The following is a 1,153,433-nucleotide window of genomic DNA, read 5'->3' as shown; positions in this document are numbered from 1 at the left end:
TCAACCTCCAAATACTCACAAATGCTATAAAAACTAGGGCAGAAACAAAAGTTACCAACTCTTCCCATCATTAACAAATGGCATTAACAATTACTATATTCGAGAATTTTAATAAATATACTTATTAAGCACCTTGGGACTTTATCAACAATAATATTTATGAAAAGATTTTGGAACTTGACCTGTTTATAAATATAGGCATTCCCAAGGTCTGTAGATTTTATCATGCACTAAAGATGAAACAAATGTAGAATACTTAAAGTCCACTGTTTGCAATATTTTTCCTCTGTTTTTTCAACTATATTTCATTTTCAGTGGCCAAATGTGCCAACAACTGTCCCATTCCAACTCAAGTTATACTGTATTATTGAGAATTATGTCAGAAACAGCTGTAGAGCAGAGACCTTAATGATAGAATTGAGATGGAGAGAAATTGCTCGAATCATCTCTGGAAGATTCTTCCTTGCCTTACGGGTGTGGCTTCCCTCTCTCAAACCGTGAATATTCTAGGTTTCTAACGTAGGAAAGCTCACTAAGTATAGGGGAACATTTCTTTAGTTTTCTGACTGCTATAGACTCTAAATTCTATAGACTCTAATTTGCTCACTTATTAGTGGGAACTGTTCTTGATGTTAGCAGATTGTTCATTAATATTTAAATTTATCTGCTATGATTTCACATTTTTTCCTGTTTCTTTTTGGTTGATTCGATGAGAAGTGGGAGGATGTCAAATCAGACAACACTGGCTAGTTACTACCTTTACTATGAAATTTGAAGAAAACTTTTCCAATAGCAACACAGGGTTCTAACACATTGAAAGCTGCAAAATAATTTACACACACACAAGAGTTGTAACAATTTGGCAGATGTTAGATAAATTAGAACGAGTAGGACAATGGCTACCTAAGAAAAGGGGATTTATTTTCTTCCATGTCCCTTTTATCTTCCTCACGTAACCTGCTCAACTCTTAAAGACTAGAACTTTCCTTTTTTCTCTAGCAATTTTCTACATAGAAATGTTTTAGCTGCCTTGAATATGGCTCTCACTGCTTTTTTTGTTGCAAAAAAGTTGCCAGCCCTCCATGTGCCAACGAATACATATTTAGTCCCTTCATGAAACACATACTTGCTCATCATGCCGTCCTTGCCACACCTGAGCACATACATGCCTCCTCACCCCTACTCTCTCTGAACGCTGGAGAAATCTGGAGGAGTTAGAAAAGACCAAGATACCCTGGGATTATAGCCACTTGTTTTTCTAATGAAAGCCAAGAGCATATAGGCCACGGGTGGGCACAGACTCTTGATCAAGAGAATAGATCCTTATTTTGTAAATAATCACTTGACAATACGTTAGTTTGAAGAGGTGATCCCTTCTTTTTTTTGCCAAAGTCTACACCATCTATTCTACATTCTAATTACCAGTAAAAGAAGGACCTAATTCACAATTGCATCATAAAAATATTAGATGTGATTTCAATGCATTTGTGCGTTTTTTATTTAAGGAAGCTTTCACAATACATGTTACACATTTTTCAATACTTCGACACAGATCATAAGAAGATACTTAAATAGGTATATAGCAAGCAAATGGGCAAAGTTCCAAAGGGACAATGCCTGCAAGTGTATGGGCTGTAAAAACCTGTGTTGTTAACCATTAGATTAATGACTGAGTAAAGGGAAATTATTATAGAATCAACGGATATCTTAAAACAGCATTTAATTTTTTTTTTAATTCGAATTACCTAAGAAACTGTATCAGTAAATTTAGAAAATAATATATTTCAAAATGAACCAATCGATACATATTAGGAGGTGCATGGGATTCGATGAAGTCACGAGAGGGAAGGTCTCAGGAACAGGATTAGTGTCCCTGTTAGAGGCAGGAGAGAGGCTCCTTCCTCTCTCTGATCCCCGTGTGAGGACCCAGGGAGAAGTGGGCAGTTTGCAACCCGGAAGAGAGCTCAGCGGAGATCCAGCATGCTGGCACCCTGATCTCCAATTGTGGGCTCCAGAACTGACTGAGACAGTGAGCTGGCAGCTTCAGGGCACCATGAGGTTGTAACCTCGAGTCACCTTGAGGCTCCAGGAGAAAAACAGCCAGGAAGCAGAGAGATTGCTGGTGCCAGTTGAACTGGTGGGCCAAGCTATGTGGAGAACCAAATTTCACTAAGACGTGTCAATGATCCAATCCAGTAATTTTATTACCTATGCAGGTTTATTTTAGTCCATTAGCTTGCAAATGAATTTATGCTTGTTAATCCTAGATTAAGTAAGAGCTAATCAACTCAGAAACAAAGTACTTAAGCCTTGTACACAAATCATTCATATAAACATTAGGTGTATGATCATGAGTTTAGGAGTGTCAAAAGATATGTTTATATTAATTTCCTGCTCTTCATTATTGCATGATGTATGTGAGGATTATAATATTACTGGGAATCATCATGTGATTATATTTTTGGTAACATCTGGTAGGCTCTGAATACAGGGCTTTCTATACATTATTCAATTTAATATCTTGCATACAATGCTCTCATTTTTATTTTTTAAACTTTGTTTTTCTTTTTACTTAATCTATTTGAAAATATTTCAATGTAAATATAACAACGATGTAAAAAAATACTGAATACCCTTAGCCACCATTTAGCTTTATGCCGTATGCGTTTCAAGTATTTTCGAACACAAGCATCAACATCACAGATAAAGTTGCCTGCTGCAGTCTCACCACTGTTGCTGTTCACCCAGCAGGGACCATTCCCGTCGGCGCCTGTCCTGCCATGCATGGTTTTATGCTTCCTCGCACCTTTCTGTGGAGTAACTTTCCCGTGGCTGGGTGTTTAGATTTTTAAATGCTATAAAATTGCATGATACTGTGTCAAGCCTTTTACAACTTAGCTTTTCTTTTTTTACTGTCCGTTATAATTTGGAGACTCGTCCACATCTTAGCTGATTCCTTCAAAACAGCGATGAAGCTCCCTACTTATGCCTGTGCCACCGTTATCTTCAACTGTTTTGTTATCTCAACTTTACCTGTGTGCCGAAAACATTGAAAACAGTACACAAGGCAGTACAATTATAAGCTGAACTCATCGAATAACTATATGCAGAAATCCTCAAGAAAATATTAGGAGACCATGCATCCCAGTGGAGTAATGGGATAAAATATTGTGACAAAGTTGGGTTGATTCTACGAATAGAAGGTTGTCTCATTTTCAAAAACCAAAGGAGTTCACATTTTAGCAAAATAAAGAAGAAAAACAATCAGGTCATATTAATAGATGAATAAAAAGCATTATATAAATTTTGTTATTCATCTGGGAAAAATAAAACTCTGCCTTTGGTCCTGAAATATGCCCATAATACCGATGCTTTAGAACATATTGCTTTCTGCCGCCAAGGCATGCAAAATGCAGAAATAAATTTTACAAGGATTTTCATGCAAGAAATGAAGTCACTTTTGGAGGACATTATTATGATAATACATTTTTCAAAGAAAATAAAAATCAATGTATAGGATTAAAATGATTTAAAAAGTTGCCAGGCACCAGATCAATGTACACAACTCACCTACATTTCTATCTACAATCAACAAACATATTAAAGTAAATATGTGTACTATCTAAAATGACTTCACCGAAATCAAATATATATGAACATAGCTAATAATACCATGATCTATCACTAAAGTAAAAGTAAAAAGACAAAGTAAATGCAAGGAGATTCTTTGTACATGAATGGGAAGATAATATCATAAAGATGTTGGTCTTTATAAATTGATTCATAGATTCAATGATATAATCCCAATAAAAATCTCTATAGGTTTTAAGGGAAGTCATGTGTGTATTCTTAGAAGCTCGTTCTAAAATACGCACAGAAGCTCAGAGGGCCAATATGGCAAAGACATTCTTGAAGAAGAAATAGGGCCCTGGTGTAAGCTGGACAGGTTTGCATAGCAGAACAGAGAGCTGACACCGCTCTACACACATACGAACACTGATTTGTGACTACGGGTCACTGCGGACAGGAGGCCAAGAGCGCAGTGGTCCATACGGAGTGCTGGACAGCAGGGTATCTATGGAAAAAAGAAAAAGCTTGATTTTTACTAGATACCAAACGTAAAATCAGGTCAGATGGGAGGAGGAGGAAGTTGATATAAGTGCAGATGACAAAACTATTAAGATTCTATAAAATAATATTGGAGATTGTTTTCATGAACTCCGTGAAAGAGGAGACTTTGGAAGTCTCTATATGGAAAAACTTCTTAAATAGAATCCAGAAAACTCTTTCCAGAAAGGTAAAGGTGGATAAGAGGGACTATATTGAAATATGGAAGTTATTTTCTTTAATGGAATCTATAAAGGAATGGAAAGATAAGCCAAGAAATTGAAATATATAGTTACCACACATCTATCCCTAATATATAAACTACCACTGTACCTTTCCATTAAGGAAAAAAACAAAACAAATGAACAATGGGTTAGAAACATAATGGGTATTTTACAAAGGAGGATATCCAGGTAGTCCCTAAGCATATGAAAATATGCTCAACTTTATTAGTAAGAAGGCAAATGAGTTAAAACTATAATGAGACATTTCTACAACACTCAGCAGAATGGATGAAATGAAGACGCCTGATGAACGTCAGCTGTGGGTGAGGATGGAGCGCAGGGAGAGCTCACATAAACTACTCGTACATGAGGAAATGAGCACTTTTTACTATAGTTCAAGCTGTATGTGTTCTAAGAGCCAAAACCACACACCTAGTTATTTAGCCAACAGCAAACCACGCACATATACACCAAGAGAGGTGTCGATGAATTTTCCATAGCAGTGATCTGTATAATGAGCCTCTGTTGAATTGCCCAACAATAATACAATGGAATCATGTGATTTGGAAATAATATTCAGCAGCGAACATGACCAAGTGCTGCTACATGCAACAACATATTTAAATCTCCTAACACCAACATTTATAGTAGCTCCTTTATAGTAGCTCCTATAGACCCCTCTCCCCCCTATCCCCTCCCCACTCCCCTGTGGCTATTGTTACAATGTTCTTAATTTCAATGTCTCTGGTTGTATTTTGTTTGCTTTTTTCTTTTGTTGATTGTGTTCCAGTTAAAGGTGAGATCAGGTGGTATTTGTCCCTCACCGCCTGGCTTATTTCACTGAGCATAAAGATCAAGCCTTGCTTCTTACCAAAACATCCACGTGGCATCATGTGGCTGGGAACGGAATTGGTACTTTGGTGAAGAGTTCTCACGATTGAATGCAATTTAATCTTTTCAGTCTCTGGTTTTTAGCACAGACACACACATGTGATTGAAGTGATGGCCTAACATTCCTCCCATTTACAGCTTGTTAATGACCTCTGAGCAGCAGCCTTGGGCAGTCTTTCACGTTTGCTCAGTGATTAAGAGAGGAAACTGTAAGTGACCAGCAGGAAGTAAATTGCCCTTCCTTGAAAATGAAAATGTGTTACCTTCACTTGACTAATGAAATTACTTTTGGCACTAAGCCACAAAATAGCTACGATTCCTACTGGGAAGCTGAAGCAAATAAATATGTGTAGATTATGTACTTTGATGCTTCTGGACCATCTTAATTGTTTCTAAATAATTATATCTCAAAAGCCTATTAAGTCCTTTGTTATTGGCAACCAATAAATAATTTGTAAAAACATAGGCACTATAGTAAAACAGTACATAACATTTTGAATTCCTTTTGTTAAGCAAATTTTAAAATAATAAAAGCTAACTTTATTCAGGAAAATATGCCTCAGTTCGTTGGCATCTCTTCTTAAGGCAAAATATTGACATGAAATCCTGTGTTTTCAAATGCACATGTTGCAATATGCTAGTATTTGTGAACCTTCCCGCCTGCCTGTCTACTTTGGGCTTAATGATTTTTCCAACTGGAAAAATGTGTCCCTTCCTCACATTTTTCTGTCTTCCTTATTCATGGGCTGGTCTAACTTAAGACTGTCTCTTCCCAGATTCCTCCCCCTTTCTTCTCAGTCTGAATGAAGAAACCCATCCTTTGCACAGAGCCTTAGGGTCAGCCAACTCTTGAGTTATCCGAGTGTGTTTCTACGGCACCAGATTGTGAAATCATTTAAGGACAGGGACAGGTCTCATCCACCCTTTATGTCTGGAGGACACCAACTGGGACCTTAGAAGCTTGGGGAGCATTTATCGAACTGAATTTAAGGTATAAGATGGATTACAAATTTCATGTTTTCTCCTCTTAAGATGGAGTCATTTTCAGGTCACGAGGGAATGCATTCCTGCTGAGAGGCAAAGTCAGCTACACGGGTGCTCAGGGGTCCATGCCTACAGCTCTGTTCTTGGGCCACGTGAAGTCCAAGCTCGTGCTTTGAGGAGCTGCGTTATACATGATTCAACCCAGGTTACGGCTCCTCAGACGCCTCTGCCTTTTCAATAGTTAGCCGTTATCAAGCACTCGGTGCCAGGCTGACTGATAAGCACTTGAGCCGATTCGTCTCTTCTCAGTCATCCCAGGGACCTGAGGATGGACTCTTTCATATCTGTTTTATACATGGGGAAACGGGAACTCTGAGCCTCTCATAACTGGCACAGAAGAGCCGGCCGGTCCAGGGCAGGATAAAACAGCGGGTGAGGTTATGACCTAGAGTTTGACATCCTGAGATAGAAACCCATTCCCCAACCAAGGCCCCGGGTAATGCAATTCAACGCCAGGGCTTTAAAATATTCTGATAAGCCCCTCTTGCTAACCGCATATTGTAAAACCTCCACAAGTGACGTTTGCCCCGACATCCAGATTTCTGAATTGTGTTCACCTTGGCAATACCACTGGTATCAAGAGGTTTTATTGAAAGACAAATCTGCTTGTCTGAAATAGGTAAAGGTAAAGCACAAAGTGCCGAGAGACATTGATAGTTCAAGAAGATACAGAATCACATATGTAATCTTGATTAAGTATCACAGTGTAATGTAGTGAGTTCAGAGTGAGCAGTAGCTTCGGTTGGCCCTGTCATAAACTTTGGAACAAGTTACTTGACTGACAGTGCTGAAGCTATGATATTTTAGGTCGTATTTAGAGGATTAATGCATTAATATTTAAAATGTCTTTAAAGAACCTTCACGTTCAGGACCTATATGAAGTTATTATATAACAGGATGGTCCTCCTATCAAAAGCAGCTTCTGTGATGGCAAAAATGAACATGTTTTTACTTAGGAGTGGAGGAGCTTCTTTAAAAATAAAAAACATCAGTTCAAAAAGAGCTGGCATAGTCTTTGCTGTCCGATGTCTTACATCTTCGAGTTTCTTCAGACGGGTGGGTGAGCGACGTGGTGCCCACCCAGTGACATTTACTGAAGCCCAGGTCGGCGTCAGTTAATAACTAGGCTTACCTGGCGCACCTGTAGCTGCTCTTCAGGAAAGTGATTGCGTTTTCAAACTAGCTTCCCTTCGAAGCACTGAGTGTACGTAATGCTCAATATATATAGTAAGGTCTCAGAAAATGTTCTAGAATGATCCTTAAGATAAGGAATGGGCTACGGGCAGTGTAATCACTGTGGCACGTAACTAGGATAGATAGAGATCTAATGAAAAGTGGGAGAAACCAACCCCTCTGGTGGTCGCAAAGTCAGCTGATAAAGCAAGTGGCGGGGGCTGTGGGTGAGTACCACGGTCGCCTCTGCACTTAGCTTGTTGTGTTCTGAGGTCCGATGGCCCCATGCTTGAGTGGCTGTAATCCTACCTGTTTCTTGTAGGCTCCATAGTCCAGGATTAGGCTCCTCATGAGCAAACTTCAAAGCACAATACCGTATTTATGAACTACTCTTTCAGCAGCTTGGTTTATTTAGAGCAATTCAGAAGCCACTTCAAAACAATAGAACCTAGAAGGATCCTACACCCTCAGAAATTGTTCAGGGAGAACAATTCTCGTTCTGGTCTATCCAAACCAGAACATACAATTACTGCTTAAATTAGACACACCTACCAGCACGGCTCCCCAATAGTGCAAGATTGGCACTGCCAGGCAGTTGTGTTCTGTTTGAAAGCAAAAGTAAACTTGCTCAAATTTGTAAAGAATCAGAGGCTGCCTGCCTATCTCTGGCCATACCCTCGTCCATTTATCAACATGTACATGATGCAGTGAGCCAAGTTCCGTTGCTCAGAGTATCTGGACATTCTATACTCTCCCATGGTACAAAAACTTTTTACTTGTATCTCTCGTAAAGTGCCCTTCACTGTACAATATACACTTTTCTACAACTCAAGAAAGACTATAATCTGGCCAGGTGGCTCAGTTGGTGGGAGCATCAGCCCATGCATCAAAAGGTTGTGGGTTCGATTCCAGGTCAGGGCACATACCTGGGCTACAGGTTTGGTCCCCAGCTGGGTTGTGTATGGGAGACAATCTATGGATGTTTCTCTCTCACACTGATGTCTCTCTCTGTCTCTGTCTCTCTCTTTATCTCTCCTTTCCTGTCTCTCAAAAACCAATAAATATATCCTCAGCAAGGGCTTAAAGAAAAAAAAAAGACTATAAAATTGAAATGGCATCACACCAGGAGCCTGTCCTAAAATATAGTGAAGATACAGAACAAGATTTTAAAAGGTGACAAATCAAGGCAGACAAAATAAAACCCAAGTGCTAGAAAAGGAATGGAGCTTCCTCTGAATATAAGACAGATAAAAATTAGGTTTTGGGGGAGTGCCTGGGGGAGGGATGTGATACACTCCTGTTACAGGCACACCTGCTTCACTTTATGGAGTGGAGTTAATGCTGCCCAGCCAAAGGCAGGACGAGAAGAGAGACTCTGTGTAACGAGCCCCCGCCCAGCAGCGATGCCACTGGACTCTTGATGAGGAAACCCAGAGCTGAGCAGCGCATCGCCTGCCCTCTGTTTCTACCTTTCGTGTGCATTGTGTACTGGGGAGAATTCAGTCCTCTGCTCCTTCACTCTCCCTTTCTCAACCCTGACCTCTCTCCTGTGAGGACGGAGATCTCCGATCCCTGCTGTGAACAAGTTAAAAACCTGTCAGGAAAGGGGAGAGGAGGAGCCCACGCCGGGATTGGAGTTACCGCCCGTTGGAAAATGGGAGTTTTCAGGGATGGGTGTAGAAAGAACTGTGGAAGACAACATGAAAAGCTTCAAGTGGGGGGCGGTGACAAGAGTTCATCCAAAAAAGAATGACAAAAAAAAGTAGAGCTGCCAGTAAAATGTTTTTGAGATTTTCTTCCTTAAAAGATAATTATGGTTATATTTAAATTACAAAACTAATTCATGTTTATTGTAGGAAAGGCCAAAAGTTCATAAATTACAGATAAAAATATGTTCAAAGTTATCTTTACTATTCCACCCATAGAAAACCTTTGAGAATATTGAAGTTTTGGAATTAAATTTAAGCCTCTTTGATATTGATTTCTATTTTGTATTGGCCATAAAATATGCCCTACACTATTCCTATTTATACATGTGAAATATTGCATAAATATTATAATTCAGAACAAATTATCTCTCCATTTATGGGAAGCATAGGATTTCTTTTATGCCTACTTGATCTCAAGACAAAAAAAAGCCCTCCTACCACCTATCCACTTCCCTTCCAATCTATCTTCGGGATGCTAGTAAGTAGCCCTAGCATTCAACCCGATGATAAAAAATAACCAAAACCTTTCATCCTTCCCTCTTTGCTGTATCAAGCCAGCAGCAGCTTTTGCCAAGGGACTCAGGGAATGTTTGGGGGCCAGTCTTTCAAAACTGCAGCAGGCAGTCTGCGGCTCTGCCCTATCTGTCACAGTCTGCTTGCCTAGGGCCTCGGGGTCAGCCAGAGGTGAGCGGAGGAGACTCCCAGGTGTGGGCCCGTGCCTATGCAGAGCTTTGTCGATTTCCTGTCTTATCAAAGGATGTTTCAAAGGAGCCTAAGGACATCTCAGTCCTCAGTATGTCCTTTTAAGTTTTTTGGTAAAAGCCTCTTGTTAGTTTCAATTTTAATACCAACTCAGGAAGTTGTGATGTTAAATAATTATTCTTTATTTTTTTTAAATCAGTACTCTATCGTTAGGGCTGTTCATATAAAGTGAATCCTGAATCAGTTCAGGTAAAGCAAGGCCCTGAGAATGGGCTTTAGTTGAGCTTCCACAGGACGAACGGTGCCCGTTCTCTAGGGGCGAGGCTTTGGGGGACTCCAAGCCCACTCCACTCTGCCTGGGCCGGCAGACTGTCGTTTCTCACAGCTGCCAAGCTGGACTGTCTGCTGGTTTTTAAAGATGCCACAGAGCTGGGGAGAAGAGGGTAGAATTACAAGTTAAAAGGTCACAATGCTTACTATTTGTACAGGGATTTGGCCTCTTTTCTTGAATAAGTACACCTCAAATTGTTGCAATTTTAAAATTAATATCCAGTTCTTACAAGTTGGTCTTACAAGCTAATTTTGATAGTTTTTGCCAAATGTTCATTGATTTTATGGAGGAGTGGATTTTGAGAGGTCATTTCTACACTATTCTGAAAGTCAAATTTCAATTCCTCTTTCACAGCAAAAAAGCTTAAGTTTGAGTTTGATACTTTAAGCAAACACTTCCTTGACCCAAAGGATGTTACAAAGCAAATGATTCATGAACTATTTTATCCTGATATTGGGTATGGGTACACAACGTAATGAACTGGGACATTCTTTAGTGAGAAATGAAATTACAAATCAATAACTTAAATGGAAGCGTCCAAGTTGTTTTCAGTTAGAGGTATTTAGCATTCCATTCACTTGTAAAACACGGAGCAAGTTTTTCAGAAAACAAGCAAAAGTGCTGGAGAGTAACCATAGCTCAAAGAGAGTCTAAGTTGACTTTTATATAATAATAATAATAATAATAGCCAGATGACTTAAAGAGATTAGTAAACACAATAGACAAATAATTCCAGGATAATAAATTCTTTGGTATGAAATCAGAAAATGTCACAGTACTTTTTAAAGAATACGTAGACTTCAGTATTCTGGAGCTCCTTGTTTTGTAAAATCTAGATTTGGGTAAATAATGTGCATCCTCTTGAAAAAACATTGAGCTTAAAACAGTAAAAATCTAGTAACCAAAAATCCAGTAAATGGTCAGTTATGCTATTGTATTGCCTTCCGTGGTAGAAAAAGCATAAACACCATTTTTCAGAGTAATGAGAGAGACTTGGGGCTACAGTGTGTGAAGGGTAATGTTTTATTTAATGTGTGAATTACACTTGCGTGGCTAGATGATACAAACATGATGATTGCGTGGTCGATGAAGGAAGAGTCCTGGGAAATATTTCAACAGAAATCTGGTGAGTTCACAAAATCATCAGGTTGAAGATGTCAGACAGAAAGACATTCTAATTGTAATGCCTCATAGGTCCATTTATGCATCATTCATTTATTTATTCACTTCCATTTTTATTTTTTAGTGATTTCTCCCCTTCTCCGGGCTCCCAGTGGGCCACAGAATAAATGCCAATCCTTGTGTTGCTATAAAGGGATCTTCGCCTCCAGTTGACCGCCCCCCCCACACACACAGACACAGTGCCAGCCTCATGTCAATTCCCATCTGTCCCCATCTGTCCCCATCTGTCCCCGAAAGCCCCGGGGCTGCCAAGCCATTCGCCAGACCACATTTAGAGCCCACGTGCATGCAGGCTCCGGCTTCTGTGGCTTCCTGCATGCCATTCTGTTTCTGGAACCACTTTCTGATTTCCTGCCTGTGGCTGTGGGACTCAGTGGAGAAGGTGCTTTGTGAAGCTTGTCCTGACCTTAGGGAAGTCGTACAGTGTAACGGTTCAGAGTGAAGATGCTTACATCACAAACAGTAGCACCTCCAGTTCTCTTATCTGAAAAAAAGGAAGTCGTAACAGTTCTGACCTCCCAGGTATTCTGTGGGGACCCATGGGGCTGATGCACGTGAAATTGTGAAGAAGCACCTGTAAGGGCGACTTCTCTCGTCGGCACCACCAACGCTTTTAGATGTAAGGGGCCCAGGAAGAATCGTGGGAGATGCACCTGTGACAGACAAGAGGTGGCAGCTTTCAGTGGGGTCTGAAGAAGGGGAGTAAGAGGCAGTAACGGGCTGGGATACCAGATGTGGACTCAGAGCAGTGCTGGGCAGAGCAGGGCCTGACAGGAATGCTGGGAAGGAGCCTGTCGGGGCCTGGACTTCTGCTGCTGCTGCTGCTGCTAGTTCTCTGCACACAGACCCAAATTTATGGTTATGTTGTCTCCAAAGGCATATGTAGCCGCATGTTCCTATTACATCCAATTTAGCCTTATTTAAAAAGGAAGCACAGAAAAGGTTTCTATCACGGAGGGAAAAATGAGTGCACTGGCAGCATTTTTCAAAATATGTTCCTCAGGGACCCAGTTCTCTGTGATGGGCCTGGAGGAAAAAGAGTTGAGAAATGTTGTATTCCACCAGATAATATTCCTTTCTTGGCATTTCCCGCATTATATTCGACTCCTGAGGAACCCGAGCAAGCCTGTAGGGGAGTGTCCTGCTGAATTCCTTTTAACTCAGTGTTTCCCAAGGTAATGAGTCAGTGAAAATCGCACTCACCTTTTCATTCATTTTTTCGTTATTGCTTAACGCAACTTAGCATGTTGTGTGAAAAGAGATTTTGTGATGCATAAGCTTTGAGAAAGATTTTTTAAGACTTTTCCAGTAGAGATTTTCATGTGTATCATTCCAAATCTCCTGTTTGGGCCAAGTCCTGGCCAAGGCTACATCGTAATATGACTTGATCTCTTTAGTTTTCAGACTGTTCTCCAAATTATTGAAGCCTGTAGGCCTTAACATACATGCCAGTGAGCACAGCAAGAGTGCGATGCTTAAATGCAAAGTAAATACCAATTTTAACGTTGAAGAAGTCTGGCCAAATATAATATAGTTTGCAATCTTACTTTTACATGTAGCACTCAACCTTTATCTTAGACTTTCAATCCCCCAACAAGATCAATAGATCAATAACTAACTCTCCACACACACACACACACACCCCATGACTCCATCTCTGGAGCAGCCTGAGGGGATAGAACATTACCTTTGGTCCTTATTGAGCCCTTATACCTCCTAGAAACGACTGGTTGATTTCTACCTCTCACCAGACAATGGGGATCTAGTTCAAGGGCATCTCTTTCCTCTCCCCCACCACTTCTTCCTGTTGCCTCCAGACCCCCTGTATTCCACCCTCACTGCCCCAAGCAGGTTTGGATCAGCACTCAAGTATATTTAAAGGCTTTATAGAGACACACTTGGAATTTGGAATTTAGTACGTAATCAGTTATATTTTTAACTCTTCGCATGAAAACTCTATCCTTTAGAATAATTTGACATTCTGAGTGTGTTACATCACCTGAAGGATGAAGGAAATGTCATTAGACTTGAGTGGACACCAAGGCTCCGGAAGGGAGCGAGAAAGATGTGGGTTCCGTGTCAGGTCAGGGTAATCCCGTGCATTGTCACTAGAGATTCAGTGCCAGGAAGTACGAAGTCTCAGGTCTAGGGACAGCAGGTCTGGGACTCAGTCCGGAGGATAGCACATACCAGCCAACGTCACAGGAGATTTGATTCACAAATTACAGCTTCTCAGTTTCTTCCCGGGACGATGATCATTTGATCCTGCCTATCTTGTAAGGTTGTTTCCAGGAACAAAACACTGGATGTTGTGCAAATGTCTCATCGGGATAAATAGTTCTTGGATACTTCTCTCTCCCTTTCCATCAATCTTTACATTTAATTCTTTGTATTAGGTCTCCCTGTGACTTAGTTCTTCAATATGTTTCAAGTGTCCTCAGTTCTCTTACCCACTGTCCACACTAAATGTTAAACCCCAGCACTGGATTGATTCAGTTATTACCTTTCTTTCTTCCTTAGCCATGAGAATGGAGCCCTGCTAGAGAAAAATTTTATACAGTCACACATTAGGGCTACAATGAATCCATTTCCTTCAACCCCAACTAGACTCCAACATCGCCCAATATCTCTTTCTTTGCTGGGTAGTCCACAGTGGTATGTCCAAACTGTGTCTGCTCTGCTCAAATACGCAACTCCATCATTCTTCATTTTTGTGTATTCCTGCACAGAAAAGTGGGAACATCCACCCAGGAAACCACAAAGTTTTGCCTTTGTAAACATTGTGCAACTGTAGAATCAGTTACCTCATAACTCACCTGTTCCATTCTTTTTAACTGACCTGGTGAGAAAGATGGATGACCTTACTCTTACCAGAAATTACCCGTGATTTGACACTCCCCAACTCCTGCTTTTTAAGTGGCCTCTGCCTGCACATTGCCTCTTCTGTTTTACATCTTTATCCTCTTTATTTTTTAAATAGAATGTCTTTGTTAAAGCAGTTTGGATTCACAGCGAAGTTGAGCAGAATGTGTAGCAACCTCCCGCATAACCCCAGGCCGCCACGCCCACACAGCCTCCCCCGTTATCCACCTCCTGCGTCAGAGTGGTGCGTTTGTTATGACTGATGGACCCACACTGACCATCACCACCAGGCATCCGCAGTTGTCATTAGGGTTCATTCTTGGTGTTGCACCTTTTAGGGGTTTTGATAAATCTAGAATGACAGGTATCTACCATTACAGGGTCATATAGGATAGTTTTACTTCCCTAAAAGTCCTTTGTGTTCTGCCTGTTCATCTTTTCGTCTCTCACTGTCTGGCCAGCAAGCACTGATCCTTTTACATCTCCACAGTTTTATCCTTCCCAGAATGTCACAGAGCTGGAAGCCTACAGGATGCAGCATTTCCAGATGAGCTTCTTTCACTTAGGAATAATGAATGTCTGTCTTTCTTCCATGTCTTTTCATGCCTTAATAGCTCATTTCACTTTTAGGGCAGTCCTCTCTATTTTTACTGCCTCCATCCTTCCTAATGAAGTAGATATTCCTTTATTTAAGTACTTTCAAATTTCATCAATCTTTAAAACCAACGAATGACCCAAATATTCATACCAAATGCTTTGTCCTTCAGAGACCATCCTCTCTCCCAGTTTTCCTGCCACCTCGCTTCTTATTTCCTTACTTTGCTCATCTGAGATGCTTGCAGGTGCCCTTTCTTCACGGAAGCCCCACGTTCCAGGGCCACTTTCTCAGGCTCACTCCTGCTCCTCCTCTAGTTGTCTCCTCCTTCCCGAGGACTCTCCTTGTCCTCGAGTCTTGGTTTTCTCTCTTTTCCACATGCCCCGCACTACGCCAATGCAGCAGTCTAATCCTCTGTGTGTCCATTTTATTCCTTGTTCTGCGCGCTGAATGTGACTCTGCGTGGACTTGCACTTCCATAATTGTTATTGAATGAATCAATTACTAGGTGTACCATAAGAGCTAGTGAATGCAACTCAAAGCATTTTTGCAAATGCTTTAAGAATGATAAGTGACTGTAACTATAAAGTACTGTTCCTAATGAGTGCCAACGACAATAATTACATTTAATTTTATTTGATTTAAATGAGATTTCCTACTCTTTACAAGACACCGTATTACATAGGAGTAATAAATAAAGATGGTTAAGAAATAACTACTGCCCTCAAGGAACTTGCATTAAAAATAATTATGTCTAACTATGTAGAGTAGCTTTCGGAAATGCATGCATTAAGTTATTTGTGTGCCTTAAAAAATTAAGGCCTAGAAATCATGTATTCAGTGCTGTTTATATTGCTTTAATATCTTTCTTTTATGTTTATGAAATGTTGGGAGTCATAAAACAATGCCCTTCTGAATGAACGTTCTATGGACCCCTCCGATAACCAAGAGGCACGGTTTGTTTGGTTACTAGAAATGTTTTTGCCTTCTCACGTACCAATGGACATTATGCAAAACTCCAAATATTTATTTGTTATTCTATTTATTCAATAGTCATGCATGTAATATGAATACAGGGTTTGACAAAGGAGGTTTACAGTGGTTTGTATGGAACATGATACAATAGCTAAGAAATAATAAAGCAAGAATGAAGTCTGTGTTTCACATATTCATGACTGTAAACCTACGTTTGCCCGACCCTGTAGAGAAGATACGGTGCTAAGGCCCAGGCCTACCATTTTAATGCGGCGGTAAACCAGAAACAGGAAGATTTCGTGGTCATTTGTTGTGAGAGTGGCCATCGGGACAGGCAACTGTGCCCAAACCTCCTGAGAAACTGGAGATACGATGTTGGAGAGAAGGAAAAAAAGGCAACATTTCATGCAAGTTCTCCCCAGCCTCCACCGTGGTGAAGGCTTGGGGTTACTTGCACCTCAGGGAGCAGTAGGCTAGGCAGACACCAGACAGCGTGCCCTCTGGGGCCGGTGGACAGGTGGGGAATCAATACGACAATCTGAGAGGTTTGCTGGTGCCTCTAAGACTTCACACAGGACTGCAGAGGAGGAAAGACTCTCTTTTCCTAATAGTGGCTTCTGCATCATCGTCTTGGTAGGGGCAGAAATCGGTACATGCAGCAAAGTCTCAATCTCCCCCTTATAGTGGTTGGAAAATGAAATATTTGGATCTGATGAACCAATAAAATATGCAGTTCTCAAGTGTTGCCAGTCTTAGAAAGAATATTCTAGAAATGAAATTCTAAAACAAGGACAATTTAACACAGTAAATTTTGAACATGTTGCATCCCTAGAAAAACAGACTGACTCATCTGACTAACTTATTAATGAAAGAGACTCTATTAAAGCAGAGTAAAATTTTTTATCTTCAAGAAGCCCTAGTTTTTCTTAGGCTGGTTTTGAAAATCTTATATGTGAAGTGAAAGAATAAATCTAAAAGTTCGATAGCTTGCGGAGCTGTTTTAAACTGAGTACTTAAATAGATGAGTGGGAGCCATTTCTTAATTGCGGTTTAAAACACACCTTTCACCTTACGTGTGATGTGTCTATATGTACTGAAATATTTGTATTTGTTTTTTGACTTAGGCTTTTGCTGTTATTAAGAAAAACTAGGTAGAGAAACCTATTGTTAGAGGTTCTATATAAAGTAACTCGTACAAGACCCACCTATTGGCATCAATGATAGTATGATCTCCATTGCTTTAAAACATGGTGTTTATCTGCATGTCAAAAACAAGAAATTAGTGTTATTTGGTTGCAGTAACAGTATTTGCAGTAAAGTGTGCAGACCTCAGATATGAGATTGTGGACCCTGACAAAAGCACATGCGTGTGTAAGCCACATCCCAGTGAAGACATGGGGCCCTTGTCACCCTGGAAACTCGTCATGGCTGGAGCTGTCATCTGCCCAGCCTGCCCTGTCATAGGCAGCCCCTGTCCTGAGTGATAGCCTCAGGCATTCACTGAGAAATACCTTTTTTGAAGTCTCACAGTGGAATAGAAATGATGGGTATATTTTGTAAAATGCTATTCTAACAAAGACCCTCTAAATTATAAGACAAAATATTTCCTATAGGAGAGCTATCCAGTGTTGAATAGAGGAGGAAAGAAACATTTTATTTTCAATTTGATTCTACTGAATATCCCTGCTAATTAAATATCAAAACAATATATTTTTTTTCCCGAAAGTGACATGAATAATAGTGGGCTTATAAAATTAGTATACAGACCTTTTCCCCATAACAGCTTCAATAAGCAGCTCCTTGCCACAAAGACAAAGGTGCATCCTGGGTAGAACGACGCATTGTTTTGAATCGAATGTTGACTGTGTAGGAATGTGAAGAGTATTCAGATTCTGAACTCCAGAACCACAAGCAGTGTCTCACTCAATTTGGAATGTCCTGCAGGCCCCAAGCCATAGAAAATAGCCGGTCATCAAAAATAATTGTTGCCCAGATATTTATCGGAAACACTCATTGGTGTGAACACTTTGCGATGCCTCCAAGCCTAAACAAATGAATGGAAGAAGGAGACGTTATGTTGGAACTCCATAGTAAGTTCAATGGACGAGATGGATGCCATGTGCTGGGGTTGGAGCGTTAGCAGCATCTTAATCAAGGGTACATCCTAAAACGTCAAAGGGATCGGGCTAATAGTGCATCAGAACGAAACAAGCCTTGTGGGACCAGTGAGCACATGACTATCTAAATCGGGCAGCCTCTAATCAGCTCTAGTTAATGGTAGCCATCAAAACGTGTTACCATGATGACCCATTTGCCATGGAGGAGGGGGCTTCCTACAAGATTTGTAGTCTATTAGGAATAAGACAGCTACCAAAGGAAGGTGCCAGAGCAAGGAAGAATTTTAAGTTCCCTCTCTTCCTGCCCTTCGATGTCCTGTGGTACTTCCACAGGTAAGAAGGAGGTAAGGGGGTTATGCACTCGCAGGGGTCAGCCATGCTGGACATGGAGCAGGGTGGTGGAAGACAGAGCAGGTTTCTGGTGCCGAACAGAATGTAACCAGCACAAGGGGTAAGCATTTCCTTTGCCACAGTGAGAGAAAAAGTATCAATCACTGGTATAGCTGCATTTCTCTATCTTGTTCTATAATTAGCAGCTATACTTCATTTTAGATTAAAAGGATATGTAATATTTGAAACTGTGTCAACACCCTGAAGCAGGTATATGTGATACTCAAATATGAGGTGCACTTTTTTCAATTTAGCGAATATTTACATTTCGACTACTATGTACCAAGCCTGCTCTGGGATGATTGGATAATCTTCTCTACAATCAATGACAGGGTAAGGAATACATTTAAAGGGCAAGATGAAGAATATATTATTAGTATTAGTAAGGACTATGACATTGGGTTAAATATTGACCTTTCTCAGCTGACGTTAGATTGGTGCAATCTGCAGACAGAGCTGTGAAATCAGTTTTCTTCCTTTTTTTCCTAATGGAAGAATGATGTTCATCTAGAAATAGAAAGGTTCTAATTTAGTAATTCCTGCTCACAGGTCCAAAAATGGTAATCTATTCATAATGCCAATTCTTGTGAACAAATGTTAGAGAAATAAATAACTTTAGAATTTCTTCCTATAAACACAGGCAAATAAATGGCAGTAATGTACGGCCCTACATGCAGGTATAGAATCACTCTGTGGGATTTATTTATGCACATCAGTGTCAAAACTACACCCAACAATAGGGGCAATTTCCAGAAAAGATGTTTAAATACTATACTCTTGTTTCTGTATTTTATCACATGTGACTGCACTACAAATAAAATGGACTAGTCTTTTTTCTGCTCATTGCTTGAAAAACACCCAAGAAAGATATCCTTCCTACCCACATGAGGAGTGTATTAGTTTCAAAGGGCTGCTATAACAAAGTACCACACACTAGGTGACTGAAAACAACAGAAATTTCTAGTCTTCCAGTTCTGACGGTGAAATGTCCAAAACCCAGGTGTCCTCAGGCCTACCCTCTCTCTGAAACCTGTCAGGGAATCCGTCCTTGCTTCCTCTTTTGTTTCTGGTGGTTTCCAAGTGCTCTTTGACATCATTTGGCTTGTAAGTGCATAACTGCCATCTCTGCCTTTGTCACCCCACTTATCTATGTCTGTCTGTCTCTACATGACTGTCTTCTTATAAGAACATCAATCACATTGGATTCGGGGGTGACTCTACTCCAATAGGTCATCATCCTAACTGCTTCTACATCATGAAGTACAGACAGTTAGGACTTCCACATACATTTTTGGGGGTGACAGTATCCAACAAAGAATAAGCAATAAAATTTCAAGCGCCTATCTAGAAATGCAAACTATGGTGGTTCTTATAAAACTGTTCTCTTATCATTCTATGTTTCTAACCAAAATAAACTCTATTTCTAATATTTACTTACATACCTTTGGTTGCACTTAATTAATTCAGATATGGCCTGTTGAAATGTAAACAAATGAAACACTATGTATTTTTATATGTGTTCAGTCATCAAAAGCTACTTTAATTTTCTACTACACACCCCATTCTATTGACAAGTTGTCTTGCTGTGAGAAATCATCTATTTAGCATTTAAGGAAAAGTAATCAGAGTGTACATCAGGGCAGGACGTTACTGGAGGAAGAAGGTTGGTTTGAAAGTAATGCCACATTCAGGCTAGAGGTAATAGGGCCTAACTCCGACCGAAACAGGAATGGAAAGGAGGCAACTTGGTATTTGGTGCGCACACTTGGGTGTTGCCATCTCTACTGGTTCTATTAAAAGACTGTGCAGTAGCCAGGACCTTTGAAATCCTCAGATCCCACTCTTGATGGTTGCTATTTTTGTTCCCACATTTAGTAAGAGGCCTGTAAGTGGCAGGCGAGCACTTACAATTCTTTACCACCGACATCCACAGTTTCCCATTCGTTCAACATTCTGCGTGAGACTGCTGCCTGAAATGTGTGGCCACTGTGTTTTACCTTGTCTTTCCGTCAAGTTTGAATTAAAAGGCACAGGAGGGCTTCCACTTTTCTTTTTTCATAAACATACAGATATGCTTACTTTTACATAAATAGGGCAGAGCTTTGTATGTGAATCCCATCTCCCTTACTTGCTTGTTGCAAGTAAATAGAACTACCTTGGGACAACCATGCCTCGTTTTTGAATAGAGCGCTCCAAGGGGTGAGTTTGGTAACAAAAGTATCGTTGTTTAAAGAAACTATATTGGAACAATTGGACATTGGTATGGAGGGCGGGGGGTGGGAACCTGACCTTCTGAGAGTATGGATTTCCAGTTATAAGATGAATACGTTCTGGGGATCGAATGCACAGCATGGTGCTTACAATGAACAATACTGCATTCGATACCAGAAAGTTGCTAAGACGGGGATCTTCAATGTTCTCACCACAAACAAGGAATGGCAATAATGTGACTTGATGAAGGTGTTAGCTAAGGCGACAGTGGTAATCATATTGCCGGCTGTAAGTGTATCAAACCAACCGGTTGTTCACCGTAAGCTTACACTGTGTATGTCCATTATAGCTCGATAAAGCTAGAGGGCATAAAAGCAACCTGCCCTAAATTTTATACCTTGTGTGCCATTAACGCAAAACACAGGCCTAAGGGCACAGCACATGATAAAAACTCAGAAGAAAATGTAGGAGAAGTTTTTTGTGACCTGTGGGTAGGTGAAGAGTTCTTCGATACGACAAGAAAAGCGTGATTCATAACTATTTTTAGATTATAAATTGGACCTTATTAAAATGAAAACTTTTGCTCTGCAAAATGCGCTGATAAAGGGGTAAAAGGCTGCAGACTGGGAGAAAACCCGTGAAGGACTTCGATCCAGGAAGTACATCAACATGTTTGAAACCCCTCGAAACTCAACAGCGAGAAAGCAAACAACCCGATTAAAAGTGTGCAAAATATGTGACAGATTTTTTCCCCGAAATATGTGGATCAAAACTAAGCACATAAAAATATGTGCAACATCATTAACCATGAAGAAAGTTCACATCGGAACCCTGATGAGATACCACTGTATGCTTATTAGAATGGAAAAAATAAACTTGTATTTAGAAATAGCTAAAATTCTGAAGTGCCAGTTCCTGGGAAGGATGCAGAGTCTTTGGGACTCTCATCCACTGGCAGCTGGAATGCAGAAAAGCATAGCCGTTTCAGAAGTTCCCTATTTTGTTATTTGCTATTTACACTTCTAGCTTAATAGGCATAGCTGCCCAAAGAAACCACCAGTTTCTAAGGTACATTTTACAACTCACACGACTCCAGAAGTCTGTTTATTGAACCTAGTTACCACTCAAGAATCACTGCTTTGGAAGACGCTAGCTGCAGGGATGTCCAACCCACGGACCACAGGCCACATGCGGCCCAGGACGGCTATGAATGTGGCCCAACACAAAATTGTAAGTTTACTTAAAACCTTTATTTTTGCTCATGAGTTTTCATTAGTGTTTGTGTATTTAATGTGTGGCCCAAGACAACTCTTCTTTTTCCAGTGTAGCCCAGAGGTGCTGAAAATGTTGGACACCCCTGAGTTTTTTGTGTGATTTAGAATAATGACAGGGCTGCTTTTGGCTAGTTTCTCTTGAACTTGAACAAGTGCACAGCGGTGCCAGGGAGCTGTGGCAATATGCACAGAGACCACTGAGTCAGCCTGATGTTCACACAAAGAGCATAAAATCAGAACTAGCATCTGTCCCTCTGTTTCATGTCTGAAACATCCAGAGTAGCATGATAATGGCTTTCTCCTCAGGAAGGTAAATGATCGATTTGGTTCCTTAATTCACTAGGTACCTTTTCATTTGAAAAAACAAAGGTAAAACCAGACCAACAGATTATTCGAGTCACTTCTAACTCAGTGGAGCCTTGGAGAGAGGCCCCTGGAGAATGCAGCTCAGGTGATGAATAGGGACTTCTGGCCCTGAAGTGCATGCATGGATTTAGAATTCTAGCGTCTCTAATTATATCCTTTCTACTCTGTGTTCATTTATAAATCTCTTAGGGAGCTATGGACAAACTCCTTGGTGAACATTAAAAAGGAAATCGAGGAAACCACCACAAGCAGATACCACTAGCTTTTTATTAAGTTGCCTGAAATAAAAGGACCAGGTGAAAGCTTTATAGCCCCTTCATCTGGCTACAAGGAAAGGTATTGAACTGTCGGCACACTAGTGACTTGGAATTAACGTGTTTAGTTCAATATCAATAGAATTAAAGGAGAGAAATGCAAACCTGAAAATCCCCATTTCTGCTCCTCCAAACATTTAGAGAAAATGGTTAGTAAAGAATCCACATCATCAGTGTTGAAAAGGAATTCTGTTTTATAACCAGTTCCATTGTGTTCACAAGTTATTGTAAAGGGCTCTTTTCCAACAATACAAATAATCAGCAGGAGGCATTTATCTTTAAGGAAAAAACAGAATTTTCTGGTGAATACTTGGAAACATTAGAATTACAGAGATTCTGTTTTCTAATTAGTTTGTAAATCTATACCAGCATAAGTGTGTATCACATAGAAATGAAATCGTTTTGCCCTGGCCGGATTGCACAGTGGCTTGGAGCACTTTCCTGCACCCCAAAAGGTTGTGGGTTCAATCCCTGGTCAGGCACGTATGGGAGGCAACCAATTAATGTTTCTCTTTTACATCAATGTTTCTCTGTCTCTTCCTCTCTAAGATCAGTCATGGTCACTGAAAGTTAACATTAAATGCATTGTTAGGTTTGGGAGATCAATGCATTTTGTAATCTAGTTATAGTTTTGAAGCAGGAATTTAAACTGCTGGCTAAGGAACTTCTGCTGCCCCAGAAAACAAAACCATGATAGCCTCTTTCTTTCACTGTATCAGCTAAAACTGAACCAAAGCCTGCGGCAAGGACCCTGAGCAGTCAACACCAACAGGTGGATGGATGAGAGAACTTACAGAATAACCTGGAGCCAGATGGAGTTTCCTGGTTTTTCTCTTTTCTTTTATGTCCCAGCTGGATCTGAGGATGTCCCCATCAGGGACGAGCACAAGTATGGAATGAAAAGTTCTCCAGTGACCTCTGTCTTTCTGGTGGAGATGGGGATAAGGTGCTTACGCACGCTGTCCCCAGCGGCCACAGGTAGGCTTGCTGTGATTCTTCTTTGTTTTCCTCTTCTGGTCCTGCTGCGGGGAGCCCCGGCCAGACATCTACTGTGGGATCATGGGAGCAGACCCAGAAAACCCATCTTTCTGACCAGAACAACTGAGAAAAAGGACCATGATGTCCAAAGAGAGACAGGACAGGGACCTCATTTTTTTTCTTTTTTCTGTCAATGTTTTACCTGAGGAAGACGCAGGCATGCAGAGCTGAGCAACACAGTAGGTGGCTAACTCTCGGGGAGAAGCTCTATCTTTCTGTCCAGGGTCCCTGGAGGCTGCCAAGTGGGTGAGATGTGCCAGAGAAGGCAGTGAGGGAAGCGGCTTCCCCATCTCTGTGTATGAGGGGACACAGATTCCACAGTCTCCCCTGAAATGGGCATGTGTGGAGCAGACTCTGAGAACCGAGCTCCATTGTGAACTTCAGTTCTCATCACAGACTGGCTCCCCCAGGTGCGTCCTGAGATGGACCCAGGGCCATGGAGCAGAAACCTGGAACATAGAACCCATGCAGGAAGCATAGCTCGAGGGGCGAGACGGAATCTGCACTGTGGACCTGACCAGGCCGATGGACTGTTACTGCAGAACTCACTCTCTCCCGGGGAGGTCCAAGGGGCTGAGGGTTCAACAACATGATGGACAGAACGGCTGCAGTCCTGCCTGAAATCATTCATCATGCAGTGGGCCAGGAAAACAGGAGCCAGACTCAGGGGAAAAGATAATTAACAAATAACAACTGCGAGACTATCTAAATGTTGAATCATCAAAGATGCTGAAGCAGCCCTTGTAATGGTGATTCACGAGGTGATGTTAAATTCCCTTGCAATTAATGAAAGACTGGTATTTCTCAACAGAGATAAAGAAATTATTATAAGAACTAAGTGGAAATATAAGAAGTAAAAAATCTGAATTTTTTAAAAAATTCACTAGATAGGCATAAAGCAGAATGAAGATGAAAGAGGAAAATCTCCAAGAACTTGAAGACAGAAAATAGAAATTATTTATTGGTAGAGGAGAGATGAAAAATGAACAAAATAAAACTCAGCAACCTATGAGATGATAACAAATTTGAAAAATTTTGTCCAGTATATTTAATTTTAAAATATTTTCCTCCACTTATAGCATTCCAATGACACAAAAATTAGACTTTTTTATTGCATTTTGATTATTATTTTATAATTAGTTTCATAAATCCATAGGGCTTTAAATATTTTATAAATATAAAAGTTCATTTCAAGAAAATTACCACGTCTTCACAATTCAAAAAAAAAAAAATCCAAGTGCATCATTCTAAAGAATAGAATTTGAAATCCTCTCAGGTCATAAGCATTAATCCTAGAGAAAGAAAAAATAAAACCAGAGTTTTGCTTCTGGCCCCAGCAGCTTCGACACTGAGAAAAAGAAAACCTAGGAATTCTGGGTAAAGTCAAGCAAAGATTCTTTTAAGTACATTGTTAATCTTGTATTGAGTTAGGGAAATCTCCAGGGTTTAAAAAAAAAAATTGCTTGAAATCAGAATGCTTTGTTAACTATGCTCGTCATAGTGCTGCTTCTATATGGACAGTTAGTCATTTACCGGCTGCGAATTACTGACCAAGGACATCGGGAACGCCTGTGGGCGCCGGGCGCCGCAGCCTGGCCTCTGCGACAACTGCTTCAAGTTCCCGTCCTCCAGCGAGAGAGACTAGATTGGAGGAAAAACTCATAACCCAGGAAAAGATAAGTAGTTCTTCCTCTGTCTCTAACTGAGACGTGGCTGTGAAAAAGTATCTCTTAAAAATTAGAGCAACACACCTGCCCTCACACTCGAGTGGGAGCCTAAATTTACACCACCTATCTTACTATTATGGAAACCTCAAGCTGGTGAGTGAAAGTAAAAACTGGATCTTTTGTAGTAACTCTCCTGTGCAACTGGGGATGTCAATAGTGGTTTTGCTCCTCCTTTACCTGGACCGATGGGCACTCAGACACATGGTAGGTTCTTCTCTGTATTTTTTGTATCTCCACAACAGATCAGAACCATGTAATAACGGGAAAGGAAAACCACGGATTCTGTAGGGCTAGGGCTCCTCTGGATTGTAGAAGCCGTTTTCTCTGGGAATGACAGTATTATCTGGCTTTCTTTGTATAATGAAAGAGTGGAATCATTAAAGTCATCATAAGATTGATTTGGCAACAGGAACTTTTTTCCTTCAACCCCAACTGGCCGAACGAACCCTGCCTCATTTGTAAATCCCGGGATGTGTAACTGTCCTTTCGAGGAAGTCACGCTATTTATTCTCTACAGACATTAATTTTATTCTGGCATTTTTTTTCTCTAGGTAATTAGAGTAATTTCAATTCCAACCCATTATTCATTTGAGGGTTAATAAATCCTTCTGTAGTTTGAACTGCCTTTCTAGATCTGAAACTGCTTTCAAGTGTCTTTATTCTCGTTTCCATCACAACCCTTAGGATGTGTAGTTGAAAAGCAGCATAAATCTCTCTCTCTCCAAGTGCGAGTTCTGATGTTATCTGCACAGCCATAAGCAGAGTGTTTCTGATGCATAGCAGCAGAGTTTTGTTGCAGGAGTATATACAGTTATATACATGTGTGTGCATATATGTGTGTGTATATATGTCACAGGTGTGACTTAGGTTTAGTTCAATTTTGCTTCATTTTAGTTTTTGTTTCACCATGATGAGCACTTAGAGACTGACTATGAGGTCCCCAAAATGTATCTTCTTCCTTTCTAAACTTCCTGCCTCCGCCCACCACCCCTTGTAGGTTCTTTACCTCGATGGTATGATGACTGATGAATATTGTTATATCCGTGTGTGTGTATATGTGCGTGTCCTTGTTCTTGGCTTTTTGCTCATATGACTTTGATTCTCGCCTTTGGTGCACCCACTGTGATGTCGCTTTGTCAGGCCTGCCTGCAAATGCAGCCACGCGATCCCTGGCGGGCAAAGAAAAGGGCCTCACCTCCTCCCTGATTATTCTAATCAGAGTCTCAGCTGCGACCTCACAGTCCACTATCAGAAGGGACAGCCTCTCTGACCCACAGTTTTCATTTTTGTGACATAAATAGGGGGTCAGTTTCAGTCATCTGACCTACAAAGGCAAGTGAGGCTGTCGTCTAAGAAATGGAAAGAGAGAGAGAGACAGAGAGGGAGCCTGAGCGAGAGGATGCCCCAGACATCATGTGAGTCCCCAGGCTCATAAGCAAACAGAGAGCAGTAAACCCGCAGAACCAGAGCCCGGGCCACGCTGTCCAGTCCAATTTGTCTGTACTCGGCTGTGCCTCGGGACTCGTCCCCCATATGAGTGACTTTTCCTTTAAGTCATTTCAGATTGGGTTTCTGTCACTGGCTATCCAAGGTTCAGAATAACACTGGTAATAATTTCTTGCTTTATATCTGAACAGAGGACTCGCAACATCTCACTCACTCCCTGTGCCCCTTCTAGACTTAGCTCTTCCTAAGAGTAACTTTAATGACATTTTGTATTTCTCCAAGATTTTAAATTGAAAATTTTCAAACATACAGAGACTTTGAAAAAGTTTGCCGGGAATACTAACACAACCACACCTCGACTTTACAATGAACACTTTAGTACACTTGCCTTAGCACATACCAGCCATCTATTCGTCTCCTTATCCATCTGGCACACGGTTTTGTGCATTCAAGGTATGCTGCTAGCACCACTACACTTCCCTGCAAGTTCTTCATCGTGCATAGCCTCAAGGAGAATCCATATCTTCTCCTTAGGAGGAGCTTGCGTAAAATGAAATGTACAATCGATCCTGGTCAGTGCGTGGACTCTCTCAGAAGCAAATATGTTTGTTTTGTTTTGCTCACATGCTGTTTGGATGGATTGCCTAAAATGCAACAAAGTCTGCCAAAGTTCAGAAAAAGAAAACAGAAGTCAACTCTACAAGCCACTGAAGTAGTAATTAGTAAAAGTTCATTGCGCTCTTTTTTTGAGAGAGAGTTTGCGCAGCAGGAGCAATCAATTCAAAACCTGGAGGGAGGCTCAGATTTGCTGATACAAAGCAGCTTACATGGTGCAGAGGCAGCGACTCTTTCTGTCCCTTCACGGTCCCTGGTTATTACTCTGTGAACATTTTCTTAAATAAAAGAGAATTGGGTAGTGGTTAGCTCACATCCATTTTAACTTTCGCTTATGATTTTCAGAGGCCAAGTTACCCCGGTCAAGTTAGCCTCCCAAAGCTGAGTTAAGCTTCTTGTGTGTGGCTGAACCAATTTGATCCGCTCATGCAACGTGCAGACCTGCTCTTCATTTCTGTTTGACTCCAGCAAGGGAGGGGGTGACACATCTGCTGTGTGTTTGAGCCCGTAATGGTGCCATTTCATATAACGATCACACTCTTTTTGTCCCTCGTTGAACAATCCAGGAAAAGACAAGAGTACGTATACTAAGTATCACCTAATACTATTTCATTGTGTTTGGTGTTAAGTTGACCTGGACCTGGACCTTGCATTTCTAGATAATAATTCTCTATGGGGAAAGTCTTCTCTGAGCGGCTCAGGTCTAGGTCAGGCAGAAACCCAGTGAACTCAGGGGTCGGTCTCCCTCTACTTTATGGCACTATTTTCTGCCGGTATCAATTCATTCCAGAGATGACCAGGAAAACAACAGGTTTAACATTTGGAAAGGAGCCAGGAAAATCAGCACTCCGTACATTAAGTCAGCTTTTGATTTATTGGATGAATGATTAAATTCCAGTTATGTAGGTGTTTATTCTCACCTAAGCTTTTATCCTCAAAGTTCCTAACAGATGCAGTATATTTATAACAAGAACGCTTGACAACAGGATGTGCTGATAGATGCAGCGCTTTTGTGAACGAGAGGATAACCTGCTTCTCGTATGTCACCGGGAAGAAGATCCTAGTTAAATCCTAGAACCTATGTTCACATCCCAGGCTCTGACCCTCTTCCTGGGAGAGATGTTACTGAAGGGTAGGGATGCTCTGCTTTCATTTTCTAACGTACCTGGCAAGATTCTTAGAGAATGGAGTCTGGGTACCATTTCCTCACGGTGTGGTACCACTGAGCATAATCAGTGGGATATATTATTGTACCACAGAATTCAGTTCTGGGGGCTACATCGCCTTCCTAGACTCTTCTCTGAATCCCTCTGCCTCCAACCAGGGGGGCTGCGTGAGTCTCCAACTTTGACCCACCTGGGCCCGTGATATTGCCTTTTTATGTGGGATGTAATTTCTTGTTTGTGCTTGTGTTCCTATTTTGCCTGTGCACAGTCCATAATAGTACTTAACTGTCCTGGATGGGACTGTGTTTAGTTCGTAGGGACTATAGTCAGATTTCACCAACCAGCTTGAGTAAGAAGACACCATTGTCATGTGAGCATGAAGCTATAAAATCTACTCATAATCAAAATGGTCAGAAGAATGAAAAGTTCTGATAAAAAGTTTTGATGATTGGTGGGCTCCAAAACCAGCAAACTCTGATCACCATGCATTAGAATCCATTCATTTATTCAGCCACTCAGTTTCATTGCTTTAATCAGCACACCTTATTAAGCACCTTCTCTGTGTCCAGCACCATTCAGAGGATGGAGGGTACAAAAGTGGCAATGATACGAAAGTCCCAAACTTTATGGAACGCACAGAGAGAGAAAGCAGCTGGTGTAAAAAGCCGAAGGCCAGGATGAGCTGCCAAGTTTGAGGAGCGTGGTGGAAGGGCATTGGGGTACAATGGGAGTATTGTGAGCAAATGGGATGAGGCAGGAGACAAGGACAGAGACAGAGACGGTTCAGCTCTTCCTGAGCTCTGAATATGTAGGGTCATGGGCTGTGTGTTGTGTGCACCCCAAATTCATGTGTCAGAACCCTAACTCCCAGTGTGCCAGCATTCGGAGAAGGGGCCTTTGGGAGCTCATTAGTTCACAAGGCTGGAACCCTCGTCATTGTGTTGCGGTCCTTAGAAGAAGAGGCAGGAGAGGGTTTGCTTGTGTCTCTGCTCTTGCTGTGAGGACACAGCGAGAAGGGGCCGTCTGCAAGCCAGGAGGTGGGTTCTCACCAGAACCCCGCCACACGGGCACCGCGGCCTCAGGCCTCCAGCCTCCGGGACTGTGAGAAATACGTGTTTGTTGTTAAGCCACCTTGTCTGTGGGATTTTGTTCCAGCAGCCAGAGCAAACTAAGGCACACAGTGAGTATTTGAATTGAACTTGAAGTATCATAAGAAGCCATTGGGGCTTGTTGTTGATCAGGGGTCACAAGTGACCTCAATGAAAAGTGAACTTCATGTTCCTTTCAATTCGACCAAATTCTAGACAGGATTCTTCCGGTCTCTAGGCCCCCAACCTCCCTTTTCTTAGAACATTTACCTTGTAAGCTTGTAATGTCTTTCTCTGCCCCTTGAAGATGTAAACCTTTGTAAAAAGCCTCTTGCCAGTTCTGTAGCCCAGAAATGCCCATCCACTCCATGCTTGTATTTATCCAAAAGCACATGATGCCTTCAGCGTGCTTGGGCAAGGAGCGAGGTGGGATGTGACGAGGTTCAGTTTACCTTCAGGGAAAGTACAACACCTGGTGGCCTCTGGGAATTGAACAGACAGGGATAGTGGATCTGAGAGGGTTTAATTAGAAGGCCAGTGTGGTAACTGAGATAAGACATAGCTAGTCAGATGGCTGGCGGGAGAGATTAAGAAGAGGGAACACATTTCAAATATTTGTGAGGCAAAATAGACACCTTTGGGATAATTAAATGGAGGAGGTGAGAGAGAAGGAGCAAAGATGACTCTCAGGCTTGCTGTGGAAAAGGAACGAAGCTGTCATTCCCGGAGAAGTAGGAGACAGAGCAGGAGGAGGACTGGTGCTGGGCGTGGGTGGGCTGAGCTGGGAGAAGTACATATGAAGGAAGAGCACAGCCGTCAGCCAGGCAGTCGGAGGACCCTGGATGTACAGGAAGAGAATCAGAGCTGTGATGGATAATGACATTGCTGCCCAGGGAAAGGAGTCCTGTCCTCCACTCGCAACCTGATTGGCAGGGGACTCCACGTGGCAAAACAAAACAATCCAACACAACAACCGAAAACAGCCAATCTTACTGGCCTTAAAGAGAAGACCACAGGCCCCAAATGTCATCAGTTGAGCTAAAGCCCATGACCCCAAACCAGATTTAGCACCTGACCCTGCTGCTGTTTCAAGCCTCCTAAAGTAGAACCTTGATTAACCAGTCTGGGATTTCCTGGTCAGGCATGAGTTAGGTAATCTGTCCCGTGGGCCTCTCCATCTCCCATAGAGAGAAAAGACAATCTGTATGATGATTAAAAAAAAAAAAAAAAGAAACCTTGCTATTCACTTCCCCCCAAAAGAAGAGGTCTTGGTCTAAAAATAACCCTCTCTTTTCTCCGGTTAATAGCTCCTTTTCTCTACCCAATTTCCTATAAAACCCTTCCGTGTAGGGTAACTTCACTGAGCGCCCTTCCAGTCGCTGGGTGGGATGCCACCAGGTTCATGAATTGCTTAACAAAGCCAGTTAGATGCTCAGATTTGCTCAGCTGAATTTTCCTTTTTAGCATTGTCTTTCATTCTTTTATTCGTCCAGCAAACAAGTTTGCTGGGCACCAAGTAAGTGCCAGGAAATTTAAAACTGAAGTTTAGAATCATGTAATGGTACCAATTTTCTGATGCCATGTGTACTCACCCGTTTTTTATTCATGATTTGGGTTTTATATCGCTTGCCTCTGGGAAAAATGGGCTGGCCAAAGGGCATGCGTGTGCAGGAGCCGTATTGCTGGATTTCCACGGCAACATAATTAAGTGGCATTCAAGTTTTATACATGGGTATCCTCAGCTTAGAAAACGTGAATTTATTCCAGATATATGGGACCATTCTGGGTAGACTAACAGCCTCCTGAGCTCTGTGAGTCTGAAGGATGGCGATTAGTATATACTCACGGTTTTTTATCACTCAGAAACGTATGGAATGAAATTCTTTTCTGTTGGCCAGTTCACAAAATGTTCACATCCCCATTAAGTGCAGTGTCTTGAATGGAAAGCCACCTCAACTGAGCAATAAACTGTAGTGTCTATAAATACCCTCAAAGAAGCTTTCTGAGCCATCCCATACCTGAGCTGTTTTTAAAGTGCCAGGCATGGTTCACTTGCCCCGTGAACTTGCCCCATGGTTCACTTGCCCCAGGAGCACCATTTACCACTGTTTGGACTAACAGTCTCCCTTTCAGACCTCACAGCGACCAGCCTTTGGCTACCTCGTTGGTTGGCTCATTCATCTTCCACAAATGTCTCCAGAATGCAGACCTGACAGACTGTTACCCCACTTGTAAACCAACTGTTGGATGTTTTAAAGTTGGATGTGATTTGACGTGACCTGACCTATAACTGAATAAACAACCTAAAAGCCATATGCCCGCTCACTTTGCTCCTCCATTGATTTGTAGTTAGTGCCTAGTGACATGTGAAAGGGTGTTTTTTGTTTTTTGTTTTTAAGCAGCCCCTTTTGCCACACTGAGGACTGATGTGGTGTGAGTCACTGAGAACCTAGCTTGGAGTGAGGCAGGCCCGGCTGAGTCTCTGCCAGCCCCATGGGGTGTCACTGTGCACCCCCTTGGTTCCCTGCCCTGCACAATTACTCTGAGAAGTAGACATAATATTTGTGAAATATCTCCACAGTAATTAGCAAAAAAAAAGGGGGAGCCTCAGTAAATAAATAAGAAAAAATAAAATTATTATGAAGGACAATTGCCATTTTCAGCAATAACAGCTTCTGAAAACTTTTTCCGGAAAAGTACCATTAATCTTCTATTTGGGGCAGATGAGGGTTTGTGGGGCATGAAGCTTATGTAATTGTGAGTGTTTTCTTTTGAAAAAAATCTCAAAGTTACAAAAAGCCAACATGGGTACCGGGCCTCAGAAGAGGCCATAATAACTAAGGAGCCCGGAAGCTTAATCTTTATTAGCTTCACAGTAAATAAACCTCTAACGAAAGCTGCCTCAGGTTTATAATCTGGAAAATCGGCACCGTAAGACTCATTAATGTTTTCCCTCTCCGGTGTGAAACCGTAGCACAGCTCAGTGATGCCCACTTCTCCAGGGACGTCCAAGCACTTTGCATGTGCTTGTGCCAAGATTTTGAAAATGACGTCAGAACGGAGCACATCTGTCACCTGAAGGGCCCCTGACACATGTGGACACTTGCCTACGTAGACTTGCCAGAACTTCAGTGACAGATGTCCACCAACAGTCTGGGGAGAACTCACAGGGGAAACATGGATGAGAGGCAGAAGCTTAGACCTGGACTTGCATTTGGGTGAATGGAACGGTTTCCAGTGTCATTTCAACCCAATGTGACCATCTTTACTTACGATGAACCAGATAGACCAAACCCAGGAGATCTGGGAAGGCTTCACGGGGAAAGTGACTTGAGTTTGGCCTTAAAGCGTGATTTGAATCCACGTGACTACTTTTTTCCTTGCGACCCCCGTTCCCCAAACCAGGCTTTCCCCCTTCTTCTTGACAGAGTTGCTGGAACAGCCCCAAACCGTCTCTAAAAGGCATCGTCATATGGGGCCCTTCTTTCTCCACACCGCTCACTCCAGCTCAGGATGGACACACACAGGCACACCGGAATGGCACTCCACCATTCACGGCACTGAGCACAGATGACGAGAGGGGCCTCTACACAAGGTCAGGAGAGTGAGGCTCAGCGGCAGGTTCCTGCAACTCCCAGGACAGAAACGGGGGTCGAACCAAGTTTCCCCAACTCTCTGCTTGCAGAGCACATTCCCAATCTCACCACAATTCTGGGAGCTTCTGACTACTTCTCCGCTCCTCTCTCGCCCACTGAATATAAATCACTGTAATTTTTTAAGTGTTTATTACACAGGTATTTAGAAAATTATAGTCTCCGTTCTGTTAAGACTTTTTTAGAGACATGTATCTCACTTTCACACAAGAAGCTTACACTCTAAAGGACATTATTTAAAGTCATATAATGCACATTAAGATCCATATAATGGAACTTTCTTTTCACAAAGGGAGTATATAACTAGCAAACCTGCGTGTGTTACCCTTTGGGAAGCTATGTGATCAGTGTGATACACATATATGTTTTAAGATTATCAGTCACCCCTCACCGATTTACATGTAACTTCACACGCGTGTGACATCTTACTACGAGATGTGGCTCGGAGATCATCTGTAAAGTTACAGTTAGGGTTGTGGTCGAGGGCAGTTTTGCAGGACGAAGCCAAGCAAACTTCACCGCAATGTTCTACCTAGATTCCTGACATCAAGCCCTTAAGCAGTTTTTACTTTAGCAACAATTTCTCTCTTTTTATTCCCTTTTCTCCCAGCTGTCTCTTTGGCTGCTATTTTACTGCTATGAAGGGGGAAGAGCCTAATCTTTACTTGACTGTGAAAAAAAGTCTCTCATTAAAAGTAGGAAAAAATTTTCTTGTCTTTGCTTGAGATAGGAAATAGGAATCAGTGAGAGAGAAAGAGAGAGAGAGAGAAGAAGGGAGGAGATGTGTGAAAGAAGAGAAAAATCTGTTACCTGGGGTATTTTATTAAAGCAGTAAATTCCAAGAAGAACTCAAAAATGCCCTCAAGCCCTGAACATGCCCAATAACTACAAAGAAGAGACACTTTCTAATGTAACTCAGGGCTCTCCGAAAAGGACCCTGTAGGAAGCAGGTGATTAAGCAGGAGGGAGAAGAAGAGAGAAGCAACAACACAGCTGTCCCCAAAGCAGACAAGGACCTGCTTTCCTTTGGTAACTGGCTTTGTAGGGATTCTGCTGAAAACTTTACAGTTCTTTTCCTCTACACAGTTTTAGAGAAAAAGAAAATAGGTCATGGGGGAAATTATGTAAGCAACAATACCACTAAATTTTGCAGGAGCTCTGTCTGAGAAAATGTGAAATCCTCCCAGAAAAGTGTCTCATTAACGCAAGGAGCTCACACATCCAGCACATACAGATCACGCTGGAAACTGCAATGTTTCGCCATCTCAGCTCACTACGCCGGCCACCGGAGTTCACGGGCGGATGCCGAGGTGAGAGTGATGGCCCGGAAGATTATGATGGAAATGTGCAGCGTGGCTCACCCAGCAGAATGCCCAGAGCTTTTGCATATTGACTAAATGCTCTGCTTTTTCTAGCAGTTAAGTAACTTTTTAGTCGGAGTCACAAATACAGTACACTGAAAACTCATCAATTTAGATTTCAATGATTTCTAGTTTTTATAATTTTGAAAGAGGTCATGCAGCATTTCCTTTAGAGTAGCTATGAAGAAAAATTCAGTAAGCAAATGAGTAGCAAACAAAGGTTGCTAGGGAACTTCCTTGGAATACCTCAGGGATGGAAGTTTTCAGTCACTAGAGAGTAATCACCCACTTGCTGGCCAAGGCCATTATGTGTTCATTGGAAATCATTCCTATATCATCATTTAAATAATTTTCTCCAAGACATCTTTCCAAAAGATTTGGTTTACCTGACTCCAGGTACTTCATTTATTACAATAAATACAAATATTCTAACATTCAGTTATTTTTAAGAATCCAATTGATTTTTCTTCAAAGATGCCATTAGGAAGATTTTTTTTTGTCTTTTTTTTTTTTTTTTGCTGTGATCAGCTTGAACTTATAGCAGCGTGGTTTCCTCCCACACTTTTCCCTGACTCCCCCGCCCTTCTAAAGCCATCCTACAGAGAATTGATTATTCTGGGCCCTCATCACCTGCCATTTCCTCCTCTCTGTCTCTTTTCTCTCTGTGTTCCGCACTTTCATATTGCTGGCTGGTTGCCATTTTTCTGGTCTGGAGCCTGTGTAGCGCTTCATAAGGCAACCTTTCTATGGCTCATCCCTTGTCAAAACCGGTGACTCATTTCCTAAAGCCTATCCTTCCCGCCCGGTGACCTCGGGCAAGGGGAGAAACCCCAGTACACCTAATGTCTCAGTCGGCTGTTCCCCTCACTTACACAACCAGAGATTTAAGTTGCCACCAAGCAGCTGCTCTCAGAACTTTCTGGGAGGGTTTCTGGGGACTCCTGAAAACCTTGGGACTCAAGCTTTTGGTTAGATAATCTTTGCAATGGCCACCGAGTCCCTGTAGATGTGATCGCCTGTTCTGGCAGAACACAGGTGTTTTGAGAAAGTGGGATGCTGTTTTTACCGATTCTTCCCGCAGCGGCTCCTCTCCTCGCCCACTTTGAATGGTGCATCAGGCCTCTTCCACTGTGAGAGTTTTAAGAAGCAGAGCACACAGGGGGGATCAGGGAGACACGTGTCATTTTCTTTCAGGTTCAGGCCACTCTGTCACTTCAGTATGACAGTTAACAGACATCAAAAGCTGATAAGAAAATGTTTAGCTTATGTTCAAAGTCATTTCTAAGCAGCAAATTTTGGAAATGTAAAACCACAAGTACCTCCAGCACCTCTCTTGGTATCCCTGTGTCCGTGAAATGCAGGTGATGGGCTGAGTTTCACAGGGTTGCTCCGCGCACAGCCATCTTGCTTGGAGGAAGTGCATCCATCGCTCCCTGTGTACTGGTTCTAGTCTCTCCTCAGCTCCGCTACAAACACATGCTCATGAACACGCACACGCAGAAAACTGCATGCGCTTGCATTTATTTGAAGATGCTCAGTTAAAGTAAATGGCGTTTTTATTACATTATTTTATTTATGTTTATACTAATGGGACTCATACCATGCTTCCTACTTGTGAGAAAGAACACATGCTTCTGTTGCTATCTTCCGCTTATGCATTCTTTTTCTTCTGTTGTCTTTTAATTTATAACCCCATTTTTTTATTCTTATCTCAGCTTGGAATGTACCATTCACCTTCTGCACCCATTAAACCCCAACACAAATTTTGAAGCTCAGCTCAAAGGCCACCTTCCCAGTGAAGTCTTAATTGCCCAGATAAACATAATTTTCCTTCATCTGCACTGTAATAACACTTTAGTAGCAATTTCCCTAGAATTTATACCATAGCTAATGATTTTCCAGTCCGCTCTCTCTGGCAGTCATCATTTTCCTAGAATATCTCACTGTGAATAGTTGCAGAATGAATCAAACAATGTCTCCACTGGGAAACAGAGGGCAAGGATGCGATAATGACATCTTCAGGGTGCTCCTTAAGCCACGGCGCTCTTCCTTATGGCCTGGTGATTTGCTTATAGATTCTTAATCTCCAGAGAGGTCCCCCTCCTTTTCCTTTATCTGGAAACAGTGTGTTTGGGTTTACAGAACCACCTTGCCACCATGCACGTCCACGTGAGGGCGTGGCCAGGTGCACACAGGGCTCTTCCTGCCACATTCCCAGGATGAGGCATCCCTGTCCCCGAGGCACTGAACACCCTGGGAGACCCTCAGGGGCAGGAATGTGCGTGGCCTGGGCACTCTGACTGGCTTAATTCATTTCTGTTGAATTCACATCGTTAATTTTCATTTTCGAAATAGCCTTTCATAGGTTCTTGGTGAATATTTTTAAGGAAAGAAGACACAGAAGATTGAGTGAAAAAAAATGTCCCGTATCTAATAGAGCATATGGAACTTTTAAAAGTAAGCCTTGACAAGTGGCAGTACCTTGTCACACGATGCTCTTCATGTTTGGATTTCCCCCAGTCTGCTCGGTGCTTGCACATCAGCAGCTGCAGGAACACGCATACACACGCACACACACACACATGCCCTTCGCTGTCACTGACCCGTCGTTACCCGGGCAGGCGAGCTGTTCCGGGTGCCCTCGGGCCCCGTTCAGACCAACATGTTTACTTTGCACCAATAGCCCCGTTCCCCTGCCCCAGCGCTGAGACTCACACAGCCCTGGGAGAACCGCAGCAGACGAGGAGGCTGGACTTTGATTTTCTGGTGATTAACTTTCCTCTGGGCAATTTGGTTGATGCAGACTTTGTTCACTGCTCAGGAGTTGGAGGCTGGTTGCAAGTTCATAGGCCACACTCATAAAGTGTTAACATAGCATAGAAAAATACGGCCTTTCTAGTTTCTTTGAAAAATGTAGGCAGTCACCTTAATCGTGCCACTGGAAATTAAATTTATTTATATGCATTCAACTCAAGCTAACACACATCTTTCAAGTAGAAAACCGGGGCCATATTGAAAAGCCTATGAAATTCAGAAGCAACTGTACCCAGGTGATGTAATCTTACCTTAAACTAGTAAACTTTAGAAATGTGTTACCTAGTACATTTATGGAAGTATACTTTGTAGTATTTTGGGTTTGGGCCAGTGTTCAGGTAATGAGAATCATTTGCTTTTCATGGGTTCAGAGCCCAATTTTCAAAATGGAAATGACTCTCACAAATGAAAGTTCTTTCAAAATGAAATAGGAGAAAAGTGTAGAAATTTGGAATGCAGGAAACCAGTTCATGAAGTCCCACTGTATTTACAGAAAGCTCTGCATTTTATTTTCCCTGTCTCTTCCTTTCGTCTAAGTAGAAACACATCGTTCACAGCACTCAATGCAGTGCCGCGTGCCAAGTGGCCGAGAGCCGCAGCCAGCCAGCGCTCCGCACGATAAACAAAGGTGAGCAGGGACCGTGCTGAAGAGCTGGTGGTGAAGTGCATCGAAACCGAGCGGATCCTTTCCACGTGCTGGGTGTCGGCGTTGGGCCTCAACGGTGTTTGAACCCCGGGAAAGCACAACACTGTTCTCTGATGTTTGGCTACGTGACCCAGGGGATCAAGCAGCTCGAATTCAATTAAATACTCTGCTCAAGTCACACGATGCAACATAACTGTGATGATATGTATTTTTAAAAATTTCAACTGAAAGTTTGTTTTGATGGCAGAAAAATGAGTAAAATGAAGGCAAAAAATAAAAAGGACAAAGAAATGGAGGAGAAAGGACGATGACACCAGACACAGAATAATTGTTTTCCAAATATCACACATACGTATTTTTCTTCTTCAACTTTTGAACATGCGCAATAGTCCCATCTTTTTATACAGCCCAAATTGCTACTAATGCGATGTAATATATCCTTCCTTGTTTTCTTGGCTCAGATAATTTTCCCTGCTTTCTAGTTTTCGAAGTTAGTAAGCCCACAATACAGGGAAAGCAAAATGTCGGAAGATGGTAATACCACTGTGCGTGGGAGGAAGTCCTGGGAGGTTACTGTACCAAGGCCTGGAAATGGGCGCCTCCTGCCTGTAGCAAAAGGATGAAGCCCTTGCCCATAAGCTTCAAACAGTGTGAATGACATTTGAGAAAAGTCAGTCATTAAGGTTTTCTGTAGTAAGTATATGAAATCACATCCATATAGAGCTATTGGGGTGAGAGAGCAAGAATTGGTGAAAATAACAATCAATGAAACATATTATCACACTGACTGTGCTGCAACAATTGGCTTGATAATATATTGGAAGTTGCTAAATCATCTGGTAAGAAGGTTTCACTGAAGTCTCATCTCTCCATAACTTAGTAGAGTCTGAGTTTGTTCTAGTTTTCTGCCTTTAATTCCCTTTCCCCCTTTTTCTCCACGTGTTTGCTTCTCTCATAGAGAGGTAGAGACCCTGAGACAAGTCACAGGGTTTGGGAGGGAAATGTTTGTCTAATGATGGAATTGCCAGTGACGTTAGAAAGGTGGTATAATCAAAATGTAAGGAACTAAAATGTGAAGAACAGGCGATTACTGGGGGGAGGGGCTGGGGAGATGGAGGAGGGTATGGGGGGGTAAATGGTGATGGATGGAGACTTGGGGTGATGAACACCCAATACAGTGACCCCATGAGGCGCTGTAGACTGTGCACCCGAAACCTGTATTATTTTGTTAATCAGTGTCACCCCAGTACATTCAATAGAAAGAAAACAATTTAAATTTACATTGATATTCTAAAAATGCATTTTATTTCAAAGCCACTGAGCATCACCTTACATTGTATTACAGGTGTTACTTTTTGTTAAAGGGTTAGGTTTTGTTTGAATGTTCATGTTGAAGTACCCTAGACACTATTACTCACGCAGTCAGACAACAGCTTCGTCTCTGACTGAGCCCCTCATCGGTAAGTGCATGTTCCAGGTAACCCATCGAATGAGCTTTGCAGGTTTCCCTTTGGAAACTGATGTACCTTCTCCATTATAAAATGTGCAAATATAGAACGCGATGACTCAGTTGAATTTATGGTAAATTGTATTCCACATTCTGTTGGCCTCAGGCAAACTGGATGATTTTAATCGCTGTTTTATCACCCTCAGTACTAATGTGAAAAATAATGGTAGTTCATGTGGTTATTGTGAGGTTTAATTAAAATTTATGTAGAGTTTCATATCCAAGTCCTATAAAGTTGTGCTTGGGAGTCCTGCTAGTTTATACAGCTGATATGTTGCCCAAGGAGAACCAGGGCATCACTATTTCACAACAGTTACCGTGGTTTTAGAGAAAATTATTTTGAATCTCAAGTCCAAGGTCCTGGAGTTGAGTCCTTAAGATCTTCTGAGTTGACCCATGGAACCTCCCTGGGCAAGTGAAACCTACCTGTAACCTTGACGTCTGTAAAGCTGATAAAGTAGCATTGATGTTCCACGGTCTCTGTAAGTCACAACTGTGGCAGTATTTGTAAATTCAATATTTTGAGTGCCTATTAACATGTTCAAACACTGGAGCCCTCCCACAGGTGAGGAATATGAAGGAGTCTAGCCCAAGAGCGGAGGACGTGATGAGGTGGCAGGGATGCATGTATGTCCTCTCAGGGGATTCAATCCATTTTCAATACTCGGATGCATAAGAAAATGGGAAGGGCTAAGAGTGTAGGCTGGTGTCAAACCGCAGAAACCGCCTAGATTCTTGCGACTCAAAGGGCAGTCCAAGGATCAGCAGCATTGGCAATCATCAACAGCGCTTGTTTGTTGGTTTATTTATCTATTTATTTGGCAGCTTTTAAAAATGAGAAATCTTAGGCCCCGTCTCAGACATACTGAGTCAGAATCTGCATGTTAACAAGGTCAAAGTCATAAACTGAAGTTTTAGAAGTGTTGGGCATACTCGGAAGTATTACAAGTATTGGCTTTGATCCCATGAAGGAGCCTAGAAATGCCTGCCCTTTGTATGACCCTTGAGACGAACACTCCCCAAACACTTCCAGAGGACTGGGCCCAGAGGGCCTGGCGGCCTTTCAGAATTGTGTTCTCCCTTCTCCCTAGACCTCCCTCTTCTCAGGTCTCCCCACACATGGGCCCATCTGCTGGCCCCTGTAACTAGTGACCGGGGTATCTAGGCGACTAAGTCACTTGCAGGATTTAGGGTCCTTATGAAAATCTCACATGAGATAAATGTCTGGCTCTATTGCCTATTATTTGTTTTCATTTTCAGTGTTCATATGCAGGACAACGGGCCACCTTTGCATTGCTGTTTTACAACTAGTGAAAAAGGTGGTGAAGAGTCTCAGAGGAGGCATGGGACATCTCTGAAGGATTGGGGCACATTCTCAGGGCATAAGAGGCATGTCAAATGCAGATTCCAAGGCTCCCTGGCCCCAAAAGCTGACTGTCCAGGAATCTGCATTTTGACAATGGATTGTTCTTTGTTCTCTTATAAGTCCATAGAATCCAGGTTTATTCTACCTGTAATTGTGCCTATCTAGGTATCAACTGAATAGCCTGGCCAACAAACACGCACTTTCCATTCTTTGCTATCAGGGTTTGCCTCACTGTGTGCGTGCATAGGGGACCGATGTTTAGGGCAGTAATTTTCACCGAGATGCATGGACCACTCACATCAGAAATACCTGACACACTTGTCAAAACTTCAGGTTCCTCGGCCAAACCCAATAAATAAACCAGAATCACCAGGTAGATTCTGCATTGTTTCCATTTCTCCGGGGAGGGTCTGATACACAACCTGGTCTGGAAACCTCCTCTGCGGGGCATTCGTTCCTACCCCTGCTTGCATGTTAGATTCACTCGAAGACATTGACAAATACATCCCTCCTGGGCCCCAAACCCAGTGCTTCTGATTTATTGAACTTGGTTGGCAGGGTAGGTGGCGATGGGTGGCCATCAATATCGCAGGTTCCACAGTGATTCTAACCAGTTTTCCAGCTAATATAACCTGCAACCGGGGATCACAAAATGAGCCTCCTTTCATGAAAATAACCAGGTCAACACTGGTCCTTTGCTGTCCTGAGGAGCAGTAGTACCTTCTGAACCTGAAACCCCTCCACTCTGCCCTGCGAAAGTCAAATCCATTCTGTCTAGACCAGTGAAGAAATGCCGGTGTTGAAATCCCGGGCACACTCTCACACGTGTTGCGTTGGGACTCACTAGCCTCGGCCATGGCTCCTTGCCTTCCCAGGATTGTTGCTGTGCTGCATTTTGGGGAAACGGCGCTTTCCCCAAGCAGGAGGAATGGCGCAGTAAGTGTAGTCTTTGGCAAAATGTCACAGTGAATTCTGTAATTCATGAAGCAGGTCACGAATAATAGGAGGAAGATGGGAGATTCTTATCCTACTTTTCCCCAAGTCAGTTTAGAATCGTATTGTGTATCTCCTTTGTTAAAGCAAACAGGCAGGATTCTCATTATAATTAGAGCAGGGGCACACTGACGGATAGCTACCTTACCGCAGCACTGTGCCCACGTCTCAAAGATTACAAACACAGGAAGGGCCCAACTGGAGGGAAACATAAAAAGAAACTCTGTAGTTTATTCTTTTGTACAGTGTAAAAGGAAATTGGCTTCTGTTTTTTGGATACAGGTTCTAGTATATTGTGTTAGTTTACAAAGAAAGATGTGTGTTTACTTAGTCTCAAAAAATCAGCCAAAAGAGATCTTAGAAATAGTCTAGCACTCATTTGCCTGTTGTTTACATGTGAGAAGGCAGATACGAAGACAGATGTCATGACCTTGGTTCCACTATAGAGGATAAAAGAAGAATTCACAGGCCCTGGCTGGTGTAGCTCAGTGGATTTAGTGCCAGCCTGTGAACCAAAGGGTCGCTGGTTCTATTCCCAGTCAGGGCACATGCCTGGGATGTGGGCCAGGTCCTTGGTGGGGGGTGCTTGAGGGGCAACTACACATTGATGTTTCTCCCCCCCTTTCTCTTTCCTTTCCCCTCTCTCTAAAAGAAATAAATAAACTTAAAAAAAAAAAAGAATTCATGGGCCTGACTTGCAGCCCGTGTTTTCCCTCCCCCAAACCTTATTTTGTCCTTTAAGGATAAATAGAACTAAGTATAGCAATTTGAACATTTAGATTCATACTGTGAAGTCCTATTTTTTAAAGGAATGATTGATTTTAGGTGCAAAAGACCACTAATGCATGAGCATTTAAATATTTAAATTAGATGTAATAATATTCTTTATTGAAGACTTAAAATGACCTGTGCTTTTAACATTAATTGTTTTCAAACATCTACTAATAGATAAACCAATTAATGCAGAATGAATATTAGTGCCCTCATTGAAATAATGTAGAAGTTGAATGTGCTTCTTACCCTTTCCCCCCTCTTTATTCTGAGAAGCTGTCTAAGTGGTAATTTGCATCTGGTAACTTTTCCTGGAGAGGCGTTGCGATGGTGGTGCAGTTTGTATATAAAGCAGGACGTGAAGCCAAGTGGAACATCAGGAGTGAAATCTGTGGGCAACGGGACACTGAAAGGCTGGTTAGAAGGTGAATATAAAGACAGAGGTTTGGCAAGTTGCCTGACCCCTCTTCTTTCTTAATTTGTAAAATGAGATTTATAAGAACTACTTCATTGGGGTGTTGTTAGGGTTTTGTTTGGTATTTCCTAAAAGCCCCAAAGGAGAACATTCTCTGCCAGAGGTTCGGGTACTGTGGCCTAACAGATCTCCCCTCTGTCTCGTGGGCTGACGGGCATCTTGTGGCTGGCACCTTGGTCTTGCTCAGGGGCGGAAGCTTCATAATTTTGTAAGAATCCAGTTCCTAGAGACATACAAGCAAGTACTGTGGTTCCTGGAGTGCTTTAGTTACATCTCAAATGAGTTGTAGTCCCCCACCAGGCTGTTTTTGTTTCAAACGCAGTTGTCTGTATTCAGTAACTTTGCAAATGATGAGCTTCTTTCTTCATGTTACCTCACATTTGATTGGACTGAATTAGATGCAGCAGTTTTTTGTTTTTTGTTTAAATTAATTTAACACGGGGACTTTTGCTGTTATTGTTGTTGTTGAGGATGAGCTCATTTGAGAAGAGGATGACAGGAATATGAGAATAGAAGGCGCCTTCTTTGAATCTCCCTCATCCAAATCACAACTTGACAGTAGCCACATAGATGGCCAGTTGGGTTGTGGGGCTACATACGGAAGATTCTCAGCAGCAGTGATGACTACCAGAGGGCTGCCTCTTTCTGGGAGAGCCATGTGAATTAGAAACATCCTTCTCTGTGTTGCCACAAGTTGGCAATGGACAAAACTGAGAGACATTTTCTAATTCTTACTGAGACACACACACACACACACAGAGGCAGAGACAGAGAGAACGAATAAATAAAGAATGAATAGGCGTGCATTGGCTACTGACCCCATCACAAACTTTAGTTCTGGTGGTTATAGTGATCAATGAGACATTGCAAACTGCAAGGAGATTTCTGGTATCAGAAACGTATCCCAGCTGGTCTACTTGGTACACAGTTCAGGTCCACGATATAAATATGTGGTCTAGGGAAAAAGTGAGCAAGGTTGGCTGTAGACTCATGGACAACAAACTTAGTTCATAATGAACCAAGAGTTATTTAGGAATGTTTATTTCTAATTAAAGCATGAAGTCAAATCTACAGCTAGTTTCAGACACAGAGATGAACTAATTTGTCATTCCTAACATCACCAGACATCTTGATTGATCTGTGTAATGAAAAGAGAACAAAGGCAAGAAAATTGGGTCTCTCTTTTGGGCCCCGCTGTAAAACAGTGTGCATGTTATTTTACTTTATTTTCCTTCAGATCCATATGTATAAAATGGGCTTGATTCAGCTTTATAAAGTCAATGGAATTATTATCTGAGGGTAAATAAGCCCAAATATATGTAAACACTTTGAGAGGAAAACCCATTGGAAAAATGTTTTGTTTCTTGTTTTATGTTTTACTATGTTATTCCAATAACTTTGGAAGTCTATGGGATATTTTGCTGATTCTATTCTGTAACAAAAAGTACTTCTTTTACAAAAATAATTTATATTATTTATAACATTAGATAATTGCACAAATCTTACAAAACAGAGGAAAAATAGAAAAGTAAAATCCATAGTCATTTATCTAAAAAACAACAGTAAATCTTTTGATACGTCATATTTCATTCTAATATATTTTTCTTTTACTGTTTTGTTAAAAAATACCATTTTTTACTCTACAGTGTCCTTTTGGCAACATGAGTCTCAGGTATACACACACGGGCACACACACACACACGCACACATGCACACACACACCCGCCCGCACCCGCTAACTCACCTGGAATTGCAATAGCTTATGATGAACACAACCCTGAATGTGACATTACATACAATTGTGTGACAATAGTAACATTTAATTAATTAGTCCACTGTTATTAAATTCTAGGTAATTTTCAAAGTACTTTTGTTATAGGCATTGTCTTGATTTACTTCTTCATGTTTTTCTGCTTTGGGCTTGAATCTTTGACATGAGAATAGCAGGTAGAGAATTCTAGACATGAGATACTTTGTTAAAAATGATATAAATTTTTGAAAACCTTAGGATATATTGACAGCCACTTTAACAAACAGCCCCAGGCACACTCACAGCGCCTCTGAGTCTACATGTTTACAGACATTTGTGCCTAGTCACTCATACATTTGCATTAATTAATGCCTTTAACTTATTTCCTAATTAATAGATACAACCATTTTTTAAATTAATTTAATCCAGGGGGACGTTCTTTGAGACTGAGCTCAGCTGCAGTCAGGAAGACAGAAATATGGGAAAGGAAGACGCATTGTTTTCTGTTGACACTGGTGAAAATCACCATGAGGTGACACCTACCTGCCGGCGTACACCTGCTGCCTAACTTGGGAGCCCGTTTGTGAATTCCGGTGCCAGGTCCTCTGCCTACTTACCATTCCGCTCTCCATTTTTTCTGATCGAATTTTAAGAATTATTTGCATACATCTTATCTTTTATTTTTGCTACACATAAAATATTTATCCATTTCTTCTTTATCTACTGCTCATTTGAAAAGCTTCTTCCAATATGGCCTCACCTTGCTTTCCCGACTCGCAGATACCAGGCACTGCATTATTACTTGAAAATCAATACTTTGAACACAGAGCAAAGAAATTATCCATCTTTTTCTCTCCTGAACTCTGATTATCCGGAGGTCTTTTTGTCTCTAGTTTTATTATCTAATTATTTATTTACCTATTTATATTCTTGCTTGTTTACTTATTTATTAATGATCAAATAATGAAGGCTTCTTGGCCAATTTGTTTCTTTTCTATGTTGTCTCTAGCTAGTGTAAGGGGATGTTCAGTTTTACCTCAATTCCCAATACAGACATCACAGTAAATGGAACACATTTTACTCACATATGTCTTTTAATATAGTTTCCAAAATTAATGACATGTGATCAGGTATGCTTTTTATGAATGTTGAATACATACATGCTATGTAGATTTTAAAATGTTGTACCTACCCACAGTTATTTTTATGGTATTTTATCATTTCAGCTAAGCGATGTGCCGCAGTTCTACGGGACAGTGCACCCGATTTCTCACCAAAGAATTTTCTGGAAGTTAAGGTAAATGGACATTGTTTTGTCCAGTGGGTTGTACCCCATTTCCAAGAAATCAGCTGTCCAAGTTGTCAAAGGTAAGAATTACGACTGCTTCTTCTAGGGAGGGTATTACAGAAATTGAAAAGTACAGAAAAGTAAAAAAGAAAAAAAAAAACTGAGTAAAAAACAAAGCAGAAAGAACCATAAGCAACCTGCTTTGATATTTTGCTGTAATTCTTTTAATATTTGTGTTAGAGATGCTGTACTTAATCATTCTGTTTTGAACAAAATAATCATTTTCACTTTCTAGAAGCTTATTCTCTGAGCAGCAAATTCCCTTTTAAGTTATTTAGAATATTTTGAACGAAATAACCGTAAATGTATGTAAAACCCCTTTGCCTTCTGGAATAGAAACACGTTGTTTTCTCTTTGTTGCTGAGTCTGTGTCATCACCACCAGCAAATCACGGCCCCGCAGGGGTTGCCCTCAGCAGCTGTCAAGGCGTGTAGACTCGCTTACCTGTCGCACGGTGGGCTCTGTGTTTCTCAGAAAGGCTAGGTGGACGTGTTTTAACTCCGAAATATTACATATATATTCACAAGGTTTTTCTAAAACTAGATCACTTTATTCACTCCAACACCCATCAGAATGCTCACTTCTGGGCTTTTGTCTAGTAGGGGTCTGGGGTCATTATCCAGAATGCATAATCCTAAGCTTTAAATTTTTTTTTATATACAGAAAAATCTGACTTTCTTATCTAGGACTGCTTCACTTAAAAAGTACGGAATCGGTAGTGGTTTTGGTCTGTCTCCAGGTAATGTAGGTCATTATTCTTCTTGGTGCCAAGCATAATCATATAACCTGAGCTTTGCATTTGAGCGATGAAATGTTACATTAGCTGCAGGACATTAACAAGAAAAACAATACATCTGCAGACGGAGATGCCTCCCAAACTCGATTTTCAAATGCGTTCTGTTAGCGAAGACTGCAAAGCAGATGGTACAGCTCTGTGTCTGTTTTATGTGAGCTGCCAAAGGGAGGGCTGGGGATGCTGTTCACATGGAGAAAGGGTGTGATAATACAACAATGAGACAGGAACCCATTCTGGTAACTTCTAAATGACACTTCCCTTGGTAGTGGCTCTGTTGGGATATCCGTTAAGGAGAGCTCCTTCCTTTTAAGTTAAATCCAAGGATGATTCTTTCTCATCCAACAAGGAGCAGAAGTGATTCTTATTCTTTTAAAAACTCCAGGGGCAGTGAGATGAAGGTTTGAGCATTTCACAAATAATCGCACACATTTGGTAAAACCAATTCTCACTTAGTTAAGTGGTAAGGAGACATGTATTGCTCTGGGCACCTCTACTGACCTCCCCACTGGTGACAACAGTGCCTGCACTCTGTGTGCAGGATGTAGCTGCATGAAAGGACTGCGACTCTTGAGTCCCCCGCTTCTGACTCTGTTTTATAGATCCCAAGTCTCCAGCTGCTTCTTCAGTCCAGTGTCAGATTTCCTCAGTTTGTGGCGGATGGCGTGAAATAACTCCATACATATCCCAGGGATGTTTGTATGTTTCCTATTGTTGTTGTTTCTAAGGACATTTGCCAAATGACTTAACAGAAGGCATTTAAGTTCCCCCATATGACATTGATTTCATCACTTTCATAGTGCCTTACCTTCTTTCTGTGCTAGAAATTTCTCTAGCAGGTACTACGTAATTAATAGATAATATGATAACTGATGAGAGAAAGAGCAATAGAAAATATGAAAATTTATCCCATATGATTAGGCAAGTGCTGTGGTCTCCCTTAGGAGGTGGACTGGCTCCCGAATTTGGGTCATGTGTGGAAACTGATAGTGTCACACATGCACCAAGAAAATGTGGGAAAAAATTATTGCCTCCAGCATGGGCTTCTCTGGGGAGAGCCAGGCACGTCTCCTGTAGGTCAGAAATGACTTGAGCCACAAAAGGAGGGTGGCTTGGGGCTTCTACGCTGGTGAGGGAGTGGATGTGTGGCAAAGATTCTCATGTACAGCTGGGCCTTGGGTGGTTGGAAATCCCACACCTCTGGGCGCTGCTGGAGGGGGCTTTCTCGCAGTTTGCCTGGACGCAGAGTAAGAGGTAAAGGGAGCGTGATGGGCAGCAAAAGCTGTTGACAGTTAAACATCAAAAGTCAAATGACGCTCTTTATCTCAGTAAGCATTGCTTCCTGAAACCTTTGCTCAGTATTAGGCATGCAAGTGTGTATGGACTGGATTCTGCAAAATGTATTGTTTTCATTTGTGGTAAAAAAAAAAAAAAAGTTTGAAAGTTTGAAAACCAGAACCCAAAAGTTATTGAACAGGTTACATTAAATTATAGCTTGACTTGAACATACATCCACATTCCCCCCCCCCCCAAGTTCATCACCAAATTAAGTGCTTTAATGAATGTTAATGGTCTTACTGGGGTCTTACTGTCTTCCTTTTCTTTCATTCCTTTAGTAAGGACTGGGAAATTTAAAGTCAACTGGTTAACATTCTTACTGCCTGCCATGCCATTTGGTTCATCTGGACTATGTCGTTGAAGTCAGTTACTTTAACCTTGGCGATTAGGTTCTGCACCGCAGTCCCAGTATAGAGTCAGATTTCAGAGCAATCTGATGGTTTGAACACTTGAATCTCTCGGTCGTTACGTTAATTTTTGATACTTCATTCTTGTCTGTTGTTCTAAACACTTGGGGAAGATTTTCCGAATTTTCATGAGTCACAAAAGCGGAAGTTCAGAATAACCTCTTCTGTCTCTTCTGCAGAGGTTCTTTCTGTTACCGAGTTTACCGGGGTAGTGGTAAAATTTTCACAACATACTTTATTATTGAGAACAATTTAAAACAGACAGACTGTATTGTGGTCGGCCTGCAAATATGTTAGAACTTGTGCTGTCCCGTGGCTCCTTCCGCTGACCCTCCTCCCTGCCCTGCCCTTGACTTCAGCATTACGTGATGTGCCCGTGCAGCAGAATGTATTAGCTTCGATCGCGTTATCTAATTCTTCCTGTTCCCAGAGTAATACCTATGAGTGATAGTTACATGACTGTGACTTCCGGAGATATTCCAACTTTCTGACATAAATGAGAATTATTTAGATTAGCTCCTTTTTATTCTTGAGCTAAGTGTACTTTTGAAATGCATACAACTTTGGCCCTTTCTCTTGCTATTTAAGCAATGCAGCCATAAAATGATGCCAACCATACAAACTTGTGTGTTTTCACTAATTATTATCCATTTCATGAAGGGTTCTGCTACTCAGTTTTTGATACCCCTCCCCCCACAGCCATATCCCTTTGATAGACAGATGGAAACTGTTCATTAAAATGACATCACTTTCCAATGGTAATTCGACTGTGATTTCACTCTATAATAAGCTTCCATTTTCAAAAACTCTGCGATGCAAGGTGTTTTTAGACACAGCATTTTAGACTTGAATGTGACTGAATATACTGTCTGTTGGCTTACAAAGCACAATTACCACTCTTTCTGGGGACAGCTCAATCCCGGGGCAGGTATGTGCGTGTCTGGTTGTGTGCATTGGAGCCGTGGGAACAGAACGGCAAAATAATATTTCTGCTTCGGCTTTTTCCACCTTGGCACTATGAAAGATTTTTATCAATAAATTGAGCATTTTCCTCTTCATGTTTTTCTTTTTGTGCTTTTTCTCTTGTCACTTCTGCCTTTTAAAATTATTTTTGTAGGACTCTTCCTCTTGCTTCTTTTCCTGTCTATTCTCATCTCGCCTCTTAAATGCTATGAAGTCAGTAGATAGAGTTGGGCTTGTGGAACAACGTTGGTAAGATAAGAGGAAGTAAGGGTGGCCTTTTTGTCTCCACCTATCAATACTGGATATAGAGTTCTGTTATCTCAGTTTTCAGAAATGCCTAAGATTTGTCTGAACTTATATTTGGAAAAAGAGTCAGACGAAATGCTTAGTCTTGCTCACAGCAGAGCAATAAAGATGAATTAACTTAGCTTAGCAGTCTATGTGCCATATGGCCTTCAGCTTACTAGAGTAAGATTACCTTTGGGAAAAAACGCCCTACAGACAATAAGGGAGCAGTATCACCTAAGACCGTTGGGTTGTCCTTCACAGAAGCTCTGTCACGTGGCGTTCCAATTTACCTTGTGCCCCAGATTCCAGAAGGAGCATGTTGCATTAAAAAACCCAGACTCATCTTCAAGGTCTCATTTCATTCCCCTTGATTGCTATACAAGCAGACATTCAGGCTGGTTATTGCATAATGGAGCTAAAGCTTTCCAGAATGTTTGATTTCCAGAATGTCTGAGAAATACAGGCTGTTCGTTAATAGAGACTAATCAAATAATGTGTGGAAAATAATCAATCAAGAGTTGTTGCTGTTAAAATTAGATTGCTTTTTTCAAGTTATACATTTGAAAAGTCTAGGACAAAACAATAAATTATAAAGATGAAATTTAATTGGAAACACTTATAAGCAAGTTACACATTATATAAAATAAAATATATTCATACATTTTCTGCATATCTGATATATTTTTACCTAAATCATCATTTACAGTGTTGAATAGGAGAGATTATTAAAGTATTGCATGTGAGACTTCCTTCATATTAATATAGTTAAAATTAACATTTTTCATAATATTCAACTAAATATCTCATACCATTGTCTTTCAACCCATATGTTAAGCCTAACGTGAAAATTGAGGATGCCAAGTAAGGTGCCAAGTGACCCACTAATCTCTTGATACAATAGACAGCTGGGTGTTTGCAGATCTAAGAAAGTTGAATTGATTTTAGGTGATCTGGGACTGTTGTATCCTAATACTTTGGATTTCTGAACAGTAATTCATTCTCTCTTAGAATGCATTGCGAAGCATTTCATTCATACATCAGAATGTTTTAATACCTTTATAAGGCATAGACAATAATCTAATTCAAGCTACCGAATTACCAGCATGAGGGAAACTGTGTCCCCCACCCTGACCCTGGCCTTCTTTCCTCCTCTCTGTCATAATCCCACTTTCGTACTCGTCATACAATAGCTTTTCCAAATCCTCCCTGTGTGTATCCTTAAAACATTATTTAGTCTTGCATGTTCTGACCTTTATGTGAAAATTACTGTTGATGATGGACCTTCAGATCATCCCTTGTTGTCTGGACGTTATAAATAGGGCTGCTATGAGCTTCCTTTACATGGATGTTCATATAACTCCTTGGGCATGTGAGCAAGAATTTCTCCCTGCTCCATGCCTAGGAATAAACTCGCTGGGCCAGAAGGCTCACATCACCAATTTTACTGGTTGAGTTTAAATTTATCTGCGAAGTGGTTTCCCAATTTCCACCCTGCCAGCTCTTTGTGAGGTCCTCATCACACCACATCCACGAACAACCCCTGAAACAGGCAACATGTTCCAGGTTTTGTCAGGCTGGTTAGTGTGAAATCGTAATTCACATGGCGATGATTTGTATTTCCCACAGTCAAATGAAGATCGGTGCGTTTTCATAATTTTATGTCGTATGCGTCTCTCTCATCTAAAATGCATGGCCTTGATTTTTGCCCAGTTTTTAGTTTGGCTGAATTTTCCCCCACATTTGTAAGAGTAGTTGATATATTCTGTACACAAACCCCTTGCCACTTTTACATGTTCAAACCCTGTGGCTTTTAATTACACCTTTAAAATGGTGCTTTGGATGAACAGAAGGCTTTCAATGTGTGCATCTTTCCCGTATGAATTGCACTTTTTGTGTCTTTTTAAATAAATTCTTTCCTACCTTAATGTCACGACATCTCCTATATTTACTTCTAGAAGCTTTAAAGTACTGTTTTTCGCATTTTTAGACTGTTGTTCTCTGGACATGATTTTTGCATACAGATCTTTTGCCAAATGGCTACTCAGTTGTCCAGCTGTCCTTCACTGGACAGTCAGTCCACCTTCCCCTAGAGATCTTCAGAGGCCATTTCGACTTATGTGAAGATGGGCAACACAGGGGCGTCGGTTCTGGACTATCGGTGCTGGCCCATTGGCTACTCGCCCATCTATATACCAGTGCCGCTCTCCAGCTATTTCCATAATTTCATAATAATTTTTGTAAGGGTAAATGTAACACCTTTTTACTTTCTTATTTCAAAAGGTATTGTATTGAAACTATATAGACTTTAGAATTACCTTATGTTGGATGCTGACTGGAACAACAATGAGTATGTGAATTAATACTGGGAGAAACGCCACCTTCATCACGTCGTGTCTTCATTGGATGATATATCAAGTTGAACCAATGAAATTGCTGACATTTGACTACTTTACCCACCAAAACAGAGGTCCATGTACTTCAACTACAGGGTATCTCTCAGTGTATCTGTGTCTCTTCAGTGTCTTTCATTAAATGTGTGTTATTTTCTCCAGGAAGTCATATAAATCATTTGCTCGATTTAAACCTAGGCACAGAGGGGAGGTGGGAAGGGAGAAGGACGCATGGACAAAACCAAGGTGGGGTGGGATCAGGGGAGGGATTTGGGGATGGCTGGGGTGGGGGGTGGGGGGAGATGGCAGACAACTGTACTGGAACAACAATGCAATTTAAAAATATGTTAAAAATAAAAAAAGAATAGAAAAAATAAATCTAGGCACATTTTTATTTTAATCCATTACTGTGAAATAAATTTCTCTGGAAAATTACACTTTTGTTTTGCTAATATAAAAAGGTTCTTAGAGTTCACTTAAATTGATCTTTTCTTTATGAACCTTATTTTCTTAACCAAGTCACTCGGTATATTTGTATGAGTAGCGACTGGCAGTATCTTTGTCTTACTCGGTGCTTGATTTCAAAAGAAAGGCTCCCACCATTTCCCTACTGCAGTGCGATGTTTGCTGGAGGATTTTAGACCGTGACTGAAATAGGTCTGGGACTGATTCTTTTTCTTCCTAGTTTGCAAACAGGCTTCGTTTTATCACAAATGAAAGTTGAATATTATCAGCAGATTTTTCTGCATTTATTGATAGGCACATGTGGATTTTCTCCATTTAACTAATGGATTATAGTGCAGTGAATCAATAAGCTTTTGTCAAAAAGTATATATATATATTTTTCTCAGTATTTTTTGTGTTTTGTAAAGAGTGAATATATATGTAGATATGGTGCAAAGTACTACTTCTAAAACTAATGCCTCTCTGCATTAGCTTCCTCAAGAGATAGAAAACTGTTAACAGTCCAAAGGCTACTCAGAAATAAATACTAGCCAAGATTTTGTAAAAAATAATTTCGTCTGGACAGCAAACAATTCTGCCTTGGAGGGGGATACCACGTCTGCCTTCCTGGCCTGTTTGCTCTGCAGGCCTCCTTGATGGTTTGGGACAAAAGCAGACACCAAATGTGCAGCCACAAGAGAGATGCAGGGACTGTGTCTCAGCAACCTGGACTTGGACTTGGACTTGGACTGGAGCTGCAGCCTCGTGGGCTTGGGCTGCCCGTGCAGGGAGGCCTAGGTGTGTACTCTCAGCCACCAAGGGAGCAAACAGATGTTTGCAGACCAGAAAGGCTGCCTGAGACCAGGACCCGAAATGGTTGACCCCACCCATGGCTTCCCTCCGTCCTGGATTCTCCACTAGCTCGCGCTTCCCAGAGCCCTGGCAGCCACATGGGGCTGTGTGACTCACGCATGTTGATGGACTGTCTGTCAGCTGGTACGATGACTTCATACCCCCAGAGTTTCTCAGAGGGGACTTCCCTTCCACTTGTTCTTTTGTTTCCTTTGTGTGGCAGCTGGAGGCAATGCATCCAAGACCTTAGAAAATGACAAAGGTGCACCCTGAGTAGAGTCCAGGCTCCTGAATGGCTGGACAGCAGAGCCTCCCTCTGACTTCCATCAGGCTATGTAATAAGTGATAAATGTTGTTTTCTCGTTAAACCCCTGAAATATGCGAGTTGCTTGTTACAGCAATTAGCCTTTGCTGACTGCTAGAGAGAGCGTGATAATCTATAGCTACATTTCATTGGGTACTTATCATAGGAAAGATACCGTCTATTACCACATTTAATTCACCCACATGCTTACGATAGTTTTATTCTTCCTCTCTGAGTGGCTGACTTGCCTCTTCAAACTTGTCACGTTGCTGCTAAGTGGGGGAGGCAGGGCTTCCTAGTAACTTGTTCTAACTGGGCCCACAATCTATGCCCTTAACCTGTTCTCTGTCATGCCTGTCGTGCCTTTAATTTCTGCGGTACCCTCTCCCCCAAAAAGCCCCCACCTTACTCGTGGGTAAATCCATCCACTCAAGCCGTGAAAACCTCTAACTGAAAGGCTCTCCACGTCTGGTCAGTGGGGTAATAGTTTATCACCACAGCTGAAGGGGATGTGAGGGTCCTCGTAAACTAAGTTAGTTTTGTTAATAGTCACGCGGCATTTCTGGTCAACATTCATTGTTGCTCTAAGTTTATACAGAACAGAAGCTCTGACCATTTACACGAAGTCCACTGCCATCATTTTGTCTCCTAAGCTTCCCATGAGTACATATATGAGTCTGTTTATGTGGGTATAACATGTTACCTCTGCTCTTAAAGATTATTTACAACTATATTTTGAAACAAACAAATTTTACAACAAAATTTTGAAACAATCTCAAGGTTAAACAAACTGAAAATTTTATAACATTTTAATACAGTTTTTAAAAATAACTGTTTGACCTTCCACCTTATCACTCCCTAATCTCTTTACGTACTTTCCACTAACAAGAATGTTCTTCCACATCAGTGCAACGTAACCATCCCTCTCTTTCCTTCTCCCCTCCAAACCCACACACACGGATTCTGTACCTGTCTGTATCTAGCTGTGTATTGGAAACCACACATTCATATCCATGCCTTCGGGTCTCACCCGGCACCACGGAGTTCATCCCGCCCCTCTGCCTTTCCAGGTTTGTCATCCCTCTCCTCCCTTGAGAAGCCAGGGTTCACCGTCCTTCACAGATGCTCTCTCTGTCGTGGCCCACCTGCTGCCCCTGCGTGGAGGCCTCACTGTCCACATCAGGCCCCAGAGCCCTGGGCCAGGCCGCTCCTCCTTCTCAAACATCCTCCTCCCCTTCTTGGGCTCTGGCACCTCGCACGTGCCCTCCCTACCCAATGCCCAGTTGCTCCCCTGGCTCTGCTCCAGGCCATCCTTGCGGGGACATTCTCTTGGCCCTGCCCAGGCATATTTAGACAATTCTATCAACTTTCTTTTTAGCTCTCAGCTAGAGCTCTATGGTTTAATCCTACATAGTTTGCTCTTTAATATAGATTTATTTAGTTTGATTTCTGGTGAAGATTTTAATTATTTATTTTCTAAATATAGCATAATTTTCCCAACATTAATTATCAGTTGAATATTTTTCATTTTTAAAATATTAAGTTAGTGTGTGTGTGTGTGTGTGTGTGAGTTTGTATGTATGTAATACCCATTTGGGAGCAGTTTATTTTATTCTATCCATTCTTCAGGTTTATACCAATATCACAGTGTTGGAATAATGATATGTTTAGACAGCCAATAGACCAAGTCAATTCTTTTCATGAATCTTTAAAAGGGTTCTAGACGCAATTCCAATGTGGTGATGGGAGAGTCCCACACCAACAAGCAAATCGAGTATGAAAATTTGATTCAGTTCTGACCCTATCTTTCCAGAGGTGGCATCGGTTCCATGAGTTAAGGATTTGGACACAGGACCGCTCCCTACCCCAACCTTCAGATGCCACAGTTTTCTTATATTCCCCCTGTCTGTCAGACAGAGTAATTGTTGATTTTTGTGCATTTCTCTGATGTCAAGCGATTTCATCCTTTGTACTATAAATATTATATCATGTTTTCCTTGGTGTTTTAGGAATAAAATGATATTGCCAAGAAATATCCCATGTGTCTTCTCCCAAATAAACTATATTCACATAAATTTGTCAGTAAATTGTGAGAAGAATTTCCCCAGCCTCCTTCTCCTCTGGGGAGTGAAAGACGTTAGTGATGCCGTGCTGGAAAACACGCTTCTGCCTGGGCTTGGGATGGTTCGAACTGCTACGGTGCCCCTGGCCCTGCGAGGAGGTATACAAGGCTATTTACGTGTCTATTTTTATTAATGCAAATAATACACAGTAGTAATGTGACACAGTTTATATTAATGAAAGACGTAGCCTTAGAGTGTCTTCCTGATCTGCGACCCTTCCTGTGTGTCTGCACCAGACCACTCCCGAACCTGACCTCCGATGGCCAGGAATTCTGCAGCAGTTGGTAACAAATGTCACTCTGATGTCCTGGCGCACACGCATCATGAAATAGTAACGGCTTTAGGGACCCCGGTCCTGAACTCCAGGAAAATGCAAGGACTCTCTAAAGTGCACCTTCAACAGGAAGATGCCTGCATCTGAACCTGGAGTGAAAAACAAAAACAAAACCATTTTGAGACGTTAACTTGAAGATCAATCAGTCTAAGTTGACACTCCGTTTACTGTTCAGTGAGGAAGGATGTGGCCTCCCCTCCTCTCTGTTCTGCTCTCAGTTCTACTCTGGGCTGTAGAGTAAGTGCTGACATGCTACCCAAGGATTATACCAATTTTTGTAATGTGATGGAAAAATGTCTTAAAATAGCCCTGGCCAGGTGGCTTGGTTGTTTGGAGCATTGTCTTGTTCACCAAAAGGTTGTGGGTTTGATCCCTGGTCGGGGTGCTTACAGGAAGCAACTGGTCGATGTTTCTCTCTCACATCTCTCCCTTTCTCTCTCTCTCCCTTTCTCTCTCTCTCTCTCTCTCTCTCTCTCTCTCTCTCTCCCCACCCCCAACTTCTCCCTTTATTCTCAAGTTAGGGTAAAGAAAAGTATCTTAAAGATTTTTTTTTTTAAATAAAGTGCTAATAGAAGAGAGTGATTTTGTTTTGCTCTTGTCTAAATATCCCAAGCCTCATGACCTGGGAGGACTCTTACTCCTGTGAGAGCTCACTGTTACCCTTGGAAACATAGCCTGTGACTACGTGAGTGTTTATGCTGCCCGGGTGTAGGAGCCCCTCGCAGGGTCCCTGGCACTTTCTGAAGTTAAATGTCTATGTCTACATACTTTGTGTCTACTCCGTAAACTTTTAATCAGTCCTTATTTTCCTCCCTCGAATATGTAGAGAAACTCACGCATTATCTTGAAACATTAGTCTTTGAGGGGAAATCTGGTGAACATTTCCGTGGGCAGTGCCATTTTTCAGCGTTTCCCAGGATGTGGGAAGGACTGGGATGGTAATGTGGCTGTTTAATTCCTACCTGGCATAAGCGGATGCACAGCATTCATTCCAGAATATTCTTCTCCTCACCTTCAGCAAGATGTTAAATGCCTTCAAATGGCTCTTCCTTGCTGTTTTATTGGTGTCACCTGAACTGTCACGGCCGCCGTCGGCCATCTTTCAGGCCATCGCTGCTCCGTTTCCACAGCAGGCTTGTCTGGTGACCAAAAATGCCATCGATCATAGTTTTAAGCATCATCTTTAGGTGATAAAATTGGTGATACCATTGAATGACAAATTCAAAAGTACTATAAGTCTCTCAAACAGATGGCAAATATACCACTGTTTACATTTTTTAAATGAATGCTACAGATGGTAAGAAATTATTCCACCATGTTTAATAGGAAAATTCCACAGCATTTCTACAAAGGCACTTTTCTCTTTACTGCAAGGAAATATATTCAGTAATTGAGACACCAACCACTCTTTTGCCTTCCAAATTGTATATTGGAAGCATATGGGGAAGATGCCTAAAGAGCCAGTATTCAAATTTCCTTTATGTGCCCTTAAATTCACTGAGTAGTCAAAATATAGGAGTGAGGAAGGTGTGTGGATGCATCCATTCTTTATGAAAAAAAAATAATTCTTGAAAGCATTTTTTTTGTAATTTACTCACTCAGTTACAATATGTTTTATGATTAAAAACTTTTGGCTATAAAGAAACCATTAAAATGTCACATATTAACATTTTAAAGAACATCATTTTTAAATACTCTAATAGTCTGTTTGGATGGTATACTAATTTTATGCTTGTTTTGTGAAGTGATGATATAATAAAATGTTTTGAGTGACAGTAATAATTCAGAAAAATTAAAGAAGCCTTTGGAAACAAGAATTAAATGTTCTGTTTGATTACAAATAGGATGATAGTTACAGCAGCTGAGGAGCAGGGAACCGCACTTGGTACAAAGCGGTTGGCCACACTCAGGTTTGTTCTGTTCCCCCAGTGCTGTGCAGTATTCCTTGGATGGTAACGAGGGAATCAGCCCCTCCATAATCAAATGTACTTTATTCAACATAGTCTAAAAAGGAAAAATTTAATTCTAAAATGGGGGTCCTTCGTCGAATTTCAGTATCATTGTTACTGTCCATGTTTGAACAATTCCTGTAACTGTCTTCTTTTTCAAAGGGACACTTGACTTTTAAAAATGTAGTTTTGATCTATTCGAAAATGCACCACATTTATCCTTCAGATGACCTTTTGAACCGTCTCCCAGGAAGCCTGTCCCTTCCAGAAGGACTGCTGGTGGACTGGATCTCTGGTCCCACCGCGTCTGGAAGGTGACCTGTCACATTTACGTGTGAAGGGTTGAGTGCAGTCTTCCTTGACATCTGTTATTTGCTCTCATCATTTCTTCTTTATGTAGATCTTTAATGAATAAAAAAAGCACTGTTAGAATTCAAAGCATGTAATCGTTGTTATCAAAACAATATAGAAATTTAAATGAGTGAGAGGTGAGCTTAGAAACTAAAATGTACTGGTCAAAATTTGAACACTACATGGTATCCCTCATGTGCTGTGCGACATGGTGGCCCGTGGCCTTCCAGAGGCCGGACAAAGACAGTGCCTCAGTGTCCCCATACCAAGGCCGTGTAAGAAATTCTTCCAAAGTCTTGATCTCTCTTCTCTAAACTGTGGTTCTCTATGGTATCAGAATAACTTGGAAGGTGGGTTAAGACCAAGATCGCTGGATCCTGGACCCGGTGTTTTGGAAACAGCAAGTCCGGGGATGGCGCCACAAATGTGCGTTTCTGAAAGGTCCCGCTTGGCTGCCGTAGTGCTGGTCTGCAGACCGCACTTTGAGAAAGACTAGGTGAGCACCAAGGCCAGGGCAGGAGGCAGTGAGCTGAAGGGCCCTGATAAGAGTGTTGGTCCAGGGGATCACTCCTTTCCTTGCATTTCACCCAAAAATCTGTGAGTGCAAATCAAGAGCCACAAAAGAGCATACAGTCCTTTCATTAGGCTGATCAACGGTCTTCCAGGAAGCAGGGCTCTGGGAAGACTTTTCAGAATTACACTGGACTCTGCACTTCCTACCTCCTTCCTCTGCAAAGGTGCCTGAACTTGAGCTCCAAATGTGTCTGTTGGAGATCCCCATAGACAAGCCAACAACTGAAAATATTCTCTAAGGGGTATGTATGCTAAATTCAACCTTCTCTTCATCATATTACGAAATTACCACGAAGGCCTCCACAACAGGGTTGCTAGAGCTTTCTCTGCCTGGGCTGCCATTGGGGTTCAGTGCCATGGAAACTGGTTCCTTAATGCCCTGTGTTGGTTTAATACTTAAGAGCCCTGTGGCCTCTTGCCAAGCCACCTCTGTGGTAGGCTGTTCAATAAATACTATTTTCTGTTTGTTATAATTGTGGCTCTTCCCTGTATTTCAAAGGCTTCAGAACCTCTGAGCTGGAGAGAGTTGGAGAGGGTGACCAGGGCTTGGATGTGCAAATGATCTCTCCATGGTTGATCTGACGGGGGTCTCCGTAGGTTGGACTTGAATTTTCCCGTTCCATTACTGTTACAGCTGAGACCATTTCTGTCATTAATGAACACAGAATGGACAGATGCTGGACTGCTCCGAGTCCATAAGGAGCGTGAGGGAGAAACAGTGTGTCAGGAGAATGGTTTTCTGCATGTGCCTTTCTTCGTAAGGGAGACTCACGGGAAAGGTGCAGCCGGGACAAGCTCTGAGCCGGTGACTCCAGGGACTGCTCTTCTACCTAACCTCCGTCTAAGTGTGAAAGGTGGTTGAATGCAGGCACCAACATACCGATTTCAGTCTGTTCATCTCGACATCATCAGTGGGTCTGAAAACCTTGGCAGAAGGTCTTTGTGTTTTGCTCTTATAAAATCAGTCCCAATTTGTCATTCTTTAAAATTACTATATTGTATTATTGTGTGTTTCCTTCCTAGAACCCTACTACCCTTCTCTTTTGAACCATTATTCTCTTGTAATTAGCTTAAGTCACTCTTTCAACTTTTGTCTCAATATTATTGGTGAAGGACCAGGGGATTCAATGTCATTAAATCTAATGGAATTGAATTATCACCTGTGACTGATGATTCTCAGTAGCAAACTATCTCTGAATTCATCACACAAATTTACACTTATTTAAAAATAAAGAAGTCTAAATCAGCTCAACCAAGAAAAGTGAGAAAATGTTTTTTATTTGAGTAAAATGTTGCTCTTGGCTATAATAAAAGAGAATAAGTGTCTGAACTGCCAAGAATATTTGTTATATTATAATTTTAAGTATTTCAGCAACTCTTGCTCTTACATTTTCCTTTATTAAAAGGTGTTAGACTCAGCCTTCCTTTTGATAACTAGGACAACCAAATCCCTGTCACTCATTCTGTTTTGAAAAGAAAATATGAGCATTTGCAAGTGTTATCAACTGTAAATCTAGCATTTGTCAGGGAGATAAATATAACCTACACAGACTGGATCCCAGTACACAAACTCCCTGATTTGATGTAATCTAACACATTAGTTTCAATAGCTCAAATATATGTCACTCTGAGTATCTGAAAATTTCTTTGGGTAACGAGACAGTTATTGTTTGGCTTTTAAGGGGGGAAAGAGTTCTTCGACTTACTTCCAACCATGTCCAATATTGACATGTTTGGCACAAGATGTAAACTTCTCTTAGGTCTTAAGAAGCTTCATTCTATTTCTCCATACCGGAGAGGTGTGCTTAAAATGTATTGCGTGCTGCTGGTCAGAGAATAGAATGTTGAAGGCATCAATTACTCATTTCCCCAGACCCGCCTTGACTCACCACGAGGAACAGCATCACCATGAGGCTTAAGTGTAAACAACGTGTCATCTACAGAGAATATCACGGCTGAGAAGTGATTGTTGCAGGAAGCACTTTTTTACCTGCCTCCTCTTTTAAACAGAACACTATGTTGGCTTTTAGGAGCCGAACAACACATTTTAAAAAACTACACATCTGTTATTAAGCCCGTCAGTCACATGTTGTCCCCAAGAGACAAGTTTGGACAATGGTAGTGATGCTGTGTGCTCACAAAGAAAGAAATGCAGACGAATTAAAGAAAGAACACCTACGTAAAAACTTTGCCTCCTTTGAGTGAACCTGGGGACATACACAGATCATAAGACTGGGTGAGGGGGAAAGTATTTTCTAGTATGGGCACAGGGTTTTTCTCTACTTATGAATTAGAGCAATGCTCGTGACATTTCCAAGCCTTAGGAGGGCAGGGATTCATAATAGACCCAATCCCACCTTTATGTGATTATGCATTCAGCTGGTGTCAGAGTGAAGGCATTTTAAAAAGTTCAGATTAGAGTCCAACTCACTTTCTAAATACTGGATAACTCTATTTGAATATCAAGAGAGTTCTTTTCAAGTCACCAAGATACAAGCATTTCTTCAACAAACTTTACTTGGTAGAATGTATTTATAAGAAGGAGGTTTGTGGGTTTTTTTCAAATATAATTCATCTGAAGCTCATTGCGTTGCTAGGACAGCCGATTGCTTTGCTCTTGGTCACACGTTATTTGGCAGGAAGTCTATTGTTGCTGCGACATTTAGGTTTTACGAGCAGGCCTGTTTTACAGGAAGCCGTGGTAGTATTTTTTCAAAGAGAAGCTATATAATGCATTTTAGTGTGTCTGAACATGAAGATGTATTGTATCCGACGGTGCCAAGCAGAGATGGCATGGGCGGGCAATATATAAACACGTCCATAGTCATGATACAGGAGCCCAGAAATGACATACAAAACGTCCCCTCTTCCAGCCCCGACGTCTCCGTGGGGACTGGCTGCTCAGTCTTGCACTAGCTTGTCCAAACGTGAGGCAGAGTTCTAAAATATGAGCCTACATGCACAGAAAAAAGTCTATTTACTAACATATGACTGTTTCCATGGAAATTGCCTAATCTTTTAAATGTAAATATGTGAATGGAATTCTCATAATGATTTTCATTCCCATCATCAAAGCTATGTTATCTAAATTAAATTTGATCTGTCTGTTGAAAAACTTTGAGCTTTAATGAGTAATTCACCCCTTTTGTCAGAAGTAATTTGGTCAAAGGGAAAAACACGGTAAGTTTCCTAACAGAAATATTAATGTTTGCAAAGAATATCCAGTTGAGAATCATGGAGAGTAATTTTAAGTATTTAACAAGTAATCTGCTCGTCTCGTTATGTAGTATAACAACTTTAGCAGCGATCTGACGTATCATGACGGAGAAGGCTGCCTGCTTCTTCTTGCCTTTACTTAGGGAAATGAATATACGTGCGAGTCTCATAGAGTTTTTAGTTTAGGAGAAAAGTATGTCATTTCCACTGCGTTGTATTAAAAAGTCATACCAGCATGAAGGTACCAAGTTATGCATTTGAGCATAATTAATATTATAAACTAATTGTCAGGCTAATGATCCCATTAATCAAAGAACATGTAGTAAAAGTATGAAAGAATACCACATGGGTATTTAACAGACTCAGTAGCCTAAGAACCTATGAAAACCGGAATGTACAAGTATTCCAGGGTATCTTCCATTATTCTGCCTGAATGGGGTATGCCACTTTTATGGGAGGGGTCAAATGGATGAGTAAAGAAACAAACTATCAAACAGGAAGTTTACAATGTGATTAAACTACAACACTTTGAACTTCTGCTGCTGGTACAGCTTTTATATCTACTTTACCTTGGACACTGAATGATCCCCGGCACAGATTCAAATCACCTGCACCCAAATGATTACTTTACACAAGCCCCTGTGCGTGGCTCACATCAGTGAACATTTGAGTTAACAGCATGCGGACGCATTAGTTACTGAGATGTGCAGTTGAGGTTCATTTTTAATGCAACTTTTGTTGATTAACCTATCATAATACCAGTTTATTTAGGTTTCAAACTGCAAATTACATTAATTAAAACACAATAAAAGGTGAAGTGATGTATTAGATTTTGTATTAGATTGTACTGTTTCCAAGGAACAGGAACAAATGACTGTGTCAGTCATCTTAGAAGTCTGTCACTTTAATTTTCTAATTTTTCTTTCCAAATCTATTGATGTTTAGTCTCTTAATAAAAATCTGGGGCAGATACAACACACTCCACTAGGACTACCTTTATTGGCAGTGTATTTCTTATCTCAGAGAAGGGGCAGAGGTTATTCAGCATAACGTCATGTCATATTTGGTTACCCAGAATAATGTGATACATAGAGCATGTGCCTGCCTAACAGTATCAGATCTACTTAATGAATATTCTAAGCCTTACCATTTCTGAGTGCTGTTAGGATAGACAGAAATGTAGCATTCTTTCTCGATGAACCATATGAAAGGAAATTACACACTTTGAGAGGAATTTTTTTAATGAGGTCATGCCTATGAACACTTTAGCTCTACGTAAAGAATTAACAGATTCCAAATTTAAAAATATACTATCCAAGGGAGCTTTATTATTTTTATTTTTATATCAACCAAATAGAAACCGATAGCTTTTAAAAGAGATGAAGATGCTTTCTTTAAAATTTCAGAGCAAATGTAATGACCGATGTTTTATATAATAAACTAAATAATAACAGGAAATTCTCAAGAGAAAATGTGGGAACGAAGGTACTTGACAAACTACCTAGAGGCAATTAAGCAAGACTAATTAGCATGGGGAAAATAGTACAAAATTGTTTTATGGGATCATATTAAAAACAAAGAAGACAAACAAAAGAAGGAGGAGACATTCTTAGGAGTGAACTATCTACTCAGAGGAGAAAAAGCCAATGAAGACATACGAAAGAGGGGCAGGCCGTTGGTAACGAAACTGAGGAATAAGGACAGTGAGAAGGGAAAGAGGAGGCCAGTTTCAAGCAGAACCAAACACAACAGAACGTCAAGAGTAAGATTCATGTATTTGGTGTATCGATGGGAATGGAAATCCGATAGGCAGGCCGACTCAGCATGGCAAAAAGCACGTGTAGAGGAGACCGCGAGTGTATTCAAATTCAGATCACTGACCCCACGTGCCAGCAGCCACAGAGCACGTGGACGCCAGTTAGGTGCACAGGAACAGAACTGTCAACACAGCTGTTTCCGGAGTTTCAGAGAGACTTGACTTTGTAGATTGGATTTCATACACCACCGGTGAATGGGCAAACTGGTAACCATATTGGAAATAATTTGGCATTCATTATACATTTTTACGTGTAAACCACTGGTTTCCTGCAGTCCAGCTCCTAGGTGTACAGAGGAATCACCACACACGCCTCAGGACACCCAGAGGAGCACGTTCATTACGGAAGCGATCGCCAGAACACCCCGCATCTTTATCAGCAGGGTAAAAACTGAACAACATTCTACACAAGCAATAGCATGTAACACAGCTTTGGAAATGAATGACCACGGTCTCATGAGATACAAAGAATGAATTTCAAAAACATATTAAGCTAAAAGGAAAGCCTCGGAAAAATACACTCAGTATTATACCATTGATAGAAAGGAGGTATAGGCAACACTAAATAATATATTGTTTATGTCTTTATACTTATGTGGCAAAATCTATCTGGGGAGAGAGGCGTTATGATGGGTGGAGGGAGAATACAGTGGCTTGGATTGGGTGATGGGGCATCTAAGTGATGTGAAAACTCTCTTCTTTAACAGATGGGGTAACAACAGAGTTCACACCAGGATTCTTCTTTAGACACCACTTACAGTCTTCATACACTTTTTATGTAAGGCATATTTTATTATTAAACAGTTTGAAAAGGAGAAATATCTGTGTAATCAATGCAATATTTTTTTAAAAAGTATTGTTTTGTATTTGTTTGCTAATGTAAAGACTATGTAACTATACAAAATAGAAGTCCAGATCTTAAAGAAATAAAGTATCAGGTGAGCTATTTGTTGTGTCCGAATTGTGTTCCCTCAAAATTCACATGTGGAAGCCCTAACTCCCAACTGTTGTAGTAGTTGGAGATAGGGCCTTTAAGGGAGTAATTAAGGTTAAATGAGATTATAACCTTATCTGATTAGATTTGGCCCTGATCTGATAAGATTGGTGACTTTATAGAAGAGGAAGAGACACCAGAGAGTACACTCTGTGTCTAGATGGGTAATAAACAAGTCTGTGTTGCAGAATGTTACCAAAGTCAGATGCAGTTTTATTAGCATTGGGAAATATACCCCAAACGGGGTGGGGGAGGGGGAGTGTATCTAAATTCACTCCGACCCTTACAAACACCTAAACACTTCTTATAACGTGGCATCTATACGTAAAGTCATGTATGCAGGCAGCTTATTCTTAACACTGCCTGTTGCACACGAGAGCAGAGCATCCATTGTTTGTGAACTCTATTTCACAAACACCCTGCTACAGTTTTACATTTTGTTGTGCGAACCTGCTGACTGAATTTGTGTGGTGTAAAACCAGGGAACATTTTATTCCTGTCCATTATCAGCAGCTACATTAAATAGGAGATGCACCCACTTGCCCCTCTTGTCCGGGGGTTAACGTTTATTTATGAAGTGATGAAGGATTTGGTGTCAGAAACACACCTCTGCAAGCCCTACTTCTAACCTTTGAGCCCATGTGAGAGACTGGGGCCCTAATTGTTTCCCAGTTGCAGCTGCTCGTTTGCAGAGTCAGGTCCTCCAGCATAATCAGCTCCAGCTTTGACTTCTGAAGAAAGTTTACCTGCTCTCTGGCAAAGAAACCTCCACTAACAATGTTTCAGTTCCCAGTCCAACGGAGGCACTGTATTTCCTCCATACGAAATAGACCTTTCTTCTCCACAGTGATCTATTGTGTGAATTAGATGTACTTTCTAAATGCCATCCAGCCTTTCCGTAAACACACAGGTGAGAAAGAAGAAAGGAACAAGTGAAACAAAGCCAGGCAGTTTCATAGATCATGTGATAAAGTTTCCTACCTTGGAAGAATTTTGGGAAATAATGATTTGCCTGGATGTTTAGAGACGAAAATGAACGATCCTGTTTACAGCATAAATGACGCATGCAGGATCTTTGCAGACACTATTCAGATAGACAACATTTTAACATTAGATCAAGCCTCACGGAACTGGTCTTTTTAGGTTAAAAACCCGTCAGAAGGCAGCAATTTCCTGCAGTACAACCTCCACATTGCGTATCTTTTATCTTTTTATCATTGCGTAGTCAGTCACACTGTGTTATGTTTACGATGCTGTTTCTTACCTGAAGGAGATAGTTTTATTTCTGTGCTGTAGGTAATAAATTAAACTGATTGTGTTTGTTGTCTCAGGGAAGCCCGGGTCAGTTTTCCTGGCTGCAGTTTTCTGTTCTCGACTCAGGTGACAATTTCTGGATGGTGGCCCCCATGACACAAGAGTCACAGCACATTAGCAGGAAGTTCTGGCTGAGCACAGCCCACTGAAGCTGCGGACTGACCCCGAGGACGTGAACGGTGGGGACTGGAGACGGTGATACGATGAGCCACATGCCCCGCAATAGACCACGTCCCCAGGAGTTTGCAGGGGACCTGTTCTCAGCGCTCTCCACGCCCATGTGGGGACTTCAGCTGTTCACTCACCTGAATGAAGGGTCTATGCCTCCCTCCCACACTGTTTGCCAAGGAGCTGACACTCAATTTGGTACCAGCTTTGTTTTCCTTGATCCTTTGAAGCTCCATGGACAGTGAGGAGAGGAAAAGAAACACACACGTGACTGAGTGACTGAGGACTCATGGGCCACACAAACAAGCCTGTGTCACCTCAGTTCCCAAAGGTCCCTGATGGCACAACACCCTACGATGCCTTCGCTTCCGCAGCCGAGGAGTTTTCAAGGGACGGGCAGGGGATATCACTCTGACAAATATTTTTAAGAAAACCTAAGCTTTTGTGTACAACTCAATGTTTTCCCTTCAGCCGCTAGTTTAAATGGTCACCTATGTCTTTCCTGCACATGCTCCTGTGAATATGCGTAGGGAATAACCTTTCGAAAATAATTTATTGAAATATCGACTGATACAGGCTTCACCTTTGTGTGACAAGCCTGTCAGAATGACCCGGTGTTGGTGACAGACCAGTGCTGTAGCGACTCACGATGCTTCGTCTGTCACTCGATCTTTTGATCTGATGGGACCCTGCTGAACCCGAGGGGGTGACTGACAGTGACAGGTGCCTCACATCCCGATGGCCGACCGCCCAGCACCGGGCCGGGAGTCTGCTGCGGGGGAGTCCAGACGGGGGTTGGCTCGTGACCGCCGCCACATGCACTCGCCCTTCTTCGATATGGTTTTCAAATTCCTGATTTATCACTTTGACGTGTGACAGAGCAAAGGAGAGAAAAATGAAAAGTGAAAGCAAAATGCAGTGACAGACAGCTAGCCACCTTCTCTCCCCTCAAAGATGTCGTAGACTTGCCGGAGGAGAGTTGACTGTTAATTAGAGCTGCTTTACGAATGCTACAAAATCAAATCAAATATAACCTGGCTTGTGTCAGCTCATGTTTGCAACAGCGGAGCAAAGTCATCAGTTTATTGCAATTAACGAGGAACCGCCTCGAGGGCGGTGGCAACGATCGGCCCCCAAGAAGGTCTGAAGCATGTTCTCAGTCCAGATTGTTAAATACCACACTACTGAGTATTAATACCTTCGAACCCGTGTGCAGACCCGTAAAACTAGGCTGTCTTCAGCAGCCCTCCCGAACTACAACCGCTTCAGAGGCAGGATGCTGTTCACACTGAAAGTCAAGCACAAAAATGATGGTCGGCGGTTGGTTTGCTGACATTAGACACGTACTTGAGTTTTGCGGATAAGGTGATAGGACACACGGATATCCCTTTTTGAAGTCGTCTTAGGTCTTTTGCAGAAGAACAGATTGTTACGGAGATGGCATCCCTGTCTAAATTCCCATAAAGAAAACACAGAGGCCCCTCACGGGAAATGCCGTGTCAGGACGCCCAGGGACCGCCCTGGCCGGGATTGGTGGGGGGTGGGGGGCACCATCCTGCTGCTAGGGAGCCAGCACACCCCTACACTGACAGTCTCATTCTACGCAGTCCCTACTTTACCAGTAGATGCGCATAGCTTTCCTTGTTAGTGGTTCACGAAACAGTAAATGGCACTTTTTAAAAAAACATTATCAGCTTTTTTTCTTGGTCTCCTAATTATGTTTGTTTTCTTTTTTTAATTTCCCATTTCTTCATTTTACTACCTTGTTTTCAAATGTGTGGCCAGGCATAAGCACGCTTCCTTTTCAGTCACCTGTTTATTTGCATTGACCGCTCAGAGCGTATAAGGGGCATCGGGAAGTCCCACCCTTTGACATGTACTGTTATTCTGTCCGGCCTCTGCCCTCAGCCCCCTGCTGTGTACTTCCTCATGTTTTACCATTTTAACTCTTTTTAAGTGTACTGTGCAATGGTATAGGTGCATTCGCTGTGCACCCGTCATCCCCATCCATCTCCAGGACTGACCGCATCTTGTAAAAGGGAACTGCTGTCCCCAGTAAACGAGAATCCCTCGTTCCGCCCCCTCCAGCCCCTGCGCCCACCAAGCTGCCGTCTGTCCCTGTGAATGTGACTCCTCTGAGTACCTCGGTTAAGTGGAATCATACAGTATTTGTCTTTTTTGAAACTGGCCTATTTTACTCAGCATAATGTTTTCAGGGTTCATCATCCATGTTGCAGTATGTGTCAGAATTTCCTTCCTTTTTAAGGCTGAATGATATTCTGTTGTACGTATATAACACACTTTGCTCATCCATTCATTCATCCCTGGGCAGTTGGGTAGCTCCCACATTTTAACTATTGTGAACAGAGCTGCTCTGAACACAGACACACACACATCTCTTTGAGGCCTGCTTGCAACTCTAGGGGGTGTATACCCAGAAGTGGAATTATGGATCATACGGTAATTGAATGTTTAGTTTTTTTGGTGAAACTCCAGACTGTTTTCCGCAGCAGCTGTACCATTTTACATTCCCATCAACAGTGCACAAGGGTTCCAATTTCTCTACATCCTTACCAACATCTCTTACTTTCTGCTTTTTAAGGTCTTTTGAAGGGGTATAAGGAGAGACCTCACTGGAGTTTTATTTGTGTTTGATTTAGTATTTTATAAATTTAGTTTGGGTTATTTCGGGTTAATTTTCTTTAGACCAGTATATCTTAAAGGGTATTCCAAGGATCACAGGATGAAAGTCAACCACAGTATTTGCTAGTAGTGTCCCCAAAATTTATTCAACAGTCGATATTGTATGCAGAATCCTCAGGTGATTTTTTTTGGCACAATAACTTTTGCTGCAGATCCAAGTGAAAATTATTTCCCCCTACATCGAGATTACTATCATCTCCATAACCATATTGTCTACTACCATCATCTCCAAAGTGTGTGAACAAGATCATATATTTAAATTTTATTGATGTATTACATGAACCCCCAAACCTGGTTCATTTAGAGATAAACCAGATTAACTGAGGCAAGGCTCCTGGCAGCAGTGGGTGATTTATAGGTCAAAGGAGCTTAAGCCCCATTTTGCCCTGAGGTCCTCTCGGCGACAGCCTGCTGGGTTTTCCAACCTGGGCCATGTGTTTGAACCAGCCGGGCCCTCTGTCTGGGCTGCATTTAAACCCTGACTCTCTGCAGAGTATTTGCCACGTTTCACATCCAGTGCATGCGCCTCCTCCACGAAGCTGTCCTCATGACCCCGGCCACGCAACGCTGACCTGTCCTCCATCGCACCAGACCAGACAGAGCTTCACTGTGGCACTTACCACCATGCGGCGATTTGGGTTGGCAAGGCTGCTCTCAATTCCTTAAGAGTAGAAAGTATTCTAATTATTATTATTATCATGGCCTAAGGCAGCACCTTATACCTGGTATATAAAGATACGTTCTTTCTTTGCAGTGGAATTGTAACCAATCTTAATGCTTTGTCAGCCAAACAGTCACGGCTACATTGATATTGATGATAGTGTTATACACACTGAGGGTTAAACATGAGAAGTTATATAGATCTTTTCAGGTTGAAAACGATTAGAACTTGAACTTTTTGAATAAAACAAAAAGTCTAAGTGATATATGTAAGAAAAAATGTATTTTCTTCATAACTCTTTGGCAGTAATAAACAGTAAATTATGTCAATAGGTGGGAAATAAGAGTAGAAAGATATTTTCATGTTTTCCTTTGATGCAACACGCAGATGGAAAATGCCCGCATGTGAGATATTAACACAGCGATCCTGCAGTGTACACAGTGTACAACTTCAAGGCCAGTGATTAATCCACGGGCTTCGGGTAGCGCAAGTGTTTCAATTATATAAAACCGATGGAATGTGTTTCTGAGATGCTATTTGGAGACCATTTTCTAAGCCGTAAAATGGAAAAATAATTACAGGAGACTGATCTCACTGATGGCTGGTTGTTTTTTTAGAACACAGTCCAGTCCTGGGGCCATGGAGCCTCCCTCAGGGGACCCACACCAGCTCCACAGACCGCCCAGAGCTTCCTTCACTTCCATCCCCTCCTGGTTCCTCGGATAATTAGTTGTAGGTGAAATCGATCCCTGTTTCCCCGGGGCTTACCACTGCAGTGACAATAAAATAACCCTTCTCCTTGTATTTACTACACACACTCTCCTTCCACTTTGGTGAACGGGCCCAAGGACTAGACAACCGGAAGTGCTTGGTTATAAAGGAACAGCAACAACAAACGCCCTGCCATCCGTAGTGCCCATTTAAAAGTGAAAATGTCGTGCATGGCCACAGATAGTAAGCCGTCCATTACTGAGCCACATCAGCACTCAGAATACCAGCTGTGTATTCCAGAGATTGGCGGCGGTCTGTTGGCAGACCAGTGACTGCAATAAGATAGCAATTGACCAGGTGCCTCAACACAGCCACGCTTTTTCCAGAAAGCCTGGGGGAAACAGAGGTCAGGGTTGTGCTGATAACGAGGAGGTGAAATGCCTGTATTGGAAATAAACAAGCACACATCTGATGTGTTATCGGGTGCAAAAATTTCTGCAAGAAGTCCCTTTAAAAATCAATGCATATTGGCCTTTTACCTTCAAATCTGCCTCCTGAGAAACATCTGAGGGTTTTCAATTGGAGATTACAAAAAAGAAAAAGGAGAGAAAAGGGAAAAGAATATATATTTTTTAATTTTTAGTAAAAGTTCTCACAGGTGCCTGTATGTGAAGTTTTAGGACTCCTTTGGGCCACCTTAGCAATGTGTACGTTGGTGACCTTCAGGATGTCACCTTGGCTCGGTGCCTCTCCTGACCTGCTCTCTTTCTCTGTGTGCTCCCTCTCACCCTCTTCATTCCTTAGTTTCCACCTGGAACACAGGGCTGCTGGGGATGCTCTGACCTTTGTCATCTGAGAGCTAGTGAAACTCAATAGCGATTGTCTTTCATAGAGTGATATATAAAAAAGTATAAAATGATGCCAGCTTTGCCAGGTATTGAAAGGCAATGTTAACATTCTCCGCCCAACCTTTCTGTAGACTTCACACCCATTGGCAGGTGAGCCAGGCTAAAGCCTCACTTCATCGCTTCCTTAACATTTTGTTCCCTGGGGTTAATCCTCTGTCAGAGCATGTTCTCCCTTTCCTCCAGCAAATGGGTGGTGGGTGAGCGGTCATCAGCTGGGACCTGTTAAACATGTTGCTCATCCTCCCCTTGGGGACATCGGTCGTCTGGCCAAGATGATGCAACCATCCTCCGTACTCGTGTGGCTTTTGACAGGTGGACAGGCAGAGGCTGCAGGGAGCTTGAAAGCACCTATGATTCTGTCACACGTCAGAACCAACCTACAGACTGGCACCCGATGGGGGCAAATGTGGGAGACATGACCCTCTAGCATGTCTTCACCTCACTTTGGTTTGCTTGTTGTTTCGTTTCCCTCAGTGGCTTCGGTTGTTTCTCAACTTTACACGCTGTGACTGGAGGGCAGAGAGGAGCCAGAGTCAGAGGCCCTGGCATCTTACTGGAACGGTGCTTTGTGGGCCGGGGAAAAGCCAGCCGGGTGGGCATTTGGGAGACACCTGTCACTCGGGTCCCGCGGGGTCTGCGTCTATCAGAGTGTCTTTCCTCAGCTGACTCCCTTCATGAAACTACGAGGCCTGAGTACTGACAAGCAGATACCGTGCTTGAAGTAGGAAGAATAATATGTACTTTTTAATTATTGTGAATATAGAAATGAGTAAGGAAAGACGCCATAGAATGTGTTGGTTCTGATTTTGTGCCAGCGAGTCTAGACGTCGGATCTGTGGGGACGGGGTGCATGGGTGGGCTCTGCCCACCCCTGTGCTCAGCCCCTCTGCTCCCACGCTGTTGCCCAGAAATGGCGTCATTATAAATTGAAGGCATCGTGCTGATTCCTGTCATGTTTTGAGGCCTCAAGAGAACACAGGCTCACCTATGGCTGCTGGCAAGGGCAAGGGGGAGAGTGGTGGGCACACAGGTTCTGCCTTGGCATCCTTAGATGCCATGCAGGCCCCGGGGCGGGGCTGGATGTGTGTTTTCTCCAGGCTGTTGGAGCGACCACACTGGAACCTACCCAGGTGTCTGCAGAAGGGCTCCACCACGTCAGCGCTGCCCAGCTCTGACGGCCCAGAGCACAGACCCCGTTGGGCACACAGCCCCCCAGCTGCTAGAGCTGTTTTCCCACGAGCACGAGGGCAAGGGTGCCTGGCAGGTGACACTCCCCCACCCCCACCCCCACCCCCCAGCCAGGCCCCTTCAGCCATGACCCACAGCTGGAGGGGTGAAAGCCCACCTCTCTTGCCCATGAGCAGGGCACCTCCGAGGAGTTGTTTACCGAGTTCCCACGAGGGACCAGGCTAATCTTTTCCCTCCCCAGACTTTGCCTGGGATCACTCCTCAGCTTGACACTTTTCCCCAACTGCCCCCCCTTTCAGTGTTTCCCAGGGGTCTTCAGGAGATAGCTTGCACAAGATGATTCTTCACCCAGGAAAGAGTCCTGTTCCAGCCAACTTGACCGAAACAGGGGTCAAGGGTGAAAGCCGCCTTAGACCAAGAGAGCTCTTGGTCACCAGGCTACCTGCACTCAGTGCCCGTGCTTTTCTCTTGTGACGCTGGACCAGCTGAGCCCTTGGAGTTAGGTGGAGGTATCAATTCCCTAATCCTGGGACAACTTACGTTTGAAGTGATAACACATTCATAACCTCCAGTTTCTGGGTGCCAGGAAGCCTCTCCATCAGGATCGTGTAAACTGTAACCAAGGCTCAGCCGGGTGGCGGTCACCTCATGGATTATCTAGGGTTAGACCCAGTCCAGGCTCACTTGGTGGTTGGAGGCAGGATTCAGGCCTTGTGGGCTGCTGGGTTCATGGCTCGCTGCTGCGCAGAGTTCCCTCTCTGTTCTTTGCCACATGAACCTCTTCAACAGGGCAGTTTACGTCGGCAAAGTGGGGAATGAGCAGAAGGGGGAAGAGAGAGACAGAGACAGAGAGAAAGAGAAAGAAAGAAAGAGAAGGAGTCGCGGTCTTTGTAACCTCGTCATGGAAGGGCTGTCTCATCACTCTGCTGTCGTTCTCATGGTAACAAGCAAGTTGCCAGGTGCAGCCCCCACAGGAAGGAGATTGCGCAGGGCGTGCATACGAGAAATTGGGGAGTGGGGCTCTCTCTCTCCCTTCTGGATCCTTCCAGCACCTGACAAAAGTATCTGCCGACATTTGTGCACATGCTCACTTGTCACTCAGTTTCCTTCCATTAAAACTTTATACCTCAATGATCATATTCAGAAGTAAATTCTGTGTTCACTATTCTATATAAAGAATTAAAGCAACCATTGACACATAAATGCCACTTAAATGTCAGCATAAGGAAGAAATACTTGTAGTAATTTTATCCTTGGGATCCCTTATAAAAAATAAAACAGTTGTTAAACCTAAATCGTGCAGTTTAGAAACTTAAAAAATCTTTGCTGCCACTTGGCATTTTTTTTTTTGACATTTTCTGAAATGATGCTCAAATAATTTGCTCCTATGCTTAATGTAGCTTGACAACTGGAAGGTGTTTTATGCTGCTCTTCCGTGAAAAACCCTGTGTCCACTTCAATGGCTCCAAAAGGAAGCCGCCTGTCTCCTGGTTGTGAATGATTCATTGAGTCTTATCTCCTCATGCTGGCTGCTGGGCTCTCAACTGGCTAATAGAATGATTTCTAAATGCTGCGTCCAGATGTTCCCCTGGGATAACAGGGCAGGAAATACAGGTGCATGCAAAGACAAAGTTTATTTTACTGTGGATTTTTAATTTGAAATCATTGTAGCCATGGCGTACAGTTAGACCGTGCTAAAGTCTTCCATGCAGGGAAACAAACAACCCCTTCGTCTCCGCTCACATGACAGTATGTTATCATTTATATATCACTTAAAAATAACATACACATACATAATTTGAGTCCCTGTGTTATATAGGTAATAAATAAGGTCTAGCATCTACACAGCAAAGCTTCCAAGATAGCCATCATTTTGAACATGGACTCACACCTGTCTAAAGTTTCAGAGGAGGTTGAGAAGCGCCTGCCCGCACCACTCAAGGAGAAGACCAAGTGGCATTAAAAGCAATTAGCTCCCCTGTGCCACCTCAAGAGGCCCCTGTGCTCAGTGGGTCTGGAGTGAGCCGTGAATGCTGACAGGGACTGGGAGCTAGCTTCAATATCAAGTATGCTGGAAGGTTCTCTCTCTGGTTTCCAAAACTTTCATCCAATGCATAATTGATTTTAAGTTGAATCACCATTGTGGTTGGTCACTAATTTTAAATATATGTATATGCATCTTTCAAAAATTGCAATAGGTAAGAAAAAGCCTTGCATTGTTCTGGAATGTTGAAAACACACGGAACTCGCAGGGCACCACCGTGAGACGGCCACTCAGCTGCACGGAACGACAGAGCCGTGCCTCGCACACAAACACACACCAAGGGGCCGCAACAGGAATAAAATCACAAGTGTTCGGTCAAACAGAAGCAGCTTACCTTGTGTCAATCCAGGCCCCCAAACCTGGAGTCTGGAAGAATTAGGTAAGTGAGAAAGCTCTTGTCTTGAACCGGAAGCCTGGCACTGGCTTCCTGGCCCTGTGTGCCACTCTGAAGGGATGAGGGAAGGTGAAAGTCAGATCGCTATCTGCATTCGGAACTGTCCCCGTGAGACCGTGTGCTTGCTGAGCAGGAAGAGACAACACCTCCTACCCGAGTCCATGAGGACCTCTCGCAGCCGTGCACAGGGGGTAGGGATTTGGGCATTGGAGACGCCAAGGCATTGCAGGAGCAAACCAGAGCCTGACAGAAGACCTGGACTATTTTTTAAAATCTAACAAATTCTGATGGAACAAAATATGTTCCTATTTTCAAAAAGCAGTATCCATCCAGCATTTAACATAGAGGTCAGTTGTAAAGCATTGTCGCCCAAGAGTTAACACAAAGAAACGTTGTCATTTGCAAACACACGTGTGTGTATGCACACCCACACAGCACCCTTTGGATAAACAAGGCCACCCTGTACCTATTGTTTGTGAACTGCTCTCTGAACTCTAAAAGACACCATGAATACCTAGCAGATCATGGTAGAAATTGTTGGCTACCTACAACCTGGTTACCTAACCTTCACTCCCTTTCTTCCTGCAAAAGGGTACAGTGTGAAGCTGGGGATAGGGACCGGCACAATCCACTCACAACCATCCTATTACCTGCTTTCCCGGCTCCCTCAGCATGTCGGGTGAACACGTGGTCCAGTTCAGACCAGTAAGTTAATGAGACGGGAGTTGGAAGGGTTCCAGGAGCCTTCGTTTTCTGACTGGACAAGGTAGATGCACCTGGCTCGGTTCTTGCTCCTCCCGGGCCCGACCTCCTTGAGAGCAGCATGTGGACATGAAGGCTGATGCGCCACGAGCCTCCTGGGGACCACGAGAGAAAGGCAACAAGATCAGAGAGCGAACAGCCCTGAGCCTCACCCCCACTCCTACTCTAGCTTCCTCTGTTCCTGTCAAGTTTGTTACGAGAAAAATAAACATAAACTACGAAAGCTGCTGTGATTGAGTTTTCTGTTACTTGAGGCCAAAGATATGTCTTTTATTTCTAATACACCTCAATTTTTTCTAAAGGTAGGATACATATTGCTGATGTTATGATTATAAAATCTGATTATATGTTGTTTAGGACAGGGCACTGAATAGTGATTAATCATATAACCACTTCATTCCACTTTCTGTTCTACTTCAAGTATTCTGTTCATTCTGATAATAGAAGGAAAGGAGACTCTTAGTCTAACTGAAATGATCCCCTAATTTTCACTAATCACTCTTTTAATAAAATACCCTAACAAGCTTATCTAGCTCAAAAGTAATACTACCGTTTTGAATGTATTTATTTATTTTTATCATTACTCTTCACGTATATGAAGCAACATTGGTTTCTACTTTTGATGAGACTTGGGGAAATAAATTTAGAAAATATTAATTTCGATGGCCCATGCCTGTGGCGAAAGTCTTGACTATGGGAAAGTGAGTGACTAAAGCCGGGACACATGACGCTGCTCTGTCTCTGTCAGCGACTGAGTTCCGTGCTCTCAGAGGTTTCATTCACAGGAATGTTTAGAGAACTTGACAGCTGGCACCCACCATCAACCAATGGCCACAAAGCTGCTTCCCGGTCCCGGTCGCATCCACCACGCGTTTAATCAGTTAGCCTCTCGTCAGTCATGAAGTCGTGACGCACTAGCGATTAAATCTCTGCTAAGTTGGTTTGACAAGTAAGTGTTTGAATCATTTCCTCAGGACAAATGGCTATAAGTTAAATTTCTGGGAAACAAGCATAAATACTTTTAATCCTTTTCATAGGTATTTGCATAATTATCCTCAGAATGCTTACACCAATTAGGTTTCCACAAAAGTCATAAAAGATGGCGATTCTTTTCTGAATCTTCCTGTCATGCTTTTTGTACCACTCAGAACGTAGAGGAATATAAACTAAAAATAATAAATTCAAATTCACATATACAAATGTACTCACACACTTTCTTTTGGTTTTGGTTTTGAAATGTGCCCGTTCATTCCTAATATTACTCACTTGGTTTTATTCACAAAGTATTATGTCGTAGCAGTCATCCAATTCAATATAATCGATCTAGCCAATTATTTCAAACGTTCAGTCTATTTTAAATTATTAAAATCATCTGTGCATTTTCTAACAAGCCAAATAATGTTGAGGTAGGAAAATAAAATGGTAGTAATCTCATCCTGCCTTCAAACATAGCTGCCTCGAATTTATTATTAGCATAAATATCCCATATCTTCCTCTATGATGAAACCCAAGTGTAACAATGTATATAGGTCTAGACAGGGACTTCAATTACTCTTTGGAAAATATAGTTTTACAAACCCAGTGTTCCATTTTTTTGCTTTTAGTATATTGTTTATATCCTTCCACATCAATGGTAAGAGATATAACTCATTTTTAGTAGCTAAATTTTCACAATATTAATGTTTTATAGTTAATTCAAACATTACCCTATTGGCATATATGCCTCTTCTTTCAAAATCTTTTGGTGTTTAAAAAGAAAATGTTCCCGTAGATACACAGGCTAGAGCAGAAGTAGGTTTACAGCTGTGAGTACACAAAACACAGAGTTCACTCTTGCATCAGTATCCATTAATTATTGTATTGTTTTCCACACGAACAATCGTAAACCTACTTTTGCCCCACCTTGTACACTTCTGTATTTCTATTTGTTTGGCTTTTCTCTAGGTTAGAGAGTCCCACCCCTTCCACATACACACATACACACACACACAGAAATAGAATTTTTACGTCAGATTATGTATATTTTTACCTCACATTTGTTAAAGAATATCTCATTTCACCACAAAGTGTCCCAGTATACATTTCCCCACTTAATACTGGATGTCACTTCTTTTTTAAACTTCGGTAATCTGAGCCTGTATCAGGCATGTAGCATACAATGGAAAATTTTATGAATTGTTTATGATACATCAAAACTATACGTGTTTGCCGATGCTGTTGCTTTTTCAGACCTATTATCTAGTTTTTAAAACCACTTAATAGCTTGACGGATCATCTATAAAGTGAAATATGATTTTACTATTGAAATATTTATAGTGCACACATAGTCCTTCAAGGCCACATATTTAAATTCTACAGATTATATCCCGATAACACTGGAAGGACGTGGATTCTACAAAACTCTGTGTGGCTCACTCAACCGCACTTTTAAAATGCTTTTTCACGTGTCATGGAGCTAAACTCTGAGCGCAGTTTGGGAAGCTGTTGGTCAAAGAGCACAGGAAACTCTGGAAGTCATTTAAGCTCTTCTCAATTTGCTGCTCAGTATTTCCATGCGCCTCAGTGGCTAAAATATTTAGCAGAATAAGGGGAAGTCATTACGTATATAATTTTTCCTTCACAGGTTAACATCGGCATTTGCTGCACGCAGCCCCCTATGGTGACACATTGATCTAGTCATCAGATTGTCGAATGCCAGGCTGCACGTCCCCCCCACCTGATGGAACTTAAGACCCCACTGTAACTAATGACTAAGTAGCCGTGTTTATCTACACATGCAGTGGTTCTGCAAAAATCGTCTCACTCCCTGTTGTTCATTCTTTGTTTTCTAGAAACCAGCCACGCAGCACAACCCTTAATTCCAGAGCATTTTAGATCCTTGGCTGTTCAGAATTCACATTATGAATTAGCCTACGTGGAATAGGAGCCGTAACCATTGCTAGCATGCCCAATACAATGTGACTGTGATAGAGAATTGATAAATATCTATTTGTTTAATGGATATTACATTGTATCTGACCAACTTGGCCAAAGGGACAAATGAGATTGGTGATTTATATTAAAATACGCTAATTGACCTATATTTCAAGCATCTATAATTTTTCATAAAACCTTTTAAGTGCTGATTTGACGTCCTGTGGCAAAAAGTAAATGAATAAAAATCAATTAAAGTTGACCCTTGAACAACATAGCTTGAAACTTTGAAGGTCCCCTTACATGCAGATTTTTTCAATAAATACATACAGTACTATAAATGTATTTCCTTGTGCTTTTCTTAATAATATTTTCTTTTATCCAGCTTACTTAACAACCCAGCGTATAATATGCATAGATAACACACAAAATATATGTTAACAGGCTGTTTGTGTTATTGGTAAGGCTTCCACCCAACAGTCAGCTCTCGGTAGCTTAGTTTTGGGGGGGTCAAAGTTCTATGCAGCTTTTCGGCTCTACAGGGGTCAGTGCCCCTCGCCCCCACATTGTTCAAGGTCAACTGTAGTCACGTGACAAAATGTTTACATGTATACACTGTTAAACAGTCAGGGAGAGAGCTGGTCAGTGACTATGCAGAGAGTACCATCCGTGTCTACACATACAGAATGGTACTCCTGTATTTTCTTGGAGGTAGTAGAGTGGCTCTTTATTTTATTATTATTTTATTGTCATTATCATTATTACTTATTATAGATCAATAAGGAGAAAGGTCACCTTGAAATAAGTAAGAGTTTCCTTGGACCTGCATGATTTTTGCAGATGTGAGTGTAGCTAGCATATCATGGATGTTGGGTGTATGACTGGGGCCATTCTTCATGGTTATTGAATTTTCTTAATACTCCTGTGTATTAACAGACCCCCTTAGGCACCCCAAAGTACCGACTGACAGACTAAGTCACGGTTCTTCACTCATTCTCCTTTTCAATTTGATTCTTTCCCCCATCATTTATTTTTTAATAAAGTAATTATTTTCCCATTGTTCTTCCTTTAGAAATCAAATGTAGGGTTACCATATGCACATGCAAATACTTGAAACTTGCAGAAGAAAGCTAAAGACTGGGCATTTGGACAATAATTGTTGAAACAAGTTCATTGCCAGGACTCTGCCACTAATTCACCGACAGAGGAAGAATATTTTATTTAGCACCCCATTACCTGGACTACTCTTTTATTATTTTAAATATACTTTCAGAGTGCTTTGTTGTTGGTTTTCAAAAAAAAACCTTTTTATTTATGCTCTCTTTTATTTTTTAATAAACCATCTCGCCTTGGGAAAGTGGCTGAGTTTAAGGGCTCCCATCTGTCCTCCGTTTTAGGACAGCCTTGCTGTGCTTCATCTGGGAGATGACGGGATGGTTAACATCCCTGTCTGGAAAACTGGTCTTCAATGCACTGAAATTCATGACTCAGGGGACCTAATACATTGTGCTATTGCTTTCATAGGGTATTTTCCTCACCACCCCAACTCGAAGGTTTACGGTCTTAATAGGAAGTCATTTCAATAATATCAGTGTGTTTTTTCACCAGTTTTCGGGGCATGACATAGTTTCCATAGAAGAGCAACGCAAAAGCGTCAATTTTCAGTCTTGTTAGGTCGAAAAGGGATTGTTTTCTGGCTCTAAATCTTAACAGATTTATAAGGCAACATGAAGGCTTTTAGTTATTCCCTCCCATGCCAGGAAAACCTCTGGACCTGCGAGGAGACAAGTAGTGTTGTGTCCAGAAGAAGACCAGAAAGTGAGGAACGGTAGACTTTCGGGACAGGGTCATCAGTCTTGCAAGGCCTTGTTGTGGCCTCTGTCAGAGTTGTGGACGGCACCTCTTCATTCCCCCGTGCAGGTTAGATTTTGTAGGCTGGGGGTAGCTGCGACATCACTCCAGTTATGGCCTTGGGTCCAAACTGCTTCACAAGTTGCCCTTGAACTTTAAGGCAGCATGGATGATACAGATTCTGAGAGTGAATGCTTTCTTCTGAAGAACATCGATTTTTATTTTCGCTGGCCATTTTATTGGCTTAAGTCTAAGCTGCACTGTCTTTGTTAGCAGCTGAGGCCTCTCCCTTCATTCAAACACCCCTCTCTTGCTTTACACAGGGCACCTCGGATTCTTTCTGGCATCTGCACAGTTTTGTGATCATCCAAGGGTGTAGAAGATATTTGACTTCTTTCTCGCTACAGTTCACCCCTTCACATTCCAAACACTCTGGAAGCCTTCATCTCAAACCTCCAACTTCTTAAGCCAGTAAAATGATGGGTTTCAGTTTAAGTTCCAGCTTCTCTTACGTAAGAAACCTTAAAACTCCAATTTCTCCCCCAATGTGGTTTTTCTTCTTTCAAGTATTGAGTGTCTTTCATTCCGTTAGTGTTCTGTCTAGGGAGCTCCTGTTGCTCCACCCCCACCCCCACTTAGGGTTCTCAGCGCCCTGGATTGTGTCCATCCTAAGAGGTGGGCAGTGGTATCTCATTCTTGTTTTAATTCGCATTTCCCTGATGACATAGGATATGGAACATCTTTTCATATGCCTCATTTTTTAATTGCAAAATTAATGTAAAACTCTTTGAGAGAAAAGCTTAGAGCTTTCCCTTATATGCAATGTCAAAGGCTTCAAACACAATTTAAATACAAATGTCTACATTTTATAGCATGTAATTATATATAAACTCACGAAGCAAAGGAAGGTAGATTGTAAAAATTACATAAAATGTGGCCGGAATTGTGACACTTTCCATTAGCTTGTAGGCAGCTCGATATAGTAAGTGGTAAAGGAGAAATCGGTGCTTTTTGTACCCTCCTTTTGCCCCCCTCATTAATCCATCTGCTCATCGAGTACAGTTTTTAAATGTCACGGTTGATTTGTGAATTAAAGGACCCTGTGAAAGTTAAATGCTGAATTCCACCCTGAAAAGGCTCGTTTTGGACACTTCTTCCAGTTCAGGTGGAGCTTTTACTTATTCATGTGACTCTGCAGGAACTGTCATTAGTTTAATGATCTTTAGAATGTGACAGTTTACTCTGTGATACATGTCTTACTGCCATTCTCACCAAGCTATCTGCTACATGATCGTCACTTAATGGGAGGAAGGCAGAGGACGCCTGGGGTTTCAGGGTAGAAAGAGCCACTTAAACAGTGGAGACCGCCGACCGTGGTGCAAGGCTGGGAACCATACTGTTAGAGACAAAGGAATGAGAATTCCGAAAGTAAAGGAGGCTTGGAAATGAATGTAACTGGATCCTATTGTACTCTCTCATTATATTCTTTTCTCTTTCTACCTGGACTTAAGAATTCTTATAACTTCTTTTTTGACTTTGTGTTTCATATGTTCTAGGATCTTTCCATCTGTAAACACCTTTAAGTAACTAGGCCACATTTTAGACACAGTCTATGACCCTAACAGAGAATTAAAAATGCGAATGTGGTAAATGCAGCGATGTGCCCATTGCAGAGAGGTCGAGGGCCGGACGGTAGAGAGTTGATCCTTCGGTGGCCAGGCTGCACTGCTCTTCCAAGAAGACTAATTGCTACTCCTAGCCACTCACATCATTCACCTCGCGTCCGGCTCTTCCTGTTCTGAAACTGGCTGATGCCACATGTCAGCCGAAACCGCAGGGATTCATTCCGTTTGAGAGGAGAGTGGGGCTGTGGCCTTGTAACGCTTCTCAGAGTTATTGTGCTTCTGTATAAATGTAACACATGCTTTTTACTTTTAAACAATGTTAAACACTCCCATTCCTTCAAAGCCCATTAAGTAGTTTCTCCCCAGTTCTTTCTCTCTCCTGATCGCCATCCCTGGGCAGCAACCAATCTGCATCCTGTCTCTGTGGATTTATCTATTTTGGATATTTCTTATAAGCAGAATATATAATATGTGAGTTGTTTTGTGTCTGGTTTCTTTCATTTAGCAAAATGTTTATGAGGTTCATTCATTGCAGCCTGTGTCACTACTTTGTTTTTATGGCTGAATAATATTCATATATACATAATCACCATGTGTTTATCCATCCGTCTGTTGCTGGACATTTGGGCTGCTTTTGGCTTTTGGGAGTGGTGCTGCTACAAATATGTATGATTTGTACATGCACTTACTCGGATATCCCTTTGTAATCCACTTGGACCTGTATGGAAAAGTGAAATTGCGGGATCATATTGTAATTCCATGTTTAACTTTTGGAAGAACCAACAAATGGTTTGCCATGCGACTGAACTGCTTTACATTCCCCTGAGCCATGTCCACCCGTTGCTGTTTCCCCCACCCTTGCCAGCACTTCCTTCCTGTCGGTTTGGTACTGTACTCGTTCTAGAGGATGTGAAGTGTCGCCTGCTGTGGTTTTGCTTTGTGGCTCTGCAATGACTAATGACCATGCGGAAGACATTTTTAATGTACTTGTTGGTCATTTTGGAGAAATGTCTACTCAAGACCTTTGACTCTTTTTTAAGTTGGCTTGTCTTTCTGAATTGAATTGGTAACTAGTAAGAGTTCTTTTTGTATTCTGAATAATAGACATTTTCAGTTATATATAAGTTTCATGTATTTTCTCCTACTTTGCAGTTGTCTTTCTACTTCCTTGGTGATATCTTTTAAGGTACATTTTTTTTTATTTTCATGAAATCCAATTTATCTGTTTCTGAAAGGTGTGTGCTTTGAGTTTCTGAGAATATCTTAAGAATTCATTATTATACTCCAGGTCATGAAGATTTACCCCCATGTTTTCTTCTAAGCATTTTAGGATCTTAGCTCCTCTATTTAAGTCACTGGCCCATTTCGATGGTGAGAGGTAGACACCAAACTTTCATTCTTTTCATTTTTTCCCCATGTGGACGTCTAGTCTCAGCACCATGTGCTGAAAACGCTGTTCCTTTTCCATGAAACGGTCCTGTGGCACAGAGTATGCTGGTCTCAGAGAATTAGTCGGGAAGTGCTTCCTCCTTTTATCAATGAAGACTTCGAGGACTGGTGGCAAGTCTTTAAATATCGGTATGTTTCACTAGTGAAGCCATCTGGTCCTGGAGTCCTTTTGGGGGGTGGAGTTTTTGATTGGTGATTCAATATCTCGACATGTTTTAAGTTTGTTGAAATTCTCTTTTTTTTCTTGAGTTAGGTAATATTGTATTTATAGAAATTTTTCTATTTCATCTAGATTATTAATTTTATGGCCAAAAATTTATCACCGGATTCTCTTTTAATCCTTTTTATTTCTGTAAGGTTAGTAGTAACGTTCCTACTTTCGTTGTATCCCTAATGGACCTGCCCTACAGGAAATGCTACAGAGAGCCCTTTATGCCGAAATGAAAGGACACGTGATACATCTTTTTTAATTATGCAGTGTTTTTATCATAAGAGCCAATATTATACTTTAGCTTCCCCAAAATATTTTAAATGTTTATTGAGTAATGCTGTTCTTTAAAAAGTGTTTTTTATCATGGCTATGGCTTTTATCAGAATCATATTCTTTCTTTTGTGAAAAGCCGATAATGTATTACAAAATTTCCTTACTGAGACAGTAAGAGCAAAACTAGATGTACTATCAGTGTTATCAACTGCATACATTTTAATGTGGGAGTCTGCCTCCCATAGTTTAAATCCTAAAATACAGGAATATAACTAGATACATCTGACAACTCTAAATATCATAGAGCTCTATGATCTACAACGTCTTGTTAAATTACTTCTTTTTCATATCTAAATCATTTTTCAGAGTAATAAGTTCAGACTATGGTATGAAGCAGAACTTCTTATATTTGTCTTAAAACATATCTACTCAGACAGTTGCAACTGGTTTGAAAACAGCTGATTACTATGAGTCTCTCAGGACTCGTGGGGAAAGATTGTAAGATAAAGAATAGTAACGTGCTCTGTATGCTTTATGTTTGTAAGTACAAGCACCGTGCTTACAGGGACTTCTGAACTTCGGTGAACACATCCAGTTCTCGGTGGTTTTGTAGATATACCTCCCTGTCTGCTAGCCTTCACATTTCCAGAGTCACAACCTCAGCTGTTTTAGGTTGCCCCTTCAGAAACCTCAGTCAATCTGTATTTATTAGTTCCACCCCTCTGCTGAGCATGTCACTGGCTGGTTATAATGCCCAGATGAACAGAGCAGAGTTCTTCCCCGTACGTCCTTTCTGACCTCGTTGTCGCCTACTCAGTGCTTCTAACAGCCCCCAGTTCCCTCTTGGGTGATTACCGTGCATCTGGGGTGGGGCAGAGAAACAGCGGGAGAAGGCATGCCCCGTTGTGAGAGGAAAATAAAACCCACCTCTCTGTGTCCCTCAAAATAGCAATGAATGCAACTGCCGCAGAATATCCAGTGGGACTGCCCATTAAAAGAAAGAGATTCTATTTCTAAATATCTTATCCAATTCTCTTCCAGTGGGCTTTTTCATATTAGGGTGCCTCTTCTTATTCTCCTCCAGAATAAATCTCTGCTCCCATAAATTAGCTTCCCCATCTTGACTATTAGCCTAGTCAAGTCAATAAGTTAATACACTCGGGCGAAAACATGGGGAGTAAAGATATCATGCATGGATAAAAATTGGGTGAGGAGGAAATATATATACTTTTAGGGTCTGAGTATAGCACTTTAAACATCACAGCTTCCTCCCCTCCTGCCCCCCAGGACTGTTTTCCCTATTTGCCTCCCAGCATGCACTGGTGTTCCTTTCTCCATAGACACAAGGGCAAGATCTTACCCCTGTTGTAACTAAAAGTGGGCGTTTAGCCTCTTAGGAATATAGCGAAGCTACAAAGCGTGTATGGGGCAGCCTACCCAATTGCCGAGCCTGCGTTTGTCACCGTGTCGACCTCACCAGCAGTGTGTGGCTTCACGATTGTGCGCTTGAAGGCAGTTATAACTAAGAGATTAATGTATCTCTTAACAAACTTGGATGAGAGGACAATTTGAATAATGATCTGAGTAGAAGATGGTCTAAATCACCTGGAAATCCACATTCATGTTTATTATGTTCTCCTCATTTATCACCCTCAGTAAGAATATGCTAGGTATATAAAACCACTGACCAGATCTCTTCCCACTTCACCGCCTTTGAATTTCTGAAGGTGCGTTAGCTCTGCTGGGGAAGGGCCGACATCGGGGTTCTCCCACAGTTCGGCCCATCCCTTGGTCTTCCCAGCTTCTCTTTCGGTTTCAGCCAGTATGAGCACAGACACTGGGAAATAAAGGCGCATTAAATTTCACCTCCATGTCTGTAACGAGGTAAATAAAACAAGTCTGTCCAAAACAACTTGTTTAAAATTCTGTTGTCTCAACACCTCTACTTGCCTAAGAAACTTGTTTACAATTCTCAACAGTTTTTTTAAAAAAGCTTACAACTTCATGGACTTTTCATGTCTTTTGTCCCCCTGTGTTTTTGCTCTTGCTATGTCTTTGCCACCAAATTGCTGAAGCCATTCTTTTCTAGGCCCAATCATTTTTCAAAGGAAAAGGCAGTTGCCGTGAAATCAACCAGGGGCCCTCCATGGAAGGAGTAGTCGGGCAGGGCTGGTTGAGATGGCAAACATAGAATGTGCCATTTGAAATGGAAGAAATTTAGGTCGCGCCATTCTTTTCCTCTCCCATTCCCAGGAATAGGCCACTGACTCCGGAATCTCAGCAGAGTTTCCGCATTCCCTGTCCCAAAAAGAGAAATGTGAAGGGCTTAGCTGCAAGTAGATATAAAATGCAGAACACCCCTATTTAACAGAAATCCATTGAAAAGTTACCAGGAACATGCTCTTAAATAATATACAATGAGACAGAAAGCATCTTGATGCTATTAGCAAATTTGGCTGCATGAGGAAACTCCGCACATTAGATACTCAGTAACAGACCCCGACGTTCCCTTTGTCCGGCGTTTTGATTGCAATCTCTCCCACCTGCCTAATCAGCAGGTGGCAGTGTGGCAGCACTCATCCTGGCCTGGCTGTGAGAAGCCTCAAACAAGTGCACTGCGGTGATTATTTTCTCATAGCCTAGGTAGAAGTGTGGGGTTTAAAAATGTTTAGTGTTATTCTCTCCCGGTATTAAAATAGACTTGCATACATTTCATAAATTGCCTTTTGCTGCGAGTACAACGTACATAGTTCCCTTCTCTAATTTTCCAAACTAGAAAATCTGAATATATATAAATGAACAGTTCTTTGTTGTCTTATAATTTTAAATATTAACATTTTCTACATTATAGTTGGATGTGAATTATGGTTTTTTTTCCCCCCCATCCAGCAGTTTTCAACAATCGGATTAAGGCAGGGTTTCCCACGGCTTCAACAGCAGCATGTGCCTGCCGACTCTAAACCTCCACGACAAGAATTCTGACACTTCATTTTTCCTTATCTAAACTTTTCCAGCCGTCATTATGCCATCGGAGACAAGTTTCAGTCTATAGCACGATGCTACTCTCTCACACCCTTTGTGTTTGCACATGTCCATTCAGCAGTTTCACTGCGACAAAGAAGCCAATTTCCACATTTGGTTTTAGATACCCAGGATTTACTATGTGTTTAAGGCATGCCTGGCTGCTGCTTCTTTGCAGATAGGGATTCAGAGACCTGGGTAATGTCGTCTGATCCGGCGTCAACTCGGGGGTATAAGACAAAACCTAAAATGTGTAATGCCTACGTTTTCTCTCTATCTGAGTGGAGTGTTATGTCATCCCCAGATGCTCTTGATGGACTGACTGCAAGGCTGTCGGGGAATGTCCCGCAAGCCACGTAATGTAATCTTTTCCTATATTTGGAGTTAGAAGGAGACTGTCTTCCTACGGCAGAACTATGCAGGTACCATATGGGAAGCATAGGACATGCCTTTTTCTGGAAGAACTGGGTACAGCCCTTTAAATGTGGACCACACAAAGACCTTTGGGAACAAAAGAAAGGGCAGTACTAGTATATGACCTGGGAATTGCGGGCGGTGGGGGTCTCAGAGAGCCCGTTTGAAAAATATTCAGATTTGACATGGAACCCTTTCTCCTGCAGCCAGTCCACCTCCAGGGGCTTTGGCAATGATGCAGTCATAATCATGTCGGGTTACTTAGCAACAATTTTTACGTGTTTAAGTTTATTAAGTTTATCATAGTACATTTTGTGAAACATGTTAACACTAAGTTAAAATGAACAAGGCCCCAAATTAGGATCTTAAGTTTTAGTTTCTCAACTCAGTTCCCATAATGAAGCTTGTTGCCCCTCCCTGAGGAGCTCTTTGGTTGCACCGGATTCCACAGGCGTTAGGGAAAAGGCTCAGCACTGCCCCACGGTTGCCAAAGCTCCTTGCCATTCATTTGGGGAAGAGATGCATGGATGGGTCTCCATTTTCGAAAGATGACCACTATTGAACGGAAAGGCATTTCGGTATATTGTTTTCCAGGATGTTCCTTCCAAAGTTCTTCAAATTAAAGGCTAGTATAATGAAAATACATTAAAATTCATTCAACCTATATGATACATACTAAGATGGAAATCGACATATAGCTAAGAGGTGAAAAATATTGTGAATAATAATTTTAAGATATTAGATCCTCAGTGTTTAGTTACTTTTTACAACTAGTAAAATTTCAGATAGATTCACTTAATTATTTCAGTAACTGGGAAGTCACAATCTTAATAATTTTATGTAAATTATTTTAAAACAAACATTAAATTAGATCTTAAGCAATGACATTACATGAATTTTTTTCTTACTCGTAGTGTAAATTGACCAATAAACATTTCTAGAGATCTTATAATTTGAAAGAATTTGAGCAAGTTCCCTGGAGATATTCCAGAAAAGCATACATATTTCATAAATTCAGGAATTGAGACCCATTGAAGTAATTGCCTCGTCTAAAATGATACAAATAATCAGTGGTGAATTTAAGATTAGAATTCAAATCTCCCAAGTCCAGTGCCTTCAATAAAATTGTCCAACTTATTTTTAATAGAAATATCTAAAGTGTTTAATTTCATTCACATTTTATATTTTATGTGTGCAATTCCCAATGGATTTCTGAAGCTTACTATGAAATTTAAGGCACATTTTTCCTTAATATTTTTTTCTTAGGAAAAGTTACTATTCTGGATCATTCTTGAGATCAAAGTAATTGACTAAATGTAACAAATATAGAGACAAATAAGCCTGGACTCAAATCTCAGCTGTGTCTAAAACTAATTTTGGACAAATCAATTAACATCTCTGATCCTTAATTTTGTCATTTAATTAAAGAAAATAAGAATCGTGCCTTTCTCCAGGCTTATGGCAAGGTTTAAAGAAAAAACATCTTAAATGTTTGCATTTAGTTTTGCATTTATTATAGTAATTGTCACAACAATAGAATTATTAGTATTATTATTGTTATTATTAAAATGGTATAAGTTTTTATCCATCCAGCAATAGGTTAAAATGACTGTATATAATTGACTGGATTTTAAAACACAAATTTCTCATGAAATCCAGTGATTAGTTCTAACTCTCAGATGACTTGCATGCAATATATAGGCATACATTTTTTTAATTGAAAACTTATGAAGCATAGATACCACAGAAATTGGAGAATAATTCAGTTCAATCCCTGAGGCTAATAGCAGTCAGAAGATGTAAAGAGTCACATGGCAAATCAGTGGTCAAGGGTGGTGAGGAATTTGAATCCTCTACCTCCAGTCGGCGCCCTTCTCTCTCCTATTAGTGGTTTTCAGACTGGGCTTCAGGAACCGCAGGGATTCTTCGGAGACATCTCGAGGCCATGAAATAGAGGCCAGCAGCTCCCAGAAGCGAGGGCACGACAAGGCTCCTGACCACTCTGCTTGTCAGCGGGACCGTTGTGATGAGTAGGATTCCATGTAAACACAGCTGTGCTCTTTGTGTACGTGTGGCTGCTTTTGTGCTGCACCATCAGAACAGAAGAGTCGGTACAGAGACCAAATGGCCCATGAAGCCTAAAACATTTACACCCGGGCCCTTTGAGAAACAACGTGCCAACCAGGGCTCTAGGCCACGCCTCTGAATACAATGCGACCGAACACATGGTGTATTCCGACATGTTCGTCAGCTCTCTGTGAGCTCTGTGAGGACAGAGGTATCCGTCCTTCACACATTTTTACCTCCGCCATTGTGTACGTTTCCAAGAACATAGCAGGGGTTTAAATAAATATTGTTTACATCTTGAATGAACAATATTAAAAAATATTTAGATTTTGCAGAGGTTGGCCAACTGCCATATCATTCAAAATATTGGCTGCGTCTCTGCAGGCAGGATAATTTCCCACTGCATTAAAACCTGGCCTAAGCATGTAGTACACTCTCCTGGGGAAAGATTGGACCCCCCTCCTTTATGGCTACTGCTGTTGAATTCAGAATGGTTAGCTGCGTAGATTTGGCCAAGGATAGGTGGGTAGAAATACCAAATGTCCATTTTTGAGCAGAAACTACAAGATCTAGCTCTTGGGTCACCAGCTCATTCTTTTCCCTTTACAGTGTAACCCACAATGTTCAGAATGGGCCCTGCCCACCTGTCTCCAGGTCTCAAGAAAAGACCTGACTGAACAGAGTCATTGGGGACATGTTGTTAGAAGGAAAAATAACCATTGTTACTATAAATCACTGAGATGAGGGGGTTGTATGTTGTTCCAGCCCAACTTAGTCCAAATTAATTGATACAGAAAGTATGGAGGGTATATGGTAGAAAAAAAAAAGAATGGTTTTTAGGCCAATGAAATACACCTTCTTCAAATTACGTAGATGTATTTCCTTGGTACAGCTCGAGCCGCTCCAGGCATCTGTACTACCCGTGGCCTCACATGTCCTGTAACGGGGACAGATGGCTGCCGTGATTTTCAGATGATGCTCTCATGGTCAGGGAAACATCGAGCCATCTTGAGCCATCTTGAAATTCTTAAGAAATAATTTATTATTTTACAAATGAGCTGCAAGGTATTTTTTTCTTCAGGAATGACTTAGCATAGAGAGTACTCACGATTAGGGCAAACTATGCCACAAGACAGTACGGTGCAAGAATTCTAAATTTCAACTCCATTTTCTTTCATATCAATGTTGAACTATCTGGGTTGTAAAAAATTCTGAATATTAAGCAGTCGCTGAATAAAAAAGATTGGAGACTGAAGCAGCAGGATGTTACAGCAGCATCCAAGTGGGACAGATTCTAGGGACGGTGTACCGTAAGGCTTCCCTGCACGGAGACACAAGGCAAACTCGTGAGCCACAGGAGCCAAAAGGAGAGAATTAAGCAACATGGTTTAGCTTTCTAAATCATTCTGTATAGACAGATGCAAAAAAAAAAAAAAAAAGCAATACAAAGACACTGAAAAAAATCCCTCCAACATCTAGGAATAATGTAAAGGTGATAAAAACTTCATATTTTTTTGTCCTTGGTCTGCTGTCCTACCTAAGTTTTGTGCTAATGCATGAATGTTTTTATCTGTTAATGAGATGAGGACGAGTGAATATATGAGCCCGCCATCCATCACTATGGACCCGTGCTATATAAAACACTCAAGTGGGCGTCACGTGATTTTCCTAAGGACCCTTTTAAGAAGTGATTTCATTGAAACGAATGATTGTACAGTTGTTGCACAGAGCAGAATTTTGAAAAGTGCCCACTTCTGCCTGATCAGCCATTAAGTACAGATGTAGGGAAACGCTACTTTCTCCTTGCTCATCGTATAGGCACTGGTACCGTTTTAACTTGAACAATTGTACAGATGTGTGTTCCTGCTACCTGGTTCGAATTTTACCATTAGGACCACAGTAAATACATTTTTGAAATATCCTAACTTACATGTCTCTTTATACATATATGTGTATATATATGTATATACATATAGTTATAGTATATGTGTATATGCATATAGCATAGTAACTATCCCTTATATGTAATTCTTCCATCTGAAAAAAAATCAAATTATTTCCCCCCAAAAGTACTCTATAGATCACATACACTTGGAGAATGCTAAATTAAATAGTTAAATTGGTTTCTACTATATGGGTTCTTAGAGCCTGTAGTTGTGAATCTCTGAGAAGAGAATACAGTGGGAAATCCCCCTTCTCCTATTTTTATTACAGAATTGTGTGGGTGTGTGGAAGGTATGGGATGTGTGTAGAATATGTAAGCCATCTTGAGAAACACGAGTGGTCCATAGGACATAATTTGGGAAAATAGTCTGGAGTCTGGTGTGGAGGCATACCTATTGGTTACTAACCATGGCCTGTAGGTAGACACCCTACAAAACGTGGTTACTTCAATCAAATAGGCTACCCGCCCCCTTGTCCACAGTTATGATGACCACAAGCATTTCGATCATTTCTCCAATGCTACTGGTCATGCAGACTGCAGGGGATGAGGTCCAGGAGTCACGCTGATAACGTTTCCAGCCATTGACCATTGTCTCAGAAACATGTACGTAACTTCTGGGGTTGAATTTCAGACCCCTTCCACCTTCTCAGAGTACAGAGAGGGAAAGTGACCACATTCACCAAAATTCTTTGGAGGGGTGAAATGTGTGCATTAGAAAATTAAAACCTGCATAATTTTGAGAACCATTCAAATTTAACACCAGCAGTTGGACATGGGACTCTTGCCCTGTGGCCAGAAGAAATGTGAAAAGAACAAGGGGGGCGGGGTGAGAAGGGACTCATGGTTTATACTGATGGATAACGAGAACCCTGGCCCTTGAACACTAAACACATAAACCCCCCATGCATGGAATCAAACACAGGAGTGCCCGAGTGGAAGCTCTTGGTTGCACCGCGGTGGAGAGGCTGGGTGAGGGCATAAGGCAGAGAAGCAGGACTTGGAGCCCCACTGCCTCACTGCAGAACTCGAATCTTAGACCAGTTCATCGGGTTGGTGGGATGTCCCAAGGAGTTCAGTTGTTTAAAGCGCTTTGAACGGTACCTGGTGTATATAGGTGGAAATACAGACATATATATCACTTACTGTTTGCTCTTATTATCATTTCTTTTGTTTTATATCTAAGTAGATGATTTTGCTCAGTGGAAGAAGACCCTTAACCCATGACTGGTAACAGTAAAGTTCATGTCATGTCAGCCTCTCTAACTCTGCATATAATGGAGCATTTTCCATGAAATGCTACAAAAGATGACTTGGGGAATAGATTTTAGTATTAGCAGGAAACCTCAAAGGGCATTAGATAGTCTTGCATGGCCTGGCTTGAGAACATTATTACCATTTATAAAATTATTTCTAGGAGGAAAGCTAGTCCCACTGTAAACTGTAACAACTTTTGTACAACAACCGATGCATAATGAGGACAGCTTGCCACATCTGCGCTGTCAGCTTCACATTAAAATAGACTCTTGGACTGTTGGAGCACACATGTGTTCTACTGAAAAAGACAAGAGGCGGACTGGACGCTGTGTGGGGGAAGGGCTTTGAGGGCGAGCAGGGTGGAAAAGTCTCCCAGCAGCTGGGAGACTTCTAGCTTAAGATGATTTTAAATCATAGTACGTTCTTCTGCCCGTTGTTTTTCAAACGATCAGTCTGTTAACTTGCAGATTCAGAGCATGTCGGGCAGGAAGTAAAAACTGACGGATGGGCTGTGTCATCTGAAGCTGGATGTGACTATAAACAACACGCCCAAAAGGAAGGCTTTTCTCTGGGCTTCCCAGTTCCGGCATGTTTCTGATAGAATTTCATTAAACATCAACAGACAAACACATAAGTTAATTTTATTTTCAAGGAATTGGTGGCTTTGGCTCATGTGACTAGCAGTATTTGTTGTTGTCCAAGGGAAACAAACATTAATTTTTTCCTAGCATGTAAACTTTTGAATTTTAATGTATTTTTCAGTTATAGTTTGCTTTCAATATTCTTCCATATCAGTGGCTAGGAATCACAGTAACAGTGCTGGCTTGCAACCCAAACCGTCTGGGGTCACATCCCGTGTTACAGGTCATCGTCGTTTACCCTGGCCGAATGCCCTGAGTATCCTGCGTTGCTTCATCAATATGATGGGAATAACGATCATTTCTCCCTAGACAGTTGTTGTGAGTGTTCAATGAGAATGCCTATTTTAAGCACTGAGGAGAGAGCCTGGAAAACAATAAGAATGAATTTTGGCTATTATCGGAGTGGATCACCAGATTGCATGCAAGCCGAGTCCTTAGCCTTTGTTATTCTGTCTTCGCAAGCTTTCTTCGCCTCACCCCGACTCAGGAGTTTAGCCTGATTTTCAGTGAGCACAGATTCCTTGTCACAGTGTGAAGACATTTAATAGATGTGATTCCCATGAAAAGATGGGTGAACTGTTAGCGCAGCACTTTTGGACTCTGCCAGTATTACTTTTCATTTACCGAAGCTGCTGCTCTCCAGTCTGCAATCATTATTGTGCAGCTGAGTGTGGAAGGGAGTGTTTAGCTTCAGTAAATCACAGATACCGCTTACACGCAAAACTAAGGTGCCAACTATGTCTGGGAACATCCCTACACATTTCTATTAGTGATCTGGTACATGGGCTGACAGATCACTTGAGGAAGGACATTGGAAATGTAACCCTTGCAGAGGCTCCACAGGTACAGGTCCGATGGGGCGCATGTGGGGGGACTCAGAAATTTGTAATGGGAACAGAGAACCATTAGACTCAGATGTTGCAATATTATGAAACAAGTCAACACATGTGCACAATTCAGTTCAATGTGTTAAGGAGCAGAGACGAGCAGAATTGGACCTCAAAGCACTTCCCTTAACAAGAGTCAGCCTGAGATTGGGGCAGTGATTTACATAATCAGAACCAGTTCCTGTAAGAGATGTACCAAGCAGAGCCTTGCTGCATGTATCACACTCCAGCAATTGTCAAACGGGCACTAGCACATCAGAAAGTCCTAGTTACCCTTCACGTTCAAATGCAGATTCTTGTAAGTATAGTTAGTGGAGTAACCAGCAGCAGACATCTCTAACTGCTGCTGGCTGATGGCTACTGATGGGAAACAGGTGACCGCGGGAATCCTGCCTCGTCTGAAGACTGGGGAATTAATTCACTGGTCAGTGTTGGGGGAACACCTCAAGCATACCCATTGTCCAGGACTGTGTGGATTAAGGAAGCACTAAGCTTGGCTAATAAGGACATTTTTTTATTTTGGAGACATCAGTTAGAAATGATAATTATCTATTCCTCTCCAACTTCATGTCAGAAAGATGATACTCTCTAAATAGGTATTCAGAATTTCAGAGCAGATGGACCTTAAAAGAAAGGCAGTGAACACTAAATGTTCTCGTATTATAGTCGAAGAAACTGAGTCCGCCAAAGGGCAAGTTATTTGCCTGAGACTAGGTGCCAGGTCACCTGCTCCCCAGCTCAATGAAGATAACTCTGTTGCTTCATTACCTCCTACGTATCCCTCATTTGTTTCATTTTTCCTTTCTTCTTATTCCAAGCAGCATTTACTGGGCATCAGTATCTATGGGGAGCTGCACATCAGAAATTTTTTTCTACTCTCCATCCTGGATCCCAGCCTTTGAGACCCTTCTAGTTTCTGCCATCAGGCGTTTAGCAGGGAAGAGAAGTGCCTGGGTTAGAAGATAAGAAGCCGCAGCCCGAGCAGTGTTTACTGCCCTGGGTGGCATGTGGGTGACTTTCAGTCATTGTCCTTTTCTCCCTGGCCTTGGCTGGCATTGCTAGAACGGCTCTGGCTTCTTTGACAGAAGCTTTTCTGCTTTAATCATAAATAACACCTAGAAACCATCCATGTACTTAAAGTTGTTTATCATTGCTCCAGGAAAAGATCTAAGGAGGCTTGTCTATTTTCCCTCTAAAATATATTTGCTAATCTCTTCTGAAATGGTGCATGATTGGACCATGGGGGCCAATTTCTAACTCATAGCCTGAGTCTTTAAGAATTGAAATCCACCCTTGTCCATGATGTTCTTCTTTCCTCTTTTTAAAAAACAGGACATCGTTAAAGTTTTAAAGTATTGCAAGCAAAATGAATACTAACAAATGTCTGAGACACATGTAAATTTGTCAAAATTCCTTTTGCCATATTTGATTTCTAATGCATTTATATTGTTACTATATCTATATATTAATAAAGCATGTAGTATATGCATGTTTAAACTTTGAAACATTGCATCGTTTTGTACTGTTGTAGCTATTAAATATTGATTTGTAATCATCAATGTCAATAGATGAAACTTCAGCTTACTACCTACTACTGTACAGCACTTATTACATAAATATATCACGAGTCATTTATTACATAAATATATCACAAGTCATTTATTATATAAATATATCACAAGTCATTTATTACATAAATATATCACAAGTCATTTATTACATAAATATATCACAAGTCATTTATTTTTTTCTACTCACTGATGCTTAAGGTTGCTTATAATTTATTCCTATTAAAATGTTTTAATAAAAATTATTAAGGGATTAAGCAAAGGAAAAAAATCTCATAGACACAGACAACAGCATGGTGATCACCAGAGGGAAGGGGAGGTGGGGGAGCAGGAGGAGGGTGAAGGGGGATAAATGGTGATGGGAGGAGACTTGACCTTGGGTGGTAAACACACAATACAACATACAGATCATGTGTTATAGAACTGTACACTTGAAACCTGTATGATTTTATTAACCATTGTCACCCCAAATTAATATAATAATAATAAATTCAACATAAAGTTTGTAAAAATTTTAACTGTTTTACTATTTTTTGTTCATGTCTCATGTGTACTTGTATGAGATTTTCTTAAAGATACATACCCAGAGAGCGAGCACTTTCATGAATTAATTTCTGTTTCTCTAACCAGATCTTGTCAGAGTGTTCTTCAAAATAATTGCAATAATTTAGTCACTAGCAAGCAGGTGATGAAAACATGTTTTGCTAGACACTCTCAGCAACGCTTGCTATTGTCACTTTTTTTTTTAACCAATCAACAGATGTAAAATAATGTTTCATTGTTTTAATTTGCATTTTATGGATTGCTATGAAAATGAACATCTGTCCCTATGTTTATTAGCCATTGGGTTTCACAGCTGTGGTATGTTTGCTAATGTCCTATTTCAATTAAAAATAATTATATATTTTTAATTGAAATGTTCGCCTTTTCTTATTGCTTTTTAGTGGTTCTTTATATATTCTGGATACTCAGTCTGTTTTTATGGTAGCCTGTGTCCATGGCTGGAGGGTGTGGGAGGGAGCTGCTACCCAGAACTGACCTGCCGACTGTGGAGACAGCTGCCTGAGAACGTGCTGGAACTGTGACAGAAAGGGTCTCCCTAACTGAGGGTATGGCTAGAACTGGCAGGCCCCCTGGGCCCCCATGCTGAGTTGTAAAGGAAGGCTTCACCCCAGAAATGGAGGGCCTTTCCTGGACTCGTGCCTTGAACCGTCTCTGCAGCAGCCTCGACTGACAAAGTCTAGCATTGCACCAGCTGGCAAAGGGGAAGTGACCACACAGTGCGGCTCCAACATCACAAGTTTGCTGAAATACTCCAAACCGTCCAGCAAACTTGAAAATACATAGAATATGCTGATAGCATAAGAGACTGTTGTTGTGTGATGTGAGTCTTTCACCTATATTTTCCTGTTACATTAAATGGTCATCATATGGTTTTATAAGCCTTGCTAGTGAAAGTGATGGTATTCTACATTTAGCAAATCTCCATGAACAGTGACAATTAAATGTCGTGAAGCATGAGTAAGTTTAACAATGAGATAGATTCAAAACATTAAGCCTCTAATTTAAAGATACTTAACTTGTTAGGTCCTTGTACTAAAAAAAAATAGGGGATGTGTTTGTCTCTGTGGCTTTAGTTTTAACCCAGTTAAGTTGGTTTTTCTATGCCAAAGCTTGTAGGAGCACTGATTTTAAACCAAAAGAAATACACATAACGACTGCCCTTCTTCTTAAGGATTTCCACACAATCGAGTAAAATTGGAATGTTTTTGATTGTCAAATGCATTATTTCTAAGGAAAAGAAGTGATATATGTTCCTTTTGACATCGACAAGTTTTTCTTAAAAACTTAAATAGTCTAGGACCCTTGGATAAAACCAAAGGGGGGTAGGATCAAGGGTGGGAAGTGGAGATGGCTGGGGTAGAGGGGAATGGTGGGGGGGAAATGGAGACAAGTGTACTTGAACAACAATAAAATAAATAAATAATAGTCTAGGGCTCCTTTTTAAGAGAACAAATCTAGAAATTAGTATCCTTTCGTCATAAGGAATAAGCAAGGATTTTCAATAACTCACCACCTAAAAATAAGAAAATACGCTGTGGTTAAAATCACTAAACTTCAAGCAACCTAATGTAACCTTGTGGACCTTAAGAATTGTCCGCCTAACAATCAACTGTGGCTACAAAGGCTGATTTCTGGAGAAATCCACAGGCCACCTTTTCATTGGTCCTTAAAAGTCTACTGTGTAAACACTATTCATTTGGCTTATGGATTTGGTCCTTTTAAAAATGTAAACATCTTGGGAACAGAAACACTAAGAAAGTAACCTTTTCTTTCCATTTTCCTGTTAAATATGATTTTTTTTAAATTTTATTTTAATTTAGCCACTTTGGTGAGACACAGAGAGGAAGGCTGAAAGTGGAGGGTTAGGGATTGAAGACAAGGGTCTAGAGCTATAAAGAGAAGCATAAAGGGAAGGTGGTACTGACTCTTGGCCAGCTGGTTCTGCCATGTCCTTTAGGGTTCAGCCACTTTTGTCCAAACTCCACCTCCTAGATCTGCCAACACTTGGGCCACTTCACTCCTCAGCACCTAGGCCTCTGCCCCGTAGCCAGGCCCTGCATTTTCCTTCCAGCACCAACCTATTCCTTGTGAACCTTCCCTCAGCATCCCTGGTAGCAACAAACAGATGGATGATTGGGCTATTCCGGGAGATACCCATGCGTCTTTCCTGGTCCCAGGTCCCAGGTCTGCACATCTTAAATAACCTCTAGAATCAATGCCCAGTATTTGCTTTGATTCAAATCAAAACAGACAAACAAAAAGACTGAGTGGAGGAAGGAGAACGTTATAAAAACAGGCATTTGAACAAAGCTACCCGGGGTCAAGCTCCAGCTATCCATTGCTTCTGTCCATTGCTTCTATGTTGAACTCTTATTCAGAATCTTAAAATGTATAAATGCTTCAGGGAAATGTCCTGGTGATTTAAAAAAGCTAACTTATTCTCCAGAGTGATAATTATGAAACTCAGTTTGAGAATATATTTTTGAAAGATTTAAAAAAAATCAGATGGCAATTTTTCTTGGGATGGATATTTAATGCATTTGTTGTTCGCTCTAGGAAGCTAGCTAACCTCCAGGGGAAAGATCCTTAAAATAACTGAGACTTTTGAATGCTAGGTAGAGAAGAAAGCAGACTCAATTGCTCAACATAAAACTAAGTAAAAAAGGATGTTATCAGCAATTAACTACAAAGCTTGATTCTAAAGAAAACAAGGAATCAAAGTGGACACATTTTTAAAGAGATGAATGTACTACTGGGCACTCCACAAGACATGGGATTTCTGAGAGGCCAGAATCAACTCATATTTCCCTGTATCTGGGCAGTATTCGGCTCTCAGTTATTTTATGGGGACGTGGAGTCACACTGCTGGGAGCACAGTTAAGAACTGGACTCAGCCAGAATGAGCCCAGAAGTGTCATCTCTCCTGCTTTCCCTCCTTTTCCCTCACTGTGCATTGCAAATAAGTTATCACCACAAGCCAAAAATGGAACTAGAACATCACAATGCAAAGCTTCATTAAAAATCAAACACCATCTGATTGCTTGCAGTAATCATGACAAGACTTATGATTAACTGCTAAGTCACTCAAAAGAGGGATGGCCTAAAGAGAAATAAATGTGCTGGCTGCTAATCTAGGGGAAGAAAACACCAAATCAGTAAACAAGCAGAGTCTTGTTAGAGATGTTGCAAAAAATAAATGCTTGTGTCAGAAAGTAATGATTTTTCTAATAAAATAAGAAGCCTTCTCTATTTGCCAGAATTTTCATGAGGTCTTCTAGTGGTGCATTTCTGCATAATCTCGGAGTGGGGAAGCTCACTGTGGTCTGCCCAGTTACGTAGTGGGGCCAGATGTGTAGCAGAGAAAACTCCACAGTGGAGAATTTGGGTCAGGTATTAGGAAAAAGAAAAATGTCACAAGCTCCCCTTAGAAATAGGCCGAATATCTTCAGATGCGTCATAGATTTGGGTAGGAGTGGAGCCGTGTGTCTGCAATCAAACTCTCCAGGCTAATTTGTTATGACGCAAGTGTATCGGTCTCAGGGTTCCTTTCGTGTTCTTGTGCCTACTCAGATCTCTCAGTCTGTCAGTGTGCAGACAGAAGGTCTAAAAGCATAATTGCAAATGATGGTTAAGAGATCCAGAAAAATGTGAAAAATTAGTAGCATATGCCACAAATAATAGTTGTGCTTATTACTTGCATTTCACTTATTTTTTCCAAATGTCAAAACAGTAATGGAAAATCACTACTCTTAATAGCCTCTTGACAAACAGAAATGGCAAAGGAAAAAAAACTGTGACTCATCCTTTTCTAGTCTCCTCTTCTTCTCTTGCCTTAAAATCCAGGTATTAGCCACATCTTAGTGCTTAAACCTTAGGGCCGACAGTGTGTTCTCTCCCTCTTCCTTCTGTTCTGTTCTCTTTCAATGAAATTGGGGGACTTTTTTCTGGATATAAGCCACTGTTCCTGTATGGACTAGATACAGACATGCTGGAAGATGACTCCAGCTGTCAAATGAGGGTGGCTTTGATGTCACAGAGTAGAGGAAAATTAGGTCCTGCCTTCCCATGGCAATTCGTTAATGCTATTGCGTATGCATTGCTTAGCAGATTTACAGGGTGGCAGAAATAAAAGATTTTTTGACTTTACTTGTGCGTGGAATGGAACCGAGGACTAAGTACTTTGATTTCATCTGTTTCCTATTGTCATTTCCCAACACCTGTCTTTCTGTTAATTCATCCTTCTGCTTATAAATGTTAGGCACCTGAAGGAAAAACATCTATTTTTTTTAGTCACTTATCTTGAACTAGTAACTTGGGAAACTTTCCTCTTTTTATTTGATTTCCTCTTAGTAGGAAACAAAAGGCATGTGCTGAAAGACTGCAGATGGCCACAGGAATTGTTTTTCTCTCCCTAAATTATCAATACATAAGATAAAGGATGGGCGAGGGTAAAAGGACACAGAAAAAAGAAAACCGATCACAATAATGATGACTTCTATAAAACCTCACCTCCTTGGCCGTCTTCTGTGGGCTTAGCCTGGTTTAAGAGCCAATAGCAAAGATTGTTGACATGTGAAAAAATCTGTCTTCTTTCTTCTTCTTAACGCAAAGTAGGCAATTTTTCTGATTTTAATCCTTTCCCCTCCATCTTCAATATGTAGCATTTAAATATCCAAATAATACCACAGAATGCCAGTCATCATATCTGTCCAACATTTCCACCCGAATCCTGCTTCAGGTCCGTAAAGAGTGTGCTCTCTGTAGGCCCTGGAGGGGCCGCCCCAGTACACTGCCTGCCTCTTCTGTTGGCCTCTTCTGCTGTGTGGCTGGAAGTTCTCACTGCTCACTTAATAATTTTGGTATTACCTGCAAACACAGCTTTTCAGCAAAGGGCAAGTATCCTTAATATTAGGATTGAATATACCTACTGCCTCTGCAAGCTCTTTATCTTTCTCTGAGAGCAAAACCACCACTGGTAGCTTCCCACTCAGACCTCAGCAGTCTTTCTAGGTGAGTAGCATGTCTGACCAAAAAAAAAAAAAAAGGGGGGGGGGAGGGTTAGGGCTTTATGCTGGGCACTATAGGCTATCCCAGCTTCTGTGTCTTTCTTTCCAACTTTTTCTTACTTCCCTTCTGAAGATATCTTTTACTTTTACTTCTGTTTTATGCCTGGGTGGCCTTGATCATCAACATTAGCTCACAGACTGTGATGAGTGGGGGAAGTGGAGAGATGCAGTGAGCCAGATGATGAGAGGTCACATCACAAAAAGGCTGCTGTGGTATAAGCAATGTGGATATTGTCTTAGAGTCAACCAGGAACAAATACCAAGTGATTGTTAGAACAATAAGTGATCCCATTTGTGATGTGGGTGGATAATATCAACAGCAGTAGGAAAGACTAAGCCCTGTAGCAAGAAGAGGCTGCTGCATGATCCAGGCAGTACGTATGGAGAGATTCCATTAAGAAAGCATAATGGGAATAGAGAAGAGGAGGTAGATTCTAACAGTGTTGAGACCATCAGTTGAACTAGAGTAGGTTACCAATGACATATGTTTTTAAAAAGAGGACTAAATCAGAAATAGCCCCCGAGTGTCTGACCTATATTCCTGGAAGGTGACTAAGATGAGAAATTTTAGTGATGAGTTCAGTTGGGGAGGGTTGACTTCAGGTTTAATTAGCCAAGTGAAGTAGGAAGTTGTATATTGGGATACACAAATTAGGAGATAGGAGACCAGTATACAGATTTGCAAGTCATTAGCTATTATGTGGTCATTGAAACCACCTCTGTTGGAAGGAATCATCCAGAAGCTCTAATGATCATTGGAGCTCTTCTCTGATCCTCCGGCTTACTCCTTTTGTGCACAGAATAGGATGATATTGACCTTTCTTTTTGATGTTTGACTTGACCATGATACTCACTTTGGCCAAAAAAATCAAGAGAAAGAAATGTATACCCCTTTGGGGCAGAAACTTTTCGTTTGGTACACTCGTCTCCAGTGACCAGAAACACCCCAGGTAGGGGAGGGTGTGTTAGCCTGTGTACCTGACTGAAGACAATGCGATGGAGACCCTCAGCCGAACTGAGAGGAACATGTTCTGTGAGCAAGAAGTAAATGCTGATTGTTTGGAGCCACTGAGATTGTTATTTGTACCTGAGCTTGTCCTGTCTTGATGGGGTGACAGAGTGATTGGGAAGATTCAGGGACAGAATCTTAGAAAGCAGTAGCTTGTAAGCAAGAGGTATTGAAAGAAGAGTCTACAGAAAGCACTGAGGTTAAGCAACAGAAGAGGTAGAAGGAGAAAGAAAAAGAAAAGAAAAGTGCCTGAAGCTTGGTTCCCAGTAGGAAGGAAGACCGGATGTTGCGGGCACTGACTGACAACCTGGGCCCAGGCCGTTGAGACGGAGTGTGATGTGGGCAGAACGCAGCCCGTCATGTGCTAAGGAACAAAGGAAGGGGCAGGGGAAATCTGCACTGTGCATTGTGCTTCTCAGTAGCTTGCCTCTCTCTGCAAGAAGAGAGAGAAGTATTATGTCCGTAGAGGGGAGAAAAGGCTTGGAAAATTATTTGGGTTCGTTGTTGTTAATAGATGGGTGATGCTAGAGCATTTTTATAAGCTCAAACGAAAGGGCAGAGGGAGAGAGAGGTTCAAGGGGAAGGTCAGAGAGGGCAATGAGTGACCTCTCACACGTTAGAAGGAACTAGAACACTTGCTCATTTGAAGTGAACACACTGCCTCTGGAAAATACTAAAGGGAGGGGATTGTATGTCAAGTCTCATGAAAGACAGTGCTCATCGAGACTTAGCTGTTACGAATCCATTCACTAAACTCCCCTCCATTGAGGTTACTCTGCGGCTTAGACCCGAAGGAGATCTAAATGTGTGCGAATGCCATCTGCATTAAAAAAGAGAGGATGCACACACAATGAAATTCTACGCAGCAGAGAGAAAGAAGGAGCTTATACCCTTTGCAACAGCATGGATGGAACTGGAGAGCATTATGCTAAGTGAAATAAGCCAGGTGGTGAGGGACAAATACCATATGATCTCACCTTTAACTGGAACATAATCAACAAAAGAAAAAAGCAAACAAAATATAACCAGAGACATTGAAATTAAGAACAATCTAACAATAACCAGAGGGGAGTGGGGAGGAGATAGTGGGGAGAAGGGTCTACAGGAACTACTATAATGGACACATGGAGAAAACCAAGGGGGAGGGTGGAGGTGGGGGAGGGAGGTGGGTTTGGTTGGGGTGGGGTGGAGGGATGGGGAGAAAATGCAGACAACTGTAATTGAATAACAATAAAATTAAAAAAAAAGAGAGAGGATGCAAAGCCATGATTGCCCACAATGGCATTTGAGAAAATGGTATTCCACATTCATCCCATAACAGCACAGCAGGAAAGTAGGTTGGTTTGGGGACTAACTGCACGCATGCTACATTTCTTTCTTTACAGAGTTTGGTGGCAGCGGTAGTGATAAGGTACAGCGATGTTTCTTTTAAGACTGTGTACTAAGTAGGCAGATTATTTTTGAAGTTCTTGCTGATATAAAATGTCAGTGCCTCACTGGTCCTGAGGGAATGTATGGATGAAACATTAAATTTCTCTTTAGAAAATTATCATATTATGAATCTCTGATGAGGTTCAGTTCTTGTCCGCAATATATTATGCTCTTCCCTAGAGGAGTTCTTTACTCTGTGTGTTTGTTATTGGGAGCGATGCACTGCTACATAGTAAGGATGTTTGGGAAAAATGTACTTTGTGCCTATTTATTTGCATTTTGTGTTTTGATGATTTTTGTGCTTATCTGATGTCTATAATTCTTTTACATAAGAATTAAGAGTTTTGGGCAAGGATTTGAAAATTTCAAAGTTCACTTTTAAATGTTGTTTTATGGTTTGGTATTTACCATCCTAAAATAATGATTCTCATACTTTCTTAGCACTATAATTCTGATATATGGTCTAAAATTGTATAATTCTTTCTCATTTCATATGATCTTAATACATTTTTCATATGATCTTAATACATTTTTAAAGATTCTATTTGTGCCTTGGAAATTCTTTGGGTCTGACTTGGCACGCATTACAGAACAAACCAGAGTGAGCCAAAGTCTCCTTCTTGTGTTGTCATCGCAGAACTGATGTAATTGACTCCCTTGTACCTTACCCTTCCCAAAATGAGGGGGAATGCCAATATCTGACATAACAAGCATTATTCATTCAGAAATGTCCTAATTTCTGTCCTATAAGTCTGAATATTGTGTGTACAGTGACAAAGCTGACCTAGAAACTTGATATTCAGAAATAAAATAGTAAATATTGCAGAGTACCTTATGTGAGAAAATGGCTATGCTATTTCACCATTTCCAGCCGATGTCCCCTTTTATTTTACTGCCATGTCCAACATTCTTCTCAGCATACTCTCCTGGTTGACAGCGACTACAGGGCAGGGAGATGCTGTGGGAAGGATCCTGCTTTAGGTGTGGGCTCCAGGAGATGATTCCAGGGTCCTGCCCATTACCACGACTTGATGACTCCCCTGAATTCTGACACTTTTCACCATCCTCAGTCCTTGTCAGATTACTCCAGACTATACAGGTGTTTTGGACTCTCCCCTAACCATCTCCCCGACTTCGGCCTTGCCAAGTTAATTACTCAGTGTTGGTCTAAATTACTAAGTTTATAATTTATGGTAGTAAGATAGAGCTGCGTTATTTATGCAAAGTAGGCCAAAACATTCTTTTGAAAGCAAAAGCATAGAATAAAACATGTAAAATTAATAAGCTGTCATTCTAACCTTAAAATTTAATGAACAGTAATTCGAAAATGCTGGGGAAGTTCTTCTAGAATGGCCAGGCAAGCTCCTACCAGACCAATCTCCCTGCAGATTAAAAACTATGAGCTCTGGATAAAATATAATAACTACTCAAAGGTTCTAGACCATCAGACCCAGAAATGGCTCAGGGGTGTCCAACCCGCGGCCCACAGGCCACATGCAGTCTGGGATGGCTATGAATGTGGCCCAACACAAAATCATAAATTTACTTAAAACAATATGAAATTTTTTTTGTGCTTATGTGTCACAATGTATTTCACGTGTGGCCCAAGACAACTCTTCTTCTTACAGTGTGGCCCAGAGACACCAGAAGGATGGACCCCCCTGGCACAACAGATGGGCCATGCTCGCTACAAAGGCTCACCTTCGCCCACCACTGCCTCCCGGGGGAAGGGGTGGGGGAGCTGAAAGAACCTGTCAGAATTAGACTCTGCTTGTGGGTGTGAAATTAAGATAAACTAAAACAAAGTAGAGGCTATTTGAGATGATACAGGTAAAACCTTACTGTAATGTGACCACTGCCGTCCCAGATACCTGACAAGGAGGAGGAGGTTTTTGTCTGGCACTGAAGTATTCACTGAACACAGGTATGGGCCTCAGCATCTAATGCGTGAGTACATGGGAGGGGAGTCATATTCCCTAAAAAGAGGTAGAAATTTCTCTTTTAATGTTATTCTGCACTCACAGAAATATATATTTGTAATCACCCACAACAGCTATTTAAAACTTTTGGGTAAATAATAATGCATTTTTAAACAGTGCTGCTTTTAGGAATTCAAAGTATGACTTTTTATTTTTTAAAATGTTTTTATTAAAGGAAAAATTGAAATTTCAAAAAAGTATTTACTTCTCCACTTAAAATAATATATCCTTTATTAAAGTATATATAATTTTTCATTAAAGAAAGGATATGTCTGCAGCATTATTAATAGAAATATATTAAAATAGCAAACCCCCTAAAATAGTGTCAATTCTTAAACACAGTGCCCTGGTTTAGAGGGAAGAGGTCAATGTTATTTCCTCACTTATTTTAATGCAATGCAAGCCCTTTCCTTGGTCAAGATACCTTCTTTATAATAATCGTTACATTACAATCACTCTGTGCCCACCATTTTTGTGTCCTTGCCCTTTTCAAACTGTTGTCCTTCAGGGACAGCCACTTCCTGCCTTGATCTTTCTCATTGGTCCTTTTCTTTCTGACATGGACTTAATTTTAACTCTAAAAGATCCTTGGTCTGCAGGACCATGGCTAACATTCTCCACAGAGCACAGAGGAGGCTAGGGTGTGATGCTGCCTCATTTCCAATAGTTTCTAAGGACTTGAAAAAAATAGGGACCTTTTAAATAAGGAAGCCTTTTAAATAAGGTACCCACCCAGAGGCGCCTGTGAGGGAATGAATGAACAGTAGCTCCACCAGCTGGCGGTGTGCGCTAGGAGCCAGGAACACATTTCCCCAGATCGGTACTTTAGCACTGACGTGTTAGGTTTCCAACGTTAGCTGGCCGTAGGGAAACAGACACTTTCCGCTGCAGCTTTAAAATCCCGTCATGCTGATGACCTGAGTCAGAATTTCCAGGCGTCACTTCCTCCGAGCTACTTAGGATTCCCTGCAGGTGACGTGTGCCTCCGTGAGCCACAGCGCCACATTGCTGAGACTGCGCATCAGGCTCCTGCAAAGCTCCTCTCCCCACCCTCCCTGTTATGAGGTCAAATGCAGTTATTTCCTAGAATCGATTGTGCCGTATGGACACCCTCACTTGACCACCATCACGGCTGGGAGCAGGAAGAGTTGAGATGACTAATTTCGCCAGTGTGATCGACACAAATTCAGGAGCTGACTAATCCGTGGACCTTATTATTTGATGTAACTCTACACAAAGCTAACTCCAGTCAAAATTGTGAATTAGGTAAAAACTATAACTTGCTGACCTGCTTCCACCAAGACAGATTTTTTTCGTTCTTCCTCCTGATTTTGTCCCATTTCCTAAATGCCCTTTTCCTGACTTTCCCCTCCTGTCCTTAGTGTTTCAGAAATCCTAAAAGTACTGAACTAGTCTCCTCTAAAAAAAATAATTTATCTCCTCTAAAAAAAAGAAAACAAATTTTACTTACCTGATTATATTTTATTTGATCCTCATAAAAATTTTTCAGGTGGTCTCCATTTGCTATTTCTTAGGCACACATAACTTTTTCAAAGTTGCCTACCAAGAGTTCTTAAAAGCTGAAAGCTACACTCCCCAGTGCACGTGCTTTGAAAAAACAGGTGTCCGGGAGGGTGACGTTTAATACAAATGAGAGGAAGTTTAGAGTGGGGCTTTATGCCTGAGAGATGTTTATTGTTGTTGTTATTATTACTTCGAGCACCAAGCGGCACGCCTGCCTTCAGCTGGACCACATAAGTGCGTCCCACCTTCAGCAGCTTCAATACCCTATTGCTCTGCAGTGTACGATACTATATTTTTAATCTTCTTTTACTCACGCATTGCATGGGTGAGTTTTGAAAAAATTTCTCAGTAGAAGAACTTTCTGTTTTGATTTTGTTTTTAATTTCTAGCTTTATTGCATTGCAATCTTTTGCAAAACCTTTATTGAATTCTGGGCCTCTAATGTATCTTTATTTTCTCTGTTTCCTGAGCCCTTAAGGAGACGTAATATTCTCCATTCTCAGGGAACAAAGTGCCTGTATTTGGCTGTCTGGGTCTGTTCCATGCCTTCCACAGCTTTAGTTCTTTCTGTCCACCTCATATTTGATGTGTTGATAAACATGCATTAAAGTTTCCTACTGTGTTTTCTCTATCAATTTCTCCTTTTATCTCTCATAATTTCTGCTTTCTGAATGTTGAGGCTGCGTCCCACACACACAGCCACTCAAGGCTATTATAAATGTATGGTGAACAGAAATATTTTGGAAAGCTCTTTCTTATTCAGTACTTTCTGGCCTGAACATCAATATTCACAGTGCATACTACTCTATTTTGGTTTATAATTGATTGTTTTGTTTCTGTTCACTATTTTTTTTAAACTTTACTTTTTTTTAGAGCAGTTTTAGGCTTACAACAAAATCGAAAGGGACGTGCAGAGATCTGCTGTGTATTTCCTGACGCTGTTCGTATACAACCTCACGCATTGTCAACATCGTTCCCCAGAATGTACATTGTTATGAAGTGTGAACTTGTACCGACACATCTCCTAAAGTCCGCAATTTGCCTTAGGGTTCCCTCTGAGTGATGCATATACTGTAAGTTTGGGTCATAACATTTTTTCTTATTTTTAGTTTTTAGTTTTAATATTTTGTTGTTTATGCTCTTACAGTTGTCCCAAGTTTTTCACCTTCAGCCCCTCCCCCCAGCCTGCCCCCCACTGCCACGGTCAGTCCCCACACCGTTGTCCATGTCCATGGGCTTCATGTATGTTCTTTGCCTAACCCCTTCTCCTTCTTGCAGCCGGTCCCTCTCTCTTCCCTCCCTGCCTACAGCTATTCCACTATTCTAACACCTCTCCAAAATATATGAAGAACTTACACAACCCAATACCAGGAAGACAAACAGTCCGATTAAAAGATGGCCAAAGGACGTGAATAGCCACCTCTCTGAGAAGGACATAAAGATGGCCCATAGACATATGAAAAATGCCCAATCTCACTAGCCGTCAGAGAGATGCAAATGAAAACCACAGTGAGATATCACCTCACACCTGTCAGAATGGCCATCATCAATAAATCAACATGCAAGTGCTGGCAAGGATGTAGAGAAGAGAGACCCCTCGTGCACTGTTCGTGGGAATGCGGGCTGGTGTGGACACTGTGGAAAGCAGTGTAGAATTTCCATACCCTTCTATTTTTAAGCTTTATGAATCACTTTAATTTAGATTTATCTTTTCTAAAGACAGTGCTCTTTTATTTGGTGATATTACTGAAAAAAATTTTTTTTCCATAACCCATTCACCATCACAGATGTGACAGATAGGTTTAATATTAAATCCGCCATACTATTTTTTGCTTCCCAATTTTTTTAAAAAGGCACAAGAATTTGTATATGTGATATGATTTCCTGGTTATGTTAACTTATTTATTTGGGAGTAAAGGTGATTTCCAAATGTTTGCTGTTATGAGTAATATCCTTATATTCAAATCTTGGCCCATATTCTAGTGAGGCCCTTACAGCAGATTCTAGAAGGTAGAATGAGCGCCCTACAGAGTAGGGGCATCTTTAATGCTCTGTGCATGTGGCAGCGTGTTGGTTTCTGGCAAATCCGAAATAGTTTCTGTTTTGTCAGTGTTAAATGCAGCTGCTTATCTTCCAGCAGTGATCTGTGTGTGTGTGTGTGTGTGTGTGTTCCATCACTGACAAATTGTCAGGAGAAAAATTGTTCTGATCTTTTCGTTTGTTATGGCTCCCATAACAAATTATGTATAGTTAGGGGCATAAAAATACCTTTTGGTTATCTCAGAGTTCTATCTAGGCCCAGCGTGGCCCAGCTCGTCCCCCGTTCTGGCTTTTATGAGTCTGAGATCAAGGCCCTCGCAGGGCTTGGCTGCTCTCTGGAGGCTCTGGGAGTGAATGCCTTTCCAAGTTCACTTAGGTTGGTGGGAGAGTTCAGTTCCATGTGGTTGTAGGGCTGGAGTTCTAGGTCACTTGCTGACTGCCAGCTCTCTGCCTTTAGAGGCCACTCAGATTTTCTGCGTGGGTCCTTCTTCTCCATCTTCACAGCTGGCAAAGGCAGGCTGAGTTCCGCTCGTGACTCTAGTCTCTGAACACTCCCTGTGTACCTTCCCTTGTCACTCCTTCCATCCCATCCCTCTGACTCTTGCTTCTTCTGCTGCTTTTAAAGGCCGGTATGACTACTTTGGATAATGAAAGTTTCTTATTATAGCTTTCAATTATATACATAAAAGAGAAATATAGTTCTTTCAGTTTCTTTGGTTGACGGCATAGTTTCTATTTTTTGTGAGTAGAAGTTTTGTTATTTTCTAATTTTCATCAAGGGATTTTATTTTATTTTTATATATTTATATAGAATACATTAGTTGAAATAAAATTTCTGTGCTATATAAATTTCATAGTAAGTATGTTGAATCTTTCTTGTTTTTATAATCATGTTTTAGCATTAGCATTTATGTTTTTTGGTTTTATTTTCACGTTTGTTGTGAGGTAAGTGTCAAGGATAATGATTTCAAATAGCAAATTTTCCAAAAATCTTTTGTGGACTAACTGATCCCTTATTTAACATAAGTATTTTCACGTATACTTTAAAGTCACCTTCTAGAGGTATCTACCCTGTTCCATTGATCTGTTTATTTCTTTTTGCAACAATATAATTATGTGTACAATACCATAGTAATATCCACAGTAAAAAGTTGAAGTGTTTCCTCATCACTTTTGTTTCAAAATTTATAATGCTATTTTTCTTTAATTTTAATTCCAGAGTTATTTTCTTCTAAAGAAATCTATTAGATTAGAACTTCAGTGGAAGCTTCATTAATCCTGTAAGTTAATGTAGATAATCTTTCCTCCGTACAGAGTTCCTTTTGTAACACTGTGTACACAATGTGATTCTCTCTCTCTTTTATATGCAGTTTCCACACACTCCCTGTTACGGTTATTCTGAGGAATTTTGTTCACACTACTGCCCTGGGATTTCTTGCTTTTTGATAAGTCAGTGTCTGTACTTGACCTTTGACCTGCCACATTTACAAATGTGTAAGCTTCAGAATCATTCTACTGAGTTTTGATATCCTACGTATAGATTTATGTTCTCCATAGGAGACATGATTATTTTGATTATTTTGACTCTTGCTCGTGATTGCACTTGCTTATATCGATTCTTGCTTTGTGATGATTATACTTCTCATTTATTTTTCTTGCTTATTGCAAGAATATTATCTTTCAGTATGATAAAAAATTAATTTTTGCAACCTACTTAATTACATTGTGAAATCAACTGCCATCATTTACTTGGTCTACTTATTGTCAAAAAGCTAAAAAGATATGTTCAATTAATATACAATTATGTTTGTATCCTTGTCTTCTCACATTTTAAATAATATTTGCTTTACTTTTTAATATTTTTGCTATTTAAACAATAATGCTTCATCAATATTACATTTTCATCATACATTGCACTTTTAATGACTATATAATCACCTTCTTTCTCATGTAGTGTTGTTTAATATGCATTTTATTTTGCATAAAATTAATGATACTTTGATTTGAATGAAATATGTAAACATATTTCCACAAAAATAAAGTTAATGCCTTTCAGACGAGTAACAAAATATCAATATTTTAGATGTAATTTCATTTAACTATTTTAAATGCTCACTGCCTATTTAGATACACTACTAATTTTCTATCCTTGGGTTCCTATTTCAATGAAACCCCTAGTTGACTGAGTTATTTTCCAATCATTATTGTCGAGAATTATGCATAGTCCGTAATGTCTGAGTTCTTGAGTATTTTGAGATTGTTTTAGTGTTTCCTTAAAATATCAACACCAACTCCGCTGTTACAGAATTTTGGGGTCATCAGACTCTTGTTTCTATTAAAACTATTAGCTCATTCATATTTTACAGAAAATGGAAAGCCAAGAACAGCTAGATTTTGTTCTTTTGAAAGCAATTTGAGTAAGTGTAGCATCATTTTCATTAATCTTTTGTAGAAAGTTTAAGAGGATTTTTCTTTGTGTCTCTTTCCATTAATTAAAGTTTAATGAGCTCTTTTAGTCTGCATATGCGTGATTGTTTTAAACTTCAAGAGAGAGTCTTTAAGCCATTTTGTCATTGGTTATTGACTGTGTAGCAGGTTCTGCTCTTTCATAATCAGACACATGTTGAATTCTTAGTTTGAATTCTGTTCTCTGTGTCATTCTTATCATTTTGTGGATAACAGCTTTTTTCTTTGGGTCCAAATAGTAAGTAATCTTTAGAAACCCTCACTTTAAAAATGTCTCTAGTACAGTGATTTACTGCTCCTGTTCTTCAAGAATATTCTTTATAAAACCCATTTTTGTTTCTCCTTTTTTTTTTAGTTTGCATATAATTCAATAAGATGACATTTGCATAGATCTGTGCTGTACAACACAGCCGCCAGCAGTCACATGGAGCCCTTTATGTTCAAATTAATTAAGTTGAATGAAAAGTTAAGTTTCTCATGAGGGTAGTTATATGAATCTGCACATATATTAAAATTACACAGAATGTTGGGACAGCTAGATATCCACTAGGAAAAAGATAAAATTGGACTCCTACCTCACACCATATATAAAAATTATTATATATCATATATTTGACATATATTTTTAATATTTATATTTATTATATATATAAACATTGTGTTTTACATCTTAGAGGTGGTCATAAGATACCTTCAAGTCTTTAAAGAAACATCACCAGTAGACTATGAGGCCTCAGAAGACTCAGAAAATCTCTTGAAAATAAGGCTGTCCCTGGTTACCCAAGGTAGATTTGTGGGGGAGTAACTGCCTCCTTATTTTGTGGACATTAATTTGCATTCAAATGTCAATGCAGAAACATAAGTAGAAAGCGACCTGACATTAGCCACCCGGATAATGTATGAATTTTTGTCCAGCTGACTGGTCGAGGGCCTGGGTTGTCGTGTTTGAGATCAGTGCCGGAGGCAGGCTTCATTCTGCTCCTTGGGGTGGTTGATAGCATCCTTAACTAAGTACCATATGAGGCAAATCAGAGGGGCTGGTCCTAGCCTCTATCAGTCATATAATCCAGTGGCAGGCAGAGTGTCATACTTATAGGAAAATTCCCCAGAAGCCAAGGGAGTGTACAAATGAGGGGTGGATGCTGTCTCCATGGGTCACTTGCAGTTTTGTATGCCTAGCAACCAGACGTGCCAGCTTCCTTTGTTCCAGACAATTTTAAGGATGTGTCTGCAAAAGGGCTGTATCTGTTTATTTGGACTTATTGTTACAAAATACAAAAAACTGGGTGGCTGAAAAATGACAGAAATTTCAATTATATATTATATTTCCAGGGCTAATTCAATCTTAATTTTATACCATTTTTCACAAAGTCTATGATAAACACATGAGTTATGCATTTGTATTAGGCAATTCTGATGTTAGTCCATATCCACCATCTCTCATTCAGAACTCTCTTTCGGATGTGATATGCCTGGCATTTGGGACTCATAGATATTTAGAAGATAAAATTGATCAAACTTAGGATGCTGTCCTTGGAATTCCTCTCCGTGTACTAGGTTACCAGCCATTATAATTCAATCTAAACAATGTTCCTAAATATATCTGATGTTGAGTGCGACTTGGATTATATTAGGTGTCCAGGGTCTTATCCTGGGCCTAGTTATCTCTGTCTCTAGCTCCTGTTAGAGAGGACAATACAACATCGTTTATAAAGTTCACCGTGCACTCAAATTGATTCTGAGTTCAGGCTGCTATTACGAAGAAAAACCATGATGGTTTCAGTGCATTCTTAAGTGCTACTTTCCCCAAGGTTTTCAGGACTAGACATTTATTTCTGATATTTGGGAATAGATGTTTAGTCCCTGAACTTTCTGCCCAGTTAAAAGGAGAAGAAATTCCTCGATGCTGAGGCACTGCCATCGTGAGCACTACCGCCCTGCTGGAACCAATGCAAAATTATCTGGCCTCTCCCTTCATAGGAATACTGCACAGGAAAGGAGATAATGCCTTAACATATTTTACATGGTTTCTTAAATGGTAACCAAGATAAAATGGGAAATTGAAAATATAATTAAAACCACTTAAAACAAAATTCCATGACTTCAACACCATTGGAGCCAAAGTGGATGTAGGTAATTTTGGGGCCAAACAACTAAGGATAGATAAACTTATCTTTCATGTAACTAATTTCTTTTCCTGAATGCTTCATCTTGACATTAAATAACAATAATTAATAATAACTATAACCTTAGATACAGTGATTCTCAAATACCCACTCAGTCAGAATGAGTTGAGATTTTTTTTTAAATGATGATTCCTATACTCTGCTTCACAGTGTTATGATTTGAAAGACTGGGCTGGGGATTGGGAAATTCGTGCTTTTCGAAAACATCAGCAGGTCATTCCAAGCTTGGTAACCACTGCAAAAAGTGAGCTGCCTTAGTCTCTCAGCCCTGCCAAACGTTGCCACAGCTTTATAACAACAGTAAGAAAAGATACCAATGTTGATAAATGACTGGCTTTCAGCTAACTTTCCTTTAACAGGCATTCCCTTTAACTCGAACATATTTTTCTCAGTGTAGACATGCAAATGTGCTATATTGAATAGTAGTTTTAAAATGGCCAAGGAGGAAGCAAGGCCTACACGCTGTAGGTCAGCCCTGGACAAGCACCCTTCACAGCTGATGACGTTACGGACCTGAAGGAATCAAACGAAATGCTCCCACATTGACTAGTGCAAGCTGCTATTTTCTCCTAACTCTTGGTTTTTTGTTGTTGTTGTTGTTGTTGTTGTTGTTGGAACTGGTCTTCCACAAGTTCTGTTTTTTTCTGACTTTGAGTCCCTAGTGATATGCAGACTCTCAGTTAAGTAGTCATATGAGGTGGCAATGAACCCACCTAAAAGTTCAAGTGTGTGGTCATTATGATTTTGGAGAAATGCGGTATGGCCCTTATGATGAGTTTGAACCCCAATGAACCTTAAACTCAGAATGGATCTGCACCCTGCTGCCAGCTTTGTCCTGTGGAACCTCCAGCTCTGTGTGGGGGTGGTACATTAAAGACTGAGGGCATGAGAACCAGGCTGAGAGAACTCCCTACGGTGGATGGGGCTCTCCCCAAGGACAAGGCAGCTGTCTGCTAAAGAAGGGGTCAAAACAGGAGAACTGGGAAAAGTACCCCACGGAACTCTGCACCGTCCTCCAGGGCAAGACAATAGCTGGGCAAGTTAGGAGCCCAAGGAATCCCTCATTGGTCTCCTGGCATTCACTGTCCGACACCTGGGGTCTTCCAATGGCTGGGGAAAGCCTGGGGACGACTATGTGTGATCCCTCTGCTGGTCTCCAGGCCATCTCTTAGTCACAACAGATGCTTCTAAAGGCAACATCTGTCTGAGTGGCAGGAAAGAAATCACCCAAAGGGCAGAAAACTGGATAATAGAACTGGGGAACAAAGAGAATGACCCCAAATTGGTAGTCAACCAGAAAAGCAGGTAGAACTCTTCCAAGGTGTGGAGAGATGGCAGCTCAGCTCTACAGAGATGTACAGACTGCAGCGACTACTCAGACCCCAAGCCCTGCCCAGGGAAGGTAGGACCACGCCCACAGTGCTTTTGCCCATGGTGGTGCAGTGAGTGCAGGTAAAGCTGCAGCCAAATCTGGACCCAGACCAACCTCTGATTAGGTTCACTCACCCTCACACACTAACAGTCTAACAGCAGAATGGGCAAATAGTTAGTGGTAAATAGCATTTTATTTTCTCTCCGTTATTCTTCTGAAGATCACATCTAATATGCAATCAAAAATTACAACGTGTAAAAATGCAAGAAAATGTAAGCGTGTGGGTTTTTTTGCTCCTAATTTAGAATCAAGTATAATGTGAAATTTAAATGAGATCTTTTATGTGCATTTAATATTTCTAAGTCAATGAGTTCTTAGTAAGATTTTGAAAGAATTGAGATAATCAGTTTGGCATCATAAGAAGGCTTGGCAAAAGATATTGATTTAAAATTAAGGAAAAAGTAAAAGACAATTTTGGATGATTCAGAGGACATTTAGGCCTGTGTTGCAAGTGAAACCTAGTTGGGTTTACCTAATCAAGGTAGTTGTCTTTGTTTCCCATGTGATACAATTAGTGTATTTCTCTAGAGAGCCCTATTATGCCATTTGAGAACTGCTTCGTCAGTGGGGTTTTTTCCCTCTAAACACACAAGCACGTTGATCTAAATAACCTCTAAACTGCATTTAAATCATATCATTTTAACAAATAAATAAGTATCACAAAATCATTATATATCAACAGAGAGGATAATTCAATTGGCTTAATCATGACATCCGATGAACCCTCACACATACCAAATCATTGCTTTTGTGATGTGTGTATATATGTGTGTGTGTGTATATATAGTTATATATACACATATATATAGATAAATACATCAGTCCCCATTACATGCTAAATCAGTCCCCATTCACTAAGTCATAAAGAAACAAAGTAATCTGAAATATAGCACAGATTCATGTCTTCAAAATTACAGTCCATGGCTTACTCACCTTGAGAAATACTTAGTTAAAAGAAATGAAAATGGCTCATTGTCAAGTACATTTAGGAAATGCATTCACCCACTAAACGTCCTTATTTGTCCCTAGGAATAAATAACTGTTTAAGTCAATATTTCCCAAACTTCCTTTACCTTGAGAAGCTTTTTCCCAAATAAGGGCATTGACTAAAGTTTCATGGGAAGGTATTGTGGAATCATTGGCGGAGAGTAATTCCTGGAACATAAAGTGGCTTTTGGGAGACAGAGTGACTTGGAGAACAAACGCACCAATTCTGTTGTCAACAGATTGTCTCTGGACCCGGCTCCACCACAGGCCGCCTGTAGCAGAGGGTTGATGCATCTTGAGGCCCACAGTCTCTCACTGGTGAGAGGGGGATAGGGAAGTCAGGGTCCATTAGGGTGACTGGCTAGGGTGACTGGCGCTGGCGCTAGAACAGCTGTGGTGGCCGTTCTTTCCCTCCACATGCTAGTTATGTGATCTTGGACCTCAGGGGTGTCCAAACCCATGACCCGTGGGCCACATGCAGCCCAGGATGGCTGTGAACAGAGCCCAATACAAAATAGTACATTTACTTAAAACATGAGGTTTTTTTTCCTCTCCAACACTTATTTTTTATTGTTGATAGTAGCCATTCTAACAGACAAGGATTCTCATTCTTATCCCTATTATTCAACATGGTACTGGAAGTTCCAGACAAAATAATCAGGCAAGAGGAAGAAACAAAGGCATGAAATTGGAAATGAGGAAGTAAAATGATCACTTTTTGCAGATGAGTTGTGGTGACTCTTAAGCAAATCTATAAATATATAAAACATGAGATTTTGGGGGATTACGTATCACAGTGTATTTAAGACAACTCTTCTTCCAGTGTGGCCCAGAGACACCAAAAGGTTGGACACCCTTGGATCTTTACCCTATTCAAGCCTCATGGGTAATCCTAGTACCTACGTCAGAAGACCCTGGGGTTAAGTTCTGAAATACACGCAAAGGACTTCAGTGCATACTTGGAAAAATGAAGACGTCCCTCGTAAAGCAGGTGTGACAATAGTTTTCCTGGAGGTTCTGATGGTGAAATGAGACTGTTTAGGAAATGTTTAGAGGAATGCCAGATGTGGTTGGAACTCCATGGGGACCTTGGGTCCCTTCTTTCTTCCTCAGAATTGGCATCGATTCTCCCTTCTTTTCTAAAATAAGTTTTGGTCCACTTTGGAGTTCCCCAAGTATTTTCAATAATGTATTCTATTCGGTGAGGTCTCATTTTCAAGGAATTCGGAAAAAGCAAATAGATGTGGAAATTGGGTCAAAGCAAAAGTGAGGGTGTGGAGACTAATGAAATCAAGAATTATTAGGAGAGTGTGTAGTAATTGATCCCGCAAGTTGTTAGTAACAGGTAAATAATTTTCTTTCAGTTTCCTAGAAGTGAAAGTAAAAACAAGAATGAGTTCGGTTACAAGCTTTTAGTATTTCCTGTATTTTTAAAGTTGTCCCATGAAGTAATATTATTTTCTAACCCTGAGACCTAGAACAACCTCCATATGCCAGGAAAAGACACTCCTGTGTTAAACGCGAGAGCATTCTCTTCAGTGCAAGGTGAGAACACAGTCACACAAATCAAAGGAATTTTCCCCAAGCCTTCCCCATGGTTTAGGAAAACCGAGGCAACGAATTAAGTGACTCCACAGCAATAAGGCGACCTAGTGACATGAGTGGACACCCTCGGGCATGTCACTTCACACCTTCAGAGTCAGAGGTTCCATTCTGTGCTAAAACCTGGAGTGCAGCTGATCTCTGCTGCCACCTGGGCCAAACCGTACTGTGAGTGACATCCTTGTACACACAGTGTGGCCTGGCATCTGATGGAGAGTCCACAGCATCTCTGCACCACGTCTTAAAGCAACATGGAGCAATATTTTCTCCCGATGGGTGAGTCGATGCCAACACAGGGATAAAACAGCCAAAGGATCTGCCCATGGACCAATCTTTATTATTTTTGTCTAGAAAAGTGTCAAAGTAAACATTACCAAATGCATAATTAACATTTTCAAATCTCAGTAAAGCATGCCATCAATATTTACTGTTCTTTCATATGGACTGTTGGGTCATACTTTCATGAAGATTAGTTACAAATGATTTTTGTAAAGAAGAGTTGGAAATAAGCCGGTTAGATATTATTGTTGCATGCACAGAATGATTTAATTTTAGGGGAGCTTTCCTTAACATTGTTCTGACAATATTTTGTAGCAAGACGCTTTGAAGCTCTTTTAGGTGACAATGAAGTCCTGTCATCAGTATGAAAAAATATGTAATATTCATTCCTCAAAGCAAGAGGACATGGGTCTGAATCTTCCAGGAGCAGCAGTAAGTCACTAAATGCATGTCTGTTTTACACCACCGGAAATTGTTAGCCTGTCCATAAGTGACCATTTCTGTAGATTTGAGCTCAGCATATTAAGATGTAGGCTCAGTCTGAGCAAGAAATTAGGGGCATGTTTACTTATTTCATAGTATTCCTGTTCCAATTGAAAATAGCAAAATTAAAAAATCTTTAAGAGCACATTTAATATTGTCACAGAAACTTACAGTTTTGATAAACCAGAACATTAGCAAATTTATTAGCAAGGTTCTTAAATGTCATATTGATGGTAAAAGCAGTAATAACAGTGATATTAAAACAATAAAAAAGGACATTTTAAGAAGTATTTATTTTCTTATACGATTTCTCGATATATCCCAGAAAGTGATGTTAGCAAACTCAGACTCCTTTACTCTATAAAACACAAGCTGTTCATTTCAACATATAATTTAATTTCCATTCTGAGTAAATGAAATTCTCGACCAGGAAATATTGCAATCATTAATCTAGCATAATTAAAAAATGATTTTCTTTAAAAGCTACAGTGTGGCTAGATAACATAATTTGAAATTAATTTTTAAAAGAGAGGAACAGATATACCCATTGTAGTGGGTTTGCTCTGGACAGGAAATTGATAGTAAGATGCTGGATGGGCATTCATTTGCAATCCCAGGGGCATAGTACAGGCCATTGGTATCAGGGAGAAAACCTGAGCTTTACTTCGCCATTGAAAGAAGTGAAGAAACAGGCAGACTGGGCTCTCTCTTTATATCTTATTTTTTTGAGCATGTCCAAATAGAGGGGAGTCAGAGATGCCATTATTATATTTAGAATCTGTCATATACTTGCCAACAAAGGAAAGGACATAGTTTGCATTAATAGGAAAGAAACAATAGCCTTATATAACAAATAACTGGTGAAAAGGAGGTTTGGGCTATGTCTCCTCAGAATGTCATAAGGCTCCCCAAATTAGTATTTTGTAGTCATACTTGACATGGACATCTATATTGTTTTATTCATCAGCTCATTAAACTGCAATAGCTGGTATATTAATCTAGCCCTGGCTGGACAGAAAGGCCACTTGATTTAAGTTAAGACTGTTATGTGACTCTTATTGCTAAACTTTTTTGAAGTAAACCTGTATACTTTTCATCCTTATTTTTAATTCAACGGGCATTCATCCAAAATCCTATTGTCGTGAGAAGGCATAGAAACACTACAGCCTTCTAGACAGAAATACTCTCATTCTGCAGACTTGAGACAAACCTATGGAATAATCATCATACACTGCCTGGTGTCAATACTTAGTGAAGAGCGAAAACAAATTCTACAGAGAGTGATAGCCAACAAACATGTGAGAGGGAGCGATCGATAGGGGATGGAGCAATAAAAGGAAGCCTACCGAAGGAGGTGAGACTGGGTGTTGAGTTATGGCTGGCGTTGGGACAGGCTAATGGCAAGGGCAGAATGTTTGGGAAAAGACAGAGCTCCGGGATGAAGGTCTTCACCCAGGTGAAGGCACACCGTCAGGGCCTGTGCCTAGCTGGAACAGACAGTGTGCACCAAGAGAGCTGTCTGGGGAGAGAGGAGGAAGCCAGACTGGGGGAGGAAGGGGGCTGTTGAACAGTGTGATGGAAAGTTGAGGCATCATTTTACTTGCCAAGGAAAGAAAATGATAAGGAAAATAATGGGGTTTCAGTTAACTCCACAGTCACTAGCACTACTCCTCTAAAATTAGTTTTCTATCCGAATTTTCTAGAAGACATTGAAGGGATGCTAAGATGTTACCCCTCGGGACAGTTGGGTGGGGTTTATTGGGGCTGAGCAAGTCCGATCTGGCTCTGAGTGGACTTAATTCACAGTCATTCAAATACCAGCCTTTTCTATGTGGGCCACAATGGGGAGAAAGAGTGAGGAACGTTGCTTTCTAGCGTAGTAGCCATGTCCAATACATATCCTGATTTCTTGTTCGTTCGAGAGATGTTTCCTTTAGGAACATTTGACGTGAGTGTTTCTGATGATGGAGAAGGCCTTAAAACACTCCCTTAGCTTCACTAATATAGATGGGTTTCTTCCTGACCTCCTCTTCCTTAGAGCATTTACTTTTGAAAACCTATAATTATAAGTCCTCTCTCTGCCCATTAAAAATATACATCTTTTTAACATCTCTTGCCAGTGTTACAGCCCAGGAATGTCTTTCTCAAGGACTTGAGGACCATCTATTTGAAATGTCAGCATCAAGGAAGATAACACCCCTATTCTCAGTTTTTTGGGCGGGTAGGAGCTTGATTGCAGCGGGGGCTTCTTGCTTCAAGTTATTAAATTATCTCCTGACATAAAGACGGAGAAAAGTTTTCTTTTCTTTTGGGTGCATTCCACTAGCAAACGCAGACCGGTTCTGATCTTCCCCTCAGCCGAGGTCTTGGAAAGCCCCACAGACTTTTCATCGCAGAGGGGTTGCGTTCAGACCGAGTCTTTCCCTGACTCTGCTGTTGCAGTAGCCTTGAATGAAGTCTGCCTTGCCCATTTCACATAGTCCAATGCAGGCTTTGCTTTGACACTGAACTTACCATTCTGACTTGCCATAGAAACCCTGATGGATCATTTTCTGTTGGTCGTGTGTTAAGAGGAACCGCAGATGAAAGACCGCATGCAGTACACTATTTGTATCTGGATTATCGCCATGGCCATTTCAAAGAAAAATGTTTTACTCGCTGTTTTCTTTATTTCTACTTTATCATAGAGCCACAATTTAATGTCTTAAAATAGACTTTTATTAGATAATACAATACACACAAAATAATTCATAACAACCATCACCGGATGCATATTCTTATATATCTGTTTAATGGTAATCTTACCCAGCCATGTGGTTTATCAATAGGTTTCCTCTAAATTCCATACGAATTATGGCTATAAAAATATTTCCCTTGAGTCTCCTAGGACATACTTATGATACAGACTATACCTCATCATAATTCAGGCAGAACACAAAAAGATGAAAATATATGGTTTGACACCTTGCCTTTTAAATTTACTGTTATCTATTTTTGAAAGGAATCAATTTTCTATATTTTGGCATTATTTTTATAGATAACATCTAAATATTCATTTGCATGGCTCATTTTCCAGCCTGTTCACTCATTTCCTGCAATACAGAGGTTTTATATCCATAGTAAGGGAAATATTTTAATTTGAAGATGAATGTTATATCCCATAATGAGTCAATTACTGGCTGAGCATATGTTTTCTTTAAATGTTACTATATCATTTTAACAAATACTCTATATTAATTTATGGAGAAATGTACAAATCATCAAAACACCCTACGATGACATCATAATGTGCTTCTGAAATGCTGTTTATTCACTGTATTGTTTTATTTATATGAAGCAGCAGTGAAATTTGCAAACCAGCTGTAGTGATGCCAGGTGTGCATGCCCCCCGGATATGCGAGGGATGTATCCCCTCTAAGTGGTAGTCTAATCACCCCAGCTCCATGGAAGACTAAATTTAAATCAGATGTTAATTGCCTCCAGTGTTCAGCTGATCTTTGCATTCATTATCTCCAGGAAAGCCAAATGGAAAAAGACTTTGACTCAGGAAATTGTATATGAAATCACATCTGCTATAAGAACAATAAGTTGACAAACTATGTCCATTTAAAAAGGGAAAATCCATTACTTGTTCTGAAATCTAATATTGACCCCACTATCTTTTCTGTCTTGTCTTCATCAAACAATTTCTATAACGAGATTATAGCTAGCAAATCTCCAGGTTATATAAGTCTATTTGGCATTACAAGCTTCTTTGAACAAGGGACTGAGATTTGGTTTGGTTTTTATTGGTCTGTAGTAGTTATTGTCTAACAGAGTCTGTTGTGTACAGATGTCCCTTGTACCTCCAGCAACCTACCTCAGACAATTAAAGTAGGCCTACACGTGAACACGTTGTTTTCTCAACTCCCTCTTTCTTCAGTTAACTTAGGTTCTAACTTTTCCAGCTCCTCTTCCTCCTTCCTCCCCTTTACTTTATATGTTCCAGCCCTGGCCAACATGGCTCAGTGGGTTGGGTGTCCTCCCACAAATGTAAAGGTCGCTGGTTTGATTCCCAGCCAGGGCACATACCTTGATTCCCGGCTCCATGCTCTGTCTCTGGTTGGGGAGCTAGCAGATAGCAACCAGTCGGTGGTGCCCTTCCTCTCTTTCTCCCTCCCTTCCCCTTTCCCTAAAATGATATTTAAAAAATATAAAGAAAACATGTGTGTGTGTGTATTCCATGATGGATAAGTTCTCAGGACTGTTCTGCTCTGTCTTAATCTCTCGGAGGCTGGGCCAGTTTATCTAATGCCACCTCTGTGCAAATATGACTTCCAGATCTCTATCTTGGAGTTTGGCACCAGCGTTCCGCTGCTAGTTTGGCTCAGCAGGATGGTCTCTCCGGCAGTCTCATTCCATCCACCACCTCCCTCCCCATTCAGACATCTGCCTCCTTCCTTTTTCTATAGAGCTTGTCTTTCTTTCATTATTATCCTAACGGGTGTTGGAGTTAACGCTTTCAAACGAGATTGGGCTCCTCACTCATTTCCTATCATCCTTAAATCCCAAATGATCCACCTTTTCTTAAACTATTTCTGCTTTCTAATTTCTAACTTCTCTTTCTAATAAAATTTCTAGTCCTGTTGAGCTTTGTACAATTGTTACTCTGTGAGGAATTAGCATTATATACGAAACTTACATTTTCAAACATCATAGTGGGCGCCGTGGCTCTGGTAAGCAAGAATCCATGGCATGCCTCTACATACTCTGGTCATATTTGGTTTTGATTTTCTTGTTTTATAGACAATGACAATGTCAAAATGCTCTTTAATTGTCCTGTCTAATGTATACGTTTGTTAAAAATAAGGGGAGAAAATCTGCTTTACATTCGGAACTATTGCAATCACTTCTTTACAAAGGAGGCTGCGTGAAAACTGTTACATTGCCAGGCAAAAGAAAACCAAATCTATACTATTACAAATGTCTATTCTAATGCTCAGACAAATTAAAAGCCAGGAGTTGCAAATATGCAAAAAAGAGAAATCAATCAACTTACTTGTGGAGATAAAATCAATTGATGGAGAGGAGGAACGGTGCTGAATGCTGGGTGCCACACTTTAAGCCCCAATTTCTGCATGACGCAGAAGGCGTTGTGAGAGAGAAGAAAATACGATTAGTTGAAAATCCATCCAATTACCAGAAACCTATCTTGTATGCTCGGTTTCTGTCATGAAATACATGTCTATAAACCTATCTTTTTATTTTATTATTATTATTACTTTTTAAATTCAGGCAGGCATTGGGTAAAAGGAGCTCAGATGTAATTGAAGACTAGAAATGCTGTGGTTTTTTTTTTTTCTTTAAAATCCCATAACATAAAACAGGCAAACCAATTTAAACTAGATTTAGAAAATAAAAAGTTGCTATCTACCTAGTTTAATCCCAGCGAATTTTATATCGGAACAATAAATCTCTAAAAATGCAGGCTTCCAATGGAACCTTGTTAAATATTTAATCATAGGCACTAAGCCCATAACCATAAGCCATGCTCCTTATTCTTATTTATTTCAACAGTAACTTTTACTCTTTTGATGGAAGAGATCAAATGATGAGGAATAATCTCTAATGTGAGCTTACCAATACCCATCATGGAGATACTGCTGCATACAGATTGTGCGTGCAAGAATGAAATTATAATAATGACTACTTCTGCAGCGGGAAGACAGGACGGTCGCCCCCCTCCACATTTGCTACTTGTGTGAGATTAGGATAAAAGCATATCTGTTTGGGGTTGTTTTAGATTTATATTAAAAAATAAAAATGCTATTCTGAGCTCTCAGCAGGCATCAGTTTAATGCTCAAGTACATACAGCACCCACACAGGAGGCACGCACATGCCTCCTTAAAGTCACTTCTTACTCGTCTTTCGGAGCTCAGCCTAAGTGTCACTTCCCGAAGAAAGCCTCCTTTGACCCTCACCCCCATAAGTCTATTCCGAGCTGTGTTCTGCAAAGACCTCTGTTTTTCTTTCATCGTATGACTCTCAATAATGAGGGCTGTCCAGTTAGATCCTGCTCTCCATGAGGGCAGAAACCACACCCGACCTGTCCAAGTCCAAGTCCTCGTGGCTGCCTTGCTCTCACATATCACACCCTCTGCAGGTAGAGTGTGCAAGACTGCATTCACAACCATGAGCCTGGCAAGCCCAGTGAGTCGTCAGTGACTGAACAGCTGAGAAGCAGACCTACAGATGGCTCAAAGGAAGCCTTTAAACCCCACCTGGCTATGGCTGGGCTGAGGCTGAAAAACCCATAGCTGCAAGCTCAGGCCGTTTCCTATGGAAAGCAGAGATGACTTGGCACACTTCCAAGTCCAGTGGGACTAGCAGTGGAAGAGCATGAAGTAGGACTGGACCCCAGTCAAGGAACTGGCGAGCAGAACTGTGGCCAATTTTAGAATTATCGATGATGAATGACAGCTGTGAGCCTCCCACTGCTCCTCTTTAAATAGAAATGTCACTTATGCTACCCTAGGCCTGATGATTGTTGCATGCTGGGTGATTCTGGGACAGGTAACTGATCTCCTTAGACCACAAGTCTTTAAATCAAGAGGCATCATACTAGGGGACCAAACCCAAGGTCCCCATGCAAGCCTGGACCTGGTGTAGGTAACAACGTTCTGACTCTTGAACCTGACTCTCTAATGAGATGAGATTTCTCACAGTGGTCTTTGGCGAGACATATTTTGATTTGCATAGTGGAAGAAAATAATTTGTGGCTACAAATTCTTTAGTATTCTTCCCATTGAGAGTTGGAGGCTTAGTCCTCTTGAACTTGTGACTGCTTAAACAATAGACTAGGATAAAAATTGTGCTATGTCACGGCAGAGGCTAAATCATAAAAGGCTGTTGAGCATCTGCCTCGCTCGCTGTGTCATTTACAAGGCCAGCGTGTGAGATGCCCAACCACTCTGACGCTGTCAGGCTATAAGGAATCCCAGTCATGTGAAGAAGCCTAGTTGAGAGCTGCCAGTCAATCATTTCAGCTGAGCCAGACTTGAGATCATCCCAGCTCAATAATAAATGAAGGTGAGCGATTCACAAGTTTAGTCCATAAACCTCTAAGAGCCATTGAGATTCTTTCAAGGAGTCCGTGAGGTCGAAACAATTTTCTTAATAATGCTAACGCGCTGTTTGCCTTTCGCACTGTGTCGGTATTGGAAGTGGTGGGAAAACTGCTGGTATGTTAAGAGTCGAAGCAGAGACTTGACTCACACTATACTGATATTCTTTGCATTCGTCACCACCAGGCACTTGGAGAAAAACAAAATGTCATTTTCACTTAAAACTATCCTTGGCGATGCAGAAAGATACATTAATTTCCTCAACTCAAAGTCTTTTAGTACTCATCTTTTTAGGATTCTGTGGACAAGGGAGGCATAAATATGCATGAAGTTTATTGCCGCATTCCAAGTGTGGTACGTGTCTCGAGCAAAAGCAATCGTGTAATGGAGCTGTGGGCTGAGCGGGGTGCTTCTTTCAATGAACATTTGTACGTGAAAGAATGACTGGAACACTATGGTGATTCATCACCAGACATTTGAAAACTCTTTCCCTAAAAAGAAAGAAGTATTTCAAAGAAAAACATGACTATGGGTTGTCGATGATACATTTGTAGCTTATATCTGCCACTGTCAGCCTCATAGCTTCCCAAGACTTGTCTGATGAGATGGGTGAGGATTTTAATAAATGCCATTTTTTGATTTTTTATAATGAAATATATCAACATTTGCAAGATCTGCATAGCTCAATGAAGTAGTGCTTTCCTAATGAACTGTGAACATTATAAAAATCATTGATGGGTAAACAAATCCACTCGACATGGGAGACATAAGAATGGGTTTTAATGGAACAGTGCGAACCGTTCACTAACGTAGTGGATATTCCACTCTGCAACAGAACTTTGAGTGAGTGCCGCTCGTCAAGCGCTGCTGTCGTACCGAAGGACAGCATTCCCATTTATCGGAAGAGGCGACTAAGACGCCCTCCTTTTCCAGTTTTACATCTGTGCGCAATCAGATTCTTCTTCATAGACTTCAATCAAAACAAGGTATTACAGCACTGGACTCGGATGCAGATGTGAGAAACTGTTTCAATTCAGTCCAAAATGAAGGGATTTTGCCAAAATGTAAAATAATGTCACTCTTTTCAGATTTTGTTTTTTGTTTTGGAAAAATATAGCTTTTTAAAAAAATGTTATGTATGATATCAGTGAGAGAACTTAGAATAGCTATTTTCAATAAATTAAAAATAAATCCTTTAAACATTTCTGCTCTAATTTTTAATATGGTGACTGTAGATGGGTATGATTCATCACTAGATATTTGAAAACTCAATCACTAGACATTTGAAAGGGTATTTGTAAACAAAGACCCTTTGAGGTCCTCAGTCATTTTTCAAACAGGTAAAAGTGACCCGAGGTGGAAGATAAAGCGGCTCCAGGTGATGCCAGATACCAGCGGTCCCACCCAACCAGCCGTCCGGCTCTTCTGACTGAGGCCACAGCCCTGCAGGAGCAGACACAGGCCACTCCTGTGGTTCCAACCCCGCAGGAGCCATGACCATGAAGGGGTGGGGGCCGTTTTACCGCTCAGTGTGAGAGGATTACTCTGCGGTGGTAGCTACGGAAACCCTAGCCTGCTGTCTCCAGCTCCTACCTAATCCTCATGCATTTTACATCCCCATTGGGACCACTGTCTCTAGTCACCTACATCGGGAGGCTAGAGTTTCCTAAGGTTCCTCTCTGTCCCTCATCCCATTTCCTGGACCTACCTCGTTAGGTAGATTGTACCTATTCAGTAGCTTATGAAGTCCTTCGCTGGCTTCAGCTTTCATAGCCAGAAGTTTCTCTCTCTCACCTACAGATGGCAATAGCCTCTAATTGACGTCCCAGCGCCAGTTGCTCTTGCCATCAGAATGGTATGTTAGGACAGGAGTGCTGTGATTTCCTTTTAAGAATGTATTTGGCATTATTAGCTTCTGTTAAACCGCCTTCAGTAGCTAGTCACCACCTTCAGGATACAGAATAAGCTGAGGGGACAACACGTAGTCTGATGCCTACTGTCTGTTTAGCATCATCTCCATCGTAAACTTTTCTTAAATTGCAATATTCTGCTTCCAGAATAAACCACTGTCTCTAAAAACTCTGTGCGTGTGTCTTCACCTTTAACTCTGCCCTAACCTACTAAACTTCCCAGATCTGTGTTAATAACCATCTCTTCTTGGAAGCAACATGATTCTAGAAGGTCCCACCCAGGGATCTTCTAGAAGGATGTTAGGATATTAGGTTTTCTCCCCATGTATTCATATTACAGCAGTTTGTGCCTGCATTTTTACACTTATCAGAACATATAACTTCATACTGTACTGAGAGCTCATTAGAGATGGAATTATGTTCTGTGTTTGTATCTTTGAAATCCTGTTATCTATCTCAGTGACAAACACATATCTGTGGAATGAATAAAGGAACTGCTTTTCATACAGGAAACATTTTCCACAAGCATTTGAAAATAATTTAACCATCTGTAGTGAGAACGCTGTATTAAACAAAGATTTAAAGAGTTAGAAATTTTCTTTACCAAGTCAAGAACAACAACAACAGTTCATTCATAGTCAGATTAAATGTTATTAACAAGGACGTGCCACAGATTCCATTAATTTTCTTGCACTCTCTCTTTGTACTCTTTCGTATCTGCTCAATCTGGCACTCCAGAGCTGATTAATATCCCCATGCTTTCAAAGGTATAGAACTACATAGTAGCAGTTAGCCACTTACTTCTATGACCAAATGCGCTTTCCAGTGCAATATTCATGCTTCATATAGTTACACAGTATTTTAGTTTAGCACAGAACAATGATTCTTTGTAAATTGTCAGCTGAGACCTATCAGCTTCCTTCGCAAACGGGGTATCTGGGAAAACCATTAAGTGGAGTGGGGAGAATAAGAAGGGTTTGACCAGACAGACGATCTGGTCTAGCTCAGCTTTTAACATGATCGTTCCGGCTGCTGTTCTGAGACTCACCTTTAAAGGAGATGTGCTGATATCATCCATTCGCACCTCCATATGTATTCTCCATCATACTCGGTGCCCCAGGAGGTCACCCCAGAGGAGTGGCATCAGCTGACAGCCTGTCTCCCAGCTACTAGTGGGACACAGCCTATAGAGCTGCATCAGATACCTTTCAAGTCCAGCCTCACATTCTTTTTTTCAGCGGCAGTTAATAGTCACCCACAGGCTTTCCTCACTTATCTCCAATGCCCTGGACTGACCCTCACGACAGGGGACAGGACCAGATGGGTAAATGCCTTTCCCTGTCACTGTTTGGTTGGCACATCTGAAAGTCATTCAGTCATTACAAGAAGTTCCAAGAAGGAGTGAGCTCCAGCTGCCTCTGGAGGGAATCCAAACCAGAAATACACACTTGCACTGCCTTTTTGTCTTATTTCATTTCTTCCTCTTCGAGCCTCACACTCCTGGGTCACTCCTACTAAGCGACCCGCCTGCCTGTGAGTGCGGTCTTTGTTTCGGTCTTTGCCTCTAGAAAAACCCAGGCGAAGACCCTGGTAGGGAGGCACTCATGGGAGATGCAGAAGTTGTAAGGGGAATGAGGTCAAGAGAGCTATTTCTTTGGCTTCTCTGCCAAGTCACTGTGGGTTTACTCCATCCTGCTACTTAAGGGCAAATACAAAGTGAAAATAAGAGATGTAATTCTCCCTTGAAAAATAAGAGTTACCTTCTTTTGCCTTTTCTGAGTCTATTTACTGTAGAAACTTATAAGTGTCAGCTGCAAAAAGGAACTGACTCGTAAAGTGCTTAAGGTTATATAAAAAATATGTTTACAATGGCCTGGGGTGATGAGGGATGGAGCTGTTGATGACTAATGGCCTCATTAAAGAAGAGATACTGTGTAAGCCTAGAGACAGGGAGACACACCACCAAACACCCAACTAATGTCTTTGTAACTTTACGCAGATCACCTTACTAAGGCTCTGCTTCCTCATGTGCAACTGGAAGATGATAATTAATCGAGATAATTTTTAATTGTTTATTACAGTGCCTGTCACATTGCAGATATGCAATAAATATTCATTATTCATATCGACTATAAGCACTCATCTCATAAAGTTGTTTGTTGCAGCCAATTTGATTGAAATCACATATCTAGATATGATTTAGATATTAAAGTTCTTTAATGTTTAAAATGCTGAAGTCCTCAACCATTTCTGGAGTGCTCTGATTTAATATTAAGTAAATTTAGTGTCTATTTACTGCATGCACACATACTGCCATCTGTGCTTTTGGTGGCATATCCAAAAATCATTGCCAAGGTGGGATCAAGGACTCTGCCCCATTTTCCTCTAAAAGTTTGATGCCCTTACGTCTCTAGGGACTCTGGTGACACAGGCATGCACTCCAGTGACTCCACTTCTCACTCAGAGTGAAAGCCAGGGCCCCTGCCGTGCTCCCACAACAGGTTATGACCTGTCTCCCCATTCTGCCTCCAAGGTCTCCACCGACTATTTCCCCTCGCTCACTCTGGGCTGGCCTCACCTGCCTGTCTGCGCATCGCTTCCTGAGTGGTCCACTTGGACCACTTTGTCTTAGATTCCTCCTACCTCCTCCTTGAGAACACCGTTATTATTTTCATACAGTTGTCACCTTGTAAAGTACAATGTCACTGGGGATGGTTTTTCTCTTCCTATTAGAATATAAACTTGATGGGGGCAGAAACGTGTTGTCTTCTTGGTTCACTGATGGTTTCCTAGCACAGCAAACATGGCTTGGTGTATAGTTGCTGTTCAATGAGTATGTGTTGAATCAATGAGTTAGTGGTTTGAAGATTGAGGACGTTTGTTGTAAAATGCTCTCTAGTAATTTGTAAATTAGCAGTGGCCCCTAACACAAGGGAAATGAGGAACAGTCGCTCGTCGGCAGCCCAAAGACTCTATATGAGTGATGACTTGTGAATATGCAGTCCAATGGCAGTTTCAATGACAAGCAAAGCACATCGTCACTCTGGAGGTCCATCTGTCCTCTGTATCACATATAGTGCTTGAAAGACTACTTGCAGGGGTTATCTTCCTGAAAATGCAACCCGAACCTTTCTGCTTTGGACATCATAATTTCTTTCTTTAAAGCATCTTTCAAGAGTAGGCGCAACAGTTTCTGTAAGGACAGACCTAGTGATCAAAGAAGAGTGCCTGGCTTGAAAGCCTGTCAGAATTGTTGCCACGTGCCAAGTTCACAGACTTCCTGTCCAAAGACCATAACAGCAGAGTGTTTGGGCTTCCCAGGTCTTATAAAAGATGTGGATTCTTCACAGACATACCTGGGTGCTCATCACATCTTTCCTTTGGACCAGTAGTTCTGTTTAGCACAGAAAATAATTTTTCTTAAAATCTCTACATATTTGTGCACATGAATATGTTGGTTAGATTTAAGGAGAAAGCACATATTGCTCAGATACAGCAATCTTCACAGAAAGGAAGTGCATGCCAGTGAGTTAACAGAATGGACTCTGAAGGCAACTACTTAAGTTCATATCCCAACTCCATACTTAGTAGATATATGCCATTTTACACAATTTATTTAAACTCTCTGTGCCTCATTTTCTCATGATGGAAATACTAGAAACTACAGTAATAAACTTCATAAAAATGTTGTTAAAATTAAATGAATTTCATTTGCTTAGAGTGTCATCTCGATACGCTAAGGTTGTGAGTTTGATCCCCAGTCAGGGCATATATAAGAATCAACCAATGAATACATAAGTAAGCGGGGGGAAAAATCTCTCTCTCATCAATAAATAAAAAATAAAAATATAAAGAATTAAGATTAAATGAATTAATTGGTAAAGAGCTGTATATGATATGAGGTCCAAAAATGCTTATCAAGTGTGAACTATTAAATTATTACTTTGTTGTTGTTGTACTGTCAGAATATCCCTAAAATCAGTTTTGTGATTAAAATCTTCAACAGCTTGATAGCTGTTGGGGGGAGGGGGGTGTTGAAGAGCTCAGTGAAATCGGTGAAGGGATTAAGCAAAACCAACCAACCAACCAACCTTGTAGACACAGACAACAGCATGGCGATTTTATCAGAGAAGAGAGAGGCGGGTGGGGGAGGTACAAGACAGGAAAGGGGGAACAAATGCTGATGGAAGGAGACCTGACTTGGGGTGGTGAACACACAATACTATACACAGATCATATGTTACAGAATTGTACACCTGACACCTATATAATTTTATTGACCAATATCACCCCAATAAATGTGGCAAAAACTATATTAAAACAGAGTGATTTCTAAAGTGGAGGAAATGACTGCGGCAGAATCTCTGGTTCGACTTGACATACCTACAGTTTTGAATCTGAAAGGGGGCCTGCGCGTGGGTGTAAGCTTCCTTCTCTTGCAGTGTCTTCTAGGACACCTCCCATCTTTTGTTTCTTGCCTCCTTTTTCCAAATTTAATTCCCTTCCTGCAATAAATCTGTATTGTGTGTGTGTGCTGACTGCTAAATGCAACCATTGATTGCTCTTGTATGTTCTTCTAATGAGCCGTAAGAAATCGCTCTCCCATCGCTCGGCCCAGCTGACTTCGCCCGCACTGCGTGAATGAGCACCTGAAAACAGGTCACTGTCAGCTCTCATTAATATGTAGCAGTTTCCAGATTACTGTTGTCACAACCAGAAAACACTTATGGGTGAAAAGTGAAGATTGAAAAATGATGAATTTCTTAGGATTGTATTCCAATTACCCCTTTCAGTGAAGTGAGTACTGGAGACAGTACGGTCAAGTGCACAGTGCCCAGGGGGAAGGGGGAGACTTGAGCTTGAACACCAGACCCTTCCCGTTACTGGTTATATGAACTTGATGGGATAGTTACCCGCCCTGTACCTCCAATGTTCTAGCTATAGAATAGAATTCTTTTCTCAAACCCAGACTATCCAGGGCAATCAGAAACCCTATTTTCAATTCAGGAAGAAGCAAAATAGTTTGCTGAGCATGGAAACTAGGATGTTACAGTCCCAGACACTTGGGGTTGGTAAAGTGGGCATAGACGGAGGGATGTGCGGCTTGCCAGACCTCATGACGTAGAAAAAGGAGGTCCCCGGGCCTCTAAGTTGTCTTTGTGCATTCTAGCTGGCTGTTCCTGGTGTCCACGGTGGTGTCTCTGGGCTGCTGGTCCCTGTACACCCCACTCGTCCCTCGTGCTGGTCTGCTCTTCTACACTGTGCTGGGCTCTCAGGAAACGCGGGTCACCCTCCTTTGCTGCCTTTGGTTTCCCTTGACTCCTACTCACTTGCAGACATTTAAGGATGGGCACATGCTCCATCCAACTCAGCTAACGTTGTCTGCCTTCCACTTCTGCTGCCAACCTTTCAACTCCACCTTTCCAGGCTCCCGACAGACTCACAGGCTCCCAATTCAGAGTCTCCGAGGAAACTGGGGGGAATTCAGGTGTGCCCACCAAGGCCGGACCATTGCCCTCTTACGTCATTTTGTAGTGTGGCCTCTACCCGGAGTCTCTCCTGGCGTCCCAGAACAAGGCGAGGGCTCCGTGCTTTCCTTACTCCCGTCATTTCATTAAACACTCCTACAAAGGAGGCCCTGGCACAGTATGCCTCAGAGTACTCAGTACAGAGTCCCTGGCTGGCCATGGGTCTCACTTCGGGGACAGAGGGACAGTGCAGGACTTCAGAGTCCAGGCCAGAAGAGACATGGCAGCTGCTGCCCCAGTCTTTGGGGATTCTTTGCCAGGAGCGAGCATGCCACTCTGGGAGACGCCTGAGTGCCCTGCAAGTGCCCTGTGACAGAGGCCACGCTACCTGCGTGTGGGGAGCACGAGGAAACGAGTGCTCCACCAGGGCCAGCGCCTCCAGACACCCTGGGCCGGGCCACACATGTGGGCGAAGGAGCCTTCCGATCCCTCAGCCCTCGCTTGATTGCAGCCTCCAGGGGGAGATGTCCTGTTCGAGGTCATCCGACGGGACAATCTTTGTACTCACCGCTCCAAGCCAAATGCTCGTGGGTGGCATGCTCTGCAGCTACAGATGAGCAGAGTATATTCTCTCGTTTAAAAGCCACAGAGGGAAAACTGGGACACAATCTGCTCTCCTCACACTTCTGTCTACCTCTCTTCTTTTCCTGTCTCCAGGGGCTATAAATACACGCCCGCAGTCACGGCCACGTGGCGCTGAGGACTGAGGGTGATTGGCGCCGGGGCACTGGTGTTGGCGGGTTTGCATTATGTTGTTTCGCTCCTCTTCCTGGCCCATGTCAGTCTTCATAGTTCATGGATTTCCTTCCTCACACCAATAGTCTCTGGACTTTTTTTTATCTGATACTCTTCTAAACAAAAAAAAATATGTTGAGAGGTCACATGATTTAAGAAAAATGTACTCAAGGGGAAAAATCATTAGAGAATGGAAGAAGCAGGACAAAAAAGAGGAAGAGGCCAAGCAAAAGTGCAATTTCAGACAGTCTCGAGAACCTAGTTTTCATCTGACCCTGCAGAGCAACCCCGGAGTGTACATTATGCCTCAAGAGGTGGTCCCGACTCTGGACAGGGAAGCTGATCTTTCATAACCCTGCCTAGTCGTAGGCAAGGGCTTCCTGGGGAGTGGGCAGTGGGAAGACAAGATCCTTGTCTTGATTGTCTGGAAGACAAACCTCCAGAACTTGGAGACCTGAGTTCCAGCTGGCAAAGATGCTCAAGCAGCAGCTGTCCAAAGGCAGCCACAGGTGTGCGCCGTTGCAGGAAAACACGGAAGCTGGGAAGCCAAACACAGCACGTGGAATCCAAGGGGACGTCTGCGGCGCTGCCAGTCTGCACTACATCCCCCAGTGGGGCAACATGAAAAGACATAAAAGAGATTCGAATCTGGACTCTACTTCACAGGCAAACAGTGTAAGTTTTTTTTACTGACCCACGAAATTCAAGGAGCTTGGGAAAACTGCTTGTTGGGGTAAAGGAAGGATAAGGAAAAAACCAAATTCTCATTCTCGTTTTTAAGAGAGTTTATTTTTCTCCCAACTTCTCGTAGACGTCCATAGATGTTACTCCTTTACTTCATAATATGGCAAACTGTGTATTCCTATAAGAAACGGAAATATCTATGTTGTCAATCCACATTGTCTATTTCCTAATTTCTTGTCTGTTCTGTGGTTGCCATGCGCTAGCATTGTAGGCATTAGCTTCGAGGCATGGCCTTATTCCGCAAATTGTTTAAGCCACCTACACATGTCGTAAGGATTGTATCTGTGTGAAATGAGAGGTAACAATTTGTGCATCCATTTACCAGGCGCTTATTACTGCAATATGTCACACTAATGCTGACGGTGGGCCACAGGATGCTGAGGGCGTATTCCCTTGTGACAGCCCCACTGAGGCCTGCTGAGTAGCTCCGAACCCGTGGGCGACATCTGACCCTCTAGCATAAGAGACAGAATTAAGATACCCTTTAAAATCTGTGTGTTAATAGTAGTAGACTACGGTAAATTTATTTTTCAATAAATATTACATTTCAAAATAGCATGCCATGTTTTCTTCCTTCACCTATATCAAATTACGTCGTGTAACTTCCAGGGAATATACAGGGTCTGGTAGAAGTTGCGCCTGCTTGGTAGGGTGATAATATGGGTGTAATAACTTATAGTTTTAATGTGAACACTTCACCTACAATGTCATAGGGTGTCCTTGAGTGTGATATTGCTGTGTTACAGAATCACATGCTTATGATTTTGTAATGAAAGATTTTGTAATAACGAAAGACGTTATTTGTGCTGGACCCTGGTAGACAGAAAGATAGTTAGATTGCTCTATACCTATGCCTATCTATCTGTCAATCCGTCAATCTCTCTGCATCTCATTTCTTTTATGTACCCTCTTTCCTCCCAGTTCTGGCTAGACCACACTGGTGAGCAAGGATCTTATCAGCATCTACATTATAGAGTAAACTCTGTGAGTTGAGTCCTTCAGGTCAGGCACTTGATGTACTAAAGAGATAAAAATAATTTAGCAAATCCTCTCTCTCTAAAATATTTGCTTTCAAGGTATTTTTTTTCTTTTGCTGAAAATCTAGTGAATGTATTCATCCTCATTTGTATTTACTTAAATACCTCTTATGATTAAGGGCCTGCTGTAAAACATAATTCCAAAAGTGCTTTTTAGCCTTTCCTGCACAGCGGAGTCACCTGGGGAGCTTTTAGAGGCCCTGACATTGGGGCCCCACTCCCCGGACGCTCTCATCAATGGCTGGTGCGGCCTGGGCAGTGGGGGCTCTCCTGGGCTGCCAGGGCGGTTCTGTGTGTGCAGCCAAGGCCGAGCGCCGCTGATCGAGACAGCAACGTTAACATACTTAAGTTTAACATGTGCAAAAAATACCATCCCTGGTGCAACATCTGTTACTCCCACAAGCCACAAAGCATGTTAGGTCATATATTGCCATAGGTCCCTTCCCCTCCAATGCCACCCAGATACTCAGTTTGTGGCACAGGGGGCCTGGTCTCATTAATTTGTTAAAACTTTGAAAACAGGAAAGTAGTCCGATTCAAAGTGGAGCCGCCTGCCCTGTACCTCGCCTACTTCAAGGAGAGACGGCAAGCGGGGCTTCCTCTGCTCCCACTATTAGCCTCCATTAGCTGCTCTTGCCCTGAAGATTATTATCACCATTACACAGAGCCACAGACGCAGCACCGAACAGCTATAGAGCCTAATCTCTGGGGGTCATGTTAATGGGGGATCTTTTTCTGAGTTTCCGTGTGTGTATATGATAAAATGTGCCACTTTAACCATTTTTTAAATGTGTACTTCAGTAGCATTAAGAATCTTCCCAGTTTTGTGTAACCATTATCATTATTTATGTCCACAAATTTTTCATATCCCCAAACAGAATCTCTGTAACCATCACACAAAGCTGCCCATGTCTCCCTTTCCCCAGTCTCTGGTAATCTTTTTTAAAAAATTTTATTGTTATTCAATTACAGTTGTCTGCATTTTCTCCCCATCCCTCCACCCCACCTCAGCCAAACCCCCCTTCCTCCCCCACCTCCACCTTCCCCTTTGATTTTGTCCATGTGTCCTTTATAGTAGTTCCTGTAATCCCCTCTCTCCACTCTCCCCTCCCTACTCCCCCCTGGCTATTGTTAGATTGTTCTTAATTTCAATGTCTCTGGTTATATTTTGTTTGCTTTTTACTTCTGTTGATTATGTTCCAGTTAAAGGTGAGATCATGGTGTTTGTCCCTCACCGTCTGGCTTATTTCACTTAGCACAATGCTCTCCAGGTCCATCCATGCTGCACTCCAGGAAGACAAACAACCCAATTAAAAAATGGGCAAAGGACTTGAACAGACACTTCTCCAAGGAAGACATACAGAGGGCCCAGAGACAGATGAAAAGATGCTCATTAGCCATCAAATAGATGCAAATTAAAGCCACAATGAGGTACCATCTCACACAGGTCAGAGTGGCCAACATAAACAAATCAACAAACAAATGTTGGAGAGGATGCGGAGAAAAGGGACCCCTAGTGCACTGTTGGTGGGAATGCAGGCTGCTGAGTCCACTGTGAAAAACAGTATGGAATTTCCTCAGAAAACTAAAAATGGATCTGGTAATCTTTAATCTTCGTGTCTCTTCAAATATGTCCCTTCTAGATATTCATGTGAGTGGAATCACACGATATTTGCTCTTTTGTGGGAGTGTTAGCTCTACTTTAACTGGAATTCTTATTTTTCTGGGGTGATGTTTGTGCTGGCCTGCTTATCCCAAGCTCCATCAGCTCCTTGTTTTTGTTCTCAGCAAATATTCTTCTTTGTGATTGTGAATTCAACCCTTTACAGTATTATGCAAAGCATCATATACTCTAAAAATACGCAAATGCATGCATGGGTAAGTAGAATGCTTCCACAATCCATTTTAAATACTGCGGTATTATACTATCCATTATGAAATGAATTAATTGAGAGAAAAACGTGTCTCATTCACAATATTAATTAACGAAATAGCACATTATGCTTATTTGCATATCTTACTGGTAGCTGAAACATGCCAACTGAGCGATTACCTTAATGAATGGTTGTTCAGAGAACCACGAACTATCTTAGTTCATAAAGAATTAAGATACAGCCCTGACGGTTTCATTCTCTTTAGTTTTGACACAGTTACAAATCACACTGAACCACCTTAAATAATGGCAAAGTTGTATTCTCACAAACACGCACACACATGTGTGTGTATATGCATACATACACACACACATATATCTGTTTATTTAAAACAAAAAGTGCATTATGTTTCAGGCTTCTGGTTAGCCTCAAAGAACAAAAAAATTAATAGAGTAATTATGTTTACATGTTTCACTAAAAATATAAACAACAAAATGTATTCTTTCTTTTTCAGCAGAAAACTTAGTCCATTGATTTACTTGCTCACTCTGGAAAACACAAAGCAACTTCTTTGCTAAATGAAATTACCAGCTATTTTTGCTTAAAATTTTGACTATAAATTAGGGGAAAAACCCTAAAAAACAAGGCTTGGTATTCAGAATCCCCAGAAACAATCTGTTTTCCCTGGGGCAGGTTCATAGCCTGTGGTCAGATGATCACCAGATCATGCAGCCGTTTCAGTGACAGTGACGTGTTTTAGTAGGTATGCAGTTAGATGTCTTGGGGCCCTCTGAGTTTTGCAGGACTGACTTCAATGACTCATTCCGGGTCTCTTTGATTGGGAAGGCCCATCATCCAAGAAAAGAAATGCACTATTCCCCCTGCGTCGGGGGGTGACGCCATCGGGAAATCTGGTCCCGCTTCTGTCACCGTGGTGGGCCTCCGTGCGGCTTCACGAGAGAGGCACATCTGCGTTTGCCTGGTGCGCTCTTGCCCACTCAGGAGCGGCAGGCAGGGTGTACGGTGCAGCACTTACCCGGTGCCCTGGCTGCACCCCATCTTTTCATGCCTTATCTCACTGAATCCTGATGATTCTTTGAAGGTGGTGCTGGTTGAATCATTATCGTCTTCTTTTTAGCTGGGCCTCGGAGACATGAAGTGACTTGTCCACAATCACACATGTATAATTTCTGAGAAGTCATAGATAGTTCCTTCTAGACATCAGGCAGCTGTCACCAGTGCTTATGAAAAGGATGGGGCTAAAGTTACTAACTTTTCTGCCATCACCTCTCTGTTTCGAAAGGTGGCGTACTTTTGCACACCAATGACCTGTTTAAATGAATAAATGGTGGTGCAGACCTTTGAGTCCTCTAAGAGTGGAAACAAGCTATGAAAATAGGTTGCACTAACTTCTTAAAAGTCAGTATTAACAATTTTCACTAGATTAAAAAAACCCTCAACCATTAGTTTAACATATTTATCTCTAAAGTATATGCCATAATCTTTATACTAAAAATTATAGTTCCTAAAACCCTGAATTAGGTAGTATATAAAATTGCCTTTCAAAATATTTATATGTTACATAATATTTGCACATAAAATATGTAAGATCGGGTTTGCCTTCCCAATTTCATGCCTCCTTTCCAAGCAAAACAATAAACATATCTTTGAGAAAATTGATAACAAACAGAGCCCTTTCAAAATGGAGTCAGAGCTGCCACCCTGAGGAAAGACCTAGAACAGCTCGTTCTGCACACCTTTGGAACTTAGGAACCTCCAGACTGAGCCAGACCAGCAGTCTCACAAACAGCCGTCTGTGAGGCTAAGGGGAAAGCAGCCGTTCTGACCACAAGGATTGATAATTATGAACATTCTGTGGAATCAGTAGACAGCCACATGTAGCTAAAGAATAACTTCGCTTATTAGCACCAATAGAAATTCCTCTCTCCTAGTCATGTAATTATGTCCTTTTCTTTTCTCTTAAAACCACTTGCCTCCAGCCCATAATCGGGACATAATTTGGGATTCTGCCTGAATCTACACCCCTGATTGAAATTCTTTTTTTTTTTTTAAATCTCAAATACATGCTGCTACATCTCACTTTGGCCTTTTATTTTTAGGTTAACATCTTCTTTGTTAATGTGCTCACTCAGTCTCAGCTCTGTCTGCAAAGCTCTGGTCTTCCTTCACTGGATAGGCTGACCTGGGAACTCTCTGGTGTGTGTGTGTGTGTGTGTGTGTGTGTGTGTGTGTGTGTGTGTGTGTTTATTAACTCCTCTCTAACACTGCCCTGCTCAGGGATGTCAGACTCTGAGCAAACCTGGTCTTCCTTATCCCAGCAGTGACTCACAACACTCCCTCACAGCAGTCAGCCAGAAAGACCTTGGGGGCATGAGAGTGCGGATGAGGGAGTCAGGCTGGGCTTGGGGTGAGCTGTGAGACAGAGAAGAGGCTGCCCAGAACATAACTAAGAGGCCCCAAAATATTGCTCTGGGAGAAACGCATTTATCAGAACTCTTTGCAAAACAATACTGCACATGCTAGGAAGGAATACTTCTATTTTATTATTTAAAGAAATTATTAAATGTAGTAAATGACAATGGTTAATAAAATTATATAGATTCCAGGCATACAATTCTACACCACATCATCTGTATGTAATACCGTGTGTGCAGCACCCCAAGGCAAGTCTCCTTCCGTCGCCATTTATCCCCCCTTTTTCCTCTTCCACCTTCCCAGCCCCTCTTCCATCTGGTACTCACCATACTGTTGTCTGTGTCTGTGAGGGTTGTTTTTTGTTTGGTTTTGTTTTGTTTTGCTTAATCCCTTTACCTTTTTCACCCAGCCCCCACCCATAGGGAAAGAATACTTTTAGAGACTCTCTGGACCTGAGAGTGGAGGGTGGGGCAGGGAAAACACTCCTTCAAGGAGCATGCCTGTCACTGCATCCTTAGGAGGAGGCTGCTGTGGACACAAGCTAAAGATGGTCCCATAGCAACAGCCCGAAATAACCCCTGGGTTGTGCACAGCAGGCTAGGAACCTCAACCCAGAATGCACTGGTGCCAAATTCAAACTCTCACACTCCAGATGCTTCAAATACAGTCCAAATACACAAAGTTTCACTCTCGAGAGCCTGCCTCCTTGACATACCCCTGAAACTTCACCCTAAGTTGCTAGCAATCCATTAGACAAACACAGTAGCTCGAAAAGACCCCCAAGGGCTGTTGCCCTCAGGAGCTCTCTGCCCAGAGACTCCCCACCTTGCTGCTGAGTGATGTCACCTGCACACACAAGCGCCACTCTGTGCTCCCCTTCTGGGCAGTGGCCTTGCATTTCTGGCTCCAAAAGGTGTCGTGCTAGGAGAGACCTCCACTGTCTTGTAATCCTGTCCAAATCCTGCCCGTAAAGCGTGTGTGTTGCCAACTCTTACAGTCCAGGCTCTTTCTTGATCACCCTTGACATTCTCGGACTTGCCACAGGTCACTCCTGTAGATGGAAGCACTTTGTGTGCCCTACTGGGGATGAGAAAAAACAAGAAGACAAAGAAACAGGCGGGATGCGATCTACAGTCCTTGGACCCGTAACAGAAAAGAACCAAATTCAACCAGCAGAAATGTTCCTTCTTCTCCTCTCCTCCCCTCCATGAATCCCTTTACCAAATAAACACTGAAGAGAGATTTAAAGTATATTGCTTTGATGCGATACCCCAGTGTTAGCAATTTACTCACTTGGGGTACCCCTGCTGATGGGGACACACAGTGAAACTTCCTGGGCCGTGAACAGGAGGCCAGAGGGCTGGGGGTGATTTGGGGTGTGGATAAGAGATTGTGAAGAGACTAACACAAAGCCAGCCACCCTAACACTTGAGCAGGTGCCTGTGGCTAAACTCAGGTAGGGCTTTCAGTTTGTTTTATGCCTGAGTTTCGTCAAGATTATCTTAGTTCATCTACCATTAGCATGTTTCTTCTGCATGCTGTTGACTGTGTCTGCCCTGCCAGGGACCGCGGTGCAAATTCCCAAGTGTATACCTCTCATTTTGCCTATGGAGATGAGCTAGGTGCTGATATTTGCACCAAGATAAAAGGGCAGGTAGGCTTGTCTCTCTCCGACATGAATGAAGCTTTTCTTTCTAAACTGTCTTGAACCAGGATTTAAAAACCTCCTTCTCAAAGGGTAAGGTCTATCTATTTCTGGATTAGAGATTTCTGGTTAAAAGGGGAGAGGAGCAGTTTCACTCAGAATAAAGCATAAGGCCTCGCGTGCCAAAGGCGAATGGAGGGAGGGAGGGTACTGGGGAGAGCTTCGCAGGGAGGTTTGGCAGGAAATTAAATGCTTCCTCTCAGCTCACTTATCATGCATTCACCTTTAGCTGTGACACATCCCCAGTAATGGTGACATTTGCAAACTAATTTAATTGCATATTCTTTTTTTAGGAATGATATTATAGGACATAACTTCTAAATAATTATAAAACCATATTGATCGTTAATTTTAGTTATTTTTTATTCAGCTTTCTACATACATATAATTATGGTAGATATTAGATGAAAACTAATTGGTCCAGATGGGTTCCTAGAACACTCAGTGGGGGAGGCCAACAGTACAGGGGCCCACCCTCCATAAAATAATGCCGTTTTGGGGGGGGGTTCCCTCCTCGTATATGTAGAACTAATAGTCTAAAGCCCACTGCTATTTAGTCAACCTCTTGCACCCACCAAATATTCAGCTTCCAGACAGCAGAGACTTAAGCTCAGCTCTGCAGATGGACACATTTTTTGAAAACACCAACAGGCAGTGGGGTAGCAGTTTGATTCCATTGGGCCCCTTCCACCTGTAGGGGGCAGTGGGTCATCTTAACTAGAATTGACACACTATTCAAAGTAAAGTTTTGCCTATTATGCTCAGTGGGCCCCCGCCAGTGTCACTCTAAAAAAAGATTTAAAAGTGTTTGATCCACTGACCAAGGTTCCCATAAATTATTGCATAAAGTGCACTCAGGTGATGGCCCCTGACCACCTAATTCACTGCTTCCCTCACATCCTGGACCAGCCATGATTTTGGATAACTAGGAAGGGACACCCAGCAAAGGAGCTCTCTAGCTGTCAGCTGAGCAATGAGGCACGCACTCAACCCTGCACAATCATGCTTTCTGCATCCTCTATTCTGTACAAAAAACTTCCTGCAAATCTCTGCCTCGGAGTCTATTTCCCACCCCCCGATACCCAACCCCCTATTGCAAGTCTAGAAAAATAAAGCAGACAATGGGAGGACCATTCTGCAGATCTGCCCAGCTTCCTCCAAGCAGAGCACGCTACAGCTCTGATGTGAAATATGGCTCATCACACATAAAAATCCCAGACAATAGTGTAGCTAAACTAAATGAACAGACAAATAAATTCCTTTCCTCATCATTGATTTAATAGGGTAAATAATGAGAGAGTTGAGGAGAGTTCTGTTTATATGCGATGTAAATTAAACCGAATAAAGAATTTCATTTGTGTCTTTATGAGACGTCAAATTAAAAGGCTGATAGGAGCATAAATGAGCTGAAACAGGAGGAAGAGTAAAAAATCCCACGTTATTTTTTGATTGCTGGTCACATAAACATTGTAGAGATTATCAGAACTAGGCTTTATTTAACAAGCTAATCAAAAAGAAGCAGGGGTAGATGAACATTAATTGCATTTGCATTGGAAATCAAATACAGAGAAAATATTTTGGGAAAATGGGGCAATACCAGCGATCATGTTGAAGGAGCTAAAGACCGTTTTCCTGTGCATGCCTTCCCTCGATGTCTGAGATTGCTCACATGACCAGTAGATGCTGGACTTTCTCATCACTAAGAATCTTCTCCTTAGGGTAGCATCTTCCCAGGCATAGTTCTAGTTGTTTTGTTAGTCAGGCAGGAATTGTGTCTGGCATTAATATAGCCTAATCATAATTTAAATCACCTGAATAGTTACTTTTGCTGGGACCTCATAAGCATTTTAGCTCAGGGTCACTTACGATCCAGTGTTTTTTAACTCCAACTAGGAAAGCCTTTCTTTGAACCACAAATCTAATATCCTGTTGGTAAGATTTTGCCATCTTCGGGGCACACAGGGGAAGTTCACTGCCCTCGGAAGGTCTCTGCACTTACATTAGAAGAATTCAGGGGGGGAACCTACTTTGTCTTTTCATCGCAAATTCCATCACTTTACTATCCAAAGTCACTCTGAAATCAAGCTACATAAAATACTTTATAACTGTGTTGAGCACGCCCAGGTTGTTTTTTTTTTTTCTAGTTCTACCTTAAGTTACATAATCGTAGTCTCGTAATTAAAATACCACAATAGTAAAGTAGGTCCATCTGAAAGACTTACTGACATATATTAATAAGAATGAAAAAAGGTTAAGTACTAAATTCATGTTCTCAGTAAAAACAAAGCAAACAAGCAAAAAAAAAAAGACCCCACCCCAACCACGCTGACAATTTTCAGTGCAATAGAATAGAAGGGGACCGTAAATACGCAGGTCCATATGGCCATATCATAGCGAAAGCTGCTTTCTTCTTTGGGATCCCGGTCTTTGGCCATGCTCTGATCTCCAGCAGCAAGGGGTAAGGCAGGTTTCCTGAGGCCATTGTTTCCCCTTCCCTCACAACAGAAAGGAAATCAAGGCTTATAATGTAATCATGATCTCAGTCTTCTAAAAAAGGTTTAGCCCAGTGATTGATTATGCAATGGGTGTGGGGACAGAAATGCTTTCTTAAAATATATATTGAGATGTTGGGAGTTTGTTTTTGCCTTTTGCTTACCACTCAGAGGCTGTGTTTGTTTTCCTCATTGATGTGGGGCCATTTATTTATTTAATAACATCATTGAGTTGCTATTGTATCATGTATTTTCAGTTTAATCCAACCAAGGGGAAAATCGTAATCAATGGTCCATAGATCATTGCCTCCTGGTGCCATAGCCAGGTAGCATTGGCGGACAGAGAAGTTGTCAGTTCAGCCCCCAGGCGTAGGCCTCCAGCCAGAATTCTTCATGCCCCATTACCTTACAAGTATTGCTTAAACACCTTTTTTTCTCCTCTTTCTTTTACTTAAGGCTTCTTTAAACAGTATGCTTTCAAGTGGTATTTTTTTTAAATACAGTGGCCTAGGAAAGCAACAAAATCCACCAAGTCATCATCTGAACATCCTTAGTATCCCTCCCCACTCAAGCTAGCATTTCTATGCTGCACCAGCAAGCAGGCTTGCTCCTTGAAGAAACTGTCCTACAGACTCTAGTCTCTGCAAGGAGTGACATCAGTCAGCTGATGAGGTTCCACTCTAAATACCAGAATTAAGTGACAGTCTTCAGGTTGAATGGGGAGACCATCTCCCTCTGGCAGCAAAACTGCATAGAAACATCATCTCTTAAATCTGACTCTCCTTCCTTTCCTTGTGATTCAGAGAGGCCTCATCCAGCACCCTGATTCACCCACCCCCTCCCTTTGCATGTCCATGCGCTTAATCATTAAGCCCTCAGGACACTGAGATTCTGGTCAGCATTAAATAATCTCAGGAAGAAAGCCTCAGGTCTGTCAACCACAGAGACAGAGTTTCGGTCAAACTAGAGATGACATCCAGGCCTCAGCTGTGTTTCAGCTCCAGACCCAGAAAAATGGACAACCAGATGAGGCGACACCCTGGCTGACATCTAGACCAGATGCACTGATCAGCTACCTGCTACCCTAGTGCTGACCAGTCAGGAGAGACCACAGCCCTGACCATGACCCTAGCTCCTTTAGGCACCCTGATTAATGATTTCCCCCCTATAGGTAATCTACCCTCTAGAAGCCGCTGGGCAGCCAGGTTTTTGAGCATTAGCTCACCTGTGTCTGGGGACATGGGCCACTTCCTAAAATAAACCCCTATTTTCTTTGCTGCAAACTCCGGTTTGCGTCTCATTGGGCTTTGATGTGTGCAGGCAAAGGTACCTCTTCAGTCCACTAACAGCAGTTAGGGGGGTGCTAGATGCCAGGCTTACAGCCCTCCATGGGGGACCAGAGGGTCCTTTCAGAAGAAGCTGACCCAAGAAAGAAGAGCTTCAGAGGTTGACATTTGCTGTCTTCCAGAAGACAACTGCCAACTGTGCTTGGACGGCAAAAGGCTCAATCAGTGACCAGTGAAGCCAGCCAGCTGACGGTCACCTAATATTAAGGATGCCCCTTCATACTTCACTGTTAAATATAAAGAGAGCTGAGGGTTACCAGACCTCTGATGGAGCCTCTGATATGAAAGACAGAGACCAAAAGAAACTAAAAAAGAAAATGAACTCAGGGGAAAGAGCCATACAGAGGGAAAAAACAACCTCAAAGAAAATTGAGCAAAAACAACAAATTATAACTGATATCATCAAAGAGATGAAAGAAGACACTATGGACATGAGGTGAGGGGAGGTTTAAAAATGGAACTATAAAAATGTAAGAAGTTCTTGGAAATAAAAACTACTTAATTAAAAAAATCTGTAGATGTTTGGAATATGCACTTTATGATATGATTTGGAAATAGGATTAAAAAGACAAAAACTGGAAAGTAGGAGAAAAGAGTTAGGAAGCCCAGAGGATAAATCCAGGATTCTATTGCCTTAATGAAATTTCCAAGAAAATAGACTTTGAAGAAGAAAAAAAATTATAAAAGAAAAAGTATCAGTAATAAAGTGCTGTACACAGACACACATTATCATGTGATTGTTGGGTACCCAAGTCTACAAAGACCCTCCTAGTAATGTTCATAGGGAAAAAGTATTGTACAGAGAGGAACAAGTGATGCAGACACCAGCCTGCAATGTCCGAGGTGTTGTGGCTGAGACGAGACAAATTCACAGGGACTACCAAATACTGTGGAGGAAAACGGATGGCACAGCCACTCTCTCAAGAGAAGAGCTCCAGCCCTCGCCTTGACAGGCTTTTACTGCTTTTCCGGGCACATTACATTGATGAAAGTCCTCATTACTTAGTCCTCATTTACTATGCACAAGTTCGCTTTAGGTGGTTACATTTCACAGAAAACAAAGGAGAGAATGTTGCTAATTATATCAAAAAGGAAGGATATTTGCAAATGTAAAGGGAAAAGTGGTTGAACTGGTTACACTGGTCCTTGGAAGGTTTAGCATAGATTTTAGGAAGTTACTTTAAAGATATGCAGTAAACGTTTGCTGCCTCAATTAAGGGTGGGGGAATTTTAGCAAAAAGCAAGTCTCAAAGCAGCCTAGGTACAATGCAGGCCTGATTCCCCAAGGGAGAACCCATTCATGGGTGTGGGTCCTGTGTGCCAGACCTCGCTTTCCACTGGCCTTTCCGAGTGGGAGCTGGGCCACATTTCCCATGCCATGCAGAATGGTCTCCTATAAATAAGAACCAGAGCTCATTATACATCCTCACACCAACAGTGGAAGCCAAAAGACATTGTTCCCAGCTTGAAAATTCTGAATGAAAATATTTTCTAATCTTGAATTCAATGTGCCCATGTTCTCTTTTTGCCTTCATCAAATGTAATTTTTGAAAGCATGTTCAGACCCGCAAATGGCCCCTAAGTATATTTCCATTCCACTCTTTTTGACAAATCCACTGGTGATTATGTTCCACTAAAACAAGGGGGTAAATTAAACAAGCAGGACAACATGGGGCTGTGAAAGCATGAGTCTCAGACCCAGAAGAGACGTAAATGGGGTTTCCAGGGTGGTGGCAAAAGAAACCCATAGGATAAGTCTTGTTAAGAAGCAGAAGTCTAGTAGGGGTGGAAATAATAGAAATATAAAAAGTGAATGGCATATTTGGCCATATTAAAAGGAACTTTTACAGATTTCCTTCAAAGCTTGGCTAGGGATGAGTGACAGCTAATTAAAAAGCAATTAAATTGTAAAAATAAAGCAATTGTAAACCGATACTTTCTATGCTGGTCAGGGTGGTAAGCGATCATATTTTTATGTTATATACTAAAAATAGCAGCTATAATTTTTCAGTCTTCTGAAGGTATGCCAAACATATTTTCTCTCTGATCTTTGAACCTTGAAAGTAAGAATTATCATTATTTTACACAGAAGAAAATCGACACTCAAAGAAGCTATGTGACTTAATTCACACAGCAAGAGGTAAGCTGGCGTTCAAATCAATCTTCTAAAGTCTATGCTTTTTCTAGTAAACATGCTTAGTTAGCATGCTGACACATGTATATGCATATTACATGCCCAAAAATACAGTGTTGCGTTTTTGCGTGCTGCCATACACTGCGTTTGTGTTCACTGGTGCTATGTATGTGTGTATACAGGATGTAATTTTCTCAACTAGATTATGAGCATTTTAGTAGAAATAAATTATATATTCTACACTCAAAATTACTGTTTTTGTGGGTCGTTTACAACCTAGCAGAGAATGTTGTAAACAAGCTTCCACATGCTGTTCAATTGCTAATATTTTTCTGAGCTCTAAAGAAAAATTTTAATGTAAAAAATTATATAGCATGAATAAGCGAAGTAGTCATATTCTTTTATGTGTTTCCTTCAGACTTTACTTACAAAGTCTTTTTACCTTAAACAATGAAGCACAATGAGTAGGTAATAGTTTTTATATTTGTGTGTGCTGGGAAGGCATAAACACTTACATACTGGAGTTTCCATGCCAACTGGACCTTGGATGGCATTAGATGATGCAATTATGGGTGCCAGATTTCAGAAATTTGTAAATCTAAGGAATGACCAGAGAAGTAAGAGAAAGAGTACCCACAAAGAAGTTTGGGTTTACAGAAGCTCAGTCAGAGAGGCTTTCTAGAAAGAAGTATTACTCGACTGTTAAATAGTACTGTAACGAGTCCAGAAGGTTCTACAACATGCAGACCAATGGAAATTTCAAGAGCCGTCTCGGGGAGCAGGGCAGATGAGGTGTGGGCCACACTGTTATCTGTTATGACTTCCCACTAGAATGGAAGCTGCGTGGGGACCCGAGGTGTTCCCTTTCTTCCTGGGGCTGTGTCGAGTGCCTGCTGAGCGCTGGACAGAGCAGGCACTCCACAGCGTTTTCATTTACTACATCGTAAGCACAGCTATATCCCAGGCCCTGTGCGGAGGCGCTGAGAGCTGGGATTCAAACAGAACAAAACGGAATATTTATACAGCAGATCGGGTGGTAATGCATTCTACCGAGCAAATGTGGGCAGGGAAGGAGGACAGGGAGTACAGGCGGAGTACAGCATTGTCAGCGTGCATGCCCCTGAGGTCACTTTTAGAGACTTGGTTCTGTTTGCACAAAAACCAGAAGCCACTGAGGAGGGAAGCCACAGCTAAATCTGTGGAGACAGCATTCCAGGCAGAAGACAAAGAATATGCAAAATTGTTGATGTGAGACTCAGCCTGGAATGCTTGAGAAACAGCAAGAAACGGGTGATTATTATAATTACTATTAACATTTTTTTCAAACGCGCTATGAGATGATTCCTCATTCCAACTTGCAAATAATGGCATGCGCATTCAGAAAAGGCCCCTGGCTAGTTATAGTTCGGTTTCCTTCCACCAAGTCACAGTGCTTGCTGAGGCCGTGGCCGCGGTTTCTCAGCAGGGGTATGCTTGATATTTGGGGCTGGGTAAGTCCTTGTCACGGACTGTTCCGTGCATCACAGGACTCGACTGGCTGGATGCCAGGGTCACTGCTCATCCCCTCCCTCCAGCCCTGAATGACAATCAAACCTTCCTCTGGATGTTCTTAAATGTCCTCTGGGGGTGAAGCTGGGAGAACCGCTGCCACAGCGCATGCAGAGACCAGGGAGGGGCGTCACTGGGGACCACTGATAGTTAACTTAGGCCCTATTTTTAAGAAATAACCGAATTAGTTGCAGCCTGATGATGGTATATAAGCCTATTAACTGATTGGCTCAGCTATGAGGCCATTTGAATCGGCTCGGTGGAGAGCCCCAAACACGAGCAGGAGGAGAGTGGGCTCGCGCTTTGCGTTGCGGAGCAACGGCTCCTGCACCCCGGAAACTGAGAGCGCAGTGTGGGAATTCTGAGCACTTTCGCTTCATTTCAGCGTGAGAATATTTATGCACACATTTTATTAGCCTGATTCACTTTATTAGAGCATAAAATGTATTTTATATTCCAAGGTTTAGGACAAAGCTCTCATTAGATTTTATTAATTTTCCCAGTAAATCAATCTCAAGATTCATAATGAGTATATGCTCACATCACAGTATCCTGAGCTCTCCGAAGACAGTTTATATACCTCACATCTAACAGAGTTGGTGTGTTTTAAAATACTATCTATGCCAATTTACTGAGAGTCTGACATGGTAATATATAAACTGAGGTTTACCTTATATTTTTCCTTGGTAAGGAAATACGTCATTGTGAATTAAGGAGGCTCCACTTTCGTCATTTAAGTAAGCATATATAACTTGTCGTTGCCTTATAAAAAGGCAGGCACCCATTCCTTCACTGGGCCCATCTTTGCCAAAATGAACGTCAGCGTGAAAACTGTTTGAGCAGGATGGGGCGTGACGCAGCCTGAGTGCATTCAACATGGACTGAGGAAAAGCAGGTCAGAGGCTTTTCCTTCCCTTCCTTATTTCCTCCGACCAGCCCTTGTCTTTCCGACTTTGCGCCCTGAGCGGAGCCTGCAGGTGCTGAGCCAGGCAGAGGAGCACGCCCCCAGCTCTGTCTCCCACTAGACTGAAAACGCACGGGAATGTCAGAGAAGGGACTGGGCCCTGGAGGCGTTGTTTACAACCTGCTTTGGTACAATTGAAAATTGCAAAGACAAAAACGCATGGAGAGCGTCTCAAAGAGCCAAATGAGAATTCTAATGCTGTTCATCAAGCACCGAATGGTGAGCTGTTTCGGGGGACATTGCGAGCCTCTGATAGCATTTATGTTGGAATGCTTACTATGAGCCCACGGTATTCCTACACATAGAGTAAACATTACGAAGCCTGTCACTGCGACCTATGTTTTGAGGAGCTCAACATAACTGAGGCATCTTTCTTGTAGCCAAACTGATTTACACGGCAAAGTTCGTGGCGTCAGAATTGTACAGGGCAATTATCTTAGATTTCTCAAAATCTGGGCCCTCATCCTACTGATGTACTCCCAAATAAGTTTCCTTTTCTTCCTAGGGGATACTTTTTATTTAATTTGAGGCCATCTAGTAATGCTACCCTTTGATCATTTCTAAAAAAAATAAAAATTAATGAAATCCTGATATTTGAATTTAACATAACAAATTATTTTTATCATTTCTACCAGGCACAATTTTTAATCTCATCTTAACTGCTGCTCTCTTTCTCCCTTTTTTCCTTTATTATTTTTTTTCCTGCCATTTCCTGGAGAAGAATGCAGCTGAACTCTGTATCCTTAATCAGGAACATTGTTTATTGTTTCAGTATGCCCAAAGCAGGTATTTTCAGTAAGACCATTTCTCTATTCTCATTATTGATTTATGGATTAATAAAATACAGAGAGAAATAGGATGTGGGTTGTGAACATAAAGTAGGGTTTTGAGCAAGGGGATCATGTTTGGTTGGGCCAGTTTCATGAGACACTGTATGTCCCAGTGACTCATCTGAGTCCAGGAGCCTGGCACAGGAAGTTCCAATGAGATCCACAAGTGAGGAACTTATGTTTTAAGCAAGTGCCACTTATATTCCTATGGCAGTAAACGTAGTTACTGCCAGCAGGGTGAGGACACTTGGCAGCCTTTTTATTAAACTCTCCCCAACCCCTTACCTTTTAAAATCCATGTAAACAAACAGATTGCATGCATATTTTTAAAAAATAATTCACAGACTTTTGCTCATTCTAGAAGAAGAGGTTTAAATCTGGATTGCTTTTGGCAATTAGTGAGTCTTATTCTGGATCACAGTGCTTAGGAGAAGTAGTAAGCAGTTTCTTTTAAGATGCTTAATTGCAAATTAGTCTTTAGCACTAAAAGTATATGCTAAGTCCAAGTTCTTGGTTCTGTGGTTTTCTTTTTCAGCAGTACTGCAGAATTAATTTAAGCATGTCTTATCAAAACTTTCAACTGAGAACAACAGTTTGCTTTTCTACTGTGGTATTATTTTTCAAGTGAATGTGCATGAATGTTAGTGTGTCTGTGTTAGTGTGTGAGAGAAAGATGGACAGAGAGAGAGAAGAGAAAGGGAGACAGAGAGAGGTGAAGGTTCCAGAATTTCGTCAAAGGTATTGGAATCTGATAAAGACACCCGTTTAAATGAGATAGTGCCAGCATTCCTGGAAGGTAATTCACCGTGTGCTGTAGGGCACCGTCTCTGCTTCTGAGAGGAGCGGGAGGAGGCGAGACCCTGCGTGGCTGATACGAATGTAGGCCGTCCAGCCAGCAAATGCATCCAGAGCACAGACTGCTCTCCGGAAGCTGCACAAGAGTGGGATAAAGTGCCATGACTGACATTTCGCCCTGAGACTCACCATGTTGTCACCTCAACAATCAAAGGCCCATTCTCTTGGGGGCGTGATGATAGTACGACAGCCGGTTGGTTCCCCTCTGCTATTTCTCTTCGAGTGGACAACAGGAGACAGGAAGGGTTTCTGCCCAACCCCACCTTTACACTGTCCATCCCCTTGACTAACCCTAGAGACGCAGGTACAACATCAGTGATTGCGGACATTCAGCGTGGAAGTTCACTGGCCAGGCAGGCATGCTGTGTTCGAGAGCCTAACTGAATGTTGCAATTTTAACTTATCCATAAATAGAATCAAGGCAACATCTTCGTTTTAACATATCCACTCACTTCTATAACATAGTCACAGTTATTTATGAAAAAGAAAAAGGGAACTACCTAAAATAGTTCCAATGTGACTCAAATGTGAACTAGGAGTCTGATCAAGTTCCTTAATCAAGGTTGCTGTTGCCTTAAAATAAGCCTGTGTACAACACGGAGAGTGCAGCTGACGTGTCTGGGAATGCACGTGACCTAAGAAAGGACACGGCCACCGGGAAGCCACATGCAGCACTCAAAGGGACTGAACCATCTTTGTCCTTACTGCGTGGTAACCTCACAGACGACTTCCATTGAAGCTAAAAGTATAATGTACTTTTGTCCTAATATTAAGTACTCAGAAACGGTTTCTCTTTCTTCTGATTGCAAATTAGATGATTGGCTCACAGCCAATTTCCTTTCAGATACGGTGAGGCTCTTCTCCTCATTTTCAAAGGTGGGAGATCAGTATAATCACAGTTCAGTGACACTTTTGTACTGTGGAGAGATGTACATAATACTTTAGTTAATACCTGAAAAAAAATTAATTATCTATGCCATTAAAAAGGTTTCCCAATAATTTCCAAAGGTAAAAACCATTTTTCTGTAAGGCTTGCCTTTCACTTTTTAGCTCTACTTTGTGGCATTCACCATGGGAATAAAAAAGCTGATTTCAAAAAAGAATATTCAAATATGTACTGAGCTTCTATCATGTGCCATGCAGCGTACTAGGCACTTTTTAAAATAAAGGAGAAATATGAGATAATTATGTGGGCTATGACAGGCAAAAGCAGATACAATAAACCATTTTTGATAAATCCTCACCCAAGTATATGTTTTATTGATTTTAGAGGGAGAGAGAGAGAGAGATACATTGATGTGAAAGAGAAATCGGTTGCCTCTCATATGCTCCCTGACCGGGAATCCAACCCACAACCTAGGCATGTGCGCTGACCAAGGGTCGGAGCCACAACCTCTTTCGGTGTACCGGACGATGCTCCGACCAATTTAGCTACCTGGCCAGGGCTGATCGAGACATTTCTAATGAATTATTATACATGCATTTTATTTTCTTTATTTGGCAGATATCGTTATAAATGCAAGTCAGGGTAAAATGCACTCATATTGCCATAATGTAGTCACAGTGATTCATTAAGAAAAATTGAGACATTCTTTCATATCCCCTTACTTTTATTGTATCCAAATTACCCTAAAACTCAGCAGCTCGAAAGAAGCCTTTATGTTATATCCATAGATCCTGTGGGTCGGGAACTCAGGTAGGGCCTAGAGGGAGCACATATGTGTGTTTGCTTCGTGTACCAGATACTCAACCAGGAAGACTTAGACCGTGACTAAGTGGACGGCTGGGGCTGGGTGCACTCGCAGGTAGGTCATGGACTCTCAGGCCTGGCACAGGCTGCGTGCGGACAGAAACTCGAGGGCCACTGCTCGGAAGACCCGCATGTGGCTTCACCACCGCGTGGCAGCCTCCCAGCAGGGATGCCTCTCACACTGTGGCTCAGGGCTCCGGTGGTAACTGTTGCTGGGACCATATAAATAGAAGAACAAATGGCACAGCACCTTCAGCCATGTCAAAAATATCCAACTGCCTCTTGAATATATTGAATTCCGTTCCTATTATTTGCTCATTATATCAGTTTGCACAATTTTCATCTTGGTTTCAGTTTTCCCCCTACGTGGAAGTGGCCTTTAATTGCATTGGTTCTCAAGGGAAATACACTTATTACAGTGAATTATTAAGCTGGAATTCTAATTCTAATCAGTCACAAGTTAGCGTTATTGACCTAAGTCAGACATGCAGACATCGCTTGGAGTGAGCAAACAATTAGACCCTGGGCTCTGAGCCGATGCCCACAACCAGTGGCATCTTGCTTAAGGCAATGGGTTGGTTCCTTTTGCATCTCTTACCCATCAGTGCCGTGACTGCTGTAACAAATGAGAGCCGTTCTTTGGGGACACATAGGTAATATTTGGGGTTTTTTCCTTAGGTGCTTCCTCATACATTTTGCTCATCATCACACACTCTTCTCTTCGGTAGCCTCCCAGTTACTTCTCATCACACACACAATGAAATCAGTCTGTCCTATCACAGACTGAAGAGCCCTATGTGCGATTTCCATTTTGTGTTCCTTGTTGATTATAGTTTTACCATTTGTCTCCCTTCATTGACTGTCATCTCCAGGAAAACTGGGATATCCCAGTGTTGTTGGCCATCCTGTCCCTCGCCCTAAATGAGGACGTGCTTTGGCACAGAGAATTCCCCCATACAGTGGGGCTGGGGGGCTCGCATCACTCTTCACACGGGAGCTGGGGCCTTGTTGGGTTTCCCGCCCAGTTATTCAGCTAAATGTTAATAGATGTTTTCAATGGAGTTTGCCAATGAAAACGCCTAGAGCCTTCCACCAGAAATTGTAATATTCCTAAATTTGTCACGGACTCTCTTTGTGTATTGCCGATTAACCTCTTGTGTATCCAATAACAGTGCCGGTAACTTTCTCTGTCTTTATAGTCTTCTCCATACAGATTATAAGGAAGATTCAAATAACGCTCCTTTTCATTTTTATAGGGATGATATAGTCTCTTCAAATGATCACCAAATTCTTTCCAAGATTCTGGCAAACTGTGACAAAATCTGAGCTTAAAGGAAATCCAGATTATCTTTTAAAAATCTATTTATTGACGCAGGCTACATGTTTTGAATATATCTTTGCTTTGAAGTATAAAATGATAGTTTCCTTTTCTATTTTAAAAAAGAGCCTAAAACCACAATCTAAGGTGAACTCTCATTTCAAAAGTAAGTGCTTGATGAACTACATGCCACTGAAGAATTAGAATATAGTTGATTTTCTCAATTAGGATAAATAAACCAAGTTTAAATTTAAACTAGCTCCAAATGTTGATTCTTATCTAGTATATGTCTCAAGTTCAAAACAAAATTATGTCAAGAATTAAAGTTCAAGAAGTAATATCTAATCATTAGTTATCTAAACTGTGAAATCACATGATTCCATACATTTTGTTATCAATTTCTAGTAAGTTTAGAATTTTAAGTCTTAAAATAGGAAATGTGATCTTACTTTCTTTAAACTTTAATTAAGGATGGAATATTCAGAAGTGTCGAACACCTGCTTTATAATAAGTAGAAAATTATTTCAAATGCCAGATGGACCAATTAAAATATTCTTTCAAACATGCAACACCGTGTGATGTAGGTAATTTTTTCAAATCCAAATCCAAGTATGCACAACAAGAATGCAAATCTATCTAGTTACACGTTAATGAACGACCTTCACTTTTACCCTGGAGAACATGCAAAGGACTGAGCCACTTGCCTTCTCCTCCAGCATGCCCTCCTCCTTCTTGCCCTCCAAGTTCACGGTTTTCACACTCGTGCTCTTGTTTCCCCTGACCACTGCGGCCAGGAGCAACTCAGATGTCATGTGGAAATGAGTCCCCCAGGACAAAGGGAGAATTGCAGGGTTTTAACCCACAAGTAACTGAAAAGTAAAATTCACAGGAGATAAAAACCATGAGAAAAATACACCTGAATTCATACATTAAAATACCAAGACCATACCCTCAGCTGACTCCTGATGTGAACCCTGTTGACACATTTTGTTCAGTTCATACGGTGGGAATCCCCTTGTAGCTTCTACCGGAGTCGCCCGCCGAGCACACATTTCCAACACTCTCGGGACAGTTTCAAGCAGAGTCCCTGAGAAAGCTTTGTTCACAGCCCCAAACACCCGTCTTGCACCCACAATTGTAAACAGCCGATTTTGCATAAAAGTGACATAAGGCAGGTCTTGGTACAGGATTGAGAATGACAGAGGAAACACGTAGAATAATTCAGGTTGTAATCCTGGGTGATAGAAACGTGCTTCTGTCGTTAACAAAAGAAGGATGTTTGTTTTGAGAGGTAATGGAATCTGCATGACAGAAGTTGAGTTTGGGGTCATAATGGATTACCCAACGCGACAGGAGTATGAACAAAGGTGGAGTCTCAGAACTGGAGATCAGAACCAGAGATGTGTGTGGATAACAATGCCTGAATAAAAAGGGAGGGATTTACTAATGGGAGGGATATTGATGATGATCAATATCGCAGGTTCCATGGCAGGTGACAGACAAAGCAGATTTGGGGCAACAGGAAAAGAGAGAAGCAATGTAGGTCAACTGTGTTTAAACAACTTAACAATGCAAAGAAGAAATAGTGGAAAATATGAGTAACAAGAGATATTTTTGAACGCACTACATTCAGCCAAGATGTTACTCATGAGTGAAGATAAAAAAGTTCGTTCTCTTACATGCAAGTCCTTACAATACACTTAGACTACAGACACTCTGATGAATGTATATCACTTGAAATTTCACAATGGGCGAAGATGACCTGTAATCCAGAATTTAAGAATAGTGAAATGCCAGGGAAAAGAACTTATCAACATGGAAACTCTTTAAACACATAGACACATCAAAAACTGTATGTGTGTATGTAAATCTACATGTATTTATGTGTATGTCGTATCAATACTCCCAGAGCTTTTAAGAGAGTCATAGGAAGTTGCTGAAAAACTGACCTACATCTAGTGTCGAATGAGTCTAAGGAGAATAAAATCAGTGTGATATCAGAATTTTTAAAAGATGCTCCTCCGATAGACTCAGCGTCTTTGGGCCTAACAAGGCCACTTCCGAGGTGGTGCAGGACACCCAGGTCAACCTGCCAACCCATTGCTTGTCCACAGATGGACGTGGCTGCTGGTTCCTTAGCGGAGGGGCAGGGCCTTGCATAAAGTGTCCTGTTGTGTCAAAGTAAAAGAATGAAAGCAAAAACAGGCAATTTAGGAGTTTGGACCACAGTTCACTCGACTTGGGTATCCACCGTAGACTTAAAACATGGTAGGATCTCAGTGAGTAACTTTTAAAAGAATTGAAGAGCCGGCCCTTTAGCTAACCATACTTCAGCATTACAGTGTTTTTGCAAAAGTACCATGAAATTAGAGTCCTTTCTTTTCTATAATTGATTAAAGCTTTATAATTCTCTTTGTGCATTTTTTTTAGGTGATGTGGCTAACACCAAAGGGAATATTTACTTGGGGAATTTAATGACATAAAATTAATTTCCATCAATCTGATTCTGATTTAAAATTCAAGGACATCTGAACAGTAGGTTTGTGAAAAGGTGCTAAAGGCCTCCTGGCTGTTTCTTTCATCAACTTTTTTCCCCCTCTACTCTCCTGCCTCCTATCTAGCAGGCCTGCCATAACATGACCAGGAGTTTGAAAAATAAATGATTGCAGCTGTCAGTGCCGACTGCCTGCACCCTCAGCTCCCTTTATGAATATTTGGGCCGCACAGTGTTTTCGGGTAGCGAGCCATTTCAGGAGGAGACGTGATGGGCCTTTCATGTAAATGAGTTCCCACAGCTGGAACTTACACGCTTAGCCCGGGGCTCTTCGTCGTGACTTTTGCATTTATTTCAAGCGGAGCATTTTGAAAATTAAAATGTATTTCTATTGAGTTTAACTTTTATTGGAGACAGCTGGAAATTATCACTCGATCTGCATTTTCAAAACACCTAACAAACACGCCCCTCTGAAAGCAGGCTCCATGGCGATTTCTCCCCTCGAGCGTACCTTATCTCCCCAGGCTGCTTCCAGAAGGGCCCTCCTGCCCTCTTCGCACTTCCTTCCCTTTGCTGCTATTTTTTCCCATTAACCCAAGCGAACTTTTACTCAAGCACATGACCCAGCCCGAATTTAAAAAGATTACCTTTTGAGTTGTTCGGAAATTCAGGCTTTTCAGAACTGCAGTGAACACCCCAGGCACTTTACCCTGGCAAACCATACGCACTGCATGAAGGAAACATTTTTTTCTGACTTTTATCTAGTTAATCTCAAAATTTTGTCAACACTACTGACCTTTACAGAATGCACTCTAATTGTTTTAGATATAGAAATTGCCACAGTCATTTTAGCCTGTTTATTTTCTGTATATGATCTTGAATTCTTTCTAAGAACATGAAACCTAGTTTTGTTATTAATTATCGGATTTACATGTGGAAAGAATTTCTTTTCATACAGTATAATATCAGGCACCCTTGGGAAATCTGTCTGTAGCGCTGAGACTCATCAACACTGCAGAAAGGCCTCCGTCGAAGACAACGACGACTTTGTACTACAGGAGACAAATACTGTGGACAGCAAACACATGACTTAAACTTTACTGATAACGGGGAACATTTCATCTGTATGGATATGCAGTGCTCTCAAAAGATGATCATCTTTCAGTGTTTTGTTTCATGCAAGAAGTAGAACTTGGGGTTTGGAAATCGGGGGAGCAGGGTTCAAGTCCTGAGACCGCCACTGTGCTGTGTGCACACAGGACAAGTTCCCCAACAACCTTGAACTTCAAACTATCATAGGGAAAATGGGTGGGGTAACAGTCGTCCCTGCCTAACCAGTGTGGGCGAGATCAAATGAGAAATGCCTGCCGAATGCCTGGGTGGCGCCTTGCAGAGACGTGCACGCTCACTGAGAAGGGAGGCTGTATAAAGAGTTGTAGAGTGACCGCCTACGCTGGTGTGTCAGGCTGTGCACTCAACTCTGAGTAAACAACCACTGGCTGAGCTCGTCCCATGATTTTCCATTGAAATCATGTGTCCCTCTGTAGAAATTGGTTAATGCTAAATAAATATGAGATGTGGCTCTGGACAACTCAACTCGGGAGAAAGGTATCAAACCAATAACCAGGAGAGGCACCTGGAGCTCTGAGTCTTACTAACAGTCAGTGCTTGGGCAGCTCTGACTGCCTCTCATCGTCGCTCTAACTGGCGCCGGCCCCTAGTCACCAGTGTGTCTGAGTGTCTCTGCTGACGTTTGTTGACATTTGGTTGGATGCGATATTTTAGGTCATGCCTACCTATGTCCCTTAAATCCTATTGGACTACTTGCTCCCCGTCATCTTTTCTGTTTAAGAATTTGCACAAGCTCCTGGTATCATACAGGTAACAGCCCCCTCTCTGTCCTGGGTGCTGCACGGTTTTCCCCAAATCGATCATTAGCCTGTTGACTTGGTTGACGATTTCTTTTAAGGCAGAGGTTCCCAACTGTGTGACCTACACCTCAGTGTCCTCCTCTGTGAAGCAGAGATGATAATGACAACTGCTGCATAGCGTTGTTGAGAAAATTAAGGTACATCCGGAGAGTACTTAAACCAGCGTCCCCACATCGTAAGAGCTAGTGTGTCTCCCTAAAGGAGGGGCGATTGGCCATCTGGACATCTCTTTTCCCACAAAACCCCTAAATTTTCAGTCACTAAAACAGCAATAGCAAAACCTCTTCTGTTTGTATTGCACATGAAATTTTCTACGTGTTCTGCAGAGAATTTTTTATTTTATATCTTACAGAGCTTTATTTCCAGATACTAGACAGGTGTACTAGCGCTGGTTGGGACATAATCTTGTTTTCTTACTGAGATGAAATGCCATTCTTGTCATTTAATAAATTCGTATGTTATGGGATCTCCTGACAGATTCTGTTTTCTGTACCTCTGCTCCTAAGCCAATACCATCTTGATTTTATTATAGTGGCTTTATAGTTGTTTCGTGATGTGTATTCTGTTAAGTTATGCCTCCTTTTACCTATTGTTTAATTTGCACTTTTCCTAGTTATTTTTGAAAGCTTGTAATTTCATATAAATTGTAAATAATTTGCCAAGTTTTCTCACAAAATCTAATTTGAATTCCAATTGAAATGACATAATATATGTATATTTATTTTGAAATGGCTATTGGATTTCATTGAATTCATTTTCACCATTTATTGATATGATGATGTAATTTGTATTCTTTAATTTTTTGATATAATGGATTATGTAGATTTTCTGATACGGAAATACCCTTTCATTCCTGGAATAAACCCTACTTGGTCATAGTGCATTGTTTTTTTTTGATACGTTACTAGAATACATTGGTTTATATTTCAGTTAAAATTTTGCAATATAAGTGAGGCTGGCTTCTGTTTTTTCTTTTCTCCTATATCATGTTTTGTTATTAAAATATACTGGATTTATAAAATTAACTGTATACTTTACCACATTTTTCAGCTGCCCGAAATAATTAAAATAATATTGGAATTATTTGATTTTAAAACGTAAAGGAAGTTCTGCTATGAGCTCATTTTATCCTAACATCATTGGTTTCTCCTTGGTAATTGGTCTATTTTTACTTATTTCAGTTCTTGGGTCAGCTCACAAAAACACCCATTCTTGAGGTTTTCAAACGTGTTACCACCGAGTGATTCCAGCGTGAACTTAGAATTGTATCATTTTCTCATAAATGTCTATAGTCATTCTTCTTTTCTTTTCCAAATACTGTCTCCTTTTGTTCTGTGTCTTTTTTCTTTACTTGTATGTGAAAGAGATTTATATGTTTTATTGAATTTTTCAAGGTAACAGCTTTCTACTAATTTTTGTTGTTTACACACATTCCATTTGTTTTAGCTTTGATCTCAATTGTGTCCCCCTTTATATAGTGTGTTTGTTTTGATGTCCTTTGAATATAAACTTCATTGAGTTTTCCTCTTTTCTCTTTAATAATGAAGACGTTCACGGCTATAAACTTTCTGTTTAAAGATGTCGCTGTACCTCACAGGTTTTGAAGTGGTGTCCTTTCATTACTTTCCAGAAAGATTTTTAAAAAGATTTTATTTATTTATTTTCAGACAAAGAGAGGGGGAAAGAAAGGGAAACACCAATGTGTGCTTGCCTCTTGTGCACCCCCTACTTGGGGCCTTGCCCACAACCCAGGTATGTGCCCTGACTGGGAATCGAACTAGTGACCCTTTGGTTCACAGGGTGGTGCTCAATCTACTGATCCACACCAGCCAGGGTGGAAAGTTTTGATTTACATTTTCATTTTCTTTTTGATATAAAACTTATCCACATGTATTTCTTTATTTCCAAGTAACCAACTACGTGAATCATCTTTTTATTACATATATCTATTTTCTTTTTATTATGATAAACCTATATACCTTGGAAAACCTCTACTTTTAAAATATTGTTAATGTTGCCATGTAGTTGATCAAATTTAAAGTCTCTTGGATATAACATAAATAATACCTACTTTCTGTCAGTAATAGGAGGTTCTAAATGTATCTAGCAAATCAACTTTATTTATTATGTGATTTAATTCCTCTAGCCTTTCACTTACCTTCTTTAAAAAATCTGTATTAGTCGTGTCTACATTGAAAAGAAATATATTGAAGCCTCTCATTATAATTGCACATTTTTTAAGTTCTTGCATTTCTAATAGGTTCTGGCCTGATATTTTCCTGCTAAATTGCTTGTGGCTTTCAAATGGTTAGGTCTTTATATCTTTTATTATAACCGAATGCTTCCTCTTATCCTGTTTAGCTCCATTAACCTTGGAAACCACCTTGTCTGGCACTAATGCTTCAACTTCTGCCTTCTTTCTGTTTGTGCCTAGAAACTCTTTGTCAGCTCCTTTATTTTCAATCTCTAACACTTTGGTTTAAATATGTTTCATGTAAACAGCTTATAGCTATTTTTTAAATATAAAAATGTGACTAGAAATGTTTCTATAATTTTGTTTCTTGTTCACTTTTTACAATAGTATCCTCTCTGATACTTCCTTAGGTCACAAATACAATTAAAAACTTTATTAAAATGTATAAAAATAGTAACGGTGTCTATTTAAACAACGCCAAATTTCCACAGCTTTAGGGAAATATTAAAAGTATTTCATGCATAAGCCCTGTTTTTAAAATCAAATACATCCCAATTTTAAATACTACCTCAAGCAAGCTTAAATATTTAATTCCAAAAAAATCTTAAAGTCTATAGATTAAAACACTCATTTAAAAATAATTAAGGTGTTTACATCATTTGGAATAACAATGATGTTTTTGCTAAGAATTTTTAGATTTGCTTCTAAAAACATTAGCAGTAGTAAAATATCGCATAATTTGGATCCATTGAATAATCTCTCACTTAATAGATTATTGTTTTATTGCACCAAATGGTGAATTGAAAGTATGATTGGAGATCCCTAAGAAAGTAGATTACTCTCCAGGGGATATTACAGGCTCGGAACATGAACAGGGACTTAGTGCTTTCTCAAGCTCCCTCCACGAAGGCAGCAGCTTGAAGGAGGTGAACTTGAAATGTCCGAAGTGTTTAGCACTTCCCACAAAAATGTTTTTCAGCTTCTTGCTCTGTGTACATTTCTGGTGTCATATTTTTCACTTTCATTTATTTCGAACGAGACTACTTGATGTTCACATTTAGTCAGTAAGAATCCTCTCAACATATAATTTCAGAGATTAATGATAAAATAAGGCACCGACCATCTGCACGTCAGCTTTCTTGGCAGATCCAGCCTCTAGACCAGCTCCCAGGTATTGACACAAACCGAGTTGCTGGGGGCACAGCATGGCAATGACACTGTCACACAATGTGGTGACACATTAGCTGTTCTGTGAAACTGCCTAACAGACGCAAGATGAGAGAAAAAGTTCAGAACCGCGAGCTGACTGTTACTTCCACTTTGTCTGAGGATGATTTAAGTTATGGAAGGAGCGCGGTTATGTTTACAGCGGAATTCAGTCGCTCAGTAAATATTTATTGAACAACTACTACGTGCGAGACAGCGTTCCATGTGCTCGGAAATCAAAACTGAAAGCTCACTGCTTCCGTTCTCATCAGGGCTCACTGTCTAGTGGCCGACTACCAACATGACTTGTTTTTTTCCTCTCTTGAATGAAGAATTGGATGATCAACTTATTCCACTTTTAAAAGTGACCTTCAAACTAACCGAGCCCAAAACTGCAAGAACAGGGACTGACAATTCTACAGGTGATTGTCTGGGGTCTAGTTCTCGATTCTCCCACCTGTGCATTCTTGCGACAGGAAAAGCGGCTGCTAGGGAACCCCGCATGGCACCCTGAAGGGGAGTAGCCTGGGTTTTACAGAGAATGGAAGTGACAGAGTGAGACACAAAGGGATTTGTCTAATTGTCACTGGGCCCTACCCTGGATTTGCTGTATTGCCCAAATGAATTCATGACATGACCAGGAAGCCTTCAAGTGAAACCCTTGCCTGGGCTTTCGGGGATGCTCACTACGCACAGTTACACGACCACATGTCTATCTATCCCTGTGTTCACTGCAACATGAAGAAGAATCTGCACTAACTTCTCCCCCCAGCCCTGGTCAGGCAAAGGTTCGTGGCCAGACGTGTGGGCTCAGAATCCAGAGAGGGACCAGTGACCTGAGGCAAAATTCCCATCCCACTGAATGCCCCCGTGACCTGTCAGTTTTCTTTGCTCACCCGCTGCTGCTGCCGCTCTCTCTGTTTCTTCATTCCTTTAAAAAGTTTTCTCTTTATCCTCTCAGCGATGGCTGTTTTTAAAGGTGGTCAGTAGTAATCAGTGATACAGATGTTCTGGGTCTTTTAAAAAAAGGTTCTGTAATGAAAATTGTTGTTTAATTTTATATTGATAATCATAACCTTTCCATATATATCCAAGTTGCTTTTGTGGCCTTTTCTCTCAGTTTCACTGATACCAGGAAGTTTTTGGTGAAATTATGTTACCTTGGAATGTTCTATGTTTACTGTTAACTTTGGCTAACTTATTTCAATGTTGCATTGCATTAGTTCAGCGGTCCATCAGACTGCCTAGGAAGCTCTTAGAGAAGGTATGTCTCACAGATCTGTATTGGAAAGACTGATTTCCACCACCACCCATGCTAATCCAGATCATGCAGTAAAAACCTATAGGTGGATTGTGGGTTACCTCTATTACATTCTAAAGCTTTAGTTTTGCCATTTCTTCACCATTAATTTATAAAGCAGCCTATACAAATTCCATGGGTATAGAATGCATGTTTCTTTTGAGTATTTTTTTAAAATACTACAAATGTAAATTGAAATCTTAGCTCTGAGAAATCCTACACACGAGCCTACAGGCAAGTCATTTTCATGTTCCTAATCCTCAGTTTCGGCACTGGTTAAAAAAGGAATAATTACAATCGCTGAGGAAGAAGCAGTGAGGGTAGATTTTTCATGCTGCGCATCACCACCAAGCAAGTACACGGGGAACTTCTCTGTGCCCCACATTGCCACCACCTCTCTGGGCATCGGGGAGCCCCATGTAACTTGGGAAGACACGTGCGTGCAGGTGGGCCCTGGTCGGCTCAGACTGGAGCAAACACCGTCCTGAAACAGACAGACCCGAGCCACACTGTCTCTGAAGGTCCCTGCCCGAGCAGGACAGCCGACCAGACTCAAGAGCAAAGGCTGGTTTCCAGGCAGATATCCAGGCTTTCCAGCACTTTCTGGAGGCTTCTGGCGGGTAATTCCTGTTTTTCCACTTAGCAACACCACCAGGTTTCCAGAGCCCCTTCCCAGTATGTCAGTTTCTCCAAAGTTAACCTCTTCCTCTTTCCCCCTGTGCTGAGCAAAGGAGGCACAAAAGAAACCTTTGTAGTCCCGTTGAGTAAATGTAAAATAGAATTAATTAGAAAAATATATGCAAGCGGAAAAGCAGCCTCATGCTGGCCATCACTCCATTTCTTATTTTCAAACGGAGAAGCCTGCCTCTGTGAGGTTCACTGGTAATGGACATATTGAGAAAGGGCTCCCCAGCGTGAGACGGTTTGAATGCTACACATACATGTAGGATGAGGTGTCAGAGAACATGTTCCTGCTGGAGGAAGTAGCTTTGTCTGGAAGGTGGAGCCTCTGCCGTCCGCAAAGGGAGTCTGCAGGCGGTTCTGAGACAGGGCTCCTGGCGAGACAGCTCCAAACCGTGAAGCTCCAGAACCGTCAGGAGGATAGCAAGAGCACCCCCCACTGACCTCAGAGCTCAAACCAGACAGAGACCAGCTCAATCCAACAGAGCGACTGATTTCACCTCAGGTAACCCCTGCCCTCATCATATACTCTCGTTGTCATACATTAGCATACTAAACAACGCACCAAACGCTGCTGACATGGTGGGAAAGAGACAGCCCATAGAGGGCCACAAAATGGCCAATCCTCCCTCTCCTGGGAGGATTCTGAGTAGTCCTCCCCCTCATCAAAGGCCATAACCCCCAATTAGATAGAATGTAACACAGGAAGCAAATCCCACGGAAGCGGCCACAGTGACTGTGGAGTAGCCCATCTCTGGCTCACCGCTTCACTAATGAGCTCACTAGCACGTTAATCTCTGTGCTGCCTGGCATGGGAATTCGTTCCTGCCTGAAGCCAAGCGCCCACAGTCGGGGGCGATTCTCAGTTCCCTGACCCCCAGAACACCTGCATCACTTCTCTGAGCTCACTCAGACTTGCGGGGACAGACTCTTACTCACATTCCGAAGGGGAGAGGACACGAGCCTCCAGGCGTGTCCACGCAGTTTCTCCTCACTGTTCGAGTTCATCCACCCGCATATTCCACAGGCTAGGATAGGGTAGGGGAGAAGGAGTCACCAGTATCTTCTTTCTAGTGTTTTATTTTCAGTCTTCCCTACCAACTTCCATCGTGGCCTACCCTTTTGATTCTCAACAGCCTAATTAGATTTTTTTTCAACACACAAAACAATAGTTTCTTTTTAATTGCATTCTTCTCAAGACAGTGCTGGAAGGGGCTAGACATTCTGGAAACAAGAAAAGCATGAAGATAAATATGTCAGGATCTTATCTTGCTCCTTCTATTTCACACAGTTTTTCTTGAGAATTAAATGAGATAAAGTATGGGAGGCATTTATCCTAATGTCTGCTAAGCCCAAAGGAAGGGATTGATTTATTGAGCTTCATTTAGCGAGCTCTTAGTTAGAAGTCAAGTCTGTCAGGAAATGCCCCTTATACAGAAGTTAAAAATGAACACAATGGCCCGTTTCAGGCACATTTCAATACAGCAACGTGGTGACGCCCACTTCTTTCAGTTCAATCACTTTAAGATGACTTGTTGATTTAGGTGCTTCTCTGTTAATTTTCAAATAAAACTAGCTTTCTTATTCAGCCACTAACACTTCTATTTATGGTCATTGAAATGTATGGAATGGGATGCAACATAGAACAATTAATAAACCAGTTAAAACTATCTTAGCAATAAAAAACTTGGATCAGCAAATAAAATCTAATTTAATAATACTTCTAATAACCTATTGCTTTTTAAGGATTATAAATAAAATGCATTTAATATCCTTAAAAAGACCCTAAATATTAGGTGTGTTTAGCTCCATTTCTTGGGGGGAGGGGGGAAGCAAGGGTAAGACAAAACAAATAAATGACCCAAATACTACCTCACTACAAATGAAGGGTCGAGAATCGAGTGGAACTCTGCCCCATTCTCTAATTTAAGCTCTCACTCTTAGACAAAACTGCCCGAATCATTCCCTTCTCATTTCCCCGGAACCAGCCGCTTGGAGAAAATTTCACTGGCTGCATGTACAGTGTACTTATTTTCTGAGAGTTATTGTAAAATGCCTTATCCTTGTAGTTCTTCTAATGGAAAAAAATAAATGGATGAAAATGCCGTGGGAATGAGAAAGGATATTTATCTTAATTACTTCTCAGTTCCTTTGGCTGTAAACAAGCAAGGGCTTTCTCATCCGAAATAAGAATTAAGCACCCAGTTAACATCAACAAACAATAAAATGATGCCTGAACCTTAAGAAAAGTTAATGAAGCCCCATAACTATCTAATCTATTACTCAGTGGCTACAAGGTATGACAAAATTTGAGTCGAGTTTAAGTGAATTTTCTTTGATGACTAGAACAGCAATATTCTTTTCCTTCAACACCGTCAGTCCAGATAGGTTAAATGGCTTAGGATTTTCACACTTAATAAATCTTTCATTCAAAACGTATCTTAGTTTTAGCTTTTACTTTAATAAGTAAGCCACAGAACACCTGTGAGATTGCTAATGATAAATGCTTAGCAAAGGGGTTACTCTAACGGCTTCTCATGGCCTGCAAACACAACCGTCACCTTATGTGCCGAATAGACAGAAATGAACACCATAGAACATGGTTTGGGTGCATCAGCATTTGGGAGGAAGAAACCTTTACTTTCGCCAAAATGGCTCATGTCACACTGGCATGAAATGGTCTACGTTGTCTCTGCGACATTAGATTCCCATCCCGAGTTCCTCAGTTCATGCGTCAAAGATAGTCTTCTGACCCAGTAAAATACGTCTCACAATCGGGGGCAAATCACAGCATTAAAGACCCTGACAAGGAGAACAAGATGTCGATCATCTTCTCAGTGTAAAATAATAGGCTAAACGAAAAGGTATGCTAACCTCAGATCTGTACTAAAGAAGCAAGGCCACCTTCAATACACAGGGCCTGGCACAAATAACGCCCCCTTTTACTACAAAATCTGTTATTGCAAATCATGAGCATGTGATTCTGTAACATAACAACATCACACTCAGGCACACCCCTATGACATTGTACGAGAAATGTTCAAATTAAAACTATAAGTTATTACACCCACGTTTTTACCCTACCCACCACACTCAAGCAGGCCTTGCTTCTGCCGGGCCCTGTATTTCATATATTCATTCACATCTGCCTTCATCCAGCAAACATTATTTAGCCCTTACGTGTCTGGAACAATATACTCAGCTTTGGTGATCGAGCAGGGAACAGAACAGGTAGAGATCTCTGCACTCTTGGGGCCCACATCCCAGTAGAGAGTGGGGTGGGAAGATAAGCACAGAGTGTCAGAGCGTAAAACAAGTTACAGAGAAAATTCACACAGGGGAGAAGGGTTGGGGTCGGGGTGAGAGGAGGTGGGGAAGGCCTGCTTGTATACACAGCCACCTGGACATGGGATCCTAGCAAAGGAAGGCAACCTGGGAGCCCTTGATTCCTGAGCTGATTGACATAAACAACAGTGAACAACACCGTGGACATAGTCGTATTAGTTCTCGGGTTCCCCAGTGGGAGGTTCCAGTGCAGCAGTGAGGTGGGACTGCAGGGCAGGTGGCTTCCCCTCCCGGGAGGTACAGCATCTCGGTACCTCCCGCTCCTGCTGCAGCCGATGTGAAGGCTCCCAGGGGCACAGTCACTTCTAGGTAGACAGAAAGAAGGTAAAAATTCTGCTTAAAGTTATGTAAATCAATTTAATATTTGAGGAGAAAAGGGAGACATTGAGAAATTTAACTACTGGAGAACTGGCAGAATAATGACGTTTCTTAAAACTTTCACTTTGAGGGATGCACACGTTGGATTCAAGTGAGAAATAATTGAAGAAATTAGTGGGCATGCTTTGAAATATTAGGTAAATTCTTTCTGCTGGAATCAGAGTTCACTGGTCATGCAAAGTTTTATTTAAAAAAGTAGAGTAAGCTTGAATATCTGTCAAGACTATTCCCAAAGTCTAAAGAAATCTCAATACAAAGAATAATGAATGTATGTTTAAAAGAGTAAATAAGAATATCTGTCTTGAATTTTCATGCCCTTTTTTTCTTCAAGGAAAAAAGACCACTAAATAAGACCCTTATTTCTCCCCAGCACTACTATTTATTAACACGACATGAAGTTGGATTCATTTCTTACACCCTGCAAGAGGTAATCATGGGGTTTAAAATTTATGCTGATCTGCGGCCACCAATTAGAGAGGTTTTGAAACTTTTAGAAGGATCTGAGTGGCGATATGCAATTTTCTGATTAAAAATATGTAAAAATTTTTCAACACTCCTACTTCACTGTTGACATTACTGAAAAAAAAACCCATTTTGGAACAATTCAAGAAATAGACCAACCAAGTAATAGATTTACTGAGAAGTCTGTAACCAAAGAACAAGAAAACAACAAAACAAACAGGCGAACAAACAAAAATACATGTAGATGCAGGTACTTATACAACAAAATATCACCCCTTTTACTTGCATTGCTTGGGTACCTGATACGCTTGCATAACCCAGCTGACACCATACGTAGCTGTTAGAATATTATCGACTATATTCTCCATGTTTTACTTTACATCCTCATGACTATTTTGTAACTACTAATTTGTGCTTCTTAATCCCTTCGCCTTTTTCACCCATTCCCTCAACCCTACTCCTATCTGGCAATAAAATGTTCTCTGTATTTATGAGTCTGTTTCTGTTCTGCTTGTTCATTTATTATTTTTTGATTCAATTGTTGATAGGTATATATACCTATTGCCATTTTATCATTCATAGTTTTGATATTCTTTTCTTTTTCTTTTTAAAGACCCTTTAACATTTCATGTAATACTGGCTTGGTGGTGATGAACTCTTTTAGCTTCTTCTTGTCTGGAAAGCTCTTTATTTCTCTTTCAATTTTAAATGACAGATTTGCTGGGTATAGTAATCTTGGTCGAAGGCCCTTGTGTTCATCACTTTGAGTATTTCATGCTAATCCCTTCTGGCCTGCAAAGTTTCTGTTGGGAAATCATCTGACAGTCTTATGGGAGCTCCATTCTAGGTAACTAGATGCTTTTCTCTTGCTTTTTAAAAAATTCTCCCATTGTCTTTAGCCGTTGCCATTTTAATGATGTGTCTTGGTGTGGGCCTCTTCGGGTTCATCCTGCCTGGGACTGTCTGCACTTCCTGGACTCTAACTCTTACAGTGGATCTTCCCCTGGTTAGCCCTTCATTATATTTACAGTCAGTGGCATCGTTAGCTGCTTCTAATTGTACATGCCTTATTGAAATGCAAATGACTTGTGCATGGGTCTTGTATCTAGACAGTCTGATAAGGGCACTTAAAATTATGAATATATATAATTATATATAATATATGACTTTCATACAATTCTGACTAAATCCTTATATCATTATTCTATTACTATTTTCCAGGTCTTTCTGTCTGTATCTCCTAATTAATATCTCTCAATTCCTCTATTTTTGGATAACTTTTCATAAATAGACATTCTAAAATTCAGTAACTTTGTGCCTAAGTTTAATCATTGTTTAATCTACTAATTAAACCTGAATTTAATTATGCATTTTTAATTTCTAGAAGTACTGTTTACTTCTAGTGCAAATCTAATTGGACATATTGGTATTCTCTGGCTCTTATATCCTATTTTATCATTCTAATCATACTAAACATATTTATTTTGTGTTTACCAGCAGCATCCCACTCATCCTGTACCCCTAGTTCTGGTGAGACTGGTTCTGACGGCTTTTGAATTGTCACTCCCAGTCATGGTGGCTCATTACCTTGCATATTCAGTGCTTTTTGATTTTGATTACACATTTCTTGAATTATATCTGTGCGATATTTTTTCTTTAGGACTAGGTTTAACATGTTAATTCACCTCTATCTGGTATGCAGGAAAAATATTGATGCGGGGTCTCTGTAGTATCTTTGCTCAAGGATTTCAGACAACACAGCTCATGGATTCTGTCCTCAAAGGAGCATAAGTGTAGGTGAGCAGTGACAAATTTTCAAGACGTGCTTTTCTTTTTACAGCCTTCAATTAAATTCAGTGTCAAATTAGGGAGACGTTATATTAGATATATCTGCATGGTATGTTCCTTGTGTTTTTGGTTGTGTAGGGGATGGGTACAGCTTCCTGTCACTTGTTCCTCACAAAAGTTAGCAATGACCCAACCACACATCAACTTAAAGCTGATCTTTATGGGTATATACAGTTCCTTCAGTCACATTGTTATCTATGAAAGCGTTCAATATTTTCAAGAATGTCCATTTGTCTCACAATGATTATGTTTGACCTTATTTGTATTCTACTTAACTTTGTATTTGACCTTCTTATTTGTGATTTGTACTAAGGTTAATAGGTCAAAATTTTAAAGTCAGAAAGTTTTTAAAAAATTGATAAAGTCAGAAATGACTCTAGGCTCCTGTCTTTGTATATATTCCAGATTAGAAAATTACTTAACTTTCCTACATGTCAGCCTTGTACTCATCCGCTACTTTGTCCTCTCCCATTGGTCTGGGGTACTGTCCTCACCCCCCCTCCACCCAGTCCTTGTTAAAAGTCTACAATAATCTCAAAGCCCATGCGAAACACAGAATTCGAGAAGAACCTCCTCACTCTCTGCTCCCACAGTCGTACCACACTACCAATAATTATTTCTTTTATCTATATATTTTGAGCAGTAATAACAATTATTCATCCTTATTGTAGTTTTAAATCCATAATTAAAGATCTGATTAGAGAAATATTGACCATAGTTACTGTGTCTTAAAATAACATGGAAAATATGTTTCTTCAGATAGGAGAGTTCAGAATTCAAAATATTATATATAAAGTAAACAGAATCTGTAGTTCAAAGAATGACATATGTCTAATGGCACAAAAAGGAAATTGATGGAGAGTGACTCGAGGTAACGGCCGTGTAACTAAAAATCTCAGTGCGCACTTGATGAGCGGTTTTTTTTTTTAACACAATGCAGTTTTGAAATAACAAAAAGAAATGAGACTTGGATGCAATTCTTTTCAACTAAGGCTCTGAGACATACACTACTTTGAAAGTGGAAAAGTTACATTTTAGTAATAGAAAAACATGAATTAGCACATCTGATGGAATTACCCTAGAGATGTTAACACAGGGAAGTAGAAACCAATAAATCACCCTTCAAAGGGATACAAAGCAAAGCCCTCTCACAGATGTGTGTTAGGAAAACAGACCTTGCACCACGCAAGTGAACACCTGAAGGGGAATGGAAACCGGGTACAATTTAATTGATTGTAGCAATGTCACGATGCCAAACACGGCAATGGCTTTTCATGAAAATTTATAAAAGAACTACAAGGTTACAAACAGTTCATGGCTCTAATGTGCCTTCATTACCCTCTTTCTTCACCTTCTTTTTTCTGCTTCTTTTGTGTTTTAAACCGTATTCGTTTAGCATTCAGCCAAAAGAAACATCAGGGCTCTCTTGAACCTGCCACCAATGATTTATTAAGCTCATTTTCTATTCATTTGTTTATAGATCAAACGCAGAAAGAAAAGCTCAACAATATTGAACATATTTCATAAAAAGCACACATACCAAGTATTTAAACTTTGCATTGTGCTAGGTTAGACATTTTGGAAGAAGACAATAATTACGCATAGGCAATTGCTTCGATGTAGCCTCTGAAATCAATACAGCTACTTAGCACGAGGTAGGCATTCATGCATATTTAACATCGGCTCTCCTTCCAGAGTATGACAGTTCAGGTGAATGCGCTTCATTGCAGACATGGGGAAACAGATAAATGAACTTCTTATTGACAGCCTTTTTCTCACTCGCTAGCCTTTATAAATGGGATGTCATTAATCTCCCATTTGCTACAACAGCGGTCTCCAAATTGGTTGACTGTGCACCCCATTAGTAAAAAGTTTTTGTTTTGGCAACTCTACAGTATTATTTATAAGCAATAAAGTATGCTTCTCTATGCAGCTTATAAAATGTACACAAATTTCCAAACGTGGAAACTTTAAATGAATGCCATAAACACTAGCAGGTGCTCCACTGTGTTCCTTCCTCACTTCCTGGAGCCCTTGGCTCACTCCCTGAGGTGTGCATGCGTCATTTCGAAGGCTGTCACTTTGGAACATCTATGTGTCCTTATGACACACAGCAAATAATTAATAGAGTAAGTATCTACAGACTGTAGAAAGCTACAAGTGCTTTTCTGAGAGTTTCTCATAGAATCTGAGGGTTCCCACTAAGTAATCTTCATGTTTAATGACCACTATGAGTCTTTAACATCACTTCCACAACTACCCCACTCACTGAACATGTAAAAGCAAGTGGCTCGCCCATACCCGGTATTCCAGAGTGAAAGGCTGACCTAAGGTCTGGTGTAATTATGGGGTTTTCTATACAGTTTAGCTTATTTTTTACGGTACCATTGTTCAAATACAGTGATTGATTTATCCGTTCCACAAAATGAGCACAGGCTACGTTATCAAGCCGGGCTCCCTGGTTCTGGTGTATTTAACATTTATGGGTGGGAAACGAGGGTCTGCATTTTGACATGTATGTGATTCTACTGTGGGTTTCAGTTGTCACAGTTTGTTCTATATGCGAAAGTATGGATGGCAGCAGTCAGCTCCATCTATTTCGCCTTAGTAATGAGAACAGAAAGTAAGGTTACACACTTGCGTTATTATAGAAGTACATCTGCCCAGAAATAAGTTTAAAAATCCAAGTCCTCAAAATCTAAATTGCTCAAATAAGGGGCTTCAGGGGCTGGTGCGTTGGCACTAACATCTCCCTTCACTTTGTATGCCTAAGAAGTGGCAGAGAGATGAAAGTGTGTGCCATTTAGAATATTCCCTCATTTTAAACCCAGTGTCCTGTTTCACGTTAATAGTGTTGCTTTTTCACGATAAAAGTAGATCCATGATTCAGCACAGATCATATGTCTTCTTACAGAGGCCAGGATGGACTGTTACAAGGTCTACAGGATTACTGAAAAATTCAGTTTAACCAGGCGAAGTGAAGTGTTTTAGCCAATGAGAAATATGGATTTAACACTGCATTCTGACACCTAAGCGGGAAGAGGAGGGAGGAGGAGCATTTCGTGTTGTGTGACCATGTGGAACCGTGCTGACACATATTTGGTTGTGGCTGTGGCATGTTTCTTCCACGCAGGTTTTGGGCACCCACGTGAAATGAGGCATTGCGTGGACACACATGAGTGTGAGGATGAATCTAACCTCTGAGGGCAGCATGAAAATCAAACAAGATGAGATTGTAATATTATGGGGTCTGGTATTCTTTTCAGGCAACACCTAGAATTCTGGAAACTTGGAACATAAAGGTCAGTGGGTGCTTCAATTTAATTGGGTTCTTTTTGTTTCATAGATGAAGAATCTGGGGGCGGATGGGTGAAATGCCTGACTCAAAGTTGCAAAGTGAGATAGGACAAACCCCAGACCAAACCCTGGATTCCTAGTCCTTACTCTAAAATGTACTTTTTATTATCTCAATGATAGCACACTTCCTAGACTATTACAGGTATTGTTTTATAACTAAAAAGTAAATTTTACTTATTTTAACAATGAAAAGCTGCTTTAACTTCACTTTAGGAAACATGGTTAATTTTTACAAAAGAAAGTGCTCTAACTATAAAATAAATAAATTATTTCCTTCTCATTACCCTTTTTAGAGTATGGCTCCAAAATGTTTGAACAGAGTAACTATGTTTATAAAATATATACAAATGAAATAAAATATAAAAATTAAAACAGAAAACATGAATATGCAAATAAAATGAATATATAAATTAAAATATATAAACAAGTGTAAACACATATATATGTGTTACACATACACATATACACAAACATATGCACATGTATATTCATAAAGATTACATTGATTTGAATCATCATATTTGCACAGTTTCAAAAATCAGGTTTTCATTGTTGTATACTCATTGCCTGTGAAATAAGAAGTGATGAATTTCAATCGGTGACGCGTTCAAACACAAACATATGACAAGGCACATGATGTAACTATTTACGAAGGAGACTGGCCCAGAGAGGAAAGGAAGAAAACTGATCAAATAGTTGCCTCTCCTTCTGACCAGCAAGAGTCTCCAAACTTTTCCAATGAAGCAATTCTGGAAGATCTTCTCTCTACCACAAATTATACTTCCTAAAAGTTTATGACTGTAACTGTGGGAGTCTTCTTGCCAAAACTGAAGCAAAATAAGGTATCCTTTGCAGGTTGATGAATCTCCTACACGCACAGCAATTGTGAGGAAGCGAACAAACAGTCCTGTAAAGTTTGTTTCACTGTGACGTTTAGTTTGATGTAATTTTAGTTGAAGGTCTGCTTTGATTCCTTCCTTATATTCCAGTGAGATTCGTGGCTTCCTTGCAGGAAAGTCACATGATTTGTTATTGTCCTGCCTGTGAGCATTAAAGAAAAAAATACACTATTTCAACCAGAAACTATCCCCAGGAAGGAGTCTGGAAAGAAAATATTGCATACGTATATTATATGTCAAGGGGATTGTATCAGAAAAAATAAATAAAATATTTGTAAAGATATCTAGATAGTTCAGAAGGAAAACACCACTACCTTAATCTAAAGACAAAAATGCCAACAGATGAATGAAGGACATAAATTAAGCTTTATAACTTTTTCCTTCTAAAATTAAACCAAGGAACCCTGGCCAGGCTGCTCAGTTGGTTACAGTGTCTTCCCACTAGGCCACGATTTCCGGTTGGGTCCCCGAATGCATGAATAAGTGGAACAACAAATCGATGTTTCTCTCCTTCCTCTGTCTCTCTAAAAATCAATCAATAAATTAAGAAAAATTGTTGATAAAATTAAGTTAAAACCAAGGCCACAGAACAATATTTTGGTAACATTACCATAAAGTTGACGCATCCCCCATGATACCGAGTGTAACAGGGACGTGCTGTGAAGGAGAGTCACAGCCAGGGATGCCGCTGCTCACCTGGCACGGCCACCCATGTTTAATGTCAGAACACGCACATTTGCTGGCCCAGCATGTTTCGGTCTTGTCCCTTTGCCTGGTCCCATACTCAGCATGACAGAGGGTGCCCCACTCAGTCCATCCCCCTTTTCGACACTAATTTATGCTGGGAAGATTTTATGGGGGATTGCCCTGGAATTTCCCTTAAAATGCCTCAGTCCGTAGGTTGTTCTCCATTCAAGAAACACATGAGGTCCGTCCAGAAGTATCCAGACATGTAATATGAAAAATAGAGACATTTATTGAAGAAGATACAAGATACAAGAAGCATTGTACACAGGACAATGATGTCACAGTCCCGTTCAAAGTAGGCACCTTGGGACCTCACACAGTTCTCCCAATTGCCATCAGCTTTTTCCCCATCGTATTTTCCTGAATCTCATCAACAGTCTGAAATCTTTTCCCTTTCAAGGGTGATTTTAGTTTTGGGAAAAGCCAGAAGTGACAAGACACAAAATCTGGGCTGTAGTGGGGCTGAGTCACCTGGGTGATTGGATGTTTTGCCAGAAAACTTTGCCAGAGGTAATGCATGATCAGGCCCATTGTTGTGATGAAGCTGCCAATCACCGGTTGCCCACAGCTTTGGCCTTCTGAATCATTTATATAGTTTCCACACGAGAATGTTCAAGCTTAATTTGATGCAGATTCACTGCTCTATTCACTCATCATTTTGAATGCAACAGCCACACAGTCCACATGCTCACTCAAATGCATCCACCACCCCCACTGACTAGGATAGTGAAGTTGTCGTTGTTCCCCCATGAGCATTCCAATCCACTCTCCTTGGCTGCCAGGGTACATCAATGTTGTGCTAACCATTCTCATTATATTAACAATGGCTGGGCTTTTTTCTGGACACATGTGTCCGTATATGCATCCCTTTCCCTTAAGTGAGTAACAGACCTTTAAGTGCTTTCGTCCACAATTTCCATGGAATGCAGTCACTACTAGGAAAACTGTGTGTTGCAAGATAATTTCAGCATGACATTAGCAGCAAAAACAATACTTTGAATGCAGAAAATCCAGACTTTCAAGAACTGATTAAATGAGTTATATATGTCAATCAGTCATACTGTGGATTGATTTTAATTTGTAAAAAAATTTAATAGGAACTTTGACATTTGACCTTTTAATCAATGGACATGTAACTTCTGGTCATGAATTATTTTGCCCTGGGAAAAGAAAAATTACTGTACATAAAAAATATTACCATGAAAAATATGGGAATTATCACTGCATCACCAATGTTATCAGTTATTTCTGTATTTGGTATTATGTGAGAAATTAAATATTGCTCTTCAAGCAACCCATGTTAAATAGAGAAATTAGAAGCCTTAATTGAGACTTATCTCAGCTTCAGTCCTGGCCCTAATATCAGCACATGGAAGAATTTAGATTTTATGTTCTGCAAAGCTTCACTCTTATACAACTGTAGCAATACCAACTTGGTTTTGGAAGTAGGACTCTTCTCAAGTTATTTTCTTGCATAGAAACAATTCAGAATTCATTTTTGAGATATGATCCTTGTTCTTATTTCTCTGAGGGTCTGCAGTGAATTAAGACTCATTATATTTGAAGTTAGAGGACAATGCTTCTTTCTAAACAAGTTCATAGAAATTGCTCAGGTATTTTCAAAAGATGTTTTCTCTATTGAAATGCATAATTGCTTTGTGAGCTTTCAAATTTATTTTGCTTTGCATACATACTATAATATTTATTTCTTAGAACTCACTTTTAGGCTCTGTGAAACTCAACTTTAGATTAATTCTGAGAATCTAAGCAATTGTCTCTTCTTTTGTATAGTACTCTGATTTAAGATAATTTAAAATTAAAGTTTTGTTACTAGAGTATTTTATAGCAATTCATTCCCAATTTTGAAAAACTGGGATAATTTGGAACAATGTATGCAGAATGATTTAATTAAACACAAACATATTTTGGAAATTCAAGTTCTATAACTATCAATTAAGATAGTTATACAACACCATTCTGCTTAACAAACTGATAAAAATTAAATAAAAAATTAATTCACAATGTTAAATTGACAATAATTCTTATACATTGTTGGAAGTAAAGAAGCTAAAATGCCAACAAAGTGACTATCTTAGAGGTGAAATTATTGGACTTTTATCTTAATCTTTCTGCTTTCCAAACTTTTAAAACATGAATTAGTAAATTTAATTTTATTTTAAGTGTAGTAAAGCTATTATCTAAGGTAATTCCTTGATTACAGAATGTTCTGAGAATGATAATCCTTTAGGCAGGAATAGCCACGTTTCTGGAAATCGCCCCCAGTCAGCACAGCTGCAGTTCACTCTCCTGCGCCCTCTCCCACTCTTTCTGGTCCCGATGCCCTTTCCGCTCCCAGAAGCCTCCTGTTCTGTAAGGAGGATAAATTGGACATGCTGGTAACCAAGTGAGCGTTTTTCAGTATAAATTAGCCCCATTCAAGGTTCTGTCTCATACAGGTATTAGGCCTTGAGTCAATAAAGACTTTCACTCTACTTCTTTAATTTCTCAGTGTGAAATGAAAAAACAGCTCTCCGTCCGAGAGACTTTGGTGATGCGATCTGCTGTAAAAACACGCACGTGATAGCGTCACGACCTCAAGACATCCATGCTCCAGCCAGAAAGTTAGGTACAGCAGTCAGTTACGAAGTGGTGTGGAAAACACCAAAATAGACATCAGTTTAGAAGTTCTGAGCACAACAAAGCAAACTATTTTACTCGGGGAGTCTGTGTGAGAAGCTGGCACTTGGGAAAATGGAGTGAAAAAAGGGATCCAAGGCAGAGGGAGGGACCCAGGCCCAGAGGCTGGGAAGCGTGGACTGCAACCCAGGGAAGAGCGTGGGCTGCAGTGATTGAACTTGATGGGAGAGGTGAGCTGCCAATGAGCTGGAAGGCCATGCTAAGAGGTGAACTTTTGTCCTATAGAGAAAAGCAAAGGTGCATCTTGGAGGTGACTATGGCACTAGACCTCTCGAAATCTTAACATTCATTAGTAAATGAGGCTTTCCCACTGAGTAGAGGTCTTTTAGGACTCCAAAGAGCTCTGTGAAAGACACAGGGGTGGCAGAAGAGAGGTGGTGGAAGTCGAGTCTGGATTGGGGGCTGTACAACACAGGGTGGTGAGACTTGTTCCTATGAGGATGGACAATAAAAGAGAGACTTCTGGTCATAGCTGCAGGGCTCCTGGAGAGGAAGAATGGGGCACCTCTCAGAAAACCCTTACAGGAAATCAGAATCAATTACAATACAGATGTTCTCGTTGGGGAAGGTGGAGCATTGTTTATTCCCGTAGGTCAAAATAGATTAGCAAGCTCCCTTCAGAGGCTGCTCCAAGGACCGTGTCAGCTTGGGAATGAGAACTAGGCTGCCCTGTACCTCCCACGGTGGAGGCATCGAAGCAACAGGGAGTTGTCGGTAGTCAGCCTCGTGGTGGTGACGGGGAAGCACTAGGAGATCTGAAAACTTAAGGGAGGCTGAGAATTCGAATGTCATTGGCAACTGGACTAACACATGCCATATACTTGGTAACTATTGCTCTAAAACACTATATATTTGTGCTATTCATAAAATATGTCAATGCAGAATGATTTACTCCTGAACACTTCCTGACAGCTGTTCCCATCTATGATACATATACAGACTTATCTTTCTACAATCACCTAGCATGTCCGCTTTTACCATGTGCTGTTACTTAAGGAACTCCGTGAATTTATGAAAGGGTAGAGAGACATGTAAATATCCCAAATCACATTTTTTGCTTTGCCAGTTCATTGAATTATGGATAGGTTGTTTGGCAAGTACTCTCTTACATCATAAAAAATATTTTTTAATTGGAAGCTAAAACCTCTCTTTCGATCTTGGCCTACATAGGACCATATAATTCACTATTCAGTTAAACTAACAACTTTGAAATATGTATAATAATTGTGCCAAGGTCCTGCCAGAATCGTTTTGCTCAAAACTTTCAGCCTTTATTTGTGTTTAGTCTCGTACAGAATTTCTGCAGCAGATGGGGTCTGAAAACCCTTATTGATTTCCCAATCTTTTTTAATATGTATGCGCTAACAAAAATTGTTTCTGGCCGAGGGAATTAAAAGCTGAATAAATACGTTATAAGACTGGATGAACCTCCTCACTCCCCTATCTTAGGTACCTTCAGTGTCCCGAACCTCCCTCACACCTTGTCTTTCGTAACTTAAAATATTCAGCTTCACGATTCCAGTAACAGAACACAAAACATTAAACAGTTTCAATTCATTAGCAAATACCACAGGGTGACTGAATTGACCGTATGGCATGCATTGATAAAACCCTCCTCAAGGCAATAAAAAATGAGTAATGACCCCCAGTTTGCAATAAAATGTATTTTCAAATAGTCCCATTTGTTTGTAAAAAATGAAGTACTGAGGGCTGGTCCCTAAAGTCTACACTCCAATTATAATTTTATTGGCTTTCAATTTAAAAAGTAGTTCGATTCTTCCCCTTGACATCCTCGATATGTACCTTTACTTCAGTTAAACCGAGATGTTTTTATAGTGAAAGTTTTTATTTATTTTATTCCTGCTTTCCACTTTTGCTACACACACACACACACACACCAGCACAAACAAGCACTACCACATACTCAAAAACAGATACAAATCATTTCCATTTGAAATAATAACATTTGGATGAGACTTAGGTTTCTTTTCTCCTCCTTACGTCCTGTTGTCTTTCGCAATGTGGAGTGTGAGTTGATGAAACAAAAGCATAGTGTGAAAACTCTAGGAGTTTTGAGTTCAGCTTCTGGTTGTATCGTCAATGACATACAGTTGGATACGTTTTAAAATAAGTCAGAATCTGTGTTCTCCTATGTAAAATGAGAATATATATGACTCCTTCTACTGATACTTATGAAAAATAAATTATCTGAGGTTCCCAACTTTTCCCTTCTGGCCCTCCAAAGACTAAAGCGAGTGAATGCAGAAGGGCCTCTGAGTGGAGAACTAAAAATGAACTCCAGCTTTATTTGAAGTATTATATTTTACATTAATATTGAAAGATACAATATTAATATTTGAAGATTCTCAGACTCCTTTATCTCCTTTGTGATTATCACCTCTCCTGCTCTATAAGGAATAAAAGATCAGAACCTTTGAAGAGTATTTTACTTGAAAGGCAATCAGAACAGTAGAAGTATTATACCATTCACTGGCCAGGACAGCTTCACAGTGAAGAATAAAAAAATGGCAGGTGGCATATTATGCATAACTCTGCGTGAAATGAAGGGGAGAGTTGAGAAAGGATAGACTGGGGGGACCTTCAGCCAAGGTCAAGAAAGCTCTTTGAGTTTGCAGCTCCCTGGAGCACGAAGGTGCTAAAGAATGGGAAAGGAGCCTAGGCGTTCCGAGTAGTAACGTACTCGTGTTGTGATGTTGTATTAGGTGTTGTGACATTTGAAACACGTGAAGACACCAGGAGAGTTAGCCATGTCCAAGCCAAAGAGAGAGGCCTCGGAAGCAATCAACCCTGCAGACCCCCTGATGTCAGACGTCTGGCCTGCAGATTTGTGATCAAGTAAATTCCAGTTGTCTAAGCCCCCGCTCTCCAGTACTTCTTTATGACAGCCTAGCAAACACTACCACAGGACCTCAACTCTGCTAAGTGGCAGCACAATTATTCCCTGACCCATATCACAGAGCCCTGTACCAAACTACCAGCGAGAGACCTAGATGATTGAGTAGATCCATTAGTAAATTTGTAGTAGATTAGTAGGCTAATAGGTGCATTAGTAAATCAGTAGACTCTGGGGCTTTTTAAATATGCCATTTATTTGAGAGACAAGGTTTGAAAGCACATGGTTCTAAAAGTAAAACAAGTGAACGCTCCAAAAATGTTGGGGCGACCTCCGCAAGCACAGCTGCGTGCTGTGCGCCTTCCCCTTCGCAGCAAGACCTCGCACTTGGCTGCAGGGGGAGCATGGCCTGGTCTTTACGACCTGAGAGTGAAGTGTTGCTATTTCTCATTTCTGGGGCAGCTGGTCCTTTTCCCTTTAAGAGGAAACAGTAAACATTTGAATCAGTTTTTGACAGCCCTCCTAACATCAAACTAGATTTTATTTTCCCAGGTTACTATTCCTGCTAAGGTTTATAAAATGTGTTGAAGCATTTAAGAGCCTCAGATGTAACATACAAGTTGCTTATGTGTTGAGTGTACCCAGGAAGACAAGCGATACAGCATTCCACAACTTTTATAGGAAGATTATTTAACGAAGTAACCTTGGGTGTGGGATTGTCTCTCTCTCTCTCTCTCACACACACACACACACAGATGTCTCAGAGTATCACAAGATCAAGTTCAAAAATCAATTTATTTAAAATGTATTTAGTAAAAATCTGTTTTTATGAGCTTTGAGCTTTGCAGTTTATTTTACCATTGAGGATATACCTGCAATCTTAGGAAATTTTGGTTATCATTTAACGGTGCTATTTTAAATAAAACTGCATACAAATACAGAACTCTACCTGATTTCTTCCCAGTGGTTTTTCAGTGAATCTTTCTGTGCTTCCCTGTTATGAATATCAAACTAGTTTTCAAATATTGATAGAAATAGCATAGGAAGTGAGTTCCATAAATAAATCTTAAGATATTTTAGGTATTAGAAAACAAACTATATTCCAACTTCATAATACTTTATTGTTTTACTGAACGATTTTATTTTTCCTTTCATCAATCTCATTTTTCTAAAGTTACATTTCTCCTCAGGAAGTTTACTGCCTTCAAACATCCCTTTACACTAAAACCACGTTTCCTGCTGTGTTCTAGTTTCTTCCGAATATTAGTTCCCCAACTCTATCGTAGGGGGGTTTAAAAGAATACACACTCTTGTTTACATGAAGTTGATGACATTTTATACTGTTACAGTACATTTGAAGCTTAGAGTTCATAACTGGCATTCCGAGGCGGATGTAGGAATTTGAACCCTGACAGTCGGGTGTTTGTTGGAATGTCTCCGAGCCACAGGACCAGCTAGTCAAACCCCGCAAGCACTCAAGGTTTCGAACGCAGTGCGGGAAACGTCTGGCTTCAGAATGAACTGCCCTGTCCAGGCTGTTAGATACAACAACGTCCCCTCACGTTCTCTCGTTGTGGCACCTGCAGACATTCGTGAGCCATTATTAGCTTTAGAAAATTAGAAAATTTAGAATTTTCTAAATTTTCTAAATTTAGAATTTAGAAAATCCATCAGAGAGAGATAGTGCTAAACATCTATCTATACGGGCTCTTTTGTGCCCTTACTGAACCATTTCTGTTAAATCGCTTAACCTCTCTGGGCATTTTACCTTACTTCCGTAAGAAAATCCCTTAAATAGGTTAAATAAACGTGGGTTAATATGTTTTAAGATTGCTGAATAAAATGTACAAATTAATCCTATACAGAGTTTATATATATAAATTCAATATAATTTAATCATGGTCTGTGTCAGCTCAAAAAAAAATTCCTCTGAGGGGGAAAGAAATCTATTATGGCTTTTACCTTCAGTTTCTCAACAGGTGAAATTTTTACACTGAAGATTTATTTATGTAAGTGCCTTTTTCAGTTGCCTATCGCCATCATACAAGCCAAACACATCACTAATTTTAAAGTTGTTTTAAATTTGATATAAAAATTAATTCTGGGGAATGCATACACTAATGTAGACATTACTGTATCTGTTGATAAATAATTACTATCTAATCTGACAGCTCAAGAAAGAAGTGGGAGAAAAAGCAAAGCCATTATAGAAACGCAAGTTAAATTGAAAGGAGTAGGGCTGAAAACAAACCCTGCTAAAAGCTGAAGTAAACTAAATAATTGATAGAAATGAAACAAAAAGGAAGAAAAGTTAAAAGTCACATACATAAAACTTGAATTATTTGAAGACTATTTATGATAGATCAAAGATACCAAGTAAAGACAATTCCACATACTATTATGAAATAATCATATTTGTGATAAATATTTACAGTTATAACTAAAGAAAATATCCCTGCAATGAAAGAAAACATAAATCTACAGCTTGCAGAGAATGTTGTATTGGTCGGGAAAATCCATCAGAGAGAGAGGCTGTTACCAGGTGGGGAAAAGAACAGAAACAGCAGAGGAAGCGTAGTGGTGGGAGGTGCTGGGGTTTCAGTTTGGTAATCGAAGAGTTTTGCTTTCCTTTTTTGCTTGATCACAAGAGACATTGCAGAAAAGAAAGCAAGATGACCTGGGTAAATTCCCTTGCAAACATGTAGCTAGTATTATCTCATGGAACACAGAGAGTGGGCCAGTCCTTACCTGTGGAATACATTTAGCAGAGTGTACCTGGATGTACTAAGATGGCTCATGGGAAACAATCCTGAAATGTATGGATTTATGGGAGGTGAATTCTTGAAATAATGTTACTTGTGGTTTGTAACATGTAGTTAATAAAATGGGGATGCTCTATGACCAAATTAGTTCCCTTTTACGTATGTGACGTCCTTCACGAATAACTAAGTCAGTCATGCATTAAATCTGGGTGGTCCAGGATGCCTGTCCCTCTCTGTTCACAGACTTGTACACTTGAAGTGATCCACCTTGTCTGATGCTGGGCGAAATCTCTGACCCGTGTGAATCTGATTCGACAGTCCAGCCTTCGTATTAACTCCAGTCATAACTGTGGGCAGAATGTTCTTTCAGTCTCGGGACTCACCATGGCTAAGCATTTTTGACAAAGAAAAGTAAAGGATAAAAGAAACCAGCATTTGATGCCCCGATGGCTGTTTACCTATTCTTTATACAAAAGTAGCCAAATCTTTAGTTTAGATGAGTAAAATCTTAAAGAGGCAGGATATGGGGACAAGTCTTTCCGATGGGATTTTGAGAAAATTGACCTGGAAACGGGGCACGAGCTCACTGAATATGCAGTGTACAGGACAGAAGGAGAATTAGTGAAGAATTCTCTTACCTGTCTTTTGCTAGCAGCTTTGATAAAACCTACATCCCAAACGTAAGAAGCTGAAGTCATGGAGAAAATAGTGTAAATACAGTTTTTCCCATCTCTGGAAAGTCTTCATGCTTCGGCAGCTAGCTGGCTAGATGTTGCTTTCACTCACAAAGAACCCAAGGCCACTGATTAACTAAACAAACAAAAACACAGAATTATACAGGTTGTGGGAGCCCCAGCCAAACCAAATACACACAGAATTCCAAGAGTATAACAATAAATGTGAAGGTACTTTATAAAAGGACACCAGTAGAAATCTGATTCATCATGATTGGCCCAAGTTCTTAGAATTCATGATTTGAAGAGACCCTAACACATTTTAGAGGCTCGTAAAAGGTAACAAACTTTGGTGAGTACAGCCTCTGGTGGGGTGACAGCTGACTTGCTCAAATGGGTGACATCGGAGGGGGGAGGGGGTTGGCCGCTGACCCCAAGAGGGTGTCTTCCCGAAATACACGCCCCCAGCACGCCCTAGCAGGAGAGCCCTCCTCTGTGGAATGCTGAAAGCACACTGTGTCTGAGTCTTAGCTTTCAGTAAATGTCACACAAGCTATGCAATTATAAAAGGAAGATGTTTAAGGATGGAAAGAGTGCCCTTTTCTGTAATTGATGTCCAACATGCATTATGTAAAGACCTCGTGAGTGAAAACCAGACTGGAACAATTCCAATGACCAGACATGGACTCGGGGAAGTGGGTTATGATTCCAGCACCTCCATGCTTTCCCTATGCCTCATACCACCTGGGTCTGTGAAATATTAGCACATGCTGGTATTTTCTGAGAGATGTTTTCCTATGAGTCTGCTCTGACCCTCTGATCATCCGTGTTGCAGAATGAGCCAACCAGACCTGAGCTGCCCTGTTCACACACCATACATTCCACTACGATGAGAGAGACCATGCCCGGGGCCAGTGGGATCATGCCCTAGGGTAAGGACTACTGAGACCCATTCTTCAAAACAGCCTGCAAAACTCAGTTTAAGAGAGTTATTTTTTTAGTTATAAGAATGTCCGAGAATCTTGGGATTACAAAATCAGGTATTTACAAGAGCCTTTTCAAAGCCCCACATTTTGCATCTTGTTCAGATATTATGACTAAACGACATTTTTTAAAAATGCAGTTCCCTTGTGTGTGTTTTATTTCTACTGATTGAATAAAACAGTATATTGAAATAATCGCACCACTATTATTTTACCTGAAATTTCTGTTAAAGATATTTTACAGCAGCTTGCTTCCTTCTAGATTTGCTCAGCATAAAACATTAGATTTTTAAGCACCTTCAGGCTTTCAACAGCTCTATGTGCCGTAAAAGTACAAAGTGGCACATTTAGCCTAATGCTGTTGATGCACTTAAGCCAAGAAAGCAGTGAATCTTCACTTACTTCACACCATGGCATGTAGCTCCGCATTATAGTGCCACCCTTCTGCAAAGATATGGTTCCTCCAGCCCCTGGCTCCTGGACAAAAGCTCTACGAACACTTTCATCGTCCTAGCAGCTGCTCCCCTGCCCCCATCTGAGACGTGGACCTTTGGAGTTTACACAGCACACGCTGCCACACTTCCCACAACATAACACAGCTCACGAGCTGTGGATGCTCTGAGAACAAGGCAGGACGCAGATGCTTAGAAACAAAGGGATAACTGCTGTGTTGAAGGGGACAATTAATGGTCTCCCACTGCCATGTTCACATTAATAAGCCCACTTGCTTAAACTGTTAATTGAAAAAGTGTCAGTCCACTCTTCTTTTATTATCTGTCCCTGTGTCCTTCCATGTGTTATGGAATGGTCTTGGCTTTAAGTGGTTTTGTCTTGGTTTTAAGGTTTATACAGGTCCCCTAGACATATATTTGCTAAAACCACAAGAAAAGGCAAGGGCAACAGTTACACCAGGTGTGGTGAGCACTTGATAACAAGAGCGACCCACTCGACCCCTCTGGATCCGTACACCCCCGTCCTTGCTGCAGACATTCGCCCCAGTGGAACTCAGCTCCTAGTCACGCCTCAGTTTAGTGAGTCTTGTGTCACAGGCAAGCTCCGTGTGCACCTTTACAAGGAACTTCCAGGTGGTCTTCCACAGATGGTGCCACTGTACCTCCCACCAGCAATGGTGAGGGCTCCAATTTCCCCCCTTCCTCCCCAACACTTGCCATTGTACTTTTTAATCATTGTTACAGCCGTCCATCCGGGTGAGTGTGAAGTGCAATGTCATGGATTTGACTTCCATTTGTCTAGTGACTGTCGATGTCGGGCGTCTTTTCTCGTGCATATTGGTCATTTGTATGTTTTTGGAGAAATGTCTATTCAAACCCTTTGCCCATTACATGCTTGGGTTATTTGTCTTTTTATAAAGTTGTGACTGGTCTTTATATAACCTAGCTGTTAGACCCTGAGAAGATATTTGATTTGCAAATATTTTCTCCCATTCTGTGGATTGTCTTTTCACTTTCTTGATAATGACCTTTAAAAAGCAAAAGTTTTAAATTTTGTTGAAGTCTAATTTACCTATTTTTTTTGGTTGCTCATGATTTTAGTGTCAAATCTAAGAAAGCTATGGCTACTCCAGGGTCATGAAGATTTACCCCTATGTTTTCCTTTACTATATTTATAATTTTAGCTCTTACAGTTAGGTCTTTAATCCATTTGAAACACATTTTTGCATATGATGTGAAGTAACAGTTCAAATTTATTCATATGCATATGGATATCCCAGTGCCACTGGCTGAAAATACTATTCTCTCCCTACTGGACGATATTAGCACCCATATCAACTGACCACAGATGGGTTTACTTCTGGACTCTCAATTATATCCCATGACCTATATATCCATCCATCATCACACTGGTTACAATGGCTTTGCAGTGGGTTTTAAAATTGGCACGTGTGAGTTTTGCAACTTGGTTCTTCATTTTCAAGATTGTCTCTGCTGTCCTGTTTATGGGTCAGGTTTTCTTATTTCTTTGCATGTCTAATAATCTTGTTGGAAACTGGAGATTTTAGCTAATGTAATGTGGCGGCTCAGGAAATCAGATTCTCCCCCATCCTAGCTTGGTTTATGGTGCTATGGTTTATATTACCGCAGTCACTGTTGTTTGTTAAGTGATATTTCTGCACCAACCCTGAAAAGACTGGGTGTTTGTCAAGTGTGGCCGCTAAGGTGTGTACTCACCCTGCTTGGTGGTCAGTTAATAATCAGACAGAGATTCCATTAAATATGCAGAATCGATGAGTCTCTGAGCCTTTGCCGGGGTCTCAGGTGGGTGTTGAGCTATGCTTTCCACACTCAACCCCGTCATTTATAATTCTCTCTTAGCCTCCACTTCCTGCTCATCAAGAACACCAAGATCAGTCAGAAGGAAGAGCTTACATATATATGAATCTTCTCAGATCTTTCCTGAGCATGCGTAGGGACTGATACATAGTCTTCTAGATTCCCAGTAACATTGGAGCTTCCCAAATCTCCTATGAATAACTTGTCCTCAGCTTTTCTTTTTAATTTTTTTGCGGGGAGTTAGTCTGTTGTTTGCCCCACTAGCTCATAAAGGTTCAATGACAAGACATTCAACAAAGGCCCTACTGGAGAAGCTTTGTGGAAACAACGAGGTCAAGTAACGACTCCTTTCTCAGAAAAGGCTTTGAGAAAGTTCTAGCTGCGCTCTTCTGGGACCGGGGAACATGGGCTGTTATTTTTCAAGGCCGTTGCAGAGCTGAGGAGCAGAGCATTAGACTAGGACCAGTTAAGAGACCACAAAGTCTCTGATTTTAGCAAAATTCAGCCAGTTTTCTTGATTAAATGTACCCCAGGTGGCTGCAAGTTTTGTTAGTTTCTAGATTCTCTGAAAGTGTATTCTGACTATTTCTGCCAGGCTTTGCTGTTGTTGTTGCATGAAGAAGTTAATTTTTCTGAGGTCTTTACTTTTCTCTTTCCACTGATGCCACAACCAGTAACTTTTTATTCATTCAAATAATGTCTAGATTGCATCTAGAAGCCAAATATTCACCTCTCAGAGGCTAACCTGAAGGACATCAGAGTCTTTGTCAGTGTAGAGTGTATACGAGTGTCAATGTTTTAGGCACTTTTATCCAGAATAAATTTAAAAATCTAAAGACTTTTATTAGCATTGTCATCTGAAAAGATGAACTATATTCACCCTGAATTTGGATAATATATTCAGAGACTCTTAGCTATGTTCTACATAAGATGTTTATTTAGTAATAAATATTTTATCAAAGGCAGGCTTGGGATTTCTATAAAGAGGTGCAGTAGAGGCACATGATTTCCACAGGGGACTCAGAATCATTTAAGTGTAATTTTGTCTAACATTTTCTCTGTCAAATTATTATGTACGCCAGAGGAATGAAATACTTTACATCCATATGGCCCTCTGAATTTTTTCAAGTTCTGAGTTATTACGTGCTGAGTAAATTGTCTTCTATGTTAAAGCCAACCATACTAAATGTATAAAAATTGTATGCAGAACCAATAGATTTTCATACTTAAAATTGATATATTAAAATACATATTGGGGATCTTGTAGAAAATCCATTTCAACATTTTTCTCTCCTCCTCTAAACTTAGGCATGTGCTCTGAGCTGAATACATAAAGATACCCATACAGTTGGTACTTTCTGAGAGCTTCTCAATGGGAAGACAGGAAAATAATGTCTTTTAAAAATAACTAATTTTTATAGGCATTCACTCAACCCTAGCTGATCCCAGGGGAAAGAGTAAGTAACTTCAAGTCAGGAAAGACAGCCCAGGGATAAGACATTTAAACTAAATTTCACAAAATGAATAGAAATGTGTCATCTAACATGAAGCCAAGTGTATTCCAGAAATACAGAACTGTATACATACGTAAAATGTGAGGTCTGTCTGGAAAAAGTCCAGCCATTGTTAATATAACGAAAACAGTTTGTGCAGCATCTATGTAACCTGGCAGCCAAGGCGAGTGGACTGGAATGCGCATGTGTGAACAATGACGACTTCACTCTACTAGCCAGTGGGGGTGGTAGGTGCTGTTGAGTGAGCATGTGTACTCTGTGGCCTTTGGATTCTAAATGACTGAGTGAGTAGAGCAATAAATCTGCATCACATTTCACATTAAGTTTGAATATTCTTCCCAGAAACTATTCAGATTCAGAAGGCTTTCAGGGGTGATGCGATGAGTGTAGCCCAAATAAAACAGGGGTGCAAACACTTGAAAGATGGTCAAGGATCTGTTGAAAGTGATACACATTCTGGAAATATCACAAGCAGAACACCTGCAAATGTTGAACTCAGCTCTCCTACAGCCCTGATTCTGTGCCCTGTGGCTTCTGGCTTTTCCAAAAAACTAAATCACCTTTGAAAGGGAAGAGATTTCAGACCATTGATGAGATACAGGAAAATACAATGGGGAAGCTAATGGCAATTAGCAGATCTGTGTGAGGTCCCAAGGTGTCTGCTTTGAAGATGGACTGAGGTGCCATTGTCCTGTGTACAATGTTTCTTGTATCTTCTTCAATAAATGGCTCTATTTTCCATAGTACCTGGCTGGATACCTTCTGGAGAGATCTCAAATGTATCTGTAAGTAGCTGTGTCCATTTGTATGCCTGATGAGACAAAGGGTAATTATAATTTTCACCAAGATGATTTGATTTCACATGGAGCAGAAGTTGAAATTAATTCCAGTAGGCAGTGAGAGCCCCCTTTCTCTGTGTGAAGTGGCTCGGGAGAGCCCAGCTGAAGTGCAGCCACTCCCTCCGTGGTGGCTCCCAGTGCCACGCCCCGGCACAGAAGAGCCGCCGTCATGCCAAGGACCCACAGGGAAGGTGCATGGTCTCGGTTCTGCTTGAGTACCAGGTGAAAAACGAAAAAGATGTGACACCTTTTGACTTGTACCTCCAAATATCTTAAACGTTCTGTCTCACCAATTTGAAATATTCAGATACAGACCGTCCCAGAAAGTAAAAGTCATTCCCAAAATATCCAATCGCAGCATTTTTCTCTTAAAGGTAACGCGGCAATATACATTCAGACAACTTCAAAACACTCAGTGTTACCCATCAGCCTGAGTAATTAGCTATTTTCTTTGCTTCTACAACAAATGTGGCATTTTTTGAGGCATTGGTAATAGAGTTTTGAATAAGATAGTGATATTCCTGTGCCTATGGGTATTTAGATTTTATCATTAAACAGATAATCACACAATTATTCAATTATCATAGTCATGAGTATAGCAAAAGAGTGGTAAAAAATAATTTCAGGGCATGTGTGGTCATGTAACTAGAAGGGTAGTTTCATTGAAGAGGAGCAGAGAGAGGAGATATTGCCCTCTCCTCAGTCCTTCAGAACGACATGGCTAAAGCGTGGCGTAAAAACAGTACAACGTCCTCAGTCACCTGGTTAGGAGTCAAGTTCTCCTAACCTATTTTTAATATTTTTCTAGCTCCCAAGCTGATTATGGAGAAATAGACAGAAATATTTTCCTTGGACTCAGTAGGTATTGTAAGTCTTATTAAAATTATCCTTTATAAAAGTGAAAAATGATTTATTATACTCTTGGAAATAAGTAGCAAAAAATTACCATCTGGCATCCTTCCAGTTTGCCAACAAAGTAGTAAAGTTTAAAAAAATGAGTCTCTTGGTTAGTAATTTTAAATAAATCACTGCTCACTGCAGTCCAATTATAAGTGTACTATTTATAAGCAGTGCTTTTTTTTAAAGTGATTAAAATTGACAAAGTAAATAAATGGTAAAACAAAAGGCTATTTCATTTGTTTTTCAAAAAACATACTAAAATATTTATTAGGTCTTTTTGAAATAGGACTAATAATCTTAATGAAACAGGACCCTTTATACACAAACACACACACAAACACAGTGCTAACTCTCGTGAGTTAAAAAAAGAATATTTTATTTGATTTGGTTGAAAATGAGGAGAGTGGCAATTTTGAATGAGACGGCATGCTGTAGGACACACTATAGGTATTTGGATGAAATTGGGAATAGTTTATCAAAGAAGGTGGGAAAAATTAAAAAGTATCTTTAGATAATTAGAAATATAAAACAGCTACCTCTTGGGTAGAGGGACAAGAGTGACAATAATTTATGTGGTAAGAAATGGAAAAATAGTGCTGAATGAGAAAATGCCAGGAGCAATGGAGACTAGCAGAATCACTAACGTACACATAATTGCCGAACCAATAGAATGGAGTTACAAATGCATCTGAAATGCTAGCAGGAAAAAGAGGCTTGTAAGCCCAGAGAATGTTTAACTCTAAAGATTGATTGCTGTCCAGGCAGAACCTGTAAATCCACTACTAATTCTCTCAGTCCCACGGAAACTAGTTCTAAAACAAGAATAGATTGCTGCTAAATATTCTTCTTAAAATTCATAATGAACCTCTAGGCACCTTGACAAAGGGCGGTAATGGCACACAACGCCACCCCGCGCTGATGGATACTCACACCCCGGGAAAATGGCAAAGCGGCCGCTCTGAAAGCTCACATCCGTCAGGATTTAGACAGAGCTCGGCAAGCTACCCCGCCATTTCCAGAGTGACATGGAAAATCCTCAGATTAAAATGCTCTCTGTTTAGCAGCAATTATCTAATGGATTTCACTTCCGTGGATGTATTCCAAGTTTCTTATTTCTAAATGAGAAGAGTGTGGCATGAGGCCTCCCTGGGAGATTGTGTGAAGTGGGGGGCCCTGCTGTTTTGCTGCTTTGAGCAGAGTTCTGAGGAAAGCGTTTCACAGGATGAGACAGGAGAGGGTTGGAGGAGTTTGTGAGTGTTAGCGATTGTCACCTGAGCTGGATTTTCTGTTTCAGCTGTGCTGAATAATGCATGCGTGGGATACAATACAGACCAAAATTCTGATGCAAGGCCCTCACTCTGCACGTAATTTAGTTCAAGCTAAATTAACTACCCCTCTTTTTTTATTCTCAGGCAGCAATCCTACAAATTGAAATATGTTATTAATGTGGTGTGTAAACCGTACATTCAATTCCATAGAGATTTTTTCCTTATTAATATTAGAAGCCTTCTGAGCTGACTACCTAATTTGGTTTTCTATTTTTAAGAGAAATAATAATTAGAAGAATCATAAACCCTTATTACTTCAATCTCTTGGTAAGGGAAAGATGAAGCTTTAAATTGAAGACTCGTCTTAGTTTGGCTTCCCCGGAAAACAGAGCTGGAAGGGAGAGCGGACGGGATGACACTTTATTTGGAAGCGTAAACTCTGGACAACAAGAGTGTGCAACGGGGAACGTGAGGTATGGATAGGTGGAAAGCCACGTGCAGTTGTGAGCTACGATGCATAGCGGGTCACCCAGCAGAGACTCCCACGGGGCCTCACCGTCATCCCTGAGAGGAGAAGAGAAATGCATCATAGCTTCCTGATTCTCCTGTTCTCTTGTTTCCCACGGGTGGAAGTCTGGGCCATTGGGAATAATTCCCTTACCCTTCCATGTTGCATCCCTGGCCCTTTCAGCTGTATTCCAAATGTCAGATACCATGCTCTATAGTGTGTTGTCTCATCCGAATCCAGAAGAAGTGGAAGGGGACAGAACCCCAGGGCATGCAGCTGACCGTTGTGGCTACAAGGGAGGCGGCTAAGGAGAACAACCCAACACTCCTATGGAAATGCCTGGTCAGCCCAAGATGGTGGACAAGTGCGCCATAGGAGTTGGTTAGGCATTTGAAGCAGAAGAAGTAGCTGAGAAGATGCCAAGCATCCCAGAAAGGACCTAAAGTTTGAGTCTGACACAAGGACCAATAAATGACAAATACACAGCGCTCATCGACAGTAATGAGGACAAGTTTGTATTTGGTGAGTGAGAAGGAAGACTGAGAACTCAGCTTGCTGCACTTTCAGGATGTGCTGAATAAATGATAAGAGCAGACAGGCCCAGGGGAAATGGTTTCTGAATCAGCAATACAAACAGAGTGACTGGCTAACTCTTCTTTTGATTTGTAGGGGTGAGTGGTGAGGGTATTCTATTTGTTTTATCACTCAACACAGGGGTTTGATTGAAATGTTTAATGGAAGGAATCATGAGAGAGGACAGAGTAGCTTTCACCTCATGGAAAATGATAGTGATAAGTAATTCAACTATAGCACAACTGTGAAAATAAAAGGGGGTAGTCACCGGAGAAAACCTCTGTTATAAAAATGCTTTCATTTTCATCATTCGACAAAAATGTGTTGAAATATAAACCTGCCAGGTTAAATACCTCACAGAATTCTTTTCAGTTTTGGCACTGTGTTGTGGATTTCACTTCCACATGTAAAGGTAGTTTTGTTTATTCTAGTTGTATATTTTTCCAGAGATAAAGTTAGAAACAGAAAATTGTATAAAGATCTTCACTTGACTGGCTCCTGTTCTAAACCAAAATAAGAAGCACTTTCAATGCGTATATTTATAATGAATTCTATTAGGATATTTTGGAGGCAGAGGAAAGAACTCTCAGAAAATGTGCAATATATCATTAGAAGTTATAGCATACAGTAGAACCTCATTATTCAGAGTCCATGTTTGTGAATTCATCCACTTGAAAAATCTACCCAAAATCAATACCCAGTGCACCTACCTAGGCTTTTTTGGACATACAGACCACTAGAAAATTTGAGGTGCCCAATGTGTCTGTTCCCAGCTGAGGCCAACACTCTGTCCTTCTCACTGTCCATTTAGTGCCACGTTGCTCACTTTTTGCACATTTTGTTAGTGATTTCACTGTTTTAAATGGTCTATTACTGAGCTGCCGCCTCGAGCTACCAAGAACAAAAAGGCTGTGATGTTAAATAAGATTGTGTGTTGATCCGTTTACATGTTGCAACCAGAGGCCCATAGGAACCTAGCTCTGAATTTTCTCTAGCAGCAGTGATTCAGTATTTGATAACTCAGTGTTCCTGATGAGTTTGTAGCACAAAATTCCCATGCATAATGAAAATTGAGTGTACTTGGAAAGGAGAAACAACTGAAAATCATATTAAGATTATCCTATACTCTCTGTAGTAGAAAACTTGATTTGGGATAGGATCTGACACTGGGAGATAGCAGAATAATAATAAGGAGCTAAACCCTCTGTCACCTTATTCTTCCTTTGCTCCCTTCTTTACAAAGAGTTTATAGGATAGTCAACAGAAAATACTTAGGATAACGATGGGACAAAGAAGGTACAATAAAGGACATTCTTCCTAAGTTCAAAACTAATTGAGAAGTTGACACAAGTATCAGAGAGAGCTCAAAATGTGTGCTTTACTACTGACAAAAGCTACATGGAAAGACATGCATTAGATTCTCATTTATAGGTGCATTTCGTACTGAACTCAGTTCTAGCACTAGACTCCAGACTTACAGGCATCCACCCAGGCACCAGCAGTGCTGATACCTCGCAGGGACCCCTTAAACAGGGTCAGAGTCTCTTCTGCAAATTTTAGGCTGAAAGAGAAGAGATGAGGGATGTTCCTCTAAAGTAAAATGAGTGAAGAGTGAAAGTCAAAGGAATGATGAGCTAATTTTGATCCCATCAAACAGATAGTGCACCCCTCCTCCCCCAGGGGAGAATGCTGTGAGGTTCTGGGAGTGTTACTCTCCCTCCACGTGGAATAAGGCAATGAGGAAGAGGAGGGCCCTGCCACACCCTGCGGAGCCGTACACTGCATGGTAAAAGGAAGTCGTTTAGCAGCATTCTGATTGCAGGAGGGTACCACACAGGTCTACTGACCTGTATAGAAAAAGCTGGCAATCACCACAGAAAAAGCGGTCATCTAAAAACTTTAACTGTCTTAAAATGCCAAGTCTCAAATCCATCTGGACAAATAACAGACTGTTACACAGAAATAATGAAAGCAAGAAGACAGTGGAATCTCATGTTCCAGGCACTTAAATAACATCCAACCTTTAATTCTATTTCCATACAAAGAAAAACTAAGAGAATATCTCACCAGAAAATTTGATTTTATTAAATATTAAAGGATGTTTACAGGTCAAGAAACTGAGCCTTGTGGGAAATACAGAACTGTAGTAAGAAATAAATAGAAACAGAAAAATAAATATGAGTTTGATCAAAATTAGTATTGGCTGTTTAAAACAATAACACTTTAATGTCTAGTCTGAGTTTTAAAATTATATGTAAAAATGTTTACTTTTACTCCTAACACATAGGAGTTACTCTTTGAGCAAAGCTCTGTAGTCTGAACTAGATCCCTGAGGTATTTAGCAAGACTCCTATGTTTTGAAGAATCCCTGAGACTTAACCTATATATTACTAACACTGTGAGATTTTACATACGTATATATATATAATTTTATTTTTATCCACATACTTGTTGCTTTTACTTGTTTTCTTACAGCATCCCCTGGCATCTGTAGAAAACAACAAAGACACCAGGGAAAATTGTGAACAGTGTTTTGAGCTCATTTCTATATGGGCTCCTCCTCATTGAGATTTCAACGCCTGGAAACCCTAGTTGCCTTGCCTGCCTGGAAACCCCTGCTCTGCCTACGTGAGAACACTAAGCAACTTGCACTTGGGTGGACTTTTAGTCCCTGCATTAAGAATGGTCATTTTTCTAAGAATAAGAAAGTGAATGTAAGTCCTGGCCAAGTAGCTCAGTTTATTAGAGCATCATCCCGACATGCCAAGGTTGCGGATTCAGTCAGTACCCCTGGTCAGGGTACATATAGGAATCAACCAATAAATGCATCAATAAGTGGAACAATAAGTCTCTCTCTCTCTCATCAAAAATTTTTTTAAAATTTAAGAAGATACTATGTGAATATAAGAATCATTCATGAATTTTTCAGGGGCAGAGAAGAAACCCTTCACATACTGGCTGCCATAGTCACTATTTTCATGCTTTCAAATAGCGTTTTTGTATTTGGGGTCCTGCTGTCCCGGCCACGTTTGTGCAAGACCTAATCTGATACAAACCCTTCCGTCATGTCTGGAAGCAGTGGTCTCATTAGGATATTTTCATGGTCAAATTCATCCTAAACAATAATACAATGAATAACTTCAAATTTGTTTAATAACATTGAATAATAATGTACCTGATGAGAAATCTAAGGAAAGTGAAAGTGATTTTTTTATTTTTATTATTTTTATATGACCTGTCTGATTTCCCAAATATCTAAATTAAATGGATTCCTTTGAGTTGTGGGAGGGGTGTCAAAATAAAAGAGATCTAATTTTTACCACTCAAACATCATATCAATTTCAATAAGCATCACATACTGTTATTGTTCTAGTCCATTTGTTTGAAATATTCAGAGTCAGTAAATGGGCGGTTGCCAGATACTGGGGTAGCATAGAGTGCGGAGTAAGTGCTTCAGAGGCCTGGGGTTTCATTTAGGAGTGATGATAATGTTCTGTACCAGACAGATGTGGCGGTTACGTGACACTGTAAAAGTGCTTAAGGTCACTGAATTGTTCACTTTAAAATAGTCCCATGAACTTCATCTCTAAAACAATTAATGTATGGACATATAGTAAAGCCATTATTACTTTCAAAAATTAAGTAAAAGTAAGTGCTTTTAGGAATAATATCATTTAACATGTGACCCAAATCTGAAAAGCTACAATAATTTTAGAACCATAAAGAAAGTACACAGGGGGAAATTTTAAATGAACTTGGTTTGAAGAAAAGAGACAAAGGCCCCAGGGAGGGAGCATAAGAGTCCCCTGCAGAAGGTGACAAGGGTAACACAGCCTGACCTAGACCCTTGGGTCAGTTCTGTGGGAAACAGGGAAACACCAGTGTTTTCTGTCATTCTGAGCCTCCTTAGCAGCACTTACAACATCATAAAAGGACCTTCATGCTTTCCCTTGATCCTTCTTGTTAATAATAAAAATTTCCAGGGAGGGAGAACATGGCATACTTGGCTTTATCCATATGCTAAATGTCTTAATACAAGGTGCCGGTAAAAAAATATGAAAAGAAACCATGATTGAAAATATTCAATCAACTTCCACTACTTCCCCATTCCGTTTTCTATGTCCAATTAAAACCCAAGAAACATACGATTTAGGATTGCCAAATTACCTGGATTTTATGAATACTAACATGGTTCTTACATGTATCTGCATGTATGATCACACTGTCACACAATCCGAAAGCAGCAATCTTCATTCTAATTGAAGTACCTTCCAAGCACTATACAAATGGACTCCTTTGCTACTGTTGCCCAAGAAAAATTATTAAGTCAAACTAGAAATTGGCACCGATGCAGATATAACAGTCAATCCAAAGACAATATATGAGAAGACTTAGAAGACTTAGGTTAACTCCCTAGAGAATTTAAGCAAGATGAATTACAGGGTTGTGCAGAATGCATTAGAGATGTGTCAGCTTTCAGCAGATGCTTCTAAAATGAAAGGCTTGTTCCAAATGAGGGATCTGTGCAATACAAAAAGGGTGCCAAGTAATACCAGTACATCCTAAAATTGCAGCCACTACTTTAATCTCAAGGGCGGGAAGAGCTGGCTTCCTGGAAGATCAGTGGGTTTATCAAAAACATTGTTTGAAAATTGTGGGGGGAAAGAGAACAGTACAACATATTAATGCTCCCCATATGGCAGGCCATAGGCCATCTGCATTCCTCACACCCCATTTCCAAAGGGCGTTGTTAGAAGAATTGATGGAGAACGCTGTGGCTCATTCATATAGGCAAACTCATGGACCCAAATTTTCAGTAGTTACCATGGTTTCGCTACTTCAACGATGCAGAGCAATTTGGTAATAACCTTCCATACTTAGCATCTATTTAAAACTCGAAATATTTTTCATCACAGAAACCCGGTCTTGTCATGAACTTCAAGGGTAAAAGCTTTAAAATTAAAGGTTTAAAATTAAAGGAAAAGACCACCAGGAATCAAGTCATCTGCTTCAAGCCCTTGTTTACTTCAAATTCTCACTGAAGTCACTAAAGAAATAAAATAAGAGGGAAAGTCTGTATTCCATTCTAAGCTGAGAGGGAGGACCATGCACTTTTCCAACCTTGGAGTATCACACTGTTGACCCTTAAACAACATGAGGGTTGGGGGCACCAACCCCGAATGCAGTTGAGAATCCCTGTATAACTTTTAACTCTTCCAAAACTTAACTACTAATAGCCTGTCATGGACTGGATGTTTTACCCATAACATAAACAGTGGATTAACACATATTTTGTGTGGTATATATATTATATACTGTATTCTTACAACAAAGTAAACCAAAGAAAACAAAATGTTATTTTTAAAAATCATAAGAAAAATACATTTATAGTTCTGTGCTGTATTTACTGGCACCATAAGTTCATGCTGTCTGTTTACAAGATAAACTCTCTGCCAGTACCTACATCAGTGTTGTCTGATACAATATAAAACACTGTAGATGTTACACATATTTCTAACACTAGACCTCAAAAATGAACAGGCAATATGAAAAAGAAATTCACATTTACTTACAGGAAGGGTGCTTCGTGCATTGATAACGATAAAGCAGCCATGTGATTACGGTAGCCACGTGTGACTGATGTGGAGTAAGTTTAGAGGCGTAAGGAAATCTCAAAAAATGTTCCAAAATATTTATTGGAAAAAACCTGCAAATAAGAGGACCTGTTCAAACCCGTGTTGGTCAAGGCCAAAGGCATTAGTTTTCCATTGCTGTGGCACAAATTATCTACCTATTTAGTGGCTCGAAAGGGCACCCATTTGCTATTTTGCAGTTTCTGTGGTCCAAGTCTGGCTTAATGGGATTCTCTGCTCTAAGTCTCACAAGGCTAAAGTTAGGCAGCCAGCCTCTCTTCATTTCCTTCGGAAGCCTTATTTCTGTTCCAAGCTTACTCAGGGTGCCATCTTCCTGTTCTGGGTCCTGGAACTTTTCTGCAGGAAGTTTGCAAAAGCGCTGCCCGCTTCTGCTAGGTCAGCAGGAGAGCATCTCTTTAAAGGGCTGGCCCTGTTAGGCAGCCCCATCCAAGTTCAGCTCATTTTGTTTAACCCGGAGCTAGATGATTGTCACAGGAGCGACATCCCATCATATTTACAGGAATGCCCACTCTAAAGTGGGGGGGTGGAGGAGGGAGTTTGATAGGGTATGCACCGCATTGCGGGGGGAACCCTGGAAGCCTTCTGGGAGTGCTGACACCCACAGGTGTTACTACCGAAGGGTGCAGGGCAGGTAAGACAACATTTAAGAAAGCATAAGTCTTGAATTCCTTGTATCTGAAATAAGTGGAGAGAGTAAGTAGTGGTGCCCATTACAAAACTTAGCTGTGTGAGGGACTATATCTAAGAATATTCTGGGACCAGTACGAAGTGCACCGTTTGCTAGGGCTCAAGGACACAGAGAGAGAGAGGGTTCCCCAGGGAAGTGCACTGTTTTCCGGGACCCTCGGGCTCCAAAGGGAGGGACAGGGCAGATGAGGCTGGGTTACCTTAACACATTCTCCTTTCTTTGCTTAAGGACTGGCCGCAATCACCTCTCCCACGGTAATTCAAAGAACCCCGAGTTTTATGTTTTAAGTTTATGATCAATTTTCTTGCTTTAACTTGTGCAATTACTTTGGCAAAGGGGTGGATGAAAGTGATGTTCTGGCTTCGATCCATGCAGCGCTGGCTTATTGTGGTACGATCGCATGGATGAATGCAGATGATTGCTCATTAGGGATAACTCTGAAATACCTTTACTTAGCGTGTCTATATAAATGTTTCAGAGATTTAAATTTGGAAAGATTCATTTCCATACTAAGCCAATTAAATTTGCCCGGCCCTTCAATAATCCAAGATCCAATTAGCTCTTTTAACTATCTAAATAAATAAATAAATAGAACCTCAGATGTCAATATATAAGTGTATTATTAGGGCTTAAATTGAGAGAGGACTAATATTTATAAGTAAATCTTGTTTAAATCAAAACCCTTCAATCACTTCTTTGAGAGTAAAACAGAACTATTTTTTTCTATCATCTTATAAATCTTCTTTTAGAAAATAACTACAGTATTTGAATTACTAATCACCTCAGTTTTGTTTCCAAATAATTTGTACAAAAAATTAAAATAATAGATGGATAATAGAATAATCTATTGTTTATATCATCACATTACAGAAACAGAAGGACAGTTTGGAATTATTAAAAATAATCTACTTAAAAATCTCATTTGCTATAAGAAAACTTCATATTTGAATAAAGACCAGTTGCTCAAATGAAGGCACAGATTCAAAGTCAGGGCACATACATGGAAACTATCCATCTAAACTGTCTAAACAAAGTAATCTTGAGATACAATGAATTCTTTCTTTCTTTTTTATTGAATTTATGGGGGTGGCACTGGTTCACAAATCTATGCAGGTTTCAAGTGTATAACGCCGCAAAACATCATCTGCACACTGCATCATTATTTAAAAATTATTAAAATGTCTTGTTCTATAAGAATTAGCATCTCCTAGTACTGTTTGGATCTGGTTTTGGGAAATCTGGCCCAGGGAGTATTCAGATCAGTGAAGGGAAATCCAGCTTTTCCCAGGGCTCTCCCAGTTAGGTCTTAGCATTCAGTGGCCCTCAGAAGCATGAAGAAAATGAGAATAAGTCGAGGGGCCCTGGCTGGGCAGCTCAGTTGGTTGGAGCATCGTCCTGTACACGAAAAGGTTGCAGGTTCGATTCCTGGTCAGGGCACATAATTAAGTTGCGAGTTCCATCCCCGGTCAGGGCTTGAGCGGGAGGCAACGGATAGATGCTTCTCTCTCATGTCAATGCCTCTCTCTCTCTCTCTCTCTCTCTCTCTCTCTCTCTCTCTCTCTCTCTCAAATCAATGAGCATATCCTCTAGTGAGGATTTTTAAAAAACAAATAAGTACAGGCATTCAAAATCAGCTCAATTCTAGCCTCTAGATAGTGGCATAAGTGTATGTTTTGGGCCAATAAGCACAATTTTGCCAAAATTCCCCATCCCTCCAGCCCCAGAGTTAACCCTGCTAATGCCATTGGAAGTGGGGCGGGGGAGATTGGTCCTCAAACAGCCCAGGCCCTGCTGAGGGAGTTGGGCAATGAAAGGCCGTCTCACAAAATAAATTCATGTGTAGTGATTTGACTTTGCTTTGTGGCACGACAATTTTGTGAGACAGCGAGAGGGTCCCAGGGCACAGCCCCTTTAGTCCCTAAAGGTTATCTGACACCCTTCGGAGACACCATAGGAAGATCATCAGCACTCATCCCATTGGAAAGATTATTCTTGACTTTATGGGAAGAATCTGTTTCATGTTCATTCCAGTTTTTAAATAAGAACGCATAGTACTTAGACCAAGTCAACTCTTGTGAAGGATTAAATATTTTTGTGTGTGGTTCTTTATCGAACTCGTTTTCAAAAGGCCGTTTGATTTCTAAGGCACAGTTTCTGTCTGGTTGCTTTTACATGCAATGATTTATCCGCTGTCATGCACCCCTCAGATAAATTTTAAAACTGTTCCCTGCAACAGGCAGAGCCTTATTTTTAACAGAAATAATTGAAAAGGCACCAGGGGCTCCTTCAGAGCCCTGTCTGAGCCATTGCAGGAACACCATTTCCTGAACCAAGTCAGTAAGAGAGCAACGTGAGAAATAGGTTGCAAGCAATGTAATTTTTCAGGAGAGCAAGTACATGCCCGTGTTGTTGAGAGAGGACTCTGCAGTCTTCAGAAAAAGGTAGATACAAAAAATGTCCTTCCCAGCCAAGTCCAGTTGTTGACCAGCGCCACTGTAGGGCTGCAATCATCACAGAAAAGCACGAATGCCCTGCTCGTTGGAATTCCTGCTGCATCATACAGGGACAACATCACCTACCCTGCCCGATCTGCTGTTCATCCCCGCTGCCCTGTGGGGCAGTGCCAACTGCCACGGCACCAGACCTAGGTTTCCAAAGAGCACTGCTGTTACTTTAAGGCACATTTTGTGTTTTTTCTGATGCCTGCCTTCAGCTACTCAAGCAGGTGAGCATGTACGATAAATGCAAGGAGGAGAATGAGTTTATTTGAAAGAAAATGTGGTGTTCTGAAAGAAACAAAGCCAGAGAATGACTTTGTTCCTGCATACTTAGTTATTTATGTGAAGGAAAACGTGTGCTTGAGACAATCGGCAATGGGGGCAGGTGTAGCAATATATGGGAATCATAATTCTACAGCTGCAGCTGGAATAGAAATTGTATTTATTGACTCTTGTGCGCTGAAATCTGTAGACCTTGATTTGTTGAAGACCATGCCTTGTGCCGCTTGTTCTGTTGCTCTGGTTCTTCTTCCTTTCCCTCCACCTTCCTTTTCTCCTTTTATTCCAATTTTCCTGTCTATTTCATTGTAAACTCATTACTGTAGGAGAGAAGATTGTAAAATGAAAAGTGGTGGTAAGAGTGAGAATAGAATTTCTTTTACTTCCTCAGGCTGAATTGTGACTTCAGAGTGGCTCGGGGAAAAACAAAAACAAAAACAAAAAAATAGGAATACCTTGTCCTTGTTTTCTAAGAAAATTGCTTTGGAACATTTTCTGAAACCAATTCATTAGTAGGAGAGCTTATTGAGAAAGTTTCTTGCTATCCTGAGTCCATATTCTTTTAAAGATACAAATGAAATGGCTTTTCAGTCTGAATTTCTCCAGATAAAACAGGTAAATTCTAAAATTCCTCTTCTTTTTAATCTGTTTTTGTACAAACAACCTCAGTAAAATGGTTCACTGGGGACATCGGGGTTATAACAGGTCCCCTGGGACTCTGAAAATACCCCCCCATATCTCCCAGTAATCCCCTCTGAAATGATGCTGTTCTATCCTGCTAAGACTGTTGCAAATTGGACAACTGTGCACTTTATTTTAAATGGCATGTTTAATTTAGTTTGCATTGTAATTGGTAAATTTTGATCCTTTATTTCATTCCTTACAATGATTCCATGGATATTTTCTCATTCCTAAATCACTCGTGCATGTTTATATGGAAATGGAAATAAAGCGGATGACAGAAAGTATATTGAAAAGACTCCAAGTGCCTTCGAGGACATGTAAATAGATAGCGGAAGTCGTTTCTGACCATCACAATGATAAATTATCTTCTTATTCAAAGCTGCAGGCCAAGTAAACGAAACTGTGTTTGCTCCATTTCTTCTCACATCTTGGCTTCTTCCTCATAAGTCCTCTGTCATCTTACGAGAAGAAAAATTAAATCATTCCCTAAAATCTAACTGAACCAAGTTCTAAATTGTATTTTGTCATGGGTTTTCCAGGACTTTTATAGAGATCTGAAAGTGTGTTTATACCTACCCATTTTTTCAGTTACATATATTACTTCTTTGTTAGTAATTCTCTTTGTAGCCACAACCACAAAATCCCTTCTTTTTTCTTACCAAGTTGAATGTCTGTCTATGCTATTTTCCTATAAAGCTGTGCTTAACTTCAAGTTCTTAATAACTTGTTATTAGTTAAAAGCAACACTATTAATAAGACTACCAAGATATGAGTGTTTCATGTAGTACATAACAAATATCAATAGACAGTTCACTGACCCCCCTAACATCCACACAGTGTGAGTAAGTACATATTGTTCTATATCGCTGTATGGAAAAGAGAACCGAGGTTTTAAGAAGTAAATGCTATTTTTCTTAAGGTCACTTGGTGATAAGTATCAGAAGAAGAACCCAAATGCAGATGTTTAAACTCAGGGTCTCAGTATGCACCAGCCTCTGAGAGGACCTGGAGCCTTTAGGGTGAAGGAGATGCATCCCGCCCTCCTGGAGCTCACAATCCACTGTCAGAAATGTGTTCAGTGCTCTCTGGGTGGGGACAAGCGGTAGGAGCTTTGAATTCACTGTGACCTAATCTGACAGGATGGACCACTGAAAACTGTCATCCTGAAATGAGTCTTGAGGGCTGCATAGCAGTTTTCCAGGTCAAGTCTACAGGAATGGGATGGGGTCTATCCAAATTGCTGCCCCAGTATTTCCTGTTGCCCAGTAAGAGAGGGCAATAGCTTGTACCAGGGCAACAGCAGTGGGACTGGAGAGGAAAGGATGCATTTGGATAAGATTCAGTGGGAAGGAGTTCACAAGTGATTGGACTTGGGGATGAGACATGCAGGATGCAAGGCTGACAGATTGAATGGAAGACAGTAAACCCCCAACTGAGTGATGAATGCAGGAAAAGCCGGTTGTAGGCACTTCATTGGGTCCAGAATTAGAGATGTTAAACAAGTTCTTGTGAATACAGGCCCTCAGGATAGCAAGTGAGGAATGGGCTGCATGAGTGTGAAAGTCACCTGAATATCTGTGAAAATTAAAAACAGGAGTAAATGTCATCATTCAAGAATTGCACGTCATGCGAGAAGAGTAACGAGTGGAAAAAAGAAAGCTGATGAACACTAAGAGTTAACGATCAGAGCAGCAAGAATTCAGGAAATAAGAGGAACCAATGGCACGACATTGGGAGTGCAGTCCAGAGAAAGGAGTGGTCACCAACCGCACGTGCTGAAATAGGCTCAGGAACCAGAAGTGATGCTAGGATCCGGCCATCACTGGAACTTTCGTTTTTGCTGTTAAAAGCAATCTTCAGAGGTGTATTTCTCCTGAAATCCTCTGGGGAGACACTTCTGCAGTGAGGCGCAGAAAAAGACAACAGAGAGATGAGGGTTCCCAAGCCTCCTCACCGGCCACTTGGGTCTCGGCTCTCAGTTTGAATCCTTGAGCAGATGAGTAATGCCGAGCAATGTCTTAAACCAAGCCAGGGAGGAGATGCAATCTGTGATTCACCTCTGTCTGAAGCGAGGACCACACATCCCGAAACGCCCTGCTCCAAGTACCCTCCTTGACCTTCTGCTTGTGGACCAGGTTCTCCAAGTGGACTTTCCCTCCCATGAGGTGTTGCCATTGCATTAGCGCTTATCTCTGTTCCTGGTGGTGGCTTGTGTAGTGAATGTATACCGGTCCTTTTCATTGCCTAGGCCTACACCCCCTCTTTGCAGTGGGACATTCCCTACCCCTTGAGTCCTGGGAGATGTGGAGCCCATGACTCTGGACGAAGTGGGCAGTTCCAGCTTCTTGATCTTCAAACGTGCAGAGGAGTTGCCTCCTGTCTCTCAGATCCATTTTCTCGCTTTCTCTGCTCAGCTCTGTTTCACAGGAAACTAGGACAGACTTCTGGGGAGGTTGGGTCAATGCAGGCAGTGAAAGATGTTTGGAACCTGGGAGCAATGGAGGACCTAGACACTGTATTTGTCCCTCTGTTCAGGGGGCACCTTGGTTGCATCTCCTCTAGGCCTCTCTCTCCTGGGCCAGTTTGTCCCTCGTGGTCCCAACATTCTGTAGGTGTCCCTCAATTTAATCTCCCTCTCTTCTGGGTTCTGGGAGCACCCTTTCATCCCCTAGCCCCAAGAAGACTGGAGTTTGCTCTTGTTGCTAATCTCTGGATGGTCTCACTGTCCTCTGTTGGCTTCTCCACTCCTCCATCAACTTCTGTTTAGTTTGCAGATCCGTGTGTCTGTCTTCGGGGCTATTTCCATGGAATGTTAGGAGATAGCTTGGCCCTGATCATCAGCCACAGTGTCACCACAGTCCCCAGTCCCTGCAAGTCATGCTACAATGGATTGTTTATGTGCCTGTCTCTCAGATGTGACAGTGAGCTCCTAAACAACAGACACAGTGTCACTTTCTTCCATATTCTAAGACTTAACAGACAACAGGAAAGGTTTCCGGCAAATATTTACCAAACAAACGAATGGGTCCCAGAGAACCGGACTGAGAAAGCAAAATTGTGCTCTGCTTTGTTCCTGCAAACGCAATCACGGCACGCAGAACATTGTGCTCGGAGAGAGCGCACCGTGCATTTAGTTCAGCTATTTCCCAGCCGCTTCCAGGCCTCTTTCCTCCTGTCTGTTGATGATACATCTCTGTGACTGTTGCTAAAATGTCATGTCCAGGAAACTTCCTTGTGAAGCATCCGTTATTATCTCTGCTGTGGCACAGTATCACTCTGCACTTACGCTGATAATGAGAATGATTGCCTCGCACTGTGGTTCCTCGTCTGATTGTCTGAATCCTCTGTCAGACTTGGACTATTTCAGTGACCAGAACCATGGTGCAGGCCCTGCCTCAATCCTTTGCAAGATCTCAGACACATTTTAGGACTGAGGCTCTTCAAAGATTACTTGGAAGGATTCATTGAGGCTAATTTTTAATGCATATGGCCCGCATGCAGACCCGGGCACTTTTTTGAAGGAAAGGTCCATCGGTGTTTGAAAATGTTTGTTTACCTTGATCAAACTATATATTAAATATATTTTTGTTTCATTGTATTTTAATGTTTTGCAATATATTATGACACCATCAAATCTGATTTAGTGTTGTTTCCATGGATACTCTTTCCATAATGAAGTAGAGAAATTTGGAAAAAGGGAAGAGAAGGAAAAACAAAGAGGAAACAATCTGTTCTCTAGAGAATGTTCTACCCCCTCCTCCTTTTACTCCACTGGGCAAGAGGCTTCTCTCCACTCTGAGCCGAGATGTTATCTATTACAGAATGGGAAGGAAAAAAGCAGAACGGCTCTGAAATAATAGTTCTGGCTGCACTCCACTGAGGCATTAAAGTCACTTCAGTTAAATACTGGAGTTACAAATATGTCGCTGATTTTTCTCACCAGAATTTGTTCAGTCCACAATCCTTTATTTATCTGAACTTCTTAGGGACAGATGGGTTTCTCAGTGTTGGAATTTTCTAAATTTTAGTTTGACTAAAATACTACTAAAATAAATTTACTACATATTAAGCAGCACCCTAGCAAAATGTGGGGCACTACACCAAAATCTAACACACTTTAACACTCTCATGCTGTAAGAAATTGTATGGGTGGTCAAATGGGTGGGATAAATAAAGACTATCAATAAACACCATTCTAGTCAAATTTTGAAGCCAAGTAGTTCAATGAAGTCAAGTTTTGCTGTCTCCCCCCAAATAAAACACCAATTTTCAGAGTTATCTGGATCTTGGAATTTCAGACTTGTATTCAGCTTTCACTATGAGAATCCTTATTATGAATTTTGGACTTGAATTCTTTGTCTTAAACTATATCCTCTTTCAACTCATAATGGAGCTTATGGAAAGCTATCACTTCTAGAGGAGCAGTAATGAGTACAGGAAATCTGGAGCAAAGAAACTCAGCATCACCTTAATTCAGTATCCACTACAAACATAATTCAGAGGTTTGGAATTGATGTATGTCCGTGCGCCACAAACATAAACTCAAATGCATGCGCACACACACCAAATTAGCAACAGCAAACAGAGCACATTCATGTCATACAAGCCTGATCAAGCAAGGTGACTTTGGATGCATATACAGGGTGGGGCAAAAGCAGGTTCACAGTTGTTCCTGTGGGAAATAATACAATGATTAATAATGCAAGGATAAACTCTGTGTTTCCTGAACTTGCAACTGTAAACCTGCTTTGCCCCACCCTATACATCTTCGTGGTTGAATGCTGGGGGTTGGGAAATGGGATACAGACAATGAGGTTGTCATGATATCTCCCCTCATGGCCCTTCTGCCTTCCATAAGGAGAGCAAAGAAGCACTCATGGAGCAGTTAAAAAAATAAAGGACCCAAATTTTCTGAACAGAGTGGTATTCAAAACCCCTTTGCTCGGTGTGGGCTCGGTGGTTAAATGGACTTTGGCAGGCTGACGCGTCAGACATTCTAGTTAAAGCCCTTCTCTTCCCTTGCTTTTCGCCAGAGGACCTGCTTGGAAAGACACCTTTTAAAAATCACTGGGACACATTTCATTGAGAAAGTAAGAGATAAGCAATATAAGCATCCTATTAAAAAGTAATTTCAGATGAATAGAAACAAAAAAACTGAGATGAGAAAGAGAAAAAATAAAGAGCGTTCTTTCACACCCATTGTAACTATTTTATATCAAATGCTTGCCTTTTAGTAACAGTTCTTTCAACTGCAGCAGCCTGCTCAAGAGCGTAGGAATCCAAACACGGGAGCTTAGGTCACGTATTAAAATGTTCCATTATTAAGACAAATGTCATCTACCAATTGTTATCAGTTATAATTTATAATACAGACAAAACTTGCTCAGTCAGATATTTAGAAATCAGGTTTAGCAAAGTCATTCTTGGTAGTAATGTTCTGAAAAAACATTTCAAAATCATAAATTTTATATATATATATGTTCCTTCAGTGGTATCATGTACCTGGACTCGAACTAGCAGCCAGTGCGTGGGACATAACCACATTCTCCTTGCTTCTTACAGAGAGTAAAATATATAATGGGATATGCTGGAGACCACGTGTTCCACCTGTAGATACAATTTCATCCCCGGTAGTCACTCTCTTCCTTGGAATATCCTGCCGTATTCTTTCATCCTGGATTATTAAAAGAAGCCCCTCTGGGGAAGCAGCTGTACCTGTCAGATCATTGGAGCCGAGTGGCAGACGGTACACGTGTCCCGAAGCTTCTCCGAGTAACATAGTAACTGTAGCCCACGATTGCCGAGGGTCCCACGTTTCCCCCAGAGAATGTTTCTCTCCTCCTTTCACTCCTTTCCTTGTCTGCGGCCGTCACTCCAGAATTTGTACTCTTTCAATTCCCTAGCTTTCCACTTCTCCTTAATTTCATACCTCTTCTTCTTCCGCCTCCCTGAGAATCCAGCCTCGAGCCAGTATATTAGAAAGGAGAATTGAAATATAATTGTGTTAGAAAATAATGAAAGCAATCAAGATAGCCTCTTTACATGGCAGCGTACTTGATTTGGAAACATTCTAAAATAAGATACAGCTTAATGACTGCAATTATCTTGTTTATACACATCAGTAACATGTATAAAATGTATGAAAGACGTCACTTGAACTATAGTGTTCCCCACAAGCCACTATTACTCAGCCCTTATTAACCAGAATACCTTTACTGTTTTCATTAACGGTTCAGCTCAGTCATGTACTATAATCCAGCTAATAATAATTTCTATTATAAAGGAGCTTCATTAAATACTTTCAGATTTTAAATAAAAATTAGTACAAAAGAGAGAACTAGAAAGAGATTCGAGAAAGGGAAAGAAATGTGGATGGCATTTATAAAGAAAATAGTTATCACTGGTTTTGTTACTGTATTTTATCATTTTGAAACCATAGAAGATGCCACTGCTGGCTGTAGCCCCAGAGGCCTGGGAAACAAAGTATTTTGGAGCTTTTTGAAGTAAGCTGATGAAACATCGAAGCCTCTGGAAATTTCTCAGTGGAAATGATTGCTCTCACTGCCCCTGACCCTTCTCAACAACTCAGATGCATAGCACATAAAAAGCCATTCCCTGTGAGTTTACAAAAACAACTAAATCATGGAACTCCTCATTTTAATTGCAAAATAATTCATCTCTTTTCATAGAGCTTCTACAGACTCCAATGAAATTTCGATGCAAGAATTCAAGAATTCAGGCAGCTCACTAATACAAAACTTAAAAAAAAAAAAGAAGGTAAAATGTATTTTGAGAAGCGTAAAAATATACCAGGCCAAATTAACAGAGAAATTTCTATCTGCTGTGATCAGGTTCAACCACTTAAAAAAATACTTAAAAGTTCATTTTTAAATTTCTATTGTCAAGATTAGTTCCCACAGCTACTACTGACGCACCGTCTGCCCTCCGCTCACACATGGGCACTCTCTCTCGTTCCTGGGCCAATACAGCAATCGGTTAATGCCTTTCTAACGTAATTTACATATCGTTTTATTTTTTTACCTATTTATTACATATCCTATCCTTTTGTATTCCAACACGAACAACTAATTTAGCAACCCTCACCTCTTGTTAGTATTTCTAATTAGGTTCTGACTCATAAAAGATCACAAAGTGTCTGCATTAATTGAACGCATTTGTATTCACCACTATGAGACTCTGTGCACAATAAATTCACAATCATATCTCCTATTTTATATTCCTGAAAGGAAACAGCCGCAGTGGGAGGGACAGAGGGGTCAATGAGGAACAACTGCCCACGTTGGAGCGATGACAGAGAGGAAAGGTAAGTGACAGAATCTCTTTGGATTTAAAATTTTATCTGCAAATTATGTTACTATTAAGAAGACACTTATTTTAAGATACATATTTAAGACTCAGGACAATAGATTCTGAAGTGTTTTATAAAGCAATTTTTTAATTTAGGAGAATAAGAAAAATTTTAATTTTAAGATAACGTGTTTATTCCATGTTGCTATTTTTTTAATTGGGACTAAATTATGCTATTTGGATTCGACCATGGAATGAATTACAATTTAAAATGTCATTTTCAATCAATATATTATTTATTCTTATGATCCTTCTTGCCAGTACACAGCACAGTTTTTTACCACAGTAGGTACTTCAAAATATTTCAAAATTGGAATTTGTTTGGGAGTAAGAGATGTTCCTTTATTATAAATGGTCAGAGATGGAGAGTTTTTATAGATAGTCTGTGTATCTATGTGACTAGAAAATAGAATCATCTGAAAAAATAAATTAAAAAAGAAACCTTCCTGGTGGACTAATTATTGACTGAAAGGCAACGTCTATCTACTCTCTTCTGCGACTCAGGATGAGAATCACAAACTTCACTTCCCCGACTCTCTGACAATAGAAGCCACCGGAAGGAATGTCGCCTGTCTTCCCGTGGTTTAAGAGTGCTCAACAAAACTGTATGTTTCATCCCACTTAAAGAAGAAAACCTCCTTTTATGAACATTCACTAAATGTTTTGTCTGTTTTCGAACTTTATATGAATTCAAAATGCGTTGAGAAAGGTGAAAGAGAAATGTAGCTCAGTGGAAATATTTTTTAAATTGGTCCATGGCAGATTTAGATTAAAATATCAATTATGCTTATTAAATTCTATACATTCTAATTAAAATGCAAACATGTTAGTAAGAATTGATTAACAATTAACAGAAAATAGTTTTCCCAAGGCATACAAGATGGATTAAAATTTGAGGAAAAAAAGGGGGGAAAAAGAGAAACATGTATAAACTAACTAAATGAAAGCTGGTATAGCTATATCAATATCAATGGAAAAGACTTTAAAAATGTACTAATAGGGATTTAAAAAATCAATTTTAGACTTACTGATGTTTTTTTTCTTCCTCTCAAAAGTGATGATCTCTTTTTCAGCAAGTAATTTCCTTGATTAAGCTCAAACTGCAATCTCTGTTTCACTTAAAATAGATAACAACCCAATTCTCAAGATGAAAAAAAAATTTTAACCAGTTAGCCAGATGTCTGCACGTGCTGCTTGTAGACCCAGCACAGACGGGGGCAGCGACCACACACACACAACACTGGAACCTCCCTCTGTGCCCCCTCCTTGCCGGAAGACTCCTCTCTCTGGTAAAATGGGAATTACAGCTTCAGCCTCTTTCAATGGGCTGCGCACATGGGCTACCCCCAGGACAACCCCCAAAGCTGAAACTCACCCACCTTTCCTCAAGTTTCAGCTGCTCCCCCCAATCCTCCTCCTTTTGTGCATTCTCTGGGGCCCTTGGGTAGTAGGTTTTCCTTTTTTGCATTAGTCCAGAGTTCATTCCTATTATGTCTGGGATGATCAGAATATTAGATCTTTATTCACCTTGACAAATGGTAACAAAACACCACACATTCTCTTTTTAGTGCCATCTTTTATTTCAGCAATTTCATTCTAAAATTTGATGACCATCTCTTTCATTTTCAAATCTTTTGTGGCTTCCTTCCTCATTCTTGTTCTTTCGTAATTGGTCTGATAATTTTTTTTTGCCAGTCTCTTAGTTCTTTTTATATTAATGATCTATGGTTTTTAAATCTATATTTTTGTTTCTTCAAGTGATTTAAAAGCAATTATTTTATATTCTGTATTAAGTAACGCCACTATCGAGAGTTCTTAAAAATAAAGGGAAATTGTTTGAACTTGCTTCTCTGTCACATGTCTTCCAATTCTATAAACTCAAGCCCTCTTCAGTTTTCTGCTTGGAATTTTCTGAACCTTGAAATTAGAATAAATTTAAATTAGAATTAACGTGAGGAGGGCCCTATGGTTACAAATTCTTAGAGATTTTGTTTTCCCATCTTGAATCTGTGTAAAATAGACAAGCTGTCATGTCTTCTACCTTTGCTGGAAGGTCAAATTTTCTATCACCCTTTTATTGACATCATAGCTCTTTGAGGGTTCTTGCTTTATGTGTGGGTGTCAATTCTGAGTTATGACTCTAAGAACTCTATATATGGTATGAATTTCACTACAGAGCCTTTAAAATTCAAGTGTAGTTCCCAGTAAAAGCAAGTGTGCCAAAGCATTCACAGATTTTTAGATGTGCATACTCTTTTGGTTACATTTTTCATTTTTTTTAAAAACTCAGCTACTAATGTTACAACCTATTTGGTTTATTTTTTCTGCCCCATAAGTTTTATAATGACAGTGCTTTTCAGAATATCTCGCCCACAATATCGGTAGAAGTTCCGGATTCTCTGCCCACTCCTGCAGCTTCCTATTTCCCGCACTCCCTTTAAATTAGCAGAACAATGTCATGAAGCTGGACAAATGGCCTTGTTCAAGCACTCTCTAGCTCATCAACGATTTATTCATATCCCATTGATTGCCTTTTCTACTTTCCTTAAGTTCCCACTTCCTTTCACTGGATAGTCTTATCTTACTTTTTTCTGAAAAGACCATCCAATATTAACTGTTTATTCTTCCCATTACCCTGACTTAAATTATCTGTGTTTTCACACGTTCTCTTGTTTGCCTTCGGTCCACATGATGAGCTCTGACACTGTGCCTGCCTTTCGCTCTCCCTATCGTCCTCGTAACCAGTGTACTTTGAAGGCTATCTCACCGTGCTCTGCAATAGCCAACCTTTACACTCCCCTTCCTCTACTCTCAAATACTTTCAGAAAGCAAGCTTTCCCTTCATCATTACCCACTTTATTTGAAATCTTATCGACACAGAATCACCAATGATTCACTCCATTTAAGCTCTTTGCCCCTTTTCTCGTCTCCTTAAACATTCTGCAGATGACCTGACCTAAACCACATGTCATTAACTCTTCTCCCTTTTCGAAATCTCCTTACTAACTGCGTTGCTCGCTCGTGTCCTTATCTCACGTGTAGGCGATGCTCAGGGGTCCAGGTTGTGTTGTCAAGCTCCCATCCCCCCACCTCTCCACCCTACATCACTTATGGATCTCATCGTGTGGTTCAAAACAGTCCCTCCATAAAGTCAGTCCCCAAATTCAAGGTCCAAGGTTCCTCCTTTTCTAGCAGTCCTTTAAGCAGAAACTGCCTCAGACATTCTTTATTCCTCCCTCCTTCAACCTGGCCGTGAGCAGTCACTCCACTGGGACAGTGGGCCTCACACAAAGTATTCTTCATTCCTGCCCACATCACCTTACATCACAATCACATCCCCTAATTTGCTTCCTAACTTGTCTGTCTACCTGACTTTCTTCCCTCAATCCATTCTGCATACTGAAGCGGAGTTAACGTTTCAGGAATATAGCTCTGGTCATATCACCCCATCCTGCTCAGGAACTTACTTTCCTGTTCCCAGAGTAGAAAAACTGATTGGCACCAGGGAAAAACTGATTGGCTGTCATCTGAGCCCCATGAGACCCCACAGTTTGTAGTGATTCATGGTAGGCCCTCTGGTTACCAACCAATCGAGACTCAGTATGGAATTAAAACACCTTAGTCAAGACTGACATCAAGGGATGGAAACCCACTCACACCAGTGAAAATAAGGGAGAGTCTACTGAAATGCTAAAGGGTCTTTACATAGGACCAAAGCGGAGTTAAATCACATGAAGCCTGAAGATCAGACTTGGGAAACTAAATATTAAAGATGGAGGCAATCTCGTGTAAATTTCTTTACTGCTCAGTAGCAAATCTACCAGATTTCGCTTCCCGTACCAGGAACCAAATATACTTCTGTGAACTCTCTCAGTTCCTTTGTTCCTTACAAATTTTGAAGGATATGGTCTTATTGGCAGCTGGCCAACCCACAGTAGAACTCCAGGTAGGTGCCATGTGCAGAGAAGGAGTCAGGCAATCAACAATATAAAGCCCAGAACATACACTGTTTCCATCTCTCAACTATTTTTTATAATATAACTTTTACATGTGGTTGTATGTACTTCCCCCAGGACCCCTCCATTTTTCTAACTACCCAGAATTATTCATCCTTCAAGACCTCGCACAAATGCTGTATGCTCCTTGAAGTTCTTCCTGACCTCTCAACTGAAAGGAATCTCTCCATCCTGTGAACTCCTATAGGTCTCCTCTGGACTCCCTGCAGTGTCCTCTTATCTCCCAAATTCAGCTGAAAGCAGAAACTGTAGTGTTTATTCCCCTGTGGTGCTTAGGTCAGTACTAGGAACACAATAACCACTTGATACATGTCTGCTGAATGGCAAGTGGGGTTCTAAAGGATAATTAAAGGTGTGAAGTACTTCTAGACCTTAAACTGAACTCTTTCAGAAAGTATGTCATGTATTGTCACAAGTGTTCTTAAAAGAAAGAAAAAAAATATGGGCATTAGAACATATCTCAACCAACTTATTCTCAGTTTTAAAAATAAAGACTGCTTTAATGTCCAAAATGATATATTTACTTTTAAGAAGGGAAAAAAAGAATAACAAATAGAAAAACATTCAATCATTCAATAAGAATTCGCTAGAGACTTAAGGGCTCTAGTCCTGTGTTACAGCCCCACTTGTAGGAACAATATTCCTTCTTTCTCATCAAGAAAGGGAGTTGGGGAGGTAGAAGTGGGCAAAGGAGAATAAATGGGGACTGGAAGAGCCTTTGGTACCAAAGGTATAGCTAATTATTGATAAATGAAGAAAGCAAAGGGAATCAGACATAGTTGAGCATAATCAACTACGGAGCATAAGCCTGTTGGCTTCCTCAGGAAGCTGCAGCTTCACACACTCCAGGACATCACAGCATCGCGCCACCAAGGATAACACCCCTTCCTTCCCCTCTTTGGTACCAGATTCTCAAGGGGGGACAGGGGGAGGTGAGCACATGTGCAGTAGAATTCAAAAATGGCACAGGAGGAGGTGCTTGACCATAGAGGCCTGTGAGTCTAACCATAGAGGGGGGTGGACCCATATGAAGCCTGGGAAATCTTGGGAAGTTGATGGGTTATTTTGAAAAAGCTCCTGGTCTGCCCAAGCCCGAGATAATACAACCTGGCTTAACAAAGAAGTGTCTTCTCTCTCTCTCTCTCTCTCTCTCTTTCTCTCTCTCTCTCTCTCTCTCCCTCTCCCTCCTTCTCTTCTCAGTGACCTGTGCTCGCCCTGTTCCTTTGCATGTTCTCTTCACAGTAACCATGTGGGTCTAGCAGCTGTGCAGCCAGCAGCCACACTGTCTCCAAACACAGGCTCCAGGTGGGAGTGCGGGTATAACAGCACAGCTGGAGATAATGCTAAGCTGCCCAGCTGGGGGCTGAGACTGCTTAGCAGCTGCTTGTGGGCTCCAAAGGACTAAGCTTCAGTGTGAACCAAAACTCTCAGCATTGGTCTTTGTGCTGGCCTTGCTGAAGACACTGTTGGATGTTTTCCATGGTAGGATGGACTGAGATGGGACACAGGGACAGCCTTCCATTTCCACCCAAATAAATGTTGCCTCACCACAGTCTCTCGTGTGTGGGTCCATGAGATGCTTTTCTCAGGACCCCGTAAAAGAGCCCCACTTCTACCAGCAGCAACTTGACTTTGGGCGGCGAGCATAGAACGATGCAGTATGCAGACAATCGCTTTATTGAGTTGTACACATGAAAACTGTATGATTTTATTAACAAATGTCCCCCCAATAAATTCAATAAAGAAAGAGTGTGACTATTAGTTCACCACTCTATTACCTTCTTCTAAATAGAACAGTTGTCGAACTCCGTCGGATTGCTCATCGCCATACCATCACCTGTAGAGAGAGGCAATGCAAACACGGCACAATTCCTTAGTCTCTGCTAGTTTTTTAAACTCGAACTTGCATACACTTACTATGCAGTCACCTAAGGGGATGGTCTGGATAGGGACTGTCTGGCCCATTATTCAGCAAGGGCTACTTAAGCATCTCTATGCCAAAATGCTACGACTCATTAAATTACTGAAGTGTCAGCTGTTATTGTGCATGGGAACAGGGCAGCACACACCTGTCCACTTCAAGACAGTTGCTAAGTCCCTCTCTAGCACACAGTTGACAAGAAGGCTGGAGTTCAGTGGAGCATTCTGTTAGCTTTTAGGATTAATAGTTTAGCACGACTTGATCTCTGCAAAGTTCATTCTGCTCACTCTGCTATTTTTACTCAATATTTTACCTCCTTATCCAGGTCCCTCTCTGGCTTCCTGGAGAAGTTTGTCTTTCTCACACACTTTAAATAATACTTTTGAACTGTACACAGTGAAATGTATTAGTGGTCTGTATTCAAGGGTTTTGACTGTGAGACCCTTCCTGTATAATTCTTAGAGAAAGAGAAATAAGTAGTCTTTCAGGGGACCGTTCATGGAGCTGCAACAGCCTTGTGCTCCTAGGAATTGTGCTTCTATTGAAATGATACCGTTGTCTCTGCTTGCAAAGCTTGCTGCACTTTTGTATTTCCCTGTCTAGACTAGAGTCTTTAGCAGAATTATTTTCAATATTTGCATTTTTTCTAGACAACATTTCTCCATGGGAGTCTTTTGCATTGGTCCTAGATTTGTCAAATAATATTCCAGTGTAATCCTTATTTGATTTTTTTTCCTTAAGTAAGTTTTTGGATTATAGTCAATGATATCACCAAAGTATGGCTTTAACCCCATAAACCTCCTGAAGGAGCCTCTCCAGAGCTCCCTCTCCCAGAATAAGCATACAATATAAGGAGAAATGGCCGCTTCTAGAAACAGTTTCTTGTGATGCTTCCTTTCCGACTAGATTACTATCTTTGCCCCTCACACACCTGCATATTTTCTGGTACAGCCTTCCATGCACCCCTTCCTTCCTTTGAAGAAGGAAGGGTTTCACCAAGCTCAGGCCTGTCTTTCAGCACTGGTCACTGTCAGGCACATGCACCAGATTCTCAGTGGCTGTGTGACGAGCAGAGCTACTTTGGAGAGGTTCTTGTCTGCCCTTGGGCTGAAAACATTTGCCTACGAGACGGTCTGTGTGCATGTTGTCAGTCTGACCACTGGATGGTACACTGAGATGTAATTATAAGTTGATTCAATTTTACTTAGATGTAACTGAACGTAAAGATGTTTAAACTTTCCCTTTAAAATAACACTGCAATTGATTGTTTCCTCTAGGCATAGCCTGCATAGGTGTTGGCCAGATATAACACCTTTTCCACTACTAATATGTAAAGGTAGTAGTGAATCTTTAAGAGATGTAAAAAAAATTAGGTGATGCTTCAGAATTAACTGTGTTACACCATTGCTAGTGACTCGGTGTTACCAGTCCTTTAACTTTTTAGGTTGGGTCATCCTATCAACTTATGTGAATACCAAGCAGAACCTGGGAGTCCTGAAAAATTCACCTCAAAAATAAGAATTCTGTCGTCATCAACGGACCCACTGGCTGCATGTGTAGTGCCCTGTTTTTCTTGCGGGGGTATTTTTCTGCCATCAGCGCCTTCTGCTTGCTTTTCTTTTGTGAGGAATAATTTAGCCATCCCATTTTCATACTTTCAGACCCTGTTTAAAGATCATCTACTTCAAGAAGGCTTTCTTTATTCTTTCTTTTCAGATTTCATTGTCTCACCTTCACCAAACTGTGATAGCACATACATATATTTTATTAAAGTTATTTTAGATATTTGTTTCATTAAACCAGATACTTATGGGGATTAGTGACTTAGTCTTATTTTCTTTGTATTTCTAAATCCTCAACTAAGTCCTAAACAACAAAATTAACACTCTCACTCTCTCTCTATATATATAGATAGATATAGATATAGATATAGATAGATAGATAGATATCTTGATATGTGTGAATATTTTGGAAGGTTGAGCTAATATTGTATCTGTATTTGAAACATATGCATGTATTAAACGTAATCTTGTCAAATGTCACTTTAGAAGTCCTATGACAACAGGTATCAATTGTCAATCGTGGATTGCTAGTTCAGGAATGATTTCTGATTTTAAAATAAGACAATTGATCCTTGTCATTGCAAGGTCACTACTATACATTTCATTGGGATGTTCTTGGCTTAATTTCTTTTCATTCTTTAATCTTGTCATCACTCCTAGTAATACTTTGAAAAGGTGACCTTAGGAGGCGGTTAACATATATGTTTAGAATAGCAGAATAATTGCTTGCAGATTAGTGTAGTGTTTGAACAAATAAGCGATAGATTAATCCAGGAAGAATGCTTCTCAAACTAGACAACCGGTGGACAATGCTGATCTAAACTATGTCATCTTTTTAAAGAACACGTAATGTACTTATTAAAGCATTAAAGGAATCTAAGCTTTTGGTATAAATTGACATTCGACAGCTAGCCTTCCATATAGCATTGTTTTATCACCCTTTGTCTCCTTATATTTTCCCTTTGTTTTCCTCCTTGATTTCTGTACCATTTCTTCCTGAAAATGCTCATTCATACCTTAGGCTCTCCCCCGTGCTTTATCAATGTATTCTGGTAGAATTCCTGTTGCTATAGTTTCCGCAGTCTGTCTTCCACCCTTTCTCTCTTTCTCATTTCTTCCTGGTCTAGTCCTTCTAATAATCTTCTTCACTTTTACTTCCCAGGATGCTTTTCATTTTTCTGACACCCTCTGCATCACTTGTCACATCTTTTTCTTCCTCCTTCCGTGTCACATTCTTCACGAACACTTGCAGTTCTCTTCCTGTAACTCGCAGTTCATTCGGATTCATCTGAGTCTATTGCTTCTCATACTCCAACTTGCAGTTCAAGTATGATTCTAATTCAGTCTCCCCTTCTTCTTTAAGAGGCCACACCTAATTGTACCATAATTGCCATCAAAAGAGGGCTTTGTACAGGAATCTTCCACCTATTTCACACATTTGAGTGTTTTCTCCATTTCTGATGGAGTGTCAGTTAATGAATTTGAGAATATTAATCTGGACCTTATGATAAATAGCCTATCTCTAGTAACTCCCTATCTCATCTCTATTATTTTCATTTTATTGCTAGAATATAATAAACCTAATTAAGAAGTTAAACGTGGATTTTTTTAATTTTAAATTCACCGATAAAATAACACTAATCAACACTAAACAATTTAAAATATGCTGAGCCTATTTGATTGCAGCTTATCCATTTTTATGAAAGTAAAAATATCACATGTAGTCAGGCACACTCTTTAACGTGAGATCTATTCTTCTCGGTGGGCCATCAAATGGCAGTGGTTATTTTTACAAGAGTTGACTTTAACAGAACATTTGCTCTTTGCCAGGTGCTATCCTAAATGTTTCCAATGTATCAACTGAATAAGTCTTCATTATGACATTATGAGGTATATATTATTTTTATCCTCTTTCATACAAATGTGCAGCACAGATAAAAAAATATGTGCATAAAAACTTTGCCATTAGTTGCAAAGCTATTAAATAATAATATGTAAATATTTCCATAATTTCAGTAAGACAGAATTATGATGCATTTCATCCCAACTCAAGACACTCAATTTTCAAACAGAAAACTCTGAACATGCGGTAACATAAAAGCTTATTGTACGAATCAAAGGAGGAAAAGATGACTCCTTGACTCAATAGCAGGTGGAGGTAGGTGGAAAAAGGAATAAAAAGAAATCATCCTAAAGAAGGAAATAAAAAACTAAAGAGCCAAGTTGATTGCATTTCAGGCTGGTAAGCCTTTTGGAAGGGACGTGGTTATTTTGTACTTAAATTGCACTTAAAAATAGTTATAACACAGGAAAAAGCATTGGAAGCACAAAATCAAGACAAAGCCTGAGAGCACTTCAAAAGAAATGAAATTGGTGCAGGCTCACAACAGAGCGAAGTGTTAAAGAATCATCTCTGTCTGTATACCTCTCACTTGTTTTAAGTACAAAGCAGATGTGCTAACACAGTGATTGGAAGTTGCATATAATGTTCTTTAACCACAGGCCAATGTTTTGAAAAAAAAATCATGTCTTTGCCCGAAACTAAAGTATAATATGTTGTTTAACATGGAGTACTGATTTACTAGGTTGTAGGATGCATATACTGAAGTGAAGGGGTCATTGAACAGTGGCGTATCTTTTTAAGCTGTTAGGACTCTTCAATCATTGAAGAGTTAATGGTCAGTGCCATACGGGGTGTAGAGCTGAGTATCAGAGCCAATCACTCTCAGTTTCCACTGAGGCAAATGATATTGGAAGAGGCTGATGAACCAAACCTGGCTCCTAAAGGAAGTAAGGTGCAGAATCAGAGCTTCCCCCCAGTTCTGGCCCGCATCAAAGCCTGTGTTCTGGATACCTGCAGTATGTATGGGGAAGTTCCTTGTTTATGTTCACTGCCAACGTTCATATGATAAAAAAAAAATGACACGATTTTCTATCAAAAAGTGGGTAAGAAAACAATCAGGTTTGCAAGGATCTGCTGTATATGTACAGGTGAAGTCAGGAGACCTGATGACCACACAAATGCAAAGATGACCTTCCCTAAAATATTTCCATGCCAAACACTCTCCTGCTGATGCTCAGATTCTACCACTTGACAGTCTTCCAACTGGGTTGAAGAATTGTCCCCAGTGCAATGTATTCTGGGGTAAAAACCAAAGGAAGCAAATTTTTATCATGTATAGGAGTCATAACTAGCCAACACCTTTCCACGGTAGTGAGAGGGAGTGGATGCTGACGGATGAGTCACAGAATCCGACTTTCAGTTCCACCTTTGCCGCTTACCAATTGATTGGCATTGCTTATGTCACTTGACCTTTCTGAGCCAAGTTTCTTTATGCAGTGAAGGTGACAATGCCTTTCCAGTTTTGTTGCAGCATTTCTGTAGAAAATTCCGTGCAATAATGCAAGCTGATGTGTTCTTAAAGCTACCTGCCCCATCCACTTGCAAGCTCTTAGATTTTTCTTGGGTGGAAAGGGGATAGATCATATTCCATATGCAAAGCTTCGTTGAAATAGGACGGGCCTCTGGGTACCTGGTGTCAGTGTGGGAAGTGCAGAAATTGAGAGAAAGGTGCTAAAAATCAGAAAGAGGAAAGAACAACTTAATGTTTTACAGTTTTGTTTCCAGATGGCCATGTGATTTAATGTACGAGAAAATAGAAGACTAACTAACTAAATAAAAAACAAGATGCACATTCTCTTTCATATATTGTCTAGAATTCTCTTATTCTACTTACTCTGGAAATGTGAATTCCTTTAAAATAAAAATTATTTTTGCATGTTGTTTACAAATATAAATCAATTCTAAGATAAAGGCTAGGATGGTTCTAGGAGGAAAAGAAGGGAGAGGCAGAGAGGGTGGAAAAGTAGGAGCAAAGAAGGAAGAGAGGGAGGGAGAGAAAGAGATTTAAGTACGAATGCTACGAAATAGGCAATTTCTTGTTGAGTGTCCCTGCTGTGAACTTTGGCTTTAAACTTCTGCCTCACACTATTCCTCCCGCGTCATGGGGTTTTACTTGCCAACACGGGTCTTGAATGCTGAGCCATTTAGAAATCATTCATTCATAGCTTGGAAACCAAATAATGTCAGAACATTTTCAGAGTAGAGATAAATTATGACTGCCATCTTAACCGCAGTCACCTCGGCTGGACTGCGGGATGAATTTAAATTAATCTGTCACTTTAAACCAATAGAAGATAGGACTCAGGCTTTTCTGCAGTAAAAATCAGTTGCAGAAAAATGATTTTGTTTCCTTAGTACACAGCCATAACTTAAGAACTATCTAGCTCCTAATTAATAAGCAGTGACTCATCCTAAAGGGACCCAGAGCACAAGACATAAAGCATGGCTACTTTTTTCTTCTAGATTCATTTCAGCATATAACTAAAGTTAATGATAATTTTCAGGAGATCATGTAACTTATGAACATATCTATCACTGTGTTGTATTTACCATCGCTGATGCTTTTACTTTGATTTGTAATATCAAAAATATCCCTAAACTTGAGAAATAATATTTAAAAATTATGAAATGTTAAAAATGCCTTCATTATAAACTCATGATTCTATTGAGAAATGAGAGAATATTTCATTCATTGGTGCACTTCCCACATGTCATTATTGCACAGCGATTTATTGATTGACCACACATTTAAATGTCTTCAATATTTGTACCTGTGAATTTCCCACTGCTTTTTCTCTCCTAATTTCATGAAAAAGCTTTTTCTTGAAAAAGCTTACACATCTTAACATAAAGTAATCTTTAATCATTCTTGCAATTTTGACTGCATGAGTGGTACTTAGAGAAACAGAGGGCTCTCCCGATACCTAATAAGAAATCAATATGGAAAACTGATAACTCCCCAAGTAGCTTTTGCTCCTTTAAATAGGATGAATAGACATATGATAGAAAAAGAGAGATTTTGTTGTCCAAACATGCCAGTTAGATATTGTATTAGTAGTGAATATATAAAATAGTAATTGATCACAAAGGCCTGGGGTCTATCCCCCCAAAGTGTCTTTACATGACCCCCAAAGCCAGATAATGCCAGAGGATCCTGGGATAGCCGCTGTGTTCAGACTTGGCCGTTCTTGTCCCACCTGCCAGTACACCTGCCAAAGTGAACAGTGACCCCTAGCACACGTGATGTGCCCCTTCTATCTGCACTTCAGACTTCCCTTGCCATTGGCATCATTGTGTCTCCAGGAGCGAGAGACAAAACCCCCAGGGTGGCACAGTGACAAAATCAGAGCCTCTTTGGAAATACATGCGGGTACATTCCCCTAACTTAATATGAAATTCCTTTATTTCACACAGAACTGAAGTCACCATTCATTTCAAAGTAAAAATCTGAGTCTACAAATATAAAACTCATATGTATTCATCTTTCAATCATATACATATAAGTACTGTGTTTGTGATACACAATATATGCATAGTATAAAACTGTTAAGTGACATGGGCTATTCTTCTATGGTTTTTCAATGTTTTTTTCTCCATCTTGATAGAGTTCAAATCAACATACTTGACTGCATAACATGTACAAATACTATCCCGAACTATGATCGACTACTGAGTGACTTTAATATTTCCCACAACAAATAAAACAGAGCTAAAATTAACAGCTTTGCAAATATGTTTATTGGGTGTCAACTTGTTTAATATGGATTTTTCTGCTAGAATCTGGGCAAGAAGTGGGTTATCATTTTCAATATAAAACCTATACAAATTTTATTTAATCTTATAAATGTCCATGTACTAAATGGTACCTGTTATGTATCATTTTCCAGAGAGCATTATGCTAATTTAGCTAGAGGATAGCGATTTTTAAATAGCTTCATTGAGGTATAATTGACAAAGGAGAAATTGCATATATTTAATATGTATCATTTGATGTTTTAAAACATGGACACAATCAGGATAATGAACATATCTACCAACCCCCCTTCAAATGATACCTCTTGCCCCTTTATAACTCATCCCTTCACCCCACCCACCTCTACCCCTGCAGCCCTGTCCCCAGGCAACCAATAAGCTGCTTTCTCTCACTATACATTGTGAGCTCGAGCTCTCTCTTTCTCTCTCTCTTCCCCTTTCGCACGCGTGCACACACGTATCCTGCTGGAAAATCTCTTGGTCTCTTTTAAGGTAAATTAGAACTAATTAAAAAAAAAACTGTTACAGTATCTGATCAACAAACTGATTTCACTAAGGAGGGTTTAAAATTACTTCATGCCCTGACTGGTGTGACTCAGTTGGTTGGTCATCATCCTACAAACCTAAAGGTCACCAGATCGATTCCCAGGCAGGGCACATGCCTGGGTGGCAGGTCAGGTCCCTGGTTGGGGGGGGCAAGAGGCAACCTATTGATGTTTCTCTCTCACATCAGTGTTTCTTTCCCTCTCTTTCTCCCTCTCTTAGCCTCTCTCTAAAAGTAAATTTTAAAAATCTAAAAAAATACATCTGTTTAGTGTTTTCATAGCCTTTCAAATTTCTCCCTGTCCATCACCCATTTGATCCTCACAAGCTATTATTAAATTTATAAACATGTAGTACCTATTAATGATTCTCTAACAAAGACCAATACAAATCCTTCTAACATTGCACAGTAATTTCTAATTAACTCAACATAGGCCTGTTTTTGTTGTTTTGCTACAGTCTATTTCATCCTCTGTTATCATATAATGTGTTTGTACCTTTTCAGATTGTTCTGTAGAGTTCATTGCATATTCATATGGTTTACGTATTTTTGCTATTGGAAAGAGTTGGAAGCTTGAAAGCGTCAGTTCTTCATTCCTCACCCTCTCCTCTTCACAAAATCAAAGAAATTTTCCCATAACTGTAATTTACACATTTTCTCCCTGAGCGTGAATGGTTGGCTTTAAGAGCCTTTAAAAGCCTTTTGAAGTAGCACAGTCAGATGCTAAATGCCACCCTGTCTTCTCTCTCCTTCACTGTGGCTGATGCTGTCCTCTCCACCCCTAAACCTCAGCTCCTCTTGTCCGCTGCTCAAGTCAGAGGCAGCGCACATACCACCTCCGCTGCCCTGCACCCTGTACAAACACCTGCCTAGAAGGGATGTTGTGAAGACTAAGTAAAAACGCACATATAAAAATAAGAATGTCAGACACTCAGTGGTTAATAAATAAATGGTAGCTATTAATTTGTTATTCTCGCTGTCTTGAAAAACATATTTTAATAACTTCATTTACAAAACTTATTTTATTACTTATAAGCACAGGCATATTTTAAATTTAATAGTTCTCTGACTTCTCACACTTTTCAGTATCTTCAGGATTAATTGTCATAATGTCTTCTTCATAGCTTGGCTTTTTGTTTTAAAATCTTCCATTTAGTAGAACACTTTCTTTTTGTATTTTAATAACAGTAGGAGGAACTTGACCTTGAGCAATCGCTGCCTTAAATTATTTTCTGCCTTAATATTGAAAAGCCAAATATTGTACCCTAAAAACAATTCCATACCAACCAAGCCAACCTGTCTTTCTCCTTGTGAGGTGATCTTTTATTTTTATTCAACAAATATTTATTAAGCACTGCCCCCATGCAAAGCCTGTTGGGAAATATAGACACGACTTAGAGGCAGATACTGCCTGTCGGGCGCCTGCTGTGTAGTGAATAACTACTTCTTCTTCTCTTTTTAAACAAATTTTTATTGTATTTTTTCCTTTATCATTTAACCTCCTCCTATGCCCTCCCTCCTGCAATCCCCACACTTTCCGTGGTCACGAGTTCTTTTTCCTTTTTTGCTCAATCTTCCCCCCCTCCGATATATAGACAAGGTCCCGAACCACAGGATACATTGCAGTGAGAGGGTAAACAGAAGACTTACGTGGAACGCTTCGGTCACACCTGGAACACAGTACCTGAGCGTTAGAGCTTAGTCCTTTGCTGCGGGACCAACACATCCGGCCAAGAGCCTGAGGAGAGACCTCCGTGCCTTGAGCCGTGGGCATCCCCAGTAGTTCCGTGGGCATGTGGAGAGGAGCTTTGCTTTGAGCTTCAAGGATACCCGAAGATATACCCGTGGTAAGTGGCAGCAGAAGAGAAGCAAATGACAGCAAGGCAAACAAGAAAAGGAACTCTCAACGCACATTAGGTGCCCGCTGCAGATTTCTGATGGATTGGGAGGCATGTGGCCTTGCTGATGCTCGGGCTTTGTCAACAAATAAAATAAAATAAAATGCCGGTAGCTGCTGCTCTGTCCCAGGCTCAGAACTTACTTTTCTTGAGATAGCACAGTAAACACCCTGTGGGATGTTGGATTTCTCCTAAATCCAATTTAAAAAAAAAAAACACTGCATCTTCAGTATCAGTCCCTCATCTATTTCCCCCAGTCTTAGTAAGAGAAGCTCCAGAAACGTCTTTACTCACTGCTTGAAAACACCAAAGAGCCCAGTTTCTACTATTCTCTATTACTATTATTAAATATCACTAACGTGAGTTGTTTGAACGGTCTTGCTATGTTGTGCTGGAAATGGCACCTTTCTCCCAGGTGCCATGGAAGAAAATAAGTGTTGATGTCGAGCTTCAGATAGTTTTCACATTTTCAAAAATTCAACCTTAAACGCATTAGTTCGGTTCACTGAAAGTGCCTGGAAGGTGCGCCACACGGCACTGTGAAACAGGCTTTGAAGAGCTGACTTCTAATTTAGCAAGTGTGCTCTACCAAGGCTTGGACAGAGAGTGCTGAGAAAGCCTCTGGTCAGTGTCATTCAGAACCATGAGGCTTCCTGCTCACTGCTGACATAGATGCGGCAGAACGGTGGCCGATGGGAGATGCAATCACAGACCCAGATATCTGCAGCCATCATCCTGTGTCCGAAAGAAGCCGCTGTGTCCTCCTAACTCAGGGGACAGTTCTGTCTGTGCCTTCCAGTTTCCTTTAATACATGTATCTTTCTAGAGAGAAAATGTTTTCTCTTTAAGATTTTATTATGGTATGACATGTATTTACTTCCATTATTTAAAAACAACGTGGACTTCTTTGGCAAAGCCGAAGAAGAAATATTGCAAGGTTCAATGTAGCTTCCCCATGTGCACTATATTCTGATTGGTACAAACACCAATCTAATTCTGCTATAAATCCCCCGAGATATTGCATTTCAGTAATTGGAGTGAGAAGACAGATTTTGATGGCTTGTTTACATACTTCAATTTCAAATATTAGTGAGTAGATGGTATCATCCATCTACTTTTCTTCTACACTTATAAAAATGCCCACAATACTTCTACAAAATATTTTTTCTTATACCACAGATTTACCTCCCTTATATACTGTACTTATTTTCGCCAGACCTAATTCTGATGGATTCCTTTGTATGTTTAAGCACATATGGTGCTGTTTCGTCACATATTATTTACCAAGTATAACAGACAGCCAAATTGGACTTTATAATTAGGGAAAATGACATTTTCACGGTGTGCACTGTAGAACATATTGGTGGTCTGTGGGGACTTTGGATAAGTCGCCTTGAGGAAAACCACATGATTTCTCTAGTCTAGAGGAGGAGCTAGAACGTGTGTGGGGGGTGTGTGTGTGGGGGGGGGTGTAGATAATTGTTCAGACACTGTCAGGCACTAACACTGTAACTGTCTAACACTCAGGTCATCCCAGTGTTGGACCAAGCCATCTTCCTGCGGGGCCTGTATCACAGTGAAAGCCTTCCTTCAGACATTATGAGCTCCTCAGAAACAGAGGCCAGGGCAGCCTGGTAAGGTTTCCTTTTACTTCGTCCCGTGATGTAGTCCCGCTTTTCAGTCGGTAATGTACGTAAACCTACTGAACAACTGGGAGAATCTCCCCACTGACCTCCTATGCCATGCGATAAATGTTGTGATTGGAAGGACCGGTGGAAGCACGTAGAACTTCCGCGCCCTACTAGAGTAGTAAGCCCTGGCTGTCCCACGTGCCCAGGGAAATCGGAGAGATTCCAGCCACCAGCAGAAAGCAGATGGATCTCAGCAAGTAAGTGTGCACGATCATAACCTTAATCAGGTGATTATACTAATTACCACTGCTACTCCAGAAAGAGTACATCTTTATTGGAGCAAATTAGCCTAGTCTCTGGTACCTGGGTGCAGCTGGTATGGGTGTAGTTCTCTGCATTCTTCTTCCAAATTGGGAAGGTGGGGAGGCGGGAAGGCAGTAAGGGCAGCAGGAAAAGCGACAGGAGGGAGGAGTTGCAAGTGTACGCCAGCGGCGACCAGGGGAACGTTTCCCTCGGGTGCCCTGGCTCCTGGCAGGTAGGCTGGGCATCCTGGACAGGGGCTTCCGGGGACAGGTGCAGAGCGAGCCAGACTCGGGTCTCATTCCTGCTCTCGCCCCTCCAGGCTTGCCCCTCAGAGCGGAATACAGCATGTCCATTGCCTTCTTTCTGCTTTTCCTTTTTTAAGATGAGTAACATTACGCCGACTTGAATTCTGCTAGAAGGAGGCGGACAGACCAGATTTCGGGGGATAGGAGGGCGGCGGCCTTCCATCTGGGAGCGAGGGAGGGCTGATGGGGGTCGTGCTGTGCTCCCAGGGCACTGCTTGTTTCAGAGCCACCGTGGTCCTCTCACCCCCACGTGCGTCCACTTCCCCTTAAAAAAAAAAATCCATTTATTTAAATGATTCAGGTACAGAAGTTACAGATCCTCAGTTCTGCCCTTCAGCTAGAAGGTTTCCTAAAAGGCCTCCATTTCTTCCTTCATCCTGTTCTTACAAATAATGGGAAGCGCCCGTCTGCGCGCTGACGGTTACAGCCGACCAGCCGGCGCAGGTGCAGGCGCAGGGGCCTGCGAGGAGACCGGCTGTCGGGAAGGAGCGGGGCGGTGGCACGGGGTCTCCCGGGACAGCACGGGCGCGCCGTGGCTCCACCCCCCGGAAGTGAGTGCGTGGGCGGCAGGACTGGAAGTGGACGAGTGTGCCCACCGGCGCGCTGACGCTGGGCAGAGGGACGTCTCGCCGCGCAGTCCTGCTCTGGCCCGAACCCAAGGCGCAGTGCTGCTTGGCTTTGGGTCCAGGTGCCTGGTAGGCCGCCTGTGGTTGGGCAGGTGCCCTCGTCTTCTGCAGCCCTAGGGAAGGACTCCGGAGGAAGGCCGGTGTTACCTAACTGGGTTAAAGACGTTTGGAACCAAGTTCACGCTGCAGTTCCCCGCCAAACTCCAGTCTGGGCCAGTCTGGGTCATAGTGCAACCCTACAGAATCCCACATTTCTTCGCTACATTGATGACATCACGCAAATGGACCCGAAGAAGAGGAAACAGGAATCACTTTACATGACAATGAGACAGGTGAGCCAGAAGGTGGGGGGAGAGGAATGCTATGAAAATACAGGGGCTAATCATTTCCTGAGGTTTCTGGGATCTGGTTGGTTGGGAGATGCCCTCCAGGTGAAGATAAATTTACTGCGTTTCCACTTTTTACTCTTCAAAAGGGTACAAGGGTTGGCGGTCTCTTTGGATTCCTAAGACAGTGTATGCCACTTTGGAGTGTGCTATTCGGCCACGAGGTTAACGGTTTTGAGTGGGACCCAGAGGCAGAAAGAGGCCTGAAGTTGGCCCCGGTTTTAGTGCAAGACACTCTGCTACTTGAGCCTGTTGATGTGGCAGAACTAACGATGCGTACAGTGTCTCACAAAAATAGGGAGCTCCGACAATTCCCAGGAGGCTGAATGCAGTGCAAACACACAGGGGTTGGGAAGAAAACCATGGTTCTCTTCCACAGAAAATTATTCCTTTGACAACTGCTCCTTCTGCGCTGTCTCATCCCCCTCATGCTACATCTGTGTCTTCATGGAAAGTTCCAATGACATGCTCAGTGAGGAGGAGAAAAACTCCGACTTTTATACATGCTTCTGCCCTATGTTCCAGGAACCAACAGGAGGACTTTGTAGACTCACTGTTCCATCCAGGAATGTCTTTGAAAACAGTAAGGAAGAGAAATTCCCCCCAGAGGAGAATTTTGAACCCTACGTTTGGTTTTCCAGTTCATCTGGACCAAGAGAGTCTGCGTATGCCTGTGTTCTGACGCGCGGGCAGGGAGTGATGGCTGCTGGATTGTCACAAACATGGAACCAGATTGGCATATTCCCAAGAAGAGGTAAGTGGATGAACTTTAACAATGTGCACAGAGTATGAAGATCTCGGAATCCCACGTTCATGCTCCGTAAAGGGCATCCACTGTTGATGCGAGTTTCAGATTTCAGGTGGAGAGGTTTATACCTTCTGACCCCGCCAGCCTCCTTCCTCAGCCCCCCAGTACTCTGTACTCGCCCAGTCCATCTACGTGAAAAGTACCTATGGGCCTGCTCTGCACGGGCCAACACGTGAACGTCTCCTCATCTGGCCCTGTCATGGCTACCGTTGGAAACTTAATCTGCCAACATCAGAGACCAGAACGGACCCTCATTCCGTGGGGGTGTCTGGAAGACTCAGCCAGCTACCTTTTGACAAGTTGTTTACTTTGGGCTCTGCTATGGAATGCTGAAGCTAAGAGTTCTACCAACAGGAGGAGCCAGCAGGAGACGGCAAGGTAAGAGGATGGAAAAGTCACCTGCTGCATCCTGGTTGCCTCCTGTTGGTCAGTATCATCCTAGCCATGGTCTTTCCTTCTAGAAGCAGCAGTCAGTTCCCAGTCCCTGGTTTCTTTGTCAATCTCAGGACCCCCCTAATCCCAGACCATCCGATGGGCCAGCAGCAGCCAAAGGGTCCCCTTCTCACAGGTCTGAGCCCCAGCTTTGCAGGGCTTCCCCTTTGGTATCTTGTCAACAACAGCCAGGCAACAACCATCCCTCATGAGTCTGCATGCCACTCTCTATAGGCTCCTCCTTCACGTCTCTAACTTAGGGTATTTCCAGCTTCTTCCCATTACTCCCCAGTCTTCAAGGTGGTAGCTTCTTCCGTCACTCATTGGTGTCAGAGTTCCCTTTTGGTTTTTCAGTCCCCTAAGTACCTTTTTAACCAATATCTTATAGTAAAATTCTTTCTGTAGACACAACTAACATGATTTCCATTTTTTCTGACTAGAACTTGACAATACAATGAGAAAGTATGTAATTACAACCTGATTCAGCATCATAAGATTGAAAATCTAAAGTATCTCCTTGACTATAAATGTACAAAAGGCTTTGAAAATAACGCAGTTTTTATTTTCCCTGAGGGAACTCAGATATAATGGGGAAACCGTGAGTGCAATGAATGTGGAACCCTCTTCCCAAAAGTCCACCCCCACTGGTTGTCGGCCACCGTAAGAATACAGAGGGAAGAAACCCTGCAAATGTAATGAAAGTGGTGACAATCTTCCACCTGCAATCCCATCTCATTGAAAATCAGCAAGTACACACCAGGGAGAAACCCTGTGAACATAACATGTATGGGGAACCCTGCCAGCTATCAGTCCTCAACTTTTGTTACAAATACACAGATAATCGTTGTGATAAAAGCTTTCACTAAGACACTTTAAAGAAGAGAACACAGAGCAGGAAAGAAATGTGCTATAAAAACTAAATGTGGGAATTCCTTCAGCAAGAAGTTCCATGTCTCTATTTCTCAGAACACTCACACCAGTAACATCTTTGGGCCTGTGAGGCTGCTATTTGCTCAAGGGACCCAGTTGGAAGACCCTCTTCAGGCCATGGCTCTTCACGGGGCACTGAGTTCTGAGAACCAAATGTAACGTTCACCCAGAGCCCATGGCCTCCTTTCTAAAACACGCTGCTTGTACCTCAGACCTCATGACTTCGCGTCCAGCAGTGCGGGGCCAGTCCAGGGGCCTGCAAGAGCAGGCCCGTCCTCTGGAAATCCGCACTGACAGTGTGTACCCGCTTTGGTGACTGGAGGAAAGCGATGGGCTGTGGAGTGTCACACACTGTCATGAGCTGCCCCTCACAGGGCAGCGTGAGGCCGGAAATGGGAAGAGAGGGGACAGGGAGCTGCAGGCTCGGAGGAATTCGGCCATCCCAGCGACGGTGCCAGGGAGTGCACGAGCGCAGATGCAAGCTCTCGTGGACGGCCGGGAGTTGAAATGGGGTGAAACGCCAAACATCTGAAAGTGAGAGTGGCTTCCACGGTAAATTAAAAACGCATGTCAAGTTCATACTCAGGGAAAATCTCATTAAATATGACGTTCCAGGGAAATACAGCTCTTCTCTTAGATACAGTCTTCTGTTGTAAATCATGTTTCAGATGTGGTACCAACTACTTTATAGAAAAAAATTACAGAATTTTTAAATTAGTAAGTTTAGTCACTGTGGAATATAAAAGTATTCAAAAGCAATTGAATAATTTTAATAATCAGATAATGTACATTAGAATACATACTTTCCCTGGGATAGAAAGGATTTATGTAACTCAAAATACAGAGCTTTTGTTAATCTGATATAACCGTGACTACAAAATTAATATAGTAAATAATATCTTAACATACATTTATCAAGACTTTGTATATTCATACCACCAGTATAGTATAATACACACTGGAAATAAAATAACACTTTAGAAGTTTAAGCTGTCATTCTACAAACTTTGTCTCCTATTATTTCTTAGAAAATATAATTTTAGCTCTCACATTTGTAACTCAATTGTTTTTTCAATTTAAAAAAATGTTGCTTGGGGTAAAGTGCAAAAAAAATGGACTTTGTATAAAAAGTACTCAGTAGAATGTATCAGCAAATTGAAAAGTTTCAGGGCTAAAATGAGGTTAAGGGCATTGCTGGGAAGTGAGTATTTTCATGGTAGAGTTTTTGAAACACGTTTTCCTGAAACCTGGGTTAAAGAGAAGGCTTGGAAGTTCAGAGGTAAATGAATAAACAATGGCCCCAGGGAGGGACTGGAGATTCCTCTCTGTGAAGGAGGTGGGGGGTAGGAGGGGTGGGGCTGTGAGACGGGCCTGGAGCTCCTTCAGGGCTTGGAACAGGGCAAGGCTCAACCTGGCCCCTCCCTCGCCTCCAGGCGGGGTTCCTGTTCTAGAACCGTGATTCCCAACCTTCTCATCTCACAGCCCACAGACTAACTACTAAAATTCTGAGGCCCACCAAAAACCATGGTTTTTTTCCCCCAAGCTGACAACAGAAAATAGGTGTAATTTTGATTCATTTTCACCAGATGGGTATTGTTGTGTGGGCTGTTATCACTTTTTTTATTTGACAGTTGCAGGGAGGGAGAATATGTTGGTGCCCCTGGCTAACTGTCAGGTGTTGCGGGTTTAAAAATGCCGGCAGCCCATCAGCACGCCGTGGCTTACGGGCTGAAGGTCACCGTTCTCAAGATACAAACGCAGACTATTTTCCCTCTCTGTCCTAGGAGAACTCGTTTACACCAGGGAGTAAAGACTGCTCTCCCTCGTTCAGGAGAAGAGAGAGGTAGTCCTCCTATCTGAACTCCATGTTTTTCATGCTCCTCCCTTAGAGGGACGCAGGGCAGGCACCTGGAAGGGGGCACCTACCTGCCTTCACCACATCACCCAAGGAGCGGGGAGTGTGAGGCAAAGGGAACCAATGCAATTATTGCTGTAAGTCATAGTATCTCCCTGCCTCAGAAACCTTGTGCGATTTTTGGAATAACACAGATAGATATAGGTATTAACATCTGAAAGGTATGACCGTTCTACTTCCTGTTCCAGATAGGCTCACGTTCCATCCTTTTAACTGGCAGGGAAAGACCTTTGGAGGCCAGAAGGAAAGAAAGAAAGTAGGTGGAAGGCCAATGCCAAGAAAAGAATTATAGATGAGGCTGCTGGCACGTGGAAATGAGAGTAATCTGAACGGAAGCCTTTTAAGATTATGAGAGTGATACTGCTAAAAATAATCATAAATTTTGCCTTACAATGCCTGTGATTGTTCAACGGTTAAAATCCTTGGCTCCACAATTCTCCAAGGGGAGGAACTAGACTGACAAAGCTATGCAGCCACCAAAGAGAGTACAGCGCTAACACCCACGTCAAATATGCCCGAAAATGGGAAAAAAATAAATAAACCTTATCATGAGTGGACTCCAGGAGCCTCAGATTCAAGAGGAGAGTGAGGAGCCTAGTACCAGGACTCCCACACTCCTGCCCAGAAGAATGATAGAATTGCTTTAGACAGGGGGCGTCTGGTGCTGAGAAATGAAGCAGAGATATTCTTGGCCACCAAACACCCACGTGTTCCCTCACATTCCCCAGCCCCCTTTGCAGTTGAGAGAGGTTGTGGTAGCCGTTGTGGCCCACAGATGATGAGGAGAGTGATGTGAGCCACTGTGGGCGGAAGCATTAAGATCATACTCTCTATTTCTTTCCATGGGCACCTGAAGGCCAGATGGTGTTTCGACCTGAGACAAGCCACCTGGATCCCACAACTTCGAAGGAAGCTGCCCTTGAGAACTGTTGGACTCACTGCCGATTTTGGGTAAGAAGTACGTACACGAGTTCACTCCTAAAATGTAGAAGGTTTTGGTCTCACAGCATTGCCTGTCCTAGTTCTGATGAGGGGTGATCTTTCTCCCACTGGAGACGTTTGCCACATCTGGAGGCATTTCTGGTTGTCACAGTGGGAAGGGGTGCTCCGGCATTTGTGGGTGGAGGTCAGGGATACTGCCACACATCCTACAGTGCACAGGACAACCCCCAGCCCCCACACGCCACAGAATTTTGTGGCCCAAAACGTCAACAGCGCCTCCACTGAGAAACCCTGGCCAAGCCTGACCTGACCCGTACAACATGCAAATGGTCCATGACATTCTGTTAGGTGAAAACTTGCGGATTTATTCTGATCACCTTTACACAGCATTTTCAGACTGTGTGTCTGTGTGGATCTTCCTGTGCCCACACATACCTGGAGACTCTGCTCCTCATAGTAGCCAGAGGGATCTTTCTGAACAATATAAAGCAAATCACATCACTTCCCTGCCCAAACCTTCAAGGGCTTCAGTCACACTCACAGTAAAAACAGCTCTGTGTGTACCTTGGCATACACGGTACCTGCCCTCCTACCTGTCCAACATCATTGCTGCCCCCCCCCCCCCCCCAGTCTATCCTCACAGGCTCTTGTACCGTCCTTCTAACCTGCCGGGCACATCCCCGCCCTGGCGTTGGAGGACACTCCCCTGGCCTTCACCTGTTGCTCCTCCAGACTTAGGGCGGCTTCCCCGATCACCCACCAGGAATACGTTCCTCCCTCCAGTCATTCTTGATCCCTTTACCCAGCTTCGCTTTCCCACACAGGACTTAGGCTTACCTGAAACTTGGCTGCATATTTTCTGGTTTGTAATTTCCCTCACCAGAATTAGTACCACAAATAGAGGTTTACTACTTTCCCCACATCTGTAGGTCTAGGGTCATGACTAGATCATGGTTAAGCACACAGTACGTGTTTGTTGAACAAATGACTAAATGGCTGCGTGCAAATAGCTTGAGAGACAGCTGGAACTGTGCCAAATGTTTTAATATCGGTCGTCCTTGGGGGGTACAGTTTCGAGGGATTTTCACTTTCTTTCTTACAGTTTTATATATTCATTTCCTACCTACGTTATCTTTAGAATTCAACTTTTTATTTTAATTTTTAAAGGAAAAATACAGACTTCAAGGTCACATACAAGAGGGTTGACTTATGGCGGTAGTTTCTCTACTGGATCCATGAATGGAGAGATTTGTAGTGAATCTCCAATTTGGCCCATTTCACTCTCTTGGAATCAAATGGAACAGCCCAGATTCGTTTGGTTTTGTATTTGATAAGGATTTTTTTTTGGTTGATAATAAGTCCCTCTGCCCAAATATCAAAGTAGAAGGAATTTCCTCTAATACCTCAAAGGGTTTCAACACAAAGGACCAGGATCAAGTTGAAAGAAAGTCCCACAAATAACATGTGGTTGTGAAGTAATGATTCTTACCCAATCTCACCCATCAGACAGCTCTCAGAAGCTAGGACAGTCCTGTATCCGTCAGGAGTGGTCTCTGGATGAACCGCAAAACAGTAATAAAGAAAACGTGCATTTGTCCTAATGAGAAACTCTGAGTACAAGCCACATTTGAGATAATTAAAGAATAATGGGCATTAAGTCCTGAGCAAGGATGCTAATCTTCACTAATGAATGAGACTGTATTATGATGTTGTAATTAAAATGCCTGTAGTTTCTTTTTGAAATGGTGAGCACAAAGAAAATAAGGGAGCTTTAAGAGGGGCTTGTGGAAGTGTAGTCTGTGCCTGTCTCTGAAGAAACCCCTACAGCGAATCCAGGTAGCGGGTAAGAAGAGTATGCTTCCTTTCTATACCACAATGAGAAGTTTTCGGGGGGTAAGAACCGATAGTGAAACACAAGCATTTTATGTCATCAGGTTCCAGGGAGTTTTCATGAAAGCAGGGGAAGGAATATATACCTAATATATACCCACAGATGCAGACAGCGGTGTGGTGGTGGCCGGAGGGATGGGGGCTGAGGGCTGAAGGGAGGTGGGCGAGGGTGGGGGAAGTGGGGACTTCTATAACAATGTTGACAATAAAAATAAAGTTAAAAATAATATTGTAACTAAGTTTATAAAAATGAAAAACTTTAGTGTTCTTTATCTCAATCAGTGAGTTCATTTTTTTAACTATGTTTAATAGGAGAGGAAAATACAAATGAACAACTAGAAAGTACTTCAAACTCTAAAAGTAGATACTAATGACAAAATTGATACAGAACTTTGAATAAATAATATTCATGGTAGCACAAGTGTTTAGTGAGTATCTTAAAGAACATAGCCGACCAACTGAATCATTTATAAAAGACACACCTCCCATAAAGAGATAAATGCCTCTTCATATAAATGACTGCTCAATCAAAATAGAACAAAAATATTGAGATTATAGCTCCCCATATCTGGAGAGTAGGTAATGAAATCAAGAGCAATAAGCCAGTAATGCAACCAAGCTCTTCTTAATAGATTTTCTTTTACTTAATAGCATTACCCAATTAAAGGATGTAACTATGAACAGGGTACAATAGATGTTTTATGTTCAGCTTTCATTAATGACTTTGACATGATGTCCCCTGATATTTAACTCCCAAATTAACACAAATTGGTTTGTATATAAACATAATCCTGTAGATAGGAAACTGATTTTTAGATGAAGCCTAAGTTAACCACAAATTAATATTAATGAACCCATTGGCTAAGTCTCCATTTGACTCACATAGCAACGAAATTATGCATTGGAAGGCACTGGGTTTAATGGTAAACAAAATGTTTAAAGGAGTGCTTACTAACAGGTAAAAAATGCATTTGAATGGAAGAGTGGTGAAAAATGGTAAGGAGTTACTCTGCTGGGCTTTGGCAAGAATGACGTTCTAGGTATGGGGACCGGAGCTTTAGACAAGTATTGCTTGGGATTCCATTGCAAGGAGCTGCTACTTGGGTTTTATGACTAAGTTATGTCTTTCTCTCCTAAGGCAACCACTTCCTTTGCCTAAGGAAGGCAGCAACCATGAAGGAGTTGGCAGGTTTGGAGATTCCTGGCTATTTTTAATTCTATATTTTATAAGTTCACAGAAGTGATCTGAAACTTGAAGTTTTTTGATGGACTTTGGGTATGTGAGAATGGTCAAAATGGATAACCGTGAAAAACATGAAAATATTATTCATTCATTTATTCATTCTACACATTTATGGTGCTCCTAGCCTGTGCAGATGTCGCTCTAAGAGTTTATCTGTGAACAGAAGAGAGTGATCTTTGCCCCTGTGGAATTGACCCTGCAGTAGAGTCTCTCCCTCCTGGGTCTCCTGCTCCCCCTTGGTGACACTCTGCCAACTATGTCGGGAAAGTGTGACAGATGTCCTGCAGGCTCACACACCAGGGACAGGGAGGAAGGAATTCACCTTCGCGCAGCACCCACTGGCTGCGTTTTGGGAGATACAGAGATAAGAAGCACCTGCAGCTACTTGGAGAAGTAGATAGGGGCAGAAGGGGGGCAGGGGTTATAGGAGACATGATGAAATTCCTCAGCAAACACGTGGGAGAAGAGACAGCGGGAGCAGCACCTGCAGAGATGCTGAGGCACGAGAAAGCATGATGTGTTCTGTGAACAGAGAGCATGGCAGGAGAGGAGGGTACACAAAGACCAGGTCATAATACACCATAATTTGTATCATGCAGTGAGTTTGGAATGCTGTCACGGTGAAAGGGGACTCACTAAGGGACTTGCGGCAGGGAAATCGGGTCATATTTATACATGGCTCATTTACATATGGTGGCGAGGAAAGGAGCCCAGGTACAAATTGGTGACTGCAGTCGCCCTGGGAGTGGATGAAAACCTGTGCTGACTAATACGGAGCCGCTGCTCATGTGTACTAAGTGTAAGGTGAGAGGGACTAAAATCAGATAAAATTTAACATTCAGTTCTTTCATCACGTTAAGCAGGTCTCAGATATCGTGTAGAGCGAATTGCCGTCATCCAAAACCAATCTGTGGCAGCGCTGAATACCTCGCCATGGACAGGATACCGCCTTTTGGGAAGAAAGGGAGGAGGTTAGGCTGAAGGAGGAAAAGAGGGCATTTTAAGGGGAGAGAGCTTTCTAATTTAGCTAAATTTACACTTTTGTACTCTTTTACATAATGAACTCTTTTTTAATTGTAGAAAAGGAAAGTTAAAATATTCCATGACTCAGGAGTGGGTGTGTCTCCTGTGATGTGGGGGAGAGAACCCAGGCCCCGTGATCCTTTGTTTGAGACGAAACCTTTGCAGAAAATAATCCCTTCAGAGTAAAACTGAAGGTCGTTCTGGTGCACCCCTGTCCCAAGTGGAGCATTTCCCCATTGTCTGCTGGCTTTTCCAAATGGCGTCCTAGCCCATTTGCATCTGGTCAAGGTCAGTTGATGCTTCTGCACCTCCACGGCCATCTCTCACATCCCGGACCTGCTGCCACCAGAGAGACACAGCCCAGGCCAGGCCGGATAGTCCTGCTTTCCAGTGGTGACAGCTGGCTCCTGCTCCACCTGCAGGTCTGTCAAACACACCTGAAGTCTGAGGAGTTCTGGAAGCCTGCGTTTAGGCTGGTTATCATTTGCTGTGGATTTAAAGGGGTTTCACAGACAAGACAAAATATGTTTTTTTCATGCTGACATGAAAAATATGCATGGGGCTACATATATGGTACACATATGTATGAGGTTCAGTTTCCACAAATTTATAATGAACACCTATGGATGAGCATCAGCTCATATATATACTTATAAACTATAAGCTATGAGTTTTAGGAACTTACAGTGTAAACAGCAGGTCAGCCAGCTCGCACACTTGCACCAACTTGCACACTTCTAACATGCCGTGAGCTTCTCTCTGCTCAATGCCATGAAGTACAGACACAAACTCCTCATATTCGCTGTCTGGGACAAGCCCATGTTCCTCGTTGTGTGAGCATAAATGTGGCTTTTGTGACCCCTGTGGGTGCCAGCACCCAGGGAGTCAAGTGTCTCGGAGCTGAGGAGGACCTCAGAGATTACTGGGCCGGCCCAGTCATTTCTTTCTCTCAAATGAGGCTCTTTAACCACTTATCTCAAGTAACATTCCTAAGGTCACACAGGTAGTGACACATCTGGTTCCAAAATCACAGCTTCCCGACTCCGAGTGCACAGTCTTCCTGCCCAGACAGGCATGTCAGGTGGGTTCTGTGGGACTCCTGGATACCCACGGCACTTTTTCCACCCTTCTCCTCCCAGTACTCGGCCTCCTCCAGCCCCCACTTCTCCGTGTTCCTCCCCCTAGTCACGTCCTCCTATAACTGTTCCAAATGTGAGCCACTCAGGTCCTGGTAGTATTTGTTTCCTAAATGCCCGTAGTCTTTCATTTACATTTCTCCTATTGAACTTACCACATATAGTTGTTTAGATTCTTGTCTTGTTTTGCTATTAAGAAGTCAGTTGCTCGAGAGAGACTCACCATGTCCTACAGATCTTTGATGCCCTTATGGTTCCTGATAAATCCATTTGCAACTGAATGCCGTTGCACCTGTCACAATATATTGCTGGATGCGAGGCAAATTGGTTATCACTCCACATTTAATCTATCTGATTTGCCATGGTTTAAGATTTTTTTTTAAGTTCAGTACTTCTTATTCTTTTTGTTATTTTCAGGACCACAATAATAAACTAGAAATAGAGCAAATAGAAACTGAACTTCTTCAGTCACATCCAATTCAATCAAGTTGTAGGTCAGACGTTCCCAGAAATAAAGTGTCTCCTATTTTCCTCACTTCATATCACCTGTAACGCAGCCACACGCAGAAGGGGCTCTGTGCTTATGTTTATGTTGATATTAATGTTACTGCAGGGACAGGAAGCAGTGGGGGAGGTTGGGCTCGACAGGACCAGAATCACAATGTTAGTGCTCAGCACTCTCGGTGATGAGACAGAAGTTTTACTTTGTGCTTGTCCTGCCTGGAATTAAAAACAGAAACGACCTTGGTCCTTGGATATTCATGTGTTGTTTGAATATTATGTGGTTATCCAAGGTTTGCTCAAAGTGACCACAGTTTGAGAATATTCACAGTGGAGGCCAGTGTGCAGGTGAATCTCAAGGAAGGCTAAGTGAGTGGCTCATTGACCAGTTTACACTGGCCCATCCTTGGACTTAACCCCCTTGGCATCATCTTTGATATTTATTTCCCCTGTGAGAAGGGGAATTTTGAAACGTAGATTTCATTTGCTTTGCAGCAGGTAAAAGGAATGTAAACCAATTGTTCTTAAACACAATGGCTTTTTCTTTTAGAACAAGATACATGTGACATACTTTCTGTCTGTCTTCACGGCATTGCTGGACAATCATCTGAAGGTTCGTGTTCCCACTGTGCTGAAGAGCAGAGCACACGGCTGCTTCAGGACATACGATGACATGCACTTACATACGTCAGTGCCTCGTGACCTCAGCTAAGTGTGAGTAGCCCTCGTAAGAAAGAAAATGTTCTGTTGTCCTCATAAGCCAGAGCACTACTTATCTTCCGAGCCAGATTTTCTGAAGAAAGAAAAAAGTTCCCCAAGAGGAATTGTGCCGTGAACAGCTGACATATCTCAGATAATGAGAAAATATGAAATATGTTCAAACTGGTTTTTGATGACCTATTGGAGTTTGACATGTTTATTAGCATATGCAAATGTATTCAGCATCCAGTTGCTACCTGGTCCTGCTCTCATTCCTAGCTGTGGGTCCACCTACTACTACTGTTGTTTCTGTGGCTCTCTCTGCACTTGGCGCACACCTCTTACTTTGTGCAAAGTAAATTTGAGTCTGACTTGGAAGATAACAGCCCACAAGCACTCACGAAGGAAACACAGCTCAGATACTTGTAACTGGGGCTCGTGCTGGCTACTTTGTTTACAGGGGCATTCCGTGCAATAGCAAAAGGAACTCAGTGTGACAGCCTGTGGTCGTCTTAATGCAAGCCATTCTGTGTCTCGGCACCTCCATTCCATTCTGCTCTTCCTTTATACCTACTAGATACCCACTCCAGGAAGTGGTTAGTGGGGCGCATATCAATGTCAGGCACTGCACCCTGTATTGAAACAGAGTAAAAGTACCTTGATAGTATATATTTAGATCATTTCAGTAAAACAAAGCCCTTCTTTAAGATAAATTTGTCTTATAACAGAAATTGATTCAAATGTTATTTAGGAGAGCTTATTAAACCAGGGGTATTAGGCTTTTACACTCATGAATTTGATATATATATAAAATAAGGGTATTTTATATATATTATATATAAGGGTATTATATATAAGGGTATTTATATATATATAAAGTAAGGGTAAGAAATATCCTATGTCAAATGGTGCATGAAAAATATTTATTCTTCTTTGGGTTTTGTAATATCTTTCTCCAAAATTCATTTTCACGGCCCTATCATTCTTCACACACACACACCGCCATAGAACTGATAAGAGATTGTACCAAGTAGCCAGCGGATTTCCGTAATAAGGCTTAGAGAAGGCTAAATGATGATTCCACCTAAACATCTTCCCTCAGGGTTAATTATGGGACAATAATACCTGCATCCAAAGAGCCTGTGGAGATGCAAGAATGGGTTTGATTATGCCTAGAATAACTCTTTGAATTGCTCAGTGAATACAGCTATAATAATTTGCAGCAATATTGTTATTATCTATTGCCATGAGATTGTTCACTTGTGTTTATAGAATGTCTTCCTTAGATTAATTGGAAATGCTCCATTTGAAATCAGAGCAGTCTCTAGAGAATGCTGCTAAAATGTTTTAGCCATTAAAAATAATTCAAAGCCCGTTAACTGGCCAATGAAAAATTTAATGCTTAAGGAAGTCCCTTCGAAACACTTATTACTTTGGGCCACCATGCATGTATGTGGCTTTTGAATTAACCCTCCGTGGAGTGCGTCCCGCGCTAGGCATGGAGCACCAGCAGCAAGGAGGAGACCCTGTGTGATGCAAGGGATTATTGCAATGATTGAAAAGACCCATCCGCTCTTCTCGGTAAATGTGCACAGAAGCAGCGTGCTGGAATTGGCCTCAAAAGGAAGCAACCACCTTCTATTTTAATTGTATTTTACGGCAATTAATAAGTGTTAAACAATGTCTATGTAATCCCATGGGCTCCTCAGAAAAGCTCTCTGAATCCTCATAAATAATGATAATAATGACTGCGATTTATTCAGAAACCGCACTGGGCCAAGCATGCGCGAAGCCCGTGTACAGGTCCGTTTCTCTAAGCACACGTGGTGTGCCGCCAGACTCCCTCTCAGGAACTCCCTCCCATTCACTCACCAGTGGCAGTAAGTGTTCACTTTGAAGCTCCTCCCAGAAAAAGGGCTGCCTGCACCCAATGCCTTGTTGATGAGAGGGTCCAGAGGCTGAATCACGCCCCTGAAGACCCCTTCCTTCAAGAGCCCTCCCCCCGCCCCCGAGAATCTGGCTCAGACCCATGCTGTCATTGTAGAGAAGTAAGCTTGTCTGGGTGCATCCCTTCTTCACATATGCCATTCCTGAGAGCACCGCCCCTCCTACCCACCACCCCGCTGCCATCTCCGTGTCCATTTCCTGTCTGACCTGACCAAAGACATGACCTCAACATTGTGGTTGAAGAAACCGAGGATCAAAATGAAGGCAGGAAATAAGCTTCGAACACACAGCTTTTTGTAGCTGTGTGCTGCCTGGCTGAGAGGGCGCAGTTCCGAATCCTAAAAAGTCCTATTCCTAATGAAGGATTATTTCAACTGTAGGGGTGGGCAGACCTATGTCTAGACCTGATAAAATAAAGTTAATCTTAAGGAAATCTTACCTTTCGTGACAGCATGGATGGACCTGGAGAGTATTATGCTAAGTGAAATAAGCCAGTCAGAGAAAGACAAATACTGTATTATTGTACTTACATGTGGAATCTAATGGACAAAATAAGCTGACAGAACAGAAACAGACTCACAGATACAGAGAACAAATGACAGCTGTTAGAGGGGAGGGATGGTTGGGGGTCAGGTGAAAAAAGTGACAGGACTAAGCAAAAAAAACAAACAAACCATGACTAATAGACACAACAGCATGGTGATTCCCGGAAGGAAAGGGGGCGGGAGAGGTAGCAGAGGGTAAAGGCGGGTAAATGGTGATGGAAGGAGACTTGACTTGGGTGGTGAACACACAATATAATATACACATGATGTATTATACATAGAATGGTACACCTGATACCTATATAATTTAGTAACCAATTTTACCCCAATAAATTCAATTAAAATGTTTAAACATCTTAGTAAACAGAAAGGCTATGAAAGAGTTATCCACATCACCTTTTTAAAGTAATGATTAATTCTGTACTCAATTTATTTATGAAGGTAGCAAATTTTAATTGATTCATGCACTATTCCACTAATTTAAAATTTTAAAAGGCCTAATACAAAGAAGTAGAAAGTAAGGAAATAATGGAAATTTGTGCAATTTTGAAATGCATGAAGAAAAAAATAGTCTGTGAATGAGCAAATTCCATCTCAAAAACCTAGAGCTGTTGGCTGACACAACATTAAGAACAAATGACAGAACTTCGGTTATTTTCCCCTTTTGCTTTCTTTCTTTATGCTTATTTAGAGATAGCATTTGTTACTTTGTTGATATAAGTATTTATTAGCAGGACAAACTAAAAATATTCCTTTCCTACAAAATTCACATTCAAGAAACAAAAAACAAGATACACTTAGCATCTTTGCACAAAAGTCTTGATCCTGTATAAAGTAGGGCTGAAAGTTCTACATAACACCATTGCTAACACTTTTTTTTTAATTCCGAAGTTAGAGCAGTAAAAGTCTTCCACAGCGGTGAGATATTGCAGTGTGTAGGTTATTTGCATAATGAACTTGGGAACTAATACATTATACATTTTTATATCCTTATAATAACACTAATGCTGTACAACACGTGTGATTTCTGTTGCAAGCAGTTTGTATTGTAACTGATAAAGGGTTCTGTAATGTACAGGGCCGGGGGCCCAGTGTGAAATCAAAGCCTTCCTGCTCCAGACCGTGTCTTCGCGGTCATCCTCCTCCTAACGCTTTACCGGTCGGACCTCTGAGCCCAGCTTTCTTGGAATTCAAATTAGGAAACATTGTAACAGCAATGCAGTTAGATAATTTGGCTAACAGCTGTTTGATTTTTTTCCCTATGTTTTTCTGCATTAAAATACAAAATTGTTATATATGCCAGAAAGTAGAATTAGACGAGGAAAACTCAAATACACTATAAATCCTGAAAGACTCAACATTTGAAAGATGCATTTTGCCAAACCACCTAATCACTTACCAATCTCAGCCACAGATGGAAATGAGGGATAGAAAATATTCTAAATCAACCAATTTGTCGTTTCAACCAAATTTTTGCCCAAACCAGACCAACTATTGTAACCCAAATCAAGCACTGCGACGATAGTACAGGAATAGTGTGGTAGCTCCCGGCACGGGGACTGCTCACTGCTTGAATCTGGGCAGATGAGACACTTGATACAGTCGAGACTAGTGAGACACCTTTCACTAGTACAAGGTCAAACCAAAGAGCTGCTTGGAAGAAATTCACTCATTTTCACTTAATGGCACAAGTTAGTAAAATAGACTCAAACTCAGTGGAAAAAAAACTATCCCAGCTGATGAACGTAGCTGCTAATGAGTAGTCACTGATCAACAGGGCATCATCGTAAGTCATAATTTGCAGAAGATCCAACATTTTGATATAATAACTGGTGCTGGAAAATTTACTGAGAACTTCCTACTCTGGGAAGCTTGATGAGTGCAAGGGGATGAGCATCAGCACTTAACGGTGGAAACAGATGTAAAACCCACGGAACCACAGTGACTGTATTGCTTGTCCTTTTTCTAGACTCATTAAAGTCGCCACATCTGTAACAGCCACAAAGCAGGACGGTTAGCACTGGGGACTTTCTCCCCTGCCCGAGCTCCATGTCGCCAGCGATGCTCACAAGGTAGTATCTGCTTCCATGGAGGAATCAAGCACAGTGATTTAAGCAAGGAAAGAGCATTTGTTGCTTTATATTAAAACACTACTATACTTGCTTTCCTAATTAGCACCACCAATAAGACAAATGTCCTAATTAGGGTCTGGGCTGTAAGAACTGTTGCTGGTAGGAGGTAACTTGCAGGTCACACAAATGGAACGCAAAGCTGGAGAACCTCCGAATTCTTGAAGGCAAAGCCCAGGCTTCGCTAAGGGCAAGGAGAAGCCCCATCTATATACTGAAGACCATTTGAGGTCCATGTGTGTAGAACAGGCACGTATGAAGACACACAGAACCTGGCTTCACTCAAGTTAAATTAGCAAGGGTCTCCTGCAAGTGTCCTTCCCACGCGCTCTCTTTGGACTTTAATTGTGATGTGAGTGTCCATAGAAATGACAGAGACGTGGCCACAATACCATGTTGCCCCTGCCCGTGTGCTGTCCCCTCACCCCCTCTGTCAGCTGCTGCCTGCAGGGCTCTCAGAGCCGGTCCTTGCCTCACACAATAACCAGAGAGTAAGGGCAGCAGTGACATTGCCCAGTGGTTTCTGCTTGTTTTTATCAGGCTGCTTAAGGGAATGTTCTTCCCAGTGGGTGCACTTTCTGAGTGAGAAAATTACCTACATTCATTTCAGAGAGAAGAAGAAAGAAACAAAATTACAGAGCCAGGGAACAAAAAGGAGAGAAAGAAACAAACTTACGGAACCACTGCCCTCAGGGGATTCCTGTGGTTTGTCAACCGCCTAGTCTCTAGGGGCGAGGGCTGGAGAGAGCTGCTCCACTCTCAACCTCGGGAAATCGTCAGTGTGCATTCATACTTGATACTGTCTTTTTGCAGTTCCCTTCAGCAATCAAGCAGCTGTGTCATGCTTGATGGCTACAAATTTAAGAAGAGGGCAGGAGGAAGGAAGAGGAATGAAAGGATAATAGACCTGCAGCGACTTTATAGGCTTCTCTCCCGTCCCTGCTGCTAGGTATGTAGGACCTCATGCCATAAGAGTTCTGGAAAAACCAGGAATACCTGGTTCTACCTCTATACAGGGTGCTCAGTACTTGAAAGAAAACAAAGGTGCCCTCCGAGAGTTCTCAAACAGGCAGTGGATTAAACAAGTATGATATAAAAATTATATATATTTTTATCTATGCCATGAGGTCAGGTAAGGTCCATCTCGAAAGCATCAGAAAGGGTTTGAGAGCAGGTGAGGTTTAAGAGAAGCTACGTATGGGATCGGCTTTGACAGGGCCGGATGGGAGTTTGGGCTCGAAGGGAAAATGTGAGTGAGGAATAGAGGAGAGAGAGTGCAGGATGGTTTTGAGGAAACAGGTGTGATGGAAAGGCTCTCACAGCAGTACGTGCGGCAAGACATTAAACCAACACGGGAACGATAACCAGGGCCTGAGTGACAAAAGGGAGAAGCTCGTCGCAGTACGGTACTCAGGAAGTCACTGAGGAGTATTATCACAGGGATGAGATGACAGAAGCTGTCACTGAAGACGTGGACAGATGGTACTGTGTATCATGGGTCACAGCAGAGAGAGAAGACAAGGAGTCCAGTGGCCCCAGGGCAGGTCAACCAGGACAGTGGCCTAACTAGGGGAGGGGAGCACAGGGTGCAGAGGTCATGTGTCTGTGATTTTCGGAACTGGCTGGGGTGTAGGAAGCAAAGGAGGGTGTGGAGGCAGAGATGATGCCCAGGTTCTGAGCCTGGCTTCCCCAAGCGTGTGGGTGGCAAGAGGAAGAGGAAACAGCTGAAGTGGAACACGCATCTTCCAGGTCTTGATATGTTGATATTGAGGGGCATTCAGAACAGACTGTTGGAGAGGCCCAGCTTGCAACTCGAGGTTTAAAAACATCGGGATCAGTCAGTCTCATGCTTACAGCAATTACAGTCATGGAAGTAACAGGTAGAAGGTGTAGAGATGAATGGAGTTCCTGTGAGAGAGAATGCGGAGCCTCGGTACAGGAAGGCCAGTTGCAGAACCTGGGTCAGCTGCATGTTTAGGAGGTGGGAGATGAGGAAGCAGCAAATGAGAAAAAAGGAATGTCCGAAGGGAAAAGGAAAATAAAAAGATGAAAAGACTTCAAATTTTCATATACATGGGACTCAATATTGAGGACAATGTTGGTGGCATTCTAATCTGAAGGAAACAAAAATAAATAATGGTATACTAATGAAAAATGAGAAAAGACCAATCAAGACCAGAGTTACGAAATAGCACCTCCATATATAGAAAAGAAGCACATGCTTATTTCCCTAAGTCTGGCATATATTTGGATTTTTTGACCACTTATATGTGCGGAGAATATTAGGGCAAAGTTTTCATGAAATATTTGCTCCTCCTTTTCATTTCTTGTTAGCAATGCAGGATAGGTGTCTGAAGGAGATAAAAAGCATACCTGGGAATAAAAAAATGTGCTCATTTTACATTTGTCTCTTCAGGAGAAGGTAGTGAATAACATTAGAAAATAAAAATAAAGGAAAAGTAATTTAGGTCCTGGATGGTGTGGCCCAGTGGTGGACTGTTGGCCTGCAAAACAAAGAGTCACTGGTTCGATTCCCAGTCAGGGCACATGCCTGGGTTGCGGGACAGGTCTCCAGTAGGAGGTGCACGAGAGGCAACCACACATTGATGTTTCTCTCCCTCTATTTCTCCCTCCTTTCCCCTCTCTCTAAAAATAAATAAAATCTTTTTAAAAAAGTAATTTAGCATTAGGCTGGATGTACAATAGGAGGACAACCAGTTTGGTGTGAATTTAAACTTTCTCCTGAAAACTGTGAAGCTACAGCACTAGGAAGGGGTTGTGAGGAGGAGACTCCACGCGCTGCCTTCCACTGAGGTGTTGTGAAAGCCAGGTGAGCCCACAGTGACACGTGAATTTCGTGACCACCAGAGACTCATATTCAAACGTGCAGGACCAAAGGAAAATTTTTAGGAGATGTAGACACTCTACAGACCAATTACCTACATTTCCCAGCAGTACTGGCCAACATTTGGGCTAAGTTTTCTGACAATGTTGCAAATATCAGCAGTCTTGTGACTTTGATAAGAGGGTAAAATTTGTAATTAGCAGTAACAGTCTGTTTGAAACACTCTCCCGGGATATTTTATGCTACCCTGGAGGACACCATTATGGCGACATTGTCTCCTAAAGTATTATTTAAATCTCGCTAAGAAGCATTACACGGGGCTCAAAGAACATCTAATTATGTACAACTCGCAAAGAGCAAGTACACGCGGCTACCTGTGGAAGTACACTGACGTGATGTGGAGCGATGCGTCAGGAAGAACACCTGTGGTGTCAGAGTCACCGGGGGGTGAGAAATAGTCCGTTTTACAGAAAGGGACAGAAACACAAAAGTATGCACACTATACAACACAATTTTATCTGTGAGAAGCCGGCAGGAATGATAATATCATTTTTAAGTGAATTTTATAATTTGCTCAAAGCTTAGAAACTCTGTCTGTGGTACCTTCTTGAGGGGGGCAGGTGAAACTTCGTGCTGTCCCAGTCTTCCCAGGTTCAGATTGGCAGGAGAAAACATCCACAAGAGTTAGACCGTTGAACTGTGACTGGTGTGTTTGCTTGCGGGGGCCCATGGCTTCAGGATCCCTTCTCTCCCAGGGAGAGCTGGTGCCTTCTTGTTGGTCTCTTTTGTGTCCTGGGAACATGGCTTGGTGACCATCATGCAGGGGCCCCGAAAATACGGTTGGACAGAAATGTGGTCTGTCCCCCACGTGTGGCGGGGGCCAGGTTGCATCCTGGAGTTGGATGCTCTGAATTGCCCCCCGCCACCACCGCCGCTTCCTCCCAACTTTGAAAGCAAGCGAACAAATGCAGCTGGCTAATGCTGACCGCCACGGCCACCGCTGTGCAGAGCCACCCCACTGACCCTTAGGATGAGTGGGTGGCCCCCAGCTCTGTGCAGATGAGGAAGCTGCTCTGACAGTGGTTTGCTGGTAAACAGGCACCAGCAGAAAAAAAATTTAAAATCCTTGATTGGTTGCATTTTTTTTTCCTGTGACATCAATATTCCCAGCTTGGCAGGTGTCAGGCTGCTAGTCCGATTTAACTGAGCCCCCAAGGGGGAGGAAATGCAGATCAGCTTGGGGGAGCAGGCAAGGCAGCCCCAGCTCCCTGCTGACTGCTGCTGTCTTTTCACCTGTCTCCATATTGCAGCCCCATGGGCTCTGGACGGTAGGAGATTGAAAGAAAAATGGAACTGGGATTTTTGCACAGGTTGGCTAAACCAGTGGGTTTCCACCTTTTTCATCTCAGGGCACACAAACTAATTACTGAAATTCTGTGGCCCATCTGACAAAAAAAAATGTGTACAATTTTAATTCATTGACACCAGACAGCTATTGTTGTGTTGGCGCTCATCATTTTTTGGGGACAATCTAAGGGAAAAGAGGTCAGTGCCCCTGACTAAATAGTCACGTATTGCATGTTTTACAAGTTCTTCCAGGACACCGGTTGAAAAATCTCTGATCTAACCTAACGTAAAACCTTGAAAAAATTAATGCAAAGCAATGGAAAACTATTCAAAATGTAAGTACAAACTCTAAAGGCATTCTCCAGGTTTGGTATAGAGCACAAACCAGAAACAAATAAATAACTTCCCCCTCCCTAAAGGCAACGCAGAAATGCACAGGTACCTTCTTCCCTGTGGGTGTGCGAGGCTGAGCCACGCCCCTGGGAACCAGCGGAATGGAGCCCCCAGCACCCAGCACCCACCTCCCCAGGGCTGCCAGCTTCCCAAGGAAAGAAGAAAGTCACTACAGAGCCCTTCCCAATCCTCACAGCATCCCAAGTGCCTCTGGAGAACCCCAGCTTGTCACCTGCTTGTGAGTTCTCATCCTTGACCCTCAGTAAACGCATCTTCATTTTCCTTCTACCTAACAGCATCGTTACTTCTTCCTGGCATCTGACTTATCTTGGGGAAGGAAAATTTGCATCTTCACCACACAGAGAAAGGATGGTAAAGGAAGGCGAAGAGGACACATCCCTTTCTAGCTTGCATGTATTTGCACAACACCCCTGGGCCTGTCCAGACACTCGACTTTTCTCTCCGCTCCCAGCAAAAGCTGGTAGAACTCCGTTAGGGTAGAGAATGAAGCAAGGGCTGGCTCTGTCCATATGTAACATTTACAATTGGCACACACATGATTCATCCAATGAATAGAAAGAATTACTTAATGAATGGGTATTAGTTACATAAGCTTAATAAATTTATGGAGATCACAATAAACACTTGGACTCAGAAATGTAAAAGGAAGAAAAATCTGCCGATTACAAATCTGCTGTGTTACCTGTCCATCTTGACTTCCACCTCTATTACAACTACCTCCGACCCGTCTGAACCGCTGACTGAGCTGCAGCCATGCACAGAGGTACCGTTCTCGGCCTGGCCACCGAACCCTGCGCGCTAGCATCCTTGTCTTGGATGCACAGCTTGAGCAGCCTGTTTGCCTACAGTACCTAGTTGAGCAGACATCATAATGTTGCCAATAGAAGCATTGCATAGAGTGTATCTGAAGTAAGCTCGTGTTAGCCTGTACATTTCCTACTTAGCCTGCAAATAATAATAAGGCCACCTGTGACCATTAACACACCTCACAAGTTCCTCAAGGCCAAGAACGATATGGTGGCTTTTTTACAGACACGTCTGCCACGACCAAGGGCCTTAGACTAGTGAACACTGTTGGATAACTAAGAGACTACCGAATCTTCTGTACGGCCTTTATTTTGGTGGGGGCTAACGTATTATTTAACATGCTCATTCCTTGAAATAACCCTATTTTACCTGGGCCGAGATAGGCCCGCTCTTCCCATTCATCACGTTTCCTGCATCGACCTGAGCACAGGCGTCGCCGAGGGGAGCTGCTTCTTCTGTTAAACACGCAATTTCTGTGCCATTGACGTGGCGTTTACAAAGGTTGGCCCTGGAGACCTGGATTTGACCAGTGCTGGGGATGAGTGTGATCCGGTGGGTTTAGGAAATGTTGCTTCGTGAGCCTGGCTTACAGTGACCCCAGCAAGCAGAGAACTCTGAGGGAAGAGGAAGCTGGGCCGGGAGGGCTGCTCAGCCCTAGTGGACCTGGTGGGATCTTGAGGGTAGAGCAGAAACCAGCAGCCAGAAAAGGACGACGGTCCGTGAGGAGCAGAGACGCAACCACAGATCACTGCTGTTCTGGATCAACGTGCTTCTTCCTGTGCACACCACTTCGCCGAAGGGGTGGGCGCTCTTTTTGGGCCCACAGATCCCTACTCATGCTCACAGCGTCTGTGGCACTTAACATGCTGCTTTTTATAGTCTAGTTGCTCATTGTCTTCCCCTGTTGACCCCTTGACCAACGATCAAACTCTGCTGACATGTCCAGAAATCTCAGAACACACAGCACCTGAGAGCCAGGCAGCGTGACTCTGGAACAGGGACTGGGTTCCTCCTGCCACAGAAGCTCTGTCTGCTTCTGCTCACTACTGCCTGGACCTGTTTTAAACTTCCGAGCTTTGTCCAGCTTCCTAAAGAGGATCATATGCATCCAGACAGGATCGTACCTGCCCTATTCTCCTCCTCCATATTTCTTTCATTTAACCTGTGTCGCTTCTCTAACTACGATTCGAAAGCAAGATATCTTTGTAACAATTCCAAATGTAAGGGCCGTTTCTGTGGTGTTACAATTTTGCCATTGTTTGCAAAGTTTTCCAGATAATTAAAAAAAAAAGAGTACAGATTTGCTTCTAACCCTGTGAAGCGTTGTACCCCCAGACCCTTCCCCTGCAGGCTCCCCTGCAGGCTTCAGGTAGGAGAGTCTTCATAAGGCCCCGAAATACAAGGGAGCACCAACTACTACTGTGCTAATGTGGACAGGCGACTGCTGGAGGAGCCTCTGTCCTTGATACTCATAGCTGCTCCTATAGGAACCTACAGGGCGGCCTTTGGGCCTCTGAAAACAAACTTACCCAAGAAAGTCAAAATGCTTCAGCAGTAATTACATCAGCCTCGTGCACAATTTGGCACTCCAGAACAGGTGCTTTCCGAGTAGAAGATCTGTTATAAAGGAGGGAAGGCAGTTTGACCGTGATGTAATTTTGCCTCCCTAATTTTTTCTGTGAGTGGTTTTCTCCCTTATTGTTCCCAATGCTAATGGGGTCACGTTCTTCTCATTTTTCAGAATCTCATGAAATGGAAAGAGGAGATTTTTACCTGTTTATTTGTTGATTGGTTATATCAACTTCTCTCACTTAATAGGCTATCTCAAACTACAGCTGGCTGCATTTGATAATATAATCAGCAGTATGTTCCTGCCTGAAAATTGAGGAAGGAAGCAGATGACTTGCTCTGCCCCCCTGTCTGGCCGGGGAACTTTGACAAGGGTTAGGCTGGCTTGTTTGAATTTCAAAACAAGGAAGGAAAATGGTGTTTTCTGAAAGCGTCACTCAGGAGGGGTATAAAGTTGTGCTATTCTGGAGGTAAATGAGAGTGATTTTAAACAGTGGTAATTGCATAAGGAAAATGAAATAAAAGGAAAGGATTCAAAAGCTTCCTATTTTATTTTGTGATAAACAGATAATTTACAAGCTAATATTTAATCCTAAACCAACATCAGTGTTAAAGCCAGCTTTAAAAATCATGGCCTTTATCCTTGAATCACATCAAACTGTTCACAGCTTCTTAAGAAATATTTACTTAAATCCACAAAGGGGGTTGGGGGATATTTTAACTGTCTGAGAGGAACCACAGGAAAAATTAAAGATATAGCTGGTTCAATGCTAAAAAACTTGAAGAACTCTTTACAGGTCATTAAATGTAGTTTCTAGGATAAGATTTCAAAGCTTTCATCAAGAGAAATGATTTTAGCATATTACTATCAAGCTTCATTATCCATTAGCTAGGAGAGAGGGCAAAGAACCAGGCAAACAGCTCAGATAATTCATTGATGGCCTTGTGCAGTGATGAAACAGCTCCCACTGAGACAGTTAAATTCTGACCAGTCAAGTTGTTTGGGAGAGCAGTGAGACATTTCATTTTCAAACCGCCCTTCTCCTATTGCAGGGACACAAAACTAAAAATGTGATCCTAGGATCTGTATATGCGGTATTGTTTAGGAGGCGAGAAGTAAATGCAGTGATGTTTCTCAGCAGGTTCTATTCTTTGGCAAATCGGATTCCCACCCCCAATTTAGATGCAAGAAGGAAGAAGGAAAGGGTCGACTTCCACCTTCCATGCAGCAGATTTATAGGAGCGCATCCTTCAAATCTCTTTCTCTTTGTCTTTTTTTTTTCCTGTAACTGAAAGAGAGGGCTTAGCAGAGTAATCAGAGGCATGTACAAATCATTTGTCAAGGGACTGATGAAGGTTATTGCAAGTTATTAGCGAGAAGTCTCGACAAAAGAGTAATACTGTATCGATCCTGCACCTGGAACTCTCGTCCAATGCGCCCCGAGCATGAAAGGCCCTCAGAGCCTTATCTCTCCACTTAGTTTTGAAATATAAGGATGTCTTTATTTAAAAAATAAGTTTACTAGCATATTTTGTATTGTTATTGGTCAAAGCAGTCTACATATATTGTTTAAAAAAAGAAATAATGCTAAAAGGCTTTATAGAATGACAGTTACCGAAAATCTTAATCTTTGAAACTCTCACAGAATTTCAAGAGTTTGACCTTTCCTCTAGCTGAGCAGCACTGCATTTGGGAATGTGCTCATAATTGGAAAAAGTAGTCTGGAGAACCGGAAGGTAATGTATAAGAAATATAGTCATGCCTACATGCATTGCATTGTTTATGAATTTCTAACGTTGACGAGAAATGCTAGGCCCACGGAATGTTCCAATACGTAACTGGAGTGTCCAAGTGCAGAATACACCTAAAAGGTGGTCCTACCGGGTGGGAGTCACGTTTCTGGGGAGTCTGGCGTAGCCCTCACTTCTCAGGCTTTGTTGCCATGAGATAGTGTCCCTCAGCAGGGTTGAAAGCCTGGACGCTGCAACTGATGATGAATTGATATTCATAGTCTTCTGAATTATTTCGAGAAGTGAGGCAGATGCATAATTTATCAGGGTGTTTGTAAGTGATGTCATTCTCAATCAATGGTTATGCACCTTTGTCAAAATGGCGATATGGAAATGAGCAATCCTTCACTTCCCCTTGTCTCCTTTCTCCTGTTCTTGTTAATATGTCCTTTTTGGTGTTGTTATACTGATATCTGTTGTTTTCACTGATACGATTATGCACATGTGGCCCATCGTTGGTCCACGTTTGTGTGCTGTGATGATATTTCCTTTATTTGCAAATGTTACACTTCTCGGAGAGCATAACTCCTCTTGTATTTTCCATCTGCTTATTTTTCTTCAAATGTCTTGCATAGTCCCAAAATCAAACTTCAGACAGTCTATCAGTTTTATTTCCTTTCTTCTGTTCTCACGTTCCTATCTGGCCTAGTTGTCTACCAAGTCTGCTTCTAAGACTATGACCTTGGATAGCCTCCTTCTCTTTCCTGTGTTGGACCCCTTGTTTCCTGGACCTGATATTTCATTTTTCTTCCTCAATTTTGCGGAGCAAATCCTCTAGTGGCTTCCTAAGAAGGAGTACAGAGAAATGTGGTATTTCTGGCAATTTGATATTAATAAAATGTCCCATTGTTACCTTCATACTTGGCTGATACTTAGGCTGGGTATAAAAATTTGGGTTAAAACCATTTCATTTAGAATATGGAAGGCGTTATTCTATTTTCTTCTCATTTCCAATACTACTTTTGAGAAGTCTGATGGCATTATGATTCCTAGTTTTTGTTTGTGATTAGTTTTTTTATTTCTGTATTTATCTCTGATATCCTCACATGTCTTCAGGGAGATCTGTGTTCTAATCCTTTCAGAATGTATAACTATAGAATTTAGACCTTGAAAACTTTTGGGGGTGTTATCTTTTTATAATGCCCCATCCATTTTCTTAGTTTTCTCTTTATAGACCTAATGTTACATGGATTTTTGATCCTCCAAACATACACCATAAGTATTATTTTATTTCTCTTTTATTTTTATCTGTCTTGTTTTTTATTAAAGGTATTGATATTTTCAATGAGAAAAACTTGAAGGATAAACAAAAATATAATTTAAATTATTACATATTGTTAGAACAGGAATAGAGATGATGGGAAGAAAAACATGTATCATTGTATTGTCATATGTGTATACTCCTAATGGGTTGACATTTGAATAATATAAAAATTGTGGTTAAAATAACTAAAATGGATTTCAAACATAAAATAAAACAAAGAGAAGTTCTTGCTACATAACAAACACTATATAAATGTTACCTATTATTTTATCAGTCAGAGACCTGTCAGAAATACAGAAACCTCACTAGGTATTTCAAGTAGGAACACAATAAAAGAAATGGGTTCCTAAAATTAAGGACTATGAAACATGTAATAGATTGGATAAAGACACCCCTAGCTTTCAGGAAATAAGTCAGGTACAGGAATCTCAGAAAACCATGATTGATGTCTTCAACACCAAAGTAGTTTCCACAAGAGGAGGCTCCAAAGCCGCTGGCAAAACTTATACCTGCTGCCTGTTAAAACCAGAGGCTTGCCTTCCAATCCTCAAGGTTCTGTAACACCTTTGGTTCTTCTGCTCTCTAAATCTGAATCATGAAAGGGCCTCTCCTGGGCATGATACCTGCTGGCAAAGAGCTTGAGAAATGAGGCTGCCCCGCTTCCAGCCCCGTGTGACAGGAGAGAGCATGCCAGGCAAAGCGTGGCCGAAAGGCAATCCGACACTGTTATGGTTATGACGATGTTTAGCATTAATATTTCCTTTTTGAAATGTTAAGCTGCTCTTTCTATTGTCTCTGCTTTTCCTCTGCTCTTTTCCCTCTGTTTACAGCTCCTTTTCGTGTTGCTGTTGTTGTTTGCTTATTCTCTGACATGCCTGGTAACTCTTTCTTAGTGAGACACTGGGAGCCTCCAGAAGCCCTGTGTGTGGATGGGCTCATTTCCAGGTGGATGGAGACTATTTCCAGATGGTTCATCAGTGTGTGCATTTGGGGAGCAGGTAGATTTTACGCTGGGAACTACCAGATGCCAGTATCCTCCTGTAGGTTAGTGCAGCTTCTCCACAGGTAGGTCCTCCAGATTTCTCAAGGGCATGGATGACGGCCTAAAGGACAGTCAGTCCGTCATTAGGGACAATGGGACTGGTGCCTCCCCACTGCCTATGTAGATATTAACATAATTTCGTTTTTGGTGCCATGCCTCCCCCCTGCCTCCCCTCGGCTTAGTTCCCTGAGCCTGGAGGCTCTCTGCAGAGCCAGCCTTGTGGCCGAAGCAGCTGTGAGTTGCACGGGGCCCTCAGAAGGGCCCTGGTCTTGCTTGAATTCTCTATGAGCCATCTTGAAATTCTTCAGTTTTGAACAAGGGTCTGTCGTAGTCATTTTGCTCGCAGGCTTCACGCGTTATGTAGATGTCCTCGGCTCAGTCTCAGCGTCTGCAGTCTCTTCCTGACTTCCACAGGGACTGCCCATGGGTGTTGCCCACCTGGCTCTGGAGACGGGCGAGAAGAAAGGAGAAGGGAGAGCAGGGTTCTCACTGCTCCATACACAGCCTTTCCCCAAGTGCTGAAGACAGCCCCAAGTTCACGTCTTTCTGACACTGCAGGGGTAACTAACTCCCTCCTTGGACCCTGGGTTGGGTTTTCTGTTCATTGCATCACATGACAACTCCATTGGCTGTCACATCACCTGGTTAGGGATACTGATGTTTCCAAGTTTCACTGAGAAACAACTTTCTTTCTTTTTTGCCCTTCTTCAATGTTTTGGGGTCATTTTACAAAGCAGATGAGAACAGAAATTTCTTATTGCTGCCGCCGTGACACCAGATGGCCACATAATGTTTTCACCATACGGTCTAGAAACAGAAAACTTAAGTGACTTCCTCAAGCTGATCAGAAGGCTGACACTTACGGTTTTGAAACCTGTAGCCAAAGGTGAGGTCAATTACCTTCTTTAGTATTTCAACCGAAACTGCTACTTGTTCAGTGTGTTGTAAGCACTATTTTCTAGACATCTTTATTTATGGAAGTTAAACAGCTAACACATTGTTGACAGAGAAGCATTTCTCCCCCCTATTCCAAGTGGTTTCTGCTAGATGTGCAGTTCATTATTTCCTTGTTTCCAAACCGAGAGCTTTAGCCATTCGTGGCCATGTATATTTTATTACATTACATATAGTCCACCTCATCAAAACATAATTTAAAATATTTATGATATACAAAAACAGTAAAGTCATTTAATAAAATATAAAATTATGTTCATAAAAAGACTGCAGGAGATTTAAGAACTTAAACATCTCCAATGATGGATCATTACATTAAGATCCGTGTTTCCTGAGGACCAGGGCAAAAGAGAGGAACAGTGAGTTACATAGTTCTAATTAGTCTCCATGGCTGCAGATCCTTTGCTGTGTGTGCAGCTGACTCCACCCTGGTGTTTTTCAGGGGATACGCCTCAAACCCCGCCCCCCCCAACGTGGGAAGGACTCTCCATTTCCCTCTGTATGAAGTCCCAGAGGACCATGCTCCTCACTGGCTGTCTCTGAGCCAGTCTCTGAGCCAGAGACTCACACTGCGATGGGAGCTGCTTGCTTCAGTCTAAACTCTTGAGTTTTTTCTTTTTTTCTGTGCAGGTCTGCATTGAATTAGTTTGGGTTTTTAGTATGCCAGTAATCTTTATAGAAGATCAATACATACATCATTAACCCATGCATTCCATCTGTGCAGTCACTTAGTTATGTGTAATATTGTCACGAGCACTCTTTCCAAACGGAGTCTGGAACCTTAAGAATAATAGTCATTTTACCTTAGAGTTCATGGAGTGACCTCTTCTGACTCACCCTCCGGTCCCCCCTGTAACCTGAATCCTGCATCTAACATTCCCTTGCTTTCCTTTATTTAACATACTACAAATATATCTATTTTTAAAAAGTGGGGCATAGGGGTAGGTGCCTGTGTGTGTATTCATTGTCATAATTTTATAAAACATTATGCTATACGCAATTGAGGGTCCTTACAATTTCTCTTTAATATTATATTTCTAAGATTCATTCATGTTTCTGCATGTTTAACTCACTTATTTACAACCATATGATATTATATTATTCATCTTTACTCCTTTCATTCATGCATTCATTTGCTGGTTCATTCATTCAGGCAATATTTATTGCATGCACTCTCTCAAGCACTCTACATGCAAAGGTAAACAAAACAACTCTTTTCTGTAACTTCAGATCCCAGCTAGGAGACCCATATGTCATGCCTCCCAGTTTCTCTTCCTCTATGCTGATGGGAATTGCCTTGTCGGTTAATCTACACTAAACTATTCGTCTATTCATGAGCAACAGCCCAAAGCAGTGCAGTGTCGAAAGCGGAGTTTCAGGCGCTGGCAGCAGGGTGGGCAACAAGCTGAGAGCAGAGGCTTCCCATTGCCCTTCGCAGTCCACACCTTCGGGGGTCATTGGTGCCATATGCTTTTCACAGCCCTGCCCAGAGCAGTCTTCCCATTTATAAAAGGACACGGAGCTATAGCTAGTTCAGGTTATGTTTATGAACTATTGGAAAACATGTAATCCCTAAATAAACCCTCAAAACCAAAAAAGGGACTTTGAATCTAACATCCAACGTGTAGGGTAGAACGTAACCATTCTTGATAATGTGAGTGCATTTCAGAATTGATACCAAATGAGAAATAGGAATAATGAATAGTATATTCCTTTGATGCCAAAGACTTCTTTCTTTTCCGCAAACTGTGTGACTGTGCCCTTTCCCATCCTCACTCTAGACCAGTCTATTGAAGGAGCACACTTCCCCAAGATGCAGCTTCCAGGCATCTCATCAAAACGGCCCTTGTTTTTCTCCTGCAAACTGGAGCTGTCTTTACTTCGGATGTTATCTTCCTGTGTTGTTTCTTTCTTAAGCAAGATGTAAACACTATAAATTCTACAAAGGGAAAAATGACGGGCAGATTTTACTGCCTTAAGACTCGTATTTTAAAAAAACACATTATAAGAAATTAAAAGGCAAAGCTTTGATTTGGGAGAAGACATTTGCTAATATATAACTGTCAAAGGATTAGTATTCAGAATTTATAAAGGACTCCTAAAATCAGTAAGCAAACAAAGGAAAACAATCCGTTAGAAAAATTTGAAAATTATGAGAACAGGACGTTCACACAAGAGAGAATTCAGAAAAACTTCATAAGAAATCTGAGATGTACAAGTAAATAATACACACACACACAATTTTTCAGGCCACAGATGGGCCAAAATAAGTCAGACAAAACACAGTTTTGGAGAAGCTATGGAGAAATGGAGATCCTCTATAGTACTTCGGTGTTTGTAAATTGGCACAAATATAGAATGTATTGATAGCAGCAAAACAAATGTGCATTAATGCATTTGCCCTTCTGGGTGTATAATTGCAGACAAGCTGCACGTCCGGGCATATAATGCAGATAACTCTTGCCCATCTGTACAAGGAAACTGATTACAAGAATTTTCATTGCCATATTACTTCATAATAACAAAACAATGCTTTAAAATATTAACAGAAGAATGGACAGATTATTATATAGTAATACTGAATACAGCAGTTAAAATAAAATTACATAAATTAATATGGCTAAACCTCAAAAACATAAGCTGACTACAAAAAGCATATTGCCGAGCAGTGGATTCAGTGAACCTGCAAAACAAAGCCATATAGCTGTCTATGGATACATTTGAATTTCATATTGACATAAAACATGGCCAGAATGACAAATATCAAATCCAAGAAAGCAGCCACTGCGTGGAAGGAGATATTGGTTTCAACGGGGGTGTGCATGAGGGGGTCTCAGCACTGTCTGTTATGCTTCCGTCTGTGCAAAAATTCTGAAGCCAATAAATCAAAACATTAAGATTCGATAAAGCATCTGAAGGCAAAATGAAACAGGCATGACAAACTATCAAAGCCAGAAGTCAGGCGAGGAGATGGAATCGAGATGTGCATGTCAGTACGGAACCCAGAAAACACGAAGCAGTTTCTGACAGAAGTGGGAAGTGAAGCCAGGAAAACCTCCCCGAGGCATGGAACATGGACCACAGGCTCTTTGTGTAGGTTACAAGCAACCTCTGTGAAGTGGAGGCTCCCTTTGCCATCACACCCACAGAGGTGAGGCGCCAGCGGCCTTGGAATGAGCCACACAATCATTGTCACCTGCCCAACGTCTCGGGAGTTGGAAGATCAGGCCATATTATGGTGCCTCTGAATGCCTGGGACAGGCCCATATCAGACATCTATGATCGGCACCCCTGTTTATATAAGAGTTGTGAAAACCTCTCCCATGGGGCAGCCAGGAAATCAGGAGGAGTGAACCGACACTTACTCCATCACAGCAACTGGTACGGAGGGAGCGCAACAGGCCATGTGTCATTGAAACTGCCCAGTACTGTCTCAGATTATTTGAATTGAGGCAGAAAGAGAAGACTTTGAAGGATATTTGTACATAACTCACCAAGCTCATTTCCATATATCATATACCACAGACCTGCTCTGCTTCCTTAGGCATCACGAAGGCCTGAGCTATTTGTGTGGTATAGAAAGGCCTAGGAAATATTAGGTTCCTAATAATCTCTGTTTCCCCCAAATAATCTCCTCCTGCAATGCACTTGGTGAAAACCTCTCCCAGAGAGATTAATGAGATGGGGAGATGAGTTAAGTCATTTGTTTTTCCATCCCATCCTGGAAAGGTTCAAAGTTCCTGCTTTCGACCAGCAGCCCCCTGATCATATGACCGCTAAGCATCCCTGATCCCCTCTCAGCGTATCTGATTTTATTCATGAAGGCAGAAAGCATCCTGAAAAGCCTGGGGCGAGGCTGCATGAAATGCGCTAGGCCTGATGATTCCTCCCTGAAAGCTGCATGTGGAGTCTGCAGGATAACCTGTTAACACAGAGGAAGCACAGTGCGTGGCGGACGCCCTAGTACACTCTGCCCCCTCGAAGGGGCTGGCCTGGTGGCCACAGTCACATCCCAAAACCAGAGAGCCCCAGAACACGTTAAGTGGAGGTTACTGATATTCTCATGATGCCTCCAGTCCTGTAGCTAAACATCTGTGATTCTGTCTCAGTAGGCATAATTTAAATTGGTTTTTCAGAAAATATTTCAGGGAAACCCACAGGAATGTTGATATTTTTCAGTACATTTTCAACTCTTCAGTATCTAACACAGCCACAAAATGTGGCTATTATCAAGGGTCAAATATTCTTGAAGACTAGTCTTTCTTCCAGATAAAAGATTGTTTTACATTCCTTCTTCCTCATGAAATTTCTGTTTCATAATCAGGCCGCAAAAATCCCAACTGCTTCCTTAAATGCCTTTCAAATGCTTGTAGGATGAAACCTGTGTTGCTGGCCCTTGATTGTTTACTTGGCAATCGCTTTTCCTTAGATTTCATGGCAATTTTTTTAGTGACAATGGGAAATACCACTAAAAAAATGGTTGTTTTTCTCACATGTGCAAAGGTTAAAAAAAATCACATTTAAAATGAGAAAATCCCAACTATTTCCATGAGTATGAATGCTCACCCATCCTGTATTCCCATCAACCATTGGGGGGATGAAATATTAATCTAAAGGTCTTCAACATGACTAATCAAATGCAACAGGGCCATGCAAATTAAAACCACAAATGAGATGTCACTTCACACCTTTAACGTGGCTATTGCCAAAAAGACAAGAAATAACGAGCATTGGAGAGGATGTGTACTGTTGGTGGGAACGTAAATCGGTACAGCCACCATGGAAAACAGTATGGAGGCTCCTCAAAAATTTAAAAATAGAACTACCATACGATACATCAATTCCACTTCTGGGTCTTTATCTAAACAAAACACTGATTGAGAAAGGTGTCTGTATCCCCATGTCCACTGCAACATTATTTACAAAACCCAAGATATAGAAACAAGCCCACCCATCGACTGGATGAAGAAAATGAGGCACATATATAATGGATTAATATTCAGCTATACAAAAGAGGGAAACCTTGTCACTTGTGGCAATATGGATGGAATCTGCAAGCATTACGCTGAGTGGAATAAGACAAAGACAGACAAATACCATATGAACTCACTTATATGTGATAATCTAAAAGCAAAGCAGAGCAAAAAACAAGCTGATTGGTGGTTGCCAGAGATGAGGATTGGGCGGGGACCAAAAAAATGGGGTAAGTGGGTCCAAGGGTACAAACTTGTAATCGTAAAATAAATAGGTAATAGGGATACAGTGTACAGCATGATGACTATAGTTAAAAATATTGTATTGCATATTTGAAAGTTGCTAAGAGAGTAAATGTTAAAAGTTCTCATCCCAGGAAAAAACATTTTGAACTATGTATGGTGACAGATACTAACTAGACTTGAGGTAATCATTTTACAATGTATAAAAATGTTGAATATTATGTTGTATACCTGAAACTAATGTAATGTTATATGTCAATTATACCTAAATTCAAAAAAGAAAAAGATGAACACACTTGAGTTTCTCCTTGTGTTCATTCTCTAATGATTTCAAGCAGTTTTTAAATATTTTGTCCAGAGTTATAATTGTTATCTGCAGGAGGGTTAGTCCAATAGCAGTTTCTATGATGTTTCTAAAAAGAGAACTGAGCTCTTGAAGTATGATTTCTATTAAGTGGTTCAGCTTGCAGTTTTTAGTTGCTTCAATCTATGCTATGTCTTTTATCAGTTTCAGAAATTTTTCAGCTTAAATTACCTCTTCAAATGTTGTGTCTCTGTTAGTCTACCTCTCCTCCTTTTTAAACTCTAGTTACACAGATCTTTGACTGTGTCACATATGCATCCCTTGCTTGTTTCTGTTCTCAATTCTTTTTCTCTCTGCATCAGTCTGGATATTTTCTTCTGACCTATCTTCTGCTTCACTAATTCTCTCTTCATTGTGTCTACATCGCTGTTAAATCATTTCTGGAGTTCCCAGTATCCAGTGTTGTATTTCCCTCTGGCACTCTTCACAGTTTCCAATTTCCTATAAAGTTCCTCATTTTAGCATACGTCTCTTAAACATATTAATAATTGTTATTTTAAGCTATTTACATAATCACTCCAATATTTGGATCTCTCATGTGTCTGTTTCTGTTGTCTGTTGTTCCTCTTGGATTTTGGTCAATTCTTGCAATTTTGGATTCTTAACATGTTTTTAATTCAGTCTGGAAAAGACATGTTCGAATTTTTTTTTTTTAAATAATAGAAAGCTAGTTAGAAATACTAATGGAGATAATTCAGTAAATACTAACATGTGCCAAAGGAGATGTCTAGTTTTTGGCCACCCTCCCAGGTTATAGCCCCTTGGATCCTGACCTAGAATGTTGATGGGGGCCCCCCATCCTTTCTGAGACCACCAAAGCCTTCGGTCAGCCGTTAAGTCAGCTACTGCATTCACACCACCAAGTGCTTTAGGGAAAAGCGGGAGCCAAACGCTGTCACCATCTCTTGGTTTCTCATGTTCAGGATGCGGACCCAGCAAGTCCTTGGCAGCGCTCCCTGAGATAAAGTGCGCAGATTTCCAGCGATAGTTGGGAGGAAGGTTGGTGTAAAGAAGATGCTTCTGTGGCGCATGGCCTGGACTCTAAGGTGGTTGTGACGGGTGTCACGTGGGATCTGGAGGGGCTAAACGTGCTGGCAGGACACACCTGAGCCGCCTCCTAGAGCTTTGCAATCCAGAACCACATGTTGGAATCCTGTCCTTAATAATGTATATTACTTGTTTATGTCTTGTCTAATGCATATTGATTATAAGAACAAAAAAAATTTATGTAATGTAATGTTCAAAAAATCAATTGATGTTTATATACATTTTATATCTTCCTAGATCATCAAAGGAATCCTATTGAGCAGATATTTATTTTAAGTACTTCTATTTTACATTTCTGTGGTTTTATGTGAAATCAGATCAAATAGTCACTCATTTGACTTACACATGAGTGCTTATTATGTGCCAGAAACTACTAAATAATGGTTAAAACCAGTGGGGGGAATGTCAGAAGGGATAAAGAGAGGCAGACACCAAAATTTACTGTTTTTAATTTGTGTAGCTAAATAATTCTTACTTGCTGTTTCTTCTTACCACAGGCTCTAATAACCTCAGAGTAGACATACTGGAGTGACACACCTACAGTGGAGTAACATAGTGGGGCAATACGGACGATGGAGTAATTACAGTCACTTATTTATGGGCCATTATGACTTTCTATGCTTCTTGTCCCACTCATCATTTCTTTTCTAATAGTGAAAAGGGAATTAAGGTCACAGTGACAACGTAGGATGACAGTTACTAGACTTACTGTGGTGATAACTTTGTAAGGTATGTAAACGTTGAAGCACTATGTTGCATACCTGAAACTAATATGATACCATAGGTCAATTATAATTTTAAATAAGTTAATTTAAAAAACTGGGAAAAAATAAACTCAGGTCTGTCTGACAACAACAACAACAACAACAACAACAATAATAATAATAATTAGATAATAATGGTTTAAAAAAGAATCCAGGATACCACTTATATAAGACACTTTTAAAATGTAGAGTTTTCTGAGTTGAGGGGGAGGAAGGGATGTGGAAACAATGCTTTTATATTGTTTTCATTGGGAAAATATAAGTATTATATTAGATAATATTTTAGCATTTTGAATTCTACTTAACAGATATCAAATAGTATTTTTAAGTTTTTAATCTTATTTAAAAATGATAAAAAATATTTGACTTTATAAATTGAACATTAAACTCTTTACATTAAAGTTAGGTTAATTTAGCATAAATGGAGAGAAGCCATAGGAAATCTTTTAACAGACAGGAAATGCATTCTTGAATGTATTGCTTTTAAGAAAATAGTGCTGATAATAGTGGGACAGCATCCCTGGCACCTTCCCTTCAGCATCTTCCCAGAAGTCCTTGCAAATGCAATTTACCTCAGTGTCTATAGGTTCACAAGAACTTCCATGAAAAGGAGCTGATTTTCCCTCCCTGCTTGCGTTACACAATGAGTGATTGTACCTGCATCATCTCACCTTATCCACCCCCTTTGTCCATTCCTCATTACTAGTCCCACAGTCGAGGCCGTTTCTTTTCAAAGACTGCCAGTAATCAGCTTCATTCTCGCCCTGTTGAGAGGCCTTCATGCCAGTTGGTTACAACTCTTTATTAGAACTCTAAATTTCCATAGGTTGAAGCCCAAAGAAGATAGGAGCCTTTGTTTTTTGTGTAGTTTTAATAGCAACAACATACTTTCATTAAGCTTATGTCAGAGCGCACTCTAATACCTGGCTTACAGGCTTACATCCATATCACCATAGGAATGCTTTATTTGTCTAGAAATATTATTTCAACTAAATTCACAAATGAGGAGGTATTAATATAGTTCTTCTACCATAAAAATTAGAGAGCAATTCTTCAGAGACTTGATAGGAGTTCTTGCTTAACAGGTTAGACTTCAGGAATATGGCAAAAAATATCTTAAAGTAACTGGCAGAAGTATGAGCTAGTAAAGCATGCAAACTTACTCTGGGTTATGTCGTAGTAGAATAAATTTGAAAGTCATTTATTATTTGTATTTTAGACTATTCAACCTTCCGATGATAAGCTATGTTCACTCACTTATCATCGTACACTCACTTCCAAGTGGCCCAACGTGGATGCACCAGAGGTTTCTGTTTCATTCTCAGGCTTAAACCCCTGATAGATTGTGTCAGGAACGGATTTTCCTCCGAAGTCCACACCGCCATGTCCCCGCGCAGTTTCCCTTCTAAACCTCTGACCATCTAGTGTCTAATTGCACAACAATTAAGCAATTCCAATAGAGTTGAAGTTTACATTTTAGGGGATCACTTTGCATTAGCCTCTAAATAGTCAATATCCTTTCATTAAAAATAAATGAAACAAATGACAGTAGGATTTTTTTCTTTCAAAAATTTCTTCCCAGGTATTGTTTGATCAGGAGTGGATATCACCTTCACATAAATTGTTACTGAATAACCCTGTGATGTTATTAATCCTGTATTTTGGCCTTTAAAGATCTACCGTATTTTTTTGGTCTATAAGATGCATTCCCCACCCCGCAAATTTGGGAGGAAAATGGGGGTGCATCTTATAGTCCGAATGTAGCTTACCTTTACCGTGGTTAAATACTGTGTTATTTATGTTATTAAATATTTTACCACACTTTTTGCTTCAAAAATTTTTTCCTCTTTTCCTCCCCTAAACCCTAGGTGCGTCTTATGGTCTAAAAAATATGGTAAATCCTTCATGTGCTGCTATCATTTGATTAACATACTTTTGATGAGACTCTAATTAAAGAAATGGATTTCCCTTAGCACTCATTTCGTCTCTAAATTTAAGTGCCTGCCTCTTCCTAAGACTGAGGTTTTTTTATATCTCCTCCATTTTCCTGTTGCAGCCATACATACCTTAAATCAAATTTGGAGACCTTTATAGCTAAACCTTATTTTTCTCATTAAGTTAGGTAGATATGAGCACACATTAATTTTTATTGAATTTAATTTTTATATGATTTTTAAAGTAAGGATATTAAATCTCCTAAATGGGATCAAGTTGCCAAAATTATATGATGGTCTGACATATGCCTAGTGGATGAGATAATTTAAATATTTGGGCCTTTTAAATCTGAATTTTTGGTTTCTCATTACTTCTAAGTTTCCCTTTGAGAGAAAGTATCGCGATTTCTAAAGTGTTGGCTTCTCTCCTGTGTAATTCTCTCAGACTCGTGCAGCCAGTCCGGTTTCCCCACAGTTATGGCCCTGGAAGGGCCCAGTGAAGGTGAGCTGGGCCTCTGGTACCCGTTTATTCTCCGTGACAGTGTGGTGCTATGTGGTGGCAGCTTCCCTGGAGTAAGTCCAGCCAGCGAAGCGATAGTGACAATGACGACGGTGGCAGTAACAGCGACAGCGGTCATTATCTATTGAAACCCTCTCATGTGACAGACACTGAAAGTGATCTCCATATATCATCCAAAATTCCCAGCAAGACCTCCTTGAAAGGTATGTTGATATCCTCACTCTGCAGTTGGAAAGGGAGAGTCTCCAAGACGTGAACATTTGTCTTGGGTCACATAGCTTGGACACAGTGGGACCAAGAGGGACACCCATTGTCCATCTGACCCTAACACTCACTGTCTTTCCTTTATTTCCTTGGTTTTCCAGCTGGAATCATTGCCACAGTCTGCTAGGGATCTTTTAAATGCAAATAATTGTGGACTCCAATTCCATCATGAGTTCCAATTCCATCATGGCTACCAGTTCAGCTAGAGAGCTGCTTGAGGCAGGAGCTGCTGTCTTTCTGCTTGGGCTGCCCTTGAGAACACAGGGAGGTTTGCCAGGAGGCCTGGGGCATATGCACTTTCAGGGGAATCATTTTCCATCCTAACGCTTCCAAAATTGCTCTGCTTGCCTTATTCCCACTCATAGAAGAAAGGCATACTCTACCACTTTCTTAGTACGGTGCACTCCTACACACTATAAAATCTATAGGATCTTTAAAAGCCAAAGAATTTTTAAGAATGGAAAATTTTAGGTGTTTGAAAGTGAATGAGTCTAATAACGAGGTACACATGATTTTGTGATTCTTTCAACAAAATTGAAGGAAGTCATTTCTAATACTTTAGCCAAAGGAAGCCCTAACTCAGCTGTCAGTTATTTTTTTCCTTATAGCTTGGATGTTCAAAGACTTGAACTCCTTTAGGTAAAAAATATGTTCATTCACATTTATTTATTGATGTGAGAAAGTTTCTGAATACTTACATATATGAAATTGAAAAATAGAAATTGAATTTGTGGTGAAACTTGTCTTATACTGCCAATAGTATTTGCCCATAGACACATGAAAATAAAACCTTATATACAAGATCATTAAAAAATACATTTAAAAAAAATTTTACTTTTGACATTTAACAACTATGAAAACTTGTAAAATATTGTTGATTTAATTGTGTACTAGTAGTAAATATGCTAAATACCCAGTTCAGAAAATGTGTTAATATCCATAGTCTATGGTTACAAGAAATAAAAATATATATACTTATATGCATGCCTATATGTCATTTTAATCTATATTTCCTGAAGTGTAGTGATAGCTCTAAAACAGGAAATATTTCATGGACTCTTCAAGGTCTGTAGTTCAGCTGCTTATATTTGTTTAGTAAGAAATGCATTTGATTTTAAAGTTAATGCAAGAGCATCGCAGAAGCTTACTCAAGAGATTGTGTAGAACTCGGTTGCCATTTTGGCACTGCTATTTTGTAGCATTTTAGCTCCGTAACTGCTGTGATGACAATCACAGGCACTGGGTCACCCACCCTCACTGCTACCTACTCGTACACGTTACCCAAAAAGCACAGCGCCACGCGAAAGTGTAACAGCAGGTAGCCTCATCTGTCTGCACATGATTGAGAGGTGAACATTTCGCAGCCCGAAGTCTCCTAAATTACTCTGGTGGTGGGCAGTGAAACTAATATGAAAAAATACATATTGACATTTTCAAGTTGTACCAAATCATTTTCCCAAAAGTCTTTGTTCCTGTTATAATCACCTCAAAAGTCCGCCACAGATACTGGGCTAGTGAGAAAACAAAAACCTCTACCAAAAGGACAGCCTTAATAATATTTTGTTAAAACTAGAAGTAAAGGACTTGAGGACCAACTCAGCTTTGCTGAAATGAGCTATGTTGTACCAGAGTTAGCCGTTCTTTAAAAGTATTTTTCTTTGAATTTTTAAAGATTATGTCTGAATCATTGAAAATACGCCCTTAGCAAGAACCAAGTTGTTTCTTGGAGAATAAAATAGAGAAAACCAAAGTATTTTATTCTAGTTCCCAAAACTAGGGAAATAATGTTATTTAAAAAATAACATTATTTATGAAGGGGCTATGTATACAGATGCTCATTTGTTTATTTAATGATATTATCACATGAGAGAAAAATTGTGATGGATGGAGTTAAACAGAGAAAGGAGACTTTATTCAAGACTGTGGTACCAGGAGCAAATGCTGTCATAACATTGAACTCGACTCCCCTGAAAGAGAAGGCAAGATGGGGCAGTTTTCCAGTGGTGGGTGAGCTATGGCAAAGGACTGGGAAATTCTGCAGGGGAGGCTGGTCTGTGTGATGAGGCAAGATAGTGTTTGACTCTCTGTACTGATGAAAGTTGAGCTTTTACTCTCCTACCCAGGTGGGAAACGGGCACAATCTTTCTTGATGACTGCATTTCAAAGGGATGGCTTCTAGTCCTGGAGAAAGACATGCCTGGATTATAAAACTGGTGAGAGTTTGGGAAAAGAGTGGTGTCAGAGGGATGGAAAGGAATTCACGAAGGCAAGTTTTCTAAAGTAAATGCGCTAAGAGAAGGCACGTTGGGGCCTGGAGTTAGGAAGAAAGCTGCCTGTCTTGGTTTTATCAAGCTGAGGGGAATGTTGAGGCTGTCTCAGTCAGCCACAACAAGTGTGATTTGGACTCTTGAATAAGTCCAACAAAAATATAGCTGTTTGTCCTTAGAGAATCTAAAGAAAGTTGACATTGTATTGTGAGTACAGCATGGCTTACTCCCAGGCACACAGCAGTAATCCCAGGTGATGGGTCCGGACCTGAAGGGAAAGCACACTCTGGCAGCTCAGGGATGGTAAGCCAAGCCTGGACCCGAGCCCTCCAGCACCTGCTCAGCCCTCCCACACGTCCTCCGGCCACTACCGCACTGTAACTTCTTGTGATGAAGCCGTTCAGTGACTGTGAGCCTGGTCTTGTGAGTCCATGCAACAAGTGAATGCTTAAGGTAATTACTGTGTAATTAATGCATGTCATCTATGTAATATATGCATATACATTTTAATTTATATAGAGAAGTTAGCTGTCCCTTGTAAATTAAATAGAGATCATTCATTTTAATTACTAGAATTTATGTATCAAAAATTTTGATCATGTTGATAGTTGATAAATGGTTTTTCAAATTTGGGTTATCTATATGTGAGTTCATTTTGCATATTGATTCTAAATAAAGTATGTGTGTATCAGGGCCTACAGATTTTAGACAGTGTTTCATAAACCAGAGACCTCCAGGTCAATGTTAAAACATGAGTTAATTTTTTAAATTTAAAAATGGGGAGATTTTACATATAAATCCTGATTGCCTCCTTCGTTTGAAAAACTGGAAGACCCAGCCAACTGCCTATTGCCACCTAGTAACAATCAACTGAATATTGGCGTCTTTCTCTGTACTAGACACGGCGTTTTTTCTCTGTCGTCGTCCACACTCAGAGCCTGCACACATTTACGCCACCATCCTGGCTTAGAACCATGAGGCAACTTTGAGATAATGTCATTCAGAGAGCCATTGAAAGAGCTGGCACATTTTACACTCGAGAAGAGAAGGCTTGGGAGTAACATGATCACTTTCTTTGAATATTTCAAAGATTTTCACGTGGAAAAATGTAATAAAAATATTTTGTGTGACTCCAGTAACAATCCTGACTCCTTAAGTCCCCATAGTTCCTTATCTCACTTATTTCTCTTAGCCACTGTCTATAAGGGAGACTGAAATTCTGAAACCCACTTGATAGATGAGAAAATCCAAAAGTATTACAGAGCTTGGCTGTGGTCACAAAACTAGGCAAGGTGGAGAGCTGGGGATTGAACCCAGACCCTTGCCCTCAAGGCCAACCAGGGGACAAAAACCTCAATGCTTCAGGGACCAGATAAATCACACAAACGTGTGGAGGAGCAGGAGGTGACAATGGGGAGAGTTTGGGTAGAACGCTGGAGAAGAGCTGCGTCAATTCAAATTTAACTTAAAACAGAAACCAAGCATGAGCCAAAGCACATCAGAACAGGGACCGTGAGCCTTGAACTTCTGTACTCTACCATATGCTCCCTGGAATGAACGATGGGTGCTACTTCATAGCAGAACAATCTAAAAGGGAGGTTTCTTTGAACCACATAGGGATGCTGTAGCTAGGATAGAAACTCGTGATAAAGTAGGTGACTTAAAACCTTTCCAGACTCTGGCTCTGTGAATCCATTTTTAAAGATATGCTTCAAGTATTTATAAAATACAGGATGGCCAAAGGGAACTATGCACCCTATCGAGGCCCTGCAGGGGTGCGCGTATGCTGCTGAGTGAAAAGACATGTTTCCTGGGCAGTGTAGCAGCCTCCTTATCCAGCCCAGGATGTTGGTGCTGGGTAATCGTACCAACGAATGCAACACTAGCTGCTATAAAAGATAAATCCCAAAATATTGTTACTAAACACAACAGAAGTGCCTTTCTCCTTCAGATGACTTCCAGGACAGGGGGCGGTTCTGAACGGTGTTGGCCCTTCCCATGGCAGAGATTCAAGGACTCAGCTTGCTCCCGTCATGTGGATTCCTATCACCTGTCTGTAGCCCAGAGGTGGCCCTGGAGACCATCCCCTTCCCTGCCAGCAGAGGCGAAAGGAGTACAAAGAGTATCGCACAGAGGAGTTATCGTGGGCCGCGCCTGGAGATGATGCTCCACATTCCTGCCTACACTCCGCTGGCCCGGCCTGGCTCACACAGCACACCTAGCACAAGAAGGGCGGCAACACTAGTCTACCTGGGTGCTTAGAGGGGAGGAGAAATGGATTTGGTGAGTTTCTGTCACGGCAGTGCTCAGGCTAACTCCAGGATAAGCACAGATTCCCAAAGTTTTAGAAGCTACACAATGAACATGGCTCACCTCTGTATAAAGTTATATATACTCAACTGTATGGGTTCCATTCCGTATTGCAGGTGGCCCTCACAATCATCCTGCGTGAATAACTAGTCTTCTGCTCTTCCCATCTTCTCTGTGCTATAATGCAGACTTAAGCACATGACCTCTGCAGTCAGAGATCCTTGGGTTCAAATCCCCCTTCAACCACTTTCTAACAATGGAATCTTGGGTGAATTCCATTACATTACCTCTCTAAATCTATTATGTCACCTTTAAAATGATTATCATAGAAATGATGGGTAATATTGAATGATTAGCATGTATCAGATACTGGTATTAATGTTCTCATTAAATCGCAACAACTCAATGAGGAGGTTCTGTCATTGTCCCCGTTCCACAGATGAGGAAACAGAAAAGTTAAGTGGCTTCAGGGGTCCCATAGTCAGGGAGTGGCAGGGCCAGGATTTGAACCTGGGCCTGTCAAGCTCTCAAACCCTGATAGCCTGTGTTCTTCTCCCCTCTGCCATTCTGTTTTTAGCATGATACGTGCTTTGCACAGTTACAGTGAAGATTAAATTTAAAAATAAGGAAAACTATAAATAAATGTGTGAATCCTCATGCTTATAATGTGACCATGTAGAACTAAACAAATAAAGATATGTCAGCTCTCTCACCTCATCCGATTCTTTGTAATTCAAAGGCAAATTGCCCTGGTAGATAAGTACCAAAATGTTAATGCCTTCATGACTTTCACAAGATTATTCTACTGTAAGGATAAGAGATGAAATAATGCTACCCACGAAAGAAGTTTGCTTAGCATTCCTTTTGCTTTCTATCCAACTCCTTTTCTGAGGTACATGGTGGCATTTTGTGATAGTTCTCAAGAAATATCTCAAATACAGTAGCATTAACTTATATATGTGTGTGTGTGTATATATACACATTTTTTAAAACTCACTTAGCAACTTTAAACTTTGTTACAGAAATGCCCATGCAGAGCGAAGTATGAGACGCAGAGCTGAAGCAGAGCCATGGTGGCAGCAGGGACTAGAAATGACTCACCTGCAGAATGTGACTCGCCGCCTGGGATTGGTGCTGCTGGCGTGCATCATGCACACAGAGCTGGTGCCCAGGTGAAGGTTTGTAACTAGTGCGCACATGTCACAGGACATGCTTTCTTGCTAGGGGAGAAATCAAAAGTCTTGTGTCTCTTAGCTCCAGCATGGCTCCTATCACTTCAGTGTGTGGCAGAGTTACCCCAATTTTACCCATTATCTCTGAACGTCGGATGATGCCCTAGAAGCGTTCAGCAGAATCCGCACCCCAGACAGGAGGCATGCCACTCAGGACAAATGTTTTTAGGTTTCCTTCCCAGGGAAAGGCTGTTACATTTCCTTGGGGAATGAACTAAACTTTTTAGTTGCAAGACACAAAGCTAAAAATAAAAATGATCCTGGAGAATAAATGAAGAACCGGTGGCAGGTAAGGGCCCTGGATGCCTTTAATGACAATGCCCTGTTTCCAATGAGAATGAGCCATCCTTGTCCTTGTAGGCTGAGGGCCAGTGGAAAAGATAACCAGAAATCTTCACAGTCTGGCCTGAGAACCCATATCTGTGGGAGATTCCATCACCTTGTTCTAGTAACAGTTGAATCTGTGATTCTCATTCCTTAGTTCTTGCCATACTAAGGGGCTCTGGAGGAATAAAAAGTTAAGCATCTTAAATACTTCCTTTACTTTTTCTAAAAAAACAGAGCTAGTGGCTGAACTTCCCAAGTTAAGAGAGGCTAATTTTCATCTTCAAATGGATCATTATGCACAAATAATCTTCCCTCTTAGTCCAGAAATTTCAATGCAGTCAACTGGAGTTCTCGCCATCCATCAGAATCAAGTAGATCAAAACAGAACTACATGGCTTCCTTCCCCTTTCCCAATCCCTCCCTTAAGCTTGCGTTTCTGAGTTGTATTTTATAAGGCAAGACAGGAAAGATGAATGTTAACCTGTAACATGGGCAAAGTGAGTACGACAGGTGTTATTCACTGCTCCGACTCCTGCCACAAATATTTGGTCTGTGCTCACCATGGACCCTGAGTACCGATCTTACTGTGACATGGGGCACCGCTGGGACTCACCGTCCAGTGGGCGAGAGAACAAAACCAGAGTCCTGTGTGCTAAGGGCTTTGAAGGAAAACAGGGTGGGGAAAAGAAGCAGAGAAGGGTGTAATGGGAGTGTTGGAGTTAGGGTATCTCTGAAAGGTGCATTTTGACTTAAAAGACCAAAGAGAAAAGTTCTTCAGGGCTAGGGATGAACAACAGTGCCAGTTCTGAAGCAGAAGGAGCTTGTCAAGTTCAAGAAGCAGCAAGAAGGTCAGAGTGACTGGAGCTGAGTGAGGTGGCAGAGCAGGGACAGTGGTGGAGATGAGCTGACAGAGAGGCCGGGTTCGATGGCAGACTGCCTTCTCTTCTACTTACCTTCTTACCTTCTCTTCGTAATCACGTTCTCTTCTACTGAGCTGGTCCTTCGTTTGCTCTTCCTCTGTTTTGCAGAGATCTCCCTCTCAGTGAGCAAGGCCATTGTCATCTATCTGCTTTCTGTGCCCTGGTGGAAACACTTCTTCCTGAGGGCAAAAGATAAAAGTACTAAAAAAGGACACCCTGAAGCCATAAACCAGAACTACAGAGCCATTATTACCGCCAAGTATGTACCAGAAAGCTGCATTTTAGGTCTGCGCCACATTGCTGCATGTGTGGGTAATGAACTATTATTCTGAACTCGGCCCTCCAACATTTATGGTTTAAAATTACTATGACCTTTGAGACGGAAACAGCCTGGTGTCCTTCCAAAGAAATTATATGACCACAAATATGCATTTATGAAGTGTGTTTTCCCCTCACATTTTCTATCAGATAACGTGAAGTCTTTAAAAGGCGACTCGATGAAGGAGCCTTATAAAAATGTGCATAGTGATGCAAGTCCTTGGGCTGCCCTTTCCAATCAGAGGGCAACGCCGCCATGTGCTCAGCTGGCTCGGCTCCAAACGCAGTCTCTCCACGCGCCCCCTTTCCAGGCTGGGACTGCATTCAGCTCACTGGGAGCCTTGGAGTCCCCACTTGGAAACATCCACGGCACTCATCCATAAACACACCTCATTGTCATAACTGCATTGCCTATAGAAGCATCATAAACATTTTGGGAAATGATATTTTTCCTCAAACATTTAGACTTAATGGAAATTTTAGAATAGAAGAAAATTGAAACTTCGAGTCGTGTCCTTACGAAAGCTCTCTCCCCTTAATGAAAAAGTGCCCTATAAAGCTAATGTTTTTCTATCACCATTTACAGCTCTTTCCCGAATAGTTGAAGTCTGAGACTTCCAGGCTGTGAGGTTGCTGTTGAGTAGGAAAGGCACCCAACCGGGAGCCTTGCCCTTGTCCTGGAGCAGCTGCTGTCTGCCTGCCTATCCTCAGGCCATCCTGGGCAAGACACTGAGGGCACCTGGGGACACTGTCAGATTTGCTCTGTCCCCCTCCGGGGTTGTCTGGAATGTACAAATGAGTAAATGTATATTTTCCTCTTCGGAACCTTCTCCCAGCTGTCCGGCTGACTGGAACAGAGGTCCGTCTCCCTGGTGCCCTGCATGGGCTTGAACTGCTCTCTTTGCCTAGCGGTTTCTTCTTGTGCCTCAACCCCAGGCCTGCTTGTCTACAGCCAGTTCTTCAAGTCAGCTATCCTGAGCTACAACATCTTTCTTTCTTTAATTCATCACAGCAATTAGCCCATTGTCTGTCAGTAAATAGTTGCTTTATAAATAGGTTGAATCCAATACATCAATGATTCAACAGTTCACCTTTACAGTATTGCATTCATTCGCTAGTTTTAAGAAAGATGATGTTTTGCTACAAATCTACTAGCTGAACTATCCTAATCAACTTTCCTCTCCATCCATCTGCCCATGGATGGCCAATAAAACTTTCTGCAGTGATAGAAATGTTCTGGATTTGTGCTGGCTAACATCGTCATCACCAGCTTCCTGGGGTCACAGAGCACCTGAATTGTGGCTGCTGCAACCAAGGAGCTAAATTTTTAGTTTTATTTAATTTTAATTAGTTAAAATTTAAGTAGCCACACAACTAATGGGTCATGTACTAGACAGTGCAAATCTACACTGAATTCACAGAAATATTTTTAGGAGCAGGGGAAAGCCCTGGCCAGTACCTCTTTGGTTAGAACTTCATCTCTACACACGAAGGTTGCAGGTTTGATCCCTAGTCAGGGCACATACAAGAAGCAACCAACGAACACATAAGTGAGTGGAACAACCAATAGATGTTTCCTGAGTGTGCTCTCTCTCCCTTCCTCTCTTTCTAAAAGAAATTGAAAAAAAAAATTTTATAAGGGAACATCCCTGCTTATCTAAGTTGGGAAGGTGACTTCACATTAAACTCTAATTTCTATGGCCATAGATTTCCTTTTTCAATAGTCTACACAGAGCAGACTAGACACTTACGTACTGGTGTCAAGTACTTTCCCCGTGGTGGTTAGCAAAGACAGTGTTTCCGAGGTGAGATGTCTTCCTACGAAAGCTTCCATTTTCAGGGACAACATTATGAGCATTTTAATGATCACCAATTTTCAGAAATGACTTCGGAAAATACTTTGAATTCTTAGACATCACCACAAGTGAAGAGAACTTAAATGATTTTCCAGTGATGCCATGGGGTCAACGCTATTATAGGAACCGAGGAAGAAATATTTGAGCCTGAAAGTCAAACAGTATTTTCAAGTGAATTCCTTTTTTATCTTTTCTGGGAGGAAGTCACACATGGCAAGCATTCAGATGTATGTCTTTGTGACTACATTCTTTCTTTCAAAGAACAGTCGACTTTAAAAGCCATGGTCTTTTTAGATAAGGCCACTTGAGCATATAAAACCAAAGCCATGATTGAAAACAACAAACAAAGATGGACCAAATACCTGCGACCACAAGCAACTGATACTATGATGAGACTTGGGTTTGACAAGAGTCGACACAGTAAATTCAGGATCAACTATAGAGAGAGTGACCACACACAGTGAGAGATTCTCCAAATCTGGACGTGTCGATTGTGAGAAAGGGCACTCCTAGTGATTACATGGCAAATATAGGTGTAAATTGGAGTGAACACAGATGTATGGTCACCCTAACTTTTGGGGGAAAATGGGTTCTAGGTCAATATGTATTGTTGGACAGGCATTATTAACGGTTATAACAACCCTGCTCCTACAGAATGTCCCGGTTCCTTTCAAAAACTTCTGTTTTCAGAATTACCAGGACCTGGGCTTTGAAAAGTCAGTAGCAGCTCCAGAAGTCCTGGAGACAGCTGCCTTTTGAGGAATGACCTTACTAACCATAAAGCTCTGTGTCCAAATTCATGGCAGGCAGGGGCTGGGCGGAATTTTTAGATCAGGTATCAACAAACTCTTTTCTGTAGAGGGCCAGATAGTTAATATATTACATTTGGTGGCATACGGCCTTTTTTGCAGCTACTCGGCTCGGCTGCAATATGAAAACAGCCACAGGCATTATGTGAATGAATGGGTGTGGCTGTGTTCCAATAAAACTTTATTTACAAAAACAGGTGGGGAGCCCTTTAATCTAGAATAGACCCTAACATGAGAGACATAGAAGTCAGATCACATTAAGGTTCCCAAATTGCCATAAGCTCCTGCTCATGCACATACAACCTCCTTCTTCCTTTTATCCTCCATCCCTCCCTTTCTCCTTCCTTTCTTCCCTCGGTCCTTATTTTATTCCTTCTTCATTCATTAAGCAAATATCTTAAGAACCAACTCTACACCAGCAATTGGAATTTCAAAGATAAATAAGATATGATACTTCCTGATTTTTCTTGGGATGAACTTCCAACATGCTGGATAAACATATCTGACTTGGCTTAGTGACGGAGAAACGGGGCCAAGGTCATAAGGCAATTGACGTAACTGACAGCGATAGGCCTCACCGACTGATTCGGTCTACTGCACCCTCCTTCGCCGCTGTACCTGGTACAGGTCTGTGTGATCGAGAGAAACAGTAGACCGACATCAATCCATTTTTATTAGCCCCTTTCATAACTTACATTCTATGCAGAGCAGCACTTCCTAAATCTCCCAAAGAACTTGGTTTTTAATAACCCCAACATAAAATTAATAATAAATATGTTTTCTATATGGTACTATATTTTTTATCAGTAACCACTGTAAATATATAAAACAATATAATGGCAAAGTGATTGACCTGTCCAACATTTTTATAAAATTCAGTTAAATACTCAGCTATGTGATAAGTATACACTAATTAGTAGGAAATTTTTGCAAAAATGGTCTGTTGTTCTGCCATTCTTGTTTTTCCTAAATGGTATTTATCTTAGCGTTGCATATTTTCCTTAGACCTAATTCCTAAAAATAAAACCAACTGTATTTAGATGTAAAGTTGAGATTGACCTTAGTAGAAATTACTTAATTTCTATGCTGCAGTTGTATTACCCACCACGCTCAAGACTCCAGGGCTGCCCCTGCGAGTTTCCTCATGTAGCAGACGAATTGCGCTGAGGGGCAGCTTCCTGTTCAGGCAGAGAGCGAGCATCTGCAGCCCACCTCACCTCACTGAACTTGAACATAAGCTCTCAAAGAAACCTAGTATAACATCTAGGGCCCTGCACCTTCTTCTAAGTTTTCAAGGTAGCCTCAAGGAATATCACAGCATTGTCCTGGCATTTATGAGAATACCCGTTATTCAGGATAGGAAATATTTGTTCAATTTACCCTAAGTACAGAATTAATTAGGATATTATATAGAATAAAATGCCAGACTTTGTGTTAACATCTTCCATAATTCCTATTTAATCCTTATTAAAACCATGATAATTAGAAACAGGTGGGAACTGGGACTGAGAAAGGGATTCAGGTGATGCAAAGGATCTTCAGCACCCGGTTAAGCAGGAGTAGCAGCTGGTTGCAGCGAAGAGACGGGGAAGTACCATGGTTCTCAGCACTGCTTCCTGCGTGGTGGAGGAACAGAACCCTGAGTCCTGCAGGAGGAGCTGGTGGCTTCAAATCTGGCAATGTGGAGGCATTCTAGATGCTCTGGTGAGTAGCCTGTGTTCAGGGGTTTAAAGTACATCCCGTTTACTCTTCTGACCGGTGTGTTAAATACAATAACACAAGCATGTTATCTGCGGCATGAAGTTATTCTGCAGCCAAGCAGTGGAGTTGGATTTAGGAGATGGATTGATAACTTAATTCATAAAATTAGAAAGAGACTGATCTACAGGAAGGAAGAAGAGACTAGAAGAGATGTAGCATGGAAAAAAATCTCACGATGCATAGTTCCTGCAATAAAGTGCAATTGTTGTCAACTGTTTCTTTCATAATGAATAAAAGGAAGACCCTGAGCAAAGGATTGCATACAAATTGCACCTCAGGACCAGTTACTACTATTTAAGTAAAAGTTACTGATAGCATCTGTATTTGCTATGTGTGGAAGTTTTTATTGTCTTAGATTAGCAAATGTATAAAACATTTTAAGATTTTCTTTCATGATCTTAGTCATTCTATCATTATTTGTCTCAGGGAGTTTTTCTGTTCTTCAACCTGAAATTCTTGCAGAATGGGGGGTTTCAGGAATGGAGTCTCTCCAGATGCTGTGCGGGTTGGAGGCAGGAACGCTGGACATCTGATTGAAGGAAGTCCGAAGTCCTTTATCAGTAGAGCTCCTGAGAACGAGTTACCTCAGTGTCGTTTCAGGGCCTTGAATTATGGAACACTGGCTGTCACTCATACAGCCCACTAATTCTCAGACCGGGGTATTTGTTTCAAAATTGTCTTTATAGTGGTCTAAAAGTTTCTTCTGGGCAATTTCTTCTGCCCTCTAAAGTGGCAAAAGAAAGAAATCTTTGTCCTTTCCTCACAGGTGACACCTTTTATGTGTGTAGCCAAGTTCCTTCCTTAATAGCAACTTTCCTATACATTCCTTCCTATACTTTCATCACTGTAATTCCATTACATCTGACCTAGTTCAGCAGTTTCATTTAATCTCACTTGATCTCTCTCTCTGATCCTTCCTCCTTTCCCTTTCCCCACTCCAGTCTTTCCCATTCATTCTCCAGCCCTTCTTTCCCCTCCTAGAGCCTCCGCTCCCCCCTGATTACTCCTCCTTTCCTGCAAACAAGCAAACAAAAGCCAGGCCTAGGACAAACCTGCTTCTAGGTCAGGGAGAATCATTAAAACTGTTGTGGCTCATGGCCACCAGCCCAAGCAGAGGAGTTCCCCGAGGCCATTCCTCTCAAAGGCCCCACAGGGAGCTGAACCTGCCAGATGGGACTGGAACCCCAGGGACTCCTGCTAGTCAGAGCCTGCAGCTTGGAGGCCCTGGAGCCCGGAACTGGAGCCAAAGGATCCCAGGGAGAACAGGGAAGTGTTTGACAGTGTTTATACACTTTGCATTTGAAATGCTTTCTGAACGTGGAATCTCTGATTTTTACAAAAACAGATTCTGACACTTAAAAATAATGAAATCTCAGTGGCAATCTTGGCAGATCAGTCTTGTGGGAAAGAACACGAGCCCGCTGCTTGGTGAGGGCTATGACCTCTCCCATTGAGTCACTCCACCTCCACCGGCCTTCCTGCCTGCAGGCTTCACTCCCCCATCAGCTTCTTCCTCTTCCTCAATGACAGTGCCTCAGGACCGTTTCCTAGACACTGTGCTTGAGTACTGGATAAATTTATGTCACTGACTTGGCATTCACCTAATAAAAACAGCTGGTAAGTATTCATTCAACAAAGATGAGTGGCTAAGGGCTGGGGTTCCGCAGTGATTGAGACAGAGGGTCAGCACAGGGCCAAGGTTAAGTCTGTGGGCTGACCACCTTTAACCCCGACCCACCACTCCCCTGCTCTTCCAGCTCTTCTGTCCAATTTCTGTACGTCACTTTCCTCCTCTACCTGATGGTGGTAAGAGTAGGAATTGCTAGTTACAATTTATTCATTAAAATCTAACAGAGTTGTGATATTTTTAAAGACTTTATTTATTTTTAGAGAGAGGGGAAGGGAGGGATAAAGGAAGAGAAACATCAATGTATGAGAGATACATTGATCAGTTGCCTTTCGCACACCCCCAAGTGGAGACCTGGCCTGCAACCCAGGCATATGCCCTGACTGGGAATCGAACCGGCGACTTTCAGTTCGCAGGCCAGCATTCAATCCACTGAGCCACATGAGCCAGGACAGGGTTGTGAGGATTAAATGTCTTCATACTGATACATGTAAACCACTTACAGTGGCATGTGGCAGCTACTGAAGATGAAGCATGCCCTCAAATTCTTCATAGATTAGTAGAGAGAGAAAAACTCCAATGGACAATGATAAACTGATTGGAAACTTTGGTTAAGATCATTAGGTCAAATAAGCTGCTCCCAGTAGCTCTGCTTTTCAGCCAGCATTTTTTATTTCTCCATCTGGTCCATAAAGATATCTTAAGGTGGGCCAGTGACCTTCAGATGCTTTTGCTGGATATGTTACAGTTACCAATACTTGATGTAGGACAGAAAGCATCGTGATCCTTTTAAAAAGGTGTATATTTGCTGACATAGAGCCTAGCTAGTAACCAAGTTTCTGTAAAAAGTTAGACGATGTCTAAGCTTGGGCTATGTAATAAAATACCATAGACTATGTGGCATAAACAACCGACACTTATTTCTCACACTTCTGGAGGCTAGAAAATCCAAGATCAAGATGTGGGCAGGTTAGGTTCCTGGGAAGGGCCCGCTTCCTGGCCCTCTGTCTTCCCCTTCTGATAAGGGCTAGTTTCATCATGTGGTCCCCCTTCAAAATCTGATTTCTGCCTAATTGTTACCGTAGTTAGCAAGTTATTAATAAGGAAGGAAGCAAAGGGAATTGGACATTGTTGAACCTAATCAAGCAGAGAGCATAAGCCTGTTGGCGTCACCAGGAAGCTGCAGCTTCACACAATCCAGGAGGTCACAGCCTCGTCCCTGACAAGGATAACACCCCTTCCTTCCCCCCTGCAGTGTTGGATTGTTGTGGGGAGCAGGGGGACATAAGCCCACGTGCAACAGAAGTGAAAACGGTGCAGGGGGAGGTGCTTGACCATAGAGGCCTATCAGTCTAACTAGGGGGCGGGTCCATCAGAAGCCTGGAAACACTTGGGAAGTTGATTGGTTATTTTGAAAAAGGTCATGGCCCTTCCCAAGATAATATAATTCCAGGGAACAAAGAAGCTTTCTCCTGTGCTCAGCTCATGCACTTGCTTGTTTTCTTTCCATGGCTATGTGGCCTCAGCAGCCACACTAGCTGCATACCTGGGCTCCAGGCCAGAGCTTGGGTAAGCAGCATAGCTGGGAACAGTGCTAAGCTACCTGAATGGGGACTGAGACCACTTGGCTGCCATCTAAGGACTCAGCTTTAATATGACACAGAAACTCTGGACACTGGCCTTGGTTTTGCCCTTATCACCGGGTTTATTCAATGGTGGGATGGATGGAGATGGGACACAGGGGCAGCCTTCCACTCAGAGAAACTGTTCCGCAGTATAGGCTCCCACGGGTGGGTCCGTGGGGAGCTTTCCTCTCAGCATTACCCCCTCTCCGATGTCCTCTCTCCAAACACGATCGCATTGGGAGTTAGAGCTTCAACATACAAATTTGGGGGATATGCAAGCATTTAGCCTGTAACAGGCAAGTTACAAACTTACCGATGACTACAGATCTAATTCTTCACCAGTGGAGTGAAAACCAATAATACCAACGCTGCTTCCTAGGACCGCTGCGGGTCTGCAGTGAGATGTGGATCTAAAGCTCAGAGTCCCAGAGGGCCTTCTGTCTGGGAGTTACTAACCAGTGTGCATAGAGGGTTTCCAAGAATACACATGGAAGCTAGAAACAAGTGTTCTAGATTAATTTGCAGTGGCTAGAGGGTAATATTTAACTCTTCTTCCAGCATTATCTTTCCACTTGATTTTTACAAGTATATCAAAGAGTTATTGCAATATCACAAGAGGTCCATGCAGATTTCTTTGGAGAGCACAATCCTATTTAGTGGATGGCACCTGAGAGGCATTTCAGTGATTCTTATCATTCAAACACTGTCAGGTAGACTTCTCATTGCTCTCAAACGTTGCTTTTCGTTTGTGGTTTATTTTTCTTATTTCAAGAAATGGATCCTTTGCTTTGGAAGGCTTTGGGCATTGTTTAAAACACTAAACCAGGCTTCTCATGACTCTTGGGAGCCAAGCAAATATTCTCAGAAATGCTTGGCCTGGCTCAGTGGTTTCATTGTGGATCCAAAGGTTCCCACCCACAGGCACTGTGGTCCTGTGGGAGGCGCAGGCCAATGGGAGCTTCCAGCTCAGGAAGGGAGTCTGTGAGCGGCAGGCAGCCTGTGGGCACACAGGCAGGATGGCGTGAGGTTCGCACACAGGCATTTCTGCTTTTACCGCGGATGTCTGGAAGGCAAGAGCACGCGGCGTCCGAACTCTTAGGAGACCGCTGAATAGCATTCGGTTGCCCAGCCTGACTCTAGCAGACACTTGTTTGGTCTTTGTTGAAATTCTAGCCTGTGGAAATACTTGTTTGCAATAACCTTTTGGCCTTTTTATATCCACCAAAATAAATCTTCATTGCATTTCGAAGCAAAATAGCATGTAAGAGAAGGCAGGCTCTGCCTTGGCTTCCCAGCTCCTTCACCTCCAAGCTGGGCTGTTTTGATCAAGTTGGTCAGTCTCGTGCCACCCCGTGTCCTTGTGTGTTAAATGCCCACCGAGAAGGATTTTGTGAAGACGGAGCGTGAGAGGGTCGCTGGGGGCCAGGGATGCTGTGAGTGCTCTTGAAACAGCCCTTTAAGTCACAGGCTGGAGGTGCAGCCACAATTCCATTATGTTTATTGCTGTTTTGGTTTGGTTTGAATTTAATTTGCCTTTCTTTCCCCCAAGTAAAAGCTTTTTATAAGTTAGGGAGCTTTAGGCTGCACTAATGGAAAACCTAACTAAAAGCGTTTTAAATAACAGATAATTTATTATCTTAACTAACAAAAAAATCTGGAGGCTGTCAGGCCCGTTCACTCAGCAGTGCAGTGATGTCATCGGGGCTTGTTTTCTTTCCTTTTCCTACTCCCATCACCTGCGTGTTACATTTAGCACATGCCCCTTCCAGACCGTCTCTCTCTGTCTCTCTCTCTCAATAAACCAGGGAGAGGATAGGGGCAAGCCTACAAACCACTTAGACCTCCAGGTATCTAAACAGTGTTGCAAGTTTTGTGTTGTTAGCAAAAAAAGGAGCCAATTGCTTTGAATAGGCAGTAAATGGCAGTTGAATAGGCAACCAATTTGCAACTGTTGCCTTGCTTTGCATGTCAGTATTATTCAAAATAAAGTAGCAAGTGGGAAAAGACATCAGCATTTTCAGAAAGCAACTGAGAGGTTTACAGAGGGATGCTTAGACAATCGAGAGGGACAAAGCCAACTGCAGCAGTGAGAGAAATGTGATATATTTGCATAGAGGTAACAGGTTGGGTGCCTGGAAGTGGGAGACTGGAATAACTTTGGAGAGCTGCTGGGTTTTCTCTCCTTTAGGAAACAAGATAGGCGCATTCTCCTACATACAACTGGGAAAACTGTAACAATGTGGAGTGCTGACCTAAAAACGTGTCATGTGTCTCTGTTCAGCGTCACTCAGCTCCTGCTCCAGGAAAGGGAAGATGGGGAAGTCAGGCTAAGGAGCTGCTCCTGTCCCTGCCCTCAGTTCAGGATGCCCACAGGAGGGAGACACACAGGGAACCAGACGCGTCCGAGATGGAAAAGAAGCCACCAAAAGCCCAACTTCTAGGGGGGCCCAAGAACTGGGGAGAGAGATCCAAATGTTTGATAGATAAAGGCCTTATAATCACCCTTTCAGCATTTTTAATACTGCCAGAAGATAATGAGACAATATCTCCCCTCTAAAATTAAAGAGGGACATTTATTATGTACAGGGAAAAATTAATGGCCAATAAAATCCCTGAAATCTATTAGCATTCTAGGCTCAGATGAGAGGGCTGGGCAGAATTTAAGCATTGGCTTCAAATACTGAAAGTGCCGTTTTGCAGAGAGTAGTAATGGCTGGTTGCTTTGATATCACACTTAGGTCACCAGTAAAACTTGAGTATGAGGGTTTCGTTAAGGTATGAGGGTTTGGAAAATATTACAAAGAAGGAGTTCTTGAGCATTTGTGCTTTTACACATCAAAATTTAGTTGCCGGTGGAGGCTGTATCCTCCTTCTTTACCAATTTCCCTCAAAGAATGGTATCTCTGCTGTTTCAGTTTGATGCAAGAAGGTCAGGTCAGATTATGTTTCGTGCTTCCTGCTAGTCCTCTAAAATAGTTCTTAGTCATTCGAAGGCTTCTTGGGGGAAATGGGATTGCTCAAGTTTCCCTCCGTGAGTAATAGCGCTGGCCTTTGAGCGGTGACTGCGGGCAAAACGATAACCAGAAAGAGACGGGTTGCTTGCTTTTGGACATGTTTGTGAAGGCATGCTTTCTCCACACGTTTATTTATCCTTCTCCACCATGAGACTGCTGTGTCAGCAGAAGCCCCTGTGTGTGCGTGCGTGCGTGTGTGTGTGTGTGTCTTTTGTACAACAGATAAATAGGTGCCGGGTGAGGAGGGTTGTCTGTGGAAAAATCAAAGATGTTCCATGCAGAGCGCATGGCTGACCACCTTGGACATTTCTCTTGGTTTTTGGATAGCACCTGTTAGTTATATTTAGGAATGACGTTCTTAAAAAATGAAAACAGAAACTGACAAATAAGAAAGGAGCCTCCTTCAACTAGGCTAGTTCATGCCAGAATCGAGATTCAAAATATCTCAGGGGCATGGAGGAAATAAACTTTCAGAGGGACATACTTGAAACCCTTTATCTAATATTCCATTAACAGAATCCAGGAAGTAACGCACTCACAGGAAGCTCTCTCCCTGTCCTTACACTGGTGCACACGCATTTGTTTCTCAGTGTCACGGATGAAAGGTGGCGATGTGAATAAAACTAATTAGCTACCAGGGGAAGCCACAGCCTTTCATTGCAATCCAAGCTCGGGGTGGGGTGGGGGGCTCATTCCAAGGTTTAGTATATTGCAGGTCCTGCCGACGCTTTAAAACATGAGTTGGATGATTCCCATAATTAATGTAGAAACTGGAGTCCATTTTCTGCTTTGAAATTACGTATTAAATTGCAACAGCAAGACTGGTGTGGTAATGAAAAATTAGACACAGGAAAGAAGTAAACAGTTATTCTGCATGGTTAGGAAAAGCTGCTGAAAGAGTGTGGTCCAGCAAGTTATGATCTGAAGGGACAGTACAGAAACAGTATCATCATAGTTTCTAGAAACTCATTGTTTCAAACTCAAACTCTAATGATGTGATACTCAGAGTTTCTATAGCCTCTGAACTTCATTATCAAAATGAAGCTGTAATCATAGCTCCTGCTATGCTGTCGGTAATTAATTTGTAGTGACACTGTTTATTCACGTACACTATGATACTTTATTGTATATTATACTCTGAAAAAATTAATTTTGCTTGTGGAGGAAGACCGTGTTTCAAAATACTAGGCCAACGTCAGGTCCTAGGAGCTGGGTCCACCATATTTTACGGTTTTCATCAAGGCTGCCTCACATGTGGAGAAAACGAGGTCCCTAAAACCCAGTCCTCCAAGTTAGAGATGCGGGAGGAAGGCAGCCAGGACACCCTCCCCAAGCCAGGTGTCCAGACCCTGGTCTCCCCTGTGCAGTGGGAGGTGGGGAGAGAGACCCCGTTTGACCATGCAGGTGGGGCGGCAGAGCTGGGGGAGATGGGTGGCTGGAGGGTAACTTGCTCAAGTCCCTTCTCTGGCTTCCCAACCGAATGGGCTGCATTACCTAGGTCTCTCAGGTGGCCCCTGAGTGCCCTCACCCCTGCACTCCCACTCCTGGATCTGCCCTCACGGGTGCGTCCCTGCGGGCCCAGCCCTGACCGTGGTTCTCTGATGTGTCCCTCCCCCTTCGCAGGGAAAAACAACTCTGGCGGGCCTTCCGCCAGCTCGGTGCCCAGCCTCACTTTAGGAGTCAGTATCCACGGTACTGTTGCAAAGAGGCTTCTTCCCCTGCCTCTCCAACTTCTATTGCTTTCCCTCTCCCTTGTGCTCTCCAGCCTTGATCTCCTGAGCACCAAGCACAGTTTATAATCATGTGTTTATTTTTCCAGAGCTGGGCTGTCCGATATGGTCCCGCACGAGACTCCCAAGTGCTTGGCCTGTGCCTGGTCTGAACTGAGACGCGCTGTGAGTGTACACCGTGCTTTGACAACCTCGCACACACACAGAACGTGAACAGTCTCATCGATGGGATTGAATACTGATGACCGAGTAAAATTATGTCATTGTGGATATACTGTTGTGTTAAGTAAAATGTACTACTAAATTATTTTCCCCCTGTTTTTAAGTGTGGTTACTAGAACATTGAAAATAAATGCAACCTTGCTTGCCCTTTCCACACCAGGTTCTGGTGTCCCTCCTGGTCCTTCAGGGTTCCTGTCTGGCCACCCTGCCCCCACCGCTTCTGCGCATTGTCTCTCCCGGGTCCCATTTTGCTAGGCTTTGTTCTCCTTCAGAGCATGTGCGTTTGTGTGGCTGCTTGATTATCTATGGGGTTTCGGCCGCACCCTCAGCATCCTGTGTGGCCGTTTTCCTGGCCACTGTATCCTCGGGGCACATTGCAGATACTCAGCAGACGCTCGGTGAAAGAGCAGAGCGATTGAATAAAGGAGTCCGGACCCTGGGAGGCAATGTGCGCTCAGATTCACACTCCTAGGTCTCCCTGCATCAGGCCTGGCTCCTGGGCGCTGGTGCGCCACCAGCTGACAAGATTACCTGGGTTTCCAAACCTCCCTCCAGCCACGGTCCGCAGCGAAACTGGACTCCCTTCCCCGTCCTGAAGTCCCGCTCCAGAGCCTCCTCTTTCCTCCAGCGTGGTTTCGTAAGGAGCCAAGCTGACTTTCACACATATTGCAAGTCTTGAGCAAGAAAAGCAGGTGATTTGGCAGATTTAGTAAAGGATGAAATAGAAAATTGGGGTATTTGAAAGACCTCCATTTTGAATTGTTTTTTTAATTTTCATGTTCACAGAATTTCACAAACTGATGTCAGCAGACTCAAGAATTATTGCAGAATCCAGCCACATGGCAAGAATCAGCATCAGAAATGCTGGAATCCAGTGAAAGCAGGCCCGCTATTTTGTCATGAATAACTGCGGTGGTTCTTCTATTAACTATTCAATAAACTTTCACTCCTCAAGCTGACGTGCAGCCACAGCGAGCAATACTCATTGCAAGCCCAGTGATGCTTAATGCAGGAGCTTTGCCGTTAAGTCCTGAAGGGCTGGTTTTAGAAGCTGAACTGGTTTAACATTCAACACCCAGACTGAACAGCCGAGTGCCGTTTGCTGTGCTGGGACATCCAGACTCCATGATGAATCTTGGATTAAACTTTAATGTGGCACTTCATAAATAAGTAGGGAAGACTGCGTCATTACCCTAAGCATGCGTACTTGCCCAAGCAATACTTTAACACATGCAATCTGGCTGCAGTCTGTACAAAGAATACCTCTAAAAACTGAATGCGGCGTCCCAGGGATGGAAAAGCAAGCATTACCATGTGGCTAAGGTGGTACGTTTCCCCTATTGGTAGGGAACCAATTCTAATTAGGCCAATGGGAATTTGCAGTACAGACTATCTATAAAAATGGGAAAACTGGAGATCTGATACTCCTTTTAGGTCACCTAAAAGTAGTGTCCTTTCAAGGTGGGCAAGAGTGAATTGATGGATCACTCAACCTGATTCAACACGGTCCTCCAAATATATATGTGTGTGTGTGTGTGTGTGTCCTCACTAATGATTCTTCACTATTATAGCAACACACTAATGATTATTCACTATTACAGCGACAGTTTGGGAAGATGGTAATTTCCCTTTTCTTTAACGCTACCCCAATTGTCTGCTCTGTGGAATCTCTCTCATGTTTATGTATCCAGACGGCTCCCCCTCCTGACGACAGAAAGGAATCCCCTGGCTACCGTGGTGGGCAGGCACGGACCACTGAGGGCGTCTGCCAGGTTTGTCAGCTCCTTCCCATGTGACTCCAAACCTGGGCAGATGATCCAAGTTGGGGCAATCCCGTTCCTGCCTGCGAACTCCTCAAGTCCAAGGTGTGAAAAGAGGGCTTTTTCTCTTCTCTAGTCATAAGCTCTAGTGGTATGAGCCAGATAAACTCCCATGGAGAAAATGATCTGAGGGAAGGAAGCCGACAAGATTCAAGAGGTAAAACATCCAACCAAAGTTGTCTGAGACCTCGCTTTTAGGCCCAGGGCTCAGGTCCACTTCTGCCTTTTCAGCAGATGGGTTATATGAGCCAATCAACTCCGCATGGTCCACGTTGGCAGGTCACTTGGGACTTCAGCCATTTGCCACAGGAAGGGCCATGACGGATCCATCCCACTCGCAAGGCAACAAGCGTGCTCAAATCCAAAAGCATGTCCCGTGGCTGTGCCATGGATCTGCTGATTTTCTCCAACACAAAAGCAAAAACACACAGACAAAACCTTCCACAAGACTTTAATGAACTCCTATTCCTAATGAGGAGTATTTTAATTAAAAAAAAAAAAACAACGGCATTTTAAAACAGCGTTTTATTCAACCTACACTCTCAGAAGGGCCTCCCTGGGAAGCCACGAGGACTGTCAAAGATCAATATTGCACCGTGGAGCCAAGCGGGATTCACATCTGAATATTCTGCTGCCAGTTGCCGGCAGCACTCCTCCTGACGTTTGCAAACCCAATCGCCCTCAGGCGGCAGCGTCATCTGTCTTTGCGGGTAGGGATTTCCATGCAGCCGGATTAAGAACAAAGGTAATTGACAGTCAGTACGAACCCAAGAGAACGGAGCTCATGAATCTCGTACTCCAAGGTTTTTATGTAAAAAGATTTTTGTTCTTTGGTGGCATAGAGCTGTCCCTACACCTGAGTACTTTTTATTTCAAATACGTATCACATGAAAGTTCAAAAATCTTTCCCCTCATTTGAAGTCTTGAGGACTTGCCCAGTGCAGCAACATGATCCTAAAAGAGAATTGCCGATATCCAGTGTGATAATTCCAGCTGTCAGAGGGGAGGGGGGCTCTGGGGCTGGGTGTGAAGAGTGAAGGGATTAAGCAAAAACAAACAAAACCCACAGGCACAGGCAGAGATATGGTGATTACAAGAGGGAAAGCAGGGGGGAGGTAAAAGAGGGTAAAGGTGGGTAAATGATGATGGAAGGAGACTGGACTTGGGGTGGTGAACATGTAACTCAACAAAAAAACTAGGGGTTCAGCTGCCTGTCACCACAACAGCCAAATGTGTGAGGCAGATGCTGGTGCAAAAGGAAAACAGGGGTTACCCAGGTGCTGTGTGAGCTGGGAGAACAGCAGACTCCGTCTCAAGCCCATCTCGTCTTCCTGCCATGGAAAAAGTCCAGCCATCCTCAGCATAACCGAAGTGAAAGCCAGTGTCCAGGGCTCCTGCTCCAGTTTAAAGTACAGCCCTTTGGAGCCCACAGGTAGCTGCTAAGCAGTCACAGACCCCATCCAGGGAGCTGAGCTTGTCCCCTACTCCTCATCCTGAATGTGGAGCCAGCAGCAAGAGCTTCTGGTTCCCCTGGGATGATATCAGTTTGGGTGTGGCAGGGGCTAAGTCCCTTCTCAAGAAGACCAATCAGCTTCCCAGACTTTCATCTGCTTTGGGTGGGTCCACCTCCCAACCAATCCCTTCTTTCCGCAGGCTGGACTGCCAGGCCTCTTTGCTCAGCACCTCCCCCTGCCTCATTTTGACTTCTAGGACTCCTGTGCCTGCCTTCCCCACTTCCACTCCCGATCTGGTACCAGAAAGGGGAGAAGGGCTTTTTCCTACCCAATTATCTTGCTAGCTTGTCACACTAGGGCTCCCTCCATTGATGTTTCTAGCTTTTCACAGCTCAGTGTAAGAACCTCCCCCACCACCATTTGGACCATAGTGGGGACACCCTGGTGGTTGGACAGACTGGATACCAGTAAGAAACACAATATATAGGTGATGTATTATAGAATCGTACACCTGAAACCCACATAATTTTATTAAACAATGTCACCCCAATAAATGTTTCTAAAAAGTTCAATGCAGTCAGAAGGGTGTGGTCCTCACCTGATAGGATTATTGTCCTTTTAAGAAGAGACATGGTTAGACCTGCCCCCAGCCCACCCAGCACACCCCCAGCACACAGCAGGAAGGCAGCTGCCTACAAGCTGGGTCAAGTGCTCTGACCAGAAAATAAATTTTCTGACACCTGCGACTTCTCGCATCTGTAACTGAGAAAATAAATGGCCACTGTTTGAGCCATCCAAAAAGAAGAAGAAAAAAGAAAAGGAGTGATAGTTCCTATCTGTAAACTCTTTTGTGAGAATTACTCTTTTTATAGAAGATTCTTAAAGGCCCCTCCTTCGACCACCTCAGCGGTTCTGTGACTGTGCTCTCATAAATACATGCTGGCAAAGAGAAGGGACTCCATTGTGGAGATGAAATTCTAACGTCATTTTTTCTGGATTCAAAATTATTGGACATTGAGTCTTTGCTTGAAAGTTATTTGTAACAGAGATAATCCAGTTTATCAAAGTCAGTCTTGAAAAATGTGATTGATAAGGTGTCTGAGAAGAGTTTGCATTTTCCATGAGGAGTTCCGAACAGAGTACTCAGGCTGTGAAGGCAGGCTTTGGGCTTGGGAATTGACAGGCTTGGGTTCGAATCTCTGCTCTGCCTTTGCCAGCTGTGTAACCCTAAGCAGTTTTCTTAACTCTTCCATTTCTTAATTTTTAAATTGAGCGATGACTGTACAATACTCAAAGGATTGCTCTAAGAGTTACATGAGCTGACGTTGAGAAGGGCTTAGCACAGAGCCGAGCAGAGTAAACGCTCAGTACTTCGTGTTTCTGTAAGAACATATCCATCCCCCCCAAAGGTTCTTTGTTCTACCTCATAATCTCTCCCCGTGGACCCCCTGCACCGCCCAATGCCCTGTCCAGGAACTGGTGATCTCTGTCATTATTATGTGAGTTTGCAGGTCCTAGAATTTATACAAATGGAATCATGCAGTCTATGTTCTTTTTGTCCGTCTTCATTCAATATCATTATTTTGAAATTTATTCCAGTTGTAGTGAATATTGATAGTTTTTTTTTTTTTTTAATTCTGAGTTGTATTCCATTGTGTGGATATAGCCAATTTGTCCACTCACCTGGAGAAAGACATTAGGGTTGTTTCCAGTTTGCGGGTATTCCAAATAAATCTGCTGTGGACACGTATGTACAAGTCTGTATATGAACATATATTTTCCTTTGTCCTAGATAAATCCCTAGGAGTACAATGGCTGGATTCTGTGGTAGGGCTATGCTTAAATTTAAAAAAAAACATCAAGATTATAAAAAGTGGTGGTGATATTGTATCCATTAGCCGTGTAGAACACTGCCCATTGTTCCACATTGTTGTCCGAACTTCTCATACATAATCCATCTTTTCAACGTTAGCCACTCCAGGGCATGGAGAGTCGCGTCTCATTATGGTTCTGATTTCCACTCCCCAATGACCAGTGATGCTGAGCGTTTTTCCATGTGCTCGTCTGCCATCCACATATCTCCTTTGCTGAAATGTCTGTTGAAATCTTTTGCACATATTTAAATAAGATTGTTCAATCATGTTATTGAGTTGTAAAAGTCCTTTATATATTCTATACACAAGTCCTTTGAGGGATATATGTTTTGTAGTTGTTTTCTCCCAGTCTGTGGCTTACTCTTTTATATTCTTAACAGGGATTTTAAAACACAGAAATTTTTTATTTTGATTAAGTCCAATTTGTTATTCTCTTTCTTTATGGATCATGGTTTCCCTATCATATCTAAGAAAGTTTTCCCAAAGGTACAATGTTTTCTGTCAAAAGTTTTATGTATTGCATTTTTGTCTACTGTCTATTTTTGAATGAATAATTTTTATATAGTGTGAGGAATGGATTAAGGTTTTGTTGTTGCTATTTTCTTCTGGATGTCGGCACCATTTCTCGAAAAGACCATCCTTCCTCCACTAATTCGCCTCCGCAGTGCTGTCAGGTCCGTGGTTCTCTGCCCCGGAGGACGACATGAAAGCTGAAAAATCTGTGATGTGGAGACTCTGGGTTGAAGGATGTAGAGCTTTTCAGTGACTTCCCTATTTCATAAAAACCTCTTGGCCAAAGACCAGGGTTCTTCTGTCTGCATTTATTATAGTCATCGACTTTGGGACCCAGTGGCTGAGCTGCTTTGGAGTAACTTGCTAATTGAAGTATTCATTTCCTTTGAAGCACATGCCAAACATCCATCTGTCAGTCAGACAGCGGTGTGGCCTCAGCCGAGGAAGCCCTGTTATTACGCCCGGAAAGAGCCCATTGAGATCCCCGCTGTCAGAGAAGTCGAAGGAGAATGTACAAACGGGAGCATGCGACGGCTGATCTGATCCAAGGCAATTAATGTAATTTCCTGGTTTAAGGTAAAATTGCTGAAATGACAGTGGTGCAGGGTTTGATTCATGAGGATTTGGTTTCAATCCTAATTTTAAAGAGAAAATCCTGAGCAGAACACATTTTTAAAATAACTCTTGACAGATGTCTTTATCATTGTCAATTATTATTATCATAACAAGGTTAATTATATTGTTGGCAATCTAATGATCATTAAGCTGCTGATACAAAGATTCATCATACGTCACCTTTCTGATTCCAGAAGGGATCACTGCCCGAGACTTTGTTATTGGTCGTTAATTATTCCTTGTTTGGAACTGAAGAACGGTTCCTTTTAGTTCACCCTGCATGCGTATGATAGCTGTGTTTTAGCGCTTCTGTGGTGGACAAGAAGGGACATGTTCGCAGTGTTCTGTGACACTGCTGTTTCTATGTCTCTAAGAGGAGAGATATGTCCTCTTTTTAAGCCAGAACTGCATCCTGTCCGAAGGAGCCTGGCGGCCTCCTCACTCTGCAGTCCGCAGGGACATCACAGAGCGGCAGAGATGTCACGCCACGCCAGAGGTGTCTTCTACTTCATCCCTTGGAGCATTTGCGGCTGCTCTTCCTACAGGGAGGGACAATGTGTAATCATAACCAAAGACTGATTCCAGATTTGATTGAAGATACCTGAATAATTTCTATTTGGAGAGTAGCTGCATGTCCCTTGCAGGCAGAAGCCAAGTCTAATTTATCTGGAGGTCTCCAATGTCTACTGATGGAGAACAAGTGCTTACTCTACATTTATTAAAAATTGGGGGCAAATAGCACAGACATCTTTAGCCAACTGACTGGGACTAGATTAGTCTTCATATACGATGATGAGGAATGTCATTAGATTTAAATCATGTATGCCTATTGTGGGTTTGACTTTTAGAAATGGCAATTACGTAAAATTATGTGGAAGAGTCCTCCTTTCAGATGTACTGGCTAAGGCTATTTTAACAGCAGGAGCTCGTACTTCATGAGTAGCTGCTTCACATAAAAGCAAGAATCATTATGAATGAGTAATTATTAACGAGTCTGGATCGCTTTGCGGCACCTGTCCTCCTTCGGGCCTTGCAGTGCTTCCAGTCAACTACTCGTCGGGGAAAGCTTGACCGAAACTAGCCTGCAACAGTAGGGGTTCTCTGATCATGCAGTCACTGCCTGTGGTTTGGCTCAAAGACACCAGCACTCTGGAGTGACTTCTCTGTGACGGGCCTTCTCATCATGCTCCTAGGCCTGTCACATCCTCACAAAAGAGTGTCTGAAGCTGGTACCAGGGGTGGCAAGAACTAGAGCTGCTTCCTCATTTGCCTCTTGTTTACCCAAGGGAACCCCCCCAAGTCTCTCTCCCCTCACAGGCTCTCTCAACCACTCTCCTATCTGCGGGGCCAGACCAGGCTTCAGGCTCCCAGGCCCTCCCATTGATTCAGGGGCTGTGGGGACACTCCTCACTGTCCTCTCCCTGATCCTGAACGAGATGATGAAACAAGCCCTGGCTGGCGTAGCTCAGTGGGTTGAGCATGGGCTGTGAACCAAAGGGTCGGCGGTTCGATTCCCAGTCAGGGCACATGCCTGGGTTGTGGGCCAGGTCCCCAGTGGGTGCCATGTGAGAGGCAACCACACATTGATGTTTCTCTCTCTCTCTCTCTCTTTTCCTTCCCCCCTCTCTAAAAATAAATAAAACCTTAAAAAAAAAGATGATGAAACAAGATCAGTGAAAAACAGGTGGTGTGACCTGGCTTTTAGATCATCAGCAGTGTCTCCACCTCCATCACACAGCGCTGGGTGCTGTTTGCTGACCTGGGAGAGGCCAGCCCATTTGGGAAAGTATACTAGCTCATCTTTAAGTTCTAAAACTCTCCTAGGTGCTTTGCCAGGAAGGCGTCAGCAAACTGATGCAAAAGATTTTCAGGGTCATTCCGTCCGCTGTTACCCTCTGAGGGTTTGATTCTCTTTCACCGTGTCCTAACCTCCACGAAATACACACACACATCTCATCTCTCTGTCCTTTCGGTTGGGTGTGTTTTAATTTTGGTTGCATCAGTGTAGCATTTCTATCGCTACTCTGCGCAGAGATGCTGTCTGGTGACCTCCCTTCGCCATTCCCCTGGAGTGTCCTTACACCGCATCTGAGGTCAGCGTCTGTTTGGGGAGCCCATGCTGCCTCTTCCTGGGTCCTTGCTTTGAGGAAATGCAGCCTTCAGGAGATTTCTGAGATAAGCCGCACAGGTCAATACGTAGAGTATTGTGAGCCTCTGAACATTTGAAGAAAAACTATTTTCTACCTTCACAGTTAATTGATGATTTAGATGAGTAAAGAATTTTTCTTCAGAATTTTTAAGAAATTGCTTTATTGGGTTTTGGTTTTTATTGTTGCTCTTGAAAAGTTGTATCATTTTTATTCTTGACCTTTTGTATGAATATATATATTTCATGTCCTCCTCCCTAGAAACTTGTAGGAATTTTTTATTGGTCTCCAGAATTTAGAAATTTCACATCGATGCACATGGGGGAAGGATTATCTATTTATATTTATTTTTAGTACTAATTTTATTTAGATAATTATAGATTCAGAGATAGGTGTAAGAAACAATATGGAGAGATTCTGTATACACTTTATGTATACTCTTCACCAAGTTTCAAATGTTAACATTTAGAAAAGCCATAGTTCCACTTCACAAGTAGAGTATTAACATTGCTACGATCCAGTGATGCTCAGATTTCCCAGTCTTAGCTGTATTTTATGTTTGTGTTTCTGTATTTAGTTCTATACAATTTATCCAGGTGTGTATATTTGTATATCTGCCACCACAGTAAAGATACTGAATATACATATATTATGTATCTTTGGAGAATGTCTATTTAGATCCCTAACCCATTTTAATTGGGTTATTTGTCTTTTCATTATTGAGTTCTATAGTCTAAACACAAGTCCCTCACCAGATACATGATTTTCAAATATCTTCAGGGTGTTGAAATTTTACTTTCTTTTCACTTTCTTGATGGTTTCCTCAGAAGCATAAAAGTTTTTTATTTTGATGAAGTTCAACTTACCTATTTTCTTTTGGTTGCTTGTGTTTTTGGTGTCAAATTTTAGAAACCTTTGCCTAATCCAAGGTCAAAAAAATTATAGTTAAGTTTTTCTTTTAATAGTTTTATAATTTTAGATCTTACATCTGGTTGATTGATTTTGAATTATTTTTTTTGTATACAGTATGAGGGGGGAATCCAAATTCATTCTTTTGCATGCAGATAGCCCATTATCATTAGTTCAAAAGACTCTTCTTTCTTCACCGAATGATCTTGGCAACTGTGTTGAAAATCAAGAGCCAAAGATGTATGGGTTTATGTATTTTCTATGCATAGATGAATAAAATAGACTTGAGGGCCCATAAATGTCTACCTTGAGCCACTCGCACACTCTTTTTGATTACTCTGGCTTTGTAGTCAGTTTTAATATTGGGAAGTGTGAGTCCTTGAACTGTGTTCTTTTCTAAGATTGGTCTATTTGGAGTCCCTTGCAATTATTTATAAATTTTAGGATTGTACTTTTTGTTGGCTATATAAACTTTGACTAAGTCCTTGTTTTCAATCTGGTTCCCACACCCTCCTGTGAGCCGGAGACCATCTGTCTCCTGTCCAGGAAAGGAGTCTCCAGTCCTGTTCCAGAGAATGTCTACCTGCATGGAATCTAAGAAAAATAAATTTTGAGAAAAAAATTCTTGAGCCCAAAGACTTTGAGATTTTGCCACTAAATGCTTTCCTTGTTTGCTTTGTCATTAAATAATGTTTTAATTAACTGCCTCTTAACCCAAATTCCAGTCAATCTTTACATGTTTAGTGTCTCCTTTAGAACACCTTCAAAAGCACTGGATGCCATCAGTTTCAAGCCCTTCATGTTCTGGAACAAAATGGAAATCCAGCTGCTTATTGGTTCTCCCCATTGTTGACTTCAGGCTCCCTTTTCTTGGAGCTGCCAAGTCTGTGACCGTATTTTAATCTGCTTGTTGTTGCCACTGTTGCCTCTACTGTCTTTGTCTGTGTGGGTTTCTTTCTTTAAAAAACCTCTTTACTGTCATTTTTAGAATGTCAGGAAGGAGTGGGCCCACCTGTATGTGTCCCATCTGCCCTTGCCTTGTTTTACTGGAAGTCTCCTTAGCAAGAGTTCCTCTGCATAATATATTGAGAACCTTCAATATGACTACATTCTTCTACACAGTTTTTAATAGCTGCTTCATGCTCTGTTGTGGGAATATATGATCATTTACTGAACAACTTTCTTTCATGTCGTTTTTAGCTTTTCGGTTTTAGGAGCATGCTATGATGAACATCTGTGTGGAAAATGTAGCACTTTCCCATAAGTATTTTCCTAGAATTGGTATTATTCACTCATAAGGTCTATACATATATAAGAATTTTGATATATATGGATAACCCTAAAGAGAGGTGTAATGATTTTATGTCTATGAGTTGTTTATGAGAGTATTTCCCCTCACACACTTCTCAACATTGGAGTTATCTTTAAAAAAAATCCCTTATACTATTATTTTTAATTTTTTTAAACCAGAATTGGACTCAACACAATTGGTTTTGCTATAATTGATTATTAAGAAGAATGGCTTAACATCCATTATCTTAAAACTGAATATGTTATACTGTATTTGGTGAAAGTCTCTAAATTTAAATTCATTTATATTTAAAAATAAAGCCCTCCATATTAGATAATTTGGTTTGGTTGTTTAGAAGTATATATTCCTACTAATTCTTTCTAGCAATTTCAATAGGACACGCTCTTGCTCAATTAGACATTCACTGAGGAAAAATGAGACATTCTTCCTATGGAATTGGTGGAAAATTTATAAACCCTATTTAGATAATTTTCTGCACTACTCACTGTAAGAAAAAACTAGGGGGAGATCAATCATTTGTTCATAGCTGGGACTCTTTTTTTCTATACTTGTTAATTTGGGGCAGAATATCTTGGCCTCGCCTAATGGAATTCTTTTGACCACGTGTGGGTAGCTCAGGGCAGGGTCCCTGCGTGACCTCAGAGACAGGGGGCTGCCTGGCCAGCAGCCACAAGGAACGAGAAGAAGGGTCTGTGTCTGGATGGCCCAGCCCTCTCAAGGCCCCTGCGTTTACCACAAAAGTGTAGGATTGTCACACGCCACTCCCTCCCTAACCCCATAAGTAACTCCAGGGCTGGAGGTGGGGGGGGGGTTGTCTTTCTCTGTCTCTCTCCCACTGATCCGCTGCATTCGGTGCTCTCCCTGTACCGGGAGTAGTAAACGGCTGGTGTATTCCTAGTATCACAGACAGAAGTGCATCTCCCCAGGCTGGAGCTCCTGGTTACACCACGTCAGTGGAAAAATCAAGAGCCCACATATTCAGGAGAAAGGCTGATCGGCTGCTTCAGAGTTGAGTCCAGTACTGTTAGCCTTGTCTGCTATTTGTTTGGTTTTTAAAGAATGTGGTGCTCTCTTAATAGCATTAGAACATGCCTGTGCACAGAGTTAATTCTCGCCTGTTCCCATTTATTAAAACCTTAGAGACAACTGGTAATTATGAGAGATGGTTTGAATGACAGCCAGTGTGTCCATCTCTGATGAACTGTGACTTTCAAATACCTGTTAGCTGTCGAACCTTTCCTTTACATGAAATTTTAAGCCCTATTTGCTTGACTCCCTCTTACTCCTGATAAGGTGAGCAATTTCCATCAGATAGAAATGCCAAGAACACTTTGCTAGCCCTTGGAACGGGAGTCAGTCATGTGATTGAATGTTGCCCTTTTATAATTGCCACGGCGTTTGGAGCCAAATTTTCTGACTGTGTGTCTGCTTCCCAAATCTCCTGGGGCCATCCACTCATTTACTTTTTCTGTGGTGAAACACACGTTTATATTTATATTTTTCCTTTTATTAAGTTATTTTGTCAGCTCCTAATTCATTGAAATATGGGTTGAGAAACAAAGGAAAAGGAATTTTTTTTTTAAATGGCATGGGCAATGAGAAGCCCTTAAAGATTCCTTTAAAAAAAGATGAATTGCCTGTATCTGTAGTTTAGAAAGATATTCCAGGTAACACTGTCAAGATAGACCAGCGAGAGTTCAGACTGGAGGCAGAATGTCAGACAAAAGACATTATCAAATGCCTCCAGGAGTTCACGGTCCTCAGTGTGAGCCAGGGCACCGTCCTGCCAACACAAAGCGGGCCAGGCATTCAGACAGAGGGAATTTAACCATGGGCACTGTTTGCATAGGAGTCGGAAGAGCTGGGAAGCCAAACGTGAAGTTGTGAGGCATCACAGTTGCAGGCCAGTGCGTAGCCCCCACCGCTCTGCAGGGTGAGGAAGGAAGTGAGGAGGAAGCCCAGCCCTGGGCGACTTGGTTAGAGCTGCCCCCAGGGCCAGGGCTGTCTGGAAAGCCCTAAATCTGGGACCAGGGGGAGGTTGTGTGACTAATGGTAGCAGGGAGAAGATGCAGCTCCAGCACTGCTGTGGGAGCAGCACCGTACCCCAAGGGTGACGGGGGGAGAGACCCTGGCCTCTCCCTGCCCCCCATGTTCCTGAAGTCCACTGTCTCCCTCTGCCTGAAACTACCTGGGGGTTGCAAGTTGACAAGACGGGGGGGTGGGAGATGGGGTGGTCCTCCCCGTCAGGATGGAGCCCAGGTCTGAGTGTCCAACAGGCAAGAGGCTAGTCCTGCCCATGCCACAGAACAAGGGTGAGCAGTTTATAACGGTGCCGGAGGGACGATGGATTCCTACTGGGCTGACAAACACCCGCAGAGAGCAATGTGTCTGCACTTGAGTGAGGGCTGATTCGTGAACAAGGAGAGCACGTCTGATTATAAATATAGCTGCCACTAAATTTAACAGGTTCTGTTGTCTTACCAGAATTTTAAAGGAGACTGAGACCTTAAATCCTTTGATCTTCAGACATTTTAAAGTCTGCAGTCAATTTATGTATGTAGAAAAACATATGGAAGTTGAGTTAAAAAAAAAAAACGGATGGAGATTTGTAAATATTCAAAAGACAAATGGCTTTTGGAAATGACTCTTAGCCCTCCGGTGACAGCGGACCATAAGCTTCACTACCTGCCACTCAGCAGGATTTCGGGAAAGGTTGAGTTGTGCCACCAAACTGAGACTTTGGGCAGAGCCCTCAGTCCACCTGGTGCTGGCAAAGCCACCGAGCAATTCTGGGTGTATTCTAAAAGCCCAGCATTTCCACAGGAACACGAGACAGCTCTCTGACAGTGCCAGACTTCAGACTACGTAGCATGATTCCAGCTCGAAAACTATTACCTGGTCCTTAGCCACCTGCGCCCCCAGATACAAACACCAAGTCCCTTCCCCTAGAATTTGACCAAGCTGCCTTTGGCTGCTACTGAATGCCTCTGGTTTCTTTGTTTAGGTGTTTTTCATTTGAGTTTTCATCCTGAGATAGAGTTATCCCATTTTCTAAATACAGATAACATGCACAAAATTATTCTTTTTTTGAGCGCGTATTCATGTTGAGTGAATCCATTGTGTGCATGACTCTACTGAAGACCTGAATAAACTTGTTTCCATACCTGTAAAGAGGACAATTGCCCTGACTTTTGGATCTGAATGTTTATAGTATCGTCTTCTTTGTCTCATATCCTACCCTACATGATCCTATGCTATTCAAGAGCTCTGGCATCTGATGTTGCAGGCCAGAGCTTCTAGAATGTTTAGGGAGTCTATTTATTTCTTGTTTTTTACATTAAACGTTTGAACATACATGTAACATTTCTAAAGTAATTGGTCTTGACAAAGATAACACCATCATCCTGGTATTATGTAACATTTAAATATCTCGGATCTAGTCAACACGAGGATGTTCCAGAAGACTCCTTTGGGGAAGCCTGTTCTGGCACCCCGGCTGGTTCGTGACTATGGAACCAGCCACTGGGGCCTCAGTTCAGTGAGTCATTGTGTGCCGAGCAGAGCCCCGGACCTTTTACATCGGCAGCGAACCTTCTAACTGGCTGGGTGGTCCTGCCTGTGTGTGCGAGGGAAGACAATAGAACTTCTTCTATTCTGCTATTGAGACATCTTCAACAGACCTCCTTGTCCCTTGTTTTCTTTTCACGGTTCATACAGAATGTCCTGGAAAAGAGCCTGGCGGGGTGCATTAGCCACTAAAAAGGACTATTCTCTCTTTATCAAAAAATCACATTTGAAACGAAATTATAACATACTGAGCACTATTTAGCCTTTTGTCTTAAGCCAAGAGAAAGGACTTTCTACAGTGCAGACACACCTGGGAGATATTGCAGGTTTGGTTCCTGCCCATCGCAATAAAGCGAGTCTCCCAATAAAGGAAGCTCTAAGTTTTGCTGGTGGAGGATCTTGCCTTCAGTTTGTAAAAATGGCACCTGTGAAGTGCAGTAAAGCGACAGGAGCGAGAAGGAGGCGTGCCTGTATTTATATTCTCACTATCAGCCAGTTGAATTCTCAATTCTTGATTAGGAATTCAATTAGTGAGAACTGTAGGCAGGACCGAGGAATAGGAGTCTAATCTCATCAAGCTGCTCTGATCTCTCATCACGTGAGTCTCATTCTCGCTCAGGACCAAGGGAGCGGAGCCAGCTGCTCCCCTTTTCCTGGTGAACTAAAGCGCTCCAGACTGTGCTTCGACATAGTGAGTGCTTTGGGTGGTCCCTAACCACCCCTCCATCCCTGTTTCTTAATGCTTTTCTCTCTCCATCTCTCTGCCTCCCACCCGCCCTTCCTCCCTAACAGAAAGCATACACAAACCCAGGCTAATATTGACTCACAGCAGCAATTGTAAATTTCCTCAACCTTGTAAAAATATAAAAGTATGACATTGGGGATGCTCCTCTTTGCTGGGTACAAGCAAACATCTCAGAAGCCTGTAGGTGTGAGCGCAGCTTTGCAAACAGAACAGTGGAAATAGTGGAACCAGGCCCGAGGCACTGTCCCCCAAGGAAACCTGAGCAGGGGTGTCAGGGGCTCAAATGGGCAGAGGGACTGCAGTGATGAGAAACACCGGGTGCCTCGGGGCGGGAGGCCCCGCCTCCCAGACTGGCCCATAAAGAGTCTGCCTTACACCACCCACCAAGCAAACCTGATCCTCCGGGGCAGCCACACAGGATGGGGAAGGCCTGGAGGCAGCTACGGGGGCTCCTGGAGCTGGACCCTGGGGACGCAATCCAACATCTCATCTACCAAGGTCTGAAAGGCAAATGTTTTCTTCTCAGTTTTCACTAGATGTTGAGATGTGTTATGTTGGCATGGCACTATGGTAAAGGATTTACCATCCAAAATTCCCATTGGGGTAGCTTCCCAAAGAGCTGAGAAATGTCCCTTCATAAAGACCATTGCACTCATTTTGCTTCCCCTCCCCCCCCACCCCCCCACCTCCGCCAAGTTTTGCATTATTGTATCTTTGCAATGTTCCAATTCTCAAGCACTCAGGGGGCCCAGGTCAGATGTAACAACTTGGTTAATGCTTCGGGCTATTACCAGTTACCACCTTTGTGTCCGGTTCCAACCTCTTGGATACTTGCAGTTATTTCCCATCTGGCTAATGCCACTCTCTTTTGTCTTTATTGGTTTACACTGTTTTGTTCCACTGCTAAATTTTTGTTATTTCTTTTGCTGGTTTTAATGTTTTTATATTACCTTTTTAAAAAGTTGTAGTAAAATACACATAATGTGAAATTATACCGTAAACCATCTTCAGCACACAGCTCAGTGGTAGGAAACACACTTGTGTGGCTGTGCCACCGTCCCCACCAGCCGTCCCCACCCACGACTCTTCCTCCGGTGAAACTGAAACGCTGCACCCTAGGTGAGCAGCGCCCCTCCCCCAGCCCCTGCCCCCACCTGTCGCTGTCTGTCTCTGTGAATTTGACTCCTCTGAGCACCTCATGTGAGTGGGATCGTACGGTATTTGTCTCTTTGTCATTGGCTTTCTTCATTTAGCATAAATTTCATCTGTGTTGTGGCGTATGTTGTAGCATAGTTTTCAATGTCCCTTATTTCTTGGGTGGGGACCTTAAGGGGGAGGGCAACTGACTATTTAGTACCAAGGGGCCAGAGGGGGATGGTAGAGTGCTACTCTCTCTTTGGCTTATGTTTTGACCTTTTTTCCCTTATATTTTAAGTGTGTAATAGTTTCATTGTTTTCCCCGGCCACCCCACCCCCACCCATCAGCAACCCCATCCCAGAATTCTGATTTTCTGGGACGTTCTTAGAGCCCCTAACCATTTCACATGCTCAGCTTTCCTTTCCATCTCATTTCCTCCCCACATTTATCACAGTGCTTTGCACTTGATTATGTTTGCTTCGCTCTCTTCTCCCGGTCCCAGCGCCCCTTCAGTAGGTCTGATGGGAGAGGTGGTGGGGAGATGGGCAGAGAGACAGAGGCAGAAGAAGAACAGGAAGGATGTTACCTCTCCTGCTAATTAAAAAAAGAGTTGTTTGGTGGCAGAAATCCCCTTATTACTGTTAGAGGCCTAATTTTATATTCACAAACATTAAACTGGGTTGTACCACATACAAATCATTGTTGAAGTTTAAGCAGCTATGCATTCTCTGTGCATGCAGTAAAGGGAGGAGGAAAGCCTGGACACCTCTCTTTCCATCGGACGCCTTCTCTTACCCTCGGGAACTAGACCTTTGGTGTGTGACTCTACCTGTGGTAGTGGCCTTGGCAGCGGAGCAGAGTCCAAAGATGACTTCATCAAGATGCTGGAACCTCACCTCGGGCCACTTAAGGATGTATTGGTGTCTCCGTAGAACAAAGAAGCTAATTTCCTCTCACTGGGCTTGAGCGGTTAACCTCACCGGCAGCCATGGCCTGGAAGGATGTGCAGGTACCCCAAGGATGGGGAAAACAAGAGGGCTGTGAACGATGTCCAAATCAATCTTTTGAATGCATCCTGTGACTAAGAAACATTTTAGTCTTGGACTCAGTACAAAATTTCAAAACTTAAGCTCAATGAGCCATAACAGGACTAATCATAAAATTCTTAGCTGTAACAGCCTTTAATTATATTGCAAGCTGCAGCGACGCTTTGTAATGCTAACAACAATGAGCTGCTACAACACTGTCTTTTCAAAGAGTAGAACTAGTTCAAGTACCCTGCAAAATAATTACACTTCAAAGTGTTCCCTGGGCTTGGGCCCAACAGGAACAAAGTAACATCGTGCAAAGACAGAACGCGTTCCCCTTCCGTAGGATTTTTTTTAATCACAATTTATTGATGTGATGGGATGATCATTGTACGTGGAACTATAACTGAATTCCATCATTTCAGGTCTGGGAAACAAAAATTCATAGCCTTATTCATGTTAAAACTGAGAGCAATTTGTTCAAAATATCCTAGCGAGAAGAAAATTGCCTTACGTCTTTGAGGGGTCATAACAGTTTTCTAGGTCCTCAATAAACCCAATGCGGGGCACAACAAGTAACTGCAAACCAACGCTGACTACAGGAAGGGCGTTGGTACCAAGGTTAAAGAGGGGGTAGGAACGCATCTTTAGGTTAAGTGATGCTATTCACACCAAACTCTGTGGACCCATCTCCACATCACCCCTGTTACTACCTAATGCACACGCACACTTACACTTCTCCTATAAAGCTTCCATTCTCCCTTGTAACTTGGATAGTTTTTGAGAAGATAGAAACAATTTTTCCACAATGAACATTTTTCTCTGAAAGCCTTTTTACCCGGAGGTTAAGCAAGCGGCTGTGTCCTGATCGAAGGACCAGAACGAACCCGCGGGAGAAACCATCATCAATGCTGGGCCCCTGAGTTTATTTTCTACCCAGTAAAATGAAAGTGCATCCCTAGTGTCAATACCGGTGAGCCACGGGCTTGTGAACGCCAGCCAGCCTGTCCAACTCATGAAAGGTATCAAGTCTCTATTTCCACCAATACCTTGAAGGACAGAAAGGTTACTTTTTAGCCATTTAAAATGGAATGCCTTCCCTCATCTTCCTCCATTTGCATTTTTTCCCTCTCTTTGCACCCCATGTTTGCCCACAGTCCCTCCTTCCCTGTCTTCCCTCCCGTTATGCCTCTTCTCTTCCTCTCCCCCCTCTCTCCAGCTCTCCTTCCACATTTATGCAGCTCTCTGCTGAAGAACAGAAATAGAGGCATCAAGTTATATAATGCGTATGCAAAGCCTTGCCAAGAGCTGTGTCTTCAGTTTTGCCTAAAATCAGTGAGAAGACCCCATTCTTACCCCAAGTTCCTCCCTCCTGCTCTGAGGGAGTCTCCAGGGGTTCCCATAATTACTGCTGACTAAATTAATATTATCATATAATCACACTTGGCCTCCCAGGTGGACTCGCTTCCTCTGGTTTATTCCCTCTCATCCAGCCCAATGCTGCCGTGGAGATCGTTCAGCCACACCAACGGGACTTCTCTGAAATACTCGCTGGGTCCCCGTAGCCCACGGCGATGCTGGCATCCTGGGTGCACCTGGCTCATCACCAGGTGCTCTGTGCCCATAGGTCCAGTCCCTTCTCCCTCTGCTCCCTGCATGCTGACCTTTCCCTCCAGCCCTGACCCCGGTTCTCTCTGCTGTCTCGTTCCTCCCTCCTCTTAGCCAGCTCTGAAGCAGTTTTCAAATTTCAATCCAAGTTTGGACTTCTGTCTGTTGACTCTTCCATTCTTCTGTAATAAGAGAATTAACACAGTTTTTTTTTTTTAAATTCTTTACAATTTACCACATGGTTAGGCCAAAGGGGGGAAAAAACAAATAATTGCTATCCGAGTAAAGCAAAGAAGGACGCGAACCCCTGTTTTTCTTCACAGGCACTGGTTTAGCAAGTTATCAGTGCCGGGTTGTTCAAAGGAGCAGAAGAGCTATTAACGACACCCTTGTTGTAGGAAGGAATTCAGCCCGAATACTACACTTAGGTTCTTCAGATGGTGCACGTAGCCTGGAATGATTGGCTCGTTTTTCATACTTCTTGGGAGGTTCTGGTTTCCTCAAGCTGTTTGACAGAACGGTGTGAATTCATAGTGCTGTGTTTCTTCTCTTAACAGAACAGGAAGCAGCACACAGAGAATTTGCCGAGCAGATGCGAGGGTGTGTGACAGGCCTCCAGCCGGGAGGAGCTGGGGTGAGGTCAGGGGCTGGGTAGGCAGGAAGCAGAAACCGTGTGCTGTGCTTCCTGCTAGTAGAGCTTGCACACTCTGGTGGGGAGGAAGGGAGATACAAATTAATTTAACAAATGCCAAGGGCCAGTGAATGAAGATACAACACGAGCATTTTTATGTGATTCCATATGTAGAAGTTGAAATGGAGTTTACGTTTTACTTCCAAGGGAGATAGATCTTTAGCTCCACATCCCTTCTCCCCACCACCGAGAAGTGCCGCTTTCAAGGAGGAAGTCTCTCCAGCAAAAGGGCTCTGTTAGCACGAGAGTTCCTATCCAAGCGGAACCTCCTATTTTCCATTACTGCTGGCATTTGCTGAGTGTTTCACAAACTAAACAATAAGCCAATTAGCAATTAGGCGTTAATGACTCACTGTGGTAGCTCTCACAGATAATATATTTTCAAATTTACAGGAGCTTTCTTTAATCAAAATATTGGCTGCAGTGCTGGCAATTAGTGTCCACTCAGCAAACCTTTGGGGGGAAACGGTTTCAGGTAGACTGGGTTTTTGAGTGCTCTCTGTGAAGCACTGTGGCATTTGGGGATTTGATCCTACTCGCCAGCTTGCAAGTCAGCCCATCAGTTTCCTGGAAGCTGGCAGGACATGAGATTCCTGGGCGGACACAAAGGTCAAGGTCACCCGAAAGGCCTATGGTAACATGCGCACAGCAACAGCAGTCGCCAGTCCCATGGTTTCCTCCTGCCGATGGTGCCCACTCACCTTGATGGGCACAGGAGAGGAACCCTGAGCTCGGGGAACCCAAATCTTTTATACTGGACTCAAGAAAACCAGCTGGAACTTTGTCCCAAGGGGAGACTTTTCTCTTTATGATGCTAGATAGTAGGCCAGCCTGCCCTCTGCCGTGGAGGGAGACACTGTCTCTGTCTTCCTACAAACATCCTTGGAAGGCAGCCCAGACTGAAGGACAATCAGCGCCTGCACACTGAAGACGGCATCAGCGCCCAGCACCCACGTGCACTGCCTCGCGTTCAGAGGAGCTTTTCTGCAAGCGTCTCTTATTTGTTACACGCGGAGCAATGTTCTAGGTGCCTTAGAACAAGCTTGTAAACATCCTCATCAATTCCCCCACATGGCCCTTTGGAAAGCATGTTATCACTGCTGTTTGATGCCCGAGCTGGAGAGAAATGAAGTGTCCTGTGTAGATGTAAACAGCGCGTGCCATTGATGGGCTGGGTTTCACCCAGGTCTGGGACTCTGGGTCCCAGGCCCGCGCACACCGGCTTTGCCTCCCCCGGTGGGTTTCACTGACAGCAGCGCAGGAGCAGAACCTAACTTACAGGCCCTCACACACAAGGCGACTACGTAGCAATCACAACACAGCAGTGATTACCATGTAGCAAGTTGCGAAACTGCTCAATGATAGCATGCTCTGTTTACATGCTCCATTCTGTTTTTAAAAGGGAATTAGTTTAAAAACAAAAAAAGGCTCAATTCAGTACAGAACCTCTGACATAAGCCTCCAGTTTGCTCCGCGTTTTGCCAGTTCCATTGTTAGGGAAGTGGGTCTCCGGTAAATTCTGTCTTATTTTCACTTGGTTCATTGCTTGGACTCTTTGGGACAGTTGATCACTTTCGAGAACTTGATGGTGTGGGAGCCTTACTTAACTCACCGACTGCTCAACACGGTCTGTGTCCCGGACCCCTAAAGAGTATTCGGCGTCGCCCAGAGACCTTTACCCGCCTCTGCAGTCCCCCTGGCGCCCCACTGTGTGCGCACACGTTTTCGTGCGCTGCTCCAGGACGGGGCTGGCACGTCTCTTCTCGGGAGCGCGTAGGCTGGTCTTTCTTTCCGCCTCTCGTGCTCGCTGTCCTCAGGGTGTCAGGATGTGTCAGTCCCCTCCCGTAAAGACCTGTCCGCTCTCTCCGACAGGGGGCAGTCTCTTCCTCGGGGGACCCTCCCCAAGATTTTAGTTTTCCTTTTCAAGAATCAACTTGATGGCGCCATCTGTTTTGTCCATACCGTATAAACGTCCTGTGGCAGTTCCAGGTGTCTCACTTACGTTTGTGTGGTGTTTTTAGTGCCTAGATTAGAGCTGACCCAAGACGCATGCTTCGGAGAAGCTGGCGGGAAGACTCCGGGGTCCCAGAGTGAAGAGGCCGGGCGTCCTCAGGGGTCCGGTCCTTGGGCTGCAGGCAAAGGGCTGCCCGCTGGCCCTTCCGGCGTAGGTCTAGTGCACCCACTTCGCTGCGGTTTGCTTCCCGAATGGAGCATTTCCTGCCGAGACCCTGAGCGCAGCTCCTGCACGTGTCTCGCCTTGTCTAAAACATTCCAGGTCTCCTTCCGCATGGCTTGTGCTAGAGTTTTACTGCGCGATCCGTTCACCAGGTGGAAAAAGCATCTGTCCCCAGGGTTATCACGCTTGTTGTGAAAACCAAAAATAATCTCTTAATAATTGGTACCACTAATTAGTGTTGTGAGCAGATGGCTTTCCATCTTCTTCCTACTTAAAGAAGAACATGGGTTACGTTTCGGTTCCCTGGATGCCACGGTCTCTCTGTGACATCAGCCCGCACGAGTCAAAGTTGGATGGCACGTGTGTGTCCGCAGAGATAGACAAATTGTCCGCATGCCCTTCTTGCTTTCCTGCTGCTTGTTTGTTTCTGTGACGTGCGTTCAGTACATGCGTGTGTGTTGTGAGGACAGATTTGTGGGTATCTGCGCCGTAATGTACACACATTGGCGCATATTCCTCAATCCCAGTGTGCTCGTGTCCAGTATGCGTTAACACGCGTCTGATGCTAGCGTGCTTCGTCCGCGATCTGTCTATTTAACGAAGGGTTTCTTCCTCTGAAACAGCTATCGTTAACTGGTGGTGCATTTTACCATTGGTTATTTATTGAGTTTAAGGAGTTACAGCAGGAAGAGGCCAGCTGAAAAAAAATCACCGTAGCATCTGATGGAAGACAGGCTTTTACCGGAGCCCAGCGCCCAGGTCTGATGGCCGCCCCCCGGATTCCTGAGCAGACCAAGAGGGAGAGCCAGCGTTTGGCTTCAGGGTGGCATTCGCCAGAGACAGGCTGCTGTACCGAGGACACTGTCACGCCCGCGACATCATCTTCTGCCTAACGTCACAGTCATCTTGGCTGGCGTTAGCACTGCCTCATCTCTGGCAGAGCCAAGACCAGCAGCGTCCAGGAATCAATAGGGACGTGACTCCTGCAAACAGGGCCTGAGCGAGGAGCACACTTTTGTCCCGAAGCTTCCAAGGATGATCCCAATGCGGCAGATGGCACAAATGGAGAGGCAGAGGAATCAGGTTTTCTTATGAGTATTTTTCAAGCTCAGATTAGATTTTAAGGCATGAACATTTTAGTTTAAGCTCAGCTGTTTTGATTTTTTTTTTTTAATACAATAAAAAGAAGCCCTAGTCGGGTAGCTCAGTTAGTTAGAGCACCATCCCGATACACCAAGGTTGTGGGTTCAATCCTAGGTCAGGGCACATGCAAGGAGCAGCCAATGAATGTGTAAACCAGTGGAGCAACATCGATGTTCTTCTCTTTGTCTCTCACCCCTCCCCCTCGCCCTCTCTGGGGCTCTCCCTTCTTCTCTCTCTCAAATCAATAAATAATAATTTTAGAAATAATACATAAAAGGAATTTATTTCCTTTCCAGGTACAGGAGTCGCTGCAGAGGTAAACTTTGCTGAAAACTTCTGAACAAACCCTGTTATACTGCTGGCAAAACCCTATTTTATTTTGCATCTACTCACCTGTCATACAGCACAGCTATTTCACTCACATTGGAAGAGACAAAATGTTTTCTTCTGAAATAACATTCTTTTCTCTTTTTAGAAAATAGTTATGTGGCCAGGAAGTCCTTTTTGTTTCTAGGCCTCAGTTTCCCCATTTAAAAAATGGGGAAAATAATAGTTCCTACTTAAAATAGCTATTTTGGAGAGAGAGCTATATAATATCACTAAGGCAGCAGAACTTTGGAAAATAGTAAGTGGTAAGTACGTACTCATTGCATGGAGATACTTTTCTCAGTTATACAATATTTTAGGTGCCCCCCCACTACCCCTTCCTACCCGCCGGCCAGCAGAGTGTGCCGGCATGAACCCGTGGAAGTTGGGCTTTGGGTTTTTATCTTCTGGTCCAAGTGTCCCCACTCTCAGCAGACATCTCCCCAGATTCTGTCTGTGAGAGGCTTATGTCTCAGTGTCCAGAGACCACAGGCTGTCCCTGGCAGCCATGCTGAGGGCTGGTTTCAGGGTGTGTTCTCACAGCCAGCTGAGTCACTGTCGTCGGAGCCGGGCTCACAAAAACCCTGTTCAGCTTCCATTCCATCTCCTGGCCCTTGCCCTTCGTGTGATGAGCAGCACCTGCCACCCCTGCCACTACTGGTCTCTTTCCATCCTGAAGCACAGTGTGGCTTCTCATCCCTGATCTCCCCATATCGAAGCAAATTCTCACTCTTGTTGCTGGTGGAAAGTGAATTAAGTCAAAGTGTGAAGTGCAGCCGCCCGTAAAATAACTCTCTTTTTTTGCTAAGCAATGTCATCAGCCAACAGCCAACATTTCTCTTCCTGGCTTTGTTTATTTGAAATTTGCCTGCACTTGATATGAAACTTGCTCCTGGAAAAAGAAGCTGACAGTAAGAAGCAGATCATTGGTGTCCCCAGTGCAAATGGCTTTCCGTATCTGTCTCTGTTTCTCTGTGTGGAATGCAAGCACCCCCTGCCCCAGCCCACAGTTGCACCTGGGCCTAATAGTTCAGAGGCCAGCCTCCAGCCAGCCTCCACCCTGCCTCCAACCAGCCTCCACCCTGCCTCCAACCAGCCTCCACTCTGCCTCCAACCAGCCTCCACCCTGCCTCCAACCAGCCTCCAGCCAGCCTCCACCCTGCCTCCAACCAGCCTCCAACCAGCCTCCACCCTGCCTCCAACCAGCCTCCACCCTGCCTCCTGGGGGAGTTTCTTCTCTTCCACACCGCAAATGTCATCAGCACAGATGGAAAAGGACAAGGAAAAGAGCAGCTGGGGACCTAGCATGTACTGACTCTCATTTATGTTCCATGAAGTAGTTGAGATGTTTATATTCTTTAAAATGAGCCATCACAAGTGATGCCTTCAGACCTCTGGGACCGCTGTGCTGTGATGCCTGGGAAACCCTCCCCTCTGCAGCGGGAGACCCTCCCTAGTGCCCAGACAGCCACCAGAGCCTGGTGGGGTGGGGCAGAGTGTCCCTTCACGGTCCCTTTGTTTGTGCAATGGAAGGGCTGGGTTGGTCCATTCTCTCCTAAAGGCCATGAGTTTGACGAACCCTGGAGCCATAGGAGGTCCAAGCTACCAGTGATGTCCTGGTTTTATTCTCACTTATTTAAAACACTGATTAGCTGGTGGATGAGGTTTGGAGAGTTTTCTGATTATGACCCTTCCCTCCTGCTGCTCACTCTCGGGCCACTTCCACCCTCACGACATTTTCCCAGCTAGGGGGACAGTAAACACGGGAACTGAAAGAAGACCATCTAATGCCTTCGTTAGAGCACGAGGAAAGGGCTTCAGGGGAAAAGGCTGAAGCCTTAGATTACAGTGAGATTCGGGATGTGTTTCAGTTTCTGATGAGAGTTGAGAGTGTATTTTTCCACTAGTGTGTTCTGCTGCCACTGATAAGCAGATAAGGGCTATAGGGCTATAGTGCAAAGAAGAGTTTAGAGTGAGGGGATGTACAGCTAATACATACATTGAGAGACGTGGTGTGCACAACCTTGACCTTCAGATTTATTTGGTAAGGACTGAAAACGAATTACCGTTCCTGAAGTGCTGGCATGGTTTATGGTTTAGGGTAGCAGGTGCAAGATTTCAAATATCTACCAGGACAAGGCTTTTCTTGGAAGCTTTGACTAGCCAAGGCTCTCCCCATAATTAAAGAGCTATTATCATTATTGTTATCCTAATTAACCACATTGTATACTTACAAAGCACACACAAACACCCCACTTGGGGGAAGGAAAATACCTCTCCTCTTTCCTGTGTGCCTGGCACTTTGCCTCGTTCATTATATGCTTTATTTCATTTAACTCTAAAAAAAAGGGCAGTAGCTTCCATGGTGCCCAAACGTATTATAGTCCTGGAATGCCAATGGGAGAGCCGTTGTTCTCCACTACACTCCTTTTTTCCCTTTATCCCTCTTTCCCTGTGTCCAAGTCCGCTTTCTTCATTGTCCTTTCCTGGGCTCCTTGGGCCTGGTGGCCGATATTCATTGCTTTTCTTCTTTCGCCTGTCTTCCCTGCAGTCTTGGGTCTGCCCGAGGCTCCCGTGGGTGTCCCTGGGCTCCACTGGTAACTTTTGCAGCTGAAACTGACGCCGGCTGCTGGCTTAAGTGGAGTCACATTTGGCAAAACGTGCGTTAAGTATCTGGAAACTGGGTTATACTTGTCCTAGAGCAATTAGCTAGATAATTGCTCTGGCACCAGGACAGCCTTCTACTCTTCTTGCAACAAAATAGATAATTTTAACTGTAGCTCCTCCTAATTCTTCCAGGAACTGCTAAAAGTCTGGCTCATTCTTGTGTTAGCTGCATTAAATGTCTCTGAAGCTTCTTCATCTTCTCTTCCACAGGAATTTTGTGGGCCTTAATCTCTGCATGGTTTCATACAGGGACTCAGTCCTTGGTCTCATGAAATAAAAGCCACATGCTTCTTGAATTAAGCAAAGTGTACCTCGGAAGGTATAAAACTTCATCATCTTCTTCCTCTAATTCTCTTTGGCCGGGCTGCTTTCCTGGTTTGTTCCTGGTTTAGATCAGTCCCTGCACAGAGGTGAGCGAGTCCGCACTTGTGACAGTGGAAAGAATTTCGCAAAGGAGAGGAGGAAGGGTGTCCCTGGTCTGCCATTGGTGGGGTTTATCCCAGGGACCAGTCGCTGTCCCTGATCTGACAATCAGCCGTGTCAGAGGAACCTGACCTGTGTGCTCAGCTTTGTGCTGCTCCACACACAGGAAAAGCAGCGTGGCATCTAACCCCTGAGACGGGCCAGGCAAACCCATCCGTGAGGCAGAGTGACGAGTGTGGGTTTGCATTGTCGTTTGTATTTACCTGGCTCTGTGACCTTTCCCTGAGTCTCAGGGCTGTCCTCTATAAAATGAGGATGACAATAGCACTTAGTGCTCAAAAGTTTCCTTGTCGTACTCATCATTCACTCGAAGTATGGTTCTGAGCACTTAATCCGAGGTCCTGTGCTAGGCTGGGGGACATAGAGGTAAACATATTGGGCACATCTTTGTCCTCAGGAAGCTTAGAGTCCAGCAGAGAAGAGAGCAACGATGCTATAAAATACTCTGCACGGTTTCCGACTCACAGCAAGTCTTCGCTGCTCATAGGCACACATTGGCTGCTCTGGTCCATCACAGTAACCCAAGCAGGGAAATGCAAAATAGAAGAAATACCTTCCATCTTTCTCCCGCCACACTTGCACCAGCCAATGGTATTTTGCAAGTTTACTATTCTGTATCGAGTCCTTAAACCTCTTTGAAAGCTTCCCAACACAGTGTCATAATAAACTGATTGTGAATATACAGTTAAGTTAGTGCATTAGGAAGAATTCTACCCTCTTGCCAATAGGAGCTCTGTCTGAAGTCCTCAGCCAGCCCACCGGGAGCTTTGACCTGAGAGATCTTTTCAGAGTTGTCCCCAGCCAGGGCAGTGTCAGCAGGCTCTTCTGTCCCCATGTTGATCAGTCACGGGAAGACGGTTGTCCCAGGAGTAGGGCACGGCCTTGGGTGAGGTGGCTGTCTTCAGCCAGGGTCAGTCCCTAAGGGGGCTGGCGGAAGAGTCCCCATTCCTGGAGAAGGGTCAGTGTGGTGTTTCGTGGCAGGCGCTGCATATCCATGCTCTCTAAACGGTGCATCTCAGGCCGAGTCCGAAGTGGTTCGTAGTTGTCCCATTCCCCCGTGAGCTTGCCCACGTCTGCGTAAAACAGTTAGGAAATCAGTATTCGGGTACTGTCAGGTCCTCCAAAGGCTTCCATTAGAACAGAAACTGGACAGGATAATGTGGCTTGGATTTCCTGAAATGCAGAGCTGCTGGGGTTGGAGAGGAGGCTGGGCGTTATTCAGGTAAGTGGTGCATCTTTGTGACTGATCGTCCCCCCACGTCTGGTTACATGTGTGATGTGGCTGAACCTGTTGCTCTCTTTTTGGAGCCAGCATTCTCCCATGAAAATGTTGTAGTCGAATTAGGCAGTTGCCTGTCATTTACTGCCTTTGCTATTGCGTGTGTATTCTTCTTAATCTTGTTTATATCAGTAATAAATAGTTCCCAGAGATGGTAATGATACTTTGATTTCCATCAAGCTCTGTGAGCACTGGTTTGGTCATTGTGATACATTGCTGTACTGAGCGAAGCTAAAGACTCCTCGCTACAGTGTAATAAACCCACACATGAGCGCTTATTCCATCTTCTGTAATTGTGGGTTCAGTGTCCCAGGAATGCATAAAATATGGGGCCTTCTGAGTTTACAATTATTTTCTTGCTTTTAAATTAATTTAATCTGTTTCCATATAACTGATATATTTTAATTCTGATACAGAGGTCGAAATCTTATATTGTTTAAAAACTTGTTCTTTAATGTGGTTCTGCTTTTTAAAAGAAAAAGACCTATGTGGTAATACGGGGGGTGGGGGAAGTAAATTGCACATTACAGAATCCATTTCCATACCAATGAAGTGTGTTCTAGGAGCAGCTACATGCTTTTAGAGAGAAAAGATGGATAGACATCCTCCAGAGATGCATTTCCTTGGGTAAAAGGTGTTTGTTAAAAATATAAACCACGAGCTTTCTAGTTTACATTTTTCTATTTACGCATTAAAGAGAGTATTTTGTTTGAAATTACCAGGAAAAAAAATTCCCAAACAAAACAAACCAAAATAGATTAATGTCCAGTTATAGACTTAGGGCTCTCCACTTCTTATTTTCTGTAGTTAAATCTAAGGCTGTTGTTTCTAAACTTTTTAAAGATTCAGAATACTTTTACTCACATACTCTATGTTGAAAACCAAAATACTCATTTTAATTTAATAAACAGGGATTCCTACACCCTACCAATAGAGTGTTATTTTATCCCGTCTTTTCTGTACTTAAAAATAAACTTAACATGAAAAATTCAAAGACATACGAAAGTGTAAAGGATAAAATGATAAAACCCCTATGTATCCATCACAGAATTTCAGTAACTATCAATTCATATCCAGCCTTACCCACCTATCTCTATCCTGCCCAGGTTACTTCGATGTTATGTCATTTCACGTGTAAATATTTTATACATACCTTTATAAGCACTCTTTAAAACTCAGAACCACAGGCCTATTATGCTTAAACACCATTGCCTAATAGCATCAGATGCCCAGTAAGTGTCCAAGTTTTCCACGCATGTCCAATTATTTTATTTATTTCAAGTTAACATATACATACACTCAGACACTACTACTGGTTGCGTAGCTCTGAAGTCCCTTTTGCAATACAGGTTTCCTCTCCACCTCTGATTTTTCCTTACAGTGGCCTTGTCAAAAAACCAGTCCATTTACTCTGTATAGTTTCCCGCAGTCTGGATTTTGTCGATTGCAATGCAATGTGACAACCAATTAACAAGTTCCATTTTCCCCGCTCTTTCCCGTAAATTGGCAGTAAGATCTTGAGAATTGATCGGATTTAACTAAGTTTCTGACAGAATGCTTCAGAAACTATTTTGTACTTCCATCCATCAGGAAGCAGGTAATATTTGGTTAACTGGTTTTTGTGGGTTTTTTTTTTAATGTTAACAACTTGCCATTAATGATTATTACCTAGATGCATTATTTATGGTTTTAAAATATTAAAATTTTATCACTCCTACTTTATTAGCTGGGATACTTCTGGAAAGAAATACCTCTTATCAGCTACTTAGCCATCCTGAGGCAAAGTTTGTATCCAGATTCAGTGTTATTGATACTTTCCCTTTATTTACTGGTTTTCAGGATAACATATCTATTCCCAGAATTCTCTAGATATAACCAGTGACATTGTTTATTATTCCTACCATGTTTTTGTGTATTGTTGATGTCACTCCATTGCAGGAATTTGTCAATTTTTCCACCTTCGGCCAGGGGTGGCCTCCTTAAGTGGGTTTGTACATCCTCTGGACCCCTTTGCAATGCTCGTCAGCAGCTTCCTGATTTTCTGGTATAATGAGAGTGCCGGGTTAATTTTACGTACCTGATGTCACAGGCAGGGACCAGCCATTTCCCCAGGATTTACGGGCTAGGGGTTAGTCGCTCATTGACAAAGTCTGTTTCTTGCTCTCGGGTTGGTCATTGTAGCCAGGTTTCTTCAGTGAACAGAGCCTTGGTTTCTTGTCTTCATAAATGGCATCAGGGGTTCTTACTGATGTAATCTACTCACTTTTAAGACCATGGGGTTTTTATTTAACTGCATTGATCTTACAAACATTTCTTGTTTGTCTCATGCTGAATATCTCAGTTCTCAAAGACATCAGCCCATCAATATAATCGTTCATGTGCTTCGCCCTGTGCCACACAGGCAATGGACTCAGAGGAACGTACAAACCCTGCCACTGGCAACATGATGGATACAGTTTAATATGTATATCTGTGCAGCTCTTTGGTACTCAGATTATATCTCACCAGGCACAGTAATAGTTGCTGTGTTTCAAAGTCACTTAAAATAGTTGTCCCATTTGACTATAAACTCAGCATATAGTTGGGTCCATTTGCTTTACTTTGCTTTAACTCTTTCAAATATTAAAATGATGTACAATATTTTCTTTGTCCCAATGGCAAATCTATAAACAACGTATGTTCAGAGAAGTCTAGCTTCTGTCTCTGTCTTCTTGACCCCCCTCCCTTATCTCCCCACGGGTAAACACTTCAAAAAAAAATCAACTCTTTCCTCCCATCAATCTTTTTCTCTTAAATAAAGGGGAGCTACTTAGGAAGGTTTGCTTTTCCTTGTTCTAATGACCATTCTGTACTAATGTCCTTGTGACCACACTTTCTTTCTTTCTGGGTGGTGGTGTCTTCGGGTTTCCCAACCACAAGCCCTACTGAAAGTAGCTAATGACCCGTTCCTCCCTCCCCAGCATCTACTTTAAAGCTGTATCTTTTTCAGTTAATAGTCACAAGGTGATCATTAATTTTGGTCTACTTTTCATATATTCTCCCCATTCTTCAATTCTTTGATAGCTGTCCATAAGAACATACAGCCATTACATGCTGTGATTTCTCTATTACGAACACCATTTGGCTTTTTCAGGCAAATATTCACTTAGTGTTCATCACTAGTCACTGTCACTCTAGATTTTTTGGTTCTTGAAATCCCATTCTTAGTAAATTCCTGAAGAAGAGTTTATGGGCATGGTATGGCTTTTACCCTGGAAGTCATCGGTGCTAAACGTGAGCTCCTCGGTTCACTTTCCTCCCGTGTTTTTTAGTCACATTGTCGTCTGTCATGAGGTGTCACTGTAGACAAATGGATGGCAATGTCATCTTCTCCCTCTTATTAGTGACCTGTTTTTCTTCAGGGCTGCCCCATGGATTTTGTCTTCTTTATCTTTAAGATTCATCGTATTAGTGGATTTTTCTCTGTTGACTGTTTAGTGTCATTTCAAGTTTTTGTTTGTTTCATAGTTTATCAAATTAAAAATTTTAGTATTGTATTCCATTGTGCACTTCATATACAGATAAAGAGAACACACACACACATATATGATGCTTTTTAATTTTACTTCCTCTATTTTTATGCTCTCTTAAATTTTTATATATCTTCATTCAATTTTTAGAATTCTTCTTTTCTGTGCTATTTCTCCTGATTTATTACCACTAGTGTTTACTCCTGTGTTTCTTCTAATTCTTTATTTCTGAAATAGTTTTTATTTATAAATTTTTCCTATATGTTTCAGCTATTTTTCAAGTCTCTCTTTTCTCGACCTAAATTCTGAGCTTCTCCACGTCAGATTCATTTCTTTCACCATTATCTGCATTCCTTGCAGTGTATCATGAGGCTGAGACTACCGTTTTCACCTCTTCAGGCACACCTTTATGACGTGTGCTCATTTGCTTACAGGATTGTTACCCGCGCCTCACTGTGTTTTTGCTAAACATACATTTTGAGTGAGGCTTCATTCATCATCCTCCTCCTCTCTGAGTCCTGTCTAAGTGTGATCATGTATCTCCTGTTCCTGTGAGGAGACGGGCCAGGATAGCTTTCCCACTGCATAGCTTCAGAAATACTTCTTTCGTTATGTTCACAAAGGGTTAAAACCATGACCTTGTACTTGCTGTAATTTGGAGGCCTCCCTTCTCACCTCCACTTCTACCTGGACCCTCCCTTTGTCTCTGTTGTCCCTCTCTTGTCCAATTTGGATTCCAGTCCCACTAGTTTCTCCTCGATGTGGACCTGCTTCTAGTAGGAAGCTTTGGCTGGGCTGGCGTCCAGAGTTGAAGGGGCCCAGAGCACCCTCCACAAGTCTGACCTGACGGTGGTTCTCTCCCACCACCTCGCACATTGGGCCAGAAGCTTCTCTGCCAGTTCTGGCTGCTGTTTCCCGCGTGGCCTGCGGAGGGTTCTGATGAGAGCTGCTTGTTCTCTGGGTCTTGGGCCGTCTGCATCTCTTGCTGTTCCTGTTTCCTCTCTCACAGCTGCAGGGTCCACGTGGCTCTTGCTGCTGTTGGGGCCTGGAGTCTCCCTGTTCATATGTTCAGGTCGGGGGGACACCAAATGGCTGCTTTGCTGCACAAGGACGTTGGGAGATTTTGATCTTACTTTTGTACGTGCTCTCTAGGTTGTTATAGACGGGGTGGTGTGACAGACCCTCCCAAACTTCCCTGCCTGCTATCATCCTTTCCCATGCCTAAGGTCTACTCAACATCCCCAAGATGCAGAAACTACATGGGAACTTCCCGTCAAAAGCTGTGTAGGTCAGAGTTTTATTAGGTAAGGTGATATTCCTGTTTGAGTTTGCTGGAAAAACAACTTCTGCGAAAAGAGCATTCCACGAAAAAAAAAATAGTGTGTGGCTATAAATCAGTCTCGCGTTTTAGCGAGGAGGAGTGGAAACCCATGCACCGTGTAGTCAGACTTGGATCTGCTATCACTGAGAAGTTCACTACGAATCACCTTCCTCAGCCTCCATTCCGTGCTGACCTCAGAGCAGGCGCCTAACACATTACATGAATGAATAGTTGAGTTCATTTGAGTTCTGGTAGCTTCCTCACCAGACTGTTAGGAGAGCAATGAAGAACATATGTAATCATCCTCCCCAATGACATCATTCCCCTTAGGCCTCCTATTGACAAATGAGTCCCTGTGTGAGCACACATGTGTGTGCACACGAGGGCCTTGCTCAAGTGTTAGCACACGTGTGACCGTGTGCAAGGCCACATGTTTTCATGCATGGATGTGTTGCTCATGTGCATGCTGCCGCCACCCTCGGTACTGATGACCTGTGTTCCTCGTTGCTTTCCGGGGGAATATAAGTGAATCCTAGGTTTAAAAAGGGGCTGTAGTTAAGCGTTAATCTGACTGACTCATTGTTGAAACTTCTGAGGTTTCTGTGATGGGAGGGGGAGTCCTGGTGAGGAGATCATCCTTTGACCTGAGAAAAAGCTCGGACAATGTCAGAAAGTCTTAGAGATAGCAAAGGCACTTACCCAAGGCTCTTGGTGCAGGCTTAGCTGGAACAGTGATAAGACAGTGATTAGGAGCAAGCAGAAGAAAAAAATACCAATTTTTAGAGAAGCTCAACCGTGACAACAATCCTAACGGTAGAGACAGACAGGCAGCTGATTGCTTTGGCCTCCCCAACCGTGAGGGCATAAAACTGGATGCAGAAGAAGTGAGAAGTGGGCAGGCCTTGGCTGATAAAGAGAACAACCCACTCCCTCGCCAAAATCAGGATTATCCTGTGTCTTTCTCAATATTCGATTTCAGATTCATAGAGCAGGTTGGAATCAAGCAGGAAGCTGGGCACAGCTGTTGATGGTGGACCTGCTGCTTGTTAAGGTAGCAGATCACAGGTCATTGTCCTCAGCTTCATCTCTACGCTTCTTAAATCCATTTGCAGATTAACTTCAGTAAGTGAACAGGGTGGGAAGGAGGAAAGACTAATGATGCTTAAGCATGGTGGCAGCCGTAAACATGCCGCTGTAGGTCAGCACTAAAGTGAGAATCTTGAGTTTTATATACGCCAAGTTTCGAGGCTTTGGAGATCCAAAAATAGGCATGGAGAAGATTCTACTTAGCATAGCAGAAACATAAAGGTGGGTGCTTCAGAAACACTAGGAATGAGAAACAATCCCGGCCCATAGATTCACTTCTGACTTAAAAGGAGCCACAGCACCCAAGAGGGAGTTTAGTGTAGTCATAACAAATTGTCCATCCTAGAGTTTAATATTTTTTTACTTTTCAATTACAGTTAATATTCAGTATTATGTTAGTTTGAGGTGTTCAGAGGTTAGACATTTATATAACTTACGCAGTGATCTCCTCCTAGGTCCAGCGCACCCCGACACCGTGTGTAGCACACCGCAACATCGCTGACTACGTTCCCTAGGCTGTCCTGTACGCCCCACGACTCCGTAAGCGCCCGTGTGTGCTTCTTAATCCCCTCCCCTGTGTCACCCATCCCCCCAAACCCACTCCCATCTGGCAGCCATCAGCTTGTTCTCTGTGTCGGTGAGGTGCTCACACACGAACACCTGTACGTATGCATGAACACATGTGCCCTCACACATAAACACATGTGTGCCCTCACATATAAACACGCTCATTTGTCATGAGGAGACCTAAGATCAATGATGAAGGTGAGAATGATTACATATGTGCTTTGTTATTCTCATAATAATTTGGCAAGCAAGCTACTAGTGCTCAAGTGAATCTAATTATTCATTCATGAAATTTTTTAACATACAATCAAGTAAATGGGAAAAAGATAAATAAAGAACAACTTGTGCCTATCGGGAAATAATCCCATCTGTGTAGGGAACACGCTGCGGAAAGAGAGCGGGTGTCGAGATTCACAGAGGAACTAGAAATACAACATCAAAAGGTTCTGTTTCTTCAAGAGCATATTGGGAGAAGAGCAGAGATTTGGGTGACAAGTTAAACGAAAGGACAAAAGGAGGTGGCGAGGGGATTGCGAAGGAACAAAAGTGCAAGAGCAGAAGTAAGACCTCCGGTGGGGATGCCACACAGTAGAAGGACGTAGAAACCGAAATCAGTTTTAACAAATGCAAAGGTCTCCAAGAACATAAAGGAAAAGCACAAAGAGTTCAACCTCACGGCAGAGACAATAATAGAGACCCAAACTTCAGTCTAGACTGTTACAAGTGTCCCTGAATTAGACATTACAGTAGAAACAATGTTTAAGAGTACAGTTGAAAAGCACTTTACTGAGCCAAATACAATCTGAGAATGTCGATTTAAAATACTGCCCGTGTTGATGCAAACATCAAGGACAGCAACTCCCAGCTGAACCCCGACGGTCTGATCAGTTCTGTGTGGTAACAAAGCACGGTCCTCACAGGTTCTGGGATGTTTAACTGTGTTTCTCCATTGGCTTTTTACTTGGTGGCAAGTTCAGCCTCAGGTTATACTGATACTTCCCCAGGAATTTGGGGAGCTCTGCTCGGCTCTGCTGGCCTTGTGCCACCTGCGGAAAGTCTGAGACCAGCCTGATTTTTTGTGTGTGTCCCTCCCACATGACTTGCTTTTTCTGCCTGGATACCGGGTGTTTATAGCTCTAACTTTTGTAACTTAACTTTCCCCAAGATTGTATGTGTAGGTCTTTTTAGGAATAATTTATGTGCAATTACTCCTAAGTGGCTATTGCCTTATCTTTAAAAAGAAGGTACCTATTCTTTGAAAAATAGCAGTGGACAGAGGCCGGGAGGAAGATTTAGCTGGAGGGTGTTTGCAGTCTTTCCTGGGGTTTATTGTGTCTTACGCCTTGTCACTAAATCTGCTGCCTCTGACGTGGGGATGCATTTCTTTTTAATTCCCTCTCGTGGCTCAGGGCAGAGCCTTGTAGATCACAGGGTCTCTAAAGAGCATTTGCTGGCGGTTTAGAACCTGCGTGCTTGCTCTCCCTCCCTCCTTGCCTTGCTCACCCGTGGTCTCCCTCCATTGGGAGGCAGAGTGGTCGACATAAATTGTCCTGTTTTCTACCCTTCATTCTCTCCTCTCTTGCTATTCAGCCACGTCAAATCCATTCTCCACCAGGGCATGCCCGCTTCCCGAAGAAGCCCGCTGTCTGTGTCTCCTGGGGCTGCCGCAGGCCTCGGCGGCTCGGGGAGGGGTGCGCTGGGAACTGGCAGGCCTGTTTTTCAGTCCCCAGGTTTCTCTGTCTGTGACCACGGGGCTCCATGAGCGGCAGTTTAGGGTTATTGTAACGTTTGTGTTACATCCGAGAAAGGGTTTCCTCTCTCTGTTTCATTCTGCGTTGCTTTTTGATGAGTACTAGGACAGGGAAACGGATAGTAAAATACATTCTGTCTTTATTACCCAAATTCGCCGTTGCAATGTTGTCTGTAGCTATGTAACGGCATGGCAAATGCCCACCTGCCCTTCCTAGACGGCCGAGCCTTATGAGGACAGGGACCTAGTCCTTTCTTGTTCATCGGACTCAGTTCCTCTCGCCTTCACGTTAGAACCATCGTCCGTCCCAGCCTTTGAGATTCCAGTTGTCCGTTCTCTCGAGTCCCTTTGTCCCTCTCAGGCCCCTTTGTGACGTCCGGAGTGGGTCCCAGAGAACCTAGGACATCTGGGTGGGGGATGCAGGTGGGGGCCACTGGTGGAGAAGTGGGCACAAGCGCAGTTCCACCCTAGCGCCACCTCCCTTCTGCGTCTGCTGGAGAGGAGTAGGGTGGGAACGCGGCCCCTGCGTCCCCAGCCTTTCCCCTGATGCTCCTTCGCTGGACTGAAGGTGAGTGGGCGGGCGTCGCTCCTTCACGTGGGGGGAACAGCCTGACCATACAGTGCCAGAGCTCTTTAAAATAGGTACAAGTATACATTTATACTTATAAAACTCTCTATACATACATATTTTTATGTACATTCTATACATCCCTTAGTATGTAATCTCTATTATCTCTGTGTAGCCTGACTATATGTAGAATATCTCACATTTTATAAAATACAATATATTTAGATTTGTATAAAATCTTGTACATGTAGATATGTATTTTGATATATTTTAACTTATCTGTAATCTTTATTATGTATTATATATTTATGTAATACATATCTATTAAATCTATATGGTATACTACATAGTATATGCTATATCTTTATGTTTTACTTAGGATATTATATATTTAATATATATATTATATAGTATATATTACAAACTGAACATATGTGCTAATATATTTAATAGATGTATGTACTATATCTGATATAATCTTTCTACATAGATGCCATAATTTTATAGATGATATTGTCTCTATAGATTATGTCATCTTTATTAAATAACTTCTCTATCAGCTCTCCATACTTTTATCTCAGTGAACTGCTTGAGAGTAATTTACAGACCTCATGCCCTTTATCCTAAATACTTTATGTATCTCCTGTCTATAAGGATGCTCCCCTATGTAGCCACGAAGCAACTTCACACTCAAGGAATTTAATGCTAACACTCATCTAATACTGTTCTGTAACCTACAGCCTAAACCCACATCTATTAATACCCAGTCATATTCTAGCTCTGCTTTAAAAAATCAGACTATAATAAATCATTTATTGAATTTTGTCAGATCACCTTTGACCACCACCCTCCCTCCCAACTTCTCCCCCCGCCACCGTTTTCAAAGACATTTGCCATTTTGAAGGCCAGTGGTCTCAACTTGTCTCATTTTCTCACGTTAAACTTAAAGTAAACCTTTCTGAAATGAGTGCTACATAGATAATTTCTGTAATATCACACTAGGAAAAAAATGTCCATTCATCTCATTATTAGGGATGCTCTATTATTTATTAAGGGGGTACCTACCCGGTCTCTCTATTGTGTGGTTGTCTTTCTTTTTATAATTAAAAGGTAATCTGGTAGTTCATACTTTAGCATTGTGAATAGCCCGATGCCCAGTCACCTTTCAGGTCAATGCTAGCCTTCGCTGGCCATCCTCGCCCACGCTGATGGTTGCAATGTTGGTTGCAAAGGAGTTTCATTCTTTTTCTCCCTCCAGTCATCTTGGCTTTGGGTGGCGGGTGCTTTGGCACCTATTTCTGGGTTTTAGCCTTTCGTGCATTATCCTAAACTGATACAGATAGAGTTTTAGCATAGCATCCTGCTATACATTGTTATTAAAATTTTTTTGGAGCAGAGACTTTTGTTAGTTTTCCTTATAAACTCTTCAGGGCCTAGCATAATCCCTTCAACTGGTATGTGCCCCCCAAACTGAGTAAGTCTGACTTCATGTCAAAAATATTGCGCAAGCATGAATATACATCTTTACATTAGAACTTCACACTGGTTCTCTGATGACCAAAAGCCTTAGATTAAAATAACAAAAGAACTTGGGGTTTTAAGAAACTTACTTGATTGTGCTTAAAATATTTAACAGTCGAGATGGAGTGTCATGCACTAGTTAAATGTAAGGTTGAGATTTAGACAATCTGTGTGAACTTTGGCATATGCCTGAAATTCTCTAATTTCTGTAACATTTAAAATGGAACTAATAATACTCACGTCTCAGGAACCTTTTAAGGTAAAATGACATAATGTGTAAATGGTTTGGCATCAGGCCTAACACAAAGCCATTAGGAACAGGGCCTTTGATAAATGATAACCAACATTATGTTTGCTTCTGAATTATAGGAATAAAAAGTGATACTTCTGTGTCAAATATATTGGTTATTGAAGCTTTCGCATTTGTACAAGTACTATGTATAATTAACAAAATATACCAACCATCCAAACTCGACGTTATCTGTTGGCTCTTCCGTGATGTGGAAATTTATAAATATTCTTTATGAACTTTGTTTATAGCAGATATTTAAAAATTGCTTCACAATTACATTGCAGCTTCCTAAAAAACACAGCCCATCGTGTTTCTAGTCACGGTACGCGATGGTTTTCAAACGCCGTTCTGGAGAGACAAATGCAGGCTGTTTGGGGCTGATTTTCCCAAACACAGTGTCTAGTTTCATCTGGAAATTCCCCAAGTCATCAAGCCCTCTTTAGTGTCCTGACAGATTGCACCAATAAGGCCTGCTCCTTCGACTCTCCTTATTTATCTCTCTCTTTCTTACTCCGACATTCAGGCTCACTTTGTCTGTTCCTCCCAGGAATACAGCGCTCGCACATTCCTACAGCTCTTTCTTCTTTAGCAATCTCACCTTGCCAAGCTGCGGGCTCTGCTGTCTGAGGGGTTAATGCAACGTCTATCTGTGTCTCGTAACCACACACCTTCAGTCCATCTTCATTTCATCATAAATGATCTTATCCTGCTGCCTTGCAGCGTTCAGGCAAATTGAAACAAGCTTTTGGAAGCCCATCCCAGGTTGTCTGTTCTTCATGGTTTTGCCTTCACTTTGGGCAGGAGGAGTCTACCTTCGCACCAAGTCAGCCTTGAAGCCCTGGGATGCTTAATGACTCCTAATGCAATAGAGGTAGTTCACTATGAAAGACTCGAACAGTAATATTTAGACAACTCTTATCTAAATTAAGCTGATTCCTCAAGCTGGAAAATGCCTCCAAGAATCACCTCCGCCCCCCTCTACCTGCCCCCCAGGGTGATTATGGATGGAAACACCCCCTGCTGCTGGCTGTCTGCTCATAGGCCCAGTTGAGGCGGCCGTGGCTGGGCCACTGAGTGAGTCATCTTGGATTGTGCTGAAGAGCTGGGTCCTACTGTGTAGGAATCTTTCTCAGTCCAGAGCAATACCTTCTGGAGGGGCCAATGTGTGCTGTTGAATGTGAAAACTTTGGAATAAGAAGCTGTCTTTTCCATTCAGTTGGCTTAATGATGCTGGGCTTGGCTTTGCATCTCAGAGTTGCCTCCAGAAAAATCTGCTGCTTGGCTTCCCACCTATTTCTGACAGAAGTATGGTTCGCCATCCCGAGGCCACAGTGTTGCTTAAGATTTTCATGCTCAAGTGCCCCTGTGTGCACAGTGACCTGAGAACAGTCACCAGTCACCTTACACAGGAGCAACCTTGGTGGTCAGGTGGGGACACCCATGTCGCACTGGGTAGGCTTTTCAACTTCCTTGATTTCAGCTTCCTCAGGGATGGAGGAAGAGGAGGGGGATAAAGGCCAGAGTTATGATGAGCTTGGGTCCAGCAAGGGGACAACAGATGGGTAGCCCTTTGGCTGTGGTATTCCTGTCTATGGACCTATGCCCAGCCCAGCAAGTAAGCAACGATTCTGCAGCTCAGAGTAGCTGGCATGAATCTAAGAAATTGTTCATCTCCTCTCTAGTCTTCTCTAGTCTCTCTGATTGAGACATTAAATTGATCGCTACCGTCTCCTGTCCTCATTTGCTACACTCTTTTCTTTCTCTGCTCCCAGCTGGTTTTCACGTGGGCTTATTTCATATTGATTTTGCTCATCTATACAGCTTCAAGATTTTCTTCCCTCCGTTCTGTGGATCCCGACCTTAATCCACTTGAAGCCTTACTCAGAGCCTGGCTGGGCCACTCCCTGTTGCTCTCCAAACAGGATGTATGGTACGGAGTGCTAGAAGTCAGGGCGGATGTCCGTTCACCCACATGCCTTCTCCTGCTGTTCCGGTAGGAATTGGCATTGCTTGCATTTCCATTGCCAGAGCTGTGAAGAAGGCCTGGATGCCATTCTCCCCCTTAACTTACCTGTAGAGAGAAATGGGTTTTTCAGAAATTGTGGTTATCCCTGCTTTCACTGCAGTAATTTCTCGTAGGGTCTGGTATTGGTCTTTATGATATGTTAGATTATAATCAATTTATGAAATAAAATAAAAATGTATAATATTTCCAAATCTATGGATTCTTTTTGGCCTATTTCTTAATTAACTTCCTATTCCCTTCTTGGGATACTTTTTCTCTTGGCTTTTGTGATAATACTTCCATGTTTTCTTCTGTCTCTCCTTTACCTCCTTTCTTAGTCTCTTTGTTAGCCTCTCATCCTCAGCTGAAACTTTATGTAGGGTGCTTGGGCATTGTCCTGGGCACTTCTCTCTATATTCTCACTCCCAGTATTAGTTCATCATATCCTATGGCTTTGCATCCTTTCTATATGCCCACGGCTCACGGATTTATGTCTCCAGAGCCCATTGCACTCTTGAGTGGCTTATCCTAGAACCCGAATCCCCAAATGCCTATCTCTCCTTTCCCACCCGTATCTAATCCACGAGCAAGCCCTGCAGTTTCTCTGCGCATTTCCCCCTCTGCTGTCCCACTGCAGCCGAAAACACCATCATCTTTCTTCTAAGCTGCTGCGAGTCTAATATGTTTCTTCCTTTGACTTTTCCCTGGAGAAATGTTAATGTTCTCAGTCAATATGACAAGAGATTTGTAGCTCACGTGCATGAAGATCCTGATCCCTAAGGTGCTTCGAGGGACCACCTAAATGATAGTCGATGCATTCTGCCCTGGACTCGAGTCGTTCTTCTGTGGCATTTCAGAAGTACATCATGTTATTGGATTCAAAGTGTGTCTCACTTCCTTTCACCACTTATTATAGAAGAAGTACCTGTTAAGGTGTGGGAAAATGCTGTTGTCCAGAAAATTAAAACATATACGCTTCTGACTACAGCTTATTTAGAGCAGGAAAATAAGCTGCTTCTTAGTTAGTGGCATCCAGTGCTCTAGAGGATATCACAAGAGAGAGCTGGTAGCGCACGGAATGAACAAACAGAGGCAGGACTAAAGCAGACCTTACCACGGCCTTAATGGCTTTTCAAATGAACGACAAGTAGTGACAGGGTTTGGAGTCCGACCCCCGCTGAACTGGCCATCACTAATCACCAGGTATTTTGTGCGCACTTGGCTCTCATACAGATGGGCTCGCAATGTGCCACAGCCAGTCCACTGCAAGCTCAGACTGCACGTTTTCCAGCCCTGACAAGCCTTCCTGGGCATTGACCGTCATTTCGCTGCAGCCGAATGCCCATTTGTCGCGGGGTGTGTGTGTGGGGGGGGAATGCTTACAGAGCCGGCCTGCTTTCAGGCTCTGCGGAGGGATATTTATTTCCTCGCGGGCCAGCAGCGCCGTTAGTCCACCCCATGTTTGCTATTTCTTATTCCTAAGGGATTAGGGTGGCTTGCGGGTGGCTGGTAGATTATTTGACATCCGGCGCCACTGCAGGCAGTGTTAGTGTCAAAGAGGGAAAAAGGACAGCTGTCAGGGCATTTTGTTTTCCTTCCCTTACCTGGTGCTTCATCCTTTTGCAGCTTATTCAATCTGTCTCTAATGGACCCTGGAGAACTTAGAAGCTAGCAGTTAAACATGGAAGCTTTCAAGGACAAAGAAGAGAAATGACTCCAGGTTGGTAAACATTATCTGTCCTAAATAAGTGAGAAGAAAGGGCTTGACACAGACGCGTAAATGAAATTTATGAGTCCTGAGCGCATTCCAGATGATGGTCTCATAGGTGGGGAAAATTGCCTTCTCAATGAAATTCAAAGAAGAGTTTCTTCCTACTCTTGTCTATTTTGTAAAAACAAAGAAAACAATTTCTGTCATTCATTTTTAATATGGTACTTTGGAGGTAAACTCCACATACAGTGAAATGCATATATCTTCAATGAAGACTTCAATGAGTTTTAATAAAAGTTTATATCCATGTAACCCACACCCTATCAAGTTACAGAATGTTTTCACCAACCCACAAGTACATCCCTTTCTAATAGATCTCCTGCCTTGAAGAGGCACCTACTCTTCTTACTTCTATTACTATGGAAATGTTTTATCTGTTCTTGAACTTCATATAAGTGGACCCATTGCTATACGGTGAATTATATCTGACTTTCTTTGTTCAACATGACATTTTGAGATTTATCCATGCTGTTTTGTGTATCTAAATTCTGTTCATTATTATTGCTGAGTGGTAGCTTGTGTGAATACAACGGGTTTATTTTTAAAAATTATTCTGTTGATGGACATGTGGGTCAATCCTAGGTTGAGCCACTTGAACATTCTTATGCGCGTCTCTAAGTGTCTGTATTTTCCTTCTGCCCAGGTAAACACCCACGAGTGTGATTGCTGGGTCAGAGTAAGTGCTCGCTCGACTCTCTGAGAACCTGTCAAACAGCTTCCCACCATGAATGCACCATTTTCCATTGCTATAACTAGTGCTGGGTTTCTCTTGCTCCACAATAGCATAATTAGCCATTCCAGGGAGTGTTTTTACATTCTGACAGTTTTAATTTGCATCTCTCTGATGACTCATGCGCCCACTCTGGTGGGCGGGGGAAGCAGGGTTGCTCCTACAGATCCTCTCCCCTTTCTCCTCCTGCATTATCTAATGCATTTAGTTTGGGGTGTGATAGTTGGAGTTATAGCACTGGATTTCAGGAGAAGAGCTCAGGAGACATAGGATTAGAAATCTGTGATAGGTTTAATGGGAAAGCTACACCACTTCTAGTAACAGAACCCAAGTCCGGTTTTGTAATTCCGTATGTTGTTACAAGATAACACTCCCTATCCTTTCTCCTCTCTCCACCCCACTGGAATGAGAAACCATCTGGTCAGGGAAAGAGAACGGGTTTTGTATTGAGGATATGGGTCTTTCCCCTCTAAAACAGAAGAGGTTTGATATTACTGGTAGTCTGTAAAGTGAAAAGGACATACGTTTTTTAACTATCTAAGTTAAAAAGTCTGGGCATTCATAGTTATTTCTTTCCAAACCTCAAATTACCGGGGAAAGAAGACCTACCAAAAGAGTATGCAATTATTTCTGGTTTGGGCTCTTTGGAAAGTTCTAGCACTGGTTGCTGTCATCTTTCTGCAAACTTAACCGCTCACCCACAAGAGTCCGTACTTTAGGAGATTGGTGGATGAGTGATTCTCAAACTCAGCATCTCAACAGATCCCACATGGTGTTTGGGATTCCAAAGGAAAAGTTCCCGGGCCTCCAGAGATCCCGATTCGCCAGCCGTGGGATCAGATCTGGGAATCCCCATTGTAAATCAAGCGCCACAGGTAGTTCTGAAGCAGGTGTGCCGCAGACATTTCAGGAAACACTAACGTTGACAAATAGCCCTTTTAGCTCTAGTTCCTCTTATTCATTCTTCCTTTTATACTTGGAGTGTGAAAGTGAACCTCACGGGATTTCATACCCTGTTATCCTATTTATATATAATCCTTTCCATATTAAAATGCTGTCTGCCCTTTAAACTTACAGCTAATGAATGACCTAATGCACAATCCAGTCCACCTATCACAGTGCCCTCCGAAGACATTCTGCTTGAGCTCAAGGAAGCAGTTTTATTGCTCCTGTGCTGGACCTTTCCAACCACTGACCTTTTCATTGCGTATTCACATGGAATTATTTGTTTAGAACAGAACTATGGAGATAAGAGATAGCAGCGTATAGTAATACCCAACCTCTACGGAAAGCGTCCACTGTCCAAATACTGGGACTAAATACTTATAGAGGTGTTGTAGTATATATGGTTGTGCCTCATGCAATGATGACCTCAAACAAATTTTTTAAATTTTGGCTGGGCTTGGCTGATCTAGACTGGCCCATCTGGACAGCTCCATGTCACATGGGTGTCCTCTTTCTCCTGGGACCAGGAGCGGCCCCAGGCATGGGCTTCCATGGCAACAGCAGTGTACGAGCATGTCGCCTCCTCTTGACTCTGTGGGCCTACACAGGCCATGTAGCCGAACCCAAGCAAATCACTGGGAGAAGAAATAATGTGCTCTGTTAGAGGAAGGAAGTGAAATGTCGTAGGTCAAAGAGCATGAGACTAGGGAGACCTGAAGAATTAGGGCCAGTAATACAGTCTACTGCAGCCATTAATTCTGCAACAATTCCACAGGGTGGACATTCTTCTTACCTGTTAAAGGTTGGGGGGGTAGAAGGGAGACCGCCCGAAGGCAGACTGTGCTAGGTCTGTTACTGGCCTGCTGCTTACGAGCTGTATGAATTTTAGCACTTAACCCTCCTGTAACTCAATTTCCTCATAATACAATGGAGACGATATTTTTACTTGCCTTATAAGTCATCCCGAGGAATAAATGGGTTTATGTGTGAGATGTTTAAAATAGTGTTAGAGGCATAATAAGTGGTAACTGAATTTTACTACCACGTTGACAGCTAACATTCCTGGAAAGTACAATGGGACCTGAAAACATGTGACTCAGTGTCAGTAATGACAATGAACAGAACAGTCGACGTCTTAAATCGTAGCTGCTCTGACTCCCTTCTTAGAATCTCAGGTTCTGTTCTCCTCCCAGTGTTCACAACCAGCTTTTCTTTTTTTCACTAAACAATATTCTGAAGACCTCTTTACAGGTATTGTTACATTTTATAATAAAACAAAAAATACAGCTCTGTTAGTAAAGGCTATACATTAATTGAATAATAATGGTTTTTGACAAATTTCCAACAATTTTACTGTCAAACAATTTTCAGGAAATATCATTTGCTTCTCACAAAAAGCTTTATTTGCAGAAAATTTGCTCATCATTCAAATATTAGATTTTTAAAAAAAATTTCTCTAGCTCAGGTGGACCCATTATTCATAAGTATATAATTTGGAAGCTTCAAAGTTGCAGGAAAGGTATACAGATTTAAACCTGAATATTCTAAAATCTTTCATGAAGGATTCTGCATTTGAGAAGAGATTATTTCATCTCATGACAAAATACAGAAGTAGATATTTATTCAGTCACAACATATTATAGACTTTCCACTCTCGGAAAATCTTGCAGGAGTCATGGGGAGCAGAGATGATTAAAACATTGTTCGTGTCTTCAGAGAGTTTACAGTCCGATGGAGAAAATCTTTCAGAAAGTAAATGATTACAGTACAGCGTGATAGGCTCCGATGATTGTCAACCCAGTGTTCTGGGCATCTTAACCAAATAACAGGAAATTTAGAAAGCTAGAAGTGAGCCAAGCAGAAAAGGAATGTGCAGGGTGGAAATTACAGGGCCTGTCAGGCAATCAGAAGGAGCATCGGGTGCAGGTTTCAGGGCTCCGACAATAAACAGCTTGGGATGGACAGAGCAATGAGTTGTTACATTAGGAATGATGCGGTGACTGGAGAAATGGGCAAGGGTCAGGTCTTCGAGGACCTTGGATGCGGCTGTAAGGATAGCAGATTTTATTTAAAAGCATTGGGCAGCCAACACAGATTTTCAACACAATCTCATATGCTCTTGATGCTTCTAATAATTGCTTTGCAGGCAATGGGCAGGTGAGAGGGCAAGGGTGAGTAGGAGGCTCTTGCCTCCAGGTGAGAACGGACAGGGCCAGACTTAAGACAGAGCCAGTAAGAATGCGGGGGAGGGAAAGGATTCCAGAGGTATTAGAAAGACCTGGGCTTGGAGCCATATCCACTATGTACAAGGCGCCCCCTTTAGGGACTCTCTCTCCCTGCCTCCTAACCTGGCAAAGTGAATATTTTCAAATGCACACATGTCAATTGCCGCTGCTCGGTTCTCCCGGTGGTTTTCTGTAGCTCCATGGAGAAGACTTCAGGCATTTCGCGGGAAGCACTTGCTGCCGTGAGCCAAGGAGGGATGCACAGGCTGTTAGGAAGATGCAGAGCTACCAGACGACTAAACTGGCAAGGACAAAAGTGCTTTCCCTTAATTAAATCTGGTCTATTAGCATTTGAAGGTGACCACACACACCCGTTGCTCAGATGAGGGTACTGAGGTCAGCAGACATTAAGGAGCCATCAGTGATAAAGTGCTTTTCAATTCCAAGCAGTCTAATTTAGCTTGTGCCACTTCCTACTGTACTCCACTGCTCGTATTTTATTTGTGCATTATCTTTATTTGAATTAAACTGTTTTCCTTGTAATTCTTGAAAGGGTCATTAATGATGTGCTTGTATTTAGTTTCAACATTTTATTCCTGCTCATTTTCTTTCAATTTGTATTTTTAGTTCCACTTGATGATGTTCCTTTAATGGAATAAAAATTCAGCTTTACTTTGTACTGCAAAAGAAATGGACAGAAATAAAACTTTTTAAAAGAATAATTTAGTCTCCAGTGCATCCCACAGTAATTTGATATTAGAGTACTTTTAAATAAATTATAATTAATTAAGCATGCAAACACACTAACTACTTTAAGTACCCAATTAGCTACCTTAACTGAAATAATTGTCCTGAATTGCATATTTTTAAGGCATTTTCCAAGGTACTTCATAAATCTTTGTCTTGGGTGTGAAAAGTGTAATTATATGGTAACAGTTGATTGTCCAGGAATACAAACGCCACACAAACAGTAGCTTCTCTAGACCCCGGTGTCTTCGTCTATTACAGTGCCTGACCTAGGAATATACAAAGGTTTCCCACTTCTCTAAAGTTTTGTAACCATTCACCTGTGAGCTGTAATCTGTGGCTCATTTTATCTGCAAGGTCCTGTCCATTCCCCTAAGTCTGACTTCAAAGGAAGTCAGCAGCTGCACCACGCCCCATTCCAGTCCTCCTGCATCTCATTATTTTCTGTGTGCCATGAAATGGCTAATCTCTTGGAGAGACTATTTCATTATCTCGAAAAACATTCCTCACGTTCTGACCTGGAGGTATAGCCAAGAGGGTCTGCTTGGCCTCTTGTTTTCCGTTGTTTAATTTTTGTTTTCATTTCAATCCCCTTCTAATAAAAGCTTTCTGGATTATCTAGAAGACCCCTCAAAACTGGTGCTGCTGCCTGGTTTCTGTGCCTATGTTATATTTTTACTGTTACACGAAGGAAGGATGAGGAACACCCTGTCCCCCTGCCCTAGGGCTTACATTTTGTTTTCATTCTTTTAGTATTCCCTTTAATGTTCAATGGGCGTTCTTGTCTTGATACAGTCTAACATTAACCATCATCTCTGTCCTTCTCCAGAACAATCGAAATATATCACAATGCTTTAAATGTAATACATGGTCTTTAACTTATTCTTATATAGTATTTAGTTCTATTGGTTTTAAACATCTACTTCTGGGCTACAATTTATATATCATAAAATATACACACGTTAAGTACACAACTGGGTGAGTTTGGGCAAACAGACATATCCATCCATTTGATATTTAACATCCTCCAAGCTAGTAACTATTGTTAGATTGAATCGTATGTATTTACTGATAGGGTTCAACCTAGTTTTTATTATACTTGAATTTAGATTTATTTACGATACCCTCCATTTCTTCACTTCTTTCATTCTACTCTTTGGTTCTGTGTTCAATTTTTTTTTTTTTTTTTTTTTAGAAATACAATCTTCAGTCTCCTGTCTATAGAACTCTAGTGTTGTGACTTGTCTTTTAGGACATTAAAGGTACTTTTTCCCTCTGTTCTCTTCCCTTGTCACTGTTACGTCTGCTGTCAGTTAATTGTTATTCCTTTTAAGTGATTTATCCTTTCTCTTTGGCTGCTTTTAGGTGTCCTGCAGGTTTCCTACAATCATGTCACGCATTTACTTTCATTTATGCTCCTTGGGGTCTAGTGAGCCTCCTGATTGGAGAACATACATATTGTCCACCAACGCAGAAATTCTTGTCATCGTTTCTTCCAGTGCTGTCCTCCCTTTCCTCCCGCGTCTCCTATTTGGCTTGATATTAGGCTTTATTTTGTCTTTTGTGTCTTTTAATCTTTATTTCAAATTATAGTCTGTTTATTTCTCTCTGCTGTGTTCTGAGAGTATCCTCAGTTGCACACTGATGTTGCTTATTTATTTGGTTGTGTCTGACATGTTTAACCTGCTCATGGAAATTGTAACTGGTCATATCTGTTGGGTATTACCTGGCATTTGCATCATAGTCTCCAAGTAAAACAAAGTATGGTAGTTGACATCCCACATCCGTTAGGCCAGGCAGGCTTCGATTGTACATCAAGACTTCTGTCAGTCTGTCAGATGCGCTTTATACTTTTGGATTCAAGCTCATGGACCCCACATAGCAATCAAATAAAGATTGGGATTAGTGTTTAAAATTAATATGCTGACACTTTATTTCAAGCTTCATGACCAAGAGGTGGGATTTCAGGGGTATTCAGAATGCACCTCAACATAGTTCTGCTCCCTGCCCACAGAGGGATTTACGGGAAGCATTTGTACTGACAGGAAGCTGGACCCTTCATTACACCGCCCGCCCAGTCAGGTATCCACCACGTCCTGAAGTCTCACCACGTCCTACAGTGAGTGAGTGAGAACCAGGAGTACCTGGAAGTTGCTTTTTTATTTTCGACCACCACAAACTGCATGTGGACACACCGCAGGGCTGCAGTTCCTCTGATTAGTAGCACTTTATTTTGTATTCCTGTTGGATATGATTATAACAGCATTGTGATATCTACCACATCAAGGAAAGCATTGATCTAGAAAACCTGGTTGGAAGACTCTGCTCCCGAAGGGTTATTCTTGATCAAAAGGAAGTTTTTTTCTTGCCAAAGAAACCGTAGTCATTTCACGCCTTGCAAGTTTTGCTATTTCTTACAAACCTACCAGGAAAACAGAATATTTACTAAGATGAACTACTTTCCATTAAGCTGTGAAGAAACCAAAACCTTAGGAAGGAATTTATTCTTACACTGTAGTATAAAGCTAAAATACCATCACCTTATTAGTAAATAGTGTAAGTGTGAAATTACATAGTTGCTCAGATTATTTATAAGTGCCTAAGCAAGGATCTGAACCTGGGTCCGACCAAAGCCTGTGCTGGGGACCACTGATCCTGTGACTTTTGATTTACCTCTCCGGATAGTACAAATTATTTCTCTACTAGGCAGCTTGACCTGTACATTTGATGAAATTTGTTCTTCAAAAATTTTAATAATTAAGTTACTAGTAAATATCAGACAAAGTTCCATGAAAAACTAAGTCCTTCTTCATTCTGTCACACAGGTATAGATCTCTTTGGAAGCAGCAATTAAAAACCAAACTGATGTATACAAATCTAAATATAATGAACTTCCATTTCTGCAGGATGGTTGGCAAAGAGGGTGTCATTAATTTTACAGAACTCTGTATGTTACAGAGTGTTCTAATGCATCACTCAGGATTCTCAGAACAGACCGGTGAAACCAGTTTTCTTGCCAATTTCTAGTTTAAGAGACCGAGACACATCGGATAGTCGCTCCCCAGCTCCCCACCCCCGTCTTTTCATATTAACACAACCCTGGCACTGAAAATTATGATGCTCTTATATTGATGGGTTGGAACAGCTTATCAAAGAAATAATACCCAGTCAAATTGTTGCCTAAGTTTTAATCTCCTAAAATCTCCCAAGTGATCAATTTTCTTTTCCTTATAGAATGATGATTTTTCCTTCTCAGAGACTGAAAACTTAATTAAACTTTAGTTGCTGTTTAGCCAAACTACAACACAATCTCATTGATTAGGAATGATGAATCATGTTCATAAATTCGATAGCATTAGGAAATGAAAATATATAATTCAATACTTCAGGAAAAGTCACTTTTATGAAAGGACAGTAATACACCAAAGGAGTTTCTAAAAAGAAAAATTGTATAACATTCATTTGACCATTTTGTTTATTTACTAGCAAGTCAATATCAACCTAAAAACCCATTTCCTAGTGGATGTTGGTAATAAGACAGCCTAGCCAAGGGGCCCGTCAGTCCATATAAGTAGCTACAGGCTAAGAGAAGGGTAGCATGTTGAACACCCAGTCTGGACTTGCCACGATAGGTGTACCTGAAAATGCCACCCGTGGAGTGATCTCCGTGTTCCTACTTGTCCAAGGACCAGGCCACCTGAAGAGTTTCATGCAGGACTATCCTCAAATCCCATGTTCATGTGGCCGCGAGGCATCGCTCACGTAAAAGATGCACTGCTCTGTTTAGGAAAACATTTTAACGTTCTGGAAGAAACAGATGAAAGATACTTTGATATGCTTTGCATACTTAATTCAGAATTATTTGTAGAGATGATAAATGATATTAAGTTGCAAAAAGACATAACTGGACTATATTTAGTAGGAGTCAGAGGGAACTCTGGCTTATAAGAAGAAAATGACTAGTAAAAAAAAAAGTATAATGTCTCTTTTCATCAAAGGGAGAACATACTAAAAGATGAGCACCTTAAAAATGGTTTTCCTTTGATTTATTATTTGCGTTGCAAAGGAGTGTGACATGAAATGTCAGAAAGGAAGTGAGAGGTGATTTGGGGCTTTATGTAAGGAGACATTAGTGCTTTGAAATAAAAGTGCCAGTCCCTTACTCTGTGACTGGAGTGACTTTGTTCATTGAGAAAGGGTCTCCGGCCGGGCGGGGGGTGCGGGGGGGAGAGATGCTGAAAAATAGTAGAATTACAATGGAGAGTGAAAAGAGAACAGAGAATTGCTTTACAGAAAAAGCTAAAACAGAATCCGGAACCGGCCACACTGTCCATTTGCTTCAACGCCCTATGGTTCTCGGGATCGAGTTCAGTGGGATGGGACTTGCAGTTCATCATCTCGAGGACAATTCCAGGGGGAGGCATGAGTCCTGTGGTGCCTCCCAGAGCGGTCAGGACCAGTTCGTGACCCTCAAGGACTTTACGTTCTAGTTGAAGGATAAGAGAAGGACAGAAATAAAATAATAGAAAACACAAAGACATTTCTCAAGAATTATAATATTATGTTGCACAAGGGTGGAAGGGGGAGACATTTTACGTAGCCTGAAGGGCCAGGAAGGGTTTTCCGGAGGAGGGAGACTTTGAGACTGGCCCTGAGGACGGGTAGGCTCTGACCGGGAGCGTTGCATTTGGGGAGAGTGTACCCAGAGCTTCTAGGCTGCACTGAATGGGGAGGATGGGAACGCTGAGGGTGAAGATGGATTGAATTGCAGGCTCTCAGAGGACAATAGCGAGAGGCCAGACTGGGAGGCCTACTGGGGCTTTGCTGGTGGGGGGATGAGCGCCAGGCGGGGAAAGCAAGCAGAGGAGCCTGGGTAGCTTTGGACAGACAGAAGATTCCGCTCACAGGTATGGATGTCAGGCAGAGCTCGGTGTACGTGCATACGCTGTTCCTCATGTGCTGCATTTCCTTGAGCGAGATGAAGTTTCCTGGAGCATTGATCTCCCTCTTGACAATAAAAATAATGACTTTTAGTGCCTGCCCCCAGGAGTTCTGAGAATCTAGAAAGATAAGGAAGCTGCTCATTGTACACATCCTGTGTTTCCGATTGGCATTGTTGTAGGTGCCGTGACGGAGGGGGGCGTATCTGACAGCCTGGTGCTCGGCAGGTTTGGGTACAGACAGCGGGAAGACCGGTGAGGGAGCCAGGCAGAGCCAAGCAGTGAGGAGACAGAATTTATGGGGTTTAGAAACAGGTTTTTACGTATCATGAAAAGAGGCAGTCAAAGGTAACTTCAAACTTTGACCCCAGTTTAGAGGGCAAAATTAGAATGCCATGCAGGTTTTTCTTGTGAGTAGGCGAGTGAGATTTATGACGTGTTGAGTTTGTGGTGTGGGTAGGTCCATTTGGTATTTACAAAAGGCAGTTAGAAGTACAGGTGGGAGGCTGAGGGGAGAGGCCCAGGTTAGTGGGCTGAGCTTGGGAGCCACCTGCTGAGAGGTGTTCACTGGCTCAGCCCCCAGGAGGCAGTGAGATCAGCAAGGGCTGCCATAGAGACACAGAAGAAGGCTAAGGACTGAAGGCTGAGGATCACCTTCGTGTGGGGCCTAGAACAGCATGGTGGTGGAGGGCACCATCAAGGCAGAAAGGTGACAAAGCAGGATAATCCCAATAACAGGGTCTCCTGAGAACCACTCAGTGAAGGGAGGTGCAAGGAGATGGGCAGAGAAGGTACAGAAATGTCAGAGAATGAGGATTCTAACAACATCCCTTCCCAGTGAGTACCAGGCCAGCGTCTCCTCACTCCAGCCTGGCAGGCCTGGGCTGAAGCCACCCCTCCCCGCTGTCACTCTGCCTGGCCTGTCCCAGACCCAGGGGCGAGGGGCAAAGGGCTTCCTGTGCTGTTCGAACTGCGGACACCTGTTCCTTTGGTACCCTTGCATCCACTCAGTAAACCTAAGGATGCCAGAAAAACCTTTCTCTTTCTGTAAAAACATTTTTAAAAAATTGCACCTTATGAATATTGAGGCTCACAGGTGGAATGTTAGACTTGCAAGTTCCCGCAGAGGTGGTCTGATCACACCTCCCATCGTAGCCCAGGGCGCTGAGCTATCCACTGTGGGCTAGGTGGTCTGGAAATGGGGCAGGTGTGTGGCTCCAGTCTCATCTGCTCTCTGGGGAGGTGCTGACAGCAAGGACACAGCTCTCGCAGCGGTGTCCACAGGCACGGGGTGAGGGTCAGGGGTTTAGTCCAGGTAGCACCTAGCAAGAAGAAGGTGAGCCCAGGGAGAGGACCCTAGGATACCCGACAGCTTACTAAGGGACATGGACCGGGACAGGGATCTGGGTAGCTATTCTAGAACATAGGTGAGGTCCTTGAAAGTCAAGGGTCTGGTTACAATATCACAGCCCAAGGCCAGGAAGCAGAGCAAATGTGGCTCTATGCCGAGCACTGGGTTTGTTCCCTGCGTTCTTGGCCATTGCTTTCCAATAGCAAAGCAGGGAAAGTAGTTGCTGGGTCTTGGTTCCAGGCAGAATGATATTCCTATGTTACCTTTAGTGCTTAATATTCACTTGGGAGTTTATTCAACATCTCTTTCCTTCTGTTTCTTTTGTGCATAAAGGAGGAATAATAACAGCACATGCTCCAGAGGGCTGTTGAGAAGGTTAAACTAGCTAGTACAGTGTAAAGTACTTAGAACACCTAGTCAACACTATGCATTCATTTATTAAGATCATTTATTGATGACATGATTGACGTTGACTATTGTTACCGAGATCAGCTGCTAGGCAGGGTTAAGTCACAGCCCTGTGTGTGTGATACGGTGGTAAGAGTAATTCTGGTGAGTGACCAGCGTGGGCCCCTCCTGTGTCTTGGGCCGACGTGGCCAAGGCACCGTGGTGTTCTTCCTTAATGAACTGAGGTGTAGCTTCTGAACTATTCTCCATAGGGAGGTCTGAGCAGTCCCTCCCGATCAATCAGGGCTGGACGCCAATTTGACGTCTCTGTTCAAATGATTCAATTTCCTCACAGTCCCCTAACAGATGAATCCAGAGCTTTGTGATAAGCCTTTCACTGTCGCTGAGCTTATTGCCTCCCAAAGCCATCTGCTTCATTGTTGATACCCTAATTCTTTCACAGTTTGGTGGGCCATCTATGTCTTCCTCATGTATTGAATGAAATTAAAAAATAAAAATCTGCAGTTTATCTCAAACTCTCAAAAAGAGATTTGTTTTTACTATCATATCATATGCACAAACATGTAGTAACATCTTATATGAACATCTACCAGCCTTTATGTCCACACTTACATTCAAAGAAGTTGTCAGCTATTTCTTTATAGATGTTAATTTTCATTTGGCAGCTGGCCTTCAATACAAAGTTCAGTGCTCTTTCTGCAAATATGCCTTTGACATTTATTCTTATCGGGATAAACACTATTCTGATGCATTCTCTCTCTCTTTTTTACAGTATCACACACACATAAAAGTAACAGCAGCGAAGAAATGAGCTGAATTTCTGTAAAATATTTTTGAGTTGGTGTACTCTTAGGGTTGTAAATATGAATTTCTTCTTTAATCATGAGGTTTGATTACTACTTTAAAAACAAACAAACCTGAAAAAGAAAACTCCAATGATGATAGGCCTGAATACTTTGGTGGGAACTAACATTAAGGACAAACATCTCTATTCTGGGTGATCAGTTTCATTCAGATAAAATTGTTAGGACTTCATTAAAATGAAAAACAAAAGACACGTTTATTTTTGCTGCCGTTGCTTTTCCCCTCCGTGATACAGACCCCTAGGCCTGCTCTTCAAATATTGTAGAGAAAATGTGGGTGAACAGCCTTTGTGTCTCTGTTTGATGTTGTTTTGGGGGTCTCTTCATGCCCAGTGTAACTTTCCATCATTCGGGCCCCCTTCTGGTCCTGGTCTCCCTTTGCCCCTTCCCCACAGAGGCCTGAGTCTACAGAGGGGTGCTAGAGCCCGCTGGCTTGACCACTGAGGGCAATAATCTCGGGTACTGCATACAATATCCCAAACTAATAGGAGATCAAATAATTCAAAATAACAAGCGGCTATTGAACTTCTTTTACATGCCAGGCAATTAAATACTTATCTCTAATTACTTTAATCCCTCTAAAAGGGATGATTTGTGTAGTCCTCATTTTGCAGAAGAGGAAACTGAGGCTCAGCATTTAAGCCGCTTGCCCAATGCCTCTCTCTCTGAAGAAGCAGAGGAGGTTGTTGAATCCGGGTCTCCCGGTCTTGCACAAACCCCGTGCACTCCCCCTGCACCGTGCTGGCTCCCCGCTGGGTGGGAAGCTGGTTATTGAGAGCGTGCGCCTGGCCGAGGAAGGCAGAGCGGGTCCTTCAAGGCTCTCTCACGTGGGCATCACACAGGCTGAACATCTCATTGCATATGTCATACTCATGAGGAAAAAACTCTTAAAAGGATGAAAATACTCGAAAGTGGAAGAAATCCATGCGATGGAAGCCCTGAAATTCATTATTTTCTCAAAGTGTAAGATCTAAAACAGAGCCGTGCGAAACCTTCAGTTTCCGCACTCAGGAGAATTGCTCTTCTCCGTCTGCTCTTCTCACAGCGAGCTGTCTCCAGCGTTCGTCCGACTCTAATTGGCTGGAGCCTTTAATTACGGTTCAGCGAATCCATTTGTGTGAAATAACAAGCATAGACTCCTTCCATTTTCAAAAGTGAACATTTGTGCAAATTTAGATGGTCTTTTTGGTGGAGGGTTTTTTTTTTTTTGCCGCTGTATTTATCCTTCATGCTAGTCTCCCATTTCTGTGTAATTTGTGTCTTTCAGACTTTATGTTATTAGTGGCGGAATGTGACAGGTAGAAAGAAGGTACAAGGTCACTTCATTATTTCTGAATCTCTTTCAGACACATCGGTTTCTTGGTTTAAAAAGAAAAACATCTATATGATAAGTTGGCAATTTGATCTTCTGTTTTAAATGCCTTCTTTCTTGGTGATAGTCCTTCGGCTGCTTGATTCAATGGACATGATGATGCAGATATTGAATTCCTCATGGAGTCTTCCGCACTTTCCTTTAAACATGTAGATTAAAACAGTCAACCCCCCTCGTCGATTCTGGGAAGGTGGCATTGGTGACAGCCCAATTTGGGGGGTCTTCCTGAATCCCCACATAAAACAGAGACAAGAAAGCCAAAGCTGAAAGCCATCCCAACATGTACAGCAGTACCAGGTATCACCGCAGTGCCAAGAATCCTCAGGTACAAGCAGGTTGGGATCAGCCACTCAGAGCACAAAGTCTGTGTGCAGTTGGCATTATCTGTACCAAGGGAAGTGAAGAGAGGTCAAGTAGCCAAACACAGATGTGCCCCTTTAGGTCGCCCTGCTGGAGACAAGTGGTTAGCTGTTAACTTCCTTCCCATCTGCTTCACTTTTGAACTCACATCTTCTGTAGGGTGGCAGACCCAGCCAATGGTGAAGCGGGACTGTAATGAAAGGTCTAGCCATTTCTACCCGAAAGAAGTGCCTCTCATGCAGAGTGCCGACCCAAGATATGCGTTATGGTTTGGTACTATTCTTACCCAGTCTTGCTTCCTCCCCCTCGCTTTCCAAATGTTATCCTTTTGCATTAATAAGTGAGTCTTGGCGTCTCCTCCTGGGGCACTCTCCCAGCACAGAAGGGGGAAAGGAGGCAGGGAGATGGGGTGGGAGGTGGGATCGTCCCTGGCACAGGTGAGGGACCGACTGCCAAAGCCTTTCCAGGTGTGATGTGCAAGAATGTTTCAGTGGAGGAGGCTAGAAGGTGCGGAGATTCAGGCTTTGAACCTGTGTGGGGAGGAGAGTGTTCACGAAGACAGTGGAACTGGTTGGTTGGTGTTTCACTGATTGCTTACAGAAGGTTAGTGGAAAGCTGAGGACAGTGAGGAAATAGAACTAAGGCCTGTGCGTGCTCAGCCTGCCTTCTGCTGAGCCTACAGGCAGCTCCAGCGGAAGACCCTGCCCGTCTCTATTGTTACAGCAGCTCGTGATGGAACAAGAAGATGTTCGAAGCCTTGGCCTCAAGCCAGTGTCTGGTGGGCCAGGCACAGCCCCGAGGTCTGTGCAGCCTCCGAGTCTCCCAGCCTTTCCCCGAGCCTCTCTTGCTTCTCTTTGGCCCAGTCCTAAAATTGAAATTCATTTTCTATCCCACTCTGTCTCTGTCGGGTAAGCCTGATCCATTCTCCCATCGTTCATGGGTGAGTGTCCTAACTGGGGTTTGTCTCACTAAGATAGTCTGGTTTTTGCTGGGGTGGAGCGCAGGGAGTCTGTGCACTTTTCAAGCCTCCCCTAAGTGATTCTAAATGCAGGCAGGGTTGGGGGCCAGGGGCTGTGGAAGGGTCAGGAAGGAATGGACTTCCTTATAGATATCTCCCTGCACCCAATATATAAGATGGGGGCCCCCCAAATCTGGAATTATCTTCCGGAGGGCAGGCCCCTTGTGAGACAGGCTTCTCCTACTAGATGAGTGTTCTAGGAACCCATCTGTAGCTGTGGACCAGCTGGCGTTATTGTGAGAGGATGCGTTTGGCTTCAGGGAATTTTTTTTGAAGAGTCAACATATTCTCCTATTTCATGATGGGAGATTTACGAGTGCACCTGCCCACACTGCGCTGAGTGTTCAGCAGTTTTTGACCAAAAATGGTATGCCCCCCATGTCCCACCCTCTCTATTTATGCATCTCTCCCCTGGTAACTCTTTTTTTTTTTTTTGAATCCCTGGATGAAAAAGTCCTTAGAGGGAAACGTTTTGCCAGTGTGCAAGAGGCAAAACAAATGAACAAACAAATGGTAGAAAAGCCTTTTGAGGCACCAAAATTGATGAGTTCAAATTTGGTTTGAGTCATGGAAAAAAGTCTCGGTAGGTATATTGCATCAAATGGAGAGTACTTTGAAGGTGACTGAAGTTTAAACATGTAAGAAGGAATACACAGATTTCTATAAATAAATTCTGGTTTGCGGGGGTCTCCCCCCATAGAGCTGCTGTCTGGAGCAGAGGCTGGTGGTGCCTTTGGGTGGAGCCTTCACGGGGCTCAGGGCTTTCTCGAGACAGCTGGTCCAAGAAGCATGGCTGCCCACAGAGGCCCAGGTCTGAACGTGCTTCTCACACTGAATTTTGAAGCATTGAGCTTTAACGGGTGGTGAGATTTTGGCAACTGAAGATTAGCTAAGGGTTGGGAAAAGCATTTTCAATGCCCAAGTAATAGTAATTGCTTCCATTGCATTTAATTAACTTCCTTTTTACCCTCAGTTTTTGTTTGTTTTCCTTCTGTCAGTTTCCAGTTGGTCTATTTGGGATTAGATTCTTAATAGGGTGTATGCAGAATTACGCTGAAAAGAAAATGTTTCTGTTCAGATTAAAAATCAGTGAATGCGTTCTTTGAGTTTTCTGTGCCTAGGTCTATAAGCAGACCTGAATGGGGTACAAGACCATAAAATCACCTCCAGAGAGTTCCCTAGAAGGTATCCCCATGGCTGATAAACGGCAACTTACTTCCACCCCTCATCTCATGGCTCAACTGGGTGATGGCAGGTGACGATTCAATGGACCCAGTTTTGCTAACTGGCCTGGGGATGGTATTCACCAGGCATTCATGCCACCGCCACCCACCTAGGAGCCCATGCAGACATGGTCTTTGAATCACAGCGTCCTTTCACGCGGGGCCTGATGTGGCCTCAGAGTCCCTCTGCAGAGTGACTCAGGGCAGTACTAGCAGTTGACCAGAATTGCTTCACAATGTGCTCTGTAGTGTGACAGAGAAAAAAAAAAATTCCAGGGAGAGAAAGGGAAAGAGCCCAGGTCCCCTCTCAGGGTTTCATGTCCCCCACATGTGAAGTGCGATGGCTGGTCCCTCCTCAGTGAGCTCCCGTTAGTGTGCGGCTCAGCCGTCCCAGCGGTTAGGGGCATTCGTTAACAGCTGCTGTTCAGTAGCTTTAGAAATGTCAGCCAGCTAATCCCATGCATGTTTCCCTAAGGTCTGCTTCAGCTTGAAAAGGGCACCATCTTGACCTTACCTACTGAGTGGTGATGGGATAGCTTAGGCTTCTGCAGCGTCGAGTACCTTTGGAGATGGGTACAAATAAAGGTACCTGAAGCTCAGAACTGCATTGTTGGGGAGGACAGCTTCTCCCCGAGACAAGGAGTGGAGTTCTTTGGCCCTGAACCTCCCTTTCTCTCAGGCCTTTTCCATTTTCTAAAATCCAGAATTCTGCCTGTCCTACACTCTGATTGGGTTGGCACCTTTTCTCTTACATTCAGCTCTTAGATTGTTGACCGACTTCCAGACAGAAACTTCCAAAGCTAGGTGTCAACAAAGTGCACAATAGGATGGAAAGCCAAAGTGGGACCAACAGTGTATCAGGAATTCCTCCCGCTTTAATTAACCAGTGACCAGACCTCTCTCTGCAGTGGCAGCTCCCACACCCGGTGCCTTGTTTGAATGAAGTGCTGGCCGGGTAGGTGAGTTCCATCAGGTAGCCGGCTCTGGGCTGGGGTCCCCGTCCGCTTGGACAACCTGGAGTAGACAGAAGGCACTGACTGAGAACAGTGTGTTCTTTTGTCTCCTAGAACCGGTGAGCTGAAAGACAAAAAGAAACCGATCAGTACGCTCCACCTTCCGCCTCAGCTTCTCCTACTGGTGAGGGCAGAGATCTTACACCACTAAGACCTTCCTGTTTGTTCCCCCTTTAACCTGAAGGACCCACAAGCAACCCTTTCTTAAAGATGTAGCGCATGGAGCAAGTGCTGTGCTCTTCGTGGGTGTCATCCAGAACACGAAGGTGTTGTTCATAATTCCTCTTACTGCAGAAAACGCCTGCCCACTAACTTGGGCTTTACTCGCGGTTATAAGAAAATCTGTAGATGGAGCGAAAGGGCAAGAGGGTGGCATCTGGTGCAACAGACTTTCTGAGATGGTTTTGGCATAAAGCCTGCATTAAACAGCAGAAGCAGGGGGAAACCTATTGCACTAAAAAAGAAAAAATGAGGACAAGGCAACACTGACTCCTAATCTCCAGCAAACCTGGTTACAACCAGTGTGTGACTGCCTTGAGGTTGTCAGGGCCTGAAATGGGCCATCACCTCTCACAGTGGCTCTGAAAGATGGGGCACTATGACCATGTAATGTTTTCTCAAGTGGAGGAGGCTGAGTCTCTTCATAAATCCCCAGCCACGGGACCCTTGACTTTACCTTCGCCGCCACCCCCCATCCTGTCCCCACAGTGAGTAACACACAGAAATGTCCACATTGTTGCAGGACCTTCTTCACTGGACTTGTCTGAATACTCGCTAAACACAATGTACCAAGTGCTGCTTGAAATAATAAAGAATAGATTTTGTCTTCGAAACAGCAGTGGCATGGAAATTGTGATCCCTGTAGCTTGAAAAGAAAATAATACGCTGCTTGATACAAACAAGGAGAAATTAGGATAAAGTTTCTAAGTCATGGAATTACTCGAGACCCTCTGTAGAGAATTTCCTTTGCAGGAATCGAGTTTGAGAGCAGCAATTTCATGAGCCCCCATTTTTCTTAAACTCTGTTATTTTGCCTGTATCATCTCAGCTTGAAGTGGAATGGGTGGGAGGGAGGAAGGAGGACAGCTATTTATTCTGGGTGACCAACAGGCTGTTGTTGCCAGCTCCCAGGCAGCGCTTTTGCTGGATTCTGAGCCACTATCCTTCCATTAGTTCTGATCCGAGCGGTCTCAGTCTGTGCCTGTCGCTTTGCTGTGCGTGCACGTCTGTGAGGTGACCAAACCATGGCAACAATTCTGTTAAAAATCTGCCTTTGTGTTTGACCTCGGACCCCATTTGATTACCCTGGAGCTTGAACTTCACTGATGGAAATCCGTATGCCTGCTCCCTAGTTTCTCACGTGGAGATGAAAGTGAGCGTATTATCCATGGTGTGACCTCAATCTGCACATGACTAGATCTCAGTGGGAGTCTGGCATGTGAGTCAGGGGCACAATATGGCCTTTGAGAGTTGTTTCTAAATAGAACCTTCCTTGACTTATAAAGCCGTGATTCCAGAGATCGAGCCGTATTTGTTGGCTGAGAGAGAGTAAACTATGCTGACCGATAACAGTACGCTACTTTTATACACCAGCTCTATAAAAGCCATTCTAGGGGAGAGTCCGTCGGCCAGACATTGAATTACATGCATTGTTATTCCTGATTTCCCCTTAATTCTCAAGCAAAAAGTTTAGGCCCCCCTATTTGGTTATTTTAAGTAAAGAACACTTACAAGTAAAAGAAGATTGGGGAGAAAGTATTAAACAAAAGGAGGGTGAGATGCTGAGAGCTTCATTCAGAGGGACTGCTCTTGAGCATTAATGAGGAATTCAATTCTCCTGAGTGTTGGGTTGATGTGGAGATAAAGGGCAATGGATTTAGAAATTGTCTCTCTTGTTTACCTGCAAGAATGGTTGCTCCTTTTATGCATTACCTAGTGTCCCAGCACCTTCCCTCCACTCTGTCAGACTGGGTTTGGACATGCAAAGAGTAGATCCAAACAGAAAAGAGTCGAGTCACAGAAGGAGGGGTGTGACTGTTTAGAATGAAGGAGGAAAGGGAGAAGAGTGGCTGAAGGCATTGGCTCTGAAATCGGATGGTCCTTCTGGTCCTATTCCAGCCACTCACTAGCTATGTGAGTTATTACACCCAGGTTCTCTGCAGCAGGGGGATAACCTGGATGGGTATGGTGGATCGGTCCTCAAAAATCCTTCTACCTTCTTTCTTGTCTGCCTTCCTCTCTCTAGTATAGAAAACTAGATACTGCCTTTCTGAGCTTCTCTGCTTCTCCCCATGAAGAATTCACTTTTATAGGAATTGTTCTTCTATCATAAGCAACTAGAAAGATAGACAAAATTCATAAAAACAAGTGTTCTCACAAACTGTACAGCAGGTACCACAGGCTGACCCCCGAGGGAAGGGAGATGAGTGTAGTGCCCAGAGGTCTGCAGCTAACTGCCAAGAACACGACCCGGGTCACAGCATGGGGAGGGAAACCAAGGAAAGCCCAGAGGTCTTGCTCATTTGAGAAGATGGAGATTTGAGTCCTGGGAAGCCAAGGTGGCCGTAATGTGCAAGATCAAATGCTAGAAAGGAGAAAACCATAAAGACGGAACTCCAAAGATGGGCAGAGGGGTTCTGTTCAGTCTTTGCTGGTTTAGGTAACTGTGAGGTGAAATTTGATAAGGCTGGGGTGGGCCGTGGGGGAGCACTGGCAGTCAGAAGGCCCAATAATATTAGGAATCCTTCACGTTCTTCCAGCCAGAGTGGCTACACTCCATAATGCACAAGCCACTCGCTAGAGTCCCCAGGAAGGGAAGGCTTCAGTAGAGGAGACAGATGATCCCAAAGGGAAGACTGTTATGTATATGCTGGGGAATTTAAAAAAAATAACACCTCAAAGCCACAAAAGCATCAGACTGAACTGAGAAGTCATGGTATTTTAGGGCAGAACACAGTTGGACATTTAAAAAAGAATATAACGAAATCCAGCACTTACTATCTTTAAATGCACAATATCTGGTGTCAATGGATAAAGGACCTGGAAGGCAAGGAGGTGAGAAAACATTATCCATGACCAAGAGAAAGACCAACAGAAAAACATACACAAGCAATGGAGATGATGGAATTGACAGAAAGGAGCCCCCAAACAGTTATTATGAATCTTATAAGTTTGTTCAAGTGTATAAAAAACTGAGAGAAATGAAAAATAGGAAAAAGACCCCAGTAGAATTCAAAGCAATAAAAATAAATATCTTCAATGAACTGGAGAGGATTAATCACAAATTAGACAGCACAGAATAAATGATCAGGGAACTTGAAAACATGCCTCGAGGGCTTATTAAAAATGCAACATGGAAAAGAAAAGTCTGACCATCAGCAACCTGTGGGGCAATGCCAATACGTCTAACACATTTACTGTGAGTCCCAGAAGGAAAGGGGAAAGGTGGGGTGGGGAAGGGGCAGAAGACAGTATTTGAAGTTAATGTTGGCCAAAGTTTTTCCAAAGTATGAAAACTTAAACCCATGGCTGAAGGAAGCCCAAAGAACCCCGAGCCACTGAAATATGGAAAGTTATACCAAGACACAACGAAGTCAAAGTGTCATAAAAAGTGTGATAATGAGAACACCTTAAAATCTGCTAAAGAAAAGACACGAGATATTGTTTTAAAATGATGGCAAAATAAAGATACTTTGTAAACAATCGAAGTTAAGAAAACGGCTTGCCAGTAGCCCTGTGTACCACAGTGGATGTCAAAGGGATTTCTTCAGGTGGAAGAGAATCAGTACCACGTAAAATCTCTATGTGTTTACCACATGTAAAAGATCCTACAGTGCTTTGTCCTCACTATAATATAACAACAACACATTTTTGATGAAAACTATAAGTTCCCTCAACAATTAGAAGTGTGGCATTTTATTTATTTATTTATTTATTTATTTATTTTTGTTCAATTATAGTTGTCCCAATTTTTCCCCATTGCTCACCCCTTCCCTGCCCACCCTCCCCACCCTCCCCACCTCCCCACCCGCCCACCCCCACTCCCACAGTCAATCCCCACACTGTTGTCTATGTCTCCATGTCCATGGGATTCATACGTGTTCCTTGACTAGTCCCTTCCCCATCTTTCCTGCCTGATCTCCCTCCCCCGCCTTCTGTTCTCTATCAGTCTGTTCCTTGTTTCCATGCCTCTGGTTCTATTTTGCTTCCTTGTTTGTTTTGTTGATGAGGTTCTACTCATAGGTGAGATCATGTGGTATTTGTCCCTTACCGCCTGGCTTATTTCACGTAGCATGATGCTCTCCAGTGCCATCCATGCTGTCGCAAAGGGTAGAAGTTTCTCCTTTCTTTCTACTGCGAAATTTCATTGTGTACATGTACCATAGTTTTTTGGCCCACCCATTTACTGTTGGGCACTTAAGCTGTTCATTTTTGAAGCTCTTTTTAATGTTTGATTTATTAAAAGTCACGTAAATTCTCATTTCGGTTTCAGCTTTTGATTTGTTGCAATATCAAATAATGTAACCCCCAGAAAATGTCATTGAAAGTGAAAGTGAAAAGATACCTGGTTTAGTGTTACTTTAGAAATGATTTTGACTTCAGTGACCCCTAAAAGGATCTCTGGGACCAGACCACACTTTGAAAACCCCTCACACAGATCAATGGAACAGGATAAAGTCCAGAAATAGACCCGCTAATATATTCAATTGATTTTGAGGAGAAGTACAAAGGCAACTTAATGGAAAAAAAGATAATCTCAGCAAATGATGTGGAGCCGTCGGGCAAGCATACCTAGAAAATGAACCTCTGCTCTCCCCTCACACCACCTAGCAGAATGAACTCAAAGTGATCATAGATTAAACACAGGGCTAAAGCCAGAAACCTTCTAGACACAATTCTTCGTGACTTTGGGTTAGGCTACGATCTTTTAGATAGGACTCGGATAAAAGCATAAACCATGAAAGGAAAAGAAAAAGACAAATCAGACCTCATCAAAACTTTTGCTTACTGAAAGAAATTGAAAAGACAAGTCACTAACTAGAAGAAAATATTAATCAATCATTTCTATAACAAAAGACTTTTATCAGAATATATAATCAATTACTGCAGCCCAAAACTAAGAAGACAAATTACGTGATGTTAAAAATGAAGATAACATTTGAGCAGATTCTTCACACACACAGTTATGTGAACGATACATATGCACTGTCCATCGTTATTAGTCACTAGGACGGTGCAAACTGAACTGCAGCACAACACAGCACACACACCAGACGGAGGAGGAGAAGGGCTGTAAGACCAAATGGCAGGGATGTAGCCGTGAACTGGGAACAACCGCCACAGCCACTGCGGTTCGCGGGTAAACAAAGCGTTAGAGTCGTGCCCTGGGGTATTATTGCTCAGCATCAACACCAAGGACAACAAACACACTGCTCCTGATTTAGGCCACGCCCTGTAAGCTCAGAAGCCTTACACTAAGTGAAAACGCAAACACCATCAACAGCATGATATATGATTCCATTTGTATGAAATTCTCCAAAAGGCAAAACCAGAAGGGTAGGAAGTGATCTGTGGTTGCCAGGGGCCTCAAGTGGCCGGCCATGACTGACTGGAGGGGACAGCAGTGGACACTGGGGAGGTGGTGACAGTGTTCTCTGTCCCGATGGAGGTGGCAGTTCCATAGCTGTGTGATTTCTCAAAGTTCATGGAACTCTGCACTAGTAATGGAAAACTTTTCTGGAAATGACATGCCGATAAAACCGATGATAAGGCTGCATCTCGGAGTCTCACCGGAGCGAGGGCTCTGGGTGTGATAGACATCACCCTGTCGGATACAGTTTTTGGAAAGGCTGAAGTAAAACAGACGATGGGCTTTGCAGCATCGGCTTCTTCTGCTGACAGAGAGGGAGTGGGGGCATTTAATTTGTTCTGGGACAGCCTTAGACTGAGGTTTGGGAGGAGAAAACTCAACAGTCGACTTTTTGCTCATTGTCTTAGTCAGTTTGGGTTGCTATAACAAATTACCATAGACAGGGGAGGCACTTAAACAACAAAAGTTTCTCACAGTTCTGAAAACTGGAAGTCCAAGGTCAAGGTGCCAGCAAACCTGGTGTCCAGTGAGGACCTCTTTTCTGGCCTGTAGATTGCTGTCTTTCATGGTACCTGCACATCGCAGAGGGCAGCAAGCTCTCCTGACTCTTAGAAAGGGTGCTGTGACCTCATCTAACCCTAATCCCCTCCCAAAGCCCCCACCTCCTAATACCATCACATCGGCGGGAGGCTTTCAACATAGGAATTTGGGGGCGGGCACATAAACATTTAGTTCTTGACATGTATCTCTTCAGATACAGCTGAAATCATCTAATGATGCGATGGCTCCCTAGATATGTCTGCCTTCTCTGCCAGGCTATTGTGCCCCCTGTAATCTAGCCCTTTCCTACCTCCCTCGTTCCATCACCTGCTCTCCACGTTGCTTACTGGACTCCAGAAACATCAGCCTTCGAATGCTCTGCCTCGCATGTGCTGAGCTTGTATCTGCCTCTGGGAATAAACATGGAATACTAAGTTGGACTCCTGGGCATCTGACTTCCGCATCCTAAATAAGTTCAAGATGTAGAAGATTTACACCCAACAAACCTCAGAAAGCCTGGAGATATGGTTGTTGGTGTTTGATAAATTACAAAGTATATAAAATGTTCCAGAAGGAGGAAGGTTGGCAAATGCCCTACCAATTTTTTTAAAAAATAGGAAAAAATTAGATTTAGAAAACTAAAGTCCTAATGTAAATATCTAGAAAAACTAACGAATGTATTAAATGGGTTTGGGTCATTCAAAGGAAAGAATGTTATTAGCAAGAAGCAGCTTTAAGTTTACAGAGAACAAGTTCAGTCAAGTTCAATGTACTATTTCTTTTTAAAGGAGAGTTATATGACTGACAGATTAAGGGGAAGCTGTAGATATACTTCAGCAAGGAATCTGACAAAGTTATTATATCCTTAGGAGTAAGATGGGGAAACATGAGCTGGCTCGTAACACAAGGCAGTGACCTATCTGACTCAGTGTATCTAACATGGGGCCAATTAATGAGCGCCCACTGGCAGGCTCAGCCCCATCTGCGGCTCCGAGACCTTATCTGACCCAGGTCAAGATTAAGGTCAGGAATTCCATGGTTTAGCATGCATGTTGGCCTGATCCTTTGTTTTCCCAGACATCCTGCTAGAAATCTTGGTATGGGACCACGGAGTCCTTCTTGGCATCCCTCCCCCTTCCTACGTTCATTATCTATTAAACAGTAATTAAATTTGTCTTCTTCCAGGCATCCCACCTGCCATATGTTTTAGTGTATGTCTCCTCTTCTTTCAACTATTGCAACAGCAGCCTCCTAACCAGTTCTTTTGCTACAGCAGCTCTGCTTCCCCCAAATGGTCCTCCAAATTGTTGGCACTTATCTCCCCAAAAGTCCAATTTGACTGTGTCACTCTCCTGATTAAATATCCTTAACCAAAATAAAGTTAACGCGTCTTCCTAATCTGGCCCTGATCTGTACTGCTAGATTCATTTCCTGTGGCTGTCTGGTAGCACACAATCCTCATGGTCCAAAGCCCTTCCCGTTCTCTGCGTCTCGGGCCTGCTAGTTCCATTGCCGGTCTCGTCTACATCCTCACTATCCAATGAGCCTGCCTTTGTTTCAAGGCCACTGAGACTTAAGGAAAAATTACACCACGAATCATGGCCAAGTTTCCGAACTCCACAGTCTCCATTCACAGCTTGTGTGAAAGATTCAGCCCACAGCTGGTGTGGGCAAGCTCTTCGCTTAGAGTTCAAAGTGATTGACAGGCCTGCAGTTCAGACACCGGGTGGCCATGAATATGCCAAGTCATAATGCTGCAGTGTCCAAATGGTCTGCAAACGGAGCACAGTTAATCTCCCTTCATTGTCCATATATTCCCCGCCCCTCCGCTTTCCAGGAGTGACCCTATGAGCTGCAGGGTTATAGTAAACATTTTCGATCTTCTAAGGTATTTTCTCAATAAGTAAGTGTACACTCCACGTAGGGCTTTTTTCTTATGGGAGTGTGTAATACACATTTTGCGCTGTGACTTTCTTGCCAGGCCTTTCAGTATGCCTTGGAACACGCGCTGGGCGATGTATCTCATTCCTTCATAAGTCGGTTCATTTGTCAGGATTCAGTTCGAAGTGTCTATGTTTTTGTCAAACTCCTTGGCAGCTCCATTACCATTTTATGTAATTTCTTAACACGGCACATTCCTCTCTGTTACATATTAGAATGAATTATAGTTTTGTCTCCACAAGTCTTTCTATTTTCTCCCTAAATAAACTCTGACATCCTCAGATAGAGATTGGGTCTTCGGAGAGTTGAGTGGCTTGAAAAAATCTGTATGAATGACAGTTACATTTGAGTCCTCCTCACAAGCCCAGTGGCAGATGGTTAAGGCAGTAGAAGCCAGCAGCATGCTCCTTAAACAGGTCTTTGGGTTGAAATGGTTAATTCCCGAATCTTCGACTGCCCAAGCAGAGATATGGATTACCTCGTTTCTGGGCATTTTGAAGGCTCTCTTTGGTAACATTTTTGGAGCATTCTGTAATTTGTTGTGAAATATAAGATGTCCCAGTGAAATAAAAAATTGGGGGGGATTGGAAATTCCCATTCTCCAGGCTGACAGTGCCTCCAGGCCCACGCTCAGGTGAACCGCAGGCATTTGCTAGCCCACCTTTTCCTGTGCAGATACAAAGTAAAGCTCCTCGAAAAGCCTGTTTTCTGTTCCTTTACCTTTCTCTTTTATTGTGGTATAATTGACATATAACATTATGTTTGTTGTGGTGTACAAATCAATTATTTCATATTGGTATATATGAGATAAAACAATCGCCGTGATCACCGTAGATAGCTACAATTTTTTTTTCTTCAGGTAACTTTTAAGATTTACTCTCTTAGCAACCTCAAATATACTACACAGTATCGTTAACTATAGGCGCCATGCTGTCCATTACCCCCCACGACATGTATTTTATGCCTGGAAGTCTGTACCTTTGACCTCCTCCACACCCATCTCACCCACCACCGACCCCCTACCTCTGGCAACCCCCTGACCTCTTCTCTGTATCTATGAGGTTATTTTTTTAAGATTTTATATATAAGTGAGACTATATGGTATTTGTCTCTCTATATCTGACATGTTACTTAGAAGAATGCTCTCAAGTGCCATCCATGTTGTCTCAAGTGGCAAGATTTCCATTTATGGAGAAATAATAGTCCCGTGTGCATGTGTGTGCCCGCACATGCGTGTGGCCACATTTCTTTTATCCATCAGTCCACTGATGGACACGTAGTTTGTGTCCATACTATGGCTATTGTAAGTAATGCTGCAGTGAATGGGGTAGTGCAGATATCCTTTTGAGCTGGTATTTTTCTTTTCTTTGGGTAAATATCCAAACGTGAAATTGCTGGATCGTGTGGTAGTTCTGTCATTCTCTGGCATGTGGCTGTCCCATTTTCCCAAATGCACTTCTTAAAGAGACTATCCTTCCCCTGTTGTAATCTTGGCTCCTTTGTTGTAAGTTAATTCACCATACGTATGTATGTCTATTTGGGGGCTCTCTATTCTGTTCCACTGATCAATATGTCTATTTTGATTTTATAGCTTTGTAATGTAGTTTGAAATCAGGGCACATAATGCCTTCCTTTTCAAGATCGCTTTGGCTATTTAGGGTCTTTTGGAGTTTCGTACACATTTTAGAATTGCTTGTTCTGTTTCTGTAAAAGTTGCTATGGAATTTTGATAAGGATAGCATCGGATTGTAAATTGCTTTGGGTAAAATGAACATTTTAACAATATTGATTCTTCCAATTCATGAGCACAAGATATGTTTTCATTTATTTGTAGACTTTCAATGGGTGGTAAGTTTTATGCTGTGTTAATTATATATCAATAAATATGTAATGTTTTTTAAAAACTTTTTTTTTTACCAAAAATTTGAAGAAAGAAAGGTAAGAGAGGGAAAAGAAAGGAAAGCTCTTATAAAATTTTTCTCCTCAAAATGTGCATGAAAGTGTGGAAGTACAATAAGGGACCGTGAAAATTGTTTTTAATGTCAGCTTTCTACTAAACAATTTTCCTGGCATCTCACTGAGGCAGAAAGATGCAATCTATCTTCAATAAAAAGTAAGGGAAAAAAGCATTAAAAAACCTGAGCAAATCATCCAATTCCCCGCAGAGACAAAGATGCTTCCCATGCTGTCATAACAACCTACCTGCCAAGAGGAGGCCCGTCACGTGGGCGTCACCCCAGTTCTTCCTGCGGCATGTCAAATCCTAGACTTATGGGGTGTCTCTGAGTTTCAGCTTCGTTCGAAGTGATCACAGAGCACCGCCCTAAGATCTTCTACCTCATACATAAGGCCAGTCACTGCAGCAATATTGGCCAAAGCAGAAATTACCCGATACCCATCAACAGGGGTTTGGTTAAATAAACTATGCTAAACACATACAGTATCTCTATGCAGAGTTAACGATCTATCCCTGGGGTATACTTGTAAGCAAAAGAAACGTCAGTGGAAAGTAGTGTGTGAACTGCTTATTGTTACCACTTGTCTAAGAAAGAGGGAGGCGGCTCCTTTAGGAGAAGGGGACAGAGAGGTAGTAGTTTGATTTTTTGATATATCTTCTCTTGTAGATTTGACTTTTGAAATGTCACAATATTTTATATAATTCTGAAACAAAATTAAATTTAGAAACCAATCTTAAAGATTAAAATAAAAATAATGGGCAGACCATTTAATGGTATTTAAAGTTCCTATTTTTTACATGATCAAGGAAAAAACAAAAACCATTTGACCTCAGGGAATTCTAGTTAGGTGTTTTCGGGCCATGTCATCTGACTTTTTGTGATTTATTCAATGACCTAGAAATATGTATTAATGCTTTCATTAACACTTTGTAACTTTTACACAACACTTATCACATAGCCGCATAGCACTAAAACATTCACTTCTCATCTAATTTAACCCCCACAGGGGCACAGACAGGCACGATCTGCTTCGACAGCTGTGACCACGAAGGCTTCAGGACCTTGAGTGACCTGCCCAAGACCGATTTGACTCATCCAGGGTAGGCAGCTTGACGCTCGAATCCAGTGCTCCTAACCGTGTCTGTATTACCCATATCAAATGTATGTCCACGTGAAGGATATATAAGCATCATGATAGGAATGAATTCGTAGAAAACACATGCTTCACTTTTATTTTCTCTTCAGGCGCATTTCACACGTCAATTCAAATAAGAGCTCATTCAGTTAACTCTTCTACCATAAAAGAAATGTGATGTTTAAGCATATTTTTAATATTCAAAAGCATTTTCACTTATATCAGCATGCACTCTTTACTTTTTATAATATTAAATTATAATTTTATAATATATAATTATATGCTATAATTATATATTATATAATATAAAATTTTATTAATTTATTATATAAAATTATGTCTTAATAATATAAGATTATATATTTAAAACAACATATTATTACGCTAGTAAATTGTTTTAATTACTATTTACTGAAAAATACAAAGGGATAATTTTTGCCATTTTATAGATACTTTTTGATTAAATTCTTGGGGACAATGGTATCTACTTTAAATGTGTATTCTCATAACACTTATCACAGTGCTTTATATATTCAAGGTAATAAGGCTTTGTTCAGTTAATGTAAGAAAACATGCCACAAATAAGAGCAGAATCCAGGTTCTGAAAGAAACAATAATCACCTTTTAAATCGGTCAAGTCATAACCAAACTCAATGTCAAATTTCCTCCCTTGTGATTATCCATTGGCTTCACGTGTTCGGTCCTTCCCCACCGAGTGCCATGTGTGCCCTGAGTGCAGCAGGCTCTGCACATCAGCCAGGGCCCTGCCACGCTCTCCTCCGGGCTCTTCACCAGGCGAGCGCTCCCCCTGCTCTGGAGTCCTTCAAGGACCCTTCCACAAAAGCGACCCTAACCAAAGGGGGGCTTTGTTTGGCTGACTTGTTTAGGCAGAAATCACCAGCTCAGGTGTGCATAAAGAAAGCCCTGTTAGAAAATCTAAGTAAGTTAATGTAGGCAAGGAGCCAGCAGGGAGCGGTGGGATCCTTCCTAACAAAGCGGGATCCCACCATCCAGGCCCTTCCGTTACCATGACGGAGTGTGGGGCCAGGGTTACAAGAAAGTTTCCATCCAGGAAAGGCGGGAAACTGGATTTTTATTTAAAATATTGCTGCCTAGAAATATTGACAGCCAGTGAAAAGAATCAAGCAAATTACAAAGAAAAAAGGCAACATTCAGGAGTAACATGTGAACCCTTCATGGTTTGGGCTGAGTAGAACCAGCTGGCTGGCTGACTGAACTTGGCCTGTAGACCAGCACCACGTGACGGCCTCACAAGATGTTCTCTGAGGGTCATCTCTCCCCTGGGGGGTTGGTGATGGGCATGTTTGCACCTTTCAGGAAAGGCCACAACTGCTAACCATTCTTGGCCTCGTTCTATGATCTCACCAGGACAACAGCCTAAAACAACCTAATGCCAGCATCTACACAAAATCTACAAATTTCTACTTCAAGACCCAGAAGCATAATCTAGAGCCTCTTTGCACGCATGTTTTACAGTTGTTGCTTTCAGTTATGTTGCTCAATATTTCAGGCTTGTGTTTCAGTCATTTGTACTCTTTTGCCTTTGTGCTTGACGCCAAACACACTCAAACTCAAACCAGAATTTTATGAAGAAGAAATAGTTTTGGAATGCATTAACACTTCTGGGACTGTGACGACTTTTATTTCTTACATGTTTCTAGCAAAGGCAACATCATTCTCTTGGAACTAAGATGTATGACTGTCAGTTTTTAGACATTAGGAATGTAGTTGGTTCTTTGTGTTCACAAGTCAACTCTCAGGACCCATTTGCTGTCACCTAGGGACTCGAGTCATAGGTAGTGATGGATTTCCTTCTCATCGCTCTTTCTTGCATAAAATGCTAACTGTGGAGCCAGAGTAAAAAATTCGAGCTTTCAGTTCCTCCTTCCCCACTTCAATTTGGAGCATAATAGAATTCAGGAAATGACTCCTCAAGAATGGGGAGGGGCAATTCATCTCTGAAAACCACTGGTCGAGGAGTCAATATCCCTGGTGGAAGGAATCATGGACTTTATTACAAGAATGTAGGTAGGACACTGTGGTAGATCTCGGCCCTCTCAGTGCCCAACTTAACCTATTTTGAGTCTACTTCTGCCCTTCTGAGTCTGGAAAGTAAGAATTCCCTCAATACTAGAAAATGAGACATAATGTAGAGTCTCCCAAGTTGATGTACTTTCGTGAGATTCAGATTTGGAGCCAGGATGAATGTAGCAGAGAAACGTGGTTCTACAGCCAGTTGGTTGTCACGGTGACACCCTCATTCCACAGGGAGCTTCTCACTGAAGCAGGGGCAGACGCTCCCTCGGTGGTCCTATTCTGCAATGACGCTTTGCAGTTATTCCCAGAAGCTCAAACTGGAGTTTTCAACCCTCTTAATAATCCTGTAAATCACTTGAAATTCTATAATAAGTCCCTTCCACATAGTTAAGGTGAAGAGTTATTCCCCTTGTTGATCTGCTAAGTTGTCCTAGAGCCAAACCAAACATTGTGCTTCCAAAGAAATATTATGCTTCCATGTTTGGGTAAGGTACAAGGTAACAAAGGAACATTAATTTGCAAATGAAGGGAAGAAGCATCAAGGAGAAGAACTCCTTGACCAAGCACCTTACTACTCCTATCTAATCACCCAATCATGTCTAGGGGACTCCAAACTCCCCTGACTCATAGATAGTTCCCCAAGAGATTTACAGTGGCCTAGAGATGGGGTTCGGGTTCAGGTGGGTTGTATGATTATGAGTCACCAGTGACTGGCTGGTCATACACCCACCAAATCCCCATGTGCTGTCAAGTTCAGAGGCTCTGCAGCTTTTCCTGTTTCATAACACTGTAGGGATGGCCTGCAGATCCGAACTGAGACCCATTGGATGAGGCTTGGGTTTTACCTGGAGCCACAGCTCACATCACCCCTGAGAAAACGTTCATGCCCAAGTTGTGTATCAAACCTTGAGACAGGGAGTCCCTCTCTGTTTCATACCCTTGCCACCCCGTCATCTGACCACTATCCAAAATGTAGTTCCCTTTGCTCTCCTAGCATTTTTTTTAGAATCTCGTCTCTATTCCCTTTGCTTTTGCTTCTCTGATATTACCTGTAACTGATTTCTTCCCTCACAGTCTTCATATCAATTCCATCTGGAATATTCAGTTAGTGATGAAGGCACCCCTACATGGCCATCATCTTTTCAACTGACCTCTGCCCCAGGTGCATACCTGAATCTGATCATGGGGAAAGAGCAGATAAATTCAAACTGAGGAACATTCTACAGAATAATTGGCCCACAACCTTCAAAAACTAGCAAGTGCTGGAACACCAAGGAAAGACGAATTGTTTCAGATAGAAGGAGACTAAAGAGAAATGACACCACTAAATGTGTGTGATCATGGACTGGACATCTTTTGCTACAGATGACATTATTGGGACATTTGTTCAAGCCTGAATGAAGTTTGATCACCAGATGGGAGTCTTTTATCAATGCCAGTTTCCTGACTTTGATGGTGGTTTTGTAGTCATGTAGGAATCAACAAATAAAACAAAAAAGTTTAATGTCATCATATTTTATCCTCAGTGGCTAGTAAAGCCAGGATAATTGTGTTAGAAACAGTTACATGTGCCCTTCGCTTCCAGGTCTTTACCTCTCATTCATTTTAGCACACTATAATTTTCCCTATTCTCTTCTTTCTTCCACTCCGTTTTAACTGCTCACCAAGGACTCCAGTGAAATCTCAGGTGACCAAACTTGAGCCACTTAGAGACAGTGTGGCCTTACAAGCTGAACCTGCTCATGATTCAGGTCATTGTAGCAATTACTTACATGGGAAATAATATAATTATGTTCAAGATTTAAACACACATAAAATGCCTAAAATTGTTCTTGGCATATATGAAGTGCTCAAAGAAAGTTGTCTATTCGTTATCATTACAGTATGTCCATCCCAGAATCCTTGCTTGTGATCCAAACACAAACATTCAAATACCTACTAGACATTTTGACTTGGGTGCCCCACAGACCCCTGGGACACGATTTGCCAAAACTGAGCTCTGCAGACCAGGACTCACTCCCGTTCCCATGTTCCTAATCCTGGTGAGTGTTTAAGTCAGAAGCCTGAACACCATCCTTGACTTTCCTTGTGGGTTTTTTTTTACATATCTTATTCAATTTATGGACAAATGAAGTTAGTTAATTCCCTTACTATATTCTTATTGAAGTCCCTCTTCCTCTGTCTACACTGTCACTCTCTTCGTTCATCATCTCATAATCCCTCCGGTTACTGACTGCAATCTGCCTACTTTTCCTGGTTACCCTTGACCATCTCCAATCAGTTTGCTATCCAGCCTCAAAAGTGATCTTTCTAAAGTGTAACTATGAGTAAGTCCACCCTTCTCCTTTGAATGAATTCACATTGTCCTTAAGACACGCTTTGTTTCTTCTTCTTCCTGTTGCTTCATCATACATCTCCAAACCAACCAGGTACCCAGATCAACCCAGGTACGCTCTCTCCCAGATCTCTGTGCAAGCTCTGTCCTTGGGACGCCATTGCCCAAGTCTGCTGGCTGACCTTCACTATCATCTCCTCAGATGCAGCTCAGGCGTCATCACCTGCTATGCCCAAGCCTGCATTGGTTAGATTCTTTTCCACCTTGTGCTTCTTTTGCAGCCCTCAGCACATGGTTTCATATGTACATATTTTCTATACCTAAATTACACTGAAAACAAGCTGAAGGCAGGGACTCGGGATGTGAGTGAATGTATGTCTGCTCATCTCTTACGCTGTATTCCTAGTACCTAAGACATTGCCTGAAACAGAAAGCATTTTTAAGAGTATTGAGTAAGTGACTAACACTACCTGTACTAGTGACTATCCCCCTATTTTACATCATTTTAGACTGATGTCTAGGTATAGTATATTGACAAAAGACCATGTGATTATAGTATATTGACAAGTTAGTCAATATTTACTTTCTATTCTCATTATCCAGCTTTCAATAAGTGCTCAAGAATCATCTTTTTCTTGACAAGTATTTTAAATTATTATGCATTTTATAGTTAATAACAAATTAAATAAGCTATTAAATCTTAGTTTACATTTTTTCTTTGAAATGTGTACCTTTCTGTCAGCCAGATGTCTCTGCCTATAATATATGAACTTTCTAGAGCCTTAATATCCTCACGATTTTTAAATATCATCTGACTCATTAAAGATGACAATGTAATTTTTCAGCAGATCCATCTCTACCAGGCACAGCAGTGGTATCGGGGCAGTTTCTCCACTGCAGCTGGAGCCAATGAGTTATTTTCTTTGTATTTGCTATAGATTTATAATCATCCAAACCTCATACGATCCCAAAAGCAACCAAGGTATTTTATACCACAGGAGTTAAGAGTTCATAAAACAATAAACATAAAAACAATCAATAAATCCTAAAAATGAGTCTCTTGAAAGTCACAAAAGCTCTGAGGTGTACCTCCAGGTACATGCAGTCATCGTTTTTAGAAAGTTCTAGATTTCTAGAACTTCCTTGGGTATGAATGAAACCTCAATGCCTTTAGCTCATGTGACTGAATTAGACATGACTGAAGAGATTTGTTTTTCATTTCATATATTTTCATGACCCTGACCTAGTATTATTAGTATCTAGTTTACAGGGTGGAGTAAAATAATGGACTCAGTGTGGAATCACCAAAGACTTCACCAGTGGCCCCATGCCTGGCATTTCTTTCCAATGATATAAAAGAGTCTACTGATGAAGTACCTCCATGTCCAGGATTCTGCAGTGTTCTTGTGAAGGATTGATTCCATGGGCTAGCTCTATGTTGCCACAGCAACAGAATCCATCTGTCTACCTCCCCGAAGAATGAATCCCACTGAAAAAATGATCAGGAAGTAGTAGGACAGGCCTTCATTGAGCTCCATGCTCTGACTCCAATTTCCTGGGAGATGATGCCTCCATCACTCACATATACATTGAAGATTAATGTTTATCTTGGGATCCGAGTGTGTCTAGGACACTAGGTCATTTAAGACATCAATAGGTCATTATAAAAGCAAAGCTTCTAGAGGAAAAAAGGTAGACACTGTTGTATTTAATGATCGTTGCCAGCACAACAAGAGCCCCAGGGTTGGAAGGTTAACCATGCTTCACACACAGATGATGTGGCTGAGAGGAGTTGACAGTCCTTTGGCTCTGGAAGGATTCTACAGCCAAAGGCCACCACATCGGAGCCCGTTTACTTGGTCACTGACTGTGAGTCCTGAGTGTTACTTCTAGAGAGAGATGGGTGAATTATCACAACCATCAGAAGGTGAAAAGAGCCCAAGATTCTATCGCATGATTAAGAAAAAATAATTTATAAAGAGCAGTCCGAAAATAGGTTAGATCATCTCTGAAATTTCTTTCTAATTTAATGCCCTACATTGGCCCAAGTGCCCATGATCCCTTCCTAAGAATTTCCACATTTGGGTAGAAGGTGTTCAATAGATTTGACTTGGTGACTTCAAGCAAGTCATTTCCTCTCACTGACAGAGGCAAAGTGGGACTTGGTAAAGCGGAGTCCTTAATATGTAGCTCAGAGGGTCTACTTATATAACCAGCACATAATGAGGGGTAGCCTTCATTTCAGTAATTCTCGAAACCCCATGAACCATCAGGAGTACTTATTATCTGTGTAGGAAACAGATTATTGAGCAATTATTTCCACTAAGTTTCCTGTACCTTTACCCATGTATGCACATGTGAGCTGTTTGAACAAATAAGCAAGTGGTCAGCCTAACTACGGGAAGGACACGAAGGAAAACACAACAAGATGCAAAACAAAAATCCATTTTTTATTTTAAACTATTTGTTGAAATCTGTCTGTCCGCAAAGTGTTGCTGTTCACATATGTGGAGGAGAGAGGGTGTCTGTCTGTGAGTGTGCAGTCTAGTAGGAAAGATCAGATATTGCTTTGATAAGTGGATGATATAAAATACAAGAACACTATTTTTTTCTTGTTTTATGTCATAAGCCCCCTTCTGCAATATGACTAAAGTCCACTGTGGAACAAATTATAGTTCGTTTCATGAATTCTGCTGTTTTAAAGAAATTCCAGCAGAAGTGATGACTATAGTGTTTAAAGAAGAATTATGGCAAATTTGTTAAAAAGTAACCATGGCATAGAGTCTGAATCATGTACTCCAGTCAGGCAGAATGCGTAATTTTTTTGGTTGAAGGGCCTTAAACAAATAACTCATATATATTAGCTCTCAGCTTTCTGGTTTCTAAGATATAAAAGTTAGTGAGAGTGTATGTGATTAGAGAGATACATAAGGTGAAGGCAGAGAGAGAACACCCTGTAACACAGATACATTATAACATATGAGGAAATGAAAAATCTCAGGAGATTAAGTAGCTTCTAAAAGGTTGTACAAGGGAGTGGTTGGGTTATGCCAGGGTTCATAAACTGTTACTGCCAGTCTCACCTGGGAGGTAAACAGGAAAGGCAGCTACTGCGTTGGTACTTGGCTCTCTTCACAGTTCCATACAGCAGCTACCGTCTGATCCCTGGGCCCAGTATCAGTGCGATGGGTCTATCTTACCGTGCATGAGGGTTATCTGGTAGGATTATTTAAAATCCAGATTGGGGATGCCCTTAACCTCCCGTACTGAGCCGCTGTATCTGGTGACGGACCCCAGAACCTGCATTTTTAACAACTGCTTCCCAGGTGATTTCATTGCAGGGGGCCCATAGAGCACATTGTGAGATCACTGGGGGGTTGTAACAGAAAAGTAAGATGTTGGTCAGTTTTCAAAGAACCTAACATATCAACACAGTCCCTGTTCTATCAAAATATCGAGTTAAATACTGGGTTGGCCAAAAAGTCCGTGTGTTTTTTTCCATAAAATAAAGGCACATTTTTCATTTTCACCAATAACTTCATTAATTTGGATGTTTTGAGTATGTCGGCTCTCTCCTGCTATTGGCTTCTAGTGGATAGAAGCCAGGGGTGCTGCTAAATATCTCCCAATGTATAGGACAGCCCACAGCAGAGAATTATTTGGCCAAAATGTCAATAAGACCAAGAAACTTCACAAACCACATTTGACATGTTTAATCAGTCACAGCACCTTCTCCGTACACTGCACAAATCTTTTGTTGTGTTTCAGTTGCATTTTTATCTTTCTTGAAATAATAAAGGATAATATGCCGAAAATGTTGCATATCTTATTCCATGTTCAATATTAAAATGGCTGCACAAAAATTCACCAATTTTGGTAAGATTTTTATTTAAATGCACACTGATATGACAGCTGTCACAATACAATCTAACAAAATGGTTTCAAATGAAGTTAAAAATAACTAAGCACTACTATAGCCTTCATACGGAAAAAAAACATAACTGACTTTTTGGCCAACCCAATAGGTTGCATTAAGCTGAAATGACCTAACAGTTTAGTCTGCTCCAATGGATACTTACTTGAACTAAGCCTCCAAAAAGATTAAATGCATATAATTATGTGCATATATGCAAGATAGATGCTTTCTGTGCTGGAAGAAAGCAGGAAGCGATAGCTGATCAAAGAGTATTATCATTCGTAAATGTTCAGCTAGGTTTGATGTCCTTAAGGGAAATCTATGCTAATTAGGCAATAAAAAAAGTTTATAAATTTAATTCTATGAAAAAAAGGCAAAATAAAGAATTTTAAGGCCATGTGATAATCTTTCCACAAATCTTTGCATAATCCATTCTTTAGCCATCATAGAAGATGTTCTATTGATGTTTTCATAAATCTTCTACTCTGTCTTTTCATCAAATTGACTTCAGGCTAAATGGACCTGCTCAGCATATCCAGCCCCTGACATTGTACCTATCGCCCTCTGTCTGATCTGAGACTAGTAATAAATCAATCCCTTGGACAGAAGGGATGCATGGCTTCCTTCAGGTTGGTGAGCTCCTCGCCATCCCTGTGGGTGCGAACATCAAGAAGCCAATGCTTTTTCTGCTTGCTTGTTTTTAATTCTACAATGACAAAATATTTACAATATTCTTGTAACATTAAAAAATAATATTAAGTTCAAAGACAAAATAAGAGGCCAGACGAGGCGGTTTTCTACTTAGATCAAAGGTCTGCAATCTTTGAGATGTAGCCTCTGTCTATGTGTCAGCAAACCAGATTATTTTTTTCCCACAAAGCCTATTTAGTGTCATTTGCACTTTGTGGGATTTTGCACAATTGATGCACGATGTGATGACTTGGGTACCACACTCCGAAATGCATTGCAGTAACAGGTATAGATGTTTTCTCTTTGGAAAAGAAAAATGCCAGTGTGTATCAATATATATCTGAAGTCTAATAGACTCAAAGTTACCAAAGAACTTGAAGACCACCTTTTTTAATCTTTCACCTAACGATGAGTCTCTAGTCTGCTTGGCTGCTGTTTTTTTTTTTTTTTTTTTAATTCAGACACAGTGGGGGCTTGGCTTGTAGTTACTAAAGCATGTGGCTGAACCTCAAAATTATTTTAAGAGAATTTGTATGTATTTTAGGAAAAATCTAAACAAGGTAAAATTTTTCTATATTAATATATCAACATATTTCACCTCATCTCTCACGCTGCTCAGAGGAAGCAAACTTTGTGTAAAGAATTTATTAAGAATCATAGCAACATTGATTTAAATTCAATTAACCAAAAATAAAGGTAGAAATAGCTCACAGTTAATGCATGCTTAGTAGTGCTAGCACCGTGATAAGCACTTGGGATATATTCCTTTCAACAGTGTTAAGAGGGAAGTGTCTCACCAGGTCCAAAAATGAGAATGGAGTTTTCAGGGAGTATTGGGCAACTTGCCTGATTTATATGACCAGTAAGAGACAGAACAAGGCTCTCACCATTCTTGCTTGATTTGCAAGCCCATGATCTTTCTCCCTGAGCCCTCTGCTCCTTTCATCTGTACTGTTTGCAGAGAACTCAGCTGAGGCAAAGCCCTGCACTTGCAGCTCTCACCCCCCCCACCATGCATTCCAGCATCAGGGAGTGTCATAAGGATGTAGCAGAAGAGAATGGGCTTGGAAATCAAACCAGAATAACTTACCATATTTTTCAGACTATAAGACGCACTTTTTCCCTCCAAATTTGGGAAGAAAATGGGGGTGTTTCTTATAGCCTGAGTGTAGCTTACCTGGCTCACTGGTGGGGGTCGGGGGTGGGGAGGTGACAGTGGTGGAGTGGGGTCACAGGAGACAGGAGCAGGACCGCATTTTTTGCTTCAAATTTTTTTTTCCTATTTTCCTCCTCTAAAACCTAGGTGCGTCTTATGGTCTGAAAAATATGGTAACTCTTAGTGTAGCTTTGGAGAAGGTATTTACCTTTTGCAGTTCAATTCCCCATCTGTAATGTGGGTATAAAATAATCTACCTGAACAGTACATGTCCGTGTGGCCTTCATCCTTCAATCTAAAATGAAAGAATGGTGGGGGTTGGCCAGTTATACACAAGTAGGAGAAAACTTATTTTTCCCACCACTAAATTGCATGACCCATCCCCAATCTTAAAGAGCTGCCTTAGAAATATCTGGCTGAAACAGTTGAACCTAAGACATTACAATCTATTACAAAGACAGATTAATGTTACTAATGAAGAAAAAGAACATGCCGTAGCTTTGCTGATGAAGCTATTAATTTAAGTCACTTCTATTATTCCTGGATATTAAATCTGTAGAAACACATTCTCCCAATTCAACCAATGCCCTATATTGCAAATTTTCAAGGAAATTTTCAAGACTTGCATATTGAACATATTTTACCAAGAGGACTCTTGGCTGAAGAACAACTTGATTTAATATTAACAATGTATTTTATTGCATCTTTACTTCCAAAAACATAAGCATATTTTAGTATAATCAGAGCATTAATCACCATATTTATTCAATTATTTTGAATAGGTTAAGTGAGGTTTGTCCTATCATTTATTTATTGAACAACATAATAGTAGATTAACACTATATACATTTCCAACTTCATGTTATTCTTTTACTTGTGGTGCCAGGGTAACTCACCTTTGGAAATCTTCTTTCCAACTGCATGTTCATTTCTGTGTTTATACTTAATCAATCATTAAACTGAGTTTCCCCTTATTTTTCCTTAAGAGAGATGTAATCTTTTTGTGCTGTTAGTTTTATTTTCACCTAACCTTTTTAAAGATCAACACATTTGTCATGTCTATAGCTGAATGCCAAGACCAGCTGTGAATTAAGCAGAGACAATGGATTCTGTAGCTCATACAACATGGCCACTCAACTCCCATCCCAGGGAGTGATTCTGCTTCGAGGGCAGTGTGTTTGTGGGAGGAGGATGTTGGGAGAAGCTCTGGGTTTGAGGCGATCTAGGTGCCATTTTTGGTCTTGCCCCTATACGTGTCCCTTCACTTGGCAGGGGCACAATTCACTTATGAAACTGGAAGTTTGGGTTGGATTGGCAATGAGTTCCTTTCTACCTGGAAAATCATGGGATTCTATGGCTTGAGGCTCCATATAACTCTTTAATATCAATAAATCCTCATGGACACTTTAAATTTATCTTCTTCTACTCTATGTGTAGCTTCTGGCAAGCATTCCTAGATGTAGATGGATCTAGCATGATTTTTAAAAATTCTACCTACTGGTACCTCATTGTGCTTGGGTAGGGCTAGTCCCCCTAGACAAGAAGCAGAGTCTTGAATGGGTGAGTCAGGATCTTCTGCAGAAGTCCTCACCAGTTTCTTTCAGAATGTAGTATCAGCCCTGTCTGGTGTGGCTCAGGGGATTGAGCACTGGCCTGTGAACCGAAAGGTCGCTCACTCAATTCCCCATCAGGGCACGTGCCGGGGTTGTGGGCCAGGTCCCAGTTGGGGGCGTGTGAGAGGCAACTGATCCGTGTCTCTCTCATGTCTCTCACACACTGATGTTTCTCTCCCTTTTTCTCTGTCCCTTCCCTTCTCTTTACAAATACATAAATTAAAAAAAAATTTTAAAGATTGTAGTATCTGTTACTTCTTACTTCTTGCTTATTTTCTTCTTCCCTAAGAGGTGTGATCACATACTTAGTGCCTACGCAGGACAATGATCCTTTTCAGGGAGAGTTTCAGAGGGTAAATCAAGGTGCCTTCCTCCATTCTACATGCAGGGAACTCTAGCCTGGGAAGAACCTATTGTAGAAATCAATCCCTTGGAGGAAGGGTGGCCATTGTTTACCCACTTGTAGTGATATTATTCTGGGGTTCCTTTCACTGATTATTTACGTTGCCCTTAAGTTTCCAGTATGCATCATTCTATTTTGAAGGGACACACACAAATACCAGGATAATGGCGTCTTTGTTATTTTTCTCTAACTTCCTCACTCCCCCTCAACCAGTTGTAATAGCCTGTCTCTATCGATGTTAACACTTCTTACTTTAGCATTAACAGTACATTTAATTAACATGTTGTTTGCCCCCATTCTGTTTCCTTAATAAACATCTCAAATTATTGGATGCAAACCACCCTTGCATGACCTGGTCATAGCACATCTCTTGAGGAAGAGGATTCATGTATCATTGTCTTAAGACTCTGACACAGTTTTAAAAATCCAGCATCCAATGCACTGATACAAAAATGAACAAGCGTGAATTGCTAAGAGTAAACCCAGCCTGCTCGCTCCTCATTCGTTTATGATATTCTAAATTCATATATGTCCTTTTACTATTGTTTTAATTCCTTTTTCACTTGCTTTGCTCATATTCAGAGCATATCACTTACAGAAATCCTCACTCCGGAAATTCTTGATTATTTATACATGGACAAGTAAATAGTCAAAAGAACTCCGTATTTTCTTTATATTCTCTTTTTAGATTTCTTTATATTCTTTCTTCATACCCATCTCATTTTCACTGATGTGAAAGCGCAACAGATAAAAGAAGGTTGTCAGCCCTTGAGGACAACACAATGCCCTTCATTTGTGTTCTTCCCAGAGGTCCGACTGGCAGATACGTAATTATTTCCTGCAACCCCCATGGACTGTGAGTTCCACTGGTGTGAAGAGCACTGTGCACAGCGGACCCACAGTGCCTTCAGTGTGTTGGTGGATTGGCTCTCTCTGCCTGTCTCTTTCTTTCTCTTTCTCTCAATCCATGTGTTATTCACATAAACAGAGGCTTATTTTTTAATTATCTTCATTGATGCATACTTTATTTGCAGTGAAATGCATAGACACTAAGTGTAGAATTTGGTCTGTTTTGACAAATGAATACACATTGTAATCCACATCCAATCACAGTGAGTTTTCTCATGCCTCCTCCCAGCCCAAACCTCCCTGCCAGCAGCAGCTGCCCTTCTAATGTTTAGTTGGCAGATACGAGTGTCCCTGTTATAGCACTTTAGACAGTAGTTTCAGACTGTGTCTGGCTAATTTTACCAGTTTTGAGGTTTATCCGTGTTGCTCTTCCATTACTAGTTTGTTTCTTCATATAAAGGGGCATTGGATATACCAGAGTTTTCAACCCATCCTCCAGTTGTTGCAGAATCAGTATTTGTTTGAAACAAGTAGCATTGTTTACCGTTTTTTTGTTATCATAAATTAAGCTGCTGTGAACATTCCTGTACAAGTCATTCATGTGTACATGTGTGTGTACCTGTTTTTCTTCCTCTCAGACAAATACCTAGAAGTAGCATCGCCCGGTCAGAGAGGTAGGCATATGTTTAAACAAATGAGAAACTGCCAGATTGATTTTCAAAACAGTTGGATCATTTTGTGCTCTCACGAGCTGCGTGTGAGAGTTTCAGTTCCTCCAAGTTCTTGCTGACACTCAGCATTTTGGATTTTACCCTTCTGGGAATACATTCAATGGCTCAGTCTCTTTGTAAAACAGTTGGTGGTGCAGGAAAATGTTAAAGATAGCGTTAGTATGACCCAACGATTCTATTCCTGGGTATGTACCCAAGAACAAGGAAAACACGCCCTCACAGAAACTTGTACATGTATGTGCATAGCACCATTATTCATGATGACCAAAAAAGGAGAACAACCCAAAGCAATTGGTCCAGTAAATTGATAAAATATAAATGTGATATAGTCATTCAATGGAACATTAATCAGCAATAAAAAGGAATGAAGCACATATTACAGCACAGGTAAGCCTTGAAAAATTATGCCAAGTGAACGAAGCCAGTCACAAAGACTACACATTGTGATTCTGTTTCTATAAAATATCCAGAAGTAGGAAAATATAGAGTTGGAAAGTAGATTTATGGTTGTCTAGGGCCTCGGGGGGGTGGGTAAGGAGAAATGAGGAGTGACTGTTAATAGCTATGGGATTTCTTTTGGGATGGACAACATGTCCTAAAATTGATGGTAGTGATAATTGTACAACTCTGTGAATATGTTAAAAACCATTGAATTGTAAACTTTATATAGGTGAATTGCCATATTTTGCTGTGTATAATGCTCACTCACATTTTAGTGCTGATTCCAATGTAAAATGCACATCCTTATTTTTCCCTCAAAAGTTTGGGCAAAAAAAGTGTACATTATACATGGTAAAATACAGTATATCCAGTATATCATATTATTGATATGGGTGAATTGTATGATATGTGAAGTATATCTCAATTAGGCTCTTTTATTTTTTTAAATAAAGGACCTCATGCAGAGGGGATAATATGTACAAAGGCCCTGTGGTGGGAACACGCTTGATGTGGCTAAGGGGCAACAAGAAGCTCAGTAGCCTGTGCGCAGTGACCGTAGCAGAAAAGGTAGTGGAGGCACGGTTAGAAAGGTAGGCAGGGGGCCAGGCCAGGCAGGGCTGTGTAGCTCATGGAAAGGAATTAAGATTTTCCTATGCACATTGTAGGAAGCCGGCGGAGGGTTCTGGACATGGCTGTGGCATGAGCTGATGGGTGTTATAAAAATCACTCAAAGGCATGGGGTGGTGAAAGCTACAGACTGGCTCGGAAGAACAACCTGGAGACCTCCTAGGGCATCCAGTGAGAAATGCCCGGGGTGGGAGGGGGCAGGAGTGGAAGCTGTGGCTGAGAGGCGGCTGGACTCAAGATGTATTTGGAAGTCTGAACTTAGAATTTACGGGTCAGACTGCAGGTTGGCCTTGAAGGAACGGAAAGCCTTGGGGAGAGCAGTGTGTGTGTACCTGTGTGTATGTGTGTGCACATCCGTGTGTGCGTTCAGCTGTGCATTCGCTTCCTGAGAAAGCAAAAGCTGGCTGCATTATTTGAATCCATTCTGAAGGAACAAAATTTTACTTGGAAGAGAACATGGTCATCTTGTTGCTTCTGTAAATTTTTATCGTTCATTCATTGGATGCGCGTATTCAAATAAAGTCCGAATATTCTTAATGTTGTTGATGTAAGAAATAAATTGCCCATAAGTTTTGAACAGGTTGTGTTTTACATACATAGTGGTGACCTAAGAGGGAGACCGCTCTGGGGACTCTCACGCCTCCCTGTGACGATTTCATTCTGTGGGGCTGTATGGAATGTTGGCGGTTGCCCGGGTCTCACTCATTTTTTACTTACTGTTTAGATGACTGTTGACGTTGTAGGGGTCATTCCCTGTCAAATATTTTTGTAGCTATTTTTTCTTTTCCACCTGGCTTCTTCTTAACGTCCTCCATCATTTATATATTACAGCTGATTCTATAAATCTACATCCTATTTAATTTAAGCCTTTGTTCCCTTTATGTAATCATTTTATAGTTGGCCTCTTTGGAGCAACACATTTATTTTTTGAATAACAATTTTTTTAAACTACAGTTTACATTGGGAAAAAGTGTCAGCCACGTTTACATTTTGTACTTTAAGTGGCCGTTTATTTATATGCACATTGCACCTTGCCTGTGTAGTGTGAAACCAAAAGAACATAAATAGTTAGCTAACCTCAAAATGTGTCAAGTGCAAAAGCCACAGTGAGTTATACTTTAAGCCAGTTAATTTGCATTAGGGTATTGAATTGCGTAATTATGCTATTGTTGTTGAGTGGTAACCTACAACACAGGTGCCCATAATTATTGCCCAAGACTGCTACCAAGGTAAATGAGAGTCTTAACTATTCAAAATAAATCAGTCATTCTGGGACACTTTCAGTGTTGTAGGTTTGCATGCATTTCAGAAAAATCCCTTTACATTTAACACACATTTCAGCTTCATCTTTCTACTTTCCTGGCTCCCTTGTGCATGAAACAGGAAAGCCTTTCTAGCAGGATCTCCTTCTGGTTTTCATGATAGCGAAGAGTTCGTGAATTCCCAGAAGTGGGTGACATTATCGACCAGAATTCTCATCCGCAAGAGACTTTGGAAATCCAGCGATGTGGACCTGATTCATTCTCTGCGGGTCGGGTGCAACCTTGGCAATCCATCACACAGGGCGGCTGACGTAATGCTGCCCGACAGCAAGTCCCCCGGGGCTCCTTTCTCCAGCTCTATCTCTTTTCCCACGTCAGGAACACGTCTTGAAGGATGAGGAGTACACCGTAGTGAGTTTTGATTCCCGGGGTAATGAAGCAAGAGTTTCAAATGCACTGCTCTTGTTCCAGGGACAAATAAAGTTGGGGCCCGTTCCTGTTGCCCTCAAATTTTAACTGGTGCTAGATGTCTGAGGGCTAAGTCCATCCATCAATGAAGGCAGATGCTGGAGATTTGGAGATGAATACTAAATAAAGGGAAGAAAAACTTCAGGGAAGGGAGGATGCATAAGGACAAAGGGGGTGGTTGCTCTTTCCTGTTGGAGGACACTCTTGCCTGACCCCACACATCACCGGGTGCTGCAGATCAACCACCATAAACACAAGGGAACTGCTGACAAGCTGCCTGACTTCAGCAGGACTCTATAACTGCTCCTCAACATGAGCTGCATTTTTGTGGTTTTGTTCCTGTGTTCAACCTCATGCTTTTCCATAGTGGAGACAGGTTGCATTTCCTTATTTGCATTCCGTAGTGACCATACAACTGGAGTCAGCAATCCAGGGTGCAAACTGATCAGCTTATCTCAGTGACAACCAGTTCTAACTAATCTGTGAGGCATCCAGCTCTGCTCCATCTTGGGCTCCACACGTACTCTGCTCTCTCTACTTACAATCATTGCATCATGTGCTGATAGGTCTTGATTATTGTGACATCAGTCCTTATGCAGATACTGTAAATGCCATCAATTGAATGAGACTACAGAAATAACTGTAGATTTTTCAACAGCTCTATTCTATTAATAATAAGCTATAAGTGGGAGAAGTGGTCTTGTTAGTGCTTCTTGACTTTTTTAACCTTATGTGATATGTATGAATTAATCTATCCAGCCATATGCACTTTTATAGATGCAGAGAAAGCAATGGTAATGGGTCCAAAAGTATCTATTATTATTCCAATTATCACTTTTATCCAGTGAGTGAGTTGAGAGGTCAGAAAACTGGGCTTTGGACTTAACTTTTAAACAGAGAAGTTAGGTGATAGAACTGAAAGTTAATCAACTTCCAAGTGTTTCTACCAGGAGTAGAGTCGACCTCTAGAAACCACTTTCTTTGCTCATCCATGAGAATCAGCTTCTCATCCATTAGAGATTTAGGATGTGATTGCAGAAAATCAGTCACATCTTCAGGCTCCACTTCTAATTCTAGTTCTCTTGCTGTTTCCACCACATTGGCAGTTACTTCCCTCACTGAAGTCTTGACCCCTCAAAGTCATCCGTGGGGACTGCAATCAGCCTATTCCAAATTCCTGCTAATGTTGATGACTTCTTCCTATGAATCATGAATGTTCTTAATGGCATCTGGAATGATGAATCCTTTCCAGTAGGTTTTTAATTTACTTTGCTCAGATCCATCAGGGGAAAATCCCTCCGTGGCATCTATAGCCTTGTGAAATATATTTCTTAAATAATAAGATTTGAAAGTCAAAATTACTCTTGAACCCATGGTTTTCAGAATGGACGTTGTGTGAGCAGGCATGAAAACAATATTAATCTTGTTGCACATCTCCATCAGAGCTCCTGGGGACCAAGTTCATTGCCAGTGAGCAGAATAGTTTGAAAGGACTTTGTTTTTTTCTGAGCAGTTGAGCAGTTGATCTTAACAGTGGGCTTAAAATACTTAGTAATCTATGTTGTAACAGATATGCTATCATCCAGACTTAATTGTTCCACTTATAGAGCACAGGCAGAGTAGAAGTAACATAATTCTTAAGGGGTTTTCAGGATGGTAAATGCACACTGATTTCAACTTAAAGTCTTCAGCTGCATTAGTCCCTTCCAGGAGAGTCTGCCTGTCCTTTGATGTCAGAATAACGATTTCTTTTTTCTGTGAATGTCCTAGTTGGTATCTTCTTCCAAAAGAAGGCTCTTTTGTCTACACTAAAATTCTATTGTTTAGTGAAACCACTAAATAGTGTAACCACTATTGTAAGCGTACCTATTGAGAGAAATGCACAATAAAATTCCCTACATTTAGAGCTGAATGAGTCAATATAGAAAGCTTTTTATGGGCAGGACCTAGATATTATTTATTTTGTAGACTCCTATAACATAGAACAGAAATAAGTAAATATTGACTGCCAGACTGGAAGAAATGTATTTTCTTTCAGCCATGGGTTGAAAGTATCTAAAAAAACAAACACCTCCCTTTAAGGAGGAATTCAACCACACTAGGTGGGGACAGGTAGCATTGTGGGGTTACGTTTTCTACAGTATGGCTCTTTTCCTGTCTTAGACCAGTGGGGGGAAGCCAGATAACAGGCTGCTCAGGAGCCCATGAGGTGGCCTCACACAAACAGATTGGGTACATTAGATTTTACCTCTTAGAAATTTGACCCGGGAGATCTTTGTTGAGTCTAAGGTCTTTGAGAAGGAGGTTAAGTTGACATTGCCAAGGACATGGGGTAGAACAGGAACATAAGGATTTATGACAAACCAAAGGCAGGAGAGGGAAGGAGTCAGTCATTAAGCAGAGACTCTGTGGAGGTGAAAAGACATAGAGCACAGGGAGCGGCATTCAAGGGTAGTGAGAAGAGACTGAGACAGATGTCAAGAGAAGAAATGACCATTTACCTAGTTCTACTGGTGGGATTCCTTGATTTGCTCTGGGTGCAGAATGCCCTTCTGCACAAGGTCTAAGTCTCTTCTAGCTCCTGTTTATGAAGTTCCATCTCATTCATCACTCCACATGCATCCATCACTCTACATGCAACTGCCATCCAGCCCTTACTCAGCTGCCTCATTGCGGTGCAAGGCCCAAGTAAAGCAGTGCACACCAGCTTTCTCCCTTTTATCTCTTTCATCTAGACAAGACTCAGCTTAGTTCAATTTTCCAGTAAGGCAAAAAAAATCTGATGGTTTTTCATAAACTCATCTAAAGTGAAAATCTCCTTTAATTCAGAATAGTTGAATAAAATTTGACCTTCCTTTGAACCAATTTTATTACCAAGTTGTCCACTTCATTCATATTGCTAATAAACATCCTTCAAACTTTAAGCAGCTTATCAGTTGAGATTTAAGATTTTATCCCAAAGACTTATTTAAAACAAGTTAGTAGTTGGCTTATGAATTCCTTAGGCCTTTCTCAGAAACACTAATAATATAATATTAGTATAATAGTGATTTAAAATTGATATCTTTAAATTAACACCATAATTATTAAGTTCTTATTGAAACTAGTCTAAATTCTACACAATAAATTTACCTTTTGTTTATGCTCTTTAAAAATGCAACCCAAGTGCCCATCAGTAAATGAATAGATCAAAAAACTATGGTACATCTACACAATGGAATTCTATGCAACAGAGAGAAAGAAGGAGCTCCTACCCTCTGCAACAGCATGAATGGAACTGGGGAGCATTATGCTAAGTGAAATAAGCCAGGTGGTGAGAGACAAATACCATATGATCTCACCTTTAACAGGAACCTAATCAACAAAATGAACAAGCAAGCAAAGTATAGCCAAAGACATTGAAATTGAGAACAGGCTAACAGTGATCAGAAGGGAGAGGGGAGGGGATAATGGGGAGAAAGGGTGAAGGGTTTACAGGAACAATTATAAAGGACACATGGACAACAATAAGTGGGTATGGAAATGGGGGAGGGAGGTGGGGAGAGCTGGGGTAGTTGGGGGGAAAGGCAGAAGAAAACTATACTTGAACAACAATAAAAAAATAGTCTACTCTGTATGTAAAAATATAAATATAAATATCAAATAAAAATAATTCTATTTTTTTAATCAACAACTCTCTTTATAATTAAAGTAATTCAAATGTCATAAATACAGTACCTGAATGTTTCTATAAAATGTCATTTGGTTAATAAGATTCCTTAAACAGTAGACATCTACTCTTGACTAGTAGTTTTAAGTGACATTATACAGAGTCGGTACAATAGCAAAAAAAACCAAAGTTCACGGATGTTTTGACCGATCTCACAGGCTGGTAGGCTCATCGTCAAAAACAGCTGAAAGACAGAGAGATGCTTAGGTAGGTTAGTGACCTGACAGAGAAGACAGAAGAAAAGGTATCTTATTTGTTCAAAAGTAGGAGATTTGGGGTGAGATGAGAAGAGGGGAAAAAAGTAAAGGGGAAAGCTGAAAGATTTGGAAACAATTAGAGAAAATCTTAGACAAAGTGAATGCACTTGACAAGAATTATATGCTATATCCACAAGCCTACCCCACAAAAGTAGGGAACAGTATGATTCATAAATGCAGTGGTCAGTCTCTTTACCCTATAATTTTCTAAGTACTTATGAATGCAGATTAAAGGGGGGGTGGTGTTCCAGCTCTAAAAGAGAATATAGACATCTGTCCATGTATAATTAAACAGCGATAATAAGAAACTTGTTGGGACACTATAATAGTTCTTTTGTTAACATTGCATATAGGAAAAAAAGTGTTTTTTTTTCATTCAGGCTTATGGCAAAATAGATGTGCTAAGGACGATTTCCTGTATAAAAGATCATGTTTCAGGAAAATCAATCATCTACTTTAAAGTGTCATGGATTAGAACCCTCCAGAGTGCCAATCATATGAAAAGCAAATTCTCGTAGAATGTAACTTAAACCATGACATTCAAGGTTACTATAGATTTAATTACTTAATATATGGTTTTAATTTTTTTAAAAAAGAAAAAGCCACTATAAGAGAAAATCAGAGGAAAAATTTAATTGTGGAATTTGATCTCAAAGAACATTAGATACTGAAATGATTATAAATTATTTTTAAATATTAATAAAATATGTAAAAAATAAAAAAGCAAAATTGATAAAATGAACAAGAGAAAAGAGGCTGTCACAAGTAATCAGGCAAATTTGAAAAAGAAACACTCATAGCATAAAATGTAAAAACATAAATATTGACATTTAACACTAAAAAATTGTTAAACAGTAGTTTAGAGAGAGCTGAAGGGAAAACTCATGAATTGGAAGATAGGTCTGAGGAAATCGGGCAGATTTCAATATAGAGAGAAAAAGAGTTCAAGTTGATAAAAGAGAGGTTAAGAGTCAGCGGGACAGAACAGGAAGTGCTTGCACGTTACCCAATGTCTCTCTAGGTACAATGGGGAGTATAAGCCGGTCAACATTCACAGTAACCTTTTCAGAAGAGATGAAAGACGTGGATATTCATTTCTAGAAAGCACAGTCAATTCCAAACAGGGTAAGTGAAAAGAAGGCTATTTCCTGGCCTGTAGTAAAAATATAGACAACAAAGACAAAGAAATGAAAAACTTAAAAGAAGTTAGAATGAAAGAACAATTCCTTCAAAGTAACAACAATAACCTGATAGGAAGCTCCCCAACAGTAATAAAGGAAACAGGAAAATAATTTAAAAAATTTCCTTCAAAATATTGAGGAAAAATAAGGATTAACATAATATCATATACCCATAAACAGTTATTTTAAAAGACAGCAAGACTACACCAGTTTTAGAAAAATAAAAATGAAAGAATACCAGCAATTGGATCTGTAAAGTGTACTTCAGAAAAAGGAGAAATGGTCCCCGAAAGATGATGTTAGATGCAAGGAGGAATGAAATTCGTGAAAATGTGGAATGAAATTAGTAAATCAGTAAAATCACCATTAAAAATGATACCAGTATTATTAAAAATATGAAAAAAAACTTTAAAGAGACATTGAGGTTTTGAATAATTTGGGGATTTTAATAAAAACTAGAAAGAACTACAACATGTCCAAAACTCCCATGCGAGATGGGAGAAGGCCCACTGGGGCCAGAGTGCTCGGTTCCCTCCCACACGTGCCCCAGTATTGTTTCGAGAAAGGTGGAGGTGTGGAATAAGTTTAGAATTTACACTAAGTATGCAAGTAAAAGTTTTAAGGGTCCCCACACAAAAAGTATAATAGATTAGAGCATAGGACTGTAAGCTTTTTTATCTGTAAAAACCAGTAAATATGTCCAGCCCTGGAGGATGTATGTCTTCGTACATGAGCGTGGCTGTGATCCAGTAGAACTTTGATTACAGGAACAGGCAGCGGGCCAGATTCATCCGGTATGTGGTTCGCTTACCCCCAGAGTCGAGGGCGTGATTATCAAACAAATGGAAAGATAAAACAAAATTTAACAATAATAGGTTTAGTAAATTTTATCCATCTACATGTGGGAAAGAAAAAGCAGCAAGACTGGAAAATCAAACTGATCCATAATGATATAAGTAAACCAAATGCACTATGTAGTAATAACAGTAAATATAAATGAATTAAAGCACTTAATCGAGAGAGATTACCTGAAAGGTACAAAACAAAGTATAATTATTTACTTATTTGCAAAAAATCAAAACCAAACTCTTAAGCCACAGAGGGTTGGAAGTAAATCTATAGACAAAGATATACCAATAAAATACTAATCAATAGAAAATTATGATATTTGCATACATTGTAGAGGAAATATAAGAAAAGTAAAGTCATGATTAGTCATAAAGATGGTGATGATAAATTATAAATTCATCATTAAGATATAATGCTACCAATAAGTACATAATGAGCAAAATTGACAGGACTGCCATGGAAAAATGGACAAATGCACCATGATAATGGGAAGTTTTAATACTTTTCACTCAGGAATTGTTAAAACAATCAGGAAAATATTAGCAAGGGTATAGACAATTTGAATAGCACAGGAACAAGATGTATCTAATGAACAATTATAGACTTTTGTTCTGTGAAATAATAAAACCTGTCTTTAAAAGCAATTTTTGATAAAATTTAATGACTGTCTCATTTGACTACAGTTACCCACCTCAGTGTGATTGTTAAGAATTAACTCGATTGCATAGCCTCGATAACAAAATAGAAAATAGTCATTACTCCTCTAGTAATTTATATATTCAATGTATTGACTGTACATTTTAATGTATTGACTCTACAATAAAAGTCCGGCTAGCAGTTTTCTTGAGACATGTAGAATCTAATGAAATGTATATGGAAGAGTATGAGCAGTAATGACAGCTCCGAGAAATAAAAGGCAGAGTTCTTTCCCAGAAATGAAGACTTATTACGAAGCAATGGTAATCAAGACAAATTGACCAAGTAGAACAGAACAAAGAACCCAGAAATAAACCTATACGTATATGGAAATTGAATGTAGAACGTGGTATCACTCCTGGTCATTGGGGAGAAAGGGATTATTCAAGAAATAAGGTTGCAAAAAGTAGCTAATACTGCATTCCTACATCACGGCACACATGGGCACATGCAAACATACACACATAGTAATTTCAAGTAGATACATAACCAAAATAGGAAAGTCACATCTTTAGGTATTTTAGAAAAAATATAGGAAAAGAACTTCACATTCTGGAATCACGGAAGTATTTCCCAAACTCCTCTGAACACTCGATGACCCTCTGCTATTGACCAGAACTAAGCAACTGAAGGTGCTTTACTACTACACGGGTCACTGCCTGGGGCGGAAGCGCAGGGTTAGGTGTATCTGATCTCTTCACTCTACAGCTCTTTGCAGCAGCACAGCTGAGCCACTCCCTGCTGTGCCCTGAGGCCCCGGGGAAAAGACAGAGGGGTTTTGTAAGCAAGTGTAAGCAGGCGGTAGCAGCACTTATTTGTAGACAGCTAAAAGGCTTACACACATTTGACAGAAGATATTTAAAGTCTCAACCTTAAAATAACAGAGGCCGAGCCATAGAATTGGATGTTGCCTAGGACTCCTCCTGGACATTGGTACCCCTCAATTAAGTTCTAAACAACTGGGTGTATGTATGCTTTCAAAGCTTGTGAAGCCAAATCTCTGTATCACCCTCAGATAGCATCTGTAAGTAGAAATGAGCTGGGAGGCACAAATCAGCACTGTGATAGATGGTTGCTTAGGGGGCTTTTCCTTCCCCTCCCCACTGTGAGTGAGGGAGGCTCTGAGAGTGAGGAGTGCCTACAAGAGGAGGAGACCAGCGTCTCATTTCTTGCCTGGAGGCCCGCTTCTGCAGCAGACCTGCTTTTCTGTGGATGTCTTTGTGGATGCGGGGAGTCATGTGGGAAGGAAACTGGAGAGAGACGGCAGGTCCAGGCTGGGGTCAGCTGTGGAGCAGGCTGCTTCCTCCTACGGCTTGATGTGCTGGGAATACAGAACTTCCCATGAGTCTCGTGGACATCACGGAAGGAAGCCGAGTTTGATTCATTTTTGAAGGTATGTTGTTTAAGGGAGCAGACTGATGGACTGGATGAGGCTATCCCCTGAGAAAGATGGCGTGAGGGAAGCCTCTGGGGGCAGGGGGAGAGAAGTGGTCACACTGGAGAGAATCTCCAGTCCAGAGACAGGGCAGAGGAAAGGACCTCCCGACAGGAATGCATAGGTGTTCCTCACAATATCTGAAAACCCTATCCCCCCTCTTCCCTTTCTCTGTGTTCCTACCCCAGGCCACTAGGGAGTGCAGAGGAAGGAAAGGGGACCACCCAAAGACATGGTGAGGGATGCATCTTATTAGCAGACTATGTCCAAAAAAAAAATGGGAGCTGAAATTGAAAACACAAGAAAGTCATTTCCATCTGACCAATGGCAGATTCAAAAAGAAGAAGAAAGGAGAGAGGGAAGGCAGTGACTACAACTAATTAAAGAAAAATCTTTTCTGCTAAAGAACCCCGTATATAAATGTTAGTTGCAAGTGAGATATTGAGGAATTCAGAATTCCAAGAATAAAAATAAAAATGGCCCCAGATGTACATAATAGGTTACTTAAAAAGAAAATCAGGCTGGCATTAGACTTCTCATTGGAATGTTAGAAGATAGAAGACCCCATAATAACAACTACTAGATTCTCGCATGAGAAGTTCTGAAACACAAGAATTCATTATTCTCGTTAAGATCGCATTCACCTGTTAAGGAAAAGAAAGATACTTATTAATGTGCAATATTCAAAAGTCACTGGTATATCAACTACATAACCCTATACAAGAAAAATACTTGGGAAAATATTCTAGCCAAGTGACAAATCCCAATGGAGACACCAACGAAGGGGATGATAAGGAGAAAAAAGGAGCATCAATGGCAGTGACCCCATCTCCCCACTTGCAGGTACATAAATAAGTGATGGTGATGTTAAGTAATAGTGCAACTTAATAAACACCGTATCAGGATGAGTAAGGAAGAATAAAAAAGCAAGAGAGTAAAAAATACACTTGTTAAGTAATGAGAAAATGCACAAATATTAAAGATAATAGGTTGAAATTCATGGCAAGAAATTTTAAAAATTAAAGGAAATGATCAAACATCACCCTGAAAAGAAATGAATGGCCATAAGAGAGATTATAAAGATGATTAAAGATTATCATTAAAATGGAAAGCTAGCATAGTGGATTCATGCCTAATTTGTATCTAATTTGAATCTAAATTTTAAAGATTCATTTGATGTTACTTGAACTATGTCAGATTGTTGAAGAGCATGAATAATTTTCAATTACTCTGTGGAGGCTCTGTAACTTCAGTATAAAAATAATACATGTAATGACCTCAAAAAACAGATAGACAAAACTATCGGATGATATAGCTGAAAAGCTTTTTTGCAATGGTGGTTCAATAACTGAAGATCTGTCAATATAACTCAAAGTATCACCCCTATTGTTGGAGAGAAATGATGTAATTATACCACTACAGGGTGGGCAAAGATAGGTTTACAGTTGTGAGTACACAAAACAGAATTTATTCTTGTATTGTTATTTGTTAGTCATCATATTATTTTCCACACGAACAACTGTAAACCTACTTTTGCCCCAGCCTGTAGCTTCCGAAAAATCCTGTGATAAAAGTCAGCAGTGATGCTTAATAATAACTTCAATTAAGACAAAACTAGAATTAGACTACCTCATTATGATGAAGATTTTTACTTATCCATATGCTATAATCACCGTTACTAATTTTGCTATAAACAGCAGGTATCTTTTAGATTAATTAAAAATAAATACAAAAGATATTTACCTCTATCTTTCTCTGATGCTCTTTTTAGTATTCTTATTATTATTTTATTATTATTTTGGTGTACATCCACATTTCTGATATAACATTTCCTTCAATTGAGTGTTTCACTCTGCTCCCTTCTTATTTGTGTGGTTTCTGATGAGAATGTTACTGTAATTCCCACCTTTGTTCCTCTGTACATGACTCAGTTTCCCCTCCATGCCCTCAGGCTTTTAAATATTCTCTCTGTCTTTGCTTTCTAAAGTTAGAATACAATACGCCTCCCCACGTGGTTTTTATTTTTGGTTTCCTTTGGTATTGTTCTTGCTTGGTGTTCTCTGAGCTTTCTGAATCTGCGCTTTGCTGTTTGTATTGATTTGGGGAAGTTCTCAACCATTCTTGCTTCAAGTATTTCTTCTGGTCTGTTCTCTTTCTGGTGTCCCACACACTTGTACGTCCTGTCTTCTGACATGCTCCTGCAGTTCATGAGTGTTCCGTTTCACCCTTTCTGAATCTCATTTCGGGAAGTTTCCATTGACCTGTCTTCATTATGAATCCTTTCCTCAGAATTGACGTTTAGCCCACTGGTGATCCCATTCAGGGTTCCAGCGGTCTAGATCTCCAGCATTTCTGTTCACTTCATTCTTAGAGTTTCCGTTTCTCTGCTGACATTACCCATCTGTTCTTGCATAGTTTCTCTGTATTCCATTAGAGTTCTTAAAATACCAAGACTTTTGGAAACGCCTATTTGCAATCTAGATGACAGCTAAAGGGTGCTTTTCTACATAATACAAAGAAGTCTTACAGATACACAAGATAAAAATAACTAATAGGCATGTGGTCAGTTCACAAAAAGCTAACCAAATAACAAATTCATGGAAAGTATTAAATTAACTGATAGTTAAGGAAATGCAAACAAAAGTAACAGAACTTAAAAATTAACATTAAAAACGAGGACTCATATATATTCTGGTAGAAATATGAATTGTTGCAGCCTTTTGGGGAAAACAATCTAGCAGCCATTATTGAAATAAAAAGTCTGCAGGCCCACAGCCCTAGAGAACTCGGCGAGGTGTACTTCTTGCATTCGGACAAAGCAAATCATCGTGTGCATGTAGATGACGAGAGCGTACGACTGCAAAGTGCACGCTCAGCGCTGGGAAAATGCTTAAATCAATTATGAAATAGCCAGGAACTGGAATATTTTGCACTCATTTACATGAACAGATGAATTAGAGCTATGCCAGTTGACTTGGAGGGATTGCCATGAAGTATTTATGAAAAGTAGAATGTGGAAAAATATGTATGTAATATTGTTCAAATTTTGGAAAAATGTGAAAAAACATAAATACTTATATCTACTTTAGTATCTTGCCAAAATTGCAGGTTCTTTATATAGTAGGACTTTATTATAGCAAAATAAACAACTGAGAAAGGGAAATGTTTAAAAATTCCCTCTCTGTGTGTGGAGAGGCTTGTGTAAGTTTGAGTAAGCAAATTGAGATGTATGGAAAGATACACACAGAAGACTTTAACAAGGGCTGTCTCTGAGGATGGGGTGGGGAGGGGGCATGCGCGGCTGATAAATTCTTTCTTTATACATCTTTGTGTTTTTTCACTGCCTCCAAGCTTATAGTGAAGTAGTAATTTGAAAATATCAAATATGCAAACTCTAAAGAAAAAAGAACGTAGATGACTACTGCACAGATTTTACTGAGTGTATCAGTCTTCATTTGGTGAGGATAACAGTTATAAGTACTACGAGAGTAAGGGATTTAACACAGGAGTTCAGTGTTCCGAGGCCCTGAGGCAGCTGAGGGAATATTGCTCTGTGAGGCTGTTTCTGGAAGATCATAGGAAATTACTAGCCATGTTTGCAAAGCCACCGAGCCCAATGCCCTGTGACCTCCCCAGCAAAATGTTTTGTTGTTTTCTTTTTTAATTTCACTTCTGCCTTGTCTTCACCCTAAGTCCTTGTAGTCACAGACCTGGTTGGGCATAGTTTCAAGCTTAACCAAGTGGACATGGTGCAATCCAAAGGTCCCCAGTTTTGTCACCTTGGCATTCTTTTAAACTTTCAAATCAAGGTAATGACCACATTGTGCATCTAACTAACATCATGCACCTATATATCAACTGCATATACACAGTTACCAACATAATGCAAATACCCAGACACATGTACCCATGCAGCAAAATTAATACCACTGTTCTGGTCCTCCATCCTTATCTCTGCATGTGGGCCCAGGGCCAGAAACTGGGGTTACATCTTCCTTTGTCTGCTCCCCTTGCCACACACACTTTGTCCTCAGCATGTCCCTCCCTTGCTTGTGATTCTCTGAATAGTTGGTGACCCAGACTTTTATTCCAGAGGAGGTTTATACGACCAGCAGGCCTGCTTATCTTATAGTTTCCTACTCAGCTTTGTCACCGGAGTATTAAGAGGTGTCTCAAGGAATCTCCTGAATGCCGAGCTACTGCTGTGTAACACATTACTACAAAACCCAGCAGTTTGAAAGAGCATGTGTTTATTATCCCATAGTTCCTGTAGGCTTAGGAATCTGAGACTGGCTTAGCTGGATGCATTGCTTCAGGGCCTCTCCAGGCTGTAATAAAAGTGTTGACGGGAATGAAGTTATCTCCAGGCTTGGATGGGGAAGGATCCATTGCTAAGCTCAAGTGGCCATTGTAAAGGTTCCGTTCTTCTTGCACTGTTGGACTATGGGCCTTAATTCTTTATTGGCATTTGTCCAGGGGCTCTCCTAGGCTTCTTGACAAGCAAACATAGCAGCTTGCTTCCTCAGACAATGTGAGCTGATTCGAAGATAGAGTCCAATAACACAAATGTCACCATATTTTATAACCTGATCATGATGTAGCATCACGTCTGGTGAGGAACTAAATCCGTCGCCATGTTCCACTGGTGACAAGCGCGTCACTAAGTTCAGCCCACAGTCAAACGGAGTGGACTGAAGAAGGGCCTAACTATCAAAAGGTGGGAATCATTGGGGGTGATGGCAGGCATCTGCCTACCTCATTGGGCATAACCCTTTCTGCCACCGTGGTGACTACCGATCCAGTACACCACACACGGGAGTCACTGCTTCTCATGTGTGTTAATTCCATGGCACAAGAAACGCAAAGTGGCCAGGTGGCATTCTCAGCTTTTAGTTTAATGGAACCAATGTTTTATCTCTCCACGAAATCATTATTTCCTTGGAAACTAAGAGCTCCAAACCAGCAGAAATGTTTTGGGCAGGAGAGGAAATTCAACCAGCTTAGGTGTCTATTCCAGGAAGAATTATTGCTCCTTTCAGGAAAGAAGTGTCATTAACCGGCCATCATGCAGCTCTCTGGATACCCTGTGGAGTACCGTTACACTTGGGGCTCACCGTTTGTCTCTACTGTCGTCAGCAGGCCGGGCGCTCAGCATTGGTACGCTGTGACCAACCTTGGTAAGTGGACACCCACGTGTCTACTCCGACTCTCCAGTTTAGAAGTGGGACCCTGACGTGAAGACGGCTTGAGGGACCCACTGCACATGGTTAAGCAGCTACATTAGTCCCCAGCCCTCATTTGCCCCCTTCCTGAAAAGTGGAGCACGTGCTATTTTGTGTCTCCAGGAATTTGTGTTACGTCAGAGCTCGTGTCCATTATCCCTAAGAGGGCGGGTAGTTTCTTTACCGGAAGCACCAGTACCCGGGTAAATGGCTGCAGGTTCTCTTGGGAGAGGCTAAATGGATAGTTTACGATACACACTTTTGGCAGTGTGGCAATACCCTTCCTCAAGGGGGCCAAGCCTCTTCCTCTTCCTCTAAGTCTGCAGACCACTCAAGTCTAGGAAGTGGGCGAGGACTGCAACTCTGTGGGGCCATGCAAGTCAGGCCTGTAGTCACCGGTCCCAAAGGTTTTGCTGACACAAACCAAGTAGGCTGCCCCTCTGCGTTAGTCCTGGGAATGTAATTACTTAGCCACAGACAGAGATCTCTACCTATCAAACTCGGTGACTTTCGCTCCCTTCCTGCTGCCCGTTATGGTAGCCATGCCCACCTTGACCCTGCCAGGAAGGGCCAGTAGCAAGGAAAAGCAACACAGGGTTCCTGCCACTTCGGCGTCCCGGTATCTCTGTTGTTTTCTGGGAGCCTGTTCCACTCAGAGCCTCCCCCTGTCATGCCCGACATGCAAACAATAGCATTAAAGAGCCTGGCAGGGTTGCTTGTCTTCCCCTTGTCAATGTGGTTGTGAAGAACCTGGAGAAGGGTGTGAGTGTGAGCCCTGGGACACCAAAAAGCCATCCTTGTTTCCATAAGCCTTTGGATACTGCTTTCTGCAGTTCATCTGGCCACTACAGAGACCCCGTCGTAGCGACCCAACCAAACAAGCTATACCCACCCGTTCAAGGTAGCACATCCCACACCACACATGAGCGAGTTACACAGGCCCCGCTGTGTATTCTGGCCTCCCTGTGCTAACATTTTGAGAAGCCACCCTCCCCATTGCCACTGAAATTCAATTGTCAAAATAAAATTCAGATTGTCAACATACTTCAGTTCTTTTTGTGTGTGTAATACTGCCTCCAGAGTCAGACTTAGTATTTTTTTAAGGTTTGAGTCCAGTTAAAAATTCAGACTCAATGACAGGTGATGGAGTGGGTCTTTATGAGAATCAGCTTTCCCCCATGAGCCATAGGTTATTTAGTAAGAGAAGGTAAGCCTAGTCAGAGGAGCTTCCTACTAAGTGGAATCTGGGGGATCAGGTCCTCAGCTTCATTGCAATCTATCCAAATACCTCTAAGGCCATTTTTAGACTTTTATTTCTTCCCAATCAATGTTATAGATATGCTGTAAGAGACCCTGAGAAGTTATGAATTTGATTTACATCTTAATTCTGTCAATCACAGTATCATATTTTTTGTGGTTCTCAAAATATTCAAACCTGCAACTGAAAGCAATAGGTGATTTTTCAAGATAGTCATAGAAGTTTCTGGTTGGTTTGTTTGGGGTTTTTCTTCAGTGCTGTTCAAATTGGCAAATCACCTCCCGGTACCGTGGGCCTTACAGTCCACATCATCACGATAATGGTTTGTTTAAGTAGGTCTCCCAAAGCTATAGGTAGCTGTCTCCAGGTGATAATTTAAGAAACTAAGCTACAATTGTGTATCATGCTCTATAAGATACTTCCCACTGCCAATGAAGTTATTAGTGCTTTTAAATCTAATTACATTATAGAACCAAGTTCAGGTTCCCATGTCCACTTTTCTGTTTGCCTGCATCCACTTTCAGTACCAAAAGCTCTGTCAGTCTGGGTTTGCCCAGGAAAACCGAGCAACTACAAGCATGACGGGAATCTGTGGTTTAACGTGGTGACGCGGGTTTATACACGCTCGCTATGTAGCTGGGTAGAGACTGGTCGGGAAGGCTGGAGGACCAGAGAGACCTCACTCTGAAGCCCTGGCCTGAGTGAAAAACCTTGCCGATGCTTGTGAAGTTATGCACACGGAACGTCCCAGTGGGAGCCCACGAGGGATTCTGAGGAAGCGCCACAAGTGACGGAAGTTTGATTCTTGTTCAAGTCCCTTGGCCTCCAGAGAATAAAGGCTTCCCTGTGCCTTCCAAGGCCTGTGGGAGGCCTCTCATTGGCCAGCTCCCACTTAAAACCATGCAGGGAAGAGGATTCTGAGAAACGTTTTCCAGACTTAGCTGGCAATAGTGACATTTGTGTCAAGTTGTCAACAGACAATCCAGAGCAACCCAGTTCTGCCATTCTTTCCTGTCTCGACATAGGCTAGCCATTCTTAGAAGCAATCTGTAGTAGAGTGTTGAATGCAACCACCACTTTTTGAGTGCTCTGTGGGAGGCATTGTACTAAAATGTAGGGATGCAAAGATGAACAAATCAGTTTTGCAAGATCTGATAGGCTGGCAGGGAAAAATATATGACAACAAAAAAGCAGTGTTTATTCGAAAGATACTTTAATAATGGTATAAATCACAGTAAGAGTGAGGAGTAATGGATTTTTGTTGCATGAGCAAAGGGAAGGTCATTCTGAGAAAAAAGAACAGGATGTGAGAAAGAAGCATTTAGAAGAAATTCAAGTAGATTTGTACGGCTGGAAATTAAGATTTCGAAGAGACAAAGGGAGAGATTAAGTTGGAAAAGCAGGCAGAGGTAAAGTCAGGAGGAACATATGCATGAGGGCGAACTGTTTTCTGTAGGAAATTGAAACCAATAAAAAGTCTTCAGCCCTGGAGACTTGGTTTACATGAAAATCACTCTTATAGCAATATAGTGGAGGAATTGGAATGGGTCAAGGCCAGAGGTAGAAAGGTATATCAGGAGTCAATTGCTGTAGTCTAGGTGCAAATTATATAAATGTTGTGGTAATTGAAGAGGAGGAAGTAGTTGCAAAAGGAGGTTCCACTTAATTTAGCGATTGATTGATGAGGTCTGGAGATGTATAGGGAGAGAGGCTGTCTCATAACCTTCCCCGTTCTGGTTTGGTTGACCAGATAATTAGGTAAAGGCTATTAGCTGAAACAGAAGTTCAAACTAGTGTGTTCTTCATAAGAACTAAACTATGGGGAAATACCTTGATACATTTTACTACTCTGAAATGGAACTGTTTTTAAAAAAATATAAAATGTACAAAATGTTCCTATATCTCCGTGATACATAAAAAGAACATATTTGAACAATGTCAAAATAAGAAATGTAATAAATGTGCAAATTTAGATGTTCAACATGACCTTTCATATCTGTCGATTAGAAACCCTTGTAAATAGTGCGCTGTGAGTGTCAGAGATGGAGGCAACAATATAGGAAATTTATGGCATTTAATCTGAGCCATACAAGTCAAAGCATAGCGTATTCTTCTCTCTCTCCCTTTCTTCATTTAATTTGTAAATGTTGAGTTAATAGGCCAGATCTCCATCTTACAGCTTTCTTGACACAATAACTCATATATTTTTCTTTATACATATACTTTCTGAATAAATACAATAATCATTTAGTTAACAAATGAATCAAATAAAAATAACTGTACTGTCTTAAAATTATTGCCTTAAAATAATAATTACAGCAAGGATTAGGTCAGGAGGTCTGGGACCTGGACTCAGTTCTGTTACCAGGACGGGTGACCTAGTTCCCTTTCAGCCCCAGTTCCCTCATCTGAATGATTGATTACATCCACCTTTGCACTTCTAGGCTATATTTTAATGTGTTTATAGAGAGAGTGTGGGCAAGGGACAGGGTAGGCAAAGTCTCCTGGTCACTTCTCTAGTCCTGACAATTAATCCAGTACCAAGCACATGGTAGATGCTGAATGAATAATCGTTGGAAGATTAAATGATTGCTTAATTATCAGGAATGTGAAGGGGGATAAGGTCTGGAACATGGGGTCAAAACCACATTTAGACCCAAACTGAGGTTGGAAAGAACAATAACAAATCAGTAGTAAAGGCAGGGGGAGGTGTGGAGCACCCAACTCCAATAGAGCAAGCCAGCTCTTGGGAGCGAAAGCTAACACTAGGCTTAATCCTGAGCAAGAGTGATTTATTTGCCTGTGGCCCATTTTGGATTTTTCACCAACTGTGAGAAGTGCTAGGCTTGAGAATATAATGTGAGGAATCATTAGTTGGAGATTCACTGCTTCTAGGTTGTTTTCATTCATTTGGTGCCGGAGGAGGTAGTGGTAGTGAGTGTTAGATAGTTAATGAATTGGACAGGGTTGTTTTTCTTTAAATGTTTATTTCAAAGAGTGTACTCCTCAAAGTCAGACCCAGTCTGTGGGTGGTAACAGTCTACCCGGGCTTCCACCAACACTTGTTCAGATCATGCCGTCACAATAGGGTCTGGCTGAGGCTTCAGATTCTCCCTCAAGCTCAGTTTGCCAGGTCAGGAGCCTGAGAAGAGGAGAGGGAAAGACAGACACAGGAAAAGCTGTGGATTTTAGTTGATCTGCACAATGGGGACCGGTTTCTAATTTGCATAAGGGTGCATATGTCCTGGTCACAACGGTACCAAAAGCACAGCCGATCACCGATGTGAGTTCTGACTACTTAAAGTGCCCTGGGTTTCTCTAAATAATGTTTCTATTGTTTACCACCTGGCAAGCTCCACAGACTAAAGCTGGAGAGGATAATCAATCGCTTCCAGTAACTTCATGCACAGCCCCTACTTTAGAACTTAGCACTGAAGGCATTCTTCCTGAAGGATCCACAGAGAAATAAGAAATTCATATGTATGCAGTGACCTGCTGCCACGAGCTGTTCCTCCTTGATCTTTGTAAGAAGACTTTTCCTAATTTCCATACCTTAGAGACACAATGAATAAACGACTGATTAGAATATTTCTTATTGAACCGAGGCGCTTCCTGAAACACTGGCTAGGTTAAAAGTTTAGATGCTACGGAATACGTATGTTTTAGAGACCTTGGAGATGGAGCTGATGTGTAAACATTGTTCTCTTGGGTTTCTCACCTGTGTCTAGTTTTCTCTGTCTCCCATTTTGATTTAAAAAATAAAACAGTTTTGAACCAGACAAAAATATCTGAATGTTCTCAAATATTTAAGCCACCTTGTGATCTGGTGGTGGATGAGATGGTAAAGATGTACTAGAACATATTTGTTGAATTCCTGTTCCTGGTTAAAACCAGGACTATTCGTACTGGGAAAACCCTATCGGCCACACCGTCTAGCTCCCCAGGTCCTTAGAGAGCTCTTCTTCGTCTTCTGCTTGGCCTCGCTCTGTAAACAGAGTGGGAAGAGAAGGGTCCTCCGTTTCCTACGTGTTCTGCATCGTTGGATAGCTGTGATCCCCAGAAACTTACCCTGATTTTGAACTGAAATTCTGCCTTATGGGGATCTATCACTTTAGATTCATTCTTATGTCTCGTATTCTTCTAACCCAAGGTACTTGGCAATATTCTAAAAACAAACAAAACAAAGCTAGTATTTTACTAGGTCAAGACAGTTCTACCTTGAGTTTTGTTTCTTCCAGGCTGACGAGCCCCAGGTCTGCAGACCATTCTGTGCACCATCTAAGTTCCCGAAATCCACTCTTGTTTCTCTTCCTCCTATCATTTCTTAGTTTTGCTTAGGACCCCTTAAAAGACTGCCCATGTTTGAGTTCTAGCTCCACTCCTTACTAGCTGCATGATTTCATAGTTATTTAACCTTTGTGCCTCTGTTTACTTATTGCTCGCAGAGCATTAATTCATTTTACCAGTATTTATAAAGCACCTCCCTTGTACCACACAATCTTCTAGGTGGTTGTGAAACATCAGTGGAAAAAAACCCAAAGTTCATTGCTGTCGTGGAAATTATATTCATTCTTACGACAGTTTCTGGAACATGGTAAATGCTAATTGATATTATTTATGTGTTTATATGTTTGTGTCTATTGGTGTATGAAAATGATAACCACATTAGTTAAAATATATCAAACATACTCTCACTAATACTGAATATATCAGGATAATTACCTTCTTGAAATTGGATGAATATTTTTTTAAAGCCACATAAAAGGCTTTATTAGCAGGGTTGATTATTGCTCTTGTGAAGGCTAAGTAACTGAGAGCTCCCATCATTTCTAATAACACTGGCTGCTATTATTAATAAGTATAAAGACTCATCAGCGTGTGGAGTGCAAACAGATGGAGAAGACTAGAACGTATTTCTGTCCTGAGCGTATTTCCATGCGGACGGTGCCCTGGCCTTTCCCTGCCTACGGCGAGCTCGCCTTTTGTCTGTCCACCTCTCATCCTTCCGCCCACTGTCCTCAGCCCAGGGGCTGGCTGGGGCCAGCCTGTACCTGCTGTTCAGCTGATTGTTCAAAACTCAGGAGTGTTAGAAGCTGGTGTTAGTAGCTTAAAAATAGCCACAAAAAGAGTATTTACACCACAGAAATCAGCAAACCCTACACATCAAAACCTTTTTTTTTTTTTTTAAGCCAGCTTCCCAGCACACTGCTCCAACCCAAAAATACCTGACCAAGTGTCTCATTATTGTTTTTAGCTGCTGATGGAGCTTGGCTTGACTCTCTGCCAATAATTAGACTTTGGGCTGACACATGTTCGACTGTACTTTCCATCGAGGATATTGGCATTTTCAGACAGGGATTTTTTAGGCTAAAAAAACCTTCAAAGCCTATAGAAAAAAAGCTGCGATGGTGAGAATTCCTTCCTCAAAACTGCCTGAGGAAAGGAGTCGTCATTTTTGTCACCCATGTATGTCATCCCCGTTGAAGAGGAAGCTCGTGCAGTACACAGTAGGTGTTCAATAAGTGCTGTAGAACAAATTAGTGCTTTGCTTATAATAACTAAACTGGAGTGGCAAGTGCTTAAATAACAGGTTATGCAGCTCAGAAGGAGTGAGGCTCAAATTCAAACGTGGGCACTTTTGAAAGGTTTCTTGGTATTGTTCTGCTTTTCCAAACAGAAGGAGTTACAACAGCTGGCCTGGGATTTATTCACATTCCATCCAGCAGTGATAGGTACTCTGAGGGGGAGAAGAGAAGGCAGGTGAGCCCACAGAATCTCCTTGAAGATGCAGAGCAAGGATATTACCGGGAGGGAGAGACCCCTCATGGAGCATCACTGGGAGGGGCCTCCTTGGGGGCCCGTGAAGCCTTTGGCCACTGTTCTCTGGAGATAGGGGTGGAGGGACCCTGTGTATATGAACAATTTAATTAAGTAACATGTTGCCAAATTAGTGGATACATGTAGGGGATAGTGATGTGAGGATGACCATTTAGAGTGTTGGACAGAGAAGTGGTGCTTAAGTATTTGTGTGCTTTCTGATCGGGCTACCTGATGATTCTTCACGGCGTTCGGGCAGCCTCTCTTTTTGTTCACATCCGGGAACCAGGCTGGTCATGCCCTTGCTTCCCCAGTGCTGCCTTTCTGGCTGATTTTCTGTTTCCCTCGTGAGAAAAAGGGAGTCGTACTGCTGTTACAAGGTCACGGGTCTCCAGACCTTATTTGTATTGAAACTGCTTAGTTCTATTGTCTCTTTTACAGTCATCACTTAATGTGGTACATTTTTATACTTTCATAATAGCGGTGGCATTTAGTCCCTTCTAAATAATGTGCCTTTATTTATTCAGAAGCAAAGGTGGCTGCCCACCAGTTGACAGTAGGGGGGTGATTTGCATTTACATTTTAAATGTTGCTCTGGAAACAGGCAATTAGTTACCAGCCAGGCCTGCTGCTGTCATTTATTGATGATGGAATGCTGGTAGTGCGTTCCTTCTTTTGTAAATTTGGGACGAGCTGTCCTCCCAAAGATGTCAGGATGAGAGGAGGCCAAGCGCGTCGCCTTTATGACTGGCCAGACTCTCCTGTCCCTTAGTACGTCTGCTCCAGAGAGAAAACCAGCAGATGCTCCTGCCAATGGGGATGAACCACAAGGGAGTCTGGTTGGCCTGGGAGGACAGCCAGCCTGTCGAGTCCTGGTGGACCCGCAAACACCCTGTTCTAATGAACATCCCTGCCCTGCAGGGGGAGCCGTGGGGACTGCTGATCCGCCCCTGCCATTGGAAGTCCTTTCTGTAGCCTGACTGTGAGTCTCAGACCCACCAGTGAGGATCTGGCCTGGTTTCTCGGTCCTGTAAGGTACTGTGAGCTATTTTCATGTGTGTGTTTTTGGGACCTGACTCTTAATAGGAAGGGACTCTGTTCTGTGGGGGTAGGACACCAAAGACAATTCAGTTGCACCCAGAGACTTGGAGAAAGGGCTGGTTCATGTTAGAAGCTGAGAAAAAGTGATGCTTTTTACTACAGATATTGAAAATTTTAAGAAACAGCTCAGGGGGACAGTAATACAATACATACCACTTAATTAACTGTAAGAATGTATCCGCAATGACCTCAGGCTTCGCCAATGCCTGGGAAGACCTGCGAATGGCCCAAGTCTCCCGAGACAGCTGTTATCCCTGCCTCCTCTTGTATTCAAGAAATCCACCAACTCTGAGACTGGCCGAGAAACAAGCATCACTCTTCACTGTTCTCTTCACTCTCTTCTCCCCTTCTACGTGAGAAAACACTGAGTGTTTTCTATTTGTTGGTATGTTAAAAAAATGCTGATGCATTTTCACAGGCTTAATCTTCAGAACCAATGTGTAAAAACCAGAGAGCTGATTGTTTTATTCTTAAGTCTGTTATTTTAATCTTAAAGAGAAGTCAATTTTACTAATAAGCAATTAAAAACAATAAAAAAGCATTAACCACCAAATAATTGTAAGAGAATTTGAGGTAAACCACAGACTATGTTTACTTACGTAAAATAGAGGTCAGGATACTGAGGGATTCTTAGAATTACTAGAGAATTTAAAAAATGAGGTAATGTTTGAAATTTTTCCTAGTAAAACAGAAACGTTGGTGTGTTTAACTTGCAAAATAACCTCAATTTTTCTGCTCTGAAGCCTACATGAAGTAATCTGTGACAAGGTGTTATAAGTGAAGGGGGCCTGCCTGGGTCCGAACTTGTTAAGTGCTGACTAATTGTTGATACAGGAATTATGGCCTCTGACTTCGGCTGTTCCGGCTAAAGATGAAACCCTACAGATGTATGATGTGTGCACTGCCTGATTTTTCCTTTATTATTATTCGGATGGTGTGAAAAGACAAAAATGCCAAGGATACTGACTATTTGCACGGCTGTTGTGGTTGTACAAATCACACGGGCTGCGGAATCAGTGGCGGCCCTCCGTGCCCGTGTGACTGCGTACCACTTACTACCTGTGCCGACTGAGCTGCTCAGTCAGGCGTGCGTAGGGCCGCTGGGCGGAGTTAGTACAGACCCTGCCGTGGAGGGTGGAGAGCCTGATGTAAGGCTAGAGAAACCCACACCCAAGAGGTTTACAATGCAAGGGTGCTGACGGTTTTATTATTCCACATCATTCCCTTCTACTTGCATTAATTCTGTTTAGGAGCAAAAGTGTGTGATGAGAGGTAACAAGAATTAGTTCCCATAGTCTTTTGGAAAATTACCAAAAGTGATTACTTCGTTTATTTATTACTTCCACCCACAAACCCACTGGAAGGATTTCAGTAAGAATGTGCTTTGTGACAAAACTGAATCCTTTAAACAACACACTTCTTAAAAACTTAAAAATCAGTTTGACAGAGAAACCCTCTGATTTTTCTTTTTCGTTCAGATTATTAATATAACTTGATTATGGTTTCCTGGACCTGGCTTTTATCTGGCTTTAATTTTTGATAGTGTAAGGAAAGAAAAGAGGTCTTCCTCAGTTATGTATCTTGTTGTTTAATGAACGTGAGTGCTGCTGAACATGATGGCTCCTGAAAGTCCATTGTGAAGTATATAATTAGAGATGATTATGAAAATAAGAAATTTTTATTACACATATGCATTTGACAGCCTGCAATTAGTTTGGGCTGTCTAATTAACATATGTTTTACTTAATGGTGAGTGATTATAGATTATCATTTAATTATGGAGAATTTCAAATTCTCATCTTTTTTTTTTTTTGGTGAATCTTAGCATAAAAGTAAGCATTTGTCAGGAGCAAAAAGAGTGTGTTTTTCTGCTTTGTTTTAGTCCGGTACCGAGAATTATTATGAAGTGAGCAGTAATAAAATAGCTTTCCTTTGAGTAAATTGCTGAGTTTCTTTACTATATATGTCCCGCTATGATATTTATTAATGCTGCTATTTTTATATGAGTTATTCATGAGTAATTTTTCACATCAAGAAACAATCAATAGGACAAAGAGCTATAGAAGCTGTTGTGAGTTGCATTAATTGAATAGCATTTTTTTTCTGGAGTAGTCATTCCAAACACTTGGATTTCATCAATCTACCCTAATTAGAAGAATATATTTGTATAATTAGGTTACAGAACAAATTATACTTTTTAATGTACTCGTACCTGACCAAGTTTGAATTGTTTTTTTATGTGTGTGTGTATATATATGTGTGTATATATATATTTGACGAATATATAAATATATATTTACATACAGAGCAAATGAATCATTCTTTTATATACATTTGATGAACTCATAAATATACATATATGACTTTGATGAATTCATGTACATTTTTCTACTTGGTGGTTTTACTATATCTCATAGATAAATTTCAATGATTAGAAAAATAACATAGTCATTGGAAAAACAGGAAGCATAAGAATCCATCTCTCCTATATATCAAAGGGACACTGCCATCAAAATACAAGCCCTTGAAGTTCTCTTGTTTCCAAAGTTCTCTTTCTATAAATCCAACTAAGTGGAATTAATGAATTAATATTTCTAAAATCAGAATCATTAGTGAGGTTTATAAGCATGGGAAAGATATCTAGTAGTTGCTTGCTACATCTTTCTTGGTACTTATGATTTAATTTTCATTATTGACGGAATATATTGCTTTAAGAAAAGCAAATCCTCATGCTACGAAATAGAAGTAGATATAAATGGGACTGTAGTTAAGTTTGGGCTGTGGAGATGCTCACCGACAGTAGCTGAGGCCCTAAAGCAGATTTTGAAATGAGGGCCTAGCATGCCCCACTGTTGCTATATTTGAAGTAAAAGTGGCCTAGATACATGTACCACTTCTGTGTTTGTTTCGATAAAATCTGAACCAGCTAGAGGAGCAGCCTGTACTGAGTAACTTCTTGTGGTAGGCAGAAGAGCGGCCAGAGACATATGTAGCCTAACCCTTTAAACCTGTGACTATACTGCTACCCAGGCAGAAGAGGCTTCCCAGATGCGATGAAGTTTAGGTAGTCTGAGATGTAGAGCTTATCCTAAATTTTCATGGTGGGCCCAATCACGAGGGTCTTTGGGAATGGAAGGGGGAGGCAGAAGAAGAGAGTCAGAGGGAGATGTGAGTAGGGAAGAACAGTCAAGAGATACACGTGGTTTCCTTGGAAGATGCCTAGGAGCGACAGAACGAGACTGGTTTCTAGGTGCAGGAAAATAGCTTCACCCCCAGAAGCTCCAAAAAGAAACACAGCCCTGCCAATACCTGGACTCTAGCCTACGGGCCCCATCAGACTTCCCACTTGTTCACATCTGTTTTACTACTTGGTAAGATGAACCATAAGATAGTAAGTCAGTGCTGTTTTTAAGTCCCCAAGTTTATGGTAACTTGTTATAGCAGCAATAGAAAACTAATACACACTAACCATAACCACAAGGTTATGACAGCTACTAGTAATAGCAAAACAGCTGATATTTCTTGACCTAATCGTGTGCCTGCATCATTGGAATGTTGCAAAAATTAATTTAAATCTCACAGCAAGTGTATGGGGTTGGTACTATCATTAGCTCCATTTCAGAGATATGAACACTGAGGCTTCCAGCAAGTCTGACCGCAGAAACTTCTGTCTGAACCACTTTCTGTGTCCTCCCTGTCTGGTCATGGATGGGCTAAACAGAATCTTCTTTTGGTTCAGTTCTGGTTATTGGAAATCTTTCCAAAAGACTTCCTAAATTTAATATTCACTGACATTTGGCAAAACATAATAAATAGAATTGAATCCTTTATTTTTATAAGTGAGTGCCTTAGAGTACCTCAAGATTATTGTTAAACCCACCAATTCTTAGGGGGTAGAAATGTAGGGAGGCCAATGCCAGGCCTGGGTTAATTTGAGGCTGTCTCTAGGGCATAGGTGAGACTTAAGTGTTAAATCATAATTTTCTTGTCCCAGTTGAATAAAACAAAATGTTTCCTTTAACCAATTTTATATTATTTAGATTTCCATCATCCAAGACTGGAATTCTGTTTTTATTCTCTGCCTGATTCCATCCTGTCTGCTTTTACCCCCTTATTACTTTGAAAAATATCATCTATACCATGTTATTTATCTGAGATCAATAAAGCCATATTTATTTAAAATATATCAGGTATTCTGTATTTCTAGTAACTTTCTCTGCACAGGATTTTTCCTTTACTTCATTGCCTCTACATTTTTCTTAAAATCTTTACGTTATTAATCCTTCCAGAGTTTGCCATTTTTACTTGCTTGTCTTTGCCCTCTGAATCTGATTAATCAGACCTACATACTTTTCCTAAATAGTTTGGGGTTTTTTTTCCCCCGGGTGTATAGTAAGTGTACAATTGTGGGCTGGACTTATTTTTCTTAGGCTCGTTTCTTATTTTCTCTGCACTCTTTCATAGTAATATCACCCAACCCCTGAGGTTCACTGAGCTGCTACCCAACGAGGACGGCCATGGCTGTATGAATGGTCCACAAGGTCATCTGAAAGGCATTGGGTGACTGCTCCCTGTGCTCAACGCAAGGTCTGTGGCTTGTCCTTGTCCAGCTCGAGCTTCCTCCTCAGAGCTTGGGTCCCCTCCATGGGCTGCAGTACACCCTGTTCTCCAGACCGGAAGCCAGAGAGACCGAAGGCCACCTTGTTTGTTTGTTTGAAAGCTGTTCTTCCACATATTTTTTTTCCAGAGTTCTGGTTGTTTATACGGGTTGGGCAAAACCAAATTACTTACTTCAATATGGTAGGAGCTTAGAAAAGGACATCCAGTGACAAGTCTAGAAGCTTCTTTTAATGTCTGGAAGTGGCACCAGTGCCTGATCTGAAGGAGGCACCTTCAAAATATGTTTGGCAACAAACAGGAGAGAAAAACAGTCATTTTATATTTGCATCTCTCCAAGTGCACACTATTTGGTGGACGACGAATTTAGGTGAGAATGTCCTTCAGAAATTCTTTTCGGTTTGCGTTTATAAGAGGAAACCGTATGAGCAGAGATAAAGGTCAGGTGGCTACTCTGGGGTCTGGCAAATTCAGGGGAGACTCATCCCCAGAGCCCTGGGTTGAATATGAGAGGAGTCGACTCCTCATGTTCTGATTTAATTCCCTGATGAGTCGGATGTGGTTTGTTTCGACATTTACGTCACTTCTGCCAAGTTTCATAACATCTGCTGGGATTTCTGCTCACATTTCAATGCTCTTTTAACCTCTCTTTATACTTTGAACCCCACGGAGTTAGTATTTCTGGGGACTGGGGGTGGGAGAATCAATACAGTCTCTGAGAAATTTAGAATAATGCTCTTCTGTGGACTGTTCCTCCAGGGGTAGCAGTCAATCAAGAATTGTTAAAAATGCTCACTGCCTTTATCTAGACAGAAAGTGCTGAATTGGAATAAATCTTGGGATAATTTAACTCGGACAGCCTGTGATTCTGGCCTCTGAACTCTTGTCTAAGTGACCTGCCTTCCTCCTCCTCTTTGCCTGTTTTAATTTAGGGCCCAGCCAGGGCCCTAGCCCACCTGCTCGGTTTCTCCTGAGCACTTCTGAATCCTTACACCACTTTATGACCTGCACATAATTGGTCACATTAATTCATTATGTGTTTTACAAATTGTTTCATGTATGCCGTGTCTTGTTCCTATCTTCACGTGTATGAAGGTAATTACTATTCACTTGTTCGCTGACTCATTCAAGTATTCATGAGGCCCCTAACTGGTGCAGGCACTGAGCTGGGATGCAGTGCGCACCAGTGAAGCAAACAGTTGTGGTCCCACTCATGCAGGTTGGAGTAGCAGAAATACGCATCAAGCAAAATATATGCAAATATATGCCTGGCCAAAATGTTCGTTTGGCTTCTTTCCTGTAAGTTAGCTCTAGCAGCATTTAGTTGTCTTTTACTTCATTTGAAACAATGTTATTAGATTGTATTGTGATAGTTGTCACATCACTGTGAGTTTAAAAACAAACTTAACAAAATTGGTGAATTTTTGTGTAGCCATTTTAATACTGAAGATGAAAGAAAATAAGCAACAATTTCAGCATATTTTGCTTTATTATTTTATGAAAGGTAAAAATGCAACTAAAACACAATAAAAGATTTGTGCAGTGTATGGAGAAGGTGCTGCGACTGATCAAATGTGTCAAAAGTGTTTTGTGAAGTTTCATGCTAGCTAGAGATTTCTCGCTGGACGATGCTCAATGGTCAGGGAGACCAACTGAAGTTAATAGCGATCAAATTGAGACGCTAATTGAGAACGACCAATGTTCTACCACGTGGGAGATAGCCAACATACTCAAAATATCCACGTCAATAGTGTATTGGTGAAAATGAAAAGTATGTCTTTTATTTCACATTAAAAAACCATACGGACTTTTTGGCCGACCCAATATAATAATAAACTGCAATAAGTTCCTTGATAGCAGGAAGTCCTCTATAGAAGAATATTAGGTGAGGCCTAGTTAACGTTGGGTGGTTAGGAAAGTCTCTCCATGAGAGGGATATGAAGAATAAAAAGTAGTTAGCTCGGCAAAGAGTGTGGGGAAGGACGTTTTAGGTATGAGACACGGCCAGGTATAAAGCATGGGCTGGGCTAGAGCCTGACGCAGTGAGGAGAGGGGAGGACAGGGGTGTCTAAGCCCAGCTGATGTTTGTAAGGGGGGAGTGTGGCAAGGAAGGCCCAGGGGCCTTTTGGCCACATCATGGAGTTCATTGTATTCTCACATCTATAGAAGTTGCCTAATCGTTGTATTCTGAGTGGAGAGGAGCCCAGGAGGCAGAACAGTACTTCACAAGGGGGGTGACCTCCCTCCTCAGGAGTGTGAGGCGAAGGAGCGGATGTGAGAGGACAGTGGTCTTCAAACTTCAGTGTCAATTAGAATAATCTGTGTGCTCATCACAAGTGCCTGTTTCTGGCCCTCGGCTGCAGAGATTGAGCCACGTTTTCGGCATCTGTACGACTCCCTAAACGATTCTCTCACAGGTAGGTCGCTGTGACTTCATTCTGGGAAATACAGGCCTAAGTGATTAATTTTTTCTTTTAAAAATGTCATGGTAACAATGAAGCTGAGGGACTCCAAGAGAAACAAGTGGAAGTACAGACAACCCAATGGATTAAAAGGCATAAGGCATTTCCACACCTACAGGCCTTTGTTATGCAATCGAATATGGGTTAAGTCCTGAAATGCTGAGTTGAGCTCTTAAACTCTAAGTCACAGAAGCCCCAACTTGATTGCTCAGCGTCAAGGACTAGGTGGTAATATGTGTCCTTTGAAGCCTGTGATACGCCTGATAGAACTTCTCGACCTGCATAGTAATTGTCACAGAGTTGGGGATTTATTTGTGTTGAATGCATGAATGTGTGCATTAATGAATATTTTCCTGATACCTCTTCTCATGCTCTATTTTTTCCCCCAGCTCACTATCGCCTTTCCCTCACAGCTTGGGGAAGAGCAAGGCCCTGAGAGTTCTAATAAGTGATGTATTGCCTCTTGGAATGATTTGAATAATGTATGGAAGAGAACAAAGATTAACCCAAAGCAAACAATCTTCAATCTATGTCTTCCTAGCACTTCATAAATGTTTCTATTATGTGTGTATATATAAAAAATAATCACAATATAGTATAACATATGTTGTTTCTTTCTAATTGGACTGTGAGCTTCTCAAGGCCTGGGATTTGGCCTTTTTTATCTTTATTTTGTATAGTCACCTACTATGTCTTCTTTAAGTTGGTGGTAAAAATATTATGTTGAGCCCGGACTGGTGTGGCTCAGTGGATTCAGTGCCAGCCTGCAAACCAAGTGGTCACTGGTTCAGTTCCCAGTCAGAGCACATTCCTGGGTTGCAGGCCAGGTCCCCAGCAGGGGGTGTATCAGAGGCAATCACACATCAATGTTTCTCTCCCTCTCTTTCCCCTTTCCTTCCCCTCTCTCTAAAAATAAATAAATAGATTTTTTTTAAATTATGTTGAACTGGGCTGAATTATAATGATGGTATTGTAAATGTTTTGGCAGCTGGATGGGGACAGGTTTTGAGATAAAGAGGCCTTTTGGTGCTTCTCAGTTCTTACAATTATACAGAAGTTGACCACACAAGCACACTGATGGGAAGAGCAGTGCCCCACCCCCCACCCTACTCTAGGGTCAGGGTTGGTGTTGGGGACAGAGTTATATACCACGAGCTGGGATGCCACATTTGAGTGACCTTGAGACTCGTTTAGTATCTCAGTGAAGTCAGACTAAAGAGATGTTGATTTCTTGACACCTTGGTGCCACCAGCAATGGAATACGGCAATATTTGACAGCGATTGAAGAGCTGATCTCCAAACCGAGCTGGTGTTCAAGGCACAGTCTTAGGAATGATTTGGGACTTGGATCCTCTGAATCCAGAGCTCGAATCTGGCAAAGGTGGCAATGATGAAAATAGAGTGAGATGTATATGGTTGTATCAAGTTCCTAACTCAGGCAGGGGTCAGCTGGCTGATGGAGACGGTTCCCCACCATAAGGCGTGGGGACCAGAATCTAGCTCAGGTGAACATAGTTTGTTAGGAGAGATGGCCTAACTTATGGCTCGTGCCAGGACCTCAGGTTTAGAAGGGGGTGGAGCACTAGGAAACTAGGCAAATGGAGGTAGGAATTATGCCAAATCAGCATCTGGCAAAAGACTTCTGGCTAATCTTGCCTCCTCGATATGACGCTGTCAATAGTAGCTCTATATGTGTGGGCAGCTGGCCAACGTACATAAACAATTCACTTAAACCATACTTGACTTTATTGTTATAAGACTGACCTCACCCATTTTGAAGCAAGCAGTAAGTAGAGGCAGTGTTAACTTGTTTGGTTAAGAAATGCATTGCCTTCAGGGGCTTGCTTAACAGAAAAACTCCTCCCCCCCAAAAAATTATTTGTGAAGAACATTTTTACTTTCTCTTTAAGAACATCTTCAGTGGACAATTTTGTTGTCAGCTGGTGCCTGGCTCTTAATCAGCTTCCTTCTAAATTTAATTTTCCTGTTTCCTTTTTTGCTCCACTGAGCCCTTCCTTAATTATCAGATTACAGTGTTCAGCATGATTCCTGGAATTGTTCGTTTTGTCAACCAGAAAGAAGACAGACCCTTGATATAGGCAAGACTGTGCCTTCTCATTTAATGATTCTCCAATTAGCGTCCCAGTCAATCTCAGGAACCATGTCTAAAGTAACCAGTGAGCAAACTCCCTTCTTTTCGGCTCCCTAATCTCTCTTCCATGACTCACTTTATGCATAAACTGTAAAGCAGGATTTTGGTGGAAGAGCCAGTCATACGGGCTCATGTGAACTTCAGATCACTGTGTTCTGTGCTTAGTTCTCTATTTCAGTGAGTCTGTCCTTCTGCATGGAACTCAGTGTGTCCAGGTGCTGGCCTTGGCCCCGGGGCCTGGCGATGCTTCGCTTCGTTAAGTAGATCAGTAGGTGCTCTAGGCTACTGAGTGCGCCGGAAAGCACCCTGGCTGGCATCGCAGGTGCACACCCTGGAGAGCCTGTGATCGGAGGGGCCTGCCTCCGACTTCATGCTCTGGTGTTGTCGTTTTGAAACTCTTAATACTTTATCTTTAAACTGGTATCTTGCCAGTGAAATTTGGTGGGACAATGGAGCGTGCGTGTGAGTACAGGAAACTCACACCAAAGTGAATGCTCACTTTTCTGTCCACCTCACTTGCTCATGGTGTTGACGATGCCCCACGAGCACAGAATTCTGGTGGAATAACAAAGTATGGATGTTCAGCAAGATACACAGTGAGTGCAAAACAGGCAAGTCACATCTACAGCTCAGTAGGTGGGCGAGCTGACATTCTGGGTATTATGCTTTCCATTTGAACCAAATTTGCTTCCAACTGAAAAGGGGGCAATGGTGTTCTACAAAATATAGATAACGTCCCTGGCTGGTGTGGCTCAGTGGATTGAGTGCCAGCCTGCGAACCAAATGTTCGCCAGTTTGATTCCCAGTCAGGGCACATGCCTGGGTTGCGGGCGAGGGTCCCCAGGAAGGGGTGCATGAGAGGCAACCACACATGGGTGTTTCTTTAACTCTCTTTCTCCCTCCCTTTCTCTCTCTCTAAAATAAATAAATAAAATCTTAAAAAAAGAAATATAGGTAACTGTGAAATAATAGAAAACATAGACATTGGTCTCTGGCCCCCAGTCCCTGGCACAGAGCTCCTAAAACCACAGGAACTTCCTAAGTGGTAAAAACACTGTCCTCTGTGAGTAGTGCAGGAGTGTTTGTCTGTCCCACGACCGAGGGATTGCACCGCATCCTTCCTTACTCACGTCGCTTCCCTGATTTACCAACCCCAATGCCGAAAAGGCTGAAGGAAGGAAAGGACCGTAGAGAAGTCCCTAGTCCCTTTCCCTTCCATTCTCCTTCACTGACCCATGAGCTTAGCGTGGGCAGCGTTGCTGGAATGCATGCGTGTCAAGCGGTGAGATAAAGAGTTGGTTTACTTTGTGCCGTTTGTCCTGCTCTGCTAGGAACAACATGTTGTACGTAGCCATGTTCAAGCTACAAGAGGTGACTTGTGTGATTTTTGTTGATTCTGCCATTGAGGTAAATGCACTCTTACATGCATTTAAAACAGGCATTGTACAATATACACAGGTATGGTACAATCCACGCTAACAATCAAAAATTAAAATTTTTCTTTACTTAGAACGACGTTCAGGCGCAAGTTTTGAAATGTCACAGCAAGTCAGGAGAAAGACAGGAAGAAGGGAAACTGTGTTAGCACCTTTCATGGCACCTTATCCCGTGCATCCCTGTTTTCCTTCTCCCTGCGGGATGTTCTCAAGATCTCTTCTGTGTTTGCCTCTCTTTGTCATGGGTCCCCAAAAGTGTCTGTGTCTGCAGGACGAGGCTGAGCGGCAGGCTTCTCCAGGACCCACCGTGTCGGGGTGCACAGCACTCAGGCTGGCTCCCCCAGCCCAGGGGGAGGGCCGGCTTTGCATCTCTTAACTTCCAGAGACTGCGACTCAGCAGCGGGGAGGCTTGCAGTGTGAGTCCTTCTGCCTTCCCGCCCATACCCTTTCCGTCATTCACAGCCAGTGGCGTCCCCAGAGCACCTTGGCCACCGAGAGCTCTTTAGACTCAAACATGCAGAGAATGCTTTGCTTGTTTCGAATGACGCATCAGTTCTAGGTTAGTGGCAGCTAAGAACACAGGGTTGGCGTTTCAGGTACGAGCGTGGTACAGCACGGCTTGTGATGTCGAGGCACTGAGTTCACAGCAGCATCTCTGAGTGGGGGCGATGGGGAGGGAGAAAACATGTGTGGGAAGATGGGGTGCTCACGTCATTTTTCTTCTTCTGCAGTTCTTTACAGCTAGCCTCCCCAAACCATCAGAAATTTCTGAAGATTATTTTCTATATTGAGGGCCATAGAGTATATACTCTAGCTTTTAAGATGCTGATTTCTTCTGGTTATAAGACAATACAGGCTACTTTGGAAAATACAGGAAAAATATGGAGATGAAAGAAATCTATAATTTTATCATGCAGTTTAACATTTTGGTGAATTTTGACTTTGTCTTTCTCTTTTCCTCCTTTCCATTTCCCTCTTTCTCTGCTACTTTCCTGTCCTTCATTTATTCTCTCTCTCTCTCTCTCTCTCTCTCTCCTCTCTCCTTCTCTCTCTATATATAGATGATATATGATATGATATATCATAGATATATGATATCCATTGGATTACACAATGACAAATCTGGTATTTTCTGCAGTTTTAAAATTTAGATGGTAACACAGTGACTTTAATCAACTGTGTGGTGACTGAGAATTTTAAATGACCCAAACCAGAACAGAATCAGTCAGTTTGATATCTGCGAATAGAGACAGCTTTCATCGTTACAAGATTAATCAGTAAGGTGTTAACATACACCAGTAAAGCAGAGAGATTTCAGATTAAGAACTTCTATCATTTAAAGTCTCACCCCATTATCCTTTCCATGAAAGTGCCCTCAGGCTTTCGAATTAATGGCGTGCGGTTTAAGAAGATTTAAGATGAAGGGGGCACACTCAGCAAACTTGACCATTTCTTAGTTTAATTAATCTCTTTATTCAGGTCACTCAACACCTGAATCAAAAAAGTAAAATCATGCTCTTTTGAGTTGAGGAAACAATTGAATTACAAAGTAATCCGATACAGAACGATCAAAGTCTGTAAAACTTAGAATTCCTAGCAAGTGCACCTGAACGGAAAGTCCTTTTATACCAGGTTTTTCATGCTTCTGTGGCGGACTTTTCTTCCAGGTTCCCTGGACCCTGCCCTTAACCCCTTGGGGTTTGTGAGCACAAAGCTTTCTGCCTTTGATGCAGAGCTTAGGCCAGTGTTCTGAAAACGACCAGGTTTGCAAAGCTATTCCTTTTTTAGCTCTGTGAGAATTTAAGGCTCCTTTGGAAACCAAAATCCTCTGGAGACAACTGAAAAGTGTTCTCTTTTTTCATAGCAATCTTTTCTTCTGTATTGGAAACTTGGTTAGATTTTAAATACGCGTGTGCCTGCATTCACTGACTTACCCTAAGAGTATTTACTGACTACCTACTATGTGCCCATCCTACCAGATGAACAAAACCTATAGCCTCTTTCCTCTTGGAGCTCATTTTCAGGGGGAGAAACAGACATGAAATAATCATGTGACCAAAGTGAAATAACAAATGTGAACGACACCATCAAGAGATGTGGTTGATGCTGGAAATGTGGAAATGCCTGCAACAGCCACCAGGCCGGGGCCGTGGGATGGGAAGGTGAGTCTTCACCCCCCAAGAAGGGGCAGGTGAAGGAATAGCCTTTCAGAAGAGGGGACTGCACTGGCGAAGGCGGTGAGCAGAAGCACTTACCAAAGGTCACACTGGTGACAGCGAGCACGATGGCAGGGCCACGAGATCCTAAAGCTTGGAGCTTCTCTGGGTTGGCAGTGAAGTCCCTAATGTAAATGAACCTCAGAGATGACGCAGATTAAAAATGTTGTTAAAGCTGTCCAGTAGCACACCGAATTATTTATAAGGGATTTAATTCAGAGAATGAAAATAGAAATGCAAAGGCAAAAATGTAAAAGACTGCAATATTCAAGGCCTTAGGGACAAATTGCAATCACAGGGAAATAACTTCTGAAGGCTGGTGCAGAAAGACAAACATGGCAGCTTCAGAAGTTCCACTCCACAGCCACCGTGTCAGACCAGGGTGGCAGTGGGGGCCGGGCTTGGGAGAGGCACTGTTCTAGGAGCCACAGCTACAGAGACAGGACGGGGTCAGTGCTTTCAGGGAACTCGGATCTGGTGGCATACACACGGGGGCCAGTCCCTCCTGCACAGTGTGACATGCTCAGGATAGGTGAGCACACAGGACCCAGGCCACAGAGTGCACAAGACAGATCATCCACCTGGATGGGCCCTGGGCCAGGAAGGTGTCACGGAGGGTTGGGTGCCGACTCTGAGTGCCAAAGAGGGACTGGAAATTCTCTAGGGAAATGAACAGGAGGAACCATGAAGGCAAAAGGAAGAGGGTGGCGAGGCCTTGCGTTACGCTAAGCAGGCTGCTCTGCACTACTGAGCCGCGTGGCCCATCAATGGGTCTGGGGTTGCACTTTCACGGATCCCTAACAAATGGGAAAAGTGAGGATGGCCAAGGGCACACACACATGTTCAAAGGCTCACTGCTGTCCCAAGCACCAGGAATACTGCAGTGCTTCCATTCTAGTGGGGAGACAACGTGTAAACACATAAGTGGAAAGTGCTTTCAGATAGAGAGAAGCACTTTGAAGGAAGAAAGCTGTATGAAAGAAAGTGCCTGGAGGCGGTGTTTTAGGTACTGTGGGAGGCATTGCTGCCAAGGCCACAGGCAGATGGGTACCGGGATGCAGTGAGACAGTGAGTCACACATCTCTCAGGATACATACGTGTTCCCAGTAGAGGGAACAGCAAGCCAAAGATCACAGGCAGGAGCAGGTTTGGATGTTTGAGGAAGAACAAGACCAGTGGAACCAGAGCAGACGGAGTGGCAAGGGGACAGATAGGACATGAGTCTTCTTAAGACGAGCGCTGGGACCAGACTATGCAGGTCACGTCTCTGCCTCACATTTTCCTGTGGGCGTGTCAAGACGGGGAACGCAGATGCCATGCCGCGCACCCAGCTCTGTGTTTCCCGGAGGGTATTATTAGGAACATCCGAGATGAGCAATGTTCTTTTATAAAACACGATACAATAGATTGTGAAATCCAGCATGCTGTATTCCCCTGTGGCAGATTCACCACGCGTCTAAGCGGGTTCTTCTCAAAAGAAAGCCCAGGACAGGATGCAGTTGCTGGTTGTTTCTTTCGAGAAGTAGGCCTAAGGGACAGGCCTGAAGGGCAGGGGAGGGAGCAAGGGACATGCGGGCTATGGGGCGTTGCTGAGCTGCGAGTCGAAAACTGGTACCGAGGACGCTGCAGAAGCCCATCTCGGGGGGAGCCACGGGAATGTGGTCTCTTTTGGTGCTGGACATTCTTCTTCACTTCTGACTTAGAACAACACTGTTTTCTGGGGTTGCTTCGTATTTTTGAGCTCAGAGTCAGTTAAAACTCCCCAGTCTGTCCCACGGGTGGCAGTGTGGCAACTCGGTGGCATGAGGCTGGAGACATCACCTGGGTGGCCTGGGCACTTCAGTCGAGTCATTCTTGACTCTCAGCACCTGTTTCCTCATTTGCACTCCAAGCACTCGGAATGGCTCTAGGTTGTTGTTTTTATGCATTTGGTGTCTCTGTTGGATACTTCCAGTGTGTAGCTCCTCCTCTGCCCTTGGGCAGTGTTATTTTTAAAGACTCGTGAAGGATGACTAACCCAATTAAGCTTTATCTTGCTAGAGTCCTTCTATGGTATTTGGGGTCTTAGTTCTGATACCATGTGAATCGTTGTCCCCCGTAGGCTTATTACACGTGAAAACCTCACCAAAGACTCTGCATGCTCCTATTCAAGATATTGATGAGCACAGGGCATAGAAGTCCTTTCCTAGTTTGGTCCTGGGGGTGGGGCATTCTAGGGGATGGAGAATATGACATTTCTGAGTTCTACGTACTACAATGAACCCCCTAGAATTGAGACAGGCAAGCATCAGTGTCCAGTGGAGAAACCAACGTGTCCAAATACCAGACAAAGCATGAAAACAGCTTTTAAAATTCTCAAAACAAACAAGTAGCATAAGATTCTATGGTTTTTATGAATAGTTATTCATAAAAACACCAATTAGTGGGTTTTTATGAATAACTATTTGTGTGAGAACCAGTGGCAGACATTGAAATATTATCTAATAGTTTGAAATCTAAGAAATAGATTTCTTTTTCTTAGATTCGAACATTTTCATACTATGTTTTCTACTAGAAAATGAGGCATTTTTTCTTTAAAAAAACCAAACAAACCAGTGATTAGTTGAGTTTCATTATCCTCCAGAGCCTAGTAACTCCCAAGCAGCTCACTACTCCTTTAAACTTGGTTAACCCCCCTGTGAAGCGCTGATATGCCACTCCTAACCTCCAGGTCAGTGGAAGGAAGGCTTTCATTAATACCTTTTCTCAGCTCCTGCTGAAATTAACATGTGCAAGTCAGAAAAGCTGATCGGCACCATCTTGGCTTCATAAAGAAGGGGGACAAAGTAGACATGAAATAAAAGCGTTATCTCAATACACGGTAAGACGCTCAGCAAGACATACAGTGAGTTCCTCATAGGGGGACATCCAGCCCGGATTCCAGCGCCAAACAAATGCCCCGGCAGAAAGAGGTGAAGCTGTGCCTTCTCCCATCACGGGGCTCTGCTGAAAAGAGCACAGCACGATGACACGTGTTTGGGCGAAGGGCCGGTGAAAAGAAATGAACTCCTCCTCTCCAGGGAATGTCTTTGAACACCCCAACACCCTTCAGAGGCATCTCGGTGACTCTGGCTTTGCTGCAGAGTCTTCCCTCTGCCTCACAGATGAGCACTAGGAGAAAGGTCGGTTCCTCTCGCTTATTTTATGTCACCTTCTTAGGGACACCGCCAAAGCAGATTTCTCCCCACCCCACCCCACACCCGGGAAAGTGAGTGTGTGACGACACCAACCACATAAAGTGGAAAATTCTAAAACTCTCCCAATCTCACCTCCATTCTGCGTTTTAGGATTATAGCAACATCTGCCGAAGAAAACCCGGAATAGAGAGAAGAGAGAAGCATGGGCTGGGATTACTCAGTGCAGGCAGAATGTGTAGGTTTTATTTTGAGGAAAGCCCCGACAGTGTTCAGTTAAGAAGTCACCATATGTAATTTCCCTTCATCTGCCTTCTGAGAGCTGATGAGTCTGTAACGATTTCAAATTCCTCTTTGAATTCTGCCTTCCTCGTCTGGCGCTCTGTGAAGGAGTCTTAAATTAGGGTTCTCCCTGAGACGGTCATCGCTCGTGGGATTTTCAGGAAAATCCACATGAAAAACTCATTTGGCCTAAGGCACGCAGGTTGTTACGGCTGTGGCTGGAGACAATTCATACGTGAGGGAAACACGACCCTCCTCTCAAGGATACAAACAGGGTCAGTAAGGGAGACAAAGAAGCAACTCAGCTAAAGATAAAGCAGAATGAGGTAAACAGTGTAGCAGACGCATCCCAAAACTGGGGGCGTATTGTGAGGAAGGAGCCGAGAAGCTTGGGAAGGAAGGACAGGTGAGTGGGCCTGAAAAGACATGGGTGGGAAAGGCCGGCTTGAGTAGAGAACCTTGTGCAGAGGCAGAGAGGCTGGGAGGTGTCCTCCAGCTCAGCTTGTGAAGACTGTGGGGTGTGGGGAGCGCGGCATGGGGGGAAGAGGTGGGAACTAGACCTGCAGAGACTGGCTGGGTCACACATCTGATGAGCTGCTATGAGATGATGACGACGTCACCGGTATCACCGATGTCACAGCAGGGACGGGGCATGAAGATTGTCCACCCCAGGAACGGCGTGAGCAAAGCTATGTTGTTGGGGGTGGGGAGTTCATGAAGGGAAAACCTGGCTCTGAGAACAATTAGGAAGTGAATGAAGTGGGTTCAGGTGACAGCTGGGGACCATGGCAACGTGAACAATACAATATGTATCTGTTGAAGTTATGTCACTTTACAGGCCTGACAACCAACCCTACTCTAGAAAGGGGCTTGTGAACCTTGGGAGGTTATAATTTTTTATCCTCGAGGACAGAAATTTCTAAAGATTGAAAAATTTTCAGATGTCTTCCTTCCTCTCCTTTTAGATCATTTAAAAAGATCTCGTTTTCTGATAGGCTATTTATATCAGAAACACAGCGGTGTGTCTTTAAGTATTCTGTACGTGAATATGGTACCTCATGACAAAAATGCAGGCCTTCTGCATTTAGAGGGGTTTCTCTCTGAGCAGGAAGCACGAAGTACTGTTATGATCGTATCTTGTCTTTGCAAAAAAGGCTCACTTACGTTCTCTCCGAGGCCTCGGCATGGTGCTCGAGGTGTACTTGGCACAGCTCCAATCAGGGAAAGTCATGTGCTACGGGAGTCCAAGAGCAGCAATTCAAGTGGCATTGATTGATTTGGTGCCGGTTACTGTGAAGAGACTATTTCACCCCATTCAGTTGTTCCGTTCATGCTAATTTAAGTGCTGATACTTACATTGTTCACAATTTAAACCTAAGTAAACCACCCCAAGCTTTCATTATGGAACCCAACCTCAGGATTATGAAAGATGACTAATGCTGTATGTTTCTTATTTAAATATTTGTTATGTGGATAGTCATTGAACTAAATCTATTTCTGCTATTACAATGCGGCAGGATCATCATTCCTCAGAAGTTTCAATTAAAAAACTGTAAGTGGACTGCTAAGCATTGGCTCAGGGCACAATAACCCTCATATCAAATTAATTTAATCATCAACATAAGCTAATGGAAAATTAAATATGATGTTCAATATGCTGTAATTCCTGCGTTAATACATCTTATGACTATAAATTTAAAGTGGTTAATTTTATATAATAAAATGATATGCTAGACAAAAACTCTTGTTTTCTTTCGTAACTTTTATTCTGGAGTAGGAATGATCTCATTTCTCCTCTAATTGGTAAATGTATGCATGTATGTTTCCTTGTTTGTTTGTTTTAACTCTGAAAGTAATTCTCTCTTGAATGAATAATTTGTTTTCACATCAGGGAAGAGTTAAGGTGCAGTTTGAAAAAGCATAGTCAACATTATACCACGTTAGTATTAAAAAGCAATGCCCATCTATCGGTTTCATAAGGGAATTCACTGACAGTAAAATTGGGCAAAAATCTTTTTGATTTGGTGGGGATACACAGAAAAGGTTGATTTCAACCAAAGGCATGACCTCCTAAAATGGGTATCAGAATCTGTAAGAGTTCATGAAATTTTTATGCTTTCTCATTCAAAGCAAGTATACAAAACGGTTGAGAATCCTGACGGACTCTCAGAGAACACTTCTGGAGCATAAATCAAAAAGAAAAAAAAGATCTGAGATGCAAAGTACCCAAATCTCTTCAATCAACAGTGTTGTAAGCAGGGGACAGGCGCCCTACATTGACGTGCTGATTTTGACCCTGGATGTGCCATCTGGAAAGCAGCAGAGAGAGATTAACTCAAGGCGTTGTCTCTGTCTCTGTTTTTGCGTAGAAACAACTACAGTGCACACTCACCCCCGGCCCACTTTCTTCTTATCCCACATTCTTTTTCGTCGGATCCCCCTGCTTTAGATATGACATCACAATAAAATCTATGGAGATTATTTTCTTGCCTTTCTATGGAAAAATATCCAAAATCATGCAATACAGTCCATCTTTTCAAGTCGGTTCGCCCTACCTGATACACACGAAGGATCCATTCAGATGGCTCAGGAGCTAAACGTGCGTTTTCAAATCTAAGGCAATCTGTGGATAAATCCAGGTTGGCCTCAGCTTGAACACACTTCATAACCCAAAGCTACAGTTCACACACAGATAGAAATCTGATTATGAAAGAGTGCTCAGGGACAGGTATTACTTGGATGTGTTCAAAAGATTATTTTGACCAAAGAGGTGTGTGTGTGTGTATGTATCTCCTGGTAAGATGGCATGTTGCCATCAAAACAAAATAATTTGGCTGCATTTTCAATGTATCTTTGGGCCTAGTCCAGGTAGTTAATTTGATTAGAACACCATTGATACCCCAAGGCTGTGGGTTCGATCCCTGGTCAGGGCACCTACAAGGAGCAACCAGTGAACACATACATACATGAAACAACAAATCAATGTTTCTCTCTCCCTGCCTCTCTCTAAAATCAATAAAATTTTTTAAAACCTTTCTTTAGAGTTCCCCAAATGAATTGGGTGAAAGAGAATCATTGTAGCTAGTCACCTCAGGACTGAAAGTTCTACTTAAATTCACAGATGAAAGACAAACCTGAGTCCCAATCGCTATGGCTTTGGAATTGTCGACTAACTTCTGCAAGCTTCATACGCTGGTAAATGAAGACTATTAATACTTTGAAATAGGTCTTCAAAATAACTAAGTTGTGCAATCATACTTAGATTGTCCAAACCAGGTGGGAAATCAGGATTAAACTAGCCTTTAAATACAGGTATATAAAATAAGATAATAGATTTTTAAAAAGTAAATTGTAGATTTTATATCAGGAAGAAGATATCGATAATAAAAGATACTTCCCATGTTAATTCATTCCGTTCTTTCCATTCTAATTCAAAAGGAGAGTATAACGTTGACCCTAATAACCTTACTGATATATGATTAGAATATAAAATGTGTCGACAATGGGAATATGTCAAGATTCGATTCTCATTCACATTCTAGTCCTCTCATTCGGCGTGTCAGCCAAATCCTTAAACTTTGTCCTACTTTACTTTCCTTTTCTGCCAAAAAACGTTGTATCATGATTTCTACTCACCGATCACAGGGTTATTTTCTGCCTGATTGTGATGCGTGGCACCAAGTAGGTCCTCGGCAAATGTCTGAGAAACGCCGGTGAGCGCGCGTGTAAGGGTAAAAAGGTAAGGCAGTATGCAAATAGCGTCTGTCTACATATTTGCCTGAATGCTTCCGGAGTGTTGAGTCGGATAAGCGTGGGCTCCAGATCCCCGAGGCCCCTTTGAGGATTTGCTCTTAGTTTCATATCTGAAGCAGCAGCCGGAGAGCCGGGAAGGAGCCCCTGCACTCCTGCACGCCGGCCCGCATGGCTGCGGGGTGCACCTGGCTCTCCGCCGTTTCCACTCGGGATCGCGTGTTCAGGCGTCGAGTTCTGCGATCAGTAGCGGAGGTTAATTAATTGATGCTCTTAAGGCAGTTAATTCATCCCTTGCCTGTTACCGTCTCAGTGTGTACACGTATACACACCTGTTTATTTCGTGTGCTCTAACATGCGAAAGCCAGGATCAGGAACTATAAAAGGTCTAGATTTTTATCCTCTTTGAAAACCAACAAGAAAGGCTGCTCAAGTTTCATGGATGTTGGCACACCTCGGGCAACTCCTGTGTTAGAAAGCAAAATGGTGTAACTCGGGGTGCAGCAGGCTCCCAGAGCTATGTGTTCACATCGGTCCCCTTGTCCCAGGTCCCAGGGGAGTGAGGCTGAGGCAGGTAGATCCAGGGGGCCGCAGGGCTCACAGAGAGTTTGTGCCACACCCCAGGAACCTCGAACTTTCAGAAGAGGGTTGCAAGCAAATCTGTTTGATGTTTGCCCCAGAGGGAGACCCTGTGCAGAAAAAAGCCTGTTGGTGCCTCTGCTCCCAGGATGTGTGGAAATGCAAGGCCCACTGAAACTCGGGGACAGCAGGTGGCAGGTGGCACCCACTTCATCCCTCAATACTCGGATGTGCGTCTCCTGAGACTGGGGACGTTCCCCTGCACGGTCACATCGCCACTATAGCTCCGAAGAAAATGAGTGTTCGTCCTTCCCTCTTTCTTCAATTTTTGCTCGCTTTCCTCTTGTACTAAATATTAGTATTTTGGGTACATGTGAGTGTATATGATGGTGACTAATTTACTAACTCATAATGTTCTATTTGGAGTTCTCTAGAAGGAAGCAATTGCTGTAAATATATGGAAGATCTCAGTTGTGGTATGGGAAAATCAGAAAGGATTGAACAGGCAAAACTTGTTTTCGCTAGAGAAGAAAAAAGTGTGATATTGAAATCGGGTTGCACACACAATCATAGTGGCACAAAAACACTAGTAGCTGGTACTTATAAAGCTCTTATCATGTACTAGGCACTATGCCATTTTACAGCAGTACCGTGGAGCTTGCCTCAATAAAGAAATGAACTTCCTCAAGGTCAGTGAGTCCCGGCAGAAGCAGGCCCTGAGCCCAGGTGGGTCCGATTCTACAGGCTGGGCTCGCCAACACTGTTCGATGTCACAGGGCCACCCTCTGCTGCTGTGAGGTCACCGCTGTGAACTTGCTAGCACCAGTCATTTCCACAATGCTCTGCCCTCTTCAGAGGTGGGCCAATCTACCTCTTGGCTCTGTGGCTTCCCACACCAGTTAGAACCATCACCAAATTCAAGACCTGAACCAGAGAGAAGCAATGTGCCATATGAAGGCATTGTTGCCAAGTCATCAGCCAGCTAAGTCTTGGAGTCAGACAAACAAAATCCAGTCTGGCTTTCACTTCAATTGTGTTAGAACCAGGCAGGTCAGCGAACCTGTGTCTGATTCCTCTTCTGTGAAATGAGGGTGACAGTGATACTCTGGCGTAGGACAAAGTCAGTATCAAAATAAGTCATCGATGACTCTTCACTCAGCTCCACCCTCCACCCCAACTTCCCTACTGGGAGCGAGAACCCAGGGCAAGCTCAGCCCGGGCAGGGAGGTTGTCCCGGCTCTGGATGAATGTGTGAACACCCAAGGCTCCCGAAGAGTAGGTGATCCCTTGGGCTAGTCCTCGGCTCCCTCCAGGCAACCCTGACAACCAGCGGTGCCTGGGTCATGAAGCAGCACTACTTACCCGTGGCCGGCCCTGACCCGACGTATCAGTACTCGGGAGGACTCCTGAAGGCCCTGCCTCAAACATTTCTCCCGCGTGCCTTCCTTCTTTTTCTGGGTCCAACACCCTTTCCTAACTGCCGCCTCCGGGTCTGCGGTGGGGTGGCAGCCACCGCTGACTCTGCCCCTAACACATATTAACTTCATTTGCCTGCTGCTAGCCTCCCACGACCACCACCCTAAGATCTGGGAGGAGCAAGGGGGAGGCAGGTCCCCTCCACACCCCGCCCTGTGACAGTGTAACTGAGATTGGCTTACAGGGAATGTGACTCCAGTCGGAATGCCCGGTCAGGCTCCCACCACGCGCTGGGCTTTCCTCGCCTCACTGGATGGTGACTTCCCCAGTGCGCACACTTACACAGCACTAACATGAAAATAAGGCAAAGCTTCCCTGTGCTCTGCCTAACGCTAGACCTTTCCCCTCGCCTGCTCTCAATACCATACAAGGGGAGCTTCTCCTGAACACTCTCCTTTGGGTCTGAGCTCAGCCTCCAGTGGCCACAAAGGATCCTAGAAAAGCCTCCGCAGAGAATAATTTCTGATAAGTTTTATGGTTGTCTGTGATTGCGGGGGAAACACACAATGAGTCCCTCCAAACTTGGGGTGGCTCATGCCTCTATCCTGCTGGTTTTTCAACCTCACAGAAAATCAGAAGAGGAACTCTTTCTCAAAAGACCACATTCTAGAACATGACGAGCCTGACATGTTGGATTGTGCCACTGTTTTCTTCCACGAGATTCTGGAATACAGTACAGAAGCCAAGGACATCACACCCACTGACATGAGGTCCCCATGGCCACTTCAGGTACCTCATGCGTGGGCTGCATCCCAACCCCTTGGATCCCAGAGTGTACATAAATTTGGAAGTGAAAATGGCATCAGCATATCCAACAGTTTTACATTCTTTTTCACCATATATTCTTTTGTTCAAAGAAAATAAGTCATGTGGACGGTTAGTAGACAGAGGATTATAGAAGAGGCACGCAACCGAAGCAGGGGTCGTGGGCATGTTGGTGATGGTCAGCACCCTCTCCCTCCTGTCCCAGCCCTTCGCCCCCATGTCAAGCCAGCCCTAAAGAACTCCTGGAGCTCCACAGGGCACAGTTTGGAAAGGCTCGATTTAACTAGTTCTCTCTGTCCACTTTTTTTTAAAAATTTTTTTTATTCAGTTACAATTGTCTGCATTTTCTCCCCATCCCTCCACACCACCCCACTTTTGACTTACCAGATACTGGCTGAGCACCTGCCACGTTGCTGACATGCCACCGCCGGGTGCTTAAGCAGGAGACAAGCGCCTGTGGCTGCAGCCTGTGAGGGCTGTGCAGTCTAGAGGGGCTTCATTACTCAGTGGAATGCGTTCAGTGCTGTGTTCTCGAAGTTTGCCTGGGGCACGTGGGACCGCGGAGAGGTGCAGTAGGAAATGGAAGAAGTGCTTCCTGGAGGTGCTGATCTGAGGTTGATTAACTTTAATGAAACCACCTTGGAGACGTAAACAGGACACAGAATCGCATAGGCTGGTATAGAGTTTAAGAACCTGGGCTTTGGAGACTGGGCTTTCCTCCCAGCTTGCCATTTGCCAAGTGCATCAGCATGGGCTGGAGAGACATCTCGTCAAGGTTCCCCTGTGAAGATCGCATTTGACTTGGGGTGCTCCCAATATCAAAGGAGATATTGCAACTGTTTGAAGGCTCTTGTGTTATTTATTCCCCTCCTGACTCAAGCCCACGGTGTTGGGCGAAAGAAAGCCTAGTTTCTAGGCATAGTGCCACAGAAGGGGAGACTGTGCTTTCCAGAAAGTATCTTTATGGTGCTGCTGTTTCAAAATTTGCCACTTCACGCCCTTCAGGTCACTTCAGCTTCCAAAAGTGAAGGCTTCTGAAATTGCTACTGAACATTTTCAGCATTGGGGAATATTTTTTAACCTTCCCTCTAAACTTGGTTGTTGGGGAATTAAGCCTGATGGCATGCGTCATGTCTGCAAGCTTTTCTCCTGTCATTTGCGAGGCACCTAAGTCCAAGAACAAAGGTGATCGTGATGAACGGAAGTGGGGATCCATACACACACTCAGTCACACCCCATTATTGTTTCCTGTGATTCAACTGTGAGCCCATGTTCATCTTCCACAGCAGGACGATTTTAATTTCTTATACGTTGGAGTCATGTCTGACATTGATGAAACTGCTTAACTGCTATCAGATTTCTTGTTTAAAGAAACTATTCAGAAATAGGTAACAGGTGGACAAAAAGGCCCACGTTTCAGACTGAAGCAGTTGCCATTTTCCTCTAAATTTATTGCCGTGACGCAAAAGAAAATTCTACAAAGGAGACTCCCCCTGACCTCTGGGTATGGGGATGATTGAGATTTTCACGTTACTCCTTTTCACATTTCTTAGGATTGACTGATGAGGATTTCATTTGCTGTTACTTTTTTCTCCCATTCCCATCAGTTTGAAATAGATGTGGAAAGATACCCCTAGGTATATCATAATTGTTTTCCATCACCCTTTTTTTGCCTTCAGCTTTCTGTGCACGCCCTTATTAAATAAATGTTTGTCAAAATAACCTTACCATTCTGATTTTCCACTGTGACTTTCACAGATAGATTCTTCGTCATCTATTATCATCTACAAAACATGCCTCCAGCCTTTCGTTTGGATCTGATGATGCTTCTTACTCAGGGGAGAAATAAATGAACCCACCGCTAAGGGAAGCTTTAAAGGGATTTGGTTTGCCACGCAGCGTGATTTCCTCTCTGTGCTTTTCAAGGAGGAAGAACAACCTTGTTCTGGAGGGAATTACCAGCTAGATTTTAATTTTCACCCATTCCCAGGATGCCTTGGAATTCACACATCCTCACCCAAGTTTTCTCAGCTATGTTTTAAAAGCTTGGCTCAACAAAACAAAACAAAAACACACACTGTTTGCATTTTCTTTTCTACTTCTGTTGTCCGACCTAAATGACACAGAACGAAATCTTAAGGGGCTGTACTCTCAAGTTGCTTTCACAGGGGACCCCATTTGGCATCCAGTCCAGCGCGATTTCAGATCTCCTTTCATATCTGTCTTCAGTGTTGGATCCTGCAGAAGCAGTACTACTGGGTTCCTTCCAGCCTGTCCCAGGAAAGGTGGTTCCAAAGTATGAGGTGAACCAAGTACCTGTTTACTGCAGATGCCTGTTTTGTGAATAGTTGATGAGCATGTCAAAGTCGAGAGACAGAAAAACACTCTGGCAGAGAAAAAAAAAACATGTTCATTCGAGAGAATTCCTCTCACTTCTCTATAATTCCCACTGGGGATGGTTCTGCGAACCAGGTTAATTTCTTTCTCACAGCAAAACTGTGAGCAGGACTGAATTCCAGATCTCCAGATTGCGTAAGAACTCTGTACTCCAAGTGAAGAGGCAGTTTGTAGCTCTTCCTCACGTGCTTGCACCACTGAGTCCTCGTTGGTGGTGCCGCCCTTGTTGGAAACACAGGCAGGAGCCTACCAGACATCCCTTCTTAACAGCCTCCTAGACATCTGCTTGTTGGGCAAATCATTCCGCAATGAGGCTCATTATGAACCTTGGAGGTGAGACGTTTTTCCGTGAATTGGTGAGCATTTCTGATGGTCTCATGCCTTTGAGATTTGTTTTAATGTTTTCTCTCTTTTCCCATAATAGACACCGATGTTGGGTTAGTAGCCTTTGGGACTTTCTGCTAATCTGCAGTGAAAGGACACCAGGGAAGGAGTGTACATTAACATAATGATATTCGTTCCTTCATGCAGCAAGTTATGTTCAGTGTGGACTGTATGTGTACTAGTCACTGTATGAACACTGGGAGAGTAGGGCCGGACCCCACAGTTTCTTCCTCGGGATCTCTCAGTAAGAGAGAGACCAACAGAGCAGGGCAGCTGACTCAGCCTGGGGGCGGAGACCTGGGGGGAGAGATGGCTCTCATCACTGAGAGACAGACCAGTGGTGTGGGGCTCATGGGGGTAACAAGCTTTGAGATAATGCAAACTCTATAGAAGGGAGGGGATGCAGTGAAAGGAATTGGAAATAAATGGGAGTTAGGGTTGTCAGAAATGAGAGTGCAGAGGGAGACAGGAGCCAGTTTGTGAAAGGGTAAGAATGGGATTTGAAGACTTTGTGTATTATCTTGAGAGCTCTGGGGAGGCTCTAGGCTTGGTTCTCCTCCTGTCTGCCTCCCTCCCTCCCTTCAGTTCCATCCATCCATCCACCTGTTCACCTATCTATCATCTGTCTGTCTGTCTGTCTATCTTCATTAGATATAATAAAAAACACACATTCACACATCTTTAAAAAGTACCATTTGATACATTTTTTACAGATATACATACCCATGAAAATGTCAACACAATCGAGATAATAAATATGCCCATCACCCAAAAGTCTCCTTCTGCCCCTTCATAACCTGTTTCTTCACTGAAGATTTGTTTGCACTGTCTAGAAATTTAGATTTTTAAAAAAATGATATGTACATTTTTTGGACCTAGCTTTTCACTCAGTGTACTTATTTTGTATTTGTCCATATTGTATTGTATAATATTCCACTGTATGAGTACACCACAATTTGTTTATCCCCTTATATCTTGCTGGACATGTGGGCCTTGCTATTATAAATAAAGCTTCTATGAACATTTCTGCACAAATATTTGTGTGCAGATATGATTTCATTTCATTGGGGTAATTACCTAGCAGTGAAATGGGTCAACACTATGATAGATGTTTAGTTTTTTTTTTAATGTCAATCTGTTGTCCAAAGTGTTTTATTTTACATTTTCTACTGCATGTGTGAGAGTTCCAGTTACTGCATATCCTTGCCAACACTTGACATAGTCCGTTTTTAATTTTAACTATTTAACAAATGTGTAGTAGTATATATATCTTTATGGTTTTAATTTGTGTTCCTCTAATAACTAATGATGTGAAACATATATTCTTATTTGCTACTGACATATCATCTGTGGCAAAGTTTTTGTTTATGTCTTTTTTCAATGGCTTTTCTTTTTCTTAATATTGATTTTAGAGAGTTCTTTGTATATTCTGGATATAACTCCTTGTATCCAGAGATGTGATTTGGAAAATTTTTCCTTCAGTTTGTAGTTTATCTTTTCATTTTCTTAATGGCATCTTGTAAGAGCAGTATTTCTTAATTTTGAGTTCATTTTATCAATATTTTATTTTATCTATTATGCTTTTGGTACTATATCTTAGAAGTTTTGCATAAATCCAGGTTACAAAAGTTTTCTGCTATTGTTCTTTAGGAAGTTTAAAACATTTGTTTTGGTGTAATATTTAGACTAGGATTGATTTTGAGTCAAGTTTTATATGAGATGCCCTTTATAGGTTGAGAAAGTTTTCTTTTTCTTTTTTTAGTTGTCTGAGAGTTTTTGTGAGGAATACACATTAGATTTTGTCAAATGTTTTCTTCTGCATCTCTTCAGGTAGCCATTAATTCTCCTCTGTTGATATGGTCAAATACATTGATTTTCAACATTAAACCAGCCTGTACTTCTAAAATGAACCCAATTCAATCATGTTGTTTTAGACATTTTATATATTGTCGAATTTGATTGGCTAAACTATTAAATTTCTACATCTATATTCATGAGAGATTTTGGTTAATACTTCCCTTGTAACATCTTTGTCTCCTTTTGATATCAGGGCCATGTTGTTCTCTTAAAATAAATTTGAAAATATCCCCTCTTCTTCAATTTTTCATTTGTATAGATTTGATATTATTTCTTTCTTAAAGTTGGTTAGACATCACAACTGAATCCATCTGTACCAGGAGGTTTGTGTGGGGAGGGTGCAAATGGGAAGTTCAATTCCCTTGATATTTTTAGAGCCGTTTACTTTTTAAATCAGATTTATTGGGGATTTATCAGATTTATTTTAAATCAGTTGATAAGATTACATAGGTTTCAAGTGTATAACTCTGTGTTACATCATCATCTGTGTATTGTACTGTATGCTTCATTCTTCCTGAATAAGCCCTGGCAGTTTGTGCCTTTCAAGGACTTGGTCCATTTCATCCAGGTTACCAATTTTTTGGTGCATGTTTATTTATGCTATTTCTTCATTATCTTTTTGATATCTGTGGAACCTGTAATGACGTTCCCTCTCTAATTTGTTATATTTACTGTCTTTTTTTTTCTTCTGGTTAAAAGTTTACAAATATTGCTGGTCTTTTCAGATAACTGGCTGTTAGTTTTATTGATTTGTTTTATTGCTTATTTGTTGTTTATTTATTGATTTCTGTTTTTATATTTATTATTTCCTTTCTGCTGTTTACTATCTAGTTAATTGGTCTTTTTTCTCTAATTTCTTCTTTTTCAATATTTTATTTATTCATTTTTAGAGAGAAGGGAAAGGAGGGAGATAGAAAGGAGAGAAACATCAGTGTGTGGTTGCTTCTTGTGCACGCCCTACTGGGGACCTGCCCACAACTCAGGCGTGTGCCCTGACTGGGAATTGAAATGGTGACCCTTTGGTTCGCAGGCCGGCACTCAATCCATGATCCACACCAGCCAGGGCTTTTACTCTAAATTCTTAAGGTCGATGCTGAGGTTACTGATTCAGGATCTTCTTTTGCTAACGTAGGTATTTAATGCTATAAATTCCTCTCTATTGTTTTAGCGTCATCTCACAAATTTTATGTTGCATTTCAATTTTAAATCAATTGAAAAACTTCAAGTTTTAAAAAAAATTTCTCCTTTGATCCCTGAGTTATTTTGAATGCATTGAATGTGTTGTTCAAATATTTGAGGATTTTTTTTCAGGTATTTTTCTACTATTGGTTTATAATTTAATTAGATTTGTTTTCAAAATGTAATTTTTTTGTCTTGAATAACTTTAAATTTATTAAGATTCGTTTCATGCCCGGGAATGGTCCATCTTATGTAAATGTCCTGTGTGTAAATGAGAAAAATGTGCATTTCCTTTGTACGTAGTGAAGAACTCTGTAACATCAAGTTGGTCAGGTTGGCTGAGAGTATTGTTCATCTCATTTTACCCTCACTGACTTTTTAATCTACTTGTGCTACCCACTGAGAGAAGGATGTCGAAGTGTCTGTCTATAATTGTGTACTCATTTGTTTCCCACGGCAGTGCTGTCGGGTTGGGCGCCATGCATTTTGAAGCACTTTTGTTCATGGTCTTTCTGTTGGTTTCTTAGTCCTCTTGATGAATTGATTCCTTTCTCTTTGGCCATCTCATGTAGGTAAAGATGGAAGGAGTGAAACATGGTTTTTCCAACATTTTATCTTCTACATGTTCAAATATACAATGAATTTAAGAGAATTTTACAGTGACCACATGTGTATCTACCATTAATTGTGTTCTTACTATTTTAGCCTTGTTTTATTATATTTGCTTTATCACACTCATCCATCAATCCTCATCCATCCCATTTCTTGGTATAAATTGAAGGTATCAGTTCAATTCTTATTAATCACTTCAATATAAATATCTTTTAACTAGAATCTGTAATTTTAGGAGTCTTATTAAGATAAACATCTACATGTATGAAAAACACATAAATAAATACTTACTGATTTTTGACAAGTGCGTACAGCTATGTACCCCAAACTCCTATCAAATATGGAACGATGCTGTCACCTCAGAAAGTTCTCTCATGTTCCTTTCCAGTTAGTCCCCTTTCCTGCTCTCCCAGGGGAAACTTCTCATTTTTTTCCACTACAAGTTAGTTTTAGCTGTACTAGACCTTACTATAGCTGTACTAGACCTTATTATATTATGGGAATGTAACTATTCATTTGTATAAGTGTTCTTCCCCTCAGCATGCTTTGAGATTTATTCATGTTACAAAATCAGCATTTTATTCTTTATCGTTGCCAAGTAGTATTTCATGATGTGACTAGCCCAGCTCATTTATCCATTCTCCTTCAGAGGGACTTCTGGCTGTTTCTGGTCCCAGGCTATTATGAGGAAGCTGCCAAGACCATCCCTGTGGAATTCTGGGTCTTGGAATTTCTCTTTAGGAAGTACCGAGGGGTGGGATGGCTGGACCATAGTATACACGCACATTTACTTTTATAAAACAACTACAGACCTCCTCTTTCCAAAGTACTCACACCCTGTTACATTCCCACCAGCAAGGTGTTAGCACTCCAGGTGCTCTCTGCCTTCAGGTGGTCTCAGCAGATTTTTTCATTACAGTGGCTGTGTAGTCATTCCTTATTGTGGTATTCATTTGCAATTTTGCGATGCTTTATAACGTTGAGTACCTTTTCAGGTGCTTAGTGGCTATTTGTATAATCTTTTGAAAAATATCTGTTCCACATTTTGCCCACTTTTTATGGAGTGGTTTATATTGGACATTGAATTGTGGGAGTTCAAACTAAATGACCAATATTAAAAGGGAGACATGTGTTATGCATTATATTTCTCCAAACCAGAACAGGGTCTTGTACATAATAAATGCTCAAAATATATGCTCCTTTAAAAAATGGACATAACCTGGGACTTTGAACTTTGAGAAATGCTTCCTCTAAATAGTGTGTCTACCACTTACCATACCCCACTCTCCCCAAAAAGTACAGAACTGAATTGGCTTACTCTCTCATGGTTTGAGAGAATTCTGCTTTCGCTTTTGTTTGTCACTTCTGTTGCAGAGAGCAAAGGGGGAAAGAAGCCGGATTCTAGGTCTTGGAGTGGAGCGTGCCAGGGTGGTAACCTCAGTGTCACTGTCCAAACCCTGCAAGGGGAAGATTTTTGCAGTCAGCTCCTGCAGCCTGTAGAGGGACAGGTGAGGTGCTAGACCCGACAGAGAAGCCTGGGAGTCCTCCTGAAAAAGGTGGAGCAGGACAATGAAATCTGCCGATCTCCACGGGCTGCTTCACTGCCGCAGCATCACAAGCAGGGCGCACTTTAGGGGCAGGGTTTGGCCCCCACGGACCTGCGAGGCATTGGTGCTCATCCATCAGTGGCAGGTTTCAAACGAGCTTTGCTAGTTTGCCGGCTTTCTGCCTTTTAGAAGCCTGAAGGACCAAGGATGACGTGGTGTTCGGTGATACTGGTGATACCAAGACTCAGACAAGCGGGCCTGGGGACAAGACATCTGCACCTGTCTCCTTAATTTGCACCAAGTTAGAGAGAGATAAACTGGTTCATCCTGAAGCCTGCCTTCCTTCTCTGGGATTCAAATCAGTTGCCATGGACACACTCTCTTCCTCATCACTGTGTTAATTCCTCTGCCTCCTCCGTCTTCCTCCCTTTTGAGAAAATCAGCACTCTGAGAGCCAGCGCCCCTGGCCGCTGACTTGCTCTGTCAGCCTTCTGCGCTCCCTCAGGATCGTAAAACCGGAGGGAGCGAGAAAGTGCACCTTATCAGAAAAATGCAGGAGCTCCTGCTGTGTAAAACCCCGTTCAGGGTTGCGATTAAGCCTGGCTCGAGGAGAGAAGGATGTTTCATGGGGACCAGGGCCATCCTCCCTAGGCAGGACTGTGGTTTTCTTATGCTCCTTTAAAAGCAGAGACAAGAGAACTTGGGATGAGCACGTTGAGCGACCAAGAGGCAGGGTTTGTCTCAGGGCTCCCCCTCTGAGGGTTTCCGGAGCTGGGGTTTGCGTTGTGAATTGTCGAGCCTACTTCTGGTGGAAGGCCACGTGGGTATCTTTCCTTCAGTACGAAGGACTGAACTCTGTCTCTGCGGTCTTGCTGGAGGGTTGGCTCTGGGTGGGGGTCAGCAGCCAGGACACACAGGTCAGAGGTCAGCACGATTCTGTCCATCCTGCAGCCCTGACATCCGTGTAGGGAGTAGGAGAGGGAGGCAGGTGGTGGGTGTCTGCTCACTTGTTCTTCCCCATCCTGGGGCCAGTACTGGGTGTACCCAAAATTTCCTTTCTGATGCATCTCCATTCACAAGGCAACCATTTAATCCAAAGCAAAGCTCTTTTAATAATCCAACTGAAAATTACTGTGGCCAATAAAAGAAGAGGTTAATTCAACCAATTTCTTCCAAATATGTAAAACTGCAAGTGCTGGTGAAATTGCTTTTTCTTTCTTCATATCTTTTAAAAATAATATGAGAATTTTTTCCAACATCTAATTATGTTTCGTAGGATTGGGAACAAGAAATCTGCTGTTTTGTTTAGTGACCCAGAATTGGCTATTATTAAATAAGGGTGACTAAAAGAAGGAGATATAGCACATGAGGTAGAGAAGAGTAAATTACGTGTTAATTGGGCCCTGTGCTTTTAGTAGTTTTGCCTAAAGGATTTTTGAGTTTAAGACAAAACAATAATTTAGTCATTAATCTGGTCTCCCTTTCCACTGTTTCCCTGCCTGGAAGTGTAGGATCTACTAAAAGTGATTAAGTTGCTAGATTAAACATTTAAATATTTAATAAAGAAAAGTCCATCTGTAAACATAACATCAAAAAATTGTATTTCCAAAAATAGTAATTAAGGAAATAATCTCCTCATAATTACGATGATCCAAATGTTGCTTGGCCTCCTGACTACTTTCTGGTCAATGGTAGAAAATCAAGGTGTGTCCCTTTGGTTACGGAATCAGAAGTGTGCTTTGCTTTAAGGCCAAGATCAATCTCCATGGAAGCTTCTGTTAATGACCTTCTTCCCAGGAAGAGTGATGCGTCATTTGCTCAGAGGCACCTGGCTGACAAAATAAGGAAATGTTTGAAACGGGAAAAAGAGAGACTGAAGTGTAGAGATGGTAGCTGAAGCCCCGCTGAGCCTCAGGTCCCCCCCAGGTGCATGATCTCAAATGGAAGGAAATCCAGGAAGGGTCAGGGATGACAAGGGAAAGGGTTGCGACCCCTTCCATGTCTCTGCCTCTATAGCTGGGGGTTCCAATCAATCTTATGGTTTTTTGTTTCACTTTGGTGTTCAGAAAACACTCATTTCTGAATGTGCAGAGGCAGTTGTGACTCTCATTTCTCCTTATCTTGAGAAATAAGAAGAAGACTGATTCACAAGTGATGCACCTGACAAAGAGTTCCTGATGCACTCCTTACCACTCGCCCTTGTGCCCACTTTGAAAGAGTGGAACTTTCTTCTAACCTTTAAAGTTTATTCTACAAATTGTGAATGATTCATGAATGTGTAAATAAAAGTAACCGCCCATAATATTACCAGTAAGGAATAAGAGCTGTTACTATTTTGGCATATATATACTTCTAGTCCTTTAGGGATTATGCACATATAGCCATTTTTTAAGCAGCCCAAACTTACAGAGTACGAACGTGAAACCTTTGGTTTTTCTTCTGTTATGACCTGTCTCTTGGACTATGTTGCTTAATCCCCAACAAAAACGTGTGCAGATTCCAAACTTGTTGGTCACTTCCCATTATTAAAGCCAATAAACAGCAAGGGCCTGAAACAAGCACAGATGCTAGCTAGCTGTCTTCCGAGGTGAAGCCTGCAGTCTCATCCTGCATTGAAAGTGCTGTGTGGCCTCCATCTCCAGCCAAGTTTCAGATCGAAGGCCTGGGGAGAGGTGTTCTCCACTTCTGCTCGTTCTTCCCACTCCCTCACCAGGCAGTAAGAGGGGTCAGGGCTGCTCAGGTTCCCTCCTTTCCATCCCAGTCCCTGGGAATGTGTATGGGACAGAAGGAGGAAGACGAAATGGCCTGACATCACTTAGGGATGAACACTCCCTCCACCCGCGGAGCCTGCATCCCTGAGGACTCTCAGCTCTCATGATGTTTTGTTCCTTTTTCATTCTTCCGCTTACAGAGACCAGGTGCTGGGGAGTGAGGGGTACGGCTAGAGCTGTGGAGTTTCCTTGGTCATCTCTTGCTCAACTCGGAGGGAGGCTCCAGATACACAGCGGTGTCTCTCTTCGGGACGCGAAGGGATTGGAGCCACTTCACTGCCAGGTTTTGGCCCTGGCCAGCAATTCTAGGAGTACAGAAAAAGTCCTGCTTAAATTCCCATAATGTGTATGCATAGGAAGTGAGTGTCAAGTGGTGAAACATGTTAGCACGCTTTCCTCTCTCGTTTTTTTCATACATTCCCTCCTCCCAGCGGGAGGCACCTTCTGCCCGTATTGGTGGTTGTGTGTGGGGGGTAGAGAGCTTGGGATTGTAGACTTTAAAATTATCTATTTCTTATACAATGTTATTAAAAGAGCATCAAATTTTATTCTGATTACCCACTAATAAAATGCTGTGTTTAATAGTGTTCTGAAAATGTTTATGTACACATGAACAAGTATGTTGTTAAGATCTAGGTCTTGTTAAGACCTAGAATTCCTCAGCCAAGGGTTATATGCATTTCAATTTGGGTTTGTTTTGCCAAATTACTGATGAAGACTGCACCCATTTTCGCTGCTCACAGTATCCGGGGAGCAGGCCTCCTCCCAACTCAGTGTTTTTGGCACTAGCCCATGAACTTGAAAGTTCAAGTTCATAACTCGTAGTCCAGAGCCTGGGCTTTTCGTTTAGGTCTCTAACAGAGAAATCCTCCCGTGGGTTTACCGGGAAACACACACAGGGGGAGTCACTGCAGTTTTTGAAATGCGACATGTTTGGTAATGTGAAAAATTGGATGTAAGCCAAATATCCACCAATAGCATGAGTAAAGGGGATGCGTTCTAACAATGGGGTGCTAGGTAAAAGTTAGGGTCTCAAAAACCTAATAGAGGATAAAAAAGTAAGTTCCAGAAAGTAACCCGCTGTATGTTGTTTACAGATACGTGTGTTGTTTGTTTACAGATATGTGTGTTGTTAACAGATACGTGTGTTTGTTTACAGATATGTGTGTTGTTTACAGAGATATGTGTGTTGCTTACAGATATGTGTGTTGTTTACAGATACGTGTGTTGTTTACAGATATGTGTGTTGTTAACAGATAGGTGTGTTGTTTGCAGGTACGTGTGTTGTTTACAGATACGTGTGTTGTTTACAGGTATGTGTGTTGTTTACAGATACCTATGCACATTATTAAATGGCTAAGAAGTCACTGGAGCTGTGGTAGCCCAGTGGGTGGCGATGGCAGGGCGGGCCTCGGTGGTGGGAAGGGAAATTCTCACGGACTGTGCAAGCGGGAGTTCCACTTTGTCTGCTGTGCTTTGCTTCTTTATTGTCACATAGTGTCCATCTTGAACAAAATGGCATTGGCATCGCCCAGTCCTGAGTGACAGGCATACGAACACTGACTCCGCATACGTTTCTATAAAGAGAAGAAATCCAGGCCCTCTGGCCCCTCGCCTCTTGGGAACATCCTAACCAGCAGCGCCTGAGTCCACGCCTCCGTTTCACACACGACACACATACACCAGCGGCGTGCTGGTTCGCTGAAACCCTAAGGCTAATATTAACAACCGAGGTTTCCCAGACTGCTCTCTTTTCTTGGGCTGTTTTTCCTTGCCCCCGTGAAAGTCAGCAAAGCACTTTGAAAGTGGTTGGTCATTTTCCATTGTTGGTTAAACCATAGGTTCTTATCTCCTTTGCAACCATAATGTAGTAACGAAAAATTGCTGATTCACATAGTCGAGAGTCAAATTCTCACTGATTGATCTGAGTTAAGTTTTCAAAAGAGAAGTCTGCAGCCAACCAAACCAGCTCTGGGCTGGAAACCCAACGGTGGCAGGCCCCTGGAAGTGGCGTGGACCCTGGCATCCGCGTTGGCAGGTGGAGCATGCTGTCTGCAGCTGCACTGCGTAACTGCCGATTGTGCTGTTCTGTTACATTTGACAAACACCTTGTCTTACCTACCCTGTTGGAGCTAGTGACTGGAGTAGCTAGAAATACATGAGACACAGAGACCCTAGCTTAATTTAAAAATGCTGAAGAGGCAACAACATGGATGGAACTGGAGAGCATTATGCTAAGTGAAATAAGCCAGGCAGTGAGGGACAAATACCATATGATCTCACCTTTAACTGGAACATAAGCAATAGAAGAAAAAAACAAACAAAATATAACCAGAGACATTGAAGTTAAGAACAATCTAACAATAGCCCGGAGGGAGTTGGGGGGGGACAGTGGGAAGAGGGGATTACAGGAACTACTATAAAGGACACATGGACAAAATCAAGGGGGAGGGTGGAGGTGGGGGAGGGAGGTGGGTTCAGCTGGGGTGGGGTGGAGGGATGGGGAGAAAAGGCATACAACTGTAACTGAATAACAATAAAACTTTTTAAAAAAAGAGATAAAAATGCTCCAATTAGTTTTTAATTTGATCATGAAAGAACACTTTTCTTATTGGAAAACAAATACAATATTTTAAACTGTTAAAAAAAAATGCTGAAGAGGGAGCCCACAGCCCAGAAAGGATAGCTCAGTTGGGGCTCGTAGGTGGGCTCTCACCTGTACCTGCAGTACCAACTGAGCCCTGGTGAGTATGGTGTTGAGTTAGATTTATGGGACACACAGAAAGAAATGCATGGTATTTGTTTAAGGAAAAAGCCTGAGTTTGGGAGATGTACAGGTGGTTAGGACCAACCCTCCTCTCCAACAATCCCCAGCCCTCATCCTCAGTTCCGGTTGGATTGCTATGCAGAACAGTGGTCCAGCCTGACCCTCCCACCTGCCAACTTCCTTAGCATTTGGTAATTCAGACTTTTTCTTTTGGCAATCAGTGCTATGTCTTCATTGTTTCACTCACTTTTCCCTCATCGCTAATGACAGGTAGCTCCTTATGAGGTTATCGGTCCCTTGGTTTTCTCTTCTGTGAATTGTGGCTTCATACACTTTCCCATTGATTTGACCTTTTCTTATTGATGTGTAGTTCATTGGTATTCTGGGAGAAAATCTTTTGACTATTGTATATATTGCCAACTGGTTTTGCAGTCTTTAAAATGGCTTTTAACTTTGTTTATGGAGTCAGGTGGAATTTTTAAGTTTTGGTATTCTCCACTTTATCAACCTCTTTCCTTGAATGATTATGCTGGTTCCTGATGAAGAAATTCTTTCCAATGTCAACGTCATAGAGTCTTCTGTGATTTCTCCTGATGGCTTCAAGAACTTTTTATTTTGTTTTTTTGTTTGTTGGTTTATTTTCATTTTCATCTTCAAATTTCTGGATCTCATGTCAAAGTATAGTTTTAGAGAAGGATCTATTTTTTTCTGGATGGAAAGCCAATTAACATATGCCATTTACTAAATATCTAACATTTCCCCATACTATTTAGTTCCATTTCTATCATATCTATACTGGCTATCTATATATTTGGTGGTTTATTTGAAATATGTAATTGTATAGCTTGATTATGATTTATTCTTCAACCTATGTACTATTTAGTAGTGTGACTCTTAGTTGCACACATATTTTTAAGTAGCTCTGACACTGGTTGTTTCTAATGTGATTGTTCTGTGATAATAGGATGTGGGCTGTGTACCAGCTATTGGGGGGTTTGCTGAGACTTCCTCCAGGGACTAGCAAGTGGTCAGCTTTTGAAAAGTTTTATGTGCATTGAAAACTAGTTGAACATGAGATTCGAAACATACCTAACAGATACTGTGTGGCCCGGCATGTCGTTCCAGTGTTCTACAGCCAAACCAGCCTTGCAAGGGTTCAGTCTGTCAGTTTCTGAATGGTAATTTAAAATGCTCTGCTTGAACAGTGGGTACCTGAGTTACTCCCTGGAATTCTGTCCATTTTTTGTCTTACGTTTTTGGTACAATGCTGTTAGTTGCATAGAAATCAGGATTTCTGTATCTTCTTTGTGAACAAGGTGGAGCAAAAAGTAAGTTTACCGTTGTGGTGTATGAAACACAGTTTATTCTTATCTTGTTTTTTATTAATTGTATTATTCTCCATACAAACAGCTGTAAACCTCCTTTTGTGCCACCTGTAGAGTTTACTTCATCATTATATGCTGCGTGCTTCTCTTCAGGGAATGTTCGTTGTTTTCCTTTGCAAGTTGTCCGGGTACCAAGTGCGTCCTACACAGCGGTTTCCCGTCCCCCTCACTCTGGCCTCAGGGGTGCCACCATTTCTGGCCCGTTGGGGGGTTAACTTCCCAGCCCTGGGCCTTGGTGAATTACTTCAGTGGGGAAGTCCACTCTCTTGTGCTCGATTCCTTTTTCTATCCATGGCCTTGAGTGAACAGTAAGCTTCCGAGTGTGTCCTGAGTCAGTAGGGGGAATCTTCCCCAGGTAAGGTCCCTCTTTCAAGCGCTGTGTCCCTTGGTTTCAGGCTGCTGGGTCACCGAGCATCAGGAGTAATCCGACCATAAGCACAGGGGCCCTCTCCCACTGCCCCTCAAAGTTAGCGCTGGATGCCAAGCAAGGGGTCCTCCTGGGTGGGTTCACTAAATGGGGCCCGGAGAGAGGCCAGGGTGCCCAACATGAGCACGTGGACATGGAGACGCCCTCCTCTACCCCAGATAGCTTGACAGCCTTCGGGTAAGTAATTGTATCTTCCTGGGCCTGATTTTTCTTTCTTCTGAAAAGTAGGTCATTTGAAATTGGTGGTTTTTAAAGTTATTTCTAACTCTAACATTATAAAATGGAATAATATAGCTCCAAGGATGACAAGTGAAATCTTGTGGCAACAATAAACTCTGCCCACTTCATTATCCTCACATTCTTTATGTCTCATTAAAGTGACTTATTGTGATCACGAAATAATTTCTCAACTCCCCAAAGAACAATCAGTTTACCTGGTTTTTGTAAAAACATTAGAAAGAATAGAAATCCTTTCCAAACCAAAACAGGCATGGCAGAGAGAGAGAATCTCTGATCTTGAGACACCGTTAGTCAAACAAATGAGAAAAGAAATAATTCCCACACACTCTGTTTCAATTTTACTGGAATTTATTAATGCATATATAAAGTGTTCTGGGGTATATAGTTACAATGGCTATGTCATGTATTACCAGGGTCACTGCTTGTACCAGAATGCACTACGCGATGAAGCTCTCTCCTGTTTCCAGGGATACAAACTAACAGTGACATGCTGAGGCCTGCAATGGCAGGTGGCGCTTCTTTGTGTTTAAAATACTTTACAAAAGATTCCCCATCAAGAGAGCACTTCTCAGCATATTTACCTGTGAACAGATTTACCTTGTGCATATGAACTTAAAAATGTATATATTTCTATATAATATATCATATAATTCTATTAGATAATAGATATATAATCTCATTAATGGCTGAGTAGCTGAGGAACTGAGAGAGCAATTTCAAATACAGCTGTCTTATTCCCCTTCCCAGATATATACTTGCTGAGGTAATTGTATCATGTACACTGACTTCTAATGACAGCTATTTTTTATTTTTAGTAGTTTATCTTTTATTGTATTTTTTCCATTAGCATTTACCCCTCTTATACTTTCTTCCACCTCCACCCACCTCTGACAGCTTATTTTTAAAAAATTCTGCACATGTGTTTTCTGTAATTTGGAGAGCAGGGAATACATTTTGTACAAAGGCAAAGCATTTTTCTCTTGAAAGTTAGTTGCTCATTTTTAAGCTTTTTCTTTGAGAAAGAACTGACATAGTAAGCAATTTGTGGATTAGGTGAGAATTCAGATTGAACATAATAGTAGTTAATAATCACCCCCTTCGATGATTATTTGTGGTTATGATTTGGGTGGTTGAAACTTTGGCTGTATCTCTGGCTTCAGTGTTCAATTTCATCCAACATCATTTGTGTAAATAGGGTCGTGACATCTTAGTGTGGGTGGCTGGAGAGTGGACTGCGACAGACTGACGTGCAGTGAGTTCAGTGGGTGAGTGTCCTCAGGAGTTGCACGTGCGAGGGATCCAGAAAGCCAGGAGGGGCCGAAGGAGGAGGGGAAGTGTGGGTCAGTGGTAGCAGAGGCCTTGGCCAAGTGCACAGGGCCCTCAGAGTTGTGAATCAAGGCAAGAGGCCGTGTCTTTGGGCCCCACGTGGACCAGTCATCGGACACAGCTGCCCCTGCAGAGGAGATGCAGACTCAAGAAGGCAGCTCACTTTTCTGCAACAAGTGACCTCTTCCAAGTGAAGACTGGGAATATTTTGTTCAGGAGTGAGCCCTAATACTCTGACACAGGGACAGTGTAGGAAAACCAGTGTTTCACAATGTTTTGCACAGAGTTCAGCAGTCACGGGAGAAAGGTTATAGAGAGCATGGAGGAAGTGAGGGAGCGACTCCAGTGGTGCGACTCGTCGATACCAGTGGTGGATCTCCACTTAGTAATTCCACTTAAGGATGAAAATGTATTCTAAAATTGTGTGTATATAGAATATACTTTTCCTAAGGAACTCAGCAGTTAAGTCATCAAATTTGTTCAATTCGAGACGGTTCCTGCCCTGGGATACCCAGGCGTACATACTCAGCCTGAGCAGGGAACACAGACATGGGCAGGGAATGAAGGTGAACTGATGCGGATCTTTCCCCTCCATTTGTTTGCAGAAGACACTGTGTATCCCGTGCACGCTGGGCGTCACAGAGCACATTCTGGTAGTTTCTTTGACCTTGTGTCAGTCTGCCTAAGGCAGCACATGCAGGCATCTCTCCAGCTCCCCGCCCTGTGCCCCGCATCCACACCATTCACACCACGGGACCAAACCCACCACCTCTTGGCTGGGTGATTTCAGGGGCCTCTTACCTGGTGCCCCTAACCTTGCTCTCAAATAGTGTCGTTTCAGCACATCCACCTGTGTCACACTATTAAAATATAAACAGGATGAGGGGACCACTTTGCTTGAAAGCTGCTCCCGGCTTCCTGTCTCACTCCAAGTAAAACGAGTATTCACTGAGGCCTCCAGGGCCTCCGGTGATCTGCCACAGGCCCCTCCTCCTCTTCTGCCAGTGCTTGCTGTGCACGCTGCCTTTCCCTTTTTCTGCTTCCTGAGCTCGCTGTGTGCCTCAGGGACTTGGCACCTGCTCTTTTCTACATCTGGAGGGTTCCTTTTCCGGATGATTGCATGAGTCGCTCCCTCACTTCCTCCAGCTACTTACTCAAAAATTAGTTTCTCAGGGACTCTTTCTGGATATCCTACCTAACATTTCAAGCCTTTTCCTGCCCCAACAGGCCTGGCTCTTTTCTTCTTCTCAATACTGATCATCATTTAGCAAGGAAACTATTTTACTCATTTTTCTTGCTTATGGTCTACCTTTCCTGCTGGCATAGGAATGCCAAGAGGGCTGAGAAGTTTGTTTTCCTCATGCGTTCCTAGCTGTAGTGCAGCAGCTAATGCTTGGCATGCCACAGACGCTCAACACATGTTTGCTCAATGAAAGCAGATCCAGATGACAAATGTGCATGGATAGAGCTTTTACACCATTGGGCCCGGTGTCAAGTTGCTGCAAGACAAAGCCAACTTTGGAAGGAAGAAGGAAAGAATTGCCGTGGGGCCTGCATCTCTGCTTTCCCCAGGTATTCGTGTTTCAGGACAGTAAGAGACCTTCTTTAACTAGTGTTCATTAGGATCTGCACCTTCCCACTGAGCTGACAGGCAATCTGAAAGGAGAGAAGGCTCGCTGGACCCGTGTAGGCTCATTTGTGCTCAACAGTGAATCCACGGGACAGCTCTGCTTATCCCCGCTGTCCCAGGGGTGTCACGAAGAAGAAACTTAGGGCCGGCGAGAACAATAAAAATGTCGTATTGGCTATTAAGAAGCTATGTCTTATTTTGTTCTTTACGAAGCAACCATTCCCTGGTTCCTGTTTAAAACAGGACAAGGAACTCAAAACTCAACTTAAAAGAGATCAGCTGTAGGTCAAACCCACAATGGACTCTGTATGAACTACTCTCTGAATTCAGTGTCTAACCAGTGTCTCAATGTCATCTGAAGCATGAATGTAGCAAAACTTCTTATGGACGGTGCATGACAGTGGCCTGAGAACATCAACTTGATGGCGACTTTTGTTTTCCAGTTTGCATCGGAAGTTACTTTCTTGCGACACCATTTGGTGCCCAGTGCAGACTATGCTGCTTACACGTGACGTCTGTCCATTTCGTAAACCCGCAGGGTCTGCGCTGCCAGAGGTCAGCTCTTCTCCCATCCCACACCAGGAACAACACAACACTAGAGAAACTATATCGCCCTAGTAGCGGGCTACCTGGAGGCACAGTGGGCAATGGCGTGCATGGCCATTGACTGTGTACGGCACCTACGAGCTCTCCCTGCCGCATGTGGTATCCATGACCACCAGAGTCACAGCCCCTGCAGCACCCTAACAGTGAGGAGCTCTGTGGCTCCATCAGGAGTGCCACAGGCATCCACCAGTCCACAGCCTCTTCCTGCAACCTCTCCCTGGATGCTGTTCAAAAGCTACCCAAGACGGCATCACAAGTCTGTGCCGACAGCAAAGCAGGAGAGCTGCTTCCAGCACAGCCCTCCTCCTCAGACTGAATACTAAATTGGGAGCTTGCTGCTCACCCTCTTCACGGTGTTCAGCCCTCCCCAGGATGACCAGAAGAGAGTATGGCCCATTAGGATGCAGGTGGGATGGGATGCTAAGCACCTCGTCACGGTGGCTAAGTGCCCGGGAGCAAAATCATGATTTATACATTTCCTTGTCATCTTTGACTGCAGAATTTTGAAGTTTGGGGGCTCAGCAGAGATTGGATGTGGATAAGCACAGACACCAACTCAGTACTCAGATGCCTCTAAATGTTTAGTGGCATGAGAAGGCCAGTAAGCAAGTTGATCTACTTTAAAGCCAAAAAGATAAACCATCAAAAGGCTATCTGGCTTTATTAAAAGTGGGATTTTAGTGCCCAAGAGTGGTACTGGAAGTGGGAGGCGCCCACTCTCTGTCTGGCAGTGTCTGTATGCACGTCCTGGTCTGCGGGTGCTGCAGGGCACCCTCACAGCCCGGGAGGGCCTTGGGGGGGCCCCCATGCCCGGGCATGGGCCCCTCGAGGTCACCTAAGACTAAAAGCACTGTGGGCTGACATCTGCCCGTCCGAAGCCAAAGAGGGTGGGTGCTCTGTCTTTGCTCTGCTTAACCCTCAGAGGAGTCACCACCTCTATGTGGGATGCCAGCACATCCCAAAGGAAAGCCAACATCCACTCATTCTCCCAACCCTTGGTCCGCCCACCCCCAAGCTCCTAGAATGTGCGGGGGGGTGTTTGTATTCTGCTGCCTCTTTGTTGAATAGCAACGTCTAATGTGGCCACATGTGCCTGTCTGAGGCATTTGAAGGCTAAAGTGGACGTGTCAGAATGCCCCATACCCCTTACCAAATCTTGTGTCTTCCCCAGGAAGCCCTGGACTGCTTGTAGGAGCCACTGGGCTGGTCCCTCTTTCTCTTGGTAAGCCCATGCACAGCAAACCAACATGCCCACAGCAACCTCCTTTCCTGCGCCACTGAACCACCACTGCGGGAGAACCCAGTTCTGAGGGGCGCGGGGCAGCGAGGCAGAGTCCCTGAACACCAGGTTCCTCATGCTCCCTGTGCTTTGGAGCTGAGGGAAGCCTGGCGTTGGCAGAGCAGCGAGGCCGCAGTACTGGAAAGGGTTGAAGCGAAGCCTGGCCAGGGTTGGGGGTGGGGGGCGGGTCTGGGAGCCGTGGGACTCTCTGAAGGCCTGAGCATCTCAGGGAAAAGCATCTGAGAACACCCATTCTCCCTCCCAGGCCATGTGGACAGTATTTCCACATCACAGACTCCATGGAATTGGGGAGAGAATGTGCCTGTTGTTTGCAGAAGGAAAGGAGGGGTCATTTTTCTAATGTGAAGAGAATCTTCACTGTACCTCACTGTGCCCTCCTATCATGCAGCAAGCCTGACGTTTGTCACCGTGCCTCCAAGGAAGGGCTCACAGACAGCCTGGCTGCCCTGTGAGCATCTCAGTGTGGCTGCTAAGAAAACCTCTCTGTAAAGGACATGCGACAATCTCATGAAAATAAAAATAAATTATTCTGAGTACCACGGACTGGGTCGAAAGCAGAGGCATATGTTACACTTTGTCCCGATGTGGGATTGCAAAGCCATCCAGGGGCCAAAGCTGGAAGCTGTGTCTGTGTTTGAGTAACTTGGAGGTGTCCCTAGCACAGAGGTGTCACTCAACAAGGAGATAATGACCTGCATTAAGACAGTGAGAGCCTCTCTGGGAAGATGGGCAGGAGTGGAAGGGGCAGTGTGCCGTGCAGACAAAAATCAGCACTGCCCATGACAGTGATATTGGATTCTCTTTGGAGACAGGGGAATGCTTGCTAAATTTCAATTGCATGAGTTGGTTATTTTTCTCACATCAACTGGTAGAATGGAGTAGCTGGTAGATGCTACGGGACCAGTGATTTTCAACCCATGTGCTGCAAGCATTTATAAAACATGCACTACCTGACTGTTTAGTCTGGGCACTGACCTCTTTTCCCTTAGATTGTCAAAAAGAATGACAACAGCCAATGCAGCAATAGCCGTCCAGTGTGAATGAATCAGAATTATACCTATTTTTGTCAGATTGGCAAAACACGTAATATTGTGTGTGTGTATGTGCTGCAAAATTTTAGTAATTGGTTTACGTGTCCTGTGAGATGGAAAAGGATGAAAATCGCTGGTCTAGGCCACTGCAGGCTCCCCGGAGGCAGGCCCTCTCCTTCCCGAGCACACGCCGGGCTCTCCCCCAGCTCCGGGCCTTTGTCGGTGCCATGTGCTTTCCTGACATTCTTTCCCAGTCTGTCCCCTGCAAGTGCCATCACATGCTGCTTTCTGTGTCCCAGCAGGGGGCTAGATCTGCGTGTATTTCATTCACCTTAATCCTGACCATAGCTCCTTAAGGTAAATAGTATTATTTTCAACATACGATAATTAAATTGGTACCATGGAAATCCAGTATTGTGTCCGCGGCCAGGCAGTTGGTGAATGGCGAATCCGGATTTGGATGTAAGCTCTCTGACTGCACCTGACCTTGCTCTGAGCCCCAGGGCTACAGCGTTTCCTACGATAGACCAAACACCCTCACACTTTCCAGAAAGCCTGTGCTCTCAGTTTTTGTCCAGAATCACAGGCTGTCTTTCCATTCTGAAAGCACACATTGCTGGCGACATTCAGTCCAGTGCTTGACCTTATACAGTACTAGAAAATTGTCTAAGGCATTTATTAACTTTTCTCCATAAGGTTACATGTTCTCTGAGAGCACTGTGTATTTGTAATCTGCCTCCATACTCCCTGTAGTGTGAAGACCAGAGAGTCCACACTCCCTCACACCTAGTGCTTGAACTGCACAGGCCCGGTAACAGAGATGCAATAAAATGACAGATGCGAACCTGCTGCAGCCACCGTTCTGAGATCTGTTTTTATAAGTATCACTCACTCATGGCTGTGGAAACCTCCCCCACATCGATGTGATCCCCCCTCTCGGGTGTCAAGTGGTGTGCTGAGAACAAGCCGGAAGCCATGTGGAAATCAATAAAGACATCAGAGGAGTGGCTGGGGTGACGAGACCTCCGGGGCAGGTCTGCCAAGCATCTGTGATCCGGTGTATCCACGAACCAACCACTGCTGCCGCGACCACGCAGAGGCCATGTCGCCGGCGTCCGGCTCCCTTTATTGAGGCTTTGGGGAGGTGAAGCAAGACAAACACGTATGTGCAATTGATGTTTCTGAGTTCACTTGTCATCCGTGAGCCTGGAGGCAGCTTATCAGCTTGCGCCTCCCAAGGAGCACCCTTGGCCCGGAACAAATAAGAGTAAGGTGACTCTGGTAGGGGAGGCTCCAGAGTCTAGTGATCAAGAAGATGGACGGAAACGAAGCTGGCTGCTTGACCGCCAATTAGCTGTGAGAACTCACATAGGTTACCCACTGCTCTGTGCCTGCTGGCACACAGTGGAAAGCAGCCATGACAGGTTAGCTCTTTCAAATAAGGTGATGCACATGAATGCACATCCATGTCCTAGCACAGGGCCTGCCTGTGACGGTGACGCCGTGAGAGAGAAGGAGGTGGTGGCAGAGGTGGGCAGTAACGCAAGGAAACCCTTCCTTTATTTCATCAATATTTACTGAGTCTGCTTTGGTGGGTGCCAGGTACAGAACTCCAAACAAAATCCACCCGAGCTTTACTTATTGATCCCCAAGGAAGGAGACAGACCATTAAAAAGTTTTAGAAAAATAACTGTAGTTTTAAGTTGTGAAAAGGGGCTATGGATGGAAGTTAGCTGAGATAACAATGGAAGAGCACCTATGGTATTAGTTGATTTTTTTCAACAATGACTTTAGAAACAGTGTCTTTTTTATTGATTGATTGAGAGAGACAGGGAGAGAAACATCAACTTGTTCCACCCGTGGATGCATTCATTGTTTTCCTCTTGTATGTGCCCTGATGGGAGATCGAACCCATAACCTGGAGTATTGGGATGATGCTCTAACCAAATGAGCTACTCTGCCAGGGCAAGGACCTGGTTTACATTGGATGTCAGGCGCAACTTTGTTGAAGGAGTAACAACATCTAAGCTGAAACCTTGAAGATGAAGACAACACAGCGATGACAATGGAGTGGCATGCGGAAGCCATCCGAGCAGGAGTCCCCTGGCTTGAAGCCCTAAGGAAGGAAGGCTCTTGACCCGACCTGCTGTCAGCTGAGAGAAGGCTGAGATGATGGCAGCAGTGGAGCGGGAGCGAGCGGCTCGAGTGCTCTGAGGCGGGCACGGAGGTGGCGCGGGCTTGTTCAGGGCGTCCAGAGGCTGTGGGGAGGAGTTTGGATTTAGTTTAAGGGCAGTAGGAAGGCAGTTGAAAAGATCCAATGTCCGTTGTCTGCTTTGTGGGACATGGAGCAAGAGTGAGAGAGGGAAGACCAGTTAGAAAGCCTTTCTAGTTGTCCAAGCTGAGGGGGATGCTTGAGCTTGGGTGGGGGCAGCAGGTGAGAAGGCAGGCGGACAGAATCGAGGTGTGTTTCAGAGGCGGCATCTGTAGGCACCCACAGGAGGACCACATTTATACTGGATATACAAAGTGTAGATTGGTGATCCCACTAAAATACATGTTAGTTTTAAAAAAGTGTAATGATGTAAAGATAGCTTGTAAGACACTTTGAGCTGGAGCCCATGGTATTTAAAGGATTATCAATTCTAAGATGCCATTTTAAAGTTTTAGTCTCTCTGAAATCAGGATTATTTTGTAATTGAAGACAGATGAAAGGAAATGTTATGCTTGTCATTGTTTTTTCCCCCCAAACAGCAGGAGACATTTCCAGGTTTTAAGTTTTTAACATTTTCATCCATGTGTTATTGTAAACGCATTCAATGAAAGCTTCTTTCACAGAAATCAGGCTGCAGCCGAACAGGTCCCAGAGGCTGTGAGGGTCAGAGCCCTGGACATCAGAGCACACTCCGGGCACGGGGTGGGGGGGGGGGAGGATTGTGGGGGTGGGCGCCCCACGCTTTGCTAGGAGGCAGTTTCCATCAGCCAAGAAGGCGGGATGGATGAGCCTGAAACCAAAATGTAGTGCAGCCTATAAACAGGAGGTTATTATTTATTTCTTGTCACAAAATTACTCAGCGAGGAGTATAATTTCGAGGTATTTATGGGAATTAGGCTGCCAAACCCCCTTGTGATGTTTTGAAGTTTCACCCACACGGGCTTAACTGCATTCATAACAACACTGGAATTATTTGCTGGCTGACTTCCACCCACAGGTTAACTCTTAGCAATGTTGTCTTTTGTATCATGAGTAACGATCGCCCATGGACTACTTAGGAGACAGCTCACTGGTCCTGGTGATGTGAATCTCGTCGCTTTGCTAGACCATCAGGCGGCATAGCCTCTCTGGGTGCCTGTGAGGTTTTCTAGAACCGCGGCCTGGGAGCTCACCATTTTCCACCAGCAGAATGCTGGGTTGCCGCTGAGTCACTGAGGCTAACGGACCCCCCTGAATGAAAGCCATCATGGACAGAGATTTTGTTTTGAACAAATGGACCGCGAGAGCCAGGTGGCAGTGAACAAGAGTAGCAGAGCCAGCCATGCATATGGACTCAGTAAGATGCTGCCTTTCACTAGGACTTGAAACATCCTTACAGAACTCACTCTGCAGGCTTTTCTCATTATTGATACAACTATATAAGCTTCCATGATGTTACGCCTTTCAGTTACATTACTGGAAGCTCCACGAAAGTGCGTGTTTCTTTGGGAGGATTGATTTTTGGTTCCTAGGTCCTTCTCTGTACCATACAACCAGCCCCCCAAAAGTGTTTTCTCCATCCTTGGGTTGTCCAAAAGTGCTATTCTGAACTCTTATTGAAAGTGACTTGCTCTGTTTTTATGCTTTTTTTTTTTAATTGGCAGATTTCAGTTCAGGTCCTCCTTACAGATCTGGGGCTTACGTAAGAGTGACTATAAAAAGGCCTTGCACATCTAGAAATAATTATAATGAGTTACTCTATCAGATAATAAATACTTTGAGAATAGTCTGGCCATGAAAGAACAGGACAGTGTTCAGGTATAAGTCGGTGAATGTGGTAGAAGAAGGAATGTTGCCAAGAATGAAACTTTAGGGGGCTTAGGGAGAGGAACGGGCGAGGGTAGTACGCTGGGACAGTTAGGAGATTAATCATAGGCACGGAGTAGCTGCCTGGAGGACACGTTGTTCAACTCAGAAGTTGGTAGAAGGGCTACGTCGCTTAGCATTACTTTTAAATCTCCATGTAGCTACTTGTTGGAGCTACAGAAATATTATGGAAGCCTATAGCTGGATGGATAAAATCAAATATGTCTACCAGTGTTTTCTAAAGTGCGTTATTTTAAGTAATCTTCTTGATTATTTACGGAATCTGGGCTTCTTGTCAAACCTGGTGATATCACCATATCATTTTCTATGGTGTTTGGAAAGGCCCTCTCAACAACAGAAGTGTCTTATATGTCATTCCACAGTGGGGTTCTTTGACAGCTTCTGGGGCATTTCAACAGAGTTAGTGCAGTTGGAATTAGGTAATCTAATTACACCTGCTCAACCTGACACAGCAGACTCCAAAGCACCTCGACATGCTTACGGCAAGTGAGTGAGTGAGGTCTCCATTGTGGGTCTTTCCCCTCACTGAGCCTTCAGGACACTCCAAGGACATCAGTGATGGGTGAGTATCTGCCATGCGGGTTAATAAGGACCCCGGGCCCGTCTGAATAGTAAACGTTAGCAAAACGTTGATTTTATATTGTCACATTGTAAAATGTGTGTTCTAATACTTTCTTCTTCCATCCTCCAGTTGATGGTCTTGCTCACCGCCTGGGCCACACCCAGCCCGCCTTAGAGAGCACTTGTTCGCATTTCCAGGAATTTTGATTCCGAGGAGCCTGATCTGCAGCAGGCCCGCCCCCTTCTCAGGAGAGTGTTGTTCTTTAACACCCTGCCGAACAAAGCCCCAAGTGGAGCTCTCTTCGCCCCAGGCTGCTTCAGTTTTCCATCCCATGGGCAGATAGCACTCTGAGCTTACTTTTGAACAAAGATAGCAGAGAAAAGTTTGTGGAGGGAGTAATTGTGGTCCTGGATGTCCAACCAAACAAAATGACAAAGGTGTTCAAAAAGAAAAGGAATAACGTTCTGGCAAAGAACAGTCTCTGTCAGAGTCACTTTATTGTATGTGACAATGACTTTAGGTGGCATCACTACTTTAAAGTGTGCATGCATGTGTGTGTGTGTGTGTGTGTGTGCCATGAATGATGATCTTCTAGAATGGGCACGCGCAGAACTTAGAAATTAGGTATGCAAGAAATGTGCCCACATTTCCAGTTTTACAATGAGCAGTTCTACTGTTAAATTAATTGTTAAAACGCACAGTTTCTTTCATGGCTATTAGCACAATATTCTTAGTCCAGAGAGTGTAAAGACAGCGCCTAGTGCAGCCAGTGCCTGGCGCGTGTTTTCAATAGACGGTAGCTGCCACGCCTGCTATGTCACCGCCCTGTATTTCAGGGAGGGCACAGCCCTTGTTCCATAATTAAAGTTTCCTTTTCAACAGACAGCAGTGCAAAAGTGCTATTGACATATAATAGCAAAGAAATGAAAAAATGGCAAGCAAGAATAATACATTCAGCGACACCTATTTAAGTGAGAAGTACTGCAGCCCTTTGGGAATGTACTAGAAAATTGAAGGATAAGAATCTTTAATAAAAGAGAGATCAAACAATTCCCAAGAATATGTAGGAAGGGGCAGAATTTCATATTAACAATCAAATAGGAGATTGTGGATTGTTAGTGAAAAGAAATCTTACTCATTTGCATCATAACAGTTGAATGGTTGGTTCCTAAGCTTCTGAATGATCGACTGTTTACCCCATCGGGACTTTTTAAAGAAAACTTCCCAGGGATAAAATATGCCACAGATGCTTAAGGAATGTCTCCATCTGGCATCATAGTTGGAGCCCATTTCAGTGCCAAGCCCTGGACATGATAAAGAAGAGTTTGCAGAACTGCCTGAAAAGGAGGAAGCGCTGGCCAGAAGGGAGGAAGAGAACAGCCAGCAGGAAGGCACGGTTTCAAAACGCTCCTAAAGTGCTGGCCAGAGTAAAATTTGTTCGAGAACTTTGGGAAAGCTTGTCAGGCTCTCAGCTCCAGATGACTGTAAAGTGACCCCACGACCCAACCACTCCATTCTTAGGTCCGCGCCCGACATCAACGCACACACGGGCTCTGAGAGACCTACGGAAGGATAGTCCTGGGGCCACTGTGACTCATAAAGAGCTGGAGACAATCTAGATGTCCACGGCCAGTAGGACAGATGCGTTAATGGCGATCCAGTTATACAATAAAATTCTGCACAGCAACGGAAACACACACAGTACAGCCATGCTCAGCAGGGAGAGTGCCTTTACAAACACAGTACGGCGTGAAATAATCGTGAATATTCTGATTCCACTTCTACGAACTTCCAAACCCTCAAACGTGATCTGTAGTGTGAAGTCAGGATCATTTGGGGGAGAAAGAGGGGTGTGTAATAATTAGGGAAACGTACTTGTTTGCTTACAAACTCCAGGAAGGATAATGGTGGTTGAAATTGCAGTTGAGATCCAACCGGTTAAAGCATTTATGCTCGACAGTAGAGTGTGCTCAGTCTCAGTAGTGGAAATGATTACTTCGGATCGTAGAAACATTACAAGCTTGTACGCGCACATGCCTACACGGTGAGCAGTGTACTAAACTGTTCGTTGGAAGCACATATGTGTGATGTAGGCACATAGGCCCCTGGATTAGCAGGGGTCCTCCAGAGAACCTTATGTGCATAAGGAGAGAAGGAAGTTTATTTTAAGGAATTCACTCACAGAATTTTGAGGGCTGGCGAGTCCAAAGCCTGCAGAGTGGGCTGGCGGGTTGGAGACAGGGGAGTCGATGGTGCACAGGAAGTCTGGAGACAGTCTGCTGAAGAAGTGCTGCTTTTTCTGGGAGGACAGCCTTCTCGTTCCCACGGGCCTCAGCTGGTTGGATGAGGCCTGCCCACACTAAGGAGGGCAATCTGCTTCACTCAAAGTCCACTGATTTTAATAGTCTCAGCTAAAAACATCCTCCAAGTTAATTAACAGTGACAACCTTCTATATTTAACTACAAATAGTCGAATGTATGTTCGGGGGGCATTAATGTCAATTCCTACTTATGAAAGAATCGGTTCTGTATTCGGATAGATCTGACTAAAAAGGTGCACTTGTCATGCCCCTAGTTTTTCCATCTGGTTTCTCTTCACCTTCCCACACCCTTTGCGAGCGTGGCAGTTTCACTCCCCCGTGTGCTGTCCTATACTAGCCGCAGCGACTGGGCGCTTAGGAGGCACATTACGTACAGTCTTCTTCAACTGTATCTCTAACCTTCCCGGGCGAAGCCGGCACTTGTAACTATGGCACAGTGCTCTGGCACTCTGAAAACGCCTGTCACTGGGCATGCCTTGTCTCTCTGTCCCTGCGTCGTGCTCACAAGAGGGATGAACGGTTTCAGCCTGCGCTGCCTCTGGATGGAAAAGAGTAGCTTCTCCGAGGTCCTTGTGCCTCCCCAGCCAGCCTTCTCTCTTCACTCCCTTCCTCCCCAAGGCCCTGGAGTCTGTCCTCGTGGGGAAAGCTCAGCTGTGGTTCTAATACAAGCAATCATACCAGTCTGAACTCCTGTTTCTTATGGGGTGGATTTACTGGCTCAGAGAATCAAGGACATGTGCTGCTGGTTTCTCATGACATCCTTGTGAATGAGAGGGAAAACACGAGGGTGAAGTGTGAGTGCGAGTATAAGAAATTGCAGTTGATGGTGAAAACTCATGATCAGAGAGTATCGCTTAAGGAATCTATGTCATTCCAAGTGTAAGCTGCGTGTGTGGCTGGTCCTAAGACTACTGGGCTTTCCCGGGTGCTGTGATGGCTCCGCCTTCAATGGGGGAGGCCTATTCAGAATGCCGTGTCCCGTGTGGACACCCAGAGTTTAGTGGGAGACAGCACATGCGAAGGGTAATTGTTTAACAGTGGTGTGGGTACAGTGGTAGAGACACAGAAGTGTGAGTGCTGCGGTGGAGCTGCGGAAGGTACCTCCTCCACAGGGGCAGCGGTGAGCAGGCAGAATGAGGGTCAGGAACAGCTCCCTGAAGTAGGTGAATCCCTAAGTCTTAGTTTCTGTTCTTCTGCCACTTCTTACAGGTGCTTTCAATCAAGTCCCTCTTTGAGAGGAGGTTACAGGAGAGTATCATTTACAGAAACAAACAAACAACCCTTCCCTGCCCCCCCCCCCCACTGGCAAATCAAGGTTGAAATAAGCATACAAACATTGGGGAAAAGACGGTGGTAATTGTCAACGGTAATATCTAGGAACAGGACCTGGGCTGGGCTATTACTTTCTAAATCGTTAGCATTTTTCTCTTCGGGAAGCATAATGACTCCTATAACATCAAACATACTGATCCTCTTTCCCATCTTAAAAAGAAGTAACCTATAGCCACATATTGGATTAAAAAGAGAGCTGCTCTTCCGCTCCGTAAAAACGCCATCAGCTGCTTCACGTCTTCAACCTCACCGTGTTCGCACATCTCTGTGGGAGGCTGGGGGCCGGCCAGTGGGTGCACCTCCTCAGTGTGTCCACAGGCAATCGGCAGGGCTGTTCTGACTTGTTTCTGAAACCTGCAAAATGTGTGTGTGTTTTAAATAACAGTACTAGCTACGGAACTACTGGTGACATTGTTAACCAAACATCATTATTTTTAATTGACCAGATGCACGTCCTGCCCCTCCTCTTTTTCTAAGTCTGGGCTCTGTGACATGCCTTCAAAGCACACCTGATCCGCTTTGGAGTTTCATGTTCATTAATGCTAGTAATGCTAGCTTTATTGAAAATTATTTAGAGCAAATGATGAGATTCAGAGAAGTGTTTCATTGTCAATGATATTGTGTAACATCTTGTCTGCATTTCTCCCCTTCAAACTACTGATTGATTTTTTTTTCATGGGTTCACTAGATTAGCACCAAGAAAAAAACTAGATTTTCCTGACATTGGTAATAATTGATGAAAAGCAAAATGCAATAGAACTTTATTCTTTTGTGAGCTGGAGATAGCAAGGTAGTGCTGGCCACTGTTGCTATCTGCACAACTTCCTTGCTTGATTTAAAAGCACAGGTACCAGCTCCTCTCCCCACCCCCACCTCCCACTTCGTCCCACCCATCCAGAATCTGCTTTCCACACAGGTAGAGGTTAAAAGCCTTTCTAACGGTACCTGCCCCTCAGGTGTAGTGACTTTCTCTTGCCCAGTTTGGAAGTCTGGCTCTCCAGAAGCTCTGGCCGAGGATCCCTTACATCCTAGTGAGATATGGCAGGACAGCCTGTCACATATTTCCCCAGGGATAACACAGGAACCCGAGACGCTGCTGGGCAGGAGGCTGAGTCGTCAGTCTCCATCTGTAGAGCTTCACAGTGCTCTCCCAGAAGACCTGCCCGACTCCCAACACCTGTAAACATGGCCGAATTTGGGAACAGAGGCTTCCCATTACAGACCACCAGCTGAATATTACCTGGACTTCGGGCACCAAGAACCTCCCAGATGGGAGAGGAGGCCAAACTGGAGAAAGTCGTCATTGGGGAAGCATGCTCTGGGGAGAAGGCCAAGGGCATGGCTGGGAAACCCGCTGAGGGGATTAGTTATGTGACTCATGAGTCCAGTTGGTCATTTCAGCAGACACCAGTGATGAAGACGGGGTTACCCAGGGAAGATCTGTGAGGGACCCTCTTGTTGAATAGTGAGGATCCCCTCGACATGGAGGTTAGGCTCCAAGGTTTCTGAGCATATCGTATCAGCAGACACATATGCAGCATGGAGCAGGGGGACAGAGAAGGAGGTTATGTGATGGTGGAGGCAGAGATTGCGGTTGTTGTATCGCAAGCCAAGGAATGCCAGGAGCCATCTGAAGCTAGAAGAAGCCAGGAAGGTGTCCCTTAGTGCCTTCAGCAAGAACATGTCCCTGAGGACACCTTGGTTTCTGACTTCAGGCCTCCCTGAAGGAAGGGAGGGAATTCATTGTTTCGGGCCACCTGGTTTGAGGTCATTTGTCATGGCGGCTCCAGGAAACCAAGGTATCTATCACAGTGTCTTCTCACTTAATGATACATATAGGTTCTGCAACTGGAAGCAAAACAACATAGAACAAAACTGACTTTACCATAAGGCTAGTTGAGAGAAACAAGAGTTAAGTTGCTACAGTATCTCATCAACGTTACAACGAAGCAACGTTGAAATAAATGAGTACAGGACCCGCTGTACTCTCTGGTTCTGCCAATGCGATGATTGGCTGTCTCGCCCCCACACTCAGACTCAGGCTGCCTCTGACCCAGTCCCACATACACCTGTGCCGACCTTGACTCTGCCAAGGGAACCACCTCAGCCCCCATCTCTACTGTCAACTGTGCCAGTGAACAAAGCACACCACGTACATCCTAACAAAGCCTCCTAGTCATCCGCATCTTACCGTCTTGGCAACAGAAGTCATTTAATTAGACTTAAAAGTCATTTTAAGTGTTTCAGAAAACTTTTAAAAAATCACAGTCATGATGGTAAGTAAAAGACCACAGATTCTTGTACATCCCCTGTTGGACTCTCATTGTCAGACGTCCTTTGCAACTGCGAAAGGGTTGACATTTGACTCCCCTGCTTCCAGTTTCAACCTCCCTTCAGCTTTGGTCGGGGAGGGAGAGAGGGGTAAGAGAAAGGACTGGGGGTGTTGGAAAAGGGTAGTGAATCTCAGCACTAGATTGGAAGGGTGTTGTTACATTCTCTTTCCTTTTAAAATAATATATTCTAAACTCACACATGAATACGCCTTTGATTATTAGAGTGAATGTCATGGAAAACAACCTAATAATCGTTCATTTTCTGGCTTGCATCATGTATCTTACTCACATAATAATTGTGGCAACGATAATGATTTCCACTCACGTTTAACTTCACAGTTTACAAAGATTTGTTAACGAATTAGGTACTTAAGGTGCTTACAAAAAAATGGATTTTTAAAGCTGTGGGTTGCACACGGAGGAGGTAGGTTTTATTCCATCACAAACAAGGAAACTGAGGCTCAGGCTTCCCAAGTTCAAGAGCGTGTATCGGAACCTTGACCAGAACCCAGGCCTCCTGATTCCAGCCAGTGAGCTTTTGGTTTCTTTCTGCTGACTGTGGGAAAAATGACCAAATGGCATGGATCTAAACAAATTATAGATTTATATATTTTTATCTATTCGTATATAATGATTTGGAACTTGACACCGAAGGAAAACAATGTGCAACCTCTTTTTTCAGTGGCTTGTTTCTCTGAACATACGACTTGATAATGAAATGAAACCAAGAGTGGAAATAAGATATATTTAAATGTAGTTGTTTCCTTGTGAAAATATGGCATGCTACTACAGATATATGTGATTTAAGAAGAACATGCTCATGTTGTAGGGGATGTAAGGTGGTGATTTTTTTTGTGGCAGGAGAGGATTAAGTAGATTGATTGTATTTTTTACGTTATCTGGGAGCTATGGGGGAAATGAGGTTGACCCAAAGGGCAATGCATTATCACTGGAAGGCCAAGGAAACTTCTAGGAAATAATTTAAAAAATATGTATACACTGAGTTCCCCTAAATCCTTAAGTAAAGAAAATGATTCATGATCCAGTGCCATGAAAGACCAATGTGTTTTATGCGATTAATTTGGCAGGTTTACAAACGTAACCATTAAGGTTTTTTTCTTTGAATTGAATGAATATGGACACATTTTGAGGGAACATTCAAAAAAAGTCCTTTAAAATTAATTATGCAGTTTTAAAAAAAAACATTAAGGAACTAATCATTAAGCTAAATTGATACCTGGGAAATAATCTCCATCCAATAGAAATTTGCTTTAATGAAGAATACTTCCCAGAAAATTGCTAAAAATGTAGTAAATTAAGCATACTCAAGTCATATCTATTTCCTCCTTGCTGCTTTGATGACGGTAGAATAACAGCTTTTCGGAATATCTGCAACATTGGTGAGTTGGAAACATATGTCTGTGGGAGATGTGTACTCACGAGTCCCGCGGTGTGATACATTTTTACCTACCTGTGTGAATGTATGCAAGGGCAGAATGAAACACCTACAGCGCTGGGGTGTTTACACTGAAAATATACATCTGAGAACCAAGAAATACAAATGTTAATGTTGTCTCAAACTTGACGTCCATGATGTTGCGTAAGGAGCTTTTCTGAGATGACTCACTAAACACAGGTGTCTCAAGTGGGAGGTGGGGGGACCTAGTGCTGACCTCAGGGACAAGGACTGTGACTGCCTGGGGTGCAGACACATAGGAGGTACTCAAGGGATGCCTGGAGGTCTCAAGGACATGAAGTGACCATCTTCCTTTTCCTGAATCCTAATCTGGCCTTTCTGTCTTACCCATGATGAGGGACCATTTAGCATTTACTGGTTGAATCAGTGTGCTCTGTAAAGGTAGCGAGCCCTGACCAGTGTGGCTCAGTGGGTTGGGCGTCATCCTGCCAAAGCAAAGGGTTGCTGGTTTGATTCCCGGTGACGGCACATGCCTGGGTTGTGGGTTCAGTCCCAGTGGGGAGTGTGTGTGATAAGCAACCAATCAATGTTTCCCTATCACATCAATGTCTCTCTCCTTCTCTTTATCCAATTAAAGCCGTGATCGTAGGAACAAGAGAAATGGGCCATTTGTGTTCACATGTTTTGAAAGACCACATTTGGCCATCCCAGCTTTGGTTTGGTAGACATTATGTGGTTTTGCTTCACAAAAGGATGCAAAGTTTCAAAATCAAAGTCATTTATGACCACTATTTATTGTAGTTTCTAATTGAATATAGTCATCTCCCCTTATCCGTGGTTTCATTTATTCCTGGTGAACCACAGGCTGAAAATATCAAATGAGAAATTCCAGAAATAAACAAGTCGTAAATGTTAAGTTGCACAGGGTTGTGAGTAATGCAATGAGATCTTGTGTCCGGGTCATCCCTCTGCCCAGTGGGCCCGCGCTGTGGACACTCCCACCCTTCAGTCCCTCAGTCCCCTAGTAGCCATTTAGCTCATCAGATGGCTGCCCTGGCACTGCAGAGCTCATTACTTAATAATCATGTCAAAGCACAGGAGTGGCCATGCTGGCGACTCAGCTGTGCCCCAGAGAAGCAGTAAAGTGCTTCCATTAACTGCAAAGGAAGGTCTCTGTGAGAATTACGTAGGTATCTATACGGTTTAGTGCTGCCCACAGTCTCACGCATCCAGTGGGGGTCTTGATCCATATCCCCTGAGGGTAAGTGGGGTTTGCTGTATAACAACCAGTGGATGAGATAAGAGCCCCATTTAAACTCTCTAACCCAGAGGCTTCCTAAAGAGATTTAGGGATTCCTCTCTCTAACACATCTGCTTTCTGGACCACGAGGAATGGAGGCACGGGCTGTCGGGTGAGGTCCCACCATTGTTTCTCCTCCTCCCTTCTCACATGTATTCGGCCCCTGGTCCACTTAACTTATTTTAGGCACTCAGATATTGCTTGCAATCTGCTCTCTCCCTCCTATTTCTGTTCCTACCACCAAAACTTCTCTCCGAGGCAGGACTTCCCTGTTCCCCCGGGTCTGACTTTGATGAATTCACTCTGGACACACAGATCCCTGGGCCACTTTGCGTGGTGGCTGAGGGTGGGAAGTGTGCTGGGGCAGGTCGCTGTTACAAGGCATTGGGATAGCTGCCCTGGCTGCTAAAGCTCTTGATGTGGCCCTTGAGCTCCTGGGCAGACCGGGCCCCTCCCAGCCCCTCATCCAGAGGGTCTAACAGGGAAGATGCAAATGACCCCCATGTGCTTCTGATGCTCCACCTTGACCTCAGCATCTGTTGATGAGGCTGAACAAGTGACACGTGGAGCTACAGGCACTCCTCAGGGGGGCTTCCCCTCCGCACACCACCACAGACATGACCTCCCCTTAGAAAAGGCCGGTGCCAGCTCCTTGTGCCCTCTGTCTGGATTTCTGTCAATCACACAGACACCCCGACACCCAAGTCACCTCATTGTTCGATGGATGCTCATTCTCAAGCAGCTTGGGATAGCCTGTAATTGGCCTCCCCCCACCCCAACCCTCCGCAGCCCCCAAACTCTCCTTCTTCACCCTCTGGGACATGCAGTCAGTCACTGGAAGGGACCCTTTGTGCTTGAGTCCTCCTCAGACCATGCCCTCCATGTCCACTCTGGAACTAAACTCTGCCTCTCCCTTCAGGAGTCTTCCCCCACCGCGGGGGCTTTCTCTCTCGCCTCCCTCAGACTCCAGGCTCTGGAGTGAGACCCTCGCCTTGCCTGACTTTCCTGTCACTTCCAGACCTCTGTGCCTTCTCTCCTCCTCCAACCCCCTATTCCTTCTGACAGCGACCCCCCGGCTTACTGCAGGTATTTATCGAAACCACACCCTGACCACTTGTCTTCATTTATTGAAGATTTTATCACATGATTCACTCCGTTACTACATTTGTCACAGTTTTTGGTGGTATCAGTATTCATGCCAACAATCATGCTAATACCCTGACTTGGTAGGGTTTTTTGTTGGGGTTTTTTTTTGGCCTCTCTTTTAACTAGAATCTCGTCCTCTACTTTATACCAGCGGCCCACTCTCATGGAGTTACCCTAGGCTGTCATTACTAGTCATAGCTCTCCTCCCAACATGCAATTTCAAGCACCCTCTCCAATCCACCCTCACACCTTTCTAATGATTCCTTCTACTCCCCGCCCCCAAACAATGCAGGACCCTTCTGGAATTTTCAGTCCACTGGCCGTACCTCCTTTCCACCCCATGCATTTTCTCAACTCCCTCACTCCTCATTTTCCTGCCTCCACACTTAGATTCTGGAGTCCATTTTTCATCTTCCCTCTTCTTTCCACCTTGGCCTCCTTGGCCCTTTTCAGGGCATCTCGCATATGTTGCCACACTGAACGCTGGTCATGTTCAACTCGCAGCCTGCTCTGCAGCGACGGGTCCCATAGAAAACCATACACCAGTAATCCCTGGTCCTGTCTTAAGTAAATGAGCATTATCCTGAAGTTGGATCCTTGTTCCGCCCAGCAACTCTTGTCATTTCCTGCATAAGTTTTCTCTTCATCACCCAGGTGACTATTTTATACCTTCTTCTCCACTCTCAAACATCCGACCCTGTCACCCTGTGCTCTTTGAGCTAACAAACTTGCTCTCTATTTTACTGAGAACACAGAAATAATCAGAAGAGAATAGTCAGAAACTCCACCACCAAATGTACCCAAGTCCATGGTTAATGATGGAGGAGGAACTCTCAGTGGGTCCTTGAGAGGGGCCCTGGGTTCCATCCTTTCTGCTCATCATAGGGCACGGCTCCTGTAAGAGGCCCCCCTCTCCTGCGCTACCCATTTCCCCCACTTCTCATTCATTCCCATCAGTAGATAAAGAAGACATACTATCTCTCATCTTACAAAAAATCACCTGATTTCCTTATTTCTCTCAACATTACCACTTCCCCAGGAGTTACCCTTGGCCCCTTGCTACCCTGTTGCCGCATCCAGTCGATCAGTCATGCCTCTTCCATCTACTGTTTCTTGCTGCCACTTAGTTCAGTCCCTTATCAAATGCCGTCTCACTGAACAATTTGAATAGACGCCTATTACCCCACCCTTCTTGCTTCTCTAGCCCAGGCAAGAGTATTGTGTTAAATCAACATAGGAACCTATGCAGATTTCAGTAACTGAATCTTTTATGAACCCTTCCTTAGGTTTAGTATGCTAATCAACAACTTATATCATATTTTTTCCCAAAGACTTCATAAGGCTACTTGCTGCTTGTTGAAGAAAATCAGGATTTCTTGCTCTGGTAATAGAAATTTACGATGATACTTTCTGATTTATATATCTTGATGGCTTTGCTGAATTACTGACCATTTCCTCCTTATGTCCCATGGACTTCCTCAATTCTCTTTCTATATTACTATAAATTGATCCTTTTTCAAAGTAAAATATAACAATTACTAATAGTAACATATATACTAAATGTCCATATTCTCACCATTGCGAATGAAAGCCAGTTAATCATCTCTTACTACAGACTTTTATCTGTCAAAAGAAAAAGCAGTGTAGCGAGCAGTAAAGGGTCCTTAACCACCACCTCGAGTCGCTTTCTTCCGTATCATCCCCCCACGTAGGCCACACCATCACCTACGTGTGTCTGTATTCTCCAGTCTTCTTTGTTGTTTACCTGTAAAAACTATGTGCTTGAATGTTTTCTCGACTTTTCTCCAGAACAGAATCAAAGGGTGGGGAGGTATGAGGGCTGATTTCTGCTTGAACTGACCTGTCGTTTGGACAAAGGACCCTCTCTCCTTGCTTTACGGCCCAGACCTAGTGCCACCACACCTGTCCGCCATGCTTCCCGGCATGTGGCGCTCCCATGCCAGTGCATTTGGAAATCATTTTTATGCCACGTGCTATGTAAGTTCTACATACATACAGTCATGCACTGCTTAGCGAGGTGGACGTGTTCCGAGACATGCATGGTCAGGTGGTGTCGACCTTGTGCGAACACCATCGAGTGCACTCGCCCAAAACCAGGCAGTGGAGCCGGCTGCTTCACTGTGTGTGCTGTGCTTCTACAGGCCCGCAGCACAGCAGCTCTGCCTCCACCAGCATCACCCCAAACACCTGAGGGATGCTCTGCGCTGCCATGTTGCGTGGACGACAATGTCACTAGGCAATAGGAATTTTTTTAGCTCTATTATAACCTTACGTGACCACCATTGTACATGCAGCCCAGCATCCACTGAAACACTGTTACAGGGTGCGGGACTGTGAGTGTGTGTGTGTGCGTGTTATTTTAAAATATATATAACATTTAATTCTAAATACACTCGAGATTGTCACTGCCTTTTGTCACTTTGACATTATCTTTTGGTACCTCCACCTGCACATTGCCTAGCAGAATATACACATACCCACACACACGCCCTCACAGCCTCTTCCACACCTACCCACACGTACATTTTCCCCTCTGTTCACTTCTCCTGCTCCAAATATATAAGGGGATGAACAATGGAATGCTTGACTAAGGAACATGTAATGCTTCGAGTTCAGTAGGTGCTCATTGTCTAAGCGATGTACCGCACTGCTAATTCCTCATCCCTGTATTACACGTGGTGCTAGTAAAAAGTAATAAAGGGCTCTTAGCTGCTCGAAGTGTTCCCATAACCTATAGGAGCATCATTTGTCTCGGTGGCAGCCAGGAAAGGAGCAAAGAACAATTTGTCTTTTTTTGGACTCATATTTCCACTTAAATGGAGAGGGATAAAAAGCAAGAGACAGCGTGTACTAATTAGGAGGAGAAAATTTAAAGGAATATTGCTGTTGGCAGTGTTCGGAAAACCAAGGTCAAACACGTGTGTTCTGTATTTCTTCGATTCTCAGCAGGGTGGCACAGTGGGCTCCGCGTGGGGGCGTCCTTGGGGGCCCACACCAAGGGCCTGGCAGCGAAGAGTCAAGAAGTTGTGTGCTCATTTCTTAAATGGTCACTGGGAAGCCGTAATACCCTGTTTATTCATTAAACACAGTTATTAAGAATATCAGTCTCAGCTTGAAAGATTCACACATCTGAGTCTGCTGATCCCTTGAGGTGCCATTTGGTTACTCTGTTGTATAAAGATGGCTTAGCCAATGGGATTGGAGGCCTGACTCCTCCTCCCACCCCCACCCACTTAGCCAATCACATAATTTAGCAATGGCATGACTTTTGGGCTGGCCTGTGGCCCATTTGTACCGGGTAACCGTGACCGGCGATCTAGTTTCTTGCCTTCGCAGAAAACCACACCTCCCAGAAAATCCAATCTGTTCAGTGTCTTTCACTTCTTTATTGGCAGATTAAGAAATGAAATAGATATTGCGTAAAGATTTCATAATTCTTATTTTGTTTATCTGAAAACGCAGTCATTCCCATGAGGTTGCTCAAAAGTCTCATCCATTTCTTAGGAAAGAATTGACCAATTTTCTGAAACGTTCTGCAAGAGCAGTAACAGCACCACCAAATTAACCAACCGGAGCCGAAGTGCACCTGTCAAAATAAAACCAAATACACTTTGGAATGAAATTTCTACATTTTGTGCTGTACATTTTTATTGGATTTCTGATTTATACATTTTGATGACCCACAATGGGTCTCTTAGGATCTCACTTCTAATGGTCAAGGTCCCTGTGGGGATTATTAAACCCTGAGTAAAATTAAACAGAAGTTTGCTTTCCATCTAAACAGTTCATCGACGCGGCTTCCATTCAGTTCCCTCACTTCCTGCGTGCGTGTGTGCACGCGCGTGTGTGTGTTAATTTGGCTTTACAAAATAACTGCAGTCTGCTGAGGTGTGACTATGCCCCATGAGGACAAGACCCTTTCATCATTAATATGTAGTAGTTAGGGAATTGGGGAGGCATCTCAGCAAATGAAGCAGGCCTGCAATCACCCCGCACAGAGGGAGAAAAGCCACAGCAAAGCTGTCTTCTGCATCTTAAGAACGAGCCTCCACTGAGTGTAAGCTCCGTGAGGGTAGCAGCCATTTCCAGCTTGCTCATGACTGTTTACCCTTGTCTTGTCCAGGGCTTTCTAAAGAGATGCTCAATGAACATGACCAAGCAAGGGATGATTCTGACCTTGTTCTACTCAGCCTCAATGATCCAAGTTCTAAAATAAATGTAAATACTTGGCCTTGAGTGGTTTATGCAGATAACTATTATCTGTGTTATTTCTATACTGACCCAGACCAATTGACCTTCACTTTGTGCATGAGCATCACTTACAGCCATGTTTTAGGTTCTGTCATAATTCATCCACCCAAATTCACGTGTGAGAGATTGGATTTCTGACATAAATCAGGAATAAAGGAACACCTTGCTGGGTGGGTGTCATTCCTTTCTCTCTCTTCGGTTGGAAAACTAAATTACTTCCTATTTTGGTGGGTCAGTGGGCAAAAGAGTGGAGCTCATGACTCAGAGCTGTTGCTTTCGTTCACCTCTCTGTTATCCTTGGATTCGTCCATTTGAGATCCATTGCGATTTTCCCACTTCTTTCAGGCGTTTGTTCAGGTCCTCCAACATCTGTGTCCGGCATGTTGTCCAACACACTGCCATTTGATTGTTCTTTAAGGAAGCAACTTTTATGTTTTTAATTCTTAGTAAATTAATTGGGGTGGCATTAGTTAGTAAAATTACATAGATTTAAAGTATACAATTCTATAATACATCAGCTGCATATTGTACTGTGTGTTCACCACCCAAAGTGAATTCTCCTTCTCACAATTTTCTCCCTTCTACCCTCTTCTACCTCTTCCCAGTCCCTTCCCCTCTGGTAACCGCCATACTGTTTTCTGTGTCTATGAGTTGTTTTTTGTTTTGATTCATTTTGTTTTATTCTGGGCTGGTTGTTGGGTTTTGTTGGGGTTTTTTTTTTTTTTTGGCTTAATCCCTTCACCCTCCCCTCTGACCATTGTCATTCTGTTCTCTTTATGTATGAGTCTGTTTCTATTTTGTTGTTTGATTATTTTGTTCATTAGATTCCATGTATAAGTGAGATCACATGGTGTTTGTATTTCTCTGGCTTCTTTCGCTTAGTGTAATACTGTCCGTGTCCCTCCATGCTGTCACAAAAGGTAAGATCTCCGTCTCCCGTATGGCGAGTAGCATTCCCTGTGTCAATACACCACAGCTTTTTCATCCACTCACCTAGCCATGGGCACTCAGGCTGGTTCCAAACCCTGGCTACTGTTTATGCCATTACAATGAACATAGGGGTGCATATATTCTATCAAATCAGCATTTCAGATTTCTTCAGATATATTTCCAGAAGTAGAATCACTGGGTCATAAGGCAGTTCTTAATTTTTTGAGGAAGCTCCATGGTGTTTTCCATAGCAGCTGCACTGGTCTGCATTCCCACCAACGGTGCACGAGGGTTCCCTTTCTCTGTATCCTTGCCAACACCTGTTTCTTGATTGATTGACAGTAGCCTTTCTGACAGGTGTGAAGTGATATCTCATTATGGTTTTAATTTGCATTTCCCTTGTGATTAGTGATGCTGAGCATCTCTCCATATGTCTATTGGCCATCTGTGTTTCCTTTTTGGAGAAATGTCTATTCAGGTCCCTTGCCCATTTTTAATCAGATTTTATGTGGGGTGTGGAGTTGTCTAAGTTCTTTATGAACTTTGCATATCAACCCCTTATCAGATGTATCCGTGGAGAGTATGTTCTCCCATTCATGGGTCGTCTTTTCATTTTGTTGACAGTGTCCTTGCTGTGCAAAAACTTTTTAGTTTGTTGTAGTACCATTTGTTTATTTTTCCTTTTGTTTTCCTTTTCCAATGAGACATATCAGAAAAAATATTGCTACGAGTGATGTCTGAGATTTTACTGCCTATTTTCTCCTAGGATTTTCATGGTTTCAAGTCTAACATTTAAGTCTTCAACCCATTTGGAATGTATTCTTGTATGGGGGGTAGGAATTTGGTCTAGTTTCCATTTTCTTTGCACATACCTGTCCAATTTTCCCAACACCATATATTGAATAGACTATCTTTAACTCATATGTTCTTGCCTCCTTTGTCAAATATTAACTAACTATAAAGGTGTGGGTGTATTTCTGGGCTCTCTATTCTATTTCATTGGCTTTTCGTTGGGTTTATGCCAGTACCATGCTACTTTTATTACTATGACCTTGTACTACAGACTGATTATCAGGTAGCACGATTCCTCCAACTTTGTTCTTTCTCAAGATTGCTGTGGCTATTTGGGGTCTTTCACAGTTCCGTACAATTTTTGGACTATTTGTTCTAGCTGTGTGAAACATGCCACTGGTCTCCTGACAGGAATCGCTGTGAATCTATAGATTGCTTTGGATAGTATAGACCTTTTAATGATGCTAACTCTCCCTATTCATATATGCAGTACATGCTTAGGGAAGCAACTTTCGAGACTGCCACATGCTGGAGCTTTTCCTGCTATATATAGAAGATAATTTGCTGCACCTTCTGGGATCGATTTTGCCATCTCGGTTAGTGTGTGAGAGATAACCGACATTCTTTCTGCGATGACAACTGTGTGTGATGGATTCGTTCTAGTGGTTGACACCGGTTAGCTTCCTATCAATCACCGAATTTCACGAGCAACCAGATTCAAAGTCTATGCAAGACGCAAGAGATTTCCAGGACAGCTAGACTGAACTTTACTAAAAGAGCAAACATATTCTCTCTTTGCAGAAATCTCCAATTTTCCAAAGTCATGAAAAAAAATAAAAATTTAGTAACTATTGTATAACACTATCTAATTTTCAGCTTGTATTATAATTGGAAAATTTCAGGATATTATAGCTAAATATTGTGATACTTTTATATCAAAACATTGTAATCTTAAAATAAATATTTTTAAAACCATATTTGCAAATTAGTCAGGAGTATAATTTTTTCCTGTAAAAATTAAGCTACTTCAAAAAGATGCATGAAGAAGCACATCAGTTATGTTTAAAGGAGTGTATGTATGATGGGGATATATTCCACAGACAGTTTTTCTTGTCCCCTTGAAGATTAGTGAAATACTCACAGAAACAGTGTTGTGTATTGAAACATTGAATGGCAGGCTGCGTATCCACAAAGATTAATACATTTTAAGGGCCCTTAAAACTTTTGACTTGTGTTTTCTTTTGTGATCATTTACCTAGTTGTTTATCTTCTCATATCATATACTCGCAAAGCTTATTTTCTTTTAGTGTGCTGAGTGTAGCTATGATTTAAAGACCTCGTCTCTATATCCTTCAGAATAAATGCTATCCATTCTCTTTCACGTAAGTGCCTTAACACCCTGGATCTCACCATCACTGACCTGAGATCGCTGTGTTTCACCTCACATACACCTTTAACTGAGCAGTGACAGGGCTGAAGAGAAGAATCTGCATGTCAGCACTGGGAGAAGAATGACTTGAGCCCCTGAACTAACGTCAACATGAGGCCAAAATACCCAATTGCAAAGCACAATGTGTTGCCCTGAAGTGTCCAAACAATACAGAGAATAGTTTACTAAGATACAGACTCATTATTTAAAACGGATCAATGCTACTTAACGCATTGGTACAATTCTTACGGTGTTTCTGTTTCACTTCCCATTTGCCAGATGACTCATTTTCACAAAACTTGAGAACCATCTTACTGGCCTTTTTTTTTCTGCAAAACTATTTATACTCAGACTTCATGGGCCCTGATTCCTCTGACTGTGTTACTTTGGCCACCAACCATATTACTCTGTTTGACTGAACTGCATCACTTTAAAAGATTTTCCTTACTTTCCCATATTTTCTAGTACAGCTTTTCAACTTAACCCTCCTGCTCCTTTGTAAGGGTAAACATCTTTCCTTCCCTCCTTTCTCTCTCTCCCTCTTTCTTCCTTATTTTCCCCTCCCTCTTTCTTTCTCTTTTTTCTCTTTAATCTCTTTTCTCCCATCCTTCCTTCTTTTTCTTTTTCTTTTATGTCTTTTGCTTCCTTCTTTCCTTTCCCACCTCTCTCTCTCTCTTCCTCTGTCCCGTTCTCTCTCTTAGCTATTCTGCATTCAGTTCATCCTAATGCAGGGCTTTTTTTACCAACGTGTTTTCCTCAAAAATGAATTCTGACTTGCAACATTCTTAAAACTATATACATAGACTATCCTTTCTGTGTTCAGTAAGCTAGAGAGAGCAGTATAATTCACTCAAAATTACAGGCTGAATAATTTAGCCCATGGTGGCCAAATGATGCTAAACATTGATAAGGTTCATTTGCTGAAAATTTCTTCCCTGGGAAATGATTAATTTGCCTAATTTTATAAAATAGTCCCTCTGGTGAATTGCCCCCTCTCAGAAGCATGTCTATTTCAGTGATCTCACTTTTTATGACCAGAGAAACCACTGTTATACTGGCCTATGTAAGCATGGATTTTATAAAGGTTACTTTTACAATGGATGGTGGTTAACCAGCAAGACCCTGGCAAAAGTGTGCACATGGCAGATGGAATGTGAGTACGTTTTGCAGGTCTAATGCACAGCATGGTGACTATAGTCAGTAAGGCTGTACTGGAAAGTTGCAATTCGCTAAGAGTAGATCTCACGGGGTCTCAGTGCCCACAAACACAACCAGGTCAGGTGAGGAATGTGTTCATTAGCTTCACTGTGGCTGTGGTTTCACAGTGAGAGGTATATCCATCCATCGCACTGTCCAACGTAAGTACATACAGGCTTCATTCGTCAGTTATACCTCAGAACGCTGGGAAAATTGTACCAAACATCACAGAAGCAGACCTTGTGGTTGTATTCAGAGAGGTGTGCTCAAAGGGGTGACTGGGCAAAACACATTCTGGGATCGAGACGGATAACCCTGAATTCAGAGGCCACTGCAGGGTGACGACGCTTCCTTCAGCAGTAAGAGTTGAAGAGAACATCTGAGTAATTTGACCACGGGCACCTAGAGAAAGGGAACTGTGTAGAGAGTGCCGATAACCACATCCGGACACACAGTGAGTGTACATCCATGCAGCACAGAGGGGAGGGGGTGCATTGTCAGTGGCGAGGAAGAATAATTTCAGCCTCTGTCTGGACTGGCCAATCAGCATAGCGAGGTGGCCCTGAGAATCAGACATTCATACAAACAGAATGAGTGCAAGTGATTAGCTGTGGTCACAAGGATGAGAACTTCGACATCCTTTTAACTTTCTTGCCTTGAGATTCCTCACCTAGAAAATTAGGTAAATTTCTGTATCCTGAACACAAGCTGAATGTGAGGCGAAATCACCAGTTGACTCTAGGATGACAGAATTTAGACTTCATCACCCTCTCTTGCTGGCCCAAGACACTTAAAAAACGGAGCACTGATCCTAGTAACAGGTGACCGGAGGCCACTGAGGAAATAGACTTGGCAGCTTGGGCTGAGTGTGAACTCGATAGTCTGCAAACCAACGTAACCCTGAAGTCGTGAGCGCTTGCCTACCTGGGTTGGGGAGCGAGAGGAAATGCATCCTAATTAACCACCCTGCACGAGACAAGGGCGCTTCCTACATTTCTCCAAACATCACTCTTCCTGCAGCATCGTCCACTCAGGGAGAGCAGACCCAGTAGCAACCCGAAAGCTGTAGCTTCTCTCTCCCATGTTCCCCACACTCAAACTCCAAACCCTAAAACACGAGGAGCTCATCCATTCACTTATCTCCACCCCCCTGTCTAACTCATGCACCACCGTATCTTGCCTAGATTCCCAAAACTGTCCTCCAAGTCATCTTCCTAACACTTACTCAACGCTGCAGCCAGAACGATCTTTCTGAAAGGCAAGAAATCCTTATAATCCTCAGTGCTGCTACTGTCTTCAAAAGTCTGGCCCCCCAAACGTTGCTCCGCTGTGCCCTGCACTGTCGGTTCCCTACCTGTATTCCCTGCCTTACCTCTCACCAGCCCCCCTTCTCTGGAGTGAACCGAATGCCCAGGCTTTCCCATCTCTAGCCCCATATTTTGACACACGGTTCCCCTTTTCTGTGACATAGTCCTGCCTCCCTGGCTTCCACCCACTCATCATTTAGGTCTCAGTATCCCTTGACCCTTGGACTTGGTTAGGCTCCTCTACCTCTTTCTCCTTCTCTCTTCTCTTCTAACACTCATTGCACAGGGCTGTGACCACTGTCGCCGTGTCTGCACTGTAACAATGGAGGTTTCACAAGGGCTCTGGAGGCAGGGAAGGAACCTCAGCTTTGTTTACTGCCATGTGTTCGTGACTCCATAACATTCGTTGAATATGGGCAGCTGAGAAGTGGGTTTTTCTCTCCTTGTCTACCTGCGAAGTGAGGGTGTCATCGACCAAGTATCATGAGGGAATGTCTCCATGTGTCCTCCAAGAGAAGGAGCAGAGGAGACTGGCTTGTCCACAGAGAAGACAGGGGTACCTGGGGCACATGGCCCCTTCCCGTACTCTCAGACCTCCAATGGGGGGCAGTGGAGAGCACTCGATAGGAAACCTGGCTGCAGCCTGCTGTAGGAGAAGCAAACTCTGTAGAGTAAGGGTATCCAGGCACTTCGAAGGGCAGACAGAAAGACCCAAGCGTTTAGGAATCCCAAAGGGATGCAGGGTTAGAGGAACTAAAAACATGGAAACTTTTACAATTTCTCTCCAACACTCAGTCTTTTTAAAATCCCTCATCCTGCTCTTCTTTCCCACCCTTCCTTTCCTCCCTTCCCTCCTCCCTCCCCTCCTTCCTCCCTTCCCTCCCTCCCTCCCTCCCAGGAGCACAGTTACTGTCAGTCTACAGCACACCAGGCACGGTTCTGAGTGTTGAGGGTACAATGGGGGTGAACTACACACAAAATCACCAGACTCGTGGAGCGTGTCATAGTTTAGGGAAGAGACTGACTAATAAACAAATGCATCACATAATGTCAACTGCTGTAAAGAAAAAGCAAGGCACAGAATGGCTACATTTAGGGGTGTGTGGGAGAGAGGCACGGTGACGGGACTAGCTCTTCTGGACCGGGGGATCAGAACGACTCCCTGAGAAGGTGTCAGAGAAGAAAGGCACTGGGCAGAATGCAACAGGCCAGGTACACTTCATTCACGACGATGGCAGTGGGGGCAACATGGCTGTGGCAGAGGGGAGAGACTGAACGGCACCCTGCTTGCGGGGAAGGTGGGGTTTGTAAGCACTGGGCTGAGTGCTCGGAGAAGCACCCGAGGGTGTGAGGGCAGGTGGTCCCGTGAGCTGGCCCTCTGGGTTGGCTCCTGACTCCCACACACGGAGACTGGGAGATAGTGGAGCTAGCTGCCCTGCTGAGGGCCTGCCAGCCTCTCCACAGAGACTTTCCTGGGCTGGAAAACTGGCACGGGGCTGGAAGAAGGTTTACAACGGGACCGAGCAGGAATTTACAATCACAGGTTCTCTGAAGTGAGTGCCCCCGGGAAAGGGAGGTCAGACACCTGCCATCAGGAAGAAACCTGCCCGAAGCTGAGTGAGGCTGAGGGGAATTTTAAGGCCATCTTGGTCAAAGTGGCACTGGGGGGAGACTTTCAGGAAGTGCAGCGTGGGCACCGCAGGCTGGTTCAAGGGCAGGTGCAGAGGGCACCAGGGGCCTCCAGCTGGAAGCTGGAGGGAGCTGGGTGGAGGTAAGGCCAGAGGGCGGGCCAGGCCCAGCCGTGGAGGGCTTCCAGGGAAGAAGTCCGCAGTTCACTGGGAGGGTCCTCAGGAGCCATCGGAGACTTTCCAGGAGCAAGCTTCGCAACCCGTGTGGGGGAGAACTCAGGCTGCTGGGCGAGGAGTGCAGGGGGGGAGCTGCTGTAGTGGAGCCGGAAACGGGGGCCAGGTGAGGGGGCGGGCGTACCTGACCAGCACGTAGACATTCAGTGCGTCACAGCAGGTGTTCTGAGTGTGTTTTAAAAAATGAATTCGATTATTTCAAAAATGTATATAAAATACAAATAATTGGGGAAAATAGAATTTTATTGGGTATTTTTTCAGAATTGCCTGTAGATAAACAGAAGATATCGTAATCTTCAGTCCAAATACTGCCTTGACCGGGCTTGAACTGGGCACCAGCCTCTTCAAGAAACACATGTCAACTCATCCGGTTCATTTTTGAAAATTTATTTTTGAATCTCTTCCTCACATTAAACAAAGCGAAAGTGACTGTGCATAAATGAACGATGACAGTCCACATTAACGGTGGCGCTTTTAGTTCTTCATTAACTTTAATCAGTGGTGGATAAAGCTCAGGGGACCGTGAAAAGCAAGCAGACCCAGACAAGCACCGCAAACACACCCTTCCCAGGGAGCGCTCTGTGGCTTTGTCCTCGCATCGTTGTTTTATTTTCATGTTTTTCTTCCACACCGTTGCCAAGAGGTTGTCAAATATGAGGTTGGCTGGGACACTGAGTGCCCCCTCTCTGCCCGCCTGGTTCTCAGGATGGGGGAGGGGGACATCAAAGTTTGTAAAAGGGGTGCAGATACTTGTTCTTATTGAAGCCAAGAGATAATAAGTAAAAGGAGCCAGTCGACTTTGTATGCAAATTGGAAATGGATGCTAATAGTAACCATAACTTGGGGGCGGGGAAACAGGGAGTGCTGGGTGGCGAGGGGGTTGCAGCTGTAAACAAAATGATCATGATCGACCAATCAGGGAGGTTCCACTGAAGGGCTATTTGAGCAAAGGTGCGAAGGAAGCTAGGGAGCAAGTCACGTAGACTGTCCCGCAAAGACCTTGCAGGTGGAGGGAACGGGGATTTCGAGGCTGAAACATGGATGTCACGTGAGAGGACCAGCTGGAGAGGAGCAGTTCTAGAGCCAGGTGAGAGCGGGGAGAGCAGGAGGAAGTGAGGTCAGAGATGTTGTGGAGGCCAGGTCAGGCAGAGCCCTCAAACCACTGTGGCACTTGGGGCCTTGTTGTTCCACGGGAACCTCTTTGGTGTAAGCAGGTGTCCTCACCAAGGACAACACCACAGGAAAACCCGGGGCAGCAAAGCCTGCTTTGGTGATGCATAAACAGCAGTATGGTATCAACATGCTTTACTCAAAGTCACCCAACAAGCATTCACGGCTGCTGGGGTATAACTGGTCACTATGTGTCTCACTTTGGGGCCACTGGAAAAGTCCTGGAAAGTGTATTTGTTTATGTTTTTGGTCCAGTTCCCATTTCCAGTCCCAAGACTGGCAGCTGCTTTTCCCTCTAGTATCTACTACATGTGAAAGAAGACATTGAACAAAACTACCAAAATATTTGCTGTTTCCCACACTGTATTTGTGAATAGTTACCTGGCTATGTTCCTGGGTTTCTGTGTCGTCTGGTCTTAGCGTTTGGTGCAGTTCTTAGAGTGGTGCTTCACCTGGCGAAAATCCATCATTGCATCGAGTATCCCTGAAATCGAATGTGTTAAATGTGTATGAGGAACGACTAATGGAGCTACTATAATCTGGTAAACATGTTTTCAACCAAAACATTACTTTTACTAAAACAAAACCTTTGTGGTGGTTTGGCACTACATGGACGCAATCCCACTGGGAGAGCGACGTGAGCTGACCTGCAATTTGAAAGGCTCGCTCTGGCCGTCATTGGAAGAGGATATTGGGGTCTGGGGCAGGAGTGCAAGCCAGGAGGACTCTGCGAGGCTGCTGCAGTCCCATGGGGGTCAGTGATGAACAGCGGGGGCCGCGGCGGCGGTGATGAGACTTCCCCAGGGCCGTTTTGGAAGCACAGCTGGTGGGACTTGCTAGAGGACCGCACATGGGCTGTGAGAAACAGGGGCCAAGGATGGCCCCCAAGGTTGCAGGCTGGTAGAATTAGAAGAATGGGGTCCCCATTTCCTGAGACGGTAGGAGGGACAGGTTTGAGGACGAAGATCAGGAATTTGCTTTAGGACATTTCAGTTTGCTATGCCCATGACAGGTGCAAGTGGAGTGATCGAGAAGGCAGTTAGACACTGGAGTTCAGGATTGTCTGTTCAGGATTCATACGCCCCCTACCTGGCATTTGAATGAATGTGTGTAAGTAGACAGGTTGCCCTAGGACAAGCCAGGGGTGCTGCACCCATGTTCAGAGATTGGAAGGACAAGGAAGACCCAGCCAAGGAGAATAAAATGTAATGGTATGAGGAAGAAATCCAGCTGAGTGGTGTTCTAGAAACCAAGGAAGGAAGCATTTGGAGGAGAGATCGGCTATATCCAACAATCAAGGTCAAGTGAGATGAGAATGGAGCACTGGGCAACACGGAAGCCATCAGTGGTCTTGACCGAGCCATTCCATGGGGATGGTGGGGCACAGGTCACAGTTTAGGAGGGAGCTGGAGGAGAGGATGGGTTGGCATCGGTGAGTATCGATAACTCCCTTAAAGAATTTTGTTGTAAAGAGGAAAAGGTGAAACAGACCTTGACTGGAAGAACTGATATCAGTAGGGCTTTGCTACTTTTTTGACATGAGAAAAGTGTGTGTTAATAGCTGCAAACTGATTATCAAGGAGAGATGGATACACAGGTGTCACAGGGGGCGGGGAGAGGGAGAATTGCTGGAGTCGGGCTCGAGCAGGGCTTCTCCTGGGATTTAGTGCTCAAGTAGAAAAGACGCCTTTAGCTAAAACACCAGACTGAGCCTCTCTCTCCTCTGCCCCTTTCTTCCTCTCCCCTTGCTCATCTCTCCCTCCTTCCCTCCCTCCTTCTGGATAACACGCACACACACACACACCCCTTTTGTCAAAAAATGATTTAAGGTGTCCTACTAGAAATTTAAAAATATGAGCGTATTAAAAATAGGATATGAAAAAAGGGGAAAACCTACAAGGAGCTTGGCTTCTTCAGCGGTGAAATGAGAGTGACGAACTTAGTGTCTCAGATCCCTAAAAGTGTTAAAATCCCATCTGTTTTTAATGTATTTATTTAATATCTTTATTTCATCTCCTATGATCTATTTTTTACATTTGATTCAAATGTATAATGCTTACTTCCATTTATTTTTGTGTGTGTGTGTGGTACATACCACTCATTTTCTAGATGATGTGAGTAAATCCATCTGATATTCTGTCACAGGATGGCTTATATATGATTATGATACATTTATTAGGAATAGCTTTACATGGGATTTCAAATCTTTTCCTTATCAACCCATTCATTTTTTCTAAATGAGATGAACTATATGACATATTGATAGCGATGCAATGGAGCTATGCATAAAAAAATTACCCATGGAACTTGAAAATTATTTCTTAAATGATTTTATTCCATTTTCTTCGGTAACTCTCCAAGAATAGGAAGCTAATGTGCCTAATATTGGAATTCAAACTCCTCTGGAAACCAGAGTGAATGTATGAATTCTTCATTATATGCTAAAATCTAAAGTAGATGAATTTTTATCATCCTTATCATCCTTTAACTGTTCTAAATGGTCCCTCTGAGGCTCTGCTCTGTCTTCCTCTCTCTCTCTCTGCTTCCCCATAATGAGCTGTGAATCCTATCATGTCTCTTTAAAACTATCTCACATTCTATGAATTTTGTTAGAAACTTAAAACTTTCTTAATTTACTGAAATCACCAGCAAAAAACTCAATGTTGTGTTTTATTTGTAACAATCCAGTGGCGCCCCACACTCTGAGACACCCCAGTGAGGCACTGACGGGTTCCCTAGCCAGCAAGCCTCTAACGCATGTGATGACTCAGCCCCCAGTGCACGAGGCTTGCTGGCTCTTTAAAGCTGAAGGACCAGAGCACTTCCATTTATTCTCGTCAGCCCCGCATGTAAATGCCGCATAACCAGGGTGGTCCTGCCCAGGCCGGAGTGCACAGGGGGGTCGGTTCTTAAAATGTGTTCTGGGCATTTAATTCCATTCAGTGATCGCCCATTAAAAACCAAGTGAAAACCAAACCAAAGAAACCATCTCTCTCAAAATCAGGCAGCTGTGACTGCCCTTCTCTCCTGCAAAGCCACCGCCCCCACACGCTTGGCCAGGCTGCCCCTCACCACTGATGTCTGACTTGCAGATGCCCCTGAGGACTCTTCTGTCCTTTTTATCCTTGTCACCTGAGAGAAAAGGTGCCAAGAAAAATTCCATTGTTCTAGATACAACGAACCAAACTCTTCCTCTCTCAGCTCTTGTGATGGTAGCTGGGCTTATTTTTTTATTCCTGTGTGGACACCTTCTCTATTTTCAGGGCCCACTAATTCTGTCCTTAAAGAATGATGTCACTCAGAATTCCTCCCAACTTGTCACAAGAGTGACATCTGAGGTGCTGACAGCAGGGCGGATGAAGGCCGGAGAGCTAAAGCCCTAGTTGAGTGGCATCGGAATGCAGTTAGGATTTCAGTTATGATAGGACAGATAGGAAGTCGTGGGGAAGAGAAGGAAGCAATGCATACACAAGAGGAAGCTAAGCGTGTGTTCACAGTGTGAGGTTACCGGCTCTAACATCGTATAAAATCAGTAATACGCTTGACAGCTGGTGGATTGGGCTATTGGATCCCATTCTCTAAGACTTGGATTTACGATGTGAAAACTCTGGCCAATATTTCATAGTTGTTATACCGAGAATTCCAAATCTAAGGACACTCGTTTGTCTGTCTAATTCTTCACCATGTAGTGAGAGCCCTGTGCACACACATGCTGTTTTTCTCTCGTTTGGCCCGTGAACCCTGGCCCCAAGTTCATGTTTGACTCACAGCGGGCACTCAGTCCACGAACGAATGGAGTAAGGGGTAAATAGATGTCTGAGCGCCATTGGGAGGCTTCAGATGGCAATTCGGACTTTTTATTAAAATAACTATTTCTAAACGCATGTGTGAAAATAGCCCCAGGAGGAGAAACCTAATTACCCTGTTACTCAAATGAAGTAGCAATCGAATCGACTCTCGTGCGTAGCTTTCATGAGTATCCGACCCAAGAAGCACCAGCAAATTCCCTAATTCTTTCGTTGCTGGGAAGAGCCCATGAACTTCACTGAAAAGGGGGTTTGCTGCCAGGTTCTGTGTGGGGGTGAGGCGCCTGCTTTACCACCAAATGTTTTCAAAGGGCGTCTCAACTGAAACGATGAGGCAGGTCCTCTCCTGGCTGTGAGCCCTGTACTTGACTTGTTGGGTCAGTTATGACCAGAGGAGGCTGCGTAGGGACTCAGGTGGTTGGAAGAATTTCTTAAATGGGAGATTCAGAATGTAGACCTTTTAAAACTGCAGCACACCGGTAAAAGAATTTTGCATTCACAGGACTTCACATTTGATTCTGGCAATAGTTGTAGGGGTTTTTTTATTTTTAACTTTTTTATTATATTTATTTTATAGATTACGCTGTTACAATTGTCCTGATTTTTACCCCTTGGCCCCCTTCCACCCAGCGCCCCTACTCCCTCAGGCCATGTGTGTAAGTCCTTTGGCTACTCCATTTCCGATACTGTACTTTACACCCCCATGGCTATTCTGTAACTTCCTATTTGAACTTTTTTCAATTTTTTACTATTGTTCAACTACAGTTGTACCCATTTCCCCTCCACCACTCTCCCCCCGCTCACCCACCCCCACCTCCCACACTCTATCCTACCCCGCCATTGTCTTTGTCTATGGGTCCTTTATACATGTTCCTTGATGACCCTTCCCCTTCTTTCCCCTGTTAACCTCCCTTTTTTTATATTAACAGTATTATCATGGTGGATGCATAAAATTGTAATACAAAATGAAAATTTGGTGGCAATGTTTGCTGCTGATGATACCTGGTAAATTGAGTGTAACTGGCTTTAAAAATCTGAATTAATTAGGCTTATTTATGCCTTCTGAAGGGGCTCGGAAAAGGCCTCCCCAAGATGCATTACTTTGGCACATGGATTAGTGAGAGCCAAAGGCAACCAAAGCCTCTGAGGACTCAGGAGGAACTTCTGCCCCTCCTGCCACCTCCTACAAATCTAAATGGCATGCCTGCCTCGCCTGTAATAGGAGCGATCACCAGAAATAACTCTTTACGACCCATCTGTAGGGCAGGGCAGACGTCTCGTTACTGAACAGCTGCTCTTCTTATCATCCCGTGGGTGACCTTCCTCCCCTCTGCAGCCTCAAGGCACCGTATCTCACCCCCCCGCTGAGATGTCATACAGTCCCCATTTTAACTTTCTCTCCCTCAGACGCATGTGTGCGGGGCCTCCGACTCCTGGACGCAGGGTCCCCATACACATGTACGCAGTTAAATTTGGTTATGTTCCGTGGTTCATCTGTCTTGTGTCAACTTGCTGATTAGACTGGCAGGAAGAACCTAGAAGGTAAAGCAAAGTTGCTCCCTCGCCCACCATCTCCCAGACACAGAACTGCACAGGGAAAGATGAATGGTAACCTTTTCTCTCTCTGATGAAGTAGGGAGAACTTGTGTATGAGCTGAATTATCGATGAAAAACAATCCATGGAAGAGGTTAGATGTTGCTGTCCCATCTAGATAATCATTCTGAGGGAACTTTTAAGCTAATTAGTTACTATGGCACAATGTCAATCAATACAACAGTATTTCATTTTCCATGTTTCTCAGCCGGCTGGTGTTGGGTACTAACAGAACCAGGACCACGGCCTGTCACTCCCAGCCCCCAGAAGCTCCTCTGCTCTGTCTGGGGCCTGGTGCTTATGACAGGGCGCCGAGAACCATGGTCCATCTGTTCAATGGGTACATGATTCTGTGACCCATTCTTTGCCCGGCATTATTGCGGGTGGCAAGGGGGCCTTTTCCAAGGTTACAAGTGGCAGCTAGGAAACAGATGTGTACAGGTGATGTGAGTGGTGAAAGAAACGAACAGGTGAACAGGGCCCCGTGAGGGAGATCCACCGCAGACGCGGCCCTTCAGGAGCGGGGGTCACGGCGTCCTGGCACACTGCTCTCCAGGCTGCTCCCCCGCGCTGCTGACAGAGCCCCTCCCCAGCCACTCGCAGCGCTGACCGTCCCACGCCCCATGCTGGGCAGGCTTCTCTGGGAAGGCGAGCACCTGGCCGTCTTGCCCTTTACTTTCTACACCAAAATGTCCTCCACGTGCCCTTCTCTGTCGGAGGACTGGACACTTACTAAGGGAATACTTCGGTACTTGCTCTGGTAGCAGGGCGACTGGAAGTGTCTGGGCTTTCCCGAGAACACGCGTGCGTCTGTGCCCAGCGAGTGAGAGACGGAGGGTCTCTGGGCAGCGCGGCTTAGAGAACGCAGCGCGGCACCCAAACCGGGAGCCTGCCACTTACTTTACACGGGCAGAAGCAGAGAACTAGGCAAGTAAGTTAGACTCGGGATGGTTTGCAGGACCTGGTTAGCAGCCCTGTGCATTCCCCTGGGAAACGCAGGCGTGGCCGAGCTCTGGGTTTGTCTCAGGAAAAGGGGTTCAAGGCCAGCCACCACGCCTCCTGTCTGATACTGTATACATGGTTCCGTCACCTGGGTTCCTCTCTGACAAACCCGAAGAGAAACATGTGCTCTGCTGAGCTCTCAGTAGACTGAGGTTTCACTGACAGTGTGCCATACAATCATACATTGTTTTTTCCCCAAAATTCAGAATAAAATAGTATTTATGAGGGTCAGCCATGTGCCAGGATTTACTCACTGTAGGCCAAGTTGTCCTCGTGTTACAGACGAGGTAACTAACAGAGAGAGAGGGCGATTTCCCCCAAATCACATTGGCAATGGGTATTACCAGAATGAGAAGTGAAGTCATTTGGTGCAATGTCCTATTCTCTTTCTCTTAAGTGAAGTAGAAAAATTTACAGCGTGACCGGTACCTCATTTCATTAGAAGATTGGTATTCAAATGTGTCCGGTCGGTGTCCCCTGGGAAGTGGCGCAGACCTTGAGAATGGCTTGGTGCCTGCTCGTAGCCACAAAAATGGACCTCTTTTCCCCAGATTTTCATGCTGTCCTTTTAAAATTTCTTTTAAATCAAGAGTCCTTAAATTAACACTCATTTTAACTCATTAAAATGAGCGAATGAACAAATGAATGAATGCCCCTCACCCTGGCTATTGTACATTTAATTTTTTTTATTAAATGTATTGGGGTGACGCTGATTAATACAATTGCAGAGGTTTCAGGTGTACAATTCTATAACCCATCACGTGCATCTTTGTGAGTCCACTGCCCAAAGCCAGCTCTCCTTCCATCACCATTGTCCAAAAACCAGCCAGCGCTCTACTCGCATAAGGGAGGCCAGACAGACTCCTGTGATAATTTCCTAGAACATCCGAAAATACTCAAGCAGAGGCTTCGGATTGTTGGCCGGTGTGTTCAGTACTGTCTCTAAGGAAACTCTCTTTCTCCTCCCCCACTTCTCTTCTGTAACCCGAGAATTATTGTGTAGGGGTGATCCTGTGAAGGGAAGTGTTAAATTATGTTAAATATTCACTTGCTCATTTAAACATCTGGGTGAAGATATTTTTTTGCACTATGGAAGATACACATCCATAAGAAATTTGAATTGTCTTGGAGAACTATCTTTCTCCCCAGAAGAAGGATAAATAAACTGGGACCATATATTTTCTCATATTGCAAAACCATTAAAAAATGCCATAAAGGGAAATCACAGTAGTAATGGATTGGCAGAACTGCTAAGACAGTTGTCCTATTTTTTCCAAACACTTTAGCATAGCCATATCGATTTTCGATACATATGTATGCAGGTGTTTACAATCTTGCTATAGTTTGTAATGAATTTTAGAGGCGTTACAAACAACAGCAGTAACACATGAGTGATTAGCATTTCAAATCCAAGGTGGAGAGAAGGTATGATGAAACAGTAAATTATACTTTTTAATAAGTGCTTTGTTCTGCTGAAAGAGGTGATTGTATTCCCCAGCAGCCAAGTCTGTAGTGATGAATTATTGTTTAAAAGCCCTTTCCTTATGATATTTTTTGGTAAGCAGTTAACAACTGCTTAGCTAACTTTTATGCATGCATTTATCAGTCCTCACTTTAGTAACATGTTATACCAGGTTAACCGATAAATGTTTTTGACAGTTTATGCACCTTTTCTAGCTTCTCTGTCACTGAAATTTGCCGAAACAACATGATTTTCCCAGTCATGAAGAGGGGAGTGTAATTTAAGAGATGGCCAGACTGGGGGCATAATCTGGAAGTATACCCATTGTCCCTTTCAACAGGAAGCACTAACCTCTTTCTAGAACTCCACGGTCACCTTATCTTCCACTAGTGACGTATGCCAGGGTCTCCCCAGCTGTGATTATCCCAAGGCCACATTTCTATCTTATTTGGTACCTCTTTTATCTTCAGGTCTTTAAAACTCAAGGAAAATTCAGCCCTGACTGGTGTGGCTCAATGGGTCAGGTGTCACCCCACAGACCAAAAGGTTGCCGGTTCAGTTCCTGGCCAGGGCACATGCCTGGGTTGCAGGCCAGGTCCCCGGCTGGGGGTGTGAGAGAAGGGGGCAACCAACTGATGTTTCTCTTGCACATCAATGTTCCTCTCCCTCTCTTTCCCCCTCCTTTCCCCTCCCTCTAAAACAATAAAATTGTCATTAAAAATTTTTATAAAAATAAAAATCAAGGAAAATGCTTCTACTTCTGTATCTTTTTTGACCCCAAGGTAGATTAAGCATAAAGAGAAAACTAGCATTTTTTAAAAACTGGAACATAATTAAAAATTTACATTGTATCAAAGTTTGATATATTCTATTTTATTAGTTTATTTTGGCCATTAGATTCCACATGAGTGAAATCATATAGTAATTGTCATTTTCTGACTGGCTTATTTCACTTAGTGTAGTGCTCTCCAGGTCCATCCATGCTGTCACAAAAGGTAAGATTTCCTTCTTTTTTATGACCAAGTACTATCCCGTTGTGTAAATGTATTATAGCTTTTTCACCCACTGATTTACTGAGGGACACGGGCTGCTTCCAAATCTTGGCTGGATGAAAAAGGTGAAGGAATTAAGCAAAAACAAATAAACAAACAAAAAAACCTCACAGACACAGACAACACTAGGGGGAAAGGTGGGTGGGGGAGGTAGAAGAGGGTAAAGGGGGGTTAACTGGTGATGGAAGGAGACTCGACTTGGGGCGGTGGACACACAATACAATACACAGATGATGTGTTGTAGAATTGTGCACCTGAGACCTATATAATTTTATTAACCAATGCTGCCCAATAAAGTCAATATAAATTTTTTTTGAAATTTTTATGTCTTCAAATTGTATACACTCATCTTAACTGTTTTAAGCATCTACTGATGGATCAATAGTTTTATTAGTCACTCACATAGCTGTTTATTTTTGCACCAAGTCTCTACTGACAAACGGCCAAGTCAGAGAGGATCTAGCCGGATTCAAGGCGCACAGGCTGAGTGCCCTGCCTGTAACACAGCCTCTCGCAAGGACCTGAGACATGCACTTGGGGTTTATTGTTGTTATTAGTATTTTGCTTTTGAGAGCTTTTTTGTGGACGAGAAGCTCCATCCAGCCAGGGGAGTGGAGTCAGGGCTGTATCCCTTCGATGCAGCTGGAGGAGAGAGGAGGACCAGTAGAAGGGAGGAAGCTCCCCTGGAAGCTCACTTGTTTTACCTTAAGATGGTGCCCCCAGCTGCCCGGGACGTCTCACAGAGAACTCCACATTCTTGGCTGGACCATGATGTCCTCGCCTTCACACCAAGTCGTTTGAACTCCATTTCTTCAAAATACGTCTCTTGTAAAGCATTTCCATTATTCACCATGGGGTGATTTCTATCTTGAGTTAATAGCAGAACAGCAGTAATTATGCTCTTAACAAAACCTGTTCGTCATGTGGTTTGGGACGACAGTGGCTGATGAAAGGGTACTTGAAAAAGTTGACAACCTTTTGGCCTCACATCTCACCACTGCCTTCAGATTCATGCATATTCACGCCTGCCCACTACCACAGACAGCGTCCCGAAACAAGGCCCACCTTGTAGCTTTCGTGAATTGAGTCTACTGAGCTTTTTAAAGAATGAAGGCCAGACTAGTCTCTTGCTACGTGTAACCACTGAGCCATTTTCTCTCAACATTCATTTATCCAGGTTACGCATCAAATGTCAGTAAATTGTCACCCACATGCAAAAGGATGAATAACAACCCAGAGGTTTGGGTTTAGAAATACAGTTCTTTTCACCACACTTGCCTTAGAAGATTCCAGTCTTGTGTGGCGATGGGTTATTTCTTAGCTAGTAAAGGCTTCTGTTTTTGGTCCTGCAGAAAGTAGTTTGTACTCATCATTCTGTGGGTTGTTGTTCCCCTGGAAACACGTGGGACTAGGGCATAAAGCGATGGTCTGTGACCCACGGAGCTCGCCTGTCTTCTGGGCTGTCCACTGAGGAGAAACCTGTTTCCCCTTCTCCCTTGTAGCTCCCATCAAGCTCCAGAATGGCATGGAGGTTCCAGCTTCTTGTGGCAAGTCAACCAAGCCTGCCACCTTTCGGGAGGCTGTGTGGGGCTGGTCCATGTAAACAAGCTTTCACTGCCGGGGAAAAGCCTGAGCAGGCCCGTGAGTCCAGCCAGGGGACTGCTGGCCAGTGACCTTGGTCCAAGGTCACAAAGCTTGTAAGTGGCAGAACTAGTATTTAAATCTAGGCAGTTTTTCTCCAGAGCAACATACTTAGCCGCTGTGCCAAACAAGTAAATGTAAGAGTAAATCAGTAATTGCAACATCTGATAAATGCTGTGAAGGAAAATGAAAACCACAGTGGTATCAGAGAGGATACAGGTGTGGTTCTCCTTAGACGGGGTGCTCAGACAAGACCACTCGGAGTGAGGGTCGCCGTTCTGGCCGAGGCCCACGGTTGGGCCCAGCAGTCCCACAAACACCCAATCCCCCCGGCCACCCACACTGTCCTGCTCATTCTCGCCTCTGTGCCTCTGCCTGTGTGTGGGGAACCGTTCCAAGCGTGGGAAATGTGGCTCAGCCCCCACTTGGAAAAGCCAGTAGGGAGCGAGGTTGGCAGGCAGGACCCACGTCCATGGACAGGTTCTCCAGTGGGGAATCAGGCCTGCATTGTACCTAGACTGCTATGAGACTTGCTCTTGCTAAAACTCCCTCACCCTGAATTGAGGCAGCAAATGTTTACTGAGTATCTTCATATTCCTAAAGTCTGTGCTAAACCACCCAAGTATGGAGTGTGAGCAACTTCCCCCTTGAGCTGTAACATCCTTGTCTTTGGAGTAATTAGCAGTGTTCTGTCCTTTGTCGTCCTTAAAAGGTAATCACCTTTGGTGAACCTGTGCATACTAATTGAGGACCATCCTCGATGTAATGTGCCCAGAAAAACAATAAAAGCCTGCCCAGGCGGGGGTCAGGGGCCCTTTCTCTAACTGGGAGAGTGGCCACGCAACCCCCTTTCCTCCACAAGATTTCTGTCATCCGTGTGTATGCGCGTATTGCAACCACAACAGATCCAGAGGGCCGGGATCTGCATCACCTGTGCCCTCCTGCTTTTCCATGCCACCATGTCTTCTATCTGAGAAGTATCTGTGGCTGAATGATAACTCACCTCCTCATTGCTCTGAGTTCTTGTGGCCCTATAACAACTCACGTGCGAATTGTCTGATAGTTCCTTGTCTTGTATTTGTGTACCTGTTAATGACACGCTGAGCCACATAAGCCACCAAAACGGTGACATCGCCCCTCCCTGTATCCTCAGGGGTTCATTACCTTTATCGGTCACCCCATGTGAAGCCACCTGGACATCACCACACTGGCTCCAGGTGCTGGGCCCCAGGATGGAGCCTGGAGCTGAGCGTGGTCAGTCTCGAGGTGGCCACATGACGGGGTGACATGGGAGTCCCCTCCTCGGGACATGCTGTCCTGGTTGTCCACTGTTTGAACCAGCTCCATTCTCTCGTTAGGGGAGTTTAGACCCAAAACAGAGAGGTAGAAGAAGGTCGTTGCTTTTTTACCTGAAGGCTCTACGGAAAGGCAAGAGGAACCTTTCTGCAAACACTCTTGTTGATCAGAGTGAAGAGACACTGGCCAGGAAATGACCAGACCTCAGAGAAGCACAGGTCTATGATGTATCCGGTGGGAGGAGCCAGTCACAGGAAAGTTAATAAGATCCCGGGAAGAGTCCTGGCCTGGCGCTGAGGATGATCGCAGTGCCGGTGCAGCAGGGAGAGAAAGAGACTGATAGGGACATTAGAGCGATAGTCTTCTTGGTAATTGAAATATTGCAGTTGTAACTGCAATAACTTTGCAGGTAACTATAACGCAAAGCTATGGGACATTATGTGGTTTAGAGTTAAATAATGTATTGGATACCGACTTTAGAAGTTGCTTTCTCTTATTCTCATTTCTTCTTAGTCTCTCTCTCTCATTATCTCCTGTGCGTGCATATGAAACGCACACCACAAATGCAAATAGACAAACACGCACACTTCGGTTGAGCACACACACACAAACGAAGAGCGAAGATGTGTGTGTCTGTGTGTGTGCTGGTTAGTTAGCTGGGCTGCCTACTCTCCCCCACTTTGGTGGAAGAGGCTGCAGCAGGGATCTAGAAAACGTTCGATAAACGGGAAGAACAGAAGGGGTGTCAGGAGCCCAGGCGACGTAAGTGCTGCAGCGTCCAAGGCCGGAATGTGACCTCGCCCTCAGGGGGATGGGCTGTGGACTGGTGTCAAACAGAAACAATATTTGGGGAGAAGCCGCACGTGGAGTGTGGGCCTGGCAGGTGGGCACACACCCTGTGCCCTGTCTCTCACGAACAATAAAAACAGCACCCACTATTTCAGCCGGGAACCAAGTCCCTTCCTGGAGGCTAAGCGTCCCACTCACCCACAGGAGGCAAAACTGTCCCCTCAGAAGTACAGCGTTACAAATTTACACCTGTGACGAATTCGAAACTAAGATAGAAATGTCCTATACAAATAGGTTTTCACATACCTAAAATGACTAACAAAAGGCCCAAACTGTTTTGTGTTTTCATGGATGTGAAATTTCTTAAACTAGACTCCTCTGCAGGGTGCTGAGCCCTTCTATGCCCGGCGTCCCTCCCCTCCCTGGCCGTGCCCAGCGCTCTGCTTCCCTCCATGTGGCCTCCTCACAGGTCTGCCGGCGTTCCCGCTATCTTGTTTCTGTGGGTGTTTCACTCCCACAGCCTGCCTAGCTGCCCCAGTGCCCCATGGAGGGACCCGCTATGTCTTCATTAGTGCAGTCTGGTTGCCAAGTAGCCTAGAATTGGAATGGCCTTCCCAGCCCTAGTGTTCCCACCAACCCTGCCACTTGGGTGGGACTCTGAAGAACGTGCGTTGTCGGGGGAATCCCTGTGTTGGGTGATAGTAGATGCCTGTTAAACATGGCCACGCTCTTAGCGGGGGAGTCTGGACTGTGTGCAGAGAGAGTAAAAGCAGACGACAGGCACTGTGCTCAGAGATGCACGCAAAGCAGGCTGTAGCTTTGTCGCACTGAGGCCGGATTTTGTTACCACACAGATTCCGATGCAGCAGGTCTGCGTGGGCTCCAGGCCTTGCCTTTGCAACAAGCTCCCGTCGATGCTCCCCGCTGCTCCACGGGCGACACTTTAGAAGCCCAAAGGATGGGCAGAAATCTGAGGAGGTACCCCCTGGGCCCAGGCCAGTATGTGGCATATTTTTACTTCAGGTCATGGTGTGATTTCCAGACTCAAAAACAAACCAGGATCTTTACTAAAAGCTTCCGTTTGACACTCGTAAGAAGTGAAAAGAAAACGTTTGCCCAGTGTCGATGTTCCTGGTGTTTTTCTCTCACGCACACTTAGGGAGCTGGTTTATCAGCTGGTTGTTAAAATATTAATATTCAGAAAGAGGTTCTTTCTTTTATCTCATGTTAGGAACAAGTTATATATAACCTTTTAATGTCTCCTGGGCTAATGTCAGAGGCAGAAAAATAACCAAGTCCGATCACTTTCATTGACTAAACACAGTGCGTTTCTCGCCTTCCCTAGCACTTGACATTTCGCTCTCCCTTGGCTGGTTTCACATTGACTGTGACGCATCTCCACGGCCTTTCAGCGCTGCTAACGGGTGCCAGGACAGTGTCAGCTGGGGCGAGCATTTCGAAAACAAAGTAGGAGCTGTAGAAGCCTAAACATAAATCTCTTCTGTCAATTAAAGATTTTGCAACCATTTACCGTACGGACTGACGTGACGTGGATGTGCGATTGCATCGCATGAGGTCCACTCTGGACCAAAGATAAAATAATAATGATGGAGGAGGGTGTTTCTTATCATTTGTTGTGTTGCTTGACGTAGGTGAGCTGATCCAGCTCTCGTGATAACTGAGTGAGCTATTGTATCAACCTCATTCAGAGAGGAAGGGACCACAGCTTGGAGAAGGGAAGCCGGTCAAGCGTCACACGGCCATGGAGTGACTTGCCAAGATGCAAACCGAGATTTGCTGGAGTCCGAAATCTGTGTTTCCGATCACGAGGTTCTCAATCCATTCGAAGCCATTCCACTCAGGGAGAAATTATGTCTGATGTGTGTGTCACGGCAAGAGAAAGCACGTGAAACTCGCTTTGGCACGCAGCCCTCCCTCTTTGGCAGTACCTGCTGTCGCTTTTGGAAGTAAATTTCAAATAAATAAAATTTTCAAATGCCTCTGCTCACCTAAAAGTCTTCTTAAATCCCCTTGTGTTGCTAGAGGAGTGCGTGCCATTAGTCCATGACGGATGTCTAGCTCATTCTAGAGGGTCTTTGTACTGTGACAGTTGAAAAGTATCTGGAGAAATATGACTCCCAGGGTGGGAAATACCTGGTAGTATCAGGTGTCTTTGATTTGAACCACCTCCTGGGCTTTGGGTGAATGAGGCAATAGCATGAGTATAATGTGTGGCTTATATTAGTTCAAACACAATTATGGCCAGCCTGTTAATGTTTGGAAGCAGTCTGGAACGAGCTTCTCAAAATTAAAAAGACTGTCTTTGCAATACATGAAGAGCTGAAAAAAATTAAAACCAGGCAGAAAATCTCGGAGGTCCCTTCCGGCAGAGCAAGAAGTAGCCGTTCACTTGCTTCAGAACGGCCTGGTTTCCAACTGTGTTCGGCTGTTCGGGGATGCACGGACAAGGCGGCATGGAGACGTTTCACCCCGAATTACAATATCTTAGTAAGCATTTCTGATCCAAAGTCTCTGCCAAAAGGAAATGCCTCCCAGAATCGGGACTGAGGCAGCACGCCTGAGTATAACACTGCAAAGGCGTTTCTGATGCTAGTAGAGATTTAACTTCATTAGGGTCCTTTATTAGAGTTGTGGTTTTGTGGGGGCTCCGGTCACAGAGCTCTGAAAGCCCCCACTGTCTTTTCCCTACAAGTCCTGTTCACGACAAGCCTGTATTACAGGAAGTCACATCGAAGCAGAGAGTGAACGTTCCTCAGAGGCATGAGGTTTTTGTCGTTAGTAGCTGCCTGAGATTATCATACGTGGCCCATGGCTGCTTTGTGCTCAGTAAACAGCTTACACATTTGCTTGAACAATGCTGGCTAAGCCTACAAGTACGTTCAAGGTGACTTTGTAATACGGGGCGTGTGGAATTTTAGACCACTAACCTTTCATAGAGAACATTCCTGACCTCAATCCTTCTTTCTAAATTGTGTTTTTGAATTACCATTTACATTCAGTAGGATTTTGTGTTAGTTTAGGTGTACGGCATAGTGAGTGGTGAGACACCATCCTTTTTTTTAATCCTTACCCGAGGACGTTTCTTCATTGCTTTTAGAGAGGGAGAAAGGGGGGAGGGATGGGGAAGGAGGGAGAGACAGAGAAACAGAGAGAGAGAGAGAGAGAGAGAGAGAGAGAGAGAGAGAGAGACTTTGACATGAGCAAGAAACATCAGTCGGTTGCCTTTCATAGACTCCCCAACAGGGGACCGAACCCTTAACCTAGATAGGCGCCCTGATGAGAAATCACACCCACAACCGTTCAGTGTATGGGATGAACCACCAACTAACTGAGCCACATTGGCCAGGGCTAGACATTATCACTTTTGACATATTAAAATATGCATTTTATATTAGATTACTCCAGAAGGCATCAATAAGACAAAATATAGGTAAGTAATAAAAAGGCAGGGAATCGCATAGGAAATCCGCGTAGGAAAAATATTTTAAAAATTAGAATTGTCAAAAAAAATCGGAGCTATCCATGAATGGCTTTGCTAGCCGGTCAAGTAGTGAGCAGCCTGTCACTGAACTCGTTCTAATGGAGATGGCGCCTACGATGTTTAGGGTCTTGAGTGAGGTAAATGAAAAGTTACTTTCTAAAATAATCATCATCATTTCTTGAATGTTAGCCAGGTGTCAGACCCTACACTAAATTTTCACGCTCATTTTCCACATAGTGGATAAATAATTTTATCCTCAGTATATAGATGAGAATAAAAATATTTCATTTAAAAAAATCGAAATATTTGACACACTTAGTGTGGTTGATATCAACTTGCCATATTTTAAAAGGTACAAAGGAGAAGAAAAACTGAAAAAACAATGTAAAAGAAGCCAGGCAGTGGCTTTCAAATTCCTCATGGCAGAAATGAGAATGAACACTGTTGAGTGAATGAAGGAATTGGATATTTTGTGGTTGCTCTTTTAAAAAATATCCCCGAACCATTCTTATGATTTTATATTCTCATTGAAGTTGTACTGGCCTATGATTTTTGTTCAGGCCTTCATTCCTTGTTACAAGAATTCTTAGATTCCCTCACCCTCATCAGTAATAATTGAACTTCCTTCATTCTCAGACTCTGCTCTCTGCCTGTGTGGTATTTAAAGTTTACCTGCTCACCTCTGGTACTGTATCATGGCCCGTGTGTGACACAGAAGGACTCAGTTAACCTCAGAAACCCTGAGCTATAACAATAGCTTTGAATAAAAATGATAATCGATGCTGACTTGATTGCCTGAGGACTATAATTGATTTTACTAGTGTGTTCAAAGAATGTGAAGTGTAGCAACGATCCAGGAACTTCTTGGGGTATGTAAATATTGTGTCACATATACATCAATTTTGATCCTGAGCATCAATATTTGTGATGAAAAAGGAGCTAAATGGAATTGGAATTTTTCCTAGAACATCTGAATCTAGCACACGGATTAATCAAATTTACTGCATCATTTGGTAAGAGGGAGTTACATTACTTATTCATATTGACAAAAATGGATAAGATGAATTTGTAATTGATGTGTTAAAGTGAATAGCCTTCATATCAGGATTCTGAAAGTTTTCACCCGCAATCATTCAAAAAAAATCTATTATCAGTTTAGGATACTGAAGCTGTGCGGGGTAGTGACACTCACAAATACCTCCTGGGTTCTCCTGGGTTCTCCTGGGTTCTCCCGCTGCCTCATGGGTAGAGGAAACCATGTATATCTGGTTCCAGTCAGTAGGCTTGGAAGGGAAGTGATTTTGTGCTTCTGGACTGAGGCAATAAGATGCCCCTTTAGGTTTTGCATCTCCTGTCCTCTCCCCCACACACGGGTCTCAGCCTGTCTTCCAGCCCCCCTCTTCTTAAACTTGCGAAATGCAGATTCTGACTTGGGTCTGAGGTGGGGCCTGAGACTTCTCATTTCTACCCGATCCCTGATGATGCCAATGATGCTGATCTAGAAACAATGCTTTAAGCAGTAGGACCCAAAGTGAAATGGCTTCAGGGTGACAGGACCTTTCCCGGCCTAGGTCCCCGATGACTCTGAAGAGCAGAGCCTTACACTGAACTTGTAGTGAATTGTGACGTAAATGAACTGGGCAAATTAGGCTGTCAAGGGAGTCTCTTTCTTCAGAAATTGGCTTTTGCAAGTGATATAGAAGCCAACAATAGATATCTAAATTAAAAAAATGAGTCTAGTCATGGGTTCATCAGGTGTAACAAATATACCCCAATGATGCAAGATGTTTTTTAATATATTTTATTAATTATTACAATTTACTATTACAATTGTCCCATTATCCCCCCTTTATTCCCCTCTGCCCTATACACCCCCTCCCACCTGCATTCCCCCCGCCTTAGTTCATGTCCATGGGTCATACATATCATTCTTTGGCTTCTACATTTCCTATAGTATTCTTCACCTCCCCCTGTCTATTTTCTACCTACCATTTATGCTTCTTATTCCCTGTGCCTTTTCCCCAATTGCCCCCTCCCCGCTGATTACCCTCCATGTGATCTCCATTTCTGTGATTCTGTTCCTGTTCTGGTTGTTTGCTTAGTTTGTTTTTGTTTTCGTTCTTTTTTTAGGTCCGGTTGTTGATAATTATGAGTTTGTTGTCTTTTTACTGTTCATATTTTTGATCTTCTTCTATTTCTTAGATGAGTCCCTTTAACATTTCATATAATAAGGGCTTGGTGATGATGAACTCCTTCAATTTGACCTTATCTGGAAAGCACTTTATCTGCCCTTCCATTCTAAAATGATAGCTTTGCTGGATAGAGTAATCTTGGATGTAGGTCCTTGCCTCTCATGACTTGGAATACTTCTTGCCAGGCCCTTCTTGCCTGCAAGGTTTCTTTTGAGAAATCATCTGAGGGTCTTATGGGAACTCCTTTTAGGGTAACTGTCTCCTCTTCTCTTGCTGCTTTTAAGATTCTCTCCTTCTCTTTAATCTTGGCTAATGTAATTATGATGTGCCTTGGTGTGTGCTTCCTTGGGTCCAACTTCTTTGGGACTGTCTGAGCTTCCTGGACTTCCTGGAAGTCTATTTCCTTTGCCAGATTGGGGAAGTTCTCCTTCATTATGTTTTCAAATAAGTTTTCAATTTCTTGCTCTTCGTCTTCTCCTTCTGGCACCCCTAGGATTCAGATGTTGAAATGTTTAAAGTTGTCCAGGAGGTTCCCTAAGCCACTCCTCATTTTTCTGAATTCTTGTTTCTTCATTCTGTTCTGGTTGAATGTTCATTTCTTCTTTCTGCTCCAAACCATTGATTTGAGTCCCAGTTTCCTTCCCCTCACTGTTGGTTCCCTGTATATTTTCCTTTATTTCACTTTTCATAGCCTTCACTTTTTCCTCTATTTTGTGACCATACTCAACCATTTCTGTGAGCATCCTGATTACCAGTGTTTTCAACTGTGCATCTGTTAGGTTTTCTATCTCTTCATCATTTAGTTGTATTTTTTTCTGGAGCTTTGATCTGTTCTTCCATTTGGGCCTTTTTTTTTTTTTTTTTGTCTCCATCTAGCTGTTACGTGGTAAGGGGTGGAGCCTTAGGTATTCACCAGGGCGGGGCAACCCAGGTCACTGCGTTGTGATGCTGCCTGTGGGGGAGTGGTGAGAGAGGGAACAATGTCACTGGCTCAGCTCTCTGCTGGTTTTCAGTCACTTCCCCTGCTACCCACAAGCAAAATGGGCCCTTCTGGTGCTGATTCCTGGGTGGGTGGGCTTGTGTATATTCTAGGACCCTGTGGGTCTCTCCAAGGAACTCTCCTGTGAGGCTGGGAGTCTCTCCCACCACCCCCACCCCCACAGGTTTTTTCAATCAGAGGGTTGAGGCTTTATTTCCCCAGCTGGAACCCTGGGTTGTGGGTCTGTCTTGCTCCCCAGTTGTTCCTCCTGGTTTATCCGCACGCAAATGTGGGACCGCCCAGTCTGGCTCCAGCCACTGCCTCACCCGCCCTCGTCCTCCAGTCGCACTGCTTTGCTGCGCATCCTCTCCACCCAGCTGCCTGACTCCGCCCCTCTCACCAGTCTGGATGAATGTTTCTTTAACTCCTGGGTTGTCAGACTGCCATACAGTTCAATTTTCTGTCTATTCCGGTTGTTTTCTGTTTTAAAATTCGTTGTTGTCCTTCTTTTGGTTGTGCAAGGAGGCGCAATGTGTCCACCTGCTCCATGATGCAAGATGTTAACCGTAGGAGAAATTGTGTGTGCAGCAGAGGTGGGGTCATGTGGCAAATCTCGCTACTTTCCACTCAATTTTTCTGTAAACCTAAACCTGCTCTAAAATAATCTATTTTTTAAATTAATTAAATCCCCTTTTTATCTTTTCCCTTCTCTAAAGAATACATAAGTAATAAATAAGAGTCAAATGCTACTTTGATAAATGAAGTGAAGATAAAGGGACACATTCTAAGACTGTACTTTCTTAGTAAGGCAATAAATTCAGACGATTTAAAGAGTAAAACTCAAGTTTTGCTGTAGATCAGACTTATTATATATATTGTAAGCCAATATCATCTTAATATCTGAGATAAGAAGAGATCTGAACAGCTATCCTTTTATAGAATATTTTTCCTCAAAAAAATTACAAAAATTAAGCACAAATCAAAGAGATACTATTAGTTCAAGCTGAAAAAGAAATCAATTTGTTGTATAAAAGTTATGTAGAAAACATAACTATAGGAATAATTTAGAAATACTTTCATATTTCTAAAAATATATATTCCAAAAGTTAAAGCTTCATACTTGCTGTAACAAGTATGAATTGAATGTATTATAACATATGAGAGAAACCAATTTTTGAAAATTATTATTATAAAGTAATAGATGTAATTGGGAAAAAATTATAAGGATGTAGGAAAGTACATGTTAAAAAGTAAAAGCCTCCTATCACTTATTGCCCTTTTGTCTAAGATCAACTGTAAGAAGTAGAAGCCCACTGTACACTCACTTAAATTCTTCTTCCCAATTTCACTCTCTAATTTTTGAACGTTGCATACCTAACAATAATATATTTATGTTTAAATTGGTTATCAAAATTAGGAATGAAGAATTTATTATATTTATATTACCTCACCTGTCCTTCTTCCTAATTTTTTAATTTATATTATTATTTTTCACCTGATTGAAAATCAGGGATTTCATATGGTTCAACCTAACCATGAGGGTTGAGGGCTCATTTATTCAAGGCAAGGCAAAAGCAGGTTTATAGTTGTGAATCTGCAAAACAGAGTTTATTCTTGCATTATTATTTATTAATTATTATGTTACTTTCCATAGGAACAACAGCAAACCTTCTTTTGCTCCACCCTATATATGAATATATACAAATTCATGCATGTTATCTTTTTCAACTTTAAATTGAATATGGGCTATAAAGTGTCCAATTTAGAGTCTAACCTTTGGTAACATGTCTCTGTTCTCTGGATGTAAAATCAGGAGATCTGTCACCCTCAGGCACATCAGCCTTCCTCTCTCCCCTACACCTCATGGTTTTCTTAGCGGGACAACATTTTAACCTTGTGCGGATGGATGACTTTACGAGTCTGCTCTATAACTATAATTAGATCTGTGACCTAACTAAATACAGGGTCTGGCAGAAGTAACGCCTGCTTGAGTGTGGTTGTTAGGGTAATAATATGGGTGTAATAATTTATAGTTTTAATTTGAACATTTCACCTACAATGTCATACATAGGGTGTGCTTGAGTGTGATATTGTTATGTTACAGATTCACATGCTTATGATTTTGTAATAAAAAGGGGTGTTTTTTTTGTGCCGGACCCTGTATATTCTGTAGTTTAATTTTAGAACTTAAAATCAAATTAATAGACTTTTTTTTTAAAGTGAAGAAATGTTACCTTTACAACATTGTTATCCCCATAAAACACATTGCAAATACCAAAGCAGGTAGAGTTATTATCCCACCGTAGGAATGCAGGAGCTGAGACTTAGAAATGTAAATAACTTTCCAGTGTTACATAATTAGATGAGAGGTAGAGTGGGATAAAAGCCAAATTCTGTCTACCTCCAAACTGGATGCTTCCAACTACTCTGAGCTCAACCATTTACTTCAAGAACGCGCCATCTAGCGCTTCGGCGGGCCTCCCTTCTCACGCAGCACTGCTGGTACAGGGTCGATGATCTCCGAATTTTCTTTTAGCTCCAGCAGAGTGAGACTCTGATTCATTACCCGTTCTGATCAAGAAATAGTTGCTGCTTAAACACTAGTATAGACTAAACTCGATGCCTCAAGAGAGAATACTGTATTGTGCCACGTATAATGTGTGTATTTTTTGCCCAAATTTTTGAGGGGAAAATAGGATGCACATTATACGTGGCTATAATGATTACATACCATGGGTATAATAATGGGTATAATAATCCTATGGATAATGCACGCAGAAACATGGGCACGCATTATAAACAGCAAATACAATAGCTCCTCGAAAAGGACAAGCCACCATAGACGGATTTCTTTGTCCGTGGAATAACAGCTTACCTGATCCTCAGTCGAAGTGCAGCATATTTTATAGGCTATCTTTATTGCACTCATAGAGCTACAAAGTAACTTTTCATATTTCTACTTACCTGCCAATTATAAAATTATTTTTCCCACGAGGAAGGACCAGCAATAGATTATGTATTAAACTTTATAAAAGATACATTAAATCAACAATTTTTAAACATATAGAATATTGGATCTTTTTGATATTTTCCTATTTTTAAAAAAATATGTACCCTTGATACAGTTTCCATATCATTAAAGTTTCAATGGATATAGTTCCATTCCAAGGTGGAAGGCTGGGCGGAAGGACAGGAATGGCGTGGGAGGCCCAGTTCTGGCGGCAGGAGCTGGAGGCGCAGCTGGAGCGGATCGGAAGCTCTCAATTCCTGCAAGAGTGACGGCCGCTAAGCCCCACAACATGGTTGTTCATCCTCAAAAACATGCGTGAATTTTGTGTTCTTCTTTCTAATATAGGCATGGTTCTTTTAATATAAATACACATTTTGAATTGCCATCAGCTAAAACTGACACCCCAGAAGGGTATGTTATTTTATGTCGTGTTTTTCATTCCAGGTGTATTCCAGTTTGAAAAACATAGGACAAGGTCAAGAATGGTTGTTTCACATACAATTAATGCTTGATATTTGTTGGGTAAAATGCTTTTTTTAAAAAAGAGTCTATTTCTTTGTTCCTTCCATAGGGACGACATCACTTCGCTTCTTTTCCCTCTCCTGAGCCTCAGAGAGTCTGTGGCAAAAAACGTTCTTGTTCTTGTCCAGTTGCTATGGGTAACTCTCAACCTCGCTACTTTGCCGCTAATCAGCCCCTGAGACTCCAGGCCAGCCCTCTATCTGCTAGCAGCCTCCCGGTACCCTTCTGGATGCGACCCAGGCTGCCTTTTCTTTCACTGCAGAATCCCCGCAATGCAACTGCCGCCAAAGTGCAGAGAGTGTAACAAATTATGGTGGAAGCATGGACGTTCTGGGGGGAAGCACAGTGTAGTAAAAAGAATGCTGTGCCAACTAGATACTAAATATAACTTTTCATCTAGTCTACAGGGAATAAATTAAATCGATCAAAGGTTTCCCTCATTGGAGCCTTGGTGTTTCTCTCCGTCTAATTCAACCTAGCTCCTTCCCTACCTACTGCTTTCTGCCAAAACAAGAAAAAAAGTCATTTTACATTTTTAAAAAATCTACTCTTTGTTCTGGCTTAATAGAAGACAGCTGGAGTCTCGTATATCCTTCTGCTTTCAACCTATTTCAATATCGTACGTCGTGTTGCTTCTGGAAAACTCCACTTACACTCAGAGAATGAAGAGTGAAAACGTCTAATAATGTATTACTATTATTAAGGAAATAGATTGGGACTTGCAGATCCCTCAGTGGGTCTTGGGGACCCAGCAGGGTTCCCTTGATCGCCCTGTGAGTACCGCTGATAGGGAGTATTTAAAACAGTACCTGTCATGGGGTGAATTTAATTGTAAGAATTAGCTCTCAGTATTGACTTTATTTCTAATGCGTTAGCTTCTATCAGTTCACATTTTCACTATCCCTGCCTGTGTCCATTCTCGCATATTCTTTGCCTTCCTGGTTTCTCTAATTTAGCTTCTTCCCTCGGCTCTCCTTTTCAGTCTAGCTTTTCAAACTTGGAGATTTTGTTTCCCTTTGACATTGCATCTATCACTTACCTCCTTGTACAGAAATGTGTGAGAGGCGCCTCGCCTTTCAGCCTCATCCCTGGGAGCTCAAGTAGGCCTTCTACCTGGTCTCCCAGCTCCAGGAGGAAACTCTGACCAAGAAGGGGGGCTCTGGACAAGTCACCGGAATGAAAGAGCCAAAGCACATCTATAGTGGGCCTATTCTGGGACCTCTCTGAATTGGACCCTTAAGATGCTAAGTATGTTGCCTGGGGTTGATCTACTTCCTCTTTAGTCAGATACAAAGGCTAAAACACGGAGGAGTGGATGGCAAAAAAAAGAAAGTAGGCAAGCAGCAATGAAAATGCTAACTAAGTATTTACAACCTAGCATTAGGCAAAGATTTCTTGGATGTGACACAAGATGCATGATCTATGAAATTTTAAAAAATAAATTAGACTTTAAAATTTTTTTTCAAAAATGATTGCTCTGCAAAAGATCTTATTAAGAAGGTGAGAAAGCAAAGAGAATGAAAAGTTCCACAGCAACTAGGAGAAAATATTATTTGCAAAACATGTACCAGGCAAATTGTTTGCATACAGAATATATAACGAGCTCTAGAAACTCAATATTGAGAAAACAAACAACCCAGTTAGATCGTAGACAAAAAGTAATCGAACAGACACTTCACCGAAGCAGCTCTGTGGATGGCAAATAAACACGTGTGAAGATGTTCAACATCGCTTGCCTTTCGGGGAATGAACACTAAAATCACTGTAAGCTATCAGCCCACACCTATCAGAATGGCTAAAATAAAAAAATACTCATAGTTCCAAATGCTGACAAGGATGCAGAAAACCTGTCTGTCTCATACACTGCCGGTGAAAATGCACAGCCACTCTGGAAGAGTTGGGTTTTTAAAAAAGTTAAACACAGCCTCTCCGCATGACAAAGCACTTTCCTTCACCCTCCTCTTCCCACTCCTTCCTCCTCCCCACCTCTCCTTCCCTCGTTCCTTTCCCCACTCTCTTCCTTTCTGTCCTCTCTGCTCCTTTCCTTTGTGATCAGGATTCACCCATTAGGTTTGGTTATTATTTCTTGGCCAGGTAGTTATTAAGTAACTCTAACACACACAAGTTTTTTTTTTTTTTAAATGGGCATCTATTTAGCATGTATGAGAAAGATGGTGGCTTCAGGCAACAGAATTATTCACTCATAGAAACATGTCTAAATGACAAGGTTTAGGGCCAGCAAAAATTAAGTGCCTTCAGCTCCATTTCTTTGTGGTCCTTTGGTTGTGCATTAACTATTTCTCTTTTCCTTTTTAAATATATTTTATTGATTATGGTATCACAGTTGTCCCATTATCCCCTCTTTATTCCCCTCCACCCTGCACAGCCCCTCCCACCTGCATTCCCCGCCCCCTTAGTTCATGTCCATGGGTCATACATATAATTCGTTGGCTTCTACGTATTCTATATTGTTTTTAACCTGCCCCTGTCTATATTCTACCTACCATGTATGCTATTTATTCCCTGTGCCTTTTCCTCCATTCCCCCTTCCCTTTCCCCACTGATAACCCTCCACGTGATCTCCATTTCTGTGATTCTGTTCCTGTTCTGGTTGTTTGCTTAGTTTGTTTTTGTTTTCGTTCTTTTTTTAGGTCCGGTTGTTGATAATTATGAGTTTGTTGTCTTTTTACTGTTCATATTTTTGATCTTCTTCTATTTCTTAGATGAGTCCCTTTAACATTCATATAATAAGGGCTTGGTGATGATGAACTCCTTCAATTTGACCTTATCTGGAAAGCACTTTATCTGCCCTTCCATTCTAAAATGATAGCTTTGCTGGATAGAGTAATCTTGGATGTAGGTCCTTGCCTCTCATGACTTGGAATATTTCTTTCCAGCCCCTTCTTGCCTGTAAGATTTCTTTTGAGAAATCATCTGAGGGTCTTATGGGAACTCCTTTTAGGGTAACTGTCTCCTCTTCTCTTGCTGCTTTTAAGATTCTCTCTTTCTCTTTAATCTTGGCTAATGTAATTATGATGTGCCTAGGTGTGTGCTTCCTTGGGTCCAACTTCTTTGGGACTGTCTGAGCTTCCTGGACTTCCTGGAAGGCTATTTCCTTTGCCAGATTAGGGAAGTTCTCCTTCACTATGTTTTCAAATAAGTTTCCAATTTCTTGCTTTTCATCTTCTCCTTCTGGCACCCCTAGGATTCAGATGTTAGAATGTTTAAAGTTGTCCAGGAGGTTCCTAAGCCTCTCCTCATTTTTCTGAATTCTTGTTTCTTCATTCTATTCTGGTTGAATGTTTATTTCTTCTTTCTGTTCCAAACCATTGATCTGAGTCCCAGTTTCCTTCCCCTCACTGTTGGTTCCCTGTATATTTTCCTTTATTTCACTTTCCATAGCCTTCACTTTTTCCTCTATTTTGTGACCATACTCAACCATTTCTGTGAGCATCCTGATTACCAGTGTTTTCAACTGTGCATCTGTTAGGTTTTCTATCTCTTCGTCATTTAGTTGTATTTTTTCTGGAGCTTTGATCTGTTCTTCCATTTGGGCCTTTTTTTTTTTTTGGTCTCTGCCCAGCTGTTATGTAGTAAGGGGCGGAGCCTTAGGTTTTCACCAGGGCAGGGCAAGCCACGTTGCCATGCTGTGACGTTCTCTGAGGGCGGGGGGGGGGGGGGGGGGGGGGGCGTCCAAGAGGGAACAAGGCCGCTTGCTCTGATTTCTGCTGGCTTTCAGTCGCTTTCCCCACTACCCACAAGCAAATTGGGCCCTTCTGGTGCTGATTCCTGGGTGGGTGGGTTTGTGTACGTTCTAGGACCCCGTGGGTCTCTCCAAGGAACTCTCCTATGAGGCTGGGAGTTTCTCCTCCTGCCGCTGCAACCCCTACAGGTTTTTTCGGTCAGAGGCTTTGAGGCTTTATTTCCCCTCACTGGAACCCTGGGTTGCACGGTCTATCTTGTTCCCCAGTTGTTCCTCCTGGTTTATCTGCACATGAATGTGGGACCGCCCAGTCTGCCAGCCACCATGTCGCCCGGTCCTCCAGCTGCTGTCTCGCTGTGAGTCCACTCCTCCCCAACTGCCCATCTCCATCCCTCCTACTCGTCTGGATGAATGTTTCTTCTTTAACTCCCTGGTTGTCGGACTTCCATATAGTTCGATATTCGGTCACTTCTGGTTGTTTTTTTGTTTTTAAATTTGTTGTCCTTCTTTTGGTTGTGCGGGGAGGCACAGTGTATCTACCTACGCCTCCATCTTGGCTGGAAGTTCTACATTAGCTATTTTTCTATGGCTTGACAACCACTCACCAGGATGCTGAGAGGAAAAGGAAGAGTTGATCCGCTAAACTCTCATATAAGAGAGAAAATATCCTTTCTAGAAGAACCCAGGAAACCTCTCCTTGTTCTCAATGTTCTGGAATGAGTCCCATTTCCATTTCTCAACCACACTGCCTGCATGTAGGGGAACTCCAAGTCTGTGAGTCCTTCAATGAAAGATTTTGTCTGGGCCCAGGAGGTTATCCAGACTGCTGCAGATTAACCGAAGTGGACTCTTGGAGCTGGGAGTCAGCACCCCCAAGGCATGTGTACAGATAGGGGGCCAAGTGGCAATAGACGTAGAGAAGAAAACCACAGTATCAGCTATACAACAGAGCCATCGTATCTTTTGGAGAAAGGAAAGCCATTATACCAATTTGTGTATCTACATTTTAGAAGATGACAAAAATGTTTAAGCGTGCCCTTCAAGCTAACATAGTATTAGTTCTATTAAAATACTGTTTGCTTATGTCAAGCCAAGAAAAGAAACATTGTGTAATTAATGTGAAACAGTCATCCATTGAGGATTCTGTAGTATCTATGCCCTGCACCTAGGTAGCCCTTAATGATTCTGACAACTGAGATGTTATCTTTATGGTAATATATACAATATAATTTTCTGCAGCAAGTGCAATTTTCTGGCTGAGATATCCATCTAGAATAGTTATTAAATGATGATAAGAAAAGATTGCTTTGTAATAATAAGGCTCATTGCCAATTCTTTCGCTTCTCTTTTCCTCGAGTCATAATAAATGTGCTTAGAAGCATTTGTACGTGGGGCCAAATTTTGCCTGGATTTTCGTTCTGGCGTGAAGGTTGACAAAAGGCTTTTTCTCTTCCCCTTCTGTTCGCTAACCTTCCCCAGTGATCCGGGCATCCCTTGCTCTGAGATTCAGTGTCAGCTCTGATTTCCCACCGGGTAAGATAACAAATCATACCCACGTAGACCTGCGACAGCTAGCTGGGTGAACAAACCTGTCTTCCCTTGCGGTACCTTCCGGAAGATTAACTACCTGCCTTACCTCTTCAGTCTGCCTATGCTCCCCCGGATTTTGGCTAGGTTGCGTCTTTTCATATTCTGTATTCCATGGTGCCTGGGGACAAGAGGCAAGAGCCTTGCTCTCTAAAGTCCTTGTGACACTTGTGCACACACGTGCACTATAAAGTGTGAGGGAGACTCGCTGCAGAAATCTCCGTGATGTTGGAGTCTCTCCAAGGCAGGCGTGGAAGTGAAACGGGACCTCTCTCCTAACCGCCGTCGGCATTTTCCGCACGGCTGCCTTGGCTCCCTGTGACCTTGGGTTCCTCACACCGCCTCCCGATTGTCTCGTTTCCCCTTTGTCCTGTCTTCTTCAGTCAGCCTCTCAACTCTACAAAGAAAGACACTAGATCTACGTGAATGACAGTATTTGCAAATTCCCATCTGACCTTCTATGAGTGATTCGTTCTGTCGATATTTATTGAGCACTTCTATATGCGAGAATCTGGGAGCTATTTTTAAGAAGATTAAACAAATGAGACCTAAAACTTCAGAAAGCTTAGCTAAGGGTGTTTTATTTAAGGCAGGGGTGTCAAACTCATTTTCACCAGGGGCCACATCAACCTCGTGGTTGCCTTCAAAGGGCTGAATGTAACTTTAGGACTGTATAAATGGAACTACTCCTTAACAGTTAAGTGAGAGCTCGGCGCTGCCGCTGGGTAGAAACAAGGTGGAGGGCTGGATTCGGCACGCGGGCCTTGTGTTTGCCACCTGTGATTTGAGGGTAAAACGAGAGTCCTGAGAAAGGAGTAGAGAGACCACTCTGGGCACCCAAGAAGCGAGAGGGAGCTCTAAATGGGGAGAGAATGGTGTCGGAATTCACGTGGTGTCTGTACGGGAGGACAGGCAGCCTCTTGCCCTCAAATATTTTATTCCAGCTACTTTGGAAGCTTCTGCTGTGTTGTGCCACACTATTATCACTCTTTAACTGTGGGTTTGATCTTTACTGAACTGCTCGTTAGCACTTAAATCCTTTCTACCTCAGGGCAAACAGCTAGGTGTGAGTTATTTAAGCCTGCTTTTTTATTCCTCTCTCTGGCTGCAAATGGAAAAAGCCTTGAATGCGCACTGCTCCTACGTCATCCCCTGCTTTCGGAGACCCTTCAACAGAGTAGCTGCTGCTTCCTTTGTGTGCTCGAAGCATTCTGCATATTTCTCTGTGATAGTGAAGGCCTGTGACTCTAGCTACCTGTTTAAACATTTCCCTTCCTCATGAGATGGTGAGTCCTTAGGGGTAGGGACTGGAACAGAGTAGGTACTCAGTAAATGTTAGTCAAATGTATCAATAAATGAGCCCAACCCACTGCTCAGTTACTGAAACCCATGGCCTAGAGCACAGGTGGCAAACACAAGGCCCTGGGGCCGAACCCGGCCCTCCACCTTGTTTTATCTGGCTCGGCACCTTGTTTCTACCCATCGGCAGCACTGAGCTCCTTGCCCCTAGTTAAGGAGTAGTTACATTTACACAGTCCTAAAGTTACATTTGGCCCTTTGAAGGCAACCGTGAGGCTGATGTGGCCTCCAGTGAAAATGAGTTTGACACCCCTGACCTAGAACCTATGGTACCGAGATAAGATGAATGATTAACACCTTTCAACAGCTCCTTGCCAATTGTAGGGAGCCAGCTGGGAGGGGCTTGGATTGGTGGACAAAGCAAGGAGAGTCTCAAAGTTAGTCGTGATGAATGAGCTGTCTGGTGGGCTCAGTCTTAACTTCCAGAATAGTTACTGCAGCTCGGTTAGGTTATTTTCTCCGAGTCCCCAGTGTTGTTTAACCCAACCGCCTCTAACCTTCTCTCTCTCAAGATCTCTTAACTCTTTGTTCTCTTCACGATCTTTAGCATCTCCTCACTCAAAGGGACATTCAGTTTAGGAAAGAAGGGCCCTTTGTGACTGAAATGACTTTACCTTGTCTCAGAAAGGGAGACTTCTTAATAGTCATACAAATTGCCAAAGACCGTATTTGTAAGTTTGTTCGTCGTCTCCCACACCTTTTTCCCATCTCCTTCCCTGCTTCTACTCACAGCTGCGTTCTGTAGACGTGAATTCCATTGACCTATACCCACCCGCCCACAGAGCAAAGGAATGGAACCAGGCAAGAGGGGAGAGTAAAACATTCTAAACCCAACTACTAAGCACTCTTGGAGGATTTTTATAAAAAGAGCTTTATTGGAGGTCTCTGGTGGCCTTCACACACAGTTCCAGTTGAGTGGGAGGGGCCAAAGCTTGCAGATTTGGTTTCAAAGGGAATGCTCACAGAGGAACTGGAGACAGCCTGTGGGCAACTCTTTCCAGGTGTTTCTAGTGGAGAAGAGCTCCAGGTCAGTCACCTGCGTGCAAGGGGGCGTGCGTCAAAGCAGAGCGGCTAGATGGAGAAACTCACAGCACGTGTGTATGCTGACGGACGTGGTTATGAAACAGGGAAAATCGGTGCTGTCAGGGAAGAGGGCTTATTACTAGGAAATTTCCTTGACCAGGGGAGAGGATTTGGATCTAGTGCACAGTGGACATAGGAGAATTCCTACATATACGTTTTTTAAAGAAATTCATACTGAAGTCTGGATAGACATTCAGCTGTATCTTCTCAGTCATTAATTCTATTTTATGAAACAAAAAGGTGCATTTTAATTAGTTCATGCATAAGAACGGGCAGGAAGCAGAGTATGTGGATACAGGCAGAGATCGGTTGTTCTATAGGATAGTGGCAGGCTGGTGAAGTCCTCTTCTGGTTCCTTTATAGGCTCATCAAGTTAGAAGCCATGTCATTAGTTGAAGGTGAGCATTAGGAGAAGGTATCAAATCTTTGTGAGAGGAGAAAGTAGGAGTCAATCTTCCACGAGGGTGAACACATGACACAGATAGATACAGTGGGAGAATAAAGATGCATTGGGGTTTTGTATCAAGACAGCATTTTTATCTATGACATCTCTCCAGAGTCGAGGTCTGTATAAAGAATGCAGAAACAGAAACAATCTGAGAAAGTCAGTGAGTTGAAATCTGTTCACACAGAAGGAAGGAGTGGGGTTGGGATGACCCGAGGGGAAAATGTGTGTGTTTAGGGTGTCATTCCCCTCTTTGACCTTGGAGAAGTAATGTCTCACCAAGACAGAGGACAGACGTTCTGGGAGAAGACTGACCAGGAAAATGAGACGTGCATTGGAGCAGGTCAGTGGGGCCTCACCACTGCAGCCCTTGGATGCTGGTTGCGGACTGAACCCTCTCTCCAGGGCCCTCAGTTCCTTTGCGTGTACGGTACTCTCTAGTGGGGGATGTTGATTTTTTTGCTGCTGGGGATTGGATACCACCCTCCTCTAAGGCTCCTGATAGGACCGAATAAAGACTTGCTAATCTCATGGTTAAAGGCATACAAAGCGATGACAAAGTTACCATGGCTTCAACATAAAAGCCAATGAGATCAAATTAATGTGAACCCCAGTGGAGTCTATTATCATATAAACTATTCAACATAGACTCGGTTCCTCCTGAGTTTTTTGTGTAGTTGTGAGTCCACAAAACACAGTTAATTGAGCTACTGTAGTAACCACATCCTGCATGTTTTTCCAAATGGACAACTGTAAACCTACCTCTGTCCATGCCTGTATTTTCCCATGTGACTTGGGCACCCTTCCCTTTTTGACCTGCCAAGTGAAAGCTCCCATTCTGTGGTCTTACTGATTGTATATGAAATGTGCGTGATGGTGTCTTGCATATTTGAAGGTGAACAATGGAGTAATGAGCTGATTTTGAGGCTGAAAAGCATGTGTGGTTTGTTTTCCAATTTGGCAAATAGAGATCTTAACCTCTTAAAGATGGATGTGATAGTCTTGGGCCAAAGCAGAGCTGACCCAAAGACCTCCTGTAAGCTGTACTGGAACCCTTCTCTAGATTAATTAACCTACAGAATCAGGGTAGGCTTGGCTGTACTAACAAACTTCAACATTTCTATGTGGTGTTCCACAATAGACATTCTTTCTAGCTCACTTAACAGTCCTGGGAGGACGTGTAAATCGGGTTGGCTGTTTTTCAGGTGGTCATTCAGGACCCTGTGGGGTGTTACCCTTAGGGCCTTATAACCACAACCATCCCACGGGCAGACACATAAAGAACCTAGAGACGCCCTGGAGTGACTTTATGGGTCAGGCGCATTCATCACTTTCAGTCATAATCTGAGTTGGCAAGAACTCAGACACATGGTCATAACTGCAAAGGAGCCTGAAAAATAGAGGTATTTCTAGGAAAAAGAGAAATGACTTTGTTGTAGTCTCTCCTGTAGTAATAAAGAAGAGGTGGGCTGTGGCAAGATTAGGATATTAGTGAAGATTTTGTTTCTGGCTCCTGGGTTGGTGGTTTCTTGCTATGTCCTGGGGGTGGTAGGGTCAAGAGCTGTCTCTTCGTGGGTTAATGTTGAAAGTGGCCGATGCTGTCATGGAAGAGTGCATGCCAGGGAGCTCAGTGATCAACTCGGCCTGGGGTGCATTTTTGAGGAGGAAGCCTATGATATGAGTGGCTTACCAGCATGAAGTATTAGTTCTGCTGGTGATGTGCTAGATGGCTAAAGAGTACAAAATTAAGTAGAAAGAGCACTTACCTTTTCCCCGAAGATTTGTCATCTTGCATTTAAGTCTGAATAGGAGTGACACAGGTAGCAAGGGTGATAACCAGTACGCCTTTCTGTTAAAATGCCAGGTTCTTCCATGGCAATAGTACATACCAGCTACTCCAAGCACCCCTCCCTTTGCTGTCTGCCTTGTCCCCCCTCATCACTACCCCCAACGCCCTCTTCCGCGGTCCCCAGGCTTTCCTATGTTCTAGCAACTGAAGAGGCAATGCCCTTATGCATTCACTATTTTACACATAATCCTAGGGGATGCACTTGGACAAGAGTAAAAATGACAGGTCTTTAAGTAGCAATAAGTATTTGGCAAACTGCAGTTAAAGGCCAGAGCAGGAAGTTGGGGAAGGGGGCAAAATGGAATTGAAGCATTGATCAAAGTAATGAAGATCCATAGAAAGATTTTCAATATGTCTTCTTTTAAAACCTTAGTTTTGACCAACCTTAGTACTGACGTAAGTGCTCACTGATGTTTGGTGAACAAACTATTGTGATAATGAATGACTGTTAGTAACATACAAATTTGTTGTTGTTGTTGTTGTGCCTCTGTTGCTGCGAGCTCATGAGTTTGTGAGGCAGTGGGCCCTTGTTTGGGATCGTATCTGCTGGTGAAGCAGAAGGAACACAGATGAGGCACAGAGAGGACACTGGGTCACAGACTCAGTTTCCAATGGCCTAAGCTCTGGGCAACGGGAGGGAAAGAAAAAGAAGAAAAGCTTCATAAACATAGACTCTCCAGCTGGCAGTTTACCTCCTTATCCATACAATTCAGAAGCTTATTGCAACTCTTGACAATTGGTGATTTCAGTATTAGAGTCGGGAACACTGAGAAATCATTGGGGGAGAAATCAGATTTGATTGAGCTGAAGTGATTTTTTTTTCCACATTGCACGTAGGACATTTTACCAAAGAGTGACCAAATATTGATAAATGGGTTTACTCATCAATGTGAACAGTCATAAGATCACTCAGAAGGTTTTTTAATTAAAAAGGGCCAATAAGAAAGGCTTGATTGTTTGCAAATATTGATAGAATTGGTCCCTCAAAGAGATAAGCGATTCCTCATTAATGGATATACAGGTTCAATGACAAACACCCTCAATAGCACCTGAGCAAATCAGCGTTTATTTTACATCAGTTTCCTGTTCATCCCAGTGGGCAGTCGCTGCCTTTGCATGCTGTCTCTTACAGTGTAATTTCTATCAGTCTGTGCATAATACACTCCTTTGTGCTCCATCTTAAGAGTAAATGACATGACTCAAGCAATAACTTTCATCAATTATTCATTTTCCTATTCTTTCAGCAGCAAGCACCAGAATCAAAACTCATCAATAGAATAAGCACGCACAGCAAAATCTCAAATTTACCCCCTATAGAAGAATAAAATGTTCGTATTCCTAAAGGTCAGCATTTTTTTTTTTTTGGCATTAAACAACAGGGTATTACAGTCAACCACAAAATCAGGTGCCATTTAATACTGCTTAATATTTTTGAACTCTCTCTAATCATTTTAATGTGACAGCCGTGTTTCCTGCGCGGCATCCTCGCGGTGCGCATTCTCTGTCCTGCCGGGTAGCCGGGCGCGCTCATTCATCCGCACTATGAACCGGCAGGCGCTCGGGAGGAAGCAGGGACTCCAACTTCTGCCAGCGCTCAGGGGGCCACAGGATGTGTGTGGCGTGGGCATGCAGAAGTCCCAGGGAAACCTGAATGCATGGGAGACAGAGAAAGCCAAGAGGAAATTATTTTGTAAGGGCCAGCGTTACTATCTTTGTTTTTGTTTTTTTTTGTACCATTTTGTTGATGCTTATTAGGTAAAATATAATATTGAACTAATAAAACAAAGTAAAAAAGTACTGTGTGCTAGAGGACCTCAAAACTAAAGGAAATTCAAAATTAATAATACAGATCTCTTTTTGGTAAAAATATTAATAGATGGATGATCTTACAAATGGACATGATTGCCCAGGAGGCCAAAATAATCAGCGGTGTAAGGGTCACAGTTCGTATCTTGAAAATAGAACTTGATCCAGGTCTGCGGTGCCCTGGAAAGATGCTGCTTGAGATTAAACAGAAAACACAGGGCGTCTTTCAGGGGGCTTTCTATAGGCAAGCCCCTTTAACCCTCCCAGCCACCGGAAGCAGGGACTGATCTGCCCTACACTTTGCGCACTAGAACCCTAAGGTCAGGGAGGGTCAAGAGCTTCTCACCAGCCCGCAGCAACCTAGCAGTGGAGCTGGCTTCCATGAAGGGCCAGCAGCTGAGCTCCAGGGTCTGCAGCCTTCACGCCACCCTCAATAGTCTGCTGGCATGGACCCCTATACCTGGTTTTCATTCTCAGAATTTTCTACTATAACTCAGAGAGGTTTGTTTGCAAAGAACATTGTCCCACCTACTGGGTGAGCAGCAAGAATTCTATGTGAAAACGGGTGGGGACCTCCATGCAAGCACAGGGAGCAACCTGGCAGCAGTGCTCGTGGGAGAAAGGTGGACTGAGAGGGAAAGCCCCCGGGATGGGGAGCTCCCGCAAGGACTCTGGTACAAAGATCACCGAAAAGAAGCCCTACCCGAAGAGATGCACCCGAAGGGAAAGGGAGGAACCCTTCCGGATGTCTTCCAGGGCTGGCTAGGGGCGTGGCCTGTAGCTACAGAAGAGTGAGGCAAACCTGATTGAAATGCAGATCACAGCCCTCCCCTGGGACGTGACCCTTCAGCAGGTCTGCCGCAGGGCCTGAATCTGCGTCTTCGCTATTGTTGTTGATATCAGATGTGCTAATGATATTCAGAGGCTTACAAAACACCCCTGTTTAAGCACATATTTATTGAGTGGCAGCTATAAAGGAGATATGATATGTCCATTTTATTTTCAATGTTTTCCCTATAGAGTGGAGCTCCTTGGAGGTTAACAAACAATACTTCTGTTACTGAAGTTATCCTATTTACCAGCATTGCATTTGGAAGATCACATTGCCCAGAAACTCAAAGGAAAGAACTAAGTGTCAAAGGAGAGGCTCCAACAAGATAACCCAAAACACATTTTTTAAAGAAAAAAAGAAAACCTTCACAACAACTTGATATACAAACAAACTAAACTCAAAGGGTACCAAGAAGCTCATGGGCCCAATAAAGAAATTTTTCTGCAACTTGTTACTTTGAAAATCAAACCTATAGAAAACTAGACAACGGGGCACAGAAAAGCTCTACTCCCTGAAATTCACCAGTTGGTTACATTTTGCTGCATTCATCCCTCTTCCCATGTGTGTGATTGTTACTTGTACACACACACTTTTTCTGGACCGACTGAGCGCTGCTGACAACACACTGAACTTACCCCTAAAGAAATCATTCTATGGGTATCTCCTGAGACTTTTCCTACATGAATACAACGTATTATATGCAATATAGTTCATATTGATATGATATTCTTAATATAAGCCCCTCTTTAATTTTTTCCTATTGTCCCAAAGCCTTTTACAGCTATTTTATAAGTTCTTAATCATGGATCACAAACTGTATCATCACTGTCATTGTTTTGCTTCAGTTTAGTTTCCATTTAGTTCATTTTAATGTGGAGTCCAGGCCGGCGTCCTCGTCCAGTGTCTGCATCTGTAACTGCAGATTTCCCCTCGAACACATTCGCTCGGTACTGTGCCCTCCCCTTCTGGCACAGGAGGAGGCACAAAGTACCAGTTCATCCCATCGTTGCGATATACAGTGTAATCGCTCCACTAAAGTGATGTTGGCCGCATTTCTCCATTGTAAACTAATCATTTTGCTTTGGTAATTAGTAATTACTCTGTGGGACACTTTTTTCAATTACAGCTGACATGCAATGTTATCTTAGTTTCAGGTGTATAATACTGTGATTCCGTACTTATATAACTTGCAAAGAGATCACCCTGGTAAGTCTAGTAAATAGTTATTACAATATTATTGACTGACATTCTCTATGCTGCCCTTCACATTCCCATCACTGTTCTTATAATTGGCAATTTGTAGTTCTTAATCCCCCTCACCTTTCCCCCCCACCCCCCAAACCTCCCTCCCACCTGGTGACCACCAGTTTGTTCTCGGTATCTATGAGACTGTGTGTTGTTTTTTTGTTGTTTTTTTTTTAAGTTTCCACATATAAGTGAAATCATCTGGCATTTGTCTTTCTCTGTCTGACTTATTTCACTCAGCATCATAGCTTCTAGGTCCATCCGCGTTGTTGCAAATGGCCAGGTTTCATTCTTTCCTATGGCTGAATAATATTCCAGTGTGTATATGTACCACTTCCTTATCCATCCATTCATCTGTCAGTGGGCACCTATGTTGCTTCCCTATCTTGGCTATGGTAAATAATGCTGCAATGAACATAGGGGTGCATTTAATTTTTTTGATGTAACTACATGCTTTCCACAGTGGCTGCAACAATTTGCAAAGCCCCCAACAGTGACAGGGGTTCCCCTTTTCTCCACGTCCTCGCCAGCACTTGTTGGTTGTTGATTTATAGAGGACAGCCGTTCTAACAGGTGTGAGGTGACATCTCATTACAGTTTTAATCTGCAGCTCCCTGATGGTGAGTGATGTTGAGCATCTTTTCATATGCCTATTGGCCGTCTGTGTGTCCTCCTTGGAACAGTGTCTATTCAGGTCCTCTGCTCAGTTTTTAATTGGATTGTTCTCTTTTGGTGTTAAGATGTATGAGTTCATCATATATTTTGGATATAACCCTGTATTGGATGTATTATTGGTGAATATGTTCTCCCACTCAGTAGGTGGTCTTTTCATTTTGTTGATAGTTCCTTTGCTGTGCAAAACCTTTTTAGTTTTATGTGGTCTCACTTATTTTTTCATGTATTTCCATTGCCTGAGGAGACATGCAGAAACATATCGCTAAGAGCAAACCCAAAGAGTTTACTGCCCATTTTTTTCCTAGGAGTTTTATGGTTTCTGGTCTCACATTTAGTCTTCAATCCATTTTGAGCTTATTTTTGTATATGGTATAAGAAAGTGTCTAGTTTCATATTTTTACATATATCTGTCCAGTTTCTCCAATACTATTTATTTAGAGACCATCTTACCCCATTGTATATTCTTGCCTCCTTTGTCACAGATTAACTGACCACACAGGTGTGGGTTTATATATGGCTTCTCTATTCTGTTCCATTAAGTTATCTGTTTTTATGCCAGTACCATGCTGTTTTGATTAGTATTGCTTTGTAGTGTAGTTTGACATCATGATAACTCCAACTTTTTCTTTCTCAGTGTTGCTTTGGTTATTCAGGGTCTTTTGTGTTCCACATAAATTTGGGGATTATTGTTCTAGTTCTCTGAAAAATGCCATTTGGTATTTTGATAGGGTTTGCATAGAATTTGCAAATTGCTTTAGGGAGAATGGATGCTTTAACAATGTTAACTCTTCCTATCCATGAGCACAGTACAGCCTTCCATTTATTTGTATTTTTTGCAATATTTTATAGTTTTCTGAGTACAGTTTTAAATCGGGTTAAATTTATTCCTAGGTATTTTATTCTTTCTGATGCAATTATAAGTGGGATTTTAAAAATTTTTCTCTTTCTGATAGTCTGTTATTGGCATATAAAAATGCAACTTATTTCTGAATATTAATGTTGTATTATATGATCTTACTGAATTTATTGATAAGTTCAAACAATGTTTTGGTGGCTTCTTAACGGTTATCTCTATACAGTATCATGCCCTCTGCAAATATTGAGAGTTTTATTTCTTCTTTTCCAATCTGGATGCCTTCTATTTGTTTTCCTTGTCTGACTGCTCTGGCTAGGACTCCAGGACTATGTTATGTAAAAGTGGCCAACCTCGTCCTATTCCTCATGTTAGAGAAAAAGTTTCCAGGTTTGCACAATTGAGTATGATGTTAGATGTGGGTCTGTCATACATGGCTTTATTACACTGAGGTATATTCTATCCACACTTTGCTGAAAATTTGTATCATAAATGGATGTTAGATATTGTCAAATGATTTTTTCTGTATCAATATATGATCACATGATTTTTAATCCTTCATTGTGTTGATGCGGTGTATCATATTAACTGAGTTATGCATATTGAGCCAAACTCGCATCCCAGGAATAAATCTGTGGGATAATACTTTGGAATCTGTAAATACTTTGTATGTCAACAACATTTCCTCTAATCATCTCACTGCTCTGTGAAGGAGGCTGTCCTCGAAACCACCTAATAGTTTTAACAGGCATTCGTGACCCTGCCTTACCCCATTATTACATCAACGATTACAAAATAGTGATGTTCCAAATTCATTCTTTCATAGTCATCTTCCATTCTTCTCTAAAGAAGTACTTTCCCTCTCAACCCAAAATTCTTGATTTTAGTACCAAAGATTCTTTGCTAATTCAAAATCTGTTACTGTTTTCGGGTCGGTTGACGCACACATGTCCTAAGTGGGGCAGTGGGAGCTGTCTGTTTACAGGGGACATATCTCCAACAGCCTGTGAGCATGTCTTTACTTTTTGCTGCCAGTAGATGTTGTAGGCTTACCTCATGTTCTAACCGACTCTACCTGAAATCACACATCTCTCTAAGGAGCCTTGGTCTCCTTCACCAAGGAATGCTAGGTAAGAACCAAGGTACTAGATATGATTGTTATTCCTGGTGGTGGTAATTTTCTATGCCATTTCAAGGCATAACCTAGAAAATCCAGAACCACATGCTTATCACCTTTCTCCGTTACATATCTCTATCTTTCTTCTTCCAGAACAAGCATCCTGGATCCCCACAATAACAACACATTCGCCCGGACCTAAGATACGCACAAAATAGTTTTAGGGTCCATATATTACCAACAGCAAACTTAATGAGTAAAAAAGTCAAGATTTCTTTGCAATTATTTTGGTCCTTAAAATAGATCTCATTTAAAATGTATTGGCAGAGTCCCTTGTTCAAAAGGTACTTGAATTCCTTCTTCTTTTCCTCCCCATTGTAGGTATCTGGTAGAGAGCTATATTCATTTGTTTCTATTTGTGTTTATACTTGTTTCCTTTTGGAAGAATAAAACCAAAAACCACACACATACATTCTTCTTTTCCTTTCCCTTCTCCTACCGAAGGTAGTTTACTATATATTCCCTCTGCGTCTTGCTTTTATTTTCAGCAGCATATCCTGAAACCACTTCCTAGAAATGGAGCCAGCGGTTTTTACAGCCTTCCCTCCGCCCTGAGTGATTCTGATTAGCTCCACTGGGAATCTAGTCTGGACTGTCCACTTGGCCCCGCACCCGGCGGAGGGCAGCCTCACTGATTTCAAAGAATCCCTCGAATAAACTATGCAATGACCAAATATAAAATAATGAAACATTAACTACTAACATAGGTTTATCATAGAGAAATTACAGATATCAGTAAGCATGCCATGTGCCACGTTAAAAAAAAGAAAACTCTAAAAAGTATGCAGTGTGTTCAGAGACCTGGTTGAGGAGGTCTGTGGTTTGGCAGACAGTTCAAATTGCTTATTTATTAGTTTTCACTAGAAATTAAGTTTTTTTAAGGTTAATAATTCTAACCTATGTAATGAAAAATACAAAAAAAAAAGGAATATGTTTTGGCCCCAAATTAAAAGGTATGAGATATGGAGATGTATTTTTGAGGGAAAGGAAATTAATTTTGTACTAGGAGTGAGGCTGGTTGTTTCAAAATGGGAAAGGAAAAAAAGTGAATGTAAAAAGGAAATTTGTAGAAGGTTTGTGAAAAAGGAATCTTGAGAAAGGAAATTTAATGTGTGGTCAAGCTGAATAAGACTTAAATTAATTTAACAAGCAAGTGAATTTAAATAGTAAGCTGAGGCAGAATTAGTTTGGTTTTCTCCTACTAAAAAGAACTATTGGTCTATTACTGATAATGTAAGGCAGATTTCTGCCTAGAAAGTAAAGATTCTGTGTTTCATCAAAATAATTTTCTGTTTTATATTGTCTTAAATGCCTTGATTACTTATGCAAACTAAATCTCAATAGGAAGAACTAAGTTTTGCTAATTATGTATTACTTCATAATTATTTATGATCCTATTTAGTCAAATGTCCAAAACTTTGGATACATTTTGACAAACTTCCCAAAATTTAAATTATGGAGTCTTGACCTGGGAATAACTTTGAGGTATACCACAAGGGCCCCGGGAACACCTCCAAAGATTTGCTTTCTCTCGTTGTAAAAGAGAAATGTCACGCTAATTAGGCTGATTTGGGGGTGTTGAAATGACACGGAAAGCACTGTCCAATAAGAAATAACATTGAGCCTTCTTTATGCTGTGTTTGTCTACGTTACAAGTGTCCCAGAAACTGTGACATTCCTGGGAATCTGGGACAAGATGTCTGTCAGCGAAACTGAGGCACACCCCCAGAAGACCGACTCTATCAGATGTGGCACATGTGAATAAAGTCCACTCTGTTTTTTGCCAAAACGACCTCCCCTTGCCGGACTTGGGCTATCCTGATGTCCTGGTCACATGGCCTCTTTGGCTCCTGAATCGGATGAATTAGGACCAGTCAACTGTCCTGCTCACAGCACCACCGGAGAAGGGAGGGCAGGAAGAACCCTCCTTCTGCCCCCGAGATTCTTCTGGCTGGTCTAATACTCAGACAGACATGACACGCAAGGGTCATAACCAAATCCAAAGTCTACACATGTACGGGGACCCACACACGTGAGGGAGGGGAGAGGCCACGTGCATGGCAGGTTCAGCAACAGAAGGGAAGGCAGGCATATAGATGGGAGGAGGGAAGGTGCCTTGGGCGTCTGAAGGGTCACTGCTGGATCTTAAGAAGAGCAAATGTTTAGTAAACAGGAGTTTGCTTGCCCTGCAGACAGGTCAGAAAGTTATGTTAATCTCCCACATGAGCAAGGCCTCTAATTCTAGTTCTTCCAGTGGCCAAGGGTGGGCAGGAGTTTCTCCTGAGCTGCAGCTCAAGTTGCCCTTCGTGCAGCATAATCCACACACCACAGAGACACATCTAGGGGAGGGCCGGCCGCTGGGGGGGCCCTGGCCCAGACTGGTGTCTGTGAGAAGAGAGGGTTGAGACACAGAAAGAGACAACACAGGCGCGTGCGCCTGGAGGAGCAATGTTGGGGGGACACAGTGAAAGGGGCCCCCTGCAAGACACTGAGAGAGGCCTCCGGGTGGGGAGAGAACGCCTTTGCTGACCCTTTGACATTGGACTTCTAGACTCCAGGACTGTGAGAAAATGTGGGGTGTCCTGTGGCCATCGCAGCAAACTAGAGTGGATGGGAAAGCAGAGGACGCTGCGCTCGAAGCTGGTGCCGTGAGATGTCCCAATACTCACTCAGAATTGGGGAGCAAAGGAACATGTTGAGGGGAAAGCATTTCTGTTATTAAGGAGAGAGGTAGAGAGATATTTTCGGCATCGATAGTTTTTCCAATAGGTTAAAGACTCTGACCAGCCAGCCTAATATTTCATTGGGATCCTACTCTCCTCCCTTTGCTCTTTCGTGTCCCGCACACGACCGGGTCTCCTTCAGAGGTCGCGGGGTATTTTCAAGCATAAGGAACCCACTTGTACAGTGGGTGTTAAAACACCTCAACCAAAGCATTGCATAAGCATTATGAACTCTTAGCAGATTTTGTATTTTTAGTATCTACTCTAAGAAAGCAGATCCTTCCACATGTATGAATGGGCCTCAGCCAAGAACTCACTCACCCACAGGTTGGGGATCAATCATCTAGATCAATAGTCACCAAAGGATTTTGATTGTGCACCCCATCACAACAAGATTTGAGAATTTACCTCCATATTTATACATTTAAGAACTTTATACACACACAGTAGTAAAACTCTTCCAAACCAAATGTTAGTAAAGCTCAAATTCTTACTTTTTGGACCCAAAGTTCTATTTATTTATTTGTTGCACCAGAGGATCCTTGTACACACACACACCCCGGCATATTCCTGCCCCCTCGTCAGACGTCCCTGCTCTGGGAGGTGCCATCGTTACTGGCTGGCAAGCAGCCAGTGTGACTCGTCAGCTGTCCGTGCACACTCCGCCAAGGAGCCACACGCCTGTCTCCAACTGAACTGGCGCCATGAACTTGCTTTGGCCTCTGGTACACAGCCCTCCTGAGCCTCGCTCTCCCCCCAGGTGCCAGAGACGCAGGTGCGGGCAACTCTGCTCCCCCCCACCTTCCATAGACCTCCTGTCTACAGAACACTGTTCCTGTTCTTGGTTCAGGGAACCCTCCTTGAAAAGACAAGATAAGGACGAGCGGTAGCACAAGAGCCCAGAGGCAGGATAGAGGGGCCAACGCAGGAGAGGAGTGAAGGAAGGAAGAAAATGTTACTGGGAGCAAACTTATTTACTAAAACATTCAGAACTAGAGCCAGGGTCAGGAGAGGACCAGTATGGGAGATGAGGTGAAGCACAGAACTTGCAGGTTCATTTGATTAAACTGTTTCCTAAACAGGAAATGCACACACATTTTATATACGCTATTAGCAAATAAAATCTTTGATGAATTTACTTAGCAGCCTAAGAAGACGGAGGTTTCCACCTAAACAGAGCAGCGGTCAGATGATATTTATTCTACCATATATTAAAGTATCTACACTTATCTTTGAAAGTCAGCTCAAAGGGAAACAATACTCAAACCTTGAAGAACACTTTTATAAGAAGCACCGGCTTCCCAAAGCTTAAAGTCAGTCAGCCTCCCAATGAGGTCCGAGGCCCTTCACAGTCCTGTCTTCCCAAACTCATCCTGGAGATTTCTCAGCACCAGTGGTCTCCCAGAAGGGCCGGCAGGGATGCCCACCCGCACACACCACACCCACTTCCCGGCTTCCCATCCAAGCTGCCCTCCTGCATTGTGATGCGCCTCCTTGTGCCCCTGGGGTGCTCCGCAGAAAACAGTACGAGGTGACCGGTGAGACCTGCCATAACCTTGGGTGATGAGCCACAGGGACATGACAGTGAACTGGTGCTGCCAAGGAGCTGATGCGGGTCTTTGATACAGTCACAAAGGAGCTTACGAAAGGTATCGTATAGAATTTAAAGCACACACATGAAATGCACAGATTGAAAATTTTTATGTTTCCTGTATCTTACAAAATTTAAAAATATATTACACATGCAAAGTGAATTGTGGTGGCTATGGTTTACCTCCAGCACAAACGAACAGTAGTAAGGAGGAGAGAACCCTACTAAGCAGATCCCCGGCCTCCTGGGACGCGTCCCAGTGTTTACTTGGGTAGCTGATCGTTATTCTGGTTGTGTCCTCTTCCCGCACTAAAATTTCCCAGAATACAACGTTGATCTGCTCACAGATTAGCCAGGGGACACTTCTCAGCACTTCTCTGACAAAGCGCTCTGGCACTCTCTGGACTGGGGGACACAAGGGGCACGTGTCAGTAGCCCCAGTGGAGTAGGGATGGGCGTGGTGCAGGGAGACAGGCCCTGCCCCAGACTCGACTCTGGGCTGGTGCTCTGGGCCAGCCTGTGCCACGCGGAGGTGGCGGCGGTGGCAGCAGTGGAATCGGGGCTGCCAGCCTGTGCGCTGGTTACCAACCCCAGTCAGGGGGCCAGATGGGGCTCCAGCTAGAGAAGGGCAGCAAAGAGCACCACAGTGCCGGCCACCAGGAACCGTATCGGCATCACCAAGAAAAACAGCACAGTTGGCATGGGGAGGGGCAAGCTTTCCTCGAAGAGAGACAGAGACAGGCTGGCTTCAACTGGTGTGGTGTATCGCTGGCACTGGGCTCCCGAGAGGGAAGCCCCACCTTCCTGCCCCCAACTCTGCGGTCACTGGCCTCTCTAAGGTCAGCAGTAACAAAACTTCCAAAGACACACCTTCAAAAACAACCTAAAAGACAGAGAGACAGAGAGAGAGACAGAGAGACAGAGAGAGAGGAGAGAGCAAAATAATTCTTTTCACAAATGGCATAAAAGCGCGCACCTCTGTAAACAGTCGCTGAAAGAGATGTGTGGTCTTAGTTAATCAAACAAGACTAGAAATAAAGGCAGGCAAGAACAAATATATGGGAAAACAAGCAAGGGCACTGTTTAAAGACATAAAACACAGGTTTTTAAAAAGACAGAAGAATGGAAACGATGTTGCTGACTTAAAAGCACAGACTAACACCCACAGATCTGAATCCGCCATCCTCACGCTTTGATTCTGCAGACAAAGGTGACAAAGGAGACAGGAGGGGCCTGCGGATCACCTGCACACGCTCCCAGACGCTCATCCACAGAGACACAAGTCTCTGAACAAAAACCTGGGGAGGCCGCTTCCCTTCGGAGCAAGTGCCGTCTGGAGTCTGCGTGAAGACAAACTAGTAAGAGCCGAGCTTTTGTTGAACGAGAGGCCTAAGGGTCATGTGCCAAAGACCTGTGCAGAAGGCACAGAAGGGCAGTATGGAAACTCCTAAGAGCTGAGCTATAAGCAATACATATGGAGAAGGGAGGCTCTAGAAACATGTAGAAGCTGGTTAGAAAGGAGGGGGAGCAGCAGATAAGGTCAAAGCCCCCGGGGCAGTGGTGGCCCCTGGGAAAGACGTTTTGGTGGGGAAGGAAGTAGGCCTTACCCTCCTGCAGGGCCCACGCTAACTGTGTCCGTTATGAAGCACGCCCCCCTCCACAAACACCCAGCATCGTGTGCTCCCTCCTCGCTGAACCGACAAGAGGAAAGGTCCTGCACCTGTGAATGGGCCCTTAGGTGAGCCCGCCTCCTGCCTGCAGGTGTAATACAGGCCCCCAGAACCTCGCCGGCAACTGCACAATCCAGAGAGCTCCAAAACGAGTCAAGGTGTTTGTAACACTCTGGTAGCAAATCCTGACCTGACCTAAGCTGTTAAGAAATTACAGTCATTCCTTATCCCACGCCCTGCGCCCAGTCATAATTTTTGCTGTGGGAATTCTAACGTGCTTCATTAGAGAAGATGCCCCGGGCTCTGCAGGGAGTGAGATGTTCCATATGGCACAGCCACTGTTTGCAGGTGCTGTGCCTACTCACTGAGCTCACCTTTCCAATAGTCAAACAGTCCGCGTTCTGAAGCGCACCTGCCCTCCAAAGTTCCAGACACGGTATTAATCTCTTCAAATATCTGCAAGGGTGAATATTCACCGAAGGACAATGTCATCAGTTGTGGGCCTAGCCCTCGGTGGGACAGGCAGCCCGCTACGCTAGAAACAGATGCACACCCTGAAGACAACACACATCCTCTGCGACTCTGCGATCTGGTGGGAAAGACAGGGTTTAGAGAAAATGTCTAAATACAACCGGACTTGCTAGACACAGGGAGCTGCCAAGCACCCCAGGAGACTAGCTGCGTGACTAAGCCTTGGGAAGGCGCCCCGGAGCAGATGCATCTAAGCTGGCTGCAACAGGCTCTGGAAACAGCTTTCTCCTGTGACATCCCCTGCCAGTCTTTTATCTGGAACATTCTCCTACTCCTCCTTGCCCTCCACTAAACTGCAAAGTTGAGATGTGATAAGATGATGCGATTCGATATTTTGCATGGAAAACCATATGCTTTATGACAGATTCAAAATGAGACTCTTTTAAAGGCCTCATTCTAGGACAAGTATTTCCTTGCCCTAGACAATTTTGACTTGAATCATTTCAATGTCATTTTCCTGTGCAAGACCTGGCTGCCATCAGCATGCACGTCCAGGCCACCTTGCAGCCTCTGTGTGGCTTTCTCTGGATAACTGCGGAATCATGCACAGTCATTCCAGTTCCCCAGGACACCTTCGGGAAGTGGGTAGGTCAACATTTATGTGAAAATAGATACCAAACAGGCCTCTAGGGCTATCTGCAGCTACTTCTCCTGAATTGATTTCCCAGGATTAATGTTTATGCACCAGTCTTCGTACCTCACAATCAAATCGCTGTTGCTGAAGTGGTCTACATGCCTTATTTCGCAGCTTGATCAAGTAGGGGATGAAATACTTGAGCATAATTTGGATAGTTAGCAACGCATATCCCCACAGGCAACCAGGCGGATGGATGACATTCTGGGTGACTCTCGGTGTCTCCTGTGTTCTCCCTACAGCTCCCATCCCACCTGCCCTTTTTATGGAGGAGATGAAACGGCTCACATAAATACAGGAGGGCAGAGGCGTGGAAGACTTGATCGTTGTTGGACGTTGCTTTTAGCCATGTTTAGGCCGCCTGGGCGGAGAGCCACTGAGACAGAGCAGACTGCCATGGGGGAGAGGATGTGGGTGAAGGCACGGTGGACACCATCCCTTCTCTGCCCTGGTCCCCTGGGTTCACACGAGTGGTTCCCTGACATCACGTCCCTGTCTGACCATCTCTCCCATGTCCTGTCCCCCTTTTATTCCTTCTCCCAACAAGAAAGTGAGGAGGGTTACAAAACCACCGACCTGGAACAAAAGGTAAATAAAAGTCACAAGGACAAGGGTCAAGACAGTTGCTGTGGAGACCACGCTGGGGACCATGCTTCCTCCTTCTCTCTGGCTCTCAGACAGCTAATGCCTCTCTCCCAGGAAGCAGGAAACGTCCTAGATGTTAGCGGGAGCTAAGCTGTTCACTGATTAGCTTTCTACAAGCTATTTTTCACATGAGGTCTATCACAGGGGACTCAAAGCATCCCTGTGGACAATGTCCACTGCAGGAGAGTCCCCCCAAAAGTCAGAAGCACAATTCAGCTTGCTGGCAGCGAGGCGAACATGGTTCTGTAAGAGGCTAAGGCAATGGAGTCCTGTATGTGTTGCAGAGATCGAACGTGTGCCCAAGACGGGCACTCAGGTCGCCCGGAGGCAGGGCAGACAGGCTGCATGGTAAGTGACCTGTTCTAAATACCATTTCGTTCAGCAGTGGCTTGGATACACAGGATCCTCTCCGTGCTGTTTGTGGCTGGGGAGACGCCCTGGCCCCTCGCTCTGGCTGCGTCTCTGCAGGGGCTCGGGCAGTGGGCTTTGGTGGCCCGTCCCCACCCGGGAGCCATCTCGGTGAGCAGGGCTGTAACTGCTGTTCCTCAGTGTCTGTGAGAAGCTGACCAAATCCCAAGACCTGTGTTGGTAAGGAAACTACAAAGTGGGCGGTCCACTGAGAGATACTTGAAAGAGTGGTCTGAACCCCAGCAGAGTGGGCTTCTCGGGAAGAAGTATCTCCGGAGAAGATATCTAAGTATTCTAAAATCGTTGGTTTTAATAAGTTTACAACCCACTTAAAAAGGCAAGAGAGTGGGCGCTATAAGCACATTTGCTTGAAAGCACTAGAACCAGCCCATGAATAGGCAAGGCACTCAGCGGTGTGTCCCTGCTAAGAAACGGTTTTTATAGTCTCTCGTGGGTGCTCACTAACAGGGTAAACTGTGTGCAGAATAAAATGAATAGATTTTGAAAGTTGAGATTAAAGATGATTGAAGATTCACGATGAGAAAGTGTTTTAATAAAACTTCCTTTTGTTATGTTAATATAAGTTGCAATCAAATACAAACGTGACCTTGAAATATATCAGTAAATTCTTAACGATATGGACTTGGGAACCAGATAGACTTTGAGGCCTCTTGGCCCGGCCTGGTAGCAGTGGGTAAGTAATTTAACATCTGTGTGCCTCAGTTTCCAAGTCCCCAAAATGTGAATAATAATAGTGCCTGAAAGGCTTAGTGGTGTGGGCAGAAAGGGGTGCTGTCATAAATGTAACCCAAAGTGACCTCAGGGGGGTATCTGATCACAGATTCCTAACTGTGCAGGGCACCGGGGGGCGGGGGAGGGCGGGGGATGGTGCAATCACGCCCAGGCCTGTAACTTCTTTACTAAAAGGCCTACCTGTGCCTGAAGCCAGCCCTGTCCATCACATCTGTGCATCTAGGTTAACATCCCCTTTGAAATGAGCTATAACCACCCTCAAGAGAGCACAGAATCTTATTAACCATCCTGTAGTCCAATCCCCACCTTGCCTCCTCCCACCTCCATTGAAGCATCCTTAATTTCCCTCCTTAATTCTAAATGCCTAAAAGAAGCTGAAAACTGCATTCTGGGAAGCATTGTTTTCGCTCCATTGAGAGCTTGCTTCCAGGTGTACGCTCTGTTTGGCTCAAATAAACTCATAAATGTTTCTACAGGTTTGGACATTCTTCGGTCGATGCCATAATGATTAAATAAAGCATAAAATACTGGTGGTACATTGTCAATGTTTAGTACATGTGCTCTTTATATATGAAAAAAAATATCTTTTGTTTCTTTTACTGACCTGAAAATCAACTGCTTTCTTCCTATTCCTTTTATAATCAGCTACTTAAAAAGAACCACATGAATGGAAAAGAAATAATAGACTATGTATGAAGTAAGGAAACTGACTTTAAAAAGGTTTCCAAAATGCATTCATTTCCTTTAAAGCATCCAAAACCTTGGAGAGTGTTACAGAAAAGCATACTGTACTAACTCTGACCTTGTCAAGTCTAAACGGAAGGCAAAAACAGAGACCCTAGGGCACCACTGCCCAGCCTCTGCTCCTTCTTGCCCAGGGACCTCTGAGCCCTTCCGAACTACTCTGTTTCAGCCTCTTCCACCCACGACCTGCAGATCAGCCCTGCTTCTGGATTTCTCAACCCAGGGCGAGAGCAGACTCCCAGGCTTCTACAAAAGCCTTCCCTGCACAAAGACTCACGTCACCCTTCGGGGGCCTTTGGAGACCCTCAGTCAAAGTTGCCTCCAACTGTGCCCCGGAGTTAATGGAGCCCTTAAGAGTAGATTATGGTAGCCAATGACAGTTTTTTTGCAAAACCTCCATAAAATGTTCTCCCTTAAGCAGAAACCCTCTCTTCATAGCTCTGCCTAGTCCGTTCCCACTGATGGGACATCCCACAGTGGGGACCCAGAGAAAGAGTGGGCCACCTCTGTCCTCTGCCCAGAAACTACTTTAGCTTCATGAACTCGGAGGCTCCAGCTCCATGGACCCTCCCTCTTGTCCACGGCACCTAGAAGCACACCGCCATCTAGAAACAAAAATGGGGGCGGCACTCTGGCCACTGAGTGTAAAAGAAGGAGAGCTGCCGCCTGTCAGCCTCTTTGCCCAGGACCAGCGCTGCACGTCTGTGGGCCTCGTGAGGGCAGATCCTGGCCACCGCCTGCACCCCGAGCTGGACGCTCCCCACAGTCCTCTCCACTGCCCGCAGCTGAGAGCGAGGCTTCTGAGCTGGGCCAGGTCCCTGGACACGGGTGATGCGAAAACACAGAAACAACTGGAGATTCCTCGCAGAGCTGTGAGTGCCAGGGAAGTGTCCAGTGACACCCGCTGCCCACCTCATCCTCCTGCTCCTGTATGTGGCTTAAGGGTGCCCTGGGTTGCCAGCCGTCCAGTTCCCAAGCCTGGTTTTCATCCCATCCATTCAGGGAAATGTCCCAGAATTCTGGCAATGACATATTTCCGCTTAAATTAGGACAAAAAAAAAAAAAAAAAAAAAAACAAAGTCAGGTTGGGAGATACCGGATTGGTGCATGGCCGTGAACGTACCGGAGCAAGAACATTGTTCACAAGGATATTAGACACTAATTCCCACAGCCAAGGAGGCTGAGGCTCAGAATGTTGCCCGTGGTCACCAGGCGAGCCAGGGCTGGGACTCGTCCTCGCCCTGGCTCCTAGTCCCAGCCCTTTCACCCTACCTGTCGCTATAACAAGTGGAGAGCCCCAGAAGCTGTAATGTTTGGCATGGGGCCCCTGCAGTGATGCTTCTGGACCTGCTTCTACCGCAGGGAAAAGCAGGCCCTTCATTTTCTGCAGGAAAAGCAAACATTGCACATCCAGGGGTGTGTGTACCCTCATCCGTCCATTTGGAACGTGCTGCTGACTTGCTGCGGGAGGGCACGCTACCAGCCACGGGGCAGTGGGGAACACTCGCCGGCGGTGACCAGGAAGCCAGGGCTCAGTACAGCAAAGTGGGTATGTCCATGGGCATAAGAGACCCTGGGGAACGAAGACATTCAGGAAGACCCTCAAGTGCTGGATGCCACGCACAGGGAAGTAAAAGCCCACTGTGGGCCAAGCACAGGCTAAGGTGTTCTAAATCCACCGAGATGCACAAGTCTTGAGCTCTGGCCTTCAAGAACTTGTGACTCAGGGGAAGACAGTTGTCACAAGCCTGATCCCTGAATGTGTTTGGCAGAAGGGGAGGTGGCAGGGAATGAGAGTAACCTGGTGAGTAACGCAGGCCGCTGCAAGGTGAGGAAGAGAGGGGCTGCACTCTCTCAGGAGGTGCACCTTGGACCGCGATCTGGAGACGAAGGGAAAGGCAAGGGACGCTCAGGAGGGGTTTGCGATGGTGCGGAGGAGACACACAGTGCGGGCGGGAGGAGAGGAGAGAGAGGACACCATGAGGATGAAATCCAAGTTTCCTAGCCTGGCCCATGCGGCCCATCAGAATGCACGTCCGCTTTATTTCTGAGCACTCCCTACGCGTCCCCTGAATCACTAACCGTTGGGTGCTCACCGAGAGATGGAAGTGTCAGCCTACTCAGCACGCTTGTCTTCACGCCACCCTCGCTGCAACCCCAAGGGTTCAGAAACTTTCCTGCCCTGCCAAGGTGGAGTGGAACGTCCACACGGCACCGGGAGCAGGCCCGCCCTGCCTTCCGATGAAGTCTTTTCAGGAAAATTCCAGCCACGTTTAGCCCACTGCCTCCAGCACCAACTGGCATTTGAAACCACAGTTCCAATTAGCTTTCCTTTTCCTTGAAGTGTTTTTCACACCAGTTGGCTTTTCCATGTTCCCTTTAACCCAAAAAGACAACCATTTTGTTACTTTAAAGGTATTTTTAACTCAAGAGGGTGGAGAAAATATCTCAACCCATACTAATGATACCGAGAGAGCATGTTCTGTTGCTGTCACCAACCCTGAGGGCCTGGCCTCAGGCGCGCACCACCTGCCCCCACCCCTGGGGGACAGACTGGGCCGATGCCCGGAGGAAAGGAGGGCAGGTCAGTACCAGCACCCCAGGAGCAGAAGCGTTGGAATCAGAAAACCGAGTCAGGGTCCGGCCTCAGAAAGAACAGCTGCATCATCCTTGGTGATTTACTTCGCTTCGGTCAGTCTGCCTTTTCTCAGTGACAACAAGATCTGCAATTTCAGCTCTTCCAAGTTCTTACAGTGGATGGCGGTGGGGAAGGGGGGTGGGCGCAAAGGCCTAGCAGAGGGCCTGCTCCGTGCCAACAGCTGGACCGCCCCACGGGAAGCGGAGTCCAGAGGAAGCCTGAGGTGTTAGCAACACCACCCAGGGCTGAGAAAATGAGGTGCTGGCAATGGCTGCGTTCTGTGGCTCACAGCGAACTGTTAACGGCCCAGTTAGGAGGTGTGCCTTTGAGAAAAACTGCGTGCGGTTAGCTTGTGATCCTGGTTTTTAAGTATAAAGATGATTGCAAGAAATCTTGTTCCAATACATTTTCTTAGGAACTCTTTGTGCAAAAGCAACAGAACACGGTGGCTGTTACACTCCACGCTCTCGCATGGAGCTGAAACTTGAAGGAGCGTCCCTACGTGCCCGCTGCACTCAGTCACCGCAAAGCCCTTTGGATGAAGGTCTCGTCCCTGACAGGCGTCCGCCTCTGGAAGAGACACCTGCATTAATGAACAAAGGCAGAGTGGGGGACGCCACCGTTGCTTTAAATGACTCGTATGACAGATCACAAAGACACGGCTTTCCGGTACATGGGCAAGGTTTTCTTGATTTCCCCCAGCTCTTCAATACCAGTGAAAAGGTCTGTTGGAAGAATAAATTTTCTTAGCGAAATAACACTGTACTATATAAATGGCGCCAGTTCTGACCATTGACTCACTCCTGACCTCCTGCTGGCTTCTCTTTTCACAACTTAATGGAATCATGTCCTGAAAGATCACCCACGTCTCCAGTGGCCTGTCTTCAGTCTCCATGGTCCTCTCCCACAGTCAGCCCTGCTGACCGCCCCCTGCCAGAAAGTCCCCCGTAGTGGGGCCCTTACTGCTCTCCCGAGTGTTCTGAGCGCAACAGGAAGTTTCCCGAATGTGGACAGGTGTTCCCTGAGGCTAGGTCGTCTCTATTTTCTCCTCTCCTGACATGCTCTTCCTTGGCGAACGCATCTGCTGCCATATCTTCAACTCATACCACCCTGCCAACACCCCTCAACCCACATTCCTGCTTCAACCTTCCTTCTGACATCCATACTTGATTCTTCATGGCCTGCAGGACGTCCCCAGTGGGGTTCCTCCTCCTGGCACAAACACGACCCCCCAGCTCATCGGCAGTTCCCGCAAATGCACACCTCGCCCTGACTTCCCAATTTAGGGATCTGCCCTTTCTCCTGGCTTCGGCTGCAACCTTAGCATCCTATCAGACTTCTGTCTGTGCTTCACCACTCTGCCCACTGGGCACCAGATTGCCTTCCCTCTGCTCCTTCCCATCCTCACGGCGGCGGCCAGCTGCTCTACATGCACACAGCTCCCAGACTGACCTCCAGCCTGGATTCAAGCAGGCGGCTCCCATGACCTGCCCCATTCTTCACTGCCTCCCCACACTAATGCAAGATGCCTGGCCGGGCGTCCAAGCACAGCACTAAGCCCATTACCTTCCTTTCCGTTCTTCTCTCTTACCCTCCCTCCACCCTGCACCCTACCCAGGCTCCACAGCAGCTTTCCAAGGGGCATCAGTGCACAGCACAGGGAGAGAACTGCTGCCCCAAACTACCACCAAACAGTCAGTTGTGATCTCCGCCTGGTTGCTCCACACCCATGCCTTCGCTCCTGCCATTCCTCCCGGTGTCCTCATCACCACCTCCACATCCTGCTTCTGCCCATCCCTGGAGTCTCAGCAACACGTCCTGTAAAGAAAATGACTCTGTTCCACCTGCAATTCAATGTGTCTCTTGCTACCTTAACTTTAGTTATATGTTATGTGCTATCTTCCCTACCTGACTCTAAGGTCCTGTAAGGCAGAAGCTCTAATTCATCTTTTGAGTCCCTAAAGGAATCAACATAACATGCTATCCATAGTAGGCACTAAACATATACTTTCTTCATAAAGAAATAAAAAACATCAAAAATAGTGGCATTCCCTTTGACAAGACCAGTTCAGGAAGGAACCAATAAACGTGCAAGGCTCACAACACAGGCTTATTAATTTTAGCATGAAACATATTTTGTAACGTGGATCACATTAAAATTCAGATCTTTTTATTGATCCTAGAAACACATCTTTAAAAATAATTTAAAAAATTTTTACCCTTTTTAATGAAAGTTAAAGCATGTACACAAATAATTCTGCTGATTTCTTTACATAAATGAACTACCTGTGGAAGATTGTATTTTACATAGGTGGCCCTCAAAATATGCCCCAGCCTAATGCTCTTCTACGACGTAACCTTTCCATCTGCTCTGCCAACACCCCTCAAACCTGCACTCCAGCCTCAGCCTTCCTTCTGACCTCCACACCTGATTCTCCGTGGTCTGCAGGACGCCCCCAGTGGGGCTCCTCCTCATGGCACAAACACCACCCACCAGCTCACCACCATTCCCCCAGGTGAATGCCTTCGAAAACGCCCCCTTCAAAAATGAAGTCTATTTCTTCATCAGCTTGACTCTGGGGGGGTGGGCACCAGCGACTGCTCCGATCAGGTCTGGGCATCGCATTTGACTGGCCCAGCAGCTGGCTTCCTGCCTCTTGGGCACTAGCTGTCCCATCGGCATGGGGGCTCTGTGAGGTTATGGGCTGTGAGAAGCCCGGGCCACACTGGGAGGCCCTGGAGAATGAAGTGCCACATGGAAACAGAGGTGGTGACATGTTTTTGGAAGTACTGGCTCCTGGCAGGGACAGAGCACACTCTCAAGGAGATAAGGAAGACAGCATCTGGCAGCAATGAAGATGTTGCAAAGCCAGATAAAATCAGATACAAAGGAGAACAGATGTGATGCAGAAAAAAAAAAAAAGATCCGCAGAGAAGGAGAACCCAGGAAGTCTCAGGTGAAAGTCAAGGGAAAGAGAAATTAAGTCTAGTATTTAGGGCCTTAACCGCCTGTACATCAGAGCCTAAGTTCTGATGCACAGGATCGAGTGTGGCCTCCTGGATATTATGAAGGTTCTGTGAGCAGGGACTCCGATGGAGCACATGAGAGAGATTACTTGGTGGTTCTTTAAAAAACAAAAAACCAAAAGAAACCCAACCCAGCAATTCTACTCTTACGTATATATCTGAAAATATTTTAAAAAACTACTTGTTCACGAAGGTTCATAGTCGCACCATTCACTATTCTGTATAAATTAAGATTGTCATTTGGTTTTGCTCCTTCATTATGTTAAAATGAAAATTGACATTGATTGACTTTTGAAAGTTAAACATTTCATTCCTGGGATAACCCCCACTTGCTCATGATAATATTATCCTTTTTCTATATCATTGGGTTCAATCTGCTAATATTTCCATAAGGGTTTTTTTAAAATTATGTTTATAGGAATTCTGACCTGTAGTTCTCTTTCCTTGTAAGTCTTTGTCTAATTTTTTTAAAGTTTATTTATTTATTTGTAGAGAAAGGGACAGGGAGGGAGGGAGGGAGGGAGAGAAGCGCTGATGCGAGAGAGAACCATCAATCCATTGCCTCTCGTATGGGATGCGACCGAGGACTGAACGCGTGACCCAGGCATGTGCCCTGACTGCAGCCCTAACTGGTGGCCTTTCGTGTACAGTACACTGCCCCACCCGCTGAGCCATAGCAGTCAGGGCAAGTTTTTGTCTAATTTTGAAACCAACTAATTCTCACCTTCTCAAATGGGTAAAGAAGTGTTCCTCCTCCTCCTTTTTATAGCGTGTTGTATTTAAAAATAAAATACGAGAATCCTGAAACACCAATTCAAAAGGACCTATGCACCCCAATGTTCATAGCAATGTTATTTACAACAGCCAAGTGCTGGAAACAGCCTAAGTGCCCAGTAAGTGAGTGGATCAAAAAACTGGCATATTCACACAATGAAATACTGTGAAGCAGAAAGAAAGAAGGAGCTCCTACCCTTCACGACAGCATGGATGGATCTGGAGAGCATTATGCTAAGTGAAATAAGCCAAGCAGTGAAAGACAAATACCATATGATCTCACCTATAAGGGGAATCTAATCAACAAAACAGATAAGTGAGCAAAACAGAACAAGAGACATGGAAATAAAGAACAAAATGACAGTGACCAGAGGGGGAGAGGGATAACAGGGGGAAAGAAGGGAAAAGGTCAAGCCAAGGATCATGTATAAAGGACCCATGGACAAAGACAATGGGGGGGGGAATTGAATGTGGGAGGCGAGGGTGGGTGGGGCAGGGGGTGTAATGGGGGAAAATGGAGACAACTGTAATTGAACAATAAAAAAAATAAAGAAATGGGAAGGATTGATAAAAAATAAAAACAATAAGATAAAATAAAAAGCCCAAAGTTTGGTATAATTCACCAGCATAATTTCTGCTTCACTTCCCATACTTTCATCCCCCAGAGATAATTCCTTTTACTTATGTGTTCTAAAACCTCAGTGTTTAGCTCATTCATATTTTAAAAGAGATCAATATACAAAATTGGTTTACCTTGTAGAAATAATTTAGTGGAAGGATGAGCTATGAGAAGCAGTGGGGAGCAAAAAAAATCATTAAAAAACTATATTACGTTCAGAAAATAAAAACTTTGATGTTTTCAAATAGTCTTTGTGTGATGAAGGTCACTGCTCATATAATGACTAGGTTTCAAAATAAACATGTAATATAGTGAAAAGCTTATTGGATTCTAATTGTATAGAAAAGGATAGTTTTATAATTGCTCCTAAACCCTAAAAATATATCATAGGCAATAGGAAAGTTTTAAGAGTAATTTCCTCAAATTCTTAATAGGCTTTATAATTTCTAAAGAAAAGAGTCAAAGTAACTATATTTGTTAAATATGTATAGTGGGAAAATCACCAATTTAATGTGTTAATAACAGCCTTAAGATTGCTAATAAGAAAAATCAAGCTTAAGTTACTTCAGGTTGAATAACTACCCCTAGGAATATCACTCCTCCCTTACATTTCCAAGTTTTTCTTACACTATTATCGCACCTATTAAACAGTGCAATTTTCCAATGTAATGTGCCACTGTAAACTATTCTCAGTAAAATTTATAGTTCCCTTGTCTTAACTGCTTAGAGACGCTCCCCTAACCATTTTGACAGGTGGTGAATTCAGCACCATGGACAGTCACTACGGAGACTGCGCTTGCCCAGACCGTCTTCCCACAGGGACGCAGATGACAACTCGGAACATTAGCTCCGTGGTAGCTCCTCATCAGACTGTTAACTTTGTCTGACCCAGTTGGTCCAGTTTCTGTGGTGTAAATGTCAATTTCTATTCACTTAATTTCTTTTTACTTGCTTTTGCTAGACTAAGAGTCAATTGCCTTTTTCAGGGGAAAGAGAAGGAAGTGAGACTACCCGGAAAAGTAAACTCTGAAGTCTCTTGGGGAAACAGGAAGCACTGGTGAGACCCATCTGTAAGTTAAGTAAGCAGTTGGGGAGGCTATTGAAATTCTCTCTTCATCCTGCTTGTGCAACGCTGCTCCTCTGCCCTGCATTTCACACCTGGCCTCCCTCTGCCCCTCGCCCTGATTCCATGGCACATGCCAAATCTGAGGAAACTTTCCAGGAAAGCATTTGCTTAGGCCAGATCACATGTCTTCTTTTTGTAAAAAAAAAAAAAAAAAAAAAAAAGTCAAACTATCCTATAATCTAATGATAGGAAGCCAGTAGTCCTTGCACATACCATCAGCTCATTATTATCATTCCCATCAGAACTAACCATAGAGGAGTATGAAGAGATTGATGCCGACAGACTCTGCTCTTTAATAGCAGGCATCAGGAGGGACTTAGTGACCAAGGACTGTATAGCTCCCGGCTGAATGGAGCTTGAAAGGATCTGCAGATGCCTCTCATCCATGCTGATCCCTTATGACGGATTGTCAAGAGCCGACTAGAACACCCCCAACACCTCACCAAACATCATTTTCAACAGTCGGTTGGGTTGAAGGAACGAGGCCATTAAACGGCTTCTAGTCATGTTTCAGGTGAAAGGATATGGCTGATGACACCTCAGACTAGAAAAAAAAAAAGTGATGGTGCTAGTTACTGGGAGTGGCAACCTAGAATCAGAAGTCAGCATGTAGAAATGTGGGGTGAAAGGTCAAGACAGATGCCTTGAGTGAAGAAATGTTTGTGCATCTTAAGAATGTAAGGAATACTAGCTGTTGAAGATTTGGGTGAGCATCTAAGAGACCACTGGGAATGACAAAGGCAGAGGATGGCATCCTGCTGGTCGGCAACATATAAAAACAACATTCAAAGATGAGAAGCAAAGCCCTGCCCAAATTATGGAATCTGCAGGGTACAAGCTCCCAAAGGGTGGGCCCGTATGCCCACAGCACCTCCTACACTACCTGCAACAGGGCAAGTAAACGTTTGTTATGTAAATGAACAAAACCACCTAGAGAGTAACGCTCTGAAAACCAAATGCAGAGAGTGCACCAGGGGAGGAAACATTTACAGTAGAATTAAGATGTGACTATTGGATCTGGCAATTCAAAAGTCATTTAAAAAAACCTTATCCAGATCAAGTTCTTTGGAGTTTGGGTGGCAGAACCCAAGTGGGAATGAGCCAAGGAGCAAAGGAATAAGATATTGAAAGCTGATTTCTCTTTCAAAAACACCAGCAGAAAAGAGCAGGAATTATTAACAGATAATAACAGAGGAAGACACAGTTTCCTACACACTGTTGTGGGAGAACTCTGCTGTAGAAAACATCGAAGTCAGAATCTGGGAAATCAAATGACTAGGACAAAGCTCAGCGAGTGAAGAGCGGGTGGTTCAGAACAAAGATAGTGGGCTGGGACCCCCTGCACCCACTGGGCTGGGACTGAGTCTGACCCGTTCCCAACTGGCCTGGGGCCACCTGACCCGCACCTGAGCTTACGTGGATGAGGCCACACAGAAATGAACAAGCGTGAGGTGACACTCAGAATCCCTCATTTCAGTAATAGGTATTTTAAAGTGATTAAAAAGAAAGGTTTTCTTCTACTAATTTTCATGACTCATATATTACACAACCAAGTGTCTCAGGCAACTTAATCAGGAATCTTTGAAAAACAGGTCATATAAAAGCTGTAGAGGTTTTACAAATGAATTAATAGTGCTCTGGGAAAAAATCCAACTTCTCAAAATGTATCCTAACCTTTTTCTGCTCTGCAATTGCACAAACTAACAGGAAGTTCTTTCAAGTCTGGGATGTTTATAAGGATAAGCTTTGTGTGTGACAGTAAAATATGAGCTGCTTTATTCTGCTTGGACATCTTTGAAGGCAGGATCAAAGAAGCAGAGTGTCATTAGCATCATCAAATGACCTTGGTGTGCGATCGTCACAGAAAACAAACAGCTTTCAATGAGAAGAATCTGTCAATTCAGCCCTATTCCAATAACGATACAGTACATTCTTCACACGCTCTCTTCTGTGGTTCCGAAATACAGCACTAGTTAATGTGGTCCCACTGTACATCACGACCCACTATTTTATGGCATCTCTGCACTTCTAACCAAAATATCAAACTAAATCAAATTGGAGATGAAATACTTTTGGCTTAAACCCATTCAATATGTTCTTGCTTCTGGCAGCTGTAAAACTCAAGAGTTATTTTATATCTCAGTGCTTGAAGTCTAAAAGTCACAATTTTGGATGACTGATGTACGTCGACTAAGATTCTGGAAATCTCAGGAAGTCTGGGCAACAGACTGAGAGGGGCTGGATCACATCATTGGTGCTGACAAAACTCACCAGAGAGTCCAGGGAGGGGCCGCTAACTAAGAAGCTCAAAGCAGGACATAGGAGGAAAATGTTAAGAGCTGCCCAAAAGTGGAATTAAGCCGTGGCTGTTAACAAAACAATAGAAGAGAGGGATGTTCTGTGTTATTCTAGAAAGTCAGCTAAGGATAAAAAGTCAGCGCCCCGGGTGAGTGTGGTAATTATTCTAACAAAACATTTACGTGGAAAGTAGTTGTGCTTTCAAGGCAGTTGTAACAATTAGTAAGAGAAATAAAAGACCACCAAAGGGATGAGCTAAAGCCAAAATATAAACAGCTGAACAGTTGGCCTCCACAGGGGAATATTGTCATAATTGCTTGCAATTTTATAAAGAAAAATGGCTATGTCGTATTATCTTAAAATAGTTTAATGCCACAGGATGACTCATTCTCATGCACTAAAACAATTTAAATTTTGGAAAATAAGCCGCACTCTAGTTTTTGCTCTGTGGCTTTGCTACTGACTGCCTGCAACCGGAGTGAGGAGCGGGGCTGCAACCAGAGTGAGGAGTGGGCTGCAGCCCATCTGTTCTTACACGAGCTCTCTTGTACTTGGTGCAGCGTGACTCTTGGAGACTCAGTATCTACACTGAATATTTATGAAACCTTTTAAGTGTATTCTTAATGGCTATGACTGCTACTTCGAAAGAGCAAAGAAATATATTTGGATTCTTGCCTCTCTGTTTTTCCAGAAGAGGTGAAATTCGAAGTGCATTTTCACTTACAGGTTCCTAGAAACTAGATTTCTCCTTTGTGGCCCTGGGGGCGGGGGTGTGGCACCTGCAGAGGCACATGGGGCCTTCCCCTCCCTGCTGCTCTCAGCTGCCCGCCCCAGGGTTTCCATCAAGACTGAGACACGATATGTGAACATAGTGTTTGTTACGCACAACCAGCCTCAGAAAGATTCTCTCACTTTGCTCCAGTGGGATCACAGCCCCCCAGCCCTGGGGCACACCAGCGACAAGCTGAGCGGGACAGGCAGCATCTCACCCTGCATTTGTAACCTTGGAAAACTGTTCACTGCCCAGAGTCTCCGACTGCTCACGGCGGTTACAAGGACCGTGTGAAATGACAGTGCCTGGTGAAGTGCTCGGGCAGCGGTCAGGCAAGCATGAGCGATCATGAAGGGCGGCCAGCTGGTTTTACCGTAATTGTTACCGGTATTATTACTGCTTCTTTCAAGTCCCCCTTGCAGACCATTTATCCAAAGAAAAACCTGGCCAGGACACAATTTCAAACTGGGGTGCTGGTGACTGCGGCAAACTTGGCAAAGCTCAGCTCTTCCAAGGCCTCCTCAGAGATGTCTTTGTTCCTGGCATGTGGCAGTGCATTTGCTAAAGCATATGCAACTCTGAGCTGGAAAATAAATACTTCTTTATAAGTGATAAAGAATAATAAAATGGCCAGTGCATTATTGACAGAAGCTTTGGGCACTACACCACCGGTGAGGGTTTTGAGTTGTTCAGCGACAGGCACAAACTATCGTGCATGTGGGGACCAGGTGTGTCCAACCCGGGGCCGCGGGCTGCATGTGGCTCAGGATGGCTGCGAGTGTGGCCCAACACAAAATTATGCATCTACTTAAAACATTATGTTTCTGTGATTATGCATTGCAACATATTTAATGTGTGGCCCAAGACAACTCCTCTTCTTCAGGGTGGCACAGAAACGCCAAAAGTTTGGACACCCCTGGACCAGTCCCCTCCAAACCAGGAAGACAGTGGACATGACCGTCCCTCCAGCTAATGGAATAAACTCCCAGCTGTCCGATGACAACCTTGACCAGGTCTCCCTCCAACGGCTGGGATGCGCCTGCTCCGGGTGCCCCTACTCACACGCAAATGGAAACCCAGGTGTGTGGGGGGGTCCGGGTTGAACTTTGAGACTGATGTTTTCTGACCAAAGGGAATAAAAGGTAGCTGGTAATGACTCATTCTTTGGGGTTTATTTTTTTAATCCTCTTAATGAATTGTTTTTCCGATTAGAAATTGGAGCGGTTCTCAAAAGTGACTGATGAAGAAAAAGATACAGTCCATATGTCTGGCAATATGTTTTCATAAAACTCTTTTTGTAAAAAAAATTATAATATCCAATTAGTATATTGAGAGATACTAACTGGAACCTTTATTTTATAGCCTCTGGTTATGACCATGGAGATGAACGAGAGACAGAATAGAGGTGATTATGGAGAAATGCTATGTAACTCTCAGCTACAATCTCAAATGACTCTCACACCTAAGAATAGCTATTACGGAACAGTAAAAACAAGGACTTTAAGAGAGAAATACTACTTATAAAATATTTAGCAGAAACATTTGCAAATGCTTGGTAGGAAGAGCTTGTGCATAGTTTATATGAATTATAAATACTCACTAAAGGGTTTATGCTGAATTTGGAGATCTTGCTTTGATGAATATCTTTCCTACTGATTTTCTATTCTTTATGTAATTCTTCTTACGAACAATCCCTTAAAATATTGTAGAACACTGTGATTATCTGAACTGATTTGTGACTGTCAAAATATCATTTCATACTTTAGGAGTAAGTAATATTTTGAGATATATAACTCTAAAACAGACTTTAAATGGCAACCGTTTGTTTGGTTTGCGATTTAGTTGGTGTAGCGTTTCATCTGAGATAGAATTATGCTTTAATAGAGTTACGGGGCAACTGCTGTCTACATCCTGTGCCATGTCCAGTCTCCCAAACTTGGTTAAACTGGGAAAAACTAGTGTCGGAATTAACGCCTCAACTTCCGAGCTGGGGCAGGTCAACCTTGTAACGCACACTTATGAAGGGAGTTTACTCTGTTCCACTCAGGAACATTTTGGTGTTCCTTTTGCTGCAGTTCACGGACATGCTGGCGGAATTTCTTTTCAAACAATGTTGCAGGTTCCCGGAGGAGCACTGGGGTGGGGGGGTTCTTCAAGGTTGCCTAGGATGAAGGAAGATGTCCTCAGCCTTTTTTGTACGCATGTGTCAGAAAAGAGACATTTGATAAATTAGATCCAGAAAGAGAAAAGGCATTCCAATAATCCCAATAGTTTTGTGTGTTTTCACACAGTTCTTAGCCTTCGGGGTTTTTAAATGACCATCAAAATTCACAGCCACTAAGCCCCTCCTGTCAGTGATTGCCTGACCCTCCTCTTCGTGCAAGAACCACTGACACCAAGGGCACCATGGACGTGGGAGTGGCTGTGAGGGGTTAAACCTTCACGACCTTGACTCAAGGACAAGTGCGTCCAAGTGCACTTCCCTTCATCTCACTGTCCTGCGGGAGGACAGGTCTGCGGCTGAGGGAGTGGGAGAATGGGGATGCTCACGGTCCTTTGGGGCAACAGATACAATGAGGCAGCGCCTGTCTCAATGATACATCTGTTCTCACTAGTTGTGGGGCTGTCCGCGCCTCTGATGACGCCCAGCTCACCTTCTCGCTCCTGTCACAAAAGCATCTCAGACACAGATGGGACGTCCCAGCTCCGTTCCACACACAGGAAACCAGAGAGGACGGTGTCTATGGGCGCTGAAGTCAGGCTCACAGTTTTCATCAATATGTGCGCAGTTACTAAACAGATTCTTGCCTAAACATTTCGCTTTTCTACATTTTAAAGCCAGTATTTTGGTAACTTTTGGCTTTTGTTATTTTACTATCTATATGGAATATGTTTTCTTGGCCTAAGTCAATTGCAAGTATATAGCAGACTTTATTATAAAAAATCATTTTCTTTTGATTTACATGGTAGTGACCTTCTACATATAAATTATTAAAATATTACATAACATCCTTTCTTATAAATTCATGTTTCAGATCCTCAGAGTTAGTTGACCACTCAACAGCGAGAGGGGAAGAAACTAACATTTGCTGACCAAGCCTCCTGTGCATAAGCACCGTCCCAGCAACAAACACGATGGCCTTGAAATGAAGGTGATATGCTAACACTGACCTTGGCACACCTGTGGCAAGGGGGCGGTAAATACAACAAAGTGCTATGAGCCCACAGATTACAAGCTCTCTCGTCCCGATGGGGATGACCCCCACAGTAGGTGACATTTACACCGAACCTCACGGGACAGTAGCAGTAGTGGTGACAATGACAGCTACCGTGGCCACACCTTGCACCGCACTTGCGAGAGGCCAGGCATTGTTCTGAGAGCCCTATGCAAATTCGCTCTTCGAACCCTCACAGTAACTCTGCACGGCGAGGACCAGGAGCCCCACTCTGCAGATGAGAACGCTGAGGCTCGTTGAGATTAAAACGACTTGCCCAAAGGCACACAGCTGGTCCGTGGTGGAGCTGGGACAGATCCGACCACGTGCCAGGAGTCTGCGGCTCACAGCTGCTGTATCAAAGCACCCCCCATACAGAAATCCGCCAAGGAGGAGGGTCACAGGCCAACCCACACAGGGAGCAGTGACGCGTCATTCGCTTCACGACAAATGGCTGGGCTGCCTTCAATCACTAGGTTTCCGCATCCTCCCTGCCCCCACCGCCTGAGGACACCTCTGTAAAGCATGGCGCTGCCTCCCTCCTCCCACCATGGTCCTCTGGAGAGAGAAAGGGAAGAAAATGGAAGAATAGCTACAGGAACACATAAAAGGGATATTTTGGGAAGAGTTGCCTGTGCACAATTAAAATTACATTATCAAAACATATTTCATGACATGAAAAAAAAGTCCATGATATAATATTAAATGGATAAAGCAACTTGGGAATTCTCACACACACACACACACACGCACACACACACACACACACTCCTACCTAGGTTACTCAGGTGAGAGCCTCGAAGGAAGCAGACCCAAAATTTAGTATTACCTAGGGCAGGGGTGTCAGACTCATGTCCCCTGGGGGCCACATCAGCCTCGCGGTTGTCTTCCAAGGGCCGAATGTAATTTCAACTCCTTAACAGTTAGGGAGTAGTTACATTTATACAGTCCTAAAATTATTTCGTCCCTTTGAAGGCAACCGCGAGGCTGATGCGGCCCCCTGTGAACATGAGTTTGACATCCGTGATGTGGGGAGTCTTATCAGCAATGAGTTTTAGCATTCTCTGTAGTTTCCTGTATTTTCCAAATTCCCCAGCACGAATACATTACATTTATATAATCAGAACTCCATGTTATTGAAAATCAATCTAATTGAACATGATCTTGACAGAAGAGCAGACAGAGGGAGACTCTCAGAGGGACTAAATATGAAGAGGAAATCTATACGCAGGTAGCGCTGGGCACCAGACACACGGGGTCCCTGGGTCGGAGAAAGGACATCCGGATGTGACAGGGAGCATGTCAATTCTAAGTTAGTTAGTAAGTATTCATCGTCTAGTAACAATGCGACCAAATAATGCATTTGAATCTCACATGCAGAAGTCGTACCTACATCACTGAGAGACGACCTCCAGTGCCGAATAAAAGTTAAACAAATCAGCTACGCCGTGTGCTTAAACAGTTATATTAAACACCCGTCAACATGTCCCCCTGAGACCAGAGCAAACCCCTCACAGCTGCTGATGCAGCTCCCAGAAAATAGTGGTCTGACTCAGAAACGCTGCCAGGACCAACCAGAACAGCATGAGGATGTCATAACATAAACTTCCCAGTCGATAAAGACTACAAGGATTACCTGGTTTAAGTTTCAAGGGCAAGTTCCACCTGCAGTGATATTGCCAAAAATCTCTGTGGTGTAAAGGATTTAAAAAAAAAACAAAAAACACCTACAAAGAGAGTGTAGTCATAGCTTCTCCTCGCTGAGCTGGGTCTTTTTTTTTTAATTTTTATTGTTATTCAGTTACAGTTGTGTGCCTTTTCTCCCCATCCCTCCACCCCACCCCAGCTGAACCCACCTCCCTCCCCCACCTCCACCCTCCCCCTTGGTTTTGTCCATGTGTCCTTTATAGTAGTTCCTGTAATCCCCTCTTCCCACTGCCCCCCCCCCGGCTATTGTTAGATTGTTCTTAACTTCAATGTCTCTGGTTATATTTTGTTTGCTTTCACAAACACACCAACACAGGCCGTGCAGAAGGCCCGGCTGGCAGTAAGGCTTCTCGCCAGTACAGAGCCAGGGCTCTGCATCAGAGGTAGACTGGCTGCTGTTTATTTTGCCTCAGTGAAGGGATCGCTCAAGGGCAAGTTCTAAAAGAATGATTCTCTGGGGCACTGAAACCCCTGCAGGGAAGAAAGACAGACAATTTGGGGAAAACTCTGAATGTCTATTGGGGTATTTTGGGATTATGTTGCAAACAGAAGCAAAGGTATATTTTAGATTATACATATTTTCCGTTTATCTTAATATATATTAAAAAAATTTACCCTCACCCAAGGACATGTTTTTTCATTCTGTTAGAGACAGGGAGGGAGAGAGAGAGAAAGAGAGAAACATCAACGTGAGCGAGAAATAACGACTGGTTGCCTTCCACAAGCACCCCAACTTGAAACCCAAAACCTTCGTGTGTGCCCTGACGGGGATCAAACCTGCAACCTTTTGGTTTATGGGACTATACTCCAACCAACTGAGGCACACCCAACAGGGCTATATTAAAATATTTTTAACTAAATATTCTTCTTATTTTGCAACAAGAGAAAGGAACATAAGTGACAAGAAAATAATAAATTGATGGCAATTAAGGAGATTCACTCCAGGAAATTTAAAATAGCAAATAACAAAACCTTGAAACAATTCAGCGCTGGTCAAAACTTCAACCTAACTTGACGAGGGTGTGCTCTCCGCTGGACGCCGTGCTGGTTGCTGAGGCCGGAGGCCGCTCCCTAAACCCTGTCCTCCTCTGCGCCACATATACATAGCCGGGAACAGAGTCAGTCTGGGGCAAGGCTGCTCGGGCATTTGCCTCAGGCGCCACATTTATGGGGCGCACACACACAAAAACCCCCTCATTAACCAAGATAAATAATGAAATATTTCAAAAATAAAGCTCATGCAAAAACACCTGATGAAAATATAATTTTCTATAGTTAAGATCTGTCAGAAAACACGTCACAATGACTACTTGGTTTGAGTGGAAATCATACATTTTTCATGTTAAAAAACGTTTTGAGGTATAAACTTGCAGTTCTAAAATACGTAAGTCCGGAGGATGTAACATAGGCAGGACGACTGCAGTGAACGAGACTGCACTGCCCCTTTGAAAGCCGGTGATGAAACAGGTCCTAAAAGTTCTCATCGCAAGAAGAAAAACCTTCATACGTACGTGTGATGACAGCCGTTAGCTGCACATTGGGGTGATCATTTCTCAGTGTATACGAGTAACAAATCATCATGTCGTACATCCGAAACTGATACAATGTTATCACCATTGGATGTACACCAATTACACCTCAGTTTTAAAAAAGATGGTCTGTGTTATGTATCTGTTTGTGTGTATATATGTATATATATGTGTGTGTGTGTACATAAATTCACACATGGCAACGACATGTTAATGATAGGAAACGGGTAACCCAGAAGAGGGAAAAGAAAACAGATGGAAGTTTGACTTTAGGTATAGCCGTAAAAATTTATTTATGTAGAAAAAAATATTCTGAGGCAAAGACCGCAAATATAAATATCATTTAAATTCAGAAAGCGGGTAAATGATTGTCTGCAATATTGTTTTCTGTATGTTTGATATATTTAATAAAATAAATCTTATTTAAGTTAAAAAACTTTTTTGTGCAAGCGCAAGTTTATTTAGAAGGTCACAGAGGTAGGAAAAGTGAGCTAGCTGGGCATGGACTCAGGAAACAAGTTGCAGAGGCAAAAGAAGGGCCTTGGAGCTTCGGGGGTGGGGGGCGGCAAAGGAACACACGCCTGGGGTGGGGGAAGGAATGGGCATGCTCCAAAGGGAGAGCCACCAAAAGATCGTGTCTTGACATCACAGGAAAAATGCTTTCAGAATGAAAGAAGGTAAGCCTTTTTGTGTGTAGAATGTCTTTGTTTTTAATTATTTACAATCTTTTCTAAATCCTTGCTTGAGGACATTAACACAGAACACCATCCAGAATATTTCTACTTTGTTCCTTACTAGGAAACTGAAAGGAAACCACGGATCTTCAGAGAAAAAATAAAAGCCATTATGGAAAAACAACACGTTGGTATTTGCAGAGCAAATCTCATTATATACCATAGGTAGTCACAACAGGAAAAAACTGAAATCATTATGATTCTCCTTTAAAAACACATTTTATATTCGGCTAGCATCCTTTTTTTTTTTTCATTGTCTAGACGTTTCAACTGGTTTCCTCAAGCCTTTTACCAACTGTCTTTTCCAAAGCCAGCATTCAAGCAATTCGAAGAGGCCTTGCGGAGGCAGATGAAACATTCCTGAGAACAAAAGCAGGAGAGGGAAGGGAAAAGGACCAGCCCTGATAAGCAGCTGAGGGATGCTCCAGGGAACTCTCTGGAGCCCTGAGAAGACTTAGCTGCTATGTGATCAATTGCAACATGGTGAACAGGGTAACCTCGCAGCCGGGACACATCAAATTAATAACCAGGAGACTCTGATACTGAATGAACTAAAGCTCAGGCTGTTTAACCCCGTGCTATACTCTAGTTACTTCCAAATCATTCCGCGATTACATGTAACATTAAGATATTTTCTACTCATTTATATGAAACGTTTGAAGATTTTTAAATGTGGGTTGATACTGTTTTAAATAAAATGGATAGATGGATATGACTTTAGAAGGTTATATGTATCCAAACATTTTTTTTTTTTGATTAACTTCTGAGCAGCTCTATTCCACTCTATAGTCATCTGGTAAAGTGTCACCCCCTTGGTGGGAGGTTCCTGAAACTGCAGATTCCTAAGTCAGTCCCACATTCCACTTTCTCAATCAGTACTTCCAGGGCCCCAAGGTTAGAACGCAAGAAGCTGCGTGGTCAAGAGGCACCCCAGCCATGCTTGTACGGGCAAGTGTGAGAGTCCCTGCAAAGCCCAGAGTTTCAATCTGGACTTTTGCAGACAGGTCAGGGTGTTACAGGAGGCACCCGATGTATTTCTCTCACATCGGTGTTTCTCTCTCCTTCCTTTCTCCCTAAAATTAACAAACTTGGTGAGGGTTAAAAATTTAAAAAATAATAAAACAATAAATGAAAACTTAGACTTGATGGCAAGAGCCCAGGGAAACGATTTGGAGGTTCAGCACTACAGAAGTGGGGTGCACAAGTGCTGCACAGCATTTACAGGGCCCCCCCTCACTCGGCTGAACGGAGGCGGACTGATGGCAATCACAACTGGGTGCTTCGGCCCAGCCCTTCCTGCAGTAACGGAGCCTCGGAAGTGCGCGGGGAGGCCCCCCTGCCCCAGTCCTGGACGGCCTCAGTGACGTCGCAGGGTTCTGTGGGACCGCTTCACTGTGACGTGTCTTCCGTGACGAAAGCGTATTACTAGCTTCTTCCCCGTTTATTCACACATATTTACATACCTAATGATTCAACTTGTATTTTTAAATCCTGGTTTCAGTTCTGTTAAACAAGAGAAAGTGACTGGGATGCTCGTTATTGTTAATGTTGCTACTGGTTTACTGTTGTTTAATATTTTATTATTTTTAAAAACATTTTTACTTTAAATTACAGTTGATGCACGATATTATATTAGTTTTAGGTGGAGGGCCCTGCACTCAGACATTTACGTAGCTTACGAAGTGCTCACGTGATAAATCCAGCCCCCACCTGGCACCAGAGTCATCACCACACAGGAGAGTACAGTCCCTGCCCCGCACTCTGCAATCGCCTTGGACACCAGCACATTCCAGGGGCTCTGGGGTCTCGGCTCCTCTCTGCCATGGCAACATGGTTACTCTTGCATCGTGAACACCGCGACACGCATTTCTCCACCCGTTCAGGGAGGCGGTGTTGGTGGCAGGAGGCTCACCTCCGGCCAATCGAAGAGGAAACCTCCACGCCGGTTTGTGGGCAAGAGAAGCAGCAGAGGTGAGTCCGAAGTAGAGGCCAGGGCAGCGAGTACACCACGATGCATCCGAGGGAACAGGAGGGGAGCGCCACCTGCAGCAAGTCCGGTGCCACCGACTGCAGAATGCTAGGGCTAACACGGACTGGGGGGAACAAACACAGAAGGCCCCCCGATTTGCCAAAGACGGAACAAAAGCAGGGAGAGATTGAGTAAGGCGTGCAGTGCCTTAAAATAAAAGCTCTTATTCAGCACCCCAGTAACACTGTTTATTAAGCTTTTCCTCCCTAGTAATTACACTCTATGGGAGATGCTTGATTAAGTTTGAGGGTAAAGGAGATGGAAGAAAAAACTGTGAAGATCCCCGAAATCCATTACTTCTTCATAAATCAACAGTTACTTTTTGAATCTCTCCATATCTTTCTGCCTCAAATCCAGGTAAGGAGTCCAATTAGCTTTCCATCTACCCACTGGAGTAAAAGACTCTACGCAAAGGCCTTACATATGAGAGGAGGAGACTGAGGGAAGTATGAAGGACACGTGCTGATCAGAACACTTTCCATTTATTAATCCATAGCCAGGAAACCGAGACCCAGGGTATTTTCATTCCTGACCCCTGCAAACAGGCCCATGCATTCGGACACTCAACTCTCGTGACAAAATCCCACGTGATGTCATCATGGAATTATACACATACAAAGCCGCCCACGTTTCAGTGAAATGTGGGGTCCTACGCCATCTGAGCAACAGTAAGACCCCACCATTTTCTGACAGTCATGCATGAGAATCACAACTTATCCATGACCAATGGCCCTTCAATGTGTGTTTTTACTGGTACGCACCAAGGCTACGGGATAGCACATCGCACCTGACGTTTCAAAGGTAAATGGCCACAGAGGTAAATGGCGCTCACTTGAAAAGGCAGGTACTGGAAGAGGAACAGAGATGAAACCGGAAGAGTGCCGGCAATGGGAAGAAGTCGTGTCTGACATCTCTATCGTGGACTGCCCGATGTGTGTTGCCATCTGGAGGCACCCTGGGATGCGTGTGGATGGAGCGATGGAGGCCCCGCTACCTCGACTTCCCAGCACAAAGGTTTCGGGGTGCCACCCAAGCCTCCCAGGACACTGGCCCTGAGCTTCCTGTTACGAAACCTGGCGCAGAGACTAAAACCACCATTGCCCGTATTCATGGAGATTCTTCTCGCTAGCGTTTCCCCAAGCTTCTCTCCAAGCTCACAGATCCCTGTCAAATAACGCTTCTCTTTCTGAAGCCTGTCCTTAAGTGGGGTCAAAGGGTAAAAGATATCAACATTCAGTTCACAGCACCCAAGACGCAAAGTAATGTAATGCTTTTCCAGTTTTTTCTATGTTCTACTTTTGAAATAATCATATTCCAGTTAATGCAATGAGTGGATGTCGATGGGACTCTAAGATAAATGTTGTCCCATTTCAGAGACGGCTAGGGTTAGCTCGATCCTCTTTGTTACGAAAGTCCAGATTTAATAGCCTGCAGATTCGGGGTAGAGGTTTTCTATCTACGAACCACAATTGTGTAGAAATCTCTCGGCTTCACTCAGCAGCTGTCTCTACCCAAAGACATCTCTCTTCTGGATTAAGTGTCAGTCTTCTCTCCTCTCTGCTGTTGTAGAGGCAGAGAAACAGTTTGTAGAAAAATGAAAAGTTATTTTGGGGCCTAGTGACGTTAACTTGGATTTCGAATTCTAGAAATTCTATTTAGGATTTTTAAGTGTAAACATATGCTTACTGCTTAGTATAAGGCTAATAATATTCAAGCTCATAAAATAGTGTTATAAAAACTAATATGCAAAGGGAAATTTTCCTGGTACCATAACATATTTGCAGTAAGAGCCTTTTGCTGGTAATTGGAAGATTTGGCTTCACTTCGCTGTTTAATCACCCACAGAACTGTTTATTGCCCTATACATCCCTCCAACAAGAACATTATCTCTTTAATGTGTCCCTCAGAAAACGAGGAAAAGCCATGGTTAGAGCCCATGCCATTCTTTTCAACAGTAGAGCCAAGTTTAATCTAATCACCAGGCTCTGACACTGCGCTCTAAAATTAATACATATTTAAATCTAGATGAATTATTACTTGATGCAGAATCACACAAATATGGGGTTAAGGCATAAATAATAATCTCAACATAAATAATGTATCTAAAATACTAATTTTAAATAAATACAGTTGATAGTGTGGACTATACAACTATAATTTTTTAAAACTTCTTAAAATGTTTGTTCATCCCTGTGACTAAGTATTGTGTACTTGCGTATTTTCATTTAGAGGGGTACATTTAGTTTTCTTCCTAAAGCTTTTAAATAAATTTAACAATCTACTACTATTTTTTATTTTAAAAGCAACCTTTTCACAATCATTAGGGGAAAAAAAACAGCTTCCTTTAGTGTCTTCTGGACAAAAGTAGATTTGTTTAAATTATTGGTTAAAAGACCTTATAACTTAAGTGGTAAGTAAAGTATGATCGTGCAGTTCTAAACTTGTGTAGCATTTAGAACTGCTACTACAATAAATGCTGTGTAGTAGTAGCCAAAACCTAAATGTAGCACCCATTCATCCAATTTATTGAACACCTACCATGCACTGGCCATAGTGCTAGGTATGAGGATACAAAGATAAAAAGATGTGTCTTCTCCAAAGGAGCTTAGAGTCCAGTGGAGAGCAGGAAACCTAAACAGATTTTTGCGATGTGCTCCGCAAGGCTGTAACAGAGTTGTTACGCGTGCTATAGGGCTATAATAGGGTTGTTACAGTTCCAGTGGAGAGAGGAGGGAGGGAGGTGGGTTTGAGGAGGATCATATGTTTTCCAGGATCATATGATGGGGAAACCCCTCTCTGTAGGAGGAACATCAGGTGCTCTGGCCGGGAGAGGCATTGGAAACCATGGAAAGGATTTGGTTGACTAAGTGGCATGGACTGGAAAGGCCCAGAGGGAGAGAGTACCTGGAGGGTTTCATCTGCTCTCAAAAGGAGCTGAGGTTTTGTGCTGCAGGGGAAGAGGAGCCCCCAGGCAAACTCCACATGAGGGACACGGTGAGATCCACGTGTGAGAAGACCTCACTGGCAGCATCGTGAATGACAGGTTCAACAGTGCCATGAAAGGTGAGAAGACGACCTGGAACCCCTGTCACAATGAATTAGGGTGACAGATGTGGAGATGAGAGGGAAAACTCAGACGTGGGAGATATTCAGGAGGTGAGAAGTGAGAGGCTGAGGGCCAACTGGATGGCGGAAGAGGAAGGTGGAGAAGTCACCGGCCCTCCTAGCATTCCAGTCTGGGTCACAGGAGATGAAGCTGCTGTCCCAAACATGAAGCAGGGGAGCAGGCTTGTGGCAGGGCGGGAGAGGGAACTCCCTGCTCACTTCCCTGCTCAGCGGGTCGCCATCTCTGTGGGATTTCTGGGTCGGACTGCAGCACATAGATTCTGAAGCCCAGGTAGAAAGTCAAGGCTGGGGACAGTGTTTGCACCTCATCCAGCTGAACGGCCGGGCTGATGCCAGGGCTCCAAGGAGTCGCTGCAGAGCATGCGCCCTGAGCAGCGGGTGCAGCTTGGGACTCAGGGACGCAATTGTTCCAGGATGGCAGAGCTCAGATCTACCAGGGTCCCAGCCCTCAGAGAACTCAAAAACTGTGTTCATGCATACATTTCTTTTTTTTTTTTTAATTTTTATTCAGTTACAATTGTCTGCATTTTTCTCTACGCAGCAGTGAGAAAGAAGGAGCTTATACCCTTTGCGACAGCATGGATGGAACTGGAGAGCATTATGCTAAGTGAAATAAGCCAGGCGGTGAGGGACAAATACCATATGATCTCACCTTTAACTGGAAGATAATCAACAAAAGAAAAAAGCAAACAAAATATAATCAGAGACATTGAAATTAAGAACAATGTAACAATAGCCAGAGGGGAGTGGGGAGGGGACAGTGGGGAGAGGGGTCTACAGGGAGCTACTATAAAGGACACATGCATACATTTCTATTCTAAATGCCAATGATGAGAGTGCTAGTTGTGATTACTGTGTCTATATAAAAAATTATTAAGACAGATACTCTTAAAAACTGAGAATTAAAAAATCACCCTTCCCAATGGGAGACAGCGGCCTACATTTACCTAGCATTGGGTCATAGCTGACGAGAGGGGCTTAGACCACGGAAAGCGAGCCGAGTGGAGTCGGTGAGGCTGATGATCTCGCCTGCGTGGCCTTTATTACTCTTCTTCTTTTCCAGAGACCACTTTACTCATTCACGTTGCATATGCTGACTCATATTTACCACATTTCCTACATGACAGGGAGGGTCTGAGGCATTCTATGCAGTATGCAACAAAAGATACTGAAATCTCTGCCCCGGGAGTTGAAATTCAAGCGAGGCAGAGGGATAATAAACCAAATTAGTGTAATTATACAGCACGTGAGATGGAGACAGGTGTAACAGAGGGAAAAACAGGGAGGAAGAACAGAAACTCACGGCCAGGGCAACGGTTGAAATCAAGGCTTCCTCCACGGTGTGTGGCTGCACAGTTCCTCCCCGCCCCCAGCCCCGTGTTCAGAAGGGCTCCGTGTCGGGTGTGATGCTCCACTGCCACCACCTTGAACTTCTTAATTTTTTTAACAAGTGGTCCCTCCAAATATGTAGGGAGTCCTGGCTGTAATTTTCAATATGGCGGGTGAGCTCACCAGATACACCCTCCACCCTTCTCTGAACTCTTCTGACGCAGGAGGATGACCACGTGGGCTCTATCAGTGACCTTCTTTGCCCTCTGCCTTCCTATTTGGTTCCAATACGAGGGAGCCCAAGCAGGAGTTAAATGGTCACTGCTTCTCTCAGGGGGCTTTGTCTGCCCACTTCTGGTGATGGAGGTTCTACAACCACTCCTTGTCCATCTCAGGCTCTGCCTAACCAGGCCCAGCCATCACGTGCCCCACCTGACCTCCCTGCCCTGTCCACACCTTTGTTCAGCCTGCTGAGCGTTTTTCTTACTGGAGCCTACCAGCTGTGTCCAGCTGGACTCTGACGAAAAGAAAACACCTGCTGTGAGCAGAGATAATTTGGTGAGAGGGTAGGTAAGGAAGACAGTGAGCGCAATAGGAAATTGCTGGAGGTCAAGGCTGGGTACAGATGTTAGCTGTTAGGAACGATCATAGAGACAGGAACATATTGATGAGGCAGGAGCGAGGATGGGAATTGTCAGAGCGATGTCTTTGGAGGTCAAAGGGGATGGATGGGTCTATTGTTGTAAGGATGATGGACCAGCTGTAGTTACCGATGAGGCATGTGACACAGCTATATAATAATAAATCATTCGATATTGGCACTTAGTCTTCCCATAATAAAGCCTCCTAATACTTTGTGAACAGTTAGGGCATCAGTAGTAATCAAGATCTTGAAGTTTAATCCAGTGTTTTGTCACTGATGAGCTCCTACCACCAAACAAGACATCCAACCTTTGTATGGCTTAGTTTGTCTTTGATTATGAAATACAGTGTCTACTGGTGATTCTAGTGCTTAGAAAATTGATATGTTACATGAGTAAGCCTTCATAGCCACTGAGTCCCTCTCCTGCTTGCTGCTATGGAGTCGCAAAGACAGGACAAAGGGAAGGTGGCTGTAGACCCCTCGCATTAGCCATGTGAGGACTGTCTCTTCATGGTGCATCATCCCTATTGTATAGGTCCTCGTAATTTTCCTCCAAATGAAAGATGTTTACTCATTATGTCTTAACACTCTTTTATAATTAAGTTTCATTTCTGAGCAGACTTATCTTTTATAATAAACAGCATACATTTATCTCCCAGCTGCCATTATTTTTACAAGAAAATTGCACGTTAAGCTCAACTGCAGGTTCTGAATACGCCCATTCACCCTTGGAGACACAGTGCAGACAGCACTGCCACTGGGAGGCATTCCTAGGTCCCCCCAGGGACATTGTCCCCTTCTGTGTCCCCATCATACCCTGTTCCTCCCTGTGCTATGGCACTGATCAGCCCGGCTTGGAATGACCTGCTGACATTTCTGTCACCCCCACCAGATGCTGAGCACCTTGTCTTATTCCCCTGGACCCTCGGGAACTTGCACAGTATGGGTGTGAGATCAAAATTTGCTGAATGGCTGAATGGAAGTGTATACATTTCAGAATGGAGGCTCATCAGATAAAATGTCATGATAGAAAAGACATGAAGTAAATGGATACATTCACGGAAGGTCTGTGTGAGCTCATGAGAAAAAGAGGCTACAGGCCCTGGCTGGTGTGGATCAGTGGATTGAGTGCCAGCCTGCCAACCAAAGGGTTGCCGGCTCAATTCCCAGCCAGGGCACAGGCCTGGGTTGTGGGCCAGGTCCCTGGTGGGAGGCGCATGAGAGGCAACCACAAATTGATGGTTTTTCTCCCTCTCTTTCTCCCTCCCTTCTCCCTCTAAAAATAAAATCTTTTAAGAAAAGAAAAGGAGGCTGCAGTACACATACTTACCAATTTCGAGTATTTTATAGAAAGAACCTTGTTTTCAAGGGCTACGTTGGGAAACAGAGCCAGGTAACATACTGTTGACTAGGCGTTTTACTATGAGACGGATTTCTGAGCTGTTCCTGCCTTGGTAACATGTTACCCGGACATAGGGGTTTGCTTGTTTCCCTAAGGAAGTACACAAACGCCCTTGTCCAACTCGTGTGCTAGGGGAATATTGGCAGCAATGAACTCCTGAAGCTGCAGCTCTAATACTCCCAAGTCAGAAGGCATAGAAATGAATTGAGTTTACATTATGTGAATTTTCAGCATTGAACTTCCCAGCATTCAGTTGCTTATCACTATTAGATTCATTCTTTCCCAGCCTGGTTACTCTCTTCCTCCTGCTGTGAGGTCTCTGTCTTTGAATTTTCTATTCAGCTTTTTAAAATAGACAATCTGCTTCAGCACTTTCTGAGGAAAAAAAAAATAGCTTCCCTTCTCTCCCCCAACAATGGCAGTTACACCTCGCACTTAACATGAAGTCAAGTGAAGACATCTGTGCTTTGTCGTCAAAAAAAACAGTTTTATTTTCCTAATTATTATCCACCTATTATTATCTGCTTAGCAGCCTTGGGTTAAGAATTCACTTGCCTTCATGCCACCTTGAAAATTCAGCCTTAATTCCCACATGCAGGCCCAGGACAGAGTCACCCGCCCCCTGTCCGCACCTCTCTGTCCCTGCCTCGGAGAACTACGTATGTCCGACGTTGGACCACCCTCCACGTCAAGTTTAAATTGGAAACACTTTTTCCTGATAAAGATAATCTGTAGCCCATTTGTCTTTAGGAAACTATGCCAAGTCAGCGACAGATGAGAATGTTTTAGAGCTGTGAAGGGCTTTGAAGCTGATGTTTTTTCCATCTTCAGCTGCTTCTGTAGGTAAATTCATTAAAGGTCAGAAATGAAATGCCTGCACCAACCACTAAGCAGCTGGCTCTCATGTGTGAGTCTCTGCTTTCGGCTTATAAAAAAGAGATTTTGTTGTCCCCAACTCCCAGAGGGCAACTTCCAGGAAGGAAGAAGTGCCTAGAAGACACCAGACCACAGAGAGAGCGGGGGAGGAACATGCTGGTTTTGTTTCCACCCCAACACACCACAGAATTGGATTTCTGTGGATGCTTTCCCCTTTCCCGTGGTATGCTTATCTGGGAATCTCTCGGAGCACTTCAAGGCCTGGGAAACCCTCCGAAGGGTCATTGACTATCGCAATGACCCTGACTAAACACTCACTCCTTCCTTACTACTACAAGGGTGGGCCACCACAGAGGACAAACACAACTGGCATTCATGAGATTCAGGGACACTCCAGAGTAAATGGGGGCCCCTCAAGCCACAGGGCCCCACCCCCACAATGCAAACTGGTTTCTAACATTGGTAAATGGGCCTCCTGGGTGGGGGATGAGTAGGAGCAGAACTGCAGGGCCACAGCGGTGGAAACACTGGGGGAACTGAGAGCACCAGCTGTCAGACACGGCACCTGCTGGTGGGCAGGGACAGGGGGCTGGTGGTGTCAGGGAGTTCTCGGCCTGCACAGCTGAGTCCAAGGTGGTCCAGCTCTCAGCCAACCAAACTGCAAACTTGTGGTCCCTGCAAGTCTCTCTAACATAGTGGCGTTTCAGGTGGCGGTGCTGAGGGGCTTCTCAGTCCGGAATGGCAGCTAGCACTCCGCCAGAGGGACAAGGGGCTGGTTGCTAGAAGTCGTGACAACGCACGAGTGCAGGTGGTGAAAACAGGACAGCCATTCCTCTCGACCGAGCTCCCATCAGCCCTGCTCATTAAAGACAGCATAAAGCTTTCAAAAGATGAGTGATGTCGTTTCCATGACAGAAAACTCGAATTCTTCACCTAGACCGAGATCTAATATTGGGGTAGAATTAGACCCATCTCTCCTGGTTATGTGAAATCAGGAGGAATATACTAAGTCCTTCCTAGTGACCCTCAGAATCCAACATACTCTTTGGGAAGATTCATAATGCCATGAAATTGAAGTAGGTCCATCAAGTAGACTTTAAATCTGTACAAAAATAACATTCCCATTCATCAGATGCTTGCTCTGGGCTGGGCACTTGGCATGTGCAAATGGCAAATCTGGTGTAGTCCTTACAATGACCTCACGGGTGAGTGCAGCTATGAATCCAGCGTCACAGAGGAGGAGCCTGAGCCTCAAAGAATTGGACCAGACACCAGCTGTTCACCGGAAGCCCAGCTCTTAACCTGTCTGCCTTGCTGATGATCCACTGCGGCCTGCTCATTTCTCTAACTCCACACCTGCTGTCGCAGCGACAGCTGGCAGGTTTATGGAGCACATCTCCAGGACTCTGCTTGTGCCAGAGCAAACACCGACAGCAGAGCCCTCCTGGCTGACACTGGGTCCCCATCCCAGCCCTCAGCGCCCGGCGGACTCAGCCTCAGACCAAAGCCCTATACACAGAGAATTCTTTAAATTCTTCCTCCTTTACCTTCCACGGAATCATGGAACTATTCAAGAAATCTAAAAATATTTAATAGTGACTCATGTTGTTTGCCTTCTAACATATTTCTAAATTTTATTGCTCCTAAAAGTCATAAAAAAATAAGTTCACGGAATTTTTACCAGGAATAGAGACTTTTTGTAAACATACCACTTTTTCCAGCATTAATGAGCTTCGAAGTGCTGCAAAGTGTACAAAATACTTGAGCTATGGCACAAGTAAATTCTAATCGGTATACACGGTGGGTCCACAGAAACTAAATCCTGCTCATTCAGTCCATGGAGTAGGGAAAACAGGTTACAAGTTCTTTGGTAGAATCATAACCGATGTGGAGTGAAGGGCCCGGGGCTGACTCGGACCCCGGTGGGAAGCGCTCACCACCCTCTGCCCTTGGTCATCAGCACCCCTGCAGACCCGCCACGGGCCAGCGTGGCCTTTGCTCTCCAAGTCTCCTTTGCTTCAAAATTGCGTATTTATCCTTCACTCTCCTGTATCCTCCTTGACCTCCATAACACAAGCACCAAATCCTGTTATTTTTTCTTTAAGTAGCTTGTCTGGAAGGGCACAGGTCAGGCCACATGGGTAGAGATAGACTGGTGAAGTCTTCTGGAAGTCTCGAAGGAAATCTTGTCTGCAGAATTCAGTTAATGTCCACTTGTATTTTAGACATATGCCCAGAAGCTAGTGGAGAGCAGGGTCTTCTAGAGGTGATACAATTCCCCCAAACAGAAAGCAACATAAAATAACATAGAATAAAATAAAACAAAAGCCAATGTTTGCAGAGCAAGGGTAACCCGAAACATGCATTGTATTCCACCCTGTACTTAATTTCGAAAACGTTTTCCCCATTTCTGTTATTAATCAGGGATTTTTAAGTTTCATTTTAATCATCCCCCTTTCCTTGTAACACTGTGTGCAGTGAAGCCCACGTCGGAGCCAGGGAACTGCACTCCATGGAAACAGACTCTCAAACAGCAGCAGAGGATGGAGCTTGCTGTGTGTGATCACAGCTCGGAGGAGGAGGAGAGGAGCCGCTAGCACTCCGCACTGGGCCTCTTTCCTTCCGCAGGAGAACATCCTGGGAGAGAAATCCACAACCTCGTGAGGTAATTGGGAGGGGAAAGGGGAAATGAAGTCAAGTGACAGACCAAGCTTGAAATGCTAGGAAGCTGGATATGGGATTTCAAGGCTTAAAATCAATCTTTTATTTTAGCTCCCTAAAGAGATGAAAAATGCATTGCTTATTCAACAGCGCAGAAAAGAACCCTCTACCTTTATGCCACATTTTCCAGCACAGACTGAAATAGATTCATTCATTCACTCACTCCTGCTGGGCGCTGGCTAATTGTAAGCAAAGCCCCACAATGGGCGGTGTGCCCGGCTGTGAGCCTGATACAACAATAACAGACCCCTGTGGAAATTATTGTGCAGCATATCCAGACAATGGAATATTATTCGAGGCTACAAAAAAGGAAATGAGCTATCAAGTCATGAAAAGACGTGGAGGAAGCTTAAATGCATGTTACTGAGTGAAAGAAGCCAGTGTGAAGAGGCTACATGTGGAATGTTTCCACCTAACGACCTTCGCAAAGAGGTAAAACTATGGAGACAATAAAAAGACCGATGGTATCTGGGGCAGAGGGCAGAGAGGAGCAGGCAGAGCACAGGGCTGTTTAGGGCAGAGATAATGCTCCATGACACTATAATGATGAATGCACGACATTATGCATCTGTCCAAACCCATAAAACACACAGTATCAAGAGTGAACCCTAATATAGAACATGGACTTTGGGTGATTATGGTGCATCAGTGTAGGTTCATCCTTGTTGTTAAGACACACACACACTCCCCACTCCGGTTGGCAATGCTGACAGTGAGGGAAGCTATTCATGGGCACACGTAGGGAATATATAGAAGTCTCAGTGCCTCCCGGTCAATTTTGTTGTGAACCTAAAACTACTCTAAAAAATAGTCTTTAAAAATAAAACTAATAATTCTATACATTCATAATGAACCAAGAGAAAGAGAAACTAATAAAAAAATCCCACTTACAGTTACCATTAAAATTTAACTAAAGTGGTAGAAGACCTGTACTCAGAAAATTATGGGATATGAAAGAAAGAAATTGAGGAAGAGTAACAAAGAAAAAATAAACAAATGGGGCTACATCAAACTAAGAAGCTTTGGACAGCAAAGGAAACCATCCGCATAATAAAAAGACAGCCCACTGAATGGAAGAACATGTTTCCCAATGATACATTTGGTAAGGGGTTAATATCCAAAATTTATAAAGGAATTCTATAACTCAACACCAAAAAAACAATCCATTTTTAGAAAATGGCTAAAAGGACCCAAATAGACACTTCTCCAAAGAGGACATACAGATGGCCAGCAGACATATGAAAGATGCTTAACCTCACTAATCATCAGAGAGATGCGAATTAAAATGACAGTGAGGTATCACCTCACACCTGTCAGAGTGGTTGTCACCAATAAATCCACAAACGCGTGTCAGCGAACATGTGGAGAAAGGGGAACCCTCGTGCACTGTTGGTGGGAACGCAGGCTGGTGCAGTTGCTGTGCCTGCCACATTGAGTCAAACCTCAAGGATTTGGAGTAACAGGGTTTAAAGCAGGGTAATAATGAATGAGGGAAGTACTGGGGTGGCCAAAAGGTCCATTATGTTTTTTCCATACAATAAAAGACACATTTTTCATCTTTACCAATAACTTTATTGATTTGGATATTTTGAGTATGTTGGCTATCTCTCACATGGTATATAATGTTGATTTTTCTCAATAATGTCTCGATTTGATCACCATCAACTTCAACTGGTCTACCCAACCAGGAGCATTGATGGTCCAGCAAGAAGTCTCCAGCATGAAACTTCACAAACCACTTTGGGCACGTTCACAGTCACAGCACCTTCTCACACTGCACAAATCTTTTTTTTTTTTTTTTTGCATTTCAGTTGCCTTTTCACCTTTTGTGAAATAATAAAACATAATACACCAAAAAAAGTTGCATATATTCTTCCATCTTCCATATTAAAATGGCTCCACAAAAATTCACCAATTTTGATTTTTTTAATGCATGCTGACATGACAAATGTCACAATACAACAAAATTGTTTCAAATGAAGTTAAAGACAACTAAGCACTACTAGAGTCATCTTGCCGAAAAAACATAACCGACTTTTTGGCCAACCCAGTCTTTCAAACAAGGACCATTTAGATCATTGTCTGCTGTACAGAGGTGGTCCTCAAGAACTCCGAAAGCTTTTTTGTATTTCCAGTGTGGATCATCCTCAGGTCTGTGGTACTTCTCAAGTGCCCGAGGGTGTTGAATGCCTTTTGTTCTCCTGATCTTGTTTGCTCTGGTAGTTTGGTGAGTGGGTTAATTTGCCTTTCTTTACAGATAGCAGGAGGTGAACTTCAGCCCAGCACTCTTCTAAGTGATTACATACATCTTCTGAACAAATGGGGTGCAGATCAATGAGGTTTTGCTCTGCTTTGAATTCAGGGAGCATTAAATGAAGTGTGACACAGCCTTGTCCCCTCTTGATGGAAATAACAATCAGGAAATGTAAATCTGACCAGAACGCAGGGTAACAGAACTGGGCGACCACCTGGCAACACTGGAAGCACCTTTGAAGTGCTATCTCCTGGCAAAACGAGAGGGCCCGGACCGCCACTGACAATGCCAACCATTTCAAGTGCAACAAGAAGTCAGATGCCCCTTAACAGCAGTAAGGCTCACAGTATCACATAAGCACATACAACCATACAGCATATTAACAATAACTAAGAGGATTTCTGATTTTCAGGTGGTTGTTTCACTTAAATCATAAAACAGGTAACAGTCTCCCTGGCCACACTTATTTCACCAAAAACAAGACAAGTAGGTGAGAACAGAAAGTTCCACAAGGTACTTCCTACAACTTCAGCGTACCTCATTGCTAGGGGGCTTCTCTGTATGGAGCAGGATTAATTTCTCTTCAACAACACCCATGTAAAAAAATTGTGAACTTAGCAAATCAACATCTATTTAGAAATGATTGCTCATAAAGTAGCACTTAATTACAATAATGAAAAATTCAGATGTAGGAGAAATTAGTATGGCAATGAAAGAGAGTTATGACCCCAAAGCGGGGGATAATAGCTAGCTTCTTTTCTGTTACTAAATTACTTGGGGACAAAATGTTAGTCTTTAAATGTTGCATCACCACCCTTGAGCACAATCCTGATAAATCCATCAAACTCAAAATAAATGCTACAATTCTACTTTGGATCTTCTAGCCAACCTAGATGTTGTTATACATTAAAAACTACTTATGTTATTGTAGTTTCTTATAATGGTTTGAGGTAACAAAGGGAAGAGCTTCTGAAAACTGCACCTCTCTGGTTAACAGGCTCAACCCCGAACCCCAAACCTCAACTTTCCCATCTACAAAAGGAAGACAGGCATGCTGCTGACCTAGATGCTATACTGGCACATTCTTAGACAGCAATCTGCAAGGAAAAACCTAACATCTGTACTATAGTGAAAAATAAAGGTCTGAAATATTATGTATATTTGAGGGTTGAATAATTGCTATGCAAAACTGGGTAGAATAAGAGGAACAGTTTTCTTTTCCCTTCATAAAATATTATGTGTTTATGATGAATTGCTAAGGTTAATGATGAATAGAAATTTCTAACCATAAACATTATCACAGGAAATTAAATGCTTATTGAGAAAAGCGATAGTATTCATACCACAAAAGAGAAGACAACGTTACTAATGAGATCTCCAGTTTGCAAAAGTTGTGGGAAGGTTGAAGCAGTTATCAAAACGCTCAATATGTGCCCACTTAACATAACCGGGGAGAGCTATGTGGAGAGAAGAGGGTGCCAGATATTTTTGAAATCACTTTCCCAGGTATTCCATTACGTACAGTACTTCACCCGTAATTAGGGTATGCTCCCACTAGATGGCAGAAATGGCTAGGTGACATCACTGGGGATAAAATCATTAAATAAATTTTTAAAATACACACTAAACACACTATTTATATTCTATAAAGCCTACTTTCCTGACAAATATGGTTTATTAATAAAACAAATTATATAGTCCCAGAGAACAATTTTTTAAAATCCAAATACTGAGATTCACTTTCATTACTATTGACTTAATCCAATCCCTAATCATTCTTATGCATTAATCAAAGTATCTTTAACAACTATTTTGAAGCCTTTTTTAAAAAAGATTTTGGCTCTTTCCATGGCTAATTTCCAACTCTGGAAACAGCTTCAATGATTTCGCTGAGTGCTAGAATTTGTTGTGGCAGTACTGGAGTTATCTAGAAATAGGGTAAATCAAACATTTCCAAATAACAGAGAAGATTTAAATGAACTGACTGGTGAAACACTAGCTAAAGATAGGTTATTTCCAACTATTTTCTGGCTCTTAATAAACTTACATTTTACTCCAACTCTGAAGGGTATTGTCAAATATTAGTGGGATAATATTAATGTATATGACCTAAAACAACAAAAGTGAGAATAAGTTTATCATTTCCTATTTGGGGATGAAATTTCTTGGTGGGGATGAAATCATACTTTTATTTTTTAATCCTTTTTGAACTATGTTTCCCTTGAAAACTGAGCACTTACATTTGTTCCATTTTTTCAAGGGAGCTTGCTTATATCTGGCTTTCTAGTCTCCTGTAAAATTCACAGAGTCATAGCTAATTAGATTCTGATGAGCTAGGAGACGTGACCACCAGAAACCTCAGCAGAAGGACTCAGAGGGCGGGACCTGGTGTGGGTGATCCCAGAGAAACTTCTAGCAGTTTTCACGTTTAACTGGGCCACGGACCCTGTCTGTGTGAGGGAGGAAAAGGAGGTCTCGTGTGGCATTTTAAATGACTTGATGAATGATTACCCAGAACCATTCATTTCGCAGTCATTACAATGCTGTCAGCATTTCCTGCTTTTCTTCTGCTAATATTTATTTTGCAAGATGCAAAACTGACCTTCTAGTCTGTCATATAATTTACTTATCCTATTAAGCCATACTGTTGTTGTTTATGAGTCAGGGAGTCCTAAAAAGAACCTAACCTATGACAGACAGCTGCAGCTCACCTGTTCTAGCAAAGCTGAAAACGTGGACCAGACACACAAGCAGACAAGACCAGAAAGAGACTCCACATGCAAGGGAGAAATATTCTCAGATCTAGATTCAAAAATATATATATACTTTCACTCTTCAGTTTATTTCACCAATGTCTTAGAGTTTTTGTCTTAGAGGTGGGTTTATACTGTTCTCATTTTTTTTTTATATTGAATGCATGTGTGAACCTCAGGATTCCCTTTCCGCCCTCTCCTGGTCTCCCTGTTCCCTCCACTTGCTTTGCCCCCTTTACCTTCTATTTGCTGACAATGCTCAGGTCCAGATTCCTGGGCATGTTGCTCCCTGCTCAGGTGCACAAGAAAAACACCTGCGTACCATCCTGCCTCCCCCTGCCTCCCCCCTCCTCCCGCCTAGCCTTCTCTAATCGATCATCAAGTGCATTGTGTTCTGTCTGAACCTCAATCCCTCCTGGGCTGTTCCCAAGGGGCCAGTCAGCACCTGGGGTGGGGAGGGGTTGTGGCAATCTCAACAGTGTCCTAACTAGTCTTTCTGCCCCAAGTTCATGAGTCACACCACAGCCAGGGGATTCTCCTGAAGTCCACACTTCTGAGAATGTCCTTCTCTGCTTAAAACCGAAGACACAGCAGAGAGTGCCTGGAATACTGCTTTGACTGTGGGGTGACTGGGGAAGGCCTTCAGGAAGGGGTGATGCATGACTGGGGTCTTGAATAATGAGAAGAAACTTGAAAACCAGAGGGAACCTGAATTTAAAGACTCTGGGACTGCATGATCTTGATATATCAAAGGGACAGAAATTTAGGAAAACTAATAAGAAAGGCAGAGCAAAGAACATGAAGCCAGGGTGTGAAGAAGGAGTTTTGAGTCAATTCTGCTTGCCCGGAAGCCACTGGAGGGCTTTCAGTAGAGAGAGGAGCGACCTGATTTATAACATTAAAACCTTCCTCTCTCCAAAAACTCTAAGACATTGGTGAAATTAACTGAAGACACAAATAAATGGAAAGATACTCTGTGTTCATGGATCAGAAGAGTAAATATTATTACAATGTCCACATTACTCAAAGCCACCTGCAGATTCAATGCAGCCCCTATCAAAATTCCAGTGGCATTTTCACAGAGATTAAACAAACAATCCTGAAGTTCATATGAAGCCAGAAAGAGACTGAATAGCCAATGAAATCTTGATAAAGAACAACACTGGAGGCTGACACTTCCTGGTTTCAAACTATATTATAAAACTACAGTAATCAAAACAGTATGGTACTGGCATAAAAACAGACACAGATCAATGAAACAGAATCAAAAGCCCATGCATACATGGTCAACTAATATTAGACAAGGGGGCCAAGAATACTTAATGAAGGAAAATATAGTATCTTCAATAAACAGTGCTGGGATTATTGGATATTCCCATGCAAAGAATGAAACTAGGCCCCTATCTTAAACTACTCATAAAGATCAACTCAAAATGAATTAAAGACATAAATGTAAGACCTGAAACCATTAAATTCCTAAAAAAAAAAAAACCATAAGGAAAATCTCCTTCACGGTAGCCTTGGCAATGACTTTTTGGAAATGATACCTGAAGAACAAGCAATAAAAGCAGAAATAAATAAGTGCAACTACATTGGACTAAAAAGCTTCATCACAGCAGGAAAAATAATGAAAAGGAAGCTATGGAATAGGAAAAAATATTTACAAATCATGTATTTGGTAAGGGTTTAATGTACAAAACATATAAGGAATTCATACAACTCAATAGCAAAAAAACAAATAACCTCATTAGAAAAATGGGCAAAGGACCTGAATAGACATTTTCCCAAAGACATAGTGATGGCCACCAGGTACAGGAGAAGGTGCTCAACACCATCCTCATGAGGGGAGTAGTGCTCTCACTGCGAGGCGGATGGCTACTGTGCAGAAACACACACACACGGAAGGTAAGGGTTGGTGAAAACATAAATTGGTGGAGCCAGCATGAAAAACAATCGGAGATTCCTCAAGAGATTAGAAATAGAAGTACCCTATGATGCAGCAGTCCCATGCTGGGCACACAGATGAAAGGGATAAAGTCAGTAGGTCAAGGATATGCCTACCCTCCCACGTTCACTGTGGCATGAAATGCCCACACCAGTCAAGACATGGATGCAACGGAAGTACCCACCGACCAATGAATGGATGAAGCACATGTGGTAGACATGGCCAAAGGAATATTACTTGGCCATACAAAAGAAAGGAGCCCTGCCTTCTGTGACAGCCTGGATGGACCCAGAAGGCATTCCACTAGGTGCACTAAGTCAGAGAGAGAAAGACAAATAGTCTACATGGAATCTAAAACCAGGAACTCGTAGGAACAGAGTGGGATGGTGGTTGCCAGGGGCGGAGGGGTGGGGAGATGGGGAGATGGTGGTCAAAGGGCATGCACTTTTAGTTATAAAATAAGTACATTCCAGGGATTTGTTCCACACCCTGGGGACTGCAGTCGACGGTGTGTACTGCACACTTGAACGTGGCTGAGAGACTAGAGTGTTAGTGTTCTCCCCTTAACAACAACAAGTAACACGCCATCATGTGAGGTGATGGATGTATGTGGACTGACCTCATTGTGGCAAACGTCTTTGCAATGCCTGTGATCACAGTATATACGTTAGATGTGCACAATGTCCTCTGTCGAATATATTTCAAGAAGCTGGGGCAGGGGATCTAGAGGCTACAAAATCCCTTCTTTGCTTCCCCCTCTCTCATGCTGTGCTGTGGCCATACTCAAGTACGTTTGGCTGCACCGAGTCACATGCTCTCTGGCCAGGCCTCTGCACACGTGGTTCCTTTCGCCTGGAGTGTCTCCATCAACACCTCCCTGTCTCTCTCTCATCTCTCTCCACCCCTGACCGCCAGCTTCCACAGGCCCTTTGGACTCTCAATCAGACACGGCTGCCTGGAAGAGGCCTCTCCTCCCTCCCAGCCTGAGGGGGGCAGTAAGCACTTGAGCATCGGAGCAGTGGAGCACTTACTGCCCCGAGGAGTGATCCGGTCATTTAGTTGTCTCTCCCTGTCACCGCATGATCAGCTCCTGGGAAACACACTGCTTGGCGGATCCGTGTTTATCCAGAGCGAGCACAGCGCCCTGACAGAGGGCAGGCATTCAGTATTTTCTGAGTGAGCCAAGGGGACCATCGAGTGCTTACGGGGTCGAGGTGGCTTCATGGAAACAAGCAGAGAAGGACGGATGCTCGCAGTTTGTCCAAGAAGATAAACAGCACACTCGTACAACCCTCAGGGATGCCCCAGTGCCTGTCTGCCCAACAGCACGATTTCCTAAGGACCACGGTCCCTGTGCACCAGCCTTTTGACAGCATTTTCTCTTTCTCAGCACAAACTCCTAAAGTGCTGCTCTGCACTCCCCCACTCTTCTCTGCTAGTTTCCTAAACTATTTTCTCGATGGCTGGTGCACCTTCCTTGTCATTATCATTCTCTTTTTTAACTTTCCTGGACTCGTATCTGCTCTCCCTGGTTGCATCTTGCATGTTGTGCCCAGCCTCTTACACTCACACACGTCCACATCCGGTTCCAGGCCATCCTGTGTTCACTCAGCACCGCAGGGCTGGCTTCCTGCAGTGACACCACTCACACGGCCCGAACCCCCTCCACTTGCACACAGGCTTGTAACCTAGTATTCAGCTAGGTGCCCCCAATTATTCCGGGATTGACTGTCCGATCGACAGGTCACCTGGGTCTCCTCCTCCCTGTCCTTCCCACTGTCCATCTGTGGCCCCCCGCAGTGCTGCATTTTCACTAGATAACATGCAGAGGTGAAGAGTGGAAGTGACATGCAGGTGAACCAGTTTCTATCATTTTGAGCAGCTTCCACGTGAAGATCCAATAGAAGACAAGGTTGAAATTATTGGCTCAGCTGAGATTTATCAACTGCCCATAGACGTCATTATTCGTGCTGTTTCTAATCATCACTTAACACGGATGAGTGGAAAGAAAATGAGCAGAAGGTAGACGAAAACAAAAATGAGAGAGAGATGAAAAGTAGGAGGAGAGAGAGCTGGAAGTGAGAGAGAAGTTGCACTATGTTCTCTCAAGCGCAGGCCAGCCGGCGGCCACCCTAGATTCGGAGCAGTTGCCTGTCTGTCTCCTGCAGGGACACAGTAAAGGCACAGCCCAGTGAACACCCATCACACCAATTATTTGTCACAGTACAGACTCAAGCACGAACATGTGGACTACCTGAGCTGATCCATTTTATCATGCTCATCTTCGCTCAAGCAGACACCAGCCCCTGAAGAGGCCCCGCGCCCGCTCTGCTCACAGGCTCAGCCCCACGCCCACGCGCATGCGCACACCACTTAGCGGGCGCAGAGCTGTGCTTTCCTAATCCCAGAAGGACCCAGAGAGTCCAAGTCTCTCTTAAGTAGAGCTGCAAGAAAAAAAAAAAAAAACTACCAATGCTGTGAAATCTTAGGCACTTAGGCCGAGCGATAGCTATCTGGTTTCCATGGAGAATTTGGGACATGGAGAGTCTCATCCTTAATTGCCTTACAGCTGGGAAGCCTTCTGAGCCTGTGCAGGCTCGGCGCTGCCGAAACGCCTCGCTCTGCACGCTGGGTGCCCCTCGATACAGCGGCACTCTCAGCAAATGTAAACACATTTCTGTGAACATATTAAAAGGGTTAAGAGAAATTAGCCTTTGTTTATAATGAGAAAATATCAGTGAACTGTATTGTACTTCATGGACTTTTGTGAGTACGTTAAAATTAACGAGGAAGTACCCTCCCCGCCCACCTCCCAAACTTCTTCAGAGAAGTTCAGATCCGTGTGTTGTCACGTACTGTCCTGTGGATGTGTTTGGCGGCAGGAGATGTTTCTAGAGCTATTTTGGGGTATATGATATAGCAGTGTTCCTTTTGAGCTGCTCTGCGTCTGCACAGGAGGGCACTGACGGTTGTATTTGTGCTCTTTTGGGGGTAATTGCTACATTAGGGAAGCAGAGAAAACGGCAGTTGCCAGGTAAAAGAGGGTTACCTGAAGGCGTAGTGCTAGGCGGTAGATGCCGCGCTTCTGGGCCAGATTGTCTGACCTTGAAGGAGACTTTCCAGGAAGACTTGGGCCTTCTGTGCGGCGGCCATCAGTTCAGCGTTCAGCTAATTCCCAGCGAGTCTGGGTTGGCTGTCCCGTGGGCAGACTACCTAGCTCTCCTCCTTCCGGAACATCCCCTCTGGCATGGAATTAGCGTGGCTCCCGCCAGGCCGATTTGTCCCTCGTGGGACCTGCATGGCCCTTGCACCGTGCGGCCTGTACCGCCCACCTCAGACCCTGCCCAGTGCCCCTGCCTTGAGTCTGGGCTCAGTCTGTGGATGAAGAATGGGACTCCTTCACGCGCAGAGCTCAGCGCTGCCTCCAGGGTGCAGGGCCTCACCAGTGAGGGTGAAGCGTGGCTCAGCCTTCCTTTTTCTCCTCCCAAAGCCTCTGCTCCTGCTGGCTGGACTCCTGAGGACAGCTTCCCTGACACGGGCCGCCAGCCCTTCTCTGCGCCCAGTGAGGCTCTGCACTCACGCTTCCACAGCCTCCCCCTACACCAGCCAAGGCCAGCTTCACCGTGAGCCCCTTCCCTGAACGCCAGGCGAGGGGCCAGCACATCCCCTCTGGAGAGAAAAGATGCTGCTCTCACACTCATGGGTTCGGCATTCCTGGCCTTGGACAAAGCTCACCAAACCCACTGTCTACTCAATAGTCAGGACCTTTTGACAGCAGTGAGATGGGACTGACTGAGCCTCGACCTCCTGCTGGGGTCACCTGCAAGCACCAGCACCCCTGGGGGCAGAGCCCAGGAGAGGGAACCTCAGACTTCCCAGCTCACACTGGTGCGGGGAGGAGCCTCAGGCTCCGCATGCTAGGGAGGACTGAACTGTGCAGAGGGAATCCCCACGGAGACCTAGAAGCTCTATCCGCCATTTAGCTTTTCCTTTGTCCTTTCAAATGTGTACTGCTCTTAAAATAATTACAACTGTGGAATTTTAAAAAGCAAATCAATGTATGTGCATACACTTACACATGTATATACATACACGTGCATGCACATACACACATGTACATATGCATAAATACATGTGTGCATACACTATATTCCCAAGGCAATACATAAGTTCCAAATAATAAGACTGAAAGACTCTTCCTTGTCATCGTGGAGCAAGGTTTCATAAGAGACTATCAAACAGAAAAAAGGTGGTATTTTTTAGCTCAGTCAGTGTATGCTAGAAAACCAAGAATTTTCAACTGTATAAACAAATGAAATGTTGAACCTGTCAATATTTCAAGGTCTCTGTACAGATAAAGTGCTCACAGCCTGCCTGGGGCTACACTGTTGCAATGGCTTTAAGCAAAGAGCACTAAATCTCCCTCCTAATTGGCTGAGACACACAGAAAATTCAGGTGTCTCAGAAAACAGCAGGGATGAGTCACTAGACAACCCCTACCTGAAGACATTCTGAACCGACATCTCAACCGTATATTACGGAACAATTTCCATGGAGGGTCCTCTGTACAAGGTTAAAAAAAATCAATCATTAAGTGTCAGGTATAGCAAAAGATGACAGCTGCCACCCCCCACCCATGGGGGAAGCGTTCCAAGACCCCCAGTAGATGCCTGAAACCACAGATAACACCAAACCCCATGCATCCTTCTCTTTCCTAGACATACACACCTATGATAGAGCTTAATTTACAAGTTAGGCGGGTAAGAGATTAACAACAATAACTACCACCAAAATAGAACGACGACAATACTGTGCTACAATAAAAGTATGTGCGTGTGGCCTCCGTCTCAAAATACCTCTTCGTGCTTCACGGGCCGTGTGGGCGCACTGGACGAAGCGCTGACTCGCGTCCGGGTTGGACGGTGCGGTTCAGCGTGAGATCTCATCCCACACGATGGCCCGCAACTCCAAATGTATGAGCTGCTGACTTCTGGAATTTTCTCGCTAATATGTTGAACCTCAGTTGACTGGGGTAACTAAAACAGCAGAAGTGAAACCATCCTTAAGGAAGGGCTACCGTGGATTTGAAACTCGGACCAAAAGCTCTCTTGCAGCAGATAGCTGAAGGAACAATTTTCCTTAGGCTGTATTTCCACAGGGCTCTGCACGCAGAGAAAACCGCTACAACAAAGACAGCTCTGCTAATGTTATTACAGCAGCTAACCTGGCTGTTCTCAAAGGGATCGGGCAATGTGTCCACCCAAAGTGAGCGCCGCAGGTGCGGGGGACAGCATACTGCAATCGCCCCTCACGTGGCGCTCAGACCACGCTGGAGGGGAGGCGGCAAGTGCTCGGTGGCACCTGGACAGCTTGCTCTTTGAAAAAACACTTTATGTTTCTGAACCAGTATGCTCTTTAGACTATTTTCCAGTAGAGTTCCAACTCATGACAGTGGGGACAAAAGTCTAAAGATGTAGAGGAATAGCCACTCCAAAAAGGCAGGTATTGGAAATGGACACTTACTGTTTGTGTCTTTAGAAATGAAACGACTTGCTTTTTGTCTCTGACGACTGTTGCTGTTTGTGGCTGTTCACACCTGACAACACACTGGGGAGGGGTGGACTGAAAAACTGCGGGTATGCTACATAAAAATATCGTCCAGAGTTTTGTAGTTTGGCCAAAGTTTAAAACAACTGGTCTGCATAGTACTGAAACAGATTTTATGAGGGAAAAGAAAATAGAATCAGTGATTTTTCGACCCTCAGTTACCCTGAGTTTGATGATGCTCTTTGGTTGGCTGGCAGTTGAAACCTCTCTCCAGCGCCGCAAACCCCAGCAAGGATGGGAAAGGGCAAACCTCGCATGTAAACAGGGTGCTACCTGAGGACCCCAGCTGCCTCCCCAGGCCCCAAAGCAAACGGTCATCTAATAAAACCTATTCTTTTATCTCTAAAGATAGTTTCATTACTTTTACCTAGATGTAAACAAAAAACTTCACTGCATTTTAAAATAATTGAAACCTGTTTCAAAACCTTATCACATTCAATTTAAATATATGTGTATATATGCAAACACTCATCCTTAGAAAATAGATTTTTCAATAGTGAACAAAAAAATCCTAAGCATCAAAGACAATGGCAAAGGCAATTAAACAAACCATGGTAAGTCCATAAGACAGAGTCTTACGCAGCCAATAAAAATCATGCCTTCAATGATTATCTAATGGAAATGCTCATAGCAGGGAAAATGAAAGAGATCAAACTTTATATGCAAAATGGCAATTTTGAAATAATGTATGCATGTGGAAATACTAACAGGAAATATTAATACCTCAAGCATTAACTATCTTTTGGTAGTGAAAGTAGGCATTTTTCCTTATACTCTCATGAAAGGTTCCACATTTCTGTAGTGAGCATGTCATGCTTATGGCAAACATGTGTGCACATGTGTGTGTGTATGTGTGTAGTGATGATGTCACATCACTTTGTAGCTTAAAGTGTGAACCGTTTCAGAAACAGAACTGACAGTGGGTTGAATTCGTTGCTAAGAGCAATGTCACCTGAAATAGAAATATTCTACTTCTTTCCAAGTAGGCACCTGAAGGCGACTGGAAACCTTAGGAGTGGGGCAGTCTTGTGAAGTCCTCAGCAACCTCCTCTGGTGGAGAGAGACTGCAGGGAGGGCCAGGCACGTTGCCCAGCAGTCTCCCACGCTACAGAAGTGATGGTGGATGACTTAAAGTTTCAAACAAACACCTCTGTCTTTAGTTCAAAGCCAGTCTTCAAGGAGCCCTGAAGTACTTCTCATCTTGTTCAAGTGCTATTCTTTCATAGTGGCCAGTTCTGAACGAGAACAATCCATCTCATGTAAACCAAACGTGGAGGGAAAGTACAGCAGCCACCAGAGCGGAAGGGGTCTCAGCCTTCCCCCACAGAACGGGGGCCTGTGTCCCCTCATTGATGCACCGTGCCCTTCACCACCCAGGCTCTGCCCAGACCCAGGAGACAGACTCAGCTTGCTGCTAAGGAACCAAAAACAAGCAAACGACACACACACACACACACACACACACACCCCCGTGGGAAATCACTTCTAGAGGAACGAACTTCCAAACCTCAAAGCAGAGCTAAAGCAGTCATACTCTGGCCATTAAAGTGTCTGTAGTTCACAAACAAATGTATGATGAGCAGTGACTGTGGCTCTGTGAGTCACCTCTGACCAACATCGGAGCATGTGAACTGGTAACGCGTCTCCAGGGCCGTTGCGTCGGAGGGCTGTTGCCAGGCACCCGCACACAGCAGGTGGCTGTGCCACACTTCAAATAGCACCAGTGTGTCTGTACTACAGGGCGAGTTAGTTGACTTAGGTGATGTCAAAAATAACCCTTCTTTAGTGAAACCAGTATTTAGGAGGGGTGGCTTCCTAGAAAGCTGGTATGGGTATCTCTGCCCTTCCATGTACAAAAACCTGAGAACCCGACAGGCCCGGTAGCCAAACAGCACTCCAAGTCAAGGATTTCTTTCAGCTTTGTGCCCCTTTGATGGGGGACACTGTCCGCGGAGAAAACCGGGCTTCCTGACCCTGCCACCCTGCGCCTGCGGTGCCCCTCCTTTGGAGGTGAGCTTTCACTAAAGCTCACAGTCGGGAGTTCTACGAGGGCAGAGAACTGACTAGTTTTGCGTCAGCATGCTGATAAAATTCCGGCAGGATTCTGACTAAGGCCGCTCTCATTTTCATATCGGGGAGAGACCTCTAGCTCCCACTTACCCTCCTTTTCTTGAAGTCACCAGTGTTTGATGCAAAAGCCTGAGAACTGAGTAACTCAGACCAAGGGCCATCCTCCCGGCCAAGCTGCCCCTTTCTCCCCAGGTATGGGAGACTGTTGCTTCCTTTATGCGTCCCTGTAAGTCCAGTCCTGTACTTGTTCTATCCTATTACATTCCCCGCCCCCCCCAAAAGTCAGTGCTTTGCATGTCCTCCCCACTGACTGCGTGTTTCTTTGCATTTCAAAGTTTGGAGTGGGACCATGTTAACTTCATCCCATTCCCCGCCCCCCCCCCAAAAGTCAGTGCTTTGCATGTCCTCCCAACTGACTGCGTGTTTCTTTGCATTTCAAAGTTTGGAGTGGGACCATGTTAACTTCATCCCTGTAACTTCTGGGATGCTGCTTGTTAAATATTTGCAGCTGCATATTTCACTATAGCTGTATGTTAAACTTGGGTTAAAAAAATATTGAAGGTGTGGCACCACGGGAGATTTTTGCGGCTGTCTCAAATACTCCCATCAGCACTCCATCCTGGGCTGTGCGCCTCGTGGATGGGACTGTTCACTCCTGTGTAACTGCCACGCACCATCTCAGCAGGTGTGCCCCCCACCTGCTCAGACCACACCTGGAAGACACAGGCAATAAATACATACATGGATGCGGTCCCTCTGAACTATGACAGCCCCACAAGCTACTGTGTCCTGTTGGCGGAAAAATGGGTTTGTAACCATGTGAATACGCAAGATGCACTCATTTGAGACAATTTGGGAGCAACCTTGGCCCATACACACATTTCCTACCCTACATTTTGCCTGGGAGAAAAAAAATCATTTTAAATTTGCTGCTCCAATGCGATCCCATCCACTGAATAGCATTTTTTTAGCTCGTTAATTTAATATGAACATCCCATCCCCAAAATAATGCTGAGGAACGCCGCGGAGAAGGCTGCAGTGCTGGAGAACATACTCTGCTTCTAGCATAGGATGTCTTAGGTTACGTAAGCTTCGTTCTATAAATACGTTTGGCAGATGTGTCGCTCTGCATTATTTTTGCTACAATCTGAGATATTCTGAGGATTTGTGTCAGTGGTGGCTTGCAGACAGACTCTATTAAAACTTCCATATTGACAGTTACAACAGAAAAAATAATCTTGATACCAAATGAACTCTCCAAGAAGACACTGTTTGGGGGTTACAGATGCCGTCTCTTACTTTAAAAGCTATTACTTTAATTTTAAGATGATGAAGCATTTCCTGTTCTAAGGTCAATTTGTTTGTCATTTATTGTTCTGCTCATCTGAAAAAGGAAACCTAACATTTTCTAACTGATGGACAGCAGTGAATTCCTTTTTACTCAAAAACACCCACACTTGAAACTTCTTGGCAGTTTTCACGGCAGCGCTGGGTTGGAAGGAGAGGAATATGTCGCCCTGACTAAGATGAACATCTGGCTTTCCAGCTGCCAAATGAAGGCGAAAATGTAGGGTGGGAGAGCTATTTTGTCATATAGAAGTTTTCCAGTGGAGACAGCTAACAGACAGACTCTGGGAGCTCTGTGGGTGAAAATGAAAAATAGAGTTGATATTTGGTGGCTGTTTTCACATGTGTGAGTAAACAGGGATCTTAAAGAAAATACTGTTTTTAAGAAACATATAGCAAATAAAAGACATGGTACCGTTCAGAATGTTGTCTTCAGGGAATACCTACTTAGCATCCGTGCTATCGTTGGAAGAAGCACTGAGGATTTAAGATGATGGGAATCTCTTAAAATACGTACACTGACCATCACTTAGTTCTGTTGTAAGTTAGTGAATGCATTTATTCTTACTGCTCTGGCTTTGCTGCTGTCAGACATAACCTCTTTCAGTGGAAAAAATAACCTAACACAGAAAAAGCAAAATTTTTTCTCCATAATTTAGAAAGCTCTACAACAGCGGCTCTCGAATTTTACTGTATAAAAGAATTTACTTGGCCCTGACTGGGGGGGCTCAGATGGTTGGCTGTCATCCTTAGGGAACTTTCTACCAAGGAAGTTAGTGGCAGATCTGGATTTTGAGAATGATTTTTTTCGTTGCTTTTAGATAGAGAGGGAGGGAGCAAGGGAGGGGGGAGTGAGAGAGAGGGACAGAGATCAAGACACCGGTGTGAGAGAGAAACATGGACTGGTTGCCTTCTTGCATGCTCCCCAAGCGGGGATTGAATCCGCACCCTGGGTCATGTGCCCTGACCAGGAATCAAACCCATGACTTTTTGGTGTATGGTTCGACACGCCAACCGACTGAGCCACACAATTTAGGGCTAATTTTTTTTTCAACCACAGCTTGAATATAAAGAAAATACACAAAGTTATCATTTTTCTATAAGCTTTCAGCATGAGCACTACCAAGAACACAGGCACTAATGCTAATTAAAAGCAGTAGGTCATGCTTTCCTACTTTTTGTACTGCCCGTGAAGCCGTCTTTGACACGGAGTTATTGACCTGGCCGGCTGGCCTGGGTAGCAGTCTACTGAGGAAGCCTGAGATCGCCTTGTTCCTTTTCCTGCTTCCATGTAGCTTGAGTGCCTCCCACCAAAGCTCAGAACCAGGTCGACCCACACTGGCATCCAGGCGGTGCAGTGAGCAGTTCAACTCCTGTAACTGAATTAGAAGTGAACCCTCTGGATTCTCTATGCAGTAGAAGGAAAAGAGAGGTCATGTTTTAAAAAGTCCAATGCTATGGTTTACCCTGGCACTGAAAAGAGAACTGAGAGCTCACCATTGGCAAAAGAAAAGGATTACCCAAGAAAAACACCCTCCCAAGGTCTCTCTCTCTCTGCAAATGTGGTAGAACTAACTCCCATGGAGGCATCAAGAGGCCACTCAGAGGTCAGCGAGCAGACTCCTGTGGATCCCATGCTGTGTGTCCCTCCCACCTCCCACTCCACACTCTTCCAGCTCACAAGCCTGCTTACCCCTCCCAGGCTCTCACCATCCCACTGCCCCTTCCCCAGGCAGCCAACTCCATGTTCCCTTCCCATGTGGTTTGTAATGAATGCAGAGTCAATTCCTGGGACACAGTCCACTGATTAAGCAATCTAGAAGTCTTACCTTAAATCTTCTAGATTGTTAATCTCTTCTGCATTTATTTTTTAAAGTTTTTTTGTTTATTTATTTTTAGACAGAGGGGAGGGGGAAGGACAAAGAGAGGGTGGTGTGGTTGCCTCTTGCATGCCTCTTATTGGGGATGTGGCCTGCAACCCAGGTATGTGCCCTGACTGGGAATTGAACCAGCAACCCTTTGGTTCACAAGCCTGAGCTCAATCCACTGAACCACACCAGCCAGGGCTCGTCTGCATTTAAATGAGACTCTTCAGTACCTTAACTCAGGTGTGTAAATCTCATGCAGAGAGGAGGGTGCCCTCAGCCACCTCCTCTAGTGCCTCACAGCCTGGGGAGGGGCACCAGCCCCTCCCTTTGAGTCCCTGCATCTCTAGTTATTTGCAGTCTCTGCCGCCTGAATTTAGAAGCTACATGAGACCGTGGCTCCGCTAGTGTGGGCTTATTACCTGTTCGTGCAGACTTTTCATTAGAAGACGAAGGTGTTACAAGTTAGGACTTCATATGTATGTGCCCCTCATTAACTTTGCAAAACTAAGGATAATTATTGATCACGATTTTTTAAGACTTCATGGATCACTGAAGAGGCTTTTAGTTACACATACTATGTTTGACATTAACACAGGGCAACGCAAACTATGTACATTCTCCTCAGTAATGTATTTGACCTTCTGCTGTAAGAATCCACCTCTTATTAAATTAGCAGTTGAAGAAATGGGCTTTTTGATCTCCGATTATGTAGAACATCTACATTTACCACGCTGAGTAAAAATCCTCAGTATAGCATAATGTGACTTATTCTACATATGTAAATTTAAGCTCTACACATTATTAGGTTTTTCAGATAATTTTTAAATGTATTAAATGTGTTGTTTTCCCTTAATCTAAATGGCAAAAAATAAATTACTGAATTTTAACTTGCCATTATGGTATTATTAGTAATCAACAATATGAAATATTGATTCACTATATCATTTCTAAGATAGTGACATTTTATCATTTATTCTAAGAAAACTATGCACAGAATATATTCCTAAAATGAATTAAAATATTCATTTTCTAAATTCAAATATAATTTAGGCAAGATATAAATGGAACTTATCTGACAACATGCTATGAACTGTCAAAAATCTTCATCCAAAATAAAACAGACCCATACAAAACATTAACAATAGCCTGTGCCTGAAATAAAACTTTAAAGAGATAATTATAAGAGAAGTCAGCCTACCTAATTATATTTCTTTTAATAACAAAAAGCACATATAAAGTTTCATTATAATTATATACCTCAGGTGATATGCTATGTAGACCTCCAACTTTTTTGCAAAATTAGTAGGCAATAGAAATCAAATTCTCTTTTCTAATAAAGGAGAATAATCACTTTATTCAATTAATTCACAGCCTTACCCTCTGAATGTGAAATAGGGAAAGATTGGTTTGTTATCCCAGTTTCTTTCTAGTCTTGCTGTGGGTGGAAGAGATGGGAGCTGAAGACTAACTCAGCCCCGGTCAGCCCTATGAGCTCCTGGCGTGGGGTGTGAGCCAACCGAGGGCAGGCCGGGCTCAGCTCCCTTCAGCCTTGCGGCAGGGTGACTCCTCAGCCACCCTGCCCTCAAATCCCTGCGTGCACGGAAAGGACATTCGGAGGCACAGTTTATGGCTGAAACCATATCTTAAGCCCAAAGTACACAGGGTACAATTCCAATCCTCAACAAGATCCCATTTTCAAAGACATGCCACACCCACAACGATTTTAAATTGGAATTAATAGGAGGGGGAACATCAAACAGGGTGAGAGTCCAGCCTGCCACGTGAGTCTGACAGTTCCTGGAGGCTTTACGTTGGTGTTTTCACTCCGACAGCTTCCTTTCCTGACAAGTTGCTTAAATGTGTTAATGCAACCTAGTGGGGGAAGGGGAACAGATGGAAAGGCGCCTGTATGAACTATACAAGTCCTTCGAAAACTTTATTCTTTCATGCTATTTTGAAGGTCTTTAAGGCCATGTGACACAGTATAGCGTGGAAGACGCTTTCTTGTATATACTCAGTGCCTTCAAGTAAACACTATATATGTAACAGAGTTTTGTTCGCAACCATATAAACCCCAAACAGAAGCTGACATTAGGTGCTCGCTGTGCCCCAGGTAGGTACGTCCACAGGAATTTGGTTTAGGGTGTCCAACCTTTTGGCATCTCTGGGACACAATGGAAGAAAAGGAGTTGTCTTGGGCCACACAGGAAATACACTGAGACTCATAAGCACAAAAAGACCTCACACAGTTGTACGTAAATTTACGACTCTGCATTGGGCCACACTCACAGCCCTCCCGGGCCGCACTCACGCCTCCCTGGAGCACCGACTGCACACTCCAAGTTCCTCGTTCAGAGCTGCACTGACCCTTCAGCTACGTACAGGACTCTCACCGGCCTTGGATAGGATAAGTGGCCAGTGGCATTTAGGGGGGTTACTGCCTCCTTGGACTATGAGAATAACGAGGTTCAAAGGACAGGGATATAGAAAAAACTCTGAATATAAAGCTTCAGAAAGGACCACATTGGGAATGTAATTCAATGACTGAACTTCAGAGTGTAGGTTCAAGTCCCGGAAGAGGAAGAAATAAGGGACAATGGTGCTTTTTCACGGGAGGACGTGGCTGGAGATGGGACCACTCGAGGACACGGGGTAAGAGGAAGACCACGGATGGTGGGAGAGCACATGGCAACAGCTCCCTTGGTGTCCATGTTGGAGCTAATGAGCCTGGGCTCAGCTCTGGGGGCACACAGAGAATGGGGGAACCATAAGGAATGTGCTGTACCTCTGGGTCAAGCAAGTATGTCCTTGACGAGGCCCTTAATGAGCCACAAGTCCAACGACATAAGAATTACTCTGCAAGTAGGCTTTCACTTGGATGACTTAGTCTAGGTGACCAGAATAGAACAAGATAGGGTCCTCCTCAGCAATACAGTTCTTCAACTCCTTCAGTCCCACAGTCAGCGAATAAAATACTCCACAGAGGGGTCTGTGAGCTTCTCAGCAATGGAGGGATCTTATTTCACAGTTCAGAACTTACTCATTTAGAACTTGAGTGCGCAGGTTCTAAACTCATGAAATGCAAAAACTTGTAGCTTGCTTTGGAAAACTCAGATAAAATGTGCATCTTCTTGCAGCATCCTCCAACACACGAACAAAGGGTCTCGCTGCCCTCCCGGTCCACATTCCACCTCCAATCAACACTTCCACCTTCTAAATGACTCCCGATTCCAGCTCCACCTACCACGAAGCCATCACCTCTGAGAGAGGCCACTGCCAGAGCTTCCAAAGGGATAGCCAGCATTGGCGTCTACCTTATTTCCTACAATCTGTTCTCTGTGACTTCACCAGGGTGATCTTTAAAAAAAATATACAAATCCAATCATGCCACATCCTTGTTTGAAACTCTTCAAATCTTTATTATTGTTCTAGGGTAAAAGCAAAACTCCTCGACAAGGTCCCAGTGCACACAGTGGTCCTCATACTTGGCCGCACAGTAAAATCACGTGGAATACTTACAAAGACAACCACCCGGCTGCCCACACCCCATCCCTGAGATTCTGATCTACTAGTGGGGGGCGTGGCAGGGGCTGGACAGCCAGGCTTCTGTGAAGCCCACTGAGGGGCCCCCTGTGGCACGAGGGCTGGGAGCCAGAGCTCAGAGCTGTGGCAGCCGAGCTGGTGGCCCTGAGTGTTTGTCACGAGCCAGTCTGAATGTAGACGCACTGCGGTGGAGGGTGGAAGCATTGGGCTAAATAAAACACGGACACCAGTGTCATGTCCGTTGACTTGCTAAGGTGGCTAATGGAAGCAACAATGACCTGGGTGGCCCCTGGTCTATTTCTGGCATCCATGCCGCTCCTTTCCTCCAGAGGGTCTTAGCAGGCTCTCTGTCTGGGCTGCGTTCTTTTCCTTCTTTTTTCTAGTTAACTCCAACTTAGTTTTCACATGCCACGTGCCCCTCAAATGCACATCTCTCTCAGTCTCTCTCTCTCTCTCTCTTTCACTCACACACGCACACACACACGCGCGCACACACACACACACACTCTTCTGAAACTGTATGGTGTCCTCTCTGCTATTAGTGAATACTGCTTTTGCTCTGATGACTTGTACTTAAGTACCAGCTAAGTAAATGACCCAACACAAGAAACAAGCTGGTCACATTAGAAAGAGTAAATGTACCAAACAGGGGCCCGTGTTCCTAACAGTCCGTCGCTAGCATGCAACATAAATGTTACACAGCTTTCCGGACCGGGTCATGCATGTTCTCTGCCTGCTCACAGTGATGCCCTGCGAGTGTCCAGGCTAAGTTACACATACACTATTTATGGCTACACATAGATTTATATATACACATATATGCTTGTAATATTTTATTGCTAAAATCTAATTACAGAAATAAAAACTTGCTTTTAGCTTGGCAATAGAAACTATGTTATTTAGAAGATACTGAATATTTATTAGGAATATTGCCATATTTTTGTATGTTACCTACAAAAATCCTATATTACCTACAATAATATGCCTATATTATCTTTTTTAACTAAAATAAGTTTTTATATTTGCTCAAATATCCATAGTAAAAATTGCTACATTTTAAAAAATACTTATTTCAGCCTACTGTTCCTAGAGTTATTTTTCTAATAAACTATGTCAGAGATAATACCTTGTTCCTTGAATCTTAATATACATCTTTTGATAAAAAAAAATCAGATGGATTTTCAGTTGCCCTTTGACATTTAAAGACATTTAAATGGTAGGAATGATGATAATTTGCAGAGGTTAGGCCTTTGAAGACGCAAAGGAGGGCAAACAGGACCTGTTCTACTTTTCTACCGCGAAGATGCTGTGAATAGGATGGGCGTACACTGGGCCACAGTTCTCTGACATTGCTATCGCTTCACTGGAAAACGGAAAACAGGACACGGTCTGTTTAGGGGGCCTGCCGTAGAGGTGGATGGGCGCCCACACACCAGCCCCTCAATGATGCTGCTCTGCCAAAGGCCTTCTATGGCTCAAAGCTAAACCTCACGCCGAGAATGACCCCCGAATACAGCATCTCTGTGTGCTTGTACTGCGGCATGCAAATGAAAATAAAGGCACCCCAAACCGGGGAACAGCGAACGAGATCCACTGCAGGGACACGTCATCGCTGAGAGCTGCTTCCTGCCAGCTGTGACATGATGCACTTCCTTCTCAGTGACGCCACCTGCGCCCACCTCGAAGCGAGGTGAGAAGCTGCCAACAGGCACATTGGGAATTAACACGCAGACTTCCTTTTCATCGGGCGCTGCTCTCTAGCCCGGGAAGCCAAACGCATCACACGATGAAAAATAACACAGCTCTCTAAGTCGATAGTTGAATCTGGAATGCTCGCCAAAGAAAAGGAACTTGCGATACAGAGCATGGTACCCCACCACGACTGGCCTCTTCCCTCGCTGTGAAATTGCTTTCCTACTCTAAAGCAGAGGGGGAAAAGATGCCTAAGAAAATACAGTGTTATCTGACAGGACAAATCAGTAAGAATGAATGGAAGGGAGGGAGCGGAGAGGATGTTTGTATTTGTCACAGCTAGCATGGTGACAGCGCTGCAGGTTTACAGAGGCCGTTAGCTGCGGGCTGGAAACTGTGTCCCTGACGTTAGTTCCACATGTTTTGATACACACCCCATGAGGTATCAGCATGTTATCACATGCATTTTCCTAACAGCTAAGGCAAGCTAGAGCATGACAAGGTACCATATTTTGCCATGTACAATGTGCACTTTTGGCCCAAATTTTTGAGGGAAAAATAAGGATGTGCAGTATACATGGGTGTGATTACACACCATAGGCATACTAATCCCGTGTATGATGCACACAAAGATGGGGTGCACATTATACATGGCAAATATTTTTCTAAGAATCTTGCATTAATTCCTTACAGCTGTTACCTCTTGATTCTAGCCCTCTCTCCTGAGCCACGGAACCACTGTTCAGTGAGGACATTGGAGGGGAGGGGAGGACGAGAACCCTTGCTTCACACCAATTTCTTGTCTCGGGAGTCTATCAAATGGAGACCCATTTTCAGAAGTCTTCAAGAGGCTAAGGATGAACTTGGCACCAGGCAGTTGAGACCCACTGAATGATTTTCCCTTGAAGTCCCACTTTCATCCCCAGAAGTCTCCAAATGATGCCTTAATTAAAAGGTGATATACAAATCACATCTAAATTGATTACATTTGTAAAATAATTTTGAAAGATGCTAAGCCAAAAGAAAAAGATTCATCTAGGAACATGTACTCTTTTTTTAAATCCTCACCCAAGGATATGTTTGTTGATTTTTAGAGAGAAAGAAAGAGAAAAACATTGACGTGAAAGAAAAACATCAATTGGTTGCCTCCTGTATGCATCCCAACAAGGAATTGAACCCTCAACCTTTTGGGGTATGGGACAATGTTCCAACTAACTGAGCCACCCGAACAGGGGGCTAGGAACAGGTATTTTTCCAAGTTATTTGCTCAAAACTTTTTTCTAAATACACCATGTACCAGTTTCTAGATACTAGTAAGGGGTCACTGAAGAAGATGGGCAAATTCTTCGCCTTTGTGGAGCTTCTGTCCTGATGGGAAGAGAGGAAGGAATAAATATCTAATGGCGGGAAGCCGGGAAGAATAAGAAGGGAGGTTCGAGAAGGGGTTGGTGCGTTCACAGAGTAGTTAGAGCAGGTGGCTCTGAGGAGGGACATTTGAACAGAGAACCTGAATGAGGTGAGGAAAGGAACCCAGCTGATATTGATCCCACCACAGGCATCCCCTCCCATCACCACTTACTCCACTCTCTACCTTTTTCCTCACTGGCACACACACACACAGGTTCAAACATCTTCCATCAAAGAAATGAATGAATGCATGCAATTTATCTTAGGGTTGACCTGGCATCTCCCTGTGAAAACCATCTTATTGATCTACTTCTCTCTGTAGCTGAAGTCTTCAAAATAGTTGTCTATACTTCAAGTCTTCTTCTCCTGCCATTTGTTCTTGAGCCCACACCAAGCTGGCCTGGAGCCCCACCACTCAAGGAAAGAGCTCCTCAGAGTCGTCAGTAACCGTCACATTGCCAAAGTCAATTCTCACGCTGTGCCTTCCAGCACTGCCTGACACTGTAGATTCTTCTTGAAATACTGCGTTCTCTGGGTTTCGAGCACACTGCCTGCTTGGCAGCAGGAAGGTGACACAGCTGTCTTCTTGGCTGCTTCCTCTCATCTTCCTGACTCAGAGTACTGACGTGGTTCAGGCCTCAGTCCCGGGACCTTCCCCTTCCCTGTCTGCACTCCCCCTGCCAGCTTTCAAACAGAGGGATGACTTCCAAATGCGTCTGCGGCACAGATCCGCTCCAGAGTCGGACTCCCAGCTACTACTGACGTGCCATCTCCACTTAATGGCCTTGCAGATATCACACATCTAATTCTTATTTTTTGCACTCCCACACATGCCTGCTGCCCCCAGCCTTTGTCACTGAGGCAGACTTGGATTCCAAAGACAGCTGCTGCCATATTATCCATCCCATGTTCTCTGCCAGCAATGTGACCCGACTCGCCTGCCACTGAGTGGGCAGGTGCCTGTCCACTCTCCTTGTGTTCTCGGCAGGCCTTTCTGACAGTCTTGTCCAGAGTATGAAGGAAGTGACATTATATGATTTCTAGGACTAGATCATGAAAATGCCATGCAATCCATTTGGTTCTCTTGGGTCACTCACTCGTGGGGAACTTAGCCGCTATGCTGTGTGGAAGCCCAAACTGGCCTCATAGAGGGACCACCTAGAGAGGCATGCATAGGTGGTCCAGCTAACAACAAAGCTGAGGTGCTGACCCAAAGCTGGCGTCAACAGCTAGACATGTGAATGAAAACATCTCCAGTTCCCACCACTGAGTCAACTCAAAGCTTCGAGTCTTCTCAACTGAGGTGTCAGATACTGTGGGACAGGGACAAGGACTCCATGATGCGTCCTGTTTGAATCTCTGACTCACTGAAACTTTGAGCTAAATGACATGGATATTTTATGCCACTCAGTTTAACACAACAATAGTAACAAATGGATTTACCAGCTGCTCAGACCAAACCCCCCAGAGCCACTTTGGCTTCTCTCCCAAACCCCCCCTTCAGTCTGTTGGTAAACCCTGTGAAACCTAGCGCTTCCTCTGAGATACAGCCAGGCCCTACCACTTCACACCACTATCCCTCTTGTCGGGGCTATTACAGTAGCACCCTAACTAGTCCTCTTGCTTCTAGCTTGCCTCTCGTGGAAGAACACTCTTACAGAAGTGTAAGACTGTGTAACTTCAATGCTCAGCACCCTAACGGCTTTCTGAGTGATACAGCTTACACGCTGAAGTCCTTAAAGGCCTGTGAGGCCCTTCAAGACCTGCTTCCCCCACCCCACCTTCCTGATCTTACTCTCCTACCCTTCTCCCTGCCTTGCTTGTTGCAATTTAGGGACAAGGCCTCCTTGCTCTTCCTTAAAAAGATCTGCACATTTGCCCCAGGACCTTTGCATGTGCTCTTCCCTCTGCCTGGAATATACCTCCCCCAAATACCCACGTGGCCTGTCACTCCTTGCCTTCAGCTCAAGAGTCACCTTGTCAGAGAGGTCTTCTCCGAACAGTTTATACACAAGAGCGCCCCTCACACCCATCACTCTCTATCGCTGTCCTGATTCACCCTCACCTGCACTATGATGCATTTGTTTTTTTGCTTATTATCTGTCTCTCTCCTATAAGACGGAAGCTTTCTGAGGACACAAACTTTTTCTTATTGAAAGCTCTGGTCCCTAGGACTAGAGTAGTACCCAGTGACAGCAGGAATTCACTAAACATTGCTTGTTATGCAAGAGCATTCCAAGCAGAGGAAAGGTCAAGTGCAAAGGCCCTGAGATCTGAAGTGGCCTGACTTGTTTGGGGAACAGTGTGACCAGGACAGAGTGAGCATAGGGCCGAGTGGGTCATACCAGGGAGCCGAGGCAGTCAGAGCCAGGTCGGGCAGGTCCTTCCAGGCTCCAGCAAAGACAGGTGGAAGACACTGCTGGCCAGTGAAGTGATCTGATGGGCCTTTAAAATGTCATTCTGGATGTCTGGCAAAGAGCCTGCGTGACAAGCAGGAAGAGGAGGATGGTTAGGCAGACTAGTTCAGAGGCATTTGCAGCAATTCAGTCAAGCAAGACACGGTGGGGGCTTGAACTGCAGCGCGAAAGGCAGGATGTATTTTGAAAGCAGAGCTGAATAAACATTACAGTTTGGGAACAAGATAATGAGAGCAATTAAGGATGACTCCTAGATGCTTGGCCTTAGTGAATGGCTAGACAGTGGTACTGTTTTAACTGTAGTTTTATTTGAAACAAGGGCCCTGTTTTCATAGGATGAATTCAGGGCTGGCAAGCAAGTTCCAAAGCAATGTTCCGTTGTACAATGGCTTAGATGAATGGAAGTTCCAAGAACCAAAGGATAAACTCTTTGATCCTCAGAGATCCCTGGACACAATACCCAAACATGGATAAAAATGCATCAAGACATGAATAGTGATGCCTCATAATGGAGACCCATGCAAGCCACTGTCCTGGCGGAGTAGCCTTGACACCTGCGTGCACAGATGGCCTCACTGGGCACCCTTGACAGGGCAGACTTGACATCTGGGACGCAAGCCATCAGAAAGCTCCACACACACAGACTCCTGGCCGTGGAGACACGGCGCTGCAGATCACTTACAGGTCCTCCGGGAAGAAAAACCGCACCAAAGCCCTAATGCAAAACCACTTATACAAAGAATTAGGTACTTCCAAGACTTTCTCCCGACACACATGTAAAAGAAAACAAACATGTAGAGCAGCTTCTGACCAGGGCTAAAAGGAAACATCAAATATTGAAACACTGTAAGAAGCACAGCTCTGTAGGGAGAGGCCATCCAAACGGGCGACACTGACTTGCTGCCTGCAGGCAGGAAAAGCGAGCTTCCCCCATCAGCTCTTCTCTTCTGGCAGCAGATAACTCTCTGAATGCATCTGTGCAGTCAGTTTCCTTAAGGCATTTTGACAGCGACTTGTCTTTCTCTCTCTTCCCAAAGTATAAATGAAAACTTACTGTACGACCTTTAGTGATAATTATTCTGATATACATTACATACCTCCATCGCCGGTACTTGGTCCTGCCTGTTTTTGAGGGTTTTCAGTGGCCGAGAATTAAAAATTATTATTGTCTCCTAGTTTGGAACCAACTGAGAAATAGAGAAGACAATCAAAATGTCAGCTCTATTATTGAAAAAGCTGATCAAAGAACGGGGCTTATCTGTGTAACCACAGTGAGCCCGTTAATACCTTCTAATACCCCTCAACTGGAAGGTTGACAGCCATGTTGGCCACCTGCCAGCCACCTCCCAGGGAGAGCCTGGCCTGAAGGCTCACTGAGTGGCAGGGCGGAGAATGCCTGTCTTCCAGGGAGGCACCGAAAGGAGTGATCTCGGCATAGTCATTTCCTTCTTGGTGACTTTTTCAAAACATAAACAAACTTTGGAAAAGATATAGAGGGATAGGTGGTGAATACCACCAACCTCACATGCCAGTGGCTCCCTCTGATGTGTGGGCAGGAGCTGGGCAGCAGTCAGGTCAAGGTCAAGGTCTGTGCAGAGAACTGCTCACAATCTAGACCCAGCGTTCATGAATTGGATGCTCACCGCATGTTTGCCTGAAGCTTAGAATTCGGAAATGAAGGTCTAGAGTGAGGATGTTAAAACCAGTTTGTTTTTAAATTTTGATTTATCGATTTGAGAGAGAAAGAGGAAAGGAGGGAGGGACAGAGGGAGGGAGGGACAGAGGGAGGGAGAGAGAAAGAGAAGCATCGATCTGTTGTTCCACCTTTTTATGCATTCATTGGCTGCTTCTTGAATGGGCACTGACTGGTGATCCAATCCGCAACCTTGGCGTATTGGGATGGTGCTGTAACCCACACTGAGCTACCCAGCCAGGGCTGAAACCATTTTTTTAAAAGGGGGACTTATTTTCTTGGTGCAGTTGGTAAGGGGGAAATGCCAAGGATGTAGAGTGAAGAAGTGGCTCCAAGGTGAACTCGGCCTGTTCCATCACCAATTAGCCAGCTACCTCACAAATCGGGCCACCAGTCAAAAGGTACCTTAATAGGAACAGTAGGTCAAATATTAAAAAAAAAAAAAAAGAAAGAAAAAGAAAAAACCTCAGTCAAATAAAATCAAAGCACATGGCTTACAACCCATAATTTAGTAGATTCGTTTTCATACACGGACAGCAGCGAGCTATCGGTACTTCCCTCTAGCACAGCGACTCTGTGTACAGAGCTGAAAACAATGCCTGTCTGAGGTTCACCCAGTTTTCTAGGTCTGACTGGCAAGTCAGCCATGCCTATCCCCTGACCCAGCGCCCGCACACGGTACCTGCTATTGACGTACCTGAGGCCATTGACCCTCGCAGGCCCTGCTGCTGTTCACACCTAGTGTTTCACTCAGAATGAGCCTTGCCATGTGTGTGGACTTTATTCAAACTACCCAAATTACACCGCATGTTCTGTAGACCGCGATCACAAAACTGGATTTTCCAGCTACGGGTGACTTAACTGTTGTGGCTGCCGTTCTGACAACGACTAAGCTGGTTGACTGAGACTCTGAATAAGGATTGCCAAAAAAAAAAAAAAAAAAAAAAAAAAGTGAACAGCGGATGTCCTTTAATAGAACCCTACAGGATGGGCGAGGAAAGATTGGACATTCTTGTTTATTTATGCTACTTATAATTCTAGCTATCATTAAAAATTGAATAGGATCATAGGATGTGAAAACAAGTTCACTCTTCAATCACTTCCGTGTGAATCCTCTGAAACTATAAAGGAGGTAGGACATAGTTAGTCACATCCCCAAAAGTCCCATTCTGGTTATAAGTGGAAAATACCTGTACCCGGGCATCAGCCAAGAACAATTTCCCTGTGCCGGCACAGACCCCTGGCAAGGCCTGAAGCACTGGGTAACAGACAGGGGCTGGGGACGTGCTGGTCGACCAGCTGGATTATTGCCTTGTCCACTGGTGCTCACAGGCTGGCTGGGAGGAAAGTCAGGGAGGCCATAGATCTAGGATCCTCTCACTTGGCAGGAATCTCATTGTATATGGTAGCCAAGAGCTGCAGAACTCTGGCGTTTTTCTGTTAAATCCATGAAGCCCCAGGCATATACCTGCAGCCTTACAAGATATAATAGTTCTTTTGCTGTGTTAGATCAAATCTGAACTAACTCCCAGTCGATGATTTTGCCTATCTTTGAATTTAGGTAATAAGACTTCTTGGTCTAGCCCAGCACAGATAGAAAAGTGTGATGATTTAGAATTAGAATTAAAAGAAGCTTACATTACTAAAAATTATCTTCTGGATTTTCATGGAAATTCAGGGAAACTTGAGGTTAACTTCATGGTATGATAAAGTAAAAAAATTCCTTTATATTGGGCATTATCTAGTCTAATTTTTAGGGTTTCAGCCAACTACTCTAACTGGGTCAACCCTTGCTAATGTGGACAAAACCTCTGATTCAGTAAATCAATTAGTGGCGATCCTTGCTGCTGGTCACAGAGGGACGCTGGTGGGAAGGTGAGTAGGCAAACCCATAAAACCACCACCAAAACGGGGCAGACGTATTGCGTGTGTTTAAGCAATAAGCCCCAAGGTCAGTGTAGGTTCAAGAGAGTTGACTCATGTCTGTGTTTGGAAGCTCCCCACTTTAGACTTTACTACACCACAATTTCTCAAAATGTGTGGTATGATTTTCCATCCATCCAACTCATAGAAATGGGGACAGGGTAACATGGTAAAATGTACTAAAATAGAACAGGGACTTGGAAGGAAAGTGTGGTATGGATCCAAGGGAGCATTATACCTGTTTATTGCCATTTATTATACCTACTTCTTTTGCAAGTATTCCATGTCTCAATCCTTACTATCTGTGTGCTTTACAAGATAATCCTATTCATTCTACGTTAAGCATGATGAATTTCTAACAAATCTTGCAAAAAAAAATATGGCTGGCCTCAAAAAATATTTTTAATTGAAAGGATACTACACACTAAAATAGCCAAGTAATAACATATTTCTGTGCTCTGATCTATGACTGCCAAATTTATAGTTAAATCTGCAATGAAGAAATAGGATCCAATTCAATGCCTTTTTTTTTTTTTCACCCCCTTCAGATTTCCTGGCAGAGAACGGCGAGGTGAAGGATGAGAACGTTTTAATCCTGCCAGAAAGTACAAGGGACTCTTAGAAGCTGAGAAGCATCTGAAGAAGGTGCGGCACTTTCTTAGGGCGCACCGACGCCGCCACGGGGCGAGGTGGGCGGCCTCCGTCCCCGCGTCAGTCCTCGGTCCCTCCTGAGAAGGCTTGTCCTGGCTCTCGGCTGTACATTTGTGCCAGCGTGTATTAAAGCCAAAAACATGGTCTATTTTACACCTACGCTCCTTGCAGACACTCCCCCGGGGCTCCCAGTCCTGAGCAGGTGTTTGCTTGGGGGGAATTCTCATGTCCTCCTGGCGTTCGGCCCACGGTCAAGCTGGCGGAGTTCGCTCTGCTCTGTCCAACGCGGTATCCTCTCGCCTGTTCTCAACCCAGGAGGACGCGTCTCCATCCGGCCATGGGAAAACCAGCTTGAAGGTGCGTCTGGATTTTCTGATGTGCATTAGAAAACACTGTGTGTTTTACCCAGCTCCATCCTGAACAGAACGGAAAGGGCACAGACACGCCCACCCCTTCCTAGTGACGTCACTTTGTTAGCGGTCCCTCTGTCCTTACGGGTATCCAGACACAAAGCTCAATCTCTGCCAAATAAGTATTTGGTTATTTGACATAAATTCCTTAGGATTCACCCTGAAAGCGACTGGTATTCCCACAGTGGTAGTTTGGGAAAATCATCGGAAAACGTGTGTACATATATGAACATATGCACACGTATTTAAAAATGATTAAAACTGTAGAGAAAACCTTCAATGTTTTCTATTAGTGCCACCTCATTAACTTTATGTAGCTATTTAAGGTGTCCGTCACCCCACCTAGGAGAAAGCAAGTTTTCAACTCCACGCACAGTCCTGTCACCGTCCTCACCACACCGACCCCCAGCTACACCACCACCCCCTGGGGACCTGCCTCCAGACCCGACAGGCCCGAGTGGCTGGGCCCAGCGGAGACAACGTGTGGCCTCCAGGCCCGTGGGTTACTGTAACCATGGTTTCTGCAGCTACACACGCCCAGAGGCTGTTGCTTAGGAGAATGCAGAAGTAAGCCTGCTGAAATATTTTCAAAAGATTTTAATTTTACTTTAAAACAACAAAAGATTGCCAAGGTTGGGACAGCGAGTTGCAAAATAGTGGACGTGCACTACGGCTAACTACATCTCACTACCTGGTCCTCACTCGGCATCTGCTTAAAACACGTATCTGGAGAGGGGCCAAGCTATGGGAAGACACGGTCAGGACTGGGAAATTCTACTGAAACACGTGCCGCTGAGAATAGCTTCACTTTCACTCTGTGCCCACGTCCCGGCACACGCCGAGGATTTCCGCATGGTGGCCATAGGCTAATAAACCGGTGCGTGCGCCGGCGGCTAATCATCTCGGCACAGCCGGCATTTCAGATCCTTAGCCTGCAGCTGCGACGGCGGCAGGGAATCAGAGTTCTTTATCCGAGGCAGGTTAGAGCGTGAATGCAGGCACTAAAAGGCTGGCTGCATCTTCTAACTCTCGACTGACTCAGCTCCAGGACGCCCGCGGAAAGCATACGGTGCGAGACCCAGGCAACTGCCCAGGGCTGTGCACGGGCGCTAGCAGCTCTTTTGCAAAGAGGAACCAAAGGTAGTCCCTTCGCAGCTGCGGGGCAGATGGTTTTCTTTATGCCATTCCGCTGCATACTAAACAGAAACTGCGGAAAGTTTGAAAACATAACTAACAAACAGCTGAGTGCTGGCTTAAATGCTCTTTGCCTCTATCACAGACCGGCCTTCAGAATCCCGGGCCATTCATGAGACAGTGCAGAGACAGTGCAGAAACAGACGCGAAAATGGAATGAAGCGATTTTGAAATTGTACCTAAACGTGGCTAAGCGTGGTTTTCTTCAAAGTAACAATGTGCTAATTACATCTCTCTGCAACTTCAGTTATGGGCCTCATGATTCATGATCTTCAATGTCATCCAGGGTTTAGGTTTCCCGGAAAACATGCAGAGACAAATCACCCTTTCCCTTGAGGTGGGGCTTTAAAAACACAAAGACATCAGTTAACCCACCTTCTTCCTCCTCCCTGGTGGGGCCCCTAGCACACCATCATCTTTAGAAATAAAAACGCCCAGCGAAGCTCAGTTACCATTTTAACTTCTGGTCCTTCATTCCACCCTAGCAGGAAGACTGTGTTTAAATAGGAGGCTGGTTAGCAGGTAGGAAAAGAGCAAATTCCCACCAAGGGATGGGGTTGGCCTGGCCATATTCTAGCAGGCAGTAACAGTATGTGAAGTCCACTGATAACACTGAGATGACACCATTCAGAGGAAAGCAGCTTGCCCATGTGTGTGTCTGACACTGTTCCAGGCACTGAGGTGTGGCAGTAACAAATACCGTCACGCACACAAGTGCACACTCATGCCATTTCACATGTACTTAGAAAGGGCGCCAAATACCACGTTCAGTGTCTGATTATGGATAGAATTAAGAATAGGATTATGGCTAGTACTTTGGAAGGATTTTCCTTAAACTAGCTTGTTTTCTGAAATAAATATTTTTATTATTAAAAACGTTACTTAAAAGACTACTGTATCCTTTATTAACAACAAGCAGGTCCCCACCATAAGGTGATATTACTTTATATAAACTAAGTAATGTATTAGGTAAATAGAATAATTTCTTTCTGTGTTCTCAAACCTCCTAGAAAGTCAAGTGTTGAAACAGAGATCTTCAAAAGCTGAGGTACACAGTCACTGCATTTCTCTAACAGGGCAGCCGAGTGCTCTGTCAGCTGGGCAGCTCTGGACTGCAAACAGCGAGCAAGTCCGTCAAAATCGGTCCTGAGGCCGCACTGCCCAATGGCGTCCCTCCCGAAACAACCTAAGTGAGGAGCAGCACTCCCCCTCCCCTCTGTGGCCCTCCCCTCCGTGGCTCTCTCCTTCCCGGCTTTAGGTTCCAGACGCTCCTGCACCCTCTGGGGAGTAGCAATGCCTTGCATTACAGAAAGGGCAGAGAGGAGCCCTGCCGTGGTGGACGTCTTTCTCCCACACCGGCCCTCTGGGCCAGGCGTCCTCACCGCCCTGCCTGGCGAGCACCCAGCTCAGTCCCGGCTCTCAGCTGACAACGTTTGCCTTGCCCCTTGTTCGTCCTTCTTGATTTCTTCCTTCTCACTTGCCTGCATTCCTCCACTTAGCAAACCGTGGCCACAGCTGCACCTACTTCATTTACTGGTGCTCAGCTGAAAAGGGCTATAAAGGACCCATGTACGGCTGCCCAGTGAGGGAAAAGATGGTTTCCATTTGAATCCTCCTGCCAGAAAAGTGGGCTTAACACACTGAGTAAATCATTGCTTAAAATTTGTAGAGTGTGTTTCCAAAGGAGCTAATATTTGGCCCTCCAAATATCTTAATGTGCTGGGAGGACTGTGTCCCCCTTCCTGGATATATCAGTTCATGAACAGCCAGAAAGAAATGCTGACTTGTGGGTGCGGGAGGGGAGGCTTAAGTCTGACTCACGGCTGCTGTCAGTGCTTCCCTGTGAAGAAGGCTGGGATGGGCCTCGAACCCCCGGAGGAGACAGTGGCTCCTCAGCAGCACAGCTGAGGCTGGAGGGACAGAGAGGACAGCCGGACTCGGCCTGAGAGTGGGGTGGGCTCGCTGAGAGACACCCCATTCATTACACAGCACTGGGAAATTATGTGCGTCTCGAACAGGCGGTTTTCTTAGAAGTAATGGCTCAACAGATCTCTCAGGAACTTCACCGCCGGCACCATGACTCCTTATTAACGGTGAACGTTTGCCCGCCCACGCACCGAGACCACTTCCATCTCCCTCAGGCCTGCGGCCCAGAGCCACGCACCTTCCCCAGGGACAGCAGAGGCTGGGGGCACAGGGGACAGAGGCTGGGGTGAGCGAAACACTCCCCACACTGGGGTCTGATGACGCCGGGCCGCACAGGCTGGAAGGTTCCTGACTCTCTTGGCAGGTGATGCAACCAATCAAATGTAATAGTTCCCATTGGATCACTAGATCTTTAAGGAACAGTATGTTTTTTATCAATTTCCTCTATTTCTACAACATTGTGAAATACTTTAATTTTTGCATGGAATCGAGGAGCACCATCAAGTTTAATAAATATTTTCACTTTGCCAAGTCTAGAATAACCTTAACCAATAACAAAGATGACATCACAGAAAGTCCAAAAACTCACCAGTACGAGGCCTCAGTGCCAAGCACTAGTCTCATGAGGAATGTGATAAAGGGCAATACATTTATGAACAAACGTTCAAAAACAAATACAAGGTAGCAGTTTGTTACAAACAGCATACTGGGCTTATTCACCAACGGGTCTGTACAGGTGAAGGGCGGGTGTACACACAACTTTCCATATTCTTTGCTGTTACTTTTTATATTTGTGATTTCTGGCATAAGTATTAGTTTAACATGCATAACAATTTAATTAGAACTGAAAGCATGTGTATTTTTGTTTTATTTTTTAAGATTTACCATGTATAGCTTTTCAGAGAGCAAGGTCATGCGTGGATGTTGTAAAGAAATGAAGAAGGTGAGAAGGTCAAACAAGCAACGTACAGACACAACCCACGGACACAGGCAACAGTGAGGTGATGGCCTGAGGGAAGGGGGCGGCGAGGGCTGGGTAGAGGTGAGCAGAGGGGGCGGAGCATGGGGACAGCTCTAATAGTGTCAACAATAAAAATACTGTTACAAAAAGAGGAAGTGTCACCATGGGCAGCAGCTGTATTTCCTACCTGCACCCGGCACCCCTGCTGGAAACAGCACCCAGTTCTCCCTCCCAGCTGTTCACACAGGCGGTTTGGGTGGGCCCACTGCCACCACCTGGCTTGAGAGTGAGCCCACCTAATGAAAGTATTCTCACTCACTCTCTGGCCACAGTTTGCCTTGGAAATAAGCCAATGACCTAAGCTGTTCACCAAGGTTCAAGTTCAGAAGTTTGCTGCTACTTCTGCCTGTGTTTCTATTCTCCAGGGATGATCATTGACGCTAGTGTGCTGTTTCCTTCCGGACTTATTTCTGTCATGCATATTTGTCAATGAAATAAGTCTCTCCATACATATACACATGTGTATATATACATATTTATGGACTGGTATGTTGTATGTGCCATGTAAATAAAGTTTCTACACAGAGTGGAATAGTGCACGAAACTAATTCACCTCTCTCACTCACACTTAGATTATTAGATTACACACATCTCTATTTCAGGGCTACAGAGGCACCTTAACTCGCTTACCGTGGCACAGTGATCTGTCCCCCCAAGACGACATAATTCACCACATCACCAGTAGGACATTCTATCCCACAAGGAACTACGAGAGGGGACAACACTGGCTGGAAGCAGGAGCCGCACTCTGGAAGGCCCCACAGCATTATGTGGACCCTCCAGTGGCTGTGACTTAGAAGGAGCCCCTGCTGGGAGTCCTGCAGAAGAACGTGGACCTGAGAAAAATGGAGAAAGAAGCGTCTTCCTCAGATTCTCACCTGGGACAGCAGGATCTAGCCCTGGAAGGTGTTATTGAGCAGGGGGACAAAAGTCACTGGCTGCTTCTGGGGAAACCAGGTCAGGGTGGCCTTGGAACTGCCCCACAACTGCATCAGGACTGGGGACTTGGGGTCGAGGCCTCAACAGACCCACGGGAGACGGAGGCTGAGGGTGAGTGAAGGCAGCGTCCGAGGACATCGCAAGTGAGGATGGAGCCCTAGGGGACCACAGGCTGTTCATGGCTCCTAAGCAAAACATGGACACAAGGTGGCCTTTTCAAACCCCAAACTACCCACATCCAGCTAGCTGTTCAATGCAGAGAAAATTTCCATATGTGAACCATAGCAACTAGCATGTGATCCAGTATCAATTCCTCAGGTCAGGAACCATATTTACTCAATATTACACACTCAAAAATTATACTTTTATATATACACACACTGTATTGTTTGCAGGGTAATTACCGAAAACCAATATCCTTCGCCCTTTATTTCTTCAAGCTTATTGAAAATTTAATTAACTGTAGTGATTTGTTTAAAGTCTTTTGTTCACTAGTGTCTAAGTTCCTTCAGGACAGGACCACGCCTGTGTTACACTGTCCTACATGCCTGGCACATCCGCCACATGCTCGGCTCAGCCAGTGACATTTGCTCAATGGATCCACCAGTGCCACATTGGGGAGAGGAGAGCAGAGGAAACGGGGGAAAGGAAGGAAGGATGGAGGAGAAAGGAGGAGCCTAAAAAGGAAAAGAAAAAACTCCTCTCAAAATCATGTAATCTGTAAGAGCAACCCAGGAAAATGAGATCTTTTTTCTGCAGAGTAACTAAGAATAAGAAACATCTCGGAAAAAAAAATGAGCTGATAATAACTCCATTTTGGTTTTTCTTCCATTCTCACCCCAAATTTTATGTATAGATTCTATTTCCTTACACATTTCTTCTTTCTTAAAAAGGCAAGTCAAGCAAATGTCAAGCTTATTTTTATTATATCAAAATATATGTATATTCACATAACTGGCATTTTCAAATGGTATTGCCTTTTTCTTATGCAGGCTGGTTTGCTTAATAAATCCCCCAGAAGAGTTAAAGCAGCATGAACCTGAGTAAGAGTTATGAGAAATCCCCTGCAATAAAGTAATTTTCCCTTTATTTTTAACTCTATCCTCTCTTTTCAGGATTAAGTCCATTGTGAAAAAGTCATACAAATTGAAAGATACGGAGTAAAACACAGGTGCCTGAGGAGTTTTTCTATCTTTCTAACCCATATTTTTGCTCTTTATTCAATAACTAATCCTCAGTTTGAACTGATACTTCTTTTCGTGTTTGAGCAAAAATTGAGGTCAAACTATTTTTTCCTTTTTGATTGGGTCATTTTAGCAGGAAAAATATTTTTCAGAATTACTTTGAGTCTGTACTGAGTATAATAATTCTTACTTGTCTGTAGACTTTGAATTATTTAAAGATATCAAATTAAAACATTTTTAAATCAAAGAAGCGCTACCGGGGGCAATGGGAGAGAAATGTATTACTGGAGATAAAGAAGCTAAAGATTTTAATTCTGTAAGGACACATCAAAAATTTCAAATAAATACTCAAGTATTTCTTCATTTCCATATAGATTCTGCCCTAGGCTAATGTAATATTCATCAAGTCTCTACTAAAGTACATTTTTAGTACTTTCTTATCTGAGTTTAAGATTAAAAAAAGAGAACACTTTAAAATTACACCCATAGGGAAGTCATTTAACTGGGCTGCTTCCTCAGATAAATTAATTTCATCTAAACTAACTTCCTAGACAGAAAAATATTTTCTATACTTAATTCAGAACATGAACTATTTTTATGCTTTTGAGTGTAGATTAACTAAAAACATCAATCCGAAATAAAAACAAATAGCAATCTTGATTTGATTGGCAGGATTGGGCTCCTTCTGCTTGAAATTAGCCAGGAAATGGTTCCATTTCAATTCCACTTTATTCTCTTCAAGACCAGCTTGAAATGAAAAAGCGAGCAAATTCTAAATTCCACCCCCGGTTTGCCTTTGTGGGGAGCCATTCCTATGTCACAGAAGTGGTGCATAATGCTTTTATATGTGGGGACTGGGTGGGGATGAGGCCCCAGGGGACCACAAAGGCCCAGCGCAGAAGTAGTTACTGTGAGCGTGGGGCGCTGCTCTGTGTGAAGGCGGGCGAGGTGGCTGGTGTTAGGAGTGTGTCCCTTCAAGAGCAGGTGCGGCGTGCTCAGGAGGTCCGGGGAGGACACAGCAGTGGCGGGCAAAGGGACTCTGGAAAGGTGCCGATGGAAAGGTGTTTTCATCCACTTTTTCTGACTTTTTCATGCTCTTGGGCAAACCCAAGACCAGGAGGTCACCAAGTCGCAACCGCAGTGTGAGGCTGGTACATGTTCACTAGGAGAGTCTTACACTACAGAGTATAAGGGTTTTCTTTCCTTTTAATAAGTTAGGTCCTAATGATGTTCCTAATGCGACGTCCCATGGCACTAACAGAGTACCAGGGTATCTCTGTCCCCACATTCTCAGCATCACTCTTGTAAAAATGTGTGGATGCTGCTTTAACTGATGAAATATTTGTTGTTTTTATTTGCATGTGATTAATAGGGATTAAAATTAAACAGTTTTCAGGGGTGTAAAAAATGTTCCACTGCAAAAAATATATATATTTTAAAACTAAAGGAACTCAGAATGGCAAAAATGACTGGTAATGCAAATTAAAAGGAAGAAGACAATGAAAGTCCCAATTAAATAATTATAAACTGTATCTTCCAAGCAAAATTACAACTATTCATTTTCATGATGTGCTTAAATTAAGACTGTATAAATGTGTTTTTTGGACCATTTCCATTTTTTCTTTTAATTTCTCTATACCATGTAGCTAATATGAAACTTACTGTTCATTTTGTTTTGTTTTGTTTAATTTGCCATTCTTTACCTTAGTTTTTCCTATTTAGGGTCTGACAACCCAGCTATTGTTTGTTTCTGGTAATGCTTGCAAATGTTTCATTTGGCACCATTTCTTACGGGCAGATGATAAAAATCTGTGTTCGTTTCTATCACTTCTCTACCTAATGCCTAAAGTAACCCACACAAATCTAATAAGAATCCAAATCTACTTATCTTCAGGGTATAATACAAAATCCATCTATTTATTCAAGTCTTCGATTAACACCATCTATATTTATGAAAGGCTCTGGGCTCTGCAGGTGAAAGTGTTTTATATGAAATTCAAGTGTTATTAAATACCATTCTGCGGCGCTACCAGCATCGTGTGCAAATGTGTGTTTAATACCTTTAGCCCAAGATCTAATATTTTATGGTTGTAAACTCACAAAACAAGAGAATCTCTTCTTAGAAAGCAGGAATTGAATTTACCTAATAAATCAGAAAATATGATAAAATCGAAGTTACGTCAATGAAGTGCCTTATGGCGTTTTGGCGTTTGGTTTCCGGTCGAATACTGGGCCATCTGCAAATGACTACTGAGTAACTATTAAATGTTATCTGACCATATATGCATAAGATTATGAATATTATATTATTCCTATATGGCCAGATACACACACACACGTAATAGTTCCTGCTCGACTTGAAGTCATATACGTAAAGAGAAACTTCTGTCCACTGGCAGGTTTATTAATAAAGCACACCACCTCTAGTTCTATGGTGTATGAGAAATACTAATTATCAATGAAAAGTATATTTTTGCTTAACCCACTCACAAAGGCATGAGGCCTGACTTCAACAAGGAGCGGTAACAAGCACCCCAAGCTGATCAGTACTGGAGACTCGGTCTTCTTCTCTCTAGGCACACATGCGTGACTCTCTTACCAGCTCCGGGCTTCCTTTTCCTCCCCGTAAAATTGGTGTGATCACCTGCGACACCTTCGTGCCACACTAAACTCCTGCCATTCGACGAGAGTGATGTGCTGTGCCTGCCTCTGATGACACTCGTAAAAACGCCCTGAACACGCCAGGGCTCTAATGACGAGCCAGCCGCTGTCCTATACACTTTAGATACACTCACTGAGGCTTCCCAACAACCTACGTGGCAAACACACTGATGATTCCCATTTTAGAGCAGAGGCTCAATTTCTTGCCCAAAGTCCGAGAGATAAATGGCTGATATTCAAATCCAGGCCGTTTGGGACTCAGAGCCCATGCTGCTGTTATGCTACTTCACAATAAATGATCCTGCTTCACAACGTAGCTGTATACACAGTCCTTGCCAGTGAAGTTCCTAATCGCTCCATTTCTGCTGACATGAATCTAATTTGTCTTTAATCGCTCTATCTGGCATTTTCTGCTTGTATATGCAACATTTGAAAGGGATTTCGGGGGGGTTGGGGAGTAAGTGAGAAAGGTGAAGGGATTAAGCAGTACAAATTGGTAGTTGCAGAATAGTTACAGGGATGTAAATTACAGAATAAGTAACAGAGTCAATAATATCGTGATAACTGTGCATGGGGCCAGGTGGGGACTTGAAGCAGGGAGGGGGGGACCACTCCGTAAAGTAGACGGTTTTCTAACCACTTTGCAGTGCATCTGAAACTAGAATAACACTGAATGTGAACTGTAATTGAAAAAATAAATTTTTTAAGATGTAATGCTTAACACAACTCCATGAAGGCTACTGAATAGTTGCTTCTCACTTGACTTTCATTTATGAGAAAATTTAGAGCCAAGGCCCAGACATTTATGAGACTCCCTAATTACAAAGCGAAGGACTCTCGATACCTAACAGAACAAGAGGAGGTAAAACACACTGTCGCAAACCCAATATTCAACACAGCCGGATTCAAACCTGAGACTCCTGACTTCTACTCTGTCTACAGGTTTAGCATTCTCAAACCTTTTCTCCAGTCTAGGTCTCTCTCCTGGTCTAAGGTCTTGATAAATCAGATTTAAGAGAATGAAATGAAGTTCATCATTTTCTCCCACATCAACTTTTTCTCCCAGATTCTTTTTTCTGATTGATGATATTCACAATTACTAACCTAACCCAGAAGTTTAGAAGTCCCTTCCTTGCTTTCCATCAATCTCACATCATCACTCAATTCTAGAAATTCTAGCTTCAAAATGTTGCTTAATCTATTTATTTTGTTGCCACTGCTGTTGCTAAAAGTCTCGAATCATTTGCAGACTATCACAGGTCCTCCGTGACTGAGGACCATTAACGGCACCATGCCCACGTCAGCTCTCCTGCACTCAAGGCTGCAGCCTGGCCAGACAACTCAGGGTTCCACACGGTTACGCACAAGTTCCATGTCTGTGCGTGGGAATCTCTCGCTGTGAACACCTCCTCATCCTAAGCTCTTCCTCTTCCAAGAACTGTTTTCTCCCCTCTCCCATTCTCCAAATGAATCCCTCTTCCTTGTCCACGCCCATATTGTAGTCGCTTTCCTAGAGTCATTTAAGGGTAATAAACATTTTCTACCTGAAGGGATTCAGTTCTAGGCTTTGTGCCTTGAACGTGTGGTCTTTGATCCACGAAAATGTCAGCCCCATTTTAGAGAAGAAATTCCTGAAGCACAGGGAGGCTACACAGCCATGCAATGCAGAAGTGATGAAACCCAGGTTTAAAATATGTTCATCTGCAAAACCCCACGCTCTGCCCACTGTACCTCAGTCCTTATTTAATTATGTGTTTACATTTATGGCCACTGAACTCTTAAGATGCAAGAAATACATCTTATTCAGATCTGAGGGATCAGTACCGAGCATACCATCCACACTCAGCAGATGTCTGGTGAGTAACCGCATGCGCCCGTGTACTGTTCGACTCACTAAATAAAACCCTACTGTTACTGCCGACCGTTTGAACCGGAATGTCAGCTGCATAAATATGACTGATGTGGAAAGAAGATTTAAACAACGCTTATGAGTTTTTAATGTAATTTTTATTGAGTTTTTGTATCCTAATTCATTAATTAAGGACATAAAGAATAATGCTGGTATGCTTTATCTCCCCACATTATTCAGATTGGCTTTTTTCTTTCAATAAGAGGGTTGGGATAAGTTATTACTTTCTGTTCTTCCAGAAAGATCCCTCTATTTTTCACACAATGACCTAAGTCCTATTTTATAAATATATATTTGTATATACAATATGTATATAAACATATTACAATCATATTTTGACTTTTCAAGAAGCAGCACTGGCAATCAGTTAAGTGATTTTTGAAGAATATAATAAAGCATGGAATGTTTTATGTTTTAAGAAGGAAAATTGTGGCATTTCTTAGCCCAGGCCAATGATTTCAGCCTTTTTCATCCCACGGCACACATACACTAGTTACTAAAATTCTGTAGCACACCAAAAAATATATTTTTTTGCCAATTTGACAAAAAATAGGTATAATTTTGATTGATTTACAAAAAAATAACAATAGTAATCACCATTTTTGCTCCAAAGTGACTTTTTTAAAAAATCAGGTTCCTATACTTGTATATTCAAATTTCTGGTACCATGAATTAACCAATCAGATGCAACCTTACTGTGCGACATGACCAATAAGATGCAACTCTATCATATGACCAATGTATTTATGGTTCAAGAGAGGGCATTCACCCCGGATGGCTCATGTGTTGTCATTTTCTTATATGACAACCTAAGGGGAGAGGGGTCAGTGCCCCTGACTAAACAGTCAGGTGTGGCGTGTTTTAAAATTCCGTGTCCACATAAAAGTGAACACAGACAGTTTAAACCCAGGTTGTTCGAGGCTCACCCGTATTTTCAATGTCTGCAAAATATATACTCCTTCCCTGTATGGATGTACTTACTAATCCACCTCCATTATTTTGTACCTTGAGATCCCATTTCTTGTGATCTGAAAATATTTAATGGAAAATTCCAGAAACACATGATTCCCAAGTTTTAAATCACATGCTGTTCTGAGAGGCATGATGAAATCTCATGTGTCCCCCACCCAGGATTTGAATCCTGTGTGCTCTCCCTGCCCATTCGTCACTTAGCAGCCCCCTGGGGGACTGTCGCAAGGTCACAGTGCTTGGGTCCAAGTCACCCTTATTCTACCTCAAAGAGCCTCCAAGCACAAGAGTAGTGATACTGGTAATTCAAATATGCTGGGGAGAAGCCGTGAAGTGCTTGCTTTGGGTGAAGAGGGGAGTACGGTACAACAAGGTATTTTGAGAAGGGGAGACCACATACATAGAACTTTCACTACAGTATGTTGTTATAATTGTTCTATTTTATTATCAGTTATTGCTGTTAATCTCTTATGTGCATGATTTGTAAACTGAACTTTACCGTAGGCATGAAGGTATAGAAAGAAAACATAGCACGCACAGGGCTTAGTACTACGCACAGTTGGTTACAGGCACCTATTGCGTCCAATGTAAAGACTCCTTTATATCAAAATCGATTAGTTTTGAGGACCATCTATACTGCACTTTTTATAAAATCCTCCTGCACACGTGTATGGATCCTTCTACCATAAGCAGATCTTCACATGTATTCACACCAACTGGTACTTAACTGTGAGGGGCAGACAATGTCGCCATAGCCAAACAGCTTGTTCTAAACTACAGTTAGGAACAATGATGCGAATGAAAGAGACTGTCACCAAGTGTCCCACTGGACGTTGCTGTCATCTTTCTGCTAGGCTAGAGGTCAGCAGTTTTTTTCTCCTGTAAAGGACCAGAGAGTGAATGTTTTCTATGTTGTAGGCCGACGGTCTCCAAGCGAAGTGCTGAGCTCTGCCCTTGCGGTGTGCGAACAGCCCCACACAGCAGTGTTCCCATGACACTTTACTTAAAAGACGGGCCGTGGACCATGTGTGCCCACGGGCTCTCTAGCCAGCCGACTCCTGCCCTCTGCTTCACCATGTAGTGGGAAGTACATTGGACTTGGGATGAGGAGAACTTGGCTTTTAATTCTGCCTTGCTCATAACCAGCTGTGTGGTTTTAGGCAGATTGCTTTACCACTCTGACACCTGTTCCTTGTGTCAAATCAAGTATCTGTATTTCATAATCAATAATGGCCCTTCTTATTGTGCAATCTGAAGACCTACTGCAAAGTACCTTTGCCCCCCTTTCCAACACACACACGCCAGTATTCCTGACTCATTCCATCACAAAATAAAGAGACTGAGAAAAAAAAAAATGTGGCCTCAGGTGATACTAATAGGAACGGATATCACAAACAAAGAGGGGGCAGGTGTGCAAGGATGAAGTTCAATTCTGAGTATAACACTAACAAGACTGAGAAAAGCAACCAGGTTCCTTAAACGTTCTAGAAGTCTTAGCAAGTCAGATATGCTTCAAAGAATTGGGCAAAGAGTAAAAAGCAAAAAATTAGTGGGTATAATGTTACTTTTTAAATGCTTGGAATCAAAGATTAGAAGCTAAACAAAATATTTCAGGTCAAAATGACATTTCTGAGTTGGGTTTTGACCAAGCATAAATTCTCTGCCTTCTGAACCTTGGTAGTTTCTTAAGTCTATAAAGTTATCATTAGTAACGTTGAAAAATATCACTACTCACTTATATTTGTATAGCTATTTAGAGATTATATCTTTGGATGTTACATTGTTTGAGCTTCCTGCAGCCCTATGACATTGACAGAGATAAACATTATAGCCAGTTTACAAATAAGGAAGCAGAAATTCAGAAGGATTATCCTCTACCTAGAAGATTCTTGACTTAATATCATAAAAAGGGGAGGGGCTAAAGCTAAGCTCACAAATTAGCTTAGCCAACGTAGACCAAACACTAAAAACACACACCACCAAAGAGTTCGTAGAACCTCATCTCCTTTACATCCTAAGGGAAATGAGAGCTGGGGGGGGAATAGGACTTAACAGCTTAACAGCTTCAAAGCACTTTAAATTTGGAAATAGTTGCCTAGCATTTTGCTTTAGCAGTTACTATTCAATTTACCTAGTTTTTCTGTTAAGTGCTTCAACCAAATGTGAATGCCGTATGAATACAGCTCATAAAGCGTACGGGGGCGGGGGGGGGGGGTGCTGTACTAAAACACCCACCACTGAGAAGGATTCTATAAGCAAACGGTATCCTTTTCAATTTGATCAGCCTCATAGATAAAGGCCGTGTTCTTATAGAATTAAATTACAAACAGCTGTGAATAATTTAAATCACTAAAAGACATGAATGGATTAATAGTTTAATGCTATATTTGCCTTTTATCCAGATGCAACTTTGAACATAATAACTTTGGTTTTAGAACTGAAATCCTTAAAATTCTGAGGATTTTTGAAAAAAAAAACCAATATGTATAATTAAATTCACCTTTGAAGGATCCTGCAGGTTGTTCAGGCAGAAGCAACATATTTTTATCCCAATCACTCAGTGGGAGGAGGGGGAGTCTCCACAGAAAACCACGATGAGATTTGAGACAGCAGAGGTGCAGACAGGGCTACATGACCCAGAGAGGAGCCGGCAGAGGTGAGGAAATCTGCCCTCAGTTAATGTCTCCATTTGGTTGCTACCAACTTCCCCTGGTCCACCCGACCCTGGAACATCGTCCACAGAGAAGCCTGCAGCATGAAGCTTTGCAAACCACCGCTGCACGGCCGACCAGTCGCAGCGCCGTCTCCATACACCGCACAAATCTTTTTTTGTGCCTCAGTTCCATTTTTACCTTTCATGAAATAATAAGCCATGATATGCTGAAAATGTTGCGTATTTTCTTCCATGTTCAGTATTAAAATGGCTACACAAAAATTTAGAACTTTTGATGAGTTTTTTTAAATGCACATGATATGATAGCTGTCACAATACAATCTAACAAATTGTTTCAAATGAAGTTAAAGACAGCTAAGGGCTATGAGAGCCACAACACGGAAAAACCAAACGAACTTTTTGGCCAACCCAAATCTTACATGGGACTTTGTTCCTAAAATCAGCCTACAAAGCAAAAATGACCTGGAATCAAGAGACCCTAGAAAGCTCCTTCCATTTCCCTAGAGACCGGCAAGTATGGTTTTGCATACACACAAATCCTGTAAGTACAGATAAATGCCATGTGCTTGATAGTACAGTTTGTAATAGAGAGCCATCTTGTACCCCAGAGAGTCAATAAACTATTTAAGAACTAGAACCACACCCAGTCCTGTGAGCGACTAGGACCACGAGGCCTGCAGAAGCCGCCCGGAGTCTGAATTTCCTTAGGAGCAGTGCTGGCCACATCGCCTCCACCGTCCCTAACATCAGGCCCCCTCTCCTCTTCTGTTTTCACTCTTTCTTACTCCCTTCACCCCATCTCCTTTTCTGACTTGTCAGTCAAGTTCAAGTCACTGTCTCTGAAGTCCTCCAAAGCCATCTGGGCCTCACACAGATCGGTTTTTATCGAGGCCACGGGAAGTTACCACAAACGCGAGACCACTTGGCGCAAACACACCCGGGAAACAGCACAGATCGTTATCTTACGGTCTGCAGGTCCCAGGAGGGTCTGACCACTCGTGGTCCTCTGCTCTGGACTTCCCAAGGCCCAAATCCAGGGGCCGGACAGCTGGGCTCCGGGGGACAGCCCACGTGTGGCCTCACTTGGGTAGGTGGCTGAACGCAGGTCCATGCAGGGATAGGACTCAAGGCCTAGTCCCTTGCTGGCTGTGAGCCAAGAATCCTGCTCAGCTTCCAGAGGCAGCCACTTTGGGGGGGCTCCTAAACCCCCTTCTCCATCTTTCAGAGCCTGCAACGGGGTTGAGTCCTCCTCCCACTAGCAAACTCCGTACCTCCCTTCACTGCATCTCTCCGACCTTTGGGTTCCCCCTCTGGTGTTAAAGATGCGTGATTACATTGGACCCACCTGCAAAAGCCTGGCTCCTTGCCAGTTCTCGGGCCTGCTGAGGATTAACCTTCATTCTGTCTGCAAAGGCTTCTCCTAGGGGTTCCTAGGTGAGCGTCTGAGTGGATGATGTGGGGCCGGGAATCTCCTTCCTGCCTTCCTTTCCTGAGAAGCTGACCTTAGGACACCAGCCCAGCAGGAGAAAGGACTAGAAGCCTTTGCTCCTTCCACCTCCTGACCTGTTTTCCTCTGAGGACCCTGCCCACAGTGGACACTGCGGGGCTCCCCACCCCACACCCTACCTCAGGCACAAGATGCAATCCACACACCTTGATGGGCACTGCTTACTTGACATGGGGGCCCGGAGAGGCTCTGCACTGCCCACTCCCAATCCTGGCAGGTGCTCACCCTCCCCTAAAAGCCCCAGAAAACAAAGTGGACCTCTCACAAGCCCTCCAAGCACTGCACCAAAGTGTCCTGAATTGTGTCCTGATGCTCAGGGCATCCTTGGACCATGTCCGATTTCTAGGGACTTCATAGGAGGTTCACGAGGGTGAAACAATAGTATTAAACCTTCAGCTCTTTCAGAACTTCAATATCAGAAACACCTGCTAGAGCAACGGCCATTTCTTTGCTTTCTCAATAAAATAACTTACACATTATCCATCACAGTTTATGTTACAGAATGCCAAGTAGAGGGACGCAGGTAATCAATTTCTCTTGGATTTCAGCTCCGGCCCGGGAGTTGCTACGGGGTGTCTACTGCCACCCCCAGCTCTGCTTTTATTTGGCCAGCAAAGATTTTATTTCAGCTTGGTTTTATGTCCAATTCCTTAGGAGGAGACAAACAAAAGTTGCACCCTTATCTTTGGTTCACACGCAGCCTCTTCATTCATTTCCTCACTGGCTCAGGCCCTCAGGGCGCCTGCCGAGAGTAGCAAAGTCTCTTCAGTTAAACAATGAACACTAGATAAATTAAATATTTTCTGGTTTTGTTATGGATGCCAATATCTTCCGCATTAAGTTTAGTGCTCACCTACATCCATAAATCTACTTGAAGGCACTTGCAACTTCTTTCTAATGTCATTGTTCTGAGTTTATTTCCAATTTTATTGTTACTTACTGCAGTTTGTTTTTAAAGATTCCTCAACTCTTGTTTATAAATAACAAATTCATCTTAGCTGTATTCTCAAGGGAGGGGCACCAGATGTGGGCCCGTCTGCAGCACAACTTAGTCAAGCCCTCTCCCAGCCGGGCACGGGGTCTGTCTGGAAGAAAGGGCCACTGGACGAGACCCCTCTGCCATATTAACACAAAGAAGGTTAAGAGGGGCTTCCGCTTACACATGTGTTACATGGGAAGGGGCTCAGAACCTGCCACATGAAAAACAGGCCACTTGGGCATATTGATGATTTTGAGCTGAAGGCACTTAAAAGGCAACCAATGGAAGGACTCTCTGACTTCCTCATACTAAAAGAGAAGAAGAACATCCTTAGCCCTGGAGACTAACAACCCATGGCAAAACGCGTCTAACAAACCAACCAAGTAAAATAGCCCTTACTGTCCATCAGTTTCCCCGTGAAGTCCCGCATCACTGTCCCGCAACGTACGGCACCTAACCCAAACTCCCTGGCCTTGTCACTTCTCCACAAATCCATCCTTCTGGGTTAAAAATGGATATAAGCTCTCAGTGCTAACTGCTTCTTTGGGTCTTCATTTTTCTTGTGAGGACCCTTCTGTGCCCATAAAAAGTATTATGTAAAATGTGATGCTTTTCTCTTGTTAACGTGTCTTATGTCGGTTTGATTCTCAGGCCCAGCCACAAACCCTGGGAGGTCAGAGGGTAGATGTTCTCCTTCCACAACAGACATACGAGTTAGCCCAAGTCATTCCCACAAGGATGGATCTGATCATTGTTCCAGCAACTGGTCAAAAGGGAGACCGACACTGGATTAGGACACAACCAGCCACCGGGAGGAAGGAATCTCTTCCTTCCAATGGGCTCACCAAGTTCCGTCTTAGAACAGAGAACTAAATTTGGGGCTTAAGCTTTTGTGGTTTAGTATTTATAATATAGTCAAACACTTATCTCCGAGTTCCAGCCAGGGTAAAGAAGGGAAAGTTCCAGCATGTGGCAGCACAGGGTATGAGAGTCTGGTGGGGTTGGGGTTGCCTCCTGCTGTACAGAGAAATCCCAGGGACGGATAACAACTTAATAGAAAGCACTGCAACAGTCACTGGGTCGGTGCTGGGATCTTTGCAGAGGTCCTAACTTTAGGGAGCAAAGCAGAACCTGGCCTCATGACAGGTACCTTTGTGACCTGCCCAAAAGCCACACACTTACCCTGTGACCCGTCAGCCTCAGAAGAACAGATTAGAGAGGAACATGGGGAGCCATCTGCAGGGGTGGGCGTCGGGGAAAGCGCTCACCTGGAAATGGAAGTTTCTGCCCGAATACGGACCTGTCATCTGTGCCATCTGGGCTCACACTGTCACCATCAGGGCGCCTCCAGAAGGAGTTTATTATGTCAGCAGGTGTCCACATCGCTGCTGCTGCTCAGAGCAGGAAATGTGTTCACTTCACCAAAAAATCAAACCAAACTAAACCAAAAATGCTTGTGGCAAAGGTTCACAAAGATATGGCGGGGCCCCTGTTTGGAGAAGGTGTGAAGGAGTGAGCCGGGACGGGTGGTGGCACGGCTCTGTCTGTCGCTGTATGCAAAGGGGTCCGGGTGTGTATACCTGAGCCCAAAGGGGTCATCTGTCCGCCTCATGTGGGGGATGGTGGAGATTTTCACAGACCCTGAAGCTTTTGTCCTCAGAAATCTCCAGTCATCAAAGGCCCTAAGAAAGCTGCCACAAAGTCAGTGTCCCGGCTCATCAACCTGCTCGTCCAAACATCCCAGGGCTCAGCCAAATAGCCCTGGCACCTGGGACTGGAGACATTACCAGGGGTGGCAAAGCCAGGATCATTATGCTATTTGGTTATAAATTTCCAATCATTTCTCCTAACTGATATACTTGCCTTTGTTCCTTAAAGATAGTTTTGTGCTAAACTTAAAAACATTTTTTTCCTAAATCTTTTTTTCTTTCTTTGTGAATTTAAGTGGATAGAAATGAGCTGTATTATTTTTGCATATATCATACTATTCAATAAATGCTAAACAGCAGATTAGAAATCTTTTGATAATGCTATTTATTATTCTCATTGTCTGTTTTCTCTTGTTCTCATTTAACAAATCTTTCTTCAAATGCATCACATGACCGGGCGGGCTACTACCTACCCTGACTCCGTGGATCACGGCACGCGCTGAATTGAACACTGTGATTACATTTGGACGCGGGCAGCACCCAATCGTTCTCTCCCCCTTACAGCTGGAAGCACCTACCAGCGACATATTAATGAATTACAGATCCTGTGGTGAGTTAATAGGGTAACAAATCTCAGTCAGCGTTGCCAAGATTGGGGTGAGGAGAGGCTTTTTGTAAACATATGACCTGGTGGGAAGAGGAATTCCACTTTACAAATGATAAGGTTGAGTTCGTATGGTCCCCGTCTTCTCATTGTTCTGCAACCTACACAGTTCACGGGTTCCAGCTGGCTGTTTCCCAGGCTTTCTCTGAGACCAAGATTGGAATTTACAAGTGGTATGTAACTGGGGGAGAAGGTGTACACACATAAGCACTCATACACTATCAGTTACTAAGTAATCAACACGCTCATAGATACAGAGAACAGACATGCAGCTGTCAGAGGGGTGCGGTGTGGCAGGGCTGGATAAAAAAGGTGAAGGAAGGAACTATGTAAAAAAAACAAAAAAACCCCACACAACTCATAGACACAGACAACAGTATGGTGATTGCCAGAGGGAAAGGGGGTGGGGGAGGTAGAAAAGGGCAAAGGGGATAAACGGCGATGGAAGGAGACTTGACTTGGGGTGCTGAACACACAATACAACATACAGTTGGTGTATTACAGAATCGTACACCTAGAACCTATCTAATTTCATTAACCAAGATCACCCCAATAAAGTCAATAAAAATTTAAAAAACAGTAACAACAAAAAGAATCACCTTAAACACTCCTGTGCCCCCAGCCTCCTGTTTACGGCCCGCCCACGTCAAGTGGCTGGTGGGGTGGAATGGAATCCTTGCTCACGCCTATGTGAACAGTCCCCTCACTAAACACTCCGAAGTGACACTAATTAAGCGTGCCAGCTATTTGCTGATGGCATTCTGACGCATACACAGATATGCCAAAAGCCCATTAAGGGCTCCACGGCACACAAAAATCTATTAGAAATCGATTCGCTCTCAAACAGTTTACAGTCTGGCAGAGGAGGTAACCACGGCCCTCGGGTATCATTGCTTCAGGTCTGTTTAGACATGAAGAAGAGGGGATAGTCCTGTCTTAAAAATGTAGGGAGGTCACAGGCACAAAATTCCATGGCATGATTTGTTACCGGTATGTTGGCTTGAAATACTTTAAATCTGCATATAACATAATGAAATTGTATTAGAAATACTCTAAGAAGACTAAAAATGTCTCCCTTTCTCTAATTTGTGTGTGAGCAATGCGACGTTTGAAAGGGCAATTCGAATCTGTGCCCCAAATGATTATTTTATAGGCACACTTATTTTATGAAAAACTGTTTATTTCCTATATATTTAATTTTTTTGAACTTCTGCATACCAGCCCACATTCTAAAACTTTCTTTCATAAAATATTTAAAAGTATCTAGTATTAACAGATTCATACATTCTAGCAATTTGGTAGGGATCAACTCAATTTGGGCAATGATTTAATTCTTACATTAGAACTTAATTATTAATTATAATAATTTTGGCTGTGCACTAGTAGTAAGAAGGCACTGAGCTTTCCAGCAAAAAGACCACTATTTAATGGTGTTACTTAATTCAAGGGTCCATCAGATGAACTGGAAAGAGTAGCACTTTCACGCTTACAGTTAGCGTTAGATTTCAAAGCCCTCATGGCATGTCAGATGGATTAGCAAGTGTGCAATACACACTTCTCCATACGACACTTACTTTAAAAATGTTAACTGACAATTAGGTTTTGTCAATACATAAGCAATGGATGAAGTAATGTTTAAAAAGGAGATACTTCTTATCCTTAAAATTCATAATGGGAAACCTGTGCCTGACAGTGAGTGACAGATTACGAAGTAAGGTCATTTCTCTACAGGAATGTATTTTTAGATAACGAGTAAGGCTAATCTAGCATCACTTAGTCTAATTAGAATTTAGACAAATATTCCTACATGAATATTTTCACACTTACTTTATGGCTTCCTGGCTTTCTTTCACCATAATAGATTTGTCATTCACACCACATTTTAAAGCAAATTCTACATGACTTCAATAGATATCTTATGGAATTAACAAATATTGAAATACTGTTGATTGCAATCTTCTGTTAAGAGTCGGCTTTTAGGGGAAAACTAATGTTTAGGTAGGAGCTGCGGAGTACAGGGTGAACTATATCTGGCTTGGCAAACAAAAGGTTCTTAAGCTTTTGCAGAAGTAACTGCAAAAAACAATGAGCACACGATCCAATTGTCTAAGAATGGATGCTAAATTTAAACATTTGCTTCTGTCCCAGTAGCCTGGTTTTAAAAAGGGTACCAACGTAAATGCGTCGTAGTTAAAATAAAGACTGGGTCCATCAATCTCAAATTCACGAAGCACACTCAGAGCCCCAAGTGATGCACTCGCTGCACAGACACACATTAAAGCTCGTGGCTTGAAAAGCATCCGCTGTAAAATGGGGCAGAAGCACATTAAATATTCTTATCAATCTCAGCTCCAAAAGGATTACAATTTAGAACATATGCAGGCTCAGTTATGCAAAGTAGACTTCCCCAATAATTTTCTCACAGTTTGGGGAAGTTATGTTTTCTTCCTTATGCTTTTGAATCTGATGAACCGGGAGAACAGAGAGAAAATATTTCAATAATCTATTTTTTGTTTCTTTGGCTAGAGTAGCAAATCACGAAACACTTCTGAACATAATTAGCTTCTTGGCACTGTGACTCCCAGTCTCTCTGGGTGCAGGGCCAGCGGACCAGATGGCGCCTTATCGTGGTACCTTTGAAGTGGAGGCTTGGGTTTGGGGACACGGGCCACAGGACAAGAGAGGCAGACTGCAAGGGGAAGTGATGAATTCAACTAGGAGGGCCTGTCAAAGGGCAGATCAAATGCCAGCTTCCTCCTGGCTCCAGCTCCTGTGTCTCCAATCTTTGAGGGTGGGGTGGGGCAGGGGAGGGGCAATAGTGAGAGAACAGAGACACAGAAGGGTGAGGATGATGGGAGGAGCATCAGTTTCCAAAACACTCATAACCTGCTATGTGGAGAAAAGGATATGCAGGCATCTGCACCTGGACTGGCCGTCCTTCTGGATTACCTTGCATACGGAGGGGCTTTGGGAGAAGCCTTCCTTGGCTCTTACTCAGTGGCACTGGTCAGTCGGCAGTCTGCCTTAGAACTCCGTGTGACAGAGCTTAAGGGAGAGAAGCTGGACTGCACAGAAGCCAGGGAAGAAACTCCCCGGAGAAGTCTTGAAACCTAAAAATTATGGGCAAAGCAGGCTGCCCAAATGGAGACTGAGGTATTTGAGATGTGTGGATTAGATGTAAAAACCAGAGCTCGGAACAACTAAATTCACTCTATCAAATCAGGTAAGAAAAAAAAAGTCGGCGGTCAAAGGCACGGTTATTCTTGGGTTACTGGAGATAGTCTGGGTAGCGTTGCGTGGTGATTCGAAGTCAGCCTTTGTGAAGAGTAATAACAACAAAAAGTCAAGGACAATGGTGAACACGCCCTTTCCAGGGTATTACATTTGTCCCTATCCCTGGAGTAAAGGTTTTAAGAAGATGTTTTAATAATACCTCCCCCACCCCCTGCTCAACAATGTATCTTGAAGAAATCCGAAACAGATGAGCAGATAAATACTTCCAACTTCGCTGGGCAGAAATAAATAAATAAATAAATAAATAAATAAATAAATAAATAAATCCAATCTTATCATTAATTATTCATTTAAGAGCAAGAAACTCACGTGACAGTGCGTGACTCAAAGGTGGCAACGGCATGGGCATGGAGGGCTGGCCACAGTCAGTAGAAAACTTCCTTACTAGATAAACATGGGGCACTAGGGCTACTGCACCAGGCACGCACACAGACACACGCACAGGGACCTATGACACCATGAAGACTATCTGATGCGCACACGTAGACAGACAGATGCACACACAGATGGAAGACATGAGGCCTCGGGTCAGAGACAAGGGCAGCTTATTCCTTGCAGCAAAAGCAGCCCCAGTCCCTGCGTGTCCACGTGGTGAGGCCAGATGCTGCCTGCATATTTAGTGGGGTGCATTACAGGGGTGACTCCCAGTCCCCTAAATTAAGAAACTGACCTCACAGGGGGCCGCTAGTGATGTGCCAACCCTCCCCTCAGGAGAGGGGAAGAGAGGGAGACCCTACCTTAGTTCTGGGATGGAAGCAAACTTGGGCAGGGGGAGGGCAGGTTTCCCCCCGACCCCGACTCCTCTGGGCCCCCTCCCAGGGACAAGGCAGAGACGTCTCTAAGCTTTCCTGTCCTGGAGTGTCTCCTTATGCAAACGTCCTCATGCTGGCCATCAATGCCTGTCTGAGGACCTGGACCATTTAGAAATATGGGATCTTCAGGGAGAAGTGTCTCCCAACAGAAACAAGGGCCATGTGGAGAGCCCGGGTGGAGACACTTCAATGGGCAGGCCCGGCCAAGAGCAAGCATCAGACCCGGCCAAGAGCCAGCGTCAGATCCAAGAGTGACCACGTTTTTCCAGGACCGTCCCAGCTGATGCCATGCAGAGCTGCGTGGCCGTCCCTGGTGAGCCCTGCCCAAGACCAAAGATGCTGCTGGTTTTAAGCCACTACAGTTGGAGCGGGTGTGTCAGGCGGCCACACATTACTAGAAAAACATGACAAATTCAACTAACTATAGGAGCAGCTGCAGAAGGAAATGTGTAGCTCATTTTCATTTAAACCTATGTATCTGAGTGTGTGCACACACCCAGACGTGAAAACAGGAAGATGAGAAACAGAAACACAGAAACGCGATGACAGAGCAAATGGCTTGTTTTGGCGGCACCTGACATTTCCACTTTAGACATATCAGCATTAACTGGTATATTTTTTAAAGAGGTATTACTTTTATTAGAAAAAAATGAGTTTTGCTTTTATGAAATACTGTGTGTGTGCCTTAATCTCTGGATTATGTGCTCAGGAGTGTTTATTCTTCCTGGTACCGTCTCCCTCCCCAGGTGTCTACGGAGAGTAGGCACTGAGCACACAGAGATGCGAGGTAACCAGGACAGCAGGGGGGACGCCGTTGGATAGTAGGAGCTGGCTTCTGTCCAAGTAGAAAGGTAGGCCATTTTCTCACAGCCTGGTTAGTATATGACATGATGGGAGCCCTGGAGGACGCTCGGAGAAGCAAGTGCGCCCCTTCCCCAGGCAGAGAGACAGCGCCTGGTCTATGACTATTTTGAAGCTTAACCTCGACTAGCATGTTCCCATTGTTCTCTTCAGAAACACATGTTGAAAACAGACTGCAGAAAGTTCTAAAGATTCCTCATTTGAAGCTACAGTCGTTAAAGATAAGATGGTGGGTATCATAATTGCATGTAACTTTTTTCATGAAATAAAAATTCAATGAAAGAGAGTTTCTAAGCCAATAGTCAATAATGACTATTCACGTAGATGACCTGGCAAACATGTAGTGCCCTGGACTATGTACTTCAATATGAATTAGCCAAAAAAGCTACAGCTTCTACACAGTAAGCAATGACCACAGAAATCTATGGAAGGTAATACATACTATGAATTCTGCTCACCCAGTAGGCAAAATGGTCTTCTTGTTTAAAAGTGTGCAGTCAGGAGTTACTAAGAATATTACATCAACCTGGGAACAAAGGAGCACACGTCTCACAGTCACCAATAAAACAAAGTCCAAAATACTTAAAACTATTGGTATTACTCAGGTGGGTACATAGGTATTATAAATACATGCATTCTAATGTTCTACAAGCATCTACTGCTACCATAAATTTGTGAAGAAATAACACTGCCTACTTTTCCACTTAGCACATTTATATTTTCCTTGTTTTTTTCTTAAATTGACGATTGTAATGTATCGGTGGGAAACATAAAGAATCAATTTAATATTAAGTATTAAGTAGAAAGCGCACCATGCTTTACTGAACCCCTTTGTTGGGCACCCTGTGGAACAGTAACAGTGAATGCATACTTATACTGGGTAATTTTGCAAAATCCACAGGAGAGAGCTAGGTAGCTTTTTTATTATTAATATAAAATATTGGTCTTTATGAATGTTCTACATTGAGATTCTTTCTGTCAAAATAATACCAGTGTGCTTGTAGCTCTTCCATCTTAATAATATTGTAACTTGAAATGTACACTTCCAAGACTACCGAATAGAACACCGTTTTACCAGACCTGGAACCCCGTGACACACAGTTCACTTAGCCAAGTGGAATAACAGTACAAGACGAGCTGATATTACCACTTTCAAACACACAACTAGCCCACGCAGACTCCGAGGACAAATACATAAAGGCGGGCTACCCAGGGTTTTATCACAGGATCAGACCTCAAATCACACGCCACAATCTTAAAATAAAATGGGTCACCTGAGTGTCTAGTAATTGTCTGCTTGCTCGCGTCTGCCCCCAGGTAGACGCACAGGTTCTGGAAGTCGGGGACTGTCCCAGTGCGAGTGTGAAACAATGATTTGTCCTTGAGTACAGGGTTGTGTTTCCCCCCTAAAGAATGCAGGAGCCACATTCCCAAGCCCATGTTGAAAAGGAATCTCCTGGAGGGTCAGCTATACACAGCTGTTATGGCCAGCTCTTCCACAGTGTAAGAAGACACACTGAGATGGGAAGAGTCCACACTAGTAACAGGCAAAATACACCCGTGAGGCTGACAGTCAAGGTCAGTCATCACTTAGAAAGGACTCTTACGTTAAATGATTACCAAAGTTTCTGCTCAAGAAGAAAGAGCTTGTAGTAAAAATATAATAATAATAATGGGCCTAAAGCCCTGCACACTGGGCACTTTGGCCTCCTCTGGGGTCTGAAGTGCCCAGGAGGAAGAAGACTGAATGCGCAGGGCACAGCAGAGCAGGGCACAGCAGTGGAGTCAACTCCCTAGGGAAGCGGGGCTTTCTGACTCCACCAGCCCCGTGGCCTTTTGGCCCAGAGGAAGTCGGCCACTTCCCAGGGCTGTGGCTCCCCACATGCGATGGGCCGGGTCAGCGGGACAACCTTCCAAATTCCACACTGACCCGGATCCCATGCCAAGAACCACTCGGAGCAGAGGCCGACCCTGCAAAGAAAGGGAGGCAATTCCCCCCGATCTGAAACAGAACACGGAGTATCCCTTGTACCCTTGGCTGTCTGTCATGTATTCGACTTGAGTGATATTCCGTTTTCCCCGTCCAAATGTGTCCCTCCTCCTGCTTTCGAAACCCTGCCAAAACTCAACTTCTCCAAGATTCCTTGCCAAACATCTCACCTTTATTTGATGACTGTAATCAGTCCTACAATAGTTCAAATAGATATGCCGCTCCTAAAGTAAAGCAGACATGCACTTGTCAATCTGCATCTTAATTTATACGTGATCCCTCCAAAAATCATGTAGCCATGTGCTATGAAAAATAGAGACAACCGTTGAAGAAGATACAAGATACAAGAAACACTGTACATAGTAAAATGACGCCTCCATCCCCTTCAAAGGAGACACCTTGGGACCTCACACAGTTCTCCCAATCACCATCAGCTACCCAATCATATTTTCCTGAATCTCACTGATAGTCTGAAATCTCCTCCCTTTCAAAGGTGATTTCAGTTTTAGGAAAAGCCAGAAGTTGCAAGGTGCCAAATCTGGACTATATGGGGACTGAGTCACCTGGGTGATTTGATGTTTGACAAAAAAAGGTCTGCACAAGATGTGATACATGAGCAGGCACATTGTTGTGATGAAGCTGCCAATCACCAGTTGCCCATCAGTGCAGCCTTCTGAATCATCTGAATAGTTTCTGCAGAGGAATCCTCAAGCTTAATGCCAAATTTGATGCAGATTTATTTCTCTACTCACTCAGTCATTTTGAATGCAATGGCCTCACAGTACACATGCTCATTCAACAGCATCTACCACCCCCACCAACGAGTACAGTGAAGTCATCATTGTCCACACATGCGCATTCCAGTCCATTCTCCTTGGCTGCTAGGTTATATCAATGTCATGCAAACTGCTCTCATTATATTAACAATGGCTGGACTTTTTCAGGGCAGACCTTGTGTTGGGTAATGATCTGAATAATCTCTTTATAAACTATACTTAATATGGGAGCATTAACTAATCAGTCAACTTGGTCCTCCCAAAACGTGATAGACCCAACAATGAAAAACCATAAGCTTATCGTAATGTAAGGCTGAGGAAACATTTTGAAAAAATGTAAAGCCTTGGTTTGCCCCTTTCCACCCACCTCTTCTGAGGTGTGAGCTGCTTATCCATGACAGCAGCCTTCCCTCCGAACTGATGTGCTTTCCTCCCAAATGACCAGATTTATGGAATGTTTGGTAAAAACAGCGAGAAAATGGCATCCAGCCTACCACTTAAAAAAATTCGTCATCCAGTCTGTTTAAGTGAGATTGGAAGAAAAAGACAGGGACTTAATCTGTCTTCGTAAGGCCATGGGTCCTTTCTGTGTCAAAGTCTTTAAAAGAGTCCTCAGCTATAAAGCAGATACAGATTTTAAACAGCTGTGAGTACGTGAAAGAGCAGAGTAATGTTATCACAGAGATGGTAGAAAAACGATGTTAATTTCTGGAAGGGAAACCGATCACCTACGACCTGCCACCTAGAAACGAAGGCAAGACAGAAGCAGCTATCCGTAGCCTGGTGAGGGATACCGGAAGTAACATTAGTTTATCTGATCTAAATTCATTCGCAGGGAAAATCAGGCTGTTTTCTACAAATGACCAAAAATTATGTAAGTGTCTGGAGCAGCTAGCAAAACCTGACATGTCAAATTAATCTTCTACTTAAGAGACATTGATTTGGAGAAGAAAGAATGCTCACTTTATCTTTCTGGTACAAAAAAAAATAGTCATGTTTCTTGAACATTTATATCAAGATAGACTCCGGAATGTTACCAGTTAACCAGCAGAGGGCTGGGACCAGGGGCTTTCGTTAATGAGAGACAAAAACTCGGGATTTGAGGGCTCCTGCGCGCTAGTGAAGAGGCTCGCCATTCATCTCGCAGGAGTGGTGTTAAGAGACCAGAGTTCTGGGTCCAGCAGCTGTGTGGAAGAATGACATGTCATTGACCTTGATGCAGCCTCCAGAAGATGTTCCCTGACATGCACCTGCCCCTTAGACCCAGAAGCACACAGCAGGCCTGGCCATGGTGGGCCTGAGGGAGGCCCGTGACAACTTGAAGGGACTTCCGAATCACTTCCTCCTGCTTTCTGATCGAATCTCTCTAAAATCATCAGATCCGCCATTCGGCGTATAGCTAGCCTGCAAGGGATGGATGACTGGTCGACATTCTCTCTACTGTTTCTTTCCCCTTTCACTGGAAATGACTCGTTGGCTAGCTTCTTTGATTAATGCAAAAGGTAAATTTTAGCATGCTATAGGTTGCAATGATGAAACATGATAAAACAGTGTGCTCATAAAAATTCTGAGGATTTCAAAGTCTCTTTCAAGTCCTTTGACTGAAAGAACTGGATTAGGAGAGAACACAGAGCTTTCAGAAGTCTGGGGTTTTTTTTTTTTTCAGTCTTTAACTATGTCAGTCTGATATCTTTGCCACCCACAAAAACCTAAATGTAAAAATTATAGAAATTCAAAGGGAGTTCTTAGAAAAGATTTCAAGGCAAAGTATGAGATTAAAATGTTTCTTCCACATATTGACTTTTGCCAATAAAAAGTTGATGTGTCCGTAAATGGTGTGGGAACAACCGGCCATCCACAGGCCCAAAGGTGAAGCTAGACGGACACTTTCTGCCCTTTACAGAAATTAACTACACGCGGATCAGAGATCTCATTGTGAAACACAACACTACGAAACTCCTGAAGGATGACCCAGGAAAAAATCTACGTGGCCTTGAGAACAGCGAAGATTTTTAAACACTCCACTGAAGCCACGATCCATGAAAGAAACAACTGATATGCTGGATTTCATTAGAATTAAAACTCATGCTCTGCTAAAGATACTCTCAAGAGAATAAGAAGACGAGCCACAGACTGCGAGGAAATACTTTCGAAACACATCTTATAAAGGTCTGTTATCTAAAATAGACGAAGAACTTGTAAAACTCAACAATAAGAAAAGAACCCAGTTTATAAATGGACAAAAGATCTCAACAGACACTTTCCAATGAAGACACGCTGATGACAAATAAGCACAGGAGAAGCCACTCCGCATCGTATGCCAATAGAAAGTTATAAGTCCAAACAACAATAGACACACACCTATTAAAATGCCCCCAGTCCAGAGCCCTGACAGCACCAGGTGCTGGAGAGGACGTGGAGCAACAGGGACTCTGTCATTCATTGCTGGTGGGAGTGCAAAAGCTGACGGCCACAGCGAGGTGGTCTCGCATAAAACCAAACACGCCCCTACCATACGATCCAACCATCACGGCCCTGGGTGTTGACGCGAATGAGTTGAAAACTGGTGTCCACACAAACAGCTGCACGCGGATGTTTGTAGCAGCTTTAGTCCCAGTTGCCAAAACTCAGAAGAAACCAAGACGTCCTTCACTAGGTGAACGGATACACCGTTGTGCATCGAGATGATGGAATATTATTCAGCGCTAAAAGGAAGTGACCTGTGAAACCATGGAAAGACATGGATATGATAAGTGAAGGAAGCCAATCGTGGGCAGCTGCACACTGTGAGATTCCCAGTATCTGACCTTCGGGAAAAGGCAGCACTGCGGAGACAGAGCGAGGACCTGCGCGGCCGGGGGTTCGTGCAGAGGGAGGGGTGAGCAGACGGACCACAGCGGGTTCTCAGGGCGGTGAAACCGTCGTGCGGGGCGAAGGCGGACACGGGCTGCTGTACCTCGGCCAAAACCCACAGGTGGATGTACAACACCCAAAGTGAGCCTTCCTGTGAGCCGTGACCTGGGGTGACGGCTGTGTGTCAGTGTGGGCGCTCTGACTGTAACAAACGCACCTCTCCGGTCCGGGAGGCTGGCCATGGGGGAGGCTGTGTGGGTATGTGGGTGCAGGGGCTACTCAGAAAATGTCTGTACCTTCTGCTCAATTTTGCTGTAAACCTGAAACTGCTCTAAAAATGGAGTCAATTAAACATTCTTTAAGGAGTAAATGTCATGCAAATAAAGTGTAAAAAATTCTCCTTTGCCCGTGGTACAGTTTTGCAATTCCAAACTTGAAAAAAGCAAAGGGCCCAAGTTATTAGCGACGATCCTTCACAATCGCACTTATATGGAATTCTGAATTATAAATTTATTACTTGATCTTATCTTCTTTGAACACGAATGGCTGTTGTATTTCTAGCTTACAATATGAGGAATTCATGAAGTAACATAAAACGTGCCTCATTGTTTCTTTTCGCCATCACTATAATCACCATCGAGTCTACTCTGAATCGATAAAGCAGACATCTGCACGTGAGGATGGTCACAATAGACCAGTCCGCGGCGGGGCAGCACCGCCTTCCACCTGGGAGAACGGGCAAGGTGAACTGAGTTGAGGCAAAGGGAGAAGAGAAGAGGATTGGACCACCCAAGTTACGAACAGCACATTCCACTCTCCTTCAGGTCCCTGAAGTATTCCAGTCGTTTGTGACTGTGCTGTCACTCGGCTGGTAAGTCACCAGTAAACATGATCTCCTATCGAGAAGCATTTGCATAGATAGTGTGTTCTCTGATTCCCCCAAAATTAGTTAAAAAGCAATGCCACGTTGAAGGTAATACTTTTTATTGGCCAACTCTGTTGACAGACGTGCTTATAGAACTGAAAAGCGTACCTCCTGGAAGCCCAACAACACATTTCCTATTCCCTGAAGCAAGTCTGTCCCTGATGCAGTTAGTGCCACGGCAGCCCTGTCAGAAGAGTGGCTTTGAGACTCTGGAGCCGGGCCGGGCCAGTCCAGCTCCTCCGTGCCAGCGGAGAGGGGCACGGCCTCCTTTAATCAGTGCTGCGACTGCACCCAGAGGCTCGCTAACCAGAGACGAGACTGAGCCTCCGCCTTCGCATCTGTCAGCAGTGCTGCAACGGGGCGAGCCCTCTCCCAAACGCGCGTGTGAGTGAGCTTGCCCACTCCTTTGGCATTGCTCAAAGTCATTTTGGAGAAAAGAAAGCCCAACAGAGTTAAAACAGAGGTTGACTAGTTTTCCTTGTTTGTTAAAAAAAAAATCAAAACAGCACTGTCGATTTTGAAACCTCAAATAGTCACGCTTACATGGAATCAGTCAAATAATATGAAGGGATGAAAAATGTCTCATGGATTCAGGCAATGATGCAAAGATACATGTTTTCTGATTACAGTGAGTTGATAAGGTATTTGAAGAGTTTTTCTGTCTCAAAGCCAAGAGGAAATGGGATGACTGGTATCAGAAGTTGTTTTAGGCTGAGCCATGGATGGATCGCTGTGGGTGTGAACAGGATGTACTAAAAGACCAAAAAAAAAACCAAATGAGCAAAATCATTGTGGCCATTTAGTTCCCATTAAGAGGAGGAAAGCAAATATAGTTCTACCAGTACAGTGCTTTTCGGTGGTTTTCATTATGGAGAAATATCATTTTTTTAATTAGAAAAGGCTTTGGATGCCAAAACTTTGGCAAATGTTAGGAAGGTAATTTTCTCACTCTAATTATTAAGAGATTGGATTTGACAGTCTGAAGATACAGTTCAAAATTCCTCCGAAGCCTGTGATTAAATGCAGGCAGAAAGAAAAATAAAAAATATACTTAAAAAAATTTCTCAACTAACTCTAAAGAGTTTGACAAATTGTAAGCATATTTCTAATTAAAAAAAAAATAAAATGACCAGAGTAAAGTAATGTAATAAGAAAACATAAGTATTTCTGATAATATCCAAATATCTATAGCATATTCAGAAGATGAGAAGTTATTAATTCAAATTAATATTATACTATAAAAACTATAAATTGTGTCCACACGACCAGCATAATTTGTTTCTAAAGTATTTATCACATAAAAATGTGTATGTATTTTATGTGATAAATATTCCCATTAATGTATATTTTAGAAAACTTTTCTCTCTCCAGTATACCATGTGTCTTCTTAAAATATGTGCAGGCATCTAAACGACATACGTCACGCACTCACACCCCCGTGTTCTAAACGACATACATCACGCACTCACACCCCCGTGTGGAGTTTCGTGCACCTCGCTTCCCAGGAGACAACAGAAATGTGTGTAGACAAGTAGACTTTTAAAGTGGAATTCAACAGAAAAGGAAAAACTTTACATTGGATTCTTAAAATAACTAAACCTTACCCCCTATTGCAGTGCCTATAAAGACCTCTGTTTTCTGAACACATCAATTTGTTTTAGTCTCTTTCTCAGCAGAGAGCAACAATTCCATTTTATAAATGCACTGAATAATAATGCAAAAAAAGGTCAATACCTACTTTCTGTCACGAGAATGTGACAATCTTGAACATATTCTCCCTAAATTGACTAATGTCATAGTTTGTTCTGCCTCACTGTTCTTTTGCAATAAGCGAGAAACATGCATGAAAGCAGCAAGACAACATTCAGGCTGGAGAAAATACAGAGGACAGAAGAGAAGAAATTAGATTTGATCCCAGCCTTTGGAACTGTAAAGGGAGAACCAACAGTCCTTAGGCCTCCCCTTGAAAGGACAGGAGAAAGTCTCGTTCACCACCCACTCTGGAGTGTGTCACCTTTTGTCCTTACTATTTATCGGTGTCATCTCCCATCTTCCAGGTAGAATGGCGTCTCCTTAAGAGCTGGTAGGGTCCTCAGCATGCAATGTACACGTGTTGACCCAACACTAGTCAAGAGAATATGTCTCTCTACCTTCTGGCCTCTAGGGTCAAATTATTTTGGCAACTTCAAGGTCCTGCATAAAATATCCCTGAGACTCATTGCAGAGGAATTGTGAAGATGTTCACCCAAATTGGTGCTTTTCTGGAATATCTATTTTTTGGGGAAAAATTATTGATTGATAGCATATTTGCTAGATCCAATCCTCTTTGTCTGTGGACAATAATTTTTTAAAATAAAATGTGATTGCATTCCCTATGAAGACTGGTTCACTTTCTTCTTTTATAAGCTCTCTTGGCAGGATGTGGGTTGAATTTTGTGGTATTTATTATAGTTATCCTTTATATTATCTGTGGATTATTTATGAATGTCTCTTGCCCCAGGAAGCTCCATGAGGGCAGATGCCCCTCCCATCTTGTTCACCTCCCAGCTCTGCATTTGACTGAGATACATAAAATTTCACTAAATCTCCCCCAAAGCAGCCCAGGCCAAATTAACTTGGATGGTTCCGGCCCTTCATATTCCACACACAAACTCTCAAAAGAATAGACACATCCACTCACTTGAAGGTTTATTTTGTTCTTAAAACAGAACCTGAGATGCTGTAGGGTTATGCCAAATACCCCTGCCTTAGCTTCCCTTGTCACGCTGCCTCAGTCAGCAACAACACACTCTCCCACATGGACTGCGAACTATAACCAACTTTCAAGAGCCCCAAATTAACAAAGTGCATAATAGAGATAAAAAAAAAATTAGGTTCCAAAACTACAGGTGCATAGGCAGCCACTTAGAAAGCCCAGGATGATTTAAAGATGCAAACGTGTTTAATCAGAAAAAGACCTGAAAAGGCCTACCAACCTAGCCTGTATCCTTTGTGTGGTACACTTACTGGACAGCTAGGCTTGGTAGCTTGTCCAAATGCTCGCATCGTTTCCTAAAGGCCAAGCGTGCAGGTAGGAGATGGGTGACAATTGGTTGGTAGTTTCACAGGTGGTTAAACTCTCGTACCCAATGGGCGTTTATGGATGAATGGGTAGATATCAGCTTTTGTGGATGTTTTCATCATAATGTGGTGGAAGCATATGTATCCAATTTAAAGTAGTAGGTACTGGTGTGTAGGAGTGGGCTTGAGCGACACATGCTTTGGAGTCCAAGACACCTGAGTCTGAATCCCAGCTCTTCTGACGAATAACAGTATCCCCTTGGGAAAACCATGTAAACTCTTTGGAGCTTAGTTTTCTTATATATAAAACAGAAATAATAAGAATTACCTTGCAGATAGAAGTTATATGAGGTCTGTCCAGAAAAAATCCAACCAGTGTTCATGTAACGAGAAAGGTTTGTGCAACATCTCTGTAACCTGGAAGCCAAATAGAGTGGACTGGAATGCGCATGTGTGAACAATGACGACTTCACTGTGCTAGTCAGTGGGGGTGGTAGATGCTGTTGAGTGAGCATGTGCACTGTGCAGCCATTGCATTCAAAATGACTGAGCAAGTCAGGAAATGAATCTGCATCAGGTTTTGCATTAAGCTTGAACATTACTCCGTGGAAAACTATTTGGATGATTCAGAAGGACCCAGCTATGGGCAACTGGTGATTGGCAGCTTCATCACAACAATGTGTCCACTCACACATCATGTCTCACACAGTTTTTTGTCAAACATCAAATCATCCAGGTGAGTCAGCCCCCCTATAGCCCAGATTTGGTACCCTGTGACTTCTGGCTTTTCCAAAAATTAAAATCTCCTTTGAAAGGGAAGAGATTTCAGACCATAAATGAGATGCAGGAAAATACGACGGGGCAGCTGAAGGTGACTGGGAGAACTGTGTGAGGTCCCAAGGTACCTACTTTGAAGGGGACTGAGGCGTCATTGTCCTGTGTACAATGTTTCTTGCATCTTGTATCTTCTTCAACAAATGTGTCTATTTTTCACACTCTATGGCTGGATACCTTCTAGACAGACCTCGTATATGAGTTACTAGTACTGCAAAGTGCACATACATAATAAGCACTCAATGAATTATTGTTATTCTTATGATAACAAAAAAGTAGAGGCATTGACAGATGTGAAACAGTAAAAGGCAAGCTTCCGGTGTGGCACCCAACACCTGTTGTATTTGGTGGTGTCTGCTCGGTTACTCTGACCTAAGAACTAGTGAGAGACAGTCCCCCTGCGTCTCTTCATTACTGTGCATCTCATGAGCAGAGGCTGTCTTTGTTCCAAAATGTCTTTCAAGGGTGTCTGCATAGTAGCCGGCCTTGGAAGATGAAGAGAGCACCTCCCCCTTTAGCAAAGTAGCCTTAGAAGCCAGAGCTGTCTCCCTCGGAAGCCTTGGGCTGGCATGCTCACTGCCCCTTTTAAAAGACTCAGACTCTGTCGCTCAGGGCTCCTCTCTTGTAACACAACGTGCTGTGTGTATGTGGTTATCGCTTGGAGCTCTTCACGTCTCCCTGTGGAAAGTGCAGCTGAGGAAGCAGCACAGATTCTGATACTGCAGCCACTGGTATTGCTGGAATAACAATGTGCCCTGGTCTCTGGGCCAGGACTCTTGCATCTTCTGCCAGCCTCCATGGCCCTATCCCAGGCTAATTCATGAGCTCACAAGTAGGGTGAGGTTTCACACTCTTCACCACTCTTGACAACAACCTCCCAGTCTCACGGGCCGTTGTCACATAGTGCATTTCTCACTTCCCCAACATTTTGCTTACTTCCCATGTCAGCCATGGGCCCCTGTGGGTCAGCCTAGGTCGGCCCCACACATCTTCTTCCAAGGCTGAGAGGACAGCCCCCATCTGGGACGTGCTTGTTCTCATGACACAGGGCGAAGAGCAGTGGAGAAGCCACCCGATGGCCTTCAGAACGTCAGCTTGGTCTGCACACACGTCGCTCACTCACGCTCCACTGGCCGAAGCAAGTCCTACCAACAAGCCCGAGATTGGTGGGGTGGGACATACACTCTCCTCACAGGAGGAGTGTTCTCATCCCACAGAGAAAAGGGCAGGACGCATAGTCTCTTAAAGGAGGAAGAGGGGAGAACAGAAACAACCGCACATTCGTCCGCCTGTAACACACACTCAGTAAAGCGCATCTAGGAGGACAGGGTATACCATACCTTGTCAGGTTAGAGCCAAATAAAAATTCAAAAGAGCTCTGTGTTTTAAAATTGTTTCTGGTTGTTCTGCATTATACTGATGATAGTAAACAGTGTACCAAGTTCAATAGTTATTTTTTAAAAAACTTGATAGTGGAAATGCTCTTGGCGTGATGGTATGTAACCCGGCATGAACACAGTAAATACACACGGGGACACAAACACGGAAAGCATCTTTAAAAGGAGCAGAGAGAAAAACCATGTGCTACCATTAGGAGAATAAATGTAAGCACGATGCCCCGTTCTGACCAAGCTACCATGTACTCATCACAAGAAAAGCTCCTTGAAGCCTCTAACAAGTGTGCTCAGCATCTCTCGAGCTCCCTTTTGAATTTTTCTATTGTTTTCCTCAAAATCTACAAGAGTTAGAGGGTTGTCTCGGGGTTGTTTATAACTTTTCCCCTGGGTCGTTTTAGACGTGATTTTCCTTTCACCATCTTTTCACTCAATAGTCTCTTTGCACTCGTGACCTGTGCTTCCTCCACGTGTTAGATTCCAGTCTGGCATGAAACACACACGCTTTGCCTTGAGGCCAACAAAGCACTTACAAATTATCCACTTACTCTATACGCCTACCTATGAATCAGAAGCCGTCATTTTGGAATTCTAAGAACGATGCCAATCAATTCCATTCCACCAAGTCTTTTTACCCTTAACTACTTTCTCTTCCATTTAACTATCCCACGTGACTTGATTCACTGATCACATCCATCCTTCTTAATGTGGCCATGTTCCTTCTGCTCAAGGGATATTTTCTAAGTTATCTCAATGTTTAAAGTTCTATATACTTAATATCTAAATATATTCATCTATTGTCATGCTATTTACCTAACATTATCAGGATATTCAATGATTTAGCCATTCTTATCCACATTAATATAAGGGCTTATATTTCAGTGTGTGAAATTTACATATCTGAAGATAAATTGTAGGTATTTCCTGCATTACTTATTACCTTAAGGGTCAAGAAGTGCAAACACATACTTCTTCATTCATTATTGGGTCCAGAAGCATTAACTGAATGAGTGAAAAGACAAATTCTGACAAACACTATAGTTTAACCATCCTCTTGAACTAAACATTAAGACTGAGACTTTCCTGAACTTTTTCAAAAACACATGTAAATATACTTCCTGTCCTCCAGCATTTTCACACCTTGTCCCAACTCCCAGTCTAGTCCTTCATTTCATTCTTACCCACAACAGTCAATCAGCATTTACTCCGTTCCATTTCTTAATTAGAAACAGTTGTTGGAAGTCCTGGCTGTGGCTGGTGTATTTTTACCTTACAAGTGCTTTTCTCTTGGACTTCCTGCGGATGGAATGTTCCTGACAGATGGTGGGCCTTCTTGAGATGGAAAAGGGGACTCTGCATATCAGTGCGAATCTGACAAGTGCCTTAATCACAAAAGACACTCTCTTTCCGAAGATAATCATCCAGGCAGTGCTGATGAACCCAAAGAGAAAGTCATCTCGGATACAGCCTTTTCTGAATTTTTCTCTTTTTGTTAATTAAGCAAGTTCACAGTGAAGGCAGCTTTCCATTTATAGCATTTACTGTGACCTCATTTCTGTTTCCAATGGGAGAAATAAAGTAAGAATCCTGCATTTATTCCTCCAATTATTTTTTTTCCAAGGAGCATGTGGGCATCAGTGTACTTAAGTATCAATTAAATACTAATACAAGGCAGAATTACTCCAAAATTCATCTCAGCACGTGAAGGTGCATCTGGCTATTGGGAGCTACAGGGATAAAAGGATAGGGAGACAGCAAATGCGTCTCCAAGAAATTCAATTAAAGGACTCTGGGCAGCAGAGATTTCTATAGCCCTTGGATAATATTTTTAAGGACATAATCGACGTTAAAAAAAATTAATAGCAAAGCCTGATCACAAATCCTTATCCACGAATATCTACTATATTTGTGGGTTTGGTTCAGATTTCAGGCTTTTTGCTTTTATGGGCCTGGAAGTAATGTATCTTCAGGGTAAAAGGAAGGAGAGAGGAAAAAACCAATTTCAGCACGAAGCCCGAGTGACAAAGGGACATGGAGACAAGCACAGTGTAAGGGTCACAGAAACGTCTGTGAGTAGCTACAGGGGTGGGAGCGAGGACCACAGCCTGAAGCAGTGGTCTGAGAATGCTCAGGTCTGAGAGAAGGAAGGCTGTCTGCACTGAGCACAGGGGACAGGGCCCGGCGCAGGGGACAGGGAGCCTCCTCCTCTGGGCAGATCCCGGGCCCTCTGCCACCTGAGCTCTGTGGGGCCAGCTTCTCTCTAACCCTCCCTTAAGGGTGCGTCACTGGTAGGTGGGCAGCTAGTTCAGCAGGAAACTAGAGAGAAGGGGAAGGATGGCTGAGCTGATGCAGTCGGGAAACTACAGTTTCACAGACACCCCAGGGAACAACCGGCCAGCTCCCCATTGCTGTGGTGAGGGAGACACATGAGGGGGAGATTCCTTGACTGAGGCACATGCAGTAGAAGCCAAAAAGGCCACCATAACGGGAAGGAGACAAACCTGGGAAAACCTGGGGAAAGATCAGACGGGATGAGGAACAAACAGGAAGACCCAGGGAGGAGGCTCATAGTGGAAGAAAGCCTGCTGCCTCCCAAGCCCAAGGAGATACAAGAAAGCTTCGCAAAGGCCCCAGCCTCCTGTTTGGCCGCCACATGGGGTGGCGTGCCATCGGCCTTGGTGGCCCACCAGCATGTAGATAGGGAAGGAGGCTCTGGGAAGTTAAGTAAGCCCAGGGTCAGCCTCCAGGCCTCAGGGCCAGTGATGCAGCTGTGGGTCCCGCTGACCCTCCTGGGCCTGGACTTCTTGAGCCCGGGAAGCTGGCAGCCGAAGGGCAACAAATGCAACCAGCCGCTGCCTGACTGGGGGGAAGTGCCTCGCCCAGGGCGGCTGCCTTTCCAAAGGCTCCCTCGTAAATCTTGTCATTGTGACCCAAATCCTCCTATTCCGGTGTCCCTGACACTCCTTTCCCGTGACACATGGGAGAACCTGTGCCCAGACCAGTGGTCCTCCCCGCTGTGAAACCGCCCCATTCCACCCTGTTCTTCTCAGAGCCTCCACTGTTCTTTCTAAAATAACCAGACACCAGTCTTAAGGATCAGTCTGAGCTGAGAAAAATAACAGGAAAGTTTCAAGACATTACCCTTTGGGGGGTATCTACATTTTACTGTGGGTTTCTCAGAGACACAAAGCTTTCACCCTAAAGGAATGAATCTCAAATCTAGAGCATCGCACATGAATGGATTTGTCCTTGAGAGATTCCAGGGTTCTCTAAATCAAACCACCAGCTACAGCAGGATGTTGTTTGTTTGGTTTTTTTATAAGAAGTTCAAAGAAACTTGAGTGAATGAAAAGAATTTTGAATTTGCATATAGCAAAGAAAGTATACTTCTACCTATGCTATTGGTTAAAGGACATTTTATTAACATGAGCTATTTTTATACACACCCTCCTCAACCAGTAACTCATTCACGGGGTAACTGATGATTACTATGTGAGTATATCCATCAGCTCAGGCTGCCAGAACTAAGTACCACAGGCTGGGTGGCTGCAGGAACAGAAATGTATTTCTCACCGTTCCAGAGGCTGGGAGTTGGAGGACAGGGTGCCTGCCTGGTCCAGTTCTGGTGGGAGCTCTGGTGCCTCTCTTATGAGGACACTAATCCACTCACAAGGGCCCCACAATCACGACCTCATCCACCCTTACCACCTTCTAATGGCCCCACCCACAAATAGAATCATGGGGCGGGGCTAGGGCTTTGACACATGGATTTGGGGAAGCCACAGTGCAGTCTGCAGCTCTGAGAGAAGGAACACTGTGAAAACATACCTCCAGAAAAACTCCTGAGCAACAAAATAACATAGGTGAACGTGGGGAGAGGATGGGTGAGAAATGAGAACGCAGTGATCCCCTCCCCCACATCTTATGATGCATTTTTATTGTAACAAGCTTCTGAGCAGCTCTCCTTCACCCTCATCTCCAGATGTCACTTCGGATCAAGCTGAATGGCAGTGCCCTTCCGTCCCAGGTGAAGAAAGCACCCCCCCCACCCAGGTTCCTCTGGGGCTTCTGTTGGGAAGCTCTTTATTCCAGGAGGTGAGCCTCAAGCTCTTCGTTTCAAACCTAAGCATGACTGCACTCAAGGGCCATTCTCTGAAGCTGGCTGGTTTCTGGAACGCCTGAACTCATTATCCTCACGTTGAGCTCTCTGAAGCTGACATTTCTCCGGCGCTCCAGCGCACTGTTCAGTCAAGGGCTGTCCCCCTAGGAGCTCCCCTGGGGCTTCAGGGGTCCAGATGAAAATAATCAACATACTGAGCAACAGCACAGAGCAATTAAGTGAAAGCAGCTGACCTTCCAAAGAGAGGCTCAAACTGAAAAACTTCTATCTGCCGTTCTTTTTATTGTAAATATAAGGATCCTCGTGAGTTAAAAAGAAAATGTCTACTGTCTTTCAAACTCAGTGATAAAGACAAGCACGAGGCACTGGATGAGCAAGGCTAAATCAAGCTGAGAAGGACACCTGGAATATATTATTTTGGCTAAGGACTTGTCTTTCTTATTCCCCCCAGCGGATTTGTTTTGTTGGAAACAAAAGCAGCAGGAAATTCGTAGATTCAGTAATTACAGCAATAGTAGCTATGCTGGATCAAGACAACCCTCTGAGCTAGTTTAGCCACCAGAACCAAAGCCTATCCCCCAAGTCTAACAGCAGCCCGGTATGTTATAGAGTTACAATTTTAACAATCACATCTGAGCCCAGGGGGGTTGGGGGTTCAAAGCATTGTACTATTATTGCATTTTGTATTCCAAACTAGCTCAGTCAAGACATTCACTAAGCCTTCGAGTGGTGGGCTTCGCACTAGACACAGAGGTTACTGAGACATTTTCTGTCTTCAGGAAATCTCTCACAGCAGCATATATGAAGCGGCCCAGGGCAGGCGCCGCTCTGTGCACACAAGCAGACTGCCACGGCCTTCCAGTACTTCATTTCGGTGAGCGGAAGACCCCGCTAGGCATTGTGTTTGGTACTTTTTATAGGCGCCATTTTCCTCGAATCAACTGGCCTATCTCCCTTACTCTTGCTGCAATTGAATCGATTTGTTTTGGAAAATAGCCACATTTTAACAGTCCCAGAATTAAATGCAAACACAAACTTCTAAAACAGAAACAAAATTCCCAGAAAAGAAAAAAAAAAAGAAGTAAAGGAGACTCCAATTATTGTCCTAATCTCTTGAAAAAGGAAGCTCTAAGTTTGCCTAAGACAAGAATATTCTCTCCAGGTACCGCAATCACCTTTACCATTTTCACAATTTATACAGTCTCCTCAGTTTTGCTGCTCACACGTGAACTGCTTGAGTAAGTCACAAAGGGCGGGCTTCCTGCTCCTGGAGCTCAGGAACACCAGTGGGTGGGTGGGTGGGAGCACCTGCCGGCGGGGCCATCAAAACCTCTACCAGAGAAACTATATACTTAAGTAACCCTCTCTCCCGTTTCTTCCATCCAGTGTCCCAGTTGAAAGTCTAATTCTCTAAATTCAAATAATGTATAAATTATCTGAAACTAATTACATTTTTCAAATTGCTACAAAAATAGAGAGGGCAAGAGTGTGCACCAGTGTAATAAAAATGAGAATGTTTACCCCATAGAATGAGATGGGTCTGAAGTTCCACTCTATCTGCATAATCAACAGTCCAGAAACAACCCCGAGCCTTCACAGTACCACTGAACTCAGTTTAAATGCTACGTGAGAGCAGCCAAAATGACAAGCCAGTGCACTAGTGAATCCAGTGCATCCGCTTGACTCAAATACTCGCTGAAACGCCGCTTTCTCAAGCCCGTACACGTCTTGCTAATCAGGGTCTGAAGGAGGCCGGGAAACCTCTATTTTTAACAAGCACCCCGGGGACATGGCACGCACACTAAGGTATGGCAGACGCTGCTCTAAGATGTGAGTCCAGGATAATAAGGATTCTGTTTAGATGAGAATGGGATCAGAGCTTCGGCCCCACCCTTTTACTACCCTCCCAGAGAGATCGTTTACGCCCAGATTTCAGGTGGTCCAGTACTGAACTGGGCTTTGCCTTCTTAACATCCCACTGGTATCTTAAAAGCACCGATAGCTTATAGTTCTTTACTGGCTCTCTAGATAAGGAAGGAATTCTTTTGTGTCCCCTAAGATTCCTATCACCCCACTTCTACTCTGTCCCTCTTCCAGGGTTCAGCCAGTCTGGGCCACTGACCCGTTACAAAAGCCCTGGCAACACCTAAAATAAACCCTTGCCTTAGCCGTCCATCCTTGCTTGTCCCATTTGCTTTGAGTGAATCATCATCTGGTTTTGGGGTTTTTTTGTTGTTTTTTTTTTTATTAGCTTTTATTGTTAGTTTAGACTATGAATTTTTTCAGGGCAAAGAGCTATTTAGTTGAGCTTTATTTTACTATTCCCAATTATCTTTTGTATTTAAAAAACTTGAGCTTTATGGAGGTATAGCTGACAAACTAGGAAGCGGTCCATCGCATCGACATTGGCACAAGGGGCAGGGTCTCCTCCCTTCTCACGGTGGAGCAATATCCCACTGTACGCACACAGCACGTCTCCTCCACCCGCCCCTCCGTGGCCGGACACTCAGGCTGCCCCTCTGTCTCGGCTGTTGCCAGGAATGCTGAGTGCATCTGGGGAGTGCACATCTCTCTTTGACGTCCTGTCTCCATTTCCTCTGGATACCCACTCGGGAGCGGGATGTGGACCAACCATCACCACATGTTTTTAAGGTGGAAATCATCTCACTCTCCAGTCTCATCCAATGCTCCCTGCAGAGGGCATCACACCACAAGCCTCCTTCTGGTTTCTGCTGGCCCCTGGGAGCACACGTTAGTCTGCTGTCGCCAAGGATGTCCTTTCGTGTACTCCCACTAGCTTCTGATCTCTGAGCGGGGAGGCTCCCGCGAACTGAGCTCATTCGCCAAACAGAAACTCACTCACATCCACTTAACCCAGGTGGAGGAAGGGCCTAGTTTGAGCAGGCACTGCTTTCCAGCAGCGTCACTGGTCTCGTGAAGCTTAATTTCTAGTTAAGGAGATGCAACGGAAAAAAGAAAGTAAATAGAGAAATGAAATAATATAAGATAGCAGCAAGAGGTATGGAGAAACCAACATAGTAATGACAGTGATGGCGGACAGGTACGTGCATGCTCCAATTTAGACCGTATACACAGAAAAACCTCCGAAATAGGGAAAAGAAGGAGCCCACTACACAAAAACCTAAGGGAAGAGAATTCAAGGAAGATGAGTTACTACAAAAGACCTCCAGCTGCTCAAGGGACAGAAGGAAGACCAGTGTGGTGCAAGCAGAGAGAGAGCAAAATGCAGGGGGCCCGTGGTGTGAGGTCCCTGAGGGCCATGGTCAGGTGAGTCCGAGAAAACCTTTTGGAGGAGGTTTTAAATTCTAACAGCAACAGACAGCTGCCGAAGTGCTTCATGGGGGAAGGGGGCCTGGTTCAAGGGCAAGATGAGCCAGCCGCTATCTAAATACTGGAACTAAGAGTAGGGAGGAGAGGCTGTAGTTAGATGCTCTAGGCGTGAGCTGTGATGATGGCTTGAATTGGGGAGGCAGCGGTGGGAGGCAAGGGAGCAGATGAGCTTGGGGTACAGGGCTGTGGCCAAGCTCACAGGCCTCAATGAGTGGGCAGAGGCGGGAGTGATGCAGTGAGAGACCAGGGAGGCCTCTGATTCTTTGGCCTTTGTAACAGGGGAGATGGTGACGCCGTCTACGATGACGGGGAAAGTCTGAGAAAATAAAATGGGGTGGGAAGGAAGGGAACAGAGTATCACGTTAGGCATGCTACTGAGCATCCAAGTGTGTTAAGACCTGGAGACAGAAATCTGAGTGCCAATGCACAAAAACATCACTTGCAGACATGGGACCAGTTCTCTTAGGGAGAGCTTTGTGGAGAGCTTTGCGTTCAGGAGGGAGCTCGGGCTGCGCCAAACGAGAGGGCTGGCAGAGAAGGATGGAATGCCAGGGGCCTGGAAAAAAGGCCGGTGGCCTGTGTAGCAGCAAAGAGGCTCAGGGTGGAAGATGCTCAGAGCGCTGGAAAAGAGGACAGGGTCCACCAGATGGAATGCTGCTGGAAGGCTGAATAAGAGGAGCACAGGGAAAAGCACACTGGTTTTGGCAACGTGAAAGTAACCCCGACAAACCTGAGCCAAGTGAATGCACCGCCCCGTCAAAGCCCAGGCATGTACCCAGCTGAGCGGCCAGAGAAAGCTGTGGAAGAGGTAACAATGGTAAAGGGAAAAGGGGAGGATGAGAAGAACCTCTTCCCCCAGTTTCAGAACTGCAGCTGCTTCTAATCGTAGACAAACGACAGCGAGACATAAATGTCATACAGGAACGACCAACAGTACAATAGTTAAAAAACAACGAGACATACTATCTGACACACATTAAATCAATCTATATTTGGACTTAGAATCTATGCACGTGGGATAATCATGTTAGTATTACTCCCAATTCAGAAGACATAAGGAGATTTTTTTTAAAGACTTTAGAATTAATTATCTAACAAGAGCACCCAAGCAAAGCTGCCTGCTAACACAGCCGCTGTGTAAGGTACTCCACGGAGTACCCACTTCTCCTCCCTCTGTCCAGAGCAAAACTGCCAAAAAGCCAAGGATGAATCCCAGCCTCCCCGGTGTTACACAGCCCACATCGCCCTCTGTCACTTACAGTGCTCTGCACTTGGACCTGCAGAGGTTGCCGGCAGAGAGCAGAATCTCAAAGCCACATAAAGTCATAACCCCTCCTCTTAGAATCTATTAGTCTTTTCTGGCCCTGCTCCCACCGCAACCACAGAACTCCATGCTGTTTTTCGAGTGAGTCACGCTGCACAATTTCCAGTTGACTGCCCCACGGAGGGATGGCACCACACGAAATGAAGCCCATGTCAACTGTGGAGGCAAGTGAGCCTGCTGGCCTGCCTCTGGCGGTCTGCTCGGCTCTGACTTCTGCTAAGTGACCCGGGGACCAGGCTGGCTTCCAGAGCTTGGAAGGCTCAGCGAGTTGCCAGGGTGAACAGGGCTCTTTCATGATCAAATAATTCTTAGCCAATTCTCCAAATTACTTCCCAGGAGGGAATTTCTCAAAGTGTGGTCCTGTTTCCACATCCACCTGGTCACTGGGACTGTCCAAATAGCAAAACAAGAAAAGCAAATCCCAAAGCCCCACTTCCCTCGGGTCCACCAACAGCTCTGAGGGGCGGACCCAGGCCCCTGCATCTGTGCCAACGCTGGAGCCCCTCCTTTAGTTCTCATGGTTCAAAGCACTCTCCCAGCACCAGCCGCCACTGCCTTCGGGCACAAGTGAGGGGACTGTGTGATACTTTGGGGGAGCCATCACCGCACACGTAATTGCTCTGCCAGCCAGGTGATCTCTACTGTCCTGTTATTTCTTCCTTCTCTGATGATGCTAAGTGGAGGAGAAAGACTCATGCCACGTTTATAGAGTTGAAAGTAACATTTGCAAGAGATGGTCTCTTTGTCTCTCTGTTTTCCTCCCTTCCAGTCTCCCTCTTTGACTCTCTGCAAGGTAATCAGACTTCCTCCTTTGGAGGAAAGGGAGAGGAAAAGAGTTGGAGCGCAGGGGAGGTGCAGACTCCCAAGGCAGAGGGAGGGGCTGCTGCTGCGGGTAAAAGAAATCAGGGGCTGAGAACACGGAATGCACGATGAGCTGGGAAGACACTGTAATTTATTCTAGGCCCAGTCTACGTTGCATTGAGCAGGAAGAATATACGGAGTGATTTTGCATGCATCTGTAAGCGTCTCTGCCTTGCATGATTCGTGATGGTTTGGGCTGGTTTATTTTTAAACTGGACGCAAGTTATAGAAAAGCCCATTTGAACAGATACACTAATCAAAGGATCGTGGTAATTAATAGTGCCCATGGTCCTGTCGGAGCCTTTCAGGGATTAAAAACAGAGAATTAAAAAAAAAATAATGTTATAAAAAGGGCAACCTTCCTGAACATAAAGGATCATGATATATCAATTAGGGTAATGGCCTTATACTCAGGACTACCCTATTTAAATCCTTTTCATGGTTTTCTTTAAAATGCTGAATACTCAATTTACTTTGCTGAGACAAAGAAAAGGTATTGTGGATAATGAACTCCAAATGGATTAGGAGTGAGACAGTTAGAGGTAATGAGAGGGTGGCAAGCACTTAATACAATTTCACACTAATGTAACACTGTTACAGGGAGCCTGACCTAAGGACTGTAAAGAGACTTCCCTGCAGACAAACACTAGTCCCTCCTAAAGGGGGAAACACTTCAGCTAAAGCATGGGAGCCCCTCCACCCCCCACCTGCCCAGTTAAGATATAGAAAAGTATTATGTGCCTATAATAAAACCAAATAAGAACTCACTCTGGAAAATTTATTTAAGATCTTATAGAGTATACTTTTGTGACTCCATAGCATAATACTATTTGAAAAGATATAGTGATTTAACTTAACCAGCAATGTCCATCTGGGCAAAAAAGGGTTATTTGAATCCCATGCACTTCAAAGAACGACCTTTGAAATGGCCTTCCCATCGGGCTCTGTTAGATTTCAGCCAGTGCAGGGCCATGCGCTCAATCTGGGAACACAAGCCTGGGGAACCGTGCCTTTCGATTCCAAGAATCCATTCATTTAATGCCGTTGCCATCCCCTCTTCAGTCCATAAGTTTTCTTTGTTTGAAAGACTGAACAAATACCTATGCTTTTGTTTTGGGGGGGTTGTTTTTTAATGTCAGAAGAAACACACAATTAAGTTTGTTTTAAAAGCCTCTGGACCAAATGTTTTAAGATTAGAATTTTTCCTTGGCCAGAGTCAACATAATTCCTTAGTGACTTGTAGAAATGACATCATTTATCATCTTATTATGTTTTTTGAAGTGAAACTTAGTTTCTATGAACAACCTAAATGCAATTATGGCTCATTTGAGAGCAATGTTTTGCTGCCGGCTGCTTCCCAGTAAATAGGAGGCAGATCGGCTTGAAAGCCTTTGTGGGAAAAAGGCACACACGTCACAAGCAGGGACCTTTAAGTAGCTTCCAGCCAGTTTGCTTGCAGCCCTTCAACTACAAATACAATCGCTGGAGGTCAGAGTGAAACTTTAGCCTCATGCGGCTTTTAGCAAAAGTAGATCCTAGTTAACAACTATCTTTGTTACATCAGGCGTCTTGATCAAAGCGGTAGGACTGATATTCCATAACTTGATGAAGCCTCACAATTCCCCTCCCCTTCCACTGATCTCACCCTAATTTCATTCCTCAATTGCAATATGCTCATTTTAATACAGTGATTTCATTGAGAGAAGTGGTTAGTTAATACAAGCAGAAACTGATCGTTTCTTTTAAAAACACATTTTAATTAAAAAATATATCATATAGCCCTGGCTGGTGTGGCTCAGTGGATTGAGTGCCAGCCTGTGAACCAAAGGGTCGATGGTTCAATTCCCAGTCAGGGCACATGCCTAGGTTGTGGGCCAGGTCCCCAGTAGGGGGCACATGAGAGGCAACCACACACTGATGTTTCTCTCCCTCTCTTTCTCCTTCTCTTCCCCCCTCTCTAAAAATAAATAAGATCTTTTAAAAGAAATTTTAAAAATATATAGATTTACACTTAATAACTGTAAATAACAACAATAATGAAAGAGAAAAAGTTTAAACCTGCTTTTCTGTCATCCAGTTTAATAATCAAAATGTTTCCTTTTCCCTGGTACAGTTCCTTCTCACTCACTGCTACAGTCTAGGAATTGCCTTTACCTTCTGAGTCTCGGGGGAACTTCAGACAGGGAGCAGAGGGGCAGTGAAACAGGTGCATAGGACACCAGCTATCAGGGATGCCTAGTGCAGGAGAACAGAGTTCTGATGGATTAGCCCCAGCCTGTAAGTTCCCGGGGAGTCAGGAGCAAGCCTCTCTTGTCCCTCCCCCAGTCACGACCGCGGTCCAATCACTAGGAGGCAGCCCAGTTCTCGTCAGTCAGTCAACACTGGTAGCCCAAGTATCAGTCCAAGTAGTTGGCAAACTAAGGAAGCCTGGAGACATCACTTTGTCCCCTCCATCCATCTCTTGGTCCTCCACATAAAAATGACCACCTAAATACCATTCCGACTTGCGTTCCTCCTGCTCAATTTTAAAGTTTGATCATTCGGAGCTGAGCGTGAAGGCAGCTGAGTGTTTCAGCTGGCAAACTTCTCTGACAGATGCGGTGAGTTAATTCGGGGCAGCAGGATCTGATACATATTCAGGCAAGTTTTGGTTCCTAAGGACCCTCAAATTGGTCCACTTCTTCATATTTTTATACTGTCACCTTAGTCTATGGCCTAATCATCTCCCACCTGAACCAATACTATTATCCAGTAATTGCGTTCTCTACCTGCAGCCTACTGGCAGTCTAAACTTTCAGTCCCAATTTTCCCAAATCAGTCTGGCTGACAGGCCTCTTCTGATTACCCTCTTGTCCAGAAATGTAAAGGGCTTTCCAGTGCCCCTAAATCTGCACGTACGTAGTTCAGGACACAAATTAATGCAGACCGCCCCGACTCTTTACAGGAACCCGAACTCGCGACCTGTATCTAGACTTATTCTTATAAAAATACACAGTAAGACTTAATTAATTATTTAAATACTTAATGATTCAGTTTATTTAAATAATTTGATTTCATTTTTACGTTCATTAGTAGCCATTTTTGTTTCGCCTTTAGATTTTGAAAGGTACTCTTGATGTTTTACCAAAAAATTTAGAAAATTTTGAAAAAATGTACTTTGTAACTTTTTACATTTACTTTTCATTTACGTTTTGATAAACATATCTGATTTTCTATACTCTTAATGCAATTAAAATTACTATAATCCTTTATATAATTATTATAAATTAAATGCAAATTGTGTAGAAATCTTTACTGTAACAGCGATTTTGCAGAAATGAAGGTCAGAAAATTTTTATGAATAAGCATATAATAATTTATGAGTTATAACTGCTTATATGAGATTACTCTTTCCAACATCACAGGCCTTTCAGCAGGATATTCAGACTCAGTAAGGATAATTAAATTCAGTCATTTTATATGTTTCCTGGTTTTAGCCATGTAAGGGTATATTTATTATTTTAAGAGAAAGGGACATATATCATTTGACGGTCTGTTAACTTGACATAGCTGTTAACACATTTAGATAAGGCAATGTGGACCCCCACGCCCTAGCCCCGCAGACGTCGGGGGAGACTTGCTGTGAGTGATATGCAGCTGCTGATGCCAACTTTGAATATTTTTGCTTATGTGGTAGTTGAATATGTTCCATTGTGTTCCAGACATAGAAGGTGTAAAGCCTAATCCAAGGAACACCTGTGTACCCATCCCCCTGCTTAGGCAGTAAGAGCGTACCTGCTCAGCCCTCCCCAGTCACCTCCATTCCATTCCCTTCCAGAAGTAATCACTGTCCTGACGTTTTTACAGCTCTCTTGAATGGCAGATTCTATAAAAGTGGACTTGCTATTTGTCGATGATGTCCAGACATGGTTTATTATTGCATGTGATAGCTCTTTACGCTACTAGTGCCGTTGAAGACATTTCTGCAGGTTCTTTTTGGTTTCCTAAGTAGGCAATCACATACTTGGGAGAGAGGATAACAGTTTGGAATCTTTCTTTTCAACCTCTTCCTGGCCTTCACCTGTACTGGCAATGTCCGTTTTAGCACAACGCTGAACGGAAGTGGTGAGAATGGACCTTTTCGTCTCGTTTCTGATTCAAATCTTCAGAAGGCTTCTAACATTTCTATGTTAAGCATGACAGGTGCTACAGGCTGATGATATTGTTTTAAGAAGTGGCATGATGTGATCAAAGGTCTTTTCAGCAAAACTCTGAGGGACAGGAGGAGGGGTGGGAGCAGAGTCACCCAGGAGTCACGTGCGAGGAATCACTGTTATTTATACTAAAGCTACAAGGTCTGTGATGTCCTGTCCGGAGAACACACCAACAGCTCGGCTTCTCAGCACAGCAACAAAGAACTGCATTGGATTCACCAAGGCAGACGCATTTCAATACACCCCAGAGCCGCAGGAGCCTTACGAGAAACAGTACTTAACACTGGTGACTGTGGCCATTATGGGCCCCGCCTACGGCTCCAGGCCACAGGAAACCGCCACCAGGGCTGCTTTAAATTCTCCTGCCAGTCGTTTAGGTAAACATACCCAATAGGATGTTGGCACAAAGCGAAGTCATCTTTAATATCACACAATAAGCTTCAGGAAAATTAAAAATTTCCAAGGAAAGTTATCTCCCGGGAGCTTAGCCAAAAGAGAAGAGTCATTTACATAGTTTGGTGTTTGCATAGGAAGAAAAGTGGAGAGCAATTACCCAGCAAATATTTCGTAAGTAGATATCCATTTAAATGAGGTGATTCAATCTCAGCCCTTGATTCCCTGTATCCTCAGTGGCAGGCCCTCCCTGCTGGTGTCATCCAGGCAAAGTGAGAGCCGATTTTTTCCCCACTTTTGACCCCCTTGGATGGTCCATTTTATTTTCCCTATGCACTCAACCACTTGTGTCTTACAAATAATACGGGTTTTTCGACCTCATTTTTTTTTAAGTTCTGAGATCTTATAAAATGGCTAAATTAATAACATCGCCCATATTGAAGTAAATCTTGGCTCCTGACCCCCTGGCAGGGAATATACATTTCTGAAAAACGAACGTGCCTAATTTTGTAACTACACAGCCCACAGGAATAGTGGCTGCCATAGTAATGAAGTCTAATGACAATTCTGCTGACATTTCTCCTCTCTGAAAATGAAATCATGTGGAAAATGATTTCTACACGAGCAGAAAGATAAAGACGCCAGACAGAATTTGATCTGGTGAAAATGGAAGCTGAGAATTGTCTCTGCTCTCGGGGTGGGTGGGGGGCGGTGATAATTAATTACATCACCACTATTTCTGGCTGCCATTGTCTTCTCATGCTCTCTTTTTAAAGTGATACGCTTTTTTGTTATCGTTGTCGATGTCCTAACTGTAGAGTAACACCTCCAACTAAAAGCGATGCTGACCCTGAGCGACTATGGGCTTCTTTTGGCAGTTCAGGCATTTCTGTATTTAGAATATTGCTCTAGAAAATGGGGGTTTTTTTCTTCTGAGAATGACCTCTCTTGATTATGCAGATATTTTAATTATGGATTATTAGTTTTGACCTTCTTATGAAGTGCATGCCTTTGTCATGTCTATGCCAGCCCAAAGAAAATCATACCTAAACACAATATGTGAGGTTGCTGGTTTCCAGCACGGTCTAAGGGAACTCCGAGAAACATCCAGAAAAACCCCAAGGTAAGGTTCTGTGGTGTGGAGATCCGTAGGACTGTTGTTACCATTAACTGCACATAAAATATAGATTGTTGTAGTTCCCAACAAAATGCTTTAATGAACAAAAGCATGTTCTACAGGAAAATAAGAAAATAGGACCAATTAAAGTCTAAGCATCATTTTTCAAAGAAAATGTAGATGGAACACTTCATTTGGATCCTCTCAACACAGTCTAATGACCTTTTTCTTTATTTGAAAATGGCTGATTTTAAATAAAAGTTGCCCTAGCTGCTCGAGAGAATTTACACAAGGGAAATGCTACACTTCAAAAATAAACCAAAGGAAATGTCAGTTCATTCGCACGCACCCATGAAACTGTCCTGTACAGGACAGGCGAGACGCTGCCTGGGCAGCTGGAGCCCATCAGCCAGCCCAGACATGACCTGCTCCATTCACAAAACGTGCGGAATCTAGGGTATTTCATGCAGTAGAACTTATCCAGTTGTTTTTAATCTCACCCATTTCAGAATACTGTTTCACCAAACGCTCCTAGGAGATTGCATCGTTTTCTCCTGTGGGTTTTCAGCACACGGTTTCCACTCCTGTGAGTGGCCCGTGCTTGCCTCGCACAGAGATCACATGCTGTACCGCAGCTGTCTGGTGACTCGTCTGCCTCCCCTCTGGGCTCTCCCCGCTCACAGGCAGGGCCTGTTTCTCAGTCCTTGCATCTACCGACCCTCTTCCTTGCTCCTCCTAGGCATCGGGGAGGCTCTTAACCGTGACAGAAGACTCACTGGTTCGGTGCTCATCACCCATGACTTGAATTTCTGCCCATGTCATCTCTGAATCTTAAACGTCTCCCAAAACTCCGCCCCCCAATGCCACGCTTCATCATATGGTCTCAAGAATATCAAAACTTCCAATTCTTCCTCTTTCTTTCACCAAATTGTATCTCTGAGAATACTCTTGTGCAGCCCTGGTTAATCATATACTGTGATTTCATTTTTTTACCAAAAATGCATAAAGCCGGGAAAAATTTAAAAGCAGGCACAACTACATGGTAAACCTCCTAAAAAGTTCATTTCCCACATGTCTCCCCTAAACTAGCCACCTCTGTCCAGTTAATGCACCCTGTGTCCCCTGATCCCTTCCACCCATCAGAACCCAGGCCAAAATCAAGGTGGGAAACAAGTTAATGCTAAAAAGTGTCTCGAAGACCTAAATGAAAGGCTTGCATGGTATAAAAACATAAACTTTATTTTTCCTGTCCTTCACTTTTTCACAAGTTTTTTTAAAGTAAAACTCTTTGAATTTCATTACATTCAAAAGAAATACTATAGAATTTTACTCTTCATTTCAATGTTTTCTCATATATCATCACTTTCAGACCATCAGCTCAGTTAAATATAAGTAGCATTTCTAAGATGCATGTACTCAAAAACTATCATCCAGCAGGCACATTTGCTTCAAGAAAACATCTAGGGAGCTAATATTTTATCTAATTAGGTATCCATAAAACAAATGACGAGATCTTTTCCGAAGACTCGGAACTCAGGAGAATTCCTACTGAGTGTCAAGTGCAGCTCCGGTCTCAGAAAGAGGCACTGCCTCAGGCACGGTTTCCGCGCACAAACTGTTCGGTTCTGCTTCACGGTTCTTGGACACGAATTGTTCACAAGGCGATACGATGGCCATGAACCTAAGAACCTAAGTACTTTTATACACCTTGGAAAGCTTATCTCTGCCTTGAAATATTTAAGGACAAGATCCGCCCCCCTGCACTGTCCTTTGTTCAGTGAAGTAAAATAAATTATTTTAGATACTAAATAACTAGAGTCTCTACGAGAACATTTATTCCTCGCAACAAATCGGTATACCGCAAACAGTGAAAGTATAACATCTCAGTGGCTCATCACTTAAAACTAGATAAAAACGATGGACCATCAAAGACAGAAAATACGCAACCCAAACGGAGGCCACAGGAGTCACATTTGTGTTTCTACCGACAGGAATGAACTGAATAGAATGTTTCAAATATAAGTGCTGGAATGAATATTTATAATAAATGGAAGAAAGGAACTACAGCATACCTTTGTAATTGAAGCAGAGTCTGCGAATTTGAAATAATTAAAAATCACTCTCTGAGAAATCACTATGCACAGTTATGCGTATATACCAAACAAGCAGAGAAATCCACCAATATTTAGTCTAAGCAGTTCATCTGGGTGCTGGCAAATAACAACACAGCTACGATAAACAACGTTTCACTGTCCTTGACATGGAAGTAGGGATGGTGAAGGGAAAGACCCTGACTTGGTTCACAGAGCCAAGAATTACAAAGAGAGGAGCTTATCCAATACTCTAAGCAACCATAAACCTACATTACAGAATCATCAGGTATCTTCAATATATAATCCAGTAAATGCACTGAAAAACACTTCCAGGAAATTATCATCATTTTGAAGAACATTTACAAAAGGTATTTCTCATATTAAGAGTCTAAGTAAAGTCATATATTAGTGAATTGATATTACGAGAAGATAGGACATTTCCTATCACTGTGTGATGAAGATATGTTCACGAAGGTTGGGACCAAGATAGTCCATGAAGATACATTCATAATCGGAACATTTCCTATCCAGCCTCTCTCCCTCTCTCTCTCTTTCACACACACTCACACACACACACACACACACACACACACACGACGTGCTCATTTTATCAATTGTTTATTTAAGATGGATTCAGGGTAGAGAAAATGTTTCCATTTAGACATGAGGAAATGCACACCATACAAACTGAGGGACTGATGAGGTCTGTAACCAAGATTACCTGGTTTTGGGTGTTGTTATAACGTATCTGAAACTACAGACACTGCGGTGGCAAGTGTCTGTAGTTTCTTTCCACAGCGGCCTCACAGCAAGGTAGAAGGACCGGTGTGGGAACTTGTTCTGTTGTGATGGAGTCTATTACTATCACTTAATATCGCTATTTTAAATTCATATTCCATTATTAATCTCTCACTCATAAAACTATGTAATCCCATCTAGGACCTACATAAAGAGGCAATAAGCCAAATCAGAAACGCAAATTCAAATATTAAGAAATAAATAGAAAACAGTAAGTAGTTTTGTGCCTCAGACTCATACTATTGGTTCGAGGTATAATAAAAAAGTAGATTTCCTTTAAAAACATGATGTAACCCAAATGGAAGTTAAGTGCTACACACAATACATTTGTCAATGTGTCGCATACTATAGTTTTTTAGTGTAATAAACACAATGAAACTGTCCTTCACACATGGTTCTCGCCTTCCCTCTCTTTTCTTAAGATGAGGTGACAGAATATTTCCACACCTGATACCCTCTCCCGTGTGAACTCATAGTTCAGCGGTTCCAGGTGACGTGCAGAGAACCCAGAAGAGGGGCTCCGAGGACTGGACACAGGGCGGGCCATGGGCACCGAAACCCCCTCCTTCCCTCTCCCAAACGAGAACACAGGTGGAATAAGGTGCACTAAGGGCAATACAAATTATAGAAATAAGATTTCCCTGGCTAATTTATTCATAAAGAAAAAGCAAACCAACCTCAAACTTTTGTCATACACCCTGCAACTCCTAACAAAACATTTTTTAACATTCCATTTCAGAGTCAGTACAAATGAAAACCCAAACTAATGTGAACTAACGTTTTTAATGTGGACGTGGTCCAAAATGTGATACATTAAACAGATTTAATCTTATGGATGAGGGAGAAACGAAAGTGCTTTAGGTGATTTATTTTCACTTTCAAGTTGTTACTGACTTTGCTCACAGAAATCACTTCCATGCTACAGGTGACGCAAAGCACTTCTGATCGGCTCACCCCACCGTTGGGTACCCTGCAAAAACTAGACTGTACTCTTCTAATAATTACTACTCAAAAGCAAAAAAGACCTTAGACGCTTTTATCATCATTGCAACTAGAAAAAAAGAAGCAGGGGCCGTCTTCTAAACATTTTTCTACTTACCCCGAATTCTGATCCAATCGCATCTCTAATTGTGCTTTTAGCCCAAAGGGAGTCAGAGAGACCGCACTTGAGAGACGGCGATGCGGTCCCTCATACGGCAAAGGGGACCGTCATACAGATGCTGTCGAAAGTCAGTTTTAGGCAAAACCATGTAGATACATTATTTTTGCAAACCTATCTTAGGGTGTTCAATATTAACTTACACATGAATATTAAGCATAGACAGGACTCACTTGAGGAAAGTCTAATGGGTGAAGATCCACATTTTTAAACAGACACAGGTCGCTAGCAATCAGGTGCAATTTCCATGCACTAGAAGTTTCTCTGCTTTGTATAATGATTCATGAAAGGGTTCATAAGCAGGGAATTTCTGTACATATTCAAAATGAAAAACCATATATGAAATACCAGTTTAGTCACATAGTTTATGTACCATGAACTTGGCATAAGGAACGCCTGCATTTCTGCTATAAATTAAATGCTGACAAAATGTTACTTACCCATGTGATTTCCATGATACTTGCGTTTTTAACAAATGATGTAGAAAACTAATGCCTATAGGTCTTTTCCACATTACATCAGTTGAACAGCTGAGAAGATAAGGCACCAAGCCGTTCCATGGGGGGAAACGACTCTCCCATTGGGCCGGCAGTCAGCTGGAAGGCTCTTTGCATGCTTTATGGAAGCACCCGTGTTCTTTTCTATGAAACACACACACACACACACACACACACACACACACACACACCCAATGGCTTAGATGACCTATCTAGGACACTTGCAAGGACGTCTTCAAATGTAAATCATTTCCCTGTAAAGTTCATGATCGCTCTTGGCCAGATTACTTGAGCAAACAATCTGACACACTTCTGTTCCTCCCTGTGAATTCCCATGACACCAGCGATGGGGCGACTTACCGGCCCGAAAGCGTTGCTGTCAAAGCTGTGACCGTGATGGTCGCCCTCCACCCAGATGTGGCCGCGCGGTACCTTGACGTAGCGGTTCTTGTGACCGATGGTTCTGGGAAGAAACAGCACAAGCAAGGAGGTGAGAACAGCCAAGAGATCAAGCAGCTGGGCACGCAAGGCGAGGACGGCAAAAATGCCGTGGTGGAGATGCCAGCCGTCCTTGAGGGCTGACCGGGAGGCATCACCAAAGCCTCCATGGGAAGGAAGGTGTGGTTAGGATTCTGCAGCCTCGCCGCACTATTTCATTCCCATTTCTGCAGGCAGGAATGTTGTGCTTAAATACAATGCACCAGCACCAAATACCATGTTTTGCCACTTAATTTTAATACACAATATCCTAAATATGGTTTCATGAAGTTCGATAAGCCCTGCCAAAACACTAAGCTACTTAGTCCCCCTAACATTTGCTTTCAAGTTGACGCTTGACTCTTGGTCAGCGGTAATCTTCGCTTTTTTAGTCAGAGGAACTTCTCACACCAACCTACAGCACTTCTCATGAGCGCTCAATTCCCTAAAATTCAGGATGTATAAGCAAAAAACCCAAAAGCCAATGATCTCATGTTAGACGCAAACTATTAACGTCACTGAAAAATTTGGGTCAGCGCGATTCAACTTCACATGTTACTCCTGAAAATGAGGAAAGGGTTAACCATTCTGAGAGCGATTTAAAGAGCAGCGGTCAGCGATACACACCTAGAACAGCATGCTCGGCAAGCGGCTCTCACCGAGGTCAGGCTCCGGCCCAGGGTTGGTGGCAATGGAGAAGGGAGCAACCGCTTTGTCCTATTTTGCCAGGTGGGCCTAACTTTTTCAAATTTATTAATTAGGCTAAAATGTTCATCCCTTTTGACCTAGTTATTCTACTGGTACAGGTCCAGAGAAATAATCAGAAATATGGACAAATATTTTTATGGGGATATTCAGTACAGGTCTTTCATGTGTTCTATATAATAGTTACATATAGAGCAATATATATGCATATATATTTTATATATATTCCTAAATATCCAACAACACAAGATTGCTTAAGTATGACACAACCAGTTAAATGAAATTAAAGGGACAGAATTGGAATAAAATATTACCCAATTCTATAATAGATTCTTTAGGAGGCAGAGACTGTTTCTGTTTCTTTTCTTTTTTTATTCTCCCAAAGCCTTCGGGAAAATGCCTGTCTAAAGAAGCTTTTCAATAACTGTTGGCTGGATAATGACATGAATGAACGAGTGACTGGCTGCTCACCCCCCGTCTAGAGAGTTAAGCCCAGAAACTGAGCTTTGCACCCAGTTCTCTGAGGTGTCGTCCCTGCCAGACCATTTCTGTGACCAAGCCACACATGTGCAGAAGAATACATAAGAAGGTGCTACAGAAATGGAGGCTGCTTATTATCTAGAATGGGTTCTAATTTTCAACACAGTTTCCATGTTGAATTACTTTGTTTTCGATCAGTAAAGCATTCATGCAAGGAAGCGATGCTGTAGCCGTGGGAAGCCGACAGTAAGTTACTGACAGCTGTCTATTTTTAATTACTACTGGGAAGAAGAGTTTCAGCATTTTAAAGAAAAGCAAGAACAAGTTGAACGCATCTTCCTGTCACGTACTCCGTAACGTAAGGGTTCAATTAAAATTAGCCAATGAGCTTCGACATCACGGCTGCTTCTACCATGCAGTTGCCTCCAAGAACCGACCTCCCACATCAAGTGTGACTGGCGCGGGGAGACCCTTGCTCTCACTTAATCGTTGGCAAGGCACTCTCTCCTGTGAAGCCCAAACACTTCCCCCTTCTTAAGGATAGTTATTCTGGATAAGTACTTAGGAAAAGAAAACAATTTTATCTCTTGGAATAATCATTCAAGCCGAATTATGAAATAAAACAAACCTGCATAAAATCAATTCTGCACCAAAAGGGTGGGTTTTCAGTCAAACACGAATCAGGAAAATAACATAAAACTCAGATTGAGTTTCAAGGTCATATAAAGGACATATCAAGATACATGTGATAGAAAATGGCAGTATCATAGAACGACCCCTGGCAGTGACATGCGTCCTTGCATTGCCCATCTCACCTAAAAGCTTTAAACACACCATCTTCCATCACTTTCTAGCCCCTTACAACGCTTTGTTTTTCTCCCTTGCACCTACTAACACTTCACTTATTGGTTTATTTGCTTGTTGCCCACCCCTCCCCACTAGAACTTAACCTTTGGAATGTTGACTCTCCTGTTCCCTGTTGTATCCCCAGAGCCCGGAAAAAGGCAGGGTGCAAGGGGCCCAACACACACTCATGAAATAAATAAACCAGTGAATGAGTAAGTGAGAAGTACTGTCACAGAGGCAGGATGACATAGTGGAAACTGCACAAAGTCTAGAAACAGATGAACCAGTTTGCATCTTGATACTGTTGCCCACAGGTAATCTTGTGCAAGTGGCTGAGTTTTGACTTTAACTTGCCCGTCTTCAAACGGGATGCCTGAGACACTCACTAGGTGGGCTGAGACAAAGGTTAGTGGTTAGTGGAGAACATGGTGGAGAGGGGGCTGGGCAGCAGGGTCTCTGCAGCCTGCTGATGTGGGGCTTGCGTGTCTGACTTTCAAGTTCACGTGATCTTGGCAAGTGGAGGAAACTCTGTGTCAGCCTCTCACCTGCAGAACAGGGCGAATACCAGGACCTAACTCTAAAAGATGTTCTCTGGATAAAGTGGCATTCGCTACACACCTGGGAAATGGATTCTCTTAAAATTGGAACTGTTTTTTAAGTAAATACTCAGTACAGTTCTGGTGTATAGTAAGCACCCAGTTCGTGCTAGTAGTTATTACTATTGTCTTCCTTTGTCCACTACTTTCCTTCATTTCAGAATTCAGAATGTGTTTGTTCAGCCTCCACTCTCTATCAGCACTGGTCTCGTCAAGCTACCTGAGCTATGTGCTTCAGTAATGTCTTTTCCCCACAGCTGCACTGTGCCTCTGGACTATTTTTAATGCTACAATGTATCTTTCTTTTTCTTTTCTTCTTATGCCATTCTGGGATACTCTAAAACTCGCGTGTGAAAGCACAATCTCTTTGTCGCTGTTCTAGGCAGAGCTGTGTGTGTGTCGCCTACTAACCACGTACATGTTCCCATGTTGCGATGCTAGCAGACCGTGGCTTCCCTGGATACCAGACGGGTAGGAAAGACCTACTGGAGTTGTACAGCCCTGGCGAAATTCACACCATATACACAGTGTATATTCTATTTCCCAGGTTTCCACCTCACTTTTCAAAAAAACAACCCAAAGTAGCTTTAAAAATATACAATGATAAAATATTGAGCTGGTTCCTTCTAGGACTGCCGAAGAAATATAACTCTCCTAATCGAATTCCTCTAGGGATGGAATTTTAAACAGCTTTGTGCTCCTGAATTCACATAAACGAAAGACAAGATAATCTTTTAGGTGATTTAACGGTTAAGCGGGGTGTCAGCCTACAAGGTTGTATATACCTATGGCCTGCAAATAATTTGGGTTTCGACAGTCAGAAATGAGTTCTGTATACTACTCTAACTACGTGTCTATAGGAAGGCATTTTTAGTACTAGGTTTACCACGACAAGTTACCTGGACCTTACAAATAAAGAAGGAGTGATTGCCTCTGACGCGATCTGACCTTGAAAACAATGGTTGCTTTTGTTAAGTCCCTGAATCTTCTGAGTGCCGTCAGTCAAATACAAAATTACCCATGTAACCCTTGCGACAACGAAAAGGAACAAGTTCATATTCAAAGTATCTCCCAAATACATATGTACGTGTGCACACTTACACATTCTTAACTTGGGCCATTCGTATTAATAAACCATGATTGACTGGAATGTTTTATTTCTTCATGATTCAAACCATTCCTTTGGTTTTTCTCCTCATCCAAAGCAGTGGGTATCCTGACCCGGACCCTGGACTTCTGGATTTTGATTGCCGTGGAGAGACCAGCAGTGTGGGGTTAAGGATTCAGGGAGATCAGGGAAAATGTTTGAATGAGACCTTTTATCATCACTGGTAGACTGGACAAGATGAAAGGAATTTACCATCAGGAAAGAAAAATGGAAAGGCCATCTGCCTACCTAGGGTTGGCATCTGCAACAGCAAGAGACTCTCCCTTGGAAACCCACAGCTGGCTCTCAGCCGAGATCAGGGCTCCAGCTCACACTGCGTGTGTGATCTGGGAGAGTTAAGAATGAACTGGGATTGGCCCCAGGAATCTGGCAGAAGAAAATACAACTTTTCAGGGATAACATGTCAGATGAGGGTTTACATGTGTCCTATAGGTAAGTCCCAGTGAATAGGAACTCAGAATTCAAAATAACGGAATTCATAAGAAAACAGCCAACACTAATGAGCCAGGATGAACAATGAAGAGCAGAATTTGATCCCAGGACTTCAACTAGTGAATTTATCAAACACAGAATATAAATTATACATATTTAAATATTTTTAAAATTAAAAAAGGGAATTAAAAAGATGCACAAGGAATACTATCCTATTTTTAAAGGACACTTGAAAAAGAATCATATAGAACTTCTAAAATTTAAAATATACAATTAAATAGGTAGACAAAAAGTACATTAGTATAAACTAAAGGAAGAAGTAATGAACTGGAATACATATCTAAAAAATTACTTAGAAGTTAGCACAAAGAGGCAGAGAAATGGAAACTATATGGGAGCTATTAAAGAGACATAGAGAACATGTTAACACATTAGAAAATACCAACAAGTGTAATCAGAGTTCCACAGGAAGGGAATAAAAAGAAACAAGGAGGAGGAAATATCTGGAACAGGAAAGAGAGGGGTAGAGAATTTTTCAGAATTGACGAGAGCATGGGTTCACAGATTCTGCAATCAAAGTGACCACAGCAAATACATAGAAAGAAACTGCAGCTGGGTACATTGTGAGGAAATTTCAGAGCAGTGAAGATGCCCTCTCTGCCCAAAATTTTTGTGATGTTGCCCGAGGGGGAAAAAGTAGATTATCATCAAAGAAATAAGAATTAAATTTAAAGCAGAGTTCCCTTGTTAAGGTGTAACTTAGATGAAGTATAATTCAGCCACTTAAAGCATACAATTCAATGATTTTTAAAAATCTATACAATCACATACATAATCACTAGATCAAGATACTAAAACACTTGAATGATCAAAAAGTGCTTCCTTGTCCCTCTCTGTAGGGAGACCAGCCCGCACCGCCATCCGTGGCTCCAGGTAACCGCGGCTGAGCTGCCCTCTGTCACTGCAGTTCTGCCTTTGCTAGCCTTTCATACCTATGGATGGAATCACTCCATAGGTATTCTCTTGTTTCTGGCTCAACTTAGTCTAATGCCTGAGATCAATCCATGTTGTTGCACGTATCAGCAATTTGTTGCCATTTTTCCTAATAATTTACTATAATATGGATATACTACAATTAGTTTTTCAATCAATGATTCATGGGCACATGGGTAGTTTTCAGTCTTTGGCTATGGACAATACAGTCGTTGGGAACAGCTGAGTGTAAGTATTTGTGTGGACAGGTTTTCCTTTCTCTTGGGTGACCATCTGCAGGTGAAAAGACTGGGTCACCTAGTAGCTCAATGTTTAACCTTCTAACACACTGTCACACTCTTTCCCAAAGCAGCGGTGCCAGCAATGTACGAGTCCCAGGGCCCCATGATTCACCAACACTCGCTAATTATCATTCCTTTTAATAACGTGAGCCATGCTGGGGACATGGAGTGATTTTAATGTACATTTCCCTAACGACCGATGATTTTATGTACTTTTTGTGATTTGCTTTCTTCTTTGGTGAACTATTAAAGTTTTTAAAAATTAAATTTGGTAGTTTGTCTTCTTATTGAGTTGTATAATTTTTTTATATAGTCTGGAAGAACTTCTATTAGATTCATGTTTTTGCAAATACTTTCCTCTAAGGAACATTTTAATTTTGATGAAGTCTAGCTAATTTTTTTTTCTTTTCTGGGATGTAATTCTTATACCATAACAAGTTGTTCACTAAACAAAAGTCACAAAGATTTTTTCCTATTTTTTCTTCTACTTTTATAGTTTTGGAATTTTTTGTTAATGTGGTAAGACAGTTCAAGTTCCTTCTTTCCTTCCTTCCTTCCTTTTGTATATGAATATCCAATATTCCAGCACTCTTTTTTGAAAAAAAACAACAACCCTATTCTTTCTTAATTGAATTACTTTGTGCTATGATCTGAGTTGTGTCTCTAAATTTCCGTGTCGAAGCCTGTTCCCCCAGGATGAGGCCTTCGGGATATAATCAGGGTCAGAGGAGGTCATGGGGCGGGGCCCCCATGATGCGGTTCGCGCCCTGGTGGAGAGCAGAGAAGTGCTTATGTTGTCACTCTATCTGTCTGTCTGTCTGTCTGTCTCCCACGTGAGGACTTACACCTGTAACACGCAGAAAAAAGCAAAGTGATTGAAAATATTGTTTTCCTAAGGTTTTTTAAAACTACTCTAGTGAAGAGTAGAGATATTTAATATCATTAAATTTTGTTTTAAAAAAAAAAGAATAGAAATGTAATCTATAACTTCCTAACCAGTAGAGAAAAACAGAATTTAAAAATCTTAATGCAATAGAATTCAGAAAATACAAAAAAAAAAAAAAGGAGGAAAAGCAGGACTAATAGAGAGTACAAAATAAGATGGCATTGAAATATATCAGTAATTATAATAAAAGTAAAATGGACAAATCAGGCTAATTGAAAAAAAAAAGATTCTCCAATTGGGTAAAAAGTCTAGCTATGTGCTGCTCATAAGAAAGATGCATAAGCAGCTTTGCGCAAGGGCCGTGTCATAGCCACTGAGGCACAATTATTGCTAATTGAGAAAGATGCCTAAACAGAAGGACACAGAGAATTTGATGGTAACAATAAGACAACAAATCAGAAAAACAGCCGCTAGATTCACACCAGACAAGACGAGAGCAGGTCTGTGGAACGGACTGAAGTTTCTGCGGGAGCCGATCAGGAAATGCAGTGGATGTCTTCCTCCTCTAGACGGATTTTAAGCAGGAGAGTGAGCTGCATTATCCCTTAAAACCCGTGGTCAGAGCCAGCCTTGTAAGCACTCCCAAGATCTCACTGCTGTCACAACAGGGCCAGACTACCCGCTGCTCAATGTATTCACCCTCTCTCCTGATTCTAAACGCTGCTAAGGGTATGTTTGCTTAGTAACCAAACGCTGAAGTAGTTTGTATTGGATTGGGGGAAAAATGTATGCAATTAATAGATGGTGAATTTAAGCAAATGTGGTAACAGTATTTCTAGTAAGTGATATCACCCAGAGCTACCTGTGATTACACTTCTCAGGATCACAGCTGGAAATACTCCAGCAATAATGTAATACAGCTCCTCTTCACACAGCTAATGGAGAGACGGAAGCATTTAGGGGAGGCCACCGACCGAGCTAGAGGATGAGGACCGGCAAAGACTATAGAAACCAGACTCCACAATTGCCTTCCCGCCGCACCACGGCTAGAACTGGAGGTTCCCAAGAACAGGTCTTAGCATCTTTTCAAGAGAGAAAAATGAAATGTCATTTTTTAAATAGACTGTAGGCTGTTGCTAGGTGATCGGGGCAACTCTATTTAGTTCATTTAAATTAAATGTTAGATTTATACATATTCACAATCAAGTTGCAGAATTAATTTTATAAATTTAATATGAATGCTCTTAGTACAGCTTTCTTTTTTCAGTGATGCATATTCCTGAGGTTTATTTCTTTCTCCAAATTAGGATTACAGGAGTTCAAATATAATAATTTCCATAATATAAAGAATGTTTTCTCCTGTTAAACATACATCTTAAAAATATCTATGGCTGCCTGTGGAAATCACTGCAGTTGTGGTGAGAATTTGATAAGATGACAATATTTCCCAAACATTAGATCCCACCCACGCTGGCTCAGGCCCTGTATATGGCACGCACTTGGGCTCTGCTGTTCATCCCGGTGATGGGTGGCCGAGTGCACCTTGTGTGTTACAGTGAGTTTATGAGGATGAGCTTATGAACTCTGTGACCCAGGGAACTCTGCTCTTTCTTCGCTGATAGGAATAAACAATTATTAAATGACTTCTGTATGAAACAGTATAAATGGTATGGGTCAGATACTGTTCCTTCTGCCAAGATCATAATTTAATCCATGATTCAAACCACGAGCAACAAAGCGACCTATAAAATATAGGTGGCATTCTAAATTACCACAGATGGAATTTAACAGGTTGGAAGCAGCCGTAGGAAATAGCGGAGGAATGGAGGAATAAATAAATGAGTAATTGACAAATTTTGCTAACTGCATCGATGTTCAGAGGATGATATTATTTCAGGCTGGACTAGGCAGGAGAGGCATTATGAACAGTCGACTCGAGTTAGGAAGGGCAGGTAAAAGGTACCCGGTAAAGAAGGTAGTATGGCATTCAAACCCCATTTCACTTACAGAATACATGTGTGTGTGTGTGTATGTATCTGTATATATACACACACATACACACACACACACACATATATTTCTCTTTCTTTAGTACATTATTTCCCTGAGACATGTAGCCATAAGTTAAGGGAAATATTTCTAAGTCACTTTCTAATGAAGACATTCGGTCATTATAATTGCACAGAGAAAAATAAATATATTAAATTTCATTCTGAAGACATGATTTTTTTTCTCCTATTATTTTCTTTTGGGATTTTTTTTGGGGGGGGGCATTGCTTAAAAAGGCTTTCCTCAATCTTGGCCTGTACATGTAGCTTCTGGATTATTTTGTTATTATTTAAAATGCTGACTTTTTTAAATGAGTTGCAAAATTAGGTACCTTTTCCTTGGCTTAAATTTGGGGGTTCAGGGAACTGTACTAATCAGAGGGTTTGCTCACCCCAGCAGGATGCCCAGTAACAATCATTCCTGTTTAAGTTACAACATGGAAATGTCTTCATATCCAGAGCTCCAAGAAGCCTGGCGTTCACTCCACCGGGCAGGAAGGTACAGGGGAGGAAGACTTGTACCTCCACCCTTTCAAGGTTCTCAGCTGGGCCCGAGAAATAAATGGACACAAAACAGATTAACCAGAGAAAAGTACAGCAGGCCCTTGAATAATGTTTAATTCACGTTGCTTTGTTAGAACGTTAATGAGATGCCATAGAAACTTAGCTCTGGTTTATATCAGTTAGCCCATGGCAAAATCGATTTTGTCATACATTATTTTGTTTAAAGCTTTAGCATCTATGCACAATAATAAATAAGGACTTAGTGCATACAAGGTTATACAAATTTTATGTGACATGACAGCCCTCGTAAGACATAAAGACCCTCCCCCCATTAAAAACAAAAGAAATGACAGAAAGACCCAGAGACAAGACAGAACCTACATGTTTTTATAATAGGCTGAACAAAGAGAAGCAATTATGGAAAAGTAACTGAATTATGTGGGGAGGCTAAAGGAAGATAAGAATTATTTTAGAAGGCCTGCTTGTAGAGAATATTCTCTGTCTCAACTTCTTGTCCTTGATGATAAGAATGTTACTTTGTTTCTAGTACAAAGAGGATGACTTTCCCACGAGAACTTCATCTCCGGCTTTTAAGAAAAAGAAGGAAATGGCACTGGCCATTTCTCTAGTCCCTGTATGTCAAAATAATTCTTGTGCTAATGTGGAATATTCTGGGGTAGCATATTGGCCACCCTTCAAAAGCCAATGCCAAAAATCACAAACACAAAACCGAAGAACCACCACCACCACCACCATGTTCTCAGCTTGGCCAGGACCTGCTCCCCATCTGTGACTGAAAGGAAGAGGGGGGGGTTATATGAGTCAGGGTACTGCTGATGGGCTGAGACTGCTCTGGTCCTTCCCCACATAATTCATTAGGAATGGAAGACGCTCTCCCACTGCAAAATCAGTTTTTCCTGGCTTCACGGCAATTACGGAACTCAGGCACGACCCCCACATGGTCATCAGAATGAGACTCCTTATCGTCTTTTGGGTGGAAAGTTCTGGAAACCTGCCTGGGTACTCCTATTTCAGATTTGATGTTGCTTTAGTGTTTTTAAGCCACTTTCTAGGAAACAAAAACTATTCTTTAATCAGGCACATGAACTGTTTGCCTTCTTTTCTTCTGTTCTGTATGGACACCTGCAATTTTATTTCCTGAGAATTTGTTTCTCTGTTAACTCTACTCATTATGACCAGCGATGGTTATAGAACTCTCTGATCTTCTGATGTAGGAGGATGCAGTAACCTTTGAACACAACTTTTTATTCTGTATTTTCAATGGTTATTTTTAAGTTTTATTCACCTACCAATAACATTTCTACATTTCCGTATAAAACTACATCACCAGGCCTGGCCAGGTACTTCAGCTAGTTAGAGTATGAGTCCCCATATGCCAAGGTTGTGGGTTCAATCCCCAGTAAGGGCACATGCAAGAATCAACCAATAAGCACATACATAAGTAGAACAACAAATCTTTCTCTCTCTCTCTCAAATCAATTTAAAAAAAGAATTAATCAATGAATGAATAAATAAATGGAACAACAAATAGATGTTTCTCTCTCTCTCCTGTCCTCTCCCTCTAAAATCAATAAATAAAATTTTTAAAAAGCTACATGATAAGAAACAACTGAAATCTGTTGAATTTGCATTGAAATTCTTCATTTTATATGATCAATATTGCAAAATAATAAAATCACCTAGTTAAAATCAGCAAGAATTACCATAATCATCATTTTTCCAACCAGATATTCCTTAATATGTCTTTAATGGTTTCATTCAAATAGCATTATGGGGAGAGAACAGCAGAATGGAACACGCTGTAGATTTGAGACGCAGTGATGGCAACAACCTACTATTTCCTGAGAAGTGACTATGGACTGTGTAGTGTCCACAGTGACGGTATTTTTGTCAAACAAGGGAAACGCTAGAGGGTTTGAACCCAGATGCACAAAAGCCTGGATACTTAACCACTGTCCTGTCTGCCCTTAGGAAGATGACTCATTCTGACTGGGCTGATCCTGGTCTGGGAAATGGGGGAAAAGATAAACATTGTCCTGAGTGGTACAGACTGTGACAAGAGGTAGGCAGATGACAGATCACATGCAGGGCTCACGTTAGGAAAACTGTGAATTCTTTGGTGTGGCTGGACTGAGGTTTAATAGAAGCCAGCAAGGTAGGTTGCAGTTGGGGATGGACTGACAGCGGAGAAAATTAAATACCAGTGCAGGAAGCAGGTACTCTATTTTGCAGGTAACGGGAAACATTTGCAGGCTGTTGATCAAAAAAGTGGCATCATTATCCTCAAAGGACTAGCAGCCTAGAGCAACACGGACTGAACAGATGGGGCGGCTGCCCGTGGAAACCATTCCCCAAATACATCAATGCAACTAGTCTCTTCCAGAGGGAGCCCTTGCTTTCTACACATGCCACGCTCCCATGACAGTATTTCGGTGTATGTGGCATGCGGCCACTTCACTGTGGGATGATGGTTCTTCCTGCGGCCTGATGCTGTTCAGCTGCCCCCCACAGTTGCGGGGCTTGCTGGGGTAGCACCCCCAGGGGAGCAACCCAACAGCTCCAGCACAGCTTAGGGTGCGAGGCTGTCTGCCAGTGGACGCATGTCCCGGAGCACAACCTGTTTCCTCTTGTGCACCACTTAATTAACATAATCTCCCTATCTTATGAGGGGATATGTAGCTCGTTCTAATAAAAGCAATCCTGTTCACCCTTATCAAAAATCATCCCACTTAGAAAATAAACGCTTATCATTATACTCTCTTCAGGATTACAAAATGACGCTTTGATTAGATGAAACAGGCTTACCATGGAAACCTCTACAGCCACCTGAACCTGCCTTGCTGTGCACTGCCTCAGTGGGGTCTCACCCCTAGGGGCATGCTTGTCGTGTCTGCTACTGACTACTTCCGCTTCTGCAACTGATCAGCCTGACCACAACTCCTAAACACTACAAAACTGAACACCACGTTCTGGGAGCTGACCATTCCCAAATCGGAATTCTGCCTGATTCCCCGTTCATGTGGGCTCTCTCCTTGGCACCGAGACAGCCTTCAGGTCGTGGTCAAGTTTGTGGTTGCCCTGCAGGTTTATTTTGGATAGGATACTAGGATTAGAAAAGTTCATTTCTTGTCCTTGTAATTGTACTTCCAAAGACTGTCCTGTAGCATCTTCCTCAGGAAAGCAAATGAAATGTGAGAAGGATGACTATTTTGTCATTTCCTCCTAGTGTTTAATTATGGGTTTGTTTGGGATTTTTCCTGAGCAGCTGTTTCTGAGCATCACTTAGAGGGTGGATCGTGTAGATAGTCTTGGGTCTTCTGGAAAAAATTACAGAACAGGTGATATCGAACAGGAAAGATGAATCGAAGTTAGTAAAGCAAAAAGATTAGAAACAGGCATTTCAGGCCAAAGGAAAGCACGTTCACAGGCAGACAATGAGAGCGTCAGAAGGGCCCTGGGGACTGGGGTGGCTAGTTGTTGGCGTGCCGAGCCCTGTGCGTCCACGATCCAAAGCGACGAGAAACCCTCTCATCCAACACAATCCAGAGTATTGTCATTAATTTCTTAAATTGGCAAGGCATGGAATTATTTTTAAAAACCTTCATTTTTCAATTGTCTCAGTGTACTATAAAACATATAATGCACAATGAATCCACCAGCCTTTGGAGATGAGAAGCTGCTTTCCTTGGGCATAAATAAGTCCACAAGCTGAAGTTCCAAGAGTCTCGTCTAAACCACACTCATGCTACACTGTCTGCAATTGTCACTTGTAGTCTCTGTACACGGGAGTGGAAACCTACGGAGAGCCATGACAGAATCCGAGTGCCGACCCCAGACTCCGCAGATCTTCCCTGCGCGCTCGCAGCCGGCTCCCCGCATTTGACAGCTGTTTAGAAGGGAAAACTCATCCCGTGCTAGTTTTTCAAAACAGTTGACTATTTCTCTCACTCACGTTTCACTGATCTGTACAATATTTAGTTAAATTACATGTGTACAAGAAGAGGCACAACTAGCACGAGTGTGTTTGGGAATGACCACAGCTGGTCTTTTCTCGGGCACACATTTTAGCAGGTGGGGACGGACGCACACAGCACCAGCAGCGTGGCCTTTTTGCTGTGAGGGAGCATTCCAGGTGCCTGGCCTCAGACAGGTGTTTTGCAGAAGGAATCGAGCTTGAGGGAATCGAGCTCATCCAGGAGACGGATTCGCTCACAGGAGCGCCCGTTCCATGTGGTGCCGCGGCATGGCGGGGCAGGAGGAAGCCACGCCAGTGAAAACTGAGGTCAGAACAGGGAAGAGCCAGAGCAGCGCCGAGCCAGGCTCTGGCAGAGGGGAGCCTGTGGGAAGGCAGCCTGAGCAGAGCCTCAGCCACGGAGCCTGGAGTGCCCGTGCCTGGGAGTGCGTGTTGCCGTCTCGCTCACTAGCCTTGGCTGTGGGCAAGTTACTTAACCCTTAGTGATTCAGCTCCCATGATTTTAAAATAAAAATTCCTTATTTACGGGGGAAGTTTTTTTTTTTTTTAAGGATGAGTTAACATTGTAAAATATGTGTTTAGAACAGTGCCTGGTCAAAACTCAACTGATGTCAACGTTCTTATTATACCACCATTGTAACTTAGCTATAGAGAGCCCTCTGAACAGTGCCTGGCATGTAACAGAACTCTGGGACTAATGTGTCGGTGTTATTGTTGTTATGAGCCATTTCAAGGTTTTATATGAAAGAGTGATCAGATCTGCATTCTGGAAAAAAACCAGGACAACAGTGAGAGGGAGGGATTAGGCATGGCGGGGTGGGGAGGTGAAGGGCAAGTCTGATAGTAGGAGAAGCTTAAGAGGGGCTGAGCTAGGACATCCCCAGGAGGGACAGGTAGAGAACAGGTAGAGTCAAAACTCAGGCATGTGGCAGCACGTGGCAGGGCTGGTCACACGCCTGGGCAAGGTTCAGGAGTGAGAGGCAGGAACAGGAGACCTTTCCCATGCACGGTGTTTTCTCTGCAGCTGCGATCCAGTACTCTGTGCCTTTGGTTTATTCGTAAACTCAGGAAAAGGGCAAAGGAAGTCAAAGCAGATATTTCTAAGAAATTCACAAAATCAGCTCCAAAAGGAAAAAAATATATCTTTATAAACAATATGTCTGCATCCAGCCCCCTCAGTGTCCAGAATAACCTGACCGCTTTTGTATCAAGCTATCAGACCTCTCTCCCCTGCTCCAAGATTAGTTCCAGTTTCGGATCCCTAAACCATGCAGGCGTTTTTTGTTTGTTTGTTTGTTTTTTATTTAAGATCCAGGCATGAAAGTCTCATGGAATCATTCTTTGCACATCTTTCCTTTAATGTGACCTTGCTGGATAGCTGATTTAATGCCCGCTCTACTGAGAAAACCCTGCACAACAAGTTTGAGTAAGAAAATCGTTGTGCTCCTTCTAGGGAAACGTAAAGGGATTCCAGAAGGTTTTAGTCTTCCCTGGAATTGGGCAAATATGGATACTTCAGATGTACTAGGGTTTCCAAAACCCACACTGAGGGAGAAAGATGCTCTATCTTTAAAGAACTGTCACCGTGCCCTCTGTAATATACAAAAGATTAATATTTGGCTAAATAAGTAGATGACTATGTAACTACAGAAGCCCTGTTTTCAATAATTTATGCATGCAGCCTTTTCACGTGTATTTAGATTTTTTAGTATTTGAGAGGGTTGGGCAATAGGGGACGGCAGGGCTGCAGAATAAAGCTTCTGTCTGGCACAAGTGAAGTAACAGGACTCACAGGTAAAATTTACACTCTCAGGTCACTTCCTCCAGTAAACATTGAGTGAGCACCGTGCACAGAGACACAAACAAGAGATAAAGCAGACACAATCCATCTTTTTAAGGAACTTCGCATCTTGTGAGAAAGATGAACATTAATCAAGTAATCACTCAAAGATGTAACGCAGCCAGGCTCAGGACTGTGAGGGACAGGCGTCGGGAAGCCACACACATGAGGGAAATCTGATCTGGGGTGAGAGTTGGGGGGGGGGGGGTGCTGAGCAGAGAAGGAAAGGGATGTGTCAGGCAGGTTGAAGGCACGCGCCGAAGTCCAGGGTCCCCAGGAAATTCAGACATTTGAGAAACTCAAAACAGTCCCATGGGCGGAGCGGGAGAGCGACAGGGGATGAGGACAAGGTGGTGAGCGGGGACCAAGCTGCGCTCAGTTTGCGGGAGAACACAGGATGCCAGTGCAGCAGTTTTGTTGATTCCGTTGGCTAAGTGCCTGAATGAAGGGCAGTCGAGGCAAATGCAATAATCATATCCTCCGTCACAAGAAAACTGAGCTCCTTTTGCACAGAAATTCAGGTACCGATGGCCCTGAATGAAGTCCCCACTGAGACAGAACTATGTACCCTAACAGGGCGCAATGAGGTCGAGTGACTGTCACCTAAAGACACCTGACCGAAGCTCTAACGTGCAGACAGCCAGAGGACAACACCATGAGGGGACTCTGCTTCAGCAGCCCAGGAAATGCTAGCCAGCTGCATGGAGGAGAGGTTCTGAAGAAGGAAGTGGTCATCTCGGGAGCCTTCCACTGAGCTTTCTTTCCTGTGTGGGGCTGCTGTTGGGCCGGGCACAACTGCCCCTTACAGGCTGTCTGGGGCCCCTCTCCACCAGCTGTCACCCTCCAGCCAGTGCCTCCCCCACCGTCACCCAGCCCCGGCCTCCAGCTCCATGCTCCCTGCTGACGCCCAGGCCTATCAAATCCACCTGCTGGTCCCAAGGTCCATAAACTATGCCTGCATTCTTCACAGAAAGAAAAGGTGCATTCTTGCTCTTGTGAGTTGGGAGAAGCCTTACATTCAGGAACACTAGCAGTGTTTAAAAAAAGAAAAAGAATGATACCATGAAATCAATTGGATGCTGAGAATGGAGACACTGGGGTGCACCAAGCTGAGGAAGGGAGCTTTAAGTACTGGGACTTCGGTTAACCGTTGGGCTTGGAGGAGACTGGGCAGGGTAGGTCGTTGGAAAAGGGGCAACCTGGGCATGGAACCCCAGAACCAAGGAGTGATGCGTGCCCGCCTTGGGACGCAGCGTGAAATGTTAGAGTGGATGGGGAACTGCACACCTGCGACACAGCATTCAGAGAGGGCGGTCATTCGAGTAGAGGGAGGGTGGGGGCACAGCAGTGAGGAGAGCCAGGCCTGCAGCTGGGCTGTGTGCCACCCACGGGGACACTGCTTGATGACAGCTGTCCTTTAATAAAGTAACGCAATAACTCTTGGGTTTATCCACTCATTCTATACAGTGTTATTCAGCTCCTACAATGCCCCCAAGCACAGGCCTGGGTCCTAGGAGGGTAGGTGATAAACCAGGAGGGAGACAGTCAGTAATATAAATGTTGAAAAGTTTGAGGTAGGGTGGTACCCTTGCGGAGGGAAGGAAGTTTCCAAGAGACTTGGACATTTTTATCCCGGATGAATCATGGAGGTGAGGGAAGGGCATCGAAGCTGACTCCACGGTTTGAAGTCCACGAGATGAGGGCATGGCTGTGTCAAGTACAGAGCTCAGTCACATTTGGGGGGATGGTGCAGAATCCCAGCTATGAAATTTGAGGTTCCGATGACAAATGGAGTTTCCAGTGGTGTGTGAGTTCATCAAGTGGAGAGGTTCCGATGACAAAAGGGGTTCATGTACAGAACGAATACCCATCTTTGCTCACTCATTTCTCTTAGCCGACAAGACCTAATTCTGGTAGGAGGGACAAATAACATGATTCCTACTCATTGGGGAAGATATTTTTGATTCAGGAAATGTCTTTGTTTTAATATCCTTCTACTGATGAGATTTAGTATAGTAGAAAGTAGCTAATAGGAGGATTGCAGGATATGTGAAAATAAAGATATTTAGGAGGGAACATTATAATCTACTCTTAAATACACAGGGTCCAGCAGAAGTAGTAGCTGCTTGAGTGTGCTTGGTAGGGTAATAATATGGGTGTGATAATTTATAGTTTTAATTTGAACAATTCACCTAGAATGTCATATGGTGTGCTTGAGTGTGGTATTGTTATGTTACATGCTTACGATTTTGTAATAAAAGATATTGCAATAAAAAGGGGCATTATTTGTGCCGGACCCTGTATGTGAATATCCATATATGTATATATACATTTATATTTAATTATATATACATGCCTATATCTTTAAATATAAATAAGTCTCTATGTATATACACACACATGAGAGGTCTGTGTGGAAAAAGTTCAGCCGTTGTTAACATAACAAGGATGGTTTGTATGACATCAGTGTAATAACCTGGCAGCCACGGAGAGTGGAGTGGAATGCACATGTGTGAACAACGATGATTTTACTGTACTAGTCAGTGGGGGTGATAGATGCTGTTGAATGAGCATGTGTACTGTGTGGCCGTCACATTTAAAACGACTGAGCAAGTAGATAAATGAATCTGCATCCAATTTTGCATTAAGCTTAAACATTCCTTGGCAGGAAACTATTCAGATGATTCAGAAGGCCACAGCTATGGGCAGCTGGTGATTGGCAGCTTCATCACGACAACATGTCTGCTCACGCATCATGTCTCGTGCAGAAATTTTTGGTGAAGCATGAAATCACCAGGTGACTCAGCCCCACTACAGCCCAGATTTGGCTCCCTGCTACTTCTGGCTTTTCCCGAAACTGAAATCTCCTTTGAAGGGGAAGAGATTTCAGACCATTGATGAGATTCAGGAAAACACAATGGGGCAGCTGATGGTGACTGGGAGAACGGTGTGAGGTCCCAAGGTGCCCACTTTGAAGCAGACTGAGGCATCACTGTCCTGTGTACAGTGTCTTGTATCTTGTATCTTCTTCCATAAATGTCTCTATTTTTCATGGTACATGGCAGACACACATAACATTCACAATCATATGTGCATTCTCGTGTGTGCATGTTTCTTCCCACAGAGAGGTTGCGGTGGAACTTTTCAGAATCAAGCAGTAGAAGAGACCCAAACATCTATTCAAGACACACTTCGAGTAAAACCATCTATAATTCTAAGTGCACATTTAAAAGGTTTGAATACCTTTTGCTATTTAAGACCACTCATAAATATGAGTGATTAGAAATTAAAATTAGAATCCTTACACACAGCCACAGAAAAGGAAATTACTCAACTAGGAATTTCATGCTTTCTCACCACTGTTTACCTAAGCTATCTTGTATGGTAAGCAGTTTAAGTCTAAAAGACAGAACTTATAAAAATGCATAAATTCAAATTCAGCTTTAAAAGTAAAATTAGAAATACATTACGAAATGTAAATCAAGAGGCATTAACGTATGCTAACACTGCCGTTCCCTCCGAGGGTGTTTTAAGCACTCAGCAAACTTGACTTTAGCAGTCTGGCTCTGATTTCAATTATGTGGAAATTATTCTTTCATGGACATGAAAACAGAAGAGTAAAGAATAAACGACTTGTCCCTGTGCAAACAGTACATCGGAAACTGTACAAATAAAGGGATTCACACGTGTAAATGCTAAATCCTCCTAATAAACCAAGTTGGCTAAAAGAGGCTGAAAAGGGAGTTCTGGAAACTCCTCTGGGGATGGGGGTTGAATGTGTTCTTGAGTGGGGTCCAGAGGCTTCTTTCCCCTTCTCAACAACACCCCTGCTCTCTGCTCCAGCGACACCAGCCAAATGCTTTCTCTAGCTTTACCCACACTTACTGAGGAAGAGACACATATGACTGCTGTCTACTTAAACCTGTCTAATCCTTCCATTTCTATTCAAGATTTCCTGGAAAATTCAGGTATTTCTTTCAGGCATGTGATGGAACAGTAAATATGTATCAAAATAATTTCCTCTATGGAAATCGCAGTGAATGCATTGAAAAATGTCTCCTCCTTGAAGGCAGAAGTTCCTAGAAGAAGGTTTTTGGCACTACGGGCAATATTAAAAATATTGGCAACAACAATAACCTAATCAACAAAACAAACAAGCAAGCAAAGTATAACCAAAGACACTGAAATTGAGAAAAGGCTGACAGCAACCAGAGGGGAGAGGGGAGGGAATTTAAGGGGAAAAGGGTGAAGGGTTTGTAGGAACCATTATAAAGGACACTTGGACAATAACGAGGGGTGGGTTGAGGTGGTAGAAAAGGGAGGGAGGTGGGGAGGGCTGGGGGTTAGGCTGGGGTGGGGGGAAAAGGCAGAGAACTGTACTTCATTAACAATAAAATTAGAGAAGAAAAAAAAATATTGGTAGGCATCCCCTTCCCAAAACTTCAGTACTGCCTTGACTGATACACTCCTTTCTGGTGTCCAGTTAAAATGCAAAGGAAGAAACGAATATGCAACCAGTCAAACCATAGACAAGAACTCTCCAGCACACACTCAGTGAAAGACGCCTGAGTCACTCTTCCCTCCCCTCCCTTTCTTTAAACAGGCAATTTGGCTGCACCTATTAGATTTCAAAATGTGGGAATGTTTTGGCCCAGAAAATGTGGTCGTCTACCCAGCAGAGGCGACTGCAAACTGCACAGGGACAAAGCAGAAGATGATCACAGCGACATTACCTGTAACAGCAAAAAATGATAAGCAACGGAAGTGTTCAACAATAAAGAGCCGGCTTAGAAATGATAACGCAATTAAACTGTGGAGTGCAGGGCATAGATTACAAATAATGAGCTAGATTTCTGGTGATGTAACGTTCATAATGGACCTGGATTTTAGAAAAACAACAATAAAATACATACGGGTACATGCGTATACACTCCTCTGAGCATCAGAAATTACAGAAGGAGACACGTTCAAATGTGAAGATTGTTCAGCTCGTAGAACAGGATAATGAGACACTTTTTTAGGAAGTGAAACTCTTGCTTTTATTTTATACAACTCAGTATTTGGGTTTTTAAAATGTCATGTAAAAAGGAGAAAACAAACAAAAAGGTTGAGTAAAAGCCAGAGACTTTCTGGGAAGAGGCTACTATTTTCTCTGAGCTGGACAAACAAGGTTGACAGCCGCCCGAGGAGGAGATGTGGCCCCCTGTACTGCCCAAGGCCCTGGACCTCAAAGCTGGAGCCCCTCTCAAGCCACACGACGAGAAGCTGTTACCTGCATCCACTCAGCGACCACAGGCCCTAGCATGGGCAGGCAGGACAGACATGGCTGGAGAGGGACTGGATCATGCGAATGACATTGTGGAAGGTGGAGGTCATTTCCTGGTAAAGGCATACACGTGAGGCAGCGTCAGGAAGAACTCTGGGAGCAGTGAAGTCGGAAAGCTGTCATCTTTCATGTTCTATTGTCAAAGAAACTCTGAAGCCTGACTTAAGATTGTGAGGATGTGTCTCGTCTTCCTCATAGTCAGATAAGAAGCAAGGAAGAGGAGATGGCTCGCTACTGCCCAAAAAGGCCCTGACAGATTGATAACCACTGGGCATAGGACAACAGGTAAGGGGCTGTGCACGTGATCTGCCCTTTGGCTTAAGATAAGCCAATGAGATTCAGTGAGCACCGAAGGGCCAAGAGTGAATTGTATATCCTGCTGGTTCACAAATATGAAATGCAGCTAACTTTCACCTTCCTCAACATGCCAGAAAACAAATTTGCATCATTGAAAGCATTTTGTTATGTGTGCATAGGACTCAGTTAGATAAGGGTGAAAAGTTTAATCGCACATTGGAGGCTATTTACTAGTGAAAATCCTACCATCTCCTCAAGCAGTCCTAACGCGCAGGCTGAGTAGGGAATTAAAAATACTAGGAAGGCATTTCTTAGTGTGAGGTTAATTGTTTAACCCTGCCGATACTTTTGAAGTCCTGCCAACTTCAAGGAAAGTGTTTGTTAAAAGGTTGACATCCTATACAATGTCTCTAGTGCCCTACTACCTTCACAAATATGTTGGTATAGTCATGTCAATCAACTCAAAAAAAAGAAAAGAAAATCGAAACCAGAAGTCAGTCCAGTTACAGGTGCGGTCCCACAGCGATGGCAGGACGCTGCAGTGACTGCGACGGCACTGGGGGGTGACATGAAGCTTGTAGAGCACTAGGAACCCCTGCCGGATGCTCGGGAGGCCCCGAGAGCTTTTCTGCGCAGAAACGGCGATGCTTTGAAGCAGTCATGGGGATTTCAAACAAAAAACTTAACATTTTTTCTATTTTTGTTCAAAAGATACAGAGAAAATACATCTGATGCCACTCTACCTTCCATCTTCTCTGTGCTGTCGCAGAATGAATAAGCTATTGTGCCATTAACACAATGGAGCTGGGTCTCCATTGGGACAGGAAATTAACAACAGAGAGCCAAGGTAAACCTCTGAAGACATGTCAAACCAATTCAAGCTTCTGTTCTCAAGTGGGATTAAATCTCGTCAATGTATTTTTTTTTTAAACCTTGGCTCTATTTCCTTCCTTCTTCCCCACACAAATACAGGTACAGAACCAAAGTGTGGCAGGAAAATCAAGTAACTGTACTTGCAAAAATAATGTATTTTTTCTTTCTTTGTGCTTGTTTTATTACCATCAGTTTGATAACTTTATATTGCTTCCATATTGGCAACATTATAGTTTTCAATATATTAAGGGGCTGTGAGAACACATTTTATATTAATCAATTATTACAAAATAAATTACAAAAAGACATTAATAGTGGGTTAACTTGTATACCCCCAAAATTATGCCCACATCCTAATCCCCAGAACCTGTTGGAGGGGCCCTTATTTGGAAAAAGGGTCTTTGCAGATATAATTAAGTTTATGATCTCAAGATGAGATCATCTTCACTACCTGGGCAGGCCCTAAATCCAATGAGAGTCCTTACAAGAGACACACAGAGGAACTCTGTACGTGTGGAACAGGGGACAGAATTACAGCGATACAGCCACCGGCCCTGAGGGCCCGCGGACCCCACCAGAAGCGGGGACAGGAAGAACAGGGCCTCTCCTGGACCCTCTGGAGGGGGCGCAGCCTTGTGAATGCCTCGATTTTGAACTTCTGGCCTCCAGGTTTGTGAAAGAAGACACCTTTGTTGTTTTAAGCCACCAAGGTTATGGTCATTTGTCCTGGTAGGCCTGGAAAACTAACACAACACTTTTTCTTTTCACGCCCCTCCATCCTTTGGTTCAAAGGTTATGACTTAATCACACTCACTGAGCACTCTCCACATGTCAGAAACAGTGATAACGTTTTTATAGCCTTTTGCTCATTTAGCAAATACCCTGGGAAGGTAATACTATGATTAACTCACACTGGAGAGGCAGAAACTGAGAGCCGGAATTCAGACCCAAGTCAGTCTGATGCCCGTCCATGTAAAAATGCGAGAGAAAGGGGGAGAGTATAAAGTAAATGAATACTTCGCTTGCACCTGCACTTTAAAAGTCTCTGGAAAGAGGGGAAGAAGAGGAAGATGGAAGGCAAAGTGAGAGGTGTCACTCATTCGATTATACTGTTCGACCTTTCTGAACCAAGTTAATGCATTACATACTGAAAAAATAAGTAACAGAAGGTTCTTCTGATGAAAGAAAATCTAAAATCACAAATGAAGAACATGTAATAAATGAAAATATAAATCTGTGAGCAAAAGAAACAGTTTGGGAATATAACTAAAATAATAGGAGACTTAGCAAACAAGGAAACGTGTCAAGAAAATACGAGGTGACGACTGGATATGGACCTTTCTGCTATTATTTAAATAAAAGTCCACTTTTCCCAACAATATGTCCTGACCCTCACACACTCTGCCTCTCTCGCACGCATCCTCCCGAGCCCCGATGACAGGCCAAGCAGCTACTCCAGGACGCAGGGGACATGGCTCTCCCTCAGGCAGTTCCCTCCTCTTCTATTTGTTTAAGTTCTGCAGGGTTGAAAACAAAGCCTAGACAGTGTATAAATCAGGTGTCTTGGCCATGGCCAGGCAGGTCAGTGGGTCAGAGCATTGTCCCTGTACACCAAGGTTGTGGGTTTGATCCTTGGTCAGGGCACATACAAGAATCAACCAATGAATGTGTAAATAAGTGGAACAACAAATCAATGTATGTGTGTGTGTGTGTGTGTGTCTTCCTCTCTCTCTCTCTCTTTCTCTTACCCTCTATCCCTCCCCCCTCCCTAAAATCAATTAAGTAAAAAATTAAAATAAATCAATAGCTAAGGTGACTCAAAACACAGATTATGAAATTATTACTAAGGGAGTTATAAACCCATATTCTCTGGATGATATTTAAGAAAAATGGAGGTTTTCTGTCCTGAGTGATTTGCATTTAGACTTAAAATTAGGAGAAGGCAATGTTTATGACCTCTGATAGCTATTCTTGAACATAAAATTCTAAAATGTTCATGCCTTTCACCATAATCCTCTTCCTAAAATTCTTCCCAAATAAGCCATTCCTCTTTTCATTAAAAAACAATAAGTTTCAAAAAATGAAATAAATGTTTATCAATGCATTATTGTCAATTAGCATTTTATCAAATCTTTCTGACGACTCAGTAAGGCAATGGGAGGTGGTGCTTCATCTTTCACAGAGACACCTGCAAACCCCAAAAATAACTGAGCAGATTAGAGTGAACCAATAAAATCTAGGACAGACTTAACAACCTTCGAACCACAACAGCCACGGTGCCTCCTGAATGCCCGACCATGAACGAGATGTGTTGACGGAAGAATCTGTGCACCCAAGTGTTCATGGCAGCACAATTACAATAGCTGAGTGCCGGAAGCAACTATGTGCCCATCAGCGAATGAGTGGATCGAAAAACATGGTACATTTACACAATGGAATTCTACTCAGCAGAGAGAAAGAAGGAGCTTATACCCTTTGCAACAGCATGGATGGAACTGGAGAGCATTATGCTAAGTGAAATAAGCCAGGCGGTGAGGAACAAATACCATATGATCTCACCTTTAACTGGAACATAATCAACAAAAGAAAAAAGCAAACAAAATATAACCAGAGACATCGAAATTAAGAACAATCTAACAACAGACGGAGGAAAGAGGGGAGGGGACAATGGGGAGAAGATTTTTCAGGAACTACTATAAAGGACACATGGACAAAACCAAGGGAGAGAGTGGAAACAAGGGAGGGAGGAGGGTTTGGCTGGGGTGGGGGGAGTGTGTGGGGAAAATGCAGACAACTGTAATTGAACAATAACATAAGTAATTTAAACAAACAAACAAACAATCAAACAATCAGCAAAAAAGAAAAGATGTGTTGACGAAGCCAAAACGCGTTCAGGACCTTCCCGGGACAGCCCAGCTCTGACGGCTGAGTTGTGCGTGACTTTCTTGCTTCATTGCATCGACTTTCGAATCTAACTCTTACTTCCCTACTTTCAGGAGACTGTTTGATGTCACAAACAGATCCCTGGTAATTAATTTTTGATTGATTTGCCCTATGATCACTCACCAAAATGAGCCATAAGAGCGAGAAACTGGCTGGGGTAGAAACTTGTGGCGAAGGTACACCGAACTCACCTACACCACCAAGGTACCAGATTTCAGTCTTAGAAATCACACGTGGAACTTGGAGCAGAATCTGTGAACACAGAGAGCCTAGGCTACGCCAGCTGTTTTCAAAGAGATGCCGCATGTTCTGGGGACGATGCACGTTTGATTCTATGGAGCAGTGAGGGAGGGAACATTGTCAAGTGCCCTCCAGGTGACAAGGGCTTCCGGGAGTGTCTGTCCCATGGCTTGCTCCTCACGTGAACTCTGGGGAAGACAATAAACCGCAAGTGCTCTTCCAAAAAGGTTTTACGTACACACAGTTTTATCTAACGATCAACTCCAATGATTCCTTGAGAAAAAATTCTATGAATGCTTATTGTAAACTAAAGAATTAGGAAAGATCACAAAAATTTAGCTTCCTGACTTGAGGGGTGGGCACCCCAGTTAGGGACACAGTGGGATGTGCCAGGGGCTGTAAGAGTGGGTGGGATGTGGGAGCACCAGGCACCTAGAGAAGAGAGGGGGGCAGATTTATTCGGGAGAGTTCAGAGTCATCTCACAGATGTCTCTGCAATAGAAAGGTCATTGAAGAGCTAGTCCTTTAAGGATTTTGCCAGTGATTTGGCTTTTCGCTACTTTTAGATGGAGTCTCCTGTCACTGACCCTGCGGTGCCGAGGGGATGGCCCAGTGCCGGGTAGATGCGGAACTCTGAACGCTGGACACTGAACGTGGGTTCTTACAGTTTTGAAAGAGTATTTTAATATTTAATATGCCTTCCTAAGCTTCAGGCTCTCATTATACTTGGAGGTTTGAAAAGAATGATCATTATGGGCTACGTCGCACGACTTATCATATGTGGGGAACCGTTCCAAGCGTGGGAAATGTGGCTCAGCCCCCACTTGGAAAAGCCAGTGGGGAGCAAGGTTGGAGGGCAGGACCCACGTCCATGGATAAGTTCTCCAGTGGGAAATCAGGCCTGCATTGTACCTAGACTGCTATGAGACTTGCTCTTGCTGAAACTTCCAAGTGGGGGCTGAGCCACATTTCCCACACTTGGAACGGTTCCCCACAATCATAGTTCTTACTCATGCCACACCTCCCCCAATAACTGATCAGAGCCTTTGTTTTTTGTTTTTTGTTTTTTTTAAGTAGTTTGAGAAAATTATAGACCTAGACAGAGTTATAATAACAGCAGAGAGAGTGGCCCAGACCTTTCACCCAGATTCCCCAATTCGGCATCTCACAAAACCATAGTAAATGGTCAACACAGAAATTAACATGGTTTCACGCTATTAACTCAACTAAAAGCTTCATTCAAATTTCAACAGTGTCTTTTTTCTCCTCTGACATCTTGACTTAAAAAATAATAATTTAGTGAATAACCAGTTATTTGAGAGACAGAAGGGACTTGGAATTAGAATAGCCAGTCTCTTAAATGAGACATTCATGAGTAAGGATATTTTTTTGTGTTAGGTTTGAAACATTAGCTTTGTTCAATGGGATGAACCTTGTTCAATGTAATTTTTTTGTGTGCAACCTTGGCTGAACTCCGACACATAATAGAGACAGAAAAATACAGTTTTCACAGTTCTCCTCGGCACTCTCTCCTTTTCTCCTGCACCGGAGGCGGCTCCTTCCTGGGGAGCGAAGGCACAGTCCCCTCTCTGAGGTTTCGCGGTTTCGCAGAGAGGGGCGTCTCCAAGTCCCTGCTGCAGCGGGAGGTGAGAGAGGTGAGAGCGGAGCCGCCCACAAGATAGAGGGTCAGCCTCTGCTAACAGCACGTCCCCCCCACTGCCTCACATCAAAGCAGAGGCCGTGTGTCACCAGCACCTCCGCATGCTGTTCCTCACTCGTTTTACCTCCTCGTTGCTTCTCATCTAGTTATGCAGCAGAGCAAGGTGCTTTATTTCAAATCACTCTCCTCTCAGGGATTTTATTGCAAAGTGAACATAAGAAGTGTAGAAGCCAGGCCAGGGAGAGCGTGGCCCACTGAGAGCCCTGCCTGGCTCTTCCTCCGTGCAGCTTCTGGGACCTGGGCTCTGGCTGGGGACACATTCTGTTTTTGCCCACTCAGTAACCTGCAAGCTTGGATCTTAGAATAACAAGTGAGCTTAACCACCCGCGGCACGCCAGGGACTACTCTGCCGTATAGGTGAAACTGGGTGCATAAATGACCACTTCAGTGTAGCGGGTCAGAAACTGGCCTTGGAAAAGCCCTCCAAGGTCACTGGCATTAGTCAGACATGATCTTTTCCTGCAGTGTCATTTCAAGTTTACTGAAGAGCCCTTTTATATTGTGGAACTTACAAATTACAGATTTGGTTCATTAGCTTAAACAAACAAAAAAATGAAGAGCCACAGATTCTCCCTCGATTAAGTAAGAATCCGCTGCAGTCCGTGTTTTCCACCACTTCTCTACAACATCCGCAGGGCCCGGACGCTATGGAAGCGGTAACCCCACTCTGCTTTGAAAGCAGAAGCTTGTATAAAACTGGGAATAATGGTCACTTATTAAGGAGGCTGAGTGCTCAGAAGAGGATGGATGAGCTGATGTTTGTGCAGAGAAATATGCAAACTTCAGGCTTCAGTGAAATTCTGCTCCTTTATGTCTTCCACAGATGCTTGCACATAAAAATCCTAAATGCTTGTCAATTATTTATTATCTATGGTCCAAAGGGCCTTGGGAGTGTAAAGAAATGCCAAAGTCAATGGTTATGTTTAAATAAACACAGTAGAAACATATATACAAGACATAAAAACTCCAATCAATTTCAAGCTTGTTATAATTGAATACATTTTAGGTTTTTCTTATTGAAAATTTACTTAAACCATCTAAACCCATTTGATATATACACATCCCTAGAAGAAGATGTGAAAAATGAAATGACTCAAACCCCATAATAAAGGTTTGAAGCTTGAAAATGCTGATTTTTCTCCCTTTCAATTACTCTGTTGGTTAGGATAGGCCAAGGGGTCCACAGAAATCAGGAAGACCCTGGTCTAATACTGTGTCTTGTTTTGTATGCGTGGAGCAGGACTCAGAATTAGGGAGAATGCAGCCACTGTGGGAGCTGAGGCGTCGTGTTGCTTCACACGGGCAGCGTGAGCAAACAGCACGGCCTCCAGCTGCGTCCCAGGCACCATGCTTTCCTCACCAGACTGACTGTGCACACCTCCGTGTGTGACAAGACAGAGGCCGAAAACCGGCGGAATGAGATCGATTTTCTGATTTGCCCCCCTGCATGGCACAGTCAACAATCTGATTAGATGAGTTGTTTTGTTGTTTTGGGGTTTCCCCAAGGCAAACCCCCTCCTGGGATGAAGCCAGCCTAAGGCAGTTGCTAGGTGACCAAGCCCCCCACTGGGCCATAATCACATGACCCCGCCAGCAATCACCTCTGTTGAATATTAGTTCATTGAGTCTAATGAGGAAAAAGAACACATAAAGGTTGAGTCATGTATAGAAACACCAACCTTTAGTGACAAACAATGACAATAATAATTCTTGATTTTTTTCAAGAAGAAGTCATTTTTGTACTCTTAGAGAAAACTTCTCTGTTGACCAGAAATACAGGAAAAAGACAATTTCCTGTTGAAAAGCACTGTTTTGAGAATTAATTAAAATCAAGCATTTGATAGGGTTCATACGCAGCAAAGGACCTTTCTAGGTAAAAACAAAGTACATGCATCTGGTGTCACTAATGTCACGAAAAAGAGTGAACTCTTAAAAGAAAAGGAAGCTGGAATGTGCACTCAGAAAAAGTGAACTTTCAGATATCATGGATTTTACCTGAAAGGAAGCTTTACCCTCATTTTCCCTGTAAGGAGGAGTCTACCCTTCTGTCAGGGGGGCGTTTAAACTTCCTTCTCTAAGCCTACCTCAGTGAAGCATTCCCTTTCATCGAGTAAACTCTATCAGATAAACTTGTCACAGGAATATTAGGTCATAGTGAATTTATTGGTTAGTAAGTGAAATGTGCTGTCGACACATTAATTTGATCTAAATTATGACTCAAAGATCTCTTTTTAGTTAGAACATCCCTCTTGTCACAACTTCAGTCTTTATTTACGCATCCCTCTGAGCTGGACCGGAACTGGTTCCCGAGAACCTTGGTTAGGGACTGCGCTGTAGCCCAGTGAACTGAAGACGATTGCCCGGCAGCCCCGTGTCTGCTGATCGACAGCACAGGTCCCAGTTCAGACCTGCCCGGGACAGTCCTCCCCGGATGGACAGGGGATTAGAAGCCTGCCCTCCTCGTTGCCTTTACGGTAGCATTCACCTCACCTTGTCACTCAGTGCCGAGTGCACCTAATGGACTCTAACGCGTGACAAAGTGACAGTTCGCAGGACTATTTAAAATCCTGTCTTCTCGCTACAGTTCGGTAAAACTATTAGAACGGCCAGCCTTTATCAGCAGGAAGCCGGCTTTTGGCCAAGGAAGAGCAGGACTGGTTCCTTTCCTCCCCAGTCTTTCTTCAGTGCACCTTATTAAAGCAGAGGCAGGGACAGGTTTCTGGTGAGAATGTCCGTAGGTCTGCAGGCAGATAAAATAGCGTGCGGGGATTAGGACTTGCTGGCTTTTTTGCCCCTCCTAGTATATTACACTCAATACTCACCCACAGGGAAAAGGTCTCCAGGAGGGTGGACGGCCTCTGGCCCCTCTGAGGCCGAGGCACCGCGTACCCTGCCTGCGGAGTCCCGTAGAAACCGCACAGGGACCCATTACAGCCCCATCACTTAGCGTGTGTTTCTGTCACCATGGGAGACTGGACTGGCTGGTTTTATTCTAAATATTGGAAAATCCAGACATGCAAGTCAACAGTGGGCAATAAGGCAAGAGCAGGATTCTCAAGTGAGAGAAAAATTCACATGTTGTTGAATGTTTCACTTTTCATCACATCTGTGTGTTATCATTGTTGCCCCCAAGCAGAACTGGCGAACAGCTGATGAACTAGTTCGGAGACATGCTCTCGTCCATGCCTCCAGCCCTACCCTGCCCTTTCACACCCATCATCCAAGAAAAGGTGAAGGATATTTTCTGTGAGAGAAGGAAAACAAAGGAACGGTTGAACAGGAAGGATGCTTATGCATGGATAGCAAAGGGAAAGAAGACAAGGAGTGGCTGGGAAGGTAGTCTTTGAAAACTTGCATTGCTGGGTGAACCATGAAATCAAGGCCTGGGATGTGGACAAAAAGATGATCCATATTAGGGCTAAAAAGGGAAGGCAAAGGAAGACCAGGTTTTATTTTTCTATACAGGGATATTCATATGTATAAGCCATGTTATTTTTAGTAAGTCAAGAGGTTTGAAAATAAACAGTTGTGCGTGCTTTTGGGTACTTGGTCCTAATGAGCTAACTCTGACTTCAAGGGCATGACCTCCCACGATGACCTCCATCTTTCCAGGTACAGAGTACACGGGCATCTGTCTCTGAAAATGAAAACCACCCCCTCAAAGGGTCCCTTCCCCCAGATACTCTCCTCGCTCTACTCAGCCATACATTTTGGAGTAGAAGCAGCATCCAAATTCCACGTAGACCTACTGACATTATGTCTGAGGGAAAACAATACTTGACAGGTATTCAGAAGTCCTTTGCCGTTGCCTATTTTTATTAGGTAGCAGTAAGGAAAAAAAAATACAACAATAATCACATAAGGATACTTAAGTGGAAGAACATTAAAAAGCTGGCAAACTTGGCCTCTACGAAACATGCCACGCAGTTATCTTCTCATTTATCTCGAAGTCTGCGTCCGGCGTTACTCCATCATGGAGAAGATCAGAGTGTTCCTGGGCACGCAGGCTGCTAGGTGTGTAAGTGACCGAATGACCCTGTCCTCAGTCCACGAGAGAAAACATAGTAATGAAGACAACACGAAGAAGGTAAAATAGGATGATGTCATCGACAACAGTGTCTACCACCCAGCTCGTAAAACATGATTTAGGAACAGGTAGTATGAGAACAAGGTGCGTGAAATCCCACACTTGACCTCCTTTTTTTCATACTCCAGTTTTTTTAAGTCACATAAGATTTAAACATCTTCAGAGAGACATGAATGATGAAACTCAATTACTGTCATCAGTTTACATGTGGGGATGCGGGCTCCAGAGTAGCCAGCGGACACTTGGTAAAGGCTCTCGCCCTAAAACTTGAAAAGAGCCAGTTTTAAGTTGGTGTGTTTTCACCCTATGTCAGAAGTGTTGGTGCTTATTTCTGTCTGCAACTGAGCACTACTTGGGGAGAGGGGCAGTTTACTTATTTCATCTAAGAATTAAATACCAACCTGTTAAGGGTTTAAAAACCTCGAGACCTGCCCCAAACTAGCAAAGATTATTTTTACTCCTGGTTCTTGTCAAGGAATAGAACCTGATCTCTTTAATGCCTAAATCTCCTTAAAATGTTTTATCATAAAATCTAATATTCATGGAAGATCGGCTGAAGGATATGTAGTCCATTAATTTTTCTACAGTCTTCAAGTTTTTGCCCGGGTTCTCTTTAATACATTAGAGGCTGATATGTTTGAAATAAAGCCTTTGGCAGTTTGTAGAATTGTTTTTGTGTTTTCCTGAAATACACCTTGGCGCTAGCACTTAGGAAGGCTGTAATAAACATCTCTGTGAATTTTATCATTGCGTTTTCTGTACATATATTGGCGAGACTGTCATCTTTTATGTCACATGCAGTGTCCTTTTATGAGACCCATGAACAAGATTTTATTTACTTGTTACCTCCAAGAAAAGCTGTTCAGGAGGTACTGCAAATCTGCGAAGTGGCTGGGGTAGTTTTAAAACATGTCTGCAAATTCTTGGACACTCCTTCGGCTTAAGTCCCTGTCCTTGACTGTGCCTTGCTTCAGTGACCTAATGAATCCACCGATAGAGAAGTGGTGCTGTGTGATTTGGGAGGCAAAGATAAAGAGAACACAGCTTCGTCCACATCTCTCTCTCTGTCTGCTTACCTACCTACCTACCTACCTACCTACCTATACTGGTATCTCCTCCCACCCCTCTCTGGAGACCTTAGCCAACTATGTAAGCTACCTGAGCCACTATGCTGGACAGACCACATGGAGACACCATACAGACAGACAGAGATGCTCCAGGAATGCCAACGGGTCCAGCCCCAGCTCTCTGAGTGTACCCAGCAGCAACAGACAAATGCCTGAGTGCAAAACCCTTCCAATGATTCCAGCCCCAGCCTTCCACCCATGCTGGCTGATGCCAGATGGCACAGAAGTGAGCCGGCCCCATTAAGCTCTGCCCAAATCGCTGATTCATGAGCAGAATGAATTCTGTTCCTCTTGTGTGGTGGGCAGAATAATAGTCCCCTAAAGATGTTCATGTCCCAGTCCCCAGAGTCTGTGAATATGTGATCTTACATGGAAAGGGAAATTAAGGTTGCAGACGGAATGAGGTCTGCTAATTAGCTGACCTCAAGATAGGGAGTTTCTCCTGGACTTTCCAGGTGGCCCAGTGGGGTCATAAGGGTCCTCAAAAGGGGAGGAGGGAGGCAGATAAGGAGGTGGGAGTGAGATGCCAGTGGAGGAGAGTGGCCGGACATTGCGGCATCACTGGCTGTGAGGGTGGAAGAAAGGGCCACAGCCAAGGACTGTGGCTTCAGAATGGCCAAGGAATGAACACAGGCCTCAAGATGCTGGAAAAAGCAAGGAAACAGACTCTCCCAGAACCTGCAGAAAGAAATGCGGTCCTGCTTGATTGTAGCCTAATGAGATCTGAGAGGGACTTCTGACCTCCCGAACTTTAAGGTAATACATTTGTGCTGTGAATTCACTAAGTTCGTGCTAATTCATTACAGCAGCAGTAAGAAACTATGTACTCTTGTTTCAAGCCTCTAAATTCAGGGGGGCTTTCTTATCTAATGTTCTGTAATTGGAATGGTGACCTTGCTTAATTCTCAATCTTGGTCTACAGGAAATTCAAAACAAATCAATGAGCCACCTTTACAACCTGCAGAATCTCCTCTCTGCACCCAAATTGTTCCTTTTCTTGATTTATCTCCTCACTTGTGGTATGCTTACTTTGTCTTTGTACTGTCTTAAATCCTTTTAGAACAGGGTCAGAAATAAATAAGTAAGATCACTAAAATAATATATCTAGTATGACCTACCAGAAATAATGAGGCAGACAGAGTGAAAAGTATCTCATCCTGCTCTCTGTTAAAACCAAAACCAAACTTCTATAGCAAACCAACAGCTATGGCACATACCCACCGAGAGTAGAAGCAAACGTAAGTTAGTTTAGTATTTTCTAAAACCAGGGAAATAAAGTGTTTATCTCTTAAGCTTTTCGATTTAAGAGGAGGAAATGAAAACTGCTTATCTAAAATATAATAAAAATGTATGTGTACATGTGTATACACACACAATAAATATATATGTGTCCACACCAACATATACATATGATATTTCAGCTTCGCATTGTGCCCACTCAAGGAAGTGAGCACAGAGGAAGAAGCAAGTGAAAATCAAGAGTTACCAGAGAAAGACACAGAAACAGAAGGGAAAAGGAGATGATAATAAAATAGTTTAGGAGAGAAAGCCAGATACTTATATGGCACATGGGAAATAGAAAATTCCAACAGAATGTGTACGAAACATATACCAAAAGAGGGACACTGGGCCAGAAGAGAAAGACACCGAGTGTCCCATGGTGTCACCCACCCGCCCTGCGGAGACCGTACTGAGCACTGTGCATCACACCGGACCCGGCATTCCGCAACAGCAGTAGGCACGCTACCTCTCTCCCAGCAGTTGCCCTGTCGTTGGTGAACCTGCCTCCCTCAGGTCTTCCCAGCTTCAGAAACCGTGTTCCCTGCAGGCAGCTCAGCCTGGCCCAGCTCCCCAGCCAGAGGCACCTATGCACCCAGGGCAGGGAGTGAAAGGTAGAGGCAACTGGGATCCTTCCTGCTGCTTCAGGTGACTCTTCTGTACTTGTCAGTCCCCCTACCTGCCACCTGGCCACAGCCAACTCTGTGAGGACCATACCCGTGTCCCTAGGCTTCTGCCTCAGGGCCCCTTGTGTGCACTTACTCCCAGCACATGGTGGCTGGAAGACCTGGGAACTGCCTACTTAACAGTACTGACTGGCCCTGCGCCAGTACCTGTGCCCCAGGTAAAGCCACACAGGTAGTGACCTGGCCACAGCCTCCTGCTGCCCTCTCCACCCGGCTGCCATTTCCTGCTCCCTTTCAATAGCACACTTTTGGACGCCTTATCGGGATCACTAGCCCAGCAAAGTTGTTTGTGAAAGAAATGGCGGACGATTCCCCTCGCATGGGGGCAAAAGCACAGTTAGTCTACTGGTCAACTGCAAGTCAGAAAGAAGAGCAATAAGAACGATGCATGAGTGTGTACATGGTCCCATCTGCGGAGAACTTGCACTAGTAAAGTGACTCATCTATTGGAGATCAACATAGAAGGAAGACAAAATTGGGGGGATTCTTACATATTGTGCCCTATACTTCCTTGGATCTCCACAGTGGTCGGCGTTCAGCGCTCACAGGATTTAAGAGCGGCTGAAATTGCTCTCCTCATCAAAATCAGCAAAAGATGGAAACCTGTGAGGCAGTGTGCAAGATTACACTAAGATATTTACAGGATAACTCTTAGATATTTAAGGATAACACTTGCTTGCCCCATTTGCAAAAATAAAGTCTCCTTTAATCGTGGGCCTCTGTAGGAACCCCTCCTTATCCTTGGGCAGGCCCACCTGTGGTCACATCAATGTTACACGCATGTCCCGTTTTCTATCAGTACCTCGCTCCCCAGTTTACAAAGCGCTCGTGCATGAACCCTACGGAATGAAGTCTCCTTCTGTCGAGGCTGTTTCTCTACAACTGCAGAGCATCGTTTGCAGATAATTTGCTTCCCTGAGCCTGCACTGAATTGCTCACCGCAACACCTGTACATCAAGATTGACTTTTTGAACTTCATTTCGTATGATTCAACCAGCTACTCAGCACCCTCTGCCTGAGCAGTCTCGTGACTTATAAGGATTGGCAAAGCTAAATAACTGCCCACAACTGCCTCAAACCAAATAAATGACAAAGAGGCTTTGCATTAACAAATCAGGAATGAGTCACTTTCTGATTCTTCACTGATCAAGAAGTGACAGAGAAGGTGCCACATTTACAAAGGAAAATGTCATCAAATGATTGAATTGTGAGCTTCTCTGAGTTGCCAATAATAAGACAAGGACCAGAAAAGGCGGTGGCAGATGAGGAAGATGACGGCCCTGAAATACCAGTCTCCGTGGCAGACTTGGCCTCGGCTGAGTGTAGCGATCCGCTCTGCAGCTCACAAGCACGCTGCCCAGAACCTTCACATTCGGGTCTCATGGGTGCGGGTCAGAAGCCCCGGGAGGTCAATACCTAGTTATGTGGTGCTTCACCTAAATTCACTGCAGGGCTGAAGCCTTCACTTCCTCTTCCTCTCGGGCACAATTCCTTGGAAAGATGGTGACTAGCTCCTCCATCAATCAGATGCCTTCACTGTCTCCTGGTTCTTTCACCTTTTCCCACCAAGGTCAGCCCCTGTCCTCGAGGCAAGGTCGTGGGCAGCAGCAGACCTTTTGTAACCACCATCTCTCCCAGCTTGAGCTGCTCAGGGGATGGACCCGTACCCAGAAATGCTCCTTGTGTCCTCCGCCCCTGCCAGCAAGTGACACTGATAATAGGGAAGGAGTGGAGGAGGAGGAGGGGAGCAAATGCTTTAGGAATTCTCACCATGTGTTGGACAATTCTTTCCACATATTTGTCATAAAAGCCATGTAAGTAGGTTATATTTATTCCCATTTTACAGAAGAGGGCTGTGAGGTTTGGAAGACAAGACATTGGCCCAGGGTCACGGCGAGGGGTGCAGTAAGGGCGTAAACTCTGATGCAAAACCCAACGCACTCCGTCACACACTGATCATCTGAATTACTAGTAAAGTTTGAACGCATAAGAAAAGATCAGAACTCCCACCTCATCACCATCGCCATACTGCAGTAAGTAATCAGACCACGCTGTGTGATAAGTTTAGCCCCATGGTTTCCACAAAGCTTCATTATCGAGTATCATTATTCAGTTGTTTCATATGAATGTGTTTTCTATCTTTAATTATACTCTAAGTTCATGAAGAGCAACAGCTACGCTTATACAAGTTAAAAGTTCTCGTTTAGTGCCAAGCACAATGCAATTCATAAAAAGGATCGCTGTATAACGGTTGGAATAATTATACACTGCGTGATCTCAAAACACATTCTGAGGGCCTTAAATGGTACCTAAAATCTAAAATCTAATGTGTGTAAAATGAAATTGCTCTGGGGGGTGAGAGGCTGGAGTGAGAGGCATCACGGGCGGAGAAGAACTGGGTCAGTGGTTGAGAGGTGGGGTGCTGCGTTCAGGAGGAGCTCAGAGAGGGGGTGCTTGACGGAAAGGGAAACGTCAGGGCTAGGATGGGAGCCCTGGGTGACAGATGCAGACGAGATGCCCTTTCCTCCAATCTGTGCTCCATAGGAACGTTCCAAATGTTTCCATGGGGATGAAAGGGCATCAGGGGTTTCCCTGGCTGAACCCTTAAAGACCAACCAACCAACCAACCAACAAAGCACAGAACAGTGTCACTAGCCCCTAAAAAGGCAGCAGCAAAAGTAACCCTTCTTAACTGAGTACAGTGTTCAAGTAACTTACCCCTCATTCCCTTCGACCTTACTCCCGTCTACCGTGTGTGCCCCTCCTCCTCAATGAGCCTCCTTCCCTGGATGGAGTTGCTCAGACCAGAACCATGGGGCCGCCTTCGCATCCCCTCTTGCCCTCAGCCTTTATATCCAATGCTCAGCCAGTCTCCTGACTCCACGGTCTCAGCATGCAGGCTCCATCCCCTGCAGGTCCTTTCCATTGTTATTCTGTCACCCTGGTGGGAATGGCCACCATCCCTCGTCTGGATTACTATGCCCCCACCTGCCCTACCAGTGTCCTTTGTCACTTCTTGTCCCCTTGTTAGAAATGGATATATACCAGACTCATGGCCATGTAGGCACATTGATTAGGTCACATCCCTGCCTTGCTTCAAACACACTAGCAGCCTCTTACCTCACTTAAGATGCAATGCGAGCCCTGCCACGGCCCTCGGGCTTTCTGTGTGCCAACCCTACCGCCACTTCCATTCTACAGAGGACCCTGTGCCCTTTGCTCCCTTCCTCGTGCATGCAAAGTTCACTAGCGCCTTAAGGTCTTGCCCTTCCCTCCACCTTGAATTCAGAGACTCTGTATCCTCACAGGCCTATGCCTGTCAATTCATCAGGTCTGGGCCACCTTCCCTGACTTCCCTTAAACATTCATCCATCCACCAGCCCAGTCAATAAATGTCCCCACACCCTCTTCTATCAATGTCACTTATTTACTCGCGTGCCATCTGTCTGTAGGTCCCATGTCCTACCCTCACTTCCTCACACCACAGCCGCCAACTTACCCACAATGCCTAGAGAAACACCGGTCCCACAGTAAAGCTCATAGCTGTTCCCAGAACGAATAAGTGTAAACACCACAGTAAAAACCCTGCGCTTACATTAAGCCCTCTCTGAAAGTGCTGCTTAAGAATTTACTTTCTGAGGGCATTGAGTAGTTTTCACATTCTCAGACGATATTTGAAAAAATATCTGCTATTTTTGCCTTTGCCACAAAGGGAGGCATGCCACCTCTATTTTCCTCATCCCCACAATTTTAACGCTGCGGTCCTCCAAACAGAAGTCTCACCTGAGGGCTACAACGTGGGGATGAAAGGGAAAACTGAAAGAACAGCGTAAAAAAATCTCATGTTGCCTTTCTGCAGAATGCAATAGAATGTTCAGGCGTGATATATGACCGTACACGCCCTCAGTAATCACCTGTGACAACACCATCTCGGCATATTCCACCGGGAAAAGCTTTCTCTTCCGTTTTGCCACAGGGTTTCTAAGATTGCTGTTACTGAGCTTCCTTGGAACATAATCACAAATAAGGTGTGGAAGCGACAGCTGTATTAACTTTATCACGGACAGTTAAGGATGCAGCGCACTTAGAAGAACGGCTCCTTCATTTTCATCGTGTGCTACACAGGGAAATGGACTTGGAGGAAGGCCCCGGTAGAGACAGAGCTGCTGGGAACCCGAATGACTTGGGCCAGATGGTAGGGGGGTAATGAGACATTGATCAAACAGCAGGTTCTTTGGCTCACCCAGGTGGAATGGAGGTAAAATCCCTAGAAGTGCCAGCCCAGGCAGACAACCCAAGGAAAGGTGTGGTTAAGGCCAAGACAGTCTGAATAATCTCGCCTTCCTTAAAGCCAGGCCCACCTCTTCCTCCTCCTGTGCCCAGGCCTGTCTGCTTGAACCCAGTAAATACACAGGAGAGACTGTGGGAAATGTTGCCGTGAGCCTTCTTGTGAAGAGAGAAATTACCTGATGCTGTTATAGAAATGGGTGCTCTGTTAGCACAGGACTCAGAAGATTTTGTAAGGGTCTCAGTGTCGCTCGCCAACTCCCCAGGCTGTGTGACTGTGGGTTCAGGAAACACTCCCAGCCCTGCCTCAAGTCTCACTCCACGGGAAGCCCTTGGTGCTCGCCTGTTTCCAAGGCTTGCCCGCGCCCCAGGGGCTTTCTCCATAAAGGGCAGGGGCAGATTCTCCCTCCTCAGATTTCTCTTCCTAATTCACGATGGAAACAAACACAAAAACCAAAGACAGTAAAAAAATGGCAGATGTAACAGCCCCTCCTCAGGCTGTGCAGGTTATTAAGGGGAGTGAGCGTGAGCGCGGGGCTCCTGTTCAGCCCCTCTGCAGTGTGGCGGTGGAGGGAGCCACGTCAGGGAGGACTCCAGTCGATGTAACACAGGTATCAGGCAACTGCTCCCCTGGGACCATCCTTGACACCCAAGATGACACTATCATGGGGCTCAACCTCACACAACCAGGGCTCCCAGCGGAGGTGGGAGGAAGCTGGCTTGCAGACTCACGCACTGCGAAGAGCCGGTTCAGCTCAGGTCACACCATAAACTGCTCGTTTGTGAAAGCACAGCCCCATTTTGTGCTTTACCCCACGCCCTGGCAGGAGACAGTTTCGCAGTGGCCGGGCCCCTGGGTCCTCCTTCAGTGACTCTTGTCCAAGTGTCAACTACGCTGACAGCATGTGTAGTGTGGGTCCTGCAGTGTGGACGATAAGGGGGCACTGTCATAAATCCAGAAAAGGGACCTCACAGGGGGATCCGATCACAAATGTCTAACTGCGCAGGGCATGGTGGTGGTCACGCCCCAGGCATGTGACTTCTTTACTAAAAGGCTTATCGCTGTCTGAAGCCAGACCTGTCCATCATTTTTGTGCATCTAGGCTCGTGCCCCTTTGAAATGAGCTGTAACCATCCTCAAGAGAGCACGTTAGCCGTTAACTATCCTCTCATCCGATCCCCACCTTGCCTTCTTCCGCCTCCAAGTCCCCTTCCTTAGTTCCCTCCTTCATTCCGAATGCAGGAGAGAGGCTGCAAAACTGTCCTTCCCCAGAGCGCTGACATCTTGCTTCCTGGCAAGGTTGTCCGTTTGTCTCTAGGTAAATTCTAATAAAAAATTCTCCACCAATTTGCAAGTTTCTTACATTGACACATACACCAAATGTTTACATTTAAAAGAGCTTATTGAAAAATGTGGGTGGCCTCCTCATCTCTTCAGTACCCTGGGCCCTTCCCCTTTCCCTTTTCTGCCCCTCAAGCCCTCCCTCCCAGAACTCACTCCCTGTTTGCCTCCTCCTCTGCGCTTAACAGTCCAGCTCTTCCTGCCTTCTGGTCTCCCAACTTGCATGCTGTCTTCTGTTAGGCGGAGGCAAAACAATCTACCAGGATTTACTCCCCTTTAAATGCAGCCCTCCTTGTGCATACCCACCTGCCAGCCTGCGGGCAGCATTGTGCTGAGTGCTGAGCAGAAGGGCCAGAAACAATGACCCCAAAGTGCTTCTGCTAAGGAATTCCATTTGCTGGGTAGGCAGACATTGCATGATAAAAGAGACACACACAGTTCAAGGCTAGTGGAGAAGTGCTCTGTGACAGCATTTTCGGAGAGAGACTGACTTGGAAATAATAACACATATCCTTTCTAAAAATACCCTCCCAAGACACATCTCCCTTTAAATGAAACAACAAATCCAAACAGTCCCTCCAAAACTAATTCATATATGCATGCCAATTATAGCTTGCACATTTCAGTAAGGTAAGCATCGACAGAGTTTTGATTAAAAAGAAAATTGATTTTTTTCTAACGATCATCTAAGAAGAAAAATACCCCTAAATACAATATGCAGTTCTCCCAGAAAAGGAGAGAGCACTGAGTAAGGCTGAGTGGAGACCTGCGCTTTAGATCATTCTACATGCAAATCAGTTTCCCGGAATCCATCAGAAAGTCTCCCTGTACCAGGAAATCCGGGCTTCCCACAGAGCAGATTCTGCAATGGCGTGGAGACTGCCAGCCCGCTTCACTCATGAGCATACTGGGTTGGCCAGAATGTCTGTGTTTTTTTCCATAAAACGAAAGACGCATTTTTCATTCTCACCAGTAACTTCATTGGTTGGGATATTTTGAGTATGTCAGTTATCTCCTGCATGGTAGGATGTTGATAGTTCTCAGTTAATGTCTTGATTTGATTGCTATCAACTTCAACTGGTCTACCTGACTGCGGGGCATCATTCAGAGAGAGACATCCCCAGCAAAACTTCTCAAACCACTTTTGACACGTTCGATCAATCACAGCACCTTCTCCATATATGACACAAAACTTTTTTCCTGCATTTCAGTTGTATTTTTACCTTTCTTGAAATAATAAAGCATACTGTGCCAAAAATGTTGCACATTTTCTTCCATCTCCAATATTAAAATAGCCACAGAAAAATTCACTGATTTTGACGAGTTTTTTTAAATGCACTCTGATATGACAGCTGTCACAATACAATCCAATAAAATTGTTTCATATGAAATAAAAGACAAATAAGTGCTACTAGAGCCATCGTACGGAAAAAACAAACTAACTTTTCGGCCAACCCAGTACGAGTGGCAGGCAGGGATTCTTCTATTTGCTCCTCTAGAGAGATGCGTACATGGCTAGATCCCTGAAGCAAAAAATGAACGCTTCATCCTAGAGACAGAGGAAAGTCTACAGCAGCGATTTTCAGCCTGGGCTGCAAATGAATGTCTCCTGGGGAGCTTTGAAACACTGGATGGTGCGGGGGGAGCATCGCCTGCATCGGTGAACATTGAATCAGTCTGGCATGGGACACAGCCGTGTTTTTGAAGTGTCCCAGGTAAGTTTTTAAAAACGATGCATCCCTGGGCTCCATTCCTCAGTGTGGCTGATCCGGTTGATTTGAGGCGACTCCCAGGAAGCTGCGTTCTCAGAACTGCCGTGTATGGCCAGGTTTTAACACCACGGACCTAACACAAAATTGCAGAACCAGCAGTCATTTGGTTCCAAAACCATAACAGCTAGCACGAGGGTCAAAAATAATGTGCCGACACTCCTCGTGCTAGGGGACAAAGGCTGTCCTCGCCACCTGGAAAGTAACGCCGATGGCACTGCGAGGCGGTGCACGAGCCTCCCTTCTTACACCTTCGGCCTGAGTGAGGTGCATGACCTCTCCTCTGCCCCCATTCAAGGGGAGACGAATGTATCCTCCCCTGGAAAGGTAGGCCCACGATACACAGCCACGTAAGCGAGCACTGTGGTAAGCCCAGTGGTCAGCTTTGGGTGAAATGTGCCCATCTATCTCACTGCGCTCATCAGCGTGACCACAGGAAGGTCCATCAGGCTGCTGGAGAAGCTGTGAGGTGACACCGCAAAGCCCAGGGCGGTGACAGAAATCTCACTCAGAAAAGACTGTCGAGAGTCCTCGCAGACAGGAAACAGAGAAGGGTTCTCAGCTGAACTCTGTGGAAAGGTGAAAGAGAATCGGACCTTAGAAACTCCTGGGTTCAAACCAGAAGCACAAATTATGAGTCCGTCGTGGGTCCCAAGGGAGCTCTCATTTCAGAAGTATCGCTGTGGGGGACCATTCGAAATGTCAAAAAATAACAAAGATTTATGTAATAACATAGAAAAATAGAAATGACATGTCACATATGCTTCATTGGTGGTAATTTAATAGAAACCACAAAGTTCTAGAATCTCAGAAATGTAACGGTCTTGCGAGGTCTCATCCAGCCCCTCACCCAGCCCATGAACTGAGGACAAGAGGAACCTTCATCGACTTCCGATGCGAGTCCTCCGATACAGCTTGACTGAGGTTAACAGAGCTGAGTTTCAGTTCCTTAACTAGCTATAAAAACCAGGGCAAGTCACATAACTAGTCGGGTCTCAGTTTCTTCATCTATGACATCAGTGAGCTGAACTTGATCTCTGAAGTTACACAAATATCTGTCACTCTGTTTCAGTCAATTCGTAAGGAAACAAAGACAACAAACATCTTTAGATGTGCGGGCGCACTCAGCAGGCTTCCTGGGGAAGCCCAACATCCTGGAGCGGCACCCTGACTACCAGGAAATGCCTCAGGCGTCATGAGGAAGAAAAACCACAGCACTATATTTAGATGAATGGATGTCTCAGGAATAAAAAATGAATGAACTTAGGAAGCCTTTATGGCTGACACGCTTAGACATGCTGTCTTCACCACAACCGCATCGCCTGCTGACTATGTGCTTGCAGCATGAAGGACCAGTTTGGGGGACCTGATAAAAGGCTCGGGGGACCTGGCCTCACTGTCACCCTCCACCCATCGCTACCTTGGGGAGTTCTGTTCTGCATAATCACTGATGCCACCGCCTTGGAAACGGAAATCAGAACCTAAGGTAGAGGCACCCTTTCAGCTTGGATGCATCTCTCAGAAGGGTGCTTTCTGCACTTCTCACCTCCAGCATTTCATCCGGTGTCCTACCAGGAGCAACGTCCCATATTTCGGGGATGCTCTGTTGATGAGAGTATTATGGCAACCCAACATGTCCACTGGCGCATCATAAGACAACGTGCCACAGAGTCTTCGCCATTCAGCATAATTTATTTCTAAATCTCCATTTCCTTGCAGCTCCTGTGACTGGAAAGGTATAGATGGTCTCAAATATCTTCTTGTTCTTTGGTGGTGTTTCCAGTGAACTGTGCTGGTGACCATTTGGGTAGCACAAGCAAAAGCGGTCTTTTCAGTTACGCTTGAGCAAGAGTATGAAATTTTCATAATGACGTTAATGCATTTAAACTGGTAGGCAATGCTTAATCTACGGCTCCTAGTTCCATTTGGAGAATAAAGCAGGACACTTAACTCTTGACTGAGAAACAAGAGGTTTAACCTTGTGAATCATTTAAATAAATCACAATTTGCTTCTATTTACTGCAGTCATTCTCAGCAGGCTTAATTGAAACACCTCTCTCTCTGCTTTTAAAGCGTCCCCTGCAGGTCTTCCCTATTGAGAAGGTGAAATCTCAGTCTTTCGAGGGTTCCTTTGCAGAGCCCCACGTCATACATAGAGTGCAGAGGAAAACCTCGAACTCGTTCAATAATTGAACGCGTCAGCAAGTTTCTCAGGGCCCGACAGCGTAGCAACAGGCTCTAATTTTTTATGTATTTTTGTTCCTCCTTCTTCACAGAATCCTGGGAACACAATTATGAGTGCATTTTTATTAAAATAGCATAGCTACCCTTTAGTAACTTTTGAAAAATCATAACTTGGGTAAAAGACTTAAGAATAAGCTCCAAAGTAACGCAACAGAATATTAAATCTATTGATCAGCCTTGTTGCGGCATACAGAATCTCCTGGTTATCAGATACTTCATTAAGAAACAGTGGGTTGCTCTGGATTGGTTTTGTGGCTTATGTAACAAATTCTACTTCCAAAGAATACATTCGCCATTTATTTTAATTGTCAAATTCCATTTTATTCGAGAATTAAGTTTCACACCATGAATATTAGCATAATGTGGAGAGACGTTACAATTTCCTGACTGACTAGAAACCCTTGACACCCAAATGCTGATCTTAGCTTGCAGAGCAACTCGGGAAAAAAATAAGCAATAGCAGCGTCAAGATTTACAACAAATATGCTAGGAGGGTTGTAAAAATTAATATTAAGCTGCTATGCTTGGGTTAATTAGCTTTCTTCTTCATTTGCAAAGCATATATCTGTCTGGTTTTATGAACTTGGTCTCCAGTCCCCTTTCCTACACACGTGTTTAATTAAAGTTCAACAGCTGTGTGCGCTTTAGAAACACCAGAATGATTTTTCTCCCTTGAAATGCTTAATCCTTTCTTAAAATATGATCCTTCTGAATATATATGTAGAAGGCAATGGACGAGAAATAATCCACAACAGAAACCCCTGACAGCCCGGAGCAGCGGTGCCGTGATCCGGTGGGCGGACAAGGAAGCAGTTCCCAAGCCAGGAGCTCGGAGACCCACACGGGGCTTCAGCAGATGTTGGTTCTCTGAAAACGAGATGATAGCTACATAAAAGAACACGCAGCAGATGGAAAATCAAACAAATAGGCGGACAGGTAAAAACTACTATGGAAGTACAATACGTAGTGGGATTTGTAAGTCTCCCAGAGACTGCCACACACATCCAGTGCCCAAGGAGTTGGGGTGATTAGGTGACACCAGCTAGTGTTAGCACTTCAGCATCATACACGGAAATATGTACTCAGTAAGTATGTATATGCACGTATGTTACATAGATAGGTACCATAAAATAATCTGAAATGATGACAAAAATAACAGGGCAAATAGATGGGTGAACCCTCCAACAGTATCCTTCTACATGTGAGATGAAATGATGATAATAATAATAGTAGTAGTAATAATAATAATAATAAATTCATTCAGGGGTCAGCGATCAGCTAGCACATTTATTTCCTGCTGTCCCAACTCCAGCTATCTCCCTGGCCAACCAACCTGACAACTGTGCAGGGGCAAATCACGTGCATCTTTAGGCCCTCTCCTAGTTTCCGGAAAGAGAGCTACCGGTCTGACATGCCTCCCCTGCCACTGTGCTCTGCTTGTGGTACATGCTCAGTTGGAGTGTGTGGAGTACGCACATTGATGCAAGAGCCCAAATCAACTCATGTTCAAGAGAAGAACTCTAACAGGGATTGATGACATGCATTTTTGTTGAAAATACGTGCTTCCTGCCCTGGAAGGAGGCTTGTACATACCCACCCCGCTGAGATCAGTCTCGGCCCTATGTCTGTCTCAGCCCACAATGCCTGAGGGGAAACTGTACGTGCTCCTTCCAAATGAAAGCCCGAGGACGCACTGAGCACACTCTCACTAGGCTAGACTGCCCAAGCAGGGCTGCGCTGGATGCGGGGCTCCGGACAGGAGTGGTTGTCCTCTATTTCTGGGAGCTCAGATGGCTTGTACCACTGGCTCTCACACAGTGGGTGACTTCTCACCTGTAGGGTCCATAAAGCACCGTGGATACCGAGAAGGGGACAGTGCTTTCTGTCACGGCAAGGATGTGGGGTGGTGTTGAATGGGTGGCAATGGACAAGGGTCTGCCATGCTCAGGATAAAACATGAGCGGGGAAGTGTTTTTAATCTGGAACGTGTCCCCAGCCTACAGTGAGTGTCGTGCTTGTGTGTGGCCGTGACCAGGAGACGGTATGGGGAGGGGATGAATGGGAAAAGCTGTGAATGCCAGGACGGAGCAAGCCCAGGGCAATGGGGCCCCAGTGGGATCCAATCCAGGCCACAGGTGGTTTGGAAAAGAGATGCCTGAATTGAATCTTTGGTTTACACACACACACTCTTACATATTTGTGTGCATATGTATTTATATGCTTATACATACAATACACATATGTGTATAGTGCACATGTGAGAGAGAGAAGAGGGAGGAGGAGGAGATGATGACAGAAGGGGAAGAAAGAGGGGGTAGGGGATGGAGCGACAGTCTCCCCTGACGGTGCAACCCTACAATAGTAAAGAGTGTAGAGTGGACAATCTCCCCCACACTCCTGACCCTCAGGCCCTCCCTCCCCTTTCTCCGTGGGCAAAAGTTACGCATTTACTAGTGCCTGCTCACCAGTTCAGACCATGAGGAGAGTGGGCGTGAGGCCTGAGAAAGTGACTGCGGAGGAAGATGTGACGGGGGTCAGGATCTGACACCCAGTAGCCCACTCCCAGACAAGCATGAGTGGGCGTGCGACACACACACCTGCCTTTTCTTCCTCATCATTCCAGGTTGCTGTGTCGTACAAATGCCCCAAACGTGCCTAATGACACTAACGTACACTCTGAAGGTTCCAGGCTTTTGCTATGGTAAACGATGCTGCAAGTAACCCCCCGTATTACTCCTTAGCGTTCATGTGCAAGTCTCTCCAGCAGATAAATCCCTAGAAACAGAGTGAGGAGGAGTCATCCCAGCCTGAACAAAAGGCAGTGGTGTGTGAACAGGTACCAAGCTGCCAAGAAACTGTCATTTCTCTGTGTGGCTGGAGAGACACACCCAGGGCCAGATCGGTGGGGGCTATGTGGGCTGTATTCCCGAGAGTGGGCGGCACATGACATGAACATTCTGTATAAATCACTCCTGTGTAAGTGTGAAGGATGGACTGGTCAGTGCAAGAGAGGAAACAAGTTAGGACACAGGCACAGATGCAGGGAAGAAGTAACGAAGCCCTGGCGACCCGTCTTCCTGTCACTGTGACAGAAAGTCCTCACTGCTTGTCTCGGGAGCCTTCTCCTTGTGGGAGACCTCTGAGGCCCATGTGCAGCCCAAGAGCCTGCTTGTAAAGGGCAGCCGTGGGGGACGACCCAGGGGTAGGATCCACCCCTCCGCCCTGGAACGGAGCATCAGCCTTCCTAGTGCTAATCCTCCGACGAAAAATTTATGTACTGATGGCTTCCCTCTTTTCTACATAATAAATAACTATAATGGAATCTCAGCTCAAGCCCTGTTGGAAATCATTCAGTGAAGGGCCCTCCAATTTATCATGAGCTGCTTTCCATTTCCCTATCTGCGAGGGCACTCAGGGAAGGCTGAGTTTACAAAGGAAGTGGGAGGGAACCTCTACAAAACAGTTGGGGCGGAAGTGGTGGTCAGGATCAGACACTGTCACTAAAGGACTCAAAAGAACTCGGACGTGACACCACTACGCAGGTTTTCCCACCAAAATTCTTAACGCAAATCCCAACTTTGGGAGTTTGAGCTTAGGCAGTGAGGCAGCCGCAGCCAACACGGTAAAGGGCGGAGATCCGTGATGCGAAACGTTACATCTGTGTGTGGGGAGGCAGCCCCATGCCACACCCTGTTAGACCAGAGGGTAACCTTGTGTATGATACGGGACTCAAGAGTTGGAAAATTTTAGCTTAAGGTAAAAAGTTGTAAGTCTAGCAAGTAATGTATATGTTAAAGCTTCTGTTTCAGAAACCACAGATAAGGCCTGCCCTGGCTCCTAGGAAAACAGCTGACCTCCTCAGGCACTGCTGAAGATGACCGCCTTGGGGACAACTGGAGGCATCTGGGCCTTTGTGTTCCAGGGAGAGACAGATGACCGCCGGCCCCTGGGAACAGCTAACTAACTGCCCAGGACAGGAATGTTGCAGCTTCTTTCACCCAATGCTCCCTGAATCTCAAAGCCCTCACCGCACCTTTTTATTCTCCGTTATAAAAAGTCTGGCCTGGAAAGAGAAGACAAGATGGTCTGTTAGGGTACAAACCCACCATCTTCTCAGATCACCGGCCATCTGAATAAAGTGCCCATGAAGATTCAATCGCTGTCTCTGCTTATTGGGTTTGGTAGTGACAGGCAGCCCGAACGCCGATGTCTTTTCCAGTTTCACTTATACTACTCACTTCAAGGTCTAACTTACTTGGTGTTAGACCTAATACTAGAACCTTCTCTCAAATTTCAGCATGCATCAGGATGGGCTGGGGGCTTATTCAAACAGAGACTGCTCATTGGTCTCAGCCCAGGTGTTTCTGGTTCAGTGTGGCAGGAATGAGCAGCAAGAATCTGTATTTCTAGAAGGTTCTGGGATGGTAGATGTTAAGGCCCAGAGTTCACAGTTTCAGAAACGTACTGCTACAACAATCGACCTCCCACGTGTTGTCTACGGAAGGTAGACAGACATACACGTGGTTTTCTACAATAAAACATTTCTATATTTTTATAACTTCAAAATACTGTGAAAAACATGTTACAAGCTTCACACTGAGGTACCTTTTCTCTGTATTTGTAAACTACGTAGATTTGCATCAACAACTAACAATGTTAACTCACAATAGATAAATGTATAAAAATTATGTCAAATAACTCAATTTCCAAAGTTCTCTTTCATGGACCTTAAGCCATCAAAATTAGATTAAATGACAAAAGAAAACTTATTTCCTTACATGATCTATTGAAGCAGGGTGCAGCCAAGAGGAGGGCCCCAAGAAGGGATTTGTAATGGGGTCCAGGACTCAGGGTGTCCAGGAAATATTAGAAAAATGTATGTAGGATGTCTTCACCCCCACAGGCCTGAGCCAAGGGGGATGGGACACATGGAACAGGGCCATTCAGAGTTGTTTTGGGTAGCAAGAGCTTTGCAGCTAACCCCTGGCACAGTCATTTAACATATCTATAACCTTTAACTGGTTTCATGGATGTGTTAAGTAGCTGTGGCCATGCTTTGAGCCAGGGGGATGGGACCAAATTCCACCCAGGATGGGACTGGGAAGTAACTCCCCCTGGTTACAGGGCCCGCGTGAGAGCGTGGAGATGATTGGCTCCATGCCATGGGGCCACACCTGCCCAGACTTACTATGGCAGCCCAGTAAAGCTGGAAGAATACAGGGATGCTGGCAGGTGTAGCTGACTGTAGGAGGAGTCAGAAATGGGGCTGCAAAGGAAGATGGGCACTGGGATTTAAACCTAGGCCCGGCAGCCATAGAAGAGGAAGAGACCACGCGGCTCCAAAGTAGTAGGGAGGACCAAAAGGTTTTGAGGAAGGAAAGAGAGAGACCACACGGCTTCAAAGTAGTGGGGAGGACCACAAGGTTTTAGGAGAGAAGAAGAGACCACGTGGCTCTGAAGTAAATGGGAGAACCACGAGGCTCTGAAGCAAGTAGATAGATAGAGGTCCATGTGGTTCTGAAGTGGGGAAAAGAGACCCCGCGATTCTGAGGGAAAGGAAGAGGACCACAAGGTTTTGGAGTGCTTCTTCTTGCCACGCGGCTTAGGCAGCAGGAGAGACTTTGCAGCCATAGAGAAAGGGGAGAGAGGACTCTTGCTGGTGGGCCATGAGAAGGTGCCACACGGCTTTGGATTAACTGGAGATTGCAGCAGCCACACAGCTGATGGTGCCGGGAGCCTGAATCACGGACTTCTACTTCTTTCCCTGAGATACGGTACCCCGGACTGGGCACAGGGAGAGGGAAGGACTGTGCATCTGTGGGTATTCTAGAGGACTTTAGTATCTTATTGAAGACATTAGGCCATTACTCTAAGTCTGTGTAACTTTTAAATAAACAATTCCTTTCCTTTTCACCAGTCTCTGGCATTGAGAGACGTCCTTCCTCTGGCGGCGGGCATTGCGAACCTAGCAGGTGGAGGCGTGGGGGAAGGAACCTCCAGAGACAGAAAGGCGGAATCCTTTCTGTAATAATTTATCGTGCAGGAACCACCCCTGCTTCTGCTATGTAACACTATGAGAATGAAACTAAAAGGCAGACCACAAACTGGAAATAGATTTGATCCAAGTACGACAAAGAGGTAACATACGTAATATATTCAAACCAAGAAGAAAATATTTAACACCATTTAAAATGAACAATTCTGGAATAGGCAGTCCTTAAAAAGGAAATAAAAGGTTGATAAAAGTCTGAAATATTATTCATATTAGCAATGAAAATAATATAAGTGAAAACAACTGTAAGAAGTACTTTTTTTCACCTTTCACACTGGCGCAGACTACAGTGATGTTAATACTCATTACTGGCTCAACACAGACATTACTGGAAATGGGGAAACTGAGACTTTCCTACAAGTTTTATTACCACATCTGTCTGGATTTCCCCCACTTTACTGCTAAGGATGTTGCAAGTTTTAATTTTCAAAAAGCATTATTTTTTGAAAGTCATGTGAGGCAACTTGAGCTGGGGACATTATCAAGTTAGAAGTCATTTCCATTTCCACCGGGCAGCAAGCGGTTCCTCGATTTTAATGATAGCTGCATTCGATTTACAATCAGGCTTGATTTACATAATCCCCCAGAGACAGCCCCGGAAACCCATTACAGGTCACCTTACTTTCCCATTCATATTCCTAAATTGTAATCCATTCACGCGCTTCCTCTTCGATTACTATATTCCAGGCTTTTGTAAAACCGACTGCTTATTACACTTTCATCTCAAATAGAAAATCTTTCAGCTCGCCTTTCTCTCCTCCTAAACTCCATTCCAGCATGTATTACTTGCTCCTCTTCATGTTATAGTAAAAGATTAAACAGTCGTTTACCTTTTGATGCATGTAAAATTGAAATCCAGACTCCAGAAATGTTCCCGGGAAATATCGACCAACACACCGAGAGGCGCGGCAGCGGGGGCCCGTGTTTGCCAGGACCCGCTCCAGGCCGCGTGTAGAAACCGCCGTCTCCTCGCGGTCAGGGGGAGGATTTATTTGTGTAATAAGCCATAGGAAATCTCCGTGGTTCCCCAGGGTCCAGGTGCGGAAACCTGAAGTTAATGACTGGCTACTCATCATACCCCAAATTCACAACCTCCATCACACAATTTACTCTTTCGAAAGAGTGTAGCAACCACTGTCAGCGCCTAATAATGAAAAATATTAACTGCAATATTTTTCACTCAAATTCTCATTGGAATCGCAACTACAAGAATGATCAATTTCAAAATTGTATTAGTTCTGCTAGTATAAACCACGTAGCATCTCGTGCAGGATCACTTTGCAGGAAAACACTAGATGACGTGTCTTTTTAATGAGCAATTTACAATTAATACTGTTGTCAACAAACATTTTCCAATTTTGCAACACTGCTAACACAGACTTTAGTTTCAAAGTCAACATTTTAAATATGGGAATAATTAGTGCTTGTGTCTAAGATGCTACAATATGATGTACACAGGTATCTGACATAGTGACGGGGCAGCTCCGTGAGGGAAAACTTCAGTTTTAAGCAATACTTAATGAGCTTAGTAGTTCATGCATGTGAAAAGATCGCGATGGTATCTGAGCCACTGTGCTCCAGGCTGAGACATCCTGGCCACCCACAATGTGGGACACAGGGCACAGATGAAGAGTCACCCAGGACACAGAGGTCCAGGCCACCGAGAAACAATTAGGACTGCAGCCTTTATCTGATTAACCTCTTTCCTGGATTCCAAATCCCTTACCTACACTTTCCTCCCTGAATTCCAAATCCCTCATTCCTCCTTACAAAAAGGCTGGCTGGAAAGGAAACGTAAGACGGGTGCCTTAGGGTACAAACCCACTGTCTTCTCAGATCTCCGGCCATCCGAATAAAATGCCCATAACGATTCAACCCCCGTCTCTATTTGTTGGGTCTGGTGGTGACAGGCAGCAGGAATGCGGGCTTTTCTGGTTTCAAGAATAAGTTAAATTACATCTGAATATTTATCATAACAAAATGAATGAATTGAGGAACTAAGTTACTTGTAAAAAAAAAAAAGGGTTCCCCTAGGATATTAGCTTCTCTTCTCTGCATATCAGTCTGATCCCCAGCCCCCCTCCAGGCTGAATGAGCTAAAAAATTATAGGCAAATGATAACTGGGCTCCAACATCTGCTTTATAAAAGGAGCAACAAAGAGCACGGGGCAGCATCCGAGTTCTCCCCAGTGCAATTCCTTCTGTATTAAGAAGGGACTACTTAGGGATGAGATGTGTCGGGCCCTTTATGGGCACTGTGGCTGCTCTCCAGCGGGGAAGGTCTGCGGGGTGTGATCGCTCTTCCTCACCCAGCCCGAGACAAATGTCTCCGCTGGCAGGATGCACCCATGTGGCTTCTAAAAACTCAGCAGAGGCCTCGCTTAGAGGAGCCGCTCAGTAGTCCCTCTGCTCCTGCCCTGTTCCAACCCATAAACAATTAAAGGACCCCTGGTTTGTGGGCTCATTCTTCTTTTCCATTTAAACAACTAGCCAGAATGAGAAATAAATTTTGGATTTTCTATGGATTTCCAAGTTAAGGGAATCAAAGAAGATCATACAGACAAAAGACTGGCAAACTATGGACCATGAGCCAAATTTGGTCTAAACACCTGTCTTTAAAATAAAGTTGTATTGGAACATTCGTTTACCAGTTGTGTTCACGCCACCACATCAGACTTGAGTACTTTCTTTTGGCAGAGACGGTACGACCTGCAAAGCCAGAACTGTTGATTGCCAGCCGTTCACAGAGCGCCGCTACAGACATGACAAGGAACAAACAGCAGCGAGAACCAGGAGTGCCGCATCTTGCAACAGGTGACAAGGTGCAGGGGAAGCAGGCCCAGCTCCCAAAGGCACAGGGCCGCATTTCAGTGCATGCGCAGGAAGTTTTAAAGGTGTCTTTCTTCCAAGTTAAAGGCTCCCCAAATATGGACCTGTATCTTAACCTAGCAGTATAAGCAAGTCATTTCAATGAGAACCAAAAAACTGGATAATGTACAGCAGGCAGGGCGTTCTGCTAAGCTCTTGCTAAGCTCTGCACTAACCAAGTTACAGCCATCACCTCACACAGAGCATTAGTTAATAACGCAGTATGCTTTGATGGCGTGCTAATGGTTGCAAAGGATTGCTACATATGTTATTTTTTCTCAGTCTGTCTTCAAAATAACTCTGAAAACTCAGAGTGATCAGGAACTTTCCCAGTCACACAGCTTGCAAAGACCAGAGCTGAGACTAAATCTCTCATCACCTTACTCCGAGAGTGATACTCTTCCTGTTACAGGAAGCTACCCTTCTTTCCATTAGACATCTAAAACACTTTATACAAAAAATTTTTATAAGAATTTAAGAGCATCCACAACTAATTAAATCAATACTTTAAATGCTCCCTGCAAGAAATTCTTCCTCCAAACATTTTAAAAGAGAAAACATGGTCAATTTTAAGTTTTGCACAAAAATGGAAGACCTATCTGTTCCTTAATTATTAATTATTCAGGCTGAAACATCTTGAATCTTTCTGGCATGCTTCTTAAGTTTAGTTAAAAAGGTATTTTTAAGACAATCTTTTTAGCTTCCTACTGCAATAATTATACTTTTATATCCTTTCAAAATATTTGACAGACTTACATTATTGTGAGCCGAGAAAAATAAAAAAATCAATATTTAGTTCAAAGGAGTGTCAAAAGTTAGCATTTCTCTGTATTTTTACTTGGAGTTCACTACTTCAGAAAGTTGCACTCCTAAGAAATGTAATTAAGGCAGCAACAAAAGAGGCTAACACCCCGTGAGACTGCGCCTGCTAGGAAACAGACTCCCAAAGTCAAGTCCCAAGGCCAGCCGAGAAGAGAGAAAAGGCACTTAGCCAAAGGCATCAAAGTTATGAACCAAACAGCACTTTATAGAGCCAAGCAAGGAGACACATTGAGTTTAATATGAAAATAGTAAATAACGAGGACATTGTTTTCGTGTTCTTGCCTTTAACTTCCCGTAAAAGGTTTTGTCTAGGTATCCCGGCTACCCAATAGTCTGTCTGGGTATCCTTGTGAGTATCACTCCTAAGACTGTCACCTACTATTTAGGTACTCGGGACGCATTCTGGAAGCGCCGTGCTTTCAAATACCTGCCTGGCACGCCAGCTAGGAAGACTGCATACCACACACACTGGGAAACATCAGTCCTTACAGATACATCTCGAGTACGTGTTTTCTTCTTTTTGGAATATTCAATGAAAAAAACTGCCACTAGATAAATGTGTTTGTAACCCTTTCAGTCTCCGACCATGACACCTAAATTAGAAGGGTACTCACCAGGAGGGAACCTTTCCTCCTTGCTTCGGAGGCTCTGGTAGGGTTTGAATTTGCCATCCTGAGCCATCCTTTCACGGTTAAGGGGAAGGCTGCAGATTTCCTTCTCATCCCTAACTGGAACCCAGAAGTTGTCTCCAACACAGGCCGCCCACCCAGGTTGACCAGACACCTCCCTTCCTGAGCTCCAGGGGCTGTTGGCACGCCCCCTAGGGGCAGTTTTCTCGTGGCACTGCATTTCTTTGTTACCTTGGCTGTTTCTCCCTCGGACTGTAAGCTCCAGAAGACAAGGGCTGATTGTGGTTTTGATGTTTACAATCCCGGGACCCAGCACAGTGTCTAGCATGTAGTAAATACCCAAGGCACTCAATACGTAATGATTAAATCACCGTGTCTCCTACTAACAATAACACGTGACATGGCAAAGCCGGGACCCAAGTCAACGCAGCCCGAATTTACAGGCGACACTCATGACCTCTAGCCAAACCAAATGGGTGAATGCCTGTGCATGATGAATAAGTAAGGGAGATTTGCATATCTAAACTAGAATCCTTTCCATTAGACAAGGAAACTAAGGTAGAAAATGAAACCAGAGAAACCAGTGAGGGGGAGGGGAGAGACCCCAACAATAGGCGTTGCCATTATTAGAAAAAGCAATTTAATCTAAAAGGCCTACAGACTTCCAGCTGCTGGTGCATCTCCTAAATTGAAGGACATGCACAGCCTTTTTCGTGGCGCCTCTGAAACCTCCCTACACCGCTCAGTGTACGACAGAAATAATTTGGACTTAAAAAAAAATCAAGATTATCACTCCTACATATAAATTTAAGGCGACTATTGTTCTGATGTTTAGTGAGAAATACCTATTGCTAAGGCAGACAGTTTTCATTAACAATTCCATTTTTCTTCACTGATACAGCAGCAGTGTGAGAAATAATCATCTCTGACTACATCAAAGGAAGAAATATTTCCAAAAAGGCATGGGTTCCCTACCAACCAATCTATAATTATTTAGTAAAAATAATAACTACTATTCTTTAGCAAGAAGAAGGTAGGGATGTCCAGACGATATGAATAATTTTTCTGGTTGACATTAGAAGGAAATGGATGCTTTTTCACAAATGTCTCTTCGTTAGTGTCAGCCAAACCCCTGGACGGTGTCTGGGATGCTGAACTTCCCGGGTCAGGCCCTTGTTTACTAAAGGATCACACTGGGCAGACCTTCATACTAAACAAGGATGAGCCACGCTGTGATATGGGAAAAGGCAGGTTCAAATGAAACCAGGCAAAGGGCCTCAGAGATTTCTGAAAACCTTCAGTTCAAGTTCCTGTTGTCTGATGACCCAAAACGCAACCACCACCTGGCTCCCGTCAGCTTCCGGGGTCTAGAACAGTCTATGCTCCAATCCTTTGTGAGGTCCTAGACACAAGTTGTGTTTTTTTTTTTTCCTGAGTTTCCTTTTTATGTTGCCCTTCCCTTTAGGACAGCATGCATTCCTAATTCCTGATCTACCAAAACGCATTAAGTGAAGGCACGGTCCTCAAACACAGCTGTGTAGACACACGAGGCTTCTCTTATTCAAAGCTACTGTACCAACCACAAAAGAAAGGTCAGTTCCCCTGTATTTTGCCATGTATGATGTGCACTTTTTTGCCAGAATTTTTGAGGTAAAAATAAGGATGAGCATTATACGTGGGTATAATGATCACACACCATGGCTATCACAATCCTGGGTATCATGCGCACAAAAATGTGGGTGCACATTATACACGGTAAATACAGTCTATCCGGAAAAACTCAGTCTGCTTCTGTTTTTCTTCCTATGAAGCTTCATCTTTTGCTGACACGTAATGTGACCCAAACATCTGTGGTAGGCAGATATTGACTTCTGTATCTTCAATTACGTATTTAAAATCAACAAGTTTCTAAGTGTTTAACGTCCATTGACTCAATGGATTTTGTTTTTGCTGATACCAGACAGCTATTTTTAATGAACTAGAGTGTTTTGACATTTTACAGTACAGTTTCTAGACTTGAAGAATTATCATGCACACATTTTACCGTGAGAGAATTCTCACACTTCTCCACCCGTGGTGGCTCCACAGCATCCGCACCTGTGGGAGAAAGTTTTCGCCCAGAGCAGGACATGCTTCTCCTCAACAGCCACCCTGCCAACCACATTCCTCCCCGGGCTGGGGAGAGGTTCTAAGACCGCTTCTGGGCAAGCTCCTGAACCAGGGGGGTCACGGTGTAAACACAATCAAATCACGTGAAGTGATTTATAAAGTAGATTACATTTCACTGGTAGGGTGGCCATTTGTAGCGGCTTGCCTCGGAAGTCCAGTTTATGTCGATTATTAAAATCATTCCATTCTACTCTCAAACATGTCCTACTGCAGGTGACATATTCTGTGGTTACCCTGCTCACTGGGAACTAAAAAGACTATTCACTGTCTTCATTAAGGTCACTACCTACACAGAACACCAGATTCCAAGCGTCTCTGGAGCATATTCCACCCAGCGAGAGGAGACGCAACACGAGGCCTCATTGCTGACAAAACTGTGAAGCCGAAATGCAAGGCTGCCAGTGAAAAACATGGATGCCTTAGTGAGTTCAGCTGTGGGTCATTCACAGTGACTGCCAGCACTCTGGGACTTGGTGCTCTCTTTATCCTTTTCTAAAACCACGCTTCCGTGTGAGTCATAACAAATTCGTAAGAAAAAAACAGAGAACTATGAAACATATTTCGGTGCCATTCATGGGTCGGTCTAAATACCGCTGCCATGGGCTTCTTACTGCCCGTGTTACAGAAAAGCACACGCCTTGGGGTTAGCATCGTGAGCCAACTGCATCCCTGGTGAAGTCACCCAGAGAACCAAGCGATCACCTATGACGTTAATCAATGTTGACGTGAAGACAGAGAGTTCAGCCCTCCAAGAGCCTCCTCCTTAACAATCTGAGGGATATTTGGCTGGATGCTCTGAACCACTTTTTGCGTTATTAATGAAGCTTTTAAAAGAAAAAGAAGACCAAGCACACATTCACAAATGCGACCCATACAATCACACCTCAGTAGCCCCAACTTATACCATGCGGGCTTCTGATGAGCAGGGCATCTTGACATGAAAATTGGGGCCACTTGTTCTGCACCAGCAGCCTCTCTGATTGTTCGGTCTGAGGGCTCCTCGACACTCTTAAAAATAATTGAGGTCGCAAAGCCGTCATGTTTCTGTGGCTACTGCCTGTCGATGCCGACCACTATTAGAAATTAAAATGGAAGTAAAAAAAAATCTTTAGTGAGTCCATCTAAAATAACAATAAACCTGTATGTTAGCAAGAACACATGTTTCATGAAAAGCATATTTATTTTTTTTGAAACAAAGGAAGAAGTAGTGAGAAGAGTGGCATGTTGAACATCGTTGCCGGTCTTCTTTGTGCCCGGCTGAGGGACAGCAGCCACGGTTCCCTCTCTGCTGCCGCTGCACTCGGTTTGCAGGGGCAGCCTCACACCCCAGGCAGCCTCGGAAAAGCTCCCCAGAAACGAGAGTGGAAGAGACAAACACCCTCTGAGCATTACTATTAGGAAGGAGTCTGATCTCACAAACCTCCACGACAGGTCCTGTACCTCCCAGAGATCCCAGGCCATCCTTGGAGAACGCCCGGCCCAGACTCTGCTCTCGAGCCCACCGAGGCTCACTTCAATGAGATTATTCAATCTGTGCTGTCATTAATACGGACACTTTAGGGTCCAGCTTTTTCGAAAAGCAGGATCAGAACACTTTCTGCATATAGTTGAACGAGCACTTGGACCCCCATTGACCACAGTTGTGTACCCCTGGCTACAACTCATTTAAAGATGCAACACGAGATGCCCTATCAACTTACTCCTTGAATCTCAAACACTGTTCTACATTTATCAGCAAGTCGCATAAATAAGACGTCAGTACCCATTGTTAAAACACCCAATCGCTACAATGCTATTTTCTAAAGCTTCCAGTTTATGGCTGATTCAGAAGTTTGTTTCACATTTTTTCCCATTTTCCCCCTCTCTATAATAACAAAACCTTCCCCTTCGTGTCTGTATTTGCTTCTAAAATAACCAAACGTTCTTAAATGTTTCTAACACGAACCTTTACGTCATAATCTAAAACAATCATGCTAATTGTCATATCTGAAAAACAGTGACTTAATGGTCACTTTAGAAAACACGGGCAATTTCAGGTTAATTACAGTGTATCTCTGCTGTGCCTCCCAGTAAAGGGCAGTAACGGGGCCAGCAAGTTCGTGCATGTCTTACATCCTGGCAAGTGCTGCTCATCGGGAACGTATCCAGAGCTCCGGTCCTCTTTGAAATGTACTTCCCGTGCAATGCGGTTTGAAACGCAACAAAAATGTAGAATGTGCAACTTGAACTCACAACACCGGTTTAAAGTACTTACTTTACAATATCTCCTTCCAGAGCAATCACTCGCTTAATGATCTTCTGTCCTGGGTTTTTAGGGGACCTGGAATGAGAGCATAGTATGCAATCAGCTATGTCTCTGTTGTTGGAAGAAAACAGAAAGAAATTTTACAACTGAAAAGGCCTTATTACAGGTATTACAAATTCATGAATCACGAACCCCTGACATCAGGGATACTTAGGCCCCAAGTGAGATGGAGCTACTATTGAAGGAATTCTCTGGAGGGGAAGAAGTCATGCTGGAACGTCATAAAAAGTAAAAATGAAGAGTGATAAAAAATTGTATTATTAAAGCTAAGTACTTAAAGCAAAGAAGATTCATACGTAAAAGAAGATTGGGCATTTCTTTAAAATGGTAACATACTGAAACGTCTTCATTCCATTTAAAATGAACAGAGGAGTTGGATTTAAATCCTCAAGAAAACCCTGAGGATGGAGGTATTTTTGAGAAAATAAAGAATTAGAGAATTCCTTTAAACTCTGTTCAGAGTTAGCCGTTTAAAGACTATGCAGCTCGGAGCGCCAAAACGAGGCCGCAGCCAGACCGAACACGTGGACACGTGGCTCTGTGTACATGGCGCAGACGCCATTTATTCTAAGCTGTGACCAATAGCGGATGCTAAATAATTACATAAAGTAACACTGTTCACTCTAAATGAATACGCCCCTCTGCGCCTGCCCCCTTCCCTCCTCTCTCCCTGCCTCATCTGTCTCTTCGATCTCTCATTCTGGGGGAAGCCCTGTCTGTTTGCAGCAGCCCTGCGGACCTAAGGGTGGTAAGGAACTAAGGTCTGCCAAGCATCCCATGAAGGGACCTGGAAGCACTCCCTTCGGCCCCAGTCAAGTCCTCTGGGTGTGGCTGGGGCCAACAGCCGCACTGCAGTCTCAGGAGAGACCCTGTGCCAGACACCCCTCCACCCCACCTGAGCTGCTTGTGGCCTTGTGACCTCAGAAGATGTGTGAGATGCTAATTGTGAACTGCTACAGGCAGGCGGGGTAATGTTACCCAGCGATGGGCGCCTGTCTTAATTTGTCCTGTTTCCTGCCAATAGCCTTTTAAGTCTCTTGATCTAACAGACCTATTTCACCTAAATGATCATTTAATATGTATCTGAAAATCAGGGATAAGTAAAGAAATTTTCAACTCAAGTCGCATTTGAATTGAATTACTTTTTTTTAAAAAAAAAAGGTAAACGCACAAAAACTGAAAAGATTAAATATATTCAAAATGTAATACTTCATTCAAGGAAACAGGAAGCGTCCGTAGGATGAGTATTTTACATTATAGCTCGCAGAGCAAACGAGGTTGTCTAAACCATTTGCGTGTACTTGTGACAATTAGTCTCGGGATTTTTTACTACATTAATTATTTTTTATTCTAAAAGGAAATTCGATCGTGTTCGAACTGCTCCCCTCACTGAACTGACTGAACATTATGTTTCTATGAATTCCTTGTCCTTCCTGTACAGCTGCAGTGAGGGCACATCCCGGACGGCAGAACTTGCGTCCTCTGCAGGGGGCTGCTTTCAGAAAAGTCCCCTCCTGCCTCTCTCTCTTTAGATAACCAGAAACATTAAAAAAAAATCTACCTCAGTGACCACCAAAGAGTTGTGCATTAAAACAATGGAGTACCGTTTTCAATGATATCGACAAAGAAATAACATTAATAACACAGCCTGTTGTTGAGGCTTCGGGACGTGAATAATCTGACTATAAGGTGTGTGGTCATGTAACACGCCTTTCTGTAAATATGTCAAGATTGTATGTCCTTTTAACAATTACACTTTTTGGAATCTATCCTAATGAACATATGCAACGATTTCACCTAAATGGATGTTGTCTATTTCTTACAAAGAAAAAAAATTCAACAAGAATAGATTGGTTAAGTAAATTACAGCGCATCCACATTATCAAACATTTCTGTCATTAGAAATGATGTTATGAAAGAATTTTTAATGATGCAAAAATATCAACAGAATGTACAGATTGAAAACGCAAGTTAAACTCTATCCTGACCTCACATCTTCAGTTACTGAGGGAATGCACAGGCCGTTGTACGGGGAAATCAGGGAGGCCGTAAACCAAAAGGCGGGGTGGGCTGGGGGCTGGCCTGTGTGAGGTAACCCCCAGCCCGCATTTTTGGTTCCGATTCCTGAGAAGCCCCTTGGCAGAGGACAATTGTGTCATGTGACATTACCTGAGAAGAAACACTCCCAGGTGGGCATGAGATCTGAGCTAAGTACTGGGGTCTCCCACCTAATATCGATGCAATATTAATGTTAATGAAATAATAGGAAAAGCAACCCTTGTCAGCATGAAACATCTTCTGTGCCAACAATCTTGAAGCTTTTGAGACACTTGAAAACTATTTTATATATTTTTAAAAATATTTTATTTATTTACTTTTAGAGAGAAGAAGGGAGGGAGGAAGAGAAAGAGAGAAACATTGATCGGTCGCCTCTTGCACACGCCCCCAACTGGAGACCTGGCCCACAACCCAGGCATGTGCTCTGACCGGGATTCAAACCAGTGATCTTTCAGTTCACAGGCCGGCACTCAATCCACTGAGCCACACTAGCCAAGGCAGAAAACTATTTTATATTTAAAAATAATCTATATCTTAAGTTCACAAAGCAAAATAGAATATGCAAAGTGAGCTATCTATAATTAAAGTCTTATGAATTACTACTTAAATATATCTACAAGAATATATCTATACAATTTAATGAAATATTAAACTTGGACCTAATCAAATGATTCAAAATGAAAAAAGCTATTACTAACATTAATCCCATTATTGCTCAAAATCTATATTGTAATCACTAGGCTGCTGAAGTACGTCGAAGTGGTCCGGCAATTATTACAGATTTACATTGTGAGAGTCGCTGAGCTTCCTTTGTCTAAATCTTCTTGGCCGCTTGCAGCTATGCCAGGAAGTGAAGCATAACAAGTGAAGGATTATGCCTTACTTTAGGGATACAACGTATCCCTGCCCCATAAATACTAACATTTGCGTTTAAATTTGTCATTTGAGCATTTTCCTAATAAGCATTGTTTGACAATATTTATTTCTGGAGCCAGGGTTTTAATCATTCTGTTTTAGGCCGGGAATTAATTAGGCAAGGGTTCTCCAGGGTCTCGGCCGAGAGGCCTAGGATTTTCCCTGCACTGCGTGGGTTGGGTTGGTTTGGCAGAACTGGTCTCTAACGAGCCTGGCTGTGGAGAGGAAATAGTTGTAAGATTTACGATAATTAATACTCTTCGTGAACTTCATTTCGTATCTCGATAGAAAGGCTGCCATGTTTTACCCTGGGACAGGCCAGACAGAGTCATGGCTTAGGTCTTGGGATCTTTCTAACTGACTTCACAGTCTTGCATGTTCCCGAAGGTGGTAGGTAATTCTGCTCCTGTCTGGAAATCTGGGACGGTACTTTGGAAAAGCCCAGAGAGGCATCGCTTGTGTTTGGGGGTGAAGGGACTGGCAAGGGCCCCACCAGCTCTGAGCCTGACCCCACGCCGGTCCAGAGGCCACACGGGCACCTCACCCCTGTGTCTAAGCGCTCCGACTCCTCTCGCATTTAGAGTAGAACCCTCAATCCTCCCTCTGTGATCGTGCCGATTTTTACATTTACAACTGCAGTTCAGGGTTGACTCAGGCTGTCATAGAAACTCTCAGGCCTAGAGGTCACTTCAGCCATGGCCTAATTAATATAAACATTGATCCCTCAAAAATACCACAATCCATGGGACACTAATTGCATCGCATACATTATAGCAAGCTCTAAACTTTAACTCTTCATTAATGAGCTAAAAGTCAGAACTAATGTTCCGGGGATACCTTCTGTTAGACAGGTGATTCCTTAGGGTGGTCACGCATTACATCACATAACTTGACACCATCATAATGTAAAAATGCAACGATTGCTGTTTTAATCATCAAAACAAGATGTAGAATGAGAAGTCCACCCAACACAGTTATGAAGACTCACATAAAAAAAAATAATCACATGACAGTCTTCCTTGTTTATTTGTGGGTCGGCTTTTGGGGGCTTTTTTGGAACAATGCTGCCCAGGTTTGCCATGGTTTTCACAGCATCTCACCCATTCCCCACGGCCTCGCTACCTCTGCTTGTCTCCACAGGCCCTGCAAATCCCATGGACTTGGGCAGAGGAAATGGCTGTCACTGTCCCACGTGGCTACAAGTGAGCCGCCGACTGCAGGTGAGCTCCGTAGGCAGGTAGGGCTGGATCAGAGGTCCCAAACCTGGAGCCAGATTACCCCATCAAGCAAGGAGAAATGTTTTGTTTGGTCTGCACATTATTTATGTATTTATTTTTCAATCTCAAGCTGGCCAAGCAAACAGGAGACTTCACATAAAAATTCTAATTTCTTGTTCTTCTTGAAAGAAAAACAAGAGGAAGACATGGTGGCCCTAGGTTCCCATACAAAACGGTCCCTGGAGCTGAGAAGCGGATACTGGGCATCTGCCATGGTCCCTACAGTTTGTTTACAAGTGCCTCGTGCCCGAGGGCAGGCGAGCTTGGGAGCCTCCGAAGTCTTGGTAATTTCTCCCACCCCCAGCATCATAAAAGCACTGAGAAGACCGGAAGGAAAGTTCTGGCAGAGGGTCTGCCCTGCAGTAAATACTGAGTAAACTTTAGAGTCATCCCTTCCTAAAATAAATCCATAGAGAAGGTCAATTAACAGGCCCCGAGCATATCGTCACGATCCTTTTTTTAGGCATACAAAGACAGGATATTAATTTCAAAGATCCTCCAATAAGATTTTCAGAGTCACATTAGAGGGCAAGGAGGGCATCTTCAAGTTTTGGTCAAGTTTTATTATACAATTAACTGAAGAAACATTAAAACTAACTATAATTGTATTCATAATGGAAAGTCACAGGTTAATTTTAAATTAAATGGGTGTTATCTGTGAAATCAAGATGAAAATGAGCAATTTTCAGTGTTGGATTCTGTTTATTCATATATGGCCCCATTTTTAATGATTCATTTTCTAAATTCAATGTAGTTTTATTACTGAGCACTCTCAAACTTGTTACCAAGGTCAGCATTTCAGCTACATGTTTGCCCCTTGCAGGAATCCCCTTCCACCATGTGACTCTCTTACACTCAAACAAAAAAAGCTATATAGACCCTTGCTTGTCTCTTTTCATTCAGAAAATTACATACATGTGATCCCTAAGAATTGCTTTTGTCCTGATATCTCAGAAAATGCTCCAATCGGAGGGTCTCAGTATCAGCAAAGTGAGTTCTAGAAGCAGTGACGAGGCCCCAGGTTAAGGTCCTTCTATACCAGCGACTCTTCTTAGACAGGGGACAGGGCCGGGTGCAGGGTTGTCACTGGGCAGGGAGAGACGTCAGTGATGTGTATAGAAGTGAGTACAGGTTCAGAGCCCTGGGGCCCATGGGCTAGGGAAGGGAGGGTTTATCCATTTTGTCTTTTCTCTCAAAGCCCACCCTCCCTGAATCAGGCCACTGAGCAGTGGGAAGAGAGGGCTGCAGAGGACCGGAGGGGTTCCAGGCAGGGTCTGGTGATCTAAGAAGGCAGCAGCAGGAACAACAGGGTGCGGTCTCAGACTCGTATTCCAGAATTCCTTACACAGTGACAGAGACAACAGCTGGGTGATCCCCAGAGGGCAGTGGGGTGGGGGATGTGGGGGAAGGCAAAGGGGGACAATGGTGATGGAAGGAGACTTGACCTTGGGTAGTGAACACACAAGACAATACACAGATGATGTATCATAGGATTGTACACCTGGAACCTATGTAATTTTATTAACTAATGTCACCACAATAAATTCAATTTAAAAATTTTAAATTTTAAAAAAAAGTAAACTGTGTTTTATGGTTAAACATTTTCTTGGCTGAAATTCACAGTGTTTCACTGTCACTATGATTAGAAGAGATTTAATAAGCAAATAGTGACAACTGGCCTTGTTAATAAATCAACCTTGAGTATGTAAAATCAATTAAATGTGTATTATGATTAACTCCTGTAATTGAAGAGATGAAATAGTTTTGCACTTGAGTGTTTTGATTCTGAAAAATAAATGTCTTCACTTAACTATGAAAAATCTAAGGGATTTACTATCATCTTAAGCCAGGAGATAATTTCTACTAATATTTATTAATTCAAGAATTTCAAAACCCAGACTATTGCAACCTTCTAGCAGCAAACATCACTGCAGTTCTATTTCAAGGCCCAGGACAGGCTGCCTATACATGAATATGCATATCACACATATAAAATATATAGTGTGTGTCCACACACACGCACACACACACACACAGATCTATGTGGACTCCACCGTGCAGCAGAGTCGTGCCATTTAATGAAACTCCTCTGACTATAAAGAAACTTCTGGGCTGAAAAACAGTCCCTGATTTATTTACTCTATAAATCTAGGCTTTCACGCATTGAATATGCTTGAAGTTGAGCATAGCTGGGGACCTGGAGAAGATGAAGCCTCTTACACATATAAATAGTGAATATTTTTCCAATGTAGACCGCCAAAGAACAGAGCCTCCTTCGGCAATGCTGCTCCCCTGTCCCCGGTCCGCGGAGCAGAGCGTGCACTCGGGGGTGTCTGACTCATTCTTCTGTGGTCCAGGGAGGGTTTGCCCTGCACCCACTCTGTCGCTCTGGGGACCCCTTTGAGCTAGAGTTCCATCTAAGGCCGCGGAATAAAACAATATTAACTGATATTCAAAGGAACTAAAACATCAGTCTGGCCCTATAACCACAGTGCTGCGGTTGAGCTAACCGGCTTTGTACTTTTGGCTTCAGCCGGGGTGGGAAGTAGGGCCCACATCTGCGGTCGGCTTGAGGAACGCGCAGCCCCAACAGCCGGAAGGAAAGCACAAGGTGCTGGTGTTTTCTAGATCAAACCATACACACCCGTCAACACGGCACAGAAAGGGCAGAGCAGCTAAAAAGGGAACAAAAGCGAGCCCTCGTGTGGAGGGGCTACAGTGGGCACCCCGTCGCCTGTGCCCGTGTGGAGGGGCTACGGTGGGCACCCCGTCGCCTGTGCCCATGTGGAGGAGCCACGGTGGGCACCCCGTCGCCTGTGCCCGTGTGGAGGGGCCACGGTGGGCACCCCGTCGCCTGTGCCCGTGTGGAGGGGCCACGGTGGGCACCCCGTCGCCTGTGCCCGTGTGGAGGGGCCACGGTGGGCACCCCGTCGCCTGTGCCCGTGTGGAGGGGCCACGGTGGGCACCCCGTCGCCTGTGCCCGTGTGGAGGGGCCACGGTGGGCACCCCGTCACCTGTGCCCGTGTGGAGGGGCCACGGTGGGCACCCCGTCGCCTGTGCCCGTGTGGAGGGGCCACGGTGGGCACCCTGTCACCTGTGCCCGTGTGGACACTTGGAGAACGCTCGGGAAGAAGGGAGTGTCAGGCCGTCCTCAGAGCTCACCCGCCACCTTGCCAGGGTGCTGGTCGTACTGTGGGGTGACAGAGGTCACGCCTAGGGCCAGGGGTGTGTCTTGGGAAGAGCGAGGAGAGTGAGAACAAAGGTGTCCTGACCCTTTTACAGGAGCCGACGTTTAACCCACATCCACTTTTTCACCAATAATTCATTTCTCACCTGGCAAACACCTGGGGGGAAAACGAGGCAGAATCTTCACCCTCCCAAAAGTAAAACTGAGTATTGTATCCAGGGGGGAATGAAGCTTCTGAAGGCTGAGCAACTGTGCCCAACACGCGCCCCTCAGAGGCCTCACCCCAAACCCCGTGGCCCCAGTGTCTCCAAGGTAATGTTTGCGATTAGATAAAAGTGGGAGGTATAAATGGGTGTCCCAAGCCCCAGCCTCTTTGTCATGTGGCTACAGTGACCACATGACACTTTCCAGGGTCAGGCGGTAGCTTATGAAGGGCCAGATGGGAATGGGGGCCTTTCAGTGGCTGCCAGCGTGGGGGTGGAGGCGAGAGCCAGACAGGCCATGTCCATCAGGGGACACAAGTGTGGGATCATGTGCCCGCCCCCTGCTACCACTCTGACCCCCCCGAGCTTAGATGCTCCTGGGGTGTGACACCCATAAACAATGTGCCTTGAAATGCCCCACAAAACTCAAGTTCACCCCAACTTGAAAAGGATAGGCTTTTTTAACAATAAGAAACTAAAATTCAGTAATGGCAAATAGTTATGTATTTTTGTACACCTGGTTTTTAGGGCCTGAGAATGTGTAGCCATTTCTTCTCTTTATTCCATCACACACGCCTGAGGGTCCCTGTGCTCTCCAGCGGCTGTAGTGACATGCACGATTAACATTGCAACTTTGCCACTGGATTCAAAACCTCCCAGTGATATTAGGAATCTGTGGGGGGAGAGGTGAAATCCCACATGATAGGGAAACTCCCCTAATCTCTCTAAAACAGTCAGTCTCCTGGAGGTTGGTGGCAATGCAGAGGTTAGGATGAAAGTACAATAGGACTCATTTCTGTTCTAATCCTGTTGAACTTATTAATTTTTAAAATTCAGCACTAGTGCTTTGTGGGAGAGTTCTCAGGCTCCAATAACCACTCACAATGTGCTCCCTTGAAAATGTCAGCTTATGTCAACTTTATGCCTCCAGTAATAGCAGACTGAATAGTCCTCGCAAATTGTCTTCAGAAACAAGGACGTGAGGCTGGGAACTCTGCCTGTTCAAACGCAGCTTGCTCACCTTAGAGAACAGCAGCATTTACCTGTTCAGCTTGACAGCCATTCACATAGCTCTCACTGCTGCAAGTTACCAGAAACTGCTTCTATGTATTTCATTTTCTGCAGTTTATACTGCAAAAAGTTGCCACTATGATAGTTTATCAACGCTTTAAGTTAAAAGATACGAAGATTAAGTTAAATGTCTGACTCCTATTCTTAACGGTATACATTTGTTTCTGGGTCTCCTAGTAGGACCCCTGCCTCTGCTGCTGGGAGCCGGCCTTGCAGCGTGGAGGAGAACGCAGGGTGTGGCGAGTAAGCAGGCGTAGATTATAAACAGGAGTTGAGTGGTTGAGAATAAATGCCTTTTACAGCAAAAGGACGCAAACTGAGAACAGCAACAAAAAAAAAGTAGGTAAGGAGTCAGAACTGCGAGAGACTGGAAGGGAACTTGGGGGACAACAGAAGGATGACTTGGGAGACAATTTCCGGGGACTAACAAGAACCATCCTCCGAGGGTAAACCAAGTCACAGGGGAACACGACAGTGACTAGAGGGAAGCAGAGCCGGGTCAGGCAGAGAGAGCACGGTGTCAGTGGCTTCCACACAGAAGGACTGAGGCCCCCTGCGGTTGTTGAATTGGGTTCTGACCATTTAACAGAGCCCCAGAGTCACACAGAGTCGGCTACTTTGCTGTAACTCAAACCAGCGGCGGTCCTTTCCCTTGTTACATTGTCCTGGAAAAGTCTCCTGCTTGATAAGGAGATCCAGAGGTCAAATGTCACTAGCCACAGTGCTCTAGATACAGACAAATATAGACATAGAGAAGCTCAGACAGCCAGAGAGATAGATGATACAGACATAGATCCAAGGAACCCCTTCCCCAAATCTTAGCTGGACCTCGACCTGTGATACCAGATTCTCGCACCCTTTTTTAGCTGATCGGACAGTCAGTTATAACCGTAGAGGCTGGTCAAATACGTCTTTATCATAAAAGCTTAATATGATAAAGATACAATTGGCCAGACGATTTACCATTTTCTACCACCATTCTTTAGTGCATACACATGGCAGACACTTAAAATTTCACTCCAGACAATCGAGTGCCCACAATCGAGTGTGGACGCAATGTCTGCCCGCGTGCGTGGTCCCCGCAGGGAGTCCCGCTGACTCCAGGCTGGCAGACACTGACCAATGAGAAGGCCCACCAGCCTCTCTGGTACTGGCTTTGCATTCTGCACACACCCGATGGACTCGAATCTCCACCACTGTTATCTCGATGTCCTCGTGAGCTGTACTTTTCACCAGCTGGGAAGCTGCTCTGCAGCTCGGGCATGATCAACAGCTTTCCTCTGATCCAGAGCAGCAGTGAGAGATTATGAAGTCGAAACGAGAGCAAACCCTCACGGCTGTGTGCACAGAAAACGCACAGGGGACTGGTTCCCATAGGTTTCCTCCACCGAAGCTCAGCGAGTGCCTCCCAGACACAGGTACAGCCGTGCGGCATCCTCAGACGCCTCTACAAGGGAGGGCAGTGACGCCAAACAGAACCAGGGAGAACGATCTCCGCCCGCCGTGCGCACCTATTGTTCGAATGCGTAAAGCAGGCCTGGGTTTAAATGAGGCAGATTGCAGAAACACATGCTCCCCACCCCCTTCACCTGAATGGTAGGAGCATCAGTGCCACGCCACTGTGACAGGGCTTTGCCAGGAGACAGGAGCACAGGCGCCCCAGACTGAGGAAGGTCCCGGACCGGCATGTGCCCGGGGCTCTCACCTGTGTTGGGGTGGGTGGACAGCCAATGGCATATGTTTTGGGTTGACCAGGCGGAGAGATGTTTTGAGTTATGCAACATGAGTCGACTCTGTTTTGGACTTTTAAATAAATAACCTAAGCCTCCTCCCTAAAATAAAATGCCTTTCTTGAAAATATATACAAAATCACTGAAACACACTTCACAAACATCCTTGGATTCAGCCTCATTTAAAACCTGCAGCCCCAGAGCCTTGCAGAGGCCGACCGTCTCTCCCACCTGCCACTGCTTCCTTCTCGCCTCGGCCATCTGCTCGCCTGGCCACGGTGCCCACTCCTCCAGGCTGGTCACTGGCACCCGGCCGTCTCCCTTCGGTTCTTTACGGCGCAACCCAAGGCGTGCCCCTGGGGTCATTCCCGGCCCTTCTTCCCACAGGTTTTCTTCAACGCCACCCCTGCATGTTCTGCACGCTCATCCTTGTCAGATACCGTTTTCAATTCGAATATATGCAAGTTTGCTTTTGGCTTTCCGTGTCCAGCACAGTTATTTTCTGTTGTGTTGTTCTGCGCTACACAAAACTTCCTGAATGTCTCATCTTTTACAGTTACCATTCCCTAAATCCTTAGCATTCCAGGCTTTAAAGATTTAAATACAATATTCAGAGAAGCCCTATGAGGAAGAAATCGTTAATTCAAAGGTTTCCGAAGGAGTCATATTTCCTTTTTATTAACTTTCATACTTCAAAGTCTATGTACTAATGGCTATGCTAATCTAATCAGATAATCAATACCCGACTGCAGAATTATTACAAATAATTTAATAGAATTAAAAGAGAAGGCAAGGACATGGAGCACAAAGGTTGTAACTCCACAGAACAAAAGGCAATGTTAAGTGACCATACTTGAATCTCTTACAGTACCTTCCAAACTGTATCGCTACCCTTCTAAATTAAAAGCACATTTTCATTAGTTCTCAGCAATCCATTCTAATCGCTTCTAAGTCAAAGACTCAGCTCTTTAGAATGCAGACTGTGCCATGTTGTGACTGTGTACTTGACCTCCTGCCTGTTAACAAAGAGACTCTATTAATTATTTGCTGTTGTGAATGGCTATTCCATTTCACCTCCACCTTTCCTTAAGTGTTAAAAGGCTCAATTACTTTATCACCTTAACCTTAGCTTTGGAGAATGCACGCAGAATTTCGTGAGTGCCAACTGAAAAACCATCTCGACCCAGAAAAACTCATTTCCAGGACCGTGCCTCTGACGTGCCTTTTGCTGAGTCGGCCAAAGGAACAGACAGACCGGCTGCCAAGTCAATTCCCAGGAGAGCCTCTCCATTCCGCTTGCAGCGAGCGCCGGTGCTGAGCCACCCCTTGAGGGTACGGTGACACACTAGCCACGGGCTCCATTGTCACAGTTACAGTGACACGCTGGCTTCACTGGAAATCTTACCAGATGCCAAAAAAATAAAAGGAATGCTTTTGGCATAAATTGACGGTATGTATACTAATAGTGCATTGTTTTTCCCTTTGCAGCTTTAGTCTTTCCTACACTCTTTTGGTTTCATTAAACTCAGTTGTATAATCTCATATTTAAAACCTGAAACACCAAACCAGAACACGAAGATCACTTTGAAGTAAATATGAAAATCGGTTTTGAATGCAGAGGTCCAGTAGCACCGGTGAAGGTCTGACTATGAAAAGCTAGCCACAAAGCCAGAGGACAGCCTGGAATCCATCACGAATCTTCCTACTTCTCCGGAATTCTTACAGTACCAAGACCATGTTACACTTTAGAAGTTCCCATAGCCTGATATTTGTGTACTTATACCCTATTCCCATCTCCACAAGGAGACTCTAACACGTGAGTGCTGAGTGTCTTAACCTTCTCACCGTATCCAGTCCCACATCAGTTACTGGCATTTAAAGGAAAACAAGTAATATGTATTTACTGATCATTAGATCAGAAGAAGCATACCAACATATCCCTACTAGGTATCACATGTAAGTGGAGTCATGGGGTGCCTGTCCCTCCGGGTCCAGCTTATTTCACTTAGTACAAAGTCTTCAATGTCCCCACATGTTACACGTCTGTGAACTCCATTCCTTACTATTTTCACAACTGTCTCACGAACACCCAAAATGACTTGTCATTTGCATGACAAGTAGCAATTATCAGGTGTATTTCTTACGATCTAACTTAAAGCTTTACAAAAAGAGGCATAGCTCTTCTATTCTCTCCCCGAGAATGTATACTGACGTGACAGTAAATAATTTGGAGCATGAAGATCTTCGTATGCAGGTTAGCCGTTCCGGAACTTCAGAGTCTAGGGCGGGGCCTGGGGATTAGGAACCCACGTGTGTAAAAGCATCCAGGTGCTTCTGACGTAGGTGGTCCTACTCACCCTTGACAGACACATGGGGGACCCTCCCAGGGAGACTCAGCACATTGGCTCCCCACACATTCAATAAAGACATAAGCCATAAAAAAGCCACAATCTAGTTCCAAAACGAGCATGACACACGATGCTGATTTTAAACCGCGACTAGAATTCTGAGCTAGTGGGAAAGCACAGTGTCCTACTAGGGAAAAGCCCAACATGCTGAAAATCCCATCTGTAACCTGGAATTGGATCTTCAAGCGGTATGGAAGCGCATAGCTCGGAAATAAGTAAAAACATCCCATTTCCAGGGTTGCTTAGAATATAAATCCTCACTCCGAACAGGCACAGTGATGAAGAAACTAGGATATAACAAAGGCTACGGGACAGAAGAATTTATTTCTCACAGTTGTTCATTCACTCATTCATCAAATATGTGCAGAATGACAACCAGGCACCAGCACTCTGAGAGGCGGTGATCTGTAAGACCAGCCCCATTATAACGATGGCCCTGGAGGTATTTTTGATCCAAGCCCAAATGCTAGTCATTGTATGGCCCTGAGCAAGTCATTTACCTCTCTTAGCATCTCGCTTTTCCTGAGTGAAGACAGGTGAAGACAAGCAGTACAGGGGACCCTCCAATGTTGCAGCAAGGAATCAAAAGAACACAAGCTTCTGAGTAGCTGCTGTTATAGACTGAGTCTCAGAATGAGATAATCGATTATGTCAGTGAGCTCCCAGGGCCCAACTCCCACCTTACGCAGGACAGAAGCTCTAATCTCTGAAACAAAAACCACACAATGAACTTCTCACTACAAAGATCACGGTGACATTCTGTGACGGCTGCGTTGTGCTCTGTCACAGCCAGACAGCCATCCGGCCACCACGTAGGAAGCTCGACTCTACTTCCAAATTAGTGTCAAATACTCAATACTTCTCTCTCTCTTTTACTGTCCCTCTTTCTCCCCCTCTTTCTTCTCTTCCTCCTCCCCTTTTTCTTTCTGCCTCTCTTCCTTTTTAGAACCTTCTACATAAGGCATTTTTTACCAATTAAAGATGGTACACAGATCGACTAAGCCACTTTTAGACACAGTCATTTCTTGATTTCTTTTTTCATTAGTCTGTGAGCTGTTAAGCTTGAAGCTAAATGTATTCTTACAGTTTAATTGCTCCAGTGAAATGCAAAAGTTCAATCAACCAATTGTGAGTGGAAAGTGAAGGGAATCTCATTGTTCTGTCTGCTGTGTACTTAATTGTTCCTCACTTAAAAGCTAGGTAACAAAAACAAGGATATTGTATTAAAAACGTCCAGGAAATGCCGCACACAGTTCCTGCAATAGCGTTGGTGTACAAGTGCGCAAGTCGAAAGCCTTCGAGATATTCCGAACACGGCACTAGAGAGGTGGTGAGCGAGGCGTTTGTCTGTGGTTAGCCCCACATCGTTTCAGCGTTTCTAGTATAATAGCTGTGCCATTTATTGGTATATTTTTTTCAGGTTTTATTCTGAGTATTTTCAAATACTCTAATTAACTTAATTCAGGTATTTTAAATAGTTTGAAAGAGTGAAATATCAGGTATCTGTATTTTACAATAAGAAAGGTATGCCGCAGATGAGTGGATATTGTCTCCCAGGCACAAAGCAGATTGTTAGAACCAGGCCAGCACTATGGGTATCAGGTTTTCCATCTATTTCTCTGAAAGCTGTGTCATCATTTCTCATGCTGGCCATTATCATTTGCAATGCGGTTTCAGCTTAAAAGACCAAGATACAAAATGCATAAGTAACACCAAAGTAAAATTAATGATGGTAGCCTGAAGTTATTTTTATTCTTTCTAAAAGTTATATACCCACAATAAACTTTGATTTGAGAAAAATAGATCACACTATTGTCAACAGAAACACATCCTATTTAAAATAAGATTGTTCTCTATACTAAACATTCCATATTTCACATGTGAAAAAAATTATTTAATCCCAGTTTGAAGATATTAACGACTGATACAAAGTCCATGTAGAAGACTCCTGACCCTTTGATGTCTAAATTCTTCGACAGATCGTTCTAAGGTGTATAGCAAAGTACAAAACCCTCTCTTAAAAAAAAAAACAACAATTTTGCTAAATTTAAAACATTTTGTTTTAACCTTTGTGTGACTAGGAAAAATAATTAGAAATATGGAAATATAATTTTAAAATTATAATTCTTAATAGCAATTTCAATTAATGGGAAGATCTACAGAGAAATTTGAGGCAGTTTACTATTATTAATATCTTAAATGTCAATATTTGGTATAAATAATCAATGTTGGAGCAATTGTTTGGCCCAATAAAGTTTTCTTCCTGAGCGTCACAGGATTTACATACAACTTCTCCCAAGTGTTCACACACAACATGAATATCCACGCAAACCCATGTAGCATGTGCGGATTCTCCCTGCGGTGCGGTGCACCATGTCTACCTCTCCCTACAAATCTCTCCAAAGACTTCCCTAGTGCTTTTGGCTTCTTCCTATTTATGTTCTACATTTTTTTTTTCCAGAATCACCCTTGTTCCCATCATCCAGCAATAGCTGCTAGTAACATTTTGGTATTTACCTTTTCTCATTTTTAAAAACACTCTACATACCTATTTTTAAAGAATGAAATAGTATACAGTATTTTCTAATCTGCTTTTCCCAAAATTTCATAGTTTTTTAACACACGTTTTTCCAGTTCCTAACTCCCCAAAGAGCAAGGAGTTTCGGGTAGACTAACACAAATCACAGATGAAAGATGTGTGACTATCTTGTTAACTCTGTCGATACTGTGGTCAATGAGAGACTGCCCCAAATTAGGGCTTGGGGAGAATTGAATTATTGGGTCTGGCAGCAGTCACGCAGTTGAATTATGTGGGTACTTAACAATTCTTGCCTACAGCTTGGTCTGTATTTGGCAAATCCAACCAACGGGTTATGCTTTATACATCATTTAGGAAAGCCTTGTTACACTGATGACTAAGACTGGGCCTGACGAAATAAACAATTCTAACTACTCTCCCAGGGCGTGATAAAATGTTTGCGAAGAAAACTTGAGGGTTGTCTTACTGCCTTTTCACTAACTTTTACCCCCACATCTGGCCCCGTCCACTTCTGCCACCTCCCTTGTTTTGGCTCCGTGGGACAGGCGTCCCCCATAAGCAACCCTGCCACTTTGTCAGTTATTGAAACAATGTCCAGAATAAAAGTACTATCTCTTTACTTCTGTTCTCGTGTCTTGGAACAAGAAATGGGGAACTAAATACATGGGAATTAATTAAAAAACTGATAGTGGGCATTTAAGGCCAAATACTCATGGAAGGATCCTTTTCAAAGTCATTTTTTAAACTTTTTTTTTAGGATTTAATTTATTTATTCTGATAGAGAGGAGGAGGGTGGGAGAAAGAGAGGGAGACAAACATGAATCAGTTGCCTCTTACGTGCGCTCCGACCGGGGACGAGGCCTACAAACCAGGCAAGTGCCCTGCCCGGGAATTGAACCAGCGGCCTTTCACTGTGAGGGACAATGCCCAAGTTATTGAGCCACACTAGTCAGGGCTCAAAGTCATTTTTAATGTTCCAGTGAGGACTGTTCATGTAGCAACTGTGCACGCTAATTAATACCTGCATCTGATTTCAGGTTCTAGGAAAAAACCCAAAACAACACAGTGATTTTCCCTGTGTAATTGCCATGTTTTTGAAAATATTACAGATACATTTAAACTACTATCCTCCAACAGTTAGACCCCGCTGTGTCACTGAGGCGAGGGTATAAAACTGAATCAGGTCATATGTCAAGTACACGTCTCCACGAAGAAGCCACTGATTCGGAACTCCCTATTCAGGGCACTTGGCCCTCGTCAGATCCCTCGTTCCTCAAAGTCCAGCAGTCTGAGTTGAGTTCTGACCGCCTAAGTGTTCAGGTGAGGGGGGAGGTACACAGAACATCAGACTTCGCTCCTCTGTGGGCAGTCTCAGTGGAGAATCCTGGGGCTGAACAGACATGAAGACCAAGCGACTCTCTGATCCCGGGAGGTGGTCCTGCTGGGTCAAAACCGAAGCGAAGCTGTGGGCACCGCAAAGGAGCTATCACATGGGGGTCCGCAGGCTTCCTACAAAGACCCTGCTGTGACTTCACGTCTGCTCTGAGAGAGCTAATGTGTATTCGAAAATACACCAACCACATTAACTTTTTCTTACAAGTTAAGGTTTTCTTTATTATTATAAAGTAAATAACCCACTTTCAACTTCATCAAGGAGATAAAGGTATTTTTAAAGTAGAATTTTTGCAATGTAAGTCTTTTGTGAGTAGTTTGTAAATTTTCGTAAGTCATATACTTTTTCTCATCTGATTTGTAAAGTCATACAATACAACTATTAACTATGGCCCCGTAGTCCTGCAAAACAAAAAGCCGTAGGTTAAGTTGCATTAACTGAACCCCCCTAACGCCCCCACCCCTCCATTTAGGGCTATATCTTTAATATCATTCTTGTCCTCATTAAACATCACACGTGCATAATTTTGATTGTGTTTATACTTGTGCCATTGTCGGTCAATAAATCCTCCATGAAGTGAAAGCATCTGATGAATTCCACATGTTTTATTCAAAAATATAAATAAATTGGTCAATGCTGCCATTAAATAAGAGTTTTTGATAGTTATTCTATATGTAACAAATGAAAAAACCCTAAATGCTGACAAGCACAAGAGCAGGGGTGTCAAACTCGTTTTCACTGGGGGCCACATCAACCTCCCAGTTGCCTTCGAAGGGCCGAATGTAACTTTAGGACTATATAAATGTAACTATTCCTCAACAGTTAAGCGAGGGCTCGGAGCTGCCGCCAGGTAGAAACAAGGTGCCTGGCCAGATTTGGCCCTCGGGGCTTGTGTTTGCCATCTCTGCACTAGAGGGAGAAAATTATTTGATCCCAGACTTCAAGGTAGCCCAGCAGCCTCACTGTCAAGGTCAGCACACATAAGCAAAAGCTTTGACCCCTTTCTAAAAAGAATGGATGATATAGTCTTAAGGCTCTTAGTTTGGCGGACTGACAATAAGCATGGCTTCTTGCAGTAAATGTTAAAAAACAATCTCCTCAAAGTTCTGTCAGGAATTACTTGCCTCCACATAATGTTATTTTCCCATCATCACTTAGAAATTTAATTACCAGAATCCAGAGGTGCACCACTGTCACCCAGGGTCACGTACGAAATGCTTTCAACATGTACCAATGCAATCTCTCGCAGTCCTGCAGGTACAATGAAAATTCATTGTGTTTTACCTGCTTCACTCAGCTTGTAACAAAGGACTAGAGGTGAAATCCCAAGTTTTCACCAAGTGTCAGGACAAAGCACTGACCAGTTGGAAGACCGGCGGGCTAAGTTACCAGCACACACTGGGTGAACGTCAGTCCTCGGCTAGGTTAGGCACACTCAGGCAGCACCAGGCGAAGAAAGTGGGGAAGAGCTCCTCCTCCCTTGCTGTTTATTTAGTTACCAAGAGGTAAATATTTAAACCCTTGACCCCTACCAGGCACGGCCTGAGCAAAGGTCACCTGGCACAACCTGGACGAATGTTCCCCCACAGGGGCTCAGACGTCATGCCATCTCCGAGACTGTGTAACAGACAACACAGGACCGGGAGACGAGGCTCCGCGGTGTGGTTGCGGGTGGCGGCGTCTACTCTGACACCACGAGACCTGGTTTGGAGGAAAAGAGAGAGATGGGTATGTGAGATATCAGATTAATGTTACACATTCACTTTTTGCTTAAGCTTCTTGAGAGGTTTAGTGCTCTTATCCCCAAAATGGCCTGGATTCTTAAAGAAGAAGGAAAATCTGTAAAACACACTCCTCTCTGCCTTTCAATCAAATTCAAGAAAAGACTTAGGATGATCGCACCGAAGCAATGGGTGTTTTAAATACAGTGTCTTAGGTTCCGCCTCAAAACACTAGCATTGTAAGTACCCTCCGGAAGAGCTCATGATTTCAGCCCCACAAGAGTGGAAACCATTTGTAATGGCGACCAGTCGGAAAAAATTTGTAGTCATTTTACTTAAGTATTCATTTTTCTTTAACTCTTCTTTGAGTGATATTTCACCTTGCATAAAATGAGTGCTTGGTTGCGTTAATGCTTTTCCTTGATTCTCATAATAAGAGTGTTTTGTTGAAAAACAAAGACTGCTATTTCCCTCAGGCTCCCAGGTCTCTTGAAAGTCCTGCCGTAGAAATTGTCTGCTACTACCCCGAGGGAAGCCTGCCCCAGCTAACAGCACTGTTAACAGATAATGAGAAACTACGTGGTCCAGAGAGGAGAAGGCACAGAGTTCAGAGTCAGGAAACTTAGTTTTGGGTCCTGGTCAAATCTCATAGCGTCTCTGGGCTTCAGCTGGTTGCCTTGCAAAACTCCACCGCCCCCCACGTCCCAGAGCTGTGACTATGGTGGGTTTCAGTACCTCTTCGCAGTTAGCAAAAATCAATCATCAATCAATCAATAAATCAATCCATAAAATAAAAATAAAAATCAAACAACATTATCCCCTTCAAGAAAACTCCCTAGGACTTTCTAGAATGTTCCACAGATTTTCATTTTTAAATATGTTTCCTCCTGGATTGCCTATTTTCCTAAAGGGAGGTTCCTCTGGTATAAAATTCCTCTGGAATAGCAAAAAATTCTTGACCCAAATGACAATAGCAGAGTAAGAAAAAAATACACAGCGAACTAATGGAGAGGGAGGATGAGAGTTTAAAAGGCACAAAGCTGTCCCTTTCCAAGATTACTCCATCGCTGTTATATCTACCTGTAGCGCGTGGGAGGTAAAAACCCAAAATGCACACAACAGAAAGGTTGACAACGTAATTCACTGATTTAAATAACCTATGATGTTTATAAAGATGTCAAGGAAGAAAATAATATAATGAACGCGCACAGAAATAGTGTCCTGGTTGTTGTTAAACTCTCACAGAGAAAAGGATAATCAGAGGTGACAGGTATTGACAATGAACTGGGTTCCGCTCAGTGAGCCGGCCTCAGAAAACACAGTGACATCTCTCCTTGGACTGCACCACTTCTCTTTCTAAAGCGACGTGTAAAAATTTAATGGTTCTTTCCATTAGCTGCTTTGTTAATCCAAAGGGTTCTCAGGCTGCGACACCCTGGCACAGCATTTCCCCCGCTGCTGCGTCTCACCCCCATGCTTCAGACCCGCTGGCCCTCTGAGGTGTTAATGGCAGATCCTGAAGACCAGGGCTCCAGACATGGAAGCTTGGGAAACACGAGGTTAGACAAGGGAGTGAGTTTCCTTACTGCGAGGTTTCTCAGGGCCCCTGTCAGAACAGCATGTCTTTTTGCCAAACATGCATTAACGTCTCACAGACGGTAAGAACGAGGCTGTTCTGTAATTTAGTTAAAAAGCATTTACATTCATTTAAAGATATTAATTAAAAATTGTAGTTGCTTCTGTCAGCGAGGGTCCTCTTAGACTTAATTGTACCACCAAAAAATAAAAACACCTATTTTCAAAAAGATTAAATTAATCCAAGCATTAAAAATAAGAGAGCAATTAAATGAATTACAGTGTTCCTAAAATAGAGTAATACGTACAGAATAAATATGAAGTTGTGGCACAATGTCCGAAAATTTGGAAGGATTTTCACAATATATTAAGATGTATAAATGTTTGATCTAATTTTTCTAAAAATGTATATGGTTATGAGCACATGGAAAGTGTCTGGAGAGATATTACGATATTATTTCTGAGCACTTATATTTGGGTATTGGGATTAGAGAAAGCTGATTTTTACATTTTTATCTGCTATTTCTCATTTTTGAAAAGAAAGATATAGCATATTTACAATAAATATTTCTAAATAAAAATATGTATAAGCAACTAAATATAGAGCAATGACAAAATTCAGAACCTGTACTGTAGTAAAAGTGAAAACAGAATAACAAACATATATTTTATCTCTTGCCCCGCAAGCATCTGATGAGGAAATTCTTTTAAGACATCAGAAAAAAACTGTAAACCTGATTGATGGTAGTGAAAAAGTTAGTAACTTCAACATTTGTTGGGATCTATTTTTATATTTTATAATTCCAACCAACCACAACATATTTCTGAGCGCTGACTATGACCTACGTGGACAAAAAGCAACGCTATCTGTACCACCGAGTGTCCGTGCTGGCTGACGCCCAGCAATTCCTTTCATCAACGGCCTTGCTCAGCAAAAACCCCTACATGATTTTCTGCTTATTGATCCTAATAAGAAGCATACAAGGACAAGGAGCAAATAAAGGTTCACAGCGCAATGACTCAAATATATATAGCAAACTACACAGCCGCATGAGTACGGCATTTTGGGAACATGTATTGTGACGACCTCCCTCATGCTTTATAACTGTAACTTATAATTATCTCCCATAATGATGAAAACATTAAGTAACATTTATGTGACTCTCTTTGTGAACTGGTTTAATAAGACCTTAAAATTCACAGCCTTTGCCTCCACCCATAATCCTAGCCCCAAACTCAAATGTAAATATTCTGATTCGGTTGATTCATAGGAAATCTGAATGGACCATATTTAAGACCACAGATGAATATATTTTTATACCTACATTTATTACCTGTGCTATATTCGTAGCACTGTTTCTCTAAATATCTCATCTCGATTGGTTCGGTTTTATTCTAACAATGGGTAAGTACCAAGGGGACGGGACTCCTACTTTTTTTTCAGGAACAACCTGGAATAGTAGAAAGACCCGAGTAGAGCTTGGGGCCAGAGTGACTGGTTTTGATTTTTGCCTTGGAAAGCCTCCTTCACGGTGTTATTTTCCAAATACGAGCCTTGGTCATCTGGAAGCTGGGTTTTCACATGAACCTAACCAACCTCCCTAGGCTGTCTGCTCCTGGCTAGCCCACTACTGAGACTGGCGTTTACCGACATCAGCCTGGAGACGCCTTTTCCACTTTCAAAACTAGGCTGGATCTGCACTGCAGTGACACACAGGAAGTAAGACCCGCGAGACCAGGTCCTGCTGCCACTCTCAACAACGGCAAATTCTGAAATGTCGCTGGACGGGAATTAATGCACATGCAAGCGTCGACTTTACAATACGGTGCATTTTAACGCCCTTCCTTTTTTCCCCCGTTGGAAGAGAAAATTTTGTGGTTTCCATGCAAAAAGATGCAAATGCGTGTTTTATAACTGAAAGTAAGTTCCATGAGTTCCACTAGAGCAGCACAGATCCTAGCGCCAGTTCACACGGCACTGGTACTTCATACTGCATCATGTAGGATGATGGAGGGAGAGCCTACAGGAGAGGAATGCATGGTGATGCTCTGCGAGTACTAGTGTGGGCGTGGCGGCCCTGAGAGAGCCTCTCGGAGGTCAAGAAAGGCCCAGGCCTTTCCATTTCATGAACCTCTCAGCACATTAAAACATGGAGAAGAGCCAAGACCAGAATGCATATAGCCTGGCTTTTCTAAACGTCTCTGTGTAACAGATTAACATTTTCAACATTTAAAAATGCAATGTAACATCATTCTGCCTCACACAAACTAATTACGGTTTGCTATCATCATTTTGAATATTCTATAATTTACTAAAGGCAGCGTGGCCCAATAACAGAAGCAAAGCTTAATGTTTTCCAATGACCGTTTTTTTCAATCTTGTCAGTGTGCCTTTGCCCCTATAGAAAAACATTCAAATCTCCTGTTTTAGGCCTTTCTGAATGGAAACCCAGGCCCACAGGCTCATCCTGATCCTCCCTGGGGTGGGGCTGCTTCTTTTCCTCAGACAGAGACCCAAGGACCAATCTTTTCAAATTGAAAGACGCACAACCAGGAGAGTCTGCTGATTGGTAGGAAGTCCATGGCTCCACCCTCAACAACCCTCCCGTTATCTATGGGAAGAAACGCCGGCACACACCTTCTCCCAGCTACCACGCCTTCTGTAATAACTCTCTGCCCACTGAGCCAGGTCCATCTGCAGGTCACACCACCTCCCCTTTGCTCCTGCTGAGGCCTGTCACTCAGCCTGGAAAATGCTAACTCCCCCTCGCTGCCACGGGCACTCTACCTGCTGGCCAAGCCTCCTCTCAAACATCCTCTCTTCTATGCAGCTGTCACTGTGGACCACGCTTCTGCTTTTTGTAAACCTCATCAGGCTTCATACAGTTTTCATTACATAAATTATAATATGCATTACAATTATATGTGAATTTATTTTATTTCCCCAAGAGACTGCACGTCTACTGAGGGCGAGGGGAATCTTGTATTGACCCCCCCATTACCTGTGCCCCCCAGAATCACATATTATGCGTGGCGAATGCCTGGTAAATATTCAGGGTCCCGCAGAAGTCAGGCCTGCTTGAGCGTGGTTGGTAGGGTAATAAGATGGGTGTGATAAGTTATAGTTTTAATTTGAACATTTTACCTAAAATGTCATGCAGCGTGCTTGAAGGTGATATTGCTATGTTACAGAATTACAGGCTTATGATTTTCTAATAGAAGATTTTGTAATAAAAAAGGGATGTTATTTGTGCTGGACCCTATACATTAATTGGAAATTACAATAGCCACAGATTTTTGACAGCATGCCTACTGAAGGGAACACTTCTAGCATTTTCAAACTTAAATATCAAATTATATATATAAGAGCTGAGTTAGTAAATAACACGCAAAATAACTGTACACTTGTGACCCATAGCAAGCATGGCAGGCGTGAAGTGTGGAGTTCGTAAATATTAAACAAAGAGGTGCAATGATAATGCACCAATAATGGGATCAGCCCCCAAAAGTAAGATAAATCATAATCACAGTCTAGTTTAATTATCCAGACAGAATCTAAGCCATATTTGAAATTCAGATAAAGATGTATTATTTTTTTTAAATTAACGGAGCTCCTCAATGTCTTGGCAAGAGGTTTCTGATGCACAGCAGCCCCATGAGGAAGCTGCATCTGATCACACAGGCGTTTGTTCATATGAAGAGCTCATCCAAATGGATCAAAACTCAGCCAATATCTATACGAGTATAATTACGAATATATTCAGATATGATGCCATAATTAATGCTTATTCAAATTGCCAACTTCTTGGCAAATAAATTCATGTTGTCCTTGTGGGCCACTTGTCTTCAGTGCCTGCAGTTAAAATAACTTGGCTGGACTCCAGCGGCGTATCACTTTGGAGGGAAAAAGACAATTTCCTTAGTGAGAGTTCACTGCGTCAAAGGGGACCCATAACATGGAAAATGATAACCTGTCTAGACCTACTGAGTTACCAACCTGCTGTTAGGCAAAACCAAAAGTGAATGTTTATTTTTAAAACCACAGGGAGAGTAACACAACTACTTGAGAAGGAAATAGGGTTTCAGAGTCTTATCCAAAGACTTGAAGAAAAAAGGCCCAGTTGCCCTGAGGCTGTGCGGCCTTCAGACCTGTCATTCTCCCAGCAGACAGGTACTTGCCACTTCAACAGCTGAAACAAATGGGAAAAGGCAGTGTCATCTCCTGCCTCCCTCCCCAGCGCAGCCCACTCTGCACCCCGCCGGGGCTCACACGCACCCTCGTCACCCTACAAAAACTTCCCTCGTAAAAGGGGCGCAACCTCCCCACCAGGAGATCACTGGGCCTGTGTCCTCACCCTCGTTTTCTCTAGAAATTCCACCCTGGGGCAGCTCCTCTCCTTCATGGAGACTTATCAGCATTAATGGTGATTTGTGTTTTTTTTTAAAGTTCCTTTTCTGGCTCTTCTCGCTACCCCTCGATGAAGAGGTCCTCCTCAAAGTTGTCCATTTTCTCTCTTGGCCTGGGCATTCTCATGCCTTCAAGTATTAGGTCCTTATTTCTGCCCCGCAGGCTGCCATTCTCATCAACACAGACACCCGGATATTGCGCTGACACCTCAGACTCAAATGGTCTAGAAACAAGGACACGGCTCTCTCTTCTCCACCACGGCCATGAACTACAACAAATCCCATGAAACCACCAAATGGCAACACTCCGTCTGTGCTACTTCTCTTACTGAAGACATGCTCCCACCAGAGGCACCTGCTTGACCCCTCAGCTTGAGAGTTGGCTTCCCGCTGCCCCTCTCTGCCCATTTCAGGGCCTTCCGCCTTTCTAGCATCCCTCCTGTCTGCCCTGGCTCTGCCCTCGCTGCTGTCCACACTCAGAGCCGGCTCGCACTGGCCCTTCACAGGATAAAGAGACCTGGTGTCTCTCTGCGTGCAGCCTCTCCATCTCGAACGCCAGTCTCCCCTTCCTGTGCTCAGGAACGGCCCTGATGAGTCGCTCATTCCTGAAACAGTGGCCATTATCTTTTCATCAACTCATTCTTTTTAGAGAGAAATCACACCTTGACCTTTGCCCACACCCTCTCTTCATTTGCACACAACACAGGACTCTGCCTACCCTTAACTCCATCTGCAGGTTCTTCCACCCACCGCCCCCTCCCTCCGCCAGCCTGGATGCAAAATGAGCTAAGGTGTCCCTAAATGTCCACTCTTTCTTCTTCTAAAAATAGAAACAATTAAGCCCCCAGCTAAACACTACCTTCCCCAGCCTCCCCCACTGCAAACTGTGACCACAGGACCAGACTTGGGACAACGGGGGATAAGCTCCCCAACCGTGCCTTTCAAAGGAAGATGTGTGCCCTCCGCTTCCCCCCACCTTCCATCTTCGGCCATGCAGATGCCAGAAACAGCTGACAGACTGGGGACCAACAGGGATGCTGGTTCCTGAACAACCTCTTGGAGTGGAGCCCTGCCCCCCATCCCCCTTTTCCAGACCACCTAGAACTTAGATGTCTGTGTACGAGAGAAATGAACATGGGCCTTGTTTAAGCCTTTGTAATTTCTCTTTCTGTTAAAGTAGCCAACACAACCGGCTATCTCATAAAGGGACAGCATCGTGTCAACACCTGTCCTACCTGTGAACAGCACTGATGTGCCCACGGCTCACAGGAGCCTGCGGAGCGAGGGGTTAAAGAACAGCACCCCTGGGCTTCCAGTGCCAGGAGAGAGATTTAATCACTATTACACAGAAAGAAACATGGCGCTTAAAAAAAAAAAAAAGAGGGACATATTTTCAGTTTGGCTTTAATAAGAAAATAAATCTTCCCAGGAATGGCCCACAGCTCCAGCACATTCAAGGTGGCTAAGAAATTAGAGGGCGAAAGCAAGCACACCCTTTCTGTTGGAAAGAGAAGGGGATATTTGGAAAAGCGCAGTAGAGAGAAGTAAAGCCGCCATGGACATCAATCACTCGCTCGCACAGAGGCTGAGGACCCGGCAGTGAGGATCAGGAAGCCAGAAGGCACACGCCAGTGCAGATCGCGAGGAACACGCACATTACGGGGTCCACTGAAGGGGAGAGCTGGAGCTGGGAGAACGCAGACGAGGAGCTCAGAATGGATTGGACAGATGCTAGACAGGTGACAGTTCCTACTATAAGGGAAAATCGTGAGTTCATACCTGAACCCCGCTGAAACCTGTTTATGGTTATTTAATGAATGATCATACTCGTGTTTAGGGTAAAGGGCCATTGTGAGAAAACTATTTTTCCCTGATGCTGATCAGCAAGAGCCTAAAACTGTGATCAGGGACACAGCGAAATCACTTTGCTTCGTCCCTGAGATAAAGAGGTGCCTTGTTGTTACCGAGTTTGGTTCAATGGCAAGGAGAGTTCCAACATCCATCAACAGTCCTTCAAATGGACACATTCGGTACCTAGATTTTGTATTTCAGTTCTTTCTGGTTCACGTTTCTAAGAATCAGGTGGTTTCCCATGTCTGGCAAGATTCCAAGTATTCTTGCAGCATCACAAGCAGTTGTGAACCCCATTGGGGACCCTGGATACAGGGAAGCCAGGCTGACACATGCTACCCCTCCCCCTAGCTTCTGCCAGCGTCTGTATTCTTAGCCCAATGGACCACAAGCTGTAGGTGTATTTCCTGCCTATCTATAAGCCCCCGGAAGTCCTACGCCAGTAAAGAAATGTAATGCTGTGGGGTAGGGGGGTGGGGGGGACGGGTCATTTTCCACACATCTTCTTGCAGCATGTAGAAGATCCTGAAGTAGGAGTTCCCTCCAGAGGGAACACATATAGGACGCCTTAGATGTCTCTGCGGTAAAAGCCTGGGGGCTCGATCTCAGCTCTACCACTGTAGCAGGTAGGTCACTTTGGGCCACCTATAACACATCTGTACACGTCGGTACATTATACTGCAAAATGAAGATCGAATAAGGCACAGACAAGCACACAACCGCAGGTGTGATAAGTGCTATGAAAACACTGCAGGAGGGTGGTACAGGCCACCTGACCTAGTCTGGACAATCAGGGAAGGCCTCCCTGAGGAGGGGATATTACGGCAAAGAGAAGGCTGCAGGAAGTGGTATTTGGTGGGAGAAGGCACCGGCAGCTAGAGCACAGAGTGGGGGGCGGCTTGGGGGATAAAGCACCTGGAGGGGTGGGCAGGTGTCGGTCAACACAGGGCAGCACGAGCCGCTGTCCAGTGAAGGGTGCAAAGCCTCAGGGTGATGTGCACACTCAGGGTGACGTACACACAGGAAGCGCTCACTGCTGGGAAGTACCGTGGCCTCGTGATCCTGCCCCTGGGACCCAAAGACAGAGAGAGCGAGCTGGGTACCCGTCTCTCCTTCTAGAACGGCATGTTTAAAAGCCTTTTTCTGAGTGGGCCACAAAAACACACAGGTCTTTTTTCTTATTTTTCTCAGTTTTTAAATTTTTGAAGACCTGTAGAGTCACACGCAGTTGTAGAAAACACTACAGGGAGATGCTGTGGACCCTTCATTCCAGCGGTACCTCTTGCAAAGCTACAGTACAATGTCTCAGCCACAATGCCGCCACCAACAGGGTCCCCTGACCTTGTGTAGACTTCACCAGGTTTGCAGGCCCTCAAGTGTAAGTATGTGTGTGTGTGTGTGTGTGTTGAGTTCTATGCAATTGGACCCCATATGCAGATCCCTGTGACTGTCACCCCACACCACATACAGAAAAGTTCTATCACAGGGAGCCCTCAGCTCCCCTTCGATCGACCCACCCTCCACCCTCCCGCCCCCCTCCACATCTCCATGAACTCCGGCAACCACTAATCTGTTCCCCATCTCTGTAACTGAGTGGTTTCAAGAATGTGATAGAAATGGAATCACATGAAAAGCACCTTTTCATTATTTTTCCTCACTGAGCATAATCCCTGTAAGATCCATCCCAGCTGTTCTATGTCTCCATAGTTCACTCCTCTTGACGGCTAAGGCGTACATGTGCGAGATACAAAACCTTTGTCGGGCATGTGGTTTGCCAATATTTCCTCCAAGTTTTTAACTTGTCTCCATAGTGATGACAAATAATAATCAGTATGCATAAGCCAGGAGTTAGAAAGGAATATATGTGTGAAACACTCAGAACTTGCAAAATTCTTTATATGTAGGACCCTGTAGGTAAAACTATACTTTCTGGCATGTTCTAGAAATGCAAAAGGGAAGCTCTGTTGCACTTTTTAAGTTTACTTACTTGGTAATATCAACTCTGTTCCTTCAAACTTCACGTGTGTAAATTGTTCCTCATGGAAGTGGCATTAATTCAAAGATGGTGTCACTCATGTCCCCTTAGCTGGGAAGACTGGCAGGCTTGGCTCAGAGGGGACAGTCAGCTGGATGGCCCAAATGGGGCCACTTCCAGAAGGCAGCCATGGGGTAGCTGGGCTCCCAGCATGGTGGCCCAGGGGGCCCACAAAGAGCTTTCCGAGTGACAGGGAGTGAACGCTGACCATTTCTTAAGGTAACTGGTACAGTGTGACTTCACAGTCCCCAGCTGGTCGAGGCTGGCGTGAAGCCCGCTCAGGTTCCAGGGAGAGGGCGAGGATGGCCCTTCTCCACGGGAAGACTATTAAAGAGCTCACAGCAATCTCTAATCCACCCCAGGATTTGGGGGTGTGCTAAAGGAGACATGTTCTGAGTTCTTAAATATCTGAAAATACCGGGAGAGAAGGCAGACACCCCTTCAAGCTGAAAAAGAGATTTTCCCTCAAAACCGAAAACAAGGCTCCGTCTCCTGGTGTCCAGCGCTGTGTCCCAGAGCTCGAGGGAAATCTGTTCCATGTTCTTTTTTTCTTCTCTTGAAGCTTTTATCTCAGGCTTATCCTTGCTGTTCCAAAAATTCAGTATCTTGGTGTGGATTCTTGTATAAGCACATTCGAATGACAAATTTCCTTCCTCAGGTCTGTGTTATTATCTACTACTATTTTCTCATTAAACCCTTTTTTTATTTTCCATATTGTTTTTGCGATTCCTATCTTGCCATACAGGTTTACTTTTTACACTTGTTCTCTGTCTCCTCACTCTCTTTTCGGCACGGCTTTATCAATTTTTTCTAACTTCACTGGTTTCATTTTGACAATCATATTTTCATTTTCTGAGAGCGCTCCCTTGTTCTCCATGGCTCCTTCATCACAGTACCCTGAGTCTTACTTTGCGCTCTCAGATCTTTCTGAGTGTATCAGATGAATAAAATAAATGAATAAATAAGCTACTCATGTTCCCAGAATTTTCATCTGGGGTCAGCGTTCTTCTGCTTATTTGACCTTTGACTTTCCCGTTCTGGGCTGGAAGAAGGAGTTGTTGACAGAGGTCTCACCTGCTGTGGCGACAGAAGGGCCTTTCCTCGAGCGGCCATTCTGACCAGGAGATTTGTGGGGCACAGGGCTTCCTGAGGGGGGACACCAAGGGCAAAGGGTTAACCTGGGAACTTACAGGTTAAGAGAGCAGGGCCCTGGCTCCAGACAGATTCAATCAGTCCGCTCAGATGACTCAACAAAAGGGGCTCTGCTGCCTCCACCGTGCGGCATCAGCACCCACACGGGAGCCTTAGCCTCCCCAAGGCCATTGTCTCAGCGTCTTCACTGAAGACCACGTGCTCTGGTCCTGGGCCATGGCTCTCCCCAATCACTTGCCATATGACTCTCCTCTGAGAACAGAAACCGGGGCGAAGGATGGGGGTACGGTGCTCTCAACACATCCCCGTTCATAGCTGCTTCTTACCGACAGCCCCCTATTCTTCACTGTCAAGCCCCGAATTCATCTCCACTGTTAAAGGGTTATCCCTTTTAAATATTTCATGAGGGAGAGAAGGCGAACGCAGTATTCCCAGTCTACTGCCTCTACCTAACCTTTTACATTTAGTCTCAACCTTACCATGATAACCGTTCTTCTCTTTATAGGCAGAGAAGATGAGAAAACTCACAGGCAATGCAGTGATAATATACCAGGGTGAAGGGGGCTTCATTTTGTAAATACCTTTTATTATATACTATTTACAATCTATCTGTTATTAAATACTCATTTAAAAAAAGCAGATGGGTGATTCCCCTGTGCAAACTAAAAATATGGAACTTCTCACCAGTATCTTGACACCCTTCTGCTTGTTTTGCAAATTCACAAAAAATATAATGAAAGAGGTGAAAAGGCCAAAGTCAGAGGGAAGAGCACTGATCAAGAGTTCCGTGTGGACAGCAATCATCATTGGCCAGTGCAGACGCCTGTCACAGTTGGTGGAAATGCGTGGGCCAATAAAATATGAGGAAGCCTCTGCCTTGGAGGCAGAGGGGAGGGACTCTGGTGACACACAGGGTCTGCAGAGACGTCATTAAGTCTCTAACACAGGTGCAGAAACACCTGTCAGTTATTATTGTGCAAAACATTATTTTTTCCTAGAAAATGAAATAATACAATGTTTAATTATTTCAAACATCTTTTTAAGCCAATCTTCTATGAGGGTCCCAATATAATTAAAATCCACTGAAGCATAACTTCAACTGACATATTTTTCATACCTTTTATTATTGTACTCAATCAAGTATAAAAGTGTGATAAAAGTATAAAACTATTACATAAATATAGTATGTCCTTAAATAATGTTTTGACAGATTAGGTTTAAAGATATTAAAGAAAACTTGAGAGGGCAGGTTAAAATCAGCTGCTTTTATATCAAAAAAGATCTTGTTTCATTATAACTATGTGTTTTTTATCATAGGAGATATGTGAATGACACAAAACACATGAAAAGATGTTTAGCATTTATCCACTAGGGAAATACCAAGTAAAACCACCTCTACATTGTACTACATACTTAATGAAATGGTTTTTAAAACTCCCAATATTGAATTTTGGAAATATGCAAGGAAATGGAACTTTAATACACTGCTAATGGCCCAGTCACTTTGCAAAAACACTTTGGCTGTTTACCTACTAATTTGGAAACTAAGAGTCAGCAGTTTGAACTTGCCAGAGAAAAGGTACCAGCTGTGGAGCAGACCTGCAACTCATACCTAATCCAAGATCTGCTCTCTTGCCAGTACACTCCACTATAGTTCTCTTTTTTCTGAATATCAGATTTTTAAAATTTCTTTTCATTATATTTTTCCATTATCATTTGCCCCCCTTATACCCTCTTCCACCTCCACCCACCCCCTCCTTAGCATCCACAATCACCATTTGAATAACTACTATTATGAAATTTGGAAGGTAGTTAATTATATCTCACATGACTCAATTAAAGAAAAATTTACTAGAATCTTGCAATTAATCTGTCAAAATCTTTCATTGCTAAAACATGATAAATATGATAATTAAGTGCAAGCCAAGTTCAAACATGAACAGTTAACAGTGAGCGTTAGTGGCAGAGTAAGGTCAAACTCTAATTCCGAACTTATAACATTGGCCCAGACTCTGTTCTCACAAAGTCACCGAGAAGAGCAGACACGCCACCCACTTTCATGTGAGTGAGACAGAAGTAAACAGCTAGCAGCAGAGGACAACAGGTACGGCTATAAGATTGACCCCACCCAAACTCCTCCAACATGCTCACACAATGTAGATAGGCACTCAAGGCTCTACAGTGGGACAGGCACTCAAGGCTCTACAGTGGCACACGGCAGACTGCAAGTGAACTTCAGGGCCCGCTGGTACCCAAAACATCAAATAATATCATCAATAGAGATAGTCTTTTCTCCTTTATTTGGCAAAACTAGTGGAACTTCCTGCTACTGTAAGAGCCAAGTGCAGGGAGTACAAAGGCACAGACCCTGTGAGTTACCGGCAGAATTCTGGAAGTTGAAGAAACTCAGCACAGAGGAGAAGATGGCAGATAGAGGCCAAAGTTACCCAAGAGTGACAGAGCCCGGCTCTGGAGCCAGAGAGGGAGGAGCCAGTCCGGAGTTACCCAGTCCAAGGCATCACCACCCCAGGGGGAGGGGCAGGAGCGTGCAGACGGATGTGGCTGGTCAGAAAGGAAGAGCAAGGAAAACCCGTCAGGGAGCCACCAACCCGACCCAGGTTTTACCTGGCTGAGTCCTCAGGGAAAGAGAGGACAGATCTGTGGGCACGGGGCCCCCTGCCCCTCCTCACGGAAGATATGTGTCTGTTTCCAGGCAGACATCCTCCTTCTTCAGGACTTTCTGTGGTTCACGTGGGTGGTTGCAAACCTTAACCCCGACTTTGTGTGGCCCCTTCAGAGGCTGAGGTGGGGAAGGGGTGGGGGGTGCAGGGAACGAAGTGACTAGACCAGTTCTGCTTTCTCCTGTCATGCACTTGACCAAGGGATCCATGTCTAAAAAAAATGGAAAAACTATGATTTAGCTGAATTGCTTGAGCTCTTCTGATTGCAGGTTCACCCCTCGGTGTTCCAGACACTCCTTGAGCTTCTACGCAGCCTGACTCCAGAAATCACCCAGGACAGCAGTCGTAGGCAATGTAGGTCACTGCAAAGAAGGCTCCTTTCATAAATGACACCCACGGTTCGGTTTTGGGTTCACTGTCTCGTGTGAGGGTGGTGAGGGTGAGCCTGTGCCTAGGAGACAGGATGTCCTGGAGAATGTGGGCACAGGCTAGCTTCCCCGGGTGCGCATCTGGGGCCGTGGGGACAATGCCATGCGGGTGGTGGCTCCCGGGCTGTGCTCTGGGTGACACAGATGCTGGAACCTTCAAATCCTAAATGCCTTTTGGAAGGATTTCTCCACGACCACATCATTCCTATGATATGAATACTATGTTAGTATTCTTATCATTCTCCGTTAAGGGCAGCATTTTGTCACACACCGGAATCAGGACAACCTGGGCTCACCCTGTCTCCAAACCTGTTATATCCGATCATTTGTTTGGCCTAACTTGAACTGTAAGTGGAGAGGACATGAATGCATGTCCTCTCCTCTCTGTCTTAGGGACTTGTGTGGTATACACACCAAATAATACATTGTGAAACAGCATATGAGCTGTGAAAGTTACACTTACTTACTCCTCACGTATCCCCTCACTCACTCAGTCATAACATCATCAAAATATTGCTTAGACAGAGCCAGAGGTCATCGCAAAATCATTGCTTTTATAAACTACAAAGTGCTTTGAACTCAGAATCTGCTATTACCATTAAAATGCTAGTGTTCTGAATTTGTAAAGCGCAGATGTAGACTGGAGTACAAAAGAACAACACTAAATTTTGTAAAATAAGAAAAAGATATTTGTGTGAGTTGATGTCACTGTTTGCAAATCAAGCGCCTTGCCCCCTCCACTGGCCACACCTCTCATTTTATAATCGGAAATTCCATTTAAAACAGATTTTCAGAAAAAGGTTTGTTTAAGAAATTGAGAGGTACCTCTTTGTAAATTCTCAACGAGTACATACGGGTAAATTTTAGAGAGAAAGTAGTGGCTCATCTCCAAGCATCATGGATTCAATGAGTGAAAGGGTGAGAGGCACGGAGACCGGGGCCTCCTGCCCCGCAAGGCAGCTGAGTCTGGGGCCAGGCCGCCTAGGTTTCCATGGTTTTGTAACGTTCTCTCTTAGTGATTATGCAAGTTGTCTCGGGTTCTGTAAAAAAGGAAATGACATCCCAATTTCGTAGGGTGGCCACAGGGCTAACAGAATTCTCACACAGCCCTGAGGTCAGGGCTCGTCCCTGAGTCGGCCCTGAGCAATGTTGGCTGACAGGACTGCTGTCACAGTGTCCAGTTTCCACTCCTGCCTCCTTGCCGAGGTGTTCTAAGGTCTTCTGGGAAACGAGTCACTATCCCCGGAATAAAAGCAACACCACGGCCCCTAAGATGTGCTCGGAGATGAGTACAGCACAGAGTGTCCTGGCCACCATGCCCTCCAAGGGCACAAAGCCAAGCCGTGCTGGTTCTCCCTGAGACATGGGCTCTGGGGCACATGCTCGTTGGTTCCTGTCTCTGGGCACATCGCTCTTTCAGTTTATGTCATATGGGCAGTTTATTTCCTTACCTTCCAGCAATAAACCCATTACTACAACAACCGGGCATTAGGGAATACAAATAAGAGTTGGATTTTGAAAATCTCAGGGTAGAAGTGCAAAGAAAAAGAAAAATATTCTCACTTATCACGTCAAAACTATTCAATCAGTGCAGCTAAATCGAATTCCCACCGTTCCGGGTGGTGATGAGACCAACATGTGGCACAGCTACTAAGTCACGGACGACTCGGGAGCCCACCCTATGGCAGTCCATTTGTCATTGGAAGGGTGGGAATATGTGATTCAACACTTCCAGGTCCGAAGAACTTGGGCCAGTAGTCCCATTTATGTGAATGTCTCTCCAGCGCTTCACTTTCTTCCTCTCCAAGTTGATGGTTACATTTAGAACCCCACCCATCGTTTTTTCTCAATCCTCACCAAGGATATGTCTACTGATTTGAGAGAGAGAGGAAGCGGGAGGCAGGGGGAGAGAAGAGAAACATCGATCAGTTACCTTCCGTATGTGCCCCGAGCGGGGATCGAACCCACAACCACGGGGCAACACTCCAACCAACCGTGCCACCTGGCTAGAGCCTGGCCCCTAGCCCTTTAACACTGAAAGAGGTTTTTAAAGCAGCCACTTTAATCCCCTCAAGCAAATGCATGTTTGCCCACAACAGCTGTTTGTTTTAATATTCATTCATTCGTGAGACATGTATTAAGCACACACCTTTGACAGCTGCTCTGCTGGGCAGAGCCTATTCCTCTGCTTTTCTATTTCTTTTGAGAGCTACCCTTTGCTCTAGTGTCCCAGATTCCCAAGTCCTTGGTATCATCCGGTCCCCTCCAGGCTCTGAGCCTGTGATTGTTCCAGCTGTCCCCGTATTTGATCCACTGTCACCAGACTCCCACCTTTGGCGTCCAGTTCCTTTTTTTTTTTTTCAGAGCCTGCTGCTATCAGGTGTGCCCTTGGAGAGCTGTCTCCTTTCACCCAGGCCAGATAATCACCCCAGGCATTCTCTCCTCTCTCACTGACTTCCTCAGTTTCTGCAGGATTATTCTTACCAAATACATCTCTGTCTTATGTCTCAGGTCCCCAATTTCTCCCTGTGCCCTTCTGTTACCTGCACATGGGTCTCTACCATTCCATCAAAATAGCACTTGCTCAAGTTAGCACCCTTCAACAGAGCCGGCCACTCTCTCCTCGGAGTGCGCACACGCTTCACTGGGCTTCTGAAATACCATCCTTAATTGTGTTTCTGCCTCATCAGCTGTACCATCCGTCACCCTTGCCCATTGCTCCTCCGCTCCCTGACCCATAGAGGTCAGAATTGCCCCGGGCCCAGACCTCATACCTTTCGTCCTCTGCACTCACTCTTCGGTTCATTTAGTCCAGTCTGCTTGTTCACATGAATGTGTGTGTGTGTGTGTGTGTGTACATAGGCACGGAAGTGTATACGTACATATTTATGTGAGTAAGTGCACATATACATACGATGCATGCATGCATTCATTCCAAACTTCTCTGAGTTTCCAATTCATCCACCCAAGTGCCCACATGTCAACTCCGCCGGGACGTGGCACATGCACCTCAAACTGAACAGGTGCCTCACCACAAGTTCGGTTTCCACCCAGTTTTGTGTGCAAACCTTCTCAGTCTCCCAAATTGCTCTTAAATAGCAGCTGCGTCCTTGCAGCCTGAAAACCTGAACGAAGGCTTTGTTTACTCTTTTCTTTACTTCGCACCTATATCCAATTTATCAGCAAATCTCTATTGCTCTCCTGTCAAAATAGTGCTGGGTTCCCACACCTGCTCACCCCTCTCACTGCCATCGGCCCACGCCACCACCGTCAACTCTGCTGAATCACAGCACTAGCCTCCGGCCCTCCCCGTTTCCTCTTGTCGCTCCCTGTTCTCTGATCTCAGCACACCACCAGCGGGAACCCTGACTGTGCCAGACCAGAACGTTCCTCTCTCACAGCCCCCTGTGGCCTTTCAGGCCCCACACAGGGCGGATCCCTGCGCTTCCCTGAATCGCGCCCAGGGAACCCCTCCATTGTCCAGGACCCTGGCTGCCTCCCAGTACTCTGAGTGCTGCTGTCTCAGGGGCTCTGCATGCACAGTCCCTCTGCCCTGCTTGCTCATCCCCAGACACCTGCATGGCTCCCGCCCCCGCTTCCTTCAAGACTCTGGTCAGAAGTCACCGTATCAGAAAAAACTCTTCCCTGAACGTCTTGCAGCACACACCGCTTTCAGGCTCCTGGGCACTCGCTATCCCTCGTAACCCTTCTGTTCTCCAAACTAGTCAGATATGGCTCTGCACGCGCGCGCACACACACACACCCCGTAACACAAAATACTGTTTCTGCTTATTGTCGTGTCTCCTCCCCATCCCTCCCCACACATGAGTGTGTTGTTCGAGCAGCGAGCGGGGAGCCATCACACGGGCAGGTCCGGAGAATTATCAGGGGAGGCCCCAACACTGGGCTGCCTTGAGTGGTAAAGGACGAGTTGGCCATTCCTAGAGGTGCAATAGAAAATTCTAAACCAAAGCAGGGATCCACGCTGCTCTTGGGCCGCTTTGGGGGCCTCAGGGTCACTCCCACCAACCAGCCTCAGCTTCCATCCATTGTTCTCACAGCTAAACGGCTTTCGCTCCTGTGACCCACACGCAATCAAGCACTCACTTCAGTACCGCCTCACAATTCTTCCCGGGCTGCTCTTTTAATACAATCGATAAGTATTTGCTGTGTATCTGTGTGCCTGGCACAACAATCTGCCAGGGTCTCTTCCCTAAAAAACAAGGAAAGGCTTGGTTATCAGGCCTTATCAGATGGTTCTACATAAGCAGATTCTGTCCACGAGCCGCTCTGCTGTTGCAGACCACTTCTTTAGTTTAGCCAAAGTGGGTGTCCTAGCATTTGCTAAAGAGCTAGGGGTTGCAATGTTTTCATTAATACCCTACGAGCAAGTCAAAGTAATTGCAGATTTAATGCAGAACATATAATTTTCTCCACCTATTTTTTTCATTTCAGCTTTGATCCTAACAATTTCCCTAAGCTGGTAAATTTCCACAGGGCGGAGACTGTGTTATCAGGGCACCTAACGGAGTGCCCCCCACAGGCCCTGAAAAAGTGCCAATAACGATGAGCCGCAGCGTGAACCACAGGCACAGGACAGTGTCTTTAGAGGAAACACTTCCTACTTAAATCGCTAATATGTGACAATGACAAGCTTTGACATACTGAAAATGTGCATGTTATACATGGCTCTCGTCATGTTGATTTTTGTTTTTGTTTTCAGTCTGTCTTGAAAAGTGAATAAAAAGAGAAAGTCAAGCTTTGGTAACACTGTAAGCAAAGAGTCACAAAGCTGGTCCCAGTCACGTCCACATCTCACCCTGGGAAAGGGACTCAGGGTTCTTGGCACAGCCTGAGCCGAAGCTGAAGAATCAGTGCTCTGGTTTGCAGACCGCAAGAGAAAAGCTAAACAGGAGCTCTGGGCCTCATTCTCATTCAGCAACAGTGCTTCAGGGCAATGCTCTTACTCACAAACGCACGCCCCCCTTTACTCAGGAAATTACGAAATGAGTTCCAGGGGCCATGGTCCCCACTACTGAACAGCCCAGCCACTGGCTGACTTACAACCAAGTCCTAGCTGAACAGCTGTGGCTTGAACTACATCTGCGTATCTGCAGGTTCCTTTGATAAATACTCCAAGCATTTCCCATCAATTTCACAGGCAGAGGGAAGAGAAGAGAGACTCTCAGGGAAGACGAGATTCTGAGGAATACTTTGCACCATCCTCTGCTTATCTTTCTTAGTTATATCTTCTTTCCGACACTTATTTTCAAAGACCTGCTATTTAAAATATAAATGTTTCCATTAACACCGAATGAAAGGTTTTAGAGAAATCACATGGTCTTATGCCTTTAGTAACCTAGCAGATACTTTAGTGGAACAATTATTTATATGTAGACAGATCTTAACTTCCTTCCTGGTTCTTCTTCCTTCTAGAGCCACTAATCACGTTTAATCATTACAACAAGCTCCACCATTCACGGGGTTGTATATTCACCTAGATACTTGCAGACGAGGGCATGACACAATCCAGGAGCACATCATCACAGGTACAGGGAGCAAAGGTGGACACTCGATATCACAGCTACAGAGACAATGTATAATTCGATCCATCAGCATGCTGACCTCAAAACTGCTCTTGTTACAACCACATTGTGCAAAGTTTTGCAGCTGGACGCAGGGTACAGACCCAAGCCAGCCGACTCTTTTACACAGAAGGAAACTGTGGCCGTGGACATGTAGTGGATTTCTAAGGCCCACAGCCAGTGGGGTCTCCAACCCAGGTACACTGGCAGAAATCAGCTGGTGTCCAGGGCAGACTCAGCAGCATTCAGAGTGGCATTCACAGGCCATATTCCAGCTGGAGCAAGAACGCTCGGGCCTCCACAGTATGAATGTAGCACAAATTTCAACCAGAGGTAAGTTTGAGCAACGGCTTCAGTGCAGACCACTTAATGAAGCTATTAGAGCTAACAAACTATGGCTAGATGCAGGCCCCAGAACTGTGGGTGCCCCCGGTGAGATGTGCAGGGTGTCCCCCACCGTGGAGGGCAGGCCAGTGCTGCAGAGACCACAAGTGAGGGCGGTGACTGGGGAAGTGCTGTAGGCCCGAGGGGCACTGCCGATGTGCGGGTGCAGATGTGTGGACAGGCGGTGCCTGTGGAGAGAAAGCAGGGTATCCATCCCTGGGGATGTTGGAATCTGCAGATCACCCACCCCCAGGGAGAGAGACGCTGCTGTGCTGCCCTAACCCCGTTGTGTTGCTGAGACTACGTGAAACGGCCCCGCTTGCTTGCTAAGAGGGGCAGTCGTCCACCTGTAGCCTGGGCGCACAGCCAGCTCGTGCTGGCCAGGCTGCTCCCCTGGAGGAGTCCTGCCCTTCCCTGGAGCCATGTGCACTGGGCAGGGGCAGCGGTAGCATGTGGGCTCTCACTAAAGAACAGACATGAAAACACGCTGAAGGCCATCTTCCTTCAGGGACGTGGGACGTCTGAGAAGCAGCCTGCTGAGGAAGAGGGGTGTCCGCTGACCACAGCGGGTGAATTTCAGACCCACGCATCCCTCTGACATAGAGCCTGGGTGACGGAGGCCAGAACTGGAGGAGGACTCTGGGACACAAAAGCTTCTTTTGTGGACCAAGATCGCTTCCTATATCTGGTAATGATACTTCTGCACATGATGCCTCCTTTCCCGAGACCAGGCAAGGCACGCACTTGGCACCACATGGTACTGAAGACACGAAGGCAGACGAAGGGCGTCCAACGGCTACCTTTGCTGCGAAGGATCACTGAGTGGATGGACACACAGTGAGCGGGAGGAGACACTGCTTGCTTGCTTGTGTGACCTTGGTACGTGAGAGAGCACTGCTCGGTGGGAAGAAACTGTCCTGGCATGGGGACGGGCATGACGGACTTTTGGAACTGACCACCACCTGTCTGGCAGTGAAGGTGGAGCAAACCTCTCGGGACCTCAGCTCCCTTCATTCCACAGCTCCTCTGGGAGCCTGGCTGCCACACCGGAGCTGGCTTCTCCTGGGTCAGTTCGACCCCCCCGGTGGCACGGGGAGTGGGCAGGGAGGTCAGTTCCCGGCCCTGCCTGTGTCAGGTGGCGCAGGTATGCAGTGAGTCAGAGCGGGACACCACTTACAGGAAAGCGGAGTTCTTTTTTTAAATTTTTTCCCCTCACTGAGGACATTTTTCAGTGCTCTTAGAGAGAGAGAGAGAGCGAGAGAGGAAGAAAGGGAAGGGGAGAGGGGGGGAGAGAGAGAGAGAGAAACCGAGAGGCGAGGAACATTGATTCAACAGAGAAACATCTGGTTGGTTGCCTCCCACATGCGCCTGCACTGGGGATCGAACCCATAACTTTTCAGTTTATGGATGATGCTCCAGCTAACGGAACCGCACTGGCCAGGCCAAAGAGAACTCCACTAGAAGAGCTAAATAAAAAGTGTTCTGTGGCTAGCTCGGTTAACATTCGGTCCAGCACATTCTAAGATGCCGCATTTCTGACGAGCTGCACAAGCACAAGTGTTCACGGCAAACGGTGCAGTTACTTCCATTGTTACTGGAAATTTATATTATGTTCTTCCCCCAAGGAGCTCACGCACCTCACGCAACAACGTAACAATTCCCCTCAGAAACCCTCCCCACAGTGCCAGCAGTGTTTCGTAAGAATGCGGTGGGCAGCAGAGAAACAAAACCTCGCAGAGGCACACGGGTACCAACGCAGCCACTTCCTCCCCTTGCCCAGTCTCTCGGTGCGCGGCACAGGCGTTCGCACACGGGGATGTTTATACAGGGCGCCAACAGAGCGACAGGTCAAACGCAAGTTCAAAAGGCACACACGACGGTAAAAACAGGGAAACCAGTCTTGATAGAGACTAAGCTTTGGAAGGCAAATATGCACAGATGTAGAACATATATATACACACATACCCACATACAGGCTTCAGCACAAATAACGCCCCTTTTATTACAAAATCAGAAGCATGGGATTCTGTAACACAACAATACCACACTCAAGCGCACCCTATGACATTGTAGGTGGAATGTTCCGACTGCGGTCCATCTCGTGCGAGACGATCGTGTCCTCTCCCAACCACACTCAAGCAGGCCTCACTCTGACACAGTGTTTTATATTAGATATACAAATATATAAATACAGATTTAGAATGGAAAGATTTATATATGAAACAGGAAGTGTTATATATTTTACATACATGTATATATTATATATACATATATAACTATATATCAGTATATATAATTATATTACTATATATAACTGTTATTTACATATAATTTTACATATATACAAACATGTATATATGTATATATGTAAAATTTGCTTCTCTGGAGTTTGAGGTCAAGTTCGGTAGCTCTGTGTGCACAGGATCAGGACTGAATTTCCGAGGTGACCTGGCCCAACCCCTGTCGATGACAGATTAACCTGCCAAGGTTTTAGCTTTTATATTACTGACGAGGAAATGGAAGCTGAGGGGATTCACTGGACCTCACTTCTTCAGAGCATCTTCAGAACGTCTCCAAGCCCCCGGGACGGCAGAAAACAGCGAGTGCACCGAGCTGCCGTGAGAGCCAGCACAGTGAGGAAGAACACAGTCGACACGCACGGCGGCTCCGGTTCATTCCACACGGTTTTCACTGAGTGCCCAGTGGGTTGGGCACTGTGCCAGGCAGGCGCCAGGGTCAGACCAGTGGGCAAGGTGCACTGGGCTCCTGGCCTCCTGACCCTCGCAGTCGCCGAGGGACGCAGACACACGGGGAGGCACTGAAGAGGGCTCGGAGATAAAGGGCTGGTAAGGGGGTGAGTGTGCAATGACAGATGAGGCCGTGGGGTGCACACGTGGCAGACGCCGGAGGGCCTGGTGAGCCGCGCTAAGGAGTCCAGTGTCAGTCCCGAGGCAACTGGGGACTGAGGGGAAGGGGCAGACACGAGCATATAGTGTTTTAGGAAGATGCCTCGTGCCTTCAGAAGGCCAGGCGGCCAGCAGGTCTGTGACAAGCCGGCAGTGCCCTACGGCGGAGCTCAGTGTCCTGCAGGGGGACATAACAGCCAGGGTGAGGACAGGTGGCCTCAGATGTGCAGGTAAAATGGAAAGAAGGTGGGGACAGACTAAATGTCCAGAGTGAGGGGTGACATAGAGGAACGGGGCCCACAGTCCTGTTCCTGGTTTGGTGAGTGCGTAAACGGAACCACTCACTCATAAAAAGCAGCACAGGAAAGAGTAACTCGCGTCACTCCAAACTCCCCCTCCCACATCCAAGCACCCTCTGCTGACAGGTGGGAAAATACTCATCTTGTAGCAAAGTAGCATCAGCCTCTGTAACTCGAGCATCACTATGGAGTTAAACCTTGATTAAGCATATCTTTTAGTCAAGTTTAGTTTATTGGTGGCATATCTCAACCGATTAAACATAAAGTAGCCTGCTTCCTTTTTGTCTTTCTAAATAAACAAATCATATTTCCTTCCTTGCATAGTCTGCATCCTACCAAGAAAAAGTTTCCAAAGACAGACGTGTGAAAAGTTCCCTCAGGAATGTCTTGAGTTGGGGCGGCGGGAGAAAAAGGGGGGTCAAGGCAGGGAAAGCAGACCTATTTCCAGCTTTCCTCGAATCATTTATTCATAGCAAGGCTTCCCTGTTTGGCTGGCAATTTACCTTTCAGAACTGTAGGCCCACTCATAATCAGATATAAATATAAATTGCATTTTAAAATAAATATAAACGACTCCTGGATTAATTTTTGTTTGAATTCTTTACCTGTTATCATTGAGAGGTGACTCTGCATGAGCCTTCGTGAAAGGCTCGAATACGGCACCAAAAGCAGAGGCACCAAGAGCAGCCCCAGACAAACGGGATGACATCCACCTTAAAAACCGCGCAGCAAAGGACGCGGTCCACAGAGAGAAAAAGACAGCCGACGGAATTAGAGAAAGTACTGGCAAATCATGTGTCTGATAAGTGGCTAATACCCAGAATTTTAAAAGAATTCCCACAACTCAACAATAACAAAATCAACTAACCAAACTTAAAAATGGGCCAAGAAAATGAATAAACATGTCGCCGACGATTACATACCACTAACACGTCCATAAAAAACACCCAGCATCACTGAGCATCAGAGAAAGGCAAATCAAAGCCTCAGCGAGAGGCCACCTTTCACCCGGCTGCAATAAAAATGAACAGAAAATGACATGTGTTGTTGAGAATGTAGAGACATTGGAAACTTTGCAGGATTGTAACGGGTGCGATCGTGATGAAAAGCAATATAGAGCTTCCTCAAAAAACTAAAAGTAAAACTCCCGTATGACCGAGCAATCCCAGCTCCAGGTACATATCCAGAACCAGAACCATTGCAAGCAGGGTCTGGAACGGACATTTACACACCGATGCTCACAGCAGCACTGGTCATAAACGCCAAGAGGCAGAAGCGGCCCGAATGCCCACGGACTGGCGAGTGGACAAACGCAACGTGGTGTACACACCAGTGAAATATTAGCCTTGAAAGGGGAGGAAACCCTGTCGCATGTCACAGCGTGGGCGAACCTCGAGGACATCATGCTGCGGGAAAGGAGCCAGGCACAAAACGAAAAATCACGTAAGACCCCGCCTCGAAGAGTCGTCGGGCTCACAGAGACAGAAAGTGGAACAGCGGTTCCAGGCGGCTTGGGGGAGGGCAAGAGGAAGCTGGTGTTGAAGGGACATGGAGATTCAGTTTCGCAAGACGCAAAGTTCTGGGGGGAAGCTTCACAGCGTGTGAGAACACCCAACTCGACTGAACTCTACTTAAAATGGCTAAGGTCACTGTAAACAGTCAGTTTACATTTTGTGTTTTTAACCACAGAAACGACGGCATACTGTATGGTTCTCTTTATGCGGAATGTCTAGAACAGGCAAATCTACACAGACAGAAAGTAGATGGATGAGCTGCTCAGGGCTGGGGGGTTGGAGGTCAGTGAAAATGACAGCTCACGGGGACAGGCTTCCTTTGGGGCGGGCGATGAAAGTGATCCGGAGCACAGTATCCATGACGGCTGTGGAACTGTATCACTACGTTTTAAACCGCCGCACCACCCGAATTTTGCAAGAAGGGCTTCCTGATGCCTGTGACTGACACACCTGTGCTCGCTCTCGTATGGCCTCTCTCCCCGCCAGACACTGCCGAGCTGTTCCAAGCCACTCGGCACCCCCTTCATGCACGGAGAAAGGTGATAAAGTAGTTCTTTCAGATACCTGAATATTAAATTATTTTCTTTGAGTCAGTGCACTCGACTCCCTAGGAGTTCTAAGGCAACAACTAGAAGGCAGCATTAATAACTGAAAACAATGGATTATGCCAGAGAATTTCAAGAATAAAGATACGAAATTCCCTTGCCCGAGATTCAGTATACATTGCAAAAACAACCATATTGATCAGGCAGCTTGGATAAGAGGTTTTGACATCTTATCTCAACATCTAAAATTAAAACTACATCTTCAATTTGCACTAAAAGCCTGGTGTTTCATCTGGGCTAAACTCAGACAAGAATTTAGTACGAAGAAGATTAGTTATAAGAATGCTTATTTGTCTTCTTTTTCTCCTCAAATTTGAAAATAAAGCTCAGTAATTGGTAAGCATCTTGCAATAATATAACCGATTCTAAGATATACTACTATGTTTACACTCGAATAACATTTATTAATAGCTGAAACTTCGCTGAGATGAGAGCAATCGCTTCATCTCAACAGACGTTTCATTATAGTTTTAATCAATAGACCTGAAAATTGTATTTTCTAAATATATCTGCTTATTTTAACTCCAATGCTATTACTTATTTTCCAGTAATCTCCAAAGTCCAGACAATGTCATACCTCTTACTTTGAATAGAAATTACTGCGTGGGTCTGTGGAAGGAGGGTTCTGTGCACCCCAATCCTGTGTCTGGAAACCACGAAAAGCACAGATCAGTGAGGGAAAAAAAACTAGGAAGCTTAAACACCCCAGCCCTGCTTCCAGAAACAGCCTCAGACCTTCCTCCTTCTAGCGGCCTTTCTTTTTACTCCCCGTTCCGTTGACTTCAGGCTTGCTTGTATGCGGGATACAGTCCCTTCTCTCCCAGTCACAGGGACAGGTGGGGGTCTCTGGGGCTTTGACCTCTGCAGCTGTGCTCCTGTTCTCTCCCCCAGGACACCCAGCTCAGCGCCCCCGCCAACTCCCCATCCCTGCCCCAATCGTGCTCCGCCCAGAGCTCAGGCTGTTAGACCAGCTCCTAGAAGGTGGAGAGACATCGAAGGGGCCCCCAGAGCAGATCCCACAGAAACAGTGCCAGAGAAAATGCCCACTGAGCAGAGACAAAGGCTCCCGACTTTACAAAAAAAACAAACAAACCCAAAACTCATTCTGGCTGATACAGAGGCCTATTTTTCCAAAGCAACAAACCCTCTTCACAGTATTTTTAGGGCAAACCGTTAGTCGCCGATCAAAATGAAAGACGTGGGCACCTTTAGTGCATTAGACGCTAATATGGAGCATCACTCACACGGAGTCACGGCCACTCTTACACTGTCTTCGTTTGCTTTTCTATTTTTAATTCTAAGGCAGAATTGTTATTATTTGAACTCCGGTGATTTCTCAGAAGTAGGAAACATTTAGTAATTTCCTACAAATACATTATTCGGGGAGGTTGCAAGACAAGTTTCGTGGCTGCAGAGTCAGCCCGGCTGTCGCTACGAGCACCAGGCGGCACGGTGGGCGGCGTTAGCAGGGCAAGGTGCTCGCCGCTGGGAGGCACTAGCGCTGACACTGATGGCGAAGCGCACGTGATCACGCGCAGAAGGGATCTCGGGTCCTTCCCTCGTGCGGTGTGAAATGCCGTGGAAAGGCAGGCCCTGGAACACAGCACGGCTCTAATGAAAAGAAACATTCTCTCCTGTGGCAACGAGGAACGCGACTCCAGGCTGCTCCATGGTTAAGACCTGGAAACGGGGCAGTACCCCCAGCAGCGCCTCGCTTACGCAGCACTTGGTCCGTCCCAGCCGCGGTGCTGTGTCCTTTGCACACTGTGTGGGTCCCCAAGCCACCACCCAGCAATCCCAAAAGATACGTGACGTTACCGTCCCCATCATGCGTAAGAAGAAACGGAGGCTCGGAGAGGTGGCAGGACTTGCCTGCTGCCACGTGGCCTGTGATCAGAGGCACCAAAATTTGAATTGCAGGGTTTGCCTTCAGAGTCCACAATTGCTTAACCAATAAAAAATAGCACATATTTTTTACAGGTGTCCCTGTTCTTTATGAATATCCATTTCACAGTGGCATTGATTTTTTTATAAAACTGTATAGGCCACCTACACATGGTCCCATGTGTCCAATAAGCATGCTTGGCTCCTTCAGACAAAAAGTCACCTGAGTCAGGGTCCATGCTCAGACCAGCTGGAGGTGTGAACAACCTGGAAGTGACAGTGTCCACTGAGGACAAGCTACTCGGTGTCCAGACACTGCACAGGTAGCTCCGCTCTCTGAACACGGAGATGCCAGCCTGCCTCCTGAGCATCCCCAGCCAAGTGCAGCCACTCAGCGAATGTGTGGAAGGAAAAGCAAGCCCACTACAGAAAGGACACGTCTAGTGGCACCAAGAGGAAGCCCCTGGAAGAGGAAAGAGGAGCAAAGGGGATGAGAGCACCTCTTTGTGTCCTTGCTCCGGCTTCCTTCCTCTGCCCAGCATTGTGGCCAGGCGCCATCCTCACTGTGCTTAGAAGGACCAGGGGCCCGGGAGGAAGAGCGAAGTCGGAAATTAGACAGCATCCTCTACAGGGAAGCCCTGTGGCAGAGTCCCAAGCCTACCCATCCAGGACTGCTGGCCAGAGAGGGGCATCTGGGGATGGAGGAGCCGAGCAGCCAGGGGGTCTCCATCTCCTTTTCAAAAAACCAAGAAGACCGACTGACAGAGAATAGGGTCTTGCCTCCTCTTTTCCAGGGTCTTCTGTCTCTCTTTGAAGATAACACTAGAGAGGAGGCAGAAAGGGAGGCAAAAAGAGAGGGTGGAAAGGGAGCACAGGACAAAGTCAGATTCATGCCGGGAGAGTGAGACCGTTTTCTCAGGGCCAGACTGAGTCAGCAGTGACTGCCTCGGGAAGGGACACACCACCTCAGGGTTCCAGAGCCTGGCCCGCTGACACCTCGATCATTCCCCGGAAAAAAGTGCTGGAAGGAACCCCGGGACCTTCCCTGCCCCGCCTTCCTGAGTCTCGCCGCCTCGTTTTTAGGGAACACTGCCACACTGCACCACGTCAGAGCCAGGGTGCCGTTGTTCCATGGAGTCTATCCTTAACACCAGAGTGACACTTCACCTAGGCAGCGCTTAGCTGTCACCTGTGGATTCTATCCACTCTTCAACACACACTCATTGCACGTCAGCCAGTGTCCTGGGCACCTGTCTAGACACCCGAGATTCAGCGGGGAACAAGACGGAAGCAGATTCCAGCATCCAGGGAGCGTCCACTCCGCTACAGCATACTGCGTATGAAATTGGAGTTTTCACACCATGCGTTACACAGTTTCACAGCCTCTGACTGGACAGGAAATGTAACAGCCCTCTTTCGTGCGGCTTATACTTTTGAAATCTCCTCTTGCTTCTCAGCACAGTGGCTTGCATGGAGCAGGCAGTGCTTTAAAAAAATCAGTTCAACCTTTTTAAATCAATAGGAAATCTATATTTCTAGAGCGTATTAGAAAATGTTACCTTCGATGGACCTGCAGGAGAAAAGTTCACCTTTGTATTTGGCATAAATTCGCACAGTTTACTACATATTCTGGACACACACAAAAATGTAAACATGTAATCTTGGTCAGAGAAAAGGAGAAAGTCCATTTCTATTTCCAGTGTATTAAAAGTGATATAACAAAAATTTCAAAGACAAATTTTAAAGACAATGTGATGAAGCGTATATTACCCAGAGGAGTGTCGACTACAAGAAGGTAAGGAGGAAGGAGAGAGGAAGCGATTTTAAAACCAGTGAAGACCATCATTCACGTTGTCTTCCTGATGTGTTTTTTCCTGCTCACTGTGAGAAAGTGTGACAACCTGTACTAACGAACACAGACCCACCTCCTTCTCCTCTGACGTTCATCTCCACGACACTCAGGGCCACTAAGAGAAACCACGCATAACTGCCAAGTCTAATACATTTAAGCCACGGATAAATCACTTAGTAGCGAGCACACTGTTGAGATGCTGCTGCTCACTATGGATCGTGAGTCAACAAGACACTATTATTTACACCAGAAAAACCACAAAAGCACTTAAGGTGGAGCTTAGCCACATCCTGGGGGAGGTGAAGCAACTCCCACGGCCCCTCCCACCTTTCCTCGGTCTCTTCTCCCTCTCCTCATTGCCTTTTCTCTTTTATTCAGCAAATATTGGCTTTTTCATAAGCCTCAGCAAATTCTAACTGAAAGCCAGAAGGGTGTACAGGATACATACTCTTCCCAATTGGAGTGTTCGGTCGCCCTCATCAATCGCTGGTGTTTCTTAAGGAGAAGGGCCTGTGTGGAGCATGATGCCCCCCCTCCCAGCGGGACTAGAACCAGCCCAGTCCAACCAACAGAGTCTGGTCTGAAGACAGAGCACTTCCTAAATCTCCGAGTCTCTACCCAAGGATGGGCGGGCTTAGCTGTCAGCCAGCCTAGGCAGAGGAGGGTCAAAGAGATGAAGACCAGTTGGGCGTGGCAGGAAAGCACCTCTCACACAGCACAATTTCAGGATCCAAAAGGCACCCTTGGAATGAAGCTCCCCACCGACCGACAAAGGAAACGACACCCAGGCTTGATGCTTGGTTTTCGCTGTTGTCCTTTTCTGACGAAGTCATCGTCGTGAGTCACTCTACCAGTGCTTTTCAACCTGGGCTGTGGGGGGAATAAAGTTCTCCAGGGGTGTTGGGAGGGGCAGGGCTTTTTAAATGCTGCCCAGACATTCTGAGAGACACCTTGCTCCCTTAAGCTTCATAGGGATTAGCTGCTGTTGATGGGTACGTGTAATGTCCCTGTGGATGTTGGGGGTGGGGAGAGGGAGAGAGAGAGAGAGAGACAACTGATACACACTCAATAAAATACACAATTGAGTGATACACACTCAATTGGCTAACCTCAAGGAGAGTCTGTACACCCTATGGCTCCAGGACTACACGCAGAAGCAGAGGGGTCACCAGTTCATGTCATGCCCTCTAACTGGTGACTCACCAAATTGGCTGACTCCCTCCCTGATGCCCTGGTAACAGACCTGAGGTGGCCTTAAAAAAAAAGAAATCATCCTGACCCCTGGCTGGTGTGGCTCAGTGGGTTGAGTGCTGGCCTGCAAACCAAAGTGTCACCGGTTCGATTCCCAGTCAGGGCACATGCCTGGGTTGCTGGCCAGGCCCTCACTAGGGGGCACATGAGAGGCAACCACACATTGATGTTTCTCTCCCTCTCTTTCTCCCTCCTTTCCCCTCTCTCTAAAAATAAATAAATAAAATATTTAAAAAACATCCTGGAATTCTTATGAGAAATAAAGTTCATTCATTTTTTTATGTTTTTTTTTAAATGGGAAAATGTAATGATTTTAATAATCCTACTGAACCTGTACCCATACCCATGAGAGAGACAGAAAGGGCAGGGGAGGGAGGTTCTGGTACGGAAGCGGATACAACCAACAAGGAGACGATGTCCAACCACCTGGTAGTCCGCAAAGAATCCAAACCCAAATCAAGCACAGTAATTCGGCCACGTAGGTTATTCAGGTACGGCATCACACGGCAGCATCACACCCAAAACCGCGATCCTGAAAATATGAAGACTGTACTCAATACTGTCTGTTTAGGGGCCATGTAGTAGAAAGAATTCCATCTGAAACAAGTAGTGCTTAAATAATTAACTTGTAACAACCTTGAACAGGAAAACATTCAGAACCATGCCATTCTTGAAAGTGGGAAATAAATCATTTTTTTAAAATCCTGACCAGAGGCCAGGCTTATTGATTTCAGAGAGAGAGAGAAGGGCAGGGGAGAAACAGCGATTGCGGGACGCACTCCAACCAACTGAGCCGCTCCAGCCTGGGCAGGAGGTGGCTAATTGTCTAACGTAGCTTTCGTTCAACTGCGCAGTCTGGCTTGCAGATCCAATCGCAGGACAGCACGCTCCGTGAGGGCGAGGCGAGGTCCCTGCTGCTTCCCTTACTGTTGTACTCCCAGCACCCAGGCCAACGGTTCCTCCTGGCTGGGTGCAGGTGCTGACGCAGGGGAGACAGAGAACCCTGCGTGGGTGTAGATGGTGGCATGGGTAATACATCTCATTTTAACTAATTTCGTATTACATCTTTTTTTTTAAATATTGCTTTCTCCAGAATAAGATTTGAGATTCCAGTATCTTTTACTCAGACCCCTTAGAGTTGAAATAGATATATAAGTTCCCAGAGTATTTAATGCAGTTAAATATCCTTGCACATTTTGGCTGATATTTTCTCCAGAAGAACACAAATTAGGGAAAAAAAATGCAAAAACAGGCAAATTGTTTTGCTGCCATTAGTACCAAAGTCTCAAGGAGCACATATTTTAAAAGATGAAATTCAGTAGCAGAGTCTAGCACAGCCAGAACAACTGTGTAACTTTACTTTCATTCTACTGCCTGAAGCAAATAATTTAAATTCCCGTCCCAGGCAGTCAGAAGTCAGTATCTTTCTGCTCCCAATAAAGCCTGGCAACTCTGTCTCAGACGGTGGGTCACAGAAGAATTTCGCCATTTAATCCTGAAAACAAAGTTTCCCCCTCGGTCCCCTTGCTGCCTAGAAGAGTGATGCTGACATAGGATCAGGCAGTTTGCCCTGGATGCCATTGTGAATGTATAACAGAGAGGAGAATGTGCAACTTAGATTAGCTCACTGGTTCTCGGGGCTCTCTCCAGGCCAATTACAGAAGGCTTTTCATTTACATATAAATAGCTCGAAATTCCAGCACAAATGTGCTTGAAGACACTGAATCAAGTAGGTCAGAAAAACACGGATTAGGTGCACTTCAGTTTAATTTTAAGGTGTTTACAACAAGCATGCATTCGAATAAATAAAATAAATAGAATCAATTTTTCTTACAGAAAGCAACATCTTTTTAAATTGTTGAAATGATTCCCACACCGCTCTGAAACCCTTCAGTCAGGGTGGCTTTGGCACAGCCCTAGTCTTTTGGGGGGAAAGAAAAAGAAAGGATTAAGTAGTTATTTGGACTTCTGTTGTGAAGCTTCGGATATATAATGCAGTTTTTTTATTCTCTCTTAGGTTTTGTCTGTCTCATGCCAGAGATGGCTCGTGAGCTGGCGAGCTCCTTATGAACTATGATCTCACTTATACGTGAAATCTAATAAACAAAGTGAACTCATGAACAAAATAGAAACAGAGGCACAGACACAGAGAACCGACTGGCAGCTGTCGGAGGGGAGGCGGGAGGCGGAGTGAAAGAAGGTGCAGGGGTTGGGCAAAGAGCAACAGGGTGTGGTGGCCTGGAGCAGGGGCAGGCGGGAGAGGGGGAAGGGGAAAACCAGGGGCAGAACAACTGTAATAGTGTTAACAATACAAAGTAAAGCAAAAAATTTTTTTCAATTTTAAAAAGACGTAATGAAACGAGCTTCATTTTTCTAACACAACTTGCTGTAGGTATAACCTGGTTTGAACTTTCTGTCCTCGGCATGTTCTCTCCCGCTCGAAGATGCTGAGTGATGAGGATAACTTCATCAGCGACCTCTAACCACTAACTCACCACAGAGCAGCCGCTCCATGCATGCGGTCCACTGCGGGGATTTTCAACGCTGCGGGGCCAGAATCTGCAAACCATGCAACACTGGGCTATTTCACCAGGGACCCTGACCTCTTTTCCCTGAGACTGTCAAAGAAAAATAGGGTAACGGCCAACACAACAATAGCCACCCAGTGCGAATGAATCAAAATTATGCCCCCCTCCCCTTTTTTTGGTCAGATTGGCAAAAAATACATATTTTTGGTGTGCCGCAGAATTTTAGGCAATAGTTTCTGTGTGCCATGTGATGGAAAAGGTTGAAAACCGCTGGTCTGCTGGATAAAGGGCCACCCAGACTCTCGCTGCAGCTTCGCCAGTGGTTTGACGGGCGGTGGAAACAGAGCCCAGGGCAGAAAGCAGCGCTGTAGGTGATGGGGGGCGGGGGGAGAGGGGGTCCTGATTTTTCTGAGTTGACCTGTGGGTCCAGACAGACACACAGGGGAAAGGAGGCTACTTGTGCTAGCTACTTGCACACTGAAACACTGATGGTGTGTATACTTCACAAAACACGCCGGAATTGTCTTGTCCTGTGTAAATATCTAAAAATATTTAGCTCGCTGAATTTCACAGATAAAATGCCACAGGCTGAAATGGTTGAAGTGTCTACTCCGAGTAACAGTGTGTGTGTGGTGGCGGGGAGGCAGGGGGAGGGAGGGAGGGAGGAAGGGAGAGAGAGAGCGAGAGGGAGCTAGAGACTGCAGACCATTCTGTAACCAGAGCCCCACCCGGAGCTCTGGACAGAGCACACGGCAGAAATACTGACACGCTGTTGACCTACAGACGCAGCTGACGTGTTTGCTAACGGGACAGCCACGGGAAGTCCGTCTTCAATGATAAACCACACACAGCTTTCAGTATCTACCATGTGCAAGGAAGCCTAATACTAATTCTGAGTTACACAGTGCTCACAAAAAACAATAAAATAAAAATCCTAATTTATATTTCATGGGGCAGAAGTCCAGAAGAGGGAAAAATCTAAGTTCACAGCCTGAAGTATTATTATTTTTCATTACAAAGCCTGACAACTTAGAAAGAAAGACTAGGAGAAGTGTTTTTGTTTTGTTTTGTTTTGTTTTAAAGACAAAAGCAAAATGAAACAAGTATTTGTCTAACAGGTTTGTATACACAAACCAAAAATAAATCTTGTACGTTGCAGAGAATTAATCTCTTCAAGTCTAGTTTAAAGGTTCATATGCTTAAATTTTTTAAAAATATCAAAAACAAATGGTAGACATAAATTTAAAAATAGAGTAATAGTACAATTATTAACCAATCTCTATTTCATTCCTTTTACAGATATTTGTACAATCTTAAAGGGTAAAACTAGCCTTCATTCATGTCTGCAAAGAAGTCACCAAATTCAGCATTGAGAATAAGACTTTTCTGTAGCCTTAGCCCCAGCTCAGTAACGTGGATTTCCATTGTCAAGTCCAGTAACCACACACTCGGCGGCTCTGCCATTAGCTTCCACATCAGACCCGCTCTCGTGCTGAACAGGTAGGTGGTCAGTGATAGACCGCACATCCTCAGCCTGGCCTGTGCCTCCTTCCCTGTTCTCGACCACAGTCTCCCCCTCCCCCTCCTCTCTACAAATTACACAGATTAGATTTTGCATAGGGAAATCTCTGTGTGCCATTATTGCTGAATATACTCAATATTCATCTTCTTTCTAAACAAAGATAATAGCAAAAGGCTATGATGGAATTTTCATGCAATGAGAAAACTATATAATTTGTTTGTAATGAATATGGTACAACTGTCTGAAACTGCTTACTAAATATACTACCAAAGAGGCTCTCTGAAAAAACAACAACCCTGTATTTCAGTATGGGCCTCATTATTTGAGAGCTTGTTTCTGTATTAGGTTCTAGATGCTGCCAGCATGCTAAGCTTTTAATTAGTATTCCATGGTTTTCCTTGCTCTCTCCTTTTTTCTCATAATATCACAATTGTTGCTAAGGAAAAAGGCTATGTATTCAAAAAGAATCATCGACATATATTTACAACCTAAAATGGGTTTGAAATGGGGAACAAAACGTTATGAATGGTACTGTTGAAACTCAGATGGAAAATATAATTGTCAAATGTCACTGGAATCTGAAGCTTCCTCTTAAGAAAATCTGAAGTACACCTGGTGAAGTAGGAAACATAGAGCATCAATTAAAATTCTAGCATCTTTCTAGAAAGGAACTACCACACTCTAGGATGCAAAGGCAATGTTTAAATAAATTCTAGAAGTATTTCCTACGGTAAATTGCAGGAAGCAGCTTTTATTAAACAGTCTTCTGAAAACTCGCTGTTTAAAAGCTACTGAAGAAACCAGTCAGATGGAGTTATTTTAAAGCAAGCAAATATGACTCTTCTACGTAGTCACGGTTGATCAGATGCCACTCGCTGCCTGCGCCTGCAACAGGCTGGAAACCCGTGGGCACGGGGCCAGTTCCCACGGACCCGTGGCAGAACCCAGGCACGGGAACAGCGCTCAACAACTCCCACAGCACGTGGCCCGGGGAAGGCCCCTCGGAGGGTTATCTCAGGGGAAGATGTGTGGGCCCCGCTGAGCTGAGAGGAGGCCTCGCCACCACACTTTCCAATGCCCTCCTGAGCGGTGGGGTCCCCTGGAGAGATGCGCTCTCCATTTCAGAGGTGAAAAAGTTGAAATAGAGAGAGGTCAAGTGACATATGTAGATCAAACTACTGGTAAGTGGCTAGAGAGAGAGAGCTACCGGCTTCTCCTCTGGCCAGGCAGAAATAAATAATCTCCTTTCAAAGACTCATTTTGGCCCAAGAACCAAAGGATGTAAATAAAATCACTTTGCCTCTGCAGAGAATGAAGTACCCCAAATTGCCCCTATCGATACCCGGAGTCCACAAGTAATGGCCAAACACCTTTTGACTCTCACAAATCTAAAAACGTATATGAATTTAAGCCTACCAGGTTCGAAGAAAATAAGATGACCGTCGTATTTAGAAAATAAGGTATTTGAGTATTTCAATTGATTGCTCATCCCTTTCTACACTAGCTGCGATTTCAGCCACTCCAGTCCAGACACACATTTCTAGAACAACTGAGTGAACCGGGTATTTCGGATCTTTAAGAATATGATTGTCAGTCAGAGAGAAGAACAGCTTTTAAAAATACAGTGACAGCCTCAGAGTGATCTCTGGCAAGGGTCCAGGTCACCTTCCACAGGCCCCGTGAAGAGAGGAGCAAGAGGCAGCCCTGCGCCAGGCACCAGGCCAGACTCGCAGGCACCGGGCAGAGATCCTGCCTGCCCGGGCCGTCCTCTCCCCGAGTTAGGGTCCTCCGAGGGAGCCAGCTCCAGCTCCTGCCAGCCCGTTTCTGCCAGCGGACATTAGGAGCCAATGGCAGTGACAGGAGGTGCCCAGTTTGGGAGGCAACTACTGCATCTCATCACGGAAAGGAAATTCGCGAGTTAATGCAATTACTTAAAAAAAATCAGCCCCCTTCCACCATTTCCCATCATCTGCAGTGAAGAAAGTAACTGAACGAAACCTGTAAATGTGCTGAAAACCGGTGCCCCTTCAAAAAGCTTTTTTTACTTTTATTGGACAAACCCTTATCTCCCCATTTAATGTGAAAACACAGGACCAAATAATGAATGTCAGTAGGTGAAGTAGTTCATTTCACTGTCATGAAACTTTTTTCCTTTCCCTTTTCCTCGTATGGACTTCGTACAGTTGGAAGGATCTACAGAACAAATGTGGGGAGGTCAGAGAATTCGCCAATTTTGACTTGGATTAAAGATTAGGGTTGCAGCTCCTAGAGAAACCTCACTGAATCAGCCCTGAGACTCGGGCCCAGGAAATCCTCGGGGGTGGGGGTGGCCTACTTAACTTATCCACTATGAGTCTCGGACAAGAACAGTGTCGGCATTATTACGTTAGTGAGGAACGGTTAATGACAGAGCCAACCGCTGTATTTGCCAGGCTGACCATCTGAACTCCCCATGGGGAGAATGTAAGATGAAAGCCAAAGAAAGCCTTCGCGAGACTGTTCTGATTTTACAACATGACCCTCCTGCCGAAACCCTGACTTGATAACAAAGAAATACTCATGGTATTGGTGCTACTCCGATAACTACCTCGTATTTTTATACTACTTCCCGATAGAAAAAAGCATCTTTTTGCACATTTTCTCATTTCTATGTAACCTGATACTCTTCATTGGTATATTTGCATGGCTGACCCTCAAATGAGGGATAAATAAAGTATATAAACTTACAAAACGCTAAGAATCTTGAGAGAAAAATTCATCCAAAGGAAGATAAAAGCAAAACTAACACATACGTGTGTACACGTATACACAGACATGAACTGTATAAGTAAGTGGATGAATGTTGGAGAGTGGGAATCAGGTTTCTCACCGTTTAACTGGGAGGTCAGAGGTGAGCAAGGATGGGATGGGGGTGCAATTAGAACAACATGCATGGAACCAGGTTAGACTAGGAGACATCAGTAGGTACTCATGTTTAGCTTAATATAGTACAGAAATATATGTGTTTGTATACATACTTACATATATACACATGCATGTATAGATACATGTATACATACGTGTGTGTGAATAAAATGTTTCTAGTTGTGTGTACAGCCAGATGTTACTAATACACAGATCTATATCTCGGCTCAATCAGGTAAGAGACGCTACAGGCACCTGGCCCCCCGGTGGCAATAAACATACCTAGTGCTCAGATATTGGTTCCCATTATTTCTCCGGAGAACTCTGACTAATACAAGCACACACACACAATACTGAGTTATAAATCTAACAAAAATATATTCAAGATCTTTGTAAGGAAAACTGGGAAACTCGGATGGGAGAAATCAAGTAAGAGCTAAATGAAGGGCAAGGTACCTCACGTACGTGGTTAGAAGACTCAATGGTGTCAAGAGGTCAGTTTTTCCCAGCGTGCTCTACAGAGTCAGGGCCATGCCCAGCCAATCGCAGCAAGGCAGCAAGTCGTGGATGTCAGCAAATGGGTTCCAAAGTTTGTGTGGACAGGCAAAAACCTGGCATAGCCAACACAACGTTGAAGAAGAACAAACACCACTCGACTTTAAACTTTCTATTCAGCTACAGTAACCATTTCAGCATGATATTGGCAAGAAAGAAAGAGAGAAAGAAAGAGAGAAGGAAGGAGGGAAGGAAGGAAGGAAAGGAAGGAAGAAAACAGACAACTGCATCAGTGAAATAGAATAGAGAGCCCAGAAATAGACCCAACCTATGAATTCAACTCATCTTTGACAAAGGAGCAAAGGCGATTCCATGGAGAAAGGATGTTCTTTTCAACAAATGGTGCAAAACAACTGGACGTCCACTTGCAAAAAAAAAGAATGTAGAAAGAGACCTTATACCTGTCACAAAAATTAACTCAAAATAGATCACGTATCTTAATGTAAAACACAAAATAATGAAACTCTTAGAACATAGGAAAAAAGCTGAATGACCTTGGTTTTACAATGATTGTTTAGATACAACATGAAAAGTAAAGTCATGAAAGAAATAATTGATAAGCTGGACTTCATTAAAATTAAAAACTTCTGCTCTATGAAAAACAGTATTAAAAAAGTAAAAATATATAATCCACGGACTGGGAGAAAACATCTGCAAAACACATATCAGACAAAAGAGTTACATCCAAAACATTTTTTAACTCAGTAAGAAAACGCAATTGAGTTTAAAAAATGGGCAACAGATCTGGATAGATACCCCAACAAAGAAAATACATGGATGGTAACTACGCATATGGAAAGACGTTCAGCATGATGTGTCACTGGGAAAATGCAAGTTGAAACAACGAGGCACCACCACACACCTAACAGAATGACTAAATCCAAGACTGACAACATCGAGTGCTGATGAGGACTTGATGTGAGGCGACGGGAAGTCTCATTCACTGTTGGTGGAAGTTAAAAATGGTGCAGCTGATTTGGAAGGTAGTTTGCCAGTTTCTTACAAAACTAAACATACACTTACTGTACATTCCAACAATTGTAATCCTTAGTATTTACTCAAAAGAGTGAAGAAATGTCCACACCAAAACATACACATGGATGTTTATAGCAGCTCTGTTCATAATTGCCAAAACTTAGAAGCAGCCAAGGTGTCTTTAATTAGATAAATAAATAAGAAAATGAAGTATAGCCAGGCCATGGAATATTATTCAATGCTGAAAAGTAATGGGCTGTCAATCCATGAAAGAAGGCAATCTGAAGAGCTACATGCCAAGTGATTCCAACTGTATGACATTCTAAAAAATGAAAATAAAAAAAGCAAAACTATGGAGGCTGCAAAAATATCAGTGGTGCCCAGGGGCCGGGAGCAAGGAGGAAGGAGGGTGGGATGAACAGATAGAGCATCTTTAGGCCAGTGAAGCTATTCTGTACAATACTGTCCTGGTGGTATCGGCAAAAATTCATCGACTGAATCACACAAGGAGCAAGCTCTCCTGTGACAACGTTGTATCTAAACAACAACAGGGGAAACGTCAACAAGATGATAACAACAGGGGAAACTGCATGTGTGGTGGAGGGTAAGAAGTGCATGCAAACTCTGTACTTCCCATTAACTTGGTTCTGTAAGTCGGAAACAACTCTACAAATGAAGTGCGTTGCATTAAAGTGACTACATATATGACAATAAGAGCAAAGTGACGATACAGTGTCAACGTTAATATGGTGAGTGGTAGAGATCATAACTTAAAATTTAGAGGAGGTAGGAAACATTTGCAACGAGGCTGATTAAGAAGAACTTCATAGAGCTGAAATCTGAGCTGGTCCCTGATACATAGGTGGTGCTTGGGTAGGAAAAGAACCACTAATTATTAATTATTAACATGCACTCTGTCTGAAGCAAAATTAAATTACATTTCTCTCAATATGGCTACAATATGCTTTGAAGTCATTTGTAAAATGTTATTCTGAGAGATGTGAATCATTTTATGTTGCCACCCGACTATTTTTCATAAGTGGAAAGCTGTTGAATCTTGATACAGCAATTTATGTTAAACCACAGAAGTGATTAAGAAAGTGACATTTTTTCATGAGGCTATACAAAAGGATGTGTATAGTCTTAGATCTAATTACAAATGTCCTCTGTTGCAGATAACAGCCACACAGCCTCTGTATTTAACAAGTCCACTATTTTCTATATTAATTCCAATGCCACAATCATTTCATTAGATTTTCAGCGAACTGTTGAGCAACTTCACGTAACAGTAAGAAATGTTGACAAAGTTGACCTAACCCTGCGGGAGCTGGGGGAACATGGATGTGGTGTTCACCAACGGAGCCTGACCTTCTACAAAGCTTATCAGACTTCTCAATAAAGAGTAAATTATTATTTCTTTACCCTGGAATTTCTAAACTTGGCCTTGGCTGGGACCTCCAGGGCGGTGTTGATAGTATAGTTCAATGGTGAACAGAGGAGGGTAGTTACATGGGACACCCTTTTCCTGATCTTCAATGGGAAGTGTTCAAAAATTTGTCACCAAGTATGAGGACATTTACACATTGCATTTTTTTTCATGGGTTCTCTTTGAAACCTGTCTGCAGGGTTTCCTTCTGCTCATAGTTTGCTGATAGTCTACCTGATGAACGGGTGCAGAATTCTGTCAGTGCTTTATCTGCAGCCACTGAGATACTTACATGTTTCTTCTTTTTTACTCTATTAATTTGATAGGTTGCATCCATTGTTTTAATGTTATGCTACCCTTGCATTCCTGGAATAAACCTCTCTCACTTCATAATACAGTATCTTTTTTATGCATTAATTGATCTGATTAGCTACAATGTTATTAAAGATTTTTACACCTGTTTTATGAAGGACATTGGTCTTATTTTTTTCTTATAACTTCTTTTTCATCTCCAGACCTGCACTAAAAAAATCTTTAAAGATATTCCTCAGGCAGCAGGAAAAATGACACCAGATGGAAATGCAGATCAATATAAAGAATGAAAAATGCCAGAAATAAGAATCCTAGCAGAAACTGACAAGCTGATTATACCATTTATACAGAGGGACGAAGGACTAGAATACTGAAAACACTTCTGAAAAGGACGCGCGGTGCGGCTCACACTGCCCGACTTCAACAGTCACTGCAAAGTCACCTGCACGCGGGCAGAGCCGGCGGCACAAGGATAAACATCATGATTAATGGAACGAAACAGTCTAATAAAAGGCCCCCGTTTATATGGTCAATGTATTTATTTTTTACAAAGGAGCCAAGGTAATTAAATGGGAAAAGGATAATAATCTTTCAACAAATTGTACTAGAACAATATATATGACAAAAAAATAGAACCACATCTCTTATCTCAACCATATGTAAAAATTACCTCAAAATAGATAGAGACCTAACTGTAAGGCCTAAAACTATAACACTTGTAGAATAAAACATAAAAGTCTTTGCCATGGTATATTAGGCAATATTTACTAGTTAGAAAAACAAATGTATAAACCAAAAAGAAACAATTGGATTTATTGTACTTGATCAAATTGAGATTTCCACCCTTTGAAAGACTTTGTAAATAAAAAATTAAGACTTGTAGAAAATGATTGTAAGACATATTTGATAAAGACTTATATCCAGAAAGATAAGAGTTCATACAATACAATTACCAAAAAACACCCCAAAACTGAATTTTAACAATGGGTAAAATATTTGAACAGATACGTCAGTCAGTAAGCTATACAAATTACAAGTAAATGCATCAAAATCATCAGTCATTAGAGAAATGTGAGTAAAACCACAGTAGGACGCCACCACACACGTTAGAGTGCCTACAGTTGTAAAGACTGACCACACCAAGGGTGCGGAACGAGCTGAATTCTCACGCATTGTGGCAGAAACGCAAAACTCTGAGCCACTTTGCACAACATGGAACATTCCTTATACACTTAAATATACACTTAGCCGTAAGATTCCATAATGGCATTCCTAGATATTTGCCCATTAAAAATGAAAACAAATGTCAATATAAAAATATGTATGTTGACATTTACAGCGATGTTCTTTGTAACAGCGAAAACCCGGAAATGACTGATTGCCCACCCACAGTTTGATGGATAAACAAATCGTGGTACATCTGTAAAATGGAATGCTATCTGGAAATAAAGTGAAACAAATCCCCGACACCGGCAACAATAAGGATGGGTCTCGAAAAGCAACACGGCAAGTTGAGGAAGCAGACACGTGAAAGTGTGTAGGCGATGCCAGAACAGGCCAGACTGCAGTGAGGAGAAGCTCGCCAGTACTCGCGGGGGCCGGGGCCGGGGCCGGGGAGAGCGAGCACAAGGGGTCACGGGGGAAGTTCCGGATGATTAGAATGCTCTTCACCTTGATTTTGTTACTGCATATAGAACTGTGCGTTCAAAATAGGCAAAGTTTGTATGTACATGATAGATCGATAATATAATTAAAAATAAAAAGCTACGAAACTGGGGGAATAATAAGTGCTCCATTCAGCAATAACGTGTTCAGTTCTTGCTCGGCACAAGGTGTTATGTAAGCGTCGAAGTTCAAAGACGTGTTAAGCACCATTCTAGCTCTGCAAAGAATTCACCGTCTAGTGAAGAAGACCATATACGACTAAGAACGATGTCACTCCAGTAAGTCCAATCACAGAGGTCCAAACAAAATTTTGCAGGCACACAGGAGAGTGGTTCCAGCTGCAACATTCAGAGACACCTTGACAAAAAGGTGACAACTATGTTGGGCCTTAAGAGGTCATTAGGATTTAACAGGTGATATTCCCTAACTAACCAGAAGGCCTATTACATAGTCATTTCCTATATATGTATATATCCATCCATCCACCCGCTCACCCACCATTCCCTCATCTTTCAATGATCTACCACTGTACTTAGATGAACATTAACTTGTTAATATGTACCCTGTAGCTAAATAGGTTTGTGTGTGACATTTGTTAATTAACTACTTTATACATGAAACTGATAAAGTTAAATCTTCAGATTTAGATATAATTAAGGTGAATAACTATCCTGGTTGCTTAGGATTTAAGGGTTTAGTGGGATATGGGATTTTCAGTGTTAAAACCTGGAAATTCCAGGCAAACAGGGAAAAATTGGTGATTCTAGATATATCGAAGAAGTTCTAATGATAGAACAAACTTTAGGAGTACAGCTCCCTGTCTATAACTGGTTATTAAACTTCCATTTGTTTTGATATTACCTTATAAATCATTATTCTAAACTTTAAACATACTTAGATTTTTAGACTTTCTTCACTACATTCTCTAGCTATTACCAAATGGCCCAAATAATAGTTTGTTTTTCACTAGCTAGAACTGCTAGAAATGTGTTTAATTTACACAGACATGGGAAGGAGGGAGAAGGAGGGAGGAAAGGAAGGAAGAGAAAAGCTCTAGACGACATTCTGCATTGTGGAATAGCAATACTGCAGCTGGTACCATGCAAATTTGTTGTCCTGCGTTGTATTCTGACGATGTCTGCAGAACAGGGAGCATAGATGTAACACTGCGCATGCGCTTCATCCTCGCTGCAAACACTGGACCCGGATCCTCTGAGAGGCCCGCCTCCTGATGGGCAAGCTGCAGGAGCAACAGGCCAGGGGCCACAGCAGCAAACACCGGCTCCCACACCTACAACGGCGCCTGTGCCACGAAGGAGCTGCGTGAATGTTGTTGAATGGGAACAAAACAGATGGCTGATTACAGTTTCTCCAACCACACAGAGGAAAATTCCGAACGTCGCCAACCTATACTTCCATTACAGATCCTGTACGGGTACCGCATTTTTATTTCAACTATTCATTAGTCAAGTGAATATTAGGATGTGAAAAGAAACCAGAAAACATTAATAAGGAGTCCACGGCTCCTTCAAGAGGATAAAATAAAGTTCTGCATCAAAAGGACCCCTTTTCTCCTCGCCTACATAAATGGGTGATAACCGGAACGACTCCCAGACCTCAGCCCCTGTCTTCCCAGACCAATAATGCTGGCCCACGCCTAAAACGAAAAGACCCAGAGGAATACACAGGCATCGTCACTCAGCCCTGTTCGCGTCTCCCCACGTAAAAAACTGGCGCTCAGTAGACTGAAGTGGAAAAGCTAAATAAAATTTCCTAAAGCGAGCAAGAAAGAAAAGATGACATACAGCTCCAAGCAAAAATATGGAGCGACCTGAGTTAGTAGCTGGCTCCTAGAGATAGGGTCACACAGTTAGAATGAGCCCTCGAACCGAAGACCTGGCAGAAAGCAGTGGCTGTTTCCACAGGTATGACAAACCGCAAGTGAAACGTCACACACACACGACCAAGTCACCGTATTTCTTGTCTCAGTCACATACATGCCGACATATGGAAATTCTAGCAATAATACCCAATAATTATGCACACAAGCTGTGGCTGGATTACTAATGACTCAAATTACTGATTACTCCCCTTATCAGTGAGGGGAAAGTGTACAGAAATCTTAGATACCATCAGGTAACACAAGGAATTGCCAGGTCGTCCTTTTTAATAAAAAGTTTTCCCCATGGGAAAATTCCTCATCATACTACTTCCTCTACCAAATGAAGTAAGTCACCGGCCCTTGATAAGGCTGGTCACTCTGTGTCCACCTTCTCTTACAGCCTTCCAGGTTTGCTCCTGGGCAAGCTACCTCTCTGGAGCTCAGTTTCCTCATCTGTTAAATGGGAATGATGACGGCCCGTACTTCACACGTTACTGTGGGGATGAGATGAGCTGGTGCAAGGAAAGGGCTGCAAGCGGGGCCTAGCACACAGGTGGTTCTAGAACTTTTAGTTGTTATGGTTACTACCAACTTTCATTATTACATGCTCCCATCAGTCCCTCCTTGTCCCAATCTATGGCAAGAAACATGGAGTTTCAGAACTAGAAAAACCCTGAAGTGAACACATGAAACTAAAATCTCTAGCTCTAGTTCACTGCTGTTTATAATGCTATTTCCTATAAGCTCAAGATGAACGATTTCCCAGAATCCTCCCCCTGCATGAACCAGACCCTAATGACAGCAAGAAAACTCCGTGAATTAAATCCTGGTCTCAGCCGTGCGAAGCCCAGCAGGTGAACCCAGGCAGGCTGCCTGCGCTTTGGGGGTCCAGCTGACTTGTTTCGAGACTAGTGCTTGCACCTGAGGATTGCCGGGCCCCTTCTAGTTTTAAATATTCTGATTCCATAAACCCCACAGTGCTCTTTAAGGAACTTATGTGACACTATAAATCTGGCTTTCTGACGCTTTGGAATCTGTCTCTAGACACTTATTAGACCATAAGCATCAGAGTCCTCCAGGGCAGGTTTGCATTCTCCTTTTCTTTCCCTCCCTAGCACTTTGCCCCTTTGGAAATTAAATGATTAGCCAAAAACTGTCCAGTGAGTAAAAAATAAAGGATTAATAAAGTCGTCAGCACCTCCAGAAGCAATCTGGAATTTTATTGATATTACCCTTATCTTTTATTAATGCTACTAGGGATTAAAAAGCTGTTCAAGTCCATCACGCAAAAGGGTATTTTTAAGGGCAATGTACCCATGGAAAAGGGTAGCATTCAAGGAAGTTGACAAACCAGATAATTGCAGAGTTTCCGTAGCTTTGGGTAGGTGAGTAGGGGCTTCACAATAGGGGCAATCGAAATTGCTACCACCGATTTTCCTAATGCATTCATTAATATTATAAACCTCTCCCTCATACAGTAAGAAATTACTATGTGGGAGTTTTGCAAAGAAAAGGAAACATTTTTGTTTATTCATGTTTTCAAGTGATAATGTTTTGCAACACAATAAATATGCATGGAAACTAAATGTCAAGGACCAATAATGAGCTGTCAGCTGAGCAAATCTCTATGCAATGCCGTGGTCCAAGCTCACTCAGACGGCCAAAGAAATATTTTACAAGGAAAATTTTAGTTAGCATTCTTGTCGTCATTATACTGTCCTGCTGTAAGCTGATTTTCTTCATCAAGGTCTTAGAAGCTTGTGTACTGAAGAGGCTAAATGACCTTCAGCCACCAGATCTAGAATAGAACACGAATCTTAGGAATTACGTGTTCAAATTGGCAGAGGGGTGAAGGTTTCCAAGGCAGCTATAAATAGACACACGCTCTCCCCAAAGTGGAGGTTTCTGAAACATCTGGACCGCAATCCATGGTACATGGTCATGCCAGACAGGAACCAGAGCAAAAGCCAGCACAGCACAGGAGAATCACAAGCTACATCTGAGGCCACAGGCAGAAGTCACTGCTTTTCACCAATGCCGTGGATGGCATCAAAGCCCACTTCAGATGTATTTGTGGGATGTCACTTTCTAGTCCAGCAGCAGTAATATCAACCTGAGGTGGCTTCGCAGTAAATGAACCCTATAGCTCTGCCTTGTGAAAGGGGTTGTTTTAATTTCACAGTCTTCATTACCCAGCCAGGTAACTGGGTGAACTAGGAAATAACATTTACAATATAAATAAAACACCATTGTCTTCAAGGAGGGAGTTATTACTCACGTATTTACTGTCTGGGTTATCTCAGGTACTGTGATTTACATAGCAGAATTTTGATCTTTTTTAAATTAATGAATTTATTTTTATTCAGTTACAATTGTCTGCATTTTCTCCCCATCCCTCCACCCCACCCCAGCCAGTCCCACCTCCCTCCCCCACCTGTACCCTAAATATCAAACAAAAAGTAAGCTTTTCTAAAACAACTTAAGTAATTATGTACGACTTGAAATAACCTCTCAAAGAAGGGCAATGAAAGGAGAATAATCATTGGCAGAAAACACAGAAAATGAGGTGGATAGGCGCTGAAGTTTACACATGTATTTCCAGATGACAGTTTAAAATGCACTGTGTTTTATTGAGAAGTAAAAGCAAAATTGTGATGATGTGATGTGTCCACCCTACCCTAATATCTGCCTAAAAACATCTACCCATCACACAGAAACTGCCTCCCATAGGTGGTAAGAGACTGCTGAAATACTGGTAACATCAACCACTCCAAAGCTGGCAAATGTTGCAGTGAGGAAGCCTAATTTGAAATTCAAATATTTCCTCCCAGTGGCAGGTACAACATAGTATCCTAAATTAAGAGAAGAGCTTGTGTCCATCTAAAAAAACCCCAAACTTACAGAATTCAAAAGGCAAAGAAAGGCAGGGAGGATCCAAAGGTGCTTCCTTTTACAAAAGCTAAATATAATGACTCAGAATTCCTGGGTAGCAAAAAATGAAAAGATAAGCAATAGATCGGTACACAGTGATTTGGAAGAGCAACGTAAAAAGAGCTAATGCCCATCACCGCCTGGTTTATGGTTGAGATTCTCTCCTCATCCGTGACAGGCCGTGAAAGGGAGAGGGGGAAGGCTAGGGAGGAGTGAAAGCCATCTTTATCCACCTGCTAGAGCCGTCTGCTGGTGGGAGACAACAGGGGGTTCCAAGACCCTAATCTAGGTTAGCAAGCTCTCTAAGTTCCACCTTGAACCCGAATGGTGTGCCCTGGGCAGGCACAGTGACCTTCAGCTTCTACCCAAAGTGGAAAGCAGAGAAGTGAAGTGCTGGCTGGGTCAGGAGAACAGCCCCCAGGCATACGAGGCTGCGTCCAGGGCGAAATGGAAATTTAACTCACCGTCAGAGCGTACACCTGTGCTGGAGTTGAGTACGTACAGAGGAGGGCACCCTTTTTCAACACTTTTCCGGAACTAATTCTTTATCTAAGTTAAAATGAAGCACAGTTTAAAATCAAAGGAGATCATCCTCATAAATCATGCTATTAATAGAGAACAAATTAAGAAATCTGCAAAACAGGATATTGGCAACCTTTCAAAGCATAAGTCATAGCTAAGGTCAGTCCTAGGAAGGATAACTCATTAACCAAAATTAAGATTTCCACTTGTGACCCCATATAAAGAAGAAAGAAACAGAAATATATTTCGAAGCCTTGGAATTGAGGTTGGTTTTTTTTTTTTTTAGCTCTGATGTAAACTACCTGGGAAACAGGTGTCATTTCCTTTGGATTACAGTAATTTCTTTGCTCAACGTGGACGGCCACAATGCCCAGAACAGGACGGTCTGCTTGAGTGACATGAGGATGACCTTGACCTCAGAACTTGCATGCTTGCTTTTTACCAATGCATGTATTCCAATCATTCATTCAAAACATGTGCTTCATTTTAACTTCCGAAAACGTAACGTCTGTTATTCAAATGACAACTGGGATGAAAAAATATAGTAGAGTGTTCCACCTAGGGAATCATAAAAATTTCCGAAACAGCTGGCTTGTTTTTAATAAAAACAGAATATACTTCTCTGGACATAGCGTGAGATAATCTATTAACCCTTAGGACGAACATACATGTACCTGTGGCACTTTGAAAAAGATACATCCAGCAGCTGTGCTTGGTAACGCTCACTGGTAGGTGGGTGTCACCTGGAAAGTGAAACTTTAGTTTTAGCATAGACAGCCCTACTGAAAGAAGGGCATATGAACTCAGGTCAGTGAGCCCTCCTCTTTGTATTCTCTATCTACTCATTGGGCTGCATAATAAAGGTTAATATGGCAACAATCTAAAAGTGACAACACAAACTACCAACATTTACTGCATTTGCAAAAATGGGGGAGTCGGGAAGCAGTTCCAGCATCTCTGTCCCTTCCTTAGTCACACACACACTTTCCCTACTGAATGACTTTCTGCCTCCCTGTGGATGTTACCAACCCAGCCCACAGCTCCAGAGCCCAGCTCAGTCACCCCAGGCTCATCAGTCCCGAGGGCATGGGCACCACATTAGGTGGTCCCTTCCGTGGACAAGGATTGAAACTGAATTTCCTAAAACAACTGAGTTGACAAGAATTTGATATGTCACTAAATAACTGAATTCCTTATATAGTTATGGGAGTTACCGAAATGAGCGACAACAATTCACAAGTTGAGAAACATCAGGATGCAAAGAGGGATAAGGAGAGGGACATTGCAAACGAAATTCACACAGCTTGAGTTTTCATTCATACTGAAGCCAAACACCGGGTCTGGAAATCTTTCTCCCCTGAGTTTAATGAAATGTGTTACACCAAACAATTACAGCAATGAGAGTCTTTAGGCAAAGTCATCTAATGTTTCGTTCAATATGCTGCAATACCTTTTCATCGCACATGCTCTCTCCTCATTGAAAGAATCTACAAGCACACCCACGTTTTAGGACACACTCTTTAAGAATGACGCACATGTAGAAAAGATTTATAAGACTTTAACCACAGCGATAAACCGCTATATGATATATCAAGTTTTAGTTACATTAAAAAAATATCATAAATTAATATTGATGCCATTGCTTGGTTCAAATATTGCACTGAAGGGAAATATGGAAATCGTTCACTCCAGCAAGCAATTCGATTAGAAACGTACAATGTCGTCGTATGATTCGGGCTGCCCTGAATTATGATTCACAGCTTGTGTCTGGGCACAGTAAATCTCCCAGAGAATCATCCTGCGTAGGGATTACTGGCTAATTCCGACAGGCATGAACCACCTAAGGAAATTTAAATAATTGTTTTTCTCGGGCTCTTCAATTTTTGATATTCCTTTATTAAAGAAATATGTAAGCCTATAAGGTAAAAATATATGAAGCTGGGTTGTGGTCAAAAGCATGAGTTTATAGGGAAAAAAAATGCCTTGCAATCCACTGAATTTGTTTCCCAAATGAGTAACAACTATGTCTACATAGACAATGTAAGCATGTGCTTGTGTCCCTTAGAACCTGCCTCTGCGGCTGCTCATTCTACCTGCTTCCCCATGAACATTGTCCAGCTTCTGGAGAAACAGCGTTGCCTCAGTGCCCGAGAGAACACAGATTCTAGAGGCGGTGTGCCTGACCCACTAGTTGTACAAGCTTGAGCGAGTCATTTAACTCTCTGTGGCTCAGTTTCCTTATCTGTAAAACAGACAATCATCATCATCTTCTACCCAGAGGGCTGCTATGCGGGTGAAATGAGCTTAGAGTGGGGCCTGGCACATTCTAAGTGCTAACTAAGTACAGTACTTGTTCAATAGAATAAGAGATACTACAGTTTAAGATTCTTGAAATATGCCTTATAACATCCCGATGAATGCTTATTTGGAAAGCCACGTGTCTTGACTACCAAGCTGGCCACCACACAGAACATGTGAGTAGCTGATTTCCCACAAGGGCTGAGCCTCCGGGGACACCTAAGTTCAAGGCACTTGGGGAACAATGAGCTCAGGCAGCAAGCTAGATGCCAGAAGCCTCAGGGAAGGTCAGGCCAGCCAGGGAACAGCTCCATCTATTTGGGAGCCTGGGATCTCAGTGAGGACTGCAGACCTGAGTGGGGTGTCTCCCCTGCTAGAGCAGATGGCTAACGTCGAGATGGGGATCTCAGGATTTTCAGAAGCTCATAAAGCTCCGCTTTCCCCCACTGTCTCCAGTCCCTGATCACCTCGTCTCTTCTCCTGCACTGGCTTTGCAGGCAGAGGAGAAGCAACACAGAAGTGAAGGATGGCCCTGCGTTTAGAATGGACAGACGCCAGGTCTGGTTCACACACCCCAGCACCTTGCCGGGTCCCTGGCATGCAACTGAAATGCAGTAAGTATTTCTTGAATGGAAACTAAGTTTCAGAAGTGAACAAGGCAAAAGAAGTCAAATTCCTGTTTTTATAGCTGCTGCCACTGGCGCCACTGGACTCAGAGACGCCCATGTCCCAGGCTGCGCCCCACCCCACCTCCCACCCACACATCACCCTATAAGTCTTCACAGCAGCTGCTGACCTCCCAACATGGGCTGCTTGCCGGCACCTCAGGCCTTCTGGGAGTTCCGCCTTTCACGTTCGAAATGCGAAATAAGGAACAAATACCTCTATAAGATCCTTTCCTAAAGGTCTCTCGTGAATTCAACACACTCAACAAGTTGGTCGTTTTAAAAAGCAGCAAGAAATTGACAAAAAGCGTGAATACAATACAGTGATGTGGAATTATAATCAACTCACCAAGACGCCTGGGATTTCATGGTTACTTAACTACCCTTCTTCTTGCCTCTCCCCTCCCAACATTAACATTTTAACAGTTTATTTATAAAGTACCTAAAAGTGCCTGTAGGAAAATACATAAACATTAAAGGAGATGCAAATTTGACATCTGTCATTTCAGTCTTGCAGAATTTTATATTCTCTATCTAAATTTGCAATTCGCAGCTAAATTTGCAATTTTTCTTTAGGTAGGAACTCATTCCCTTGTCAGTTCTATGGGTTAAAATTAGATGTTACGGAAGAGAACAAAGAGAACAGGAAAAAAGTTGTGTTTTGATACTGGAAAGTGACAGTCTTGTTGTGTGATCAGACAGAATGGCCTTTTTAATCCAAAAAGACGCAATTGCATCTGTGGCCTTCACGCCTCCTCTGCAGAGGTGCAATGGGGATGTGTGAATGCATACGTTCCAGATAAGAAGGCAGCTTAGGGTACGATGCTTTTAATTAGGAAACATGAGACAGGAAAACAGCTGTGGACAGGAATATTAAATAGAGGTCATCACTGTACCTCCAATGAGAAGAGAATGACTAACTATTTGTCAGCCCTTTTGTCAGGGAGGGGATTTGAGAGAGATGGGTGAGAAAGTCCATAATCCAAGAAGGACTGAACCTGTAATAAAGATAATAAAACACCGAGGCGTTCGCCAAGTTAATGCTTGCATTTCAGTATCAATCAGAAGATACCAGGCCAAGCAATTGTGTCTCTGAACCCTCTTCAGTAGAGTGAATGTACTGTTTCCTGCATGCTTTCTGATCTGTCTGCAGATTTCCTCCCCATGATCTTTAAAAGCAACATTACCATCTCTTCTTCACCTGCCATGGAAAGCAGGGAATGGAGAAAATGAAACCAACATGGCCTTGACCGCTAGAGACTCAGAATCTAGTTAGTGTACATGCTCCATAATTTTGGATATCTTTGTAAACCAACCCAATCAACTGTTCATCAATTTATTAATGTCTCATTTCTTAACTCTTTAAAGTTGCCTGATGAGTGACAAAGAAATAAACAAATTCAGGTAGATAACACAGATGCAAAAACAGAACGACTGAGGAACAAACACCTGACAATTGATCAAATCTGATACTTTTTTTATACCATCAACAAGCAATCCGCGTGTGTGTTAAGTGACGTTATGAATGACAATCACTGTAAAGGTTACATATGTGGACAGTGGACAATTGACAACTCAGGATGCCGTCTGGTTATAATTTATTCATGTTTACTTATAATTTCTTTATGCTATACCTTGATTTAAGGCAGCTTATAGAGATGCAGCTGATATATTGGGAAACATTCTTGTAAGTGAGAAGGAAAGTGTGGAGAGAACAGAAAGAGAGGAAAGTAATAAGGGGCTGATAAGGAGATTCACACACAGAGGACGGCGATGAAGCCCTGCGGGAAGGAGTTACTGAGAACAACTCCGAATCTCCCCGTCCGCTTCCAGACGCCAGGATGGCAACGCTGCGAGGAAAGGAGCTCTGGCTTCTCTGCAGAGGCAGACCTGTTTGACGCGCTCCTGCACGATGCAGCCAAAGCAGCAAGAGTCATCCTTGACTTTTCCTTGTCCGTCACCTCCCAGATTTTTCTGTTAGTAAATCCCGTAGGTTTTAACCTCAAAATATGCCCACTCTTCTCCATTGCAAATGTACCACCCACTTCCATCTAGATTATTCCAAGCTCCCTCTAGCTGGTCTCTCTACAATATACTTTCCCCATTGGGGAAAGTGGGGTCATTTAAAAACACAAATGAAACCTTGTCACTCCTCTGTACACAACTACCTGTGGCTGCCTATTTGGACTTTCACTAAATTTCAAGCCCTCCCCATGACCTTGGGGATAGGGACCTTGAACTCGGCTCCTACGGCTCTGCCCCTGGCCCACGTGCTCCAGCTTATCCTTTCTGTTCTCAGCATACACATACGCCAGGCTCAGCTCGGCCTCAGGGCTCTGCTCTTGCTGCTGTTCTTGCCCAGAACACCCAGTCTTCAAACCGTAGCCAGACTAACAACCTTTGCTGGGGCTCACTTCCGCTGTCACCTCCTCAGGAGGACCTTCCCTAAAATCCCCAAATAAATGCGCTCGCTCTCTCTCTCTCTCTCTCTCTCGTCATACAGCCCACTTTTATTGTCTTCACATCATTTCTAAATGAAATTACCTTATTAACTTCCTTGGCTGTTTGTGGTCTATTTCTCGATCCCCAACTAAGATACATGTTTCATGTGAGGAGAGAACATGTCAGCCCCGTAACATGGAGCCAAAACTCAATGCAATAAAAATAGAGATACTGGGGTTAAGAGACACTTCAGAACGAGTAACGGATTTTGCCCTACAATGTGAGCCAGCACTGGCACGGAAGCATATGGTTCAGTGAAACCAACCGGACAGGAGAGGAAGAGGCCAGTGCGTGTACTGCTGGCCTTCCGCTCCGTGTGTCTGGACATCGTCAATGAGTAGGTCTTCAGAGTATCTAGAGCGATCTCTGAACTTCATACCATCCATGGACTTCTGCTTGTCTGAGACAAAATTTCAAAAGGCGCAGCAAAAATGAGTTTGAGAATCTGTTGGCTTACAAGACACAAAACACAGCTATGCTGGACGACCAGGTAATAGCAGAGAGGGCCCAGTCATAAATAGTCTGCCCTCGCCCAAACTCAGAGAACAACCGAAGTTCACTCGAATTCCCAGCTGAACTAAGGGACTGGCAAATAAACGTCCTAGAAGATAATTTTGGGAAAACTTCCAGCCCAGATGACACTGATTTCATGCTTGGAGGCCATGCCTCTGTGAAAAACTCAAACCAACAACAACAAAAAAAAATGAGAGAAAAGAAAATTTTTAAAAAATTGCTGTTTTAAAAATAAATCAACATTTCAGCATAACCCTCCTAACCCTTCCACCTACACAAACATCTCTGTTGCCAAAAAGGAATGAGCTTCACAGCTTCAGTGTAAATGGTACACTTTTGAGTCGTTCATAACAGCTGTCAGGAACAGAAAAACCAAGCAGCCAAGGAGTGGGGGCTTTGGTCTGCTGGCCCCCAGTTCAAGGAGCAAGGAAAGGCAGCTAGCAGTTAATAGCAGCACCCAGGAGACTGGTTGGGGGCAAATGAAACTTCTGAGATGGTCAGCAAGCATGGTGGGGGGGGGGGAGTAGGCAGAATAATGGCCTCAGAAATATCCGTGTCTGATCCCTGGAACCTATAAGCACACTGATTACACAGTAAAGAGGAACTAGGTTTCACACAGAGGTCAAGTCACTCAGAACCGGCCTTAAAGTAGGAAATTATCCAGTGGGCCCAGGAAACGTAGAAGCAGGAGGCAGAAGAGTCAGTCTCAGAATGATGCAGTAGAATAAAGACTCACGGGGCCATTGCTGACTTTGAGCATGGAAGGGGCCACAAGCTAAGGGTGCCAGCAGCCACTAGAGGCTTGAAAGATAAGGAAACTGATTCTGTCCTCAAGTCTCCGGAAGGAGTGTAGCCCTGACCTTGAATTCAGGCCAATGAAACATATGTCAGACTTCTGACCTACAGGACTGTGAGATAATAGGTCAGACTTGTTTGAAGCCACTAAGGCTGTGGTAATTTGTTATACAGATACAAGAAACTAACAAAGATTGTAATTAAAACTTCCTATACAAGGTAAGAACATAAACAATAAAAAATTCCAAAATGCATATAAAAAGAGTAATGATAAGAAGGAAATCACATTTCAAAAACAGGGAGTTAAAAACCAGAAAAATAATTAATATAATCTAAAATAGTTCAAAAGTACAGTTTAAAAAACCAAGTAGAAACAAGAAAGATATGTTAACATAAGAAATTTAAAACAGTCAGAAATTAAACAACAACAAATACATATAAAAAACCCACTAGAAATTGGGAAATAAAAATATGAAGTTACTAAATTTTTTTAGGAAAACACATTGAATAACCTGTAAACCTACCATTGCTAAAGTGAGAATTGGTCGATTTCACACCGTATTGAAAAGAGACCCCCAATGCATCCTGGGGAGACAATGTAAGACAGGAGCTCAGTCGACCGACCCGCAGGAGAAGTTGAGAAGCTCCAGTAAGAGTTATACCAGAAGACAAAGAGGGAAAGGGAGGCCGACAGCACTAGGAGAGCTCATGAATAACAAGTTTCTAGAACTGAGGAAAATTATGTGGAAAATTATCCTCTGAGGACGAAGCAAGAAAACAAAACAATAAATCTACCTGCAGAACCAGCACAGGGAAACTGCAATACGTCACGGTCGAGAGAAAAAGCTTGGTGGCTTCCAGAGAGAAAAGACTGGGCCTAGAAGACAATTTGACTGGCAGCAGCATCCTCACCAGATTCCAGAGGACTATTACAAATTATCTTCAAAATGTTGAAGGAAACAGAACTCTCCACCAGCTAGACTATTAATCAAGACTGAGTCAAATAAAGGTGAATGGCAGCCAGAGGTGGGTTTGGTATAAAGTAGTAAAACTTCAGCTCCCGGCCCTTGTTTCTGCAATGCTAGGAGCTGCTGGAAGTTTTAGTGTTCCAGACCCAGAGGGAACACGTACCAGTGAGGCCTTTCCGGAACACCGCCTGCAGAGACCTGCGGAGGAAGGGACCTGCATCTCCAAGGCTGCAGTGATCGGCTTTGTTGGCCATACGAGGTACACAGAAAACGTGAACCAACATACTGGCAGGCAACAACATGCTACCTGTGTTGAGACTGAATGTGTTGTTTAAGTCTCTCTCCGCAGTGGACTGCTGATCTGTTTAAGGAGGAAAAGGGATAGAGCAGGCTTTTGCTTATCTGCCTAAGGACAGTCAAGGATCCTACTGAATCCAATTTCAAAACACAAGGAGCCAGACAGTGAGTGCTCACTGCCTGGTGAGCCACTTTTCCTAGTGGCCAGACTGAAAAAAAAAAAAACCAAAAAAAAAAAAAAAACTGGCTTCTTGTATTAACCACTATCTTAGTATTTATCACAATGAACTGCAACAGCCTGTGAGTTCCTCCAGACCAGGGCCTATGACTTAGTCATAAATTATATTCCCAGGACCCTCCACAATACATGGTAGATGGGCCGTGCTAATAATACGCATAGCGTGGATGGACAGAGCAGCTAGCCTCTCTAGAGCTAGCACATCCTTTGTAACGAAGGGCAGTTGCTGACTACAACACATGTAGCTACCAGTGATTCTTGAGCTGTTGTGAGGGGGGAAATCTATAAACGGCCGCAAGTCGTGGTATTTGGAGAGATGGCAGGGAGTTCAGTAAGAGAAAATGACGACAGAGAAAGAGAGCTGGCAGCGAGGAAGCCTGGATCTAGTCCCTTGTTATCACTTCTTTCACCAGGAAGGAGTAGTGGGCCAACCCATGTCCACGTTCTGCGTTTGCCTAGAAATGAGGGGTGGAAATACACATCCACAATCGACCGCGTGTTTAGTTAGAATGCTTCGTAAACTAAGTCGTTGAGCCGACTACTTAGAAACTACTCGATAACTGAGTGGAGGACTAATAAATAATTAAGTTAATGGTTTTCCTTCAAAGCCTCCTGTTCTACGAAGAATATCAACTTCTGAGTGTCTCTGAAGCAATGGCTGGCAGCCTCGGCTGCCCATCAACCTGACCCCCAGTGTCCCAATGTGACTGGTGTGAGTGGAGCCGCGAGCAGAAGTGTTTCACGAAGCTCCCTAGGTGCTTCTAATGCAGAAGTTTCCAAAATTGTCTGCGCACTGATGTTATCAAATAGTCACTATTTCCTGAGCATGTCATCTTCGGCAAAGCCACTGGAAAGTACTACGAGGGACACAAAGTTGATCCCTGTACTCATGAGAGATTTAGAAATATCCAAATGCTATACACATCAGTTTGAAATCTAAGAAACATTGCCTATTAAGTGGACCCAGCGTTGTCACGTTGGCATGTTCAGCACCTCTACCAGAGACCAACTTAAATACCATATTCTGCCGTGTATACTGCATTCCCGTGTACAGTGCACACCCATGTTTTTGGCCTAAACTTTCGTTTTATTTTTTTTAAGATTTTTAATTTATTTTTCAGACAGAGGAGAAGGAAGGGAGAAAGAGAGGAAGAGAGACATAAATGTGTGGTTGCCTCTCATGTGCCCCCTACTGGGGACCTGGCCCACAACCCCAGCATGTGCCCTGATTGGGAATTGAACCCATGAGCTTGTGGTTAGAAGGCTGGTGTTCAATCCACTGAGCCACACCAGCCAGGGTTAGCCCAAACTTTTAGGGGGAAAAAAATCTTTCATTTTAATTTTTAAAATCAATTATTTATTTATATTTAGAATCAAAACCAATTATCATATTCCAGGGTATTATTTTGCATATGGATAGCATTATTGCTTTCTAGTGTTACACTTTTAAAGCATAAGCATAAAAGAATTAAAAACATTTATATAAATACAGAATTAGTACTACCCAAGTACAATGTGCCTCCTTATTTTTCCCTCAAAAATTTGGGCAAAAAAGTGTGCATTATACCCAGCAAAATGCAATATCCACCATTATGTCTGATAGTGAAATACCTCCAGGACATCTTTCAAAAATCACAGTATTAAAGAAACGGCTTTATTCTAAACCTAGGGCAATGATTTAATGATACTTCTAAAGTGTTATGAAATATTATGACTTCAGTCCATATTAAAGTGACTTTTTAGTTGTAAAATTCTTGGTAACCAATTACTCTTAGTAAAAACCCAGTCATCATCTTGGGATACCTGTCCCCTCTGATCCACCTAAATTCTGTATTACTTGGGTTCTTTCTTTGTAAAATAGTATCCAACAACAGGATATTAAATTGGGTCTTTGTCCTAGTTTATCTGAAGCCCCGAAAGGTTGAGAACAAAAGTTCTCAAAGTGTTTCCAAAAAAAGTACTTCCAAAACAAATTTTAACGCACAAGAAAATGCTAGCCCTCTTTTGCAGGACCGCAAAAAAAGTAGTCAGAAAAACAGTTTTTCCACTCGACGCCCAGTTCACAAATGTAAAAGGGATAAGAGCAGAAATTAGAAAGATGAGATCTTTACGGAGAATTGATCCGTGTGCTGTGCCCCCATCCCTTTCCCTGAGGGAGGGCGGACAGGACACTGCAGGAGTCACTAGAATATGCCATTTAGGAACACAGGGTCACGGAGCTCTGAGAGACGGAGCTTCCCTCTCCCGGTCACGGGTTTGAGCTTTGAGTTTCGTCCGGACCAGATGTGCGGAAGACCGACAGCGCTGGGGAGGAAAACGTTGTACTCTCCCCTTCCGGGTTCTGTCGGCTGGTCTGATAAAGAAACCCACATGAGAGGGATCGGCAAGAGAAAATAACCAAATATAATTACAGACGTCCATATGAGACCCCGCACACCTGGGAGGTTCAGGGACAAAAAGGTAAAACGAGGTATACAGGGCATCCTGACTCAAGGACCGAGGTAAGACCCACAAGACTTCAACGGGAACGAGAGTGATATTCAGAACGATAAGAGCAGATGTTCGGTAATTAGACGTTTGCCTTGCCACCATGTAGGTCACAAAATGTTATTTCTGGTGATAACACTTATTATGGGCAAGAGCCTCCATTTAAATTCTTTAAGGGAGAGGTAAAGGTTTCTCCTGCACCCACAAGGTCTCAGTTGCCTGCAGCCCTAAATAATTCACATGCTGAAGTGAGACCTCTTAGCGAGGCCTGTTCTAAACCCAGTCAAGAGCAAGGGGGAGGGGTACTTCCTCAAATTCTGAGATTTATTTTATTCAAATCATGCTAGTAAAGATGACTGTGCTCCAACAGTTTTATTTCTCGGAATGAATGCAGCATGTGATCTGCAATCAATAAGCACTTGCTGGATGCGCCCAGGTTGCCTGTTCCTTCACTAAATCCCTTTCTAATCCCTCAGCTGCTCCTACCACACAGGCGCTGGTGTGCTGAGGCCCTACGTAAATAACTGTATGTATTTAGAAGCCAAATTCACCAAATTTCACATTGGCACTCTGACACTTCCACCTTCTCAAACTTCAGGGAAAAAGCAAATGAACTCTCGGAGCTCAGTCCTCCCATCTCTAAAATAGAGATAATAAAACCTAATTAAAGGGCTGTGACTCAGAAAGAAAACCACCAACATGAGGTGTCCACATAACTCCCAATGGCACTAAAAGTATTAGCCCGCCCTCTCTTACCTCCTTCCTCTTGACACATTCTCCTTTCAGGAATGTTAACGTTGTGTATTCTGGTTTAAAGTGAAAACCTCTTTTTCTACTCTTCGCCTGGCAGATTGCCAGGCGTCTTACACAGATTTTGCCAGATCCGTGCATCTCCTGCTGTGTGTGGGTTTCGGTGAGTTAAGTCTCAGCTTTAGAGATGACTCACTGTTGAACCTAATTACTGCCTAACTACTGAGGCGAGCCTAGGAAACACGCCCGTGTGTTTAGTTCAACCACGTTTGTGCCAGATGTGTGCCCTATCCTTTCACAAGTGTATCAGTATATTTCCTACCCCTGAAAACACCCATCTGCGGTAGCCATGGGGTATCTCTTAAGAGGTGGCGGTGCTGGGTTAATTGAAAAGCATGGGATACACTGGAGTTGCCGAGTCATCCAGCCTCTTGTCTGGAAACCTCAGTGAAAGCTGAGTGAGCCGATTCCAGGAAAATAAATTAACAAATGAGAAAGCTGACTTAAGAGCTATTGGAAAACAACGGATAGAAGACAAATATGCAGCGCTCTACAGAGGGAGGCTGTGGAATAGTGGTGTTTTTTTTAATGATCTGAGTATTTTTATGCATCTTTTCCACTTGAAAACAAAGGCAAAGAGGCTAGCATGTGACTGTTTATTTCTATTTTGTCAGCATTTTTACTAAGCCACTAAGTTATTTTGTTCTGAGACCTCTAATGGGTTCCCCTGGGGAGCCTGAGAAAGCCTCTAGGGAACCTTCCTGAGCAAATAGACCCAGCAAAGAAACAGGACAAAGAAACCTGACATCAGTCTTCGTCCTGGGCCTCCTGAAGACTCACATCTATTCTTGTTTTCATCATAAAACATTTCTAAAATGTTCTGAATCCCTTAAATAAAATTTTCTCTATAAATACAAGGCTGCTTACGTCAGTGTAAAAAATACACAGAGATTCACTTTCATACCTGAAAATCTCCTGGGAGACAATATTTGAGCAGTGTCTACATTTTGAGATGTAAGTTGGCTATAACAAGACAAATGGAGTCACTCTGATTGGGACTAATCGCAGAAGGCACAATGAAAAAAATCTTCAAAGCAGTTACATGTTGAAACATTTTTGTGAAAAACCTCAGACTGTACCATTTAAAAGCATCAGGACAGATTATATTATTAAATGGCCTCTTTTGGAGAGCAGGTAACAAAGAATATTGGGAACTCTGAGTAGTCTGCAGAGAATGGAGGGAGACGACTGCTTGTCCCTCTAAACAGGCACTTCTCCAGCTCAAGGGCCTCAATTAACAAGCAGCTTCTAGGTTTGGTCCCCTGCTCATCCCTCCTAGTGGGCGTCTGTTCTCTCCACCAAAATTCAGCACCAGGTAAGCTCAGCTGTGCATCAGCAGACAAACAGTAAAATACGGTGGAGAAATAATTCCAAGAAGCATACCACGGAGAAGAAACTCGATTCGCTGTCAAACGTATCAAATGATCTTCTGATAAATAAGTATCTCTGTTGAACCAATTCCACTAGACTAAGCAAGAGGGAACTATATCAGATTACAGAATATTAAAACTCTAACTGCTAAACAAATTAATCATTTTGTGGTTAGTACTTTAATTTAAATTAATAGAGGTCTTTATGGTAGTGAAGGAAGGCAATCCCGGAAGAAACAAATCTTCAAAGAGAAATTAGATTTACTGAGAGGAGAATCAGCAAAGAAATACTCTGCAATAAAAGGGAAAAAAATGGGTCACTAGGAAAAGCAGCAAATGAGTACACAAAAATTTTAAAACCACTATCTTCTTTGTGAAAACCTATTTTTAAGATTGTGCTTTAAAAGAATTCTATTTGACATTTTTTAATATGTAGGCATTTAAAGATTCTTCTATATATAGATAACTCAGTTTTTTAAAAATCTGTGTCTCAGAACAGAAGATTTTTTTAATCATTCTGTTGTTTTGACTTTTTAAATGTCCTTTCCTCTCAGAAGTTTTTTAACCATGATAAATTGAGCTTCCGTCTTGAAGACATTCACAAATACTTGGTTTTGAAGCAACTACTGAAGGCACGCCCGCTGGCACGGGTGGCTGGCTGGCGCTGGCGCTGAGACGCAGCGACAGGCCCCCTGAAACCACGCTCCCTCTTCGTCGTACACAGTGGAAGGGCACCCAGGAGCTGTCACGTGCCCCGCGTGCGGGATCAGCTTTAGCCGTGAGCTGTGCCTTGGGAGTGGAGCACGTGGATCCCTGCAGAAATCTCCCACGCCAGAAGGGAGGCAACTGTTCAAGCTGAACACGATCTGGAAAAGTGCCTTCCTTCACGGCAGGGGATGCGGTGGGAGGAAAAAGCCGCCGCCCACGCCCCCTCTGTGAGAAGGGGTATTCCCCACCTCGGGCCATAGAATCCCCTCCCTGCTTTCCCTTTCTCCACTGCACACTTCCCCAACGGTTCCGAAAGTCTTCTCAGGGGGATCAGTTTGAAGGAGAAAATAGGAAAGGCTATAAGAGAATTATTGGTAAAATTTCAGGCTCAACATACAGGTTCTGCATTTGAAAAATTAAAAATAGTAATACATTGACAGGAAATCAAATAGTGGGCTGGCTCAACAGTGGCCACCATGCAAAACCCAGACCCCACACACACTCCTTTCTCCAGCCCCTGAGCTGGTGGGCCTCAGGGCATGGTTCCTCCCCTGGACGCCCCCACCTCAGAGGCCAGGGCTCTAATACCTTCGCCTTCTTGACTTCCTCTTCCAGAGCTTCTTTCCGTTGCTAAGATACCCATGGGACTCCCTGCCAAACTGCACAGTCCCTTGCCTGGGCCTCCGCACTCTGCTACCTTCGCCTTTCTGCTGGGTACTGGATCCAATTCTGCTCCGACCCGTGCCTGCCTCAGCGAACCGCTCAACTGCTCTCTTGCCTTGGACCCTGGAAACCCCGCTCTTCCCCCTCTGCGAAGCTCAGTTGTTCATGGTGAAGAATGTACAACAGGCCCTGGCTGAGCAGCTCAGTGGTTAGAGTGTTATCCCTGTGGGCCAAGCTTGTGGTTGGATCCTCCTCCGTCAGGGAACAAACAAAAATCAACCAAATTAATACTTAAATAAGTGGAATGACAAATCAATATTTCTCTCTCTCCCTCTCTCTCCAAAAGTCAATAAATTTAAAAATTTCAAAAAGAATGCAGGAAGACATCTGATTGGAAAGGATCCACTAGGCTTCGAAGGAAACGGTGGCCTAAAGAATGAAGCAATTAAGGAGAGACCGCCATGACCTACAAACCTACACACACCAGCCCAGCCGGCAGGTGTCCGTGATATGCAAACACGCCTTCTGATAATCTGGAAACACACGTTCTTGTGGCTGGTACAGGCCAATGCCAGAAATCAGTCACAGGGACGTATGTGTGGCACTAACATACACAAGCTATTGCTTTGAGAACGGCATGTTTTATTAAAAAACTCATGGCATTGAACAGTTTTTAAATATTGTGTATGATTTTAATTTTATTAATTAAAACCTAACTTATCAATTAATCATGTAATTTTAAATTCAACTCTCATTTCCTATTCAAAGGTGCATCTCTGAGTAAGCTGTTTATTTATTTAAAGAAACAATGTGTCTCCGAGTGTACTCATACCTATTTGGCACGGCACAGCGTCTAACAGAATTAACATTATTAATGAAAGTCTTCTAGTAAAAGCACCGCGGATGACACTGATGCAGGCTTTATCGTCCGCAGCACACCCCATTGCGTAAAACCCTCCACGAATGGCTCTCTGTCAGCCACGCCAGCCTGGGAGATGGCGCTGATGACTTCGCTCAGTGCTCTCTTCTTCCTGCCTCTTGGGCCCGGAGCCAAGACGAAGTCTGCAATGTCAGAGTGGGAGAAAAGGAGGCTCTTGTGTTTACTGGGGTTACTTGGAAGCTACTCACAGGGAGGAGCTCACAGGGAGGAAGCCTCATACCTCTAAATATTCTCGTATATCAACATTGTTACAAGTAGCTATACCTTTTAGACATTTAAACTGCTTGCGATGGATCCCTTTCATAATAACTATACCAGAACCCCCAATCAACTTAGGAGAGTTTATCATCTTTGACTGGATTTCACTTCTAGCTACAATTACCTGGAATTCTTTCTTGCTCACAGATGCAATTTTTGCAAATTGTGAACAACAGTGTTTTCTCAGTTCATGGAGGGTGTGACCATTTTGGCTTGTGGTGACAGTAACTAATTGAAGAACCTTCCCCCATGAATCATAGTCCTCCCCTCCCCCCCTCTGCCCTTCTCAGCGCCTGTATCCAGTTCATGGGCATTGTGCAGGTGAGTCAAATTCATTGTCACCAGGGGCCACATCAGCCTCGCGGTTGCCTTCAAAGGGCCGAATGTAACTTTAGGACTGTATAAATGTAACTACTCCATAACAGTTAAGCGAGAGCTTGGTGCTGCAGCCAGGCAGAAACAAGGTGCCGGGCTGGATTAAAACAAGGTGGAGGGCCGGATTTGGCCCATGGGCCTTGTGTTTGCCGCCCGTGGTCTAATGCTCTCACCTGGTGTGGGTAATGGGCCCACGGAGCAGGAAGCAGCCGCCTGCTTTATCCACCTGCAGAAGATTGAAGGGACTGATGTCGCTTTGAGCTAATCGTCCTCAGAGAAGAAAAAAATGGTTCAAGTTGGTTTTCAAATAATAACCTGTTTAATCGCAATTCTTACTCATTACAGCCTAACATCGAAAAAAGTCTCACTGAGAGAAATGGAACAACTCATAAGCTAATATGATGAAAGCGATCCCTTGGTTAATAGGCTATGGGTATTTATTTTAACGAGGATTCAGCAATATTTACCATTCATAGGAATCCAGATATGTGGAACTAAATAAATGGCAAGTTATAAGTCAAGATTTTCCGTGAAATCACATCTGCCTGTCGCACTAGTGTCCTTGAATCAAATAAATGTGACTTTGGGGATCATGGATATTAGGTTTAACCCCTCAGTCAAAACTCTCATCAACTAGATGCTCATTAAGTATTATTTATTACTGCTCTCAACCAGAGGAAATGCCGCCGTTAGTTCTTCAACAATGGAAAGAAAATAATCAAATAACCACCGGAGAGCTTCCTTTCTTAGTAGAAAATACATGGCCATTGTAAAACACCCTCACCCATAAGACATTTCTTCAATTATATATAATATACACATATACACAGCCATGCACATATGAACAACATACGTGTGTACATCATCCTCGTTCTGCAGGAAACATCAGACAGACTCTCAGCAGACCTCTCTCCCTCGCAACATACAGGCCCCAGGTGAGTAACATTTCCATTTCTGCAAAGGCAGAATTTGGTCACCTGAAAATTGCAATGCCTTGGATGTCCCTAAACCCCTGACGGCCTCCTTTCTTCCTCTACCAAGCCACGGAAATGTGGACATGGGGTAGGGTTGGGTTGGGGTGGGGGGCAAAGCCACAGCCTCTCTAGCAGAAGCTGTCACCTCAGTGACAGATAAGTTCCAGCTACGAGTTTAGACAAAGACAAAATGTATCTACACAGATTGACACCATGACTCTACAAAATCATAATGTGCGTTTGAGACTTATTTTTGAAATACACTGGCTAGTCCGTTTGAAACATTCAAACTTCAGATATAAAACAACAAAGAGTTTTTATAAGAAAATAAGCTTAAACTAAGACATGTTCTTGGTGTTTAGAAAACAGTGTGTTTCCATTAAATATGCAATCACAAATGACATTACAATTACCGAGAACATGATGCTTTTTGTCATGTATATTATATATATTTAAATTACATTCCCTAGTATCTGTGAAAACAAGACTACTAAAAGCAGAAGAAGTCTACATAGTTCAGTTTGCCACACTACCTTTGAACCCATCTTTCTTAAGTATGAAGCTTAAGAAGCCTCAAAATATATCGGCTTATAGAAAGCCAAGAATAGTTATCCAAATTACTGCCATCTTCCCTGCCCTTCAGAGAGACCCAGGAAGGTCTTGGGGACACTTGCCATCAGCAAATGGTCCGGCATGAGTGACTGAGCCCTACCGCCATATTTCTGCTTAAAAAATAACAATAGATCCTCAAAAATTGAACTATGTAACTGGAATCATTATCTTGATTTTTCTTTAAAAAGTCATTATATTTCTCACCTTGATGCTTTCTCACCAGGCTCCTGCCTTAGGGCTCCTTTCTCACAGCTTACTGGTGGCAGCTACCGAGGCAGGGCCTTAGCCATATAAAATGGGAACCACAAACTGAAATGAAATTAAGCAGGCTGCATAAGGTATGTGAATGTGTATGTTCAAATACAAGGTTAGGAAAGACTGAAGCCTCCTCGAATTGTTCAGGGATCTTTAAGCATCGTTCTCTTGGCAGCCCACTGCCGTAGGCAGAGCACTCAGCGTTTAGTCCCCTAAGCACTAAATTCTTTACAGACCTATCTTCCCTACTAGACTAGATGCTTCGTGAGAGGAAGGCTCTATCTTTTCATCGCCTCTGTCTCCTGGGACCTGAAAGGGTCGCCAGAACAAACAGGGCGCCTCCATATTCAATGAATCCATTTTATATGTTTGGCACAGACGTTTGTCATTTATGGAGTGTGCTGAGCGAGTAGGACAGACACTGAGCAACTGCTCACAGTCTCAGCAGGGGACCCCAGAGCAAATTCTCCCCAAAGCTGAACCCAGTGCTCCTGCTTTTCCACGTCAGGGAAGCCGAGGGTCGCAATTACAGCCATCCGCACGCCATAAGGAAGCTGAGCCTTCCGTTCAGAGTATGGGCATGTCAAGATAGTTTTCACTTACAGCATACAGTCATAATTTTAAGATTAAATACCTAATTGTGGGGGAAAAAAAAAAAGAGCTGTTCTTGCCAGAACCCAGTCCTGTGAAAGTAGCCAGCCCTGTCTCATTAGTTAGTGAGCTAATGGGAACGTCGCCTGCATTTCTTTCCGTGTCTAGAAAACAGAGCCAGTAATGTGCCAAGTCTTCCCTGATTTATTGTTGTAAACAGCAGGCTAATCAACCCAAGGATGCCAGAATAGCGAATTTTAAAAAAATAAATATTCATTTGCTATCAAGATGAATACGACCTTTATCCCCGAGCCTATTACTGACAACCCAGGAAGACTGTGTGAACCGGCCATGCACCTTCACCGCCCTGGCAGGGGAGGACCACGGCCAAGTTTAGACATGCCTTCAGTTTTGCATTCCTGTAGCTTTTATAGAAGAAACCACATTATTTTTTTCCCCACGTAACTTATTATTTTCTGACCTTTCAGGAAAATCTGATAACATAAATCTAAAAATTAAAATAACACACAAGAATTCCGCTCTTCTCCCTCAGCGTGCCTGCACTTAACCTTGAGTTCTGCATTCATGGTATCGCATGGGGTTCCACGAACAGGCCCGTCATGGGGCCCCGAGCAGGGCATGCTCTGGAGCCCAGCTGTTTGAGCCCTGGCTCCAGCACTTACGGCTGTAAGACTTGGGGGCGAGTTATCTCAGTTCCCTAGGTCTCAGTCATAAACCTACGAAATGCGTATCATTCCGTACCCATCGTATTATTTTCTTCAAATGACTGAAGGAATTAATTCACGGAAAGCACTAGGACAATGCCTGTGACACGTTATGGACTCAATAAAGGTTAACTAGTATGATGATGTATCGATAAGGACCACTGATTTAAAATTGAGCTGTTTGGAAAAATAGACTCTTGTATATAGTTTCAGAGCTTGCTTGGTCTTTTTTGATTCAAATAATGTCTTAGAAGTTTAGGTATTTTACTCAGCTGAATTTTACTCTCACAACTATTAGGAAAAAAATGTATGGCCCTGGATGGTGTGGCCCAGTGGATTGAGTGCTGATCTATGAACCAAAGGGTCACTGGTTCAATTCCCAGTCAGGGCACAAGCCTGGGTTGTGGGCCAGGTCCCCAGTAGGGGATGCTCGAGAGACAACCACACATTGATGTTTCTCTCCCTCTCTTTCTCCTTTCCTTCCCCTCTCTCTAAAAATAAATAAATAAAATATTTTTTAAAAAAGGAAAAAATCCATGGCATATTTTCTGGGACTCAGACCAAGTTAGGATCCAAAGCAGAGGATGACGTAGCATTGGTTAATTTTCTAAAACCAGATTTCAGTGGTGAACGCTGCAGATAGTCTGGGCAAAGTCAGGTTCACAGCCTGGAGAGAAGCGGCCCATTCAGAGCACACCAATAAATCAGACTGGTTGGGGAACCATACACACTGGTGAAGAGGCGACCCATGAAGCAGGAAAGGCCAGGGCCAAGCTACAGAGGGCCTTCACTGGCTGGCTGAGCCTGCAATTCATTACTGGGGCCAGGAGGGTGGATGGACTTGGACAGTTAGAATTCCAGGGATGACTGTCTGCAGGCACCAGAAAGGAGGAAGCAACAAGTCTGCGGAGAACCTCCTCCAGCTCAGAGACTGGCTCCACGTGCTCACAGTGGGGCAGAGACGGAGGGGTGGCTGGACCTGTGCTCCAGCCCTGCCTCCCCCTCACATTCCTCAGCAGCAAGACCTGTCGAAACTGCCTCCAAATGCATCTCAAATCCACAGGCTCTTCACCTTGTCCACCTCCATCGCCCAAACCACTCTCCTCTATGACTGCTCCAACAGGCTTCTACGAAGCCTTTTAGGTTCCGATTTGTACCTGTTTCCTACCCTGTCCACCAACCACATCGATTCTCCGCAGTGCAGCCAATGTAATATTTACAAGTATAAGCTGAATACTGTCATTTATTTGCATAAAGGCCTTTTTATGACTTCCCCATGACGCTTGCATTAAATCTATGTTTTGCTTCAGAGCCCTTCGCTCCCATAGCTCCTGGCCACGTGAATGTTCTGTCACTTACTCATCATACCAGCTCTTTGCCACCCCAGGAAACATTCTCTTTATGGAATGTTCCCCCCACACCACCAAGTCACTGCAGAGCTGCCTCCTTTCCAACCACAGCATCTCAGCTTTTACGTCATCTCCATCCCCATCCAGTGGGGTCCCCCTGCTACTCTCTAACTCTGCACCCTTCCCGCCCCTTCCCTTAAGGTATTTTCTATAACTTACAGCTAGTCCTATTTTTTGTTTACTTGAATGTGTGTGCACATGTGTGCCTGTGCCCGTGTAGTTGGTCTTGTTCTTGCTTGTTCCCACAGCAGGCTATAAATTCTATGAGGGCAGGAGCCATATCTGTATTGGGATAAAGTGGGCTCTCAAAAATACTTACTTAATGAATAAATTCATAGGTAAATGAATGAGATTGTAAAATATGAAAATCATTAACTAAAAAACCAAAGGAGAAGTCAGGGGAAAATATGCTTTCTTTGAAGTAAAAGGGGGCTCGAAGGATATGCTTTGGAAGACACCATTTTAAGTAGACAGGGATCCATGTACCATAGGAGGTGCTCTACACTGGTTATTTTTGAAATAATCTTTTTAATCCTCACCCAGGAACATGTTTATTGATTTTAGAGAGAGAAACAGCCATGTAAGAGAGAAACATTGACTGGTCGCCTCCCATATGCATCCCAACCAAGGATCGAACATTCAGTCCAGGTCAGTGCCCTGGCCAGTAATCGAACCCGCAACCTTTCGGCGTACAGGACAACGTTCCAACCAACTGAGCCGCCCGGCCAGGACTGAAGTAACTCTGACAGAAAATGGGCCAACAGCTAACTGTTTCCCAACCACATTCCCACTCCATTCTGTTCCACTGTGTACCAAAGAACCTAACTCACCCAGAATGAGGTCTGGCCTTTGCCCTTGGCTTCTGGAAAGGAATCCCTGAGGGTGAGATGTGAGGAGAGTTTTCACTGCCTTCGAGCCTCGTGTTGGGAGGGGTAGTCTAACCACGCGATATCGGGTAGGGGCTGGCCATGCCAGAAAAACCAACCATGTGGCTTACGGTGGGGACTTTGGGTCACATAGTCTCATTCAACCTAAAAACTGAGATCAATGACTGGGGCAACCAATCAACCAACCAGTCAACCCTGCCCCTGTCATCCAGTCCCAGCCCGAACTCTGAACGCCATGGCTCAGGGGAGCTTCCCTGACTGGCAGCAGCACGTGACTGCTGTCTCATCCTGACTCTACCGGGACCAGACGAGAGAACATGTGCATTCGTCCCCTCTCGGGCCCTGCCCTGTGTGCTTCTTTCCTGGTGGATTCCGTCTGCATCCTTCGCTACAGCAAACCGTAACTGCGAGAGTCACAGTGTTCAGTAAGTTGTGTGAGTGCTTCCAGCACATCATCGACCCTGACGGCAGTTCTGAGAAGCTGTCAGGGGCCTTCCACACAGGAAGCACCACATCACTGCACAGATGAGAAAACAGAGGCTCGGGAGGGTAACATAACCCGTTCAAGTCCCACAGTGGCGGTAAAAGTGAGACTTGCCCCCAGGCGTGTCTACGGGGAGACAACACACTCTTCCATTACAACAGGCGGAAGGGATTGGACGGAGGCGATAGGGAAGGCAAGAGAAACCCGCAGAGAAGCAGGAGCGAGCGTGGTCACGGTCTCTAGAGGAAGGGCTGCAGCGAGGGATTGCAACGTCCTTCAGTGAGACGCCTGAGTGCTTAGTGACCCGGAATTAAACCGATGGGACGCCACAGCCCTTGCACTGTGAAGCAACAAATGCACACACACGTCAGTTCGCGCACTCAGTCTGAGGTCAGCGTGAGTGTGCACACTGACTCGCACGCCTACACAGGCTCCTGCACAGAGAGACCAGGGAGAACACAGAACACGAGCAGTGTGCACGAGGACAGATGGCTAAATGTATCTCGTGTATCACTAATAATTTTGCAAATATGTCTGTGCCTGACAGGCAGCATTTTTCATTGGGGAAAGGGAACATTTCACAATATACTTTGGCAGTGAAGAGTGTATTCCGTATGAAATAATTTCTCACATTTCCAAGCTGATATAAATTAATATGCAAACAGCACTAAGGAAAAAAAGTGATTGATCTTCTTTGTTTCATGAAATCAATATGCAGCTTAAATTTTTCATTTTATGAATATTTTGCAAAACAGGCTTTCCTTCTAGTTCTGGGGGGTGAAATGGCAACAGGCACGAGGTGTAGGCTGCAAAATGTAGCCAAGTTTCCTGAGTTAAGAATATCTTTGAGGAAAAACAATAAGTTATTACCTTTCCAAGTTCTTTTTGTCTTTATGTTTATAATAGTGCACACGTCAACTTTGGGCAACAGGAAGAAAAGCCTCTTTGTGCTGACAGAAACAATTAACAAGTTCCCTTTCGTTTCCCACTACAATTTAATGGAGAGAAGAGCAGGGTTGAAAGGCACCCTGTCTTTTCTCCAAATTTCAAACTTCCCAGAAGAAACCATGAGGTCACCCTAATTTCAGAAACGCCATCTCCGAAGTCTAACTCGACTCCCTTTTGTTCTTTTGTTCAACGAATTAATGGGCTAATCAGGGGGTAAAGCCAGCTCTCTCTCCACCAGTAAGGAGAAGAGAGGGATTCCTTGAGAGCGTTGCTTTTTACTCAGCACTTGGTGTGGAGCTCAGCTAAGAGGAAAGGCTGGGCGTGCGGGCGCGCTCCGGCTCCGAGTCAAGGGGTCTGCTCAGCGAGTGATTCCTTTTGCACTCTAAGCAAATAAGGACACTATTATTTTCCTTTGATCTTCTCTTCTTTGAATTGAGGAGACTGAACTAGAGGATTCCTTCTCCTGTACTAACTCCTTTTTTTACCATGAGGAAGTGGGGGGTGGGGGGCAGGCAAAGGGGGCTTTGTGCTTTGTAGGAAGGAGCACTTTGATCAATTAGCGATGTCTGAATGCGGGAGCTGCATTGGATGTGATGTTTATTTGACAGGTGATTGTTACCTGTCCTTTCAACTCCAACGTGTGGTACAATGAGGAATAATAATATGAACTAATCTATAATGATAGACCGTAGAGAGCACTGAACCTGAGTTTTTTCATCTATAAAATTAGAAAGTTACCATGGACAATATCTAGGCTCTCTCAGAACACTGTTTCCAGGCGGGAATTTTTAAGCGTGTCTGAGTGGTGCTGGGGAATTGGTAAGTGTGATGAACGCTGGTGACTGCATTGAGCGGTGTGACTCAAGCACATAGATACACAAAGCAGTGGTTCCCTCGGGGCCCTTGGCTGTGCATCGCACCCATCCCCGTCCAGTTACCACTGAGGGCCTCGATGCCCAAAGCAGGTGGGACCATCCGGAGCTGGACTCCTTCCCAGAGGGACAGCTAAGGTGGAAAAACAGCTGCACTGGTTTCAGAGAACCTGCCCCCCGGCTCTATCTATCCAGAACGTGCTACTGAACCAGGTTCTAGGCCCAAAGCTGCTTCCACTCTGCAAATCTGGGAGGGAACAAGTCGTATTTCAGTCTCTGGTACAGCCCCATGGAAGTTTCCCACCCAGGATGCGGGCCATCCCTGCCCTTCTCCAGGGAGAGTGCATACAGTTTGTACGTAACAGAGCAGAATGGGGCAAAAGGACAGGGTGGGGCAGGAGGAGGTCCCCAGGGCTCCTATGGAAAATAATGAAATGATTAATAAATAATAACACCAGAATACACTCCGTGTTTTGTGTACTCACAACTGTACACCTACGTTCCCCACTCTATGATCCAGCACCTCACAACATAGATTTATAGGTTGAAAGGAAAATAGTTTTAGGAAAAGTAGTTTGCATTTTGTCAAAAATATAGGACTAGATGTAAAAGCACAGTGAGAAAAAAACCTATCAAAGAAGACTCTTTTTTTTGTTAAAAGAATTATATAGGTTTCAGGTATACAATTCTACCATACATCATCTGTATATTGTATTGTGTGTTCGCCACCCCAAGTCAAAGAACTTTGAATACCGAAAAGAAAGCTATGAATTCCATGGGGAAAAACACCGAGTGCTGCGGAACTGTAATGGGCTGCAGGTTCCACCTCGGCAGGGACGTCCGTCCCTCGACATCCTGTGAACCATCCCACCAGAGCATAAAGTGGCGCAGCCCGGGGCTGCCTGCTGAGAACGCCGTGGCAAGTGCCAATCAGTGTTTAGCTGGTGGCGAATAGGGAAATGATTACACGTGGAATAATGGTTAGAGAGAGAGATCATTTATTTATGTATTGGTTAAAGAAACAAGTTACCTGTCTAGAAAGCAACTGGTGATCAGAGAACTTTTGATTAAGAAAATAAGGAAGACTGGCAAAAACTTAGCCAGGTGAAGTCGTTTTGCAAATGAGACTTTACAACTCGGCCAAACTGAGTCTCAGTAGGAAATACTAATTGAGGGTAAAATGATTTCCCTGTTGAGTTCAGGCTACTGATTCACTGGGTAATCCCCAGAGGCTCAGTTCCGCCACACCAGCCACGCTGCAGCTGCCTGCATGGCAGATACGGCATGTGAAACTCTCACTGAGCCAACACACTTAAAGATAGGACAAGCCCACATTTCTTAGTTATGTATATAAATAGACATGTCTCCAAATTTCAGTAAATTTAGTAATTAAAAAGGATTTCATATGAGATATTTTTCTTGACACTACTGTTAATTCAAGTCTGCTGATTTAAATTTCACATCAGAAAAAAATAATGACTTTAAAAATATTTATACTTTTTAGTTTTTAAATAATGTGTTGTGTATTATTATAAGTTTATAACAGATAAAGAACTCTTACAACTCAACAACAAAAACCCAAATAACCCACTTCAGAAACCAGGCAAAGGACTTGAATATATAGCTTTTTCTCCAAAATAAGGTAAGCAAATGGTCGGCAAGTACATGGAATGATGTGTAACGTAGGCATTAAAGAAATGGAAACTGTAAGATGCCAACTCATACCCACTGGCATGGTGAGGATAGAAAAATGGAGAGTAGTAAGTGCTGACAAGGAAGCAGAGAGCTGGTGGGAACGTAACTAGTACAACCACTGTAGAAAACAGTTCGGTAGCTCCCCAAAAAGTTTAACACAGAGTCACCATATAACCCAGCAGTTCTACTTCCTGGTGTATGGCCCCCAACACTGAAAAAAGATTTTCAAACAAATGCTTGTTCATGAATGTTCATCGCACCATTATTCACAGTAGCCGAAAGGTGAAAACAACTCGAATGTCCCTAAGTGGATAAATGGATGAGCAAAATATGTTATATGCATATAGCAGACCATTATCCAGTCATAAAAAGAAAGAGCACTGATATACCATAGACTACAATGTGGACAGATCTAGAAAACGTTGCCAAGTGGAAGACCCAGATACAAAAGGTCACATATTATATGATTCCATTTAAATTAAATATCCTGAGTAGGCAAATCCAGAGACAGAAGCAGGCCGGCGGCTGCCAAGCGCTGAGGGGAAGGGAGCAGGCGGAGCGGCTGGCCAGAGGGTGCATCTCCCCTCAGGGCTGCGGGAAATGGCTGGTGGAAGGCGGTGGCTGTACCCACCGTGAGCGGACGCAATGCCGCTGAATGGTGCGCTGCCCACCTTCAAATGCCTGATTTTACGTTAGGTGGATTTCAGTTCACTTGTTTAGGTTTACAGCTGACTTCTCAGGCCATGTTGATGGTAAGTGCCCCCAGAAAACTTGACGGGGTCATGACGAAGGGGTGAACGGACAATTTAGAGGGAGAAGCGCCCACTGCCAAGCCTCGGACAATGTAAGAGTCACAATGAACAATGACGGTGACAGCTTACGGCTCACTGTGGGGAAGGGAGTCCATGAGGCCTTACTGGTACTGAACAAGAAGGGGGAAGAGAAATCACTCCTGACGACAGGATGCCAACTAATAACTATACGAGGAATGGCAGAGTTACAAATAACCCTTTTGCAACATCATAATAGTACTTGCTCGGGCAAGAGTCATCACTGGATGCCAAAACTGTTGCATAAAAGTTGATGAAGACAGAACACTTCCACGACATATATGATTGAATTAATACAAGTGAATGCGACAGGGAGGAGACCTGGCACTCACCACCTTGCCTAAGGGGTCAGGGTAGATACCACTGAGGCGGCAGCAAACTGGCAGCCTCCTGGTGTGATGTACTTGCCTTGTATTATTTGCCAAGTCTAAACCCCCCAATGCAATCATCAGGAAACTCTAGCAAGACCCAAGACACGGGACATTCTACAAAGTTGAAAAGTCAGTGTCATGAAAAAGGAAGGAAGTCAGGAAGGACACGACAACTCCAGGTGACATGTGATGCTGGGCTGGACCACTGGTTAGGACAAAGTACTGACTCTAAAAAACAGTATTGGAACAATTAGTGAAATTCACACATGGATTATATATTAGATAACAGCGCTGTACTGACGGTGAAATCCTGAATTTGATTATTGTATTGTGATTATATAAGAGGAAAACCACTGTAAGAGGATTTAGGGCTAAAGGGCCTTCAATCTGCAACTTACTTTCAAGTAGGTCAACAATCATGATAGCAATAAAAATGATAATCATATGTGCACACACATATGTATGCAGTCACCTACATACCACACACATATATGTGAGGGGGAGAGCAGAGACCAACACCCCAAAATATGCCTCTTAGGGGTACCGATTATTTTAAGCTGGTTACTTTGAAGAAACAAAAGACTCAGAAGAAAAAGCAAAACCTTTGCCCTTGGCGTCACAGCCTGAAAGATTTTGGACAGAAGACATGTTCCCAAAGGGAGCGGTCCTCGTAGATGGCTCTGGTGGAGCCGGAACCAGGTGGACAGACAGGGAAGAACCCGGTAAGGTCCCTCTGATCTAAGTCCTCTCTGTCTCCCGCTGTTGACAATGCCCCAGCAAACAATGACTCATAGAACATGGGCTTTTCTATCTCCATGTGAACTGCCTCCCTGCCCTTGGAAGCCCCAAACCACACCCCCTCCTCCCCTACTCCCTAGTTAAGATGGAATGTAAGCCTTCCCAGAAGGCTATGTCCCAAGTCTTTAGGGTTCATGTTCTTACAGAACCCGGACATGTACATAAGTAATAAGTTTGGTCACTTACTCCTGTTAATCTCTCATGTTAATTTGATTATTAGTCCAGCCAGAAGAACTCTGAAGGGTAGAAGGTTAATTAGAGAGAGAGTATGAGAGAGAGAGAGCGTGCACCAAAATGTTACTCATTGTTGAGAATATGTAGGAATTCATCATACTGCTTGCAACTTTTCTACAAGTTTGGATTTTTTTTCAAAATTAAAACCTAAATTTTAAAAAATCGTGTTTCTGAGATCCGTTTATCTTCATTCAAGCCTGCACGCTTGCACAGATCTGAGACTGTGTTCTCAGCTATATTTTCTCTTAATTGCCATTTTCCTGCTAAAAACGTGGCAAACTGAAATGAGAAATCCCACTTACTTACCAAGTCTAATTGTTTGCTGGTGCAAGACTATTCCCTGTGGCTTCGGTTTTACTGCTATTTTGGGTCCATTGTTAGGAGCCCCCAATGTGTGATGTGTGGGATTCCACCCTTCTTTGGGGGGGGGAGCATCTTCCGTTAACTGTTTTTCGCTCAAACAGAAATCTCCGTTAGGCGTTGCCTTGGTCGTGCTACCAATTTGCCAGCAGATCTTGTCACTCAGGAAGATAAATACTCATTTGTGATGGTCTGTACCCCAATTTACTTTAATTATTAAGCTTTGCCTTCTTTATAGGGAAATTGGAGAAAAAAATTGTTATGTGGAAAGACATATGTGTTTACTGGCCTGGCCCTGGCCTGGCATTTGGATCTAGGACAAGGTCAAAGCTCTGATCATTCGTGTGCGGGAGACACTTCTTGGATTCTACCTAGTAAGCTTGACTAGTCTTTGTTGGAACGATAGTCTCTAAAAGCTGGAAGGGACCTCAGAGATAACCAGGTTTAAGTATCTCATTTCACAACACAGAAACAAGGTCCAGCCTTGTTAACCCCACTGAACACATTGAATTGCAGTTAGAGCTAGGATAGGAAACCAGGTCTATCCATCCACCACTACACCGCATGAAATAGTTTAGGGTCTTCCTTTTAGCTGACTACCTCTTTAAGTGCTTGAGAGAATTTATAGAATACTAATTTGCTTTTTGTAAACAGTACACTTGCAATAATCTTTCAAAGCAAGGTTCAATTCTATCAAAGCTGAAAGAGCTTTATTTCTCAAGGTTTGGAGCAAGACCCAGCCAGTCTTGGTCCTACGTTAAATACCTGGCCACATCAAGTACACCTTTATTGCTCCCAGTGTTGGGCACAGTTCTGCCTAAATGCATGCCCCCTGCCAGCTAACTAGAAAGGGAGTCGGCTCACAGAGATTTCACATACACGGGAGCTGCTAGGAATCCATGTTCTAATGTTCTTGCAAAGAGGGCTTGATTATGAAAGGAGAGGGTTGCAGAGTCCCAATTTTCCTTAAAATACAAGGTTTTTTACTTCCTGAAACATCTGAATGCCTGCTTTTTCCTTCCACTTCTGGTTCTGGCCAATATGGCAAACACATATCAAATCTCAGCAGTAACGATCGTTCTGTAGTACTTTGTGCTATAAACAAAGAAAACCCCAGAAATGGGGACTCTGACTCCATGAAGGTGAAGGGTAAGAACCATTCTATGAGGTGACAGAGACCAAGAGCCAATCAGGGGGGATAAGGTCCTAGAAGCCAGGACGTGGGGATAATGGCTAGAAGGTAATATTCTCAGAAGTTTCATTGTATTGGAAGCAGGAGAATCTAGATATATATTTTAAAAACCTTGTTTTCAAACTCTTAAAGGTGTTATTAACATATGTTACAAATCTACATCAGTGGTTGCTAAGCACGACGGTCAATATTCTGTATCCACAGTACCCCAAATCACAGGGGCCTTTCCACAGCCGTCCCTCCTTCCCGGGGCTCTCCAACACCCAGCTCTGGGGCTCCCTTCCTGCTGGTTGCTCCTTCTCCCCCAGCTCGGGTGGCTTCTCCCCTTTGGATCCACAGGAAGTGACCCTCGGGTCAGCTCTCCAGGCCTCTCCATCTCTCATGCTCGCCTGCCCCAGGGCTCCCATCTGAAGACACACCAAGGACTTCTGAACTCCTATTGCAGCTCTGACCTCTCCTCTGGGCTCCAAAGCCCAACCTCCCAATGTGAGGCGGCCATTATCCGACTCACAGGCAAAGGAAGCTAGACTCACTAGTCTGGAATGCAGAGGGGAGGAAAGCACTGTGTTACTGTTATGTACGGCAGTGTAGTTGCTCACCCCAGCCACCCACCTGTTAGCTCTACGAAGATCAAACAAACCGAATGTCCCATCTAGTATAAACTTGGTCTAGTCTGATGATTTGAGAAATCCCTCAAATGACATTTAATTTCTCCCCCAGAAAAACATACACTTGGTTCTTCCGAGAGCCTCCCATCCCACGACGTCGGTGGGAGGGGTCCCCTGGCCCGCAGGATGATTCTGTGCGCGCACTCCACTTGGCCCACTAACAGATTTAGGTCTGCCAGACTGGACTGACTTCTCCAAATAGGAGGATGCTCGGGTTCATTGAAGTGCACAGCTGTTCCCGCGGACTGCAGGTGTGATGGCTGCAGGCAGACACAGGATTACAGTGATGACGCGTGGTGCCTGGAGACACGTGGAGAATTCCCCCATTAGGAGAATGAAAGACAAATATAACCACACAGACCTGGAACAGCGCAAGGCTGTTCGATAGACAGATGTGACTCCGTCCCTTCGGTGTGACGTCGTCACTCGTACACACACCCAAAAACCATTTCACAAAGAGCCACGGGTGACTGAAGAGACGTGGGCAATGTCTGAGCTGGAGGTTAAGTCGAGTTAGCCACTTGCTGCTTCCATCACTTAGCGCTCGATCGAGCCAGGCTAAGCGTCATTTATTTATAAATGCCGAGTTGGCTGTGTCCTTCTCCTCTCTGACAATCCGGTTGGGTCTCCTCTCCGAAGGCTCACTGTGCTGCGCAGCACCTGCTGAGGGCTGACGACGGGAAGGCACACCCAGCCTGATCTCTGCCCGACCTTGACGGCACAGCCAGTAAGGGCCGTGTGCGCACGCAACGGAAATCAGAAACTCCGCAATGAGCCCCCGTGTTGGGTTCTCTCGTCACCAGCCTCGCTGGCGGAAGTGCCCCCCCCCCCCCACACACACACGAAGGAGACAGTTCGTGGGCCCCTCCGTCAGAAACGGCTGGTGCTTCAGGCTGCTTGTTTCCAGAGGGAGTGAAGGCTCATCCTCAGAGCCAGTGAGGGCGTTGTCGATAGCATAAGTGACCATGGACTTCCACAGCCTTTCTTTGCAACTGAGGGCCTTTTAAGTGGCATTGGGACACAATTAAATTCCAGAAAGCAACTCAGGTTACTGGCATTTCTCAAACTTGGTCAGGCAGGAAATCTGAAAAAGACAGCTACTTGAAATATATGTGTATTAAAAATGTACAACTGCTAATACATTTAAGTTGAAGAAAAAGGAAACATTAAAAAAAAAGACTTTCTGACACTGTTGCTGGCTTTGATGTCTATTAATGTTACACTTATTGACCTTTAAGAATCCACAAAGGAAATAAACTTATTATGCTTGTGTTTGGGTTTCAGACTCATTAGAAGCTTTAGCAACACAGGTGTTCCCAGGAGGGACCAGAGCACTTCCGCACATGGGGGCTGCCCACGGCGCAGAGCTCAAGCTGGGCCTGGAGTCCAAGGATAATGTTTGGTCACTTACTCCCGTGAAGACAAGTCACCTCACTGCTAGGAGTATCAGCTAAACAGTAAAACAGCAAGGAATCCATAACTGTATGTTGATTCCTGCTTTGGAAAGTAATTGCTGTATTGATACATGGAAGATTCCAGGAGCTCGAAATGGAGCTAATAATGCCTCCATGCCCTGCAGTGGCGACTTCCCATCAGGGTGTCCTCACGGCACTGCTACGTACATTTAAGAAAATGTCAATGGCCTCTATCAAAGAATGGGAATGACGGTGGTAGAGATTACGGTGTAGACAAAGTCCCACGCAGCGTGCTGTCCAGGGAGAGGAAGAGAGGAAGAGCGTCTGACTTTTCACCAGGAGCAAGAGAGCGGAGCAGGAACCTTCTAGAAGCCGTGTTTTCTTACTTCAAATCTGAACTGGATGCTCCTTAAAGAGCACCGAGCACCAGCTTACAGGGTAGCCATTCTGAATGTAACAGTGACAATCTGGAGGCTGCACATTTTGAAGTCTGATTCCAAACATTTAAAAAAAAATTTTTATTGGCACGGAGATGGCACTATACCATTCAGTTACAAAGCCCAAGGAAGCAAACCTAGATTACCATGGAAATCCCTATCCGATCCTCCCTGTGCTCTACGGCACACTTCTGAGTGAGACCTTAGCAAGAGCAGGAATTAAGAACAGGTCAGAGGAACATCTGCTCTGCTTATTTTCATTACACGGAAAGGCAAAGGAATTTGCTTCTGTAATACCAAAATAGCTTGGAATGCGGCAAAAATAAATGCACCTTCTGTCTCCTGGAATGTTATTACAGTGGGATGCTTTGTGAATGCTTGGTGGCACTTTCAGGCATTTTTTTCCCCCTCATTCCTTTCTCGGCTCCATAATGCAATCCTCATGGTTTGAGCACTAGACTTCAAATGAGAATCTATTCAGAGCGCGTGCAGACAAAATGAGCCGTTTCCTTAGCAATGGGGACTGTGGGGGAGCCCCCGGCTACCCCTCTGGCCAGCCAGCCAGGGTTCTCCACACCCTGCAGCCCACATGCAGGCTCTCAGGGAGCATCACCCCACTGGGAGAACCCCCAGATCTGAATATTCATTGACTGCTGTGCTAACACGTACCCTTTACAAAAGTCTAAGGACAGACGTAAGATGTACTCTCGCTACTGAGCGTTAATTTGCTCATTTTCTGATCGTGTCTATGGGAGAGAATGAAAGATACGAGGTTTCACAAAAGAAACAAGTGATGCTTTCACATGAATGTATTTTAAAGGATTTCCTTGCCTTCAACACCTAAGCCTGTCTCATCCCTTTTTGGTCTTTGCCTGGCGACCTCGGCTTCCGATCTCCCATTTTCTCTAGAGTAATCATCTTTGATGAAGCTTTGAAATTCTGGTGTTAGGAAAGTCTATACATTTTGCCTTTTTATAGTCACAAATATATTTTAAAAATGAAACAGTAAAGTAGTTTTATGTACAGCTATGTTCGAGTTTTATGTATGTTATCTAGTAAGCCATTTATTTTCCTATTTTGGGGACAACACAACACTTAGAGGAAGAGCTGACTTGTTTAATAGAGGAACACAATTGTTATTCATCTTAAATATCGACTCTAAAAGGCAGTCCACGATCCTAGAATAAAAACCAACATGAAAATTTTAAGAGGTTATCTGAGTTGATGCAATGCTGGACTTTGAGGATAAGAGTTTACAGATACGTTCAGACTATGTCGAAGTCATCCAATTAGAAAGCAGGAATATAGTCAAGGATTTCGAAGTGAGAAAAGGGAGGTGCACCTAGATTACTGCAGGTGTTCTCCTGTGAAAGTGCAGTGTGAATCCAGTTACAAAGAAGCAAACACAGGAAGCGCAAGTTTCCCGTGCAACATGCAAAGTGGAGGAGAATGAGGGGGCTCACACGGTATTTGAGGGGAAGAAATCTGTAATTCTGGCCTGAGCTCCTCACAACCTGTGTGACTGCGAAGTTGGCCGACCTCTCTGAACCCTGGTTTCCTCCTCTGCGGAAAAGGGGTGTGCCTAACGGATTTCACAGTACTGCGGAAATAAAACTGGGTGTACGCAGCGCTCACCCCATCCCTGGGTTCTGCACTTAGTTAACACGCAACAAATGCTACTTGTTATTATTCGAGATACTGTCATAGTTGCAGCATGCATAACTGCCACATTTGCAGAGCGATACATATTTCACATTCTGACCTATTCCACTGTCTTTTGTGGATAGTTCAAGGAAAATCATTTGTATTTTCCTGAACGACTGCAATAATAAATATAACAACAAAAATTAAAATATTAAGCTTGCTACCAAACAGAACACCGTTCCCCACCAGAGACGTGTTGTTGTGACATGTTGTTGTGACATGATGTTGTGAGGTCTTCTTTCCAGAACTGGTGACAGACCCTCCTCGGGGCCCCCATCCACACACCAGGTCTCCGTGTGAACCAGAGCAGGTGTCTCTGACCAGTGAGCCACAGGTGACGGCTAACGGCTCACAACGAACCAAGGCACAACCCTGATCTCAGTCAGCACAAGTCTACGCGGCCACGACTGTAGATTTACAGACCGAATGCTGCTGTGCCTAAACACGCTGTGACTTTACTCATCGGGCCTCCATTTCAAACGCATTCATCCACCGCCTCGGTCATACATTCTGATCAGCTCATCTGTACTGCGGGCCCAGAGGCAGAGCGCCAATCCCAGCTGATCTGGGCAGGGGACGGATGTCCTGCACGAGAGAAGAGTGGACTGAGGATCGAAGGGTGAACAGTGGGAGGCAGCCTTGCTACAGAAAAGCGGGGCCCTGACTGTGAGGTGTGGGGGCAGCACTCCAAGCTCCCTCGATGGAATCAGCGAAGACCCAGAAGAGAGAAAAACCAGCATGGTGCCTGAGGGGCAGAAACTCGCTATGTGGCCAGGGAGACATGGGACCTGTGAGGGGGCCGTGGGCCTGAGAGCCAGGTTATGGGGCATGGAATACATTTCTGTTTATCATAAGAAACACATCAGTGGTGCTTTTTGTTTGTGTTGTGTTGTGTTTCACGTGGGATGATCTGGAAGCCGGCCTGGAGGGGATGAAGCTGGAAGGAAGTTAACAGCAATAATGCCTTGTAGCAACCAAGACAGCAGAGGACGGAGACCCGGCAGATGGAGAAGATGATTAAAGAAAAAGTGGAGAGAAAATCAGCAGGAGTTACTGATGGGATGGATGGCTCCTGGATGTAAGGTCAAGGAGGGAAAAAAAAGACCCTGAACTTCTCTAGATAAGTAGACAGGGTGATAGCAATTGAAGTAAATAATAAAGAAATAAAAACCAGTTTAGGGGAAGCTTAAAAGGTCAGCTGTTCACAGGGACAGTATGAGGTGATAGGGGCTCACGTGTGCGGAGCAAGAGAGCGTGATTGGACAGTTTGAGGAGTGGGAAGCACCTTATGAAGGAGCGTGAAGTGGAAGGCTTGCAGTCGGTACCGGGAAGCCAGAGGATGCGAGAACACCAGCTCCCATGGACACTTGTGCACACGCACGGGCAGCCCCCCACATCCTTGGCCCTCAGGCATGGGAAAGTGAGTGCTCTCCAAGCCCAAGGGTCAGAGCAATAATCAGGTCCCAAAAGGAGATTAGATTTCAGCTGGAGGAGGAGATGGAAGAACAGGTCTGGGAGGCCATGGAAAGGACGGCAAACCTGCTCACCAATGAAGTGATGGGAAAGTGAGAAGACTTGGGAGGTCTCATGTGGAGGCAGCCAGGTGATGGAATGCGAGCAGATGCCAGAGGCCTCCTTTGGCGGATGGAGAACACCACGCGGAATGAGGAGCAGGCTGGGAAGAGCCCGGTCTCAAATGTCCAGTTACCCACAAGCACAAGAGAGGGCCACGCCTCAGAGAGTAACTTGACTGCGGATCCAATGGATGGCAAAGCTTACAGAGCTTTGATCTCAGCTAAAGGCCACCCACAGTTCAGGGGACAGCAGAAAGGACCAGGCTCAGGCCACCCTGCCCACTGGCTGCTCAGCCGGGCCAAGAAGCAGAGGCCTGCCAGCCAGACCACACCACTGAGCTGCAGACAAACCCAAGTGAGCGCTCCTGGATAATCTCATCGGATGACACACAGCACAGCGCTCAGCACAGTGCGCGGTTCAGACCTCAGGCTAGGGACGATGACGTGGCTTCTGACCCAGGCTCAGCCACTCACAAGCTGTGCTCTGGTGGGTCTTTATCTGTGAAAGGAGAAAGCAGGATCTGCTTACAGTAAGAAGGTAAGAAATGAGAGCTGCTGAAGTCAAGTGCGTATTTAGCCCTGGGCCTGGGGCACAGCGCAGGGTGAATAATGTCTGACATTACTGTGTTCCATTTTTCATTGGACTGCTCACCTTCCTTTCCTTGGGCAACTTCTCCTCGTCCTCCCCCCTCTAGTTTGGGGGGAAGAGGATAAGAATGACAGAGAAAACTTTATCCACAGAGAAGCAGATGGCCTGAGTAGTGCTAGTCACAGATCTTCCCCCCAAGTTTTTCAAATTGGAACTAAGAGAAAGGGGTAGTCGGTCTCTGGTGGCAAAACTGAGGTGAAGGGCTGGGGAGGTCTTCATGGTCAGGCTGCCGGACATGTAAAGAGAGAATAAACCCAATACTCCAAGAGATGCAGACAAGGGAGAGGAGAGAGAAGGTCTCCAGTATTTGAGTCCACGGCCAATTTGTCTCTAGGGCCCAGCTTCCCTCTGCCCAGATTAGATCATGTGAGACTGCATGACCCCGGAATACCTAGGCACGGTAGTGTTAACCTCCATTTAACCTAAGTTAGTTTTAACCTAAACTAGCTTCAACAGGCAGAGACTGTTTCACTCACAGCCAAAAGTATTCTGACTACTACACATACTTAGTATGGACAGCTACTTACAAACTCCAAACAGAGGAGAAGGGCGGGGGCCAGTCCATTTTCCCTTGTCCTGACCTCTTGGGTATGCTTTGCCCATAGCAGAGATCAATGAGTGCCACCAATGGGCCGCCCTTGAATGCTGTCCGGCTATCCATACGCGTTGGACGTGGTTTCAGCGTTTTTTGTACTTCCCAGAACTTGTACACTTTCCAGCTCCTGGAGTCAGAAACCTGCTGTGACAGAGGCTGAATCCCAGGACAGTCAGGCCTGAATAAAATACAGAGTGAAAATAAACGGGGTAGCACCCCTCAAAAGTGAATCTGTATGGAGTACTTGCTATGTGCCCAGAATCACCTCTACCTAATCACCCAGTCAACTCATTTCCAAAGATAGTCCAATGACCAAAGATCTGAGCATCCGCCCCCGCCAAAAGTGGCCCTACCAGAACATAGTAGGATGAGGGTGGGGTGAAGGTAATTTTAAGGTTTAAAGCTAGAATTCCAGCAGCGGCATCTATGTAGGTGATACCCACAGCAGTTCCCACCTCCTTTGCCACCTGGCTGGTGGGGTAAGAGGGCTCTGCTCTGGAAAACACCTGCCCCGCGCTAAAGGAGTGACTCTGCGGACAACCACTGAAGGGGCAGACACAGAACTCCAGCCCTGGACCTCACACGCTGTCCTTCAGTGACAGGCGACAATCAGCCGAGAAGGGCATCAGTCACCTTTATCCTCCCATGCAGTGGAAGTGGAGCAAAAGTGATACAAAATATTCATGCAAATTCAAATGACCCTCCAACTTCTGGATAGTGCAATACGACTAGATGCATAAATATTTTACTGATGAAAAACGTTTGCTTTCTCTTGCTCAGAAATCACAGCCTCGATCTTTTGCTTAGATACAAACTGGTCATTTTCAGTAGGTACTTTTACAAAAGAACCCACATAAAAGCAAAAACAAAAAAAGACATACAACAGATTCTGCACAAGAACATTGGACAAAAGGCAAAATGTTATCTCATGCCGTCTTGGGCCTCAGTTTTTGTCTAGAACTTACACACCATCTTGGTTCTCGGTATTTAATGTTTGCCTAGAACTCACATGAGTCTAAGAACTTACACAAGCCCAAGTTCATTTCATAGGTACTAGAGGGAGAGAGGATGGAGAGAGGAAGTGGTCAGCAAGAAAAAGGCCACGTCAAAGAACGCACTGTGCCTCCATCAACAATAGCTTCCTTATGCTTAACCTTCGGTGCAACTAAGGTCCCCATCTGACCAAACTTACCCCCTCAGTGGGAGGTCTTTTATTAACAAGCGATCCTCTGATTTTACTCAAATGTTTGAAACAAAACCAGCACACTGAAGAGGGTAGTCAATTACTCCTCCGGTCACCCAGTGAGGTTTAATTAATCAAACGTCGGCCTTTCATATGCAAACTACTTAATTAAGCATACGAAGCAACAAGGACCTATTTCTGCTTTCAAGTTGCTTACCATCTAGGCACAGATACACCATAAATGAGAATACATGTTGTAATACGATAAACATGATAATAAAATGTGTTAAAATAAGCAAAATGCTAATTGTCATTGAGATGAGGGAGCTTCTTCGAGGACGGGAGTTTCGAACACAAGCCTCGGGGGACTGGCATGCTCGCGGAAGACACAAAATGGGTGGGAGCGGACCAGGACTCATTCAGGACAGGCTGAGGCCCTGGCTGTGCCTGCGGGGTGGCAGGCCCTGGCGTTAGGAATGGCGAGCATGACGGGGCAGCCACATGGGCAACGTACCAGAGTCTCGGCACACCGTGGTCACACCTGCCAGCCTCACAGGCAGACACGCGGTGGCTTGAGTGCCGCCTCCCATGAGCAATGAGGTGAGTTTTTGCACACTCCACCCTCAGTTTTCTGATCTGTAAAATGACACTAACAGCTACCTAGTATTTTAATGGGGAGGACGGACTGAGACAATTCATGGAAAACTCTTCCCAGACGAGTAGGCACAAGAAGGGCTCAGTTGATGCTGTCTACTGTTGTTGTTGCCGTTGTAATTATTACAGCATGGACGGAATTGGATACTAAGTTGAGAAGGTTAGATATTTTACTAAACAAGATAGAACCAGTTACAGAAGTAAAATTCTATCGAAAAGAATTTCATATCTTTAAATAATAGCTATTATTTCTGATTATAAATGTACTAATACACATTGACTGTAGAAAGTTTGAGAAATATAAAAGAAAATAAAACCTCCCTATATCCCATTAAACGTAACTATCACCAATGGTTGGGTATAGATCCTTTTTTAATATATTTCTTTTCCACTATTTCTGTGCAACTTACAAATTACCTATCTCTCTGGCTACTTACCTATCTATCTGCTGACTATATATACGTATATTTTTTAAATTACTTTACTATTTCTCTATTTCTGTGGCTAGAAAAGACATGAAAGTCTGTCCTCTGAAAGAAAAGAATGGAGAGATGCAGAGGCAAACCGGGATGAGGGCTGGATCTACGGAGACAGACGAGGGGAAAAGGGGGAAGGAGAACGGAGTCTGACAGAGAGACACAGAGATTTCTCTCCTTGGTTTCTGACATCTTTCTGAATCTTGGCTGTGAAGTTTCCTGAGTGGTGAAATTTCTTACGTTCCACAACTGTAGTCACAACCCTCATTAAAAATAAGACCTACAGTTAAGTGAGAAACCCATTTCTTCCTCTGATTCTACTTTAAAAACTCCATGAAAAAGCAGATAAGGCTCTGATCCAACCTCCTTTGGTGTGACCTTCCCACAAGCAGCCACCACCGCTCACTCCCATCCTGCTTCTAACTGGAGAGCTTCCTGGAGCAGTGTCAGCCCCTCCTCATCCGTGGCCACGCACACTTATTTCCCTTTCCGATGCCATTGACGCATCTCCCCCTGGGAGGCACTGCGTTTCTTCGGAGCCCGTTTCCCAAATCATGCCGGCAACAAAAAGTCTGTTCTCAACACCGAGTAAGCAGAACCCACTGTCCCACAAATGGGAATAAAAGTACCCACTGTCTAATGCGTAACGTTCATTCCTTTAAAATAGTATCTTATTTTTAGCAACCTTGTTGCTGACTACATTGAATTGGTTGGCTTGATCATCAATCAAGCATTTATGTGCCTTGTACAGTAAAAAGAGCTGAGGCTCTGTAGGCAGCCAGAAGTGAGTTCAAGTTTTAGCTCCATTATTTAATAGTTTGGGGATATGGGGCAAGTAACCTAATTTCTCTGAGCAGATGTTTCTACACAGTCAAATGGGAATAAGAAGACCTATCTTAAAAGATGTTGTGAAGAGTAAATAACGTTTAAAACATATAGTTTTGATTCAACAAATGTTTTCTCCTTGTTTTTATGTGCTATGGAGCTTAAAGATGAATAAGAAATAGATGCCCTCCAGGAGAACCTTATAAGCTAAAAAGGGAAATGATTCAAATTATAGAAATAATTAGGACACATTTAAAAAGTGATTAGTGATAGGAGAGATAAAGAATGCTATTTTGGGTCAAATAAGAGACCATATCTGGTTAGAGGGTCTCAGAAGATTCCACAGGGGAAGCAGCTACTGAACTAAACTGACTTAGAACTCGGTAGACAGGTGAGAGGCAGGCACTTGCTGCAGGAGGTAGAAAGGGCTTTCCAAACACAGGACAGGTAGAACAAATGACACTGAGGAGATGACAGCGATGACAACAATGACAATAATAGCAATAATGGTGATGTCCAACACTCACTCCAGCGGAGTGTGTTCCCGGCACCATGCTAAGCCTTTACACATACGCACTCTCTTCGTCCTTAGAACAATCCTGGAGGAAACTGAGGTGCAGAGACTTACGTTCTTGCTCAGGGTCACAAAGCTAGGGCGTAGCCAGGTAGCATTCAAGGCCAGGCAGTCTGCGCTTGAACTCGCCTTCGGAGTCGCTACCCAGACCACTCTCTCACAGCGGCAGCAACGACAGAACACATTGCCCAGGAGTCCACGAAATAACACTCATCTTCGCAAATTAATGACTTCACCCTTAAATCAATGAATAAATATGTACTATACCCCTGTATTTTCATACCTGATAACAAAGGCAGAACTCTTTCAACATCACTAAAGGACTGTAATTATTCGTTTATGTTTAAAAATTATTTCAGTAAATTGTAATCGGAACTGACTACTCACTCAGGAAGCCCTGCCGACATTCACAGGGCAGCTGACAGGCATATCCAGGTATCAGTGCATTTCCAAGGGCAATCTTCGCTAACGTTTTAGTGGATCCTAAAGAAAACACTTGCAAGGGAAGAAACAAAGGGAGGGAAGAAAAGAAGAGAAGGCAGAGATCTGTCAATGACCCAGTGGCTGAGAGGGTGATATGGTGGAAAAAGTCTCAGAAGACCTGAGGGCTCCCATTCTCGCTCCCCCATCAGCTGCGGGCACTTCGACGGCTCTCTGGACCTTTCAGGACTCAGGGCACTACAGTTTTTTTATTTTTTTTTTTAATTATTTTATTGTTGTTCAATTACAGTTGTCTGCATTTTCACCGTACCCCTCTCCCCCACCCCAGACAAACCCACCCCTCCTCCCTTGCTTCTACCCTCCCCCTTGGCTTTGTCCATGTGTCCTTTATGGTAGCATGGATGGAACTGGAAAGCATTATGGTTTTTTTTTTAATCTTCACCCAAGGATATGTTCAGTGGTCTTAGAGAAGAAAGGTGAGAGAAAGAGAAACGTGGATGTGAGAGAGAAACATCAGCTGAGTGCCTCCTGTACACACCGTGACCAGGACCGAACCCGCAACCCAGGTATGTGTCCAGACCAAGCACTGAACCCGCAACCTTTTGGTGCACGGGGTGACGCTACAACCAACTGAGCCGCCTGGCCAAGGCAGGACGCTCGAGTTCTAAGATTCTGTGGCTCTAATTTGATGACCATTTATTTACAACTGTACAAATTCAAAAGCCCTAAAGTCTGTATTCAGTTGCAATTTAATGTCTTCATTTGATATTTCATTAAGATGTGATGACTTGGTAAGTTTTTAACACATCTTTTCGGAGAGTCACTTTTCATATTTGCAGTAAGTGAGAGCCCTGACTGACAGGTGACAATCACCTGAAACACTAATTTCCGCTAAGCTTCGGAAGCTCTTGCAGCAAAAGGAAACTACAAGCAAAGAACACAATTCTCACCCTTTTTGCCCGAAGCCAGAGTTGTTTTCTTTCTCACACTGAAAGCTCATTCCTAATGTCCCATGACCTTAAATTTACAGAAACAAGTATGAAATCTTTTGAATTTATCATAGATACGCCTACATCAAAAAGACAATCGCAAGAAAAGCAATCCCGTTCCCTACATGCCAAAAAAAGTAACCATTTAGTTAAAACAATGCCCTGTGATATGGCACAAGGTAGCACTTAAAATATTCAACTCTCACAAAGGTAAAGCTTGGATATTTTTTGATTCCTAAAAGAGACTAAAATTTTAAAGATTAGGTATGATAGCTGGTTTCATTTAGAAACCAAGAAAGTAGTTTAATCACCTGTCTGATTATCACCACTTACGTTCATTATGAGAGTACATTATAATTGGTTTGATCACTGGATTCGTCAATTACACAATCAATACCAATCAAGCAAAATGCAATGCTCAAGGAACCAATGGCAAAAAACTAAAATTCTTTTTCTCAAATAATTATCACAATGTTAATTATCATTGGTTCATATGTGGCAATAAAATCCTGCAGGTATTGAAATGATTTGAAATATGCAAGAAACTGAAGCTGGAAAGAGTAAAACTGGGGGACGGGTGATAAGGATGGCTACTTCCGCTATCAAAGGACATTTAGTTCTACGTGGGCACTCCGACACAACACCCCGACATGCAACCGCAAGTCCCTAGCATTTACAGAATAAACACCAGCGTGCCTGGTAAAAAAGAAAAGCTTACAGTAACAGTTAAGAATAAGGACTATTAGATTAATCAAGAAACTATGTTGGTCTTGAATTTACTTTTATTCCAAAGTTTGGGAACTATTTGAATACATTTTTGTATGAGGAAAACAGAAAGCATTTGGAAACTTTTAAAGCAAAGTACGGAATAGAAGTATTCAGTTGTTAGAAATAACATATTATTTTATTTTATTTTCTGGTGCTACGATAATCATAACTGCAGACTACTGGTCTACGTCATTTCAGTAAACACTTAGGGAAGAATTAGATGCGAGGCTTTTCCTTCCAAGCAAACGTAGGAATAACACAAAATGTCATTTCTTTCTACTCCACTAGAGGGCACACTCTCAAAACTAGGGCTCCATCATGAATTTAGCCTATTTTTGACCTGTTGATAAATTAATCCCATGTTTCATTCTTCTCGATAACTTGGTTTACCACTATGCTAATTAAGGTTGTACAACATGCATGTTTAAAAATTGTCCACTATTTACTCACAAATATTCTTTCAGAAATGTACAATGTTATGCTTTTCGGTGTGTCTTTCCCCCAATTTCTGATAATTCAGTGAGTCTTTTACCTAATTCAGTGTACATAGCACGTTTTCCTGGAAAATATGCATTCAGAGTTAATAGGTCTAAGACCAAAGAAAAATCATTTTCTTGAGTATTTAACATATTACAGTCGAAATACTGCCCCAGAATGGTGAAACATACACCCTAAACGCTCACACCAGCGCGGGCGCGCGCACACACACACACACACACACACACACCGAACACCCCCACACGCTCCGGCTCCTATGTGGCTGGCAGGTTAACTGCATCACATAAGGAGAAGTGAGTGAATGTAATTGGAAATACATATTTTTCAAAACACCCCCTCATATGCCAATGTTGTGAACATGCTTTATTTTTAAAAATCTGGTCAACCCAGATGGAAAATGCCATTGCTTTAAAAAAAAAAAAGGTTACTGAACAACGGGCACATATGCTGAAATAGGGAGGACCTATGGACTCGCCTCTGCGAGTGCCACTCCAGCGGCCCCGGGCGGCTCTTCTCCAACACGGCGGCTTTGCCTCCTCTCCCAGAACTTCAGGGAGGAGTCAGAGGCTCTACGGCCCTCCCAGGGGGTTTACCATTCGGGAAATTCTTGTAAGTAGTGTGCCCAGCTGTTTTCGGAGAGAAAACAGTTTCTCTGAAAGACTGATAACCTAAAAAAAAAAAAAGGAAAAACTTGTCCAAAAAATCCTCCCCCTCAAAAAAAGGCGGGGGTGGGAAGGGTGGAAAGAAGGCAGGGAGTTGGGGGAGGGAAGCAGGGAGGGAGGGAGGCAGGGAGGGAGGGGCGCCGATCCCCAGGAAAATGTGCAAACCTGTTTCATTTATTTTATCCTAAGCAGCAGCGACACAGAACAGACAGGTCGTTTCAGCCAACCAGGCGGGAGCAGCTGCGAGCGCTCCCTCCCGGCAGCCCGGAGCCATTGGCTCCTCTCGGGGAGTGGAGGTGCTCCGTTATTAATGACCGCCGAGCTGGCAGCACCATGTCAGCGCGACAGCTGATGGGGTGAGCGATGCACCACTAGCCAACCGCCATGGAGACGGGAAGCAGGCCCGCGGGCCCCGAGGACCGGTCCTCCCAGCGCGGGGAGCCCCAGCCTGCCGACTGAGCGCGATTCCGGGACGGGCGAGGCAGTCCGAGCGGCAGCGGCCCGCCTCCCTTCCTCCCCGGGGAGCGCAGAGCTGGAGGCAGGCGTGTGGGCGCGCGTGCACACCTACAGCACATGCCTGTGTGTACTCGATCACACACACGCACCTCTTCACGCCCGGCAGGAGCACAGCCATGTGATCCCCGCAGCTCAGGAGCCGGGCGATCCACACGCAGGGGCGCCGAGGTGCTGCTCTGCTCGCCGCCGGCTTCGCAAGGTAAGTTGGAAACACGCCTTTCTCTGGAGACGGGCTGTTTCTCCTTTACTTGATTTGGCGTGTGATTTTACGGCTCGGCTCTGCTGTACTGCTTTCTTCCTGTCGGGATTCCAAGAGCCCTCCTCGTTCCCTTTTACTTTTGAGAAGAAATGGACACGCAGAAGCCCTCGGGCTCTGTGCCTGCCCAGCCCCGAGTGTGTGCTGGCTTCTCCTACAGGCATTTACGAGCTCGCAGAGGACGAGCGCGGGGGTGGAAAGGAAGTGCCCACGGGAGACGAGAGGCCGAGAGAGAAAAGGAGGCCGGGGAAAGGAGAGAAGGGGAGGGCAGGGGGCTGGCCGGCTTCCCCCTCTCCCCTTTCCCTTCGCAGTGTTGGTAAGGGAAAGCAGAGCGCCCATGGGTCTGGGTTCTGAAACCCATCCCCCAAACGGGGCAGTTTTCCCCCTGGCACCCAGTGGATGCAGATGAAGGCGCCGCTGCTGTGTGTCAAGAGCTGGCACCACAGAGCAGAGTGGGAATGAGCGTATCACCAACAGTTGCTGAATTTCTGCCAGCCTACAGCTTGCGGCTTGGGGTACAGGACTTCCCTTTAATAACACTCCCTCGCTGGTGGCTGGTCGGAAGGGACGTCGCAAACATCTGATTGCTAATGCAGCTGGAAGTGACACACGGAGGGTGAAGCCATCCCAGCAACCGAGAGAGTCCCTGCCTTCCCTGGGAACCAACAGCCTCCCCGCAGGGTGCCTTTGAGGCTGGGTTCCCATTTAAGAGGCTTGTTTGCTCAAGCCGACTGCTACATTCCCTTTGCTGGTATTGAGCTAGATGGCTTCACCTGCCTCTAATTTATTCGTTTTTAACAATATGTCCTTGTTTCAGTGCCTCGAATTTCAGGGGAAGCAGGCTTACGAATAGGAGTAGGACCTCCCTAATTTGGTGAAAAGGGGATAATGTGAAACAGAAGAAGGGAAGAAGTAAGGATTTGAAATATCCACCTAGAAAGCAGTGTGCCCCCGTCCTGGAGCTGACGTTTCTCCCTGTTAGCTTCAGAAGTGATTCCTGGGAGACAGAATTACTCTCAGTAAACTATGAGCATCCATGATTCATGGATGATTCATGGAACACGGTGGGGTTAATTTATGCTTCCAGTCTCGTAAAAGGGCGCAGCTACTTGGAGTATGCTTTCAGACAAGGCCAACTGAGGATGCTCACTGCCCCCTTTAACGGGCCCTGTAAAGGCGCGGACGCTAAGGGAGAATTTGCATTCCGTCTCTGAGGCTCTGGCCTTCCTTTGGTCCCACTAACCCAATAGTTAATGGAGTCGGCGTCTTTCAAACTGCGGGCGATTTTTTTTTTTCTACGACTGTGATTTCTGAGTTATCATTGGTTCCCTGGTTTATGATAGCAGCCAAAAGAAAAAAGAAAAACCCCAAAAGATAATAACCAGCCACTTAGATCCTGCCACTTTCCCGTAAATGTGTCAAAAAATGAGCCGATTTACAATATGTAATGTAAGAAGCCAATTAATTCCAGTGACCTTTGTAAATGGTGACAATAAAGCAGCTCTGACAGCGTGCCAGCAGCTTCGATTTTCCCTGTGCGGAATGAGCAAGTTTAGGGAGAGGTCTCCGGCTCCGATGAAAAGCGGTGGGGGCTGAGGCTTTAGCGCGCCGTATTGGCAGGCTCGCTCCGCCTGCCTCGCTCGCACATGCAGTCTATAGAAAACACGCGGTGATTTATTGCAGAGAGGGAACGCTGTTCTATTTGCTTTTCTGCTCTTCATTAGAGGTGCTGCGTCGGCCGCAGAGCAGACCTGGTACTTGGAGGTGCCTCCTAAGTTTCTAACCCAGAGGAAAGGCTTGAAGCACGCAGCCAACCTCCCGATTTCAAACTCCTGTAGAATGTAGCATTGCAGTATTGATTTCAGCATTTCTTAGACCTCTTCCGGGGAAACTTTCCATGCCAAACACACGCATTCTTAAATCCTACCCAGACTGTTACAAAATTGCAACCAATGACACCCAAGAACAGCCGGTGCAAGCCTTAACCTTGGCAAAGCTCACATGCGTACATTGTGGATCACGGAGATCAATAACGTCTCCACTGGAGTCTGAGAAATGCAATCAGTCCAGGCCCCCGGGGCTGTCACCCGGTGTGTGTGCCCGTGAGTCTGGCGGTCTGATCAACACCTGCCCCTGTCAGGTGATGAACATGTGAGCACGCCTGGGAGACTTAACTAGAGCCCGCCCTGCCCCCCACCCCCTCCAACCCCCCCACCCGCCACACAGCTACAACAGAAATAACCACTTTCAGGCAAGACAGGCTTCAAAGGGCCATCTTTTCAGGGTGTCCCTTGTCACAGGCAACATGCTGAGTTAGAATACTGATGAGTGCATGGAATTTTTTCTTTGGTTGTGGTTGTTGCTGTTAAAGGCTTAATAAACGGTATTATCAGCCCTCTAGGCTGTCAATTTAAGAACCTATGAAAAAGATGATTAACTTGTGATTCACTCACTGTATTTTATTCTTTCTTTGTTCTTTTTTTACACCTCCTGCTTTTTTCCCCTCTTGGCCACAGAATGGGTTTGATGTGTTACTCTCCCCCACCCCCACTCTGAGTTTGTTCGGGGTCAAACTGCTATGTAACTGTGATGTGGCACTGTGATGTGTATGGCACACTAAGTTGACCAGAAAGGTTGGAAACCTGAGTTAAAAAAGTAACACTTCTGTAAGTTAGACGTTATTACTTAATTAGTAGCCCCTGAAGATGGTCAGATGAAGTATGTGTTGGGGAATCTAAAGGGAAAGGAAGCTAACAGCATGCTAACTATGGGCCCCTCCCTGCAGCCTTGGGAAGGGTGCCCCCAAAGCATCCCTGAAACTAACATTGCTCCAGCCAATCTGGAGAAACACCAGACATGCCTGCGGCCCGCTCAGCTGTTCCATGGAGCCCTGGTTCTGAGGGTTTAACCACCTGTGTAACCCTCCCTGGTCCCATGAAACGAAGACGAGCAGATAAACATGAGGCAGGACCTTCGAGGCCTGTCCACGCTGTCACAGAGGAGACTCTGACACCACTGTGCGGGGAGTACTCAGGGCATCGTCCCTGGGTGGCCACCACACCCAGGGCTGCTCCGAGCTAGCGACCCCCTCCCCACCTCTTCTGATAAAGTGGTGTCTGCTTGGACACCTGGGCAGTGGAACAGGACCACAATGGTCCCCCCTAGGCTGCAATGTCAAAGGAAATCAAATTCTAATGCAAAGAAAGTAGCTGGTGCCCGAGGACAGAAAAAGTCACAGGGAGATGTCCCAGCGTTTTCTGTGACTTGATGGGAGGGGTATAGAAAGATCTCAGGAGAGCAACTCAGAGGCCGTTGAGTCCAGGGGTAGCAAGGAAGACAAAGTCCCATCTCAGTCTTTAGTGGAGAGATAGGGTACCCTCCATGCCACCTACCATATCTGCACAATTGTCAGGTGTGTGCAGAACTGCCTGCTATGATGTTCATTTCTCCTGGGCTGTGATGAGGGAGGGTGATATTTTCAAAGGTGCAACTCATAAATGTGCATTGCCTAGCTTCAGTATGGGGAGTGAAGACACAGGGAACAGGTTTTCATTTACAACTCGAGTTCTAGGGTGGAAAAGGACCGTTCGTAGTTAGTCTACTGTGCTCATTTCACAGGTGAGGAAACTGAGGCCCAGGGGCTGTAACATCGTTGCCCCAAATCACACAGCTTTTTCTTGGCCGCCTGGTGTGGAACGCCTTAGAGCGCCCCCAATTTACCCCACTGCAGTGCTGCTAGTCAGTCTTTCAGAGAGAGGATTTTTTTTTCAAAAAGGGGGGAACAAGTTCATAGACATGTGCCCGAATAAAATCTGCAGGAAATGTCTCCAGATATGCAACTATCTAAAAGCAAAAGCAGACCTGCAACGGCAGAGGTGGTAATGATGTATTGGGGACACAACACCCAAATATCACGAACCGTAATCCATCTTTTGGGTGTAGTCTACTATCTGCTGTCGTGAAAATTAGAGCTTTGCCCTGCTTTTAAAACACCTTAGTATTAATGCTGCTGCGCTCTCCTCCAGAGATTCCGCTACGGATCACCTAACTCCCGGGGAGTTTTCCAGGAATTCCGGCGACTCCCCACATCCTCTCTGACTGGGTTTCACTGTAAGGCACTCCCTGCACCCTCTTCCCATACCGCGTCCCTTCTCAGGACCCCTGCTTCCCCTCTATGCCGCACTGGAGAACTGGGAGGACGGTTTCAGGACAGTGCCCCTCTCTCCCTGCTCTGTCTCCCCGACCCCACCTTAGCTTCTCCTTCCCAAAGCTGGAGGGACAGTCTTGTGGGCACCTCCTCAACTTCACAGGCCTATTTTTTTTTCTTTTTGGCAAATGGCTCTCTGTTTCTAAATACGCTCCCCAAGTTTTACTTAGGATGATAGTCATGCACTGACTCAACAACTTTGGGGAAGGAGGGATACAAAAACGATAACAGCATAATTGTGAATATCTGTTGGGAGCTCAGCCATTTATAGAGCACATCCCAACAGCCCAGTGAGGGCGGTGTGATAATAAGTAGCTTTGCTGGAAGACTGCAGAAGGAGGTTCCGTGAGGTCGGAGAGATACCACAGTCGGGGGGCTCCTGTGGGGAGCATGGGGGTCTTCTGACGCCTGAGACAGGCACGGCACAGATCAGCAGAGGCACTTTGTGAGTCTGTTGGCAAAGATCCGTCCCCTTGTTCCTGAACTCCCACTCGAGACTCACACCTCCTTTGCACCGTATCCCACTCTATGTGGAAAGATTTTCACAAAGAAAAATCTGTGCTTCTTAAACCACAGCTAATGATATGCCTGAGTTAAACAAGACAGACCCAACCAACATCTATTCCTGCACAAGAGACTGCATCTTGCTCTACCTCCTCATCCCTGTGTCTGTCTATAGCATCAGCACTTCGATAAACAGATACTTGGCAGCGGTTCCCGAAAAATGGATGCAGTGGGATGAGTAAGTGATTCAGGCGCATTCCAGGGTGCTGGAAAGTTTCGAACGTGGTCCTCAAAGTCACTGGAAGTTCAACCGCCAACAAGCAAAGTATCCACATAAAAGCCATTTCTTTGTCATCTCCTTCCCAGTCTGTTTGTCTTAGGGAGAAAATGACACCTCAAAATGCTGGCAAACTCATTCACATTATCCTGAGAGCCCTGTCTAGGGGAGATTTTTGTCTTTCAAAAGTAATATTGTCCTTGGAATAAATGAATGTCCCTCAACCACATGTTCTTCAGGCTGCCGTGTCAACCTTTACTTCCAGAAGGGGGCGCATTCCACAGACAAGCAGCTACCCTGCTTGGGAAGGAGTGCAAACCTCCGGGTTCCCCAGGTGGGCACTGCAAAGACCCAGACTCCCCAGGACCCCCAAATAGATTCAAGGTTTAGTATCGATGGGCAACCGTCTCCGTTTCCGGAGGCCTGAAGCCCTGGCCTTCAGCCCCCTGAGGGATGAAAGGGGAGGCAGGGATTCCTGACTTGCACAAGCAGGAGCTCCAGGTGGGAGAATGTGCTCCCTGCGGACTGAGCCCGCCCATGTGCCACGGCCACGCGATGGCCTTCAAAGACTCAGGACGCTCCACACTTCCCAATGACATCAACAGTATGGGGTAGTTTGCGGAAAATACTCAGAGGCCTCATTTCACTGTTAGAAGAGATGGATTTGTGCTTATGAGATATCTTCTCTAAAATTACTAAATTAATAAAATGACTATAAAGCTACAACAGGCAAACACTTCAGTAGATTCATTCCACTGGTGTAAAATTGGCTCCGTAATATCTCACAGCCTCATACCTCGAGAGATCGAGGCATTTAAATTACATTGTCAACTAGTTTACAGTTTGCTATTGTTAAGAAAAATAATAAAAACTCAAAATACATTAAAAAACAGACATGTATTTTCGGCAATACAATTCATACTGGTCTTCGTGCCAGTGGAATATTTTCCTCATCGCTGTATTCCGACCCCCGAAACTCCCTGGTGTGATCGTTTGCCAGCAGTGTCTCTAGGCTCTGCATTTCAGGCTGCCTTCCTCGGAAATCTGTCACTCAGAAACACCAAATGCTACACATATCCTACAAAGAGCATAGGGAACCACAACAGTCTTTACAGACATTTTAATAATCATCGGGGGTCATTTTAATATACCTCTAGACAGATCAGACTTTGGTTTCCACAAAGGCCCAAAGGTTAATGCCTCACACGGCCCACGGCCCGGCATTGGGAGCAAGAGCACAGGGAGGAGAACACACAGGGCGGAGTCTCAGGCACAATGCTGTGTCGTGTAAGGGACAGCAAACACGGTGGGAAGAGAGAACCCGTGCTACCACCACATGAAAAAGAAACATATTCAGAGCCCTTCTAAAGCCGGGAAGCCCCGCTCCTGGGAAGTCTTGAATGAAAACCCGATGAAATGTCACTGTGAGCCATTGGTTTGGAAGACCGTCTCACCCGACGAGTCACCCGCCCGTGTGAACAGCTGAACTGATTCACTTACGAAACACATCATTTATATTTGTTCCTCTAACTGTAGTTTGTCACCCACGCAGTTCTACACAGACACTACAGCTGCTCAGAGTGCCATAGGTGACGCTCAGCCAGCTTTTTAAAATCAGCGAGGCATTTGCCAGACTACCATTTCCTGTAATGAGCAAGCACAGTCCATGTAAATACCGAAGTCGCATTGTTCACTTACATTATGGAATGCGTCACAGTATTGGCTATTGGACCAGGTGGCCAAAGGAATGAAGAGCGAAGTGTGTAATTCAGGAACATACTATAAGCAGAGGCCCGAGGGGCTCGGACCACAGACTGTTGCAGGCAGCCCTCTGCTGGCTCGGGGCGGGCGGAACACCAGCAGGCCTCCGGGACCACATATGAGCATTTGGGGCCACCATTGCGCTAAGCATTTCACATGCATTTCCTCACCGAATCCTCATAATAAGCACATAAAGCAAGTAATCTTCTTCTTTTTCAAATCCGCACCCGAGGGTGTGTTTATTGATTTTACAGAGAGAGGAAGGGAGAGAGAGGTAGAGAAACTTCAATGAGAGAGGGAAGCATCGTCAGTTGCCTCCCACATGTCCCCAGACCAGGGATTGAACATGTAACCCACGCATATGCCCTGACCAGGGATCAAACCCACAGCCTTTTGGTGTATGAGATGATGCTCCAACCAACGGAGCCACTTGGCCAGGGCAAAGCAAGTAATTTTCTTAACTCCGTTTAACAAACGAAGCACACGAGGCTTAGAGAAGAAAAGCAACTTGCTGCAACTAAGTCAAGGCACGAGAGGAGGAGGAACCCAGGGCAGGTGGCTCTGAAGGACAAGCCTTGGTACAGGGGGCAGGGGGCACTGCCCAGCTATGGCCGTCCACCCTGCCTCCCGGAGCCAGGTTCTCCCTCAAACTACAATCACAACACTCGTCATTTCTGCCATGCACCCTGCCCAGACTAGGACGTCATCTCTGTAGGATCCACTCAGTTTCTTCCCTTTTTGTTGTTTTGGAGAGAAGAGAGATGACCTACTTATTTCTATTTAAATACCAGCATCCATTTGATTAATTAAAAGGATTCTTGCAGGTGGGTTCACAGCCGGCTGTGGCCTGGGCCCGTCCTGTCCCCTTTTCTCATGTTGCCCTGCTGCTCTGCCTGGAGGCAGCGCGGTACCCAGCACAAGGAAGAACACAAGTGCAGCTCACAGGTCTCGTGTCCTTATTGATCACTGCCCCTGAGAGTCCCCTTCCCATCTGCCGGTCCTGTCTCTCCTCGTGCATTCTCTTTTAAACAGGGGAGTCACAGCAAGTCTGAGTACTTCACCTCTGGTAAGGTCACCCATTTTCAGCGAAATCTGTCACCCCTTCTCAGTATTGATGAGCTTTTGGCTCCTCACATTAATCAGTGAAAGAAAGCTGTCTCCCCTTTTCCAAACCGATCAGGCTGAGCCAGACCTAAAACTTCCCCAGAAGCGTTCCATACGAGCTGTTTGCAAAACTTCGCTGCTTCTCACTGGGCGACCTCCTCCAACAGCTACCAGGGGAGCGCTCGAGTTGACTGTCCTACATCCAAAAAGCTGAGTGTGAAATCGAGGCCGAAATGTTCCTGAGGATTCTTCCAATGTTTAGAGGTGGAGTTTAGAGAGCTCAGGTCCATATACATTTTCTTTTCATACTAAAGTTTTTTTTTTTTTAACTTAAGTCATTAGGCAGCTGGAAAATAACATGTCTGTACATCATGAAAAACCTCACTCAACACATGTAAGAAATAAAGAAGAATACATATAATTTTAAACCTTTGGACTGTTTTTCCTGCTACTTCCCATATTCAGACACAACAGTGAGGAGGCAGAAGAGGGGGAGGGTTACGGCCAACAGCTGTTCATCCAGGACCACGGCCTGGACCTGGTTAAGCTCTGCGCCCACGTCACGTCACCAAACATCAGAGCTCCTTGAGGGAACAGAGACAGAGCGGGACGCATATGCCCACCTTCCCATCCCAGCTGGGTCCTGACTTGAACCCAGAACGTCGGACTCCAAAGCCCGTTCTATTAAAACCGTGCTATCGTGCCTCTCGTAGCACATGTTGCTTGGAATTAGCACACTATATTTCTCCTTTGGGAAGGATTTGCTTTTTTTTTTTTTATGCAGAAATATCCAACAGAGGGCCCTCTCTATAGTTTTAAGCTCCTCAGCGAAGTTCAGAACGCTTACATAATAATTAATCAAACTTCACAGTGTTACCACATGGTGCAACCTGATTAGTATTTCATGAATAATATAAGGAACACTTAATATAATTCAACTATTCTAAAATAAAATTATGACTTGCGGATATTCTACTTAAACATTCTCATTAATCTGTGAAATTTCAGAGGTACAATGTGGAGAAAAAATGACCAGGTTAAATTCCAGAAGGACTTGTGAGGGTCTCAGTCCTTTACTCTTTCTTAGGAAATAGAAACCAGGAAGGAAATGAGGGAAATTTTCTCTACCATAAATATGTTGCACATTGAACCTGTACAAAGTGTTTGAGCCCTCTCCTTCACTCCTGAATGCTGCTCACCACATTTGGGAAGTATCTGAAACTTCCTTCTATTTTCCTAAAGCCGATACACTTAGGAAAAAGTATGAACACCTGTAAGTTCAAATCTGCCCCACATTTTTCCTACCTTAGGCTAGTCACTCCTCCCTGACCGCTCCATCCTGCCTCCACTCCTCACCACACCACATGGAAGCACCGATGTGTCAAGTTCTTAGCCTCACTTCAGCATGGGGCATCCCTTCTGACATAATCATGTCTAATTCTAAGTCAGTGTACCACTCCGTACTTTACCTGATAGAGACGTCTGTGGCACTTTGAGAGGAGAGATGTTCCGGAACAATGTACCACTCATTCAGATACACCACCTTAGTTACACACACCACATCATGGCCATTTAACCGGTAATCAAGGCTGCGCCATGAATCAATGAATACAAACTTGAACTGCTGACAGGAATGATGTATGTGTAACACAGCAAATCTTTATCTATCTATCTTATTCTAAAAAAATAGTTATCTATCTATCTTAATTTTCTCATCTTAACATGAGCCATTCTGGTTTTTGAAGGCACCATATTCAAAAGTTTTGCTGAACACATTCATTGCCTAGATTATATATATACACTCATTTCAACATTAAAAGAAGTTTATTAAGCTGGGTCTGGGATGACCTACATCAAATGCACTTGGGTGTTTATTTTTAACACAGAACCTCAGAATCTCTGAGAGTGATACCTAGGAACCCCTAGTAATTTTCTGCACAAAGTTTCAGAACGAGTGGTTAAGAATTCAAGTCCTTTTCCCTTGTCCATCATCAGCTGTTTTTGTTTTGTTTTTAGCAGAAATTGTGTGTTTGTGATCAACAATTGCTTGAACATATACAGAACAAGCACACGGCAGGGAGACTGAGTTCTATTTTCCCCTGAAGAAGTCTGGGAACAGGGTTTGGCTGCATGAGTTAGGGGTTTGATTGTGAGGGGTCTGCCCAAGACAGTTGAGTGGATGCTGGTAGCTGCTGGTGGTGCGGGGCGGCTGTGGTTAAGGACAGCCCCCATCGCCAGGACCCCGTCCAACACGGCCCACTGCCACAGTCATTCTGTGGCTCTCAGACAACATCTAAAGGGCGGCAGGTCATGCATCCTTAGGTGGAGTGTCTGCCAGAAACAAACCAAACCCCCCTTTCTCCCACGTGTTCACAAACTCCTATGTTCACACATTCTACGGCCGTCCACGTGGGACTCAGCTGAGGGTCACCCAGAAACTGCCACAGGAATGACGAATGAGTTCTACCCTGATTGCTGATTTGCTTCAAGTGCTTTGGAATGGGTTAAGAAATCAGAACTGGAAGACAGAATCGTGAAAACGCAGAGATTTTTAAAGGGAGTAAGTCACTTGCTCAACGTGACCTCACTACTTCAGCACGTAATTGGAACCAGAAACCGATGACTCACTACTTGCCCAGCGGTCAGTCCGCTGCACGGTGACTGCAGCGGCAGAGCTTCAACACAATGGGGCCGTAGGCTCCTATCAAATCATCCTTTTCCTAAGCACCATTCTGACCAAAGGCTCCCACACTCAGCCTCCTAGAGAAACTCAGCAGAGCCTCCCCTGCAAAGGGCCCGGGTCTGTGCACACCCTAGACTGCTGAAGCCCAGCAGAGGCCCGATTCACGGCCTCCAGTCACAGTCCAAGGCGCCTCTGTAGGCGGCATTTTATTGACAGCAATGCGTTGCCTCTCCGTGCATCAGAGTGTGAACTTCTTGAAACTAGGGGTTTGAATTTGTGCCCTACAGCAACTTTAACTGAAGAGTTGTTTTGTCCCATTTTTAAATCAGGCAACGGGGCGGGGGGGAGGAGAATTAAACTAAATGGAAAACCACAAACTAAAAAATGACCACTGTACAAAAAAAGCAAGTTTCACGTTTATCCAAAGTGAAGGCGGAAGGCTCCAGCTCTTTGCTGCCCACCCCCTCTCAAAGGCTCTCTCATCACTCTGCCCCAGTCCTCTTTCCCGGGCCCTGAGAGGCTTTCCAACCAACACGAAGTAACTGCAATTGTGAAATTGTAAGTCTCATGATATACTTACTTTTCAACTTTTATAAAAATCATGTTGTAAGTCCCCCCCCCAGGAATGCATTGTATCAGAGCATAGAATAATACAGAATAATAAGCACTCGAGGCCTGAGTTGTTAGAACACAATTTTTAAATTGCTGACTATAACTTGAGATGCTTTATGCCCGTAGAGTGTCCATTTATCACAATGACTTACAGAGAGTGTGCTCATTTTTCTCTCATTTGCAAAGTGCCCCCTGGGAGTACTAATGAATACGGTTTCCATTACCTTGTAGCAATCTCTGTAAGCCTTTGTTTCCCCCCACATGTAACCATACCTCAAGAAATGGCAGCTGCCTGTTGCACCATCTCGAAAAGAGTTGTGTTAGTGTGTTTGTAGATCTCTAGTTAACAAAGAGGTTTCTATAGCTCCGTCTAGTCCAGCACCAACTTATCACAAGTGCGTGCGCATCCACTTCCCACACAACACTGGACTTTTCAAAACATCTGCCAGCTGTTAATAGTTCCTAACAGTTTATAAATGTTTCAGTGGAGTCTAGCCGCACTGACTTGTAGCTGCTTTCCAATACCTTTTCTTCTAAGACTTGCCACAAACTGAGAAGACAAATACCGTGGTGCCCTTTAAGAGTTCTTTTCATGGAAATAACCAGAAAAAAATGTACAAGTAAAATTCCACAGCCGTCTGTAGAAACCAGAATCCAACGCCATTGAAATAGCTCCCTCCACGCGAGCACATACACGTCTCCTGTCGCACAGCCGGAGCTGGGTTTGCATACTTGGAAGTGGGAGGAGCCCAGGGCGAGGAGGAATAGAAGACATACAGTTCTCGTCCTCCCTCTCTGTGCCGTGCTTTCCCTAAGTGTACAGCTCTGTCAGCCGCTTCCAGAGTTTCACCAGAGGCGGACACGACCTGTGCGGTCACCTGCTCTACACTGACCGCACGCCCCCCTTTGCACTGGAAGGGCTCTCACGTCTGCTGCCAGTGCTCTGCGCTTGCGGCCTGTGAGTGGCTGCGTGCTGTCCGCTCAGTCACCAACATCGTTGCCCCACTCATGGGCGCTGACCTCTCTTTAAAACGGCAGGAGGCATATCAGATGCCGAGCAGGAGTTTTCCACAGTGCTAAGTAACAGAAAAGTCTCATCACTAACCCCGACCTAGTCTTTTCGGGGTTTGGATTTTTAAAACAAATGCTAAAGAAATATTTTTTAAATGTAGGGGGAAAGAGGGTTGTGAGTTGGGTTGGAAAATGTGGAGGGCATGCCATGGGCAGGGAGGGGTCAGTGATGTGTTCTAATGAACTGGCCCTGTGAAAAGCCCACATGCAAACACCCCGGTCCCCATGCCCCTGGAGGCAGGGGCAAGTCTCCCCAGAGCGAGAGGGTTGTGGCTTCCGGGACACGGGAAGAGAGGAAAGGCAAGCAGAGGGCATGGGGTGGTCTCATTCACAGGAGGAAAACCCAGGAAGGAAAGGGGACTTGCATGCGGGGCAACACTGTTAGAGGCGAGTTGGGTCCAAATGCTGGGTCCACTTCCAGCACATGGAGAGCAAAAGCATGACCCTGAACTTCCAAATGCGCCCAGGGCAGAGCGCCCTCTATCTTCACAGCGAAGGGATCATGAAGACAAAAATGCACTCATCTCTATAGGCTGAAAAAAGGTATTTTCAAAAAAAATAATAACTGCAAAAACTTTTAAAGTACCCTTTAAAAACTCATTTGGTTCTTCTCCATGAGATAAACCAAAGAGTCCACGTGCCCACATGACAAAACAGACGTCAAATACCCTTCATTTTGTAACAACAACCTTCTCGGAATCTGACCTCTAGTGATCCCGGTAAACATCCTGTTGAAACACGGGCGACGCGGCCAAAGGATGAAATCTAACTCAGCCAGCATGTGGAAAGGCGCAGATGAGAACAAAACACCCCAAAAGTATATAAATTGGCCAAATGAGACTGCATATATCACCATCTTCAATGACAACAGAAATTTATTGACTGACAGTTTACATCTGGTTTGCACCCTGATTCTGCAAATCACAAAAAATGGGTTGCCGTGGCAACTGCCACGTGCTATTTAGCTTGCTGGGAGAGACCAGGAAAAAACCCTCCAAGTACCTTCTCCGACACAAATACAGCGTGTATTTTTTCTGTTCCTCCCACCCCAAGAGAACAAGCCTCCTGACAGTAGGTGTTTTTTCATAGCTTAAAGATGGGCCGGCTTTCTGTCATTTGCATTTTTATTATGTATACTACCAATTTATGTAAATGGAAAGAAAAATCCATGGAAATATAAAAGAGACGGATACAGATTACCTCAGTCACACGAATGTGATAGGGCTGCTGTCTTTTATAGCATCCCCACTTTTATCACCCACAGCTCTTTCAGCCAATTTAACTCCTCTGATACATGTGTCGCACCCCTGAGTGATACCCCGGGAATACACGGAGAGCTCAGATCTTAGAGCAAAGCAAGGGCAAGCTCATTTTCTTAGACTGGAAACAGGAGCAAGGTGCAAACAGGAGATTGCTAATTGTCTTGGAAGCATATTCTTAATCTCTCAGTAACATCTACCATGGTCTGCTCACAAGGATGCTGTGCAGGACTTCAGAACACATCTTGTTACCAATACCTGGGCACAGCAGAGTGAGCAAATTTACACCTCCAACCTGAGTAAAATGGGAAGAGTACTCATGGCCTATTTACTTCCCGGCTGGGACTTAAAAGGATGGAGGCAAATATGTAGGACTTTTAAGGCCCTGAAAATGGAATGACAGAAGTCCGAGTCACTGTTCTCCTCATTCGATGATGAGTTCAATAACTCCTTAAACTCTCCGGGTATGGGTCTGAAAGAGCCCAGCTACCAGCCCTTGGTGCAACAGAAGTCTCTGCTCTCTGGAAGCTCACTGATTTGTAGGAAGCTCTCTAAGAAAAACAGTCCACTTAAAAAACAAGCAGACAAACAAATAATGTCTTCATCCCGCCATATGCAGACCCTTTCTGGAGCTCGTGCATGCCGTGAGTGAGTTAGGGGCTCAGTACTTTGAGGCAGGGACTCAGGGAGAGGATCGCTGTAGTAGGGCACTAAAAGGTACTACAGGTGTGCAATGGAAATACACTAAGGTAACACAACTGAAGTCTCATCGTATGAAAACGCTATGTCTCCAGGATGCAAATAGAAGTGGCCCTTACAGATTTGGGAGGGCAAAGTGTCTGACCATCTGCTACATTAGTCTTCTGCGGCTCCATTCAATCATACTGAAGGAACAGAATGAACACACAAATAGATTTTTTCCACATGTCCTTGGGCAACAATAGAGAACAATCAATTTAAAAATAATTGGAGAAATTTGTGTTTTGCTCAGAAGAAAAAAGGAAAACATTCGTTCAACAGTCCCACATTGAATCATTTGCTTAATAGCAGTTCTAATATGTTATGCATTTATTCAATCCACTTCTTACTATATTAAAATGCAAAAACAATTACGCTGGATGTAAATCCTAGAAAACAATCAAAGTTTCTATTAAGCCAGAGAAGACACAGATAAGCTTGAATGTGACTTGCAGACGCTCATGAATAGACAACACTCAGAGTGCCTCTCACCAGAAAGGGGGAAAGAGAGGGAATGGAGGTTCAGAGATTCCTCCCCTCGCTCCCTCCCTTCTTTTTCTCTCCCTCCTAACCTCTCCCCCCACAATTTTCCTTCTTGGACTCAAAATAAGGAGAGTGTCTTTGTAGAACTTCTGAGGACGTAGGCGTGTAAAACTGCCTCTGTTACAATATCAGCCCTACAACAGGTAGAGACTTCCTTGCAACCTTCTGTTACAAATAGTTGACATTGCACTTGATCGGTCACAGGAGGACACGGGCAGTATCCACATTCCAGGTCCTCTGTCACACACATAAAAAAATGCCTGGTTTGTTTTCTTGTACACTGGCTTTAAAGCCATTTCTGTTCATTAAAAACGCAAAATAAGCATATTCAAGAAAAGGCAACCCAACATGAAGGAATAAAATGATTCCGTGCATGCATAACAAGCATTTTGTATATGACTTTGTCTGAAAGAAATTCTTAAAACCCTCATGCTTTCACGGGGGCGGTATGGAAATACTAATCCAGATATGAGGTTCTGTAACTGTGTTTCGTGCTCTGATTAAATGCCAAGCCCATGGATCTGTTATGTCAGAGGTAGTCAACAATCACTTTGCTGGGCAATCAGGAACTCCCAGAGGCTTATCTGCAACACATGCATTTCGAAGCTCTGAGTTGTACCAAATACTTCTAATTCTGCTGCTACTGTTATAGAATCTAGTATGCAGTACATACAATAGGGAAACTATTATATAGAGCTTAAATTTCTAAGGAAATGTGACTCATTTCATATGCTCTACATGGATTCTGGGTCCTTCTACTGGAACTTGGTACCAACAATATCTGCGCAATCTTGACTGCCAGCAGGTATTGCTCTGGTTTGCCTCAATATTTGCATTACTAGAGTATAAATGAACTTCTGTTTAACAAGTCTTCTTTTTTAACTTCCTCTTTTAACTTTGGTCCCTTCTATTCACCACTTAAAGGAAAGACTTAGTTCTTTTTCATGCCACTACTTTGGGGAATCTCACATTCCCCAAATTGTTCATTACTCAGATATAGCCTAATGCTTAAATGGGATAGTGGTCAAACACCACTGGAAACTTACTAAAGTAGAAGTCATCATAAAGCCCATTCTGAGCAAGTCTAATGTGAACAAATTACGTCCTTGGGTTAGCAATAACTTCCAATGATTTCAAGGGGCTCTTAGGCAGCCACTCTTGCACGGTTGTTCACGCAAGGCAGTCCTGCATACGAACCCCAAGTAAAGAGCGGTCCCGAACTCACATCAAGTTAGGCAGCTGTAAGTTACGTGACAGGAAGAGGGAAACACACAGCGTTAACCTGCATCTAGCACCTTCTGTTTCCCCACAAGAAAGGGCTAATAAAGCTCCAACGTCCTTTGGTGTGTCAGGAACTAACTCGTCTGCCTGCTCAGACTTTCTTCAAAGTGCCACCATGCCAGGTCGCATCTGTCACTTGTCACCACAGTGCTGGGGGAAGAGCCAGGACCTGTCCAGCAATGAGTTTTTTCTTACAGAACGATGCACAGCCACGCACACAGACGTGAAAACTGCCTCCATGCCTTGTTGAGAGGATTACTTTTGAAACTCAAAACCATAATTCAGGAAAGTGTTCTCAAGCTTTGGATGGAGTTTTTGTTGTTCCGTTTAGAAGTCTTTCTAGCAGACCCTGGAAGCAGACACGGCGCTGCCATTTCTGGTAGACAGGCAAGAGCACCAGGGGAAATCAGGAGCGTGAGGGAACTTGGCACACTTTCCAAAAAGAAATGGCAAACAATTCCACACTCACAAGGAACTGAAAATCCACACCACAGTAAGCGCAACTCCCCTCCGTAAGCGCGACATGAGAACATTGTCCCTCGCTGCCCTCATGGCGGGCAGGCGCTGGCCCTGGGCTCAGGGCACATATTGCTACAGTTCAGTCACTCATTCTTGGACTGCATTTCAATTCCTTTCGAAACATGTTTTATTCTCACAACTCTCGGTACAAATACAAGACATTGATATTCTTGCTGCTCTATTAATATATGCAGAACAGAAACCGAGCTACCTGGAGACCATCGACTCTGGGTTCCTGTCAGGAATGTTCTCTGAAATGTAAATTCGGGTTTCCTGCAATAATTCTGTAATATAGACATTCTTCCTCTGGAGCACGTCATTGGACTCTTGTCCACAGGCTTCCTTATCTCCTTCATGAACCGGTGACCTTCCATTCTGCTGAACTCAGTTAATCAGGAGTCAATGTGGTGAAAGCTTCTGCTGCCACGTTTTGTCGTCAAATCTCTTCTACAGAAGCCATCCCTCCTGAGAGTGGTATAAAAGTACTTGGCTGTGACAACCAACATAGAACACACTTTTGGGGGAAGGGGTTGGTAGATATGCCCATCACACCATCCCATGTATAAGACCCAGGAGAGAGCAGTGCGTGCAGATCACACGGCACAAAGCAGCAGACGTGGGGCTAGAATCAACTGTAGCTGGAATCACTGTTCCTTCTTTTCTTTTAACTACACCAGGGAGGGGGACCGTCTCCAGGGGGCTCAAAGAATGGGGACTTCAAAGACTTAGGTGAGGGTACTTGGCTGTCTTCCAATGAAGAAGAAAATGATGTGAAAATTGCTTGGATTATCTGGGTAATTAGCCCACATGCTTTCATGTGAAATGCAGGTAGTTGAAAGAGGGTCCACGGGAGACATGTGTTTCCATCCGCTGTACAGCAATGCACCCCCCCCAAAGTATTCCTCCTGCTCTTCAAATGGAGAGTCTGCTACAGAGACTCTCCAAATGCAGCCGGAAATGCTTTTGAAGATAAAAGGATGGTGTCACTTACAAATCAGTCCACCACACTCACTCCCAAATAAACCAGACTGCACAATAAGAATGATCTCTTAGAAATCAACAGTTTCGAGGAAAAGGAAAGCATATTTAGGAAGACAACTCTTCTTTGCCCACGTGATTGCTATAAAATACAAATTGATGGGTGACTAAATCAATTACCCAGAACATCTACGAATAGAAATAAAAACTGGAACAAAATGGGAAATGTTAGCTCATGAGTTTAGTCAATCACAGGGGGAATTTTCTGAGCAGAAGTGAAGGATCTGAGTGCACACACACGCATGCACACATTTTGCCAAGAGAATAATTATTTTTCTTACAAAAGACATAAATTGTCCATGATGTACGAGTAAAAAAAACCCTCCCCATTCTCTGTACATTTGTAGAGGTCCTAAGACTCCTTCTAGAGACTTCTTCTAGTGAAATCAGCAACCTTACCCATATGCCACAGTTTGTCACACATGTAAAACATGTGAGTAAGCATGATAAACCCTGAAAATATCATGACATCTCTGGGTAAATTCTGCCAGTAATATTGAACTACATTTGTACAAGGAAGTTTAGTGAAGCAGTTTTGAGCTTCCCTATTGGAGGTTATTATAAAAATTACGTAATTATAGAGCCTGAAGGCACCTCCCATTTTAGAAGTGAAGCCACCAAAGGGCACGAGGTCCTCCCTACCTCTTGGGCCACCAACCTCTCCCAATACCCTGTGGCCGAAGTGCTGTTCATCATACACAGAGAGACCTGTAGTTCCTTACAACATGAAGCAAGTTTTCCATGTTCTGCTCCCTAATTTGGAAAATAAAATGACTATACTTCAATCTAAGATGAGTGAACATAAGAATAATGCACACGAGTGCTTCCCCACAGATGCCTATACGTGCCACTTCATAAGTGCTAAATAACAAGGAGATGATAAAAACGGAGTTAAAAAAGCAAAGCAGGCCATCAACACCCACTGACTCTCACACAACAGTGAATGAAACACTGTTACTCTGTAGTATAAATCAGTGTTCCTGATACATGGAGGGGTTCTCCTAGAATAAGTACAAGCGTAAAGAGACAAGTTCTGGCATAGACACACCATTTGTTTCGCTGCTCATGTACAAAAATCATCTTCACAGATAATGTTATTAATGAAGTATTCAGTTGAGCAAAACTGATCATTAAAATAAATACAAATTGGAATGCTTTTCACAATAAGAAATGACTATCACAACAAGCTGGTAATTTGTGGGTGTACAAAACCCCCCGACACCAACACAAAACACTCCCGAGTCAGATTTCCCTCCCCACTGTCCAAAAGAAAACGAGGAGGGGGATTTCTGCACTGCAAATTGCCCGCCTGAATGGAGCTGTGCTGTAGCCAACTCCCTTCCACAGATCTGGTGCTTGGGGGCGCCGCATGGAGATTAGTGTTTACGGAGACAACCCGGGTCCTGTTTCATGTACCCCTGAGGTGCTCCCTGCACAGCACCGGGCTGAAATCTGAAAATGACAAAAAGTCCAAGACTCCCTCAAACTCTGTCCAAATCATACTTTAAGAGTTGGGAGAATAAAGGAATTCTGCTATTTAAGTTACTCACAGTTTCTCTAAAAGAAACTTATTGCAGGGATTGCAGTTTCATCGGAGGGAGCCCACTGAGCTTAGTTTCCTGAGGGATGAAAACAGCCATGGATCACTTAAGGTTTTCACTGATATTCTGTGTTCAAGGGCTTGGACATGACAAGGACACAAAATAGTATCAAATCTCCCCTCTTTGTTTCTTTTTACCTACAGTATTCCTATCACAATGTAGGAGAAACTCTTAGCCAGTTTGAGGATCTCAAAGTATCTGATTTGAGAACCTGAAACTATCAGAATCTAAGGAAATCATTCTCACAGCTAGTGCCTATTAAATGCATGGGCACACACCGCATGCACCTTAAGTGCATAAACACTGCATGATAACAAAAACAACTTTGCTCTAATAAACAAACTTCTTTATAATGATGATGCAATAACAAATCGCTGTGGGATTTTCTAGAACATTAACAATCAATTTGGAAACAACAGTGAAACTTTTGTCCAAACCCCAGAGGTTGTGGGACTCTAAGGCTGAGAGCAATATGATTTAACTGAATTACACAGCAAAAGTTGACCTAAAAAACAGGTTTTCTATCCCAGGTTCCCCTTCTTTTCATCACTCAGCTGCCATCTAACGTCATCCGAGTAAAGCTCTCCTATCAAAGGAGGAGACAAACGATAAAAGCTCTTGTACCCATTCAGTTGGAGGAAACACCCTTCTGAAAAAATACTGGATGAGGGATGCTAGGTTAATAAACACTAGGGAGGACGCGGAACTAAGTGTTAGTCCATACACTGAGAGATATTAAATTGTTAAGCATTTATTGGAGCAAAAATTGATTTGAATAGGGCAGCGCCAAACCAGAAGTGGAGAGGAGGCTCCTCTGTGATAGGAGCTCAGGAGAGACTTTTATGGAGAAAACGGAGAAACAAAGAAAGGGGACTGTGGATGGGCAAGTGCACTGGCGGGGATCTTGTCCTGCAGTTTCCACTCAGGCACCTTGAGTCACCCACAGGCTGGCTATGACAGAAGAGCCACCCCAGTGTAATAGTGTTCCTGTTCAATTAACTTAATGTGGGGAGGTCGGGGCTTTTTAGAGGCATAACGAAGGGGTGCAGATGCACATCTGAGGAACGATGAATTGGCAAGTCAACCTCCTGGGCTTCATAACAAAAGTAAGGATAATAACAGTGTCTACCAAAGGAGCTGACGTGAAGACCACCCGTGAGAATCCCTGTAGGCGTGAGACCAGGGGCACACGGGATGTTTGTGCGGCTGGTGGACTATTAACCACTCCGGCCACCCCCATTCACCCCCACCCCTGGCCATGGTACTTCCTTCTTCCCTGCTGTCCCTACGCAGGCTGCCCGCTATCCCTCCACACCCTGAGGGGCCAATGTGCACTCAGTCAAGGCCAAGGGGAACAGACCTGGCCTTGCAGCCCTAACGACTGAGGTAAGGGTGGGGAGAGTCACATGAGAAAGAATACCTAAGGTTTCTCCAAATTTTCAACACTCCTCCACAGTGAACCACTTGGCACGAGTCACCTGACCTCTGAGGGCCTGCGGTACCTCATTTCTAAGAGGCGATGGGAGCAGGTGGAAGGTTCGGAAATGAGCTCGTTGGACCCTTAAGGGTTGGATGCTGTGGGCAGGAACACCAAGCTGGGTACCACCTGAATCCTTCCAGGTACCTGCCTCACCGCGCTCTCCTCCTCCACCCCACCGCCTCGCCCACCAGAAAAGATCGGCTTTCCTGTGTTTGACTTACTGTGAATTGAGGTGAGACTGCATTTGAATGAACAGTTTCACAACTGAAATGAGGTTGAGAATCAATGGATCCGTAAGTCCATTCCTGCTAAAAACTCCTATGACATGAAAATTATGCTGATTTTACATGATACCAAATTTATTCAGGCAGTTCAAACTTGAATATTATCAGAAATCCACATTTTCTTAGTTTAGGAAAAAATCATAATGGATCTATTGTTTGTATATCAGTATTAATAGTTACCGACAACTCATTTTTGCTTATTTATTCCATCATGACAATTTATTTATCCAGTGGTTAGTTTGCCTTAATATGATGACAAAAGTAAATCTCTTCTTCATTCCTATTGTGTACATACAAACATGAAGTGAAGAAAACTGGCAGGTAATTAATCCGATAGTGCTTAAAAGCCCCATCATGGCTAAAATTCACTGATGCTCATGTGCTGATGACATAGAACGAGAGCAGTGAACATAAACTTGTGATGAATTGGATACAAAGGATAAAACTGGAGAAGGTAGTTTTCCCACAGCCATTCTTTAGATACCATTTTAAAGACCTTTCGTGCTTATGGAATAACATCATACATGCTCAGAATGTCAAGAAACCTCAATAACATATAGCCAAGTTGTAGTTAAACATTCATTAACCTGATGCAAAGGAACGGGAGGCGTCCTCTCTACAACTACACAATCGTCCAGCAAACGTGACCCATGTTTCACAGAAAAGAGCAGGTTTTCTTCCCCTTTATCAAGGTTTTATAAACAGGTGAGTACTTTAAGATAGCATTCGTTAACCTGTTCTGCGCAGTCACCACTATCCACTGCCTGAAAGTTGACAGACTCAAACAATTAGTTTTGCAAACCTGGAAAATAAGTATTTCCCAAGGGAAAAACATAGCTCTTTATAGGAAGGCATGTAGTACAACTCAATACCTTTGGGATGTGGGATCTTCAATTAGACACGGAGAAAGAGCGAGTCTTACGATGAAGGAATATGGAGTCAGGTAATGGGAGAACAGAATTCTTTCTACAGATGAACTCAGCAATTTGGTAGAGAAAAATAAAATACAGGTTTTCATGTAGCCATGGCAACTTCCAATCTTTATCGCTTTTTGAACTTAAGTCAACGCTCACATCTTTCTCTTCTTCAGACTCTGTGGTCTTTAAAACACACACAGTGAGGCACAGGGAGGAAGCCACACTTCGTTCTTGGGCTTCAGCATTCGAAAACGCCATCTGAGATACCGTGGGCTTTCCGTCCGCCCACCCCTGCTGCCCCAGTACACCGTGGCTGATTTGTACGAGCATTGTAAAAGAACACAGAACGTTCAGGCTGTTCTGATGGATGCACAGAGCTCGGTATTCCCTCCTAGGGGCAGCCGCAGAGCAGGGCACACACAGTTCTTTTACTGGAAGGCAACTCTGCTGTGCCTTCTACCCCGCGATTCACTCCTCCAATAGCCAAGACCTTGACGAGTAGCTAGTTCATCTCACTTACCACTGGCCTTCCAGGTCTGCAACAGTGCCTGCCAACACGGAGGTGCAGTCAATGATGAAAAGCAAATGAAGCTACAGAACAAAGATCCTTGTATCAGATAAAAAGCTTTCACCCTATGTTTCCACATATCCAGAAACAATATCTGTATTTAGATTAAAAAAATCTCAAGTTGCAGTGAGTGTTCATAGGTATTAAAGATATTGTCAGATATGAGAATTCTCAAAATCACTTTCTTTTAATGGCCTAGACTGCAAGTTTCAGGCCAGAGTGTAATTCTATGTATATTACATGATAACTGAAAACACAGAAAACACGCAGGTCTTGGATGCTCCCTCAGGCAAAGCTACATGGGGGAGCCCATAAGAAAATCAAAGAGACTGCGAAAAAAATTCAGAAAGCATGAAATAACATATGTATTAGGACATCCCACATCTTAAAATGCTTTTTAAATTTTTTTAAAAAGTCTTCTGAATCAACACACAAAAAAGCCTAAAGGTAATTGCCAATGAAGAATAATTTTTAATCTTTCAATTTTTAAAAATCATATGAAGTAAGGAGATGAGAAATAAAAAACACAGTAACTGATACAGTAGGTCCTCAGCAAACATTTATTGAAAGGCTGAATGGAAGAATAAATGAAAAACCTAATAAGGGCTGACTTTGAACTTGGGTGAGTGATTCATTCAAACCATTTAAGAGAGTCCTGATTTAATACATTAAGATGTCAGTTTCCATTCCTGGTGATACATCATTAACATCATCTTCTGAAATTTAATAGTATTCCATTATAATTTATTTTTCTTTAATATATGAAAGATTCAGTTGCCTTTAAAACTAAAAGAAGCTACAAAAATACCTTCTAAAATAGTTTTACATTTTTTAAAAAAAAAGCAAGTGAAAAGGCAGTAGTTACTTATAAGTTGGCTCCTAGCTCCTAAGAGTATAATATAAGCACGTGTATGAATATTCACCCCCAAAACAGGGAGTCATTCCATGAAAATGTATCTACTGTTAGCAACATTTACTTGTGTATGGTTTATTGACCACATTTTAAGGGAGAAAAGCAATCAATTTTACCCACAAATGATCTACTTTACATCCACCTATTCAGCCATCCATCCAGGTATGTTTATTGAAGGCTGACTATGTCCTAGCCCCTAGGCTCAGCTGCATAGCTTCTTCCAAAACAAGAGTCCTAAAACCTCGAAAACCCAAGTGGAAATAGTGATGTTTTGAAGTACAATTTCCCTACTCTTATTTTAGAAGGAAAAAAAATCCCAGCAATTACTGGAATATGGGAAATTATACAAATAGAATAATAATTATGTAATTTAAGTTTCCTAAGCTTGAAAGCATTTTTCAAAGATTTATTCTTTTTCTGAATGTATTCCAAAAGGAAACATGGGAGAGGTGAGGTTGGAGGAGAGAGAGTAAAAGTGACAGGGTTGAGAGCGTTAAAAATGTTCAACACGTAAAGATGGGATTAAGCAGGTCAATTAATTTTTAATATCATTATTTTTATATTTAAAAAGCCATACAGACACATATGAAAACACACTGAAATCTGTCCTTCTGAAATAAACACCACCATGACGACTGTGAGGTGGGCCAGACCCCTGAATGGCCATGGGCAGAGCCCGCGCTCTCGTGGTGACGCTAAGAGCCACTCCCTGCACAGCAGCTACGTTTTCTGATCGGTGCCCGGAAAGTGAGCAGGCGGACACTTTCCGGGACAACTGGGATATTTCTACTTTGTCACCACCAGGCAATGAGAAAAAGATTTTGTAACAATCTGGGGCCATGCCTTTTCTTTTGTTTTTCCCTGCGTTTTTTTATGGTCAGTTACTTAAGAAGGAGAGTCATCTTAATCACTATTCCACACGCTGTCCTCCAACAGAAATTACAGACCGACCCATCTGTGCCTGCGCGCTGAGCACACACTCGCTGAATGACCGCTGCTGGGCTAGGGACTAGTCCACCGAGCCAGTGTGCTAATGTAATCAGGTCAAAAGTGAGCTCGCACAGTCCCTCGTGATAAAACTCTCAGCACCTAGCAAGGGGCCCATAATCTAGTAACTGCATGTCTACTGACGCAATAGTCTAGTAATCTCCTGTCTAACAATTTCACGTCCGGCACGGAAGGAAGGAAGGTAAACACATGATTAGGACACAGATGTGGGTGACCAAGAATGAATCCTGGAGCAGCGTCCCCACACAGGGGGCTGGAGTCCAAGGTCATGCCAAGGGCCCTGGGGCTCAAGAGCCCCCGTTCCTGTGATGACGCTCTCTTGACTTCAGCAGGTACGTAGGGCTCTCCTGACCATGACGGTGAAGGACTCCGATCTGACTTCCCGCCTCAGATTCTAGACTCAGGAGCCAACTGCAAACTCCTGATTTGTATTTCCAGGTCCATTTTTGAAAAACGGAGCAAAAGTGCCGACCAGCAGAGTCAGGCGTCCACGCTCTCTGACCGCCATGTTCTCTCTTCAGGGCAGTGCTGGCATTTCAGGGTTGGTGCTTGTGAGTTTGGTTGGTGTGAGTCTCACACTGGCCACTACCAGTGGATGGATAAAACTTGTTTTCTAAACTGGAAGAGCTGAAGACCAAGGAAATGCCAGCCCTGCTGAGATGGAAAACAACAAATGACTTGGAAAAGTCATTCATCTCTTCTCCACACACGTGTGCAATGTGGGTCACTGGAAAGAGCCACGGTCCGCAAGACAAAACCTGGGTTCTAATCCCACAGCATCGTTTTTAGCTCTGTGACTTCAGGCACATGGGTTTCCATGCCCTGACCTAAACAACGGGAACTAAAGTACCTCCCCACGCCCTCAGAAGGTCATGATTAATATAAAATAAACAATGAGTTTGAAATAAACAAGAGAGGGCTTTGAACCCCATAAAGCGCTGTGCTGTAAGACCCCCAGCACTGCCTTACTCTCCTGCAAACAGCCCCTGCCAAAGAGTCCATTAGTGAATCGGCGCCATCAGCTCAAAGACAGGAGAAAAAAGTCAGTATTACGAGGAAGAAAGGCACAATGTCCAGACCCTCTACTGGGCTTCCCGGGCTGGCGATTTCTTCCTCCAGGTCTGGGGAAACAGAATCTGAATCTGCTCACCACTCTAAGACCTCTCCTTATTTCTAAAAGCTTCCAGGATAAATCTAGTTCAAATGTGGTTGTTTCTGGCATATGGCTATACAGTGATGAAATGAAGTCACAAAAGAGTTTCTAATTAAATGTAGATACACATTTCAGAAAATGCTCCCAGGAATCATTTCAAAATAAAAAGTGGCGCTGTGAACTCCCCTCCCCCGCCCCACATCCCACATTTCATCGTTAACATCTCTAGTGCTGCTGCTGACACAGAGGAGGATAGGGGTGCGGCTCTGGGCCCTGGACCAAGGGGACGGCGCCCATTCGCTGATGGGCATGGGCCCACTTGAGCCCTTCAAGGGGAACACGCCAAAAGGGATGGGCTTGGCCCTTCGTGTCTCGGCGTTTTGCCCACGTTGGGAATAAAGAGGCAGCAGACCTAGTGCAGATTTCTCGGGTGCCCCCCTCTGTGCCGGCATGTCCTCTCTGACACAGAACTGTATTCACCTCATCCCCCACTGACGAAGGGGAGAGGCCACGCCAGCCTTTTGTCCTTGAGCTTTCAGACCCCCACCTGGGACCCAGAAGGTGCTTGTTAAAGGGGACTGAATAAGTCAAGGAAAAAACTACACTTATGAGATTCACTTTTTGTTAAAGTGCAATGCTCCTTTATATTACACTCATATTGAACCTTTGGATTGAGTAACATAGCTAACACCCGTGTAAGCAGTACATTTATGCAAGGTAACACAGCTAAACACTGAAATTAGGAAATGAAAGAGACCAAATTGCCGAGATTATGTGAGAAAGGTGACTACGGTATATGTGTTCATGAATTAACGTGATTCATGTGTGGGCTCATTGGAAACATTTCTTGGGCATCTACTACGGCGTAATTTCCGGGTCCAGGAGGCAGGAGGCGCAGCCAGGCAGGCCCACGTTCTCAGGCAGGTGGGTGCTGGTGAGGGAGAGTGCCCAGCAGATGCCATGGTGGGCATGGGCTAGGGCTGAGACTGCTGTGGAGGGCAGCTGATGACAGCTGAGGTGAGGGGGCATTCAGAAGGATCCCCAGAGAGGTGCTTGAACTGAGGCACAAGTCACCTTAAAACAAAGAAACAGGCGTTCCAGGCAGGGAAAAGGTCTGAGGCCCCCTTGGCTCCTCCAGCAGAGAGAAGGCTGTGTACACAAAACAGGCAGAAGCGGGGGACAGACAGGAAGGTCAGGGACCTCAGGTGGTGGGGGGCTCTGTGGGCTAAACATCTCTGAGGCACCTTCAGTGAGGGAGGAGCTGTATTAGATTCTTTCCTCAAGGGACTCGGAATCTGCTTTAAAAAGTTATTAAGAAGTACTAATTGGTAGTTACAGAACAGTTACAGGGAAGTAAAGTACAGCACAGGGAATATAATCAGTAATATTGTGATAACTACGCGCAGTGCCAGGTGGCGCCTGGAAATATTGGGGGGAACTCTAACATATATGGTTGTCTAACCACAATGCTGTACACTGGAAGCAAATACAAAATAGTGATGAATGTAGACTGTAATTGAAAAATAAAGTTAAAAAAACAGATTACAAGTAATAGCTGAAAGGTCAGTTAGGAAAATGTAGATAAGCAAACAGGAAGGAAAAAACAAAAGCAGACAAGTTTAATTCAAGATAACTTAGTGTGTAGCTGAACTTCAGGATCTGACTTTAGATAAAAATCACAGCTCTTAAAATAGAGGATAAGAGGAAAATTAGGTGTGACTTTATGAGTTGTAAATGTTTTAGAATTCTGAAAGAGAGGGATTTTTTTTTAAAATAAAAAAGAAGTTTCTCTCTCTCCATAGAGACGGTGTCTCCAATTATATTAATCTCTGTCACTGAAGCCCCCCGTCTTATCTTAGAGTCACTGAGGACGCCTCCAGGAGCGTCACTGCTGGGCAGAGATGAGGGAGTGTTCGTATCTGTGCCCCGAGCACAGAGCCCCCGGATGACCCGCCCACCCTGCCCGTGGCCCGAGCGTGGGCACGCGGGGCTCTCCTGCAGTCCCCTGAAGGAGCATGTGTGCAAAGGCGGTGAGGCATTCATTGTAAAACGCAGCGCGTGTTAAAGCTGCAACTTGGGTTTGCGTTGCTTATTTTTATGTGATAGAGACATCAGTATCCATTCCGAAGAAGGAATAGCTAAGTGCCTGTTTTAGTGCTGTAATAAAGTTCCTTCTTTCACTGTTAGTGACTAATAGAATCTAAGTTATTTTCAGGGAAAAATAAAAGTAAAACATTAATCAGAATTCCCCTTAAGAATGACAACATACAGGTACATCTATGGCACGTGAGACTTCATCTCTTCCAAATACTGCAAAAGTGAAGCCACTTGACACAGAGGAGACTATGGAGAGAAGTAGGAATGAAAACAGGAAGTCCCGCTGAATGCCAGGACTTCTAGTTCACATCACGGTTGATCCCCGGGGACCAGAGGGACCGAGGGCCAATGCATTTGCTTTTAACTGAACAGTACTGTGTCTTTATACCCTTTAATTCTGTCTGTGGAAGAGGGACAAAGGCCATCACCACTGAAAGGCTTTCTTTTCTTCCCATTAACTAATTGTCAAAGAGAATGAGAAATATAATAAACACAATTACAAGGTTCAAACAAGTAAAATTTGGAAATATCAGAAATATTGTGGAAGCACGTTCGTTATGTTTACTGTAATTTCAGCCTTCTAAAGATTCCATTTCTCAGCCTTCCAATGCCTGGGCCAATCACTAGCCAGGCTAAAATCACATATTGAATTAACTGTCAACTCTAAGAGTATACGTGAGGTCACCACAATCAGTTAGTGGATATTAATGATGGTACTTTTTTCCTTTGGACTAATTCTTTTCCTTCTCTCTCTTATATTTTATTTGATTATGGTTAGCATCACGCTGCTCTTCCTGCGAGTACTGAACTAGCATGGGATTTGAATATGATGCTCCCAAATAAATGAATTGCTCGATTTCCGGTGACCATCTATTCACACTCCGCCTTCAAAACACATCTCAGTCTCCTCCCATAGAGGCGGCAGCGGCCTGCTCTTGTCCAACATGTATGACAATTCTGGACAGGGCAACTGGGGTGCCGGCACGTAGTCCCATGAAAGGAGAGGCTGCAGGTCTATGGCGTTCACCGTTTGACACATGCAGCCATTTTCCCCGTCAGTCAGCTCTCACCGAACTTACTAGCAGTGACTGCGGAATCCTTCTGGGCCCCTGACATTGCTGAAGAGGAAAGCTAAGATGAAGGACATGCCACTCCGAATGCAGGTGCTACTCAGCCTAGCAATCACGACACTAGTGCAAGCTGTAGACAAGAAAGCGGATTGCCCACAGTCATGTACGTGTGAGACCAGGCCCTGGTTTACGCCCCGATCCATTTATATGGATGCATCTACAGTGGACTGTAATGACTTAGGTCTTTTAAATGTCCCAGCCAGGCTGCCTGCTGACACGCAGATTCTGCTCCTGCAGACTAACAGCATTGCCGAAATTGAGCACACGGTCGACTTGCCAGTGAACCTTACCGGCCTGGACTTATCACAGAACAATTTATCTTCAGTCACCAATCTGAATGTCAGAAAGATGCCTCAGCTCCTTTCTGTGTACCTAGAGGAAAACAAACTCACGGAGCTGCCTGACAAATGTCTGTCTGGACTGAGCCACTTACAAGAACTCTATATTAATCACAACTTGCTCTCTGTGATTTCGCCAGGAGCCTTTATCGGCCTACACAATCTTCTTCGACTTCATCTCAATTCCAACAGATTGCAGATGATTGACAGCACGTGGTTTGACGCTCTCCCCAATCTGGAGATTTTGATGATCGGGGAGAATCCAATCATCAGAATCAAAGACATGAACTTTAAGCCACTTATCAATCTTCGCAGCCTGGTTATAGCTGGTATAAACCTCACGGAAATTCCAGATAATGCCTTGGTGGGGCTTGACAACTTGGAGAGCATCTCTTTTTATGACAACAGGCTTCTGAAAGTGCCCCACACTGCTCTTCAAAAAGTTGCAAACCTCAAATTTTTGGATCTCAATAAGAACCCCATTAACCGAATCCGGAGAGGCGATTTTAGCAACATGCTGCACTTGAAGGAGGTGGGGATAAATAACATGCCCGAGCTGGTTTCCATCGACAGTCTGGCTGTGGATAACTTGCCAGATTTAAGAAAAATAGAAGCGACTAACAACCCCAGGTTGTCTTACATCCACCCCAATGCATTCTTCAGGCTGCCCAAGCTGGAGTCCCTCATGCTGAACAGCAACGCCCTCAGCGCCTTGTACCGCGGTACGATCGAGGCCCTGCCCAGCCTCAAGGAGATCAGCATACACAGCAATCCCATCAGGTGCGACTGTGTCATCCGCTGGATCAACATGAACAAAACCAACATTCGATTTATGGAGCCGGAGTCGCTGTTCTGCGTGGACCCACCCGAATTCCAAGGCCAAAATGTCCGGCAGGTACATTTCCGGGAAATGATGGAAATCTGTCTCCCTCTTATAGGGCCTGAGAGCTTTCCTTCCAACCTGGACTTAGACGCTGGGAGCTATGTTTCCTTACACTGCAGAGCTACCGCAGAGCCACAGCCTGAAATCTACTGGGTAACACCATCTGGTCAGAAACTCTTGCCTAACACTCTGACGGACAAGTTCTACGTCCACTCTGAAGGCACGCTAGATATAAGTGGCATAACCCCGGCAGAAGGGGGGCTATACACTTGCATAGCAACTAATCTGGTTGGTGCTGACTTAAAGTCCGTTATGATCAAAGTGGATGGTTCTTTTCCCCAGGATAACAATGGATCCTTGAACATTAAGATAAAAGATGTTCAGGCCAATTCAGTTCTGGTGGCCTGGAAGGCAAGTTCTAAGATTCTCAAATCCAGTGTGAAGTGGACAGCCTTTGTCAAGACGGACAACTCCCACGCCGCCCAAAGTGCTCGAATACCTTCCGATGTCAAGGTTTATAATCTCACTCATCTGAGCCCATCAACTGAGTATAACATTTGTATTGACGTCCCCACCGTCTATCAGAAACACAGAAAACAGTGTGTTAATGTCACCACAAAGGGGTTGGACCCTGATCAAAAAGAATATGAAAAGAATAACATCACAACCTTTATTGTCTGCCTTGCAGGCTTTCTGGGGGTTATCGGCATGACAGGTCTTTGCAGCTGGCTCTCTAATAAAATGAACTGTGATATTGGACAAAACTACATGAGGAGTTACTTACAGAAACCAACCTTCACATTCAGTGAGCTTTACCCTCCTCTGATCGACCTTTGGGAAACAGGCAAAGAAAAAAGTACAGCATTGGAAGTGAAAGCAACTGTTATAGGTGTGCCAACAGATGTATCTTAAAAACAACTGACTAAATCTACTTCAAAGAAAAGCTCAAGAGTGCAGTTGTGCTTGGGAAAAAAAAAGCATTAAAAAATATTACTTTCTAGAAGAAAGTTTAAGCTTACCGATGCTGCTCCTGACCAATGGAAATTGTACAAGTTCAGCATTTTAATTCACCGGCTTCAAAGGGTACTGTGGCAACCAAATAATATAATTCCATTTTCTAGAACTTTCATGTAACTTTTATGTCTGGACTGCAGTTACAGTGGACAAAAACATTTCTGTATTTTTTTTAAGTAGATAAGCGTAGTCGAACTGAGCAATACCTCCTGCTGTGTTGTATTACACATACTAGCCACGAGTTTTCGCAGTGACCAGATAGACTTGAATTGACACGTGGTGTAATAAAACGGACAAATTCTGTAGAATAGACACAGTGAGTATGTGGACCTCTTTTATAAGAAAAAATACATTTTGGATTAAAATCAATTGCTTTTGTCTTGTTTTTGTTTTTAAATAAAGAATAATTTCTGGGAAATGTCATCTGACCAGATATCATTTAAATGACATTTTTAAACAAGTGTTTTTCTATAATGAAATTTGAAACGCTAAGAGTAACACTCTTTTACTGGGTTCTGTAACTACATTTTTATAGTGCACAAAAATGGATTGAGAAGGCACTTTATCAATACTGAAAGGCAATCATAACGTTGTATTTAACCCTTTCACTAGTGATGAAAAGAAACCCCCTAGCAAATTATGTATTCATTTAAAGATTTCCTTTTCTTAACAAGAAGCTTTTGTGGTGGATTTAATTATTAAGTTCACATACTGTAAATCAATATCCGAGGAACTGAAAGCCTTATTTTGATAATTAGTAGTCATTCAACTTTAAGATGCTTGCTTTGCAGAAAATATTGCCAAATTTTGGCAGGACTCAAGATCTAGGTGTAACCTTCAACCCTTTCTATGATTCTAAACACTCAATGCACTTTACTTCAGTAACAAGCAAATAATCCAATAATGTCCTGTGTTGCACACACAGCGATGAAACATGTTCTACAAAATCCCTGAAGAAGGACATTTGTATACTTATATAGCTACTAGCCTCACAGGTGCTGACCGGAAGTCTGACCAAAGTAGACAGTCCTTTTACCCCAGAATAACAATGATTTTCAAAATTTCGGAAGACTGGGATTTTCCAAGACTAAAATTTGAGAATTTTCCTTTAAGATCTATTGAGAATTCATAGTATAAGTTTATAGGTTCCATCTTATGAAATTATCCCTTTTATTTACTTCACCCCAATATAAAAATGGCATGAGCCAGATAATTCCAGAGTTCAACAGAAATTTAAGAGGACAACTTTCTTAATGAAAGGAAAATCTCAGAAAAATTCCAAAGTAAAAAAAAATTAAGTGCAGTTCTCTATGACTCCATTTAATGCACCTAAAAACACAGCTTTAAAAAACTGAGAATCAGTGAATTTAACTGCCAAGAATGTAACTGATTATTTAAGAGTCTTATATAGTAAATATGGGGGAAAACCCAGCCAATATCTTTTAGGGTTTTAGTTGTATTTACCAACAAAACCCCAGAGCCATGCAGAATAAATGTACTTGTGTACAAAGGAGATATCCTGAAACAATGAAAAACCATCTGAGATAATAAGCCACACTTTTCATAGGCAAATCGCTCATCTCTGCAAAGCTACAAGGTTTCCATGTTAATTGCTCTGTGCCTGTTCCTAATCAAGTGTTCAACTTTTCTTACAGTAGCTTGCTGTATAGTATCGACATGTCATTGTCCTGTAAACATTTCCAGTACTGTAGCCATATCAATTTATTTGTTAATACTAGACATTTGTGATAGCATTGATGGTTTCTAATTAAATCCTAGCTGTTTTTCACAATGTGGAAGGTAATTGTTATGAACTCTTTGAAATGAAAGAACAAACTGTGTTAATTTAACACAAACAAAACTTGAAACTTGATAAGTCAGTGTGTTTCCCAAACACAGGTTTTACAACCTGATGAATCGCTATCACACAGTGGCTGACATTAGAATTTATCAGCAAGACATGCTCGTACATCATGAGATGTTTCAGCACCACAGACAGAGCTTTTTTAAAGAGCCAGGCTATTTGTCAAACTAGAGGAGCTGAAGTGTGACCTATTAGGAGGCAGGTATTGTATAGATCAGCAAGAACTTTCTCAGGTATCTGGTATGTTTCTTCCAAACCTATCTGCATAAAGAACTATAACAAACATACCCTAAAGCTGAGAATCCATTTCAAGCTACATTTTCTTAGGGAAATTGAAGCAAATAGGCACTCCAAATAGACATTCAATACCGAGCACTGAAAGGAAGTATTTCTCTTATAGACAAATAAATACAGATGCTCAAAGCAAAACATGATGTTTACTTGATTAAATTTCAAACTAAATTGACAGTAAGAGAAAAAGAACATTTGCTTCAACAACAAGAATGGAATTTCATGCTCCCTATGTTTCCCTCTAAATCTCACATAAAATCAACTAAGTCCTGGCCACAGTACTCAAGGCATATAACTTACAATTCAGTGAAACCACATGGGTACAATGGCAAACTTCAGCTATGAGAAAACTCTGAAGTTCATCCCTTTATGAATGCCAAATGATCCCCTCATCTGGTATGGAAGAAAACATTTTTTTTTTCACAAAAACAAATTTTTTAAATATATGTATTGTCTAATTTATGCTACAAAATAAAATTCAGTTTGTTAAAATAAGTATATCCAGTTGACTACAAAGTGCATGAAAGCGCTGTGGAGAGAAATGTACTGTTGCCAGCAAAGCCGTGCTGCCAATCATATGCAGATCATTTTTATAGAAAAAAAGTGAAACATATTTATGGTACATCCATCAGCCTTTTGATGCTGATTTCAGTTCTTAATTTTTTATTTTAATTAAATAAAGTGTTAAGTGAAAATATACATCAGCAAGCTTAAGCTTAAAATTACAATTCCTTCCTGTATTCATTGAACTATATTTTATTTACATTCAGAAAACATTGACTGCACGGCTCTTCGTCACTGGAGACACAGAAGTGAACAGGACAAATTCTGCACCGTTCTTGTGCTCACGTCCTACTGGATTATGGTCTGGCTGTATCTTGCTGTTTTCACGAACATTTCTCAACTACCTTACTCACTGGAGTCCCAGCTGCAAACCATACTTTCGAAGCATGATAATACTCAGAAAATCATATATATTTTTTATTTGGTCTAAAATGTTTTACTCATCACAACATGCCCATATAGAAACTTAATTCAAATTTATTATTTCTTAGGCACTACAGATAGAAACTAGCCTAATACCACCCTTAGACGGCTTAAATCAAGAAGCGTGTCTACTGGATAAATATGTTTCCTCTGCTTTAAAAACAGAGAGATTGATCACACGAGACATATAAGAAGTTAAATTCAAGAAGGCAATCTAGCATTGACAAAATCTTTATTTATTTTACAAAGAGAACGATCAATTCTTATAAGATCTTTCAACAACTATGAAGGAAAACCTTCAAATTCCATAGTTAGCTTTTTACATGAAAAATCAGAATATGTAAGTAATCAATAAAGCAAACAATAAAATCAACTAACAGCTTAAAAGTACATATTTGCTAAAAAGGAAAATTTCTGATAAAATATCCCCACAACTACCAAGAAGAAAAATTCTCACTCTATGAGGCGTCCCCCGAAAAAAAATCCAAAATTAGCTTCTGCAGGCCCCTTGCAGTACAGGCTTCCCCAGCTAGGTGAGTGTTCTAGGAACCCATCTGTATCAGTGCACCAGCGGGCGTTGTTGTGAGAGGCTGTGTTCGGCTTCAGTGCTTTTTTTTTCCCCAAGCCTTTCAACGCATTTGCCCATTTCATGATGGGTGATTATGAGCACACCTGTCCACTCCACATTGAGTGTTCTGCAGCTTTTGACCAAGAATTGCATGACACCTGTGCCCCACCCTCTCTATTCACCTGATCTCTCCCCACGTGACGCTTTTGTTTCCCCAGATGAAAGAAGTCCTCTGAGGGAAACATTTTGCTGATGTGGAAGAGGTGAAACAAACCAGCCAAAAAAGGGCAGAAGCACTAAAAGGCATCACAATAGATGAGTTCAAAACCTGTTCTGAGCAGTGGAAAAAAAACATCTCGATAGGTGTATTGCATCCAATGGAGAGTACTCTGAAGGTGACTGAAGTTTAAACATGTAAGAATAAATACACAGTTTTATAAATAAATTCCAGGAGGGTCTTTTTGGTCCCCCCTCAGATATGTCCCCATTAAATGGTAACTTGGGCTTCATTCTACCTGGAAATGAGGAACGATGAATAGTGTTTACATTGTGACACATTTTCTTGGATCCAATCTCTCTCACGCTCCCTTTCTCCTTTCCTTTTAACTTCCCCAAACAAATTATAACAAGTAAGAGTTGTTTGTTTGTTTTGAAGAAAATGGTTGTCGTAGATACGTTTAGTATGTCAAACATCCCGGTGGTCACGTGGGGACGAAGCTCAACAGAAAGACCACAGTGACCTTCACACCCAGTTCCCCAGCCCCCACTGCTGCTATGTCATTTCACCCTGGCTAACGCGCTGCTCACTAGGTTGTCGCCTGGGAGCACGGCCATATTGTCCTGGAGGAGAAAAGCCACATCTACAATCAAAATGCCACCCTCAGTATCACCGAGTTCTGGAAAAAGAAAGAAATGGACACATTTCAGTACAACCATGGCTGCTTTTGTGTGTTTATTTGAAAAGTGAGGACTTCATCTATGGTAAAAAGCTGACCGTCCACTTAGTTTATTTCATTTAGACCTGTGAAGCAAGGGAAAAATAAGCACACTATCTGCAGGCAGGAATAAACTGGCAAAATCAGAGTTAATTCTAGTAGTCACAATCCATGTAATCAATGCTTAGAATAAGATAATAAAAGATGTTTAAAAAAAAGGCTCTTCTAGTAAAATGTAGGTCATTTTCTAAATCTGGACTAAACATTTCATTAATGATATAACAAAGGTGCTCCTGAATTCACTAGTGAGCATTCAGTATTCTCAGGTGAGAAGAGAAAGCATACGAAATACCACACAACTCCTTTTCATTCCCACTGAGAACAGACAAGCCCACAGATTGGAATTGACCTGTTCCAGTTCACTTGGTTCATTTTACAGTAATACACCTCAGAGGGCTCTTAGCTTATCTTTTAAATAAGCCATATAGTCAATACCAACTAAGGGGTTAGATACATCACAGGCATGTCAATAGAACTTTCTCTAAAATCAAACTGTGGCATTCAAATAAGCAATAAAGTGACAGCAAATATCATATATATATATATATTCAATAACTTCAAAATTATTATAGAAGAGTGGCCCAGAGTGACAAAGCCTAACAGAGAATTGAGGCGGACCTCGGCTAGCCTTGCAGAAGAATAAACTAGAATGACATTTGAAGACCTCACAGTAATGTGTGTTTCTATTTCTATTTTCTAAGCCAAATAGATTTTCAAGAAGCCAATAGCACTATGAAGCCATGGTGAGGAAAACCCAGCTTCTCACTAAAATGTATGGCTCCATGGCTGGAGCTACTGATTCAAATCCGATTGCGATACCCGCTTACAGCGTTTCCCAGCAAATAGCGGACTGAGGTGGGAACACAGCTGGCCCTCCCAGCCCCGGCGTGGAGCAAACCACCACGGAACACGCTCCCCATCACGTGTGACACCAGACTCAAGGCTGATCAAGACAGGGTCATTCTTATACCACGCGAGGGGCTGTGATTAAAGCAGTATGGTCAAACACACCAAAAGAGTTCTTTAAAAGATGAGTAAAAAACAAAATAACTTTCAGAACTGGAATTAAAGTCAGAGGCCTCTGGCAGACGTCCCTTCAACAGGGACTTCAGAGAGGGGTCACGTACTCAATAGAGAACAGGAAACCACGTCTCCAAAGTCACGCAGGCTCCTGGCATTCCCATCTCCATCTCCTCATCAGTTTATCAATAAGCCAACATGGTAACATATGTATTTTCATATTAAATCATTTGTTTCAACTGATTTAAAAACCACATGTAAATTTATACATTTTGGATGGAAATAATTATGTGACTCTTACTATCCAATTCAAACTCTTGAGTATAAAAATAAAAATACTTAAAACCATGAATATGATATAGAAAAGGTATAAAAACAGATCAGAATGTTCATTTCTTTCTACTAACAAAATCTTTACCTACGCAAATATATAGGAATTAACGGATTGCATTTAATGAAGGAACTACATCAGAAACAATGGTGTGAGGATAAGGGGAGTCTGGTTCCCCATTTAATGAATTATACGTGTTTCAGGCCAGGCTCGGTGTTGAAATGACAATATGATGCTTGGGGTATTTTCCTGGCCTATAAAAGGCATAGGATTAATATTCTTAACATAATATTATAGTTGAGTAAATATACATTCATATCTACTTTTTAAAAGATGTATTTATTTTTAGAAAGAGGGGAAGGGAAGGAGAAAGAGAGGGAGAGAAACATCAATGTGTGGTTGCCTCTCATGCACCCCAAACTGGGGACCTGGCCTGCAACCCAAGGCATGTGCCCTGACTGGGAATCAATTCAGCGACCCTTTGGTTTGCAGGCCAACACTCAAAGCACTGAGCCACACCGGCCAGGGCATATTCATATCTACTTGAATAGCAAGGTTAAAACCAGGAAGAAAGGGAAGGAGGGAGGAAGAGAGGAGGAAGGAAACATCTGATGAATGCTACAAATGTGCCAGGCTAACCATTTGCTAATTTGCTACAGTCCTAAGAAAGGCATCTTACTATGAGTCTGGCATACTGGTTCCTCTCTCTCCTGCTCTCTGATAGAGTTTAGCTGTGTTGGATAACTTCTCACATAGTATAACCCTTGGGTTCTGAGTACTTCTATTCTATTAATTGGAATTTGAGAACTGGCTCTGAGGAATCCTACGAATGAATTTGATCTAGGAGAACCAAGTTATTTAATATAGGTTACATGGCATGGGCTGTTTGTTGATTAATGGGGTAGCAAAAAATATTGAATAAGACCTTGACACTCTCCAACCTGCCCATACGATGCCCATGTAGGAAGCTGGTCACCTATGCTTCCCAGGAGAAACAAGGCAGTCCATTAAAATGAGCAAACACTTTCGAAAGTTACTGAGCTTCTCTGAGGGCAAACTGGCATGCAAAAAATAACTGCGTGTGTAAGGAAGTTCCTCGGTGTTCGATAAGTACTAATTTTTCTTACAAATATTTGGAAGTCACTAGGCTGAACCATAATCCTATTCCAGATAATAGTGTCCCCACCTTGAGTTTTTAATGAACTGTCTTTATGGTAGAACTCTGTCCAAAGAATGAGATTGGAAAATTACAGGAGCCAAGTTTATAAAGAGAGGGAGGGGTGGTCCGTGTTTTCATTCATACATGAATATTCTTCACCCTTCATTCACTGAGGATCTACATGTGCCAGATGTGGGATCAGCTACTAGAGCCTCACAATGACTGTGACAGACAAAGTTCCTGGCGTCACAACAGCCCACAGGTAGACACCAAGGCATGGCTCTGGGACCGACAGTATAGGTTGGCGAAAACATGACAAGCATGGGAGAGCACACATGTATTTATTTGGGGGCTACGGTTTATTATAAAGAGGCCCAGAAAAAGTTCTAAAAACGGAGACAATTTTTACACACTCTCCCAATTAGGGAGCAGAGCAGTGGTGGGCACAGGTTAGGGACAGTGTGAGGACGGCAAGAGGCTGACACACTTGAAGGGCAAGGGACTGCTAAGTGACTGGGAAAAAGTTCTGGAGACAGAAAAAGCCAGAGCTGGCTTCAGAAAGAAAAAATGGAGAGATGGGTAAAAAAGTCCACCTTTGTTGCTAACCATGGTGGAAACCAACATTCCAGTGGAAAATGACTAGACCAAGTTTAAAACGCTAAGACTAACGTATAAGGCTACAAACATTAGATTTCCGTGTTTCAATTCTGTCTCCCTCCGTGGCCAAGCTCCAGGCTGCCATCCGATCCCTATTTCTCCAAGGCTGGGAATACGAGAAGTCAGAACTAAAAAAGGAATAGACGTAGGCTCAGGCTATATCGCACCCCCTCGGGCCTTCCCTAATCTGAAACTACACACACACACATGCGTGCTCGCACGCACGCACACACACACACACACACACACTGAAGATGCTCACAAGCATATACACAGACACATGCCCTTCATGGCCAAGGTTAGCAGAGTCCATTATTTGCAAGTTAGCTTAGTTTCAGATTTTTTTCCGGTTTTTCACTGTACTTTTATTTTTTCAATTACAGTTTACATGCAATGTTATTTTATGTCAGCAGAGTAGGGTTCACGGCACAGTGGCCAGACAACCCTATACTTTACCAAGCGCTCCCCCAATATTGCGAGCACCCACCTGGCACCACATGCAGTGCTCACAATATTCTTGACTGTATTCCCTGTGCTGTCTGTTACATTCCTGTGACTATTTTGTAACTACCAGTTTGTCAGATAGTTGAAAAATCCATCTCCCATGAAATTAACAGAGAGTGACAATGTGACTCCAGTTCCCCACTGTCTCCTCAAAGGGAAAAAAAACCCCTCGGTATTCCGGGCAATGTAATGTAAAATTAGGGTCTATATCTTTGAATTTCATATGGGTCTAGTTCTACTTCCATTATCCATTGTATTTCTGTTTCAGAAACTTCACATATGTTACATAGAACTTAATAAGTAGCTAAATATAAAAAGAGATGTAGGAAAAGCAGAAAAAAATAGTGTCTCATTTCTCCGGGTTATGTTTCTACTGCACCAAATATGGTTCTGATGGGATCTCACAGGTCTCACTTTCCCCAAGAGAATAGGGGAAAAAAATCACCCTCTACTGTATTTTTGCAGTTGAGACCTTGAACTCAAAATAATTTAAAGTAAAAAAGAGTATCTGTAGAAGGACTGACACATGAATCAGACACTCATTCTGGAGTTTCTAGAATTTTCTCACCACTGTGCTCCCTGGAAAACAAAGTTTTATTCAGATTGTCTAATACCAGTCTAATACGGTTTGGGGGGAAAGAAGTGCATTATGTCACAATAATTTAAAGTTCAATTTTCAAGATGCACTTAAATAGTAATAGAGGAGATAAGCATTAATAGACATAATAAACACAACACACAATATTAAATATAAGATGGAAGCATTAGCATAAACATTTGGAAATACTTTTGCTATTAAATTTTCTCAAAAGTGTTTTTGGGGAATTGTGTTTCCTAGACTATTAAATGAGTTATTTTTCAATTCTTCAATATTTTTTGAAAACTTTGTTGGAGATTGTCACTTAAAACCAAGGGGGAAATTCCAAACAGAAAATAAACGGGGTGAAACCACACCCACCTCACGTGACATTTCGGAGGCTGGCAGCTGGGTGTGCCCAGAAAGGTCAACTGTGTCCTGTGGCGGGCCCCCAACTGTGGGGCAAGCCCCCCGTGCCGTGGCAGACACGCCTGACCCACCTCCCTCTGGCACAGGTAACAGGGAACGGCCAGGTAGCCTTTGGACACAATGGTGACGAAGTGCGACAACAGAGTGATTTGTTTGTTTTAATTGCACTGAGAGGAGTAACTGCCCAGCACAGGGCTCTCGTGCTCAGGTCAAGTGGTTTCGGTGTGAGTACTCAGAACGCCAGGGAAGGGCACACACGCAGCTCAGCACAGGCTGTCCAGGCAGAACAAGTCGAGTTTTAGCTTCGCTGAAGCCGGGATGTCTGAGAAGCCAGAAGAACTGTAAGATCAGTAGCCCTAGATTTTGGAACCAAAGTTAAAATCTTAAACTTATGGGATGTTATAAAATTCTACTGATTACGCATCTGTGTTTTAAGACATACGGTATTTTCAGGGACATTACATCTGGCATGTGAATGTGTTTTCCACCTCTACTCTGACGTCAGAGGGATGAGGCTAATCCACCTTGATGAATTACGGGTTACGGGGAAGGAGGTAGGAAGTAAAATGATCACCAGACACATTTGCAAACCCACAGAATCTTTCCACGGCTCCAAAGTGAGCGCAGTCAGAGATCTGAGGGTGCCTTTCCCGGTGGCAGTGGGCTTATCAGCAAAGATGTTTGCTGCATTGACACGAGCCAGCCTGGGATCTTGCAATAATCTGGCTGCAGGGAGGAGGTCTTCTATTACACCCCTCCTACAGTCTTCCTTGGCTTGCCTTCTCAAATGTGTCCTCATGATGTCACGTTATTCGGTTAAAACATATTATTATAAAATACGACATGATTATCTATTTTTAACTTAACATATTTTATTATAAAAATGACATGTGATGATTCTACAAATAGAAAGAAAATACAGTCTCACATTCCCCATGTCCCTCCTATATACTCATAAAAAACCTGTCACTTCGCTTTTCACACATTTTATATTATTTCTGATTCTGCTACCTTAAATCTTAATCCAGCCTAGAGCTCCGCAGCCTTCGGCAGCGGCACCAGCGGCCTTCATCTCAGCACAGAAGATGACTGCCTCCTCCCTCAAAGCCCCAGAGCCCTTGGTGACGTGATGGGCGGAAGTTACCATCTTCCACTAGATCAGTCCCTTCCATGCAGCCTATTACATTTTGAAAAGTTCTCGTAGTACAAACATTTCCCCCTCATGGTAAACAGAATGAGCTTCTTCCTAGCTGACACCAGTTTTATTTCAGGGAGCATGGGATTAAAGGTAAGGGAGATGCCTCAGGCAGCTCTGTAGCTCCGTTTGGCTATAGCGCCCCCGGGTGTTCTCTGCCCCACATGGGAGAAACCAGGTCCTTAAAGCAAGTCAGGTCCCTCTTCTCTGGAAGCAATCCAAATCATTAAATCCTCTCTAAAAACACAGCACTGGAAACAGAATCAATCTTCTGGGTGTGCTCGGCTTGAATCTCTTATTTGCTTGGGGTGCCAGGCTAACTGAATTCCTGCAAGCCGGGCCACGTGCAGGCAGATGAGGCTCACCACCCTGATGCCAAGCCTCGTGGTCACCAACATCACCCACGTCCTCACCACCAGCAATTCGCCCATGCCAATCCCTAGCATTGAACCCCTACGGGGAAGAGTCTATCAGGAGCCATCCTTCAAATTATAGGTGAGAACATGCAGGTTTAGGAAGTGAAAGTAACCAACCAAGGCTTCTCTGGTAAGTTTCTACAGGTTGTGGTGACAGGGGATTTGGTCTCCACATAGAAGAGCAAACTGACAGCTTGCTAACCCCTACTGTAAACCGTAGGATTTCTCATAGGAGCTAATGTGGCCTCGCAGGTGCACATGATTCAGCAGGTAATGGGGTGGCTCTGACCACAGCTTAGCATAGTGAGTATCATAAGGGCACAGAAGTGGGAATTGCTGTCACTGAAAATCAGACTTCCCTGATGGCATACTTCTGGAATAAAGCCAGACACAAATCACAAGCCGGCGAAGAGAAGCAGAGTGATGGCGTCACGTTGATGCTACAGCATTAGAGATGCTGACACAGCTCCAAGACCTCAGTCACCACCAGAGCGTCAATCCAGCTGCTCAGAAAGCAAACGCATGAACGAGATCCCCCCCCTTCGCCCTTTACCACCTCCTCCCACCCCTTGGTGATGGAGAGAGACTTGACTCGGGCTGGTGAACGCACGATGCAATTCACACATGATTTATTACATGAAGCTATTTGGCTTCTAAGCTTGCTTTTAATTATGTTTCACATTAAAATAAATACAATGCATCGTGACACACACGTGCAAAAAAAATAAATTTCACACACACGCACGTTATTCTTACCCTGTGCAATGCAAACTGATGTTTTCTATTTAATTCTAGTTCTGGTTTTGAAAATGCTGGATGATCTATTAATTGATTTCACTAAGTACTAATGAGTCATGACCTGCAATTTGAAAACCATTGAGCACCTACGGGCCCACCCCTTGTCAGAAATGAACCACAAGTGAGGCAGTAACTGTGGTGTTACCACTTGGCTTTCTGGTTTGCAGTTACTAGCACAGAGCTGACTATTGTTTCTGTTCACGCGAGGATGCCAAGGGGAAGTAGCAGACACGAAGAGGCAGCAGCAGCAGTCCCTGGAGAGAGCTACATGAAGGGGCAGGAGAAGGTGAGCATGTTCCATATATACTGAGGCTCAGAGGAGCTGAATGGCCCCCAAGGAAGAGCTGGGATTAAAACCCGAACCTGTATGACTCCAGCATGCATAATTTTTCCATCGGTTAGAGAATGGCCTACAGGAATCTAATTAATATCCCTAAAATGCATCTGTCTAAACATACTAAAACTAAAAACCTCTCAAAGGGTAGAAAAAGATCGGAAAATTATAAAATCAGGAGATTGTCAGATAAACTCCCTATAGATTTCCAAGCAAGAATGTCCAACGGTAGATTGCATGGCTTGCAACGGTAGATTGAGTTGTGTTAAGTCTCCTACGGCGGCCAGAACGAAGTACCACATACCACTCCCATGTCTCTGTGTGTCTACGCCCAAATCTCCCTCCCCTCTCTCTTGTTAAAGGCGCTAGTCATTGGACTCATTCAACACGGCCTCACCTAAACTTGATCACGTCTGTAAAGGCCCTATTTCCAAGTGAGGTCGCCTTCAGGGGCCTGGGGTTAGAACGCGACCACGTCCTTCCTGGGGAACAACTCAACCCACTACCAGCAGAGAGAAATGAATAAATCCAGGATGCCAACTACAGTCCATGTCAAGTTGGAGTGTCGCAAAAGTCACGAAGGCTCAGTTCAGCTCCTCATGGGGACAGACCACGGGAAGAGGGGTGTTAAACTTCCTCCACCTCAGCTCTTCGAGAGCATTTACAATGGTGTAATGAAAATGCAAACAAAAAAAAAGTGAAATCAATTCTCCAGAAGGATTCATTCTATGGTCAATGTATACTAATCATCATGCTGGGAGAGACATTTAGAAGCCTTGTAAAAATGGGGTGTTTTTTTCCCCATTTGAGGAATTTTAAAAATCAGTGTTTCATTGCTGATGATTCATTTCACCATTTCCTAATCAAAACAAAACAAAAAAGATATTAAGCCAGAATTATAAGTTTCTATCATGCAAAACAAAACTTACAGAAAACACTGGCATATTGCTTTATGTGCTCAGGAAGATCAATTTTTCTATTTCACACTTTCAGACCGCATTTCTCAAAGTAAGAAAAGGCAAATGTAATCAAGCTTGATAAGCCAAGAACTGAGCAAATGATAGGGGAAAAAAAATAATTTGATTTGAGGGGTAAAGATATTAAATTACCACCTCAGTGCTCTGAATGATAAAAGCAGAGTCAAAAGCAGTCCACTTTCTTAAAACCAAGTGGTATTCCAACAGCTTTTCCAAAGAAAAACAGAAATCAGTGTTGAATGTTCATGAGAACTTTAATATGAATGAGTTAGCAAATCATACTTTAAAAATTTCATTGCGAAATACAGTGGGAATACAGAGGGACTCGCCGCACCTTTGTGTAACCGAATTTTAATCTGCTGAGAGGTGCCCCATTTATTCATCTTTTTCAACACTCCTGCTGAACGTGGACAGCGTCCCATTGCCTGCAGGCGTCTGCCACCTTGGTTCTGGCAGAAGAAACGAGACTGCACAGCTGAGGCAGCCTCAGAGTTTGTCTGCTTGGCACCAGCACGAGGACGGGGTCAGTCTCACAAACACATAACTGCAAAGGGGTGGCTCTGCCCAAGGACTTGGCTGCCTTGCCGCACTGACACCCTGGCCCTGCGTGAGCTCCTGGGGCCACAGGGCCCATGTGGGGAGGAGACACTGCGCCCTCACGTGTGGTGGTGGCAGCTCCTTTCCCCCACATGGGCCGCACAGAGGTGGCCAAAGTAGGCTTACGGTCACGAGTGCGTGAAACGGAGCTTATTCTTGCACTATTATTTATGAATGACTGTACTGTTTGTCTGCATTATGCAAACCTACTGTTTCCCACCCCGTGTCATCCATTGCTTCTTATACAGATAACTGCTTCATTCATCTTAAATTTTAAAGGGCGAAAGATTTACACCGTCTGAAGAGAAACCAGAGCAGGCCACCTTAATTTCAGTGGCCACCCACAAACAAACAAATGGCATCGCTTATTCCAAGTTAGCTGTAAAGTACAGACAAACCCCCAAAGGCAACATTACTCACAATAAATTAAAGTGGCCCGGTAGAAAAAGTGGACATGGCTTAAAAAAGTTAGAGATAAGGCTACTGATAAGTAGCCCCCTGGTTCTTCGTTCATCTGTAGTCACACTCAGACCCTACAAGCCTAGGAGATCACGAGTTGCTTTGCCAAAGCAGAACGCCAGAAACTACGAGGCTGGTGGCCTGAAACAGCTCAGCAGTTGTGACGGTCAAATAACGTAACTTACTTGTAAAACCCTGTAAGGCAAAAGGAGAACCACCTGTATCTGGGAAGAAAAAAATACTAAAATATTAAGCACTAAAAGTCCTGATTCTTTAAATACCATAAATACAACAGAAAATACCATTCTGTATTTTTTAGTTAATGTGATTTTAAATATTATCTCCATTGATCCCTCTATTTAAATTTCTGTTTGGTTCTTGTGTGAATAAGTGAGCAAGGAAGGCATGTGGTGTCCACTGGATGCTAGTGTTTCGCCAACAGAAGGGACAAACCTTGAATTTTTATCTTTGCCCTATTTACACTGTATAATGAAGAAAATTTTGGGAACTGAGCTAATGAAAAGACTAAATTAAGACACGATTTTACCTCTCTGGGAATCTCTGTGGCACCATTACTCAGAGCCCAAAATCCTAAATGATTCTAATAAACTAGCACCAGGCCAGGGACTGGACTAGTTTGCTATTTTGGGTCCAATCGTATTTACCAAGGAATTAAAACATCAGAAGTCTCAGGGTATTCGAAGATGGACCGGATAAGCACCTCGCCTGCTGGAGTTCAGAGAATTATCTATGGTAGAAAAAAACTCTGTGGAAGGAAGAAGAGATAAGGAATGCCAGAGCAATTAAGTAGCTTCCAGATGCATTTTGTGAAAACTCCAGATAATAGGAATCGGCCTGATGCTGACTTGCAAGTTAATCATCTCTCCTATCTAGAAAGTTGTTCTCCTTGTAACAGAAGACAGAAAATAGTGCCTATCCTCTTTATAAAGACAGCAATGTCTCCATTTTCTGAAATAAAAAAATATACATTTTTCCTCTGAACTAGAAGTCCTAGTTTGAGCTAGGAAAACAGAACACCTATTAAGATAGATTCCACCTGCCAAAAATCTGGTCTACCCCCCAATTTCCCAGCAAAAGGAGAAACTAGAAGAATTCTCTCTCTGACAACACTGCCTAGTGCTATTGGCATCCCAACTTCTTCAAAACCTGAAACTTCATTTATTGTATTTCTACAGTTACTTCCATACTTTCTATGGCCTTGACCACTGAACTCCAGTTATAATTACAATTGCATTTCCTACTTAGCTTATTTTCTGGAGCACAGTGAACAAAAGTGGGGGGGGGTGGGGAAAGAGCAGAAAAGAGAGAGAGACATAAATAGAGCAAATCAGTCTCCCAAAAAGTGAGACACAGAGACTAAAAGGCAAGGCGAGAACAAAGGAACAGGCAACAGCCCTGAGCTGGGACCAGTGTGCGAGGGAGACAGAGGCAGGCAGAGACTCGGGACTTAAGAGGACAGAGCCTTCTGTCCCCTTGATGCGTTCACTGGTTTGCCCCCATGAAGTGCTGGCTGTGTCTACTATTACCTGCTCTCTACCACCCTTTAAGAAACTGGTTGGCAAAGGCAGATGTGACAGGGAGTGGCAACGACCTGGCTGATGGGAACTTTTTGGATGGGATCGTGTATTTCTGAGCCCAGGTGGGTCAAGCGCCGGATGTTATCTGCTGGTGCGTTTAACCTGCGGGGTTCTCACCTACATGAAATTCAAAGCAATGGCTGTGTCCCTTCCAAGATACTCTGCTTCACTTGACATCATATACTTACTTTTCAATGAACTTAATAAACATTTGGAGCTCCAGCAATGAGAAAGGTAAGCAACATCACTAGGCAGAGGTGAAGTTAAAGGGGCAACGGCACTTTGAGCAGACGGCTTCTGGCAATTCTGGAAGTGTCTGAACTTCTCACAAGTGCCACGGGGTGGGAGAATTGAAAACATTTCCATCTGCCTAGAGGGACTCCTGCTCCTCGCTCATACTGACAATTCCATGCTGTTCTCCAAGTTATTAAGGCTGTTGGGCTTCTTGAGAAGAAAAACTGCCTGATCTTCTCCTGAAAGGGTCATTCTCAAGCCACTCGGGCCAGTAGCTCAGTGATGAAATGAAGCAAAAATTAACATCGCTGAGAGAGCTTCTAGAAATGGTCGCTTCCTGTCCACTGTGTTTACAATGGAGGAGAATCTCTTGGATGATGCAATGGTGTAAGGATCTAGGAAAAACACATGGCAAGTTGGTGGCAGGACGGGACCAGCACGCAGGTCTCTGTGATGTCTCCGCTCAGTATCCATGAACTCCGGCCTGGCTGGAGCGGGGAGAAGGCAAAAGAGAGACACTTGGCTCCAACTCAGCTCCTCTTTTTCTGGTGACAACACCGCATGCCATCCCTCCGCCCTGTTAAAGTCTTAGACGTCATTTACTTACCGGAAATGATACCAGGAAGAATGAGAATTCAGCTCCCTTATAGTCCTCCAGTTTTTCCTCCCAGTCATTCCTCAACGATAATTTTGCCACAACTTTTTGTTCGATTGACTTCCATATACACACGACTGTGATCTCTTAGAGCCGCGCTACACAGGACGCCAGGGCTACGATCAGACCTTGTTCCTTGGACAATTTTGCATTCCCTACAGACAGTCACTGTCTTACGCTTTTCTTCACTTCCGTAATTTTCTGTGTTCCTAAAACAGCTCACTGCCAGACTCCCCACACAAGTACAAATGAGCTAACGCCCCTGGTTTAATACAGAATGCTTCTCATTCTCTTTATCACTGCGGGTTGGTGTTTTCCTTTTACTCTGTATTGGTATTTTCATGACATTTCAAGGAAAGAAGATAAACGCATTTGTTCAGTCAACCATATTTAAAAAGGAGCTGGAGATTGATTTTTAATACCTGTGTGCAATATTGAAACATTGCCAGATGTTAACAAATGCCAAAGTCATAAAGCACAGAGTATCAGTACAATGAGTAGGTGTGGAAGAAATTATCACTACAAACGGCTTCTGACTGTTGAGAAAAAGAACCTCAAAAAATAAGCCAGAATTTTCATCTTCATTTTCCCCCAAGTAAATGGTTTGGATTTTAGTTTAGTATGAATCTCCCTCACTGTCTCCAAATTTCAGATTAAACTCTCTCAAACTCTAAGTGCACGTGACTCTCCTGGGGACCTGGCTAAACTACAGATCATGATGAAGCCTTCATTTCCAGCGAGCCCCCAGGTGGTAACAGTGACTTTGGTTCGAGAACTAGGAAAATTTCGTTTAACCTGGTTATCAGCAGTACAGGAACTGGGGGAGACCTACTCAAATAAGGAAAATATCCTTGGCATGCATCTTAAGTCACAGACGGCAAACACCAGGCCCGCAGGCCGAGTCCGGCCCTCCACCTTGTTTCTACCCGGTGGCAGCGCCGAGCTCCTTGCCCCTAGTTGAGGAGTAGTTACATTTATAGAGCCCTAAAGTTACATTCGGCCCTTTGAAGGCAGCCACGAGGCTGATGTGGCCCCCAGTGAAAATGAGTTTGACACCCCTGTCTTAAGTTTTCCAGCCCAAGCTTTTGAGCACAAGTTCCTTACTGGAGAAAGCAAAACACCACCCGAAGGAGGAGCAGGGATCCCAAGTCACTGCTCTTCGAGCAATCCGTGGTCAACTGGAGAGCATCCACACGTGGCCAGTTCCTCTGTCGCAAATCAGCTGTTGATAAAAAGGCCACCTGAAGTACTGGGCAGCAGGCCGGCATGCACATTGCAACACTCCTATCCTGACGCCAACCCCAACTTGGGCTTTGCAATATATGTAAGTTCTGATGCTGGCCACTCAAGGTTAGCACACACCCCACAAATCATGAGCTCAGTCTCCCCAAGACTGCGTTCACACCAGAGGCCCTGAAAACAGGAGTCACCAACCAAGTCACCTGCACATTTGACCAAAGAGCTACAAACACGACGGGGGGCGGGGGGGGGGGGGGGGGCGCGGTTCTGACAATCACCATCAGGTCTGGTAACTCTCCAGAAATACTCAGGACTCAGAAAAGTGCTTTGCTCACCATTATGGTTGTATTATGAAGAATACAACTGGCCATCCTCATGAAGAGATGTGTAGGGCGAGGTCTGGAAAGATTCCAAACAGGCCTTCTGCTCCCTTTTCCTACCGAATCCCGGCACAGTGCCCTCGCCACTCAGCGTCAGGGCCCAGAGCTCCTCTGGGTCTTGGTCACGTGACAGAACTCAATCTCCAGCCCACCATCCCTCCCTGGAGAAATCAAAGACCCAACTCTAATCATATGGGTGGTCTTTGCAGCTTGACCAGCCTACACCCAGATGCTATCTAGGGGTCCCCAAGAATCGCCTTATTAACCTTAACTCAGATGTGACCCAAGAAGCTCCAGAGTAACCAAAACGCCCCTACCCATGCCTGCAGAGCCCAGTCCCTTGCTGCGCAAGACTATCTCCCTCTATTACTCTATTTGGTAAACTTCACTGCTTTCTCCATTACCTCAGTTAAGAAATAAATATATGCTTATTGGAACGAGCTACAAGAGAAAGTAAGGTGATCAAATACAAAAAAAATAAAGAAATCTAAATTGTAGTCTGGCTTCCAACAGGCAAAAAACACATGACATGTCCCTGAATCTCACCCCATCTTAATTTCCTCTCCGATATCATGAAGCAGGGGTGTCAAACTCATGTTCACCGGGGGCCACATCAGCCTCGCGGTTGCCTTCAAAGGGCCAAATGTAGTTTCAACTCCCTAACAGTTAAGTAGTAGTTACATCTACACAAACCTAAAATTATTTCAGTCTTTTAAGGCAACCGCGAGGCTGATGTGGCCCCCGGTGACAATGAGTTTGACACCTCTGTCATAAAGGGATTGAATGAGGTGATCCCTGATTTGACATTCTATAATGCTGTACATGTATAAACTCTACTCTATTCATTTGCCCCATCGTGGAGTGATTTTGTCAGTGGCCAAAATTATCGCCTCCTAGAGTGGTCAAAACGAGGACCACCACGAACATCCTTGTGGTGCTGACAGTGAAATTATAATGCAATAGTCTCGTCAAATGACAAAACAGGGGACGTGAGGGGGGTGTTCTGATGTGAACTTGTCCTGAGCAAGCATTTTCCTTTAAACTCCATTCCCTAAAACTAAAAATTAAGTCAATCTATTCACTAATTATGCAGAGTTAGAAACACACTTATTATCATTTTCTAGGATTTTACTGCAGACATTATAGATTTGGAGTTAAATCCAAATTCCATACCCATCTGTGTCCAGGAAGGCAAAACAATATGAGAATATTTAATCCACCATAAATTAGGAACATAAAACAGGAAAGAGCCCTCTAAACTTAATTACCATTTATCTTTCATCTGTCTCATTTCAGCTCAACTAATTGTTATTTGAACAGCCAATAGGTTATTATCTGAAATAAGAAACTCAAGTATTATGTCTGGTATCCGGAGCGTGACAAAGCTGTCTGCATAACTCCCGCAAAGGTAACCATTGTACACACATGTTGAAGAAATCAAAATACACAGTGAGCAGGGTTCCCTCTGAGAGTTTTCCTCCCTGAGCAGGAGCAGCAGGTCCCTATAATGAGGGTCTGCTGCGAATTTGCAGGGGTTCAGTCAGAACATGATTCCCCTGAAACAGCGGGTCTCAATGTCATTAGCAGATACTGAGAAACTGGGCCAGGCGGCGAGCGCACAAACCAGAGAGGTCAAGTGTGCTAATGAGGAGAGAGCATTTATTAGCTTGCGATTTAAAATATAAAGCCCTCCTGCCTGAATGGCTTAAAATGGAGCAGTATCCTGCACCCGAGGACCGGAGAAGGCGGTGCCCTCAAATGGATGAGCAACTGTCGCGGTCCCCAACTCCAATCTTCTGGGGACACTGAAAGGTGTCCTTCTGACTCTGCTTTTAGAGCAGGACACCTTTGTCGTTATGGACAGAAAGCAGAACGCCGACCCACACTACTGCCCACACTGGAGAGGTGGGTACCTTTTCTTTTTTACATTGAAAAGAAGTGCATCTTTTCCAAGTACGATTTACTCGGTAGGGAAATGCCGTTTTTCCTCCTAACTTTTCTGCGAACTCTAATCAATGTTTTAATTTTGTATGTTTGTTTTGAGGTCAAAAAAGACAGAAAATGGTTGCAAACACAATGACATTTTTAAAAATCCATCATTAGAAATAGTTATTTTATCATACGACTGAGAAATAAGCAAAAGCCTAATTTAAAGAGGTAACATTATTATATTATGTTATAATTCTATAACATTATATTATAGAATTATAATACTATACTACTACTAAGAAGCAACTCACTTCTCTGATACATATCTGAGGACTCCTGCCCCCTTAGGCCCTTCCCAGGGTCAACAAGTAAATACCCGTGAGTCCCGACCCTGCAGCACCGAGTCTGGGGCACGAATCCCAGGAACGAGTCCCCAACACGGCGGGCCACCCTCAGGACTGAGGAGACAGTCTCTGTGAAGGGCCAGTGGTTCCTGGATCACTTTTTTAAAAGAAAACCAGAAACGCTCTAACCCATCTCCTTCTTAAAAACTCACCTGGACTGTTACAAATATTTGTTTCTTAGAAACTGATTTTCCTTTGCTTCCAGCTTTCCTGTTCCATGGGTGTTGAACAAAGGGATCCTTTACAGACACCAAGAGTGATTCCTTCTATGAAAACGGCCTTCAGAACTGAAGGGCACAGCAGTGAACTGGACCCCCACCCAGCGACCGTTTTTTCATCAGAGCCTAACGAGACTCCAGACATCCGCCCTGCTATCTACTGTGGGAAACTGGGTTCTCATTTTAAATGGTAACAGCTCTAGTCACTGTGCGCCCTGCAGAGAAACCAACTCAGAGACTCCACACTCAAAGTTACTGGGGAGTGGTGAGGGGAAAACAGAGACAGCTGTACTTGAACAACAATAAAAAAAGTTATTATACACAAACTAGCGGTCTAATCATCTCACCATAAAGCTTTAAAATTGTTTACTCCGTTTGTTCTTTATGCTGTACTGTCTTGGAAAACATTTGAAAAGTTGGCATTTCTTTCAAGTGTCCTGCTCATCTACTACAACCTTCCCAAAGGCTGAGGCTCGCCTGCTGGACTAACAATTCTACTTGCAAGTGCAGCCCACTGCGTTATGATGAAATTACTGCATTTACTAGATAAAAGGGGAGCTGGAACTACGAACACAAACAATGCTGCCTTACACAACCCCACTGTGTGCCCTCAGTGGCATGTGCCAGAGCCTCCCCAAGTAATTGCTTATCCCTCTGCCTACAATACTTCCGAGTCGACACACCATGCAGCCGCACTCAGCTGGGAGTTCCAGGTAGCACGTCTTTAGTCAGAGCATAGTCGCCAGGCACAATCCAGGCAAGACTGGAGAAGCAGCAGTGAGCGGGACAGATCACGGTCGCTGCCCTGGTGGGTCTTAGAGTTGAAAAGTCACACAGCAGAGGGTTGGGTGCACTCGGAGAGTTCACTAAGGGAGAAATCACAGCTTCGCAGAGAAGGCAACCATAGTGCTGGCAGGCACGGAGGTCAGGCACCGTTTGCTGCCCCGCCCCCACCAAAATCCCCCTTCCCCGTGCGCTTCCCCAGTGTTCAGAAAGCAGACAGAAAACAAACCATCACAAAGGTTACTTTGAGAGAGGGCTTTCCAGAGGCACAAGAGCCCTCTCAAATATTTACTGACTATGCACGTGCTAATACCAACACCGAGCAACACTGTTGAGCAAAACACAAGCCATAATGGTGTGTCTAGTCTCACGAAGGAGAAAGAGATGAACCAGCAATCACTAAATATGTCAATGAAAACTCTGATAAATACTAGGAAGGCTAAATATGAGATCCTGGGTCACAGGGGCCTGACCTGGACTGGGGATTCGGTGAGGACACCCCTGGGAAAGTACTGTTTAACTTGGAATAGTAAAGCAGAATCAGTAGAATGTTGCACAGTGAAGAGAGGGAAGAAGGACCTTCCAGGTAGAAATGCACAGAGCAAGTGTACGAGATCAGGAGCAGCCAGGAGGTGGGCCGACCATGACAGAAGGGATCTGCAGGAGCAGTGTGGGTGGAGGGGAGGGCACCAGAGGGAGCGCCAAGAAAGACAGCTAGAGAAGCAGGCCTGGCAAGGGTATCAGGTAAGGCCTAAAAGACCAACTGGCGAAACGGGGTCATATCCACTAAGACAGTGATTTTCAACAGGTGTACGACAAGAAATTTTAAAACATGTGATACCTGACTGTTTAGTCAGGGGCACTTTCCACAGCCAACACAACAGCCATCGGATGTGAATGAATCACAATTACACCAAAAACTTTTTTGGGGGGCGTGCTGTAGAATTTTAATAATGAGTTCCTGTGTGCGGTGAGATGAAAGAGGTTGAAGTCACTGCACTAAGAAGCTGTTCTGCTAATCTATGTACAGAGTACGTGTGAGCAGAGGAACTGAGAGGTTCTGGAGCGTAAAATAGGAAGAAGCCTTCCTTTCCACTGTACCACCTTTGTGCCTTCTGAATTTTGTCGTTGTCCTTTTGTTACCTGTCTAAAAGGGCACATGCTAACTGTATTCGCGTCACTGGCACTCAGAGAAGGAGCTGACGGGGAGGGGGCGAACACTAAGAGAACCCACAGAAGACACGGCTGCAGTCTGGGTGGACCTGGGTGGGCCTAGGCAGCAGCACAGAGAGGAAGCCGCTCAGTGTGATGTCACTGTTAGAAGGTACCACACACAGTCCCTGCTCACGGGTCCCGTTAGGCAGGCCAGAAAGAGACTCTGCCAGAACAGAGTCCCAGATCACTGACTTGTACCTGTGTGGCTGGCGGCACTGTTCCTGGCAGGAAACACTTCAAAGATGATTAGATTTGGGCTGAAAACCAGCATTTTGCATGCTTGCATTTGAGGTGTCTTTAATGCATCCAAGAGGAGAAGACACGTGTGAAAAGTGGAGCGAAAAGGAAGAGAGCTGGGCTCCAGTCAAACCTTGGAGAGCCGTTAACACACCAAAGGTAATTAAGTCCTGGGTATAAACGATACCATCCAGAGTCATCCCCCATTCAGCTTGTTTTTCGTGGATTAGCATTAAATTGGGAACAGCTAGTTCTTCTTTCAAATAATTAACCTTTACTAATATACACGAGCTTGGTGAAGTCTCATCAAAAGCAAAGGGAAGAAGAAGGGACTGAGCTGGAGAACATCTTGAGCAATGCCAAACGGCACCCGGAGTTGACTCGGCACGGGGTGGGCTCTGGAGGGGGGAACCTCATAATTACCAAGTCACAGATGGCAAATACCCACTGTGTTAAAATAGAGGAGTCTCCCAGAGTGCGTGTAGCAGTCGGCTGGACCATCGAAGCCAGGAGGTGCCACATAAGATGTCCCAGGGATGGGCGTCTCCTGGATGAGTCACTGGGTGAACTCTCCCACTCATGTTCAGGTTGTCACCTCAGTGTCAGGGTGAGAGCTGAGGCTGGTCATTAAGGACAGTCCAACAGTCACAAGGGATGGGAGGGGTCCTGAGCTACTTCTGACTTAAAGAGCATAATTCCGCAAAGGGGAATGAGAGGAACGATGTGTAAGACTCATGGGCAATTCCAAATAAATTAAAATAAGAGAGCATTATCCAAAGGGAGGCTTTGGGAAAGGTGCCGCTGAAGCATGTGGCCAGGGGCGGAGTGCTCGGGACTACCTCTGCAATGAACTTGTACTTGGCAGTGAAAACCAAGGAAGTTCTGACACGGGCTGCAAATGCAAAAGCTTTGAACGCATGCTGAGGGAAGGAGGCCAGTCATGGCAGGCCAAGTATCACGTGACTTTCCTTACGTGACGTGGTCAGGAGAGGCAGCTCCAGAGAGTCAGAGTCGATGCGCGCCTGCCAGGGCTGCGGGGAGGAGGGGATGAGGAGCAAAGGCCGGAGAGGAAGGGTTTCTCCTCCTGGAAAACACTCTGACGCGATGCAGGGGCGGTACCCGCCCCGCGAGGGGAATGCACTGAAACCCACAGAACTACATGCTTTGAGAGTCTAAACCTGACGGCGTGTGAGTTATGTCTCCATAAAGTTATTTTTAAAAACGCTTCAGCAGATGGCAGTTTTCACTCGGGGTAAAAATACCATGTCATAAAGGGACCTTAACCTGAGAATTTGAAATAATTGCTGGATTTTCAGCTTAACAGAGGCCACCTGATAGATTTATTTGCTTCTATCTTTATTCATTCTAGAAATTATAGATGTCTGTGTGGGGGGGAGTGGGGAGAGGGAGAGATGGAGAGAGGGGGGGAAGAGAGAGAGAGAGAATGTGCAGAGTAGTATTATTACCAAATGCCTATATATTTATTATCAAATGCTTACACCTAGTCCTGCATGTCCAAAGTGTCTCACGTGGAATTTACTCGCTGAATTCTCAAGCTACCCGAGGAGCTTGGTACTGCAGAAAGTCCAGAGCAACATCAGAACAGAGAGGTTAAGTAGTTCAAGGTCACAGATGCAGTGAGAGATGGAGCCGAACCCTGAGTCTAGGCTGATGGGCTCCTGAGCCTGTAACCACAGGGCCAAGCTGCTTCACATTAAAACCTTTAACGAGCGTGTTAAAAGCAATACGATAAGTAGTTATGTTGCAGACATCGCTAATATGCTCCACGGGGAGAAGGGAGAGAAACAGAACCCAAAACAACGTCCTCGAGTTTTGTAAAGAGGTGCCTCCAGCTGGGATGTGACTTCCACTGAGAACACCACGCAGGAGTCAGCGAGACAGAGAAGCACGTGACGCGGCTGACTCGCTGTGAAATGACTCGAGGGAAACACTGGTGTGGAAGAGTCATGGGAAAAACTCCAAACTTTCTTCATGAAATGTAACAGCAAGACTGTGATCTCCAGATCTCAATTCATGAATTATAGATGTGATTTTAAATAACCTGTAACAAAATTAATAAAGTAAAATGTTACACAGAACGCTGAGTCACCAGGAGTCACTTATATGAAAAAACAGGGAAACCGTCGTGTCCAAGGGTGTTTTCCTTTGGAGGCTCTCATGGCACAAACAAGTCACCAGCATCTGTGTTCCAACCGTCCAAATGCCACCTCCCAGCTAATCTCACACTCGGTGACATAGGACGCTGTCAGTTCACCAACCAACCTGGGTGATGTTGGAAAGCCAAATCCTCCCAGAATTTTATTTCACTTTTTTTTATTTCATTGTCTGTATTTCTTGGATGTAGTTCATTTTGTCACACCTACCCTTAATAGGTGGTGACTGTCAAGAAAACTTCAAATCCTCCCCACGCCCTAAAAACCAAACAGAACACAACGCTCCCCTTCCAGGGTGAGCTATGGCACTGAACTTCGAGAAGGGCACTGATGTAAACCACTGCAGGCACATGCTGTCCGTTCCCGACTTTCACCCCTCAGCTCTTCAAATGGCCCCTCAGTTTCCCAAACACCCAGGGCACTAGGTGCTCCCATCCCCAGGTAGTCGTCCTGGGCCCCCTGACACCATGGTGACCAACCGCCCTCCACACCTGCACCCTTCCCACCACCGCCCACCTTCCTGGTGTTACCAAGTACATTACCTGCTGTTGCCGTGAAGATCACAGAACAAACCACGCATCTTGATGGCCCAAGTGCGGGCCATACCTCCACCTGAGCCCACGGCACTGACTATGACAGACCCTCGCTGTAGCCGAGGCTCCGCCACAGAGCTGACTCTGCAGCACACACATGAAACCCGTCCGACTGAGGAGGCGCGGGGCTCGGGAGCCTTCTGCGCTTCGTTTTCCCACCACGCCCTCAAAATAGTCACTGCTAGATGGTTTTGCACTTTTGAAAACAGTTCCTATATAAACATGCATTGGTGGCTACACATAGACACAGGTGCACGTTCATTGTATGGCAGAAATGCAAGCTGTGTGCTCCTCCTGTCTCAGAGAAATAATCACATTTGCTTCGATGACTCTACTAATCTTTCTTGCACTCAGTTCTCTCCGTGGCTTCCTGGCGGATTGCCCAAGGCCCCCTGCTCTTCTTCACGACGTCCACATGACCAGCTGTGCGTTGCAGCAGCCACACTGCCCGCCCGAGGCCTGGAGAGACTGTAAACGCCGCGGCATCTCCTCCTCAGAAAGCTGGTCCCTGCCCGCGAGCTGCTCTCTGCCTGAGCTAGGGTCCAGAGGTGACTGAAAACCGTCCCGGGGAGCCTTAGCAAGCAGGCCGGGGTTGGCCTGTTGGGCAGGGGCCTTACAAGTACTGGTGAGCGGAACGTGAATTCTCCTGATGTACCCATGAGGTGTCGAGGCACCTGCCAGAGGACTTCCACAGAGGGGACATCATCAGCATTTGTTAAACTTTACTGGCGATGGGGTGAGAGGAGTCCTCAGTGCTGCGGGTCCAGGAAAGTCCCATTGATGTTTCCACTCTTTTCCCCCAGATCTTTAAAATGTCTAGAAAGGTCTAGCTACCAGCTTGTCTGAAATATACAGCGCACAGAAATAGGTTCGACGGCCTTACAGAGATTTAATCAGCAACATCCAACGTGCAAGAAACCTTCTACAAGACAACTAACTTGGTTTCTGCAACAAATTTTAATGAATGAGAGCAGGGGCGGGCAAGAGGCTGACCAACCTGTGGCTGCAGGAAGTTCTCTGTCCTTTGTCCACTACTTGACTCCTCCTCACTAACAGACAGAGAGGTCATTACTTCAGCTCCTCTGAATTGCACTACAAAAACCATCTGTCCCTATTTTATTTCCTTATAACCCCATCTCTTCAATTTCTCTCTTTAAATTATTATCCGTCTCTACTGGACTGTGAAGTAACAGATTGGGAACCAATCAATCGCCTTCCCAGCATCCCAGGGCTGAGAACGCTGACATGTGAAATGGTGGGTAACAGCAGCAAAATCAAACAAGCAAAAGCACATGAGGAACATGTTTAAATAATTCGGATGGAGGGATATCAAGCGCTAAAGTAATAGTTTGTGTATGTGTTTCTCAGTTGAATATAAATGCAACAATGTGCAGTTTTACTGTAAAGAATTCCAAAAGCCTTTATGTATGCCAAAGAAGAAAAGAATCGCATCTCTTTAAAAGAGGATTTTATATGTTTGCGAGTACTGGCTTGCGGCCAACAGCTTTTAGAAAGAAAGCTCTTAACAAAGCAATATCTAAAAGTCATCATGACTTTGGGGACTTTAAAGCAGATTAATTTACAGAAACTCAGACTTCTCTGTCATTAAAATGTCAGGACGGGGCATTGTATCTGCAGAAGGCGAATTCGTAGTCTCCCAGGCCGGGACGGGCTCCGGCGGTAAACACTGTGGCTACGTGGCGTTGGGGCTATGGTTTGATTCACGGCACACTCAACAGTCTGACTTGCTGGTGAGTAAGCGCCACTTTGTAACTTTTTAAGCTGCCCGAGGGTGTCTAGCTTTGCCATGGACACCACCCTACGCCGGGCCTCTCTTGCCAAGGGTGGAAACTAGCCCGTTTGTGCAGAAACTCAGCTCAACTAAGAGAAATCAGTGAATCTGGGGCCACGTTATTTCTCTACACTGCACTCTTGTTAGGAACATAGTAAGAGCATCTAAAATCGCAAATAATAAATGCTTAAACTTTTAACAAACGCACGTCAAGTACAGAAAAAAAAATGTACTCACCTTTTAAGGAGAACTAGGTATTTTTCTTTATGGTACTTGCACAATGAGCATACAAATTTCCGAAAGTTCCCAAGTCTAGGACACTATGAAAATCAATTTTGCATTGATTGAGCGGCTGCTTACCGCCATTCGGCATGAATTATTGCCTTTTCGGTGCCTTTCCTCGCTCACTGTATCAAATCTAGTTACATGAGGCAGAAACACACTCCTATTTCCTCCCACTTACTCACATCCTTGCACTAGAGGCTGCACTGTGGACGGTCTTCACATCTCATCACATTATTCTCCTGGTCCAGTTCGCGCTAACAGGGGCTCGGGTATCAGTGCCTTCTGCTTCTGATGTAAAAGAAAAGGTGCCCTGCTCATGTCACAGTACAATGACTCACTCATTGCCTAATGCTGTTTCTTAGTCAATTAAAATTAAAGACAGATATGCCTTCTTTTCCCCCCTATTATATTCAATAGTTAGCTTAAAAAGAGTATGAAAAGTAAAATGGAAACTACTCTAAAATACCTTTCATGGGTGTTTCCAAGACTCCTCATCTTTTCTGCCTCACCTTCTCTGATCGGCCGTGTACTGACGGGCTAGCCACTCATTTCTCACTTTGGTTTGTAACGTTCTGTTATGAACATAAACCATGGTGCATAGGTACTAGCTTTACTACCCACCGTGCATATGGTGCTTAGGGTTTGCCCAGTGAAAACTAAGAGCATCGAATCAGCAAACAGAATTTTCTTTTTGAAGTACAAGAAAAACCCTTTTTGACAGTAAAGTTGTTAGACCTGACCTTCAGATTAAATTCCGAGAGTGGACAGTTCGTGACGGTTGGCCAAGGCAACAAGACCTGTGACCAGGGGCATGAGCTGGAATACAGAGCCCTGGGGCCCTGCATCTGAGCCCCCAGAGCTCAGGATGACCAACAAAGTGGCAACTGCAGCTCCCATGTCACACGGAGGCACCTGCCAGGAAAATCACTACAGCTCTGCCAGGGGAAGAGAGCTCTTCCGAGAGGTAGGGACAGTAATTCCACCTTCTGCTCCAGGAGAACATGGCCTTTCTATTTCTGCCTTTGTGGAATAGTTCCGCACGCAGAATCACAGGTCTCAGTCTGTTCTTTCTTTGGGGACGGTGACACCAGCCCCGAGGATGGCAGGGAGGCTGCGAAGCTGGATCATAAGACCCTCAGCTCCAGCTGGCTCTGGGTGGGGGGCGTCACTGGAGCCTGCTTGTCCACCAGGAAACCTAAGGGCTGAGGGACATCCTCTCTGCCAGAATCAGTCCTTAGACCTGTCCTTGGTAGGCAGTGTCCTCTGTAAAGTCCTCTAATTTGCTAACTCAATTGATATTTTATCATGAGTAAAATATGGTCTCTTTCGACCAGTCCCTAGTCCCACTGAAGCGCCAAGGTGGGCGGCAGGCCCTGTTTCTTTGGAGAGCCGTGTACTTAAGTCCTGTCTCTGGCTGTCTCTGTGTACGTAACTGCACGCAACTTTCATATCGAAAATTACCTATGCACATCCCTATTCTCCTTTGTATCACCTACAGAGAGAACAACAAAAGACAGTAGCAATTTCCTGTGGTATAGCCATAATTAATTTATCCAGAAAGCAGACACATGGAGGCTGGCTATTCACGGCTAATCTTTGTTTGTTTTTCCAGGAGAAGAAAAGATACTGATCTCCGTATCCTCGGAGGACCTGACCGCAGTAAGGAAATAGTAACTCCTGAAGAGAGCGGGGCATGAGTGTGCTTTCTGAGCAATAAAGACACAGCAGAGGCTTGCAACCCACGGTCCTAACCTTTAGGAAATTCACAGAAATAGGGACTGGAACCTGGCCCTCACCGGCCAGGGCGAAGGCCCCAGGCAGCCGGTGAGGAGACAGCGCAGCCTCCCAGGGCTTCTGACTTCTGGAAAGATACAGGGATTTACTCTGATTACAGAAGCAACTCAGGTTCACTCTGAATGCAGTTTGGAAACCACTCACAATTCCAAACAAGACAAATAGACAGCATGCTGCTATTGCCTAAAGAGAATATACTCAATGTTAAGGTTAAATAATTGCGATGTAGTCGGTATATTCTCATACAAAATTGACACCATACGGGATATATTTACAGTGATCATTTTATTTTACTTAGCATTATATTTGCCACTTAAAAAAGGGTCAGGTGATCTTAAAAATGACTGTGTAAATAGCCACACAGGAATGGCTACATTAGATGTCCTATAATTATTTTTTAAAGAATCACCTTTTTTTTTTTCTGGAAGTCACGTTGTTTCCAACTTCTCGCCATTTAGAAATAAATGCAATATAAACATTATTTACAGTGATCTTTGTATACATTTTTGATGATTTCTATAAAATAAACTTACAGAAATCAATATTAACCTTCATGATATTGCTCAATGCCTGCCTGGAAAAATTGGACCAATTTATTCTCCCCACTAGAGAACTTTTCATCTTAAAAAGGGAAGCAAATCTGCAATCAAAGCTTAGAAGACAAAATCATGATATCAAATATTTTACACATGTAAGTTATTCTAATAAAAAAATTGCTTTGTAACCTTTGAAAGGGTTTGATCTCAGGCCCCAGATGGATTACGGAACAAAATATCGAACCCACTGCACTATATTAACCCAATCCTGTAGAAGTATAGAAAGACTCGCATGAATACTTGATTTAATATTTATATTTATGTCACAACATATTAGACAAGGACATAAGACCACTTGTGTTTCGTTACCCATATAGAGACAGAGATCTCCGTCTCTGACAGCACGTGGGTGATAAGACCTTTGTTCTCCGACACACTAACCCTCCCGTATTCAAAATGACCCTGCCGTACACTGTAACGCCGACAGGACCGGAAATGCCAAATCTTAGCGCTGACAGAAATTATACAAGCGCCCCCTTGGGAATAGTTACAAGTGTTTCAGAGCAAGGGCTGTTGCTTTTGCAAAATCCCTGCTCCGGCCAGAGGAGTGGGCTTTGGCTGTGACTCAGAACAATTATTCAGAAACACCTGTGTTACTGAATTTTGCCCAATGAATCTATCATCTTCTAGAATTATCTCCAGGAGAAAATTGCTTTAAATGTCTCTCTTAATTTCTCTCCTAAGCACCTGTTAATGAAAATCGATTCTTCATACAAGGCAGAACACACCTCTCAAAGGGGGAAAAGGTAAAAGTTCATAGAGTGACAGAAATCTACTTACCACTTTTAAAACAGCATTATATTATGAAGTTGTAAGATCCGGTAAAAGGAGAAGAGCATCATTTAATAGTAAACACATCTTCCGGAGACTACCGGTCATTAAACCATTAGATTACTCATTCTGCTACACGGTAGCACAGCCAGGGGACAGTCTGGCCCCAGCGACCACAGCACAGAAGGCATTAGACTCGGCACAGCGCGGCAGAGTTTTTATTACAGGTTTCCAGCAGGGGGTGCTCTCTGGCCCCATATCCTGTTTACAAAATGAACACTTTGTTTTCGCTCTTTACTATTTAAGAAGCAAATATGCATTTTGGCACAGAACTAGAAAATTATTAAATAAGATTACTGTGGTTTTTTTCATACTGAAGAAAACTTATTCCAGTATTTTCAACTCTTCAAAGTAGTCTGACAACAGATGGACAGAGAGAGAGACAGATTCACACTCACAGATAATCTGTACACCATGTCGTGTAAAAAAGAAACCAGCACCAGTGACAGCCATATGCCGTACAGGAGGGAGGGATTTTTAATTGTGTAACACAACCCATTCAGTCCCTTATGACTACAGACTATTCATTTCTCACCGGGAGTAGGAGCCATTCAGCTCAGAGGTAATTATGTGCTTTTACAATGGCTAAGCGTAATTTTAGACTGAAACACTGTTATGAAATGCAAATTTAACTTCTATCCAAAATGCTAATTTTTCAAATCACACTGCTCTCAGTATTTTAGGACACGGCCATGTTGGTGGACGCCACACAACACGCTATGTGACGTGGTTCCCAAGCAGGTAAGAAGCTATACTTTGTACACGTTTTCTCAAAGGTGCACACATACTCATGCTGTTGAATAATGGAACAGTAGATAGAATTGTTGACTCTAGTTTTCTAGAATTTTCAAACAGATGAACAAAAGGTTGTTCTGTAGAGTAGAATGTAAACTTCCCTTTCAAACGTGTCCCCCCCCGGGTAACACAAAACCTAATTTGAAATCAGAGACTGGTCTAATATTTCTCCACCAGATGTTTTATCGATCCACCTAAATGTACACTTTTCAACAAAATGAGCATGAGCGAAGTTGAATCGAGACTTTAATCTTCTTTAATAAGCCCATATGCTTAATATCTACATACTTACACCTCTGAGTCTCATAATGTACCTTTAGAAATTCTAAACTTGGTCACTTAGAATTAAACCTGTTTTAAAATTTAAAATATTCTGGAAGCATTCTACTCAGAAAGAGCATTTTCTATTCCGATTGTTGCTCATGATGTTTATAACTGAAAACACTTATTGGGTTCACATGTTTTATGTGAGGGAACAATAGCTTTTCCTGTGATGTTTTATAACATCTCCAAATTCAGAGGAAACTCAGCCAGCCAAAATCAAATCGCTACACAAAAGGGAAGAGAAGGAAACACTACTTTTCAAAACAGGCAAGGCGCCTCGGCCTGGGGATCGGTAGGCCCGCGCGGGGTTCCCCGTCTCTACCGACCGGCCCTACGTAGAGGCTCACCTGAAGAAAGGACGCCTACATGAGTGCTGCCCGAGAATTCGCTGATGAGCCACATATGCTCACCTAGGGCCCTAATAACCACATTAAAAAGTAAGAAGATACAGCTAAAATCAATTAACTTATTTAATCCAATATAACCAAAATATTACCATTTCAACAAGTAATCAACGTATAATTGATTGATGAGATGTTTTAATATTCCTTTGTTCCTATGGATACCTCAAACCCCAAAGTGTACTTTACACATAGGACACACCTCGATGCAGACTGCTGGTGCTTCAGTACTCCTCGGGTAGAGGCACAGCGCTGCCTAGGGCGTGGTCGTGCTAGTACCACAGTGCACCGCGCCCAGGAGTGCGAGCAGTACCACTAGTACAGCCCATTGCAGTTCTAGCAGTGCTGTGCATGGCACACAAGCAGTACTAGTGCCGCAGTTCATGGCAGCACTAGCAACCCAATGCACCGGTAGGACCGTGTGCACAGCGCAGGCAAGTACTAGCAGTGCTAGTAGTACTAGTAGTACAGTTCGGAGCAGTACTGGTAGGTAGTACGGTGCACTGGTAGGACCGCGCTGCACAGGACTTTGGTTTTCACTCACTGAATGACGGCACTTACTGAATGACGGCACTTACTGAATGACGGCATTTGTAAAGGCATTTTAGCTCTCAGGTTACGAAACTCTAATTCTGGTTAACACTGACCAATGATGATACGACACCAAGTGCATTCTCACCTCATAAATACATATGAACGGAATAAGTCATCGATAAATCTCTCCAGACAAATAAAATGGCAAGTTAACTGAATGCAAATTTCACTCGCATTCATGAGATTACATCATAATTATGTTTACTTGAAAGTTTCTCAAAGTTAGAAACAAAATGTTCAATAGAATTACCATATTGGGCAAATTAGTAAATTCCACTACCAAGCCTCTGACAGTGCTGTTTGAATTTATACATGTCACTGTCGTCCACTTCATTCCCAGCATCTCACATTGAGATTTACAAGAAGATTTTGCTAAGACTCAAATTTAATCATACATATTTTAAGACTCATATGGTAAGTCACTCTGCTTACTTGTAAGCCAAGTAAAACTAACAAATATCCATAAACCAACTGGCTCTTTACTTATTATCACATATATTAAGAGAACCTAGGCAGAGAACTGTACTTGGATAACAATAAAACTAGAGAAGAGAAGAAAAAAGAGAGAGAGAGAGAGAGAGAACCCTCTGTTAGAAGTTTAAAGATGTAATTTTTTTATTAAGACAGAAGAAACACTATAAGTTCATGAGCTAAGTATTATACTTAGGAAGTTAGATAATGAAAACCAAAATAAAGTTAGTTGAAGAAAGGTGATAATAAAGATAAAAACTTAAATAGAAAATAAAAATTAAACAGGAAATCATTAGCCTGAAGTTAATTCTTTGGAAAAACTAATAACCTAGATAAACCACTGAGTTTGAAAAATTAAAAAGAAAGTGGAGAGAGCGAGTAATATGTAATTTCTAAAATTACATATTAGAAATGAAAATAAAATGTAATAGGTAAATAATAGAATTTAAAGATATGAAGAGCATTCCAAGAATAATTTTTTGCCAGCATATTGGAAACTTTCAGGAAATGAAGCTATCTTTATAAAAATATAATCCTATATATCTACAACTATTAAAGAAATGAAATTACTTGCTTAAAAAAATCTAAGTAAGTGTATCAGAATCAGATTTTTCAGATGAAAGTTTTCTCAGACTTTTCAATAAATAAAATATTTCAATCATACAACCTCCCAGAGAATAAGAGAAAGGAAAGAAAGAAACAGGAGGCGGGGAGGAAAGTGATTCCTCTCCCAGCCCTGCAAAGCCTGTATGATCTTGACAACAAAAGCAGAAAGTGACAAGGGAACCAAAACTCACATGAAACTCACGTGGCCATCTCACTTGTGCATATAGATGTAAACAGCAAAACCTTACAAAGCCAAACCCAGTGCCACAGGAAAACATCCCTCCTGGTTGACTAAATTCAACGTTCAGGAATGCAAAGGGGATTACAACAAAAAGAGCTGCAAGTGCCACTCATCACAGTAACAGGTGAACAAAAAATTGTGACCATCTCGACAGATGCTGCAAAGGCATTTGACAAAATCCAGTGCCAGTCTTAGCAAAAACTCAGCACAACAGAAAAGGGAAAAAGCACGCAGCCCAGACCTCCGGGGTCATCACTGATGATGCATGATTAGACATCCTGCCCCGGCATACCCAGGCCTGACAAACTCTCCAGACACCAGTTCTCCAGCACTGAAAACAAGTGCATGCCATGGAGGGACATGAGGAATACCGAACTGCTTAGCGCAGTGGGAGACAGACTCCAGGATACTTGTTAGCTACAGAGGGCTGGGTTTCTTTTTTTAATTCTATCAAAACGTTTGTCTTTTGCTAGCAAAGAAGCAATTCATGCATTTGAGTTGTAAATACTTTCATTGGCATCTCTATATTTAAGACAATTTATAGAAAAACTGTTTCTACTTCAAGTAAAAGACCAAACTCTTTTTTAAGTTTCACGGGAGAAAGTTACCTTCGATAATGTTCTGAGGCCGCATCTCCACCATATTTGAGTATGTGTTTAACAGCTGTTCGAAATTCACGTTAGTCCAGAGGATGGCCTGGGCTCTGCATGAGCGCACTGAGATGGTGTTTACATTGAAATCTTAAAGTCGGTGACCACAAACCAAAAGTTAGTTTACCCCAGTATTTTACACTTACTATAAAGAAATTCTTCGTTATTAACTTTTTGTTAAACATTGTGTCTTCTCCACTTCCTCCACCTCCCTTCACACATGCCTGTGGTTCCCTTCACACATGTCTTCACACATGCACGTGGTTCCCTTCACACATGCACACGGTTCCCTTCACACACGCACGTGGTTCCCTTCACACATGCACGCGGTTCCCTTCACACATGCACACGGTTCCCAGGGGTTTATAAATGCCCAAGAAAAGAAGAAATAAAGTTTGAAGAAATTAAATAAACTTCGATTTGACTAGTCTTGGGATTTATCCCTAAAATCAGCTCGAGAAGCAATGACCTCAAGTAACCGCGTGCTCTTCATAGAGTCACAGGGAATAAAAATGGTGGCATTTTAAACTGTTAGTGAGCACAACACTAATATAGCAAACTTTGTAAACGTGTGCCTTACATTCACCAAATGTACTCGGCTAAGGGAGGTGCAGTCTCCATGGGGACTAATTATTGCCTGTTTTTAGACTGATTTTCTCTTTACAGCAGTCATGTTTGTGAAGCACAGAATATCCTACATCTTGAGTTACCAGCTGTCTTTCTTACCCATTGTGGGTGCCCTCCACGCCCCAATGCTAGACGTGCTCTTGACCAAGACTCTGTCCTTGACCGAACTCTACTCGGCAATGTCTAAGTCCTCTTACCAACTAGGCCTTGACCTTGGCCCATAAAACCATACACCCGCAGCACAAAGGGTTTGTGCACGCCACACCCTGCCACACGCGCACATGCGTGCGTGCACACACACACACACACACGGACCTGTACAAACACTAGCATCGTTTATAAGCATTCAAAGGCACACACCTAGGATGGCCCAGTCCCTCCCCGCCAGCCCCAGAGTGCCCGTCTGGAAAAGCCCAGCACCACCCAGACAGCTTGTGTTCATACATTTAAAAATTTACTCTTTCTGAAAATAAAGTTTTCTACTCTCTAAGTTCATTTAGGTATACTCAAGGAATATTGGATGCTTAAGCCTTTCTTGTGAAATCTGAAAACTGATTTTTTGTTGGATATGTTTTCTTCAAAAATAAATTTATTGAGTGTTAAAATTATTTATGAAAATAGATTTATAAAAATGAGAAGCAGACACTCTAACCATCTGTGAATGGTCTTTACTTGTGGACTTTTCTTTTTCTAAAGTTTGAATCTTTGCTTTTATTTGAGCATTCCAAACTCATTTAGCTGGAAAACCAGATTCCCTGTGGTCCCATTAAGCATGTTGCTAAGCAAACCATGCACGGCATCCATAAGCAGGAGCTTTAGATGTCAGCCAGACTCACAAGCTGACAGGAGGTCAGTGCATCTGGAGTCAGTACATCACTAAAGAGGAAGGGAGCCGGGCTGCCGAACCTGCTTACCACTCTGGGCAAACACACCCTTACTGGGCTGAATCTACTTCGCTCTGACCCCTGCCTTGGAGGCATCTTTCATACTGTGATGCAGATTTGACTTAACAAGGGCTTCCTCACTGTGAAAAACAGATCCAAAGAAAATCTGAACGATCCACATGGATACCTTTCAAGTGAGGCTGTAAATAGTTTACAGCCTTTCCCTGCATCCTTTCTGCAGCAAATCATTTATCCTGAAGACATCATCTAGACTCCGCACCTGACCCTGAAAGCGAGGTTGCTCTGGCTTTTTAAATGGATACTAGATTATGTGTCCCCAAAGTACACCTGCATTAGTTTGCTGGGGCACTACAAACTGAGTGGATTACGCAGAAATTTTTTGTCTCACAGTCTGGAAGGGTAGAAGTCCAAAGTCAAGGTGTCTTCAGGGTTATGTCCTTCTGAGAGATGTGGGTGGGAATTCACTCCACGCCTCTTTCCCAAGTTCGAGTAGTTTGCCAGACGTGGCAAACGTTGGCTTCCCTTGGCCTGTGGAAGCAGATTCCACGCTGCCTGTGTCCCTGTCTCTGTGTCCAAATTTCCCTTATCTGGACCCAACCGCATGGCCTCACCTTAACTGAATCATCCGCAAAGATCTTCTTCCCCAAATAAAGTCACGTGCACAGGTAACTGAGGGTTAGGAGCTCCACGTGTTTATGACGACACGATTCAACCCGAAACAACAGGAATTCATGAAGAAGGGTCACAGACTACCCTGCACAGGAGCACTTCCAAGTTCCCGTCCCCTCCAGTGGCTGTACTCTTGGGCCACCTTTGTTTATTGTTCTTACTAACTTCCTTGTATTGGATTTTAGAAGTTAAAATTAATGAGCCCGAGTTAATTTAGGTTCAGAAAAAGAGATGCATAGATTCTGCACTCCTGAGGCCATACATCATAAGCAGTTTTGTTCGTTATTATGCAGGTATTAAGAACTGAGTCCAAACAGCACCCCAGGGTTTCATAGGGAGAAATGGCTCACATGGACTCACTATATATTGGAACATTTGTGGATTAGCATTGGGAAGTACAAACAACTAATTCTACAAATCATTTCCTAAACCAGAAAATCAGGCCTCTTTTGTGGTTAACCCGTGTTAGTTGTGACCCCCAGGAGACCCAGGTAGTCAGCTAAGAAATCAAGGTAACATCCGAACCAGGGAGTTCGGGCGTGCAGCAAACAGAGGGGGTGGCAAGAAGAAGGGAAAGGCCAAGTGAAACACGGAGCTGCTTGCCTCTGCAGCTGCCCGAGGTGACCACAGCAAGAGCCAAAGTCCAGAACAACAGGCCAGAGGCTGAGAACAGCAGAGGAACCCAGGATTAAGAATTTAGGCACCCACATTGCAGAAGTAATGCCTGGGGCAGTCATTTCCAGAAGAGGCTGACAGCACTGGAAATAGGCGGAGAGGCAGAGAATGCAGACGGGGCAGCTCGGGCTATGGCAGTTCTACAGACCCCGCACTCACTGGCACGACTCAGCCCGTAACAAGGTCTGCGGTGTCCTATCACTTCTGTTGAGGCCCCGGTTCACCAATGGTGTCCTGCTGCCCGCATTTGCTTTCTCGGACTTGGAAAGATTCTTAAAACTGAAACATGAAGCTTGAGACACACGACCGTAATGTGTTAAAGGACAGTGATTCTGTCCTTTAATTAAGACTATTCTGATTAGTTTGGGTTGCTAGGAAAGCCTCTGGAATCAGTATAAAAATCCAAAATTTTTCTAAGTGCAAAGCAATGAATGCAACCAACTTTTTCATGAATACTTTGAAAACACTTATCTGAAAAAAAATGATGCCTTTAAAACACAGGGGGAGAGAGACAGAGAAAACCATATGGCATACTTGTGCATTTTAAATCACCGTGTATGTTTTCCCATGAGGCATTTTCAATATTGTACCATCCTGAACTTACTGGAAACTCACTGGGGTAGCACAAAACCACACACAGTTGGGGATCAGGGATCTCAAGGGACGTGATATTTGACTCTCCTAATTTTATAAATAGCACAAAAATTTGTCTCTAAAACCTAGAGAGGCAGAAGAACCATGAAAGGACAAACTGTAGAACATAAATCGTTTAAAGCTTTCTCATCTCCACTTCCAAGGGTCAAGATTGTTCTGCCTCAAAAGAGAACGTAGTCAATCTAACAGTTACGAAAAATACCACAGTCTCTCTGGAAAAGGTCCGGCCATTGTGAATATAACGAAAACAGTTTACGCAACATCAAGATAACCTGGCAGCCAAGGAGAGTGGACTGGAATATGCATGCGTGAACAGTGACAAATTCACTGTACTAGTCAGTGGAGGCAGTGGACACTGTTGAGTGAGCATGTGCACTGTGTGGCTGTCGCACTCAAAATGACTGAGCAAGTAGGGCAATGAATCAGCATCAAATTTTGCATTAAGCTTGAACATTCCTCTGCAGGAGCTATTTGGATGATTCAGAAAGCCGCAGCTATGGGCAACTGGTGATTGGCAGCTTCCTCATGACAAGGCGCCTGCTCATGCTTCACTTTTCATGCAGTTTTTTTTGCAAAACATCAAATCAACCAGGTGACTCAGCCCCCGCTACAGCCCAGATTTGGTGCCCTGTGCCTTACTGCTTTTCCCAAAACTAAAATCACCTTTGAAAGGAAAGAGATTTCAGACCATTAATGAGATTCAGAAAAATACGTTGGGGTAGCTGATGGTGATTGGGAGAACTGTGTGAGGCCCCAAGGTGCCTACTTTGAAGGGGACAGAGGTGTCATTGTCCTATGTACAATGTTTCTTGTATGTTGTATCTTCTTCAATAAATGTCTCTATTTTTCATATTGCGTGGCTGGATACTTTCTGGACACACCTCATTATTGCATTAACATTAGATATTTAAAGACTATAATCATAATGTTTATAATTTTAAAATTCTGGGGAAAAGCCTAAAATCCTGAAGGAAACGTACAAACACCCTGATCAGGCCACAGCTTGCTAAGGGTCTGTGTTAAGATTCTTGCATGGGGTATAACATAAACAATTTATCTTTTCAATTAAAGTCCTCCTGCTTAAAAAAAAATCAGGTAATGTACACTACAAGCAGATATAAATACAACTAAAATATTAAATCAAGAATTCAAAAGATAAGAACCAAGAAACAAAGTAAGGTTAGGGATGAGAAATGAAACAACAACAACAAAATCAGTGATTTGAAGGAAAGAATTAGTGGAAAATTGTGCGCTCGGTGAAAGAAGGGCACAGGTGTTCGGCAGTCCCTTCTCGGATTTAACGGAAACCGGCCTAATGTCAATCTAGAAAGTAGTGTATGCCCAGAAGAATTTCTTCGGTGCTGTGAACACCATTGTTCTTAAGGCTACATTTTGAAGGTAAAGACATCATAGATATTGTTGGCTAAATCTGTTTGCTAAGTGGTATAAAACGTCAGGGAGTTGTCTAACACAAGCACGCGCCGTGTGCTTGTTCCCCAGCCAGGTCCACTCTCCTTCAGGTTCTCTGCAGAAAGAGGAAAGGAACCCTAGCAGTTTTGTGTACTGCTGGTATCGAATTCCACATCGAATTTAGGCTACAAGTGGAAACACTCCATGGTGCAACTTCTTCTCTCTGTGAACATTTCTTCAATGTGGAGTGGTGCATAGGATAATAGACAAGTATTTTTTAAAGGCAACATGCCATTATGTCAATTAAAATCAACTGGAAAATGACAGGAAGGCAGACAGAGCACGCACGGTAAAACACTGGAAAAACCGCCGCACCGGAAATGTCTGTAAACAACAGAACTCCTGTTTTCCGTATGCAGGGGGAGACAGCACCTGCTGAGGGGCTGCCATCGTGCCGTGTGCTACAGACAAACGAACAGCACGCACAGCCGGCGCGAACCCCAGCAGAGAATAACCACGGGTTAGGTCGTAAAAGCCCCACGGGATGCTAATCACCTAGCAGCAGCGCTTCTCTCCAGCGCTAACCGAGACACTGTCGTCACAGAAAGGCTTTCAACACCTTGAACTCTCCTCCTCAGAATGTAACTTAATGAGGTGAGGGTGTCTAAAAACTTAATCTCTCTTTAGAGAAAATACAAGATGATTTGCCAAATATTGCATTTTCCTGATAAATTAATTTGTCACACAATGGTTTTTGAAAGATGTTTCCAAAACAGCTTTCTAAATGAATAAAATTTTAAGTATTGACAACATATAAAACTAAAAACTGATGCAAGAAGAAAATCAGGGGGAAAAATGATTCTACATTGAATTGAGACGTATAAGGATTACATAAGGTAATTTTTATATTCTATTTTTATATTTTATATTCACTTAATTTTATATTCCATTCAACCATGTTGCAGTTAATTCATAACTAATAAGTATTGTACATTACAAAACATGAGCAAAACAATCCCTTCATTTAACAGACCAAGGACTTACACCCACATAAATGAACTTGCCAAAGGCCCCACTGCTCACAATTAGGTGATAAGCTTCTTGGTGACAATGACATTGTGTTAATTTCCACGATGGGTCCTACGTTAAGAATAATGCCTGGCATCTAGTGGAATCAGTGCCCAACTCATCCAGAGTGTCTTACTCTTCAGGCTATTTCATCATGGAAGGATGGCAGGGTACCCGTTTCCGCCCTGCCGCAAGCCCTATTCCGAACCAAACTCAAACGGAAAACCTGCGGAGGTGCGACTGTGGCCCCGTCCGAACGGCACACGCTGCTGCACAAACACTCCTCCGCACCAACTGCTGTGCTGCGTGTTGTTTCCCCACCGGTGACGTGGAGGAGAGCTCAGGTATCTTCCAAAGGAAATATCATTTCTCTTCACCAACAGTGCAAGTAAATGACAAGAGAGCGGCGTGGCACAGTAATGGGAGCTGGACTCTGGAGCGCCTGGCGTGTGGCCCTGGGGCTTACTGCCCATGTGACAAGTCCGGTAACTCCTCTTTGCCATGCTGCTTCATCCGTAGAAGAACAGCGAAGAGATCACATGACTGTTATGAAAGGAGCAGAGCTAATATTCGTGCTGTCCACAGGACACGTCTGCCACGGAACTCAATGGAAGCCCTTGGAAACCAAGGGCTGCAGCGTGCATGTCATAGGGACGCACGGGCTCAGCTGGGATGAACCACTCCAGTGGAAGACTTTGAACAGTCTTTTACAGCCAGTTAAGGAGGACTGGGCCCCAGCGCTCACGAGGGAGAACACGCAGCTGTTGCAAGAAGTAAACTGAGGTCACCTGAACCGTGGCCTCACCTGGCCACGTATGGGCCTCTCCTGCCCATTCCACTACAAACAGTGGATGGGCTATGGAGCCAGCTGTCTGAAGACACCGAGAACGGCAAGTCTGCGTCTGCGTCACAGACAAAAGCGCAACCAAGAAAGCATGTGGTTTTCACACGTTGCTCATAACCACGGCAATGGCCTGGGGACCTACGCTCCCCTTTTTTCTCTCACGGATGGAAAACGGTGAACTGTGGTCTGCGATCCCCTGGCAGAGAGCAAGAATGAACATGTGTCTGCCCATCCCGAGCGGGACGGCAGGTACAATGTGCCTCTTGTAATATTTATCATATTATCAGAAGAACAGGCCAGGAGTGAAATGCAATCCATATAGCAAATGAGAATAAGAAAAGCTAAAGGCTTATCAATTACAGAGCACATGTATCAAGAAATTTTAAGTCCAATGCGGAGAAAGGAGCTCAGAAGGTTGTCATAACACTTAGGAGAACCACCAGTAATGATCAGCCTTTCTCTGATATGTCATTCCACAGTCTTCTTGTCTCCAAAAAAGGGAAACAAACCTAAAATTTCAAACAACTCTAAAAATATCTACCTTATGGTGAGATTAAATATATTAAGGTAACAATCTTAAGCACCTTTTAAAATGAATTCTAAACATCAACACTTCTCATAAATACGAACCTCCCATGGGCTGTAAACACACAGACTGAGAATAATCCCACCTCACAATTTGGTGATTGTCAGTCCTTTCACAGAATCTCACTGCGCACTCACAACGAGACCGGCCAGGCCAGTGTCACAGATTGGACGACGGAGGCAGACGAGGGTCTGATGACTCCCTCCAGGTGGGCAGTGACAAAGGCATGTTAGCATGCATGCACACAGCTGGAATCACATATGTGCGACCTAGAGCCATCACCTATATTTTTATTGTATGTTTTTCTTAATTTATTGATGTAAGAGAGAGGGAGAGGAAGACAGGGAGAGGCAGACACACACACGTGGGTTCACTGACCCACTTATCTACACACTCATCAGCTGATGCTCATCGGCTGATCCTCGTATGTTCCCTGACTGGGACTCTAAACCTGCAACAACGGCATGTTCTAGGGACACACGGGCTCAGCTGGGATGAGGCTGAGCATGATGCTCTAACCCACTGAGCTCCTCAGCCAGGGCCTGTTTTACTTTTGAAGCGCCTACCTCACCCAATACAGAAACATAGCTGGTTTCCAAGTTCACAGTGCTTATAAGAAATAGCCTAAATCCACTGGCTCTTGTTTGCTTATTTTTAAATTTCACTGTGACATTCTCCCTGCTTCAGAAAATTCTATTTCCATATGAAAATCTATTAACCAGCCTCCTATTGACTCTAGTAAAACAATTATTGAAAAAAAACAAAACATAGCCCCATAAAGCATGTGCAGAGCAACAAATACAATTCGTTCTTGGCCCAGATGCACAAGTTCAAATTGCTGAGAAAGAATCTGAGAGAGCCTGAAATCGATACATGCACAGCAAATGGTTACAGAGAAATATGAAGGCAGGGATGGTACACATAGATAAAGCTTAGTATTAAAATAGTTCCTCTGAGTGGGCCGGATTTTCCAATAAAAATGTAAAAAGCCCACAAATCAAAGATTAATAACATCCCCAGTGAAATACTAGGCATACAGTAGGCACTTAATAGTTTCTTATTGCTGTAAAGAGCCATTACATTTTATGAAAGCAAATACTGAGCTGTTAGACTGAAAAGGCTATTTTAGAAAATGCATCAGAAATAGCTGAAAATCAAAACAAATGACTGCCTTCCCTTCCACACAGTGCCCTAGAAATTTCTTGCTTCCGTGTCTGACCTCAGGATGAGAACCTGCAGAAGGGCAAGGGAAAAGTCTCACTAAAGCAGCCACCCTTTCCCCATCCTGACGAAGCCCTTTCCTCGCCAGCTCAGGGGAGGATGCGGAAGAGCCCTGCTGATCGCTGCGTGGGGCCCCATGGGGACCTGAGTCAATGCGACGTCCCTGGATGGTGGCGCAAAAACAAACGAACAGCGTTCAAAGCCACCCCGCATATTTACGAGATTAAAAATTTTACCTCACCAAGCAATGGGGTTAAAAATTCTCCTCCTTCTGAATTTTAAAAGTGAAACGTGAAATCCAGTTTTCATTCACAAGAGGTAAAGAGTCAACAAAAGTCAGCCTGATGGCAAACACCAGGCCTTTCCTCCTGGCGACCAGGGTGTGCCCGTAAACACTTCCATGTGTCTGTCTCCTCTGCTCTAAAAAGGAAAAATAAGATGATCCATCCTAAAGGAGGTGATACAGAGATGGGGATGTTGTGACATAATAAGAAATACATACATATTTGATCTTTGTCTCTAGGTCCTGGCCAGAGCTTCTAAAACCTTTGTAATTTCCCACATGACAAAAACGCAAGGAGCATCTTTAGTTCTCATATTTGGTCTCCAATCCTAGTTCCTGACACAGAGCTTCTACATCCTTGGAATTTCCTGTGCGACGGGTGTCTTTGTTGGCATGAGGTGGCTCTTGGCGGGCTCCAGCGGACCTTCAGGATGGACGCTGGCCAGCGGGAAAACCACGCCATGGTGAGAACGTGGAGCCCATCCCTGACCAGGCCTCCACCTTCGTGCCTCCTCGGGCCCCAGTTACCTCCCAAACGCCCCATCTCGGAAGCCCACCCCATGGGGATTAGTCTTGAACATATAAATTTGGGCAGAACACAAACGTTCAGTCCATAATGTGCAGAAGTTAGAAGATGAGTCTGTTTTTGATGGAGATGGAAAATGGCCCAGCTGCTTAGCGAAGCAGTCCCACGGTGCCCCAGCAATTCCTTCCGAAGTGTCTACACAGAGAGCGGAAAACACACTCCCACCGAAAAACCTGCACACCTGCGTTCAAAGCCGCAGCGCTACTGACAATGTTCGAAAGGAGTAGACGACCGAAATGTACACGACGGATGGCCGAAATGTGGAGTCACCGTACCATGGGATGTCATTCAGCCACATTAAGAAAGGCAACCCTGACACGTACCACACCATGGAAGGGCCTTCAGGACACGGCACTGAGTGAAAGGAGCCAGTGACAAAGGACTCCATAGCATAGGGTTCCGTTCACACCAAGTGTCCCCATCGGCGGATCCACACAGACAGAAAGATGAGTGGTTGTCTAGGGCTGGGGTGGGAGGGACGAGGGGAAAGGGGGGTGAAAGCTACCACATGCCCGGTTTCTCTCGAGGCAAAGACAAGGCTCTAATCTGAACAGCAGGGCGGGTTGTCTACACCCACGAACACACCCGACCCATTCACTTGTCACACTGCGTGAGTGAGCTGTGTGATGTGTGAGCGATAGCTCGATAAAGCTATTTTAAAACTCATTCACAAATTAGGAAGGACATATTTGCCTGAAAAAATCAACCATACAGTACTTTCTTGACGTTGGGGAAAATGTAAAATTGCATATGAAAGCAAAATTTATGCATGAAACAAGCCAAAAAAAAGGTTGACTGATACAAAGGGGAGAAAGAGATGGCAAGATGAAGTGCTTCATGTACCCTCCCCTCGCATAATGACGTCACTGCCGTGTTCCCAGAACTCACACAGGCGAGTCTGATTGCTGTGTGAGCTGAACTGCACTCCTAACGTGTCCAAGCCCTTCCGCTGGGGCTTCCCTCCCGGCCGCTGGGATTGCAAACTCACCACAGGTTAACGAGACTATCTGTCCTTTCGTTTTTATTCCTAAATGGTAAGGCCATGTGTAAACAACAGTGTAACACAGGGCTCGGGCTGGGGGAGAAGCACAGTGCACACGGCCCGCGGTTTGCTGTCGGGGGAGCCCACGATTGCTCACACACACGCACTTCAGCCATCGGAAATCACAGGATTCCTCACAGTGTCGGAACCGATCTGAAGAGAGGCGGATCAGCCCTGTGACACAGGGCTTCCACAACAAAAGTGTGCAGAATAATTTAAATAGGGGATTTTTTCTCATGAAAAGCAGAGTATATGACTTTATATTGAGAAATATATTCCTAAACAAGTCAAAAGGAGCCATGTGTTTGCCTCATTATAATCTAAAAGCAGCTTTTATTCTTTAAGTATCATTTCTGTGTTGGGTAGGAAATGAATGGCCAACAAGGTTAGTTTTGGCATATGAGGGCCATCTTTTAAGTCTGAAGTGTATGGTAAACCCACTCACAGATGCAGACTGAGAAAAAGGCACCAGTCTTTCACCTTTGGCTAACAGGTGAAAATTAAAAGATGCTCCTGAAAGACAATGTGAATTCGTTTAAACTCATTTGTGCCACAAGGAGAGATGCATGGCCCCCGAAGTCTCCTGCTACCTAGGGCTTTTCAATGGCTCCCTTCCAGTGTGGGCCACTGTTCACCTAATCCAGTTTCTTTTCCGAATGCACTGCCAACGAGAGAGAAAAGAGGACCTGTGTTCCCTTCATAGCTTCCCCTTCACTTACACAACTCTTTTTTTCCTGAATAGGCATTCTTTTGTTTGATGACTAGCCATATTCAAGTTCACTGGTGAGTGTGGATGAAAAAAGAAAGAAAAACGTTGAATCTCGAGAGTGCTGGTCACGGAGAGCTTGTCGCCACAGCAAACACTGGACTGAATTACTGAGTCTCGAACTGCCCTCTTTTTGAAGAGGAGTCCTTTGTTCTTTGTCCTTCACTGTCCATCACTGTGTTCTGTGTTCACACACCTCCGAGTACAAAAGAAGCAAGTGTCAAACAGTGACAAAGAATCTGCAGCTCAGGCCCAGGCAGTGCTGGCGCGGACCGGTCGCGCCTTCAGTCTGTGAGTTCACGGGACAGAAAGTCACTCCAGGGACCTCTGGAGATGACCCACACACGTAATTCGCCAACATGAACCTTTGCCCTAGAACGTTCCCTAAAAGCCAGGGACCTGGGAGATTTCTTTATCCACGTGCAGGCCCATCGGATGTGGCAGGAAGACGGGTATGGAGGCTTCATGTCACCAAGAGCGGAAGGGCCTGCAAGTTCCTGGAGCTGGAGGGCAGGGAGCTCAGGCCCCGCTCCCACAGCCGCCGTGGGCATTGGCCTGGGTCTTCCCCTCCTTTTGCTGTGAGAATGGGGGGTCACACTGACAACCCCAAGAGAGAAGAAATCACCTGACACCAGGAGTGAAACACCAGCTTGAGTAAGCTAATTCCTTTTTACGTTGCCATTTCCGACTAGCTAGGGGACACCCACATTCCTGAAAGAACCATAGTCCCATAGATCACAGACCCAAATTATCACACTGCACTGAAACAGAATGTACTAATTATTTTCAGTTCAATCATACACACCTATTGACAATGTATCTGATTTTTTCTTCATTTTGGCTACTTTATACAGGATATGTGCCTTATTGTCTAAATTAAGAAAAGGTCTAGCATAGTGCATATTAAGTTGCTGTATTTCCAGGATAGAAAAATGTTATTTTTTAAAGTTAAATCCAGCATATTAAAATAACATATATTATGGTGCTTGGCTGATGCTATTGAAAAGAGAAAAGAATATTTAGCTTTTACAACCACCAAATATTACACCATTATTTCCATGCTATCTATTATACCACTGTGACTACATTATCTTCGCGTTATTATCACTATATGTAGACCTATTTAAATATAATTAGGAGTATACATTACCCAATGTCCTTATTACCATATTATTTTTACTGCTAGTAGGCACTTTGCACATATGTTTAAGATCCACATAATAAGACTGTCTTAGCTCATAGAACCCTGTTTCCCAGCGGTGGACGGCTGCAGGACAAATAACGCAATTTCTTCATGGGGGTTTCCAAAGCAGGAATGGCTAATATGTCCCCTAAACACATCCTCTAAAACATGCTTCTAAGGAACATTCCTATGTCTGTCGCCCTTCTCACTGTTCTGAGACTCTCTCACTCACGTGTGCCCCATGAGCTGGGATCTCCTCTGCTCATCGTTGCTCGAGCGTGTTCTCAGCACTGCCCGAGACGGCCTCAGTGCTCCCTGAGGAGACGTGAGGAGTGAGCGGGTCCTGGGTTTGGGCTCCCTGAAACGCTGGCACAGTGGTGGTGTGAAAGGGAGAGGTGGAGAAGCCGATGCACACGTGCTGGGGGCACCCCCAGCTTGGTCCACAGGCTACGGCCCCACAGGCACAGCTCCTACTGGGGAGCCCGGCAGTGAGTCCAAACCCACCTGGCCCATTCGGGGCGGAAAAGGAGGCTCTGCTTCCCAAAAACACCCACTGAACTTCGCAATTCCGAATGTGGATACTGGGGTAAATGCAAAGGTTTTATGGTACTCCAAATAAGTGACCAGCTTTATTTAATCTGCTCGTATGCCACAAACAATAACAAAACATTGTTCTTAACTCTTCCGATAGCAGGAGGAAATCTAACACAAGAAGAAGGAGCACCGAGAGGTCTCTTTGTGCCCTACACGTTTCTGATTACTTCTTATAGCTAAAACCAATAGCTATAAATTTTCTAGCCAGCTGTTCTGTCACTTTAGATATGCCCACAGCTTGCTTACACGTAGAACAGGTATTGAATAAAAGTCTTTGGATTCCAAAGCTTTAAGAATAAACATTTCAATATGCACAGCTATTCTGTACTTCAATAAAAGAAATAAAGGGTAAAAATAAATAGAAAGAGATGTTTCAGTTCCTCTCCCATAAGGGACAGAAAAGGAAATGAGGGTGCAATTGGCACATAAAATGCGGAACCTTCTTTTTTCCTTCCAAGTCCCATCCTCAGGAGAGTCCATTCTGTGCAGGTCCCCATCACATAAGACTGGGGCTCTGCCGCACAGCATGCTCAGTGGGACCCGGGCCCATCCCCCCAGCAAATGGTGCTCATGGAGCTAAACCCACTGCTTGCTCCCCAGTTTCTGCCACCCCCAGGGACTGACACTCTGGTCCCGTGAGACCCCAGGGGGTAAAGGCTGTCCCAGGGTCTCCACAAGAATTGTTCTCGGAGGGGCCGGTCCCCTGCACTCCCTGATGCAGTCCATTCAAAGGGGTCATGGATTCGAGGTAGAGTTTGTCAGTGTATTTACCAACCGAGAAAGAACAAGGAAGATAGTAAATGTGAGAAAGGAAAACTAGAAAGTACAGCATAAAGTACTCCCCGGGGGTGAAAAATGGGGTTAAGGAAGCAGGGAAAACATCAGTCATGTTCACCTAGGAAAATGGCTCTGGCGTGGAGGCTGGTGGAGGGGAGTGCGGCATGACCGTGGGGCAGCCGGGACTTTAAGGATGGCTTTGTTCCAAGTGAGACAGAAAAGCCCCGGTCCTACAGGTTATCCAGGGGCCTTTCAAGCAGAGACGTGAGAAAGAAAATATAGGAACTCAGGCTTGTTTCTCAACAGTTTGGATTTCTCAAGTGGTTACATAAATCGAAATGTGGAAGTCAACAAGTCACTAATCAAATCAACCCTTAATTTGCACTATGATGTGAACGCCAAATCTTCCCGACATGGATTGGCAGTTTTTCCTTAAATGGGTGCCTCACTAGATTACATAAACACTTATGTGAATAATTATTTTATACTGAAAATTTGAAGTACCACTTATATTAAATGCTAAGACATATTAACTATTTAAAAGAACATCTTATATGTTTATTCCGTGGCTGCATCTAAACCGAAAAATGAAGAGAAGCCATAATGCTCTACTTAACCCCATGCTGCCTCCAGACAGATTTTGCGACATTTCAGATAAGTAATGATGTATAAGCACTGGGATTTTATGAAATGCTTGTGGAAACTGTGCCAATAAAACACCCCCATCCTGGAGGGGGAAGTAAGCCACTCTGACGGAAGCTAATGTAAGCCTTCATAGGGATGTTAGTCATACACTTGAATTCAGCTCTGACTACAAAACAAAAAGATGCTGGAAATTCCATCAAGATCAAACTCACTAAAGTCCTTCATTGCCCCTGACTAATGATGGAACACGGCCAGCTTGGTAAGGAAACCAGATTTTAAGAAGGAGTTTCTATCGGAGGTCACAGCTTCCTCGGCCTTGCCGTCCAGGGGGCCACTCCCGCCGTGTCACGGCTGAGGCAGCACACCGCCTGCAGACCTCCGGCCACACAGGACGGAGCCGGGGCCACAGGCACACCTGGCCTGAAGCCATGCTGGCCGTTCCTGGAAAGCGGTGCTGACATCGCTTCCCATCAGTGCCACCCCTCGCTGGCAGGGTTTTGGTTATGGCTGATAGAAGAGCCACCCCTTCCAGCAGGTGTGTTTGTAGGTCACATTGGCCTTTTACCTCAAAAGGGCAGAACGCCCGAATCGAGAAATAGTAAATCCCTGTGAAATACCTGCCCTGCAGCCACACAGAGGTTTAGGTGTGGAGGGACGAACAAGGACTCAGGAGGTTGATGGATAATGGTTTCTTAAAACCCAGCAGTGGGCAGGTTCGACGGGAGAACTTGACTTTCTCTCCATCTCATTTCTGAATTTGTAAAATGGAAACAATACCATCCAGTTGACACTGTTGTCACAATAACAGGGAAAATACAAGGTGTGTGGCTCATTTATGAAACTAGAAAGCGCCCATGAAGGGTAGTTATTATATTTTATATTCGAAGAGTTACATTTTTTTCATGTTATGGTTCACTACTTATCCCAGGTGTGTGAGGAGCCACAAGCAATGAGAGTGTTCTCTGGGGTCTTCTTGAGGGAAATTAGGATTCTGCCTGAGGAAGCAAAGAGTGATAGGGGGAAATAGTGCAAATTGAGTCTATAAGAAATGTTCTTCTATGTTCTTTAATCGCTACTTCAAATTATTTGCAGGGCCAAATTCCAGCCCCAAAGGTACTTATTTATAAAATTATATTGTGTAGAATAAATTACATTTAGTATTCCAAAATATATACTTCTTGATAATGTGAAGTCAGCGACATAATGACAATAGCCCATGTCGCCGCATTCTGTCAGAGAAGGACATACTCCCTTCACTCCCTCAAGCCCTGAAAACACGCCCCTGGGGAGCCTGTTTGGAGGTTCTAGCAGGGAGTGCGGCTCCTCGAATACCCCTGTCCGAAGAACCATCCTCTCCTCTGGCAGGGAAGGCCCTCTGGGAGGGACACTCGTGGAGAGGTGGGGGAGGGAGGGGACACCTGCCTAGTCAGCCTGAATGGCCCAATTAATCCTGGTGATCAAGGGAGTGACAGATGCCGCAGCCCCTGGCTTCTCCTACTCTAGGGCTTCTGGCCTCACTACTGCTATAGAGACCACTAGGAGCAGAAAGAACCAGAAAGCTCTTTCCACCTGCCGTGAGGCCGGCATAAGAGCACCATGTGGGGAAGGTTGCTGAGCAAATACAACACCAACAGCAGCGTGACTTCCTCTGTGCCCTCCCTCCGACCCCCTCCCAACATTGCCACTTCCTGGCTGTGCCACCATTGACAACCATCCACAGATGCGAAAGTGTGTGCGTGTGTATGTAAGAGTCTGAACTTAGGCAAATTCTGTGAGCTCATAGAAAACCACTCTCTCTTTATCCCCCGCCCCGACTCCCACCCCAAAGGTACCCCACGACACTGACACTGTTGGTGTGATATCTGTGTCACTGTGAAGAGAAGCTGTGCTCAAGGAGAGGACAGGAGAGGGCTCTGACAGGGGTCCTCCAGTTCCCCGAGCTAAAGGGGGCTACTTGGAAAACCCAGAGAAAACTCACACCTGACTGCGGCCATTCTCTAGGGATGGGCTCTACAGGATTCCATTCCTCAAAATCAGAGGTTTCAATCAAAGTAACAGAAGCAACTGGAGGGTAAAGCAGCTGAGAAACGGGTCCCCAAAACGGACACGTGGCCTCTGTGGCCCCTGTCTCAATAACTATGGAATGTAAACAATGCTCTCCTGAAACCCACTTTTTTCATAAAAAAACATGAAATGCTACAGGCCAGAGAAGAAATTAGCTCCCCATTAATGACCAGACAAACCGCACTAATGCTAAATAAACATGGCAGTTTCTCAAGAGCTCTTCTTTAATGTGTGTCCACTTTACTCCTAGATTCTCCTTTCACTTCCTTCTCGCCGATAACCCAGGTACAGAACGGAATTAAAACAAGAAAGATGCACTGGCCCCACTCCTAGACCCCCGAGCCCTGAAGACGTGCTGGCATCCTTCCACCACAAATGAGGACAGAGATGCGCAGAAGAGCATGGGGCTGGTACTTCCCGTGCAGTAAAGTTTCAGAGCAGAGACATTCTGCACAGCGTTCCGATCTCAAACAGATGGGGCCGAAGGTGATTCCTTTACCCCCAATACCGCCCCCCACCCAGGGATGGGGTTTGAAGGGCTGGGACTGGAGACAAGACTCGCTCCACCTTTTAAGCGACAGGATGCCTTTCCTCAGCTAAATGCTTGCTCAAGCCAATCGCTACCATGGCGTAGCCTTAATATATCAGTTCAAGTATAAAAGGTTTTGTCGATAGGACAAACCTTGGAGGGGATACTGAAGTATATGATCATAAGGTAATTTGATCCATATGTCCAGCGCCAGTTAAAGTGATCAGCTGCCAGTATATCAAAATAATAACCATGAAAACCTGTCTGCAGGTATACAGTGTAAAGCCTCGTCTTGCACCATTTTCCCCACTAAATTAAATGCCTGGCCAACAGCTAAAATCTCTGCGCGAGGAGCTGGCAGGGGTGTTCTTTATCATTTCCTTTTATTTCCAGGGCAGCGGGATGGTTATTATTTTTTATTCCTCCAAGCCTTCTAACTACTCGCTCTATTTTTCATGTTCAAGGTAAACAATGACATCTACGAGGAAACAAGGTTCCATCTGATTCCACTAGTCCTTCGGGCTTCTGTTCACAATTAAATCTAGCGTCGCTGTGTCCCCGAATTCGGACGACACGGCTTCTTCATTCATCATCAAAGGTGCGTTTAGACTCACCAAAACTGAAAATTATTCTTGTTTTCCACAAAATGTGTGATATTGATAACAAGGCGCGGGACTTCGGGACTATTTCAGCCGGTGCACCGGCAGAACAAGCAGAGAAGCAGGGAGCAGAGTGCTGGTAGAAAGACGGCTCTGGAGTCCCTCCCACGCAGGTCTAAGTCTTTTAAGTACATTTGTCACAAACGATATGTGACCTGCGGCAGGGGGACACTCTCTGCAGCCCAAGTTTTGTCAAGTAGCCCGGCTTCAAAGGCCATGCCCTTTACCTCGATGGCAGCGACTTTCAACGGGTGCGTCGCTAGAACGTGTAAAACACGCCACACCTGACTGTTCAGTCAGGGGCACTGGCCTCTCTCCCTCGGGCGGTCAGATCGAACAATGACAACAGCCCACAGCAGCAGCCTGACATGAGCACCCTGTCCGGACCCATGAACATATAGGTCATACGACAGAGTTGCACTTTTATTGGTCACATCACACCTGATTTTTTTAAGTGTGACTTTGGAGCAAAAAGGGTAAGTAATTACTATTATCATTTTTTGTAAAATAAATATCAAAATTATACCTATTTTTTGCCAAATCAACAAAAAATATATTTTTTGGTGTGCCGCAGAATTTTGGTAATTAGTTCATGTGCGCCGTGAGATGAGAAAGGCGGAAAATTCCACACTGCTGTGGAAGTGAGGCGGGACCGTGAACCTGCGTAGGCAGGTATGTAGGTGGCCGTGTGCATCGCGACGGGATGTGGGTGAATCTCATACCCGCACTGACCAAGGGGCTTGACTCACTGGGGTCTGAAGTTGGGGAAGGAGGGCTGGTGTCTCCAGTCGGCAGTGACCTTGGTCACTAAGTGGGAAGCGTGCGAAACATCTCAGGCAAAGTCCGACCCAGAGCAGTCCCCCGCCATGCTGCCTCCCTTTCAGAGCAGGCTGAGAAGGACAGAGATGAGTGACCACAGCAGTGACAGCTGCCACGTGACGAGGTGGGGAGAAGGAGAAGCCACGCAGGCACCCTGCCGTGGCTCATGAGTTTTCAGTTTAGTGCCGTTAAATTACTTAACACAATGGACAGGACACTATTTTTCATTCTGAAAAATTTTTTAAAGATTCTTTGCAATACCCTCCCCCCCACTAAACCGCAGGTAAGAAAACAAAGGCAAAAGGAGGTGGCCAGTTTCACCTAGCCTCGGAGAGCGACCGAAGCTCTGTCACAGCACATTTGCTAGCGGAACACCTCCAGGAACACAGTTAAAAGCTGCAAGTAGGTGAAGCTGCTGCTTCAGCGCGCACACACACCCCACCTGTGTGCTTTCACTTGGAAATACGCTGCCTTGACTGGAGGCCAATAACAGTGTATTCCTGCTTCCTGACTTGGAAGTACTTTAGGTTAGCAGCGCGGTCCAGCTTCCAAGGGAAGAGAGTCCAGCAGTAACTCCATTCCCCACCCATTGCTGTTTAGGGAGAAGCGCGTTTGTTCTGCAAAACCAGGGCATTTGGTTCTAACTGCATAGCCGGAGTTGCATGGCAGAAGCACATGAGGGGGTTGCTGGCCAAGGCCCAGGAGGGAGGTGGCTGCAGGAAGTCCGGGTTGATGCAGATGGGTCAGAAAGTAACTGGGACAAATAGGTGGCACACCGGCCCAGCCACCTCATTTCCGGGATCACCTAGAGTTTGGCTGATGGAGTATGTATCCAAGTGGAAGAAGTTCTTTTCCCTCAGACCGACCACAGGCCCACCAACTCAGAACACGCAACGAATTATAGAACCCTCATCAACCACGTCCAGGTGACCTTGTGCCTGGCAGGTGTCGTGAGGGCGCACACCCCGCATATTTAATTAAAGTCAAAGGCAAATAGTTTAAAATAAAAATGGCTACACTATGATGTAAAAAACTACAACAAACTTCTGTTTCCTATGATGACTTTTTAAAATAGCCTATATAATTTTTTCCCAAAAATACTGAAATTTCTTTCCTGCCATACTAGTGTCCTAGTTTGGTATTCAGTCTGCAAACTGAATGAATTAATACCGTCATCAAGGATAATTCTTTTTCTTCCTCTTCCAACAGAATTTAATATCTAAAATATCTTTATTTTATATCTAAATAGAGATATATTTAATATCTAAATTGCATGAATTGTGTGTTTTTTAAAGGCAGAAATCTTGATTCTAATGGACAACAGCTATAAATCAGTGAGCAGTTGGAAACAGACGCAGCTTGGGGTACCTGGTCCACCCAGATGGAGTCTGATCCAGACCTCAGAGGGGATCTGGACCACAGCCCTGGATTTGGGGGGCCTGTGGGCAGTTTAATCAAAGCAAGTGAAAGAGGGTGCAGAGTGTAGAAAGGGAGCATGAAACACAAATCTCTCGTGAACAGCCAGTTCTGAAAGCAGGGAAAGCGCAGAAGCAACAACCAAAACCCGTCACAGAGGTAGGAAGAGGGAGAGGTGGCAGAACAGATTGTTTGGTGCGGCGGATGCAGTATTAATAGAAAACGCTCTACAAATAGAAAATTGAGTAAAAACGACCATTTAAAGATGGAGAGAGAAAAAGGAAAAGCTTTAGGGAAATTGGTGTAAGGAGTTCCTCTTTTTCAACCTTTTCTTTCTCTTTTATTTATTTTTTTTGAAGAATTTAGCCTGTGTTATGGCTAAGGGGAAGAAAGAAAAATACAGAATCAAGTCGAAAGGTAGGAGAGAGAGCACAGTGAAAGCTTGACCACTCACAGTGAGCTCTGATGCCTCCTGCCCACTCCAGAAATGAGCAAGGTAAGGAGGAGTGAGTGGATGAACCAATATAAAGGATGAACCTTTGTGCAGTAAAAATAAAACTGAGGGACGTGATGTTCAGTGTTGGAAAACGGTGGTCAAGATGTATAATGGAAAACCTCGATATGGTCTTAAAAACAATAAAACTTTGCGCAGCCATTTCCAACCTCATTAGAAGAAAAGACAGTTCTTATTTCACCCGGGTTTCCTAATTCTGAAGAGTCATCGTTTGAGATGAAGGAGAAGAGGGGCATTTGATGGGTAGCCTGATACAGGAAGTGCTCCGTATCCCGAGATCTCAGTAGAGCTTTGTCCAGACGGGAGGCCGCCTCCCCGTGGGAGTGGGCAACGACTCGGCCACCAACAGGAAACCTCCCAGGACACTTACGGAATGGACAAACTAATTAAGAGAGTCTAGGTGGGCTAGCCAACAGTATTTGTAGACAGCATAATTTCAATAGCACTTAATTGTACCTATTATTTCATAATACTCTCTTTGGACACATTATCGATCAGCTTCTCATTATTTAAGCTGTCTCCTACCCACTGGCTGACTGTAAGTCCTCAAAACTATGTATCCGTTTTTAAAATATTGATTTCTTAAAATTTCTCTCTTCTTTCCTGTCAGTCCATTTTTAACTCAGTACTCAAGAGGCCTAATTACTTATAAAGTCACAGCTGTCTCTCTTCCTCTTTGAGACTGAGCGGTTACACCCTGGCGCTCAGATGGCCCAAAGGCCACAGCCGTGCGCTGGGGCTCTGCCTTGGAGACAGCCCCCAGCACTCACCCATGGCTCTGGGAGCCACTTCAGGGTGGGCACTGGGCCTGCCCGGCTTCCTCACCCTCCATGGCCACCACTTGTCACTTGCAGCTGCACAATAAATGTTTAAGGAACTGAGTGTTGTCCGTCTTCGCTGAGTATGTTTTTAATACTGGGATGAACATTTACCTAATTTCAGTCGACCTCCCCATGTTGCTTATTTACCCCACTTCGAGCACGACCTCGGGAAGGCCCCTCCGGCACCGGCAGAAGCGGCCCCTGCTTTGTGCCACTGCCTGTGCCCACAACGCTGGCACCGTGCATCACAGTTACTTGCTTTGAATGCTCCCTCCCTTTTCAGAATTCTGAGCGCCATCGACGCGAGAACCAAACCTTCTTTATTACCAACTTCGCAGCACGAGGCCTGCCACCCCCAAGTACACAGGGAATGTTTGCAAACGAACGGCACTTATCTCTTCTCATCCAGTAACACCTGGGCAGCCAGAGAAAGGCTAATCGGTATTTGTTTCTAAATAAAAAGTGGACACCTAAAACACAAAGGACTCCCATTATGAAATTCCCTTTACGAGTTATTCTTACGTTATGTTACAAATCACAAAATCACCCACACAGAACTCATCCTGCTCAGCTCTGGTCAGGGCTGACTTCGAGAATTCTATCTCCCATGCAGACACCAAATTTCCAATTTATTTTGCTGTGCACTTAAATTATCAAAAAAATACAATAAAGTAATTTTAACTTACTATTTTTGTAGGTGACTTCCATATACAGAACTATATTATTTATGTTTTTGTAGGCATAACAAACTTTGAATAATGCCCTTTAGTGAACTGTTGAAAAAGAACAAATTATTTTAAAATACTGCCAGGGTTCGGTGTGCCATTTAATATGTTAGTTTTTAAAGATGTAACAGTGCTGCATAAAGCTGACACTGTCGAGTGTATGACCGATGTACCAAGTAATAGACTTCTGGCTTCCATTTATACCTACATACAACTACAAAGATTTATTAAATCTGTTGGGATAACAAAATTTAATTTAAAGTAATAAAAACAGGAGAAACCTAAAACTCATTAACATCTTTGGGAGGTGGCATAAGAAGCTGGAAACAATTTCTTAATAGCCTAGCTCTGTTTGAAGTGGTGCCAGTTGCTACGGTCACATTACAAACTGCACTGGCACTGTCGGCGGCTCCCGAAGCCTAATTTCCGAAACGCACAAAGTTGTGGGGAATACGAAAGATTCTGGCTGAGAGAATGCAAGAGGCTCACCAGTGGGAGCAGTCCGTGTATATTCAAATAAGGGTCACAATTGAGCCCCAGCTGTTGTGGCTCAGTGGATTGAGTGCTGGCCTGCAAACCAAAGCGTCACTGGTTCAATTCCCAGTCAGGGCTCATGCCTGGGTGGCAGGCCAGGCCCTCACTAGGGGGTGCGCAAGAGGAAACCACACACTGATGTTTCTCTCCCTCTCTTTATCCCTTCCTCCCCCTCTCTAAAAACAAATGAATAAATCTTTTTTTAAAAAGGGGTGAATTCAGTGTGAATTTTCAATTGCATTGCTTTAACAATTGTCATGTGACCTTTCATATTATATAAGATTTTATCATAAATGGAGTTTTATTTTTAAAAATAGACAAATATTTTTACTGAGGGTCTAATATGTGTCCAAATCCTACTTAAGGATGTTTTACACATTTAATCTCATTTGTTTTCATTTTAACTACCTATCAGAACGATTTCACAAGTATATAGGATTTCAAAACTAATATACCTTCCAGAATATTATGGATTTAATGTTTAGAAGTTATCAGAAGAATATAAAATCAATTAAAACCAACGCACTCATAAAAGCTTACCTGAGGTCTTTCCGAATCTATAAATTTACTTTGTCGATATGAATAGAATCCTGCAATGTGCAATCAAATTTAATTTTTTAACCCAAGTTTAATCCTGGCATTACAAGATCTAAATAATCAAGATGATTATTCTTTTAGAATGAACTAAAACATTACCTTGTTCCCTCAAAAACGAACAAAACAAAGTGCTTCGCGGTGGGAACTCCCACGGGTTACCAGGCAAACAGAGGCAGAGCCGTGCTCTGCATTTCCGGGCTCAGACCACAAAGTCAAACAAAAAGTTCTAAACTAAAACAATGGGGTATTTTTCCCTCAAGCTTTCTTACAATTACTTTAAATCAGAATATTATGAATTTTCATTCAGAAAAGGTATGAAGGGTACCACAGAACAGCCTCCTGTTCTTTGTTTTTTAAGTAAATGGGTGCTTTTCTAAAAAGCATTTCAGTTTTAAAAGGAATACATGCTTATTGTAAAAAGAGAAAGAGAAAAATAAAGGGAAAGAAATCAACGCAATATAGAGAAGTAGAAAATGAACATGAAAATGCAGATCCTTCTCATTTTTCCTAGTTTCTTTTCCCCAAAATAACCATTGTTAATGGTTCCTTGGAAATCTTTCACAATTTTTCTCTGTATGTGAGTGTGTTATTTATGAATCAGCACAGCTTCACCTTCACATGAATGCGCCCATACCATTTGTGTTCCACATTTTACTTTTTCCCCACTTAAAAGTATACCTTAGACATCTCTCCAACAGCCCAGATAAACCTTGCTTGTTGGTGTTGATAGCTGTGCAGTATTTCATTGAGTGGGTATTTCATGTTGATTTCACCCCATGAAGGTTGACCTGACCTACTTCCAGTTTTTCACTAGAATAAACAAAGCTGCCCTAAACTTCCGTGAATTCTCTAGAATTAATAAGCCTTCTTGAAATACTGAGAAACCTCTCACATGACCCGAGGGACGCTGAGACCGTGGAGGAAATACAGCAGTCATCGCGAGGGTCCCCAGCCATCAACTATAAACAATCCATGTATTTACAGAAAAAGAATCCTCAGAGCAATGGAGTTAGTTCTCCAGTTAAGAAATTTCCATTCATCTTTTAAAAGGTAAACAAAGGTAAAACTATAAAATTGGGCTTCAACAAACCGAAGTGGAATATGTGGTCAGTTAAAAATGAAGAAGCCACTTCTGCTGTATGATCACCCATTCCAAGAAACCTTAAAGGAGGTATCAGTGGACGAAGAGGAAAATCCATCGTATCATTTGTCTCTATGTGGGGTGTGCTTCAAGGAAGGAATACGAACAAATGCGCTTTTACTCTGCCACCATTTCCCAGAGACCCGGCCTCAGGTCTGGAAGCAATCGACATGACCTACATCTATTAACTCAAATCCTTCCATGTCCTCATTTAAGCACGCAAGTGTATTTAAATTTGATTCTAAAACTAAGAGTAACCGGTCCACCTGTCATGCCACCATTTTTCCTTGTGCACTTTAAAAACACGATCGCAGATATAACCATGATCAATGAAAATAACATGGAAATATGTGTATGGAATATGTAAAACAGAATCAAATATGGAACATGTAAAAGTTGAAATCACCAAAAAGCAGCAAAGACTAAAAGAGAATGGGTTTCTTTCCGACATGAAAAATATCACTGTACCTGAAAGAAAGAAAAGGCCAATGGTAATCGCTAGCCGGGTACTACCCGGTAGCGATGTTAGTCTGTATAATTGGACTCCAGCAAGAATTTTACAGAACGATAGGATGATGTTACACACCAATTAGTAGGAGCATAAGCTTTAGCTTTCACTATTGTTCTTGTTTCTTGGAGGAACTTCAAGTAGTAATTTACTATTGTCATTAACCTGATCTGGCGGCATTATTATCAGAAGATGCAAACTCTGCTAAAATAAAAATTCTAATCTTCTCTCGTGAATAGATGTCCATTAGGGATCGTGTGAAAACCGCCAGCCTCATTTGCACAGATATCTTATCTCGCATAAAATGCATTGCTAAACATAAAGTGTCACTGGTTTACCTCCAAATGATCCGGCCCCTTCAGGAAACGGGGTGTAGTTTTAATAAAATGGGACTCATAAGTTTTTATTACTTTTATAATGAATGCTTTTCAGTTTTATAGGCTCTTGGAAGGAGCAATTTAGTTTCTCTATTAAAACATGACTTTATATCCTTCACAACTCTCAGGTTTCAATTTTATGTTGCCACCACTCTAAATATAAATGAAGATATTGAAGTTTTAATAAAGGGATAGAGTTATTTTTTACGGATATGTATGGGATGCAGGTCTACAAAATTACAGGGAAAAGTATAGAAGATTAAATCCCTTTCTAGTCTGATTCCTTCTGTATCCTTTCCATCATATAAAACCTTTGAAAACCAATCAGTGGTAATATCAAGGTATATAACATATTTAGTTATTAATAAAGAAGAATTCTTGATATTGCCTTTTCGGAATAAAGTATAATACAATCCTTTTAAATTGACTTATTGGTGCAATGAAGAGGGTAACACTGTTTAATTTTTCTTCTTGGATATTTCATCAGTCTCTTTTTTATATCTAGCACATCCACATAAAATCTTCAGACGTGCCGGCTTTATTTACGCCGTCACCATCTAACTCTGGCCTAACAGCGGGCATTATTACACATGGACTAAAGGTACGGCAAATTTTGCTTAAGTTTCCAACTAACAAACCTACCATACACTGGATCCACATTAAGGAGCTGATATTAAAATAGTGACTGGCCCTGGCCTGGTGGCTCAGTCAGTTAGAACATCATCCCCTACACCAAAAGGCTGTGGGTTCAATTCCCAGTCAGGGCACATATGAGAGGCAACCAATCGATGTCTGTCTGTCTGCCTCTCCATCCCTCCATACTCCCCTCCTCTCTTTCTAAAATCAGTAAACATATCCTTGGGTGAGGATTAAAAAATAATAATAAAATACAATAGTGACTAAGGCATCATTTCTACTCATGAAAACTCACTATCCACTGAAAGATAGAGAGAGAGAAACAATCAGAGGCTTGGTGGCATGGCTACAGCGAGGATGTAACAGATATCTCTATTTATCTACAACAGGTAACTCAGAGCAGTAACGGAGCCCCAAGGACGATGGACCAGCTCGGCCTGGAAGTGATGCTTCCTTGGGAAATTGAAAGACTACAGGGACTTCGCTGAGCAGACAAAAGATACAAAGGCAGCGCAACCACAAACATGACTGCTAAACAAGCTGACCTCGTCTGCACCAATTCACATTTCAGTTCTCATGCTCTTTATTCCACAACAATCTCAACAAAGATAGAAGATTACTGCAAAAAGAGAAAACTTTTCCATATATATATCTGTTTTCCATATATTTATATATTTTAGATTAAGTCTTGCATGAAGCAAAAGCTAATCCCCATCATACAATCCTGAGTATCAGCTTAGCTCACTCAGATATTTGGGAACAATTCTTATCTAATCTTCTAAGAAACTCATACGAACATCCCAGCATCACACGCAAACGCCGGGAGGGGTCCAAAGACATCTTTTAAACACAAACGATTCATTAAATGGGTATGCAGAGCATGTCCACGTCCTAAAGGTATATGACGAAAATCAATGTGCTGTCCCCAACCAGCATTTATCATGTCAAATCCATAGGCAATTGCCCCAGTGGCAGGAATTCAATCTTTATGCAATTTTTTGAGAATTACACTCTATCCAATCCATGAGAAAACTAGATACTAATCTCAAAGCACATCTGTCCAGTGATAGCTTCTTTACTAAAATGTTTCCACTGTTGTGATGATAATATCACTCCTAGGATCAAGCAGAATTGTCACTGAGACACAATCAGAAGCCAAATGAAGGTTTCCCTTTCCTTTAATATCATGCTATTAACTTCCTTGCTCCTTGCTGGCAGCAGAAACCCCTTCATGGAACCTCAATTGTTCTCTAAAAGGGGACTGTTCACAAAAGTGCTGGCCGCTGAGTCCACCTGGCTAACATTCTGATGACGAGCTTCAAGAATCAAAACACGACTGCCCTTGCCACGCAGAATCCATTGTTACAGAAGCTGTCTTCCCCTCTCCTGTGGAGACCTGTCATTTAGACCGCTCCACTCCACACATACTCACGGGGCAAAGACACGAGCCCTCCCCCCCCCGGCAATTCCATGGCCTCCGCCGGGCTCGAGGGGTGCCACTCCACTGATGGACAGTTAGGAGGGTATGTAGAACTGACTCTCCACAAAGACTGGCTGGACACGGCCAAAACGCAGCGTCAGAGAACAAGATTATCTGAGCAAGAAGGGAGTTCAGGCAAATGAAGTCCTTCTCCTCTTAGGGATGGGATGAAGAGATGGTAAGTGATTTTACTCTGTGGACTAGTTGGCCCAATACGGATTGATCAGTTAAGTAGAAACAGATAAGAGGGCGAATGGGACATTAGGGATTCGTGGACAGGCGGCCTCCAAAAACCCATTTTGGAAAAGAGATGATAGCAACAGCAAGCAAGCAAGCACACGTATGAAGATGCACAGGTATGTGCCACAATGAGAGACCAAGCACAGCCCAAACCACCGACACTGACGTCTGTAGGGGAGTGGCCGGCCCTTTGCAGAAAGGCCATCACTCTCTAGAAAATCGGAAGTAAAAATTACAGTCTCCCAGGCTAGGACTATTCAGACACATACCAGGAAAAGGAAATGGTTAGTGTTTAAAGGGGCCGTTCATTGAAATGAACTGAGTCTTGAAACAAACGCTTCCATGAAAAGAACTACTCGATCATCTTACTAAGCAAGGTGTAGGTTTGGTTTGGTTTTTGGTGGGTGGCTTGGTTTTGACCACATTCAGGCCATAACAAGGTACTGCAGGCCCCTGTGTGTCAGACACAGTTCTGACACCGGACACAGCAGAGTTTTTAGTGTAATAAAGAAGACAAGCGGTAAGTGCACCAGAGAAAAATAGATAGTACAGTGTGTCCAAGAGAAGGCCAGAGTACTGGGAACATGGAGGACGGTGACCGTAAATAAAGGGGTCAGGGAACGCAAAGTAAAGGAAAAAAGTAGTAATATTTGGGAAAGAATAGGCTAGGATTACATTATGATATTAAAAATCAGTAGTTTTTTTTTTTTTTTTAATTAAAACTGGGGGATAAAAGAAGCCCAAGAAATTTCTAAGAAGCCCTCTCTTCCCCGACTTCTAGTGCTGCCTGCTCTGCCTCTGGGGCTGTCAACCTCAGGCGACAGAACTGATCTCCGGCTTCCTCTGGTCCACTTTCTGGAAGGAGGGGAAATGACTTTGATGAGACTCACAAAGACTGAGGGGAGGCTCAGAATAATGTGCAGGAGAATCAGCAACAGAGCTCAGACGACAGCTCCCAATTTGGGGGGGGGAGGAAGCAACGCAATCCTAAATCTCATGGAAATGGCTCCCGTGTTTTTGGAACCATGTGACGTGGGTGACCCTCCTAAGAACTTGGTTAGGAAGAGGTTTAAACTGGTGGCTTGGATAATTAATCTAAACGGGCTGTGCACCATCGAACCACAGAACAGACCGGGTTCGCAGCCCCGTCCCTCAGAAGGTGTAAGCACACGATCTGCACCCAGAGAGGACATGTCCCTTTATAATGGCCACCTACCACTTTGTGTGGCATCTGCATCTTAAAGTATTATTCTAATACATCATCCCTGTAGTGGATGAGAAATCATGACGCCCTGTCCAAGAACGGTTCAGTGACGGTGACAATTCCTGCCGTGAGTAGTTTGGAAAACCCAAGTCCACAGCGCTCACACGCAAATGGCTCAGGAGAGGAATCGACCTTTAAAATGCAGCTTACGAGCCCCTTCTGTTTACATAAATAATAATACGGACTGCATGGCATGAGTCAAAAGTCTGATTTTAGTCTGTAATAAACCCCAGAGCACATAGTCACCTTTGCATTGCAACACACGTGAAATGAAAATCTCTGATTAAATAATATTCTGCACAATTCTCCATGCATACTAAGCATTCAGTAAGGCTGACTGGTTTCTATTATGTATGTTAGCACATACGGTAGCTATATCTGTTAATATTACAATAATTTCTAAGAAGCCCTCTCTTCCCCTAAAAACCATGAAACTGTGCTTTTCTATTTAGATTATAAATATCCAGTAACAAATGATTCGCACACACCCCTTCTGGGCCACAACCACAGGCAGGCATCATGCGGGATGCTTTCACACAAGGCACTCGGCCTTCACCACAGCCTGGGAGGCACGGTTTCCTATCCCCACCTGAAAGAAAGAAACTGGGCTCAGAGAAGGTAGCTGCCTACCCAAGACCACAGAGCAAGGGCCTGGGATTCACCCCCCAGTCGTTCAGAGCCAACGGCTACAATCCCTCTAATCAAAGAGGAGAACAAACAAACAAACAAAAAAACAAGTACCTTAGACAGAATGACATACGCTGATGCTATTTCCTCATAGAAATAGGAGTATCGTAGGAGATTATAATCCTTACCAAACGCCTGGAGCTAAAGAAATCTGGAAAAATGATACACCTTTTTTAATTAACAATTTTATAGACTACAAATCACATACTCCTGAGACATCTATAAATTGACCTAAAAATTATAATAATCTCTATGTTATGTATTTTACCACAATCGAAAACTTAATTTAAAAATGTGAAGAAAGGAAAAACAATAATCTGGATCCAATTCTATTTAGGTTTCCGTTCAGAGGCCCTCCCCAGCTACTTCTAACCCTCTAAAAGTGCCTCTGACTTACTTTTATAGAGACAATAGGGAAAAGCATAAAACAGACAAAAAAAAAACCCTCAAGGACACAGAATTAAAAGGGTATTGCAGGGAAACTCTGTGAGTCAGACAGTTACTAAACAGGAAGTATTCTGGGTTCCTCTCGGTACCAGGCAGAACGCAAGGCAGGAAAAGCCAAACTGAAGAAAGTAAGGTTCTCATCTTTGAAGAGGTCCTACCTGACAATAAAAATCAACATAAAATAGGAAGCGCTATCTATAATGAGTCTGTAAGGGCAGAGGCTTTTAGAGAACGTTCTGGGTGAAAGAGACAACAACCTTTAAAAAAAAAAAAAAAAAGCGTGTCACATGCACCACAGTCACTTTCTCAAAGTCGATTTCCCTGGAGCTGGAGGGTGCACCTGGCGTCTCGACAGCCGCACCGCCACACACGCAGAGCCTCCTGCGGGAGCCAGCCCCTACGGCGCCTGGTTTTCTTTGCTTTGATCTCTCTCACTTTAACATTTCCTCACAATGTCAAAAGAAAACACAAAAACACTTTAAAGCTTTGACTTGAATAATGGCAAATGTCAAAGGTACAAAATTGACACAATCAAGTCTTGCCATCCTAGCTAAGAAATCGCTTATTGGCGTGGCCATTATTGCTGGAAGGCCCACTTCTGTTTTCATTTGGAAGGTGGATTGGGTGTAAAACACGACTACATACTGCTGAGACGGAATTCTTGGTCATGAATACATCAAATGCAATGCATACGTATAATACATCAAGACCTCATAGCAAATGAGAGCAGCCCTTCAGAGTACCGACACTAAACAGGCTATGTACGAATGTACTTCAAGGTCACTGTCACTGCCACTTCTAGAACGTCTCTAGGGGACTGTCACAGAGCCAATGTACCAGGTCCCTAGGGAAATCGGTGCCACCGAATGTCAGTCACAGCACACTAAAGGTCAGGAGCTCTCTTCTGCCAGCCAGACACATGTTTGTCTCCCTCTTTGCATCTTTACCTCTTTGATGTGATTCCATGAGTAAAATTTACAAACTAACCATTTCAGGAGAAAAACAACCAATAACAAAAAAAAAAAAAAAAAAGAAAGAAAAAGAAAAGAAAACGACAAACACAGAGTTTTAGACACTCAACAGAAGATCCAATCCGGAACTGTGGGCTGATCTGCCCTGCTCCGCTCTGAGCTGCGCATGCGGCGCGGAGCCCCACAGCGGATCCTGTGGGCACAGGCAGAGACTGTTGACGTGGGGGCTTATTAGAGTCGCATCAGGAGTCAGATGAGCTGGGGCGAGTTCATCTGTGCACTGCTTGCAGCTGGTGGCGTTAGGGAATGACAAGGGCGAGACTGGCTGGAGGGCCTCTGCCTCCTCTGGACGGACAGCTCCAAACCCAAGCGCATATGTCAATTAAAATGCACAACGACGCACCACGCTCACACGCCAAAGACAGCCAATCTGTTCTCCTAATGACACACCAGACCGCTGTGAAGCTACCACATTCACACTCTTATTCTTGTACAACTGAGACTGCAGGAAAGGCTATACAGTCCTTCAGGTTTCCCTGCCAGCAAGGTCTGGAGGGTTCCATCACACCTGTCTCATAGGCGAGGTCCTGCTTGCTTTCACTTCGGCCTACTCCCCTCCATCCACCCAGAGGAAACAAACAAAAACAGGTTTCTTTTAATATCCCTCCGAGCAACTAAGCCTCCATCGATTTCCAGAGTGAAGCTAGCTACGTAAGCCCAGGCTCGCTGGGCAATTTTCCGGGCTTTCTACTGGTTCCCCTAATCAGCAGCTCAGACAACAGCAAAGGTAGGATATACGTTTGTGTTCTGTTGGGAGTGCCGTAACCCAACCGGTGACTGGTCTTCAGGTCTTTACGCGAGAACACAGCCTTAGAAGCTTATTCTCATCTTTTAAGGAGACCAGTAATACAGAACAGAGCAAACAAATGCACAAACAACAAGCCTCATCTGGGGGGACTTATTTCTCCGGGGGTGTGACCATCTGGGGGTCCAGGTGGGCACACCAAGTAAATGGTTAAAGTGAGTATATGCAAGAAGACCAATAATCACCATTTACCACTCACTCTTCAATTCTTTAGGAATAAAAATACTTTTTTAAAAAAATATTAAGATTTTCAAGGAAAGCTATGATTTAACCTTGGGGGTCTCTCTCTGCTCTGGGGTATATAGAGTAAAACTTTCTACATGGCCTCCATCCCCCCATTTCATAATAGTCACCTGAAAACCATCATTACCATCACCCATGGTTTCCATCACCCGGAAACCATCACCGGGTTGAAATATACTTAGCATGGCTCTCAATAAAGCTTATCTTTGAGAGGGTGCCGAGCGCAGCTGAGCCCTGTGACTTTGCAATTGGGCTGCGGGTTAAACACCTCAGCTCAGGCACTAATACAGTAATCAGTATGCCTCAGTTTCTTCGTGGGAGACTGGCCTTTTTCCCAGGGTCCGAAGAGGAACTGAGTTCAGTCCACAGACAGAAAACACATATTTCAACTCCCAGAACGAAGAGCTGGATTGATGTTGGTCATTAGAATGCTGCGATCAAAGCCATTGCTCACCCTTGTCATTCCCGAACTTCAACTATATCCTTAAAAATAAACAAAACCAACCAATTAATTCCCAGCAAAAGATAGAGCCTTTCTGTTTTAAAAGATTAATTTTATTCCATCAGCCTTTGGGTTTGTTCTCACCACTAGTTTTTCATCCTTTGGTGTTTGGAGAGTGACTGCTAGTTAGTCCACACCCATCATACCTCGTGGGCACAGTACCCGCCGCCTAACACACCGCCTTCCTCCTGCTGCACCTGTGCAAAGGACCCCCCCACCACCACCACCACCAAAAAAGCTGTGATCAGCCTCCAAAGTTCAGTTCCTGCTCTTTTTCCAGCCTTCAACTGGGAAGTAATGGCATTGAACACAGTCCCTTACAGTATTTTCTAAGTTGCTGATATCACTCAGCTTGGGTTTTAAATCTCACAGCAAAACATTCATTTTGACCATAGCCAATGTGTCAATGTGCTATCAGAATCCTTTCAGGTGATTAAATCATTCAAGAAAAGCAAAATTTTCATCGACATGGTTTTATTCGATATTTTTAATAGTCCAAGTAATGAGAATGGTGAAGGCGAGAAAGATTTTCTCAGTAACACAGCTCATTATTGATTAGAATTCCAAAATCAAAGCAAGTCCTTAATTAATAACCCCTTTACATCATTTCATTTTGTGACTGAACTGCCACACTGATACTTACTCATTTAATTATGTCCTGGCCCCGAGAGCTGACATATTTCCTGGCAGGTTATGAAATGTTTGTTAAAGCTATGAAGTCTAATTACAAAAGCCTTCTTTCAGGGGCTCACAAAGGGTGGAGGAGAGGGAGAAAATGATCTCCCTGGGGCCAAAAGAGGAGTTAGAGCACCTCGCGTGAAACCAGATGACTGAGACACGTGTAGGGGGTGGAGAGTACCCAGGGGTCAGGGGCTGGGCTGAGAAAGCAGAGTGGAAAATCAGAGGTTGGTCAGGTGCCACCCTTTGGGTCTTGGTAGGAAATGTTAACACAGTTACTTTTTTTTTCCCCAAGGGTTGGCTGCAACTGAAGTTTCATGGTTGCTAATATGTTATCATTACTCAAATAATTAGACTTGGGAGCAATGTATTTTTTTAAATTAGCTATCTCACACCAAGAACCATTATAATCATCTAATTATCCTCTGAGGCAATTTACGCAGAAATGCTTTAACCACTCACCACCTAAACACCGGGGCACGGGCTCCACATGTACAGTGTGGAAACAATAGCATTTCTGAACATGGAGCAACGAGAACCTAACAAGTGCAACTTATTTATTCTTTCAGAAATTCTAAAATAATGTTCAGAGAGCAGTCACTAATTGCATTTAAATTCAAAAAGTAATATGTACTTTCAGTTGGTAAAAGTGGCAAAACTCATATTCATTTCCAATTTATCCACATAACACTAAGCCTTAAGGTATGTCTTGGGGTAAATACCAAACATTTAGCGCTATTCAATCGGCGAGATTGCTTAGCTAGATAAATAATTATTGCCTTTTTCAGGATATGATGCACTCCTACAATAATGCAACACCTAGGCCAACCAGCCTTTAAGAGCAAATGATGTTTTAGAAGACATAATTATATTAAATGAGTCTCTAAAGAGCACCCCTACTTGATCAGCAACAATACAGAATGGTATTTGAACTATAAATAACTAGTCTTCATTTATCTTTATTGTATGTGCACATGTAACATCAAGAACCGCTCCCCCGACCCCCGAGAAATAGATCATAGGACAACCATTCGTGGGACTGAGGGTTTGAGTCAGATAGAGAAAAATGACCTAGGTGTGTTTTATCTCCAGGACTCTCATACCTGCCGTGAGACTCGTGCCAGGTACCTGCCTATCAGCCCTGTTCCGATCTGCGAAGGGGCCAATGTTGTCCCTGCCCTTCAGATTCCCAGCAAGGTGACCCTTACCAAGAGCAAACTGCCCATCCTCTCCCCTCCTCCCTTCCACAAAGCCACTCTTCAAGGGCTGGACTCCCAGCTTCATCATAGTTGAACTGACCTCAGCCTGAGCATTTCCATAGGAACAGACCCCTGGCATGGAGATGACTGCACATGTAGTTGGAATATTTGTCTCCAAAATTAGACAGTTGTTTTTTTTTTTTAAGGAAAGTGTTTTTTAAAAAGATTTTATTTATTTTTAGAGAGGAGGAAGGGAGGGAGAAAGAAAGGGAGAGAAACATCAGTGTGTGGTTGCCTCTTGCGTGCCCCCTATCGGGGACCTGGCCCACAACCCAGGCAGGTGCCCTAACTGGGAATTGAACCAGTGATCCTTTGGTTCCCAGGCCCGCCCTCAATACACTGAGCCACACCAGCCAGGGCAGAAAGTTCTTTAAATACAGAACAAACTTCCAACTAATGATGTAGCTGTCTCTACTTTATTCATCAGTTTGAAGTTTTCAAGCTAGGTTTACTTCACGTGTACACTGAAATCTGGAAAACTTTAAAAATTCCTCTAATCTGTCTACTGGTAAAGTTCTCCACCAGACAGACAGGTGCCTTCTTCTTAAACAAACAAACAAACCCCTAAGGTCCATCTGCAAACTTCTTTTGCAGCCCCCTCAGGTGCCTTCTCAGTGCCACAGGTGAGAAATGGTTCCCTTGCCCCAGGCCACAGGTAGCAAACACAAGGCGTGTGGGCCGAATCTGGCCATCCACCTTATTTCTACCCAGCAACAGCGCCCAGCTCCTTGCCCCTAGTTGAGGAGTAGTTACATTTACACAGTCCTAAAATTATATCCGGCCCTTTGAAGGCAACCGCAAGGCTGATGTGGCCCCCGGTGAAAATGAGTTTGACACCCCAGCCCTAGGCCTAATATATTTTTAAGTATCGCCCATTTTTAAAAGTGTTTCCTCCTCCAGGTTCACCTACTGGTGAAAACATAAGAACCAGTGCACACAAGGGGAGGCACAGGAAGTGAGGTTGACAATGCTGTGGTGACTGCCCCACTGCCTGGTGGGCACCTGAATTATGGGAGGGTCCCCTTGGCAAAGTACGAGAATGTTTATCGGCTGTGCTGCACAGCCGAAACTCATATGGAACAGCGTTGAATGCAAACTGCAATCAAAAGAACATTGAGGAGTGACCCACAAAAAATGCAATGTTGCACTCACTCGTAACTGTATTCTGTACGGTATCCTAGAACTGCCCTTCACGGGCAGGCCTTAAAGCCAACAGCAATCGCCCTCGTGCCACACAGTAGCAGTGTGAGTATTGAAGTGAGAAGCCCAATTAAGAAATCCTCACGTCTACAAAGAGCAACCTATGGGAGTAAGAGCTGGAACCGAGAGTCAAAGCGGGAACTCCTACTAGTAGTGAGAACTCCGGATATGTCCCCAACAGTGTAGATGTGGAGAGGGCCGCCGGCCTCCCCTGGTCCTGCCTGGGATGGAGAGGGCAAGGGAAGGAGAACAAGGAACCTGAGGTAGCAGCAACATTCTGCTTCCTCCTGAACAAAGAACAGAAGCAGTTCGCGCGTTCCATCCTCAGGTCACTGGCGTGCCCAGGCTTCACCTTGGTCTACCAGACCAGCTCTCTCCCCGCATCTCTTTCAGCTTTGGGAGTTCCAATAATGAGTCCATCTGGGGGCCTCGTCTAGAAAGTTCATTGGGATTTATAAATGGACACACCATAGATTTTTCTTTTGAAAAGCAAGGGACTTTTGTTCAAAAATTATGTATTATTTCTCCCATCACAAAAATACAAATGATAATAAAGAATTTTAAGTATAATATTTTTCCAGTGTAAAATATGTCATCAATAGTTAACTTTGATGCCCATGAGGGGAGAGACATATTTTTAAAAGTACATAATTTTGTACTTTTGTCAATTCAATAGGCAGATAATGATTTTTTTGAAGAGACAGTTTTTATAAAAGTTCACCACCTTTCACCTTTCAGTGTCTCACAGTACCTTCAAAAGGTGTCTTTTCTTGCTTATTTAGAAAATTCCATAGGAAACATTGAAGTCAACGTTTATGGTAATAAGTCGATGATATTAAAGAAATAAAATCAATCACCCGTTGCTTTATGGTGCTCCTCTCTTCCAAAGTGTGTACGCTATTAGGGACTTTATTTTCAACCCAATAAATTTCTTGTTTTCAAATTTAGGTAACGGTTTAAGCCTCACCTAAATAAAATGTAGGACGTTAGGATTTCCTGGCATATCGCGCAACATTTAAAGGGGGTCTAGGGCAGTGTCATGCAGCGCACGAGGATCTCGATACACATCCAAGAAAAAGAAATGAACGCCCAAGGGCCGGACGGCGGCCACAGGTCAGATGGGGCTCCGAGATCCGTCCTGTTCAGCCCACCCACCGCTGTGGAAGAACCATTTCTGATGAACTGTTTACATAGATAAACGGGAAACATCGCAGAAAATAGCCGAATTTCACTCTTGTAAAAATCACAACAAAAATGGGGGGTTCTGGCGAAACTAGGCCTGTGTTCCCAAAGGCCCACCGTCACATCGAGCTGAGAGAGAAACACACTCCAGCCTGGGCGCTCAGACACCTGTTCGGCTCGTCCTCGGCGCTCTGCTCCGGTCAGCTGCGTCCACGCTGCCCCCACGGAGGCATCACCGTGCGTCGGAACGAAACCGAGGCCCCGGTGTCCACGGCACCACAATATCCGCAGAGCGCCCATGGGAGCCCCGGCGTGGCCCGCAGGCCTGCATACTGGGACCAGATCTCTCTGCCCGAAGTGGCTGAGCATCTTGCTCGGAGTCAAAAAACTGATAAATGACTGACCTAGAGTTGAATCTGAATCTTCAGACCCCAAGCCCAGTGTTTCCCCAGCTTTGGCACAGTCAGTACGGCTGGCCAACACACGACGGTCACCTCTCCCAGCCGGACGAGGAGGTGTCCCGGCATCTGTGAGCAGCGGCGTCTTCACATCTCAAGGCCCGAGCTACTACATTCAACAGGCCTCCATCTAGTCCAACTTCTAAAATGATACACATCCTTTCCCCTGCATGCTCACCTTACTCCCAACAAGGAAAAAAAGGTAGACACAGAAAGCGCAAGATCACCCATTAATAGGCACCTATAAAAAAAAAAAAACAGGATGTCAATCTTGAGAGAAGCCTCAGAAGAAAACTTCAACAAACACGGCTTCTTCTCTCCTTTCAGAACTTCTTTGCTCAAATTCTCCTCTCGCTCTTCCCAACGCAAACCCAGCGCTGGCTCTCACACGCAACTGGCGACGTCCTTTCGCTCGCTCCACATTTTTCATCTGTAAACGTGCTCATCAACGTGTCGGCCAGACTGGACACTTAATCCTCCCAGCTGAAATTTCCTCCCATCCCGTAATCATTTCCTCTCTTGATGACTGTAATTTCTTTTTTATTGTCCTCTTGAAATTCATCGTCTTTAAGTCAAGAATGGTCAGAATATGTGGCTAAAATAACTTTTCCCCACGCCTGTCTCTCTTCTTCTCTAATGCATGTCTCCTGTCTCTCAGAAAATTCCAATTTACCTCTAAATCGCTCCAGGCGCCTTCCTGTCATTCTGCTCCCCGTCACTGGAGTACGGAGTCACACGTGACCAACTTTGCCAGCTTACATTCCTTCCATGAGGTCGGAAGCAGATATTCCCATTTCAAGAGAATTATTTTATAACGTGGAAAAGCAGGAAAACACAGAAGGACTAACTCTACTTATATTTTCTTTCTTCCCTGGGGAAGAAAAAGTGCTTCAAAGCATATCCCACATTTTAGATTTGCTTTGAAATTTAATTTTGGGGATATCATTTCTAACAAATTGGAATTTGCAAGTAAATGGTTTCTTAGACTCTTTTGGGCAAAAGATAAGAAGTCAAATCCTACCATAGGAGGCACTAAAAAGTGCAAATAATTAGAAAACTAACTATATCATCAAAAGAATGCCACTTTAAGCAATGGGTCTTTCAACTTCAGAAGGCTTAGCATTATGATTTTACATCCAGTCAGCCACATAAGCATTTGAAAGTAAATTCAATGAGAAAAACAAGCATCTTTGAAGGGGAGGGGAACAAGAGAAAGGACCATTTATCAAATGCAGGCAGCTGATTTGGTTCATACACATGTATAAATTAAAACCCCAAACGGAACATTTTCATTTTGCCTTTGTAAATTTCTAAAAAAAACCATGCAGAGGTACATTCACCCGCAGAATATGCCCCATCCACAGATTCCTCTCTCCCTCCCCTGAGCCCCTCGCACAGTGAAATTATGATGTTCCTGGTCGGGAATGGTTTTCTCTGCTCTGAGATCCACAGCGAATGTTTACCTTAAAGCTACTCGTCATTCTCGTATCAGGATGCAGCCAGCAGCCAAAGAGGAGAGAGGAGAATCAGTTCTGAAAGCTTTCGTGGACAGAACACCAAAGACCTTTCCAGAAAGGCGCCAGGAGCGCAAACCCTCACGCCAGCCTGCTGAAGTGGTCACCGAACTCTTCCCATGTGAAACTGCTCCGGGAAAGAAAGACGGTGCCCCCCAAGTCAGATCAAACCCCTCGAGCAGCCAGGACTGGGCTCGGCCTCTCCGGAAGCATCGGGCCTACAGGGGAGCAGAGTAAGCGTAGGAAGGAAGTCAGGGCACTGTCAGGACAGAGGCAAAGGGAGGCAGAGTCCCGGGCTACACAATGTCCACTGATCAGAATGAGAGCTGCAACTAACTCCTCCCACGCCCTTTAGTTTTCAAACAACAAAACCTGCCACCTCTTGATTAGAAGCAATCACAGTTTTAGGAATTCATTAACCTCAAATCATGACGCTAAAGAATGAGGCCCGTGAATGAAATGCCAATACAGGGCAGAAAAACTATTAGAAATGAAGTGACTATCGACCTCCCCTACCCATTCTAGAAGTCCAATTTTTAATATGAAATTAAATTCAGCATCTTTGGAACGTTCAGATCTCTGCTATGAATTGAAGGCCTTCGCCAGTCCTCCAGGGTGGAGGAAGAGGGCTTGGGGCGCTCGGGAGAGCAACAATGTTTTTCATTTTCTTCACTGGTTTTCTCAAAAGAATGAGCTACAGGAAATGTGGTCGCCTCTTTATACTTTAATAAGCAATAAAATTCAAAAGATTCTATGGTGGACAGAAAACTTGAGTCATAAACACAGTAATAAGAATTCATCTCTCCCTTCAATCTTTGGTGGTGTGAAGCTGTCTCAGCCTCGCAGGTATGGGCTTATAGATAAATACCAAAATAGAAACCAAGGGTCCCAAGGGGGAGCTCAGTCCCTGCTCCTGCTCTGAAGTTTCCCTGCATAGGCCTGGCCCAGGCCTGGCAACCCCCCGTGGTGCAGGGCCACCGACTTCCACACACACCCTAGAAACGGGTCAGTCCTTAGAAACATCGAATTTCTTATGAAACTAAATGCCTTCCCCCTGAAAGGTCTGTAAATTAAGCATGCGAGTGTAAGTGCTATTATGTGCTCTATTTGCTACAATGAATAAAGCAAAGGGGTAAACGTTCAGCCTATTTTCAGAAGTTCGATCAGCTGTTTCCATTACAAAGTTAGACAGGACTGCGCCAGTAAATCTCAGGCAGCGTACATAAAATGTTCCCACGTAGTCTTGAAAGAAAGCACCGCGAGGTCCGAGGCTCACACGTTCAGCTGGACCTAAAGTATTTCCACGAACCCAACAGGAGCTGTGAGAGTCTCTGCCGCTGGAACATAGCTCCTCAGCTTGGTTCAAAAGCCGCAAGGTCTGAATTCAATCGGTTACTGACGTGGTGTATTCATTCACAAACACTACACATTGGATATGAGGACCAGAGGGGCACGTTCAGGGACGATCTCAGAAGCGAGGTTAAGGGGGAAAAAGACGCCTGCTGCAAAATGGTACAGAATTATAACAAATTTTATAAAGTGTAAAAGCACCATATATTTATCAAGAGAAACATAAGTATCAAAATACAAAAATAAGCATTACACAAATGAACAATAAATTAAGAGTAGTAGTTAACTCTGGGGAGTGACCAGCACAGTCAGAGAGAGTACACAGGGAGCTTCAGACGTCTCTGTAATATGTTATTTCTTTAAGAAAAGAAGCAAATACAGTGAAATATTAAGATACAATAACTGGATAGTGGCTGCATGGACATTTAATAATATCTATTATTCACAGTGTTTCAACATATTTTCTAACAAATTTTAGAAAGGGAATTAAAAATTTTTCATTAAAGTGAATGCTAGGACTCATTTCAACCTTCTTGATCAAAAAGGAGTACCACAAAAAATATAATAATGTTTAATTAATTTCTACAACACGCAAACACTCTTTGCTATTGTCAACTCTTCAAAGACCCTTTTCCATTAATTCACACCAGGCATTTCGGCCTTTGTATTATTACTCCCTGCATATGATTATAGATCCGTCAGTCGACTTTATTTGTAACGTGCTTCGTTGCCCAGCAAAGCTCCGTTCTCAGCACTGTTTTGCCTCCTATTGGCTGTAGAGTTTATTTAAATTATTTCCTGCAGCTTTCCTTGCAGTGGAAAATTTCATACCTGGGTTGACTGGTATTTACTGAGGTTAGAAAGGTTTTAATTTCTGTGGTCAGAACAGAATTCTGAGCAGTGTCGGGCCTTCCTTCATGGAGAGCCCAGCTCGGACAGAGAGTTGCTGTTTACCGTGTTTTTATCTGAGTGCACCCGCTGAGCAGGTGTCACACCATATGAAATGGTAACAGAAGCACACTGCAGCGACTTGGGGGAAACAGATGAAATGCCTGGGAAATTGCTACAAGAAAAGAAACAGCACTCTGCCTCTCAGCTCTGTCCATCACTGGCTCCCTGCAGCCGTGGGCCTCCCGTATCCTGCATCCCGCATCCCCTCTCTCACCCTGGGATCACTCAGGTGGGGGCAATGGCGCTGTCCCGTCAACCTCCTGGGATGGGGATCAGGGTCTGGCCTGAGAGGACGCATGGGAGGGTGCTCTGGGGACTGTAACACATTCTGAAACCACAAAGTGGTTTAGATCCTTTCAGAACTAAAAAAAAAAATACCTACTTATAAAATGAATACAGTAAAATGCTCAGAAGCAAACCGATGAGAAGAACTAATGTGGTGGCCTCAATGAGCTATGGTTTGGATGCGAGCGAGCATAACTGTTACAGGAAAACTTGACGGGAAAAGAAACAATTGCTAATGGCATCTTAGGCAGGAGCTCTGCTCCAAGGAGGAGTGTGTGTGCAAAGGAGGGAGAGGAAGATGTCTGGAGTGCTTTTTACCCCACTGATGCAAGGACACAATTAAAGAGGGAACACAGTTTGTGTGTGACATTGAGAGGGGACACCCCCAAATGGGAGCGGAAGGTGGGGAGCACCAGGAGTCGGGGCTTTCCTTAAAGCAAGGGCTCGTGAAGTATGCTCCCTGGACTCCTGGGTCCCTGGAACCTTCCAGAAATCCATGGAGGCAAAACTGTTTCCATAACAATACTTGGGTGTTATTTGCCCTCTTTGCTGGGTAGATATTCACCCAGATGGCGCGTCAGCATGAACGGGGTAATTGCCGGTGCGTCGGCACGAATCAAGTCCACGCACCAGGCTGTCGGTGGCGGCTGTGCAGTTCACAGCCACGCACTTGCGCTCGAACAAACAAACAAAGCCTGTTTCATTCAAGAATGTCCTCGATGAAGCAGTAAAAGAACCTTAATTCTGTCACAGCTCAACACTGAGCTCGGTCCACGTTTTCTATCCCCCACGGTGAAATGGCAAACACCAGAGGCATGTGCTCCATTCTAAACGCCAGGGGGGGCCTCAAGCAGCACCTGGGTGCTGGGTGCAGTTGTGGGCTGAACTAGCCTCTTTTTCACGGGATACCATTTGTACTTAAAGGAACAGGTGACAAACAAGTTGCAATGGATCGGGCCTGGGTTTCCGGCAGATATTTTCACAAAAATGAATGAAACAAATGGGACGCCTCAAGGAAACCTGACATTGCCCCAGGCCGACAGGGACAGGAAAGCTTCTAGGCGGAAACCAGAAGCTCGAAACCCTTGGAAGGGCCCCTGTGTGGCAGCCGGCCCCGCAGCACAATCTCGTTCTGACAAGATCGTGGTGAAGTTAACAATGGATGCATCACCATGGGGAGGGCCTGCGAGACTCTGGGAGTCGGTATTTCCCAAGGACGGTACAGAATGTCGCCACACTACGTACGTGTGGGCAAAATATTCATTCAAAGTGCACGAGAAATCAATGGATTATAAAGCAACAAAATACAAAAAAGATCATGAATATGGTTTCAAATTCCACATTGTGACTAATGTGTAAGGAAGGACCACTCGTTGAACTTAGGTGTAGTACCAAAGCAGAATGTTTACACTTGTCCAGTCGGCTGTCTACAGCCATACCACCCTGATTGAGCCCGACCTCGTCTGATCTCAGAAGCTAAGCAGGGTCCGGCCTGGTTGGTACTTGGATGGGAGACAATTGTCCAATCGGCTGTTAAAATACTCCTCCCAATTCCAATCGATGAAAGTGGAATAGAACCCTGTCCACCTCCCCCCAAAAGAAGGAGGGGAGGTCAAGAGGTGGAAAGCAAGGGAACTGTCCAGTTCCATCACGTATTTCTCCGGTAGGAATCGTGGGCATTACCGTATACACCACGTCCTTCGTGCTTCCGTGCGATGTGGCTTCTAAGAAATAGCGCCTGTAAGTGCTCTGACCACAGGCTCTTACGGCCGCTTTGCCCAACTGAGGCGTGGACACCCCTCCCCTGCCCGCGCAGCCCAGGGTCCTCAGCCGATGGCTGACAGGGGTGGAAGCGCGAGGGTCCTGCCCAGTCCACGGGGGTTGAAGCAGAGGCATGACTTCTACTGCAGAGCACCCATGAAAGTTCAAACAGAAGCTGCCCTCGGCCAGATTCTGCCTAAAACCACACCTGTCCCCCGCTCCTGTTCTGTCCTTTCCCATTCCATCACTCCCCGCCTGGTTTCACACTTTCTTAATACATCACACGCTAACAAGTCCTCATCACGGCACGTGCTCCTGGAAAACCCAACCTGAGACAGCGAGCACAGAGTCAGTCAATTATCCGACGGGTGCTGCTCTTTGAAACTCTGGTGAATGACGATTAACTGGACTATCACTGCAATGAGAAGGCTAATGCTCGATGTCACTTCACATCAGCGTCTTTCCAGCCAGATGCCACGTGAGACGAGAAAGAAATCTTAACTCTGCCAACAGAGAAACACATTCTGGCTATGATCTTTGGCTTATTTTTCAGAAAAGGTATTACCAGGTATAATACTGAGTCCACCACTTTCTTCTCGAGAACTGGCTTAAGAAAACAAAAACTGCCACAAAACTATACGAAGACAGAAGGGGCAGAGCTAGAGGAAAACCCACAAGCTCGCTTACAGGTCGGGGTAATCCTAGGTGGGGAGGAAACGACTGGAAATGCCGTGAAAAGAATGGAATTTGAAAAGGATAAAAAAGGAGACATTGAAACGTTGTGTCAGGAAAAGGATAAAGCTAACCTTAAAACTGGGCATGAAGGACCTGGAGTGTGTCAGGTGGCAAGGGCCCTGGTCGGCTGGACAGAGACGTGATGCTGCGGCCAGCCCCTGGGGCTCACACGGCAAGGACGCAGGGCACCACCCTGGGCGTGGCAAGCGGGTCTGCCCACCACCAAGTTCCTGGGCAGTGCGCTCCGCCCAGTCGGCTAAGACCAGGGGGTCAACACAACTGGTCATCACTGCTGTCGATAAAACATGACTTCTTCATTACTGTCACTGCTACTTATGAAAAAAGCAGAGAAAGCCAGTGAGAAGAATAAAGGACACTCAAGCCACGAAGACTTTTAAATTGCCTTGAGGGACAAAAGTATCCTCAAGACGTCACTTGGGACCACCACGAGGCAGAATTGAAGAGGAGTTCGTTTAGCAAACGAGTGTGACGGAATCTGCTGTTGTAATAAAAAATATTATCGTAAAGTAGGTAATGGTTTTAGGCAATGAAATAGCAAAGGAATTACACAAGTCACACATGAAAAATACACTGGCTTCCAGCAACTCATTTCAATGAAAATATCTGGGTCATGTTGTTAGTTCAAGGGTCCCACGTTCCCACTGGCCCCTGCAGCCATCAGCCTGGTGCACACAGAAAAGCCCCAGATAAACGTGACTTTGGTTTCACGCCAGCAGTTTAGAAGAGTCGTGCTGAACAAGGGGTTTCCACTTTGCAAGAAATAACTGAATAAAGAAACAATGTGGAAATTGACTCCACCCTGCTTTCTTTACTTTTTTTTTTAAATCCTCACTGAGGATCTGTTTATTGATTTGAGAGAGAGAGAGAGAGAGAGAGAGAGAGAGAGAGAGAGAGATGAGAGAGAAAACACAGATCGGTTGACTCCTTTACACACCCCGAATGGGGGCTGAACCCGCAACCTAGGTACGCACCCTGACTGGGAATTGAACCTGTGACTTTTCGGTGCGGGACAATATTCCAACCAACTGAGCCACCCCGCCAGGGCTCCGCCCTACTTTCTCGAAGATAATATGGTAAGTAAATACAAACTTTAAAAAGATATTCTCAAAACACACTGATAAAAAAATACAAGTAAGATTTCTTTAAAAGAAAAACAGGCAAATGTGTAAATAATGCATGTGCCCATACACACACAATGGAAAAAATATTTACAACCCTAAAACAAAGAACTGCTTGGGTGCCCTGCCGGCAAGCAGACTCTGCAGCCTGCCTACTTCCTGCAAGCAGTTAAAAGCTGGCAACAAATGTAACACGGATCTGCCTCCACTTGCAAACAAAGCAAACCATCTGACGTTACACCGTTGTCCACAACACCATCATCTGCTTCCTGCTACTGCACTCAATGCAGCCATGCTTAGCGGCCCTCGCCACACACGTGGAGATGGAGTCAGCCCACCGTGAGCTCCGTGGGCCCAGCAGCAGCCTTCACTCCTAAGTTCCAGAAGGATCTTCCCTGACTCTTCTGAGAAGCCCGGCCCCTTCCCTCCTCAGAGTATTGGCCCTGGCGTCCTTCCACTTCTCTACCCAGCTATGTAAGGCCCAAGCATCCCTTAGAGGCCTCTGCTGAACATCCCTTCTTCTCCCGGAGGCCCTCCCTGCTTGCCCCTCGCGGCCTCTCTCCTAACACGCTCTGGTTTTCTTCACACCAGGTGTCAACTTAGTGTGCTTACTAGTGTAATGTCTTCCCCAACCCAGTATAAGCCCTGTGGGGGAAAACATCCATGTGTGTTTTATTCACCAAGAGCAACACATATGCTAGAGCCTTAATAAAAACTACTAAGTAAAAGTGAATGAAGAAGTGAGTGATGACTGAATAGATGAATAAAATAAAGTCGGAGGACCGTGAGCAAGTACGAATTAGGATGCTCATAAAAATTTAAAGTTCTATAAGTAGAGACACTTCGAAAATAACTGAACTGCTCCTTGGAGAATTTCTCAAGGAATCTCATACGATACAAGTCAAGCAGGATCTTCTTTCCTATAAGGAACATTGCCGAACTACTATCTACTGTGTCAATTTGAATCTTAAGACAAATCAAAGTGGGAAATGGGGGAAAAACAACTTCTCAAAAATAAAAACTGTTACTGAACAAAATCACTTTCACACGTACAAAGATTCAGAATCACACACGATAGCAAAGAAATGCTCAGCAAATGGATAGTACTTCCTCAGCATTTTCTTCACGACTGTGAGTGTAGACAAGTAACATGAATTACATTTCACACTTCAACATAATCATCCTGCTGATGAACTTGAGAGAAAAGTTAGGATACAGAATTTCTGCCACTATATTTATATCTTCAATTTAAAGACTTCACAAACACCAATAAAAATAGCTAACAAATCCAACTGGCATGCAAATTTTTTTTCAGATTTCTCCATGTAGACTCATTCTGGGGGAAGGTCTTTTAAAAAATTACTGTTAAAATCACTTCATTACCCGTGAACTCAGGAGCCATCACACAGAGCCCACCCAGCGAGGGACTGGATAAGGCAGGCCCTGAAGCCAGCCGCTTCTGTTTCTCAAACCTCATTTCCCAAGCCAGTAAATATCTTTCTCCCTTCTTCCTCCCTTTTTTTTTCTTCCTTCTGTGACTTGCTGATTTAATTCTGTATCTCAGAGCCTCACATATAGCAAGCACTCAGTAACTGTTCATAAAAGCTAGGACGATTAGAGAGGAGGAAAGCATCAAGTATGAGCTTGGACAGGTTTTCTGAAAGCAGGGCTAGATTCCAGTCAGTCCAGGAACAAGTCAGCCTAGGAACATTCCAGCATCCGCCTCTCCTTCAAGCTCCCCTCCCCAAATAACCTAAAAGAAGGCTTTCTGAGTGATCACGACCTCTCAGAAGGTAAAATTTCCATGTGCAGAAATAGCTTTGATGACATAAGCTGAATGGAAATCAGAGCCAATATGGACATGTTTCACAAAAAGATCTATTTTTTTTTTTTATAATTTGTATGTGGAGAAGTCAAGGTTTTGCAATCAGACCTTGTTTGAGTCCAAATTTTGGCACTTATTAGCTGACTAACCTTAATTAAGTTCCTGAAAGTCTCTGAACCTTAATTTTCACATCTGTAAAAACATGCATAATAACAACTACCTTTCAGGATTATTCTAAAGACTAAACGGGAATGCGTGTGATGAACTTTCCCTAATTGCAATAATTGCAGCTTTCATGATTGAAGTGGAAGTGCCGCCGAGATCAAGCCCCGCCTCCACCCCGCAACCAGCAGGAGAAGATGCACCAGGCTTGTTGTTACCACGCAGGGCCCCCACCCCGATCAGACCTCAAGGCCAGCATCCCCTCTGCTCCGCACTAATTTCACCAAGGCCTAACATGCTAATCAGACACTGTGCCCCTCACCACTGCTAATGTTCACACACTTAAGAACTGTTTGAATCTCATGTTCCGACACTTAATGACAAGACAAAGACAAACGGTGCAAGAATTATTACAAACGCCTCCTTGGCTGAATCCACCCCATTTATCTAAATCTGGAAAACAAAAATAACTCTCTCTCTTAAGGCAAAGGCTCTTAAATTCGGTCTAGTTGATGAGGATGGAAAACAGGCCCACCCGACTCGGCCCAGCAACCTGCAAGGAGCACACTGGCAGTGACTGGAGGGGAGGGTAACAGGGACAGAAGGGGAAGGGCGCAGTCAAGGCACTCTGATAAAGGACCCAAGGACATGGACAACAGGGTGGGGACTGACTGAGGGAGCGGGGGGCGGGGCAGGGGAGAGCAAGAGGGGGAGGAATTGGGACAACTGTAATTGAACAACAATAAAAAAAGAAGAAGAATGGCTATTTCTGTAACTTCCATCGCTGATGAGCCTCTGCAAAATCCAGAAAACTTCATCTCCCACATATTCAACTGCTTATTTTTTTCCTGCCAAGTCCCATCAATTTGGCAAGTAGATGAGAGCAGTAAATGCACCAGAGAAAATGTGGGAGAAAAAAAAAGGAGCCAAATTAACTGATTTTGTTTCAATAGTCTATTTAGTCTGCACCATGACAAAGACTAAATGTTCCCACAAAGTGTAATTAAGTGCTATTTTGTAATTTTTGCTTGAAAGAAAAAGAAAGAGGTCTTGTCTATAATTGTACACCTTGTGTCCTTAAGAAAGATGGTAAAAATAATTGCTAAAGTAACAGTTTGGGTTCAGCATCCTATTTTCACAATAATGAATGTTTTGACTTTGACAATGAATAGATTGCCTCATTAGTACAATCAAAATTCCATTTGGACAAAGTTCTGGTGGTGGCTTTTGAAAAAACAAAGTGCGTCGATAGTGCAGAATGTCTCCTTTAGGATACACAGTTGCTGCTGTGTTTCCATTTCTTCGAGTCAAAAAATCAATGTCACGCTAGGCCGTAATGAATGACTGCCTGCCAGCCGCACTTGAACTGCCTGAGACTCACTATTCCTTTAAAATCTATTCTTCCAGCAAGAAGGACTTAATAACTTGATTTATTTATGTGCGTGACTTCATTCAAACATATAATCTAACCGCACTTTGGAAAGCCGCTTATACAGAAGGGAAAGAGGCCGTCCCTGTCGGCGCTACAGATGTTCCCAGCGCAGCGGAATTTAGGGGAGGGCAGGAGCTCCAGCCAGTTAGGAGGTGCTGATCCGCACCTGTTGCTCGTCATGTTTCAACCCCCAGGTGTGAGATTTAGTCAAGGCGAATGAAAATGAAGAAGGACCCGCTGCAAAAAGAATGATTCTGTTCTCATACAGTAATTAAAAGAAAAAACTTTGCAATCTGTTGTGTCTGTGACAATCCCATTATGTGATGTCAGGGACAGTTCCACTTTCTTGTAACGGATTTGTGTTGCTGTCGAGTCCGTTCTAAGGGCTAGTACTCACGGGTCTGGGCGGTGAACCTAATTTAGATGGGCAGCCAGTCCAAATACCTTTGCTAAATTTCTCTCTGAAGCATACCAGGTTGGTGTCAGAAAAATGAAACATTGTCAGCCTCATTCCACCGCCCCTCCCCTCGTCAGTGTCTGCCACGAGGAGCTGTCTGTCAGCACAACATTAGACACCAGGCCTACCCACAGCACGGGGCTCAGCGCCACTGAGGTGCTACAAACACTAACTGCTACAGTGTATAAGCACGGTCTTCCTGGAAAAGCCTGAAGGTAACAACATCTCATGTTTTGATGTCTGAATTAGGCAATATGTAACTTACATTTGCATCTTATTTTCTAAAAACTTTTAATTGAAAATGCTTTTGACTATTACCGGTAAGAGCATATCTATCTCAAACTTCTGTTAATTGACACCACATCTCTGAGGGCGTGCCTCATTTGAGGAAAATATACACTAATTCTGAATTACAAGCAGATCTTTGCCCAAAAAAGAAAGTAGTCACTTTAAAAATACATTCACCACTATTTTCTATCATGTATCAAATTGAATATAGGATCTGCTTTGTATAAACTTTATTCCTACACGACAGTAAGTTAAGTAGTAGGCAAGGGAGCTCGGGAGGGAGATGCAAATTCTGGCAGCTGTGTGCTTTGCCAAGGTAAGTCACTTAATAGTTCTAAGCGTTAGATTTCTAATGTGTCAAAATGGACGGAATATTTACGCCAAGTTGGGTAACATGTGTAGCGTGTCTAGCAAAAAGGAAAAACGAAAAATGATGTCTAACGAATCCATAGCGGCCTGGCCCACATGTGAGTCTCGCTGATTCACAGTAACCACAGCAGCACTTAGGAACTCAGGAAGCAAAGTGCTACATGTTATACTGAAGTACCAAGGTTCCAGCCAAACATGTGCTATGCTTTAACTCCACCTCTAAGGACAGATGTAAATAATGCTTTATATATGTATTTTCCACCAAGGAGGAAAATACCAGTTTTCCGTCTCCAAAAGATTTATGCAACCAAATGACTTGAACCAAAATAAATGTTCTAATGAAAATAAAACAACATGTGTAAAGGCAATAAAAAGAGGCATTTGCAGGTATTGCTAAGGTATTTGAAGCCTCTAGCAAAAACACGTTGTTAAATTTTAAAACATCCTAATATTATATGTGAAAAATATGATACAGCTAACCTGCTGAGGAAAATGCCCTTAGCCAATCCATGAAATAGGTTTTCCTTCCAGATCATGAAGAATCACTCACTGACAGCACTGTGCATCACAGAACTGACTTTCTTAAGCAGAGGCTAAAATGAAAAGAATAATTCGGGAAAAACCTGTTTGCTTCCTTTCCCACACACTTCCGCTGACTCTGCCCTAGGTCAGCAGGAAGGCCAGGAGAGAGCAGGGCGCAGGCAGGTGCCTATCGCCCGGCGACCACTCAGGTCTGCAGCAAACCCGTCCCTCCGAGACGCTGATTTTCCCAGACAGCTGACAGATAACCCCTAGGAGAGAACGCAATCTCTTCCAAGATTATTTATGACAAAGTCCTCCCCCCCAGGAGTCCCATTTGTTTGTGGCACCGCAGTCACAGACTCTGCGTTTGCCAAGGGCGAAGACAGCACTTCTGAGAATCTCACCACCCGTCACCTGTTAAAGCAGGTCGTCCAGGGCAGGAGAGGCATGCTCCGCCCCATTGCAAGGCCCACGTTCCAGGCTCTCCCTTGGAAGGAATCCCGAGGGAGACACGGTAACTCACTCAGCTGGTGGAACAGAGAGGGAAGTGGGCCTCATCAAACACAAGGGCAGTAAAGCCCAGATTTGTGTGCGTGCACATGTGCGCTCACGTGGGTGTTTATGGAGGTTGGTGTGCAGGGCTATCAATGAGCAACAAGCCGACGGAACAAAACCCTGAATTGGGCCGTACAAACTCGGACCTGGCAAACAGATTCCAGAGATGCAAAATAGTACGACGGATGAACCAGCACCCCAAATACTGTCCTAAGACTGTTTACAATAGCTGTCGCATGATTTGAGAAGATAAAGGGACATTGCATTGGAAAAGGGGACAGGGATGGGGTGCTTTGGGGGAAGGCAGGCGAGGAAACCGAGCACCAGCCCCAGATGAGTAGCAGCGGCTGCAATGTGGCGTTACACTGGAAGACAGCAGCACGCTGGGCTTCCTGAGCATTTTAACCTCAAATTCTATTTTTAGGAACACATGAAGTAGTAACATCGGCATAATATGCAGATAATTACACATATTTTTTGATATTGCTTCAGATGCATGAGCTTATTTTTTTGAAGTCTTGAACCCTCGACAATGGAGTTTCCTACTGAGTACTACTCAAAACCCTGGATGTCTTACCGGAAGCTACATTTAAAAAGTTGTTAGGTTCCAAGATTGACAATGACAGGGTTTAAAAGAACAAAGACTTAGCTCGTGTCTCTATAAAATGCTTTAACAGGAAAAGTGAAGAGCATTACGAAACTTTCACAGATTTTCCTAATATTGCCTAGGCTTCTTCTCATTTCTACAAATGTTTCCACTTTTATCATTAGTAGAAAATATGGTAAAAAAGAGATAAGGAAGATAAAAGACTCACTGTAATCCAAGAAAATTTTAGGTGACAGAGGTCTCACTGAGAGTATTTATGGTGAGGGGCATCTGTTAATCCTGGACTAAAATCAACACTTCCCAAGATGTAAAGTGTCTAAAGTTCAATGCTATGAGAGAATTATCACACACACACACACACACACACACACACACACACACACACACACAGAGCCTCTGAAGCACCATTTACTGCAGAAGACTCCAGGTGCAGCCAAGTAGGTGGAGGGCGCAGGGAAAGAGCAGGGAGTGGCAGGTTTCTAGGAGCCACGGCCAGGTGGGTGGGCCGTGGGGGTGGGTGGGCCGTGGGGGTGGGTGGGTCAGGTTTGAACTGAGGTCCACAAATACCTCATGCTCTGGGTAACACCCGCGTTTCTAGAAAACTCAGAGTACAGAGACTACCCGGTATTTATTATTGCCCAATCTTTTAACTAAATCATTAAAAGTTTTTTGAGAAGAGGTTATCTATCTATATGCTGTTTCTAACCAGAAAACAACTCCCACAGACTAGCTTTAACTGTATACTGTTATTCAAAGCCGCAATTACCAAGGAATGTTTCTAGAAACAATAAATGCTTTTGATTTTCTTCTATTATTCAGATATTCAATAGCTGTAACATTCTAAAGCCTTGTCATTTGAAAGAATAAACCATGAAAAATTCTCTCTCCAAAGTGAAATTAAAGCATTCAGATTTATACAATACACTGCATGCTGCTTCTTTGGGAAAGTGGAATTGTTTTTATATAAAACAAAAGAATTAGTTACTTGGTTTAGAAAATACCCTAGGAAGCTCATAAACAAGTCTTCTGCTCTTTTTCCTTGTGTTAAAGTATTTTGCAAAGTTTTTTTAATACAGACACAGTTATTTACCAAAGTTACAGATCTACAAAGTAGCATGTGTAAATATATAAAACTCTGTCCGCCTTTAAACCAAACAGATTTAAGGCACCACATCGGAAACTAATGCACATATGAACTATAATGCTACTTTTTAAATGGAGGAAATAATGTTTGAATCTAATATTCCATATTTTCTGAAAATACCACTTTCATAACTGCAGATTTCAGATGTGAAACAGAAATGCAGTAACATTCCTACCAGCAAAGTGCTTACAAAGTGTGACTCTCGGGACGCATCTTGGTTCACTGTATGAGATGGTATACATTATGATGTTCTTCCAATTTGGTTTGGAAACCAGCTCCAAATGAATCAGATACATCAAGGAAACATCCCGCGGAAGGGGGAGCCGGGCAGCAAACTGCACATTTACAAAGAAGCGGTTTCGTGTTTGAAAGGCGCTGGCAGCTTCTCACTCCCACCCAGACGTTCTCGGTGCGTCCACCATTCACAGGGCATCATGCTGCCAAGGGTGAAAGGTTTTCTTAAATGAGTCAAGGTATAAAATGTGTCTCCACATCACAGAATAATCACAAGACCCAGGACCCCTAAAGTGATGCAAGTTGGCTCTTCTATAGCTCACCTCTCTGCCGGAATCGCCACATTACATAATCATACACTGTGAAGTCCCACCTTCTGAGAAAGAAGTTTCCAAAATACCCGAACTGTCTAACAGGCAGAAAACGGTGGCAAGAAGCAGTTTCAGCTACTTAACTACAGAATAGCTGGGTAAACACCAACTCTGGAGATCTTTTTAAATATGAGATGAGTCCATCATGGTTGTTTTAATCATCTTAAATGACCTACAGCTTATAAACGTAGAACTGGATTTACAAAATGATATTGGTGTAAAAAATAGAAACACCAAATACCAAAACCTGTTTCTCCTTCAAGGTGTTTCTTAGATTAAGCTCTTCACACAACCCAACCAGAAACACAGCATTCTCGGCTTCTCTGAAGAAGAAAGGAGGCGCAGACTTCACGTGGCCGTCAGCGTTTCACGAGGGACTCTTCATTCCCACTGACAGCTGTCATTTCTCTTACTAGGAATAATGCAGAGTAGTCCATATTATGTGTTAACAGGGGTGGTTATTCGGTTATTTTGTTTCCACTGAGAATTAATCCAAAAGCCCACCGTCCTGTGAGGCAGATTGGTTCAGGCCACCTGTCACTAAATGGAACATTTTTCTGCCTTCACTGCACCTCATAAACATGCAGCCCAGGTTCAAGCACGCCAGCGCTCCCTTCCGCGCGGTCACCCAGGCTGTTCCTGTTCACAGCAACCTAACTGGGCCCAGAAAAATTCAGGCCGCGTCAGTTCTGTATTACACTTGAGTACTAATTTGTCATACAGTTGCCTGCTTTCGTCCAACAAAAGCTAGTTCAGCGGGGACTTTGCTCAAGTGATTCTTCCATTAATACACGAGGCAAATTCTTCCAAGACATCACACCTCTCTTCACCCTACTGATTCATTTCTCCGTAAATTCAAAATTCATTATGAGCTTATTTGAACCAGCTTATTTGCTTAAACAACACAGTGAATGATTGCCTTGGTGCCAAATATCTGGCCTATCCATCTCTGAAACACCTCTTTCCCAAAGAACATTTGATTCAGTAATTAAACAAAGCGTGTTTCCCTAGCACACTGATGTATAATTACTGAACCCCACAACTTTGCAGGAAGGCTAATGAAGAAATTCTTGGAACATCAATAAAATAATGATAACTCAGAGCTGTTCTCATATGCTTCCTTCTGTCACAAATTTGAACAAAGCAGATATTTGGAGAAATAAATTCAAAATCAATTAACCTCCTCCCTCAAATGTGGGCTGATCACAAAGAAGTAGAATGTATACAGATGAGAAGAAAAAAGTGAACTTGATTGAAAACAAGAAGGCCAAAGGTAAAACATAAAGTGTGTCCACAGAACAGGAGGAAGAATTTCACTCACTCAGTGCCTTCCCTTTTCGTCACTCCCGTTTGTATCCTCTCCGTGATGGCCCAGGTAGAGTAGCCCCCTTTCACGTACTGACGTCACGAAGAAGAAAGAGTACATTTTAAATTCCATCTTTCGGTACTCGTATTTACAGTCACTCTCAGAAAACGGAGGAAACAACATAATTAGTTGCCATGTGAATTCTAAGCACTGAGATTAAGCTCTGCTGGCCTCTTGGCCACTTCTCTACAGAGCAGAATATCATGTCAGGTGGGTCGTTTTCGGACTCGATCAAAACAATGTCACTGAAGCAGTGAAGACGACGGTATTTGGGGGCAGCACCGACAAGGCAACGTGATGGTCTCCATCTGTACGGAGCTCTGCCTGACAGTATGCCTCCACGCCTTACCTGGGGGTTCCCGAAACATTTCAATCATACCAGGTTGCATTCCTTTAAAAATGTGTAAGAATTCATTGTTTCTATGTGAACTACAAGAGGAAGGCAGTATGTTCCCAGAGGACTATGCAACTGAACCAGAATTACAAATTACAGGAAGGTAAATTATATTTAAAAATATATGACAATGTAGAAAACCTATCAGGCTTCCCATGTGTATCAGTTTAATAAAAACACACTGGGCTAAATTAAAAAATCAGTAGATAAATGTTAATTTTGAAATTATTATTTTTATGAATCTTGATTTCAGTGCAAACACACATGGGAATAAAAACAAAAAAGCCTGTGGTGTTGGACATGATAAATTTAGACACTTAGAATCAAGAATAAAGTTCTGGAAGTCAACAGTTGTGAATCTCAGTGGAAAACGGGCCCTTCTCTAGCTGACACTTGAGTCACAGTATAATACAGTGAGATCAAGGGTCAAGAAATTCCCATTAACTTCTCAAAGTCGCCCTATTTAATAACATGACAAGGATTTAATTATGATGAATTCCTCCAGAGCCTCTGAGTATGGGCTAAAGGCGAGCAAGTCTCCTCCTCCGAGTCCTCTTCTCACTTTGAAGGAAACGCACCGCATCTTAGTCCCTGGGCAGAGCACCGTGTCCCTCCCAGACCGGGTCCCCGCAGGGAGATGTACAGAGTTGCTGCTCTCCATGTGCACGACTCTGAGAACCAACGAAGGAGACAGTCTCACGGGTCTTGGGTGACCAATCAGAACTATTTTTTAAAAGTCGGTACTCATCTAAATGCCCTTTATTTTTTGGTTTCAGGCTTCCTTCATTAAATGTATTTTAAGGGCCTACTATGAACCAGACTTCAAATGTCTTGGAGATACCAAATGATGGAACTCAGGAAGCTTGAAGTCTGGTGACTAGGGCAGGCACGTCCGAGGACAATTATGACACAGTGTGTGAAGCTGTGGCAGAGGTGGGCCCTGCTTGTTATGGGAGAAGACCCCTTCATCCAGACCATGGGGCAGCCGATGAAACATTGCATCAAAGAAGCAAGGAGCCACTTATTCAGATGATTGGGATGAGCATTTTAAACACAAAAACCCAGAAACAAAGCGAGGGGGGAAGGCGCACACCTGTGAGTGAGAGCGAGCCTGCAATGAGGCTGGAGAGAGAAGCAGGGCCTTGGGGTCAGGCTCAGAAACACGGGGTCCTCCTGAAGGCCACCAAAGAATTGTAAGCAGGACTGAGATCCGAACACAGAGCAGATGTGATTTTTGGAAAAGATCACACTGGACACGATACACAGAAGTGTATGGTGAGGAGACGAGCCCAGCAGTCTACGCGAGAAACGATGCACTCGGGCTGGGGATGGGCAAACCAAAACCCCTTCAGCAGCACAGAGAACCCTCCCAGTGCAGCCGGCTCTGGGCACTGGAGATGCAGCAGGGAGCAGACGCCCCTAGCCTCATGGAGATGGTGTTCTCGTGGCACAAACAATCTATAAGCAAGATGATAAGTGAAATAATACTTCTGAGAGTGAAAAGGAATAGAAAAAAGGCTGGGAGAAGAAGAGAAGGTTTTAGGGTGTGGGGTTACAATCTCACCGAGAAGGTTAGCACTGACCTGAAGGAAGTGAAGGAGTAGGCAGTGAGAACGTGTGGGTGCAGAGAACGTCAATGAGAAGATCGATTGATCGCAAAGGCCCCGCAGCAGAACTGTGTGCATGAGCGGGAGGAGAGATTTGGGGGGTCGGGGGATGGAGGGTTGGCCAGTAGAATGTACAGAGAAGGCAGTTTCCTAGCTAGACCCTCGTCACCTGGACTTCGGAGTGAGTAGACAAAAGGTACCCACCCGGGAGGAAGAAGCAAATCTCTGAAAATCTCTGAAATGCCTGTAGCAAGATGTCCCCTGCTCAGGACTACTGACAGTGCAGCGTGACGAAGGTCTCCCTCACCACCTCACGTCAGATGCTCATCAGGTCCGCATCGGATGCAGACACAGCTCTCTAGAGCATAAAAGAGCTGCATGTCCTCACTGAAGTGGCCTTTCCATTGGAGATAATCTCATGAACTACTCTTCAAATGTCATCTGCTCTAAGCCAGAGGCTCACGTCCAATGTGGAAGGGCCCTGGCAGCGGCCTGGGTGTCCCAGACCCCTCTCTGGCTCTTCTAAGCCTTTGGTGGCCTGTGACCTTGATGTCATTTAATGGAGTAACACTATGAAAGATCCCTCATTGATGATGCTCTGATATGCTCAGGGAGGGATGGTAAGGAGGCTGGCGTGGCTGGGGCACCGGGGCTGAAGGAGAGTCACAGAAAGCTGAGTCCAGTGTGGTCAGCGAGGGACGAGGTATGACAGTGCCTTAGGAGGCTCTGTAAGGCCTCGGACTCATACCTGGAGACAGAAGGGAAACCAGCGTAGGGTTCGGAGTAGAAAAGTGACGCAGTCATTGTGGCTGGTGTTTCAAGAGAAAATTGTAGGGTGCCAAGGGCAGGAACAGGAGACCGGTTAGGAGATGATAGTGTTTTGAAGATAGAACCAACAAGATTTGCAGGCAGATTGGAGGTGGAGCATGAGGAAAAGAAAGAGTCAAGCATGAGCCCAAGGAGCTTGGTCCGAGAAGCTGCAGGAGACACAGGTTGGAGAGCGGTGGCCAGGATGTCCATTTTGGATGCACTGGAATTCAAATCTAATTAAACAAGTAAAGGGATGTGAGCCATGGACCACTGGATATGGGAGTCTGCAGTTCAGGAGACAAGCCTAGGAGAGAGATCTAACTTTGAGGGCCATCGGCAAAAAAATAGTATTAAAAACCATGACTCTAGATGAACTCACCAACACAGTGTTATCAGAGAAAAGGTTCACGCCCTAGGCACCAGGGGAATCCAGTAATTAGGGATCAGAAACAGAAAGAGGAACAAGCCAAGACCAAGGAGAAACTAGGGAAACAGGAGGGAGCCCAGGGGAAACGTGGCCCCCCATGGAGCCAGGAGAAGTTATTTCACGGAAAGCTTGTCAGTGTTATCCTTGCTGGCAGTCAAGAAAAATGAGGATTAAAACATGTTCATTGGGTTTAGCATCATGGCGGCCACTGGGATCCTTAATGAGAGATATTTTAAAGGCAGAAGGCACAGGCTTTATCCACAGTGGTCCCTAAGGTTCTGGCTGGGGTGACTGGGCGAGTGTCGGTAATATCCACAGACAGAAGTACCGAGGACAGTCACTCTCCACGCCCCCCCCCCCGGAGGAGTGCAAGGAAAATCCCCAATTATATTTCTAACCAATAAAGTGCCAACACTTTGAGTGAAATATCAACAGATATTTTTGCAGAAAGCCTGAAAATAAAAGTCTCAAACAATAAAAGCAACCTGCTTTTTACCTGTCTCTGCTTAAAATGAGGCCATTGCCATCCTCTAATGCAGGCCCTGGGCTTGCCTCTCGTGCCCTCCAAAGAAGAGATGTGGGTTTAGGAGCTCGCCCCACAAAGGCTACTCCTCTGGGGACGAAAGAGGCTCCCATGTCGTTTCTGCTGGCAACAGTGGACAGAAGCACTTGTTACTTGTTTGGTTCGTTTTCACAGGCCCCCGCTTAGCAAATACACTTCAAGAAAATTTGCCCAGAAGAAACTAATCCTCTGAACAGGATTTTTCTTTTTTCTTTCTCTCTCTCTCTCTCTTTTTTTTTAGGTTTCTGCCTAATAGTAATCTAACATATGGATAAGAAATTTGGGGCTGGATACCAACCATAAGTTGTTAGTAAACCAAAAACTGAAACAGACCAGAAATCCACTAAGTAGATCCAGGGAAGAGGAGACCATAAGGTTGGCACTGGGGGAAAACTCACATGGCCACCTGGGAGGCCCGCCCCTCCCCCCAAGGCCAAGGACATTGGGTCTAGAAGCAGCTCTCCCCTCCCAGACTGTTCCCCATGGAAGCCACAGCTCCCAGGTCACGATGAACGGGGAACAGGGGAGAGAAAGCTGAGTCTCCCAGAGGCGATCCTTGGCACCCACAGCCGTGCATCTCAGAACAAGAACCAACAGGCGTGGACACATATCCTGAACGGACCCCTTCAACCTCCCGTCCTTAGTTCCCTGAGTCTGCTACACAATTAGCAAAAGGGTTTGTTGTTTCAAGCAAGTTTATTTACAGATCACTGGAAACAATTATTAACTTGATGAGCTTCAAGGGGCTGTGGGATAAGTTAGCACCAACCCAAAGAGAGAGACAACATTTCTAACATATTGCTTATTTTAGCAGAAAACAGTTTAAGGAAGATGAGTTTCCACATGACTCAGCAGGCTGCCAGCTTCCCACATAAATTCACAGGAGCATATTCCCTCTCCAACTCTCCCTGAACACAGAACAGGCTAGAGCACCAAAAGTTTCTTCCTTCAAAGCAGGTTTTATTAAACACATTTCTCGTATGCCTTGGCTACATTTTCATGAGCAGTATGTTGAACCCAGATTGAAAGCTTGATTCCCCACGAAAGCTGATAAACACCATTCAGTCTGATTCAGCAAACCCTACAGTGTGTACCACGTGCCGAGAGCCCTGCCGGTGAGCAGAGAGAGACTGAAAGGCCTTTCGCTACCTTCTGGGAGGTACCTGGAATGGGGGCGGGTTCGGGAAGAAAAGCCCCAGGAAATCCTTTAAGGAAAGGGACTCGCTGGAGAGGGACTGGTAGAAGAGCATTCCCAAAGGACGCAACTATGAGCAGAGATAGAGGAGGAGGAAGGAGGGAAGAGGGGGAAAGAGGGGGAAAGGTCACACCACAAAGGACTGACGTCCTGGTGGAGACGCTGTGGCCAATAGGAGGCACCGAAGATTTCCGAGTGGAGAAGTGGTGTGACTCTGGCCTGATTTCTTGAAGTGGGAGGCAGGATAAGGGAAGGGAGAGACACACACAGGGAACAGAGAGCATCTGCAGTCAAGGAGAGATGCAGTGGCGGCTTCCAGTTCCTGTCAGAGACACCGGGAGGGAAGTGCAGGCTCCCCAAGCCCAGGGAAGAGACCTGTCAGCCCACCCGCGAGGCCATCCTCGACCCTCCTGTGCAAAATCGCATCAGACTCCCCACACACACACACAGCCCTGGCCCCTTGCCACGCCACCCCTTTCCTAGCACTTGCCCACATGGAACATACTAGCTCAAACAAACGTAGACATACTTCAAACCCACTCTTACTGATTTCGTTTATTGTCCGTGCTCCCTGACTCTGAGGGTCACAAGCGCAGGGACCCTGGGCTGCTCTGCTCATGCTGTGTCCCTCTGCCACCGCAGGTCTTACTCAATACAAGTCACACGGACGAACACACGAAGGAAGGCAGAGAGGAGTGGCACGATGGCATCATTAAGAAACACTGTGGGGCCAGAGGGTCCTTTTCTGAGTCACGAGGCTGCAGAGTGTCACCAGGGGGCGATCGGGCAGAGCCAGGAGCTCTGGCCCCCTCCCCAGTGCCAGCGCCAGTGCTCGGGACATCTGTCAGTTTAGACAAGTCATCTTTCTTCCGTGAACTGCATTTCCCTCATCTGGGAAGTCGGGGCTTAACTGAATGCACAGATGCCCACTGCAGGACTGGACGGAGCCCCAATTTAAAGGGCCTGGGATACGGACGCTCCCTGCGAGACCTGTCAGAGGGCCCGCATCCTGTCATACCACAGCCCTTGTGCGGCCCTTGCGGACAGGGGGTCAGACTCAGTTACCCAGAAACAACTTCCACTGCTACAGACACTCTTTCTTTCGAAGGAATGTGTACTAACAGCAGCCTTCCTGGCTCTTGAATCAAACTCAGCACGTGCAAGGTCATGGCCACATCCAGATGGAGAGCAGAGCCAGGGCCAGGGTGCTGGGTTCATCTCTATGCCTGGCTTTCCCACACTCTGGAGAGCTCAAGTTGACAGTTTGGTCCAAGGATCCCAATTATAGATTAATTCCCAATTACAGATTAATTTCTCCCCAATCTCCTTTTGGTGGTAGTATGCTATATTTCTATAAACTTTTTTTAAGAGTTTTTTATTTTTAGAGAGAGGGGAAGGGAGGAAGAAAGAGAGGGAGAGAAACATCAATGTGTGTTTGCCTCTCCAGCATCCCCTGCTGGGGACCTGGCCCACAACCCAGGCATGTGCCCTAACTGGGAATCGAACCAGCAACCCTTTGGTTCAGAGGCCTGCACTCAATCCACTAAGCCACACCAGCCAGGGCTGTTTCCATAAACTTTTACAGGACCTCACAGTTGTGGGTGCTGAACTTTTCTTCTCTCTAAAAACAAGTTCACCATCAGAACATGTATGGCCTTACCAGACAGCTGTTTTCTTAACGTTGAAAGGAAGCGTAGTGATTTTGAATTAGAGGAATTTTAAGCAGTTTCAATGGGTTACAAAAATACCTGTGAAGTCCTTTGGAAACATAAAGTTACTGAGATATAGTCAACACCATGAATTCGACATGCCTACTTTGTTAGTATTTGACATTCATATTCCACTTGGTTAGTTAGCATCTTGGCTCCTGAGCTGTACAGGGTGACAGGCCGGCAGGCCAGCTGCCTAACGGCCAGCAGCACTGGTCTCCTGAGGCCGCTGATGGTGATTATAACACAGCCACAAAAGGAAGAGTCACTCGGCGCCCTAAGAAGCCAGAAACACAGGTGTTCCTCTTGCAACTCTCTCAGTGATGCAGTGGGCAGCTTCTTAGCGAGAGGCTCTTGACCTTGAGCTAGCTCTTTAACCCAGTCTTTAACAGACTTGATAAGGGAAACATGTTTTTCCCCTCTCAAGCTTTTACATTAGATTACATTTTTTTTCTATATACTATTGTCCCAAGATAATATTACTTATCACCCACAAAGGTGTTGACTGGGTTAATTAAAATATGATTCCAAGATAGACCTCAAACTGAAATGCTAAACAAGGATCATCACCTCGTGCCTGTGAGTTCACAAGCCACTGTATAAAACAGACTCAGCTCACCCCTCTCTCTAAAAATAAATAAAATCTTAACAAAAGTCTCAGTTCATTCTTAATATCATTACAGAGTGTCATCTTCAAAGATACTTCGTATATTATCATACTTAAGCACAATAATACAAGGGATTTTAACTGGCACTAATTGTTAATAATTACCCCACCTTCACCCACAAAAGCAGAAGGAGCAGCCACTCACACATCTGCTTTGGAATTAGAAGGTCTCTGCCCCCCAATGCTCACTCATCAACCCCTCAATGACGTTTGAAATTCTCCATGAGAGATTTATTTCAGTGTGTCATGTATTATCTCCTGCCAGTCTCTTAAAGAGCTGATGTCCCTGGAAGATATAGGTATTAGGGTGCAATCCATCACTACCGCTGTGTGCAGCCCCCCCACCCCACAGGCAGGGGGGACTCAAGAGCATTAGGTGTTTGGGAGCCAGCAGAGCTAGAAAAGGGAGGTCACCTATTTCACGGTGTTGCCCAGAAGCAGGCTTCCAGTAATGGGGTTTAGCTTTGTGGTGGTAACAAAGGAGAAACACATGGGCAAGAAAGTAAACTTGCTGGTTTCAAAAACTCAGGCTGGACAAAAAAAAAAAGGAAAAGAAAATGGAAACTGTACCACTAGGGCAGAGATCTAAACAAAACTTCCCATTTCTATACAGAATGTCCTTGCTGGCCCCTGGTAACTGGCAAGTCCTGTCTGTTCTTTGTCGCTTCTAAAGCAGGTGAACAAAGCAGGTGAACAAGGCCCAGTACCACGTGAGGCCACAAAGCCAGGATCGATGGCACGGGCGCGAGGACCCCAGGCTCCGAACACTGACGCCAGGGCAGGGCTCATCTGCCTACAGAGCAGCCCGTGTCTGAGATCAGACACCCGGCCGTGATCTGGTTATGCAGCAGGACAGAGTCTGTGGGGACGAGCGGGGCTCCCACGTAAAACTTACATCGTAAGCTGCATTGCCCATTGAAGAAATGCCCTCCTCTGACGCAACTCCTCCTCAAAACAAACATCACTCTTTCTCGAGTTTTTGTGTTATTATATGTCTCATCATCCTCAAAAATGTATAAATAAGAAATGCCATGTGTGTAGGAAAAAATTATTTCTAGGGGAAGACTGAACAGGTGACATTTTAAAGCCAAACCACGCACATATCATCTTGAAAAACATGCAAGTGTGCAAATAATTTTAAAACCCAAGCAGCAAATACAAAACCAGCTGGGGCTTGATAAATACTAAGGCATCTTTCTACAAAGAGTATCACTTATTTCACTTTATAGTTTAAGAATAAAAAGACATATTTACTTAAAATGATTGTTGTAATGGGATTACACCCTAAGAACCTTGAAACACCAATCCAAAAGAACCTATGCACCCCAATGTTCACAGCAGCACAACTTACAATAGCCAAGTGCTGGAAGCAACCTAAGTGCCCATCGGCACATGAGTGGATCAAAAAACATGATACATTTACACAATGGAATTCTACGCAGCAGAGAGAAAGAAGGAGCTTATACCCTTTGGGACAGCATGGATGGAACTGGAGAGCATTATGCTAAGTGAAATAAGCCAGACAAATTCCATATGATCTCACCTATAAGTGGAACCTAATCAACAAAACAAACAGGCAAGCAAAACAGAACCAGAGACATGTAAATAAAGAACAAACTGACAGTAACCAGAGGGGAGAGGGGAGAGATAACAGAGGAAAGAAGGGGAAGGGTCATCAAGGAACATGGATAAAGGACCCATGGACAAAGCCAAACGGGGGTAGGATTGAGTGTGGGAGGTGGGGGTGGGTGGGGCAGGGAAAAGTGGCAGCGGGAAAATGGAGACAATTGTATTTGAAGAACAATAAAAAAATAACAATGTAAATTAATAAAATGATTTTTGTGAATTATTGTAAGTCTACAATGAATACAGGATTTTCTTTCTAAGCAAACCAGAGTACAAACAAATTTTAATTTCCAGTGCATGTATTCCAGTATGACAAACAATAACTGATGCTCACACCGTGAGAGTAGCGGTAACAAACCACAGAACAATACGATCACAAGATGGAATTGTGAGCCTGAGTCCAGCTCAGCCCCGCTTCATCAGGAGCAAGACTTGGAGAACACGAACACACTACACGGAAATGCTCCACCCCAAAAGTGTGTCACCTACGTGTATAATCACTTAGACATGTACCCGCAGGTCCACCATCCTGCGCTACCCGAGCCGCCTTCCGCGCAGGCACCAGCATCCTATGCTAGTGCCCGCCCACCAGCTCGGGACTGGGTCCATCCATTCCGCTTCCCTCGGGGACCTTCAATTCTGCCTGCAACACGCTCCCTCTCTCTCTCCCCCTCTGCAGGTATCTCCCCCACTGATACGAAAACCACCCATTAGCTTTCTTCTAGTGTCTACCAAGTAGCTTCCCATTAAATGGGTCAAGAGGAAGCTAGCTTGCCTTTCCAAAAAAAAAAAAAAAAAAAAAAAAAAAGCCTACTTCATTCAAAGAAAATGTGTCAAGCGAATGTACTATGGCATAGATTCCATTACTTGAAAGTGATCATCGCCTGCCTCGCATTATGATAAATAAACTTCAGTGCCGCCTTAAAGAAACCTCTTCCACTGATCTGCTTTCCGTTTTTCACATAATGTTCAGTATTATTCTTGAGCACGGCGACAGGATGCAGTCCCAGACTGAAGAGTCTAAGTGCGTTCCATTTGTCATGAGCATTGTATTGAGCAAGCTGGATTCTTTTTATGCAGATGTAGGCCATCAATTAACTCGTATATTCATCAGAGTTCATTATAAAGGGAAAAATTCTTTTCAAAAATATGAATCACAAGAGAAGAAACCTTATGCTATTATGTGAGAAAATTAGCTGTCAAAGACACCTTTAAAAGGCTTACTGAATAGCATCCTACCCTCTGGAAAGTAGTTTCCAAGGTAAAAAGTTTAATCAAAGTAACTTCTATGTGATACCTGTTTTTCAATAATTTACAGACTGTAAGTTTGACCTGAAAAGATCTGCATCTAATGAAAACACAAGTATTTCTTTACTTATTATCTGACGCATACCATTCTTCCTCAGTCCTCTAGAAAGATACAATTGGATTTCACTTCTGTTATGTATACAAAGGCACCTCTAAAAATAGTACTTACCCCTTAACTCACATGAACAATTTTTAAATTCTTAACACAGTTTCGGGACTCATAACTCCTGTTGTGAATCTCACATTGTCCGTCGACACACCCAGCTCGGAACAGCCAACCACAGAACGGCAAAGTCCATCTCCAAGTAAGGCTGCTTTTGGAGCGAAGTAACACAAATATCCTGAAGCCCTCGGCCTTCGTTTTTCCCTCAGTCTACCTGGCACGACCTCCCCCAGGGGTCCTCAAGCCTCCTTACACACAGAATCACGCGGACGGCCGACTAATACAGATTGCCGGGCCCACGGCATGTCTGTGCTGGTCCTGAGAAGTCACACGTCTAAGTCCCCAGGTGTCACTGAGGTTGGTCTGGGGACCATGATTCGAAAACCACTGTCCCAAGTAACTACACCCACATGGATGCCTTCCAAACCTGCATCTCTATCTCCGACCCATCTACCCAGTTGTCCACCTGGAGGGTCCTGAGTGCAGAACACCCTACACTGAACCTCTTCCCAAAACCTGTCTCAGAAAAAGTGCCACCGCCACCCAGCACCAAGCTGCTGAAGTACAAGGCTTAGAAGTCCATTTTCCCTGCTCTCTCTCTCCCAGACCACATCCGATCAGTGGGCCACAACTGTCCCTCCCATGCCGTTCCTACAGATCTTCCCAGGATCCCCCCTCACTTCATTTCCAGCACCGCCCTGGTCCAGACCAGCAGCACCTCACGCTGGGACCACAGCAGCGGCCTCCTAGCCGGACCCCCCATTTCTACTTTAGCCCCCCTTCAATCTATCTCCCCTTGTGTGGACAGAGCAATCATTGCAAAACATAAACAGTGCGAGGTCAAAACTCTCCGATAGCTTCTATACAACGGTTTAGAGCAACGTCTAAAATTCGTAACGTGCTTTCCTGAGGAGTCCCAAACCAGGCTGATCGACTGATGCATACACAGCTACAAACATTTTGATATGTTAACAGAGGTGGAGAGGGAGCAAAGTAGAAAGTGGCTGGCCAAGGTCATGGTACTGTCCGCCAGGCTTCCTCCTACAGCGTAATCCCAGCCTTGTCAGCGATGCTCCCTCCTTGGGCGGGAACACCAGGATGCAGGAGCAATCCTGGCCGCTAGCAAAAAGAAGAGCCCTCCACACCTGCTTCTCATGGACCCATCAACCCCCTCGCACTGCCTGAGCACACCGGTCCAGCTCTGCAACAGCCGGGCTTCTGTGCAAGCATCCCGTGACCACCCCCCTTCTTTGCCAGCCCTCCAGGAAGCCTCCCCGCCTGGGTTTCAGTGTGATCCCCAATAAGTGCTTTCCTGCCTCAAATCCAGTACCTCTAAACTCCAATCAAATAAAGATGAGACCCAGACCCTCCTCTTAAGGACATTCCCAATGACAGCCACCTATCGGAATATTGAAGGCTGCCTCTCTCATTGCCTGCACATGAGGACCCCTCTGCAGGATGGACGGGAGCCTTCCTCAGGAGTCACACATCTCTTAGGTTGAAAGCTATCGACAGAATCTTCGCCATAAAACTCCTGTCTTGACTTTGCTCCCAGATCCATACTGCTGGCCTTCACCAGGCCTGTGAGATCTTCATCTCTGCTCTTCCATCCGTTCAAACACGTACTGGGAGCCGCCCGTGTGCCAATACAATGCTATTGAGGACGCCACAGTGAGACACGGCCTTTGCCCTGTACACAGACCACTGAAATGACACCCTGCACCCTGAGATCTGCTCCCTGATCCAGATGCCCTCCTGGAGGACCCGAGAATGCAGTCTCAAAGGATGACCCGAAATCAACCATACTCTGAAGAAGAGCACTGCAAGCAGAAGGAACACCTTGAACAAAGTCCATAATCACAAAACACCAGATGCCTCTCGCGGAAATGAAAAAAGCCCAGCACTGCTGGAACCTCAGGCAGGAAGCCCTAGGGAGTGGGAGCTTGGGCTGCTGCAAGATAAGAACATAAGAATGGGGGTCGGATCACAGGCAGCTCTATCTGACCCGGCATAGGAAGGGGCCTGGACTTTGTCCCCGTGGCTGGTGCCACCAGTGTAAACACTTATGGGGAAGATTGCCAAGGTCAAATCTGCACTTGGGGAGTCACCTCCAGGGGCCAGCATGGAGAAGAGACCGAGGGCATGAGACTGAGCTCAGGCACGGAGCAGGTGGCTGCAGCCACTTGAGAGAGGCAGAGAGGGCCCGCTGTGGTGGCAGAGGGCCCATGAGAAGTGACAACTCAGGGTCTGATGGGGAAGATCTGGGAAACCACTGGGTTGGCCCAAAAGTTCTTTCGGTTTTTTCTGTGCTACAGCTCCAGGAGCGCATAGTTGTCTTCAACGTCATTCAAAACAATCTTGTCAGATTGTATTGTGACAGCTGTCATATTCGGGTGCATTTACAAACATTGAAATTGGTGAATTTTTGTGCAGCCATTTTAACATGGAAGATGGAAAAAGATACACAACATTTTTGGCGTGAGGTGTCGGGGAGGTGCACATACATTGTTGCAAGACATTCATTTAATCAGTTAGGGAGTACCTCCCCAGGGAGCTGGATCTGAAGGAGTGTTAAGATTTGGACACAAGAGGTTGGGGTTAGAAACATTCAAGGCCAAGTGAAATCACACCCAGTACCTCCAAGGTGCACCAGCTACTGGGAGAACAATTATGGTTGGCCGGCGGCCAGGAGGCCCCAGGGATGGAGATAAAAGGGAAGATCAGAACATAGTTTCAAACCTAGTGCCGGGACGGTGCGCTCACCCCAGTCATCTGTTTGATTTGTAACAAACTCCATTTTAATTTGAGTGCTCTATGTACATTTCTCAAAATCTTTGAAAATTAATAACTTGACTCACGTTTCCTCAGCCAACACATAATTTTGAAAATCTTTTCCTGGAAAGAAAATGTACTTCTCTGACTTTTCCTTTATTTATTCTGCCAATATTGCCCCCAAATTTTTGCTTGCTCCTGGCTCTTACCTATATGTTTTCCCCAGAAAAAAATTATCATAAGTCAAAACGCAACAGAGTAGGTAGCTCTAAGATGTGAAATTAGTGAGAATAGCCAAGAAATTCCTACAGGAAATATTTACAAGCCTTTGATATGGTAGCACAGCCTTTTAAAAAGCAAAAAGTCATCATTACATAACATAACACATTAAAACTTCCATTAAAAGGAAGGTGTAAATGAGTCTTAAATAAGATGCACTCACACAAAAAAATTTCTTACAGTACCCAAAAAGAATCTTAATTATTTTACTGTCCTTGAGCCTCCCCGAAAGCCTCCTTGCCAGGCATCTGGGCTGATGGATGGAGCCAATAAAGAAGAGCCTTGATTTTAACGCTCCTCCCTCAAAGCCTGTCCCTCTTGTGGTTTCGCAATAAGCTATTGTTAGATTCGTTTACAGTAAAATAATCGCCAGCTCCCTCAGCAAGACACGTGGCAGGGTGCCTATGGTCCCCCAGAGGATTGCTGGACTGCTCTGAACAAGCATTCCAAATTACAAAAGCAGCGCTATGCAATTAACAAGCAGGCACGAACACCAATCCAGTTGTAGCTCAAAAGAGAGAAAGGTGCTCCAAAGCACACACGGCATTGTCTTCCGAAAAACTGTTGGGCAACCTTAAATTCAAAGACCAGTCTTCAGGCAACAGACATGTCCCAGGAACAGGGAATACAGAGGAAAAAGCTTCTCTCGCTATTCCCGGCCAAGAGTCACATGGTGATGGGTTAGCGAGCTAAGAGAGGGCAAACAGCAAGGATCCGGCCTCTCCATCCGGGTGGGGAGCACTTGGCACCACTATCGCAGTTCCGTCTGCTGGACGCCTCCGGTCCCATGTCCCCAGGCGGTCACCCAGGCACAACTCTGCTTCTCCGTGGATGCAGACCTTCTCATCCTGAAATCGGTCAAAATTAAACTTGGCAAGTTTCCAGCCTGTTTGAATCCCTCCGTGTTTGGAAAAACGCAATTGCACCAAAAGTTTGATAGGAATCCCAAGGCAGCCCCCAAGAGGGTCTGCTCCAAGGGATGTGGGGACCACAGGTCAGCACCTGTCAGTCACGAAGCTTGCAGGGCCCACCGGACCCAGGGTGGGGGTGGGGGGAGCTATCTAATGAAATGTGGCCATGGCATGCACAACTCTTCCTATGCAAATAATGGTAAAACTCTCTTACAAAACAGTTCTAAGAACAAAGTCAAATATTTCTAAGGGGAATCAGCTTGTTGAAAAGGAAGTTTATACTCTGGATTCAATTCCTAATGGCTTTGCACCAGAATCACTAACAGAAATGAAGGGGAAAACAGACAATTCAACAAGAGCAGTTGGAGACGTCAGCACTCTGCTTTCGGCACGGGCGGAGTGACTAGACAGAAGATCCACAGGAAGGAGAAGACTGGAGCAGCAGCGGAAACCAGCTCACCTAACGGACACGCACAGAACACTCCCCCAGCACCATCCCCATACGAATATACACTGTGCTCGGGCACCCACGGACCACTCTCCGGGACAGACCACAGGGCAGGCCATACAAGAAACCTCAATAAACTTGAAACAACAGAAGTCATACAACATAGCTTCTGAAACCACAATGGTATGAAATTGAAAACCAGTAGCTCAGAAGCTTTGGGGAACTCAGATACATGGAAATTAAACACCACACTCCTCCCTGTGAACTGAATGTTTGTGACCCTGTCCCCCTCTCCACCCCACCCCACCCCCGACAAATGCGTGTGTTGAAACCCTGAGCTCCAATGTGCTGGAACGAGGAGGCAGAGCCTTCCAGCGATAATCAGGCCATGAGGATGGAGCTCTCCTGAGTGGGGTGAGGGCCCTCAGCAGAGAGCTTGTTCCCCTCTCTCTGCTCTCTGCCACGTGAAAACCCAGCCAGGACGACAGGCCCAACCAGGAGCTGGCCACACCGGCACTCTGGTCTTGGACATGCAGACTCCAGGGCCGTGAGAAGTAAATTTCTGTATTGATAAACCCCAGTGTGTGGGTTTTGTTATGGCCACCCCAACTGATTGAGATACCCCTCAATAACTAATGGGTCCAAGAAGAACTCAAAGGGAACCCTGAATTAAAACAACATAACTGAGGGAGGGCAGGTGGCAAGGAGCTACTGGAGCACAGAGAGCGTGGAGGCTGGTTCTCTCCAGGAAAACAGAGACAGCCCCGCAGAACAGAGGAAGGGATGCTACAGTGGGTCCCAAAAGGTGAATGTGAGTTTACAGGGTAGGGCAAGGAGGATGAAAGCCATAGAGAAGCAGCTTGACAAAGCAGGGAGGTGTCAGAGTAAATTCTGAAATGACAGGTGGGTGAGAGAGATGGGAGTGCAGGGCACGTGGGAGGAGGGCACCGGGGAGGAAAAAGATGCCCGATGGCCACTACTCTGTGGAGCCTGGACTTGACTTTGGGAAATGGGACATCATTAACCCTTGTAAGAGGGGAAGTGGTATGGCCGGGTTTGTGGTTTTCATCGCATTCCAGCTCGCAGCATTCATATATATGACCGTTTTCTCTTCAGTATATGAGGCAAGCTTTCAAGTTAGATAAGATACCTTGCACGCTTCTGTCTCTGCCACAAGTACTGGCATAAAGCTAGGGACATGGCAGTGACTTACCGTATTTTTCAGACTATAAGATGCCCTTTTCCCCAAAAAATTTGGGAGGAAAATGGGGGTGCATCATATAGTCTGAATGTAGCTTACCTGGCTCGTGGGGGGCCAGGGGGCAGTGGTGGAGCGGGGTTTATTTTCCCCTACTTTCCTCCTCTAAAACCTAGGTGCATCTTATGGTCTGGTGCATCTTATAGTCCAGAAAATACGGTAATTAAAGGTGCTTTTTTTACTGCCCAAACTGCAAAAATTCCTAGAAATATTTTACCCATAAACTGAAGGATATTTTTTTATTTTTTAATTCAGTTAGCTTTGCTGACTACCCAGTATAATTGAACAAATTTCAACTGAATTGCGTTTCCTTACCCTTTAATGCTGCTAGGAAAGAAGGCTTAACACCCTCTTCTCTTCTTTGCAGGTAGCAGTGTGAGAAGCAGCAATGCTTATCGAGAACGAGGCCAGGAAGACACCAGAGCTGCTGCTGCTGTTTATACCCACGAGACGCTATCTGCATCTAAAGACCACAAGCAAATCTGTGGCACAGCAATGTGCCAAATACATTAAGTTTATTGCAACTATGCTGGAGAAAAACTGTAATGAAATAGAAGCACGCTGGTTTCGAAGCCTCCCAGCAAATCTCGCCCGCAAGCAGAAAGCCTCGGCACCATCCCCTCCCGAAAGACCAGCCCCCGCCTCCCTGAGAACCTGTAGTGATACAGGTGGGGCCAGGAGCCACAGGAGGAGCGTGAGGGGCCAGGGAGCCGCTGACGTCATGCAGCCCCGCATTCCCTTTGACTTGGTCCCCTTGGCGCCATCATTCTCTCAAGCAAAGCTTGCCGGCCTGAAAACAAGAGCAGCTAAAGCCAGGGCAGAGGCGGCCCAGGGTTCAAGCATGAGTCCGGGAAAAGTCAAAAAGAAGGAATTGTCAAAGATGCTAGCACAGGCCTCGTGAAGACCGCTCACCACGGGGTCAGGCAAACAAGGCCAAGACATGGACGGAAAGAACAGACTGAGAGGTGGGCACAGGAGGTCAGGGTTCATGGAGGGTAGGGGGGGGAGCCTGGAAAGGTGAGTCAAGATCCTTGCAGGTGAAACAGTTGCAGGTGCAGTGGGGAAGCTGGAGGGATGAAGGTGACTCTACTCAAGGGTACACGAGCCAAGAGGCGTACAGGTCAATAGAGAGTTGAGAATGACAGTGAACCTGGGCAATGAAAATGCTGCAGATTGGAGAGGGAGCGGCCCTGGGAGGCAGGAGAGCAGTGAGTGAGGAGCAACCCTTTAGGAAAGAGGAATGAAGCCCAGGAGGGCAGACGCAGGGAGGAGGCTGGGACAGAGGACAACCAAGCAAACAAAGGCTGAGAAGCATTAGCCAAAGGGAAGGTGGTAATTTTGCAGAACAACGTTCTGGAAATCATAATGCATAGGAAAAAATGTTACCTACTCGTCTATTTTCAGGAGAATAAGTGGGCGTAGGAGAATTACTTTTGCGAGAAGTACCAAGGGCAAATGTCAGAAGGTACACGCAGCGATTAAGGAAGCGCAGGGCCCCTCCTTTGTTTAGGTAACCAGAGACTCAAGCCACACTTACTGAACTGGCCATTGCTAGCTAAAACTACAGAAGAGGTGTTTTGAAAAAACAATAATACCACATTACTGTAAAACTAGAACTCATCTCCAGCTAGCTGCACGAAGATAATGTAACCTAGATCGACGTCCATAGAAATCACCGGGGCATCTGGTTGAAAGGAGACTTCTGACTCAGCAGGTCAGGAACTGGACCCAGGATCTGGATTTCCAGCAAGCTCCCAGATGACCCCGGCACCGAGGGGCACGGGACAGCAGAGGAACAAGAACCCAGATCTCAGTTCCTTCCAAATACGTGTGACGTGCATGTGCCTTCGAGGGATGTCTCTCGAACTCTAGTGAGCATGGAAGGCTCTGTGGGACTTGGTTAAAGTGCAGGTTACGGTCCCCTGGGTCTGAAGAGGGACCGCGGACCCCACTCTTCTGCATACCCCAGGTGTACGCGCACTGCGGGCCCACAGACTCCACCCGGGCAGCATGGAATTAGAGCATATGCAGCGAAACCACAGGTTTTCCTAACACGATTCATGCTGGCGAGGTATACATCCCACCATCCAGAATATTCTGGATAAATCATCACAGACTCAGAGTCTCTCTGACATTATTTTTCAAAAGACCAAAGCGTTTGCAAAAAAATGAAAAAAGACAGGAATCACAAAAATAAAACTATTTGCCTAATGCTGTGTTGCCTGGGGGAAGACATCACAAAATAATCTCATCACAGGGCTCCCAGCCATCTCCTGCCTTTGTCAGACCACTAGGCATCTAACTCTCAGCCAGACTGGAAGCCAAGGGACCATCTGTGGAAAGCAAATGTAGCAATTATTTTAAGAATTTGCAAACAGTGCCTGCTTTCTAGCTCACTGTGGAGTCCCACAGCTATACGAGAATTTATTTTTTGATTTAACAAAGTAATTGAAGACAAAAGACAGAACTGAAGAGTGAATACATTTGCACCCAGTTTTAACATGAACATACAGTCAAAATACAAAAATAATTAGAAATACACACATGACCACAAACACCTAAGACTCATAACCTGCAGGGGGAAAGACCTAGGATTTCTATGAGGAAACACAATGTCTGACTAACCCGTTTGAATATCCCAAGGGGGTGTCCACAGACAGAAAAACATGCAACAAGTTTCGCATGAAGGAGATTTCAAAACTGAAGTTTTCTGCAAGAAAAAAAATATCATTTCGCGTTTGCCTAGGTTTATGCTGATCACAGATAATGCAAGGAGGACAAAAGGCAGTACTGAAGGGGCGCGTCTCTGATAACAGAGGTTTAAACGAGACTCCTCAGAGCTCCTTCCCAGAGCTCGGTCAACGTGTGGATAAGGAGTGCAGAGTGAAGCTCCGGCTCACCCATGACGCTCAGCGCTGCAGGCAATGAAAGCTGGGGTCCGCCAGGCACTGGGGGAAGTCAAAGACGATGCAGCCTAGGCTTTCAGAAGCTCCAGTCTAACAGAGAGGGAGCCGTGGAAACCGTGCCTGTGCCTGCAGTCAATGGAGAGGACTGAGGAAGCTGTGGGCCAGGTCTGGGGTTGCAGGGAGGAGGGGCTGGGTCAAAGGTGAGGAAAGGCTTCACCTGGGAAGGAATTTGCAGGGAGAACATCCTGCCACAGGGAGAGGCAATGGCTGACCCCATGGCATGAGGTAAGGGGGCTCATGAGGAGGACATGAAGGGACACGGGTGGGTGGGGGGGAGAAAGCTTACCAGGATGTGAGCCACAAAGGATTCAATACAGCACCACAGCCTAAGAACAAACTCAAAGTCACACGCTCTCCTAAATGAGATGCTCTGTGCAGAAAAGAGCGGCACAAACATAAAATAACCAGAAATCACATTTAGCAAAGCGTTGGTTTTTACATGGCATTTCCTTCAGTAAGATCTCATTGAACTCGGGAAGGTCTAGAGACAAGCTTTTACAAGGATCTGAAAATAAAGGGAAAAGTAAATATGTCAAGACAAACTGCAAAGGTTCAGGTGGCGAAGTACGGACTAGAGAAAACTGAAGTCTATGAAGTCGTGACATCAGTAAGGGCTTATTCCATAAATCTCAGAACCCTAGCTTAGAGGAGAATCCTTGAAGCTTAAGGGAGAAAGAAAGTAATTCTGAGTCATACCAAAATCATATAAATGTTCATGCAACTCAATTTTCAATGCTCAGAATAGATTTCCCCAAGGCAGTGCCCCTGGTGGTACCCGACTCATCCTTCCAGACCAACCTGCCGCTATCTCGAGGCCCTCCCCAATCAGAAGTTTTCCCTCCCCAAAACCTCCACAGCCTATGACAGTCTTCCTTGTGTTTCTCCAAAAGGAAGTAAATTTCCAAAGGCTAGGGAACCACACTTCATTCATATCTCTTTACCCAACAGAATCCAGATGCAATAAATGCATGTTTATCTACTGCAGAAACGTTCACAGAGAGTCTATTAAATGTGAAGCATTGTGCCCAATACTTCCAACACAATAAAGAAACAAGAAATGCAATCTCTACCCTGAAAGACCTCACATCTGCTGGGTGGTTAGGTAAGGAAACGAGTCGCTACAATACCAATCAACGAAGAAGGGACAATTAAAGCATGCATTTGTGTCATTTTTTTCATTCATTCAAAAGGGATTTTTGATAGAAATATAGCATGACACTAAGAAGCCTAGTTATTGAGGTAAATAAAAAATACTTCTATAAAGCCAAGATGGAGTCAAGGCAGTTGACAAGAAGTCTAACAGAAGTTTAGTTACAGACAGGCAGCAATCATTAGTTAGGGAATCCTCATCAACAGGTGCTCGGGAGAAGTTCAGCTTCCGACCTTGACCGAGAGAACTGAGAGGACTGAGGTCAGAGAGCAAACGCTGCGTGTGTGGACCAGGCCCTCCCGCACCCCACTGCGGAAGGAGAGGATGCTTTCCTGCAGCCTGTTGGCCATGCCTCTCAAGCTGGCCAATGGCGTGAGGCTGCCCACAGCTCAGCGAAAGCCATTCTCAGGGCAGACAAAGTGCAGCTCTCTCACAGCTTGAATAAAGGATAGAGGCCTAATCTCCAGCAGAATGAATGGATTACATATTTCTCAGGAATATTCCACACACATCATTTATGAGGACTGGGTTCTGATAAGGGCAAAGCAGCACGGAGTTGGGAAGTCTGGTCTCTGAGAAGATACGGAAGTCGATCAAGGGGAGCGTAAACTTGGGCAATCAGCGGACCAATACCCAGGGCTGCAGCATCTCCTGGAACCCCAACAGCTGTGTGCGGACATCACCGCCCTCTTAAGCAAAGGCAGGCTGTGATTTCTGTGGGAAAATGGGCATGGGTCCTCTTTCACACACTCACCCATGGGAGTATGAGAGACTTGGGACCCGGTTACAAAGATATCAGGATACACGATTTTCAAGAGAGGCGTCTGAGTCACCCTACTGTAAAAGAACACACTTGACAAGACATCTTTAGAATAATTCACATTTTTCAATGTTTCAAGATAGCTTTCCAAATAACCTGGCTTCCCTAGATGAGGAAGGTCACAGGCTCCACAGGCCTGGAAGAGGCAACTGCTAAATGCCGAAGGAGGCCTGCCATGGATTTCAGGGAAAGTCCTACGAAGCCATTCTCAATGGCAAAGACTAGATATCAGAAATAGTTTACTTTTGAGGCCGTCCCACTGTGTGGTAATAAATTCACAAACCAACACGAGAAAGAAGCGTGATTTTCTCTTCCCTCGTCTCGTGAGGAGAGCCGTGAGAGGGGAACCCCAGGAGAGAGACCGTGGCTGGGAGAGAGGCGTCAGGACCCACTTCCACATGGTGCCCGGGGCAGGCGTGCCCGTGCTTCCACAGCACCGCTGCTGCCCACAGGTCTCAGGCCTGAGCGGCGACCATGGACCTTTTCTGAGGATGACAAAACGCACGCCGCCCGGCCTCACGAGCAGCGAGTGTGTCAGTAAAGGGAAGGATGTGGCCGAGTGACATGCACACTGCCGTGGCACCGATATGTGTTTTTTGTTTCACCGTCTTCATGGAGTGACCAGCCTGACCATTTTCAATTTCCATCACAGTGCGAGGGCAAAGGTCGGGAAGGTTCTTTCCATCCAGAACGAAGCGCAGTGTGAGGACGAAAGGCTGGTCCAGAGACGGAGAATTAGCCGAAGGACATAACTCTCCACACAGGACCATAGAGGGTAAAATAACATTTTTGAAAGCGAAACAAAATGCCTAGAAACAGAACTTGAAAGCTTTCCAGAATGTTCAGAGATCACTTGGTCCTGCTATTCCATTTCGCTTTATAAAGGCAGAAACCCAAAGAAAGTTTGAGTGACTTTCGTTACCCGTAGTCACAGGACAAGTTGGTGGCAGTGTCAGACAAGAGCCCGGGACTGCTGGAAGCAAATTCATCTGAGAAATACATTAAAAGGCCCATTTCACTTTGAAAGCAAAAGGGGATCCTAGCAACAGTTACTCCAGGAACGCAGGCAAATAAACTTGAACTGGCCTGAGCAAACCAGAACGCACTGCCCATGCCTTTAAACAAACCCAACTTGTCTACCAGGCAAACCTGGGGGGAAAGAAACCCGTGTCCAGCAGAAGTCTTTCTGTTAAACAAGGCCGAACAGTTTGAGTCAACACATTAACACATTAAGCTATAAGAAAGTTAACAGCCCCTATATCTATGCCATCAATTTTTTTCCTTTCTTTGTTGATTTGCCCATAATTTAAACACCAGGCGACCAGACAAACAGGAGGAAAAAACACACACTTGTGCAAACACAGTGAAGACACCATCGGGACCTCGACAAAGGTTCACAAAGACTGCTCCGTGTCTGCCAGTCTGGCACCGAAACTGTCAGGGCCGGGTCACACCAGGTTGCTGACAGGTGACATCATGCACACCAGACGCAAGTGCTCGCATGCAAGTGGCAGTTTCTATAAATGTAACTAATATTAACATTCAAAGAACTTAGCAAAGAAAACTTGAAAAAAAAAATAAAAGAACATTTTCTTTTCACACGTAATGGTTCCTAGTCAGCATTTCAGAGTGAAGATGAGTACCGGTATGTCTTACCCCAGGTAAAGGTTATTTAGCGATGAATGGACTTCTCGATCAGTGAAAAGACACCCAATATTTTAGCCTATGACGTCACTATGTGAATGTAACTGGTTTATACTGCGGCCCTTATGACTTAGAACATCTGTTCAACACACATTTTCCTTATAATACATGAAGACTCAAACTGCATATTACAGTGCTGTGCAGATTTATAACGTGATGGTTTGGTCCCTCGCCACAGGGGTGCCCAACCCCCGGGCCACACACTGGACCGGTATGGGGACCACACAGCAGGAAGTGAGCAAGCCCACGAAACTTCATCCTGCCCCCCATCGCTCACGTTACCACCTGAGCTCCATCCCCCACCTCACCCTCTTATCCCACCTCCTGTGACACCTGTCCCTGGTGCCAAAACGGTTGGGGACTGCCGCTTTACCAGATTGAGAGACTTTTACGGTGGGAGCTGTACTGAGGTCCTGAAGTTACTGTTCCTAACACCATCTACTCATACATATTTTCACCTAAAATTATACAGCACTCAGAACTATATTAGAAAATCGCCCTCATCCGAATTGGCAGTTAATTACATGTATTAATATCTCACTTACCTGAGGTCACCCACTCAACATCATGAAACATAAAGAATATGAGAACCAAAAAAGAAAAAAAAAGATAAAAGACAGGTCAACGGCAAAATACGCATCATAAAACCTGGCCCCCACCTAAGTCTGCAGCCCCAAGGCCTTCGCACTCAGCGCCCACACTCAGAACTCAGACACAGTGCGAACCGGCTGAGAGGACTGGCCCCCCTTCCACGCGAGATTAGGGTGAGTACATGGGTAGGAGTCACAGGACTCCCAGAGAAGTATGCTGAAAATGACATGCTATAAAACATGGGTTCAGAAGCAAGTGAAAAGGAGATAAATCTTATTATATAATTATTCCTAAGAAGTCAAAATAAAAGAAACAAGAACTCTTCTGCCACGCTAATAAAAATATAAAGATATGCAACCTTTGTGGGCAGCAAGTCACATACACTTAATGAATCACGTGTGCGCCTTAATGCCCAGAGACACTTTCCTAAAAGCCACCTGGAGTCATGCATGGCAAAGTGTCATCAGTGTTGTTTATGCTATTAAACCTGAGCAACTGTCACTAGGGGGTTGGGTAACACAGATGCAGCACACGAACCCACACGAACTCTAAATCAATCTCAGACCTAAAGGTACAACCCACTGCTGTAGAATTTCTGGGCGAAAATGGTCGTGGCCTCTCAGGAGGTGAGGACAGGTTATAAAGGATGCAGTAAAGCACTAACAATGAAAGGAAAATAGGGGCACACTGAAATTCATCTAAATTAAAGCTTCTCCTCCAAAGAAATTGTGTCAGGAAAGAAAAAGGCCAGTCATAGAACGGAGGACAATATTTACGGTGCATAGATCTAACAAAGGATTGGTATCCAAAAATAAGTAACTCGGAACTCCATTAAGACAAATAAACCTACTTAAAAATGGGCAAAAAGGAATCTGAGCAGACACTTGGAACGATGTACAAGTGACTGACCTGTACGTGAAAAGATGCTCAACATCCGAATTTGTCAGGAAAACAAAAACCAAAACTATGGTGAGAGGCCGGGACACGGCACTGCGGCGGCTGAGACTGAAAGCTGACCGTGTGGCACACGGACAGATGCTCCCTGAGAGAGGACACACGGATGGCAGGCGCGCCCGTGCGCCCAGGTGGAACGCCATCGGCCATCAAGGAAATGCTGATTAAAACCAAAAAGAGGCATCATTACACAACTACTGGAGTGGCTAAAATTAAAAAAAAAAAACCAGCGATGCCAAATGCTGACCAGGATGCGGAGAAACTGGGTAAATCGGACTTGCTGAGGGGAATGAATGGAAAGTGGCACAAGCTCTCTGAAACACAGACAGACGGTTTTACATGCCTGATGGGGCATTCAGCCCAGGAAAATAACTTACGTCTGCACACAAGGGTGCACACGGTAGTGCACAGTAGCTTTTTGTAATAGGCCAAAAGTGGAAATTATTCGAGTGTCTTTCAATGGGCAAATGGTTACACTAGTGCGCCACATACATGTTCCTCGGCGGTGAAGAGGAAAGAAGTATTGCTGCATGCAGCCAACATGTCAGATGCATGTAGAGGGCATGATGCTGAGTCAAGAAAAAAAGAAAAGACTCAATCTCAAGAGGTTATACACTGGATGACTCTCTGACACTCTTGACCTGACAGAAGTTACAGGCATGGAGAGCGCATGCATTGCTGCCCGGGGTTCACAAACACAGCAGGATCAGGCGGCAGGGGGAGTAGGGGTCTGGGGACGGGGGCGGGGGGGGGGACCTGAAGGGGCCGGCATGAAGAATCCTGGTGGGGATGGACACCGCTGCACCTTGATGGCAGTGGCAGTCACGTGACTCCACACATGGGACAAAATCCTGTGGAACAGTCTGTACACAGCAGTCAGTGTATGCAGAGCTAGTGGACTCTGAACCAACGGGGACACTTCACCCATGTCCATGTCCTGGTTCTGACCCCGCCCCTCAGGTCACACAGCACCTTACTATTGGGGGAAACAGGGTGAAGAACACCAAGGCATACCCTCTGCTATTTCTACCACTAAGATTCTACGATTACGTCAAAGTAAAAAACTACAAAAAGGGAAAAGACTGGCAATACCAAGGGTCATCAAGAATGTAGAGAAACTCGAATGCGCGTTCCTGGTTCAAGTGTGAAATGACACAACCACTCGGTAAAACATTTTGCTAGTTTGCAACATTGAATATGTACTTATCCTAAGACCCAGAAGTCCATTCCTAGGTGTTTACCCACAAGAAATAAAAACATGTCAATACAAAGATCTGTGCATAGAAAAAGAAATTAAAAATTAAAGGGGAAAACAAACCAAAGATTTGTGCATGAATATTCGTACCAGCTTTATTCATCCTGGCCCAGCACTGGAAACAATTCAAATATCTATCAACAGATGAATGGATCAGCAAATTAAAATACATATGGCCAATAAAAAATTGCATCATAATAAAAAAGGTAACCTAATTGATTCGAGCAAGAGTATGAATGAATCGCCCAAAACATGCTGATCAAAAGAAGCCAAAATTGAAGAGTACATATGTATGATTCCATTTACTAAAAGCCTAGTACAGGAAAAAAACTAATGCATTGTGACAGAAAGATCGATGGTTGATCAGCTGGGGGAGGACTGAGTGGGGAGGGGCACCAGGGCACATCTTGGGGTGAAGGAACTGTCCCACATACTGAGTGTGATGTTGGCTACAGGACTGTGTACATTTGTCAAAACTCAGTGAATGATTTATTGTATTGTATGAAATACCTTAATAAAGTTGATGTTTGTATAATGTGGTACATGCTCACAACAGAATACTAAGTAGCAATCAGGGGGCATGAACTGGACAGACACAGAACGTGAAAGGAAGGGAAAGCACCGACTGAGATTTACAGCCCAATATCTGGGTAGGTATAGAGGTGGCTTCAAGGAGTGGTGAAGGGTGTGGATTCCAGAGCCAGACTGCCCAAGTTCAAGTCCTGGCTCCACACCTGAGTCACGTACCCTCAGGCACATGACCCCACCTTCCTGGGACAGCAGGGCTAAGAGCACCTACCTCACAGGGTTGTCATGAGGAGTAAATACATGAATGGTAAAAGCTTAAAACAGTATCTTGGAAGTGAAAAGGGCTACATGGGGACATCCATTAAATACTGCACGTCAACACAGAATGGAGGGAGAGCAATGCAGACCGGAAGGGAAAGTAATAATGAAACTACAACAGCAGGGGGCGCTATACAGTGTCATCGAGGAGGGGAAGTACAGTCAAAGGGCACAACTATCTATGCCATTCTTGATTCAAGAAACAACCGGGAGACTTTCCTCCTTGGCCTAAATCACCAGAATCATAAAGGACAGTTACAAAGTGATGCCGGGGGGACATAGGAAAGAGGAAGAGACACAAAGACAGAGGCACAGGCAACAGGCCAGCACCCTATCGAAAGTACACACACACACACACACAAGTACCAACTAAATTTTAAGTCTCCATCCTATCGCACGGATGGGAAATTATGACGACAAACCATGATGAGTTTCATTAGTTACGCATCTCACCACAGGATCAAGAGCCACACGAGGATGGGACTGTCCCCCGTGCTGGAACAGGGCAGCGACCCCTCAATAGCTGCTCATCCTCTTCAATAAAAATCATCGAACACCTTTCTGGGTGTTGCATGCACTGCTGAGCCCAACACCAAAGAACTAATATTGAAAATGCAACACAGAGTTAACCGGCACCAGAAAATCAAACAAGAACCTGGCATTTTCAGGAGCAGATACAAGCCTATTATCAGTGGAGGTTTGCCAGAATATTCTTTCAAAGTGCAGCTGAAGCAGAGAAAAAGAAATGTGTGCTTCTGTACTTTAAAAAGACAAAGAGAGCAGGTCTCATGGAAAATAGCATATTAAACTTATTCATAAGGTAACAGCCTACTCTGGTTTCTGATTATAAGCAGAGCGCCCTGAAAAGAGGCATCGCACATGGGAACTGAATGTTGGGGGTTTTTAATAGACTCCTGCAGCGACCACGCAAGAAGACTTGCGTGTGTTCTGTTTACACAGGACTTTATTGCCCAGCCTGGGCCCATCATAAAGAGACGGGGGAATGAGAGAGAAACAGCACCCTGCAAGCATGAATAAGCAGGGGCTGCATCCTTGCCAGCAAAATCACAGTAACTACAAGTGATGAGAGCAATTATTTCAACAGGTGCCTGAAATGAAAGCTGAGTGAACCCTGGAAAAAAACAGTGGAGTAAAACTCACTTTAAAGGGGAAAATACTAAGATATTCATAAACGTATCGATACCTCAAATGTTCTCAGCTGAGGATGTGACACTGGTCTCCCGAGACGAGGTCAAGGACCTGCAGAGGCAAACGCCTGAATCAAGTGTCACAGGCTAAAGAAGGCCCCACCCTGTGCTGGAGGCCCAGAGGGACCCGCCTGCAGCGGTCACTGCTCCTCAGCCCTGTCTGTGCAGGAAGCCCCCGAATGTCTTTCTGAAAGCACAAGGCAGAGCCCGCTTCTGCCCAGTTCGATCAAGATAACTGGGCTGGAGGCTGGCCATTCTCTAGTGATCTTCCAAAATAATGTGCTTTGGTCAAACTTCTCATTTTGAGATAATCGGTGATTCCCATGCGCCTGTGAGAAACAACGCAGACCGAGGCCACGTGCGCCCTCCGTGGTTTCTCCCCACGGTCACATCTCGCAGGATGGCAGCACAGGACAACCGGGAACTGACGGTGATGCGGGTGAGACACAGCAAGTCCGCCAACGCAAGGCCCCCTCCTGTCCTCTCGTGGATACAAGCACGGCCTCCCCGCACCCACCCTGACAGCTGGCAGTCGCGAACGCGCTCTGCATCCTGGTGTTGTCCGCTCGGGCATGTTCTGTAAACGGAATCATTCAGCATGCGACCCTTGCGGGGCAGGGTCTTTCGTTCAGAATAACTGCCTGGAGACTCAGCCACGCTGTCCCCGCAGCACTCCTCTTCATACCTGAGCAGGGGTCCATGGCACCTACCCGTCACCTTTATTGAACGGTGCGCCTCTGTAGAACATCTGGGTGTGTCCAGTTCGGGCTGATGACCAACGCGGCTGCTGTGACCATTCCCGCACAGGTGTTTACGCGAAGGTGAGTTCCTGCCCTGGGATGAAAGCCTGAGGGTTTCGGGCCCTGCTGGGCAGTGGGCGTTTGCAGTCCCAGGAGCCCACCGCGGGTGTGCCAGGGCAGCCGTGCCATTTTACATCTGCCCCGCGGTGATGTCTTCTCGTCCTCGCCAGCATTGGGTGGTGGTACTTCTCTACTTCAGTCCTTCTGACAGGTGTGTAGCAATAACTTACTGTGGTTTTAATACACTTTTCTCCAGCGGCTGATGAAGCTGAACGTCTTTTCACATGCTCATTTGCCATCTGTGTCCCCTCTCCAGTGAAATGTCTCTTCATATCTTTTGCCCATTTTCAAACTGGATGATTTGCTTTTTGTAGTTAAATTTTGAGTTATTTACATATTTTAGATACTAAATATGTATATTTACATGTGTACATATGGAAATACGTATTTTTTTTGTCATATACGTGGTTTGCAAGTACTTCCTCATAGTTTCTACCTAACAAGGGTCTTTAACAAGGTACAAATAAATAAGGTCAAATTTATCAATCTGTTCCTGTGACTGCGCCTTCGGGGTCAAGTCTAAGAATTCTTTGGCCTCGACACTGAAGGTCTTATCCTTGGTGGTTGTTTGTTTTTGCCCTGAAAGTGTTATGCTTTTATGTTGCGCATTTACGTCAATGATTCCTTTCGAACCAATTGCTGTGTGAGGTGTGGGGTTCAGGTCCAGGGTCATTACCTTACCTGTGACTCCCCCTCCTTCCAGCACTGCCTGTTGAAACGCTCATCCTTTCTTCACCGCAATCCAGTCGGGCAGAGCCGTGTAGGTCTGCCTCTGGGCTCCCTGTTCTGTGCCTTCGATCTGTCTCTCCCTCCACCGATACCACATGGTCTTGATTACTAAAGCCCTTAATCACAATAGCTTTTAAACATCATTAGGCCTCGCCAGCGTTCTGCTTGAAAACCTTCCGGAAGCATTCCGCCACCCCTACCGAGACATCCTAACTCCTCACCAGGCTCACAGAGCCTGACAGAGCCAGGGCCCTCCGCTCCTCGGGTCTGCCTGACAACCACCGACCGACCAGCCTCAGCAGCCTTCTCTTTGCTCCCTGTGCACGTCTCAGCACCCTTGTCCCTGATCTTCACAAGACCGGTTCTTTGTCATCGTCTCTCCACTGAGATGTCACCATCCTGGCAAAGCCTCCCAGTCCTACCCAAGCTGCCCACCGCCCCTTGGCTCTCTGCAGAGCAGTTAGCATGAGCTGGTGTTTCCGTCGCTCACAAGTGGAATTTTCTCCCATGATTTCCCAAACCCAAGCACGAGCTCCCTGAGAACAGGTCTTTGTCGGCCTTGTTCATTGGTGTGAGCCCAGCCCTGGGAACAGTGCTCGGCACACGGCAGAGCTTTAACTAGTATTTGCTAAGTTGACGTACGAAGCCTACTGATGGAGTCTAGCATGAGTCATCATAACTATAGTGGCAATAAGAACACCTGATACCTACATGTAGCGCTGCTTTCAGAGACCCCCCCCCACACACACACACATTCAGTCCTGACAATAACCGTAAGAGGTGATGTTACCGTCCTCACTTTGTAAACGAGGAAACCGAGACACACACATGTTACGTATCTAACCAAGATTAAGCATCTTGATGGCTGAGCAGCAATTCAGGCCCAGGCTGTTCCTAATGCCTAGTCATCATGCTAAAAAAAAAAAACTAGTGAAATGAAGAACGTTTCCTTCTTTCCTCCTTTGCCCTCTGATGAAGCATGTGGTAACTGCCAGGATCATTATTACTTAACACCTGTGTCCGATGACGTGTAGCTTTAGTCCCGAAGGAAAACGCGGCTCTATCAGGAGAAGGTGGGGCACAGACCAGATTTTAAGGAGGGTTTTCCTAACGTGGCTCATGGGAGGGGCGATGACTGTGGCTGCCACACTCCTAGCTTTCCACTCGACTCCAGAGACCTAAGCCCCAAATAGAGCACTCCTGAAATTTTCTTCTCGAACTTAATTGTATGCTACCTGCCTTGAGATAGCTCATAATACTGCCTTCTTTGGCCCCACCCTGGAAGTTTTAGAAAGCAAAAGGTGGCCTTGTATAAACATCATTTGGAAAATGGAAACTGCATAGATATCAAAGGCAACTTCTAAAAACCGAAATGCATTTCTAAGTATGGGATGTCCACCTCTCATTGTCTTGTTCTGGTCTACTGAGTGTCCTCAGCATGCTGCATTTTATTTTCCCTCTAAGGGGCTGTATAGATCGGATGAATTAAACATTAACTGCCTGCAAAATATTCCATCAATATGTAAACTAGTAAATATTAGCAACTCCTGAAGTACGAACATGTCCTTCCTTCAAGAGAAAAATCACAAATCAAAGCAATGAATCTCTGGCAGACTAAGTTAAAAAGCCCAGCCTGAAAAAGCAAATTTTTTAGGTACTTACATACACTCAGTGTTTAGAAGCAGGCCAATCTCAATTATTTATTTCGGCAATACTTCTCCTTATCTCTAGGAAAGTGCTCTGGGGTTTCCATTCTATGATCACGACCACACGAGGTTAGGGTATCCTGCACCGCAGCCTGTAAAACAACCTTAATTTGGGGAAGAAGTAATCCACGGGACTAGCCCTGATCCATCCGTCAGAAATAATAATGGCAAAGAAGGCAATTTCTGAGAAGTGAGTAGATGATATTGGACATTAAGCTTCCCGAAGATGCAACTTCTCGATTTCCTTGAGCGTTTCTTCAAAGGAAAACACAGAAAACAATCTCAGCCCCTTTACCGGGGTTTTTCCAGGGTTTCATAAATGCTTTTCTGAAAGACCTCATCATTCTGAGGACTGGGGGTGGGGGTGATGGAGGGATCAGAGTTGAGGGAACAACTATTAAAACCACAACCCCCCCCAAAGATCTTTAGTCTGAAATGAGCAAAACCCCCTACGGGTCCTCTAACAGCTCTATAGGAAAAGAAAACTACATAAAAATTAATCCCACACATTAATGGAGAGTGTACTGTATCAGAAAGAAAATGAATTCCCATATACTATTAACTCCATAAATTAAAATGAGTTGAAGAAACTAATTACTCAAAAACGAAGAATGGGCTTTGGGAAACTCTGCTGCCTAAAAGGGTTTAATGGTCACTGCTTGTCTGGATCATTTTCATGAATTAAACGAAGGAGGGGATGAACATGCCATTAACAGCGGCGAAGCCCCCCTGAAGTGCTAACGTCGCCACTTCTGCCACATGATGAGAAATCAATGTCCAAGTAAAATGTGCGGCAGAAGATTCTGCAGAAAGGCAATGCCACGGATTTATGGGGGCTGCTTTCCCCAAGGCGGAGAGGCACGCAGGGGCGGCCCGGAGAGGGGGGGCAACAGACAGTATCGTGCCCCACGGGGAAGTGAAATTAACACCCCAGACTGGAAATTCTAGTTTTTAAATATTTGCTTGTTTTGCTGAGAGCTCTATCATACGTGTTACTATTTTTTAAACTAATTCTGAAGGCATTTACTGTTACTTTCAAGTCACTTTGTCTTGCTTTTTAGTTCCATTTTCTCTAATGCCACTTAGGCGTTGTAGGACTCAAGGTCACGCAAAGCATGTTCGTACACGCGATGTCCTGGTATAAAAGCACAACTGGGAAATCTACGGTGATCTGTCGGACAGCAGGTCAATATGTAGATGGTCCCAGGGTGACACGGCCCAAATTACGCATCCTGTGTACAACATACGAAGTTTAACTTTGTGTGGAAACATTATAAAAATGTACGTACGACACTGTTCATTAGTTCAAGAAAATACTTCTCAAGGCTCGAAGTTCCCCGTGTGTTAATCACACTCGTGATTTTCACCGTTTACATTGACCCTTTGCCAGGACTTCCACCGTCACTTACAACCACTTCTTCACGTCCTCATCGCTCTTCTAACTCCCGCAGGACCCCGAGTACAGCGTGTATGGCGGCACAGCGCCTGGCTCAGTGCTTCTACATTTAAGGCTGGTGATGAGACAGAAGTGTACTCCTTCTACAGAGTAAAGAAAACAGTACAATCGACCAAAACCAGGCCTGACATTCGGAGAATCCAGAGTGAACATTTGGGCTTTAACTGAACACTTTTAGCAACACTGCATTTTAGGACACAGAGAGGCAGACTGAATCGTTCTAGAACAACTCCATCGGGGTGCTCCCACTCGGTCGTGTAAGCTACCTGTCCCTGCACCTCCTTCCTTGCCTCGCCGAGAGCAAGTGGGCTCACTGTCTACAAGATCACACGCTAGCGTCAGCAACTGTGGGGGAAAGAGCCCCACCCCAGGTCCCACTCCGCACAGGCATGGTGACAAAATGACCAGCGGAAAATGTTACAGTATAATAAAGTAATGAACTCTTAAGAGAAAGTTCTATTTCATAAAAGCTCAAAAGCAGTGATGGTGAATGTTATAGGTGCTGTAAGAGCAGGGAGGGGGGGAGTGGGAGGAGGAGACAGGCTGCAGGGGTGACACAGTTACGGAAAATCACGTCAACTTTCCCTCACGGGGTCACATTTTGAGCCAGCACTTCCATCTGTGTATAAAGAGCCACAGCCTTTTCCAGGCAGAAAAATTATTAGAAAACTGGTAACACAGAGTATACTACAATCTAAAAACATCTGACTTCTCCTGGCCAATCTTACTTTAAAAGGTATCATCGTATAAAAGAAAGAAATGTACATGGAACGAATGAGAAAAGGTACCTCTGTGATAAACAGCATTATAATGCTGCATTTGAAATACAGCATTATAATGAAAAAAGTCTCGGGAAATTTTGGGGAGAAAAAAGTGGATTCTCTGACAATAATTTAACTTGGCCCAAATGCATAAGAATATCCTTTAGTTTCACAAATTGCCTCCAGTTTGCTGAGAACCACTCTTTTTTGCCAGCTGAAAATAAGCAGAGGTTACATGAGTACCACGTGCCTCCCTAAGTAAGGAAAGAGGGAACCGACGAGCACAATGTGGTACTTAAACAGCTGTGTGAAGACACTGGTTAAAACAAGAATCTTTGTTTCAGCTGAGCTGGTTACGCCTCGTTTTGCCAAATATAAACCAGTGCATCGTTACATTAACCGCTGACTTGTAGACAAAAGCACACAGCCCCACCTGCAAATAACCCAATAAACACAATAATGTTTCAAATGCAAGTGAAACTGTCGTAATTTGGGGTTGAAACTCTGGACAAGAAAGGAAAACTGCAGAAATTATATCGTAGCTACGGTGGGTGAGCAAAATACAAGTGTTCTCATTATTTGCAGTTTTATTTGAGTGAGCTGACAGATGCACAGCAAATAATACATTTGTAAATAATCTAGCAAGACTTTTACATCAGGCAATTAGTGAGGATGATTGCAGAGACTCCATCCTTTAGAAATAAACAAAAAGTTTAAATGCTATGCAACCAGTCTAGTTCAACATTACAAGTAAATGAGCTTGAACCAGTTAAAAAAAATTTTTTAAGTGGATGTTCAAAATAGTTTTACACCAAAAGGTCCAGGAGGCGCCATTTAGTATATTAGAAAAGTTAATTTACTATGTGGTATCTCACCAACCAAAGAGTACTTATTCGCATAGACTCTCTCAGTCTCCCCTTTCCATTATGTTAGAAGACTTTATATCCCCATAAACGAAATAAAACATTGTTACTAAAATGTGCAGCTAAGCAACTATGTTTCAAAAACAATAAATCTTCATTCAGGGGGCCATTTGTTATATAAATCTATTTAGATCAGGGGGTCTTTAAATGGGGTTGATGAACCCCTCGTCTACCGAAGAGCTCAACAGAGCATTCACTCGGGGATGACCCACGTATTTAAATGGAAAAGAGATCACATGTGTATTTTCACTAGCACCTAACTAAATGTTTAAATGTCCCTTAATTAAGAACATAAACAATAAACACCAGTAGTGTTAACGGCACTGTGACCCACAGAAAACAGGCTTTGAAATACTGTTATACTCGTCACTAACTCCAAAATTACTGCACTTATTAGTAACAATGTAGATGTTACTATAGTGATGATTGTAACATTTTGAAACTATGATTCAATTTAACTGATTGCCTTTGTAATTCCACGCAATTGCTTCTGTGCACTTAAAAGCACTCTATACCTGGATCCACAGACTTCACCAGAAAACCTATCGGGTCCCTCTGACTTCCGATCCAGCAACCGAGATGAGGGGAAAGGAAAGGAGACAAGAAATTCTGGAGCTTAATATTATATCTTTGTGTTAACATTTCGTTTTGGTGAAGTTTTGCTTAATTTTTTAATTCTGGGAAAACAATCATCCTGGCCAGCTGCCGTCCAACCCGCAGCCCAGGGTGGCTATGGATGTGGCCCGACACAAAACCGTAAATTGACCTAAACCATTACTTAGTTTTATTACTTAGATATGTGCATTTTCTGTATCAGTGATCACAAACTTGGGACCTGCTCAACAATTTTAAAAGGTTATCGAAAGGGCCGCTGCATAATCAAGGTTATTATATGAGGGCTTTTTTGTTTATCTGTTGTGGCAGATATCACGAAAATCACGCATGAACCTTTTTTTCGCTCATCAGTTTTCCTTAGTGTCTGTGTATTTAATGTGTGGGCCAAGACAACTCTTCTTCCAGTGTGGCCAAAGGTTGGACACCCCTGGTCACAGCTGAAGCCAATGAAATAAATATTGCTTTAGGCGTTAACTAACACAGTCTTTGTCCCCCCATTATTGGTTCTAAGAAATGTTCTTTGGTTTAAAAAAAAAAAAAAAGGATAAAATTGCTTATCCTCACTGACCATTTCCAAAGTAACTTCAAACTGGACTGTGCTGTGGCAGACAGCGGACTTTACCCGGCCCTGACCGCGGTGGGTGCTGCCTTGTCCTCCCTGTTCTAGTTATCCTGGCTGACTGATGGGGGGAAAGGATTGGCAGAATCCACGGCTGTCTGCCGCGTGGCAGCAACCAGGGTGACCAGCTCTAAGACAAAGATCACATAGGAACAGGCTCTCAATTGGAATCGCAACCTGATAAATTTTGCAAGAAAACATTACAGTTTCCAAGGCCCAGTCTCCTCCTGCACTCGTCCAAAGCTGAGCAAAAAGAGAATGTGGTGTTTAAAAACCCCTGCTTTTGAATCTCACATATTTGACGGCAGCGCTCATCTTTGCAGTTCCTGCGAGGCCGTTCTTACTTGTCACTTACCTTCCCCGGGGGGATAAGAGTTCCCAGGACATCCCCTGGGCCTCCAACCTCAAGAACCTGCATTGCATGATTCACCAAGTCACAGGGACGCTCTTCTGCAAGGTAAGCCTTCGAGAACAGGACGAGAACCACCAGCAGCAGCACAGGTGGTGTATGGAGTCAAGTCAGGGAGGGGAGGGAAGGGGAAGGGAGACCTCACCTTCGGATCATCAGAGGTCTCATTCTCACCAAGAATGATGGCAGTGGTTTGCATCCCCCAAATGATTGTTATCAACTAAGAGCCACATCTAATAAGACTTGAAGGAGCTGAGAACATCCCTTTGACAGGGTGCAGCCACTCTGGTAATGACGGAGGTCCCCTGGGGAGAACTTAAAGGGAGATGTTTCAGTGTGAATTGGCAGCAACGGCAATGGCTTCTCCTCAAGGGTATCCAGTGCCTCCTCTTTGCTGCAGGGCTCTGGCCTGTGGACTGGCCCAGCCCTAGAGCCTAGGGACAGCCCAGCATGCTCCATGATGGCGAACGAAAGCAGGTTTCTGCTCACACGCCCAGAACGTTCCTGTAGTCCAAAGGCCTCTCTGAACGGCTGTGCAGCCACCACAGATGGCAGCCCCAGGGCCACAGGCCTCTGACGTCCCTCCTCTGGCTCTCCTGCCCGTTACAGCAACTGAGCCCACCGTGCCTCGGCAGGTGCACCCAGACACGGAGCCTCTGTCCCTCCAGGTCTCCAGGACACCGTGGACCTGAGAGGGCCTGTTTCCACAGCATCACCTGACACCACATTCCAGGGCAATCCAAACACAGCCATCACAGAATTCTCCAGAATATCAATGCCCCTTTCACCGACGCCTGCCCTGATGTCTCCACGAGGGAAGTATTTGTGGGTCACACATGCCACGTCCACTCCCACACTCCTCTATCTCCTGAGATATTTTCCCAGCAAGGTGGAGGCCACTGCAGGGTCTTCAACACGAGGGGGTTTAACCTCCCCAGAGACAGGAGGAGGGGCCAGCTCCACAATGAAGCTGGTGGGGGGAGAGGGGAGGCTTGCAAATGAGGCGTCAGGAGAGGAAAGTGAGGTCCAAGTGCTCGGATTCATCAGCGTGCACTGAAGTGCATTCCTTGCAGCTCTCAGGACCCCGCGTCTGCCCAGCCGATTCTTCCCTTTCCTGTACGAAAGCTTAAGAGGCTGTGCATTCAATTTAAACTGTGACCCTCCCTCTCTCAGGGTCAAATGTGGGGTCTTATTTCCAGCTACCTCAGCACCACAACAATAAAAGGCAGGCCAGCCCTGGGCCCATCACGGACCCCTGGCTCTCCGACCGCACTTGAACTGGGAGTCTGAAGCCCTGAACTCATCATTTCCTCTCTAAAATTCTTCCACGAGTCAAGACCATCCAACCCACCTGAGAGCCCTAACAGTCATTATTCTCAACATAATAGGCAATTACCATGTCCACTTGATTTCCCAGAACTTTGACTTTAGTAAACACTGCATTTTCAGTTAAAAAAATAAAAAACCAAAAAACCTGATAGTTTACATAACTAAGCTGCCCTGCCTGCCAGGGCAAGTTCCTACCCCACCCCCACCCCCGCCATGAGACCCCGTTGCGCTTGGTCCCAATCAGTTCAGACAACCAATCCCAGATTCTCACCTTTGACACCTATTTTCCGAGACCAGTGCTGGTGAGCATCCATTTAGGAGAGGGGAAACTGCTACTCCAAACACAGGGAAGTTAACAGGGGAAACCAACCAGACAAATGTTGAAGGGATTAGGTCAGGAGAACAGAAGGAAGGAGGGGCCTACCTGGAGACTCCAAACCGAAACCGGGTCCCAGTCAGAGCCGGGGCACCGCCATGCCTGGCTGGGGCCACAAGCCTACATACAGTCTTTGCTGGGTGCCTAGAACCTTGGCCGCAGAGGCCCAGGGACCGCTCTGTCACTGCTCGGTAGGCCCACATGGCTCAGAAGCAGTAAAGGTAGGGTGCAAGTGTCACCACTCCGGGTCTCCTGGAACCACAGCCCCTGACGTCCACCTACTCCTGCACTTTGCCCAAGGGGATCCCGTGTGAACACTTCTATTTTTAATAGACTAGTTCTTCCAGTTATCACTCAGAAATAAATACTGCTTTCCATTTCAAACATCAAAGCTCAATTTTGAATTTTTTTCAGTGAGAGTCTGGAAATACTGCATTTCTAAGAAGAAATGATTTACCTTTTTACAACTATTTCTGAAGCTTTTGGGTTTCTTAAAAAATGTACGTGGGTGTATTTTGTGTGGGGTAAGGGGAGAAATGTCATTAGGGCATCTGTGTATACAATACAGCTGACACCCCCAAATTCATTCCACCCCAGCCCCTGTCTCATCTAAACCACTCATGGGGAGACCGTCAGCACCAAGCAGTGCTCCAGTAATGAGTGACACTGAGTCAGTTTTGGCAAATGACACACAAGGAAAGGTTTCTTCAAGCCTATGTTTTCAAAAAGGGCTCCCACACCATCACGGCAATCAGGAAATCAGCACACGGCTTTAATGGAAGACCACGTCAGCGACGTCTCCAGGACGTTCCCCACGGCATCCGAGGGACAGCCAGCAATTCCCAGTACAGCGACCGAACAGGACTCGTTTGCCTGGTGAGACGGTGGGAAGCGGGTGGGCCAGGAGAGCCGGAAGAGAAGGGGATCACAGAACTAGCAGAATTCTCACGATGCATCCCGAAGACCGGCACTCCAGAACAACCGTAATCTGTCTTACAGGGGAAAATATATTGCATAGGGATGTGCAGTGTTTAAAGAAAGAGAGAGCATCAGTGACGACGATAAGCATTTAAAACCTGAGGTTTTCCAGAACGCTAAAAGAGCCCATCCAGAAAAAGTGACACAGACTAAAGGGACGCCAGGGCACTGGCTGAGAATATACCTTCAGGGGACACGTTCAGGGTGCCCAGAACCTTCTAGGGAATGACAGAGGGTTACAGTTTGGGGGCAACGTTCGATAGGAGGGGCAGCAGTGACTTCATACAGACAAGTCACTGGCCCCAGCCGTAAGTCACATGAGGCTTCTGTGACAGCAGGTCCCACCTGGCCTGCACCCTGCTGGAAATTAGAAAACACCTGGCCAGGTTGTCATCCCAGGACAGAAGCGGGTCTGCATGCAAATCGAAACCCAGCGAGCTTCCAGCAGGCCTTCTCATGTGGCTCCGTCCACCTGAGAGGACGGCATCCCTGTCCCTCCATCCGAACACTCACACTGGAAGCCTGGGAGTCGCGCCTGCCTCTTCCAATCATCCCACAGGCCACCCGTCCAAGTGTCCAAATTCCTGCCACTCCTTGAAATCTACTCATTTCTCTCCAATGCACGGCCTCGGCCTTGCCCTACGCAGTTCCAAACCAGGTCACTCAGTCTAGTTCCCAACTGGTTCTATGACCCACAAATTCATGCTCCAGAACACAGCCAGAGTAATCGGCCTAAAACCTGTAAGTGGCTCCACCGCACTCAGATCAAGTTCAAACTCATTAACATAGCTTGCAAGGTCCTTTAGGATCCAACTCATTCACTCCTCCCCCAGCCTGACCTTTACCACTTCCCTCTCCTCGTATCCAACAATGCCTGACTGCTTGGAGTAACTCAACAGCCATACTCAGTCAGCATTGAGTCCCTCTATTCCCAGTTTCTCGGAGCTAAGTTCAATTCTGATGCTCCAGGACACATTCTTAGGCCTTTCCTGTGTAGCCATGAATGGGCTCCAAAACCACCCTGTCGTTACACTGTATCATCCTATTGAGTTTTTTCTCTCCCTCCCTCCATCCCTGACTGTGAAATCCTTAAAAGGGGGAGCCCTGTCTTCCTCTGTCTTTCCCGGTGTCTAGCACGCGTATTTGGAACACACGAGACTTTCAGTAAATGTTTGCTGGATAAGAGAATACATAAATAAAAACGGGGAAGGAATGGTACACAAACCTGTTCTTTCGAGAAAATGTGGGCACCGAATCAGGTATGCCTCCCCCTCCAAAAACATAAATAAGTAACAGCTAAGAGTCTGTCTGTGACTGCAGGGCCCTCCCAGTGAGTCCAGGGACGTTCCTGAGGGAGAACTTGGGGAGTCGCGCTGCCGTTAGACCCAGCCCGCCCCAGTTCGCCTCCGCACCTGTCCGCACTGCGAGGGTTTTCAGGCAGCGCCCAGCGGACGCAGTGTCAGATCACAGGCTCTACCGAAAGAAAAGGATTTTAATCAAAACCCTGCTCCCTTCCATGATTTAATCATCTCACACTGATTAAAGAAATGGCAGTAATTACAAAGAACGTTTTCCATCTATTCCAAGTGCTCCTGAGGAACTCACGACTGCTCAGCTCTCTGATTCGAGAGAATGTACTCAGTGCCCTAAATTAAATGCAAGTATTCTCAACTGGGAAAACAAACTACAAAAAAAAAAATCTTTTTGCTTCAATTATTTATCTTGGGGGGTGAGCTTCTCAGGTGTTTACAACACATCTCGAGAGTGAGGGAGGAGGAGAAACGCTGCTGACCAAACTCCGAGTCCTAAACCCAAAGCCTGGACTCACAGTTAGGGACACGTGCCCCACACCTTTGAATCCACGCTCCCTGGAAGGCGGTTTCAGTTTAAGAACCCTCCCAACAGACTCACTCTTCCAAGGCCAAGAATGAGGGGACACAGTATGAACAGTGGTTTATTTAATTCAAAAGGTGGAAAGGAGAGGGTTGGTATAGAAAATTGCAGCGTGCTTTTTCAAAGGTTCTGGAAATGCTTCCACAATTTTACTTCCCTCTTTGCCTTGGTAACTACCTAACGGACCATAAAATAACGTAAGTCGTGATGACTCAAATCCTTAAACCTAAAATGCCTTGGTTAAAACCCAAAGTACGAGGAAGCCCAAGACATAAGAAGCAGTGTCCCTCCTTCACAGGACTTCAAGCATTCTCCTTCGTTGTTGAACCTTGACGTTACCTGCGAAGACAACAGTGCCGAGGGATGGCCCTGCGGGGGTGTGAGACGACGCCGTCCCTTCCGTAGCTCTGCCTGCTCATCAGTCCCGCACACACACGGACCTGTGACCTCAGGACCGGTGTCTCCTGAGCAATGACCGAAGTACAAGAAGCTGTCCCAGAAATTCCTTCATGCCTGGCCCCACTGGAATATAGCTCACGTCGTATAATAAATTCTCAATAAATATTTATGGAGGTCCCGCTGCCCCCTGAGACTGCTTGCATTCAGAACTGTGCTCCACATCACAGCGCCTCCCGGACACTGAAGGCATGGCTTCAGCACAGCCTTACAACAGGCGGCTTGTGCAGAGAGAGTCGTCAGTCGCCTTCCCCTCCTAAACAACGAAACGCTGAGGCAGAAGGTAATAAAAGAATCTGGGGTTATAGAGCCAAACGTGAAACCAAGGGAGCTAAACCTCCAGGTGCCAAGGTACTCAGAAATCTGGATAGTAGTGGAAACTGAATCCAAAACACCGGAAATATACTAACGCTAATGCCAGGAAATTAACACAATCCTATTTTATAGTATAGTAATACTAATATACAAATACACTAATAGCATTCTCTGATCACAATAAAAAAAAAAAAAACAAGGAACATCCTAATAATAATAGTAATGTAAAAGGAGAAAAGACCTGTTCACCCGAAAAATAAAAAGCAAGCTATTAACCAGTATTTATAGTAACAACAAAAGCACTTGTCAGGAGACCCCATAGATTTACATAAATTTTTTAAAAAGAAGTGATTTCAATGTTCAAGTCAAAAAGCTAAAAAAAGATGAAGTAAAACAAAAGCAGAAAGAAGAAATTAATAAAAATAACACACAGAACTACAGAATTCATAGGTCATTTATTGCCGGTTTGAAAGCAACAGATGAACACACAAAGAAAAGCTTCTAGACACAGACAACAGAACGGTGGTTCCCAGAGGGCAGTGGGGTGGGGGAAGGGGGCGAGACAGACGATGAGGGAGGAGCTTTGACAGTGTTAAAACCCACAATACAACATAAAGACAATACCTGTATCACAGAACTGTGCACTGGGAATCTGTGTAACTTTATTGACCAATGTCACCCCAATAAACTTAATGAAAAATCAATAAGTCAAAAGCTGGCTCTTTACAATAGTCAACAAAATAGACAACCTAATTTTTAAAAAGGGAGTGGGGAGGAGGGTGAGTGAATAGAAAGCCCAAAAACACAATATGAAATGACAAGTGAGAAATAATCATCAAGTGAGGGAGGCAACAGGAGAGACAGATGAAATGAAGAATAAGCCAGAGAAAAGGCCATTGTGCCTGCAAACGCATTTGAAACCATGGATGAAACACAATTTAATTTGGCAAAAATGGACCACAGCAGAGAGAATGCCACTGAGGAAATGCCTAGAAAAAGGGGTGAAACCAATTTGTCACCTTCAGACCATAATTCACAAGAGGTTCCTTCAATTAAGCTGTGGCATGTGAACTCACACGAAAGCCCCTGGATACTTTTAACAACGTCTGCAGGATGACAGATGACAGAAGGACAAATGGCAAATGACAAAACCCACTCGAGGTTCTGTGTCATTAATGTTGAATTTAAATGCAATTTTTCTAAAGGAGAAATTTCAATTTAAAATAATAGTTGGTCGTTAAAAATAAATATTCAATATCAACTATCTCCCCATTTATTAATTTATAAAATTTTTACAATAAAAATTTTACTTTTATTCTAAAGAAAAACAATAAAAGGCAAATGAGCCAAAACTCCATGTGACAGCCAAAACCATGTGGAAGATGGTTTCTGGAACCCGGGGCTCCACAGGACCAACTGCTCAACATTCGGTTGCTTCACGATTTGTTTGTTTTTCTTTTTTTTTTTTTTAATGAAATGTGACTAGAATAACTGTCACATCCATAAAAACATGAACTGAAATTAATATGCAAATGATGGTACCTGTGTGGGATGCCATTTCATTAATTTCAACTCCCTGACATTACTGTGTTCTCTTCATTTATGAGTTTTACAAATGGCATTCCATACAGAGCAGAATATTTAGTGAGCATTGTTTTACTGGTGTGATATCTAACAATAGTTTAATCCACAGAAGAAAAAGATAATCTGAGGTTTTAGCCACAAAATAATTTATATACACTTGAATAGATATATAATCTGTGAGCTAATTGTGACAGTTTTTAAACAAATGTATAAAGTTTTACTTTTAAAATAACACCTGTCAATGCTGGAAACTTTGGAAGGTTCAAAAAGTGTATTAAAAAGGATCATTTTAAAAATCTATAATCTTTATAAGTAAAAATTGATAATATTTTGGCACATTTTGTTTTAATATTCTTGTATGTAGATATTTTTTCTAAAAAACACAAATGTGATGGTTAGCAAAATAAATACAAGTTCCTATTCCACTCTTCATTTAATGTGATTATTGTAGATTTTTTACCATATCAGTATATTCCAAACTATGATTCTAAATGAATGCATGTTGTGATAACCACACGGGCCTATCAAAATAGTTTTAATCACCCCATGACTTTTGCATGGAGGCTTTATAAAATGTTCTAGTCACGTAAATCCATCTGTAATAAAACACCTCATATGTAATTATTTGTGTAGCTCTCTGATTATTTCCGTAAGAGAAATTCCTTGAAGTACCAATACTGAATCAAAAGCTATATAGCTTTTCATTTAAATTTATTGGGATTACATTGGTTAATAATGTTATATAAGTTTCAGGTGTACAACTTCATACTACAACATCCATTCATCATATTGTGTGCTCACCCCCCAAAGTCTAGTCTCCTTCCCACACCGGATATTTGGCCTCCTTCACCCTCTTCGCCTTCCCCCTTTCCCTCTGGTAACTGCCATACTGCTGTCGGTGTCTAGAAGCCTGTTCATTTGTTGCTTTTTCTCTGGTACATATCTACCAACTACCCTCCAAAAAGACGGAAGAATGTCACATCCCAGCAGGAGGAGACACCCGCTCCCAGTCCCTCGAACCCCTGCCCATACTGACTCTGTTCCTCAGCGTGGTTCCCGGGGTAGACCGAAGTGTCACCACTCCCTGGATGCCTTGGCACTTCTCTAGTGGAGAGCTTCAACCTCGTGACACTTTACTACAGTAATGATCTGCCGAAATTTTAACTTAAACTACAGTGTAGTCTTGCCTACACCTGAACGGTGCACAACAGCGCCATGCTTAATTTAATATTGCTTTGCCGTCACGTTTGGTAAAACACGCTCTGCTGAAATTATGTACAGTACTTGTTTCTAAAGTCACACTTCACAGAACCCCCCAACCCAAACCAGAGTGAGTCTCTCCTCTCCTCACTTCCTATCTATCACCTTCAGGTCTACGAAGGTATGAAGAACAGTACACTGCATGGGTTTTTCTGTTGGCTATTTGGAAAGCAGCCCACCCGTCACCACACTTCAGTTCGGAATGTAAACCGTCCACATGTAAGTGAGTGCAAAATTGCTAAGAAAGCTTGACAACTGACAAATTTAAATTTTCAAAAAAATTTTCTCAAAACCATAGAAAAAATGGTAATGGAGACCAAAGATTAGACTTAACATATTTCTTCATCTTCGATATCGAAGTGATAATTCCAAAATTGTGAACGTGTGTTCTCCCGGCAGAAGCGAGATTCCTAGAAGGCTCAGTTTCCAGCTGTCTCTCACTCACACTGCCGGTTCAGAAACCCTGCGCCACCTGCATTCGCCCCGCTGGGGCTCCTACCTCCTGGACAGGACGGCAGGTGTCTGAAGGGGAAGTGCAACGTGGAGGAGAGGAAACTGGGGAGGGGAAGGAAGGAGCTGGACCACGAGCCATCCTCTGCAGTTGACCCCACTTGGATTAACAGCGGGGGCAAACCAGGGGCTTCAGCACTACCTGCCGCTATGATTTGGTGGGAAACACTCCAACTTTTTAGCAACAAAACATATTCCCTGTGAGAGAGTCAGTTCTCTTTACTCAGTCACAGGCACCAAAACAGGAAGCCCTGGGTTTTATTTAAAAATATGTATGGGATGGGGGGAAGGGATCACAGAGAGGGAAGGTGCTAGAGCACCCCTCCGGGACCGGCCACCCAGGGAGCGAGGAGGAGATCTGCACCCTCTCCCACCCACCACAGCCTCCCTCCTCCCCCTGCCACAGGGTCGCTCACTTTTCTTTAAAATTGCTTTTCTTTAAACTGAAATTAATTAGGTATGTAATAGTATTCACAGAGTGTTGAAAATGAAGATCACGATTATCGTGTACATGTGGGGAAAGGACTAGTATAAATATTTATTAGTTAAAATTAACAATAAACACAGTAATCTAAATAATACTAAATTAGATACAACTATAGATTATTGCCTTATTAAGTGAACTGATTTAGAAAAGTTTAGAAAGGTGGTTCTTCCCATCTGAATTGTTTGCAATTCTGTAACCCTTTTAAATCATCTGACTAAAGGTAAATACCAGGGGTGCAACAACATCCGAGTTTAGACTTTGCCTTTTTGGGATGTATTTCTTATCCTATTTTAAAAGGACGTCCTGGGACTATTGCGGACATGGTTTAAAGTAATCTACTCCCAATCCAACACCCTTTGTGAGTCTGTTTACACATGTACTTTTTCCTTGTTGAGGAAACACAACTGTATGAGATTCATCACTGCTTCAAACTCTCAGGTAGCCCCAGACACGATGACAAACACTCACACAGTCTGTGACAGAGGCGGGTATCATTTTCTTTCTGTTGAACTAGTTTATTTTGTACTTGAGAGTTTTTTCTGCATGAAGAGATCTCTCTATCAATGCAGTTGCTATTTGAAAAACAATACAATAAAGATTATAACTTTAAACTGTTCATGTACCAATCTTAATCACTTACAGTTTTTGGACGCATTTTTACTTTATATAATTTATAATTTCAGTATACTATCTCAGATTTGAAAGTATGGATCACTTTAGATGTTATATGTGTATGAACCAACAAAGACTTAAACCTACTTGCAGGAGGAACATAAAACAGCATACTATTTAATTAAGCTACCAAAGTCAATTTAAATAAATTTTGGAAGACAAAATAATGTAAGTGTTCAGAAAGTCTATATAAATATGTAACATACGACTTTTACAGAAACACAAAAGCATCTGGCAAAAATCTTACGCTGTGGAATTTAGGCATAAGGAAATCCCAGCGTTGGGTTTTGAAAGGGAATTGTCTTCAAACCTCTGTGTCTTCAATAGCCCACAGTCATATGCAAACACAGGGTGTCATTACTTAGCTCAAATCAGAGATGCCATCCAAGAACTTTAATTTCAGTAATTGTTATATAACGGCCTTTACAGCTATTTCCAGGGCAAATGGGCATCTGCACATTGAGCTACAAAATAATTTATACCTTTGGACTTACAGATTTTAACACTTTGTATACCTTGTTTTAAATAATGTAGACAGCACCTGAACTCAAGTCAGAAAGCGTAACTAGGATATAGAAAAGTGTAACTAAAGATACTAATTCTTCAAACTTACGTAAGAGCAAATATCTAAATAGAATGACTCATTTCACCTACTTTATCTGAGTTATCTCTCAACTTGGATATGAATTATGGTGTAGCTTCCGTGAACATGTTGCAGTCACGAAATAATGTCTACAGCTTTGCGAGCACGCTCTCTGCTCTCTCCTCCCTGCACACACCTCTGACCTCCATTCCTGCACGGTGCTATGCTCAACTGCTCCTGCACCCGCCCGCCTCGCCACACTCTAGAAGACTGAACCACGACTTCCATCATCTGCCACATAACAAACATGCAAAACACAAATAAATAAAAGCTCAGTGAATATGGGAGTATTAGACCACCTGTGCACTTTCTAAAGAAAAGAAAAAAATTGTTAACCGTTTTCACAGGGGAGTCAGAAGCTAGAAAGCAACCTTCTGGTGTCTTGATTTTTCTATTCTGTCCTCAAATCCTCTGTTTTGCCAAGGTAAGTGCAGAGGTAGAAGGAGAGAGCCACAAATTGCTGGAGGTCAGAAACGAAGCAGAAAAGCATGGACCACAGGATATGGGGAATGATGTCCCCATATGTATGCACAGAGAAGATCCTGATTTCAGTGGGGAAGTGGGGTTTTAACCAATACATGATCACCTGTGGGGGGAGGTAAATACGGTAGCTACATAACAGATGGAAATAACTATGAGAATAAAGCATAGTGCAGCAAGGAACCGGCCCCACTTTTCTGTCTTTCCATCGTTAAGCTGGAGAGTGAACAGATAACTGTACATGCCTCTTCATGACCTCTCAGCCTTAAAGGAACCGGGGAAAGTACAAAGTTCCAGCTTCGCTCTGAGAACTCACACAGTTTCCTGAAAGGGCGTCATTGGGACGCTCCTCTCAGACTATTCTCTTATATGCTTTTAGAAGTTACTTTGAAAATTGTCAATACAACTGGGGCTCTTTTCAACTCAGCTGCAGATTACAAAGGAGTATTAAAATGCTTCAGAAATTGGTACCGTTCAGGAAAAACCACTTAAACACTATGACTGCAATTATGACATGTCACCATGAAATCCATGGCAGCGAGAACAGAATGGGAGCCCACGGAATGTTCATTAGAAATGCTTTTCTGGGATTAGTCCATTTTCCCCCAGGAAGAAAGTAATAGTCCCTTCTCGCTCCTAATTGATACAAAAATAAGTTCAGAAGCCACAGGCTCTAAAAGCATTACAAAGTTTGAAGAATACACAAAAAAAATGGCCACTAGAAAAAAAATATGACTTTAGGTTTTACAAGCCCAGACGCAGCAAGGCATAGATTTCGTTATACAAGTTACAGGTGCGGACCCTGTAGCAGAATACACGGACATGCCAATGGGTAGGACATTCATAATGCTGAAGGACAAGAGAGAGATGTATGGCCTCGGAAACATGGATAATTGCTTGTCATTAAACAGCAGAGTAATTGCTTCAGCAAATTCCTATGTAACTATTCCACATGAAACTTCCTCGTGCCCTTGGACTTAATATGAAACCCGCATAGCTGCATCAGATAACCTTAGCGAAAAGAGAGCAGTCACACTTAAAGAGGAGATCATTCTTTTATCATTTAGCCTCACAAAACACATTAGGGACTTTAAACATTAATCACAGAGAGACAAAAAGCCATTGATTTTCACATTAGGGAGACCTTAGTAAGACCTCAGAATCCACTTTTTTCCTAACCTGATCAGATTATGTGTCTGATAAAGCCTATGGTGTATAAATTTAATAATTCAAAATATCTTCTCATCTTTTGGAAAGCTTTCACGTAGCTTCAAGATTGAGATTGCGTCATAAGCAACTCCGGAAACGTTTAGGTGCTGCAGGGTGCCGGGTGCTCTCCGTGGACAGAGATTTTGGATAGCCAAAGCAATGGCCGTGGTGTGAGTCTCGAAGTCCCAGCACATCCTGGGAAAAAGGAAAGTAACAGCAAGAACAAATAAAACTACTCAAACTGATGACCTCAGCCTACAGGACAGAAACATCTCAACTTCGAATTACTTGCAAGGATAAAAATTAAGTCCCAGCAAGATCTGCCCCGTTTTCCTGCACAAAGCTTCCCGGAGACCAAGAGCCGTTCAGGAGAAATGACACCAAAACGAAGACAAGGGGCGTGAACAGCAGGCCGAAGCGTGAGTTAGAACCTCTGCTAGAAAGAGCAGGTCCATTCTGGATGAGATGATACTGAACAGTCAGCAACGAGAGAACAGCACTGAGAGCAGAGCAAGGGCTGAAGAGGCGCACGGCAGTGCACAGGGCTTCTCACCTCAGAGGGAGACCAGAGAACAGAAGAAACTACAGGCAGAGAGGTAAAGCAGCAAGGTGGGACATTTAGAGTCCCACACGACGAAACAAGATGTAAAAATCAGACACAAGACCAATCAAAAGCCACGTTGTGTCCAGTGAGGAAACAGTACAAGACTTTGCCCCCAGGAGAGAAGACGGTCATCGTGAACTGGGAATATCATGACCATCCCAAGTCACCGAAAACCCCGCTGAACGAACAAAGTAACGGCTATAAAAAGAAATTTGAAAATGAGAACCTAAACAGTGTCGCTGATGAAAAGTCCATTGCTTCTCCACAAAATTGGCAAAACAGAAGAAAACAAGAACATAACACTCAGAGCCAAATTAAATATTCACGGACCATCATTTCATAGGTGAAACAGAAATTAAAAACTAAAACCCTAAACATAAACCCAAAACATACAATAATATAGATGTTTTTACTGTGTATTAAACTCTACACCCTGAAAGTACAAAATAAACCTTCCTCTCAAATGCACGTGGAGCATCACAAAATTGATCAGATGTTAGGTCGCAGGGACAATAACAGTAAATTCTAATCATTAGAAACTTTGTAAGCAACAGCGACCACAATGAAATAAAACTGGAAATTGTGTAAGCAATTTTGGCAAAGGTTTTTTTACCTGGAAATTTCAAAAATCTTTTTCAAATAACTCTTGGGTGAAAGGGTAAATACAAACTAAAAGTAAAAAATATCTTTTAAAAATAATAATGCAACACATCACGTACGTTGCATTAAGCTACATTTACGCTACATTATCACATATTTTCAAAGCACCGAACAGAGGAAAATTCGTAGCCTTTAGCATTCCTATCAATGAAATGGAAAGAACAACAACATAGGAATTAAAACCCCGGGTCACAAGCATACAGAATAATAGAAGTGATCCACGGCAGGTGTCTCTCGCACACGCACGGCCAGCGTGCCCAGGTGGGGCGAAGTCCGTGCTGTGTTTTCTGCCCGGTTCTCACAGCACATGAGTTCCTGGGACCTGAAGCAACTTGGCACTGACTGTGTCAACTTGCCCCAGTGTGTGAGACCAGACGATTAAATGTATCTGTTTTTTATCCTTCCCTCTATTTATTCCATCTCCCTCCATTTTTCCTTCAAGTCTCAGTACACAAAACACAGAAAGAGCAAGGTGGGTCAGTTCCAGGCGAGACTGGTCAGGTAACAACAGAAACCCAGAAACACGCCTGTTCTTCCTTAGATCTCATGGCTGTTGTACTGTTAACCATGACCAGCAGCTTCCCTGGGCCTCTGACCCAGAGGCAGGGACAGGTTGCAGGTTACGTCCTGTGAGCTCAGCAGAGATTCCCACTTACTAACTAAGGCTCTCCTGGAGCCTTGGCGTTTACATGGGCACAGGGAGCCGGAGAGACAGACGCAGACAACCCAGAGCTGTGTATCCGCCTCCTGCACCCTCTCTCTTTAACGGCTTTAAACCTGCAGTTTATGGAGGGATGCACGGCTTCATGGAGGAGCAAATACGGGCATTAGGATGACTGCCAAGAGCCCACGTTATGACAAATCCGAGAGTTCTCAGAACTCAGCTGGACCACATGAAAAGGTAAACTGTCATCACACTGGAAACATAACAAAGCTAGATGGCCAATGGACAGGGAGAAAACATTTACAGCACGTGTAACAGATGGAAGGCGAACATTTTTTATTATATAGAGCAACATAAAAGTAGGTAAACGTTATCAACATTTAGTTAATGGAAGACATTTTTAAAAAAAACATAAGAACAGGAGATGTCCAACATCACTAACAAATTAAGTACAAAAAAATATCGAAATGTCCTTCGCATGAAAATTATGAAATTTAGTAGCTTCGCAGTGTCCAGTGTGAGAGTGGGGGGGAGCTGGCATTCTCACGTGACACTCGGAATGGGACGCGGCACGACCAGACTGCGGGCGGCCTTGCCGGTCCCCAACGAGGTTAACCATGTGCAGGCCGCCGTGTGCTTACCGCCTCTGCTCACCTGCCCGCGGAGGGTTACAGAGACACATCTTTACTGTGACTTTGTAAGGCGCACAATAATAGCAACTATTTGATTTCTCTTGTGGAAACAAATTACGTATTCCTACTGGGGTGCACACATTTCACGTACACGCTCAGGAATGACGGTGCCCACCGAATGGAGGACGGTCCCCACACGGTGAGAGGAACTGTGATCAGCTAAAAAGAGTAAAGCGGTACTTCTATTTTTTAAATAATATGTACTTGCCGATGTTCAAATTTTTTACTTAAGAATGTTTTCATGTATACTTGCATAACTGAATTTTAAGAAGTTATTTTAAAAATGAATGGGAGATAGAGAGTATGTGTTCAAAATGTTTTAGGTACTTTCAGTTATGACAACACTTCCCAACCTTTCAGTCTCGACGATATTTTTATACTTTTGTATTTTTTAATCTGCCTTTGATTTGGGGGTTGATTCTCTAATAATATCCTCCAGCTCAAGAATTCCAACAGGGAACAAGTTTCCTCCAGTTTATCGTATCTGCGGTGGTGTTTCACTTCCATGACGATTTCCAAGTCGGCAGCTTCTAATCCAATCTGTTTAGTCCCATGCTTCCCTTTCAGGCGTCTGCTGTCTTCCATGAGGCCCTGCTCTATGTCAATGAGAGCCATTTCTTCACTTACCTCCATGCAAATCAGCTGTACTCATTTTAAAATCCCTATCGGAGCCTTCCTTTAAACCAAGTGTGTAAGTGGAGGTAAAGCTGACACACAACAATCTGCCGGTCCCGGTGCACCGCTCGGGGCAGCTCTGCGGGCCCTGTGGGGTGACTGCGGTGGGGCTCGTCCACATCGACACCCCGCACAGTCACAGACGATCCTCCCCTGTGATGACAACATTGAAGATCTACGTTCAACTGAGTTTAGAGAAAGCAAATTCTCATTTGCATGACTGACGGAATGCTGTCTTCCTCCGAAGTGGCTTTCTCCACGTTTTCTGTCATTTACAGCAGATAAGGCAAGGTGGTCCCGCAGAAATGGGCTTTGATGAGCTAAGCCAAATACCAGAGAATGGTGCCAGAAACCGACCGGTAAGCATCACACGTATCTCGCCTTCATCACTCCCATCTTGTTCAAACTCCATCTTTAAAAGTGAGTCGTTACTTAGAAGCGAGCCTACACTGTCATCATTTGACTTTTAATATTCAGCCTTCAGAAACCCTGCAGTATTTTCTTGGTTCGGTAAGATTTTTATATGAACACTAAAATTGTAACTAATGCAAAAAGGATCAGCATTTGTCAATTAATTGAAAATGTCATGGTGGTGTTCTTTTTTTAAAGCAAGGAACTGCGAAATCTAATACATTATATTAAATAGTTCATTTACTTAGTGACATCAACATTGATTTACCAGGCTTCTAAAATTATTTGAAGATAGAAAACAATTATTCAGGAATCGCCAATAACATAATTAGTGTAATCATCCCCTATTGACTGATTTATTTTTCTGCTCCCCATGGCTTCTAGCACATGCTTGGCACTAACTAAATGAAGGCATTCAGTAAGTTATTTGGATGGAGAGATGTGTGGATGGATGGATAAACAAACAGATGGATGGGAATAAATCAACTATTCAGCAGAAAGAACCAAGTCTGACCTCCAATCTGTCAAACCTGGAGGGTCTCAGTTACCCAAGGTGATCGGAGAAATGGCAAAACCAAGTACCACACTCATAGGGGCAGATTATCCTTCTTGTTTAACAACATTGGCGGGAGCAGCAGCAGCAAGGGCATCAACACGCACTCACTAACAGTCTGCCGAGGGGGACTCTCCAAGGTTCTCCAGGGACACAAAGACACTGTCTTTGCACCGAATGCAGTTGGGGAGGTAGGACACACAGAGAACCCGTATGACCATAGAGCAGGGCTGCCTCTGGGCTATGCGCAGGCTGCTGAGACAGAGAACGTGGGAAACGGAGGGAGGAGCCAAGAGCAGTGCAGGGGGTGGGGGCGGGGAGCTGTCAGGAGGGGCCGGCCCTCAGCTCAGGAGCAGAGCAGGTTCCCAGCCACCAGGAGCACAGTGGCAGGGACCGAGGCCTGTGGTCGCAGTGACAGCGGTCTGGCAGAGCAGCATCTGCAAAGGCTGTGTGGGGACACTGTGCCTGATTAAAGAGTAAAGACAAACTGTAGGAGGAGACAAGTGCCACGTCTGTCTTCTTATTTCACCAGGAATGTAAATATTTTAGATAAAAAATGTAAGCCTGCCCCCCTTCGGTTTTGTCCATGTGTCCTTTACAGATGTTCCTGAAAACCCTATCAAGGGTGGGAAGTGGGGATGGCTGGGGTGGGTGGGAGTACTCAGGGGGAAATGGCAACAAATGTACTTAAACAACAATAAAAAAATAATAAGTTAAAAACTAAAAAATAAATAAAAGCAATGAACTGTACGACTAAACTTCACTGTCCACCCCCATTGCCATCACTCCAGTCACAGTGAACTGTTACCAGGCACGAAACAGGGACCAGGTACTCTGAGTAATCAATTACTTTGGTAAAAAAAAAGTTAACACACCGGCCATGACTGCAACGACCAGAACATAATGCATACACCCAACAGGAAAAGTTGACCGAACACCCTTCAGGTGCCTTCGATAGCGCAGAAGGCCTTCCGCACCTGGGAGCACCTGGGCGCACCTGGGCAGGAGCGGGAGCGTCGCTGGCACTGGTTGAGCCCGTGGCGTGACCTCTGCCTGCCACTGCTCTAGATGCTTACGATACGCTCTCGCGAAGGCTGAGTACTCATCGTACTCGTTTATGGACAAAGATACCCAGGCTTACGACACGCCCACCCACTGATGAGAGAATGAGCAATAGGTCTGATTCCGCAGTCTTGTCCCTTTGCCACAATAGGCTGCGTGTGTGTGTTTAGGAAAGACTGGCAGCTGACAGCCAGCGTTCCCCAAAATGAATTCAGTCAATGTGGTATTTACCCTGAGTCTCAAGAATACTGCTCCAGAAGTCAATGATTATACCTTTTTCTTCTTGACCATGATGCACTACAGGTGAGTTCCTCTGGATTTTATTTGTACAAACGATCCTTTCTTCAAACTAAATTACTCTGAAAACACTTACCACAAAGGAAATTGCTAACAAAATCATTATCTACCTCAGTACAAACTAATGTTATTACCTCCAGGAAACAGAGGCAACCGAATTATATAATAGAAATATTAGTTTAAGGTCACTGGATGTCAGAATGGATCATTTTACAGAAGGCTCCTGAGACACTATTCATCAGCAATTATAATGCTTAGAACACCAAGTTCAACCCATGATTCAGCAGAACTCTCTGCTCCCTGGTTCATTTGGCACCAGCATGAAGTTCTGGAAGGGGGAGGATAGTTATTCTCTCTCTGGAAGAGTTCTTTCTAATTGCAAGGGAGAATAGAGAAAACCAGAGATGCCCACCTAAGCAATACTTCATTAATATACATCTAATACCCTACATTAATGTAACACAGAGTACACCCAGAAATTAGGTCTAGAAGGGACCAGCTGAGTTCTGCACTCATTTAACAGAGAAGGAAACAAAGACCCAGTGAAGTGCAGGGTTTACCCAAACGCACAGAAATAGTGGCTGAAAGGACCCAAAGTGGGGTAACCTACACCACGACCCATACAGGCAAACAGGAAACCAAGGTATGAGAACTAGTGATATGTTCACACCCCACCTCATGTACAAACTTCAACTCCACTTTGTCTTCTTGTAACAGATTACAGGCTGAGAGGTCCCAGGGCCCCTCACAAGCCTAGTTTGGAGACTGGGAAAAGCAGCAGAGTTACTTTGCATATCAACATCGGTAACAGCAGACTAGTCTCCTAGCCTGCGTAGAGCCAGGAATGTACGCATGACTTTGACCCGTGATGTAAGTGGGAGGCAGCTCCCCCAGTTACAGCACCTGTGTGAGAGCTTGGAGATAGTTCACTCCTCCCCGTGGGGCCATGCCTGCCAGGACTAACTATGGCAGCCAAGAAAGGCAAAGAATACAGGAGTGCTGGCAGGTGTAGCCGACTGTGGGAGGAGTCAGAAATGAGGTTAAAGAGGAAGGTCCACGTGGGATTTAAACTTGGCCATGGCAGCCAAGTGGGGGTCTACCCATGCTGTTGTGGGAGCTGAGAGGGAGCTCCCTCGACCACGTGGCTTAGGGAGCAGGAAAGCAAGACGTAGCAGCCATGCGGAGCTCTCTTAGCAGTTTGAAAGGATGCAGAAGGATTCCCTGGCTTGCCACGAGGATGTGATTTTGGATTAAGAACTGGAGATCGCGATGACACAGCTGATGGTGCTGGGAACTGCAGGAGACCTGCCCAGCCAAGCACAGATGACTGGGAGGAACCGGGAGTCTAGCGGAGCTACAGACTTGAGATACGTCCCCTGACTGGCCTGGTTTACAAGGGGAGGCAGGACTGTGTGTGCGTTTGTGGGTGTTTTAAAGGGACTTTGGGATTTAATTGCAACATTCTACCATTACTCTAAACCTGTATAACTTTTAATAAATAGTTCCTTTCCTTTTTACCAAACTCTGGCCTTACGAGCCAAAATTCCTAATATGACGGCAGCGGGCAAAGATGAACCACAGTTTAAAAAAAAAGACAGCAGGGGAGTGGACTTGTTTCTGTAATATCCTGGGCCTACACTTGCATAATAAAGGGATTCAGTAAAAACTGAGTAATTAGCCTCCTATTACATCCAAATACTTCCCAAACACTATAACTTAAAGAAAACTGAGGTTACAACAGCATTTAAAATTCATGTTAAACAAGGACACTTATGTTTTACAACACATGCTGAGACCTGCCACACTCCCCAAAGCGCTAATTTGGCATTAGAGAGCAATTGAAATTGCCGAAGAGAGAGCAAACCAATGCTGATCACTGATACTACCATTTCAGTACACAGAATACGTAGACACAGTTCATTGTAACACCAAACAGAACCACGAAAGCCTTTTATGTCAAATGAACAAAATTCTGAATTTTTTTTCCAAATTCCAATCCCAGAGTATTTTTGTGGTATATATAGGTCAAGAAAAATCATTACTACTGAGACATGGTTTGATATAGTTGAGCCAATAAAAGTAGACAGTTGTCACCTTAGGAAAGATGAATAGGATCAAGGAGAAACAGAAGCTAATGTACTCGAGAGTTTTGACAGGCGAGAGGAAGTCCAGGACGTTCTGAAGACAAAGTGCCACAGGAGGGTAGTGGCGTCAGGAAGAAGCCACATCATAAGATTTTGGAGAGAAGGAAGCAAAACAACATCTGAGTCCCAGAAACCCCGGACTGGAAACTGGGGAAAAACGAATGGGGGTAGAAGCAGCAGCAAAGATCAATCCTGGGCATTTGCTGTCTCACATCTGATTTTTCCTAGTGTTTTTCCTGCACAGAAACATTAAGCATGAACACTGGGATTTTTACAGAGGATCACACAGAACACTCTCCAGATTTTAAGAGCTGGTCAATCCCTTACAGCTCCCAGGTAGGCCTGATGTTGCCAGATGAGCAGTGTGACTAAGCTGGGGTCAGGGAACAGTATCCAGGAGCTGTGCTCCTACAGCAAACCGACGCAGCAGAGCTTCGTTACGGCTCAGTGCCCTTGCGGCCTTTTCACGGTGGCCTCCGGAGCCAGAAATTGTTAACCACCACTCTGCAATGAGCAGCTGTTTGCAAGAAGCACCCCACACTGCAGACAACACTCGACTATCTCCCGGGGCTTACAGGACATTGATTCCCAAAGGCCAGAGCGAACACGCTGGGAAATAGAAAGGGCAGCAGGCAAAGACAGAAGGAGAAATCATGTGTGGTATTTGATTACTGGAGGACGGCAACTTATTACAGGAGTTGGTTACCACAAAAACCGGGATCTGTAAATGGCCCAGGTGGAATATTCTGGAAAATAACATACTGTGCAAAAATTGAGTTGACCCGTAGAACATCAGAGACGGACGGCACCATGGAGATTAAGTGGTGGAGGTTCTGGCTGGTGGTTAACAGGTCTGACTCCCTGTTTGGAGCACAGTGTCCCATTTGACAACCCCGGTCACCACTGAAACACCTGCTACAGCTCTGTCACAGAATTCTTCACAGCGAGTGAAAATCTACTTTAACTTTTTGATTTATGCCTATTGGGCTATGCTGCCTGAAACCAAGAGAATAAATCCATCTTGTGTTCCACATCCCCACAAATATTTAGAGACAGCTTTACATACCCTCATGCATCAGTTTCTTCGTCTTCAAATTAAACCACTGTAGCTTATTCAGCTATAACAGTTGTTGTAGGACATGGTGTTGAGTCACTCCAATTACCTAGCTACTCTCTCCTAAACATGTTGCAATTGCTGTACTGCAGTACTCCTAACAATAGGAACCAGCATATGTACTAAGTGCTTTGCTCGTCTTGTTTCACTAAATTCTAGTAAGGAAGCCATTAAGGTCACCCTCGTGTAATGAAGGTACTGAGGACTGCAGAAAGAGAAGCACTTGCTTGAGGCTAGGTCCGCACTGAACCCTTGTCCTGGACTCCTGCAGGAGGGACCCGACCGGAGCAGGAGGTGGGAGGGGGAGAGAGGCCTCTGCACCCCTGCTTCACCCTGATGCTGTGATTTCATGCAAAAACTGACCTGGGTGTTCAAGCTTCCTGCAGTACCAACTACATCTGTCCTCAAGGAACTGAAAAACAAAAGGCCAAACAAGGTGAGGTTGAGGACGGACCTTTCCAAATGCTATAGGAAGAAGACGGAACATACCTTAGCGTCAGGAGGCCATGAGGATCTTAGGTGATGAACTTATACATGGACTAGAGTAATTTGGGAAGCTTACTCTGAGAGCAGACATGATTGGATAAAAAGGAAGCTGCCCAGAGGCTGCGAGCAGTAAGAAGGCTCTTACCATGGTGCTGGTGGTGAGCCTGAGGAGTCTGGGGTTACCAGGGAGCAATGATCTAAGCATGGACGTAAACACCTGGGTGCTGTCCGTCTGAAAGGAACCTGGCTATGAATGAAAAGGATGTAAGATCCCGGGCAGGGAAGTGGCCTGTTTTTGGTGGATAACAGAGAAAGGCGGGAGACAGGGAGGGACTGAAGGTGTCAACGATTAAAAGGGGAACCCGGTGCAACCGGTTTGGGGGCAGTGGAAGAGAACCACAGAGCACAGCACAAGCTTGACCAGCCCCAGGACCAGGGCTCCGTTTCCCTAGAGAAGCAGGAAAAGGGCGGGGAGGAGGATGTGCGCGGGGGTGATACTATTATAGCAGGAAACAGGAGCTTCTCTCCAAGGCTCTTATTTCCTAATAACCTGAGATCAATTCTGGGAGGAGTGGGGGCGGGAGCGGGGGCTAGCTAGGGAGTTGGACTTGAGGACGATAGTGAAGATTCACAGTAATATTTGAAAAAAATGGGAGCAAGAATGACAAAGGAAAAGCATGAGCTAACTATTAGCTTCCAGGGCCCAAAATTCAGTGGTCATTTCCTCTCCCGTACAACACCTGGTTAAAAAAATTCTGTTAAAGGAGTTACTTGGGTGAACTCCGCTTTCTCTTCCACTAGACCATGTTCGGTCTAACGCTGAACTCCCAGTCACTCTCTGGGGCACGCCCACTGCTCCCTAAAAGAAACAAGCCATTTTCAAACCACTAACCGTATCTCACCCCTTGCAACTCTGCATCTTGGTGTCAGAACCAAGCAAAGCTGTTTTAATAAGTAAAACAGGAAAACATGCAAAGAAAAATTTTTCTAATAGCAAACAGTTCACGTGAACCTGCCCCACGAGTAAGGCAATTGTGTCTACAGGTGCCGTCCCAGGTGCCCCCACGGCAGGATGAGCATCCTGAATGGAAAGAGACTTTGCAAGACAGTCATTAGAAACCATCACAGTCTCATTCGACACCAGGTCCCGGGCCCTGGATGTTCCACCTGCAGGAAGGGAACCTCCGTCCTCCACCTGCCAGCTGACTCCACTGCCCAGGAGTTCTGACATCTGAAGGCAAGGAACTTTTTTTTTCCTGTGTCCCGCTTATGTGTACACACCACAAACTCCTAAGGCCCTTCCTAGAATAAATATAAACTGGCAAAGAAATCTCTTACTTCACCAAAAATCCTTTCAAGTATTTATTTTCCTCCAAGTAGACAGAGTTCTGTGTGTACTCATTAATACTTCATGAGCTCGGGCTTGGTGCTGAACACACCAGAGGCTGGTTTATCTCCAGATGCGGAGTTCCCACAATTGTGGGGGGAGGCCACGAGGAAAAGAATGACTTTCGATGTACAACCACGTGATCAAAACAGAGGGGCCTCCCAGAGTCTGAATTACCAAAATCAGAACATAAAATTGTCTCAATTCTATTGTTCTCTAAAATTTTGGAAATAAACAAGATAAATTGCTAAGAGGAAAGCGAATGAATTAGTTGACAAATCTGAATGAGCACTGATGTTGGGCAGCTGCTATGTTGCGTCCTGGATGGTTAACCAAAGTGCAGGAAACGTACCCCCGCCCTCCGGGAACTGTATGGGCAGAGCTGACCAATGTACAAGAAAGAGCAAATGGTTTAAAGAGGCTGAGCAAGAATTCAACCAATGCAGACGGTTCATTTACAACAGGTGCCCTTGTTTTTAAATTTCCGATGTTAAAAATCAGCTCTCCCTGCAAACTGCAGTAAAGGAAGGAAGTGTGCGGTGGCTCCCAGAGCCCTCAGAGCCTAACCCACCTAGAAGTGGAGACAAGAGCAGATAACCCTCTGCTGCAGGCTTTGACTGAGAGTGTGCATAGGAGGGGGAGGGTAGTCCATGGGGTGTGAGTCAGGAGAGCAGAGGAGGGCCCCCCGACTTATGCAGAGAGAAGAGCCAGAGAGGCCACCTAGGGCACTGGCAGGAGGGGAGGCTAGGGATATAAAGGGTCTTTCCCAGGCAGGGTCATTCAGCATCCTCCCCTGTCCAGCCTCAGCCGCTCCTCACGGCCCACGACAGCCCCTCCCTGTCCAAGTCAACAGGAACGTCCCTTCTTCTCCAAGGCCAAAATCTCCGCCCCCACCACCCTCAAAATCATGGCTTCCTCTTCTCCACGTAAACTCATTATGGTATCTATTCGAAGAGCAACCCTGACGCCAACTATTAAAGTAATAAAATAGGTTCCATATCATTACCTTTGCATATCTAGCGATAGTGCTGGACTCACCACTGCTTTGCAATTATTAATGCCTTATATTAGTATAAATTATTAGGATTGATTCCTTGAGGGCTGGGTCACCTTCATGTCCCCCAAACCTAGAGCGGTACTCAGTAGGTGTTCAGTACATTAAGATGGGACAATATTTCTTCCAAAAGCAGAAAGCTCTAGACGCTTACTAATTAGCGGAATCATCCAGTTATGCTCTATGTGTGACCATACTTACAACAGTGGATTTTCCCTGAGGTGGCTGATTGGAGGGGATCTGAACTTCACCTCACCTAGAACATTTTCATTTCCTTTCGACAGAGTATGTTACAGTAAATGCAGAATTTAACATTTTCCCCAACATAACCCGAAACATGTGAACCTCTCTCCACAGCCACCATGAGGACGTTCGCCTCCCCCTCGGATCTGTTCTGAACTGCATTTGAGTCCGCGCTACACTGATGTCCTCGGAGTCTCTCTCTACTTGACACAGAGTGACAATCGGTAATTGCTGGGGGGGGAGGGGAAAGTTGACTATGCGTTTTCCCTCATTACATTTAGTGTCATTTGGCTAGATGGCCAACTATTACATTGTAAGAGATGAAAGTACAACACAAATTGACGAGGAAATCATAATCCTAAAATTTCTAACAACACTCAGGTATTGATTTTGATGTACAACCAAAAAGCTTACTTAATACTGCTTCCGGCCAGTTCACTATTTTTGTATTGTATCCTGGGAGGGAATGGTATCTTGTAGTCCGCACCAGCCTGAGGAATTGAAATGATGAGGACGGCTTTTCTTACACTCGGGTTGGGTAACCGTCGGTTCACAAAGACAACCCGCAATGGGAGCAATCCGTCACCAAGATCATCTGTCACCATCGGCTCCCATGCTGATGCAAAAATAAATACAAACTATTCTTTTTGACATATGTAAGTTTCAAATGGGTGTTACAGATAAAAAATGCTATGTGAACAGCTATAGTAACATGACACTGCAAAAAAGAGAGGCACCCACGGCTGTTCTTTATCGTTATCTAATTATTTCATTATTATGTTAAAGTTTAAGCCACGGTTTTGAAACGAGCAAATACTGACACGTCGTCCATCGTGATGTCATTCATGTTGTACTACGTGTCCAATGGACGTCACTTTAGACTGTTTCCTGTGTGTTTCACAACCGCTGCTACACTGTACCTCAATATGTTCTATTTCAGTTCGTTTATTAACATAAACTTGAATCTGATTAGGCTCAAATTTCTCAGGGAAATGATGTTCGCCTACTTCAACATGGCACTTGACCAAATAGTTTCTTTTTCTGCCTCATTTTTAGCAGCATTTTATATCATTCTGTTTCTCACTGAGGCAACAAATGTGTGACCCAAGACAAGAGTAAAATGTGGGTGTGCAGACACTCAGCTGGGTGTTGGAACTATGGGCACAAACACCTAAGACACGACGAAGCTACATGAATGATCCCTGGGTTGCACACCTGAAACTAGTATGACATTGCGCATCAACTGTATTTGAAACATTTAAAAAAGTTTAAAAAGAAAAAAAAATAAACAACCTTTGCATGTTTGTATAATAGTAGAATCTATATACACAAATATAGTCAGTTACATGTTCATTAATTTTGAAAAGAAAACATGGTATTATCCACACATTTGTACTACTATCCTTCCCCCTTCTGCTTCTGAAAAGATCTGACATGTCACATACCGCTGGCCTACATAGGGTCCTCCGGCAGGACCGTGGGTGGTGCAGGTGGTGGCAGGTAGACATGCAGTTGGAGTGGTGAGAACGGTCCTATTCAGGGAGGATGTAAAATTAAGGATAGAACATAGAGCTTTATAGTTACGATTAATGGAGATATGAGGCCAGACTATCCCTAATACAAATAAGTAAATATATCAGGTAAAACTATAAGTTCTCATTTATAAATATGAATGCAAAAATTCCAAACAAAATCTTGGCAAATCCAATTGCATGGTGAGAAAATGTCTCCTTGTGACCAAACAGGACTTATCACAGGGATGCAAGACAGGCAGAGTCAAACATAGCTATTTAGGTAACATATTCACCCTCTTAACAGAAAAATGCAAAACATACCCATTGCTACCTTGATCAATACCTACTACCAAAGTCTGAAAGTACTTAAAATCTAACAACCTGCACTTTAAGATAAACATCTAATAGTGAAAAAAAAGGAAGAAAGAAAGAAACCACAAAAAAAAAAAAAAAAAAGCCAACGGAGAATCAAGGGAAGAACCCTACTTTTAATTGCCTATGAGGAGCCAAAAGTAAATATTTGATGGTCAAGAATAGGAAGCTTCCCGAGAAAGTCAAGAGGAAGGGGATGGAGGTTTTATCCAAAGAAAGAAAAAAAAAATTGAGAAATGTAGGGTTTTGCTTAGGCCTATGTAAGAGACAGGCACAATCAACTGGAACGGCATTAGAATGAACAGAACCTTCAGAAATGTGGCCAGAATCAAAAACAACATTAGTGATTAGTGACTTCCCTGTACACAAAAACAATTGATTGCAAATTTTACTGGGAAAAGAAATCTGAGAGATAGCAGTAAAAGCCCATGGAACAAGTAGGAATAAATCTAACAAGAAATGTGCAAAGTTTATGGGAGGAAAACTATAAGACTTTACAAGGCCTTGATATCAAGTCCAGAATGTTTGCTTTTTAATACAATATTAAAATTTTGCAGGAGAATTCTTATATAAACAATACTATCTATGACTAAATCAGTTAACTTACTAAACTAGCCGAGGTTAAAAACACTGATTTCAAAAAAGGGAGAGAAAGATCTGGCATTTTTATAAATACTTTATTTAACAGCGGTGTCAAACTCATTTTCACTGGGGCCACATCAGCCTCGCGGTTGCCTTCAAAGGGCGGAATGTAACTTTACGACTGTGTAAATGTAACTACCCCTTAACTAGGGGCAAGGAGCTCGGCGCTGCCACCAGGTAGAAACAAGGTGGAGGGCCGGACTCGGCCAGAGGGCCGTGTGTTTGCCGTCTGTGCCTCATAAGATTCTTATAGTCTGTGTGTGTGTACAAACCAGGAGGGAATCGCTGACCAGGCCAGCACTTCCTACACTGCAAACTCCTTTTCACCCCGTGATGAATCACTAGCCCCTTCAGAGAGACGTGGACAGCGACTTGCCCGACATGGTATTTCAAGTTTTGTTTGTTGTGGGGTTTTTTTTTTTTTTGCTAAATACGCACATCTGTGTTTTTCTGCTGAAAAACTGGCAAGCTGTAACACCCATTTAAAATCTTTTTTTAAATACCATGCAGCAACAATCCCTTGAGGCGGCAACTTGAGATGGTGCTTAAACAAGGAATTTTTTTTCCAACAATAACAATTTTCTTTAAATTCATTTACAAAACCTCACCACGCAGCATGAGGCATGATTTCCTGGTAAGCACCTCTAAAGTAGGATTAACTACCCTCAGACGACGATGAAACGAAGTCAGCCAGACCAGATGAAGATGACCGCAATGCAGTTACGGACGTGCTAATTTACATAACCCCCTAGCCCTGTGTAATTGCCACATTAAAAATCCGGAATGCGTTCCCTCCGATGCCGGTCTGTGCCTTTACAACTCAGCACGGTGTCAACTAAATTAACTTGTTTTATCGGAATGGTGCACTTGGCTTTTTAATTTACATTACTGGTAACATTCACCAGCTCTAGCCATTACGCCTACATATTTTTATTAGACAAATTAACGTAATTAACTCCGTCAAACTGATTTTTACGAGGTGAGCAATGCGTTAAAGTCACTCTCTTAGCCTTCAGCCACGTGAGTCATTGTGAAGAGCGTAAGGAAAAGTACAGGGCTGTTGTCCATTTCTCTCTGGCACCTTTAACCATTTGGAACGTACCCCCACTTCCCATGAACTGGGAAACTGAAGGTAGAAGTGAGTGCTAGCCAGCACTGGAATAACTGCTGTATGACTCCATCACCCCACCCCTGCCGCCACACTCCCCAATCCCCACCAGCCACAAGACCCTAGCCTTTCCCCTTCCGGCTATCCTAATCCCCTGGACACACCAGGAGCCCACTCTCCACTGGGCTGTCACCCACTCACCTTGTGCATTCAAGTGCAAAACCATTTGGCTTGTTTCTGCCTTACCCTCGGGGTGCCTCCCTCGCTGGAATGAACCATTTGATTGGAGACCCCAGTATGTTCAGATGTGGCTTCCGTCCTGGACTACACCTGACCTTTCCTCACCTGTACCACAGCCTCAGATGCATCACCAGCTACCCTCTACCCACTGTCGCTCAAAGACCGGGATGCCACCCAAAGTTAAAGATAAATTATTTACTCCACCAAGGTAGCTCCCAAGCATTAACGAAATTCTCTGCGCATTGCAAACTCTATAGAACAACCTTCCACTGGCAGCAGGGCACGACAAAAGGGGGTGATCCTGACCCACCCCGGGAAACTCACACAGCATACAACCTGCTCAGTTTCCTCCCTAACAACACCCTTCGGTTACTGTAACACCCAAGCTCAGTCAAGAGTTGGAAACCAAGAAGCTCCTATGCCAGGCGCCAAGTGGCAACGACCACAGACTCCAACACACACACAGTTGCCCTGAAAGGCTCACTGAGCCAATTCGCTAGATTAAGCAAATTGAGGGACGACGGAAAGTTCTAGTCTTCTGCAGCCGCTGGAAATGGCTGGTTCTAACTGGCGACTGGAAGGAGCAGGAAAGCTCCATGAAAAGGATGAAGATTCAGATGACCCAGGACAGAGATCCAGGTGCTGAAGCCAGGAGGTGCTGTGGGTCAGTCACCCTGCAACAAAGCCCGGCAGCCTGGCACTCACTGCGTTTCAGCCTGTTTCCATGTGTACAGACCGGCTCCCTAACTCCGTGCCAACGGCATTCTTCAGTGCAGGCCTGGCGAAAAGCCTGAGAGCTAAGCTAGAAAGTCAAGGTCACTTCCTGCACACACCAACAACAAGCCCTGGGCAAAAGACCGTGCCAAGCAGACGGGGTCCGAGTTAACTCATTGAGCCAGAGGCCTGGCCGGCTGCGGCCACCTCTGCTGCTTTTACTTGAAAAATCATCCAGACAGACATCAGATCTTTCTGTAGCATAGATCCCAACGGCCACCTCCATGGTCCCAAATGCCAAGAGCGAGGACCAGCCACCCACTGCACAGGCGTGCAAACCGTGGCAGAGACGACGTGGTCCTGCAGCCAGCAGCTGTGGGGGGCTTCCGTGTTCTCCAGTCCCTGAACAAGGCAGCCACTGTCCCCTCCTGACTGGGCGCCTCCTGCAGTGAGCAGCCCCCACCCCCCAACACACACACACACACAGAAACGTGCTCACAGTTCCACTGCATTTGAACTGTGGTGCATTTCCATCTCTGTGCATAAGCTAGTGCCTATCCTAGCTGAAAAACAGCCCAACAAGTATTTATTAAAATGAATGGACAGGAGGAACAAGAAAGAGGGAGGGAGGCTGGAAAGAGTGGGGGGAAAAAGATGGAAATCTAGATGATTTTAAAAGATTTATGGGACGAATATTTTCCAGGAGTTAGAATTCTTTGGTATCATTACAACCAGTTTAGCAAATTATAATATATTTGAATTTCTTTTCTATTGAATTCCCTGAATGAGAAGAAACACTTGTTCACAATTTGTATCCTCTTGAAACTTACTTTCGAGTATACCCCATAATTTTATTTAAATGTTTTCAGGTTAGGATTATAATTTTGTCATAAATTTAATTACACATCTAAAAGTTAAGGAAAACGTCTTCCATAATACATGAAGCTCGAATCAAATGCAGACGACATCGAAGAAACGCATGTGCAAAAAGTACACTCCCTTTTGTTCCGTGCATACACATGGCCACAGTGTAACAGAGGGCTTGTGACAGCACTTTCAAGCAGCAGTGCTCACGGACTGGCCCAAAGACCTCCGAGGGTCAAGAACCATTCGCAGGTTCCACAAGGTCTCCCTCTTCCAAGCGCACACCTGCGTGAGGCCAGATTTTCCCCTACACCTCAGCCAAAGCAACACATCACAACAGAGTGAGTGCAAAGGCAGATATGGGAGCCCAGCTGTTCTATTAAAGCCAGATGTCAAGGAGACTTACAAAAAGCTAAGAAATCTACCTGGAAATATATTCGGAAACTATATTTTGAAATATAGTTATTTTTCACACAAATACTTATATTAATAGGTAATGGGTTTATTATTTTAAATGAATATATATATATTTTTTAATCTCCCCAATTTTAATTTCTAATATGCTAACTATTGGAAAAACTAAACCATGTGCACAAAAGCTCTTTGGAGTTCTCAATTTTTATGTTTTAATAAACTCTAAACAAATTAGCAAAACTTTGTATTACTGCCAGAATTCCTTTTAGTAAACAATAAATCAAATTTAAATGTAACCAGCTTTCTGCATGGATAAATGACTAAGCAGGCTCTCAAACGGCTGCAGTAGAAAGAGCAAGGTGCTGAATACATGGGATTAAGTACCAGTGCCCTAACTTACTAGCAGTGTGGGCGTCCGGCCCCTGTTATTCTCACGCCAATGCGACACACTCACAGTTGTCCCAGCAAAACGAAAATCACCGCATGCTGCCCACGTTCCTGAACATTGAATTACCCACAATTATACAGAGTGACTTTTACATAATTATATACATTAACTAATTCAACTATCTGGGAGTATACAAGGTCTGGCCAGGAAAAGTCCAGTCATCGTTAATGAGAATGGTTTGCACGGTATCGATGTCAACTGGCAGCCATGGAGAGTGGACTGGAATGCACCTGCATGAACAATGGCGACTTCACTGTGCTAGTCAGCAGGGGAGGTAGATGCCATTGAGTGAGCACATTCAAAATGACTGAGCACGTGTAGAGCAATGAATCTGCTTCCAATTTGCGTTAAGCTTGAACATTCCCCTGCAGAAACCATTCAGATGATTCAAAAGGCCACAGCTATGGGCAACTGGTGATTGGCCACTTCGTCATGACAATGCACCTGCTCACGTGTCATGCCTCATGAAGAGTTTGGGTGAAACATCAAATCACTCAGGTGACTCAGTCCCCTACAGCCCAAGTTTGGCTCCCTGCAACTTCTGGCTTTTCCCAGAACTAAAATCACCTTTGAAAGAGAAGAGATTTCAGACCATTGATGAGATTCAACAAAATAGGACAGGCAGCTAATTGCAACTGGGAGACCTGTGTGAGGTCCCAAGGTGCCTCCTACTCTGAAGAGGACTGAGGCATCATTGTCCTATGTACATTGTTGTTGGGGTTTTTTTTGTATCTTGAATCTTCTTCAATAAATGTCTGTTTTTCATAGTACATGGCTGGATACTTTCTGGGCAGACCTCGTATTTCACAGCCAACTCACCTTTCAGAGTTATACATAATACATTCTATAGTAGTCGTTGAAGCGTAACTGAAAATGGCTGGAACCATCACAAAAATGTCCTAGAATATCCATCTTGCTTTATGGTGTCTCAACAAGGTGCTTACTTGTTCAAACGCCCAGGCAAATCCTGGCATTGCCTAGGGTTTCCCGCACCTGTCAGTGAAGTAGGGCTCCCCCGAGGGGTCTGGGACACTCACCTGTGACAGCAGAAAACCAATTCTATCACAACCTGTGTGTCAGGCATTCCAAACCGAGACATCGCTCTCTGTTACCAACAGAATAAGCTCCCGATGAGCTTGCTCTCAATTCCTTTCATCATCTGATTTTTACAGAAAGTCTTGTTGAGCAAAGTGGGGGTCTGAGAAAGGTACTCCAAAGCAACAGCCTTCATTTTTTTCTCCTCCCATACATAGTCCCAAAAGAATTTTCTAAAATTCTGCAATTACACTTTTTCATTTGACATCTAAAATCTCCAACACAAGCTTAAATGGTTGCAAAGGATATAATTTTCCATATATTGTAAGCATTCTCATTCTAAAACTGTTACATCACTCTTTACCGGGTACCAAAGGAATCTAAACTCCATCAATCTGATAGATGACATTATCTATTTTTAAACACATTATTGAAGAATAAGCTACTTTACATGGTTCACATTTTTTGTGTGGCCTTATTTATACTCACTTCCACAAAGAATTTTACCTTACTATAACACAGTTTTAGTTCTGAAAGTTTTATATTGATTACCACATCACACTTCTCTACAATAAAAATATTTGTCTTCAAACCTTATAATTGAACTTTGAAATTTTGTTTTGTTTCCTATGACTGTAAAATTCAAACTAAAAATATGTATTACAACAGAAATGCATTTCTTAATGAAATGGATGAGGCTAGTATTTTTTTCTTTCAAAAATTTTTCAGAGGCCTCTGAATATTATTTATTGCTAGCACAAGACCAGGTTCCCAATCAATATTTCTATTGTTTTCTCTTTTTATGAAGGACTGGAAAACTTTGATCAATTGAGCAAGTGGATGAGAATGTAAAGAGTTTTGTTATAGCAATGCTACTCAATTCTTCAAAATCACATAGTTAATCTTATATCAAATATTTTTAATAATCAGCTGATAACTCAATTTCATCTTCCTACACATATCTTGAAAACAAAAAATTGGAAGCCATCCGAGTTACAAAAGGATCTGTTACCTAGTATTTAGGTCATTGTTGTTTTTAAAATCAACACCGGTATTTCTAACTGATCCTCTGCTTAACGCAACAGATATTCCCCAGCCTAGAGGCACCATGAGACTAGGAATGAGTGTGGGGTCTGTCGGCATTTCTTCTTGTAACATGAGAGAAGGGCAGTTGTGAAGGTGGAGGCAGAAAAGGAAAACCTGCTGGAGAGATGCCTTCGCAGGCGGACCAGTTTTAGGAAAGACTGGAAATTGAGGTCTTAGAAGTTGGATTCTTCAAAATCAACCATGTGTACTTTGCAAAGTGATCACGTACCAGTTTGAAGACCTCAGGCTGAAAGGCCCTTCTATCCTTTCACAGCCCTTAGTATCTTAAAGTCTCTGTTTACCTCTGGTCTCCTCTCTCTACACACAGCAACCAAAGCCCACTCACGGAGAGCGAGCAGAGGAAGATCACCTCTGTATTCATTATAAAACAATCGACGATGGCACAATCATCACGATGACAAATAGGCTCAAAACCCTTTCCCACAGGAGAGTCCTCAGAACAGCAACAGAAGTGTCAGCTGTGACCTTGTCAGACATGCAAAACTGGGGGCCCACCCCAAACCTACTGAATCAGAACCTGATCTAACAAAACCCCCAGGAGACTCATGAGCAGATAAGCATATAAGCACACATCTACGAAGGTGAGAAATACTTTTGGAAGTTTGATGTGATGAAAGCATCTCTCGTGAAGAATTACCGTATTTTTCAGACTACAAGACACACTGGACCATTAGACACACCTAGGTTTAGAGGAGGAAAATAGGAAAAAAACCCCACTCTACTGCCACCTCCCCCCCCATCGCCCCCGCTGCCCCAGCAAGCCAGGTAAGCTACATTCAGACTATAAGGTGCACCCCCATTTTCCTCCCAAATTGGGGCAGTGCATCTTATAGTCTGAAAAATATGGTAACATTTCCTCCTTTCTGATCCTAAGTCTCGGGGGCCACAGGTTTCCCTTTTCATCCATCATGCCAGCACTGGCCAGCTCATCGGGCTTGAACTAAAAAACATCCTGGAAACATTTCTTCCTCCTTGCCCTGGACTTCTGCACTGTCCATCCTCCCCTCATTCCAGCCTCTCCACGCTTCATGTGACAAATCCGACCATGGCACGCCCCTACTGAAAAACCCTTCAAGGTGCCTCCAGCTTCAAAACAAAATATTTACAAGTATGTGGGGACCTGGAGACCTGGCCTGTTTACCTCCCTCATCTGGAAGCCTCAGTCAATTTCCTGCTGCAATTACTCTTTTACCCCCCCACCCCCAGGCCCCGCGTGGTAACTGTCCGGTGCGCCATCCCTTCCCAGGATTCCTTGCCCTCTGTAACGTCTGCTGCCTCTTCCCGGTCCTTCCAGGGCCAGCTCAGGCACCTCTGCAGGATGCTTTCACCGCACACACACACAGTGGGCAAGGTTCCTTTTCTTTGTATTCCCGCAGAACCTATCATTTTATATTCAAATAATCCATCTCCCTAAACAGACAATAAAAGTAACAGCATAAAGCAGGTGATGACAATTGAGTCAAGCTGAGTAAAATAAAATTTAATTCTTAATCATAAGAACTATAACAGCTCTTACAATTAGCTTGTTTCTTCCCTGCTCTTATACTTCTGGTGCTTTTATGTCATGTCATAGTTGTCATGTTTTGATTGTACTTTTATTTTTTTAATAATCTACCTCAATTCCTTCTGTGCAAATAGACAGGGTATAAATGCATAACTAGACCACGGCTATGTAACTTTGGTGAAATTACATAATGTGTCCGAGTCACAGTTTCTTTATATTAATAAAATTGTAATTACAAGGTCACATTAGGTAAGTAGTATCAAATTAGAGATGTATGTGAAATATTTCGTATACCCCATAAACATTTTATATAGAGCGATTATTTGTTTTTATTACACTCATATCCAATATAGAAACACCCAAGTGGTTAGAACTTTAAACAGGAAATGCCTTCAGAACAAAGGGAAACTTCAAATGAGAAGGTCCTAACCTTCTACCGCTGAACTGTTGCCATTTAATTCAGAATAACTTCAGTATCCTGGAGTGACCTTTGCACAATTCTCCATTTTCGTAGTTTCCTGTACTTTAAGAAGGATGTAGAAAAGAAAGTGATTATCTGAAATTTCTCAGCCCTGGCTGGTGTGGCTCAGTGGATCCAGTGCTGGCCTGCAAACCAAAGGGTCGTTGGTTCAATTCCCAGTCAGGGCACATGCCTGGGTTGCAGGCCAGGTCCCCAGTAGGGGGCGCATGAGAGGCAACCACACATTGATGTTTCTCTCCCTCTCTTTCTCTCTCCCTTCCCTCTCTCTAAAAATAAATAATAAAATCTTTTAAAAAAAAAAGAAACTGTTCAGCTTCTAAAACACAGTCTGGTGTCATGAATATTTTATTTATTGAAAATATTTTCCCACTTATCCTTTTCAACAACCCCACATCACAACGCTCTATCTCACCTGCCTGTGATAGGTGTCATTACTAATCCCGTGCCACGGCTCATTTCACTCGGCACCTGCGCCACTGTGGGATGTCCTACGGAGAGGCAGCTGGCACTGACACTCAGGAGGAATGCCACCGCAGGTACATAGAGGACTATAAACAAGACGAAGAGAATTAAAACATCATTGGTTATGAAGAATGCATCTTAACTGAAGTCAGAGGAACTCAATAAATAACCACTTTGCTGGAGGAGGAAAAGAGGGAACACTCAGCCACTGGCGCGAACCCACAATCCATCAAGGTGCGGAGCCAGTACACCTGGCACCCACGTGGTGGGTTTTCCCACCGTTCTTCACTGGAAAGAATCCCGACTTCTTGGCAAAGTGGCCAACTCCAGGGCGGGGCAGAGAGGGCACCCATGAGCCTGGGGATCTTGTTGTCCCAGAAAGTAGGGGAATGCTCAGGGATGAGGCATGTCACAAGGACTCAGAACCGACATTGACAGGGGTGGGGAGGGCAGGGAAATCACACTAGAAAGCAGTGGGGGGCCAGCGAAGGTGCGCAGAGCAGAAAGCTGAGAGCCAACCGGGACAGCAAGATAATGCTCCCCCGCTGCTGACAGGGGAGCATCATCATGCGACCACAACAGAGCTGGCTCAGGCAAGAACTGCCTGCAGCTGCTAGTAAGAGCAGCACGTTCCCTTGGGAGCAGAGCCTGTGCACAGCCTCGCAGCGTCGCCCCACGACTGCTCACCTGTAACAACTGCAGGAAGTGGACACCTCCTTGGCCAGGGGGACCTAGGGCTTCCAGGTGAGCAAGCAAGAGCCAGAAAACCCGTTCAAACAGTCCCAATCTCTAACACCGGATGAAACACATGTTAAAAATACCGAATATGCCATGCAGAAAAGGCTGGCTTTATTTGACCAGAAAAAAGTGTTCTGCGGTAACAAGACCCCCGACGGGCGAATGAAGTGAACCTGTGTCATCCTGCGGCTGCCGCGCACCCAGCTCCATTCCCCATCACTTCCGCTCCCTTTTGGGGTATTTTCTCCTTCACTGCACAGCCCTGCAATAAGCATACACCCAAACACATGCTCTCTGACTCTGGAACCAAAGAGGATCCCTGGAGGCTGCTTCCAACGGCCTCCTGCTCTGCTCGCCCCCCAGTCCAGTTTGGGGAGCACCTGAGCCAAGCGTAGTCAATCGGACACAATCTCACGGGAGTCAGGGGGTCCGTGCCTGAGCCAAAGACGTGGTCAGACTTGACTCAGGTCTGCTATGGAGCCTAGGAAGTTCTGTCGAATGTTCCCGCCACCGTCGGACCAACCTGGATCTTCTCTGTTCCCAGCACAAACAACTCTGCAGTCTCCCTTCAGTGCTGGGAGTGCCTCCCACGCCAGACACTGCTAACAAATGCCTTTACTGCCTTGCAGCCAGAGCCTATTTTCTTTGCTAGCAACAACAACAAAGGGAATAAATGTATGGAATAAAATATAAAGACAAAATGTGTGGAATAAAACATACAGACAGAAGGGGATAAAATTACATAATTGTATTTAGCATTTCTCCGGTTGACGTTTATTCTGTTCCATTGCTTTGGTTCATTGGAAAACCATGCTGGCCAAAGAATGCCGAAGCTCTGAAATCCAGTCCAGGCTTCCCGTCAGCGGGAGTGTGAAACCACGCTGGCTTTTTGGTTTTTCGTTTCCCTCACCTGTAAAGGAGGTGGTTTTAACTGCAGGTTTTCTTGTACTCATAAATATTATGTTTTGTAGAAAGGAGATTCTTAAGAACACATACCAGTAATCTATACCTTCTTTCGGGAAATAAACACATGTGATTGTTGAATTGAGTATTTCCCATTCTTTAATACTGTTTTTCATTCAAATCAGATGGCACAGTAGTTTCACATGACAAATAAACAGGAATCAAATACCTTCATACCGTTTCCGTAAGAGATGACACCCCTGTCTCAGAAGATTTATCCCTGAGGAATAAAAAGGCTTGAAATATTATTACTCTGTAAATACATTACAAGATCCACAGGAAAAGCAATGCATCTTCTATAGATTTTTACATTTTCTAATATCACATTCTTCTGAAATATGCTTTCCTTCATGGTTTCAAATGTTGTGTAAGTAACAGCCTGAGAGAAATGTTTCAAATTCAAGAGAACAAATATTCCTTTTAAAACTCGCTGATGAGTTTGATAGACCTGTTTTGCTAAATGTGCACGAAGTGGACTGGTGCACTGAGTGAGGAATATCCCCATACAGTACGAGGGGTTCAACCCTCCTACCATCTCAAAGTGCACAGGAGGTGAGGTCGCAGGGCAGCCAGCCTTCCGGGCTTGGGCTCCTCTCCTGTGCTCATCGAGTAAGTCCCTGCCTGCCCCTTCCCACTGCCTCATGTGATGTCTGCATCACGCTGCCGCCGCCTCCTGGACCCTGCTGCCTGCCTGCCTCCCTCTGAAAGTCTGCACGCTCCGGCGCCATTCCACCAACTGTACCCTCCACTCAGAGGAGGGGAGCGCCTTGGGCATGGTCGCCTCCCCATCCAGCGCACCCCCATGGGACAGAGTTCTCACACCCTGGCAGGTGCTCCAAGGACCCCAGGAAAGATGCCCGACCATGGGCTCTTCACGGTGCAGAAAGACACTGTCTCATGGGGAGACCATTGTACAGAGACCGACCTCACAGGGCACACAGGGCACAGCCAGCACATTAGGCCTTTTTTTTTTGGACAGAGGGAATGGGAGGGAGAAAGAGAGGGAGAGAAACATCAGTGTGTAGTTGCCTCTCATGCGCCCCCTACTGGGGACCTGGCTTGCAACCCAGAAATGGAACCTGCGACCCTTTGGTTTGCAGGCTGGTGCTCAATCCACTGAGCCAAACCAGCCAGGGCAGGCCGTTTCTTTAAATACACAGAGGGTAAGTATACACAACATATACTAGAAATTCAAAATGCAAAATGGTGTGAAGAGGTGGGTATATTTGTGTGTTTTAGCTTCAATAAGCTCAGCTTAGAAAACTACTCTTTAAAGCAAAACAAAAACCTGTGCAAACAAAACACACTATTGTTTTGTTTCACTATTTGCTTAATGTTGAGTGCTCAGTGTAAAACCACTGTTTTTAACGTTAAGCACTCAACATCAAACATGCATCACAAAGCTGTGTGTCTTAAACTCCCACTAGTCCACATAAGTGAGAGTCCCCCAGCCGTGGAACTCGGAATGATCAACAGCCGGCCACAACTCCAGCTGAGCGAGCCACCCCCACTCTGCGAGTATCTCCCAAAGCCTCAGCCTCCAATTTTCCTGGGAGGGCAGCCGCATGCACCACCTCCAGCCTGAGTGTTCTGTCCCGGACCCATGGTAAAAACAGCCAGCAACTGCAAAACACAGCCCAACAGAGAGAACTCTGGCATGCAACTGGCTATATGGTGCTCACTTCCATGAAATACTGGAGCCTCACGCAAGAGGATGCCCGTCGCTTCTCTCTCTTTCTGGTGGCGGGCAGGAGGAAGCGTGACTGAGAGGTCAAGCAAGTCACAGAAGAACGAAGCAGAGGCCCAGGAGAGCAGAGAAGGGACTTGGTTGACACGGTCAAGGCCATGATCAAAGCCTCACTGATGCCTGGCCCAGCTCTGGGTCTTCCCTTCTATCCAGTTCAAGAGCTCCTTACACAGGACACCACCCCTCCCCGACTCCTAGACCTCCATCAACACTGAGCTAGGGAGAGCCCGGGAGTGCCAGGCAGAATCCGTCCTCCCCCGTGTGTGCACTGGCCGGCCAGGCATGAGAACCGAGATGCCTTCCCTGCGGCACCACTCACTGTCTTACTGTGTTTACAGTCCCGGGGATTATCAGAATGAGTCTTTGCAGTCCTGTGTTTCCCCTTTTCATCGGCTCTCAGAAAAGCCCCAGACCTTCAGCTCACCTCCAGTTCCAGCACAGCTCTGGGAGCAGTGAGGCTGCCCCAAGGCCACCAGGGTGCCCCGTCCCTCGTCTGCTTGACTCTTTCCATGCCTGCTCATAAATATCTGGGGCACTAGGAATTCCACTTATGTTTGTTTCTTCCATTAAAATGGAAGCTCCATGATAGCAGAGATTTCCACCTCTTGTGTTAACTGATGTATCCCCAGAACTTCCAAAGCACTCAATAGTATTTGTTCATGAAGAAATATCCAGAAGAGCCGTTTAAAAACAAGAACAACATCAAAAAAAGGCAGAGGGAAGTGAAGGGCTGTTTTTTCTAGATATGACAGGTTTTAGTCTTTTGGAGGAAGGGAAGGCTTGGGAAAGGAATATATTCGACACATGTAACACTAACAAAAACTATGTCTAGCGACCTGGGAACAAGATCTCTTAAACAGCTATTTGGCCTCTTTTAATTTCTATAATAACTTTTCATAGAAAAATATACATTTGTTTTCAAGTCAATAGTAATTTTCAAAAAGTAATTGCTTTCCAAATTATTACCAAAATGATTTCTATTGTTCACAAAATAGCTTTCAGAACCAAACACATGTAATCATTTTAATGAGCATGTTCTCTATCTTTTATGGCTTATTTTAAAAAATTCATTGTCATTCTCTTTGAAGTGTTAAAAAGGTGTAAACATTCACTGCGTTTTCCTAAATGATTTGAAAATATATGTCCCTATGAAAATTTGCACACAAATGTTTATACCAATGTTGTTCGTAATTGTCAAAACTTGGAAGCAACCAAGGTGCCCCTCAGTAGGTGATGCATAAGTGAACTGTGGCCTGTCCAGACAATGGAATGTTCTTCGGTGCTAAGAGGAAATGAGCTGTGAACCCAGGAAGACACGGAGGAACTTAGCGCAGACACGGAGTAAAAGCAGCCCGTCTAAGAAGGCTGCTTACTGCCTGATTCCAGCTCTGTGACCTCCTGGAAAAGGCAGAGCGGAAGTGAGAGATCATGTGCTTCCACAGGGTGGTTGTCAGATGAACATTTCTTCATTGTCACTGAAAATGTAAGTCGTGGAAGGAAAACGACAGGAAAAGGAAAAAACATTGGAGATGGTCAGAACAGTCACACTGAGGGAGGACAGGGTGTGGCATCTGGAAGTACAGGCTGGTGCCACCGCCCAGTGTTGTTGCTTTGAGAATTATGTGACATGATGTTCATACGTATACTTGGCAAATAGCAAGTAGTAAAAATCCTAATATTGAGGAAAACACTGAGGACAGGAGAGAAAACTGCCTTTCGCAACTTCAAAGTGTGGGGCAGCGGAGACAGCATGCGGCGAGGACTCTGAACACTGCCCGGCTGGCAGGGGGGGGGCGGGGGGGGGGGTGGAGACGGTGATCGCTCCACTCCGGGCCATTTCCCTCATGAGCTTCGTGAATGCTTATGGCTCCTACACAAGACACACTGGTTAGTGAAGATTATGAACTAAAGGAAAATCTCTTCAAGGGTGGAGGGTGATGACAGAATGAATTCCAAGACCAAAAGGAAGGAAAAAACAAACTGACATTGAATTGCACGTACTTTGTGCCAAATTAACTTCTCCTCTGCTCAGTAAGGTGGCTCAAAAATCACCTGCCCCTGAGCATGACTAGAAAACCTGGGATCCATCAGGGATTGAAACAAACCCATTGTCAAGTTCAGGAACTCACATAAGACAAGAATGGCTTATGCTTTTTTAAAAAATAGGGTTTTGAATCAAATCATAGTTTTTAAAAAATGCTTTTTCCCTCTTTTTTTTTTTTTTTTTTTTGAGAGAGAGAGAAGGAAAGGGAAGGAGAAACAGGGAGACAAACATCAATGTGTGGTTGCCTCTTGCACGCCCCCCCACCAGGGACCTGGCCCACAACCTAGGCATGTGCCCTGACTGGGAATCAAACCGGTGACCCTTTGGTTTGCAGGCCAACACTCAGTCCACTGAGTCACACCAGCCAGGGGCCCCTGCTTTTTTAATCATGAAGGAAAACAGGCCAAAGTCCTCTCTCCGATGCCAGGCTCGCTCTGCCTCTTCCGCTGTAGTCTTCGGTAAAGAGCCCGTCCCTGAAAAACGCCAAAGCCTCAGCACAGCCTCTTCCGATTCCATGACGGGCACTGTCCAAGCAGAAGCCCAGGCTCTAAAAATCGCTCACTCGCTGGAGCCTGCCAGAGTCCTAAGTGCCTATAAATGAATATTGAATAATGCAAATTGGTAACCTGTTGGCAACACACTTGCAAAAATCAAGGGAATACTCATGTAATAAATTCACACCTGACCTTTTTAACCTTTGCAGTATTGATCACTCTGAAGTTGATAAGTTCCTGGATGAGGTGGGTGACAGAAAAAAAGGGGAAGGAAAACATGGCATCCTAGGAGAAGGACTAACACAAAGCTATAGTACTCGGTGAGAGAAGCTGGTTCTCAGGCAGAGAAAAATAACAGGACGTAAGTCTCCAAGAGGAGCTTCTCCACACCTGTGCCATCCTACGTTATCACTGTCCGCATACAGAACCGTCACCGCTCCTTCGACACAACCTATGTCATTGGGCGCCTTGCAGCTTTCCCGGTATCAGCTAAGGCAAGGAAGCTGTCCACACAGCACTATCAACTGAAAAGCAGAGGACAGGGAACTCCTGAGAGTCACACAAGGAAAGAGGTAAGTAAAAGGCTCCGGTCATAAATCAAGAGTGAATGGGGGCGGAACACAAGTCTGACCCTGTAACAGTATTCTTCTCTCCAAGCCTGACAACCCCCCTGAAAAAGCGAGGTAGAGGGGTTATCGCCAGCCAGACATGGCAAGCAGCATCTGATGTGAGCTGAAGCTCTCACTAACACTAGATTTCTGTTTGCAGGGAAAAGAAAATATGAAACTTTCACAGCAGATATCCAAAGATTATATCGCGATCTGTATCAAGAAGACTTGGCAATTTTTGGTTCATGGTTAAATTTCCTCCCAGGGATTTTGCCTCTTCCCTGGCAGAGGTCACCCGGAGTATCAGGAGGTGCTGAGCAAGGATTCTTCCAGAACGAGGAACTCGGCAGACTCCCGGGATGGAAACGACAGACTGAAGTCCTCTCTGCCTGCACACGAGAGACACCTTCGCCAGGCATCAAAGGAAACAGGCTGTCGAGAGAGGGCTGCTGCAGAGAGTACAGACAGATCAGAGGATAGAACTGCAGAAGAAAAGCCTCAAACAAAATCATCGTCTTGTGGGATGGTGAGGTGTCTGGCCCCCAAGAAGCAGCTGGCATTCCACTGGCTTCGGGGTTGCTTCCTCAGCCTGGCTCTCACCTGGCTCCTTCAGAAGATTGAGGGCGAAGCTGGGAAGATGCAGTTTTAACAAACAGCCCGATTGACCCTGAGGCAGATGGATACAACCCTGGCCACCCAGCCAGGCCTTTGCAAGCCTGTGCACACATCTCCTACATCTGGAAAAAGCAGCACCTGATGAACTAGGAGGTCCCCTTGAAACTTAATTTCCACAGGATTATGAAGGCAGGGAAGACAAAGTAGCAGCCACCACAGCAGCAGCAGTAGCAATGAGCGCACTGGGGAATCCGTGTGAATTGAGGTGCACGATAGTGACACGCCTGAGAAATCCGGCTCCAGACTTACAATGGCCTGGGTCCAAATCCTATACCCTTGACTAGACCTTGAGAAAATGATTTACATTCTCTAAGCCCCAGTTTTTATGGGTGTTAACACTCAGCTCACCAAGAAATGATGAGGAGTAACTAATTTTGTGTTAAACCCTTACCTAAAATTACAAAGAATGAAGGGTAATAGTAAGGAAAAAATGAACAAAGCTGACATATGTTTAGTTAAAAACACAAATTATGAACACACAAAAAATCATAATCTTACTACTTTAAAATATATATACGGCCAATAAGCACATAAAAATATTTAACATCATTAGCCATCAGGTAAAAGCCAATCAAAAGCACAATGAGACACCACCTCAGCCCCACTAAGATGACTATACCCAAAAAGAGAGTTAACATGTGGAGGAGGATGTGGAGAAACTGAAGCCTCCCGTGCTGCTGGTAAGAACATAAAATAACGCAGCCGCTTTTGAAAAACAGTTTGGCATTTTCGCAAATGCTTCAACGTGATCCAGCAATTTCACTCCTAACCATACATGCGAGAGAACTGAAAGCAGCTATTTAAACAAAAATTTGTGCACGAATGTTCATAGCAACATTGTTCAAAACAGCCGACAGGTGGAAACAATCTGAATCAACTGATGAGTGAATGAAGAAAATGCAACAGATAAAGCAATGGAATATTATTCAGCCATAGAAAGGAACAGAATACTGACACATGCTACGGCACGAGGGACCTTGAAAACTTTGTGCTCAGCAAAAACAGCCAGTCACATAAGGACCACATATTGTATCAACACATTTACATGAAGTATTCAGAATCAGTGGTGGCTAGGAGGTGAGGGGTGAATCACAGGGAGTATGGATGAAATCTCAGTAAAGCTATTTTCAAATATACATATGTGTGTATGTATAAAATAGAAGGGAAACATCCTCCCTGGTAGAACTCTGATGCTCTGGATGCCCTGCACCCTGTCCCATGGGGAGGGGCATGAAACATCCATAGTTACACAAATCCTGCAGCAAATCAGTGTTCAGAAGCAGCACAAAGGGTTATCGAGCCTGAGTTCTTCTTGGCACACGGAAAGCTACAATACCAATGCCATTCGCACTGAACTCTGATAAAGGTGCAATCAAATTAATTCAACACCCCTACTTGGTAGACGTGGGATCTTTGCAAACACACAAAACAGGCAGGAGCAGACCTGATGGGGTGGTCACCCCCATCAGAAATAGGTACACAATGCCCTAAGAATAAAAATATGAAATACATTATAACTACTGTAGAGACTGTTACCCAGTAGATGTTTCCATACTTATGCATATTTAATTAAAATGACATTTATCTAAAGGCTAATGAGACTATTTTGAATCCTATTTACTGAAAGGCTAATAAGACAGTGTAACACGAGCTGTTTGTTAAACCAAACATGTGACATCTGTACACAGTAAGAGAAGACCAAAATTAAAATTAAATATCACTGTACGTTTATCATAAACCTTACAGTAAAAAATTCCTATTAGAGACAAGAAAGACCATGGACAATGGCAGCTTCCCACTTAAACCGACAGGCAAAGAAAAATTTATATTCCAGTCCAAGAACTTACCTAATAAGAGAATACAAATTATACATCTGTTTTTCAGGATTACAGTTGTTATAGGTATTTACATAAAAATCATTGTTAAATTGCAAGAGTGGCCTGATGCTTATGGGGTGAAGTGAAATTTCCTAACACTGCGTCTTAAAACAGTCTCAGTTTAGATTGCTGCACCTCAGAAAACATTGTTGCTATTTCACTGAGCCATTATTTTTTTTTTACTTCTCTTATTGATGTTCGAATATAGTTGTCTCCATTTCCCCACCACCACTCCCCCACCCTTACCCACACCTACCTCCCACCCTCAATCCCAACCCCCCCTTGGCTCTGTCACTGAGCCAAATAATAGCTCCCTTACATATGAATGGAGTAGAAAGGAGCCACACTGAGGGGCCCGAGCAAATGCCAGTCCTTTCCTCAAATAATAATGAAACCAATAATAATAACGATAAAGTCTACCGGCTTCCACCTTCAAAAACAAAAAAGTCCCAGAACTGTCAAAACGGCACATAGTGTCAAATTCGATGTAACAAAATTGTTGAACATGTCATCGCAAACTATTGCTCAAACAGGAACTCATTTTTAAGATTCAGAAAAGCAACGAGCCAGTTCAGGTCTCAGATGTTTAGGTGAAATAACGGTCATGAATGACTTTCTGGATGACAATCTCGGTTAAGTTGTTTCTACCATCAACAACGGGATTCACGTGTCCACGTAAGTTCAGGTAAAAAATAAAATTCACATATTCACTGCAAATGCTCTTTCCGCATAATTCAGTATTATGAATTATCTAAAAAAATAAAAAATGTATTACTAGAAGACAGGAAACATAGCTCATAAAAACTTTTCTGTGAAGACTCCTCAACATAAATTAACAAGAAAGAATTAAGTCATCGCTAACTTACTTGTCAAGGAAAAATGATCCTTTATTATTGCACCTGCATAATTTGAAAGCACTTCCCAGGAATATGCCTTTTTATTAACACTATTTATGAGTTGTCATATTAAGGACTTGCCAAGAGAATTTTTAAATATTTATAAAGAAATATCTACATTCAAAGTGCGATTGTACTTCATCTCTTCAAAGAATCTGAACTAGCACACTAGGTGTTTGTTGACTGCTGGAACCTGCTCCAGTCAGAGGAGGATCTTGTTAAAATGAGAGCCATCTAGCCACGAGGCCGCACCCCACACACATGGGATATAATGACAGTGAAACCAGTCGCCAAGCAAAACTGAGAGGACTAGCCCTGTCCGTGTTTTTAGTTTTATTTAAAACTTAGTCTCTGATCACTTAACGCCTTGCGTTAATACATAGCTATTAAAAAGCAGCAGACATATAATCAATACCGTCATGTACAGCTATTCCCCAGGCTCTCAAATATAAGCACGGAATTACACAACACAGAAAAATACCCAATTAGGGTTTCCTGGGCCAATTTAGCTTGTCCAGCCATTACATGTTTTGGCAGTGGACATACTCACACTCTTGAGCGTGAGGGAAAGAAATTAGCCCTTTAATTAGCAGTCAAGCCCGTCTAGCAATGAGCCACCTGGCTTCTCTCTGACCGATTCGGATTCTGGGTCAGGGCGTCAGAAATGCCTGGACTTGCCGGGCAGACATTGCAGCCTTGGAGTAGGCAGTTAGCCCAGCCCCTTCACAAGAAAGGAACAGGGCTGTCTCTCTCAAGTATTCAAGGTGACTGTCACTCAAACCCTTCAAGTTGTTCCCACTGTTGCCCAGTTTCCGAGATGCCAGAACGAGAGAACAAACCAGGCTTCCCATCCGAACCACACCACACCAACCACACAACCACACTGCCCAGTCCTCAGACTTCCCGCACAAACTAGTGCTGCCAGCCCCCTCAGATGGGGAAGCACTGCCCTTGAACTGGTGTGAACGCCCTTCTGCCCTTGCTCACATTCGATATGTACAAAATATGGAGCGTGCACATTATTGCCGGCTTTGGGTTTCTCACTTTCAACTTTAGAGTCTTGTGAGAAGATAAATGCAGGAAAAAATGTTCAGTACAACCTGGTAAATGTGACAGGAGCCTCACGGATAAGATTGCTGCTGGAGGAGATGTGTCTCCCAAACCGTGGCTTCTGACTTGCCTGTGAGCCATGGGATCAGCAGATCAGCCATAATCAGCTGTTTGCATTAAGTGCAGTAGAATAAAACTAACGTGTACATCATGAAATAAAGCTCTGTTTTTAGCCTCTGTTCCAGTGTTACATGGGCATGGATTTACTCTCTGGGTCACGGTGCACAGCGCATTTCTTACTGTGCATGGTCAAAACACTAGGAAAGCCACAAGTGGAAGAAATTTGCTGGAGTGAGTCGAGGCGGCTTCAGGAAGGAAACTCGCTTGGGCCGCCTCCACCTGAGGAGGCGTGTTCAGGGGACCCCAGGCTTCCAGGCGAAGACGACAGAGTGCAGGCCGGCTGAGCACATTGAGATGTGAGTAGGGCCGCACGCTGGAACAGTGTTTTAGATACACTGGATCAAATAAAACAATTAAAATCAGTATCACCTCCATTTGTTCTTAATGTGGCTACTGGAACATAAAAAATAGACCCATCGCACATGGTAAATTTCAGATGGACAGGAGTGGGGCAGAGGGCAAACCCACCAGCAGTGATGCGGCCGCACTAGGCTGCCAACAGGGCCAGGGTGAGCGGAGGGGACAGCCTGACCCAGGAGGGCGGGAATGGAGAAGGATCGGAGGAAAAAAGCTCAAGGGAAGAAAGGAAAATAGGAGAGACAGGAAGTGGCGACTGACTAAAAGGAAGGAGGTCTGAGATGCTTATCTACATTCTGGGCTGGGGACCAACTGTGGAGGTCTCTGATATATATATATATATCAGAGACCTGGCCATCCTCATCTCCTCTCCGTGGCAGTTTGTCCACCTCCATCTGGGAAGCTGAGTGGGACCGAGTGTCGCTGGAGTAAGAAATGCAGTTATGCCTCCAAATCCAAGCCTTGGGGTTCGACAGCCCTGGACTGGACCCCGTATTCATCCAGCCACAAAGCAGCACCTGAGTCCCCCGCTGACCTCCATGCCTTCAGCCCAGAACTCTAGAAGGTCAGAAGGGTAAGTTGAGGAGAATCCCACCTCGAAACCCCCTTCTCCAAAGGCCCTTAGCAACAAACAAACTGAAATGTGCACCAAGTTTTTCTGCCTCATTTTTCATTTTTTCCCTCAGTCTCACCTTCCTGAAATCATCTCTCCTACTACTTCCATATGTTCAAGTCCCTGAGTGTCTACTTCGTTTGTCGCCCACTCAAGAAAGTCCACCCTGACTGCCCATTTAGACTTAAACATCACTTCCTCATCTGGACTCCAGTGGGCCTCCTTTATATGTCTACTAAGCTCCCCTTGTATGTCCCCTGGTATGTCCGGAAAGAGGTGGCAAAATCCAGCTCGTGCCACCAGGCTCGAGAGCACTGTCAGGGCTGGACCCCACTCCGTTGGCTGAGCCTCACCGCTCTCTATGGGGCAGCCCTGGACCCAGCGCCATTCCGAACAGTGAAATGTCAGAGCTGTGACTGGAGAATGCTTGGTCTTCCCATTGTTTTAAAAGCAAATGTCCTGGGTGGTTGGTCCTGGTGTCCATCCTACAAAAGTCATTGCACCCCACGCTGAGTTCCTTGGCTGTCACTAGACAGAAAATGAGCCACAAGGAGAAGAGCTTTTCAAGAGGAAGGAAAAGGACAAATACCCGGCCTCGCCCTCGGGTCAGTGTCTACAGCTGAGACAGGTAAACCTCTCCAGAGAAACATATGTAGAGTTCACTTAGCCCCTACCAATCACGAGGAAAAACTGGTGCAGAAAGGGGGCAGCAGCAGACTCAAGCTAACAATTGTTCTGGATGTTCCCTCAAAAACCTGGCATGACCCTCTCTACAAAAACGAAACCTTCGCTGCACTGAGGGCACCTCCGTGGGACTCTGCCCTTTCCTCGGCCCCGTTTGCTCCAGTCTTGATACCATGGTTCCTTCCTGACTCCCATGCTCCTTCACTCAGCGGGTGTGACACAAACCCGACAATAAGCCAAGTGCTCCGAGTGGCTACCTTTTTGAAAATGGGGTGTGTGTGTGTGTGTGTGTGTACACATGTAAATATACACAAAAACACTCCCAGGCTGTACACACTGGCCCTGTGCAACCTCCGCTTGGGACTATTTCTAAGCAGGTCAACTATTCACATTGAAGGGCGAGTGTACGTGCACGTGTGTGAGTCAGTACCCGAGAGACACACACAGAGACAAAGGGGGGCTGGGATCAGAAGCGACGAAAGCGACATGAGACGAGGACAGGAGGAAGCACGAAGACTCGTGAGAAACAGAAGACACCGTTAAGGAAAATGAGTGAAGTGAGGACTCCCTTCTCTTCCCTAGAATCACATTCACGGCTCGCCCAGTGCTCTGCCCACATGCGTGTGCTCCCTGCACCCACCCCTCCCAGGGGACGGAAAACCAAGGTCCACCTACAAAGTGATGTGCAAACACACCTATGCCATCGACTTGTCGCTACAACTTGTCGCTACAAGCAAGTACACTTTATCCTCCAAAACATTAGATGTGAAACAACCCCACGAAAAGAGAAGAACTAATTCCCAACTCACAAAAGGGGCAAAAGAAGGAGACTTAAGCAAGACAACACCTTAGGTTTCCATCTTACCGTCCATTAATTTCAAGTTTGATTTTGCTCTGTGTGTCACAAACATGCATTCAAAACAGTCAAATGATCCCTACACCCATGTTGTCCTGCAAAAAGAACAAACACTATTATTTGTATTTCTTGTTCAAAGACTACAGAATAAAGGCTCTGTTTTGAGAAATGACGAGGCTCCTGCTGCTGCTAACATTTACCCACAGGATGGGAGGCTTTTTCATGACAGAAAGTGCCCAGTACTTCGAGGATGGTTACAGAGGCAACGGCACCGAAAAGCCTTTTAACTTTGGCTCATTTCCTCTGACCACCACGCCACCATTCTAAATTATAACCTCTCAAATCTTCGCAGCCTTTAAAACCAGCTTTCCGTGGTGTCATCACAAAGGAAGAACATTCTGTTGCCTGAAAATAAAAGCGCAAGATTATCGGGCTCAATAACGGTTTTCATTATTGCAAACCAATAAACAAGACTCAACAAAAATTGTTTTTGTTAAGAACGATCACTCATCGAGCTGCCGAGAAGTCAGTCTGAAGGAGACCGAAGGCAGATCGTCCTAACAGAATAGATGGTTTCCTCCTCGGACGCTCTCTGCAGTGTGAGAAGTGGCCACACATGTCCTAGTGCTATTATTGTCAGGCATTGAAATCCCATTATTCACACCTTAGAATAGCATGTTTTTTAAAACTAAAATAATAGAACATCCCATTCTCACTGAGCACTTTCTTTTATGATGCAATCCGAACCAAATGCCTCCTGCTCAGCTGAATCCCTTTGCACCCCACTGCACTTGGTACCCAAAGGGGAAACGTACCAGAGCTGCAAACCCCAGGGCTCCAGGGCCCCTGCCCCATGTGCAAGGTGAGCGGTTGGCTGGCAGGGCCTGCAAGGCCAAGACCAAATACGCCACGGGCTGGCTGGAGACACCAGGGCCTAGCCAGGGGGGCGGCCCACGCAGCTAAGACACAGGGACACACACAGGGAACTGAGCAAACACACACACGGAGGAAAACGGGAGCCAGGTCTTTCAGTGTTGCAGGAGGACACTACAAGTATAAAAAGGGGGAAGGAGACGACATCCTGCCGCTTGGGGTTGGTGCTGGAGACATCAGTGTGAACACGCTCCTTTAGACAGACAAGCTGACAGGCACACACACATGCATGTGCGTGGTGTGAGTACACAGGGGAGGGCAAGAGCAGGTTTGCAGTTGTTCGTCTGGAAAGAGACATGCAGGTTGTGACCACTACAGTAGCTTTGTTAAGTCAGAAGAACGTCACTCACAACTGCAAACCTACTTTGCCCACCCCTGCATGCACACACTAACCTATACTTCCTAGATCTAATCCCTAAGGTGACCTAGAAGCAACACGACCCCAGTAGCAATGAGACTAGACTTCAGATCTTGGTTTCCAAATGACATTCTCCACAAAAAGGAACCAGAAATCCTTAGTGATCCCAAGGCTGGGGCGGGAAAAGTGTAAGGTCGGGCCAGACTATTCTCTAACACGATGAGAGGAGAACACAGCACCGCCTCTGCAGCAATTCGGCTCGGAAGGTACCGTCTGCACCTACCCACAAGGAAGTGCCAGATGAACCCACATAGAGATGCACGGCTCAGCTGCACTCTTCCGGGCATCCAGCTGGCGGAAGAGAAGGCAAGGCAAAGGGCCAGTTCCAGATGGAAGACCAAACAGCCAGAACTAACACCAGGCCTGAGCCTGGGTGTGGGCCCATCAAGGACAACGCTGCAGCCACGGGGCAGTGAGGACCGGGGTCTGGGCATCAGACAGCCACCTGTTATCAATATGAATTTCCTATGTGGAAGGTGACATGGGAGGTACGTGGGAAAACGTCCTTATTTTCGGGAAATACTAACATAGGAAGGAAATATTAAGGCATCGTGTCCATGCCTTTTACTGTCCAGCCAAAACAAAAATCTTCAGAATAGCAGTACGTGAGAGCAAAGGGGCAGGGATGGGGGAGAGACAGAGAGAAAACAATAATGCACGTGCAATAAAGTGTTAATAATGGGAATCTGAGGGATGAACGTATGTGAGTTCTTTGTCCTATTCTTGGAATGGGAATCATTTAAACTGGAAATCAGTGTAAAATAGAAAGTTTTTGAAAAAGAGATGTTTGGTCATAAATGTTCATATACTAGAAAGAAAAACCATAACTTTCTATGAAGGACACAACCTGACATCATTTTTTTTCCTTAAAGTCTACTTTGGCTACAGACAATAGAGTCCACATAATTCTAAAAGCACCCAAATAAGATGTTAAAAGGGCTTTTATCATTAATAGGTTTAAAAAATGTGAACTGTTCATCCTTATGAAATACTTGGCTGGTTAAAAGTGATATCCAGGGTCCAGCAGAAGCAACGCCATCGGTGGGGGGCCTGAATGTCTCGCACGAAAAGGACAGCAAGTTGGACATTTCACCTAAAACGTCCTATGGTGTGCTTGAGTGTGACATTGTTATGTTACAGGACTACATGCTTATGATTTTGCAATAAAAGATTTTTATGTAATTAAAAAGGGGACATTATTTGTGCCAGACTCTGTATACTGGGAATTCCAACTACTATAAGGATAAAACTACAGAAAATCCCTGATACTCATGAACTAAGAAGATGGGGGTAGACACGGGGGTGTCACCCACACCCTGCCTCGAGGACAGACCTGCTCACTGCCCCCAGGCAGCAGTGTGGTCCGCAGACTGCCTTCAGCTCTGCCGATGTCCGCGTCTGCCTTAGCCGCAAGGCGCACCCTGCCCATGCTGGGCATTCCACATCTGGGGACAGGGCAGTGGTGACCTAAGCCGTGCTGAGGGCCACACTGTCCCCAGAGCTCCCACTGAGCTGGCTGCAGCTTTGTCTAAACGGGCACCCAACCTACCAGGAGGCCCTCCTTTCATAAAACATAGCTCCCTCTGGGCACGTTTTATGGTTTTGTCTTGTGGGCTGGTAGCATTTATTTCTGACTCAGGAGACAGCTGTAAATTTCTGTAAGGTGAATTCTGCCTCCCATTCTCGTCTGTTCGCCTGGTCCTGCTGTGCGACAGAGAATTGTACCTTCCCCTTTTCCTGGTAGCCAAATATGAAAGATAATCATTGTTTAAACAACACATTTCCCTCTTATAGTCCATTAGCTCCTGCTGCTTGTCCCTGTAGTAAAATTGAAATATAACAAAACAATTTCCATGGCAATAGATAAAAATCTAGCAAATGTGAATTTCTGGGTTTAGCAACAGAACAAAACAAGAGGAGATGATGGGATGCAGTGGAACTAAATTTCAGTTTCTGTGTGTGTTTTTAGGACATTTTAAAACAAAGAACACATAGACAAACGCATGCTCACAGAACCACGAATGGTTACACTCCGATTACGGGATAAGTTTGAAAAACAGATCATGGTCATCCGTTTATAAAATCAGTCCTTACCGTTACTACCAAAATACATTCAACTACTATAGAAAAAAATGGACTCACAAATTCGAGGTTTCTTTCAACTTTGATGGGAAAGTCTGGTATCTACTATCGCATCAGTTTCAAACACTGAGATAACCCATCATGTCCATTTTTACTAAGGATTAAAAAGATGGCTTATGGTTAACATGTGAATGGAAGATTCTCAAAGGACTTCAGAATCTTTGGAAAACAGAGGGTCCGTGAACATCACAAACTGCCAGAGCGCCCACACTTCCCTGGCCCGCGAGTCCAGCCAGATGACGCCCCTGGGCAGGGCGCTGCATGGGCCTAATCTGAGCGGGACTGACTCCATGAAGGAAGCCCTGGGCAGGAGTCTCCAGGGGCAGAGCAGGGCTGCTGAAGAGAGGACACTGGGTCCGTCACCCATTCACGGGGTCTCCAGGAACCAGAGCTGACTCCAGGGCACATAACGAGTAAGGAAAGGCTCGCTTTGTTTTGTTTCTGTTTTGTGCTTCCTGCTTTTCTTGCTCTTGTCTCGATTTTTTTAACATTTCCATAAATTTTCAGAATAAGTGCACTTGGGACCGAAAGGATTTGCTTTTACTTTTAAAGGATTTGACGTGGTCACATTATGATCTTTTTGAGATGTCTTAAAAATTGAGCCTGTTGTTCTGCAGGTGACCCACCAAATTTACCACAAGTTACAACACGTCTCTAAAATAAAATGCAATTCCGATTTTCTAATGAATATTTACATATAAGGTATTAAGGGCAGTATTTTCAGCCAACACATATTTTCTGATTGCCAACCTGTGCTAAATGTTAGCGGGGAGCAAAACCAATTAAAACCAATTTTCCACCTCTGAGGAGTTACACTCTGCTGAGGTAGAGAGCACTCCACTCACTAACAGTAACACCAGGTAGAATACAATGGTTCCTCCAAGAAAAACAAACATGTTCTGTAGTAGCATAAGAGTTTTAGCTTTGAAAGAATATAGAGATGAGCCCTGGCTGGTGTGGCTCAGTGGATTGAGTGCCGGCCTGTGAACCAAAGGGTCAGCGGTTCGATTCCCAGTCTAGGCACATGCCTGGATTGCAGGCCAGGTCAGGTCCCCAGTGTGGGGTGCATGAAAGGCAACCACACGTTGATGTTCCTCTCCATCTCTTTCTCCCTCCCTTCTACTCTAAAATAAATGAATAAAATCTTTAAAAAAATTTTTTCAATACAGAGATGAGTATACAGGATTGAAACTGTAGCTCTAATACCCTTCTGAATTCTAATACTCCTTTAGCAATAAATAAGGGGAACCACCTGACCATGCCCTTTCCAACGGTACCCTGTACATTGAGCTTCCCACGCATGTGTGGAGAAGTGGGCTTGGTCAGGCCGTGGACCAGTGCTTGCTGAACAGGAGACCCCCTCTGTGGTCCAGGCAGACTTAATGAGAAAAATGTCAGGCGAGGCATGGTCAAAACAGCAATTTGATTGTTACGCTAGAGACTAGTTACATACATACCAGGTGATGCTATTAAGAACAGAACTGGGAGACTATAGGTTTGCTGTCAAACCTGCATTTATTGAGGGTCTCAGTGTGAAATGCTGGGTGAGTGAGTAAAATCCAGGAAAAATGTTCTCTGGGAGACTGTCTCCCATGCTATACACTCTTGTTTCAAAAAGTAGTAACAAATTCAGAGACCAACCCCTCATATATTTACCCTTAAACATCATACGTGTCCAAAACAAAACAAAGCAGACGCCTTCCATTCTGCAACTTGCTCTCTAGAAAACTCCTCAGCTGGCAGTCCTGGTCCCTGATGCCAGATTCTCTTACTCGTTTCTACAGATGATCCACAAAAGGAAATGCAATCACCCTTTGCCTTAAGATGTTGTTCTTACCACTTCACTTGCTCAACAACCTAAAAGCTTTCATTTACTACCAAAGCAAATCGAAGCTCCTCCACACCCTCCGCGTCTCTAACACGTCCAGCCTGCATCCCGGCACCTGCCCGACAAGAATATTCCAGCCACTCGCCTTCCCACAAACTCAGTGTTTACTGGTGTCTCTTCAGGCAGAGATACCTGTGCCACCCTCACAGAGCAGATCCTCGGCCTCCTGGCTAAAGCTCTGACCAATCAGCTCCAGCACCGTTCTCTCTGGTGGGGGCGGGGGGAGGGGGCGTCCCAGGCCAGCCCCATCCATACCACTTTCTTCCTGATTGCAGAGGATGCTCATTTTGGCACCTCATCCCATGCCGTCTTACATTACTAGGTTAAATTCTTAAAGTCAGAGAGTTCACCTTTCACTTATTTCATACTCCCTCGGGGAGTCAGTACGTCACCTGGTAAATTAGTAGGTATTCAAAATACACATGCTGTTTTAAAAATAATCAATAAAATAATCTAGTCTAACAACTTTTTTCTATACACATGAAGCAGAGGACAAAATTTTTAAATAACTAGTTCAAAATCACATACAGTTAGAGAGACAAATCAAAGCCCAACACTCCGTATTCTCGAAGTTGTAGGGACCCCTCCCCACGAACACTGTTAAACTTGGGACCCTTGAAATTGAAAAGTAGTTTGAACTCTGAAAGTGAAATTACCGTCATAGTTAAATGAAAAGTAATAATTGGGCAAAATCAGCTGTGGAGTTTTGAAGCCTTTTGAAGGGCTTTTGCTCATTTGCCTTTGTAACTCACAGGTTACTGTAAGGGTCTTCCACACCCGGAACAGCCCCCAACACACGACTGACGACTGATATCGGAAGACAGCGTCACACACAGGAGAGTTACTCACAGGAGTGTTTCACACACAGGGAGGGCCTGGCCTGGCCAGCACGTTTCCCGGCGGCCCCGCTCGTGGCTCTTTAGTAGTAGCAGTCAGTCCATAGCAGTCAATCTACTCTCTAAAGTATTTGAGAGCACGAAGGACTAAAATCCATCTGGGAAGGTAACGAACTGTACACCGAGGAATCGGGTTCAGCTTGCTACAATTAAATGTGGGCTCCACACAACCTGAAATACAGGAAGTGCCAGGAGTCACTGACAGCCTTTTAGCATGAAAAGGATTTGCCCAACTACAGTTTTAATGAATGTGAAAACTTTTATTTCTTAACGATCTCATCTGGCACACACTGTATCTGACAGAATATAAATACATTCACACATAATAGGCACACAGGAGTACCAATTATAACAACCTCTCCCCAAAAGGAAAAATGAAAACTTTTGAGCAGAACTCTGAGTGTTTATCATGCCTTTTGGAATTCTTCTTTTCCATGTAGGGATAACCAACTCCATGTGACAGTCCATGGGAAATTCAAGCACTATCTTTAAAAAAAGAAGATAGAAAGAAAGTCTCCAATCTCCACTCCTGACCCATTGGAAAAAAATTAAATTTGAAGAGGACATCACTTCATTCTTAAAGTCTCTGCATGTAAATAAAACTCATTCTCAACTTTCATATTTGACAAAGACAATAACATCAAACAGCAGCCCACATTCCCGAAAGGAATGATGTCAATTGGCATTTCCTAAATTAATTCAGTGACCTACAGTAATGTGAGTTCTTTACACACAATGCCTGTCAGCAGGCAATCTAGCAGTCCCAGAAACACTTCTGGTGTCTGAACTCTGAGAAGCAACTGAGAAACTCTACCTACAGACGTTCCTTAATTCCTACTTCATCTTGCATCTGCTGCTTATCACAGAATCGGAAAAAATAAAAATCATACCAGGCACAGCTTGCTAGAACTACAGTTCCACAAGTGAAATTCAAGTCTTACCAAGATTTCCAGTCATCCTTCTGAGCTGTGACACGAAGTCCGTCACAATATTTTACAACACAAGGGCAGAGGAGAGTAGTTGCCACAGGGACCACCAGGTGGATGTGGCCCTTTATGGAAAAGGTCAGCCCACCTCTGCGTAAGGAGCCTTGCTCAGACCCAGGGCTGTACGTCTAGACCCCGCCAGCTCCCCGGATTCTCTCCTCACCCCTGACCCAGACTGGCATCCAGCATCTCAGGCCACACCTACGCCCAGCTGTCTAACAGGCACGCAAATTTATCACATCTAAAACTGACATTGTGATCTCCACCCACCCCCACCTGCTCCCACACAACCGTGTCTCCAAAAGATGTTTCCGTTCATACAATTGCTTAGACCAAAACCTTTAGAATCATCCTCGATTCCTCTGTCTCTCTCTCCTGTTCCAAATCCCAACAGTCAAAAAAGTATGTCCTCAAAATACAGCCAGAACCCGGCCACTTCTCACGCACTCCAGTACTGCCGCTCTAACTCAGCACCCCTGTGCCCCTGGACTAACGCAGCGGCCTCCTCACGGGCCCCTACTCCTGGCTCTCGGCCCCCGACACTCTACTTGCACAGAGCACCCAACACAGTCATGGAACCCACTGCAGAAATAGCCGTCAGACCACACAGGGCTGGCCACCAAAGCCCTGCGCACACTTGGGCCTCTGGCTGTACCCCACGCACACCCATCCCCCCACTTCCTCCACGGGAGCCTATTGACTGGCAAGCCTGGTCTTGCCCAGGGTCTTCTCACTTGGCTGTTCCGTCTGAAAATTCTTCCCCCATATACCTAGTTGCGTCCCTTCCTCATTTCATTCAGGTCTTTGCCCAAATACTTATTCATTCAAACGAGAGGGCTTCTTCCTTCACTGCCTCTAAATTAGTCACTCACGTCAACACAGCAGCCAGCTGTAGAAGCAGATTCCAGGATTCTGAGATGTGCGGGTGTTTGGGGCGTGCTCTCTGGGACAACATTTGGAAAGAAGCAAAGGCAGCAGGGCAGGCACAGGGTCAAGCTTCGGCCAATGTCACAGGCACGGCGAGGGGAGCGGCACTTCGGGATGCTCCCAACTGCGGCCAGGGGCTGGAGCTCGGAGCTCAGAGATGGACACACGCCCAGCGGGGGAGCAGAACCTGGAGTCAGCTGCATGAGAGTGCGTGCTCCAGGGGAATTGAGGAAGGGCAAGTTAAAACCCCCTGAGACACTTCTTTGCATGTGTAGGGACCCGCTGTAGTCTGAACGTCAGAACACAAGCAGTGCTGGTGAGAATGCGCGAACCGAGAGCCCTTACACGCTGCCGATGGGGGTGTGAAAGGGCACACACAGCGGCTTCAGAAAAGGTTGGGTGATTTCTTAAACGGCTGACATAAAATGACCACACAATCCAGGGGCAAGAAAGACGAGGGCACTCAAGTAGGCACGTGGAGGGTTTTTGGAAAGATGGAAAAGTTCCAACAGCGGGTGTGGGGACGGCCTACCAGCCCTGTAAACCCACTCCACGTCGGTGATGTCTACACTTACACTGGGTGAATTTTGTAGCATGCAAGGGATCCATTAATAAAGATATAAAGAGAAAAAAGAACAAAAAAGATAGCTGGCTAAGTGATTCTTGAATCTAATGTGATAATAATGATGTTGACACCTAATACTTACTGTTTGCTAGGGGTCAAAAATTATTCTAAGAGCTTTACATGTATTAATTCATTTAATTTCAAACATAATCCCATAAAAACAGGACCTGTTTCATCCTTCTTTCGGAGGGTGAGGTAACTGAGACACAGGGTAATTAAGTACATTAAGTCAAGATCACAGCAGTAAATAAACTAAGAATGTAGTAACTAACTCATAAAAATAAATCATTCTACCTTGAAATGCTAAATAATAGCATTTACCTACATACCAGCAAAAACGAAAGAGATTGTGTATATAAACAATGGCAAATTGACCATGAATGGCATATTTAAGATGGTCTAAAAGAGATCAATTTGCAACACTTATAATTATCTCTACCAGCCATTGAAATCAGCCACAAATACATGTTCATTACCAAAATGGTCTGGTCAGTAACTGAGACTCAATTATTGTAAGCAAACACAAAGAATACCCATGACCTAACCTACTGGAACAAGGTGTTCGTACAGCTACAAAATATCACTGTGGTGCACGGAAACACGGCGTCATTCCCCACCAGTCACGGATACACACACAGAGTTTTCTAGGGCAACCATGTCACAAACCTGAAGGCACATCATTGCTCCTGTAACCGAGAAGCACAATGGGACAAGATGAAATGACAGTGTGTTTTATCTTTTTCATGGTCAAGTTTCATTACAAATGTCACATGGCAGTAAACCAATACAAATGGAAAACTTCGGAATAGTCAACTCCTATATCTTCCAGTGAAACACTCTCAAATTTAGAGACAGCTCTGGGCCAGAAAGCTGACACAGTCAATATAAAACAACAACCACCAAGGCACCTCATATAAATAAGCAACAGGACGATCGCATTTGACAACAGTGTGTTTTAAACAGTCTCATAAAACACAATACCCAGACTGTGAAGGAAACAGGCCTTGCAACAAGGACCACATTCACCTTCAATACCTTTGCAGGCTAAGATGGAAAAGCCCACATCAGCACTTCCTGTCTTAATGATATATTGATGCAAAACTAGAATAATAATGGTGCTAAAATATGGGCCACGTATAACTCAGAATAAATGCTTCTAAGTGCTGACAAGCTTCTGTCACTTAAATTGCTTCTGTGCAGAAATATTTTTGCCTCTATGTTCCCACTTGTAGTTTTATTAGGAAACTCTACAATTAATTAACGTTCCAAACTAATAATTAAACAACATTTCTGTGTGTTGGTTACCCAAGTTAGTAATGTGCATACTGAAGGCATTTATTTAAAGTTGAAGCAACCATTCCGTAACAGAAAATTAATTCCTATCCTTAATTCTCTTAGAGAATAATGTCTGCCCAGAAAGCAATGCACCGGCAGTAAATTCATTCTTCAATACAGACGTCAACCCAGAGCTAAACATTTGCACATCTCTATGGCCGAACACATTAAGGAGCCCTCCTGGGTAACGTATAACTAGGAGTGACTCTCGTAAGTCGACACACACTGGGGTAAGGGCCATTACGACGGCACGTGTTCATTTTGAGTCTCGATCCATTTGTAAAACTACATGTAGATGTTGTCAATGTAATGAATAAGTCACCAACGTGCACCAAAAAAGAAAAAACATGACTTAAAGGATATCTTAACCTCTGTGAAAAAGCTGCCCGGTTTTTTTTAAGATGCCATTATGATTTAACATTGATTAAGCAATCTTTTGGTTTCTATATAAAAGAATTACTTGAAACCCCTGAAAATACAAATACACGTGAGCATCATGCTTACTTTTAAGAAGAACCAGATTCGGTATTCATGTTTACAGCAAGCGCCTCACTATGATGAATTAAAGCAGTAAAAGGATTATGCGGGGCTGCTACAGGGTTACCCTCCCAGGTACGAAACTAGAAAGAGGGTCTCTTGGTATAAAAATTTACCAAGAGACATCATCTGCCAGGCCTTGGAAAAGGAAGGGCTCAATAAATCTCCAAGTATTGAATATTAAACTCACTCAGAAGACTTTCTTGAACCACGATGGAACTAAACTAGAAATTAATTTTTAAATAAGAGGAGAGATGCCCTGAAATATTCAGAAATCAAACAATGTAGTTCTAAATAAGCAACAGAGAAAAGGAAGAGATCACAAAGGAGTTTTAAAATATCTCTTTTCTTTCTCACTCGGAAAAGCTGGGCTCCGTTTATTATAATGTCAAGTGGATTCACAACTACTGCACTTATCAGTCTGCTGACGGGCGGCGGAAATTTAAGAGGGGTATTTTTCTCCAATGAAACTGAGTTTTCATGATCTTTAATGTAAGACATTAAAAGTGCACCGGCAGAGAAATATACTCCATGCCCTATTCCAGACACACGCCCTGCTACAGCTTGCTGCCAACGGGAAATTTTATCGGGATAACGCTTTTAACAGGGGTGTCTGACCCGTGGCCTGCCAGCCGCATGCGGCCCAGGATGGCTGCGAATGCAGCCCACCAAAATTGTAAATTTACTTAAAATATTATGAGACTTTTGTTTTCGTTAGTGTTTGTGTATTTAAAGTGTGGCCCAAGACTACTTCTTCCAGTGTGGCCCAGAGATGCCAAAAGGCTGGTCATCAAGCAAGCCATCCATTTCTCATGAAATTACTCTTAGGTAAAATCTGACGAGAGTTGTCTTTATATTGTCTTCTTTACCCAAAGCATGTAGAAAAATTAGCCCACGTAGCAATTGCAACCACGTAACTGGGAAACAACCTTCGGTCAGAGGCGAGGGAGGTCGCCCCTGCGGGATGGAAGCCCTGCCTCACGTTCACAGAACGGACTGACGACTGGCTGCCCAGCTTTCCGGACAGCAGAAGCCAAGAACACAAGCTCAAGCGTGGCCTGGTCTGTGAAGCTCTTCTGAAAAGCAGAAGAGAGTCTGGAATAAAAATGGAAACATTATCACATGTGTGGGGAAAAGCTAGTGTAGCACTTAGGCCAGCGCCTCACACAGCATGCCACATCCTGGAATCCCTGCGGGAGTTTTTAATAGCTGACTGGCCCCTATCAATTTAGACAATCAAATCCAAACATGTAGGATTGGGGGATGGGCATTACTATTCTTTAAAGACGCTGGGATAACCAAATTTGGGAGCCACTGGTTTAGAAGAAAATTATATTTAAAAAACATAAATTTCTAAAGTAAAAAAAAAAGCAAGCTAAAATCAAAGTGCATACAAAACGGGAGATAATATATATAAGAGTAAACAAAGATAGAAAACAGACAAAGCAGAGACTGTCTTTATTGAAAGTATTTTTAAATGACAAATATCTACTGAAAACAATAAAGGAAATAAAACAGAGAAGACACAAATTATAAATACCAGAAATAGAAGATATTCTATCGATGTTTAGGCATTAAAATGGTAACAAGGGAATATTATGAATAATTCTATGTCAATATCCTTGATAACTTAGAGTAAATGGATAAATTGCTTGAAAAACAAATTATAAAACCTACTCAAAAAAAAAACAAAAAAACCATCATCAATCTCGGAAATTGAAATTCTAACTGCGAGCCTTCCCTGAACGAAAATCCTAAACCCAGATGGCTCCACTGGTACGTTCTATCAAACACTGCAGGAAGAACTGAGACAAAGTCTACACACACTTGTTCAGAGAAGAGTAAGGAAGGCTTCCCACCGTACTTTCTGATGCCACCACAACCAGATGGACACTACGGAAAAGGAAAAGGACACACGCTATCCCTCCAGAATCTAGACAGAAACATCTTGAACAAAATCATCTATAGCAACAGATAACACACAGGGAAAGAGGTGTGGCTTACCCAGGAATGCAGATTGTGTAAACTTTTTAAAATCCCATCAGTGTAAGTCACTGTATTAACAGATTAAAAAACAAGGCCCTATGACCTTGTTGACAGTTGCAGGAAACTCTCAGAAAAGCAGCAGCCAGTTACCTACGTCTGGCCAGTCAGCTGGAAGGCAACCACTCATCGCCCTGCCCGGTTCTCTGGGAGCTGGGCCCTCTACCGTGTCTTCTTTGCAGCTGTCATGACCTTAACTTTCCCCGCAGCAGGCACTAGAGGGAAGGACTTCTCTTTCCGGCCCCAGGGTGCTTTCTTCTCTCCCTGCCCCATGGCAGCATGGGGGTGCCCAGTGGCACACACACCTGGGCAGCTTCGGCAGCACCGCACACTGGCAGCACCCCACACGAGCACCTTCCGAGTGACTTCTGCCAGCTCCCGAGCGGTTGGCTCACCTCCACACACCCCACAGGGACAAGAAGGGAATAAAGCTCAGGAACCAGAAAGACAAGCCACTGCCTCCTACCCACACAGGAGGCTCCCAAGTGAGTTCCAGCTTCCCAGCAAGTCTCCGCAGGACCCAGGGGGGCAGCTTCCTTTGACAAACGTGGCCACCCATACAGTGGATGATTACCCAGCAACAGGAAGAGGTGCACTATGGAGCCGTGGATCCTAAATGCATATAATTAAGTGACAGAAGCCAGTCTGAAAAGGCTACCTATACATACCGCATGATCTCCACTGTGTGGCATTGTGGCAAAGCAAGCCTATTAGTGACATAAAAAGACCAGCAGATGCCAGAGGTTCTGGGCGGGGAGAGGATGAATAGGGCAGCATGGGGGTTCCGAGGGAGGTGACACTATTTCTGTTTGACACCGTGATGGTAGATACAGGATCTTACACATTTCTCAAAAACACCCATGAAACTGAACAAGATAAGGAGTGAGCCCTAACGTGCCGTATGGAGTTGAGTTCATATCGTATCCTTATCGGTTCATCAGTTGTAATGAATGCAGAAGAAGGTGGTAAACTGTGGAGAGAGAGGGGATGCTTGGGCGCTCTCTGTACTTTCTGCTCCATTTTTTGTCAACCTAAAACTGCTCAAAAAAAAAAAAAATGCAGTCCACTCATTTTTACAACACAAACATACGTTCAGTTTCCCGTAGGGTCTTTGCGGAGGGCGGGCTTCTAGAGATTCCCTGCCCCTGGGGCCCACGCACTGCCTGGCCTCTTCCCTGTGAGTGCGGGCGAGACTGGGAACTCGGCATCTGTTATTCCCTGTAAGGGAAGGGTCTTCGCAGGTGTAAATGAGGTCCCCCAGCTGCTGACCTGGAGTTCATCAGCAGGGGACCACTCTGGGCTAATCAGGTGAGTCCTTACAAGAGAAGGGGTCCTTCCTGAAGAAGGAGCCTCAAAGCCCAAAAGGTTCTCTAGCGGAAGAAGAGGACCTTGTGCTGGGGGCCATCCTAGCAAGACCCTAAGGGGCCTCCAGGCGACGCGGCCCTCCATCACCCAACCCCAAGAAACTGCATTTTGCCAACCACCACAGGGGCCTGAAGGAGAGCTCCAGGAGATCCCCGCCCTGCCTGCCGAGATCTCCATTTCAGCCTGAGGCACTGAGCACAGAGGCCTGCCCTGCCAAGCCCATTAGCATAATGCTGGACACAGGACAAGGGTGAGATAATTAATTTACGTTGTTTGAAGCCACTAGTTTATGGCCATTTGCTACAGAGCAACAGAAAACTAATACAGTCTGTTACCTTCAAGCTGACAAACCACCAGAGTCAACAAATTATGCCAAAAGAAGTCATTTGGGGATTTTCTTTATTCTGAAAAATGAACTGAATTTCACAGTCATAAAAATGTAAATTACTTTATTTTGCATATAACTGGTGTTTGACATTTTGAAAGCCAAGTGGCAAATAGCATATATGACACAACCATGGCCTATTTAAAAATGCACAAACAAGAATAAAATGCAAGGACAAACCCATCGGAAGGAACTGTTACAAAACGCTACTTAGGATTTCTCAAATTGTTACCAAGTGGCCGTTTGAAAACAAGCAAACAAACAAACTATACAGGTGCTGATCCCAAAGAAGTACAAAGGAAAAACAAAATTTTAAATGTCTACAAATAAAATATGTCCTTAGTCCTGGATTTCTGAATAGAGTTTATATAATTTTCAAAGGCAGAGTCAATGTGTATTGCTTTGCTATATGAAAATCTCTAGAATATAAAAACGTGAGGGCCAACCAAGCAAAACAGATAAAAATCAAAAAGCTGAATACCATGATGTCCACAGAAGAGTTTAAAATTCCGGCGAGGCTAACTTTCATGCACGCTCACTGATACGGTAGAGAATATCGAGAATCTAAGATCTGAAGGTTTTTATGACAGATGAATAAAAAGGGTATGTGGTTTCCCTGGTGGTCTTTTCTTATCAAACACTGTTTTTAAATATTAAAGATATCAGTCTTATAGATACCAAATTTTCTTTTTCTTCCAGCTTTATCACTCTGATTCATCAGACTAGACTTAGAGCATGTGTATTGACTATTTTATTAACATTAAAAATACTTCAAAGGGAATTTCATATATGATATTTAACAACACAAAACAAAGGATAAGAAATTAATGAATAGAAATGGGAGGGGAAATGAAGTATTGGCAATATTTCGGTAACCTAAACCTGAGGAGTACTGAATAGCTACACACACAAATGTTTATAATCAGTCAAGGCTTAGAACTGGTTTAAAAAACTACCGAGGGACATAGTTTCCACTGTACTTCGGGTTATTCTAACAGATGAGTGGATAACAAAATGTGGCACGTCCACACGATGGAGTATCATTCGGCCGTAGAAAGGACGAAGCCCTAACACAGCTACAGTGTGGACGAACCTTAAACACATCGTGCTACATGAAAGGGCCAGGAACAAAGGCCACGTGCTGTACCCCTTCATTTATACAAAGTATGCAGGATAAGATGCCCATTCTGGGCATAGGGCTCCTTTGGGGGTAACGAAAAGGTTTTGGAACTAAACCGAGCAGACACGACTCTGTGAATGCCAATGAACTATACACTTTAAAGTGGCTACTTTTGTATTATGTGTTTCACTTCAATTGTTTAAAACGAAATCTAGTCGGTCTACATACATATTAATTACAACTGTTACACGTAGATGTACAGAGAACCTGTATTCCCGATTCCTGTCCATACCTAGCGCTGCCCATAAAAACCACCAGCACATGAAGAGAAAATCATTAACTACCCCATTAAGGTACATATTGAAACTTTACACACAGTGCTTGAAAGGTCACCTGCTCACTGCATTACTAACTAACAGAAACTTCCCATCCTGCGCTAAGCAGATGATGAATATAATCTGCAAAGGTTTTCAGAAAACTCCATGTAATTCTACGCCACCACGGCAGTTCACGTTACTGTACTAGACAATATAAGTGTTTCCTCTTTCGTCTGCCCATCGAGTAGTCCCGAGTCAGTGCCCGATGCCCTGCCACAGCAGGACCGCGCGGGGCCCCGATTCTGGAATCCGGTTCAGAGCACGAGGATCGGTAAACCAAGCACTAGTCGATTCAAACAGCGAGCGTGTTAGCCAAGAAATCCGCTTCCCTGTAGTCTTCGGAAGCACTAACAAATTTCCAAAGGAACAAACACGTAAGTTTTTAACCCCTACCTTGAAAACACACATTTTTAACCCATAATTTAAGATTTTTCAATATAATTTGGCTCAAGTCTATTTTCTAGGAAGACACTCAAAAATTCTAACCAGAATAAGGGTGTTTTTCTCCATTTAATAGAGGAAGGCAGCATAGCTCTTGTCCATAATTATGAGAACCGCCTACTTTGTTGAATAAGCAATAATTGTATGTTATACCTAATGTAAAATTGAGGTCACAATTGACAGATTAATAACTAAATGACATCATAAGTTAAGCATAATATATGATACATAGTATCCTTAATAGAATTAAATAAGTACTAATTTTATATTAAATATTAATAAAGTAGACGCTAGACCTGTACAGTCGGTCCAGTACAGCAACCATTAACCACAGTTAAATTTAAAGTAATGAAAACTGCACGAAATTAAAACTCATTTCCTCAGAGGCACTGACGACAGCTGAGGTACCCAGTAGCCACCTGCTGCCTAGCGGCCGGTGCACGAGACAGTGCAGGCTGGCCTCGCTGCAGAGACAGCACCTGTCCGCACAGGTGGCCTCCCCATAGACTGACGGAATGGGGTGGTGCCGGTGTGAGGGCGCCTCGCTTGAAAAGCCCCCTGCAGGGAGCTGGGAGGGTCTTTATACGTTTTCATAAAATTTGCAAAAATAAGATGTTTTAACAATAAAAATCTTTCCCTTTCCACCCTGCTGTCCCCTTGCCACCCTGCCTCTTGCGTCAGATGGTGTGGGTGGTCACCGTGGGCAATGGGGTCGGCCAAGAGGAAGGTGGATTGGTGATAACATGCGGTTTGGGTTTAGTGGATAAATGCACCTGCTTCTCAGCCATTTCCTTGGGTAACTAATCATTGCTGCAGGAACGGCTTAGGATTTCACCTGCTTCCCATTGCACCGACTCCCCTGGAAACAGGAAGTGAAGCTGCAGAGTCAGCGGTCCATGGGGACAGGCGGTGTCCCATAGGAACCGGAACTAGGGGAGTGAGATAGTGGTAGATAACACGGTCTGAACGTTCACAGTCTGTGGAAAACTCTTCCAGTCACAACAGATGAAGTAGGGTACGCAGACAGTTCCATTATTTTATTAAAAAATGAGCAAACTTTATTGACAAACTGCTGCAGACATTTTGACATAATTCAGTTTTGAATGGATGCCTAGTCAAATCAGAAGTTTTCACTTATTAGGAATATAGTTCACAACGCTCTTAGAATTGTAAATGCATCATACACTTCTTTTCTCCTTTTCGATGGGATTCACAAAAAATAGAACTTCTCAGAAACCTGTGTTTGCAGAGTACAAATAGCATGTCTGGGAGCGAAGCTGCATGTTTTACACACTTCGACTATCAATAGGAAAAACACGTTTTTATTAGCCAGGCTGCAGAAAAGACTACATCTTTCCAATCTCTCTGTGGGAAACCATGTTATACAAGCATTGTCATAGAAAGACAAAATCAAAGACCACACATTTACAGATGCAGAAAGAAGTAGTTCAAGAGTTTGAGCGGCACTTTAAAAATATTATTCTAAACACTGCAGTGATTTCGTCATCAGCTGTATTTTGGATATCTGTCATCTGTTGTAATTTCTTTTTTCATTCTGAATACACATTGACTTTTGGACATAAACTGGTATTTGTATTTTTTCCTTAAAGAAGACTTCCTCCCCAACAGATCTAGGTTTCAGGTTCCCAGCAAAACCTTGACCTTCCCCTGGTGCTAGGGGCATATGTCCTGATTAACATGTATGCTTCCCAATTACCCATGTCTACATTGTTTCTTCATTCCACATGTGCTACCACATCCAATAACCCGGGCCTATCATGGTTACAAACCTAGGGGTTTAAAGGGTTAACTGAAATACATCCCTTTGGCTCAGAGTGGACCTTACCTGACGTCACCACGACCTTCCGCACAAAAAAGCTCACGTCTCACTGACACTGACACAAATGTCACACACTGAGCGCCTGTTAGCTCTGCGCTGCTGGCGCCTGGGAAGTTCTTAGTACAGTTACAGTTATGGTTATTCAAACACCCGATACTGTTCTTCGAGTACAAAACATATTGAACCAAATGCTGCCCTGACAATACCAATCCATTTAAGGGGGGGGGGGGAACAAACAATAAAAGCTCAGTCATCTAATTCCATTTAGAAAATGTTCTAAATAGCACCAACATTTTTAAAACCACCTTTATGTATTACGAAAATGCACTTATAATATAAACATAAAATTGCCTAATGCTACATGCTATTTATGCACACGTTCCTTGAGGTACATTTTATTTATGCTTTCTTTCATCTCCCTTACACTTCATTAAGGCCTACTTCCAATAACCTAGTTTGTCATTATTGTATCGCAAAGACATTCTCAGCCTGAAATTACATCAAAGAAATTGCAAATCAAATCTCTGAAAGCCATAGCCATAGGTGGAAATCGAAGGAAAAGCCTAATTTCACACAAGTGACGGCAGCTTTAAATAGATGGCCTTTATATGATTGCCTGGGCACACTTGCTCCGTCGCTGCCTCCTCTAGCTGCAGAAGAAGGTTATTCTAATAGATCAGCAATATGCTGGCCATCTAGACAAAAAGATTTCAGTTGAATGAAAAATCAGAAGTCATGTTCAAAAACTGAAGAACTGAATTTAGACTTGGAATACACATGTTATAGTAGTTAACCCGATTGATACACTTACCACAGTTAAGAAACAAAAAGAAAACCTCACGAAGAGCACGGAAAGTAACGAGATAACTTACCACCCTTAACCCGCCCCCCAAAAAACTGTTCTAATCGTAGAGATCACGAACGGGGCCGTGTTTGAGTGTGGAGGGAGGGAGGAGGGCACGGTCACCGAGCCCTGCCCTTTGGTGGGGACAGGCTGTCAGGTGGGGAAGACGAGGAGTTCAGAAGCTGGACAGCGGTCATGGTGGCACAGCAGCAAGAATGTACTTAATGCCGCTGAACCGCACTCTCAAAAATGGTGAAAACGATGCATTGCATGGTATGCACATTGTACCACAATAAAACTTTTTAAAAATGCATTTGCTGACATTTATTTAACTCTCACCATGTGCCAGGCCCTTCCACGTGCATCCACAGGCCTTTACACCTCTCAACCGCTATGTTAGGGGGAGACCCAGTGGCATCCCCATGTTAAAGATGCAGAAAAAGTAAGGAACTTCCCAGGGGTCACACACCTGGCTACTGGCTGGGGGGGGGTTTGACCCCAGACAAGGGAACCCCAGAATTGTCCATAAATAATGCTAATATATGTGCCAGTCTCAATTTGAGAGAATTTCTTATACTTCTTCTTTATTTAATAAAATGCTCTATCTGAATATGAGTCATAAACTTGATGTAGATTAATCCATATGGAAACAAATCTAGACCAAAACTTGTTCCAGAATCTACGTACACCTCTGAGAATATACAGGCAAGTAAATAAATCTGAACACCCCACTTCAACAGAGTTGATTCCTGGAGGCTCCTGAGCTCACAGACAGTTTATTCTACCACCTCTATCTGCCCAGAGTAAGTGTGGGAGGGTAGAGGGGAAAGGAAGTTTTGCTTAACAGTCTCTAAAGAACCCAATAAAAAGAGGAATTGACCGGCATTCCCAAAGATTTTTGAACCATCATCTTAATTGCGCTCTTGCTTGATCGTTTCAAGTACTTATAACAATCACCCAAAGAGTTAAAACTAAAAAAAAAAAATCTTGTTAAATTAAAGGTATAACTTCACACTCCACAGATATCTTCTGCGTACCAGATGTCTCTAAGTCCGATAAAGAAAATGCGCTATATATTAAGGGTTTCAGGAATACAGATGGAAGGGCACTTTCTGGACCGTGAAGCATGAGTTAAATTCTTCCAGATGGAGCACAGGGAGGAAAAGATCCATTCTGGACTGAGGGAAATTGTATAATTAAGCATACGACACACAAGTTTTACAGCTAAAAATAAATTACATCCCTACGGTGGTTGCTTTTTGAGTGTTATCAAAATCTCTGAAACCAATGCACGCACATCAGATCCCTCCTCTCACTGCCTTACACGGCACTCGCTGGGGGAAGTCCTGCAAATGTTCCGTCCGTCACCGGCACCCTCTGGCACCTCTCTCTCACCGCTGAGCCTGGGGACATGCGCTCCATTTCAAATCATTAAAGGCATGTCCGCACTGGATTGATTACTTCATAGGATTTTTTTTTCCATAAAAAGTTTTACCTGGAACTCACTTTGTAAAACACTGCTCTCAATCTTGGAACCCCGAGAGTGAACACTCTGGGGTCACAAAGGGCTCCCCCCGCCCAGGCAGCATCTGAAAACACAAGTCTCTCTCACGGCAACTCCGCTCAACAGAACGCACCCGCAGCCCACATATCCGAGAACCGTCTAAACAGTACACAGTCTCATTATTTTAAATATTTTCCCTCTTGTTTGCTAAGGCAAATGGAGGGTCGCATTTCCTTTAGTGAGCAGTTTGCTCGTCTCAAAAACTTAAGCAGAATTCTCATATATGTGACCTTACTTCAGTGCACCTTACCTGCAAAATGTCAGTATCACTATTTACTCACATGCTTAGTGTAAGGATTAGATACTTTAAAAATGAAAAGCAGTGAGTTCTAGCCTTCAATAAATAGTAATTAATAATAAAAATAATTGCTCACACACACATCTATGCATTGCAAATGTTTTTTAATCTTTTGTTTTATTTTTCTATTTTAGAGAGGGGAAGTGAAGGAGAAACATCCGTGCCAGAGAGAAACATCAATCGGTTGCCTCTTGAATGTGCCCCAACCAGGGGACTGAACCCTCGACCCAGGTACGTGCCCCAACCAGGAATGGAACCAGCAACCTTTCGGTCTGCGGGACAATGCCCAACTGAGCCACACCAGCCGGGGCTGTGCAAACATTTAATCTGGACCAGAAGAAGCTACGGGGGGCCAGGATTCATCCTACCTTTTGAGTTTGGTTACAAAGTCCTAACTCGGTCTCATTGCGTTTCCAACCGCTGCAATGTCATGAAGAGTTTTTCACTCACTCCCTTCAGATCCAAGCTCCTCACCTCACTGCTCACCCAAGACTAGCACTCTTTCCGGAGCTCACTAGCAAAGACCTTCGAATTCTTTTATCATTCATCTGTTAGTGGCTGAGAACAGACATATCACTGGACCTTCACCTCAAATAATCATCGAAAAAAATTCCCAGTGACCGAGCTGGGCCAGAGGTCCAGACTCCAGATGCTTTGTGATTCGCTCTGAGCCATTTTCTATGTTCAAATGACCCTTCGGCCGAACGAGGTATTTTGTTCTGAGGATCTTTGACACAGTCAGGTAGGAAAAGTACTTTTAGGGAAGTTCTTAAGACTGAACACTGCATTATAGTAGAAGAATATTCAGAGATTCCAGGGAAAACATATTTGTTAGACAAAAATAAATATAAAATCTAATTTCATTTATCAGTACACATAATAATGCCTGTTATTATGTAATGCAACACTACATTATCACTTTGAGATAGAAAGAAGTGAGGATTTAAAGCTGTAACTTTGAGATGCAGTTAAGTGATTCAAGTCAACAAGTCTTAAACAGAAAGGGACATTTCTGTACAGAGTTCCAGAACCATCTGCAAGTTTCAGACAACCTTGCAAAATAACCCTTGTTATTGGTCAGCTTACGAATCGCCATGTTATGTTTCCACTAAGCAAAAACTGAAGTATCCTTCATATTGCCTATTACACCATAAATCTTGCCCGACAGGTTGTGAAGACTTAAAAAGAGCTGGCTCCTGGAATGCTGGAAGAGAAAATACAGAGCCCGAGGCCCAGTTCTACGAGGCGAGTCCACCACACTGCCACGTCCGTCCCGTGAAACATGTTGAGTTGGAGGTGCAGGCCTGAACCTGGTGTTGCCGGAACGTTAGTTACACTGGTGGGGAGTCCTGGACGCCAGCGGCAGGCTGTCCACCCTCCTGTCTTTCACGGCCTGCTCTTGATGCCAGCGTGCTTGGGAGCAATTCGCTCACACGCACTCCTGTCGGCGACTGGGCACATTGGAAGCTTCATGTTGCTCTTTCTATTTGCAATGTTCTAAGACAGTGATTGTCTTTCTTGTTCCCTGACCTTGTATTTCAATCTTCAAAAAAAATGATAGGGCAATTAGGGCCTCACTTAGCAAATGAGTGACTTGGCCTCCCTCGTCTACATAAATAATACATGCTGGGTTTCTCAACTAAATGAGAAAGACATAGGGCAGTGAAAAAAGAAATCCTGAAAATGTCCAAAGAAGTAGACGTTTTAATAGTATTTTCTAAGTAACAAGGACTAGGAGAAAAACAATTTAAATGTGTAAAATACTCAGGTGAGCCCCTATAGCCCTAAAAAGACCTTTATAAAATGGTTTACATGGTAATAAGCAAACCTATCATTTCAAAAAGAAACTTTTTTGGTAAGAGGAGTAAAATTTACACAAAAAACTTAAAAAAAAAATACTTCAAGAGAGTATCTTTCTCAAGAAATGACCAGATGCATAACTATTTTATTTTGACCCAAGAAAATCCTATTCTGGTTACTGACTGTGCTGTGCTTTATTTTAAAACCAGAGCAGTACAGAAGGTTCAAAGGAAGACGCTCAAAGTGCAAACAAGTCTACGACACACCCAGCCACAGAGAGATGACTGCGCCACCTCCCCGAATCTGTACATGCACAGAAGCGCATTACACACCCACAAACGAATAATGTGCATGTTCCCATTGAACAGCTTCATAGTTGCCATGATTCATTCTTTCATTTTCCACAAACACTCAGCAGCATAGCTCTTGATTTGAAAAGAAGTGAAAAGGGAGAAGGTAAAACACAAAATGTTTTGACAAATAGAAAGTATCTGACAAAACATGACTCTTCCTTTCCTCCTTTCACTGAAGTAAGACCTATAGAAGTCCTAAAGCTGGGGGTGTCAATGCGCTTCGAGGAAGGGGGCGGGGGGCCTGAACTCCAGGAACTGTCAGGGAGGGCATGTGGGTTGAGATAGCGCACACATAACTGTGCGTGAGACAGATGGGGGCTGTGCGTGTGGACATCCAGTCAGACACTTGTTTTGGAAGTAGGAATTAAGAGCTTCTTAAAGGCATCATGACCTAGAAGAAAACTGTAAAGTTCTACACGTTTAAGCAAACAGAAGGGCGATACTAGGTAGTCTTCTCAAAGCTGAGAATTTCAAAATAACATACAGACAGGCTCAAACTCAGGCACTCACTAACCATGGAGCTCGTAGCTACCCTGAATAGATTGGAAATCGCATTGCTTAATGTAAGGTGTTGGGAACTGCCCTGCCTGGTGTCAGAAGCTATAAACCCCCATGGTTAAGGCTGAGTCAGAGACCTTGGGGCCATAAGCCACTAAGGAGACAAAGCTTATCTCCCTGGCAGGGGCGCCACCTCTGCCCACTTTACTTTACCCTGCTTGGCCCTGAGCCTGACCAGTTAGCCAATGACGGGTAAGATTCCTCAAGGGAGGAATGACCTAAGACAGGCATGGTCACAAAAAAGGCCCACAGGGAAGGACTCGGGGGGCTATAGAAAAAGGGGGTGCTGGACCCTCGCCCCTTGGCTTTGACATAGCCTGAGTCCTCATTCTGTCTGCAAGAAGTCTCCTAATCTCTTGGCTGCCTTACTTCCCCTGCCTGACTTAAGCCTGAAACAATGACAGAGGGCGGTGCAGTCCTGTGCTGGAAAGGGCAGATTCCTGGGGAATCAGGCCTGAGAAAGAATGCATAAAATCCTGTGAAACCTGCTTTGTTTATACCCTCAGTTTAAATGATAAGGGTCCAAGCCTGAAATGAGTTTGTTTCCCAAAGTTTTATAGCCCTTTAGCTAACTGACCCCGACTCAGAATAAGCCCTCAGAGTTCTTCGTATGTTATCTATTGTTTGATCCTTACTGCCTGACAATGATCAATGAGCTTTACCTGTATTCCTGTGCAAAATGAACCCAGTAAAAGCCCACTGAGGAAAAGGCTCTTGGCCCTTCTCCTTTGAGAGATCAGCCACCTCTCCTCCCCAAGCAGATCATGTCTTGGTAGACTTATTATCATCTGTGGCGGACGGGGGGCTCTGCGGTAAAGCTCCCTGACAGTAAGGCTCATTTTTAAAAAATGAAATTGAAAGCCTAAATGGTCACAGACAGTTCTCAAGACTTCTGAGCCTTCAGACTGAAGTTGGGACACAAAAGTTCAGTTATCAGCACTCAGTCCTTTGTGCAGGGACAACTCCTCACAGCACAGCCAGGGCTCCCGCCATGCCTTACAACACCTCGCAGGTGCGTAGAACCATGTCTCTCTGTCCAAGCACACACACAAAGGGCCACTCCTCCTCCTCCTCCTCCTCCTCCTCTCTAGAGACAATCGGCTTACTCTCTTTGAAAAGCCCACCCAGCCAGAGTGTTTCACCTGTTGTCCCCAGAAGGCCTGGGTGTGAAGGAGCCAGGCAGGCAGTCTGAACAGGCCAACGTTCGTCCATGGACCAGAGCAGCGTCCGCAGTCACAGACGGCACCACACATGGTTCCCAACGAGAGCAGCAAAATCACATCTACCCCAGACGTGTGTGGCAAAGCCCCAAAAGTCAGCTAAGACAAAACAGAAAAAAAACAACCTACCACCCCTGACTTCATATTTATCAAATATCACCCTCGCACAAGAGCCCAAGAGAATGAAGTCAAGGATTTAAAGATCCACATCTAACCGAGCTCCCACCCAGATGGAACAGTCCGTGTTTCTTGGAAACAAACTCCGACGGCTGACTTCTGCCTTTCAAAGCAGCAGAACGTTAAAGAAATGATATCTTCCCTGGCATCCCTCTGAGCTTTTAAAAACATTTATCATGGTGGCAAATAATTTCATAAGTTTCTCTACTGGACATAGCTCACACCTGGAGAAAGACAGAATCCAAGAATCAAAATCACAGCAGGAGAGGGCAGCACAGTGCTGTGGCCAGGATGCTGGCCCAGGATCAAATTGCAAGGCACGGGTCTCGGTTCTGAAACTACTTGGAAGCACACGAGGCCCTGGGCGAGAATGATCGAATGCAGCCGCCTTTCAGAAGCTACAGCCACACCCACACCGAGCAGACATAAAGGAAGGAACATATTGTACTCTTGAGCCAACTCTACTCCTTGTCTGTGTGGCTTTGCCTCATAAATAGCAAAGCCATGTATGACAGCCTCATTAGAATATTACAGTGGAAAAAATAAGTGAAATTGGAGAATACATAGGTAAGGGTATTAGAAATTAATAGCAAGGTGGGGAAAATACATTCGATATTTCACAATTTCTGCAATATGCCTCCTGAATAAGCTAAATAACACATGTCCAAAAACTGCTGCTGTTTTATCTGAAAATGACATACACTTGTTAGTTTTCTTTCCTGGTAGGAAAAAAAATTATTTAAAAAGCACTTGAGCTTATAAAACTGTAAGGAAAGCTAGAGATATCATCGAGTATGCCTTTTAGCCCAGTCCAGTATTTTTTTTAAATACGGGTTTAGGCCCTGGCTGAGTAGTTCAGACAGTTAGAAAATCATCTCAATATGCCAAGGTTGCGGGTTCGATCCCCAGCTAGGACACATGCAAGAATCAACCACTAAATGGATAAATAAGTAGAACAACAAATTGCTGTTCTCTCTCTTTTCATTCCCCTCTCTCGCAAATTTTTAAAAATCTGAGTTTATAATAGATCTATCTTTTTGAGAGTATCTGTTGTTTCATAATTATAGGAGAGATAATCATTGATACATTTTTGTACTTTATACCAAAACTCCTTTAATTTACCAGATATTCCAAACTCAAGCCAAAATCCTTACTCAAGCAAGCCAAGTAAAATTAATCACTTAGAAAAGTAGTGGGATAACTATTTTAAACTATTTTTTAAACAATAAGCTATGTTTTAAGAGATCTAAGTAGGGTGCAAAAAATAAAATCCTTAGCAGCAGTTCACGAATACTTACATTGTTTTCTCTCTTACTCCAGCACGTTAGCGGACAATAGACACTTAAATTTAAATATCCTGCGCCCTTCTCGATCTTGAGAACAGAAGACCTGCGTCTCAGTAATAGCTATCACACATGCAGCATTTCCACTCTCTACTATGGCCCGGATTTGTAGCACTTCGGTTAGGTAACAAAACCCAGAAAAACCGGAGAAGAAATGCACTTCTTGGCATGACGACATGATGGCATAAACTAACGCACCTTGGACTTTCTCAGGACTTCACAAGTCACTGGGAAAGGAAACTGTCCTCACAAGCAAGCCGTTTTGCTCTCTGGGCTTCGTGGTCTTCTGAAACTCAAGCATGTGTTTTACTTAGCAGTTCTGTTAATCTGCAAACTCTTCATAGGCAAAGGCCACGATACGCTAACGTGCCCTCATACTAGGCGGCCCAAAGCAGCGGGAAGAATGCAAGATCGCAAAGTTTCTCTCCAGTCGGTTTACCCTTCAATTCTGTAATTGTTAAGTCTGATCTTTGGGTGCGTAAGGCCATTAAAGGCGGTAAAACCAATGAGAGGGGAAGAGGCCCACACAAATGTGGGGGTAAGTGGATGACTGACAGAGAAAGCAGTGATGGGCCACAGCTGCAGGTGCGCTGAAGAACCACCTGACTTGTGTGAGTAGGCGAAAGCGGGCAGAGGGTCACAAAGCCAGGAGTACGATATGAGAGGATACAGCAGATCAGTTAAGTCTTAAAAATATTTTTTGGTAAATACGTTGTTCAATTTTTGATTACCCACTTTCTTAAAGAGTTGCCCATCAGGCCACGAAAACTCTACAAAAGCCCTAGTTCTAACTTCTATGGGAAATCTAGATGTATAGTTTCTCTTTCAGAATTTTTTTGTTTTCTCCAGTTAAAAACCTTCACAGATGTCTAGTTATCATTTAAAACAATTGAAAGCAAACTTTCCTAATTTTTATTTTAAAATGTTTATGCTGTATGGGCAGCAAGGGAAGGAGTACTTAGATATCCAGGTGTGGACAACCTCTAGTAAGATTCCAGAACACAGAGAAAAAGTGGCAAGCCACACATCTATCACAAAATTATTTATAACAGCAAAATTCCAGATGTAACTCAAAATTATTAAAATGAGAATGATTACATATATTGTGGCATACCCACTTGAGCTTCTATTTTGAAGCCAGTCAAAATGATGTACAAAACCCAAGTGGCAATATGGAAATGCTTTGTTTAAAAAGAAAAAAAAAAGGCAATACCTGGAAGGAAATACATTATCCCATTGGAAAAAAAAAAAAAGAACAGTTTTAATAACCAAATAACATAACACAAAAGCAAAATTGTGTTTATATATATATATATATATATATATATATATATATATGAAATCAGGTTTAGTAGTCAGGCAATTTATGATATATATTTGAAACTGAAAGCCAAAAGCTAACTATTATTTTCACAAGCTGTCGATATATGCACAGTTTTGCCAATATAACATTGTGTATACTAGTTTTTTTCTAAAGAAATTAAATCTTAGAAATCCCTAAACAAACCAGAGGTACACAAAATTGTCATAAAACTCCTATGCAGCATGAGACTCAAACGCTGCCCAAATCCTTCATAAGAAAGATTTATTTCCACAAAATTATCCCTGGTGTTCAATTCAGGTAATTGGCTGCCCATTTTCCTACAATGTATTTTATTATCTTCCATTGCTGAAGAGAAAAGGACAAATGGCCATCGCCGGTACTCTATTATTATTAATTACGCCATTTTATCACAGTCTTGAAAACCACTCCGCAGCGGACTCCCCGCTGCCCTGCCGCTCCTCCCTCGGGGCGGCCCGGCTCCAGCTCTCGGGATGCTAAGGGGATGCTAAGGGAAGAGAAGGATCGGAACAGCGGGTCGCTGCAACTCTCCAACTCAGCGCCCACGTGTGACTCTGCTGAGTATAGCGGGCTGCCCGCGGCCCCTCCCCTCCAGTGTTTTCGGGAGCGCTCACCTTCCCACGTGCTGTGTCCTTTACACGTGGGTGGCATTTTGTATCTGCCTCTTCCTATCAGAAGGAAAGTGAGCTCCCCAAGGGCAGAGATGACACCGTTTTGTCCACGGGCTTACCCCACGTACCTACAACAGTACGTGGCACAGAGCCAGGGCCCAAAACAGACTAATCGAACTTTTACTTCGCCGGGGCTCTGCCTGTACCTCGCTCCCCGTCCGATGTAGCACTGACTAGACCATGGGCGGTGCCAGGTCTACTGAATTTGCACGTGCTTTTCCTCACCCTACCGGCATCACGGGCAAGAGTCCATGGCTACCAGTGGAAATGAAACAGGTGCCGTTCAGCCTGTATTAGAACTTTACCCCCCACCCCTTCTGTTCTGGGCTGGCCTCCTTTTATGTCACAAGAACCAAAGAGTCCAGTCCTTGATCTGGTTTCCTCCCCCTCCTGGGGCACTGTCTTCCCGGAGTCCCCTGCCCTGAACCTCTCTCAAACTCACCACCCCATCCACTTTCAGGTACCGTATCCTTGGTGCCTTCCCCTGCCCTTACTGTGCGGTTACTCCTCTCAGTTTCCCGGGTTAACACCACCCCTCAACAACCTCCACAAAGCCCATCAGGGGAAAAAAAGAGGAAACTAATATTAAATGAGGTCATTAGAATGGGCCCTAATCTGGAATGACTGGTGTCCTTATATGAACAGGAGGTTTGGACAGTGTCCTGTGCACCTAAAGAGGGACAACCACAGAAAGACACACGGAGAAAGGAGACGCCGGCCACCTGCACGGTAGGCAGAGGCCCCGGAACTGTGAGAAATTAGGTACCTAATTGTTTAAGACAAAAAAAAAAAAAAAGTCCATATATTTCTTCCTATCCTTCCTATAAAGTTCAAGTTCAGTAAAAGGCCTTCTAAATGCTAAGATTTGTCGAGAAATAATGTGAAAGACTTTGAAACATGCAAAAAAAAAAAATGTTAGTGAGTATCCTGTGGAGTGCAGAATTCCAGGTTGTCTTGATTCTACAAGAGCTTAAGTTTTCTCATATCACGCAGCCACTTTACCGCTCTCTAAATAGTAAACACCTGATAATGTAAAGGATTGTTTGCCTCACCGATGCACATTAATGTTGCCCCGTGGAAGAGTCCACTGTGGTCCTGACGCGGCGAGGGGACTGGCCTGTGGGTGTGATGGGTGCGGCGTCTGTTGCGCATTCACCGCTGACCGACCACACGGGACGCTCTTGAACAGACCGCAACATCCTGCTGGTTCCCTCATTCGGTAATGAGCGAAATGAAAATTGGATACCTGCTCTATGTGTGAATAAGAGTCTTGACTTTTTACAAAAGTAACCTTTAGTAAAATCAGTAACTTCTTTTGAAATGATATTTACTTTCCATGAACACATCTTAAATTTTCCACTACATCATATTTAAATTATGCCAGCTAAAAATAATACAGTATGCTTCGGTGAATCCCAAACACCATCATTATATGATGGACTTTCATTCTTCACATACTACGAAGAAGGGAAAAAATTAAAGCACCCAACTATGCCATGATGCAATGATTTTTTTCATTAAGATGTCTTATACTTTTTTACCTCTCTTTGCCCTGTATTCCGCTGCTCTGCTTCCATGCCTTTGTGCACACACAACTAATCTTTCCAAGGCCGAATGATAGGACTTAGCAATGATGGGAGTGCCTAACACGCACGGGACTGAAAGCCCAGGGACTGTGACCATGTTCACACTTGCACGATGAAAATGACATCGAAACCGCCATCTGGCCAACAGAGTGTAAGAAGCTATCGATTTAAAGATGCACCTGAACTTCACATAGGTTGAAATATGGGGGGGAAATGTCACGAACCAAGCAAACTACCATAGTTTTTGGTCATCTCACAAACCAAAAACTACCATAATTAAAAATGCAAAAAGACATAACATGATCGTAAGTGTCAAATAGCTTAAAATCAGAAACCCCACCACTGGATGGTCATCATTAGCTTCAATATGGGAGCTGATATAATCCATCTACACTGCTGGCAATGTGTGGATCTTAAAGCTAAACAGTCAAAATCTACGTGAAGCCAAATAATCCTTTAGCAGGAGTGTCCAACCTTTTGGGGTCTCTGGGCCACACTGAAAGAAGAGTTGTCTTGGGCCACACATTAAATACATTGTGACACGTAATCACAAAAAAAATCTCGTGTTTTAAGTAAATTTATGATTTTGTGTTGCACCGCATGCAGAGCCATCCTGGGCTGCGTGTGGCCCGTGAGCTGCAGCTTAGACACCCCTACTTTGGAGGTAAAAATAAAAGGTGGGTTCTTGATTGAACCATGGTGGCTTGACCCCAAGTAGAGGGCCAGAGAGACGCTGTAGCAGAGAGGGCTGGCTTAATGTACCCCGATAAACAGGAAAGAACAATTGCCTGCATTCTTCCTAAAGAGAAACTTCCCCCCTGCTGAGGCACTGCCCACGTTTCTATTCTGTCCTCCATCCAGTATTAACTAATAGCTTGTAGAACTGTTGTTCTACTAACAGCAGTCTCAGTCCACAGATCATAATAAGGCTTTTTGTTTCACGGATCATTTCTCCACCCCGTTGTTATCTCCTTGAGGATAAAGGATGCAAAGTTCTCTCCTGAAGACTCAGGTTCCTTTTTCCAAATCAAAAACCTAATACTCTTAACACTTTCGTGAGTTATCCATCAGACTTCCCGCTAAATGTTACTTCTCAATATTTGGCCTTTCATAACATGGTGGTAAACAAGTTTTGATTCTCTTTGTTGCTGGGGTCTGCAGGATTGCCTAGAATAGCGGTCACAGATGTTGGTGGGCTGGACCTTGAACTTTCTCAGGAGAGCCTTGATTCTCACAATTAACTTATGAAGTGAAGTACAACAATCTTTGTTCCCATTTCATACGAGACAAAACTCTAAACCCTTACAGGGTTTAGGACTTTGCCCAAAGTTGAACAGTTACTAAGTGGCGCTGTCAAAACTGCGTGCCAGGCCCTGGGACTCTGCGTCTGACCCATGTCTTCCAGTCACAGACTCATTGTCCCATGTCTAGCAGCTTTCCTTCCCTCACCTAACAAATGGTACTTGTCCCAAGGAGCTGGCTGGCTCAGTTACTGAAACCACAGCCGCAAGTGCAGCATTACTAACATGGAAATTCCCTACCTGGTTACACCTGCATCTCAGCACTAATCTTATAAAATCAGGTACCACGGAGGCTACTGTAAATGCACAGGATTGACAGGCGGGTGGCCAGCTTCTGGGGAGAACAGCACATTTAAGTTTCCCGTGCCTCAAATTCTGCATTTGCAACAAAAGTGAATTGAAATGTAGATGAACAAAGGTATTTTCCTACTTAAAAACCTAATATTCTAAAACCTTAGCAACGACAGCAATCAGATCTCTTGCTAAAGTTTACTCCTTCGGATTCGTTTTCCATGTATGTGCTGAAAGAAGAAGCGGGAACTATAGAAACCCGGCTGCCACAGACGACAGTGGGACCAGAACACAGACGCACCAACAGAAACAAGCCTCTCCTCCAACCACACTGGCCGATGGAACAGCCTGTCTGTACTCACTAAACCGGCTGAAGGTCCTGAGGGGGAACAAGAACGACACCGACGTCGCCGGCACCACAGCCCAGCTGGCTGCACCAGATGCTGTTACGTGGGACCAGCTTACAACACGCTTTCTTCTGTAGATGGCAGGACTACCCTGTCCTCACTACGAGCGCTCCGGTTCTGCCCACAGTTATGGTAAAGCCTCCAAAGGTCATTAATGCGTCCCTTGACGCAAACATATAGAATTCTGTGACACGTGGAAAATGTTCGCCACCCCTTCAGTCCCTTCGAAATACAGCATATAAATCACTGAGCTTCTAAATAGAACCATACTACCCAGATATTCTGGTCTAAAAGATTTAAAACTTAAATTTCCCATATATACTTTTTTTCCTCTTTTGCAGCTTTCAGGTCACTTAATCTGCTTCAATCTCCAAGATATGTTATTTCTTCAGTAAGTGAATAAGTAAAATATGTAGTTTTGACTACTTGGTTGACAGAAAGCTTTATATGAGCAAATTTTCCTCATATATTTTCTTTGTATGAGTAAATTTCTATTAAAATGTAAATTATTTCCTCATAATCTATCAGTTGGGCCTTTTACTGAAAGTAGTTTCAAAATAGTCAAAAAATTTGATGAATTTTCATAGAAAGTTATTATAATTACCATCAGTAATATTGAGTGATATACTTTCCAGTTGTGATCTACTACCCTAAGTCACAAAAAAAGAAAATTTACCTTAAATGACCAATAAAATTATTTCTCCAATCTCTTCTCCTTTGCCTCTCTACTCTATTTCATCTCAAAAAATTCTTTCCTCCGTGAATCAGCATGGTGGTTCCCGGAGGGGAGGGGGATTAGTAAAGGGGGTTAAGCATATGATGACGAAAGATGATTTGGCTTTGGGTGGTGGGCACACAAAGCAAAATACAGATTTTGCATCACAGAAATGTACACTTTAAACATATAATTTTATTAACCAATAAATTTAATTTTAATTTTTTAAATTTTCTTCAAAACTTTCCCCAAAAAGCAAATTATCCTGATTCTTCGATCCTTCTCATCTTTTCATTACTTTTTTTGAGAAGGTAGCCAGAGCCTCAGATATAAAATGTTAACTTAAACTCAAGATATCTGAATTTCAATAAATCCACCAAATAAAACAAAGATCTAGGCACAGAATTGAGTTTCTAAGGAAATTTTAACTGTTATTATCCAAATATTATTAGATAAGGAATGTTTCTTCTTCAAATACAGTGAAGCCCACTGGCATTTAACAGTTTTAGTGCAAATTCCAAGATGTGAAAGACACAAGAGGAAGCACAGTTAGAAATAAGAAGCAAATTTAACGCCACTTAACATTTCAGAAAGTCAGAAAGAAGAGTGGGGTATTTTGTTAATGTCCTGTTTGCATTTCATAAGTAAAAGTGTTTGTGGGAGATGTTTTTAAAAAGAAATGTTTGACTTCTCTCTTTCTGTTTAAAGTGGTAAAAAGAAAAAAGTTAACTAGGAAAAGGAGGGACTGAAAAGAGTCATTTGCTAAACAAACAAAACAGAAACAGACTCATAGACACAGAGGTGCCAGAGGGGAGGGGGCTGGGGGCGGGGTACAAACGATGAGCGGACTCAGAAGTACAGGTTGGCAGTTACAGAACAGTCCCGAGGAGGTGCAGCAAAGCACAGGGAATAACACTGTAACAACTACGTCTGTGTCAGATGGGAACTAGACTTACCCGGGAGATCACTTTGTAGGTTACCTAAATGTCTAATCACTGGACTGCACTCCTGAAACTATTATAGTATTGGGTGTCAACTGTAATTGAAAAAATTTTTTAAAATTTAAAGAGAGGTCATTTGCAAAATATGCAATCCACGGGCATCCTTTTTTCATATTATTTGTTCTTATAATTAATTCCCACAATTCCCATAAATGATTAGTCAGGTAGTGTGGTTGTCTAAAGCCAAATATGGTCTCCATGTTTTTATCATGGTTCAAGTTCATTGAATTATTCCTATCATAAAACTAATTAGTGGTCAATATGGATGACATGGACTATATTAAACAGCTGAAAGATTTTAAATTACTATATAAAAAGGGGGGGAGGAAATTACCCACAACACTGTGATCCAAAAAAATTATGATTTCCTGTTTGGCCATATGGCCCTCTCACATTTTTCCAAGTCAAATTTTTGCCTGTGTATTTGATTCTATATACTTTTTTAATTACTTTTCATTCTTTAACATAACAGCGTAAGTTCTGACTCGTGTTGCCCTGGACTCTCCCCAGGCTTTACCATCAGAGAGCACCCATCAGGTCAACATCTCACAATTCATGTTTGCCCCAATGCTGGCAGCTGCTTTCAATATTTCACCATCATAAATAATTCTGTAAGGAGCATATCAGGCATAAAGTTTTCCCAGTATTTCAAATTCTTTACTTAAAATATGTTCCTCAAAATTAAACTACTATATATCAAAAATAAAAATGAAAATTAAAGAGCAATAAAATGCCCGGAATCTGTAACAAACTGATACAGGGTGGGGAATTAGATGGGAGTTACAGATGAATTGAGACTGTACATGTTTCAAATTTTCCAGAATATGTTCCAACAAAAATAAAAAGCAGACTGCACCCTAGAAAAAAATTTATATGTGTATTCATTCTAGCAAAGATGAAAGTTTTTAAGGCTCCTGAAGCACATTGCCAAATTGCTTCCCTAAAGAGCTGTGATCCTTCTTACTCCCAACATATAGCTTTAAGGTCTATTGTGAAGGCTTTATCTCTCAACCCACTTTTCTTTGAAGCCTTCCTTTATACACTGACTTCAGCACATCTCTCTAACCTACTGCAAATTTTTTCTAGTGAGATATGCTTCTGAGTTTTCTCTTTATTCTGGACATTTGCAATGGTTTTTATGAGGCTCTGTTTTCCTCGTGCAAATACAAAGCCACTCAGAACAAGAATTGGATAATACAATGATCTACCTGCTGGGATGTATATCATCTCGTTGTTTGCAAAGCAAAACGATGTTTAGCATAATGCTGTTCAGCAAAAATTGGAAGCCATTATTACCATATCACTTTCAGGGACTGTACGATATTCCTGTATATACTGACACGGAAACAAGGGGAGTTGCCATTATGTTATTGAATTTTAAAAGTAGGCGACAAATCTTCGCAAGACGTGACTCCATCTGCATGTATCCATCGCACACATACGCACCCAAACACAGGAAGAGTCCTAATGAAAACAGCGCCTTCTCAGCGGGTTAATATTACAAGCGATTTGCATAAACATCTTTATCCTTATTTATATGCTTTAATTAACAACAAACATTGTAAATGTACACTTTTTTTAAATTATCAACTAATGTAACTCTCAAAAATCAGCATTTGAGCAAATTGGTTCTATATGCATGTCAATTTCCAGCTCAATTATATCAACATTCCCCCAACTCGATACACGGAATCTGTAATCACTAAACAATGTAATAGATAACACGATCATCACTTAATGCTCTTTTGCTTCTAAATTTTTAAAATAGTTTTACACCCAAAGATTTTCCAAAGCTCTTCATATTAACAAGAAAGTTAACTTGTTATTAGTAAATACACTTGTTAGTGTTTAAAGTTAATTAATTACACTAATAAGGTATAATTAACCCCCAGAAATTAACAACTACAATATTAAAACCTGTACATTATAATAATAAGGCTTTTCTTGACTAAAAATTCGAAGTTTCCATGTATTATGGGCCTAACTCTCACGCTAGTACGTCCATCCCTAATGATTCCTACAGCTTGCCTACCGGGCCCCAGCCCCAACTGCCATTCAAGTTTTGTGGCCCGGGGCAAGTCACTCACAGCCACACTTGTTTTGCACTTGCTAATCGCTAAGGCCTTCAGGGATCTATGACTGTATATAAACTTAAAAAGGAACTGAAAGTGAGCTGGCCAGTAAGAAGCCTCATCATGCTGACTTGCGGTGGTGAGCACCCCACCTCAAGTGATGCAGATAGAATTGTACACCTGACACCTACAAGTTTATTCACCAGTGTCACCCTAATAAATTCACTTCTTTAAATAACTTTTTAAACTTTTTAAATAAACTTTTTTTAAAAAAAGAAGTTTTATCGTGCTATAAAGTTATCAGTTTCCATAGCTGCGGTAACAAAGTACCAAGAGCTGGGTAGCTCAGAACAGGAATCTTCTGTCTCACACTACCGCGGGTCAGAGGATAACTCAGGAGTCCCCAGAGCACGGTCCCCCTGAAGAGGCTGGGGAGGGCTCTGTCCCAGGCCTCGTGTCTAGTTTCCCCAAGCCACAGGCATTCCTGGGCTTGCAGATGGCCAGCTTCTGCGTTATCTTCCCTTCCTACGTGCCTACGTCCAAATGTTCCCTTTTTATATGGACCTTAGTTACACTGGATTAGGGCCCCCCCTAGAGACATCATTTTCACTTGATCACTCTGTCAAGACCCCATTTCCAAGGAAGATCAATTCTGAGGGGCTGAGGTTGAAGGCTTTTTTGAGAGGAGGCACAACTCAACCCATGCTCTGCAGCAAGCTCTCTGTTGGCCTCCAGATCCACTCTTCTCTGCTTTCCACGCAGCAGCTGCCTCCTGTGGAGGACACCACCCAAGCTTCCTCGGCTTAGCTTCCAGTTGGGATCAGCAAATGGGAGGCACCTGTAGTAGATCACTGCTAAAAGGAGAGAGCAGGCAAGGCCTGTCACCACGCCCTGCCCCCACCAGGCTGCTGTCCTGGTTCCTGTCCCCTAGCCCCTCCCCCATGCTTCTACTCTCACCTGTACAGGCAATCCCATCCCCTGGCCCCGCTTGTGTGAGGCCATCGCGACCTCCCACTGCTGCCAGTCCCTGGGTGCGGCATGACGCTTTCTCGGTCAAATCCCACACTACTGCCTGTCCCTTCGTAAACAGTCCCTGCATTAAATTCTCTCTATCCCGGGGAACGCCCCACCTCTTTCGCACCAAGACCCTGTCTGGTACATCAGACCACCAGGCCAGCTCATTACTCCAGAGGACCTGACTGATCTGTTTGTTCATGAAAGCCCTCACCAGCAGTGTATCTTCAGGCGTGGATACCTCAGATACACGCAGTCCAGTGTGACCCTGCTCTGGATCATAGACAATCGGTTACCCTTTGCTTTTCTCTCTCACACCTTTGCCTGGAGGTGCAGAGCGGAGGTGCAGAGTACAGGCTGTGGGGGCAGCTGCTTCATGTCAACCCCTGCCTCCTCCACCCCCCCCCACACTGTGCACTGAGCCCCTCGTGACACTAATAGCTGGGCGCAAACATGGTGGCGTGCAAGTCACAGGGTTGCTATGCAGATGGGCATCAGGTTGCTATGGACGTTCATTTTCTAACTGTGTTGGTTAGTACATAAAAAAGTGCTTAGAACAATACCGGACACAGAGAGTGTTCTGTGAGCATTAGCTGCTATTAGGGTATTATTAAGTTTCCTCTGACGTTTTTCCCTTGCCCTGCGCTTTACATCAATCCAGTCCGAATCATTTCTGTGGACCCGACCTGCGCCATCAAACGGATGATGGGAACACAGAAAAACAGCAAGCTGCTTAACTTTTCCCCTCCAAACTCCCAACGGTTCTCAAGGTCAGAGAGACCCGTCGCTCCTGCTGTACCTGGGTCAGTGACCCCCATTTGGCAGGACGCGTTAAGTTCCCAGGAGTTTTATTTCCTTACAGGTCACTTTGGATGGCTGTGCTGTCAAACAAGATTCTGGTTTTCATCGACGGACGTCCTGGGCCTCGCCTGGCTCCAAGTGAGGTGCCCACGCCCAGCCGCCGCCCTGAGGTCCACTCGGGCTGGTAGAAGACAGTGACCAAACCTCTCCTCAATCAAGGGATAGTGCTCAATGGTGCTCTTCACCCCAAAATACGTATGTTTGGTTTCGTTTAGTTGTAGGGGACAGAGGAGGGGGTTGGAGCCAGACTTTGCTTAAAAAGGACATGAAAAATCATCAAATTTAGCACCTTCTTAGGAGAAGGTAAGGACTTGGGGAGAAGACCTGGGCAAAGAAACCCTCCTTGACCTTTGCAAGCCATAGGGCTTCTTCTTAAGTTAAAAATAAACAAGCAACTTCATAAAAAATGTGCTGACTTGGCTCGGCAGTTATGTATGTCAACTACAATAACCAAAATAAAGTGATCGTTGTTACTGCAAAAAATGGCTCTGAGGCACATTTCAATGTAGTATATTTATGCATTTCTATGTATGCTTGTTTACCAAGACATTAGAAATATCTACATTCCAAGAAAGGTTCAACTCGGAAAGGAGCGTACCAGCTGCGAGTTCAGAGTGGTAGCAGTAGAGTTCACGATGAGAAAACCAGACTGACTGACTGACTGACTGACTGACTGACTGACAGACTGACTGACTGACAGACAGACTGACTGACTGACTGACAGACTGACTGACTGACTGACTGACAGACAGACTCACCGGCAGGAAAGCCCGGGGGCAGGCGCACAGCTCCGAGGTCAGAAGTCCCTGGTCTGAATCCTCCCTCCTGCATTTACTGGTGACCTTGGGCCATTCACCTAACCTCTGTGTGCCTCAGTTTCCTCATAATATTATACAGCTCTTGCCTCACAGGGCTATTGGGAGGATTAAAAGAAATAATATATACAAAGCATTTAGGATAATTCCCAGCACAAAGTAAGCTTTTGAAACCTTTTAGTTCTAAATGTTCCCATTGTATATACAGCCCAGAACGATATACAATTCTATAAAAGATGATATTCATTTTAAAGAGAATATTTTGTTGCAATTAAATAGTTTGACTTTTTTCTCCTACTTATACGAGTCACACTGATCATATACACTTAAACACAATGTTGTTGCTTTTAGAGAATAAATTTGCAACAATGTCTGAGGTTTACACTGAAACAATACGCTGGATCCCAAGTTTACCTCTGGACTTGCTTGGAATTACAGAGATGAGAAGGTTAATTACCATTTTAAATATGATAATTGGCTATTACTCTTTTCTCTTTTTGAGAAAAAGGCAAAACATTTCTTACTATATGCAAATATATTCCTGTGGACAATTTATTCATTGCCGTTTATGACCTCTAGTTTTCTTGCAGATCAGGCAATTAGATTTTAAACAAATACTTGAGAAATAAAAGCAAAAATCACTGCCTCGGCATATTTAGTGTTTCTTAAGGGTCTCCCAGAAGTAACACTCTCCAATTAACATTCATCCCTCCTCACAGCGTCCATGGCGACGCTGCCTCGGGGAAGCCCGCTGCCGACTCACGAGGTTCATAATAGGATTTGGCTGGGTGGAAAAATACATTGCATTATAAAGAATAAATAATATCTCATCCAACTGAAATATGCTAGAACAATAAAGAGGCCAGGAGACAGGCCATTATATTGGGTTGGCCAAAAAGTCCATTACATTTTTCCTGTAAAGGACATTTTTCATTTTTACCAATAACTGATTGGGATATGTTGAGTATGTCGGCTCTCTCCTGCCATTGGCTTCTAGTGGGGAGAGGCCGGGGTGCTGCTAAACATCTTCCAATGCAAAGAATTTTTGGGCAAAAATGTCAACAGGACCAAGAAACTTCACAAACCACTTTGACACATTCAATCAGTCACAGCACCTTCTCCATACACTGCACAAATCTTTGTGTTTCAGTTGTGTTTCTTGAAATAATAAAGCCTAATACACCAAAAGTATCGTGTATCTTCTTCCATCTCCAATATTAACATGCACAAAAATTCACCAATTTTGATATTTTTAAATGAATGCTGATATGACAGCTGTCACGATACAATCTAACAAAATTGTTTCTAGTGAAGTTAAAGGCAACTAAGCACTACTAGACCCATTGTATAGAAAAAACTAAACAAACTTTTTGGCCACCCCAGTAAAAATATTAAGAAATAGGTAACGACTAAAGTCATTCTTTCTCATCCAACTACATCTACTAACTGCCAGTTCCTTCCTACTTCCTACCTCAGGGGGTCTATTGTTTTCCTGTAAAAGTCAGCACACTGCACAGCCTAACCAAGACATCTCTCTGCGTTTGTTTCCGAGTAGAGAAGGCACAACCGTAAACACAGCACGCGTGGGTCCTCCTTTCCAGGGTGTGACTTACCCTAGCTGCTCGGGGACTGACCTACAGCACGGGGGCTGATGTAGTGGCATGGGGGCTGACATACCAGCACGGGGGATGACGTACCAGCACAGGGGATGATGTACCAGCACAGGGGATGATGTACCACCGCACGGGGGTTCTTTCACAGAGCAACCCGGGAGCTGCCAATTACCCGCGCACACGCTGAGCTCCCCCAGAGGGGCCTGTTTACTGGGAGGACGGGGGTGCTGTCGGGAGTGCTGTCCCGCCCTGATGCACACTGTCCTCCACCAACCATCAAGAAGCCCAGAATCTCATCAGGAAAACAGTTCTAGGTCTTCGAAGCTTCCAGGGCAGAGGCACACAGACAAAAGACCGTCTAGAGTGAACAGCAGAAGAGTCGTCAAGGGCTCACCTGTCTCACATGTGGGCAGGTAGGGCCCGGCCCCCCAGATGCTGCTGTGTGGGTTTTCACACCTGGGGGTCCAAAGGGACCGCAGGGTTTCCTGCCGGCCTCTCCTAGCACTGGCCAGCATCGGCCAGCCCGTGCCCAGACTGATCTGAACCCCGTTTCTCCCCATGCCATTCCCCACCCCCCACCCCCCATGGATGAGTGGACTTAGCAACTCTAGCGTTTCCATTCTGTGCACCTGCTAAATTTTGTTGTTTTTCCCTGAAGCACATGTTCTGGAAGTGGGAGGTCAGCGGGCACCTCAGCTACTCCTGGTCACTCCCTCTGTGGCCATCGCTGTCTCGTTTCCTGTAACACAGCTCAGATCCTGATCCACTGCAAGAGACGGGCCTGAAGAGACGGGCCGGGAGGAAGGGCCTCACAGCCACGTCGTCTGGGCTTGCAGACTGATTTCCCTCCCCTCGAAGGGGGAGGTCCCCACCTGCAGGGAGTGGCCAGTTTGGGACACAGGCTGCTCTGCACAGAGGGCTCGAGGAGCCTGAACTCCGAGGCCCCGCAGGTCTGAGTCACTGTGGGCCCCTGCTGGCCCTCTCTGGGGTTTCCAAGGAATACTGGGAGCTGCAAGGCGGAACTGGAGGGGTAAAACTTACCAAACCCGTTCAACCTGTGAGAAAACTGGAATCAGCTGACGTTTTATGCAGGAAGACGACACTGTCCACGCTGCGCTGAACAGAAGTCTGACAGCAATATGGACAAGGTCTGAGAGGACGCAGAGTCAAGGAGAGAGAGACCGAGTGGGATCTGAGCACATACAGGGGCACGGCGGACCCTCAATGGAGGAACATTCGATAGACAATTCACAAGTGGAGCCAAAAAGACTCTGTGCCCCAGCGTACGTACGTGGGGACAAAGTGGCAGGAGTGAAAAATGATTGCGAGTTGCTGGTTATGCCTTGTGACGATAGTAACACCAAAACCCAAATAACACCTGGAGAAACGACTAGTCTGGAATGGGCTGGGCCGGACATGCCACAGCCCATTCATCACGTGGATCCACCCAGCAGGCACACGTGATGCTTGGGAAAGAAGTCAAGGGCCGCGGGTGGAGGGAAAGGAAAAGAGGACCAAGCACGGAACAGCCGAACAGAGAGCCCACGGAACAAGCAGGGATCCTATACCGCCGGGCAGGGAGAGCTCCCGCAGGAAGGCTTTGCAGTGTCCTCTTCTGCAGGGACAGCAGAGAGCCCTGGGGCGAGGGCCCCTGAATTTGGTGACGAGAAGGACTGAGAATTCTTTGAAGGAATTTCTGTGAGCTTTGAAGGTAGAAGTCTGATTTCAGCGGACTGAGGGAATAAATGAATTAAAGAACTGAAGAGAATTCACACACTACTAATTCTTTCCAGAAGTTTCAAAATAAAGACAGAGAAAATATGCCAATTTGGCTCTAAATCCTGACAGATTCTGGGAACAGCAAGTGTCTGTCACTACGGGATAAAAGAGGGGAGCAGGAGGAATTTAAGATGCCTGTGAAGTCCCTAAAGTGGACTCGTGGGTGGTGAGTGGCAGGAGGTCCGACGCCTCGGCTGCGCGGCTGGATGGAGAGGCCGTGGGCCGCAGCGAGGCTCCTGGGCCCCGAGCGGTGGCCGGCTGGAGCGGACGTGCACTCCAGGAAACCCACCCCACATCTTCCAGACTTAGTACTTCAAGATTTAGAATTTCAAAAATGTAAAACCTCTCATTAATGTTTTTATTATCAATTACAGGTGGAAATAATCTTCTAAATATATTGAGTTAAATACATTATTAAAATTAATTTTGCCTATTTCTGTTTACTTTGTTCACATGCCGACTGGACACCTGAAAGTTATATACAGAACCCGCATTGCATCCCTACTGGACAGCCCTCATCTGGAGAGTGAACAGGTACTAGATTAGAATACGAACAGAACTCACAGAGGTTCTGTGGGTGCCGGTCGTCATGTACCATCAGAGTGAGGTTTCTAATAAGCTCACCCAGGACAGCTTCAGGATTGCGGAGCTTAAGAAACGAAGGTCCTAACTGATTAGGTGGCTTATTCAGGTCATCTGCCTTCTTAGCAAAAAAAACTAGAACTTACCCAAGACCTTGCTTCTGTTATTCCACTTCTTAAAATGTCAGTGAAAATTGAAAAGTTGGAATAAAAAAAGACAGTAGGAGCATGACTGTTATATACATCTCATTCTATGCCACATCCAATAAAAATCATAACCTCCAAACACATTAAAATCATGTCCTCGGGCATCATAACATCCTATGTTCACCAGTCAACCTATAACTAATGTTTTAAAGTACTCGGTATGTCAACCCGTGAGTATTTTGCTCCTGTTGTACTTTCATTGTATACACTCTGAATTTATTTTAACCCAATTCCATGCTAATTTTAAAGTGAATATCATCCATTTGAGTATATATCACTTTTAAAAAAAGTTATAAAAAACCTACTAGAAAAAATTCAAAGAATTTACTTCTCGACTCTTGTGTTATTAGCTGTCATTTGCGAGAAGGAGCATCAAGGTGCTCTGAGTACAACACTCGTAAAAAGTCAAGAATTAGTTCAAAGCATAGCCACGGTATATGATGACAGAGCATATTTCAAATTCTGGCAGAAGGTTAAAGTCCCACTTTGCCAATGAAACCTTCAAATCTCATACGACTGCTACGTTCAAGGCCGGCTGCCGCCTCTGGTTCGCTGGTCATTATAACCAACACCGCTGGCTGTGATTTCTTCACGACTCCAAGTGACTATAAATCTATTTGTATTTCCCCCATGAGAAAGGGCACACTTAAACAGAAATGAGATTTTCTTTTCATGCTAATTTTCCATGTGAAATTGAAAGATAAATTTATCACTTCAAACTGCACATAGTACTTAATTCTTTTAGACAGTTTAATAAGCTAATAACTGCCAAAATCATGATAGTTACTTTCTTGGTATAGTTATTGCTCCAAAATACAGTGCTGAAAATGGAAAAAAGATTATTTGATTAGACAGCATGTTTATTTCATTCTGTAAATCCATCCAGTGTTTGTTTTAACAAATAAACGCTACTGCTGGGATTCCCAGATGACACTGCCAGGAGTAACAGAAATAAAGAATACAGGCTTCCACTTCCTGGGTCCCTGCTGCTATGCGGATGCATCGTGCAGATGAAAGAAAAAACTGATGCAAATCTAGGTAGTGAGTCAGGCATGCACTGAGTGGTTTCCAGAGAGGAGTTTTCCATTTGGATCGACACATTTCCACTTCTGTGCCCTGCTGCCCGAAAACTCAACACCTTCAAAGGCAGTGCCTTCTGGACTCTTCTCCGGCAGCCTGTCTGCTGGGACTTCCCTCAAGTACAGGGCCAGGTGTCACTGCCAGCTGAGCCTCAGCACATTCACAAAGGGGTTTTCTGGTTTCCCTGGCTTGTATTTGCCCCTTTCAGGTTACTGCACATAGTAGGTCATCATTAAAGCGTAACCGGCATGGTGTGAGAGGGTCGCCGTGCCGGCGTGGCTGGAATCACAGTGTGGATGTTTATGTCAAATCCCGCAGATGAAGAGCAACTTAGAGGTGATGGGCAGGAAATGGCACAGGTACCTGGGGTAGATTCCATTCCAAAATGCTGCAAAATGTTTACCATCAGCAACACTTTAACAGCCTCACAATTTATGATTTGGTATAAAGGATTTTTTAAAGTGCCCCTGAGGGATAAGGTCACAAGGACCCAAAGACGGACTTCAATTTTTCACAGCTACTGAAACTCTGGCCATGTTGGGGACTCGGCTGGTAGAGGCTAGTCCGTGATTCAGACGTGCTCTGCTTGGACGAGGCTAAGCGTCGAGGCCTCATCCAGCACCAACAGGATTACCTGCCTCTCCTTCCACTCAACGTTTGCTCCTGCCTCAAAATGTTTACGCACGCCCTCACACACTCTCTTGCTTTTCTTTGGTCAAGTATCTACACCCCGTCTTGGAAATCCCATTTCAAATCCAGCCCCTCTTCCTTCGTAGCTCAGTCTCCACATCCTACCAACCTTTCGTGGGGCTCTGCGCACTCACCACGCAGCCTGCGTCTTTGCCTCTGTTCCATGCCGACCGCAAAACACACTCGGAGAGAAACTCCGCCCGCCTTTCTATCGGGCGTGCCACTGACAACCAACAAGGTGCTGTTAAACCAGGCAACTTACTGTTTTAAGTTTTAAAGCCTTGATGTGGAGTGTTTTCCAACCTTCAATATAAACACTCCCACCAACACGGCTGACACCCAGCTACCAACACAGAGTCGCTGAAGGTGGGGGCAGGGAGAAACGGGCAACCCAACCCCCGGCCACGCAGCACACCTGCTGACTTCCGGAATAGCCAGCGTCCCTCCACAGAAGCCCACCTGAGACCTTTTCGGCAAGCTTTGAAAATGCCTGCTTTTAATTTTGTCTCATTCAAGACACATCCAACAGTACAGCAGATTCCGTGAGGAAAGGTGCTCAGCCTACCTGTCTTCTTTACTGCTGTGTCACGGTGGCTAGGTCTGTACCCCAAGTCGGCATTCAGAAAATGTTTGCTGAATGAACACATTGTCAATACTTTTAAGTATAACAAAGTATTACAGAAGAATTCAGTAGAAGCTGTGATATGCCCCCCATCGTAAAATAAATATCACCTCCACGTGTGGAAAATAAAATGACCACAGAGAAAAAGGACTGTCAAGCTACAGGGCCCCTCTGATATTATCAGATGCAATCCTGTCATCTTATTTTAAAAAAGAAAAAAGATCTTCAGAAGTTCACTGACAGGTGAATGACACAGTGTCTTGATGGCAGAGTGAGCCCAGAACCCAGGTCCCCTGGACCGCAGTCCCTGTCTCTGCTTAGCAGACGATGGTGCCTGCCCCCGGCCACCACCCACTTGAGTCCACGACACGACCTATTAAGAAGCTGCTAGCGTTGTGAAAGGCAGATTTTTTCATTGGTTTCCCACATGAATATCTAATGCCCAACTACATTTGATATGATGTCTAATACAAGAAAAGTCAAGCTAATTTTAAGAATATCAGTGACAAAAGAAAAACTGCAATTATAAGGGATATGTCAGATGAACTTTTTCTCTACATGGCATCAGCAGAGCTGAGATTCACCCAAACTCGATATTCGTACTGTCCTCAAATCTGGAATCATCTATGAACTTCATTTTCTCTGCTACTATCCCCCTCCTCCAACCATTGTTAGGACAGAGGCCATGTAAAATTAGACCTTCTGTTATTCCGGAAGTGATTATCAACATCTTTCCGCAACTCAGACGTGTAAGACAGCAAGCTATAAACATGGCCAAGAATCTAGGAACATCTTTCGAAGACTTTAATAATGACACACACGCACACACCTGTAGAATTGGGTTAACCAAAGAGAATAAAAATCTTTTTTGTCATTATCACTTTAAAATCCACATACAATAAATGTGCTAAAGAATTATACGTCCTCGAAGATACTAAAAACATCACTCCCTCCATTTCTAGAGCAAAATGTATGTTCGAAGACAATTGCAGTAGGTTAAGTTCATTACCCGATATTCCCCGAACACCTAAGAGAGTTTCTGATTTTTTTTTTCAGTACGATCTTATTACTGCCTAATTATCCATATTGTTTCCCTTCTTCTTTGTTAAACTGAAATTCGCTGAAGCCATTTAACCTTTCACTTAGAATCATTAAACATACCCCCTCCTTCACTGATCATTGGTCTCTGTCTTTATTAAATAACTCCCCTCCTTGATTTATTACAAATCCTTTTTGCCAACTTTGGATCCATTCTGTTAATAAATTCTTTACTTTCTTTCAACTCAATTAACACACTGTCACTGTCACCAAAGCTTCCCCAGTATTTCTTCAAGCTCTTCTTGCTCTTTAAAGACCCTCCAGGAAAATGATGGATTTTTAATAAACCTGCAATATTTTAATAAATCATATTTAATTCTACAGTGAAATTAGGTGAGACCTACTCCTCACACTGAACCGCTCCCTACGGTAATGTCACAACGCTCCGTAGTCACCTTCCAGCGACCCACACACAGATCTTTGCACTGTAGCTTACAACATCTGAACACAGAGTGAGCCTTATAATGATCACACCAGTAGCCAAATCCAACGGTGCCAGCTTCAACATGTCAGCAATTTCACCATCCATACAGTTTTTAATACAGTGACACCTACGCTCGTGGTGCCTTCAGTAAATATGAAGGTGACACTTCTGAATAGGAGCCAACCTGTCACTACATTATGCAAGGAGTAACCTTTCATAACATGGGACAATATGGGGAAAAAAGCAATTATCCTGGGGAAGAGGGGGAGTGTTCCTGTCCCCTTCCTAGAAAAAATGTTTTCCTGAATTCCAAAGCACTGACAGAGTTTGGAGGCTGTCGCTTCAACCTTATTCCCATCCTTATCAGCCAGAGACACCTTTCCCAGCAAGGACCCCTCCACTCACCCAACACTGCAGAGCACGTGTGTGTGTGTGTGTGCGAGCGCGCGTAAGACACAGAAAACTGGGAGGGTGAGCACTGCCCTTGGGTCCAATAAGGTTACGTGAAGTTCAGTTTGGAGACTGCACCCCACCCCCCATTTCTGGGGCCTGAACCACGGAGCTCTACGGAACCTAGCGTCGTTCTGAGAATGAGTGGGCAGAGCATTCACCTGTGGGAAAGAGAGCTTACGTTGGCCAAAGAGAGGAGACAACCGGAACAAGATTATCCACCAGTCTCAAAAGCTCGACTCCAAGAATGAATTACAAGGAGTAAGGAAACATAAGATTGCTATAGCTTACTTATTTTGAGTCACTTTAGACAAAGATTTTGTTCTTGTCCCCCCTGTAAAACATCTGCATACCAACTTTTAATTTCTCAATTTTCAGTAATTTCAACAAAAATCATCTTAACAAGCATATAAATCCCTTCGATGCCTTTGACCAAAATAAGCCCTGGGGTGCAGTGTGCTCATCCATTCCACAATTCCCATCTAATGTGCCACCGGGATTGGCCTTCTTTCAAAATTCTCAAACCACCTTTGACTCTAGCTTTGAAAGTATGCAACACTTTTTTTCTGATACTCTGAGGGACTGATTCTGATGTCCAGCTTCCTAAATATTCCCTCTCCATCGCTAAAGATATTTGTATGCAATTTTTCAATGGAAGAGGCCTCAGAAATAACTAGTCTATTCTTATTTTGCAAATACCAAAACTGACCCGGAGAGTAGTTGAGACAACCTGGGCAAGGCCACACAGCCAGTGGGCAAGCGGTGCAGCTGAAAGTAGGCTCTCCCAGGGCCTTGTCCCGGACTCAAGTGCCACGGACTTGTTGGGTAGAGGGTGTGTGTTATGTAAAAGATAATAATAATTTTTCATTAATTAGTCCAGAAGTTAAAGAAAATCAGTGTTTTTCAAATATTTGATAAGACTCTTTTGTTAAAGTTCATTTCCTTATACACTTTCAGATAGTAATAGCACTGTTTACATTCAACAGCACCATTTTCAGTCGCTACTCCAACAAATTAACACAAATGGGAGGGTGTAAAATAGCATGTATGTAGTAACTCACCACTCTCCCCCTCTCTCTAGGACAGAAGTCCGGCAGGCCAGCTGGGCACTCTGCTGAGGGTCTCAGAAGGCCAAGATGAAGGTGTCAGCTGGTCTGGGCCCTCCTCTGGACATGAGGAGAATCCATGTCCTGGCTGATGAGGTTGTTGGCAAAATTCAGTTCTGTGTGGTTACAGGACTGGGGTCCTCGTCTCTCTGCTGGCCTTGGTCAGCAGTCATTCTGACTTTCTAGAGCCCAGGTGGCAAACACCAGGCCCGAGGGCCGAATCCGGCCCTCCACCTTGTTTCTACCCAGCGGCAGCGCCGAACCCCTTGCCCCTAGTTGAGAAGTAGTTACATTTACACAGTCCTAAAGTTACATTCGGCCCTTTGAAGGCAACCGCAAGGCTGATGTGGCCCCCGGTGAAAATGAGTTTGACCCCCCTGTTCTAGAGGCAGCCTGCTTTGCTCTGCTCCTGACCGCTGACCCCCCTAAACCAGCCCCTCCTCTCTAACTCCCGCAGCACCTCCCTCACTGCACCCCTGCCTCTGCGTTTAAAGACCGCTGTGATTACATTGGGCCCACCTGGATAAGCCAGGCTACCTGCCCCATCTTAAGGTCAACAAAAGGTCAACCTTACAACCTTCATTACACCTGCAAAGTCCGTTTAGCCACCCAGCTTATTCGTGGGCACAATGACACACCCTATTCATTGTCCTGGCCAGCAGGGCCTGCAGTCTTCCTGGGGACCACAATTCTGCCTACTACGTAGCTTAGGGCTAATTTTATTTAAGGAAATGTGACTGTTTTTTAACAGATCACATAGTGCAAGTGTAAGAACTTACAATAACGTGACTTTTCACCCCTCACACGGTAAATCCATTTCTGGGAATGGCCCAGGGTAGTGCTGCCTAAGTGCAGTGCCCGCCCCGGCCCCGAGCCAGCTTCCCAGGGCTGTGACAGGCGGTGGCCACACACAGACCTGCGCTCAGATGCCCCCCTCCACTCGGGGCTTAATGCTCTGTAGCTGCCTTCTTGAAACTTGTACTACTTTCTCGTAAAGGAAGCCAACAGGACAACGCAGCGTGTTCCACGTTCCGGGGCCTGGCTTGTCTGGAAAGGAGTCTTACTTCCCCTTCTCCTTGGAAGCACAGTTCCGACAGGCACAATACTCTAGGTGCGGGTTCTTTTTCCCTTTAGCCCTGGCTTCCTGTCTCCCATTCATTGAAAAGTCAGCTCTATTTTTGCTTCTTTGAAGGTAACACATCTTTTCTTCCTTCTAAAGTTTTTCCCCTTTGGTGTTCCACGGTTTGACTAGCAGGTGCCCTAAATGAGGTTCTTCCTTGTGTTTGTCCTGAGGGGGGTTGTACCTCTTCTCACACCTGTAGGTTGTTGCCATGTTTCTTGAGTTCTGAAAAAAATTCTTGGCCTCTATTCAGATATGGCTTCCCGGCCCCTTCCCCTCCCATTCACACTCTCCTCTTGTTCTGTGACTCCAGTTACATGGGGTGAGACCTTTTTCCTACATCCTCGATGTCTCTACAGTATTCACTGTACATCCCATCCTTTCATCCCCCCAGACTCCAGTCCAGATATCCTGAATGACCTACCGCCTGGGCAGGCAGCCTCTCCACAGCTGGGTCCCATCTGCTGGTAAACTCACCTGCTGAGTTCCTCCCTTCAGTTATACTAGTTCTCATTTCTAGCCTTTTTCCAATTCTCTTCCTGGAATCTGATTCTCTGATGAAATGATCCATCTTTTCACCAATTATTTTAACTGTTAATTATAATTATTTTATAGCCCATGTCTGATCATCCTAACAGCTAGATCACTACGAGATTCTTTCTGTTGTTTCTTGTTCTGTTTGGTTTTTCTCTTGGTCCTGACTTCTGACATGCGTGGTGTTTTTTTATTGATTGCCACGTGTTGAGTACGGAATTTTCTTGCTTCTGGCAATGACAGTTAAAGTAAAGGCAGATTACCTTAAAATCAGGACTGACTTTGTAAGAAGCTGCATTTTTTTATATATTTATTGATTATGCTATTACAGTTGTCCCTTTTCCGCCCCTTCACTCAACTCCATCCTGCCCACCCCCTCCCTCCCACATTCCCCCCTATAGTTCATGTCCATGGGTCATACTTATAAGTTCTTTGGCTTCTACATTTCCTACTCTATTCTTACCCTCCCCCTGTCTATTTTCCACCTATCATGTATGCTATTTATTCTCTGTACCTTTCCCCCCTCTCTCCCCGTCCCAACCCCCTATTGATAACCCTCCATGTGATCTCCATTTCTGTGGTTCTGTTTCTAAAGAAGCTGCATTTCAATGTTTGTAAGTTGGGGTCTAGCTTTCCCTAACCCCTAGGCTACAGCCCTGCAGGGGTCCCTGTTAAACGCACCACCTCCTTGCACTCTGGCTGGTGACTGATGCCCTAGCGCTGTGAAACGTTCTGCTCAGCGCCTCGCATGGGAGCTGCCGCTGCCTGGCTTCTCCGCCTCCCGTCCTGGGCTGCCTGCACAGTGCACATAAACCAGGGTGAGAAGGGGCCCTGAATGTGGGCTCACCTCCCCGTGCTTCTCCTCACTCCGGGACTTTAACCCCACCCCCGCCCCCGGCGTGGCCTCCGTTTGAGGCAACTCAGTCCAGCAAAGCTGGAAGTGGAGTCAAACACTGATCCTGGGGGCCTCTCCTTGTGTGTGAACCTGTGTCTCACTGGCTCTAAAGTATATTAACGGAGGTTGGCGTACAGACGTGAAAGGCTGCATTTATGTGTTATAGTTCCTGCTTGAGACCTAAGCTGTATCTTCTCTAAAAGTCAATTATTTATCTGTTAGAATTATTATGTTAAAATATATTCAAAAAGTTCCCCCTCAACAGCCTGATGGGACTCTTTACATATAATATATATCATGTGTATCTGGACCTCCTTCTTTGTGTATGCTTTCTTGCACTTAAAATCAACAGTGTTCTCAGAAGCTGAGCTTTTGCACAGAAAAATAAAAACAGTGGGAAACAGAAGTACACCCTATTTCATAGAATGTTGCCTCTGCAGCTTTGTTCTTTGAGAACTTCAAGTCATCTCTCAAAAAATGTAAGAGTTATGAAATGGGTTGAGCTGTGGATATCTCCTATAGTTAAGTTACCGGGAAATGTTACCACTTCACAATTAAAATTTATGATCACTGAAACATTTCTAAATGCAGCTTTTCTCTGAACTAAAAAAAAAAGTTTTATTGTATAATTAAATGTGCAAAGTTTTGAAGGAGGGTTTATTCTAGTAAAGAAAGCAAACTTCCGGGTGAAAAAAAAAAGAAAAGGAAATCAAGCTGATTAAAGACAACCTTCAGGGAAGCAACTTTGTATGTCCATGAATAGCAGTTACAAAGCCAGTTAAGCTGTGTCAAATAATAGCAATCATACTTGTTCTATCTCATTTTCTTTTAAACCATCCTTTGTTAAGTCTACTTAGGAAGGAATGCAGATTACTCTGCGTAATTGAAAGTACCAAAATCTAAATCTCTCTTCAAAATCAACTGTGACCCAGGACACCACACTCCAACACTTTTACAATTAATTTTTTAAATACCCCAAAACAAGATCAGATACTTCACCCTGCCCATTGAGCTTTTTTTTTTTTTTAAGTCACGGTCTTTGGGGAATTCTGTTCTGAAATGTATAATACTAACTACAACCTCAGAAAAACATTTGGCTATCAACAAAAGAAAATTAGGAATCAATGCAGATAGAACAGATAAGTATACACAATTATATTCTCCCAGTTCAACAGAAAACTAACCGGCTTTTAATGTAATTATGGGTCATTATTCAGTTATTCTTGCTCTGGGCATTTGTTTCAAAACATGCTCTCGGTTTTTAGCAGGCTCCAATTAATTTCCCTCGGTGGGTCAAAGGACCTGCAAAGATTTACAAGCACTGGAGACACAAAGGAACTGGCCCCCATCCTTTCTTTCCAAAGGCTCCTTCCTGTTTCATGCACTTCCTGGCTCAGAGCTCTGTAAGTCTCTGCTCGTGGTCACTGGGAGAGAGAGAGACGCAGCCGCCACAGGGACCAGCTGTCTGTCGGGGCGAGCACCTGGGGCGCCACAAACCCGCTGTCAACGTTGCAGGCACACGATACGCTTATGACAAAGTATTACTGCTACTGACGAAGGGCTCGTTTCAGGAACCCCCCCGCTTCAGAAACCTCATTGCAGACACGGGAGAACGCAGAAGTGCTGTGGCCGGAATGACGTCTGACTGGAGAAGGAGTAAGTGTCCTCAGGCAGCCCATCCTCACGTGTTACTGCGTGACGGTGACGATCATGGGATTTGGTGGGAGGCGCTCAGCCCTCCACGCCTCTGTCGTGCAGGTCCCTAAAGAAATCCCGGCGCCTCTCTGCAGCCCGGTGCTCTCATGTACCAAGAGGAGTAACGGCAGTATCCACTTTATTGGATTTTTTAACATAATAAATAAAAACGGATACAGAAGCATTAGCCCAGTGATCAGAAAATAATAAGGGGTTAATAAATAAAAGCTGTTGCGGAAATCTGTTTGCTCTCTTTGTCCCCTTTATCTGAGACGTGATCACCCCAACATTCTCACCAGCACAGAGTGCTGACCTGTTTTGGGGGTCTGCCTTGCACCGTAGCAGCCACCGTAGTGTGGTCCCTCCCGGACCTGAGCGTCACACGTCAGGCCTCGTTAGACGCGCTCCAGGAGTGCAGCAGAGGACAGCGGAAGAAAGTTCAGACACAGAGCTGTCCGACAGACGTGCCAAGGGTGTCGCGTGGAAGCTCGAATTTTCTACTGGCCAAGTCACAAAAGGAATTAACTTCAATAAGATACTTGACTGAATATATCCACAATATAATTATTTTTAAAAAGCGGCCTGAAACCTATATAATTTTATTAAATAATGTCACCCCAATAAATTCGATGAAAATTTTAAAAGAGAAGAGGAGAAAACACAAGTGTCAGAAGCCCCATTTCAAGTGTGCAGCAGCCACACGTGTGCCTACGGTACTGGAACAGGCTCACAGTCAAAGGGACCCGGGTCCAGACTCTCGCTCTGCCACTTCCTTGCCATCTACTGCTAACTCTCAGTTTCTCTGGGTTAAAAATAACCATCTCCAGATGTTGCTACGTGAATTAGATACAAATCACATCACGGAGCTCCTAGCACGAGGCCTGCTCTGCAGTGGTGCTTATGAATGAGAATTCCTCCACCCTCCCCTCCCAGGAACTTGGAGAACGCTGTCTCCATGCAATACAAACTGTGACCTACCCTCAGCTCCCCCTCCCTCTGCCATACACCACAGCCCCCCCACCTTCACAGCTCTCCTCCTCGATTCCCAACAGCTGTGAACTTGACCATGTGGACTTACAGAAGCCATGGACCCTCTCAGACATGACCCAGGTATGTGGTGCCAAGAAACTAAAAAGGCCTGTACCTGAGAATTTCCTTCTCCTCTGGCCTTGTCCCCTCCCCCACCCCCACTGTCACCACCTGCTGCAGCTGCCTCAGAAACCACGGGCAACAGCAATGCTTCTCCATCAGAAGGTAGACTCGAAAATTAAACAGGTGGGGGTCATTCTGCAGAGCCACAGGCCAGGACCTTTCAAAAGTGTGAAGGTCAAAAGGACAAAGAACAACCGAGGCTCTGGTCTAGAAAAGGGACATTACTGGGAAAAGTGGCAACTCAAATGAGGTCTATGGGTTAGTTAACAGGACAGTGTCAGTTTCCTGGGTTCGGTGACTGTCCTGGGGTTGCGTGTAATAGTAGTGTTAGCGGGTACAAGATGGACCGAAGTCTGAGCATCCAATGGGTACCACGAAGACTGCAGTTGTTAACACTGTATGATATAGGCGAAATTTCCTGAGAGCAAAACCGAAATATTCTCACCCCTCCCCCAATAAGGTGTGTATGTGAGATAACGACTGTGTTCATTGACGCACCGGGGGAATCCTCTCACAGTGCTTACGTATATCAAGTCATCACAGTGTATACTTCAAATGTCTTATAATTTTATTTGTCAGTTATTCCCCCAAAGAAGCTTCAAAAAATATTAGGGGGGATATATGGGAACTCTATACTGTTTTTATAACTTCAAGTCTAATATTTCACAATAAAAAGTTAATGCACTTTTAAATGCGATTATTTGATGCTGTCCCAATAGATGTTCATTGATACGTTGTTGGAAAACAGCGCTACACACGCTGAGCTGACTACAGGAAGGCCATGACACAGGCTAATAGAAAGTCAATTCCAAGGTGCAGAGAATCCACCTTAATCACCACTATTAGTTTGCAAATCCACTAAGACAGTGTGATGTCACCTACATACTTAGTAATACTGAGCACTTGAGAACAAACGATGTTCTCTTGCCCAGTCCTGTTACTATACTAAGTAAACGTTCCTTTTGACCTTGGCATTACTGAATAATAGGCTGAAACAAGGTCCCCTGAGGTCAACTTCTTACAGAAAGAAAGTGACAGCAAAAGATAAGGAAGAGGGGCCAAGAGGCACGTTGCAGCCCGCACCCCCACCCCAACCCAGACACCCCGCTTTAAGAAACAGCGGAGCTCAAAGGGACGGGTGCTTCTGCTCCAGCTTTTGTCTCTGCAGCTCACAGTGAATCAGGCTCATAGAAAACGGGTAAATGCAGAAAGGGTTTCCGTGTGAGGCAGAGGCTGCATTGGTTCACACGTGATTTCTTCTCCCCACAGCATTAATGTTTTGTTTCATTCATCATAGCACCTGGAGTCTGAGTACACTGGCACAGTACGCCAGGAAAGAATCCGTACTATGCACTCGACCCTCCCCTTGGAAGTGCTTATTGCAAGACCAACACTGATCTTAAAGCATATATTATATATGTACCTGTATACATTTATACACACACACACATAGATACACAACATAGCACATGGCAATGAGCCGAGCAAACGTCTCTAGTATCAGTACACTTTGTACAAAGCTTGCTGCCTTTCCCGCCCTGCCGCTTCCCCAGATAATGCCCCTATTGCTCTGTATACATAAGCAGCCTCGACCCTTCCTTCTATCGCCTCCCATCAAACCACCTTCACCATTTTTGCTCTAAGTAAAATCCTACATTTACTGCAGTGTTTTCTTATTAGAAAGTTCATGTCTTTTAAAGTGCTAGCATTTTTAATGAAATTGTTATTCTTTTCATTAGTATTCTGGTTACAAAGTTGCATAAGCCCTGCTAATTTAAGTATGAATATGCGCACTGAAAAGTGTTTGAGAAATGCATATATAATGTAGTAGAAATGCTATGTCTCCGCATACTCTGAATAGAATACACAAAATGCTATTCCAGGACTATTTAAAATACAAATTGTCATAATATCTTGTTTGCAAAGATGAATTGTATATCAATGAAATGTGTCCTTAATACTGATTTGTATTTTTTACATTTTATATTTAGAATAAATATAAATTCAAATTTTAGTCATTCATTTCTGGATGAGTCATGCATTTCTTAAGCAGATGGGATATTCCAATGTAATGCTGACAATTATTGTCTAAGTTAAGACCAGATTGATGCATTTTGTAAGAAAGGCAAATATTCGGTGTTTTTGATGTGAATTAAACATATATTATGGGCATTCATCAAGCCAACATCAATTTTTTCAAATGAAGCAGTCTATAAAATATATAAAGATATAAAGATGTGTCTAGAAAGCATTTTTGCTCATAAAAGTAAAAACACACTTTAAACAGTATCTTTGATAGTATGAGATCATGCTAAAGAAGAATTTAGGATGACTTTTTATTTCTCCAAGGAAGTGACAATCGATACTTAACTATTTGTTGCTAAATAATACAATGCCAATCAGTAAGCATTCCTTTATGTAGTAGCTCCTGCTAGCAACAAGCATCGTGAAAGAAAATTTGTTATTTGTACAAGACAGATAAAGCACATAACTAACTCATTAAAAATACAGTTCAGCCAAAGGAGCTATAATGTATTCTCTCAACATCAATTTGAATATACCCTTTTTGAAATTAATGTATATAGTAAATAAAAATGTCTATAATTAATGTTTACAGAAAAGAACAGTGCTCTCTCTCCTTGTCTTCTAAGTACTATATGATAGGCTGGGGTACTTTCATGGACCATGCGACCCTGTATTTCAAGGAGCCTTTTTCCCCACAATTACCTGTTCATATTCACTGGCTGACAGACAGTCAGCGTGTTTCTAATGGAAAAAACAATGCGCAGTTGTCTGTGTATAGCGTGACCTCTTTCACTTGGGTGGGCACCCCCGCCATCACCGACTCAGTGAGGATGTACCCTTGACAAACCAAAGGCAAAAGAAAAATGAGTGCACAACAGGCTAACCCGGCATGGAAGGGGATGCCACGGAGGCTGCAAAAGCAGCCCTGTCAATGACAAACTGGAAGTATCCTCCGAAGAGCCGGCTAACAGCACAGAAGGGGCCCCAGAGCATGAGGGACGTCTGCCACACAAAACTCCACTCCAATGTGCTCGTTCCATTAGTGACTAACCGGATTAGTTCACACGTGTTCAAACGCAGCCAGGTCGAACAGGCTGGACAGAGACACACTTACAAAATACCTGTTTCCACAAAGCACACGTGAAAGGTAAGTGTCAACGAGTAGATGACGGTTTGCTTTCAGCAAACAATTATAAATACCATCCAACAAGAAACAGTCATTCCCATTCGAGAATCAGAAATATAAAATTCAAGTCTTCCCCCAAATGATGGGATTTTACTATTGTCAAAATAAATGGCAAGAACAGCTCAGTTAATTGCTACCCCAGTGCACCAACTGGAATAATACGGAATCACATGAAAACATTTTTCCAAGTGGCTGAAACCAGAAGAAATAAGGCAAGTTCTGTGGCAGTCTTCTCAGTGTGAATTTACTTTGAAAACAAACAAACAAAAATCTCAAATCTAGACCATGCAAGCACGTGCGGGGACTATGGATTATATCATTGTGTCAATTATACACACTTTGACGTTCCTTTTCCCCATTAAGGCTGGAATAAAATGCGTGTTCCTGACCAGCGGTCCTACTTTTACAGAGCAACAGCGCCACCTTTGGTCTCGAACAAAAGCCTCCAGCACAGCAGTCTTCCAAACTTCCTCCTGTCCGTTAAAGTACTCATAGATAGTCACCAAACAGATATGTCACCAGATTGCTCATCACATTTATCATACTCTAGAAACATTTTGTGCCTACACTGAGTAATAAAACATGAGATTAAAAAATTGCTTCCAAGATGCAAAATTTTGAAATCACCGAAACTAATACCAAATACATGTATTTTAATCATCAGTATAATAACTTCCAATCAACACTTCATTAAATACTTTTTACCAAATCCAAGTAGGTCAATCAACAGATACATTTTAAATATAAAAGAAAAACTCTGTTTTATAGCATCATTCCATTTTAAAATTGATTTTTGAAAACACATTCCATTTTAAATGTACCTACAATTTAGTGATTGACAATATGGTATTAGCAGGTTACCAGTTAAACCACATCATTATAATTTATGTACAAATGCAGTATGCTTCTGATCTACTTACACCAAGGACACAATGTCACCACGCTGGACTTCAAAATTCCTCACTTTCCAGTGGTTCAGAAGCACCACGTCGGATGACTGGCTCCCTCCGGGATTCAAACAGGGCTAAAACACAGGGAGAAAGAGACATGTCTCTCATTTGTATTTTTCAGTCCTCGTGGTGCCTTGCGCATCACAGCTCTGTGCGGAGCAATAAAATATCTCTAACATAGTCACTTTCAATAAATTGCTGCTCTAAAGTAACAGCAAATGATGAGTTTTCAAAGGAGCTCATCGGGATTCTGCACAGTGAACCAGGGGAAAAATACGTGCCCAGTGCTGATTGGAAAGGAGAACGTGCCAGTTATTCAAATCTCCCTAAACTCGAGTAACGAGGTATGGAGAGCCTTAAGAGGGATGCAAGAGACATGAGGAGGAATCGAATCAACCCTCCCAACAGAAGATCCAAACAGGAGCTAATTCCACACTAGCACAGGGCATTTGTTCCATGGGGGAAAAGAGCCATCGCAACCCAACCAGGAAATGCCCACAGGAAGCGGTGAAATGAGCAGAAGAAACACACACTGGGACAAGCATGGAAAACACGGGAATTCCCCATGTTGTCCTCTTTTCCCCAGAGAGCAGGCAGCAAGGGTCCTGGTCCCGGGATAAGGTGGCCTCGTAAGTGGCCGTGGCCCTGGGATCAGACAAGCCTTGACATGCCCGAGGGCAGGCGGGGCAGGAACGGAGAAACATTCTGAGCACAGACTCACCTGAAGGTCAGGGGCCATCAGGCATAAATTGCTGAGTGAGGAAGCATGACGCCTACCACCTGACACCGCACGGGGGTGCAGCGAAAGTGAACGGGTACAGGACAAGCCTGAGTGGGGGAGGTGGGACGGAGGACTCAGGAAGATGAGGCAACCTTTTCACCATGGAGGCCACAGGGTCCCTTAGAGTGTCACGAGGGGAACGTCTGTGTGGGGGGAGGGGCCAAACCACAAGGCGTGCCCAGCTCTCCCCCACACCGGGGATGGTGGCAGGAGAGGACATGACCTTGGCCACTACACGGCCGGTCCCTGGAGCCCAAGTGACCATCTCTTTCTTGAAAGATTCCTGGAATTATTTGTGGATTTTCTACAAAGATGGACAATACTGCAGACGTTTCATGCTGGGCCGTTATCATGACCTTGTATTTGACGCCCTGGCTTTCTGTGCCTGAAACCTCCCAGGTGTCCTTGGAGACTTCAACCACTCCACAGGTCCCCGAGTCCTTCATGAGTGAGGAGGCCTCGACATAGAAGCAAATACTTCCACCTGAAATGTTTCCCACTCTTTCCCCCTTCCTACCTTCAAAATCCTGGAATCACACGGCGGACGCTCAGAAGAATTCTTTCCTAACACGCCTCTTCTCTCCTCCCCATTCCCGTCCTCAGACTCCACTGGGCGACCAACCCTCCCAAGCTCCCCTCAGAACCCGTGGTTATTTCCACCACAGCACATCCAAGTGTGTATTGTAATCACTGCCTTGTCGCTCTCTGCAAAAGTCTACGAGCATATTGAGAATAAATTGTCCCTCATGTGTGTTCTTGACACCTGATCACTTAAGATGGTTAACAATGTTGACTGGGAAGAATCAAAAAATAATTAATGAAATTCTGGAAGACTCCCCCATTAACATACCAACAACGGAGATCATTGTCCACGCCAGTCCCCAAATAAATGTCACCCTCGTTAGTTAACCGTAGACCATTCACCCGGCCCCCTACTAGAACACTCCTGCGTCATCCTCCATCTCTAACTTTCTTTGAGTCTCTCATCATCAGACTTTCCCTCTGTTCAGAAGGCCTTTAAGGTCTCTGAGAATCCTTAAAAAACAACCACCACCACGTGCAATTTCCTTGCACAAATTAGGACATGACATCCTGGTGCTCCGGGGCAGGGACGGAGGAATCCCCACAGACCCAAATCCTGACACTTGGATCCAACTGTCCCTTTCAGAATGACTCAACTATCTGCTTCTCTAATACTAACTGTGAGCAAAAGACCCATCCGTGCGGGAAAGAACCCCAGAAGGGAGCGTGTCGGATTCAAACAGTGAGAGATTAGAATCGTCAGTCAACACCTGGAAGACCACGTTGATTTCACACAGGAAACAGAGGTTTCTTTGACCCTTCCTCCCCTCCGCAAGGGTAAGCGCATCCTTCCCCCACCTGTGCTCTCTTCCCACTTCACGGCAACTTCAGGGATGGTTCCTGAAACCTTGTGATAGGCAGCTGCCTACACATGACTCATTCACTCTACTGAGAGGTTCTCGAATGCAGAAATCATGTCTTATCCATATTTGCACGTCCAGGAGAGGGGCTGGATAGAAGTATTTCTATAGCTTAAAGTTCAAAAGATGAAAGGTTTTAAAAAGCATATTTAAGTAAGAGGGTTCGTAAGCAACACATATTATCTAAACAATGGCTACATCTCTTTCAATGGAAACATATTCAAGATAAGTCTAGTAAGAAATCTCTTGTTTTGCATCAGGTTAGGTAATTTAAGGATTAGGAATGAACAGTGCTTTATTATTTTCCATAATGACATCAAGCTGATCACAACAGAATACATTTATTCTTTACTGCTCATTCATGAATACGAAGAGAGGAATATGACTCACACTTATCTTAAAGGAACACTTTCCTGAACTGGAAAACTATTTTATAGCATCATAAAAACTGTAGTTCCTTGTACTTCAATTAAGCAATTTAATTTTTTTTCCTGAGTTTTCCTGAGTTTTCTAAAACAACTTTTGAGAAGAAAAAGAATGCACCAACTTCAAAATGAAAAATTTATAGGAAAAATTTAAGAAAACATAATATGGATGGTGCTGTTTTGGAAAAACTAGTAAAGCCCATTATTACTTAGAAACAGCACAGCCTGCTTCCCCTGTGGAGATGGCTGTGTTCGCTCCAAACAGAACAAGCAATCTTTTCAAATCAAAGAGATGACAAACATGAAATCTACATCAAAGCTCATAAACTTCGGGAACCTGATGTAACCAGAGAGTCCATATTTTCTGTTCGTGTCGTCAATACTTTCAATCCTAGATTCCCAGGGACTCCATCAAAACTATAACCAGTTTAGCATAATAAAGTTTGGGGAAGTGATAAACCTCAGAGAATATTTAATCTAGGACTTTCCAGCTACATTTCAAAATGTGTGACTGTGTTGATTGTCGCTCCTAGCAGTCGAGGAGGGTCCCAAAGGTAAGTGGAAAAACACTGGAAATCACTGGAATCAGCAATAAACAACAAAAGCCGGCCCTCAGCTGCCCTGCCCGTCTTCTCTCCATGACCTGCGCCCTCTCCATCTATCCCACGGCCTCCGCCAGGGAGCGCTCAGGTTCGACATCAACCTCAGGGCTCTTTGGAGCAGCCTTGCTCTAGAGATTAAAAAAAAAAAAAAAAAAATGCTGTCCTCATCTTGGCTCCATTTCCTTACCAGAGGACCTTAAATCTTTTAACCTTTCCAAGCCTCATTTCCGCATCTGCGACATGGGGCAGCCCGACCATCGAGATCCCAGGGTGGCCATGAGAATTGTAGGAGGAGAGCCACAGAGGCTCGAGACACAGTCCTCGACACAACTCAGGGTCAACAGTCAGAGCAAGATGCGATGCAGGGGCAGGGACAGCAGGACACGAGGAAACCACCTCACGCACAGTGTCCTTCTAGAGAAATTAAGCTCTTCCCTTGTGCCCTGAACACTTGTCATTTTAAACACTGAACTGGAAGTCTTCAGGCTGCAAGTTCTACCCCTCATTTCTAAACTCTGGGGGGGCTCTTCAATTCTTTTAAGCAAGTAAAGTCAGCATACTGTATTTTGGATCTCAATTGTTCCACCTCTAGGATTGCACCGCCACAAACACTTCCGTGAGCACAACTAGGTAGCTGTATCTTCTATAAAAACATCATGCCCAGTATATTTTGCATTTCATTTTAAAATATGCACACATACACATAAAATGATATACATTAAAATCTAACTTCTTAGCTCTAGTTGATACAGTAATAGTTTTCCTTTACTTTTATTTTTTGAAAAAAAATAAGTTTATACATAAAGAGGAGGTTATTGTATGCTTTGCTCTGACCCAAGTACTATGCTGTTCACTCTGAAAAAGACAATATAAGTCAGAAGATTCAACAGATATTAATAAACTATGGTAAAGCTAGAAATAGCAGGCACCACAGCTGCCTCTGACACAGTGACAGACAGAAGTGGGCTTTCGTGCATCTCTGATCAAAGGCGCAGCTGAAGGAATTTCAATTCTCTTACAAACCAGCATTATTGTCAAGGTACCCTAAATTCTCAGCTTGTGTCTAAGTTGAAATCATACAACAGTTTTGGGGGAATCTATGTCTTGGTTTGGAAAAATAACACTCCCCTAGGGAATTAAACAGAGACATAATAAATTTTTTACCTTGTAAGATTTAACCCAGCCACCAATCAGTAAATGATATTATTCTAGTTCTGATTTTTGCTATAAATTTCTTATTGGTTTTTTCCTGTTTTTTAATTAAAGAAAAGTTCACAGCCTACAATTTGCTACTACAGTCAGCCTACTTACCCACAAAGCCTGGGTCTCACCTTGCTTCTTTGCGAGCGATGCTTTCAACTACCTCATCCACACAGAGCACCGCCCACCGGGCTAGAAAAATTTAAATTATTTGAAAAAATGTCGTGCTTTTCAATGAGATGCTTCCAAGTTGCCATGAGGAACCAAGAGTCGCCCTCAAACTTCCTATGAAAAGTCACTATGTTAGAAAAAAGATTGGGGGTGTCGGGTGACTATTACTTTAAAAGTAAGAGAAAAAAACTGAAATGTACTATTTGTTTCACAGCTTTGCCCATTGCAGAGCTGCCCAGGAAGCACGAAGTACAGTTAAAATAAACGTATATTTACTGATAGAATCATTATTATTAAATGCCACACTTTGGAAACATTGTGGATAAAGTGATCTAAAATACCATTGCCCTCCCCTTGCTGTCCGGGACCCCACTGTTTGCCTGGCACCTGGAGCCCTTGAACTTGTCTCACTAGGGCACACACAATCCGAGGACTCCAGCTGCACCCAAGGCCGCACAGCCTGTGGCTAGAACTGGAGCGTCCCTCCTAGGTAAAGGCGCTTATCAGGCTGAGCCCTTAATGCTTGACCCCTTACAATGAGCACCCAGCTAATTCAAAAATTATTCAAACTTTTGACCGGAGGGCCCCTCACCTGTCCAGGTGATTAAAACCCACAGTCACACGCACGTTACACTTGAGTGCTAAAAGGAGGAAATTCAAGTCATAAAGCCTCCCAGGAAATTTATACGTATTAAGTCCCAGTTCCATCTGGCACGTCATTAATAAGTACAGAATAATGGGCTCCTCACACCTGCTCCAGCTCCCACAGACTCCCCACAGGTGCACCTGGCCATTTCCTCAAGTTCCCATTAGGACCCCGTCTTCCCAGAGTCACCTTAGCGCTTTGTCCTAGACAGGTCACCCCTCCCAGCCAGCCAGTCCCTGCAGCCCCTGCCTGCTCACACTCGAGCCTCTGGGCAGGTCCCACGTGGACTAGAATGGAGATCGATTCTTCACACGCCCGACCTAAAGGACATCGGAGGAAAAGGACGCCTTTGCTCAGGCTGCGAGGCTGTGAGACCTTGCACGATGCTGTGAGAAGCCAACTGACAATTTCGACATTCTGCCTGGAAATCTCCCAAGCCAGAGCTCCGAGTTCATTAGGTACATCCTGTGTATTCCAAGTCCCTGCAGGTGGCTGTTTTTAAAGCTGTTTCAGTACCACCGAGCATGGGCCACCATCACTCCAGTTTCCAACAGCAGCTTTCTCGCCCCTGTTCCAGCTTCCATTAACAGTCGCTTGTCATTTGTCCAGTCTTTGCCAATAATCCCTTTACCATTTTTCCAGCCCTGTCTGCCACCCAGTTCCAAGCCCAGTGACACATTCTGAAGGATTCTGTCAGGGCAGCGCCTCCATAATTACGCCAGTTTTTGTTTCCATCACCGACTGCTTCATAACAAACCACCTCAAAACTGTGCCTTAAAAGAGCAGCCATTTATTTGCTCCTAAGCTTGCGATTTGGGCTCTGCCCCGTGGGGCAGGTCCCCTGCTGGTCTCTCCTGAGGTCGCTCGTGCGGCTGCAGGCCTCTGGGGGTCACATGGAGCCCCTCTGGAAAGTCGGAGAGGACCCTGCTCACACACCAGGCAGGACCTGGGGCTTGTGGGCCGGGATGCTCCACTGGTCCCCCAGTGGCCCCTCTAGCAGGACAGCCAGGGGTTCTCCCATGTTCCCATCGCACACGGGTTTACTAAGTCTCTACGGGAGTAACACGTGCCAACGCAGCACGGGCGAAAGCAAGTCAGGCGGCCAGAGTCAGCATGGGAGGAAACCATGCCCATCCATCAGTGAGGGAGGTGCAATTCACCGAGGAGCCTGGGCTGAGAACTCCTCCACACCCCTCGTGCTAAGGGAACAGGCCGGTCTCTCCGCTGACACTCTGCACTTCCCATTGGCTATTTTAAAAACTACAGACATACCTGGCTACGTAGGTCCGTTGGTTAGAGCATCGTCCAGATACACAAAGGTTGCAGGTTTGATCCCCTGCCATGGCACATACAAGAATCAAATCAATGAATGCACAAATAAGTAGGAAAACAAATCAATTTTTTATTCTCTCGCTCCCTCTCTCCCCCTAAAAATCAATAAGTAAGTTTTGTAAATGTTTAATTTTAAAACTACAGAAATAAAAGATGGTTTATACTGGGGAAAAAAAAAGAGGAGAGAGATAATTAGCTGGCCAAAAAATGAACTAAACAAAGAAAAAAAATATTAAAAGATAACACTTTTAAGCTACAAAGTGCAGAACATGCATTTAAAAATTGAAGAAATAAAAACAAAGTTTATAAACCAAAAGAAGAAGCAAGAGTATTATAAATTATACCATTGGCATAAGAAATTAGAAACAATAAAATAAGCTGAAATTAGCACAGAATATGACGAATGACTTAATAGACAAAGGATGGGGAATAAAAACTATATTTTTAAAAGGTTTTAAGAGTTAGAATTCAAAAGTTTAATTAAAACACCACGGCCCTGTGGCTGGTGTGACTCAGTGGTTGAGCACCGGCCTGAGAATCAAAAAGGTCACTGGTTCGATTCCCAGTAAGGGAGCATGGCTGGACTGTGGGCCAGATCCCCAGTAGGGGGTGTGCAAGAGGCAACCACATGTTGATGCTTCTCTCCCTCTCTTTCTCCCTTCTCCTCTCAAAAAAATTAAATAAATAAAATCTTTTAAAAAACCACCATGGCAATCAGGATTTCTCACGCAAAGCACACGTCTGGCAAACCCCCAAACAACTGCCCTTCGCCCGGAGCTGGGGCTCTGGGTCCAGGAACAGGCTCTCAAAGGTGAGCACCTGTGGAGCTTGTCATCATGCAGATTCCCAGGTCCTGGCCACGGTTCTGATTCCACAGACCTGGACTAGAGCTCAGGAACCTGCAGGAACGAGGCCCAAGGACCACGCTGGCCGCAGAGGGCTTTTTCAGATCACGGCCCTCATCCTCTGCACCGTCCTGAGTGCTGGCAGCCTTGACGCCAAGCCCCACTGAAGATTCCAGATCGAAAGCCAACCTGCCCCAGTCCCCCCATCACGGGGCACTTTCAGCAGCCTCAGCCTTTCCAGTCTCCCCCCACCCTCCCGCACAATGAAGCAGCATTTTTCAAATTAGAGGTGACGACCTCTGCAGAGTCCCAGAATCACTCGAATGGGTTGAGACCAGAATAGAAAATAGCAGAGAGCACATAATGATGGTGATTAGGGTGGAGGCATTGTTACAGGAAACCTTTGTTTCGCTCTGTGCGTGGGAGGGCCTGCGTGGTGCTTGGGCAGGGAGGTTGAAAAATCTCTGCTCTGAAGACTGGGACGGATTCATCAAGGAGCAGGAAGGTTTTCAGGGCGAAGAGTACAGAAACACCCTCAGAGTCGGAGAGAAAAATTTTAATGATGGTAATTTCATTTTATCATATTTCTGCAGGGTTTAATTATTCAGGCACTTTGATGCTTCAGAGAACGAATTTCGTATGCATTTATTCAGCACCCCTGGAACGGCTAGGTGAGAGGTGAACGGGCCCTTTCTTGAGGAAGCTCACAAATGGAGTTCGCACGAACCCGTGAAACGAGAGGACAATGCGAAAGACGTATCACCGGGCGTTAAATGTACAGCGCTGCAGGGTTTCCAGCAAGTAAATGGAGGGGTCGGGGGAGAGCTGCGTGAAGAAAGCAGGGCTCGAGTTTAGCTCTAAGGGAGCATAGGAGGAGGCAGAGAGGGGAGGGAAAGAGTCCTCACGTCCAGTTCCACAGCCGACTAACCGCCTGTGGAAAGGAGTTCGGGAGCTCGTGTGCCTCCCAGTGGGCGCACCCACCGCACCCAGCCCTGCAGAGCCCAGGTGCTCTCTGTTCTGTAGACTCACCACCCCCTGGGGCCTCAGGTCCCCACCGGACGCCCTGCCATCGGCCAGCAGACAGGAGAAAACAGAGCAAGGACCACAGGGAAGGCTTTAGTGGGCCAGGCCTATAAGTGTCACCCTACTTGCTGTCCTTTCAACACTGGCCAGAACGTAGTCATGTGTGACCACGCGGGCCCAGAACCGAAATGGAGCACCTGCGCTCATCACCATCCTCCCGACCTGCTCCGACAACACCAGACCCACACGAGGCACAAACACAGGAAGACTCTGAAAGAGGGAAAGAAAACGGAGTGGAGGCAGGGACCTAGGATGTGAGGAAGGACTCGGTGAAAGGTCCCCTGGGTCTTCTGTTTGCTCCCCATATACCCAGGGGGGGTGGGGAGGGGCCACTGAGAGGCAGGACAAGAAAGCCTGCTCTCTAGCCCAAGGACCACAGGAGGTGCAGCCAACCACAGGAGGGGAAGGGGTCCAGCACCCTGGTTCCAGTGGGCAGAGCAGGGAGGGGGACCCTACCTCCCCTGGCAGCAGCGAGACAGGCCCGTGCCCTTCCATCCCCCGCCGGGCCACAGGGAGGCAACAGGAGGGTGCTGTTCCCCCGCCCCAGGGGCAGGTTAGCTGTTTATTTTTTTAATGTTAAACAGAAATGTATCCTACAGCTTAGACACTCCACTCCTAGGGATCTGCCCAAGAGAAATGAACCCGCATCCACACAGAGACCTGGACACCTATGTCTGTCCCCAGCGCCTCGCTCACAGTGACAAACATGTGGGAAGAGCCCGGCTGGAGCCCAACTGCTGAGCAGACAGAGAAACAGAACGGGGTTCATCCGCGCAGGGGGTACCATTTGGCATAAAAAGGAGTGACCTCCTGAAGACAGATGGTACAACACGGGGACCCTCTGAACACATTCTGCCGAGTGAGACGAGGCAGATGCGAGGGACCACAGGCTGTGCGGCGCCTGTCACACGGAGTGTCGGAAAAGGCAAGTCTGGTAGCCAGGACCGCCGCTGCCCCGGGCTGAGGCGCAGGGCACCCCCTGCACACAGGCCTGAGGGGTCTTCCCCAGGCGAGGGAAAGGTGCCAACAGCTGGCGGTGTACACCTGCACAATTGCACTCTCCCACAACCGGTACGTTCCGGCACCGCAGCGAACCCGCCTGGCAGACGGTGGCCAGGCCAGGACAGGACCTGCCGCTTTCCCATGAGGCAGACTCGGTATGATACAGCCGTGGGCGTCTCACCACGGCCGTCACCCCGGCCTGCTCTCCCTGCTCCCGCAGTCCTTTAGGGTAAATCTCAGCACTACGTATTTCATTGTCGATGTTACGGAATTCACCCTGTATAAACATTTTTACCACAATATCATTGTTATACCTTAAAAAACAGATGAAAGCACAAGTGGTAAAAACAGTACTTTGCTTGACAAGTCTAAGTAATCTTGTTTTCAGTTCCCTCTTCATGTCTTTAAACTGAGTGCATTTAGCAGCTGAGAGTCCTACTGTCTGACGTCTTTGAGGTGTGATTCTGTTGAAGGGGCATGACGCATGCGACCCTCTCTCGAGGGGTTCCATAACATCTGTGTGTGTGTAGACATGCATATGTGTGTGTGTGTGTACGAGGAAACACAGACACACGTATTGCATACAGATTGAGACAGAGGGAGAGAAGCAAGGAGAGGGAGAGAAAGACAAAAAACAAAGAGTAAGAGAAGTGGCAAGACATTGAAAACCGGTGAATCAGAGTCAAGAGCCCACGGGCATTCTCTGCAGAACTCTTACAACTTTTCCGAAGTCTCAAGTTACTTCAATATTAAAGAAAAAAGAAAGCATGGTGAAGTCAGTGTCTAAATAACAGAGGAACCCTCGCTATACCCGCAAAAGCGAAGCATCCTGTTACGCTCCCATGGGGAGGGAGGGGAGCCCAGGAAGGAGCATCAGAAGGTTTCACTCACCACCTGTCTCTGCATCACAAATGTTGGCAGCTGTAAGTACAAACTCATCTGTTTGAATTCTCTATGAACAACAGGCTGCAGACTTACATCAAACAGGTAACATCCGAAGGGGTAAAAGACCTCAGGTAAGATGTTCACGCCAAAGGTAATTTGGGAGGAAAGTGCAGGGGGAAGCTAATAAGCATTTCAGCATGACCTCTGGGCTGCATTCAAAGCCAGCACAGCCCAGGGAGGGGGTCAGAACACCGAGCAGTCTGCACCCCAGGAAATGTGTGCCCAGCGTTATCGCTGCATCTTGGAAGTTCAAACTCAGCAGGCAACAGAACCCTCCCTAACTCTGCCTTAAGTTCTGCCGCATAAAACACAATGTATCTCTTTTTTTGAGAGTCTATTTGCATCTAGCTTTTTGGAATTCAAAATAATAGTTAGGATCTATAATGACGGTTGAATATTAAGCCCACTGTATGTTTCAATTTTTTTAATAAAATAAAATAAATAAACGTGACAGAGAAACAGAGAGCATGAGACTCTTTGTTTGCTTTTTTGACAGAACTTTTAATTTTAAACTCAGCGGGAAATAAGATAATGACTAGGAAGAGCCAGGTAGGAGTCTGAGAGGTTTATTGCAAGCCAGTTTCTTCAGAATCATTTGCAGGTCGGGGAGAGTCGAGACAATTTTGAACCAAGGAATGGGTGTTACTGAGGAATGAAGAACTGTGTGCTGATTAAACTCTCTTTTCCCTCATGTTCTCTAGTTTTCTAACATATTCTGCATGCGTCTTTCCCTGAAGTTGGAGGCGGAGAGACAGCATCGTGTTTTCAAGTGCTGTCCCCCCTGGCCATGCAGAATGGCAAGAGGAAAATGGTACACTAGACAAAAATCAGGTAGTGATCGCTGCAAACCCTGGACACTGTGCTTACAATGACTTCTTTCTCTTACTCTGTGAAGTCTCAGGTCATCATTTCCCACATCAAAGGCATGCGTGCACCTCTGACGAGAACCAGGGACACTGAGGCAGCTACTCTCACTGGAATCAAACCTGAACCCCCGGTGCCAGGGTGTTAAACAACCCCTAGGGCACATTTTCACTCTAAAAGTCTCTGTAAGCCACTGAACTTCTAATCTGAGTAAGTGCATTCCACCAACATAAATTCTCCCTGGAGTTTCAACTGTGCACAATACCAGTCTTCATTCACTGCATGAAATTAAGGTTGAGTACCCTGGTGCTTCTGAAAACAAGAAAAATGCGCCCCGTTCACAGGAACCGTTCAGCAACCTGTAGGAGTGTCCCGCGCACTCGAGGGGCAGGGCCAGTCAGGAGCCAACCATCTCGGCCAGCGCCCAGCGCGCAGGGCACAGGAGAGGGGTCCTCTCGCCCAGTCCAATGGACATGCCCACACAAACCAAATGCTCTATAAACTCCTATTTTCCACAGGATTTATTATTAAAAATCTTTATTTTCATGTATGATTTCTCTTCGACTAGCTGTCACTCCCCACGTTTGATCACTTCCAGCCTTCTGGCCACATACCTACTGAATTGTAAATTAATATTGCAAACCTACAAAAAGAACCACTGAGGTAGTGTTTAGAAGACAAAGAATTATTTCTTGTAAGAAAGAATCCCGAAAACGAGCCGCTGTGAAATCCTAAGTCAACAGAATTTGTAAAAGACACAAACACAGCTCGTACAAAAAATTTGTTCTTCAAAGTGAGTTTCCAGTGCAGCGATAACAGCATTTACTCAATAAGCTCCAAAGCAATGGGATGATCTGCCTCTTGGATGAGATCCCATCTTTTATTCCTTGGATTTTCTTAAATAGCACATCTCTAAGTTGCAGAGTGGCCTCTCAGAAAAGCCACTCTACAGAGAGGATCCGAGAGGCCGGGGTGGGGGCGGGGGCGCAATTTCCATCCTAGACACGTCTAAAATTCTAAAATGGATCGATCCGTTCCAGCACTGGCGGCTCAAGTTTCAGTCTATTCCGACTTTGTCAGCCTTGGACGACGAAGCCCAGTGTTGTCCTAGGTAGACTCAGAGGTGAAAGCAACATTTTAGGGTGCCTCTGAGGTCAACCACATGTCCTTGGAGTCAGAGTGTCTGTCGCGGATGCACGTACGTGTTTGCAATTCTTCCTGCCCTCCCCACCCACCCACGCTTTCTTCCCCGTGGGTGAGACACACTCCCCGAGCCCCCTGACTTTGGGCTTGGCCGTGGACTTGCTCTGACCAATAGGATGTGGGCGGCAGAGAGTCACCGAGGCTTTCAGGGGGTCTGAGTGTTTCCCGTCACCTGTCTCCCACAATCACCCTCAAGAAGAGCACAGCCGAGGCAGCCGCGGCTCCTCCTCAGTGACTCCAGTCATCCCCGGACTCGTGGGTGAGAAACAAAGATCTGCACGTGGGCCGTCGTCAGAGGAAAGGTCAGCATGGCAGCTGACCACAAAAGGGCTTCGGGATTACCGGGATTTTCTGGTACCACCCCGCTCCAGATTGAAATGGCCAGGCCCATTCTCCTAAACGGTGTGCGGAGCCAAGCCAGTCCTCATTTCTGCATGTCCCACAAACGCCAGGCACTGGCCAACATCTGCCTGACATCCTGCTATCTCCTACATGTGAACACATGCCCGCCATCCAGGGTTACTAATTCTTGACCCCCTCCACTAACGTCAAAGCACCCTGAAGACGGACGGGTATCTGATCCCCCAGTGGCACCTAAAACAGCGCGTTGCCCCTTTGCCCCTCGACAATGACTCCCTATTCCAGCTCACAGTTACCGGGGCTTTGCTTTACTGTCCGTGCCCCAAAATGGCCTGAGTCACAGAACTGTTCACGCAGTTGAACTGACAGAAACGACTCGATATGACCTCTCTACCTGAATACACAGGTGAGCTCAAGTACTTTGCAACGAATGATGCTCAGGACTGCTCGCCTACACTGGAGGAAATTCCTTCTGCAGGGCCTGCCACTGCCGCAGTGAGCACTGAGATGGAGAACGGAGGGCGCCTGGCCCATCTCCGGGCTGGCCATTCAAACGTGCAGCACAAGCATGTCACCAGCCCTGGCTCAAGTCCGAGGGAGGGCCCACCAAGGGCCTGTCCACCACCTCACCGGAGCACTTTCCCGTCCCCAGCCTCTCCCTCGCTGTCCCCGGTTCCTCTCTCTCCTGCCCACTGACCCAGCTGTCTAACTTTCTCCGTTACCCTCTATCACCCAACTCCTCTACGTTCTTTTCTTCTCCTCCTCTTCTCTCCGTTCTTTGTTTTTCTTGCCTCTTGCTTCTCTGCCTGCCTTTCATACTTTTAAACCTTGGTAAAGGAGACATTACCAAACACACAGAGTACACCTTCCCCGCACACCAAATCAACCACCTGCCATACACCAGAGATGAACACCAGGCCTCCGAGTCGACGGAAGCAGGTGTGTTCCCTGCAGGATGCTCAGGAACGATGCTCGGGGACTTCTAGAGACCTCCACACACCCTGCGGGTGATTTGTCTTTGCATCATTAGGTACATGTGAAGACAGGGTAAATGTGAAGTGTTTTCCAACACTTGCTCGAAATTCTGCTGAACCCCACGGTTGAAACACATTCTGTTCATCGAAGCTGTGCAGCAGGAAAGATGTCCGCAAACACGCTGACTTCCGTGATAACTGTATCTCATTCCTGCAATCCCTACTCCTGTTTTAAGTAAGATTTAGTGGTATCTAATGAAATTGGGAATCAATCTTCTGCTATACTTAGAAGCAGCCTAAAATTCCTAAATACAGTCACATCTGTCCTTTCTTCCCAGCATATCCTTTCCCCTTTTATTCTGAAAATGGCCCCACCCCTTTCTGCTGAGAGCTGTCACCCCTATGTCACCCTGAAAGCCCACGGAACAATGGGATGCAAACATGTGCTGTCACTTTCTCACTCAGCCCAGGCACAGGCGGGGAGTGCGCACCTGTCCAAAGCTGGCCAAACTGATCTTTGTGCCTGAGCTGACTCAGTCTCAGTCCTTCCCTGAGACTCTTCCCAGTGAAACAAGGACAAGAGGAGAGCTCTCCCTCGGGCAGTGACGACATCGGTCACGCTGAGGCTTGCGAGCTGCCAGCAGCCACTCGCCCTCCGTGGTGAGGAAAGCTGGTCTGTGAGCACAAAGCCAAGATGCAGGCGGTGGAAACAGAGGAGCTGGGCCCCCTGGCAGCACCCACAGCCTCGGTCCTCCTGTCCTCAATGACCCTCCCTCCCGCCTTCCTCATGGGGATGCTCAGCTTTCCCATAAACTCCCCTGTGCCATCTGCGTCAATGCAAGCGGCTTCTCTATAACCCAGCAGCCAAGAAAATTCCACATAACACAGCAAATGTACTACAAGGTAACAAATCTGGATTCTTGGGAGTAAGGTCTAGGAATACGGTAAGAAACTAATGTCTCCGCCACAAACTTAGTATTAATCCACATACTGACATTTAAGATGACACTATGTAACACTTTCTTCATAAGATGATTGATTTCTTATCTTTTTTAGTGAGTGTAGTAAAATTCCCCCTAACAGAAGCCATGAATATATGTGTTCAGTGGGTAGAGGATTGGGATTCTCCGATTTCCATATGACTCTCTGAAATATCAGACCCAAGGTCAGGAGGTGTCATGTTCTGGAAAAATCCATCTCAGGAGAGTGATGGCTGTGCAGCAAAACAACACTAATGAAACTGGAGAAAACATTATTAATGCGAGTATTTGTTACCAAGAGTCACATACCTATGGATGGATTCAAAGGGATCCAAGGAACCAAAACTGGACTTGGGTGGGGGTGGACAAGGCAGTGTTAATCCCATAGAAAGGTTTTGTTTCAAAATCTCAACCAAGAAGTCTAGCTTTCCTCAAAGATTGTGTCTAAGATGAGGTTGCCAGAAATTCAAATCTAAAGAGACAGGAAATGTGAAATCCAGTCTCTGTTAAGTGCATTACACTGCATTTGGGAATGAAGCTGCATGCCTGTAAGTCCCTCTCCTTCTGTGACCCTGCAGTAAAAGAGCTTTGCTTTCAAAGTAAGTGACCAGTTTGCTTGGGGCAGGTGACTGCTACGGCAGGAACTGGAGAGACGAGGCCCCAAAAGCCATCCAATGACAGACACAGAGTCAACGCTCAGACAGTCCCACTTGAGATCCTCTGCTTCACCCCACAAACACCCCTCTCTGGACCTCACGGAGCACCCATGCTCAGGAACAGAACTGATCTTCACCACGGTAAATACGCCGAAAAGCAAATGCATTCTAACTGCTCACAGCTGATGTCTAGCCCCTAACGAGTTTCAACTCTCTCTCTCTCTCTCTCTCTCTCTCTCTCTCTCTCTCTCTCTCTCTCTCTCTCTCACACACACACACACACACACACACACAGCTGGTTATTCTCTGTATGACCACAAGCTCTTAGAAGTTTGTATGGTCATTTTACTTATTTCTTTTACACAGCTATTTAGCATCACGCATGAACTAAAAGCATGCCAATAATGGAAGAAAACAGGCCATATTACAAAATGCAAGTTCTTCTTAATTCCATAAACGTACTTAAAACAGCTAGGTTTTAGACATCTACTTAGAACAATACCGTTTTCTCTAAGTTATTCCAGAAGACTGTTTGCATATAACTTTTGGAAATCTCCTCTCCAAAGCTCTTCATTTACACTTTTCAGTCAGCAACATGCCTAAAGAACACGCTAGACCATCCGGGACCCTGCTCTACACTTTTCTGCCTGCTGGATATAAGTTTGACCCAAACCCGCCCTGTGTCTGCCCTAATGATTTGGTCTTTAAAGTATATTTATGTATGGAATCAAATGGGATTAATTAAAATATCTTAAAATCCCAAGCCATATATATCCACAGCCTATGATATCATTTAGTAAGATGTCTTCAAATCTCCATTTACAATCCCTTTGAAAAAACTAGAGAGACAGAGAACAACCTGGTCATTATTTTTATCCGCCTTTCCTCTGACTATGACTACACCAGAAGGCTTTAGAAAGAAAGTTCTTAAAGTTAGATTTCAGTTCAAGATCTTTTTAAAACCTTTCCATTCCCAGCCCAGAACTGACGCAGACAAAGCCCATCTCTAGTGCCTGAGAAACGATGAAGCGTACGCAGCAAAAATGAAGTCATGTGGACTGTCACCTGCATCGATGCTCCCTCCACTCTTGCCACGCAGGCGACCCGATCGAGGAAGGTCACTGCCACAGGCACCGCCACAAAAAAGCCTTTACAAAAGGCCTTGACGTATCTTTTCACCCAGCCCTGAGACGGCGCCATACCTGCAAACACAAAGAAAACAAGTATGAAATAGAGTCTCAAAACAAATATCAAAAATGGGGGGAAAGAAAGATGCACAAAGCAGCACAAGAAAAACTGAGTTAAAGAAGAGCAACCTCATCTCAATATATTTCACACTCATCCCTGTAACCTTTGGAATAAATTAGATTTAAAATCCCAAAGACAAATGCATTCACTCTGGTTAACTCTGTTTGGTAGCTCCGGTCCACTTGATAATGTTAGTGGGAAATTTTCCCTCACGAAGCAATAAGGCAGAAAAATAGTACGAATTATAACGGATATGCCCCTCACACCCTCAGACCTGTTCTCTTCCACAGTAACAGAATTTTCAGCAAGACACTTCAATGGCTGCCCAGCCTCCCTTGCAGCTAAGTGTGGCCATGTGACTGGGTGTGAGAAAGAGGGATGAGCAGCAATGACATACGCCCACACTGTGCCCTTAAAAGGAGTATGTCCTCCCTTTTCTGTGGCTTGTTTTCTGACACCTGTGATGACGAGGTGGTGACAGGAGTAGCGGCAGCCATTTAAAGTCAACAATGGCAGAGCAACAGAAGGGTCCCGGGTCCCCACCACCATGGAGGCAGTTAAATGAGAGATAAATCACTCCCCATCGTTTAAAAGCTCTAAACGCTACTTCCTATTTTCTATATAAATGTATATACACATATAAAAGTATCTATAACAGAATATTGTTTTATTATTGTTTTAGTCATTCAACAAACACCTATTTATTAGTTGGATAATTAAAGTATAAAGAGAGACCGAAAAAACCAGTCTTATCAAAATGCTAAGAATGGGTAATTCCAGATGCTGGGAATGTAGAGGACGACTGTTTTCTTCTTAGAACTTCTGTTGGTTTCTGACCTTTCAGAAAGAAGGGCCGTCCTAAGAAGTCCCGTTAGTAGACAGAGCTGACTGTGGGGTAATCCCGGTCTGGGTCTCTCTCCCATCACTACGGACAAGCCACGCATCCTCAGGCCAGGCTCTGTGCGGCTCGATGCAGAACACAACCCCTGAGAAAGGTCTTCCCGCTCGGCAGCGATCCACACGCATCACTGAGCGCACTTGCTGTGTGCGGCCAGCGCAGGCTACGATGGAACGGTGCCTCGGTGTGCTTCTGACAACTCCTTAGAGTTTGAACTTAGAAATTCTTACTTTTCTACCACCCACAGTAAGCACTGTAGTTCAAACAGCGGGGGACAAACACTGACAATTCGTATTACAACCCACCTGACTACTTGCCTATTATAGGTAAGTAGGTAGTTAACAAACGGGCTTCAAACACACTGTATTTTAATGATCAGGTCAAATAGGCTTAGGCACCTGGAGGAATTAGACCCCAAAATGAAATGGATAGGACAAATGCAAACTGGAAAACATGCTTCCATACTTCTGTGGTTCTTAGAATAAAAGGAGCCAACATGTGACAGAATGAAAAGATCGTGTGTCCTCCTTGCTGTCCCTTGTGCTCTGCATGTGTGGACCTTCGCTAAGTAACTAGGGACGCCTGCAGAATAAACACTAAGAAAGCCTTCAAATGGGATAACGCCACAGCTACCCCTCGGGGCAGCAAGCAGGACTGCTGTACCAATGAAGGGGAAAAAGAGACATTAACGTAACTCGCATAAATTCAGATTCGAGAATTTTGAGCCTCCCCTTCTTTCCAATGTGCACTCCCCTCCACACTGCTACCCCATCCAGTGGCTGTGACACCCAGGACAGAGCACAGCAATGACACTCAGGATCCCCGAGGTGGCCTAGACCCAGCTGCATGGTTGATCGGCTCACTTCTGGGCCTCAGTTTCCTCAGCTGTACAAACAAAGGTCCTTCAGTATCTAAGGTCCTTCCTGTGCCCAGCATTCCATATGTCTATAAATTTTTCAGCAGTTCCTCCAGGATTTATGCAGAGACCAAAATAAAGAAAGCACTCAGACTAAGGAGAGAGACAGAGCTGCCCTTTAGGTTTGACACTTTAGGAGCCAAGAAGAGTAAAGACTTTGCCTTTATTAAATGACTAATTTAAAAGGGGAACAGAGACTCTGGACCCAGCCCAGATCACACGCAAGACCAAGTGAAGTGCTGGGAAAGAGCCAGGCGCCGCTGCCCCTCCACCTCTCACCTCCACGCTCCACGGCCACCACCTCCCACCCCAGAGTCAGGACGAGCGTTTCTCCGCTGAGACAGCCTCAAAGAGCGCAGGGCAGGTGTGCCGGTGTGAAGGTGTGCAGGTGCTGCCCCCACCCAAGGGCCCAGGAAAGCTGCTACCTTGCAAACAGGCAGTTACTCAGAGGTTCCAGTCCAGTCCTGTCCTACCTGAGCTGTAAAGAACTCCTATCCTTCATAATAATAAAACTTCTTAAAAGCTTCCAACTATCCCCAAAACACTCAAGAAACCTACATAAATGAAAACATGAACATTATACTTCCGGGGCAAGGTGCAAATATGGCGTTCCCACTGTGCTAACGTTAATGTGTTTCCTTTTCTGTATAAATTGCCCAGGGATCATGGGGGTGGTCTGGTCTTTTCTTCACACCTGACATTTGAAAGCTGCCCTGCTAACAAGCACCTAGCATCTGCCTCCTCTGAGAAAATTTCCTTTAAGCAATTACCCTGCAGAACTAACATACATCCCTGGCAGAAGGGAGTAATTTCTATCAGTAACCTCATTCTTCTAGAAACCACACAAGTCATCTTAGCTTCAAAACACTGCTCCTAAGAAAATTACTACCTGAGTAGGAGGTGCACCTGGTTCATTGTTGAAGTTCTTAAACTGAGAATACTTTGAAATAAGCTTTCAGATTTGGCTGGAATCCTACGTGCCGCTTGGCATACAGCACCTGGACGTGGGGGTTTCATGCAGCTACCGACCTCTGCCACAGGCTGACCTGCCCTGAAAATGCCTCTTTCCTGCTCTGACTCGTTAGGGTTTGATCATGCGTGAACTCATCTAAAATCATTCTTGAACTTGCTTACATTTTATCCTGTATCAAGGCCCAATCACTCATCCATAGCAGCCGGGCAGATAAATACCCCTCAAGCCATCTTAATTATTATAAAAACTATTTAAAAATTGTGTGGGAAGTCTGAAGAGGAAAAAAACAAGTTACAAGGCAATATCTTTTGTAACATGCAAAGCCTTCCAATCACATAGCTTGCACAATTGGATAACTAAATCAAGACTTTGTTTATCCATTCAAACTATATATCCAACTACGGACATCAGAGAGCATAAGAACAGGGATCCCCGCACATCTGACCCAACGCCTGACTCGTACTTCCTGACCGCCTACCGTGTGTCTGGGAACTGAGCCGAGGCACCGCACGCGATACAGAGCACGGCAGGTGCGGTCCTTCTGGACCACTTTCATTCTGTCTCCGTGATGTGCCTGCTCCGTGCCAGTCACTATGCTGAGACAGGGCCATGCCACGGTCCCTTCCCCCCAGAAGGACTTGTAACAAGATCACGAGCAAGGGGCAGATAACCACGCTTGATCGGGTAGACCTCACCAGGAGCTCCCGGGACCAACAGCCTCGCTCTGCAAACAGAGCCTCAGCATGTGCGAAACCCACAGGCGTTTGGAGACATCTGGACGAACACAAGGGGAAAATAAGCAATGAACCAGAATGATTTCCATTCCCCTGGAAGCAGGTGTGGGAAAGCAATCTATGGAAACCAATTCAAAAAAAATGTTCAAGGCCACCTTGCTCTTGTCTCATTAAAAATAAATAATACCATCCAAATAAGTCAAGTTAAAGGAGTTCATCATCACCAAGCCCTTATTATATGGAATGTTAAAGGGACTTATCTAAGAAAAAAAAGAAAATCAAAACTATCAACAGTAAAATGACAAGCTCATGGCTATCAACAACTGAACCTAAAAGACAAAAACAAACTAAACAAACAAGTACAACAGGAACAGAATCACGGAAATGGAGATCACATGGAGAGTTATCAGCATGGAGGGAGGTGGGGGAATGGGGGAAAAGGTACGGGAATAAGAAGCATAACTGGTAGGTATGAAACAGACAGGAGGAAGTTAAGAATAGTATAGGAAATGGAGAAGTCAAAGAACTTATATGTGAGATCCATGGACATGAACTAAGGGGGAGAGGAATGATGGTGGAAGGGGGGTGTAGGAGGGAGGGGGATAAGGAGAAAAAAAAATGGAGCTGCAATAGCATAATCAATAAAATACTTTAAAAAATAGACAACTGATAATCTTTACAATGTGAATGCCAACAACAAATTCTTTATCTTTGAACATGTCTGGCTTAGCAGTTCTCACTTGAAAATTCTCAGAAAGGACAAAGTGCATGAAAAAAAATAAAGAATGAAGAAAAACTAGCCAAAAAATGATAAAGGGGAGAAATGTAATGGGGTCAGACCTAAAGTGAATCATGTCTGGCAAAGACACCCAATAAAAAGTCAATACGGGCCGTCTGATGAAGATAAGGGTCCCCTATCATGACCTAAAAACTGCTTGTCTGACAGAGATAATTGTAACTTTCTGTTGGTAAACTGACGAGCGTCTGGATACAGAGAAGAGAGGTTAAAACTGCCATATTGGAGTCAGGAATATTTAAAAGCAAATGAACCCCGAGGACAGGCTCTTTGACAACTGAGACAGGGGGAAACAAGTAGGACCTGCAAATGCACAAAGGCCTCCTGAGGTTCGGGTCAGGGCTCCTTGCACTCACGGCCACTGCCACCCCCACCCTGGCCTCAGTGGAAGAGGGGCCCCCACCCTGTTCGAGGCGGTGCTCCGCAGAGGCAGCGTCACTCAGGGGTAGGGCCCTGCGTGGCAGGCTGGTGGGTGGCAGTTCACATTTCGATCCAGTCATGTCACTTTGAACACACTGCTTCATCTTGCTGAGCCATACGTTTCTTAAAGAATTCATATGAGGTTTTTTGGCCACACAGACCTGCCAGGGAGCAAGATCTCAAATGTCCCCAAGCCACCATTTTCCCATCTGAGAATCCTTGCCGGGTGTTTTGGAAATTCGAAATGTCCACACGCATTTTTTTAAGTAAGCAGAAAACTGGCATCTGAACACACTATACGTGAAGCATTAGAAGACAATGGCTAGATCATCAGTGAAGAAGGTATTTGCTCGAGAAAAGCGTCAGTCGCTGTCTAAAGCAGAGGACTAGCAACAGCAAAGCAAGAAAGGCTGACAGACCCAGAGGTGCCCATTACGTCCGATAACACCAATAATTCTGGTCTTCTGGGCGATGGGGCACCTAGCACATGGGCTCATAGTTTTATTCTGCTTCAAACCTAACCTTGTAAGATGTGACCGGCTGGCACTATTCACATGCCCTGATATTGGCCAGTTAACAGGAATTGTGAAGTGTTTTGAGAATCTATTTTTTAAAAGCAGAATAAAAGAAAAAGATAACTTAGTGCCGGAATTGGACCAGAGGAATAAGTTACATAATAATCACTGAGGGGGAAAAAAAGAAAGGCAAGAGCTGGAACTGTAAGAAACAACTTCAAGAGAAAAGCTGGCACAATGAATCAAAAAGAAGGGTGGGGAGTGAAAAATGCTCACTGTCAAATTGTCACAATGTTTCTGCTATGTTTCCATTTTACCCAGTAAGATGTTGGAAACACCAGGATACCCTGCATGTGGTGAACTTCTCAGCAGAGGAAAATTCCATGTGAAGGGGCACATGGCCTCTCTGAGGTGGGGGAGTGCAGGCCAGCCCAGGGTGTCACATGTTCAGGGCACACGTGAAGAGAACGGAGAAAGAAGGCTGGAGGTGATACCTGTTTTTCACTTTGCTTTGTTTTGTTCCTTAGCGAGGTGAAATCTTCATGACGCCACTACTTTTTTAGTCCGTAGGGAACAAAACCCCCAACACTACACTGGGCCTCTAAGAGCTGGCTGTGGAATTGCCCTCTATCTCCACAGAGACACCACCGGCTGCGTTTACAACTGAGGTCACATCTCAAATGTCAGCTATTAAATGCCATAAATTATGTGAAAATAATTTATCATAAAAATTAACAGGATAGCGAATGGCTTCTCACAGAACGAGAAAAATCCTATTAAATGACAACCATTAGCAAGGAGAAGCTTGGTGGGCTTCACTGAAAGAACCCCCGAATTTGGATTTCAACCTCTACCTTTTTTTCCCCATTTATCAGAAAAGCCTAAGTGCCATCATTAGGTAAAATCACAAGGCAATGCGGACGCGAAGCTAACAACACAGTAACGAAAATGTGTAAAGGAAACAAGCAGGCACTTATCTGCAACCCACACAAAGCAATTAGAGGACTCGGGGGCGTTTCAGCAGAAACCTATTTATTCCTGAAACAATACTATTTTCAATTGGCAAGAGAACATATTTCCAGTATCAGGACACTTACTGAATAGCTAAAAATAAATAAATAAATAAAAATGCATTATTTAGCATTGAGGCTGAATGTCACACTGGCTTTTAAAAAGCCTTATGTAAAAAGCATCCTTCTCAAAAGAAAAATCTCAAAACACTTCAGAAATTAAAACTAAGAAATAGGCATGAGTCAGGGGGAGTAAGAAAAAGACGGTAACTTTGAGAAGCTAAAAAAAGGAAGGAGCGAAGTCCGAAAGTGGGCCCCGGGCAATAATATCAGGGGCGGTGGGCAAACGTCCCGCAGAGGCCCTGGGTGGGGGACAGTCCCCGGGGCACAGGACACGAGGAGACAGCCCCACTCCTGACCTACCTCTCGACCTCCCATTCGGCCAGAGGTCTAGCAATGCTTTGTACTCACTTCTTAATGACCTTTCACAGCAACCCGATTTCTGCCCGACCTGGACAGGCGTCTCATTAGGCCTCAACACGAGGTAGAATAGTCATGTTTTTTTTAAATGAAGAAGTTGAGTGTTTTATTGTATACTTTGTTTTCCTGCAAGGCTGCTTGCTGCTTCACTGTGTATAAATGGCACCCGCAAACGCAGTGCGCTGCAAAATTAAGACAGTGTTGGCTGGCATCTGACACGGTGAGGTCTGACACACACTCTTCTCCACTGCCAGTTATTTCCCACGGAAAGATCATTAAGTACTTTGCCCTGAAATCCAGAGATGGATGTAAGCAAGTTATAGTATTCTATAAGGACTAAGATAAAAATACTATCGTTATGTAATTTTTATAACTAGATTTTACCACAGATAATTTCAGGAATCCTGAATAATGTAACTAGAGCCTAGCTCCACAGCCTGAACAGGCAAATTTAAAAAAGAACATGATTTCAGGGTCTCAGGAAAATCCTACCCTGGCCCCTCCTTTTCATGCCTCAAATACGTCGCTTTCTTTACCAGCCTACAAATGCCTACAGGTGAGTGTAAGACATCAACTCAAATTCATGTGAAGAGGTCAAGAGCAAAACCACCGCTTTCCCTTTGATCGGGGTTGGGAATGGCAACAGGACGGGTCAGCAAAATAACCAAGGCCACCAGACCCCAAAGGGCAGGGACGGGAAGGCAAGGTCCTGAAGAGGTGGGACTGGGAAACACAATGTGACCAGCCAACGGGGACCGGCCACTGCTCTCAGCAGAATGATAAACGTAAACGAGAAGCTCGGCCTCTCCCTTCCCCCAACCCCGCAGGGAGGCACATCAGGACTCTGAGGAGTCCTCTCTCAAACACAAAACCTGTCCACACCGTGGTCGGGGTTCCGGAGGGCTGCCCGCAGCCCATCCGCAGCAGCTGTGTGTCCACAGGGAGCTCAGCCAGCAGCCGCAGGCTCCGCGCTGGGTGAAGACGCAGCCAGATGAGGAGGTGCGCCTGCTCGGCCTGAAAGCAATAGCAACTAATGACTTTGGAGTGAGTGGCGCCGGTCCTTTCAATGTATAAGCAGGTGACACGCACTCTTGTTGAAATGGCAACAGAGGTCAGGCTGGCAACACTTCGTGTGTCTTCTCTAAAAGGGGCCGGGGGCTGGGAGGGCGGGAGCAGCCAAGAAGTCAAAGCACAAAGTGGCTCCTCCCGGGGACTGGGGCAGATGGAGGGCGGCCCTCTCTGGACTCGGGGACCCAGGGCACAGGGCACCCAGGGAGCCCCCAGGGAGCTGAGGGGTTATTAGGATTGCTCCCGCACACGCGAATGCCTCGTTCCGATTTCGCCCCCTTGCTGGTGTATTAGAAGATTCTGTTTAAGATACCTGTGAACCTTCATCAACATGCAGCACTCTGAAGTATCTGCCGATCGAAGCCTTTAAAATTACCCATGGAAGTATGAAATGGTACAAAAAAAAATTTTTTTAATGCTGTGGGCAGGTACTGGCAACAAAATACAATGACCCCTACCGCGTAATTCCAAAGAATTCTCAGAAGTTGGGGAAATACAGCAACTTCAAATGTCCCCAGGTTACTAATGATACTGTTTTGTGTATCTGCTTTTCGTACTTGGCCAGTAAGAGCCAGTGGCTGTCAAATCCAGCAGAGCATGGCCTATGTGACATCCCGTCGGCCCGACACGACTCCTGCAATGACCTGATGCATAAAAGCTGTGCTGTCAGTGCAGGCGCGGCCCTGGGTATGAGTGGGACGAGATGGGGCTGTGTGGTTTAAAAGTGTCCCCGCACCTTCCCTGACGGGACCCCCTTCAGAGGAGCCTGATTCCCATCTTCTCCAGGGCCGGCTGGACGTCGGGACTCGCTTTGAGCGAACACAATGCAGCACCGTTATGCTGTGCATTTCTGAGGCTGGCTGTCGTAAGCAGGGCTTCCTCCTGGCTCCCTGTCCCGGATCCCCACTCTGGGCGAGCCAGCACATGCCGCAGGGACAGCCGGCCTGGCGGAGGCTCCCTCCCACAATAGCCAGCAGCCCCCTAGCCACCGTGGGAGGACCACCTGCAAAGCAGGGCCGCCCGCTCCATGGAGCCTTCCGATGACTGTGGTGTGGGTTGCAATGGGAAGTTCAACCTTAAGAGAGACCCTACGCCGGACTGGGAAGCTGAGCTGCTCCTGAGTTTCCGAGCCGGGCAAACTGTGGGAGGTGATGTTTTAAAACTACTGAGTTTGGGGGTTATTGATTTTGCAGAAATAAGTAATAAAACAGTAAATCAAGAAAAGATCCAAAGACACAAAGAAACTTGGTACAAGGTAAAGATATTAACATTGAGGAGGAGGAGCTAGAATTAACCAATGATTCTGAAACAACGAGCCATAAGTTGGAGGGGTGAAAAAACCAAAGGTGGATATTTATCATTATAGAAAAATAAATTCTACATAATTCAAAGATTAAATATAAAAATTAAAAAAATAAAAATAATGAAAGAAAGTAAAGGCAGGTAGTCTTTTAGCAGTGATAAGAGGTCTTTCTGAACATTTTACAAAACCCACAAAACATAAAAGAAAAATAGATGGATTTGACCATGTAAAAACCAAAGCATACCATAAATAAGGTTACAAGATAGATAATCAGCATGATATATAAAAACATGGCAATGTACATTAATTACATAATTCTTATAAATTATAAGAAAAAAGAGAAATGTTCTGAAAGACAAACAAAATACATGAAAGGCATTGCCCTGAAAGCGAACCGTGCAGAGTATACAAAGGCATAAAAAGGCGTTCAGCCACAGTAGCAATAAAACAAGTACCAAATGAAAACAAAGTATCACCTTTGCAACCTATCAGACTGGCAAAGGTTTCGAAGACTGAAAGCACCCAGTGTGGGAAAACAGACCTCTCTCGCGGTCCTGGTGGAGTGAATGGGTACAACCTTTCTGGAAGGTACCATGGCCACAGGTACCAAAACCTTCTGATACAGAAGGTTTCGCATCATGGATCCACCTTCCGGTGCAGAGACATCTCTTCTGGGGGCAAAGACACGACCAAAGGTTTTCAGTAGCGCTGTTTGTAACAGTGAAAAACGGAAACAACCTAAGTGTCCGGAATACGTAAGCTATGCCATGCACTGAAGTGGAATAATGTGCAATCGTTCAAAAGGACACCCACCGTCCAGCTATGTTGCTTGACATTGGGTTTTGAAGGGGAAAAAAGCCAGAAAACTGTAGGTGTGGTACGAACTCACGTCTTTGAAATTTCAGACACACGCACATCACTGTTGTCATCGTAATCAGCAAAAGAGGTCAGGTGAGGAAGAGAATGAGCCAAAATGATGGCAGTGGGAGCATTTATTGGCAGTCAAGGGCGGGGGAGGGGGGGGGGGCGGGAATTATGTTCCCCTACGCTTTCCCACGTTATCTGAATTCTCAACAGTGGGGAGATATCATCTTCACATATTAAAGTGATTTTTTCTGCTATGACAGATATTTCTTTAATAGGCCGGAAAATGATGTCCTCTGTGTTGGCTTATACATAACTTTCCCAGCACAGGAAGTTTTCTCAGACATAAAGGGAAGGTCTCACCGAGGGGCTTCAAGACCTCCACTCTCTGCGTTAAGCTTTCTGAGGAAGCTGAGTGCAGATGAAGAAATGCACATTATTCTCCTTCGGTTGAGTTAAATTAAATTGGTACGTCCACACCCGGGATCTGGTTTTTAACTCTGATGAAATCAGTCCTTGTTAGAAGTGATGACTGCACTGAACCTCCAACTCAAAGGAGGAAAATGGGATTCGAGGCTGCCTGAAATTCACAGGGTTGACGCTGGGCGTGAATGCTGGTTGACATTTAACCATTTTCAGTATAACTCATTGTCATTTTTGTGTTTGAGTTCTGTTTACAAAATCCCACTTGTTTCAAATCATCTGTTCCTAACTCTATTTTCCCTACACGTCCTATCACTTTGCAGAATTAAAGGTTTTTCACCAACACAAACATGGTATTGAGAGAGAAATGTCTGTGCTGTTCTGAGTAAAATGCAAAGATGTGGAGAAATAGTCCATAAGTTAAAAAAAAAGAAAAATTAAACTTTATTTTACTTTCACCATAGTTTTTTTTAACTTTTTTGGATTGGTTGATTTAGAAAGAGAGGAAGAGGGCAAAGAGAACAAGAAACATCCATTTTTGTTCCACTTATTTCTGCATTCATTGGTTGCCTCTTGTATGTGCCCTGACCGGGGATCGAACCTGCAACCTTGACATATTGAACAAAACTCAAAATCTAAACAAGATGGAGAACGAAACAGGCATTAACTGTGGTGGGTGGAGTGGGGACTGATCCAATTAACTCCTTCGTGTGTGTGTGTGTGTGTGTGTGTGTGTGTGTGTGTGTGTGTGTGTGTGACAAACAGAAATGAGCTTTATCATTTCTCTCACATGTAAGTGTTTAGAAATGAGCAGTTCCTACGCTCCTACATTACCCACTATGGCAATTCACTGGCCATCTTTCTTTTTTAAAAGAAACACTGTATTGCAGCATAGTTGGCAGACAAAAAGCTGTGCATCTTTAATGTAGACAGCTTGACGAGTTGGGAGATAAGTGCACACCATGAAACCAGCAGCACCGTCAATGCCACAAACATACCCGTCGCCTCCAAACATGTCCTTCCCCCTCTTTCAGTCCCACTACCTTTGAACAGAGTGCTTCGTTACATGCGCTCAGCTGGGGTGGGGAGGAGGAACGCAGTGGGGAAAGCTGTTTTGTTTCAGAGACGTGGTAGGACTGAGCAGATGAGTAAAGGGGTCAGTTGGGAGCCAGGTGCTGTCTGGGGGCAAGGGAGCTGTAAACACACTAGGGGACCTCAAGGAAGAACCGTCTGGGGACCCAAGAGCAAAGATCCCGCCGTGGTGATCACTGTTTCTGTATCTAGTTCGGGGCCCTTCAGAGAAGGCTTGGTCCAGGGCCGGGCCCCAGAAGGTACGTATGAAAGGAGCCTGGGACATCCTGTTATGCCTCTGGGTAAAGAAGGGCTCAGAAAGTGATGAACACACATGGGGGGCGCTGCTGGAAGGGGTTCCTACTGGCCAAACGAGGGGAGATCTGACCACATAAACAGTTAACGTCAGGGATGATCATAAACCACTGAAAAACGCCTTTGGCTACGCTTAGTTGCTGAAAATAGGCAATATGAAAGAACCGGGCATTTAGCTTCAAAAGGTAAATTAGGCAGTGCTCATTTTAATTTAGTGGAATACCATAAAAATACTTTATGAATTGATGTTTAATAAAGGGCAAAATATTATTTTAACATAAGTCTCCTTTGGGATCATTCTCAGACAGATGTTAGAAATGAAGTTCCCACGCAGGTAAAGAAATTTTTTTTCAATTCATCAACTATCCTTCAAACTAATTTCAAAAGTATAACTGTTGAGCTGAGTAAACAAAGCCGTCCGCTATGATTACAGCTGCCTATCCAATCATTAAGTGAATCTGGGATCCAGTTGTAAAATACAAACTGCGCACCTGAACTATTTAAAATGCACGACGCCTTGTAAATCACGCTTAGTCCTAGTAGTCAATGGTTGGACCCCCTGGGTTTGTCAGGAAACATACGATGTTGAAATTAGCTCAGCCTAAAGGACGGTGGGAGAGCAGAGAAATGATTACAAAAAAGCGATCTGAGCTGGCATCTCTGCCTTTGGCACTTAATTCCTTTCGGGTCAATGAGCACCTCTGAGACCTGCCGGGTGCCAGGCCGAGTATCAGTTTCTACCCTGGAAGAATGAAGACTTATCTGTGCAGATACTGAACATTGTTCCTCGGAATCACTCTAGCCTTGCGATAAGGTGAAGAGGACCATGAAAATAACCTGAAGAGAGAGAGGTGTTATCAAAGAGAGAGGCCGCTGGGGGCGTTACGGAAAGACAAACTGCACGGCATTCCACTCTGGCCTTCCTATCCCAGAGCGGGTCTGTCAGCCCAGCAGCTGCGCCAAGGTCCCAGTGGTAGGCGGCCAAGGTGTCCTGTCCTGAAAAATACAAACCGCAGCTTCCTCGTAACGCTCCCTTTCCCACAGGAACTATCACGCTCCCCGGATCCAGCACACACAGCTAATTACGATGTCATCTGCGCTCCATCCGGCTACTCCACCCAGCCACCAGCGATTTCCCGAAGCGTCCTGCCCTTGCCTGTCTCCAGGCCCTGCTTCCTGTTCTCCCTTTCGACTGCACCCCTCTTCCCTCCTTTCTCTGCCCTGGCCAGCCCTGATTCACCCTTTGAATTTGCTGAGACGCTGCTCCACTGGGAAGCCTGCCTCGCCCAGGGTAAATGAGGTGCCCTCCTAGGTGGCCCCCTAAAACCCAAGCACCCCCCCCAGAGCAGTCAGCACACCTGCCTTCCTCTTCCTCCCCGGCAGTCGGCCGTCCCTGCAGTCGACCGTGCATTAGGGAGGGCAGGGATGCTTGTTCACCGCCCACCTCAGTGCCTTGCCCCACAGCATTCGCTCTTAGTTTCACGGAAGAAATTAAGAACTTACTTTCAGTAACTTACTGCTAAAACTAATTGTAATTATTTATTTTGGTAAGCTAACCTCAAAATTTCCTGTCCACGTAAACTACGTTCCACTCAGAACGTGATGGACGTGGTCGAGGGGTGGGCAGACCACGTGCGACACGCTGCGTGTGGTATGTGTGAGCCACGTGAGAGCAGGTGCCTGTGTCTGCCTGATGTCCCCGCCTCTCACCTCTCATCGGACACGTTGACTTGGCAGCTGAAGACATGCAAGAAAGTGCTTTTTAAAATACACAAAGCTTCAAGAGGCTGATTTGGGGGGTGCTTTTTTCTCCAATAAATCAGAGCACACAACTCTGACTAAAAGCAGCAGCGATGGATAACAAGAATCAGGTAACCTTTCATTACCCATTCAAACTATGCAGCATTAAGAAATTTTTGTTCAATGAACAGCTTACTTTTAGGAAGGGTTTAGCTTGTTGTTCCTTAAAAGCAGTGTCTTTCGACCCGTGTTCCAGTGTCCTGAAGGTTCCAAGAGGCTCCGGGGCCAGGGGCACTGGTCACAGGGACAGAAGGGACAGGACTCTGAGCCCCAACTCCCAGCGTCATTCACAGCCGCTCTGCTTTTATCTGTTCTTGTTCTGCAGTTTCAATAATTGTATGTAAAAAAGGATTTTCCTTGACGAGGCGTTCACGACATTAAACTGAGAACAAGGAGAAAGGTCAGAAAACACTGCCTTACAGGATCAGTGGTGGGGGGAGGCCCACACCATATAGGTCAAGCCCTAAAGTCTTTCACAGGGCTTGCCTGGACTGAACTCATCTCAGGCAGGTTTGCAGGCCCTTATCTGTGCTAAAGTGAGAAATGCCACGTGGATGCGGAGACGCCCAGGTGGAGAGGAAACAGAGTGGGTTCTGAGAAGCATCGTTATTTCCGAAGCAGCTATTTCTAAGTGTCTGCATCTTACAATGTTTAACAACTTTATTCATGCACCAATCTTCCAGGTAACCATTCATAACACAGAATCCCAAAATAATCCAACTGAGCCACGGAAAAGCCCACTGGGAAAGCCAACTGAACACATGTCCTGGACATGAATATCTCATAACACTTTAATAATCTCTTAGTGAAAATCACCTTCAATGGAAAAATCTACCAAACTCCCATTTAACAAGAACCTTTAGCCACTTGCCAATGAAGAAGCAGAAAGGGAACAAGGTGAATGAAACTGGGGGTGCCCCAGCACCCCACATCCAGAGGCCCAGTGGGGAGAATGGTCGTTCTGGTGAGCACCCCAAGGAGGCAGGCGCAGAAACGGAACTCTCCCGTAGAAACCTGCAGCCCCCGGGGCACCGCGCCCCTGCAACTCCGCAACACCGCGGTGCCAGCAGGGCTCCGCTGCGAGGCAGGCAAACGGCTGCGAACTAGTCCCAGCTCTGTAAGTTCCCAAGTTAGGTGAATCGGAAATCTTTAGAGCTGAACGTGTCTATTTATTCAAGAGGTTTATGGAGGTGAGAATCAACCTCATCTTCATCTCTTCCAGGAAACCTCACGGTGCCAGCTGGCAGCTCCAAACTCCCAGGCAGGTGCCAGCCACACCCTCGCTTGGCACCCAGTGTTGCCCGTTCCCTTCCCCCAAACTAGACCACAACCTCTACAGGGAGGAGCCGGGTCTCACTCCTCTGCATGTGCCCCAAAGGTCTCAGGATGTTGCTAAGCATTTTCAGGTGCAAAACAAATGTACCTTGACAGGTTGTTTAATTTTACATACGGTTTACGTTAACACCTGCTTACAAGGTTGATGGAAAGAGAGTTTGGCACGGTTGCGTCGGACACTCCATCCCCTTAAATGCCGGTCAGGAATGTGAAGGGACAAACTGGGTGACCGGAGCAGGCCATGTGAGAGCCAGCATGTGTCACTCCCAAAGGGCCATCTGCCCACCCTGTTCTAGGGCTTCTTCCAAGGCTCAGTACAAAATTGGAAATCGGAAAACCGGGACTCAAGCACTAGCTATGCCAATGGCAAGACAATCAATTCCTGTTCGAGCAGATGCCTCTAAGGTTCTCTGCTCCAACTACCTACGACTCTAACTTCAGGCCTTTACCTTTGGTATAGAAATCCAAGGGGTGGCCCCTTGACCTGTCCCAGTATCACCATCACCACTGCCCCTGGGCTCCCAGCCAGTTCTGACTTTGGCAGCAAGGTAACCCTGCTCAGGAAATCGGGGTCGATGACACAGTTAAACGACCTTCCCCTCGACCTTTACTTCAGACCTGTGCACATTTACCAAACACACAGCAGGTGGCCGGCTGGGTAGTACAGGATAACTACTCACTTTGGAGAACTTCTAATAAATTCCTGCTTTCAGCATCAAAGGTAAGTGCCCCATTTGCAAATAAGCACCAGTAATAATAAATAAAACTAAATGACTTCCATAGTGGTTGGCAAATGGGTTTCTCTCAACTTAATCAACAGCTCAGTAGCCCTGAGAATAACTCCCTGATCTTTTTAATTTTGTAAGAAACTTATTTTTTATTGTCTCCTCGACATCGAATGATATTAGGAAACATAGCAATGGTAGTTACAGTAAATGGCTTAGAAAGAAAATCCAGTAACAATTCTGATAGATTTCAGGGAATATATGAACCAGATAAAAATATATGAGCCATACAGAAATTCAAAGCAGCTTAAATTAATACCTATCAGTTCTAAATAATGAGGAAGTTTTTCAGAACCTAATGTAGCTTTGTCCTGCAAAAAGGCTAAGCATATCACCCAAAGACCTTTCCCCGGCCAAGTCTTTTGCTATCCAGTTAATTAAAAAGAAAGGCGGCCACATGACCTCTTCACACAGGGCCAGCCAAAGACCCATCGTGCAGTCACAAAAAGTCAGTCTGAGAAGTGAGATGTCCCTAACAGGATCCTGCAGACAATATTTAAAATGCAACTTCTCCTTGGCTAAAATTATGCCTGAATTTTGCTACCTTTGGGGTAACTTCAGTACAAATATTTAACAGTCACATAAAATTTCTGACTAACGGTGCAGTGAGGTTTTGTTTCTATTTTTTAATAAAGATAGACTGATGGCCACTCACAAAATCAGCCAAAAAAGTACTCTGCCACAAAATCAACCAAAAAAGTACTCTGCCACAAAATCAGTCAAAAAAGTATTCTGCCCTGAGTTCAGATCTATAAACTCAGAAAGAAAGAGGAACTGGAAAAAAGTGAAAAAAACAATTTTATTGGGAAACCAGTGAAATAAAAATTCCAGTCCAGTAACGACTATTGATTACTTTGTGTTGTCTAAAATATTATATCACTATATCAATATTATAATAAAGTTCTGTTATGCTAATGACCTTAGTTAATGCCTGCATTAACTCTACTTTATCCCATTTTAAAAGCTATAAACTGACGTTCAGAGGGGCTGGGCCACCCCTGAAGGTCACAGGGTCAGACAGCAGCAGAGCTGAATCCGGTGACCTGTCCCTATGGCCTGCACCCTTGAGCACTCACGGCCACTGCTTGGTGGCCACTGGCCACCCCCAGGGTGACCACAGAGCAGGACAATCCCAGCATTCCGGTGCAACTGAGCTGACGGGAGCTCCGACCACACAATTAACCGAGGCCACTACATAGGAGGTAAAGGTGCGAGGCTCACTAATTGTTAGTGAACGTCCGAACGGCCAGGGGGTGCAACAGGAGGAAAAGTACCAATCTATATACATCAATTAATGGGAAAATACCATTAGAGTTGTCTTTGCACTTAACAAGTACTGAAAACCCTATTTCCCCGTGGCCCCCTGGGCCCTCTGAATTGCCTCTAGAATTTGAAATTTCATGGCCAAAGCAAAAGCTGGGAGATGCACATTCCTAAACATTGTTCCCTTTTTTTTGCAGCTTCCCTGCTGCATTTCTTACCTGGGTCTCCAAACACTCAGAGGGGAGCCATACCGACTCCCCTGTACGTGTAACATGTAAAACCGGAACTGCCACAGAATCAACGTGACCTTCACAGTGTAACGGCGCCCACAACATGTAGTTAATTCTAGGGAGACATCTTCTGGTGCTTAACGCATAATCTTCATAGGTAATATTTTCATAGGTAATATAAAAGCAAATACAGAACAGAGACCTTAAAAATCAACCCCACTTTTAAAATAAAAAGGGCAATTAATTTTAAACTACCACTCGTTCTGCAGTTGTTACATTACCTAGTCGGTACACATTCATAGCCGTACTCGTATGCCCTGCTTCTCACGTGCAAAGCTGATGTGAGCGTCACCCTACCCCAGCCACCTCCTGCCACTGATAGGGCCTCCTGATTGTGATTAATTTTCCCCCAATTCACCCACATCCGTTTGCATGAAAACAAAACTATGTGCCTGGCTGAGGGTCAAGATGAGCCGTGGGCCGACAATTCGATCCTTGGTTAACCCCAAGACTCTGGTCTCGAAAGCATGCTTTCTCACCTACCAGACCCCTAGGTCCAAGACGCTAGAAGCAAAGATAATATTTAGGTAGTGGGTATTACCATACAATTACATTGTGTGTGGGAGCAAATGGAGACTTCTATCTTCAGATCCAATCATATATTTGTGAAAAGAGGTATGCAAATCAGATAGCTTTCTAAGATGACAAACTTTCCCTGTGAGAATCACACTTCAGATAACTCACTCTTACAATTTTTTTAATTCCATAATCAGGTAGCAATCCTTGAGAATATATCTTTCCCTTTTGACTTCCTTGATTAAATATCTTCAATAGAAGCAGATCGGGAAAACACTTTTCTCAGCCTCCCCCCCCCCTTTTTTTTTTTTTACGGCACTGCTGGCAGCAGGAAGGAAAAATCAGCAAGACAAATGACTTCAAAATCCACCCCATCCTCCTTTCCCAAGAGGTGTGAGCAGGTACATACTCTGGCCTTTAGCTCCTGGGACTTCAGAAGAAAAAGAGACCGAGGAAACGAACTGAGCAATCTAATACCCGGCTATGGAACAAATTCTGCCCTTGAAATTGGGTGTGGCTCCCATCACCGCTCCGAGTTCAGTTCGCATTTCTTTAATGCAAAGACTGAAACGGCAAGCACACCGCATGCAGAGACAAAACAGTGACACGTCAACACAGCCACTAAATCCATCGGGCCCAGTGAATTTCCATCGTACTCTGATTTATGGAGGGGAAACTCGAGAACACAGCGTCTCTAGCTTTTTGTGCACTAAATATATTCTGCTCCACTGACTGCAAGAAATCTTTTACAAAGATGGTCTCTGGCCAAAAGCCAGTAAAACTGGGCTTGCTGCAACAGAAGAGCGGAGCAAGATGAGGTCCGTGTTCCACCTACAGAAAATAACGTCTGTGGGCTTTTTGCAGGCGACCCTGAGAACAGACTAGGCTAGTCAGCTGGGTAGGAAGTAAAGTGCAGGAGGACCAAAGGAGTCTGAGTGCTTTCCATCCCAGACAGGACGGGAGTGAGACCAAGCAGGAATCAGACAAAAGCCCCAAGCCTCCCCCATACTATGAGGAGGACAGAGTAAAAGACAACCCCAGGAAGGAAGACGCCTGCGCCCAGAGTTCAGGAATGCGTGCGCATGTGCACACACCACAAAAGGACATTATTTTACACTATTAACACGTAACCGAGAAGAAAACAGCCATGCCTGGTTCGTTAGCTCTGCCCACAGAAGCTCCCAACAAGCACCATGAGATCTCTTTGACCACATCTTAATTCCCCGGGCCAGAAACTGCATTTTCAGATGGAACCCATGCCATCTTGTTTGACAGTTCATGGCCACCATAGCAAAACGGGCACAACCCCGCAAAAGGACTCTGTTTACGGAGCCCACAGAATCTCTCGGCAGGCTCCTACCTAATCCCCTCACCTCCCGCACTACCTACATCCTTCCTAAAAACATAAACCACGATACTGCTCCATTTAAAACACTTTCATGACCAGACAGTGGCAAAGTCCGAAGTCTGGGGCCCAGCATTCGAAGACACCAAGAATCGCCCTATTCTTTGCCGGCCTCCTCTGGCTCCGGTCTGTGAGTGGTCCCTTCACCTTCCCTCTCTGAGCCTTTACTTGTGCTACCCACCCCTCAACCCACCCTGGGCCTAGAGATTCTTTCTATCCCTCTCCACCCCATATACACTGTACTCTACTACCAGCTCAGAATATCACCTCCTGCTTTGTGGGATCACAGGCGATCTTCCTTATCCATATCCCATCCTGGGCCCTGCCAGAGCTTTGTTTGTGCCTCATTTTGGACACTTAGATTATATTCTGAATCTTAGCCATCTATTTGCATATTCATCTCCCCTCTTTCTACCACAGGGCTCTTTTTTGGAAAGAGTAGGAGGGATTATATATATATGTGTATATATATATATATATATATATATATATATATATACATACACACACACACACACACACATATATGCATATATATGTATATATATATATTTTTAATTGCAGTAAAATGCATGACACTAATTTATCATCCTAACCACTTTTAAGTGCCATATTTTGCCGTGTACAATGAGCACTTTTTGCCCACATTTTTAAGGGAAAAGAAGGATGTGCATTATACGTTGGTAGTACCTGAAATACCTTGTATCTGTTCTTGCATTTTATAATTATTGGTTACATAAAATTTCTTGTGCCATGGTATGTTCAAAAATAAATGCTAAAGTTCCTTTATAATACTAAAGACAAGAATCTAAATATAAGTAAATACAAAATTGAATTAAAACATGTAAATGAAAGATTTTTTCCCCCGAAAGTTTGGGCCAAATACGTGGGTGCGCATTATACACACAAACGCGGTATACGTATTTTTAAGTACGGGGTTCAGCAGTGACAAGCAAGTCCACGCTGCTGTGCAGACGGTACCCAGAACTCTCTGTCTCGCAAGAGTGAAGCTTCAGACCCATGACCCAACTCCCCCCATTCCCCCCCACACCCAGGCTCTGGCCCTCGGCGTTCTAACACTTCCTGTCTCTGTGAGTTTGAATACTCATGTAAATGAAACCCTACCGTAGTTGTCTTCTTGTGACCAGTCTATTCTGTTTACCGTAATGTCCGAAAAGTTCACACACATGGTGGCATGTGTGAGAATGCCCCGCCTTCTGAAGGCTGAGTGAGACGCCGCTGTACGGCCGCAGCGCGTTTTGCTTGTGCGTTCGCCCACCTGTGCGCACTTGGGTGGCTCCCGTCTTTTGGCTACTGCGGGCAACACCCCTGGGAACATGCGTGTTAGAGGGCCGGCCTTCAGCTGCGGTGAGTCTATACTCAGAAGCGGAATTGCCGGATCGTATGGCAATTTTGTTTTCAATTTCTGAGGAGCTGCTGAACTGTTTTCGGCTATACCATCTCACATGCTCACTAAGCATGCCCAAGAATTCCAATTTCTCCATGTCCTTACCAACTCTTGTTACTTTCTGATTTTTTAAATAGTAGTCACCCTAGTGAGTGTGAGGTAGCGGTATCTCACTGTGGTTCTGTTTTCCATTTCCCTAACGATAAGTGGGCTTGAGCGTCTTTTCAAATGCTTGTCGGCCACTTGTATGTCTTCTCTGGAGAACGGTCTCTTCAGGCCCTTTGCTCATTGCTTAACTGGACTGTGTTTTGTTGCTGAGTGGTCAGAGTTTCTATATACTTACTAACCCCTTATCATTTATACGGACTGTGGAGTTCTTTTAAAAGCATTTTTCTACTGTATTTACAATTCAACATGTAATAGAGAAATATATTTTGAGTTGAATATATTTCTTCCTTTTTACACTTTTTGTAAAATACAAAACTCAAAGTATCTAAGAAGGGGTGTACAGTGGAAAATAAGACTCTTTCCCTACCCTGTTCCCCAGTCACCAAGAGCCAATCTCCAGAGGCACTTTCCATTTTTTTAATAATTCCCTCCAGAGATGTCCTGTGCCTAGACAAGAAAACAGTACCTTCATTTACTCACCTCCACAACAGTAATCTACTAATACCCACGGGTCTACACCTCACCTCTTCAACAATAATTACTCAACCTCAGTATATATAAACTGCCTCGTTACTCTAAACAACTACTAAATATTCCACTATACGTGCCATAATTTATTTAGCCGCTCCACTGAGGATGAGCATTTCAGCTGTTTCCGATAGCTGTCAAGAATATCCTTAAATATATATCATTTCACACACATACAAGGCCTGTAGGACACAGCCATCAAATGGCGTGTCTTTTAATGTGTGCTAACTATGTTCGAATTGGTTCCAGGGAGAACTCAGACCCCCGTGAGGAAAGACGACACTGCCTATTTCTCTACGTGCTCGAAGACACGTTGTTTCCAAAATGTGTCTCTTTGCCAATCTGATCGGCTAAAAAACGGTATCTCGTTGAAGTTCGTTTTGCATCTCTCCTACTCTGTCTATTCGCAGCCTTCAGAGCTTTGTCTGCTTTTCTATTGCATTGCTCGTCTCTTCCCCTTTTCTTTCTGAGTCCTTTATATATTTTTGAAAATAGCCATTTGCCTATGATATGAATTGCAAATCTTTTTTCCTAGTTTGTCTTTGCTTTCTGAAAGTTTTTTTTAAGTTTTATTCTGTTTTTTGGCAATGCAGAATTCTCACAGTTGAGTTTTATCATTCTTCTTTAATGGCTTCTGAACATGTCTTACTTCCTATCCCTACAATTATCACAGTAAAAATCCTCACTACCTTGCAGGTAAATTAGTTTCCCGATTGGTCTACTTCTCATTATTCCCTCTACCTTCCAACTTATTCTATATACCCTGTCAGATTAAAACACGGTATGCCCACATGAGTCCCCAGTCAAAAATCCTTCAATTATCCCCTCTCTACTATTTATAGACTACTAAGCCTAATATTTAGGTCACTCACAAGCTAACCTCAATTTATATATCCCACAGCCCCTTACTGTAGCTGGATAGTGTCTCACTGGTCCTAAGTGGAAGAACAAAGGTACTGCCACTATGTCTTTGTTCAACCCATGCCTGACATTCTGAATGTTCTTCCTTTTCTTCAGAGGTCAGTCCAAGTTGATCTCTCAGCTCTTTCCCAGTCAAGGTCACATGGATCCAACAGCTATTCAGTATGAGTCTAGAACACTGTACAATGCAGACAAGTAAGTGCTGTGGGATGTCAGGGCAGGGAGACTCAACCCAGGGTGGGCAGTGGCCTCTAAACCTTTAAGCTGCACCCAGAACTTGAGAAGGTATGACTCAGATTTGAAAAAATAAAATAAAACAAGGGTCGAGGTAAATAAGAACTCGTTGTCTATACGCTAGCCTGACTGGAGTGTAGAGAGCTGAGGTTGGAGTGAAAAAGGAGAAAAATGGTGGTGATAAATGGTGGTGAATAGGGCCAGGTGAAAGAGGCCAGTCTAAGCAAGTTTTCACCTCACCCAAAGGGCCACTGTAAGCCACGGCCACGTTAAGCAGGGGAGTGAGCTGGTCACATAGGAATTTTACAAAGATCACGAACTACACTCTAGAGCTTAACCAGCCCTACGGTCCAGACTCAAAGCTGATTAGAATGCAGATATACTTCTACTTACCCAATAAACCGATTTTAAACGGCTACAGGACAGCAGGCTGCAGAAAGACCAGAGTAAGGTCATGTGCTGCTCTACTTTCCTGCCTAAGGGTTTCAAACAGTGATCGTCTCCGGTGAACTTTAAGCACCCAGACGATGAGAGCAGTTAAAGATGAGACTGCTGAGGATAAAAGATAGAGCCGACTCTCCCCGCTCTGCTTTCTTTAATATAAAACCCAAGACAGATAAGCAAGACTCAGATGGCGTGAATCTGTGCCCTTCACTCAACCATTCCACTCTCCATCGCCTGTAAAGCAAACAGCCATACCTCCTCTTTATCCTGCTTTCAAGATCTGAGATTAAACATCCAGGGAGAGCTCACTGGGACATGTAGGCATCACTGCGCTTCCCCACGTTCAGCCTGGGTAGGTCATGGGAGCCCACGGCCAGCAGGGGACAGAACCCATGCCATCGCCCTGTTCCGTTCTTGAAAGTGACATTCTATTTGGTTGCTATGAAGACAAGTCATTCCAAACAAACACATTCAGGAAAGTTCTACTGCCCACTTCTCTAGAATGCTCGTTCAACTTTCTTCTCTCCGTCCCCAATATCGGAGGCAGAGAGCACCTAAGAGGGGTCCCATTTCCTGTTCAGCGGTGACGATTCCCTTTGGACTCCCTACGTCCACCTGAGGGGCTGGTCGTTGGACATTCTTCCACCTTTCGCCTCAGCACACACTATATTTCTGTCTTTGGCAAAATGAGGTATGTGAAGGTAATGGAAGAAAGTAGCTACGAAAAGCTGCAAACGCATCATAATGAAGATGTCAACTGAACTGACTGAAAATGACTGTTACCCTTTTAGTCTGAACTAAGCACTGTCGAGATGTCTCCAGCTCAGAAATGTAAAGTTCTCCATAATTTTACTTCATTAGTATGTCCCTGGCCGTCCCTCTAGTATTTTAAACTATACGGACACTTTGACTGAACCTAGAAATATATTCAATATATCACCTGCCTGAGGACTTCAACAAGGCTATTTTTTTCTCTCTTCTACCGAACTCCATCTGGCTCTAGCGACTTCAACCACACAGAGACGGGTCATAAGAGCTTTAGAAACTCACCTTTTCTCACCATAAACAGGAAATAATGTGCCTCTGACTCTGTACAGAGTGTGGCAATATAATTCATGCTTCTGGAAGGGAGACTAACACCCCAGCTGACAGCTAAGTAATAAATGTGATTTGGAGCCAAGCACACAAGCAGAGTACCTCCAAGTGAACAGCTTTCCTAAGAAGACACAAGCAGGCTGAATCAATGAGACATATTCAGATTAAAAAAAAAAGTCAGTTTTTTCTCCGACATAACTACAGAATCTTTTCAGCAGTACAACAGGTCCTCCATTAACATTTCGTTCAGCATCGTTTAGTGATGACATCGATGAGATGCCGTAGGAACATAGCTTTTGTTTGTATCATTTAGCCTTTGGTGAAATGTGTTTCGTTATACATTGTTTTGACGCACTTCCAAAAACCTGTTGACGAAGGTGAGGACTTCCTGTGCTGCCTTCTTAACCTCAAATCATTGTTTCCCTGTGTTACTTGTCTACAAAACAAAACAAAACAAAATTACAGAGGTGAAAATAGTAACCCGATATGACTCGTGAACCAGTAATTCCTTATATTTCTTTATAATGGGTTAGATTTACATAGGATTCTTACAATCAGCTCATGCAGTCCCCAGAAACAACCTATGAAGTACATACTCCGTTTTCCCAAAGAAAAGGAGCTCCGAGACAAGTCCATGTTCACACCGCTGACAGTAGAGCTAGCACTTGCCTAACTTCATAGCTCCATCCCACATTCTTCTCACTCCACGTAACTAACGTCTAGAAATTCATCATTAATGCTTACTTTTTTTTTTAAGTTTTAAAATAAAGGTTTGATGAAGCATATGGAGTATTAACATCAGGGACTCATATAGCCCAGAAGGTGTCAAACTGTGACCCTTCTAACGCTGTCCCCCCATGTCCAGACTCCCAGGCGTGTCTCACACACGAGAAACACTGAGACGCGTAACAAGCACACACTAATGGTGCCTATAACACTTGGAACCGCCCTTACATCGAAACAATACTAAACAGTCACTTTCTAACAAAGCTAAACAACTATTTAGCATCTGAATCTGACACCAATAAAACTCTTATTAAACAACTAAGCTCTTGGGAAAAATATATAAATGCTTTGTAAATAATCTGCTCTCTCGGGCAAACTAAAAATCAAGGGGGAAAGGCTACATACTATATGATTTCAACTCCAGGACATTCTGGAGAAGACAAAACAGTGCAGACAGTGAAGAGACCCGTGGCAGCCAGGGCTTGCTGAGCAGAGGCGGGACAAACAGGCAGCCTGCCGAGGATGCTTAGGGCAGGGGAACGACTCTGCGCAGTACTACCATGGTGGATACGGGTCATTACACCAACACAAACGTCACACCTATAGAAGTACACCAGCAAGAGTGAACCCGAATGTAAACCATAACCTTTGGGGGGCGATGATGCGTCAACAGAGGTTCATGAGTTATAACAAATGTACCACTTTGGTGAGTGATGTGGACAATGGGGGAGGGGTGGGAGGTGGGCAGGGAGAATGTGGGAAATCTCTACCTTCCACTCAGTTTTGCTGTGAGCCAAAAACTGCTCTAAAAAAAATTGTCTATTAAAAAAATTAAGGTAAATTAAGGCAACCGTAATCTTTTAAATAGTTTATTAAACTGTAATCTTCTTAATAGTCTATTAAAATTGTAATCTCTTCAGGAGCCTATTAAAACTGTAATCTTTTAAATAGTCTGTTAAAAAAGTAAGGTAGATTAAGGCAACTGTAATCTTTTGCTACCGATTACAGCTTTCTAGCTCCACTATTGCCGACCACCCCCAGCTTCAGGGGAATGCTTCTTTACATACTCATTGCTCCCCGCGATGCCTGCCCTCCCCGTGAAGCCCACTCGTCCCCCAAGTGGACATCGATGGACTGAGTCCAAAGACAGGGAGAAAATGAGGTGCCGCCAGCAGACAGAGAAGGCAGAGTGTGGTGAAGGAGATAAAGGACTTCCGAAGAGAGACACCTGCACAGGAAAATACGCAAGAGGGAGCAGAAAGGAGAGAACATTCCTGAGAGGCTGTGAATTTCTCGGTCCACGCAACGCAAAGATCATATGAAATTAAGTCATCCTGAAACACAGAACACGACATCACAAACAACTCCCTTCCTCAACAAGTGTCTGCTGCACGTGATTCCCAAACCGGGACTGGATGATGTGGTCCCAGCCTGTCTTCCAGCCATAAACAAGACCATTTTTCAAACGCTGGCCATAAATGCTACGAACATTCGTCAACAGAAAGACATTAAAAAAAAAAAAAGTGTGTATGTCAAAGTGCCATCACAAACACCAAGCCTGCAGAATAAACTTTTGGATAAAATTGCAAAGATTAAATTTTTGTGATTTATGACATAAAAGAAAAATGTGTACTTCTACCTGCCGGGTATTCTTAGTCCAGAACATGCTGTGAGTTACCAAACCTGGCCGGAGTTCAATGAGACTTTGAAGGAGTCACACAGGAAGAACCGTGGGTTGGGGGGTGGAGGGTGCTTGCTTGCTCTGGACGTCCCTGAGAACCCGCTAAGCACCTGGCTGCCACATGAACTCCTGGGCCACTTTGAAAAATGTCAGGACCAGCCATCATCCCCAGAGATGTTGATTTCATTGCCCTGATCGGTCTTTGCCGTCAACAGATGATAAACCAGTGGCAGTAAATTCACAAAAAGTTCATACTACAGAGGGGGAAGCTGCTAGTACCGCATATGTAAGTGAAAACATCCGGGTCCCCTAAGAGCTCCCTCTAAGACAAAGATGCCTTGCAAGACACCAAACAGGACAAGAAGGAAGAAGTGGGAAACTCAAACCTCCTCATTCTACTTTCTTTCTGCTGCCATGATGGGCCCACCAAGGACTGTTTTATTCTCCTGGTCTCACATCCTGAAACTCCGCACCCCATCCCTTAACTCCTCGACCAGCCCTGGCTCACGCGTCCCCTCCCTGGGGAAGCCTTTGGGATCACACACATAGAGAAGTCCAGTGTCTACACCCTGAGCTCCACCTCTGTGACAGCACACATGGCCCAGGGCACTAGGGTCACATCCATTCCTCACACGGACTCCATGAGGACAGGAACCCTATGTAACTCATCCTTCCCTTCTTCTAGGTCCTTGTAGCTTATACAGCCTTGAAGGTAGCAGGTGAGCGTTTGCTAAATTGAATACTTTTTCATGTTTTGTATGGTTATTCCTCCCTTAGTCTCCTGGTACACATTCGTTCAAAAATTTGCAACTTTTTATAAAAGAAGGGGACCTCCCCTCCACGCCCAACTGGATTAGGCTCCAGAATACCACGCGCAGAAGGGCCAGATGGGGACAGAGCGGGGCAGCAATGGACCTCCGGCCTCAAAGGGATTGTGTAAACAGGCGATTCGAGGGTGGGTCAGGGCTGGATTTTTTTTTTCAAAGGGAGGATTAAGCCAACGTAGGGCCACCTGATTTGCATCCACAAGAAACCATGACAATCGAAGACCAGTGAGGTTGGCAAGGACACTTTCACCATCTCCCTCTCTGCGTGGCCCCTCCCCTCAAACACAGAAGTCAAGTCTGCAGGCGGGCTCTCCCTCTCTGGCACTTAGAGAATCCCTTGCAGAGCTTTTAAAATTCTGGACTGCAGACCACGAAGTCCAAATCTCCGAGGAGGGGCCCGGCACACCTCCTCACCTCACGAGAACCTCCTTGTTACCCGTCACCCTCGGTAGTGTAGTTTCTGCCCCCGCCACTCCAACAAAACCGACGACTTTTAACAAGCACTTTACAATTTTCGTCACACTTGATTCGGAGCTCTGCATTTTTTTTTTTAGTTTTTTTCATTGGTTTGAGAGAGAGAGGAAGCGAGAGAGAAACATCAGTGCTAGAAAGAAGCATCAATTGCTTGCCTCCCGTACGTGCCCTAACCAGGATCGAACCTGCAAACCTAGTAGGTATGTGCCCTGACTGGGAATCAAACCCACAGTCTTTTGATGCACTGGCAACACTCCAACTAACTGAACCGTAAGGCTGCACGATGGATCTTAAGTTTTGCTTTAAATGTTCCAGTTTCCCTTCATTCTGCCACACCAGCCAGGGCTGGAACATTACATTTTTCATTGGTTTCTACTAGGAATTCTACCAGTGGCCTGAAAAGTTTGACTTTGCCTGTCCGCCCAGACTCTCTGGCCAGTCCCCCTCAGCGGCCCTCCATCTCCCATTCCCCAGCCTGTCGCTCTAACGTCAGTATTCCCTTAGCCTGACTTTCAGCCCCTTTGTCTTCTCCTTCTGGGCAGCCCCTCCAAGCACTTTCACACGTCGCCATCCACACCTTCCCCCGCTCCCAGGACGCACACCCTCGGAGACCCGCACCTCCCGCTTCCCCGGCCCCTGCGATGCATCAGGGTCCGGAGGCCAACTGCCCCCTGCGCCCCTCCCGCTACCGGTGACCCGGCCAGCCATCACCCACAACACGCCCAAACCTGAACTCCTCGGCTTCCCTCACACCTGCTCCCTCGTCCCCTCCCCCTCTCATGACCCAGGAACTTGGCCAGTCGGCCACACGGACGTCCCCGCTTTCCCATTCCTTCCACGTTCGCTCACACAGACCAGCCAGTTTTCCCTCCTGCTACACATTCTCCCTAACCCTTCTCTCTTCTGAGCGTCCCCATGACTCGCCCTCATCTGAGCTCTCAAACCCCGTCTTCCAGACTCATGCTCTGTCCGCCCTGGCGCCCGATCCTGCGGCGCCCCACCCACAACCTACCCAGCACACGGCGTCCGCGACCTCGCGTGTCCCACACAGGCCTCAGTGCGTCACCACCACCCGTGGGATAGAAAGTGGGCCCTGAATCGGCGATCCAGCACCTCCTTCCCCTCCTGACCTGGCCCTCCTCACTGTCATTTCACTTCCCGGAGCACGCGCTGCTCCCAGAATTCCAGACGACGACTCCAGCTATTGGCTCCACCTGGGGCCGCTCCCTGCCCCCCCCCATCCACCTGCCCACGCCCACTCAGCATCGAGATGCGGCTCCAGCACAAACCACTGCTGAGCCCCGTCCCCCGCATCGCCGTCAGGGATCAACAGCTCTGGGGAGCCTTCCTCTCCACGTGTAACCCCACTGGCCGATGGCACACAATTGGGTAGAGGTGTCTACTGTTCTACTAGACTGTAAACTCCTTGATCAAGGACAGTGATTTTTCCCCTTTCTATCTACTTCAGTGCACACAGCATATCATAAAACAAAAAACTTTTTAAAGAGGAATGAATGAGCTATAGGCCAGTGAAAGGACAAGAAGATATCCACTGGACTTTGAGGATGGAAAACAAAGAAAACAGACCCTAATGAAGTACAGACCTCTATTACTAAGTCCACCCATTTTTAAAAAATGAAATACATGGTTAATCAGGTAGAACCAAAGCAACAAAGAAAAAGACTGACCGTTGGACTACACAGGCAGTGAGGACAGAGTCCCCAGCACAGCAGCTGACGAGAGCAACCCAAAGTCCAGAGATAAAGGTGGTTCTTTCTGAGTCAAGTAATTCATCGATGTACGTCTGTGCACTGAGAAAAGCCTGGCTTCCCCCTCTTTCAGCTCACCCCTCGTCCCCTCTGTCCCTTCTCTCCATACCCCTTCCCAGTCCCCACAACCAAATCCCCGAGTCCACGGGGAATTCCCCATGTTGGCACCAGTGGGTTGGCCTGGGCTGCAGGAGACAGGGTGTCTCTGCTCTTGTGGCAAGGGCCTGGAGGGAAGGAGATGAAACTACTATTGCCTGAGGACTTATTTTGTCCCCGATGCTGTGCTACTTCACAAACGCTCAGCCTGACAGTGAAGAGGAGTCAGGGCCCCATTACACAGAGGAGGGATTTGTGTCGGAGATCACACAGCTAAGCAGTGACACAGCCGGCCCAGGAAAGACTGCCTCCGGAGTATTTCTATGGCCCTGGTGACCTCACAGTGGAGGGGGATGTGGTCGAGCCATTCCAGGTTGGAACTCAGAATGTTATTTGCCAAAACACTGTTATCCGTGTTGGTGAGAGTCTACAGAACCACTCCTACCTCACGGGCGTACAATGAGTTAAAACAGCTTGGGGGCCCTACCCTAGAAATCTAAATGCTACTTGTTATTTTATTCCTATAATAACCCCGATCAACAGACTTGGAAATAAGTTTTTGGAATACAAAGGGTCCTTAAATAATGTTGTTCTTTAAAATTTTTTCTCCCACACACAAAAAAAATCACCAAGAATAGAAACTATTCCACCTTAACTTGCAGGAACAATGACACTGGAAGCCACCTGTGGGAAATGTGCTTTTCTGACCAGGTGCTCATTTCCAGTGTGCTGTCATTTGAATAAAACATCACACTAAATCCTACAGACAAGAACTCATGATAGAAGTGCCACAAACCACGGGGGTACATTTGACATGCCTATAATCTACTGACAAAATGTGCTCCTTAGCAAAGTGAAACCAGACGTCTCGTGTGAAATCAGATGTCTGCGGACCTGTCTCCTTGGCTTCTGGAGCAGCATTAGTTACACCAAATACTCAGCTCAGCCGTATCATGAAACCCACACCTTGGCAAAATCATGACAGTTCAGACATGGAGCATCAGCATTTTTATTATCATTCTTATCAGCCACAGACATTTCTGAAATAGAAATCCTAGCTTTAAGCTCTCAGCTACACACAGTAGTATGTCTTTCTGACTCTGGGCACGTGTCAGAGCTTTTTCAACGCGTTATAGAAACCCTGTCCCTTCCATTTCCAAGCTGGCCCTCTGTACGTAGGCAGGGCTGTGGAATGACCAGACAGGGGGAGCGTGAGCCACAGCCGGTGTCAGTCCTTGTCCCAGAAACTCCAGGATTAGAAACAAGAGGAGATCACTGTGCAAATGCAAAAATCCAGGAGGCCTGGCACCCTTACAGAAGCTAAATACTAGGCTGCTTTTTACCATCACTGGAAAAGGCGTAAGGAAGTGATGGGCGACCAGGTGGAGAAACAACGAAGGAATCACACAGAGCCAGCCACCGCTTGTTGTACACAGTCATTTTAAATGCTCCTTGTTCTGTTCTGACAGTAGCAAGTGAAGGAGTGGAGAAGTTTTAACTGGCCCACAGTGGCAGAGCTAACCAGATCAGAGCCCAGGAACCAAACCCACATTGAACAGACTACATGTAAAAGGCAGGCGGCCTCTACTTGGGGCATCTGGGCTGAAACAGGAATGGTGGTAAATAGCCAGAAAAAAAAGAAAAAAAAATATATATATGGAGAAAAAAAGGCAGAAATTTAGAATTCTGCCAAATAATAATATATAATTATGAAATGAAAAGTTGAAGAAATCAACACAGTTGACAGTGTACATGTGAGAGTGAGTTCAGAGGAGATTCACTTTCTACCTTTTATAACCTTGCAAGGTTCAACTTTAAAATACCTTTTTTAACCCTTGTAACCAGAAAAAGACACCTTTTTTACTTCGATAAAAAACAAGGTTCAAGGTACAGAAACCCATGCACATGAGCTTTAGTGTTTATTTCCTTAAGTGTCACATCCCCAACACTCTGCAAGCCTCCTAATCTGAGGTCATCTGCATGGAACACTTCAAAAAATTATCCTCACCGAATTATGATACTGGTACAATACACTTATTACACCGGGAAAGTGACTACACTATTCACTGCAGGACACAAATCACCATGGCCAGTCAGCGTTGAAAGTTTATTACTGAAAGTACCAGAAAGTCAGACAAATAACACTGTTCTTCCGCAACATGGACAGACCCGCACACCACGTGATCAGTATAGGGAAGGCCCTGGACGTGAACACTGAGCTAGTCAGAAAATCCACAGAAAACAGGCGCAGGCCTGACCCAAAAGAGCCGTCTCCAACATCATTCTACCACCCCACTTACATCAACAAATAAATAAAAATCTATTGAATCAGTGAATGAACCCCTCATCAATAAACAACTATTTCCTGGGTTTTCAGAAAGTAAATTAGGCGGTCACCTGCCACTTCATTCAAACCAATAAAAAGGCAGGCTCAGGCCAGAGAGAGCCAATGTCAGGGTCAGGGGCGGTTCCCATTTTCCTGCCTAAATACTCACAGGGCAGTCTTCCCTGTTCCTCTTTGGGGCTAACCTGAACTTCAACTAATTCAAAGCATTGGTTTATATGTTCCCAACCTTCTGGGAAGGACTGGGCTTCATTTCACCTCCAGGGGAGGAGTGGGCAGCTATGCGGTGGAGAGGGATGGAGAATTCTCAGAAAAGGACCAATGACAGAGACCACACTGGAAATCACAGCGACCTCCAAGGACTTCAGGGTGCTGTGTGGCAACTTTTCAGAAGTGAACAGAATGATGTGGTATCAAAAACAGGTCAAGAAAAAAAGGCCTTCCTCCCCAAAATACGTTCTTCTGTAAATTCGAGAGAAGATCCCAAAAGAAATTCAACACGTGTGATGATACTGCTATTAACTTTATGCTTTGGAGTCCTCAAGAATTTTTACAGGAGTCCCCTTTTAAAATGTCAAGATCTTTGGGAGTGTTTCCCATTAATAATCAAGGAGCACCAGGATTCTTTAATAGTACAGTCCCAGGTATTAGTCAGAGCTGAGAGGTACAAAACCAATGTTCCAAAGAAGTTAAGGGCAAGGGCAAACTCGCAGCCAACTCTATATTGTCTGTAAGCCTGAAAAAGCTCTTGAGCTTGGAGAATGTAACCCTTCAAGGTGGGCCTCAGATTCCTGATGAAAACGGGGAACTGGATCCGAGATCCCCCGGGGTCCAGACCCTGTGTCCCCTGCTCTGTCTCTGCACAGTCCTGGCTCCCTCCATCCCTGCTCATTCCCTACTTACCCTTTCTCCCGCTCTTCCTCGGTGAGAAGGGGTAAGTGGATATTGTGTGCCCTCTCCCAATTTGGCCAAAACCCTAAAAGTAAAAAGGACAGAGACATACACGTGTTTTAAAATTCTGAGTTTCAAGCTTTAGGAACTCCCACCACCTGCCCAACACTTGCAGGAAGGGACTAGCGCGTGCCCACAGCGCGCCCTCCCGGCCTGGACTTGGGGCCGCAGAGGTTCCCTTTGGGGAGGGGAGCAGCACATTGACTCTGGGCTCCGGACCGCTGTCTGCAGGAGGCGCTGGCTTCCGCTCGGCGGCGTTTGGAGGAGGTGGCAGCAGGGCGGCCTCCACTCGGCACATGCACAAACGCACGCTCTTGAGTCCCTGCCTAACGGCCCTCGGCTCACAGCAAAGCCTGCCCAGCCTGGAACCGCCTCCCGAAGAGGGTCCGGGCCCCGGGAACCCCCAACACAGCGTCTGCGTGCCCAGGCCCCAACCCGCACCAGCTCTCAGAGCCCCCCACCCACAGCGGGTGCCCGCCCTCCGCACCCGCTGCGCAGCTCAGCCCAGGGGGCAGGCCCGAGTGGCCACGCCTCCGCCGCTGCAAGCTCCGCCCACGCCCCCTGCGTGCTGGCACCACGCCAAGGCCCGCCCATGCCTGGTTACACCCAAAACCCGGCAGGGCTTTACAACGGATCCCAACTGATCCTTCAGCAAGCAGTTGCCTGCGCTTAATCTAAACTCAGCACCGTGTTCCTGGCGGAGGGGGCGACAGAGAGCCGAGGGGCGAGTCTGACGCTCTCTGTCTTTAGCCCCCTGCAGTGTGTTACAGGTGGGGAAACCCGAGTGCACAGCTGCCAACCCGTCCTTACTCCTTGCCGGTCTTCCCCTAAGGCGCCCCGAAGGGACTGTTAACCCCCAGTCTCAGGCAGCCAACAGCACTAATCCCAGACAGGTGCTTTACGTGGCAGGAACTGACACTGCCTTCCAAACCCCCTGCCTTCAAACAGTGCAAACTTTCCCCTGGGTTAGGGCCACCCACCAAGAAAGTGCAGCCTAGAACTATCAAACACTGAAAGAGCTTTTTTCTCTTTCTTCTTTTTTAATCCCTTCCTCCCCAATAGTATCCCTTGTTTTGTTTGGCCCTTCTGGATACTCCCAAACTACTCCTGCGTTTCCAAGTCATTTAATGCAAAAATGAGTATTACGTTTTATTAAAATTACAATGACCTTGGTTTAAAATCACAGTAATTCTAAAGGTTTAAGAACCATCACAGACACTTAAACGAACCTGATAAATACAGCTCCTACCGTCTCTGGAGGACGGAGTTGCTCTGAGAAGGGGACATGGGCCGCTTTTGTAGGGTTTCATCTTTGTTCCTGTGATAATTACTGTTGGGTAAGGTTTGTTAGGGGTTTTTTTGTTGTTTGGTTGGTTGGTTGGTTGGTTATTTTTGTTTTGGGGTTTTTTTGTTGTTGTTTCTCTTGGTTTTTTGTTTGTTTTTTGCCATCCTGAAGGATTTAATTCAAGAACACTTAGCTGAGAGGACCTATCCGTACGCTAATACTGTGATTCCATGAAGTTCCTGCCCACGGGTAGCTGAGTGTCTGCAATGTGTCAGGAAAAGCAACAAAGACATGTGTGACTTTATTATAGTGGAAAGTAAATAAACATGCAAAAAGAGTTACTAAGTTGGGACCTGACTTTTTCACTAAGATTCATCAAATGTACCTAAAAAGAAGCTGAGGCCATCTGAAAAGTTACACACTGTACGATTCCAGCTCTATGACATTCTGGAAACGGTGAAACAATGGGGACAGTAAGAAGGTCTATGTTTGCCAAGGGTTGGGGGGAGGGGATGAACAGTCTCTGTGTGGTACTGATCTCCATTCAAATTCCCATTTACAGTGAGATTCATCACGTGTAAGCAATGGACCGCTTTGGTGCTGGGATGCTGATAGCTGGGGAGGCTGTGCAAGTGTGGGGCCAGGGGATATGTGGGAACCTTATTGTTTCCTCAATTTTGCTGTAAACTTAAAACTGCCCTAAAAATAGTCTAGTAAAAAAAAAAAAGAAGTAGCTGTGGTAAAGCCTCAGAACATCCCACTTTCTTCAAATCCGGCAATTAAATTTGAAACTGAATATTTGGCTTTATGTGTGAAGTTGAAATATGAGTTGTCTCCTTTTATTAGAACAACCCTCCACGTGGCATTCATGTCTCAGGGAAAAAGTGAACCATATACTCCTAAGGTACAACATTAAATTATGGCTAGGCCTCATGCTTACACATTCTATGATTATAGTTATATTCAAATCTACTGCTATCCATATATGCTTACGATCAGTAAGCAAAGAGTGCACTATATCATGGAGGTTTTCAGACTTTTTGGTCTCTGGCTATCGTAACAGTCGTAAAAATGAGTGGGATATATATGTCCATATTTACTGTATTAAGAATTAAAACAGATTTTAAATTTGTGTCTAATTGATTTTAAAAATTGTAAACCTATTACATGTTACTACAAAGATCATTTTTTGAATAATGACTACTTAAAAAAAAAAAAACTTAGAAAACTGGGCAACAGGAAACCTACAGAACACATGTTCCCAGGTGCCTAAATAGTCCACTTTCCACGTTTCAACCTTCAGAGTCTCCTGTGTGTTTGTTGAGTTATGCCCAGGGTTTTTTATAAGCAGGAGGATCTGGGAGGACTGAGGCTACTTCAAGTTGGCCAGCCTCAGAAGTCCCTTCGTAAATACTTGAATAGAAAAAAAGGCAAAGAAGATATGAATTGTTGTGGAGCATTCCAAGATGAAATCAGAAACTAACTTAAATTTAAACTGTCAAAAGCAATATCGATTTTCAAAACCAAGGCAAGTACACCAAATAAAATTAAATAAAGCACTTATATGAAGCTGTGTGCACTGAACTGCTCAATTTTAAGATGCTTAGGGATGCACTCTTAATTCAACCAACACCAAAGCAAAGTGGAAGCCATGTTTCTACATCTACAATATTTGTTTGTTATAAACAAAGGTCAAGACTATCAGCTACGGCAATTCATGCTTTCCGTATTTTATTTATTTAAGAATGATAATTTTTCATATATTTTAATGCCTTTCAATTTCTCAATTAGTTGTATTTGGTGTTTAGTGTTAAGTTTCTCTGTCTTTAATTTTTTCTGTTATCAGACAGATCACTTTTACATGTTATTGTAATATATGCTCTTATAACATGTATTTATTTATGTCTTTATTTTTAAAGAAAACATCTGAAACATTTGATATAACTCTGTCATCAAAAAATAATACTTACTATGGTCACTCATTGTTATTTTAAGACACCAGTATTGTAAAAATACAAAATAACTTTTGAGAATTCCTGGGAATTCCTGATTTTTGTTCCTGAATCCTGAAAATATCTGTTGGAAATTTGGAAACACGATAAAATTGTGAATGTGCTGACTGCCTTACTAACCAAGTCTTTTTTGTTTTTCTTTTTGAATGACGAAGACAATCAAAATTTTTCTCTAACTCATAGGTCCAAACTTACTTCCACGGTCATTCTGTGCACTGTGAGGCAGAGAAATCATAACATATCCTTAAACAACCTAAGAACACTTGGCCTAGAGGAGAAAATGCTTATGTGAGAGCTACTTTCATCAACTTCAGGGGCTGTCCTGAGCAAGAGAGATTGCATTGATTCTGTGTGGCCCATGAGGACAGAATGAGGATAAATGAGGTGGAGTTACAGGGGAGAAAATTTTGACTATATATATATAGTCAAACAGAACACATTGCCTTAAGAAATAGTGATTTCCTGTCAAGGAAAAAGGCTGGACAACTGATGCGGACTCCAGCCCTCAGGGTCCATGTGTTGTGGTTGCGATGAACAAATTCACAAGGACTACAGAAGTCCTGTGGAGAAAAAGGGTTGGCATGGCCGCTCTCTAAGTGAGAGAGGGCCCCGACCCCTGCCTGGACAGGCTCTTATTGCTTTTCTGGGTATATTACATGGAGGATGGTCCTCATTTACTATGCACAGGTTTGCTTTAGGTGGTTACCTTTCGAAGATAACAAAGGAAAGAATGTTGCTAACTACTTCAAACAGAAAGATGTTGCAGATCAAGGGGAAAAGTGGTTGAACTGGTTACGCTCCATACTTGGAGGTTTAGCATAGATTTTAGGAAGTTACTTTAAAGATAAAGAACATTTGTTGTCTCAATTCAGGGTGAGGGAGTTTTAGCAAAAAGCAAGCCTCAAAGCAGCCTGGGTACAATGCAGGCCTGATCCCCCATGGGAAAACCGATCTGTGGGCTCAGCCCCTGTGTGCCAACTCACTCCCCACCAGTTTTCAGAGTCAGGAGCTGGGCTCCATTCACCATGCCACGCAGATAGGTTCCCTGAAGACAACCACTTATCAGGGATATTATCAAAGGGACTCTAAAAAGTTTATGATTCTTTCTGTCTCTATGATCTCATTTTATTCTTTTAGTAAGATACATAGGACAGTATTCAAACTCCCATTTACAGATGAGAATAATGAAATTCAGAGAGGGTACTGGTCAATATTCTTGGAAAATTACAAAAGCAACTTAAGCTAGCCTAACCAACAATGAAAGGCCGTGAAAGACTGAGTGGCATTTCAGGGAACCCACGGCCCGCACAATGCAGCTGGGCCCCCTCATGGGACTGAAGCCATCGGGACTCTCTCTATGGCTTGGCTCCACTTTTCTCTACACAGCTGCTTTGTTTCCTATCAGATGCATTTTCTGTGCTTTCCAGCCACAGGACAGATGGAAGATATTTACTCCAAAGTTCCCTAGTTTACATCTCTGCCATCCAAGAGGCTGGCCCGAAATGAGTGGCTGCCTCAATTATTTTGGACTTTGTGCTGCCAACTTACACCATTCTCCCTTCTGATTCCTAAGTCAGTTGATAAATAACCACAGTAAAATGATTGGAGAATGTGACTGGGACCAAAATGACGTTTCCTACAACTTCCCCTTGAATTGCACTCACTTGGTCACAAGCAGCTTATCAAGCAGCGGCATTTCTCCATCTCAGGAGCAGGCCTGGCCAGGTGAGCTGGTCATAAGGTAAAGGCTGCGGGGAGGAATCCAGGAGAGAGCGTACTCCATTTGCACACATACAAGAAGGGGAACAGAGCACAGTCAGACCAGGTGCGATGACCCTTTCCCCCAACTCGCCGATTAAGTAAGTCACTCCATCAACTCCCATGGGGATGAGAAGCTGAAGTCTGGAAAGATGGGCAGACACTTTTTCCACAATATTTCCAAGAGAGTAAGAATTCTGTATAATGGGCTAAGGCAGGAATGTGAAGATGGGGAGAGAATAGCCTTCTCACCATTACCAGCTCCTGTTCCAGGAGACAGAGCAATAAACGGGCCCCTTTGAAGCGGGTGTTCACCTGGATCCAATCAATTACTGCTCTAACAGAGCCACTCGTGGGGAGAACATTGCTGGCTGCCCTTGGGTCACCATTATGGATGAAAGGGGCAATTCCTGGAAAAAGATAGCTAAGCACACATCCCCAAAAGTACATTCAAAACATACACCCCTCTCTCTACATTTCAAAGATATTCTCAACATTAAGGTCCAACTACATCATGTCCAAATACAAATGCACACACATCATGTCCAAATACAAATGCACACACACCCCCATTCACATATTCTCTGAAGTGGAAAACTAACCCAAAGAAGTGGATGGATAATTCATTACACCCAACAGGGATGTCTTGGAGCCACGCTCCTCTTGTCCACGATTTCCAGGCAATGTCCATTTCCTCCTCTGATTCCATTTTAATTTAGTTCTCACCTTCTTACAATTTATGGATCAAATTGCAAATTTAAACACCCCTGGTACATCGAATATACAATACTGGAGAGAAACGCTCATGTAGACAAGTAGCAAAAGGAAAAACACATAGTGGTCGGTGGTTCGGAACATAGGGTTTGTTTCTGTTTGGGAAGATGACAAAGTTACGGAGCTGGACAACATATGTTAAGCATACAACAATGTGAGTGTGGTTAATGCCACAAATCGTGGCCCTAAAAAAGGCTAAGAGGGTAAATTTTATGTACATTTTACCACAAAAAAAAAATATTGGTTGGAAGTCCGGTAGGTTTTGAAACTCTTTTCAAGTTCCAAACACTCCAAATTCTCTTCCTGTTTTTCTTATTAAGTTAATTAAGAAGTATTAATTGAGAGCTTTTATATTAAACAGTATGCTAGTCACAGCAGATAATTCAAAGAAGCATCCTTCTTTCCATGCAATCCATTGCTTATTTTTTTGTTTGTTTGTTTGTGTTTGGAAAGCCTGGGGCTGCGGGAGGGAGCGGGATCTAAGGAGGGAGTAATATGGGGCGGAGGCACTTGGCCAACAGCTAAAGTTGGACACCAGTTTTATATCATGCCCCCTTTTTAAGCCAGTGAGCTGGGCTTCAGTGTTCCGCAGAACATGAACACCTTTAATTTAATTGGGAGAAACTCTAATTGTATTTTCACTGCAGTATCTTGTATTTTTTTTATTTGTGATTTAAGAAATGTGAAAGAGAAAATACACAGGCGCATAATGACTAACAGTGTTTCTTTCCTTCCTTGCTCCAGAGCTAACCACTCTAAAATTATTTGGTAATGTCACATAGTGTAATTAATTATAACATATTCTTTTAAATAAACTGATTCATTGATGAAACTTAAAAAAGAAAAATGTCAGAGAAACAGTACCAGGCATTAGTGACCAGGTAGGCCAGTACTTGAGTTCTGGCTAAGAAAAACTCAAACTACGAGAGAAAGTTCATTTAGAAAGTCACAGAGGTAGAAGAAGTGAGCCAGCTGGGCGTGGACTCAGGAAATGAGTTACAGAGACAAAAGAAGGGCCCTTAGAGCTTAGGAGAGGGACAGACAGGTGCCTTCAGAGTTGGAAGAGGGAGGAAAGGCACGGTGGAGCTCACGAGAAGAGAGAGAGAGCACCTATTGGTTAGTTCTTCCCAAACTGAGATTAAAAGAAAACTGTCTAATTTTTTATATGCTTTTGTTTTCTTGGGAAAGGCAATAGGTGTGCTGGGGTGGGGGTGGTGGTGGAATTATTTCACTGTAAGAGTAAATCATTAAACAAAGTAAAATGGGTTTTTTTAAAGCATGGGACTTCTTTACTATGCCAACGTATACTTTGAGTTTCCGAGACAGGATTCAGTAAACTGACATCCCTAAACTTACTTGATCAGGGATTCTTTGTGCCCTTGCAGCCCGATTGATTAGTGTCTCACGGGGGCTGTGCCTGCAGAAGTTGAAGATCAGCCACGTGCCGGATTCTCTTTATGCAGGTGGGGGGGTGGGGCCGAACGCCCTGCGCCATCCGTAATTATGGTGTCAGCGCCTAGTTTATCGTATCCCTGAGTGTTCCAGAATGTGTACATGATTAGTTTAACATTTTTTACATCAAAAATGTAGATTAAACATTAAGTACCTTTTGCGACAGCATGGATGGACTTGGAGAGTATTATGCTAAGTGAAATAAGCCTGTCAGTGAAAGAAAAATACCATGTGATCTCATTCATATGTGGAATCTGATGAACAAAATAAACCAATGAACAAATAAACCAATGAACAAAAACAGGCATAAACACATGGAACAGACTGACAGCTATCAGAGGGGTGCGGGCCAGATGAAAGAAAGGGAAGGGATTAGCCGAAGAACATGTGTGCATAACCCATAGTCACAGCCAACAGTGGGTGATGGCCAGAGGGAAGGGGGGCCAGGCACTGGGTGGAGGTGGGCAGAGATAGGGGGAAAGGGGAGTGTCTGTAATGGTGTCAACAAAAAAATTATTTTAATAGAAAATAAAGTTTGAGAAGCAAAAATATATATTAGAGACTATAAAGTAATTTTCTGAAGTAATTTCTTACCTCAGTTTACAGTTCTCTAGGGCCTTTAGATGGCATTTAATATTCCTTTAAAAAAAATCATTTCCATGTTGGTGAGAAGGACTTGGTAATGGAGATTTTGCAGAAGATTGTGATGGTGACTGTTGGATATAAGTTCTAAACATCTTTTAAATTTTATTTTCAATTACAGTTGATATTTAATATTAGTTTATATTAGTTTCAGGTGTGCAGTATTGTAGGGAACCGATCCACATGGCATGGTGAATGGAGCCCAGCCCCTGATTTGGAGATATGGCGGGGAGCGAGGTCAGCACACAGGGCCTGAGCCCATGGATGGGTTTTCCCGTGGGGAATCAGGCCTGCATTGTACCCAGGCTGCTTTGAGGCTTGCTTTTTGCTAAACTCCCTCACCCTGAATTGAGGCAGCAAATGTTTACTGCATATCTCTAAAGTAACTTCCTAAAATCTATGCTAAACCTTCCAAGTATGGAGTATAACCAGTTTAACCACTTGCATTTGCAAATATCCTTTTTCTTTGAAGTAGTTAGCAACATTCTTTCCTTTGCTATCTGTAAAAGGTAACCACCTAAAGCAAACCTGTGCTTTAATAAATGAGGATCATCCTCCATATAATAAACCCAGAAAAGCAATAAAAGTCTGTCCAGGCAGGAGTCGGGGCTCTCTCTCTCACTCAGAGAGTGGCCGTGCCATCCCTTTTTCTCCACAGGACTTCTGTAGTCCTTGTGAATTTGTTCATCGCAGCCATGACACACAGACCCAGCAGGCCAGAGTCCACATCACAGTATAGTGGTTAGGCAGTTATAGACTTTACAGAGTGAGCCCCCAACGATTCAGGTACCCATCTGACATCTTCCATAGTCATTACAATATTAATGACTGTATTCCTGATGCTGAAGTTTACATCACGTGACTATCTTGCAACCTAAACATTTTTAATTTAGAAGAATAGAGCACCAGTCATCATTCTTTTCTTGGTAAGAGAATTCCTCTTACGTTGGATTCCCATCAACAGCCTTAAGGCCTTGTGATTTTCTCTCTGCCTTTGGATAATTACAGTGTGTTTTGCAGCTGTTCTTAATCCTTAATTTAAAAAAAAATGTCTCCATTACTCGTATTACTAGGCCTGGGCTTCAGGTCATAACCTTCAACAATATACTCCTAGGTTCTCTAATTTTGTACCATTTCTTTACTTTACACACGGTGGACCAGTTTAAGTGCCCTGAGCATCTGATTAAAGCTAAAGATACAGCGAATTGGAGCCCACTTCATGATATTGATGTTGGTCTCAATTATATTTTCATTAATGGGACCATTTTCTTGTTGTAAAATGCATCAGGATGTTTAAACAACAGCGCAAGCATCGCAAAGGGATAAAGATGATGAAGCTGCAAGACCAGACATTTCACTATGAAAGGAGCCGAGTTTGCCACCCCAAAATATGCCTCCTTGGGAAATTGATCATTTTGAGCAGGTTACTTTTAAGAAACAAACGATTCGGGGGTGGGGGGGAACCTTTGACCTTCCCCCTACGTGGCCTAAAAGACTGAACTGTGATCATCAATAACAGTGTGAAACATACGTGAGGCGGGACAGACAGGGAGGGACCAACAAGGCCCATTTGTCCAAAGTCCTCTCTGTGTCCCCTTGTTAAAGATGGCCCAGCAGGCACCGCTTCACCAAACATCTGCTTGTCATCTTCATGTGGATGGCCTTGCCGCTCGCTCTGAAGTCCTAAACCACAGCCAACCCCCACTCCTCCCACCCCTCCCCACCTCTCCCCACCCCTCCCCCACCCTGGTCCTTAGCTCAGATTGGGCATCGAAGCCCAATTTGTGCTCCAGCCCCAGGTTCTTACGGAACCACACACACGCATATGTACGTAATCACCTTTGGGTGTTTTCTCCTGTGCGTCTGTCTTAGGTCACTATAACTGTTTGACCAGCCAGAGAATGAAGAGGGAAAAAGGCCAATTTTCCCTTCTCTCTCACAACTGTCAGGCAGAATGGTCGTGTGCTGGTGTGGAATATTTCTCAGTGAAGGATGAACACCTGTGTCCAGCATGGGAAAGAGGGCTCAGATGTGCAGATGTACCCCGGGAGGAGCTGCAAGTTATCTGAAAGTCAAGCACCCTAAATCCTAGGGCTGCCTGAGGTAGAGGAACATGTTATGTACATTCAAGGATTAATTTCCACTGGACAACCATGGAGGACTTCGTGGAGGAGGATGCATTGGGGCTGGGTGCTGAGGGACAGACAGGACTCCCACCGATTTCTTCCAGACTGAGGGTAGAGGTTGACATGTGAAAATCCATGGTGTGTCTAGGAAAACACTGTATTTTTCAGACTGTAAGATGCACTTTTATCCCCCCAAATTTGGGAGGAAAATGGGGGTGCATCATATAGTCCAAATGCAGCTTGCCTGGCTCGCTGCGGGTAGTGGGGTGGGGGGGAGAATGGCAGTGGAGCAGGGTTTTTTTTCTATTTTCCTCCTCTAAAACCTAGATGCATCTTATGGTCCAGTGCTTCTTATAGTCTGAAAAATACGGTACTTTTATACTGAAAAGTATAGAGGGCACAAGGAATATGGAAGTAAAAGAGACTAGAAAACAAGAGATTGAGATCAGATCACTAGTGTTAACAAGTTTAGACATTTTTCTCTAAGTAACTGGAAGCCAAAGAAAGTTTTGGAGTGGAGAGCATGGTCTGCGTTTGTGAACAATTACTCTAGTGGGCCCAGAGGGAATGGATGATTCTAGAATGAGGCAGGGAGGCTGGGAGGCTAATGAGAATATTTTAATTGTCTAGTGAGAAGTGATAAAGACTTGATTGAAAGGAAAGGGAGAAATAAATAGGGACATTTTAAAAATAAAATTAACTGAGCTTGGTGAGTAAATCAATTAGAAGTGCCCTGGATGCAAGACACAGAATTTCGGCTAAACAAGGCTTACCACACCGAGGCCTGTTTTCTTCAGGTACATTCAGGTAGGCTGCAGCTGGTGTTGGTGTAGAAACACCATCAGGGATGTTTCTGAGTTCTCTTGGTTTTTCCCTCATGCTGTTGAACGGCTCTTTTCTCCACAGCTGACTTGAGGTGTCATTGGCCAAGACGGGGTCACGTGGCAACCTCCAGCTGCCTTGGAGGCTGGAAAAGTCCGGAACGGGAGTGCCTTTGATTGCCTGGCATTGATGATGGTCCCTACGAGGCATTGGATATCAGATAGAGAGCAGTTTGTCACAGTGACTAATTGGACATAGGGAGAGTAGTGGATTGGATAATGCCCCCCTAAAAGTTCTCAGGCTGTGACCTCACCTAGAAATAGGGTCTTTGCAGGTGTCAGTGAGGTAAGGACTACAACAGGCCACACTGGGTTAGGGTGGGCCCTGCCCGCCCTGACAGTGTCTTTGTACGAGTCAGAGAGAGACGCGGGTTAGTGGTGAGGCCAGGTTTTAGTCAGCGGTAAACTACGGCCGTAGGGAAGGGGGTCCATTGCGGACTGAATCCCACTGTAATTTGTGCAGAGGAAGCTGGGCATTTTCAAAGAAGAAGGAAGGAGTGGGGAGGGAGGATGGTGAGGGTTTGAGCAGAGTCAGAGAAGTGGAAATTTACCAAGGGTGGGAAGGGGAGGAGAGTTGGTGTATGTGCAACTTCTGTGGGTTTGCTAACTGGCACAGATCAAAGGTAGACTCCTATCCTCCCACGGAGACTGGGAGACAAGGGCCCGTCTTCAGTGTGGGCTGGAACAGACAGTTCTTTGGGCGGCCTTGAGCTTTCCTGGGCAGAATTCAAGGATGTAGCCTTGAGCGTTCAGAAACTGTACTAGTGTTTGTTCAAGTCTTTTAAGGTGTGTGTGGGGGTGTGGGGACAAAATCATTTATGCTGAGAGTCTGCAGTTTTTCTGGACCGAGGTTGAGGCCTGTCAAGAAGACAGCTTAGAGTCGGGCGGGAGAATCTCTGTCGTGAGAGACAGACACAGAGTGAAGACGGCTGTGTGAAGACGGAGGCAGAGACTGGAGTTCTGTAACTCCAACGCAAGGAACACCCAGAGCAGCTAGCAGCTGGAAGAGGCAAGGTAGGATCCACCCCCCACACACCCCCACCCACACAGGGGAACCTGTGGAAGGGGCATGGCTCTCCTGATACTTTCATTTAGACCATCTGGCTTCTGAACTGTGAGAAAATTAATTTCTGCAGTTTTAAGTCACCCAGTTTGTGGCGATTTGTTCCAGCAACCCTAGGAAATTAACACACCAAGTGAAGGAGACGGGAGGTGTCCAGGCATAGAAGCCTGAAGCCTGGGGGATATCAGTCCGTGGCCACACATCTTCACTAGGAGACATTTCTGTGGGGCAGTGAGGCTTGGAGAATGAGAAGTGTAGAGACTGTTGAGCAAAGACAAGTACACTCCATCCAACAATAGTCTGTCACTTAGAATCAAATTGCGCCCTGCTGCCCAGGCCAACACAAGCATCCCAGCCCACTTCCAAATGCTGTTTCTATGTGGCGAGGACAGAAGAGAACTAGCGTTGCTGAAGGTGAATGAATGTGGCTCATAAGGACGAATGAATTTCTTCAAACTGAATTTGGAAAGAGTCATTGGTGGTACTTTCATTTCCCATTTGCTTAAGTAGCAAATTTAGCAGCACTTTCTAAGCTTCACCATGGATTACTCACCATCCTTTTTTTTTAAGAAAACAATAAACACTAAGCCTCAGTGATCCTTATGTAATTCGGTCACATTTCTGATATTGACATTTGTCCCACTGCATTTTCGTTATCCTTCTGTCTCCCACTCTACATTGTGAGTTTCTTGAGGGCGATGCACCATTTTTGTTCGTATTTGTATCGCAATCACTGGGCATGATATTCAGCACTTAAGGAATGTACATGATTATTGTCGGATGAATTGCAAGAGCAGTAACAGTTACAGGCACAGGCTCTGTAGCTGGACCAGCCGGGGTAAATGCGGGCTCTGCCGCCCAGTAGCTCTGTGATCTCGGGCTGACTACTGAACCTCAGAGCCAAACACTTCATGCTGAGGATTGCTGTGGAGATAAGGGAGTGGCTTTATTTGCAGAGCACTAGGCATGGAGAACAGGGAAGTTACTGCTCAAAAGCCCAAACCTCTTGATGGTTTACAGACAAGGAATTTCACAGAGAGAAACCATGAGTCATCACGAGTAAGGGGTTCAGAGTCGTGGCTGTGCCGATTGCTCAGTGCTTACGCAGGTTTCATCTACTTTGTTTGGCACCTAGCATCGTCCTGTCTGGGTCTGCGGGACTATGGCCAGGTGGTGTCCAACAGAAAGAGAGGTCCATAAGACCTCCTGGGACTGTGACTTGGTGACATCTTGAGAGCCGAAGGAAAAGAACAGAGCTACACACTTAGAGTAACCCTTCTGCAGCTTATCCGGCCCCAGGGCGGGACTACGTTCCAGCGCTAGGATTCCTAAGAAGGGCTAATTTAATCATTGTCATTAAAAGCTAATTTCTAATATATCTAGTCTCTTATGATCTGCTGTCGGTTTCAACACAGACTTACACGAAGAGCTGGGAAAGAAGGACTTCCTGCTATTTCTAGGATTAACTACGTGAAAGTAGGCTAATGCAGTGGGATCGTGACATTAATGGACTCCTTTCTATCCTGTTCCTGCTCGTCAGGGCAGTTTTGACATTGGAATAACTAGCAATAATATCGTGTTCTTAGAAAAAGGCCCATCTACCAGGTGGTGAGAGGGTGCGGGACGGGCTGTCCCACTACACGGCACCTTGGCCTAGGAAATATTTAAACTGAAGGACTTTGAGAAAAGGCACGTGGAGGACTTTCTGGCCTTCCCCTGGGACAGGCCATGAAACCCTCACATACAGGGTGCCCTCCCTACACCTGAAGGAAAGGAGGACCCTTGCGTCGGAGGACAAAGTCTGGGACATGCAGAGAAGTCCCAGGGCACAGATCTTGCTAAGCTTCCCCCGCCCCTCCCCCGCACGCATATTTCACACACTTAGCTCAAACCACGACCCTATCCTGTCATATCTCTCCATTCTTCTTCACACCCAGCACAGAAACATTCAGCCTCGGCCATTTCTTTGGCGTCTCCATTTCCTTTCGAAGGGTCCCGTACCGTGTGAAACTTACGTTAAATGAATTTCTGTGCCTGTGCCTGTGTCTTGTTCATCTGTCTTTCATGACAGGGCCCCGGTGGAGAACTTAGGAAGGTGAGGGAAAGATTCTGTTCCTCCTCTATGCTGGAATAAAGTTAAATGTTGGTATGTTCTTCCATGTCAATGTTCTCTTTTGTTCCCCTTTTCCTTCTTTTTTACTTGTCTTTCTCTTTTTTTTCCTTTCAATGTTTTCTTTTTAATATGACCCATATAGAGGGAGGGTCCGTGGTGAAGAATCAGCTGTTTTTAAAATCAGTCTCTCTGTTGGGAAACTAAAGGGATTTGTGAAATAAAAGTGATAGACTTTTTACAGCAAAGTTTCCCAACCATGCAGAGCAGCTGCATTTCACGAACGGCCCTTCCCATGGCATCCTGCCTCGCCCCCTGTGCATGTTCCCAGAGGGGACAGCAGCAGAGGAAACTACGGGGACACGTTCGTCATCTCTAACTCACCCACTGTGACAGGCCACGGTGCCGAGATCAGAAAGGATGGGAGTCCTCTTCTGTTTCTTTAAGGTCAGCAAGGACAGACAAGCTCAGGACACATGATATTTGTCAGAAGCTGAAGAGGTGACTGGGTAGGCAGCAGTGACAAATCTGTCCCTGGCTCAGCTCATTGTACCGAAGAGCGTGCGTCCCCTCTTGACATTTATCAAAAGAAATTCAATTTCATAAAAAGAAGGATGTCAAATAATAGCAGTGGCACCGGCGAGCACGCGTCCCGCTGCCGCCAGAAGGCCAGGTGGGGGCAAAAGGAACCAGGGGTGGCAGAGGAAGTCCTGCCATCATGAGGCAGGAAGCCCACGGGGGAAGGTCGGGCCTCAGGTGCTTACAGCCAGCTCCACATTTCCAAGCCAATCACCTCGTTTGGAGACCTGCACCTTCACACTTTGGAATACTGCCTGTCTTTCATGTTCTCCAAATATAAGGAATGGCACAAAGTGGGGTTTTGTTTGTTTGGTTGCTGTAGTTTGGGTTTTCTGTTGCATCAGGAAGAAAGGTAACGAATCCTGGTAAAACCCCACAGCACCACGAACAATGAGATGCCCCCCGTGGGCGAGCAATCAGTATTTCTCACGGTGGTGAGAACCATTTTTCTCTGGCAGAAAAGGATGTCTTGGGTCAAAAAATAAAACCAGAAGTTGTGACAGAGGTTAGTAAAAAAAAAAAAAAACCAAAACAGAAGTCAGATTAAGATAGAAGGAAAGGCTTCAGTTAGGAGGCTAATGATGAAGCTGACAAACCTGTGTAACAAGTTAATAGCGTTTTTCCATACTGCATAAAAATACTGGATTAAGGAACAAATTAAATCTCTTTCTCAGCGAGGGGTTTCTGCAGGACGTAACCAATTAGGCTGCTGTCTAGAGAAGGCGAGAAATTTGATTAACAGATCCAAAAAGACAGCAGACAGAATATGGTCTTAACACCAGGAGGGGAAATACCTACTGTTATGCAAATTGACTTCTCCCAAAATGTGGGATAATTTCAATCAGGGACTGAAATACATGGGTTTTTGGGGGGAGGGGTTTCTTTTTTTTTAAACATCACTGTTCTTTGGCTTTAAACTGGTCCAAGGAGCTTCTTGCTGAGGCAAGTGTCTCAGTCCGTCTCCCGACGTGAGTACTGGACACACTACAGAAGACTGAGCCACAAAACCGGGTTTCGCATCTCTTCTGTGAGTGTTCAAACGCTCGGTGCGTCCTGGCTCGGGGTGGCTGAGCAGGTAGCATGTAGGACCTCGCGAGGATGCCAGGGACGATGGTGGTGAAATGCCTGTGTGTGACCCCTGTTCTCTCTGCACGTGCCTATTTGATGCCATCCAAGGCCAGCTTATTTGGAAAAGGGACCCCAAGAAGTCGATAAATTTAGTCCATGACCCAATAAGGCTGTGTGCTAAGCTCGGAGGCATTCAACCAAGAATTCAGGGGGGATCCTGACTATTATACCCAATCCCCAAACTCCTGCTCACTGTCTTTGAGATGTTCAATTCAAGGCCCCACAAGTTATGCAGAATATTTAAAATCTTGCCTGAGCTTTCCTTGAGCAAAAATACATCCAGCTCAATAGCACATAAACCAGATCCATCTGCTCCTTTTTGGAAGATTTTGAGAAGAATTAATGTCACGGAGACAGTCTTCTCCATGGCGTTAATATAAGCATTATTGCCGGCACAGCTCTCAAACTTTGAAAATTCACACTAGGCTGGCTGCAAATATTTGCATAATTCATTTTGAATATAGGGAATAAGTGACACATGATCAAATAAGCAAAATAAGCAATACAACATTTTCACCTTTCATCTCAGGGGCTGGAACACATTTTCCCTTAACAGCCAGAGAGTCCCTATGTTTGCGTCTGCGTTACACCCTCTCTGAGGGGCCCAGTCCGCTGTGCTGACACCTAAGGACCCACCCGCTATACAGAAACCAGTGGGCAGGGCTGCGTTCCCACCAAGTGTCATTTACAGGGACAGGCAGCTGCGTCAGGCCTGCCAGCCATTCCTTGCTTACCCTTGCTTCATGTCATCGTTCTCTCCCTTCACTTCTTTTCATTTGTCCCATACAGCAAAGCCCCAGCCCCCAGCCTTGCACTCAAAATGCTGCAAAGCTGGGGCTACAGACCACACCTTGCAACAAAGAGGGTGGTGGGGCGAGGCAGGGGAACCTGAGAATCAGTTAAAGATCTGGGCTGAATTATTAATGAGAATATTAGAGTTCATGTGTCCCCCACCCCACTACTTGAGGGGGTCTTTCTGAAATGCAAATTTGATTGGGGAACTCCCTAGCTTAAAATGTTTCACCCACAGCAAACAGCCCGGGGCTCTCCATGGCTGACCCCTCTTTCCTCTCTTATCTCTTCCCCTCCCCTCTCTTCCCTCTCCCTGTCTCTGCTCCAGCTACACAAAAGGAATTGGAAAGTCCAGAATGATACCTGCTCTCTTGCCTTCCAACCTACACCCTTGTCCTCATTCTGCCTGAAACACCCTTCTGCACACACCCCGACCCTGCTCCTGGAGGACTGAGCTGCGGTGTCCCGCTGACTTGACTCCTGGTCTGCCCTCTCAGCCCATCTGTGGGGGCCTCCCTGCTTTAGGGCACTCTCGCCACTCTCTACAGATGATTACTTCCTGTCCTCCGCTCTGGATAAATTTCAAACTGTTGAAAGCTGACACTACATTTTCTTAAAGTATAGTGCCTGGCATCGTGGAGAACCACCCAGAAATAATTATTGACTCAATCAATCAATCAATTACACGAGCTCTGGGCCCCTCCGTTTCCATCTGTAACTTAAATTTTTCCCAACTGTGAGCAATTTATTTTTGCATATTATCTATAAATGATGCCCCAACAACTAATAGAAATGAAAAAAAAATCACTCGATCTGGTAACTCAGTATCATTCATAGGCAGGAGAAAAGCATTAGTAAAATGACTTGGCATTTACCCCCTATGTTGAGATGTGTTCTCAACTGCTAGTCATGTGAGAGCCAGGCTTTATTCGAAGAGTAATAAACATTTACGGGGCCTACAGGAGACATGAGCAGATGTATATGAAGACATCCACAAGAACAGACTGGAAAAAAGTAAGTTTTGAGTTTCAGTTGAAAGCTATGTATCATCAGCATACAGCATCCCCTTCTGGGTTATGAGATTCCAGGAGTCCATCATCTCTGAACCATTTGAAGAGTCTTTGTAAGTTGCTAGACAGTTTCACTTGACTTCCCCTCAGCCTGTGGAAAAACCCAGCCTTGCCTGCATTTGTAATTCCTTCACCCCACAGAAATAGGAGGGAGCCTTCCGACTTTTCCTTTAAACCAATGAGAACATTTACTGGGTTTCCTCGTTGAATCGGTACACATGTGAAATCTTTAACACATGCTCATTTTTATATCCGGAAGGGACATGGATTTTATCTTTTCCAGAAAATTATCTTTCAACAGTTTCAATGGTTCCCCTGAGATACCCAGCGGACTCACCCACCGGTGCCAGGAATACTTCCTGGGCTGAGAAGGGCTCTCCTGAGTGGGTTATACCCACGTAGGTCTTTCCTGGGCTCCCAAAGGTGAATCGAAACAGTCATGGCAGTTGGCTCCCTTGCCACTTATCTGACTTGACGTTTCCTCTCTACCAATTTTAGGCTTTGTGTTTTGGTTTTGGAATGTTTATGGCCAGTTGTCACTTCCCATTACTTGTAGGGAATTTGGTCTCATCGTCTGATTGATTACTCAGTGGTCTCTGGAAGTGGATTAGTAGTTTACAGAGCTCTCTCCTAGGTGAGGGATGGCAGAGAATCCAGCATGGTAGTCTTTTCTGTTGACTATTTGGAGACCAAATCCATTAAGAATTTCATGCCTACTGGGAAAATATGTCTAGACAGGTGAGTTTTACAATTCTGTGTTTACTCTTGACCCAAGGTTAAAATCTTAGAATGGGAGCTCTGGGCCTTCTCCCTCTCCGTGTCTGTATGTGTGGGACTGTAACTCAGAAAGACCTTTGCTTCTCATCACGTGCATCTGTAATCACTGTCCTACTTCCCCATGGTATTAATAACTGGAATTACAAAATCTCTAACCTGAGAAACCACATAACGAGGGGCCTTTAAAAGTCCATTCTGAGATTCCCTATGAAAACGTCCAGCAAAGCTCGCTTAAGAAGGCCCGTGTGGTGAAGTGGTATTCTTGCTGCACCTGGACCAATCACCAGGCCACACCCACTGACACCAGTCTTATTTTGTAATCAAACTAATCTCTTGAGGTGATTTTTGATCAAAGGGGAGAGGCCGTAGGAAAAGACCTGTGTGTCGGTGGAAAACCACGCATTATCCTCACACAGTCCATCCCGAGTTACGAGAGGCCAGCCTTCCGCAGTCGTTGAGATATCTCAGAACTCCTTTCAAATGGATGGGCGTACCCTGTCTTGTCTGCAGAGTAAAATCTTTAGCACGTGGTCACTTGCAAATCTGCATGCGAGTATGATTTCACCTTTTATTTTGAAAACTAGTTTTTAGCCATACATTTCACAATGGGGTAGGGATGGAATCAGGTCAGCGGGAAGGAGGCAGAGTGCACGGGCTTTGGACGGGCCTCATTTGGACAATGCACAGACAGGCCTCAGAGAGACCCACCTGCCCGCAGTGACGGAGCCAGACCACCGGGGCGAGAGAGAGGTGAAGGTGAGCGACTAATAGGAAAGGCAATTAAAATGACTGGAAACATGGGAATAAGTGCCGAATCCCACGGTGGCCTCAAATCCCCAAATAAAATCAAAGGAGAACCATCTTTTCTTATCTGAAAGAGTGGAGAAGACCTGAGAGGGCGGTCCTACCCAGCACAGGTGTCAGAAGCAGTCCCGCTTCGTGGGAGGGTGTGTAATTATAATCTCCGTAGGGATGTTGTCAGTGATATTTATTAAGGCTGAAATGCCTGTGCTCCGACCCAGCAACTCCACATTTGGTTCTGTGATCAGTGACACACTTGCGCAGCTACGGGAAGATAGATGCCCAAGGATGCTTAGTCCTAGTACTTCTGTCACAGAAAGTTTGGGAACACCCGGAATTTCCGTCAGTAAGGGGTTGCTACAGGACAGAGTATATAGGATGGTCATTTTTCGGTTTAAAAACCATACATATAAAATGGTTATCTTAGAGGAGTGGGACTATGGAAGTCCTCCACTATACCTGTTTTTTGTTTTATGTTTGTATTAATTTTCCGATGTGCAAAAATGATACAGTGAAGACATAAGTAAAAGAATCCAGTCTTTTCAACTTGATACAGTTGTTTCTGCTGTTCCATGATGGACTGTACCATAGAGATTGACTCACCTTTTTAACGCACTGACGGAGGCTTGTCAGTGGGAGCGGGGCGGGTATAGAACAGCCGTCCGGATCTGTCCTCCGTGGGGTGGGGAGATGTCATTGCTCTCTGAGGAGAGCTTCTGTGGATGCACAATAGCCACATGAGGATTGAATAAGGACCCGTGCACCCTGCCCCGACCAATCAGACCCTTGACCTGCCTGAGAAACAGAGGTCTCTGGACAAATAACCATGAGAATTTTACCTACATGATTTTGGGCAATTTATGGTCTATGGAACATATATGGTATATGTGTGTGTACAGACATGTGTATATTCAAATATATTTTTAAATTGGAAATGACTTTTGGCTGTGGTGCCCTTTAAAGAATGCAGTTGCTGGATGATAAATTAACACTAAGTTACCTGAGTGAACATCATATTAATAATCACATGAATGAATGGAATTCAGATGTAATTCATATACTTTATTTGTGGAGGTAACTGATGTCAAACTTCTAACCTTCTAATTTCAAAATCGGCTCATTTGAAGCGGAGCCTCTATAGGCACACAGCACATTATCATTCTAAGACTTTAGATCGCAAGTTACACTAAAATGCTGCAGGAAATAGATTTTATCAGGCAACCCAACCACATGCTGTGGCCCACTCTCCATGCAAACCAGGGCAAGTAATAACAACGAACATTGCCCACAGGCTCGGGGCACTGAAATTGCTTCTGTTGGTTGCACCTTCAGGCAGCTCAGTGAGGCGGGTTATGACTCCTGGTTCAGGGAGTGAGTACCTTGGGCACAAGGCCAGCAAACCACTGACTGCAGATGTCCCCGGTGTCAAAGCCAGTGCGCAGACCAACGTCCTTGAGTCCTAACCAAGACATAGCAGCTCCACAGGGGGAAGAAAAACAACAGCAAGAAAGAAAAAAGAAAGAACAAAAAAATGAGAAAGAAAAAATTTTTTTAAAAAAGAAAAAACAAGACATCTCCATAACATGTTTAAACTTTAGAAAGACACATTTCGGAGTCCTTAACTCATTAAAAAGGATTGTGAAGAAATCAATCACACACACACCCATACAAGTCCCTCAACAAGGCCCTGCGTACAGACTAGAGAAGATTAGTCTTCAACTGCTCTATCCCAGATTCACCCGCTGTTCAACATACTGTATTTTGTTGTGTATAACGCATCCTTTTGTGCCCAAAGCTTTGAGGGAAAAATAAGGATGTGCCTTACACATGGGTGGTACTGATTCCATATCTAGATAAATGTTTTTAACTTTTATTTATGTTTATATATTAAAAGTATAACTCTAGAAAGCAATAATGATAGCCATATGCAAAATAATACCCTGGAATACAATAATCAAGTTTTGTTTATAAATTAAATAAATACAAAGCTGAATTAAAAAATTAAAATGATTTTTTCCCCTGAAAGTTTGGGCCAAAAACGTAGGCGCATATACTGTGCACGGGAGTGCATTATACGCAGCAAAATATGGTACATACTTTCCAACTGCTTTCCATTTACACTAAAGCCCAAACGATAAGAAGCAGGGGGCCGGGGCAACAGAGAGCACACGGTGGAGGCTGTTCCCCCTTTCTGGCGGTGGTGGTGGGTAGCCTTGTCACCGCGCTCCAAGTGGATTGGGCTCCGAACACAGTTCACGGCCAGTGGGCACCCCTGACAGACCCATCAGGTCGGAAGAGGTCACAAGGGGGTAGCAGAGACCCTATTTCCCAGGAGATCCCCAACAAATACAGGGTGGGGCATGAGATTTACAGTTGTTTGTGTGGAAAACAATGCAATTTTTAACAAATAAGAATACAAGAACGAACTCTGTTTCATGTACTCACAGCTGTAAACCCATGCTTGCCCCACCTGTATTTGTCTGATGAGCCTGAACTGTTGGGGAGGCCGTTGAGGCTGTCACATGAACAGGTGGCACTTTCAAGACTATAATTATTGAGAAAATACATCCCCCCCCCATTCATGATTGGTTATCTAAAGAGGTAAAGAGAACCTCTTACCGATAGGGAACTTATCTGCCACCCTCCCCTTTAGAAACTGATTTCTGAGTAATTTCTCCTGTACATGCATTTTAGAGGTGTGTAATTAACTGGTAACAGGTTATTAGGTAGCTGATGAGGTGTGAACCAGCCACTAATTTGTTTTCTTTATTTACAACTTTTCTTGCACTTGAAGAGGGCGGCATGGTGTTTTCCATTCCCTGCTTACTCCACCAGATTAAAAAGTGATTTGTGAAGCCATTTTTAATTCCTCAAATTCCATTAGAAAGGAATACCCAGGGGAGCCTCACTCAAGACATAATAGGCTCTAAAATCTGATCACACGACAGCCCGTCTAGCGGGGCCCTGTCTCGGCTCTGATGTGAAGGGGCCGCCTGCAGCCCCCCGCATGCAGCCCTGACACTGACCTACAGGTTCTGAAATAGCCTCTATGCGGTTGGCATGGGCTGTGCCGAAGGTGTGCAGCTCACATATTTTACTGCATCAGAATGCATCATATAACCCACAGGGATAATTTGTTACGAACACTTTAGTACTGTATTATCACTAAAAGAGTTTGCTTTCCCCTTCAAATTGCCTTGCCTCCTATTTAATAATACATTAAAAAAAAAGTTGGAGAAGAAATTAAAATAGAAACACAGTGGAATGAGAATGGTGGGAACACAAGGCTGGAACACCAAGAACGCAGCTGGAACAGACACGGCTGTGCATGGGCTCACCATGGAGCCAGAAGTGGTCATTTGGAACCAGGGGGAATGCTGAGTTGCTGGATGAGTTGGAAAAGACTAATCCAGGTAAAAACGTTGTCTTTGCATTTCTGAAAAGTGCGTGTCTCCCCAAAGTTAAGCAATAGGAAATGTAGAAGCATGCAGATCTCCCTATGCACCGTGGATGGACAGCTAACCCCCGGGCAGCAGAGCTCAGAGGTCAGCCACGTGGCGAGGCCTTCCTCCCCGCTGGCGAAGCCCAGGTGAGCACCTGCGTGCAGAGCCGGACGGCCTCCAGAGCGCTATTTTTAAATGCAGACAGGTCTTGAGGCATGAATTCCAGAAGCAGCCACGGTGGCCACGTTTGCATTGTATCCCCGATCAAGGCTTAGTGAGCAGGCACTGTTTTTCTGGGCTTGTAGTGCCTTGTGTCATCTAACCAAATATACCCCAAAATATAGTAAGTTTAATATTCATTAATGGAAGAGTTATTAACAAGATATTATACATTTTCCCCCCATACTAAGTCTTTGAAATCCTGTGTGTGCCTTTTGCCTAGACATCGGCATGTGTGTGTGATGTCACATCTCAATTTGGACCCGCCACATGTCAAAGGCTCGCCAGCCACATGGGACTAGCAGTGACCCCTCAGCGACCCCTCAGCGACCATCCCCCCACAGCTGCGGAAAGCAGCCCCGCCACTCACCCTCAACCACGCTCCCCACTGTGTCTCCCCTGCAGCCCTCACCTGGCAGCCTCAGATTATCCTAGTTACTCCCACAGCTTTGGTCTGTCAAGGTCAAGGCAAGGACACACTGCTTTGAATGGCGCCTGGCACAGGGTGGACACTCAGTAAATGCAGGCTATGTCCGAGTCCTTGTCCCGGGTGGTTGGCACGCCCCTGGCCCTCCTCTCCCCCAGCCTCGAGCTGCCCCCAGACCCCTGCCTCCCTTCTCAAGGCCCATCCCCTGGATGTCAGATTGAAGTCTGGGCCTGCCCAAGTACTCACCCACCTTGGAGTTCGGTGCTCAGCTGCCCAGGCTCTCCCTCCATGGGCCATGGGGAACACCACACACAGCAGGCTCCCTCCTCACTGAGAGTGTGAGCCAAGGACTTGCGGGTCACAGTGACCAGTGGCTGATATCCGGAAGCTTGATTCCCAGCATTGAAAATCAATTCTACTTAAAAGGTAATCTTGTTTTAAATAAAATGGATTACCCGTGGGACACACTTCAGTGTGAATTCATTGGTTAATTAACAGGCCCCAGTTACTTTCTTGAGGCCACAGGTCTTTGTTTCTGCCTTCACCCCATTCCCACACACAAGGCTGTCATCGGAAGTCCCATCCCTTCCCCAAGATGGAGCCAAGGAGCCTTGTCCCCTGCTGCTCCCACGGGGACATAACTGTGCACATGTGTGCATGCGTGTGATATACGATCTAAAATCTGCTGTCCCCCACAGTCTGATATGCTTTGCTAGAATATGAACCCCAATTTCTAATCTATGAGAATCCACCAGAGGGGGGCATATCAAATTCAGGGTGAAGGTGGGTGGGTGACGATAGAGAGAAAAGACTTAAAGACAAGAGCCACTCAGAGACATGAAGGCGGGACCTGGTCATAACCTGCTGAATTGGCAGGTGCCGGCACCTGGACGAGGGGAGACAGTCAGACAGGGGGGCGCCTGCAGAAAGAGAAGCCCTGAGCAGCACCCCAAAACACACTGAACCGTCTTCATGCTCTCGGCCAGAACCAGTGGCAGCGGCTCTCGGGAGTGGCTCAGTCTGGGGGGCTCGGATGGGAAAGGAATCGGTATTTTCCTGCTCATGAACGTTTTCCTGAAAAGTGGGGCCTGCAGGCTTCACACACTTCCCAAGGGGTCAGTGGCTCAAAAAATAGTTTAAGAATCCATATCTTAGCCATTTCCTCATCATTTTGTTCTTCTACTGCCATTATTTTTCTTTATTGACCCTTCTCTAAAATGTTTCCAATTTACTCTTTCGCAAAAACTTTATATCCTGAGCTCTGACGCTGCCCTTCGAAGCACTCCTTACAAAATCTGTGCTGGTTTGCAGGGACTTCGAAAGACTGGAGGGAAACATCCACAGACTAAGGTGCAGCTACGGACAAGAGCCCACAGTGAAACACTCCGGTGAACTTGTTGAGAGTGTTAGCGGTGCATTTAGTTAAAATCTGCAAAATATTTTACCAACACGCCCACTGGCTTTTCCCCCAAATGCCACAGAGAAAAAGGAAAAGTCCAGCAAAGGCATTAAAAGCACCACTAGGCCAGCCCAGCAGCCATCTATCTCGGGCTGCTCCCCACTCACCTCGATTCGTCTTCTCCCAAGGAGGAGTGTCTGCAAATTGCAGCAAAACGGTTCCGCGCCCAGGCAAGCTGGCCGGCCCGGACCCCCGGAAGCTGTTTGAGATGCCCTCATTTGTAATGTCCCTGCGGTTTCTTATGATTTAATATGTCAGCCAAGGGAGAAAATGTGCAGCTACCTGTGTTCCCAGCAGTGCCTGATCACACCCCTTCCTGTGTGAAGGACTTTAAGAGGGACATGATTACCTGCTTGCTGATGAGAAAGAGGCACCTATCTGTCCTCTGTAACTCGTAATTTGTGTCGGGTTCATTTTCCGCAGCAGATGTTTTTAAGATCCTACTCCCTCGTCTTCCAGCTGCGCAGCTTCAGATGTGGTGGAAACACAGTTCAAAACACATTCAGAATATTTCCCTGATTAGAGAGCAACTTTAAATTCTGTCCACCTGTGCATTTCAGCAATGCTGGGAAAAACCATTAATGATTCTCTGTGTGACTGTTTCACACTCTGTCAAGAATGTTCAAGCAGAAAGAAGACCGTTTCTTCCCACTTGTTTCTAGACAGTCAAACAACGATTGTTCTGTTCACATATTTCGTTCTCTAATATAAAATATGAACTAAGCTAAAAATGCCAGTGCAGAAACGCCTTTCGATCTCTTACCGTTTCTCAGATTTTCCTAAACCTTTTCATTAGCAATACATATCCTGAGACATAAATCTCACTTGGAGACTATAATAAGTCTTCATTTTTCAGGTCTGTTGCTATCTTTGCCTTTTTTTTATTGGCAGGCCGCTAAAATTTGAAGAACGTTTAATATTTTAGGGTTCTTATATCTGAGAGGTGATTAAATTTCTCTGCTCTTTAGTGTAGCATTAACTCTTTCCCGCTCAGAGAATCCAGTTTTCTGGTCTACCTTTCCTGATAGACTTCCTGGTGTCCAGGAACCAAGGTCAGTGACACTTCAGCGAGTGAACAGGCATTTACAAGTCTAACATCCATCCAAAAATCACGCCCTGATGAGGTGTCAGGTTCAAAAGACATTTGAGTTCAGCCCAAGTTTGCTGATAAGAAGCCAGTGGATTGCTGCCTGTTGGGAAGGGTAGGACTTGACTTTTCTAGAGCGAGTCGATACAGTGTATTAAGTTACTTTATTTCAAAAAGTGAAACTTGTCAACATCCCTTGGAGTAACGTTCCAAAAGGGAAGGAATGATTTGTACCAGACAGGATCCTTACCCAAAAGAGTGATGTTGATGTTATATTCCAAAGGGTTAAGGTTATCGGGGTTCAGGTGGAAGGTGAGCCCAGCACATGGGGGTTGTTTGCCACTTACAGTGACCAGGCTGGGCTTGGTGATTCGTTTGGAGATTTCTGTTTGTGATGTTTTCAGGGACCAGACATTAAAATTTTAGGAGGAGGAAGAGAAAAACAGACTGCCCCTGGACCGGCCCAGCCACCAATCGGCACACACACTGCTGAGCATGTGAGTGCAGCTCACCTCTTCAATCCCTGCTGTCTTCAGACCCATCAGAGTCTTCCCTCCACACACCCCCTCGAGAACTGCTTGTCGCCGGGGACACTGCCACTTCCCTCGATGACTGTCTCCTAAATGAAGACGACACAGTCTCCTCTTTGACTCCTTTCCAGACAAGGGCACTTTATTGGGTTGTATACCCACTTTGCCGTGTATAAGGTGCACTTTTTTGCCCATATTTTTGAGGGAAAAACAAGGATGTGCGTTACATATGGGTTAATCATTACACACTGTGGGTATAATCCACCTGTGTGTGATGCACGCAGAATGTGGGTGCGCATCATACACGGCAAAATAGAGTTTTATAGCACACATTTAAAAATGGTGGGGTTTGGGGCTTGTTTTTAAAATTAAAATGTTGACTATAAAATGTTCTTCCAAAATCCCTACCGCCCTGTAAGATAAGACAAAAGACAAGCATTTCTCTCTCTCTCAACTGACTTTAGAGGTTGACATTTCCTCACGAGTTCAACCTTTGGATTAAGACCACAAAGCGATCCTGTTATGATGTATTTCAGTTGCTGGTACTTTCATGAAGTCATCTGAGCAGGTTGGGCCAAATCCCAGTAGGATGGACCTTTGATGAGGAAACCAAGATGCGTCCCACAGAGGCTGCTGGTGAGGCTGCCCCCAGTAAGGCCCCAGGTATCCCAGGCAGCCGTGCAGAGAAGGTTGGAGAGCCTGGGAAAGGGTTGGCTTGTGCCCTGTTTTCCTGTGCAGCTGTGACATTCGTGCAGCGTCTTAAAGACTGAGCTGGGTTACCTGTGGCAGGCTTCTCTGCATGTTCCTGGGGCTCCAAAGTACGGCATCAGAGATGGAGAAAGAGGAGCTCTCTGATCACTACTAATCCGCTGGCTTCCCTTCTGTGCTATTGGCTGCATCTCACCAGGCAGCCAGGTAGCACGAGAGGCTGCGTGTGCCAGGGCACACGTTGTCTGCCTTCTGACCACAGGACTGACGAACGTCCTCCAGGGCAGAGAAATGGCCAACGGTGTAAATCACAGTGCAGAGAAGCAGCCGCCTGCCCTGCCATGGGCCCGTGTACCCATCCTACTATCCACAATAACACACTTTGAAGAGCTTGAAGAAGACCTCACTTATTTTTTTTATCCTCACATAGGGACATAATTATTAATTTTAGAGAGAGGGGAAGGGAAGGGGAGAGAGGGAGAGAAACATCGATCAGTTGCCTCTCGTACACGCCCCCAACTGGGGATTGAACCCACAACCCAGGCATGTGCCCTGACCAAGTACCAACCCTGTGATCTTTCGGTTTACCAGACAACACTCCAACCCACTTAGCCACAGCGGCCAGGGCAAGAGAACCACACTTTTGAAAATCAAATAATATTCTGCCATTGGCGTAGTTTTTAAGATATATACTCCTGCACAACATAAATCTTGACTTTAAAACATCACGAAAATTCATATATTTAATGGAAAAAGAAAACTCTGTGATAAAATAATAGCATCAAATGGTTACATATGGCTTGAAATATCACTGTGGTACTGAATAAAAGGTGGCTATTGTCAGTGAATAGAAGACACTAAGTATTTGCTGAAGGTTGTCCGAGAACCATTTTTCTCAGTGTACGATTTCTTGTCTCGGTTTATTTAAATGCTCGGCTTCCTTCCAGGAATCTTTAAACCAGAAGTAATAATGACAAACAACCACAACACAACCCCAACACCAAACCAAACGTCAGCCAGCCTCCAGGCCCCCCTTAGCATTTCTCTCTGCAGAGCACTGTGCTCAGACATCGGCTGCATCACTCATTCGGCCTCACAGCAACTCACTGCTGTCGTCGCCGTCGGCGCTGCTGAGCGTGTCAGTGAACACTTATTGTTAGGTGCCTGCTAAGTCTGAGGATAAATGGAGGAACAGATATACTTCCTGCTCTCAATGAGCTCAAGGTCCATGGAAATACAGATACAAAAAACAATCCATTGCTTTTAAAAAGCAAAGACACCCCACCCCCCAAAACAAACAAACAAACAAACAAACAAAACATTGTTCCTCAGGGAGTCAGGGCCGTTTTCAGAGAGTTGTTCCAGCAGCATAGAGGGTGGGTTCCAAACCGAAGCATAGTTAGTGCAGGCTGCTGGGGCAGAAAATGCAGAGACTGTGGGAGCCAGAGGAGATGAAGAGCTGAGATAAGAGATAAAACTAGATAGGGGTGTGGAGCCTGAACCAAAAAGGTCCTCTTTGTCATGCTAAGGAGCTCAGTATTTATACTCTGTGCATTAGGGAGCAGCCACAAATGTTGAGTGGGAATATAAATAATCAGATTTACAGGTTTGAAAAGGTCTCCGGGAAGGGGTGGAGCTGCGATAATCTAGTGCAGAGCTAGTAAGGCCCCATGAGTGAGGGCAGCAGTGGCGGCAGGTCCGGAGATGGCAGGTCGCTTCCTAGTAGAAACCACAAGACTTAGCAATTGATCGGACGGGAGGAGAGGAAGTTATAATGTTGACAAAATGTTTAGTTTGGGCAAATGGGCAACTGGTAGTATTGTTCTTTGACTCAGAAATTAATAAAAGGAGAACAGATCTTTCCAGAATCTCTTTCAGATGATCTTAACCTCTCAGACCCAATGCACTTTCTACATAAAAAAAAAAAAATTATAGTATCTCCTGACTACCCTGAAAATGTATGGGTAATACAAACTGCTTATATACAAGATTTTTTTTTTAAGTTCAACACATGCCCTGGCTGGGTGGCTCAGTTGGTTGGAGCCTTGTCCCATACACCCCATACACCAAAAGGTCACGGGTTCAGTTCCCAGTCAGGGCACAAGCCTAGGTTGCAGGTTCAATCCCCAGTCAGAGCACATATAGGGGGCAACCAATCAATGTTTTTTTTTCCCTCTCTCTCTCCTTCCTTTCTCTCTAAAGTCAATAAACGTATCCTCAGGTGAGGATTAAAAAAAATTTCAACACAATGGCCCAATAGTAAGACAAAGTATAAATAAAAGTGAGGACAAACTATCTCTGTCAATATGTAAGAGTTCAGGCATGACGACATCGAAGCACAGTGAAGCAGTCCGACACTTGGGCCACAGGGAAGTATTGCTGGTGCCCCAGCCACGCGGGGAGGACCTACGTGGTGCTCCACTGCCGTGCGGTGAAATATTGGAAGAGACTGCATCCTGGGTGCACATTCGAGAAGGCTTCATATGCTGGCAATGTTTCCGTGTGGCTTTGAAAGGAGGAATTGAGTTTTGAAAGGTAGAACTAGAAGAAGAAAAGGGCATTCTCAACACTAAAAACCAGGCAAGGAAAAGAAAAGAAGGGGCGGCCTTGGGCCTTGGTTAGGGCAGAAGCTGCTTGGAGCTGGCTGGTGTTTGAAGATGAAGCGGTAGTTCTGGCTCCTTCAGCGAGGTTCTTGAAAGTCTCACCAGAGTTCAGACTTCATTCAGGAAACTCAGTTGAGCTTTTTGATTGCTTCGGTAAGTCATTTGCATCCATCAGCAGCATGCATAATTTTATTTTTCTGTAAATATTGATCAGATCATCTTTAGTCTAGCCCTGCCCAAATTATTTCTTATTCCAAAGTGATGATATGCAGGTTAATGAGATTTTATTGTCCCAATTGATAAAGCTGCATTAAAGAGAGTTAGAAGGTTGCAAGGGTATATAAAAAATAGATTTCTTGTCTTTTTGTATAACATCAGGCTTAAAAGGGTCAAATGAAGTATTTTGTGCTTTTTCTCCTGGATGATGGTCTGAGAAGAGGACATTTATGTCTGCTGGCAGCAGTGTCCGGGGAAGAGTAGGAGGCACACAAATGGCAGGCACCAGCCTTGGGGGACAGAATGAATTCTATGACATGGCTTCCCAAGAGAGGGCCTGTGTTAACTTTCTAGCATTTGAATCTCAGAGGTTCTCTTTTTAAAATATAAAGATGTATGACATAATAATACTTAACATTCCTAAGATGTGTGTTAACTACCTGTGCTGAAAGACAATGAGAGATACACATCATTGAAGTAATAGTCTTCTGAGAAAAAATTAGTTTCCCTCTCTTTGTATTTATTTATTTATTTATTTATTTATTTATTTATTTATTGCCTGAAATGTCCCATTGGGTTTTCAAAGCCTTATCTACTTCCCTTCAGTCATCTGTTTGGAATCGGGAATGAGACAGCTGAAACCGCTGCCGTGCATTTTAAAGCTCAGGAATAACTGCGGTGCAGCTGGTGGCTGGTGGCTGCTGTCACACGTCACTCGATCCCCTTGTAATGGAATTTAGGTCTGTTTGGTTGTTGTTGTTTGCTTCTTTCTAATCACGCAGGGAAAAGCTTTTGGTGCTTAAACTGCTATATTTAATACCACCTATTCCAAGGCAAGGACACTGAGATATTTCATGTCATTTCTTTTGCTATGTTAGAGAAAAGAAAGAATGTATAAAATCTTCATGCAAGCCCCACCACTGACAAAGATAGAATGAAAATGAGTAGGGCTTGAAATTTGCTTTCCTTGGTCTCAAAGTAACTTTAACTTCAAGACACCCCAAATAGAAGGCCCCAAACTACGTGGAATCCGTTCCTCAGGTGGAAATCGACAGATGAGTGGAGCAAACACTATTATCTATGCTAATAGGACATCACAGCATCTTGTGTTTCAGCCCGGGAACACCAGGCTTCAGATGGTAAATGTGACTGATGGTAGGTATTTAGCAGGGACCCATGACCTACAGCTGGCAAACTACAGCCTGCAGCCCATAGGTCAAATGCAGCCAGCCGCCTGTCCTGTGCTAATGTGTCATGGGACCACAGCGGTGCTCATTCATTCCATACAGCCTTTGGCTGTTTCCACCCTCCAACAGCATGGTTGAGTAGTCGCAACAAAGAGTGTACGGTCGACGAAATCTAACCACTTACTGTCTGTTCTTTCGCAAAGAGTGTTTGCTGATTCCCGGTCTAGAGCATCACGGTGGGGAGACTGCTGGGGCCTCACCTGCTCTCAGAAGGGAAGATTGCTATGGCCGATTCTCTCCACGTCTGCTATGTTCACGGGGGAGCAGTGCCGTACATACATCAGTCTAGTCCATCCCTTTCCCAGAAGCGAGAACAGCATCATGGGAAGTGTGAGATCTAAAAGGGTAGGTGGGGCATCCAACCCAAATCCTAGTTATCTCCACCAGGAATGGGAAGTTGTTGAATAGTGTGTAGCAAGAGTTGGTAGCAACGATGCAGAAAGTGACATCAGAGAAGAGAGATGACTTCTCACTGCGGACAAGAGAAAACTTAGAAAACCAAATCTATTGTTCAAAATACAAGGTATTAAGTTTAGTTTTCCGTGCTGTGAATGGAATTACTTGTTGGCAATGTAGAAAGTTTGGAGGAAAATTCTGAGTTTACTTTAAGGAAAGAAACAAGCCATAGGCACAGGCAAGAATTCCTTCTTTCCCCTGTACCATCCTTCACCTGCACACACACACTCACTCTCTCAGTCACACACACCCCCATCACAGCCAGCGGATGGCCTATGAATAACAGCACTTCTTTGCACTGAAATATTGCAGTCAGAACTGGAATACAAAGCCGACTCTCATCTAGTGGCCAGAAGTTACTCATTTAGAGTGAGCTTAAATATAGCACTAGTGAACGAACAAAGGGAATCCTTCCATTACTCCCTAAATACTGAGGACTTATTTCTCTACTTCCTAGGTTCAGAAGAGAGTCTAAGGAAAGACAATCTAAAAGCACCAGAAGATTTTTAGAATGTGGTGTTAAGGATGCTTGTCAGTTGTAATGCAAAAACCTCAATGAGTGGCAAGATGTAAACAACCCACTGATGGGCAAAGTAACAAAATGAGACATGCCAGGTAGGCATGATCATGTCTGTAGGAAGAAACCAGCCGCGGAAGCTTAATTTCTTTCTTTGACACACTGACAAAGGAGAAGGAAGAGATATACTATATCCAGACTTCAGCAAGGCATTTGATACCATTTCACGATGCTTCTTTTCAATAAGCTGGTGATACACAGCCTGGCTCACGGTGCTGTCAAGCGGCTGAAGAGTTGCAATCAGAGAGGAGCTATCAGTGACTTCTTGTCATCCCGAGGTCATTTATCAAGTGGTGTCCATCCATAAGGGCTGGTTGTGGGCCAGTGTTATCCACAGGGCGATGGAAGTGAGTCTAAGTTCAATAAATTTGCTGGAGCAGCTTCTTGTACGTGGCAAGATGGGAATAGCTTTCAATGACCTTGATTTAGTCGGGCTGGTGGAGTGGGACGATGTCAAAGTCTGGATGCCAGGCCAGGACACGGTGGGCACGTTTTCTATGTAGGAGGGCTTAGGGCGTGTTGTAGGAAAATTTAGCAGTGTTTCGTTTCCAAGCTTTTCAGAGGCGCTGCAATTAATTAACGAGTCTCCATGATGCCAAGTGCATAAGAGCCACTGTGACCATGCTGGTGTCCTGATCCGCAAAACGAGGACTCCGAGACCTGTCTCACAGTGCTCTTATAAAATTTAGACAAGCCCTGGGAAGGACCACACGTTATTTTCCTCCTCGCTCCGTTTCCCACTCTTGTTACAGTGAGACCGGCGCTGGAAGGGGAAAGTCCTGAGTTCAACACAGACATTCTAAAGGAAAACAGTGCCTTTGAGAGACAAAAACAGTGGCATTGCCTCTCAAGGTGCTCTCTGGAATGTCAAAATATTACCCCCTAAGAATATTTTAACCACCAAGTGGAATGCTTTTGCAAGCAAGGATGTTGCAAAGTCATCTTAGTGGTTATAAGAATTTTAAGAAATGTACCTTCTGCCGTCATGCGAGTCAGGATTATCGCTTCTTTTTCTTCGTGTTTTTATAGAAGATTAGTCCAATGCCCATGGTGGGTACCCGATAGATGTTTGTTTTATTCGCCTTGGAAGTTGTCAGAAGGAACAGTCTATTAAAAAAAACCAAACGGCAGTGTTTCATAATAACTCAAAAGCAGGTGTTCTTAACCCCCTCTGTGGATGAGATGTCCCTTTAAGAACAAGGAAGGGGTAAGGAGCCAAAGCAACATCTGGAATGCAGTACACTTGTAACGTTCTGATCCAAACCCGGGTAGGAAAAGTTAAGTCCTAAGTTGTATTCCCATGAGTAATTACTGATTCCCTTCAATAATGTGGCTGGACAGACCCAGGCACCTGAAGCGGAGGGGTGGCAGGGTGAGCAATGAGAAAGCTGGTGGGCCTTTGTGGTCAATCTCTTGCCAAAACACACTCACAGGTGTCCTCAATTGTGAATCTCTGCTGTAGAGGATAAGACAGAAAGGCCCTGCTCCCGGGTCCTTAAATTCAACTGAGGAAAATAGAGAACCACTGTCAGAAAAGAGAGTTTTTGGCATTTAACATTTCTCCCCCTATCTTCACTCTTGGCTTATCACTTTTATTCACTGAAATAAATTGGCCAGTCAAAAGAGAGCTTCCCCACATTCCCACCGCCAAATCCACCAACCTGTGTGCCTGCACCCCAATCCTGTGTGCCTGTACCCCAAACCTGCCTTTTCTCCCACCTCATCCAACTTTGTGCACCGATTCTATTCCCTCTCACCCCTGCCTTATCCACTGCCCTCCCCCGCCCCCGGGGGCCATTCCCAATTAGGTTACATGCATGTCATTAAATCTAAAAAAAATTGAAAACTACAGACATTTTTAAAAACCCTCCCTCAACCCCTCTCTAGCCATCGTTGCCAGAACTCCATTCTTCCGTCGATCCCTTTTACCCCAACTCTCTGAAAGGAGTTCTAGCATTTTTGCTTATGCTTCCTCTCCTCGAAGACTCCTTGAATTGACTCTCCTGAGGCTTTCGTTTACTCTCCTTTACTCAAACTCCTATCACCGAGAATCTACTAAGCCTCCACATCGATAAATCCAGTGGTTAATTCCCAGCCCTTGTTTTACTCACTTGTCTTGATCCCTACCCCTTGTTGGAAGCAATTCCTTCCCTTGTCCTCCAAGACCCCACTTGCTCTGGGGTTTTCTCCTTGGCTCAAAGCAACTGCTCTTCTGACCTTTAAACATGGGACTGTCCCTAAGACTTTATCCTCAGGCATCTCTTCCATTTCTGTGCTTACCCTCTGGGGCCTTTCATCCACTCTCAGGACCTACATAGACCCCCGAACACTGACCTCGTCCCTGAATTCCATACTCACATCTCTGCCTGCCTGACATTTCTGCTGTACTCAGTTGTCTGGCTGATGTCTCAAATGCAACTCGGCCACAACCAGATCCTTAATCCACCCCCTGCCCCCAGCCGCTCCTTCCCCACACTTTTCCATCTCAAGAAAGTCACCCGTTCTTCTAGTTGCTCAAGTCAAAAAGCACGGCATCATCCTTGACTCCTCTTTACTCTCCAGCTGAGCCAGCACTGCCTTTGAATACGTCATCTTAGGTAGAGGAAAGCAGACCATGTCCAACGGAATAAATTTCTCAAGCTCTCATCATGCCTCTGACCTGCTCGTGTGTTTCATGGACCAAACTCAGCCTGAAGGCAGAAGGTAAAGGCACCTGTGAGCCCAGTCCACCCAGGTGAGCCTCCTTGAAGAGTAGCCACCTAACGACTGTAAACACGTTCCTCTCACATTGCGCAGCATGAACTGCCCCGGAGCCCCAAGTTGTCATGGTTCAAGAAGGGCCACAGCCTTGTCCTCAAAGCTCGGGCATCCATCGGGCTGTGTGTGATTTGGAACACGCATCTCTGAACAGCACTGGCTAATTAGTGCAGAACTCAGGCGTCCTATATGCTCTCAATTATATGTGTTTTGCTGAAACTGGGAGATTGGAGCTTGGTGGTGTGGGAGAGTGGCAGTGCCCCCCCCAACACACATTTATAAGTGAAACCCTAACGCTCAGCAATGGGAGGTAATGAGGGGCTGAGGGTGGAACCTTCATGAGTGGTCTCATTGCCCTCCTAAGACACAGAGGGCTTGCCTCCTCTCTCTCTGCTCTCCGCCACGTGAGGACACACGAAATTGGCAGGGCCGCACCCAGAGGATGGCCTCACTGAGAGCTGACTGGCCAGGCCGGCACCCCTATCTCTGCCTTCCAGCTTCCAGAACCGTGAACAGTGGGGTTTTGTTGTTTATAGCTATGATGCCTATGGCACCTTTCATGGCTGCCAGGTGGACCAAGACGTAGTGTACACTATGAGCCTCGCATCCTTCTGCCTAGAGGCCTGTGTTAGGCAGAATAATGGACCTAAAAATGCCCACAGCCTAATCCCCAGAGCCTGTGACTGTGTCTCACATGGCAATACGGCCTCTGCAGAGATGATGAAGTTACAAACCTTGAGGTGGGGGGAGGTCAGTCTACTCACACGAGTCCTTAAAAGCGGAGAACCATGCTCAGCTGCAGGGAACCAGACACAGGGCGCATGAAAAGGACTTTGGCCCACTCTTGCTGGTTTGCAGATGGAGGCAGGACACTGGGGGCTGAGGGACACAGGCAGCCTGTCTACACCGGGAAAGGTAAGGACACGGATTTGACCTTGAAGCCTGCAGAAAGGAGCGCCGCCCCGCCAGTACCCCGCGTGTAGCCTGGGGACAGCTCTATGGCATTCCTGACCTACGGGAGCGTACGCTAGTGGTTTTGTCTTGTTTAAGCTGCTGACGATGTTTGCTAGGCAGACGTAGGAAACTATTTCTCTTTGGTTCTATTGCAGAGTTGGTTCGTTTCCATTTTCTTCAGAAAGGAAGCCCCTCGGCGTGTACATTTCTGGGTGTATGATGATTGGAGTTAAAGGGTTCGACAGGCCCCAAAGTCCAGACTGTAAGCACCGGCTCCACTGGGGTTCTGGGAGGAAGCTGCATGCAAGTGTGCACGGTGTTACTTGAGAGT

The 1,153,433-nt window shown here is 43.7% G+C and overlaps 2 protein-coding genes across 7 annotated transcripts; one reads left to right on the top strand and one right to left on the bottom strand.

Annotated features, from left to right (window-relative positions):
* Positions 1–502,812: 502,812 nt before the first annotated feature.
* IMMP2L (inner mitochondrial membrane peptidase subunit 2) lies at positions 502,813–1,117,722 on the bottom strand. 6 transcript variants are annotated; one of them, XM_053926192.1, is made up of 7 exons: positions 1,117,657–1,117,722; positions 1,117,122–1,117,194; positions 1,084,141–1,084,277; positions 1,067,535–1,067,638; positions 694,444–694,509; positions 636,541–636,643; positions 502,813–503,414 (listed from the first exon to the last, which is right to left on the bottom strand). In XM_053926192.1, exons 3-7 carry the CDS (start codon positions 1,084,273–1,084,275, stop codon positions 503,295–503,297), a joined length of 528 nt encoding a protein of 175 aa, XP_053782167.1. In that variant the 5' UTR covers positions 1,084,276–1,084,277; positions 1,117,122–1,117,194; positions 1,117,657–1,117,722; the 3' UTR covers positions 502,813–503,294. The 6 variants fall into 6 exon arrangements, with proteins under 6 accessions (XP_053782167.1, XP_045053226.2, XP_053782168.1 ...); XM_045197291.2 differs by lacking the exon at positions 1,117,657–1,117,722 and adding an exon at positions 1,117,369–1,117,622; XM_053926193.2 differs by lacking the exon at positions 1,117,657–1,117,722 and adding an exon at positions 1,117,515–1,117,557.
* Positions 804,182–835,564, top strand: LRRN3 (leucine rich repeat neuronal 3). The gene is made up of 2 exons (XM_024563153.4): positions 804,182–804,578; positions 833,032–835,564. Exon 2 carries the CDS (start codon positions 833,390–833,392, stop codon positions 835,514–835,516), a length of 2,127 nt encoding a protein of 708 aa, XP_024418921.2. The 5' UTR covers positions 804,182–804,578; positions 833,032–833,389; the 3' UTR covers positions 835,517–835,564.
* Positions 1,117,723–1,153,433: the final 35,711 nt, after the last annotated feature.

Source organism: Desmodus rotundus, chromosome 6 (genome assembly GCF_022682495.2).
Source record: "Desmodus rotundus isolate HL8 chromosome 6, HLdesRot8A.1, whole genome shotgun sequence".
NCBI lineage: Eukaryota > Metazoa > Chordata > Mammalia > Chiroptera > Phyllostomidae > Desmodus > Desmodus rotundus.
Note: the sequence above shows the minus strand (reverse complement) of the source record. Positions and strands in the feature narration are given on the sequence as shown.

Bases quoted from the DNA above. Each gene is read 5' to 3' on its own strand.
- LRRN3 (XM_024563153.4), top strand. From the start codon at position 833,390: ATGAAGGACATGCCACTCCGAATGCAGGTGCTACTCAGCCTAGCAATC.
- IMMP2L (XM_045197291.2), bottom strand. From the start codon at position 1,117,467: ATGTGCCGAGTGGAGGCCGCCCTGCTGCCACCTCCTCCAAACGCCGCC. The intron at 1,117,195-1,117,368 runs GTGCTGCTCCCC...TTTTACTTTTAG, and splicing joins GTCCGGAGCCCAGAGTCAAT to GGTTTTGGCCAAATTGGGAG. The intron at 636,644-694,443 runs GTAAGTACTTTA...GTTTCTTCCCAG, and splicing joins CTGGAAGGAGATATTGTAAA to AACCATCGGTCACAAGAACC.